This window comes from Homo sapiens, chromosome 16, assembly GCF_000001405.40.
Source record: "Homo sapiens chromosome 16, GRCh38.p14 Primary Assembly".
Classification (NCBI taxonomy): domain Eukaryota; kingdom Metazoa; phylum Chordata; class Mammalia; order Primates; family Hominidae; genus Homo; species Homo sapiens.
In genome coordinates, this window is record NC_000016.10 from 68,464,211 (window position 1) to 69,543,791 (window position 1,079,581).

At 45.3% G+C, this 1,079,581-nt stretch overlaps 16 protein-coding genes, 3 long non-coding RNA genes, 1 other non-coding gene and 14 pseudogenes across 81 annotated transcripts, besides 154 other annotated features; 17 read left to right on the forward strand and 17 right to left on the reverse strand.

Annotated features, from left to right (window-relative positions):
• Positions 6,293–6,582: an enhancer, noted in NCBI's record as "active region_11017". NCBI's record gives its function as "activates an Ori minimal core promoter by ATAC-STARR-seq in GM12878 lymphoblastoid cells {active_cell/tissue: GM12878}" and the evidence as "EXISTENCE:reporter gene assay evidence [ECO:0000049][PMID:35858748]".
• Positions 6,293–7,013: a biological region, named in NCBI's record as "H3K4me1 hESC enhancer GRCh37_chr16:68504627-68505126".
• Positions 6,514–7,013: an enhancer, noted in NCBI's record as "H3K4me1 hESC enhancer chr16:68504627-68505126 (GRCh37/hg19 assembly coordinates)". NCBI's record gives its function as "activates a minimal SCP1, AML or CMV promoter by ChIP-STARR-seq in primed H9 embryonic stem cells {active_cell/tissue: H9 hESC(primed)}" and the evidence as "EXISTENCE:reporter gene assay evidence [ECO:0000049][PMID:30033119]".
• Positions 6,673–6,802: an enhancer, noted in NCBI's record as "active region_11018". NCBI's record gives its function as "activates an Ori minimal core promoter by ATAC-STARR-seq in GM12878 lymphoblastoid cells {active_cell/tissue: GM12878}" and the evidence as "EXISTENCE:reporter gene assay evidence [ECO:0000049][PMID:35858748]".
• RPL35AP33 (ribosomal protein L35a pseudogene 33) lies at positions 12,982–13,449 on the reverse strand (annotated as a pseudogene).
• Positions 43,815–44,315: an enhancer, noted in NCBI's record as "H3K4me1 hESC enhancer chr16:68541928-68542428 (GRCh37/hg19 assembly coordinates)". NCBI's record gives its function as "activates a minimal SCP1, AML or CMV promoter by ChIP-STARR-seq in naive H9 embryonic stem cells {active_cell/tissue: H9 hESC(naive)}" and the evidence as "EXISTENCE:reporter gene assay evidence [ECO:0000049][PMID:30033119]".
• Positions 47,899–51,807, reverse strand: LOC105371321 (uncharacterized). Of its 2 annotated transcripts, XR_933693.3 has the most exons (4): positions 51,432–51,807; positions 50,528–50,717; positions 48,148–48,508; positions 47,899–47,929 (listed from the first exon to the last, which is right to left on the reverse strand). It is a non-coding gene; the product is annotated as an uncharacterized LOC105371321 (long non-coding RNA). The 2 variants fall into 2 exon arrangements; XR_002957904.1 differs by having other exon boundaries at positions 47,919–48,508.
• Positions 56,665–56,744: an enhancer, noted in NCBI's record as "active region_11019". NCBI's record gives its function as "activates an Ori minimal core promoter by ATAC-STARR-seq in GM12878 lymphoblastoid cells {active_cell/tissue: GM12878}" and the evidence as "EXISTENCE:reporter gene assay evidence [ECO:0000049][PMID:35858748]".
• Positions 56,765–56,814: an enhancer, noted in NCBI's record as "active region_11020". NCBI's record gives its function as "activates an Ori minimal core promoter by ATAC-STARR-seq in GM12878 lymphoblastoid cells {active_cell/tissue: GM12878}" and the evidence as "EXISTENCE:reporter gene assay evidence [ECO:0000049][PMID:35858748]".
• Positions 56,855–56,904: an enhancer, noted in NCBI's record as "active region_11021". NCBI's record gives its function as "activates an Ori minimal core promoter by ATAC-STARR-seq in GM12878 lymphoblastoid cells {active_cell/tissue: GM12878}" and the evidence as "EXISTENCE:reporter gene assay evidence [ECO:0000049][PMID:35858748]".
• Positions 65,767–65,826: an enhancer, noted in NCBI's record as "active region_11022". NCBI's record gives its function as "activates an Ori minimal core promoter by ATAC-STARR-seq in GM12878 lymphoblastoid cells {active_cell/tissue: GM12878}" and the evidence as "EXISTENCE:reporter gene assay evidence [ECO:0000049][PMID:35858748]".
• Positions 66,297–66,356: an enhancer, noted in NCBI's record as "active region_11023". NCBI's record gives its function as "activates an Ori minimal core promoter by ATAC-STARR-seq in GM12878 lymphoblastoid cells {active_cell/tissue: GM12878}" and the evidence as "EXISTENCE:reporter gene assay evidence [ECO:0000049][PMID:35858748]".
• On the forward strand, positions 69,269–112,296 carry ZFP90 (ZFP90 zinc finger protein). Of its 17 annotated transcripts, XM_047433640.1 has the most exons (6): positions 75,081–75,259; positions 75,548–75,615; positions 93,788–93,914; positions 94,263–94,358; positions 111,581–111,685; positions 111,916–112,296. In XM_047433640.1, the coding sequence occupies exons 2-5, from the start codon at positions 75,583–75,585 to the stop codon at positions 111,664–111,666; spliced, it is 342 nt and encodes a 113-aa protein (XP_047289596.1). In that variant the 5' UTR covers positions 75,081–75,259; positions 75,548–75,582; the 3' UTR covers positions 111,667–111,685; positions 111,916–112,296. The 17 variants fall into 17 exon arrangements, 14 of the variants coding, with proteins under 14 accessions (XP_016878441.1, XP_024305927.1, XP_047289596.1 ...); XM_024450159.2 differs by lacking the exons at positions 75,081–75,259; positions 111,581–111,685; positions 111,916–112,296 and adding exons at positions 69,558–69,645; positions 98,834–102,921; NR_130978.2 differs by lacking the exons at positions 111,581–111,685; positions 111,916–112,296 and adding an exon at positions 98,834–102,921 and having other exon boundaries at positions 75,081–75,277; positions 94,165–94,358.
• RNU4-36P (RNA, U4 small nuclear 36, pseudogene) lies at positions 71,305–71,451 on the forward strand (annotated as a pseudogene).
• A 53,716-nt stretch (positions 112,297–166,012) lies between the features above and the next one.
• LOC124903808 (small nucleolar RNA U109) lies at positions 166,013–166,144 on the reverse strand. Its single transcript, XR_007065252.1, has one exon. It is a non-coding gene; the product is annotated as a small nucleolar RNA U109 (small nucleolar RNA).
• A 509-nt stretch (positions 166,145–166,653) lies between these two features.
• Positions 166,654–166,758, reverse strand: LOC124903809 (uncharacterized; annotated as a pseudogene).
• On the reverse strand, positions 180,038–181,991 carry CDH3-AS1 (CDH3 antisense RNA 1). Its single transcript, NR_186394.1, has 2 exons — positions 181,770–181,991; positions 180,038–181,530 (listed from the first exon to the last, which is right to left on the reverse strand). It is a non-coding gene; the product is annotated as a CDH3 antisense RNA 1 (long non-coding RNA).
• Positions 181,080–181,604: an enhancer, noted in NCBI's record as "H3K27ac hESC enhancer chr16:68679193-68679717 (GRCh37/hg19 assembly coordinates)". NCBI's record gives its function as "activates a minimal SCP1, AML or CMV promoter by ChIP-STARR-seq in primed H9 embryonic stem cells {active_cell/tissue: H9 hESC(primed)}" and the evidence as "EXISTENCE:reporter gene assay evidence [ECO:0000049][PMID:30033119]".
• On the forward strand, positions 181,100–269,561 carry CDH3 (cadherin 3). 5 transcript variants are annotated; one of them, XM_047433450.1, is made up of 17 exons: positions 181,100–181,214; positions 181,426–181,540; positions 212,175–212,260; positions 213,924–214,067; positions 214,291–214,446; positions 214,552–214,696; positions 215,589–215,764; positions 216,758–216,886; positions 218,092–218,277; positions 220,373–220,614; positions 220,995–221,140; positions 223,302–223,526; positions 227,510–227,716; positions 231,045–231,175; positions 231,567–231,713; positions 258,215–258,406; positions 267,859–269,561. In XM_047433450.1, exons 1-16 carry the CDS (start codon positions 181,170–181,172, stop codon positions 258,359–258,361), a joined length of 2,427 nt encoding a protein of 808 aa, XP_047289406.1. In that variant the 5' UTR covers positions 181,100–181,169; the 3' UTR covers positions 258,362–258,406; positions 267,859–269,561. The 5 variants fall into 5 exon arrangements, with proteins under 5 accessions (XP_047289406.1, XP_011521102.1, NP_001784.2 ...); XM_011522800.4 differs by lacking the exon at positions 267,859–269,561 and adding an exon at positions 262,943–263,908; NM_001793.6 differs by lacking the exons at positions 258,215–258,406; positions 267,859–269,561 and adding an exon at positions 233,981–236,082.
• On the reverse strand, positions 186,546–187,798 carry LOC100418868 (calponin 2 pseudogene; annotated as a pseudogene).
• Positions 190,492–190,636: an enhancer, noted in NCBI's record as "145 bp 16:68688677 sequence used in MPRA reporter constructs". NCBI's record gives its function as "activates a minimal TATA-containing promoter with rs12923069 allelic activity by MPRAs in UACC903 melanoma cells {active_cell/tissue: UACC903}" and the evidence as "EXISTENCE:reporter gene assay evidence [ECO:0000049][PMID:36423637]".
• Position 190,564: a transcriptional cis regulatory region, noted in NCBI's record as "rs12923069 or 16:68688677 MPRA-significant variant associated with a GWAS melanoma risk locus at 16q22.1". NCBI's record gives its function as "allelic transcriptional activity by MPRAs in UACC903 melanoma cells {active_cell/tissue: UACC903}" and the evidence as "EXISTENCE:reporter gene assay evidence [ECO:0000049][PMID:36423637]".
• Positions 193,849–194,349: an enhancer, noted in NCBI's record as "H3K4me1 hESC enhancer chr16:68691962-68692462 (GRCh37/hg19 assembly coordinates)". NCBI's record gives its function as "activates a minimal SCP1, AML or CMV promoter by ChIP-STARR-seq in naive H9 embryonic stem cells {active_cell/tissue: H9 hESC(naive)}" and the evidence as "EXISTENCE:reporter gene assay evidence [ECO:0000049][PMID:30033119]".
• Positions 212,552–212,696: an enhancer, noted in NCBI's record as "145 bp 16:68710737 sequence used in MPRA reporter constructs". NCBI's record gives its function as "activates a minimal TATA-containing promoter with rs3118228 allelic activity by MPRAs in C283T melanocytes and UACC903 melanoma cells {active_cell/tissue: C283T | UACC903}" and the evidence as "EXISTENCE:reporter gene assay evidence [ECO:0000049][PMID:36423637]".
• Position 212,624: a transcriptional cis regulatory region, noted in NCBI's record as "rs3118228 or 16:68710737 MPRA-significant variant associated with a GWAS melanoma risk locus at 16q22.1". NCBI's record gives its function as "allelic transcriptional activity by MPRAs in C283T melanocytes and UACC903 melanoma cells {active_cell/tissue: C283T | UACC903}" and the evidence as "EXISTENCE:reporter gene assay evidence [ECO:0000049][PMID:36423637]".
• On the forward strand, positions 222,116–222,599 carry HSPE1P5 (heat shock protein family E (Hsp10) member 1 pseudogene 5; annotated as a pseudogene).
• Positions 235,461–235,605: an enhancer, noted in NCBI's record as "145 bp 16:68733646 sequence used in MPRA reporter constructs". NCBI's record gives its function as "activates a minimal TATA-containing promoter with rs3118233 allelic activity by MPRAs in UACC903 melanoma cells {active_cell/tissue: UACC903}" and the evidence as "EXISTENCE:reporter gene assay evidence [ECO:0000049][PMID:36423637]".
• Position 235,533: a transcriptional cis regulatory region, noted in NCBI's record as "rs3118233 or 16:68733646 MPRA-significant variant associated with a GWAS melanoma risk locus at 16q22.1". NCBI's record gives its function as "allelic transcriptional activity by MPRAs in UACC903 melanoma cells {active_cell/tissue: UACC903}" and the evidence as "EXISTENCE:reporter gene assay evidence [ECO:0000049][PMID:36423637]".
• Positions 239,156–239,656: an enhancer, noted in NCBI's record as "H3K27ac hESC enhancer chr16:68737269-68737769 (GRCh37/hg19 assembly coordinates)". NCBI's record gives its function as "activates a minimal SCP1, AML or CMV promoter by ChIP-STARR-seq in primed H9 embryonic stem cells {active_cell/tissue: H9 hESC(primed)}" and the evidence as "EXISTENCE:reporter gene assay evidence [ECO:0000049][PMID:30033119]".
• Positions 240,136–240,430: a silencer, noted in NCBI's record as "tiled region #3013; K562 Repressive DNase unmatched - State 12:CtcfO". NCBI's record gives its function as "represses a minimal TATA promoter and a strong SV40 promoter by Sharpr-MPRA in K562 cells {active_cell/tissue: K562}" and the evidence as "EXISTENCE:reporter gene assay evidence [ECO:0000049][PMID:27701403]".
• Positions 242,822–243,379: an enhancer, noted in NCBI's record as "H3K27ac-H3K4me1 hESC enhancer chr16:68740935-68741492 (GRCh37/hg19 assembly coordinates)". NCBI's record gives its function as "activates a minimal SCP1, AML or CMV promoter by ChIP-STARR-seq in naive H9 embryonic stem cells {active_cell/tissue: H9 hESC(naive)}" and the evidence as "EXISTENCE:reporter gene assay evidence [ECO:0000049][PMID:30033119]".
• Positions 242,822–243,510: a biological region, named in NCBI's record as "Sharpr-MPRA regulatory region 1210".
• Positions 243,216–243,510: a silencer, noted in NCBI's record as "tiled region #1210; HepG2 Repressive non-DNase unmatched - State 4:PromP". NCBI's record gives its function as "represses a minimal TATA promoter and a strong SV40 promoter by Sharpr-MPRA in HepG2 cells {active_cell/tissue: HepG2}" and the evidence as "EXISTENCE:reporter gene assay evidence [ECO:0000049][PMID:27701403]".
• Positions 243,584–243,728: an enhancer, noted in NCBI's record as "145 bp 16:68741769 sequence used in MPRA reporter constructs". NCBI's record gives its function as "activates a minimal TATA-containing promoter with rs34565494 allelic activity by MPRAs in C283T melanocytes {active_cell/tissue: C283T}" and the evidence as "EXISTENCE:reporter gene assay evidence [ECO:0000049][PMID:36423637]".
• Position 243,656: a transcriptional cis regulatory region, noted in NCBI's record as "rs34565494 or 16:68741769 MPRA-significant variant associated with a GWAS melanoma risk locus at 16q22.1". NCBI's record gives its function as "allelic transcriptional activity by MPRAs in C283T melanocytes {active_cell/tissue: C283T}" and the evidence as "EXISTENCE:reporter gene assay evidence [ECO:0000049][PMID:36423637]".
• Positions 246,658–247,159: an enhancer, noted in NCBI's record as "H3K4me1 hESC enhancer chr16:68744771-68745272 (GRCh37/hg19 assembly coordinates)". NCBI's record gives its function as "activates a minimal SCP1, AML or CMV promoter by ChIP-STARR-seq in naive H9 embryonic stem cells {active_cell/tissue: H9 hESC(naive)}" and the evidence as "EXISTENCE:reporter gene assay evidence [ECO:0000049][PMID:30033119]".
• Positions 247,160–247,659: an enhancer, noted in NCBI's record as "H3K4me1 hESC enhancer chr16:68745273-68745772 (GRCh37/hg19 assembly coordinates)". NCBI's record gives its function as "activates a minimal SCP1, AML or CMV promoter by ChIP-STARR-seq in primed H9 embryonic stem cells {active_cell/tissue: H9 hESC(primed)}" and the evidence as "EXISTENCE:reporter gene assay evidence [ECO:0000049][PMID:30033119]".
• Positions 247,250–247,419: a silencer, noted in NCBI's record as "silent region_7647". NCBI's record gives its function as "represses an Ori minimal core promoter by ATAC-STARR-seq in GM12878 lymphoblastoid cells {active_cell/tissue: GM12878}" and the evidence as "EXISTENCE:reporter gene assay evidence [ECO:0000049][PMID:35858748]".
• Positions 247,490–247,539: a silencer, noted in NCBI's record as "silent region_7648". NCBI's record gives its function as "represses an Ori minimal core promoter by ATAC-STARR-seq in GM12878 lymphoblastoid cells {active_cell/tissue: GM12878}" and the evidence as "EXISTENCE:reporter gene assay evidence [ECO:0000049][PMID:35858748]".
• Positions 247,570–247,619: a silencer, noted in NCBI's record as "silent region_7649". NCBI's record gives its function as "represses an Ori minimal core promoter by ATAC-STARR-seq in GM12878 lymphoblastoid cells {active_cell/tissue: GM12878}" and the evidence as "EXISTENCE:reporter gene assay evidence [ECO:0000049][PMID:35858748]".
• Positions 250,038–250,182: an enhancer, noted in NCBI's record as "145 bp 16:68748223 sequence used in MPRA reporter constructs". NCBI's record gives its function as "activates a minimal TATA-containing promoter with rs9936682 allelic activity by MPRAs in C283T melanocytes {active_cell/tissue: C283T}" and the evidence as "EXISTENCE:reporter gene assay evidence [ECO:0000049][PMID:36423637]".
• Position 250,110: a transcriptional cis regulatory region, noted in NCBI's record as "rs9936682 or 16:68748223 MPRA-significant variant associated with a GWAS melanoma risk locus at 16q22.1". NCBI's record gives its function as "allelic transcriptional activity by MPRAs in C283T melanocytes {active_cell/tissue: C283T}" and the evidence as "EXISTENCE:reporter gene assay evidence [ECO:0000049][PMID:36423637]".
• Positions 250,871–251,015: an enhancer, noted in NCBI's record as "145 bp 16:68749055 sequence used in MPRA reporter constructs". NCBI's record gives its function as "activates a minimal TATA-containing promoter with rs34732502 allelic activity by MPRAs in C283T melanocytes {active_cell/tissue: C283T}" and the evidence as "EXISTENCE:reporter gene assay evidence [ECO:0000049][PMID:36423637]".
• Positions 250,943–250,944: a transcriptional cis regulatory region, noted in NCBI's record as "rs34732502 or 16:68749055 MPRA-significant variant associated with a GWAS melanoma risk locus at 16q22.1". NCBI's record gives its function as "allelic transcriptional activity by MPRAs in C283T melanocytes {active_cell/tissue: C283T}" and the evidence as "EXISTENCE:reporter gene assay evidence [ECO:0000049][PMID:36423637]".
• Positions 256,015–256,144: an enhancer, noted in NCBI's record as "active region_11024". NCBI's record gives its function as "activates an Ori minimal core promoter by ATAC-STARR-seq in GM12878 lymphoblastoid cells {active_cell/tissue: GM12878}" and the evidence as "EXISTENCE:reporter gene assay evidence [ECO:0000049][PMID:35858748]".
• Positions 259,387–259,531: an enhancer, noted in NCBI's record as "145 bp 16:68757572 sequence used in MPRA reporter constructs". NCBI's record gives its function as "activates a minimal TATA-containing promoter with rs7184242 allelic activity by MPRAs in C283T melanocytes {active_cell/tissue: C283T}" and the evidence as "EXISTENCE:reporter gene assay evidence [ECO:0000049][PMID:36423637]".
• Position 259,459: a transcriptional cis regulatory region, noted in NCBI's record as "rs7184242 or 16:68757572 MPRA-significant variant associated with a GWAS melanoma risk locus at 16q22.1". NCBI's record gives its function as "allelic transcriptional activity by MPRAs in C283T melanocytes {active_cell/tissue: C283T}" and the evidence as "EXISTENCE:reporter gene assay evidence [ECO:0000049][PMID:36423637]".
• Positions 264,164–264,683: an enhancer, noted in NCBI's record as "H3K4me1 hESC enhancer chr16:68762277-68762796 (GRCh37/hg19 assembly coordinates)". NCBI's record gives its function as "activates a minimal SCP1, AML or CMV promoter by ChIP-STARR-seq in naive H9 embryonic stem cells {active_cell/tissue: H9 hESC(naive)}" and the evidence as "EXISTENCE:reporter gene assay evidence [ECO:0000049][PMID:30033119]".
• Positions 264,335–264,479: an enhancer, noted in NCBI's record as "145 bp 16:68762520 sequence used in MPRA reporter constructs". NCBI's record gives its function as "activates a minimal TATA-containing promoter with rs12930910 allelic activity by MPRAs in C283T melanocytes {active_cell/tissue: C283T}" and the evidence as "EXISTENCE:reporter gene assay evidence [ECO:0000049][PMID:36423637]".
• Position 264,407: a transcriptional cis regulatory region, noted in NCBI's record as "rs12930910 or 16:68762520 MPRA-significant variant associated with a GWAS melanoma risk locus at 16q22.1". NCBI's record gives its function as "allelic transcriptional activity by MPRAs in C283T melanocytes {active_cell/tissue: C283T}" and the evidence as "EXISTENCE:reporter gene assay evidence [ECO:0000049][PMID:36423637]".
• Positions 268,380–269,055: an enhancer, noted in NCBI's record as "NANOG-H3K27ac-H3K4me1 hESC enhancer chr16:68766493-68767168 (GRCh37/hg19 assembly coordinates)". NCBI's record gives its function as "activates a minimal SCP1, AML or CMV promoter by ChIP-STARR-seq in primed H9 embryonic stem cells {active_cell/tissue: H9 hESC(primed)}" and the evidence as "EXISTENCE:reporter gene assay evidence [ECO:0000049][PMID:30033119]".
• Positions 272,103–272,247: an enhancer, noted in NCBI's record as "145 bp 16:68770288 sequence used in MPRA reporter constructs". NCBI's record gives its function as "activates a minimal TATA-containing promoter with rs7194355 allelic activity by MPRAs in C283T melanocytes and UACC903 melanoma cells {active_cell/tissue: C283T | UACC903}" and the evidence as "EXISTENCE:reporter gene assay evidence [ECO:0000049][PMID:36423637]".
• Position 272,175: a transcriptional cis regulatory region, noted in NCBI's record as "rs7194355 or 16:68770288 MPRA-significant variant associated with a GWAS melanoma risk locus at 16q22.1". NCBI's record gives its function as "allelic transcriptional activity by MPRAs in C283T melanocytes and UACC903 melanoma cells {active_cell/tissue: C283T | UACC903}" and the evidence as "EXISTENCE:reporter gene assay evidence [ECO:0000049][PMID:36423637]".
• Positions 273,082–371,327, forward strand: CDH1 (cadherin 1). Of its 4 annotated transcripts, none has more exons than NM_001317185.2 (16): positions 273,082–273,253; positions 274,087–274,201; positions 337,460–337,683; positions 344,214–344,357; positions 344,483–344,638; positions 345,987–346,131; positions 347,474–347,649; positions 347,925–348,053; positions 349,103–349,352; positions 351,305–351,549; positions 355,070–355,215; positions 357,791–358,015; positions 359,189–359,416; positions 363,964–364,094; positions 365,444–365,587; positions 369,080–371,327. In NM_001317185.2, the coding sequence occupies exons 10-16, from the start codon at positions 351,533–351,535 to the stop codon at positions 369,287–369,289; spliced, it is 1,101 nt and encodes a 366-aa protein (NP_001304114.1). In that variant the 5' UTR covers positions 273,082–273,253; positions 274,087–274,201; positions 337,460–337,683; positions 344,214–344,357; positions 344,483–344,638; positions 345,987–346,131; positions 347,474–347,649; positions 347,925–348,053; positions 349,103–349,352; positions 351,305–351,532; the 3' UTR covers positions 369,290–371,327. The 4 variants fall into 4 exon arrangements, with proteins under 4 accessions (NP_001304114.1, NP_004351.1, NP_001304115.1 ...); NM_004360.5 differs by having other exon boundaries at positions 349,103–349,285; NM_001317186.2 differs by lacking the exon at positions 355,070–355,215 and having other exon boundaries at positions 349,103–349,285.
• Positions 273,128–273,197: a silencer, noted in NCBI's record as "silent region_7650". NCBI's record gives its function as "represses an Ori minimal core promoter by ATAC-STARR-seq in GM12878 lymphoblastoid cells {active_cell/tissue: GM12878}" and the evidence as "EXISTENCE:reporter gene assay evidence [ECO:0000049][PMID:35858748]".
• Positions 278,061–278,205: an enhancer, noted in NCBI's record as "145 bp 16:68776246 sequence used in MPRA reporter constructs". NCBI's record gives its function as "activates a minimal TATA-containing promoter with rs1981870 allelic activity by MPRAs in C283T melanocytes {active_cell/tissue: C283T}" and the evidence as "EXISTENCE:reporter gene assay evidence [ECO:0000049][PMID:36423637]".
• Position 278,133: a transcriptional cis regulatory region, noted in NCBI's record as "rs1981870 or 16:68776246 MPRA-significant variant associated with a GWAS melanoma risk locus at 16q22.1". NCBI's record gives its function as "allelic transcriptional activity by MPRAs in C283T melanocytes {active_cell/tissue: C283T}" and the evidence as "EXISTENCE:reporter gene assay evidence [ECO:0000049][PMID:36423637]".
• On the forward strand, positions 278,269–278,363 carry RNA5SP429 (RNA, 5S ribosomal pseudogene 429; annotated as a pseudogene).
• Positions 280,806–281,391: an enhancer, noted in NCBI's record as "NANOG-H3K27ac-H3K4me1 hESC enhancer chr16:68778919-68779504 (GRCh37/hg19 assembly coordinates)". NCBI's record gives its function as "activates a minimal SCP1, AML or CMV promoter by ChIP-STARR-seq in primed H9 embryonic stem cells {active_cell/tissue: H9 hESC(primed)}" and the evidence as "EXISTENCE:reporter gene assay evidence [ECO:0000049][PMID:30033119]".
• Positions 281,884–282,028: an enhancer, noted in NCBI's record as "145 bp 16:68780069 sequence used in MPRA reporter constructs". NCBI's record gives its function as "activates a minimal TATA-containing promoter with rs12921546 allelic activity by MPRAs in UACC903 melanoma cells {active_cell/tissue: UACC903}" and the evidence as "EXISTENCE:reporter gene assay evidence [ECO:0000049][PMID:36423637]".
• Position 281,956: a transcriptional cis regulatory region, noted in NCBI's record as "rs12921546 or 16:68780069 MPRA-significant variant associated with a GWAS melanoma risk locus at 16q22.1". NCBI's record gives its function as "allelic transcriptional activity by MPRAs in UACC903 melanoma cells {active_cell/tissue: UACC903}" and the evidence as "EXISTENCE:reporter gene assay evidence [ECO:0000049][PMID:36423637]".
• Positions 289,326–290,283: an enhancer, noted in NCBI's record as "H3K4me1 hESC enhancer chr16:68787439-68788396 (GRCh37/hg19 assembly coordinates)". NCBI's record gives its function as "activates a minimal SCP1, AML or CMV promoter by ChIP-STARR-seq in primed H9 embryonic stem cells {active_cell/tissue: H9 hESC(primed)}" and the evidence as "EXISTENCE:reporter gene assay evidence [ECO:0000049][PMID:30033119]".
• Positions 292,317–292,461: an enhancer, noted in NCBI's record as "145 bp 16:68790502 sequence used in MPRA reporter constructs". NCBI's record gives its function as "activates a minimal TATA-containing promoter with rs13333528 allelic activity by MPRAs in C283T melanocytes {active_cell/tissue: C283T}" and the evidence as "EXISTENCE:reporter gene assay evidence [ECO:0000049][PMID:36423637]".
• Position 292,389: a transcriptional cis regulatory region, noted in NCBI's record as "rs13333528 or 16:68790502 MPRA-significant variant associated with a GWAS melanoma risk locus at 16q22.1". NCBI's record gives its function as "allelic transcriptional activity by MPRAs in C283T melanocytes {active_cell/tissue: C283T}" and the evidence as "EXISTENCE:reporter gene assay evidence [ECO:0000049][PMID:36423637]".
• Positions 292,455–292,554: an enhancer, noted in NCBI's record as "active region_11025". NCBI's record gives its function as "activates an Ori minimal core promoter by ATAC-STARR-seq in GM12878 lymphoblastoid cells {active_cell/tissue: GM12878}" and the evidence as "EXISTENCE:reporter gene assay evidence [ECO:0000049][PMID:35858748]".
• Positions 293,046–293,190: an enhancer, noted in NCBI's record as "145 bp 16:68791231 sequence used in MPRA reporter constructs". NCBI's record gives its function as "activates a minimal TATA-containing promoter with rs9646283 allelic activity by MPRAs in C283T melanocytes {active_cell/tissue: C283T}" and the evidence as "EXISTENCE:reporter gene assay evidence [ECO:0000049][PMID:36423637]".
• Position 293,118: a transcriptional cis regulatory region, noted in NCBI's record as "rs9646283 or 16:68791231 MPRA-significant variant associated with a GWAS melanoma risk locus at 16q22.1". NCBI's record gives its function as "allelic transcriptional activity by MPRAs in C283T melanocytes {active_cell/tissue: C283T}" and the evidence as "EXISTENCE:reporter gene assay evidence [ECO:0000049][PMID:36423637]".
• Positions 293,235–293,284: an enhancer, noted in NCBI's record as "active region_11026". NCBI's record gives its function as "activates an Ori minimal core promoter by ATAC-STARR-seq in GM12878 lymphoblastoid cells {active_cell/tissue: GM12878}" and the evidence as "EXISTENCE:reporter gene assay evidence [ECO:0000049][PMID:35858748]".
• Positions 294,527–294,671: an enhancer, noted in NCBI's record as "145 bp 16:68792712 sequence used in MPRA reporter constructs". NCBI's record gives its function as "activates a minimal TATA-containing promoter with 16:68792712 allelic activity by MPRAs in C283T melanocytes and UACC903 melanoma cells {active_cell/tissue: C283T | UACC903}" and the evidence as "EXISTENCE:reporter gene assay evidence [ECO:0000049][PMID:36423637]".
• Position 294,599: a transcriptional cis regulatory region, noted in NCBI's record as "16:68792712 MPRA-significant variant associated with a GWAS melanoma risk locus at 16q22.1". NCBI's record gives its function as "allelic transcriptional activity by MPRAs in C283T melanocytes and UACC903 melanoma cells {active_cell/tissue: C283T | UACC903}" and the evidence as "EXISTENCE:reporter gene assay evidence [ECO:0000049][PMID:36423637]".
• Positions 296,547–296,706: an enhancer, noted in NCBI's record as "active region_11027". NCBI's record gives its function as "activates an Ori minimal core promoter by ATAC-STARR-seq in GM12878 lymphoblastoid cells {active_cell/tissue: GM12878}" and the evidence as "EXISTENCE:reporter gene assay evidence [ECO:0000049][PMID:35858748]".
• Positions 296,737–296,786: an enhancer, noted in NCBI's record as "active region_11028". NCBI's record gives its function as "activates an Ori minimal core promoter by ATAC-STARR-seq in GM12878 lymphoblastoid cells {active_cell/tissue: GM12878}" and the evidence as "EXISTENCE:reporter gene assay evidence [ECO:0000049][PMID:35858748]".
• Positions 296,797–296,846: an enhancer, noted in NCBI's record as "active region_11029". NCBI's record gives its function as "activates an Ori minimal core promoter by ATAC-STARR-seq in GM12878 lymphoblastoid cells {active_cell/tissue: GM12878}" and the evidence as "EXISTENCE:reporter gene assay evidence [ECO:0000049][PMID:35858748]".
• Positions 301,759–301,903: an enhancer, noted in NCBI's record as "145 bp 16:68799944 sequence used in MPRA reporter constructs". NCBI's record gives its function as "activates a minimal TATA-containing promoter with rs4783674 allelic activity by MPRAs in C283T melanocytes {active_cell/tissue: C283T}" and the evidence as "EXISTENCE:reporter gene assay evidence [ECO:0000049][PMID:36423637]".
• Position 301,831: a transcriptional cis regulatory region, noted in NCBI's record as "rs4783674 or 16:68799944 MPRA-significant variant associated with a GWAS melanoma risk locus at 16q22.1". NCBI's record gives its function as "allelic transcriptional activity by MPRAs in C283T melanocytes {active_cell/tissue: C283T}" and the evidence as "EXISTENCE:reporter gene assay evidence [ECO:0000049][PMID:36423637]".
• Positions 302,203–302,877: an enhancer, noted in NCBI's record as "H3K27ac-H3K4me1 hESC enhancer chr16:68800316-68800990 (GRCh37/hg19 assembly coordinates)". NCBI's record gives its function as "activates a minimal SCP1, AML or CMV promoter by ChIP-STARR-seq in naive H9 embryonic stem cells {active_cell/tissue: H9 hESC(naive)}" and the evidence as "EXISTENCE:reporter gene assay evidence [ECO:0000049][PMID:30033119]".
• Positions 302,664–302,808: an enhancer, noted in NCBI's record as "145 bp 16:68800849 sequence used in MPRA reporter constructs". NCBI's record gives its function as "activates a minimal TATA-containing promoter with rs13330350 allelic activity by MPRAs in UACC903 melanoma cells {active_cell/tissue: UACC903}" and the evidence as "EXISTENCE:reporter gene assay evidence [ECO:0000049][PMID:36423637]".
• Position 302,736: a transcriptional cis regulatory region, noted in NCBI's record as "rs13330350 or 16:68800849 MPRA-significant variant associated with a GWAS melanoma risk locus at 16q22.1". NCBI's record gives its function as "allelic transcriptional activity by MPRAs in UACC903 melanoma cells {active_cell/tissue: UACC903}" and the evidence as "EXISTENCE:reporter gene assay evidence [ECO:0000049][PMID:36423637]".
• Positions 303,883–304,027: an enhancer, noted in NCBI's record as "145 bp 16:68802068 sequence used in MPRA reporter constructs". NCBI's record gives its function as "activates a minimal TATA-containing promoter with rs8055912 allelic activity by MPRAs in UACC903 melanoma cells {active_cell/tissue: UACC903}" and the evidence as "EXISTENCE:reporter gene assay evidence [ECO:0000049][PMID:36423637]".
• Positions 303,883–304,031: a biological region, named in NCBI's record as "melanoma risk locus-associated MPRA allelic enhancers 16:68802068 and 16:68802072".
• Positions 303,887–304,031: an enhancer, noted in NCBI's record as "145 bp 16:68802072 sequence used in MPRA reporter constructs". NCBI's record gives its function as "activates a minimal TATA-containing promoter with rs8056206 allelic activity by MPRAs in C283T melanocytes and UACC903 melanoma cells {active_cell/tissue: C283T | UACC903}" and the evidence as "EXISTENCE:reporter gene assay evidence [ECO:0000049][PMID:36423637]".
• Position 303,955: a transcriptional cis regulatory region, noted in NCBI's record as "rs8055912 or 16:68802068 MPRA-significant variant associated with a GWAS melanoma risk locus at 16q22.1". NCBI's record gives its function as "allelic transcriptional activity by MPRAs in UACC903 melanoma cells {active_cell/tissue: UACC903}" and the evidence as "EXISTENCE:reporter gene assay evidence [ECO:0000049][PMID:36423637]".
• Position 303,959: a transcriptional cis regulatory region, noted in NCBI's record as "rs8056206 or 16:68802072 MPRA-significant variant associated with a GWAS melanoma risk locus at 16q22.1". NCBI's record gives its function as "allelic transcriptional activity by MPRAs in C283T melanocytes and UACC903 melanoma cells {active_cell/tissue: C283T | UACC903}" and the evidence as "EXISTENCE:reporter gene assay evidence [ECO:0000049][PMID:36423637]".
• Positions 305,541–305,685: an enhancer, noted in NCBI's record as "145 bp 16:68803726 sequence used in MPRA reporter constructs". NCBI's record gives its function as "activates a minimal TATA-containing promoter with rs28450087 allelic activity by MPRAs in UACC903 melanoma cells {active_cell/tissue: UACC903}" and the evidence as "EXISTENCE:reporter gene assay evidence [ECO:0000049][PMID:36423637]".
• Position 305,613: a transcriptional cis regulatory region, noted in NCBI's record as "rs28450087 or 16:68803726 MPRA-significant variant associated with a GWAS melanoma risk locus at 16q22.1". NCBI's record gives its function as "allelic transcriptional activity by MPRAs in UACC903 melanoma cells {active_cell/tissue: UACC903}" and the evidence as "EXISTENCE:reporter gene assay evidence [ECO:0000049][PMID:36423637]".
• Positions 307,896–308,190: an enhancer, noted in NCBI's record as "tiled region #4224; K562 Activating DNase matched - State 5:Enh". NCBI's record gives its function as "activates a minimal TATA promoter and a strong SV40 promoter by Sharpr-MPRA in K562 cells {active_cell/tissue: K562}" and the evidence as "EXISTENCE:reporter gene assay evidence [ECO:0000049][PMID:27701403]".
• Positions 310,098–310,242: an enhancer, noted in NCBI's record as "145 bp 16:68808283 sequence used in MPRA reporter constructs". NCBI's record gives its function as "activates a minimal TATA-containing promoter with rs12708889 allelic activity by MPRAs in C283T melanocytes {active_cell/tissue: C283T}" and the evidence as "EXISTENCE:reporter gene assay evidence [ECO:0000049][PMID:36423637]".
• Position 310,170: a transcriptional cis regulatory region, noted in NCBI's record as "rs12708889 or 16:68808283 MPRA-significant variant associated with a GWAS melanoma risk locus at 16q22.1". NCBI's record gives its function as "allelic transcriptional activity by MPRAs in C283T melanocytes {active_cell/tissue: C283T}" and the evidence as "EXISTENCE:reporter gene assay evidence [ECO:0000049][PMID:36423637]".
• Positions 314,924–315,527: an enhancer, noted in NCBI's record as "NANOG-H3K27ac-H3K4me1 hESC enhancer chr16:68813037-68813640 (GRCh37/hg19 assembly coordinates)". NCBI's record gives its function as "activates a minimal SCP1, AML or CMV promoter by ChIP-STARR-seq in primed H9 embryonic stem cells {active_cell/tissue: H9 hESC(primed)}" and the evidence as "EXISTENCE:reporter gene assay evidence [ECO:0000049][PMID:30033119]".
• Positions 315,528–316,129: an enhancer, noted in NCBI's record as "H3K27ac-H3K4me1 hESC enhancer chr16:68813641-68814242 (GRCh37/hg19 assembly coordinates)". NCBI's record gives its function as "activates a minimal SCP1, AML or CMV promoter by ChIP-STARR-seq in primed H9 embryonic stem cells {active_cell/tissue: H9 hESC(primed)}" and the evidence as "EXISTENCE:reporter gene assay evidence [ECO:0000049][PMID:30033119]".
• Positions 316,131–316,275: an enhancer, noted in NCBI's record as "145 bp 16:68814316 sequence used in MPRA reporter constructs". NCBI's record gives its function as "activates a minimal TATA-containing promoter with rs2161664 allelic activity by MPRAs in C283T melanocytes {active_cell/tissue: C283T}" and the evidence as "EXISTENCE:reporter gene assay evidence [ECO:0000049][PMID:36423637]".
• Position 316,203: a transcriptional cis regulatory region, noted in NCBI's record as "rs2161664 or 16:68814316 MPRA-significant variant associated with a GWAS melanoma risk locus at 16q22.1". NCBI's record gives its function as "allelic transcriptional activity by MPRAs in C283T melanocytes {active_cell/tissue: C283T}" and the evidence as "EXISTENCE:reporter gene assay evidence [ECO:0000049][PMID:36423637]".
• Positions 316,815–316,959: an enhancer, noted in NCBI's record as "145 bp 16:68815000 sequence used in MPRA reporter constructs". NCBI's record gives its function as "activates a minimal TATA-containing promoter with rs2113201 allelic activity by MPRAs in C283T melanocytes and UACC903 melanoma cells {active_cell/tissue: C283T | UACC903}" and the evidence as "EXISTENCE:reporter gene assay evidence [ECO:0000049][PMID:36423637]".
• Position 316,887: a transcriptional cis regulatory region, noted in NCBI's record as "rs2113201 or 16:68815000 MPRA-significant variant associated with a GWAS melanoma risk locus at 16q22.1". NCBI's record gives its function as "allelic transcriptional activity by MPRAs in C283T melanocytes and UACC903 melanoma cells {active_cell/tissue: C283T | UACC903}" and the evidence as "EXISTENCE:reporter gene assay evidence [ECO:0000049][PMID:36423637]".
• Positions 317,805–317,904: an enhancer, noted in NCBI's record as "active region_11030". NCBI's record gives its function as "activates an Ori minimal core promoter by ATAC-STARR-seq in GM12878 lymphoblastoid cells {active_cell/tissue: GM12878}" and the evidence as "EXISTENCE:reporter gene assay evidence [ECO:0000049][PMID:35858748]".
• Positions 318,415–318,534: an enhancer, noted in NCBI's record as "active region_11031". NCBI's record gives its function as "activates an Ori minimal core promoter by ATAC-STARR-seq in GM12878 lymphoblastoid cells {active_cell/tissue: GM12878}" and the evidence as "EXISTENCE:reporter gene assay evidence [ECO:0000049][PMID:35858748]".
• Positions 318,565–318,754: an enhancer, noted in NCBI's record as "active region_11032". NCBI's record gives its function as "activates an Ori minimal core promoter by ATAC-STARR-seq in GM12878 lymphoblastoid cells {active_cell/tissue: GM12878}" and the evidence as "EXISTENCE:reporter gene assay evidence [ECO:0000049][PMID:35858748]".
• Positions 320,060–320,204: an enhancer, noted in NCBI's record as "145 bp 16:68818245 sequence used in MPRA reporter constructs". NCBI's record gives its function as "activates a minimal TATA-containing promoter with rs7199991 allelic activity by MPRAs in UACC903 melanoma cells {active_cell/tissue: UACC903}" and the evidence as "EXISTENCE:reporter gene assay evidence [ECO:0000049][PMID:36423637]".
• Position 320,132: a transcriptional cis regulatory region, noted in NCBI's record as "rs7199991 or 16:68818245 MPRA-significant variant associated with a GWAS melanoma risk locus at 16q22.1". NCBI's record gives its function as "allelic transcriptional activity by MPRAs in UACC903 melanoma cells {active_cell/tissue: UACC903}" and the evidence as "EXISTENCE:reporter gene assay evidence [ECO:0000049][PMID:36423637]".
• Positions 320,525–320,669: an enhancer, noted in NCBI's record as "145 bp 16:68818709 sequence used in MPRA reporter constructs". NCBI's record gives its function as "activates a minimal TATA-containing promoter with rs34946816 allelic activity by MPRAs in C283T melanocytes {active_cell/tissue: C283T}" and the evidence as "EXISTENCE:reporter gene assay evidence [ECO:0000049][PMID:36423637]".
• Positions 320,597–320,609: a transcriptional cis regulatory region, noted in NCBI's record as "rs34946816 or 16:68818709 MPRA-significant variant associated with a GWAS melanoma risk locus at 16q22.1". NCBI's record gives its function as "allelic transcriptional activity by MPRAs in C283T melanocytes {active_cell/tissue: C283T}" and the evidence as "EXISTENCE:reporter gene assay evidence [ECO:0000049][PMID:36423637]".
• Positions 322,533–322,677: an enhancer, noted in NCBI's record as "145 bp 16:68820718 sequence used in MPRA reporter constructs". NCBI's record gives its function as "activates a minimal TATA-containing promoter with rs9928796 allelic activity by MPRAs in UACC903 melanoma cells {active_cell/tissue: UACC903}" and the evidence as "EXISTENCE:reporter gene assay evidence [ECO:0000049][PMID:36423637]".
• Position 322,605: a transcriptional cis regulatory region, noted in NCBI's record as "rs9928796 or 16:68820718 MPRA-significant variant associated with a GWAS melanoma risk locus at 16q22.1". NCBI's record gives its function as "allelic transcriptional activity by MPRAs in UACC903 melanoma cells {active_cell/tissue: UACC903}" and the evidence as "EXISTENCE:reporter gene assay evidence [ECO:0000049][PMID:36423637]".
• Positions 327,220–327,789: an enhancer, noted in NCBI's record as "OCT4-NANOG-H3K27ac-H3K4me1 hESC enhancer chr16:68825333-68825902 (GRCh37/hg19 assembly coordinates)". NCBI's record gives its function as "activates a minimal SCP1, AML or CMV promoter by ChIP-STARR-seq in naive and primed H9 embryonic stem cells {active_cell/tissue: H9 hESC(naive and primed)}" and the evidence as "EXISTENCE:reporter gene assay evidence [ECO:0000049][PMID:30033119]".
• Positions 327,924–328,068: an enhancer, noted in NCBI's record as "145 bp 16:68826109 sequence used in MPRA reporter constructs". NCBI's record gives its function as "activates a minimal TATA-containing promoter with rs57688464 allelic activity by MPRAs in UACC903 melanoma cells {active_cell/tissue: UACC903}" and the evidence as "EXISTENCE:reporter gene assay evidence [ECO:0000049][PMID:36423637]".
• Position 327,996: a transcriptional cis regulatory region, noted in NCBI's record as "rs57688464 or 16:68826109 MPRA-significant variant associated with a GWAS melanoma risk locus at 16q22.1". NCBI's record gives its function as "allelic transcriptional activity by MPRAs in UACC903 melanoma cells {active_cell/tissue: UACC903}" and the evidence as "EXISTENCE:reporter gene assay evidence [ECO:0000049][PMID:36423637]".
• Positions 329,478–329,978: an enhancer, noted in NCBI's record as "H3K27ac hESC enhancer chr16:68827591-68828091 (GRCh37/hg19 assembly coordinates)". NCBI's record gives its function as "activates a minimal SCP1, AML or CMV promoter by ChIP-STARR-seq in naive H9 embryonic stem cells {active_cell/tissue: H9 hESC(naive)}" and the evidence as "EXISTENCE:reporter gene assay evidence [ECO:0000049][PMID:30033119]".
• Positions 330,995–331,495: an enhancer, noted in NCBI's record as "H3K4me1 hESC enhancer chr16:68829108-68829608 (GRCh37/hg19 assembly coordinates)". NCBI's record gives its function as "activates a minimal SCP1, AML or CMV promoter by ChIP-STARR-seq in primed H9 embryonic stem cells {active_cell/tissue: H9 hESC(primed)}" and the evidence as "EXISTENCE:reporter gene assay evidence [ECO:0000049][PMID:30033119]".
• Positions 331,496–331,996: an enhancer, noted in NCBI's record as "H3K4me1 hESC enhancer chr16:68829609-68830109 (GRCh37/hg19 assembly coordinates)". NCBI's record gives its function as "activates a minimal SCP1, AML or CMV promoter by ChIP-STARR-seq in primed H9 embryonic stem cells {active_cell/tissue: H9 hESC(primed)}" and the evidence as "EXISTENCE:reporter gene assay evidence [ECO:0000049][PMID:30033119]".
• FTLP14 (ferritin light chain pseudogene 14) lies at positions 358,239–359,022 on the forward strand (annotated as a pseudogene).
• Positions 379,292–379,561: an enhancer, noted in NCBI's record as "active region_11033". NCBI's record gives its function as "activates an Ori minimal core promoter by ATAC-STARR-seq in GM12878 lymphoblastoid cells {active_cell/tissue: GM12878}" and the evidence as "EXISTENCE:reporter gene assay evidence [ECO:0000049][PMID:35858748]".
• Positions 379,321–620,972, forward strand: TANGO6 (transport and golgi organization 6 homolog). 5 transcript variants are annotated; one of them, NM_024562.2, is made up of 18 exons: positions 379,321–379,501; positions 395,674–396,314; positions 398,735–398,851; positions 402,869–403,010; positions 410,944–411,080; positions 413,908–414,070; positions 416,338–416,420; positions 436,224–436,336; positions 438,118–438,294; positions 443,233–443,365; positions 445,001–445,192; positions 454,875–455,009; positions 463,358–463,873; positions 466,028–466,085; positions 509,818–509,958; positions 558,618–558,769; positions 576,098–576,211; positions 619,275–620,972. In NM_024562.2, exons 1-18 carry the CDS (start codon positions 379,408–379,410, stop codon positions 619,449–619,451), a joined length of 3,285 nt encoding a protein of 1,094 aa, NP_078838.1. In that variant the 5' UTR covers positions 379,321–379,407; the 3' UTR covers positions 619,452–620,972. The 5 variants fall into 5 exon arrangements, with proteins under 5 accessions (NP_078838.1, XP_047290588.1, XP_011521629.1 ...); XM_047434632.1 differs by lacking the exons at positions 558,618–558,769; positions 619,275–620,972 and having other exon boundaries at positions 576,098–576,210; XM_011523327.4 differs by lacking the exons at positions 509,818–509,958; positions 558,618–558,769; positions 576,098–576,211; positions 619,275–620,972 and adding an exon at positions 472,957–473,237.
• Positions 402,551–402,710: a silencer, noted in NCBI's record as "fragment chr16:68900664-68900823 (GRCh37/hg19 assembly coordinates)". NCBI's record gives its function as "represses an EF-1alpha promoter that drives an FKBP-Casp9 reporter gene in an ReSE screen in HepG2 liver carcinoma cells {active_cell/tissue: HepG2}" and the evidence as "EXISTENCE:reporter gene assay evidence [ECO:0000049][PMID:32094911]".
• Positions 430,203–430,403: a silencer, noted in NCBI's record as "peak2625 fragment used in MPRA reporter construct". NCBI's record gives its function as "represses an SCP1 promoter by STARR-seq MPRAs in K562 erythroleukemia cells {active_cell/tissue: K562}" and the evidence as "EXISTENCE:reporter gene assay evidence [ECO:0000049][PMID:32103011]".
• RNU7-42P (RNA, U7 small nuclear 42 pseudogene) lies at positions 462,688–462,747 on the reverse strand (annotated as a pseudogene).
• Positions 508,297–508,797: an enhancer, noted in NCBI's record as "NANOG-H3K27ac hESC enhancer chr16:69006410-69006910 (GRCh37/hg19 assembly coordinates)". NCBI's record gives its function as "activates a minimal SCP1, AML or CMV promoter by ChIP-STARR-seq in naive H9 embryonic stem cells {active_cell/tissue: H9 hESC(naive)}" and the evidence as "EXISTENCE:reporter gene assay evidence [ECO:0000049][PMID:30033119]".
• Positions 513,512–514,012: an enhancer, noted in NCBI's record as "H3K4me1 hESC enhancer chr16:69011625-69012125 (GRCh37/hg19 assembly coordinates)". NCBI's record gives its function as "activates a minimal SCP1, AML or CMV promoter by ChIP-STARR-seq in primed H9 embryonic stem cells {active_cell/tissue: H9 hESC(primed)}" and the evidence as "EXISTENCE:reporter gene assay evidence [ECO:0000049][PMID:30033119]".
• Positions 524,232–524,733: an enhancer, noted in NCBI's record as "H3K27ac hESC enhancer chr16:69022345-69022846 (GRCh37/hg19 assembly coordinates)". NCBI's record gives its function as "activates a minimal SCP1, AML or CMV promoter by ChIP-STARR-seq in primed H9 embryonic stem cells {active_cell/tissue: H9 hESC(primed)}" and the evidence as "EXISTENCE:reporter gene assay evidence [ECO:0000049][PMID:30033119]".
• Positions 524,734–525,233: an enhancer, noted in NCBI's record as "H3K27ac hESC enhancer chr16:69022847-69023346 (GRCh37/hg19 assembly coordinates)". NCBI's record gives its function as "activates a minimal SCP1, AML or CMV promoter by ChIP-STARR-seq in primed H9 embryonic stem cells {active_cell/tissue: H9 hESC(primed)}" and the evidence as "EXISTENCE:reporter gene assay evidence [ECO:0000049][PMID:30033119]".
• On the reverse strand, positions 542,842–542,945 carry RNU6-898P (RNA, U6 small nuclear 898, pseudogene; annotated as a pseudogene).
• On the reverse strand, positions 561,647–562,459 carry LOC101060098 (deoxyuridine 5'-triphosphate nucleotidohydrolase, mitochondrial-like; annotated as a pseudogene).
• RPS2P45 (ribosomal protein S2 pseudogene 45) lies at positions 569,420–570,351 on the forward strand (annotated as a pseudogene).
• Positions 593,510–593,729: an enhancer, noted in NCBI's record as "active region_11034". NCBI's record gives its function as "activates an Ori minimal core promoter by ATAC-STARR-seq in GM12878 lymphoblastoid cells {active_cell/tissue: GM12878}" and the evidence as "EXISTENCE:reporter gene assay evidence [ECO:0000049][PMID:35858748]".
• Positions 598,685–599,503: an enhancer, noted in NCBI's record as "H3K4me1 hESC enhancer chr16:69096798-69097616 (GRCh37/hg19 assembly coordinates)". NCBI's record gives its function as "activates a minimal SCP1, AML or CMV promoter by ChIP-STARR-seq in naive H9 embryonic stem cells {active_cell/tissue: H9 hESC(naive)}" and the evidence as "EXISTENCE:reporter gene assay evidence [ECO:0000049][PMID:30033119]".
• Positions 607,448–608,167: an enhancer, noted in NCBI's record as "OCT4-NANOG-H3K27ac hESC enhancer chr16:69105561-69106280 (GRCh37/hg19 assembly coordinates)". NCBI's record gives its function as "activates a minimal SCP1, AML or CMV promoter by ChIP-STARR-seq in primed H9 embryonic stem cells {active_cell/tissue: H9 hESC(primed)}" and the evidence as "EXISTENCE:reporter gene assay evidence [ECO:0000049][PMID:30033119]".
• Positions 608,168–608,885: an enhancer, noted in NCBI's record as "OCT4-NANOG-H3K27ac hESC enhancer chr16:69106281-69106998 (GRCh37/hg19 assembly coordinates)". NCBI's record gives its function as "activates a minimal SCP1, AML or CMV promoter by ChIP-STARR-seq in primed H9 embryonic stem cells {active_cell/tissue: H9 hESC(primed)}" and the evidence as "EXISTENCE:reporter gene assay evidence [ECO:0000049][PMID:30033119]".
• Positions 608,886–609,604: an enhancer, noted in NCBI's record as "H3K27ac-H3K4me1 hESC enhancer chr16:69106999-69107717 (GRCh37/hg19 assembly coordinates)". NCBI's record gives its function as "activates a minimal SCP1, AML or CMV promoter by ChIP-STARR-seq in naive H9 embryonic stem cells {active_cell/tissue: H9 hESC(naive)}" and the evidence as "EXISTENCE:reporter gene assay evidence [ECO:0000049][PMID:30033119]".
• Positions 609,605–610,322: an enhancer, noted in NCBI's record as "H3K27ac-H3K4me1 hESC enhancer chr16:69107718-69108435 (GRCh37/hg19 assembly coordinates)". NCBI's record gives its function as "activates a minimal SCP1, AML or CMV promoter by ChIP-STARR-seq in naive H9 embryonic stem cells {active_cell/tissue: H9 hESC(naive)}" and the evidence as "EXISTENCE:reporter gene assay evidence [ECO:0000049][PMID:30033119]".
• Positions 613,706–614,225: an enhancer, noted in NCBI's record as "OCT4-NANOG-H3K27ac-H3K4me1 hESC enhancer chr16:69111819-69112338 (GRCh37/hg19 assembly coordinates)". NCBI's record gives its function as "activates a minimal SCP1, AML or CMV promoter by ChIP-STARR-seq in naive and primed H9 embryonic stem cells {active_cell/tissue: H9 hESC(naive and primed)}" and the evidence as "EXISTENCE:reporter gene assay evidence [ECO:0000049][PMID:30033119]".
• On the forward strand, positions 619,274–654,509 carry HAS3 (hyaluronan synthase 3). Of its 8 annotated transcripts, none has more exons than XM_047434047.1 (6): positions 619,274–620,115; positions 635,140–635,456; positions 641,475–641,577; positions 645,186–645,821; positions 649,231–649,332; positions 650,133–653,450. In XM_047434047.1, exons 4-6 carry the CDS (start codon positions 645,186–645,188, stop codon positions 651,054–651,056), a joined length of 1,662 nt encoding a protein of 553 aa, XP_047290003.1. In that variant the 5' UTR covers positions 619,274–620,115; positions 635,140–635,456; positions 641,475–641,577; the 3' UTR covers positions 651,057–653,450. The 8 variants fall into 8 exon arrangements, with proteins under 8 accessions (XP_047290003.1, XP_047290002.1, XP_047290001.1 ...); XM_047434046.1 differs by having other exon boundaries at positions 619,573–620,115; positions 641,455–641,577; XM_047434045.1 differs by lacking the exon at positions 635,140–635,456 and adding an exon at positions 621,243–621,332 and having other exon boundaries at positions 620,032–620,115; positions 641,455–641,577.
• Positions 624,762–624,991: an enhancer, noted in NCBI's record as "active region_11035". NCBI's record gives its function as "activates an Ori minimal core promoter by ATAC-STARR-seq in GM12878 lymphoblastoid cells {active_cell/tissue: GM12878}" and the evidence as "EXISTENCE:reporter gene assay evidence [ECO:0000049][PMID:35858748]".
• Positions 624,762–625,741: a biological region, named in NCBI's record as "H3K27ac-H3K4me1 hESC enhancer GRCh37_chr16:69122977-69123854".
• Positions 624,864–625,741: an enhancer, noted in NCBI's record as "H3K27ac-H3K4me1 hESC enhancer chr16:69122977-69123854 (GRCh37/hg19 assembly coordinates)". NCBI's record gives its function as "activates a minimal SCP1, AML or CMV promoter by ChIP-STARR-seq in naive H9 embryonic stem cells {active_cell/tissue: H9 hESC(naive)}" and the evidence as "EXISTENCE:reporter gene assay evidence [ECO:0000049][PMID:30033119]".
• Positions 633,602–634,427: an enhancer, noted in NCBI's record as "H3K27ac-H3K4me1 hESC enhancer chr16:69131715-69132540 (GRCh37/hg19 assembly coordinates)". NCBI's record gives its function as "activates a minimal SCP1, AML or CMV promoter by ChIP-STARR-seq in naive H9 embryonic stem cells {active_cell/tissue: H9 hESC(naive)}" and the evidence as "EXISTENCE:reporter gene assay evidence [ECO:0000049][PMID:30033119]".
• Positions 635,852–636,353: an enhancer, noted in NCBI's record as "H3K4me1 hESC enhancer chr16:69133965-69134466 (GRCh37/hg19 assembly coordinates)". NCBI's record gives its function as "activates a minimal SCP1, AML or CMV promoter by ChIP-STARR-seq in primed H9 embryonic stem cells {active_cell/tissue: H9 hESC(primed)}" and the evidence as "EXISTENCE:reporter gene assay evidence [ECO:0000049][PMID:30033119]".
• Positions 641,108–641,656: an enhancer, noted in NCBI's record as "OCT4-NANOG hESC enhancer chr16:69139221-69139769 (GRCh37/hg19 assembly coordinates)". NCBI's record gives its function as "activates a minimal SCP1, AML or CMV promoter by ChIP-STARR-seq in naive H9 embryonic stem cells {active_cell/tissue: H9 hESC(naive)}" and the evidence as "EXISTENCE:reporter gene assay evidence [ECO:0000049][PMID:30033119]".
• Positions 641,790–642,069: a silencer, noted in NCBI's record as "silent region_7651". NCBI's record gives its function as "represses an Ori minimal core promoter by ATAC-STARR-seq in GM12878 lymphoblastoid cells {active_cell/tissue: GM12878}" and the evidence as "EXISTENCE:reporter gene assay evidence [ECO:0000049][PMID:35858748]".
• Positions 645,153–646,122: an enhancer, noted in NCBI's record as "H3K27ac-H3K4me1 hESC enhancer chr16:69143266-69144235 (GRCh37/hg19 assembly coordinates)". NCBI's record gives its function as "activates a minimal SCP1, AML or CMV promoter by ChIP-STARR-seq in naive H9 embryonic stem cells {active_cell/tissue: H9 hESC(naive)}" and the evidence as "EXISTENCE:reporter gene assay evidence [ECO:0000049][PMID:30033119]".
• Positions 653,800–668,378, reverse strand: DERPC (DERPC proline and glycine rich nuclear protein). 7 transcript variants are annotated; one of them, NM_001366602.2, is made up of 5 exons: positions 668,274–668,378; positions 657,226–657,283; positions 656,843–656,960; positions 655,897–656,439; positions 653,800–654,315 (listed from the first exon to the last, which is right to left on the reverse strand). In NM_001366602.2, the coding sequence occupies exons 4-5, from the start codon at positions 656,216–656,218 to the stop codon at positions 654,239–654,241; spliced, it is 399 nt and encodes a 132-aa protein (NP_001353531.1). In that variant the 5' UTR covers positions 656,219–656,439; positions 656,843–656,960; positions 657,226–657,283; positions 668,274–668,378; the 3' UTR covers positions 653,800–654,238. The 7 variants fall into 7 exon arrangements, with proteins under 7 accessions (NP_001353531.1, NP_001353535.1, NP_001353534.1 ...); NM_001366606.2 differs by lacking the exon at positions 656,843–656,960; NM_001366605.2 differs by lacking the exons at positions 656,843–656,960; positions 668,274–668,378 and adding an exon at positions 667,879–667,949.
• CHTF8 (chromosome transmission fidelity factor 8) lies at positions 653,800–668,378 on the reverse strand. Of its 2 annotated transcripts, none has more exons than NM_001039690.5 (4): positions 668,274–668,378; positions 657,226–657,283; positions 656,843–656,960; positions 653,800–656,439 (listed from the first exon to the last, which is right to left on the reverse strand). In NM_001039690.5, exons 2-4 carry the CDS (start codon positions 657,246–657,248, stop codon positions 656,215–656,217), a joined length of 366 nt encoding a protein of 121 aa, NP_001034779.1. In that variant the 5' UTR covers positions 657,249–657,283; positions 668,274–668,378; the 3' UTR covers positions 653,800–656,214. The 2 variants fall into 2 exon arrangements, with proteins under 2 accessions (NP_001034779.1, NP_001035236.1); NM_001040146.5 differs by lacking the exon at positions 668,274–668,378 and adding an exon at positions 667,879–667,949.
• Positions 667,958–668,107: a silencer, noted in NCBI's record as "silent region_7652". NCBI's record gives its function as "represses an Ori minimal core promoter by ATAC-STARR-seq in GM12878 lymphoblastoid cells {active_cell/tissue: GM12878}" and the evidence as "EXISTENCE:reporter gene assay evidence [ECO:0000049][PMID:35858748]".
• Positions 668,128–668,487: a silencer, noted in NCBI's record as "silent region_7653". NCBI's record gives its function as "represses an Ori minimal core promoter by ATAC-STARR-seq in GM12878 lymphoblastoid cells {active_cell/tissue: GM12878}" and the evidence as "EXISTENCE:reporter gene assay evidence [ECO:0000049][PMID:35858748]".
• Positions 668,439–704,811, forward strand: UTP4 (UTP4 small subunit processome component). 4 transcript variants are annotated; one of them, NM_032830.3, is made up of 17 exons: positions 668,439–668,479; positions 669,248–669,408; positions 672,486–672,677; positions 673,591–673,675; positions 675,615–675,704; positions 678,968–679,179; positions 686,327–686,498; positions 686,603–686,694; positions 689,374–689,470; positions 690,183–690,247; positions 691,661–691,783; positions 692,874–693,030; positions 696,146–696,252; positions 698,873–698,968; positions 701,131–701,316; positions 702,865–702,975; positions 704,611–704,811. In NM_032830.3, the coding sequence occupies exons 2-17, from the start codon at positions 669,250–669,252 to the stop codon at positions 704,725–704,727; spliced, it is 2,061 nt and encodes a 686-aa protein (NP_116219.2). In that variant the 5' UTR covers positions 668,439–668,479; positions 669,248–669,249; the 3' UTR covers positions 704,728–704,811. The 4 variants fall into 4 exon arrangements, with proteins under 4 accessions (NP_116219.2, NP_001305320.1, XP_047290773.1 ...); NM_001318391.2 differs by having other exon boundaries at positions 669,302–669,408; XM_005256205.4 differs by lacking the exons at positions 668,439–668,479; positions 669,248–669,408; positions 672,486–672,677; positions 673,591–673,675; positions 675,615–675,704 and adding an exon at positions 677,933–678,089.
• Positions 708,696–708,990: an enhancer, noted in NCBI's record as "tiled region #12307; K562 Activating DNase matched - State 5:Enh". NCBI's record gives its function as "activates a minimal TATA promoter and a strong SV40 promoter by Sharpr-MPRA in K562 cells {active_cell/tissue: K562}" and the evidence as "EXISTENCE:reporter gene assay evidence [ECO:0000049][PMID:27701403]".
• RNU6-22P (RNA, U6 small nuclear 22, pseudogene) lies at positions 711,462–711,567 on the reverse strand (annotated as a pseudogene).
• SNTB2 (syntrophin beta 2) lies at positions 722,954–844,842 on the forward strand. Of its 4 annotated transcripts, NR_172088.1 has the most exons (8): positions 722,954–723,536; positions 771,538–771,623; positions 781,392–781,605; positions 795,840–796,050; positions 805,933–806,075; positions 819,838–820,034; positions 835,380–835,564; positions 836,622–844,842. NR_172088.1 is itself a non-coding variant. In NM_006750.4 (7 exons), the coding sequence occupies exons 1-7, from the start codon at positions 722,957–722,959 to the stop codon at positions 836,712–836,714; spliced, it is 1,623 nt and encodes a 540-aa protein (NP_006741.1). In that variant the 5' UTR covers positions 722,954–722,956; the 3' UTR covers positions 836,715–844,842. The 4 variants fall into 4 exon arrangements, 1 of the variants encoding a protein (NP_006741.1); NR_172089.1 differs by lacking the exon at positions 771,538–771,623 and having other exon boundaries at positions 722,954–723,523; NM_006750.4 differs by lacking the exon at positions 771,538–771,623.
• Positions 799,924–800,737, forward strand: LOC100421641 (zinc finger CCHC-type and RNA binding motif containing 1 pseudogene; annotated as a pseudogene).
• Positions 846,012–846,962: an enhancer, noted in NCBI's record as "H3K27ac hESC enhancer chr16:69344125-69345075 (GRCh37/hg19 assembly coordinates)". NCBI's record gives its function as "activates a minimal SCP1, AML or CMV promoter by ChIP-STARR-seq in primed H9 embryonic stem cells {active_cell/tissue: H9 hESC(primed)}" and the evidence as "EXISTENCE:reporter gene assay evidence [ECO:0000049][PMID:30033119]".
• Positions 846,012–846,994: a biological region, named in NCBI's record as "H3K27ac hESC enhancer GRCh37_chr16:69344125-69345075".
• Positions 846,855–846,994: a silencer, noted in NCBI's record as "silent region_7654". NCBI's record gives its function as "represses an Ori minimal core promoter by ATAC-STARR-seq in GM12878 lymphoblastoid cells {active_cell/tissue: GM12878}" and the evidence as "EXISTENCE:reporter gene assay evidence [ECO:0000049][PMID:35858748]".
• Positions 846,963–847,912: an enhancer, noted in NCBI's record as "H3K27ac hESC enhancer chr16:69345076-69346025 (GRCh37/hg19 assembly coordinates)". NCBI's record gives its function as "activates a minimal SCP1, AML or CMV promoter by ChIP-STARR-seq in naive H9 embryonic stem cells {active_cell/tissue: H9 hESC(naive)}" and the evidence as "EXISTENCE:reporter gene assay evidence [ECO:0000049][PMID:30033119]".
• Positions 847,055–847,604: a silencer, noted in NCBI's record as "silent region_7655". NCBI's record gives its function as "represses an Ori minimal core promoter by ATAC-STARR-seq in GM12878 lymphoblastoid cells {active_cell/tissue: GM12878}" and the evidence as "EXISTENCE:reporter gene assay evidence [ECO:0000049][PMID:35858748]".
• On the forward strand, positions 847,140–862,729 carry VPS4A (vacuolar protein sorting 4 homolog A). The gene is made up of 11 exons (NM_013245.3): positions 847,140–847,322; positions 851,798–851,909; positions 852,015–852,162; positions 854,440–854,501; positions 854,613–854,732; positions 855,177–855,333; positions 855,931–856,079; positions 856,478–856,559; positions 856,841–857,060; positions 858,350–858,490; positions 859,998–862,729. The coding sequence occupies exons 1-11, from the start codon at positions 847,302–847,304 to the stop codon at positions 860,097–860,099; spliced, it is 1,314 nt and encodes a 437-aa protein (NP_037377.1). The 5' UTR covers positions 847,140–847,301; the 3' UTR covers positions 860,100–862,729.
• Positions 851,166–852,365: an enhancer, noted in NCBI's record as "CDK7 strongly-dependent group 2 enhancer chr16:69349279-69350478 (GRCh37/hg19 assembly coordinates)". NCBI's record gives its function as "activates an origin of replication core promoter dependent on BRD2, BRD4, P300/CBP, MED14 and CDK7 cofactors, with strong dependence on CDK7, by STARR-seq in HCT116 cells {active_cell/tissue: HCT116}" and the evidence as "EXISTENCE:reporter gene assay evidence [ECO:0000049][PMID:35650434]".
• Positions 862,218–875,354, reverse strand: COG8 (component of oligomeric golgi complex 8). 8 transcript variants are annotated; one of them, NM_001379261.1, is made up of 7 exons: positions 874,966–875,354; positions 872,295–872,502; positions 870,311–871,138; positions 868,504–868,672; positions 867,025–867,165; positions 866,603–866,885; positions 862,218–864,969 (listed from the first exon to the last, which is right to left on the reverse strand). In NM_001379261.1, the coding sequence occupies exons 1-6, from the start codon at positions 875,340–875,342 to the stop codon at positions 866,629–866,631; spliced, it is 1,980 nt and encodes a 659-aa protein (NP_001366190.1). In that variant the 5' UTR covers positions 875,343–875,354; the 3' UTR covers positions 862,218–864,969; positions 866,603–866,628. The 8 variants fall into 8 exon arrangements, with proteins under 8 accessions (NP_001366190.1, NP_001366191.1, NP_001366193.1 ...); NM_001379262.1 differs by lacking the exon at positions 867,025–867,165 and having other exon boundaries at positions 866,709–866,885; NM_001379264.1 differs by lacking the exon at positions 867,025–867,165 and having other exon boundaries at positions 866,606–866,885.
• PDF (peptide deformylase, mitochondrial) lies at positions 862,703–866,378 on the reverse strand. Its single transcript, NM_022341.2, has 2 exons — positions 865,787–866,378; positions 862,703–864,969 (listed from the first exon to the last, which is right to left on the reverse strand). The coding sequence occupies exons 1-2, from the start codon at positions 866,358–866,360 to the stop codon at positions 864,812–864,814; spliced, it is 732 nt and encodes a 243-aa protein (NP_071736.1). The 5' UTR covers positions 866,361–866,378; the 3' UTR covers positions 862,703–864,811.
• Positions 865,744–866,391: an enhancer, noted in NCBI's record as "H3K27ac hESC enhancer chr16:69363857-69364504 (GRCh37/hg19 assembly coordinates)". NCBI's record gives its function as "activates a minimal SCP1, AML or CMV promoter by ChIP-STARR-seq in naive H9 embryonic stem cells {active_cell/tissue: H9 hESC(naive)}" and the evidence as "EXISTENCE:reporter gene assay evidence [ECO:0000049][PMID:30033119]".
• Positions 865,744–866,395: a biological region, named in NCBI's record as "H3K27ac hESC enhancer GRCh37_chr16:69363857-69364504".
• Positions 866,016–866,395: a silencer, noted in NCBI's record as "silent region_7656". NCBI's record gives its function as "represses an Ori minimal core promoter by ATAC-STARR-seq in GM12878 lymphoblastoid cells {active_cell/tissue: GM12878}" and the evidence as "EXISTENCE:reporter gene assay evidence [ECO:0000049][PMID:35858748]".
• Positions 866,426–866,815: a silencer, noted in NCBI's record as "silent region_7657". NCBI's record gives its function as "represses an Ori minimal core promoter by ATAC-STARR-seq in GM12878 lymphoblastoid cells {active_cell/tissue: GM12878}" and the evidence as "EXISTENCE:reporter gene assay evidence [ECO:0000049][PMID:35858748]".
• Positions 867,040–867,687: an enhancer, noted in NCBI's record as "H3K27ac-H3K4me1 hESC enhancer chr16:69365153-69365800 (GRCh37/hg19 assembly coordinates)". NCBI's record gives its function as "activates a minimal SCP1, AML or CMV promoter by ChIP-STARR-seq in primed H9 embryonic stem cells {active_cell/tissue: H9 hESC(primed)}" and the evidence as "EXISTENCE:reporter gene assay evidence [ECO:0000049][PMID:30033119]".
• Positions 875,031–875,080: a silencer, noted in NCBI's record as "silent region_7658". NCBI's record gives its function as "represses an Ori minimal core promoter by ATAC-STARR-seq in GM12878 lymphoblastoid cells {active_cell/tissue: GM12878}" and the evidence as "EXISTENCE:reporter gene assay evidence [ECO:0000049][PMID:35858748]".
• Positions 875,091–875,140: a silencer, noted in NCBI's record as "silent region_7659". NCBI's record gives its function as "represses an Ori minimal core promoter by ATAC-STARR-seq in GM12878 lymphoblastoid cells {active_cell/tissue: GM12878}" and the evidence as "EXISTENCE:reporter gene assay evidence [ECO:0000049][PMID:35858748]".
• Positions 875,561–875,680: an enhancer, noted in NCBI's record as "active region_11036". NCBI's record gives its function as "activates an Ori minimal core promoter by ATAC-STARR-seq in GM12878 lymphoblastoid cells {active_cell/tissue: GM12878}" and the evidence as "EXISTENCE:reporter gene assay evidence [ECO:0000049][PMID:35858748]".
• Positions 875,562–878,896, forward strand: NIP7 (nucleolar pre-rRNA processing protein NIP7). 2 transcript variants are annotated; one of them, NM_016101.5, is made up of 5 exons: positions 875,562–875,675; positions 875,796–875,882; positions 875,984–876,122; positions 876,970–877,110; positions 877,323–878,896. In NM_016101.5, the coding sequence occupies exons 1-5, from the start codon at positions 875,620–875,622 to the stop codon at positions 877,440–877,442; spliced, it is 543 nt and encodes a 180-aa protein (NP_057185.1). In that variant the 5' UTR covers positions 875,562–875,619; the 3' UTR covers positions 877,443–878,896. The 2 variants fall into 2 exon arrangements, with proteins under 2 accessions (NP_057185.1, NP_001186363.1); NM_001199434.2 differs by lacking the exon at positions 876,970–877,110.
• Positions 875,861–875,940: an enhancer, noted in NCBI's record as "active region_11037". NCBI's record gives its function as "activates an Ori minimal core promoter by ATAC-STARR-seq in GM12878 lymphoblastoid cells {active_cell/tissue: GM12878}" and the evidence as "EXISTENCE:reporter gene assay evidence [ECO:0000049][PMID:35858748]".
• Positions 879,040–887,576, reverse strand: TMED6 (transmembrane p24 trafficking protein 6). The gene is made up of 4 exons (NM_144676.4): positions 887,331–887,576; positions 885,315–885,441; positions 883,578–883,726; positions 879,040–879,430 (listed from the first exon to the last, which is right to left on the reverse strand). Exons 1-4 carry the CDS (start codon positions 887,541–887,543, stop codon positions 879,197–879,199), a joined length of 723 nt encoding a protein of 240 aa, NP_653277.2. The 5' UTR covers positions 887,544–887,576; the 3' UTR covers positions 879,040–879,196.
• A 3,780-nt stretch (positions 887,577–891,356) lies between these two features.
• On the reverse strand, positions 891,357–921,797 carry TERF2 (telomeric repeat binding factor 2). Of its 6 annotated transcripts, none has more exons than XM_005256122.4 (11): positions 921,383–921,797; positions 921,181–921,276; positions 920,370–920,500; positions 908,059–908,145; positions 906,273–906,419; positions 904,377–904,385; positions 904,166–904,272; positions 902,597–902,989; positions 897,194–897,279; positions 893,308–893,348; positions 891,357–892,846 (listed from the first exon to the last, which is right to left on the reverse strand). In XM_005256122.4, exons 1-11 carry the CDS (start codon positions 921,759–921,761, stop codon positions 892,688–892,690), a joined length of 1,635 nt encoding a protein of 544 aa, XP_005256179.1. In that variant the 5' UTR covers positions 921,762–921,797; the 3' UTR covers positions 891,357–892,687. The 6 variants fall into 6 exon arrangements, with proteins under 6 accessions (XP_005256179.1, XP_005256178.1, XP_005256180.1 ...); XM_005256121.4 differs by having other exon boundaries at positions 893,308–893,351; XM_005256123.4 differs by lacking the exon at positions 904,377–904,385.
• Positions 894,372–894,572: a silencer, noted in NCBI's record as "peak2627 fragment used in MPRA reporter construct". NCBI's record gives its function as "represses an SCP1 promoter by STARR-seq MPRAs in K562 erythroleukemia cells {active_cell/tissue: K562}" and the evidence as "EXISTENCE:reporter gene assay evidence [ECO:0000049][PMID:32103011]".
• Positions 907,316–907,815: an enhancer, noted in NCBI's record as "H3K27ac hESC enhancer chr16:69405429-69405928 (GRCh37/hg19 assembly coordinates)". NCBI's record gives its function as "activates a minimal SCP1, AML or CMV promoter by ChIP-STARR-seq in primed H9 embryonic stem cells {active_cell/tissue: H9 hESC(primed)}" and the evidence as "EXISTENCE:reporter gene assay evidence [ECO:0000049][PMID:30033119]".
• Positions 921,413–921,792: a silencer, noted in NCBI's record as "silent region_7660". NCBI's record gives its function as "represses an Ori minimal core promoter by ATAC-STARR-seq in GM12878 lymphoblastoid cells {active_cell/tissue: GM12878}" and the evidence as "EXISTENCE:reporter gene assay evidence [ECO:0000049][PMID:35858748]".
• Positions 959,692–960,239: an enhancer, noted in NCBI's record as "H3K27ac-H3K4me1 hESC enhancer chr16:69457805-69458352 (GRCh37/hg19 assembly coordinates)". NCBI's record gives its function as "activates a minimal SCP1, AML or CMV promoter by ChIP-STARR-seq in primed H9 embryonic stem cells {active_cell/tissue: H9 hESC(primed)}" and the evidence as "EXISTENCE:reporter gene assay evidence [ECO:0000049][PMID:30033119]".
• Positions 960,240–960,787: an enhancer, noted in NCBI's record as "H3K27ac hESC enhancer chr16:69458353-69458900 (GRCh37/hg19 assembly coordinates)". NCBI's record gives its function as "activates a minimal SCP1, AML or CMV promoter by ChIP-STARR-seq in primed H9 embryonic stem cells {active_cell/tissue: H9 hESC(primed)}" and the evidence as "EXISTENCE:reporter gene assay evidence [ECO:0000049][PMID:30033119]".
• Positions 960,409–1,002,054, forward strand: CYB5B (cytochrome b5 type B). Its single transcript, NM_030579.3, has 5 exons — positions 960,409–960,647; positions 982,940–983,068; positions 983,905–983,934; positions 994,883–994,911; positions 998,220–1,002,054. The coding sequence occupies exons 1-5, from the start codon at positions 960,474–960,476 to the stop codon at positions 998,308–998,310; spliced, it is 453 nt and encodes a 150-aa protein (NP_085056.2). The 5' UTR covers positions 960,409–960,473; the 3' UTR covers positions 998,311–1,002,054.
• Positions 972,316–972,365: a silencer, noted in NCBI's record as "silent region_7661". NCBI's record gives its function as "represses an Ori minimal core promoter by ATAC-STARR-seq in GM12878 lymphoblastoid cells {active_cell/tissue: GM12878}" and the evidence as "EXISTENCE:reporter gene assay evidence [ECO:0000049][PMID:35858748]".
• LOC100420066 (transmembrane protein 111 pseudogene) lies at positions 979,017–980,082 on the reverse strand (annotated as a pseudogene).
• Positions 979,295–979,577: a silencer, noted in NCBI's record as "fragment chr16:69477408-69477690 (GRCh37/hg19 assembly coordinates)". NCBI's record gives its function as "represses an EF-1alpha promoter that drives an FKBP-Casp9 reporter gene in an ReSE screen in HepG2 liver carcinoma cells {active_cell/tissue: HepG2}" and the evidence as "EXISTENCE:reporter gene assay evidence [ECO:0000049][PMID:32094911]".
• Positions 979,924–980,003: an enhancer, noted in NCBI's record as "active region_11038". NCBI's record gives its function as "activates an Ori minimal core promoter by ATAC-STARR-seq in GM12878 lymphoblastoid cells {active_cell/tissue: GM12878}" and the evidence as "EXISTENCE:reporter gene assay evidence [ECO:0000049][PMID:35858748]".
• Positions 980,034–980,293: an enhancer, noted in NCBI's record as "active region_11039". NCBI's record gives its function as "activates an Ori minimal core promoter by ATAC-STARR-seq in GM12878 lymphoblastoid cells {active_cell/tissue: GM12878}" and the evidence as "EXISTENCE:reporter gene assay evidence [ECO:0000049][PMID:35858748]".
• Positions 990,766–990,983: a silencer, noted in NCBI's record as "fragment chr16:69488879-69489096 (GRCh37/hg19 assembly coordinates)". NCBI's record gives its function as "represses an EF-1alpha promoter that drives an FKBP-Casp9 reporter gene in an ReSE screen in HepG2 liver carcinoma cells {active_cell/tissue: HepG2}" and the evidence as "EXISTENCE:reporter gene assay evidence [ECO:0000049][PMID:32094911]".
• Positions 1,003,292–1,003,341: an enhancer, noted in NCBI's record as "active region_11040". NCBI's record gives its function as "activates an Ori minimal core promoter by ATAC-STARR-seq in GM12878 lymphoblastoid cells {active_cell/tissue: GM12878}" and the evidence as "EXISTENCE:reporter gene assay evidence [ECO:0000049][PMID:35858748]".
• Positions 1,006,104–1,006,273: an enhancer, noted in NCBI's record as "active region_11041". NCBI's record gives its function as "activates an Ori minimal core promoter by ATAC-STARR-seq in GM12878 lymphoblastoid cells {active_cell/tissue: GM12878}" and the evidence as "EXISTENCE:reporter gene assay evidence [ECO:0000049][PMID:35858748]".
• LOC105371325 (uncharacterized) lies at positions 1,058,465–1,060,347 on the forward strand. Its single transcript, XR_933697.3, has 3 exons — positions 1,058,465–1,058,870; positions 1,059,378–1,059,527; positions 1,060,261–1,060,347. It is a non-coding gene; the product is annotated as an uncharacterized LOC105371325 (long non-coding RNA).
• Positions 1,058,701–1,059,900: an enhancer, noted in NCBI's record as "BRD4-independent group 4 enhancer chr16:69556814-69558013 (GRCh37/hg19 assembly coordinates)". NCBI's record gives its function as "activates an origin of replication core promoter dependent on BRD2, P300/CBP, MED14 and CDK7 cofactors, and independent of BRD4, by STARR-seq in HCT116 cells {active_cell/tissue: HCT116}" and the evidence as "EXISTENCE:reporter gene assay evidence [ECO:0000049][PMID:35650434]".
• Positions 1,065,416–1,065,710: an enhancer, noted in NCBI's record as "tiled region #4304; HepG2 Activating DNase unmatched - State 5:Enh, and K562 Activating DNase matched - State 5:Enh". NCBI's record gives its function as "activates a minimal TATA promoter and a strong SV40 promoter by Sharpr-MPRA in HepG2 and K562 cells {active_cell/tissue: HepG2 | K562}" and the evidence as "EXISTENCE:reporter gene assay evidence [ECO:0000049][PMID:27701403]".
• Positions 1,065,698–1,066,897: an enhancer, noted in NCBI's record as "P300/CBP strongly-dependent group 1 enhancer chr16:69563811-69565010 (GRCh37/hg19 assembly coordinates)". NCBI's record gives its function as "activates an origin of replication core promoter dependent on BRD2, BRD4, P300/CBP, MED14 and CDK7 cofactors, with strong dependence on P300/CBP, by STARR-seq in HCT116 cells {active_cell/tissue: HCT116}" and the evidence as "EXISTENCE:reporter gene assay evidence [ECO:0000049][PMID:35650434]".
• Positions 1,066,167–1,066,876: an enhancer, noted in NCBI's record as "H3K27ac-H3K4me1 hESC enhancer chr16:69564280-69564989 (GRCh37/hg19 assembly coordinates)". NCBI's record gives its function as "activates a minimal SCP1, AML or CMV promoter by ChIP-STARR-seq in primed H9 embryonic stem cells {active_cell/tissue: H9 hESC(primed)}" and the evidence as "EXISTENCE:reporter gene assay evidence [ECO:0000049][PMID:30033119]".
• Positions 1,066,456–1,066,750: an enhancer, noted in NCBI's record as "tiled region #2580; HepG2 Activating DNase matched - State 5:Enh, and K562 Activating DNase unmatched - State 1:Tss". NCBI's record gives its function as "activates a minimal TATA promoter and a strong SV40 promoter by Sharpr-MPRA in HepG2 and K562 cells {active_cell/tissue: HepG2 | K562}" and the evidence as "EXISTENCE:reporter gene assay evidence [ECO:0000049][PMID:27701403]".

Below are 1,079,581 nucleotides of genomic sequence, written 5' to 3' on the forward strand. Positions count from 1 at the left end.
GTCTGCTGATTTGACCCCAATCTGCAGTGCCACAACTATGCCCACCTTGGTTCTGTCCTTCCTCACTGCTGCCCACTCATGGTGCAGCCCTGTGGGCTGAGCAGCTGCTGGTTTAGATGTTCTTCACTGACCTTTGTCCAGTTCTTGTCCCAGAATCTTCAGGGGCAGCTGGATACCCACACTGTTACTGCTGGGGGCACCTTGGCATGCTCCGTAAGGAAAGGGATGGCCTTACCATGTTTTTACAGGATAACAACCATTTAGGATGGTTGTTGATATTTTTGCTTGTTTTATCTTTCAAACTTTGCTCCTCCTCTGTTTATGGTTCAAGTTCAAGTTTCACTAGCTCCACTCAGCCATAAGTTGAGTGACCCTGGTTGAGGGAGCCACCATGGCTTTGTCAAACTCTCCGAAAACACAAAATTATAAGGTTCCAGATTATTCACAGATGTCCAGGAGTGGTTGTTAGCATGGTTATTCAGTGACAGCATTGCAGTTCCTGAAGCAGATGTGGCCACTTCACCTTCCAAAGGGAGCCCACGATATCTGTCTCTGTCTTATGCTATCCTCACAGCACCCTCAACTATCGCTTCCAACACCCCTTTCTTAGGGACAGAGCAGGTGGGTGGGTAGGGGGAACTTGAGCCCTGGGGAGCTGGATTCCTTAAAGCAATTATAAATGGTTGCAAAAAGTAAATATGGTGTGAACTCATTATATACAGGCTTAGCAAAGGAGCTAGAAGATGTGTTTCTCAGTGTTTTTTTTTTTTTCTTTTGAGATGGAGTCTTGCTCTGTCGCCCAGGCTGGAGTGCAGTGGCACGATCTCGGCTCACTGCAACCTTTGCCTCCCGGGTTCAAGCGATTCTCCTGCCTCAGCCTCCCAAGTAGCTGTGATTACAGGCACCCACCACCACACCCAGCTAATTTTTCGTATTTTTGGTAGAGACTGGGTTTCACCATGTTGGCCAGGCTGATCTTGAATTCCTGACCTCAAGTGATCCACCTGTCTCAGCCTCTCAAAATGCTGGGGTTGCAGGCATGAGCCACTGTGCCTGGCTGCTTCTCTGCTTTTTAATTTTTTTGTCATGAATACACAGTTCTTTCCTTTTCTTTTTTTTAGAGACAGGGTCTCACTGTCACCCAGGCTGGAGTGCAGCGGCATGAGCATGGCTCAGTGCAGCTTCAATCTCCTGGGCTCAAACAATCCTCTCACCTCAGCCTCCTGAGTAGCTGGGACTACAGGCATGCACCACCATGCCTGGCTAACTTTAAAATATTTTGTAGAGACAGGATCTCACTATGTTGCCCAGGCTGGTCTCAAACTCCTGGCTTCAAGAGATCCTCCTGCCTAAAGCTCCCAAAGTGCTGAGATTGTAGGTATGAGCCACCGCACCTGGCCAAAATTCTGCTTTTCTAATAAGAAAAAAATAAAGGGAACTATGAACAGATCCTATCATTGGATATTTAAATAATTCTTTTTATAAGTATAAACAGTGCCAAGCAGAAATAATTGGCTAAAAATGACTTAAAAGTTATAAAACACACAAACTAAAAATAGACCCATAAATAAAATTCTGAAAAACTGACAAAATTCCTTAGTGATGTTTACCAGGGTTAGAAAACTGCTGGTGTCCAGCAGTATGTTCCCTATTCAAAAAGCAGTGGTGAGGCCGGGCGCGGTGGCTCACACCTGTAATCCCAGTAGTTTGGGAGGCCGAGGTGAGTGGATCACCTGAGGTCAGGAGTTTGAGACCAGCCTGGCCAATATGGTGAAACCCCATCTTTACTAAAAATACAAAATTAGCCGGGTATGGTGGCAGGCGCCTGTACTCCCAGCTACTTGGGAGGCTGAGACAGGAGAATTGCTTGAACCCAGGAGGCAGAGGCTGCAGTGAGCCGAGATCACGCCACTGCACTCCAGTCTGGGTAACAGAGCCAGTCTCCATCTCAACAACAACAATAACAACAAAGCGGTGGCTGGACATAATAGTTTTCAATCCAGTCAGTTTTTTCAGCAGGTCAATAGGTTAACCCAAATGCCACATTTGAGGAACTTATAAACTTTTCTTCTTAAGCACCTGCAGCAGAAGTTGCCTGCAGGGGCTGGGGTGGAAGTAAAGAGAAGAATCTCATCCCGCTATGACTGACCTCTGGGTTTGCAGGGCAGACCCGATGCCAAGAGCTGAATATTGGCAAGGCCATGTGCCCATAGAAGGCACTTGACCCTGGTCAGTGACTCAGAGCAAGGTGGGGTGCAGGTTGCTACTTCAATGTTGAAAACATCAACTCCAGCCATTCTAAACGCTTTTCTATTTAATGTTTTTAAAGTTATAACAGATAGTGATCTCTGTTAGAAAAGAAAACTGGCAAAGTCTCTTTTGTTTGTCAACCCCAGCTGTCCCCGAGCTGCTGTTGTCTAACCAGAGCTCTCAGGGGCCATAAGCCCCATGTCCAGCTGTACCTTCCCTGCCTACCCCAGCAAGGAATAATCCAGCCTTCTAGCTTCTCTGCAGGGCTTCAGGGCTGTCAAATTCTACTGGGACAGAAGAAAATTAACACCAGTACAGAGACATGGTTTCCAACTCAGCCAGCTCTTTGCTGGTCCTTTTATTTACACCTGGATAGACTCTAATTCCATTCCCCCATGATGGCTGTTTCCTGTGTGTCCAACTCCTCCAATTGTTCACCCCACTCCTATCTCTGTCTCCGATGACCTTAACATCTCCCTCCCTCGGAGAGTGAAGCACATCAGGTTCACTGCTCTTCTCTTCTTTGCTTCTAACAGGATCCACATGGTATTTCCAACACCAGTCTTCCCCTAAGCTCTCCCTCCCCTCCCACACTCTCTGGCCTCCTCCAGGATTCAGTTCAATAAATTACCCTCTTTCTCTGATTCTCTAATCCTTCCCTTGTGTGGTTCCTTTCCTTCACCCCACAAGCATAATTCTTTCTCATTCTAGAAAACCTTCACCTTCTCTCTCCTTAGAGTTCCCACCCTGCCCCTCACAAACTTCTTGAAAGGAGCCCGAACTTTGTGCCTGTATTTCCTCAGCTTCTTTTACTACCCACCAAGTCTGGATTCCACCCCCATCAGTCTACTGAAATTGTCCCCACTAAGGTTACCAGTGACTTCTTGTTGGATTATTAAATGACATATTTTTTATCTTCACCTGAATTGACCTACCTCCTGATATTTGACCAGTTTCTGCAACTCCTTCTTAAAATTCTTGTAATTTCATTGGCATTTCTGTTTCCTGATGCTTTCCAGCTGCCTCCTCTGACCTCTTGTCATCGGACCCATCCTTAAATACCACTGTGCTTTGAATTTAGCCCCGACCCTGCTGCTCAGCCTTCCTGCCCATCAGCTTCCTTCCGTGAGCTTTTTAGTGAGAGGAGGTATGAGTGTTACCCATAGCTGCTCAGCAGAGCTCTGCAGAATGAAACCACTTGTCTCTCTGATTGCCTGCAGAGCACATAGCCTTGACCCAGGGGAACAGATTTCTAATGGTGGAAACTCAGGCATTGGGCCCTTGGTGGATTGGATGTAGGTAGGTCTTGTAGGTGATTCCCACATTACTCCACAGGAGACCAGGCCTTTCCCTGCTCCAAGACTCAGCCAACTTGGGGGACACAGAACTGTGGCCTGTAAAGGCTGGATGCCCACAGGGCTGCTCCATGTTACATTCCAGAGTCTTCCGTGCTGACACATGGAGCTCTGATTGATTTGTCTTCACAGCTGTATGGTTTCCTGCTGCATGGATATGCTCCCATCTCCATTCTCTTGATGAACATTAAGATTGTTTCCAGTTTTGAGATATTTCCCATACTGCTGCCGTAACACTCTCATGCTGGTCTCCTCATGCACACATGCAGGGATTTCTCCAGGGTCTATGTGCATCTTGAATTTTACTAGTTAATGCCAAGTTGCTCCCAAAGGCTGTACATTCCTACTGACATGCAACATTGTCCCCAACATTCTAGCCAAAAGAAAAGGCACAAGCCCCGCCTGCCTCAATTCAGATACTTACTTCCTTTTCTTTGCTACCAGGTTACTAGGTGATGGTTGAACCCTCCACATGACTATGTGGACATGATACCAGACCCCCGTGACTGGTTCCACCCTCACCTGGGCCCTCAGTGCTATTTATCAGCCTTCTTGCTTGAGCGCTGCTGGGAGAAGTCCCCATACCCTACAGTGAGGCTATTTCTACCTTTTCCAGGATTGGCACTTTCTCTCTAAGTGCCTGCTTCCAAGGGCCAGCTACATAATTTGTGGAACCCAGTGCAAATGAAAATGTAGCGCCCCTTGTTCACAAAGCAGGAAAAAGCTTTTTCCTTTTCTCCCAGTCTCTCTCTCTACTTGTAATGGTGTTTTTTTATTTGCTATTTAATGTTGCTCTTCCTCGGGCACAAGAGATCCTTACAGCTCAAGTGCAGACCCTCTCAGTGCCTGAGGCTCTGCCCTCTGCTGAGCAGCCACTGGTCACATTCACACCTCCTCTCACTAAAAAGCTCACAGAGGGAAGCTGATGGGCAGGAAGGCTGAGCAGCATTACTTGACACAGATGCCCAACCCTGATCCTTTCCATACCTGCACCCAGACCCATGCCAGGATGGGTGCAGTCACTGGGTGGAGGGGCAGGTGGCCCAGAACTTGTCCCAGGGAGGTGGAGAGGTGGAGGGAGGTAGGACCTCAAGTGAATGGAGGCTCCCAGCTCCTGGCACGTGAATTTTACTAATTAATGCCAAGTTGCTGCTAAAGGCTGTACATTCCTACCAGCATACAACATATTTCTAACCAAAGGAAAAGGCAGAAGCCACGCCTGCCTCAATTCAGATACCTACTTCCTTTTCTTTGCTCCCAGGTTGCTAGGTGTTGTCCCATAAGATATCACTTAGAAAACACAAACTCAATGATAGAATTATTAAGGATTTCGAGATGGTGACTGCAGAGCATTAAACTTCAAGCTCAGGGCCCTGTGCAGCTGCCTGATTCACTCCTCAGACCCAGTGCCCAAGACCCCCTCGCTTTTGTCATAGCCTGGATTCGCTGGAGGCCCTGGTGCATGTGTATTGAGTTTCACTGGCACAGGTGTCATGGTTTCTGCAAAAAGATCCCCAAATAATTGTTTTTTGTCTATTTGGAGTTTGTATTTGTCCCTTTCTCCTCAGTGGCCTCAGCCATTTAACGTAATTGTTCTCTATGTTTCTGTAGTGTAATAATATTTTTGTTCATGATGGTTACAGTCATGTCACTAAGGCTTCAGGTACCAAAATAATGTTTAAAACGATTTGATGGAAAAGTACAGAAATCCCACTACAGATGAAGCCAGCTAAAGCTGTTTGGCTGATCCATTGTGTGGCTCCTTGTGTAATGTAGTGAAACATGAAGTGAGCCTGATAATCACCAGTAAAAATAAAGGTGATTTTTGACTAATGAAACTATACTCCAATCAAAATAATAATGTCATATTAAGAAACAGTGTGAAGCTACTTTTGAAATATTTCCAGATTTGTTTTTAAAACTATAAGACTATTTTCTCAACAAATATTATTGAGAGTAGAAAAATCAATTTCATATTGTTTTATATGAGTAGAAGGCAATCTCTTCTTAAAGTGAACTGAAATTGGCTTTGTGTCAGAATGGAAAACTTGAAAATAACTCCAGGATTTCCTGAGATTCAGCAGCTAAAGATTTTGTAAGAGAAATCCTGTTTAGTGTGTGTGTAAATATTCTTGCTGTTTTAAAATCAATATTTGCCCAAAGAACGGCATTTCTAAAAATAAATTTGGTTTCAGTTTTGTTTTCTTTTTCTTTTCTTCATCTTTTAAAGTAATTGGGGCTGACATAGGTTTTTTTTTTTTTTTTTTGCTATTCCTAGCCACTAAAACTTTCCAAAATGCTGCGTTCTGTGCAGTTAGTGGTAGCGTTTGCCAGAAAAAAATAATAGATTGTAAAGGAAGCAACACGGAACAACCACGTTTTTGTTATTCGAAATGCAGCTACACGTGTTTACAGTCCTTAACCATTTCATCTGACAGCCTGGGGAGACAGACTTCTAATTTGTGTTTTGATAAACTGAGAGTGACAGAGCGGTTGTTGGCCCTGCTTGGAGGTGGAGTGATGGTGTGGTCAGAAGGGAAGCCGGAGGGAAGTTACACTCGTGGGGTGTGTGTTATGTGACCTTTGTTTAATACACGTTCTTATTTGATCTTCACAACCATGCCACTTGGCAGGTGGGGAAACTGAGGTGCAGGGCAGGGTAGTCATTTGGCCATCGCCACAAAGGGGAGCAGCTGCAGGGCCCGTCCAGCTTACACCACTCTGTCCCACTCGAGAACAGCAGGGAATCGGGGGCTGCTGAGCCTTGCGGTCTGGGGGAGGAAGCTGCATGTTCTGTGGGGGCATGTATGCCTCTAGTCTGGTTCTCCTTTCTCTGTTCTCCTTTCGGTTGTCCTTGGTCACTCCACTTGGTCACATGGAGAGAATTGGCAGCTTTCGGAGGCAGTCCCTGAGTGCTCTGTGATGGCTGAGGCTCCCCCAGCTACAGAGCTTTAGGGGAAGTTCAGTTTATCTGGTGGAAGAAGGTGAATGGCCCTGACAGCCTCTCCCCAGAGCTCAGCCCTGGGGGAGTGAGCCGTGTTCAGTGGGTGAGGCTCCCCCATGCAGCCTGACAAGAGCTGCAAGTGTTCTGCTGATCAGGAACCCCGAGGCCGGGGAGAAGTGATCTGCCCAGGACCCCACAGCAGACTGTGTGGCAGAGTGTGGTTCCCGCACTGGGCTTCTGGCAGCCTTTGCTCCAGTCAGCATGGGCCATGCAGCTGCAAATGGTTGTAGATGCCACTTGTAGGACTGCTGGATGTTGGTATCTTGGCATCATTCCCATTTGTTAGGAGCCTTGGAGCCATGTTTTCCTTGGGAATTGATTATATGTGTCCCCAAACTAAATTAACTCATTGATATTTGAGATCTTGGGATCTTGAGTATGTGTCTTATGTCTCACCCCAACTTTGTTCTAGATTTGGGGTGAATAGGTGGGAGAAATTCACCTGAAATTCCTTAGAACAAGACTTACTACTGTGTCTTTGTGGCCTGTAGGAGCTAAGGGACTTTCTGAAGACCCTAGGGCTGACATGCCCTGGGGATGATCCTGTCCAGCCAGGGTAAAAGGCGAGCTCCCACAGTCACTGTGGCTCTTCCCCCTGCCAGCCTCTCCCACCTCTCTGGCTTGCTTGGCCCCGACCCTTCAGGGATCAGCAGCATTTGTGAGATGCTGAGGGACAGGAAGACAGTGAGCCCAGGTAAGGAAGATGCCAAATTTGACAGTTGTCCCCAGCCACTTGCCTAGTTCCCTTCAGTCTCTCAGATTCCTGGCCTCAACCTCGCTTAGACACTCTCAACATCTCTCATTCAGCTCCTGGGGTCTCCAGGAGGCTCCCCAGCCCCAGCCTTAATTGCCCTCAGAACTCTGTCTCTTGAACCTGGAGCCAAACCTGCTTCCAGCTCGTGCCTGCCCAGTAGACCTGGGGCACCTCCAGACCCAGCTCCTGAGTGGTCCCTGGTTTCTCACCGAAGTGTCAACCTTCTGATTTCCTGCATTTTGCCCTCTTCTCTAGAGCCACATACTCCTTGTTCCTGTCTGGACCATCCTACATCAAATGGGGTCGAGGCTCGAGAGCAATGGCTCTCACCTGTAATCCCAGCACTTAGGGAAGCTGAGGTGGGAGGATTGCTTGAGCCCAGGAGGTAGAGGGTGTAGTGAGCTATGATCACACAGAGTGAGGCCCTGTCTCAAATAGTAATAATACAGCCAGGCGCAGTGGCTCACACCTGTAATCCTAGCACTTTGGGAGGCTGAGGCAGGTGGATCACTTGAGCTCAGGAGTTCGAGACCAGTCTGGGCAACATAGCAAAACCCTGTCTCTACTAAAAATAAAAAAATTAGTAGAGGTGCACGCCTGTAGTCCCAGCTACTTGGGAGGCTGAGGTGGGATAATCGCTTGAACCCAGGAGGCGGAGGTTGCAGTGAGCCAAGATCACGCCACTACACTCCAGCCTGGGGGATAGAGCGAGACTTTGTCTCAAAAATAGTAATAAAAATAATAATTTAAAAAGTGGGATCATGGAAAGCCTTATCAGGAACCACCAGCGAACCTCATACTTTGTCAGGTAGGTGTGGGGTGGGGCCAGAGTTGGGTCAGTTAGGACCCCAATAGACAGAAGATGGGAAAGACAGCTGGACATGGGGCTACCCCAGAGCCAAACCAAGGAAGCCCAACCCTGATGTAGGGTCCACAGCCTGGACACAGGTGACATGGCCAAGAAGACTGAAGCCTATGAAGGGTGGCTAGGAGGGAGGTGGTGAGTGAAAAGCAGGAACCAGAGGCCAGCTGGAGCAGCTGAGGGGCTCTGGCTTCCGAGCATCTCAGATGGGGACTTGTGGGAAGGTAGCGTGGAGCCACAGTCCTGACTAGGGTCTGCCCCCTGGGCTGTGATGCACAGCATGGCCCCATCCTTTGCTGTCACCTCTATGTCCACTAGGGTTGCTCCTCCTCTGCCACCTCTCAGGCCACCTTCTGAACCTCTCCACTCACTTGTGCACTCTTGCTCTTCCCTGCAAGCCCAGCCTTTGCTCCTAGCCCAGGCTGCTGCACCTCTGACGCCAGGCTGCTGTAGGAGCTGCCCTTTTAGAAGAAGCTCTGATGTGACCTGCGACTTGGTTCAGGCCCTCTTGAAGCTTGGCCAGCCTTGGCTGTTTTCTGATCCCGGCCAGAATTCACACACATGCCCCTGTTTAGTTTTGACCAAGGTCTCAGCGGTTTCAGTTGAGAATGTCTGGCTCTGCCCTGTCCTATCCTGAGTTCTCTCTCCCTTCACTAAGAGATGGAGTTCTGCAGTTCTACCTGGGCCACTTTTGGCACCCAATCTGGCCAGCCCTGTTCTTGCTTCATGATATTTCAGGGCTGATGCCACAGAGATGAGGCTGTGAAAACTTGAGGGCAAAGGCTTGTCCTTGTTTACCACTGAGTCTGCAGTGTCAGCACTTAGTGGGCACACCGTAACTATCTGGATAGGGGCCTGAGCTCCCATCAAGGAGGTGGGTGGTCTCAGGGTCAGAGCCTTGACTCCCCTCCACCCAGTGCCACTTAGATGCACATACCAGTGTGGGATGCATGGCTTGCCTCAGGGCTCCAAGGATAGGTCTTAGATCTCAGATGCCTGTGTCCTCCTCCGTCTGACTCTGCAGTTGGCCTTAGTGCCCTGCTCATTTTCACACCCTTGTGTCCCCACGTGCAGTGGCCATGAGAGCTCTTCTGTTAAGATACAAGTGCACTTGTACTAGGGAGACACGTGCTGTGGCAATGTGCTGTGCCCTGTGTAGGTGCTCATCCTGGAGAGAGGCCACTTTATTTTGCCTTGCTCACTGGGGTGGCCATTCTGGGCACATGGTTTCAATTAAAATGCATCAGCAGGATTTGCCAGATTACTTGGCCAAGTGGTGTCACCTGATGTCTAGTGGATGAGAGATCTAAACAGCAGACCTTTCCCACCATTTGAGGAGCTGAGCTTGGTTAGGAGTGCCTGGGAGCATGGGAGGTGAGCTCAAAGTCTACAGAGCCACTGTGCCAGGCTTGAGAGCAGGGCAAGGTCTGTGGAGTCAATGGAGGTCAGCAGGGCACCGAGAATGGCCTAGAGAGGAAGTGCAGACTCTCCGCCACACATACCCTTCTCCTCCCTCTGCAGTTTGGCCCCTTTCAAAGTCAGGGGAATTTCCTGAGGAAATGGAGCCCTAGCAGGGCCCAGAGGAAAGGAAGGCTCTCGCTAGACGTATCACCTTACTTCCCAGGCACATTTGAAAATCCCCCTGCAGGCAGTTTCCACAAAGCAGATTATTTTGTGAATGCCCATGAGAGACTGTGTGATTAATTAATTAATTATTTTTTGAGATGGAGTCTCATTCTTTCACCCAGGCTGGAGTGCAGTGGCACCATCTTGGCTCATTGTACCCTCCGCCTCCCAGGTTCAAGCAATTCTCCCGCCTCAGCCTCCTGAGTAGCTGGGATTACAGGTGCTGCTACCACACCCAGCTAATTTTTGTATTTTTAGTAGAGTCGGGGTTTCACCATATTGGCCGGGCTTGTCTCAAACTCTTGACCTCAGGTGATACAGCTGCCTCAGCCTCCCAAAGTGCTGGGATTACAGACCTAAGCCACTGTGCCTTGCTCCAGTGTCTGATTTAAAGGAACACCCAGGACACTTATTCATCAAATGACTTATTCCTTTGCCATATAATTGTCATATAACCCAACACATATGTCCATTTTGTGATTGGATATTTTTTTAAACTAGTCAAGTGCAGTGGCAAGAAGGGGGACAGAGTAGAACAAGGAGTTCAACCTGTAACTGACAGTGAGCAATCAACTGAAATAACACACTACCTTCGAACCAGCCCATGTGGTTGGATTTTTGAATCAAGCTTTTCTTTAGTAAGACTAATGCTATCAAGGAAAATCCACAGGGGTGAGGGCAGATCATAGATGTTGGTAGGACCAGCATCAAAGTGAAGGACTGCATGTGTAGCCTAGTCCATACTTTGGTTTACACAAATCTATGGGAACCATCACTACTGAAGGCCCTCATGGTGCTTGAATGCAACAGAAATGAGCTTCATCGTGTTGAATCAAGTGTTTGGCTTCAGAAAGTCAAGGCTTGGTGGCCACGCAGAATTCTGGCCTGGCTTCTAGAAGGGAGAGAGCTCCAGCTTTGGCTTAGCAAGGTTGTCAGCCTTGGGGTGCCTCAGCCAGAATGATTGTGACCACAGATCACAGAGACTTCAATCAGGTCAGTGTGGTAAAGATTGGAATCTAGGTTCAGCAGGCTCAGAAGACCACCTTGCACACAGCATTGGCTTCCTCGCTCCAGAAGTAAATGGTTCTCTGTAGGTTACATAAGGTTCGTCTTGTCCAACAGCCCCAACCTGAAGGGTGAGCCCTGGGGGTTCAGTTCCTTCAGAGCCAAGTGTGGCTCACCATCTCACCTCTGCCTTATCCTGTTCCTCAGCAATGTTGGGAGTCTTCCTGGAGTGAGTCACCATGCATTCCACAAACAAGGCAGAAATGACAGTGGTGTTATTGCCCCACAGTTGGGTGGACTCCCCCAAGATCCAGGTGTGATCAGCCCTGGTCCTAGTGATAGACCAGCCCTTCTCCTACTACCCACGGAAGCTGCCTCATCATTGCCACCATCCGCTTTCTCAACAGGAGAGACTTGATACAGAAGGCATAGTCCCTGCTCTCAAAGAACCTGGGACAAGTTGGGGAGGTGCAGCTGAGTTGGTAAAGAACCCCTGGGTAGCATAGGAGAGTGAATTCATAGATTCTATAGACAAACCCCATACCCATACTTGGAAGAGTTGAGGAGTGACTGGTTGTCCCCCTAGGGCCAAGAGCTGCTGCCTCCCTCCCCTCCTCCTTCTTTTGCACAGCTTTATTGAGCATAATTGATATACAGTAAACTGCACACTTTGATGGATTTTTGACATACGTCTGCCCCTGTGAAACCACCACCACAATCAACAATGACCATCTCCATCACTCATTGCCTTGTACCCATGGAAATCCCCCCTTGCTGCCCTCCTGCCCCACTCCCAGTCAACCACTGACCTGCTGTCAGTGACTATGGATTAGTTCACATATTCTAGAATTGTACACATGTAGAATCATACAGTATGTGCACTTTTTTGGGTCTGTCTTCTTTCACTCAGTGTCATTGTTTTAAGGCTCATCTACGTCATTGTATAAACAGTTTGTTCCTTTCTATTGCTGAGTAGTATTCCATTATATGAATATACTACAATTTGTTTATCCATTCGTCAATGGACTTTGAGTTCTTTCTAGTTTGGGGGCTATTACGAATAAAGTTGCTATGACTGTTCACATACAAGTGTTTGTGTGAATATATGCTTTTATTTCTCTTGGCAAAGTGCCCACAAATTGAATGACTGTCGTATGTTCAACTTTTTTTTTTTGAGACGGAGTCTTGCTCTGTCGCCCAGGCTGGAGTGCAGTGGCGCGATCTCAGCTCACTGCAAGCTCCACCTCCTGGGTTCACGTCATTCTCCTGCCTCAGCTTTCTGAGTAGCTGGGACTATAGGCGCCTGCCACCACGCCTGGCTAATTTTTGTATTTTTAGTAGAGACGGGGTTTCACCGTGTTAGCCAGGATGGTCTCGATCTCCTGACCTTGTGATCCACCCGCTTCGGCCTCCCAAAATGCTGGGATTACAGGCGTGAGCCACTGTGCCCAGCCATATGTTCAACTTTTAAAGAAACTGCCAACTGTTTTCCAAAGTGGTTGAACCATTTTCTATCCACACCAGCTGTTTATGAGAGTTGCAGCTGCTCTATATCCTTGTCAACACTAGGTATGGTCAGTCTTTTTAATTTAAGCCATTCTAGTGAGTGTGTAGTAGTATCTCATTGTAATTTTAATTTGTGCTTCTCTAATGACCAATGATGTTGAGCATCTTTTCATATGCTTACTTGCCATCCAAACATCTTGTTTGGTGAAGTGTCTCTTCAAATTTTTTACCCTTTTTATTGGTTTTGTTTTTGTATTTTGGGACAGTTTCCCTCTGTCACCCAGGCTGGAGTGCAGTGGCACCATCTCAGCTCACTGCAACCTCTGCCTCTGGGTTCAAGTGATTCTCGTGCCTCAGCCTCCCAAGTAGCTGGGATTACAGGTGCTCACCACCACACCTGGCTAATTTTTGTATTTTTGGTAGAGATGGGGTTTCACCATGTTGGCCAGGCTGGCCTTGAACTCCTGACCTCAAGTGATCCACCCACCTCGGCCTCCCAAAGTGCTGGGACTACAGGTGTGAGCTACTGCACTTGGCCCATACTTCTTCATTTTTGTAGCAGCGCATTTTGAAGCACAAAAGTTTTAAATCTTTTTTATTTTTATTTTATTTATTTTTTTACAGAAGCACAAATCCATGTATATTTATTGACTTTTCATTAGTTTAAATCCTTGAGGGGTACAGCATCACTCAGATTCTGTGTCCCCATGACAGGCTTCCTGCCTTAGCAGGAAGATTCCTTTGGAACTTGGCACGAAACATGCCACTGTTTCCATGGGCCTGAGTTACCTTTCCCCAGATTGCTCTGGTTTTGTTTTGTTTGCAGCCAGGAGTCACTGTGTTGTTCTTTGCTTTGTATACATAAGTGCATCTCTTGCCCAAATATAATTCTGTTTCATCTTAGGCATAATCACCTTCAATTTTAAGAAGAGCTGTGTGCTCCCTTTGGTTCTGGAGACTCCGCTTATACCCAGCAAAAATGGCCTTTGACCACAGCCTATTTTCTTTTAGACATATTTCCAGACATATTTTCTTTTAGAAGTCCTGTTCCCAGCAGGCCTCCACAGGATCCAAGATGGCGGGAAGATATTTTTATTTTTTTTGAGATGGAGTCGTACTCTGTTGCCCAGGCTGGAGTGCAGTGGCATGATCTCAGCTCCAGAGTTCACTTAATTCTTGTGCCTCAGCTTCCCGAGTAGCTGAGATTACATATGCCTGCCACCACGCCCAGCTAATTTTTGTATTTTTAGTGGAGACAGGGTTTCACCATGTTGGCCAGGTTGGTCTTGAACTCCTGACCTCAAGTGATCCACCCACTCAGCCACCCAAAATGCTGGGATTACAGGCATGAGCCACTGTACCCGGCCCACAAAAGTTTTAAATATTGATGAAGATTGTATTGATTATCTTTACAGCTTGTGCTTTTTGTGTACTAGTTAGGAAATCTTTGCCAAATCCAAGGCCACAAAGAATTTCTCCTATGTTTGCTTCTGGTTGTTTTATAGATTTAGTTCTTACATTTAGGTCCGTGATTCATTTTGAGTTAATTGTTGTCTATGGTGTGAGGTAAGGGTCTAGGTTCAGCCATTTTCTTTTAAGATTCCTGGTGCTCTGAGTTAGTATTCTGCCCTCTCCCCACTACACCTCTGTCTCCACCTCTTCATGAAGCTGCCATCTATTCCAGTCTCTGATGTCTCCTATAATGTATTCTTCAGCCTCTGACCTCCTGCTGTACACTCAAGCACTTGGTGGGGACAGAGACCCTTCTCACCCTGCTCTGGATGTCATGGAGCTTCATTTGGTATTGGTCACAGAGGCAAAGACTAGATGGCATACCTTTGAGGCCATTCTACTCTTGACGGCTGTTTATTTCTGGTGACAATTTGCCATCCCATATATTCATCTGCAGCAGTAACAGCCAAGGGATATGGAAGTTGCCACAGGGAGAGAAAACTAACCAGATGTCAACTGGCCTGATACCTTATTGGCACATGCAGAGAACCCTGTGCACAAAAGGTATGCAGCCTTCCAGAGTGAGAGCAGATGTTATCTTCATTTTAGGAGTGAGAAAACTGGGGTTTCACAAGATCCAGTGGCCTGCTTAAGGTCACTCAACTGGCTTATCACAGAGGACCTGACTCCAGAACATGCCTCGACCTCTGGGCTGCACTGCCAGGCCCCTCCCTGGCTGTCACTGTTGTGGAAAGGCCTGGGCTCAGACCTCCTGCTCCCAGGCCAGAAGTCTCCACTCTGTAAATGCTGCAAGTTGCATGTGGAATTTTCCTACCACCAAGGCAAAATGCAGCCCCACATTCTTTTATGGTTTCAAAGGAAAGGAACTTCAATGGATGAGGAGTTTCAAAGGATGTATTTAAGTCTTGGGTGCAAGTCAAAGAACTGGGTTTGGGAGGGGCTGGTTGGCCCCTTTTCAAATGGATCCAGGCTTTATTTTTTTCTTCTGCCCTTTGTTGGGTCTAGAAAGGAAGTGCTCCTGGAGGGTTTGGGTGTCAGTTCACAGCACCAAGGCTGTGGAGGAGAGGAAGTAAAGGCTGCGGATGTACCTTCCTTCAGTTCTGCCTGCAGCAGGCCCTCCACAATGTCTTGCTGACCCCTTCAGGACCCAAGTTGCTCAACCTGGCCAATTTCCAACCTTTTTCCCAGCCTTTTCATTCAGGCCTCTGTCCACCCAGCCAGGGTGGACACCCACACCCTTTACCAGGTGCATACCCTTCTCCTAGCCCTCAGCTCTGCATGCACGAATGCCCTTCCTCTCAGGGGACCAAGACTCAGCTTGGATCCCAATTTCTGTGAGGTGGGCAGGCCTGTTTCCTGCCCTGTCACTCCTCAGGCTTGGCCACCCTTCCATGTGCTAAGCCTGTCTCCAAGGCTCAGTCTTGCAAAACCTCTTCACCTGTGGCCTGAAACTGGTAATTAAGCATCATCTCATTTCCCTCTGCATAGCTTTCCCATGTGTCTTATCTTCCCACTTAAATTGTAAACTCCTCCTGGGCACAGACAGGTCTGACTCTTCCTCATTCCATCATATCTCCTCTGCATCTGGCATCCTCCACACCGCCCAAATCTATATGGATTGTTGTTGTTGTTGTTGTTGTTTTTGAGACAGAGTCTTGCTCTGTCACCCAGGCTGGAGTGCAGTGACGTGATCTTGGCTTACTGCAACCTCTGCCTCCCGGGTTCAAGTGATTCTCATGCCTCAGCCTCCCAAGTAGCTGAGACTACCGGTGAGCACCACCACGCCTGGCTAATTTTTTGTATTTTTAGTACAGATAGGATTTTGCCATGTTGCCCAGGCTGATCTTGAACTCCTGAGCTCAGACAATCCACCCGCCTTGACCTCCCAAAGTGCCGGGATTACAGGTGTGAGCCACTGCGCCCGGCCAGTATGGATGGTTTCAGTGTGATTTGCCCAGGTCCAAGTTTTGGCAGGAGAAGGTGGGAGGTTTGCAAGCTGCAGTTTACAGTTTTCCTATAAGTTCTGGGAGGAACACTGATAGTGAGATGCATGCCCCTGTCAGGGATGGAGGCTTGGGGTTAATAAAGCTGGCGTTCATTTCTGAAGGTAAGAGAAATAAGAACATCCACCGAAAAGAGGTCCTGAGCTCAGAGCTTACACCTCCTGGGAGCACCTCTGCCCACGAGAATGTCTCCATTGCACCATAGGCAGAAAGGGTATGTGGCTGGGATGATTACACAGCACATGCACAAATGCCCCATGTGCCAAGCTCCATAAAACATGCCACATCCTCCAAGCTGTGCTGCTCAGGAAAGGATCTGTTTGTGTGCAGCTTCTGCCTGTCTGCGTGAACTGGATTGAAAGAATTCAGAAAACATGCATGCCATGCACAGTACGGGGCACTTCTGAGGAGCTGAGAATGAACCAGGCTTGGTCTTGGCTCCCAGTTAACTTGCTGCCCACTAGAGAAGGTGACACATGAACACGCTTGAGTGTGATGCAAGGCTCTGACAATCACTAAAGGAAGGAGATCTTCCCTGGGGAGGAGACATTTAGGACAAGACTTCTGGAAGGGTAGAGATGAGAGAAGGAAATTTCAGGAGGAGGAATGTGTGTGAGCAAAGGTAGGGAGTAGGGATCAACCAGGGCATGCTCAGGGGACAACAAATGGCCTGTGTTGCCTAATACAGGTGAATATAGGGATGGTGAGGCTAAGATATTGGCTTGGGACCAATTTATCAACATCCTTGAAAGCCAGCTTAATGCTTTATGGGCATGACCTCTCTGAGTCAGACATGCAGATCTAGCTTTGCTGCTTCATATATGGACAACCTTGGGCAAGTTTGTTCCTCTCCCAAAGCCTCAGTTTCCTCATCAGTAAAACCAACTCAAGGGGTAGCTGTAAGGAGTAAGTGAAGATACTGCCTGTGATGTGCACAGTAGGTGCCTGCATACAGTAAGTGCCCAACAGATAATCATTGTTAATGTTGTCTGTTCAGACTCTGTTGGCCTTCTCATAGGATGGATCATATCTGAGCCAAATAGCAGCAATGCCTCAGCAGCCTTAAAGGGTGGATCAGAAGAGTCAGGTGGTGTCAGGAAGACCAGGTGTGAGGCTGTTGCAAAGGCCCAGGTGAGAGCTTAAAAGTTCAGAACCCAGGCACCAGCAGAACTGGGGTAAAGAGGAAAGGGGATGTGGGTCAACAGTACTGACAAGTATCGAACTTCAAGACAGGGTTAGGCAAAACCCAGGTGACTGTGACAGAAGTACAGACACTTAAGAGGGCCACACATAGCCATTAGCTCATTCCCCAGGATAAGCCCCTGCCGTAGTCTGAGTCTCTGGCCTCAGGGATCCCAGCATCGTGGGGGGAGCAGAGGAAGGGGTGGGTGTGAAGCCTGGCGGTGCTTGGACAGGTACAGTAGACAAGTAGTGCTGAGGGCTGTGTCAGGAGATAATTGGGGTACTCTAGGGGTACGAGACAGTTGGGGTACTCTAGGGGTAGGGGACAACTTTCCAAAGCTCCATGGAACAGGGAACAAGGCCCAGCTCTGTCACACACGAACTATGTGATCCTGAATCCACTATCCTATTTTGTGCCATTTTTCTCTCTTTTTCTTGTTTATTTTTCTTTTGCATTATTTTTTTTATTATCTTTTTTCTCCTCTACAAATTGAAAGTTATACATGGTGTTTCTTTTTCTTTTTTTTTTTTTTTTAGTGGCTGCCCTGGAAATTACCACATGCATACTTATCAAAGTCTAAAGTTACTCAATCACTTTACCTTCCTCTTCAGTAATGCAAGACCTTAAAGCATTTTAACTGTTTCCCCCCCGTCTTGACTCTGTGTACTTTCATTCTCTCTTGTTTTGTTGTAACTTCAGAAAACCTTAGAATGATTATTATATTATATAGTCCACGTTTGCCTAGCTCTACCCACGTATTTACCAGTTTCGTAGCTCCTCACACCTTCTTGCGTCCTAGATCTTCCATCTGGGATCACTTCCCTTCCACCTAATGTACATCCTTTAGAATATCATTTAATAAGAGTTCCCTAATTATAAATTCTCAGTTTTTGTTTTTCTGACAATGTGTTTGTTTGGTGCTCATTTGTGGAAGATATTTTCACTGGATAAAGAATTCTAGGGTGTCAGGTCATCCCTCCCTACCTTTCTATGTGGAGGTTGACAAATCAGCTGTTAGTCTAAGGTATACTGACATTTTCCCTCTGGTTTTCTCTCTCTCTCTCTCTCATATGTGAGTGATGTGTGTGTATTCTGCAATTTACGATACACATTTAAATATGTATTTCTTTCTTTTCTTCTTTTTTAAAAATCCTGCTAGGAATTCCTTAGGATTCTTAATATCTATGAATGGTGTGTCTTATCAATTCTGGAAAAATTCTCAGCCAATATCTCTTCACATATTGCCTCTCTCCATTCTCCCTCTCCTTTCCTCCTAAAACTCCCACTAATCATAGGCTGATCTCTTCCACGTCTCTTAACTTTTCTTCCATATATTTTGTCTTTTGGTCTCTCTGTGCTGTTTTCCATTGCTTTTTTCTTTTTGAGACAGAGTCTTGCTCTGTTGCCCAGGCTGGAGTGCAGTGGCGTGATCTTGGTTCACTGCAACCTCTGCCTCCCAGGTTCAAGTGATTCTCATGCCTCAGCCTCCCTAGTAGCTGGGATTACAAGCCCACACCACCACGCCTGGCTAATTTTTTTTTTTTTTTTTTTTTGAGACAAAGTCTCTGTCTCCCAGGCTGGAATGCAGCGGTGCGGTCTCAGCTCACTGCAACCTCCACCTCCCAGGTTCAAGTCATTCTCCTGCCTCAGCCTCCCAAGTAGCTAGGATTACAGGTGCCCGCCACCACACCCAGCTAGTTTTTGTATTTTTAGTGGAGACAGAGTTTTACCACGTTGGCCAGGCTGGTCTCAAACTCCTGACCTCAAGTGGTCTGCCTACCTTGTGCTCCCAAAGTGCTGGGATTACAGGCATGAGCCACCACACCTGGCCTCCACTGCTTTTTTCTAAACCATCTGCCAGCTCACAAACTCTCTTCCACTGCATTTTAAAATTTCATTTATGATATATTTTTCACCTCTGAAAAATATACCCCTTTCTCAAGTCTGCTGAAAATTTGCTTCCTTCTCAAATCTGTTAGGTCACTCTTTATAGTTTCCTACTCCCTACAGGTATTTTCAAGCTTGTCTTTTATTTTGTTACACATGTTAAGTATGTTTTTTAATTGATGCTGGATAATTCCATGATCTGAAGTTGTTGTAGGTCTATGTCTGCTGTCTGTTGTTTCTGCTGATTCTCAGTGTTTCCTTGTGTAGCTGGCTTATTTGGGGCTTATATACCACTGAGTATATTTGAAAACTTATTGGTGGGTACTTCTTGAGGCCTAGGATGAATATGCCTCTCTCCAGAGAGGATTGATGGGTCCCTCTGCCAGGTGACAGGGGCATTAGCAGTCCAGGGGTACTTTATTTTTTTATTTTATTTTATTTTATGTTTTTTTTTTGAGACAGGGTCTTGCTCTGTTGCCCAGGCTGCAGTGCAGTGGCACAATCTCAGCTCACTGCAGCCTCTGCCTCCTGGGTTCAAACTATTCTTCTACCTCAGCCTCCTGAGTAGCTGGGATTACAGACACATGCCATCACGCCCGACTAATTTTTATATTTTTGGTAAAGACGGAGTTTCACCATGTTGGCCGGGCTGGTCTTGAACTTCTGGCCTCAAATGATCTGCCCACCTTGGCCTCCCAAAGTGTTGGGATTACAGGCATGAACCACCACACCCGGCCCCAAGGGTACTTTAAATTCATGAGCAGAGGTTTTATGAATCACGCAAATGACGTGAACTTGGGCCGCCAATCTAAGTGATGGCCAGCTTGTGGTTACATCTCAGTGACAACTCCTCCCCTCTTCTCTTGCATTCCCAAGGTAGGGAGACCTGTTAGGGTGCCAGCTTAAACTAGGAGAGCCTCCTGATAGATTCCCCACTGGGGACAGGCCCTGAGTTTTGACATTTATCACACTGGCCCACAAGATCATTAATACTGAGGTTCTTGGCTGGGCGCGGTGGCTCACGACTGTAATCCTGGCATTTTGGGAGGCCGAGGTGGGTGGATCACTTGAGGCCAGGAGTTCGAGACCAGCCTGAGCAATATGGTGAAACCCTGTCTCTACTAAAAATACAAAGCCGGGCATGGTGGCATGTGCCTGTAATCCCAGCTACTCAGGAGGCTGAGGCATGAGAATTGTTTGAACCTGGGAGGTCGAGGTTGCAGTGAACTGAGATCGTGCCACTGCACTCCAGCCTGAGCAACAGAGCAAGACTCCATATCAAACAACAACAACAACAACAAAAACCTGAGGTTCTCACTTGCATATCAGCAAACACCCACATAGCCAAAATGACTTCAGTGCTTCCTACTTGTCTAGGTTCTTACCTCTCCTTAGATTCTGACCTTATTCCTTTTTCTCTTGCCAGCTCTTCATTGCTTTTAACAAGGTGTTTTTCATGTTTTATCCAGCATTTTTGGTTGTTTTCAACAATTATATCCTGTAAAACAGAGCTTGGCAGATCTTGCTGTGTGACCTCAAATAGGTCACTTCCCCTCTCTGGACCTCAGCCTTGCCTACCTCATGGCATGGTTGGGAGGATTAAATGAGGAAATGAAGGTAAAGGGGCTAGCACAGTGCTCAGCACATAGGGCACTCAATGAACATGAGTTCTCTTCCCTCTTACTGCCTGGTGGGGCTGGGTCCTTGGGATAAAACAGAAACCTAGTCATCCAATCCGGCCTAAGGTCTGGGTTACAGCAGCAGCTGAGGTTCGAGTGCCAATGCCCAGAGTTCTTCATCCTTTTTCAACTTCTGAGGTACCAGCTAAATGTTTGCTCCTGGAGATGGGAGTCCTGTAGCTCAACCAAGCTGGGCCAGATGCCAATGGCAGGGGAGGCATATGATCACAGTACCAGTGCCGGGGAGCAGGAAGGGCCCCTGGGGGAGCCTAGACCCATGGCCTCTGCACCGCAGCATCCCTGGGAGTGCCGCCATTTGGCTTGTGAGGGTGGCTTAACTGCAAGTGGCTTGGGGTAGCCTGGCTTGTGAGCCAGGCCTCTAGGGAAAACCCTCCTGCTTGGATCTAGAAGCCAGTGGTATGTGTCCATCCTGGAGGGAACAGCTTCCCAGACCAGAAAGCTAGGGTGCTCCTCTGCACTGTGGGGAGCTAGAATAAGGGTCTCCTGGGAGCAGTGCAGGCTTTTCCCAGAGTCAGTTCTAACCTCTCCATCGCCTCCATTACAGTCCCCCACCTGGCCACCCACCACCTGGCCAGGGTCACCATAGCCCTCCCTGACACCAGAGGGTTTTGTTTGTTTGGTTGTTTGTTTTTGAGATGGAGTCTCGCTCTGTTGCCCAGGCTGAGGTGCAGTGGCACGATCTCGGCTTACTGCAACCTCTGCCTCCCCGGTTCAAGTGATTCTCCTCCTGCCTCAGCCTCCTGAGTAGCTGGGATTACAGGTGCAGGCCACCACGCCCAGCTAATTTTTGTATTTTAGTAGGGACGGGGTTCCACCATGTTGGCCAGGCTGGTCTCGAACTCCTAACCTCAAGTGATCCGCCCGCCTCGGCCTCCCAGAGTGTTGGGATTACAGGCATAAGCCACCACACCTGACCCATCAGAGGGTTTTAATGAGAGAATGTGGATGCCATTCTCTCCCCAGCAAAGGTTCCCAACACTCAGGGTCAGCTGGCACTGCAGCCTCCTGTCCCCTCAGCCTCATTTGGTATTGGTTAGGGAGCCTCCTGTCCTTCCCTGAGCTTACTGCAGTCATTTCTGTCCCCATGGCCCTTACATGACATCCCTGGAAGGTGAGGTCTGGCCAGGCAGGCTGGGCATGTCCACTCTAACAGTGTACATCGGAAGTTCCCAGTCCAGAGAAGTCCTTCTAGGTTTCAGAATCAGGTTGGGACGAGGAGCAGGTTGGAAAACACTGTATTGGCCACAGAGCAGCCCAGGTCTGGAAGAATGAAAAGTCCTCTGATCCTAAATCATTAGAGAATATATTATAGAATGAAGCCATTTTCCAATCAAATGCAGCACTTTGGCCATTTTACCTGTATACATGCATAGATGAATTTTTTTTTTTGAGACAGAGTTTTGCTCTTGTTGCCCAGGCTGGAGTGCAATGGCACGATCGCGGCTCACTGCAACCTCTGCCTCCCGGGTTCAAGTGATTCTTCTGCCCCAGCCTCCAAGTAGCTGGGATTGCAGGTGCTCGCCACCACGCCCAGCTAATTTGTGTGTGTGTGTGTGTGTGTGTGTGTGTGTGTGTGTGTGTATTTTTAGTAGAGATGGGGTTTCACCATGTTGGCCAGGCTGGTCTTGAACTCCTGACCTCAGGTGATCTGCCCTCCTTGGCCGCACAGATGAATTTTTAAACAAGCTCATCCAGATGGTGAAAAAAGGCACATGCCCTTGCCAGATGAAAAATGAGATTCAAATGTGGATTAAATATATCAATTAAGAAGTCCCAATCCCTGGCCTGCTGCAGTTATATCCTTCAGAGACAGCAACCATTCTGGGAAGCTTCAACTACATCCTAATTACCCAGTGGGAAATCAGTGTGTCTTCGGAGGAAAATATTTCTAAGGGCTTTTAGCATGAGCTGTCTCCTCCCTACAGAGGCAGAGGGAGGAGAATTAGGCCAGTGCCAGACTCAGAGGCACACATTCAGGTATCAAGAGGCAAACGTCACTGCATCTTTTTTAAATCTGGGAATTTCTCTGGAATTCTTTGAATTACCATAGCAAAGTTGGTATTTCTTTTAAGGCACTTCTTATCTTACATCATAAGATGTTTTCTGAGATTCATTCATGTTGTTTCTTTGCCCCGGACTGCCCCTCCTCCCTTTGTCAGCCAGGCAAAGCTTTGTTTATTATTCAAGAGACTGTTCAAATGGCGCCTCCCCACAAAGCCTGTCCTGACCCTTGGCACTCCCAACAGGAAGACCAGCTCACTGAATTCTGCTGAAGAGTCAGCTATGAATGAGAATCAGATAAAACAGGTGCTATTCTCACCTTCTTCCTGTACACCTGTTCTGGAACATTCTTCCAGCAGTGCATAAAGCACTCTGCATTGTGTCTGCCTCTTCGTGCCTCTATGGGGCTGTGAGCTCTTTGAGAGAAGTCCTGAGACCTCCACTCCTTACACTCACTCCACCCACTCTCCATGTCCCCAGGGACCCTTGCTGGGCTTGGCTCTGCAGGCTGTGGCAGTCAATGAGCCTCTGAGCAAGCCTCCCTCCGGTACGGTATTCATCTGCCCTCCACAAGGCATCTAGTACAGGGCTCTGCATGCAGCAGCTACCTTAAACACACTGAAATGCAAAAAGAAAACAGACTTTATTTTAGATCCTTTGCAATGGAGGATGCCGAGAGCCTTAGCAACTTTCCTAAGCTAAAATCTGTGGGCTTCAAAGTGAGTTTCTAGGACTTCACTTTGGGGTGCCACCTTGAGAAATTTTAAGGCAATGTGACATTAGGGGGCCCATCCCCCAAAAAGGTGCCAAGAGGTACCTTCTAGAAGAGGCTGAAATTTGAGGAGCCCTTTGGTGGGAAACAAGTTACTAACCCAGCTGGGAAGAGATCTGAGAACAACCAGCTCACGGCTGGCTCTGCTCAAGGATGAACAAGGCAAAGAGCCCCCGTGGGTGTCACCTGGGTTTTGAAAGAAGTGTTGCATAAATGATTGCCTGCCTGTGGCATCAGGAAATCATTTGACCATCAATCGACAGCACATCTACCTCCAGCCCAGGCCTATTCCCCTGGGACAGTGCCTCTGGCTCTTGGCTGCTCCTCCCCGCAAATACGCTGCTATGTGCAAAGACTTTTGGCCCTTGGTACACATGTGCCTCTAGCTACCAACATAGCAGCTTGCGGGGCATTATTTTGGGGCATTATTTCCTAGATTTGATCCCCAAAGACTGATTCCCCCTGGGCTTCCTATACTTGTCCTCTGCACTGTTCCCTGATTGATCTAGGCAGAGTAGGAGTTCTCACCCGCCTGTATGACCCAGCTCCCCCAAGAAAGACCAGCTCATCTAAGGCTGGAGCTGAACGGGAACGACAAGGCCATGGGGCTGGGTAGGGAAAGAGTCTCCCTTGCACAGTTATCAGGCCAGGGACCTGCTCAGGACCCCTGAACAGTGTCTCATGTGTGTAATGTCAGCACTTTGGGAGGCTGAGTGGGGATGATCAGGTCAGGAGTTCTAGACCAGCCTGGGCAACAAAACGAGACCCCATCTCTACAAAACTTCACAAAAGTAGGCGTGGTGGCACACGCCTACAGTCCCAGCTACTCAAGATGCTGAGGTGAGAGGATCGCTTGAGCTCAGGAGTTTGAGGCTGCAGTGAGCTATGATCACCCCACCGCACTGTAGCCTGGGCAACAGAACAAGATCCCGTCTCTAAAAACAAAAAAAAAAAAAACAGCTTTATTAAGATATAGTTGAAATATGTAAACAGCACATACTTAAAAAGTACAATCTGATGAATTTTAACATATGTATGCATACACCTGTGAAACTGCTACCACCGTCAAGATAATGAACACATCCATCAACTCTAGAAGTTTCCTCCTGTCCCTTTGTGATCTCTCCCTCCCATCTCCACCGTCTCCAGGCAACCACCCATCTGCTGCTCTCTGTTACTGTAGATGAGTTAGCATTTTCTGAATTTTAAATAAATGGAATTATCTACTATGTACTATTTTTGTTTGTTCTTTCATTCAGTGTAATTATTTTGAGATTCATCCTTGCTGTGTATGTTAATAGTTAATTTCTTCTCATTGCTAAGCAGTATTCCATTGTATAGATTATACCACAATTTGTTAACTCTTCACTTGTTGATGGATATTTGGGTTGATTCCAGTTTGGGGTCATTACAAATAAAGTTGCCATGAATGTTCATATGCAAGGGTCTGTGTGAATACATGCTTTTATTTCCCTTGGGTAAATACCTAGTAGTGAAGGCTGGGAGTGGTGGCTCATGCCTATAATCCCAGCACTTTGGGAGGCAGAGGTGGGAGGATCTCTTGAGGCCAGGAGTTCCAGACCAGCCTGGGCAACACAGTGAGACCACTTCTCTACAAAATATTTAAAAATTAGCTGTACATGGTGGCATGAGCCTGTAGTCCTAGCTGCTCAGGAGGCTGAGGCAGGAGGATTGCTTGAGCCCAGCAGTTCGAGGCTGTAGTAAGTTATGATTGTACCACTGCACTGTAGCCAGTAAGTTATGATTGTACCACTGCACTGTAGCCTGGACGGCAGAGCAAGACCCTGTCTCAGTCAGTCAATTAATCAATCATTCAGTATATAGGAGTGGAATGGCTGGGTCATGTAATAGATATGTTTAATGTTTTGTTGTTGTTGTTCTTTAGGCCAATACAGCAGAATAGAAATATTGAACTTTTTTTTTTTTTGAGACGGAGTCTCGCCCTGTCACCCAGGTTGAAGTGCAATGGCGCGATCTCGGCTCACTGCAATCTCCGCCTCCCAGGTTCAAGCGATTCTCCTGCCTCAGCCTCCTGAGTAGCTGAGATTGCACGCGTGTGCCACCGCGTCCGGGAAAATATTTAACTTTTAAAGAAACTGCTGAAGTACCTTCTAAAGCAGTCAATTTGCCATTCCCATCAGCACGTATGAGGCTTCCGCATAGCCTTTCTTGGCTGGCTACAAACTACTGCAGAAGCTTCAGAACTGAGTCTCCCATTGGGTTTACCTGGCTGGTGACTACAATCAAAGCCCTGAGGCCTGCACTCCCTGGGCCCCAGACAAAGAGGGAGGGGTGTCCTAGAAATACTTGCTGAAGACAGTGTCAGGAATCTGCATTCTCTAAGGAAGCTTCTTGGCCCCAGGACTGCCCCAGGGGTGGGAAATATTGAGCAGGACCCAAGGGGCCCTCTAGCTCAGCATTGGAAAAAAATCACTCTGCACCTGAAGAGGCCACAGTCCCATATTACAGCCCAACTCTCATGAAACTCACTTTTGCATAACTAAGTATCTGAGCTGGTGTCAGGGCCCCCAAAAGCAGTCATGGTCGCTGGCTCAGAGACCTGTTCCAGGGAGGTGGTCCCCCAGTAGACTGCCCAGGAAGGACCTGAAGAACTGAGGGCCCTAGAGTCCTGAGGACCCTCCTGGGTGGAAGGATACTGATCTAGGCCTATTCCCCACTGGAAGGAGCTATGGGGCAGCACCCAGGACTAGAGGACAACGTCCATGTACCTACCCATTACTGCTGGGGCCTGGCCTTTCCAGCTGGCCCTGCTTGTGGCTCAGGATCCCTGATGTTAGGAGGTGGTACAATCTTTAGGGTGTGAGCCCCTCCAGAGTCTGGGGTGTGCTATGCATTTATCCATCCATTCATTCATCAACATTTATCAATGTCTCCTAGGAGCCAGAGATGACTCAGGCAAGTTGGATCCAGTTGTGAAGCCTCCCGTTCCCTTCCAAGGGATCTAGACAGTATTTAACAGGAGGGGCACTTGTTAAATGCTGTCCAGGGTTTTTCTTTTTTCTTTTTCTTTCTTTTTTTTTTTTTAAAGAGACAGGGTCTTATGTTGCCCAGGCTGGTCTGGAACTCCTGGCCTCAAGCAATCCCCCTGCCTTGCACTCCCAAAGGGCTGGGATTATAGGTGTGAGCCACCATCTATGCCAGCCAAGGTTTGTGTTTTAGAAAGATCCCTGGCAGGCAATATGGAGAGTGATTTAGAGCCCAGGGAGCTTATTAGGAGGAGGTGAGGGAGGGTCTACCTGGGCAGTGTGTCAGGAAGACAGGGAAGGACAGATGTGGGGTGAGGGCAGAGGACAGTCAGCACATCGGTGCTGCCAACCCTTTCCTCTCATGGCTTCAGCAATGCTGCTCTCACCGGTTCCCACCACACACTGTGTGCGTAAATAGATGGAGGGGTGGTGGGAGGGATGGGGGATGGGTGTTTGGGCTCAGGGGCGAATCTTGGACCGAGCACTGTGAGGTGACGGTGGGGCCAAGGCTTGCATCTCCCCACCCACCTGTCCACTGCCATTGTGGAGCAGCCAGTGTGGAACAGCCAGGTGCGGGTGGGGACTGCAGGTGTCCTCCCCAGTCCAGCAGGAAACCACTGACTCATGTCTGACAGCTCTCAGCCTGGATGGGCTCCCGGAGGCTGTTAGTCACCTGTGAAACAAGGGCACGTGATCCCTTCTTGCCCTGAATTCCTCAGGCTGTGGACTCCCTGGGACCACAAGTTTGAACTTCTAGGAAAGAAGGGACTCAGGTTTTTTTGGAGACCCCCATCCTCAGGGGCAGGAGGGGAGGGGAGAGGAAACCCGAGCCTGGTGAGGAGGTTAAAAGTTTGAACTTGATCCCTGCCAAGGAGGAGTTGGGTCTCAGCTGTGATCACTGAGCCTTTGCATCCTGTAACCTTTTTCTGGTTACGCATGGCAAGTACAGCACTGGCCAGGCACGTTTCTGTCGTTTACACTGATCCACAGAAGCCTCTGTCCACAGACGACCTCAAAATGGCATTCACCGTAAGCAGAATTCACCTTCAAAACGCTACGTGAGTCCAGGGGGGCAGCGAAGAAGAGGCCGAAGGAGCAGTGGGGCAGGGGTCGCGGGTCTCTGTGGTGTGGAGGGGGCAGCGCCGGGAATGTGCGGGGAAGCCTGGAGGCCTGGGTCCCAAGCCCCTGTGCCAATTGCTGGGGGCCCATGAGACTCACTCCACCTTGCTGAGCTGATTCTGGACCCTGATCACAAGGGACTGCAAATCCGTGTTCTCGTGCCTTCAATCTGGGCCTGCCAGGGTTGAGACACGGCACAGACCCTCTGAGTTGGCTTTGGGAAGATAGATGGAAGCCATTCCCTCTTGCTTCTCCGGTGCAGGCTGCAACTCGTCAGCCAGTTGATACCAAGTGTTTACAGTGCATGAATCTCGACCCGAGATCTACAACAGGCCAGCTGGGAGAATTTCATTTGATTGTGAGGAATGTGATTATTTGGCCATTGGCTCCTGGCCTGTGAGCCACTCATGAGTCTTTTGAACCACCCGGGGTTTCAGTCTCAGTGTTTCCAAAAGCTGGGAGGGCACTTAGACACGTCCACCGAAACCTTTATTTGATATATGAAATGGAGATCCCGAGGGGAGGAACAGCCACCGAGGCCCTGGCTAGAAGTGGTCAAGCTTGTCCGCATGGGCTCCGAGGGCTCCCAGGGACCGCAACGCTTCAGCCTTCTAGGCCACACTGCAGGGTACACCCAGTGGTCGCTGCCCTGGTCACTGCCACCGCCTTGGCCTGTTCCTTGCCCTGTGGCACCACCAGTGGGGCCCTCCTCCCCTTGCCCATAAAATTCCTGAAAGAAGAGAGCCTGCCCGGTCAGGCCTGGTGGATGGACAAGGCCTTCATGTTAGCCAGGCTCCCACAGCAGTAGCAGCCACAGGGTTGGGGTGGGGGGAACTGTGCAGGTGCAGGAGTCCAGGCTCAGATAACAAAGGTGGGGAGTCCAAGGCCAGAGTGGAGGCAGAGGCCTTGGCTGTGCCCCAGTGCCAGGAGATAAGGTTTGTGAGGAGCTGGGCTGTGCCTGGCACAGGGTGGGGAGCTGTGGGTGCAGCTGCTATTCTCAGTCCAGGGCACTCCCCTGGGGCTTTGACAGTGAAGACTGGAGCCAGGCACTGAATGGGGGGGCAGCCTGAGGAATCTGGGGTGGAGGCTCAGCGAGGAGGTGTTTGGCCACAGGCCAGAGGGTCAGGCTGGGGATCCCTGAACCTGGAGTACAGAGTCCTGCCAGCAACCCAGGTGGAGCCAGTGGGGTGCCCCTCATACCTCCTGCAGCCCTGCTGGGAGGTCCCCCGGGATGGCTGCCACCTGCCTCAGGGGCAGAGGATGTGGGGGGAACTGGGTGGGGTGTGCCCTGAGGAGGGAGGCTGTGATCTTTGTGTGTATTTGTGCAGCAAACACTCCCCCAGACCCCCTGGCACCACCTGGGAGTTGCAGATGGGGGGTGCACGGCCCGGGGGTGGTGTGGCCCTTCCCTGAGGCTCAGTCACTCCCTCAAAGATCCTCTGGGCTTTCCTCTGTGTCCTCCAGGTGCTACCTGGGCCCTGTATGGAGGGCTGCATGCCCCTACAGAGCCATGGAAAGTGGCCAGACAGATGGACCCTCAGCCCCCAGGCCTCCGCTGGCCCACAGCGGAGGGAGGGTGTCCTGGGGTTCCAGTGTGTCAGGGAAAGGAGCAGATTGAATGAGCCACTGCCCCTGGCCTTCTTGATGGCCACCAAGCACTTCCAGCATCAAACCTGGGTGAAGCTGGGGCCTCACTGGGGTACCGCTCAGGGCTGTGGTCAATGTCAGACACAGGACAGTGGGGGAAGGGTGAGAAACCTGAGTGTGGCCCTCTCTGGATGGTGGGGTGAAGCCTGGGGCCCAACTACCTGCAGCCTCCCTTGGGGCTCTTGCCAGCACGAGCTGGGAGGTGGGACAGGGTTACAGGACCTGATAATGAGTCACTGGGGAGGCCACATTGGGTGCAGAGGCAGACACTCCCCCTTTTTGTGAAGCCCCAGCCATTCAATGGGGCAGCACCCCTCCTCTGACAGATTTGGAGTAGAGCTCATGCGAGGCAGCACAGCACCTTTGGCATGGGCCTTTGGCATGGGCAGCTCCACCCAATTGCTTACTATAGAAGAAGGCCCACTCCTGGTACTACAAGTGGATCTGTGCCCCAAGAGGGGCCACTATGGATGGTCAGAGGAATTCTCAGCACCTGGTACTGCCTGAACCTGGTGTCACCCAGCAGCTGGCCCATCACAGGTGAGGGACTGAGCGTGGAGGGGTGGTGGGCACCACTCATGCTGAGCACAGTGGGGGTCCTGGGACAGCCCTGGGCCTGCAGCCTGCCCTCACAGAGGTCTCATGGTGGCCTGGGAGCTCCCAGCATCCCAGGGGATGGGCATTTGTATCTGGACCGCTTGCCACAGGATTAACTGGTGCTAAAACACAGCCATTCAACAGCATTAGGGGAAATTGAAATGAAAACCATGAGGCACTGTCCCTATACCAGATGTGCCCCTCACAGCTCTGATCACAGAGCTGGGTGGTGGTGGAGGAGTCAAAGTCCTGGGCTCACTTATGTGTTCAACTTCTTGCTAGGTGGCTCTTTCTCTGCTCAGGAGGTGTCTGTGTCTGCCCAGGTGAGACAGGAGTCGCCTTGTGTATTAGTCCGTTCTCATACTGTTAATAAAGACATACTGCTATGAGGAAATACCTGAGACTGGGTAATTTATAAAGAAAAAGAGGTTTAATGGATTCACAGTTCCACATGGCTGGTGAGGCCTCACAATCATGGTGAAAGGCGAAGGAGGAGCAAAGGCACGTTTTACATGGCAGCATGCAAGAGACCGTGTGCAGGGGAACTGCCCTTTATAAAACCATAAGATCTCATGAGACTTGTTCACTATCATAAGAACAGCACAGGAAAAACCTGCCCCCATGATTTAATTACCTCCCACTGGGTCTCTCCCATGACACATGGGATTGTGAGAACTACAATTCAAGATGAGATTTGGGTAGGGACACAGCCAAACCATACCACCATGGTTTTCCTGGTGAGAATTCAGAAGTGAGAAATCCCAGGATAAATTCCATGTTACATAGGATGTATAATTCCATGTTACATAGGATGTGTAATCCCATGTTACATAGGACATATAATTATTGATCACACATAGTCAAATCATGTAATGCAGGAAAAACAAATAGACCAGAGCTATGTGTGTCAAGATGGGCACATCTCAAAATACAATGTCAAGAGAACAAGTGACAAGATGAATATATATGACACCATTTGTAGATGTTTTAAAAACACAAAATAGTACTGTATGGGATTATGAATATAAACTTAGGTTGTAAAACAAAAAAACAGGAACAAGAAACATACATACTAACTTCTCAGTTAATAGGGTATCTAAGAAAAAATTTTTTAAAAAAAGAAAACAAAGATAAATGCTAACTTTAGAACTTGGTTAGCTCTGGGGAGGACATTAGCAAAACAAAACAAAACAAAACAAACAAAAACAAAAAAACCAAAAAGCAAATATTATGGCAAAATGTTAACACTTGTTAAGTCTAAGATGTCTGAGTTAAATTATGGGGGTGTATTGTATATTGTTTTCTGTAATTTTGCTTGAAGTATTTCATATCTTAAAAACAGGCCAAAATGAACCTTAAGAACACTATGCCAAGTGTGTAATCCCAGCTACTTGGGAGGCTGAGGCAGGAGAATTGATTGAACCTGGGAGGCGGAGGTTGCAGTGAGCCAAGATCATGCCATTGCACTCCAGCCTGGGCAGCAAGAGTGAAACTCTGTCTCAAAAAACAAAGCAAACGAAGCAAAACAAAAAAAGGCTGGGCATGGTGGCTCACGCCTGTAATCCCAGCACTTTGGGAGGCCGAGTGGGTGGATCACCTGTGGTCAGGAGTTCGAGACCAGCATGGCCAACATGGTGAAACCCCATCTCTACTAAAAATACAAAAATTAGGCAGAGCATGGTGGCTCATGCCTGTAATCTTAGCACTTTGGGAGGCCGGGGTGGGCGGATCACAAGATCAGGAGATCAAGACCATCCTGGCTAACATGGTGAAACCCTGTCTCTACTAAAAAATACAAAAAAAAATTAGCCAGGAGTGGTGGTGGGCACCTGTAGTCCCACCTACTCGGGAGGCTGAGGCAGGAGAATGGTGTGAACCTGGAAGGCAGAGCTTGCAGTGAGCCAAGATTGCGCCACTGCATTCCAGGCTGGGTGACAGAGCAAGACTCCGTCTAAAAAAAAAAAAAAAAAATAGCTGGGCATGGTGGTGCATGCCTGCAGTCCCAGCTACTCAGGAGGCTGAGGCAGGAGAATTGCTTGAACCTGAGGGGCAGAGGTTGCAGTGAGCTGAGATCATGCCATTGCACTCCAGCCTGGGCAAAAAGAGCAAAACTCTGTCTCAAAAAAACAAACAAAAAAAAAGAACATTATGCCAAGTGAAATAAGCCAGACACAAAAGAGCAAATACTATATGATTCCACTAATATGAGGTCCTAGTGTAGTCAAATTCATAAAGACAGAAAGTAGCATGATGGTTGCCAGGGGCGGGGGGAATGGGGAGTTGATGTTTAATGCCACAGAGTTTCAGCTGGGAGAGATGAAAAAGCTCTGGAGATGAATGGTCATGACGGTTGAACAATAAGGTGAATGTACTTAATGCCTCTGAATTGGACACTTGCAAATGGTTAAAGTGGAAAGTTATATGTTATGGATATTTTACCACAACAAAAATAAATAAAAACAAACCAAAATAGGCAAATCTCTAGAGACAGAAAGTAGATCCGTGGCTGCCTAGGGCTGGGGAGGATGCCAGGAAAATGGCCAAGGGATGTAGGGTTTCTTTCTGGGTTAATGAAATGTTCTAAAATTGATCGTGGTGATGGATGCACAGCTCTGTGAATACACTAAAAGCCACTGGATGGAACTCACTCAATAGGTGCAGAGTGCGGTATATAACTTAGATCTCAATAAAGCCCAAAGGGAGTGGGGATCCTTTCTGTGTCGGCTACTCTAATAGAAGCCTGTGATCTGTCTGGTCTGAACTGGGCTCTGTCATGAGCGTCACAGAGTTATTAGGAGCCCCAAAGCCTTCCTGACCTCCGCCATCCCATAACGTAGGGTGGGAACTCTGCCAGCCGGGCTCCCAGGGCTGGAGCCATGCTACATCCACGGGGCTCTGGCAGGGAAGCAGAGTCATAGCCTCTGCCAAATGAGGTTAATGAGAATCTGCTCCAGGCTCCAGGGGTTTTGAGGCTTAATTAATACTTGCAAGGCCCTTGGTGATTGTGAAATCAAAGGTTCTGTGAATGTGTACAACGCTGGCCTTATTAACACCAGTGCATTACGCAGGAGAAAGATGCTAGCCTTCTTATCACTCACTTAGCTCCCTGGAGGGGCTGGTCCCACGGAGTCCAGGCCAGACTGCCACTGGCTCTTGTGGCCCTTGTCTTGCTTTCCAGGCCACTCCTAGGGTCGGGAGCTCCAGGGCAGCCACCCTGAGTGGCAGGGGTGGCCGGACTCTTAGTGGACAGCGAGTAGAAGACCTCCACTTTGGGGATCTGGAGAGGCAACAGGGCAGACCCCCTGCAGCAGTCTTGGTGATTGTGCCTCCAGACCTAAAGAAGGACTCCCAGTGAGGATGCCTGTCACCTTCCCAGATGGCCGGTCCTTCCTATATTAGATGTGCCTCCTTGGACTAAGCACCACCAGGCTCTCTGGAGCCCTGCAGGGAGGACTGGCACTGCCCCTTAGCCCAGGGCAGCCTGGGGCAGGGAGCCATTCCATCTTGCCTTAGCTCCAGTCTTTCCTGCCTGCTGCCTCCTTTCTGCTCTGGTCAAGAACCACCCCTCTCCAGCACCCCCTACAGAAGTATCCCGCTCTCCCCAGGCCACAGGGCACAGCCCCTCTCCTTTGTTCTGACACCCCTCCCAGAGATGGAGCCTCAGACTCCATCTCAGACCCTGGAAAGGGGTCCCGATCCAGACCCCAAGAGATGGTTCTTGGATCTCGCACAAGAAAGAATTCAGGGCGAGTCCATACAGTAAAGTGAAAGCAAGTTTTTAAGAAAGCAAGTAATGGCCAGGTGTGGTGGCTCATGCCTATAATCCCAACACTTTGGGAAGCCGAGGCGGGTGGATCACTTGAGGTCAGGAGTTCGAGACCAGCCTGGCCAATATGGAGAAACTTTCTACTAAAAATACAAAAATTAGCCAGGCGTGGTGGCACATGCCTGTAATCCCAGCTCCTCAGGGGCTGGGACACCAGAATCACTTGAACCCGGGAGGCCGAGGTTGCAGTGAGCCGAGATGGCACCACTGCACTTCATCCAAAAAAGAAAAGAAAAGAAAGTCAAGTAATGAAAGAATGGCTACTCCATAGACAGAGCAGCCCTGAGGGCTGCTGGTTGCCCATTTATATGGTTATTTCTTGATGATATGCTAAACAAGGGGTGGATTATTCATGTGTCCCCTTTTTAGACCATACAGGATAACTTCCTGACATTGCCATGGCAGTTGTAAATTGTCATAGCGCTGGTGGGAGTGTAGCAGCGAAGACGACCAGAGGTCACTCTCGTCGCCATCTTGGTTTTGGTGGGTTTTGGCCGACTTCTTTACTGCAGCCTGTTTTAGCAAGGTCTTTATGGCCTGTATCTTGTGCTGCATCCTGTGACTCAGAATGCCTTAACCATCTGGGAATGCAGCCCACTAGGCCTCAGGCTTATTTTACCCAGCCCCTACTCAAGATGGAGTTGCTCTGGTTCAAATGCCTCTGACAAGACCACATCATCCTGTAAGCCACCCACCCAGGAGCATCTCACGCCATCCTCAGGGGCCCCTGTTGATGGCAAGAGTGTCTGGATTCCATGTGGAACCCTCCCCACTCTAACAGAGCCTCGCTGCCCTCAGATACTGGCCACAAACCCATTTGTAACCACTGGGGTGGCTCTCTGGCCAGGGGAGTAGAAGCTAGAAGGAGACATGGGCCAGAAGCCAACATCTGTGGCCCTGGGTGCTCTCAGCTCTAGGGCCGATAACCCTGGGGATCCTTCAATTTAGGAACCCTCGAGGCCCGTGAACTTGAGGATCTGCAACCCAAAGGATGTGTGGCTCTGGGTGTCCTCAACTCAGGGGATCCATACTCCCCAACCCCTGCTGATCCTGGAGCCTGTGCCCCTCGGCCAGCTTCTGCTATGTTGGCTTTTCTAACCAACCCCCTTTGATGGGTACCAGTTGTGTGCACTGCTGCTAAGACATGGTGCAGCCTCCCCCATGTCGGATCCTGTTTCTGGGGACTAGTCCCAGCTGTCCCCGTTTCCCCTAGGTATGCTGAATCTTAATGGATGTAACTCGTCACTTCTGCCAGGAGGCTCTGAAGATCGTGAACATCGTCCTCCACGTCAGCTGTCCCTCCCTCCCTCTTCCCCTACTGGCTTCCTCTCTTCCTCAAACATAGCCAGCCATTATTTATTTCTTCCCATATCCGGGGCCTGTCAAACCAGATGGGGCTGAGCCCAGAGCCTGCTGGCTCCCTGCCAGAGACTTCCCTTCATAGGTCTCTTCCCCAGCCCTCTGGGGTAAGCAATGTAGTGTTGTGGTTACACCAACAGGCACAAGAGACAGGTTCTAGGTTCAATCTCTCTCTGAGTCTTGCCTGCTGTGTGACCCTGGGCAAGTTGCTTAACCTCTGTGTGCCATCTGTACAATAAGGACAATCCTAATACTACTGTACATTGTTATTAAGAGGATTTAATGGGACCAGGATGGAAAGTGCTTAGCGTCGGGCTGGCGTACAGTAAGTAGCCAAGGAAGGTCAGCTGACGATGGTGCTGAACTGCCTGCCTCTGAATCTCCCAGAACATCCATCATCCATGTCTAAAAATCTGTCCTAAGAGGGCAGCCAGGCATTTTGCCAAAGCCCAGGTGATCCCTGTCCACCACCCGACCCCAGTCCTGCCCCCAGCCCCCTGCCCCCTGCCCCAACAGAGGAAATGTTGTCCACAATAGAAGGATGCTGAAACTCCCTCCCCAAGACTTTATGCGACGTGCCTGGCAAGTGCCCCCACCCAGCCCTGCTAACAACCTCACCCAAACCCCACAACCCCACCCAACTGCCTCCCAGGACCCAAGAGAGGGCTGTGAGGCTGCTTAATGAGAGGGTGCAGGCCCTGCCTGAGCAGACCATCCCAGGGGCAGCTTGGAGAAGGCCAGCATTCTTCTATCTATAGTTCAACTTCTCTGCCATTATGGTCCATCTCTAATTCAGGAAGCCTCTTATTATGTTTTCTTTATGTTCTCTTCATGTTGATCAGTGGGAAAACAAATGAAAGGGAAAATCATGGGTGTTGTGGTTAGGAAAAACTACTGAGGGGAATAGCGGGCTTTGTGTTCTCTGCCTCGATGGCATGTCTAGGGTGTCCCAGGGCATCAGAAACAGAAACAGCTTTTCCTGGACATGTTATGAGGGTCTCATGGGGCAGGGCACCCACTGCTACAGGAACAGACTGAAGCCTGAATCCTGGCTTTGCCATTGGCTCTCTGGGTGCCCTTGAGCTGGTCCTACCTCTCCAGACCTCACCAGCCTTGTCTTTAAAGTGAGAATAATGGGGCTGGATGGGGTCACTCATGTCTGTAATCCCAGGACTTTGGGAGACCGAGGTGTGTGGATCACTGGAGCCTAGGAGTTTGAGGCCAGCCTGGGTAACATGGCAAAATCCCGTCTCTACCAGAAGAAAAAACAAAAAAACAATAACAAGGCCCGGCACGGCGGCTCACGCTTGTAATCCCAGCACTTTGGGAGGCCAAGGCAGGCGGATCAGGAGCTCAGGAGTTCGAGGCCAGCCTGACCAACATGGTGAAACCTCGTCTCAACTAGAAATACAAAAATTAACCGGGCGTGGTGGTGCGAGCCTGTAATCCCAGCTACTCAGGAGGTTGAGGCAGGAAAATTGCTTGAACCTGGGAGGCAGAGGTTGCAGTGAGCTGAGATCACACAACTGCACTCCAGCCTAGGCGACAGAGCAAGACTCCAACTCGGAAAAAGAAAAAAAAAATTAGCCAGGTGTAGTGGTGCGCACCTGCAGTCCCAGCTACTCAGGAGGTTGAGGTTGAGGTGGGAGGATCGCTTGAACCCAGGAGTTGGAGGCTGCAGTGAGCTATGGTCACGCCACTGCACTCCAGCATGAATGACAGAGAAAGACTCATCTCAAAATGAATAAAGAATAAAATAAAATGAGAAAAATGGGCTGGCTCAGCTTCCTGGTGGGCTGGGATGCAGAGTCCCCATGGCAATGACAAAGAACAGTTGAGCAGCAGGAGTGGGAGAGGCTGAGGCCCAGTCTGGCCTGTCCTTTGGGCCCAAGACCCCATCCTCATGCCTCTTGGGGTCCAGGGAACAGCTGCCCCTCCCTCTATTTCTGTTCAGCAGTAACCACTGGTCTGGGAGGCAGAAGAGCCTGGAATGACCAGGCCAAGATGAGAAAAGCAATGGTATCTGAAATGGGGGCTACCATTAGAATCTATTTAGAATCACGTCCTGCATGGGGACACGTCCTGCTGCAACTCATCCTCCATGTGACAGCTGCAGTGCTGTCCATCTCTTCAGGGATGAACTAGAGTTGGGGAGAGGTAGAAAGACAAGCAAGAGTCTGAGAAGGGCTTTCTTGACACTGGAGCTGGGATCTGACATTCTGGCCTTCTCCACAGCAGATGTGCAACTTCTGAGCCAGGCGTGGTGGCTCATGCCTGTAATCCCAGCACTTTCAGAAGCTAAGGTGGGCAGATCACCTGAGGTCTGGAGTTTGAGAACAGCCTGGCCAACAAGTTGAAACCATGTCTCTACTAAAAAAAATTACAAAAACTAGCCAGGTGTGGTGGCACGCACCTGTAATCCCAGCTACTTGGGAGGCTGGGTCGTTGTGGTCTCCTTAGCCTTGTCTTGCCAGGTTCATCCTGGAGACAGCCACAAAGGTAGGGAGTGAGGAGGCCTCCTTCTTTCTCTCTCCTCTCACTTTCCATTCTTACTGTAGGAATGATGATCTCTGTCATCATGCTGATGGCTGTAGCATCCCCAGAGGGACTCCACAGGCAGGGTAAACATGCTTGGTGCCCCTTGGTGCCCGAAAGAAGGAGCAAGAGTAGTCAACCAGGCCATGGAGACCAACGTGGTTGAAGGAGCAAGCAGCCGAGCACTGGATAGAGGGGATCTGTTGGCCAATGGCCGGGGTTCAAATCCCAGGGCCAGCTCTTACCAGCTGGGTGACCTCAGCAAGCCCATTAGCATCTTGAAGGCTCAGTTCATCCTGCAAAATGGGGATGATAATAGTATTTATCCCCTGGGGCTATTGTGAGAAATGAAGATGCTCTTTCACATGCAGCACTTAGCATAGTGCTTCAAACTGCAGGCACCCAGTGAATATCGGGTATATGGCCTGTATCAGGCAGGCAGGCATGGGAGCAAGTGGCCTTGCTGGGCTGGTAAAGCTCAAGCTGTTTCCTCCCTCCCTAAGTTGGGGTCCTCAAGGGTTCACATTCCCAGAGCTTTGTGTAGGTCAAACTTGAGTCCTGGCAGCCGAGTCGGGGACCCTCCCCTTCACAAACACTTCCAGGGAAGATGATTTCACAACTCCTCAGGGTGCGTTCTAGTCCACACAGCCCCCACCCTCCACGTGTGTTCCTGGGGTTGCACCCAAGTCCCGATGTCACAGTTGAGCCCTTTTCTATCTTCAGAGTAAAAGGGAGGTGAGCCCAGCATGGTCCATCACCCCCAGACTTTCTCCTCAACTTGTATGGGGTCCTGGTGCCTTCTCGAAATCTGATGAGTGCCTTAGACTCTCTTCCCAGAAAAAAAAAGTTTTCCCAAATACATTGTTCACTCATCAAATGTTGCAAGATTCCTTATCTTTTAGGAGGGGTCCCTATTATAAGTTGGTGGTTATGCTGGTGGCCTCTGGAGTTGAATTTCCTGGGTCCCCCAAATCTGCTTCTACTATTTTCTGGCTACAAGAACATAAACAAATCACAAACATCTTTAAACCTTGGTTTTCTGGCTGAGTGGCATGGCTCATGCCTGTAATTCCAGCGCTTTGGGAGGTTGAGGTGGGTGGATCACTTGAGGCCATGTGTCCGAGACCAGCCTGGCCAACACAGCAAAACCCTATCTCTACTAAAAATACAAGAAATTAGCCGGGCGTGGTGGTGCGTGCCTGTAGTCCCAGCTACTCAGGAGGCTGAGGCATGAGAATCGCTTGAACCCTGGAGGCGGAGGTTGCAGGGAGCCGAGATCGCACCATGGCACTCCAGCCTGGGGGACAGGGCGAGAATGTAGGTGGCACGATGCATGCATTTTCCTGCTGAACGTGTCAACAAGCAGAGCCGACTCGTGTGTTAGCAACACAGCCTGCCCAGGGAGAAGCTTGAATTGGAAACTTCATTTATACCTTGATGGGTCCAGCTTGATGACCTAGAGCTGGGATTTATTTGGCTTGTAGGCAACTTTAACCAAGGAGTAAGGGGCAAAGCAAAGACATTCTTCCCCAGCTGCAGGGACAGGCCTTGATAGACTGACATTCATTAATGTCCTTGTGTTTTCATAAGGTTAGGAGTTGGCTCTGGAAATGAGTGTTCCGTGGAGAAATGGAGGTTGTTCACAGGAAAGCCTTTCCCTTGAAGAGGGGCAAAGGTTGCTTCTTCTCAAGGGGCAGGTGGAATTTAGGTTTTAACTTTCTTTGCAAGATCCACCCCAACATTCAGATTTCAAGTCAAGCCGGGTATCCCAGTAGGAAATAACTAGGGCTTCCTCCCAAGAATTGGGGTTTGTAAGTCCTGAGGGCATGAGTCATAGGTTACCAGCCTCCTCTTGCCTGCAGGCTCTAGAACAGCACTGGACATAGAGAAGATGCTCAGTAATAGCTCTGCCTCACCCTGTCTTTCCCAGGCACTTCACAGCCTCTTGAGCTGCCAGCAGTAGGCTCTGTTAACAGGGACTGTTTCACATTGGCTCTGATGAGGGGTGATGCCCAGAGTGGGGTTCCCCAGATGCCGGGACGTGGACTCCTCTCAGATTATTTGATGATCGAGGGGCAGTTGCCCCAGAAACAAATAATTTCCTTAGATAACTGTCTTAGAAGTGATTACTCTTGGGAACAGAAGGAGGATACTGGTAACGGAAGAGACTTCTTTTCTCTCTGCAGATGCTTGAGAGAACTCTGGATTCTGAGATGTGTAATCAACTACCCCATTGAAAGTTTTAGCATTAAAAGTCTCGCATCCCAGGAAACCCCTGAGACCCAGGCAAAGCAAGACCATTGGGCTACCCTATGAGGGGTTGCCTGGGTGGTTCCAGTGTAGGGACCCAGTTGCCCACGTTGAGGCCGAAGGAGCAGGGGACTAGATAATAGGGTTGGCTGCTATTGGCTGGGAGGGGTTGGTGGCAACAACTCAGGGGCGATCACGACAGTGGCCAAAGGCAAGCCATTTCTGGGGCTCTGATTTTGAAAAGCCCTGACATCTGCCAACAAGCCCTGTCAGGACTAATCTCTCGGCCCCAAGCAGAGAGAATCCTTTCTGGAAGCCAGAAAGGGGCCTCAGGGGTGGTGGCTAGAGAGGCTGACCATGCTGACCTGAGCAACACCTCAGGGTCACAGGCAGCGGAGGCTGCTTCGTGGCTGGAGAAATGGCAGATGTGTCTGACACTCAGGTGAGGCCCCCAGAATGTCCCAGACACTGCTGGGGCGTTCGCTTGCATGGGGTGCTAAACACAGCCTGGTCCTGATGGGAGTTGGTGTCTCTGGAATTGGGCACAGAGGTTAAAGCAGAATATTAAACCAATTTTCAAAAATTTGGAGAAATAGATTTTTTTAGTGAAGAAAAAATTTACTCCACTTACTAAGAAGAGTCCTCAAGGGAGAAGAACATTGTCTCCAAGTCACCAACTTCCTCAAAAGGAAAATTCAGGAAAGGCTCTTCCCTCCAAGCCTTGGTGTAATGGGAAGCTCATAATTTACATATTATCACAGACATACCAAAGAAACGGAACACCATGACTGATATAAGACTTAGCGGCAACCAAGGAGAGATTATCTGGGCATCTCTGAGTCTCCAATTTGGGAAAAATTCCCTCTAAGCCTTTTAGTGTCCTATTATGCAAGTTGGAGTCGACTTGTCACAAATCATAGGTGTATAAAAGAATAGTGTCTGGCACACCTCACAGCTATATGAGGGCACCTGGCGGCTCATTCTGGCTGCTGAGAGAAAGGCTGGCAGAGGTGCCGAGGGGGCCGTGGGGTGGCTCTCCCCACCTCTGATGACAGGGTTCCCATGGTTTTTGTCCTGGCTTTGTGGGGACCTGATTTTGCCAGGTGTGCCCTTGCAGGGCAGAGACTAGCTGTGCTTTGTCCACTTGTTGTGGGCTCTGCAGTGCCCATGCCCGGGCCTGGCATGAATAGATGTCCCATGAATGCTTCTAGAATCTTACTGAATGATTCCCGCAGACCCGTGCAGTGAAACACTTAAGTGACAGGCATCCACACTTCTGTTGGTAACAGCTCTCTTCCCGGCCACCTTAGAGTGAGGCCTGTGGAAGAAGACATGTGTCACTCTGGGTCCTGGGCCCTTCATCCAGACGGTTCCATGGATCCCAGGGCTGTCTCTATCTATCCAGAGCCCCAAAGCCACCTGCAGGCAAGCATGCCTATTTCTTCCTCTCTTGGGTTCCTTCCATCCGCTCATCCTGGTGGAGCACCTCATTGGCCAGTCGGTGTCCTTGGTGCTGGGGATACAGCAAGTCCACGAGACAGGCAAGGACCCTGCTTAGAAAACTGCCTCTTGAGGTGCACAAAGAAAGAGGTTGGTCTTTGCTTCTCAGAGGCAGAAGGTGAGGGGACTCAATTGCAAGTTACACAGAGAAGTGAACATTCACTTCCAAGATCTTCTGCTGTCCATTCCCACTTCCGTTGGTCCAGTATTCCACATTTGATTTGGGTGTCCTTTCTTCCCCCATACAGCTCAGGGACTTCTCACCCTCTCCCAGCTTCAGGGACAGGCCTTGATAGACTGACATTCATCAGCATGTCCCAGCCACCTGGCCACAGTGGTTGGCTAAGGGATGGGCACCAGACCCAATTGGGACCAATAAGACCCACAGGACTTTTGATGGGCACCTGGGAAGATGCTTTCTTATTTATTTATTTAGAAACAGAGTCTTACTCTGTTGCCCAGGCTGGAGTGCACTGGCATGATCTCGGCTCACTGCAACCTCTGCCTCCCAGGTCCAAGCAATTCTCCTGCCTCAGCCTCCCAAGCAGCTGGGATTATAGGTGCCTGCCACCAAGTCCAGCTAATTTGTGTATGTTTAGTAGAGATGGGGTTTTGCCATGTTGGTCAGGCTGGTCTCAAACTCCTGACCTTAAGTGATACACCGGCCTCAGCCTCTCAAAATGCTGGGATTATAGGTGTAAGCCACCACACCCAGCAAGGGAAGATGCTTTCTTGATAATTTGTAGAAGCCACCTGGAGAAGGAACTGCTGGCTCTTCCAGGCAGTCAGAGCGTGAACCAGGGTTTGGCACATCTTTGAACCCTTTGCTGTGTTGGGCATGGCTGGCCTGGAGATGAAGCCCATAGCCCAAGGCAGGCAGGTGGAAAGAATTCCAGAGCAGCAGCGACAGTGCCCCGCCTGAACCTCAGCTGGGGCTTCAAGACTGTTTGGTTCCATGGGACAGCCCATTCTCTTTAGTTTGTGCTAGTTTGGGTCTACTGTTCTGAAAGCTACAACTGAGAAGATGCTAGCTGATCTCACTAAAGAGGAATTTCCTTTCAGGTCACAGAGTCAGGACTGAGGCAGCCTGGGCTTGGGAGAAGGAGGACCAGGCAGTTGGTTGGTGACACTCATTCAGGAACCAATAGCTTTGTGCCCCAGGGACTGTGGGAAGGAGGACCTCAATGCAGACAGGGGAGCCGCAGGTCTGGTGCAGGGAGGGATGATCATGCCCAGGGCCCTCACTCCCAGCCTCGGCTGGAGGCTCCCTTCATAGAATTCCACCTGCCTGGTAAATGCAGAATGCAGTCCACTTAAAGAAATCAGAGCAGCTGCCACGTCAAAGCCGAAAAGATGTGTGGAGGTGGGTGGAGAGGAGGCGGGTAATTATGCAGGAAAAATAGTTTTCTTGATATTCTTCTGGAAATATGCGTGGAACAGAGGGAGCAGCAGGAGAGATGCCAGGCAAGGAGAAAATGTATGAATAGCAGAATGCATGGTGCCTCTCCAAAGGCAGACAGAGGCAGCGCTGCTTTGACCACAGCATCCTTTTGTGGGGAGCATCTGGGACTCCATGAGACACTTCCGCAGGGACTCTTCAATGTAGGACTTTATTCATGGGTCCATTACAGAATTTGCTGGGAATGATTGAGCCTTTCTTCCCCCTGTAATCCCAGCACTTTGGGAGGCTGAGGTGGGAGGATTGCTTGAGGCCAGGAGTTCAAGACCAGCCTAGGCAACAAAGTAAGATCTCGTCTCTACGAAAAAAAAAATTTTTTTTTAATTAGTCCGAAAAAAAAATGGGAGAGGCGTGAGGGATAAAAGACTACACATTGGGTACAGTGTAGACTGCTTGGGTGATGGGTGCATCAAAATCTCAGAAATCACCGCTAAAGAACATATCCTTGTAACCAAACACTACCTGTTCCCCCAAAACCTATTGAAATTTTAAAAAATAATAACCAAGTGCGGTGGCATGCGTCTGTGGTCCCAGCTACTCGGGAGGCTGAGGTGGGAGGACTGCTTGAGCCCAGGAGTTCGAGGCTACCGTGAGCAATGATTGTACCACTGCACTCCAGCCTGTACCACAGAGCAGGACTCTTGAGAGAGAGAGAGAGAGCACGCTGGCATGGGATCTCCCCATGCCACTTCTATGCCCCGTTAGGAATCTGCCCACAGAACCCATGTACTCTGCATGCCCAAGTGGCAGAGAGGCACCCCAAACTCTGAGAAGCAGCTCTGAGGTTGTGAACATTGAATGTAGATAATTATCCAGCTGTGAAGAAGCTGAACATTTCTTCGGGCTGTTTCTGCGTAATTATAAATATTTGAGAATATTAAACTCCCAGGTTACACATTGAGGGTATTGTCTGAGTAGCAGTTGGCTGCAGAGCTGGAAATGCAAACATATTTTCATTCCTCCCTCCTGGTGTACTCAGGATATTTCATGGGATTCAAAAGAAAAAGTTACAGTCGAGAAAAAAAAGCACCGACAACCTGGAGGCAAAGTCAGTTGCTAATATTTCTAAATAGCTTTAAATCAAAGAAGAGGAATGTGACCACTTTAGTTAACTGTGCTGGGTTTGTGATGCGTTTTTCTCTATGGTTTAGGAAAGCAATTACCATGAAACAACCTACCTGTGCCTTCGTGTGATAAAATGTTCCCTCTAATAGGGCCAATATGCCCAGCAGTAGGTCTTTACAAGCACTCAATGTTTCTAGAAGCATTTTCACATGTGGGGCTCCTTGGTGTGCAGTGAGAGCCCATGACTCACTCCTTAAGGACCCGTCATAGTGCAGGGTTGTTGGTTTTGTTTTTTGTTTTTTGTTTTTGAGATGGAGTTTCGCTCTTGTCGACCAGGCTAGAGTGCAATGGCACGATCTTGGCTCACTGCAACCTCCACCTCCCAGGTTCCAGGTTCAAGTGATTCTCCAGCCTCAGCCTCCCGTGTAGCTGGGATTACAGGCGCCCAGAATGCCCGGCTAATTTTTGCATTTTTAGTAGAGATGGGGTTTTGCCGTGTTAGCCAGGCTGGTCTCCAACTCCTGACCTCAGGTGATCCGCCCACCTCGGCCTCCCAAAGTGCTGGGATTACAGGCATGATCCACTGTGCCACAGGGTTCTTAATAGGAGATGGGTTCTTCCAAGGAGAGGCTGGTGTCCAGGCTGTGAGTGGAGGCTCTGCTGCCCTGGTTCTGCCCGGAGGCCCATGTGATGAGCCCAGGGTCCTGTCCAGACTTCCACCCTCACACTCTTGGTCACCCCATCTTGTCCTCCCACCCACTGAAGTCTCCTGTCTTCTCACCCACTCCCCAAGTGCTGTCCTCCACGCCCTGGAAAGCAGGGGCCATCTGTTACAGACACATCCTCAGCCTTCCATCTCCTGCTTTGCAGCTGTCCCCTGCTGGCCACAGCTTCCCCACATCTCCTGGGAGTTGCTGTCCCTTCTCCAGACCCCCCAGTATCCCTGGAAACCACTGCTCCTGTGCCTTTGAACAATCCCACCCCCTTCACACCCCCCGTCCCCACCGCCCCAGTTTTTGAGGCTCCTGCTTGCTGTTCTCCCTTCCCAGCCCTTGCTCTGGGGCTTGGCTCACTTTTTCTCTCCCCAGTTTTTCCCAGGCTGGAGTGCAATGGGCGATCTTGGCTCACTGCAACCTCAGCCTCCCAGGCTCAAAACATCCTCCCGCCTCAGCTTCTCAAGTAGCTGGGCCCACAGGTGCACACCACTGCGCCCGGCTCATTTTTGCATTTTTTGTAGAGACAGAGTCTCACTATGTTGCCCAGGCTGGTTTTGAACTCCTGGGCTCAAGCCATCTGCCAGCCTTGGCCTCCCAAAGGGTTGGGATTACAGGCTGGAGCCACCACGCCCAGTCTGTTTTTTTTTTCTTCTTCTTCTTCTTCTTTTTTTTTTTTTTAGAGACAGAGTCTCACTCTGTGACTCAGGCTGGAGTACAGTGGCATGATCATGGCTCACTGCAGGCTTGAACTCCTGGCCTCCCACCTCGGCCCCCCAAAGCACTGGGATTACAGGCAGGCGCCCAGCCCTTTTCTCAGCTCAGGGACCTCCCTTCATCTTGGGTAACTGTGATGGGTAAGAACGACCTATGTCATCGTCCAGATCACAAACTTCCTTGGTCCCTCTCCGGGTGCTGCCAGGTCCAGCCCTGTACAGTCTTGGCCTTTAGGGTGGCACCTCTGCCATACCTAGCGCCCTGTGTCTCCCTCACCCTTGGCCACCACAGAGGCCACTGGTCTGCAGCCCCAGGGATTTCTTTGTCCCTTCATTTCTGGCTGCATTCTGTGGCCATCCCATTGCCTCCCTCTCAGGCCCCTGAATCCCATGGTCTCCATCCGTCGCCCATGATGCTGCCGTCTAAGGCCTCTGCCTGATGGGGAGCTGTTGCTTGGTGACCCCACCAACCGATCCCAGTGGGAACCCCCGCCCCACAGCCTCTGGCTCCTCAACTCCCACCCCTAGCCTCCATCTCCAGTTTCTAGGTCACAGTGAGACGCCAGTGTAGGCCAGTAAATGTGCAAAACCAGAACTTCATTTCCCACCCCAAATGCTGTCCCTCTCCCCCAGATGCCGGCAGCTGGCAGGGGGCGTCCTCCGAGAGCCTCCGGAGAACAGCCCGCTTGGCTCTGCAAGTTTGCTGTGGGCGGTGAAAGTATCCGCTGACAAACCATCCAACGTCGGTTTGGAAGCCCAAGGTCCCATAAAAAGTGGGACGAAAAAAGACCCGTTGCGAAGGCTGCGCTACGCGTCCAGCCGCCCGCGCTCCAGCTCACTGTCCTTGGGTAAGGGAGAGGGAGGAGGCTCGTGGACCAAGAGGACGCACTCGGATCTGGAGTTCTCCGGCCCGGACACCCACGGGCCACCGCGTCGAGGCAGCGCGAGCCCCGGGCGCCCCCTGCAGGTTGTACGGGCCTCAGCTGCGCAGCGCAGACGGAGGAGGGCGCTGGCGGTTAAGAACTCCTACTTGTCAACCGGAAAAACATCCCCCATAAAAAAACGGTCAAAGGGCCGGGACAGAAGCATTTGAAATGAAACACAAGGGCCGGGCGCGGTGGCTCACGCTTGTAATCCCAGCACTATGGGAAGCTGAGGTGGGCAGATCACAAGGTCAGGAGTTTGAGACCAGCCTGGCCAACATGGTGAAACCCCGTCTCTACTAAAAATACACAAATTAGCTGGATGTGGTGGCGGGCGCCTGTAATCCCAGCTACTCAGGAGGCTGAGGCAGGAGAATCACTTGAACCCAGGAGGCGGAGGTTGAGGTTGCAGTGAGCTAAGATCAGGCCATTGCACTCCAGCCTGGGTGACAATAGCAAAACTCTGTCTCAAGAAAAAATAAAAATAAAAATAAAAATAAAAGAAAGAAAAGAAAAGAAAAAGAAGAGAAAAGAAACACAAATGTCCAATAAACCATCAAGCTGATATTGACATGGGCAGAATCTGTTGCAAGCCGTGGCACAGGACAGACAGATCCTTTAATCTCACAAACAATGACACTAGGGAGAGGCAGATTGTTCCCATTCTACAGATGCGTAAACTGAGGCACTGAGAGGCTAAGTGACTAGGTCACGGCCACACAGTAAGTAGCAGGGCCAGAAACTCACCCAACAGCCTGGCACCAAGGCCTATGGCCTTATTCACTACATGAGACCAATTCTTAACATAATGAAAAATATACACTGGCTAAAACCAAAGTGTAAATGGAAACAAATTCATTCAATAAACCAAGGGAATCCCAGATGAGGGATCCTGCACCTATCGATGGGCCAAGCCAGGGCCTGGGTGTGTTTCCATCTGTGCTCCCTTCCAAGGTCCAAGGTCATGCTGTCTTACCAGACCTTGGAGGTACTTGGAGTTCAAAGCAAGCTTCGCTTCTGTGAGCCCCCTTGTCTGTTGGCCTGGGGTAGGAGGGCCAGGCTGTGGCATCCTTTCCTCCAGAGACAGAAGCATAGAGGTGAGGTTAGTGGGAGGTGGCCGCAGGGAGGTGAGCCCCATTCTTCCCCAGAGACTGCCATCCTCCTCCTTGCTTTGGTCAAAGGGCCATTTCCTGCCCCGTGGTCTGGCCTCATGATATCCCTTGTAGATTACACAACTCACTCTCCAAAAGCCGCTGTGTTTTATATGGTGGTGAACTGCTCTGTGGTTCCTGCTGAAAATCTTCTGTTGATTCCTGGGGTCAGCTGGGCTCCTTTGAGTCCTGCTTAGGCCACCTTAAGAAGGGCTGCAGGCTGGGAGCAGTGGCTCACACCTGTAATCCCAGCACTTTGGGAGGCCGAAGTGGGAGGATCACTTGAGACCAGGAGCTTGAGATCAGCCTGGCCAACTTGGCAAAACTTCATCTCTACTACAAATACAGACATTAGCCAGGCCTGGTCATGCGCGGCTGAAGTCCCAGCTACTCACCTGGCAGGCAGGAGAATCGCTTGAGCCTGGGAGGCAGAGGTTGCAGTGAGTGGAGATGGTGCCACTGCACTCCAGCCTGGGTGACAGAGTGAAACCCTATTTCAGAAAAAAATAAAATAAATTTTAAAATAAGCAAATAAAAATCAGATGAGCATGGTGGTACTTGCCTGTGGTCCCAGCTACTTGGGAGGCTGAGGTGGGAGGATCCCTTGAACCCAGGAAGTTGAGGCTGCAGCGAGCTTTGCTAGTGCCACTGCACTCCAGCCTGAGTGACAGAGCAAGACCCTGTCTCAAAAAAAAGTAAAGAAATAAAATTTTTTTTAAAAAGAAGAAGGGCTGAGCTTGCTTTCAAGATGAGTGCAACAAACTGGTCCAGACAGAGCCTGGACCAGAGTAAGGCCCACTCTAGGGGCCAGCTGGTTACTCCAGCGCTCTCCCAGAGTCACGTGGTCTCTCTCTGACCTCTTTCTCTCCCCCTTTCAATGCCTGCATCAGCTGCTAACCTCCTCATTGCTGGAGTTCCTCATTCATGTTCCTAAGCCAGCTCATCTGTCTTCCGCCAGGGCACATGATACATCTCTGGATTGGCCGCCTTGTGTCCTGGTTCCCTTGGGGTCTAATCAGCAAGGCCAAGAAGGGAGGGCACTGAGATGGCCGGCACAAGACTGTCCCTTCAGCGGGTACCGTGGGTGATGCACTGCACCATTAGATGGTCGGCTACAATCCTAGACTCTTCTTCCTGTTTATTCATGCTTGAGTTTCATTTGTTGACCTTTGTTATGGTTGCCTAGAGGTCTTTTAAGGGTACTTAAAAATGTCTTAGGTATCCACCCTGGTTCACTGTAGAGGCTGCTACCCAGAAACCTGGCAAGAGAGAATCATTCATAGTTAAACAAACAGGGAGTCATTTCTTCCTCCTTCTTTAGTCTCACCTTTCATTTAGAAAAAAGTAGGGAGACCATATTTAATAACCACCATCCATTAGATTAGATCAACAGGCTCCAAATAGTGCATTTCTTCTAGAAACAGTATCTCCTGGTCTCACAGGAGAGCATGTGGTCAGGAGGAAATTGAATAAAGCCTTTTAATCAGCCACAGTAGTATTTGAATCATTTAATTTAGAATCTGACAACCACAAATTACTTTATTTTTCTGGCCAATTTTAGCCAACCAGGAGAGCTAAGCCAGTCCAACTCATGCTTAATAAATCACCATCTTGCCTTATGGTGGCTAGTTTGGGGAAGAGGTTTTTCTGAGGCTTTTCAGAAATAATCAACAACAGGCCGGGCGTCTGTAATCCCAGCACCTTGGGAGGCTGAGGCGGGTGGATCACCTGAGGTCAGGAGTTCGAGACAAGCCTGGCCCTCAAGGTGGAACCATGTCTCTACTAAAAGCACAAAAATTAGTCAGGCGTGGTGGTGCACACCTGTAATCTCAGCTACGAGGGAGGCTGAGGCTGGAGAATCTCTTGAACCCAGGAGGCAGAGCTTGTGGTGAGCTGAGATTGCACCACTGCACTTCAGCCTGGAAGACAGAGCAAGACTCTGTCTCACAAAAAACAAACAAACAAACAAACAAACAAACAAGTAATCAAAAACAATCTCCCACTCCATGTGTGTCTGACATGAATTCTTTGACACATTTCTTTCCCATCTCTCTGTGGCTATAGAGTGAACCCTTGGAGTGGAGAGAGGTGGGACATGTGGCAAGGAGCTGTCATCTCTGCCGCTTGTGCTTTTTATTCCTGGCTCCAAGTTCTCATGGACACGAAAACAAGTCAATCAAATTAGACACCAGACATACACTGTCTCATGGCAGCTCACCCATTGCTGCCTCAGACTTCTCAACACCTGCTGAAACTCGTTCACTGGAAAAAATGAAAGAGGAGCTTCAAAAAATAACACCCATTGGACACCCCAGATGTGGCCTCTACTGGAGTCACATTAAATCACCTGTGAAGTCTTGTTAAAGGGCAAAATGCAAGACTCTTCCTTCAGAAGTAGTCCAATGTCAGCTGGGCTCGGTGGCTCATGCCTGTAATCCTAGCACTTTGGGAGGCTGAGGCAGGTGGATCAGTTGAGGTCAGGAGTTTGAGACCAGCCTAGCCAACATGGCGAAACCCCATCTCTACTAAAAATACAAAAGTTAGCCAGGCATGATGGCGCATGTCCATAATCCCAGCTACTTGGGAGGCTGAGGCAGGAGAATCAATTGAACCCGGGAGGTGGAGGTTGCAGTGAGCCGAGATTGCGCCACTGCACTCCTGTCTGGGTGACAAAGCAAGACTCTGCCTCAAAAAAAAAAAAAAAAAAAAAAAGGAAAAGAAAAAAAGAAATAGGCCAATGTCAGCTGCATCTAAGCCTCTGGCAGATGTTTCTTCTGACCTCCAGGTACATGTGGCTGGGCTCCGAAAAACCCGTGAGACTTCAGTCCATCCCTACTGCAAATGACAGCCATGTGTCTGCACTAGGTGGGTGCTCGCAGGCCGGCCTGCCCATTTTCATCCATCTATTCCAAGGGAACGAAATGGCAGAAAGGAGGCTGGGGATACAAGCCAGGACCTATGGTCTTCTTGGGGGCCTGTTGCATTCTTGAAGATACAGTACCCATAAGTAAGTGGCATTAAGAAAGGAAGAATCCAGTTCATACAAGAAATTTTAAATTTTTCAAGAAATCTAGGTTTTTAGAATTTCTATCTTGCTTAGGGATGTGTTGATGTGAAACCAGAACCACCCACAGCCAAGTTTACAAAGGGAATGGTGTCCCTGCAGAGACCCAGAGGAATCTCTGGGAGGGAGCCAGAAGTAAGAGCCTTGCCAGGCCTCCTGGGAACTGTCTGGTTGCAGGTAGCACCCCCCTGGCACCGGGCCTGGAAGTGCTCACCTGTCTCCTGGCCCTGGGTACCCTCTTCCCTGCAGACAGATTCTTGGTTCTTGCTCCTTGCAAAACTCGAGCTCACTCAAACAAGGCTCTGGGTTTATCAGTTCTGGTCATGACACTTGACCCAGTGTTCGAGGGGGTCTTCAAGAGACAGAGTAGCTGGGTGTGGTGTATGCCTGTAGTCTCAGCTAACCTAGGAGGCCAAAGCAGGAGAATAACTTGAGCCCGAGAGTTCAAGGCCAGCCTGGGCAACATAGTGAGAAATCTTCTCAGAAAGAGAGAGTGAAGGCCGGGTGTGGTGGCACACACACACACCTGTAATCCCAGCACTTTGGGAGACCAAGGTGAGTAGATCACCTGAGGTCGGGAGTTTGAGACCAGCCTGGCCAACATGGCGAAACCCTGTCTCTACTAAAAGTACAAAGATTAGCCTGGCATAGTGGCGTGTGACTATACTCCCAGCTACTCAGGAGGCTGAGGCAGGAAAATCGCTTGAATCCGGGATGCGGAAGTTGCAGTGAGGTGAGATCGCGCCACTGCAACTTCAGCCTCTGGGTAACAGAGCGAGACCCCCCTCAAAAAAACAAAACAAAACAAACAAACAACAACAAAAACAAAAAAAACAAAAAACAAAAAACCACACACACACACACACACACAGAGAAAGACAGAGAGCCTCATGCACCCTTGTGGAAGTCCCGGTTGCCACGGTGCCACTGTCCTAGAGGCATCTATCAAAAGGCCCCACCCAGAACCTCCTCAGAGGGCATCTAAGCAACTGCCTATAATTAAGAATAGAGGTGTGACTGAGATCTGAGGGAGGGCTGCTGTCTTAGTCTGTTTTGGTTGCTATAACAAAATAACCACAAACTGGGCAGCTTATATGCAACAAAAATTGACTTCTCACAGTTCTGGAGGCTGGGAAGTCCACAATCATGGTATCAGCAGAGTCGGCGTCTAGTGAGGGTCTGCTTTCCAGTTCACAGATGGCGCCTTCTCCTTGTGTCCTCATGTGGTGGAAGGGGTGAGCTAGCTCTCTGGAACCTGTTTTATAAGGGCGCTAATCCCCAGCATGAGCACGCTCCAACCCTATGACCTAATTACCTCCCGAAGACTCCCACCTCCTAATACAATCACATTGGTGAATTGTGGAGGGACATAAACGTTCAGCCCATGGCAGCTGCTGACACCCGCTCCTAAAGCCCCTTGACACCACCTGTTGGCACCACCACTGCCTACATCCCCAAATGCCAGGCCTGACTTTTCCAATCAACCTTGGCTCTTGTCCCTTACTCCTTGGACCCCTTTCTTAATTTCTGGTCCTGAGACATAGAACACAAAGAACAAGAGCTCTTCTCTCTCAGGGTTGTTGTGAAAATTAAACGAAATAAGAGTTTAAGAGCATAAACTGGGAAATAATAAAGATAATAGATTGTTTGACCTAGATGCAATTGTAGATCATAGAAAATATCGATGAATGTAGACCGGAGATAGGATCTTGTTCTAGAAAGATGCATACGTTTTGAATTGACACAAGAATAAAGTACATTTTAGGCCAGGCAAAGTGGCTCACACCTGTAATCCCTACGCTTTGAGAGGCAGAGGTGAGAGGATCACATGAGACCAGTTGTTCAAGACCAGCCTGGGCAACACAGTGAGATCCCATCTCTACAAAAAACCTTTTAAAAAATTAGCCAGGTGTGGTGTTGCACACTCATAGTCCCATCTACTCAAGAGGCCAAGGCAGGAGGATCATTTGAGCCCAGGAGTTTGTGGCTACAGTGAGCTATGATTGCACCACTGCACTCCAGCCTGGGTGACACAGGGACACCCCTATCTCTTAAAAAAAAGAAAGAAAGAAAACGAATTAGCTGGGCATAGTGGCACCCGCCTGTAGTCCCAGCTTCTCAGGAGGCTGAGGTGGGAAGATCTCTTGAGCCTAGGAGGTTGAGGTTGCAGTGAGCTGTGATTGTGCCACTTCACTCAGCCTGGGCAACAGAGTGAGGCCCTGTCTCAAAAAATAAATTAATTAAATAAAGCACATTTATTTAAAGAAAGAAATTAAATGACATATAAATAATATATGTATAGTCCTACAAACGTGACTCATAAAATATAACTATAAAACAATTTCTATTTGTCTCCCTTTGTCCTTTACACTGACCCTATGGAGTTTCTTTTCCCTTTGTCCCTCATTGAAATTTAGGCTAAGTCCCCTGACAACCCCTTCTTTGCCCCTTGGCCCAGGAGTAACCTTCAGTTTCTTTCTGCCAATGTCTTTTTGTTCTTCCCAGGAGGCTTTTTTTTTTTTTTTTTGAGACAGAGTCTTGCTCTGTTGCCCAGGCTGGAGTGTAGTGGCGCGATCTTGGCTCACTGCAGCCTCTGCCTCTGGGTTCAAGCAATTCTCCTGCCTCGGCCTCCTAGGTAGCTGGGGTTACAGGCGCCGGCCACAATGCCTGGCTAATTTTTGTATTTTTAGTAGAGATGGGGTTTCACCATGTTGGCCAGGCTGGTCTCGAACACCTGACCTCATGTGATCTGCCTGCCTCAGCCTCCCAAAGTGCTGGGATTACAGGCGTGAGCCACGGCGCCCAGCAAAATGTGCCTTTCTGATCTCCACCAACTACCTCCAGGGAGAATAATGTTCCCCTGGTTACATTGTGAGAATGGGTAGGCCAGAGAGGAGAAGGGTACCCCAGCCAGCTCTGGGAATGTGGTGGGTCTGGCAGTGTCCCAAGCAGGCACTGAACAATTCCCACATTGGCTACTCTGCTAGATATTTTGTCCCTTTAAGGATTTACTCATTGATCCCACTGAGAGAAGAATTATGAGGCCACTTGCTCAGTGTGACCAAAGGGGCCACAGAAGTGCCAGGTCAGGAGGCGGAATGAAAACCATACCCCAGAAAACAGAAGAGGAGGAGGCTGGGGAGGAAGGCGGTGGGTGGGTTGGGGGCAGGGAGGACCCTGAAGTCAGTTGCCTTGGGGAGAAACCCAGGGTCTGAAGGTAACCCAGACACTCTGTCCCCAGGGGGAGGGGTCTGGATCCCATTCTCCGAGTGGCCTGGGAGGAGACAGACGGTCTGGGAAGGCGAGGCAGTGCCCTAAGAACAGCCACACCAGCAAGCTTATCTCAGATGATTAAATGGCAGCAGATAAATTTAACTAAACGTGAGTAATGGGGACACAAAGGGGAAGTGAAGAGAAATAGAATATTTTAGCAACATAAGGAAATGAGAAGAAAATGACTTTGCAATGAAATGTCAAACTTCTGTGCCTGGAGGAGATGTAATCTGGTCATTGCAGGCCCAGGAGAGCGGGGGAGTCTGTAGTTATTTCAAGCAAATTTTAATTCACTTTAATTTAATAACATATGACCAAATACCTTTGAGAGAGTGGCAGGGGACAGAACTGGAAATCAGAGAGTGCCAGCCCTGTGAACTGAGGTGTTTCTTATTTGTTTTTTGCAAGAAGCTGTACTTATATTAATTCATTCATTAACCCATTCATTCAGGGCATGAATATTAAAGGCTGAGGATTAATAAAATATACAACTCAGCTTCCCCCCGGCTCACAGGAAATCCTGGCCAGCTAGGAAGACCGACAGATGAACAGAAAGTTGCAATGTAGGGGCCAGGTGCGGTGTCTTATATCTGTAATCCCAACACTTTGGGAGGCCAGTGTGACAGGATGACATGAGGCCAGTTAAAGACCAGCCTGGGCAACAAGCAAGATCCCATCTCTATAAAAAATACAAAAATTAACCGGGCATAGTGGGACACGCCTGTTGTCCTAGCTACGTGGGAGGCTGAGGCAGGAGGATTGGTTGAGCCCAGGAATTCAAGGCTGCAGTGAGTTATGATTTCACCACTGCACCACAGCCTGAGTGACAGAGTGAGGCCCTGTCTCAAAAAAAAAAAAAAAAAAGTTGCAATGTAGGGCCACATCCTGGGCCTAATACCTGGTGTTCAGTAGAAGTTTGTGGAATAAATACAGGATTGAAAGGGTGGTTTTGGGAAGGTGCCAGAAAGAGTGAACATCTAGCTGGGTCTTTTTCTTTTTGAGACGGAGCCTCGCTGTGTCGCCCAGGCTGGAGTGCTATGGCGCAATCTTGCTCACTGCAACCTTGGCTCCTGGGTTCAAGCAATTCTCCTGCCTCTGCCTCCCGAGTAGCTGGGATTATGAGCACCCGCCACCACACCTGGCTAATTTTTGTATTTTTGGTAGAGACGGGGTTTCACCATGTTGGCCAGGTTGGTCTCAAACTCCTGACCTCAAGTGATCCACCCGCCTCAGCCTCCCAAAGTGCTGGGATTACAGGCATAAGCCACTGTGCTCAGCCTTCTAGCTGGGTCTTGAAGGATGAATAAACTCACCAGGAAGGCAAGCAAGTCCAGGGCACATCCAGGGACTGCCTGTGACGAGGAGAAAAGGATCACGTGTAACAAGGAGATGCTGGTTACATTTGCTGGGCTGGGGAAGGTTGCCCAGGGAATGGGGACAGGGTGAGAAGAGGAAAAGGGCAAGGAGGGGCCCTGATGAGGAGTGACACTCAGGAAGGTAGACTCTGAAGAGAAGTCCTCCCCCACCCCTCAAGCCATCACTGAGATCTCTACCCCAGGCCAGCGCCTACTCATCCTTCAAGGCTCAAGCATCACTTCCTCCAGGAAGCCTTTCTGCCCAGCTCAGGCTGTGGTCCTCCCCCTTCCATGTGGTGCTCCCAGCACACTGCGCCACCAACCTTGTGACTGCCCACCTCCAGTCCTGTATTGGGTTGGCTTGTCTGTATGCTTGCCTGTCTCCCAACAGAGGCTGTATGCCCAGTTCTGGTGATGCTGCCCCACCCCATGCACTAGTGGCTCCCTGGATTCCGGCCGGGCTGTGCTGCCTATGGGATTCCATCACACAGATGCACGAGGCCTGTAAGGAAAAGTGGATCCCAAAGCCAGAGTCTGAGTCAAGGGTTGCTGGGGGTGGGGTGTGGACAGGGGGTTGGCCGAGGGAAGGGTATTTTACTCCACATCACATAAGATTTTTACACTCATTGCCAGGCACAGTGGCTCACGCCTGTAATCCCAGCACTTTGGGAGGCCGAGGCAGGTGGATCACTTGAGGTCAGGAGTTCAAGATCAGCCTGGCCAATATGGTGAAACTCCAGCTCTACTAAAAATACAAAAATTAGCCAGGCCTGGTGGTGCACCCCTGTAGCCCAGCTACTCTGGAGGCTGAGGCAGGAGAATCACTTGAACCCGGGAGGCGGAAGTTGCAGTGAGCCAAGATAGTGCCACTGCACTCCAGCCTGGGCGACAGAGCGAGACTCTGTCTCAGAAAAAAATAATAATAAATTGCACTCTCTCTTCTTTGTTTTTTTTTGTTTTGAGACAGAGTCTTTCTGTCGCCCAGGTTGGAGTGCAGTGGCATGATCTCGGCTCACTGCAGCCTCCGCCTCCCAGGTTCAAGCGATTCTCCTGCCTCAGCCTTCCAAGTAACTGGTATTACAGCGCCCACCACTACGCCTGGCTAATTTTTGCATTTTTAGTAGAGACGGGGTTTCATCATGTTGGCCAGGCTGGATAATCCACCCACCTCAGCCTCCCAAATAACTGGTATTACAGCGCCCACCACTACGCCCGGCTAATTTTTGTATTTTTAGTAGAGACGGGGTTTCACCATGGTGGCCAGGCTGGATAATCCACCCACCTCGGCCTCCCAAAGTGCTGGGATTACAGGCGTGAGCCACCGCGCCCGGCCAGACTTTTACACTCTCGAGAGGGACTTTGGAAGTGCCGTGGGTGACAGCCCTTCTGAAGTCCCCAGGACCCTGGCTGGAAGGGATGGGTAATTAGAGCTGTTGTGCCTGGGTGACAAAGCCAGAGAAGCCTGGTCCCTGGAGGAGAAACCGAAATGTCTGGAGAGGTGGGGCGGGTGGCCAGGCTCAGGGTAGAGAGAAGCAATACAGAGGCCAGGTAAGAGAGCCGCCCCCTCTCTGGACAGGGCTGCAGGTGAAATACGCCGCCCGAGGTAAAGGAAAGAACTGCAGGTTCCATAAGTGTCCGCTAGGGGGCTACCGAGGATACACCAGCTGGGTCGCCTTGGTAACCGCGGAGCTGCGAATGTGTTGTCCCCACGCGGTGGCGGGGAGGTACCAAGATCGCCCCAGGCGCGGCGTATCAGACGCTGGGGTGGGGGCGGGGGTCTGTGGCCATCAGCCCCAGGCAGGCCGTGAGCCCAGGCCAAGGTCCAGGCAGAGATGAAGGACCCAGCTTACTTTCACCTTCGTGTTTTCTCACCTCTGCTCAGGTCACACCTTCACTGGTTGAACTGGACTTAGCAGTTGTGGTAGGAAAAATTAAAATGGTGTTTTGGATCAGCCAAAACAGCTCCTGCATTGTACAGATGAAATAGCAACCCAGAGAGGGAAAGTCACTTGGAGATCACACAACAGCAGACCTGGAAACAGAGCGAAGAGAAAGTGGAACAGAATGGAAGAAAGCAAAGCAAATGAGCAAAGCCCAGTCAAGCAATGTGTTCACTTTATTATCATCATCATCATTATTATTATTATTATTATTTTGAGACAGGGTCTCACTCTGTCGCCCAGGCTAGAGTGCTGTGGTGCAATCATAGCTCACTGCAGCCTCAAACCTCGAACTACTGGGCTCAAGCCGTCCTTTCACCTTAGCCTTCCTCCTGTAGCTGAGACCACAGGCTCATGCTACCATGCCCAGCTAATTTTTGTATTTTTTGTAGAGACAGGCTCTTGCTTTGTTGCCCAGGCTGGTCTCGAACTCCTGACTTCATGTGATCCTCCGGACTCAGCTTCCCAAAGTGCTGGGATTAAAGGTTCGAGCCACTTCACTCAGCATTCTATTTTTTAAATTACCACTTTTGAATTTAAATAGTTTTAAGCATAAGCTTTTACCTGGTGAATTTAAGAAGACATAATGCTACAATGTAACTTAAGAATCCCTCCAGCAGATGACAGGCATCTTTTCCTTCCTATACCACATTCTTCCTCCTCCAACTAGTGTCTTTCTCTGGGCTTTAGTTTCATCTATACAATGAAGGAGCTGTCTTAGCTCTTCTCAAAAACCATTACTCTTTATAATAAAGCAAAGCCTCTGTGGTCCTACACTTTGGGAGGCCGAGGCGGGTGGATCATGAGGTCAGGAGTTTGAGATCAGCCTGGCCAACATGGTGAAACCCCCATCTCTACTAAAAATACAAAAATTAGCTGGGCGTGGTGGTGGGCACCTGTAATCCCAGCTACTCGGGAGGCTGAGGCAGGAAAATCACTTGAAACCAGAAGGCAGAGGTTGCAGTGAGCCGAGATTGCGCCACTGCACTCCAACCTGGGTGAAAGAGTGAAACTTCATCTCAAAATAAATAAATAAATAAATAAATAAATAAATAAATAAAGCCTTTATGTCATAAGCTTAGCTCAGTTAACTCAGCACACAGTTCGTGGGCACATAAGTGGGTAAGTTCCTCTTACAGACAGAACCTGCTTGGCTGTCAAATATCTCTGTAACTGGGCCCCTGGCAGGCCCAGCCTCAGGACAATCTAGACCAGGTTCTTGGATCCATGTATCTGGTTGTAATGTTGGAGGACATCAGCCATGAACAAAAACTATCTCGGCTATAATATTTGCAAGTTAATTAATTTGCAAGTTTATTTAAAAATTCAGATACAAGGCCAAGTGCCATGGCTCATGCCTGTAATCCCAGCGCTTTGGGAGGCCAAGGTGGGTGGATCACTTGAGTTCAGGAGTTTGAGACCAACCTGGCCGACATGGTGAAACCCCACCTCTACTAAAAATACAAAAATTAGCCAGGTGTGGTGGTGGGCACCTGTAATGCCAGCTACTCGGGAGGCTGAGACAGAGGAATCAATTGAACCTGGGAGGCGGAGGTGGCAGTGAGCTCAGATTGCACCACTGCACTCCAGCCTGGCGACAGAGCAAGACTCCGTCTCAAATAAATAAATAAATTCAGATACAAACATAATTCAATAAATATAGCATGAGAACAATCTTGTTTAATTTTTTATTTTTTATTTTTTTTGGAGACAAGTTCTCACTCTGTGGCCCAGGCTGGAGTGCACTGGTGCGATCTCGGCTCACTGCAACCTCTGCCTCCCGGGTCCAAGTGATTCTTGTGCCTCAGCCTCCCAAGTAACTGGGACTACAGGTGCATACCACGAGGCCCGGTTAATTTTTGTAGTTTTAGTAGAGATAGGGTTTCGCCATGTTGGCCAGGCTGGTCTCAAACTCCTGGGCTCAAGCAATCTGCCCGCCTCAGCCTCCCAAAGTGCTGGGATTACAGGCATGAGCCACTGCACCTGGCCCAAATTTGTTTAATTTCTAGTCCCTCACTCTTTCTCTGCCCTCCTTCTCTATCCTGTCCTTGGCTCATTTTGTCCACTTTCTTTCTTTTTTTTTTTTTTAAGATGGAGTCTTGCTCTGTTGCCCAGGCCTGGAGTGCAGTGGCATGATTTCGAACAGCCACCGGGCCAGGCTATTTTTAAAATATTTTTAGTAGAGTTGGGGTTTTGCCATGTTGGCCAGGCTTGTCTCGAACTCCTGGCCTCAAGCGATCTGCCTGCCTCGGCTTCTCAAAGTGCTGGGATTACAGACAAGAGCCACCATGCCCGGCCTTGTCCACTTTTTTGTTTCTAAACACAGTCCTCTGCTTGGCTGCAAAAACCCTCAGATGCCATCTGTGTCTTGAATGGCTGCGTGGGATCAGTCCCCTCCCCACAACCAGCCACATCCCAGGGTCATTGAATATCCTCGTCTCGGGGGCACAGAGGTATCTGGGGAAAGCCTTGCCTGGGTGGACATTCATGACTTCAAGCCCATGAGGAAAGCCTGTGATAAAAGAGACCAGGTGAGGGCAAACATGGGATGCTAGGGTGGCCGGAGTTGGTTCCCGCTGGTGGGTTCGTGGTCTCGCTGACTTTAAGAATGGAGCCTCAGACCTTCGCAGTGAGTGTTACAGCTCTTAAAGATGGCATGGACTCAAAGAGTGAGCAGTAGCAAGGTTTATTGTTAAGAGCAAAATGACAAAGCTTCCATGGTGTTGAAGGGGACCACCGCTGCTGGCTGAAGGGGGTGGCCAGCTTTTATTCCCTTATTTGTCTTCTCCCATGTTCCGTTTTTGTCCTATCAGAGTGCCCTTTTCTCAATCCTCCCTGTGATTGGCTACTTTTAGGATCCTGCTGATTGGTGTGTTTTACAGAGCGCTGATTGGTGCATTTTACAATCCCCTTGCTAGCTACAGAGTGCTGATTGGTGCGTTTTACAATCCTCTTGTAAGACAGAAAAGTTCTCCAAGTCCCCACTCGACCCAGGAAGTCCAGCTGGCTTCACCTCTCGCTCGGGTACTCCTGGGGCCCATCCATCAATTGACGAAGGGACAAGTGACTGGCCTGAGCAGGGCCTCTCTGGGAAAGTCAGGTGGCTGAACTGGAGCCCAGTGTGAGGTCTCCTGACTGCTGACCCTTGTTACCCACAGGGACTACATTGCCTTGAGGTGACACCACTTGGCTCTGGCCTGAGTCACCGCAGTTGAGATGAATCAAGAGTGTGTGGAAGGTTGGGTGCAGTGGCTGATGCCTATAATCCCAGCACTTTGGGAGGCAGAGGCAGGAGGATCACTTGAGCCCAGGAGTTCAAGACCAGCCTGGGCAACATAACGAGACCCCATTTCGATATACATGAAAATATATAAAAAATAAAGGGTTTGTAGAGCCCTTCAGAATGACCCAGGGTGGCAGAACACCAGAGGAACTCAGACAGCTGGGGCTACTAGGTGCTCAGTGAACTTTTGTTGAACTGAAAGTCATTTTCTGGGGCTTATGGAGGTGTCAGTAACCTAAGATCAGACCTATCAGACGTCACCACAGGGTGTCTGTGACAAGGCGCCAGATGCTCACAGCTGTGTGGGTCTGGGGAACTGAGTGCCCGGTTTTTTTTTGTTATCTGCCCTCCCCAACATATATCTGAATAAGAAACTTTAATTAGACTGAACTAATGACAAACTGTGGTAAAGTTTTCCATACAATAGCATAGTCTTCAGCAATAAAAGGGAATCAATTATTAATATGCATGATGACTTGGATGGACTTCAAGGGTGTTATTCTGAGTAAAAAGTAAATACAATCTTAAATGCTCATATACTGCATGATTTCATTTATATAACATTTAAAAGTAATAGAGATTTTAAAAGTATAGAGATGGAGAATAAAGATGTCATGGATTAGAGAAGGAGCTAGAAAGGGTATCACCATAAGAGAGTAGCCCAGGCCGGGCGCAGTGGCTCACGCCTGTAATCCCAGCACTTTGGGAGGCCGAGGTGGCCGGATCACAAGGTCAGGAGATCGAGACCATTTTGGCCAACATGGTAAAACCCCGTCTCTACTAAAATACAAAAAATTAGCCGGTCGTGGTGGCGTGCACCTATAGTCCCAGCTATTTGGGAGGCTGAGGCAGGGGAATCGCTTGAACGCGGGAGGCGGAGGTTGCAGTGAGCTGAGAAAACGCCATTGCACTCCAGCCTGGGCAACAGGGCAAGACCCCATCTCAAAAAAAAAAAAAAAAAGAGAATAGCCCAAAGGGAGTTTCTCTGTCGTAATAGGAGTTTTGTATCTTAAATTTACCATGGTTCTATTAATATATACATATGACAAGGTGCCACAGAATTATAAACAAAGACATAAAAAATATATGCAAAGCAGGTAAAAATCCAAGTAAGGACTTTAGATAAATATATTGTGCCAATATCAATTTCCCGATTTTGAGAATGCACTAGAATTATGTAAGGTGCCAGTATCGAGGGAAACTGGGTGATGGGTACACGGGACCTCTTCGTTCTACTTTTGCACTTCTTGTGAGTCTGTCATTAACTCAAAATCAAAAGTGTAACAAAATCTGTACTAGCTTTATTCTGTTTTGAATATTTTGAGTTCGGGGGTGGCTAGTGTCATGGAATATTATCCGGGACTCTGGTTGCAGCAGTCAAAGAACCCATTTTATTTATTTGTTGACTTTATTTATCTGTATTTGAGACAGAGTCTCCCTCTGTCGCCCAGGCTGGAGTGCAGTGGCACGATCTCGGCTCACTGCAGCCTCTGCCTCTCAAAGCGATTCCCCTGCCTCAGCCTCCTGAGTAGCTGGGATTACAGGCGCACACCACCACGTCTGGCTAATTTTTTGTATTTTTAGTAGAGACGGGGTTTCACCATGTCGACTAGGCTGGTCTCTAACTCCTGACTTCAGGTGATCCACCCGCCTCGGCCTCCCAAAGTGCTGGGATTACAGACGTGAGCCACCACGCCCGGGCAGAGAACCTATTTTAAACTGGCATAGGACAAAACAGGAAGAAATTATTGGTGCATATAATTAAACTGTGAAACTAGCAGGGCTAGAGCTGCACACAGGGCCAGCTAACTCGGGACTGGCACAAAAAGAACTCTCTCTCTCTCTGCCGCCTCCTCTCCCTTCCCTCCTCCCATCCCCCTCTCCCATCTCCTCCTCTCCCATCCCTCATCTCTTCCTCCCCACTCTCTTTCTCAACCTGCACTCTGGACTCCTCTCTGTGTGTTGGCTTCCAATCCTCACAGCCCTGCTGACAATCTAGGGGGAAAGGCTTCCTTCTACAGAGCATCTACATAAAACATCAGAGGGAAGCATCTGATTGGCCTGCTTTGGGTCACATGGAGTCTGTGATTAACCGCGTCACCAGAACTTCATAGAGGAGGAAGAAGAACTGCCCCTAAAGGAAGAGGGTGCTGTTACTGAGAGATGAGAGAAGGGATGCTGGCTGGGGTAGTGAGAGGTGACAGCATGCTGGCAGCCCTCGCAACCCTCGCTGGCTCTCAGCGCCTCCTCGGCCTTGGCACCCACTCTGGCCGCGCTTGAGGAGCCCTTCAGCCCACCGCTGCACTGTGGGAGCCCCTTTCTGGGCTGGCCAAGGCCGGAGCTGGCTCCCTCAGCTTGCGGGGAGGTGTGGAGGGAGAGGCGCAGGCGGGAACCGGGGCTGCGCACAGCGCTTGCGGGCCAGCGCGAGTTCCGGGTGGGTGTGGGCTCCGCGGGCCCTGCACTGGGATCGCCTGGCCAGCCCGCAAGCCCTGGGCAGTGAGGGGCTTAGCACCTGGGCCAGCAGCTGCTGTGCTCGGTTTCTCGCCCAACCTTAGCTGCCTCCCCGCCGAGCAGGCTTGGGACCTGCAGCCCGCCATGCCTGAACCTCCCCCCGCCCCAGGCTCCTGCGCAGCCCGAGCCTCCAAGACGAGCGCCGCTCCTGGCTCCACGGCGCCCAGTCCCATCCACCGTTCAAGGGCTGAGGAGCGTGGGACCACGGCGCGGAACTGGCAGGCAGCTCCAACTGCAGCCCCGGTGCGGGATCCACTGGGTGAAGCCAGCTGGGCTCCTGAGTCTGGTGGGGACTTGCAGAATCTTTATGTCTAGCTAAGGGATTGTAAATACACCAATCAGCACTCTGTATCTAGCTCACAGTTTAGTAAACACACCAATCAGCACCCTGTGTCTAGCTCAGGGTTTGTGAATGCACCAATCGGCACTCTGTGTCTAATTAATCTGGGGGGACTTGGAGAACCTTTATGTCTAGCTAAGGGATTGTAAATACACCAACCAGCACTCTGTATCTAGCTTAAGGTTTGTAAACACACCAATCAGCACCCTGTGTCTAGCTCAGGGTTTGTGAATGCACCAATCAGCACTCTGTATCTAGTTACCCTGGTGGGGACTGGGAGAATCTTTATGTCTAGCCAAGGGATTGTGAATGCACCAATCTGCACTCTGTATCTAGCTCAAGGTTTGTAAATGCACCAATCATTTCTCTGTGTCTAGCTCAGGGTTTGTAAATAAACCAATCAACACTCTGTATCTAGCTAATCTAGTGGGAATCTGGAGAACTTTTGTGTCTAGCTCAGGGATTGTAAATGCACCAATCAGCACCCTGTCAAAACGGACCAATCAGCTCTCTGTAAAACAGACCAATCGGCTCTCTGTAAAATGGACCAATCAGCAGGATGTGGGTGGGGCCAGATAAGAGAATAAAAGCAGGCTGCCCGAGAACCTAGCGGTAATTCTGCCGCATTCTCTTTCTTCCTGTAGGAGCTTTATTCTTTTTGCTGTTTGCAATTACTCTTGCTAGTGCTCACTTTTCAGGCTCATACTGTCTTTATGAGGTGCAACACTTTCCAGGGAAGTCTGCAGCTTCGGTTCTGAGGCCAGGAAGACTATGAACCCACCAGGAAGAACAAACAACTCCAGACGTGCGGCCTTAAGAGCTGTAACGTTCACTGCAAAGACCTGCAGCTTCATTCCTGAGCCAGCGAGACAACGAAACCACCAGAAGGAAGAATCTCTGAACACATCCGACCATCAGAAGGAACAAACTCCGGACACAACACTCACTGTGAGGGTCCACAGCTTCATTCTTGAAGTCAGTAAGACCAAGAACCCACCAATTCTGGACACAGGAGGGGGGAGATCCACATTACAACATACAAAATAGGTAAATGTACATATTGATTAATAGAAATGTACATATTCATTAATATAAAATTAGTTCCTAAATCTATTGGGTATAAGGAAACAACTTTCTAATGTAGTTAAGGTTTCAGTGTGGTGGCTTGCACACACACTGTTGGTTATCAGACCAGCGCCAGCCAGTCTTAACCACAGAGGGGCATGATAAGCTCTGGAGAAGAGAGATGCTGAGCCTTCAGGGTCAGAGGCAGGCCAGAAGGGACCTTGGAGGGCCCTTGAAGACAAAATCGCCAGAGGCTCAACTGTGACATGGGAGGGTATACAGCTCTGGGGACAGTGGCTTCTGGGATCCTGGATGACACTTGGTGTCAGAGTGGGCTTGGCAAGTTTCTTAAATTCTCTGAACCTGTTACCCCAGGTGTCAAATGGGGATGAGAATATCTATCTCACAGGTTGTTAAATTCAGTTGAGATAGTGTGAAGTGCCTCGCCTGGTCCCCTGCTGGTGTTGCTGCTTGGTTGGCTTTACAGCAGTAGTGCGTCGCAGAGGACGGCAGGTGGCGCTCGAGCCCAGCAGTTTTGAGATGCACGCCCCAGAAGGTCGAGGCAAAACAGGCGCCTGGTGTCAGTAGAGGAAAGGTAGCCGAGGTGCTGGGACACGCTTTCGCGAGGTCAAAAGCTAGTGGGCGCGCATTTCGGCCTCAAACGCTGCAGAGAGGGTCAGAAGCTACCCAGGTCCCACTTAGTGGTTCAGCCTTGTTTTCTTGTCAGGGGATCCCGGTTCCCTGTTGCTCTGGGAATCGCAGGTTCTCCAGCTTAATAGAAGCGGATCTGGCTATATTCGTTGAGTCCCATCTCTTCTCACCGTTTTCATGGAAACCAGAGGGTGGGGCACTTTATTGAACGTTTTAAGTTACTGGAAGTTGGATATCCAGAAGGCTGGACCCACGCCGGGTCGAGTGAGGAACTGGAGGTCCAATCCACGGGGATGTTAATGTGTTTTGTTTTGTTTGTTTTTTTGAGACAGGGTCTCTGTCACCCAGGCTGGAATGCTGTGGCACGACTATAGCTCACTGCAACCTCGATCTCCTGGATTCAAGCAATACTCCTGCCTCAGCCTCACAAGTAGCTGGGCCACCACGCCTGGCTAATTTTTGTTTGCTTCTGTTTTTGTTTTGTTTTTGTTGTTGTTTTGTTGTTGTAAAGACGGGGGTGGGGGGTGGTCTCACTGTGTTCCCCAGGCTGGTCTCAAACTCCTGGGCTCAAGCGATCCCCTGGCCTCGGCCTCTCAAAAAGTGTTGGGATTACAGGTGTGAGCCACCAAGCCCGGTCCCTTGTAGATGTTTTTCTTTTTGTTTTTTAATTTTTGTGGGTATACAGTAGGTGTATATATTTACGGGGTCTATGAGATGTTTTGATAGACATGCAACGTGAAATAAGCACATCATGGAGAATGGGATCCTCGTGGATATGAAAGATAGAGCAGGCAACAAGAAAGGCAGTTGACGTTAACGACGGGTCCCTGATGCTCTCCCAGGCTGGGTTAGGACTAGGTCCCGCTGAATGCCTCATCCTCCGCCCTCCAAGCCCAGGAGTGCCTTCTTGCCCACCGGGGCGCGGGGTTTGAAGAGGCTTTGAGGCACCACTTGGGCACGTGGAGACCTCTGCCAGTCTCTCTCGTCCCGCCCCTGCGTTCCCGGTTTCCAGGGGACTTGCGAGTCGGTCTTTTCTGCCTTCGAACTCTTGAGTAGCTAGCAGAACCCGGAGGAGCTCTCAGAACCCCAGGCCGTTGTCATGGAGAGAGCGCGCGCCCAACTACGTGGCTTGTGATTGGCTGGGAGGCACGCCCCCGCCCTCCCCTTCCAGCCCGTGGCTCGGCGACTTACAGGGAGGGAGAACATGGCTGCTGGCTTTTAGCACCTGGTGGGTTTCGCGCCTTGCAACTCGACAACTGCCGGGACGGAGTCTGGCTGCGCGACCCCCTGCGGCAGGTGCTGGGCGAGGCGCCTCCCCTGCAACTAGCCTGCCGCTTCCCTCCCGGCACCCCCGCCGCCAGCCCCGAGCGCGGACCTGGAGCGGAGAAGAGAGGTCGGTGCCTCCAACCCGGGGCCGCGGTCGAGGGGCGCGCGTCGTTGCTCTGGGACTCACTGTCGACCAACCCCCATTCCTCAGGGGCTCGGCTCCTTCCCCAAGGCTCAGGACGTAGAGCTTGGGCGGGGCCCCCTGCCCAGCAGCAGTCAGCGGAGCTGCACGAGTCAGACTCCACTTCTGGTGCACCTGGTACCTTGGTGCGCTGGGCTGAGGGCTTAGGGGTGGTTCTGGTTGGGGTGGCGTTTTGGATCTGTGAGCAGGAGCCGATGAATTCCCCCGAGTGTGTGTGTTCGTGTGTGTCTCCGTCTGTGCAGAAATCCGAGCCAACCACTAGAGCTCTGTGAATGGGGAGAGCTTCACTCTCCAAAATATCCAGTTGGTCCCCTCTCCCATAGCAACTCCAGGTTTTATAAATAAAAATTTTTGAGACCGGGTGCGATGGCTCACGCCTGTAATCCCAGCACCCTGGGAGGAGAGGCGGGTGGGTCACTTGAGCCCAAGTTGGAGTACAATAAAGCCAAAAGTGTAAACAACCCACATGCCCACCAACTGATGAGTGACTAGACAGAATGTGATATGTCCGTATAATCATATTATTCAGTAATACAAAGGAATGCGTTGGTGATATGGGTTACAACATGTATGAACCTCAGAAGCACTACTGTTATAGGAAAGTGGTCCCTATCCAGACCCCAAGAGAGGGCTCTTGGCTGTCTAGCAAGAATTTAGGGCGAGGTCCACAGTGCAAAGCAAAAGCAAGTTTATTAAGAAAGTAAAGGAATAAAAGAATGGCTATGCCATCAACAGAGGGCTGCTGGTTGCCCATGTTAATGGTTATTTCTTGATACGCTAAACAAGGGGTGAATTATTTATGTCTCCCCTTTTTAGACCATTTAGGGTAACTTCCTGATGTCATGGCAGTTGTAAACTGTTATGGCGCTTTTGGGAGTATAGCAGTGAGGACGACCAGAGTCACTCTTGTTGCCGTCTTGGTTTTGGTGGGTTTTAGCCAGCTTCTTTACTGCAACTTGTTTTATCAGCAAGGTCTTTATGACCTCTATCTTCTGCCAACCTCCTATCTCATCCTATGACTTAGAACGGCTTAACTGTCTGGGAGTGTAGCCCAGTAGGTCTCAGCCTCATTTTACCTAGCTCCTATTTAAGATGGAGTTGCTCTGGGTCACACGCCTCTGACACGACAAGTGAAAGAAGCCAGTCACACACATACAAATATATACCGCATGACCCCATTTATGTGAAATGTCCAGAATAGGCAAACTACATAGAGAAAAAGTAGAGCAGTGGTTGCCTAGGACTGCAAGGTGGCAGGGTAGGATTAGGGAATGGCTACTAATGGGCATAAGTTTTCTTTTGGGGATGATGAAAATGTTCTAGAATTCCATTATAGTGATGGTTATATAACTCTCTACATCCAGTAAAAACTACTGAATTGTACACTGTAAACTGTGAGCGCTATAGTATATGATTTATATCTCAGTAAAGCTGTTAGAAAAAGAAAGGGCCTGGTGTGGTGTCTCACGCCTGTAATCCCAGCACTTTGGGAGGCCGAGGTGGGTGGATCGCCTGAGGTCAGGAGTTCGAGACCAGCCTGGCTAACATGGTGAAACCCCATCTCTACTAAAAATACAAAAATTAGCTGGGCGTTGGGGCTGGCGCCTGTAATCCCAGCTACTCGGGAGGCTGAGGCAGGAGAATCGCTTGAACCCAGGAGGCGGAGGTTGTAGTGAGCCAAGATTGTGCCATTGCACTCCAGACTGGGCAACAACAGCAAAACTCCGCCTCAAACAAAAAAAAAAAAAAAAAAAAAAGGAAATGGGTGGAGTGGGGAGAAAGGTGGGATGTAGAGAAATTCTAGGAGTTCCAGAAAAGGCAGTATTGGTAGCCAGTGGAGGAAAGAGTTCCAGGGAGATAAGTGCCATAAAGCATTAGATAAAATCTGCCTGATGTCCAGTCAGGTCATCAACTAGCTAAATCACTGGACATGTTGGGAAAATCAGTATCAGAGTAAGGTGAAGGTAGAAGCCAAACAACAGTCAAAACAAGGCATGAAGGGGAAGTGAGGACTTGGTCTTCACAAGATGGTATACTTTTTCTAGAAGTTCAGATGAAACGCATAGGGGTAAAGAAGAATGGGAGCTGAGAGACATCTGGGGACAAGAAATCTGTGTGTGTGTGTGTGTGTGTGTGTGTGTGTGTGTCTTTCAGAAGGGACAGATTTAAGCATGGTTATAAGTCCAATGGAAAAAGCCAAAAGGAAAAAAATGTGAGATGTAGAAGAAATATGGATGATAGATTAGAAGGGATTGGGGACCAAAGACCCCGAGAGAGCACGTTTCTCCAAATCAGCAAAGGAACATCTGTCTCTAAGACTGGAGGTGAAGTGGAGAAGTGGGTTGAAAAGTGGGTATAAAAATTGTCAACAGGCTCATTTTCCCAGCAATTTTCAGCTGGCATGATACTGGACTTTGTAGGTCAGTTTCAACACAAGTGGGGATAAAAGAATCAAGAGCCCTGGTAGGAAAAAAGTTCAGTTGACTGGCTGTGAGGTCTTCATAAAGGAGAAAGAGAAACAAATACTGACATTCAGAGAAAGTGAGAGACCGAGAGGCCATAGGGACCTTTGACATATAGTCAACCCACTGAAGTCCCTCTTTATCCTCCAAAACAATATAATAATCTTAGAACCTTTAATCTCTCATCAGGAGAACCTTGATTTTTTTCTGTTGACCTGGATTTTAGTTTCATCTTTTTTTAAACCCACAAGACATAATCAATAGTTTTATATAGTCAATTTTAATTTAGATTTACACGTAGATTTACCACTTTTTTTTTTTTGAGACGGAGTCTCACTCTGTCACCCAGGCTGGAGTGCAGTGGCGCGATCTCGGCTCACTGCAAACTCCGCCTTCCGGGTTCGCGCCATTCTCCTGCCTCAGCCTGAGTAGCTGGGACTACAGGCGCCCGCCACCACGCCCAGGCTAATTTTTTGTATTTTTAGTAGAGATGGGGTTTCACCGTGGTCTCGATAATCCTGACCTCGTGATCCGCCCACCTCGGCCTCCCAAAGTGCTGGGATTACAAGCGTGAACCACCGTGCCCGGGAGGTAGAGTTACCACTTTCTTTGTTCACTGTTTCCTTGTCTATATATGACTGCATGTGGAATCATTTTCCTTCCATTTGAAAGACACCCAACTTTAATGAGTCTCTGTTGATGACATTCTGTTTTTTGTTTTTCCAAAAATCCCTCTATTTAATCCTCATTGATGAAGATATAATTCTAGCTGTCTTCCATTGTTGCCATCTTCTAATTCTCCTTTTTTGTTGTTGTTTTGAGACAGAGTCTTGCTCTGTTGCCCAGGCCGGAGTGCAATGGTGCAATGTCAGCTTACTGCAACCTCCACCTCCCAGGTTCAAGCCATCCTCCTGCCTCAGCCTCCTGAGTAGCTGGGAGCCATCACGCCCAGCTAGCCATCTTCTAATTTTCATTCCTTCAAAGGTAATCTGTTTTTTCTCTCTAGGATTTTAAAGATCATCTTTGGTGTTCTATAGTTTCACTATGATGTGTTTCAATGTAAATTTATTTTTATTCATCTGGCTTGGAGTGGCAGGATTCCAGAATCTTTATATCTTTAATCAGTTCTGGAAATTTTCAGCCTTTATCTTCTCAAATATTGCCTCAATTCTCTTCTTTTTCTGGAACCCAGATTAGATTGTTATAGCTCTCTGCCTTTTTTAAACTTTTTTTTATCTCTTTGTCCATTTGTGGATAATTTCCTCAGATCGACCTTCTATTCACTAATTTTATCTTCGGGTGTGTCTAATCTATTATTAACCATGTGCATTACATTTTTAACTTAAAGATTTTCTTTCTTTCTTTTTTTTTTTTTGAGACAGCGTCTCACTGTGTAGCTCAGGCTGGAGGGCAATGGCGTGATCTCGGCTCACTGCAGCCTCTGCCTCCTGGGTTCAAGTGATTCTCCTGCCTCAGCCTCCCGAGTAGCTGGGACTACAGGCGCATGCCACCACACCCGGCCAATGTTTTGTATTTTTAGTAGAGACGGGGTTTCACTGTGTTAGCCAGCATGGTCTTGATCTCCTAACCTTGTGATCCACCTGCCTCGGCCTCTCAAAGTGCTAGGATTACAGGCGTGAGCCACTGCGCCCGGCCATTTTTAAAATTCTATTTGGTTCTTAAGATTTTGGACTCTTGTTCTTTATTCATATGTCCAACCCCTACTTTAGTTTATTAAAATAAATTTTTGACAGCCGGGCACAGTGGCTCACGCCTGTAATCCCAGCACTTTGGGAGGCCGAGGTGGGTGGATCACGAGGTCAGGAGATCGAGACCATCCTGGCTAACACAGTGAAACCCTGTCTCTACTAAAAATACAAAACATTAGCTTGGCTTGGTGGCAGGTGACTGTGTAGTCCCAGCTACTTGAGAGGCTGAGGCAGGAGAATGGTGTGAACCTGGGAGGCAGAGCTTGCAGTGAGCTGAGATCATGCCACTGTACTCCAGCCTGGGTGACAGAGCAAGACTGTCTCAAAAAATAAATAAATAAAAATAAAATAAATTTTTGAAACATATTAGACATCATAAATTTTGTGTCTGACAACTCCCTATATTTGAGGTTGTTATGAATATTATACTATTTTTTCTGTCATTCATGGTTCCATGTTTTATGCATGTGCTTTGTGTTTGTGATTCATGGCTGTGAGCTCATATTTCTTGGGATTATATCTGGGGAAGTTCTTTGAAGCCTGGACTGAAGGTAAGTTCTCCCAGACTGGATTTATGTTTGATTCTGCCAGATGCCTGGAAGCACTGTTAGCCGAGAACCAATTTAAACTACATTCTCAGCTTGCAGTTTTTTGGACCACCCAGGGACTGTGAATACAGGCTGTAATTCCACATAGGAACCAGGTTTGGTTACAAATTCTCGGGAAAGATATCCACCAACGCCCCTACTCATTGTCAAAGTTTGAAACAGGTAATTTACCTTGCAGTCTCTACCATGGGAGTATTCATCTATGGAGTCCCAATTTTTACTGGGTGGGGTGGGGAGTGTCTCCTATTAGATACCCTGCTTTGGATGGGGTCTGGGTTTTGTCACTTGGCTCTTGTGCCTACAGGACTATGAAAAACAAAGCTCTTAGCTTTGTGCAGTGGCAGTATCTTAACCAATGAGGTTTATCTGAGGCACAATTATTGCTAATTGAAAACTTTTCCCAACACTGCCATAATGACTTGAGCTATACTAGGCATTGGCAATTTAATTTTTGACAGTCTCTACGGAGACTGAAATAAAAAAAAAGAAAAACAAAGCTCAAGTTTGCCTCATTTGGCAAATGATTCCCAGGTGAAAGCTAGCGTTCCATGTTCTGCCTACTACTCTCTAAGTTTATTCATTTTGTTTGGGTTTGGGCTTCTCGGTATTCCCTACCAATTTTCTAGCTCATCAATACATTTTAAAAGATTTTTAAGTTATTTTATCCAGCATTAAAGTTGCTGAGCCACACTCCCAGAAGCAGAAGTGCATCTGTGAGTTCCTTAAAGGAAACCAATAGATACCTGACTTGGAACACCCGGCTCTGCTTCAGCTTCCTTCAGTCTCCAAATGGGTGTGAGCTGAAGTTCTCACACCCAGTTAATTCCATAGCCTCTTACTATTGTGAACTGCGCACCTTTCCCCTGGGGGCTAAAAGCCCAATTATTTTCCAGTACATGCACTTTCTACACAAACAGCAGAAATTCAGGTTGCTCTCCTTACAAACAGCGTTGTTCTCTTTCCCTTTTCTCTGGGAGGTACCAGTGCAGGTTTTAAAACCTCTGCTCTCCTGGGTAGGCTCAATGTTTGAGTGCTCTTTCTCACATTCATCTTGCAAGTAGGAGCGGTGGTGAACGCTGCCTTCCGCACTAGGTGGAAGGCTTACTCGTCTAAGGAATTCTTTTTCTTTCTTTTGAGAGAGGGTCTTGCTCTGTCACGCCAGCTGGAGTACAGTGGCACGATCTCAGCTCACTGCATCCTCAACCTCCCCTAGCTCAAGCTGATTCTCCCACCTCAGCCTCCCCAGTAGTTGGGGACTACCGGCATGCCACCACACCTGGCATTATTATTACTATTGTAGAAACAAGGTCTCACTATGTTGACCAGGATGGTCTGGAACGCCTAGGCTCAAGCGATCCTCCCTCCTCAGCCTCCCAAAGTGTGGGAATTATAGGCCACTGTGCCTGGGTACGGATTTTTCCTTTTCTTTCCCGTCATACTCTTATATAGCCTGGGAAAAGAGGGGTGGCATTGCGTCAGTGGTTAATAGTAACAGCAAATTCAGAATTCAGCACCCAGCTTCCTTTGATAAGACCTGAGAGGTTCTCACCCCAAATGTTTTCATCTTTCCTTAGAATGCAGAACTTAATCCTCAACTCTTGAGACCTGGTTACCAATTCTGGGACAGTAGGAAAAATTCCTCTTATTCTCTCATAGTAATAAGTGACTCCACTGCTGTTACTAAGCCAATGGCTCTCATCACACTCAAAATCCACACCCCTCATCACAACCTCCAAAGCCTTGTTCCATCAAGTCCCAGTCTACCTGCCCTACCTCTGCTCTGCTCACTCTCTTATCCCTCACTCTGCTAAGGTACATTAGGCATCTATCTGTTCCTAAGCACACCAAGCTTGTTCCCATCTGACAGCTTTTGCACCTTCAGTTTCTTCAGCCTGGAATTCTTTTCCCCTTATGCACCTGCAGTTGTTTTGTTGTTGTTGGGCTTTTTTTTTTTTGAGACAGAGTCTCCATCTCTCACCCAGGTTGGAGTGCAGTGGTGCAATCTTGGCTCACTGCAACCCCCACCTCCCAGGTTCAAGCGATTCCCCTGCTACAGCCTCCCAAGTAGCTGTGAGTACAGGCGCACGCCACCACACCCTGCTAATTTTTGTATGTTTAGTAGAGATGGGGTTTTACTATGTTGGCCAGGCTGGTCTCGAACTCCTGACCTCAAGTGATCTGCCCCCCTCAGCCTCCCAAAGTGCTGGGATTACAGGCGTGAGCCACCATGCCCAGCCTGCAGTTGCCTTAAGTTGCAGCTACTAAGTCACTTGCCTCAGAGAGGCCTCCCGGTCCACTCTAATTCATACTTGTGAATTATGCATTCTGCTAATTCCAGACCACTATATTCACAAAGCAGTGATAGAAAGCATTCATTAATTTTTATATATATTTTTTGAGACAGTCTCGCTTTGTCGCCCAGGTCGGAGTGCTGTGGTGAAATCACAGCCCACCACAACCTCTGCTTCCCGGGTTCAAACGATCTTCCCACCTCAGCCTCCCAAGTAGCTGGGACCACAGGCGCACACTATTGCAACCAGTTAATGTTTGTATTTTTTGTAGAGACAGGGTTTTGCCATGTTGCCCAAGCTGGTCTTTTAATTCCTGGGCTCCTCCCTCCTCAGCCTCCCTGTGCTATTGACGTGTTATTTCATTACTTGTTAGCCCCTTGCGCAGGATTTTGTGTTTGGGACAAGCCAACAGTGATGGAAATTTTCTCCCTTTTTTGTTTTGTTTTTTTTGAGATGGAGTTTTGCTGTTGTTGCCCAGGTTGGAGTGCAATGGTGCAATCTCGGCTCACCACAACCTCTGCCTCCCAGATTCAAGCGATTCTCCTGCCTCAGCTTTCTGAGTAGCTGGGATTACAGGCATGCGCCACCAAGCCTGGCTAATTTTGTATTTTTAGTAGAGACGAGCTATCTCCATGTTGGTCAGGCTGGTCTCGAACTCCTGACCTCAGGTGATCCGCCAGCCTCAGCCTCCCAAAGTGCTGGGATCACAGGCTTGAGCCACCGCACCCGGCATAAAGCATTTATTTTTGAATGTTCATATTTTTGATAAAGCAGTGTGACATCAGGAACATTTCGTTGCAGTCATTTTCTACCATGTTGGTATGCAATGCTCTAATGTTAAGAAATCAAGCTGAAATCTAGGAAATGTAGCCTGAATGTCTGTGATATATAAGACATAATTACATAAACGTAATAGCTGTATCTAAAAGTTGACCTATCTTTGTGTTGAAAATTTCCATCGGGCCGGGCGCGGTTGCCCATGCCTGTAATCCCAGCACTTTGGGAGGCCGAGGCGAGTTCGAGACCAGCATGACCAACATGGAGAAAACCTGTCTCTACTAAATATACAAAATTAGACGGGCCTGGTGACGCATCGCATGCCTGTAATCCCAGCTACTCGGGAGGCTGAGGCGGGAGAATCGCTTGAACCCAGGAGGCGGAGGCTGCGGTGAGCCAAAATCGCGCCATTGCACTCCAACCTAGGCAACAAGAGCGAAACTGTGTCTCAAAAAAAAAAAAGAAAATTTCCATCATTGTTTGCTTGTCCCAAACAAAATCCTGCGTAAGGGGATACGAAGTAATGAAATAACACGGCAGTAGATCTGCCTTTGCACATTGCTCAGGAGGCCACGGATTTGTCCGAAGTTTCTTTTTTCTCTAAAATGAGAAATGGAAAATTGCCTTTTGAAGAAGATGTAAATGCCCCACCCTCTGACGCTGTCTCACTCCCTTCCTGTGTCACTCTTACCGCTGAAGTCAGGACCTGACATTATCTTGTTGACATGTTTGCGTTTTTATCGTCAGCCTCGTCGAAAGGGGCGTACGATTGCTCCCCGAAACCAGGGTCTTTCCCGGCCGATTCCCCAGCTAGCAACAAGCCCCTTGCAAAGAGGAGGCGGACAGTGACTGGAATACAGGGACACGCACACTCGAGCCACACTGGCCGCCTCCCTCGGCCCTCGCAAGGGTCCCTAACGCGCCTTCGGAAGCCGCCTAGGCGGGGCCTGCGCGCGCGGGCCTCTGGGAAGTGTAGTTCGCGCGCCCGGCGTGGACCCGGGGTTGCAGGAGCGAGGCTCCGAGTGCGCAGGCGCACTTCCAGTTCTGCCCCACCGCTGCGGCCATTGTCCGACCCCGGTGCGGCTGAGGCCCCTTTGGGCAGCCCCTCCGCAGATCAGAATTGGAGATAACCGAGGCTTCGGCGGGGGCGGGAGGAGCTGCCCGAGGCTCTGGGTGGGCCGGAGGTCGCGAAATCCGGAGCCCCCCAGAGGCGGTGATTCTGAGTGCGCGGGTCTGGGCGGGACCCCTCCTGGGTTTGGCGGGTGTCAGCCGGGCCTCGCCCACCACCCTGCGAAGGGGACTGGGCGTGGCCGGAGGGGGGTGTCCGGGAGGCCGCTGAGCCTTTCATTTCGGGGATGGGGAGCGGCAGGCCCGGGCTGGTTCCACGGTCCTCGCCACCATCTCCCCTGGAGATGTGGTTTAGGGGCGGAGGTGGGGCGGGGCGGGGCGGGGTGGGGTCGGTGTTGCAGCGGGGTGAGTGGGCCCTGTCCTTTCTCCCCAGCTCCTGCCCCGGAGCCGGGCCCTGGCGAGGCAGGAATGGCCCCGAGGCCTCCGACCGCCGCGCCCCAGGTGAGCAACGCGTTCCTAACCTCCTGGGCATCCCATCCATCTATCCATCCCATCTCCCAAGGGTGTTTGGAGCAGTCATTGTTCTCTGCCTGGCGACTCCCTTACTTGCTTGGCTCGATCGGAGCCTCCTGGCCATGGAAAACCCCAGGCTTTGGGGAGCTGGATTCCCAAAGGGGAGGCTGCTCTGTGGGGTAGAGAGGGCCAGTGTGGTGCGATCTTGTGGGAGGAGTTGAGATTGGATGCGTTGGGAAGTGTCAGTTTTGAGAGTCCTGAATGCCACGCCAGTTTTTTGAACTCTTGTCAATAAGAAATGGAGAGAGTGGGGTCACAGGATGGAACACTGTAGAGGAGGAAGTGACTGTCGGCAAGTGTGGAGAGAGGAGCCCCAGCTTCTGACCCAGGGCCCATAGAGAGTCCGTAAGGGGCCGTAGAAGCCTGGTTAGAACATGTCTAGGAAGAGGCTGGAGATGGGCTTTCTTGGGCAAGGAGGCAAAAACAAAACAAAATAAAAAACAACCAAAAATAAAACCAGGGCTGATTCTCCCAGAGCTTTTTGTGTCTGTCCTTTTCTGCTTTAACAAAAATGTAATAGAGCAACTCACTCCCCACCGCCAGAAGTCCAGCCTTCACCTTAATGTGAGGCTGATTCGTGAACCCATTTATTCTTGTGGCAGAGGGGGCATTTTCTAGAAGCGTCACAACTCTAAGGTTATCCATTGATTTACATATTGGTGAAAATACATCAAGATCCAGATGGTATCTGTATCTTTGAATCTACATTCTCTTTAGAATTAAGGGAAAATGACAGATTGTAGTTGCTAGGTGTGTGAGACATCAAGATCAATTCAAATAAAAATACCAAGTTGCCAGGTACAGTGGGTCACACCTGTAAGTCCAGCACTTTGGGAAGCTGAGGCAATAGGATCGTTTAAGCCCAGGAATTTGAGACCAGCCTGGGCAACATAGTGAGACTCCGTCTCTGCAAAAAAAAAAAAAAAAAAAAAATTTAAAAGATAAAAACACCAACTTAGTAATGTCCTTTAAAAGAGCAGTTTATAGTGAATTAAGCATACAATACATCATGCCTTTTTTTTTTTTTTTTTTGAAACAGGGTCTCTTGTCACCCAGTCTGGAGTACAGTGACATGATCTTGGCTCACTGCAACCTCTGCCATGGTGCACGCCACCATGCCCGGCTAATTTTTGTATTTTTTGGTTTATTTTATTTTTTGAGACAGTCTCATTCTGTCACCCAGGCTGAAGTGTAGTGGCATGATCTCGGCTCACTGCAACCTCCACCTCCTGGGTTCAAGTGATTCTCCTGCCTCAACCTCCCTAGTAGCTGGGATTAACAGGTGTACACCACCACACCCGGCTAATTTTTTTGTATTTTAGTAGAGTCAGGGTTTTACCATGTTGGCCAGTCTGGTCTCGAACTCCTGACGTCAATTGATCCGCCCACGTTGGCCTCCCAAGGTGCTGGGATTACAGATGTGAGCCACCACGCCTGGCCTAATTTTTGTTTTTTTTTGTAAAGATGGGGTTTCTCCAGGCTGGATTTGAATTCCTAAGCTCAAGTGATGTGCTCGCTTCAGCCTCCCAAAGTGTTGGGATTACAGGTGTGAGCCACCACAGCTGGGCATGTGCCACCATGCCCAGCTAATTTTTGTATTTTTAGTAAAGATGGGGTTTCACCATGTTGGCCAGGATGGTCTCGATCTCCTGACCTCCCAAAGTTCTGGGATTACAGGCGTGAGCCACCGGGCCCGGCCTGCGTTTTTATATATATATATACTTCTTATTATATGTTTCTGTTTTTACAGGGATGAGCCTTAAGGAGTAAGACACCTGCCAATACTAAAACAAGACAGTTACTTGGTTTGAGGAGAGCCAGAGCACATCATGATCGTTATCCCCTTTACATGCAAAGTATCCTCCATAGGCTTGTGAGAATTAGATGACTTAACACCTCATCAGGGACTCTGGTCTTTTCCATAGTGGGAGGATACCTTTTTAGTGGTGAAAGTGGATTCATGTTCTGAGCAGTGAATTTTAAGGACCACTGTAAACTTGACTTTTCAAGCTATGTTCCCTGAACGCCCTGGCTCAGTTGCATTCTCATTGAATGGCCTGATGATGTCCATGTGGGTTATCTAACTCAGGCTGCAGATAACCAGGGATGAAGGACAGAACAGAACACTGGTCCTAAACGGGGCTTTTCAGGCAGAAATTTCCCTTTAGCAGTGGTTCCCTGAGCATGACCCTCAGGGGAATGCAAAGATTAGTAATGAGTCCTGTGACTGCTTAACTGTAAAGTTAATTTAGTGGGAGCAGACAGTCTCCTGCAGAAGTAGAGCGCAAGAGAGCTGGTGTCAAGTGTTGTTGCGGAGGTCCAGAGGCTGCTTGGAGTTGAGAGGGACCAGGACATTCTGCCGGTGGGAAGAAGTCAGTGGAGTTTTCACCTTTGAATAGGAGCAGAGTCTAAGCAGGTGAAAACAAAAGGGGACTGTAATCCCAGCACTTTGGGAGGCGGAGGCAAGCGGATCACTTGAGGTCAGGAGTTCGAGACCAGCCTGGCCAACATGGTGAAACCCTGTTTCCACTAAAAATACAAAAATTAGCTAGCCATGGTGACGGGCGCCTGTAGTCCCAGCTACTAGGGAGGCTGAGGCAGGAGAATCGCTTGAACCTGGGAGGTGGAGGTTGCAGTGAACCGAGATCCTGCCACTGCACTCCAGCCTGGGTGACAGAGTGAGACTCCATCTCAAAAAAACCAACCCCAAAAAACAAAAGGGAGAGGGTAGAGCTGATTGATTTGGTGAATCGGGAGTTGGGAGGCAAGAAGATGGCGGTGCATGTTCATTAAAGCATTTTCTTTGTAACACCAGCTGTGGGCTGCTGGCAGTGGGTAGAGGAGAATAGAAGGAGTTTGGACTTGTTCTTTTTGGCCTTGTAACTCGTTCATTCATCATTCATTCATCTACTCATTCACCAGGTAGTCATTGAGCCCTATGATGTGTCAGGCACTTTTCTAGGCAGTTGGGATAACTTCAGTGAACAAAATTAGGACCCTGCTCTCAAGGAGCTTACATTCTAGAGAGGACAGACAGAAGAATTCAGTAAATAAATAAATTGTATGGTATCCTAGAAGGCAGTAGTATCTCAAGAGGGAAAAAAGGTAGAGAAAGGTAAGGGGGTCTGAGTGGGGAGGTGGGAGGTTTGTAGTCGGGGTGCAATTTAAAATGATGTGGTCAGGGTAAGCCTTATCCTTATTGAGATGGTGACACCTGAGCAGACTTGAAGGCGATGAGGGAGTAGATGTGTAGGGGAAGAGTGCTCTGGGCAGAGGGAACAGCCTAGCGGCAAGATGTATGTCTGGTGTATTCAAGGAGCAGCAAAGAGGCCAGTGTAGCTTGAGCTGGTGATTTGGGGCAGGGAACTAATACAACTTCATAGATTTTTTAAAAGATTGCCATGAATGATGAATCCTAGGATAAAAAGTTTGATATTATATTTGATAATAGTTCCTTTAGAGAGGTGTTTTGATGAGTGGGACCTTTCCCCTGAACATAGTTAACAAATTCCTGAACTGGCTCCACCTGAAGCGGGATGGGACTAGGAGCAGAGATGGAGGAGCCGGGATACCCATTTAGAATGTTTACGTAGATATAGCTGTGTATTTATAGGATTGTTAGTAGCAATGTCTATGTAAACATTATACATCCTTATTTGCCTTTTTTTCTTTTTTTTTTTTTGAGACAGAGTCTTGCTCTGTCGCCAGGCTAGAGTGCAGTGGCGTGATCTTGGCTCACCGCAACCTCTGCCTCCCTGATTCAAGCTATTTTCCTGCCTCAGTCTCCCGAGTAGCTGGGATTACAGGCATGTGTCACCACGCCCAGCTAATTTTTGTATTTTTGGTACAGACAGGGTTTCACCATGTTGACCAGGATGGTCTCGATCTCCTGACCTCATGATCTGCCTGTCTCAGCCTCCCAAAGTGCTGGGATTATAGGCGTGAGCCACTGTGTCTGGCCTGCCCTTTTTTTTTTTTTTTTCGAGGTAGAGTCTTGCTCTATCAGTGTGCAGTGTGCAATGTTGTCTCGCTGCAACCTCTGCCTCCCAGGTTCAAGCAATTCTCCTGCCTCAGCCTCCCAAGTAGCTGGGATTACAGGTGTGCACCACCACGCCCGGCTAATTTTTTGTATTTTTACTAGAGATGGGGTTTCACTATGTTGGCCAGACTGGTCTTGAACTCCTGACCTCAAGTGATCCACCCACCTTGGCCTCCCAAAATGCTGGGATTACAGGTGTGAGCCACCACACTGGCTGGCCTCTTTTTCATAACATGTGTACTACATTTTTAGTTAGGAAACAAAAAAGGCATTTGCCATTCTTAAAGTTGAAGCCACCAGAGCAGTAAGAAATGAGAGAAGTTTTAAGCTAGGTGTGGTGGCACACACACCTATAGTCCCAGCCACTTGGGAGGCTGAGGTGAGAGGATCACTTAAGCTCAGGAGTTTGAGGCTACAGTGAGCTATGATTGCACTACTGCACTCCAGCCTGGGCAGCAGAGAGACATCCCATCTCAAAACAAACAAACAAAAAAACAGAAAAGAGAAATGAGGGAAGTTTTATAAGGAAAATGCTTCATATGGAGAACCAGATCTCTTCATGTTAGAGAAGAGATTTCCTTGATAGAGAGGAAATGGGGAGGAGGGGTCAGGGCCTGGTCTCTGTTGACTCTGGATTACAGAAGCTCTGGTTAGATCATCAGGGTGAACAGACCCAGCAAAACCTGGCTTAGGTCACCCAAACTTAGACAAGATGCTTCTGGGGCCACCAGGGGAAACCAGACCACTTGCTGAATCAGGTCAGGATGTTTGTAGTCAAGGATGTCCGAGCTCCCTCTGTCCAGAGGTTCCCCTTCTCAGCTTCAGCCTGAGCTGACAGGAGGTGGTCTCTAAGTCTCAGCTGAGATTGCACCTTCCCGTGTAACGTTAGGTACCGCTCCTGTGTGTGCCCATAGCACCTGTGAACACCTTTTTTTTTTTTTTTTTTTTTTTTTTTTTTTTTTTTTGAGATGGAGTCTCATTCTGTTGCGCTGAAGTGCAGTGGCGTGATTTCGGCTCACTACAACCTCCGCCTCCCGGGTTCAAGCGATTCTCCCGCCTCAGCCTCCAGAGTAGCTGGGACTACAGGCACGTGCCACCATGCCCAGCTAATTTTTTGTATTTTTAGTAGAGATGGGGTTTCGTCATGTTATCCAGGATGGTTTCGATCTCCTGACCTCATGATCCGCCCGCCTCGGCCGCCCAAAGTGCTGGGATTACAGGCATGAGCCACCGCGCCCGGCCCATGCACTCCTATTATAATATTCTTACATGGAATGGAGTGGTGCATTTACCCAGCCTTCTCTGTACCAGGTTTTGTACTCTTTCAGAGTAAGGCCATTTGACCCCTCCCTTCAACCCCTTGCCCAGACTAAACACGAGGTAACATGATCATTCAGAATCACTTAAGCCCAAGCAGCAATTTTATACTTTCTGCTACTAATATAGCACAAATTATATTTTCCAGTCACAATGAGCCTATTTTATTTTCTGATAAAATGATTACATGAAACAATGTGATTTGCACTGAACAGTTTTTAAAAAATTTGTCTTTAGGATGTTAGGATGTCAAAACCTGTTCCTCTAAGAACTGTTTCAAGCCAGGCGCAGTGGCTCACGCCTGTAATCCCAGCACTTTGGGAGGCCGAGGCAGGTGGATCACGAGGTCAGGAGATCGAGACCATCCTGGCTAACATGGTGAAACCCCGTCTCTAATAAAAATACAAAAAAATTAGCCAGGCATGGTGGCCGGTGCCTGTAGTCCCAGCTACTCGGGAGGCTGAGGCAGAAGAATGGCATGAACCTGGGAGGCGGAGCTTTTAGTGAGCAGAGATCACGCCACTGCACTCCAACCTAGGTGACTGAGCGAGACTCCGTCTCAAAAAATAACTGTTTCAAAAATAAGATTCTTTTCCTTACTTTTCCGTGTTGTATTACTTTTGTTAAAGTATATCTTATGGCCGGGTACAGTGGCTCACACCTGTAATCCCAGCACTTTGGGAGGCCGAGACAGGCGAATTGCATGAGCCCAGGAGTTCGAAACCAACCTGGGCCACATAGTGAAACCCCATCTCTACTAAAAATACAAAAATTAGCCAGGTGTGGAGGCACACGCCTGTAATCCCAGCTACTTGGGAGGCTGAGACATGAGAATTGCTTGAGCCCGGGAGGTGGAGGTTGCAGTGAGCTGAGATTGCACCATTGCACTCCAGCCTGGGCGACACAGCAAGACTCTGACTCAAAACAAAGTATATTTTATTAAAGTATGTGAGCATATATAATATTAGAGACTTTTTACCTTTGATATAATCTTTGTCAGTTTTTATAAATTTTGATAAAATACACATAAGACAATCTTAAGTGTACAGTTCAGTGGTATTAAATACATTCATATGTAATGCAGCCATCACCACTACCCATCTTCAAAATTCTTCATCTTGTAAAACTGAAAACTCTACAATCCATTAAACAATAACTTTTCATTCTTTCTTCTTTCAGCCCGTGCAACTACCATTCTGCTTTCTATCTCTATGATTTTAACTACTCTATCTCATATAAGTGGAATCAAACAGTATGTTTTGTTTTGTTTTGTTTTTTATTAAGACGGATTCTTGCTCTGTCACCCAGGCTGGAGTGAGTGGTGCAATCTCGGCTCACTGCATCCTCAGCCTCCTGGGTTCAGGCGGTTCTGTCTCAGCCTCCTGAGAACTGGGACTACAGGCATGCGCCACCACGCCCAGCTAATTTTTGTGTTTTTAGTAGAGCCAGGGATTCATCATGTTGGCCAGGCTGGTCTCGAACTCCAGACCTCAAGTGATCTGCCCACCTCAGCCTCCCAAAGTGCTGGGATTAGAGGCGTGAGCCACCACGTCTGGCCAAAATCACACAGTATATCTTTTTGTGGCTGGCTTATTTCACTTATTATAATGTCTTCAAGATTCATCTAAGTCGTAGCATATATCAGAACTTTCTTTTAAAGGCTGAATACAGTGCTTTAAAATAAAAGCCTTTCTAAGGCTAAATACAATTCCATTTTGCTTATCCATTCATCCATTGATAGACACTTGCTTTGTTTACATGTTTAGCTATTGTGAATAATGCTGCTATGGCACTGAACATGAACATGAGGCATTGAACTATTGAACGTGGGGGTACAGATATCTCTTTGAGACCTGACTTTAAATTCTTTTGGTTATATACCCAGAGAGAAATTGCGGGGTCATACGGTAATTTTTTTCCGGAACCACCATACTGTTTCCATAGCAGCTGTATCTTTTTACATTCTTAACAGTGCACAAAGGGTTCTAATTTATCCACATCCCCCCAACCCTTGTTATTTTCTGTTTTATCTTGATAGTAGCCATCCTAACCAGTGTGAGGTGATATCTCATTGTAGTTTTGATTTGCATTTCTCTAATAATTAGTGTTCTTGAACATCTTTGTGTATCTTCTTTGGAGAAATGTTTATTCAAGTTCCTGGCACATTTTTGAATTGTTTTTTGTTGGATTTTTAGGAGTTCTCTATATATTCTGGGTATTACTTGCTTAATAATCTAGACTTTTTAATAGAAAAAAGTCATTTATGATCCCTCTTCCTTAGGACCTCTGTATTTGTTTTGGTGAATTTTCTTTTCTCCTTATGCATATTTTTCCCCTTAAACATTTTTAATTACAATGTATTTTAAATTTCATATAAATTTTATGAGGATTATTTTTGTTGTTGTTTAAAATCAGTTTTAATGACTATATTATATTGCTTTGTATGAATGTACCAAAATTTATTTAGCCATTTCTCAGAGAACATTTAGGTTGTTTCTGAAATTTTTACTATTATACATAATGCTGGGATAAAATTCCACTTGGTTGTAATACATAAGTTTTTCAAAATACAGTTGATCTCTCTTTTTTTTTTTTTTTTGAGACAGAGTTTTGCTCTTGTTGCCCAGGCTAGAGGGCAATCTCAGCTCACTGCAACCTCTGCCTCCTGGGTTCAAGCGATTCTCCTGCCTCAGTCTTCCAAGTAGCTGGGATTACAGGCGTGTACCACCATGTCTGGCTAGTTTTGATTTTTTAGTAGAGATGGAGTTTCACCATGTCGGTCAGGCTGGTCTCGAACTTCTGACCTCAAGTGATCCACCTGCCTCAGCCTCCCAAAGTGCTGGGATTACAGGTGTGAGCCACCGTGTCCGGCCCAGTTGATCATTTTTTAATATCTGTATTACTAAGGGAAATAGCCACCAGAGAGAAAGCACTCTCTTGGATGGGTTTTGGTGTCATGCTTATCCTTAATTTGTAGAAACATTCAGATTGCTTTTCACCTTTTTCTGTCTTTTGAAAGAATTTACCTATAAAACATTTAGACTCAGGATTTTTATAGACAAGATGTTTTGGCAACAATTTTCTCTATTTCCTCCTCAATTATAAAGGTTTCTGCTTTTTTGTGTAAACATTGGTAGTTTAGAATTTAAAAGTTTTTTGTTAAGATTTTTTGCATTTCTTAACACACTAGTGTGTATATTTCACTGTTCTGTTTATCCTCCTTTTTTTTTTTTTTTTTTTTTTTTTTTTTTATTGAGACGGAGTTTCGCTCTTATTGCCCAGGCTGGAGTGCAATGGCGCAATCTCGGCTCACCGCTACCTCCGCTTCCCAGGTTCAAGCAATTCTCCTGCCTCAGCCTCCTGAGTAGCTGGGATTACAGGCATGCACCTCCACACCCGGCTAATTTTGTATTTTTAGTAGAGATGGGGTTTCTCCATGTTGGTCAGGCTGGTCTCGAACTCCCGACCTCAGGTGATTCGCCCGCCTCGGCCTCCCAAAGTGCTGGGATTACAGGCATGAGCCACTGTGCCCAGCCTTATCCTCCTATCTTTAAGTTCATCTTTTAAAAATTTCTTCTTACTCGATTTATCAGAGGTTTTTCTATTTGGCTGGTGCTTAAGAGGAACCAGCCTTAGATTTGGCTGTTAATGCCATCGTTTTTCTGTTTGCCTCTGTTTTTTATAATCCAAGAATTTAATTCACTAACCCATGTGTTTTTTTTTAATCCTCGAAACAACTCCTCATTTTCCTGCATTGAGAATTACCCAGATTCTGTATCCATTCACTCAGCAGACGTGTTTGGAATGCTTGCTCTATGCCAGGCAGTGGTTCTTAACCAGGGTCATGCTTCAGAACCAGTCAGGAAGTGGTGCCTGCTTCCTCTGGGGTGGTGACAAGGCTTCAGTGAGGAAATGTGGTGAGAGTGCACGTAAATGACTGAGTTTAGTGTTTGCCTAGCAGCGAGTGTTCAAGAAATCTGAGCTGTTGCTCTTTGATAATGAACCACCTGAGGAGCTTTTAAAAGATGCTGGGCAAGACCCTCCATGCATGGACAATTTAGAAAAGCTGCCCAGGTGATTCTGGACACTCTCCACTTGCAGTGTCAGAGATACTGAAATGAAAAGGAGTTTAAGAAATTTTTGGCTGGGCGCGGTGGCTCATGCCTGTAATCCCAGCACTATGGGAGGCTGAGGCAGGTGGATCACGAGGTCAGGAGATCAAGACCATCCTGGCTAACATGGTGAAACCCCGTCTCTACTAAAAATACAAAAAAAATTAGCTGGGCGTGGTGGCGGGTGCCTGTACTCCTAGCTACTCGGGAGGCTGAGGCAGGAGAATGGCGTGAACCTGGGAAGCGGAGCTTGCAGTGAGCCGAGATCGTGCCACTGCACTCCAGCCTGGGCGACTGAGCAAGACTCCATCTCAAAAAAAAAAAAAAAAAAAAGTCTTGAGGGAGAAAAATGTAACTAGATGGCTACGGTTCTGAAATGGAGATGGGGACCAAATGCTGAAGGGGGATGGGGAGCACGGAGGATGTGGGGAAGCTTCAGGAGGGAATGGAACAGTGAACTGGTTCTACAAGGATGACTAGGAATTTTTCCTGTGGAACTGAGGGAAGAAAGTACATTATGGTCAGAATAGGATGTATAAAGGCAAAGAAACACAAAAGAAAATGTTGTTACTGGGCCAAAGAGTCCATGTGGCAGAAGCTTTGGGTATATGACAGGAGGCAGCATTTGAGAGAAAGATGGCCTGAGGTGGAGACCTAGAACAATGTAGAACGGTGGTGTGCCAAAGAAATACACATTCCATGTGTAATTTTAAGTTTTCTAGTGGCTACAATATAAAAAGAAACAGGTGAAATTAATTTTAGTAATAAATATTATTTAAAACAATATATCCAGAATATTATCATCTCTACATGTGATAAATGTTTTAAAATTACTAATGAGGCATTTTACATTCTTTCCTTGATAGTAAATCTTTGAAATTCGGTGTGTATTTTATTTTATTTTATTTATTTGAAACAGAGTCTCACTCTGTCGCCCAGGCTGGAGTGTAGTGGCGCAATCTTGGCTCACTGTAACCTCCGCCTCCTGGGTTCAAGCCATTCTCCTGCCTCAGCCTCCTGGGATTACAGGCATGTGCCACCACACCTAGGTAATTTTTGTATTTTTGTAGAGACTAGGTTTCTCCATGTTGGCCAGGCTGGTCTCAAACTCCTGACCTCAGGTGATCCACTCACCTCAGCCTCCCAAAGTGCTGGGATTATAGGTGTGAGCCACTGCGCCTGGCCCAGTGTGTATTTTGCTTAATCACACATGCCCATTTGGACTAGCTACATTGCAAGTGTGACTTTTAAGTTTGTCTGCTCTTTTTCTTTTCCTCCTAGCATTTAAAACCAGTTTGTAATTGGGTGAACATCTAAATCCTTAATTTAAAAACATAATGAATAGCCACATGTGGCCAGTGGCTGCCATATTAGACTGTGTGGCTGTAGATTGCCATTCCCTGGATTAATGCTGTCATTAGCAAGGGAGGATTTCAGCTGGATTTGAAGGATGAAGGCAAGGGACTGAATTCAGGAGACATTTCTGAGGCTTTTGGTGACTGCAAGGCATAAAGGAAAAATGAAGAGTCAAGGAGGAGGTCCAGGTTTCCAGTCTTCAATACTGCAGATGGTGATGCAGTAGGAATCTGTGTGTGTGCAAAGGTTGACAGTGATGTTCTTCTCTCTGTACACCATTGTTAGTTACACGGTCAACTATCGGCTTGTTAAACTATGATCAATCTGGTATCAGAGGCCACTTAGTGCTTAAGTGGAGATACCACACTGTATTGCCGTAAATGTGATGTTTTCTGATTGGGCAAACTGTATTTGTACATGTCCTTTCTGGAAGTGCCCTTTCACCCCATCTGCTCATAAAACTCTTTATTTCTGTAGTTCAGGGAACTCATGTTATTGATGAGGTAATTGGATCTCCAGGAGGTGTGAGATCTACTCAAGGATATTATGCATTTATTCATTATGGAGCTTTTTAGGAGCCCATGAAATTGAGTCTTCTCAACTTAGTATATGCTGTTCCTAGTTCCTTGCTTTGGGCTCAACCATTTGGCCAAGATCCTTGTATGTCAGCATAAGGAAAGGGAACATGTGATCCTTTTTTTTTTTTTTTTTTTTTTTGGAGACGGAATCTTGCTCTGTTGCCCAGGCTGGAGTGCAGTAGCACAGTCTTGGCTTACTGCAAACTTCGTCTCCTGGGTTCAAGCAATTCTCCCTGCCTCAGCCTCCCAAGTAGCTGGGATTACAGGTGCCCGCCACCACGTCCAGCTAATTGTATTTTTAGTAGAGACAGGGTTTTGCCAGGTTGGTCTCAAACTCCTGATCTCAGGTGATCCACCCGCCTTGGCCTCCCAAAGTGGTAGCATTACAGGCATGAGCCACTGCACCTGTCTGGAACATGTGATACTTCTTAATAACTTTGTTCGTTGCTTTTTGGTTTTTGTTTTTGTTTTTTTATTTAGGCAGAGTCTGGCTCTGTCACCCAGGCTGGAGTGCAGTGGCGTGATCTCGGCTCACTGCAAGCTCCGCCTCCCAGGTTCACACCATTCTCCTGCCTCAGCCTCCTCAGTATCTGGGACTACAGGCGCTCGCCACCGTGCCCGGTTAATTTTTTTTAAATTTTTATTAGAGAGGGAGTTTCACCGTGTTAGCCAGGATGGTCTCGATCTCCTGATCTCGTGATCCACCCGCCTTGGCCTCCCAAAGTGCTGGGATTACAGGCATGAGCCACTGCGTCTGGCTGCTTTGTTAGTTTTTAAAAGGGGTTGATGATGAAGTCCTGTTACATCTGGAAGAAGGATGAGCAGCTATCTGCAAGGTGTTACTGGATCATTTATTAGGGTTCAAGGTGTGACCTGTAGCATGAGATGCCCTGAAGTTGATCTGACTCAGAGTGACTAACTTCCACCAAGAGTGCATTTTACCTATTTACTCCGGCAAACTTTTGATTGTCTGTTATGTACCAAACTGGTTCTCGCCTCTGGAAATTTGAAGGTGCCTGAGCCAAGGTCTTGACCTTCTAGGAGCACAGTTTGGTAGGAGTGACCACTGGGTAACAGACACCTGAATGTAGTAGTGTCTTATGAGCTGTGCTAGAGAGAGGCCCAGGGAGGAGAGCTGCTGGGATGGGAGGGGGACACAGCCCAGACCTGGGGTACGAATGGGGCCCCAGAGGAGAGAACTTGACCAAGTCTTGGTGAAGAGTGAAGAGTGAGCCTTAGCCAAGCCGAGGAAGAAAGGCTGAGCGCTTGAAGTAACGCTTGCCGAGGTGAAAGAACGTTCTGGTTTCAAGGAGCTGTAACTCTTCTGCATGGCCAAATGTTAGTGTCTGAGGGGAGGAGAAGCCAGAGTGGGGGCTGTGGAGGTCCCCAGGGGACTAGGCCATGAAGGGCTCTGAAGCTCACACTGAGGAATCTAAGTTTTAATCTCAAGACAAATATTTATTAAATATTTGTGGATGAGGCATGGTGGCTAATACCTGTCATCCCAGCACTTTGAGAGGCTGACACAGGAGAACTGCTTGAGCCCATAAGTTCATAGACCAGCCTGGGCAACATAGAGAAACCCTATCTCTACAAAAGTAAAAAAAATAGGTATGGTGGCACACACCTGTGGTCCCAGCTGCTTAGGAGGTTGAAATGGGAAAATTGCCTAGGCCCGGTAGGTCAAGGCTGCAGTGATCTATGATTGCACCACTGCACTCCAGCCCGGGCAACAGAGCAAGACCTTGTCTCAAAAGAAAAATGTATTAAATATTTGTGGAGCACCTACTACATGTCAGGTCTGTTCTAGACAATGGAGATTCAACAGTAAAGAAAATAAATAGTATTCTTGCTCTCGGGGTTTACATTCTGCTTTGGGATATAGACCGTAAACATGATATGTCAGGTGGCAAAGGCTGTGAAAAAGACAGTGAGAATGTAGAATGGGGTGCTATTTTGTGTAGGATGGTGAGGGAAGGTTGCTCTGATAAGGTGACATTTGAACAAAGAGCTGAAGCCAGTGAGTGGGGAGCCACGGGCGTACATGCAGGAAGAGGCTTTCAAGTCAAGGGAAAAGGCGGAACACAGGCACCAGGGAGGAAGTAGGTTTAGTGTCTTCCAGGAATCAGAAGGAGGGTGGGGTGGGTGCAGGCGAGAGCTGCAGGCAGGGGAGGAGGCTTGAGGTGAAGTCAGGGAGCTAGCTGGCACCCAGATTGTGAAGTGCCTATAGGCGGCCATAAAGACTTTGACTTTACTTGAAATGAATCGGTGCCATTGGAGGCCTTGAAACAGAGGTGACTTGATCTGGCAGATTTTTGTTTTGTTTTGTTTTTCTTTGAGACAGGGTCTTGCACTGTCACCCGGGCTAGAATGAAGTGGTGTCATCGTGGCTCACTGTAGCCTTGAACTCCCGGGCTCAAGCAGTCCTCCTGCCTCAGCCCTCCAAGTAGCTAGGACCATAGATGCAAGCCACCATGCCCAGCTAATTTTAAAAAATTTGTTTGTGTTAGAGATGGGGTCTCACTGTGTTGCCCAGGCTGGTCTGGAACTCCTGGCCTCTAGTGATCTTCCCACCTCAGCCTCCCAAAGTGCTAGGATCACAGGTGTGAGCCACCATGCCCAGCAGTCTGGCAGATTTTAACAAGATCTCTCTGGTTGTAATGTGGAAAATGGACTTGGGTGGTGGGGCAAGAGTGAGAGGAGAGATGAACTAGGAGGTTGTAGCAGTAGTTCAGGTAAGAGATGGTGACACGAACTAGGGTGAGGGTGACAGAAATAGGGAAAAGTGGGAGACAGTGAAGGGTTTATGGGTTGTGTTTTGTTTTGTTTTTTTTTTTTTTGAGATGGAGTCTCGCTCTGTTGCCCCGGCTGGAGTGCAGTGGTGGTGTCTCGGCTCATTGCAGTTTCCACCTCCCGGGTTCAAGTGATTCTCCTGCCTCATCCTCCCGAGTAGATGGGATTACAGGCGCCCGTCACCACGCCTGGCTAATTTTTGTATTTTTAGTAGAGACGGTTTCATTCCGCTTTCCCAAAGAGTTTGCCACGTTGGCCATGCTGGTCTTGAACTCCTGACCTCAGGTGATCCACCCGCCTCAGCCCCCTAAAGTGCTGGGATTACAGGCATGAGCCACTCAGCCTGGCTGCAGTGAAGTGTTTGTGAACATGATCAAATTTGTGTTTTGAAGTAACTCTGATAGTGCCCAGGGGAGAAAAAGGGGATTGGGATCAAGAGTTAAAGAACAGAGGCCAGTGGTTGCCCTGTCAAGGCAAGAAGTTATGAGTGGCTTGGAGCAGACGTTTGCTTGCTGGTTAGCACATTCTTCACCTTGAGTGCAGACTCTTTGGGAAAGCAGAATGAAACCAGGAGGCCGGCCAGGCTCAGAGGCTCACACTTGTAATCTCAGCACTTTAGGAGGCCGAGGTGGGAGGATCACTTGAGCCCAGGAGTTTGAGACCAGCCTGGGCAACATAGTGAGACCCCATCTCTATTAAACAAAATAAAACAAAATAAACCAGGAGGCCATATGTTAAATATGAGGAACCAGTTAAGCAAAGGAGTCCTGGTTGGGCAATGACTATTACTAAACCGAAGAGACAATATGTCTAGAGGGTAGAGTAGGCAGTGGGGAGAAGGTTTTACTTCTCACCACTTATCTCAAAATGGCTGGTCCAACCCCTTTATCCTTGCTGGCCATGCCTCTCCCAAGACCAGCCTCCCTTCTCAAGCTTCCCAGTCCCTGGATTGGATTCCCACATTTTCTTCTTCCATGCAGGTGGCACTTACCTCTTAGGACCTGGTACAGAGCCTACCTTGAAGTGTTCTCTCCCTCTCCCAATCTTTTGTGCTTTGAGCGCCTGCAGCACCTCACCTTACTGTGTATTGTCTCATATTGTGCTCTAATAAATAACGCTTTTAAAATAAACTGAACCGTATTCAAGGACTGCAGTGTTTTTCTTTTGCATTTTTAGTCTGCCACAGTGTATATAGTAAATCCAGGCACCTTGTAAATATCTAGTCTGTCAAATCTCTAACCTTGATCAGAAAAATGGCCCCAGTTTCATCCCTCCCCTGTTCCTGCAGGGACACAGCCAAGTGTTGAACAGAAATATGGGGCAGAGGAGCCAGTATGGTGTGTGGATGTGGTCATGCACCTCACTCAGTAGAAGGGGCCACTCCTGCCTTCTTTAATATTCAAATGTCATCCATCTCCTTAAGGCTCAACTCATTCAGGAAACAGAGATATAGTGTGAGTCAGGTACTTGCTGGACAATGGTGTTGTAGAATTTCAAAAACAACCAAAAGTATTATCCCTGCCCTCATAATGTGTACCATTTAACTAGGAAAACAAGCATTAAATAGATGAGTAGGTTTGTTTGAATAATGGTAGGTGTGCAGAGTGGTTTAAAGCACATGATAGGGAGGTTGACTCTCCAGTGGGGGATCAGAAGACTTCACTGGAGATCTGCTAACTGGCACCTGAAGTATGAAATGGAATTAGCTAAGGGAAATGGGAGGACAGAATGATACTCTTGAGGAATTTGAGTGAATCGGTTCAGCTATACCTAAGCAAACAAGAGAAGGGTACAGAATAAGCTGAAGCCTCTGTGAAACCTTCCCTCACTGCTCCAGCTAACTCAGCTCTGCTTTCGATGTCTTTTTGCACTAATTGTCTTTGCCATACTTTATTATATACTTTCTGAGACAGAAGTCTAACCAGGAATTAGCTAGATATGGTGGCATATGCCTGTAGTCCCAGCTACTCTGGAGGCTAAGGTGGGAGGATTACTTGAGCTCAGGCAGTTGAGGCTGCAGTGATTCATGATTGAGCCACTGGACTCCAAGCTGGGTGAGAGAGTGAGATCCTGTCTCCAAAAAAAAAGCCTAACCAAAAGTACATAGCTCAAGGAGGCCATGGTCACAGGTGACTCATGGTTTAACAAAGCCAAGTGATTCTAGACAATCAGCTCTCTAGCATCAGAGCTGACAATTGGGAGGCATGGGGCACCTCAGCCAGCCAGCCAGCCATGTGTCCATGGGATGGTAGAGGAAAAAGTGATTAGAGTAGGGTATGAGGCAGTGAAAGACCTTTGACCTAGCCGTTGTAATTTTAGCTAGCGAGCCAGGAGAAATCCTAGCATGTTTGCCCAAAGAATATTTATTACAGTAATGTTTACAATAGCAGAATACTGGAAATAATCACAGTACCTGCTGACAGGGACTGGTTCATTGATTCATTCAGCAAGTATTTTTTAAGTGCCCACTAGGTGCCGGGCGTTGTTCTGGGCACCAGGCATGTAACTGATCAAGATAAAGTCCCTGTTCCCATGGAACTTACAGTGGAGAGACAGACAATAGGGTAACAAGCTAATATCTCCGATCATTGCTAGAAACACAAGTGTCCTTTTTCTCGGAATCTGTTCTTGAGTTCAGGTGAAAAGAACTGGGCAGTGAGAGATAGCTGGACTAGCAGGAAAATTAAACACAAAATGCGATGGATAGTGGAGGTGCTAAGACAGCCTTCCCGAGGAGGCCATGCTTGAGATGATGCCTGAATAACTGGTTAACTAGTTGTCAACCATGTGGACATGCAGGAGGCTAGGGAATAACAAAAGGGCTGGGAACAAGTTTGATGTAGTCAAGGAACATCAAGATCAGCATGCGACAGCCTGGTGAGCCATGAGGGAATTGCATTTTACTCTCTTTTTTTGAGACAGTCTCACTCCGTCATCCAGGCTGGAGTACAGTGGCATGATCATGGCTCACTGCAACCTCTGCCTCCTGTACTCAAGTGATCCTTCCAGCTCAGCCTCCTGAGTAGCTGGGACTGTAGGCACACACCACCATGCCAGGCTAATTTTTTGATCTTTTGTAGAGATGGGGTTTTGCTCTATTGCCTAGGATGGTCTCAAACTCTTGGGCTCCTGTAACAAAGGAAGTGAACCGGCTCAAGCGTTCTGCCGGCCTTGACCTCTCAAAGTGTTAGGATTACAGGTGTGAACCACCCGCGTGCCCTGTCGCATTTTATTATTAATACGGCGAGGTGTTGTTGGTTTTAATCAGTGGGTACCTGTGATACAGGTGTACTGTGGAGTACTATGAAGCAGTTCAATAAGGTGCAATTATTCCACTATGCAAAGATCTCTAGGATACATAGCTAAATCAAAAAGTAAGTTGTAGAACAATATGTATGGTATTTCATAAAACAAGATTCTGTGTTGGGGTGTGAGTATGGTTAAGTGGGTGGGTGGGGTGTTAATAAACATGAACAAGGGACTTTGTGTATACACCAAACTATTAAGAGTGGTTATTTCTGAAAGTAAAGTGGGATTGGTTATGGTGGTGAAAGAAGGTCATCACTTTTTACTACCCACTGTATTTGGATTTTGTAACAAAGAAAGTGAATAGGCAGCAATGACTTGGTGATTGTATAAAAAGGCTTGGCTTTGAAAGAAACCAAGAAGATAGCTAGGTAGCAATACAGGTCTGCAGGACAAATTGCCCCTCATAACTTTCCTGCCTGACATACTAGATCCTTTACAAAATTATGTAAACAATAAGTTTATGTAACCCAACATTGCCTCCTCAATCTAACAAATGTGTGATCACCACTTCTGATAGCTCCTGCAGTATGTTCCCAGCATTGCCTTAGAACATTTGTGGGGTTGATCCCCAGTTGAACAGGAATGTGATTTTACAGGAATCAGTGACATTCAAAGATGTGTCTGTGGACTTCACCCAGGAAGAATGGTACCATGTCGACCCTGCTCAGAGGAGCTTATACAGGGATGTGATGCTGGAGAACTATAGCCACCTGGTTTCTCTTGGTAAGGACCACTTCTCTGAGTGTCTTTCCTGCTGATGGGCCTTTCCTTCCTTGGTTGCTATAGTGGTGGTGCCCAGAGCTTAGGTAACTGTGACCAGGGTGCTCAGGGGTCAGAGCTTGTTAATCTCATTGGGACCCAGTTTTATGGGGTTTTGAGCCTGCTCTTTAGGTAAAAGGTCTTTATTTTGCAAAACTGGAAATAGGCAATTTGATTGCATGACTCCTTAAGTTGCACCTTTTTTTTCCTTCAGAGTTCCTGAGGATCAAGGACTAGTACTGACTTGTCCTTAGGAGGGTTCTTTGTCCACTTGCACAAACAACCAAATCTTGTGTATTTACCCATGAGCAGGATATCAAGTTTCCAAGCCAGAGGTGATCTTCAAATTGGAGCAAGGAGAAGAGCCATGGATATCAGAGGGAGAAATCCAACGACCTTTCTATCCAGGTAAATGAGTGAGAGTCAGGCATTAGGAATGAATGCAGTTAATGGCACAACTTAGGGAGGGGGAGATACCCTCCAGCAGCTGGCTTGCGATCTCCTAGATCTGCATAGGAGGCTGAAGCCATCGCCTGGCCGACACCTTGTAGGTCTCTCTTCAAAAGGGTGCTCATGCTCTTGCTGGATTATTTTTCCTCTGGTGGCCTCTGATTCCCTTCATTAATTAGAGATCCCTTCTCTTACTCATTCAGAATTGAACTCCCATATTTCTTCCCTGAATTGAACTCCCGTATCTCTTTGTTGTGTTGATCTCCCCCATCTTTTCCTTGTTTAGTCTTGCTGCTTTCACTGTCAGATGCCCCAGACTTGTAGGAAACACCCACAGCCTTCCTTGATTCTCTCTCCCTTGATAACCTGCCTTCAGACTATGTGCCTTGCCACCATCTTCCTTCCATCTCATGTTCATGCTGCTTTGACTCATTACCTCCCTCCACAGTTCTGTAGTATCCTCATCTCCCAGTTCCTCGCTTGTTAAGAGCTGCTTAGCTTTAGGTCTTTAGCTTTTCTTGCTTTTCTGCCTAAGTGACCCTGCCTTAAGGAACCTGCCTTCTAGCCTCCTTTCTTGATTACCTCCTTAACAGAGTACCTGCCTCCTGGTAGTTGCAGCTCTTTATTCTATGCCATAGACTCAGAAGTCTTCCTTATTTGTACCATGGTTACTTTTATCCTTCTCAGAAGTCACATAGTTCATATTAAATACATAAAATCTAAATCCGTCACCTTTCATCCCCCACCAGTATGTTTTGCTACCTTGCCTATTTCTCATTTCTACCCTTGCCTATTAGAATCCAAAGGATTTTTAATTGCTCAGGCTGGATACCCTAATTAGTTTAGTCTTTTATTTCAACCCAGGTTGTTTTCTTCCTATGAGAAGTAGCTTAGATTTTCTTGCCTTTTAACTTCTACTGGTGGCACTGTAAACCAGGGCCCAGATTTTTAAATTAATTAATTAATAATTTTATTGAGACAGGATCTCACTCTGTCACCCACGCTGGAGTGCAGTGGTGTGATCTCGGCTCACTGCAGTCTCTGCCTCCCGGGCTCAAGCAATCCTCCCACCTCAGCCTCCCAAGTAGCTAGGACTATAGATATGTGCCACCACACCCGGCTAATTTTTTGTATTTTTAGTGAGGAAGAAACGAGGTTTCACCATGTTGCCCAGGTGGTCTTGAACTCCTGAGCTCAAGCAATCCACCCACCTTGGCCTCCCAAAGTTCTGGGATTACAAGCATGAGTGACCACACCAGCCTAATTTTTTTATTTTGAGACAGGGTCTTGCTCTGTCACCCAGGGTGCAGTGCAGTGTCTCTATCACAGCTCCCTGCAGCCTTGACCTCCTGGGCTCAAGCAATCCTCTTCCCTTTGCTTCCCAAAGTGTTGGGATTACAGGTGTGAGCCACTGCTGAGGTCCCAGATTTAGATTGCTATAATTTCCAGTTGGAATAGCTCACTCTGTTTTTTCTTTTTATAAATCAAATGGATTTTTAAAATTGTAGCTTTATTGAGGTATAATTCACATACCATGAGATTCACCCCTTTAGAGCATAGAGGTCAGTGGTTTTTTCATATATTCAGATAGTTGTACAAACAGCAACACTATCTAATTTCAGAACATTTTCCTCACACCAGCAAGAAATGTCATACCCATTAACAGTTACTCCCCATTCCCCACTCCTCTCAGTACCTGGTAACCATTAATCTAATTTCTATTTCTATGGATTTGTATATCCTGGATAGTTTGTATAAATGGAATCATATAATATGGCACTGGCTTCTTTCACTTAGCATGATGTTTTCAAGGTTCAATCATGTTCTAGCATGTATCAGTACATCATTCTTTTTTACCATTGAGGAATATTCCATTGTATGGATATATCACATTTTGTTATTCATCAGTTGCTGAACCACACTGGATTTTATTTATTTATTTATTTATTTATTTATTTATTTTGAGACAGAATCTCACTCTGTCACCCAGGTTGGAATGCAGTGGCTGTGATCTGAGGTCACTGTAACCTCCACCTCCTGGGCTCAAGCAGTTCTCATGCCTCAGCCTCCCAAGTAGCTGGGACTACAGGCACGCACCAACTCGCCTGGCTAGTTTTTGTATTTTTAGTAGAGATGGGGTTTCTACTAAACTGCTATTGGCCAGCCTGGTCTCAAACTCCTAGCCTAATATGTTCATCCCACCTCAGCCTCCCAAAGTGCTGGGATTACAAGCCTGAGCCACCATGCCCAGCCACTGGATTTTAATGCTTTATCTTCTTTTTTTTTTCCGAGATGGAATCTCACTCTGTCACCCAGGCTGGAGTACAATGGCATGATGCAGTGGCATGATCTCGTCTCACTGCAACCTCCACCTCCCGGGTTCAAGCAATGCTCCTGCCTCAGCCATCTGAGTAGCTGGGACTACAGGCACACGCCACCATGCCCGGCTAATTTTTTGTATTTTAATAGAGACAGGGTTTCACCGTGTTGCCCAGGCTGGTTGCGAACTCCTGAGCTCAGGCAATGTGCCCACCTAGGCCTCCCAAAGTGCTGGGATTACAGGCATGAGCCACTGCGCCCAGCCTAATGCTTTATCTTCTTAAAATTTCTGACAAACCATTGCTATTACTCTCTGTACTTTACTATAGAAAATAGAAACTCCCTGATTTAAAAGTTCCCTATCGTACTTCCAGTATTATCCTTCTATTCCTGCTAAAACAGATCCCCTTAGGTTGAACTTCTCTTAATATTCTCTGTATGCAGCATATCTTTTTCCTCATTAGGCAATATATTCTGCCTATCCAAAGCCATTTGTTCTTTGAGTTCAAAATCTATCTAATCCATGAGATGTGATATATACTAATATTTATTTCTTCCTTTCCTGACAACAAATATCATTTATATCATCTACACTATAAAAACTCAGATTTAATAATATGCCATCTGATGGTTTTACCCTTTTCTAGTTGCCAAAAGATTGTCTTGTTTCTCTTCAAGCTCTGTTTATTATGGTATTTTAATATATTTTATCTGTGTGGCAGAGCATATAGAAAGCAATCAGAACATACTTGACTGATCAGTAAGAAATCTGGTTAGCAAGAAAACTTTTCTCATTTAATCATTTCCACAAGCATTTTTTGCATGTCCCACTGAGAACAATTCTTAAAAAAATTACAAGGCATTCTCTGTCCTCAGGAGTTGAGTTGATTCTTATTGCAGGGTAAGGAGTTTGGGGATTTAGGGTCTTATTGTGATTTCCTCTCTCAACATTTTATTAGGAACATTTTCAAATAGGAAAGTTGAAAAAAATTTTACAGTCAATACCACATACCTACCACCAAGATTATCACATTTGTTGTTGTTAACATGTTATTTTATTTGCTTTGTTAACATGTGTTTTATTTGCTTTATCATGTATTTCTTTAGCCATCTATCAATCCATCTTACTTTTTGATGCATTTCCAAGTAAGTTGCAGGCATAATTACATTTCACCCCTACACTTTTAGTATGTATGTCGTTAACTAGAATTCAATTTTTTTCAGTTTTTAAAAGAAAATGTTATATGCAGTGAAATGTACAAGTCTTATATGTACCATCCAGTTGGTTTTGACAAATGCATTCACTTGCCTAACCCAAATTCCTATTGACATAGAACATTTCCATCACTCCAAAAAGCTCTCTGCCCTTAGTTTTTAAAGGTTATCGTTCTTAAACCCTAAAAATCAATTTGCTTGTATCAGTGTTCTGAAGTAAAAACAGGGACTTAAAGATCAATTTATTAGCCAGATTGAAATAAATTTTTTGGTCAAAGGAGGTAATTAGTGTAGAACCGGAGCTCAAATAGATGAAAACCACAGTACCAGTTGTAAAGACAAAGATGATTTGCCTCCTGATCAAGGACCTCCTTGATCTCCAAGGGTTATACTTTACAAACTGAGAAAATGCAGTATTTCAAATAATCTTTTCAGTTGTATCACTGGGTACAGATTTTCTCTGCAGCATTTGGAGACCTGGAACCTGAGAGTTGACAGTAAAGAAATTATGAAATGGATATATTAGGAAGACAGATTTTGTGGTGGTTTATAAAAGGATAGGAGGCATGGAGAGCATATAGGATCCTAAGATGGGCTGTGATCCTGTTCCATTTGTATCTGTGCCTAACACAGTCCTGCTCACTTATTTCCTTATTTTCTAACCAACCCTCCTAGATGGGCTTTCCTCATTCTCTGGACTTACCACATACTCTGAATCTGCAGTCTTTGCTATCATTTCTTCACTTTTCCTTTTCTCCATTTTGGGTCGTCTTCTCAGGATACAGGAGTAATTTCAAAACAGAGTCATATGTAACTTATATGTCTTTCTTCATTCCTACTCTAGCAGTGTATTTCAACAGGAAGGAATAGGGGACTTTTGTACTTTGGATTTCTTTCAGACTGGAAGACCAGGCCTGAAGTCAAATCATCACATTTGCAGCAGGATGTATCAGAAGTATCCCACTGCACACATGATCTCTTACATGCTACATTAGAAGACTCCTGGGATGTTAGCAGCCAGTTAGACAGGCAACAGGAAAACTGGAAGAGACATCTGGGATCAGAGGCATCCACCCAGAAGAAAATAATTACACCACAAGAAAATTTTGAGCAAAATAAATTTGGTGAAAATTCTAGATTGAACACCAATTTGGTTACACAACTGAACATTCCTGCAAGAATAAGGCCTAGTGAATGTGAGACCCTTGGAAGCAATTTGGGACATAATGCAGACTTACTTAATGAGAATAATATTCTTGCAAAAAAGAAACCCTATAAGTGTGATAAATGTAGAAAAGCCTTTATTCATAGATCATCGCTTACTAAACATGAGAAAACACATAAAGGAGAGGGAGCTTTCCCTAATGGAACAGATCAAGGAATTTATCCTGGAAAGAAACACCATGAATGTACCGACTGTGGGAAAACCTTTCTCTGGAAGACACAGCTTACTGAGCATCAGAGAATTCACACTGGGGAGAAACCCTTTGAATGCAATGTATGTGGAAAGGCCTTCAGGCATAGCTCATCTCTTGGTCAGCATGAGAATGCTCATACCGGAGAGAAACCCTATCAGTGTAGTCTCTGTGGGAAAGCCTTCCAGCGCAGCTCCTCCCTTGTTCAACACCAGCGAATTCACACTGGAGAGAAACCCTATCGATGTAATCTATGTGGGAGGTCCTTTAGGCATGGCACATCCCTCACTCAACACGAGGTCACACACAGTGGAGAGAAGCCCTTCCAGTGTAAGGAATGTGGGAAAGCCTTTAGTCGATGTTCTTCCCTTGTCCAACATGAGAGGACTCATACTGGAGAGAAACCTTTTGAATGTAGCATATGTGGGAGGGCTTTTGGTCAGAGCCCATCCCTTTATAAACATATGAGGATTCATAAGAGAGGCAAACCTTACCAAAGCAGTAACTACAGCATAGATTTCAAGCACAGCACATCTCTCACTCAAGATGAAAGCACTCTTACCGAAGTGAAATCCTACCATTGTAATGACTGTGGGGAAGACTTTAGTCACATTACAGACTTTACTGACCATCAGAGGATCCATACTGCAGAGAACCCCTATGATTGTGAGCAGGCTTTTAGTCAGCAAGCTATTTCTCATCCTGGAGAGAAACCCTATCAATGTAATGTATGTGGGAAAGCTTTCAAAAGGAGTACAAGTTTCATAGAGCATCACAGAATTCATACTGGAGAGAAACCCTATGAATGTAATGAGTGTGGAGAAGCCTTTAGTCGACGCTCATCGCTTACTCAACATGAGAGAACCCACACTGGAGAGAAACCCTATGAATGTATTGACTGTGGGAAAGCCTTTAGTCAAAGTTCATCTCTCATTCAGCATGAGAGAACTCATACTGGAGAGAAGCCCTATGAATGTAATGAATGTGGGAGAGCCTTCCGAAAAAAAACCAACCTGCATGATCATCAGAGAATTCATACTGGAGAAAAACCCTATTCTTGTAAGGAATGTGGGAAAAACTTCAGCCGAAGTTCAGCTCTTACTAAACACCAGAGAATTCATACTCGAAATAAACTCTAGGAACCGTGAAATTAAGGAATTTGCAGAATGCTTTAGCTAAAATGTTCTGATTCAGGATCAGAGGATTCTTAGAGAGCTTGGGAATGTAATGAATTACGTGTGTGTTTATACGTTGTGTGTGGAGAAAACTGCCAGTAGACAGATTTTTTTTTTTTAACATAAAGACACATTCTCAGATCTGATTACAGACTAGTGTAAAAACAGCTACATGTATGTAGCTGGTTGGGGATGATATGCCTGTATGTTGGACTTTGCTTTTGAATATATGTATGCAGGATATCATCAAGTTTCAACATCTTGACTTGTGACCCCCAATGTCAACAGCTTTTTTAAAAAGCAAATTCCTGCAGTAATGACCAAAACCCATTTTAAAAATTGCTTGACAACTGCACTCAACTGCAGCTCTTACATTAACTTCACCATGGAAACCAGTTCCAACTCCAGGAAGTCACCATTCAAAGAATTAGATCAACTAGCCCAACCACTTCATTGTACAGATGAAGACTGAAAGCCAAAGATGTGAAGTGGTTTCCACAGTATGATACAGCCTATAAGGGTAAAGCTGGGTTAAAAATGCAGGTTTCCTGGATTTGGGGCCCCATGGCCTTGCCAGTGAAAAGGTTATTTTTGGACTCAGAGGGCTTTAAAATAAATTTTAAGATGTATCAGATACACAAACATTTAATGGGCACCTATGGGTTGGACACTTTGAGAATTCTTAAAAGTATAAGTGGGAGCAAAATGTATGCAAATTTATCACAAACTATTTAAAGCAACTTCTTGGAGGCTTACAAACCACAATTTAACAGAAACTGTAGATGGTTGAACTACTAGTGACTTTTTTCCCCTTTTCCCAGTTACAATTATACTTTCAGCTAACATATGCCAGTTTCACAGAACTATTAAGTCCCCTTATTGTACTTTTTATGGCATGCCCATGAAAAAGCACTTTCTTAAGCCTACAGTATCAGATCAATGGGAAAACAACAGAAAACTAAGAGGAGAATTTTCCCGTTAATTTTCTTGCAGAAAAGTTAAGTCTAATTGCCCATTGCCATAAATTTTGCCTTGTACTCAGAGAAGCAACATGCACTGGCTCATTTTATGTGCAAAGAAAAGATTTCACCATTAAAAAAATTAACTTGGCTAGGTATGGTGTCTCACACCTGTAATCCCAGCACTTTGGGTGGCTAAGGCAGATAGACTGCTTGAACCCAGGAGTTCAAGACCAGCCTGGACAACATGGTGAAACCCCATCTCTTTAAAAAAAAAAAAAAATCCAAAAATTAGCTGGGCATGGTGGCATGCAGTGGTAGTCCCAGCTACTCAGGAGGCTGAGGTGGGAGGATCACTGGAACCCGGGAGCAGAGACTGCAGTGAGCTGAGATCACACTACTGCATTCCAGCCTGAGCAACAGAGCAAGACACACACACATCAATTTATTTTAGTTGTATAATGCTTTTCTATTAGTAAAGCATCAGCTAAGCTTCAGTGGCCTGCTCCATCCCCTAATGACTCCCATGGGCTATCCTAAAGGAACTTCCAGAACCTTTGTTGGTGTGTTGACATTGACCATGCAGACCAATTTGGGCACAACTGGACATTGATTCCTTTTACACAAGAGCTGCCTCCCAAAGATAGATAAATTTTCCCAGCCCTAAATATGAATCATGGGGCAAGATATTGGTCGTATTGATGGTGAACCTTTCCTACTGGATTCTTTGCATGCCACATAGCAGGATTCATTGCCTTTCTCTCATCATGGATGGCATGCAGCAGCACCCAAGTATTCTTCATTCTTTGCAGGGAAAAAATTGTGCATGGGGGCTGAAATGTAATATGTGTAGCTCAATTAGTCTCTCCTCTGTGATGCAAAATGGAATATTCAATGGCAGATCTGCCCTTCTGAGATGCTGACCATCCAAAACACCTTGTTTATGGTGCACCATGATTAGCTCACACACAATGCCAAGGCTGTGCTTCTATTATCTGATACATAGTTTGACAATGGGTAATTCTACTCAGACCCTCCCTACTGATTGGCTAGGATGCCTGTCAGGAACTCATTATGCTACTGGTTGTTTGGGGATCCCCATAGTGGACTACTTTCAGGAATGGCATGAATTGTAACCAACTGAGTGCTGCCCCCACTGTTACGGAAGTTTATAAAACCTTAGTTCCAGAAGACCCAAAGGAGAGTACTGGTTTGTGTTTGGTGCTTGGCCTAGATCCAGCCACCACTCTGAAACTCAGCACATCTTCATTGACAGGGAGGGAGCCCAGGACATATGTGTGGCTCATTGACCAGAAGGCTTTCTTAGTCCCAACAGCCATGAACCATGCACTTATGGATACCCAGCCTTTTAGGGCTACGTGAAATGCATCCTTGTAACATCATTGTATTCTTTCAATAAATAGCCTTCTGAGTTGAATGGGAGTCAGTTTGTCGTTTTCAATTTTCAGAACTTGGCTAAGATTAAAGAGTGGTGCACCAAGAGGGAGGAATTAACTGCTAAACTCATCACAGCCAGGTGAGTTAATAGCTACCATTTATTGAATGCTTACTACTTTAAAGACATTGTGCTAGGTGTTTCACATCTGTCATTCAATCCTTATAACTTCTGGTTAGCGGTGTGGTGGTAGTTCTTGTCTTTGCCCAGCATTTTCCCCCTTTTCCTCTTGCAACAATCTGATTGTATTGACTGTAGGAACCTAAATCAGGATGTCCCTGGGGCTCACTGATAGTTTTAGGGGCAGGCATGAGACCTAGTTCAGCTAATCAGAGTCCTTTGCCAGAATTTTTTCCAAGTAGAGCTGGAAGGAGCCCTACTTTGGGCTTTTGTGTTGCTAGGCCAAAAGATAAAGGCCTAGAGCTTCCTGGAACCTGATTTCTTACCAGAGATGGGAAGTAGGAGAGGACAAGGTTGACATGATGGTGTTCTTGTTTCTATTTCCTGATGTCCTTAGACCTGGCTCAATTTCTGAAGCTCTCCTTGGGATTCAGGAAGCTCCCCATCAGTCCAACAGTTTCTCCTTTTTGCTCAAGCTAATTTTTTATGTTTGTTGCTTGCATTAAAGAAACCTAAAATATGTATGATATACTTTTACCTGCCAGAGCATCTAGCGCACCTCCATGGAAGATGAGAAAAGACTTCTGCACTTTTAGGCATATTGATGGTGGTGATGCTTGGTTTTTTTAATAGCTGCAGTAGGCTTTTCACTTTGCAGTATTCTGACTTCAAGATTGAGCACTTTTTAAAAATACTAAGGTGGTTAATTCCTACTCATCTGTTAAAATGCAAATGGTGCTTCAGGAAAGGTTTTGCTGACTCTCCTATTTCAATTACATTGGTCTCCCTTTTAAAAATTTTCATGGATTACTGTTAATGTCCTCCATGTTACCACAGTTTGTATTTGTGATTATTTGGTTTTCTTTTTCCTACACTAGATGGTGAGTTCCAGGAAGGCAAGAGTCCATGTCTGTTTTGATAGCTCTTTTTATTACCCTGCTAATTAATGCCAGGCATATGGTAGATACTTAATATAGTGATATAGTGTTTTAAGTGAGCAATTGAGTGGAGATTGATTGCTAGACAAAGAAGACTGGTAGGTAAATGAAAAGATGCTCAATCTTGAAGTCAGAATATTGCAAAATAAAACAATGTAATACTGTTTCCTACCAATTAGGCTGGCAAAAATTGAGAAATCTGGCAGAGGGGAATTAGAACTTTTATACACTGCTGGCAAGAGGGTAACTTGGTATAATTATTTTGGGGAGTAATTTGGCAATATCCAGTAAAATCAAAGCTAAGCATATCTCATGTCTCAGCAATACCACTAGGAGATACATATCCTAGACTAGAAATTCTCCCTTGTGAGGAAAAGAGACACACACAAAGATGTTTATTGAGGCAGTGTTTTAAAGAGTAAAAATATGAACACAACAGAAATACTGGGAAGTGAATAGGTTAACAATAAGTCATGGCATATTCTTTTTGAGACAGGGTCTTGCCTTGTCACCCAGGCTGGAGTGCAGCAGTACGATCTCAGCTCACTGCAGCCTCCACCTCCCAGGTTCAAGTGATTCTCATGTTTCAGCATCCCAAGTAGCTGGGACCACAGGTGTGCACCACCACACCCGACTAATTTTTGTATTTTTAGTAGAGATGAGTTTTCGCTATGTTGGCCAGGCTGGTTTCGAACTCCTGGCCTCAAGTGATCCATTTCCTTGGCCTCCCAAAGTGCTGGGATTACAGGTGTGAGCCACTGTGCCCAGTCAATCATGGCATATTCTTATAATTTAACATACAGTTTTTAAATGAAGGAACCAGAGCATCTGGCGAAACAATAAAGAAGAGCCTAGAGCTGCCTATTCCACTCCTATATCCATCCAGCTAAATGTGGCTGAAGAAAAACAACTATGACAATTAGTCCCACTTTTTTTTTTTTTTTTTTGAGATGGAGTCTCACTCTGTCACCCAAGCTGGAGTGCAGTGGCATGATCTCAACTCACTGCAACTTCCGCCTACCAGGTTGAAGCAATTCTCCTGCCTCAGCCTCCTGAGTAGCTGGGACTACAGGCACGTACCACCATGCCCAGCTATTTTTTGTATTTTTAGTAGAGATGGGGTTTCACCATGTTGGTCAGGCTAGTCTTGAACTCCTGACCTCATGATCTGCCTGTGTCGGCCTCCCAAAGTGCTGGGATTACAGGCGTGAGCCAGTGCGCCCAGCTGATTAGTCCCACTTTTCTTGTATGCTATCCTCCAGCATTTGTTTTCCTATCCAGTCATTGTCCCACTCTTTTAAGTTGCTATTTTATGACTTCTCTCTTTAACCTCTGCAGCACTTCGCCCAGTCCTCACTCAGCTGGTGACCTTATTTCCTAGTTAACTGAGAACAAGAAAAGGAATCAGAAGAGGCCAGGTGCAGTGACTCACACTTTTAATCTCAACACTTTGGGAGGCTGGGTGGGCGAATTTCTTGAGCCCAGGAGTTCGAGACCAGTCTGGGCAACATGGCAAAACTCTGTTTCTACCAAAAATGCAAAAAAAAATGAGTCTCATAACGTGGTCTCAAAAAAATAATTTTTTTAAAAAAGGAATCAGAAGATAATTCCTCTTCTCTGTGCATCTTATTCTTGCATTCTTTCTGTTGCTATGGTTGACACTTTGTTCTCTTACCTAAGATCAAGTCGTCCTCTAGTGTATTAGATCCCATCCTTAAACTAGGGCATAATTCCTACAGTTGTTCTCTTTCCTGCATTTATTTTTTTTTTCGTCTACTGGATCTTTCCCATTAGCATAGTAACATGTATTTTTCTCATCTCAAATTATATGTGTGTGTGTATACGTGTGTGTGTGTGTGTGTGCTATATCCCCCTCTCCCTACCTACCACTCCATTTCTTGCATCACTCAATAGTAAGATTCCTCAGTAGAGGTGTGGAATACTCATCTCTAATTCCTCTTCTTCCATTCGCTCTTGTACCCACTCCAATCAGGTCTTTGTGTCTGCTCTCATCAAAGATCCCTGATGGATTCCATGTGGCTAAATCCAGTGGTCTTTTTCAGTCCTATTGATGCAGGCAGATGAGCTCATACAGGTGCTTGGCTTCTCCCAGGAAAGAATTCAAAGGCAAGCCAGTGGTGTTAGCAAGTTTTACTGAACTGGAATTGCTCCTGTGAAGCACATCCAACTCCTAGGCAGTGCACCCCAAGTGAGCACTTGTGGACAGTTGGCTAGCTATATTTATACCCATTTTTAATTACATGCAAATCAAGGGGAGGGTTATGCAGAAATCTCTGGAAAAGGGGTGGTAATTTTTGGATTATTGTCATGGAAAGGGGTGGTAACTTCTTGGCCATTGCCATGGTATTTGTAAATGTCATGGTGCTGGTGGGAGGGTCTTACGCTAATGAGCAACGAAGGAAGCTAGAGGTTGCTTTCAGCACTGTCTGCTGGTTCCCACCATTTCTTCTCTTTATCCTGTTGGGACTGGAAAATAAGTCCTGCTGGTCTCTTACCTCACTTTTACTTGTCTTTTCAACATTATTTGATACATTAGTTGATCACTTCCTCACAGTGACCCTTTTTTTTTCACTTGGCTTCCAGGTTACACTTACTAGATTTTCTTATCCTTTATTGACAGCTGCTTCTCCCAAGTTATCTTTCCTTGCTCTAGACATAGGAATTCCCCCAGGGCTCAGTTCTGTGAAAGGGCCATGTATGCAAAGCAACCCTCAGATGCTGAAGGAGCTGGGAAGCCAAAGAATGAGGCAGACAAATCCAGTTTGTCGGTTTGGGTGATTTTTTAGGGGGAACTTAGAGACAGAAGTGTGGTCTTGGGTGGCTGGAAGGTAGATCTTCACACCACACCCCATCAGAACCAGGGCTTGTATCTTGGGGGAAAGTATACATGCTGTTGAAGGAATGTGCTGAGGGAATGCTCCGGGTATCACAGCCTATGATTTCTGCAACAGCATCAAGGGTTGTTTTGAGGGAAGGGAAATAGGTGTTTCTATGTAAAGAGTAATACATCAACTAGACATTTTAGAGGCATTCCCAGACTGAGGGTTAGGTTAGTCAGAAGTCACATGGTGGATTAAAATTTAAAATCGCTATTTTCCAAACTAGTCTTTATTAAACTCATTTGAAAGGCAAAAAATAATAATAGTAAATAATAAAATTTAAAACTTTTGTCCCCACAGTGGTGCATAGGTATTCGTTGTATGTGCCTCTGTGAATGTTTAAACTCATTTACAGTTAAAGTTGGCCTCCTTTTTCTTATCTGATTCCTCCTCCCACACAACCACCTGCTTGGTTTCCCTCAGGGCATAAGCCTGGATAACTTGTACACCAGCACACCTGAAGGATTTGGGGGAAGGAATAATGAGCACTGATGCTCCTCAGAGTGAGAAGCTGATCCAAGCCTAAGAAAGAAGGGAGGGACCCAGCACGGCGGCTCACACCTGTAATCCCAGCACTTTGGGAGGCCAAGGTGGGAGGATCACTTGAGGCCAGGAGTCGAGACCAGCCTAAGCAACATAGTGAGACCTCATCTCAACAAAAATAAATAATTTTTAGGAAATAATAAAAAATTGTTAAAAGAAAAAGTCTTGGCACTGTCAGAATCAGGCAGAGCGTTGCCACTTGCCAGAAATGCCTTTTGAGGCACCAATTAAAAAGGGAGGGCAGAGGAGCAGAGGGCTTCCTGCAGATGAGGAGCATGAGTGACTATTTGCAAGAGTTGGTGGAAGGATATTACTAATTTTTGCTAATAACTTTTAGTAAAACCCTGGTCATTTTGGAAAAACATACTTTTTTAACAAACACTTTTTTTTTGAGGTGGGGTCTCTGATGCAGTGGTGTGATCATAGCTCACTGAAGCCTCAAACTCCTGGGCTCAAGTGATCCTCTGTCCTTAGTCGCCCAAGCAGCTAGGACTACAGGTGCATGCCACCATGACCAGCTGACAAACACTTTTTTTTTTTCCATTTGGAAAGGTAGCAGACACACTAAAAGACAAACACATTTTAATGGATAAAGGAGTCAAGAAATCTGGACCTGAATTATAATGGTATTTTATTGAGCTGTGAACAGGAAGTATTATTGTAGTAATTAATGGGGCTTTTATTTTACTGTCTGCATTAAAAAACTGGCAATTTGCAATTCCAAAGTTAGAGTTCTCACAGGATCTTGACAGGGACTTTTCTGTTGGCTTGGAGTTGCTGATAAAGCTCCTAAGGTGAAAACAAAATGTCACATTCCTCTGCTTTCTAAAGGGTGTCACAGAGACTGGACACATGGTCCCATAGGACTCACTAGATGTGAGAGTCACAGAGCCACTTGATCCTTGGCCCCTATAGATATAAAAACCATGTAAGGAGGTTCTGATCCAGAGGAGATGGGCCTCATGCTCCTGGGATGAAGCCCCTACCCTGCCCCTACAGGGGTGGGGGACTTGGGCACCAAGAATGAGATATTGGGAGATCTGAAAGCATGGGAGCTTGGCATCTCCATCTCCAGCAAAACCACAGGCCCACTTCACAGCTGTCACCTGGAGTTCTTGGGAGAACTTAATGTTTGTTCCTTAAAATGTGTTCCCTGTAGTGTGGAGGTGGAAGGTGGTAAAGGATCGAACAGAGAGGGGTGCCCCCAACTGTCTGGAGATTTCAGAAGGGAGGGGGCTGCTGCTGGATTAGTCCCTAGCAGCAGAGTGGAGATCTCTAAGGGTCTGCATTTGTGTTATCCCTGGGAAGGAAAGGATAGGACCACTCCATCTGTTTTCCTTGACATCAGAGATCACAAGTCAGGATTTCAGTGGTTCCTGGATAGGGTGTCCTTATAATTGATTGTCCAAACAGGGACCCTGAGAATGAAGGGGAAGCTAATCAGATGGGAAGCTCAGATTGTGCTCTAAAACCCAGATGTATGTTCACCCTGTACCTGGAGCTCCTGGGAAGGAGGACAAGTGGGCAGGAGCCATAAGGCTGTGTCAATGGCTGCTCTGCCAAACTCACCTTGAGACTGGTTAGAGGCAAGGATTGCGTGAGGCCCAAGGGAAACTAGGCTGCCCTGCTGTGAATCGACACAGAGAGCTGGGATGAAGCTGGACCCAGGGGTGCCATCAGGGCAGGCCACAGGCTTCATCGCCAGGTGCAGTGGCACACTTAAAATCCCAGAACTTCAGGAGGCTTGAGGCCAGCAGGTCCAGGCTACAGTGAGCCATGATTATGCCATTGCACCCCAGCCTGGGTGACACAGCAAGACCTGTCTCTAAAAGCAAAACAAAACTCTATATATATATGGTCAGACTAAGTTTCAATAACTGAAAGTAAGCAGAAAATTGTATTTGCTCAGGTTAAGGGATCCTAACATGGGATTTGACAGTGTTGGGGAGTGGGAAGGCATTTTAAGGGTAACATCACACAGGTTAGAAAAGTTTACACCACCAGTTTACAATTAATAATAGGAAGATCTGGGTGTGCCTTTTAAAGAGGTGTCCAAAGGAAGCCCACTGGCATCATCATACATTTTATGAGCTGAGGTTGAGATGTGTAGTTCCGCCAGGTGTGTTGCACACACATGTCAAGAGAGCACCTCCTGAACGCAGGGACATGTGGCACAGCTAGGGACTACGTTCCCCGAAAGCCTTAGCAGCAGCTCACTTCCACTTCTGGGCTGAACGTCTTCCCTCGCAGTCGCTTTTGGTCTGCTCGGCCATGTGCAGTGCTGAGTTTTCGCTTCCTTCTGAGTGGCACAGCGTGGGTACAAGCTTGGCTGCGTGCCTTTCTCCAGGTTTCCTGCATGCAGGGACAAGTCATTCTCCTCCTGTGGCTGCCACTAGCCATCTGTGTCCCATGCCTGGGACATCCTGGACCAGGCCCCTCCTGCCTTCTGACCTTTGCCAGATGGCAGGAGACTGCCATCTCCTATCATGTGACCTACTGGACAAAGTGCGGATAAGTTGAACCATATGAAATTGTCTAAGCGGGGAAACTCCAGGTCAATGTGTCTCCTTTTTCTGAAAAAAAAAAAAAAAAAAAAAAAAAAAAAGGTTTTTCTTTAAGTTTCTCCTCCCCCTGAAACAAGGTCATAAAGAACAGAGATGCAATCTCATCTTCCCTGTCTCCTTCCAACCCCTTCTCCCATCTTCTGGACCAGACGGCCTTGTGCAGGCAGGCTAGAGGGAGAATAATGAAACCTTGAGTGGGGAGTTATACTCCCAATAACAGTGGTCGAGGTAATTAGGCCTGAATTTCCCACAGAAAATAAGCTGGCAAACATGTTGAAAAAAAAAAAATTATTCCCAAAAGCACCAAAGAGCTAAGGAGAGTAAAGAATTGGGGATCAAACTTTAGGAGAAGCAAGAAACAATTCCTGATCCTAGCACTCAAATCTGCTTTTGTCTGGAGGCATTTTGCTGATGAAAGACACGCGTGGACCGGGTGTGGTGCCTCACACCTATAATCCCAGCATTTTGGGAGGCTGAGTCAGGCAGATTCCTTTGAGCTCAGGAGTTTGAGACCAGCTTGGGCAACATGGTGAAACCCTGTCTCTAAAAAAAATACAAAAATTAGCTGGCATGGTGGCTCACACCTGTAGTCCCAGCTACTTGGCAGACTGAGCCTGGAGAATTGCTTGAGCCAGGGAAGCAGAGGTTGCAGTGAGCAGAGATTGTGCCACTGGCATATGCCAGCCTGGGCCACAGAGTGAGACCCTGTCTCAAAAAAAAAAAAAAAAGTGGAAAAAAAAAGAGACACTGTGAAACCCAGCTGTGACATTGGTAGACTTAATAATTACCCCATATTTGAACTATCACCCCAGATGAAGACACCCTCAGGAAAATGTTGAACTGGGGAAAATAAGCTGTGGTTTAGACAACTTAGGACAACTGACACAGGATTTTTCTCACTTTGCCTATAGGGGCCTCTGTGGCCAGCAGTGTCCCCACCTGGGCCTCCCTTGGCCCTGGGCCTGCCACAGGAGGCACCTCATCCACTCAGCCCACCATGCTGTGCCTGGCTTGTGCACTGGGATCTGCACTCGGTCTGTGGCTGGGACAGGCGTGCCTCAGCCTGCCTGTGTCACAGTTCATACCCGCATTTGACAGTTGCCAAGTTCTTGTCCTGCATCCAAGAAGAATGAGGTTATGCTGACAACTGAAGGGTGAGGAGGGCAGAGAAGAATTTTATTGAGTAACACAACAGCTCTCAGTGGAGAGGGGATGTAAGGGTGGTCCCCCACCCAAAGTCAGGTCATCTCTCTGTTGACTGGGTCCAGGGCTTTTATGGGCTCAGAATGGGGAGTGTGTGCTGATTGGTTTGTGAGTATGCAAAAAAAAAAAAAAAAAAAAGGCTAAAACAAAGGCACTACTCAAAGGTGGGCATGACAGTGTAGAAAACCAATTAGGCAAGGGTAGTTATATGTAAAATAGATGAAGGTTAGTGATCAATCAGAGGAAAGCATGCCAGATGGGAAGACAGGTTCTCAATCCGGTCTGTGGATTTACCGAGGATTTGTAGCTAGGCATCAAACTGTCTTCAGCTTGAAGGTTGGGTTTCAGTGGGGACCTGTTCCTGTCTGCCTAGGATTTGTCTGCCTCCTGCCGCTGTCGCTACCATCTGGGAGTAAGGGCGAAAGAAGACAGAAACTTCCAAGAAAGAATCCTGAGTGATGTCAGCAAGAATGGCTAAGTAAGGACCTCCAGAAGTTCTCTGCCCCGTACAAGCCATGCAAATACTGACAAAACTGTGAGAATCAGATTTTTCACAACTCTGGAACATTTATTCCAGCAAGCAGCAAATGTTCCCCTTGCAGCAAGCTAGGAAACATTTATTTAAAAAAAAAAAAAAAAAGCATTTCATTAACAAGAGTGATCTTTGTGGCATTTTAACATGCTCTATTCCCATTTCCTTCTCCCCAGCTCCTCAGTATCCCTGAAAACCAACAGCCAGGCAACCACTGGAAGGAGCAGAATAGGTTTGGAGCATCTTCAAAGCCCCATTCCCAGAGAATTGTCATTATTTGACTTGTATGGTGGTTTCCTGTAAGACTCTACTCACAAGACTTATCTTTATTTGACCTGACTCAGTGCAAACAGCCTTTTCCCCAGGGGTATCACTTGAAAATTATCAGGGCAATTGTTTAACATCATTGCTACCTGAGGCAGTAGGTAACAATGCAAACAATAGGCTAACCAAAAAGCTTAAAAGGAAAAGCTGGGTAATAAGATGTCTGTAAGGAGCTTTGAAAAGCTCCAGCAGGCCGGGCACGGTGGCTCACGCCTGTAATCCCAGCACTTTGGGAGGCCGAGGCAGGCGGATCACGAGGTCAGAAGATCGAGATCATCCTGGCTAACACGGTGAAACCCCATCTCTACTAAAAAAATACAAAAAAATGAGGTGGGTGCAGTGGCGTGTCCCTGTAGTCCCAGCTACTCGGGAGGCTGAGGCAGGAGAATGGCGTGAACCCGGGAGGCGGAGCTTACAGTGAGCCGAGATCACGCCACTGCACTCCAGCCTGGGTGACAGAGCGAGACTCCGTCTCAAAAAAAAAGAAAAGAAAAGAAAAGCTCCAGCATATTCCTAGAAATCTAGAAGGCAATGCACATGCATAGCGCTGTGCAAGGGAAAAACCCAGAAAGTCACTAAGCTATCGCTTAACAGCTGACCTTGAGGCTCTATGCAAGCAGGAAGCAATGCCTAAGGCAGGGTAGTAAACTGCCTAGCTGAGTGTGGAAAGTGTGCCCCTAAAGACACAAGAGCCCTTTGCTCTTTGGAAAAGACCAGGAGACTTGGTTGTTCTAGGCATTTAAGGAACTCTCTGTCTAATCAGCTGACCACTAGCTAACTGAGCAGAGATTTCAGGGGCCACATGACAGAGAACACAGAGTTTAAGAATTTGTTCAGAAAAGTTACTAAATAAACAGCAGCAACAACAGCCAGCAACAAACTCTAGGAAGGGGAGGGGAAATCTGATTTCCAGAATTGCCACTTTATGTTTTAAGTGTTCAACATTCAACAAAAAATTATGAGGCATGCAACACAACAGGAATATATGGCCCACCCACAGGGGGAAAAAAACAATCAATAGAAACTTCCTGAGGAAGCCTAAACAAGACTTTACCTTAGCTATTTTAAAATATGTTTAAAGAACTAAATGAAACCATGTCTAGAGAACTAAAGGAAAATATGAGAACAATATTTCACCAAATAGAAACTATCAATAAAGAGGTAGAAATTATTTTTAATGACAAAATAGAAATTTGGGAATTCAAAAGTACATTAACTGAAATGAAAAATTCACTAGAGGGGTTCAGCAGCAGATTTGAGCAAGCAAAAGAAATATTCAGCAAACTCGAAGCTACGTCAATTGAGAGTTTCAGTCTGAGGAGCAGGATTTTAAAAGGAATGAAAAAAAGTAAACAGAGCCTCAGAGACCTGTGGGACACCATCAAGCATACCAACATTTGTGTAACAGGAGTCCCAGAAGAAGAGAAGGGAGGGAAAGGAGCAGAAATAATATTTGAAGAAATAATGGCCAAAACTTCCCAGATCAAAAAACATACATCTAAGAATCTCAAAAAAACTCCAAGGAGGATAAACTCTTAAGAGGTCCACACCTAGACACATCATAATCAAATTAAATGATACACTGGAAAATACTGTTTAACACAAAAGAAAACAGGCCATATCAAAAAGACATAAGACCTATAGATACAAATACCAAAATGGCAGATATAAACTCTACCTTACAAGTAAATACATCAAGTGTAAATGGATTAAGCACAATCAAAAGGAATAGATTGGGCCAGGTGCAGTGGCTCATGCCTGTAATCCCAGCACTTTGGGAGACTGAAGCTTAGGAGTTTGAGACCAGCCTGGCCAACATAGCAAAACCCCATCTCTATTAAAAATACAAAAGCTCGCTGGGTGTGATGGCAGGTGCCTGTAATCCCAGCTACTCAGGAGGATGAGGCAGGAGAATCACTTGAACCTGGGAGGTATGTGTTGCAGTGAGTTGATATTGCATCACTGCACTCCAGCCTGGGCAATAGAGTGAGATTCCATCTCAAAAAAAATAAAAAAAAAAGGCCAGGCCCGGTGGCTCACACCTGTAATCCCAGCACTTTGGGAGGCTGAGGCAGGCAGATCACACGGTCAGGAGATTGAGACCATCCTGGCTAACACGGTGAAACCCTGTCTCTACTAAAAATACAAAAAATTAGCCAGGAGTGGTGGCAGGCGCCTGTAGTCCCAGCTACTCAGGAGGCTGAGGCAGGAGAATCGTGTGAACCTGGGAGGCGGGTAATCCCTGTAATCTGGGATTACAGGCATGAGCCACTGCACCTGGCCAGCAGAATGGATTTAAAAACATGATTCAGGCCGGGGCGTGGTGGCTCATGCCTGTAATCCCAGCACTTTGGGAGGCTGAGGTGGGCGGACCTGAGGTTAGCAGCTCGAGACCAGCTTGGCCAACGTGGTGAAACCCAATGTCTACTAAAAATAAAAAAATTAGCCAGGCATGGTGGCACACACCCGTAATCCAAGCTACTTGGGAGGCTGAGGCAGGAGAATTGCTTGAACCCAGGAGGTAGAGGTTGCAGTGAGCCGAGATTGTGCCACTGCATTCCAGCTTGGGCAACAGAGTGAGACTCTGCCTAAAAAAAAAAAAAAAAAAAAAAAAAAAAATCAACTAGATGTTGCCTACAAGAGACACAAATTAAATTCAAAGGTACAAACAGGTTGAAAGTAAAAGGATGGGAAGAGATTTATACCACACAAATAGAAACCAAGAGAGAGCTGTGATGCCTATACCAATGTCAGAACAAAACAGACTTTAAGAGAAAAATTGGGCTGGGTGTGGTGGCTCCTGCCTGTAATCCCAACAGTTTGGGAGGCCAAGGCAGGAGGATCACTTGAGGTCAGGAGTTCCGGATCAGCCTGGGCAACACAGTAAGATCCCATCTCTTAAAAAAAATTTTTTTTTTATTACTTGAGTATGGTGGCGTGTGCCTGTAGTCCCAGCTACTCAGGAGGCTGAGTTGGGAAGAGTGCCTGAGCCCATGAATTCGAGGTTGCAGTGAGCTATGATTGTACCACTGCACTTCAGCCTTGGCAACACAAGATGCTGTCTCTAAAAAACAAGAGAAAACATGTCCATGCAGACCTGTACATGAATGTTTCTAGCAACTTTTTTTTTGCAATAGTCAAAAACTGGAAACAACTCAAAGGTGCATCAGCAGGTGAATGGATAAACAAATCATGATGTATCCACACAGTGGAATACTACACAGTAATAAGAAGGAATGAACTGTTAATACATACAACATGCATGAATTTCAAAATAATTATGCTAAGTGAAAGACCCAAAAGGTTACATACTACATGATTTCATTTGTACAAAATTCTAGAAAATGTACCTTTATTGACAAAAAGCCAATCAGCAGTTGCCTAGGGCCAGGAGCAGAAGGAGAGATTGGCTGCAGAGGGACACAAGAAAATTCCTAGGGGTGACAGAAATGCTTGATAAGTTGATTGTGGTGATAGCTTCATGAGTATTCACATCTGTCTAACCTCACTGAATTATATATACATATATTATTTTTTTCAGAGACAGAGTCTCGCTGTGTTGCCCAGGCTGGAGTGCAGTGGTACAATCTCCGCTCACCGCAACCTCCACCTCCTGGGTTCAAGTGATTCTTGCGCCTCAGCCTCTCCAGTAGCTGGGATTACAGGTATGCACCACCACACTCGGCTAAGTTTTGTATTTTTACAATACAATGTAAAAATGTATTTTTCACCATGTTGGCCAGGCTGGTCTCAAACCCCTAACCTCAGATGATTTGCCCGCTTCGGCCTCCCAAAGTGCTGGGATTACAGGTGTGAGCCACCACTCCCAGCCTGAATTGTATATTTTATTTATTTATCTTTATTTTATTTAATTAATTAATTTATTTATTTTTGAGATGGAGTTTCACTTTTGTTGCCCAGGGTGGAGTGCAGTGGCGTAATCTCGGCCCAGCAAGGAAGCTAGACCAAAGGCAGAGAGAGAAATGGGGTGCCCATTTGCCACTCCCGGGAGTGCCTGGCCCCCAAAGGTGCTCGCTGGTGCCCCCTCCTTCATTACTGTCCAGAGGTTGCCAGGTCACAGGCATTTCCTGGCCCAGGGATTGGACTCTGGGGTGGGGCGGGGGGATGGAGGCAACTCCACTGACCCAAGGACCCAGCAACCCAACAGGACAATGGTGAGCTTCCCAAGAAGACTGCAGACCTGGGGCCTTTCCATGGGACAAGAATGGCCTCCATGTTGGGGAACCTGAAGAGCCACAAAAGGGGGTGCCCTGCAGGACTCATTGAACCACTCTCCACCACTGAGATCCTCACAGGGGCCAGCAGGAAACCAGGCAGTGACCTCCGTGTCCTAATCCCCTCATCAACACCTGGAGACCAAGAAACACAGAAAAAGAGGGGTTAGAAGTAAAAAGCCGGAGTTGCCCAGCACTTTGGGAGGCCGAGGTGGGCAGATCACTTGAGGTCAGGAGTTCAAGACCAGCCTGGCCAATCTGGTGAATCCCCATCTCTACTAAAAATAAAAAAATTAGCTGGACGTGGTGGCATGTGCCTGTAGTCTCAGCTACTTGGAAGGCTGAGACACGTGAATAGCTCGAACCTGGAAGGTGGAGGTTGCAGTGAGCTGAGATTGCACCACTGCACTCCAGCCTGGGTAACAGAATAAGTCTCTGTCTCAAAAAGAAAAAAAAAAAAAAGCTGGAGTTGGAGTTGGAGAAAAGGGGACAGAGAGAGTGGGGAACCAAGAGGAGGGGCAGAAAGGGATGAAGAGAAAACAAGGGACAGATGTGGGGGAGGAGAGGGGTAGAGGAGGACAAGGGACGATGTAGGGGCAGAAAAATGCCCCAGGGGACCCCTCCTGGGAGCTCAAGGGTGCTTGGTTAAGGGGATCCTGCAGCTGTTGAGAGGGACATTTTTGGTTCTTTCCCACTTTCTATTCATTTTCTAATTTCACCACACAAACACTTTTGGGGAGGGAAGGGGGATGGAGAAACCCACCCCTAATTTTGTCCAGCCCATCTGGACACTACCTGCTACCTGGCTCCTAGGACTTGTTACCTCAAGTAGAGATGTTGGGTGGACAACCCCATCCCCATGCCAGGCATTCTCTCCACTCATCAAACCAGAGTCTTCTGCTCTGTTTTCTGTTTGTTTTGTTTTGTTTTTTTGAGACGTAGTCACTCTGTCACCCAGGCTGGAGTGCAGTGGTGTGATCTCGGCTCACTGAAACCTCCACCTCCCCGGTTCAAGCGATTCTTGTGCCTCAGCCTCCCCAGTACAGGCGCCCGCTGCCATGCCCGGCTAATTCGTATTTTTAGTAGAGATGGGGTTTCACCATGTTGGCCAAGCCTGTCTTGAACTCCTGGCTCATGTGATCCACCTGCTTCAGCCTCCCAAAGTGCCAAGATTACAGGTGTGAGCCACTGCGCCTGGCCCTCTTGCTGTTATTTCTGAAAATATAAGTCGATGTTGTTATGGTTAGAGAAGTATAAATTCATTTTTTAAATATCACCGAATTCCTAAGAGGTTTGGTCATTGTGCAGTACAGTGGTTCTCAAAATTGAGCATTTATCAGAATCAGTTGGAAAGCTGGTTAAAACACAGACACCAGGCTGGGTGTGATGGCTTATGCCTGAGATCCCAGCCCTTTGGGAGGCCAACGCTTGAGAATCACTTGAAGACAAGAGTTCGAGACCAGCCTGGACAACAAAGCCAAGACCCCAGTCTCAACAAAAAATAAATAAGTACAATAAAAAACACAGGCTCCAGCCTATTTTCTGATCCAGCATGTCTGGGCTGGCTACTGAGCGTGCAATTCTGAAAAGTTCCCACATGATGTTGATACTGCTGGCCCAGGGACTACATTTTGAGAACCACTGATATAGATAATAAAAAAATGCAACTACTGGCTGGGCACACTGGCTCACGCCTGTAATCCCAGCACTATGGGAGGCCGAGGCGGGACTGAGGCCAGGAGTTCACGACCAGCCTGGGCAACTTGGCGAAACCCCATCTCTACAAAAAAATACAAAAATTAGCTGGGCGTGGTGGTACCTCCCTGCAGTCCCAGCTGCTCAGGAGGCTGAGGTGGGAGGATCACCCTAAAGGTTGAGGCTGCAGTGCACCATGATCACACCACTGCACTCCAGCCTGGGCAACAGAGTGAGACTCTGTCTCAATAAAAACAAAACATACAACTACTTTTGCGGGATGCTGTGTTTTACTGTTGTGTTGTTTTGGATCTAACACGCCCTCCAGTTTATTCACTCTTAGCCAGTTTTTCCAGCCATATCTTTTCCTCGAATATGTCCAGACAATATTTCATGGATCAAAATATTAACAAGGATAAGATGAAAATGATAAAACCTTGTGCTTTTCATTTTCCTACACAGTTTTCTGCATGTATCTTGTATAACTACATAAGGTATGTAAGCTAAAAAAAATAAAAGTGTGTGTTTGCAGGGAGGCGGAGGCGGTGCCCCGCTGGTGCTGAGTGCAGTCACAGTAAGGCTGTAGATGGAGCGCCCTGGGAAGGCTGCTTCTCCCTGGGGTTTTGCCCACCCGGGTAAGGAAGGAGTGAGTCTCTGATGACGGTTAGCAGGCCCAAGTCTGAGGCCTTCCAAAGAAACATGGTGCAGCAGTGGGCCTGAGAGGTACAGAAGAGAGGGGGTGACCTGACAAGAGCTAGGTGGATGGACTTCCTCCGACCCAGGAGGGGACTGAGTACCTGGTGCTGCCACAAGGTGCTCTGCATGAGGCCAGAGGCTTGAAGTGGGAGTAGGTGATTGCAAGTGGTAGCTAACTGGCATTCTCTGAAAGTCAGATTGAATCACTAGATTCTGTTTATTAAGAGTAGGACTTTCAATACAGTTTTAAAAAGCTACCCCTTTTCTTAATTTCTCAGGAAAATGGCAGCTCCTTCTTTTGTCGTCAAAATAAATATTCAGCCAAGCCTTAAATTAGGACTTAACCGGTGTGTTACTTCTGCTGGTGGATTGCAGTGAAAGGGTGTTTATTCACTTAAGCCGTCACTCCTCCTCTCCCCGAGAAGTAGTCAGCTGTTCACATTTACTTTTATTTCTAAATTATCTTAAACCATTCCATTCTCCACATTAAGGATCTTATTTCCAGTAACATCTTTGTAATTACATTAGGTTTGCTCGTTGCATTTTTCATTTTTCTTTTTTTTTTTTTTTTTTTAATTTTTTTTTTTTTTATTATACTCTAAGTTTTAGGGTACATGTGCACATTGTGCAGGTTAGTTACATATGTATACATGTGCCATGCTGGTGCGCTGCACCCACTAACGTGTCATCTAGCATTAGGTATATCTCCCAATGCTATCCCTCCCCCCTCCCCCGACCCCACCACAGTCCCCAGAGTGTGATATTCCCCTTCCTGTGTCCAAGTGATCTCATTGTTCAATTCCCACCTATGAGTGAGAATATGCGGTGTTTGGTTTTTTGTTCTTGCGATAGTTTACTGAGAATGATGGTTTCCAATTTCATCCATGTCCCTACAAAGGACATGAACTCATCATTTTTTATGGCTGCATAGTATTCCATGGTGTATATGTGCCACATTTTCTTAATCCAGTCTATCATTGTTGGACATTTGGGTTGGTTCCAAGTCTTTGCTATTGTGAATAGTGCCGCAATAAACATACGTGTGCATGTGTCTTTATAGCAGCATGATTTATAGTCCTTTGGGTATATACCCAGTAATGGGATGGCTGGGTCAAATGGTATTTCTAGTTCTAGATCCCTGAGGAATCGCCACACTGACTTCCACAATGGTTGAACTAGTTTACAGTCCCACCAACAGTGTAAAAGTGTTCCTATTTCTCCACATCCTCTCCAGCACCTGTTGTTTCCTGACTTTTTAATGATTGCCATTCTAACTGGTGTGAGATGATATCTCATAGTGGTTTTGATTTGCATTTCTCTGATGGCCAGTGATGATGAGCATTTCTTCATGTGTTTTTTGGCTGCATAAATGTCTTCTTTTGAGAAGTGTCTGTTCATGTCCTTCGCCCACTTTTTGATGGGGTTGTTTGTTTTTTTCTTGTAAATTTGTTTGAGTTCATTGTAGATTCTGGATATTAGCCCTTTGTCAGATGAGTAGGTTGCGAAAATTTTCTCCCATGTTGTAGGTTGCCTGTTCACTCTGATGGTAGTTTCTTTTGCTGTGCAGAAGCTCTTTAGTTTAATTAGATCCCATTTGTCAATTTTGTCTTTTGTTGCCATTGCTTTTGGTGTTTTGGACATGAAGTCCTTGCCCACGCCTATGTCCTGAATGGTAATGCCTAGGTTTTCTTCTAGGGTTTTTATGGTTTTAGGTCTAACATTTAAATCTTTAATCCATCTTGAATTGATTTTTGTATAAGGTGTAAGGAAGGGATCCAGTTTCAGCTTTCTACATATGGCGACCCAGTTTTCCCAGCACCATTTATTAAATAGGGAATCCTTTCCCCATTGCTTGTTTTTCTCAGGTTTGTCAAAGATCAGATAGTTGTAGATATGTGGCATTATTTCTGAGGGCTCTGTTCTGTTCCATTGATCTATATCTCTGTTTTGGTACCAGTACCATGCTGTTTTGGTTACTGTAGCCTTGTAGTATAGTTTGAAGTCAGGTAGTGTGATGCCTCCAGCTTTGTTCTTTTGGCTTAGGATTGACTTGGCGATGCGGGCTCTTTTTTGGTTCCATATGAACTTTAAAGTAGTTTTTTCCAATTCTGTGAAGAAAGTCATTGGTAGCTTGATGGGGATGGCATTGAATCTGTAAATTACCTTGGGGAGTATGGCCATTTTCACGATATTGATTCTTCCTACCCATGAGCATGGAATGTTCTTCCATTTGTTTGTGTCCTCTTTTATTTCCTTGAGCAGTGGTTTGTAGTTCTCCTTGAAGAGGTCCTTCACATCCCTTGTAAGTTGGATTCCTAGGTATTTTATTCTCTTTGAAGCAATTGTGAATGGGAGTTCACTCATGATTTGGCTCTCTGTTTGTCTGTTGTTGGTGTATAAGAATGCTTGTGATTTTTGTACATTGATTTTGTATCCTGAGACTTTGCTGAAGTTGCTTATCAGCTTAAGGAGATTTTGGGCTGAGACGATGGGGTTTTCTAGATAAACAATCATGTCGTCTGCAAACGGACAATTTGACTTCCTCTTTTCCTAATTGAATACCCTTTATTTCCTTCTCCTGCCTGATTGCCCTGGCCAGAACTTCCAACACTATGTTGAATAGGAGCGGTGAGAGAGGGCATCCCTGTCTTGTGCCAGTTTTCAAAGGGAATGCTTCCAGTTTTTGCCCATTCAGTATGATATTGGCTGTGGGTTTGTCATAGATAGCTCTTATTATTTTGAAATACGTCCCATCAATACCTAATTTATTGAGAGTTTTTAGCATGAAGGGTTGTTGAATTTTGTCAAAGGCTTTTTCTGCATCTATTGAGATAATCATGTGGTTTTTGTCTTTGGCTCTGTTTATATGCTGGATTACATTTATTGATTTGCGTATATTGAACCAGCCTTGCATCCCAGGGATGACGCCCACTTGATCATGGTGGATAAGCTTTTTGATGTGCTGCTGGATTCGGTTTGCCAGTATTTTATTGAGGATTTTTGCATCAATGTTCATCAAGGATATTGGTCTAAAATTCTCTTTTTTGGTTGTGTCTCTGCCCGGCTTTGGTATCAGAATGATGCTGGCCTCATAAAATGAGTTAGGGAGGATTCCCTCTTTTTCTATTGATTGGAATAGTTTCAGAAGGAATGGTACCAGTTCCTCCTTGTACCTCTGGTAGAATTCGGCTGTGAATCCATCTGGTCCTGGACTCTTTTTGGTTGGTAAACTATTGATTATTGCCACAATTTCAGAGACTGTTATTGGTCTATTCAGAGATTCAACTTCTTCCTGGTTTAGTCTTGGGAGAGTGTATGTGTCGAGGAATGTATCCATTTCTTCTAGATTTTCTAGTTTATTTGCGTAGAGGTGTTTGTAGTATTCTCTGATGGTAGTTTGTATTTCTGTGGGATATCTGTGATATCCCCTTTATCATTTTTTATTGTGTCTATTTGATTCTTCTCTCTTTTTTTCTTTATTAGTCTTGCTAGCGGTCTATCAATTTTGTTGATCCTTTCAAAAAACCAGCTCCTGGATTCATTGATTTTTTGAAGGGTTTTTTGTGTCTCTATTTCCTTCAGTTCTGCTCTGATTTTAGTTATTTCTTGCCTTCTGCTAGCTTTTGAATGTGTTTGCTCTTGCTTTTCTAGTTCTTTTAATTGTGATGTTAGGGTGTCAATTTTGGATCTTTCCTGCTTTCTCTTGTAGGCATTTAGTGCTATAAATTTCCCTCTACACACTGCTTTGAATGCGTCCCAGAGATTCTGGCATGTTGTGTCTTTGTTCTCGTTGGTTTCAAAGAACATCTTTATTTCTGCCTTCATTTCGTTATGTACCCAGTAGTCATTCAGGAGCAGGTTGTTCAGTTTCCATGTAGTTGAGCGGCTTTGAGTGAGATTCTTAATCCTGAGTTCTAGTTTGATTGCACTGTGGTCTGAGAGATAGTTTGTTATAATTTCTGTTCTTTTACATTTGCTGAGGAGAGCTTTACTTCCAACTATGTGGTCAATTTTGGAATAGGTGTGGTGTGGTGCTGAAAAAAATGTATATTCTGTTGATTAGGGGTGGAGAGTTCTGTAGATGTCTATTAGGTCTGCTTGGTGCAGAGCTGAGTTCAATTCCTGGGTATCCTTGTTGACTTTCTGTCTCGTTGATCTGTCTAATGTTGACAGTGGGGTGTTAAAGTCTCCCATTATTAATGTGTGGGAGTCTAAGTCTCTTTGTAGGTCACTCAGGACTTGCTTTATGAATCTGGGTGCTCCTGTATTGGGTGCATAAATATTTAGGATAGTTAGCTCCTCTTGTTGAATTGATCCCTTTACCATTATGTAATGGCCTTCTTTGTCTCTTTTGATCTTTGTTGGTTTAAAGTCTGTTTTATCAGAGACTAGGATTGCAACCCCTGCCTTTTTTTGTTTTCCATTGGCTTGGTAGATCTTCCTCCATCCTTTTATTTTGAGCCTATGTGTGTCTCTGCACGTGAGATGGGTTTCCTGAATACAGCACACTGATGGGTCTTGACTCTTTATCCAACTTGCCAGTCTGTGTCTTTTAATTGCAGAATTTAGTCCATTTATATTTAAAGTTAATATTGTTATGTGTGAATTTGATCCTGTCATTATGATGTTAGCTGGTGATTTTGCTCATTATTTGATGCAGTTTCTTCCTAGTCTCGATGGTCTTTACATTTTGGCATGATTTTGCAGCGGCTGGTACCGGTTGTTCCTTTCCATGTTTAGCGCTTCCTTCAGGAGCTCTTTTAGGGCAGGCCTGGTGGTGACAAAATCTCTCAGCATTTGCTTGTCTATAAAGTATTTTATTTCTCCTTCACTTATGAAGCTTAGTTTGGCTGGATATGAAATTCTGGGTTGAAAATTCTTTTCTTTAAGAATGTTGAATATTGGCCCCCACTCTCTTCTGGCTTGTAGGGTTTCTGCCGAGAGATCCGCTGTTAGTCTGATGGGCTTTCCTTTGAGGGTAACCCGACCTTTCTCTCTGGCTGCCCTTAACATTTTTTCCTTCATTTCAACTTTGGTGAATCTGACAATTATGTGTCTTGGAGTTGCTCTTCTTGAGGAGTATCTTTGTGGCGTTCTCTGTATTTCCTGAATCTGAACGTTGGCCTGCCTTGCTAGATTGGGGAAGTTCTCCTGGATAATATCCTGCAGAGTGTTTTCCAACTTGGTTCCATTCTCCACATCACTTTCAGGTACACCAATCAGACGTAGATTTGGTCTTTTCACATAGTCCCATATTTCTTGGAGGCTTTGCTCATTTCTTTTTATTCTTTTTTCTCTAAACTTCCCTTCTCGCTTCATTTCATTCATTTCATCTTCCATTGCTGATACCCTTTCTTCCAGTTGATCGCATCGGCTCCTGAGGCTTCTGCATTCTTCACGTAGTTCTCGAGCCTTGGTTTTCAGCTCCATCAGCTCCTTTAAGCACTTCTCTGTATTGGTTATTCTAGTTATACATTCTTCTAAATTTTTTTCAAAGTTTTCAACTTCTTTGCCTTTGGTTTGAATGTCCTCCCGTAGCTCAGAGTAATTTGATCGTCTGAAGCCTTCTTCTCTCAGCTCGTCAAAATCATTCTCCATCCAGCTTTGTTCTGTTGCTGGTGAGGAACTGCGTTCCTTTGGAGGAGGAGAGGCGCTCTGCGTTTTAGAGTTTCCAGTTTTTCTGTTCTGTTTTTCCCCCATCTTTGTGGTTTTATCTACTTTTGGTCTTTGATGATGGTGATGTACAGATGGGTTTTCGGTGTAGATGTCCTTTCTGGTTGTTAGTTTTCCTTCTAACAGACAGGACCCTCAGCTGCAGGTCTGTTGGAATACCCTGCCGTGTGAGGTGTCAGTGTGCCCCTGCTGGGGGGTGCCTCCCAGTTAGGCTGCTCGGGGGTCAGGGGTCAGGGACCCACTTGAGGAGGCAGTCTGCCCATTCTCAGATCTCCAGCTGCGTGCTGGGAGAACCACTGCTCTCTTCAAAGCTGTCAGACAGGGACACTTAAGTCTGCAGAGGTTACTGCTGTCTTTTTGTTTGTCTGTGCCCTGCCCCCAGAGGTGGAGCCTACAGAGGCAGGCAGGCCTCCTTGAGCTGTGGTGGGCTCCACCCAGTTCGAGCTTCCCTGCTGCTTTGTTTACCTAAGCAAGCCTGGGCAATGGCGGGCGCCCCTCCCCCAGCCTCGTTGCCGCCTTGCAGTTTGATCTCAGACTGCTGTGCTAGCAATCAGCGAGATTCCGTGGGCGTAGGACCCTCTGAGCCAGGTGTGGGATATAGTCTCGTGGTGCGCCGTTTCTTAAGTCGGTCTGAAAAGCGCAATATTCGGGTGGGAGTGACCCGATTTTCCAGGTGCGTCCGTCACCCCTTTCTTTGACTCGGAAAGGGAACTCCCTGACCCCTTGCGCTTCCCAGGTGAGGCAATGCCTCGCCCTGCTTCGGCTCGCGCACGGTGCGCACACACACTGGCCTGCGCCCACTGTCTGGCACTCCCTAGTGAGATGAACCCGGTACCTCAGATGGAAATGCAGAAATCACCCGTCTTCTGCGTCACTCACGCTGGGAGCTGTAGACCGGAGCTGTTCCTATTCGGCCATCTTGGCTCCTCCCTCGCATTTTTCATTTTTCAATTCAACAGCATTGTTTGTCGTCTTTCTCCCTCCCTGCACGCTGAGGTCTTAGTTCAGGGTCTTGCACTTAGTAGGTGTTCAATAAACATTTATAAACGGAATAAACAGACAATCCCAGCATTGCTCAATACTATTCCAGTCAATACTCCTTGCTCTCTGAGTGACCTGGGACAAAACCTTCTTTTTTTAGAGACAGGGTCTCACTCTTGTCACCCAGGCTGGGGTGCAGTGGCGTAATCACGGCTCACTGCAGCCTCGACCTCCCCAGGCTCAAGTGATTCTCCTAGCTCAGCCTCCCAAGTAGCTGGGACTACAGGTACTGCCACCACTCCTGGCTAATTTTTTATTTTTTATAGAGACGAGGGTCTCACTATATTGCCCAGGTTGGTCTCAAACTTTTGGGCTCAAGCCATCCTTCTGCCTCAGCCTCTGAGTAGCTAGGACTATAGATGCGAGCCACCATGTCCAGCAAATTTCTTAAGCTCTCTGTACTTAAGTTTCCTCAACGGTAAAATGGCCGTCTTAATAGAATGTAACCTGTAGGGCTGTTGCAGATTAAATGGGTTAATATGTTGCACTATGTGTGGCCCATGGTCAGCACTATAGATGTGTCTTGCTATTATTTTGTTATCATCATCACATGTGGAAAGTAAACAAACAAAAAACAGGTGTACTGTCGTGGGCCATGCATTGGACCTGGAGTTAGAAGGTGCAACTCTAGCTGTGCAGTCTTTGCTAGTTAAAACACAGGCCCCAGGCCAGGTGAGGTGGCTCACACGTGGGATCCCAGGACTTTGGGAGGCCAAGGCAGGAGGATCCCTTGAGGCCAGGAGTTCAAGACCAGCCTGGGCAATCTGCATTCCCTTTCTGAGCCTGAGTTTTTCTGTAAAATGGGGGCTACCATAATCTCACCTATTAAAGCTGATGTGAGGATTAAGTGAGTTAATAGCTACAGAGCACCTGCACCTGCACCGTGCTCAGCTCATAGTAGTTGCTTTTTACAATGTGCTAACCCAAGGTGAACAGGCTAGGATTCTGCGGGCGCTGGCCTGCCAGGAGCTCTCCCGGGAGCCTCCAGGAGCGAGGGTTGCAGGACCCCTTCCACCTCCCTGCTGGGCGCCGCGTGCTTGCCTGGTGGCCACCGGGGGGCGGTGATGCGCCGTGAAGGGCTCCCAGGACTGCAGAGCTCGTAGCCGCCCGGCCGCAGGAAGCCTGCAAGAGGCGAGCTTGTTTGGCTTCCTCTCCTTTTCTTCCTTCTTTTCTCCCTTCCCTCCTTTAAACGACGCTGGAATTTCTCCTTCTCTGATGAGATACCTGCTCTTGGCGACGTCCATCCACAGGTCACAGGTCCTGTATGCAAGAAGAAGAGATATGGGGCACCCGGCAACAGCAGGGATCAGGTTGAGCATCAGAAATAATGAGACCTGGCTGGGCACGCTGGCTCACGCCTGTAATCCTAACACTTTGGAGGCCGAGGCGGGTGGATCACCTGAGGTCAGGAGTTTGAGACTAGCCTGGCCAACATGGCGAAACCCTGTCTTTGCCAAAAAATACAAAAATTAGCTGGGCGTGGTGGCAGGTGGGTGTAATCTCAGCTACTCAGGAGGCTGAGGCAGGAGAATCCCCACTTCACTCCAGACTGGCCGAAAGAGTGAAACTCCATCTCTAAATAAATAAATTAAATAAATAAATAAAACAACGAGACCTGCAAATCCACACATCCGAGGGGCCCGTGGTGGGATGCAGGAGCAGCCGGCATCCCCACGAGCAAAGCATTAGTTTTTCCTCGCAGCTAATTATTTTGAAAAACTTCATACCCACAGAAATGCTTTAAAATTGTACAGTCAACAAACACCTTTATTTCTCCCATTTGGATTCATCAGTTGTCAACACATTTTGCCACGCATTTCATTGTATTTTTATTTTCTTGACTGCACCATTTGAGAGTTACTTGGAGACATCCTGACACTTCATCCCTGAATACTTCAGCCTGTATCTCTGTAGGCAACCGCAATGCCATTATCACACTTAAAAAGCTCAACCTTGATATAACGCTATTATCTCACCGATACATACTCAAATGTCCCGTTGTCTCATTTATATCCTGTGTAGCTGTGGTTTTATTTGTGATCCAAGAGCCAATCAATGTTCACATCATTTTTTCTTTCATGACATTTTTAAAGAATCCAGGCAGTTGTCTTGTAAAAGGTCCCACAATTGGAATTTGTCCTGTTTATTATTCATGGTTATATTCAGGCAAGTCGTTTTGGTAACCATATTACATAGGCCTTGTTATCTATTTCCCATTATATCATATCAGGAGGCCCATTGGGTAGGTTTGTGCTATTTTGTGACGCTAAGTTTGATCACTGGGCTATCTGTGACAGTTTCCTGTCCTTCCTTCTATCCAACCCCGCCACCCAAAAAAAAAAAAACCAAACCAAATCTGACATCACAAGAAGCAACAAGCTACATCTAAGATGTGGGACAAATAGCCCAATAAACCCAGGGTCACCCAGGCCTCCCTGCTGCCTTTCAAAAAACCTGGGCACATTCCTGCCACAGGAACTTTGCACTTGCTATTCCTGACACGCGTAATGTTCCCCATGAAGAGCATGGTTTCCTCCCTCATCCTCAAGTCTTTGTTCAAATATCAGCTTTTCAGCAAGACCTTCATTAACTAGTCTAGCCCCCAGTATGGTTTGGCTGTGTCCCCACCCAAATCTCATCTTGAATTGTAGCTCCCATAATTTCCATGTGTTATGGGAGGGACCATGTGGGAGATAATTGAATCATGGGGGCAGTTTCCCCCATACTATTCTTGTGGTAGTGAATAAGTCTCACGAGATCTGATGGTTTTATAAGGGGTTTCCTTTTTTGTTGGCTCTCATTCTCTCTCTTGCCTGCCGCCATGTAAGACATGCCTTTCACCTTCCACCATGATCATGAGGCCTCCCCAGCCACGAGGAACTGTGAGTCCATTAAACCTATTTTTCTTTATAAATTACCCAGTCTTGGATATATCTTTATCAACAGTGTGAAAACAGACTAATACACCCCCTTACCCTGCTCTACTTTTTCCCCATAGCAATTATCACCTCCTGACATGTCATATAATTGACTTATTATATTTGCTGTCTGTCTCCCTCTGGTGGTGTGTAAACTCTGTCAGCATAGGGATTTTTCACTGTTCTATTCACTGCTGTATTCACTTACAGAATTGCTCTTCGCTGGGCTGGCTCCTTCCCCACTTTCAGGTGTCAGTTCAAATGTAAGTCTTCCCTGACTACCCCTTATAACACAGTAACTTTCTATCTGTTCACCCCACTTTAATGTATCTATCTTATTTACTGTTTACTGCCTAATGTCTTTGTTTGTTTGCTTGTTTTGAGACAGGGTCTCTGTCACCCAGGCTGGAGTGCATGATGCAATCATGGCTAACTGCAGCCTCCACTTCCCAGGCTCAAGTGATCCTCCCACTTCAGCTTCCCAAGTGGCTGGGTCTACAGGCATGAGATACCAAGCGTGGGCTGTCTAGGGTCTTATCTCACTGCTCCCACCCCTCATGAAGACGAAAGTCTTTGCCTGCTTTGTTCACTGCTATATCCCCAATACTGGCACATAGTAGGTCCTCAATAAGTATTTGCCGAATGAATGAATGACTTCACAGGGAGGTATAACAGTTAAAAACATGCCATTCAACTCACTTCTCTGGGCATCTTGATATAACAGTTCAGTTCCTACCTGGCAGAGCTGATGAGGGTTAAGAGAGCTAAGTGAAAGAAGTGACAAGACCTAGAGTCATAGGATATATTAATATTTTTAAAGAGAGTTTTGATTCTCCCACCAACAGTCTAGAACTGGGGGCATTCACAGTTTGTCTCCAGAGAGGGCAGAAGGCTGGCGGGAGGAGTGAGCAATCCACCAGCACTGCCATTTGGGTAATAATTGAGCATTTTCTTTTTCTTTTTTCTTTCTTTTTTTTTTTTGAGATGAAGTCTCACTTTGTCGCCCAGGCTGGAGTGCAGTGGCATGATCTCGGCTCACTGCAACCTCCGCCTCCTGGGTTCAAGAAATTCTCCTGCCTCAGCCACCCAAGTAGCTGGGATTACAGGTGTGTGCCACTATGCCCAGCTAATTTTTTTTGTATTTTTAGTAGAGACGGGGTTTCGCCATGTTGGCCAGGCTGGTCTTGAACCCCTGACCTCAGGTGACCCGCCTGCTTTGGACTGCCAAAATGCTGGGATTACAGGTGTGAGACACCATGCCCAGGGGGAACTGTAAATTAAAACAACGAGTTGAGGCACCCGACCTTCAACTGTCATGTTATGAGAACACTCAAGTAGCCCTATGAAGAGGTATAACAGGATTGAGGCCTTCTGCAAACAGCTAGCACCAACTTGCCAGCCATGTAAGTGAACCATCTTGAAAGTGATTGTGCAGCCCCAGTAAAGCCTTCAGATGACTGCAGTCCCAGCAACATCTTTTTTTTTTGTTTGAGATGGAGTCTCGCTCTGTCGCCCAGGCTGGAGTGCAGTGGCACGATCTCCGCTCACTGCAAGCTCCGCCTCCCGGGTTCACACCATTCTCCTGCCTCAGCCTCCTGAGTAGCTGGGACTACAGGCACCCGCCACCATGCCCGGCTAATTTTTTTGTATTTTTAGTAGAGACAGGGTTTCATCCTGTTAGCCAGGATGGTCTCGATCTCCTGACCTCGTGATCCACCTGCCTCGGCCTCCCAAAGTGCTGGGATTACAGGCATAAGCCACCATGCCCGGCCTCCAGCAACATCTTAACCATAACCTTGTCAGAGACCCCAAGCCAAAACCACTCAGTCAAGCCACTTGCAAATTTTTTATCCATAGAAACTATGTGAGATAATAAATGTCTGTTTTTAAGCCATTACCTTTTGGGATCATTTGTTATGCAGCAACAGATCACTGTTCTATTTGCTTTTTTCATTCCGCTTATAGATTCTATCCAAGTTTCTCTGTGTTTGTTTAGTTCAGAAGTCATCAGAGTTTTACTATAAAGGGCTAGATAGTAGATATTTCAAGTTAAAATTTGAATTCATGTAATTTTCATGGTCACAAGCTATCCTTTTGATTTTTCTCCAACCAGGTTCTAGTGATCTAGTATACAGCATGGTGATAGTTAATAATAATATATATTTCAAAAAAGCTAAAAGAACAGATCTTAAATGTTCTCATCGCAAAGAAACAGTAAGTATATGAGGTGATAAGTATGTTAATTAGCCTGATTTGATCATTCCATAATGTATACAGGTACTGAAACATCATTTCATACCCCACAGATATACACAATTATTATTTGTCAGTTAAAAATAAAACTGAATGGCCCCACTCAGTGGCGCATGCCTGTAATCCCAACTCTTTGGGAAACCAAGGCAGGCAGATCACTTGTGCCCAGGAGTCTGAGAACAGCCTGGGCAATATGGCAAAACCCTACCTCTAATAAAATAAATAAATAAAATAGGCTGGGTGCGGTGGCTCATTTCCTATAATCCCAGCACTTTGGGAGGCCGAGGCGGGCAAATCGCTTGAGTTCAAGACCAGCTGGGCCAACTCGGTGAAACCCCGTCTCTACTAAAAATACAAAAATTAACTGGATGTGGTGGCATGCACCTGTAATCCCAGCTACTTGGGAGGCTGAGACAGGATAATCACTTGAACCAGGGAGGTGGAGGTTGCAGTGAGCCAAGATCGCACCACTGCACTCCAGCTTGGGTGACGGAGTGAGACTCTGTCTCAAAAGAAAAAAAAAAGCTGGACGTGGCGGCTCATGCCTGTAATCCCAGCACTTTGGGAGGCCGAGACGGGTGGATCACGAGGTCAGGAGATCGAGACCATCTTGGCCAACATGGTGAAACCCCATCTCTACTAAAATATAAAAAATTAGCCGGGCATGGTGGCGCATGCCTGTAGTCCCAGCTACTGGGGAGGCTGAGGCAGGAGAATCGCTTGAACCCAGGAGCCAGAGGTTGCAGTGAGCTGATATGGCACCATTGCACTCCAGCCTAGCGACAGAGCAAAACTCTGTCTCAAAAAAAAAAAAAAAAGAAAGAAAGAAATGAAAACGTGTCTACACAAAAACTTCATAGCAGCACTATTCATAGTAGCCCCAAAATAGGGAAAAAAGCCCACAGATGTCTATCAACTGATGAATGGATACATAAAATGTGGCATATTCAACTATAAAAAAAATTAAATGTTTATATATGCTACAAAATAGACAAGACTTGCAAGCATTATCCTAAATGAAAAAAGTCAGTCAAAAGACAACACATTATATGATTTCATTTCTATGAAATGTCCAGAATAAGCACATCTATAGAGATAGAAAGTAGATGAGTACTTGCCTGGGGCTCCGGGGCCTGAGAAGACTGGAGGGTGAGAGCTCCTGAGTAGGGTTTTGGCCGGGCGCAGCTCACACCTGAAATTGCAGCATTTTGGGAGGCTGAGGCAGAGGATCCCTTGAATTCAGGAGTTGAAGACCAATCTAGGCAACAAAATTAGACTCCATCTCTAAAAAATAAAATAAAGAGTATGGTTTTGTTTTTCGTTTTAGTTTTTTTGTTTGTTTTTTTGAGTCGTCTTGCTCTGTCGCCCAAGTTAGAGTACAGGGGTAGGATCATGGCTCACTGCAGCTTCAAACTCCCGGGCTCAAGCGATCGTCCTGCCTCAGCCTCATGAATAGCTGGGACTACAGGTTTGTGTCACCACACCCAGCTAAGGTTCTTTTTGGGTTTTCTTGTTTTTAATGTTGCCTACGCTGGTCTTGAACTCCCAGACTTAAGCAATCCTCCCTCATCGCTGAGACTACAGGCGGGAGCCATTGCTCCTGGCAAGAGTACAGATTTCTTCTTGGGATGATGAAAATGTTCTAAAACTGATTGTGATCATGGTTGTGCAACTCTGTGAATAGACTAAAACCTGCTGAAGCACACATTTAAAATGGGCGAATCGTGTGGTATGTGAATTACATCTCGATAGACATTTTAAAAAACAAGGGAAGGTGTGCCACAGTTTGTTCATCACTGACAGCACTGTAGGTGCTTAGCCTTTTTCAAAGCACCTTTCCTAGAACTGTTGCAACCAGCCAAGCATTAACTCCTTACATAGCTGAGCAAGACAAGGCTCAAAGGAAGAACTAATTTGCGCAAGGTCACAGGTGACCAATGTGAGGTGTGAGCAGAATGCAGGTCTTTGGACTCCATGTCCAGTGCTCAGCCCAGCACAGCCTTTCTAAGAGTTACATCCAGAGATTGGGTAATCATGGCCTCAAAGCTCCAGGGCAGAGAAAATGACAGGAGGGGACGAATCCCTCTACCTGTCCCACCTGCTGCCTCTGCCACACCCACCAGCCATTCCAATGACAGCTTTCTCCTCCTCGCCCCATGCTCCCCACCTTCCTTTTCTCTGCCTTCCTTCCCAGCACTGCTAAGCAAAGCTGTCACTCCCTGTGTCTTGCTTAGCAGTGCTAGGAAGGAAAGGAGGAAAAGGACTGGAAGCCTTTTCCAGAAATTTAGTCCACATGACATATATGGGAAAGGGCTCACACAGGGTGAGGAATCAATCCAAGGCCACACAGCTGGCAATTTGACCTTGATTTCCTTAATATCTTTGAGAATGAAAGGAGAGGGGTTTGGGGCTGGAGTAGGGCTTGAGGTGAGCAAAACCCCATCCCATTCCTGACTCTTTTCTCATAGCGTCCCCCTCCACAGCTTCCCCCAACTTTCATATATCCAGAGCCGCTACTGTGAAGGTGACTGGGGTAGATCTCTTAAAATTAATTGCAGAAAAACCAGAAAGAATCTTTTTTTTTTTTTTTTTTTGAGACGGAGTCTCGCTCTGTCACCCAGGCTGGAGTGCAGTGGCGTGATCTCAGCTCACTGCAACCTCCACCTTCCGGGTTCACACCATTCTCCTGCCTCAGAGTCCTGAGTAGCTGGGACTACAGGTGCCCGCCACCACGCCCAGCTAATTTTTTTTTGGTATTTTTAGTAGAGACGGGGTTTCACTGTGTTAGCCAGGATGGTCTCGATCTCCTGACCTTGTGATCCGCCCGCCTCAGCCTCCCAAAGTACTGGGATTACAAGCATGAGCCACCGTGCCCGGCCAAAAATATCTTTATATCTGGTCTTAAACTCCTGACCTCAGGCAATCTGCCCGGCTTGGCCTCCCAAAGTGCTGGGATTACAAGCATGAGCCACCGCACCTGGCCATTTCTTTCTTTTTTTTTTTTTTATTTGAGGCAGAGTCTGTCTCAGGCTGTCTATCACCCAGGCTGCTGTGCAGTGGCGCAGTCTTGGCTCACTGCAACCTCTGCCGCCTGAGTTTAAGCGATTCTCCTGCCTCAGCCTCCGGAGTAGCTGGGACTACAGGCACGTGCCACCACACCTGGCTGATTTTTTTTGTATTTTTAGTAGAGACAGGGTTTCACCATGTTAGCCAGGATGGTCTTGATCTCCTGACCTCGTAATATGCCCGCCTCGGCCTCCCAAAGTGTTGGAATTACAGGCGTGAGCCACCACACCCGGCCAAGGCCATTTCTTTTAGGTATATATTTAGGAATGAAAATTCTGGGTCGAATAGTAATTATGTTTAACATTTTGAGGGTACACTTGTTTTTACACATTCCAGGAGCTAAAAATGGTTTTTACATTTTTAAATGGTTGGGGAAAAAAAAAAACGAGAATAATATTTTGTGACACATGAAAATTACATCGAATTCAAATGTCAATGTACACCAAGCTTCATTGGATGGCTGAATTCATTCGCTGATGGATTATCTATGGACGCTTTTGCACTACAATGGCAGAGCTGGGTAGTGTGACAGAGACCATATGTCCTGCAAAGCCCAAAATATGTACTACCTGGCCTTTGATAGAAAAGGCTTACCAGGCCGGGCACGGTGGCTCACACCTGTAATCCCAGCACTTTTGGGAGGCTGAGGCGGGTAGATCACCTGAGGTCAGGAGTTCGAGACCAGCCTGGCCAACATGGTGAAACCCCATCTCTACTAAAAATACAAAAATTAGCCAGGCATGGTGGCACGTGCCTATAATCCCAGCTACTCGGGAGGCTGAGGCAGGAGAATCGCTTGAACCCAGAATGGGGAGGTTGCAGTGACCTGAAATCACACCACTGCACTCCAGCCTGGGTGACAGAGCAAGACAACATCTCAAAAAAAAGAAAAGAAAAGAAAAGAAAAAGCTTACCAACCCCTGAACTATGTTTTGGTATTATTAGTTTTTGTTTGCCGCTTGCTAGGGGCAGCTTGGGTGTGCACTGCCTCCAGTTGAGTGGTAGCAGGACCCAGGTCACCAGCCCTTCTCTGCAGGTCCTGGTCTGATAGTATAAAGAAATGAGGCCAGGCGCAGTGGCTCACGCCTATAATCCCAGCACTTTGGGAGGCCGAAGAGGGCGGATCACTTGAGGTCAGGAGTTCGAGACCAGCCTGGCCAATGTGGTGAAACCCTGTCTCTACTAAAAATACAAAAATTAGCCTGGTGTGGTGGTGCGCTCCTGTAGTCCCAGCTACTCGGGAGGCTGAGGGAGGAGAATCGCTTGAACCCAGGAGGCGGAGGTTGCAGTGAGCTGAGATCACACCACTGCACTCCAGCCTGGGCGACAGAGTGAGACTCTGTCTCAAAAAAAAAAGAGAGAGAAATGATAGCTGGCCAGGCATGGTGACTCATGCCTGTAATCCCAGCACTTTGGGAGGCCAAAGCGGGTGAACTGCTTGAGCTGGAGTTGGAAACCAGCCTGGGGAACATAGCAAAACCCCATCTCTACACAAAAAAAAAAAAAAAAAAAAAAAAAAAAAAATTAGCCGGGCATGATAGTGTGCACCTGTAGTCCCAGCTCACACCTCACACTGGAGAGGCTGAGGCAGGAGGATAGGTTGAGCCTGGGAGGCAAAGGTTGCAATGAGCTGAGACTGTGCCACTGCACTCCAGCCTGGGCATTAGAGCAAGACCCTATCTCAAAAAAATTAAAAACAAACAAACAAAAAAAAAAACGAAGAAATGAGAGCTCACATCTGGCCCCATTTTCTGCATGGAGAAACTGAGTCCTGTGGGGGCTGCTCAGGCTCATGCGAACTTGAGGGTAAGTGAGAGCTTAGCTTTCTTCTACTCCCAGGCAGCCTCCTCTCTCCCAGTTAAGAAGACCTGGCCATGAATAATTCATGGCTGGCATTTGCAGAACTCTCCTTCTTGTCAGAGCACTTTGATTATCATTAATTAGTCAGAACCTGGCTCCACTGTTGCCCAATAAAACAAAAACAGAAGTGGCTTTGATGCTCTAGGAGCTTCCATCTCCACACCAAGACTTTGACCTGCAGATTCCTCCTCTCTGCCCATTGTTCCATCACCTCTCAAAGCCTGAAAGCCTATTGTTTTGGCTCAAAAGTCAGGCTTCCCACAGGAAATGAGGCAGTCTCAGACTTGAAGCCCCGACCCTTATAGCTGGTGTCATCTCCTCTCTGCCATCATTGTCCTCGTCTGAAAGATTACAGCAATGATGCCTATCTCTGGGGTTGTTATGAAGATTATTGTTGTGAGTTTATGTTTATAAAAGTGTCCTAAGCTAAGCGTGGTGACTCACACCTGTAATCCTAACACTTTGGGAGGCCAAGGTGGGAGTAGCCCTTGAGCCCGGAGTTCAAGACCAGCCTGGGTAACATAGTAAGACCTCATCTTTACAAAAAATCAAAAAATTAGCTGGGTGTGGTGGCTCCTACCTGTGGTCCCAGCTACTGGGGAGGCTGAGGTGGGAGATCATTTGAGCCCAGGAGACTGAGGCTGCAGCGAGCTATGATTGAGCCATTGCACTCCAGCCTGGGTACACAGTGAGACTCTGTCTCAAAAAAAAAAAAAAAAAAAAGAAGAGGTGTTCTGAAGAGAACTGCATACACTGCTTATGGGAATACAAAATGGTGTAGATGCTTTGGAAATCATTCTGGCAGTTCTCCACATGGTTAAGGATACCGTACAACCCAGCAATTCCACACCTAGGTATCTACCCAAGAGAAATGAAGCACGTGTCCACACAGAAACTTGTACACAAGTGTTCACAGCAACATTATTCATAACAGCCAAAAAGTCGAAACAACCCATATGCCCCTCAACTAATGAATGGACAAATATTAATAAAACATCTAGATCTATACAATGGAATATTGTTTGGCCATAAAAAGTAATGAAGCACTGATCCATGCTACGACATGGATGAACCTTGGAAACATTAAGAAAAAGAAGCCAAGGCTGGGCGTGGTGGCTCCCGCCTGTAATCCCAGCACTTTGGGAGGCCGAGGAGGGCGGATCACGAGGTCAGGCGATCGAGACCATCCTGGCTAACACAGTGAAACCCTGTCTCTACTAAAAATACAAAGTTAGCAGGGTGTGGTGGCAGGCGCCTGTAGTCCGGGCTACTCGGGAGGCTAAGGCAGGAGAATGGCGTGAACCCAGGAGGCGGAGGTTGCAGTGAACCGAGATCAGGCCACTGCACTCCAGCCTGGGTGACAGAGCAAGACTCCGTCTCAAAAAAAAAAAAAAAAAAGAAAAAGAAGCCAGCTGGGTGTGGTGGGTCATGGCTGTAATCTCAGCAGTTTAGGAGGCTGAGATGGGAGGATTGCTTGAACCCAGGAGTTTGAGACCAACCTGGGCAACACAGCAAGACCTCATCTCAAAAAAAAAAAAAAAAAAAGAAGAAAGAAGAAAGAAAAAAAAAGAGAAGCCAAATGCAAAAGGCCACATATTATATGATTCTTACTTACATGAAATGTTCAGAATAAGCAAATCCATAGAAAGAGAATATAAATTAGTGGTTCCCTTGGGCTGAGGAGACAATGGAAAGTGACTGTAAATGGACACGAAGCTTTTTGGGGGGATGATGGAAATTTATTTAAATTAGCTTTTATGTTTTAATTAAAAGTATAGTTAATAAATGTGGATCTGATGCAGGAATAAACACACAAATTACTGGGAAAAAATAGAAATACTTAAACATGTCCTATTACATATGACCTCAGTAGGGTATATAAGAAACATCACAAAGCAATGGAAAACATGGACATTCAGTAAATTGACTGGAGAAAAAACATATATATATATTCTCATTTCTTTCCTCAACACTAAAATAATATAAAAGTATTAAAGAGTAAAATGTACATGGAAACAAAAGGGGAGGAATATATGTAATATTTGATTTGTTAAATTGGTGGGTACCTTCTTTATCCTTTATATATTTTGATTATCCTAGCTTTTTATAATAAATGTTGTTTTTTTACCTTATTTTGTTTTGTACTTGGTAGAGACAAGGTCTTGCTATGTTGTCCAGGCTGGTCTTGAACTCCTGGGATCCTCCCGCCTTGGCCTACCAAAGTGCTGGGATTATAGGCATGAGACACCACACCTGGCCTGATGCTAATTTTAAAAAATATGTGTGTATACATTTGCATAGGAAAAAATAATGGAAGGAACCTAAATTGAGGAACATTTTACAAAATAACAAGCCCATATCAATGTCAAGGTCAAGAAAGACAAAGGAAGGCTGACAAGCTATTTCAGTTTAAAGAAGGCATAAGAGCTATGACAATTAAATGCAACAGTGCAGGATCCTGGATTAGATCCTGAACTGGGAAAAACATATATACACTGGTAATTGATTAATTTAAATACAGGCTATAGATTTGATAATAGTATTGTTGCAATGTTAAATAAATGTCCTGAGTTTGGTGGGGCGTGGTGGCTCACACCTGTAATCCCAGCACTTTGGGAGGCCGAGGCAGGCAGATCACCTGAGGTCGGGAGTTCAAGACCAGCCTGACCAACATGGTGAAACCCCGTCTCTACTAAAAATACAAAATTAGCTGGGCGTGTTGGCACATGCCTGTAATTCCAGCTACTTGGGAGGCTGAGGCAGGAGAATTGCGTGAACCCAGGAGGCAGAGGTTGTGGTGAGCCAAGATCATGCCATTGCACTCCAGCCTGGGCAACAAGAGCGAAACTCTATCTCAAAATAATAATAATTTAAAAAGTCCCTTGCGGCCAGGCACGGTGGCTCAAGCCTGTAATCCCAGCACTTTGGGAGGCCGAGGCGGGCGGATCACGAGGTCAGGAAATTGAGACCATCCTGGCTAACACAGTGAAACCCTGTCTCTACTAAAAATACAAAAAATTAGCCAGGCATGGTGGCAGGCGCTTGTAGTCCCAGCTACTTGGGAGGCTGAGGCAGGAGAATGGCATGAACCCAGGAGGCAGAGCTTGCAGTGAGCCGAGATTGTGCCACTGCACTCCAGCCTGGGCAACAGAGTGAGACTCCGTCTCAAAAAAAAAAAAAAAAAAAAAAAAAGTCCCGAGTTTAATAATTATACTGTGGTTATATATGGGAATGTCTTTGTTTTTAGGAACTACATGCTGGAATATTTAGGGCATGATGTCTCTAATTTAATCTCAAATGGTTCAGAAAAATACATATACATACACATATACACAGATAGATCCATATATAGGTAAATATTTATATATTGTTTTAGTCCATTTTCATACTGCTATAAAGAACTGCCCAGGCTGGGCGCAGTGGCTCATGCCTGTAATCCCAGCACTTTGGGAGGCCGAGGCAGATGGATCACGAGGTCAAGAGTTCAAGACCAGCCTAGTCAAGAGGGTGAAACCCTGTCTCTACTAAATATACAAAAATTAGCCGGGTGTGGTAATCCCAGCTACTGGGGAGGCTGAGGCAGAGAATTGCTTGAACCCGGGAGGCAGAGGTAGCAGTGAGCCGAGATGGTACTATTGCACTCCAGCCTGGGCAACAAGAGCGAACCTCATCTCAAAAAAAAAACAAAAACAAACAAACAAAAACTCCCCGAGACTGGGTAATTTATAAAGGAAAGAGATTTAATTGACTTACAGTTCAGCATGGCTGGGGACGCCTCAGGAAATTTACCATCATGGCCGAAGGTGAAGGGGAAGCAAAGCACCTTCTTCACAAGGTGGCAGGAAGGAGAAGTGCCGAGTGAATGCGATGGGGAAAAGCCCCTTATAAAACCATCACATCTCTTGAGAATTCACTCACTATCACGAGAACAGCATGGGGGAAACCGCCCCCATGATTCAATTACCTCCATCTGGTCTCTCCCTTGATATGTGGGGATTATGGGAATTATGGGGATTACAAATCAAGATGAGATTTGGGTAGGGACATGAAGCTTAACCATATCATATAGAGGAGAAAATTATGAAGCAAATGGTCAACAACTGGTTAATGTGGGTAGAGTTTCTGGAGTTTCTTGTACTATTCTTGTGATTTTGGTTTCCACTTAAAATTATATCAAAATTACAAATTACCAAAAAAGGGAGGAAAGGAAGACAGATACACAAATTTTCACTCTGGGCCGGGCACGGAGGCTCATACCTGTAATCCCAACACTTTGGGAGGTCGAGGCAGGTGGATCACTTGAGGTCAGGAGTTCGAGACCAGCCTGGCCAACATGGTGAAACCCCCTCTCTACTAAAAATACAAAAATTAGGCATGGTGGTGGGCACTTGTAGTCCCAGCTACTTGGGAGGCTGAGGCAGGAGAATCGCTTGAACCCAGGAGGCGGAGGTTGCAGTGAACCAAGACCATGCCATTGCAATCCAGTCTGGGCAACAAGAGTGAAACTCCATCTCAAAAATAAATAAACAAATAATGAAACAAATTTTCACTCTTCTAGAATTAGTACTAAAAACTAAAATTGGAAAAAGGCAGTACAAATTTTCCAAATAACATTTTTTTTTTTTGAGACGGAGTTTTGCTTTTGTTGCCCAGGCTGGAGTGCAATGGTGTGATCTCGGCTCACTGCAACCTCTGCCTCCCGGTTCCAAGCGATTCTCCTGCGCTAGCCTCCCGAGTAGCTGGGATTACAGGCATGCACCATCACACCTGGCTAATTTTGTATTTTTAGTAGAGACGGGGTTTCTCCATGTTGGTCAGGCTGGTCTCGAACTCCTGACCTCAGGTGATCTGCCTGTCTTGGCCTCCCAAAGTGCTGGGATTACAGGCGTGAGCCACTGGGCCCGGCCAAATAACCTTTTAAAACGTAATAAAATAGTGGTACCCTTTCCTGAAAGAGAAAAATGTATAGAGGGACATATACCCCTTGGTGACATGTGAGGCCTGGCACTAGGTAGCTTGGATTTGAATGTGGACATGCTATTTACTAGACGTGTCACACTGGACAAGTTACTTACATCTTCTGTGCCCCATTTCCTTACCTCCCCTGTGCAATGGGGATAGCAATGTCTACTCATGGGGTCTTCACAGGAGACATTAAAGTGTAAAAGATTTGTGACAACGTTGACACACCCTAGGGGCATGTAAATATCAGCTATGCTTATTTCTGCTTGGTGGGATTATGGGTGAAACAGTCTATGCATTTTCCAAATACCATGGAGTGAGCACACAGTACTCTTGTAATCAGAGCAACAACAAAATGTCATTGACATTATTTTAGGGGAGGGGGAGACTCCTTTCCAGTGGCTCAGTTTTTCCCTCTTGGGCCTCCCTGTCTCTTCCCTCTCTCTGCCCCTTCCCCCTCCACCTCTTACTTTCCCCTCTCCTCCTCCACCCCAGACCCCTCCCCTCTGCCCACCAGATTGCATTCCTCACTTCTTTTCCCAAAGAACTATAATTAAGCTCTTACTCTGTAATTGCCAATTCATGGTTCTCCATCTGAAATCACTCTCCTGCCTGGCCTGTTTTCCTTCTTCTCCACCTGGGGAAGCAGAGGCGGGAAACAGCAGAGCCCAGGATGCACCTCGTATGTAAGAATGCTATGATCTCTATTTGCTGTATATTCGCTCTGTGTGAGCCAGGCAGTGTGCTCAGCCCCTTCCACACTCTACTTCCTCTGATCACAACAACCCTGGGTGGAAACTGAAGCTCAAGAGATACAGTAACTCACCCACAGGTCTCACAGGTAGTTGGTGGAGCTGGGATTTGAATCCAGCTGGATCTGGCCTCAAAGTTGGGAGATGATACTCCTGCTTCTGCAACTGACAAGTCTATTCTAAACTCCCTAAGCCCAGGCACCCACGCTCTGGTAGTAGTTTGATATCAAAACTGGCCACCCTTACCCCTCACTGTATCTTCATCCTTTGTAATAAGACTTTGCAGCCTCTCCTATCTAAATGGTGTCATCTGTTTCTCCAACCCTAGAATATGGGTTGGCCTTGCTTTGGCCAACATAATGCAGCAAAAATGATGGTGTCCACACTTGGGCCTTGCACACGTCTGCTCTTCTCTTGGGAGACTGCCTCTGCTGTGAAAACAAGCCCAGGCTAGATGGCGGGAGCATCGTGGCCCAGTCATCCCTGTTGCCCAGGTAACAGGCAGCCAACAGCCAGACATATGAGTGAGGCCACCCCAGACCTGCCAGCCACCAACTGACCTGGGACCTGGCAGCTGACTGTTGATTCATGTGTGAGCCCCGTGGAGGTGGGCCAAGCCTGCTGAAATCAGTAGAACAACCCAGCTGACCCACAGACTCTTGAGCAATAGTTTTAAGCCACTGGGTTTTGGGGGCGGTTTATTATAGAGTAATAGCTAACAAATCCAGCCCCTTATAGAGACTAGGTAAAATGCTGTTGAGAAGATCTCTGGTGGGAAGGAAAGAACCAACTTAGCAAACATCTATTTAATGCTTACCATGCACTAAGCATTTTAATTTAATCCTCACAACCTTATGAGGTAGGGACTTCTATTGTCCCCATCCTACAGATGAGGATACCGAGGTAGAGTGATAATTTGCTTTGGATCTCACAGCTAGTTAGTAAATGGCAGCTGCTTAAGAAGTTAAGATGTGGGAAGCAGAGTCCAGAAAGATGCCCTGTGAACCTACTGGGGGCAAAATATAGGCATTCAGAAACTGAATGATAAGGCCGGGCATGGTGGCTCATGCCTGTAATCCCAGCACTTTGGGAGGCTGAGGCAGGTGGATCACCTGAGGGCAGGAGTTCGAGACCAGCCTGGCTAACATGATGAAACCCTGTCTCTACTAAAAATACAAAAAATCAGCCGGGCGTGGTGGCGGGCGCCTTTAGTCCCAGCTACTCAGGAGGCTGAGTCAGGAGAATGGCGTGAACCCGGGATGCGGAGGTTGCAGTGAGCCGAGATTGCACCACTGCATTCCAGCCTGGGCAACAGAGCAAGACTCCATCTCAAAAAAAAAAAAAAAAAAAAAGAGAGAAACCGAGTGATGGAGGCACCTCCCAACTGGACAGCCAGTCAGAGGGGAGGGTGGCACTTTGGGAATATGGGTTCTTTTTTTTTTTAAGAAATAGTCTTGCTATGTTGCCAGACCTATGTTGCCAGGCTGGTCTCGAACTCCTGGGCCCAAGCAATCCTCCTGCCTTGGCCTTCCAAAGTGCTGGGATTACAGGTGTGAGCCACTGCACCTGGCTGAGAATATGGGTCCTTTAAAGGGACGGAATTGTAACAATAATAATTCAATCTACGACGCTTGCAAATTTCATCTTATTTATATTTATTTAAATAATATGTTAAATATTTGTTAAATATTTAGATAAATATTTGTTAAATATTTAGATAAATATTTGTTAAATATTTAGATAAATATTTGTTAAATATTTAGATAAATATTTGTTAAATATTTAGATAAATATTTGTTAAATATTTAGATAAATATTTGTTAAATATTTAGATAAATATTTGTTAAATATTTAGATAAATATTTGTTAAATATTTAGATAAATATTTGTTAAATATTTAGATAAATATTTGTTAAATATTTAGATAAATATTTGTTAAATATTTAGATAAATATTTGTTAAATATTTAGATAAATATTTGTTAAATATTTAGATAAATATTTGTTAAATATGTATTAGGGGCCTACCATGCCCAGGCATTCTGCCAGACACTGGAGATATATTCATGGAGTATTCAGTCTTGTGGAGGATATAAGTAGCAAACAGGAGGCTGGGTGCAGTGGCTCATGCGTCTAATGCCAGCGCTTTGGGAGTCCATGACAAGAGGATCATTTAAAGCCAGGAGTTTGAGACCAGCCTAGGCAACACAGTGATAGCCTGTCTCTACAAAAGATTAAGGCTGGGTACAGTGGTGTGCGCCTGTAGTCCCAGCTACTCAGGAGGCTGAGACCGGTAGATGGCTTGAGCCAGGAGTTTGAGATCGGCCTGGGCAAAATGGCAAAACCCGTCTCTACAAAAACATACAAAAATTAGCCGCATGTGGTGGGGCACACCTGTGGTCCCAGCTACTCAGCAGGCTGAGGTAGGAGGATCATTTGAGCCCAGGAGGTTGAGGCTGCCATTAGCTGTGACCACACCACTGCACTCTAGCCTGGGTGAAAGAGCAAGGCTCTGTCTCAAAATAAAATAAAATAAAACAAAATAGGAAAACAAAGAAGTAAGTACAGATTGTGGTATTTGCTGGGAAGAAGATACAGAGTTGAGATCAAGAGTAATGGAGGGTGGGATGAGATTGAATGGGAAGGAGATTTTTTGAAATTGATACCTGAAGGGTGAAGAGCTGCCCAGGAGAACCAGAGCAGGACAAATGTTTTCTCTAATGGGCCAGTTAGTAAATATTTTAGGCTTTATGGGCCATGCCATCTTTGCCTCTTTAGTTTACTTTTGCTGTTACTTTTAGAAAGCATCTGTAGACGATACATGAATGAATGAGTGAGGCTGTGTTCCAACAAAACTTTGTTGATGGATACAGTACTAAAATTTGAATTTTATATGATTTTCATGTATCTGAAATATTGGTCTTTTTTATTTTTATTTTTTCTAATTACTTAAAAATGTAAAAACTGGTTGGGCATGGTGGCTCACGACTATAATTCCAAGACTCTGGGAGGCCAAAGTGGGAGGATTGCATGAGGCCAGGAGTTTGAGGCCTGCCTGGGCAACACAGCAAGACCCCACCTAAGAAAAGTAATAGCCAGGTGTGGTGGCATGTGCCTGTAGTCCCTACTCAGGAGGCTCAGGCTGGAGATTCCCCTGAACCCCGGAGTTCAAGGTTATAGTGAGCCATGATCACTCCATTGTACTCCAGCCTGGGCAACAAGCAAGACCCTATCTCAAAAAAAAGAAAAATGTAAAAACCACTTGTAGGTCATGGGCAGTATGAAAACAGACAGAAGGTAAGATTTGGTGCACAAGCTATAATTTGCAAACTCATGAGCTGCAGAATAAGAATGGACCAGGCAGAGAGAACAGCAAGCGCAGAGACCCTGAGGGTGAAAGAATTGAGACCAATTGAGGAACAAAATAGAGGGAATGAGCCAGGTGTGGTGGCTCACGCCTGTAATCCCAGCACTTTGGGAGGCCGAGGCGGGCGGATCACGAGGTCAGGAATTCGAGACCATCCTAGCTAACATGGTGAAACCCCGTCTCTATTAAAAAAAAAAAATACAAAAATTAGCCGGGCATGGTAGCGGGCAACTGTAGTCCCAGCTACTTGGGAGGCTGAGGCAGGAGAATGGCGTGAACCCGGGAGGCGGAGCTTGCAGTGAGCCGAGATCGCGCCACTGCACTCCAGCCTGGGTGACAGAGTGAGACTCCGTCTCAAAAAAAAAAAAAAAAAAAAAAAATAGAGGGAATGGATTATTTCTATGAGAAATGGAACGCCATTGAATAATTTTATGCTGGGGGGTGACAGGATCTTATTTTCAATTTTTAAGAGATTGTTCTGGCATCTGTGAGAAGGATAGGCTCTAAGGCAGCAGGTGCAGAGGAAGTGGAGCAGAGACTCTTGCAATAATCCAGATGAGAGATGACAGTGGTTTGGGCCAAGGTGGTCAGAAATAGCCAAATTCTGGCCAGGTGCTGCTGCTCATGCCTGTAATCCCAGCACTTTGGGAGGCCAAGGCAGGCGGATCACTTGAGGTCAGGAGTTTGAGACCAGCCTGGCCAACATGGTGAAAACCCATCTCTACAAAAAATACAAAAATTAGCTGGGTGTGGTGGTGCCCGCCTGTAATCCCAGCTACTCAGGAGGCTGAGGCAGGAGAATCACTTGAACCCAGGAGGCGGAGGTTGCAGTGAGCCGAGATTGTACCAGTGCACTCCAGAGCGACAGAGCAAGACTCCGTCTCAAAAAAAAAGAAAAAAAAGAAAAAAAAAAAGGCTGGGAGAAGTGGCTCATTCCTGTAATCCCAGCACTTTGGGAGGCTGAGGTGGGCAGATCGTTTGAGGTCAGGAGTTCGAGACCAGCATGGCCAACATGGTGAAACACTGTCTCTATTAATAATACAAAAAAAAAAAAAAAAAAGGGCCGGGCGCAGTGGCTTATGCCTGTAATCCCAGCACTTTGGGAGGCCGAGGTAGGTGGATCATGAGGTCCAGAGTTCGAGACCAGCCTGGCCAACATGGTGAAACCCCGTCTGTACTAATAATACAAAAATTAGCCAGGTGTGGTGGCACATACCTGTAGTCCCAGCTACTCGGGAGGCTGAGGCAGAAGAATGGCTTGAACCCGGGAGGCGGAGGTTGCAGTGAGCCAAGATCGCACCACTGCACTCCAGCCTGGGCAACAGAGCAAAACTCCATCTCAAAAAAAAAAAAAAAAGTAGCTGGGTATGGTGGCACACACCTGTGATCCCAGCTACTTGGGAGGCTGAGGCAAGAGAATCGCTTGAACTCAGGAGGCGGAGATTGTGGTAAGCCGAGATGGCGCCACTGCACTCCAGCCGGGGTGACAGAGCAAGACTCCATCTCAGAAAAAGAAAAGAAAAGAAATAAGAAATAGCCAGTTTCTAGACGTATTTGGAATTAAAACAGATGTGCCTTTTTTTTTTTTTTTTTTGAGATAGGGTCTCAAAAAATTAGCTAGGTATGGTAGCACATGCCTGTGGGCCCAGCTACTCAGGAGGATGAGATTCAAGGATCGCCTGAGCCCAAGAGTTTGGGCCTGTAGTGAGCCAGGATTGCACTGTGATTGCACGACTGCACTCCAGCCTGGGTGACAGAGTAAGACCCTGTCTCAAAAAATAAAATTAAAAAATAAAAGGCAAAAAATAAAAAAGATTAAAATAAAAAGAAAATGTCTATGCATCTGTCTGTCTCTCCACTAGTTAGTGGAGGGGACTGAATCTTACTCATTGCCAAATCCCCATCCCTAAGTCAAGCCTGAGGTGGGCACACTGGGAGCACTTGGGAGGTGGTTGTTTTTTGTTTTTTTGAGACGGAGTTTCACTCTTGTTGCCCAGGCTGGAGTGCAATGGCATAATCTCAGCTCACTGCAACCTCCGCCTCCTGGGCTCAAGTGATTCTCCTGCCTCAGCCTCCCAAGTAGCTGGGATTACAAGCGTGCGCCACCACACCTGGCTAATTTTTGTATTTTTAGTAGAGATGGGGTTTCTCCATGTTTGCCAGGCTGGTCTCAAACTCCTGACCTCAGGTGATCCACCCGCCTCAGCCTCCCAAAGTGCTGGGATTACAGGTGTGAGCCACCGCGTCCTACCGGGAGGTGGTTGTTAATTGGACTAGGTTTGGTTCAGTTCAGGAAAGCCTTCATCACCAGGCTAAAGAATCTGGACTCAATACCCAAAGACAATGGGGACCATCGAAGATTGTTGAACACGAGGAGTTCATCATCTGAGAAGCGTTTTAGCAAAATTAAGCTGAGCAAGCAGCAGTGAGAAGGAGGATGTTTTGAAGAGGAGGTAAACTGAAGGTGGGACAGGGAAACGAACTAGTCATTGCAAGGACAGTTAAGAAGTTGTTGCAAGGCCAGGCACGGTGGCTCATGCCTATAATCTCAGCACTTTGGGAGGCTGAAGCGGGAGGCTCACTTGCACCCAGGAGTTCAGAATCAGCCTGGGCAACATGGCAAAATTCTGTCCCTACAAAAAATACAAAAAAGGCCGGGCGCAGTGGCTCAAGCCTGTAATCCCAGCACTTTGGGAGGCGGAGGCAGGCGGATCACCTGAGGTCAGGAGTTCGAGACCAGCCTGACCAATATGGAGAAACCCCATCTCTACTAAAAACACAAAATTAGCCGGGCGCGGTGGTGCATGCCTGTAATCCCAGCTACTTGGGAAGCTGAGGCAGGAGAATCGCTTGAACCTGAGAGGCGGAAGTTGCAGTGAGCCGAGATGGCGCCACTGCACTCCAGCCTAGGCAACAAGAACGAAACTCTGTCTCAAAAAAAAAAAAAATCCCAAAAAATTAGCTGGGCATGGTGGCACGCGCCTGTGGTGCCAGCTACACCTACTGAGATGGGAGAATCCCCTGAGCCTGGGAGGTCAAGGCAGCAGTGAGCTGAGATTGAATCACTGCACTCTAGCCTGGGTGATGGAAGTAAGACCCTGTCTCAAAAAAAAAAAAAAAAAAAAGAAAGAAAGAAGCTGTGGCAGAAATGAAGCAAGAACGTAGGGTTAGATCATGAAAGAAAGGACTAGAAAGGAAAGTATCAACTTGGGCCACATATCTATTTTGTTGTTGTTGGGTTTTCTTTTTCTTTTCTCAAATATCTGTGTTTTATACATGGGCTGTGACCTCACTTTTATAAAACCATGTATTATTAGTATTGTGTGTGTTTTAAAATATAATCTATGTGGTCTTGTAAGTCACAAGGCTTGACACTAGTTAGCTGAAGAGGCTTCTGGGGAAGTGTTGGGGTATATGTGTGCATGTTTTGTTTTTAATAAAACCATGTGGTTTTTTAAATATTTATTTATTTATTTATTTATTTATTTTGAGACAGAGTCTCACTCTGTCCCCCAAGCTGGAGTGCAGTGGCAGGATCTTGGCTCACTGCAACTTCTGCCTCCCGGATTCAAGCGATTCTCCTGCCTCAGCCTCCTGAATAGCTAGGATTACAGATGCATGCCACCATGCCCAGCTAATTTTTGTATTTTTAGTAGAGACAGGGTTTCACCATGTTGGTCAGGCTGGTCTCGAAATCCTGACCTTGTGATCTGCCCACCTCAGCCTCCCAAAGTGCTGGGATTACAGGCATGAGCCACCGTGCCCAGCCTCCATGTATTATTTTTAATCCTCACAAAAACCTTGTGAGGTAGGATATTGTTAGCTCTCCCTTACAGGTGAAGAAACCGAGGCTGAGAGAGAATTGGAAGCACTTGCTCAGGGTCATAGCCGGTACTTTACGACTCCAGCATGTCTTCCCCAGGTACCCTGAAGGAATAATTCAGTGGGCATCATGATTAATTGGATTGGGACAGGAGGAGGAGAAGAGGAGAGGATCAAAAATGACCAGAACACTTCCAGCTTGACCAAGTGGAAAATAATCAGCAGGTCAGGAGGGAGTGCTGGGTTGATGGGGGAATGTTTAAGCCAAAGGAGTGAATACCTAATGGCAAAATTTGGTGCATCAGATTGGGGTTTATGGGAAAGCCCATAAGTGCTCTCCTTGTTGGCTGGCCTTGCCACTGACACCTGAAGCCTGCTAGCAACTGAACAATTTCAAGAGAAAAAAAAAAATCAACCCCATACTTTCTGGCGAATGGTGTGTTCCTTTGAGTACTTGGGTCTTTTTCTACATCAGCAGCTTGGCAGCTTGTACTATCTGTGGCTCTGACTATGCAGCCTGATTGATTGACCAGGCTTAAAAGGCCTGTTCTTGAATTTGAGATCTCAGGCTTCCAGTCCCTATAGATCATCAACAAAGACCAAAAGGCCTGGCATGAACCCGAGGTTATTATTCACTGGAGAAGACATTATAAACCACAGGAACATAAAGCCCAGCAGGCAGGAATGACCGCCCAGCTCACTAGGCACACAGTGTCCTCACTCCTCCATCCAGCATGATTCATAATTAAATCTTCAGGCAGGAGGCAAACTAGAATTTTGTGTAAACTGGCATTGGAGAGACACTTTGAGTGTAGTTTAATTTCAAAGTTCTAGACCTCCAGAATTTGACATGCTTGTGACATTTCAAGTACAGGCTGTCCCTCCCTACCCCTCACTGGGACTATATCCTGGGGAGAAATGACCCAAAGGGAAAAAAATTGTGGGATCACTAGCTAAACTCTAGGTTTAGAAAACTGTACCATTATACAGACTCCATGTATGTTACATATATCATGGTGGAAACTAAAAGACCATCTGTGGACAAAAGACATACAGAATTCATACATAAAAAAGACATTTAAATGGCATTTATTCATATTACAGGGTCACCATGCTGCACAACTCCAGGGGGCAGCACTCCCATTGGATTCTATTCACAGAGATATATTTTTTGATGATTTGTAAGATAAGATACTCAACCTCTCATAATAAGAGAAATGTTAATTAAAACAATAAGGTACTGTTTTCCATGTTTTGGATTAGCAAATCAAAGAGTTGACAGGATCCCATGTTGGTGGTAGTGTAATTTGGTACCCCTTTTATGGAGGGTGTAGAGAGTACTGTGGACTGGCTCTCTCAATCTGACTCATTCCACCCTCTTCTAGGTGGAGACATTGGAAAGCTAAACCTACACGTCCCAGACTCCCTTGCAGCTAGAGTTTTGGATAGAAATTAGGTCCTACTAGTTAGAAGAATTAATGAGACACGGGGTAGGTGATGGAAAGACAAAGGCCATTTTCTCTGTACTTTTGGCTATCTCTGCTGTCAAGGAGGGTTGTGGAGACCTGAGATTTTTCTGCAGCATATTCAGAGTCCATTATCTGGCATCCTAGGTGTCAGTAGTGACATTTTGATCCTAACTTCTGGCTGCAGTTCCAGTAGTGATCGCAGAGGAGTGGCTTCCCCAGAAAGTTACCTGTGTATTGACCTCTTGGAGGCCCAGGCCAAAGCCCCTCCTACAGTCATTTCAGCAATTTTGTGAACACCTAATTTCCTCCATTAAATCTCCTGCTTGAACTACCTAAAGTGGTTTCCGGTTCTTGCACAAAACCCCAGTTGCTATAGAGCATAACTTAAATAAATCTATAAAAGTTGAAAGTGCAAATATGAGGCCAGGCATGGTGGCTGACGCTGTAATCCCAGCACTTTGAGAGGCTGAGGAGGGAGGATCCCTGGAGCCCAGGAGTTCAAGACCAACCTGAGTAACATAGTGAGACCCCGTCCTACAAAATATCAAAAAAATTAGCTGGGCATGGTGATGCATGCCTGTAGTCCCAGCTACTCAGGTGGTTGAGGCAGGAGAATTGCTTGAGCCCAGAAGGTCAAGGCTGCAATGAGCCGTGGCTGTGCCACTGCACTCCAGCCTGGGTGACAGAGTGAGACTGTGTCTCAAAAAACAAACAAACAAATGCAAAGAAAATGCAAATAAAATATGCCTCTTAGCTAGTACTTCTACTCCTAGGAATGTATCTAACAGATATGTTTTTACATGTGTGAAATAATTTATGCACAAGGATATTCACTGCACCATTGTTTACAGTAGTAGAAGATCAGAAATGAGCCAAATGTTCATCAGTAGGAGATCAGCTAAATAAATCAGGGAGATCCATTTCAGTGGAATACTATGCAGCAGTTTAAAAAAAAAAGGAAGAAAAATAATCAGAGAGCTTGCTATATACTCATAGAGAACAACCTCTAAATTATATAAAGTGAAAGTAAGGTCCAGAACACTATGTCAAAAAATGGAAAGAAGGGCTGGCCATGGTGGTTCACACCTGTAATCCCAGCACTTTGGGAGGCCAAGGCAGGTGGATCACCTGAGGTCAGGAGTTCGAGACCAGCCTGGCCAACATGGTGAAACACCATCTTTACTAAAAATACAAAAAATTAGCTGGGTATGGTGGCATACACCTGTAATCCCAGCTACTCGGGAGGCTGAGGCAGAAGAATTGCTTGAACCTGGGAGGTGGGGGTTGCAGTGAGCCAAGATCGCACCACTGTACTCCAGCCTGGGCAACAGAGTGAGACTCCATCTCAGAAAAAAGAAAAAAAAATCAATACATTCTCTTTTTTTTTTTTTTTTTTTTTTTTTTTTTTAGAGCTGGAGTGCAGTGGCACCATCACGGTTCACTGCAGCCTCAACCTCGAGGGCTCAAGCAATTTTCCCACCTCAGCCACTTGGGACCACAGGCATGTGCCACCACACCAGCTAATTTTTGTATTTTTTATAGAGACAGTGTTTTGCTATGTTACCCAGGCTGGTCTTGAACTCCTGGGCTCAAGCCATCTGCCTGACTCAGCCTCCCTAAGCGCTGGGATTACAGGTGTGAGCCACCACACCTGGCCAATAAAATTTTATTAAAATAAAATAAAATAACCTGCATTTCCCCACAATTTAGAGAATCTCAGAGAGTCCTTTCCTTTCCATTTCCTCTCTCTCTTGTTGTCTCCCCCATGAGAATCAGCTAAGGGACTTAGGCAGGGTTGTGGCTCAAGCTGATCTCTTGTGACAAAAGTTCTTTCTCCTGAAGCCTCTGTGACATGATAGGAAGAGGTCCCAGCAAATCCCACAGAACTGGTCAGTGAGAGAGCCCCCAATCCTGGCCTCTCTTTTCTACTCAGCTCGTTGCTTCAATAATCCCTGCCCCTTTCTCCTGCATCGTTGATCTTCTTCGCCCTTTGGATCTTCCCATCAGCCTTCAGTCATCCTTAAATTATCAACGTTAAAAAAAAACAAATACCCCCGGTTGGGCACGGTGGCTCATGCCCATAATCCCAGCACTTTGGGAGGCTGAGGCTGGCGGATCACGAGGTCAGGAGATAGAGGCCATCCTGGCTAACACGGTGAAACCCCATCTCTACTAAAAATATAAAAAAATAGCCGGGCATGGTGGCAGGCACCTGTAGTCCCAGCTACTTGTGAGGCTGAGGCAAGAGAATCGCTTGAACCTGGGAGGTCGAGGCTGCAGTGAGCTGAGATGGCACCACTGTACTCCAGCCTTGGTGACAGACCGAGACTCTGTCTTAAAATTAAAAACAAACAAACAGAAAGCCCAAATAGCTATCATAGGGATGGATAGTGTACCAGCCAGGCTTTCTCAGGCCCGAAGGCAGAATCTTGTCTGTCCAGATGACTCTGAGCAACGCTGAGGGTTTATCAGACAGGGAGGTGCTGAGAGCCAGAAACTGTTCCCCAGGGCAGGATGGCCAGGGAGGGTGGAGAGCGGAGCTCCACCTCAGCATCACCTGGGGACATCGGAGCACAGCTTCCTGCCTTCTCCTTACTTAGCTGGTGTTTGTGCCTCCTGGGAGAGGCACCAGTGAGGCTGCTCCTGGTCTCTCCAGCCACATCTGGTTCTGAGAGGTCTCAGCCTACTGCCTGGGCTGCTATGTTGTGCCACAGGCCCCCATCCCCCCGGACCATGGTTGACTGACCTAAGAGTGGACAGTAGACCCAGAAAGACACCGATTCTTCGGCTGGGCTGAGGCAGTCAGGCTCTTTGTCCTGGAAATGTGGGACAGAGATGAAAGCAGTTAGAAGAAAGTTGAAAGGCAAGGTTGTATTGTGTTGGGGCTGTGGAGGGGCTGTGGAGGCCATGTCAGGTCAGGTGAGGAGGAAGAAGATGGCTTCGAGAGAAAGGGAAGGGCAGGGAGAGGCAGAAATGAGAAAGCCTGGTGGCCCAGAGAGCACAACCTTGGTTCTTGACTTTCTGGATCCAGTTCCTGATAGCCAGCCTTATCATTCCTCTTCTATCGCTGGATGCCCTGGAGTAAATCCCTCTTCATGTGAGCTGACTGTAGGTCCCAGGTCATCAGACTGGACCACCCTCCTCCCTCCTTAAGGCAGACAGCTACAGAACCTGAGTCACTCTTCCCTGTTCCTTGATGATTTCACATTTTCTCCAACACTAAGAATCATAATCACTTCAATACCAACAAAGAGGAGGACCCTTGAGAACATTATGCTAGTGAGAAGTTACAACTATCGTTCCGATAGCTGTAACCCCATAATCCTGATTTCAAGCATCCTGCTCGATAATCACTACCTCTACCTCCAGCCCGCTTTTCAAGTATTCCATCTCCAGTAATTCTTTGACTCCTTTTGGACCCACAATCCATTGATTCTACCACCTTTCCATCATCTCTTACACTTGACATTGCCTCACTTCCGTCTTTGCGTCTGACATTCCATGGTCCATCATTACAGTCACTCCTTTATATACATCCTCAACTTCTTTGCCCCTTTTCTGTAGTCACCCAGAAAAACACCGTTAATTCCAACTCTTCTACTCTACAGCTGTACCCGTGCAGCTGAACAGGCTGGGGAAAACTCACAACCACAGGGACTTATTTCAAATGCGTGACCATTAACTTCAAGTGGACCCCCGGGATTGCTTGGCAACCTTACCATCTTACCACCTTTCTCAGGCCATTCACTCTCCCACACTCCTAGAGATTATTTCGTGCCTTCTCTCTCTTCTCGTGCACAACCCGTCCTCCTGTGTGCTCACCCTCAGCCAATGATTTCATCACAAGAGAACTTCCATAAGCTCCCACACCCACACGCACCCTGCATCTGTGAACATGTGTGTGCCCCACCTTCCTTCCTTCCACAGCTTTTTTTTTTTTTTTTTTTTTTTTGAGGCAGAATCTTGCTCTGTTGCCTAGGCTGGAATGCAATGGTGCAATCTCAGCTCACTGCAACCTCTGCCTCCCAGGTTCAAGCGATTCATCTGCCTCAGCCTCCCAGGTAGCTGGGATTACAGGCTTGCGTCACCACGCCCAGCTAATTTTTGTATTTTTGGTAGAGACAGGGGTTTCACCATGTTGCCCAGGCTGGTCTCGAACTCCTGGCCTCAGGTGATCTGTCCGCCTCGGCCTCCCAAAGTGCTGGGATTATAGGCGTGAGCCACGGTGCCCAGCCTCTTTCCACAGCTCTGCATGCGATGTTTGTTTGTTTGTTGTTGTTGTTGTTGTTGTTTGTCATTTGACAAGGTCTCACTCTGTCACCCAGGCTAGGGTGCAGTGGCACAACCATGGTTCACTGCAACTTCGACCTCCCAGGCTCAAGTGATCCTCCCACCTCAGACTTCCAAAGTGCTGGGAATGCAGCCGTGAGCCACTGAAGCAGATCCCCTGTGCCCCTTTTTAAAGATCAACCCAGGTCAGGCGCGGTGGCTTACGCCTGTAATCCCAGCACTTTGGGAGGCCGAGGCGGGCAGATCACTTGAGGTCAGGAGTTCGAGATCAGCCTGACCAACATGGAGAAACCCCGTCTCTACTAAAAATTAGCCTGGCATGGTGGTGCATGCCTGTAATTCCAGCTACTCAGGAGGCTGAGGCAGGAGAATCGCTTGAACCCGGGAGGCGGAGGTTGCGGTGAGCCCAGATCATGCCATTGCACTCCAGCCTGGGCAACAAGAGCGAAACTCCATCTCAAAAAAATAAATAAATAAAAATAAAAAATAAATAAAAAATAAAAAAAAGATCAATCCATCACTTAGCAGTAGATCTTAGCCCCTTTTTTCCACTCAGCCAATTGCTTCAAAAATCCCTCCCTCTTTCTCCCGTATCCTCAGTCTCCTCCACCCATTGCATTTTTCCCATCAAACTTTAATCAGCCTGTAATTTATCAATGTTAAAAAAAAAATCCCAGCTACCCGGGAGGCTGAGGCAGGAGAATCACTTGAACCTAGGAAGCAGAGGTTGCAGTGAGCCGAGCTCGTGCCACTGCACTCCAGCCTGGCAACAGAGTGAGACTCCGTCTCAAAAAAACAAACAAAAAAAACTAATACCTGTTAGGCGAAGTGGCTCATGCCTGTAATCCCAGCACTTTGGGAAGCCAAGGCAGGAGGATCACTTGAGTCCAGGAGTTCAAGACCAGCCCCGGCAACATAGTGAGACCCCATCTCTACAGAAAAAAAAATTTTTTTTTGAGACAGAGTCTCGCTCTTGTCGCCCAGCCTGGAGTGCAATGGTGCAATCTCAGCTCACTGCAACCTCTGCCTCCCAGGTTCAAGCGATTTTCCTGCCTCAGCCTCCCAAGTAGCTGGGATTACAGGCATGCACCGCCACACCTGGCTAATTTTGTATTTTCAGTAGAGACGGGGTTTCACCATGTTGGCCAGGCTGGTCTCGAACTCCCGACCTCAGGTGATCCAGCCTCCTCGGCCTCCCAAAGTGCTGGGATTACAGGTGTGAGCCACCGTGCCTGGCCAAAACATTTTTAAAAGTGTGGTCTCACCTACTGGGGAGGCTGAGGTGGGAGAATCATTTGAGCCCAGGAGGTCAAAGCTGCAGTGAGCCATGATCACACAACTGCACTCCAGCCTGAGCAACAGAGCAAGACCGTGTCTCAAAAAAAAAAAAAAAAAAAAAAAAAGGAAGAGAAAAAGAAAAAAGAAAAACAAAAGAAAATGAAAAAGAAAATAAACCTGTCTTAGGGAGGGATAGATGGACATACACGTGATAAAGCAAGTCTAGTAAAATGTTGGTTGCAGAATCCAGAGAGTGGGTCTGTATATGTTCACTGTAAAATTCTTTCAACTTTTTGGTATGTTTGAAAACTTTCACAATAAAATGTTGGGAAAAAGTTCCTAGCTTGACCTCACATCTTCCTCCTGCTCTTACCTAATTACTCTGCTCCCTCTCTTTCCAGAAAATCTCCTGAAAAGCTTGTCTGAGCTCGTGCCTCCAATTCCTCTCCTCCTCCTGTTTCTTCTCACTACAATTACAATTCAGCTTTCGCCCCAACAGTCCACCAAAATGTCTCAAAGCTCACCAGTGATTTCCACTTGAGGAGATCCAATGGCCATTGAGGAGTCCTACTCTTGCTTAACCTATCAGCTGCAGAATTTGACTCAGCTGATCACTCCCTGCTCCTTACAAAACTTTCTTTTTTTTTTTTTTTTTTTTTTTTGAGATGGATTCTCACTCTGTTGCCAAGCTGGAGTGCAATGGCGTGATCTCAGCTCACTGCAACCTCTGCCTCCCGGGTTCAAGTGATTCTCCTGCCTCAGCCTCCTGGAGTAGCTGGGATTACAGGTATGGGCCACCATGCCCAGTTTATCTTTGTATTTTTAGTAGAGATGAGGTTTCACCATGTTGGCCAAGATGGTCTCGAACTCCTGACCACAGGTGATCCGCCCGCTTCGGCCCCCCAAAGTGCTAGGATTACAGGTGTGAGCCACTGTGCCCGGCCTCATGGATTTAATTACTATAAGATTATTCCTGAATTTATATCTGTAGCCAAGTTCTCTCTCCTTTATTCTAAATTTATATATCCGATTGCCTACTCAACATCCCCACATGGACTTTTGAGAGGCATTTCAAACTTAGCATGTCCACAAACTGACCTGGATTTGTCCTGAGGCCTAAACTGTGATTTCTTTTTTTATCTTGTCCAAATTCCTATCTAAGGGGTCTGGGGAGTCATGCCCTACAAATAATAAATTCTCATCAGATGGGTTTTCTTTAATCCTATATATCGTGACTAACTTTCCAACCTGACTCTGTTGTAACATTAGGAGACAAGGAAGAAAATAAAAATATTTTACACCAAAACATATTTCTTTGCCATATTTTAAAATGGCCCGACAAAGCTATTCTTTACAGGGGAAAATCTGCATTTGTAAAGAATATCTATTAACATAGCTAGATCTGCCGGGCGTGGTGGCTCACGCCTGTAAACCCAGCACTTTGGGAGGCTGAGGTGGGGGGATCACCTGAGGTCAGGAGTTCAAGACCAGCCTGGCCAATATGGTGAAACCCCATCTCTACTAAAAATACAAAATTAGCCAGGCTTGGTGGCACATGCCTGTAATCCCAGCTACTTGAGAGGCTGAGGTAAGAGAATCACTTGAACCAGGGAGACGGAGGTTGCAGTGAGCCAAGATTGCGCCATTGCACTCTGGCCTGGGCAACAAGAGCAAAACTCCTCAAACAAAACAAAACAAAACAAAACAAACAAACAAAAAAAACTTATACTGGCTGGGCGCCATGGCTCATGCCTGTAATCTCAGCACTTTGGGAGGCCGAGGTGGGCAGATCACAAGGTCAGGAGATCGAGACCATCCTGGCTAATATGGTGAAACCCTGTCTCTACTAAAAATACAAAAAATTAGCCCAGCATGGTGGCACACGCCTGTAATCCCAGCTACTCGGGATGCTGAGGCAGGAGAATCGCTTGAACCTGGGAGGCAGAGGTTGCAGTGAGCCGAGGTCACGCCACTGTACTCCAGCCTGAGCGACAGAGCGAGACTCCGTCTCAAAAAACAAACAAACAAACAAACCTGTATTCGGAGTGAAACATGAAGTCTTGGAGTGTTTTGAATGGAGGAGTGATGTGATTTGATTTCACCTTTAAAATGATCACCCTGGCTGGGCATAGTGGCTCACACTCTGATGCTCCCTCTTTCACATATAAGAACCCTTGTGGGCTGGGTGTGGTGCCTCATGCCTATAATCCCAGCACTTTGGGAGGGTGAGGTGGGAGGATTGCTTGAGCCCAGGAGCAGGGGAAGATAGGTATCCCATCTCAAGAAGAGAAAGATGGAGAGAGGCTCTTACCTTCCTTGACTTTTTTGTTCTATTTGGGCCTCAAATAGATGGGATGATGCCCATCCACATCGGAGAGGGTCAAATTCTGTACTGGGTCTACTGATTCAAATGCTAATCTCCCCCAGAAACACCCTCACAGACACACCCAGAAGTGTTTTACCAGCTATCTGGTCATTCCTTAGCCCAGTGAAGTTGACACATAAAATTAACCATCACACACCTAGACTTTAAAAGACCCTGCAGCTTCTGCCCTTGGCCTTTGGAAGTTCTACCACTGCTGTATAAAGAAGCCCAAGGCAGCCAAGGGCAGTGGCTCATGCGTGTAATCCCGGCACTTTGGGAGGCTGAGGCAGGTGAATCACGAGGTCAGGAGTTCAAGACCAGCCTGGCCAATTTGGTGAAACCACATCTCTACTAAAAATACAAAAATTAGCTGGGCGTGGTGGCACATGCCTGTAGTCCCAGCTACTGCTACTCGGGAGGCTGAGGCAGAAGAATCACTTGAACCCAGGAGGTGGAACTTGCAGTGAGCCGAGATTGTGCCACTGCACTCCAGCCTGGGTGACAGAGCAGAACTCCACCTCAAAAAAATAAATAAAAAAGAAACCCAAGGCTGGGCACATGGGCTCACACCTATAATCCCAGCACTTTGGGAGGCTAAGTCAGGAGGATCGCTTGAGCCCAGGAGTTCAAGACAGTCTTGGGCAACATACAACATAGCAAGCCCCTGTATCTACAAAAAAAAAAAAAAAGCCAGGCATGGTGGCATGCACCTGTAGTCCCAGCTATTCAGGAGGCTGAGATGGAAGTGTGGCTTGAGCCTGGGAGTTGGAGGTTGCAGTGAGCCCTAATTGGGCGACCGCACTCCAGCATGGGTAACACAGCGAGACTCTGTCTCAAAAATAAGAAACCCCATCTCTCTCTCACACACACACACACACACACACACACACACACACACACACACACACACACACACACAAGCCCAATCAGTCAGAGAGGCCTAGCTCAGAACCAACACCCATCACCAGATGTGAATGAGGCTAGCCTAAGCCATCCAATCCTATTCCAGCCACAAGATGACTGCAGCTGCTTGAGGGATTCAAGGTGAAACTAGCAGAAGAACCATCCAGCTGATCACAGCCTAAATTGCTGACCCACAGAATTATAAGTAAAGAGAATGTTGGTTGTTTTAAGAACTAAATTTTGGAGTGCTTTGTTACACAGTAATACTTAACTGATACAGAGCATATACATACAAATGCATCTTTTATTTTATTTATTTTTTTAAAGACTTGCTTTTTAAAGGAATCTCCCTCTGCCACTCAGGCCGGAGTGCAATGGTGCGATCTGGGCTCACTGCAACCTCTGCCTCCCGGGTTCAAGCAATTCTCCTGCTTCAGCCTCCCAAGTAGGTGGGATTACAGGTGCCCACCACCACCACCACTAATTTTTTGTATTTTTATTAGAGAAGGGGTTTCATCATGTCGGCCAGGCTGGTCTCAAACTCCTGACCTCAGGTGATCCACCCACCTCGGCCTCCCAAAGTGTTGGGATTATGGGCTCGAGCCACCACCCTCGGCCTCTTTTTCTTTTTCTTTTTTTTAAATGAGGTCTCACTATGTTGCCCAGGCTAGCTTCCAACTCCTGGGTTCAAGCCATCTTCCTGCCCCAACCTCCGGAGTAGCTGGAACAAAAGCATGTGCCACTGTATGCAGCCATTTCTTTTTTATAAGTGAGAATCTTATGAAATAAAATTTATCAGAATTCCTGTGTTTAAATCTCTTGCTGGGCAGGCACAGTGGCTCAACGTGCCCCACCAGCAAGAGATTTAAACACAGGAATTCAACACAGGAATTCAGCCAGGCACGGTATCATGCCTGGTAATTTTTTTGGTATTTTTTGTAGAGAATGGGTCTCATCATGTTGCCTAGACTGGTTTAGAACTCCTGGGCTCAAGCAATCCTCCCACCTTGGCCTCCCAAAGTGCTGGAATTACAGGTGTGAGCCACCACTCCTGACCTCTCATTTTTTACTGTAAAAAAAAAATTTACTTTGGGAGGCTGAGGCGGGGAGATCACAAGGTCAGGAGTTCAAGACCAGCCTGACCAACATGGTGAAACCCCAACTCTACTAAAAATACAAAAAAATTAGCCAGGCATGGTGGCACGCACCTGTAATCCCAGCTACTCAGGAGGCTGAGGCAGGAGAATCACTTGAACCCGGGAGGCAGAGGTTGCAGTGAGCTGAGATCACGCCACTGCACTCCAGCCTGGGCAACAGAGCGAGACTCTGTCTCAAAAAAAAAAAAATATATATATATATATATAAATTTTGAAATGCATATAAAATAATAAAAATTTACTTATCAATAATGTTAAACTTTTCTAAACTGCTAATACTAATCAATAGTTTTTGTTCAACCATTCTAGAAAAAAGACTAAATTATTTTTCTGCTCTCTCTACAGAGAATATTGTAAAATCATTGTTATATGAAGGGATTACAGGTGCGAGCCACTGCACCTGACCTCCTTCTCAATTTCTTTTCTTTCTTTCTTTTGTTTGTTTGTTTGTTTGAGACAGAGTCTAGAGTCTTGCTCTGTTGCCCAGGCTGGTGTGCAATGGTACGATCTCGGCTCACTGCAACCTCTACCTCCGAGGTTCAAGCGATTCTCCTGCCTCAGTCTCCCAAGTAGCTGGGATTATAGGCACATGCCACTGCGCCTGGCTAATTTTTTATTTTTAGTAGAGATGGGGTTTCACCATGTTAGTTAGACTGGTCTCGAACTCCTGACCTCAGGTGATTCACCCGCCTCAGCCTCCCAAAGTGCTGAGATTACAGGCGTGAGCCACCGTGCCCAGCCCTCCTTCTCAATTTCTATTCAGAAATAAAATAAAAATCTTATTGCCTTCCAAGAGGCAAACACTCTAAGAGGTAGTTTATGTCCTTTCTGCATGTTCTTTTATTTTTTTTTGGAGACTCTTTTCTTGCTCTGTTGCCCAGGCTAGAGTATAGTGGTACTATCATGACTCACTGCAACCTCGACCTCCTGGGCTCAAGCCATCCTGCAGCTTCAGCCTCCTGAGTGGCTGAGACAACAGGCACACACCACCACACTCAGCTAATTTTCGTATTTTTTTGTAGAGGCGATATTTCACCATGTTGCCCAGACTGGTCTCAACTCCTGGGCTCAAGCAATCCGCCCACTTTTGTCTCCCAACGTTCTGAGATTACTGGCATGAGCCACCTTGCCTCTAGCCCGAACTATGAATTTTTCCTGCAGATACTGAGATGATCATATTTTTCTCTGTTAACCAGGGAATATGGTGCATTACATGAAAAGATTTTCTGCTGTTGAAATGCCCTTGCCTTCCTGGGATAATCAATTGCATTTATTTTCTTTCTTTTTTTTTTGTTTTGTTTTTTGAGACAGAGTCTTGCCGTGTCACCCAGGCTGGGCTGCAATGGTGCAGTCTTGGCTCACTGCAACCTCCGCCTCCCAGGTTTAAGCAATTCTCCTGCCTCAGCCTCCTGAGTAGCTGGGATTACAGGCGCCCTCCACTATGCCTGGCTAATTTTTGTATTTTTAGTAGAGACGGGGTTTCACCACGTTGGCCAGGCTGGTCTCAAACTGCTGACCTCGTGATCCGCTCGCCTCAGCCTCCCAAAGTGCTGAGATTACAGTCGTGAGCTACCGTGCTCGGCCAATTGCATTTATTTTCTATTGTGAGTTTCTTTTCTAGCTCCCTGTCTCAGTCCATGCCTTGGAGGGACAATGACATTTCCTGTCTTGGTTCCTTGTCAAAAACTCCAGTTTCTTAGTTGGAATTTTCTAGAAGCTTCTGGAAACTTGGTTTGCTTATTAGTGATGTGATGGGATTGGTCAAGAGGCGTCAGGAGAGAACCTGGTGCTTTAGGCTGTAGAATCAGGTGAAAGCCAGGTTGTGAGCAAGTAGCAACATCCAAAGTTACCTACTTTTGTTTTTTAGCAACAGAATTCAAATTCTCTGCCCTTGTCTGGAAAGTTTATTCTGTCTCATAGATACTTTTTTTGTGAAAAGTGTAACTTTGGCTAGGCGCCGTGGCTCACGCCTGTAATCCCAGCACTTCGGGAAGCGGGCAGATCACGAGGTCAGGAGATCGAGCCCGTCCTGGCTAACACAGTGAAACCCTGTCTCTACTAAAAATACAAAAAATTAGCCGGGCGTGGTTGCAGGCGCCTGTAGTCCCAGCTACTCAGGAGGCTGAGGCAGGAGAATGGCCTGAACCCGGGAGGCGGAGCTTGCAGTGAGCCGAGATCCTGCCACTGCACTCCAGCCTGGGTGACAGAGCGAGACTCCATCTCAAAAAAAAAAAAAAAAGAAAAGTGTAACTTTATCATTTTGTGTTTTGACCACTCCCTAAGGGCCAGACACTGTGCTCAGTTTTTTATATGCCTTACTATTAATGATGCCAGTTACTATGTACTGATCTTTTCCCCAGTTCTAGGCACTGTGATCATTGTTCTGCAAATAGCATTTTATTTAATCCCCTATAGGGTAGACATTAATCACCCTATAGGGTAGGCATTAGCTCTATTCTATGCATGAGAAAACTGCGACTGAGAGGCTAACTTGCCAGTGGTCACAAGACAGAGCCCAGGTTCCAAGTCGAATTTGTCTCATTGCGGAGCCTTTGCTATGAACCATCACTATACATGCTCTGGGAAACTGGCTTTGTCAGCCCAAACATGGCATCTAGGAAATGGCCTGTAAACTCCCATGATCAGTGTTATTAAGAACCGTTAGCTCCGTGTGACCAGTGCATGACCAAGCATTGCCAAGTGCGATTGGCTGGAGTCATTTGTGGTCTGATTGATCTCAGTGTCAGCTGTGACACATGTTCACATGGGATGTCTGCAGTAATAACTCCCTTAGGGAAATTGCGTTGCACGCTGCTTTTTAAAGCTTTTAAAAAATAACAGCGTTGAGATGTAATTCATCTGCCACACAATTCCCCAATTTAAAGTGTACAACTCAGTGTTTTTTGTATATTCACAGACTTACACAACCATTACCATAATCAATTTTAGGACATTTTCATCACCCTAAAAAGAAGCCTCATTCCCATTGTAATCATGCCTCATTTCTTCCCAAACTCCCCAGCACCAGCCAAACACCAATCTGCTTTTTGTCTCTATAGATTTGCCTATTCTGGACATTTCATATAAATTAACACAATTTTCAATTAATACAACTGGCTGGGTGCGATGGCTCATGCCTGTAATCCCAGCACTTTGGGAGGCTGAGGTGGGCAGATCACTTGAGGTCAGGAGTTCAAGACCAGCCTGGCCAAAACGGTGAAACCCCGTCTCTACTAAAAATACAAAAAGTTAGCTGGGCGTGGTGGTGGGTGCCTGTAATCCCAGCTACTCAGGAGGCTCAGGCAGGAGAACTACTTGAACCCAGGAGGCGGAGGTTGCAGTGAGCCTAGATTGCGCCATTGCACTCCAGCCTGGGGAACAGGAGCGAAATTCTGTCTCAAAAAAAAAAAAATTAATATGATTAATTGTATTAATTTATATGAAATGTCCAGCATAGGCAAACTATTAGATGTATTAGTTGACTAATAAAACAATTAGTTATATTTTTTTGTGACTGGCTTTTGTGACAGGCTTCTTTCACTTTAAATAATATTTTCAAGGTTCATCCACAGCTTGTATCAGTACTTCATTTCTTTTCTTTTTCTTTTTTGAGATGGAGTTTTGCTCTGTCGCCCAGGCTGGAGTGCAGTGGCGCGATCTCAGCTCACTGCAACCTCTGCCTCCCGGGTTCAAGCAATTCTCCTGCCTCAGCCTCCCAAGTAGCTGGGATTATAGGCACCCACCACCATACCTGGCTATTTTTTTATATTTTTGGTAGAGACGGGATTTCATCATGTTGGCCAGGCTGGTCTCGAACTCCTGACCTCAAGTGATTCACCCACCTCGGTCTCCCAAAGTGCTGGAATTACAGGCATGAGTCACTGTGCCCGGCCAGTACTTCATTTATTTTCAATGCTGACTGTTTTAGTTCACTTTGTGTTGCTATAAAAGAATCTTTGAGGCTGGGTAACTTATAATGAAAGATTTATTAACCTCACAGTTCTGCCGGCTGAGAAATTCAAGGACATGGCCCTGGCTCTGGCAAGAACTTTTGCGCTGTGTTACAATGTGGTGAATGTCAAAGGGGAAATGGACACCTGTGGGGTGGGGGGGATCCTGATGGGCATCCTGGCTTTATAGCAACCCATTCTCTAGGGAACTAATTAATTCCTGTGAGATCTATCCAGGCTCGTGAGAGCAAGACCTCCCTCACTTCCTTTTGTTCCCACTTCATTGTCTCCACCTCAGCAATGAGTGAGACCACTCCTACCACATCACTAATGAGCAAACCAAGTTTCTGGAAGCTTCTATAACATTCCGGCTAAGAAACTAGAGCTTTTGACAAAGAGCCAAGACCGGAAATAACTTTGCCCCTCCAAGGCATAAACTGAGACAGGGGGCTAGAAAAGGAACTCACGGTAGAAAATAATTGCAATTGATTATCCCAGGAATGCAAGGGCATTTCAACTGCAGAAACCCTATTCATGTAATGCACCACATTACCTGGTTAAAGGAGAAAAATATTATCATGTCAATATCTGCAGGAAAAAGTAGTAGCTTGGAGTGGGTGCAGTGGCTCATGCCAGTAATCCCAGAACTTTGGGAGGCTGAGGTGGGTAGATTGCTTGAGCCCAGGAGCTCAAGACCAGCCTGTGCGACATGGTGGAATCCCATTTCTACAAAAAATACAAAAATTAGCTGAGTGTGGTGGTGTGCTCCTGTAGTCACAGCTACTCCAGAGGCTGGGATGGAAGGATGGCTTGAGCCCAGGTCGAGGCTACAGTGAGTCATGATTGCACCACTGTGCTCCAGTCTGGGTGACATAACAAGACTCTGTTTCAAAAAATAAAAATTAATAGGAGCAGCCGGGCGCGGTGGCTCACGCCTGTAATCCCAGCACTTTGGGAGGCTGAGGCGGGCGGATCACGAAGTCAGGAGATTGAGAACATCCTGGCTAACACAGTGAAAACCCACCTCTATTAAAAATACAACAAATTAGCCGGGCATGGTGGCACACGCCTGTAATCCCAGCTAATCTGGAGGCTGAGGCTGGAGAATTGCTTGAACCCGTAAGGCAGAAGTTGCAGTGAGCCAAGATCATGCCACTGCACTCCAGCCTGGGCGAGAGAGCGAGACTCTGTCTCAAAAAAAAAAAAAAAAGAAAAGAAAAAAGAAAAAGAAAAAAAAAAAGACTAGGAGCAAATAAACTAAACTCCTAGCATAGGTTAATTTGATCTGGAGAGATAATGAGTGATTGTTGTTTTCTTGTTTTCTTCTTCCTTGTCCTTTACTTTCCCTCCCCTTCCCAAATTCCTGTATTAATTTAATTACAATGTTTCAGAATTCTTCCTTTTCTGTAGTATCACTTTAGGGACCTGACTTTCTTGGGCCAGCCCTCACACCTGTCTGTCGGCAAGCGGCCCCTACCCGAGTGTGCACAGCACCTGGCCCTGTGTGATCCGGGGGGCCTCTTGGCTTGTGCCCACCCATGCCTGCAAGCGCTGTGTTCTCGCCAAGGCCTCAGATCTCAGGCTTTGATCCTCCAAATGCTTGAAGAACATCAACTCATTAGTTTCATCCCCATGACTACACAGTGGGGTCGTGGGGGCTTCCCCTTCCTCCAGCTCCTCAGGCAAGTGGATCTGGTGCCCTCTAGCAGGCAGCTGAGGACAAGTTGAGAAGGGGATGTTTGTAGAAAAGGTGTTGGGAGGTGGGAGTGGGGGCAGCAACAGAGGCACTTGCCAGAGGCCATTTCCTTCCCTGGCAGGTGTGGAATGGAGGACTTTATCAGGGTCTTTAAATTTTTAAAGACTTTTGCTGGTGATGTTTTGTCTTCCTGTCACTGTTTTATCAAAGAGGGCAGGCAAATGGGCTTTGGTGTCCTTAACTATTGTGTATGAGGGTGTGAAAGCCAGGACTGCTACAGGGACCTGCAAAACGAAGATTCCTGGGTGGGAGCAGAGGTGGGGTAGTGGGTATTGGGAAGCAGGAGAACTGTTAGTGCCTCACGCTGAATTGCTGCTGGATTCTGGTTGTTCTTTCTGGTTTTGATCCATAGGTTCTGGATCACACCCTGGAAAACTAGAACTCAGATAAGACTGGTGTTTTGTTTCTTTAAACTTTTTTTCCTTTTTGTTTACTTGGTCTTTTGTGTAGGAGAAATCCACTACCACCTCAACTTCTACTATAAGGTTGGCAGCCCTGAGGATCCTTTTTTTTTTTTGAGATGAAGTCTCGCTCTGTCGTCCAGGCTGGAGTGCAATGGCATGATCTCATCTCACTGCAACCTCTGGCTCCAGGGTTCAAGCGATTCTCCTGCCTCAGCCTCCCGAGTAGCTGGGATTACAGGCGCCCACCACCACAACCGGCTAATTTTTATTTTTGGTAGAGACAGGCTTTCGCCATGTTGGTCAGGCTGGTCTCAAACTCCTGACATCAGGTGATCCACCTGCCTTGCCCTCCCAAAGTGCTGGGATTACAGGCGTGAGCCACCACACCTGGCCTTTTTTTTTTTTTTTTTTTGAGACAGGGTCTTGCTGGGTTGCCCAGGCTGCAGTGCAGTGGCACAATCACAGCCCACTGCAGCCTCAACCTGCCGGGCTCAAGCAATCCTCAGCCTCCTGAGTACCTGGGACTATAAGTGTGTGCCACCATGACTGGCTAATTTTTATTTATTAATTTATTTTTATTTTTTCATAGAGACAGGGGGCTCATTATGTTGCCCAAACTGGTGTTGAACTCCTGGCCTCAAGCCATCCTCCTGCCTCGGCCTCCCAAAGTGCTGGGATTCCAGGCATGAGGCACGCTGCCTGGCCTAGAACTCCTTTTTTAATGGAGCATGTTATGAATGTATTCCTGCTTCCACAGGAATGAGGAGTAGACAGTTCCACACTAGTCCACAAAAGACTAGTTTTTAACTCACAGTTAGCACACTTTTTTTAGTAGAAAACGAATAGGAAAAAAAGATACAGATATGCCGCAGAGAGAGAGAAGACAAAATTACTCATAATTTCATCACCTGGAAATGTGGTTTTGGTGTCTTTTCTCCATTCATTCATTCAATAAGTATTTATTGAGCACCTATTATTTGCTATTTTGAATCCTGGGGATCTAACGGTGAGCTTAAACACTCTCTGTCCTCATATGGTTCACAGGCTAGCGAGGAGATATAATTTAACCAAAGATTAAAATTAAATGTGGATAATTAGCCAAGTTGTCTACACATAAATGGACAATTTAAACAATGACAAGAGCTAGTATATTCAGTCCTACAAGAACATAAAATATTGGGCTCTGGTTGGGCACAATGGTTCGAATATCTGGAATCCCAGCACTTTGGGAGGCCAAGGCAGGAGGATCACTTGAGCCCAGGAGTTCGAGACCAGCCTGGGCAACATGGCAAAACCCCATTTCTACAAAAAGTACAAAAATTAACAGGGCATGGTGGTGTGCACCTGTGGTTTCAGCTACTTGGGAGGCTGAGGTAGGAGGACTGATTGAGCCCAGGGGGGCTGGAGGGTTGGTGGGAGTAGAGGTTGCAGTGAGCCTAGATGGTGCCACTTCCTTCCAGTCTGGGTGACAGAGCAAGATTCTGTCTCAAAAAAAAAAAAAAAAAAAAGTTTTCTGACCTAGTTAGAGAAGTCAGGGAAGGCTTCCCTAAGGAAACAGCACTCAGCTAAGATTGAAGGATAAGTGTAAATTAAGTGGAAAAGAAGAAAAAAAGAAGAGTGCTCCAGGCAGAGGAAAGAGCAGGAGCAAAAGACCTGTAGCAGAAAAGATTACGGCACATTCAAGGGATGGACAGAGGACCTACGGCTAGAGCACAGGGCAATGTGGGTGGGAGAGTAGTCAGGGGCCAGACCAGACAGCCCCTGAAGACTTTGTTAAGAGCTTTTATTTCAGAGAATGGGAAACCATTAAAGGGTTTTTATTCAGAGAAGGTGACATTAACAGGCTTTCTTTTGGAAAATACTACTTATTACATACTTTGTGCATTTATGTACTACTTTTTTCACAAGAGGCAATTATTCTTTACTTATCATTATTATTATTTTGAGACAGAGTTTCACTCTTGTCGCCCAGGTTGGAATGCAATGGTGCAATCTCGGCTCACTGCAACCTCTGCCTCCGAGTTCAAGCGATTCTCCTGCCTCAGCCTCCCGAGTAGCTGGGATTACAGGCACCTGCCTCCATGCCCAGCTAATTTTTGTATTTTTAGTAGAGACGGGGTTTTACCACGTTGGCCAGGCTGGTCTCGAACTCCTGACCTCAGGTGATCCACTCGCCTCAGCCTCCCAGAGTGCTGAGATTACAGGCGTGAGCCACTGTGCCTAGATATTATTTTTATTTCTTTCTTTATTTTTGAAATGGAGTCTCGCTCTATTGCCCAGGCTGGAGTGCAATGGCACAATCATTTGCGGCTCACTGCAACCTCTGCCTCCCGGGTTCAAGAGATTCTCTTGCTTCAGCCTCCTGAGTAGCTGGGATTACAGGCACACACCATCACGCCCAGTTAATTTTTGTATTTTTAATAGAGAGGGGGTTTCACCATGTTGGCCAGGCTGGCCTTGAGCTCTTGACCTCAGGTGATCTGCCCGCCTCAGCCTCCCAAAGTGCTGGGATTACTGACATGAGCCACCGCGCCCGGCCGTTATTATTTTTTTTTTTTTTTGAGTTGGAGTTTCGCTTTTGTCGCCCAGGCTGGAGTACAATGGCAACATCTTGGCTCGCTGGAAACTCCGCCTTCCTGGTTCAAGCAATTCTCCTGCCTCAGCCTCCTGAGTAGCTGGGATCACACGCGTGCACCACCATGGCCAGCTAATTTTTGTGTTTTTAGTGGAGATGGGGTTTCACCATGTTGGCCAGGCTGGTCTCCAACTCCTGACCTCAAGTGATCCACCTGCCTTGGCCTCCCAAAGTGCTGGGATTACAGGAGTGAGCCACTGCCCCCAGCCTTTTTTTTTTTTTTTTTTTTTTTTTGAGACAGGGTCTTACTCCATCATCCAGGCTAGAGTGCAGTGGCATGATCAAGGCTCATTGCAGCCTTCACTTCCCAGATTCAAGCAATCCTCCCACCTCAGCTTCCTGAGTAGCTGGGATCACAAGTGTGCACCACAACACAAAAATCCAATTCTTATGGAGCTGACATTTTGCGGAAGTGCGTTCAGATTCTGGGCGTTTTGGATTTTGATTCTAGTTTCTCAAATTGTCACATGACTTTGGGCCTCAGTTCAAAAATGTAGATTCTTGGCCGGGCATGGTGGCTCACGCCTGTAATCCCAGCACTTTGGGAGGCCAAGGCGGGCAGATCACGAGGTCAAGAGATCGAGACCATCCTGGCTAACACGGTGAAACCCCGTCTCTACTAAAAATACAAAAAATTAACCAGGTGTGGTGGCAGGTGCCTGTAATCCCAGCTACTCAGGAGGCTGAGGCAGGAGAATGGCGTGTACCCGGGAGGTGGAGCTTGCAATGAGCAGAGATCCCGCCACTGCACTCCAGCCTGAGCGACAGAGCGAGACTCCGTCTCAAAAAAAAAAAAAATAGATAGATAGATAGATAGATAGATAGATAGATAGATAGATAGATTGATTCTTGGCCTGATTCTTGGCCTGACCACAGTCTTAATGAATTAATAAGGAGAAGGTAGTATGTGGAAGAGTTAACAAGCTCTCTAAAGTTATTCAGAACAGCTGGAAAATAAGAGATTAAGTGAATTAAACTGCCTCCCTTCTCTTTTTCCCAAACACTGATCAGCCACTCAGCAATCCTGCATATACATCTGTTGATATACTAAATTTTCCAAAATATTTCTCATAAGAAAGTGGGTTCAGATGGCTTGAAGGAGAAGCAAGTCCAAACATCAGAAGCAGACATTTGACCTTGAACGAGAAAGTGGTGGGGGAAGCAGAAAGTGCTGTCCTTGTCCCTGTTTTTTGTCTGCCACTGAGTTTGCTGTGCACCCAGGGCAGGTCACATTACTGATCTAAATCTTGGTGTGCTCATCACCAAAACGAAGTTACGCTTTCTCAGATAGTACCAGTTCGTGGAAAGGTGCTGGGTTAACTGCATCAAAATCACCTGGAGAGCTTATTACATCTCCAGATTGCTGGGCCCAATAGATTGGAAGAGTCTGATTCAGGGGGGATAGGATGGCATCCATCACTTCCTCTATTTTTATTTTATTTTATTTTTATTTTTATTTTTTTCTGAGACAGTCTTGCTCTGTCGCCCAGGCTGGAGTGCAGTGACACTGTCTTGGCTCATGGCAACCTCCGTCTCCTGGGTTTGGGCGATTCTCCTGCCTCAACCTCCCGAGTATCTAGGACTACAGGCCCATGCCACCATACCTGGCTAATTTTTGGGTTTCTCCATGTTGGCCAGGCTGGTCTCGAACTCCTGACTTCAAGTAGTCCGCCAGCCTCGGCCTCCTGAAGAGCTGGTATTACAGGTGTGAGCCACTGCACCTGGCCTTCCTGGGCAACTTTTGATATGGATCCAGATATGGGATCTTGCTGGGCTAGATCAAACTCTCTGTGCCTCAGCTTTCTCATCTGTAATGTGTAATCATTCCCCTGATGGTAGAATTAAATAAGCTAACTTCCATCATGCACTTAGAACAGTGTCTGGCATGTAGTAAGTACTGTGTAAGTTTTAACTATTCTATCAGTCAGGGTCCAATCAGGAAGACAAAAACCACTGTGAGTATTTAAACCAGAGGAGCCTGGGTAACCTAGGGAGACCCCATCTCTACAACAAATAAAAATTAGCCAGGCATGGTGGTGTGCTCTTGTAGTCCTAGCTACTTGGGAGACTGAGGTGGGAGGATTGCTTGAGGCCAAGAGGTTGAGGCTGCAGTGAGCTGTGATGACAGCACTGCACTCCAGCCTGGACAACAGAGTGAGACCCTATCTCAGAAAAAAAAAAAAAGAGGTAATGGAGAGGATGAGAAGACAAACGGGGATGGTGATGCAACACAGAGATTAGAGAGCATGAAGTCTGCTACCCCTTAGCAAAAGGAAGAAAGGGAAAGGTGACCAGGCGCAGTGATTCACGCCTGTAATCCCAGCACTTTGGGAGGCTGAGGCAGGTGGATCACGAGGTCAGGAGTTCGAGACCAGCCTGGCCAATATGGTAAAACCCATCTCTACTAAAATTACAAAAATTAGTTGGGTGTGGTGGCACGCGCCTGTAGTCCCAGCTCCTCAGGAGGCTGATGCAGGAGAATCGCTTGAACCCGGAGGCGGAGGTTGCAGTGAGCCGAGATTGCGCCACTGCACTCCAGCCTGGGTGACAGAGCGAGACGGTGTCTTAAAAAAAAAAAAAAAGAAGAAGAAAAAAAAAAGGCCGGGTGCGGTGGCTCACGCCTGTAATCCCAGCACTTTGGGAGGCCGAGGCGGGTGGATCACGAGGTCAGGAGATCGAGACCATCCTGGCTGACACGGTGAAACCTTGTCTCTACTAAAAATACAAAAAATTAGCCGGGCGTGGTGGTGGGCGCCTGTAGTCCCAGCTACTCAGGAGGCTGAGGCAGGAGAATGGTGTGAACCCGGGAGGCGGAGCTTGCGGTGAGCCGAGATCGCGCTACTGCACTCCATCCAGCCTGGGCAACAGAGTGAGACTCCGTCTCAAAAAAAAAAACGAAGAAAGGGAAAGGTGGTATCACTGGAGCCTAGAGTCTGGGGTCACCTGGGAGACCCACAGCCAAGCTGGATCTGCAGACAAGACACAGCCACTTCTTAGGCACTGTTGAGCAAGCTCTCTGGCTCTTTTGTTTGTCCTGCCTCCTGCCCTCCCAGTAGTGCCTCCATCAGCTGAATCCAGAAGGATGTCATCTTTCAAGGGAGCCTGGGAAGCAGTCTGCAGGGGTCACCCCTGCCTTTTAGGGGAAGGATGAAGAATGGCTCTGAGAGCAGATTCGTATATTTTGTTGTTATTATTATTATTATCATTATTATTTTCTTTAAGGTCCTTTTTGGTCCTAAAGTTCTCAGAGTTTCTAGACCTTAACCAACCACTGCAGCGGGACCCGGGGCGTCATGAGTGCTTATTGACTAATCGACTCCTTGCCCTCAGTGTACACACGTACACAAATGCTTGGCTTCTGTTCTCTGGAAACTGACAGCTCAGGCCTTGGCAAAAATTCCCCAGTGCTGAAGGCAGCACAGCCCCACCCAAGATTCAGGGAAAGGGAAGGTATGCAGCCCAGGTTTCTCGACCTGGGCAGCCTGCCTCAGCATCTTTAAGGATTCAGAAGTGATAAATAGGAAGAGCTGGCCGGTGATGTCACAAGGCAAATAGACGGGTCCTGAGGAGGTCAGGAACAGATGCAAAAAGGTAAGATTGTGGAATCCCTCTCGCAGAGCCCTGGGGTGTGAGGTGCCAGGAATTAGAGCCTCACCCGGTTTTAAGGCCACTTCCTGGAAGACTGGAAAACACCGTCTTGTCTTTGGGACACATCCCTTTAAGTATGCTCCGTGGGAGTGAAGCTCTGGGAAGTTTACTACCAAAAATGGGCAGAAAAGCTCTTTCTGAATGTTTCTTGGAAGACCCAGAATTTAACCTTGACCAAAGGCAAATGTGTTTATTTTGAAACGTTCTTAGAGAAAGGATTGAATATTGTGGAATTCTTCCAAATACACAAAAGACCTGTTCCCCCAAATCATTCTTCCAGCAAATATTTATGGGTAGCAGCTTGGCTACTAAGTCAGGCAATGAGTTTGGGAGCGAGAACTAGATTAGCCTGTTGCTTTGCCTCTGCCCTGGCTATGTGGCCTTGGGCAAGGGACTTAAGTTCAGTTACTTTATCTGTAAAATAGGAATAATAAGAATTACCTTGTAAATTTATGAGGATTAAAATGAGCTTATGTATGAGAGTATTTAGCACAGAGTCTGGTATCCAGTGAGTAATCAGGAAATGGTAATAGTTCATTTTATTATGACTCGCATGGCTTGTATGACACTTTGCAAAACACTTTCCCTTATATTAGCTGATTGGATCTCCTCTCAGCTCTGTGAGGTGGGTCAGGGAACCAACATTGATCTTGACTCTACTGTGGATCTAGCACCCTGCCACATGCTTAACAGTGATCAACTTGTTGGTTTCAGTTATTCAATACATATTTGAGTATCTATTTTATGCCAGGCTATTCTATGCACTGGAGATACAGCAATAAACAAAGGAGACAAAAGCCCCTGCTTCTTGCAGAGGATACACTCAATGCAGGGAGACAGACAATGAGTACAATTTAACAAACTCTTATGTAAACTGTCTCCTAAAGTGCTTTACAAATATTAACTCACGACCTATGAGGAAGTTGTTATTATGCTTATCCCATTTTACAGATTAGAACACTGAGTTCCAAGGGGATTGAAAGTCACAAGGTCTCACAGCTAAGGAGAGCTGGATTCAGGATTCAAAGCCAGGCAGTGTGACTCCAGAGTCCATGCTCTTAATCTTTTTTTTTTTTTTTCTTTTTTTGAGGCAGAGTCTCCCTCTGTCGCCCAGGCTGGAGTGCAGTGGTGCAATCTCGGCTCACTGCAATCTCCGGGTTCAAGTGGTTCTCCCACCTCAGCCACCCGAGTAAATGGGACTACAGGCATACACTACCATGCCTGGCTAATTTTTTGTATTTTTAGTAGAGACAGGGTTTCACTATGTTTCCCAGGCTGGTCTCAAACTCCTGAGCTCAAGCGATCTGCCCGCCTCAGCCTTCCCAAAGTGCTGGGATTACAGGCATGAGCCACTGTGCCCAGTCCATGCTGTTAATCTCTACTATAGGTCATCTCTCAAAAAAAAAATCATATATATACTAATAAATTAAAGTATGATAAGTGCTATGAAAACATATAGGCTGGATGTGGGGCTCACACCTGTAATCCCACTGCTTAGGGAGGCCGAGGCAAGAGGATCACTTGATCCCAGGAGTTGGAGACCAGCCTGGGCAACAGTGAGACCCCGGCTCTACAAAGATAACTTTTACAAAGCTTAAAAAAAAAAAAAGCAGAGTAAAGGGAAAAGAGAGTGATGGGAGAGTGCTCTCTCTGCAGGGGGCTTGGGGAGGCCTCTCTGATGAGCCACATCTGAGCAGAGACCTGAAGGAGGTGAGGGAGAGGGGCAGGTGGATGTCTGGGAAGAGTGATCCAAGCAGAGGGAACGGCAAGTGCAAAGGCCTGTGGCGGGCCCACCCCTGATGTTGGGAAAGCTCAGGGATCTAGTGGGAGCCGAAGTGGAAGATGGCTTGGCCTGAGCCTCTGGAAGGAAAGAGTGCAGGAGGCGCAGGTGTGTCGGGGAAGGCCAGGAGTTCAGTTTGGGATAATCTCACCATCACCCATCAAGTGGAAAGCTCCGAAGGGCCTAGAGGGGTCAGGGAACTCACACCAGGTCACTCAGGCAGTCATTTTCAGAGGCACGATTCACAACTCAGGTCTGTGGACCCTAACTTCAGGCCATGGGCATGTCTTAGTTTGGGTGCTGTGGGGAAGTCTGGAGAGGTAAGAGTCCGATAGCCCTGACCTCTGACCCTGTGTTGGTCCATTTGCATTGCTGTAAAGGAATACCAGAGACTGGGTAATTTATAAAGAAAAGAGGTTTATTTTGGCTCATGGTTCTGCAAGCTGTACAGAAAGCATGGTGCTGGCATTCGCTTCTGCTGAGGGCCTCCAGAAGCTTCCAATCATGGTGGAAGGCAAAGTGGGGACGTGTCACAGGGAGAGAGAGGGAGTAACAGAGAGGTGGGGGAGGCACCAGGCTCTTTAAACAGCACACAGCGCCAAGGGAGGGGAGTTCAAAAACTGGAAAAGTGATCCCAGGGAGTCCAAGCAGGGTCCTGACAGTGTCCACTACACTTCCCTTCCCTATTTCAGAAATGGCGTTGTCTGGCTGGGTGTGGTGGCTCATACCTGTAATCCCAGCACTTTGGGAGGTGGAGGAGGGAGGATCACTTGAGCGATCCTCCTGGCTGGAATTCAAGACTAGCCTGGGCAACATAGCAAGACCTCATCTCTACTAAAAATAAAAATAAAAAACTAGCTGGGCATAGTGGTATGCACCTATAGTCCCAGCTATCTGGGAGGCTGAAACGAGGATTTCTTGAGCCTGGGAGATCAAGGCTGCAGTGATCTGTGATTGTGCCACTGCACTCCAGCCTGGGCAACAGAATAAGACTCTGTCTCAAAAAAGGAAATGGTATTGTCATCCTGCTGATTGCTCGGGCCAGGCCAAAAACCCTGGAGTCATTCTTGACCTGCTCTGCCTCTCATACTCCACATCCAATCTTTTGGCCAATTTTGTTGACAATACTTCAAAATATACCCAGAATCTGATCATGGGTTTTTTAATTTTTTTAGTAAATTAAAAAAAAAAAGTGGTAAAATACACATAACATAAAATTTACCATCTTAACCATTTTTTAGTGTATTCTTCAGTGGTATTAACTGCGTTCCTATTGTGTAACCATTGCCACCATCCATTGAACTCTTTTCATCCTGCAAAACTGAAACTGTGTACCTGTTAAACATTTTGTTTATCCATTCATCTATCAGTGGGTGCTTGGATTGGTCCTACCTTTTGACTATTATGAATAATGCTGCTATGAACATGGGTGTACAAACATCTCTTCAAGTCCTGCTTTTTTTTTTTTTTTTTGAGATGAAGTTTCACTCTGTCACCCAGGCTGGAGTGCAATGGCGCAATCTCGGCTCACTGCAACCTCTGCCTCCTGGGTTCGAGCAATTCTTCCACCTCAGCCTCCCAAGTAGCTGGAAAAACAGACGTGCACCATTATGCCCAACTAATTTTTGTATTTTTAGTAGAGACGGCATTTTGCCATGTTGCCCAGGCTGGTCTCAAACTCCTGACCTCAAGCGATCCACCTGCCTCGGCCTCCCAAAGTGCTAGGATTACAGACGTTGAGCCACTGTGCCTGGCCCCTGCTTTCACTTTTTTTGAGTATATACCCAGACATGGAATTGCTGGATCATATGGTAATTCTATTTTTTTTTTCTTAAGGAACTACCATACTGTTTTCCATAGCGACTGCACCATTTTACATTCCCACCAACAGCACACAAGGATCCTAATTTCTCCACATCCTCACCAATGCTTGTTACTTTCTGGGTTTTAAAAAATCTTCTGCCAGGCATGGTGGTTCATGTCTGTAATCCCAACACTTTGGGAGACTGAGGCAGGAAGATCGCTTGAGCCCAGGAGTTAGAGACCAGCCTGGGCCATAGGGAGATGCTGTCTCTACAAAAAAAAAAAAAAAAAAAAATTAGAAAATTAAAAAATTAGGCCGGGTGCAGTGGCTTATGCCTGTAATCCCAGCACTTTGGGAGGTCGAGGTGGGCAGATCACCTGAGGTCAGGAGTTCAAGACCAGCCTGGCCAACAAGGCAAAACCCCATCTCCATTAAAAATACAAAAATTAGCTGGGCGTGGTGGCACCCGCCTGTGGCCCCAGCTACTCAGGAGGCTGAGGCGGGAGAATCGCTTGAACCTAGGAGGCGGAGGTTGCAGTGATCCCAGATCGCACCACTGCACCCTAACCTGGGCGACACAGCGAGACTCCATCTCAAAAAAAAAAAAAAAAATTAGCCAGGCGTGATGGCACACACCTTTATTTCCAACTACTTGGGAGGGTGAGGTGGGAGGATCGCACTTGAGCCTGACAGGTTGAGGCTGCAGTGAGCTGTGATCATGCCACTGCACTGCACCCCTGCTGGGGTGACAGCAAGACCCTGTCTCAAAAAAAAAAAAAAAAAAAGTCTGACTGTTTCAGACCCACTCCATAATGACCAATCTGAACCAAGCCGTTTCATCTTTTGCCTGGATAACTGCAATGGAGCCCCCACCAGCCTCCCTGCTTCCCTTGTCCCTTATAATTTTCTCAACATCACTCCTCTGCTCAAAACCAACAGTGGCTGCCTCCCCTGGTTCCCCAAGTAGGGGCCAAAGTTCTTACAATGGCCTACATGCTCTACAAGGTGTGATCCTGGCCCTCCCATACTCTGACTCACTTCCTACTTGCTCTCTCTACTCCAGCCACACTGGCTTTCTTGCTGTTCCAAGTAATCTACTGTCTCGGGGCCTCTGCCCTGTTTTCTCTGCCTGGAATGCTCTTTCCAAAGCGTGGTTCCTTCACTTCCTTCAAGTCTTTGTTCTAATGCCACTTTATGAGTAAGGCCTCTGGGCTTTCTTGTTTGCTCTCCGAGTTCCCATCATTTTCTGCCCTTCTGTGCCCTGTCCTGAGCCTGGGGAGAATGACCCCTCTAGAAAGCAACCTGGGCTTTCTTGCCTCAGGCTTCTGAGTGGGTTTGGTGAATGGGAGGTGCCACCAGGAGATGAAAGGCAAGAGGGGAGAGATGCTGGGGTATTTTTTTTCCCTGCACTTTCTCTGCTCTGCTCTGGGCAGTGGCTGTGCCTTCCTCGATCACAGCTGCATTTGGGAATGGATCCCACACTTCCCTGTCCCCTTATCCACGGACTTCCAATAACATGATTTCCTCTCTGACCTTCAGTTCTCAAAGTAGTCATGCCTTCCAGCTTTTGTTTGTCTCTCTGGTGCCTCAACACCCCTGTTGTCTGGGCTCCCTGAACCCTGCCCATTTCTCTCGTCCCTTCCTTAAGACTTGAACCTCCCGGCTGGGCGCAGTCTCTAACGCCTGTAATCCCAGCACTTTGGGAGATCGAGGCGGGCAGATTGCCTGAGGTCAGGAGTTTGAGATCAGCCCGGCCAACATGGTGAAACCCTGCCTCAACTAAAAATACAAAAATTAGCTGGGGATGGTGGCAGGCACCTGTAGTCCCAGCTACTCGGGAGGCTGAGGCAAGAGAATCGCTTGAACCCGTGAGGCGGAGGTTGCAGTGAGCCGAGATCTCGCCATTGCACTCCAGCCTGGGCATGGCAGCGAGATGTCTCAAAAAAAAAAAAAAAAGTGCAGTTGCTATGGAAAACAGTATGGTGTTTCCTCAAAAAATAAAGCAGGCTGGAGTGCAGTGGTGTGATCATAGTTCACTGCAGCCTCAACCTCCTGGGCTCAAGCTATCCTCCCGCCTTAGCCTTCTGAGTAGCTGGGACTACAGGCCCGTGCCAGCAAGCCTGGCTAATTTTTTTTTTTGTATTTTTTGTAGAGACAGGGGTCTCGCTGTGTTGCCCAGGCTGGTGTCAAACTCCTGGGCTCATCCACCCACCTCAGCCTTCTAAATGGGATTACAGGCGTGAACCACTGCCCACTGCGCCGGGCCCCCCTGTCCTTGTTCTTGTACACGGTACATGTTACCATCTAACATATTATATTTCCACGTATTTTTTCACTTTCCTCTACCCTCCACACTCTGGATGGCAAGTCCGAAGGCGCAGGGATGTTTGTTCACTGTTGTATCTTAAGTGGTTGGCACATCGCCGGCTGTCAGCAAATGTTTTTGAAATGAATGAATGAGTGAATGACCGACAAGGGGAGCTAAGGGGAAGGCAGCGGTGCGGTCCGCGTCGCAGGCAGAAGAGCTGACTCTCCAATCTCCGCTCCTCTCTCCGCCCCCGTCCGGAATGCTGAGTGCCCGAGAAGGAGGCGGAAATGAGCGCGCTCAACAGCCCACCAGCCGGGTGTTTACTTAATTAGGGCCTGCATCCCGAGGCTCGTTTGTGTTTAACCGTCCGCCTAATGGCTTCGTCTGGCTCCGGGCGGGCGCGGGGGAACCTGCGAGGCGAGCGTAGGCCTGGCCACCCTGTCCCGCCGGGGGCCCACTCCATTGCGCCGCGCGGGTGCGCGTAGACCTGACCTCCCCTCGGGCATAAAAAGCGCCCTGCGGGAGATCCAGGCCGGGAGGGCGCGGAGCTCAGCGAGCAGCCCCAGGCTTTCCCAACCGCGTGGTCCACCCCCAGCCTCAGTCCCAGCCCCAGCTGCTGGGCTCACCCGCCGGCTAAGGGAATGCTCCCGAGATACCAGATGCCAGTTGCTCGTTGTACCCTCAGCCATGAAATTGGAGGATTACAACGCTTCTCATTCTCTTAATTCAGGGGATGTGGGGATGCTAGAAAGAGAGACGGCTCGCCAGACATCTGAGAGCAATAATACCAGGCAGCATTTGGGCACTTGCTGTGTGCCAGATATGATGTTTAGCGTTTTAAACCTTCTAATTTATTTAATACTCATCTATGAGAGGGTAAAATACTAAGATCATAACAGCCCCATTTGACAGATGCAGAACTGAGGCCCAGGGGGTTTATTTTACTTCCCCGAGGCTTCAGCGCTACTAAGGGGTGGGACCTGGATTTGAACCCAGGTGGGGCCGGCCTTAAGGGCCCATGCTAGGCCTGAGAGAGCAAGACCCCCACCCTCGCAACGCAAGCAATCCATGGCTTAGCCACAGGCCTGGCGGGGAGGAGGACGGATAGATTACCAGGTTAGCCCTGGAAGGTCAAAGAATCTGTCATTTAAAACTCCAGGCTGGGCCCCGTTTCTCACGCCTGTAATCCCAGCACTTTAGGAGGCCAAGGGAAGCGGATCACTTGAGGTCGGGAGTTCGAGACCAGCCTGGCCAATATAGCGAAATCCCGTCTCTACTAAAAATACAAAAATTAGCCTGGTGTGGTAGTGGGCGCCTGTAGTCCCAGCTACTCGGGAGGCTGAGGCAGGAGAGTCGCTTGAACCTGGGAGGCGGAGGTTGCAGTGAGCAGAGATGACGCCACCGTACTGGACGACAGTGAGACTCCATCTCAAAAAAACAAACAAAACAAAAAAACCTCTCCAGTCTCCAGTCCGTTCCTCAAACCCCTAAATCTGAGCTGGGGACGGGGAGGGAGAAGGACCAGGAGGTGGCATCCAGGGCTTCTCAAGGCAGCAGCAGAAGGTGAAGGAGGAGTGAGGGGACAGGTGAGAGAGACTGACCGGGAAAGCTCAGCTCCGTGGGGAAGGGCTTGTGGGGTAGTGATTGAGACTCAGGACCGTTTTCATGGCCAGAGCCCACTTGTGTGCAGCAAGAGGAAAGCACTTCGTGTCTAACGTAGTGGAATGAGAGTAACGTAGAAGAACAACGAATCCCAGGTCTGGCGTTTATCTCCTAGGAAGGGTGTGGGAGAGCTGTTTTCCAAGGGAGACTCTCTGGAGGCTGCTTTGCGCAGCAAGCAGTTTTTACCCAGATTATATACAGTATTTCAGACCAATTTCAAAACCTCTGCGTTTTAAAAATTGTCTTTATTTACATTTTACAGAAAGTTGAGAAAGTGTTATTTATATGGGGGGTAGGGGTGCTGGAGATTATGAGACTAATAACAACCCTCTTAGCTCGCACCCTTTGGCACCACTACAGCTTCCAAACTCTGGGACTTTCTCGACTAGCTTCCCTTTGTTTAGCTGTGAAATGGAAGAAGCGGTCCGGGTGTGGCGGCTCATGCCTGTAACCTGAGCACTCTGGGAGGCGGAGGATCGCTTGAGTCCAGAAGTTCAAGACCAGCTTGGGCAACATAGGGTGACCCTCCACCCTCCCCCCGCCCCACCACATCGCTACAAAAAATTTTTAAAAATTAGCCGGGTGTGGTGGCGCAAGCCTGTAGTCTCAGCGGGAGCTGAGGGAGGAGAATCGCTTCAGCCCGGGAGGTCGAGGCTGTAGTGAGCCGAGATCGCGCTACTGCACTCCTGGGCGACAGAGCGAGACCCTGTCTCCAAAAAAAAAAAAAAAAGAAAAAAGAGGAAGTTGTATCCAATTCAGAAACGCGGTCCTTCGGGACCTGCTAGTTTTATACCCCGGAGGATCCTCCCCGGCGGGCTGGCACGGGAGGTGGAGAAAGAGGCTTGGGCGGCCCCGCTGTAGCCGCGTGTGGGAGGACGCACGGGCCTGCTTCAAAGCTTTGGGATAACAGCGCCTCCGGGGGATAATGAATGCGGAGCCTCCGTTTTCAGTCGACTTCAGATGTGTCTCCACTTTTTTCCGCTGTAGCCGCAAGGCAAGGAAACATTTCTCTTCCCGTACTGAGGAGGCTGAGGAGTGCACTGGGTGTTCTTTTCTCCTCTAACCCAGAACTGCGAGACAGAGGCTGAGTCCCTGTAAAGAACAGCTCCAGAAAAGCCAGGAGAGCGCAGGAGGGCATCCGGGAGGCCAGGAGGGGTTCGCTGGGGCCTCAACCGCACCCACATCGGTCCCACCTGCGAGGGGGCGGGACCTCGTGGCGCTGGACCAATCAGCACCCACCTGCGCTCACCTGGCCTCCTCCCGCTGGCTCCCGGGGGCTGCGGTGCTCAAAGGGGCAAGAGCTGAGCGGAACACCGGCCCGCCGTCGCGGCAGCTGCTTCACCCCTCTCTCTGCAGCCATGGGGCTCCCTCGTGGACCTCTCGCGTCTCTCCTCCTTCTCCAGGTACTCCACAGCCTCGCCGTGGCCCCGACCGGGACCGCTCCCTGGGGGGCGGGCGGGGTCCGCATGGGGCAGTGGCGTCGGGGAGAGCGCGGGGCTGCGCTCCCTGGGGCCAAGGGAGTCCCGGAAGGCCCGTGAGGACCCTGCGGTGTGGGGAGTGCAGGGCCGGGCACGCCTGGACCCAGCCTCCTTCACTCTCTGCCCTCGGGCGCAGGTTTGCTGGCTGCAGTGCGCGGCCTCCGAGCCGTGCCGGGCGGTCTTCAGGGAGGCTGAAGTGACCTTGGAGGCGGGAGGCGCGGAGCAGGAGCCCGGCCAGGCGCTGGGGAAAGGTAAGATCCTCAGGGTGGAACCGCAGGGTAGGGGCCGCACGTGACCATTTTGGTGTGGACCGCGCGAGGGGTGTTCGGGCCGGGGCAAGGGACTCCTGGCGCCACCTCAGTTCCCGGGGAGGCGCAGAACGCGCCTCGGGGGCTGGGATTGGGGGTGGTGGCTGACGGAGAAGGCTGGGCAGCAGAGCGCCTATGACATCCAGCCCCTTGTCCGGTAGCCACTGCTTACCTTGACCCCCTCCTCCGAGATGCCGGATGGCTGAGCCCCTCACCCAGTCTCGACGTGGGAAGTTCTCCCCCGCTGGCCCCAGCAGAGGAATGCGCCGGCCACATTCTTCCCCCAACCCGCGCGCAGGTGTGGGGATGAGCCGTGCCCCGGGCAGCCCCCTTCGCCCCTCTCGGGCCCCCTTTGTGAACCGTGCTTTGTGTCTCCGACAGACAGACCGGGTCTGTTTCTTTTCTCCGAGCTTCCCTACCCCGCCCCCCTTCTTCCTCGGCAGCTGGAATGCACTCTTAACCCTGCTCTTCCCGGAGGGCCTGCGCCCTTGTAGCCTGCCTGGAAACTGGGCCCTGGCACACCTGGGCTGGGGCCATCACGTACGGGAACCACCCCGCCCCCAGCGTCTGGGGCCTGGGATGCTAGGTCACTGGGGGGAGTTTGAGGGGGACAGTGTCCCAAGCTGGCAGGCCTGGGGCTATGGGGGCGATGGACGGGAGATCAAAGCACATTTTTGATCCCTCAGTTACTCCTACCCCCCCCCTCCCCGCCCCAAGTTCAAAAACCTGAGGGGGTGGGCGGTGCAACGTTAGTGAGGAGAACCAGTGTGTTATGAGACCCAGGCGGTTGGTTGCTGGCTAGTGGAGGGCTTTCTCCCTCTAGGTTAAGAGGACAATGGATGGGGGCTCCAGCAAGGGTTGAAACCTAGTTCTTAAACGGGTATAACCCTGGATCCTTGGGTCGGGTTTCAGAGGATCCTTACACTGAAATTTTTGGGAACTTGAGTATTCATTTTTAGGGGGAAGGAACCGTGGCTTACCTGGCCTTCAAAACACTGAGAACCCTTGCTACCTAGCATTCTTCTAAAGTCTCCATCAACTTATCCCTCACCCCAGGCACAAACTCCCACTGCTTGAATGTGGGGCTGTCAATGCCTAGGGGACAGAGTGGCTCTCTTTTATTTCTCCAAAAGAGGATTGAGGACCTTGAGTCTGTGGAGGCCCTTTTTAAAAAAATTCTTTCTGCAAATAACTGCAGATTGACAAAACAATTAACACCCAGGCTAGGCTAGGCTCCTTAAACCCTTGGCTGTAGGGAGCTGAGGAGAGGCATTAAGAAGCCATGCCTCATAAACTTTAAATTCTTGCGCAGGGGTTTATTACTGGCTGGCTAACAAACTGCAACTCAGCCAACCTGTAAAAATGTGAATTCGGGCAGGGCCCCAAATCCAATTCCGGCTCCCTGAGGAAGCCTTATTGCTAACCAGACTTCTGCCAAATCTACGCCCCCTCCCCCCGCCCCATTGTCAAGTTCTCTGACTACAGTCTCCCAGAATAGGCTATAGCCTTGAGTGTTGTCTGTACCTTATCTTTCCTACTGAAGCAAGAAATATCAGATTAGCTGTCACTTCACTAGGCTTGAGGTTTTGGGGGGAAGCAGTGATCAGGTTTTCGATTTCATCGTTGGGTTGGCGAGTGTTTCCCAATGACGTCAGGCATTTTAAACCTTTAGAGGAAATTCAGCTTTCTCGGATGTCTGCTTTACGGTTGTGAAAAACGGTGGGTTTGCGCCAGGAGCACACCTGGGTTATACAACAAAGGACGGGTTAATGCGCTCGGCGCACCTTGAAACTCCCTGCCACACGGCTGGGTCTTAGAGTAGGCTTCTGGTGGCATGGGCTGCTGCTTGCTTTTTTAAGTAAAAGTGCATTTCTTGGTCCAGTTGGTCCCAATAAATTGGGACTTCCCAACAAAACATATTGCTATTTCTCCCTTTGGTCTTCAGCTGGCACTTTGACCACCCCACCTGCACCCTAGTTCCTCATCCTCAAAACATAGATCCCCAGCCTGGATCCAGCCACGTTGAAAGGGTTATCCTGCAGGAACGTATAGACTCTCAAGTTTAGCCAAGCAGACAAGTTTCCATATTGCTAAGGAACAATCACCCCTGTTGTTCGCCCCTGGGTTATGAATATCAAGGGTGTCTATGAAGTTCAGCTCAAAGAACTTATCTGATGTAATTAATGCCTTGTTTGTATGTGCATCTTCCCCTTCAAAGCCCTTTTGCAACTCTGAGCTTGCTTTATCCTCCTAACATTCCCTTGAAGCAGGTGAGGTAAATGTTAAACAAGCTGAGCTCTTAATCTCAGAATTTTGAACTTCAGAAACCCCATAGTCTAGCCTTGCCTGAGGTTTTGAAGGTGGAGAAACAGAGGCACAGCTTAACGGATTGGATTCACTAAGCCAAACAGCTCATGAACTTCTTTGAGGGTGACAGACACAACTTTTACCTCCTGGTATATGCCCAGGGCCTGGTACCTTACAGGATGCCCAGTCCTGTATGAATTATGAATGAATTTGACAACCTTGTGAAGGGCGGCCCATTTTATAGATGAAACCTACATGACTGTGGCTTCACCAAGTCATCACTGCAGTGATCAGCTGGGATTTGAATGGAAATTTTGGACCCCCAAGTTCCCTGGCTTTTTTTTTTTTTTGAGATAGGGTATCGCTCTGTCACCCAGCCCAGGCTAGAATGCAGTGATGCAATCACGGTTCACTGCAACCTCTACCTCCTGGGCTCTAGTGATCCTCCTATCACAGCCTCCCAAGTAGCTGAGACCACAGACATGTGCTACCATGCCTGGCTAATTTTTAATGTTTTCTAGAGACGGGGTCTCACTATGTTGCCCAGACTGGTCACAAACTCTGGGCTCAAGCAATCTTCCCACCTCAGCCTCCCAAGCACTGAGATGACAGGTACGATCCACTGTGCCCAGCTCCCTGGCATTTTTTACTACCAGAAAGCAGGGCCTGAGTGGAGAGGGTAGAATGTTGGATCCCTGAATCCCACAGCTATTAATAACAAGCTCTCCCGGCCCCCCACCCCAAGAGTGCTTAGTCTTTTTTTTTTTTAATTGTAGGATTTTCCAGAAACATTGATGTAGAGGAAACTGGTTTGGATTTAGTCTCTAAGGGCCCAAGTGAGGGGTCTTGACTAGCTCAAGAGGAAAGGTTAATCTGGAGGGAAGGAAAGCCGGCACATTCCCCCATCCCAGTGCCACAGTCTGGGGGCCACCTTCCTTCAAGTGTGGTCTGGAAGCCGACAGTGGAGAGGTGGGAGGAGGGAACTTTCATGGTATTAGTGCAGTGATTAAGTGAGTGACCTACAGTGGTCTACTCATCCTTAAGGGTGAACAACTGAGAGAGGCAGCTTAATGGCAGTCAAACAGATGCAGTCCTTCATTATGGCCTTCAGCAGGATCATCTGACCCACAGTCAGCCTTTGGGTCAGATTAAAAACTAACCATCAGCTTTGGGAGGAAGCTTCCAAGTTCAATAATGCATCTGACTGAGCACAAATTAACATCAAGATGGTTTTGTCTATTTCAGCTCTGGGTGTAAAAACTGCCTTTTATTGTGGAAGCCCCTACTCTGGGGTATGCCCTTTATTTCCATTTCATTCTTCCTGTAAGCATATATTTCGCATCTGCATAGATCAGGCACTGTTCCACAACTTCAACTAAAGCAATGAACAAAACGAAGTCCCTGCCCTTGGGGAGCTTACAGTCTAGTAATTTTTCTTTTTTTCTTAAAAACAGAGGTTTTATTCCATTTGGTCCACAGTCGGTGTTTCACATTATCTCACGGTGCAGGGCCCCTGGGTAAGGGGGGTCCCTGTGCAGTACTTGGAGGGGCGTGTGGCCAGGGGAGATGAAGCAGTATAGCTGGTCAGGCCCAGAAGGGGAGATGGAGGGCTGGGGGCTCCTTAAAACCTACTGAGGGGCGAGGCGCGGTGGCTCACGGCTGTAATCCCAGCACTTTGGGAGGCTGAGGCGGGCAGATCACATGAGGCCAGGAGTTCAAGACCAGCCTGGCCAACATGGCGAAATCCCGTATCTACTAAAAACACAAAAATTAGCTGGGTGTGATGGTGGTGTGCCTGTAACCCAGTTACTTGGGAGGCTGAGGCAGGAGAATCGCTTGAGCCCAGTAAGTGGAGGTTGCAGCAAGCCAAGATCACGCCACTGTACTCCAGCCTGGGCAACAGAGTGAGACTCCGCCTCAAAGAAAAAAAAAAAACCTGAGGACCACAGTAGGGGGTAGTTAGCATGGAGAGGGGGTCAGGTTTAGCCCCAACAACTCAGAATTCTGCTCCCTTGTGCAGGCCTCAGTTTCCCCACCGGGCCCCTGGGCAGGCCTGAGGGTCCTAGAGAAAGCCGGCCACTCAGGAGCCTGACATATTTTAGCATCGTGGTCAGGTCCCCTCTCCTAGGGGACTCATTTCCCAGCACCCTCTCCACTGTCCCTGCCCCATTCCTTGGGGAAAAAATATATATATTTTTTCTTTTTTTGAGACGGAGTTTTGCTCTTGTTGCCCAGGCTGGAGTGCAATGGCGCAGTCTCGGCTCACCGCAACCTCCACCTTCTGGGTTCGAGTGATTTTTCTGCTTCAGCCTCCCAAGTAACTGGTACAGGCATGCGCCACAACGCCTGGCTAATTTTGTATTTTTAGTAGAGACGGGGTTTTATCATGTTGGTCAGGCTGGTGTCGAACTCCCGATCTCAGGTGATCTGCCCACCTTGGCCTCCCAGAGTGCTGGGATTACAGGTGTGAGCCACCACGCCCGGCCATATTTTTATTTTAATATTTCCTGAAACTTCTGTGGGTACAGAAACCACAAACTGATCGGCTGACAAAAGGGGGAAGAGGCAAGGCAACTGGAAACCTTCGGGGACCAGTTCCCTCCACGCCCAGGTCTCTTCTCCCCAGCACAGCTCAGTCCATAGCCTGGACGTGCCAGCAGGGACCCTCACCCTACATGCTTCGGGATACAGCCTTAACCCCTTCCCCCACAGCCTGGTGGCCCAGTTCTGTGAAGGAACCAAGGCAAGGGGGGAATATCCCTGCTGCCACATCCCATGACGCCACTCACAGACCCTCAGTTGATTGGCAACATTGAACAGGTTAAAAAAAAAAAAAAAAAGAAGAGGAAAACGTAGAAAAACACCAAAACCCAGACAGGGAGACGATGTGGGGAGAGAGCGTGCTGGGAGCCTTAGTAGCTGGCCTCCTCCTGGTAGTAAGGGGGATATTCAGGGGCCTTCCCTGGGCCTGGGCAGTCGTTGGTGCCCGAGGGAGCCCTGTTGGCCACTGGGCCTTGTGGGCAGTAGTTGGAATTGTATATCTGCCGGCCCAGGCCAAAGACCTGGCTGCTCTGGTTAGCACCCTGCAGGTAGCCCATCTGCAGGGACACGGAGGAGTTGTCATACTTGTTGGTGCCCAGCTTGGTGTCATAGATGTGCAGCTGGGTCCAGGGAGCCGTCATGCCCATGTGGCTGGCGCACTTGTTTGTACCCATCTGGAGGCTGATGGTCGAGTGGTCCACGGGGGCAGGATATGGTTCTTGGGGCTGTAGAGATGCCTCCTTGTGCCGTACATGGTCATACCCGACTGGCTTGCACATTTGTTGGTGCCCATCTGCAGCCCGATGACGCACTGGCCGGCCTTCATGGTGTTCTAGTCGAAGTTTTGCTCCTGCTTCTTTGAGTACCTGACACTGATGTCCACCCCGCTCTGCAGCCCCTTAGTCTTGGCCTTCCCCGCCAGGGCAAGAAGAGACACCTGCACCTGCATCATGTTCCCACTCTCAAACAGGTTACTGGCCTCAAACAGGTCCATGGGGTTCATGCCATAGCTGACTATGGCCTTGATGAAGTTGGAGAGGTTTTCTAGCTGGTGCCAGTTCTGCATGGAGTGGTTGATCTAGGGGACTGAGCCTGGCTGCAGCTCGTTCATGAGTGTGTGTAAGATAATTCTGTCCTTCAGGCCCTGCTGGAAGTCAGGGCTGATGGAGAGGCTGGTGAGTCCCTCGATCCAGCTGTGGAGCTCTGCCTCCTTCTGGGGGTCATATCTGGACAGGAGCCGGTTCTTGACCTCGGCGGAGAGCCAGTATGAGGGGCCCTTGTTGAATTGCATGGAGAATACGGCTGGCAGGTGCGGTGGCAGGACAGGACCGACTAGAGGTGACCAACGGGCCCTAATTTAGTAATTTTCTGTGCTTATGGGCTGCCCTGCAAAGCAGTTGTTGATAATTTCCACTTAGCTGTAAAATGAGGTTGAGGAAGTCAGTGAGAGGTCACTGGTGCAACAAACAGAAGGCCAGGAATTAAACCCTGGTGTTTTGCCTCCACAGCCCAGGGAGATATCCATAAATGTGGCTCCGAGGAGTGAATGGGAACTGGACCTTCAAGCCTAGCAGGCCGCTTTCCTGGCTTAGCAGCAGAGTAGGGTTAACTTGCTGAAAACTCTGTCCTGCATCACCAGTAGCTTGTGCCTGGGGAGCAGGTCTCAAACCTCTAGTCTCCCTTCCCATTTCCTCATATGCCACTGTGTTCCTAGGTTACCCAGTGCAGGGTGCTCTCACCTCCCTGCTGCACAAGGAAGGCATTGCTTATGACAAGCAAAGAGTTTCTAGGGCCAGAAACTATACCTCTGCAAAGCATTTGGAGGATGATGGAAGAGGAGGGAGGAAGGGCCTCCCCAGCTCCCATCAGTTGAGGCTTTGGTCCTGAGGCTGAACAGTCTCCATTCAGAGACTCGATGTTATTGAAGAATAACAAATGTAGACAAAAGTGCCGAAATGATGAGTGTGCAGCCCGATGAACATCGCAAACTTAAAACCCCTGTGTTTCTGGCGCACAGATCAAGAAACAGCATTACCAGAGCCTTGGATGCCCCCTCCCTCCTAATTTCAACCTTCTCTCAAGATAACCACTCTTCTGACTTCTGAGTACCACAGGTGAATTTGCCTGCATTTGAACTTTCTGTAAGAGGATCATACAATTATCTTAGCTCTGGCTGCTTTCATGGCACCATTGAGAGATTCTTGCGTAATTCTGGATGTAGTTCTAGTTGATTCTCATTGTATAGTATTTCATTATGTGACTATCCACAATTCTGCTGTTGATGGGCATTTCAGTAGTTTCCATTTTGTGCAAATCTTCTAGTGACCTGTGCACCCCTATTTGTTAGTTATACACCTGGGGCACAATTGCTGGGTTAACTGATTACCTGAGGATTCCAGTACTGTGATCCTGGACTGAGATATCAGCTCCTCTCTGTTCTGAAGTAGTGAGGTGTCTTCTGCATTCTCCCACCCCAACAGTCTCCCTGCCAGACCCCACCCCCTTTCCGGAGTCTTGATTTTCATCTGGCCCTATGCTAAGAGACAGCAAGTTTTTATTTTTTAATTTTTCAATTATTTTATTTTATTTTATTTTATTTTTGAGACAGAGTTTTGCTCTTGCCCAGGCTGGAGTGCAATGGCGTGATCTTGGCTCACCGCAACCTCCACCTCCCAGGTTCAAGCGATTCTCCTGCCTCAGCCTTCCCAAGTAGCTGGGATTACAGGCATGCGCCACCAAGTCCGGCTAATTTTATATTTTTAGTAGAGATGGGGTTTCTCCATGTGGGTCAGGCTGGTCTCAAACTCCCGACCTCAGGTGATCCGCCTACCTCGGCCTCCCAAAGTGCTGGGATTACAGGCTTGAGCCATCGCGCCCGGCCGGCAGCAAGTTTTTATTATGTGCTTGGCCTCATCCTTTGTCTTGGGGGAGAAAAGCTTCCCTTTCTTTGTCCTTATCCTGATGCTTGCTTCTTTCCTCAAAAGTAGAAAGGGAATCTGGAAAGGGCCCTGAATTTCTTTTCTTTTCTTTTCTTTCTTTTTTTTTTTTTTTTGAGACGGAGTCTCGCTCTGTCGCCTAGGCTGGAGTGCAGTGGCCTGATCTCGGCTCACTGCAAGCTCCGCCTCCCAGGTTCATGCCATTCTCCTGCCTCATCCTCCCAAGTAGCTGGGACTACAGGCGCCCGCAACCACGCCCGGCTAATTTTTTGTATTTTTAATAGAGACGGGCAATTTTTGTATTTTTAGTAGAGACGAGGTTTCGCCATGTTAGCCAGGATGGTCTCGATCTCCTGACCTCATGATCCACCCACCTCGGCCTCCCAAAGTGCAGGGATTACAGGCGTGAGTCACTGCTCCCGGCCAAATGTCTTGAGAACTTTCTGGGTAGAGATTTATTTGTTCTTAATTTTTTTTTTTTTTTTTGAGATGGAGTCTCACTCTGTTGCCCAGGCTAGGGTGCAGTGGCACAATCTCGGCTCATTGTAAACTCCGCCTCCCGGATTCAAGCGATTCTCCTGCCTCAGCCTCCTGAATAGCTGGGACTACAGGCATGTGCCACCATGCCCAGCTAATTTTTTGTATTTTTAGTAGAGACAGGGTTTCACCGTGTTAGCCAGGATGATCTCGATCTTCTGACCTTGTGATCTACCCGCCTTGGCCTCCCAAAGTGCTGGGATTACAGGTGTGAGCCACCGCACCTGGCCTTTTTCTTAATTTTTAAATTAATTTTTTTTTTTTTTTTTTTTTTTTTTTTTTTTTTTTTTGCGGCTGGGTGCGTTGGCTCACGCCTGTAATCCCAGCACTTTGGGAGGCCGAGGCAGGCGGATCACCTGAGGTCAAGAGTTCGAGACCAGCCTGGCCAACATGGTGAAACCCTGTCTCTACTAAAAATACAAAAATTAGCTGGGCGTGGTGGCAGGTGCCTGTAATCCCAGCTACTTGGGAGGGTGAGGCAGGAGAATCTCTTAAATCTGAGAGGTGGAGGTTGCAGTGAGCGGAGATCGTGTCACTGCACTCCAGGCTGGGTGACCGAGCAAGACTCTGTCTCAAAAAAAAAAAATATATATATATATATATATATTTATTTTTAAATTAGAGGCGGCCGGCATGATGGCTCACACCTGTAATCCCAGCACTTTGGGAGGCCAAGGTGGGCGGATCACCTGAGGTCAGGAGTTCAAGACCAGCCTGGCCAACATGGTGAAACCCTGTCTCTACTAAAAATACAAAAATTAGCCTGGCGTGGTGGTGTGCGCCTGTAATCCTAGCTACTCAGGAGGCTGAGGTAGGAGAATTGCTTGAGCCTGGGAGGCGGAGGTTGCAGTGAGCCGAGATTGCACCACTGCATTCCAGCCTGGGCAACAGAGCAAGACTCCATCTCCAAAAATAAATAAATACGTAAAATAGAGAAGGGGTCTGACTATGTTGCCTGGGCTGGCCTTGAACCCCTAGCCTCAAGCAATCGTCTTGCCTCACCCTCCCAAAGTGCTAGGATTACAGGTGTGAGCCACTGTGCATGGCCCTGGGTGGAGATTTTTATCCTGACCAGTGTGTGGGTGGGCAGCAGCTCCTTATTTGGCCAACATGTTCAAATCCAGCTCCTCTCTTATAGAAACAGTGAAGTGTCTGAGATCCAAAGCCAATTTGAAATGGTCATTCAGCCAACAAATGTCTGAGTACCTACTAGGTACTAGATACTCAGAGGGTAAGTAAGGCCACAGCTCCTAACCCTCAGTGAACTCCTGATTAGAGTTCAGGTACTGTTTACTGTCAGGTACTGTTCTAGGTGCTGGGAATTCACTAGTGAACAAAATGTGCAAAAATCCTGGCCTCAAAGGGCCACTTATCTGCTAGTATAGAGGGACAGACAAATAAGTACAATATATGCATATATGAGATTGAGGAGGGGCTGGGCATGGTGGCTCACACCTGTAATCCTAGCACTTTGGGAAGCCGAGGCAGGCGGATCACTTGAGGTCAGGAGTTCGAAACCAGCCTGGCCAACATAGTGAAACCCCGTCTCTGCTAACAACAACAACAAACAAACAAACAAAATAATTAGCCTGGCATGGTGGCAAGCACCTGTAATCCCAGCTTACTCAGGAGGCTGAGGCAGGAGAATGGCTTGAACCCAGGAGGCAGAGGTTGCAGTGAGCTGAGATTAAGCCACTCCACTCCAGCCTGGGCGACAGAGCGAGACGCCGTCTCAAAAAAAGAAAAAGAGATTGAGGGGGAGGTGGGAAAGGAGTGATATAGAGTCACATAGGAGAGGCTGCTGACATGTTCTTGGAGAAACCTCGAGGAACTGATGTCCAAGCTGGCAGCCAAGGAAGAAGAATTAGGCAAGGGAGTTGGGCATGAGAGGTGGCATAGAGTGTTCTGGCAGAGGAACAACACCAGGGTTCCAGGGACTTGGATACATTGAATCTGGCTGGATCATGGAGTGTGAGGTGGGGAGAGCCAGTGAGGCATAGGCAGGGTCCAGCCCCGCTTGAAATTTGTCTCACCCCATAACAGAGGCAGCAAAGTGTTTGGGGAAATCCCAGTTGTACCAGTATGGAGACAATGGCTGAAGTCCCAGTTGTACCAGTATGGAGGCCAGGGTCTCTGAAGTCTTCCCTGGAACCAGGATATTGGCCCCCACTCCCAGCAACCCTTCTCAACTCCCCTCCCGATTCTCAGACTGGAGGACCATGTCTGCCTCAGTTGCCTTTTTCTCATTTCATTTAGTCACCTGGCATTGCCAACCCAGGCAGCAGGGCTGGCAAGGAAGGGCTGTGAAAACTCACCACCACCACCCAGATACCACCTAATAGCTTACTGAATTCCAGAATCACACTATGTACTTTATGTAATAAGCCCCTTTAATCCTCCTAAAAGCCCCATGAGGTGGGTGGAATTGGCCCCATTTAACTGGATAGGAAACCTCGGCTTGTCACTTTGTAACTATCTAAGGTCACCCAGCTAATAAATTGTGGTGTCACATTTTGAACACAGGTGTGACCCCCTAAGTATGAGGCACTGACCATTTGGCAATCAGGGTGGGAAAGGGAAAGATATTTGGAGTCTTCTGGCCCCAGCCAAATTAGAGGAAGATTGGAAATAGTTAACTTCTGACCCAAGGGCTTTGAATTCCTATTCTCTCCACAGGCCCCTGCTAATCGCCAGGAGGGTTGGGGTTGGCAGGCACTTCTGCCCAGGACCTCTGGCCTCCCTTTTAAGATATGGGGGAACAGGGAGGGTTCAGATACCAGGTCTGAGAGCACTCAAACTGACAGCCCTCTGCAGAGAACTGTCACCCCACCCCCACCTGCCTCCAGCAGCAAAGACCTCCCACCTCTTGCTCTGGGTAGAAGAGCTTGACAGACCCTTCCTCACTCGCTCCTCCTCCCCCAGCCAAATCTGGGCATCCTCAGGGCTCTGGGTTACCTAGAGCATCAGAGGTCTGCAAATTCCTCCAGCTGACAGAATTCCCTCCAGGCTGCAGCTGCCTCTGTCTGCTGGACTTAAGAGTGTTGGGGACCTGCTGCTTGGGCAGTGAACCAGAATGCCTCACCTGGGGAAAGAAAGCCAAACGGGCTCGGTGTGATGGCTGGCACCTGTAATCCCAGCACTTTGGGAGGCCTAGGCGGGTGGATCACCTGAGCTCGGGAGTTCGAGACCAGCCTGGCCAACATGGTGAAACCCTGTCTCTACTAAAAATATAAAAATTAGCCGGGCATGGTGGCGTGTGCCTGTAATCCCAGCTACTCGGGAGGCTGAGGTAGAAGAATTGCTTGAACCTGGGAGGCAGAGGTTGCAGTGAGCCGAGATCGCACCACTGCACTCCAGCCTGGGCGACAGAGCAAGACTCTGTCTCAAAAAGCCAAACGTCTTCCTTTCTCCCTCGACCCCATCTTTGAACTCAGGACTCTGGCTCTGTGGCTGTCTAACATCTGAGGAGAGGGCTCAGAGCCAAGGCCACAGAGCTAGGAGGTGGGAGGGCTGGTGGGCTGCCTCCCTTCGTGAGAGCCTCTCCAGGTGCTACTGAACCCCAAGAGGAAAGATCTGTTTTTCCCTAGGACTCTGAGGCATCTTAGGGCTAAATGGGGAGATGGGGAATGGGGAGGTATAATCCCAGGCCCTCTTCTTCTCCTTCAATCTCAGTAGCCCCCCTTTTGTTGAAGACCACTTTAAAGTTGGAAGTTACCTATTAGCAAGAGACCTTGACAACCTGTGTTGTACGCTAGGAGGAGTAGAAGGTATTTTTGCTTGAGTTCTTACTCTAGGGTCTCACATTCGCTTTAGGAAGTCGTTGATCCCCAGGAATTAACCGTGCCTAAGAGTGCATGCGCATCTTTCTAAGAAGTCTCCTCCTTCAAATTTGGGGACCACAGGTATTCCCCATATCTCCCAGTCTTTTTCTTTCTTTTTTTTTTTTTTTTTTTTAGAGACAGGGTCTCACTATGTTGCCCAGGCTGGTCTTGAACTCCTGGCCTCAAGTGATCCACCCGCCTCAGCACCCCAAAGTTGGGATTTCCTGTGTGAGCCATCATTCCTGGCCCCCAGTCATTTTATAGAGAAGCTAGAACTACTGTTTAGAGAAATGATTTGCACTTGGGTCCATTTGGAAATTCTTCAGACTCTCGTTAAACCCAGCAGTGGGAAGAGACCTAATGGTATATATCCCAGCACAGGCAAGGGAAAAATGGATTCTAAGCTGTTTCTCATCCCAAATGATGTGGCCTGAGGCGAGTTACTGAGTCCAAGCTCCTCAGCCTTGAGGCCCTAACTTCCCTGTGCGTGCATGGGAAATGGCCCTGGAGCTATGAGAGGGCGGCTGGCTGGACTGCTCACTGGCCAGTGAGAGGGCCCAGGTGGAGGGTTCGGCTGCTCTCCTGGGTGTCTTGCTGAAGGCTGACTGCCTTCTGAGCGGCCTTTGCACAGCGTGCCCCATCTTGTTGTAACTTCAGGCAGGGGAGAAACAGCAACTTGTGAGCTCTCCCCACACAAGCCAGGACAGGACGCCAGGCCCACACACTGCCTTCTCCCTGTAGAGTCGCTTCATCCAGGCTTCCCACCGTACTTCGAAACCTGCTCTTCTCTTGTCTTTTATGGTCTTTTTCCGCTTCCAGAAGTCTCCTGCATTCCTCAGCTGGGACTTAGCCCCACTTCAACTGGTTTATCCCTGCTTTTGGCCTCTGAGTCAGTAGTTTGCAAGCTTGGCTGGTGATCAAATTGCCTGGGGAGCTTTTTATTTTTTTATCGTCTCCTCCCCAATGTATACCATTTTATATTGTTTACATAGGGACGGTTGGTTGGTTGGGATTTCAAATTAATACATGAAAATATGTTCACTGTAAAGACACACTTTTTTCAATAAAAATATGTGGCACTTACTATGTGACAGATAAAGTTCTTAGTACTTTATATGCATCAGCTCATTTAATCCTCAAACATCCCTTGAGGGAGGTACTATTGTTGTCCCCGTTTTACAGGTGAGGAAACTGAGGCCAGAGAAGTTAAGTAACTTGCCCAAGATCACACAGCTAAGTAAGTAGTAGAGCTCAGATTCAAACCTAAGCAGACTGAGCTTACACCACTGAACTCTACTGCCTGTCAATAGAAGCAAGTCAGAAATAAACACATGAAGGCTGGGGTATGGTGGCTCACAACTGTAATTCTAGCACTGTGGGAGGTTGAGGTGGGAGGATTGCTTGAACCCAGGAGTTCGAGACCAGCCTGGGCAACATGGTGAGACCCCGGTTTCTACAAAAAATACAAAAATTAGCCAGGCATGGTGGTGCATGCCTGTAGTCCCATCTACTCTACTCAGGTGGCTGGGGCAGGAGAATCGCTTGAACCTGGGAGATGGAGGTTGCAGTGAGCCAAGATCATACGACTGCACTGCACTCCAGCCTGGGCAACAGAGTGAGATGCTGTCTCAAAAAAAAAAAAAAGGATCTTTTGAGCCCGGGAGGCAGAGGTTGCAGTGAGCCAAGATCACACCACTGTACTGTAGCCTGGGTAACAGAGCAAGACCCTGTCTTCAAAAAAAACCAAAAAATAAATAAAGAGAAAAAGAAATAAACACGTGAAATTTCTTCCCCAGTTCTACTCTCTTAAGGGCAAGCACACAGTTACTGATTTTATAAGAATCCTTGTAGACCCTTTTTTTTTTTTTTTGCACAAAAAACTTATGTATGCATACAGGAATTTTAAAAACAAGAATTGGACTATATCATGCATACAAATGTTACTCTGCAGCTCGCTTTTTAACTTAGAATCACAGGCATCTTTCCAGACTGTTAAATACACATCTATCTTGTTTTTAATAGCGCCGTAGTCTTTTACATGGTGAATGTACCATGATTTATTTAGCCAGTCTTCTACTTTTATCTTTTACAGATGTGGTGTAGGGAAGAGTTAACATCAAAATTGTGAAGTGTTTGGATTTTTAGCAATCTAACTATCAGTAATTGCCTTATTAGGAAAGACTGCTGTAGAAAGATGATCGAGTGAACTGTTCATCTTAACATCATCCAGATAAATTGAGCTTTCATGTTTAAACAATACCTTTAATACAGACTCTGCTGTAAACTTAAGGTTACTATACCATTTAAAAATAGTTTTCATACTAACTTTTGTTTTATGACTATCTAAATAATAGTCAATAGTTTCAAAAGCATATGAATTCACCAAAAATCAAAAACTTTTAAATTGCATGACTCAGAAGTAAACTACCACATTCATTCACACTAGCATTATTTTCCCTGGGTGTTGAGAGATTGAGAATGTGTCATCAGTCAATTCAAAGTGCATTTTTTTCTCAAGTTTTTCTTTAGATTTCAAAATCTAGTTAGCAAGCATTTTGCTGAATAAAAGTTGATTTCCAGTCTTAAAGCAGACACTCATTTCTGTTCTTATTTTCCCCCCAAGAGGAGCTTATGAGTTTTTTTCTTAAACTCAAATATTGCTGCACTAAAGCCTAGGACAGGGTGGTTGCATTTATATAAAGGATGCATTCTTGAAAACCACAAATAGGCTGGGCGCTGGGGCTCATGCCTGTAATCCCAGCACTCTGGGAGGCCGAGGCCGGCAGATCACGAGGTCAGGAGATCGAGACTATCCTGGCTAACACAGTGAAACCCCGTCTCTACTAAAAAACACAAAAAATTAGCCGGGCGTAGTGGCAGGCGCCTGTAGTCCCAGCTATTTGGGAGGCTGAGGCAGGAGAATGGCGTGAACCCGGGAGGCAGAGCTTGCAGTGAGCCGAGATCCCGCCACTGCACCCCAGCACTCCAGCCTGGGCAACAGAGCAAGACTCCGTCTCAAAAAAAAAAAAAAAAGAAGAAAATTACAAATAATTCATAATTCCCATGATTCAAGACTTATATTCTCATATGAATACATGTGAAGTGTATGTATGGGGTGGAGGGGCCAAGGGGATGCTTACAATTCACTACTCTCCAGCTTTGAAATTATGTAACTTAAAACTTTTAATTTGGGGGATTTGCATTTCTTCACACTTTACATAAAAAGCAAAACTAATATTTATGGCACCATTTCAAATTTCTGCAGTTGAAGTTTGCATGAAATATATCTGTATTATAATGTATAGAGTGCCTGAATTGGGGTCCCAGAGCCACTGTGTCTGGGTTGAATCTGTCCACTTACTACTTGTGGAACCTTGGGGCAAGTTACTTAACCTCTGTGCCTCAGTTTTCTCATCTGTAAAATGAATATAATAATGGGGATCTCATATGGTTATGGTGAAGATTAAATGAGTTTGTGTATGAAACGGCATGTAGTGAGTACATCAATGTTAAGTGCCAGTGGCAGGAGGAATAGCAGTATTGTTATAGCTGGAATAGTTTGTATACATATTTCTTTAGACTAGATTTCTGCAAGTGAAATTGTTGGGTCATGTGACTTTCATAGTTCATTCAACAATTATCAAACACCTACTTTGTACTGGGCACAGTGCTAAATGCTGGGAGACAGTGAGAAGCAAATTCTAGTGGGGGAGATAGGCAATTAAATAATCACTAGTAACTTTTTTTGTTTATTTTGGAGATGGCGTCTTACTCTGTATCCTAGGCTGGAATTCAATGGCGCGATCTCAGCTCGCTGCAACCTCCGCCTCCCGGGTTCAAGCTATTCTCCTGCCTCAGCCTCCCAAGTAGCTGGAATTATAGGCACCTGCCAGCACACCTGGCTAATTTTTTTGTGTTTTTAGTAGAGATGGGGTTTCGCCATGTTGGCCAGGCTGGTAGTGAACTCCTGACCTCAGGTGATCTGCCCGTCTCAGCCTCCCAAAGTGCTGGGATTACAGGCGTGAGCCACGGCGCCCAGCCAATCACTACTAAACATATAATCACAAGTTGTAATAAATTCTATGGAGGAAAGTTATTCAAAGCCAGAAGGGTTTTTCACTGGGGAATCTGATCTAGTTTGGGAGGGTTGAGGGAAATTTCCCTGAAAAAGTAACTGTTGAATTGGGATCTGAAAGATGTCAGGAGTTAACTGTGTAAAATCGGGATGGGAATGCAAGGAGACACTGTTCCAGACAGAGGGAGTAGTGTGTGCAAAGGCCCTGTGGTAGGGGGTTATGCTGTATTTAAGAAGAGGCTCAATGTGGCTAGAGAGAGAGATTGGCACATTAAAGAGTTTGTTTTTTAGGACATGGTGACATGCACCTTTAGTCCCACCACTTGGGGAGGCAGAGGCAGGAGGATCACTTGAGCCTAGGAGGTCTAGGCTGTAGTGCATGATGACTGCATTTGTAAACAGTCACTGCTCTCCAGCCTGGACCATATAGTAAGACCTTGTCCCTTTAAAAAAGATATTTTTGGCTGGGTGCAGTGGCTCACGTCTGTAATCCCAGCACTTTGGGAGGCTGAAGCCAGCCTTTTTTTTTTTTTTTTTTTTGGAGATGGAGTCTTGCTCTGTCGCCCAGGCTAGAGTGCGGTGGCACGATCTCACTGCAAGAAGCTCCACCTCCGGGTTCACACCATTCTCCTGCCTCAGCCTCCCGAGTAGCTGGAACTACAGGCACCCGCCACCACGCCCGGCTAATTTTTTTTGTATTTTTAGTAGAGACGGAGTTTCACCGCATTAGCCAGGATGGTCTCGATCTCCTGACCTCGTGATCCACCTGCCTCAGCCTCCCAAAGTGCTGGGATTACAGGTGTGAGCCACCGTTCCCGGAGGCTGGTGGATTTTTTAAAGTTTTTTTTTTTTTTTTTTTTTTTTGAGACAGTCTTGCTCTGTCACCCAGGCTGGAGTGCAGTGGCGTGATCTTGGCTCACTGCACACTCCGCCTCCTGGGTTCAAGCTATTCTCCTGCTTTAGCCTCCCTTATAGCTGGGACTACAGGTGCCTGCCACCACACCCAGCTAATTTTTGTATTAGTACAGACGGAGTTTCACCATGTTGACCAGGCTGGTCTCAAACTCCTGACCTCATGGTGATCCACCTGCCTCGGCCTCCCAAAGTGCTAGGATTACAGGCATGAGCCACTGTCCCCAGCCAGATTGTTTTTTATCCCAGGAACAAAGGCATATCACTGAGTTTCAAATAGGAAAGTGACTTTTTTTTTTTTTTTCTGAGACGGAGTCTTGCTCAGTCACCCAGGCTGGAGTGCAGTGGCACGATCTCAGCTCACTGCAACCTCCGTCTCTGCCTCCCGGGTTCACGCCATTCTCCTGCCTCAGCCTCCCAAGTAGCTGGGACTACAGATGCCCGCCATGATGCCCGGCTAACTTTTTTTTTGTATTTTTAGTAGAGACGGTGTTTCACCACGTTAGCCAGGATGGTCTCGATCTCCTGACCCCGAGATCCACCCGCCTCGGCCTCCCAAAGTGCTGGGATTACAGGCGTGAGCCACCACGCCTGGCCGAAAGTGACCTTATTTCATTTTTTTCAAATGTACTATGCTGTTGCATTTTTAAGAGATTCATCTTTTTAAATGGAGATTTTTGCACCCATTTATACTAAAGATGATGTTGTATGCACTAAGGTGGTGGGGGTAGAGATGGAAGGGGCCTAAGTCTTGGTGGGTGATAGTCTGGGAAGGGAAGCTCTAAGGGAGAAATGGTCAAGGAAGAAGCAGCTGCTAGCTAAACCATATGCCAGGCATTATGCTAAGTATTTTTTTTAATCAGATATTTTATTTTTTATTTTATTTTATTTTATTATACTTTAAGTTTTAGGGTACATGTGCACAATGTGCAGGTTAGTTACATATGTATACATGTGCCATGCTGGTGTGCTGCACCCATTAACTCGTCATTTAGCTTTAGGTATATCTCCTAAAGCTATCCCTCCCCCCTCCCCCACTATGCTAAGTATTAACTCATTCAACTGAGGTAGATATTAGCATTATTCCCATTTCATAGCTGAGGAAACAGGCCCAGAGAGGTTAGCCAACTTGCCCAAAGTCAGTGTGGGCCTGGTAATTGAGCCCAGGCACTCTGGCTCCAGACTCTGGGCTGCTTCTGATGCCCGGATTCTGTTCTCAAGCTGAGTACATGATATGCTATTCCCTGGGGGAGAATGCTGGAAAAAGACCATATTTGGGTTAAGTAAAGATCGTGAATTTAAGTTTTGACATACTGATTTCAGGATATCTTGAAAGCATCCAAAAGAGATACTGAATAGACAGATATAACTTTTGGTCAGAGGAAGGATCTGGATATTTAAATTTTTGATATGTGGTCTGAAGTGCCATCAAAAGCCATACCAATTTACCTTCTCATGAGAAATAAATGAGAGAATCAAGAACTTTAAAAAAAAGCAACAAACTGCTTTCCCCAGATGCACTTCCAGAAGCTGACTCAGTAGAAGTGATAGGTGGGCGGTCGGCAGGGAATCTGGATTTTTTAAATTGTTTGCCAGATGATTCTATCAGCTATGTTTGGGAATCACTGCTCTGTGACAACATTAAGCCCTCTTTGAAGAGCTAAATGTATAGAAAGGAACAAACTGGTGAGATGTGAATGAAAGAAGCATAGCATTTTATTGATATTATTATTATTATTTTGAGACAGGGTCTCTCTCTGTTGCCCAGGCTGGAGTGCATGGTGTGATCACGACTCACTGCAGCCTTGATCTCCCAGGCTCAGGTGATCCTCCCACCTCAGCCTCTCAAGTAGCTGGGACCACAGGCATGCACTATCACTCCCAGCTAATTTTGGTAGAGATGGGGTTTCGCCATGTTGCCCAGGCTGGTCTCAAACTCCTGGACTTAAGTGACCCACCCGCCTTGGCCTCCCAAAGTGCTAGAATTACAGGCATGAGCCACTGTGCCTAGCTGCATGGCATTTGGGATTTAATTTCCTATGCTTGCCTCTATGGCAGTTGATCCTATTTTTAAACTTTCTGCTTATCTTAGGATTCTGAATGGCCTTCACCTTCCTGTCCTTCTGTGTTGCTTTTTAAATCACTGCCCCTGGTTTTTAATACTTTATTGTGCTTTTTAAAGCACAACACAGCTGGGCACAGTGGCTCATGCCTGTAATCCCAGCACTTTGGGAGGCTGAGGCGGGCAGATCATGAGGTCAGGAGATTGAGACCAGCCTGGCTAACATGGTGAAACCTCACGTCTACAAAAGATACAAAAAATTAGCCGGGTGTGGTGGCATGTGCCTGTAGTCCCAGCTACTCGGGAGGCTGAGGCAGGAGAATCACTTGAAACTGGGAGGTTCAAGTGAGCCGAGATCATGCCACTGCACTGCAGCCTGGGTGACAGCGTTAGCCTCTGTCTCAAAAAATAATAAATAAATAAATATAAAGCACAACACATCATATTTGACCCTAACAAGCACCTGGGGGTGTGTGTGTGTGTGTATTCCCATTTTAGAGACTGGAAATTAAGCAGCAATAAATGGCTTACATTTATTGAGTACTTACTGTTAAACAGTTTAGAGATTAAGTGATTGACGCAAGGCTGCAGAGCCAGTACACAGCACTTTTACCTACCAGACCCTTAATTGTTACCACAGCTGTCTCAGGTTGATCACTGGGATCTTTGTTCTGGCATGGTCCTTGAGGATGGTAGCCAGTGAGCCAGACAGCACACCTCATGCTGAGTCAGCCGCGTTCCAAACTCTCAGAGTGCCTAGTTTGGGTTTCACTCTGGGAGGGAAGACTCACCTCCTAAGGGTTATGAGGAACTTGATGAACACAGCAGAGCTTTCGTCAGCCAAAACTCCCCTGGAACTGCTTTCTCCACCCTCAACGACATGGGGTTGCCATATAATTTTTCTAGTCGGGGGAAAAACTCACATCAAATTCTGATTGAAAATCAAATACATGTTTACTGTGGAAAAACTGGAAGGCAAAATGGGGGCCTACCACCCATACGGGACCTTTGTCTTTTCAAAGGAATATTTGAAATCAATCATCCATTTCCCAATCTTTCCACCTGAGTCTTTGTTGAGGGTATCTGATCTGAGGCAGAGGGCCCGAGTCTGAATGATTTCACCACTCACTCTCCAGGCTTGCCTCCCCAGTATCCCAGCTTCCTCTTCTGCTTGGCTGGGTCAGAGAAGGGCTGCAAGCTGAGGCCCTCACACACCCCGTCAGCCCTATCTGTGAGAAGATCCAGGTCCAGGGGGCCTGTGTATAGATGGGTGCCATCCGCCAGGTGTAACTGCACTCCACCTGGGTTCTGTTGCCCTCCAAGAGCTGCTCTGCTTACAGCTCTGGGGAAAAAGGCCTGGACACCCAATAGGTGCACCCAGGGCTCTGGCAGGCCCTTGCAGAGCTGCCCCAAGCTTGCTAGGCAAGGGCAATGGGCCTCCCAGCATGCCCAGGGGTGGGTCCCAAGTGAATCCAGGAGCCCCAAGGCCTCTTGGGATCCCAGCATGTGCAGCCTCTTCCCCCCACCCCACTTTGCTGCCCTATGACCTCTCCCGTGGGTCTCCTCAAAACGGGTCTGGCTCACTGGCCACCATCTTGGTTTTCTTGTGCGTGGAAAATACTTGGTGACGGAGAGAGGCAGACCACAGCCTTGGCACCAGGGCTCAGCCCCTCTCTCTCTCTTCTTTTTGGTACAAGAATAAAACTATAAATATTTTATATAATAATTGTCAGCCTTATGCTATAAATGGCTTTATGACCTGCTTTTTTCCCCCCTCTGCAAAATACTTTTTCCTGGGTAGGTTTTCTTTTATAGTATTTAAGGCTGTAGATTAGGCATTTGGGTGACTGTGGCACAGCATAATTAACTGTTCTGTTGAGAGTTAGGTTGTTGAGACCTTTTTTTGCTTTTTTTCCCTATTAAGCAAGTCACGAACATCCTGGCAGGTATGGTTTTGTCACATCTGGGATGGTATCTTGGCACAATTCCTGGGTCAATGGGCTTGTTTAAGGCATTTTAATTTGCCAGAAAGGTTGTGCCAGTTAATATTCCCCCACCCCTAGCAATATATAGCAGCACCCGGTTCCCAACTGTGACACAGCACTTGCCCTTTTAATTTGTATTTCTTAGTTGGTGAACTTTTTTCTATATGTAGTTTTACTTAGGAAAAATGCCAGAATCTTTCTTCAAGTCACTTCCACCTACTTTTCCCCGGTGCCCTCTTATCCCAATCCCTTAACAGAAGGTAGTGATAGCTATAAGGACAAATTTGTTTGTTTTGTGAGCTAGGTATGTCCCTAAAGCAAGCTAGAATAGAAATTTCCTAGGCAATCTCTTCCCCCAACTCCCCAGGCTGCCTTTTGGCCACAATATGTTTAAGATGATGTTTTCCTTTTCCTCTAGTCAAAATACCCAGAGATCAGTAGGGAAATTGGTGGAGAGTGATCACTTGATGGACATTTTGTCTACGGAAAGATGGGTGGTTTTATTTTGCCAGAACATCCAGTAATGTTGGACATCAGGACCAGATAGCACCTCCAGGAAGAGACAAGCTCCTGACCTTCAAGGGTATTCCCTTGGGAGTATGGAGGTGTCTAGGCAAATTCCAACCTAAAAGCAGGCCTGGAACATAAGAGGAATGAGTTCTTAGCCCAGCATCCATCAATTCTTATAAGTCTATTTAAAAAGCTTTCTTTTCCCAATAGCTCTAGTACCCCAGGGACCAAACTCTTCTTGCCCAAGTTTTATTAGTGGCGCCAGTTCAGGACCCGAGGCCAGGCTTGGCAGGATGATCTTTAGAGAGGAGCTTTGAACATAGGCCAGAGACTCCTGGTTTCCATTGGATGTCTTCTATCGAGTGCAGATACATAGAGCTCTGGCTTTTTTGTTGTTAATTTCTCTTTTTATTTATTTTTACCTATAATGTGTCCTATGATATTAATTGTTAATTTCTCTAGAAGCAGCCTCAGGTTACTGATTCCCTTTTTCCCTTCCCCGACAGTATTTTAGGGAATGTACATTTAGGCTCAGTGCTAAAAGCTGTCCATTTATATTGGTAGAGCAGGCACCTCTTCATCAGGTTCATTGACCTTGTAATTCAGAATCCTTGTGGGAGAAACTGAGGCTAATGCGGTCAAATGACTGTCTGAAGCCCTGGATGGGTGTGGAAGAAAGAGCTATGTTTAGGCTTTCATTTTCCAGCCTTAAATTCTGAACTATTGCCCCATGTGCTCATCATCAAGTTGCCCCAGAAAGAGTTTGATGCAAGCCCATTCATGCCCCCGTGATTTGGCCAAGATGTGTGGCCTTGTGGAACCATGCTGCAGTTAGGAACAGGAGTCAGTTTACTTCGCTGACTATTAAAAGATGGGGTAAAGGAGGGATGAGTGATGATGAGACCTGGTTTCGTATCAGTTTCATTATGAAACTAGTGATACAAGCCAGTGGTGCCAGGAAGCATCTGGGAGGAAATTGTAATGATCTGCCCCAGGGCTTACCATTTACTATGTCTTGACTCATAGCTTGCAGAGAAGACTACTCATGTTCCTACATGTGCCTAGCAAGTTTCCCTAGAAAGGCCAGCTTTTTCATGAAATCTCCGTCTTCTGCTTCCTCTGGTAAACCACAGAGGACCCCTACAAAACAGCCCTCTCCAAATGCAGACTGAGCCAGTTCCCTATTGTGCCCTCTGGTCCCATGTGTCACCATCTTTGATCAGCTTCATCCGTTGAGTAAAGCATACAGCTGTAGCTAACTTCTTCCCACTTTGAGAGAGAATTTTTCGATGGTATACATAGAAAGAGGCCAGGATGTGGATGTCAGAAGCCTAGGTTAATTGTAAGTAGTCTAAGGTACCTTTTTATTGAGAGCTTACCTTACTTACTCTGGGCCAGGCACAGTATTCAGTGCTGTTTGAACACTATCCCATTTAATCTTCCTAATAACCTGATGAGGTAGGTATTGTTTCATTTTCCAGATGAGGAAACTGAGCTTCTATATAATCATACAATTTGCCCAATCATGTGATAGATAAGTGACATTATAGGGATTGGAATCCAAGTCTTCTGGACTCCAAATTTCGTATTCTTCATTATTTCCCTGCCTTCAGGATTTGAAACCTGATCTTGCTGCTTCCTGGGGCAGTTCAACCCCTGGCAGCCTCTTGTTTCCTGAGTTGTCAGATTGGGAGAAGTAATACCACATTGCAGGTTATTTTGTGAGGATTTGGGTAGGAAAACACTTAGCTGGGTATCCTGAGCAGAGTGGGTGTTTGAAGCTTATTCCTATCAGTCTGGACCATTGCCCCTTGGTTGTGCTCTGTACCCAACTCAAAGCAGTTTAGAGCTGATGGGGCCAGCTCCTCAGATGTATCTGGAATATGCACCCTGAGTGGGAGGCACATACACCTATAATACATGACCGTTGGCTTCCCCTTGATTATTGACACTGTCCCTTCTACAAATAGATGCACAGCCCAGATACTGTGCTACAAATATGTGGAACCATGTAACAGTGGAAATATGCCAGAAGACAGGGTAGTAGAGTGAGTTGTACACTCTAGTGGGAAGCAGATTTTGTAGACAGCGGGAAGAGGATTTCTAGCTCCTGGTGGGGTGGCGGGGGGGGTGGGCGGTAGCAGCTCTCAGAGTTTTGGGGATTAAGTCTTCTGAGTAGTAGGGGAGTCAATCCATTAGCCTCCTTCTGGGTTACCTGGTGGGAGAGGATTGGAGTCATTGAGTCTCTCCTTAAAGGAAATAATTGACAGAATTGTCTGGTTAGCCCTTTACTGGCTAAAGATCTTCCCTTAGGAAGAGGGCTGTTTTAGGATTGAGAAAAGTGGCCAGGCACAGTGGCTCATGCCTGTAATCCCAGCACCCTGGGAGGCCAAGGTGGGAGGGTCACTTGTGCCCAGGAGTTCTAGACCAGCCTGGGAAACAGCAAGACCCTGTATCTACCAAAAAAATAAAAGTGACCTTTAGTCACTCACTTTGGGAGGCCAAGGTGGGTGGATCACTTGAGTTTGAGACCAGCCTGACCAACATAGTGAAACCCTGTCTCTACTAAAAATACAAAAAATTAGCCGGGCCTGGTGGCGGGCGCCTGTAGTCCCAGCTACTCGGGAGGCTGAGGCAGGAGAATGACGTGAACCTAGAAGGCGGAGCTTGCAGTGAGCCGAGATTGCGCCACTGCACTCCAGCCTGGGCAACAGAGCAAGACTCTGTCTCAAAAAAAAAAAAAAAAAAAAAGAACATCATTAGTACTTAAGTAGTTCTTGAATGAATGCTGCATTGACGAACCTGGCTTTAGAACCTGACCACCCTGGGTTCTCATTCTAATTCCAAGCTGTTCGACCTTTGGCTAGTCATCTCACCGCCACCACCCCTCACCCCCAGCCCTAGTTTCCTCATGTGGTAAATGGTGGGTAATGGTCTGTAAGGTTCTGGGGGTCTACACATTCCCGGTTGGGGTTTATTTTTCTTGAAATGGTTTTGCTCTGTCTCCAGCTGGGGTGCAGTGGCAAGAGCATGGATCCCTGTAACCTCGACCTCCTGGGCTCAAGGTATCTTCCCACCTCAGTTACCTAAGCAGCTGGGACTACATCATGGTTTGGAGTTTCAACTTGTACGTTACTCATGATGGTTCTGTGAAGTGTAATATCCATCTTCCAAATGAGAAAGCATAAATACCTAATAAGTTAATTCAAGTTCTACATCAGCAGTGATATTTCCAATTAATGGATTCTTGAGGGACTTTCACAGGGTCTTCAGCCCAGCTTTAAATAATACTGAATCAGCCTGGCACAGTGGCTCATGCCTGTAATCCCAGCACTTTGGGAGGCCAAAGCGGGTGGATCGCTTGAGGCCAGGAGTTCGAGACCACCCTGGCCAACATGGTGAAACCCTGTCTCTACTAAGAATACAAAAATTAGCTGGGCGTGGTGGTGCACTCCTGTAGTCCCAGCTACTCAAGAGGCTGAGGCAAGAGAATCGCTTGAGCCCGGGAGGTGGAGGTTGCAGTAAGCTGAGATTACACCACTGCACTCCAGCCTGAGTAACAGAGCGAGACTGTGTCTCAAAAAAACAAAAACAAAAAAGTAGTACATAAATATTATCTATTAATAGTAATTTAGAAGGGGAGGGATTTTAGATTGATGTACTTTTTTTTTTTTTTTTTAAGAGACAGGGTCTAGCTATATTGGCCAGGCTGGACTCAAACTCCTGGGCTCAAGCAATCTGCCCACCTCAGCCTCCCAAGTAGCTGGTACTACAGGTGCCTGCCACCATGCCCAGCTGAGATTTGATGCCCACTTGCTAGGTTTGCCATAACAAAGTGCCAGGTACTGGGGTGGCTTAAATAACAGAAATTTATTTTCTTATAGTTCTGGCTTGTAGATGGACAACTTCTCCCTGTGGCTTCACATAGTCTTCCCTCTGTAACTACCTGTGTCCAAACCAAACTTCTTCCTCTTCTAAAGATACCAGTCATGCTGGATTAGGGCCTAGCCTAATGAGTTCATTTTACCTTTTTTTTTTTTTTTTTTTGAGATGGATCTTGCTCTGTTGTCCAGGCTGGAGTGAGGTGGTGCGATCTCGGCTTACTGCAACCTCTGTCTCCTGGGTTCAAGCGATTCTCCTGCCTCAGCCTCCCGGGTAGCTGGGACTACAGGCGCAGGCCACCATGCCCAGCTAATTTCTGTATTTTTAGTAGAGACGGGATTTTACTATGTTGGCCAGGCTGATCTCAAACTCCTGACCTCAGGTGATCCGCCCATCTTGCCCTCCGAAAGTCCTGGGATTACAGGCGTGAGATACCATGCCTGGCTGACTTCATTTTACCTTAATTACCTCTTTAAGGTCCCTGTCTTCACATTTAATGGCCATTTTAGGTACCAGTGGTTAGGACTTCAACATAAGAATTTTGGAGGGACACAACTCGTGTTAAGGGAAAACTTGGACCTGCAGAAAAATTGAGAAAATAAGTTGCCAACAGGTAGTCATGGCCAAATGGTTATTGCAGTGAACTTGAAAATAAGTTTCTGTAAAATTAGCCGGGCGAGGTGGCGGGCGCCTGTAGTCCCAGCTACTCGGGAGGCTGAGGCAGGAGAATGGCGTGAACCCCAGGGGGCGGAGCCTGCAGTGAGCCGAGATTGCGCCACTGCACTCCAGCCTGGGCGACAGCGAGACTCCGTCTCAAAAAAAAAAAAAATAAATAAATAAAAAATAAAAAAAAAAGAAAATAAGTTTCTGATGACCTTCATCATTGGGAAAGGTCATTTCAGTCATTTTTCTGTGCATAGTTACATGTATTATATAGTAGTTCTGCATTCTTATTTTGTTTTACTATCATAGTATAAGAACTTCCCTATATAAAGTGTTATATTGCATAGCTGGATAAATAACCTATGGAGTAAGTGCCCCCATAGATTATTTGACTTTTGCCCTATATTGAAGATGATTTAACCTTTGCCACATTATCGTTCCTGGTCCTTCTAGCACTAAGGCAAAGCACTCATCTTCTGAGGACAGAAGATGAGTCTACAAAGCTGTGTGCTGGCAATAAAGGGCAGGGCCACCTGGGGATCGTGTGGCCCCTGGGACCCTCTGGAACTGAATCAGGCCCAGATCTCCTTTCCCCTTCCTCCCACTGGCCAAGCACGTCACAGCCCAGCACTCCTCGGCGGGGATGTCGTCAAGGAGGCAGGGCTGGTTCCTAAGCGATCTTCTCTTTCTTGTGATCACATTCCAGCCTTCCCACAGAGGATCCTTCTGTGTGTGGTAAGCTTTTGGGCTCTGAGGCAGCTCTTTAGGGTCCCCAAGCCCCTCTGTCCTCTCCCATTCACTGAGTCCACTGCCTAAAAGATGGCCAGTGTCTTAACTTCCTTTGCCTGGATGAGTTTTGCCTGGTTTTGAACTTCCTGTTAGTGGAATCTTGCATATGTCCTCTCATATCTGGCTTCTACTACTCAACCTTATGTTTGTTAAATTTCCCATGTAGTTGCCTGTCCTTGTGCTTCATTCACTTCATTATGTGAATATACCCAGTGTTTCTACCCATTCTCCCTCATTGTTTGGGCCGATTCTGGCTTAGCTATTATGAATAGTGCTGTTATGAACATTATAATACATAGGTTTTGGCAAATGTATTTTTGTTGGGTCTGTACATCACAGTGGACTTTCTGGGTCTTAGGGAATTAATATATCAATATGTACTGCCAAATTGTTTTCCAAAGTGATTGTCTTCCCATATCAGACTTTTGTTTGTGTGTGTGTTAAAATAGGCATAACATAAAATGTACCATTTCAACCATTTTTAAGTAAATAATTCAGTAGCACTAAGTACATCCACAGTTTGTGCAACATCGCCATTATCTATCTCCCGAACTTTTTCATCATCCCCAACAGAAACTCTGTACTCATTAGGCATTAGGTAGTAGTTCCCCTCCCCTCTCTCTCTCTCTAGCCCCTGGTCAATTCCTTTTTTTTTTTTCTTAGAGAAAAGGGTCTTGCTGGAGTACAGTGGCGCAGTCATGGCTCACTGCAGCTTCAAACTCATGGGCTCAAATGATCCTCCCACTTCAGCCTCCCAAGTTGCTGGAACAGGTGCATACCACCATGCCCAGATGATTTTCAAAAAATTCGTATAGAGGCCGGGTGCAGTGGCTCACTCCTGTAATCCCAGCACTTTGGGAGGCCAGGCGGGTGGATTGCTTGAGGCCAGGAGTTCGAGACCAGCCTGGCCAACATGGTGAAACCCCATCTCTACTAAAAATACTAAAATTAGCTGGGCATGGTGGTGCACACCTGTAGGCCCAGCTACTCGGGAGGCTGAGGCATGAGAATCGCTTGAACCTAGGAGGTGGAGGTTGCGGTGAGCCACTGTACCATAGCCTGGGCAAGAGAGTGAGACTCCATCTCAGAAAAAAAAAAAGATTCATCTCTTGATGGACACTTGGGTTGTTTCTACCTTTTGACTATTATGAATAACACTGCTGTAAAAATGAATGCATAAGTATCTGTTTGAATCCTTTTGGTTCTTTCAGGTATATACCTAGGCATTGAATTGCTAGGTCATGTGGTAATTCTACATTTAACACGTTGAGGAACTGCCAAACTGTTTTCCACAGTGGCTGCATCATTTCACATTCCCACCAGCAGTGTACGACAATTCCAATTTCCCTCTATCCTTGCCAACACTTGTTGTTTTCTTTTTTTTCTTTTATAGCCATCCTAGTGCATGTGAAGTGGTATCTCATTGTGATTTTGATTTGCATTTCCCTATTAACTAATGATATTGAGCATCTTTTCATGTGCTTATTGGCCATTGTGTATCTTCTCTGGAGAAAGGTTTTTTCAAGTCCTTTGCCTGTTTTTTAAAATTGGGTTTTGTTGTTGTTGAGTTTTATGAATTCTTTACATATTCTGGATATTAATCGTTTAGGATTCTTCTTTTTCGGCCAGGCATGGTGGCTCGTATCTGTAATCCCAGTGCTTTGGGAAGCCAAGGCAAGAGAAGTGCTTGAGCCCAGGAGTTCGAGACCAGCTGGGGCAACAAAGTGAGGCCCCATCTCTACAAAAAATTAAGGAAAATTAGCCGGGTATGGTGGCATGCGTCTGTGGTCCCAGCCACACAGGAGGCTGAGGCAGGAGAACCCCTTGAGCCTGGGAGGTTGAGGCTGTAGTGAGTTATGATTGCACTGCTGCATTCCAGCCTAAGTGACAGAGTGATACCCTGTCTCAAAAAAAAGAATTCTACTTTTTTATATTGTGCTCTTATATACTATGTGAATACTTTGTCATGTCCATATTACTTTCATTATTTTAAAAACCTCATCTGGGCCGGATGCAGTGGCTCACGCCTGTAATCCCAGCATTCTGGGAGGCCGAGGCGGTCAGATCACAAGGTCAGGAGTTCGAGACCAGCCTGGTCAATATGGTGAAACCCCATCTCTACTAAAAATACAAAAATTAGCTAGGCATGGTGGTGCGTGCCTATAGTCTCAGCTAGTCGGGAGGCTGAGGCAGAAGAATCACTTGAACCTGGGAGGTGGAGGTTGCAGTGAGCCGAGATCATGCCACTGCACTCCAGCCTGGGTGACAGAGTGAGACTCTGTTTCCAAAAAATAAAAAAAGTAAAAATTGAAAGAAAAAAAAAACCCTCATCTGTTATCCTTTCTTATTTTAAGGAAAGGTATTTTTAAACCAAAATAATAATAATCTGAAACTAAAAGACAGGCTTTCTGAAAGGACAGTTTGTGCCCTCGCCTGACATACCTATGGACAGGCGTGGGGCCGTCCTTGTGGTCTTTGTTATGTTGCAGCCTAGCAAAAATGGGAGCACTGGGCAGAGCATGGTGCTGACAGGACCCAGGGTATAGCCCCTGGCAGATTCCCTGATTTCTTGCGTTGGCCATAAGGAAGAGTAGGTAACAACGTTGGTTGTGAATATTCTCTAGTGTGTGTCTTGGAGTCGGGTAGACCTGGCTTCTGAACCTCAGTTTTCTAATCTTTGGAAAGGCGGCTGGGCGCGGTGGCTCATGCCTGTAATCCCAGCACTTTGGGAGACCGAGGCGGGTGGATCACAAGGTCAGGAGTTCAAGACCAGCCTGGCCAACATGGGGAAACCCAATCTCTACTAAAAAACAAAAATTAGCTGGGCATGGTGGCGCACGCCTGTAACCCCAGCTACTCAGGAGGTTGAGGCGGGAGAATCACTTGAACCCAGGAGGTGGAGGTTGCTTTGAGCTGAGATTGTGCCACTACACTCCAGCCTGGTGACAGAGCAAGACTCTGCCTCGAAAAAAAAAAAAAAGAAAAGAAAAAAAAGTGGGGGATAATACCTACCTTGGTATCATAGTTATAGGGATGAAATTCACCTCCAGCTGGTGAATGGTGGTTACTAACTCGGAGTGCTTGTTTAAAGAGTAGCCAAGCATTGGGGATTCAGAAGGAGCGAAATGAACTGAAACAACCAAAGGTTGTCCAGGTGATCCTGTGGGCATATATATTGTGTGTAAATAGACTCTCACAGCCTTCAGAAAATCTTCTGCCTCTAGCTATGACCTTAGTCAACCCCATGTCACATGAGGCCACCTGGGGCTAATGTCCATGAATGTCTATGATCTTGGTCCTCTGGGACCAAGAACAAAGAAGAGTTTGACCCACAAACTGACCACCAGGCGATCTTCCCTCTCGAAACCAAACTTGGAAGCCTCCTCTGAAACTTGTATTAGTCACACTCCTGGTCAGAGAAAGTAAGCCAAGTCTCCCTTCTGCAGCCACTTAGCAGTCCTGGATCCAGTCAGAGGACTCTTGTCAGTCTTGTTTTCCTGGGGCAACTTCCAGAATACTCCTGCCTTCCTAATGCTCTCTCTTCCCCTTCCCCACAGTATTCATGGGCTGCCCTGGGCAAGAGCCAGCTCTGTTTAGCACTGATAATGATGACTTCACTGTGCGGAATGGCGAGACAGTCCAGGTAAAATACCATGTCCACCTGCAGGACAAAAGAAAGATGTTCTCTGTGCATGCCCAAATTGCTGGCCAGGAGCCCTTGGTTGCTGTGGCCATTGTGAGCCAAGTCAGCCCTTCAGAGGAGGTAGTGTTAGTCCTCAGCTGTCCACAGCTTGGGTGTGAGCACTGATCTAAGGGGGGTAGTGCTTGCAGCTACCCAACAGTGGTGCCTGAGGTCAGGCCAGTGGAGCCAAGAGCTGCCTTGTGAGTAATCACCCACTGTACTGAGTCCCTCGGATTCCCTCTCCCACCTTCCTTTACTTCCTTCCCTTATCATCCATGTTAACCCCAACTGAAAGCAGCTCTAAATGCAGGCCTGCCAATCCCATGAGCCTCCAGGAAGATACATCTGGGGTGCTTGGCCACACTTCGTTTTAATTTTTGAATAGCTAATATAGCCACATGGTTCAAAAATAAAAAATAATAATAAGCTATACAATAAATAATCTCCCCTTGTTTGCCTCCATTTGCCCAAAGCCCCCTTCACCCCTTCACGCAGTTAACCACTGTTCCCAGTTTCTTTCCTTCCAGAGTTTATATATAGTCTATACTTACATGTGTTACATATTTATTTATATTGTACATGTTTTTACATGTTACCTATTTCGTATATATACATATATAAAAACAGATTCTTTTCCTTATGCAAAAGCTAAGATGCTGTTCACATGTCTGCACCTTTCTTTTTCTACTTAACAGTGTATCAGCACAGCACAATGTCTACCCTCTTTCCACAGATAGCCACTATTAGTTTTTTTCTGTATTCTCCCTGACTTCATCCATGTACAAGAAAATATGACTATATGGTCTTATTTCCTACCCTTTTACACAAAAGGTGGAACAGTACCTGGCACATATTAAGCACAATGTGTTTGTTAAATAAAATGCTAAACTCTATTAAGCTGCCCTATACCTTAATCTTTCCATTTGACAGCATAAATCAAAAATCAGGCCGAATGCGGTGGCTCACGCGTGTAATCCCAGCACTTTGGGAGGCCGAGGCGGGTGGCTTGCTTGAGGTCAGGAGTTCGAGACCAGCCTGGCCAATATGGTGAAACTCTGTCTCTACTAAAAATACAAAAATTAGCTGGGCGTGGTGGCAGATGCCTGTAATCCCAGCTACTCAGGAGGCTGAGGCAGGAGAATCACTTGAACCTGGGAGGCAGAGGTTGCAGTGAGCTGAGATCGTGCCACTGCACTCCAGCCTGGGTGGCAGAGCGAGACTCCGTCTCAAAAAAAGGAAAAGAAAGAAAAAAAGATCTTTCCCTTTTGGCACATAGAGAGCATACTCATTCTTATTTTTAGAGCTGCATAGTATTCCACTAGATGGATGTGCTGTAGTATATTTCACTGGTCCTCCTGTATAAGTAAACACCGAGTTTCCCTTGCAATAGGCTCATCTAGGTCTCCTCACCCTTAACTTTTTTTTTTTTTTAATTTAACTTAGGGTCTCGCTATCTTGCCCAGGCTGCTCTGGAACTCCTGGGCTCAAGTGACCCTCCCAAAGTACTGGGATTATAGGCGTGAGCTACCATGCCCAGCCACCCTTTTAACTCTTATAGGTGAGAGGATGTTGAGCATGTCCCAGCTATTTGCACATCTGGGTTAAGGAGTTTCTCTCCTTGCAGGAAAGAAGGTCACTGAAGGAAAGGAATCCATTGAAGATCTTCCCATCCAAACGTATCTTACGAAGACACAAGAGAGATTGGGTGGTTGCTCCAATATCTGTCCCTGAAAATGGCAAGGGTCCCTTCCCCCAGAGACTGAATCAGGTACGACTGTGCCTTCTCCTGGGAAGCATTGGTGGCTCCAGGGACCCCCATCCAAAGGCCTGCATGAGATTTCTTGCTACTGAATGTGGGGGCTGAGACAGAAAAACCTCTCCTGTTCAGTGAGCAGATTCTCCTATGGCAGTGCCCCTCTTCACAGAGGACTCTTTGTCACAGTCATGGGATATTTGTTACTTTGTCAGCTGCCATTTTCTTTTCCCTCCAGCTCAAGTCTAATAAAGATAGAGACACCAAGATTTTCTACAGCATCACGGGGCCGGGGGCAGACAGCCCCCCTGAGGGTGTCTTCGCTGTAGAGAAGGAGACAGGCTGGTTGTTGTTGAATAAGCCACTGGACCGGGAGGAGATTGCCAAGTATGAGGCAAGTAGCCTTTAGTGTCTACTGTAAATGTCCCCTCAGAAGTGGGATCCTAGGCCTGGTGAGGTGGGTGGCACCGGGCTGACCCCAGAGCTGTGTACCCCACAGCTCTTTGGCCACGCTGTGTCAGAGAATGGTGCCTCAGTGGAGGACCCCATGAACATCTCCATCATCGTGACCGACCAGAATGACCACAAGCCCAAGTTTACCCAGGACACCTTCCGAGGGAGTGTCTTAGAGGGAGTCCTACCAGGTAAGAGGACTGGGAAGGGGACTGCTACGGGGCTGGGCCCACACCCTTAAATGCTAAAAGATCCCACCATACCTGATTTCCTTGGCTGTGTATCAGATTACTTGGGATCTTCTTAAAAATCCAGATTTCCCCCCTTCCATCCCAAGGTTCCTGAATAAGAATGATCCTAGAGCAGAGCTCTGGAATCTGTATATTTGAAATTTTCCCTAAAGCTTCAGATGATCAGCCAAGCTTGGGAACCACTAGCTTTGGAGCTTCAAAGACCTAGATTTGAATCTTGGCTTTGCCCTCTTTACCGGCTGTGATCCTGGGCATATTCTTGACCTCTGAGCCTCACTTCTCACATCTAAAAATGGGAATAATATCAACTTTGAAGAGTGGTGAAGATTAGAAATACCATGTGCAGACTGTTAGGTAATACAGAGCGCCTAATGCGAAGCTCTTGAGAGCATGGCAGCCACAGGGAATGCAGCAAAGACTGGAGTGTTAGAACATGGCTGATGGAGGCTGGGCGCGGTGGCCCACGCCTGGAACCCTAGAACTTCAGGAGCCTAGGCAGGCACATCACTTGAGATCAGGAGTTTAAGACCAGCTGGGCCAACATGGTGAAATCCTATCTCTACTAAAAATATTAAAAAATTAGCCGGGCGTGGTGGCGGGCACTTGTAATCCCAGCCACTCAGGAGGCTGAGGCAGGAGAATCACTTGAACCCAGGAGGCAGAGGTTGCAGTGAGTCGAGATCACACCATTGCACTCCAGCCTGGGTGATAGAGTGAGACTTCATCTCAAAAAAAAAAAAAAAAAAAAAAAAGAAAAGAAAAAAAGAGTTCCAGAAGTAGACAGGGCTGGAGTTGGAACTGGGAGGAAAAGATACTCATCCCTTCTCTCCAGGTACTTCTGTGATGCAGGTGACAGCCACGGATGAGGATGATGCCATCTACACCTACAATGGGGTGGTTGCTTACTCCATCCATAGCCAAGAACCAAAGGACCCACACGACCTCATGTTCACCATTCACCGGAGCACAGGCACCATCAGCGTCATCTCCAGTGGCCTGGACCGGGAAGTGAGTGGCCCTTAGGGAAAGTACTGCCTACCCAGACTTGCCCAGGCTGGGAACTGACTCTGAGAGCAGAAGCTCCTATCCCTGCCCACAAAGCCCAAGGCAGAACAGTGAGGACCCACGTCAGCTGGGATGGCCACTGCTGGGTTCACATGCCATGCCCCTGGTTCCTTGGGCCTGTGGCCCGCTGCCAGCCAATCTCGTTAAATCTCCTCCAGGGCTGGGAGGCAGCTGTAAAATGCCTACTTTTGGTATTTTCTGTAGGTTTTCTCATTTCCTCTCAGAGTGGCTCACTTAGTGTGCACATTACCCAAATTGGTCCCTTATGTGCCACAAAGTAGAATTAGCTCCATGGATACTGGATTTGCTGCCTGTTTCCTAATTGATACCTTTATCCAAATCCTCACTCAAAACTCTTTTTCTGAGGCCAGGCACAGTGGCTCACGCATGTAATCTCAGCACTTTGGGAGGCCAAGGCGGGAGGATCACTTGAGGTCAAGAGTTCAAGACCAGCCTGGCCAACATGGTGAAACCCTGTCTCTACTAAAAATACAAAAATTAGCTGGGCGTGGTGGCAGGCACCTGTAATCCCAGCTACTTGGGAGGCTGAGGCAGGAGAATCACTTGAACCTGGGAGGTGGAGTTTGCAGTGAGCCAAGATCACGCCACTACACTGCAACCTGGGCGACAGGGCAAGATCCTGTCTCAAAAACAAAAGCAAGACTCATTCTGGAGCAGTTAAGGGTCAGGGGGCGATGCCAAGGCTTCCCTAGGACAGGCCCAGGAGAACTATTTGGATCACTCGTTCCCTCTCCAACAGCATCCTCTGCTTCTGTTCTCCTGGCAGTGGGTGAGGGGTGGTCAAGGAGTCAGCGTTATGATAGGGAGAGATCCTCCTCTCCATCCACACACCCATGAGCCAGTGCTTCCTGGAGGTCAGGGGAGGGACCCTTCAGATTAAACTCACAATGGGCTTCCCCTCTCCTTTCTCCCCAGAAAGTCCCTGAGTACACACTGACCATCCAGGCCACAGACATGGATGGGGACGGCTCCACCACCACGGCAGTGGCAGTAGTGGAGATCCTTGATGCCAATGACAATGCTCCCATGTTTGACCCCCAGAAGGTAATGCCCCTTCCTCACTCAGTCCCTCATCAGATAATGAAGGACCAAAGTTTGCCTTTCTCAGGAAACTGGAACCAGTCTATATTGCTTCAAATGCCAGTCTCAGCACTATGGCTGTGTGACCTTAGGAAAACTACCTAACCTCTCTGTGCCCCATTTCCTAATCTGTGAAAAGGAGATAATGATAATACCTGCTGCATTGTTCTGAGTTTCAAATGAAATAATCTATGTACGTTTCCTAACACGATGCCCTAAAAGAAGTGCTTGATATGAAAATCTTTGTTGATTTGAAAACATATTTTCCTTGTACCTACACCTGCCCATCTTTTCCCAGTGAATGCTTGTGTACCTCCAAGGCAGAGGACTCAGTGCCAATCAAGGTGCCAATTACATCCTCCCCCTTCCATCTTTAGACAACTCTGAACGTTAATTAGGTCTGAATAAAAATTTGTAATGACGCCAGGGGCGGTGGCTCACACCTGTAATCCCAGCACTTTGGGAGGCCAAGGCGGGCAGAACACTTTTGAGGCCAGGAGTTCAAGACGAACCTGGCCAATATGGCGAAACCCCGTCTCTACTAAAAATACAAAAATTAACCAGGTGCAGTGGCATACACCTGTAGTCCCAGCTACTTGGGAAGCTGAGACATGAGGATCGCTTGAGCTTGGGAGGTGGAGGTTGCAGTGAGCCGAGATCACACCACTGCACTCCAGCCTGAGCGGCAGACTGAGACTGTCTAAAAAAATAAAATAAAAATAAATAAATAAATTTTTTGTTCCGAGCAACTGATTTTCCAGTCTTTGTCACATGTCCCAGAACCTCCAAAAAATTTCTGTTCAGTGCCCCAGCCCATTCAGGCACCTAGCCCTTCTTGCCACCTTCCTTATTCCTTTCTGATCTCAGCTGGATAGATAGCTACACGTGGCAGGGGCTTGGGCATGCAAACCCGTGAGATTTCTGGAACATCAGGCCCCTGCGTGTAGGGAAAGCAGGCACAGGATTGGTGTGGTCTGTGCCAGCAGCTGTGAGGCTGCTGCTGGGGACATCCTGCCGCTGTGTATACCCTGAAACCCCGCAAAGTGGGTGGGTGGTCCAGGAAAGGGTAAAGGCATGGGGATCCCCTGAGGTTGGATGGAGGCTTCTCAGCCTCTGGAGTAGGACAGTCATTCTCTGCTCTGATAGTGCTGTGCTTCTCACACTGACAGTACGAGGCCCATGTGCCTGAGAATGCAGTGGGCCATGAGGTGCAGAGGCTGACGGTCACTGATCTGGACGCCCCCAACTCACCAGCGTGGCGTGCCACCTACCTTATCATGGGCGGTGACGACGGGGACCATTTTACCATCACCACCCACCCTGAGAGCAACCAGGGCATCCTGACAACCAGGAAGGTGAGTCAGTTCGGGCCTCAGACAATGGCTATACCTGGGGCAGTCAGGTCTGCAGCCTTCAGGATGAGGAGCCACTGTCTACCGTGGGCTAGTCCAGGAATCGTACCAGCCCAGTGGCTCCCAACACTGTTCTACCACTCTTGTGTTGGGAAGTCCCTTTGTTCAAACTAAATCTTACCCAGGAGCCCACTTCATAAATAGGTAAGAGTCACTGATTAATTGAAGCACATCAGTGGAGCCTCCTCCCAGACCACAGTGTCCAATGGCTGCCCCGAATCAGTCTCACATAGAGAGTCCATCTTATTGAAATCCATGTTGACTTTGCATTTACTCTAAAACTCATGTCTAGGTGTTTAGATAATAAAATGTTTTGAATCACTGAGGCACACTCTTGCCTCTCAAAAAGTCTCTTTTTTGTGTGTATGTATTTTTGTTTTTATTGGGGTATAGGACGTGGGTTGGGTCAAAAAGTCTGAATAAGGCTGGGCGCAGTGGCTCACACTTATTCCCAGCACTTTAGGAGGCTGAGGTGGGAGGATCACTTGAGGCCAGGAGTTTCAGATGAGCCTGGTGAACATAGCAAGATCCCATCAGCACTAAAAAAGAAAAAAATGAAGATGGGCCTAATCTTGCATCAGTTTCTTTTACTTCCTGGTTTACTATGAAGAATGGTGTGGTTTGAGAAGCAGGGTATAAAATATTGTATGAAATAATATATTTTAAAGACTGGGGTTTGCTGTCCTGTTTTCTGCAACAAATACTTTGTAATGCCACTTCGACATTGTTAAATGATGTGAAATGAAGTTCATTTATAATATAACTAACCTAACTCATTATTTCTAAAAATAGAGAATGTCCTAACTAAAATAAAGAAAAAATCCAGACCGGGTGCTGTGGCTCACGCCTGTAATCCCAGCACTTTGGGAGGCCGAGGTGGGTGGATCACGAGGTCAGGAGACCGAGACCATCCTGGCTAACATGGTGAAACCCCGTCTCTACTAAAAATACAAAAAAATTAGCTGGGCGTGGTGGCAGGCGCCTGTAGTCCCAGCTACTTGGGAGGCTGAGGCAGGAGAATGGCGTGAACCCGGGAGGTGGAGCTTGCAGTGAGCCGAGATCGCACCACTGGACTCCAGCCTGGGTGACAGAGCAAGACTCTGTCTCAAAAAAAAAAAAAAAAAAAAAAAAAAAAAGAAAATCCAGCCTGGACAACATGGAGAAAAAAAAAAAAAAAGAAAATCCAGCCTGGACAACATGGAGAAATCCCGTCTACGCTAAAAGTATAAAAAATTCGCTGGGGCCGGGCACGATTGCTCATGCCTGTAATCCTAGCACTTTGGGAGGCCGAGGCAGACAGATCACCTGAGGTTGGGAGTTCGAGACCAGCCTGGCCATCGTGGTGAAACCCGTCTCTACTAAAAATACAAAAATTAGCTGGGCGTGGTGGCACATGCCTGTAGTCCCAGCTACTCGAGAGGCTGAGGCAGGAGAATCGCTTGATCTCGGGAGGCGGAGGTTGCAGTGAGCTGAGTTCGCATCACTGCACTCCAGCCTGGATGACAGAGCGAGACTCCGTCTCCAAAAAAAAAAAAAAAAAGCTGGGTGCGGTGGCACACACCTGTAGTCCCAGCTACCCAGGAGGCTGAAGTGGGAAGATAGCTTGAGCCCAAGAAGGTCGAGGCTGCAGTGAGCCATAATGAAGCCACTGCACTTGAGCCTGGGTGACAGAGCAAGATCCTGTCTCAAATAATGGTCTCAAGCAATCCAGCAGCCTTGGCCTTCCAAAGTGCTGGGATTACAGGCATGAGCCACAATGCCAGGCCCCCCAGTTTTCTCAAACATCACCACCACTCCACTGGGAACCATTGATCTAGGGCTTATTAATACAGTTACTTTTAGGATGGTCTGAGAGGCCCCATTAGATGTGCACTCAGGAAACACGGGAGTGTTTATGTTACAGAGAAAGGGCAGCACTGTTGCTAGTGAGGGCCTCAAGCCCCTCAGTATTGGTGTTTTCCTTCTCACATCTCAACTGTCCTGCACAGGACCTCCTCTCAAAATGGTGGTCCAGGTCCTTCTTCCTCTTCTCTCCTAGGGTTTGGATTTTGAGGCCAAAAACCAGCACACCCTGTACGTTGAAGTGACCAACGAGGCCCCTTTTGTGCTGAAGCTCCCAACCTCCACAGCCACCATAGTGGTCCACGTGGAGGATGTGAATGAGGCACCTGTGTTTGTCCCACCCTCCAAAGTCGTTGAGGTCCAGGAGGGCATCCCCACTGGGGAGCCTGTGTGTGTCTACACTGCAGAAGACCCTGACAAGGAGAATCAAAAGATCAGGTACTCAGGAGCTGGGCTCAGTAAGCAGCACGTACTGGTACAGTTGGTGGGTGGGTGATCATGGCCAACGTTTGTTCTGATTACCATAGAGATTGTTAAATAGGAATATCCCTCCTGCATAGGTTCTCTTCTTCCTACCCTCTTTGAGGCTGAAGACTGAATAGGGGTTTGGGGGCAGGTATTTCTCACTCTGTCATGTATCCCTCCTGGGACTCCTGCACCTGCTGCTTTAGGTCCCCGTTTATGGGCGAGGTGCATTTTCCATATGATCCTGCTTAGGAGCCCAGAGGCCATCTGCCAGTTGGTATGAGGAGGCCCTGAATGATGACATCAGAATTCTAAATATTCTGGATGTACTCGTCTCAACTTTTCCTCTCCAGCTACCGCATCCTGAGAGACCCAGCAGGGTGGCTAGCCATGGACCCAGACAGTGGGCAGGTCACAGCTGTGGGCACCCTCGACCGTGAGGATGAGCAGTTTGTGAGGAACAACATCTATGAAGTCATGGTCTTGGCCATGGACAATGGTGAGAGCATCCTCCCAGCCCTCCCACAAGGGCCACTTTTGGTTCTCAGGTCACATGACACAGCACAGCATGTTTCCTCCACAGGTGGGAACATGTGTCGAGGAGGGCTATTTGCAAACCAATCCAGACGGTCAAAGGGGTCTTTCAGAGGAGTCTTTTAAAGACTGGTCCTAGGCCGGATGCAGTGGCTCATGCCTGTAATCCCAGCACTTTGGGAGGCCAAGGCAGGTAGATCACCTGAGGTCGGGGGTTCGAGACCAGCCTGGCCAACATGGTGAAACCCCGTCTCTACTAAATATACAAAAAATTAGCCGGGTGTGGTGGTGTGCACCTGTAGTCCCAGCTACTCCGGACGCAGAGGCAGAAGAATCACTTGAACCTGGGAGGTGGAGGCTACAGTGAGCCAAGATCGTGCCACTGCACTCCACCCTGGGTGACAGAGCGAGACTATCTCAAAAAGCAACAACAACAAAAGACTGATCCTAGGGACTGGCCATGATTCCAATTTCCCTAAAACCCAAGAGTTGGGAGGGAGCCAGGTGTGGTGACTCAGGCCTGTAATGCTAGCACTTTGAGAGGCCTAGGCAGGAGGATCACTTGAGCCCAGGAGTTCAAGGCTGGCCTGAGAAACATACAGAGACCCTGTCTCTACAAAAAATGAAAAATTAAAAAATAAGAGTTAGGGCCGGGCATGGTGACTCAAGCCTATAATCCCAGCACTGTGGGAGGCTGAGGCAGGTGGATCACCTGAGGTCAGGAGTTCTAGACCAGCCTGGCCAACATGGCAAAACACTGTCTCTACTAAAAACATAAAAAATTAGCTGAGTGTGCCGCCTCCCAGTTCCCGCATCAGTGGCCTGCACAGGGCCCTTGGGGCGAATTGCAGCACGCCTCGGGGCGAGCGGCAAGGGCTGGGGTGAGTGCACCTGCACCCAGGCGGTCTTTTCACGTGTCGCCAGGGTCAGACCGCATGTCTCTCCTTGCGGCGCTACACAAGAGCAGAGTACGAGTCTGAGGTGGAGGGAGTCATGGCAGGACAAGCATTTAGAAAGTTTCTTCCACTCTTTGACCGAGTATTGGTTGAAAGGAGCGCCGCTGAAACTGTAACCAAAGGAGGCATTATGGGTCCAGAAAAATCTCAAGGAAAAGTATTGCAGCAACAGTAGTTGCTGTTGGATCGGATTCTAAAGGAAAGGGTGGAGGGATTCAACCAGTTAGCGTGAAAGTTGGAGATAAAGTTCTTCTTCCAGAATATGGAGGCACCAAAGTAGTTCTAGATGACAAGGATTATCTCCTATTTAGGGATGGTGACATTCTTGGAAAGTACGTAGACTGAAATAAGTCACTATTGGAATGGCATCAACGTGAAGCTGCCCATTCCACTGAAGTTCTGAAACCTTTCATCATGTAAATAATTTCCATATTTCTCTCTTATAATAAACTAATGATAACTAATGACCAAAAAAAATAAGCTGGGTGTGGTGGCACACGCCTGTAGTCCCAGCTACTCAGGAGGCTGAGGCACGAGAATCACCTTAACCCAGGAGGTGGTGGTTGCAGTGAGCCGAAATTGTGCCACTGCACTCCAGCCTGGGCAACAGAGTAAGACTCTCAAATAAGTAAATAAAACATCAGCATTAGGAAAGTCCCTTCAGCCTTAGTTTTTGGTTCACTGGGTCCTGAATTGGCCTGTCAGTTTTCCCTTGTGATTGATTGATAGGGGCTGACTGGAAAGTGCCATGACAGATTAGTGATGCCACACCATAACAGATGGGAGGTTATGACGTAGTTGTCACCTCTGGTTGACATGTAATGAACCAGGACCTGCAGGCAGGTGAGAGGTTGCAGCAGGGCTGTGAAGGGAAGCTTCCCTGAAGCTGATCGACAAACACTGGAGTAACCCTGAAGTAGCCGGTAGGTTTCGCCTTGTGGTTATAGTGGCTGTCTGGATGAAGTGGCTGCAACTGTGTCATGATAGTTAGTAATGTCTGCTGTGGACAGAAATGAGAATGATGGCTCAACTGGCATGTATGTGCCATGTATTGGAAGCAAGGGCATGGAAGGTCTTGAGAGGTGAGAGCTGGGCGGTAAACAGGAGGAGCCCCCCTGAGGCTGACTGGGTGGGTCACAGGGAGCTCATCATATGTGTCATTACAAACAGGAAGCCCTCCCACCACTGGCACGGGAACCCTTCTGCTAACACTGATTGATGTCAATGACCATGGCCCAGTCCCTGAGCCCCGTCAGATCACCATCTGCAACCAAAGCCCTGTGCGCCAGGTGCTGAACATCACGGACAAGGACCTGTCTCCCCACACCTCCCCTTTCCAGGCCCAGCTCACAGATGACTCAGACATCTACTGGACGGCAGAGGTCAACGAGGAAGGTACCTGAGTGAGTGGTGGTAGCGGGTGGGGTGCCAGCCCCACTGGTGGGCATCTGCCCCACACCAGGATTCTGCACACGTTCCTATCCTAGCATCTTGTGGGCCATGGGGACAATGATCTCCTCTAGAACCTCAATCAGATGCTATTTATTAACCTGGTGGAGGTCTTTGAAATTCCACAGGACCCCTAAAAGACCATTCTAGCCCAACCGCCTTCCTGTGTAGATGGAAAAACTGAGGCCTCGAGGAATCGAACCTATGTAGAGCATGTGAAGTGGACCTGGCACAGAGCATGCTCAGTGAGTGTTGGCTACGATCACTGTGCTGGGTCCTGACTCTCGCTATGTGACATGGGCCAAGTCACTCCCTCCCTCTCGAGGCCTCAGTTTTTCCATCTACACAGGAAGGCGGTTGGGCTAGAATGGTCTTTTAGGGGTCCTGTGGAATTCCAAAGACCTCCACCAGGTTAATAAATAGCATCTGATTGAGGTTCTAGAGGAGACCGTTGCCCCCGTGGCCCACAAGATGCCCACCACACCCGGCTGCGTTATGGCTTTAAAAATAATGTCATGGCCACACGCAGTGGCTTACACCTGTAATCCCAGCACTTTGGGAGCCTGAGGCGGGCGGGTCACCAGGTCAGGAGTTCGAGACCAGCCTGGCCAATATGGTGAAACCCCGTCTCTACTAAAAATACAAAAATTAGCCAGGCATGGTGGCATGTGCCCGTAGTCCCAGTTACTCAGGAGGCTGAGACAGAAGAATCGCTTGAAGCCGGGAGGCGGAAGTTGCAGTGAGCCGTGATTGTGCCACTGTACTCCAGCCTGGACAACAGAGTGAGACTGTCTCAAATAAAATAAAATTAAAATGTCACTAGGGTTTTTTGTTTTTGTTTTTGTTTTTGTTTTGAGACGGAGTCTCACTCTGTCTCCCAGACTGGAGTGCAGTGGCACAATCTCAGCTCACTGCAACCTCCGCTTCCCGGGTTCAAGCAATTATCCCTGCCTGAGTAGCTGAGATTACAGATACCTGTCACCATGCCCATCTAATTTTTGTATTTTTTAGTAAAGGCATGGTTTTGCCATGTTGGCCAGGCTGGTCTTGAACTCCTGACTTCAGGTGATCCTCTCGCCTTGGCCTTCCAAAGTGCTGAGATTACAAGCATGAGCCACCACACCTGGCCTATCAGGATTTTAATCTAGGCAGTCTCACTCACCATGGTGTGGAAAATAAAAAGCATAAGCATTATGGCCAAAACCCAGTGTTATTAATACCTGTAACAGTATTGATCAGTATTGATAACCTGGTTCTTGGCTTTAATTTCATTTTTCTGTTTGCCCTTGTTCTGTTGTCAGGGAAATTAATCTAGACTCTACTCCATGTGACCTCAGGCTAGTTACCTAACTCCCTAAGCCTCAATTTCTGCATTTGTAAAATGAGGATAACAGCAGTTCCCACCTCTTAAAGCAATGGTGAGGATCAGGGTAGGGCCTGGCACTTAGTAAGTGCCCATTTAGCCGGGCAAGGTGGCTCATGCCTGTAATCCCAGCACTTTAGGAGGCTGAGGTGGGCGGATCACGAGGTCAAGAGGTCAAGACTGTCCTGGCCAACATGGTGAAACCCTGTCTCTACTAAAAATATAAAAAATAATTAGCCAGGCGTGGTAGCACATGCCTGTAATCCCAGCTACTCAGGAGGCTGAGGCAGGAGAATCACTTGAACCTGGGAGGTGGAAGTTGCAGTGAGCCAAGATCGCGCCACTGCACTCCAGCCTGGGTGACAGAGCGAGACTCTGTCTCAGAAAAATTAAAAAAAAAAAAGAAAGAAAGAAAAAGTGCCCATTTAGTCACCACTGCCATCGTCATCAACAACTGAGAAATCAGCCTTATAGGATGGCAGAGATGTTTTAGTGACATATACCCCATGTTGGCCACTCCACATGGTCGACTAGTTGTTCAGACTGGAGAGCTGTCTCTGCCTCCTGGCACTAAATGGGGACAGAGTGGATTCTGCCTTCTGGCCCTTTGACTAAGAGGAGCCCAGCGAGAGTGCAGAGCATTTTAACTTGAAATCTGTGCTGAGATAGGCTGACAACCCGGGGAGGGGGTGGGGGTAGAAACGTGGGGGTTGTTTTTGATTGCCCCAGTGATTGGGGGCACTACGGGCATTTAGTGGTAGAAACCCGCAATGCTGTGGCAAATCCTGCATGATGAAAAAACTTCCACACAGGCTAACAGCTCCCTTCTTGAGAAAGTTGAGTCTAAACCAAAGGCCTTTCTTTAAAGAGGCCACTGATATTATGTTCGTCACCCACACACATAGCCCCTTCTCCACTCTGGGATTGCCACGCAGTCTCCCCCGAGTGGTGCCCAGTGTGCAGGCTGGGCTGGGCCTGGCTTCTGCTCTGTGGTTAGCCTGCCACCCCCTGGGCCTTGGAAGGCCAGTTAGCCCAATACCTGCTGCAGCCTCATTTCTGACATTCCTGCATTTGTGTGATCACTAATGCTGTGATAACACAGGTTAGCATCTGATCGGATCTGCTCAACATTAGCACTTACATAACCAAGTCATGTGCGTTTAGTTTTATTAATAATTGAATGCGGCCTGGCATTGTGGCTCAGGCCTGTAATCCCAGCACTTTGGGAGGCCGAGGTGGGGCAGATCACCTGAGGTCAGGAGCTTGAGACCAGCCTGACACAAAATCCACCTCTGCTAAAAATACAAAAACTAGCTGGGTGTAGTGGCGCAAACCTGTAGTCCCAGCTACTCCAGAGGCCAAGGCAGGAGAATCGCTTGAGCCCATGAGGCAGAGGTTGCAGTGAGCTGAGATCGCGCCACTGTACTCCAGCCTGAGTGATAGAGCAAGACTCTGTCTAAAAAAAAAATTGAAGGCCGGGCACCGTGGCTCACGCCTGTAATCCCAGCACTCTGGGAGGCCGAGGAAGGTGGATCACGAGGTCAGGAGTTTGAGACCAGCCTGGTCAAGATGGTGAAAGCCTGTCTCTACTAAAAATACAAAAATTAGCCAGGCATGGTGGCGGGTGCCTGTAATCTCAGCTACTCAGGAGGCTGAGGCAGGAGAATAGCTTGAACGTGGGAGGCGGAGGTTGCAGTGAGCTGAGATCACGCCACTGCTCTCTAGTCTGGGTGACAGAGCAAGACTTAGTCTCAAAAAAATTGAATGCTCAGTTGGAAATATGGGTGTTTCATATAAGATTGGGCTAGCTATCAGCTGCTCTGTCTATGGAGTAGCCATTCTTTATTCCTTTACTTTCTTTTTTTTTTTTTTTGAGACAGTCCTGCTCTGTCGCCAGGCTGGAGTGCAGTGGCATGATCTCAGTTCACTGCAACCTCCACCTCCCAGGTTCAAGTGATTCTCCTGCCTCAGCCTCCCAAGTAGCTGGGACTACAGGCACGTGCCATCACGCCTGGCTAATTTTTGTATTTTTAGTAGAGACGGGTTTTCACCATGTTGGCCAGGATGGTCTCGATCTCTTGACCTCGTGATCTGCCCACTTCGGCCTCTCAAAGTGCCGGGATTGCAGGCATAAGCCACTGCGCCCAGCCCTCCTTTACTTTCTTAATAAAGTTGCTTTTACTTTAAAAAAAAAATGGGTTAGCTATCTTTTAGGAAGAATATTCTTTTTGAAGCAAAAAAACAGTGTAGCAGCCAATGATGCAAAGAAGTTATTGGTCCTGCATGACATGGCTTTTAAAACTTCATGTTATAAAAATACTGTGATTATTGATTTTTTTAAAAGTAAAATGACAAATTAATTTTTCTATCCCAATAATCCTTTTCATTATGGTGAATTTTGCTTTAGCCAAAGATCAGCTTTTACTGCTATTTTCCAAAGTGTGCTTGTGGAGTATTTCTCTGCATTGCCCACATGTGGAAGCCGTATTCTCAAACTTTCTTCATGGTGTACTCAGATCCCCGCACTGATGGTTCCCACAGCTAATCAATGATCTGTTCACTCCAGGTGACACAGTGGTCTTGTCCCTGAAGAAGTTCCTGAAGCAGGATACATATGACGTGCACCTTTCTCTGTCTGACCATGGCAACAAAGAGCAGCTGACGGTGATCAGGGCCACTGTGTGCGACTGCCATGGCCATGTCGAAACCTGCCCTGGACCCTGGAAGGGAGGTTTCATCCTCCCTGTGCTGGGGGCTGTCCTGGCTCTGCTGTGTGAGTACCAGGCCCCCACCCCCTCCCTGAGGATGGGGGAGTTGAAAGACTGGATTCTACCTTGAGCTTTAACTCCTGGAACTAAGAGGCCACCAACATTGCCCGTCCACTCCTTAAACATTTTTTTTAAGACAGGGTCTCACTCTGTCACCCAGGCTGGAATGCAGTGGCATGATCTCGGCTCATTGCAACTTCTGCCTCCCAGGCTCAAATGATCTTCCCAGCTCAGCCTCCCAAGTTCCTGGGACTACAGGTGTGGGCCACCACGCCCAGCTCATTTTTGTATTTTTTGTAAAAATGGGGCCTCACTATGTTGCCCAGGCTGGTCTTGAATTCCTGGGCTCAAGCAGTCCACCTGCCTTGGCCTCCCAAAATGCTGGGATTACAGGTGTGAGCCACTGCGCCCGGTCCACTCCTTAAACTCCTAATTCTAGGAGCATCAGTCAATCAGTAGGTCTTTCTGGGGCTTGTGGAATGTACCAGGCTTTGGGGATACAGTGGTGAGCAAACAGACTCGGCCCTGCCATCAGGTCATCTGGAGGGGCCCGCACAGTGGTTCTGAAAGGGTGGTTTCCAACAGCATTAGCATCACCAGGAATTTGCTATTATTAGAAAGGCAATTTCTCAGGCCCTGCTCCAGACTTACTGATTCAGAAATTTAGGAATAGAACCCAGTAATCTGCATGTTAACAAGCTCCCAAGGCATTCTGATACATGCTAGAGTCTGCAAATTACTGGTCTAGTGGGAGGAAATGTTTAGTTAAAAACAAATTTCTTGGCTCTAAAGATAGAACCTATCACAGTTGTTTTTTCCACATTTTGACTTGGTCTTAATATAGACAACACACATCGTCAGTCAGAGATCAATCATATGAATACAACAAGAACATGCTCTTTGCTGGGCGCAGTGGCTCACACTTGTAATCCCAACACTTTGGGAGGCCAAGGTGGGTGGATCACTTGAGGTCAGGAGTTTGAGACCACCCTGGCCAATGTGGTGAAATCCTGTCTCTACTGAAAATACAAAATTAGCCAGGCATGATGGCACATGCCTGTAATCCCAGTTACTTGGGAGGCTGAGGCAGGAGAATCACTTGAACCCAGGAGATGGAGGTTGCAGTCAGCCGAGATCACACCATTGCACTCCAGCCTGGGCAACAGGGCGAGACTCTGTCTTTAGAAAAACAAAACAAAAAAGAAAGTAGGAAATTAGGTCAGAGCAGTGACAGGCACAGGGTACCATCATGTCAGGCCTCATAGGTTATTGTGAAGACTCTGGGTAGAACTGAAAGTTATCAGAAGGTTTTGAGCAGAGGGGTGATGTGATTTGACTTAAGTTTTGCAAGATTCCTGCTGAGCAGACTATATGGGGGCGAAGGTGGAGGCAGGGAGACCATCTAGGAGGCTGTAGCCATAATCCAGGGGTAAAAAGGTGATGGGAGGCTCAGGCTAGGATGGCAGCATTGAGGTGGTCAGAGGTGGTCATGTTTCAAGGTAGAGTCCCTTCAGATTGATGTGTGGAATTAGGGTAAGACCCATGGATGATCGCAAGGCTTTCGGCTTAAGGAGAAACATGGCATTTCCATTTGCCGTTTTGGGAAGGACCATGGGAAGAGACTTGCCAGGCCAGTCCAAGTGGAGGTGTCAGTAGGCAGCTAGACCTGGGTTCAGAGAAGTCCATTTGGCGTCTTGCCTTCCCCCAGACTCGGGAGAGGAGAGGTTACTGTCTAGCCCACATGTGCATGCATCTTCAGAACCCGTGGACTCCCAAGGAAGGTTGGGTCTGTTTTGTCTGGCCAAGGACAGACAGCAGTTCCATCAGCAGGCAAAAAAGTAATGATCCTGAGCAGTGGTGTATGCTCTTAAATCGAACTGCCATAGAGAGATGGCTAGAGGGTCCCCTCTTAATACAGGGTTAACTGTGTGTAGGCATGAGAGAGAAGGCAGCCAGGATCCCCAGTTGGCCAGTTCCCCCCATGTCCAAATAGCCTGCCAGCCTTTCAGACCACATCACTGAAGCCAGGCCCTTTTAAAATTCCAACACTGGGGCTGGGCACAGTGGCTTATGCCTGTAATCCCAGCACTTTGGGAGCTGAGGCAGGCAGATCACCTGAGGTCAGGAGTTAGAGACCAGCTTGGCCAACATGGTGAAACCCCGTCTCTACTAAAAATACAAAAATTTGAGATCACGCCACTGCATTCCAGCCTGGGTGACAGAGCGAGACTCTGTTTCAAAAATAAATAAATAAATAAATGGGCCCCTGTAATCTCAGCTACTCAGGAGGCTGAGGTGGGAGAATCACTTGAACCTGGGAGGCAGAGGTTGCAGTGAGCCAAGATCCTGACACTGCACTCCAGTCTGGGCAACAGAGCGAGACTCCCTCTCAAAAAAAAAAAAAAAAAAAAAAATTCCGGCCAGGCGCAATGGCTCACACCTGTAATCCCAGCACTTCGGGAGGCCAAGGCAGTTGGATCACTTGAGGGTGGGGGTTCAAGACCAGCCTGGCCAACATGGTGAAACCCTGTCTCTACTGAAAATACAAAAATTAGCCAGGCTTGGTGGCAGGCACCTGTAATCCCAGCTACTGGGGAGGCTGAGGCAGGAGAATGGCTTGAACCTGGGAGGCGGAGGTTGCAGTGAGCCGAGATTGCACCAGTGCACTCTAGCCTGGGCGACAAGAGTGAGACTCTGTCTCAAAAAAAAAAAAAAAAAATTCCAACACTGCATTCCACGTAAGTTTAGATTACTGTACCCTATGAAAGTTGCATTATCTTGTTCTTGAAGTCTGTGGCTAATTAGGGGACATCTGGTGACTAAAAGAGAGTCTCATTGAAAGACAACATCTGCTGGGAGGTTCCCATCCCGACATCCCGACGAAAGGTTTTCTTAAGGATCAGTACCACCAATCTGGTTAGACTGACAGCATTATGGGTGAGGAGAAGGAAGTCAGAATCTTCTAGGAGGAGGTGTTATAAGCTGAGAGCTGACATGTGGGAGCCATGTGTATGCATAGAGTCTGCCAGGTGAGGAAGGAGCCTGTATGAAGGTTCTTAAGGGGAAGTTGCTGGGGGTATTCAAGGAACACAGAGGAGGCCAATGTGCCTAGACCTTAGTGGGTAGGGGGACTTGGAGGCATAGGCTGGGACCAAATCTTGCCAGCCTTGATAAAGAGTTGAAGTTTTCCTAGGTGCAAGTAAAGCCATTGTAGCATGTTAAGCTCTGGCTACTGAGTGAGGACATCTGCAGTTAGAGGGGCTCTGAGGGCCTGGGGGTCTTGGCCCACTGTGTGGTTACAGAGGGAGCACTCACACTCCCCAACCCTTGCAGTCCTCCTGCTGGTGCTGCTTTTGTTGGTGAGAAAGAAGCGGAAGATCAAGGAGCCCCTCCTACTCCCAGAAGATGACACCCGTGACAACGTCTTCTACTATGGCGAAGAGGGGGGTGGCGAAGAGGACCAGGTGGGGCACTGGGGGCTCTGGGATTGGGAGGTGGATGCCCCTAAGGCCACTGGCAGGGCTGTTGGGTCAACCAACTGACCAAGTTAGCTGTGTTGACCAGGCCCTGGCATGAAGCATGCGTCTTCCTTTTCTAACATCCTCCAGCACTTCTCTGGTCCATTGCTGTAGTCTCTTTGGCCCTAGCCAAGTTAACCTCAAGCCTATGTTTAATTTGCTAGGACAAGGGAGGATGGAAACGAGGGTTTTCCAAAATCTGTGACATCATCTGTCTTGTAAGACCTCCCCATGAGCCAGAGTATCCAAAGGGTAGGGGGTGTGGGGTGAGATGTAAGTGGCAGGGGAGTGGGGGACAGGAGTCCTCAGTCACCTGCTCTCCTGCATTTCCCCACAGGACTATGACATCACCCAGCTCCACCGAGGTCTGGAGGCCAGGCCGGAGGTGGTTCTCCGCAATGACGTGGCACCAACCATCATCCCGACACCCATGTACCGTCCTCGGCCAGCCAACCCAGATGAAATCGGCAACTTTATAATTGAGGTGAGGCGTGGCAGGCCAGTCGAGGGCCACCCTTTATTCAAGCCCAGCACCAGCCACACAGGAGAACAAGCATGGGCCTGGAGTCTTGGGTCTGGGTTCAAATTCTGACTCCACCACCAACCAGCTTTTGACCTCTGGCTTATTTGAGTAACTTCTGGGGTTTGTTTCTTCCTCCATAGAACTCACTTGCAGAGTGGTTAAAAATGATTAGGAGGGGCTGGGCACGGTGCCTCACGCCTGTAATCTGAGCACTTTGGGAGGCTGAGACGGGTGAATCATGAGGTCAGGAGTTCAAGACCAGCCTGGCCAACATGGCGAAACCCCATCTCTACTAAAAATACAAAAATTAGCCAGGCATGGTGGCGGGCACCTGTAGTCCCAGCTACTCGGGAGGCTGAGCACAAGAATCGCTTGAACCAAGGAGGCAGAGGTTGCAGTGAGCCGACATCACGCCACTGCACTCCAGCCTGGGTGACAGAGCAAGACTCCATCTCAACAACAACAACAAAAATGATTAGGAGGCTGGGCACAGTGCCTCACGCCTGTAATCTCAGAACTTTCAGAGGCCAAGGTGGGCAGATCACTTGACGTCAGGAGTTTGAGATCAGCCTGGCCAACATGGTGGGAGGTGGAGGTTGCAGTGAGCCAAGATCGCACCTGGGTGCAACTTATGGCTGTAGTGAATGCCGAGAATGAAGTACTCAGACAATTCTAGCTGAGCGGGGCGGGGAGCAGTTCCTTTGAGAGAGCGTCACTCTAAGATCTGTCTGCCAGGTATTTATTGAGAGAGCTTGTTTAAACTACAATTTAGACAAACAAGAGACATCCACCAGGTGGCTCTTGGCGGTCGGGTATGAGGCACATATGGCCTTGTAAAAAACACTCAAACCACATTTTTAGGAGGCTGTGTTCAGCGCTCCTTATCACACATACTACTCCCTGTCCTGTTTTCAAGGTCCAGGAGATCTAGTCTTGTGTACAAACAACATGCACACAGCGCCTCAATATTTTTCCATGCCTCGACCTCACATGCCTCTTACATAGGCTTGAATGTCTTGTCGTGCGCCCCCCACACCTGGGCAACAAAGGGAGACTCCATCTCAAAAAAAAAAAAAAGGCCGGGCACAGTGGCTCATGCCTGTAATCCCACCAGCACTTTGGGAGGCTGAGGCGGGCAGATCACAAGGTCAAGAGATTGAGACTATCCTGGCCAACATGGTAAAACCCTGTCTCTACTAAAAATACAAAAAATTAGCTGGGCGTCCTGGTGGGCGCCTGTAGTCCCAGCTACTCAGGAGGCTGAGGCAGGAGAATCGCTTGAACCCAGGAGGTGGAGGTTGCAGTGAGCCGAGATCACATCATTGCACTCCAGCCTGGGCAACAAAGGGAGATTCCATCTTTAAAAAAAAAAAAATTAGGAATGATTTATTCATTTATTCAACACATATAGCAGTTGAATACTCTGGAGCCAGACTACCTGGGTTTGGATTATAGATCCCAGGTGATTGCACCTGGGGGGCAAAGTTTGGAGCCTCTGCTGTAGAAGACTTCAAGGATTGAACGAGCAGGCAGCTAGGACAGTGCCAGCACAGTGGTTCCCGACCCTGCCTGCGTGTTGGAATCACCTGGGCACCTTCAGAAACCACTGATGCCTCAGCTCACCTCCAAAGATTGTGATATAATTGAACTGGGTGTGGCCTGGGCTTCAGAATTTATAAAAGATTCTCCAGATAATTTAAGTTTCGGAACTACTGACCTAGCATGTAGCGCTTATTAGATAATGATAGCTATTGTTGCGAGGTGCTATTCTAATAACTGCTTTACAGGTATTTACTCATTTACTCATTCATCTGTTCCTTTAAAACTATACGGAGGCACATGTCCTCAGTACCTCCCGAGGCTGTGTCACAGGCATGCATCCTTTAAAAAAGGAAGAAAAAAACTATTGTCATTTTACAGACAAGGAAACAGGCATAGAGTGGTTAAGGGACTCGCCCAAGGCCACAAAGCTAGTGTGTGGTGTGAGTTCTGGCCCGGGCTGTCTGATTTCAGTCCTTGCCCTTACCCCCTGGCCTGTGTTGCACTGAGCACTTGCTGTCTGCTGGTCCCTGAGTGAATGAATTCTGCATGAATAACGCATTCTTTCATTTCTACCTCCAAAACCTTTAGGGGAGGGGAGAGAGGGGCTCACAGAGAGGAAATGGAGGCTTGCAGCTGGCAAGAGGCAGGACCCGCCGCTCCTAACTACCTGTTCTCTGTTGCCGCAGAACCTGAAGGCGGCTAACACAGACCCCACAGCCCCGCCCTACGACACCCTCTTGGTGTTCGACTATGAGGGCAGCGGCTCCGACGCCGCGTCCCTGAGCTCCCTCACCTCCTCCGCCTCCGACCAAGACCAAGATTACGATTATCTGAACGAGTGGGGCAGCCGCTTCAAGAAGCTGGCAGACATGTACGGTGGCGGGGAGGACGACTAGGCGGCCTGCCTGCAGGGCTGGGGACCAAACGTCAGGCCACAGAGCATCTCCAAGGGGTCTCAGTTCCCCCTTCAGCTGAGGACTTCGGAGCTTGTCAGGAAGTGGCCGTAGCAACTTGGCGGAGACAGGCTATGAGTCTGACGTTAGAGTGGTGGCTTCCTTAGCCTTTCAGGATGGAGGAATGTGGGCAGTTTGACTTCAGCACTGAAAACCTCTCCACCTGGGCCAGGGTTGCCTCAGAGGCCAAGTTTCCAGAAGCCTCTTACCTGCCGTAAAATGCTCAACCCTGTGTCCTGGGCCTGGGCCTGCTGTGACTGACCTACAGTGGACTTTCTCTCTGGAATGGAACCTTCTTAGGCCTCCTGGTGCAACTTAATTTTTTTTTTTAATGCTATCTTCAAAACGTTAGAGAAAGTTCTTCAAAAGTGCAGCCCAGAGCTGCTGGGCCCACTGGCCGTCCTGCATTTCTGGTTTCCAGACCCCAATGCCTCCCATTCGGATGGATCTCTGCGTTTTTATACTGAGTGTGCCTAGGTTGCCCCTTATTTTTTATTTTCCCTGTTGCGTTGCTATAGATGAAGGGTGAGGACAATCGTGTATATGTACTAGAACTTTTTTATTAAAGAAACTTTTCCCAGAGGTGCCTGGGGAGTGAACTGTTTTCTAAATAGAAGGTTTATTGGCATCTAACTCACATACCATACCATTCACTTGTTTAACGTTTACAATTCAATGGTTTTTAGAATTTTCAGAGTTCTGCAAAAAGAGTGGGCTCTGTTTACCCTGCTGGCTTCACCCAAGCTTCCTCTCAATGGCAGGGGATACTCAGGGTCAGCTTCCATGCCTAAGTGGGCTCAGGGAGGGGAGACTTGCCCTCCTTTGCAAAGTCAGTTGCTCCATGAGAGAGAACCATTAACCTCTTACCCCAAGGCTGAGCCCCTCCACAGCCCCAGCAAGGTCTCTTCTGGAACAGCGGCTGCCCTCCCTGCAGGACAGTGTGTGACGACTTCCTCTTCTATGCTGGAGGGGTCCCTGTTGAAAGGCAGGGGTTGGGGAACAGCCAGCTCTGCTACTTGCTAGCACATTTTTTTTTTTTTTTTTGAGACGGAGTCTCGTTCTGTCGCCCAGGCTGGAGTGCAGTGGTGTGATCTTGGCTCACTGCAAGCTCTGCCTCCTGGGTTCACGCCATTCTCCTGCCTCAGCCTCCCGAGTAGCTGGGACTACAGGTGCCTGCCACTATGCCCAGCTAATTTTTTTTGAGTGTGTGTGTTTTTTTAGTAGAGACGGGGTTTCACTGTGTTAGCCAGGATGTCTCGATCTCCTGACCTCGTGATCCGCCCACGTCGGCCTCCCAAAGTGCTAGGATTACAGGCTTGAGCCACCGCGCCCAGCGCTGGCACATCATTTAACCTCCAGTTGCCTCAGATTTTACATTTACAAAATGGGGAGTTTTTGTGGAGATTAAGTGAATTAATATCTGGCACATGGTCCATGCAATCTGTTAGTTGGTAACAGCTACCATTTATTCAGTACTTTTAAAGGCCAGACAGGACTTCGATTATTTCCTCTAAATCCTCACAATCACCCTCTGAGGGGACTTTCTCCTTTAAAGAATGGCCACATTGTATTTGTTTTTTTAAATGACATCTGGTCATCATCGAAATCAAGCAAAACAAAATTAAGAGAACCTACCCAAGATGTCAGTGAAATTGGAACATTCCTGACAATACCAGGGCATAAATGCAGGAATCAGGAATAGGCAGCAGTGATAGAACAATTCTGTTTGTGCCCTTGTTAACGTGAAGTTCAAAGTCATCTTTGCAATTAGCCAAAAGAATCTGAAGTGAAGCTGAGGAAATTGCTGATGTTGAAATAAACATTTCCTTCCATGAGGATGACTAATTCTGTAAAGCGTCTCTGCTCAAAGCACAGACCCTGAACCGGAGTTATCGGTGCCACCTGCTGAATCGGAACCTCTAGGCAGGGCCCTGCTGTGGGTTGACAAGCCCTCCGTGGGATGCTCCTGCACACTCAGGTTTGCTGCCAAGACTCTGAAGGATGAGGCCAAGGAGCCTGAAGCCTCAGACTTTGGATGGAGAAACCAAAAGGAAATGAAGTTGGGGCTGGGCACCATGGCTCACGCCTGTAATTCCAACACTTTAAGAGGCTGAGGTGGGTGGATCACTTGAGGTCAGGGGTTCGAGACCAGCCTGGCCTGATCCGCCCGCCTCGGCCTCCCAAAGTGCAGAGTTATAGGCGTGAGCCACCGTGCCCGGCCTACACACACATTTTTGTACTAAAAATACAAAAATTAGCTGGGTGTGGCGCCTATAATCCCAGCTACTTGGGAAACTGAGGCACAAGAATCTCATGAATCCGGGAGGTGGAGGTTGCAGTGAGCCGAGATCACGCCACTGCACTCCAGCCCAGGCGACAGAGTGAGACCCTATCTCAACAACAAAAGGGTATGAAGTCGGATGAGAAAGCTCACCTGTCCTTGGTCCATGGCACCCTCAGGACAAAGCCGCCTCCTGCCTCTCCCACTGAGCTGGGGCCTCAGATTCCCCTCTGCCAGGGCTGTCTTTGCTGACAGGGAGTGTGGGAGGATTGGGTGTCTCTGCTAGCAAACACCTGCTGCCCGTTATCTTCAACTCCCTTCAGAGAAGCCTGGATAAATCAGAAACTCTATCTTCAGCAGAGGCTAATCATGAAACCAAGCAGCCCCTGTTTAGGCTGGCCTTCCTCCCCTGAGATATTTGGAGGAAAAACAGCCTTTCCCAGCCTCAACTGGCCTCGGTGGATGGATGTAGAGTCCCCTGGCAATGGAACCAGTCACCAGCCCCCGAGAGGTTTAGAAAGAATCAGAGCCTGGGCTCTGTGATGGGGACAATATTAAGTCACTCTCTCACTCTGGGCCTGCTTCTCATCTGCAAAACAGAAGCTTAGGACTCTGATCCTTAGTGCCTGTAATAAGTAAAAACATTTGCATTGGTAAGACACCAGCGCTAACCACGCAGAGTGGACACTAACCAGAAACAACTGATGTGCTGGCCATGATGAGGACCATCGGTCCTTTGAATTTTGTGTTTCAACACTTTGGTGTGCCTCCTTCCAGGATCTGTTTCTCCTGTGCATTACACACAATTTTTTTTTTTTTTTTTTTGAGACAGAGTCTCACTCTCCCCCCGGGGCTAGAGTGCAGTGGCACGATCTCAGCTCACTGCAACCTCCACCTCCCAAGTTCAAGTGATTCTCCTGCCTCAGCCTCCCAAGTAGCTGGGATTACAGGCGCCTGCCACTATGCCCAGCTATTCTTTTGTATTTTAGTTAAAAAATATTTTTGGGCCGGGCGCGGTGACTCACGCCTGCAATCCCAGCACTTTGGGAGGCTGAGGCGGGCGGATTATGAGGTCAGGAGTTCGAGACCAGCCTGGCCAAGATGGTGAAATCTCGTCTCTACTAAAAATACAAAAATTAGCTGGGTGTGGTGGCCTACGCCTGTAGTCCCCGCTACTTGGGAGGCTGAGGCAGGAGAGTCACTTGAACCCGGGAGGCGGAGGTTGCAGTGAACCAAGATTGTGCCATTGCACTCCAGCCTGGGCAACAAGAGTGAAACTCCATCTAAAAAATATATATATCTATAGATATATCTATAGATAGGTATATTTGGTAGACACGGGGTTTCACCATGTTGGCCAGGCTGGTCTCGAACTTCTGACCTCGACGAGTGATCTGCCCACCTCGGCCTCCCAAAGTGCTGGGATTATAGGCGTGAGCCACTGTGCCCAGCCTACACACATGCTTTGCATTATACCTTTTCATAACATGGCATATTGACTTACTGTCCCCAACACATCCAGTTTGGATGTGTTATTTAATGTCACCACAATCCATAGATATTGGTCATTCTAATTTTTTGCCCTTAACAATGTCAAACAACTTGCAGCATCCACTTGTGCAGATGCTTCAAAGCCAGTCCTGCATTCTACGGTGGGGTCGGGGGCAGGAGATGGGGATCGTGGTCCCGGTTGAGATCAGGGCTTCCTTGAATGTGGGGTTCACTCTTGGATGACTGGCCCTTGAAAGCACCCCTGGCACTCATTCTATTAAGTGATCTTTTCTCCCAGACTTTTAAAAGGCAAAGTCCCAGAATCCAAGTCCAACAGAAAAGAAAAGTGGAGCTTTGGCCAGGTGTGGCTCACACCTGTAATCCCAGCTCTTTGGGAAGCCAAGGCAGGAGGATCACCTGAGGTCAGGAGTTTGAGACCAGCCTGGCCAACATGGTGAAACCCCGTCTCTACTAAAAATATAAAAATTAGCCGGGTGTGGTGGGGCATGCCTGTTATCCCAGCTACTCGGGAGGCTGAGGGAGGAGAATCGCTTGAGCCCAGGAAGCAGAGGTTTCAGTGAGCCGAGATCACGCCATTGCACTCTAGCCTGGGCAACAGAGCATGACTCCATCTCAAAAAAAAAAAGTGGAGGCTTACTGGAAGAAGGGGTCAGGGGTACCCAGAGAGCCTTCTCTCTAGCCTCATCCTCCCAGCTTGTATTCTTATGAACCCCCAAATCCAGAGCATTTTGAAAAGTGCCCCAATCCCTCCCTGACATTTTACAGATGGAAAAAGAGGCTCAAAAGATGGCACTCCCTATGGCCCCTCCAGTGGGGACAGAGATGGGCCAGCGGCCAGGCCTCACTTCATACCATGCCTTTTCCCTCGTCACTGACCCAACGATCTTTTTTTCTTCCCAAAGGGACTAAAGGGGCTACAGATAGGCCCTGTCCCCACAGTGCGCTTTCCCAGTCCCTAGAGAGGCCTGAGGAGGGTGGCATGCTCTCATTCCTAGACAGTTGGTGAGGAGCTGGGGCCCCGAATTCCCGGCCCCCCATTTCTAGGCATGGACCTCACTCACTCACTTCCGGGCCCACAAAGGGACTCAGGGAGAAGACCCAGCCCGGGGACTGCTGGGGGGTGGCCACTCAGGAAAGGGCCCTGAGGCGATGGGCCTGCCATTGAAAGTGTGGGAGCAGTCACCCTGGGAAGCCCCTTTTACAGCCCACACCCTGTGTGTCCAGTTCGAAGCTTGCTGGAGAGCTCCAGGGAACGACTCCCTCCAGGCTAAAGGCAGAACCCACCTTCTGGCCTCCCGTTAAAACAATCCCCCCAGCAGAGTACAAGTTCAAATCCCGGCACTTCTAGGCATGAGGCCCTGGACAAACCACATAACCTCTCTGTCTCCGTTTTCTCATCTAAAATGGGGGAGTAGGCTGGGCATGGTGGCTCACACCTGTAATCCCAGCACTTTGGGAGGCCGAGGCGGGTGGAACACCTGAGGTCAGGAGTTTGAGACCACCCTGCCCAACATGGCGAAACCCCATCTCTACTAAAAATTTAAAAATTAGCTGGGCATGGTGGTGCGTGCCTGTAATCCCAGCTACTTGGGAGGCTGAGGCAGGAGAATCTCTTGAACCTGGGAGGCAGAGGTTGCAGTGAGCCGAGATCGTGCCACTGCACTCCAGCCTAGGCAACAGAGCGAGACTCCGTCTCAAATAATAATAATCATAATTAATAAATAATAAAATGGGCGAGTAAAAGAGTTAATATTGGCCGGGCGCGGTGGCTCACGCTTGTAATCCCAGCAATTTGGGAGGCCGAGGCGGGCGGATCACGAGGTCAGGAGATCGAGACCATCCTGGCTAACACGGTGAAACCCCGTCTCTACTAAAAATACAAAAAAATTAGCCGGGCGTGGTGGCGGGCGCCTGTAGTCCCAGCTACTCAGGAGGCTGAGGCAGGAGAATGGCGTGAACCCGGGAGGCAGAGCTTGCAGTGAGCCGAGATTGCGCCACTGCACTCCCGCCTGGGCCACAGAGCGAGACTTCGTCTCAAAAAAAAAAAAAAAGGGTTAATATCTGTAAGGGCTTGGAAGGGTGCCTGGCGCACAGGATACTGTGTGTTGTCACTACTGTTGTGGTAGTGTAGGGACTCACAAGGCCTGCTAGCGCTCCCTTGGTGGAAACTGCACTTCCCAGCAGGAGGAATTCCCTGAGATTCCCCAACCTGCAGGGAGTGCCTGTGTCAGGTATGATTTCCCTGAAGGCTCTTTCCCCACGCCCAGCAGAGGGCACCATTCACTCAAACCACCACCACAGCGCATAGAACTCCCAGCCCAAGCGCCAGGTCTGCAGGGAGGGAGGGAGAGAGGAAGGGAACAGTGGCACTGGCTGCCACATGCCACACAGGGAGTCAGCTGGGTGGCCGGAACGGCCTTGGACACTGATGAAGACAGTCAATATGGAGTCAGTTACATGTTCTCCCGCCTCACAACCCTGGGGAGAGTTTCGATGGTTCCCTTTTATTTAAAGGAAATTGCAGCCAGGCGTGATGGCTCACACCTGTAATCCCAGCACTTTGGAAGGCCAAGGTGGGAAAAATCATTTGAGCCCAGGAGTTCCAGACCAGCCTGGGCAACATAGTGAGACCCCATCTCTATTAAAAAACAATTTTTTTTGATTCATCTGAGTGTGGTGACACACACCTGTGGTCCCAGCTACTCGGGAGGCTGAGGAGGAGGATCCCTTGAGCCTAGGAGGTCAAGGCTGCAGTGAGCCGTGATTACACCACTGCACTCCAGCCTGGGTGACAGAACAAGACCCTGCCTCAAAAAAAACGAAAAAATGAGAGAGAGGTTAATGGCCACATACGATCAGGAAGCAGCAGAGACAGTTTTGGGGTCTAGATCTCCTTGATTGCCAGGTGGGCTCTTTTTACAATTAAGGATATAAACTCCAGTTGCAGATGGGGCCGTGGGGCAGGCAGGCCGTAGAAGGTGCCCTTCAGGTAATGCTTATGGCTTCCTGCAAGGTGGAGTTGGCCTCACTGACTCTGAGACTCTGTAGCCCTGAAGCACAAAAGCCACAGCATTCCCAGCCACTTCTGGGGTCCCCTTGAGTATGTGGCATCATCTAAGGCTTTTTTATTCATTCGTTTAACAACTTCATTGAGCACCTGTTCTGTGCAAGACACTGGTTTTTTTTTGGAGATACAGTCTCGCTCTATCCCCCAGGCTGGAGTGCAGTGACGCGATCTTGGCTCACTGCAAACCTCCACCTCCCGAGTTCAAGTGATCCTCCTGCCTCAGCCTCCCGAGTAGCTGGGATTACAGGCGCATGCCACCATGCCTGGCTAACTTTTGTATTTTTAGTAGAGACGGAGTTTCACTATGTTGGCCAGGTTGGTCTTGAATTCCTGACCTCAGGTGATCCACCTGCCTCGGCCTCCCAAACTGCTGGGATTACAGGCGTGAGCCGCCGTGCCCAGCCCCAAGACACTGTTCTTGGTGCTAGGGTTATAGCAATGCAGAAAACAGTAAAAAAGCCCAGTGAGCCGGGCGCGGTGGCTCACGCCTGTAATCCCAGCACTTTGGGAGGCCAAGGCAGGTGGATCACGAGGTCAAGAGATCGAGACCATTCTGGCCAACACGGTGAAACCCCATCTCTACTAAAAATACAAAACATTAGCGCGGCGTGGTGGCACGTGCCTGTAGTCCCAGCTACTCGGGAGGCTGAGGCAGGAGAATGGCATGAACCTGGGAGGCAGAGCTTGCAGTGAGCCGAGATCATGCCACTGCACTCCAGCCTGGGGAACAGAGCAAGACTCCGTCTCAAAAAAAAAAAAAAAAAAAGAGCCCAGCACTAACATGGGGGCTGCAGGTAGATATATGTGTAGGGCCCACATACCAAATGTGTCAAGATCGACATCACAAACTCCTAAGTAAAAGATACTCTATCTTTCTACTTGGACAGGTGTATCCTCACAGTGATTGGGAGAGCCAGATTTAAATCTGAATTCACAGACACCTAGAATACTGGGCTAGAGTGTGCCTCCGTGGGGAGGGTGAGTCCCAGCCCAGGAGCAGCGGCCAGTGCCCTGCTCTACCCAGCCCAAGCACCATCCAGCACCACCAGGCTCCTTGTGTGGCACCCCAACCCATGTGTCCCAGCTCCCTCCACTGTCCCCCAGCACAGCATTCCATTGACCACCCCATGGGCCTTGGAGTACACACCTGGGCTGTGCTGGCTGCCTGGGGACAGAACTGGGGAAGGCCTGAGGGACAAAGATGCTGGTTCTAGTAGTCACATTTCCTTTTTTTTTTTTTTTTTTTTTTTTTTGAGACAGAGTCTCACTCTGTTGCCTAGGCTGGAGTGCAGTGGTGTAATCTTGGCTCACAGCAATCTCCGCCTCCCAGGTTCAAGCGATTCTCGTGCCTCAGCCTCCTGAGTAGCTGGGACTACAGGTGCACAACACCACACCCAGCTAATCTTTGTATTTTTTGGTAGAGATAGGATTTCGCCATGTTGGTCAGGCTGGTCTCGAACTCTTGACCTCAAATGATCCGCCTGCCTCAGCCTCACAAAGTTCTGGGATTACAGGCGTGAGCCACTGTGCCCGGCCAGTAGTCACATTTCCTTAGCTCTATGAGGAGGGGCAGAAGGGCAGGGTAGAGGCCCTTGCTGCCCAGTCTAAGGGAGTTTTCAATGAGAAACAGTCCATAAACAAGACAAATCAGTAAAATACGTGGTCTAGTAAAAGTGAAGCATGGAGGAAAATGGAGCTGGGATGGGGCCTAGGGAGGAAGGGCCTGGGGGTAGGGCTCAGTTCTAGGAGCCAGGGAAGGCACTGCTGGGAAGGTGGCATTTGGACAAAGACTGGAGGCTATCAGGGAGCAAGTATGCAGTGTCCTGTCTACATAAAAGGAATGGCAAGGGCTAAGGGTTTAGCAGGTTTCAGCAGGGTTTAGCAGGGAGGCCAGTGTGGCTGGAGCAGAGGGACGGGTTGAGATGGGTCGAGAGTGTGTGCAGAGATGAGGTTGGACAGGTAAGGAGCGGGGGGCCAAGGCGCCCAGTCCTGGGTGTCCTCCTTCACGCCTGGGCTGGAGGCTGAGTTCAGGGCAAGGCCCAGTCCCAGGAGCCCTGAAAAAGGCCTGACTCAGCTCCATCCCGGGGCTGGCAGAACCTGGTTCCTCCTCTGCTGTATCCTCAGTCCCTGAGGATGCGGCAGGGCCTGTCGGGGCCTGTGGGCAGCTGCAGAGCTGGCAGGCGGGAGCTAGGAGATTCCTCTCTCGGGGAACCGGGGAGCCTGTCTGAGAGCGCCCTGTAGTCTGGTAGGGCGGTGGCTAAGACAGCAGCCCCTAAAGGCTGCAGATGTGGGAGTGACTCACCACCCTGGCCTCTCAGTGGGCTGAAAGGAGACCCCTAGGAGGCGATGGTGGAAAAGCACTCAGTGTTTAGCGCTGAGCCTGCAGTGCAGTTGGGGATCGCCAGGTGGTCACTGCCAGCCTTGTCCTCGCTTGGTATTAGGCCCTCTCCAAGTTAGAGGTGGGGTGGGAAGCCACCCCTGCATTCCCTGTACCCACTGCCCAGCAAGCGGCAGGGGTGTGGCGGGCCGGGGAGGAATCTGAGAGGGGCGGGGCGGGTCAGGAATGCCTGGGCTCCGTTCCAACTTCTGTCCCCACTGTTGTCCATCCGGTAAACCACGGCCAGCCCACAGCTGACAGGGCAGGGCGCTGAGACCTCTGTGTGTCCTCCAGGAACCTGACGACCCAGGCACTCCAGGAAGACGATGCCCACTAATTACAAGAATGATAGACTGGGCGCAGTGACTCAAGACTGTAATCTCAGCAGTTTGGGAGGCCGAGGCGGGCCGGTCACTTGAGGCCAGGAGTTCAAAACCAGCCTGGCCAACAAGGTGAAAACCCATGTCTACTAAAAATACAAAAGATAGTGGGGCATGGTAGAGGGCGCCTGTAACCCTAGCTACTCCGGAGGCTGAAGCAGGAGAATCCTTGAACCTGGGAGGTGGAGGTTGCAGCAAGTCGAGATCCCACCACTGCAGTCCAGCCTGGGTGACGAGCAAAATTCCATCTCAAAAAAAAAAAAAAGATAATTAGTAGGACTTGAACAAATTAAGCAGTTACCATGTGCCAGGTAAAACGCTGAAGTTTCACTCCAAATCAAACCACGTTTCCTCAGAGCCTCTGCACTTGCTGTGCCCTCTGCCTGGCATGCCATTCCCCTAGATTTCTCTCGGCTCCCTCACGTCCTTCAGGCATCACCCACATGTCAGCCTGTCAGAGATGCCAGCCCTGAAGGGGACTGCATCCTCCTTAGAATTGCAGCCCTGCACCCCCCAATGCTTTATCTTTTCTGTCTTTCTTTCTTTTCTTTTCTTTCTTTCTTTTTCTTTTTTTTTTTCTTTTTTTTGAGACCGAGTCTCGCTCTGTCGCCCAGGCTGGAGTACAGCGGCATGATCTCAGCTCACTGAAACCTCCACCTCCCGGGTTCAGGCGATTCTCCTGCCTCAGCCTCCTGAGTAGCTGGGATTACAGGCACCTGCCACCACACCTGGCTAATTTTTGTATTTTAGTAGAGACGGGGTTTTACCATGTTGGTTAGGCTGATCTCAATCTCCTGACCTCAGGTGATCCACCCACCTCGGCCTCCCAAAGTGCTGGGATTACAGGTGTGAGCTACCATGCTGGCAGATTTTTGTATTTTTTAATTAGGTACTGGGTTTCACTATGTTGACCAGACTGGTCTCAAACTCCTGAACTCAGGTGATCTGCCCACCTCAGCCTCCCAAAGTGCTGGGAGTACAGGTGTGAGCCACTGCACCCAGCCTATTTGTTGTTTTTCTGGGACAAGGTCTCACTCCATCTACTAGGCTGAGTGCAGTGGTATAATCACAGTTCACTGCAGCCTTGACCTCCTGGATTCAAGCAATCCTCCCACCTCAGCCTGCTGAATAGCTGGGACTACAGGTGTGTACCACCACCCCCAGCTGATTTTTTGTTTTTGGTAAGGAAGGGGTCTCACTGTGTTGCCCAGGCTGGTCTCGATCTGGCTTCAAGCCATCCTCCCTCCTGGGCCTCCCAAAGTGTTGGGATTACAGGCACGAGCCCCTGCACCCGGCGCAGAAGCACTCTTGTCAATTAGAGTGCTGGCAAGCAAGAGAGGCAAGCTCAAAAGGTGACCGGAGAAGGGTTCATGGAGGTGCAGTCTACAGTGGGGTGAGCAGGGTTGCAGGGTCTCCCTCCGTCACCCAGGCTGGAGTACAGTGGCACAATCTCGGCTTACTGCAACCTCTGCCTCCCAGGTTCAAGCGATTCTACTACCTAAGCCTCCCAAGGTGCTGGGATTGTAGGCGCCCTCCACCACGCCCGGCTAATTTTTGTATTTTTAGTGGAGACAAGGTTTCGCCATATTGGCTAGGCTGGTTTCAAGCGACCCACTCACCTCGGCCTTCCAAAGTGCTGGGATTACAGGCGTGAGCCACCGCGCCTGGCCTCCTTTTTCTGTCTCCTTCATTTCTAAAGACGGCACCATCATCAGCCCAGCTGCCCAAACCAGAAACCTAAACACCTTGTCCTCAACTCCTTCCTTTTATTGACTGCCCATGCTGATCATCCATGGAGTCCTCCCAGATATCCTGGAATTCAACCACTTCTGTCCATTCTCCACCACCACCTTTGTCCCAGCCACCAGCACCCCAACTGGGATGGCCACAATGGCCTCTGCGCTGGTTAATTCCCCGTTTCCCCCAGATCCACTCTCTTCCCTTCTTCCCGCTGCTCTGCAACCAGGAGGCAGCCCTAGCTGCCCTGTGTTCTGGATTAGGTTGGTTACATTGGGGGAAGGAACCCACAGGAGATGGGGCGGGAAGGAGGGGAAGTGGCAGTATCCCTCCGCCTGCTCCCTCCCTGCCGGGCTGGGTTTGGCACTGGCTGCGCTCTGCACCCTCTATGGCCACAGCTCCTGTCATGTGGACCCTCTTCCATGGCTCCAACACTCCCTGGGGTCTGAAAGGCAGTTTCTGCACTTGCCCTGTTAGGACTAAGGGCTGCCCTGGCTTCCCATTTGCTAGTCTGAGGATGCCTCGCCATCCCAGCTGGTCACCCTAACCGAGTGGTTCTCAACCAGGGGTAGTTATGCCATCTCAGGGGATATTTGGCAATGTCTGGAGTCATTTGTGGTTGTTACCACTGGAGTGGGGGTGCTACTGGCATCTAATGAGTAGAGGCCAGAGATGTTGCTAAACCCCCTACAATGCACAGGACAGCCCCCACAGCACATGATCCTCCCTCTGAAAAGTCAATAGAGCTTAGATTGAAAAACTATGGCTGGGCGCGGTGGCTCACGCCTGTAATCCCAGCACTTTGGAAGGCCGAGGCAGGCGGATCGCTTGAGACCAGCCTGGCCAACATGGCAAAACCCCGTCTCTACTAAAAATACAAAAATTAGCCGAGTGTGGTGGCGGGCGCCTGTAATTCCAGCTACTCAGGAGGCCGGGGCAGGAGTAATCGTTTGAACCCAGGAGGCAGAGGTTGCAGTGAGCCGAGATTGAGTGACTGCACTCCAGCCTGGGCGACAGAGCGAGATTCTGTCTCAGAAGAAAAAAGGAGAGAAAGAGAAAAAGGGAGAGAGAGAGAGAAAGAAGAAAAGAAGAAAGGAAGAAAGGAGAGAGGGAAGGAGAGAAGGGAGGGGAGGGGAGGAGAGGGGAGGGGAGGGGAAGGAGGGGGGAGGGGGGAGGGGACGGGAGGAAAGGGGAGGGGAGGGGAGGGGAGGGGAGGAGAGAAGGCGAGGTGGCTCATGCCTGTAATCCCAGCACTTTGGGAGGCCAAGGTGGACGGATCCACTGAGGTCGGGAGTTTGAGACCAGCCTGACCAACATGGAGAAACCCTGTCCCTACTAAAAATACAAAACTAGCCGGGCATGGTGACGCATGCCTGTAATCCCAGCTACTCGGGAGGCTGAGGCAGGAGAATCGCTTGAACCCAGAAGGCGGAGGTTGCCGTGAGCTGGGTTGCGGCATTGCACTCCAGCCTGGGCAACAAAAGTGAAACTCCAGCAGAGAGAGAGAGAGGGAGAAAGAGAAAAAAAGAAAGAAAAAGAAAGAAAAGGAAAGAAGAAAGAAAGAGAAAGAGCAGGTGTGAGGAGGGCAGTGCAGAGTTCTGGGCATTTTGAACACTTGGAGGCGGCTGGGGGACCTGTGAGTGAGGAAGTTCAGGTGCAGCAGGGCTACCCAAGGTTACACAGGTGAGGAACTGCACACAGGGCTGGCTGCACGCAGGGCTGGCTGCGCCCATGCCAGGGACGGTATGGTGCCGGTTTCCCACAGCCTCTGTTCTGCTTCCCACTGGAGAGGGGACGGGGAAGTGGCCAGCAGCTGGAGAGGAAGGGAAAGGGGAAGTGGTGGTCCCGTGGGAACTTACATCCTTTATTTCATCTTCTTTGCCTCCCCACTGGGGTGGTTTCCCAGGAAGAGAAGTAAAAGCTGAGGGGTGAGGCCTGAGTAGGGGGCACGAGGGCGAGGGCATGGGCACTGACTCACAGAGAGGAGCAGAGGAACCCTGCTTGTGTCACCTTTCAGTATCGGACAGTGGAGTGGGAGGATAAGAGGAACAAGGCAGCCCTGTCTACTCTGGGTGCAGCCCAGGGATGGAGGAGCAGCCAGTGCTCCCAGGACAGCCCTAAGATGGAAGTTTTGAGAGTGCACCCTCCACCCTGCATGATCCTAGGAAGCTAGGAGTCCAGAGATGTTCCTTGTGTTTTGTTTGTTTCTTGGGTTTTTTTGTTTTCTTTTTTTTTTTTTTTTTTGAGACAGACTCTCGCGATGTCACCCAGGCTGACGTGCAGTGGCACAATCCCAGCTCACTGCAGCCTCAACCCCCCAGGCTCGAGCAATCCTCCCATTCGGCCTCCCGAGTAGCTGGCACTACAGGTGCATGTGACTATGCCTGGCTAATTTTTGTACTTTTTATAGAGATGGGGTTTCTCCATGTTATCCAGGCTGGTTTCCAACTCCTGGGCTCAAGCAATCCTCCCACCTTGACCTCCTAAATCCTGGGATTACAGGCGTGAGCCATCACACCCGGCCCAGAGAGGTTTCAACAAGAGCAGCTGGAGCTGGGAGTAAACAGTGGCCAAGCAGAATTTCAAAAGAAAATAATAATAAAGCTACGATAATAGCAACAATAATAATAATGGTCATAATAATTATAATAACCTTGTCTTAAAAGCATTCTAAGAGCGGGTAGTCTATGGGTACATTTTCTCTTATCTGGCTCCAATCAGGTGGCCAGAGTGATCTGATCTTTCTAAGATGAAAATCCAATACCATAACATTGTGCAGATGGTGAAGATGTTATAATCCCCATTTGACAGATATGGGAGAACGGTGGGAGAACTTGGCTGAAATTTGAACTCAGGACCTCTCAATTCCCAGGTTCCTTTTTTTTTTTGAGATGGCGACTCCCTCTGTCACCCAGGCTGGAGTGCAGTGGCTCGATCTTGGCTCACTGCAACCTCCGCCTCCCGGGTTCAAGCAATTCTCCTGCCTCAGCCTCCCAAGTAGCTGGGATTACAGGCCTGTGCCACCATGCCCAGCTAATTTTTGTATTTTTAGTAGAGTTGGGGTTTCACCATGTTGGCCAGGCTGGTCTCGAACTCCTGACCTCAGGTGATCCACCCGCCTCAGCCTCCCAAAGTGCTGGGATTAAAGGCATGAGCTACCGTGCCTGGTCAATTCCAAGGTTCTTAAGCAGCCCCCTCGCAGCCAGTGCAGCATCCTCCCTTTCTGATCTGTCTCCCCTCCTCCTGTGATCTCCCCGCCCTTCTGTCCCTCCTCTCCCCACTCTCTGTGTCTCTATGGAAATGAAGTCAAGATTGTTTTTGGTTGACTACTCTTTATGACCCTTGAAAAACATTTTAAATGTTGATCTATCTCATACATTGTTTCCGTCAAGGAAAAACAATAAAATTAAGTCGCTTCACTTTTATATGTCTCCCCCTGTCTCTTTTGCCCCACTAATAATTCAGTTGACCCTCAATAAAGGGGGAAAAAGTTCCCTAATCCTAATCAACAAGCATATCGGGTTGCTCTTCTTCCTGCTGGCTGAGGCGGGAGCAAGTTTATTTTTCCAGGGATTTTAGACATCCCGACCCTGGAGCTGCCAGGGAATAGTGTCAAGGTGTTGATTTCAAGTGTTTCAGAGTCTGCTTACAAACCCTCCACCCCTCCTCTCGGTGCCCACCTCCCCTGACCTAGGCCAAACCCCCAGATTTCTTGTTGAGATGATTGCAGGAGCCTCCCAGCTGTGCTCCCTGCTTCCCAAGGACTCCTCCTCCAGCTATGCCAGAGTGACCTTTCCGGAACGCAGATCCCATCACATCCCTTCTCTGCTTAAACACTTCCGTTCTGTTCCCATGACCTACTGGACAAGGGCCAAGCAGCATGTCATTGGACGCCCTTCAAATCCCAGCCTAGGTTGACCTTATAGCCCTGGCTCCTGCCCACTGTCCCGCTCCCCAGGTACAGACCACACAGCCACACTGGGCAATGCACCCTTCCTGGAATATAGGCCTTCCTGCTGCTTTACCTTTGCTTGTGCTGTTTCCCCTACCTGGTGTGCCTTTTCTTCTCACCCCATCCCTGCCCAAATCTGATCAATTTTTATTCTATTTATTATTATTATTATTATTATTATTATTTTGGAGACAGAGTTTCGCTCTGTCACCCAGGCTGGAGTGCGGTGGCTCGATCTCAGCTCACTGCAACCTCCGCCCCCTGGGTTCAAGCAATCCTCCTGCCTCAGCCTCCCAAGTAGCTGGGATTACAGGTACACGCTACCATGCCCAGCTAATTTTTATATTTTTAGTAGAGACGGGGTTTCATTATGTTGGCCAGGCTGGTCTCGAACTCCTGACGTCAGGTGATCTGCCCACCCTGGCCTCCCAAAGTGGTGGGATTATAGGCGTGAGCCACCGCACCCAGCCCCCCAGTTAGATCTTGAGCTCACTGAGCACCTTTGCCTAATTATGTTCAGCCTCTACCCTCACCCCAGCACCAAGCACAGGACCTGAGACCCAGGCAGGTGCTGAGAAATCGGAATTGAAATCCAGGACTGAAAACCTTCTGTGAATTCCATCACCACATTCCCAGCAAAGGGAGTTAATGGCTGGTCTCTAGTCTCTCAACGACTTTGCCTCTGCCTTAGCCTACAAGCAGCTTAGTTCCTGCCAAAATGTCATTTTTTTCCCCAGGAAGCCTTCTGGATTTAGTATTCCTCCCCTAGAGTTTTCTTAGCATCTGTATGAATACACCCAGCACACAGAATTGTAATTGTCTCTTTACCTGTCCATTTCCCCAACCAGTCTGAGGGACTGTGATCTCGCCCACCGAAGGTCCCTGGTGATAGGTAATAGCTGTAGAGCACTTTCAGCTACCAAATGTATTCCGAGCACTTTATGTGTACTACCTCATTTAAGTATCAAGACAAGGCCGGGTTCAGTGGTTTGTCTGTAATCCCAGCGCTTTGGGAAGCGGAGGCAGGAGGATTGCTTGAAGCCAGGACTAGCCTGGGTCAACATAGCAAGACTTCATCATTACAAAAATTTAAAAATTAGCCAGGCATGGTGGCCCGTGTCTGTAGTCCCAGCCACTTGGGAGGCTGAGGCAGGATCACTTGATCCCAGGAGTTTGAGGCTGGCAGTGAGCTATGATTGGGCCACTGCACTCTAGCCTGGGCGATAGAACAAGACCCTGTCTCAAAAAATAAAAAGTATCAGGACAACCTCATAAGAGAGGTACTATTAGCTCCATTTTACGGAGGGGCAAACCAAAGTCAGAGAAGTTCTAAACTTGCCCAATGCCACACACCCAGGAAGTAGCAGAAAGGGAATTTGAGGCCGGGCGCCATGACTCACGCCTGTAATCCCAACTCTTTGGAAGGCTGAGGTGAGCAGATCACTCGAAGCCAGGAGTTCGAGACCAGCCGTGCCAACATAGCAAAACCCCATCTCTACTAAAAATACAAAAAATTAGCCAGGCATAGTGGTGCAGCCCTGTAGTCCCAGCTACTCGGGAGGCTGAGGCAGGAGAATTACTTGAACCTGGGAGACGGAGGTTGCAGTGAGCCAAGATGGTGTCACTGCACTCCAGCCTGGGCGACAGAGCACGACTCTCAAAAAAAAAAGAAAGGATTTGAATCCAGCTCTTGCCCACTCCACAGTAGTATTAATTGCATAACTGAGTGAGAGGAACTGGGGCGATGTTCAAGTAGCCCGGGCACACCCTGGAGTCCTGCTCATCTTCTCCCAGAGACATAGCCCCACTCCAGCCTGCAGGGAGTTGCCCAATAGCAAGGCCAAGGTCTGTACTCATAAAGCGTTCTTGGTGCACAGCATTTTAATAAAGACATGTTGTTCTTTGCCCTGAGAAGCCGCCCCACTTCCTGCCACCCCACAGGGAGGTCCTGGGAATGGTTAACATTGCTTTGCTGATGAATAGCCTCTGGAGTAGCGTAAGAAACAAAAGACCTCACAGTACCAGGCCTGCTGCCAGATCCCTGGACCACCCCTCTCCTTGCTGGTGGGCACAACATATGGTTCAAAAACCTGAAACAAGCACATGACCTTTGACCCAGTAACTCCACTTGGAGAAGTTCATCTTAAAGACCTGCCCATACAATTTCTCACAGGTGTACAGATTAAGGATTTCCTCGCAACATTGCTTGTAAGACTAAGCATTGGCCAGGCACTGTGGCTCATGCCTGTAATCCCAACACTTTGGGAGGCTGAGGCGGGTGGATCACCTGAAATCAGGAATTCGAGACCTGCTTGACCAACATGGTGAAACCCCATCTCTACTAAAAATACAAAATTGGCTGGGTGTGGTGGTGCATGTCTGTAATCCCAGCTACTTGGGAGGCTGAGGCAGGAGAATCACTTGAACCCGGGAGGCGGAGGTTGCAGTGAGAGAAAAAAAAAAAAAAGACTAAGCACTGGAAAAAACCCAGGTTCTTCAAAAAGGGAATTGATTCAATAAATTGTAGGCATTCAAATCGTGGAAAATCATACTGACATTAAAGTGCTATTGAGGCAGCCAGGCACAGTGGCTCACTCCTGTAATCCCAGTACTTTGGGAAGCCAAAGTGGGAAGATTGCTTGAGCCCAGGAGCTCGAGACCAGGCTGGGCAACATATCGAGACCCTCATCTCTACAAAAGATTAAAAATCAGCCATGTGTGGTGGTTCTTGCCTGTAGTCCCAGATACTCCAGAGGCTGAGGTGGGAAATTTACTTGAGCCCAGGAGTTTGAGGTTACAATGAGCTATGACCATGCCACTGCACTCCAGCCTGGGTGACAGAATGAGACTCCGGCTCAAAAAAAAAAAAAAAAAAAGAAAAGAAAAAAACTGATAACAGTAGTTGCCTCTGGGGAGGGAAGGAGGGTAGCACGGGATGGTACAGTAAGACTTACTGTTTTGGTTTCTTTGTTTTGTTGGAGACAGGATCTCACTCTGTCTGTCAGGCTGGAGTGCCTTGGCGTGACCATAGCTCACTGCAGCCTCAACCTCCCGGGCTCAAGTGATCCTCCTGCCTCAGCCTCCCAAGTAACTGGGACTACAGGCACAAGCCACCATGCCCAGATTTTTTTCTTTTTTTTTTTTTTTTAAGTAGAGACAGGGTCTCACTATGTTGTCCAGGCTACTCTCAAATTCCTGAGCTCAAGTGATCCTCCCACTTTGGCCTCCCAAAGTGCTGGGATTATAGGCATAAGCCAACAGGCCTGGCCAATAAAATACAATTATATGTTTTTGTCTGAAGAGACAAAGGTTGGATATAGCTCAAAATGTCAATTGTGATTATCTCTAGAGTGACAGATGATTTGTATTTTTCTTATTTTTGCTTATCTGCATTTAAAATTTTTTTCTATTGCAGATCTTTATTACTTGTATAATTTTTCAAAGGAAAATATACAGTGCTCAATATTCATGATTAGATAAATTAAAACGACAATAAGATACCACTACCTACCTATTAGAATGGCTAAAATTGAAAAGACTGGCAACATACCAAAGGCTAACAAGGATGTGGAGCAACTAGAAGTCTCATGCATTGCTGACGGCATTATAAAATGGTATGGCCACAGCTGTGGCCTAGATGTGTTTGTCCCCAACCAAACTCATGTTGAAATTTAGTTGTCAGTGTAACAGTGTTAGGAAGCAGTGCCTTAAAGTTGTGATTAGGTCAGGCCGAGCGCGGTGGCTCACGCTTGTAATTCCAGCGCTTTGGGAGGCCGAGGCGGGCAGATCACTTGAGGTCAGGAGTTCGAGACCAGCCTGGCCAACATGGTGAAACCCCGTCTCTACTAAAAGTACAAAAATTAGCCGGGCGTGGTGGCAGGCACCTGTAATCCCAGCTACTCGGGAGGCTGAGGCAGGAGAATCGCTTGAACCTGGGAGTTAGACGTTGCAGTGAGTTGAGATGGCGCCATTGCACTCCAGCCTGGGGGATAAGAGCGAGACATCCTCTAAAGAAAAAAAAAAAAAAGAAAGATGTGATTAGGTCATTAAGATAGATTTATATCTTTCTCAGAGACTGGGTTATTGTGCCTGCTTCCACCTCCACTTTTCCCCATGAGTTAAAGCAGCACCAGGCCTTCACTATATGAGCTGCCCAGTCTTGGACTTCCCAGACTCCAGAATCATGAGCTAAATAAACTTTTTCTTTTTCCTTTTCTTTTCTTTTTTTCTTTTTGAGACAGAGTCTCATTCTGTTGCCCAGGCTGGAGTTGCCCAGGCTGGAGTTGCCCAGACTGGAGTGCAGTGGCACAATCATGGCTCACTGCAATCTCTGCCCCCAGGTTCAAGTGATCCTCCTACCTCAGCCTCCTGGGTAGCTAGGACTACAGGCACGTGCCACTCTGGCTAGTTTTTGTATTTTTTCTAGAGATAGATTTTGCCATGTTGCCCAGGCTGATCTCAAACTTCTGAGCTCAAGTGATCCTCCCACCTCAGCCTCCCAAAGTGCTGGGATTACAGGTGTGAGCCACCGAACTGGCTAAACTTTTTTTGTGTGTTAAATTACCCAGTGTCAGGAATTCTGTTATAGCAACGTAAAACAGACTAAGACAGCCACTTTGAAAAACAGTTTGGCTGGCTGGGTGTGGTGGCTCATGCCTATAATCCCAGCACTTTGGGAGGCCGAGGCGGGTGGATCATCTGAGGTCAGGAGTTCAAAACCAGCCTGGCCAAGATGTCAAAAACCCATCTCTACTAAAAATACAAAAAAATTAGCCAGGTGTGGTGGCGCATGCCTGTAACCCCAGCTACTCGGGAGGCTGAGACAACAAAATCGCTTGAACCCGGGAGGTGGAGGTTGCAGTGAGCCGAGATTGCTCCACTGCACTCCATCCTGGGCAACAGAATGAGACTCTGTCTCAAAAAAATAAAAATAAAAAAGGAAAACAGTTTGGCAATCTCTTAGAAAGCATAAACATATGCTAACCATATGATTTAGTAACTCTGCTCCTAGGTATTTACCCAAGAAGAATGAAAACATATGTCCACACAAAGACGCATACATGTTCCTAGAAGCTTTATTTATAATAGCCCCAAAGAGGAAATAGCCCAAGTGCTCATTAACTGGTAAATGGATACAACAATTAATTGTGGTGTAGCTATACAATAATGGAAGACTATTAAGAAAAAAAACGGGGCCGGGCGCGGTGGCTCCCTCACGCCTGTAATCCCAGCACTTTGGGAGGCCAAGGCAGGTGGATCACCTGAGGTCAGCAGTTCAAGACCAGCCTAGCCAACATGGTGAAACCCCGTCTCTACTAAAAATACAAAATTAGCTGGGCGTGGTGGTGCACGCCTGTAATCCCAGCTACTTGGGAGGCTGAGACAGGGAGAATTGCTTGAACCCAGGAGGTGGAGGTTGCAGTGAGTGGAGATTGTGCCATTGCACTCCAGCCTGGGCAAAAAAGAGTGAGACTCCGTCTCAAAAAAAAAGAAAAAAAAAAAAGATAAAAAACGAACTATGAACTACAGACATACACAACAATATGCTCAAAAGCATTTTGCTAAGTGAAAGAAACATATACAACAGGCCACATACTGTATGATTCCATTTATATGACAATCTAGAAAAAGCAAAACTCTGGGGACAGAAAAGGGCCCAGTGGTTGTCGGGGACCAGGAATGAGGGGTGTGGTCATCTACAAGGGCACAGGGGGATTTTTTGGCATGATGGAACTGTTCTTTTTTTTTTTTTTTTTTTTTTTGAGAGGGAGTCTCGCTCTGTCACCCAGGCTGGAGTGCAGTGGCGCCATCTTGGCTCACTGCAACCTCTGCCTCCCGGGTTCAAGCAAAATTCTCCTGCCTCAGCCTCCCAAGTAGCTGGGACCTCAGGCACACACCAGCTAATTTTTGTATTTTTATTAGAGACGGGGTTTCACCATATTGGCCAGGCTGATCTCAAACTCCTGACCTCGTGATCCGCCCATCTTGGCCTCCCAAAGTGCTGGGATTGCAGGCGTGAGCCACCACACCCAGAGATGGAACTGTACTACATCTTGATTATAGTGGTGGATATACAACTGCTTGTGTCTGTCAAAACTCACAGAACTTGGCCAGATGCAGTGGCTCATGCATGTAATCCCAACACTTTGGGAGGCTGAGGAGGGAGGATCCCTTGAGCCTAGGAGTTCAAGACCAGCCTGGGCAACATAGTGAAACCTCTTCTCTACAAAAAATGAACAAAATTAGCCAGGCATGGTGGCATGCCCACCTGTGGTCCCAGCTACTTGGGAGGCTGAGGTGGGAGGATCTCTTGAGCCCAGGAGGTCGAGGCTGCAGTAAGCCATGATCACACCACTGCATACCAGCTTGGGTGCCAGAGTGAAACCCTGTCTCAAGAAAAAACTCCAAACCAAACCAAAACAAAAAACCTCACAGAACTGAATCCCAAAAAGTGTGAATTTTACCATATGCAAACTAATTTTTTTTAACATGAGGGGAGGCTAAAAAAAAAAAAGAGAAAGAAAGAGAGCGTGAGATCTGTGAAATTCTGGGTAGCAAGGGAATTCCCCATGCATACCCTGAATCAGATCTTTGCAGAACCTCTTAAAATCTAAAGTTTGTCAAGCCCAGCCTGACAGCTGTGTCTGGGACTTGCTGGTGACCTTGGGCAAGTACCTTTGCCTCCCAGAAACATAGTTTCTTAGCCCAGAAAGGGAAGAGAGAGCTCTAAACATCTCTAACAAGGCACAGACATCTATTGAGCACTGAGTCACTGCCAGGCTACCCATACATGTGTTTTTTCACATCAGAAGGGTAGGGCAAGACAATAGTGTTTTAAATGTTCTTTATTAAGTCTTTTTTTTTTTTTTTGAGATGGAGTCTCGCTCTGTTGCCCAGGCCGGAATGCAGTGGCACGATCTCAGTTCACTGCAACATCTGCCTCCCAGGCTCAAGCGATTCTCCTGCCTCAGCCTCCCAAGCCCGAGTAGCTGGGATTACAGGAGCCTGCCACCACGCCGACTAATTTTTGTATTATTAGTAGAGATGGGTTTTACCATGTTAGCCAGGCTGGTCTCGAACTCTTGACCTCAAGTGATCCACCCTCCTCGGCCTCCCAAAGTGCTGGGATTACAGGCATGAGCCACCATGTCAGGCCTTTATTGAGCATTTAGATGTATTAAGCACTTTGCAGGTATTAGTTCATTTCATCCTTATACCACTCCTAGATGGTAGGAACTAGCACTACCTCTATTTTACTAATTGACAAGAACCTAGGTGCGCAGAGGTTTCATAAATTGTCAAGGTCAACATAGCCCAGTATCCCCAGTATTTGATCCAGCCCTCTCATTTCAGGGCCCATGCTCCTAATCATCATACTAAATCATGTGACATTCCTGGAGACAAGCTGTGTGACATCCTCTCAGCATCTCAGTGTTCCTGGACCTTACCCTTTATGCAGTTTAGTCTTTTTTTTTTTTTTTTTTTTGAGATGGAGTCTCGCTGTTGTCGGCCTGGGCTGGAGTGCAGTAGCACGATCTCGGCTCACTGCAACCTCTGCCTCCCAGTTTCCAGCAATTCTCCTGCCTCAGCCTCCCGAGTTGCTGAGATTACAGGTGTCTGCCACCAGGTCTGGCTAATTTTTGTATTTTTAGTAGAGACGGGGTTTCACCATATTGGCCAGGCTGGTCTCGAACTCCTAACCTCAGATGATCAACCCGCCTTGGCCTCCCAAAGTGCTGGGATTAAAGGCATGAGCCACCGCACCCGGCCACAGTTCAGTCTTTTAACTGCGGGTACTCAGCAGTTAGGGATTACAGGTGTGAGCCACTATGCCCAGCCCCTTCCCTGCTCTTGGGTCTAACCTCCTGCCTCTCCCTTCTTGGCTAGACTAAGCTCTTCTCCCTTCTGGGCCTTTGCCCAGGTGGTGACTTCTGCCAGAAACACTGGTTAACTCAGCTTAAATGTCACTTTGCTCCCCATCATATTTCTGAAACTCCGTCTCAAAACAAAATAATAATACATAATTGTTAAGATCATCCTTGTTGGCCAGGCGTGGTGGCTCACGCCTGTAATTCTAGCACTTTGGGAGGCTGAGGCGGGCAGATCACTTGACGTCAGGAGTTCGAGACCAGCCTGGCCAACATGGTGAAACCCTATCTCTACTAAAAATACAAAAGTTAGCTGGGTGTGTGGCGGGTGCCTGTAACTCCAGCTACTCAGGAGACTGAGGCAGGAGAATTGCTTGAACCTGGGAGGCAGAAGTTGCAGTGAGCCGAGATGGCACTACTGCACTCCAACCTGGGTGATAAGCAAGACTACCAACAACAACAACATCAACAACAACAAAAGGATTATCCTTGCTTATTGCTCTGGGTTGTAAATCCTTGGGTTGTAAATCCCTGGCTCCCTTGTCTGTTTATTCCATCAGATCAAAAGCTTCTTCAGGATAGGGAGGGGCCCCTGTCACCAGCCAAGCATTTGTGCATGCTAGGTGCCAGTGAGTGTTTATTGAATGAATGAATGAATGAATGAACGAGTGAGTGAGTGAGTTAATGTGGCCTGAAAAGTTGGACAGTTACTCTGGAGAATTATAGATGCCTCGTCCTGTATCTGGACTCTGGAATTTTCTAGGCCTCATTGGAACCCTTGTCCTTTGCCCAGGTTTTATTGCTCTGCAGGTCTCCACCCTGGCAGGAAGCTCTTGCCACCGGCTACAGTCTGGATCCAGCCTGGCCAGTTCCACCTTTCCCACCTACAACACCTGGCAAGACCAAGACACAGCCCTTCCACAAATACATGAGTACATGAGCACGTGGGGTGGACAAGCCATCCAATCAGTCCTCACTGACTCTGGTAAGGGAACAAACTTCTCCCAGTTTACCTGGGATTTTCATGGTTTTAGCACTGAAAGTCTTACACCCCCAGAGACCCAGGATCCCAGACAAATAGGGGCAGTTGGTAGCACCGGGTTTGTTGGGTCATCTTTGTGGACAGTGGAGGGAGTGGGACCTTCAACACAGATTTATTTATTTATTTATTTTTTGAGACGGGTTTCGCTCTTGTTGCTCAGGCTGGAGTGGAATGGAATGGCGTGATCTCGGCTCACTGCAATCTCTGCCTCCCAGGTTCCAGGGATTCTCCTGCCTCAGCTCCCTGAGTAGCTGGGATTACAGGCACCCACCACCAGGCCCGGCTAATTTTTGTATTTTTAGTAGAGACACGGTTTCACCACGTTGGCCCAGCTGGCTTTGAAATCCTGACCTCAGGTGATCCGCTGCCTCTATTACTTTTTTTTTTTTTTATCTTTTAGAGATAATATTTGACATATAAAGAGAATAAATGTATCACATATATAAATTATAAAGTATAATAATATAGCGAATAATTATGAACTCACCACTCAGCCCAATTCTCCTTCTCCAGAGAAGTACTTGTTAGAAGATGAGGAATTTAATGTCCTTCTCAAGCTTCCTGGCTTCCCTCTCAAGCAATTCCCAATTTTTAATAGTTATATATTATTCATAACATTTACATTTTGTTCTATAGCTATAATTAAATCTTCTGTACTTTGTCTGGAGGTTGAGTCTAAATACTGAAAAGCAATAAACAGCATCATGATTCCGTAAACACCCCTTGCTTGAGAACTCCTGGTCCCCAAAAGGAAAAAATGGGATCCTGTGCAGTGCCAGTTTTCAATCTCAAGAAGCTCAATATCATGGTTCTTAGAGGCAGAAGAGATCTCAAGCCTCCTTCTAGCTAACTGAGTCATTTTACAGAAGATAAATTGAGAGTTAGAGAAGGAAATAAATTTTGCTTCAAGTCATAAGACTCGTCAATTCCTTACACTATGTTCTGGCCTCCTCCTGGGATTTCGTAAATAAATGAGGCCAGACACGGTGGCTCACGCCTGTAATCTCAGCACTTTGGGAGGCCAAGGTGGGTGGATCACTTGAGTTTGAGACCAGCCTGGCCAACATAGCAAAACCCTGTCTCTACTGAAAATACAAAAATTAGCCGGGTGTGAGGCCGGGCGCGGTGGCTCACGCCTGTAATCCCAGCACTTTGGGAGGCCGAGGTGGGTGGATCACAAGGTCAGGAGATCGAGACCATCCCGGCTAAAACGGTGAAACCCCGTCTCTACTAAAAATACAAAAAATTAGCCGGGCATAGTGGCGGGTGCCTGTAGTCCCAGCTACTTGGGAGGCTGAGGCAGGAGAATGGCGTGAACCCGGGAGGCGGAGCTTGCAGTGAGCCGAGATCGGGCCACTGCACTCCAGCCTGGGCGACAGAGCGAGACTCCGTCTCAAAAAAAAAAAAAAAAAATTAGCCGGGTGTGGTGGCGCACACCGTAATCCCAGCTACTTGGGAGGCTGAGGCAGGAGAATCGCTTGAACCTAGGAGGTGGAGGTTGCAGTGAGCCAAGACTGCGCCACTGCACTCCAGCCTGGGCGACAGAGCAAGACTCTGTCTCAAAAAAGTAAATAAAAATAAATAAATGATGTTAGCTGCAAAGTCCCTTTTTTGAAGGGAATTTAGACTATATAGACTTTACATCAAGGATTCAAGGACCTACAGCTGGGCACATTGGCTCACACCTGTAATCCCACCAGTTTGGGAGGCCAAGGAAGGAGGATCACTTGAGACCAGGAGTTCAAGACCAGCCTGGGCAACATAGTGAGCACCTGACTGTACAGAAAATAAAAAATTAAAAACTTAGCCAGGCATGGTGGCACATACCTGTTAGTCTCAGCTACTCGGGAGGCTGACGCAGGAGAATCACTTGGGCCCAGGAGTTCAAGGTTGCAGTGAGCTATGATCCCACCACTGCATTCCAGCCTGAGCAACAGAGGCGAGACCCTATTATTTAAAAAAAAAAAAAATGGTCTCGAGACCTGTCAATTCCCCACACTACGTTGTCTGGCCACCTCCTGGGATGTGATACATGAATAAATAAATGGTGTTAGCCACAAAGTCCCTTTTTTTGAAAGGGAATTAATCTATATGGATGTCACATCAAGGATTCAACGGGCATACACTAAGAAAATGAAGTATTTTAATGACAGCAGGTAAAATCAGAGAGCCCTTTGTCTCCAAACATCTTTGGTGTGGGGCTAGGCTGAACTTGGCAGGGAGTGGTTTCATTGGCTGCCGAGCCAGCAGAGGGTTGGTTGGGGAAGGGTTTATCTCTCCGTCCCAAGTAGACAGAGTTCTGGCACCTGATTCCCTTGCTCTGAGAAGAGGGTGGGGCCTTCTTTGCTTGGAAGCGGGGGACAGGAAGCAACAGGTCCCTGGGCCTCCACAGTTATGAACTGCAGCACCTTATCTATTGTTCTTGAGATGCCAGGTCCAAAGGTATCTGAGCAGTGGGAGGACACCCAGTCAGCCACAGGGCTCCATGACAGCAGCCCCACTTTCCAGGGGGCTTAACTCACTCCACTTAAGTTGGAGGGGCCTGCTGCCCATGGACTTGGTTCAGGAAAAATCTTGTCCCCTGAGTAATGTGGAATATGGAAATAATAGTTCACGTTGATTTGCACTCCCGTCTGCCATGTTTAGTTAGGTTATTTCACCCAATTCTTTTTTTTTTTGAGACAGAGTCTCACTCTGTCGCCCAGGCTGGAGTGCAGTGGCCCGATCTCGGCTCACTGCAAGCTCTGCCTCCAGGGTTCACGCCATTCTCCTGCCTCAGTCTCCGGAGTAGCTGGGACTACAGGCGCCCGCCACCACGCCTGGCTAATTTTTTGTATTTTTAGTAGAGACGGGGTTTCACCATGTTAGCCAGGATGGTCTCGATCTCCTGACCTCCTGATCCACCCGCCTTGGCCTCCCAAAGTGCAGGGATTACAGGCGTGAGCCACCGCGCCCGGCCCTTCACCTAATTCTTGAAATCACTCAACAAAGTAGGTTCCATTATTATTCTCAGTTGTACAGATAAGGAAATTAGAAGTCCAAAGAGTCTGTGGCTCTGACTCAAAGGCTTATTACTAGCAGGTAGAAAAGTAGGATTCAGGCCAGCATGGTGGCTCACACCTGTAATCCCAGCACTTTGGGAGGCTGAGGTGGGTGGATTGCTTGAGCCCAGGAGCTGGAGACCAGCCAGGGAAACATGGTGAAATACTGTCTCTACAAAAAAATACCTAAATTAGCTGGGCATGGTGGGACATGCCTGTAGTCCCAGCTACTCAAGAGGCTGAGGTGGAAGGATCGCTTGAGCCCAGGAGGCAGACGGAGGTTGCAGTGAGCTGAGATTGCACTACTGCACTCCAGCCTGACCTTGTCTCAAAAAAAAGAAAAGAAAAAGAAAAAAGAAGGGCAGAATTCAGAAGCAGGCAGTCAGGAACTGAAGTCTATGCTGGGAACCACTGTGCCAGGATGGTCTTAAGCCAGAACACCAGCCTCCCTGCCTCTGCCATGAAACTGGTCGTTCATTTCTCTAAGCCTCAGTCACCTCTTCTGGGAAATGGGGATGATTGTGTCTGCTCTATAGGCTGGCCAGAGGACCAAATGCCCCTCTGGTTCCAGCCCTGGTCACCTGCTCCCCTGACCTGTGGCTGTCATGGGAGCTCTTGCTGGGCTGGACAACAGGGAGCTCAGGCCATCCTCTTGCCTTCCTTCTCTTGGCTGCCCCGGAGTCTGGAATTTCAGGTCCCCGCAAAAGACTATTTCTTGCTAAATTAAGCAAGGTTTGCCACTCAGTTCAAATGGCACCCAGAAACAAAACCCCACCCTGATCTTAGTGGAATAGCACAGAGATTAAGAGACTGCAGAGGGCAGTGGCCCAGGGTTCAAATTCCAGCTCTTTCATTTTTTTGGTTGTTTTTTTTTTTTTTTTTGAGACAGAGTCTCGCTCTGTCACCCAGGCTGGAGTGCAGTGGTGTGATCTTGGCTCACTGCAACCTCCGCCTCCCGGGTTCACGCCATTCTCCTGCCTCAGCCTCCTGAGTAGCTGGGACTACAGGCGCCCACCACCACGCCTGGCTAATTTTTTGGTATTTTTAGTAGAGACGGGGTATCACCAGGTTAGCCAGGATGGTCTCGATCTCCTGACCTTGTGATCTGCCTGCCTTGGCCTCCCAAAGTGCTGGGATTACAGGCATGAGCCACCGCGCCCGCCCCAGCTGTGTCATTTTTATTGTGTGTGATGGTGACTTTTAGGTGTCAACTTGACTGGATTAAGGGATACCCAGATAGCTCATAAAGCATTATTTCTGTGTATGTCTGGGAGGACGTTTCCTGAAGAGACTGCTATTTGAATCAGTGGACTGAGTGAGGAAAAGTCACCCACACCCACGTGGATGGGCACCATTCAGTCTACTGAGGGCCAGGATAGAACAAAAAGGCAGGCAGGAAAGGTGAATTCACTCACTTTCTCTCTCTCTCTTCTTCTAGAGCTGGGACACCTGCCTTCTGCCCTTAAACATCAGAACTCCAGGGTCTCTCGCCTTTTGACTCTGGGATTTGTACCAGCAGCCCCCCAGTGTTCTCAGGCCTTCAGCCTGGGACTGAAAGTCTTGGATTGGGCAATGCTACCAGCTTCCTGGTTCTCCAGCTTGTAGATGGCTTATCCTAGGACTTCTCAGCCTCCATAATCCCATGAGTCAATTTCCCTAATAAGTCCCCTCTCATCTCTCTCTGTATATATCCTATTTGTTCTGTTCTTGGGAGAACCCTGACTAATACACTGTGTAACATCAGGCCAATCCCTTTACTTCTCTGTGAGTCTCTGCTTCCAAATCTGTAAAATGGTCACGCCTGTAGACCTAGCACTTTGGGAGGCCGAGACGAGTGGATCACTTGAGGCCAGGGGTTCACAACTAGCCTAGGCAACATAATGAGTCCTCATCTCTAATAAAAAACAAACAGGGCTCGGTGCGGTGGCTCATGCCTGTAATCCCAGCACTTTCAGAAGCCAAGGTGGGTAGATCACCTGAGGTCAGGAGTTCTAGACCAGCCTGGCCAACATGGTGAAACCCCATCTGTACTAAAAATAAAAAAATTAGCCAGGCGTGGTAGTGCATGCCTGTAATCCCAGCTACTCAGGAGACTGAGACAGGAGAATCGCTTGAAATCGGAAGGCAGAGGTTGCAATGAGCCGAGATCACGCCACTGCACTCCAGCCTGGGAGAAAGAGCAAAACTCCATCTCCAAAAACAACAACAACAAAACCCCAAAATCTGTACAATGTATGTATGTATTATAGCAAACGGCTGTATGAAGACTGGTGAGACAAGGCGTACTATAGTGCACTCCAATAAATAGTAGCTATCACTTTTATCATACATTATAATGCAATTATTGGCATCCAGCACAAAGCCTGATACATAATTGGCTTTCAATAAATAATAAATAAAACGATAAGTGTTTACTTGTCTCCATCCCACAGTACCTTATGAGGTTTTTTGTTTGTTTGTTTGTTTTTTGAGACGGAGTCTTGCTCTGTCACCCAGGCTGGAGCGCAGTGGCACGATCTCGGCTCACTGCAAGCTCCGCCTCCCGGGTTCCTGCCATTCTCCTGCCTCAGCCTCCGGAGCAGCTGGGACTGCAGGCGCCCGCCACCACGCCCAGCTAATTTTTTGTATTTTTAGTAGAGAAGGGGTTTCACCGTGTTAGCCAGGATGGTCTCGATCTCCTGACCTCGTCATCTGCCCGCCTCGGCCTCCCAAAGTGCTGGGATTGACAGGCGTGAGCCACCGCGCCTGGCCTTGTATTTTCAATAGAGATGGGGTTTCACCAAGTTGGCCAGGCTGATCTCGAACTCCTGACCTCAAGTGATCTGCCTGCCTCAGCCTCCCAAAGTGATGGGATGACAGGCTTGAGCCACCACGCCCAGCCCCTTATGAGCTTCTTAAAGGCAGGGACCGTATTTTGTTTATCTCTTTGTTCCTAGTGTTAAACAGAATGCTTGGCACATGGGAGTGGTTAATGAATGTTTGTTGTTTGAGCTAATGGATGGGAACAGCCATCATCCACAGTGCTAAAACCACAAGGTGAAGGGGCTGATGGAGAATTTGATAATGGAGAGATCTGCTGACACCTACAGAAGCTTAGCATCCTGAAAGTGAATCAGCAAGAGAGCTTCTTGCTTCCTGATACAATGCTATGGGAGCGCCCGGCAACACTTATAAAATATTTTTGCCTAAAATACTGATCTGAATCAAGGCAAGCCTGTATATCTCAGTAGTAGTTCATGTTACATGTGGGATTGAGGAACGCGTTTAAGGACACCTCAAAGATGCATTCAACCAAAAACAAAATGCAGGGCTGGGCACAGTGGCTCACACCTGTAATCCCAGCACTTTGGGAGGCTGAGGCAGGCAGATCAGTTGAGGTCAGGAGTTCGAGACCAGCCTGGCCAACATGATGAAACCCCGTCTCTACTAAAAATACAAAAATTAGCTGCTCATGGTGGTGCTGGCCTGTAGTCCCAGCTACTGGGGAGGCTGACGCAGGAGAATTGCTTGAACCCGGGAGGCGGAGGTTGCAGTGAGCTGAGACTGCGCCATTGCATTCCAGCCTGGGCGAAAAAGTGAGACTCCGTCTCAGAAAAATATATATATGCCGGACATCCTACAGAACAAATGACCCTGTGTGTTTTTTGTTTTGTTTCGTTTTGTTTTTTAAAGAAGTCTGTAAGTCTGGAATTACATCAAAATAGAAACAAACAAAGGATACATTCACTATCATAGTTGTGGTTTCACAGTGTATACAAATACCAAAACTCATCAAATTGTATACTTTAAACATATGTAGTCAATTATACCTCAAAAAAGATGAACAAAAAGGGATGGAGAAGCTTATAGGTAAAAAGAGTCTTAAGGGGCATAACAGACAAAAGTAAAATGTGGCTCTTGCTTGGATCTTGATTCAAACACATTTTTTTATTTGTCTGAGACAGAGTCTCCTCTCTTGCCCGGCTGGAGTGCAGTGGCGTGATCTCGGCTCACTGCAACCTCGACCTCCTGGGCTCAAGTGACTCTCTTACCTCAGCCTCCCTAGTAGCTGGGACCACAGGTGTGCGCCACCACACCAGGCTATTTTTTTTTTAATTTTTTGTACAGATGGGGTCTCCCTATGCTGCTCAGGCTGGTCTGAACTCCTGAGCTCAAGCAGTCCTCCTGCCTCGACCTCCTAAAGTGCTGGGACTACAGGTGTGAGCCATCACGCCCAACCCAAACTATTAATAATTGTTTGCCAGGTGCAGTAGCTCATGCCTGTAATCCCATCACTTTGGGAGGCCGAGGCGGGTGGATCATGAGGTCAGGAGTTCGAGACCAGCCTGACCAAGATGGTGAAACCCTGTCTCTACTAAAAATACAAAAATTAGCTGGGCTTGGTGGTATGCGCCTGTAATCCCAGCTACTCAGGAGGCTGAGGCAGGAGGAACGCTTGCACCTGGGAGGCGGAGGTTGCAGTGAGCTGAGATTGCACCACTGCACTCCAGCCTGGGCAACAGAGAGAGACTCCACCTAAAAAAAAAAAAAAGCCGGGCACGGTGGCTCATGCCTGTAATCCCAGCACTTTGGGAGGCTGAGGCGGGCGGATCACTTGAGGTCGGGAGTTGGAGACCTGCCTGACCAACATGCAGAAACCCCGTCTCTACTAAAACCACAAAATTAGCTGGGTTTGGTGGTACATGCCTGTAATCCTAGCTACTCAGGAGGCTGAGGCAGGAGAATTGCTTGAACCCAGGAGACGGAAGTTGCGTTGAGCCGAGATCACGTCATTGCACCCAGCCTGGGCAACAAGAGTGAAACTCTGTCTCAAAAACAAAAACAAACAAACAAAAAAAATTGTTTAAAAGACATTTTTTAAAATGTGGCTTAGCCATTCAATGATATTGAGGAACTACTGTGAATTTTATTAGGTGCTTTACTAATGGCATGGGATCATGTTTAAAAGATGTCTTTCTCAGATATGCAGACTGAGATATTTACAGGAGAAATGTTATCTGGGATTTGCTTTAAAATATTATTTGGGCCGGGTGTGGTGGCTCACACCTGTAATCCCAGCACTTTGGGAGGCCAAGGTGGGCGGATCACCTGAGGTCGGGAGTTCGAGACCAACCTGACCAACATGGAGAAACCCCGTCTCTACTAAAAATACAAAATTAGCCAGGTGTGGTGGTGCATGCCTGTAGTCCCAGCTACTGAGGAGGCTGAGGCAGGAGAATGGCTTGAATCCAAGAGGCCGAGGTTGTGGTGAGCCAAGATTTTACCATTGCACTCCAGCCTGGACAACAAGAGGGAAACTCCGTCTCAAAAAAAAAAAAAAAAAAAAAAAAAAAATATATATATATATATATATATATATATATAATTATAAAAATATATATAATTATAAAATACATATATAATTATAAAAAATAATTATATATATATATTAGGGCTGGAGTTCAAGACCAGGATGACCAACATGGTGAAACCCTGTCTCTACTAAAAATAGAATAATTAGCCAGGTGTGGTGGCGCATGCCTGTAATCCCAGCTACTTGGGAGGCTGAGGCAGGAGAATGGTTTGAACTCAGGAGGCAGAGGTTGCAGTGAGCCGAGATCACGCCATTGCACTCCAGCACTCCAGCCTGGGCAACAAGAGTGAAACTCCGTCTCAAAAAAAAAAAAAAAAAAAAAAAAAAAATATATATATATATATATACATATACACATATATACACATATATATACACACACACGTATATACACATATATATATACACACACACGTATATACACATATATATATACACACACACATATACACACACACACACACACACACACATATATATATATACAATTTGGGCGTGATGGCTCATGTTTGTAATCCCAGCACTTTGGGAGGCCAAGGCAGGTGGATTGTTTGAGCTCAGGAGTTTGAGACCAGCCTGGGCAACAAGATGAAACCCCGTCTCTACAAAAAATACAAAAATTAACCTGGTGTGGTGGCTCATGCCTGCCTTCTCAGCTACTTGGGAGGCTGAGGTGGGAGGATTGGCTTGAGCCCAGGAGGTAATGGCTGCAGTGAGCCGAGATTGGGCCACTGTACTCCAGCCGGGGTGACAGAGTTAGATCCTGTCTCAAAAACAAACAAACAAAAAATTCTGCAAAGACAAAAATAAAAATGCAAAGGTAGAAAGATGAAAGAAGATTTGGTACAATTACAAAGTTTACAAAAACTTTAAAAATTGCAAAAAACTACTGTTGGGGCTGGGTGATGAATACCTGTGGTTTCATTATACTATATGTAGTGTGTGTTACACTATTTTCTTTACTTTGTGTTTGAAATAAAACTGTTTTTTTTTTTTTGCAGACTGGAAGGGCGGCACCCCTATCAGTTAGCACCGTTTCAACTGGAGGCGGTATAGCCAGTTCCCGCCCCTCCATGCTGGCAGGCAGCCCAGCCCAGCAGAGGTTTCAGGAGCCTCTAGGAGCAGCAGGAAGGGAGCCTCCTCTACCCTACCTAGCCAGGAGCCTGATCAGGCTGTAATCCCTAGCAATTCCAGTTTCTCTGGGGATTCCTCCCCAGTGGGCTGGCGGTTGGACTCTTCTCAGCAGAGGTCTGGAGAGGGGCACCTCCCACCCCAATCTGAACCCTATGACTGCACCCCTTGCCAGGAGATGAAAGGGACAAGACTGCCTGAAGGATTAATCTTTAGCCTCCAGGCAGGCCAGTGGCCAAAACACCCAGGAAGTGAAAGTCTGTCCTCTGCCATAAGGAAACCTGGAGTCTGTGATCCCATCATGCGGGGTCTGTTATCTGCCAGGTGACAGGGTCTCTTATCTATCTGCGGTGATCTGAAGGGCAAGGCCTCTGGCCAAACATTTCTTTTCCCCAGTGATGCCTGAAATTCCACTGTTAGCGCTGGATCTCAGCAAGATCTCAGAGAAAGCTCAACTCCTGGAGTTTGGGTTTTCCCCAGTTGAGATGTTAGGAAAGCAATGGGCCTTATCACCTGCACGGACAGGTTTGTGTACAGTCTCAGGGGATTCAGGGACCCCACCAGAGCCCATCCACAGACACCAGGTTAAAAGCCCTGGACAGCATTTACAACTCCTTTGAAAGAAGAAAAGTCTTTCTCTAGAGCCCTCTTTAAAGTGCAAATGGCCCTGGGAGGTTCGAAATGATGAGCTGGCCGGCATGAAAGAATTTTCTCCAGTAGATGCAAGAGATAACCTGAGGAGCTTTAGTGGCGGGGGTGGGGGAAGGAGAGCCTGGGGGAGGGGAGGCTCCAGGCAGCTCACAATTTTTCCTAGAACTGGAAAGGGAATGTATTGGGCCAAGAGGGCTAATCACTCACCTTTGCAGAGTGTTTACAAGAACCTTATGAATTAAGTGCTATCAACATTCCCATTTTACAGATGAGGAAACCAAGATGGTGGAGATAAAATGACTTATGCTTCTCAACTAATGGCAGAGCCAGAAGTGAATCCAGGCTGGAGTGAAGTGGCTCCAGTGCTCAAATGATCCTCCTACCTCAGCCTCCAGAGTAGCTGGGACTACAGGCATGCACTGCCATGTCCAGCTAATTCAAAATAATATTTGTTGGGGAGATGGGGTTTCACCATGTTGCCCAGACTGGTCTCAAACTCCTGGGCTCAAGTAATCTTCTCACCTCCCAACTAGCCTCCCAAAGTGCTGCGATTACAGTTGTGAGCCACCAGGCCTGCTTAGGTATCCCTGTTTGATACAAGAGAAAACAGAGGGCAGGCACAGTGGCTCACACCTGTAATCCCAGCACTTTGGGAGGCTGAGGTAGGTGGATCACTTGAGGTCAGGAGTTTGAGACCAGCCTGGCCAACATGGCGAAATCCCGTCTCTACTAAAATACAAAAATTAGCCAGACATGGTGACGTGTGTCTGTAATCACAGCTACTCAGGAGGCTGAGGCACAAGAATCTCTTGAACCTGGGAGGCAGAGAGTGCAGTGAGCCGAGATCGCGCCATTGCACTCCAGCCGGGGCAACAGAGCAAGACCTTGTCACTAAATAAATAAATAGGAAACAGAGAAGCAATTCAGTGTGTTGCGAAAGTCACACAGCACCTGTCTTCCACAAGGAGCCCCTCTGTGTTCCCGCCTCACCCTGGACACCTGATCTACTGTCTTTGGAGCTTGGAGAAGGACTTGCCGAGAAGTCTGAAGAATGCATCAGGCCTGACCTGACTTTGCTGCCCCTAATTGTTTTCTAAAATCCTTTTTATTGAATTATCAGAGTGTAATGGAAGAGTCGATGAGAGTCGCTGCAGAGTTACGAGGCCAAGGCTTGCTGGGTAGAAGAAAGTAAAGCCCTAAAGGCTCCCAGGGCCCAGCGATGGTATAAAATATGTATTTTTACATAACTGAGAGGAAAAAAATAAGCAGACAGTACAGCCCCATGGGGGAAACGCCTCTTTCTGTATTTCCATTATCTTGTTCAAGGCACGATCCTAGTGGGAAAGGAAATACCGGAGCCTTCTCCCTCTGAGCCTCCTGGTGGGTTAAGAGCAGAGGGAGCCAAAATACGACATCCAAAAGACCTGATTGGAAACTCATTAAAATTGAGGGGACAGGTTGTTGGGGGGGGCGGTGCTGGGCTGCCCAGAAATCGTCTGCATTTGAGAAATTACTTGATGGACTCAGAGGCACCTTTAGCTCTGGGTGAAATATTCCAAACATGGCTTTCCCCAGGAGGAAGCGAAATAGGGGCTGGGCCTTTTGAAAGAGTAACCCCTACTCCAAATATTTATTGAGCAGTTGCTATGATGAGCCAAGAACTCTGCTTAGCGATTGTTTTTGTATTAGCTCATGCCAATTCACTTATACAAAGGAGAACACTGACTTCCCCAAGGTCACAGGGCTAGTGAGTGGCTGACTCCACTTAATGCTGTGTAGTTCTAACCATGCTTGAAGGATAAAGGGAAAGGAGGTGCCCTTGTCGGGGTAGACAAGCCACCCAGACGTGGCTGGCCACAGGGAGTCAGACAGGGAAGTTGTCTAACCTAACATTTGCCTGTCTATTCTGTTTTTGTCTTTTGATGGAGGACGGCGGGTGCTGGAGGGCCACTGGCCCAGGACCTGAGACCTTTGGCCCCTATCTATTCTATTTTTGATCCTAAAATTATTTCACTGGGGACAGAATTCTCTGGAGAAGGTGATGGTGGCCATGGTGTGGCTGTGGCATTAAAAGCCCCACTCTGGGGGTCAGAAGATCCTGGGTTTTGGTCTTTGGCTTTGACATTGACCTGCCTATGTGACATTGAACAAGTTATTTGCAAATCATAGGTTTGGGTGAACTCTAAAGGTCTCTTCCAGGTCAACATCAAAAAACAGACTGAAAACTGCAGCTCCAGCTGGAAGACTGGGACCACATGAGATGAAGCTGATTGTTAGAAGAAAGGCCCTGGAATCAGAGAGGTTGGTTCCAGTCCTGCGCCACCTCTCATTGGCCTCAATCTCTCTAAGCTTCAGTTGCCCATCTATCATATGGGAATAATAATACAGCTCTTGGGTTGTTTTGAAATGAGCTTAAATGAGCTGGTCAGTGGCTGGGCACGGTGGCTCATGCCTGTAATCCCAGCACTTTGGGAGGCTGAGGCAGGTGGATCATCTGAGGACAGGAGTTCAAGACCAGCCTGGCCAACATGATGAAACCCTGTCTCTACTAAAAATACAAAAATTAGCCAGTCGTGGTGGCGCATGCCTGTAATCCCAGCTACTCAGGAGGCTGATAGAGGAGAACCGCTTGAACCCAAGAGGCGAAGGTTGCAGTGAGCCAAGAACACACCATTGCACTCCAGCCTGGGCGACAGAGCAGGACTCCGTCTCAAAAAAAAAAGAGCTGGTCAGTGTCAAATGCTTAGCACAGAGACTGGCACAGTAATCTTCAATGTCCAGCACCTATTGTTACTATTTTTTTTTTTTTTTTTTTTTTGAGACAGAGTCTTGCTCTGTCGCCCAGGCTGGAGTACAGTGGCGCGATCTCGGCTCACTGCAAGCTCCACCTCCCAGGTTCATGCCATTCTCCTGCCTCAGCCTCCCGAGTAGCTGGGACTACAGGCGCCCACCACCACGCCTGGCTAATTTTTTGTATTTTTAGTAGAGACGGGGTTTCACTGCGTTAGCCAGGATGGTCTCAATCTCCTGACCTCGTGATCTGCCCGCCTCGGCCTCCCAAAGTGCTGGGATTACAGGCGTGAGCCACCATGCCTGGCCCTATTGTTACTATTTTTACCCCTCACTTCTGTACAGAGCATTTATGGCTCAAGAAACATTTGTCATTTTAATTGTATGGGAGTCCCACAACAGCATAGGGAGACATTTCTGATCATTATTCCCATTAGGAGGGTGGAGAAACTGAGGCTTTGGGAGGTGGTCCTGACCTAGGGAATCAATTTGCTGACTCACTAACCCATGAAGCTCTACAGTTAAAAAAGACTAGATTAAAAAATGAGAACTCAGTAAAGGGGCTGAGGCAGGAGGATCGCCTGAGTTCAGAAATTTGAGATCAGCCTCGGCAACATAGTGAGATCCCCTCTCTAGAAAAATTTTTTAAAAAATTAGGCCGCTCGAGGCAGAGTGCAGTGGCTCACGCCTGTAATCCAACACTTCAGGAGGCTGAAGAGGGTGGATCACCTGAGGTCAGGAGTTCCAGACCAGCCTGGCCAACATGGTGAAACCCCGTCTGTACTAAAAATACAAAATTAGCCGGTGTGGTGGCACACGCCTGTAGTCCCAGCTACTCAATAGGCTGAGACAGGAGAGTCTCTTGAACCCGGCAGGCGGAGGTTGCAGTGAGCCGAGATCGTGCCACTGCACTCCAGCCTGGGCAAGACAGAGCGAGACTCCGTCTCAAAAAATACAAACAAAACAAACAAACAAAAAATTAGGCTGCTAGCTCAGTGGCTCATGGCTCACACCTGAAATCCTAGCACTTTGGGAGGCCAAGGCAGGAGGATCGCTTCAGCCCAGGAGTTCGAGACCAGGCTGGGCAATACAGGGAGACACAGCGCCCCCACTGCCCCTGTCCGCCCCGACTTGTCTCTCTACAAAAAGGCAAAAGAAAAAAAAATTAGCCTGGCGTGGTGGTGTGCACCTGTACTCCCAGCTACTAGAGAGGCTGGGGCCAGAGGACCGCTTGAGCCCAGGAGTTCGAGGCTGCAGTGAGCTGTGATCGCACCACTGCACTCCAGCTTGGGTGAAAGAGTGAGACCCCATCTCCAAAACGAACAAACAAAAAATCCCAAAAAACAAAAGAACTCAGCCAAGTGTAAAAGCCCTTTCTGATCCCAGGTCTTAGTGAGCCACCGGCGGGGCTGGGATTCGAACCCAGTGGAATCAGAACCGTGCAGGTCCCATAACCCACCTAGACCCTAGCAACTCCAGGCTAGAGGGTCACCGCGTCTATGCGAGGCCGGGTGGGCGGGCCGTCAGCTCCGCCCTGGGGAGGGGTCCGCGCTGCTGATTGGCTGTGGCCGGCAGGTGAACCCTCAGCCAATCAGCGGTACGGGGGGCGGTGCCTCCGGGGCTCACCTGGCTGCAGCCACGCACCCCCTCTCAGTGGCGTCGGAACTGCAAAGCACCTGTGAGCTTGCGGAAGTCAGTTCAGACTCCAGCCCGCTCCAGCCCGGCCCGACCCGACCGCACCCGGCGCCTGCCCTCGCTCGGCGTCCCCGGCCAGCCATGGGCCCTTGGAGCCGCAGCCTCTCGGCGCTGCTGCTGCTGCTGCAGGTACCCCGGATCCCCTGACTTGCGAGGGACGCATTCGGGCCGCAAGCTCCGCGCCCCAGCCCTGCGCCCCTTCCTCTCCCGTCGTCACCGCTTCCCTTCTTCCAAGAAAGTTCGGGTCCTGAGGAGCGGAGCGGCCTGGAAGCCTCGCGCGCTCCGGACCCCCCAGTGATGGGAGTGGGGGGTGGGTGGTGAGGGGCGAGCGCGGCTTTCCTGCCCCCTCCAGCGCAGACCGAGGCGGGGGCGTCTGGCCGCGGAGTCCGCGGGGTGGGCTCGCGCGGGCGGTGGGGGCGTGAAGCGGGGTGTAGGGGGTGGGGTGTGGAGAAGGGGTGCCCTGGTGCAAGTCGAGGGGGAGCCAGGAGTCGTGGGGACGATCTTCGAGGGAAGGAGAGGGGCATCCGTAGAAATAAAGGCACCTGCCATGCCAAGAAAGGTCGTAAATAGGAGTGAGGGTCCCGGGGATAAGAAAGTGAGGTCGGAGGAGGTGGGAGCGCCCCTCGCTCTGAGGAGTGGTGCATTCCCGGTCTAAGGAAAGTGGGGTACTGGAGAATAAAGACATCTCCAATAAAATGAGAAAGGAGACTGAAAGGGAACGGTGGGCTAGGTCTTGAGGGGGTGACTCGGCGGCCCCCTCCCGGGAGTTCCTGGGGGCTCGGCGGCCGTAGGTTTCGGGGTGGGGGAGGGTGACGTCGCTGCCCGCCCGTCCCGGGGCTGCGGGCTGGGGTCCTCCCCCAATCCCGACGCCGGGAGCGAGGGAGGGGCGGCGCTGTTGGTTTCGGTGAGCAGGAGGGAACCCTCCGAGTCACCCGGTTCCATCTACCTTTCCCCCACCCCAGGTCTCCTCTTGGCTCTGCCAGGAGCCGGAGCCCTGCCACCCTGGCTTTGACGCCGAGAGCTACACGTTCACGGTGCCCCGGCGCCACCTGGAGAGAGGCCGCGTCCTGGGCAGAGGTGAGGGCGCGCTGCCGGTGTCCCTGGGCGGAGTAGGGAGGGGTTGGAAAGGGGCCGAGAAATTGCACTCCCACACCCCTGGGTTGCAATGGGCAAGCTCCCTCCTTGGCTCAAACGACACCCCTTGGAATTTACGCAGATTTGGGGATCCAAACGTTTACGACTGAACACTGTGGTGGAGGGGGTAACCCTGCCTGGTTGTTGACTATGTTATAAAGAAGAGGAGGTTGAGGGCACTTACTAGAAGCCTTCGTATTTCTCTTATTGCCCTCAGCACTGTAGAGACAGTCTCTCATTTCAGACTGCAAAAACCTGGTGGGTGGGAAGGCCTGGCAGGAGTATTCCCGTTTTACAGTTGAGCAAACCGAGGCTAAGAGAGTGACGTCCACTTGCTCAGGGTCAGCAGAGCAGATATCTGAACTGGGATCTGACTCCCAGGCCCCATTAAGCACCATCTCTGGGATGACTGAAGAGCAGCCCTCTCTTGGTTACTGGGCTGTGGCTTTTGTTTACAGATATAAAAGCTTTTTTTTTTTTTTTTTTTTTTTTTTTTAAAGACAGGGTCTTGCTCTGTTGCCCAAGCTGGAGTGCAGTGGCACAATCATAGCTTACTGCAGCCTCCATCCTCTGGGCTCAAGTGATCCTTCCCATCTCAGCCTCCCTAGTAGCTGGTTATCATGGGCATGTGCCACCACACCTGGATAATTTTAACTTTTTTTTAGGCTGGGCGCAGTGGCTAACGCCTGTAATCCCAGCACTTTGGGAGGCCGAGGTGGGCGGATCACAAGGTCAGGAGTTCGAGACCAGCCTGGCCAACATGGTGAAACCCCATCTCTACTAAATAAAAATATAAAAATTAGCCGGGCATGGTGGCGTGTGCCTGTAATCCTAGCTACTCAGGAGGCTGAGGCAGGAGAATTGCTTAAACCCAGGAGGCAGAGGTTGCAGTGAGCTGAGATAGTGCCACCGCACTCCAACCTGGGTGACAGAGCAAGACTCCGTCTCAAAAAATAAATAAAAAATAAATTTTTTTTTAGAGACAGGAGTCTCTCCATGTTGCCCATGCTGGTGTTGAACTCTTGGGCTCAAAGGATCCTTCTGTCTCAGCCTCTCAAAGTGCTGGGATTGCAGGCCTGAGAGACTGTGCCTGGACCAAAACATCTTGATACAGGTACTGTTTCCCCCAAGGAATAATGATTTTTTTTTTTTTTTTTTTTTTTGAGATGGAGTTTTACTCTTGTTGCCCAGGCTGGAGTGTAATGGCGTGATCTCGGCTCACTGCCACCTCTGGCTCCCAGGTTCAAGTGATTCTCCTGCCTCAGCCTCCTGAGTAGCTGGGATTACAGGTGCCACCACCATGCCCAGCTAATTTTTTGTAGTTTTAGCAGAGAAGGGGTTTCACCATGTTGGCCAGGCTGGTCTGGATCTCCTGACCTCAGGTGACCCACCTGCCTCAATCTCCCAAAGTGCTGGGATTACAGGCATGAGCCAGCACGCCTGGCCAGGAATAATGATCTTTTTTTAAAAAAAGCATGGTAGTTCTGACTCAGGATGAAAATGCATACACCCAATGTACTTCTAGGCCTTATCGTTGTGACAATCTAGAGTTTGCTTTGTTCCACTTGACTGTTGTCCAGGGAGCAAGGGAAGGGGCTAGTTTCTCTTCTGGTTTCACTGAATCCCAAGTGCTTCCTTTATATCAAACCACTTTCTCCTCTCTCATGATTTTACTTGATTGGGTATCACAATAAGAGGCATTTTTTTTTTAAGAGAAATCACCCACAATTCCCCTGAGGGAACACCTCCACTGTGTCATTCTTCCAGTCTTTGACCACATGAATCTTTAGCAATCACGCTGTTGTCTTTACATTTTTTTTTTGAACTTTGGAAGTCATTCGAAGTTTTTTACAGAGAAACTACAGCTCGACTGATGAAGTATATTTGCTCTGTGTGCTCTAGAGCTTTCTATTGGATCAGAAGTTATCTCTAACTCCTGGGCTCAAGTGATTCACCCGCCTTGGCCTCCCAGAGTGCTGGGGATTGGATATTTTGATGTCAGTGGGCATTGAGGAGTGGCTTCTCGGGGAAGGCAAACTTGATCCAGTCTTGGAGAGCAAGGCAGGGGCTAGAAACAAGCTTGTATCTGAGCATGCGTCTGGGGTGTCCCAGTGCTAAGGCTGGTGACTTTGTTTTCCTGCACCAAGATATTTGGTAGCACCAAGGGTGGGTTGGTCTGGTTTTTATTTCTCCCTTCTAAGCTCCTGTGTTTGACCAATAATATTATTACATATTAACACTAATATGTTAATAATTAATAGTGACACGTATTCACTTTTGCCTCAGACTCTGGGGCAAGTGCTTCACATATTTTACCTCATTTAGTCTTCACTAGAACGTTAGGAGGGTGGGCACTGTTATTCTTCCTACTTTGCAAGTGAGGAAACTGAGGCATAAAGCAATTCTGTAATCTGAAGCATCCGCAGTTGGTCTTTTCTCTTCCTTTTTCTCCTTGTTTTTCACCTCAATAACCTGAAAAAACAAAAACAAAGAAAAAAGGTGTTTGGGGAATTAGTGTCCAATGTGAAGTAAGCTGAGAATGGAGGTGTTGACAGGGTGGGACCTCCGAGAGGGGGTGGTGATGATGGAGATGGGTCAGACCCGGGGGAGGTGGCGGGGGACCCTGGGACTGGTGATTTAGTGGGAAGAGGCAGCCTTCACACAGAATCCGCAGGCCTCTGGTGTGGTTGGTTTCAGTTCCCTTTATGTTCACAGACCCCCACCCCCACACAACAGATTTCCTGACATTTAATATTTGTTTTGGCTTTTTTGGACTGTGGGGTCTCCTTGTATCAGTCCAATGTGGAGTCGCCCCAGGATGGAAGTGCCCTTCTGGTAAAATCACACGTTCAATCTGAGGAACTGGCTTGTGATTTTAAAAGGCCGCTAGGACTTGGGATGTGGCCTGACTCTCTTTGGACAGTGCACGGAAGTGAAGGGATGGATGTAACATTGGCACCAGGTTTAGACATTGGCTTCATGGAGAATTTACTCCATGGGAATTTTGAAACTTGAAACCTGTCACTTTTTGTGCACAGGCAGCTGTAGGGTCTTAACTCAGGGGACTTTGGAGTGTTTGCTAGGGTCATTCCTCTGCCCCATGCTGTGGCTGACCCCATGATCTCAACCTTGTATTTATTCCATTGGTTTATCTCCAGCTTCTAGAATGAAGACCTTTACAAAAAAAAAAAAAACCAAACTCAACTGTAATAAACCAGTTTTTGTTTTGAGACGGAGTTTTGCTCTTGCCGCCCAGCCTGGAGTGCAGAGGTGCGATCTCGGCTCACTGCAACCTCTGCTTCCTCAGTTCAAGCAATTCTCCTGTCTCAGCCTCCTGAGCAGCTGGGATTGCAGGCACATGCCACCATGCCTTTGTATTTTTAGTAGAGACAGGATTTCATCATATTGGTCAGGCTGGTCTCAAACTCCTGACCTCAGGTGATCCGCCTGCCTTGGCCTCCCAAAGTGTTGGGATTACATGTGTGAGTCACCATGCCTGGCTAATAACCCAGTCCTTTAGAGTTGCTGCTTATTTTCCTTCTTCATAGCACACACCGGTCTGAGAAACCCAGGCTATTAGACAGTTTGGGATCTCTGAAGTATTAGCCTAGTAACCACAGCTGTAAGTTGACTCAGGCGCGGAAAAAAGAAAAGCTGGCAGGCTTTCCCAGTGATTGTTTTCTTCCTTTGCTTGCTCTGCAATCTGGCCTTGGAAACACAGGGCCTATATTTCAGTGTTGAGGTTTGGCTGCTTGAGGGGTTGACCTAGTTCACAGGCACCCAAACTTTGTGGATTAAATACACCCATTTCCCCTCCTTTTTTTTTTTTGAGACGGAGTCTCGCTCTGTTGCCCAGACTGGAGTGCAGTGACGTGATCTCGGCTCACTGCAACCTCTGCCTCCCAGGTTCCAGTGATTCTCCTGCCTCAGCCTCCCTAGTAGCTGGGACTACAGGTGTGTGCCTCCATGCCTGGCTAATTTTTGTATTTTTAGTAGAGACAGGGTTTCGACTACGGCCATACCACCCTGAACGCGCCCGATCTCGTCTGATCTCGGAAGCTAAGCAGGGTCGGGCCTGGTTAGTACTAGTACTTGGATGGGAGACAGGGTTTCACCATGTTGGTTAGGCTGGTCTACAATCTGGAGTTTTGCTCTTGTTGCCCAGGCTGGGCAAACTCCTGGCCTCAGGTGATCCGCCCACCTTGGCCTCCCAAAGTGCTGGGATTACAGGCGTGAGCCACTGTGCCCGGCCATTTCCCCTCCTTTCTGAAGGATGTGCTGAACGTTTCAGAAAACAGTATGCAGCCTCCCTAATACAATTAGACTTTTAAAAAGCAAACCCAGAAACCAGCTTTGGGATCACCTTACATCATCAGATCCCCACCCCCTACCCCTCAAACTCATAAAAGTCACTTCCCCAATTACTCATGTCTGTGACAAAGGTTGATCTGAGCTTACTGGGAAAGAAGACCAGTGGGCCGCCCTCCTGGCCTTGCCTTTGTGTCTCTGGAGGTGCGGAGGTGGAAAGTCTTGGGCCCGGCAAGGCCATGTAAAGAAGGCAGGCTGCTGCTTCCTCCCAGTGGGGCCCTGCCTGCCCCTCTCTGCCAGGTGGTTATGGAAATCCCTGTTTGCTCTCCAGGGCTTTTTATTGGGTGAGGCTTTTCTTCCAAAATGCTCACCTTGTGTCTGTTACACATTCCCTTCCAAGGTAGCCCCAGATACGCCAGAGGCTGAAGCTCTCGTATCTCCCAGAAGCTGCCCAAACCCTAAAATCCCCGAGAGGCACCTGTCCCAATCCAATCCTTGCTGGGTCTCTTTCTTTCTTTCTTTCTTTCTTTCTTTCTTTCTTTCTTTCTTTCTTTCTTTCTTTCTTTCTTTCTTTCTTTCTTTCTTTCTTTTCTTTTCTTTCTTTTGAGACGGAGTGTCACTCTGTCGCTCAGGCTGGAGTGTAGAGAGGTAGGATCTCAGCTCACTGCAACCCCCGCCTGCCATGTTCAAGTGATTCTCCAGCCTCAGCCTCCTGAGTAGCTGGGATTATAGGCACGCAGAAGCATGCCCAGCTAATTTTTGTATTTTTAGTAGATTCGGGGTTTCACCATGATGTCAGGCTGGTCTTGAACTCCTGAGCTCAAAGTGGTCTACCTGCCTCAGCCTCCCTAAGTGCTGGGATTACAGGCGTGAGCCACCGAGCCGGGCCCCTTCCTGGGTTTCTATCCTGCCTCAGCTCTATCTCCTTTGAGGGCACAAGGCTTTCAAAAAGGAGAATGAAATCATTCAGCAGTGGCTGTTTAGGATCCTTCAGCGAGGAAGTACAGGAAACTAGGTTTGAATTTTAGCCACTAGCTATTTGACTTTGAATAAGTCACTTTACTTCTATGAGTCTCAGTTTCCCCACCTGTAAAATGGGGCGGTAATACTTATTGATCTATTATGAGAATTAAGTATGTACATTCATTTAGTTCACAAAAGTGAGTGCCTGTTGTGTGTTAGCACCAGGCTAGACCCTGAGGTTACGGCAGATTGGACGGAACATACATGCCAATGGGCAGGAATGTAAAGAGAGAAAGTAGAGAGAATATTTTCAACAGTAGTTGATATTTCTTAGGGACACAGTAAACTCTCAATGTTATTTTGAGCAAATGAATGAACACATGAATAAATCGCTATCTTGGCCAATATTTTTCCCTCTCAAACTCTATGGACTTGGTCCAGCCCTTAAGGTTGATTGTAAATGGGCGGGGAAGAATTTGGTGGGTTAGAACCTTCCATTATGCTCTGTGTGTGCTGGGGATACTGTGTTCATAGCTTCCCTCTGAACAGCTGTGCAGGGCAGGCAGGGAGATCTCAAACCTGAGTCTGGAAATGGGAGGGCATATAGCCATTTTTAAGTGTTTTCCACCTTTGGTCAAATAAAAAGAAATCTGTGGTGCATGCTCACTCTTTCTCTCTCTATCCCCATCTCTAGCCATCTCCCTTTCTTTCTCTCTTCCTCTTTGTTAATGTAAGTTTCCCTAGGCCAGGGATCTCAGTGTCCCAGCTTGTTCTTGTTACTCTTGGGGGACTGGGGTTTAGGCCTCCTCCCTTTCTGCACTTTTCATCTTCCTCCTTCCTTCCTCTTACCTGCCTCCAATCCTCCACTTCTGCCCAAGATTTGGGTGGCATCTTCCCCAAATTCAGAAGGTTCTTGAATCAGACTGCCTAGATTTCAATCCAGACAATGTCACTTCCCAGCCTAGGGATGTCAGCCAAGGACTTAGTTTCCCTCTCTGTAAAATGAGCATAATAGCATGGAGACATCATAGGATGGTATGTCAAGCGTTCAGTGAATATGAAATATTAGAGCCCCAGGAGGACTTGGTGCTGTCTGTTTGAAAGTCTCCCATGTTTTACGTTTGGTTCAAAAGATCCCCTGCGCTCCCTCTCACCCAGCAAACCAGCCAAACCAGTTTCTTCACCCTGCCTGCTTCTGTGTTAAGCAAACAGTGCACTGCAAACAGTGACTAAGCCTAGTGCCTTGTTAGGAAGAAACTGGCGTTTTTTTGCTTGCCACTGTGCAGGGTGCTCAGGGTGGACCGGAACGGGTTTGTTGTGGCTTAGGAAAGGGGACCTGCTCGTGGAGGTTGTGTAGAACTGGAGTGGGAGGAGTGGGGCAAGGCGCAGCTAGGGCCGGGGGAGTCGGGATGATCTTGAACTTGTCAGCTTCTGCTTGGCTTTTAAAAGTTATCCAGGCCAGATAGATGCTGTGGCTCACACCTGTAATCCCAGTGCTTTGGGAGGCCAAGGCCGCAGGATTACTTGAGCCCAGGAGTTTGAGACCAGCCTGGGCAACGTGGCGAGACCCCCATCTCTACAAAGATTAAAAAAAAAATTTAGCCAGGTATGGTGGCGTGCACCTGTGGTACTAGCATCAAAAAAATGCAAAAATTTGCTGGGCGTGGTGGCATGTGCATGTAGTCCCAACTACTCAGGAGGCTGAGGTGGGGGGATTGCGTGAAGCCCGGGAGGTCGAGGCTGCAGTAAGCCATGATTGCACCACGGCACTCCAGCTGATAGAGATCCTGTCTCAAAAAAAAAAAAAAAAATATATATATATATGTATATATATATGTATGTGTAATATATGTGTATATATATGTATGTGTATATATATATATATATGTATATATATTTCATGATGCACATGCCTAAGAATACCTGTCTGTTCTCCTGCTGCCAAAAACGCTCTGTCCCAGCCCCTGAGATCCTTGTGGCTAAAAATCAAATCACCTAGGGCACTTCATGCAGACTTGCCCTCTTGCAGATTCACTGAGAGCCAATCTCCAAGGGTGGAGATCTGAACTTGACATTTACTTACTTATTTATTTTTTGGGATGAAGTCTTGCTCTGTCACCCAGGCTGGAGTGCAATGACACGATCTCAGTTCACTGCAACCTCCGCCTCCTGGCTTCAAGCAATTCTCATGCCTCAGCCTCCCAAGTAGCTGGGATTACAGGCATGCACCACTACGCCTGGCAATTTTTTTTGTATTTTTGTAGAGACGGTTTCACCATGTTGGCCAGTCTGGTCTCAAGCTCCTGACCTCAGGTGATCTGCCTGCCTCAACCTCCCAAAGTGCTGGGATCGCACGCGTGAGCCACCACACCCAGCCTTGAATTTGATGTTTTTAAAAGCTCCTCAGGCCAGGTGCGGTGGCTTACGCCTGTAATCTGCACTTTGGGAGGCCAAGGCGGGCAGATCATGAGGTCAGGAGTTTGAGACTAGCTTGACCAACGTGGTGAAACCCCATCTCTACTAAAAATTCAAAAATTCAGCTGGGCGTGGTGGCATGCTCCTGTAATCCCTGCTACTTGGGAGGCTGAGGCAGAAGAACTGCTTGAACACGGGAGGTGGAGGATGCAGTGAGCCGAGATTGTGCCACTGCACCCTAGCCTGGGCAACAGAGCGAGACTCCATCTCTAAATAAATAAAATAAATAAGCAAGCTCCTCAGATATCTGCTGCCACTCAATGCATTTCCCTGGACAATCCCAGGGGCTAGATGTTTGATGAGTAAATACCCCAGCCAGGATGTGGGCACCTGGTTGTCCAGCCCAAGGCCAGGGATCCCAGGTCACACCCTTGATCAGGGAGGGATAGGCTGGTGCTTCTGCCATGCCCAGGATTGAGAACTCTATGGATGCAAGGAGGGGTGGATGGGAGGCTGGGTGCAGTGGCTCATGCCTGTAATCCCAGCACTTTGGGAGGCCAAGGTGGGAGGATCACTTGAGGTCAGGAGTTTAAAACCATCCTGGCCAATATGGTGAAACCCCGTTTCTGCTAAATATAAAAAAAGCTAGCCGGGCGTGGTGGTGCATGCCTGTAATCCCAGCTACTTGGGAGGCCGAGGCAGGAGAATCACTTGAATCTGGGTGGCGGAGGTTGCAATGAGCGGAGATTGTGCCATTGCACTCTAGCCTGGGCAACAGAGCGATACTCCATCTCAACAAACAAACAAACAAACACACCAAAGTGGGGTGGATGGGTGTGGGAGTGGGGGACCCAGAGAAGTATCCAGTGCACCCAGGCCTAAGACTCACCCCCTACACTCAGGGAGATTCCAGAAAATCTCCAAGAGAGACCTCTCAGCAGGTAATTCCAGTAGGCTCCAAGAATGCCACTGGAATGAGAATGTGTTCAGGGGATGCCAGGAGTGGTCAGCTTCACCTGCTGGGCCTTGATGAGTAAGAGGGTGTCTTCCATGCAAGGAAAGGGAAAGGGCACTCCAGGAGGAGGAAGTGGGGTACCCAAAGGTGTGGCAGGGTCATGGAGGCAGAAGGCTGGAGCTGTGCCTTCCTGGGCACAGAAAGAGGAGGGAGGAGAGGGTCCCAGGATGAGGCTGCAGAGGCAGCTGGGCCAGGGTACCTCTGGGCCTTGGGCCGTGGGTCATGGAGGGTTTTCTCTTTCTGGGCTTTTCATAGGCAAATTATTCACCCGGTTAAAAAATAAGTTTAAATATACATCTTCATATATATATGAAAAAGCTTGTATATATGTCTGTATGGCAGACAGTGAAGTCTCCTTCCCACCCCAAACCACGCTTCACCCAGTTCTTCCCTGGGGCACAGGGAACAGATTTCATTAGTCTCTTGTGTATCCTTTTCAGTGTTTCCTTATGGAAATACAAGCATAGTCTTCTTTCTTTATGCCAGCGTAAATTCCTAACATATGATCCTTTTACACAAAGCATAGCATATGATAGCACTGCTCTGTACCTTGTTTTTCTCCCAGCAACGTATCTGTATGTTCTCTCTCTCTCTCTCCACACATATCTTCCTTAGACCGAATCTTGCTCTATTGTCCAGGCTGGAGTGCAGAGGCGCAATCTCAGCTTGCTGCAGTCTCCGCCTCCCTGGTTCAAGTGATTCTCATACCTCAGTCTCCCGAGTAGCTGAGACTACAGACACATGCCAACACACCCGGCTAATTTTTGTATTTTTAGTAGAGACAGGGTTTCACCATGTTGGCCAGGCTGGTCTCAAACTCCTGGGCTCAAGCAATCCACCTGCCTCGGCTTCCCAAAGTGCTGGGATTACAGGCGTGAGCCACCGTGCCTGGCCCATTTTTATTTTTTTTAATTTTTAAAAAAATTTTTAAAAATTATTTACTTTTTTTTTTTTTTTTTTGAGACAGAGTTTCGCTCTCATTGCCCAGGCTGGAGTGCAATGGCATGATCTCGGCTCACCGCAACCTCCGCCTCCCGGGTTCAAGTGATTATCCTGCTTCAGCCTCCAGAGTAGCTAGGATTACAGGCATGCTACACCACACCTGGCTAACTTTGTTTCTTTGGTAGAGACAGGGTTTCTCCATGTTCATCAGGTTGATCTCCCAACCTCAGGTGATCTGCCCGCCTTGACCTCCCAAAGTGCTGGGATTAGAGGCGTGAGCCACCATGTCCGGCCATTTTAAAAATGTTTAATTTTAATTTCTGTGGGTACAAAGTTGGTGTGTATATTTATGGGGTACGTTCTTTTATTTTCTTTTTATAGCTATGCGGTATGGATGCACCATAGGTTATTTAGCCAGTCCCTGATAGATAGACACTGGGTAGTGTCCTATCTTTTAGGAGACAGTATTTCAGACAGTAACCTGGGATATACATTTTTTTTCTACACATTCTGGTGTATCTGGAAGATGAATTTCCATAGGTGAGCCTGCTGGGTCCAGGTATGTGCATTTGTAATTTTGGCAGATATTGCCTTCCACAAAGACTGTGATCCATTTGCACATCAGCGTTTAGAGACAGTCGGTTCCCACTGTCCCAGTGGAGGTTTTGAGAAAGAGGTTGGGAGAGGTGTTATGTGCCTGCCTGTCTGAAGATAAAACAGTTTTTTTTGTTTTTGTTTTTGTTTTGAGACGGAGTCTCGCTCTTGTCGCCCAGGCTGGAGTGCAATGGTGCAATTTTGGCTCACTGCAACCTCTGCCTCCTGGGTTCAAGCGATTCTCCTGCCTCACCCTCCTGAGTAGCTGAGTACAGGTGCCTGCAACCATGACTGGCTAATTTTTGTGCTTTTAATAGAGACGGGATTTCATCAGTTGGCCAGGCTGGTCTTGAACTCCTGACCTCAGGTGATCCACCTGCCTTGGCCTCCCAAAGTGCTGGGATTACAGGCATGAGCCACCGTGCCCTACCAATAGACAGTTTTGATTTGGGGGAAGGTTTCCAGCAACTAAGTGGTTCTAAACAAGAAGTAATGCCAGCAGCTTCCAGAATGTTCCTTTGGACCAACACTGGAAACAGAGGAGAAAGAGGAACAATTCAGGGGAGGAAAATTAGTTTTTGGTGAGGAATATGTTGAGTTTGAGTGTCTGAAGGACACAGAGGTGGAGTTTTCAAAGGGGTATTTGGGAATGTCAGCTCTGTGCTTGGAATAATGTGAAGTACCAGTTTAAAGAAGGATTTGTATAGGATAGTGATCTTTTTTCCTTAATCTTGTGTCAATAGATACAGAGAGTTTTCAGAGACCTCACACGCTGGAGGATTAAATCATAGAAGGTGTTTGTTTGGAGAGTGTTTACTTGAAGGTGGCCAGCAGATGAAAGACAACTATTTGTGTCCATTTGCACAGGGTTAGAGAGTGGGTCCTGCCAGTGACCTTGCACGCTTGACAGTTAATCCTCCCTGTAGTCCAAGGTGGGAATTTTCATCATCCCCTACTGTGGAAGAGGAATCAGGCTCAGAGGTTGCACTGCTTGCCACCAAGTCACCCCGCCAGGTGATGGCAGTGCTGGGGCTGCAGGCCAGGCCTTTCTCCTTCCAAAACCAGGTCTCTCATCCTGTTCCCTCTACTACACTGTTGCCAAACTCAGCATCTCCAGTGGGACCTGATTCACCTTTCTAAAGGAAACGCCAAACTCAGCATCTCCAGTGGGACTTGATTCATCTTTCTAAAGGAAACGAATTCCCTTCTTCCCTTCGGAGAAGCTGTCATTGTACCTTTTTCATCTCACTTATTTTATTTATTTTATGATTTTTTTTTTAAGAAACAGAGTCTTGCTCTGCTGCCCAGGCTGGAGTGCAGTGGTTTGAACTCCTGGGCTCAAGCAATCCTCCCATCTTGGCCTCTCGAAGTGCTGGGATTACAGGTGTGAGCCACCAGGCCTGGCCTGCCTCTCACTAATTTTGATTGTGATGCTAGAATTCAGCTTTTTTTTTTGCCTTTGGAAGGCCTCTTTTGTCTTTTGCTTATGGGCAGTTTCAGCCGGTTTCCCTCTTGACCTTCACTTCCAAATAAATGCTAGCTGAACAGCGCTTCTCTTCCTTTCGGTCTCTTTCAACTCTCTGGGTCCCAGAAAATCCACTTATATTGGCCTTCAAGACTTGGGAGTGTAGGGACAGGGAAACCGCCTTAAAGAAACTCTTGTTCCAAATGAGACCTACTCAAGCCGCTTGGCCAGGCAGGCATCTGGGGCATGGCTCTTGCTGCTGAAAGAGGGAAAGTTACTACTGGGACCTAATGGGGCCTGCCTAGAAGGGTTGAACCTGTTCCACATGAGCAAGATCATAAACGGTGGCCAGCTCAGGACCCCGTGGGATAATTGGCCAAGTTCTAGATAATAATTAGCTGGCTTTGTAATTAGGAGAGCTTGTAACAAGCCAAAAGCCTTTCAAATTTATTTGACCTGGGCAAGTTCAAGAAGAAGAAGAGCACCTGATTCTGTGGTTTGGCATTCAGGTACGCCTGTACACCTTCTTTCTCCTTGGTTTTTTTTTTTTTTTTTTAAGACAGGGTCTCTGTCGCTCAGGCTGGAGTACAGTGAAGCCATCTTGGCTCACTTCAGCCTCGACCTCCCGGGCTCAAGCAATCCTCCCACCTCAGCCTCCCAAGTAGCTGGGATACAGACACACATCACCATGCCCGGCTAATTTTTAAAATTTTCTTTGGAAAAGGGATCTCGCTATATTGCCCAGACTGGTCTGGAACTCCTGGGCTCAAGGGATCTTCCCACCTTGGCCTCCCAAAGTGCTGGATTTACAGGCATGACGCCCAGCTGTTTCTCTATTCCCAAAAGAGAAGTTTCAGCATGTCTTCACCTTCATTGTCGCAGCAGCTTCCTTCCTGGTCTCCCCACTTATTCCTTCCCCTTCCTCCAAGCCAGTCTTTTCTCCATCCATCAGTCAGAGTTGATGGTTTTTAAAATTAAGTTAGAAAATATCACGCCTGCTCCAAATTACCCATGGTTCCCCATTTCAAACAAAATAAGCGCCTAAGTCCTTTCTATGACTTCTGAGGCTTCACTGATCTGTCCTTTGACTCATGTACCTGGGGTCCTCATCTCTTCCCACTCTTCTGCATGCTCACTTTGCCCAACAACTTTGTTTCCTGGTTATACTTAGAACACACTACACACTCTTCTACCTCAGGGCCTTTGCACTGGCTGTGACCATTCCCATAATATCTGCACAGCTCACTCTTTTCTGTCCTGAAAAGACTGCAAGCCTTTGCTTAAATGTCACTCCCGCCCTCAGGGAGGACTTTCTTGAACCCCTTATTTATTTATTTATTTATTTATTTAGAGACGGAGTCTCACTCTGTCATCCAGTCTGCAGTGCAGTGGCGCAATCTCGGCTCACTGCAACCTCTGCCTCCTGGGTTCAAGCAGTTCTCCTGCCTCAGCCTCCTGAGTAGCTGGGGTTAGAGGCATGGGCCACCACGCCTGGCTAATTTTTGTATTTTTAGTAGAGACAGGGTTTTACCATGTTGGCCAGACTGGTCTCAAACTCCTAACCTCAGGTGATCCACCTGCCTCGGCCTCCCAAAGTGCTGGGATTATAGGGATGAGCCACCGTGCCTGGCCCAATTTATTTATTTTTTGAGACAGAGTCTTGCTCTGTCACCCAGGCTGGAGTGCAGTGGTTTGACCTCTGCTCACTGCAACCTCAGACTCCAGAGTAGCTGGGATTATAGGTGCCTGCCCTCACACCTGGCTAATTTTTGTATTTTTGTATTTTTTTTTTTTTTTTGAGATGGAGTCTCAACTCTGTCACCCAGGCTGGAGTGCAGTGGCTTGATCTCGGCTCACTGCAACCTCCGCCTCCCGGGTTCAAGCAATTCTCCTGTCTCAGCCTCCCAAGTAGCTGGGATTACAGGCATGTGCCACCACGCCTGGCTAATTTTTGTATCTTTAGTAGAGACTGGGTTTCACCATGTTGGCCAGGTTGGTCTTGAACTCCTGACCTCAGGTGATCCACCCGCCTTGGCCTCCCAAAGTGCTGCGATTACAGGCGTGAGCCACCACACCCAATCTGGACCCCCTATTTATGATAGTAAACCCTGCCCTCAGCCCTCCCCACCTCTTTTACTTAATTTTCTTCTAGTACTTTTCACTGTCTAACATGCTATGTATTTCACTTATTTCTCCTGTTCACTGCGGGTCTCCTCCCACTAGAACAGAAGCCTCAGGAGGCCAGGGATTTTTAATGTCTTTTGTTTTGTACTTGGGCTGAATTGCAGTTAGAATAGTGCTTGGTACATAATAAGGGCTCAGTAAGTATCCGAAGGAATGAATGAATGAGAGGTTTCAGAGTGTATTTAATACAGACAGGACTAAACAGATCTCTCTAGAGGATATTTCACTGTAGTTGTTTTTTTCTTTTTTTAAAGACAGGGCTTTATGTATTAGCCACAGAGAAGGGAGGAGGGGTGTTCTCAGGGCGTGTGCCTCTGGTTGGCACTCCCCAGTTTCTCTGAGCTCTGCACACCCCTGATGTAACCTTACCTAATTGTCTTGTCACAAAACAGCTTGCAGTCTGGAGTCTAAAGGTCAGATGAGCCATTTCTACCCCACACTTCTGAGTGTAAGGAAGCACCAGATCAAAATCTAGGCAGATATCTGAGCCCGCCAGAGCCATCTGTTTGGTTTCCTATTGTGTGGGTAACACCTTCCTTGAGCAAGGCTCTCAGATACACCCAACACCTGCCCCCTGGGTATCTCAGCATCCTTCAGACCCATGAATTGTTCAAGAACCGATGTCTGTTCTTCCAGTTTTTGGCAGTGCAGAGGAGCCTGGAAAGAGCTTGATGAGAGACGCAAAAAGCTCAAAGACAAAAATGCAAGGCCGGCCAGGCGTGGTGGCTCACGCCTGTAATCCCAGCACTTCGGGAGGCCGAGGCACAAAAATCTCTTGAACCTGGGAGGTGGAGGTTGCAGTAAGCTGAGATCGCGCCACTGCACTCCAGCCTGGGCGACAAAGCGAGACTCAGTCTCAAAAAAAAAAAAAAAAAAAAGCAAGGCCTGCTTAATCAGATCTCGGCCAAGATAAAAATCTCATGGCTTCAAAATCCATCTGATCAATAAATATTCATGAGAGAGTACTGTAGGGCAACATCTTGTAAATCTTTTTTTTTTCTTATTTTCTTGAGAGGGAGTCTCCCTCTGTCACCCAGGCTGGAGGGCAGTGGTGCAATCTTGGCTCACTGCAACCTCTGCCTCCCAGGTTCAAGCGATTCTCCTGCCTCAGCCTCCTGAGTAGCTAATTTTTAGCCACCATGCCCGGCTAATTTTTGTATTTTTAATAGACACGGGGTTTCACCGTGTTACCCAGGATGGTCTCAATATCCTGACCTCGTGATCTGCCCTCCTCGGCCTCCCAAAGTGCTGGGATTACAGGCGTGAGCCACCGCGCCCGGCACATCTTACAAATCTTTATGTAACCTAGACTGTCCTGCCTTCAGCAGGGTAATGGCTTAATGGGTAGTGTGGCTAGATTTAGCAAATAACAATACAGGACTATCAGTTACATTTGACTTTCAGATAAACGATGGCTAATATTTAGCATAAGTATGTCCCATGCAATATTTGAGACATACTTAAAAAAAAATTATTTGGCAGGGGCAGGGCACGGTGGCCGACTGTAATCCCAGTACTTTGGGAGGCTGAGGCAGGCGGATCATGAGGTCAGCAGATCGAGACCATCCTGGCTAACATGGTGAAACCCCATCTCTACTAAAAATACAAAAAAAAATTGGCCAGGCGTAGTGGCAGGCGCCTATAGTCCCAGCTACTTGGGAGGCTGAGGCAGGAGAATGGCTTGAACCTGGGAGGTGGAGCTTGCAGTGAGCCAAGTGAGCCATTGTACTCCAGCCTGGGTGACAGAGCGAGATTCTGTCTCAAAAAAAAAAAAAAAAAATTATTCGGCAGGGCACAGTGGCTCATGCCTGTAATCCCAGCACTTTGGAATGTTGAGGTGGGAGGATCCCTTGAGACCAGCCTGGGCAACATAGGGAGACCCTGTCTCTACAAAAGATTTTTAAAAATTAGCCAGGCCTGGTGGCATGAGCTGGCAGACCCAGCTACCTGGGAGGCTAAGGTGGGAGGATCACCTGAGACCACAGAGGTCAAGGCTGCAGTGAGCTGTGACTGCCTCCCTGCACTCCAGCCTGGGCGACAGAGTGAGACACTGTCTCAAGAAAAAAGAAAAGTATTTGTTGTTGTACTCTGTATTGTGATCATAAGCAACAGTGTATTGAGCGGTGCTTTCTGTATGTTGAACTCTTCCCGTATGCCATCTCCTGTAACCCTCATGCACACAGGTGTGTCATGCACACAGGAAGTGGGAGAGCCTGGCCGTATGTCTGGTGGCTGTTGGACTCCAAAGTCTGTGCTCTTTATAGCAGGAAAAGGCAACTCACAGAACAGTCTGTGAGCAGCCAGGTGAAAGGGATGGATCATTCCTTCTCTGAAGGTCTCAGGTGACAGAGGTATTTGTCTGTCCATTCACTTAATGAATTTGTGCTGAGCACCTGCCAAGCCCTCTGCTAGGCATTGGGGATGCAGCGGGGCCCAAACAGAGAAAAAGCCCTGTCCTCATGGAATTTCTCTTCTAATTGGAGGGGACAGGTAGATGGTGATGTATGGAAGAAAGAATAAAACTCAGCAGGAAGGGTGATAAAAACTATGCATTGGGGTGGAGAAATTTAGGGGCAGTCATCACTAAGAAGGATGGCATTTGTGTAAAGAAGAAGAAGTGAGGTGCTCAATAGATGTTAGAACTGGACTGTGTCAGCTGGGTGTGGTGGTTTATGACTGTAATCCCAAGCCAAGGCAGGTAGATCTCTTGAGCCCAGGAGTTCAAGACCAGCCTGGGCATGATAGAACCCCGCCTCTACAAAAAATCCAAAAATTAGCCAGGTGTAGTGGCATATGCTTGTAGTCCCAGCTACTTGGGAGCTGGGGTGAGAGGATCACTTGAGCCTGGGAGGTTGAAGCTGCCTGGGAGGTTTAGCCATGATCGTACCACTGCATTCCAGCCTGGGTGACAGGGCAAGACTCTGTCTCAAAAAAAAAAAAAAAAAAAAAATAGAATTGGACTGTATCTTGAGGGGACTGGACTTCTACATTCAAGTCTATATTCATGTCATTGAAAAAGACTGTTCTCTAGTCAGGCATTTTTCTTTTAATTTTTAAATTTTTTGTTAAAATAAATAGAGAGGGTCTTGTTACGTTGCCCAGGCTAGTCTCGAACTCCTGAGCTTAAGCAATACCCCCGCCTTGGCCTCCCAAAGTGCTAGGATTACAGGTCTGAGCCACCATGCCCGGCCAGGCCAGGCATTTTCTAGAGAAGGAATCCTGAGGGCTCATTTTCACATCTCCTTCATTTTTTATTTATTTATCTTTCTCTTTTGACCTGCCACTTTAGGAACATCTCCTTTAAAGGGTATCAGATTCAAACCAGGAAATAATGCTCATTCCAAGCCACTCCCCACCCCTCAGCATGTTGCCCAAGAGGAATATTGCTCCAGCAGAGTTTTCTAAATTTTTTTTTTTTTTTTTTTTGAGACAGAGTCTTGCTCTTGTTGCCCAGGCTAGAGTGCAGTGGCCTGATCTCGGCTCATTGCAACCTCTGCCTCCCGGGTTCAAGCGATTCTCCCACCTCAGCCTCCGGTGTAGCTGGGATTACAGGCATGTGCCACCACACCTGGCTACTTTTTGTATTTTTCGTAGAGACGGGGTTTCACCATGTTGGCCAGGCTGGTCTCCAACTCCTGACCTTAGGTGATAAGCCCTCCTCGGCCTCCCAAAGTGCTGGGATTACAGGCATGAATGAGCCACTGTGCCTAGCCGAGTTTTCTAAAGATTCTTCCTGCAGAGGGATGATATTTTCTAAACAGGCATCATTTAGGGCATATTTTTTTTTTTTTTTTGTGCATGTATACGAGTGTTCCTAGGACCTGGTACTTACTTTGGAATCTCACCTTCAGTACGAGGCTTCCTCCCCAACAAATTCTTCACCACAACTATGTGGGAGTGTTTGAAAAAGGGAACAAGATGACCAACTTGTTGGTGGGGAGAGTTGTGGCTTTCCTATTGGAAAACATCATCCCTTGAATAAGCAGTGAGGCAAACACCTGGGCACTTACTTTATGAACAGGTGGGGTGGGGCCCTGAGTCACCGACATTGAGAGGCCTCTCCTGGTAAGGTTTTTCAATATCAGGTTGAATCAGCGGTGACATCACCCTCTATAGTGACAGGTACTCTAGGTGCCGGCTCTTACTCATAAGTCCCAGGAGATACTAGCCCTAGATCTCGTCTCTGTTAGCTTCGTGCTAAAAGGTTTTGGAGAAATAACAGCTGCTTGGTGACGTTCATGTGGCTGGTTTCATTACCACCTAACTCCCAGGCTTGTAATCATGACTAAATTTTCTGGAGAAAATAGAATTTGTGGTTGTATTTCTTGTAACTTTTGCCTTCTTGTCTCAAGTCTGCATTTAAAAAGAGGCCGGGTGCGGTAGCTCATGCCTGTAATCCAGCACTTCGGGAGGCCAAAGTGGGAGGATTGCTTGAGCCCAGAAGTTGGAGACCAGATTGGGCAACAAAGGGAAACCCTGTCTCTACATACAAAAACAATTACCCAGGCATGGTGGCGTGTGCCTGTGATCCCAGCTTCATGGGAGGCTGAGGCAGGTAGATCCCTTGAGTCCAGGAGGTTAAGGCTGCAGTGAGCTGCGTTTTGCACCACTGCACTCCAGCTTGGGTGACAGAGCGAGACGCTCTCTCAAAAACAAAAAACAAAACAAAACAAAGCCCTCTTCTACTCCTTGAGGTTTTTGGATGTTTCAGAGCTGTATTTTGAGTCTCTGATTTTTGTTTTGTTTTGTTTTGAGACAGAGTCTTGCTCTGTCACCCAGGCTGGAGCGCAGTGTTGGAGTCTCAGCTCACTGCAACCTCCACCTCCCAGGTTCAAGCTATTCTCCTTCCTCAGCCTCCCGAGTAGCTGGGATTATAGGCCAGCGCCACCATGCCCGGCTAATTTTTGTATTTTTAGTAGAGACAGGGTTTCACCATGTTGGCCAGGCTGGTCCTGACCTCAAGTGATCCGCCCACCTTGGCCTCCCAAAGTGCTGGGATTACAGGTGTGAGCCATGGCAACCAGCTGAGTTTTTGATTTTGAAACTTCCTGTAAGTTGTACTTATTTTTCTTTGGGCTTTGTAATTTGGTTATGATTTTTCATTCTTCTTTCTGCTAATCCTCTCACTTCCACCATGGGAGTGTTTAAATACCTGGGAAGCTGTTGAACCTAGGAAACCACATTTTACTTGCCAGATGTGAGGTTTCATTTCTGGTTTTGACAGAGATTTGACTCTTCAGCATTTATTTCTCTTTTAGCCTATGAGCTTCTCTTAGAGAAGATGAACTGGGAGGGTGGAATGCAGCAGGATTGCCTGGATTCCAATCCCAACTGGACCCTTACTTTTCCTGTGATTTTGGGCAAGTTTCTTTCTCTTTCTTTCTTTCTCTCTCTCTTTTTCTTTCTCTCTCTCTCCTTCCTTCCTTCCTTCCTTCCTTTCTTTCTTTCTTTTTTTTGAGACAGGGCCTTTTTCTGTCACCCAGGCTGGAGTGGAGTGGTACAATTTTGGCTCACTGCAACCTCTGCCTCCTGGGCTCAAGTCATCCCCATCCTCCCACCTCAGCCTCCCAAGTAGCTGGGACTACAGGTGCATGCCACCACTCCAGGCTAATCTTTTTTTTTTTTTTTTTTGTATTTTTTGTAGAGACGAGGTTTTGCCATGTTGCCCAGGCTGGTTTTGAACTCCTGAGCTCAAGCCATCTGCCCGCCTCAGCCTCCCAAAGTGCTGGGATTACGGATGTGAGTTGCTGCACTGGCCTGCAAGTTTCTTTCTTTTTTTTCAAATTTTTTTGTGTCCCTCCCCTCTATCCCAACCCCACCCCATTTTGCCTAGGGTAGGCTTCTTTTTATTTCTTTTTTTTTTTTTTTTTTTTTTTTTTTGAGAGAGAGAGAGAGAGAGAGACCCAAATGGGAATTCCCTAGGGCCAGTTTCTTAATCTTTCTGTGCCTCAGTCCCCTCACCTGTACAAAGGGGATAAACATAGCCCCTACCACAAAGGATTGCAATGAGGATTCAATGAGTTAGCATGTGCGAAGTGCTTCCAGTGCCTGGTACGTAGCAACCACTCTTCATTTAGTTTTTATTGGCTGGGCTCCGTGGTACACATCTGTAGTCCTAGCTACTTGGGAGGTTGAGGCAGGAGGATCACTTGAGCCTGGGAGTTTCGAGGCTGCAGTGCATGCTGATTGTGCCCGTGAATAGTTACTGCTCTCCAACCTGGTCAATGTCTCAAGAATCGATCTCTAAAAAAACAAATTAGTTTTTCTCATTAGATGTTTCTGCTTTAGACTTGTGTCAAGGGAGTGAAAAAGCATGGGGCGGGGGGCGGGTAGTGTAAGTGTCAAAGGAGCCACAGAGGATTGAGTATGAGGAAGAGTGATACCCCCTTATCACTTTGCTCTTGACCTCCTAAAGAATAAGACGCTCCTTTGACCCAACATCCATTTGAGTGCAATTTTTTTTTTTTTTGAGATGGAGTCTTGCTCTGTTGCCCAGACTGGTGCCATCTCGGCTCACTGCAACTTCCGCCTCCCGGGTTCAAGCAATTCTCCTGCCTCAGCCTTCTGAGTAGCTGGGATTATAGGCGCCTGCCACCATGCCTGGCTAATTTTTTCTATTTTTAGAGAGATGGGGTTTCACCATGTTGGTCAGGCTGGTCTCAAACTCCTGACCTCAGATGATCTGCCCCTCTAGCCCTCTCAAAGTGTTGGGATTACAGGTGTGAGCCACCGTGCCCAGCTAATTACATTTAATTAATTTATTTTGAAAAATACAAGGTCTCACTGTGTTGCCCAGGTTGGTCTCAAACTCCTCGGCTCGGGCAATCCTCCTGCCTCAGCCTCCGACAAGTGGTGGGATTACAGGGGGCACAGTGGCTCATGCCTGTTATCCCAACACTTTGGGAGGCCAAGGCAGGAGAATCGCTTGAGCCCAAGAGTTCAAGACCAGCCTGGGCAACATAGCAAGACCCCCATCTCTACCAATAATAATAGTATTGTTATACAATGACCACAATAGTCGTTGCATTCATTTATTGATTGAGTACTCAACTGTTCATGTATGATCTTGTTTTTTTAATCCTTGCATCAACTTTAGAGTTAGGTACTATGGCAATTCCATTTTCTTTTCTTTCTTTTTTTTTTTTTTTTGGTTGAGATGGAATTTTGCTCTGTTGCCTGGGCTGGAGTGCAATGGTGCGATCTTGGCTCACTGCAACCTCCGCCTCCCGAGTTCAAGCGATTCTCCTGCCTCAGCCTCCCAAGTAGCTGGGATTACAGGCGCGTACCACCATGCCCAGATAATTTTTGTATTTTTTAATGGAGACAAGGTTTCACCATTTTGGCCAGGCTGGTGTCAAACTCCTCACCTCAGGTGATCTGCCTTGGCCTCCCAAAGTGCTAGGATTATAGATTATAGGCGTGAGCCACCACGCCGGGCCTGACAATTCCATTTCCAAATCATAAACAGAAGCTTCTACAGCTAGGGGAGCTGGGAAGGAAAAGTGTGTACCGCCCTGGCTGGCTTTTATCCTTCCTGTGCTCAGCGGCTCTATTTCTAAGAATGTTTCCATTCTAGATCCATCACTTTGGCCTAGAAAGGAGCCTCATGCCAAGGTCCACCCATGCAGCCCCTAAAATCCCCTTTTCCACCGTGCCCGGCTGAGTTTTTAAAATTCTAGTTTTCCACAGATGGAAATGTGAACTGTCTTGTAAAGTATTCCATATATATATATTTTTTTTTTTTTTTTAATTTTTTTTTTTTGAGATGAAATCTTGCTCTTGTCCCCCAGGCTAGAGTGCAATGGTGCGCTCTCAGCTCACTGCAAGCTCTGCCTCCCGGGTTCATGCCATTCTCCTGCCTCAGCCTCCTGAGTAGCTGGGACTATAGGTGCCCAACACCACGCCCAGCTAATTTTTTTTTTTTTTTTTTTTGCATTTTTAGTAGAGACGGGGTTTCACCGTGTTAGCCAGGATGGTCTCAATCTCCTGACCCCATGATCCTCCCCCACTCAGCCTCCCAAAGCACTGGGATTACAGGCATGAGCCACCACGCCCAGCCCTTCTAAAGTATTTTAAATTCTAGTTTTCCAAAGATGGGAATGTGAATTGTCTTGTAAAGTATAACCGTCTCCTGCCCCTCCTTTATAACAGGCCTTGGAGAATTTTGCCCCTCCTTTATAACAGGCCTTGGAGAATGTTTCTCCCCCATTCTTTCTCTTTAATCTGGGCAAGGTGTCTTTATTAATAATATCACAGACCACCACACACACCTTGAGGTTTAGTTCTCTTCCGCACAGTGTGTGAGTGCCTTCTGTGTGCTCTGTGTCAGTTACCAGCCTTGTTTCCAGGAGTTTGGAGCTGACCCAGGGGTGATAGAAAACACTGGGATGCCAAGTCGTCAGACAATGGGCTCATTTAGAATTCAGGTGGGGTGGGACTGTGTGGGCTGGGTCAGCTGGTGGAGCTTCCCCAGAGTGGGGAGGCCAGGGGGAGTCTGGGATGTGGGGTGGTATGTGAACAGGAATACGGGGAGACTCTCAGCCTCTGTTGTTGGCTGAGAGGGGGATGCCCCAAGCCTAGAGAGGTGGGGGCGGGACCTCCTGTGCAGAGACTGGGAGACAGGAATATGACAGATGGTATATTTGGATGGTGACTCAGATAGGTCAAGTGAAACTGAACTTCCGGTCCTCGAGTCACACAGGAGGGTAGGGGCTGTGAGAAAACTCCCTCGTTGGTTCTTCCTACAGGGCCTTTGAGGCAGACAGGGCTCAACAGAGCCTGGCAGGACTGCAGAAGGACAATAGTGTGGCTGGTTGGGTGAGGCCCTTTTGGCCTGAAGGCTAGCAAGCTGGGAGAACTTGGAGAACCCGGACAGCAGGTCCTCTGCCCTCCCGCTGCCTGGGGCAGCCCTTGGAGAGGCCTGAGTGGTCTAGGCTGATACATCAGGCTTGGGGCAGCCCCGCTGGGCTATCCCATACCCTCTCCCCTGCCCCCACATGTTTATCCCAAATCCCCTTCTCCTCAAGCTTGCTTCTAGGTGCCCATCTCACCCATCCTACCCATCCATGTGTCTATCCTCCATTCGTTTGTTCAGTAATGATGGAGGGGCTGTTATGCGCCAAGCACTGTTGTGAATGGCGGACACAGAGACCCAGACACATATGAATGTCCCCCATCATGGAATTTGTATTCTCAGGTATTGCAGGGAGCAGGCAATAAACATAATCAATGTGCAAAATATTTAGAGCACTGAGTGGAGACAGGTGTGTAGGAAAGATGAATCGGAATGGAGCATTGCTGGGAAGTACTAGGGTGATCTGAGAAGGCCTCACTGAAGGGGGACATTTGAGCAAAGACCCAAGAGAGGTGAAGGATCAGGCCATGTGACTAGGTAGGGAAGGGTGTTCTAGACGGAGGGGAGGGCGTTCTAGATGGAGGGAACAGCAAAGACACACCCCTGACACTGAGCAGAAGGGCAAGGTCAGTGATCAAGGGGCAGGGGCTGGCAGAAGGGCAGAGGGGGTGGCAGCATGTGGAGGGCCTTGTACCCATCACCAGGACTTTGTCTTTCACTTGGGACTCCTCTGGTCCTTTAGCCCAGATCCACCGGCTGCCTCCTCCTGCCAGTTCTGCCTCCCCTCTCCATTCTGGGCAGTGGAGCCTGATGGTTAGTAGCATGGGCACTGGCCTGCCTGCTCAGGTTCTGAGCTGAGCACAGAGGTCTGGGCCTCCCCTGGGCTTCTGCTCCATTTGGCCCAGGGTGGGGCCATGGACTCCCATTTCCAATGGCGCTGCTGGCTCTGGCATATTCTGACCCCTCCACTGGGGACACCTCCCAGTGTTCCTTGCCTGGCTCATTTCTCTCTCAGGGCCATCTTCGTTGTTGCTACCTCTAGGAAGCCTTCTCTGATCCTCATCCCCAAGGCCTGTGTCGGGATACGTCCTACTCCTTCCCTTTGCCAGTTGGGATCCCCTGGGTTCCTTTATGCTCCCCCACCAGGCTGGGTACTTGGGAAGTATTCGCAGCCCCCAGCATTAAGCCTGGCATGTAGTTGCCACTCAGTGAGTAGTTTGATGAGGGGCTCTTTGCTGTGGGAGGATTAGGCTGCAGGGTTACCCCATAACCCCCAGTGGAGGTGACTTATGTCCATCTTTTGGGGACTTTTGCAGTGAGGGAGTGCATTATAATGGAGAGGAGGAAGCCAGATTCCTAAAACTTTCAATCACATTTTGCTCCTCTCAGAAACAAAAACAAAACAAAACAAAAACACAGGCCGGGCATGGTGGATCACGCCTGTATTCTCAGCACTTTGGGAGGCCAAGGCCAGAGGATCACCTGAAGTCAGGAGTTTGAGACCAGCCTGGCCGACATGGCGAAACCCAGTCTGTACTAAAAACATAAAAATTATCCGGGCGTGTTGGTGGGCGCCTATAATCCCAGCTACTTGGGAGGCTGAGGCAGGAGAATCGCTTGAACCCCTGGGAGGCAGAGGTTGGAGTGAGCCAAGAGTGAGCACCACTGCACTCCAGCCTCGGCAACAGAGCAAGATTCCGTCTCAAAAAAAAAAAAAAAAAAAAAAAAAAAAAAAGCCCCAAACCAGCTGAGCTTAGATGGATCTCTCTGGCCATCTTTTTAAACAGTAAGGGACCTTTAAAAAGTTTGATTCCTCTCTTCCCCACAGCAAGGCTATTTGCTTCCTGAAGATAAATCAATTGTAAAAAGTAGCTTAATTTAAAGCGTTCAATTCCCCTGCTTTTTACATTGAGGAGAAATTATGGTGACAGCTATTCCTGTTTTGCGTGCTTAGTACCAGCCAGGCACTGAGCCCAAAACTCCAACTCACTCTTGGCTGTTGAGCCAACCCTGTGCCAGAAGAAAATCCCCACTCCCTACAATGTGTGGAATTCACATTATAGTTGGAGACAGAAGGGGAGAAACAAACACAGCCTGCCAATCCTGGAGAATGCCTGGTGGGGGTGCTGGGGGAAGAAGTCCAATTTCAGCTGGGAAAATGGGACAGGAGCCTTGGGAGTGGGTTTACACCTCAAATTCCCTTATGGCCACAGTCCATTGGCCCCTAGCCTCCTCCCCACTTTACAGATGAAGAGACTGAGGTTTAGAGAGAGGAACAGCCGGCTTGGCAGAGGCAACTGCTGAGGCAGTTGAGGAAAGGTGAGGACCTCCCAGAGTGAGAGGGGCAAGGGAACTGGAAGTCAACTGTGGGACCTGGAAGTAGGGGAGGGAAGAATAAATCTGCGGAGGGGTCTCCTTCCCTCGGCCCTCCTCCCCCACTTCTGGGAAAGTGGTTACCGTTGTCAGCTCCAGGATTTGAAATGCTGATTAGTTCATTAGCAGTTGTTTATAGGCCTTTGCCTGTCTGACATTTTAACCCTGTGAAGTCCAAGGAAACAGTTCTCTGTCTTTAATGTGCTTCAAAACCTCCTGCAAAACTAACTACAAGTGCAGACTGCACCCCTAGAGATTCTGATGTTTAAGTCTGGGGTGAGTCCAGGAATCTGCATTTTAAAATAAGCCCATCCTGTGCTGGAACTGGTGGTCCCTGGATCCCACTGCAAGGACAACCTGGGCGAGAGCAGGTTTCCAAACCTGGGCCAGAGCTGGTTGGGGGGATGGCGGACACATGGAGAGCTTAAAAGTGGAGACTTTGAGGGGCTTTCCCTCCCAGAGGTTTTGAGTCAAGAGATTTGAGATTTGATGGGTTTTTTTGTTTGTTTACTTGTTAAAAAAGATGATTATTGGTTGGGTTTGGTGGGGGATGGGCTATGAAGCTACCCGAAGTTGTAGACAAAGGGGTGTGTGTGTGATCAGTTCACAGATGTGGATCATGTCTACATCTTTCATCAGATTTCTCTGAGGAGTCATCCCAGATGACATTTAGGGCTAACTCTGAGTGGAATTACCAGTCTAAAATGGGAGCTGGCCAGGCATGGTGGCTCACGCCTGTAATCCCAGCACTTTGGGAGGCCAAGGCGGGTGGATCACCTGCGGTCAGGAGTTTGAGACCAGCCTGGCCAACATGGCGAATCCCCATCTCTACTAAAAATACAAAAATTAGCCAGGTATGGTGCTGTGCACCTGTAGTCCAAGCTACTTGGGAGGCTGAGACAGGAGAATCGCTTGAACTGGGAGGCAGAGGCTGCAGCGAACTGAGATCACGCCACTGCACTCCAGCCTGGGCGATAGAGTGAGACTCCATCTCAAAATAAAATAAAATAACATAGAGCCAATCTCAGGGTCTATCAAGACAGGTGAAGGGAAATGAAGTTAAGGCCTGCAAACTCCCTGTGTGTTCTTGGAGAAGGAAAGCAAGCAAAATATGCAAGGTGTGTAACAAGCACCAGCAACTCAGTGGTGGAGGAGGGATTCCAGTGTATTTGGAGAGGAGACCTTAGGTGGCCAGGGAGCCCCTTCCTTCTGTCTGTCTGTTCATCTGTTCACCCATCATTCACTCTTCCATTCAGGTAGTCCTTGGCCACCTGCTGTATCCAAGATCTCTGGCTCCTAGTGCGGTGACGGTAGACTGGATAATGCAGACTAGTGGATGATTTGACAAGTTAACTTACATGGTTTTGGAAAGAGGCATCACTTTTATGACTCTGCAAACCCAACTCCCTTATTTCTAACTTGCCCAGCCCAATATTAAAATGCATCACCAAACCCTCCTGCTGTCTGCGGAGAAGCCAGCATGAAACTCAAGCTGAGCAGAAAACAGATCCAGCATGGAGATAAGGCAGCTGCAGTTTCACTTTTAGGTTGGGCCAACTGAGAATTTTGGGGACTTTCCTTGCTGTGAATGTGGAATTAAATTGCTTTTTTATTTTTATTTTTTATTTTTCGAGATGGAGTCTCGCTCTGTCGCCAGGTACAGTGGCGTGATCTCGGCTCACTGCAACCTCTGCCTCCTGGGTTCAAGCGATTTGCCTGCCTCAGCCTCCTGAGTAGCTGGGACTACAGGCAACTGCCACCACACCTGGCTAATTTTTGTATTTTTGGTAGAGACAGGGTTTCTCCATGTTGGCCAGGATGGTCTCGATCTCCTGACCTCATGATCCGTCCGCCTCGGCCTCCCAAAGTGCTGGGATTACAGGCGTGAGCCACTGCGCCTGGCTGCTTTTTAATTTTTTTGGAAAGGTAGGGGGGATTTGGTCAATGATTAATCCATCTGGAGTTTGGTAACGGATCCAGCAGGTATGTAAGGCATTTTAGTTATTTGATTCTAAATGAAATCCCAAAATTGTAGGGGCAATTAATCATGAACCTGAGGGCTCCTGAGTTGTCTTTGCTTGTTTGCCTCAAGACAGGTGACCTGTCTCCTTTTTTTTTTTTCTTTAAGTATTTCTAGACATGTCATGATTTTCAGATATTTAACACTTTTTAAAAGATTTGTTTTCCTCTCATGGGAAATTTCCCTGTCACAGTTGGATCTAGTTTCTCTTTCTATCTTGTGCCTGGTTTTTAGTTAATCTTCTCCTATGTGTCAAATAATCGAAGACCCTTCAGTTATTTATTGATTGGGAACCCTTCACTTACTGGTATGCATTTAGTTTTACATATGTGAGATCGTTTAGTGTTTCACATCACCCCTACTATAATTTTATATCGGCCAGGCACGGTGGCTCATGCCTGTAATCCCAGCACTTTGGGAGGCCAAGGCAGGCGAATCATGAGGTCAGGAGTTTGAGACCAGCCTGGCCAACATGGTGAAACCCCTTCTCTACTAAAAATACAGAAAATTAGCCGGGTGTGGTGGTGCGCGCCTGTAGTCCCAGCTACTTGGGAGGCTGAAGCAGGAGAATCGCTTGAACCCGGGAGGTAGAGGTTGCAGTGAGCTGAGATCACGCCACTGTGCTCCAGCCTGGGCGACAGAGTGAGATTCTGTTTACAAAACAAAACAAAAAAATTTATATTACCCCATTTTATGGATGAAGACACTGTGGCTCTGAGACATCCCCTTGACTATTTCATGGCAGGGCAAAGATTCACAACTTGTCCCTAACTGCCGGATGCACCGCTTCCCTTCCTTGAGAAAACTGGCCCAGGCTCTCCCAAAATCCAGGGGACCAGTAGCAGGATTTCTTTCAAGGGCATCTTGTCTTCCGGTCAATGTTTTCCCTCTGTAAAATGGCATTAGTAGAACCTACTTCATAAGGTTTTGGGGGAGATTAAATGAGATGAACAATATAGAATGTCATGTGTGCACTCAGAATTACAATTAGTTATTACTGATAATGGGTAAACATAATTGCTATTATTATTAACACTGACATAGCCTTACTATATGTGGGGCATTGCCCTGAGCATTTGTATAGTAACATATAATTCTCCCAGTTACTTTGTGGGAGTAGTAAGGTCTAGAACCCCCTTTTTTTTTGAGACAGTCTCACTCTGTTGCCCAGGCTGGAGTGCGGTGGTGTGATCTCGGCTCACTACAACTTCTGCCTCCTGGGTTCAAGCAATCCTCCTGCCTCAGCCTCCCGAGTAGCTGGGATTACAGGCACCCACCATCACGCCCGGCTGATTTTTTGTATTTTTAGTAGAGAAGGTTTCACCACGTTGGCTAGGCTAACCTCGAACTCCTGACCTCAAGTGATCTGCCTGTCTCGGCCTCCCAAATTGCTGGGATTACAGGTGTGAGCCACTGCGCCCCGCCTAGACCCCATTTTTGGATGAGGAAACTGAGACCCAGAGAAGTTCATTTAGCTGTGGTCTGCTGTGACAGGGAGATCTGCCACTTAGAAAGTTTTAGGGTCGTTTTATTTTCATAATAGAACACGATGAACCAGACCATCCCTGCTCCATTTTAGACCATTAAGTTTCTTTTTTTTTTTCTTTTCCCCTGAGACAGTCTCGCTCTGTTGGCCAGGCTAGAGTGCAGTGGCATGATCTCAACTCACTGCAACCTCTACCTCCCGGGCTCAAGCACTTCTCCCGCCTCAGCCTCCCGAGTAGCTGGGATTACAGGGGTGTGCCACCATGCCCGGCTAATTTTTTTTGTATTTTTAGTGAAGACAGGGTTTCACCATGTTGGCCAGGCTGGTCTTGAACTCCTGACCTCAGGTAATTCACCCACCTCAGCCTCCCAAAGTGCTGGGATTATAGGCCTGAGCCACCGTGCCCGGCCTAGACCATTAAGTTTCAATAATGAGAAAGTTGGGATTCCCCAGAGATGGGGATTCTCTTTCTCATAGTAACAAGACTTCCCAAAACAACATTTCTTTTTCAAGACTTCATTAAGAATCTCTTGTCTGTATCTTGGTCTTTTGTTGTTATTGTTGTTTGTTTGTTTTTTTATTTACTTTGTTCATTCCTACCTCTCCAACAAAGAATTTTGAGGTTTGGGGCACCCAGATGCATAATTGCATAATAGCTATATGTATTTCTCAGATAGGGTTAAGGAAATGGGCAAAGGAGAAATAAGAATAAAAGATAAGAGGAGAGCCGGGTGTGGTAGTGTGCACTTGTATTGCCAGTTACTTGGGAGGCTGAAGCAGGAGGATCACTTGAGCCTAAGTGTTCCAGACCAGCTGGGGCAACATAGAGAGACCCCCATCTCTAAAAATATGTTATAAAATATTTTAATTACTTTTTTTTTTTTTGAGATGGAGCTTTGCTCTTGTTGCCCAGGCTGGAGTGCAATGGCACGCTTTTGGCTCACTGCAACCTCCGCCTCCCGGGTTCAAGTGCCCCAGACTCCCAAGTAGCTGGGATTACAGGCATGCGTCACCACACCCAGCTAATTTTGCATTTTTAGTAGAGACAAGGTTTCTCCACGTTGATCAGGCTGGTCTCGAAGTCCTGACCTCAGGTGATCTGTCCGCCTTGGCCTCCCGAAGTGCTGGGATTACAGGCGTGAGCCACTGCGCCCGGCTTAATTACGATTTAAGAAAAAAGATGAGTATAGGAAGAAGGTTGGATAGTGATGTGTTTGCCACAGACCTAGATCCCTGCTAAAAGCAGACCACAGATTTGACTCTGAGCAAAGAGGAAAACAAGATCAGTTGCGTAATTAGGTTTCTATGAGTTAAGCATAAATCTGTTCCTTAGAGAGGATCCAGTTTCTCCACAGAGCTCTTACCTTCATGTGATTTTGGCAACAGCTCTTAATACCTTGGACTTTCCATTGATATTTGTCATTTTGCAGCTAATACATGTTAGTTGTGGGGAAAACTTTGGAAAATATAGATAGCTAAAAGAAAAAAGCTGGGTGCAGTGGTACATGCCTATAGTCCCAGGTGTTCCCTGGAGGCTGAGGTGAGAGGATCAGTTGAGCCCAAGTGTTGAAGTCCAGCCTCCATAGGGAGATACCATCTCTTAATAAAAAGAACAAAAATATTTAAATTGTGTGTAAAGTCACTATCTAGATATCACCACCGGGGAACATTTTTGTATACATCCTCCTAGAAGTAAGGTCTCTATTATTATCTTATATGTTGTAATATAAATGCAAGTATAAGTAATGGCATTTTACTAAAGTAAATCGTTATCCAACACTCTCTGCCTCAGGGCCATGGTGCCTGCTGTTCCCTGTGCCCAGAGCACCCTTCCCCCAGGCATCCTCATGCCACTCTTGCTTATCTCTTTCCAGTCTCTGCTCAAACTGCCCCAGTTCTCAGCAGAGTCTGTCTTGGATAATAGCTCACATCTATACCCTTGTCACTGTACCGCCTACCCTGCCTTTTTTCCATGGCACTGATTACTATTCAATTTCATGATCTGCTTGTCTCCCTCTCTTTGAATATGAGCTCCTTGAGGGTGGGTCTGTTTTGTTCATTGCTGTACTTCTAGGGCTTGGGCTCAGAATTCTGCCCAGCATAGAGGAGGTCCTCAGATATTTGAATGACTCCACACAGCTATTTCTGTATTCATTACAAATACATCTATATCAATAACTACTGAAATATGCCTATAGAAATGTTTCATACAGTTAGATTTATGTGTATACTTTTTTTCAAAATCATGCTCTTGCTCTTCCTACTTCAATGTCTGTTGGCTGCTTTCTGATTCCTTTGAGGCAGCACATGGTAAGATGCCTCTAAATTGTACCGTGGCCTATCAGGTGTTCATAGAAAACCCTCTGCAAATGGAATTTCTTTTTTTTTTTTTCCTCTTTTTAATTGAGACAGGGTCTCACTATGTTGCCCAGGCTGGTCTTGAGCTCCTGGGATCAAGAGATCCTCCCGCTTCAGTCTCCCAAAGTGTGGGGATTATAAGCATGAGCCACTGTGCCCAACCTGCACATGTAATTTCATAATTAAAATATTTTATCCATGGCTGGGAGTGGTGGTTCACACCTATAATCCCAGCACTTTGGGAGGCCAAGGTGGGAGTATCGCCGGAGTCCAGGAGTTCAAGACCAGCCCGGGCAACATAGGGAGACCCCATCTCTACAAAAGATAAAAACATTAGCTGGGGCCTGGCGCGGTGGCTCACGCTGGGGACTACAGGTTTATGCCATCACGCCTGGCTAATTTTTTTGTATTCTTAGTAGAGACGGGGTTTCACCGTGTTAGCCAGGATGGTCTCAATCTCCTGAGCTCGTCATGATCTGCCCACCTCGGCCTCCCAAAGTGCTGGGATTACAGGTGTGAGCCACCGCAGCTGGCTTTTTTTTTTTTTTTTTTAAAGAAAATGGTAGCCTCTGATGGCTGCTGTCATGCCCCCGGTTGTTTTCAGGTCCAAGTCTATCTGGAGACCTTTCCTCCCTGTCAATTAGGGGTCCTTTCTTGGCTACTATTATGTTGCTTTCTTCATCTTTGCCTCAGAATCATAAAGTTGGAAGGGCTTTTGGGGCCACCTGGCCTAGCCCTCTCTGCCACCACCAGGTGTGTGCTCTGGGGAGCTCTGCCTCCTGTCCTAAAACTGTCACCTTCCTGACTGGGCCTGTCTTCCACAAGACATCGCCTGGCTAGACCCCCTCTGACTACATCTTTTCCTGTGCCTGGAAGGACCTCAGAGGTAAGTATTTGGGTCTCTTGTGTCCCATCCCCACTCCCGGAGCCCAAAGCTCAGTCCGCAGCACATAGAGGGCCCTTAGGGGATGTTCATGGACAGCTGAATGACTCTGCCTCTGCCTTCAGGTGGGTACCAGCCAGTTGACATCCAGATTCATTCAGAGCCTGCTGTGGGCCAGGCACCAGCCTCGCACCTTCAGGGAACGTGGCAATAAATAAGGATTTCAGAGGGCAGCACATTCTAGAAGGATGTAAAGCAGTGAAACGGGGTAGGGAGTGCCTGGGGTAGTGGTGCAGGGCCCCTTTAGCTGAGGAGTGGATCAGGCAGGAGGATGTTTGTGTGGTACCTAGTGGTAGAAAGGAGGACACCATGAAGAGAGCAGTAGGAAGAGAATTCCAAGCAGAGGAACAGCAAGGGCTGAGAGCCTGAGACAGGAAGGAGCGCAGTGTGTGGAGTGGGCAAGAGGCCCAGTGTGGCAGGGCCTGGTGGGTAGATGGGCTCACAGGCGGGAGATAAGCTGGGAGGGGAAGGCAGAGGCTAGAGCTGGTCTCTAGTTTTTTAGACCTTATCTTCTGAAGGACAGATAAGTGCCTCTGCCTCCATCAGCTTCCACCGAGACGAAGTGATGCAAACCAGACCGTGCAGCCAACTCCTGCGTCAGGTTCCATAGGAATCCTTTCCCCGCCAGTGGAGGAGGCTCTCCCGTCTTTTGGAAATGATGTGCAGGAGACAGAGCTGATTCTCATTTCTTCCATGGACACGGCTAAGTGCGGGCTGGTGTGTGAGAAAGGGTTCGGGGCGCGTGGTTGGTGGAAGTTAGCTCCTGGCTGTTCTGCCTTGCAGTCCCAGGCAACTCAGACCTTCCCTGGCTGCTACTCACACCTACGCTTTCCTACGCAGGCTCTGATCTTCTTTTTCAGCCCTAGAATCCCAGAATAGCAGCTAATGTGTATTGAGCCCTTTTTTCTTTTTCTTTTTAAGACAGGGTCTCACTTTGTCACCCAAGCTGGAGTGCAGTGCAGATCACAGCTCGCTGTAGTCTCGAACTCCTAGTCTCAAGCAATCCTCCCATCTGAGCCTCCCGAGTAGCTGGGACCATAGGCACGTGCCACCATACCTGGCTAATTTAAAAAAATTTTTTGTAGCCGGGCGCGGTGGCTCACGCCTGTAATCCCAGCACTTTGGGAGGTGGAGGCGGGTGGATCACAAGGTCAAGAGATCGAGACCATCCTGGCCAACATGGTGAAACCCCGTCTCTATTAAAAATACAAAAATTAGCTGGGCGTGGTGGCGCATGCCTGTAGTCCCAGCTACTAGGGAGGCTGAGACAGGAGAATCGCTTGAACCCAGGAGGTGGAGGTTGCAGTGAGCCGAGATCGCACCACTACACTCCAGCCTGGCGACAGAGCAAGACTCCCTCTCAAAAAAAAAAAAAAATTTTTTTTTTGTAAAGAGATCTCACTATGTTGCCCAGGCTGGTCTCAAATACCTGGCCTCTTGCCTCTGCCTCCTAAAGTGCTGGGATTACAGGCGCGAGCCACCGTGCCTAGCCCATTGAGCTTTTATTCTGTGTCTGACAGTGCTAAAGGGCTTTACGTGGATTAACTTGTTGAATCATCCCATCCCCTTAGGAAATAGAGACCATCACTATTTCTGTTTTGCATATGAGGAAATCGAGGCAGGCAGGAGAGGTGAAATCACATGCCCAAGGTGGCATAGTTGATAAGTGGATCTGGGGCTTGAACTTGGGTCGTCTGACCTCTGACCTGGGGCTCTCAACCACTTAATGCTACACTGGGACCCTGACTTAAGGACTCAGGGTCTAGGCTCCTTATCTCAAAATTGGCCCCGTGTTGCCACACAACGGCCAATCGCATATGTCCTTGCCTTGCTTACCACCTAATCGGGCAGGCCTAGCAGACAGGGACACTGCCTTTCTTATCCTCTTCGTGCCATGCATGGAAGGGCGGGGCTCCATTAGAACTTGGAAGCTTCCTCTCTAATTTATGGTTTGTCCCTCTCCAACATATGGGAGAGATAGATAAGTCTCTTTAATTAGTTCACTAAGATTAATAAGCCATAGACCCATCAAGGAAAATTCAATAAATGTTCACTGGGCATCTTTTATGCACCAGGCTCTGTCTACATTCAGAGCGAGAGAACAGTCACAGCTGACATCTATGGACCACTTACAACTGGCCTGGCTCTGGGCTAACCCGCACCGTATACAGATCTTATATATACTTCACTCCATACCCTGTGATGTAGGTCTTCCTCAAAATCACCACACTATGTCAAATTGCCCATGAAAAACACCAGACTTAGGCTGGGCACGGTGGCTCAAGCCTGTAATCCCAGTACTTTGGGAGGCCGAGGCAGGTGGATCGCTTGTGCCCAGGAGTTCAGGACCAGCCTGGGCAACAGAGTGAGACCCCATCCTAACAAAAAATACAAAAAGTACAAAAAAATTACCTGGGGGTCCCAGCTACCCAGAAGGCTGAGGTGGGAGGATCGCTTGAGCCTGGGAGGTCAATGCTGCAGTGAGCCATGATTGTGTCACTGGATTCCAGCCTGGGCAACAGAGTGACACCCAGTCTCAAAAAACAAAAACAAAAACCAAAACCACCAGGCTTATGGGAAAGTGGGTTTAGGAGCTCAGCACTCAAGAACTTCATCGTAATACATTAGACAAAAAGAATTTTGCTTGTGGAAATGGGTCTCTAAAGGGTTGTGGCTTGTTATAAGTGGTGGAAGGAGAATTGTCTGAAATGAGATGGAAGTTGTAACACCAGGTGTGGATGGGTGAGGTTTGTAACATGTGAACTGAGGCAGCTGGAGAAGGTGGGTGTTTTGTGTGTTCCCGTGCTTCAGCTAGATAGAGTCTTCTGCATTCACCTAGTGTTGGTTGGAGACAAAATTGCACATGTGAGCAACCTTGACATTGAGTTATACTCAAGTTATTTTCCTTTTTTTTTTTTTTTTTGTTGAGATGGAGTCTTGCTCTGTCACCCAGGCTGGAATGCAGTGGCACAATCTTGGCTCACTGCAACTTCTGCCTCCCAGGTTCAAGTGATTCTCCTGCCTCAGCCTCCCCAGTAGCTGGGATTACAGGTGTGCACCACCACTCCCAGCTAATTTTTTTGTATTTTTAGTACAGACGGGGTTTCGCCATGTTGGCCAGGCTGGTCTCGAACTCCTGACCTCAGGTGATCTGCCCGCCCTGGCCTCCCAAAGTGCTGGGATTACAGGCGTGAGCCAGTGCACCCAGCCTGCTCAAGTTATTTCCTAATACATCATTCACATTGAAACACATTTGCATTTTCAAAACAAGGATTATTGAAGAACTGACTGTATTATCTCCAATTTGCAGTAAAGTAAACTGAGGCTCTGAGAGGTAAAGTGACTAGTCCAGGGTCCCACAGATGGGAGGTGGCACAGCCAAGATTTAAACTCAGCTTGAGCACTTAACCTGTGTGCCACAGGGCTCTTCCTGTTCATATCCATGAGAAACAAGTTATGTGGACAAAGATGGCCAAGACGAGAGATTGGTGGAGTATGGCCAGTAGTTAAGAATATGCAAGAATAATGTTTTATTTATTTATTTTTAAGACAGGGCCACGTTCTGTCACCTAGGCTAGAGTGCAGTGGTGCAGTCATAGCTCACTGCAGCTCAACTTCCCAGCCTCAAGCGATCTTCCCACCTCAGCCTCCCAAGTAGCTGGCAGTACAGGCACACGCCACCACATCTGGCTAATTTTAAATTTTTTGTAGAGACAGGGTCTTGCTATGTTGCCCAGGCTGGTCTTGATTCCTGGCCTCAAGCAATCCTCCTGCTTCAGCCTCCTAAAGTGCTGGAATTACAGGCATGAGCCACCGTGAATGGCCAGAAGCACAGTTTTAAAATGTTTGTTGATGGCTGGGTGCGGTCGCTCATGCCTGTAATCCTAGCACTTTGGGAGGCCGAGTCGGGCAGATTACTTGAGGTCAGGAGTTTGAGCCTGGCCCACATGGTGAAACCCCATCTCTACTAATAATACAAAAATTAGCTGGGCGTGGCGGTGGGTGCCTTTAATCCCAGCTGCTCAGGAGGCCAAGATAGGATAATTGCTTGAACCCGGGAGGCAGAGCTTGCAGTGAGCCAAGATTGCACCACTGCATTCCAGCCTGGGCGACACAGCAAGACCCTGTCTCAAATAAATAAATAAGTTTGATGATGACCAGTACAGCCTGGACCCTTTGCATTCAACGTGGTGCACTCCATCCTGGGTGACAGAGCAATACCCTGTCATAAATAAAATAAGTAAAGTTTGATGACCAGTACAGCCTGGACCCTTTGCAATGAAAGCGGATGCCTGGTGTTTAGTGCTCAAGCAGTGCTGGGGCCCTGGGCAGCAGCTGGAGGGTGGGCACTGGGGAGGACACCAGGAGGCTCAGAGCAAAGGCTACTCACCAACTGATGGGACTTTTCAATATTTCAACCATTGGTGTGGTTGTTGTCAGTCCATACTGGGTGAATCTCAGTCCTGATTTTATCTGAAATAAATCCACGTGGTTAGTTTGGTTAGTTCTCATTATAGAAGCCCCTCCCCATCCCCAAAACTTCTAATTATGGAAACTTAAATACATAAAAGTTGAGAAATAGTACAATGAAGCCAAGCATGGTGGTGCGCACCTGTGGTCCCAGCTACTCAGAAGGCTGAGGTGGGAGGAATGCTTGAGCCTGGGAGGTCCAGGGTGCAATGAGCTATGATTGCACCATTGCACTCCAGCCTGGGTGATAGGGCAAGGCCCTGTCTCAAAAAAAAAAAAAAAAGAAAAAAGAACACCCTCATTTTACAATTAACATTGTCATATTTGCCTTCTCTGTGTGTGCCTCTTAAGTGTGTGCGTCCGAGCATGCACTTTATGAGCCATTTGAAAGTACGCTGCAGGCATGTTTCACCCCTAAATACTTTAGTCTGCATCTCCTGAACCACAATGCCATTATCACAACTAAGAAAACGTATAATGTCATCTAACATCCAACTCTGATGGCAAATATTCCCAACCATGCCAAGAATGTCTTGTGTTTATTACAAACTCTCACATGCAAGTCATTTCAAACATCACCTCCCGAGATCCTTGTGTACCCAGAAGGGAACATGAGAAGAGAAGGTGGTGTTCTTGCCTTTGGTTTGCCTAAGGCCCCCTTTTTGTTCTCCCACTTTGGATTCGGTTGGATTCTAGGAGCAGTTACACATTTCTGTTTTTGTGTTTAAAAGCATGTAGGTTTCATGTAAGCTATATGCATGCACACACTAGCCACACATGGGACTCAAGTTTGTAATTTAAAAAGACATTTCCTTCCCCTATAATAAAGCATAGCTGGCATTTCTACATCTGAAGCGTCTAAGATAAAGCTGATGGTATCAGCATGTTGCTCTCCAAAGAAACAAAAGGTTATGATTTGATAGACCCTGAAATTAGACATCAAGGTCAAGAAAGTGTAAACTTAGGTGTGGTCGTTTTCCAAAGCTGTCACTCAGATGTTTAGCAAAATGTCCCCCTTTACATTTCCCCTGTCTTCCACAGGTCTCCCCCATCCACCCAAAAGGAGGAAAGTTAGGAGGGAAGATTGTCAAAAGTCCTCAAATATGGCTATTTTAGATTTCTTTTTTTCTTTTGGTGAGACAGAGTCTCAGTTTATCACCCAGACTGGAGTGCAGTGGTGCAATCTTGGCTTACTGCAACCTCTACCTCCCACCCCCAGGTTCAGGCTACTCTTGTGCCTCAGCCTCCCAAGTAGCTAGCTGGGACTGTAGGCACGCACCACCATGCCTGACTAAGTTTTGTATTTTTAGTAGAGATGGGGTTTTACCATCTTGACCAGGCTGGTCTCAAACTCCTGACTTCAAGTGATCCACCCACCTTGGCCTCCCAAAGTGTTGGGATTACAGGTGTGAGCCACCGCACCAGGCCTATTTTAGATTTCTTTTAATGTAGTAGCAGGTAACAAGCATAGTTCATATACTTTTACTATTTTTAATAATGACCAACGTTTCCTGAACATGAATAGTGGATTAAAGTGCTGAGTGGCATGCCTGGTGCACAGCAGGAGTCCAATATTAGCTATGGACAGTACCTGACATTCAGCGGATTTGAATCATTCAGACTTGAAACTGCACTATAATATTTTACTTAGTAAAATCTCATTAAAAATTTTTTTTAAATAGTATGTTTTGTAGAGACAGGGGTCTCACTATATTGCCCAGGCTAGTCTCGAGTTCCTGGGCTCAAGCTATCCTCCTACCTTGGCTTTTTCAAAGTGCTGGGATTATAGGCATGAGTTCCTGCACCTGGCATAAAGTTTCATTTTATATTGCAGCTTTTAAAGAATGGGAGTGCATCACATCTACTTTTAAAGGAAAGCTGAGCATGTTTTGAGTTATGCACAGTTTTCAGCAAAACAGCCCATGCATGAAATCCAACAGGCTTGTCAGATTAGGCTGGTCACTTTACATTATATACTTTCTCATGTAGTTCTCACGACAGTCCTGTTATTTAGAGATTGCCATTCGGCCCATCTTATAGAGAGGAAACTAAGGCTTAGAGAGGGTAAGTGACTTAACCTCAAGTATGTCTGAGTGGTGGAGCTGAAACCTCAATCTTGGTGTGGCTGACTTCAGACTTGTTACTTGTAACCACCGTGCAGTCCCAAGCTTGTGTTTGTTGCTGTTCCAAATGCAACATTGGTGCCTCTAAGCCTCATATCATGAACTGGTTCAGAGAGAGAAAGCCACAGTCCCCCCAGGTTCATTTAGTGTGTGTTCAGGTGTGTTGGCATGGTGCTTCCTTCAGTCTTTCTCAAGCCTCATAGGCAGAAAACCCTTCATGAAAGCATAGTGGTCAAGAGCCACGGGCTCTGGGGCCAGACGGCCTGTGCTTGCTCGAATTCCAGGTTCACACCAGTAACTTGTAAGTTATGTGACCTTGGGCAAGTTACTCAACCCTCATATGCCTCAGTTTTCTCATTTGTCAAATGGAGACAATAATAGTACCTAATTCATACTATTATTATGAAAATAAATGACTAATATAAGCCTGGCATGCAGTGTGCTCTAGAGCATTAGCTGCTAATATTATCTCTGCCACCAAAGGCTTTAGCCAAGACTGCCTTCAAAAGCAGTGTTTGTGGGGTGGTAGTGTTCTAGAAAAGGTAATGTTTCCTTTTTTTTTTTTTTTTTTTTTTTGAGAAGGGGGTCTGATTCTGTCACCCAAGCTGGAGTGCAGTGGTGGTGCAACCACGGCTTATTGCAGCCTCGACCTCCCAGGCTCAAGCCATCCTCCCATCTCAGCCTCCTGAGTGGCTTGACTATAGGCATGCACCACCACACCTGGCTAATTTTTGTATTTTTAAATTTTTTATTTTTATCATTATTTTTGAGATGGGGTCTCACTCTGTTGCCCAGGCTGGAGTGCAGTGGCACAATTTCAGCTCACTGCAACCTTTGCCTCCCAGGTTCAAGCGATTCTCCTGCCTCAGCCTCCCAAGTAGCAGGGACTACAGGCGCACACCACCACGCCCAGCTAACTTTTGTATTTTTAGTAGAGATGGGGTTTTGCCATGTTGGCCAGACTGGTCTCAAACTCCTGACCTCAGGTGATCCACCTGCCTTGGCCTTCCAAAGTGCTAGGATTACAGGCATGAGCCACCATGCCTGGCCAGAAATTGGACACTTTATTTATTTATTTATTTTTGAGACGGAATCTCGCTCTGTTGCCCAGGCTGGAGTGCAGTGGTGCAATCTCAGTCCCCTGCAACCTCCACCTCCCGGGTTCAAGCAATTCTCCTGCCTTAGCTTCCCAAGTAGTTGGGGCTACAGGCACCTGCCACCATGTCCAGCTAATTTTTGTATTTTTAGTACAGACGGGGTTTCACCATATTGGCCAGGCTGGTCTCGAATTCCTGACCTTGTGATCCGCCTGCCTTGGCCTCCCAAAATGCTGGGATTACAGGTGTGAGCCACCGTGCCCGACCAATTGTACACTTTAAATTGGTGAATTTTGTGTTGTGTTAATGATATCTCAATATTTTTTGAAATGCCAACAGGGAACAAATCATCATTAGTGAAACAGCTCTTGTTCAGATTAGTAAGTAGAGCTCCAGTCCTGAGCTTTTAGTAAACAATTGTGAGCCCCAGTGATTCCACGTGGTCCTGCCCTATGTGTAGAGCCTTGGTTTGCAGCCTTCCCAGAAACAGAAATGCTTCTGGGAAACCACAGCTCCCTACCTGCTGAAGGAAATGGACACCTGAGATAAGCTGAATATATTGTGTGTGTAATCAGAAGGCAGGCAGGCAGGCCGGTTTTCCAGATGAGCCTAAGCTAATGGCTTAAAAGGGTGTTTAAAAGAGAAAGCAGTAGCCTGACTGGTCTGAACTCCTGCCCTGTCAGCAGAAACGGTGCAGTCACAATGAGAAGGGAAAGAGTATTTAACGCTGGTATGAACGGCAAGCCTCTGCCTCCTGATTTAGTTAATAAGCAGTTTTCCTATGGAATTGATTGAGGGGGAGAGAGGTTTTTCTCTTCCTGGCTCCCTTGGTGTGTGCCCTCTCATGTCAGAAGGCAGGAAGTTCTCTGGGAATTCACACCAGAGGTTTTGCCATTATTTAAGCAAATTAAGGCCTTTGGGAACAGCCAGGTGGCCTTTCAGGTTTTGTCAGGGCCAAAAAGCCCTATCACCTGCCAAGGTGTTGAGTCAACTTATTTACAGTGCTCAGAGCCAGTTCCTGTGCTGCTGAAATCCCTGAAGGCCTGCTCTAAATGGGCCTGGTCAGACATCAACACCGCCTGCCTCATCAGCACTTTTAGCCTTCCACCTGCAGTGCGGGCTTGACTGAGATGCCCCAGTGGCTTGTCCTGGGAAAACTGCTCCCATCTGTAAGCTGCCACCCTCCTTTGGTGACTTTGCCTCTCTCTGCCTCTTTACTCCCTGCACAGAGGGGCAAAGAGGCACATCCTCCAGGGAGGCAGGGCTAGGTGGAAGTTAAGGTGATGGGCTTTGGGGTCCGGCAGGCCTGAGTTCAATTCCCAGCTCTGCTGTGTGCTGTTATAGCTACGTGGCCTTGGGCAAATCCCTTACCACTGTGAGTATTGCTTTATTCACCTGTGAAATGGGAGTAACACGGTACCTACCTTCTAGGCTGTTGTGAAGATTAACTGCAATTCTGCATGGTGCTTCTGATAGGGTCAGTAACTGAGGGGTTGGCCGGGCACGATGGCTCACACCTGTAATCCCAGCACTTTGGGAGGCCGAGCAGGCAGGAGGATCACAAAGTCAAGAGATCGAGACCATCCTGGCCAACATGATGAAACCTCGTCTCTACTAAAAATACAAAAATTAATTGGGCATGGTGGCACATGCCTGTAGTCCCAGCTACTCGGGAGGCTGAGAAGAATTGCGTGAACCTGGGAGGTGGAGGTGACAGTGAGCCAAGATCACACCACTGCACTCCAGCCTGGCAACAGATGAGTGCTGGGGGTGTTGGAGGGAGGCTGGAGAATGAAAGGGAGGCAACTGAGGCCACAGTGTCTGGCTGTTTCCAATCCCCCCATCCCCAGCTGAAACCCTCTCATCTGCAGATAACTCCAAGACACTCCTTACTTCTCCCAGAATAAAAGCCCGGCTCTCTACAATGAGGCTCCAGCTACGTCTGACTTTGTCACTGACTACCCTTGTGTCACTCGCTCTACTCAGCCACCACCCTGGATTGGCTTCCAACCAAGTTGTGTTTGCTTTTCCCTCTGCCTGAAATGTCCTTCCAAAGGGGACCGTGTGGCTCCCTTCCTCCCTCCTTCCCTCCCTTCCAGCAAGTCTTAGGTCTCAGCTAAAACTGCCTTTGCTCTAAGTCACCTTCATTGCCTTTGACATGGCACACCACTGCCTCCAGCACTCCCTCCTTATCCTTCCTCCCTGTTTATTTTATTTTATTATTTTTTGTTTATTTATTTTGAGACAGAGTCTCCCTTTGTCACCCAGGTTGGAGTGCAGTGGCATGATTTTGGCTCACTGCAACCTGTACCTCCTGGGTTCAAGTGATTCTCTCCTGCCTCAGCCTCCCAAGTAGCTGGGATTACAGGTGTGCACCACCACACCTGGCTAATTTTTGTATTTTTAGTAGAGATAGGGTTTCGCCATGTTGGCCAGGCTGATTTCAAGTGATCTACCCATCTCGACCTCCCAAAGTGCTTGGGATTACGGGCTTCGGCCACCATGCCCAGCACCTGTTCTATTGTTTTCTCTACAGCGTTTACTACCTTATTGTATGTTTTTGGCTAAAGGGCCTTGGAGTCAACCCCAGGAGAACAGTGCTGATGAATCAGGAGTGGCGCTCCCATAACTTCATGCGTCTTCAAAGCTGGCTAGTACTGCACCTCATTCTCGTGATTTCATGCCCACAGTTACCTCCAGGGTGTTGGCTGAGCAGAGCAAGTGACATGAGGGTAGTTGGTGACAAAGTCAGAAGTAGCTGAGGCCTCACTGTAGAGAGCTGGGCTTTTATTCTGGGAAAAGTGAGTCTCTGGAGGGCTCTGCATAGAGCAGAGGCTTGTCATGGCCTGACCGAGGTTGTAGCAAGCTCAATGCGGCTACTGTGTAGAGAAGACGCCGTAGCAACCTGGGCCAGAATTGGGAAGATTAAGGAGCTACTGCAATGGTCCAGGAGTCCAGAGATGAATTGAGTCTGTGGGGAAAAAAGTGTCGGCTGACAAGCCGTTCTGTCTCCATGTTCTCCTCTCACCTTTTGACCACCCTGTCCCCACTCCTCAGCTGTGCTTTGTATTTTGTAATTCGCAGCACTCAAAGCACTCACACAGGAGGCCTGACATTATTTATCTGCAGGTCAGAGGGTTTGAGTTGAGGGTGGGGGTATTGGAAACAATTAGGCATTGTGGCCTCAGTTGCCTCCGCTTCATTCTCCACCCTCCTCCACACACCCGCAGCACTCATTTTAACCCCTCAGTATGTCTTTTACTTTTTCCTTCCTTTTTAGAGTTAGGGTCTCACTCTGTCATCCAGGCTGGTGTGCAATGGTGTGATCACGGCTAGTTGCAGCCTTGACCTCCTGGGCTCAAGCAATTAACTCCACCTCAGCCTGCCCAGTAATTGGGACTACAGGAGCATGCCACTACACCTGGCTAATTTTTTCTTTTTTTAGAGATGGGGTCTTGCCATGTTGCCCAGGTTGGTGTCGAACTCCTGAGCTCAAGCAATCCATCCCCCTTGGCCTCCCAAAGTGCGGGGATAACAGGCATGCAACACCATGCCCGGCCAATTTTTTAATTTTCTTTATTGACAGGGTCTCACTATGTTGCCCAGGCTGATCTCAAACTCCTGGACTCGAGTGATCTCCCTGCCTTAGCCAAACTGCTGGGATTACAGGCCTGAGCAATCATGCCGGGCCCCCTCAGTATATCTTTAATCCCTTTGGGATCTGAGACTCTTTGAGAGACTGTTGAAGACCACAGAGCCTCCCACAGGTGCCCATATCTTAACCCACAGTTCCAGGGGGCCCATGCCTTCCTTGATGCCCTTCACTAGCCCAAACCTTGGCTCAAATCCTAGGCACTCACTGCTAAGGCCTCAAGGAGGGGGTCAGAAAAACAAAACCGCAGCCCAGGAAACTCCTTTCATGGCCACAGAGATGTTTCCAGATGGCCTGAGAAGGGAGTGGTTGGTGTGGGCAGCTGCTGTTCCCCATGGTATCAAATCTTTGATCAAGAGGGGTGGAAAAGGATTGACTTTCTCAAGTTCAGGGCTTCCTTCTGGCTCCACAGGCACCCCCCACAGGCAAGGGACCACCACACCCAAAGGCAGGAGTGGCCAATCCTGAGGGCGTGGACGGGGGCCACAGGGAGGCAGTCCACACCCTCAGGATTTGACCCTACAGGGAAGGCCCTGGGGATGTTGCCCTGTCCCAGGAACCTGCACACCCACCTTGGGGGCACTGCCTCTCCTTAGGGTGACCTCAGAGGCAGTTGCAGAAGTTTCGAGTTCTGCAAAAGCCATCTGTGGCAGAACAGGAGCGGCAGCTTACCACATACAAACTCTTCAAATGTTCCCACCAACTGTGACAGGTGGGGGCCACTCTGTAGTTGAAGAGGAAACTAAGACTCAAGCGTTTAACTTTCCTGAAGTTAACACAGCTAGTCAGAGGCACAGTTTGCATTCAAGTCCACATCTATCTAGACTCCAGGCCTAAGCGCTGACCGTTAGTGCTCTATGAGGCAGCACCTGGTAAAGCCACCTGTGCTTTGAGGGGGCGTTCAGGAGGCTACAGCCTAGTTCTGTGTAGGGTCAGATTATCTTGTTCTTTCTTCTCTCCGCTGGCCCACATCTTACCCTCTGGTGCCATTGTGACCGATCCTTCGCAAAGGAGTCAGCCCTAGAATTGTTGACAGTGAGCCCGTTTCCTGCCCCTCACCCCACACAGGGTTCCTTCCCATCCTTGCCCCTCCGTCCCTGGACCAGCTCCATGGGTCAGTGTTCCTCTTAGAGCATGACTCTTGGAAAAAAAACAGCACTTATCATTGAGGTCATCAGATTGCAACCCTGAGAATGTACTTATCAAACCACAAATAGAATCAGAGAAGGACTATATAGTCTCCCATATCCTAAGTGTCTCATTTCTGAAAACACAACTGAAATCTGGTTTTGGAAGCCACATCACATGTTGCCTATTGAGATTACGGTCAACTGAACACCCATCCCTCCTTTGGTTCAACCCTCTCATTAAAGAAAAGAAAAAGGGCCGGGAGTGGTGGCTCACTCCTGTAATCCTGGCACTTTGGGAGGCCGAGGCAGGCAGATATCCTGAGCTCAGGAGTTCGAGACCAGCCTGGGTAACATGGCGAAACCCCGTCTCTACTAAAAATACAAAAATTAGCCAGGCATGGTGGCACATGCCTGTAATCCCAGCTACTCAGGAGGCTGAGGCACGAGAATCGCTTGAACCCAGGAGGTGAAGGTTGCAGTGAGCTAAGATGATGCCACTGCACTCCAGCCTAGGTGACAGAGTATCTCAAAAAAAAAAAAAAAAGAAAAAAGAAAAAAAGAAAAAAAAGTTTGTTTATGTGAACATAGGAAAACAAACACAAGCCAATTTAAATGGTACCTAAGAGCCTAAAAGTGTCTGCCTGTCAGCAGTTCATCTGAGACAAGCAGTGTTACCGATTTCTTGTTTCCTTCTGAAGATATTCTAAGCCTATTCCCTATCCCATTTAGCTGTGTGCTCTTTAAAGACAGATTCTTCCCATATTATTACATATACACTTACTTGATTCTTTTTTAAACAGCTCCCTCATTCTTTTTATTTTATTTATTTTTTTTGAGATAGAGTCTCGCTCTGTCACCCAGGCTGGAGTGTAGTGGCATGATCTGGACTCACTGCAACCCTCACCTCCCGGGTTCAAGCAATTCTCAAGCCTCAGCCTCCCTTGTAGCTGGGACTACAGGCACCTACCACCACGCCTGGCTAATTTTTGTATTTTTAGTAGAGATGGAGTTTCACCATGTTGGCCAGGCTGGTCCTGAACTCCTGACCTCAAGCAATCTACCCACCTCGGCCTCCCAAAGTGCTGGGATTTAGGCATGAGCCACCGTGCCCAGCCCTTCATGATTTTTAATTTTTGCATCATTTTCCATTGAGTGGATGCCCATCATTGATTTATCCAGCCCTCTGTCAATGATGTGTCTATCTTTTGCCACCATAAACAAGATTGTAGTGGCCCTCCGTATATCTGCCCTGATGCAATGTGTGAGTCCCTCTGTGAGATGAAGTCCTAAAAATGGGCTTTGCTGAAAGAAAGGATTTATGCATGTAAAATCTATAAACATGATCAGAATGTTCTCTTAAAAAGCCATACTGATTCCTACTTGCCATGATGTCCAAGGCCTTGGAGCCCCACATCTTTGCTGGTACAGTTCCGCCTCTGTGCATTACAGATGATAAAACGAACCCAGAAAAAATGCAGGGGTCTTGCCTGACATTCTCCAGAGAGAATCTGGTCATCTGACTCTGGTCAACTGACATCCAGCATTTTTTTTTTGCTAGACCAGCTGACCAGCATCCGCCGGCAGCACCCCCTTCCCTCTCCCATCATGTGTGGGTCATCCTCCTTTCCACCGCCCACATGGACCCCTCCCTCTGGTCTCCTGCATCCTGCATGGTGTTGGTTATGTGAACAAGTTCTTTAGTGGTGATTTCTGAGATTTTGGTGCACCCATGATTGGAGCAGTGTACACTGTACCTGTGTACACTGTGTAGTCTTTTATCCCTCACCCCCTTCCCACCCTTTCCCCCAAAGTCCCCAAAGTCCATTGTATCTTTTTATGCCTTTGGATCCTCATAGCTTAGCTCCCACTTATGAGTGAGAACATACAATATTTGGTTTTCCATTCCTGAGTTACTTCACTTAGAATACTAATCTCCAGTTCCATTCTTTTTTTTTTTTTAACAGCTTATAAGTTCCTAGGTCCAGTGTTTCCTGTCTCTAATCCCAGTTTCTCAGGAGGGTGAGGCGGGAGCAGGCCCCTCCTACCCTCCTGTTCGGTCATTTTAGCAGATGACTTTCACCCTCATGCCTTTTGCACTGTGATTGCAAGAAGGGATTATTTTTAACTTTATGAATAGGTTATATGTTCACATGGACACCATTGAAAAAAAAATAATCTAAAAAGTATACAATGAAAAGTTCTACTCCCACCCTGTCTCCCTTTGTTCTAATAAGGTGCCTCCCCCATACCTAAAATCTCACTTGTTAGTGTCTTTTAAAGTTCTATATGTAACTATAAACAAATATGAACATATATTCTTTGAGACAGAGTCTTGTTCTTTTTTTCTTTGAGATGGAGTCTTGCTCTGTTGCCCAGGCTGGAGTACAGTGGCGCGATCTCGGCTCACTGCAACCTCTGCCTCCCAGAATCAAGCGATTCTCCTCCCTCAGCCTCCCAAGAAGCTGAGACTACAGGCATGCACTACCATGCCCAGCTAAGTTTTGTATTTTTAGTAGAGACACGGTTTTACCATGTTGGCCAGGCTGGTCTCCAACTCCTGACCTCAAGCGATCCACCCACCTCAGCTTCCCAAAGTGCTGGGATTATAGGCGTGAGCCACTATGCCTGACCAAGACAGAGTCTTGTTCTGTGGCTCAGGCTGGAGTGCTGTTGTGCAGTCGTGGCTCACTGCAGACTCAAACTCCTGGGTTTAAGTGATCCTCCCACCTCAGCCTCCCAAAATGCTGGGATTACAGGGATAAACTTATTTCTTATCCCCTTCTTTTTAGTTACACAAAAGATAGCACTGCTTTGCACTTGCTTTTATCAGCAAACAATAATGTGTCTTGACGATCATTCCCCTGCAGAGCATAAAGAGCTTTTTTTTTTTTAATAGGTTCATAGTATTTCATTGTAAGGAAATTCTATAATTGATTTAAACTAATCCTCTATTGATGGCTATTTGGGCTGTCGCCCATGTTTTGCTAGCACAAACAATGCCTTAGTGAATAACCTTTTACATACGTCATTTTTGTGTGCAAGCTTTCCAGTTTCACATCGGAAAATGGGAACAGTCCAGGTAAATGGCCCATGGAGCATTTCTGCAAGAGCAGCAACCAGGAAAATAAAAGGCTGGAGAACCACTGCTGGAACAGGTGCCCCATCTCCTTGTGGTGGTAGCAACAGTACCACAGCATCTTGTGAGTGACCTGTGGCTGTTCTCCAGTGTATGCCAGAGTCAGATTCTGGCACCTGTGGGTCACTCTTCTTCATGCTCTTTTCTTTTCTTATTATTTTTGCCTACTTGGAATTCTTTTTTTTTCAAATTTGAGACAGAGTCTTGCTCTGTCGCCCAGGCCGGAGTGCAGTGATGCGATATTGGCTCACTGCAACCTCTTCATCCTGGGTTCAAGCGATTCTCCTGCCTCAGCCTCCCAAGTAGCTGGGATTACAGGTGCCCGCCACCATGCCTGGCTTGTTTTTGTATTTTTAGTAGAGACAGGGTTTCACCATGATGGTCAGGCTGGTCTCGAACCCCTGATCTCTGGCGATCCACATGCCTTGGCCTCCCAAAGTGCGGGGATTACAGGGTTGAGCCTGCACCTGACCCTACTTGGAATTCTTGAAGTGAGCCCCCCAGTCTGAGATCTTTCTGCTTTCTTTTTTTTTTTTTCTTTTTTTTTTTTTTTTTTTGGTATTCAGGAGGATGCAGCATGGGTTGTAGGCTTCATTTCTCAGGAGCCTGAGCCAAGGCACACATATAGTCTGAGCAGTTACCTTTCCAGGCAGCCAGAGTAGATTCAGCAAATGCTCTTGGAAGCAGCTGCCTTTCCCATCAATGCTTATTTGTTCTTGATAATGAAAAATGATGCTAGCATCCATTAAAAGAGAAAAGGCATCCTCTTGTGAGCTCTATTGGACAAGTGAGCACTTGTTGTACAGTCATCTGCAAGCACATGTGACCTGGAGACTGTGGGAAATGCCTCACTTCGCAGTGTTGGCTCCCAGCTGTTCTCTTGGGCTGTTTGAGTTTTGTTCCAAAGGTCAGAGGCAGAGGGTCCGAGCCTTTCCAGCACAGCCCACATTTGAAAGTAGTGCAAGCCTCACATTCATTCTTTGTAGAAGGTTTCCAGATCTTGTTCTTGAGTTATTGAATGATTCAAAGGTTCTGAATTCCACAACGGCTTTCCTGTGTTTTTGCAGCCAGATTCAGCACATTTTGGTGTCAGCCAGTGCTTGGAAAATGTGGCCCTAGATTGATGCGTGTTTATATCTGGGTTGTGTTTTTTATAGAGAATAAATCTGTGGTTACTTTTACCCATCCCACATTGCTGTTAACTACCCCTGGAATTTCTCTCCCTCCGCAAGCCTAGTGCTGAAGAACAGAAGCTTTGGTGCTGGCTGGTTCTGGGGCGAATGTTCCTTCAGAGGCTGACCTGCTCTGTGACCTTGACAAGGCCCTGACCTTGAGCAAATGACTTAAGCCTTTCGCCTCAGTTGCTCATCAGCATTAAGGGGGTTAAAAACCCCTACCTGCCTCACAGCAACATAGGAGTCAATGTAAAGTTCACAGTGCCCACACGTAATGACTGTCATAGTGAATATTTACTCTCAAAAAGATTTTTTGTTTTCAGTTTTTAGTTGTTGATTTTTTTTTTTTTTAAATAGAGATGGGATCCTACTATGTTGCCCAGGCTGGTCTCAAACTCCTGGCCTCAAGTGATCCTCCCACCTCAGCCTCCCAAAGTGCTGGGATTACAGGTGTGAACCACCATGCCCAGCCTATAACTATTGTTTTGTTTTGTTTTGTTTTTTGGAGATAGAGTCTTGCTTTATCATCCAGGCTGGAGTGCAATGGTGCAATCTCAGCTCACTGCAACCTCTGCCTCCTGGGTTCAAGCAGTTCTCCCACTTCAGCCTCCCAAGTAGCTGGGATTATAGACACCCACCACCACGCCCGGCTAATTTTTTTTTTTTTTTTTTTGAGACAGTTTCACTCTTGTTGCCCAGGCTGGAGTACAATGGCATGATCTTGGCTCACCGCAACCTCCGCCTCCTGGGTTCAAGCAATTCTCCTGCCTCAGCCTCCTGAATAGCTGGGATTATAGGCATGTGCCACCACGCCCCGCTAATTTTTTGTATTTTTAGTAGAGACGAGGTTTCACCATGTTGGCCAGGCCTGTCTTAAACTCCTGACCTCAAGTGATTCGCCCTCCTTGGCCTCCCAAAGTGCTGGGATTACAGGTGTGAGCCACCGCACCCAGCCTACTGTTAATTAAGAATTGTTTATGGCTTCTCTTCTCTGCACTTTTTCATAACCTTGGCATTTTTGGGTGCCTGGATTCTTTCATTTTTGAACCATAGGACTTTGACTGATGGGGTATTCCTCAAGAGACCCTAATAGCTATATATTTCTTACTGGTTCATTGAGATTTAATTTACATACCACACAATTTACCCACTGTAAGTGTACAGTTAGATAATTTTTATAAACGTACACAGCTGTTGAGCTGTCATCACAATCCAGTTTTAGAATACTTCCACCACCTCCCAAGTTCCCTTGGGCCTATTGGTAGTCAAGCCTAACTCAGCTCCAGACAACCCTTGATCTGCTTTTTGTCTCTAGTTTTCTAGATTTTTCATATGAACTGTGTACTTTGGTGAACAGCTTCTTTCACTCGGTGTAATGCTTTTAAGGTTCATCTATGCTACTGCGTTTTGTGATGTTTGATCCTTTTTATTGCTGAGTAGCTATACCATATTTTACCCATCCTAATTACTTTTTGGGTTGACTGTATATAAGCCACATTTACACATTTTTTTAAATGGGTAAATGTGAAATAAGAAGAAAGTTGGGGCTGGGCATGGTGGCTCACGCCTGTAATCTCAACACTTTTGGAGGCCGAGACGGGTGGATCACAAGATCAGGAGTTCAAGACCAGCCTGACCAACATGGAGAAACCCCATCTCTCCTAAAAAAAACAAAAAACAAAAATTAGCTGGGTATGGTGGCGGGCACCTGTAATCCCAGCTGCTTGGGAGGCTGAGGCAGGAGAGTCACTTGAACGCAGGAGGCGGAGGTTGCGGTAATCTGAGGTCATGCCACTGCACTCCAGCCTGGGTGACAGAGCAAGACTCTGTCTCAAAAAATGAATGAATAAATAAAAGAAAGTTGGACAGGAAGATCCGTTCTCACTGTGTCACCCAAGCTGGAGTGCAGTGGCCCGAACATGATTCTCTGCAGCCTTGACGTCCCCAGCTCAAGTGATCCTCCTACCTCAGCCCTCCCAAATAATGGGGACTACAGGTGCATGCCACCATGCCCAGCTAATTTTTTTTTGTATTTTTTGTAGAGATGGGCTCTCCCCATGTTGCCCAGGCTGGTCTTGACGGGACTTGGACTCAAGTGATCCGCCCACTTCAGCCTCCCCAAAGTGCTGGGATTATAGGTGTGAGCCACCGCACCTGGCCAGGTGTTTAAAAATAGAATAATGTCCAGAACCTAATTTTGGAGAACAGGATGTAAAGGGATGCAGGACAAGGGAGTAAATGAATTAGGAAAGGGATATAGACCAGGATCTGAAGGACACATATCAGGTGTTAGCAGTGGTCTCTCTGCAAGGATGGGCTTGTGAATACTTTGTGCGATTGGCTCATCTTTTTTTTTTTTTTGTAACAGCTTTATCGAAACATAATCCACATAGCATATATTACACCATTTAAAGTGTAGAATTTAACAGTTTCCCTTATAGTCACAGACTTAAGCAAGCGTCACCACAATCAATTTCATAACATTTTCATCACCTCCAGAAGAAATCCCTCACTCCTTAGTTGCTACTGCCCCAGCCCTGGACATCTGGATTCAGTTAGTCTGAGGCAGGGGCCCTGGCTGAGTATTTTTAAAAAGTGCCCCAGGAGGCTGGGCCCGGTGGCTCATGCCTGTAATCCCAGCACTTTGGGAGGCTGAGGCGGGCGGATCACATGATGTTGGGAGTTCGAGACCTGCCCGACCAACATGGAGAAACCCCATCTCTAAAACTACAAAATTAACCGGGCATGGTGGCGCATGCCTGTAATCCCATCTACTCGGGAGGCTGAGGCAGGAGAATCACTTGAACCCGGGAGGCAGAGGTTGCCGTGAGCCAAGATCACACCATTGCACTCCAGCCTGGGCAACAAGAGCAAAACTCCATCTCAAAAACAAAAACAAAAACAAAAAACCCAGGAAAGTCTCTGTGCAGCACATTAGACCCTGAATGGAAATGATGTTAGGAGGCATTTTGGTGCATGCTTTATTTCACCAGTCGGAATGTAAGCCTTACCAATGTCTGTGAGGGCCCAGGACTTGTTCTCCCACATCTCAGGCCTGTCAGCTGCCCTTTCCTGCACGGGGCATCAGGGAGAGAGAGGAGGAGGGATTTAGTAGCTTTGGAATTCAGTACATGGGGTCTCCCTAACCTCGGGGAATCCAACAGAAAGAAAAAGGAGGAAGAAAATGTGATGATTTTCTTTTTAATCAGTAAGCAAACAGTTCCTAGAGTTGCCCAACCTGACCACAGGAATGTTTCCTGGGTTGCAGTCCATGAAAATGATCAGTTACGGCCTCTGTTTCGGCAGACAGGCTGTGTTGTTACGCATGCAGCCACAGCTGGGACAAGAAAGCCCCTCCAATTTGCTGTGAACCCAGAGGGCCTCCCCATTCTCCTTATTCTTTTTGAGAAAATCAAACGCATTTCCCTCCCTAAGACAGGTGGGGAAGCAGTCCCCCTCCAGCCTCCGCCTCTGCAGGAGGCCTAATGTCGCTGCCAACTCCTTGCTAGAATGGAGATGAGTTGTTTTTCTCCCCTCTTCTTGAAAACAAATTGAGATGAGATTCCTTGCCAGTTGGTGTTGACTCTGGAAAATTGAAACCAAGCAGTTGGTTTTGACTTGAGCAGAGAAGCAACCCCAGCTTCTCCAGTCAAGGCAGCAGATACCAATCCAGGCAGGAATATTGAGATGAAACTGAGTGAGGCTGTTAATCAATGGGCACACTGGCTGTTGCTGTCCTCTCTGGGAGAGGCCTGGAAAGAAAAATGATTTAAAACTAAGTTCCCTTCTGGCCTTGTTGTCAAGAAGGGTATGGGGTATGGGGAGGCAATGAGGCAATCTGGCCCGCAGGAGCAAGAGCTAACCTTTCTCATAGGCCTGTGCTAAAATCATGTTAATTCCACTTGAATGTTGGCCCCCGGGTGGGCAGGAGTGGTTATCTGTTGTGATTGTGGCTGGATCTTCAGTACTAGAACAGGCTGCCCCCATGCAGGAGGTATGCACACAGTAGGTGTGCAGGCTTTGAGTAGACCTTGGAACTGTTCCCCCGCACTGCCGCCTGCTCTCTCCCTTACTTCAGCACACAGCTCCAAGCTGGGGCAGTCTCTTTCACTTCCCTTTATTCCCTAATATGCCCTAATATTCCCTAATGTCCTTTATTTAGTGAGTTGTCCTGCCTGTCACATAAAGCCCTTGGAAATTCCTTACCTGCTTATATTTCTCTATTACACTTTTCATTCCTGATACTTTTTTTCGTTTTCTTTCTTTTTGGAGATAGCATCTCAATCTGTCGCCCAGGCTGGAGTGCAGTGGCACAGTTACAGCTCACTGCAGCCTCGACCTCCTGTGCTCAGGTGATCCTCCTGCCTCAGCCTCCTAAATAGCTGGGACTATAGACACGCGCCACCACACCCAGCTAATTTTTAATTTTTTGTAGAGTTGGGGTCTTGCCATGTTGCTCAGGCTAGTCTTGAATTCCTGGGCCCAAGTGATCCTCTCACCTCGGCCTCCCAAAGTGCTGGGATTACAGGCATGAGCCACCATGATTACTTATTGATTTACTTGTTAATTATCTCTTTGACATTGAAATGAAAGCCCCATGAGGTCAGGGACTTTGCTTTGTCCATTGCTGTATTTCTCAGGCCTTAGGATGATGCTTGACAAAGAGAGTAAGGGCTCGCTAAAGATTTACTGGAGGAAGAATCCTTGAAGCAATCCCTCAAAGGAGGTGGGGACGTCTGCCTATGTATTTTGTTTGTTTATTTTTTTGAGATGGAGTCTCTCTCTGTTGCCCAGGCTGGAGTGCAGTGGCGTGATCTCAGCTCACTGCAACCTCCACCTCCCAGGTTCAAGCAATTCTCCTGCCTTACTCTCCCAAGTGGCTGAGATTACAGGTGCCCACCACCATGCCCAGCTTAAATTTTGAATTTTTGTAGAGATTGGGTTTCACCATGTTGGTCAGGCTGGTCTCAAACTCCTGACCTCAGGTGATCCATCTGCCTCAGCCTCCCAAAGTGCTGTGATTACAGGCATGAGGCACCACACCCGGCCTAAACACTGACTTTTTTTTTTTTTTTTGAGATGGAGTCTTGCTCTGTCGCCCAGGCTGGAGGGCAGTGGCGCAATCTTGACTCACTGCAACCTCCGCCTCCCAGGTTCAAGCAATTCTCCTGCCTCAGCCTCCCGAGTAGCTGGGATTACAGGCATGCGCCACCACGCCTGGCTAATTTTTGTATTTTTGGTAGAGACAGAGTTTCACCATGTGGACCAGGCTGGTCTTGAACTCCTGACCTCAAGTGTTCCACCCACCTCCCAAAGGGCTGGGATTATAGGCGTGAGCCAGTACGCCCTGCGACACTGACTTTTAATCAATTCCAGAAGCGCCATTCATGACCCTTCCCCCCGGGCTGGTTCTGATCAACACCCATGGCGTTTGCCGTCAGAGAAGGAAACAGCATTTGTCCAAGCAGAACCATGGTTGGGAAAGCAAAAAGACACCCTTTGCCAGTGTGACCAAGTCGCTTGAGTAATCTTAAACAAAGGGAAAAAGTCAAGGGCGATGGCTTACACCTTTAGCCTTGTTTCTCCCACTTCAGAAAGTAAAGGGTAAAGGGTCCTGGGCTAATTTTTCCTTAATCTTCAATGTCACTGTTTTCTCTCTCCACCCCCGTCTGCTTTGATGGGGACAGAAGCCAAGGGGACTTTGCTCCCTGCTTCCCATCCAGGCAGCGTTCGTTGTTGACATCTGTTTTCAGGGTGTAGCTCAGTGAAGACAGAGACGATACATAATTTGTTCTGGGCACATATGTTTGGGGGACGTTAGAAGGAACTTGATAAGCTTCATGCAAATAAACTTCCAGTCCCTGGGAACCCATGGGGGTCGCCTGTCAACAGGGGTGCAGGAGCCGCAGCTGCCACCCTGAGAGCACATTGCATGGATGTTGTGGGCACGTTAAGAGTCATGCTTGTGCAACGTGATACTCCAACCTGCTTATCTTCCCTGGAAAAATGTTGTGGTTGACGTTGGCAGTTTAGAGGAACTTTGACTTATTTCAGCTTATGCAAAGTGGTAACATACAGCGAGACCTTTTTGAAACTGGAGTATAGTGTGGCTGTTGGAATATCCTTAGGTTTCTCTGAGGCCTGGAACTGGATTTCCAAGGCTCAATTTTCATCCAAGAAGAGAGGGAGTGTGTATAATGATGCTTTTGCCGTTATTCTCATTCAAGTTACTCTCCAACTGTCCTATTCTTTTGTGAGAACTAACTTCTCAGATCCATTCAGCTAGCAGGCTTGTGAATGGCTCATCAGTACTAACAGACAGGCTGCCTGGTGAGTCCTGGCGGCTAAGTAGCATCAGACTACAGCTTCCGTCACTTCATAGCTATGGAACTTGGTTAAGTTCCTTCTCTGTTTCCCCATTTATAGGAAAGGGATGCTGGCCAGGCGCAGTGGCTCATACCTGTAATCCCAGCACTTGGGGAGGCCAAGGCGGATGGATCACCTGAGGCCAGGAGTTTAGGACCAGCCTGACCAAGAGGTGAAACCTCGTCTCTAGTGAAAAAATACAAAATTAGCTGGGCATGGTGGCGCATGCCTGTAATCCCAACTACTTGGGAGGCTGAGGCAGGAGAATCCCTCGAACCCGGGAGGCAGGAGGCTGAGGCAGCAGAATCCCTTGAACCTGGGAGGCAGAAGTTGCAGTGAACTGAGATTGCACCATTGCACTCCAGTGTGGGCAACAGAGCAAGACTCTGTCTCAAAAAAAAAAAAAAAAAAAAAGTGGGAGGATGCTAAAATCCCTACCACACAGGACTGCTCTATCTAATAAGGACATAGACTGTTGTTGTTGTCCATAGTTTTGTTTTTGTTTTTGTTTTTTGATACAAGGTCTCACTCTGTTGCCCAGGCTGACTGCAGTGGTGCCATCACAGCTCACCGCAGCCTCGACCTCCTGGGCTCAAGCAAACCTCTTGTCTCAGCCTCCCGAGTAGCTGGGACTACAGGCACACACCACTGCTCCCAGCTAATTTTTGACTTTTTGAGTTTTTTATAGAGACACGGTCTTGCTATATTGCCTAGGGTGGTCTCAAACTCCTGGACACAAGCAGTCCTCTTGCCTCTGCCTCCCGAAGTGTTGGGTTACAGGCATGAGCCACCATACCTGGCCGTGTCCATTAGCTCTTAGTAGCAAATGGACACACAACATTAGAGACTTATCATCAAGTGAGAGTCAGTGTTCCTGGTGGAACTTGAATGTCCTTTTCAACATGCCCTAAGTGTGGACAAACTGGAGGCCTAATTGTTCTTTCCTTTGCATTTTTATTTTTAAAAATTTGTTATTTTAATTTTTATTACTATAATTTTAGAGATGGGGTCTTACTTTGTCACCTAGGGTGGAGTGTGGTGGTACAATCATAGCACACTGCAGCCTCCAACTCCTGGGCTCAAGCAACCCTTCTGCCTCAGCCTCTCTAATATCTAGGACTACAGGTGCACCAACATGCCGGGCTAACTTTTTTTTTTTTTTTTTTTGAGATGGAGTCTCGCTCAGTCGCCCAGGCTGGAGTGCAGTGGCACGATCTTGGCTCACTGCAAGCTCCGACTCCCAGGTTCACACCATTCTCCTGCCTCAGCCTCCCGAGTAGCTGGGACTACAGGCGCCCACCACCATGCCCAGCTATTTTTTTTTTTTTGTATTTTTAGTAGAGACGGGGTTTCACCGTGTTAGCCAGGATGGTCTCGATCTCCTGACCTTGTGATCCACCCGTCTCGGCCTCCCATAGTGCTGGGATTACAGGCGTGAGCCACCGCACCTGGCCAACCGGGCTAACTTTTTAGATTTTCTTTTTTTGGTAGAAAATGAGGTTTCACTATGTTGCTCAGGCTAGTCTTGCATTTGTAAACATAAAATTAACATTTTCTGCTGAGTATGAATGCTCAATAAACCTGTAATGTTACTGATTTCATGAATACTCATTAAAAGAACACATGCCAGAATCCCCAGTGTCATCTAAGAAAATAGCCTGGAAGGAGATCTTATAGGCAGCAGTATCTGTGGAGATGGAGTTAGAAACACTGTCCCTAACCAGCAAAAAGAAAAATGCCTAACTAGCTGAATGAGGCTGTCTCCCCAGGATTCCTTTCATCCATCAAGTTAGATTTCTTTTTTTTTATTTTTATTTTAAGAGATGGGGTCTTACTATGTTGCCCAGGCTAGTCTCAAACTCCTGGGCTCAAGTGATCCTCCTGCCTTGGCTTCGCAAAATGGTGAGATTACAGGTATGAGCCACCATGCCTGGCTAGTTCTCTGATTTTTTTGTTTGTTTGTTTGTTTTTGAGATGGAGTCTTTTTTGCTCTGTCACCTACACTGGAGCGCAATGGTGCAATCTCTGCTCACTGCAACCTCTGCCTCCTGTGTTCGAGCAATTCTCCTGTCCTGGCCTTCTGAGTAGCTGGGATTACAGGTGCCCGCCACCATGCCTGGCTAATTTTTTGTATTTTCAGTAGAGACGGGGTTTCACCATGTTGACCAGGCTGGTCTTGAACTCCTGACCTCAGGTGATCCACCTGGCTCGGCCTCCCAAAGTGCTGGGATTACAGGCATGAGCCACCATGCCCAGCCAGTTCTCTGATCTTGTCCTCCAGTTTTTATGTGTAACTGAGGCTGAGCTCTCAAGTTCAAATGGTCTTTGAATAAAGCTAAATGCAGGCCGGGTGCGGTGGCTTATGCCTGTAATCCCAGCACTTTGGGCGGCCAAGGCAGGCGGATCACAAGGTCAGGAGTTCGAGGTTATCCTGGCCAACATAGTGAAACCCCGTCTCTACTAAAAATACAAAAGATTAGCCGGGCGTGGTGGCAGGCACCTGTAATCCCAGCTACTCGGGAGGCTGGGGCAGGAGAATGGCTTGAACCCGGGAGGTGGAGGTTGCAGTGAGTTGAGATCCTGCCATGGCACTCCAGCCCGGGTGACAGTGCGAGACTCTGTCTTTAAAAACAAAAAAAAAAGAATTGCTAAATGCAGTATTCTTTGGTGTTCGCTGTGGGAAATGTGTTCTGATGAGAGGGAGGCAATCCATAATGTGCCCCTTTGTATGCAGGGTGGGCAAAACACTGCTTCCAACTAGTTACGTCTAAGATACTAGGTTATCCCACTGGTTACCAAACAACTCAACTATGGTTTGCTGCCTTCCATAGCTGGCCCTGTCCTTAAATCCCAACATCGTCTGAAAATAATATAGAAGCTTTTGAGACTGTCTTGTTTCTACCCACTCACATTCCAGTTATGGGACCAGGCGGGCGTGGGAGAAGAAACGGGATCGTCAAAGTGGGACTGTTCCGTGTGGCATGATGGCAATTTCAAGCAAGGAATGTTGCTGAATGCTCAGAGCCTGCCCCAGGACCAAAAGCTTTTCATGAACTTGGGTTTCATTTGTATTTGAACATCAGTCATCTCTCTTGGGGTCCTCTCTTGAAAGCTACTTTTGCCCAGTAGGCTAGAAAGTGGGGCACCGTAGGTTTAATAGCAGCATGCAGGGATGACAGAGTATTAAAAACACTTTTTAAAAGTCATTCTTACTAGTTTTTGTCATGAAAAAAAAAAGAATTCATTCTAATTGTAACAGGCCAAGTAATACAAGGATATATAAGGAAAATATGTTGTTGTTGTTTTCAAACTGCCTCCTGGCCAGGCACAATACTTGTATCTGTAATCCCAGCACTTTGGGAGGCTGAGGTTGGTGGATCGCTTGAGGCCAGGAGTTCAAGACCAGCCTGGGCAACGTGGCAAAACCCCATCTAGTCCTGTAAACATAAAATTACATTTTTTGCTGAAATACAAAAAATACAAAAATTAGCTGGGTGTGGCAGCACATGCTTAAAATAGAGCATGGCACATTAATATTCTACACATGTTTAAAATACTAATAAAATAGGCCAAGCATGATGGCTCATGCCTGTAATCCCAGAACTTTGGGAGGCTGAGGCAGGTGGATCACCTGAGGTCAGAAGTTCATGACCAGGCTTGGCATCATAGCGAGACCCTGTCCCTACAAACAATAATTAAAAATTTGCTGCGGTGGAGTACACCTGTAGTCTCAGCTACTCTGGAGGATGAGGTGGGAGGATGGTTTGAGCCCAGGAAGCTGAGGCTGCGGTGAGCTAGCGTTTGTGCCACTGCACTTTAGCCTGGGTGACAGAGTAAAACCCTTTCTCAAAAAATTAAAATGAGGCTGGGCTCAGTCATTCACTTCTGTAATCCCAGCACTTTGGGAGGCCAAAGCGGGAAGATGGCTTGAGCCCAGGAGTTTGTGAGCAGCCTGGGCAACGTAGTCAGACCCCATCTCTACAATAAATAAAATTAGCCAGGCATGGTGGCATGTACCTGTAGCCCCAGCTACTCAGGAGGCTGAAGCAGGAGGATTGCTTGAGCCCCGAAAGCCAAGGCTGCAGTGAGCAGTGTTTGCACCACTGCATTCCACCCTAGGTGACAGAGACCTGTCTCAAAAAGCACACAAATAAAATTAAATAAAATCTGAATAAAATAGTTCATAAAAGCTAATTGAAGCTTAGTTGAGGCTGCAGTTTTTGATGATGGTGATGATATTGTAATGAAAAGACTTTCCCAGCTGGGCACAGTGGCTCACACCTATAATCCCAGCAGTTTGGGAGGCAGAGGCGGGCAGATCACTTGAGGTCAGGAGTTCGAGACCAGCCTGGCCAACATGGTGAAACCTTGTCTCTACTAAAAATACAAAAATTAGCTGGGCGTGGTGGTGTGCACCTGTAATCCCCGCTACTCGGGAGGCTGAAGCAGGAGAATTGCTTGAATCTGGGAGGCAGAGGTTGCAGTGAGCCCAGATTGCACCATTGCACTCCAGCCTGGGTGACAGAGTGACACTCTGTCTCAAAAAAAAAAAAGACTTTCCCACATGGAGATGGCCAGTAGTGGGGAGTGGGGTCTTAGCTTCTTTTGTTGGGATTTGGTTTTTACACCAAGTCACCAAATAAGTTTATGAAAGGTGGGCATACTGGGTTAAAGAACACTTAGACCCTTGTTAGCTTTATTTTTGTTAGCTTTTTTTATGGGCATGTTGAAATATACCCAGTCCCCGTATTCTGATCCTCCAGTTTCAACATTTTGCCATTCTTCTTTCCTCCCACTTGCTGGGCTCAGAGACAACCCAGCCCTTGCCAGCGTGACAGTGAGCTTCCCAGAGCCTTTCTGGAGCTGAAGAACCTTTCAATCTTTCCTACAATTTCCTATAATCAGCCCAGGGGATCAGGTTGCATGGGGAGATAATGAGTCTTATGAGCACCTGGAATTCAGGTTGGGGCTCCTCGTCATACTGTCACTTCTCAAAGGGTAGGGCTTAACCACCATTAAGATGAGGTGCCCCAAAGCAGGTTAAGTGCCTTGGATCAAGTTATTTGCAAAACCATTTTCATTTTTTCAGGCCGCCACCCTTGGCAAGTCCAATCATGCTTGTCTCAACTTTCACTGTCTAAATTTGGGAAGGCTGGAGAAAGGAATTCAGTGCAGCCTTCATTCCCTGTTTACATGACAAGCCCCTAAAGATGACCTAGTTGCCCCATTACTTCTGCTGGGGGTGGGGGAGGACTCTTTGAAGAGCATCTGGTTTTGCTAGTTTGAAAAGAAATTCCTATTTTAGACTTAAAAGGATGGTATCTGCCCATCCTTTAAGGACTTGGCATTTCTTCTTGATTCTTTCATCATCTTATGGCTCAGCTGTTCAGTTAACAAACACTTGTCTACCCAAATACACAGGAATAATAGTCATCTCTTCTACTTTCATTGCTTTTTAACTTAGAAAATGTCATCCCATTCACTGTCTTGGTCTTCACAAAACCCTAAAGAGGTAGACTCAAACAGTGGTGATAACCTTTATGTTATAGTAGAGAAGGCCAAGGCCCATAGAGGTTTAGCAATTTGCTAAGGCCACCCAGCAAGAACATGGCAGAATCTGGTTTTATAATCCAGTCGCAGACCCTGGGTCCAGCCCTTTTTCCTTGTCTCTGTCTTCCCATCATTTATTACGGCTCCCCCTGCTCACCCCATCCTTTCCTTCAAGTTGCGGAAGTGAGTTGTAGACCCAGTCTAAGGGCTGAGAAGGTAGGGGTTGGGGCATGGTGGTGATTTTTTATTTTTATTTTTTAAACAAACTGGGAGGGAGGGTCAGGTGGGCGACTCTTTGAATGACACAGCTCCCTTCGTATGAACGAGCTCTTCCTGGTTTCGTTGCTCAGTTTATTTGCCAGGTAGCAGACTCCTAGCTATTGCATGGGGTAGCCTCTGATCTCAGTCTTAGAGATCAAGACTGGAGCTGGAGAACCTTTCAATCTTTCCTATAATTTCCTATAATCAGCCCAGGGGATCAGGTTGCATGAGGAGATAATGAGTCTTATGAGCACCTGGAATTCAGGTTGGGGCTCCCTCTCATACTGTCACTTCTCAAAGGGTAGGGCTTTGAATAGATAGATTATAGGTATAATCTATCTATAAACTAATATAATCTTCCTTTTAAAAATAACCAAGGTTGGGGCCGGGTGTGGTGGCTCATTCATGTAATCCCAGCACTTTGGGAGGCGAGGTGGATGGATCACCTGAGGTCAGGAGTTTGAGACCAGCCTGGACAACATGGTGAAACCCTGTCTCTACTAAAATTACATAAATTATTCAGGTGTGATGGCACATGCCTGTAATCCCAGCTACTCGGGAGGCTGAGGCAGAATTGCTTGAACCCAGGAGGCGGAGGTTTCAGTGAGCCGAGATCGTGCCACTGCACTCCAGCCTCGGCAACAGAGCGAGACTGTCTCAAAAAAAATTAATAGTAATAATAATTAAAAAAAAAAAAAAAACCAAGGTTGGCTGGGCACACTGGCTTATGCCTGTCATCCTAGCACTTTGGAAGGCCGAGGCAGGAAGACTGGTTGAGTCCAGGAGTTCAAGACCAGCCTGGGCAACATAACAAGATCCCATCTCTATGAAAATATTATTTAAAAAAAAAAAAACCAAGGCCTTAATAGGGTCTCTCCAGAGAGAGGAAGAGCCAACCATGAGACTAACCCATGTTAAAGGGCTGTCTCAGCTCTGCCATTTAATAGTTACAGGATGTCAGGTAAATTTCTTAACCTCTGTGAGCCTCAGTTTCATCTTCAAAATGGAGAAAATCTGTTACTTCCCCTCTCACCCCCAAACGTGGTCTTATTTTTCTCTGGCAAGGGCAGGGCTATTGGCTTCAGAAATGTTTGCAAGGGTGGCCCCTGATGGAAGAAATGAAAACTGCTGCCTAGGCGTCAGGGATGGCTTCAAGGGCTTTCTGGCAGAAACCTGATCCTCCTGTCTAGCCTTGTAAGATAGGACGGCAGGAATTTTTATAAAAGAGAACTTGGATGAAATAGAAATTCCATCGGACAATTATTTGAAAGGGAGGAAAACAGGCCAAGCTGAGAGTTTCCTAGAATGAATGGTCTTATCGACTGCTCCCCTCTGCCTGGAAGCTTCTTTGAGCCAGGCTTCTGCAAGGCTGGCTCCTTCAGGTCCCAGCTCAGATGGGCCTACCTCAGAAAGGCCTGCCCTCACCATGCAATAGATGTTACATCTTCAGCAAACTCCCTTCTCCTCTGCCACTCTTATATCACCCTCTTTTATTTTAATTTCTTTTTACCTATTACCACTGCCTGAAATTTTAAGTTTCTGTCTTTGTCCATCTCTTCCTCAGTAGTGTAAACTCAATGAGAGCAGAAACCTTAAGTATCTTCGTCACGATTTTGTCCTCACAGTCCAACACAGTGTCTGGCATATAGCTTGATGGTTACCTATTTGAATGAGTCCTTTGAGATTCTAATGTATAGTGTAGATGCTTCAACCACAGCTTCTCCAGTTTTAGAGTATTAATACTTTTTAAAGTTTTAGTTACTTTTATTTATTTATTTTTTGAGATGGAGTCTCGCTCTGTTGCCCAGGCTGGAGTGCAGTGGCGCAATCTCAGCTCACTGCAACCTCCACCTTACAGGTTCAAGAGATTCTCCTGCCTCAGCCTCCCAAGTGGCTGCAATTACAGGCGCCTGCCACTAAACCTGGCTAATTTTTTTTTGTATTTTTAGTAGAGACAGGGTTTCATCATGTTGGCCAGGCTGGTCTCAAGCTCCTGACCTCAAGTGATCTGCCCACCTTGGCCTCCCAAAATGCTGGGGTTACAGGCATGAGACACTGTGCCCAGTCGAGAAGTTACTTTCTAGACAAGATAATATTTTCAATTGACAAGAAGATGAGAAAGAAATCAGAGCACAAGGAAGTCATCCTGTAGTTGTGAAGAACATTATGGTGATAGCTTTGTTGTTCTGTCACCAGATTATGGTTTGTTTTGGTTGTGTTTGGTTTTGTGGGAGTCTTCCCACAAGTTCGCTCTTTGGAGAAGGAATGCTCTTGTCTTTAATCTGTCCAATTTCCTAATCTCTGTGATTTCTGCCCTGCAGTGAATTTTGAAGATTGCACCGGTCGACAAAGGACAGCCTATTTTTCCCTCGACACCCGATTCAAAGTGGGCACAGATGGTGTGATTACAGTCAAAAGGCCTCTACGGTTTCATAACCCACAGATCCATTTCTTGGTCTACGCCTGGGACTCCACCTACAGAAAGTTTTCCACCAAAGTCACGCTGAATACAGTGGGGCACCACCACCGCCCCCCGCCCCATCAGGTATGTTGGCATTTTTCTGAGAAGTTCGCTGTTGTTTTAGTGCGCTGTCTAATCCAGGTTTCTCAGCCTTGGTACCGTTGACATTTTGGGCTGGATGATTTTGTGTTGTAGGGGTTGTCCTGTGCACTGTGTAGGATGTTTAGCAAGCATCCCTGGCCTTAACTGGTTAGACACCAGTAGCACTTCCACCAGTTATGACAACCCAAAGTATCTCCACATGTTGCCCATGGCCCCTGGGGGGACAAATCAGCCCAAGTTGAGGGCTCTTGGCCTAACTGAATAATTCTTGCTGGAGTTTTTGGGGTGTGGGGATCGGGTAGTGTAGAAGAGTGGTAAAGGCCTGAACACCGTCTGGGACTGAATCTCAGCCGTGCTATTTACTACTTGGGTAATGTTGGAGGAATTACGTCACCTGTCTATGCTTGAGCTTCCTTATCTGTAAAATGGAGATAACAGTGAGGATGGAATTAATTAATACATGTGAAATGCTAAAAATACGCAAGGCATACTTAGTCATTGTTAGCTGTCTTTACCACTCCCCTCTTGGGGGAAGAAGAATGAATGAGAGCTGGATTCTTCTCTCTCTCTCTCTTTTTTTTTTAAGACGTAGTCTCACTCTGTGGCTCAGGCTGGAGTGCAGTGGCGTGACTCACAGCAACCTCCACCTCCCCAGTTCAAGTGATCCTCCTGCCTCCACCTCCTGAGTAGCTGGGATTACAGGCGCCCGCCACCATACCCGGCTAATTTTTGTATTTTTAGTAGAGGCAGGGTTTCACCATGTTGGCCAGGCTGGTCTCGAATTCCTGACCTCAAATGATCTGCCTGCCTCAGCCTCCCAAAGTGCTGGAATTACAGGAGTGAGCCACTGCGCCTGGCCAAGAGCTGGATTCTCTGATCATTTTGCTTTTTGTGCTTCCAGTAAGAAGAGCCTTGGTGAAGAAGGAGAAGAACCAGTGGGCAGCTCTTACCCCATTAGACTATAACCTCCACAAGACCCTTCCCCATTGTATTTGCAGTGCCTGGCCTTAGGTCTGGCCCATACCAGGAACAGACAAACAGATGAATTGGCCATGAATGGAAGGATGGATGGATGTCTGCCTGGGTTCTTGGCAGGAATGTTTCTAGGGGTTGTTATTCGAAGCCAGTTTCTCAAGTGCTCCCGTGGTGCTTCCTACCGAAATGTCTCTCTGGGGGATATTCTGGTTGTGTCCTGCTTACTGCTTTGGACGTGTGGAATATGTTGTAAGTGCCAGGGCCAGTAAGATTGGCATCTTCTTTTCTCGCTGAAGACTCTTGATATTCTTGGAACTTAATGGTCCTCCCGATCTGATTTTTCTCCCTGGTGTAATTAGACCAGAAAAATGAGGAATCTAATACTATAGGACCATATTAACTTAGCTCCTTGACTCAAAGTCTCCAAGGGTCCCCATCATTCATGTGAAAAAAACTCAGCACAGTGAGTCCTTGCCAGGCAGCTGTGTGTGGAAGCCTCTTATGATCCAGAGACAGTTTTATTTTTTTAGAGACAGATTCTTGCTCTGTCTCCCAGGCTGGAGGGCAGTGGTGCAATTTCGGCTCACGGCAACGTCTGCCTCCTGGGTTCAAACAATTCTTCTGCCTCAGCCTCTCAAGTAGCTGGGAATACAGGAGCCCATCACCATGCCTGGCTGATTTTTGGATTTTAGTAGAGATGGGTTTCATCATGTTGGCCAGGCTGGTCTCGAACTCCTGACCTCAAGTGATCTGCCCACCTCAGCCTCCCAAAGTGCTGGGATTATAGGTTTGAGCCACTGAGCCCGGCTGCAGGGACAGTTTTGAGCTTGGGTCTTCAACTTTTCTTCCACATCTCTTGAACTTTGTTTCTGCCTCCATGTCTGCTGTATCATGATTGGGTTCAAGTGCATGTTATATAAATCTCCAATTGTCGTGGTTTATGTCGTGGTTTATTCCTCAAGTTAAGGAAGCCCTAGGGTAAGCTGTGCCCAGTATGGAGACTTGATAGTCATCAAGAGCCCAGGTTCCCCCTTTCCTTTTTGCTCCGCCATCCTCAGCACATGACCTCATCCTCAAGGAGACCTCGTGATCCCAGATGGCGGCTGGAGCTCCAGTCATCATGTCTTTTTTTATTTTTTTAATCATGTCTTTATTCTAAGCAATAAGAAGGAGAAAGGAGAAGCATAAAAATTCATTACTTAGTTATCTGTCTGCCTTTTTTTTTTTTTTTTTTTTTTTTTTTTTGAGATGGAGTCTCGCTCTGTCACCCAGGCTGGAGTGCAGTGGCGCGATCTCAGCTCACTGCAAGCTCCACCTCCCGGATTCATGCCATTCTCCTGCCTCAGCCTCCTGAGTAGCTGAGACTACAGGCATCCGCCACCACGCCTGGCTTATTTTTTGTATTTTTAGTAGAGACGGGGTTTCACCGTGTTAGCCAGGATGGTCTCGATCTCCTGACCTTGTGATCCACCTGCCTCGGCCTCCTAAAGTGCTGGGATTACAGGTGTGAGCCACTGCGCCCGGCCCTATCTGCCTTTTAAGAAACCTTTGTGGAATTCTCCACAAGCAACACTTGAGAAACACTGGCCAAAATTTAGCCTCATGACCACATCTAGCTGCACATGCAGTGTAGGGAATGTAGTCTTTCATATGAATACATTTCTGGAATGTATATTCCAGAATTACAAAATTGAGATATATATTGGAGAGATAGGTTTTTATTTTGTTTTTAATCAGAAACAAAGAGTGGATATTGGGTGGTAGGTAGCAGATTATGCCTCAGCTGGTTTGAGATTCACCTTGGTTTGTCTCTATAGTTCAAAGGATCCTTCTGGAACCAGGTGGTACTGTAATTAGATGGCAGTCTTACCTCGCTTTCATTATATATTGATTAATTTTTAACTTTTTTAAAAAACAACATATCCAGGTAACAAAATCTTTTTTTTTTTTTTTTTTTTTTTGGAGACAGAGTCTTGCTCTGTCACCCAGGCTGGAGTGCAGTGGTGGGAACACAGCTCACTGCAGCCTTGACCTCCCAGGCTCAAGCAATCCTCCTGCCTCAATCTTCCATGTAGCTGGGACCACAGGGTGCACCACCATGCCCAGCTAATTTTTTTTTTTTTTTTTTTTTTTGTAGAGATAGGGTTTCACTTTGTTGCGCAGGCTCAAAATCTCTAAATTTGTGTAAGAATAGATCTTAGTCTCTAGTCCTTTCATCTTATTTGGGTGAGTTTTCTCAGTCTGGCATCCTTCCTTTCTTTTCTTTTTACTTTTCTTTTCTTCTTCTTCCATTTCCCTTCCTTTTGTGTTTTTAGTACAGATGGGGTTTTACCATGTTGGCCAGGCTGGTCTTGAACTCCTGACCTCAAGCAGTCCACCTGCCTTGGCCTCCCAAAGTGCTGGGATTATAGGCGTGAGCCACCGTGCCCCACCTGGTATCCTATTTTTCTGAGGGATCACTTCCACGTGCAGTGTTTTCAGGCATGACTCCCTTTCATTTAACACATGAAAATGTTAGTGTGATGTTTTGCCAGCACAGTGTTCATCATTATTCATTCTCTGAAAATATTCCACAGTCCTGGTGTCAGCAAGGCATGCATGTTCCTTTCCTTTCATTGTGATAACTGGGTTTGCATTCATCCATCAGTGCCCATGTGCTCACCATGGCTGTGCAAGGTGGCCAGTTTTTGTTGTTGTTTTGTTTGTTTGTTTTTGTTTCTTTTTTGAGATGCAGTTTCACTCTTGTCACCCAGGCTAGAGTGCAATGGCACAATCTCAGCTCACTGCAACCTCCACCTCCTGGGTTCAAGCAATTCTTCTGCCTCAGCCTTCTGAGTAGCTGGGATTACAGGTGTGCACCACCACACCCAGCTAATTTTTGTATTATTAGTAGAAACAGGATTTCACCATGTTGGCCAGGCTGGTCTTGAGCTCACCTCAGGTGATCCACCCGCCTCAGCCTCCCAAAGGAAAAAGCCTGCTGGGATTACAGGCATGAGCCACCAGGCCTGGCCAAGGTGGCTGTTTTAAGGCTTAGGATACAGTGGTTTTTCTGGGATTGGTTTTTGTTTTTGTTTTTGAGACAGAGTCTCGCTCTGTTTCCCAGGTTGGAGTGCAGTGACACAATCTCGGCTCACTACAACTTCTGCCTCCCAGATTCAAGCTATTTTCTTGCCTCAGCCTCCTGAGTAGCTTGAATTACAGGCACATGCCACCATGCCTGGCTAATTTTTGTATATTTATTTATTTATTTATTTATTTATTTATTTATTTATTTATTTTTGAGACAGAATCTCTCTCTGTCATCCAGGCTGGAGTGCAGTGGCATGATCTCAGCTCACTGCAACCTCTGCCTCCCGGGTTCAAGCAATTCTCACGCCTCAGCCTCCCAAGTAGTTGGGACCCCGTGTGTGCCACCATGCCCGGCTAATTTTTGTATTTTTAGTAGAGGCAGGGTTTTGGCACGTTGGCCAAGCTGATCCCAAACTCCTGACCTCAAGTGATCTGCCTGCCTTAGCCTCCCAAAGTGCTGGGATTACAGGTGTGAGCCACCACGCCTGGCCCAGGATACAGTGATGATGGTCAGTTTTTTATTTTGTTCATGTGCTGGGGTCAAATCTCAATAAAACCATAACTCAGTGTTTTCCAACCAGTCCAACCATCATCTCCATCATTACCTTTATTGAGCACTTACTATGTTTCAGGCAGTATTCACAGTGCTTTAAATGTGCAATACCAGCATCTCATTTAATCCTTCCAAGAATTATATGAGATAGGTTCTAATATTATCCCCATTTCAGACATTAGGAAGCTGTAATACAGAGAAATTAAGTAATATCTGCCTGGGGCAAGGAGGTACTGTCATGAGGATTCAAAGCCAGGCAGTCTAGCTCCAGAGCCTGCCCTTGGCGCAGGCTGGGCTGCCTCTCTAGGAGACAAACACAGGATGTAGAGGGCAGAGAGCATAGGTGTGTGCGCATGTGTGCACATGTGGCCAGTGTGCAGCATTGGGGAAGGGCTCTGTGATGATACCTGGTCATATCTCACATGTATCTGGTGCATCTTCAATCTTAAAGCCAGAAAATAGAGCTGAACTCAAACTTGGCAAGCAGTGATCAGTGACTGTGAGTTTTTATGTGGAGGGTGAGAGATGGAATTTTCCCCTGGAAACTTTACTGTGTTACCAGTAATCACCTTAAAACACTTAAACAATTTGGCAAATATTTTCCTTCCATTTTCAACTCTCTTATTTCCCTGCATGTGCATAAAGTTATCTTTATTGCATATGAAAACTGTTCAATACAAGTCTCAAAGGGTGTTTTTGGCTTCCATCCCAACAGCTTCTGTTAGAACAAATGGAAACCATATAGACATAATGATACAGTGAGATGAAGAGATTTATATTGATCACAAAGTAGTTCTTAGTACAAGTTCTCAAAATCTACTTGTTTTGGGATAACTCCACGTTGAGGACCTGTGTCCCCAAGAAAAATATAAAAGAGGCTGGGTGCGGTGACTCACACCTGTAATCCCAGCAAATTGGGAAGCCAAAGCAGGAGAATCGCTTGAGCCCAGGAGTTCGAGACCAGTCTGGGCAAGATGGCAAGACCCTGCCTCTAAAAAAATTTAAAAAATTTAAAAAATTAGGTGCACATGGTGGTGCATGGTGGTGGATGCCTGTAGTTCCAGCTACTTGGTAGGCTGAGGTCAGAGGCTTGCCTGAGCTCAGGAGTTCAAGGCTGCAGTGAGCTTTGATCACTTCACTGCACTCCAGCCTGGGTGACAGAGCAAGACCCTGTCTCTATTTAAAAAAAGAAAAGAAAAGAAATCGAAAACCCAAATATTCAGTTGTTGAGTAAGCTCTGATATTAAATCATCAGAGTATAATGTTGCTGTTAAAAATTATATTATGGGCTGGGTGTGGTGGCTCATGCCTGTAATCCCAGCATTTTGGGAGGCCACATTGCTTAAGCTTACAAGTTCGAGACCAGCCTGGGTAACATGGCAAAGCCCTACGTCTACTAAAAATACAAAAATTAGTCAGCCATGGTGGTGCACACCTGTAGTCCCAGCTACTCAGGAGGCTGAGATGGGAGGGATGGCTTGAGCCTGGGAGGCAGAGGTTCCAGTGAGACAAGATCTTGCCGCTGTACCCCAGCCTCAGTGATAGAGCCAGATCTTGTCTCAAAAAAATAAAAATGAGATTATGTAGGCTTGAAACAGCTTGTAAATTATAATATCAAACCCTGAAACCAATACTTGTGTATGCATGATGATTATTTGAGCTCTGGACACTAAGAAGGATAAAAAGAGAATGCAGTCTTTACGATATAGCAAAGGGTCTCATTGGTTTTTGTTTTGATTGGTCATTTTGGTGGATATATATAATTTGTCATTGATAAGAGAATGTGTCATTAAATTCAAACTGTACACTGCCCACAGAAGGCTGGGGACGCTGTCTGGCTAGGTTGGACTGTTAGACCTGAAGTATCCGTCTTGAATTGTCTTATCTTGTTCCTCATCTTCTTTCCTTTTAGGCCTCCGTTTCTGGAATCCAAGCAGAATTGCTCACATTTCCCAACTCCTCTCCTGGCCTCAGAAGACAGAAGAGAGACTGGGTTATTCCTCCCATCAGCTGCCCAGAAAATGAAAAAGGCCCATTTCCTAAAAACCTGGTTCAGGTAGAGAAAGAAGTTCTCTGTTTCTCTGGGAGGGATTTGGCAGAGAAGTACCAAGGAGAGAAAGGGAAAAGACCCAGTGTTGGGATCCTTCTTTACTAATTCTTTTTCTTTCATTTTGTCTTCAGATCAAATCCAACAAAGACAAAGAAGGCAAGGTTTTCTACAGCATCACTGGCCAAGGAGCTGACACACCCCCTGTTGGTGTCTTTATTATTGAAAGAGAAACAGGATGGCTGAAGGTGACAGAGCCTCTGGATAGAGAACGCATTGCCACATACACTGTAAGTATCTCTTAGAAGCTTGTTGACACCGGGGTAACATCCACCCAGGATTTTTTGGTCAACCCATGCTGGATCCGCAGATCAGAGGCTCTGAACACATGAGGAGCTTAACTTGACACCTCTTGACCTGTTGCTAAGGAGAAGTGATGGGAGAACGTGGGACAGTTTGGGGTTGTTAATTTTTCTCCTTGTCAGGAAGAAAGGAAGGAGAATCCGCATGCATCCTCATACAACCAGGACAAATTTAGACCCAAGATGTCAACCTGTTCTTGGGGCTGGAAGTCCCTGACCTAAAGGAACAGGACAGTGATGATATAAGGGAGCAAAACCCATTTCTTGGGCTTGGCAGCAGCAAGAGCTTAGGAAAACCAAGAGGTCTTTTTTTTTTTTTTTTGAGATAGGGTTTCACTCTGTCACCCAGGCTGGAACCACAACCTCCACTTCCCGGGTTCAAGTGATTCTCCTGCTTCAACCTCCCGAGTAGCTGGATTATAGGCAGCTGCCATCATGCCCAGCTAATTTTTTGCGTTTTTATTAGAGATGAGGTTTTACCATGTTGGCCAGAGTGGTCTCAAACTCCTGACCTCAGGCGATTCACCCTACTTGGCCTCCCAAAGTGCTGGGATTACAGGAGGGAGCCACTGCACCCGGCCTACAAGAGGTCATTTGTTTTTGTTTTGGATTTTTGTTTTTTTGAGACCGAGTCTACCTGTGTCACTCAAGCTGGAATGCAGTGGTACAATCTTAGCTCACTGCAGCCTGGACCTTCTGGGCCCAAGCGACACTCCCACCCCATCTTCCTGAGTAGCTGAGACTAAAGGCGCAGGCCACCACACCCAGTTAATTTTTGTATTTTTTGTAGAAACAAGATCTTGCTATGTTGCCCAGGCTGGTCTTGAAATCTTGAGCTCAAGCAATCTGCCCACCTCGGCCTCCCAAAGTGCTGAGATTACATGAACCACTATGCCTGGCCAGGAAGTCATATATTGATGCCAAATTCAGAAATATCTGGGGGAAATGCTAGACTAAAAGGACCAGAGCAAGTTTCACCCGGCATGGAATAAGAGTTTTTCAGGCCCGCATCTTCATCTCTAGGCCTGATGCCCTGGTCCTCGTGTGGGAAATGGGAGGTCTGAGCCGTGGGGGGTGTTCTCCAGCCCATGGCTCTTACCTTGTTATAATCTCACTGAAGCAGCAGCAGCACATGTGTGAGAAAAGTCACCCACTGGGGGTCTCAGAGCCTAGGAAGGTGTGGCAGCCAGGGGGGCGCACTCTGCTCTGGCTGGGCCCCTTCTCCCATGTTTTCTTCCTCATCAGAGCTCAAGTCACCCTCACTTGGTTCTTTCAGCTCTTCTCTCACGCTGTGTCATCCAACGGGAATGCAGTTGAGGATCCAATGGAGATTTTGATCACGGTAACCGATCAGAATGACAACAAGCCCGAATTCACCCAGGAGGTCTTTAAGGGGTCTGTCATGGAAGGTGCTCTTCCAGGTATATCCACTAATGAGAATCTGAATACTCAGAAAGACTCTTAGGTTCTTTGGACCCCAAAGTGTTGTCCAAGCCCAAAGGTTGTGTAACTAAAGCTGATCCTTCCTACGGACAGAACTTCTTGGCAAGCCATTGTTGTGTTATATGCATGTGTGTAACAGTCTACCTGTGGAAACATATAAAATAGGGAGAGTTTAAGAACAATCTTCCCTTTTTTATTATTAATTTTTTTTTTTTTTAGGCTGGGCATGGTGGCTCATGCCTGTAATCCCAGCACTTTGGGAGGCCAAGGTGGATGGGTCACCTGTGCTCAGGAGTTCAAGACCAGCCTGACCAACATGGTGAAACCTCGTCTCTATTAAAAATACAAAAAAATTAGCCGGTCGTGGTGGCGGGGGCCTGTAATCCCAGCTACTTGGGAGGCTGAGGCAGGAGAATTGCTTGAACCCGGGAGGCGGGGGTTGCAGTAAGCTGAGATCACGCCACTGCACTCCAGCCTGGGTGACAGATCCAGACTCCGTCTCAAAAAAAAAAAAATTTTTTTTTCAGAGACAGGGTCTTGCTTTGTTGTCCAGGCTACTTTCAAACTCCCGGGCCCAAGCAATCCTCCCACCTCAGCCCCACAAGCTGCTAAGATTATAGGCATGAGCTACTATACCTGGCTAAGAACAACCTTCCTAATTAAGGAACAGATCTTTACCAGTACCTTAAAGCCCTAAACAATCCCCCTTGGTCACATTCTTTTCTCTCCTCCATAAAGATAACCACACCCTAGGCTGGGTGTGGTGGTTCACACCTGTAACCCCAGCACTTTGGGAGGCCAAGGTGGGCAAATCACTTGAGGTCAGGAGTTTGAGACCAGCCTGACCAACATGGAGAAACCCTGTCTCTACTAAAAATAGAAAATTAGCTGGGCGTGGCGACGCATGCCTATAATTCCAGATACTTGGGAGGCTGAAGCAGGAGAATTGCTTGAACCCGGGAGACAGAGATTGTGGTGAGCCGAATCACGCCATTGCATTCCAGCCTGGGCAACAGGAGCAAAACTCCGTCTCAAAAAAAAAAAAAAAAAAAAAGATAACCACACCCTGACTTTTGTGGTAATCATTCCCTTTCTTTTCTTTATTACCATTTGTGTATTTATACCTGGATAATAAGTTGATAGTTTGAGCTTTCTTTCTCCCCTAGCACTTTGGTAAGAATTCTAGGAATTAGGGAACTCTGACACGGTACCACCCCCATGTCCCCTCCTTTATCCCTCAGGGCAGAATTGGATTAAGCAGTATTGACCCAGTCCCAAAGTGCAGCTTGTCTAAACCTTCATCTCCTTGAACTCTTCCAGGAACCTCTGTGATGGAGGTCACAGCCACAGACGCGGACGATGATGTGAACACCTACAATGCCGCCATCGCTTACACCATCCTCAGCCAAGATCCTGAGCTCCCTGACAAAAATATGTTCACCATTAACAGGAACACAGGAGTCATCAGTGTGGTCACCACTGGGCTGGACCGAGAGGTCAGGGGTCAGGAGGATCCAGAGGGTGTGGAGGACAAATGTGTATTAGCTCAATCCCGTGGACAAAGCAAAATCCTGCTAGGCCAGTTGTCAGTTAATACAGTGATGGTCTAAGCTTTGCATCTAAGCTTGTGCCCAGAGGTTCCGTGCCTAGAAGACAGGCAGGCTGGCATGAAGCACATGGTTAAATATTCTGGTTCCATGTGTTGGGCTGGGCTAGGCCAAAGGTGGCTAGTGTTCCTGGTCCTGACTTGGTTGTGTCGATCTCTCTGCAGAGTTTCCCTACGTATACCCTGGTGGTTCAAGCTGCTGACCTTCAAGGTGAGGGGTTAAGCACAACAGCAACAGCTGTGATCACAGTCACTGACACCAACGATAATCCTCCGATCTTCAATCCCACCACGGTAATTCTATAACTCCTTAGAGGGTTTCCAAAGAAAGGTCTTTTGTTGTTCATGAACTAAGTGTCACCACTGCTCATGGGCGAAGTCTTTGAAAACTCTCTCCAGACTAGAGAATGTTAACTTTAAACTTAAAAGCAAGCATCTTGAGATGGCAGTTGTCTTTTAGTATCTTTTTTCCACCCTTGGCCTGGGGCCAATTGGTGCAAGATTGTGAAGTTGCAAAAAGCACCTACTGATTTCATAGTCTCATGGTACATTTTTATAGCAAATATTACCTGGTTTCATTTCTTTATTGAACAAATATTTTCTAAGTTTATATTAGGCACTGTGTTAGACACTGGAGAGACCATCACACACAAAGATTCCATTCTCATGGTGTTTCTGGTATAGCCAGGAAGACATCTTATGAGAATTATTGTATGCCAAGGATATTACATGCATTCAAGGAGAAGGTATTGAGAACCAAGTAGGGTAAGTTTAAATCATCCTGTATAATGGCCAGGCGTGGTGGCTCACACCTGTAATCTAGCAAGTTGAGAGGCCAAGGCTGGTGGATCCCTTGAGGATGGAGTTTGAGACCAGCCTGGCCAACGTGGCGAAACTCCATCTCCACTAAAAATACAAAAATTAGCTGGGCGTGGTGGTGCATGCTTGTAATCCCAGCTACTCGGGCATCTGAGGCATGAGAGTTGCTTGAACCCAGGAGGCGGAGGCTGCAGTGAGCCGAGATTGTACCATTGCACCCCAGTGCGCCCATTGCCTGGCCTCTCCTTGTCACATCTTCTCCTTGAAGCTTGCTTTCAGTTAGCCAGGTGTGGTGGTGCATGCCTGTGGTCCCAGCTACTCTGGAGGCTGAGGTGGGAGGATTGCTTGAGCCCAGGAGGTTGAGGCTACAGTGAGCCATGATCGCTCAAATACACTCCAGCCTGGTGACAGTGAGATCTTATCTCAAAAGAACAACAAAAAAAGAGGAATCCTTTAGCCCCCTGAGACTCAGCTCTGCTAGCAGTCTTGGTACTTTGTAAATGACACATCTCTTTGCTCTGCAGTACAAGGGTCAGGTGCCTGAGAACGAGGCTAACGTCGTAATCACCACACTGAAAGTGACTGATGCTGATGCCCCCAATACCCCAGCGTGGGAGGCTGTATACACCATATTGAATGATGATGGTGGACAATTTGTCGTCACCACAAATCCAGTGAACAACGATGGCATTTTGAAAACAGCAAAGGTTTGTATGGTACCTGGCAAGATGCAGAAACTGGCATCCTCACAGCTGTTCATACCCTTGTCCCCTGGTATCTTCTTAGAAGTAGATTCGCTTTGGCAGGGGGACAGGGTGACTTTCCCAGATTGTAGTGGACCATGTGGGATTTGCAGTGGCTCTTCCTGCTCATGTAAGAAATCAAGAAACTGTGCTGTGTGTGGTGGCTCACGCCTGTAATCCCAGCACTTAGGGACGCTGAGGCAGGCAGATCACGAGGTCAGGAGTTTGAGTCTCTGCTAAAAATACAAAAATTAGCCAGGCATGGTGGCACGTGCCTGTAATCTCAGCTACTAGGGAGGCTGAGGCAGGAGAATTGCTTGAACCTGGGAGGTGGAGGTTGCAGTGAGCCAAGATCGTGCCATTGCACTCCAGCTCTGGGTGACAGAGCAAGACTCAGTCTCCAGGGGTGGGCGGGGAAAAGGAGGCCGGGCGTGGTGGCTCACGCCTGTAATCATAGCACTTTGGGAGGCCAAGGCGGGCAGATCACAAGGTCAAGAGATCGAGATCATCCTGACCAACATGGTGAAACCCCATCTCTACTAAAAATACAAAAATTAGCTGGGCATGGTGGTGTGCACCTATAGTCCCAGCTACTAGGGAGGCTGAGGCAGGAGAATCGCTTGAACCTAGGAGAGGGAGGTTGCAGTGAGCCAGGATCGTGCCACTGCACTCCAGCCCGGCAACAGAGTGAGACTTCGTCTCAAAAAAAGGAAATCAAGAAGCTAAGGCTTCTTGGTGGCTCATGGTGGCTCATGCCTGCAATCCCAGCACTTTGGGAGGCCGAGGCGGGCAGATCACCTGAGGTCGGGAGTTTGGGACCAGCCTGGCCAACATGGTGAAAACCTGTCTCTACCAAAAATACAAAAATTAACTGGGCGTGGTGGTGCACACTTGTAATCCCTGCTGCTTGGGAGGCTGAAGCAGGAGAATCGCTTGAGCCTGGAAGACAGAGGTTGTAGTGAGCCAAGATCGTGCTACTGCACCCTGGCCTGGGCAACAGAGTGAGACTCTGTCTGAAAAAAAAAAGAAATCAAGAAGCTGTTACACAGGATCCTGAAATTGAAAAAGAAGTACTATCTGCTTTAATAGGCTCTTTCCCAGAAACATTCTCCTTCCCTCAGCTCTTTCCATTTTGCGGTGACAGAGAAAATGATTTACTGGTCTCTGCTCTTGTGCTGGTTTATTTTAGAAGTGGGGCAGATATGGTTGTTTTTGAAAAATGTCCTAGAAACTTGAAAACTAGCCAAGCGCAGTAGTGTATGGCGGTGGGCCCAACTACTTGGGAGGCTGAGGTGGGAGAATCACTTGAGCCCAGGGGGTTGAAGCTGCACTCAGCTATGATCATGCCACTGTACTCCAACCTGGGCAATAGAATGAGACTCCATCTCTTAAAAAAAAAAAAAAAAAAAGATGGCCGGGTGCAGTTGCTGATGTCTGTAATCCCAACACTTTGGGAGGCCAAGGCGGGTGGATCACCTGAGGTCAGGAGTTCGAGACCAGCCTGGCCAACATGGTGAAACGTCGTCTCTACTAAAAATACAAAAAATTAGCCAGGTGTGGTGGCGGGCTCCTGTAATCCCAGCTACTAGGGAGGCTGAGGCAGGAGAATTGCTTGAACCCAGGAGGTGGAGGTTGCAGTGAGCCATTGCATTCCAGCCTGGGTGACAAGAGCAAAAATTCTGTCTCAGAAAAAAATAAAATAAGGAAAGAAACTTGAAAACTAAGAATTTGAGTGAATTGCTTGTTGAAGTGACTGGATCCCTAGAATAGCCCCAGCTTTGCCTTCCTCTTGAGTAGGTGAGCAGATTTGAGAAGCCATGGTAAGTAATTGTGGTTTCTGCCATTGAAAGTCATGGCAGAAACCACAGTTACTTTTGCACCAACCTAATATATTACCAAAAGCAACAGTTAAGGATTTAATTTTATTTTTACTAACACAAAATGTTTCGTTTTGTTTTTAACTTCATTGTTTCTGCTCTCTAGGGCTTGGATTTTGAGGCCAAGCAGCAGTACATTCTACACGTAGCAGTGACGAATGTGGTACCTTTTGAGGTCTCTCTCACCACCTCCACAGCCACCGTCACCGTGGATGTGCTGGATGTGAATGAAGCCCCCATCTTTGTGCCTCCTGAAAAGAGAGTGGAAGTGTCCGAGGACTTTGGCGTGGGCCAGGAAATCACATCCTACACTGCCCAGGAGCCAGACACATTTATGGAACAGAAAATAACGTAAGTGTGAGGATTTTTCAACTGACTTGCAGCAACTGGTTATTTTATATCATTTTATATGTAAATCAATAATATGTACTTCATGGCATTTTGTCATTTGTCTGTACAAGACCATTCTCTTAATTTATTTTTTATTCCCTTTATCTGTGCTCCTTTCACCTGTTCCCTTCCCTTCACAGACAGCCGTTCTTGGTCTGATGTGCTGCCTCTCTTTGAGCTCTTGTAGTATGGTAGAAATGCAATTTTACTTTGCATACATACTATTGTGTTTTTTTGAGTTTGGAGTCTCACTTTGTCGCCCAGGCTAGCGTGCAGTGGCGTGATCTCTGCCTACTGCAGCCTCTGTCTCTTGGGTTCAAGCAATTTTCATGCCTCAGCCTTCCATGTAGCCAGGATTACAGGTGCCTGCCACCACGCCCGGCTAATTTTTGTATTTTTAGTAGAGACAAGGCTTCACCACATTGGCCAGGCTGGTCTCGAACTTCTGACCTCAAGTGATCTGCCTGCCTCCTAAAGTGCTGGGATTACAGGCGTGAGCCACCGCACCCAGCCCATAGTATTGTGTTCTAAGTAGCTTACTATCAGTATTTCTCCTTTCAAACTTGAAGGTACCTCTATAATGTAAATCACACAGATGCTGAGAACTGAGAACCCACATGCCAACCAACCAACTACAACACTTGCTTTAAAATACTCTCATTTTGGGTTGGGCATAGCAGCTCATGCCTGTAATCCCAAAACTTAGGGAGGCCTAGGCAGGTGGATCACTTTGAGGCCAGGTGTTGAAGACCAGTCTGGCCAACATGGTGAAACCCCTGCCTCCACTAAAAACACAAGAAATTAGCTGGGCATGGTGGTACACACCTGTAATCCCAGCTACTCGGGAGGCTGAGGCACGAGAATCACTTGAACCCAAAAAGCTGAGGTTGCAGTGAGCTGAGATCGAGTCACTGCACTCCAGCCTGGGTGACAGAGTGAGACTCCATCTCAAAAACAAAAAACAAAAAAACTCTCATTTTCTATGTGTAGCCAATGGACTCCTCATAATCTAGAGATATTTCTACATGCTCCAAACTGTAAGGCCTGGCAAGATGGGTTTTAATCGAAGTTTAAAAGAATGATGAAAAGTCAAAGACAATAATGTAGGATTAGGTTCAGTGATGAAACCCTGGATTGTACAGTTTCCAGGCTGGGTTGAAAGCTTGCAGTAGTGAAATAGATAGTTCAAAGCATCTCCTGGGGCAGATTCAGGGACCAGGTCTTTAGTGTCTGTTTCCAGAGGCCCTTACGCCTGGAACAATGACCACTTGATGTAATTCATTGCTTTGCACTTCCAAAGAAGTGAGGCCAAGCCCACAGTTTCTTAGAGCCCTTTCCTCCTTTGATTTCTTAGTTTCTCTTTCAGAGCCTTTCCATGACCCTAGTAAATAACTGAGCAGTAGATCTCTGTTAGCCTCCCTGTACCTCCCATTAAATGGCAATAGTGCAGTCCACCCACAGGTCAACAGGGCAACCTGCATCTCCAGATGTTCATGACAGGAGAGGAGGTGGCATGTTGCCACCATTTAGGAACTACTGTATTGTTTGGGGGAGCTGGTCTGCAGGAGTCTGCTTTTAAAAATAAATAAGGATTATAGTAATCATTGCTTCAGCAAGAATCATCCACAGATGCCAAATCCATTGGGTGAAAATTAGTTGCTGAACAAGATATTCTCAAATTATCTACCTGCAGATTATAGGTTAATCATGCAGTGAAAAAAGGCACCTTTGCTGTGAAGAAATCTGGTGGCCTTTCCCTTATCCAAGTGATCAAAGTTATCAATAGAAGCACAGACAGACATCATGTGCCTCCCAGTGTCCTGCACTAGGGAGGCCACAGCATCACCTCTGTCCTGTTCTTGCCCCCACCGACCCCTGAAATGGATTACCTGAATCTAAATTTTGAGGAATAATCAGACAAACCCAAGTTAAGGGGCATGCTACAAAACAACGGCCAGCACATTTCAAAAATGTCAGTGACAGAAAAGAAAGACCTAAGGAAGAGCCATGCCAACGAAAGGCCATATTGGATCCTGAATCCAGAAGGGTGCAAGGTTGCTATAAAGGACATTTTTGGAAAATCTGACAATTCGAATATGCACCATATATTCGACAATAGAATTCTATCAAAGTTTTGTTTCCTAAAATTGAAAATCAAGACTGGTCACGGTGGCTCACACCTGCAATCCCAGTGCTTTGGGAGGCCGAGATGGGTGGATCATCTGAGGTCAGGAGATCGAGACTATCCTGGCTAACATGGTGAAACCTCGTCTCTACTAAAAATACAAAAAATTAGCCGGGCGTGGTGGCGGGTGCCTGTAGACCCAGCTATTCAGGAGGCTGGGGCAGGAGAATGGCATGAACCTGGGAGGTGGAGCTTGCAGTGAGCTGAGATCACGCCACTGTACTCCAGCCTGGGCGACAGAACGAGACTCTGTCCCAAAAAAAAAAAAAAAGAAAAGAAAAAAAAAGAAAATCAAATTGGGGTTATATAACAGAATGCCTTTGTTCTTAGGAGATAACACATTGACATATTTATAAGTAAAGGAACATGACTTCTGCAATTTATTTGCAGATGGTTCAGCAGAACAAGAAATTATGTAGGCGTGTGTCAATATAGACAGAGCAGATGTGGCAAAGTATTAACAATGAGTAAACTCAGGTGAAGAGTTCATGGATGGTCATCATACTATTATAGTAACTTGTCTGTTGTATTGTTGGTTTTCTTGGTTTTCTTTTTTTTTTTTTTTTTTTAAAGACGGAGTTTCGGCCGGGCGCGGTGGCTCACGCCTGTAATCCCAGCACTTTGGGAGGCCGAGACGTGCGGATCATGAGGTCAGGAGATCGAGACCATCCTGGCTAAAACGGTGTAAACCGCGTCTCAACTAACAATACAAAAAAATTAGCCGGGCGTGATGGCGGGCGCCTCTAGTCCCAGCTACTCCGGAGGCTGAGGCAGAAGAATGGTGTGAACCCAGGAGGTGGAGCTTGCAGCGAGCCGACATCGCGCCACTGCACTCCAGCTTGGGCTACAGAGCAAGACTCCGTCTCAAAAAAAAAAAAAAAAAAAAAGAAAGAAAGGGTTTCACTTTTGTTGCCCAGGCTGGAGTGCAGTGGTGCAATCTCGGCTCACTGCAACCTCCATCTCCCAGGTTCAAACGATTCTCCTGCCTCACCCTCCCCAGTAGCTGGGATTACAGGCGTGTGCCACCACACCCAGCTAATTTTTGTATTTTTAGTAGAGACAGGGTTTCACCATGTTGACCAGGCTGGTCTCAAACCCCTGACCTCAGGTGATCTGCCCACCTCAGCCTCCCAAAGTGTTGGGATTACAGGCATGAGCCACCGCGACCGGCCTATTGTTGGTTTTCAAAATAAAAACGTTGGAAGTAACCATATAACTGAAGAAGCGCTTAAGCCGTTTTCAGCTACATGTTGTTTGCTGGTCCTATTCTAAAAGCCAGAGCTTGTCCCCGTTCAGATATCGGATTTGGAGAGACACTGCCAACTGGCTGGAGATTAATCCGGACACTGGTGCCATTTCCACTCGGGCTGAGCTGGACAGGGAGGATTTTGAGCACGTGAAGAACAGCACGTACACAGCCCTAATCATAGCTACAGACAATGGTAAGGGGGCCTCATCTGAGCCTTTGCTGCCTCGACCTCCTAGCTAGTTCAGTTCCTTGCCCCTCCCTTCTTTTGGAGGGAAGAGTTCATTCTTTTTCTTTTATCCTTTTTGTTTGCTGGATTGATTTGTATAAATGTATGGAGTACAAGGGTAATTTTGTTACATGCATAGATGTGTAGTGGTAAAGTCAGGGCTTTTAGGGTATCCGTCACCCAAATAACATGCATTGTACCCATTAAGTAATTGTTCATCATCTACCCCCTCCCACCCCTTGGACCCTTCCCAGCTGCCATTGTCTATCATTCCACAATCTACATCCATGTGTACACATTATCGAACTCCGACTTCTAAGTGAGAACATGCAGTATTTCTCCTTATATGTCTGATTCGTTTCACTTGAGACAATGGCCTCCAGTTTCATCCATGTTGCTGCAAAAGATTTCTCTTTTATTCTTAAACAAAGGCATTCTTATTATCAAAAATTCAAGTGGGCTGGGCACGGTGACTCACACCTGTAATCCCAGCACTTAGAGAGGCTGAGGTGGGAGGATCACTTGAGCCCAGGAGTTCAAGACCAGCCTGGGTAACATGGCAAAACCCTGTCTCTACAAAAAGTACATAAATTAGCTGAGTGTGTTGGTGAGCACCTGTAGGCCCAGCTACTCAGAAGGCTGAAGTGGTAGGATTGCTTGAGTCTGAAAGGTGGAGGCTGCAGTGAGCCAAGATTGCGCCACTGCTCTCCATCCTGGGCAACAGAGCAAGACTCTGTCTCCAAAAAAAAAATTGTTTTTTCAAGTAATTTTGGTCAAACAGAACTTACTTTTCACTACTCACTCTTTATTCCTTCCCTAAGGGAACCAGGTAATGATGGTTTACAATCCATTTCCAAAGCTTAATACTTGTGTGACCTTGGATTTGCTGTTTAATTTTTTTTTTTTTTTTGAGACAGAGTCTTGCTCTGTCACCCAGGCTGGAGTGCAGTGGTGCAATCTTGGCTCACTGCAGCTTCCGCCTCCCAGGTTCAAGCAATTGTCCTACCTCAGCCTCCCAAGTAGCTGGGATTACAGGTGTGCACCACCACGCCCAGCTAATTTTTTGTATTTTTAGTAGAAACGGGGTTTCACCATATTGGCCAAGCTGGTCTTGAACTCCTGACCTTGTGATCTGCCCACCTTGGCCTCCCAGAGTGCTGGGATTACAGGTGTGAGCCACCGTGCCTGGCCTGCTGTTTAATTTTTATGTCCCTCAATTCCTTTACCTGAAAAATGTTAATACCCATGTGGGTGAAATTAGTTAGGTGTTAAATCAGTTAGGTGTGGGTCCTTCCAGACTGCTTCTGTGTATTTAAATACATTTATAGGCTGGGTGCTAGGGTCACACCTGTAATCCCAACACTTTGGGGGTCTGAGGTGGGAGATGGCTTGAGGCCAGGAGTTCAAGACTAGCCTGGGCAACATACTGCCCATAATCTCAAAATGCTGGGATTACAGGCATGAGTTATCATGCTTGGCCTCCTTGAGTTAATTTTAAATGACGTGTGCTCATTGTTAAAAAATAAAATTTACATGAGAAAAAAGTTTTAAAAATTTACAGTCATGCCATCTAGACATATCTATTTATAGGTTTGAGATGGATTCTTCTGTTGTTTTGTATCCGTATCGTATACTAATATTGATGATAGTTCCCTGGGTACCAATTTTTCCTACTACCATATGCTCCGTGTTGTGTCAAGATATAAAAGAAATGCAAACAGAAGTGTGGATGGGCTGGGCGCAGTGGCTCACGCCTATAATCCCAACACTTTCAGAGGCTAAGATGCGAGGATCACTTGAGCTCAAGAGTTCAAGACCAGCCTGAGCAACATGATAAGACCCCCTCTCTACAAAAAAAATTTAAAAACTAGCCAAGCATGGTGGCATGCGCCTGTAGTCTCAGCTACTAGGGAGGCAGAGGTGGGAGATTAAGCCCAGGAGGTAGAGGCTGCAGTGAACTGTGTTCATGCCACTGCATTCCCGCCTGGGTGACAGAGTGAGACTCTGCCTCAAAAAAAAAAAAAAAAGCGTATGTGAACTCCCCAATCTATTTTGAAAACCAATTTGCAGAGACTTCAAAAGACCCAACTCATCCCCTTTGATTTTAAGCTTCTAGTCAGGCTTAAAATTAAAATAAATAAAAAGACTCAATGCTTTGTTAATGACCTCAAATGGCAGGAAAGTGCAGAAAAAGGAGAACTAGGGAAACAACAGGCAGGCAATAGGACTTCTTGGAGTAGTTAAAATTCAGTGAATGAATAACGATATGTGAAGAAGGAGGAGTGTGTTCTTGGTGTGAGGAATAACTTGAATAATTGTTATCAAGGTGGGAATAAGTTGTCTGTGTAAAACGGCCAGAGACCTGCCCACCTGGGAGTGGAGGTCCTTTGGGATTGGTGGGACAGGAGGTTCTGCGGGTGGAGTGGGGCCTGGTGAGGGACCACTGAAGAGCCAGGACAAGATCTAGACTTGGTCTGGTGGAAGGCAATGGGGATTCATTACTGTTGCCAAGCTGCCACATTTTCTGTGTATTTTCTCTTAGGTTCTCCAGTTGCTACTGGAACAGGGACACTTCTGCTGATCCTGTCTGATGTGAATGACAACGCCCCCATACCAGAACCTCGAACTATATTCTTCTGTGAGAGGAATCCAAAGCCTCAGGTCATAAACATCATTGATGCAGACCTTCCTCCCAATACATCTCCCTTCACAGCAGAACTAACACACGGGGCGAGTGCCAACTGGACCATTCAGTACAACGACCCAAGTGGGTACCTGAGTTTTATTTTGGCAACTTTGCTCCAACTGCCATGCTTCCCTTCCCCCAGATCCCCACCTTTCAATTTCCCTTCTCAACTTCTAGATGTCACCCCTTCCATTGATACTTGCTTCCTTGTCCCTTCTGTCTTTGAGGCCTTGCTCCAAAGGTCTTTTTCCTTTCCTGGTATCTAACTTTGTAGCATGCTACCCAGTAATCTAAAACCCAAGCAGGGCTCCCTCTCCCAGCCTCTAGCCACCCTCCACTCCCCTCTCCACTTGCAACCAGGACCATCTTCTCTGCTACCTCCTGCTCCTGGGACCAAACAACACCATTTTTGTGGTTAGCTCCTTCTTGCCAACCAATCGTGAGCTCCCAGATTCATCAGAACTATTCTACCGAGGTGGAGGCAGCTGTCAACTGCCTGGTCAATTTGCATATATGGGCTTCCTACACCTACTTCTCTCTGGGCTTCTATTTCCACCATGACGATGTGGATCTGGAAGGTGTGCACCACTTCTTCCACAAATTGGCCAAGGAGAAGCACAAGGGCGCTGAGTGTCCCTTGAAAATGCAAAACCAGTGTGGCGGCCGCACTGTCTTCCCGGACATCCAGAAGCCATGTAAAGATGAATGGGGTAAAACCCTGGGTGCGATGGAAGTCACTCTGGCCCTGGAGAAGAACCTGAACTGGACCCTTTTGGATCTTCATGCCTTGGGTTCCACCTGCACAGACCCCCATATCTGTGACTTCCTGGAGAGCCACTTCCTAGATGAAAAAGTAAAACTCATCAAGAAGATAGGTGACCACCTGACCAACCTTCACAGGCCAGCCGGCCTCCAGGCCGGGCTGGGCAAAAAGGTTCACCCTCAGGCACACGGGAGCCTACCGAACCCAGCGACATCTGAAGAGCCCCGCTCTGCCTAAGCCTCTCCCTCCAGCCACTAGGCAGCTTTTTTAAACCAACTCTAGAGCCCTCTCCCAAGCCTTAGACCAAATGGAAATAAAGCTTTTTACAGCAAAAAAAAAAAAAAAAAAGTACATACCTAAATAAAACCCAAGCAGCTCTGCTCTCTTCACTCGGCTTGCGGGTGTCTTTAGTTCACTAGCAATTTTATTCTGGAATGAGCTTTTTATTTTCCTCCCCTGGTCTCATCATTTCTTTTTATTGCTTTCTCCAGCCCAAGAATCTATCATTTTGAAGCCAAAGATGGCCTTAGAGGTGGGTGACTACAAAATCAATCTCAAGCTCATGGATAACCAGAATAAAGACCAAGTGACCACCTTAGAGGTCAGCGTGTGTGACTGTGAAGGGGCCGCTGGCGTCTGTAGGAAGGCACAGCCTGTCGAAGCAGGATTGCAAATTCCTGCCATTCTGGGGATTCTTGGAGGAATTCTTGCTTTGCTAAGTAAGTCCAGCTGGCAAGTGACTCAGCCTTTGACTTAAAAAAATGGAGGAGGTTTATTTCCTGGAAATGATTTTTGTTCTTATATTAATAAGGATATAGGTTAGCTGATGTGGGAAAGAGACTCCCAAGTTATGCCAGCCTCCATAAAATAGAAGTTTGTCTCTTACTGAACATTTCAGAGGTAAATGGTCTAAGATGGGAAGGCCATGAAGTCAACAGGGGACCCAGGTTTCTTCTACCTTGTCTCTTTTCATTCTTCAAGACAGTGCATCCCAAGCTTGAGAGCATACAAATCATCTGGGCCTCTTTTTGAACTGGGAAATCTGATCCAGGAGGTCTGGCATAGGGCCACAGATTCTGCATTTCTTTTTTTTTTTTTTTTTTTTTTGAGATGGAGTTTCGCTCTTGTTGCCGAGGCTGGAGTGCAATGGTGTGATCTCAGCTCACTGCACCCTCTGCTTAACAGGTTCAAGCGATTCTCCCGCCTCAGCCTCCTGAGTAGCTGGGACTATGGGCATGTGCCACCACGCCCAGCTAATTTTGTATTTTCAGTAGAGACGGTGTTTCTCCATTTTGGTTAGGCTGGTCTCAGACTCCCGACCTCAGGTGATCCACCCGCCTCAGCCTCCCAAAGTGCTGGGATTACAGGCTTGAGCCACCGCACCCGGCCAGATTCTACATTTCTAACCAGCTCCCAGGCGGTACTGATGTTGCAGTTCCTTAGACCATAGGCAGAGTAGCAAGACCTTGGGGGCTGCCCTCATCAGCGTGGTCTAAGCTAGCCAGCTCACCACCACCACCTCTACATTCCATCCTAGATTGGGGAAGGGGATAACAGAGGAAGTGGAGGCCAAACGACTGGAAGTTGCATATATCACCTCCACTTATATACCATTGGCCCAAACACAGCCACATCTAGCTGCAAGGGAACCTGGAAGCTTCTACTTACAATTGAAAATTGACATGGAGTAGGGGTGGAGTGTAGGGTGAGCAGTGAGTGTCAATGACTAAAAGGATAAAGGAGAAAAAGGATGCTGAGGAAAATTGGCAGTTTCTGCCATAGTCCTTAAACCTGTTTCCATTGGAGCCCACCTGGAGTGAGCCCTAGGGGTGACACAGGAGCTGTTATGGTCAAGGTAAATACTTTTATCATTTACACACAGGGAGAAAGTACTGAATCTATTAAAGGAATAAATTAGCGATGAAAACAGACTATGTGCATCAAAAGACAAAGTATCCATATGGAGGAGTGCACTACATCAGAACTCTGGTAGGGCTTTAAACATGTGAATGATGGAAGAGCAAGCAAATGATTATCACAGCAAATGAGAGCAAGTCAATTAGAAACCTTTGACCTGGTATGGTGGCTCACTCTTTGGGAGACCAGGGTGGGAGGATTGCTTGAAGCCAGGAGTTTGACACCAGCCTGGGCAACAAAGCAAGACTGTCTCTACAAAATAAAAATAAAAAATACATTTTTTTATTAAAAAAAATTTTTTAAAAGAAATGTTTAAAGATCATATATAATTAGTGACTGCAAGGGGTGGTCCAGCTCATGAATGCCTTTGTAGTCAGGGTAGTCAGAAAAGGCTGTTAATTGAGTCTCAAGGACAGTTTTGTGGAAGATGTAAGTGGTTAGGCCACAGGGGCTGGTAGAATTCCAACAGGCAGATGGGTATTTAGGAAGGTTCCCCTCCTAGCAAAGCACAGCAGAGGCTTGAGGAGACTCCTAGAAGAGCAGAGACCAGGCCAAGCTGGTGGGAATGGAAAAAGAATTTTGGAGGGAGCAGTGGGACCAAATCTAGGGTTTTCAATTTAGATTGAGCATGGGTGCCATTGATCCTGCTGCTGCTGCCTCAGTGGACTCCAGGAGAGGGTGCCTTTCAACCTTCCAGAAATGTCTGCTGGGCATCCCATTTGCTTCTGCCCCCTCCTGGTGTCCTCCCAAAGTTGAAGAAAAGGATAGTGCTGTTGAGAATTGAGCAAGCCTTCTGGACTTTCATCCTGCCAGGCTTTACATGGCTTTATTGTGCCATGAGATTAGGTTAATTCATCATTGCCTTGGGCAGGGTAACACAAGCCCTGCCTGCCCACTTCCTAGTCAAATTACATTTCAGTGGCCTGGTCTGCTTTTGGTATAGTGGTTACTGACCAGTACATTCATTCTAAAGGGAATCTTTTTTTTTTTTTTTTTTTTTTTTTAGGCAAGTTCTCATTCTGTGGGCCCGGCTGGAGTGCAGTGGAGTGATCTCAGATCTCAGGTCACTGCAGCCTTGACTTCCGGGGCTCAGGCAATCCTCCCACCTCAGACCCCTGGGTGGCTGGGACCACAGGCATGAGCCACCACACCCAGCTAATTTTTTAATATTTTTTTGTAGAAACAGTGTTTCCTTATGTTGCCCAGGCTGGTCTCAAACTCCTGGTCTCAACCAGTCCTCCCACCTTGGCCTTCCAAAGTGTTGGGATTATAGGCATGAGCCACTGTGCCCAGCCAGGGAATCTTAAAGATTGTAGTTATACTTGAAATATTTTTTTTTTAAATAGGATTACCTAAATTTGCTATGGGTATGTATTTTTTTAGACACTGGGGGTGGGGATTCCCATGTAGAGCAACATTTAAAACAGAGGCAATGCCAGAGTTCAGATGTTCAATTTCAATTTCTTGTATTTTTAACTTCTATGATTATTTTTTCTTTCTTTATTAGAGATGGGTTCTCACTATGTTACTCACATTGGTCTCAAACTCTTGAGCTCAAGTGATCCTCCCACCTTGGCCTCCCAAAGTGCTGGGATTACAGGTGTGAGCCACTCCTCCGGCCAATTTCTTGTTTCTTAAGGGCACAAATGTGCTAGAGGCTGGGCACGGTGGCTCACATCTATAATCTCAACACTTTGGGAGGCTGAGGTGGCAGGATTGCTTGAACCTAGGTTTCAAGATCAGCCTAGGCAACATAGCAAGATCCCATCTCTATTAAAAAAAATTACTAGAGAGACACCAGGAGATCTGAAGCTTTTCATGTTTTCCGCCAATGTTTGATTGCTTACTCTGTGCCAGGCTTTTTCTCAGAGCCTGCGGATACTGGGCTTCTGGCACAGCTGATAAGAGGGGTCATTTTGGAAACGGTAAACTGCCTCTTGCTTTGCATGGATGGGGACTGTGTAGCTCCTATAGTCTTGTTCAGTGCTGTCTCCCTGTGCAGCCAATTCAGTGTTCTTGTTGATGAATCATGGACAAGGGAGTTATGCTGTTTATCTGGATAAGGTTTCTGGCATTTTTCTGGTTTTAGAAATAGGTAGTTGAGGTACATCTGAGAAATCTTTTCCCCAAGTTTATGCAACCTCCTGTTTAAAGATTATGCTTCGGCCGGGCGTGGTGGCTCACGCCTGTAATCTCAGCACTTTGGGAGGCCCAGGTGGGTGGATCACTTGAGGTCAGGAGTTTGAGACCAGCCTGGGCAACATAGTGAAACCCTGTCTCTACTAAAAATACAAAAATTAGCTGGGCATGGTGGCAGGTGCTTGTAGTCCTACCTACTTGGGAGGCTGAGGCAGGAGAATCACTTGAACCCAGGATGTGGTGGTTTCAGTGAGCTGAGATTGCGCCACTACACTCCAGCCTGGGCAACAGAGTGAGACTCTGTCTCAAAATAATAATAAATAAATAAATAAATAAAGATTATGCTTCATAGGGTACAGTATATAGGTACTTGGGCACCCATGGATAGAAAACACATGGAATCTTTTTTTTTTTCATTCACAGTGAATAATATATGTATTTTCTAAGTTAAGTGGTTTCTTTCTGGCTGCTTTAGAGATTTTTTTTTTAAAGTTAAATGTTAATTGTGTATATCCTAGAAATAATCCCAAGATCAAATGTAACCCTTGTGTTAAGCCTTGGAAGTTAAATAGATTTTAAAGCTTGCTTACATGATTCTATCTTAAGAGAAAATAAGAACATACCAGGCAATTTTATAGTCTCTGTCCCACTCCCCATAGCTGGTTATGTATCAATCACATTTGGGCTAACCTAGGAGCCCTGCTCACAAACCTTCAATGGCTCCAACTCAGAATCAAAGCCAAAGTCCTCACAGTGGCCCATATGTCCCTCCCGCCCTGCTTGCCCCTCTGAGCTCTTCTCCATGTCTCTTCCCCTCATGCACCCTGCTACAGCCATGCTGGCCTCCTCACCTTCCCTCCATCACACCAAACATGCTCCTCCTGCCTCAGGACCTCTGTCCTTACTGTTTCCTCTGCCTGGAACACTTTCCCCCAGATTTGGGAAAATGACAGTGATTGAGTTTAAAACCCATCTGAAAGTTAAGGACCATGCTTGAGTTCACATATCACTGTCTACTATGTTGTACTGTACATACCGACTTCAGGGATGTGAGTGTCACGTGGATTGACATCTTCAAGTGTATTGAAGGCAGCTAGTGGCTGTCTAACTGCCCCCTGTCTGGTATGAGGGGTGCTCTGTGATAGCTGCTGCTTCTGGCCTTCTTTATCTTTGGCTCTCAACACTTGCTCTGTCTCCCCCACCATCCCAGTTCTGATTCTGCTGCTCTTGCTGTTTCTTCGGAGGAGAGCGGTGGTCAAAGAGCCCTTACTGCCCCCAGAGGATGACACCCGGGACAACGTTTATTACTATGATGAAGAAGGAGGCGGAGAAGAGGACCAGGTGGGTTTTGAAAACCTTGGTAGCTCAGTGGTGATCTCTTTATTCGGAAGAAGCAATGATTAGTAAGAGGTAGGCATTTGAAACAGCTCTGAATCACTTTGGATATTATCTTTTTAAGGCCTTACCCAAGAAAGTAGACATTGTCATTGACCATCATCATCATCACATCATCACCAACACAGCTAACATTTATTGATCGCATACTGTTCTGCACCTCAGTGAGCGAGCTGAGGCACAGAGAAGCTCAGTAACTTGGCTAAGGTCACACAGCTAGGAAGCGACAGGGCTAAATGGTCTGTCTCAGAGCCTGCCTTCCTCATTGCCATTCTCTGGACGTGAACTTCAGCCAGATTCTCTTTGACATAGAACAACTGGTCTGCTTTGTTTCTTTTGAGTTTTTAGCTAGACCAAACTCCTTTTCTGTCATGGTTATACCTTCAGTCCCTCTGTATTTCCTGATTTTGGAGATGATCTTAACATCTTACCCTGGAGTTGTCCAGGGAACTGTTCAGTGTCTTGGAGAGCCTACTTATTATAGAAAGGGATCCATGGGGGTCTATTACAGAGTCCTGTTTTTGACTGAGGCCACAGAGTGAGGCACAATTTACTGAGCTCCATACAACATAGGGAGGTGGGTGTACAGAGAAAAATATTGTTCTAGATTTCAGGGACTTGTAAGTCTAGTTTGGGGATACCACGTATATTGTATCAGTGAGCAATAGAGCAACCAATCGTGGAATCTCAGCGGCACACAACATGCGTATCTTTCTCATGTACCGTGGGGTAGCTGGAGCAACTGCTGGTCTCATCTAAGCTCATGAGAATCTGTAGGATGGCTGGGGCTCAGCAGATTTAGGCAGAGTTTAGCTGAATGGCTCTAACCTGTGAATTGTGTCCAGGTCTGTTCCATGCAAGTCTCATCTTTGTACCAGAAGCTGGTGCCTTTCAGACCTTTGCCTGTGTCATATGTTACTGTCCCATTGGCTAAGCAAGTCACACAACAAAGCCCCAGATCGATGGATGTATACTTTTCTCACAAGCTGGGGTTGGGAGGGAGTGAATATTTGCCAAACAGTGATCTAATCATCATGTCCTATGAAAATTAGTAAGGCACACAGCCTATATCTGGATCCACACATGCTACTCACAATCCTTTGGGCCATGTTTTTTTCCAGTGCTATTTGGGAGACTTTTAGCTTGAAAACTGTCATTTTGCATTAAACTGGTAAAGATCATACAGTTGGCAGTGAAGGCATCATCCAACCATAATCTATAAACTGAACATAGCCCTGTGTGTATGACTATTTCTTTCCTACTCTTCATTGTACTTCAACCTTTTTTCTCCAAAGGACTTTGACTTGAGCCAGCTGCACAGGGGCCTGGACGCTCGGCCTGAAGTGACTCGTAACGACGTTGCACCAACCCTCATGAGTGTCCCCCGGTATCTTCCCCGCCCTGCCAATCCCGATGAAATTGGAAATTTTATTGATGAAGTAAGTAATCCACGTGGAAAGCCAAAGCATGGCTCATCTCTAAGCTCAGGAGGAGTTGTGTCAAAAATGAGAAAAAGAGTCTTTAGATTCTTTCCTTTACTATGTTTTCAGCTTGCCTGAGCCCTGGAGCCCTGTTTTCCTTTTTCTTTTTTTTTCTTTTTCTTTTTTTTTTTTTTTGAGACGAAGTTTCACTCTTGTTGCCCAGGCTGGAGTGCAATGGCGCAATCTTTGCTCACCACAACCTCTGCCCGGGTTCAAGCGATTCTCCTGCCTCAGCCTCCCAAGTAGCTGGGATTACAGGCATGCACCACCACACTCAGCTAATTTTGTATTTTTAATAGAGGCAGGGTTTCTCCATGTTGGTCAGGCTGGTCTCTAACTCCTGACTCAGGTGATCCACCTGCCTTGGCCTCCCAAAGTGCTGGGATTACAGGTGTGAGCCACCGCACCTGGCAGCCTGTTTTTCTTAATCTGTGTCTCATCTGAATTTTGGATCTAATCGTGCTTCAAATTGCAAAGTCCATGTGGCAAAACCAACAATTGCCTGAAAGGATTTAGTAGATCTAGAAATGAAACTAGGAAGATTCTAAGTAAATTTCATTTTAGTTTCACTAATGGAATTTACTTCCCTTGCCTCCCACTGCTGGTTGGGATATAATGATAAATGTACATGACAAGCCTACCTGAGGATTAGAAAAATAGAATCTGTATTGTATATGTCAGAAATGCATTCAGCTCTAAATACAAGATGCTGAAACAGATGGGAGTAGATTTATCTTATACAAATAGAAAGTTGGGGTGAGCAGTCTAGGCCAGTGCATCAGGCTGTTCCATGTTTCTGCTCCATCATCTTAGCACGTAGACCCTTCTTCTCAGGCTTGTTGTCTCATGATCACAAGATGGCTGCCACACTTCCAGATCTTAAGTCTGTATTCCAGTCAGGAAAAAGTATGAAGAACAAAGCAGAGGGCAAAAGTCTTTCTTCTAGCAAACTGTCTTCTTATTCAACAAGGGAGTTGTCCAACCAGTTATTGGCCAGAACTATCAGAAGGTTGTGCCTGTCTGCAAGGGAGAATAACAAGGCATTAAATTAATTAGCTTAGGATAAGATGAGAAAGAACCCAGTAAAGAAATGGTCCAGCAGGATCTGTTTCCTTAAGTTATGTTCTCTAGTAACTTGCTTGGTTACTGGAATGATTTTCTGGGCTTGTCTGATGGTCCAGTGGCCCTCGGTGAGTCTTCATGGTGAGGTCTGTGTTTGCTTTAGCTTTCTTTTTTTTTTTTTTTTTTTTTTTTTTTGAGACAGAGTCTTGCTCTGTCGCCCAGGCTGGAGTGCAGTGGTGCAATCTCAGCTCACTGCAAGCTCTACCTCCCAGGTTCACACCATTCTCCTGGCTCAGCCTCCCGAGTAGCTGTGCCTACAGGCACCTGCCATCAAGCCTGGCTTTTTTTTTTTTTTTTAATTTTATTTTTAGTAGAGACAGGGTTTCACCATGTTAACCAGATGGTCTCGATCTCCTGACCTCAGGTGATCTGCCTGCCTTGGCCTCCCAAAGTGTTGGGATTACAGGCGTGAGCCACCACGCCCGGACTGCTTTAGCTTTCTATGGGAGCTGTCACTGAGGACTGTGAGGCACTGCAGTGTTAGAAGTGATCAAGCCACATTCATTTTAGCCACTGGAAAAAACAAGAAACAGAAAGAAACCAGTTTAACCATGCCTTTTATTTATTTATTTATTTTTATTTTTATTTTCATTTTTTGAGACAGTTTCACTCTTGTCGCCCAGGCTGGAGTGCAGTGGCGTAATCTTGGCTCACTGCAACCTCTGCCTCCTAGATTCAAGCGATTCTCCTGCCTCAGCCTCCCAAGTAGCTGGGATTACAGGCACCACTACCACGCCCAGCTACTTTTTCTATTTTTAGTACAGATGGGGTTTCATCATATTGGCTAGTCTGGTCTCAAACTCCTGACCTCGGGTGATCTCCCTGCCTCGGCCTCCCAAAGTACTGGGATTATGGGTGTGAGCCACCGCTCCTGACTACAGACCCCTTTTAGATACATCTGGATTCAGGCCTTTCCTCCATTCATACTCATTTGCAAGTCATCACTTGTATTTGCAGTTTTTATTTAAACTATAAAAATAGTATGCTAAAAAAGAACAAGATCATGTCTTTTGAGGAAGCAAGATCATGGGTGGAGCTGGAGGCCATTATCCTTAGCAAACTAATGCAGGAACAGAAAACCAAATACCACGTGTTCTCACTCATATGTGGGAGCTGAATGATGAGAACTCATGGACACAAAGAAGAGAACAACAGACACTGGGGTTCGCTTAAGGGAGGAGAGAGAGAGGAGCAGAAAAGATAACTACTGGGTACTGGGCTAAATACCTGGGTGATGAAATAATCTGTACAACAAATCCCCATGACATGAGTTTACGATTTGTTACCTATATAACAAACCTTCACATGTACTCCCAAACCTAAAAGTTTTTTTTTTTTTAAGTATGCTTGCTATTTTAAAAATATAAATTATGGTGTGGGGGTACACACCTGTAATCCCAGCTACTCAGGAGGCTGAGGCCAGAGAATCGCTTGAACCCAGGAGGTGGAGGATGCAGTGAGCCGAGATCATGCCATTGCACTCTAGCCTTGGTGACAGAGCAAGACTCTGAGACTCCATCTCAAAATAAATAAATATACTTTATTTATTTCATAAAATGAAAATATATAAAGAAAAGGCCGGGTGCAGTGGCTCACGCCTGTAATCCCAGCACTTTGGGAGGCCGAGGCAGGTGGATCACCTGAGATCAGGAGTTAGAGACCAGCCTGGCCAACATGGTGAAACCCCGTTTTTACTAAAAATACAAAAATTAGCCGGGCATGGTGGCGCATGCCTGTAGACCCAGCTACTTGGGAGGCTGAGGCAGGAGAATCGCTTGAACCTGGGAGGCAGATGTTGCAGTGAGCCAAAATCACACCATTGCACTCCAGCCTGTGTGACAAGAGTGAAACCCTGTCTCTAAAAAAAAAGAAAAAGAAAAAAAATACAAGTCCTTCCTTAGTTCCCACACCCCCACTCCCCAGATTTAACTGTTAAGCATTTGGCATTTATCCTTCCAGGCCTTTCTGGGTGGAAATGCAGCCTGCATGCACCAGTATGCAAAGCTTCCAGCTCTGCCCATCCCAGCTGGTGGTGTGGCAGCCCCACTCTGATCTATGGGGACTCCATCCTGACTGGTTGGTGCTTGCATCTCTCCTGCCTACATATAACTCACCATTTCACTTTCTCTTTCCATCAACAACATATCCTGTGCTTCTGCATCCTTCCATGACAGTGTGTATAAATGTACGTTGTTGGTGTTCACTGCTCCGTGGTGTGCCACAAGTCTGGGTGCATTGTCGTACCTTACATATTGCTAGACTTCTTGCCCCAGATGACAGGTGTGCCCTTCCTTTCACTAAAAGATGCTTTTGTCCCTTCTTCTTTAGAATCTGAAAGCGGCTGATACTGACCCCACAGCCCCGCCTTATGATTCTCTGCTCGTGTTTGACTATGAAGGAAGCGGTTCCGAAGCTGCTAGTCTGAGCTCCCTGAACTCCTCAGAGTCAGACAAAGACCAGGACTATGACTACTTGAACGAATGGGGCAATCGCTTCAAGAAGCTGGCTGACATGTACGGAGGCGGCGAGGACGACTAGGGGACTCGAGAGAGGCGGGCCCCAGACCCATGTGCTGGGAAATGCAGAAATCACGTTGCTGGTGGTTTTTCAGCTCCCTTCCCTTGAGATGAGTTTCTGGGGAAAAAAAAGAGACTGGTTAGTGATGCAGTTAGTATAGCTTTATACTCTCTCCACTTTATAGCTCTAATAAGTTTGTGTTAGAAAAGTTTCGACTTATTTCTTAAAGCTTTTTTTTTTTTCCCATCACTCTTTACATGGTGGTGATGTCCAAAAGATACCCAAATTTTAATATTCCAGAAGAACAACTTTAGCATCAGAAGGTTCACCCAGCACCTTGCAGATTTTCTTAAGGAATTTTGTCTCACTTTTAAAAAGAAGGGGAGAAGTCAGCTACTCTAGTTCTGTTGTTTTGTGTATATAATTTTTTAAAAAAAATTTGTGTGCTTCTGCTCATTACTACACTGGTGTGTCCCTCTGCCTTTTTTTTTTTTTTAAGACAGGGTCTCATTCTATCGGCCAGGCTGGAGTGCAGTGGTGCAATCACAGCTCACTGCAGCCTTGTCCTCCCAGGCTCAAGCTATCCTTGCACCTCAGCCTCCCAAGTAGCTGGGACCACAGGCATGCACCACTACGCATGACTAATTTTTTAAATATTTGAGACGGGGTCTCCCTGTGTTACCCAGGCTGGTCTCAAACTCCTGGGCTCAAGTGATCCTCCCATCTTGGCCTCCCAGAGTATTGGGATTACAGACATGAGCCACTGCACCTGCCCAGCTCCCCAACTCCCTGCCATTTTTTAAGAGACAGTTTCGCTCCATCGCCCAGGCCTGGGATGCAGTGATGTGATCATAGCTCACTGTAACCTCAAACTCTGGGGCTCAAGCAGTTCTCCCACCAGCCTCCTTTTTATTTTTTTGTACAGATGGGGTCTTGCTATGTTGCCCAAGCTGGTCTTAAACTCCTGGCCTCAAGCAATCCTTCTGCCTTGGCCCCCCAAAGTGCTGGGATTGTGGGCATGAGCTGCTGTGCCCAGCCTCCATGTTTTAATATCAACTCTCACTCCTGAATTCAGTTGCTTTGCCCAAGATAGGAGTTCTCTGATGCAGAAATTATTGGGCTCTTTTAGGGTAAGAAGTTTGTGTCTTTGTCTGGCCACATCTTGACTAGGTATTGTCTACTCTGAAGACCTTTAATGGCTTCCCTCTTTCATCTCCTGAGTATGTAACTTGCAATGGGCAGCTATCCAGTGACTTGTTCTGAGTAAGTGTGTTCATTAATGTTTATTTAGCTCTGAAGCAAGAGTGATATACTCCAGGACTTAGAATAGTGCCTAAAGTGCTGCAGCCAAAGACAGAGCGGAACTATGAAAAGTGGGCTTGGAGATGGCAGGAGAGCTTGTCATTGAGCCTGGCAATTTAGCAAACTGATGCTGAGGATGATTGAGGTGGGTCTACCTCATCTCTGAAAATTCTGGAAGGAATGGAGGAGTCTCAACATGTGTTTCTGACACAAGATCCGTGGTTTGTACTCAAAGCCCAGAATCCCCAAGTGCCTGCTTTTGATGATGTCTACAGAAAATGCTGGCTGAGCTGAACACATTTGCCCAATTCCAGGTGTGCACAGAAAACCGAGAATATTCAAAATTCCAAATTTTTTTCTTAGGAGCAAGAAGAAAATGTGGCCCTAAAGGGGGTTAGTTGAGGGGTAGGGGGTAGTGAGGATCTTGATTTGGATCTCTTTTTATTTAAATGTGAATTTCAACTTTTGACAATCAAAGAAAAGACTTTTGTTGAAATAGCTTTACTGTTTCTCAAGTGTTTTGGAGAAAAAAATCAACCCTGCAATCACTTTTTGGAATTGTCTTGATTTTTCGGCAGTTCAAGCTATATCGAATATAGTTCTGTGTAGAGAATGTCACTGTAGTTTTGAGTGTATACATGTGTGGGTGCTGATAATTGTGTATTTTCTTTGGGGGTGGAAAAGGAAAACAATTCAAGCTGAGAAAAGTATTCTCAAAGATGCATTTTTATAAATTTTATTAAACAATTTTGTTAAACCATTGTCAAATTTGTTTTATTTGATTCCACCACATTTCCAGTCAAGAGAAAAGATGCATGGAGATGGCCTCAGTCAAAACGTGGAGAAAGAGGCCGGGCGCGGTGGCTCATGCCTGTAATCTCAGCACTTCGGGAGGCCGAGGCAGGTAGATCACTTGAGCTCAGGAGTTTGAGACCAGCCTGGGCAACGTAGTGAAACCCTGTCTCCACAAAAACACAAAAATTAGCTGGGCGTGGTGGCGCGCGCCTGTAGTCCCAGCTACTCGAGAGGCTGAGACATGAGAATCACTTGAACTCAGGAGGCAGAGGTTGCAGTGAGCCGAGGTTGCGCCACTGCACTTCAGCCTAGGTGACAGAGGAGACTCCATCTCAAAAAAATAAAAAAATTTTTAAAAAACTTCATGCTGAAGTGACTTCTCCAGAAGTTTCTATCATTCTACTGGATGAACATGGGAGAAACTACATTCACATGGTAACTTTATTTGAACAGTATCCATCCATGTGGCATGTGATGAAACCAATAAAATTCCCATGTCCACGGGAGACTGTGTGGGCCAAGCTGAAGGACGGGACAGAGCAAAGTTTCAAACGATGTTCTCGGGGTCAGCAAGTGAGTACAGGCCAGTGGTTCTCTGCTGGGGAAGAATGTAGCCCCCTCCTCCATGTGACATTTTGCAATTTCTGGAGTACCTGGGGAGGTGGTCTTGTCACCACATCAAGGCCAGGGGTGCTGCTAAACATCCCTGCACGGGACAGTTCCTCACAACAAAGAATTATCCAGCACAAAATGTCAGCCACTGTTAAGAAACCCTGGTGTAAGCCTAAAACTTTTCTCTGTTGAAGGGGTATGACTTTTTTCTTTGGGTAATTTTTTATTGTAAAATACAACATAAAATTTATGATTTTAGCCCTTTTGTTAAGTTTTCAGACAGGGTCTCACTCTGTCACCCGGGCTGGAGTGCAGTGGCACAATCACGGCTCGCTGCAGCCTCAATCTCCCAGTCACAAATGATCCTCCTCTCTCAGCCTCCCTAGTAGCTGGGACTACAGGTGTTGCACCACTACGCCCAGCTAATTTTAAAAATTGTTTTGTAGAGACAGGGATCTTGCTATGATGCACAGGCTGGTCTTGAACTCCTGGGCTCAAGTGATCTGCCCTCCTTGGCCTCCCAAAGTACTGGGATTACAGGAGTGAGCCACCACGTTGGCCTCATTGTAGCCATTTTTAAGTATACAGTTCAATGACATTAAGTATATTCAAATTGTGTTGCAACCATCACCACTATCTTCAGAACTTTTTCATCATCCCAGACAAACTCTGTACCCATTTATTTTCAACTGTTTTTAAGTGTACAATTCAGTGGTATTAAGTACATTCAAAATATTGTATAACCATCAGCTCTGGTGTTAGAACTTTTTCATCATTCCAAATAAATTTTGTATCTAGTGGGCAATAACTCTCCATTCCTGCCTCTACCCATCCCCTCCTAATCACTATTCTACTTTCCATGTATGTAGACTCCTTTAATCATCCTTTTGCATCTGGCTTTTTTTTTTTTTTTTTTTTTTTGAGACGGAGTCTTGCTCTGTCGCCCAGGCTGGAATGCAGTGGCGCGATCTCCGCTCCCTGCAAGCTCCGCCTCCTGGGTTCACGCCATTCTCCTGCCTCAGCCTCCCGAGTAGCTGGGACTACAGGCGCCCGGCTTATTTGTTTGTTTGTTTGTTTGTTTGTTTGTTTGTTTATGGTATTTTTAGTAGAGACGGGTTTCACCGTGTTAGCCAGGATGGTCTCCATCTCCTGACCTCGTGATCCGCCTGCCTCGGCCTCCCAAAGTGCTGGGATTGCAGGGGTGATCCACCGCACCCGGCCTTATTTTTTATTTTATTTTATTTTTTGAGACAAGGTTCTGCTCTGTTACCCAGGCTAAAGTGCAGTGGCACGATCTTGGCTCATTGCAACCTCCACTTCCCAGGTTCAAGCAATTCTCCTGCCTCAGCCTCCCGAGTAGCTGGGATTACAGGTGCTCACCGCTATGCCCGGCTAATTTTTGTATTTTTAGTACAGACAGGGTTTCACCATGTTGCCCAGGCTGGTCTCCAACTCCTGACCTCAAGTGATCCACCCACCTTGGCCTCCCAAATTGCTGGGATTACAGGCATGAGCTGCCGCGCCTGGCCTGCAGTGAAAAAAAGATATTTTGGGGCCGGGCTTGGTGGCTCACGCCTGTAATCCAGCACTTTGGGAGGCCGAGGCGGGTGGGTCACGAGGTCAGGAGATGGAGACCATCCTGGCTAACACGGTGAAACCCCGTCTCTACTAAAATACAAAAATTAGCGGAGCGTGGTGGCGGGTGCCTGTAGTCCCAGCAACTCAGGAGGCTGAGGCAGGAGAATGGCGTGAACCCGGAAGGCAGAGCTTGCAGTGAGCAGAGATTGTGCCACTGCACTCAAGCCTGGGCAACAGAGCGAGACTCTGTCTCAAAAATAAATATATATAATATAAAATATATAAATATATAAAAATATGTATTTTATACATATATATGGATCCTTTTATCCGTTTTTGAATTGGGTTGTTTGCTGTTGAGTTTTAAAAACATGTATTCTGGAAATTAATCCCTTATCAGATACCTGATTTCTTCACATCCTCCCCAGCACTTGTTCACTTGTTTTGTTTTTTTCTATGTATTTTATAATATTTTTTAATTTTTTTAATTTATTTTGAGATGGGGTCTTGCTCTGTCGCCCAGGCTGGAATGCAGTGGTGCCACCTCGGCTTACTGCAACCTCCGCCTCCCGGGTTCAAGTGATTCTCCTGCCTCAGCCTCCCAGGTAGCTGGGATTACAGGTATGTGCCACCATGCCCAGCTAATTTTTTTGAATTTTTGTAGAGATGGGGTTTCACCATGTTGCCCAGGCTGGTCTTGAACTTCTGACCTCAAGTGATCCACCCTCCTTGGCCTCCCAAAGTGCTGGAATTACAGAACGTGAGGCGGGCACCTGTAATCCTAGCTACTCAGGAGGCTGAGGGGGGAGAATCGCTTGAACCCTGGAGGCTGAGGTTGCAGTGAGCAGAGATCATGCCACTGCACTCCAGCCTGGTTACAGAGCGAGACTCCATCTCCAAAACAAAACAAAAATTAAATTGTTTACAGAGTACTTACTATGTGCGAAGGTCTGTACCAGCAAGGTAATTTTGGTTTTTTTGGAACACGGTCTCCCTCTGTCACCCAAGCTGGACTGCAGCCTCGACCTCACGGGTTCAAGCAATCCTCCCACCCTGCCTCCCAAGAAGCTGGGACAACAGGCATGTGCCACCATGTCCAGCTAAGTTTTATATTTTTTACAGAGATGGAGTTTCACCATGTTGCCCAGGCTGGAAATTTTAACCTCTGAAAAAGTCCATGGTGAAGGCAGTTGCCCCCAGCAAGGGTCTGGAAGCACAGGAGACCTGGGGAACACCTCCTCTGTTCTTTTGCTGGTTCATTAGATGCCAAGACACTAGAGTTGTGCTGTCTGAGTTCAAATCCTGATTCTGTCCTTTCCAGCTATGAGCTTAGATAAGTGACCTGACCTTTCTATGCCTCAGTGTCTTCATCTCTAAAATGAGGGTAATTGGGCCAGGTGCGGTGGCTCATACCTGTAATCCCAGCACTTTGGGAGGCCGAGGTGGGCAGATCACCTGAGGTCAGGAGTTCGAGACCAGCCTGGCCGACTTAGTGAAACCTTGTCTATACTAAAAATACAAAAATTAGCTGGGCGTGTTGGCGCGGCCTGTAGTCCCGGCTACTTGGGAGGCTGAAGCAGGAGAATCGCTTGAACCCGGGAGGCGGAGGAGGTTGCAGTGAGCCAAGATCGCATCACTGCACTCCAGCCTGGGCGACAGAGAGAGACTCTGTCTCAAAAAAAAGAGGGTAATTGTATTTGCTTTATAGTGTTTTGAGCACTAAATGAGTTGATATGTACAAAGCATTTAGAGTGCAGTGGCACGATCTCAGTTCACTGCAACCTCCGCCTCCTGGGGTCACACAATTCTCCTGCCTCAGCCTCCTGAGTAGCTGGAATTACAGGTGTGCCCCACCACACCAGGCTAATTTTTGTATTTTTAGTAGAGACAAGATTTAACCTTGTAAGTTATGCTGGTCTTGAACTCCTGACCTCAGGTGATCTGCCCACCTCCGCCTTCCAAAGTGCTGGGATAACAGGTGTGAGCCACCACGCCCAGCCGTACTTCTGTGTTTTAATAAAGCTGCCAAGAGCAAACCAAGGAAGGGGCTACCAGAATTCAAGTCCTATAAACTAAAATTCCATAAGCTTAAATACAAAATTCTACAGAAACAGGGTACTTAAAGCACATCTGAATAATTTGAGGCTGGGAGAAGCCTGAGCGTGTTTCTTCTTCTTTAGACGAGGGCCAATTTACGCTACAGCCTCGTGGACTCAGGCACTCCTCCAACATCCTATCACACATATTAAAATACACCCAGTGTTCCACATGGGATATATTACTTTGCTGCAAGAATTTTTATGGGATCTTATGACATTGCTTTTGAAATTATGCATGACAATTTGTGTTGGCTCAGCCCACAGAGCCTGAGAGATAAAAACAGAAGAGATGTCTAGGTCTTGTAATACTTTGGGATAAAGGATTCTCAGCTCTGAATATCCTGTAATGATCTTTTGTAAATCCCACACCAGTACTGCCCTTAGACTTAGGCCTGGTGGTCTCCTGGCCCTGGGCCCATGCTTGAGAAGCTCCATCTGGCCACCTCCACCATGCCCCCCACCCTGGGCAAGAAATCTGCCAGGCCTGGGGGACTTGCCCATCCAAATCTCCAAATCCTCACCCTCCTCCAAGACCACACTCCATGTTCTTTGTTTGTTTGTTTTTTGAGACAGAGTCTCACTCTGTCGCCCAGGCTGGAGTGCTGTGGCGCGATCTTGGCTCACTCCTGGGTTCAAGCGATTCTCCTGCCTCAGCCTCCTGAGCAGCTAGGATTACAGGTGTGCACCACCACGCCTGGCTAATTTTTGTATCTTTAGTAGAGATGGGGTTTCACCATGTTGGTCAGGCTGGTCTCGAACTCCTGACTGGCTAATTTTTGTATTTATTTTATAGAGACAGGGTCTCCCTATGTTGCCCAGCCTGGTGTCAAACTCCTGGGCAAAAGAAATCCTCCCACCTCAGCCTCCCAAAGTGCTGGGATTACAGGAATAAACCACCACACCCGGCCCACACTCTGGATTCTGAGGCCCTGGAATTCCCTGCCCAACCATCCCAGGCCTTCTTCTAGGGCTTTGCAGGACTCTTCCCTGGGTCTGCCCTCTGGATGGTGCACTGTGCTCCCCGTCTGAAGTTTTGTTTTGTTTTTTATTTTTTTGAGACAAAGTCTCCCTTTGTCACCAGGCTGGAGTGTAGTGACGCGACCTCGGTTCACTGCAACCTCCGCCTCCCAGGTTCAAGAGGTTCTCCTGCCTCAGCCTCCCGAGTAGCTGGGACTATAGGCATACATCACTATGCCCAGTGAATTTTTGTATTTTTAGTAGAGATGGGGTTTCGCCATGTCGGCCAGGATGGTCTCAATCTCTTGACCTTGTGATCTACCCGCCTCTGCCTCCCAAAGTGCTGGGATTACAGGTGTGAGCCACCGCGCCCGGCCCCCATCTGCAGTTCTAGACCCAGAGGGGCCAAATGGTAGCTGCTCTGTGGAAGGGATGGGGTGTGGGGTGTGGACAGAACCTGAATGTGCAGGGCTGTGGGTGCCCACACATCTAAGTGCCCAGCCTTCATGGTGCAGGATGGAGATGCTGGTGAGAAGAAAAATGGGTCAGACCAGAGGTCTCCATTGTGGAGCTCTGAGACAGTCTGAGAATTTTGAATTCAAACTTGATAGAATTTTCAAGGTAGGAGGATAGAAAATATTTTAGTTACCAGTCTCTTCGCTTGATTTCTAACACTGAAACATTTAGGCTGGCGGCGTGAGGGCCTCTACCTGTACTTTTGCACCAAACCCCTCAAGCCTTCCCCACACAGTGCTTTACCCCCGTCTCACTAAATGTTTAACATCTCAAAATACTCTTAAAATTTTTTATTTCCCAAATGAACCTGTGCCCATACACAATGGAGAAAACATTGTCTAATGACAAAACCTGGAAAGGAATACACAAAATAAAAAGAGCACAGTGGCAATTTTGTAGGTGATTTATTTCCCATTCAAAAATATTTTTAAGGCCAGAACCGGTGGCTCACGCCTGCAATTTCAGTATTTTGGAAGGTCGAAATGGGCAAATTGCTTGAGCCCAGGAGTTTGAGACCAGCCTGGGTGACATGGTGAAACGCCATCTCTACAAAAATTAGCCGGGTGTGGTGGCATGCATCTGTAGTCCCAGCTACTTGGGAGGCTGAGGCGGGAGGATCACTTGAGCAGGGGAGGCAGAAGTTGGAGTGAGCCAAGATCACACCACTGCACTTCAGCCCGGGTGACAGTGAGATTCTGTCTCACACACACACACAAGATTTTATTCGGAAGGCTGAGGCAGGAGGATCACTTGAGGCCAGGAGTTTGAGACAAGTCTGGGCAACATAGAGACTCCATCTCTAAAAAAAAATTTTTAGCGTTTTTCCCTCTCAGGCCCTGCATTCCAAAATGACAAAGAAAAGAAGAAACAAGAGTCATGCCAAAAAGGGTAATAGCTATGCGCAGCTTATTCTCGCCCAAGGACCGGACCATTAAGAAGTTTGTCCTTTGGGCCGGGCGCAGTGGCTCACGCCTGTAATCCCAGCACTTTGGGAGGCCCAGGTGGGCAGGTCACTTGAGGTGAGGAGCTCAAGACCAGCCTAGCCAAGAGGGCGAAACCTTGTCTCCACAAAAAATACAAAAATTAGCCGGGCATGCTGGGGCACTCCAGTAATCCCAGCTACTCGGGGGGCTGAGGCCAGATAATTGTTTCAGCCTGGGAGGCAGAGGTTGCAGTGAGCCGAGATCACGCCACTGAACTCCAGCCTAGGCGACAGAGCGAGACCCCATCTCAAAAAATAAAATAAAAATAAAGGTCCTGCCCTCAAAAACATTGTCCTGTGTCTGCGGCATGACTTTCAGACAACATGGTTTTTCAACGTCCCACCAGGATTTATGTAGGTGAAAACCTGTTTCCGATAATCTGAATCTCAAATCCATTCTGTTTTACATATAAAAACAGTTTGGCGGAGGGCATGGTTTTGATAGACCCTGAATTTTCGAGGAATGCATCAACCATGAAAACAGAACACAGATCGAACTTTTACTGGGAACTTTACTAAGTTCACTGAAAAAAAAAATCATATTACCCATAACAACATTTGTAGCTTTACATTCACGATGGATATATATGCGTGTGTACGTCTGTACTTAGGTTTTGTTTGTTTGTTTGTTTTGAGATGGAGTCTCGCTCTGTCGCCCAGGCTGGAGTGCAGTGGTGTGATCTCGGCTCACTGCAACCTCGACCTCCCAGCTTCGAGCGATTCTCCTGCCTCAGCCTCCCGGGTAGCTGGGACTACAGGCGCCCGCCACCACGCCTGGCTAATTTTTGTATGTTTAGTAGAGACGGGGTTTCACCATATCGGACAGGTTGGTCTCAAACTCCTGACCTTGTGATCTGCCCGCCTCGGCCTCCCAGAGTGCTGCGATTACAGGTGTGAGCCACCGCGCCCAGCCTGAATATTGTTTTTCTTATCCATACTTCACTGTAAGCAGATGGAAGCATCTGTCTGCTTCATTATGTCTGCCAGTGTTGAGTACCTGAGTATTTTCATATTGAAATATAGCTTTAATGATACATTACTTCTCTCTTCCTTCTTTACATAGCGGTTAATCATATTGAGCTTCTGAAATTGTGCGCGTGGGCAGATTAGCCATTTTTGGGTTCCCTCTTACCCCCCGGACTAAGCCGGGACGGAAAAAAAATGTGAAGGGGGCGTTCCCGATCGATTTGGCCCCGCCCCATAGTGTGCCCAGAGCCTTCTGCCACACTTAACATGGCGGCGGCGGCGCCCTGCCGAGGCGCCTGAGCGGGTCGCGAGCGTGGTGTTACACTCCAGTCATGGCGGCCCGACAGGCCGTGGGCAGCGGGGCTCAGGAGACATGCGGTCTGGATCGGATTTTGGAGGCATTGAAGCTGCTGCTGAGCCCGGGAGGTGAGAGGACGCATCTCCGCGCCGGGCTGGACCCGGGACTCTCAGGGCCGCCCGGCTTCCGGGGCTGCCCTGCCTTCCGCAGCGTGCGCCCCTTAGGCCCGCCTCGGGACCCTCCGCCCGCTGCTGGGGGCTTTGAGCATTGTCTATGCCCGTCCTCATTACGTTCTTGAGGAAACTGAGGCTCAAGGAGGGCGCGGGATCCGTTGACTGCTGATATTAGCCAACATCTCTTGAGCATTTGCCTTGTGCTGGGCTCTGTCAGGCGGGGCCGTTATTTCATTCAGTGCTTACTGCAGCGCTCTTGGGAGGGGGATATGGACCCAGCTCCAGAGAGGGTAGGGCGCCCGCGACGTAGAAATGTGAGGTCCTAGCCGCGTGAGGGCGCAGGGGCCAGCATGGACCCTTGAGATTTGTACGAAATGCCAAGAAGTCCAGACATCGGAAGCAGTGACGTTTGAAATGGGTTTGGGGAGAGTATTTAGGGGTTACCAGGCGCTTTTAATCTTTGTGGTGCGTGGACAGTTTCTTCCCAGTCTAAAATCTGAAGGGATATTGGGAGTGGTTGAAGCTGCTACTCCTTTTGCGACTGAGGACACCCAAGGCTCACTGAAGAAATTAAGTAACCTGTCCAAGATCACGTGGTCAAATTAGGGGCAGAACACGGACCTAGGCCCGAGATCTACTGAACCCCCTTCTCAGAATCAGACAAATTGTTCAGTATAGGGGCTCTGATGTTATCTGGAGCTTTTGGAAAGGACGTGGAAGATAGAGCTCTGCTTATCACTGGGGTGTATATTTGGGGGAAGGGATGGGAAGGGATCTGTAGAATTAGCAAGGGCACATGAAAGGCCAAAGGGGATCACCTCCCAGTCTCAGATTTTATACTTAAAACTGCAAAAACTTCTGCAAACATTACACCACACCAGCGGGAAGTGAACACAAGTTACTAATATTAGTAAATGAGTGCCTACTAAGTATCAGTCCCCATAGTAGGCTGTTGACATACACATCATTTAATCCTCATTACGATCCCCTGGGATCGGTACTACTTGTATTCAATTTTTACGGATGAAGGACCAAGGTTCAGGTACATTGGAAATTGCCCAATGTCAGACTAGTAAGTGGCAGAATTTGAATTTAGGTTATTTCCACTAAAAGTATGGTAAATATGCTACATTGTCTCAATTAAGAGTCAGACTGCAAAATAGAATTTTAAGTTGCTAATCGAGAGGTCACTTGTCTTCTAACGGCAACTCTTTTTTTTTTTTTTTTTTGAGATGAGGTCTCACTCTGTTGCCCAGGCTGGAGTGCAGTGGCACAATCTCGGCTCACTGCAACCTCTGCCTCCCAGGTTCAAGCGATTCTCCTGCTTCAGCCTCCCGAGTAGCTGGGATTACAGGTGCACACCACCATGCCCAGCTAATTTTTGTCTTTTTAGTAGAGACGGAGTTTTGCCATGTTGGCCAGGCTGGTCTCGAACTCCTGACCTCAAGTGATCTGCCTGCCTTGGCCTCCCAAAGTGCTGGGATTACAGGCCTGAGCCACTACACCTGGCCTGCAACTCTCTATTGTATGACTGAGAACACGTTTAAATAAGCAAAAATCCTGAAAGTAATCATCTGTTATGAAACATGTATATTATGCTTCATTTATAGAAGACTCTCTAATCTCTATGAGTATGTGGTGGAGTACACATATATGTACTCATTTAATTTACAGAAATTCAAGCATTCCTATTTGAAGAGGAATTAGTTCGTGAAATTATATTATTTTGTACATGTAGTCTTATATATTATATGAATCTGTCTACTATTTTATCATATTAGCTGCTTAGGGAATTTAAAAATATCTGTAGTGGCTGGGCGAGGTGGGCCATACCTGTAATCCCAGCACTTTGGGAGGCTGAGGCAGGATCCCAGGAGTTTGAGACCAGACTGGGCAACATAGTGATACTCTGTGTCTACAAAAAACTAAAAAATTGGCCAGGCATGGTACTACACACCTGTGGTCCCAGCTACTGGGGAGGCTGAGATGGGAGGATTGCTTGAGCCTGAGAGGTCCAAGTCTAGGCTGTGGTGAACCATGATTACACTAGTGTGCTCCGGCCTTGGGTGACAGAGTAAGACCCTATTTTGTTTTTTGTTTTTTGTTTTTTTTTTGAGACAGAGTTTCACTCCATCACCCAGGCTGGAGTGCAGTGGCATGATCTTGACACACCGGAACCCCCACCTCCCGGGTTCGAGCAATTCTCATGCCTCAGCCTCCCTTGTAGCTGGGACTATAGGCACCCACCACCATGCCTGGCTAATTTTTGTACTTTTATTATTTTTTGAGATGGAATTTCGCTCTTGTTGCCCAGGCTGGAGTGCAGTGGCGCAATCTCAGCTCACTGCAACCTCCACCTCCCAGGTTCAAGTGATTCTTCTACCTCAGCCTCCCGAGTAGCTGGGATTACAGGCATGCGCCACATGCCCGGCTAATTTTTTGTACTTTTAATAGAGACGGCGTTTCACCATGTTGGCCAGGCGAGTCTCGAACTCCTGACCTCAGGTGATCTGCCTGCCTTGACCTCCCAGAGTACTAGGATTAGGATTACAGGCGCGAGCCACCATGCCCAACCTCAAGAAGTCAGCTGGATTTTCATATCTGCTTCTCCAGTCTGTCATGATAGGTTGTTTTGACTGAAGTACATGAAGAAAACCTAGACTCACATAGATATGTAACTGGAAAAGGGAGGAGAGTTCAATCACCTTTTCAAATAATTATGTACATTCTTTTATACGATTCTTTCTTTTTTTTTTTTAGACGGAGTCTTGCTCTGTCGCCCAAGCTGGAGTGCAGTGGTGCGATCTCGGCTCACTGCAACCTCCGCCTCCCAGGTTCAAGCAATTCTCCTGCCCCAGCCTCCCGAGTAATTGGGACAACAGGCACATGCCACTGTGCCTGGCTAATTTTCTTTTTTTTTTTTTTTTTTTAGTAGAGACAGGTTTTCACCATATTGGCCAGGCTGGTCTGGAACTCATGACTTCGTAATCCTCCCGCCTCGGCCTCCCGAAGTGCTGGGATTACAGATGTGAGCCACCACGTCCGGTCTTTTATACAATTCTAAAGCTCAACAAGATAATCTCTGCATGTATTGTGTGGGGAAAAAAGTATCGAGAAACTCAACAAGAGGTAATACCTTTTTTTTTTTTTTGTGGCGGAGTTTCGCTCTTGTTGCCCAGGATGGAATGCAGTGGCGTGATCTCGGCTCATTGCCACCTCCGCCTCCCGGATTCAAGCGATTCTCCTGCCTCAGCCTTCGGAGTAGCTGGGATTACAGACATGCGCCACCACGCCCTGCTAATTTTGTATTTTTAGTAGAGATGGGGTTTCTCTACGTTGGTCAGGCTGGTCTCGAACTCCTGACTTCAAGTGATCTGCCCACCTCAGCCTCCCAAAGTGCTGGGATTACAGGCGTGAGCCACCGCGCCCGGCCAAAGAGGTAATATATTAAAGATTTGTTGCAATATGAAATCAGAACTCATATCAATAAGCCTCATAGTACATTCTTGAGAATCTAAAAGGCACATCATGACCTAGTATTATTATGAAATGGTTTTGACCTTGCAGACCCCCTGAGAGGGTCTTGGGAACCCCCGGCAAGCCAGGTCCCCATAGCATACTAGGAACTGCTACTTTATGGAAATGCCTCCAATTTATTTCCAAGTAGATGTTATTTTCATCACCAGTAGAGGGCAGAGAAGACTACTTCATTAAAGGGGCTCTGGAAAAACTTCAGTAAGAGCTTTTGTTTTAAATCACTTTCTTTGTGTTCCATGTTTGGGTTCGAAGATCTTATGCCACAGGAAGTCATTTAGAGGTTGGTTAGTGATCTTAACGGTTAGTGGCAACAAGAGGGAAATAACACTCATTTCCGTTTGAGGTATACATTAGCCAAAGGAACCAGATATTCATGCCAGTGGGTCAGAACACTTGTCCTGGAAAGTCCTAGAAGAATATTGCAGGCTGAGCGCGGTAGCTCACACCTGTAATCCTAGCACTTTGGGAGGCCATGGCGGGTGGATCTCCCGAGGTCAGGAGTTCGAGACCAGCCTGGCCAACATGGCGAAACCCCGTCTCTACTAAAAATACAAAAATTAGCTGGGCGTGGTGGCATGCGCCGGTAGTCCCAGCTACTCGGGAGGCTGAGGCAGGAGAATCGCTTGAACCCAGGAGGCAGAGGTTGCAGTAAGCTGAGATCGTACCACTGCACTCCAGCCTGGGTGACAGAGTGAGACTCCATCACAAAAAAAAAAAAAAAAAAAACTATTGCAAATTTCTTACACTTCTGTTCTCATTATTTTTGAAGGATGTTATTGTTTCTCTCTCTCTCTCTGTTTCTCTCTCTCTCTTTTAAATAGAGACAGGGTCTCCCTGTGTTGCCCAGCCGGGAGTACAGTGACTATTCACAGAAGTGATCATAGTACACTGCAGCCTCAAACTTCTGGGCTCGGGTGATGCTTCTACCTCAGCCTCCCAGCTAGCTGGGACTACAGGGATGTCACTGTGACAGCTTTCCTTTTATTCTTTTTTAAAAATAGAAGTAATGTTTTTACTTCTATAAAAAATATTATAGCAAAGATTTTTTAAATATAGAGAAACCAAAAAGAAGAAAATTAAAATTACCTTAATTTCACTACCCAGAGGGTACCACTATTAGCAATTCAGAGCGTATTATTTTTCCTTTTTACAAAAATGATCTCATATGCCACATACTGTTTTATAACCCTAAAATAACTTCTAGTGCAGAGACAATACATATTTATTGTAAAAAAACAATTGAAACTATAATTAGGTAAAAAGAAAAATCCTACCTCTAACCCTATCACCCAGAGATCACCACTATTAAAACCTCAAGGTATTAAAACTTTGAGACCCTTTTCTGTGCATATAAACACGAATATATTTTAATATAGTTAGAATCATTCTGTTCCTTTATTGACCAATTTTCAGAATAATAAATTAGTGTCTTAGCAACCTCCAAAGGTAACCAATGAAGTGATCTTTTTTGTTGTATTATGAATCATAGATTTTATGTATTTGATGTTTCAATTATTGTATTCCTTGTTCTTAATCAAATTTCCCATTTTTGGCCTCTGGGAACCATTTCCGACTGGCTCTTGGGGTTTTTGACATGACCATGATAGTCTTTGATCGACTCCTTGCTCTCAAGCAGAAGATATCCCAGGCTCATCTGAGGTATTTCCTGCCCCATTTTTGAAAACAACTCTCTCTAAGGAGAAGTGGTATTTAGCAACCGCAATGCGGACACAGGATATTCATTGCTATTGAAATTATGGGCCGAGTGCAGTGGCTAACGCCTATAATCCCAGCACTTTGGGAGGCCGAGGTGGGTGGATCACTTGAGATCAGGAGTTCGAGACCAGCTTGACCAACATGGCGAAACCCTGTCTCTACTAAAAATACAAAAATTAGCCGAGTGCTATGGTGGGCTCCTGTAATCCTAGCTACTTGGAGGCTGAGGCAGGAGAACTGCTTGAGCCCCTGAGGCGGAGGTGGCAGTGAGCCGAGACTGTGCAACTACACTCCAGCCTGGGCGACAAAGTGAGACCCTGTCCCAAAAAAAAAGAAATTATCATTGGCTGGATGTGGTGGCTCATACCTGTAATCGCAGCATTTTGGGAGGCTGAAGTGGGCAGATTGCTTGAGCCCAGGAGTTCAAGACTACCCTGGGCTACATAGTAAAACACTGTCTCTACAAAAAATACAGAAATTAAAAAAAACAAAATACAGAAATTAGCTGGGCATGATGGCACATGCCTGTGGTCCCCGATGCTTTGGAGGCTAAGATAGGAGGGTCAGCTGAGCCCCGGAGTTTGAGGGTGCAATGGACTATGATTATACCACTGCACTCCAGCCTGGGTGACAGAGTGAGACCCTGTCTCAAAAAAAAAAATGAAAAGGAAAAAGAAATTGTCATTGCTTTCAGACTTTTTGAAGGATTAGAGCCAGGAAATATGTGGATTTTTAGAAAATGAAAATAAATCTTGAGTTCTTACCAGTATTTCCAATTGAAATGAAATAGAATGGATTTTTTTATTTTATAAATTTTTTCTAACATTTCATTATGAAAATTTGAAATTATGAAGCTGACAGAAAAGTTGAAGAACTTTTACAGTGAAAATACCATGACCTTCATTCTATAGTTACAATTTTACTGTAATTGCTTGATTACATATTTGTCTTTCTAGCGGTTCTTTTTTTTTTTTTTTTTTTTGAGACGGAATCTTGCTCTGTTGTCCAGGCTGGAGTGCAGTGGCTCAATCTCCGCTCACCACAGCCTCCGCCTCCCAGGTTCAAGCGATTATCCTGCCTCAGCCTCCCAAGTAGCTGGGACTACAGGCATGTGCCACCAAGCCCGGCTAATTTTTGTATTTTTGGTAGAGATGGGGTTTCACTATGTTGACCAGTCTGGTCTCGAACTCCTGACCTCGTGATCCACCCACGTCAGCCTCCCAAAGTGCTGGGATTACAGGTGTGAGCCACTGCGTCCAGCCTCTAGCTGTTCTTTTATCCTATATTTTATATTTTTATATTTGTATTTCTTTTATCTGAGAATATTGGTTCCTAATGAAATTAATGTATTATATATGTGCATGTATACATACCCATACATATATAAATATATAATCACACATTATATAAAATGTGTAATCACACAATACATACTCATCCAGGTCTATAATCTTTTCAAAGAACAAATCCAACATTACCACTACAAACCCACTGTTTAAGGGGTTTTTGTTTGGTTTTTGTTCTCAGGATATACAAAATTCTTTATTTCAAGTCTCTTAAAATAATTTTCTGTGTGGTTATGCTGCTAACTTAATATAGAGTAGGAGTTAGTAAACTTTTTCTCTGAAGGACCAGATAGTAAATATTTTGAGCTTTGCGGCCCATATGGTCTCTGTTGTAACTACTCAACTCTGTCACTGTATCTCAAAAGCAGCCATAGACTATATGTAAATGGGCATAACTGTGTTCCAGTAAAACCTTATTCATGAAAACAGTTGGTGGGCCAGATTTGGACTGCAGATCATAGTTTGGTGACCTTTGACATAGAGCGCAGAATTTGGTTCATTGGTTCATTTGTTTGTTTTTCATTTTTAGGAATTGTTTTGCATTTTCTTTTTGATTTAATTTTTTTAACTATGAAAAACATCTGTTGTGCTCTAAAACTAATAAAATTAGATACAGTTATCCATGTTTCCTCCTCTGCTCTCTCCCTCTCTCTGTAGATGACTTATTTTAATTAGCTTTAAATTTATTCTTAAATTGCTTCTTTTTTGAAAAGACATGCAAATAATCTGTGATTTCCTATTCATTCCCATTTTTACACAAAAGGTAGCATACTATATATATTTTTTTCTGCGTCTTTTAATTTTAATTTTATTTTTATTTTTGAGATGGAGTCTCGCTCTGTCTCCCAGGCTGGAGTGCAGTGGCGCAATCTCGGCTCACTGCAACCTCCGTCTCCCAGGTTCAAGCGATTCTCCTGCCTCAGCCTCCCGAGTAACTGGGATTACAGGTGCCTGCCACCACACCTGGCTAATTTTTTTATTTTTAGTAGAGACAGGGTTTCACCATGTTGGTCAGGCTGGCCTCGAACTCCTGACCTTGTGATCCGCCCACCTCGGCCTCCCAAAGTGCTGGGATTACAGGCATGAGCCACCACGCCCGGCCTGCATCTTACTTTTTAAATTTAGTGTCTTAGCAATCGGTACATGATGGTACGTATAAATCTTCCGTTTTCTCTTTTATAGCTGCATAGTTTATTCAACCAGTTCTCTACTAGTGGACATTTGGGTTGTTTTCAAGTCTTTTGCTAATTTAAGAAGTACTGCAATGAATAGTCTTGTAAATACGTAATTTTGCATTGTTTGCCTGTGTATCTATAGGATAGATTCCTAAAAGTGGGATTGCTGGGCCAAAGGGAAATGCCTATGTAATTTTGCTAGATATTGCCAAATTTCTGTCCTTGGGGATGTACCATTTTAGTTCCTACCAACAATGTATGAGAGTGTGTGTTTCCTCACAGACTTGCTACAGAATGTGTTATAAAACTTTTGGATTTTAGCCAGTTCGATAGATGGAAAGTGATATTTCAGTATAACTTTAATTTACTTTTCTCTTATTATGAGCAAGATTGATCATATGTTCATGTTTAAGGGCCATTTGCATTTCTTTTCCTATAAACTGTCTGTATCTTTTGCTCATGTAATGTTTTATACTCTTTGTTCACATTCGAATATATTATGAACATGTCATTAAATAATGTTCAGCATTTAATGGCTACAAAATATTCCATTGTTTATTCATTCAACAACAATTTATTAAACAGCTTTTACTTGTCAGGCTTTGTTCCAGGCAAAGAGAATACAGCAGTGAACAAAACAAATCAATACCCCTGTTTTCTAGGTGCTTTGATTCTAGTTGGTAGAAAGACAATAAACAATAAACAAAATAAGTACTTCACATACATATAGTATGTTAGATAGAATTAGACCATAATTTACTCAACAAACACCTGTTATGGGACATGCATTTCTAATTTTACACTATTATAAATCATGCAGTATTGGACATAGTTATTATCAATTACATTTTGATTCCTTCTAATTTGTTTCTTACAAGGTATATTAGCTTTAGTTTTGAGGTCTGTTGCTTGTATTTATATTTTCAAAAAAAAAATTTAGTTTATTTGACCTGGCTGATGTCCATATATATTTTCAAAATTTTATTATGGTTTTCTAAACAAATAGAAAAGCTCGTGGCCAGGTGCAGTAGCTCATGCCTGTAATCCCAACACTTTGGGGAGGCTGAGGCGGGAGGATTGCTTGAGCCCAGGAGGTCAAGACCAGCCTGGGCAACATAGTGAGACCCCCACATCTCTACAAAAGATGAAAAAATTAGTCAGGTGGGGTGGTATGCAACTGTGGTCCCAGCTACTGGAGAGGCTGAGATGGGAGGACTGCTTGAGCCCAAGAATCAAAGGTACAGTGAATTGTGATTGCATCACTGCACCCCAGCCTGGGTGACAGAGCGAGACCCCCGTCTCAAAAAGAAAAAGAAAAAAAGAAAAGTTGAAAGAATTATATGGCGAACACCCTTATACACATCATTTAGATTCCACAATTCACATTTTATTATATTTGCTTGATCACATTTCTATCCATTTATCCATGCATCAACTCATGTTTTCTCTTTTTTTGATGCGTTCAAAGTAAGTTGCAGATATCAGTACATTTTAGCCATAAACACTTCAGCATTGTAACATTAACTAGAGTTTAATATTTATTTGGGTTTTTTGTAGTTCATTTGTTTTAGGTAAAATTTATATACAATGAAATGCACAAATAATACATACATCATTCAGTGAGTTTTAAAAATGCATGTACTTGGCTGAGGCATGAGAATCACTTGAACCCAGGAGACAGGGTTTGCAGTGATCTGAGATCACACCACTGCACTCTAGCCTGGGTGACAGAGCGAGACTCTGTCTAAAAAAAAAAAAAAAGCATATACTTTTGTCATTGAAACCCCTGTCAAGATACACATTGTTACTTCCAGGTGAGAAAAGGAAAAAAAAAAGAAACCTAAAGAAAAAACAGATATGCATCATTACTATTATCCCAGAAAGTTCCCTTCTGCCCTTTCACAATCATTTCCCACTCCTGCTCCCCTAGAGATAACTGGTTCTAGGTTTTTTAACCCGTAGATTAGTTTTGCCTATTCTAGAATTTAATATAAACAAGAAACATCTTTTTGGCTATGTGGGCTGTTTCCAGTTTTGGGGTATTATGAATAGTGCTGCTATGAACATTCTTGTACAAGTCTTTGTTATGAAAATGTATATTGTGTATTAATTTTTCTTGGACAAGTATGTTAGAGTGGAATTGCTGGATTATAGGGTAGGTATATGTTTGGTTTTCTAAGAAACTGCCAGACCAACTGAGCTTTGATCATGTCATACTTCTGCCAACAGTGTATGAGAGTTCCAGTTGCTTCACGTCATTTGGTAGTGTCAATCTTTGTAAATTTTAACCATTCCAGTGTATGTAGTGGTATCTCATTGTGGTTTTAATTTTCATTTCCCTAATAATTAATGATATTGAGCATCTTTTCATATGCAGTTGGTCATTTGAATAACTTCTTTTTTGAAGTATCTGAATAATTGTCCATTTTTTTAAAAAATAGTTTGTTTTATTGAGCTATAAACTGTTTTCATATATTCAGGATCAATGCGTTTGTCATATATATGTACTGCAAACATTTTCTCCCTATCTGTGGCTTGCCTTTTCATTTTTAGAACTGTATATTTTGAAAATAAGTTTTAAATTTTGATGAAGTCCAGTTTTTTTCCTTTTGGCTCATGCTTTTTATGTTTTAAGAATTCTGTCTGGGCACAGTGGCTCACACCTATAATCCCAGCACTTTAAGAGGCAGAGGCGGAAGAATTGCTTAAGCATAGGAGTTCAAGACCAGCCTGGGCAACATAGTGAGACCTCATCTCTATAAATAATTAGTCAAGCATGGTGGCACACAATTGTAATCCTAGCTACTAGGGAGCTGAGACAGGAGGATCACTTGAACCTGGGAGATTAAGGCTGCAGTGAGCTGGAATCAGGCCACTGCACTCCAGCCTGGGTGACAGAGCAAGACCCTGTTGCAAAAAAAGAAAAGAAACAAACCAAAATAAAACAAAAAACAAGAAATTGTTGTCTACTCTAGGATCATAAAAGACTTTCTTCTGTGTTTTCTTCCAGAAGTTTTATAGTTTAGATTTTGTATTTATGATCTGTTTTGGGTTAATTTTGGTGTGTGGTGTGAATTAAAGGTCAAAGTTTTTTTTTTTTTTTTTCCCCATGTGGATATCCAGTTGTTCCAACCTCATTTGGTAAAGGAATTTTCTTTCCCAGTTGTATTGATTTCATATCTTTATTGAAGATCAAATAGCCATATAAGTGTGGGACTGTTTCTGGGTTCCCAATTCTGTTTTACCAATCTACCTAACAGTCCTTATGCCAGTACCACATTGTCTTTAATTTCTGTAGTTCTATAGTAAGTTGGGTAGTATAAGTTCTCTAACATTGTTCTTGACTGTTCTGGGTCTTATAGGTTTCTATATAAATTTTTTAATCAGTTTGTCAATTTCTGCAAAAAGGTCTGTTGAGATTCTTATTGTAATTGCGTTGACTTTATAGATCAATTTGTGGACAATTGCCATCTTTTTTCTTTTTTTTTTTCCAAGACAGAGTCTTGCTCTGTCACCCAGGTTGGAGTCCAATGGCGTGATCTCAGCTTACTGCAACTACCCAGCTACCTGGGAGGCTGAGGCAGGAGAATCGCTTGAACCTGGGAAGTGGAGGTTGCAGTGAGCTGAGATCCGCCATTGCACTCCAGCCTGGGTGACAAGAATGAAGCTCCGTCTCAAAAAAAAATAAAACATAAAAAATTTCTCAGCAAGTTTTCAGTGTAGAGAGTTTGTATATTTTGTGTTAAATTTATCCTAAATTAAAGTTTTAGGCCAGGCGTGGTGGCTCACACCTGTAATGCCAGCACTTTGGGAGGCCAAGGCAGACAGATCACCTGAGCTCAGGAGTTTGAGACCAGCCTGGGCAACATGGTGAAACCCCATCTCTACTAAAATACAAGAGATCACCCGGGTGTGGTGGCATGCGCCTGTAGTCCCAGCTACTGGGGAGGCTGAGGCACGAGAATTGCTTGAACCCAGGAGGCAAAGCTTGCAGTGAGCCAAGATTGCACCACTGCACTTCAGCCTGGGAGACAAAACAAAACTGTCTCAAAAAAAAAAAGTTTTAAATTTCAGCCGGGCGTGGTGGTGCATGCCTGTAATCCCAGCACTTTGGGAGGCTGAGGCAGGTGGATCACCTGGTCAGGAGTTTGAGACCAGCCTGGCCAACATGGTGGAACCCGATCTCTACTAAAAATACAAAAAAATTAGCCAAGCATTATTACGGGTGCCTGTAATCCCAGCTATTCAGGAGGCTGAGGCAGGAGAATCTCTTGAACCTGGGAGGTGGAGGTTGCCGTGAGTTGAGATTGTGCCACCGCACTCTAGCCTTGACAGAGCAAGACTCAGTCTCAAAAAAAAAAAAAAAATTAAATTTCATTTTCTCATTTTTGCTGCAAATATAAAATAAAATGTCTTTTTTTGTTTTTTAATTTTTGTTTTATTGCTTGTATTCTGTGAACTTGCTAAATTAATTTATTAGTTCTAGTAGTTGTTTTATAGAGTCCTTAGGGCTTTTTACATAAACAATGATTCCATCTGTGAATATAAACAATTTTGCTTCTTCCTTTCTGCTCTTGTATGTCTTTTATTGCTGCTTTTGACCTATTTCAATGACAAAGATTTTCAGTAATATGTTGAATAGAAGTGAGAATAGACATCCTGTGTTTATTTTACTTCACCACTAAGTATGATGGTAACTGTAGGTTTGTCCGTGGATACCCTTTATCAGATCGTAGAAGTTCCCTTTTATTCTTAATTTGTGTCATGAACGAGTGTTGAATTTTGTCAAATGCTTTTTCTGCGTTTGTTGAAATGATCACGTGGGTTTTCTCCTTATACTGTTAATAAGATGAATCACACTGATTGAGTGTCAAGTGTTAAGCCAACTATGTATTCCTGGCATAAACCACACTTGGTAATGAAGTATTATTCTTTTCTATATCACTGCATTTGATTTGCTAATATTTAAGCATTTTTAAAAGTTATTAATAGATTCCGTTTTTTAGAACAGCTTTTGGTTTATAGAATATTTGAGCAGAAAGTACAGAGTTCCCATATACTCCCTTCCCTACCCCAAACCTAGTTTCCCCATTAACATCTTGCATTAGTGTACTACATTTGTTACAACTGATAAACCAATGTTGATACATTGTTATTAACTGAAGTAATAGTTTATATTAGGGTTCACTGTTTGTGTTATATAATTTTATGAGTTTTGACAAATGCATAATATCATATATCCATCATTATAGTCTCATACAGTATAGTTTCACCTCCCTAAAAAACCATGCTTCCTTGGCCAGGCGCGGTGGCTCATGCCTGTAATCCCAGCACTTTGGGAGGCTAAGGTGGGCGGATCACGAGGTCAGGAGATCGAGACCGTCCTGGCTAACACGGTGAAACCCCATCTCTACTAAAAATACAAAAAATTAGCCAGGCATGGTGGCGGGCCCCTGTAGTCCCAGCTACTCAGGAGGCTGAGGCCGGAGAATGGCCTGAACCCAGGAGGCGGAGTTTGCAGTGAGCCAAGATCGCACCGCTGCACTCCAGCCTGGGCGACAGAGCGAGACTGTCTCAAATAAAAAACAAAAACAAAAACAAAAACCATGCTCCACATATTCTTTCCTGCCCCATCCCTGATCTCTTGGCTACTCCTGATCTTTTTACTGTCTCTATAGTTTTGCCTCCTCCAGAATGTCATGTAGTTGGAATTATACAGAATACAGCTCTTCAGACTGGCTTCTTTCACTTAGAATTATGCATTTAAGGGTCCTCCATGTCTTTTGTGGCTTGATAGCTTATTTCTTTTTATCACTGATTAATATTCTGTTGTCTGAGTGTAGCACAGTTTATCCATTCTTTTTTTTTTTCTTTCTAAAAAAAAATCCTTTCACCTTTTGAAGATCATCTTGGTTGCTCCCAGTTTTTTGGTAATTATAAATAAAGCTACTGTAAACATACATATGCAGTTTTTTTGTGTGGACATAAGTTTTCAACTCATTTGGATAAATACCCAGGAGCACAATTGCTGGATCGTATGTTTAACTTTGTAAGAAACTGCCAAACTGTCTTCCAAAGTGGCTATACTATTTTGCATTCCCACCAGCAATGAATGAGAGTTCCTGTTGCTCCACATCCTTGTCAGCATTTAATGTTGTCAGTGTCCTGGATTTTGGCCATTCTAATAGGTATATAATGGTATCTGGCTGTTGTTTTAATTTGCATTTCCCTAATGACATATGATATTGGGCATCTTTTCATATGCTTGTTTGCCATGTGTACTATTTTATAAGTTTAGGTTTTTAAGTAAGGATTATTAAGTTTAGATTAATGAGGGATATTGATCAGTAATTTTCTTTTTTGTGATTTTATCAGGGTCAGGTTTTGGGATGAGTATTCTAATGACCTCTCAAAATAAATTGAACAATATTCCTTCTTTATTTTCTGAAAGAGTTTGGGTAACCTTGATGTTATTTCTTCCTTAAATGATTCATCAGTGAAACCATCTAGGCCTGAAATTTTATCTCTCGGAAGATTTTTTTTTTTTTTTTGAAACAGAGTCTCACTCTGTCACCCAGGCTGGAGTGCAGTGGCACGATCTTTGCTCACTGCAACCTCTGCCTCCTGGGTTCAAGCAATTCTCCTGCCTCAGCCTCCTGAGTGGCTGGAATTACAGGCACCTGCCACCATGCCCGATTAATTTTTGTATTTTTGGTAGAGATGGGGTTTCACCATGTTGGCCAGGCTGGTCTCCAACTCCTGACCTCAAGTGTTCCTCCCACCTCAGCCTCCCAAAGTGCTGGGATTATAGGCGTGAGCCACCGCGCCCAGCGGAAGATTTTTAGGTAACAAATTTAACTATCTAATACATATAGGGTTATTTAGGGTTTTTATTTTTGTCTTGTGACAGTTTTGATAAGTTGTACTTTTCAAGGAATATTTTCATTTCACGTATATTGTTTGGTTTTTGGCATAATGTTCATTAATTTCTCAGTTGTGCTTTAAACCTTCTTTCTTTTCTTTCACTGCAGCCTCTATGTCCCAGGCTTAAGCAGTCCCTCTACCTCAGCCCCCTGAGTAGCTGAGACCACAGGTGTGCACCACCACACTTGGCTATTTTTTTTTTAATGTTTTTAGAGACGGGCTCTCCCTACATTGCCCAGGCTGATCTCAAACTCCTGGGCTCAAGCGATCCTCCTGCCTTGGCCTCCCAAAGTACTGAGACTACAGATGTCAGCCACTGTGCCTGGTCCTTTTTACTTTTCTGATATAAGCTTTACAGCTATAAATGTCTCTATAAGCATTGCTTTAGTTATATCCAACAAATATTGATGTTTTTCGTTAGCATTCAGTTGGAAATCTTGTAATTTCTTTTTTGACCGTAGATTATTTTAGAAGTACATTGTTTAATTTCCAAACATTTAAGGCTTTTTGGATGTTTTGTTGTTAATACTTTCTGTCTTAATGCCATTGTAGTCAGAGAACATACTTGATAGGAAATAGATATCTGTTGAAAATACATATTCTGGGGGGAAACGATGTGGTTAAATTAATGTTTGAGCCCTGTGTCCATATTTTGTGATCTTCCTCACTAGAATGTAAGTTCCATGAGGAAGAGCCTTTGTTCTGTTTTTTTGTTGTTATTGTTTTTTGTTTTTGAGACTGGGTCTTGCTCTGTCACCCAGGCTAGAGTGCGGTGGCGCAGTCTCAGCTCACTGCAGCCTCGACTTCCTGGGCTCCAGCGATCCTCCCACCTCAGCCTCCTGAGTAGCTGGGACTACAGGCACTCACCACCATAGCCAGCTGATTCTTTTAGTTGTTTTAGAAATGGGGTCTCACTGTGTCGCCCAGGCTGGTCTTGAACTCCTAGGCTCATGCAACCATCCCACTTTGGCCTCCCAAAGTGCTGGGATTACAGGCATGAGCTGCCGCACCTGGCCAGAGCCTTTGTTCTGTTCAGTGCTTTATCCCCAGCACCTAGAACAGCTGGACTGAGTGCATGTTCTATGGTAAATGTTCAGCTTTTATATTTCTGTTCTGGCTACAATTTAAGCCCAGTAAGATGATTAAGACCTGGTCTCTGCCCTAAAAACATGTGGGGAATAGAAACAAACTAGATGAACTGTAACGTTAGTACACTACTCCAATTACATGCAAAGTGCTGTGGGAAGGCAGAAAATGTGGTCTTAAATTCTTCATAGGCTGGGTTGGTACCCCTGGGGGAGGCTTTCCAGAGCCAGTGACAGTGGCGCCCGGCCTGCGAGGATGAACTGGAGTAGGCAGGGCATTCCACAGGGGGAAGTGCAGCTTGTTTTCTATGTGTATAAACTCTCCTTTTTTTCTTCTTCAAAAGGCTCGGGCTCAAGTTCACTACAGGTCACAAAACATGATGTCTTGTTGGCTACTTTAAAATCTAACCTGTCTGCTTTGGAGGACAAGTTTCTGAAGGATCCTCAGTGGAAGAATCTGAAACTCCTAAGAGATGAAATTGCTGATAAGGCAGAATGGCCACAAAACTCTGTGGATGTCACTTGGAGTTTTACCTCTCAAACCTTGTTGTTGCTTTTGTGCTTGAAGGAAACCATGATCCGCCTTGCAGCTAATTTCAATCCAGGTAAACCCAACCCTAGGACTCCGGAAGTTGCTCCTGCCCTGAGCCCCGATGCACTTAGTATCTCACAACAGAAGACTGTCCAGTTCGTTTTGCAGTTTGTAGTTACCTTGGGTATCTGCCCCTATCTCATGCCTGGTGTTGGAGTCCCTTTGAGATATAGAACTGAATTTGGTGCCGTCGTTCAAGACGTGGTGTGTTTTGATGCTGCCCCCGATGCAACTCGAAGACTGTACACCAGCTGCAAGGCCCTTCTGAATGTTGCTCAGCACACATCTCTGGGGAGCTTGATCTTCTGCCACCACTTTGGGGATATCGCAGCAGGTCTGTGCCAACTGGGATTCTGCCCAACCAAAAGAAAACTGCTAACACCTGCAGAAGAGGTAAATATACATTGAGAAAGAGAGAGGGAGAGATTGTGTGTGTATGAATGTGTGTATATATTTGTGGATAGTTGTTATAAAAGGCAACTCTTAGTTCTTCAGAACTGGATATGCCAAAGCATATCCAATGGATAAATGAATCTTTTGGGGGTGGGCGCAAGTTTCATTTATTGGGTTCTCGTCCTTTGCACACCTGTAGAGTCCATTTCACCTGTCCCTTGTCATTTTGGGAAACAGCTATAGCAGGCTGTTTTTCTTTGAGCCTCTGTTTCTTCTTCTATAAAATGTGTATCATAATACCTGCCTCGGAAGGTGGTTGTGAGGATTAAGGATAATGTGTGTCAAGTATCTGGCCCAATCTCTAGTAGTGATAATTCCTACTGATATTAGTATCATGGCTCCCTCATTAAATGCTTGGGAGGGTTAAATGAAATAACACATATAGAGCACCTGGTACACTGCAGAACTCTGTCAATGTTCATTGTTATTATTAGGTGTTAGGGGTATATGCCCATTTTTGCTGTCACTCAGTCCAGTAAGCAGTTGAGCATCCAGACTACAGAAGTTGCTGTGGAGATCATAGACACATAAGACATGGTCCTTTTCTTCAAATAACTCACATGCTGACTGGGGAGATAAGACTTACAGGGATGACGCAGCAGGAAGCACTACCCCCGCCATGAGAGGACCACTGGCATCAGCATAGGCACTGGCCAGCAGAAGCCGTTAAGATGTAAATGTCTCAAGGGTCAGTGCGGCCCCCAGGCGCAGTGATTCCGCAGCCTCCACAGCCAGGTTTCACAATGTTCTCGTTTCTCTGTCACCCGCCTGTGTCATCGTTGTCGTTGTTCCTTTTCTCTTCTCTCTCCTGCCTACATTCATAAACATTTGCCTAAAAGCCACTATCATCCAAGTGTTGGCATGAAATTCTGAGCTCCCTGGGGCCTTTATGTGATAGGAGCAGAGTGCGTCCTCCTTCCGGCAGGGTTATGCGTATTGACACTTCTAGCAGCACCTCCTGCCTGCACTTCCCTGAGGTAGTGTGACCCAGGTTGACAGGTCTTATTACTGTTACTGAGGCTAAACTGTGCCCAGGGATCTCAGGCAGGAGAGAGAAATGAAAAGGGAAACACAGAGAAAGAACCAACTAGGACGGCAAGAGAAGGAGTTGACAGAGGGAAAACATGCTGGGTGTACATTATGAAGCTGGACAAAGTCCCACCAATAGCTGTGTTCTAAGTAGCACCCATACCTCAGTATGTGAAACGGTAATGGGCAGGACCCTGACTGTTTGACCCTGAGCAGTAATCACCAAGGAGAACTGTACTGTTATGGCTCAAGGGTACCCCAAAATTGTACCCCCTCTTTGCTGCCCAAGTTCCAAATGAATTAAAAGAGAGTTAAGAAGAGTAAGAGAGATAAACAATGTTACCTCTATTGCTCATAAAGGCAAAGTTGGAGGATATAGCTTATAGATGGAGACATCTATTTTTTTTTAATTTTTTTTTTATTTTTATTATTATTATTTTTTGAGACGGAGCCTTGCTCTGTCACCTAGGCTGGAGTTCAGTGGCACAATCTTGGCTCACTGCAACCTCCGCCTCCTGGGTTCAAAAGATTCTCCTGCCTCAGCCTCCCGAGTAGCTGGGATTACAGGCATGTGCCACCATATCCAGCTTGCTTACTTACTTATGTATTTATTATTTTTGAGATGGAGGCTTGCTCTGTTGCCCAAGCTGGAGTGCAGTGGTGCAATCTTGACTCACTGTAACCTCCGCCTCCCGGGTTCAGCTTCCTTAGTAGCTGGGATTACAGGCACACACCACCACGCCTGACTAATTTTTGTATTTTTAGTAGAGGCAGGGTTTTGCCATGTTGGCCAGGCTGGTCTCGAACTCCTGACCTCAGGAGATCCGCCCCCCTCGGCCTCCCAAAGTGCTGGGATTACAGGCGTGAGCCACCACGCCTGGCAGGAGACAAAACAGTGCTCTTCAGAATTAGACACTGTCACTACTCACCCATTTTAAGGCGCACTGGAAAACTGCAGCACCTTCTGCAGGGGATATGCCTCTGAAAAATACCCAGCAAGAAAGAGCAGAAGAAAATGTGCAGTCACTGTCAAAAGACAGAAGAGGAATGAGCTGAGAGATGCTTGCCAAAACCAGCCAGTAAGTGAGTTTACTCCATCCTCAGCCGTAAGATCAGTCTCATAACCTGCCCAGAAGTGGAGTGAGCGAGATGGAGAGAGGACCAGGAATGTTTTAATAGTACAGCTTCCCCCATGTGGAAGGAAATCAAGAGAGGATAGAAGCCTTCTTTCCGCTCCTCTCACAAGTATCTCTGTACAGTGTTGTAAAACTTTACCTTCTATTGTCTGCCTGGTTTGAATTCCACTAAAGCCAAGTGCATATTTCTTTTAGGTTCTAACTGAAGAGGAGAGAACCCTATCCAGGGGGGCCTTGAGAGACATGCTGGATCAAGTCTATCAGCCCTTAGCAGTCCGGGAACTGCTTATCCTCCAGGGAGGACCACCCCAGGTACTCAGGCCTAGGGACTCTTGGGGGTGACTCATTAATGATAATGTGTGGTTTGCTGTCTTCTTCTGGAAAATTAAATAACTTTAGTTCCCTGTTTAATGATCTAGTTGAGCCTTTTTTCATCTTTTAGATCATAAAATGATATTTATAAAACTAGATGACGCTGACCCTTAGGATAATTTAAAAGACCTTTTCTCTAATGAAATGATGGACACTTTTCCCAAGAATATTATGATCACTTTTTTTAAGACTTATGGCAATTTTGGCTGGGCACGGTGGCTCACGCCTGTAATCCCAGCACTTTGGGAGGCCGAGGTGGGCGGATCACCTGAGGTCGTGAGTTCGAGACCAGCCTCAACATGGAGAAACCCTGTCTCTACTAACAATACAAAAAAACAATTAGCTGGGTGTGGTGGTGCATGCCTGCAATCCCAGCTACTTGGGAGGCTGAGGCAGGAGAATTGCTTGAACCTGGGAGGCGGAGGTTGCAGTGAGCCGAGATCATGCCATTGCACTCCAGTCTGGGCAACAAGAGTGAAACTCAGTCTCAAAAAAAAGACTTATGGCAATTTTATGTGAGATATATTTTATTCATTCTGAAACTAGATCTTCTCTTTTTTTAACTAAAATTTGCTGTTTGACAAAACATTCTTTTAGCACAACTATCTGGACACTAATTCTTTGAATGGATAATGTATTTGAAGTCAAGAAATTAAAACTAGATATATTATTGGTTCTATTCTTAGTTCCTTTGTTTCAAACATGTAGTAGTATATATTCTGCTAGGGATAAGATAGTTTCTTTGTTTTCTTAAAAATAATGTTTATCTGAGGCCGGGCGTGGTGGCTCACGCCTGTAATCCCAGCACTTTGGGAGGCCAAGGTGGGTGGATCACCTCAGGCCAGGAGTTCGAGACCAGCTTGACCAACATGGAGAAACCCTGTCTCTACGAAAAATACAAAATTAGCCGGGCATGGTGACGCATGCCTGTAATCCCAGCTACTCGGGAGGCTGAGTCAGGAGAATCGCTTGAACACAAGAGGCAGAGGTTGCAGCGAGATGAGATCACGCCATTGCACTCCAGCCTGGGCAACAAGAGCAAAACTCCGTCTCAAAAAAAAAAAAAGTTTATCTGAAATGATTTAATTTGATGATATAGATGGAATTGTCTGTTTGCTTTTAGTACCTACATTTTCGTTATGAATCTAGGTGTGTAAAGAGTGAGGAGCCAGCCAGGCACTGTGGCTCACACCTGTAAACCCAGCACTTTGGCAGGCTGAGGCAGGAGGATCACTTGAGGTCAGGAGTTTGAGGCCAACGTGGGCAACATAGCAAGACCCCTGTCCCTAGAAAAGATAAAAAATAAAAAACTAGCCAAGTGTGGTAGCATGCACCTGTAGTTCCAGCTACTCTGGAAGCTGAGGTGGGAGGATTCCTCAGGCCCAGAAAGTTGAGACTGCAGTGAGCTGTGATCGGGCCACTGCACTTCAGCCTGGGCAACAGAGTGAGATCTTGTCTTTAAAAAAAAAACAAAAGAAAAAGAGCGAGAAGCCAAAGGAATTAGCTGTAGGTCAGGAGCAAGGACCAGCTGAAGCTGGCTACAGAGATATCTCCTAATTGAGTAATTTTCATCTCATCCTTAGAATCTTACTGTAAGCCTTCCATCAGGCCTCTCTGGCATTCAACCCCCGTGTGCAGGTGTTTGAATTTGTAAACCTTTCCATTCTTCAGGTTTCTTACCCATAAGATAGGGATAATTACAATGCCTTCCTTGTAAGTCCCTTTTGAGATTATATGGGAGTTGCTTATGATGTGCCTGGCACACCATAATCCCTCAGTAAATGGTAATAATTCAATAAAAGAGAGAGGACAGGAGAGTTAGGATGAAATATTTCTGTTACTAATTTTGAGGCTTACATACTTAAGTGCAGTGGTGCCGGGCGTGGTGGCTCACCCCTGTAATCCCAGCACTTTGGGAGGCCGAGGCGGGTGGATCACGAGGTCAGGAGTTCAAGACCAGCCTGGCCAAGATGGTGAAACCCTGTCTCTACTAAAAATACAAAAAATTAGCCGGGCGTGGTGGTGTGAGCCTGTAATCCCAGCTACTCTGGAGGTTGAGGCAAAGAATTGCTTGAACCTGGGAGGCGGAGGTTGCAGTGAGCCCAGATCGCGCCACTGCACTCCAGCCTGGGCTACTGAGCGAGACTCCGTCTCAAAAAAAAAAAAAAAAAATGCAATGGTTGACAGCAACATGATCAGTGTTCTAGCCCAAAATAAGGGCTAGAACATTCAAACTGCAGCACCTTCTGCAGGGGATAGGCCTCTGAAAAGTACCCAACAAGAAAAAGCAGAACAAAATATGCACTCACTCTCAAAAGATAGAAGAGGAACTGAGATAGAAGAGCTGAGAGGTGTATGCCAAAACCAGCTAATAAGTGAGTTTACTCCACCCTCAGCAATAAGGGACACCAAGTCTATTTATTCACAGTGGCTCCACAGAACTCCCAGAAAGGGGTCCTTGAAGAAATCCACTATCTTTCTTGCAGATCATACTGGGGCAGGAAAGAAATACAAAAGAAATCCGGCCGGGCGCGGTGGCGCACTTTGGGAGGCTGAGGTGGGTGGATCACAAGGTCAGGAGATCGAGACCATCCTGGCTAACACAGTGAAACCCCATCTCTACTAAAAATACAAAAAAAAAAAAAAAATAGCCTGGCATGGTGGCAGGTGCCTGTAGTCCCAGCTACTCAGGAGGCTGAGGCAGGAGAATGGCGTGAACCCAGGAGGCGGAGGTTGCAGCGAGCCGAGATCGTGCCACTGCTCTCCAGCCTGGGCAACAGAGCAAGACTCCGTCTCAAAAAAAAAAAAGAAATCCAACTCTTTCTTTGAACTGTGTCACAGGAATCAGAGTTGCTAATGCCACAGAGGCAAGGGCTGGAATGCTCCCTCCCTGTTGTGAACTACCCTCTTAGTGGCAAATAACGTTCATAAGAATCTTCCTTGGAAGCTGGATTTGTTTGTCAGAGCTACATTCAGAGATTGTTTGCATTAACTTTGTGTTCCGAAGATCTACATTTTAATTGCTGATGCGTTTGTCTGTTTCTGAGTTTGAAATTTCATTGATTTTTCACTTTCACTGTTTTTTACTTTCTTAAAAGTAATGCAGAAGAAGGTTTTGTAAAGTTTTTTTTTTTTTTAAGGAAAAAATGTTGCTCTTTTGAAGTCTGTATAGCACACTGTTAATTGTCAGTATGACTCAGGACTTTTAAAAAATAATGTCGGCCGGGCGCGGTGGCTCACGCCTGTAATCCCAGCACTTTGGGAGGCCGAGGCGGGTGGATCATGAGGTCAGGAGATCGAGACCATCCTGGCTAACAAGGTGAAACCCCATCTCTACTAAAAATACAAAAAATTAGCCGGGCGCGGTGGCGGGCGCCTGTAGTCCCAGCTACTCGGGAGGCTGAGGCAGGAGAATGGCGTGAACCCGGGAAGCGGAGCTTGCAGTGAGCCGAGATTGCGCCACTGCAGTCCGCAGTCCGGCCTGGGCGACAGAGCAAGACTCCGTCTCAAAAAAAAAAAAAAAAGTAATGTCTAGCTGGGCACGGTGGCTCACGCCTGTAATCCCAGAACTTTGGGACGCTGAGGTGGGTGGATCACCTGAGGTCAGGAGTTCGAGACCGGCCTGGCTAACATGGTGAAACCCCATCTCTACTAAAAATACAAAAAGTACCCAGGCATAGTGGCACGTGCCTGTAATCTCAGTGACTCAGGAGGCTGAAGCAGGAGAATCGCTTGAACCCGGGAGGTGGAGGTTGCAGTGAGCCGAGATTTTGCCACTGCACTCCTGCCTGGGTGAAGAGTGAAACTCCATCTCTAAATAAATAAATAAGTCTGCATATCATAGCTATTTCTCCTTTTTTTTTTTTTTTTTTTTTTTTTACAGGCATGAGCCACTACGCCCGGCCATCATATCTATTTCAGTGACATTCAGAATTCACACCTTCTTCTTTTTCTCAGTCCTGCACAGATGTGAAGACACAGATGAGGTGTCGGGCCCCAGCTTGGCTTCGGCGTCTATGTGGACAGCTGCTCTCTGAAAGGTTAATGAGACCTAATGGTGTTCAGGCAGTAGTCCGGGGCATTTTGGAAGGAGCAGGTGGTAAGAAATAAAATGTTGCTGTGACTTTGGTATCTGTTTTCCTTTGAGTCAGAGTCTGAGGTGAATTATTGGTCTTTAGTATTTACCTTTAAAACCTGACTGAAACTAAACTCCATCCTTGCAGGGATTGAACAGGTTAAACTTAGAGGCCGTTAATGAGCTTCTTTTCCAAAGAAACTAATTCTCTTGCTCTTTTCCTAAAACACTTGTGATACACTGCCTATTTTATTGAACAATATTGTAAGCCATTTCAAATAATTTATACTATCTGGGGAAAACATTACACAGAAAATTGAAGTAAAAACCCTAAAGTAAATGTTAAATAAAGCTAGGTGTGGGCCGGGCGCGGTGGCTCACGCCTGTAATCCCAGCACTTTGGGAGGCCAAAGCAGGTGGATCACTTAAAGTCAGGAGTTCAAGACCAGCCTGGCCAACATGGTGAATCCCCGTCTCTACTAAAATACAAAAATTAGCCTGGCATGGCGGCGGGCGCCTAACCCCAGCTACTTGGGAGGCTGAGGCAGGAGAATCATTTGAACTTTGGAGGTGGAGGTTGCAGTGAGCCAAGATCGTGCCACTGCACCCCAGCCTAGGTGACAGAATGAGACTTTGTCTCAATAATCATAATAATAATAATAAAGCCAGGTGTGGTGGCTCACACCTGTAATCCCAGCACTTTGGGAGGCTGAGGCAGAAGGACTGTCTGAGGCCAGGAGTTCAAGACCAGCCTGGGCCACATAGCAAGACTCTGTTTCTACAAAAAAAAAAAAAAAAATAGCCAGGTATGGTGGTGCCCGCCTATGGTCCCAGCTACTTGGGAGGCTAAGGCAGGAGGATCACTTGAGCCCAGGAGTTCGAGGCTATAGTGAGCCATGATCATGGCACTGCATTCCAGCCTGGACAAAAAAAGCAAGACCTTGTCTCAAAAAAAAAAAAAAAAAGTTAAATGTAAAATAATTTTCTTGAAGCCAGAAATACCTTTGAGATGCAAACTTTGGGATGAAGTTTTAGAGTCATTTCCCTAATTATATTATCTAAGTTCTCATTAATAGGAAAAAAGTTAATGCTAAGCATGGTAGTAGTTTTTAATTTATGTTTTTTATTTTTTAGAGAAAATTAGACATGTACATCATTTAAAGTCAAATAGTTCTCTGAGACTTATAGTGAAAAATAGCAGTCCTCGGCATCATTCCAATCCATTTCCCATTTCTAGAAGCAACTGCTTTGAACTCTTTCAGTGAGTTTTTTCTGGTATTTACCTCTATATTTCTATTTTTTTTTTTTTTTTTTTTTTTGAGACAGAGTCTCGCTCTTTCACCCAGGCTAGAGCGCAGTGGCGTGATCTTGGCTCATTGCAACCTCCACCTCCCGGGTTCACTCCATTCTTCTGCCTCAGCCTCCTGAGTAGCTGGGACTAAAGGCGCCTGCCACCACGCCCAGCTAATTTTTTGTATTTTTAGTACAGATGGGGTTTCACTGTGTTAGTCAGGATGGTCTTGATCTTCTGACCTCGTGATCCACCCACCTCGGCCTCCCAAAGTGCTGGGATTACAGGCATGATCCTGGCCATTTACTTCTATATTTCTAACTAATATATGGGAATTCATAATTTTTTCAGTTTCAGGCATCATGTATCTACCTCTCACCATGTGTGGAAGAGGATCTTGTTCTCTTTCATAACACTGCCATCATTCCCCCAAGTACATTTTTATTTTCACATCTCCGTAATATATTTATATCTCAGTTTTGGTTAGATCAATATTCAGTGTTTATATTAGTGTAACTCTGTGATTATTATTTACAGCTGATCTATATTGTATATTATGATTACTTTCTTTTTTTACATAATCTTTTGTACTTCCTGGAGTTAATCTTTTTTTTGTACATCTGATTAGTTTTCTATGTGCTTATCACTAATCTTTTCTCAAGCTGTCCCTCTTTTGTTTAAATCTCCTTTTAATACACTGAAAAACATCAAATAGGCTGGGCATGGTGGCTCATGCCTATAATCCCAACACTTTGGGAGGCCAAGGCAGGTGGATAGTTTGAGCTCAGGAGACCAGCCTGGGCAACATGGGGAAACCCCATCTCTACCAAAAATACAAAAATTAGCTGGGTGTGGTGGTGCGCACCTATGGTTCCAGCTACTGAGGTGGCTGAGGCAGGAGGATTGCTGGAGCCCTGGAATTTGTGGCTTTAGTGAGCCATGATCACACCACTGCACTCCAGCCTGGGTGGGAGAGCGATATCCTGTGTCAAACAAACAAACAAACAAAAACCCACCAGATATTCTATCAGTTTTATCTTCTTGGAAACATCTTTCTCTGGGTCTTCTGACTTGCTTTACTCAATCCTGGTTACCTTCTACTCAGCTGCCATCCAAGGATCCCCTTCACTTTTATCCTGGTGAACACTTTGCCTTTTTTGTGTGTTCAGTCTCTTATCTCCCTTATCCCCTGCCTGTTAGTTTCCTATTGTTACTGCAACAACTTACCACAAACTTAGTGGCTTTTTTTATGGAAATGGCATTTAAACTGAGCCCTGAAGGCTGAGTTGGAATTAACTAGCTGAAGAGAGAGGGAAGATAGTTATAGGCAGAGAGAGTAGCATGTATGAGGAACTGAAGTAGAAATGAGCATAGTGCTTCTGAGGAAATCTCCACGTGGGTAGAGTAGTGAGGGCAGAGTGCAGGTAGAGTGGTGCGCAGTGAGTGGGGATGGTGGCTGGGGGCCACCTCAGGGAGGCCTGATAGGCTGAGTTCAGGATGTTGAACTTTATTCTGAGGGAGATGCGAAACGATTAACAGTTTTAAGAAAGAGAGAACATGATCAAATCTGCAGTTTAGAAATATCTATCTGGAGGTATTGTGAAGAATGGATTGGGTAAGAGCAGAAGCAGGGAGATCAGTTAAAAGGCAGACATCTGAGGAATCACGGAGGCTTGGATTAATGCAGTGGTCATGGAAATGGAGAGAAATGAATGGGTTTGAGAGATATTTAAGGAGGAGAGTTGCCAAAACTTAACGAAGGGCTGGATATGTGGGGAAGAAGGAAGAGAGCTAGAAGAATAAATCTTGACTTCATTTCTGGCATAATGTACCTTGGTCCCATCAGACAAAAGTGAGGTCAGTGTGGTTGGCAGACGTTGGTAGATTTGGTCTAGAGTGGCTATAATATTGCCTCCCCTCAGTTCTCCCCACAGTGGCTTCTAGGGCCAATGAAATAACAAATGATCAGTTACCCATAAGAAGTTGTCCCTTACAAACAGGTCTTTGCATCTTCCTTTTCCAAGAAGGGTTAGACCTCACTTAAGGGCATGCAGATTTGAGAGCTACTATAAGAAAATCAGAACCCTCTTTTTCCTATGAGTTCCCCCAACTTGTGCATGTATATATTTGTTGTTATCTATTCATACCTTGTTTCTTTCCCAAAATGGTTTGAGGCAGGTTTATATTGACCTGCATATTTGCCATTTCTGGTGGTCTTTATTTCTTTATGTAGATCAAAATTTCAGTGCAAACTTCCTTCTGCCTGAACTTTAGTTGCCATTTCTTTTAGTGTAGGTCTACTGGCAATGAATTTCTTTTTTTTTTTTTGAGACGGAATTTCGCTCTTGTTGCCCACGATCTCGGCTCACTGCAACCTCTGCCTCCTGGGTTCAAGCGATTATCCTGCTGCAGCCTCCCAAGTAGCTGGGATTACAGGTGCCAGCCACCACGCCCGGCTAATTTTTTTTTTTTTTTGTATTTTTAGTAGAGACAGGGTTTCACTGCGTTGGCCAGGCTGGTCTTGAACTCCTGACCTCAGGTGATCCACCTGCCTCGGCCTCCCAAAGTGCTGGGATTACAGGTGTGAGCCACCGCACCCGGCCTGGCAATTAATTTTCTAGCTTTTGTTTGTCTGAAAAAGTCTAGTTCATCTTCCTTTTTGAAAGATATTTTTTATTGGGCATAGAATTCTAGGTTGACATTTATTTTTTCTTTTAGTACTTTAAAGATATTCTGTTGTCTTCTGGCTTGTGTCATTTCTGATGAAAAGTCTGCTATCATTCTTATCTTTGTTCCTCTATAAATGATATACCATTTTTCCCTCTGACTGCTTTTAAGATTTTTCTCTTATGGCTGGTTTTTAGAAATTTGATTATGATGTACCTTGGTGTGGTGTTGGTTTCTTTATGGTTTTTTTTCTGCTTTTTGGAGCTGTGGGTTTATAGTGTTTGCCATATTTGGAAATTGCTCAGACATTATCTTCAAATATTTTTTTCTGTACTCCCCTCAGATCTCTCTTTCTGAGATTTGAATGACACCAAATATTATGTTTACTGTTGTCCTGCCAATTACTAATGCTCTTTTTGTGTGTGTCTTCTTTTCTCTATGTCTTTTTTATTTTTCTCTGTCTTTAAAATTTTTTTTTCCCCAGAGACAGGGTCTTGCTCTGTCTCCCAGGCTGGAGTGCAGTGGCATGATCTTGGTTCACTGCAACTTCTGCCTCCCAGGTTCAAGCAATTCTGGTGCCTCAGCCTTCTGAGCAGCTGGGATTACAGGCATGCGCCACCACACCCAACTAATTTTTGTATTTTTAGTAGGGACAGGGTTTCGACATATTGCCCAGGCAGGTCTTGGACTCCTGGTCTCAAGTGATCCACCCACCTTGGCCTCCCAAAGTGCTGAGTTTACAGGCGTGAACCACTGTGCCTGGCCAAGGGCAAATTTTTAATAGTTGTCTTAATGGGCCAGGCGCAGTGGCTCAAGCCTGAAATTCCAGCACTTTAGGAGGCCAACGTGGGCGGATCACGAGGTCAGGAGTTTGAGACCAGCCTGGCCAACATGGTGAAAGCCTGCCTCTACTAAAAATACAAAAAATTAGTGGTGCGTGCCTGTAGTCCCAGCTACTCAGGAGGCTGAGGCAGAAGAATCGCTTGAACCTGGGAGGTGGAGGTTTCAGTGAGCCGAGATCTCGCCACTGCACTTCAGCCTGGGCGATAGGGTGAGACTCTTGTCTCAAAAAAAAAAAGAAGTTGTCTTAATGGTCTTGTCTTCTAATTCTGTTATCTCTGTTTTTTTGGGGTCTGTTCTACTGATTTTTTTTTCTTTTTTTTTTGAGGCAGAGTCTTGCTCTGTCACCCAGGCTGGAGTGCAATGGCACGATCTTTGCTCACTGCAACCTCTGCCTCCCAGGTTCAAGAGATTCTCCTGCCTCAGCCTCCCAAGTAGCTGGGACTACAGGTGTGCGTCCTCATGCCCAGCTAATTTTTGTATTTTTAGTAGAGACAGCGTTTCACCATGTTGGCCAGGCTGGTCTTGAACTCCTGACCTCAGGTGATCCGCCCGCCTTGGACTCCCAAAGTGCTGGGATTACAGACATGAGCCACCGCCCACAGCCGGTTCTGTTGATTTTTTTATTCTAATTATAAGCCATATTGTTTTCCTTCTTTGCATGCCTGGTAATTTTTTTTTTTTTTTTAGATGTTATTCACATACCATAGAACGGTGGCGCGATCTCAGCTCACTGCAACTTCCCAGGCTGGAATGCAGTGGCGCGATCTCGGCTCACTACAGCTTGCGCCTCCCATGTTCAAGAGATTCTCTTGCCTCAGCTTCCCGAGTAGCTGGGACTACAGGTTTGTGCCACCACACCCAGCTAATATATTTTTTTAAATTTTTAGTAGAGATGGGGTTTCACCATGTTGGCCCGGCTGGTCTCAAACTCCTGACCTCAGGTGATCCACCTGCCTCGGCCTCCCAAAGTGCTGGGATTACAGGAGTGAGCCACCGCACCCGGCCAGAAGTCACTTTTTTTTTTTAAAGAGTACAGTTTGGGGTGTTTAGTATATTCACAGAGCTGTGCAGTCATCACCAATATCTATTTCCAGAACATTTTCCTCAACCCTCCCCCCATGTCCCCCCAAAGAAGCCCTCATACTCACTAGCAATCACCACTCCTCATTCTCCCCTCCTCTCAGATTCTGGTAAGTACTACTTCACCTCCTGGTCTCTTTGGATTTACCTGTATTGGCATTTCATACAATACATGGTCTTTGTGTCTGGCTTCCTTTACTTGGCATAATGTTTTTGAGATTTATTCATGTTTTTTGTTTGTTTGTTTGTTTTTGAGACAGAGTTTTGCTCTTGTCACCCAGGCTGGAGTGCAATGGCATGATCTCAGCTTACTGCAACCTTCTTCTGCCAGGTTCAAGCGATTGTCCTGCCTCAACCTCCCAAGTAGCTGGGATTACAGGCGCCCACCACCACATCTGGCTAATTTTTGTATTTTTAGTAGAGACGGGGTTTCACCATGTAGGCCAGGCTGGTCTCAAACGCCTGACCTCAGGTGATCCACCTGCCTTGGCTTCCCAAAGTGCTGGGATTACAGGTGTCAGCCACCGTGCCCAGCCGAGGTTTAGTCATATTATAATATGAATGAATCAGTCCTCCATAAAAATTATTCCTTTTTATGACTGAATAATAATTCCTCATGTGGATATGCTTGGTAATTTTTGACTGGATGCTGAACATTTTTATTCTACATTGCTGAGTGCCAGATTTTTATATTCCTTAGTTGGACTTTGTTCTGGAATGCAGTTAAGTTACTTGGAATTAGTTTAGTCCCTTTGATCCTGGCTTTTCAGCTCTGTTAGTGTGGTTCTACAGCAACCTTTAAGGTAATTTAACCCCTTTTTGTATTATACTAAGTGTGTTGTACTAAGTGTAACAATACAGATTGTACTAAGATAATAGACTTCTGAGAATTCTAGTTGTTGCCCTGTGTATTAGGAGATCCTCCCAGGCTGGCTGGTGGGAACACAACTCTTCCCAGCCTTTATGAACCGTGGGGGTTGTTCCCCCCTACTCCTTTCTGGTGGTTATTGCCCCAGGCTTTGGTATTTTCCTCACACATACGTGTATCATACTCTACCAAAGACCTGAGAGAGGACCCTTTTGCAGATCTTTGGAACTCTCTCTACATGTAACTTCCTCCCTTCTGGTATTTTGCCCTGAAAATTCCAGCTGCTTTGGCCTCCCTGAACTCTGAACTATGTTTCTTCCACTGAACAAGATGCCAGGCTTCATTTGGGCTGCTATTGTTATCGCCTGAAAACTCTCTCCAGTCAGTGAACGAGGGCAGTCGTCAAGCTCAGTTTGTTTGCTTCCGTTCTCTCAGGGATCAGTGTCCTGGGCTGCCTGTTGTCCACTGTCTGGAAACCATTGTTTATATATTTTGTCCAATTTTATAATTGCTTAAGACGGTAAAGTAATTCTGGTCCCTGTCACTCTACGGCTGTGGCTTAAGACAGTTTAAATGAAATGATACATACAAGGAGACAGAATAATAATAGTAATAAACATGGTGAAGCTAGTATTCCAGTTATATGAATAATATCATTATAGTGACTAAGTGCTAGTTTTTCTCTGAATTTCCCAGAAACTAGCATCAAAAGGAACGTATAGGCCAGGCGCGGTGGCTCATGCCTGTAATCACAGCACTTTGGAGGCTGAGGCGGGCAGATCACCTGAGGTCAGAAGTTCGAGACCAGCCTGGCCAACATGGCAAAACCCTGTCTCTACTAAAAATAGAAAGGAATTACCTGGGCATGGTGGTGTATTCCTGTAATCCCAGCTACTCGGGAGGTTGAGGCAAGAGAATCGCTTGAACCTGGCAGGAAGAGGTTGCAGTGAGCTGAGATCATGCCACTACATTCCAGCCTGGGTGACAGAACAAGACTCCGTCTCAAAAAATAATAATAATAAATAAATAAGAAATAAAAAACATAAAAAGGAAAGTATAGAAGGGTAGATTATCTTATAGAAAAAAATAAACTATTTTCAATAGAAAAGATAAATGCATTTTACCTTAAATTTTAAGACAAATTTGTTACATGGGACCTTCTGTGGGGAATTGCTGTGAGCTGCTAACATCTCTCTCCATTGTGCCAGCGGGAGCAGCTGGTGGAAGTGATGCTGAGGTGACGGCTGCTGACTGGAAGAAGTGTGACCTGATCGCAAAGATTTTGGCCTCTTGTCCCCAGCAGTCTCTTTCACCAGAGAATTACTACAGGGACATCTGCCCCCAGGTAAATCTTTTTGTTTCTATTGATCATTTGAGGATTATCTGCTTATTTACAGAAAGAGGACTTTTAATGTTCCTCTAGTATTGAGATAAAAGCAGTATAATATTTAAGTTTATTGTTTAGTGAGGAGCCTTCTTAATAAATGAATAAAAACCGGTGGAAGAGACTGACCTAATTGTTCAGTTTAAGAATGACGAGGCCAGGCGCAGTGGCTCACGCTTGTAATCTCAGCACTTTGGGAGGCCGAGGCAGGCGGATCACCTGAGGTCGGGAGTTCGAGATTAGCCTGACCAACATGGAGAAACCCCGTCTCTACTAAAAAAAATACAAAATTAGCTGGGTGTGGTGGCGCATGCCTGTAATCCCAGCTACTTGGGAGGCTGAGGCAGGAGAACGGATTGAACCCGGGAGGCGGAGGTTGCCGTGAGCCGAGATTGAGCCATTACACTCCAGCCTGGGCAACAAGAGTGAAACTCCGTCTCAAAAAAAAAAAAAAAGAATGCCTCACCACTACTAAATGATTTGCCCAGCTTGCTCTCAGAGCTAGAATACGAAACTCAAGTTTCATCTTGTTCGTTATCTTTTCTCTCCATGTGTTTTTAGTTAGTTTTTAAAGGCAGATATTAAATAAACAAGGTAAATTAACATGGCAAACAATTTAAAAAGCATAAAAGAGTAAACCGAAAACTAAGTCTCCCTACCATTCCTGTTCTCCAGTCCCTCAGAGGTAGTCACTGCTATGAATTTCTTTCCAGAGATATTCTGTGTATTATGCATATACCATCATATGTGCATATGTTAATGTATGTATATATTAACATGTATGTGCATACACACATACATTAACATATACACATGATGGTACAATTAATGCTAATTTTTTTTTTTTTTGAGACAGAGTTTTGCTCTTGTTGCCCAGGCTGGAGTACAATGGTGCGATCTTGGCTCACCACAACCTCCACCTCCCGGGTTCAAGCGATTCTCCTGCCTCAGCCTCCCGAGTAGCTGGGATTACAGGCATGCGCCACCACACCCGGCTAATTTTGTATTTTTGGTAGAGATGGGGTTTCTCCACGTTGGTCAGGCTGGTCTCGAACTCCTGACCTCAGGTGATCCGCCTGCCTCGGCCTCCCGAAGTGCTGGGATTATAGGCGTGAGCCACCATGCCAGGCCAGTGCTAATTTTTATCTAAATGATAGCATGCAGCATGCCCTCTTTTCATTTTGCTTTTTTTCATTGATAGTGTACTTTGGCCAGGCACAGTGGCTCACTCCTGTAATCCCAGCAGTTTGGGAGGCTGAGGTGGGCAGATTACTTGAGGTCAGGAGTTCGAGACCAGCCTGGCCAACATGGAGAAACCCCAACTCTACTGAAAATACAAAAATTGGCCAAGCGTGGTGGTGCACACCTGTAGTCCTAGCTACTCAGGAAGCTGAGGATAGAGAATCTCTTGAACCTGGGAGGCAGACGTTGCAGTGAGCTGAGTTTGCACCAATGCACTCCAGCCCGGGTGACAGAGCGAGACTCCATCTGAAAAGAAAAACAACAAAAAACACAGTGTACCTTGGAGATCATTTCATTCATTTTCATGGGTACATGGTATTTCATCATATTAATGTACTGTAATTTATTTAACCAGCCTGTTATTGATGCACATTTGAGTTGTTTCCATTCTTTTTCTATTACAAATTATGCTACAGTTAATATCCATAAGTCTTTGTACATAACTACCAGTATTACCATAGGAAAAATTCCTAGAATTGAAATTATTGGTTCAAAGGTTTTATGCATTTAAATTTTTGATCGATATGCTTTATGTACCTATTTTCCCACATTTTTACCCACACAATGTGTTACAAACTTTTTTGATCTTTGCAAATCTGATACATGAAAAATGTGGGGCTGGGCACGGTGGCTCACGCCTGTAATCCCAGCACTTTGGGAGGCTGAGGCGGGCGGATCACGAGGTCAAGAGTTTGAGACCAGCCTGATCAACATAGTGAAACCCCGTCTCTACTAAAAATACAAAAATTAGCTGGGGGTAGTGGCATGTGCCTGTAATCCCAGCTACTTGGGAGGCTGGGGCAGGAGAATTGCTTGAACCTGGGAGGCGGAGGTTGCAGTGAGCCGAGATTGCACCACCGTATTCCAGCCTGGGCGGCAGGGTGAGACTCCATCTCAAAAAAAAAAAAAAAAGGAAAAAGAAAAATGTGGAGGGAGTTTTCTTAATATTCCCTATGCGTATGCCTAAAATGAGCCTGTATTTTATAAATTTGATAAAATTATTTAATAAAAACACTGCAAGTATGAGAGGTGGGCAAAAAAAATTTTTTTTTTTGAGATGGAGTCTCGCTCTGTCGCCCAGGCTGGAGTGCAGTGGCGCGATCTCCGCTCACTGCAAGCTCTGCTTCCCAGGTTCACACCATTCTCCTGCCTCAGCCTCCTGAGTAGCTGGGACTACAGGCGCCCGCCACCACACTCGGCTAAGATTTTTGTATTTTTAGTAGAGACAGGGTTTCACTGTGTTAGCCAGGATGGTCTCGATCTCCTGACCTTGTGATCCTCCCGCCTCGGCCTCCCAAAGTGTTGGGATTACAGGCGTGAGCCACCACACCCGGCCAAAAAATTTTTTTAATTAAAAATAAAAACACTGCCTGTTCAGCTCTCTTACCCTTTGATACTGGGTATGTTAAATTAAAAGAATTCTGTTGAATCAGTGTTATTGAGGTGAATTTATTTTTTGTCTTAAAGAAATTCATGCTTTTTGTTTTTAGTTACTGTCATATTCCTTGCAAAAAACTGGTATTTACTTCTTGTAGTTTTTTTGTAGGTTCTGGATTTATTTCACTTTCAAGATAAATTGACAGCACGACAATTTCAGAGAGTTGCCACCACTACCTTTATAACTTTGTCAAGAGAACGCCCACATTTGGCAGCAAAGTATTTGCTCCAGCCAGTGTTAGCTCCTCTTCATCGATGTTTGAATACAGCAGGTAAAGGAGGAAGTGTGGTGGCTGTGTGTGCCTCTAAAGGACCTTCTTCAGTATTTCACGTTGAAATGATTTAAATCTGTGTTATATCAGTCTCTTTAGTTTTCCTTCCCCTCCCCCCAACTTTTTATTTTGACAAATTCACTTACAAGTTTCAAGAAGAGTATATTGAACTACCCATATACAGATCACCTAGACCGAATAACTTTACATTTTGGCCACATTTATTTTATCTTTCTCTCTTTCTATACATATAAACATGTCTTTTCTGAAGCATTTGAGACTTAGTTGCAGACATCACAACACTTCACCCCTAAATACTACAGTATGCATCCCCAAAGAAAAATGTCAGTCTCCTACATAACCACAAGGCGATTACCACACTCAGGAAATTTAACATTTATACAATATGCTTTGATATAATATACAAATTCCATTCAAACTTCTCTAATTGTTTCAATAATTTGTTTTAGAGCTATTTTTTTTTTAATCCAGAATTCAATCAAGAATCATGGCTGGGCGTGGTGGCTCATGCTTGTAATCTCAGCACTTTGGGAGGCTTAGGCGGGCAGATTGCTTGAGCCCAGGAGTTCGAGACCACTGGGGCAACATGGCAAAACCCCGTCTTAACCAAAAAACAGTATAAAAATTAGCCAGGCATGGTGGCAAGCACCTGTAGCCCCAGCTAGTTGGGAGGCTGATGTGGGAGGATCGCTTGAGCCTGGGAGGTTGAGGCTGCAGTGAGCCATAATCACACCTCTGCACTTTAGCCTGGGCAACAGAGTGCAACCCTTGCTCAAAATAATAATAATAATATATGATAAAACTATGTCTAAATAAATAGAAAGACTTATTATAAAACTTTAAAAACTTTTTTTTAAATTTTTATTTCTGTATTGTCCAGGCTGGTCTGGAACTCCTGGGCTCAAGCGATCTTCCTGCTTCAGCCTCCCAAAGTGCTGGGATTGGTGAGGTGGGAGGATCACTTGAGCCCAGGAGTTTGCAACCAGGCTGGGTAACATAATGAGACCCTGTCTTTAGAAAAAATTTTAAAAATTAGCTGGGCGTGGTGGTGCACGCCTGTATTCCCAGCTGCTCGGGAAGCTGAGGTGGGAGGATCACTTGACCCAGGAGGTTGAGGTTGCAGTGAGCCATGATCACACAGTTCCACTCCAGAGCCTGGGTTACAGAGCAAGACCCTGTCTCAAATAAATAAAAATAAAATATAACTATTTTAAAACTTTTTGAAGGGAAATTTTTAAACACATATTATAGAGATTATATAATGAACTCCTATGTACCTGTCACCTAGATACAACTATTAACTCTGCCATTTTCTTTCTTTTTTTTTTTTTTTTAGACAGAGTCTCACTCTGTCACCCAGGCTGGAGTGCAGTGGCATGATCTCGGCTCACTGCAAGCTCTGCCTCCCAGGTTCATGCCATTCTCCTGCCTCAGCCTCCTGAGTAGCTGGGATTACAGGTGCCCGTCACCACGCCCAGCTAATTTTTTGTATTTTTAGTAGAGATGGGGTTTCACTGTGTTAGCCAGGATGGTCTCAGTCTCCTGACCTTGTGATCCGCCTGCCTCGGCCTCCTAAAGTGCTGGGATTACAGGCGTGAGCCACCACACCTGGCCAACTCTGCCATTTTCATTTCATCCAATCCCCAATTTTTATTCAATTAAGTTTAAAATGAAAAAAAATTTTTTTTTGAGACAGAGTCTCACTCTGTTGCCCATGCTTGAGTGCAGTGGCACAATCTCGGCTCACTGCAACCTCCGCCTCCCGGGTTCAAGCGATTCTCCTGCCTCAGCCTCGTGAGTAGCTGGGACTACAGGCCTGCCCCACCACACCCGGCTAACTTCTTATATTTTTAGTAGAGATGGGGTTTCACCATATTGGCCAGGTTGATTTCAAACTCGTGACTTTGTGATCCGCCTGCCTTGGCCTCCCAAAATACTGGGATTACAGTTGTGAGCCACCACACCTGGCCTAAAATGAAAATTCTAAGTGATAATGTGCTATAGGTAATTGGCAACGTTGGTGTTTTTTCTTAGTGATACATAAAATAACAATGCATGTTTATAATCAGTGGCATCATATATTCCATGAAATGTGTATGAATTGTGTATTGTTCAATGATAACCATTTTCTGATCTTAGGTGTTACTTACTGAGCCATCTTTCTAGTAAAGCTTCCTTCCTTAGCTTTAGTATGTCCTATTCAGTGAGGCACTAAATATGGGTAATTTTGTGTGTTTATTTTCTAGAGCTTTCAGAGAGTGACATGGTACCAGGAACTATTTTGGTGACAGAAGAAGAACTTAGTAGATGCATTGAGGATGTGTTTAAGGTTGGTAATCTGAGTCACTAATGTTTTTATTTACTTCTTATTTAAAATTTTTTTTAAATTTTTTCTTTTTTTGTAGAGATGGTGGGGTCTCACCACGTTGCCCAGTCTGGTCTTGAACTCCTGGCCTCAAGCGATCCTCCTTCCTTAGCCTCCCAAAGTGCTGGGATTACAGGTGTGAGCCGCTGCTCCCAGCCTTTTAAAATAATTTTACCTTTTAATTAGCACTTGAACCGTTGGAATGACTAATCTAAAGCTCCAAGCTGTCTGGTTTTCACTTTGAAAACCAGAAACTGTAAGCTGACGTTTTTTGTCTTTTGTTGTTGTTGCTTTTCCTTTTTGTGGAGAATGAGGTCTCACTATATTGCCCAGGTAGGTCTCGAACTCCTGGGCTCAAGCTATCCTCTTGCCTCTGCCTCCCTAAGAGCTGGGATTACAGGCGCGAGCCACTGCGCCTGGCAAGCTGACCTTTTTAAGTGAAAAAACTGATATATTTTTGAAACCCTGTTAATTACATCATTTATTCTAAATGTTGAAATAGTTTAGTTTCTCTAACTGGCAAATGCCGCTGATGAAAGCATGTCTATTGAAGAAGTTGACATGGAGCCGGGCATGGTGGCTCACGCCTGTCATCCCAGCACTTTGAGAGGCCGAGGAGAGTGGATCACCTGAGGCCCGGAGTTCAAGACCAGCCTGGCCAATATGGCGAAACCCTATCTCTACTAAAAATACAAAAATTAGCCGGGCCTGGTGGCACACACCTGTAATCCCAGCTACTTAGGAGGCTGAGACAGGAGAATTGCTTGAACCCAGGAGGTGGAGGTTGCAGTGTGCCGATATCATGCCACTGCACTCCAGCCTGGGGGATAGAGCGAGACTCTGTCTCCAAACAAACAAACAAAAAAAGAAATTGACAGGGGCTTTTTCAATACTATAGTCTTCCTAAAAGTGTATGATAATTGAATCTACTTTATAACTTTTGATAGTAATTACTGTCATAACAAATTAAGTCTGAATAAATGATTCCTGCAAATGACTACATAAATATATAACAAGAATGAAAATTTGCTTTTCTATTCATAGAAAAAAAGTGAATGAAAACTAAGAATCTAAATGTTATGTTCTTTATTATCACAGCCTTATAAATATATGTGGTATATGCTTTTGGAAAGCAAATGAAATTCATTGTGTTATGGCTAGATGGAAGTAGGATAAATATTCTTTAAAGTTTATTTTAGGCCCAGTGTGGTGGCTTATGCCTATAATTCTAGCACTTTGGGAGGCCAAGGCAGGAGGATTACTTGAGGCCAGGAGTTCAAGACCAACCTGGTGAATATAGTGAGACCCGAGCTCTATAAAAAATAAAAATAATAAATACAATTTATTTTAATAAATTTATAATAATTTACTGCTGAACACTTTTACATTAGAAAACAGCTTTCAAAACTGTATTTCATATAAAAAGGTACAGCTGCTTTGGAAAATAGTTTGACATTTCCTCAAAAAGTTAAACCTGGAGTTATCATATGGGCCCAGCAATTCCACTACTAGGTATATACCCAAGAGAAATGAAAACTTGTTCATATAGGCCGGGCACGGTGGCTCACACCTGTAATCCCAGCACTATGGGAGGCCGAGGCGGGCAGATCACGAGGTCAGGAGATTGAGACCATCCTGGCTAACATGGTGAAACCCCGTCTCTACTAAAAATATAAAAAAATTAGCCGGGCGTGGTGGCAGGCACCTGTAGTCCCAGCTACTCGGGAGGCTGAAACAGGAGAATGGCGTGAACCTGGAAGGCAGAGCTTGCAGTGAGCCGAGATCGCACCACTGCACTCCAGCCTGGGTGACAGAGCGAGACTCCGTCTCAAAAAAAAAAAAAGAAAACGTGTTCATAGAAAAACCTGTATGTGAATTTAGTAGGTAGGACAGGGAGCAATTACAAATGACACAAGGGATCTTTTGATGACGGAAAGGTTCTAAAATTGTATTGTGATGGTTTTGCAAATCTGTAAATTTACTAAAATTCACTGAAGTGTATATTTAAAATAAATGATTTTATGGTTTTTAAGGTATACTTCAATAAACCAGTTTTATTAAAAAAAAAAATACTTGGCACGATGGCTCATGCCTGTAATCCCAACACTTTGGGAGGCCAAGGCGGGCGGATCATGAGGTCAGTAGATCAAGACCATCCTGACTAACATGGTGAAACCCTGTCTCTACTAAAAATACAAAAAATTAGCCGGACGTTGTGGTACGCGCCTGTAGTCCGAGCTACTCAGGAGGCTGAGGCAGGAGAATCACTTGAACCCGGGAGGCGGAGGTTGCAGTGAGCCGAGATTGTGCCACTGTACTCCAGCTTGGAAAACAGAGCGAGACTCTGTCTCAAAATAAATAAATAAATAAAAATACAAAGATTAGCTGGATGTGGTGGCACGTGCCTGTAATCCCAGTTACTCTGGAGGCTGGGGCAGAAGTATCACTTGAACCTAGGAGATGGAGGCTGCAGTGAGCTGAGATCACATCACTGCATTCCAGCCTGGGCAACAGAGCAAGACTCTGCCTCAAAAAAAGAAAAGATAAAAAATAAAAATAAAGTGTACAGGCATGCCTGTCATCCCAGGACTTTGGGAGGCCAAGATGAGTGGATTACCTGAGGTAAGGAGTTCAAGACCAGCCTGGCCAACATGGCAAAACCCTGTCTCTACTAAGAATACAAAAATTTCTCTCTCTCAAGATTTGCCTATTGTGTACCTTTCATATAAATGGAATTGTACAATATGTGTTTTTTTTGTGATTGGCTTTTTTCACTTTGCATGATATTATAACATGGAGCCATACTTCATTTCTTTTCATTGCCAAATGGTATTCTCTTGTATTAACATGCCTCATTTTGTTTATCTATTCATCAGTAAATGGACATTTAGGTTGTTTCCATAATAGCCATAATAACATTTTGGCTGTTATTAATAATGCTGCTATGGACATTCATGTAAACATTATTGTGTATATTTGTGTTTTCATTTCTCTTTGGTATATACCTAGGAATAGAATTGCTGGATCATGTAGTAACTCTATGTTTTACTGTTTGAGGCACTTCTGGACTGTTGTCCAAAGTGACCGCACCATTTTACATTCCCATCGGCAGTATATGAGGGTATAAAGTGAATCACATTCTTTCAGATAAGAAGGCAGATGCTTTTGTTTTGCTTTAAGCGTTCTGCATGGTACTAGTAGATTCATAGATAGAAAATGCAAACTCATTCTCCATAGCATTCACTTTCTTTCTTTTTTTTTGAGACAGAGTCTCCCTCTGTTACCCAGGGTGGAGTGCAGTGAGATGACCTTGGCTGACTACAACTTACACCTCCCAGGTTCAAGCGATTCTCCTGCTTCAGCCTCCCCAGTAGCTGAAATTACAGGCACCCACCACCACGCCGAGCTAATTTTTGTATTTTTTGTAGAGACAGGGTTTCACCATGTTTGCCAAGCTGGTCTCAAACTCCTGACCTCAAGCAATCCCCCTGCCTTGTCCTTCCAGAGTGCTGGGATTACAGGCATAAGCCACCGTGCCCGGCCTCACTCACTTTATTTGTAAAGTGAAATGTTTACTACCCTTGTATTTAATTTCACTATTTTTGAAAATGGAGTCTACCCTTTGAGGGTTGACCTGGCACACAAATATGGAATCAGATTGCTCAGAGATTGAAAGATGACATGGTGACTATGTGAATATAATGCTGTTTTTATTTTTTAATGTCTCATGGATAGACTTCTGAAAAGAGGGGTCTTCTATCCTGTTCTGAATATTAGTAGACTTTTCAGATTATGGAGAGATAAGAAATTATTAGAGCAGTCTAGAAAGCAGATGTTCTAAATTAGCGAACAGTGGCCTACTAACTTTCAGAAAGACCATGTCCCATCTAAGAAATAGCATGATGAAAAACTGCCAAGTGGTTGGGTTTGGAATGTTGGAAAGACTTGAAAGTACTGTCAGGATAGGGGTAAGACTAATTGTGACTAAATTTTGGTGCAAACCCTTTATGGTATGCCTTGGAAGTCAGTAAACTTAGAGGGAGAAAAAAAAAAGCAAACAGATAATTTCTTTCTAGCAAGGGAGTTATCCTCTAAAAAACAGAGAGAGATCTGGAAATAATGAATCCTGCCATTTCTCCTATTCTTGGTCCCCAAAAAAGAGGGAGGAAACCTTTATAGTTTGGTCAACAGTTTGGCGAATTTAAAGCCCCCTGGAGAGGCAAGCAAACCATTAGTTTTCTGTAGACACTTGATTATGCACCAAGGATTGGCACTGTTGTGAAACTAAGAGGGGTGGAAGGGTAATTATTCTCTCTGCAAGGTTTTGGCAGCCAGCTGCAGTGGGAAAACAGGAAATGTGTATGTTGGAGGAAAATGGTAAACACTGGGTAAAATTTAACAACAAAGGATGTGTTGTGTCTATTAACTTTCTGCTAATACTAAATTATAGAGTACAGCTCAAAGGCAGGAAATAAGGAAAATATCGGGGATGGGTAAATTGATCCAGCTGCTCACTAGGTAACGTGGAGGATAACAAAAGAGTGTTTAATTTTAGAGAAGCATTTGGGAACATTTCCAGCTCTTTTTTTCTCTCTCTCTTTTTATTCTTGTTAACAGATTTATTAAGACAAAAATTCACGTAACATACAGTCCACTCATTTCAAGTGTACAGCTCAGTGTTTTTTAGTATGTTCATAGGGTTTTGCAACCATTGTCAGTCTAATTTTAGAATATTTTTGTTCCCCTTAAAAGAAACTCGTATCCATTAGCTGTCATTCTCCATTCTCCCAACTCTGCTCATAGCCTTAGGCAACCACTCATCTATTTTCTGTCTCTATAGATTTGCCTATTCTGGACATTTCATATCAATGGAATCATAGAATTTATGGTCTTTTGTGATTGGCTTCTTTCAAGTCTAGTCAAGTGAAGCAGTCGGAGCGGAAAGGGGTCAAAGAAATCTGTAACTGGTTGTGATTAATTAGTTGTAAATACCACTGCACTGGAGCATGATGTTTTTAAGGTTCATTTGTATTGCAGCATGAAGCAGTACTTCAGTCCTTCTTATTGCCAAAAAGTATGCCATTATATGGATATACCACATTTTACTTATCTGTTCATCTGTTGATGGATATTTGGGTCATTTTCACCATTTGGCTCTTATGAATAATGCTGCTATAAACATTGGTGTATGCTATTAGTTTTTGTGTGAACCTATGTTATCGTTTCTTTTGCCTGTATACCTTGGAGTGGAATGCTGGATTATATTGTAACTGTATGTTTAACTTTTTGAGGACCTGCCAAACTTTTCCGAAGCAGCTACACCATTTTACGTTCCCACCAGCAATGAGGGCTCTAATTTCTCTACATCTGGCCAAAATTTTTTACCTGTCTTGTCTTTTTTATTATAGTCCTCCTAGTGGGAGTAAAGTAGTATCTCATTGTCATTTTGATTTATGTTTCCTAATGGCTAATGATATTGAACAGCTTTTCATGTGCTTATTGGCCATTTTCATGTCTTCTTTGGAGAAATGTCTATTAAGGCCCTTTGTCCATTTTTTTTTTTTCTGAGACAGAGTCTTGCTCTGTCTCCCAGGCTGGAGTGCAGTGGCACAATCTCAGCTCGCTGCAACAACCTCTGCCTCCCAGGTTCAAGCAATCCTACTACCTCAGCCTCCCATGTAGCTCGGATTACAGGCATGCACCACCACACCTGGCTAATTTTTTGTCCATTTTTAAATTGGGTTTATTGTCTTTTCATTATTGATGAGTTGAGGGATGGGCTCCTGGCTTAACAAACAGCTCACTCCAGAGAAATCCTCCTCACCGATCTCATCTCAGTCTCTCCATACTTTTTTTTTTGAGACAGAGTTTTGCTCTTGTTGCCCAGGCTGGAGTGCAATGGCATGATCTCAGCTCACTGCAACCCCCGCCTCTTGGGTTCAAGCAATTCTCCTGCCTCAGCCTCCCCGGTAGCTGGGATTACAGGTGCCTGGCACCACGCCCAGTTAATTTTTTGTATATTTTAGTAGAGACGGGGTTTCACCATGTTGACCAGGCTGGTCTTGAACTCCTGACCTCAGGTGATCCACCTGCCTCAGCCTCCCAAAGTGCTGGGATTATAGGCATGAGCCATTGCACCTGGCCCATACTTTTTTTTTTGAGATTGAGTCTCACTCTGTCACGCAGGCTGGAGTGCAGTTGTGCGATCTCAGCTTACTGCAACCTCTGCCTCCAAGGTTCAAGCGATTCTCTTGCCTCAGCCTCCCAAGAAGCTGGGATTACAGGCGCCAGCCACCACACCCAGCTAATTTTTGTATTTTTAGTAGAGATGGGGTTTTACTATGTTGTCTAGGCTGGTCTCAAACTCCTGACCTCAGGTGATCCACCTGCCTCAGCCTCCCATAGTGCTGGGATTACAGGCATGAGCCACCATGCTCGGCCCTTCCATACTTTTGATCCTTCTCTCCCCTCTTTCTGGAAGAGCAGTTTTTATAATCCCCAACCTGTTCCCATCTTAGTCTGCTGTCTTTCTTTGGAGTGTGGGTCTATTTTATCTTGGTGCCTCACTTGGCATTTCCACCTTGACATCCCCTGTCATGTGCACCATTGCCACCACCCACCCAGTGGCCACCCCAGAGGCTGTGCACTAGCTGCAGAGCAGCCCGTGTCACCTTTATACACTATCCTGATCAGACTGCAGGTTATCTGGTTTTTCAGACCATAGGAGAATTCAAAGTTAAAAAATAGAAGTTAGACTAAATAAGGCACAATGACAAGAGAATGCCAGCAGAGAGGAACAAGAAAGAACACCAAAAAACTACTCAAAAAGGGCATAAGAATTTGAAAAGCAAAGTTTGTTGGGGCTGGTATGTCCAATATACTTTGTTTAAAAAGGGAAGGATTGCATATTAGAAATATTTCCTTCTAGGGCCAGGCACAGTGGCTCATGCCTATAATCCCAGCGCTTTGGGAGGCCAAGGCGGGCAAATCACTTGAGGTCAGGAGGTCGAGACCAGCCTGGCCAGCATGGTGAAACCCTGTTTCTACTAAAAATACAAAAAAATTAGCCGGGCGTGGTGGCTCGTGCCTGTAATCCTACCTACTTGGGAGGCTGAGGCAGGAGAATCGCTTGAACCCGGGAGGCAGAGGTTGCAGTGAGCCGAGATCATGCCACTGCACTCCAGCCTGGGCAACAGAGAGAGACTCTGTCTAAAAAACAGAAACAACAACAACAACAAAAAAGAGTAAACCCTCAATGCTCTGAATGAAAATTTTATGATGGGAAAAAGTATAGGGGAAGGGCTTTTTACTCTTGCGTCCTTCACTCCAGCAGGGAGTAGAGCAGGTGGTTCTGATGGCTCTGGGGGGCCAGGAGGAAAGTTCTCCACATGTAGGTGCATTCATAGGTGCTAGGTGAATTGAATTGAAAACCTAGCATAGCCACGTGTACTTCATCTGCATAAATGATTCTCACTTCTATATATGTACCTTCTATCTGGTAAAATTATCTGAGACATAAAGGGGATACACGGCTCAAAACACTTTTAGTCCAGTGGTTCTCCATTCTCTCCTTCTGCTCTGAATGCCTGGGGCCCAATCCCTAGAATGCTTAAATTCTTTGCCCTCCCTGGTATGAGAAGGATTAATAGTGTATTCTTTGCCTAGAGAGGTGAAGGGAGGCCTAGGTTGCACAGAGACTGGTTCTGGGTAGGACAATGTAAGAGAGTTATAATGCCTTTTTATTTGGACATTTTTTGCTCGTAAGAGGATTGGCTAGATTCTGAAATGGGGAAAACGTTTCCTTTTAGTATACTTCACATTACTTGCCTGACACTCTTCCTAAAAGCAGAAGAAATGTTAGGGTAGGAAAAACTGGGAGGCACTTAAGTAGTTTATTTCCTCCATTCTCATTTCCATTTTATCTCTCTGTTTCCAGATTCAGGGAATTTTGCCTTTAATTATCCAAGTCTTTTCTCCATCTAATCTTAATGAATTTCTAATTACAGCTATTCTGTCAGATTGGATATTTGACTCCTCTTTCTGAATTTTTAATTAGATTTGCAGAGTAAATTAGAATAATAGAATCTTAGAACTGGAAGGAACTTCAGAAATAAGTGTAACCTCTCACTTTTTAAATAGACTTTATTTATTATTATTATTTTTTGAGCCGGAGTTTCGCTCTGTCGCCCAGGCTGGAGTGCAGTGGCGCAATCTCAGCTTATTGCAGCCTCTGCCTCCTAGGTTCAAGTGGTTCTCCTGCCTCAGCCTCTGAGTAGCTGGGATTACACCTGGGATTACAGGCATGTGCCACCATGCCCGGCTAATTTTTGTATTTTTAGCAGAAGTAGGTCTTCGCTATGTTGGCTGGGTTGTTCTCGAACTCCTGACCTCAAGTGATCCACCCGCCTCAGCCTCCCAAAGTGCTGGGATTACAGGCGTGAGCCACCACGCCCACCAATAGACTTTATTTTTTAAGAGCAGTTTTAGGTTCACAGAAAAATTAAGTGGAAAGTACAGGGAGTTCCCATATATCTATCTCCAGACAGCCTGGTATATTTGTTACAATTGATGAGCCCACCTTAATGCCTCAGTATCATCCAAAGTCCGTAGTTTACATTGGGATTCACTGTTGGAGTTGTATAGTCTATGAGTTTTGACAGATTAACCACTCATTTTGTAGTAAAGAAAATAAAATCCAAAAGATTTTGTGAAGTGACTTGTTCCAAATCATACAGCTGGGGAGTGGCAGAGCAAGTCCAGGAACCAATCTTTCCTTCCCTTTCACTCTCCCTTTCTGTGTTTAAAAAAGATCATATTTGCACATGGTACAAATTTAAGGACAAAAAACTTTATAGTGAAAAGTTAGTCTCTTTCTAACCTTGGTTCCCTGCACTGGCAATAATTCTTTCTGGAAACATCCATGTGTAATTGAACTGTGACCTTGAATTACAAGCAAAAGACCGAAAGAAGTATCTTCAAGGCTGTGGGAATTGCAAATGTTAGCTTTTCTAAATGCTTTGGTTCAGACTCTCTGGTATGGTGTAGCACCTTTGAGCCAGACAGACCTAGGTTGGAATCTGGCTCCAAAGTTGACTGTCCATGCAACTTTAGGTAACTTATTTAACACTTGATTTGTGAGGATGAAATAAGGTAACTTGGTGGGTTCGTGGCATATTGTAGCACATAAGTGCTCAAAAAACTGTCAGTTCTCTTTTGGTTCAGGGAAACTTGTTTTTTAAAAAGACGATCTTATGCAATATGTTCTGAAAGCATGCACAGTGCAAAATACTTGCTATATTAGGTAACTTGCCTTGTTCTTTTTTCCTCTCACAAGTCTTAATTACACTCAGCAAGTGCATTAGAAGTTCTGGAACACTACTATCAGAAAGATCACTGTAATGTTTTAGAAGGCTGTATTTGACTAGTTTAATCTTTAGGAGGTGTAAAATCAAGTTCCAGCCTGTACTGAATTTCAGTGTTAGGATTCAGTCAGCTTGATTCCGAATAGGCCCCTCATGTTTGTATTCCCACACATGTACATCCCTGTAAAAGAGAAGCCCATAAATTAAGAAAATATTTCCATTCACAATAGCATCAAACATATAAAACATTTAGGAAGAAATCTAACATTTGTATGGGGTATATATTTCACAAAATCTTTTAACATGAATTATCTTAATTGGTCCTTATGCCAAAAGCTTGATGCCTACATTATAAATGAGAAAATGGAGACTGAGAGCGACTGAAATGTCTTATCCATGTTCACTCATTTAACGTGTAATTTGGGGCAGTCACAAAGGTGACAGAAACAAAATTCATATCCAAGTTTCCTGACTACTGACTTCCCTGTGCTCTTTCAGCTACTCTGCAGTAGTCTCTAAGGGACATGCTTAGCAATGTCATGGAAGTCTATGAAATGAGAAATGGGGCATGTGGCCGGGTGTGGTGGCTCACGCCTATAATCCCAGCACACTTTGGGAGGCCAAGGTGGGCGGATCGCTTGAGGTCAGGAGTTCAAGACCAGCCTGGCCAATATGGTGAAACCCTGTCTTTACTAAAAATGCAAAAATTAGGCCAGGCGTGGTGGCTCATGTCTATAATCCCAGCACTTTGGGAGGCCAAGGCAGTTCGATCACCTGAGGTCAGGAGTTCAAAAACAGCCTGGCCAACATGGCGAAACCCCATCTCTACTACCAAAAAAATAAAAAATTAGCTGGATGTGGTGGTGGGTGCCTCTAATCCCAGCTATTCAGGAGGCTGAGGCAGGAGAATTACTTGAACTTGGGAGGCGGAGGTTGCAGGGAGCCGAGATTGCACCAGTGCACTCCAACCGGGGCAACAGAGTGAGACTCCATCTCAAAAAAAAAAGAAAAAAAAGACTTTGGGAGGCCGAGGTGGGGGGATCGCTTGAGGTCAGGAGTTCAAGATCAGCCTGGCCAACGTGGTGAAACCCCATCTCTACTAAAAATACAAAAATTAGCCGGGTGTGGTGGCTCATACCTATAATCCCACCTACTCAGGAAGCTGAGGCAGGAGAATTGCTTGTACCTGGGAGGCGGAGGTTGCAGTAGGCCGAGATCGCACCATTGCACTCCAGCCTAGGTGACAAGAGCAAAACTCCATCTCAAAAAAAAAAAAAAAAAGAAATTAGCTGGGCATAATGGGCATCTGTAATCCCAGCTACTCGGGTGGATGAGGCAGGAGAATCACCTGAACCGGGGAGGCGGAGGTTGCAGTGAGCCAAGATTGCACCACTTCTTTCCAACCTGGGTGACAGAGCAAGGCTCCCTCTCAAGAATTCAAAAAAAAGAAAGAAAGAAATGGAGCATGTGAGAACTGCTTTCTGTTTTGTTTTATTTTGTTTGCTTTGAAACAGAAACACGTTTATTCTTAATGTTTTTGACCATTTTGATTCCACCCACTTTTTTCTTTCTCTTTTAAATTTCTAGCCATTCCTTCCAGAAAAATTCCATCCTCCAGATATTGAAGTTAGATGCTGTACAAGCCAATGTACAGTCCAGCTTTGCTCAGTCTGCTCTCCCTTCCATGGCTGAAGTTCTATGATTCTGCTCTGTTAGTTAGCACTGATGGAATCACCTGTAGCTACAGCTTAAGGAAGGAAGGAAGAAAGGAAAGAAGGAAGGGAAGGACGGAGGGGAGGAGGGAGGGAAAGGGAAAGAAAAGGAAAGGGGGAGGGAGGGAGGGAAAGGAAAGAGGGAGGGAAGGAGGGAGGGAGAGAGGAAGGAAGGAAGGCAGGGAGGAGGGAGGGAGAGAGGAAGGAAGGAAGGCAGGGAGGAGGGAGGGAGGGAAAGAGAAAGGAAATGCATAGGGCATTGTAACTTCCCCACAAAAATAGAGCTTTTGAGAAAATAGCAGCCTACTTTGTTCATTTATTCTTTGATTCAATCAGTCACAGAAACATTTATCAGGTATTTACTGAAAGCCAGACACTTTGCCAGGTTCACAAATACAGAAATGATTAAAAACCAACTGCTGCCTTCAAGGCGTTCCTAGTCAAGTAGACAAAGAGTTACAGTAGTGTGTGGGCCATAGCTAAGATCATCCTATCGCTTATTGCAGAGCAGCCCTCTAAGCTTAGATGAAGAATTGTAAGGCTTAACCACAGACGCCTCATATCATAGCTGGCTGGATCTGCGAAAGAAAGCCGAGGTGCAATTAGGAAGAAATGTGGAAATCCCCAGACTGCCACTGGGGTTGTTGGTACCAGTCTGTATCCTTGCCTAATCTGTTTTCATTGATCCACATTGGCCTCTGACTTTGCCCCTCAGCTCTTGCTACATGTTTGTATTTGAAAAGCCACGGGTAAGTGGAGGTTCAGTCTTTCTTTTTTTTTTTTTTTTGAGACGGAGTCTCTGTCTGTTGCCCAGGCTGGAGTGCAGTGGTGTAGCATGATCTCGGCTCACTGCAACCTCCGCCTCCTGGGTTCAAGGGATTCTCCTGCCTGAGCCTCCCGAGTAACTGGGATTATAGGCACCCACCACCACATCCAGCTAATTTTTTGTATTTTTAGTAGAGACAGGGTTTCACCATGTTGCCAGGCTGGTCTTGAACTCCTTACCTCAGGCAATCTGCCCGCCTTGGCCTCCCAAAGTGCTGGGATTACAGATGTGAGCCACTGCACCCGGGCCAGGTTCAGCCTTTCTTCCAGGCATCCTTTCACTTAACCCCAGAGAGGCTTTTATCACACCACGCAATTGAAAAGCTACCTTAAGTTCTCTCCCTTCACTTCTTCAGCTTTCCCATATCTTGGTATTTTGTTTGGGGATCCCTAGTTGTGGAAATACCTAGAGTAACCAGAAAACCTTTCAACTGAACATGATTTCATCTTTAAAGGACTAACTTCAGGACTGATAGCATAACAGAAAGCATATGAGGAAGAGTTAGAAACTTGTTACATCTGGTCACATTGAAACTTCAGTTGTTTTGCATTTTTTGTTGGAGTGGTGGTTAATTTTTTTCAACTAGTCTCACGTCTTAATGATTGAGGTACCAAAAGGGAATGAAGGAAATGAGCAAACTTGCAGTCAAGTCAGAGAATCATAGATGAGATACGAAAGAGGCCTTACAGCACCATTCATCCAACCTTGTTTCACAGATAAGGAAACAGAGAAGTCCACTGATTTGTGTTAAGTCACACAACTGGTCAGCGGAAATATTCATAAATAACTCTGTGTAAGACATACCCAACCATTATACCATTAAAAAAGGGAACTTTCAGTGATATGCTTCTTAGGAACATCTTTATCGTAGGTAGAAATCATACATGAAGTGGCCAGGCACAGTGGCTCATGCCTGTAATCCCAGCACTTTAGGAGGTGGGGCTGGCGGACCACTTGAGATCAGGAGTTGAGACCAGCCTGGCCAACATGGTGAAACCGTGTCTACTAAAAATACAAAAATTAGCCGGGCGTGGTGGCACGCACCTGTAATCCCACCTACTTGGGAGGCTGAGTCACGAGAATTGGTTGAACCCAAGAGGCGGAGGTTGCAGTGAGCCAAGATCACGCCACTGCATTCCTGCCTGGGCGACAGAGTGAAACTGTGTCTCAAAAAAAAAAAAGAAAACAACCAAAAAAAAAAAAAAAAAGGAAAAGAAAAATAACACGTGAAGTATTGTATTGTGTTTCAGAACTTGAATTCCCATCCCACTTTGCCTCCACGTGATCAGGGAAGACCTGCCCCCCGCCCCGCCCCAACTAGAAAGAGACTAAACATAAGCACAGTCCAAGGAAATCACACAACACCCAGGTGTTGGGGCACAGAGGTGGAGCGGTCAGGCCCTGCCCTCCATGGGGCAGGAACAGCTTGTCTGTTGTGCCTTCGCTGCTTCCTCAGTCCATACTGTCACCAGTCCAATGTGGAGGAGGCTGGAAGGAACTACCCCAACCATTTCTTCCATGTGTAGTATGATTTCATGGGAAGGATTATTCCTTTTTAGTGCATTGTTTGGCTATTGTAAGTGCTGGCTGAGTTCGAAATGCAGCATTGGCTGAATCAGTCCAGCCTCTCATTTCCCTGAATAGGTTACCAAACTCCAAATATAAGCCAATGATCAGGGGACGATAAGAGGGAAGTGACCAGATTCTACTTTGGGAGTGTAAATAGGGTAAATAGGGAGTGTAAATGTTGGATATCAGGTGCAGACTGAACTTTAACCTGCATAGGAGTTCAGAACTAGACAAGAGATTGGAAGAAGGGGGCTGTCCTTGGAAGCAGCTGGCCAGAGTATACCCCTGGAGATCTACTGGAAAACTTGGTATTAATAGAAGGGAGCTGTATAAGTAGGAGGAAGGGGAGGTGTTACAGAAGCCGCTGTCCATGGTGCCACACGGACACTTCAGCTCCAGCTTGCAGAGCTTGCAGGACTAGGGTTATTAAAAGCCTGACATGCTGGCATACTGACTCTGAGGGTGGGGACAGCTGGGATAAAATTGGTATAGGCTAGGAACTGAAGCAATGAAAATCTCATTATGCACAGGGGAAGGAGGTAAGTATTGAGAGGCCAGGGGTATGTGTTTGGGGATTTTTAATATTGTAGTAAATACATACGAGATTTACCATTTTAACCATTTGAAATGGTATAATTTAGTGGCATTAAGTTTATTCACGATGTTGCTCAACCATCACCACTATCTAGTTCCAGAACTTTTTCATCACTGTACGTGGAACTCCCATATCCATGAAGCAATCAGTCCCCATTCTAACCTCCGAGTCCCTGGCAACCACTAATCTGCTTTCCCTCTATGTGGATTGTGAATGGATTTTGTCTCAGACAGATCTGGGTTTATCCTGGTTCTGCCCTTTGCTAACAATGTGTCTTTGCTCAACTGACTGACTGCTTCTTTGAGCCTCAGTTTTCCGCATTTTTAGAATAGGAACAAAAATGCTTCACCTGCAGGACTCCTCTTATGAAGACTTTCTGTATGTTAAATGTTTGGCTGAATACCTGGCTCACTCTTGAGTGGAATGCAGTACATGGTAGTTATTGTTTGCTTCATAAAAGCAGTAACAATTAGCCAGGCATGGTGGGATGTGCCAGTAGTCTCAGCTACTCGGGAGGCTGAGGCACGAGAATTGCTTGAACCCGGAAGGTGTAGGTTGCACTGAGGCGAGATCATGCCACTGCACTCCAGCCTGGACCACAGAGCAAGACTTTGTCTCAAAAAATAAAAATATAAAATAAAAAAATAAAAGCAGTAACAGTGGGCTTCCTTTAAATTGTGTACTACTGTATTCACTGCCTATTCACCAAAAATTCAGGTAACACTACTTCATAATCTACTCTGATAGGTGCTGAAGAAGGGAGCTTGACTTTTGCCTTCCAGGCTAGTTCAGGGGTTGGGAGATAACTATGTACTATATTCCTGGACCAATTATATGTCACAGGCTCTAAAGTGCAATTGGAATTTAAAGAAGAAAAATCATTTCATAGTGGTTAGGTGCTCAATATTTGAATGAATGAGTGAGTGAATGAATGAACAGTTGAAGAGTAAATATATGGCAGGCTTATGGAGGAGGCAGAACTTGTGCTGGATCAATTTAATAAGTACCATTGCATATCTTTCATCTCCAAAATCAATCTGGTCATTAGGATGCATAGCTGTGCTTAAGGCAGATAAAAGAAACTGTATTTTTAAAAATTATGTATTTTTATTATTTTAAAATTTTAATTGACACATAATTGTACATAGTTATGTGAAACTGATTTTGATTATTGTTTTTAGATGACTAGTCCAAAACTTTTTAATTTTAATTTTATTTTATTTTATTTTATTTTTTGAGACAGTGTCTCACTCTGTCACCCAGGCTGGAGTGTCTCACTCTGTCACCCAGGCTGGAGTGTCTCACTCTGTCACCCAGGCTGGAGTGCAGTAGCCATGATCTTGGCTCACTGCAACTTCTACCTCCTGGGTTCAAGCAATGATTCTCATGCCTCAGCCTCTTGAGTAGCTGGAATTACAGGCCCACCCCACCACACCTGGCTAGTTTTTGCATTTTTAGTAGAGACAGGGTTTCGTCATGTTGGCCAGGCTGGTCTCAAACTCCTGGACTCAAGTGATCTTCCCTCCTGAGCCTCCCAAAGTGCTGGGGTTACAGATATGAGCCACCACACCCAGCCCAAAGCTTTTATTTTTTATTTTAATTAATTTTTTAGAGACGGAATCTTGTTCTGTTGCTTGGGCTGGAGTGCAATGGCTCACTGCAGCCTCAAGCCCCTGGGCTCAAGAGATCCTCTTGCCTTAGCCTCCTGTGTAGCTGGAAGTACAGACATGCACCACCATGCCCAGCTAATTTTTATTTTTTGTAGAGATGGGTTCATGCTATGTTGCCCAGGCTGGTCTTGAACTCCTGGGCACAAGTGATCTTCCCACCTCAGCCTCAAAGTGCTGGGATTATAGGCATGAGCCACTGCACCCAGCCCAAAACTTGTAAAGGTTACATGTACTTCCATCAAGGAAGTTTAAAGGGAGGTAGATTTGAGCTCAGTACCGAAGAAATTTACTATTAGTGTTGGAAGGGAGGTGGCAATTGTGTATAGATCAAGGAGAGGCCATTGACATTCTTTAAGATACTGTAGAAAGCATTTATTTATCAGATTGAAACAGAAGAAAACCTTAATTCTAAATCTTTTCACTTAAAAAAAAGTCCTATGTCTCTGTTTCTATCCGTGAACTTGGTAGATACTAGTTGGTAAATTGGTAAGGGTTATTCTTTTTTATTTTTTTATTTTTTTGAGATAGAGTCTTGCTCTATTGCCCAGGCTGGAGTGCAATGGCATGATCTCGGCTCACTGCAACCTCCACCTCCTGGGTTCAAGCGATTCTCCTGCCTCAGCCTCCCGAGCAGCCAGGATTACAGGTGCACACCACTACGTCCAGCTAACTTTTGTATTTTTAGTAGAGACGGGTTTCACCATGTTGGCCAGGCTGGTCTCGAACTCCTGACCTCGTGATCCACCCGCCTCTGCCTCCCAAAGTGCTGGGATTACAGGTGCCGTGAACCGCTGTGCCCAGCTGATAAGTGCTACTCTTAATTTTTCTTTCTCTTTCTGCATGCTCTTCCCCTCATCACTATCCATTTAACCTGCTTTATTTTTCTTCCTAGCACTCGTCACTACCTGGTATTATATAGTTGTTGTTTCTTGCCTGCCTCCTCTACTAGAATATTAGCTCCTTGAAGCAGATACTTTGTTCAGCACCGTATCTGCAGGGCTGCAAGTGTGCTAGCACAAAAGTGGCACTCAATAAACATTTGTTGAATCTTTATATAAAAATAATATATACGTATAAATAGCTGTACATTATTTCCTAAATTTTAGGCACAAGTAGTACTTGTTCATTATAAGAAGATATAGAAAAGTATAAGGAAGAAACAAACAAAAAATTAGCGGATTTTTTTTTTTTTTTTGAGACGGTGTTTTACTCTTGTTGCCCAGGTTGGAGTACAGTGGCATGATCTCGGCTCACTGCAACTTCCGCCTCCTGGGTTCAAGCGATTCTCCTGCCTCAGCTTCCCAAGTAGCTGGGATTACAGGCATGTGCCACCATGCACTGCTAACTTTGTATTTTTAGTAGAAATGGGGTTTCACCATGTTGGTCAGGCTGGTGTCGAACTCCTAACCTCAGGTGATCCACCCGCCTCAGCCTCCCAAAGTGCTGGGATTATAGGTGTGAGCCACCGCCCCTGGCCAAATTAGAGGAATTTATCAGCAACAACATATAACCCTGAGGAATGTGCTCAGTTGAGTTCTTGTTAAAGTTTGGGGTGCTTTGGCCCTATCAAGCCAGTAAATAATGAAGACTTAACTCCATTTGTTTTTTGTTTTCTTTGTTGTTCTTGTTTGGGGGCTTATTATTTTTTGTACAAAAAATCCTGGTAAGGAAGGATGGCTCCACAGGGATTACCTCCGAGAACACAGGATCCAAAGCCGAACAATAGGTCTTTACGTTATCTGGAAGAATCTCTTCTTTTGCCTCCTGTAATTGGTGATATCATCATTAGGCCTATACATGACTTCTGAACGCTGCTGTACACAGCACTTCATTTAGCTGGGCTTATGGAGATTAGATCATGCACAGGAAGCTGGCTCCTTGGCTAACAGGCTCCAGAGAGGAGTCAGGAGGCTTAAGGGATGTGAAAAATTAGGGCTGATTTTTAAGAGACAGGATTCACTGGAAAAGCACAGAGATTTTTCCAGCTCATGAAAGTGCCTCCATGATCTTTAGTTTCATGAACAACGTTGATTCCTACTTCAAAACTCTTTCTATAAATAAGGGCCTCTTTGAGCTTCCCTTCCCTTCCTTTTATTGTGTTGTATTGTATTTTATTTTTTATAGTGATGGGGTCTCACCATGTTGCCAAGGCTGTTCTCAAACTCCTGGGCTCAAGTGATCCTCCCTCCTTGGCCTCCCTAAGTGCTGGGATTACAGGTGTGAGCCATCACACTGGGCCGCTTTCACCCGCAAAATAGGGCTCCTAGTAGTGACTTTGTGAGATTGTTATAATTTTAACAAGCTAGCTCTTTAAAGAATCTAGCATAGTACTTGGAAGATAAAAACCTATTATGATTCCCAGAACATACACCATGAGCATAATCATTGTCAGCTCATTTTCTTTCTCTTTTTACCATTATCACTGTCCATACTATCAGGTTTTAATTAACTTCTTATAACAGAATTACATTTTGAAATCCTATTGTGTTTAATTGGAGTTTTGAATAACATTTTTGTACTTCTTAAGATACTTGCAATTATCTGCCTTATTATTATTATTATTATTATTATTATTATTATTGGTTTACTTGGCTGGGTGCAGTGGCTCATACCTGTAATTCCAGCACTTAGGGAGGACGAGACAGGAGGACTGCTTGGGCCCAGGAGTTCGAGACCAGCCTGAACAACATGGCAAAACCCCATCTCTACTGAAAATACAAAACATTAGCCATGCATGCTGGTGTGTGCCTGTGGTCCTGGCTACCTGTGAGGCTGAGATGGGAATATCACTCGAGCTTGGAGATTGAGGCTGCAGTGAGCTGTGATTGCACCACTGCATTCCAGCCTGGGTGAGAGAGACCATATCTCAAATATAATAATAATAGGTTTACTTTTTTTATTCTTCCCATATATCACAAGCAATATGAAGGATTATGACCCTTACTGATTTCTATATTCACTACAGTACCTAAAACAGTGCTTTGAGCCCAGTGAGTGTTCAGTAAAAGTTTGTTGAATTGAATGCGTTTGTGCTAGCCTTATTGAAAGGTACAACTAAAACATGCAGCATTACGATTATTAATAAAATTCACCATCCTCACACACTTTTTTTTTTTTTTAATTTTTTTCATAGGCAGTAGTCAACATCCTCACACACTTAACCATGTAGAGCCAGTACAGATCTAGGTGAACAGTGCAATTACTTTTCTTTTTTTTTGAGACAGGGTCTTACTCTGTCACCCAGGCTGGAGGGCAGTAGCATGATCATAGCTTATTGCAGCTTTGAATTCCTGGGCTCAAGCGATCCTCCTGCCTCAGCCTACCACGTAGTTAGGACTGTAGGTGTGCACTACCAAGCCTGGCTAATTTTTAAATTTTTTTGTAGAGATGGGGTCTTACTATGTTGCCCAGCTAGGCTTGAATCCTGGCCTTAAACAATCCTCCCTCCATGACCTCCAAAAATTCTGGGATTACAGACATGAGCCACTGTGCCCAGCCCTACAGTATAATTTCTTTGAACATTTATAGAATTAGGGAGAATAGGACATGTCCATGTGGTGGTCACATCTTAAGAGTGATGAAACTGGAGTAAGCAGTGTTTTGGGTTTGGTTTGATTTTCCAAATCCAGTTTTAAGTTTTTCCCTTTGGTAGTAATTACTTGTTCCTAATAGCAGGGCCTTCAGCAGTAGGACAGTTATCATATGGTTACACAATAGGTAAATTAGGAAACTCAGACATAGCCAAAAGTAGGAAAGGAAGAGGTCAGAAAGCGGGGTAGTTGACCTATTCTGGGCAGTTCTAGGGACTGCACACATGAAATGGTGCTGCTCCAGTTCACTGTCTTGTTTCAGCCTGTCTGCCAAACTCAAATTGTTTCATTGCCATATCTGAGCACATCTTTGGAGCTAAAATGGTGTGATTCGGATGAGATATTGCTTAAGACGCTGAGCCCTGCTAGGTGTTTGGTGTGTGATTCCCGTTGCTCTGGCCAGGCAGTCATGGGATTATTCTTCACCATTTCCTTTTTTCTAGGTGTACGTGGTTGGGAATGAACCTTTAACAGTTTTGATGGATTCCCTGCTTCCAGTCCTGGGAGTGCTTTTTCTTCTCTACTGTTTTACTAAGCAGAGTGTGTCTCACATAAGGTAAACAATCAAGGGACCCTTATTTGTTTATAAATTGTGACGTCTTTTTTGCATGTTGTTTTTGTTCTTATTTTGAATTTATATTTGCCACTTTGAAATTATCATTTCCTTTCAAAGTCAGGAAAACACTGGGATCTTCCTATTTTGCTCATCTAGAAGAGAACAAGAATTTTGCAGATCACAGGGCATTGGATACAGTTTTTAGAATGACTTTCCTCAGCCTCTGTCCTAAATCTCAAAGACAAAATCTCTGTTTACATGTGTAAACATGCCACTTTTCGATCAGTGAGAAATACTGCAATTACATGTCTAGGAAGAAGGAAATAGGGGATGGATCATAATGACCTTGTGGGGAGTTAGAAAACACATTTGGGAAATCTAGATCTGAATGTGGCACTTTGTAATTTAGCCTAGGATTTGGTGTTGGTGATGCAGTGTGTTGTTTAGATAGAAGGGATTTCTTAGTCATCCAGAAAATACTCCTTTGTCGTAGAATTTAAGTAGGATTCATTTTGTATCAGCTCTATTTTCACAGTAATTTATGTTGTTTCTTCCTCCAGGTAAGAGTTATCTTATCTCAAGTCCTATAGAATTACGATTTTTGGTGTTTGGAGATCCTCACATGTAATCCAATATGCAATAATAGTACCTTCTTCACAGAGTTATTGTGAAGACTAAATATGCATTAATGTGTTTAGTACAGTCCCCGGCAAATAGTAAGCTCAATAAATGGTAGCTATCATTATCACCATTGCTAAGTGGTGAAGGAAAACACCATCTTTTGTACTATTCAAAGCTTACATAGTTCCCCTGGCTCTTCAGCTTGAGTCAGCACATCCTTGTATCCCACAGCTGCAATGGCAACGACAAGAGAGAATGCATTGGAAGAGGGAGGCTGTACATCTGTGAACTTGGTTTCAAGGGACAGTCCACAAAATAACTCTTGTTTTTGTTTTTTTTGAGACGGAGTCTCGCTCTGTTGCCCAGACTGGGGTGCAGTGGTGCGATCTCGGCTCACTGCAACCTCTGCCTCCTGAGTTCAGGCGATTCTCCTGCCTCAGCCTCCTGGGTAGCTGGGCTTATAGGCACCTTCCACCATGCCCGGCTAATTTTTGTAGTTTTAGTAGAGACAGTGTTTCACCATGTGGCCAGCCTGGTCTCGAACTCCTGACCTCAGGTGATCCACCCACCTCAGCCTCACAAAATGCTGGGATTACAGGCGTGAGCCACCGCACCTGGCCTCTTGTTTTTGTTTTAAAACTCAAGTCCTCACAGCACTGTCATGTTCTCATCAGAGACTGACAAGGAACATGTGAACGATGATTTAGTTCCTCTTCTAGTTGATTGGCACAGATGAAAGGGGTTGAGGAATCAGCAATATTTTGTTGGTATGCTGTTTCTTGGTCTCCAGCTGTTGGTCTTGCTGAGAGTAGATGATTTTTATCCGTGTATACTTTCTTTGACAGTGCCTGATGCAAAGGCAGTAGTACACTTGGAATTACCAAAAAAAAAAAAAAAAAAAATCACGTGGGGCTCATGTGGCAAATCAGGGTTGCTGCCAGAGCCAAGGATTAGTCAGTCACTCATTGAATTTCAGGATATTTGCATTCTGAAATTCACAAGAAGCATACTTTCCATTCCTGCATTTCAGTAGTACTAGGAGATTGTGCCAGCATTTAAAATGCAGTGGAACCTGACAGCCTTTCTTTCTTTTTTTATGTTAGCTTGTTAGATGCATGGAGTAAGATGACAAGCTCATTCATAACTGCTTTTTCTGCCAGGTCACTTTGCCAAGAAATCTTATTATGGATTCTGGGGAAGCTGGAAAGGAAGAAGGCAATTGCCAGCCTGAAAGGATTTGCAGGGTTGGACAAAGCTGTGCCCTCTCTCCATTCTCTGTGTCAGTTTAGAGTTGCCACTCAAGGTGGCATTATGATTACCATCAAAGAGGCCATTAGGTGAGTCCACCCATCCGTTACTGTTCTCTTCAGATTTAGTTCCGCCCAAAAGGCCATTCAGTGATTCAACCACTAAGGGGCGCTGATAGAAAAGAAACCAGAAACTCAAGTGGCTCAGGTGCCTGCTATTTATATTCTCTAAATGAAACGTGAGCCTTAAATAATCCTCCAGGTTTTTTCCTAAGATGCCTGCTAATAGTTGGTGCAATTTACTGGAGCCTCACAGCTCTGCATCACAACAAGCCCACTTACTCCACCATCTTTGCCAGTTAATCAGAGTAAAGGGCAGACACATGTTCACCCTTAACACCATAATAATCCAATTATCTTTCTGACTCTCAAAATGGTATATGTGTGTGTTTATAGTCAGACTTATTCCTGAGGGAAATTGTCTAATAGCTATCTTTTATGGTAATTTTATGATGGAAATTTGTTTCTCATAGGGATTGATTAGAAAGTGCTTAATAAATATTAGTGGAATGGATCATTTATTTCTCCAGCATCTCACAATTGCATATTTTAAATTATTTCCACTTTCTGGATGATCTAATGTTATTACCTCAGAACGTAAATTCCTGTTGGTCATAGTCCATGTAACATTCATGGGTGACTGCTATCCTGTTTGGATTTCACATCACATTCAAAGTGCTGCTGTTTGTTGAAGTGTTGAAATATAATTATATATTCATGGTTAACTTGGTAAAGTTGTAAAACACCCCTTCAGTTTGATGGACTTGAGGAAAATAGAAAAACACATAGATTGCAAACAGAATTATCAGTACAAACGCAAGCTGCTATTCTGCCCAGCAACAGTTATCAAGAAGATGTTTTTGGCCAGGCACGGTGGCTCACACCTGTAATCCCAGCACTTTAGGAGGCTGAGGCGGGTGGATCACCTGAGGTTAGGAGTTTGAGACCAGCCTGGCCAACATGGTGAAACCCCATCTCTATTAAAAATACAAAAATTAGCCAGGCATGGTAGTGCATGCCTGTAGGCCTAGCTACTTGTGAGGCTGAGGCAAAAGAATTGCTTGAATCAGGAGGTGGAAGTTACAGTGAGCTGGGATCGTACCACTGCACTCCAGCCTGGGCAACAGGGCGAGACCATCTCAAAAAAAAAAAAAAAAAAAAGAAGGACCAGGCGTGGTGGCTCACACCTGTAATCCCAGCACTTTGGGAGGCCGAGGTGGGTAGATCACTTGAGGTCAGGAGTTCAAGACCAGCCTGGCCAACATGGTGAAACCCCATCTCTACTAAAAATATAAAAATTAGCCGGTTGTGGTGGCTGGCGCCTGTAGTCACAGCTACTCAGGAGGCTGAGGCAGGACTGTCACTCGAACCCAGGAGATGAAGGTTGCAGTAAGCCAAGATTGCGCCACTGCACTTCAGCCTAGGTGACAGAGTGAGACTCTGTCTCAAAAAAAAAAAAAGAAGTTTATTTAAAGAAACTCTATAAGAGCAGCTTGGATTTTATATCTTTAGATCCAGAGTTTTTACTTTTCTGGAATTAAATATAATTGTTTGGAATTTACTCTTTATTGTTGAATTTTAAAGCGTGACTAAAGTAGTGCTTCTTAAGATAATTGTCATGTGTTTTTGTTTTGTTTTGTTTTGTTTTTTGGTGCTGAGTGTTGCTCTGTCGCTCAGACTGGAGTGCAATGGCATGATCTTGGCTCACTGCAACCTCTGCCTCCTGGGTTCAAGCAATTCTCTTGTCTCAGCCTGCCAAGTAGCTGGGACTACAGGTGCGCGCCACCATGCCAGGCTAACGTCGTGTTGTTTTAGGAGTATTTGAATACAGTACTTCATTTTCACAATTAAAATGGCTCACAGAAGCTTAGAAGGGACGTTTATCCATTTTGGCTTTTCCTTTAACATAGAATGTTGTGGAGAAAACATGACTGATCTGAAGGACTCTGGAAGATTCTGGGATAATACAGGAAATATCCTAAGCTAAATATGTAGGTTATTCATTCTATTAGAGGAATATGAAGTCCATGTTCTTAGTGAACTGGCACATTGAGACATACTGCCTGATGAGATGGGCTGCCAAATTAGTAATTGTACTTTTCAATGAGATGAAGAAACATCTATCTTTTTTTTCTCAACTTAGTCTGAAAAAATTTTATGTCATTGGTCACTGAAATAACACATATTCTTTGTACAATACAAAAAACACATAAAGAGGAAAACAAAAGTCAACTAGTATCTTATTTTCTGTTCACATTATTTTAGTGTTTTGCTTTTTAGTGCATCTTCAATGCCTTTGTATTTGTTTATATGATAATATGGTATAATAATATAGTATCTTGAGCTGGGTATGGTGGTTCATACTGGTAATCCCAGCACTTTGGAAGGCCAAGGTGTGAGGATTGCTTGAGGCCAGGAGTTCAAGACCAGCCTGGGCAACATAGCGAGACTCCATTTCTTAAAAAAGGCCAGGCGCAGTGGCTCATGCCTGTAATCCCAGCATTTTGGGAGGCCGAGACGGGCGGATCACCTGAGGTCAAGAGTTTGAGACCAGCCTGACCAACATGGAGAAACCCCGTCTCTACTAAAAATACAAAATTAGCCGGGCGTGGTGGCATGGTGGCGCATGCCTGTATTCCCAGCTACTTGGGAGGCTGAGGCAGGAGAATTGCTTGAACCTGGGAGGCAGAGGTTGCGGTGGGCCGAGATTGTGCCATTGCACTCCAGTCTGGGCAACAAGAGTGGAACTGTGTCTCAAAAAAAAATAAAATAAAATTGGGGCTGGGCGCAGTGGCTCACGCCTGTAATCACAGCACTTTGGAAGAGGCTGAGGTGGGTGGATCACGAGGTCAGGAGTTTGAGACCAGCCTGGCCAACATGGTGAAACCCTGTCTCTACTAAAAATACAAAAATTAGCCAGGCGTGGTGGCGGGCACCTGTAATCCCAGCTACTCAGGAGGCTGAGGCAGGAGAATCACTTGAACCCAGGAGGTGGAGGTTGCAGTGAGCCGAGATTGCGCCATTGCACTCCAGCCTAGGTGACGAGCGAAACTCTGTCTCAAAAAAAAAAAAAAGTTAAAAAAATAGTAAGTACACACACAGGTGTATATATATGTATACATAGTATCTTTGTCTCTTGTCAGAATAATTAAAAACTAAAAGCCATAGTACCTCATGGGAAAGTACAAAAATTTCTTGCCCAGCCTGGGCAATGTGGCAAAACCCGGTTTCTACAAAAAAATACAAAAATTAGTTGGTTGTGATGGTGCCCCTCTGTAGTCCCAGCTACTTAGGAGGCTGAAGTGGGAGGATTGCCTCAGACTGGGAGGTTGAGGCTGCAGTGAGCCACGATCGCACCACTGCACTCCAGCCTAGGCAATGAGTGAGACCCTGTCTCAAAAATTAAAAAAGAACAAAACAAAAAATGGCCGAGCACAGTGGCTCACCTGTAATGCCAGCACTTTGGGAGGCCGAGGTGGGCAGATCACGAGGTCAGAAGTTCGAGACCAGCCTGGCCAACATAGTGAAACCCTGTCTCTACTAAAAATACAAAAAATTAGCTGGGCATGGTGGTGGGCGCCTGTAATCCCAGCTACTCAGGAGGCTGAGGCAGGAGAATCGCTTGAACCCAGGAGGCGGAGGTTGCAGTGAGCCAAGATCGCGCCATTGCATTCCAGCCTGGGCAACAGGAGCGAGATTCTATCTCAAATAAATAAATAAATAAATAATTATAGAAATTTTCGCAGTAACCATAGCACTGATTTAGCCAGATTTTATAACTTGGTAATCATGTTCAACCTACTCATTTTTCTGAACCTTTATGCATTTTCTTATCTCGGCTAATTGGTTCCTTTCAGTTGAGACTGCATGTCCTCCCATGATGATCACATCTTTTTCTGCTGCCCATAACCCTTCAGTGGCTCATCAGAAAAAAGTCAAAGTTCCTTTGAATGACATCCAAGGCCTTCTGTGATCTAGCCTTACTTTGCAGCCTTCTCTTTCTTTGTTTTTCCTCAGGACCCAGAATATCTGCATATGACTTATACTTTAATTCCTCCTTGCTTTTGCAGAAGTAATAGTAATTCTCCAACATCCATCTTTTTTTTTTTTGTAGAAATGAGATCTTGCCATGTTGTCTATGTTACTTGAGTTCAGTGGCTATTCATAGTTGTGACCATAATGTACTACAACCTCAAACTCCTGGGCTCAAGCAGTCTCCCTGCCTCAGCCTCCTAGTGCACTACAGGTGTGCACCACTGTGCCCAGCTAATATCCATCTTCATGACCATGCAGGACATAACCGCCTAGTTTCTTCTTCTTTTTTTTTTTTTTTTTTGAGACAGAATTTCACTCTTGTTACCCAGGCTGGAGTGCAATGGCACAATCTCGGCTCACTGCACCCTCCGCCTCCTGGGTTCAAGCGATTCTCCTGCCTTAGCCTCCCAAGTAGCTGGGATTATAGGCATGAGCCACTACGCCCAGCTAATTTTTGTATTTTTTAGTAGAGACGGGGTTTCACCATGTTGGCCAGGCTAGTCTCAAACTCCTGACCTCAGGTGATCCACCCGCCTCGGCTTCCCAAAGTGCTGGGATTACAGGTGTGAGCCACCTCACCCAGACCTTGATTTTTTTTTTTTTTTTTTTTTGTATTTTTAGTAGAGATAGGGCTTCATTGTGTTAGCCAGGATGGTTTTTGTCTCCTGACCTCATTATCCTCCCGCCTTGGCCTCCCGAAGTGCTGCGATTACAGGCGTGAGCCACCGCGCCTGGCCCATAACAGCCTAGTTTCTGATAATCAATACTTTTTTCAGAATGGAGAAACAATAAAATAAGTTAAATAAATTTGGGGGATCTTTTTAATGGTTAACTGTTTGGACATAACATGTTACTTTAGAAGATTGTTATGGGGTTTAAAATTATGTGTATCTCTGGTGACACTACCAAGATAAATTTTACCCTGCATTGCAGTGATGAAGATGAAGATGAAGCCCTGTACCAGAAGGTATCCTCTGAGCAGGGCCGGGTGGAGCATCTCGGGGACTTGCTGTCCCACTGCCAGGAATGCGGTTTGGCAGGAGACTTCTTCATCTTCTGTTTGAAAGTAAGAACTACCTGTAGTTCCTGGTCAGTGTTGTTCCAGGGGAGTTCCAGGAAACCCTTAGAATTTTCAAAGCATTTATAATTTTAGGTCCTAAAATGTAGGCCCTAATTTAAGGAAAATGGTCAGAGGACATAAAGGAATTTATTTTTTAGTAGCCTTTGGATTGGTAAAAGGAAGAAACTTCTCTTCACTAGTACTCATGTTATCTACTACTTCTCCAAGTAATCGGCACTGACAGTTTAGAGATGAACAAAGCAAAACCCTCGATCCATGAAAGGGTTAATCTTTGCTCTGTGTTGACAGTAAGAACTCTTTTGAAGTTAATAGCAGGTTTTACAGCTATAGAGTAATCCCTTATCCTTTCTGACTGTTGTTTTGTCAGGTATTTGCAAAGGAGATTTAGCAATTCTGCCTCCTTCATTTCATTTTGCAGGCACTTGAAGCCTTTTCCGGGTTTGTTTCTTAGTGCCAGTGGTTGTGCTTTGCTTGCTTTTCTTCTGTTCTCTGAGAGTAACTTGTACCCCATAATGTTACTCCTTGTTGCACTGTATGACATCATAAGCCAGTGACCTCCAGCTCTGCTTTCTCAACTTCTTCCCCTAAGTAAAGTGTCTACTCTAAAAGAACTCTAAGAGAGTTTAAGGTTTCTGTGGGTATGGGAGAATTCAAGGAGGGAATCAGGGCTAACATTTCGAGAACTTGAAATAGGGGACACCACTTTTTGATGCTTTCTTACCTCCCATGTTCACACCCGTCCCCGTGCCCAGCAATACTCTTTCTAAATCACGTTCCAAGGGGATGTGCTCTTAATTGTATACTTAAAAAAAGGTGGCTCACGCCTGTAATCCCAGCACTTTGGGAGGCCGAGCCAGGTGGATCACCTGAGCTCAGGCATTTGAGACCAGCCTGGGCAACATGGCGAAACCCCATCTCTACCAAAAATACAAAAAAAAAATCAGCCTGGCATGGTGGCTTGTGCCTGTAGTCCCAGCTACTTGGGAGGCTAAGGTGAGAGGATCACTTGAGCCCAGGAGGCAGAGGTTTCAGTGAGCCAAAAAGGGTAGGTGAATAGCCTACAAAACCCACAGTAATACATGATTTCTTAGAAGTTAGTTCTAAGTATCTTAGAGGAAAAGAGCTGTAGTGCTGGAGGCATCTCATGGTCTCCAAAAGGGGTTTGAGAATGTGAGGTGATCTGAGGTCTCAGTTCAAGGAAGGCTACTAGTAGAAATCATAAAAATACCCACAAAGCAGAAAGCTTGTCAAACCATTTCTTTGTGTGTGTGTGTTTTATTATGAGATTTTAGATTTTTATATACATGGTATCATACTGTACATATTATTCTGCAACTTAGATTTTTCACTCAGTAGTGTTTTTGAGATCTATCTATATTGATACCCATATAAATCTAATTCATTTATTTTAACTGCTGTGATACAATAAATACATCATAATTTTTTCTTATTGCTGGACATTTAGCTTGTCTCCAAGTTTTGGCTATTATAAATAATGTTGCAACAAACACAGACTATTTATTTAAACATGCAGTTCAAACAGAGTTTTCTGCTTATGTTTGAGAAGGCCTTAGTTGTACTGGCTTTATCTTCACTTTTTCTTTCCTGCCATGCTTGTAGGAGTTGACTCATGTGGCCTCGGAAAATGAAACAGAGTTAAAAACTGAGCCCTTCTCCAGCAAGAGCCTCTTGGAATTAGAGCAACATCAGACTCTTCTTGTGGAAGGCCAAGAGCGGAAGCTGCTTGTCCTGCAGCTGATGGCTGTTCTGTGCGAGAGAATGTCTGAGCAGATATTCACAAACGTCACTCAGGTCAGTAGTTGCCACATTCTGGACCGCAGCCTTTTTTTCTTTCCAAAAAATAAAGTTTAAAAATGTTGCTGAGAGTGTGATTTGATGACACCTGGATCATGAGGTGTTTCCTGGAATGCTGGTTAAATATGGAAACTACACAGCCCACACCAGGCCACTGAATCCAAAACGTTCCAGTGTCCTGAGACTCCACACGTTTAACAAGCTCCCGAGGTGATTCTCATGCAAGTAAAATTTTGTCTTAAATGTTTATATATTATGTTATAGTAGTTTTCAACTTTGGGTGCAAAACAAGTTATCTGGGATCTTTTTCAATATATTGATAGCCAGCCCACGTTTAGAGATTCTGATTCAGCATGTCTGCATTAGAGCCCGGGCATCTTCGTCCTACTCAAGCTCCATGGATGATCTAAGGTGTATCAAAACTTGAAAATGATTATACACTCAACTTGAAGAAATCACTAATAATAATGAGATCACCTTGAATTTCATTATGGGTCCTGTAACTCACAGCTTATCTCCACAACATTCTCTTAAGTTTTAAGATGTTTTAAAAAATGCTTTTAGAGGAGTATCACTATGCGAGTCAGTGTCTGAATTGTATTGGCTCAGACATTATTTTTCCCACCTTTAAAAAAGATAGGAAATAAAAGTAATAAAGCAAAGGCAGTACAGTTGCCAGATTTTACCACTTAACCAGAATTAGTTGTAGCTTGGTTGGTCAATAGGCAGTTGTAAGATGGCATGATTGTCACGCTTAAATCTGATTCTCCAGCTCTTTGTATGGTCGTCATTGTCATCTGCCTTCGGGTGTTGCTAAGCAGCATTTCACTATAGCTCCTGCTGAGAAAATTTGCAGCTGCCTGTCAGCTCTGACTTACCGTGCCTGTTTAATGAGAATTATGCTCATGATTTCTTTCCTGGCCTCTTATTCTTTCAGTTCACTGACCCCGTGTTACTCAGTAGGGTGATTTGTTTCTCCTGTGTTTATATCCATTCTCTGGACACTTCTTCATCCAGACCTTATGTTTTTGTCTCAGGATGCTAGTTGGAAGGGGAAATGGTCTAAAAATTGATATGACTTGAGCTTTTGCACTTAGCTCCCTTTACTCCTAATTAAGGAACAATGGTGTCAGGCTGGTAGAAAAATGATTTGTCCCATTAAATTATCCTTCAGCTAAGGTTAAAATGTATCAGGGCAAAAAGAACCACAAGGAAATATTAAATTGCATTTGGTAATGTCACTGCTCGTGATAATATTGGTATATTGTTTTGTTTTATTATTATTTTTTGAGATGGAGTCTGTCTCTGTCGCCCAGGCTGGAGTGCAGTGGCGCAGTCTCGGCTCACTGCAACCTCCACCTCCTGGGTTCAAGCAATTCTCCTGCCTCGGCCTCCCAAGGAGCTGGGATTACAGGTGTGCACCATTGTGCCCAGCTAGTTTTTGTATTTTTAGTAGAGATGGGGTTTCACCATGTTGGCCAGGCTGATCTTGAACTCCTGACCTCAGGTGATCCACCCACCTTGGCCTCCCATAGTGCTGGGATTACAGGCGTGAGCTACCGTGCCCAGCCATTATTGGTATATTGTTTTGAAACACACACATATAGATAAAGAAAATAAGTTAATGTAATTTTGTGAATATTATTAGGGATCAAGATTTTTAGCATAAAAAAGAGGTATAAAGTAAAGAACCAGAGTAAAGACCCTATAATTTATTTTATTTTATTTTAAGAGACAGAGTCTCACTATCAGCCCAGGCTGGACTTGAATTCCTGGGCTCAAGTGATTCTCCCACCTCAGCCTCCCAAGTAGCTGAGACAACAGGTGCACACCACCGTGCCCAGCTTAAAACCCTGTAATATTGAATTTCAGTTGGAAATATTAGTATGAACTCACAATTTATTTTTCTCTTTTTAAAAAATAGATATTTCCAGCTCAGTCCATTGTCAATCCCAAGAAGCAATGACAACCCAGTAGCAATAAGCATTCTTAGTGACAATTTATAGTTTCTTTTTTTTTTTTTTTTTTGAGACTGAATGTGACTCTGTCGGCCCAGGCTGGAGTGCAGTGGTGCGATCTCGGCTCACTGCAACCTCCACCTCCCGGGTTCAAGTGATTCTCCTGCCTCAGCCTCCCAAGTAGCTGGGATTACAGGCACATGCCACCACGCCTGGCTAATTTTTCTATTTTTAGTAGAGACGGGGTTTCGCCATGTTGGCCAGGTTGGTCTTGAACTCCTGACCTCAAGCAATCCACCTGTCTCGGCCCAAAGTGCTGGGATTACAGGCATGAGCCACTGTGCCCAGCCCAATTTATAGTTTCTAAATACCATTTTCTACTAAAAGAATTCTAAGCTTTATATGGAATAAGGTTGATTCGAAGTCTGAGGCAGGCAGGAATCATACATTTATAAGCCTCAAGGCATCTTGTTGTGCTTAAATACAAGGAAGCGACCTGAGATGAATGGGATCATATCTGTAGCACACTGGAGCCAACTTGAAGGGACTCCCATTGCCATAGATAGGACAATTAGATCATTAAAAGGAATAATGCCTGCAATGGTTGAAGTACATCAAAGATATAAAAATCTGAGTCAAAGAAAAAAACCCTCATAGGACATCTTTGGGATTGCCAGGGCATCAACTCATTATTTGGTACCTTGTTAAGTAAAGGGAAAGAATAAAGCATTTGTCTTGTGTTTCCTGTAAGAATTGTATGTCAGGGTAACCAAATGGTATACGAAGGAAAATCTTTCTTTATAGGAGAATCATAGCTAAAAATTCAAAAAGAAAACTAGAAAATTACGTCTTGGCAGGGTGCTATGGCTCACGCCTGTAATCTTAGCACTTTGGGAGTCTGAAGCAGGAGGATTGCCTGAGCCCACGAGTTCGAGACCAGCCTGGGCAACATGGCAAAACCTCACCTCTACTGAAAATACAAAAACTAGACCGGGTGCAGTGGCTCACGCCTGGAATCCCAGCACTTTGGGAGGCTGAGGTGGGCAGATCACTTGAGGCCAGGAGTTTGAGACCAGCCTGGCCAACATGGTGAAATCCCATCTCTACTAAAAATACAAAAAATTAGCCAGGCATTGTGGCACGTGCCTATAATCCCAACTACTGGGAGGCTGAAGCAGGAGAATTGCGTGAACTTGGGAGGTGGAGGTTGCAGTGAGCCGAGATCGCACCACTGCACTGCGCTTCAGGCTGGGTAACAAGAGCAAAACTCCGTCTCAAAAAACAAAAAACATTTAAACAACAGGGAAGTTCATAATGTAAAAAATAGGGACTTCTGGTGAAAGACAGTGTACTGAACACGTTTATCTGCTCCCTCTGGAAGCCACAGGGACCAACAGAGCAGGAGAGAAGAGACCTAAAAGGTAATAGCCGACCAGGTGTGGTGGCTCACGCCTGTAATCCCAGCACTTTGGGAGGCCGAGGTGAGCGGAGCATTTGAGCCCAGGTGTTCGAGACCAGCCTGATCAACATAGCAAGACCCCATCTCTCAAAAAAAAAAAAAAAAAAATTAGCAGGGTGTGGTGGCAAGCGCCTGTAATCCCAGCTATTCGGAAGGCTGAGGCATGAAAAACACTTGAACCCGGGAGGCGGAGGTTGCAGTGAGCCGAGATTGCGCCACTGCACTCCAGCCTGAGTGACAGAGTGAGACTCAAAAAAAAAAAAAAAAAACAGGGTAATAACAAATGTTGCAAAGTTCAGTGGCGAGATCATAGCTCACTGCAGCCTTCCACCCAATGGGTTCAAGCAATCCTCCCACCTTAGCCTCTCAAATAGCTGGGACTACAGGCATGCACCACCATGCCCAGCTAATTGTTTTTTTTGTTTTTGTTTTTGTTTTTTTTGTAGAGATGGGGTCTCACTGTATTGCCCAGGCCAGTCTGGGCCCTAGTAGCTGATCTAGCAACTTGAGAAACTGGAAATCTAGATGTCTGCATGTGGAGAAGCCAAGAAGCACACTACTATACCTCAATAAAATTATTAATTTTTTTTTTTTTTTTTTTTTTGAGACAGAGTCTCACTCTGTCGCCCAGGCTGGAGTGCAGCAGCGCAATCTCGGCTTACTGCAACCTCTGCCTCCCGGGTTGAAGCGATTCTTGTGCCTCAGCCTCCCGAGTAGCTAGGATTATAGGCACCTGACACCATGCCTGGCTAATTTTTGTATTTTTAGTAGAGATGGGGTTTCACCATGTTGGCCAGGCTGGTCTCAAACTCCTGACCTCAGGTGATCCACCCACCTTGGCCTCCCAAAGTGCTGGGATTAGAGACGTAAGCCACTGTGCCCAGCCTAAATTTTTTTTTTGAAAAGAAAAATAAGAAAAAAAGGAGCAGGCTCCTTTTTACTGCAGAACCCTGGATGGACAGGAAGCACCAGATAAGCTCTAAAAATGGAGTTGAATTTAGAGCTTAAAACAGTTTGAAAGGCTGTATAGGATTCAGTAAATCCCTTCATTCGTTTCTTCCCTTTGTACAACCACCTCCACTTCCCAGCGAAAGACTGGAGGTTTACTCTTAAGAGATGTTGAGCCCAAGGGACTCTGAACTGGGTGGGAGAGGAGAACTGAAAAATAGGAGGTATAAATTGAAGTCTGCATCCTCAACAATGAGGCCTCCACCCCTTCCACTCAGGTGTCAGAGTCTTGGCAGCAGGTTTAGACGCCCCCATAGGACTACTGTGAGGATTAAATGTGTTAATACCTGTAACATGTTCAGAATTGTGCTTGGTAAATAGTGAATGTTTAATATTATTATTATTTTTGAGACAGAGTTTTGCTCTTGTTGCCCAGGCTGCAGTGCAATGGCGTGATCTCGGCTTACCGCAACCTCTGCCTCCCTGGTTCAAGCGATTTTCCTGCCTCAGCCTCCAGAGTAGCTGGGATTACAGGTGCCTGCAACCATGCCCGGCTAATTTTTGTATTTTTAGTAGAGATGGTGTTTCTCCATGCTGGTCAGGCTGGTCTCAAACTCCCGACCTCAGGTGATCTGCCTGCCTTGGCCTCCCAAAGTGCTGGGATTACAGGCATGACCCACCGCGCCTGGACTTAATGTTATTAACAAACTAAACAGTTTATTATTAAACCAAACTAAAAGTGGTTGCTTCTGTAGAGCCTGAATCAGATGGGAAGAAATGATGTCGGGCACTGCTATTTTTCACTATAAGCTTTCAGGAATATTTGGCTTTTAAAATTATGTACATTTATAAGAAGTTTTAAGTAAAAAGTAAAGGTCTGTCCCCACTGTCCACAACATATATAAATTTTAGAACAGGCTTCAGTCACACACCTATTCTTGTGGCTGGAAGCCCCACCAAAATCACAGGAAATGTATAGTAGGGGGAGGAGCTGCTGTCCAAATGGGTAGGGGGTTTTGGGGTTAACACAAAGAATGTTTGGCAGAAAGGCTACTTCATAGATGGCAATGATTGTTGGCTATCTCTTTACAGTTAACAGTTCCCTGGGTTTTTTTTTTTTTAAACATACATACAAACATAGAAAGTGTCTATTTTAGTAATAGGATCATACTACTTGTTTTGATATCTACACACACACACACACACACACACACACACACACACACACACATATAGATAGTGGAGGATGGGCGCAGTGGCTTATGCTTGTTATCCCAGCACTTTGGGAGGCTACTCGGGAGGCTGAGGCAGGAGTATTGCTTGAACCCGGGAGGTGGAGGTCACAGTGAGCCAAGATCACACCACTGCACTCCAGCCTGGGCGACAGAGCTAAACTCTGTCTCAAAAAAAAAAAAAAAAAAAGTGGAGAGGAATTTAGAAAAAGTTGGAAGGCTAAATAGTCCTAGTTGAGTAATTTAGGAATGCTTTATATATTTTTTGTTACTGTTGTTAGAGACAGGGTCTCACTCTTTGTTGCCCAGGCTGGAGTGCAATGGCTAAATCACAGCTCACTGCAAACTTGAACTCCTTGGCTCATGCAATCCTCCCACCTCAGCTTCCTGGGTAGCCAGGACTACAGATGTGTGCCACTGTGCCTGGCTAATTTTTTAATTTTTTCTAGAGACAGGGTCTCACTTTGTTGCCAGGCTAGTCTTGAACTCCTGGCCTAAAGTGATCTCCTGCCTTGGCCTCCCAAAGTATTAGGTTACAGGCGTTAGCCACTGTGCCCAGCTAAGGAGTGCTTTAGAAGACTCCCTGGAGGCAACATAGTTGGCCCAAGATAGTAGAAACAGTTTCTACCTAGTTTCTCTAGAAAGCGCTAGTGTCCTTATCTTCTAGTATGAATAAAATCTTAGGGATGGAGGAGGTGGTGAAAACTGCCTTAAACAGCATTGTTCATTTCAGTAAGTGGAACTTTTAATAACCTTTCTAGTTTCCTGCGTTGCTTCAGAAGACAAGTGTTAACAAGCCATTCTCCTGACTTTAAGCTTGCAATAAAGATTCTAGCACAGCATGTGATTTGTCCAGAGAATTAAACATGCAAGCTTGCATGTTATTTGGAGGCTTATTATGACCTTCTCAGCCTTTCCATTTCTAAAATGATTTCTCTCTTTTGAGTCATTAATCCTAAGTATGCATGTGTGTGTGCATGCATGTGTATTTGTGTGCTGTCATTTATTCAAAGGTGTTTTTACTTAAGTTGATTAATCCAAATGCATTGAAAATGATGCTGACCAAATTAATTCTATTTAAAGCTTAGTTGTTAGCCAAATGCTATATAAAATCTTGTCTAGGAACAGTCTTAATCCTTTCAAATATTTAATACTTAAAAAAAGACTCTAGATCAGGGGTCTCCAACCCCCAGGCCACGGACTGGTACTGTTCTGTGGCCTGTTAGGAACCAGGCCGCATAACTGGAGGTGAGCAGCGCCCAAGTGAGCTTTACCACCTGAGCGCCGCCTCCTGTCAGATCAGCAGCAGCATTAGATTCTCATAGGAGCACAAACCCTGTTGTGAACCGTGCATGCGAGGGATCTAGGTTGCGCAGTCCTTATGAGAATCTAACTAACACCTGATGATCTGAGGTGGAACAGTTTCATCCTGAAACCATTCCCCGCCCCTCTCCCCCTCCCGCCCCTGCCAACCCCAGTGTGTGGAAAAATTGTCTTCCATGAAACCGGTCCCTGGTGCCAAAAGGGTTGGGGATCACTACTGTCAATCATTTGCACAGATGGCTCGAAGACACTGGCTTCTAGATGAAACTGAACACTACCCCTCCATTCTTTACTTACTAGAATTAGACTGTCAAAATGTCGGGAGTGAGTCAGGGCAGGAATCCCTGAGGAGGAAACCTCCTTTTGAGAAGCAGATCCAGGACCCTCTGACATAGTCAGAAAGTAACAGGTCATTTTTTATAAAGAGTTTTTTTTTAGAGCAGTTTTAGATTCACAACAAAATTGAACAGAAGAGACAGAGATTTCCCTTACACTCCCTGCACTCACACAACATAGCCTCCTCCATTGTCACCATCTCCCACCAGAGTGATGCATTTTTTGCAGCTGATCAGTCTACATTGACACATCACCACCCAACGTCCATAGTTTACACTAGGGCTCACTCTTGGTGTTGTACAGCCTATGGATTTGGACAAATTTGCAATGCCCTGTATCTACCATGATGGTATCATACAGAATAGTTTCACCACCCTAAAAATCCTCTATGCTCCACCTGTTCTGTTCTCCCTCTCTCCTCACCCCGGCAACCCTTGATCTTTTTACTGTCTCCATAGTTTTGCCTTTTCCAAAATGTAATATGGGTGAAATCATACAGCATGTGGCCTTTTCAGCTTGGCTTCTTTCCCTTAGTAATATGCATTCGAGTTTCCTCCATGTCTTTTCATAGCTTGATTGCCCATTTTTTGGTGCTGTTTTTCCATTGTTTGGATGTATCACAGTTTATTGATGCATTCACCTACTGAAGGACATCTTGGTTACTTCCAAGTTTTAACAATTATGACTAGAGCTGCTATAAACAACCATGTGCAGGTTTTTGTGTGGACATAAGTTTTCAACTCATTTGGATAAATATCAAGGCAAGCAATGGCTAGACTGTATGGTGAAAGTATGTTTAGTTTTGTAAGAAACTGCCAAACTGTCTGCCTAAGTGGCTGTACCATTTTGCATTCCCAGCAGCAATGAATGAATGAGAGAGCTCCTGTTGATCTCCATCCTCACCAGCATTCCTGGTGAAATCAGTTCTCTGGATTTTGGCCATTCTATTAGGTGTGTAACAGTATATCACCAGTGCTTTCATTTCCAGTTCTCCAGTGACATAGGATGTGGAGCATCTTTTCATATGCTTTTTTGCCGTCTGTATATTTTCTTTGGTGAGATGTCGGTTCAGGACTTTTGCTCATTTTTAATTGGGCTCTTTTCTTTTCAAGATAGGATCTCTCTCTGTCACACAGGCTGGAGTGCAGTGACACCATCATGGCTTACTGCAGCCTTGACCTCCTGGGCTCAAGCAGTCCTCCCACCTCAGTCTCCTGAGTAGCTGGGACTATAGGCACTTGCCACTATGCCTGGCTAATTTTTTTTTTTTTTTTTTGAGATAGGATCTCACTCCGTTGCCCAGGCTGGAGTGTAGTGGTGCTATCTCAGCTCACTGCAACCTCCACTTCCTGGTTCAAGCGATTCTTCCACCTCAGCCTCCCGAGTAGCTGAGACCACAGGTGTGCCACCATGCCCAGATAATTTTTTGGTAGAGACAGGGTTCACCATGTTGGCCAGGCTGGTCTCGACTCCTAACCTCAAGTGATCTACCCACCTCAGCCTCCCAAAGTGCTGGGATTACAGGCGTGAGCCACCGTGCTCAACCCAGGTTTTCTTATTATTGAGCTTTAAGAGTTCTCTGTAAATTTTGGAAAACAGTCTCTTGTCAGACTGTTGTGGATGAATATTTTCTCCCAGTCTGTGGCTTCTCTTTGTATTCTCTTGACAGTGTCTTTCGCAGAGCAGGAATTTTTAACTTCAGTGAAGTCCAGCTTATCATTACTTTCTTTCACGGATTGTGCCTTTGGTGTTGTATCTGAAAAGTCATCACCATACCCAAGATCATCTAGATTTTTCATGTTATCTTCGAGGAGTTTATAATTTTGTATTTTGCATTGCAGTCCGTGATCCATTTTAAGTTAATTTACAAGTCATTTTGCTTTTTAATTTTCAGGCAAAATTCATGAAAAGTTAAGGAAGTTGGAGTAGCATATTAAAACATTTGGAAAAGTATGAATAGGCTTTCTCATTTATTAAGTGTATGGCCTTAAACAAACAACCTTTTAAAGTCTCAGATTCTTCATTTCACAATGAGGATAATAGTACTGACCTCATAGAGTTGATATGAGAACTAAATGAGATTGTACATGTGAAACACTTGGGAGCTTCCCGCTTGCTGAACATGTGGAGATGCTGGGAGTGGGGCTAGCCCAGAGAGGGCATGGAAGCTACACCCCCACCCGCTTGTCCTATCCATCTGTCTGTTCATCTGTGTCCTTTGTAATAACCTTTATAATAAACCGGTAAATGTTTAAAAAAAAAACACTGAACATCACATCTGCATGGTAAGTAGCAGTTGTTCTGGATGGTTCTTGCTATCATGATGTAGATGAAGAAGATGAGGATGTAGACATAAGATGTAAGGAGAATTATGATTTTTTTTTTTCATTCCTCATTGATTCTCAATTCCCTTTTTTGGGTAGGTGGTGGACTTTGTAGCAGCAACATTGCAGAGAGCCTGTGCAAGCCTGGCCCATCAGGCAGAGAGCACCGTGGAATCACAGACGCTGAGCATGTCCATGGGGCTGGTGGCTGTCATGCTAGGAGGAGCTGTTCAGGTGAGTTGTAGACATGAGGCAAGCTTGAATGGAGGGAAGGGAGAAGCGAAATACCAGTTGTTTTCCTTCCATATCCTTGTGAGAAATAAGAATGGATATTGTACATAGGAGAACCTAGATAAAGAAGTTAGTTTGTTAATGAGAATTCTCTCCAAAGTAGAGAACAAGAAAGTTGCACCATTTCTACTCTGTCACCTGCATAGACTTCACTATCAGAAGGGCAGGGTCCTTTCTACCTGTTACAATCTTAATTTGGGAACATCTAGCCTGGTGTTTTGCATCTGAGGTGAATACTAGATTTTCTGGCTCTCACTCTCCAAAGCTCAGCCCTTGTTTCTGCTACTGTTGTTGGGGAAAGTCCTCAACTGGTTGCATAGGATCCATCTATTTTGAATGCTCCATTTTAGCACAGGATTCATTCTTCATCCCTTATCAGGTAGCATGTTAAAGCTTTGCTTCCAGCCACTTTTAAGTATGTATGTCTTTTACATACCTAATTTATAATTTTTAAATTTATTTTTTTAAACACTACATATTGGCCGGGTGCGGTGGCTCACTGAGCCTGTAATCCCAGCACTTTGGGAGGCTGAGTTTGGTGGATCACCTGAGGTGAGGAGTTTGAGACCAGCCTGGTCAACATGGTGAAACCCCGTCTCTACTAAAAATATTTAAAAAAAATTAGCTGGGCGTGGTGGCGGGTGCCTGTAATCCCAGCTACTCGGGAGGCTGAGGCAGGAAAATTGCTTGAACCCAGGAGCCGGAGGTTGCAGTGAGCCGAAATCGTGCCATTGCACTCCAGCCTGGGTGACAAGAGCTAAACTCCATCTCAAAAAAAATTAAACAAACAAAACCTACATATTGCATACTTGTGTGCCACACATACTAAGCTAGGGTGCTGGGAATACAGCAGGGGACAGGGCAGACCGTCATGAAACTTGCAGTCCAGTAAGGAAGTCAGACACTAAATGACTGTTCAGAAATGTACTTAGAATTGAATGAAGGGTCTCAAAAGAGAAGTGGCGGGTACCAAGAGCACATAACATCTAACCTAGGCTGGGAAGATTTCCACTGAGGAAGTGTAAGCGTAAGCTAAGATTTGAAGGAAACTCTTCCAAGTAAGGAAAACATCACGTACAAAGGCTTAGAAGCAGCAAAGAGCTTGGTATACTTGAGACACTGATGGAAGGCTGGTGTTAGTGAATTGTAGAGACCAAGGGGAAGAGCATGCCTGCAAGGACAAAAGATAGTCAAGGGCTAGACCATGCATGTGTGTGTGACTGGCTGATTACATACCGAGTTAGGTGAGGAGTCTGCAGGAAAGCAGAATAGGCTTAGTGTGAGTCTTATGAAATCTACCCTGCAGCCAGCCTGCTCATAACCCTTAGCAATGAGTAGGATACCCTCTGGGAATGGATTTTTGAGCTTGAGGATTCAAATCTGATTCTGATTCTCGATGTATTAGAATATACCTTTCACTAGCCTGTCTAAAAGGAAAGGGAATTTTATCTGGGCCTGTTATTAGTGTGAAGCCCATTTCTTTAGATTTACTTAGCACTTCTAATTATATATTTTCCATATTGTTTTAAAAAAAAAGCTTTTGGTTCAGTTTCTAGAGCCATAGTATACCCTTGCTGTTAGAACTGTCAAGGTTTGGGAGGCCGAGGTGGGCGGATCAGGAGGTCAGGAGATCGAGACCATCCTGGCTAACACAGTGAAACTCCGTCTCTACTAAAAATACAAAAAAAAGGTGGCGGGTGCCTGTAGTCCCAGCTACTCGGGAGGCTGAGGCAGGAGAATGGCGTGAACCTGGGAGGCGGAGGTTGCAGTGGGCGGAGGTTGCAGTGAGCCGAGATCGCGCCACTGCACTCCAGCCTGGGCAACAGAGCGAGACTCTGTCTCAAAAAAAAAAAAAAAAAAAAGAACTATCAAGGAAAGTTTCACTGATGGAATCATTTTTCTTTTTTCTTTTCTTTTTTTTTTTCAGACAGAGTCTTACTCTGTCACCCAGACTGGAATGCAGTGGCACAATCTCAGCTCACTGCAGCCTCCACCTCCTGGGTTCAAGCAATTCTCCTGCCTCAGCCTCCCAAGTAGCTGGGATTACAGGCATGCACCACCACGCCCAGCTAATTTTTTGTATTTATAGTAGAGACAGGGTTTTGCCATGTTGGCCAGGCTGGTCTCGAACCCCTGACCTCAAGTGATTCACCCGCCTCGGCCTCCCAAAGTGTTACAGGCATGAGCCACCACGCTCGGCCGGAATCATTTTTCTTAAGTTGTATTCTTATTGGATTTAGTTGGCCAAATAGATTTTTGTTTTGTTTTGTTTTGTTTTTTTTTGGTTGAATATTGATTTGAATAGTCTTTTTCCACAAGGTGAGAGTGTGCTTTTTTTTTTTTTTTTTTTTTTGGCTTCTCTTTACTTCACACTTATCATTTCAAACCACATCCCAATGTAAGATAGATCACAAAAATCTCCATTTCCCTTTCTAGAAGCCCATTGTTGGAGGGCTGGCTGTGCACATTAGTTGTGTTCTAAGACAGACTCACCTGACTGATATCAAGGTTATACCTTGCAGGCCCCTGCCTTTCTGTGAGCCATCCTGACTCACTGATTACATCCGGCATTCCTCTGACTTTGCAGTTAGTTAAGTGAACATAAGCACGTCACCCCCTATACCTTTGCCCTAGATCTACTACTTTTTTTCTGTTTGAATCATGGATTTGTAAATGGCTTCTATAGTAATGCTGGATTTTCTTTCTTTGTATTAGAAAAAAATGTCATGGTTCTGAATTGTGTTTTCAGTTAATCATTGTCAGGCTAACAATATACTGTTTTTTCCTATTTCTTACTAGGATTCGTTGTTTTGGCTTATTAAAAAAGAATCTAACATCATCTGAACCTTTTTTGTTTCTAATTTATGTAATCAAAGTGATTATTAGAACATTGTGTCTGGGAAGAGGAGTTAATTTGGAAAAAGCATGTATTTAAGACTGCTGACAACAACAACAAAAACAAAATTAAAAAAAAAAAAAGGCCGGGCGCGGTGGCTTATGCCTGTAATCCTAGGACTTCGGGAGGCCAAGTCGGGTGGATCACGAGGTCAGGAGTTCAAGACCAGCCTGGCAAACATGGTGAAACCCCATCTCTACTAAAAATACAAAAATCAGCCGGGCTTGGTGGCGCGTGCCTATAATCCCAGCTACTTGGGAGGCTGAGGCAGGAGAATCGCTTGAACCCAGGAGGGGGAGGTTGCGGTGAGCGGAGACCATGCCACTGCACTCCAGCCTGGCAACAGAGCAAGACTCCATCTCAAAACAAACAAACAAAAATTTATAATTAAAAAAAAAAAGACTGCTGACAAGATAACTGTAGTTCCAGGCTCATTTTCTAAATTTCAGAGTTAGTCACCACTAAAAGTATTATACATTGGTTACTCCTCCCTGTCCCCTCAAGAAGCAGTTTCTGCATGATGTTGTATTGTCCATTGGTCTCTAAAGCACGAGGCTGAGCAGACCATTCCAGACCTTCTTTAGGAAAAACCAAAACCATGTTGTTCCAGGGAGGCAGCAGAGCTTCTGGTTAAAAGCTGGGCTCCAAATCTTGAAATCTAGATTCTACTGGGGTGGGGGCCCATTATTGGGAGAGAAAAGGTGCATCTCTTCTCTAAAGGGGAAGGGGGCTTTAGCTTGGTCTTACTCTACACTGCTTAGGTCATGTTTTTTTTTTTTTTTTTTTTTTTTTTTGAGATGGAGTTTCGCTCGTTGCCCAGGCTGGGGTGCAATGGCACGATCTCGGCTCACCGCAACCTCCGCCCGCTGGGTTCAAGCGATTCTCCTGCCTCAGCCTCCCAAGTAGCTGGGATTACGGTCATGCACCACCACGCCCGGCTCATTTTGTATTTTTTTTTTTTTTGTAGTAGAGATGGGGTTTCTCCATGTCGGTCAGGCTAGTCCCGAACTCCTGACCTCAGGTGATCTGCCCGCTTCCGCCTCCCAAAGCGCCGGGATTACAGGCATGAGCCACCGCGCCTGGCCTGCTTAGGTCATGTTTTTGATCAAAGACCATTGCTCAGACTCTTTGGCAGAAAGGTTACCAGGAGCATGGACTGTGTTTTAGGTGCTGCTGACTTACATATTAGAATCATTGCAAACGATTAGAGGCTGGGGTAGAAGTAGTGGTAAGCAAGCTAGAGGTCTATTGCAGAATGGAGGAAGGGGAGAGAGGGACGAGCCGCTGAAATCTGTTGCATGCTGGTGAGGCGAATTGGTTGAGTCAGTTCCTGTGCTACAATGCTGTCCTTTCTCTTCTTCACCGAGCCCAATTTGGGTGCTCTATAGAACTGCTTGGGAAAATTCCCATTATTTCAAGCTGTTATATAGAACTCCAAAGAGCAGACAATCCTTCTTAATTGCTGTTGCTTTCAAGCAGCCTCATTTAGAGATGTCTTACTTTCTGCCATATTTAATAAACCTGCCACAGTAGGTACTTAATTAACAGTTTTTGAATGGATGGATAAATGGAAGGAAGAAAGAATAAAAGGAAGAAAGGAAAGGTGATGTCTAATGAAGGAGGCATGATTTGTTTTGTTTTGTTTTGTTTTGTTTTGTTTTGTTTTGTTTTTTCAAAAGGGCATGAGCTCAAAAAGTTGAAAAACACTGCCCTCACCCATAGTGAGCAACCTCCAGATCTGGGCACACCCATGGGAGTGTTGTGAATGTTAGTCATGTGTTATCAGGGGCAAAGGAGAGCCATGCTTCTTGTTTTCACAGGCTTTCACTTGATTATCCTCTAGGTAATCCAGTCTTTTATCAGAATTTCCCTAGAGTGGAGAGGCATCCTTCAACTGCTTGTATGCAGGTGATCAAACTGGCTAAAAAAGCCCTTACTTGCAAACCACAGTGCCTCCAATTTTACAACTTAAAAAGAAAATGACTTTCCAGTTAACTAAGCTGACTAGTTCTCTCTAATTCTTTTGCTTTTGAGATTAAACCATCTATTTCTGGAATTGTCTTCATTGTGCTCATTTATACACATCGTTAAAGATTTTCAGAGCTTTGGCCAGGTGCCAGTGGCTCACGCCTATAATCCCAGTGCTTTGGGAGGCCGAGGCAGGAGGATCACCTGAGGTCAGGAGTTCCAGACCAGATCAGCTACTCGGGAGGCTGAGGCAGGAGAATTGCTTGAACCCAAGAGGCAGAAGTTGCAGTGAGCTGAGATCACACCATTGCACTCCAGCCTGGGCAACAAGAGTGAAACTCCCTCTCAAAAAAAAAAGGCTCCTCAGCTGGGCACGGTGGCTCATGCCTGTAATCCCAGCACTTTGGGAGGCTGAGGTGGGAAGATCACCTGAGGTCAGGAGTTCGAGACCAGCCTGGCCAAAATGGCAAAACCCCATCTCTACTAAAAATATAAAAAAATTAGCCGGGTATGGTGGCGGGCACCTGTCATCCCAGCTACTTGAAAGGCTGAGGCAGGAGGATCGCTTGAACGTGGGAGGCGGAGGATGCAGTGAGCTGAGATCATGCCATTGCACTCCAGCCTGGGTGACAAGAGCAAAATTCCGTCTCAAAAAAAAGAAAACAGAAACAAACTCCTCACATAGCTGCTGCCACCCAGTGCATTTCCCTGGACAACCCCAGGGGCTAGATGTTCAATGAGTAAATACCCCCATACAGGTTGTGGGCACCTGGTTGTCCAGCCCGAGGCCAGGGATCCCAGGTCACACCCTTGATCAGGGAGGGATCAAGGTGCTTCTGCCATGCCCAGGATTGAGAACTCTGTGGATGCAAAGAGGGGTGGGTGGGAAGCCTGGTGTGGTGGCTCACGCCTGTAATCCCAGCATTTTGGGAGGCTGAGGTGGGCGGATCACATGAGGTCAGGAGTTTGAGGCCAGCCCCGGCAACATGGCAAAACCCTGACTCTACTAAAAATACAAAAATTAGCCAGGCATGGTGGCCGCACCTGGAGTCCCAGCTACTCAAGAGGCTGAGGTGGGGGAATCGCTTGAACCTGGGAGGTGGAGGTTGCAGTGAGCCAAGATTGTGCCATTGCACTCCAGCCTGAGCAATAGAGCAAGACTCTGTCTCAAAAAAAAGAAAAAATTGCAATTCCCTAATGACTTATGACATTGAGTATGTCTTCCTATGCTTATTTGCCATCTGTATATCTTCTTTGGTAGGGTATTCTTCTTTGGTAGACCTATCTGTTAAGGTCTTTTGCCCATTTTTAAGTCAGGTTGTTCATTTTCTTATTGAGTTTAAAGAGTTCTTTGTATATTTTGGATATTAGTCCTTTTTCAGATATGTCTTTTACAAATATTTTCTCTCATTCTGTAGTTTGTCTTCTCATTCTCTTGACAGTTTCTTTTGCAGAGCAGACATTCTTAATTTTAATAAGGTCCAGGTTTTTAACTATTTCTTTCATAGATCATGCCTTTGCTGTTGTATTTAAAAGGTCATTGCTTTTAAGAGGTCATCTCAATTTTCTACTATGTTAACTTGTAGGAGTTTTATAGTTTTGTATTTGACAGTTAGGTTTATGATCCATTTCAAGTTAATTTTTGTGCAAGGTGCAAGGTCTGTGTCTAGATTCATTTTTTCACATGTGCATGCCAGTTGTTCCAGCACCATTTGTTGAAAAAACTGTCTTTTCTACTGACACTTGTTCCAATTAAAAAAAAAAAAAAGAAAAAAGAAACTGTATTTTTTTTTCCATTTAAAGCCTTTGCTCCTTTGTCAAAGTTCAGTTGACTCTATTTATCTGGGTCTATTTCTGGCCTTTCTGTTCTGTCCCATTGATCTATTTGTCTTGGCTGGTTTTTTTTTTTAGAAGAAATTGTTATATAGAAGAGAAATTAAAAAAGAGGCCAAATAGACTGTAGGTAAATTATTCTCATTTTAGATGCTTTAAAAAAGTCCATGATACAACCGAGGCACTGAATGAAGTTTAGCATAATGATAATACTAGTATAATTATTTGAAAATGTCTCGGCCGGGCACCGTGGCTCATGCCTGTAATTCCAGCACTTTGGAAGGCCAAGGTGGGCGGATCACCTGAGGTCCGGAGTTCAAGACCAGCCTGGCCAACATGGTGAAACCCCGTTTCTACTAAACTATAAAAAATTAGCCAGGCATGGTGGCGTGTGCCTGTAGTCCCAGCTACTCGGGAGGCTGAGGCAGGAGAATGGCGTGAACCCGGGAGGTGGAGGTTGCAGTGAGCCGAGATTACGCCATTGCACTCCAGCCTAGGCAGCAGAGCGAGACTCCGTTTCCAAAAAGAAAAGAAAAAAATAAAAATAAAAAGGATTTTTTTTTCTTTTTTTTGAGACAGAGTCTCGCTCTGTTGCCCAAGCTGGAGGGCAGTGGCGTGATCTCAGCTCACTGCAACCTCTGCCTCCCGGGTTTAAGCGATTCTCCTGCCTCAGCCTTCCGAGTAGCTGGGACTACAGGCACATGCCACCATGCCCAGCTGATTTTTGTATTTTTAGTAGAGGTGGGGTTTCGCCATGTTGGCCAGTAAAAAGGACTTAAGATCCTTAAGGTATTCAAATTTTCAGGGTCTCCTGAAGCCTCATCTGATAATTTCTCCAGTGTTTTCAAACAGAAAAGTATTACCATTGATTCTTACTTTTCATTGATCACACATACACCTTTTGGGTGGCAGTGGGTGAGGGGGGTGCTTTCCAGTGAAGACCAGAAAACCTGCTAGACAAATTCTAATAGAGCTGTAACACTCATGCACCTTTCTTAGTAGTAAGGCATATGACATTATTCAGACAAAGCTTCCATGGAGAATAAAATGTTATATAATTTTCACTTCCACTTTCCAGAAGAAATCCCTTTCTTCCCGTTTTCTCTGTGATCCCTTCCAGATCTATGGTGCACTTGCATACTGACTGGCCACTTTAGATCATGTAGTTAAGAACAGCCTTATCTTTTCAAGGGAGACTGCGTAGGGTATTGGGTGAGAGTGTGGGCTCTGATCCCAGTTTCTTGAGTTCACATCTTACTATCTTCCAGTCTGTGACCTTGGGCATGTTACTTAACCGTTCTGTTTCCACCTGTTTAAAATGTAGATAATAATAGTCATTATATCACAAGGATATGAATGTGTGTGTGTGTGTTTTATCTTAGAAAAGAACCTGTATATGATAAGTGTTCAATAAATGTTAGGTATGATTATTCAACAAATGGTATTCAGTGCTGGACCCAGGCAATACACTGATTACACCATGAGCAAGATTTGATCCCTGCCCTTTTTTCTCAGAATATGTTTCCTGGTGCTCAGGTCATATTGAAATTTGCTATGTTAATTTGGGTTTGACATTTTTTATTTCATTTTGTAGTTGAAGTCAAGTGATTTTGCTGTTCTGAAGCAGTTGTTGCCTCTGTTGGAGAAGGTATCCAACACATACCCTGATCCGGTCATCCAAGAACTCGCTGTTGATCTCCGCATCACCATCTCTACCCATGGAGCCTTTGCCACTGAGGCCGTCAGCATGGCTGCCCAAAGTACACTGAACAGAAAAGATCTGGAAGGGAAAATAGAAGAGCAGCAACAAACCAGTCATGAAAGACCCACTGATGTAGCTCATAGCCACCTTGAACAACAGCAGAGCCATGAGACAGCCCCCCAGACAGGCCTGCAGTCAAATGCTCCAATCATTCCTCAAGGAGTCAATGAGCCCAGCACTACTACAAGTCAGAAATCTGGAAGCGTAACCACAGAACAGCTCCAAGAGGTTCTTTTGTCAGCTTATGACCCTCAAATTCCAACACGGGCTGCTGCCCTGCGTACTCTTTCCCACTGGATAGAGCAGAGAGAAGCAAAAGCCCTTGAGATGCAAGAGAAGCTTCTCAAGGTGAGTAGAACACACTGTAAAGACACATGGGCACAGGGTGGGGCATTCATTCAACTCAAGTATTTTTGGAGCCTGGACTATGTGTCAAGTGCTGTTCTGGACCACCCTCCAGAAATTTGTGAATTTTGTGAGGAGGCAACACTTAGACACAGGAAAGATTTATTTAGACACAGGAAAGACTTAAACTCCTCAAATGAATATGAACTGAGTGCCAATTTTTTTTTTTTTTTTTTTTTTTTGAGATGGAATCTCGCTCTGTCCCCCAGGCTGGAGTGCAGTGGTGCAATCTCGGCTCACTGCAAGCTCCGCCTTCTGGGTTCACACCATTCTCCTGCCTCAGCCTCCCGAGTAGCTGGGACTACAGGTGTCTGCCACCACCCCCGGCTAATTTTTTGTATTTTTAGTAGAGACGGGCACCATGTTAGCCAGGATGGTCTCGATCTCCTGACCTCGTGATCCACCTGCCTCGGCCTCCCAAAGTGCTGGGATTACAGGCGTGAGCCACCACACCCATCCTTCAAAATTTTTGCATGCAAGAAATGCTGTGGGCAGTCAGGAAAAAGAGAAAGTTGAAATCTTCTGGAGGATGTAGGCCTTAATATGGCCATAACAAACTAGTAAAGTTTGAGCAGATGAAAGAGGGGTGGGATAGCTTGAACAAATTCCCAGAGATGGGAAAGTACCTTTTGTGATAAATAGGTCTGCTTCAACACTGTGACCCAGCCCAGATAAGCCACCTGTTTTCTCTGGGCATCTTTAGTGGGGCGTTGGGCAAAACTGGGTCTCCTCCCCTCTTCTCTCCCTTCATCGTGGTGAAATAGCTGTTTTTTGTTTTGTTTTGTTTTGTTTTTTTGAGACAGGGTCTCGCTCCGTCGCCCAGGCTGGAGTGCAGTGGTGCGATCTCAGCTCACTGCAATTTCCACCTCCTGGGTTCAAGTGATTCTTCTGCCTCAGCCTCCCAAGTAGCTGGGATTACAGGTGCCCACCAACACACCCAGCTAATTTTTGTACGTTTAGTTGAGATGAGGTTTCACCATGTTAGCCAAGCTGGTGTTGAACTCCTCACATCAAGTGATTCACCTGCCTCGGCCTCCCAAAGTGCTGGGATTACAGGCATGAGCCACCGCGCCTGGCCTTAAATATCCTTTTATACACCTATTTGAAGGTGAATTCAATGAACATCTTGGAATTTTTTTTAGCTTAATTAAACCTTCTTCTGCTGTACATAATTGGTCACCAAGTCCTGTCAATTCTTTTTTCAAAGAAGTCTTTCAAATGTATCTTATCCTCTTTATTTCCATGGCCATTACCCTAAATTAAGCTTCCCTTGCTTACTCCATAAAAGATTCCCTACCTTCAAAACTGGCCGTCTTCCTAACTGGGGTAATTTTAGGCTCTCCGTACATACTTCACATGTAGAGACCAGCAGCATCAAGTTGATGTCAAGAATTACTGTGCCAACGAAGAACACAGCATTATATATGGAGCAGACACTTCCGTCTTCCTTTCTCTGGCTCTCATGTTGGGGCCTAAACCTAACATATCATGTAATATCTTCCAGATAAGCTGTACTCACTGTAGTTGATACCCCTGATAGGTTCCTAAATTGTAAGATATTTTGAGAGTAATTTGTTACTAATATCAATTAAAGTGCTGAAATTTACAAGATTTTCAAAAATAAATTAGAACAGATTCAAAGTTATCTCAATAATAACATCTCTATCTCACTTGCACTTCCATATGCTTTGTGAGTACAAGAGAAAAGGATCAAATTGCAGCAAATGTGCCATCCATTGCACATAACCCCAAACCTTGTCTCTTGTGTGTCACACCCCGTAGTCTGTCATGCCATATGTGAGAATGTTATTCACCATGGCTGTCATGGAAAAATGTTGAGGATTGTTCTTCCATCGGTTTCCAGGACTACTGCTGGAAGAATACAAGTATCTCCCCCAGTCTCTATACTTTTTTAATGGTTATAAAAATGAGACTTAAGCATATATGCCATTTCCCCCACAAAACTCTGTCAGACCAGTTTCTACCCAAGAAAAACAAGAAGCGAAGCATTTACTCCTTTGAGCTGCTGATAAGGGAGCCTCTTAAATCTTCCTTGTTCTTTGTAAATCTTATCACTGCTGTATTTTGTGGTTCCAGATATTCTTGGAAAACTTGGAACATGAAGACACTTTTGTATATCTATCTGCAATTCAGGGTAAGTCAGTCCTGGTTAAAGGACTTTAAGTATGTGGACCAGAGACTGTATCATGTTTATTTGCACAAAATCTCTAAAGTCCTAGGGCCAGGAGACTACTGGTCATTTTGTCCGTCTTCCTGCCTCCTAGCTAGGACACTTTAAGTCATAATAATAATATTCCTGAAGGGTTTCCAAAGAGTCCCTATAGAGTTTCAGTGTCTCATAATGATGAGGAAGTTTTTATTAATGTTTACATATTCTGTAGATTAAATCGTATTTCCTCTAATTCAAGGAGGTAAAGAATGACTCACACATGAACTCTTATCACATTAACCTTTTATGTTAGTCGGCTACTGTCTTTTTTTTTTTTTTTTTTGAGACAGAGTCTCGCTCTGTCACCCAGGCTGGAGTGCGGTGGTGTGATCTCAGCTCACTGCAACCTCTGCCTCCCGGGTTCAAGTGATTCTCCTGCCTCAGCCTCCCAAGTAGCTGGGATTACAGGTGCCCGCCACCACGCCCAGCTAATTTTTTATATTTTTAGTAGAGACAAGGTTTCACCATGTTAGTCAGGCTGGACTCGAACTCCTGACCTCCAGTGATCCACCCACCTTGGCCTTCCAAAGTGCTGGGATTACAGGCGTGAGCCACCACGCCCAGCCTCAACTACTGTCTATATGCACCTTTGCTCTCTCGTTAAGCTAAAAGAACTCAGGGTATTAAATATTTTCTTATCAAAAAATTTTTTGCAGTAACTTTATTTCTCTTTTTATGGTTCTTTGTTGTTCTCCACATCCCCTTTAACTTGTGGGCTCCAAATCTAGAGAGGATGTAGAGAATAAGGCACCCTTCCCAAAAGGTCCAGAAGCAGACATGGTGAGGTCAGAGTTAACTCAGTTTCCCTTGGCTCCATCAGCGAGGTACAGTCAACAGACCACCTGGGTTGGCCATCCCATTACCATGCGTTGGCAAATTACTTAATCCCTGTGGGCTTCAATTTTTTGTTATCTGTGAAAAGGGGACTAAATAGGAATGTGAAATGGTACTGCCACTTTGGAAACCAGTCTGGCAGTTCCTCGAAAAGATAAACATAGAGTTACTACTTGGCCCAGCAATTCCACTCCCAGGAATATACCCGATAAATGAAAACATATGTCTGCACAAAACCTTGTGTGTGAATGTTCACAGCAGTATTATTCACAATAACCAAGAGGTGGAAATAGCTCAAACAACCATCAGTTGATGAATGGATAAACTAAATGTGGTATATATATGCAATGGAATATTATTGGCTATAAAAATGAAGGACTGATACATGCCACAATATGGACGAACCTTGAAAACATGGTAAGTGAAAGAAACTGGCCACAAAATACTATATTTTATATGATTCCAGTTACATGAAATATCCAGAATAGGCAGTTTTTTAGAGACAGAAAATAGATTAGTGCTTTCCTAGGGCTGGGGTAAAGGAGAGATAGTTGAGGGTGATAGGTAAAGGATACAAGACTTCTTTTTGGGGTGATGAAAATGTTCCCAGATTCTTGCACAGCTCTGTGAGTATGCTAGGAAACCATTGAGTTATGCACTTTTTTTTTAAGATGGAGTCTCACTCTGTCGCCCAGGCTGGAGTGCAGTGGCACAATCTTGGCTCACTGCAACTTCCGCCTCCCGGGTTCAAGCGATTCTTGTGTCTCAGCCTCCTGAGTACAGGCATCAGCCACCACGCCCAGCCGAGTTACGAACTTTAAATGGGTGAGTTGTATGGTATGTGAGTTATAGCTCAATAAAACTATTATCAAAAAAATACAATAAAAAAAATTTTTTTTTTTTGAGACGGAGTTTCACTCTTGTTGCCCAGACTGGAGTGCAATGGCACAATCTCAGCTCACTGCAACCTCCGCCTCCCGGGTTCAAGCGATTCTCCTGCCTCAGCCTCCCGAGTAGCTGGGATTACAGGCATGTGCCACCACACCTGGCTAATTTTGTATTTTTAGTAGAGACGGGGGTTTCTCCATGTTGGTCAGGCTGGTCTCGAACTCCTGACCTTGGGTGATCCACCCGCCTCGGCCTCCCAAAGTCCTAAGATGATAGGCGTGAGCCACCGCACCTGGCCAAAATAAAATTTAATTAAAGGGGAGAGGGCTAAAATTGTCAGAGCATAAGGAAATATGATGACTAAATGTAATGTGATAGATGGGATTCTGAAATAGAAAAACAACATTAGGACCGGGAGCAGTGGCTCATGCCTGTAATCCCAAGCACTTTGGGAGGCCGAAGCAAGCAGATCACTTGAGATCAGGAGTTTGTGACCAGCCTGGCCAACATGGTGAAACCTGATCTCTACAAAAAAACACCAAAAAAAGTTAGCCAGGTGTGGTGGCGGGCACCTGTAATCCCGGCTACTTGGGATGCTGAGACACGAGAATTGCCTGAACCCAGGAGGCCAAGGTTGCAGTGAGCCGAGATTGCACCACTGCACTCCAGCTTGGGCAACAGAGTGAGACTCCGTCTCAGAAAAAAAGAAAAAAAAAGGACATTAGGGGAAAACTAAGGAAATTTGAATAAATTATAAACTTCAGTTGATAATAAAGTGTCAATATTAGTTTACTATTCTATCATAAAATGTTTATTAATAAAAAGGGGGCTTAATATTAGGATTAAATGAGTTAATTCCTTGCAACTGCTTAGCACAGTGTTCAATATGTGTTAGCTATTAATATTTTAGTGTTGTTATCATCATCAGAATCTTCACTATTACGTCTACTGTTGGATGACTAGGTAATAATGTGGTGATCTCTGTAACTTCTCAGATCTGAAGCCTGAGTAGGCCGATTCTGTCAGTTATTGATATTTAACAAACTACTCTGTGGCTCACGCCTATCATCCCAGCACTTTGGGAGGCCGAGGTGGTTGGATCACCTGAAGTCAGGAGTTCAAGACCAGCCTGATCAACATGGTGAAACCCTGTCCCTGCTAAAAATACAAAAATTAGCCAGGCATGGTGGTGTGTGCCTGTAGTCCCGGTTACTTGGGAGGCTGAAGCAGGAGAATTGCTTGAACCCAGGAGATGAGGGTTGCAGTGAGCCGAGATGGCACCACTGCACTCCATCCTGGGCAGCAGAGCAAGACTCCTTCTCAGAAAACAGCAACAACAACAAACTACCCTGACACTCAGTAACCTGAAACACCAATCATTTATTATCACTCACGCATCTGTAGACCCACTGAAGGTTCAGCGGGGCTTGGCTGGGCAGCTGGCCCCTCCCAGCAGGTCTCAGGCCAGCTGTGGTAGCTGTGCTTCATGTGTTCCTGATCATCCCTGAACCAGTGGCCTACCAGGGCTTGTTCTGCTCATGGTGAGAACCATGAAGTGTCAAAGAGAAACCATAAATTCCTCCTCAGGCCTGACTCGGAGCAGACATCCTATCATTCTGCCTTATTCTGTTGGCTAAAGCAAGTCATGAGGCCCAACCCAAAAGTCAAGGGATAGAGAAATATATGCTGTCCCTTTAGTGGGACACACTACCAAGTCACATAGCAAAGGGCATTGATGCAGTAATGCCCTTCTTCACGTTGATGTGTTCTGTTTACCTCCCAGAGGCAAGGTTGTCAGTGAGCACAAAGGTAAGTGCAGGTTCTTACTGGCTAATTCTTTCAGGGTTTAATGTGGATATGCTCTATACAGACTTAGTACTTGAAGCTTAAGAGAGCATGCAGAGGGGAAATCGTATAGCAAAGAAGGCCTGAGCCTTGGAATTCTGGAATTTTTTTTTTTTTTTTTTAGAGACAGAGTCTTGCTCTGTCACTCAGGGTAGAGTATAGTGGCATGATCGTGGTTCATTGTTACCTCTAACTCCTGGGCTCAAGCAGTCCTACCACGTCTGCCTCCTGAGTAGCTGGGACTACAGATGCATGCCAACACACATCAGGCTAATTTTTTAAAAAACATTTTGTAGAGATGGGGGTCTCACTATGTTGCCCAGGCTCAAACTCCTAGACTTAAGCAATCCTCTTACTTCAGCCTCCCAAAGTGCTGGGATTGCAGGCATGAGCCACTGTGCCCAGCCAAATTCTTTCTTTATTCAACAAAAATTTTGTATATCTCCTATATACAAAACACTTTAGATTAACTGAAAGTTGTAATTAGGTTCAAAAGCAAAAAGAGAATTATTCAAAGAGACAAAATGACCACCCAAAGTGGTAAAGGACAACTAGGTGAGAACGAAAGCTCTACGAGTAACGGGTTTCAAGAGAGAAAGTAATTACCTGCAGCTGAGAGGCCAAAGAGTGCAGGAATTGAGATAGGCCTGGGGGTCCAGGAGGCCACATGACCATAAGTTGTGCTTATGGAAGTCAGATAAATCAAAGAAGCAAGAACCTAAAGTGCTTATAATTCAGAAGTTTCAGAACACAAGTCATCCTGTACTTTCCCCAAGAAACTGTACTACTGTCAAGGAGATGTTTTTCATTGATTTATTTTTTTTAAGACTGGATTTTTGGGAATGGGTGGCATGTCATTCTAATGTGACCACTTTGCTGTTTGGAATAAGCGTCTTAGTTGATTAACCCACTGAGCTCATTAGCCTCTAGGGCCTGCTATCAAAATCGCAGCTGTTGGTGTTGTGTTTGTTTTTAGTAATTTTCGTTGGTGTGCAAATCAGTTACTAGCTAATTTGGTGATGAAGAACATGAGGGGTAGAGGCGTAATTTCTGTTCTCAGCTCCCCAAGATGATGGACAAGTTTGGACTAATTGATGTTTTTGGTGTTTGTAATATGCACTTAAAAGCCAAGGCTTCAGGTGAGTTTCCCATTAAAGAAAATAGCTGAATTTTCCCACCTGCATTGCCAGTGTAGTTTGCCTGGGCCTAAAGCACTACAGGAACAAAGCCATTCTGGGCTCCCAGTCAGACAAGACCAGCCCACTTGTCCTGTAGTACAGGATGGGGAGTGCCTGGTTGTGGTTTGAGTAGCATTCAGTTGTGGGGACTGTGTATTTTTAAAGTTTTCCTTTTTTGAGCTGCCCAAATGGCTCCATGTGGAAGTTATAGTGTACTTTTTGCTTAATTTATTGATGTTTTATATTTCTTTTATAAAGTCTTACCAACTTTGCAGTCTAGGTGGAGAGCAGAAGAGAATAAAATACAGCAGTTCATTCAACGGCTATATATTGATGCCTGACTTAGAAATTTCTGATGTCTATATTATCTATCACAGCAATCTGAGAACTCAATACCCTAGGAGTTAAATTTAATTTTAGGAAAAACTGTGTGTATCTCTGTTTATTCTTACTGAGAAGCAGTGGTTGACTTAGTCATTCTAGCAGCTTCTCCCAGGTACTCAATAACAGCTTCTTCAGGCAGAGAATTATGTATAAAGTCTCTGAGTTCCGGTTACCCTATAGAGTTTACAGATAGAGAACTTAATCTTACACAGACAAAGATAAATGTCTCCCCTTTTGTATTCCTTGTATATTCTTTCTTCACTGTTTTTATCATCATTATTATTATACAAGTAATATATTCTCAATGTTTTTAAAAAATTTCAACAAGAATGAAGTATATAAGGTAAAAGGCAGAAGCCCTTCTCTTTTCCAAAATGGGAGTTAGAATATGTCCTTGAAGGCTAGGCTCAGTGACTCATGCCTGTAATCCCAACATTTTGGGAGGCTGAGGTGGGAGGATTGCTTGAGCCCAAGAATTCAAGACCAGCCTAGGCAACATAGTGAGACCTTGTCTCCACACACACAAAAATAAAAATTAGCTAGGTGTGCTGGTGTGCACCTGTAGTCCCAACTATTTAGGAGGCTTAGGTGGGAGGATCACTTGAGCCCAGGAGGTTAAGGCTGCAGAGAGTCATGATTGCACCACTGCACTCCATCCTAGGTGACAGAGTGACACCTTATCTCAAAAAGAAAATTTAAAAAAAGGATACATCTTTGAGATTCCCATAGTGTACATTAGATATTTGGGCATTTTTTCACATTTTAGTTTTGAAATAGATGTTCAATAATGAGTATGATAAATAAGTGATATTCTTCAATAAGACATAGTCAGATTATTTCTTTTTTTCTTTTTTTGAGACAGAGTTTCTTTCTTGTTACCCAGGCTGGAGTGCAATGGGCTTGGCTCACTGCAACTTCCACCTCCCGGGTTCAAGCAATTCTCCTGCCCCAGCCTCCCAAGTAGCTGGGACTACAGGTGCCCACCACCATGCCCGGCTAATTTTTTTGAATTTTTAGTAGACACAGGGTTTCACCGTGTTGGCCAGGTTGGTCTCAAACTTCTGACCTCAGGTGATCCACCCGCCTCAGACTCCTGAAGTGCTGGGATTACAGGCGTGAGCCACCGCACCCTGCCTATAGCCAGATTATTTCTATACTGTAGATCTGTTCATATGTCCTCTCAGTCACTTTCAATTATTTAAAGGGTATTTTGAAAACAACAGATGCATTTTGGGGATCCAAGTGGTCCCTCTCAGTGTCAAAAGGATCTTTGGATAAAACTACCAGCCTTCTTTTAAAAGAGAAAAAAATAAAAAAAAAAAACCACCTGGGCTCTGGGCCAACCATGGGAGGTGAAAGCATGCCAGTGTGTAGAGTGAAGAGATCTAGCCATCTTGACATGCCCAAACAAATCACACAAGCTCTTCCACCCTCTTCCTTTCAGAGAAGAGCTTTCATTTCTGGCAAAAGAGCTGAGTGGAGGGAAGGCAAAAGCCCGGAAGGGGGAAGGTAGATACAAGATGAAATTGTTTTCACAGAGTTTCAAATTGAGCAGGATTACAAGTCTTAACTTGTCAGGGCCTGAATCTCTATCTCATTCTCAGATTTCTACCTCAAATAAAATAAGTTGAGAAACCACTAACTGAAAATAATTCTGTCCCTTGAAGGATCATCTAATTGGACCTGGCATGGAAATTTGGAATGCAGTCCTGCGAAGTTTATCATCTCCATTTATGTCCTGGAAAAGGGAAGATTTCTTTTACATCCTGACCTGGTTTCTGTACCACTTACTTAACAAATAAGCATTTAGAGAATGTCTCTCATATATGGTCTCTCAGTAAATTCTCTAAGTAGTTCTGGGAAGTAGACATTATCTCCATTTTTAAAACTTCTTATTTGAGATGTAATTTACATACCTAAAATTCACCCAATTAAAACATGCAAGTCAGTGGTTTCTAGTGTCTTTAAAGAGTTGTGCAACCATCACCACTATCTAATTTTAAAACATTTTTATCATTTCATACCCATCAAAAGTCACTTCCCCTTGCTCACTCCCCCAACCCCTGGCAACCACTGATCTATTTTTTAATCTCTATGGATTTGCCTATGCTGGACATTTCATATAAATGGAATTATACAATATGCGGTCTTTTTTGTCTGGCTCCTTTCACTTTAGCATAATGTTTTTGAGGTTTGAGGTTTCCTTTTTATGACTTCATTCCTTTTTATGACTGAATAATATTCCATGGTATTGCTTAGCCATGTTTTATTTATCCAGCTCATTAATTGGTGGACAACTGGTTTGTTTCCACTTTTTGGCTATTATGACGAGATCAGGCGCATTCGGGGTGGTATCCCCGTAGACTTGGCTATTATGAATAGTGTTGTTAGGAACATTTGTGTACAAGTTTTGTGTGAACGTATGTTTTCATTTCCCCTGGGTATATACATATACCTAGGAGTGGAATTGCTGGATCGTATAGTAAGTCTATGTTTAGCCTTTTGAGGAACTGCTGGACTATTTTCCAAAGCAGATATACCATTTTACATCCTTACCAGCAATGTATGAGTGTTCCAATTTTTCCACAGCTTTGCCAATACTTGTTATTGTCTGTCTTTTTATCAAAGCTGTCGAGGTAAAATAAAGTATAAAGGTGAATCTCTATATTTAAAACATCTTATTTGAGAAGGAAGAATTGTAATTTGGTGCATACATGCAGACCTAATGGTCTTCCATATGTCTGAAGAACAATGAGAAGGTTGGAGGTTTTGTAAACAGGAGAAATGTTACATTTTGTTCTGGAGAAAGATCATTGGGACTAGTAAAGTTTTGGAGATCTGGCAAGCTCTGATTAATGAGTGACAGCAGTGGGTAAAATGAGTCTTAGAGTCACAGTAGGTTTGTTTCAGTAGCTATTAGATAAAACTGGCTTTAGGCTACAACAGGCAGTTTCAAAAGCCAGGCTTATAGGGAATTATATTTTTGGAGCAACATTATGTGCCTTGTTTTTTTTTTCCCTGGTCTCTCAACTCCATTTTAGTTGGATATGAGAGGCATGACCCAATTAATATGATCCACTTTCACATTTTCCCCTTTTGATTAAGATCTTTTTTTGAAAGCATTGCCAATTAACTACTTATAAGTTAGCTTAATTGTCCCTCAGAGCTAGGATGGACCTGTTCTGGTTGTCTCTGTCCCACATCAGCAGGGAAGTATGGGGGCTTATGTCAGTGACCTGGGCCACATTTGAGTAGCAGAGTCCAGAAGGAAAAGTGTTCCTAGGGTACATTGTTCTAGAGTCAATTATCAAGTTCTATCTTAACAGTTCTATAAGCATTAGCAATCATCTCGAAGGATTGGGTTAACATTACTTTGTTGGGAGAGCTGGCATTATAAAGATTAAACAAGCAGTAAGAACAAAGCCGGCCAGTCATGGTGGCTCACACCTGTAACCCCAACACTTTGGGAGGCTGAGGCAGGAGGGTCTTTTGAGCCCAGGAGGTCAAGGCTGCAGTGAGTTATGATCACACCACTGCACTCCAGCCTGGGTGACAGAGTGAGACCCTGTCCCCAAAAAAAAAAAAAAAAAAAGCAAACAACAATAACAACAACAAAAAAAACCTTAAAAGTTATAATATAAAAAATAACAACAATATAATAAATTTAGTTTGTAAAATGCTTTTGAACTAAGAGCCCAAGACTAAGGGCAACAAACTAAACAAATTAAAAGACCATGGTGGTTAGCCGGGTGTGGTGGCAGGCGCCTGTAATCCCAGCTACTTGGGAGGCTGAGGTAGGAGAATCACTTGAACCCGGGAGGCGGAGGTTGCAGTGAGCCAAGATCGCGCCATTGCACTTCAGCCTGGGGAACAAGAGTGAGACTTTGTCTCAAAAACAAAAACAAAAACCATAGTGGAAACTGGGTGAGACCTGTAGTTGTCATTAAGTAGTATTTTATGACTTGCTTGCATTAAACAGAAAATTGCCAACTTTAGAAAAGGGACCACCAGTACAATTTGAACAGTAAGTTGTGTTAGGGATATTGTCTAAGCTGTCCACTAGGTGTACTAAAAGGAATTTTTTTTTTTTTTTTTTGCCATAAAGCATGGATATTTTATTCTAGGAAACGGAAAAAACAAAACAAAACAGGGAACACATCTTTCCACATACCATTCCAATTTAACTGACATTAATTCAGAAAAGCTAGAGCAGATATGCATGTGCATATGTATAAATATGTATATGTATATACACACGTACATATTTTCAGATTTTAATCTCATTGGTGTTCATATCTTGATTACATGATTTTTAAAATAATTATTTGCAACTTCACACATCTCATAGTTGTCTATGCAGTCTCTTTTTGCAGTCTGCTTCAGTTTCTAGTGTGCTGTACATATCTACATCTTCTGGGTGGGACTGCCTGTGATTCATGAACTTGGGGTCAGGCATAAACTGTGTAGCACCTGAGCTGGATTCTGATTTGGTCTGACTACAAGGATTTTTTTAAAAATATAATTAATTTCCTTCCCTCCCTCCCTTCCTTCCTTCATTTCCTTTCTTTCCCTTCTTTCCTTTCTCTCTCTCTCTCCTTCCTTCCTTCTTTTCCTTCTTTCTTTTCTTTCTTTCCTTTCTTTTTATTTTGTTTTTCCTTCCTTCCTTTCTTCCTTCCTTCCTTCCTTCTTTTCTTTCTTTCTCTCTTCTCTTTTCGTTTCTTTTTTCTTTTCTTTTCTTGACAGGGTCTCACTGTGTCACCAAGGCTGGTCTCAAACTCCTGGGCTGAAACTACCCTCTGCCTCGGCCTCTCAAAGTGTTGGGATTACAGACATGAGCCACCAAGCCTAGTCCTAAAAGGATTTTTTAGGTCAGATTTTTGTCAGGTTATCAATAACAGTTATTGACTGTGAAATTTTAATTACAGCATCTTATCAAATGAAAAGAGGAGCATTAAGGGAAGTAAGGGTCTCATGATATGTGGAGTCTTGTTTTGACATCTTAGGAAAAGCTGTTTGCAGCCTGGACAATGTCCACTTCTCATCCTGGTTTGTAGTTTGAATGTCACTGGTTAGGGCATTGGACAGTTTGGTGAACTTTCTATGTGGCCTATACATCAGGCCGACAGGCACAAAACTTGTTTATAAAAATTTCTCAGGTTTTAGCTTATAGGGCTTTAGGAACAGAGCAATTCCCTTTTTAGTAATTTTATGAAAGAAACTTGGATTGTAGGAACTTGGGAGATTTTAGGACCTAGACTACTCAAAAATAGATAACAATAACTTGAAAACAGTGTACAGAGTTATATTCTAATAACAGGTATATTATAGCTTTCTTTTGGGAACATAATTTATTTTTTACATTGAAAAATAAAATATTTCCTATTGAAATATAGGAATCTCACATTTAAACAGTCTTGCGGCTGGGAAGCCAAACGAAGGCAGACTTTGCATTTATTTATAGTCTTAAAGTTTCTGGGCCTGCCAGAAAGTGACAGTTTTATTTACTTACTATAAGGCTGGGAACCCTTGAAGTCAGGCATTTTATGTGTATTTTTAAATATGACATTTTAGTCAAAGCCTTGGTAATATAACTAACATTTAAGAGCAGAATTTTATTGGGTTTATGTAAATAACCATATTGTCCTAAGAATATTTAGAAATAGTTTTTGAATTTTGGAGGGATTAAGTAAGGAAAAGAAAAAACATGTTTTTATCTTTGTTTACAAAAGTACACTCTGTCAACTTGTTGGAAATGATACATAGCTTAAGAGAAATTTTTTTTAAATTGGGGAAACAAAGTATTTGCATAAAGTAACAATGTTTTAAATAAAAGTCATAAAACAGTTAATCTCATAATTAACTCCTATTTGATCTCTATTAGTAGTTTTATGAATCTATTAGGTTTTTTTTTTATTAGAGTCTTGGAAATTTGTATTGAGTCTGTTGATTTTAAAGTTATCAGAACTGGGCATGGTGGCTCATACCTGTAATCCCAGCACTTTGGGAGGACGAGGTGGGTGGATCACTTGAGGACAGGAGTTTGAGACCAGCCTGGCCAATATGGTGAAAACCCCATCTCTACCAAAAAATACAAAAATTAGCCAGGCACAGTGGTGCATTCCTGTAGTCCCAGCTACTTGGGAGGCTGAGGTGGGAGAATCACTTGAACCTGGGAGGTGGAAGCGTCAGTGAGCCAAGATTGCACCACTGCACTACAGCCTGGGTGACAGAGCAAGACTGTCTCTGAGGGAAAAAAAAAGACAACTTAGGTTTGATTTTGGGGAAGTTTCTCAAAGATATTAAAAGGCTGAAAATATTTGATGAAAACAGAATTACAGTTGGGCATAGTGGCATGTGCCTGTAGTTGCAGCCACTTGGGAGGCTGAAGTGGGAGGATTTCTTGAGCCCAGGAGTTTGGGGCCAACCTGGGCAACATAGGAAGACCCCCCATCTCTTAGGGGGAAAAAAAACAGAATTACAGGTTACTGTAAAATTATAGCCATTTATTTAACCAGCGTGATAATCAAAAGACTTTAAAAGTAATGTAGAGCCAGGCACGGTGGCTCACACCTGTAATCCCAGCACTTTGAGAGGCCGAGGCAGGTGGATCACCTGAGGTAAGGATTTCAAGACCAGCCTGGCCAACATGGCGAAACCCCATCTCTACTAAAAATACAAGTTAGCTGGACGTGGTGGCAGGTAATCCCAGCTACTTGGGAAGCTGAGGCAGGAGAATCTCTTGAACCCGGGAGGCAGAGGTTGCATTGAGCCGAGATCATGCCACTGCACTCCAGCCTGGGCGACAAGAGCAAAACTCCATCTCAAAAAAAAAAAAAGTTACATGGATGTTAAAACCTTAATCCTTTTAAAGCTCAGTTTTTTAAAAGTGATCAAAAACATAAGGCAATGCAGAAAATTATCATGGTAAAATGTAAAGTCTTTTTCTTTACCGAAAAGGTAAAGAAAAACCTCTTACAGTGTGATTGTTTTTTCTAAAGGGAATCTCATTTAGATAACATGGAAATCAAACCTGATGAAAAGATTGTTTGAATTTAATCTGACATAGGAAGAATGGGTCTAGGTTATAAGAGTAACAATTTAGATACATCAAGGAAAGTGAGGAATACAGAATCAAATTATATTGGAGGAAAACATTGCTTTTTTAGGCCATTAAGATAAACACTTTCATGTCAGGCCATAATGGCAGAGTTAGAACTGGAGAAAAAGTTCAGGAGCTGATGACAAAGTTGAAGGAGAGAGTTATCATCTCAGGCCTTTTTAAGGGGAGAAAATGCTAAATGCAGTGATGTATGACCTATAAATCACAAGTAGCAAGATACTGCAAAAGTCAAGCCTCTGAAATATGAATCTGAGAAATTTTATTTCATTTATTTAATTTTTAATTTTTTTTTTTTTTTTTGAGACAGGGTCTGACTGTCACCCAGGCTGAAGTGCAGTGGCACAATGTCAGCTCACTGGAACCTCCACCTCCTGGAGTTCAAGCAGTCCTCCCACCTTAGACTCCCGAGTAGCTGGGACTACGGGCATATGCCACCACACCCAGCTAATTTTTGTGTTTTTTGTAGAGACAGGATTGTGCCATGTTGCCCAGACTGGTTTCAAACTCCTGGGCTCAAGCAATCAGCCTGCCTCAGTCTCCCAAAGGGCTGGGATTACAGGTGTGAGCCACTATGCCTGGCCTTATTTATATTTATATTCTTATTTTTATTTTTTATTTCTCTTTTTTTCTTTTTTTTCTTTATTTTATTTTATTATTTTTATTTTTTGAGACAGGGTCTTACCTTGTCACCCAGGCTGGAATGCAGTGGCATGATTAAAGCTCACTGCAACCTGAATCTGAGAATTTTTTTTTTTTTTTTTTGAGACAGAGTCTCGCTCTGTCACCCAGGCTGGAGTGCAGTGGCGCAGTCTTGGCTCCCTGCAAGCTCCGCCTCCTGGGTTCACACCATTCTCCTGCCTCAGCCTCCCGAGTAGCTGGGACTACAGGTGCCTGCCACCACGCACTGGCTAATTTTTTGTGTTTTTTAGTAGAGATGGGGTTTCACCATGTCAGCCAGGATGGTCTCAATCTCCTTACCTCGTGATCTGCCCTCCTTGGCCTCCCAAAGTGCTGGGATTACAGGCGTGAGCCACCGCACCCGGCCAAGATATTTTTTTTTTAACAGTGTCTGTAAAGTATTGTCTTGGTCTCAATTTTTTGCCCTTTAAGATAAGAATCTCCTCATTCCTTTTAGTATGGAAAGGGGGTCTTTTATATGAGAATTTTATTTTTTGCTTTTAAGAAACAGCACGAAGGTCAAAATAATATTTTTTAAAATATCTGCTAGTTTTTACGTGTTTTTTACTTAAATTGTCAGCATGCCAGCCTAGCTGAGGAGTTTTGGAAAAAGAGAGTTAGCTTAGAGCAAGAGAGTAAGAAGGAATTCTAAGAAGGGGAGGGGCAAGCTCCAAAGAGGAGAGTCTCAACCAACTTTGAGATAGTATTTTATAGCTAGTCAGTCTTTGAGTCCGGGTTGGGTTTGGTTTTTTTAGCCTAAAGATATCCCTTGAGATATGAGTCTTATTTGGAATGTATGATTTTATTGCCATGGTCTTTTAGTTTAGTTTTAAGAACAACAGACTGCATGATCCCTGTAATGTTTGAACATGTTACCAGCTGGAATCTCAAAATATATCTTGGCATGTCTTTGAACTTTGAGAGCCCATTTGTAATTAAACTTATCTAGGTGACTCAGTTTAATGTTGAATATACAAAAGCCAATTAAATGCAAGTGTTGAATATGCAAAAGCCAAATAAACACAAGTGCTGATGGAAAATAAAGTATGTACTTACCAAGAGGACGATCAGCTGCCTTTCCCAACTGAAGGGAAAAGGAAAAATTCTTTCACCCAGGCCTCAACCTGGAGGAAAAATATCTCTTCACTCAGACCTCACAGCTGAGGTCTGCCAGGAGGAAAAGAGTCCTCCCCAACAGATGATCTCCCAACCAGAGAGAGACCCCCCTCCAAATAAGAGGAGGAAAGACCCTTCTCTAAGCAAATCCCAAACAAAACAGAACTTTACCCAAAGCAGGAGTGCCATCCAGGAGACTCACCAGGGAACACCTAGCTGACTCGTGGGAGAGAGGGTGCTCAAAGGCCCTCAATGTGAGTACCTTATGTCATAGTTCCAAGGGCCGATGATTTTTCCCAAGGTGAGTCAGGTTTGGAATCCCACTTCTGACACCACATATGTCAAAATCAAATAAAATATAAGGACAAATCTCTAAATTTAAAACATTTTGCAGAAGCAAGAATTGCAATTCAGGGCATACACAGACAGGGTGGTCTTCCATATGTCTGAAGAACAAAGATAAGTTTAGAGGTTTGGCCGGGCACGGTGGCTCACGCCTGAGGCAGGCAGATCACTTGAGGTCAGGAGTTCGAGACCAGCCTGGCCAACATGGTGAAAACCCATGTCTACTAAAAATACAAAAATTAGCCAGGTGTGGTTGTGCACACCTGTAATCCCAGCTACTCTGGAGGCAGGAGAATCACTTGAACCCAGGAGGTAGAGGTTGCAGTGAGCTGAGATCAGGCCACTGCACTCCAGCCTGGGTGACAGGGCGAGACTCTGTCTCAAAAACAAAAAAGAAGAAGAAGAGGAAGAAGTTTGGAGATTTTATAAAAAGGAGAAATGTTACATACTGTTCCAGAAAGAAAGTTCATTGGCACTGTAAAGTTCTGAGCAGCTGACAAGCTCTGAGGAGTGACAGTGGTGGGTAAAACTAGTCTTAGAGTTGCAGCAAGTTTGTTTCAGTAGCTAAGATAAAACTGGTTTTAGGTTACTTTTTTAAATTTCTTTTTTATTTTATTTTTTTTTAATTTCTTGGTTTTAGGTCACAATAGGGAGTTTCAGCAGCTGGGCTTGTAGGGAATTATACTTTTGGGGCAATATTATGTGCACTGCGTGCTTTGTTTCCCTGGCCTCTCAACTCTTAGGTGGGTATGACAAAAATGACCAAATTTGTTTGATCAGCTTTCACATAGCCACCCTAATGGGTGTGAAGGGGTATCTCATTGTGATTTGATTTGCACTTCACTCATGACTAGTGATGTTGAAGATCTTTTTATGAGTTCATTGCCCATTTGTAAATCTTCATTAGAGAAGTGTCTATTCAGATTCTTTGCCTTTTTTTTTTTTGAGATGGAGTCTCACTCTGCTGCCCAGGCTGGAGTGCAGTGGCATGATCTTGGCTCACTGCAACCTCCACCTCCCAGGTTCAAGTGATTCTCCTGCCCCAGCCTCCTGAGTAGCTGCGATTACAGATGCCTATCACCACACCCAGTTAATTTTTGTATTTTTAGTAGAGACAGGGTTTAGCCATGTTGGCCAGGCTGGTCTCGAACTCCTGACCTCAGATGATCCCCCGCCTTGGCCTCCCAAAATGCTAGGATTATAGGCGTGAGCCACTGCGCCCAGCCTCTTTGCCCATTTTTAATTTTTTTTTTCCTTCCTATCATTGAGTTATAACAGTTCTTTATACATTCTGGAGAAAAGTCCTTTATCAGATGCATGATTTGCAGATATTTTCTGCCATCCTGTGGATTGTCTTTTCTCTTACATAATGGTGTCATTTGAAACACAGAAGTTTTTACTTTCAATGAAGTCTAATTTCTGTTTCTTCTTCTTCTTCTTTTTTTTTTTTTGACACTGAGTCTTGCTTTGTCGCCCAGGCTGGAGTGCAGTGGCACGATCTCGGCTCACTGCAAGCTCCGCCTCCCGGGTTCACGCCATTCTCCTGCCTCAGCCTCCCGAGTAGCTGGGACTACAGGCTCCCACCACAATGCCCGGCTAATTTTTTTGTATTTTTTAAGTAGAGACAGGGTTTCACTGTGTTAGCCAGGATGGTCTTGATCTCTTGACCTCGTGATCCGCCCACCTCGGCCTCCCAAAGTGGGGGGATTACAGGCGTGAGCCACCGCGCCCGGCCTTTTCTTTTCTTTTAAGACAGGGTCTTACTCTCACCCAAGTTGGTGTGTAGTGGTGCGATCTTGGCTCACTGTGGCCTTGATATCCCCAGGCTTACTACAGCCTTGGCCTCCCACCTCAGCCTCCCAAGTAGCAAGTAGCCAGGACTACAGGTGCACACCACCATGCCCAGCTAATTTTTGTATTTCTTGTAGAGACAAGATTTTGCCATGTTGCCCAGGCTGGTCTGAAACTCCTGGGGTCAAGTAATCTGCCTGTATCAGCCTCCCAAAATGCTGAGATTACAGGTGTAAGCCACTGTACCCCACCTAATTTCTCTTTCATTGCTTGCACTTTTGATATCATTTCTAACAAATTGTTGCCTAGCCCAAGATAATGAAGATTTATTTCTGTGTTTACTTCCAATAGTTGTACAGATTTCACTCTTACATTTAGGTCTGTGATCCATTTCGAGCTAATTTTTGGATGTGATGTGAGATATCCCCATTTTATAGGTGAAAATTCTGAGGCCTACATGAGTTAAGTTCGTTTTTCAAGATTACACAGCAAATAATTTGAACCATGTTCTTGGCCTCTTAATCTTAATCTTAATCTTATTTTTCCCCCAGTATGCTAGGTTACTTCTCTAGAGCTTTCAAATGATGATAGAAATTGGCCATGTTGTTCTATCTTTAAAATTTAAAGGCTGGGCGCAGTGGCTCACGCCTGTAATCCCAGCACTTTGGGAGGCCGAGGCAGGCGGATCACGAGGTCAGGAAATCAAGACCATCCTGGCCAACATGGTGAAACCGTCTCTACTAAAATTACAAAAATTGGCCAGGCATGGTGGTGTGTGCCTACAATCCCAGCTACTCAGGAGGCTGAAGCAAGAGAATCGCTTGAACCAGGGAGTCGAAGGTTGCGGTGAGCCAAGATTGTGCCACTGTACTCCAGCCTGGCGACAGAGTAAGACTCCGTCTCAAAAAAAAAATTAAAAAGATGTATTATGATTGTCAATAATATTTATTAAAATTAAATAATGCTTAATTATCTAGAAAGCTTTGATTCTGTCAACAAGCCTGAAATATAATAAGACTAGATATTATAACCCATCTCTTTTTTTTTTTTTTTTTTTTTTGAGACAGAGTCTCCCTCTGTTGCCCAGGCTGGAGTGCAGTGGCGTGATCACAGCTCACTGCACGCTCTGCCTCCTGGGTTCAAGAAATTCTTCTGCCTCAGCCTCCCAAGTAGCTGGGACTACAGGCACACACCAACATGCCCAGCTAATTTTTGTATTTTTAGTAGAGATGGGGTTTCACCGTGTTGGCCAGACTGGTCTGAAACTCCTGACCTCAGGTGATCCGCCTGCCCCGGCCTCCCAAAGTGCTGGGATTACAGGTGTGAGCCATCACGCCCAGACTACAACCCATCTTTTATAACTGAAGAATTGACTTGCCTACAGTCACAGAAGTTGGGAGAGTGATGGAGCTGGGATCAAGCCATTTTACAGGGATTCCCAGTCTCTTGTACCTTATCTTACTACAGTGCAGCTGATATATATATATATATATGATGCCTTCTTTCCCTCTCCCAAGCCAGAGATTGCATTTCAAAGCCCACAACACTTGAGTTTTACACTAGCTTCATTTTTTGAATATCTGTCCAGTGGTTTCCTTTATCAATCAAAGATTGATACATTCAAATTTGCATCAGAATATTTAACAATTTAGTACTTACATGTAAGTAAAAGATGAACCGGCTACTTCACTGTTAGCTATTTTCACTTTCCAAGATTGCCTTGGATGTAAAGAGAAATGACAGTAAGTAACTATTGTCATTTATTATGACAAGTTAGCATTTATTGAGTATCTATGTGCTAGTCACAGCAACCCTGCAGGTTAGGAATTATTCTCCCCATTTTACAGATGAGGGAACTGAGGCTTAAGGATGTTAAGTAACTGGCCCACAGTGACTCAGATACCTCATGACAACATCAGGATTTGGATTTGTGCCTCTGGCTCTGAAGTCTACATTTTTGCCACAGGGAAAAATAATCAATCATAGTGCCCTCATTCTTTTTGTTCCCAAGATGCAAGGGCTGAGTTTCCTAGTGGTCTTAAGTATAGGAGAACCAGGCCTACCTTTGGAAAATTGTTTCACTATATATCAACCCTGTTTATAACTTAATAGTATGCTGACCTCATGCTTGATTTTTGTTTTATTTTTGCTAACATGGCAATGTGTCAAGTGTTAATTTTTAAGCAATCTCTGTGTGTATCTTTGAAACTCATCTTTCACATGGACTGTGAGTACGTATTACCTCACACACTGCCCACCCTTCTTCCTGCAGACAATCATTAGTGTTTCAGCATTGAAAGTATCAGCATTGTTTTAGGAGCATTAGGAAAGAGGCTTCAGAAATCAATCCTGGGTGGCTGGGTGCGGTGGCTCACGCCTGTAATCCCAGCACTTTGGGAGGCCAAGGTGGGCGGATCACCTGAGGTCGGGAGTTCGAGACCAGCCTGACCAACATGGAGAAACCCTGTCTCTACTAAAAATACAAAATTAGCTGAGCGTGGTGGTGCATGCCTCTAATCCCAGCTACCTGGGAGGCTGAGGCTGGAGAAACGCTTGAACCTGGGAGGGGCAGGTTGCGGTAAGCCGAGATCGCGCCATTGCCCTCTAGCCTGGGCAACAATAGTGAAACTCCGTCTCAAAAAGAAAGAAAGAAAGAAAGAAGTCAATCCTGGGATTTATCCAGTTTACTGAGAGCGTGAGTTAAGTAAGCACGTAGCTTTCTGTATAGAACTTTTGAGATCTGTTGTATTTCTGGTGCCAATAAATGACATTTAAAAATAGCTTACCTTGGCCAGGCATGATGGCTCACACCTGTAATCCCAGCACTTTGGGAGGCCGAGGCAGGCAGATCACTAGAGGTCAGGAGTTTCAGACCAGCCTGGCCAACATAGTGAAACTTTGTCTCCACTAAAAAGACAAAAATTAGCCGGGCATGATTGTCAGTGCCTGTAATCCCAGCTACTTGGGAGGCTGAGGCAGGAGAATCGCTTGAACCCGGGAAGCAGAGGTTGCAGTGAGCCGAGATTGCACCATTGCACTTTAGCTTGGGAGATGAGCGAAACTCTGTCTCAAAGAAAAAAAAAAAAAGCTTACTTTAAAATAATACAAATTATGAGGATGTGAAGAAATGTTGCCGGTAGAAATGTAAAATGGTACAGTTGCTTTGAAAAATAGTCTGGCCATTTTCAAAAGGTTAAACATGGTTATCATGTGACCTATCAGTTCCACTCCTAGGTATATACCCATGAGAAATGAAAACATATGTCCACACAAAAGTTTATATTTATATATATATATAGGCATTATTTATAATAGCTGAAAAATTGAAACAACATACATATTAATATCTACCGCCTGATGAATGGATTCATAACATCTGATGTATGTACACAGTGGAATATTATTTGGCAGTAAAAAGGAATGAACTATTGATTCATACTGCAACATGAATGAATTTGAAAATATGGTAAGGAAAAGAAGCCAGACACAAAAGGCCATGTGTTGTATGATTCCTATATGAATGAAATGTCCAAAACAGACAAATGTATAAATTCAGAAAGTAGAGTAATAGTTGTCAGAGGATGTGGGGGATGGAGGAGTAAGGAGTGACTGATAATGGATATGAGGTTTCTTTGTGAGGAGATGAAAATGTTTTGGAATTAGATAGTGGGGATTATTGCACAGCCTGGTAAATATACCAAAACTAACTGAATTGTACACTTAAAAAAATTAAAGGCCACACGTGGTGGCTCATGCCTGTAATCCCAACACTTTGGGAGGCCGAGGCAAGCAGATCACCTGAGGTCAGGAGTTTGAAACCAGCCTGGTCCTACATGGTGAAACCCCATCTCTACGAAAAATACGAAATTAGCTGGGCATAGTATGGGTTCCTATAATCCCAGCTACTCTGGAGGCTGAGGCAGGAGAATCGCTTGAACCTGGGAGGCGGAGGTTGCAGTGAGCCGAGATCGAGCCACTGTATTCCAGCCTGGGCGACAGAGCGAGACTCTGTTTTAAAAAAAAAATTTAGGATGGGCGCGGTGGCTCACACCTGTAGTCCCAGCACTTTGGGAGGCTGAGGTGGGTCGATCACGAGTTCAGGAGTTCGAGACCAGCTTGGCCAACATGGTGAAACCCCATCTCTACTAAAAGTACTAAAATTAGCCAGGTGTGGTGGCGGGCACCTGTGATCCCAGCTGCTCAGGAGGCTGAGGCAGGAGAATCGCTTGAGCCTGGGAGGCGGAGGTTGCAGTGAGCTGATGTGGCACCGTTGCACTCCAGCCTGGGCAATAGAGCAAGACTCTGTCTCAAAAAAAAAGTAAATTTAAAAAATTTAAAAATAACGTTAAAAACTCAGAACAGTACTGTTGTTTTTTGTGGAGCTCTCAGGACTATGAAAGATGGGTGGGCAGGATTTAGACACTCAAATGAGTGTGAGGGGATTGAAGCTGAGGGAAAAGCAAAGGTAGGAAGATGTTCAAGAGTGGGGCCAGACCAGGTGCTGTGGCTGCTGCCTGTAATCCCAGCACTTTGGGAGGTCGATGTGGACGATCACTTGAGCCCAGTAGTTTAAGACCAGCCTGGACAACATGGCAAAATCCTGTCTCTATAAAAATTTTAAAAATTAGCCGGGTGTGGTAGCGCATGCCTATAGTCCCAGCTACTCTGGAGGCTGAAGTGGGAGAATCACTTGAGCCCAAGAGGTCAAGACTGCAGCAAGCTGTGATCATACAACTGCACTCCAGCCTGGGTGACAGAGACCCTGTCTCAAAAAAAAAAGGCAGGGTGGGGGGGTTGGGCAAATATAAAGTATAACAGAAGGGAAGCAGTTCAGGTTGTTAGTGGAGCAAAATGGGCATGAAGGCAAGGTATAGGAGTCAGTATCTTCATCTCCCATTTTTCAGACAAAGAAACCAGGGCTAAGAGGCCAACTGCTTGGCCAACCAGTATGTAATAGAGGCTGGATTCAACTCCAAAGCCAAGGCCCTTATTTATGCCTCTGTACTTCCTTCCTTTTTCCATTGCATTTTCTCACCTTTGTCACAACACCATGGCCTCTGTTCTTTTTTTTTTTTTTTTTTGAGACAGAGTCTCGCTCTATCGCCTAAGCTAGAGTGCAGTGGCGTGATCTCAGCTCACTGCAAGCTCTGCCTTCCCGGTTCACACCATTCTCCTGCCTCAGCCTCCTGAGTAGCTGGGACTACAGGCACCCGCCACCACGCCCAGCTAATTTTTTGTATTTTTAGTAGAGACGAGGTTTCACCGTGTTAGCTAGGATGGTCTCGATCTCCTGACCTTGTGATCCACCCGCCTCGGCCTCCCAAAGTGCTGAGATTACAGGCGTGAGCCACCACACCTGGCCAGCCTCTGCTCTTACGGATGGTAAAATTAAACCATGGAACCATGGATCATGACATTTTCAGTGAAGCAATTAAATACTTCTTAATTTCATGGCTTCTGGGGCTCCTTTAAAGTCCCTCACCTCCTATTCATATAGACTAGCTGTCACAAAGGCAGGATTCATGACCAAGAAGGCAACATGAGATACCTCCAGGTAAAGAGTCAGTTGCTTAAATGTCCACTTTACAAGCTATTAAGGAGGTCTAAGTACCTTCCCTGCAGAACAGCGATTTAAATTTTGCCCTGGAGCCACCCTTTCTCTAGTAAAGTTGGAATTTGAAGGCAAGTTAAGGAGGATGGAGTAGTGAGAGAGCTTGTAAGTAAAACAGCAAGTCCCTCTTCAGACTTCCCCTTAAATACAGCATCCCACACTCTCTAAGTAATCCATGGTTTTTACTGGAGCTTTATTGCAGTATCAGCTAGAGGTGCACCCTGCTTTTGTGTTTCCCTCCCCAACTAAAGAGCAAGCAGCCTATGTCACCCTTCATCTCAAATACAAATTAAAATTCCTAATCTCACCAGATGTGATTAAGATGATACTTGAAGCTGTTCACACACTTAGTAAGCCCAATTATATTTTTTATTAACACTGACATAGTTCCTTTTGTTGGTGAATCATAACTTTACAATTTTTAACTGAATGAAGCATCAATTACCCCCTCTCAGGTCACGTTGAGAACTTGGCAGTGGTGGAAGGTAAACTTAAATGGTGTCTGTACAGTTTGGGCAACACATTTTTAGATTTTTACATTAGGCTTTTGTGCTTCCTGACCTTGTGGTATCTCTCCTGCCCCAGAGGAGGATTGAAGGTTGGGAATGAATTGAGCCTCAGGGAATGAATCACAACCCCTTGAGCTGCCAAAGACCTCATTAGGTCATCTCTCTGTCCACCTGCTGGGACATGATTGCTAAGGTGTTTCTTAGGAGAAAGCTGTTTTAGAATCACTTTTGTACTTTGTGTTCAACTTTTGTTTTCCACTATTGATAACCTTTAAATAGGGACAAAAAGAGAATTGTAAAATATTTTCTTTGGCAATTAGGGTTTTCTTTTTGTTGTTGTTGTTAATGGCTTAAAATGTTCATTCACTCAACAGGTATTTTTTATTATTATTATTATTATTATTATTATTATTATTATTATTTTGTGTGTGTGAGACGGAGTCTTGCTCTGTCTCCCAAGCTGGAGTGCAGTGGCACAATCTTGGCTCACTGCAACCTCTGCCTCCCAGGTTCGAGCGATTCTCCTGCCTCGGCTTCCTGAGTAACTGGGATTACAGGCACGCACCACCACGCCTGGCTAGTTTTTTGTATTTAGCAGAGACAGGGTTTCGCCATGTTGGCCAGGCTGATCTCGAATTCCTGACCTCAGGTGATACACCTGCCTCGGCCTCCCAAAGTGCTGGGATTATAGGCGTGAGCCACTGCACCCGCCTCAACAGATATTTATTGAGCACTGCTATGTTTGAGGGTGCTGTGCAAGGTACAACACTGAGAAAAACAGTCATGTCTTGCCTTCATGGAGTTTACAGTTGGAGAAGAGCAAATGATACAAAATCACACAAATGTAAAACATGGTTTTGACACAGGTGCTCTAAATAAAAGGTACATGGTGTTCTCTCACTAACTCCATCCTCCTTAACTTGCCTTCAGATTCCAACTTTACTAGATAAAGGGTGGCTCCAGGGCAAAATTTAAATAGCCGTTCTGTAGGGAAGATACTTAGACCTCCTTAATAGCTTGTAAAGTAGACATTTAAGCAACTGACTCTACCTGGAGGTATCTCATACTGTCTTCTTGGTCGTGAAACCCGCCTTTGTGACAGCTAGTCTATATGAATAGGAGGAGAAGGACTTGAAATGAGCCCCAGAAACCATGAAATTAAGATGTATTTAATTGCTTCACTAAACATGTTTTAGGGACATTTTCCCTGACAGCAAGGGAACGAGGCAGTAACCCATCAGTGAGGATCTGTGGGTAGTTAGGAATTAACCTAGTAAAGAAGGGAGGAGACCAGGCACAGTGGCTCATGCCTGTAATCCCAGCACTTTCGGAGGCCGAGGTGGGCGGATCACTTGAGGTCAGGAGTTCGAGACCAGCCTGGCCAACATGGTGAAACCTCGTCTCTACTAAAAATACAAAAAAAAAGAAAAGTTAGCTGGGTGTGGTGGTGTGTGCCTGTAATCCCAGCCACTTGGGAGGCTGAGGCAGGAGAATTGCTTCAACCCAGGAAGCAGAGGTTGCAGTGAGCTGAGATCGTGCCACTACACTCCAGCCTGAGCAACAGAGCAAGACTCCATCTCAAAAAAAAAAAAAAAAAAAGGAAGGAGGAAAGAGTGTTGTAGGATGCGAAACAGCAAAGCAGCAGGACTACAGCAGGGAGGAGCAGGAGGCAAGAACTGCATGAACGCCTGTGCCCTCCAGACCCTTAGGATCAGTAAGGAGGGGCATGGGTGAGTGGGTTTGGAGCACCAGGCAACCCACTCTAACCAGATGGCTCTCCTTTTCTCTCTTTCATCAAGCCCTCTCTTAAGATTTCATGGAAAAACAAAGTTCTGCTGCTCAAAAGAAAAAAAAAGTTTTGAGAACTCACTGTCAGGCTATGTACGTGCCTAGCGAGAAAGTTTTATACCACATTTCATGTGTCATGCCACATACACACCCTTCCTCACCTCTTCACCACTGATGGAGAATTCAGTCTCTCCTTAAGCCTACTTTCATAAAATGCAATGAGAATGTTTGGATATCTGTACAAATTTCTGAGCTTGGTTGTCCAACACACAGCCCTTAACCATTATGAAAAACATCCTAATTGCAGATTAAAAAGGTAAAAAACCATATGGCATTATTTTAGGCCAGTGGGTTTTAAGTAATTTTTTAGCGGTGGAATCCATTTTCAAATGAGATCTAACATGAAGGCATCAAAAACTCAGGTGATTTTTATTTTCTTCTTTGTGTCTTTTATATTTTTCATGTTTTCTAATATGAACACGTATTGATTTTATAATAAGAAGAGAATGTTTTTAAAATTACATGGCTGTTTAGGGAAACTGAATTGTTTCATGACAACAAGGTTCAGGGACTAGTACAGATTGAAACAGATGGCTTCCCTCGGTGTAGTACCCCCCGTTGACCTTTTCACAACTAGGGATTACTAAAGCACAGAGTGACTATGGCTTTTTCACTGTGAAATTATATGACAGCAGAAACCTAACTGACAAACAGATGTTTTTCCCAAGTGGAGCTTTTCTTAATGAAATCGTTGCTTGGAAACCAGACCATAATAATAACTTCTCTATATTTAGTTTGTAAAGTGATTCAGTTTGCAAAATTATTAAGTCAGAGTATACTAATTAGATAAAATTGAATGTATCTATTATTTGTCTTGCAATTCAGCAACCAAATGGTTAAGCTAGGAGCAGAATTTCATCCGGGATATATCTGTCCAGATGCCATTCATAACAGGGGACATACAAGGAAAATGACAGCTCATAGAGCAACGCTGCTCTGCTCCTCACTGTGACTGCATTGGCACAGTGGTGTTTGATCTTTCACTCATACTTATTAGAAGCTGTTACTTGCAGCACTTATTAAGATGCTGAGACGATCAGTTGGGTCACTGGGTCAAAAATTGTACGTGAAAATGTGAAAATAAATTCAATTTAAATTACTCAGTGAGACAACAGTATAAAGGAGAAAGATTCAGGAGTGAATATACTTGTTTAGCATGATAGAATTTATCAGTGGAAAGTCTGATATACTATTAGTAATACAAAGAAACCTTAACATGCAGCATATTTGTCAGGTAGATTAAAACATTAAATCTTAAATTCAAACTATACATATTCTATAAAAAAATAGATATCTGCCTTCCACTTCCAGTAATAATGAGATAACTCAGCTAAAAATAACTATTATATAAGCCAGGCATGGTGGCTCACATCTGTAATCCCAACACTTTGGGAGGCCCGAGGCTGGAGGATTACCTGAGGTCAGGAGATCAAGACCAGCCTGGCCAACATGGTGAAACCCCATCTCTACTAAAAATACAAAAATTAGCTGGGCATGGTGGTGGGCACCTGTAATCCCAGCTACTCGGGAGGGTGAGGCAGGAGAATTGCTTGAACTCAGGAGGTGGAGGTTGCAGTGGGCTGAGATTGCACCACTGCACTCCAGCCTGCGCAATGGGGTGAGACTCTGTCTCAAAAAAACAAAACAAAAAATAAAAACAACTATTACATAGGGTAACATATTTAAAACACTTTAAAAGCATTAAAGAGCTCATAAGAAAACAGGGAATAACCAAGCCAGCATCTAAAGAGAAAACCAGAACTCTATGAGGTGAACTGAACATAAGAACCTGCATTTACTCTGAGGGCATTTGCTTGAAATTAAGCTGTGGGTTTCATGGCTTTGAAGGGCAACATTGCAGAAATGAAAGCCCAGACCAAGTTTGAAGTAGGAGTCTAACAGAAGGCCCTCCAACATTAAGCTTAGACCCGCTAAGGAATACGCCTCCAGATGTACCTTCAAGTACCTTCACCTGTTCCCAAGGGTCTGGGAGTAGACTTGTCTTGGCACTAAGCAGAGCAGGAGGGAATAAGGAAAGAAAACCTCTATCTGAGGCCAGGCACAGTGGCTCATGTCTGTAATCTGAGCACTTTGGGAGGCCGAGGCAGTTGGATCACCTGAGGTCAGGAGTTTGAGACTAGCCTGGCCAATATGGTAAAACCCTGACTCTACTAAAAATACAAAAATTAGCCAGTCATGGTGGCAGGCACCTGTAATCCCAGCCACTCGAGAGGCTGAGGCAGGAGAATCACTTGAACTCAGGAGGCAGAGGTTACAGTGAGCCGAGATTGCGCCACTGCACTCCAGCCTGGGCGACGGAGTAAGTCTCTGTCTCAAAAGAAAAAAAAGGAAAAGAAAAAGAAAACTTGTATTTGAGAGGTTATGATCACGGAATGGACCTCTTCTGCTGACTTGCTTTATTGGGATTCAGGAAATCTCAAGCAGGGAATTAGAATTTAAAATGTTTCTATACCTGTAGTGTCTATAAGAGTCTTGCAGAAATGAAAGCATATCTCCTATGGAAGAAGGCCCCTTCATCCTAGACCTCGAAGAATCCTCATTGTCATTTTTTATTTTTACTTTAATTTTTAAATTTTTTAATAATTAAAAAATATTTTATTGCGGTTTTATGTGTGTATGCATGCATGCATGCATGTATAGCAACATAAAGTTGGCCATTTTAATTATTTAAAAATCTACAATTCAGTGTCATTAGTTGTATTGATAATGTAGTCATTATCACTATTTCTAAAACTTTCTCATCAGCCCACACAGAAACTCTATAACATTAGGCAATAATTCCCCATTTCTTCCTTCTCCATGTAATTATTTAAGGCTAATAATTAGTACATAGTCACAAAATAACCAAGCATAACACTATTTTTTTTTTTTTTTTTTGAGACAGTGTCTCGCTCTGTCACCCAGCCTGGAGTGCAGTGGTGCGATTTTGGCTCACCGCAGCCTCCACCTCCCTGGTTCAAGCAGTTCTCGTGCCTCGGCCTCCTGAATAGCTGGGATTACAAGCGCCCAGCACCATGCTTGGCTAATTTTTGGATTTTTTAGTAGAGACTGGGTTTCACCATGTTGGCCAGGCTGGTCTCGAACTCCCAACCTCAAATCATCTGCCCACGTTGGCCTCCCAAAATTCTGGGATTACAGGCGTGAGTCACCATGCCCAGCAAGCATAAGACTTTAGATGTTGGAATTGTCACATAGAAATTATGAAGTAACCATACTTATTATATTTAGAGAAATACAAGATAAGTTTGAAAATATCTTCAGGGAATGGGAAACAACAATTATCTAATAGATTTGAAAAATGAAATGGAAAGTCTTAAAGTAAAAAGTAGAATAACTAAAATTAAAAATTCAGGCCACATGCAGTGGCTCACACCTGTAATCCCAACACTTTGATAGGCTGAGGAGGGTAGATCATTTAAGGTCAGGAGTTCGAGACAAGCCTGGCCAACATGGTGAAACCCCGTTTCCACTAAAAATACAAAAATTAGCCGGGTGCAGTGGCAGTCCCCTGTAATCCCACCTACTTGGGAGGCTGAGGCAGGAGAATCACTTGAACCGGGAGGCAAAGGTTGTAGCGAGCCAAGACTGCGCCATTGCACTCCAGCCTGGGCAAGAAGAGGGAAACTCCATCTCAAAAAAAAAAAACAAATTAAATTAAAAATTCAGTGTATGAGCCGGGTGCAGTCACTCGCGCCTGTAATCCCAGCACTTTGAGAGGGTGAGGCGGGCAAATCACCTAAGGTCAGGAGTTCGAGACCAGCCTCAACATGGAGAAACCCTGTCTCTACTAAAACCACAAAATTAGCCGGGCGTGGTGGTGCATGCCTGTAATCTCAGCTACTTGGGAGGCTGAGGCAGGAGAATTGCTTGAACCTGGGAGGCGGAGGTTGCAGTGAGCTGAGATCGCGCCACTGCACTCCAGCCTGGGCAGCAAGAGCGAAACTCTGTCTCAAAAAAAAAAAAAAAAAGAGAGAGGAAGGAAGGAAGCAGGGGAGGGAGAGAGAGAGGGAGGGAGGAAGGAAAGAAAAGAAAGGAAAGAAAAAGAAAAAAAACCTCTTTTAATTGCAGAAACAGATTTTTAAGAGGCTTTCCCTCTATTTACAGATGTCCAGGATGAGCACAATGGCTTATACCTGTGATCCCAGCACTGTGGGAGACTGAGATGGGGGAGGATTACTTGAGACCAGGAGTTCAAGACCAGCCTAGGCAGCATAGCAAGGTCCTGTCTCTACGAAGCATTTTTTAATATTTTAGCAGGGTGTGGTGGTGCTTGCCTGTGGTCCCAGCTACTCAGGAGCCTGAGGCAGGAGGATCATCTGAGGCCAGGAGTTCAAGGTTGCAGTGAGCCATGATCATGCCACTGCACTCCAGTCTGGTTATCAGAGTAAGACCCTGTCTCTAAATTTAAAAAAACAAGTGTCCTGTTATATCTCACTAAACACAGGATTTTAACCTGAAGGGTTAATGTCAAGTTAACCCCTGTGTAGAACCCTACAGGGTGCCTGATTAGGTTGGATAACTCCCTGAAATTATAGGCAGAGTGTTTATGTGTGTATTTTCATATTTTAGGAAAGAATTCTTTGGAAGAGTTTTACAGTAGTTCTGTTTGGTTTCCATGTGACACTACAGTTTTAAGTCCTGCATGTCATGTTTGCTCATTTCACAATGATCGCTTTTTCCAAGCCACTGCTAGCCTGGAGCACCTATCACAAAGACTTGCCTAATCATGTCATCAAGACATCTGTTAGGGTTAAATAAGGAAAAAATGGGCCGAGTGCGGTGGCTCACGACTGTAATCCCAGCACTTTGGGAGGCCAAGGTGGGTGGATCATGAGGTCAGGAGTTCGAGACCAGCCTGACCAACATGGTGAAACCCTGTCTCTACTAAAAATATAAAAGTTAGCTGGGTGTGGTGGTGTGCACCTATAATCCCAGCTACTCAGGAGGCTGAGGCAGGAGAATTGCTTGAACCTGGGGGGTGGAGGTTGCAGTGAGCCAAGATCACGCCACTGCACTCCAGCCTGGATTACAGAGCAAGACTCCATCTCAAAATAAAATAAAATAAAAATAAAAATAAATAAGGAAAAAATGGAGAACTGAGGAAGAGTTTCCACCTTGCCTCTGTCACTGGCTGGTGCCCCAGACACAGGGCACATCTCCTAGCCCACCAAGCTTTTCTCAGGACACTTGGAGGATGTGAAAGATCAGCCCTGTCTTGCCAGAACTTTAGGCCAGGTGGCAACTCTCCGTGGAAGCCTTTGGCTTTTTCTAAACTAGTGAGAACCTGACAAGTCAGTCAGCTCTGCTGATTCTGCAGCTTTTCTTTGCATAGGCTTGAGGTGAAATGTCAGTAGAAAACTTAGGGGAAAAATAAACCTGAAGTTCAGGTGGTTCTCCTCCTACCTGGACCACCCATCTCAGGGCTTTCAGGAGGTGTGAGGAATGTTTTGTTTTCTTACCTAAATTTGGCGGACAGAGAAGTACCCATTATTTTCTTGGATATCCGAAGCCCCTCTTTTCTTTTTACTGGTAACTGTTTCTTTTGATAGCATAAAGAGAATATTTATGTGCTTTTTTACTCTTTGAAAGCTACATAAAGAAAATTAAATGAATGACGCCTGGCTTCTTTATTTCTTACCCGTGATCAGCTGAATTATAAGTTTCGCTGAATGCTTAGGGCAGTGATTACTTTCAATGCAGCAGTAATTGCCGTTTTCTTTCCCTTCCTTCTTTATGCCTTCAGTCAGTATTAGGGCAGCTTTTTTTTTTTTTTTTTCTGTACGTACTCCAGAACCTTGATCATCATGGTGTTCTTAAGGCACAGCTTTCCTGACTTCTGCTCTCTCACTCCTTCCCCTCTGGGATTCATTCACAGGTATTTGATAGAGGCAGCCCAGCACAGCTGACTGTAAGCTTTCCAGTGCTGTTTTTTAAATTATTTTTTATTTAATTAATTATTATTCTTATTTATTTATTTTATTTGAGACAGAGTCTCGCTCTGTCACCCAGGCTGGAGTGCAGTGACACAGTCTTGGCTCACTGCAACCTCTTCCTCCCGGGGTTTAAGCAATTCTGCCTCAGTCTCCCAGGAAACTGGGATTGCAAGTGTACGCCACCATGCCTGGCTAATTTTTGTATTTTTAGTAGAAACGGGGTTTCACCATGTTGGCCAGGCTAGTCAAACTCCTGGCTTCAAGTGATCCACCCACCTCAACCTCCCATAGTGCTGGGATTACAGGCATGAGCCACTGTGTCTCCAGCTGTGTTTTTGGATTTGTTTTATTTGTTTGAGTGTAGTAGCACAAGAGATTTAGGGGGCTTGCAGTAGCCTATAAAGATGTTGTGGAGTGGAGGTGTTTGAGAATCACTGGTTAAAAAACTGAAACTCATTAAAATCCAAGTTCTTCATTTTCTTTCATATGGCTTTTCCGTTATCCCTAATGTTGGCAGCACCTCAAGTTAGAATCATTCGTGAATTTCATTAACATCACTACCTCCCTTTTCCACATACTAAACAAAGATATCAACTAGGAACAAAGCAGTCCCTGTGAAGCCCAGCTAGCCACAGTGGGGGATGCTGGCTGTGCATGTGGGATGCAGAGTTCCTCTCCTTATGCTGACCTTGGAGTCCATGAGAAAGATTTCTTTTGGAGTGAGGCTGACCTTATATACTTGAAACTGTGAAGTTTGCTATCTTGAGGGTTAGGATTTGCAAAGCTAGTATGATTCCGGTAGTTATTTTCTCCGAGGCACTGCTGCCAGGTGCGCTGTCATGTAGCAGAGTGACTGAGCATGCGGGTTTGCAGTCCTGCCCCGCCACATGGCAGCTCTGTCATCTTGGGCCATATTTTCACCTCCGTTCCTCAACTCTTTGTGCCTCAGCTTCTCTCTCAAGGAATTACAGTGGTATCCACTTCAAATGATTGTTGGGAACATTAATGGATGAATGCATGTAAAGTGCTTACGACTGTACAAGGCATATTGAAAACCTTCAGTATTAGTGTCTTTGCTGTTGTGTTTGTATTTATTAATAATATTTCATCATCCAAATGGCTTCCACTAAATATGGCTGTCAGTAAATATAGATTATTCACGTGTTTTTACTTTTTTCCCTCCAAGATGGGAATTAGAAAACACTTTAAGGAAATATATTGGCATCATCTTAGTGTTCAGATATATTATTTAGATACTGATTTAAAGAGGTAGACACTGGGTATGGTTCTTACAAATTTTCAAGAAAACAGTCAATGATAGTTAAGAGAAGTGGTCAGGCACAAATAAATTTTCCTGCTGATTAAGATAATCACCAATCTGTAATTGTCCTCTCTTGCAGCTCTAAGTCACAAAGATAATAAAGAATTCTGAAGAGAAGAAAATATCACCCTTTAGCAGGATGCTTCGGTAGCTCTTTCGTCTAACCCTGTTTTTTCCTCAGGCCTAAGTAACATTCACTCATCCTGAATCTTTATAAATTTGTTGGGGCCTGTTCACAGTTAACAAAACTTTGGAGCTTTAGAGAAGCTAAATATCAAATTGGCATGCTAGACGTAATCATTTACTCTAATTACAAAGACAGCCCAGCTATTCAGTTGAGTTCCCCATACTTCCTTTATTTAATAACCAACTTCCCCAGTTTGTGCAACTTCCTGAATTCTTAGAGCTGAAATTATTGTTAGCTTCCATCATAATAAAAGGTCTCACATACGTAACAACTGAAGTATCCTGCTAAAGGGTGGTATTTCCTTCTCTTTAGAGTTCTTTATTATCTTTGTGACTTAGAGATGCAAGAGAGGCCAATCAGACTGGTGATTCTCTTTTCTTAATCAGGAGGAAAACTTTATTGTGCCTTCCCACTTCTGTTAACCATCATTTGTTATTCTCTTTAATTAGAGCTTCCACTAGAGATTAATATACATTTTCATATCTTCTTTCTAGTTTTTTAAATGAACTTATTTTTATTGATTACTTTGAACATAGTCTTTAAAGAGTCGAAAAAGAGGGCCGATCACCTGAGGTCGGGAATTCAAGACCTGACCAACATGAAGAAACCTTTTCTTTACTAAAAATACAAAATTAGCCAGGCATGGTAGTGCATGCCTATAATCCCAGCTACTCAGGAGGCTGAGGCAGGAGAATTGCTTGAACCTGGGAGGCAGAGGTTGTGGTGAGTCAAGATTGCGCCATTGCACACCAGCCTGGGCAACAAGAGCAAAACTCTGTCTCAAAAAAATAATAATAATAAAATAAAGAGTCAAAAAAGCGGCCGGGCGCGGTGGCTCATGCCTGTAATCCCAGCACTTTGGGAGGTCGAGGCGGGTGGATCACGAGGTCAGGAGATCGAGACCATCTCTGTGGCTAACATGGTGAAACCCTGTCTCTACTCAAAATATGAAAAAAAAAAAAAAATTAGCCTGGCATGGTGGCGGGCGCCCGTAGTCCCAGTCACTCGGGAGGCTGAGGCAGGAGAATGCCATGAACCCGGGAGGCAGAGCTTGCAGTGAGCCGAGATCGCGCCACTGTACTCCAGCCTGGGCGACAGCAAGACTCCGTCTCAAAAAAAAAAAAAAAAGCTTGTCCTTGTGCTTTTTTTTTTTTTGAAACAGAGTCTCACTCTGTCACCTCACCCAGGATACAGTGCAGTGATGCAATCTCAGCTCACTGCAACCTCCACCTCTCAGGTTCAAGCGATCCTCCCACCTCAGCCTCCATAGTAGCTGGGATTACAGATGTGGGCTACCACGCCTGGCTAATTTGTGTATGTTTAGTAGGATTTCACCATATTAGCCAGGCTGGTCTTGAACTCCTGACCCTAAAGTGATCCGCCCACCTCGGCCTCCCAAAGTGCTGGGATTACAGGTGTGAACCACCATGCCCAGCCCCTTGCCCTACTTTTTACACCCTAGTTCCAATCCCCAGAGATTGCCATCTTCATACCCCTCCTTTTTAAAGTAGTTTCTTCTAGTAATTATTTCTCTGTTTATAAATAAAGTGCTTACACAGACCTCTCTTGATTTAAAAAATTTTGGACATGACCTACTCACTTTCTACATGTTAGATGTGGACCTAGTGCACACACATAGGTGCACACGCATAGGTACACACATGCTCAAACAACTTCTGCCATTTCCCATCACAACTTTTGGCTAAATCATTGGGCACTGTTTACTGCTGACCATGTGGATGTTATTCAGTGCTGAGCCTAGTGCAGTCGTCAGCCTTCCCTGCACATTTGCTTCCTTTTCTGCGTACATACTGATATATTTTCCAAAGATCCAGCAACTCTATCATGCACATATCATAATTTTGCTCTAGTTTTGTTCTATTTACCCAGACTTCAGCCTTTGACACCTATCCCATTGTCTTTTTCCTTGGTTGTGGATTCATACCTTTTTTACACCTTGTCACTTTAGTGAGATTTCAGGAGAAAGAGGATGCAAATGTTTGTGGTCATTCTGCTGTGTTAGTTGCAAATTCTTTTTACTTTCAAAGTAGAACAGCTGACTAGCTGTTCTACTTTGAAAGACAAAATTTGTTAAAATGTTTTAAACATAAATTTTAAAATTTATCACAGATTTTTTAAAACATTTTATTTATTTATATCATTCAAAATTCAAAATATTCCCAACACAGAGAAATGGTAAACATTTGAGTGATGAATATGCTAGTTACCCTGATCTGATCGCTATATTATATCTATTGAAACATCACCATGTACCCTATGAATATGTACAATTATTATTTGCCAATTAAAAAATTAAAAGTAAAAAAAATTTTTAACTTACTAAAAGATACAAAAATAGAAAGTCTCTCTCTCTCACATTTATCCCCTTGTCACCCAGTTTCCCTCCCCAGAAATAATCAATATTATTAGTTTCTTGAGTATCCTTCCAGAATTATTCAATGAGTGTATATTTCCCCTTTGTACACAAATAGTTGAATTCAATAGAGACGATTTTGCATCTTGCTTTTTACTTAACAATAGCTCTTAGAATTCATTTCATGACAGTTATTTAAAAACATATTAATTTTTTTTTTTTTTTTTTTTTGAGACAGAGTCTCGCTCTGTCGCCTAGGCTGGAGTGCAGTGACGCGATCTTGGCTCACTGCAACCTCCGCCTCCTGGGTTCAGGTGATTCTCCTGCCTCAGCCTCCCGAGTAGCTGGGATTCTAGGGATGCATCACCGTGCACAGCTAATTTTTTTTTTTCAGTAGAGACGGGATTTCGCTATGTTGGCCTGGCCAGTCTCGAATTCCTGGCCTCAAGTGATTCTTTCACCCACCTCAGCTTCTCAAATGCTGGGATTACAGGCGTGAGCCACTGCACCTGCCCTTATTCATTTTTTAAATGGATGCCTTATATTCCACTGTATGAATGACCATCACTTAATCAATTTTCTGTTGATGCAAATTTGTTTCCAGTCTTTTCTATTACGAATAGTGCTACAGTGATGATTTTGTACATAAAGTGATTTCCTGCTGTGTTAATATACCTATTAGGATAGATTTCTAGAGTAGAATTTCTGGCTTACCACAGAATTTAGACTTTTAAATGTAATACACCATTTTCTTATGAATGCAAGACATTCTATGAAATGCAAAATACTTGATTTTCTTTTTTTGTTTGTTTTTTTTATTTTTTGAGATGGAGTCTCGCTCTGTCACCCAGGCTGGAGTGCAGTGGCACGATCTCAGCTCACTGCAACCTCCATCTCCCTGGTTCAAGCAATTCCCCTGCCTCAGCCTCCTGAGTAGCTGGGATTACAGGTACACACCACCATGCCTGGCTAATTTTGATTTTCTTTTTTAATCAAGTAACGGGTTACAATTCATTTTCCCCCTCTTTCTACTCTCACCCTGCAGGGGCAACCAAAACAGATTCGGATACAAAAGGAAGCTGATATTCTGCTCTTGGCAGTGGATTTCCCTTTATATTTAAGATATGCTATATTATTTTCTTCCTTTCTCTTCTATTTTAAAAACCTGCCAGGCGTGGTAGCTCACGCCTGTAATCCCAGCACTTTGGGATGCCAAGGCAGGCAGGTAACTTGAGCTCAGGAGTTCAAGACCAGCCTGGCCAACATGGTGAAACCCCGTCTCTACTAAAAATACAAAATTAGCCAGGTGTGGTGGCATGCACCTGTAATCCCAGCTACTCTGGAGGCTGAGGCAGGAAGATTGCTTGAATCTGGGAGTTGGAGGTTGCAGTGAGCTGAGATTGTACCACTGCACTCCAGCCTGAGACAGAGCAAAACTCTGTCTCAAAATAACAATAATAATAATAAAATTTTTAAAATAAGAAATAAAAACCTAAAAGGGCAGATATGAAATATTTTCTTATAGTTTCTTAATAACAACTTTTTGAGATATAAGTCACATACCATACCATTGATCCACTTAAAGTGAACAATTCAGACCAGGTGTAGTGGCTCACGCCTGTAATCCCAATATTTTGGGAGGCTGGGGAGGGGGGATCACTTGAGTCCAGGTGTTTGAGACCAGCTTAGGTAACATAGTAAGACCTCGTCTCCACAAAAAATAAACAAAATTAGCCATGTGTGGTGGCACACACCTATAGTCCCAGCTATACTGAAGTGAGAGGATAACTTGAGCCTAGGAAGTTGAAGCTGCAGTGAGCTGTGATTATACCAAAGCACTCCAGCCTGGGCGACAGAACAAGACTCTGTCTTAAAAAATAAAAAATGAGGCCGGCTGCAGTGGCTCACGCCTGTAACCCCAGCACTTTGGGAGGCCAAGGCAGGTGGATTGCCCAGCCAGACCAACATGGTGAAACCCCATCTCTACTAAAATACAAAAAATTAGCCGAGTGTGGTGGTGCGTGCCTATAGTCCCAGCTACTTGGGAGGCTGAGACAGGAGAATCATTTGAATCCGGGAGGCAGAGGTTGCAGTGAGCTGAGATTACACCACTGCACGCCAGCCTGGGCAACAATGTGAGACTCCATCTCAAAAAAAAATAAAATAAAATAAATAAATAAATAATGAAATAAACAATGCACTGGTTTTTAGTATATTTTCAGAGTGTGTAACCATCACCACAGTCAACTTTAGAAGTTTTTAAAATTTTGAGACAGGGTCTCCCTTTGTCACAAAGGCTTGAGTGTGGTGGTGTTGTGCTAGCTCACTAAACCTTGAATTACTGGGCTCAAGTGACCAACTTGCCTCAGCCTCTCAAGTAGTTAGGACTAGAGGCATGCACCACCATGTCTGGCTAATTTTTTTTTTTTTTTTTTTTTGAGACAGTCTCGCTCTGTCACTCAGGCTGGAGTGCAGTGGCATGATCTCAGCTCACTGTAACATCTGCCCTCTGGGTTCAAGCAATTTTCTTGCCTCAGCCTCCCAAGTAGCTGGGAATACACGTATGCACCACCATGCCCTGCTAATTTTTGTATTTTTAGTAGAGACGGGGTTTTGCCACGTTGGCCAGGCTGGTCTCAAACCCCTGACTGCAAGTGATCCACCTACTTCAGCCTCCCGAAGTGCTGGGATTACAGGTGTGAGCCGCTGTGCCCAGCCTATCTGGCTAATTTTTTAAATTTTTGTAGAGATGGGGTCTGGCTGTGTTGCCCAGGCTGGAATTTTAGAACAATGGCCCCCAACCTTTTGGGCACCAGGGACTGGTTTCATGGAAGACAATATTTCCATGGACGGGACGGTGTTGGGAGGGCGGGGATGGTTTCAGGATGAAACTGTTCCACCTCAGATCATCAGACTTTCCATTCTCATAAGGAGCACACAACCTAGATCCCTTGCATGTGCAGTTCACAATAGGGTTCACACTCCTGGGAGTATCCGTTGCCTCCAATGATCTGACAGAAGGCAGAGCTCAGGCAATAATGCTCCCTTGCTGCTCACCTCCTGCTGTGTGGTCCCGTTCCTAACAGGCCATGCCCGGTAACAGTCTGCAACCTGGGGGTTGGGGACCCCTGTTTTAGAATGTTGTTATCACCCCAGAAAGAAATTTCGTAACTATTAGCAGTCACTCCCTGCTTTCTCAAACTACCACAGCCCTAGGTAACCACTAAATCTACTTTTCCTATGTAGAGATTTGCCTATTCTGGACATTTCATTTCAATGGAATTATACAATGTGTGGGTTTTTGTGTTTCTTGTAGTTTTGTTGGCAGAAATATCTGTGAGTTTCAAGTGAGTAGGTGGTTTTCCGGGTTGCTGTGGGTATTTTGGGAAGTTGTTATCTGCCCAGGAGAAATGAGGCAGGTTAGTTTTGAGGTAGGAATGGCTTAGCAGTTCCCTGGGATAGAGCCAGTTAGCAAAGACATTTTAGAATTAGACTGACTTCCCTGTTAATGCAAGAGTACTAAGTAAAAGTACACGACACCCAAACTCCTTTTGCTACTCAGAATCACTGAGTAACACGCTGTGGGATCATCTTGAAGTCAACACTGTTTTGCTCAAAATATGTGTGTGGCTTTCAGGGAAGTCTTGGGGGAAGAAAAAAAAACAGTTATTTTACAAAGTTGACAGTCTGTTTTGTTACATGTAGTTATCGTAATAACATTTTTTTTTTTGAGACAGAGTCTCACTCTGTCGCCCAGGCTGAAGTGCAGTGGCGCCATCTCGGTTCAATGCAACCTCCACCTCCTGGATTCAAGAGATTCTCCTGCCTCAGCCTCCCGAATAGCTGGGACTACAGGCGCACGCCACCACGCCCAGCTAATTTTTGTATTTTTAGTAGAGACAGGGTTTCACCATATTGGCCAGGCTGGTCTCAAATTCCTGACTTCGTGATCCACCCACCTCAGCTTCCCAAAGTGCTGGGATTACAGATGTCAGCTACCGCACCTGGCCTTTTTTTTTTTTTTGGTGAGATGGAGTTTTCACTCTTGTTTCCCAGGTTGGAGTGCAATGGTGCAATCTTGGCTTACTGAAACCTCCACCTCCCGGGTTCAAGTGATTCTCCTGTCTCAGCCTCCCAAGTAGCTGTGATTACAGGCACCTGCTACCACACTCAGCTAATTTTTTGTATTTAGTAGAGAGGGGGGTTTCACCATGTTGGTCAGGCTGGTCTCGAACTCCTGACCTCAGGTGGTCCACCCGCCTCGGCCTCTCAAAGTGCTGGGATTACAGGCGTGAGCCACTGCACCCAGCCTAGCATTTTTTTTTTTTTTTTTTTGAGACGGAGTCTTGCTCTGTCGCCCAGGCTGGAGTGCAGTGGCATGATCTCGGCTCACTGCAAGCTCCACCTCCCGGGTTCACGCCATTCTCCTGCCTCAGCCTCCCGAGTAGCTGGGACTACAGGCACCCACTACCACGCCCAGCTAATTTTTTGTATTTTTAGTAGAAACGGGGTTTCACTGGGTTAGCCAGGATGGTCTCGATCTCCTGACCTTGTGATCCGCCCGCCTCGGCCTCCCAAAGTGCTGGGATTACAGGCATGAGCCACCGCGCCTGGCCACCTAACATTTTTTTAGTTACGTTAATTCACCAATATTCTACGCACTGCCTCCAAAAAAAGTTCAGAATGCGTCTGTGAACTCTTCCCAGTTTGGATTCACTTTTACCTTCTCTATATCTCATCTGTTGCACCACATCCTAAAATGCATAGCTAGTTTCCTACGGTCAGAGCAGAAAGAGGTCTCTCTCACACAATCCTTTGGGTCTCATTACCAAAGGGATTGATGTGTGATGTTTTCTTGAATCTTGTGCTGACCCAGAAATTACCCCATTTTCAAGTCACAAAGGAATTATCAAGTGTGATGGGCCCATGGTCATGTGAAGGTTATGGCCGTGCTTCCACAGAGTGTCTAAGTACAGAAAGTTTTTTCGAAATAAATAAAAACAAGCACACAAAATCTCATCCCTTTCATTTTTATACAGTCTTAACCATCATGTATGACTCTCTTCACTGCTTGGTGGGTAAAGGGGGAACTGCTGTTATTCTCCAGGGATTTATAAACTCATAGGTGGCACCTGTATCCTAGAAGGTAAAACTCAAACAGCCAGCCATTTGGCAGCCGTCTGTGGAACAGGCCAGCAGGAAGATAAACAATTGCTATTAGATCTGGGACTGTGGGAAGCAAGGAAACTGGGCTTTGCTTTGGGAACCTTTTTATGGAAGATTGGGAGAACTAAAAGCTCCCTAATGAGTTTAAAGTTTAGCATTATAGGAAAAGCAAAAAAAAAAAAAATCTGAAAAATCATTGTTAACCAGAAAAAGGGTGTGTTAGGATTATTTTAATTGAAAAACAGTCCAACTGGCATGAGCATTAGAGGGTGTTTATTGGCTTTTCTATCCAGAAAGTCGAGTGGGTGGAGTACACCTGGGTCCCGGAGCTGAAAAGATGCCATCGGGTCTCTTCTTCTTCTTCTCCCTCCCTCTCAGGCTGGCTCTCCCTCTGTGTTGGTGTCATTCTTGTGTGGGCTTTTTCCACATGGTGGCCACTGGCAGCTCCAGATTAGTCTCTTCAATGGGTGGTGGGGAGGGGAATTTATCTTTCCCAGTAGTGTCAATGTGGGTTTCAGGATCGAATCTCATTCCCTGTTCCTGAACCAGTCATGGTGGTGGGGATGGAATGGAAGATCCTAACTGGCCAGCCTGGGATACAAGTTCACACCTGGAGGGGGAGAAAGTGGGTATAGTTAGCCCACTCAAACCACACAGACTGAGAGTAAGAAAGGGATATTTCTCCAAAAGAACACCATGGTGGTGTTGTTACCAGAAGAGAGAGTAGATGCTAGGTGTAATCACATGTCTGCCCACTACAGAGAGGAAGTCCAGAGCTCATTTGGCCAGGATAGTATGTTCACAGAAGTAAATGACTGTTCTCTGCTAAAGACTAATGAGAGAAAATAGGAATAAACAACAGTAAGGGCCCGGCACGGTGGCTCATGCCTTTAATCCCAGCACTTTGGGAGGCCGAGGCAGGTGGATCACCTGAGGTCAGGAGTTTGAGACCAGCCTGACCAACATGGAGAAACCCTGTCTCTACTAAAAATATAAAATTAGCTGGGCATGGTGGCACATGTCTGTAATCCCAGCTACTCAGGAGGCTGAGGCAGGAGAATCACTTGAACCCGGGAGATGGAGGTTGCAGTGAGCTGAGATCACGCCATTGTACTCCAGCCTGGGCAACAAGAACAAAACTTCGTCTCAAAAAAAAAAAAAAAAAAGACTATGTTAAACAACAGTAAGAGGGACTTTAGTAATAGGTTTCAGAAAAGCTAGAAATAGATCAAAGTTTTATAAAGCAAATCCCATTTTTCCACTGTTTTCCATTGCAAAGTCATGACTACATTCCTAAAAGGAAACACCCACCAGATTTTCTGAGTTGAGAACTTCTGATTTTAGAAAGTAGCTATGGGCCGGGCGCAGTGGCTCACGCCTGTAATCCCAGCACTTTGGGAGGCCGAGGAGGGCGGATCACCTCAGGAGTTCGAGATCAGCCTGGCCAACACGGTGAAACCCCGTCTCTACCAAAAATACAAAAATTAGCCAGGCATAGTGGCAGGCACCTGTAATCCCAGCTACCTGGGAGGCCGAGGCAGGAGAATTGCTTGAACCGGGAGGTGGAAGTTGCAGTGAGCCGAGATCAAGCCATTGCACTCCAGTTGGGTGACAGAGCGAGACTCCATCTCAAAAAAAAAAAAAAAAGAAAGTTATGATAGCTGCAAATCTGTAATATATACCAGGCCTTGTAATATATCAGTGATATAACACCTGCCAGAATTGCAGTTGTGGAGGTCTTTTAGAAGTTGGAGGCTATTTCTGTTTTTCTTTTTTTGAGACCTCACTGTCACCCAGCTGGAGTGCAATGCTGCAATCATAGCTTACTGCGGCCTAGAACTTGTGGGCTCAAGCAATCCTCCTGCCTCGGCCTCCGAGTAGCTAGGACTACAGGCACACATCACCACACCTGGCTAATTTTTTTAAAATTATTTTTATAGAGATGGGGTCTCCCTATGTTGCCCAGACTGGTCTCAAACTCCTGGCCTCAAGTGATCCTCCCACCTCAGCCTCCCAAAGTGCTGGGATTACAGGTGTGAGCCACTGCACCTAGCCCCCTCTTCTTTCTCTTAGCAAACAATTCATTTACCCTTAGGCCTCAGACATTTTTTTCTTTTTTTCTTTTTTTTGAGACAGAGTTTCACTATTGTTGCCTAGGCTGGAGTGCAATGGTGTGATCTCGGCTCACTGCAGCCTCTTCCTCTGGGGTTCAAGCGATTCTCCTGCCTCAGCCTCCTGAGTAACTGGGATTACAGGTGCCCGATACCACGCCCAGCTAACTTTTTGTATTTTTAGTAGAGACGGGGTTTCACCATGTTGGCCAGACTGATCTTGAACTCCTGACCTCAAGTGATCCACCCACCTCGGCCTCCCAAAATGTTGGGATTACACGCGTGAGCCACTGCGCCCAGCCGATGCAGACATTTTTTTCTATGCTACAATATTCCATAACTCCGTGTTGAACCTCCAAGGACTTCTTCATCATTTTATATAATAGAGTGAACTACAACTACAGTGTCACATTTTGGCAACAGTGTTGTGCCACAGCCTGAATCTCTCTTAAGAGCAGAGCTTCTGCTTGCATAAGATTAGAGCCCATCTTAGGACTGAAGTCCTAAGATGGACTCTGGATTGGAGGTGTGGTTTAGGACCACATGCAGAGGTGCAGGCTTAGGACCACATGCAGAGATTTCCCAGGCTCTTTGGAAGCAAGAAAAGATGGGGGTGGGGAGGGCAGAAAGGAGGATGGGCAGACAGGTGCAGCCCTCAGCAGGTGCTCCGCCTTCACAGCTCAGCAGATGCGGCGGATAAGGCCAGTGAAGAGTGTGGATGTGATTTAGAAGAGAATGGAATCACAACCTATAACATAAAAAACTGCACGTAGACTTTGCCTGCAAGGCTGTCAGTTTAAACACGAGAATGGTAAATTTAGATGAAAAATAAGTATAGATTTCTCAAGCATTTATATTACTTCTTCCCCATCCTCTCTTTCTTAATTCCTGAAATTTATATCAGGACTGTATATTTGAATCCTGTTTACTCATCCATCCATTCATCCATTCATTCATTTAGCAGGTAGTTACTGAGCACCTGACATGTGCTAGGACTCTTCTAGGCATTGGGGATACAGCAGGGAACAAAAGAAAATCCTTGACTTTATTATAGAGTTCACATTCCAAGGAGGAGAGCAGACAATAAGGAAATACACAACCTGTCAGGTGATATTAAGTGCTAAGACAAATGAAGCAGGGTGAGAGGAGTAAAGAGTGGCAGGGGAAGGAGGGTGCCGTTTTATATGTGACAAATGTGATCTGTGAGCAGAGACATGATAGGGTTTGGGAGCAAGCTGTGAGGCCACCAGGAGGAGCAGCAGCAGATGCAGAGGGGAAGTGAGGCCGACTCCTCCGAGCCAGGATCACTTGGCCTACTGGAGAATAGCAAGGAGGCCAGGAAGCAAGGGAGAGTGTTAAAAGATGAGATCAGAGAGAGAACAAAGGAAGGCGGGGGATGGGGACTGCTCATATTCAGGGAAGAAGGGAAACCACTGAGGGGTCTGGGCAGAAGCATGAAGGGGCCAGACTTATGATTCAAACCAAATAGCTCCATCTGCAATGGATGAAAAAGGTAGAAGCAGGGAGACCAATGAGGGGATTATTGGAGAAACCCAAAGCAGAGTTGATGGGCCAGGGTGCTTGGGGTAGAAGTGGGTTCTCATCCTGGAACCCCTATTTCTACTTATTCCTTCTTTACTTTTTTTCTTTTTCGTCACTGTTCTTTATAGTGTGTAATCTTTTTCCTGTTCTCTGCTAAAGACTAATGAGAGAAAATAGGAATAAACAACAGTATAGACATGAATGGTAGAATTTGTAGTTATATAGTTTTGAGGCCAACCAGGGGTTTTGTTCTGGATCTGTCTGGTCATCTCTCACCTCCCTGCCACCCCTAAAAAGGTTGCTGAGTATGGGGCTGGGCTCAGATTATGATAACACTGTTCCAGGCTACACATTTAGAAGGCGCTGCTGTGGATAGGAGAGAGGATCAGCAAGTCCTACGAAGGGGGGACTCAGGGTCAGGGTCTTCCCTATTTCTGTTGATTAGGAAACTCAGCCATGAGCTTAGATCTAATATTGATCATGTCCAGGATGCTCTGAAAATGTTTCCTTGTGGAAACTGCTCCCATCACTGGCAGTTCCACAGAGGGAAATTATACAGGAATGGAGAACTGCAGCAAAGGCAGGAGGCATTGCCTGGATCATAGAACGTCAGTGCTGGGAGTGACCTTAGAGATCGTATCAGGCTGGGACTAGACAAACACAGGAGTCTCAACTACCAGGCCCATCTTCGTTCCACTCACTATGCTGACTCTCCAAACAATAGGCAGCCCTTGCTGGGAGAGCTTTAGAGATGGTTTTCAGCATCTCTGCGTTCATCCCATCACAGGGTGACTGGTTTATTTGCCTTTTGATCGTAAACAGTAATGAATCCTTTCTTTTTGTTTTCAACCCCAGGGGTTGCCCTGCTGTCAGACGTCTATCCTGAGAAAATCTTGCCGGACTTGTTGGCTCAATATGACAGCAGCAAAGACAAGCACACACCAGAGACCAGAATGAAAGTCGGGGAAGTCCTTATGCGAATCGTCAGGGCATTAGGTGAGTTTTCTTGTTCCATCCACCTGGAAAAGGGTGGAGGATCAGTGTGACTTTGAAACCAAAATGTGTGTACCTGGGGGCTTGTTACACTAGTGTGGTGAGGGTAGTTTGAGGGCTGGGATGTACCCATTTAGGAATTTAGGAAATATTCCGATGTCTACTATGAGACTGAAAGCAACAATGTCCTTTTTCTTAAACCTGCTTAGTCTCTCGCCAGGTGCGGTGGCTCCTGCCTGTAATCCCAGCACTTTGGGAGGCCGAGGCAGGTGGATCACCTGAGGTCAGGAGTTCAAGACCAGCCTGGTCCACATGGTGAAACCCTGTCTCTACTAAAAATACAAAAATTAGCTGGGCGTGGTGGTGTACGCCTGTAATCCCACTACTCGGGAGGTTAAGTCAGGAGAATCGCTTGAACCTGGGAGGCAGAGGTTGTGGTGAGTCGAGATCGCGCCACTGTGCTCCAGCCTGGGCGACAAAATGAGATTCCATCTCAAAAATAACAACAACAAAAAAAACTGCTTAGTCTCCTTCCCTGGGAGCTGTGTTGGGCCCTGATTTTCAATGGAGCTGGAATTAGAAGTCTCACACTTGAGCAGCAGCAAGCACAAAAAGAAGAGGAATGTCAGCTGGGCACCATGGCTCACACCTGTAATCTCAGCGCTTTGGGAGGATCACTTTAGGCCTGGCAGGAGTTCAAGTCCAGCCTGGGTAACATGGCAAAACCCCATCTCTACCAAAAATTAGCCAGGATTGGTGGCACACACCTGTAGTCCCAGCTACTCAGGAGGCTGAGGTGGGAGGATCACCTGAGCCTGGGAGGTCGAGGCTGCAGTGAGCAATGATTGTACCACTGCACTCCAGCCTGGGCAATAGAGCGAGACTCAGAAATAAAGAATAGGAATGTCAAGCAGGGAAGGAAGAGTGCTGACTCTTGCTGAATGTCTACTGCATGCCAGGTTGTCCATATATATAATCTCATCTAATTCCCCAACAAATCTTGTAAACAGGCTGTTACTAAACCTGTTTTACAGATGAAGAAACTGTAGCTCAAACATTTTCAGCAATTTGTCCAAGACTCATTCAGCTGGTAAGTGATAGTGCTGAGAACTGAACCACCAACTTGAAGGAAGTTACTCTAGGCTGTATAAGCTGACAATAGTAGTTAAGGGATAGGCTCTAGACTTACACTGCCTCACTTCAAATCCTGAACTGCCGCGCTTTTTTTTTTTTCATGGTAGAGTTGGGGTCTCACTATGTTTTCAGGCTAGTCTCAAACTCGTGGACTCAAGCAATCCTCCCACCTCAGCCTCCCAAAGTGCTGGGATTATAAGCATGAGCCATTCTGCATCTTATTGGCTGTGTGATCAGGGAAATGTTTCTTTCTTTTCTTTTTTTTTTGTTTTTTTCAAGACAGGGTCTTACTCAGTCACCCAGGCTGGAGAGCAGTGGTGCATTCATGGCTTACTGCAGCCTGAACCTCCTGGACTCAAGTTATCCTCCCTCCTCAGCCTCCCACATAGCTGGGACTACAGGCATATGCCACCATGCCCAGTTAATTTTCTATTTTTTGTAGAGGCAAGGTCTCACTATGTTGCCCAGGCTGGTCTCAAACTCCTGGGCTCAAGCAATCCTCCTGTCTCTGCCTCCCAAAGTGCTGGGATTACAGGTGTGCGCCATCGTGCCCAGCTGAGGGGAATGTTTCTTAACCTTGGGTGCCTGAGTGTTCTAATGTGTGAAATGATGATATTATGGGTTTGGTTTTTGTTGTTGTTGTTGTTATTTTTGCAACAGTGTCTCCCTCTGTTGCCCACATTGGAGTTCATTGGCACGGTCATGGCTCACTGCAGCCTTGACCTCTTACGCTCAAGGTATCCTTCTACTTCAGCCTCTTGAATAGCTGGGACTAGAGGTACATGCCACCACACCTGGCTAATTTTTGTATTTTTGTAGAGATGGGGTTTTACCATGTTGCCCAGCCTGGTCTTGAACTCCTGGCCTCAAGCAGTCTTCCCACCTTGGCTTCACAAAGTGCTGAGATTACAGGCATGAGCCGCTGCACCCAGCCAGAATGAGGATATTAATAACACTTAACTCATAGGTCTGTTGTAAAGATTAAATAAGGTGATTCTTACAGTGTTATTTGGCATACAATAAGGGCTCAGTAAAATTTTATTTTTGCCTACGCAAAAAAGATTTAAACATTTTTTAAAGATTAAAAATGAAGGAAAACAAATATTTTTTGCTGTTTATTGAGTGCTCATATGAAGCTAGGAGGTGGGACCCTAGGGAACAAGGACAAAGAAAACAATAGTTCATTCTGAAGAGAGAGGTTAAATTAAGATGAATTTCTCCATAAGCCAGCAAGTACACTTTGAATATTTTTATACTGGGCTATATAACATAGAATTGAGAGAAGATTCATTTATTTAACCTGTGCTCCATAGACTTAACCATTAGCTGTCACACTGAATATCACTAGAAGCCTTAAAATAAGGCAAATCAATCATACAGGTGAGAGCCAGTGGTGTACAGTATCCATTTGAGCCAGCTAGCGGCCATATTGAATTTTGAGAATGAGGTTCCGTTTTAGGGCTGTGTTCTTGTCATGCATGGCCTATATCAGATTGTGTTATAAAGTATAGCTGTTGGTGGTTAATATTTGGCTTAATAACAGTGCCACACTTCTTTTATTCTTTAAGTTATATCAGCACTTCTTAGGTACTGCTGTATTTGTCCTTGGCTTTTTAGTAATTCCATTATATACTCACTAGCCTATTATCTAAGGCAGAAAAAGAAGATATAATCTTAACTTCAGCTTGGGCAATTTGTCTGTGAGCTATAGTAAAACTTGTAAATTTTACTCTTTATCTGGTAGGGGAAGATTTTGGAGAACAAAGTGGAGGTGGGGTATCTTTTTGCCACTTGCATCAGGAGATCACACTGAATCCCTCCTTCATCAGCACTTCAGAGGATTTATAGAAATTCCATATAGCCATGCACTGTTTGTATGGACATAGCCCTTAATTTTCCTAATTTCTAGGTGACTGTTCTGGCTAAGGATGATAGAACCTAGGTCTCCAACCACTTAAATCCTTGTATCAGTGAAAGGAGAATTACTTGAGAGTGAAATTTATTTTGTTTTTGTTTTTTTTTTTCTTTTCTGACCAATGGATTCATGTCACAGAGAGTGAAATTTATTTATTTATTTATTTAATTTTTTTTGTTTTTTTGAGATGGAGTCTTAGCCAGGCGTGGTGGCTCACGCCTGTAATCCCAGCACTTTGGGAGGCCAAGGCGGGCGGATCATGAGACCGAGACGACGATCAAGAGATCGAGACCATCCTGGCCAACATGGTGAAACCCTGTCTCTACTAAAAATACAAAATTAGCTGGGCGTGGTGGCACGTGCTTGTAGTCCCAGCTACTCAGGAGGCTGAGGCAGGAGAATCTCTTGAACCCGGGAGGCAGAGGTTGCAGTGAGCTGGGATTTCACCACTGCAACGCCAGCCTGGCAACAGAGCCAGATTCCGTCTCAAAAAAAAAAAGAGATGGAGTCACCCAGACTGGAGTCCAGTGGTGCCATCTTAGCTCACTGCAGCCTCTGCCTCCTGGGTTCAAGCGATTCTCCTGCCTCAGCCTCCCGAGTAGCTGGGACCACAGGCCCACACCACCACGCCCGGCTAATTTTTGTATTTTTAGTAGAGACAGGGTTTCACCATGTTGGACAGGCCGGTCTCGAACTCCTGACCTCAGGTGATCCGCCTGCCTTGGCCTCCCACAGTGCTTGAATTACAGGTGTGAGCCACTGCACCCAGCTGAGAGTGAAATTTAAAAATACATTTTTTTCTAAGAAGAAAGATGAACTTTCTATATTTGCCTTAGTTCTGAATTTGGATCTAAAACATGCCAGACAAGTACACCATTATAATAAATCATTCTCTCATAGTAGGTGTGAAGGGTGTACCACTGGGATTATCAGAGCTGAGAAGAATATAAACCATACATAGACAACATCAACGTAACATGTATTTTCTCTGGTAGACCGCTACCTTTGGGATGATAAACACTAAAAGTACATATTTCAGAGTCCCCATTGGCCAGTCCAAATCATTTCCTGGGGTGAAAGTGGAGGTGGGGATGAAAGGCTGGATAGAGTTGAGGTGAGGCCTTACTCCTCCTTACATAGTCTTATAATTAGCCCAATTTCCAAAACAGCCTTCTGGCATTTCAAAGCAAATTCCACTAATTCTCAAAGTTCCCTTCTTTCTGTAGCCTACTCTTCAGAGTGTCCAACTGTAAACATAGCCTTAGCTTTAACTGCTAGTTTCTGTTTCACATCATCAACTTGTCCTGGTGCATAGATGAAGTGGTGTGTTGAAATCCTTTGAATAACATTAAAGCCCAATTTGACAACATAGCCAATATTCTTTGTTTTCTAGTGTTGTGGAAATGCTGTGAATAGCCACTTGGTAAAGCTTCTCTAATAAGTCCCCTAGTTCCCTCAGCCTAGGCCTTGCTCTCTCCCCACCCCTACCTCTTCTCTGCAGTGGTGGGAGTTGGTGGGAGAATGCGGCCCACCCGTGGGAGCAGGGTGCAGTACACTATGTTACCTCTCCACATCATGCTAGTTCCCTAGCCACACCTACTTGTCTTCCTGCCACTAGATCATAGTGCAAAATCAGCAGGAGCTTTTTTTCTTTCCATTAAAAAAAAATTGAGGTAATACATATATACAGTAAAGTATATAAAGTATATGATTTTTTTTTTTTTTTTTGAGACAGGGTCTCGTTCTGTTGCCCAGGCTGGAATGCAGTGGTGCGATCATGGCTTACTGCATCCTTGGCCTGTCAGTCTGATCTGCCTCCCTCAGCTTCCCAAGTAGCTAGGACCACAGGTGTGCGCCACCATACCTGGCTATTTATTAAATTTTTTATAGAGATGGGGGTCTCGCTGTGTTCCCCAGGCTGATCCCGACCCCCTGGGCTCAAGTGATCCTCCCACCTCCACCTCCCAGTGTGCTGAGATTAAGGCGTAAACCACAGCACCCAGCCTGAAGTATATGAATTTTTTTTTTTTCTTGAGACGGAGTCTTGCTCTGTTATCCAGGCCGGAGTGCAGTGGTGTGATCTTGGCTCACTGCAACCTCCACTTCCCAGGTTCAAGGGATTCTCCAGCCTCAGCCTCCCGAGTAGCTGGGACTACAGGCGCGTGCCACTGCGTCCAACTAATTTTTGTATTTTTAGTAGAGATGGGGTTTCATCATGTTGGCCAGGCTGGTCGCAAGCTCCTGACCTCAGGTGATCCACCCACCTCAGCCTCCCAAAGTGCTGGGATTACAGGCGTGAGCCACTGCGCCGGGCCCAGGAATATTTTTGAAGATATTTGTTGCTAAAATGTCTTCCAGAGAAGTTGTGCCAGTTTATATTATCAATGTTTGTCTGTACCCTCAAAAGTATGATATATTCTATGTATTATCATTTTTAAAAATCTTTATCAAGAAGATATATAAAGGAATGCTATCTTGTTTTTATTTCCATTTATTCAATTGATAAGGTTAAATATTTTCCATATATTGACTAGTTAAGATTCCGTGTATGTGGAGGGTGTGCATGTGTGTGTGAGAATTACATATTCTAGTCCGTTGTTTTTTCATTAGGGTATCAATTTTGTTTTTTGACTTTTTTTTTTTTTTTTGTAGTGGAGTCTCGCTCTGTCACCCAGGCTGGAGTGCAGTGGCTCAATCTCAGCTCACTTCAACGTCCGGCTGCCAGGTTCAAACAATTCTCTGCCTCAGCCTCCTGAGTAGCTGGGACTACAGATGTGTGCCACCATGCCCGGCTAATTTTTTTTGGTATTTTTAGTAGAGACGGGGTTTCACCATGCTGGCCAGGCTGGTCTCGAACTCCTGACCTCGTGATCTGCCCGCCTCGGCCTCCCAAAGTGCTGGGATTACAGGCGTGAGCCACCACGCCCTGCCCTTGTTTTTTGATTTTTAAAAGTTTTATGTATTTAAAGATCTTGAACCATTGACATTTATATCATAAATATTTTCTTTTAGTTTTATTCATATTTTCTTTTTCATTTTGTTTTTGACACACAGAAGTTTTTAATGTCAATGAAGGTAAATCTATCTTTTACCTTATGATTTTTCTCTTATATAGAAAACAGCTTTCCCAAACCAGGATTACATGAGTATGAATCTATCTGTCTGTCATTCTCTCTCTCTCTCTCTCTCTCTCTCTATATATATATATATATATATATATATTTTTTTTTTTTTTTTTGAGATAGGGTCTTGCTATGTTGCCCAGGCTGGGCTTGAACTCCTGGGCTCAAGCAGTCCTCCTGCCTTAGCCCCATGATTAGCTGGGATTATGCACACGAGCCACTGCACCTATAGTTCCAGCTACTCAGGACTCCGAGGTGGGAGGATCTCTTGAGCCCAGGGGTTTGAGGTTGTTATGAGTAGCTGGAACTTTAGGTGCGTGCCACCACACCCAGCAAGGCTTTATATATTTTTATGTCTACTTTTCAATGTAGAAAATATTGTGGAAGGAGGCTAGGCGAGGTGGCTCACCTCAGCACTTTGGGAGGCCGAGGTGGGCGGATCACAAGATCAGGAGACCAGACCATCCTGTCTAACACCGTGAAACCCCGTCTCTGCTAAAAATACAAAATTAGCCAGGCATAGTGGCGGGCGCCTGTAGTGCCAGCTACTCGGGAAGCTGACGCAGGAGAATCTCTTGAATCTGGAGGCGGAGGTTGCAATGAGCCGAGATCACGCCACTGCACTACAGCCTGGTCAACAGAGTGAGACTCCATCTCAAAAAAAAAAGAATTGTGGAAAGATTTTGGTTCAGTCTCTTTTATTTAAGGAACAATTTAGGAGTTTTTGTACTCCTAGAAATTTAATCTTAACACGTTGTTAAATTACCAATCATTCCAAATGTTTTTCCATCTGTTTCCTCTTATGTGGTCCAATGTCAATGTTGACAATAACTTGTGGATTGTTACATGTCATTGCATTTCTTTTTTCTTTTCCTTTTTTTTTTTTTTTTTTTTTGCGGAGTCTTGCTCTGTTGCCCAGGCTGGAGTATAGTGGTGTGGTCTCAGCTCATTGCAACCTCTGCCTTCCGGGTTCAAGCAATTCTCCTGCCTCAGCCCCCTGAGTAGCTGGGATTACAGGCATGCACCACGACACCTGGCTAATTTTTGTATTTTTAGTAGAGACGGGTTTTTGCCATGTTGGCTAGGCTGGTCTCGACCTCCTGACCTCAGGTGATCCACCTGCCTCGGCCTCCAAAAATGCTGGAATTACAGGCGTGAGCCACTGCACCCAGCCATTGCATTTCTTAAAACTTCTCTTAAAATATAACATATTTTCTGTTTAGTAATATGTTCCTGATATTACTATTACTGTGCCCAAGATAATGAATTGGTCATTGGGATGTTACTTGGCAAATTGAATTAAATCAAAAGGGATTATTAAATGCATCTTTTTGGGTATTTCCTTTTGCGATTGCCTAGAGAATTAATCTGATCTGCTGTAGACCACACTCCTTTCTCACATATGCCTGATGCCTGATTTGGAATGCTCCAGAATTCAAAACGTTTTGAGCACTGACATGACACACTCAAAGGAAATGCTCATTGGAGCATTTTAGATTTTAGGATTAGGGATGCTCAACCAGTATATATTCTGCAAATACTCCAAACTCTAAAAAAATTCAAAATCTGAAAAACCCCAAAGCATTTCTGTCCCAAGTGTTTCAGATAAGAGATACTCAACCTATGTCTTCTCTTTCTTTGGCAATGTCTGGAGACACTTTTGGTTGTTAGAACTGGCTGGGGAGGGGATTATTATGGCATGTAGTAGACGCCCAGGATACTACCAGGCATCATAAAATGCACAGGATGGCCACCTACAACAAAGAAGATGTGGCTCAAAATGGCAGTAAGGCCCTTGTTGAAACACCTTGTTCTAGAACCCACGTGGGCCATTCTGTTTCTCTCAAATGTGTTAAATCCAGGGCTGCCACATATAATTATGCAGGTTGTTCACTGCTGTATAAACTCCTAGGGGCCTCATTATATGAATGGCATGCCCTGGAGTTGTATAATATACAACCTATGTAGTCATCCTGCTGGCCCTAACTAAATTCTAGCCTATCTCATACCTTTTTTTTAGACAGAGTCTCACTTTGTCGCCCAGGCTGGAGTGCAGTGGTGCAATCTTGGCTCACTGCAACCTCCTGGGTTCAAGCGATTCTCCTGCTTCAGTCTCCTGAGTAGCTGGGATTACAGGTGCCTGCCACCACGCCCCGCTAATTTTTGTATTTTTAGTAAAGACAGGGTTTCACCATGTTGGCCAGGCTGGTCTCGAACTCCTCACATCAGATGATCTACCCACCTTGGCCTCCCAAAGTGCTGGGATTACAGGCATGAGCCACCATGCCCTGGCCTTTTTTTTTTTTTTTTTTTTTTGTAGAGACAGGGGCTCACTATGTTGCCCAGGCTGGTCTCGAACTCCTGGGCTCAAGCAATCCTCCCACCTCGGCCTCCCAAAGTGTTGGGATTACAGGCATGAGCCACGGTGCCCAGTCCTCTATTTCACCTCTATTAGAACCTTCGTATATATGCCTCTTACCCTTTATTTCCTTCCTTTTAATAGACCATAAAATGAAGTATATTTTTAAATTATCCTTTGTATTTAGATAATATTTCATGTTCCTTGCTAATATTTATTTCTCCTCCAAAGGGATCAGAAGAGAAAATGAAGTGTTTTTTTTTTAAATACTTGGTTGCTCCTGAATCACTTCAGGAAGCCTCAGATTTGCAGGTCTTGTTATTTCTTTTTTTTTATTTTGATTTTTTTTAGAGACCAGTACCCAGACTGGTCTCAAACTCCTGGCCTCAAATGATCCTCCTGCCTTGGCTGCTCAAAGTACTGGAACTACAGGCGTGAGCCACCGCACTGGGCTGAAGTTACATCTTCTTTGTATGTGGCTCTCATTTGGATCCCCAGTTTGGGTCGGAAATCCTTGGTGGAAAAACAATTTATGTCCACCTCTGCCCATAGTAACACCCAAATACTCTCTGAATTCTAATTTAGTTTCCTGTTTTTGTCAATTTCTAAGTCATATAAATTCCTGGGTTATTTGGTTGCTCTTTCTAATGCTCAAAATTCTTTATCTTGAAAACACTTATTTTTTTTTTCTTAATCCTGGGGATGGGACATTAATGTAGTCCAGTTCAGAAACATTAATTGAGTAGCCACTGAGTGGTTGGGTTCTGTGACTGTAGCTGGAAACAGGAGCATGAAAAAGCAATGGTCTCTTCCTGCAAGGAGCTTATCATTTAGAGGGAGAGGTCAACTCATAGACAAATTGCATTGGTAAGAAGCCCGGCCCATGGAGGGAGAGGCCTGTATGGAGTATTGTGAGGCACAGAAGAAATGGTCATGTCTGTCCTTTTTCTTCTCCAAACCCTGCAGTTGAGTGTGGCAGTGTGCTACAAGGCTACATCCGTTCCTCATCATCATCACAGCACAACAGGTCCGTTTTTGAAAAAATAGCTTTTGTAGGGCCGGGCGCGGTGGCTCATGCCTGTAATCCCAGCACTTTGGGAGGCCGAGGCGGGCGGATCATGAGGTCAGGAGATCAAGACCATCCTGGCTAACACGGTGAAACCCCATCTCTAATAAAAATACAAAAAATTAGCCAGTCGTGTTGGCGGGTGCCTGTTGTCCCAGCTACTCGGGAGGCTGAGGCAGGAGAATGGTGTGAACCTGGGAGGCAGAGGTTGCAGTGAGCCGAGATCACGCCACTGCTCTCCAGCCTGGGCGACAGAGCAAGACTCCGTCTCAAAAAGAAAAAAAAAAAAAAAAGAAAAATAGCTTTTGTATGATAGTTTTCAGAGATTTCCATTTCACAGCACAGTCTTAAATTCAGGTGAAAAGGGAGGTTGGAAGTGTGAATAATTGGATACCAGTCTGGGAGTTTAGCATTCATGGATTTTGGCAGCAATAAACAGCAGTCAAGTGTTAGAGCTCACATATTTTTAAAGAAGAAATTTTCATCAAAACTCAGGATCAAATGAAATGCTCCCTGCTGAGTCTGCCTAGGCTGGCATCAGTGTAGTTCAATTCAACAAACATTTATATTAATATAAATGGAAATACTAATATGGCCAGAATTGAAGGTTGAAATCCAGACTAAGTAACTATTTTTCCTTTCCCGTTTCTCTTTTTCTTTCTCACATCAATTTTTTGATGGCTATAACTTATTACTGATATAATAAGGGGAAGGGAAAAGTCTATAGATTGAACTATACTTCCTACTTATATTAGACAGTTTGGATTTTTTTTTTTCAAGCTAGGATCTTGCTCTGTTGCCCAGGCTAGAGTGCAGTGGTGCCATCACTGGCTCACTAGAGCTTCCACCTCCTGGCCTCAAGCCATCATCCCACCTCAGCCTCCCGAGTAGCTAGGACTGTAGGCATGCATCACCATGCCCAGCTAATTTTTTTATTTTTTGTAGATGTGGGGTCTCACTATGTTGCCCAGGCTGTTCTCAAACTCCTGAGCTCAAGTGATCTGCCTGTGTCAGCCTCTCAAAGTGTTGGGATCACAGATGTGAACCACCACACCTGGCCCAGAAAAATATTTAAAAGTATGAAAAAGAAAATAATCACCTATAATTTCACTTTGGAGTAACTACTCTTTGTTTACATTTTGATGTATTTTCTTCAAGCTTTTTTTTTCTTTCTCAGAATTGTAATTACACTGTATGTATATATACTGCTTTTTTTTTTCTTGGTTAACATTATTTGTAAGTACTTTCCTATGTCATTAAATATTTCTTTGTTGTTGTTAGTTTTTTTTTAAATAGAAATGGTGTGTCACTATGTTGCCCAGGCTGGACTCCAACACCTGGGCTCAAGTGATCCTCCTGCCTCGGCCTCCCAAAGTGTTAGGATTACAGGCGTGAACTACCATGCCTGGCCTATTTCTTGAAAATATAATATTGACTGTGTTATAATCTAATTATGTAACTACCTGAATTTATTATACTTTTATTTAATTATCTCTGGGAACATATTGTTTAATTAGGTTGTTTCCAGTTTATTACTGATTATGACAAGTGTTCTGTTGATTATTCTTACATATAACTCCTTTTGATGATTCTTTGGTTCTTTCCTTGGGATTGGTTTCTACAAGGGAAGTTATTAGGTCAACATATACTTCTTGATATTTAGCACCGGCGGGTGCAGTGACTCATGCCTGTAATCCTAGCACTTCGAGAGGCTGAGGCAGGCAGGTCACTTGAGCCCAGGAGTTCAAGACCAGCCTGGACAACATGACGAAACCCCATCTCTACACAAAAATACAAAAATTAGCTGGGGGTGTGGTGGCAGGCACCTATGGTCCTAGCTACTCAGGAGGCTGAGGTGGGAAGATCACCTGAGCCCGGGAGGTCAAGGCTGCAGTGAGCCATGATTGTGCCACTGTACTCCAGCCTAGGTGACAGAGTGAGACCCTGTCTCAAAAAACACATTTTTTAAATTTAATTTTAAAAGATACTTAGTGCCAAGCTGTCCTCCAGAAATGTACAGTCTTTTCAGCAGTGAATTAAACTGCTAATATCTCATAGAGAAAAACTATTTCATGGCTTCAGACTAAATGTTTTTCGGGTTTTGTTTTGCCTTTTTTCTTTCTCTTCTGACACCTTTGGTATAAACTAAATGTTTAACCCTGACCAGCCATCTCCAAAATGTGCAGCTTTGCTCCCAGAATCAAGGAACCTGTCAGGGGAGGTGGGTGGGTGGAAGAGGGGAGAGAGGGACTGAGGGATACATGACTCAGTGTGAACCCTTTGCTTCCCTGGAAGAGCAACTCAGAGCTGGTGGTGTCATCATGACGTACAAAGAACAGTACTTCTTAATTATTTTTAGAGGCAGAATGTAGCCTTGTAATCAGCAAGCTAAGACAAGTTCCAGTTTACTCTAGGCCAGAGACTTCTAAAAGTCAGAACAAAAATAGCCAGATTCATGTTGCTCCATCTGAAGAGTTTGCTTTTAGGAGAGATCAGGAATTCATATTTTGAATGAGGACTGAGGGGTGAGAATTAAGTCTCTGATCTCTTCTGTCGTATGCCACGGTAAGTAGAGTGACCCCCAGGAATCCTGAGGCAAAGCAGCTCCTCAGATTACTCTATATTCTAGGAAAAGGGTGAGTCCTAGGCTTTACGGGGTGTTTCCGGCTGTAAAACACCCTGATTCAATGTGCTTTGTCAACTCTTTTCCATGTCACCTGCTTGATTTTTGTGTTTTAGTTTAGCAATCACTTTACCCCTTCAGTTCATCCAAGTGATGAGTATCACATGGCCCCAGGTCTCTAATGGTTCATGCAGCTCCAGAATGAAGCCATAATCCAATTTTAGAAAACGTATCATCTGGGCCGGGCGCAGTGGCTCACACCTGTAATCCCAGCACTTTGGGAGGCCCAGGTGGCAGATCACTTGAGGTCAGGAGTTCAAGACCTGCCTGGCCAATGTGGTGAAACCCGGTCTCTACTAGAAATACAAAAATTAGCCAAGAGTGATGGCACACACCTGTAATCCCAGCTACTCAGGAGGCTGAGGCAGGAGAATTGCTTGAACCTGGGAGGCAGAGGGTGCAGTGAGCCAGGATTGCGCCACTGCACTCCAGCCTGGGGATAGAGTGAGACCCCTATAATCTGTCTAGAGTGGAGAAAATTCAGCCCCAAATTCTGCTCTGACAGATACCTTCTTCCAGCCAGTTGGAGAAAACAAAGGAAAACTGAATAATTGGATTTATCTAGCAGGCTACGGTGAGTTCCAATTGGCTTCACCTGGTAATTAAGATGAGGGAGAAAGTTTTAAACAGCTGCATATTTTATAGGCTGGCCATACCACAATTGACATCATTTATTCAACCATTTTTCTGTGGATGGGTATCCATTTTTTTCTATTTTTTTTCTATGATATACAGCTCTGCAATATAAATTCTCATCTATGTGTGCTAATAAAAATATATTTTTATATGTGTATATCTTGTATACATGTACATGTTAAAGTGCTAGAACCTTTATTTCTTTTGGGTTGATATTCACCAAAGTGGAATTACTGGGTCATAGGCTATTTAAATTTTAAATTTTGTTGCTGTTGTTGTTGCTGTTGTTGTTGTTGTTTGGGGTTTTTGAGACAGTCTTGGTCTGTCACCCAGGCTGGCATGCAGTAGCATGATCTCGGCTCACTGCAGCCTCTGCCTCCTGGATTCAAGCAATTCTCATGCCTCAGCCTTCCGAGTGGCTGGGACTACAGGCATGTGCCACCATGCCCGGCCAACTTTTGCATTTTTAGTAGAGACAGTGTTTTGCCCTGTTGCCCAGGCTGGTCTCGAACTCCTGGGCTCAAGGGATCTGCCTACCTTGGCTGAATTATAGTGCTGGAATTATAGGCATGAGCCACTGCACCCAGCCTTTAAATTGTTTATATACTAACAGATCTTTTCCTAAAATTTTAAGTGACATGGGGCTTTTTAAGCCATCTGCTATGTCTTTTGTCAAGTAAAGAAAAATATCTTTTGAAAACTGTGTTTGTTCAAAGTGAATGGATGAAGAAAGTCCTTTGATATTATTTTGTTGTTTGTCCTGAGTGCATTGTGGGAAAAGAATTTGTTTTTGTGGGTTTCATTTGTATTTTCCTGGTGACTAATTATACTGAGCAACTTTTCATATGCTTATTTTCTATTCATGTATCTCTTTTGTGAAGTAACTGTTGAGATCTTTTTGCATTTTTTAATTGGGCTAATTATCTTCTTATTACTGAGTTGCGAGGGTTCTTTATATGTAGTGGAACCTCTCTTGACCCCACATCTCCTTCTAACTGTCACCCTAGTTATCTGGTCTCCTCCAGAGTAAAATTCTTGGAAAAGCTGTCTGCCTTGCTGCCTCCACTTTCTCCCTCCCCATTCTCTTCCCAGGACACTCTAATGGGTCTTTCATCCCCAACATTCCTTTATCTGCCTAAATATTGACAAGCCAGTGATCAGTTATTCCTCCTCATATGACTCGACTTTCCAGTAGCACTTGATATGTTTGACCACCCCTGCTTTTTGAAACGCCTTCTTCTCCAGGCCTTCCTGACAATTGACTTGCCTTTTTCTCCTGCCGCCTCAGAGCTGCTTTTCTTCAGTTTTCTTTGCTGGCTCCTCCCCCACTAACAGATCTCTCAAGTTTGGAGTCCCCCAGGGCTCTGCCCTTGGTCCTCTTCTCTCTTCCATGCACATAGTGCTACTCAAGACATTAACTTTTATGAAGCCCATTTTATAAGTGTTTTTAATAGAAAAAAATCCTAAGAAATTTTTGTTTACCCATTTTCTCCCATTTTTTCTTCTAGAATGTTAATGATCTTAGCTTTTATGTTTCAGTCTATGACCTGTTTCAATTTTTCAATTTAATTTTTGTGTTTGGTGAATAGTTAGAGTTTAAGTTCTCTCTCTCTTTTTTTTTTTTTTTTTTTTTGAGACAGGGTCTCATTTGCTCTGTCTCCCAGGCTGAAGTACAGTGTTACAATCACAGCTCACTGCAGCCTGAAACTCCAGGGCTCAAGTGGTCCTCCCACCCAGTCTCCCAAGTAGCTAGGACTACAGGTGTGTGCCACCACGTACAGCTAATTTGTTTTTTGGTTGTGGGGGGACCGGATGTCACTCTGTCTTCCAGGCTAGAGTGCAAAGCCATGATCACAGCTCACTGCACCTCGACCTCGCAGCCTCAGGTGATCCTCCCTCTTCAGTTTCCCAAGTATGGGACTACAGGTGCATGCCAACACACCTGGCTAATTTTTGTATATTTTGTGGGAATGGGTTTTCACCATGTTGCCCAGCTGGTCTTGAACTCCTGGGCACAAGTGATCTGCCCACCTTGGCCTCCCAAAGTGCTAGGATTACAGGCATGAGCTACCACGCCCAGCCCATGATTCTTAATCTCCATTTTTGGCTTAATAGCTCTACTTCTGTTTAATTTTTAAATTTTCATTCTAGGACTTTACACATATATTAGATTTTTTTGTTCTTGTTCTTGTTCTACAAGAACAGGCTCTGTTCAATTTTTTTTTTTCAATCTTTTTCTCTCTCTTTTTCAGATTTAATAGTTTCAACTGATCTATCTTTAGGTACATGGACTCTTTCCTCTGTCATTGCCATTTCACTGTTTAACTCATCCAGTGAATATTTTATTTTCGATATTGTATTTTGCATTTCTAGAATTTGTAGTTGGTCCCTTTCTCTTTTTTTGTTGAGATTTCCTCTCTTTTTGTTCATTAGAAGTGTATTTTCCTTTATTTCATTAAGCATAGTTATAATAGCTGCTTTAAAATCCTTATCTGATAACTAAAATATCTGGGTCATTTCAGTGTTGGCCACTGTTGATTGTCTTTTTCCTTGAAAATGGTTTATATTTTCACATAATTAGAAGTTTTGGATTCTGTACTAGACATTATGAATATTATGTTGCAGAAACTGTGGTTTCTGATATAATACCCTGAACAGTGTTAAATTTTTGTTTCAACAGGCAATTAACGTAGGCTGAAATGGCAAACTTTGTCATGCCTGTGGTGGGCAGCAGCTCAAATCTCAGTTCAGTTCTTTTAGCCTTAGCTGCTGCTTTGAGTCTACTCTATGCATGGTGAATTTTAGCACATTTTTCTGAGATCCAAGAGATAAAATAGGGGACTGTATTCACCCACCTGAATCTTTATCTTATTCATGATCTTCGTCCTGCTTGTTTTCTGCTTTGGAGTACATAAAATTAAAAGAGATGAAATCTTATTCTCTCTCTTTTTCTCTCTTTCTCGCTCTGTGTGTGTGTGACTCTTGCTCTGTCACTCAGGCTGGAGTGCAGTGGTGCGATCACAGCTCAATGCAGCCTCAAACTCCTGGCTCAAGTGATCCTCCCACCTCAGCCTCTTGAGTAGCTGAGATCACAGGCATGCACCATTACACCTGGCGTATTAGTCTGTTCTCCCGCTGCTAATAAAGACATACCCGAGACTGGGTAATTTATAAAGAAAAAGAGGTTTAATGGACTGACAGTTCCACATTGCTGGGGAGGCCTCACAATTATGGCAGAAGGCAAGGAGGAGCAAAGCCACATCTTGCCACATGGTGGCAGGTAAAGAGAGAATGAGAACCAAGCGACAGGGGTTTCCCTTTATCAGATCTCATGAGACTTACTTATTACCACGAGAACAGTATGGGGGAAACCGCCCCCATGATTCAGTTATCTCCCACCAGCTCCATCCCACAACAATTGGGAATTATGGGAGCTACAACTCAAGATGAGATTTGGTTGGGGACACAGCCAAACCATATTACCTGGCTAATTTGTTTGTATATTTCGTAGAGACAGGGTCTCACTATGTTGCCCAGGCTGATCTCAAACCCCTGGACTCAAGTGATCCTCCCACCTCAGCTTCCCAAAGTGCTGAGATTATAGGCATGAGCCACCATGCCTGGCTACCATTCTCATTCATCATTGAACTCAGACTAGGTTCCATGGCCTGGCTTAGCTCAGGGAGTCAAGATCATGAAAGGATACATATGCTGTGTTAATGGATTTGGAGTTTATGTTGATTTTATAAAATGGGAGCCATTGAAAGACTTTAAGGAGGAAAGAAGTAATAATAATTATATTCTGGCAAAATTACTTCGGTCACTCTGTGAAGGATGACTTAGAATGGGACAAGACTTGAAGCAGAGAGACCTATTAGGATGTTGTTGGGGCAAGAGATGATGGTAGATCTCGAACAAAGGCTTACACGTGATAAAGACAGAAAAAAGATGTCCCCAGATAGGAAAGAAAGCATAAGAACAAAACAGAAGTGGGATGTATATGGTGAGAATGAAGAACTGAGACTTAACCTGTCCCTCTGTTGAGGCTGTGTTGGGTACCTTGGAGAAGAAAGGCTAGATAGACAGGGTAGAGCCATACCACAGACAGCTCTGAGAGCTGAGCAGAGGAGTCTAGACTTGCCATGATGGCCATTTGGGAATCACTGTAGATTCTTAAAGGAAACAGCATGATGATAAATGTATAGGTATGTGGTTGGCAGGGACATGAAGGATGCTGAAGAAAGGAGAGCCTGGGCTGGGCATGATGGCTCATGCCTGTAATACCAGCACTTAGGGAGGCTGAGGTGGGTGGATCACTTGAGGTCAGGAGTTCAAGACCAGCCTGGCCAACATGGTGAAACCCTGCCTCTACTAAAAATAGAAAAAGCTACTAAAAATAGAAAAGGAAAAATTAGCCAGGTGTGGTGGTGCACTCCTGTAATCCTAACTACTCAGGAGGCTGAGGTGGGAGGATTGCTTAAACCTAGGAGGGAGAGGTTGCAGTGAGCCAAGATCGCACCACTGTACTCTCCAGCCTAGGCGACAGAGTGAGATTTCATCGATAAATAAATAAATAAAAATACAAAAATTAGATGGGCATAGTGGCATGCATCTGTAATCCCAGCTACTCGGGAGGCTGAGGCAGAAGAATCACTTGAACCCGATTAAAGGGAGGCAGAGGTTGCAGTGAGCCAAGATCGTGCCACTGCACTCCAGCCCGGGTGACAGAGCAAGACTGTCTCGCAAAATAAAAATACAAAAGAAAGGAGAGCCTGGAGCCGGAGAGAAAGCTGGGAGGTGGTTGTGGTATTCCTTGACACAAAGAGATGAGGATTTTGGTTAGAGGAATGGCTGTGAAAATGGTGAGAAAATGTGAATACTATAGGCAATTCAGAGGAATAAATGAGAGACCATCATCCTTTTTTTTTTAAACATTTAGTGAAAACGGGGTTATAATCCACCCAGCAACTATTCTCACAGAACTATTGAGAGGCTCAAATAAAGTAATATATATGAAATCGCTTATAAATATATGAGTATCATCACAGAGATCTATTTATCACTATATTTAGTCTTCTAGTAGGGTTGCCAGATATCAAAGTGGGGAGGTGGGACCATCTACAGTGGCAGCCACTGGGCAGGTAAATAAGAATTCGACATATGGACTTAACTTTGAATGCATTTTAGTTTTCTTTAACAGAAGTGCTATCTGTGACCCTGGAGTCATAACTAACTGGGTTTTGATCTCGACTCTAACCTTTAGTAGCATGGACAAGTTATATAACTTCTTTGTTCCTTATCTGTAAAGTGGGGATAATTCTATTAAATATCTGATAGGATGGTAATGAAATTAAATAAGATAATTTATGTTAAGTGTTCAGAACCAGTGTCTTTCATGGTAAGGGGTGAATAAATGTTGGTTGCTATTTTTTTGTTGTTATTTTTGAATGAATACCTCATATTGCTGCATTATGCCAAGGCAAAAGCCAACCCTAGTAAGTAGCCCTTCAGTTGAGTAAAATGTGCGATCATCCTGTTCTACTCCAGAGAAAAATCCAAGTACATGTATTTGTTTCTGTGACAGCCGTTCCTTGTTTGCTTTTCAACAGAGATTCTTTGGAAATTACTCATCTTTCCAAGTCATTCTTATGTCCTTTTTCCCTCTCAAATCAAGCTTTGTATTCTATGTTAAAAAAGCAGAAATCTGGCCGGGCACGGTGGCTCACACCTGTAATCCCAGCACTTTAGGAGGCCAAGGCAGGTGGACCACCTGAGGTCAGGAGTTCAAGACCAGTTTGACCAATATAGTGAAACCCCGTCTCTACTAGAAATACAAAAATTAGCTGGGCGTGGTGGCTCGCGCCTGTAGTCCCAACTACTCTGGAGGCTGAGGCAGGAGAATCGCTTGAATCCGGAAGGCGTAGGTTGCAGTGAGCCAAGATGCGCCATTGCACTCCAGCCCGGGTGACAGAGGGAGACTCTGTCTCAAAAAAAAAAGAAAAGAAAAAAGAAAAATCTTATCTTTTATAATTAGATCTCTTTAAATAGATTCAAGTGGATATTGCAGTTCTTTTCTAAAAATCACCAGCTGCAGGAATCACTGGCTTAGGAGACACAAGATGTCATTGGCAAGGGGTTCTTTCTTTAAAGATAACAACATAATTATGCTTAGATGTTTCAGCATTTTATTCTGCTGTTATTTTTATTTTCAGTGTCTTCATACTTTTGTCTTCTCATCTCACTATTCTAATTCAGAATAAATTAAAGCATTCATTTGGATTCTAATTCAATATATGTATGAGAAAGAACACAGAATAATGAAGCACCTGATTTTCTCTCTGCAAGTTTTGAAATAGATTTTTGCATTCATTTTGACTTACGGACTTGCAAGAGAGTAAACCAACAGTGTAACTGAAATACAGTGTTCCTTGTAGGAAGACAATGTTACTTAATTTTCCTCTCCATGGCTTGATATAGTAGGAATTGATTCATAGCACTTGAGGGATGGATGATCTGTTAATAATTTAAACATGAAGTTATAGTCTCAATCCACAGGCTTCCTGATTTGTGTTTGTCAATATTACGAGGCTAACCAACTCTTGGTCATGCTTTAATGAGTTTGAACTTTTATATATCTAATTAAATTAATTAAATCACTGGAATAGTTTTAATACTTTCATGATTACAGAATTGTAAAGACAGTCTCCGTCATTTAAAATATCTAGGATTTTTTTCTTCTTTCAGTTTTTAAAATAAGTTACCACAAACCTAGAATTTTTCCTTCCTGATTATTACATTTCTGGACTTTGTTTTAATTTCACCCTTCAAGGAAGTTTCTGGAGGCACTTACTGTCTGGAGCACACTTTTCAGGAGAACCAATCTGTTTGTCTTGTTGGTAACACACTAGGGTAGAGTCAGTTATTGTAGATTTTCCTCATAGGGTAACTTTGTGTAAACTGAAAGCTTATGCACTGATTAAGCCAATCTTGGAGTTCAATGAGCTGTTGAGATGGAATGAGTAATCTAGTTAATACGTAACTATAGAAGTCCTGGCATCTCCTGTTTCAAATTGTCTATGTTTCTGTGTTATTTTAGTTCATTGAGTTGCCAAAAATCCAGTAATACAAAGCATTTCCTGTACATTGTTTTACTCTGAAAGATATTTATTTATGGATTTTATTTGCACATCACTCTGTTTTCTGAAGAAACAGAAAGAAAACATCCTTTTGCAAGTCTAAGTGTAAAGTAGGGCCTCTGTGCCTTTTTTCAGTGCCCCTCACTTACCTCTTTTTTTCTTCCCCTCTCCCATTTAAAACTTCCCTCTACAGGTCCTTACCCAGGTTTGACCATCTCTAGAAAGTAATCAAATTTCAGACATTGCCCTACCTTCAAATCTTTCTCTTATTCTTTCCCAGCCTATAAGAAGCAGGTAGCAGATATACTAATATTTGCTAAGAGGTGATGGCAGCCTCCTATTGTGTGGCCATTCCTGGGATTTTTTTTTTTTTTTAAAGACTGGTTCTTGCTCTGTTACCCAGGCTGGAGTGCAGTGGCACTATCATGGCTCACTGCAGTCTCTACCTCCTGGGCTCAAACAATCCTCCCACTTGAGCCTCCCAAGTAGCTGGGACCATAGGCGCACACCACCACGTCCAGCTAATTTAAAAAAAAAAATTTTTTTTTTGTAGAGATGGGGTTTCACCATGTTGCCCACGCTGATCTCAAACTCCTGGGCTCAAGCAATTCTCCCGCCTCAGCCTCCCAAAATGTTGGGATTACAGGAATAAGCCACGGCACCCAGCTTATTTTGTATTTTCAATAAGGAGACTATTTAATGCAAAGGAATAAAGTTTGAATGATTAAATATAATCTGAGGCAATACAATTTGCTAATAGAAGAAGAATTTGAAGATAAGAAGATCTCTCTGTCTCTTTAAAACATTCTTGGTAGGTTACTTACACCAACAATAGTTCCACTATCAAGTTTCTTTTTGTTTAATAAGTTGTCCCACAGGGATCTTCTCATGGTCCCAATCTAAGCCTGTCAAAGTCTATTTACTTATAATTTGCATCTAAATCATTCCTACTTGTGTGGTCTGTGTGTGACTGGAAAGGGAAAGCTTAAGAGCCCCTGAAATCTTTTCTAACCCACTCCTAGTTCAGGGTCACCTCTTGGTTATATTACCTTACAGAGGAAATGAATGAAGAAAGCAGCAGATCAACAATTAGCCTTAGGGAGAAAAATGGGTCCTGACATGTAGACACCAGTAGGGGGAAATCTATCCAGGGACTACCCAGCATTTTTGCCCAGTGACTATTGTGACCTGTGTGCCTGGCAAGCCTCATCAAGACCAGAAGATGGCTTTGGCTCCAACACTCTGCAGTGCTCTAATATGTGCATCCATATAGGGCTTTAACAGCTTTCACAAGGCCATTATCAGTCATCCTTTATGGTTAGGAAATCGGAAGTGTTCCGTTCTTTCCACTTTTGAAAGTGGGAAAGAAGAGGGGAATTTTTTCTCCTCTCCAGACTAGAATGAATAGGATTCCAGCCCTTAACCAAGACTACTCAGTGCCAATTCTGGTGTTTGCCCATGCTGGAACTTATTTCCATTGTACCCTGTTATTTATGCACCATTTTAAGACTAAGTCACTGGCTTCTCTTCTACCCATGCCTTACGAAGTTAAACAAAGAAAGATGAAAATTGCAAGGACCTTGAAATGTCAGAGATGTGGGGCAATCAGTTGGCTGCATTTTAGTCCTTTGTTTTAGGACTTAAAAGGGATGAGCCCCTTCTAAATTTTACTTTCTTATTTGTGATACAGGGTTAATAATATTTTGTTCTACCTATCTCAGATTCTTGTGAGGTTCAAACAAGATAATAGACATATAAGTATTTTGCAGATAAAGAGGCTTACAAATGCACACAGCATTGTTTTATCCCACAGCATTTTATGTCTGGGCTGCACTGTAGCTGCGTACATTATATTGACTAAGATCCCTCTTCTGTTCATAAAGGGCTATGTGAGGAGGGAAACTGAAGTCAGAACAGAGATGATTTCCCCAGAGCTGCAGGGGAAATTCAAGGCTGAAAAGTAACTGTTGTTAATAGATCAAAATTTACCTACGAATTTTTTAATGATGAATTTCATCAAAAATTAATTGCATTTAAATTATTTAATTCTCTAAATGGCTTTTGGAGAGGAAATCCTGCCTGTCAGGATCTGCCATGTCAATCTAATTTCCTTTGGACCTTGACAGAAATTGTAAACTGTGTCGACTCTGGCTCACATGTGGCAATAAATTGTATTCATGAAATGTTACAAGAAACCAGTGATTCTTCTATTGTATTTCTTAACAGTAGTGAGGTAGAGTTCTAGGCCCTGAAATGCAGGGAAAAAAGAGTAGATGTTAGCGAGCACAAAAAAGGGGCACATGAACAGAGTCAGATCTATATTTTGTCTCCTGTTTCCTCATTGACTGGATCAACAAGATGTTTCTGCTGAGGGCATGTGGCTCTCCAGGGTGTCATCCCTAGAGATCCATATACTTTAGTACCCAAGTAAATGGCATCCAAGACAGGAGGAAAAGTAGTTTTTCTGGATCCCTTTTTTCAGTAACTGATTTAAGGAGGTCAAATATGTATTGCATCCTTTGACCATTTTATGCTTTTACCTTTTTTCTCCCCAAAATATTTAATATCAAACCGAAAGTACACAGAGTACAGTCCTGGAGAAAGGAAGAGCATACTTCAACTAGTTAGATTACAGGGAGGATTTAAACACTCTAATTGAGATCCTGGAGCCTGGAAAGAAGATTAAAATTCAAAGATACACAGAAAAAGACTCCAGTTCTTCATCTCTACTTCAACCTGGTCCATAGAGGAAATGAAATAAAGAACAAAAGAGATTTGGATTGGGCGAAACAAAAAGGTTGGAGCACAAAGGTTTTTAACTTCTGGCATAAGATCTTAACATCTGTGGGTTAATGTTTGTCAAATGTGATTTGATGCAGCTATACATGGAAACTGTGGAATATTGGACCAAATGGCCCACTGTGTTTAAGTGTCACAGGGTGAATCCCAAAATTGGGGTTCAGCCTAGGCGGCCATGAGGGTTCTTGGCTTCACTGAGGAAGGAATTCAAGAGTGAGCCAACAGAGTAAAGTGAGATCAAATTTATTAAGAAAAGTAAAGGAATAAAAGGATGGCTACTCCATAGGCAGAGCAGCAGCACAGACTACTTGACTGACTATACTTACGGTTATTTCTTGATTGTATTCTGAACAGGGATGGATTATTCATGAGTTTTCCAGTAAAGGATTGGGGAGTTCTGGAACTAAGGATTCCTCTCCTTTTTAGACCACATAGGGTAATGTCTGGACATTGCTATGGCATTTATAGACTGTCATGGTACTGGTGGGAGTTTCTTTTAGCATGCTAATGCATTATAATCAGTGTATAATGAGCAGTGAGGATGACCAGAGGTCACTTTCATTACCATTTTCTTTTTGGTGGGTTTTAGCCGGCTTCTTTACCACATCTCATTTTATCAGTGGGGTCTTTGTGACCTGTATCTTGTGAAACCAGTCCCACTGACCTCTTATCTCATCCTGTGACTAAGAATGCCTAACCTCCTGGGAATGCAGCCCAGCAGGTCTCATCCTCATCTAGCACCTATTCAAGATGGAGTCACTCTGGTTAGAACACCTCTGACATATTTCCTCCCTCCCTTTTACAAGGGCACCCTTAATCCTAAGGGTTGTAAAGGGATGAAGATCCATCTTCTGTAACTTCTTCAGGCTGAACAGGGGCAATGATATTCTTACCTAATTATTAGGGTCTCTTGTATTCAAGGTAGAGAGGAGCTCAATGAGAAAGTGTTGGTATGGTGAGGGCCATTCATAACTGAGTCTCAACAGAAGGTATAATCTGGAAGATTCCTAAGTGTTCAATTTAAGAAAATGTTGAGTAGGCTTATCCTGCATTCCTACACAAAGAGTACAATGACAATATATTCCACAGTAGTAAAGCAAAATAAGTGAAATTATCTCAAGTAAACTAAATAAGAAGGCTTTTCATGAACTGGGCAGTTGTAACCAAGCTAATATGAGGTCATGCCCAGAATTAGAATACTCATTCAGATTTTCACATTACCCATCCCTATTGTTTCTTCTGAGCAGCAGCCAGAGATCACTGGTTGGTTCACAGGAGTAAGCAGGATCAGTCTAAATTGCAGAAAAAATTCAAAAACAATGGATGTGATTAGAACCTAATAACAGGTATACCATAGTTTTTGAATCATAATTTTTCTCTCTCCAGTCTCCATTTTTACTAAAGACAAATCATGGTAGAACCAGTTTGTTTGCAGGCCAGGCACGGTGGCTCATGCCTGTAATCCCAGCGCTTTGGGAGGCTGAGGCGGGCAGATCACAAGGTGAGGAGTTCGAGACCAGCCTGGCCAACATAGTGAAACCCTGTCTCTACTAAAAATACAAGACATTAGCCAGATGTGGTGGTGGACAACTGTAGTCCCAGCTACTTGGGAGGCTGAGGCAGGAGAATTGCTTGAACCTGGAAGGCGGAGGTTGCAGTGGGCCAAGATTGCGCCACTGCGCTCCAGCCTGGGTGACAGAGTGAGACTCCATCTCAAAAAAAAAAAAAAACCAGTTTGTTTGCAAAATAAGTTTTAGTCTTATTAAACTTGGCCTGATCATGTATATAAAGTGCAGCAAGAATAATTATTTGCCATAGAAACTCCTTTTTAAATTGTCTTTGATGAAACATTGTTCCATAGGAATCCCAGACTTTATTGATTGATTGAGACAAGTCTCACTCTGTCACCCAGGCTGGAGTGCAGTGGCACAATCTTGGCTCACTGCAGCCTCAACATCCCAGGTTCAGGCAGTTCTCCCACCTCAGCCTCTTGAGTAGCTGGGACTACAGGTGTGCACCACCACACCTGGCTAATTTTTGTATTTTTTAGAAAAGACAGGGTTTTGCCATGTTGCCCAGGCTGATCTTGAACTCCTGAGCTCAGGTGATCTCCCACCTCGGCTTCCCAATGTGCTAGGATTACAGGCATGAGCTACCATGCCCAGCCTTCTCAGACTTGTATAAGCCTTGAGTCCAGCCATGAATTCATCTGTGCCTGTAGATACTTGTATGAGTTGGGTAAATTCCTCTTTTCTTGAGATCCCAAGATAACCTGTATCTCCTGGGCCTGTCAGAAAGTGACATTTTTTACTTACTGCAGGTCAGGAACTCTGTACAGGGACTGTGTAGTTAAGGTATGAGGTCAGTTTTCCTAAGGGGCTTTTATTGGCTCTATAAGTCAACTTTGATCCCTTAAACAGTCTGTTTATATTTGAAAGCATGCCATTCCAGTCAAAACCTTGGTAAAATAACCAGTGTCTCTAGTTGTGTCCCATTACAAAAGAAAACAGATTCTTATTACACTTATTCAAATAACAACATTGCCATAAGTTAACAATACTCACAAATAATTTCCAAATTCTGGAGAAATCAGATAGAGAGAAAGAAACATGCTCTATATTTTGTTTTTGGACAAAAACTTTGTTTTATACTCCTTAGAGGAGTATACTTTACTCAATTGTTGAAAGCTATAAATAGCTCAAAAGATTTTCTGACTCTGAAAAACAAAACAGAAAGGATCAGCAGTGTTTTAAGCAAAAAATCATAAAAAGATTATTTTAGTATTTTATTAGTTCAATCTATGCAATTAATTCCTGTTTTGCTCAATATCTATAAACACATTAGCTTTCCAAGAGAGTCTTGAAAGTTTTTTTCTCTGTTTTAGTGGCACACTTTCCAAAGTTATCAGAGATGTATATTGAAGAGTGCTTGTCAGAGTCCTGTAGCTGATTACAAACCATCTTTTGTAGCGGATCAAAACAAGACAATTGTCTGTGGATGACAAAAAGTCTTAGGGCAGCCACAGTCAAAGAGGCGATTCGCCAGGAAATTTGGTTACCTTTGTGGCAGAAAATAATTTAGCATAACAATTATAATTATTACTGATAATGTACACTAAGTCATATCAGAATTATAGAAGTTTCACATAATTTTGGAACACATACCAGTAACACATTTATACAAATACAGCCCAAAGAAACTCAAATACCATTGTATATTTAACAGTGCTTCCTGTATGCTTTTAATATACCAAATATGTCATTTTTTGACTTCAGGGGACCTAATATCTAAAAGGAATAATTGGGTCAGAAAAAGACTTAATTTAGAATTTGATTTTGGGAACTTGTCAAATATCAAAGGCTTAAAACACTTGATATTATAAAATAGAATCACTGGTAGTCTATTTAGCTAAAATAACTCAAAGATTTCAAAAAGACAAAAACTTTTACTCATTGATAAAGGGAAGACTTAGCTTTCCAGACAAGATCCAATAAAAACAAAATGAGGCCAACTGAATCTCTTTTCTCTCCTCTTTTTTTCCTATAGTTTATTTTAAAGGCAAACAAAAATCTTTCTTTTTTTTTTCTTTTTTTTGAGACAGGCTGTCACTCTCTCACCCAGGCTGGAGTGCAGTGGCATAATCTCAGCTCACTGCAACCTCTGCCTCCCACGTTCAGGCAATACTCCTGCCTCAGCCTCCTGAGTAGCTGGGATTACAAGTGCATGCCACCACACCTGGCTACTTTTTTGTATTTTTAGTAGAGACGGGGCTTCACCATGTGGCCAGGCTGGTCTTGAAATCCTGACCTCAAGTGATCTGCCCACCTTGGCCTCCCAAAGTGCTGGGATTACAGGCATGAGCCACCAAGCCTGACCAATATCCTTTTAATTTTAGTCAACTTGCTCCCACACAGTTCTTTACAAGGTTAAATTTTCAGAAACCTTCTACAACTTGTTTAAGCCTTTAGTTTTATCCTATATTTTTAAATTTAAAATGATTCTTACACCCTCTAAATTAGACAAAATTACTTTATTTTTTGAAGAAAAAACACATTCTCATGCCTTTTTACCAAAAACATGTAATTTTAATTTCTTTAATGTAAGAAATTTTAATTACATACCAGGTGCAGAGCCTAGGATACAGGACAGAATGGCCTATAAAGTCTGACTCTTTCCAGCACAGTTAGGGGGAAATGGCTCACCCTCTATGTTCCCAGGCCTTATCCTGAATTAAATGGCTCTAACGCAGGTAAGTTGAACAATTACCAAAAGTCATAGAAATAGTTTATGACCTTAAAGCATTTAGCAAACCAAATTTTGAAGACATTTTTATTTTATTTTACCAGTAATCTTTAAACTCCCTTTATTTTTAAAAGATTATTAGTCATGCACACTAAAAGGCACTAAAGTTTTTATTTTTCTAACAAAGTATTTAAGTTTTATTTTTCTTTGTGCCTATTATTTACAGCTCTTTTATATAAACATCACACATACAACACATATAAATACACAGACAGACAGAAGATTCAGTAGTTGTAGGATTTCTCATTTGCCAGTTTTTAAGTTTCTCATTAAAGCCTGCATTTCTAGGGCTAAATAAGCAGGCACAGTTAGAAAGCAAAACAGATCCCCAAAAATCAAGGATCCCATTTTTACACTAGATTCTAGATTCCTAAAAAGAAAGGAACACCATGGGACCAGACAATGCAATGCTTTTACCATGCATTTCACTGCAAAGACGTTCCCCCGAAGCTGGTGGCCAACCCAAAGCCAATCTGCCCATTCCGCATTTCATATCTTTTAGGTACCCAAGAGCACACTTTTTTCATTTAAATATGAGAAGAAAGAAGTATTGGCCTGTAGTAATAACCACTCACTGTAAGCAACTGCCATCAGCTATTCCTAAAAGTATATGTCCTACCTAGCTGTTATACACCAAGGCTAAAAGTTCTCTCATAATGCAAAATAATTTCTGATACCCCCAAAAGTAAAAAAAAAGATAAAGTAATGTGATGCAAAACAGAGCAGAGCCTTAGATTTTGAGAGGGACCTGTCTACTTACAATTCTTGGAGTTCCATGAGGAAAACAGCTTTTTCTTCCAAAACAGGATCTGTGACATCTTCTATTTTTCTCCCAAGGAGTCCCAGGCTGTCAGAAATTACCATAGGTCCTCTCATGTGAGCATCAAGGGTAGCAAGAAAACGGACAGGAGAAATAATTCAGTTGACTGAGAAGAAAAACAAACCAAAAAAATAAGATCCAAGAAAAGGCATAAAGCCCTTTAATTTATATATATATATAAAATTTGGGTGATATGGTTTGGCTCTGTGCCCCCACCCAAATCTCATCTTGAATTGTAATCCCCATAATCGCCATGTATTAAGGAAAGGACCAGGTAGGAGGTGACTGGATCATAGGGATGTTTTCCCCCATGCTGTTGTTAGGATAGTGAGTGAGTTAAGTGAGTGAGTTCTCTTAAGATCTGATGGTTTTATAAGACAGTTTTCCCTGCTCTTGCTTGCTCTCTCTTTGCCTGCTGTCATGTAAGACATGCCTCTTCCCCTTCCACCATGATTGTAAGTTTCCTGGGGCCTCCCCAGCCTGCAGAGCCATGAGTCAATTAAACCTCTTTTCTTTATAAATTACCCAGTCTCGGCTGTGTAAAATGGACTAATACGTTGGGTATCTGTTTTTAATTAAGCTGATTTTTAACCATAGAGCACTTTTAAAAAAAGTCCTTTTGGGTCAGGTGCGGTGGCTCACACCTGTAATCCCAGCACTTTGGGAGGCTGAGGCGGGCAGATCACCTGAGGTCAGAAGTTCGGGACCAGCCTGGCCAACATGGTAAAACCCTTTGTCTACTAAAAATACAAAAATTAGTTGGGTCTGGTGGCACACACCTATAGTCCCAGCTACTCGGGAGGCTGAGGCACCAGAATCACTTGAACCCGGGAGGTAGAGGTTGCAGTGAGCTGAGATGGTGCCACTACACTCCAGCCTGGGTGACAGAGCAAGACTCCATCTCAAAAAAAAAAAGAAAGTTTTTAAATCTTTTATCATTAAACTTTAGCCAGGACAAGCAGCTGACACCTCTGGCTTTTAAGCCCTTTTTTCCCCCCTCAAAGGTATTTTTCCAGGTAAAACAAAAAAAGCCTTAACGAAGGTTATGATTTAACCATGGATGCACAAGGTGTCTCCAAAGAGATGGCAAGCAGTTTTTATAAGATCTAGAATCACACCTAAGGTAGCTCAGAGAAAAGAAAATTCAAGTCAGGAAATCAGAAGCTGCCCATAGAGGGAAAAAGAATAAATAAATGGCAAAAGTCCCACAACTGTCAAATCAAAAGGAATTCATTCCCTAAGCCAGGAATTTAACCCAGGCCACCATCACAAAAGAGCAAAGCCTTAGCTACTGAGCTACAGCAGAAGGTAAGCACCATATTGTTTTTCCCAGGAGTCTAGAGCAGCCATTTTTGAGCTTGTGAAGAACATACCTTTTCAAGGGAAAAGAAAACAGATTTTAGAATTAAAAGCCAGTATTTCTTTCAGTCTTACTGAAAGCAAACCAATACTTTAAAAAACGTGTTTTAACATAGGGGACCAAAATTTAGATAGACTGTTATAAATTAATTTTCTTTCATTGTAGTTTATTTAATTATATAAAAAAGTTTAATAAGTTATCTTTTATGAACTTTATCATGACTTACATAGACCACCTATGACATGCTTGGACCTTTTGACTTGTCCTATACTTTCTTCTTTCCTAAATAATCAGTCATTCTACTTTAGGACAAGAATTTACCATACAAGATCCTTTCTCACATAAAATTTCTTTTCTTTATAGCCTTCCTTATCAAAAATACATCTTCATATCCATAACTTTCTACTCATCTCTTTCCCCTACTTACTGTTTTTTTTCTTTCTATCTTGTTTCTATTTTCTTCCTAAATCCACATTTTAAACCCCACTTTAAATAACATCTGAATTGGCAAAAAAAAAAAATTTTTTTCAATAGCAGCATATCTTCTTTGGCACATTTTACATACAGAATTATATATGAATTTTTAGTAATCCTAAATTTTAATGAGTTTAAATTAAATGAACTTGAAAAATGCTTGGACTTATTTACTTAATTTATGAGTGCTCTTTTACTTATAAGTCAATTTGTTACCCTGTAAACAATATATAACATAATAAATGTAAATACACGTAAACACAGCTAGACATGTATGCACACACATAAAGATCCAATAGCTTTTATCTTGAAACTCTAGTCATGAGATAGTAATACAAACTCACCGTTTCATAAAAGATAGCTAGATCCAAATTATTTCTTTTCTTTTTTTTTTTTGTTTTTGAGATGGAGTCTCACTCTGTCATCCAGGCTGGAGTGTAATGGTACAATCTCTGCTCACTGCAACCTCCGCCTCCTGGGTTCAAGCAATCCTCCTGCCTCAGCCTCCTGATTAGCTAGGATTATAGACGCTTGCCACCACGCCCGGCTAATTTTTGTATTTTTAGTAGAGATGAGGTTTCAGCATGTTGGTCAGGCTGGTCTCAAACTCCTGACCTTGTGATCCGCCCGCCTCAACCTCCCTAAGTGCTAGGATTACAGGCAAGAGCCACTGTACCCAGCCCCAAATTATTTCTCTGACAAAATCGGGACTTGTCCACATGGCTAAACTTTGTTTGCTAATTTGAATTTGCTCCAGTTGCTTAAAAGGCACCTTAGTAGCAAGTCCTTCAGGACTATTGTCCCCATGTCTAACAAGGATCTTTACTAGACATAGAACTTTTTCTATCTGTCTTTCTATCCGGTTGTCTCCCACTGCAAATTCTCACCTCCTGCATCGAAACATTAAGTCAAGTGACAAGACAAGAAAATGCTGTTACAGAAAATGATAACTTTAGGGTAGAAAACAAGAAAAAGCAAGACCGGGATTCCCCTAGGGTGGGACTCTAACCCACAATTCTAGAGGGAATGCCAATTCCGAACACCCCAGAGCATCTGGCATGGATGACAAACAGTACCAAGTGCTGAAAACCCCAGAGCATCTTGGGAGTGTCCAACAGTGAACCCCAAAGGCATGAGACCTAACACAGTTGGGGGCCACAGTACAACATGACTCTGGCATCCCAGGATCAACACAGTGGGGGACCACTCACAACCAAGTGTCTTGCTTTAACCAATTGCTCAACTATCCAAAGGAAAAACTACAAACGTGACAAAGAAAAAAGGATAAGCATGCAATTTGACAGTAAGAGCAGAAAAGTAAAATGGCCAATTGTTAGAAACTAAAGAGAAAATGTCAGAGAGAAGGGGTGACAGGGTGGGCTACTAAGGAAGTGGCCTTCCAGGTGTGCTCCCATCTGGGGCACCCAGACAATGGGAGGCTGCAGTCAGGCTCCCAAGCCAGAGGTCTTATGGCCACTTTCCCATCTACCCAAAATAAAGGACAGAGAATCCAAAATCGAAATTTAACAAAAGGTAGCGGCCAGGCACGGTGGCTCATGCCTGTAATCTCAGGAGGCCAATCCCAGGAGGCCAAGGCAGGTGTATCACCTGAGGTCAGAAGTTCAAGACCAGCCTGGCCAACGTGGTGAAACCCCCGTCTCTACTAAAAATACCAAAAATTAGCCAGGCACCTGTAATCCCAGCTACTTGGGAGGCTGAGGGAGGAGAATCACTTGAACCCGGGAAGCAGAGGTTGCAGTGAGCTGAGATTGTGCCATTGTACTCCAGCCTAGGCAACAACAATGAAACTTCATCTCAAAAAAAAAAAAAAAAAGGTAGCAAGTTGAATCCTCATTTTACCCAGCCCCTATTCAAGGTGGAGTCACTCTGGTTTGAATGCCTTTGACATAAGGACCTCCAAGAGTCTGAATCTGCAGTGTTTTTCTTGCCTCTGTTAAGAAACTTTTAAATAATACTAATATTTTTTCAAAAACAGAAACAATGAAAATTTAGAAGGCTTTTACAAATGTTACTCATTAAATGGCCGGCTTTGAAGCAGTAAAAACTGAAATTATATTGTCACCATCGTTTACTGACAAATAAGGAAAGGAAGAGCTGGCAGAAGCGATGCCAGTCAGAAAGCAGTGGGAAAGCCCTGGGTTCTGCTTGGCTGGTGGTGCAGGCAGAACTCAGTTCCTGTAGTGGGCAGATCACCGAAGAATCCAGATCTCCTGCCTCCTCTGTTTGAGGGGAGCAAGGATTGTGAATTGTCTGTGAGATTAGTCCCAAGCCTTTGGTCTCTGAGTTTTTGGGAGGCAGGGCTGTGTTTCTTATCAGATTGTGCTTACACACATAGACTGCTTCTTTTCTAGTATGTGAATATTTTTATATGTTGCTTCTGTTTTTCCAGCTTCACTGAAAAATAGATTCTCCAGTCCTCGTTCTGACCCTTTCATTCGCAAAGTTTCATTTTTTAAAAAACAGACTTCTGGCTGGGTGCGGTGGCTCATGCCTGTAATCCTAGCACTTTGGGAGGCCAAGGAAAGTGGATCACCTGAGGTCAGGAGTTTGAGACCAGCCTGACCAACATGGCAAAACTCCATCTCTACTTAAAAAAAAAAATACAAAAATTAGCTGGGCATGGTGGCACGCGCCTGTAATCCCATCTACTCTGGAGGCTGAGGCAGGAGAATCCCTTGAACCTGGAAGGCGGTGGTTGCAGTGAACTGAGATCGCACCACTGCACTCCAGCCTGGGTAACAGAGCGAGACTCTGTCTCAAAACAAAAATAAAAACAAAAACAAACTTATTGAAATAGAATTCATATACCATATAATTCAACCATTTACAGTGTACACCTCAATGTTGTTGTTGTATGCTCACAGGGTTGTATGCTCACCATTACAATCAATTTAGGACATTTTCATCACCCCAAAAGCAACCTTGTACCCATTCCCAGTCGAGCAATCACTACTGTACTTGCTGCTGTAAGGGTTTACTTAGAGTTGGACATTTCATATAAACGAAATACACCATGTGGGCTTCTTTCACTTAGCATAATGTTTTCTTTTTCTTTTATTTTGAACATGGAACATTTCACGAATTTGCCTGTAATCCTTGCACAGGAGCCATGCTAATCTCTGTATCATTCCAATTTTGGTATATTTGCTGCTGAGGCAAGCACAGTGTTTTCAAAGTTCATCTGTGTTGTAGCATGTATTGGTAATTCATTTCTTTTTATTGCTGAATAATATTCCGTTGTATTTATATGCCACATTTTTTTTTCTTTTTTCTTTTCTTTTTTTTTTTTTTTTTCGAGACTGAGTTTCGCTCTGTCACCCAGGCTGGAGTGCAGTGGCACGATCTCGGCTCACTGCAACCTCTGCCTCCTGGGTTCAAGCAATTCTCCTGCCTCAGCCTCCCCAATAGCTGGGACTACAGGCACGTGCCACCACACCTTGCTAATTTTTTGTATTTTTAGTAGAGACGGGTTTCACTGTGTTAGCCAGTATGATCTCGATCTGACCTCATGATCCATCCGCCTCGGTCTCCCAAAGTGCTGGGATTACAGGAGTGAGCCACTGTGCCCGGCCTGGATATGCCACATTTTTAATCCATTCATCAGTTGATGGATATGTGAATTTTGGGCTATTATGAATAAAACTTCTATGTATATTTGTGTACAAGTTTTTATGTGGAAATGTGTTTTCAGTTCTCTCGAGTCATATGGTAACTCTATGTTTAACTTTTTGAGGAACTGCCAAACTGTTTTCCAAAGTTTTCCATTTTACATTTTCACCAGCAGTGTAGAAGGGTTCCAGTTTCTCCTCACCAGGGCTTATTATTGTCTGCCCTTTTGATTACAGCCCTCCCAGTGGATATGAAATGATATCTCATTATGGTTTTGATTTGTACTTCCCCAGTGATTAATGATGTTGAGCACCTTTTCCTGTGCTTCTTGGACGTTCATATATCTTCTTTGGAGAAATGTTTTTTCAGATCTTTTTTAATTGAGTTGTCTTTCTTTTTTGTGTTGTAAGAGTTCTTTATAGATTCAAGAGACAAGTCCCTTACACTTATATGATTTGCAAATATTTTCTTCCATTTTGTGGGTTGTCTTTTCACTTTTTTTAAAAAAAAGAATAGGCTTTTTCTTTCAGAAAAAATAGACTTTTTTTTTAGAGCAGTTATAGGTTCACATAAAAATTGAGCAGAAAATCGAGAGAGTTTCCATATGCTCCCTCCCCACCACACAGCCTCCTTCACTATCAAAATTCTTTTCACTTTCTTGATGGTGACATTTGAAGCACAAAGGTTTTTAATTTTGATGAAGTCCAAAGTATGCATTTTTTCTTTTGTCACTTTTGCTTTTGGCATCATATGTAAGAAGGCTTTGTCTAACTTAAAGTCACAAAGATTTACTCCTGTTTTCTTGTTTTTTGTACAGCCGAGATCTTGCTATGTTGATCAAAGCCATCACTCCCAGGCTGGTCTTGAACTCTGGGCCTCAAGCAATCCTCCCACTTAAGCCTCCCAAAGGGCTGAGATTACAGGCGTAAGCCACTGTGCCTGGCCTTGTATGTTTTAAGAGTTTTACAATTTTATCTCTTATGCATAAATCTGTGATCCATTTGAAGTTAATTTTTGTTTTGTTTTGTTTTGTTTGTTTGGTTTTTTTTTTGGAGATGGAGTCTCACTCTGTTCCCCAGGCTGGAGTACAGTGTACAGTGGCACGATCTCAGCTGACCACAACCTCTGCCTCCCAGGCTCAACCAATTTTCGTGCCTCAGCCTCCAATGTAGCTGGGATTACAGGCACCTGCCACCATGCCTGACTAATTCTTGTATATTTAATAGAGATGGGGCTTTGCCATGTTGATAAGGCTGGTCTCAAAATCCTGACCTCAGGTGACCTGCCCATCTCAGTCTCCCAAATGCCGGGATTACAGGTGTGAGCCACCGAGCCCGGCTGAAGTTAATTTTGTACATGTGTCAAGAAGGGGTTTTCATGTGGCTATCAAGTTGTTCCAGCCTCATTCTTTCTCCATTGTTTTGGCATTCTTGTTAAAAACCAATTGAACATAAACAGGAGAGTTTATTTCTTTTTTTTTTTTTTTTTTTTTTTTTTGAGACGGAGTCTTGCTCTGTATGCCCAGGCTGGAGTGCAGTGGCGTGATCTCGGCTCACTGAAATCTCCGCCTCACAGGTTCAAGCGATTCTCCTGTCTCAGCCTCCCAAATAGCTGGGATTACAGGCACACGCCACCATGCCCAGCTAATTTTGTATCTTTAGTAGAGACGGGGTTTCTCCATGTTGATAAGGCTGGTCTCGAACTCCTGATCTCAGGTGATCCACCCACTTCGGCCTCCCAAAGTGCTGGGATTACAGGCGTGAGCCACTGCGCCTGGCCCGAGAGTTTATTTCTTGACCCTCAGTTTTATTCTATTGATTTACCTATTATTAGGCCGGTATATACTATCTTGATTATTGTAGATTTGTAGTAAGTTTTAAAATCAGAAGCGTGAGTCCTCCAACTTTTTCACTGTTGTGGATCCCTTCCATTCTTATATGAATTTTAGGATCAGGTCACCAATTTCTGCAACAACAGCAACAACAACAAAAGCAGCTGGCATTTTGGTAGGGATTGTGTTGAATCTGTAGGTCAACTTTGGATATTGCCATTGTAATATTGTCCTTCAATTCATGAACATGGGATGTCTTTCCATTTATTTGTCTTCTTTAATTTCTTTCAATAATGTTTTCAGAGTATATGTTGCACTTCTTTTGTTAAATTTATTCCTATCTTATTCTTTTCAATGCAATTGCAAATGGAATTATTTTCTTATTCAGAATATTCATTGCTAACCTGAATACTTACTTTTGGCATTTGGTGGCAGGAACTCAAGGGCATATTAGGATACATCAGTTGCTTGAAGTGAATTAAATTATTTCATGCATGTACTAAGAGCGAAATGGGTGTCAGTGCTGCTAAGCTGGTGAGGCCACCCCCAAATGACTGTGCGATTGATGACCTGATTCCTCTATGACTGTTATAGAGAAAGACTTTCTCTTGCCAAAGTATCTAGAAAGTTTTCAATCATTCTGTGTATCATCTTATCATTCTATTTGCTACCCTCACTAAATGGAGCAGTCCCAGTACTATTTGTGCCATCATTCATTTGGAAGAGAGATTTGATTCCCAAAAGATTATCATACTCTTCAACTGTAGTGAGATTATGGTGACTTTGCACCAGAGTAATGTTATGCTAAAGGCATTGCAGTAGAATGATCCACTGGAGATTAAAAACCTCATTCTGTATCATAAAACAAAGACCTCCATCCTCAGTGAACACATTATCTAAATTCTACTCCACCAAGAATGTATCTCTAGTTAAGCTGTTTCCTTGCCCGAAAAAGCATTATCAGCTCTGCATTGTTTACATCTTTAATTTCACACCCTCCATGATTTGACACCGCCTGTTTCTGATCATGTTCACCTCTCATTGTGCCCTTCGTTGCAGTTACCTGGTACAGTTGCTGTTTTCTAAATATACCATATATTTTGTCTCTCTACTCCTGCCACCACCTTGCCTCTGCTGTCACAGCTCCGTCTACCTGAAGCAATCTTCCTCTTGTCTGCCCCTATGAGAATCCTTACCATTCTTCAAGATTAGGTTTAAGTGCTCCCTCCTCCATGAAATCTTCCCCAAGAAGAATAGATATCACCCATCCTGTTGCTCTCATCCTGCTTAGTACCTCTAACTTCCTAGAAGTAAGGACAAAATCTCCATCATCTCTCAATCTCCAGTGCCGTATGGCTTCCCTTGCATATAGTATGTATACATTCAATGTTTTCATTGAATTGGTTAGATGGAAAGATATTTCTTAAACTGCAGTTTGGAAATTAAATTCTGATATATTTTCAGGACTATGTGTATTCTCTAAAATAATGTTTAAAATATTGTGTTTTCATTTTAATAATAATTCTGAATCACCAGGATCCACGTTATAATCAAGTTGCATTGCACAATTTTAATGCCCATATGTGTGTTTGAGAAACATTGGAGTAAAACATTATTCAGAATGTGTGTAAAGTTCTGATTACAGTGGAGTGCTGGCTGTAAGTAATCATTCGATTTTTGGAAAATATAATTCGTTTTAGCTAGCAGTACCTTAATGTGCAGGATAAGATATTCTTTAGTTACTTCTTCTTGGTAGAAAATGAAGAGAGCAGTTAGGAATGGTTTTGTCTGTGTTCACATGTGTGTCTCAAAAAGAAAAGGGGGGGCAGGAGGAGAAAGAAGAGAGCCCCCCTACATTAATAATAGAGTTTTAAAAGAATGGTGTAAGAATTTGGCAGAGTGGAATTCTTTTTCTTACTTGATTTTTCTCAGTTTCACTTTTATGACCTGTTTTAGTGAATTAGGGGAATGATTGAGCCCTTGAAATTAGCAGGTCCTCTGACTCCAAAAGTTTAGTGTGTTCTTTTTTTTTTTTTTTGGAAAAAGGGTCTTGCTGTGTCACGCAGACTGGAGTGCAGTGGCACAATCATAGCTTACTGCAGTCCTCGAACATCTGGGCTCAAGTCCTCCTCCCACCTCAGCCTCCCTAGTAGCTGGGACTACAGGCACATGCTACCATACCCAGCTAATTTTTAAAATAACTTTTTTAGAGACAAGCTTTCGCCATATTGCCCAAGCTGGTCTTGAACTCCTGGCCTCAAGCCATCCTCCCACCTCAGCTGCCCAAATCTTGTTAATTCAGATTTGACAGCACCCCTCTGCTATGTAAGCAACTCTTGTTGCAAGTCATTTCAGATCCTTTCTGGAAGAAGATGGGATCTGATATGCATAAATGAATCGATCACTCTAGACTTCAGAGTACCATTGAAAAGCTTAATGAAAAATCTTCCAAATTCTAATTTGTTAAAAGAATCTTTTCACAATGCCAGAATTGATATAGGCAAGTCATAGGCAGGTTAAAATTTTTTCAGCTCTCTCACTTGATTGTTCACCTTCCAAAGCAACTCATTTTTGTCAAGTTTGTTCAAACAAATCTAGATCCTTCACTGGCTTTCTTGAACACACAGCTGTTTGCTTCTCAATAAGGTTGATTGGTGCTGACTTCCTGAGAATAGGGAGTTGCAAATAGCCAGGTGTTGTCATTACCATTGCACAAAGTAGAAGCCATTAGAACTAAGCTAAGATAAACCCCACTCATTAGAATCTACTGGAGTAAGTTTCTAAAAGTGGGCTTGGATTTACTGTGTTCATTTCTCTGAAGCTTTTTAGAAATACCTGAGGAGGTTGGGCACGGTGGCTCACGCCTGTAATCCCAGCATTTTGGGAGGCCGAGGTGGTCGGATCACCTGAGGTTGGGAGTTCGAGACCAGCCTGACCAACGTGGAGAAACCCCATCTCTACTAAAAATACAAAATTAGCCAGGCATGGTGGCGCATGCCTGTAATCCCAGCTACTCAAGAGGCTGAGACAGGAGAATCATTTGAAACCAGGAGGTGGAGGTTGCAGGAAGCCAAGATCGTGCCATTGCACTCCAGCCTGGGCAACAAGAGCGAAACTCTGTCTCAAAAAAAAAAAAAAAAAAAAAAGGAAAAAAAAAAAAAAGAAAGAAATACCTGAGGAAAAGAAGATTGTCTCTTTAACTTCAGTTTCATGAGTGCCTCTTCATCTAAATGTTGTAGTCTGTAATGAATGCTTTCTGAAAATGGTGTGGGGGAATTTGGAAATCAGTATTTTTTGTAAAAGTCATTTAATGCATATCTTTAAGGAGACAGAGAAATAGTAATGAATGTTTGCCCTTGTCAGGGGACAAATGTGTGCTGTCTTTCATTAAAAGATGAATTAGGATCTCGGAGCCTTACGGTTCAAATAAGTTTCAACTGAGTCAATGGGAACATCTCATCTGGATAAAGAAAAGTACAAACAACAAGAAGCAACAACCAAAACCAAAGAACCCCTCCTGGATGGGATAATAGTGGTTTTGTTGCCAATCAGAAACTAGGAAATAATAGTGGGTATCCCAGAACCCTAGATTTTAATTCATACTCAAATAGGTTAGCCAATAGTTGTGAAATACACTCAGCATGTAACTCCTTCTTGCAAGCTACTACTGTAAGTAGTTACACACCTTTTTTTTTTTTAATAGGTTAGCACATATACTAAGATGATTCAGCTCTTTGGGAAAGTTATATGTATATATGCTGATATTATAGGAGTCATGCTGTATACCAGGTTGTTGTCTCAATTAAAATTGTAATTAGAGGAAAGAAAATTATTTGGTTTAATTTTTTCTTTTGTTATACTTTGGTTATAAAATTGACTTTTGAGCCATTTTAAAAATATGTACACAGTGGCTCACACCTGTAATCCAGCACTTTGGGAGGCCGAAGCTGAGGTGGGAGGATCACTTGAGCTCAGGAGTTTGAGACAAGACTGGGCAACATGGCAAAACCCCTTCTCTACAAAAATATACAAAAATCAGCTGGGCGTGGTGGCATGCGCCTGTGGTCCCAGCTACTCAGGAGGCTAAGGTAAAAGAATCACTTGAACCTGGGAGGTCAAGTCTGCAATAAGCCGTGATTACACCACTGCACTCCAACCTGGGCGACAGAACAAGACCCTGTCTCCAAAAAAAAAAAAAAAAGGCGGGGTTGCCTTAAGTTCCTTTTTTTTTTTTTTTTTTCCGAGACCAGGTCTCACTCTGTCACACAGGCCAGAGTGCAGTGGCACAATCTTGGCTCACTGCAACCTCCACCTCCTGGGCTCAAGCAATTCTCGTGCCTCAGCCTCCCGAGTAGCTACGACCACAGGCATGTGCCACCATGCCTAGCTAATTTTTTATATTTTTAGTAAAGACAGAGTTTCGCTGTGTTGGCCAGGCTGCTCTTGAACTCCTGAGCTCAGGCAATCTGCCTGCCTTGGCCTCCCCAAGTGCTAGGATTACAGACGTGAGCCACCGTGCCTGGCCCCCAAGTTCCTTAGTTTTGACAAATCTAACTTTTTTGATGTTTCATATTGATAGACATAGGATTGACATTGAGGTATTCTACAACTTTATATATGAAGAGCATTCCAGTTTTCATATATCAGGATGCTTTTGGCTGCAAGTAACAGAAATTCCCAACTCAAGTGGCTTAACAAAGAATGAATTATCACACATAACAAAAATTCCAGGATTGCTAATTCTCTAGCTCAGTGACATCATTGAAGACCCATATTCTTTTCATCTTTCTCTGTCAACCACAGCTTATGGGCCTTATCCTTTAGTTCCTCATGGTTTCAAGTTGGTTGCAGCAACTCTAAGGCAACCCTAATTCATATATCCTTATGATAGCCAAAGGCAAAAAGTTTTCTGAGAGTCTTCTAGCAGACTTTCCTTCACAACTCCTTGTCCAGAACTGGGTCACATGCCCATGCCTAAACCAATTAAAGCAAAGGGAGATGTCCACCACGATTCACTTAGACCAATGGAAACTGTAGCCTGAATCACATGGGGAGGGATGGCGACAGGTGGATACTTGAACAAAATTAATGTACTGTTTGTAAGGAAAATTGGGAAAATGCCAGTGAGATGTATACAAAATTTGACATAGAGGAATCCCTAAAGCTCAAATTAACCCCTGGGCTGGGCACAGTGGCTCACACTTATAATCTCAGCACTTTGGGAGTCTAAGGCAGGAGGATCACTTGAGCCCAGGAGTTCGAGACCAGCCTGGGCAACATAGCAAGGCCCAATCTCTGTAAAAAAAATTGTAACCAGCTGGGCATGGTGGTGTGCATCTATAGTCCCACCCTACTCAGGAGGCTAAAGCAAGAGGATCTCTTGAGCCCAGGAGTTTGATTCTGCAGTGAGTTATGATTGCACCACTGCACTCTAGCCTGGGTGACAGAACAAGACCTTGTCTCAAAAAAAAAAAAAAAAGAAAAAGAAAAGACAAAGAACCTCTTATGTAGGATCTTAAAATTCAATGCCTATGCCAAATTGCAGCCCTGGAAGATTCTTTGACTATGTGCATTCATTTTGTTCTCCATAGAAACCAGTTCAAGCCAACTCCCACCTGGAGACTAGGGTACAATACAGTCCTGAGACCTCTATCACAAGATCAGAAGGGAGGGAAGATTAGTCAGAGGGTAGCAGAGCCCCAAGAAATGAAGGCAAGGTCATAAATCCCCAAAGAAGACCAGGTTTGAGCCAAGTATGTGACAGATCTAGGCTATGTATGTGAGGCCTAAGAGAGGTCCAGTCTCGGAGAACGTGGAGGCAGGGGCCCTTTGAGAAATGCAGAGTGGATGCAGTGAGTGTTCCAGTTCTTCCAGTCCAACACTTGGAAAACAAGGTAGCAAGTGAGCCCAGAGCCAGCTGACCAGGTACAATGCAGGGTCTGAGATGCTGACACTCCCACTGGCTTCTTGGGTTCTCAGATGTAGCTGGGATGGGTTGATGGAGCATGTAGTTTAACAGATGCTCATTTTATTTTATTTATTTATTTATTTATTTATTTATTTATTTTAAACAGAGTCTTGCTCTGTCGCCCAGGCTGGAGTGCTGTGGCATGATCTCGGCTAACTGTAAGCTCCACCTCCTGGGTTCACGCCATTCTCCTGCCTCAGCTTCCCGAGTAGCTGGGACTACAGGCGCCCGCCACCACGCCCAGATAATTTTTTGTATTTTTAATAGAGACCGGGTTTCGCCATGTTAGCCAGGATGGTCTCGATCTCCTGACCTCATGATCCGCCCCCTCTGCTTCCCAAAGTGCTGGGATTACAGGCATGAGCCACCGCACCTGGCCAATGGATGCTCATTTTCAAAGGAGTGCTGGAGCTCAGTTAGGGCAGGAATTTACATAAATGGAACGTTAAGTTGCAGTTTTGTTAATATAGTGATATGCTCTTGACTTATATGGCCAGTCAGTATAAGAAACAGCCGTATGATTCCTGCATTGAATATAAAGCTTCTATTGCCCACTCTCTTCTTCACTTTTCCACCAGGCCCTCACATGCCTTGTTCCTTGAGGTCTTCTCCTCTGAGAGCTCTTCCCTGAGCCCTCACCCACATTGTCAACTCCCCCGCTCCTTATTTTTTTTCATAGCCTTCATTGCTGCTGGAAATTTTATTATTTATTGTCTTTCTTCCCCGCTAGAAGTAGGCTTCATGAAGATGGGAGCTTTGATTTCTTGTTCATGCCATATTGTCCTCAGTACTGAGAACATTGGCACATTGGAGTACTGTGGGCACTCAATTAAGATTTGCTGGATCAATTAGCCAGGCGTGGTGGCACATGCCTGTAATCCCAGCTACTTGGGAGGCTGAGGCAGGAGAATTACTTGAACCTGGGAGAGGGAGGTTGCGGTGAGCCGAGATTGCGCTGTTGCATTCCAGCCTGGGCAACAAGAGCGAAACTCCATCTCAAAAAAAAAAAAAAGATTTGCCGGATGAATGAATGAGATACCTCTTAGTGTCCTTCCTGAAGTTTCTCTCTCTTCATGATGTTCCTTCTTTTATTGGATAATGAGAGCTGTGTTTTCTAATTCCTTTTTTGCCTTAGCTACCAAGAATTGTAAAATTAAACTACTAAACTCTTGGTTTATTTGCAGTAGCCATTCTTAGCTTGGGATGTCTGCACTTCTCTCACTTACTGTAGAGGTTTTAAAATATTTATTTTATGTATTTTATTTTATTTATTATTATTATTTTGAGATGGAGTCTCTACCCAGGCTGGAGTGCAATGGTGCGATCTCAGCTCACTGCAACCTCCGCCTCCTGGGTTAAAGCTATTCTTCTGCCTCAGCCTCCTGAGTAGCTGGGACCACAGGCAGGCACCACCACACCTGGCTAAATTTTTTGTATTTTTAGTAGAGATGGGTTTCACCATGTTGGCCAGGATGGTCTCAAACTCCTGACCTCAGGTGATTCGCCCACCTCAGCCTCCCAAAGTGCTGGGATTACAGGTGTAAGCCACCATACCCAGCCTAAAATGTTTATTTTAATGACACATGGTTTCAACGTTATTTATTGTAAGTTGCTTCAGATCCTGTGTGGAAGTAAACGAAGACTGAATAATAAGTGAACTAATTGAAGGGTAACAGGGAGTAGTGAAAAAAAAATGAACACACTTTAGAGTCTGAGCAAATAAGATAATACTGGAGCTGTTGTTAATAGAATAGAAACCAGATCAAACATTACTCATAAAAGTCCCTCTCTGTCACCATTTTGGCACATCTCACTCCATTGTTATTGCTTGGTCAGTATTTTTCCTCTTCCCCATTAGGTTTTGCCATGAGGGTAAGGACTGTATCTTTCTTGCTTATGATTAGTCCCCCAGGGCCCAGCACAGTGGCAGACACATAGTACACACTTAATCATTATTTGATAAGTTAATATGCCTTTTCTTTATCATTTATTTTTAACTATAAGCCACTATATTAGTAAACATTAAAATGTTTCTCCTGTGTTCTTACCCTTTTCAACCTGCAATTTCCCCTGCTTGTAGATTCCAAACTTCCTTCATTTTTTATGTGCCTTCCTTCCTGACAAGGAACCTTCTTCCTTTAACCACAACAGCCTCCCACTCCAGGGCTCATGAATGTGTGCCTTTTCTTCCTTCCCCAGTCTCCTAAATCTCATTTTCCTAATGACTAAACTGAAAGTGACTCACCAACTCACACACTTAGAAGTGGAAGGGGCCTGAGAGGTCATCTTGTCTCACTGGCTCATCTCCACTTCCAGGGAAGCGAAGTGAATTGCCCAGGGGTCACTCTGCTGGTTGGCAGCAGGGCCAACCCTAGAACACAGATCTCTAACTCTGGATCCTCATCTCCCACTGCAGAGTGAGCAAGCCCCCTTCCTAACTCCAGAAAGAGAAAGCACTGCAACAAAGGTAGAAAAGTATATTTTAGTCTTAGTTGGAAATCTTTTTTTTTTTTTTTTTGAGAGACAGAGTCTCACCCTTGTTGCCCAAGCTGGAGTGCAATGGCGTGATCTCAGCTCACTGCAACCTCATCATCCCAGGTTCAAGCAATTCTCCTACCTCAGCCTCCCAAGTAGCGGGATTACAGGAGCCCATCACCATGCTTGGCTAATTTTTGTATTTTTAGTAGAGACGAGGTTTCACCATGGTGAGCCACACCATGCCCAGCCGTTGGAAATCTCTTTTTTTTTTTTTTTTTTTTTTGAGACAGAGTCTCTCTCTGTCGCCCAGGCTGGAGTGCAGTGGTGTGATCTCGGCTCACTGCAAGCTCCGCCTCCCGGGTTCACGCCATTCTCCTGCCTCAGCCACCCGAGTAGCTGGGACTACAGGCGCCCGCCACCACGCCTGGCTAATTTTCTTTTTAATATTTTTAGTAGAGACGGGGTTTCACCGTGTTAGCCAGGATGGTCTCAATCTCCTGACCTCGTGATCTGCCCGCCTCGGCCTCCCAAAGTGCTGGGATTACAGGTGTGAGCCACCGCGCCCGGCCGGAAATCTCTTAAATGCAATATATCATAGGAGTTACTCATAGGTAACTCATAGGAATTAAGTATCAGACCATTTAAGTTTGATCCCAGCTCTATTTACTCTTCAAACAAGTTAACTCCTTTGTCTTAGTATATGTCCTTTCTCTTTTTTCCTATGCATTTGAATATTTAATGTACATATTTAAATCTGTATGTTTGCCGGGCGCGGTGGCTCACGCCTGTAATCCCAGCACTTTGGAGGCCGAGGCGGGCGGATCACGAGGTCAGGAGATCGAGACTATCCTGGCTAACACGGTGAAACCCCATCTCTACTAAAAATATTAAAAAGAAAATTAGCCGGGCGTGGTGGCGGGTGCCTGTAGTCCCAGCTACTCAGGAGGTTGAGGCCCGGGAGGCGGAGCTTGCAGTGAGCCAAGATCACGCCACTGCACTCCAGCCTGGGCGACAGAGTGAGACTCCGTCTCAAAAAATAAATAAATAAATAAATAAATCTGTATGTTTGATTTGTTAATAGTAGGAAAAGTTGTGTGTGTGCATATTTGCATACATAAATGGGAATACTGGTTCTGGTAGTTTCTTTCACTTTAACAATGTCTTGAGGAGAGCTTTTCATGTCAGTATATATAATTCTGTCATGTTCATTTTAATCACTGCATAGTAATCCGTAATATGGGTATACCATGGTTATTTAACCTTTCCTATATGAATTTTTTAGTTTATTTCTTCTCATTTTTCACGATTACAATTCACTAAATTCTTGATGCAGATGTCCTTGTGCAGATATGTAACTACCTCTCTAGGATAGATAATTAGAAATGCAAAGACTGGGTCAAAGAGTCTGAGATGACAATTCAAATCTCCTCTTTTCTATTCTGAAAATAGGTTATGTCTAGGTCATCAATGATTTAGTTTTGGCAGCATACGTTGATGTTAACAGGACAGAGGTGAGTCTTATGACTGCATGTAGTATGTTAGGAATTGGGAGCATTTTGGAGAAAGTACTCCTTTATCTTTTTCTTATACTGTATGGAAGGTACATTGTGCTTTGGACCTTGAGGGGAAAACAAAAACAAAAACGAAAAAAAACAAACTTCTTCGTCCTCTTCCTTCCAAGGGACTGAGACTAGCAAAGTCATGCTTTCGAGCAACCTCTGCTTGACTCTGTGACAGCATTTGCCACACAGTTCTATAATTGTCAGTACTTATCTGTTTATATGTACTCCTTAAACTTTGGGCATCTTCTTTTCTCCTTATTTTATTTCATTTTAGTTTTGTAGAGACAAACTATCCCTATGTTGCCCAGGCTGGTCTCAAACTCCTGGGCTCAAGCAATCCTCCCGCCTCAGCCTCCCAAAGTGCTGGGATTATAGGCATGAGCCACCGTGCCCAGCCTACTTTGGGCTTCTTAAAGGGTAAAAATAGTATTTCATCAGTTCTTGTATTCCTAGAATATTAGCATGATACCTAGTACATAATTATGTTTTGTTGAATAAATGAATGAATTCAATTCAATATTACCATTTCCTGTACCTAGTACAGTCATGTGTTGCTTAACAATGGGAATACATTCTGAGAAATGTGTAGTTAGGTGATTTTGTCATTGTACAAACATCATAAAATGTGCCTACACAAACCTAGATGATATTATATTTATATATATTTTTTATACAGAAAATCAAATGTCCCAGTGTCCCAGCACCATTACTGAATACTAATTATTTCCCCAACTTGATCTAATACTAATTATTTCCCCAACTTGATCCCCAACTTGATCAGGTTTCTAAATGTGTGCTGCCCTACAATCTGATAGGACCAGTGTTGTATATGCAGTCCATGATTGACCAAAGCATTGTTATGCAGCTCATGACTGTATATGCAAAGACTGCTAAGACCTGATGGGATCAGAGATGAAGGAGTCAAAGTTCTACCCTCAAGGAATTTATAGTCTTATGGAAGAAACAGATACAGGCTTAAAACATTTAGGAACCAAGGCACGAGTGACAAATGTGATTTAAGTCAAAGCGACTTAAGCACAAAGTATTGTGAGACTTTCAAGGAGGGCTAATTGAAGCTCACTGAGGGGAAGAGGCAGGTTCCACAAAGAAAGTGGCATTTGAACTGGGCCTGGTAGGACAGGTCAGTGATTTATCAATATAGGTCATCATTTGGTGATTAAAAATAGGTGACTTTATGCTTGTAATCCTAACACTTTGGGAGGTAGAGGCAGGAGGATCACTTGAGTTTAGAAGTTCAAGACCAGCCTGGGCAACATAGTGAGACCCTGTTTCTACAAAAAAATCAAAAAATTAGGCGCGATGGCATACACCTGTCTTCCCAGCTACTCTGGAGGCTGAGGTGAGAGGATCACTTGAGCCCAGGAGATTGAGGCTGCAGTGAGCTGTGATCACTCCAGCCTGGGTAACAGAGCAAGACCCACCCCCCCTTTATATATGTATGTATGTGTGTGTGTGTGTGTGTGTGTGTGTGTGTGTGTGTGGTGTGTGTGTGTATGCGGAATCTTCTTATCACCACCTCTACTGTTGTCTTTCCAGCTACTTACTGTAGTAGGTTTCTACCTTGGACCCTTGTTCCACCCTGGACATACATGGTACCCAACAATGTGTTCTCAGCACTGCAGCCAGTGTGATCTTTTTGCACTCCTTTGCTCAGAATCCTCCAAAGGCCTCTCATTGTACTCTGAGAAAAAGTTCAAGTCCTTGCAGTGTCCTGCAAGGCCCTTCATGATCTACCCCACCTTCCCATCCCTGCCCTTACTTCTCTAGCCTCATCTAGGGCTTCCTTGGTGTTCTCAGACATGCCAGGCGTGCTCCTCTACAGGTTTTTACACTGGCTGTTCTCTCTTCCTGGTATGCTCTTCTCCCAGAAATGCACATGACTGATACGCTCACCTTCCAGTCTTTGTTTAAATGTCACCTTCTCAATGAAGCCTACCTTTACCACCTTTTTAAAACCTGAAGTCGGCCACCATTCCCATTATTCCTTATTTCCCTTACCTGTTTTACTTTTTTTGCCCCTATAGTATGTATTACCTTCTAACATTCTATCTAATTTACACTAGAATATAAGCCACAGAAGGGCAGGAATCATGGTCTCTTGTTTCGCAGCATATGCCAAGCATCTGGAACAATGCTTAGCACATACTAGGCCTCTCGTTAAATATTTGTCTAATAATCATAGTTCTCTTTCTCCAGGACCCAAATGCCTTGATTGTTTTTCACTCAATTTGCTTATCCAAGCAGACAGCAGGATAAGACAGGGAAAAGTAGGCTGATGATTGGGGTCTAGGGTCTAGCCTGGGGGCCACACTTTTTGTTTGTGTGACCATGGGCTAATTATAGTTGGGCTGGGTTTGTGAAAGTTTATTAAGCTATATACTTATGATATATACATTTTTTGTATGTATATGTAAATTTTTTTTTCTTTTTTTTTTTTTTTTTAAGACAGAATCTCACTGTGTTGCCCAGGCTGGAGTGCAGTGGCGCAATCTCGGCTCACTGCAAGCTCCGCCTCCCGGGTTCAGGCCATTCTCCTACCTCAGCCTCTCATGTAGCTGGGACTACAGGCGCCCGCCACCACGCCCGGCTAATTTTTTATATTTTTAGTAGAGACGGGGGTTTCACCGTGTTAGCCAGGATGGTCTAGATCTCCTGACCTCGTGATCCGCCCACCTCGGCCTCCCAAAGTGCTGGGATTACAGGCGTGAGCCACCGCGCCTGGCCGTGTATGTAAATTTTTTAAGTTTTCTGTAATAAGACTCTGAAAATAACTGCTAGTAACACTATGGGGAATATCTTCACATGTTTTATCTCTACATGTAGACTTTTGAGAATAAAATTGAGATTCTACATGCTTTTTCACAAAACCATACATCATGAATATTTTTCATAACATGAAATATTCTTCTGGAGCATGATTTTTAATGGTTATGCAAGTACTTTGAAAAGAATAAGACATTGGTCATGTACGGTGACTCACTCCTGTAATCCCAGCACTTTGGGAGGCCAAGGCAGATGGATAGCTTGAGCCCGGGAGTTCAAGACCAGCCTGAGCAACATGGCAAAACCCCATTTCCACAAAAAATACAAAAATTAGCCGGGCATGGTGGCATGCACCTGTAGTCCCAACTACTTGGGAGACTGAGGTGGGAGAATCACCAGAGCCTGGGAGGTCAAGGCTGCAGTGAGCTGTGATTGTGCCACTGCACTCCAGTCTGGGCAATACAGCAAGACCCTGTCTCAAAAAAAAAATAAAAACAAAAAGAATAAGACATCATGCAGTGAACTATGGAAATATAATTCTTCCTTTTTTAAGAAGTTGAAATTTTGTTTTAAGGGGTTTTGATTTCTTCCTTTTTCCTATAGGAGACATGGTCTCAAAGTACCGAGAACCTTTGATCCATACCTTCCTGAGGGGAGTGAGAGATCCTGATGGTGCTCACAGGGCCAGCAGCTTGGCCAACCTTGGGGAGCTGTGCCAGAGGCTGGACTTTCTGCTGGGCTCCGTGGTCCATGAGGTACTGTATTTTGATTCCTTTCTCTAAAGCGTGTTTTCACTTGGACCTACGATGCATCTTGAGATTGGGAGTCAGGAGACCTGGGCTCTTTTTGCAGATCTGCCACTGCCTCCCTGTGAGACAGGGCAAGTGAGCCATTGAACTTCCCAAGGCTTCATCTGTCTCACATGTATATTGAAAGTTATGTTAGTAAGGGCCGGGCATGGTGGCTTGCACCTGTAATCCCAGCACTTTGGGAGGGCGAGGCGGGTAGATTGCTTGCGGCCAGGAGTCTGAAACCAGCCTGGTCAACATGGCGTAACCCTATCTCTACTAAAAATACAAAAATCAGCTGGGCGTGGTGGTACATGCCTATAATCCCGGCTACTCAGGAGGCTGAGGCAGGAGAATCACTTGAACCCAGGAGGCATAGGTTGCAGTAAGCCAAGATCACGCCACTGCACTCCAGCCTGGGCAACACAGCGAGATTCTGTCTCAAAAAAAACAAAAACAAAAAATTATGTTAGTAAGAATTTCATAGTTGCAGCTGAGAGAAAGTCATCTTAACCTACCTTAAGCAATAAAAGATGATTTATCATAGAGTCTGATGTAACTAACAGAATTGGAGAAACCTTTAGGAAAAGTAGATAGAGCTTTACCCTGAGTCTCTGGGCCATCTGTGAGTCTTATCTCCTCCACTCACAGAAAAATCTCAGGCAAATACTCTAATTGACCCTCTTTGGCCGAGGCACCCTGTATTCAGGGGGATGGTGTTGTTTACCAAAAAAAAACGCTTAAGTTCCATATTTTGCTCAGCATTTCATACCCAGTGCCTGGTATGTAGTAGGTAATCAGTAAATTATTGAAAAGATGAATGGTGAACCATCAAAATGATAGCCATACAACGTGTTGGGGCCAGAAGCTTTTCTGGTTTTAGAGTTTTTTATTATTATTATTATTATTATTTGAAACAGAGTTTCACTCTGTCACCCAGGCTGGAGTGCAGTGGCGCAATCGTGGCTCACTGCAACCTCCGCCTCCTGGGTTCAAGCAGTTCTCCTGCCTCAGCCTCCCATGTAGCTGGGACCATGTGTCACCACACCTGGCCAATTTTTGTATTTTTAGTATAGACAGAGTTTCACCATGTTGGCCAGGTTGGTCTCGAACTCCTGACCTCAGGTGATCCACCTGCCTCAGCCTCCCAAAGTGTTAGGATTACAGGCGTGAGCCACCACACCTGAACTCAGAGTTTATTAATTAATGAAATGTGCGTCTTGCCCCTGGCCTCTATGAGTGTCTTTCTCTAGCCCCCTTTTTTTTTTTTTTGAGACAGAGTCTCGCTCTGTAGCCCAGGCTGGAGTGCAGTGGCACGATCTCGGCTTACTGCAACCTCCGCCTCCCGGGTCCCAGTTCAAGCAGTTCTCCTCAGCCTCCCGAGTAGCTGGGATTACAGGCGCATGCCACTATGCCCAGCTAATTTTTGTGTTTTTAGTAGAGACGGGGTTTCACCATGTTGGCCAGACTGGTCTTGAACTCCTGCCTTTGTGATCTGCTCGCCTCGGCCTCCCAAAGTGCTGGGATTACAGGCATGAGCCACCCCTCCTGGCCCCTCTAGCCTCTTAAATTGTACCTTTGCCTTGTATTTATGTACTCATCAATATATCAGTGTATATCTTGAGTATCTGCTGTGTGCACCTACTCTGCTATTTACAGATGATGATAGACAGAAAAAGACTAGTTAACATGTGGCCAGGAGTCTTTACTACCAATGTACATGACCATCTTAAGTTTTTTTTTGGAAGAAGATGCCTTATAAATTATAAATAAGTAAGTGAAATACAGTTTAAATTACCTTTTTTTTTATTCAAATGGAGTCTCTAACTCTGTCGCCCAGGCTGGAGTGCGGTGGTGCAGTCTCGGCACACTGCAACCTCCACCTTCCAGGTTCAAGCGATTCTCCCGCATTAGCCTCTTGAGTAGCTAGGATTACAGGCGTGTGCCACCACGCCTGGTTAAGTTTTGTATTTTTAGTAGAGACAGTGTTTCATCATGTTGGCCAGGCTGGTCTTGAATTCCCAGACTCAAGTGATCCTCCTGCCTCGGCCTCCCAAAGTGCTGGTGATGTTGGATTTTTCTTCTCAGTCACTTTGCAAGCCAGGGACCTCTGGCTGGGAATGCCCGACCCTGGCCTCACTTGGCCATGCTGGCGTGCCCCAGCTCACCTGTGTTATAGCTTGTACCACATTCAGCAGTTCCCAAGCTCTTATACCGCACCCAAGATAAATGAGGATACACTGGACATTGAAGGGTGAGGAGGGCAGAGAATAATTTTATTGAGCAATGAAACGGCTCTCAGCAGAGAAGGGAGCTGGAGAGAGGACATGAAGGGCAGGGTGTCTTCCTCAAACTCAGGTTGTCTCTTCCCTGAAGTCAACCCATTTCCCCCTCTACTGACTGAGTCTGGGGTCTTCATAGGCACAAGTTGCATGCTGATTGGTTTGTGAGTATGCAAAAAAGGTTAAAACAAGGCACCACTCAAAGGCGGGCCCCACAGTATAGAAAACCAATTAGGAAATGGTAGGCATATGTAAAATAGGTGAAGGGTGGGGACCAATCAGAGGAAAGTGTGCCAAACAGGAAGACAAGTTTTCAATCCAGTCTGAGAATTTAACTTGTAGCTTAGCTTTCGGGCTTTAAACTGCCTTCAGCTTGGAGGTAAGTTTGCACTGGGTACCTGCCCCTATCTGCGTAGGCATTTGGCTGCCTCCTGTAGATATCACTGGGATTATAGGCATCAGCCATTGCACCTGGCCTTTTTTTTTTTTTTCCACTTTAAGCAAAAACTCTTTATTTTTAAGACAAGGTATGATTTCTAATTTTCTATTCTTGGCATAAATTTTAATTCTTTCTAGTGGAACCAAAGCCTCCTGAACCCCTTTCAGTGTCATCCAAATCTTAAACTTCTTCTATTTCTAGTTAAAAAAAAATGTAGTTCACAAATGAGCTATGCAATTTGATCACCTTTCTTGACTTCAAACTTTTTCTTTTTTTTTTTTTTCTTGAGACAGAGTTTCACTCTGTTGCCCAGGCTGGAGTACAGTGGCACGATCTCAGCTCACTGCAACCTCCGCCTCCCGGGTTCAAGTAATCCTCTTGCCTCAGCCTCCCAAGTAGCTGGGACTACAGGCGCCCATCACCACACCCAGCTAATTTTTGTATTTTTAGTAGAGACAGGGTTTCACCATGTTGGCCAGGCTGGTCTAAACTCCTAACCTCAAGTGATCCGCGCACCTCAGCCTCCCAAAGTGCTGGGATTACAGGCATGAGCCACCACGCCCCACTGACTTCAAACTTTTTTTTTGCCAAAATTAAACATTATACCATCAACATTTACGCTATAATCTTTCTCTCTGACACGAGTTCCTACATCTAGAAAGTGTTTTGCAGCCAAACCAGACCATGGAGCCACTCTTCCATAACATCCAGAAGGAAGGGCTATCTGAGTGTCCATTTTCACAAAAGCTTTCTCTGTATGTGGTATTGTGTCATCATAGGCACTGTACAGGTCATAGCTCGCAGCCTGCATGGACCCCTGGGTTGAGGCCATGGGATGTTCAGAGAGCCAGGCAAAGCGAGCTGCATGATGCCCTCCTCTGTAGGCTAGGCCTGCTAGCTGGGGGAAATGGCAGATGTCTTATCAAAGCAGGGCATGGCAGAGTGAGAAGGTGAGTAGAGGAGAGGATCAAATCTGTTTGTTTGTTTGTTTGTTTGTGGTGGAGTCTTGCTCTGTCACCTAGGCTGGAGTGCAGTGGCGTGATCTTGACTCACTGCAGCCTCCACCTCCCAGGTTCCAGGGATGAGAGGATCAAATCTGAAGAATGACCTACTGAGGGGGAATTTTCCCTTCTTTTTTTTATTTTTTGAGATGGAGTCTCGCTTTGTTCCCTATGCTGTAGTGCAGTGGTGCAATCTCAGCTCACTGCAACCTCCACCTCCTGGGTTCAAGTGATTCCCCTGTCTTAGCCTCCTGAGTAGCTGGGATTACAGGTATGAGCCACCATGCCCAGCTAATTTTTGTATTTTTAGTAGAGATGGCATTTCGCCATGTTGGCCAGCTGGCCTCGAACTCCTGACCTCAAGTGATCTGCGTGCCTCGGCCTCCCGAAGTGCTGGGATTACAGGCATGAGCCACCGCGCCCGGGCCTGAGAGGGAATTTTTTTCAATGTTTGGCAGTTGTGTCATATCAATAAGCAGAGAAGCACACTCACAGATGTATGCATACACTTGAATTTATGGTATTTCCTGATTCTTGAGCTTCATATATTTTGCTTTATTTGGTTATAAGGGCTACTCTTTTCATTAAATTTCAACCTAGGATTTTCAGGAAAGTTACATATATATCAGTTATTTCCTTCCCTTTAACTGTTCTCTGAGGGATCACCAGGGACAGCCTGTTCCTCAGTTTTTGTATCTTCTTTTTTTTTTAGTAACTTAGAAACAATAACTTTAAGTACCTACTTAAAACCCAAGTGTTCTAATATATGTGAACCGTTAGGCATCTCATCCTGTTTTAGATGGATTTAGCAAATATCTTGTTCTTTAGTATTATTAAATTGTAACCTTAAGAGAAGGCTTTTATGGGTCTATTTGGTTATATTGTCTGAAGATTTCAGACTAGTGTAACTTTTCTGGGTCAGATACTGAAATGATTCCCACATTTTTTTTTCTCTATTTTCTTGGTCTCTTCACATAACCCAAACCAAACTGAACTGTAAACTGTGTACTAAAACAAGTTGCTGGTCCATGATCTGAACCAAACCCAATTTTTTTTTTTTTTTTGAGACGAATTCTTGCTCTGTCGCCCAGACTGGAGTACAATGGCGTGATCTCGGATCACTGCAACCTCCGCCTCCCAGGTTCGAGCAATTCTCCTGCTACAGCCTCCCAGGTAGCTGGGATTACAGGCGCCTGCCACCACACCCGACTAATATTTGTAATTTTTTTTCTTTTTTTGTTTTTTGAGACAGAGTCTCACTGTTGCCCAGGCTGGAGTGCAGTGGCACGATCTCTGCTCACTGCAACCTCCACCTGCCGGGTTCAAGTGATTCTCCTGCCTCAGCCTCCCCAGTAGCTGGGATTACAGGCATCTGCCACCATGCCTGGGTAATTTTTGTGTTTTTAGTAGAGATGGGGTTTCACCATCTTGGCTAGGCTGGTCTTGAACTCTTCACCTCAGGTGATCCATCCGCTTCGGGCCTCCCAAAGTGCTGGGATTATAGGCGTGAGCCACCGCTCCCGGCCCTCCAAATATTATTATTTTTAAATAATGGCTTTACTGAGATACACTTCACACACTATACAATTCACCCATTTAAAGTGCACAATTCAGGCCAGGTGCAGAGGCCCACGCCTATAATCTCAGCACTTTGGGAGGCCAAGGCAGGCAGATCACCTGAGGTCGGGAGTTCAAGACCAACCTGGCCAACATGGTGAAACCCCCTCTCTACCAAAAATACAAAATAAATTAGCCAGGCGTGGTGGCACATGCCTGTAATCCCAGCTACTTAGGAGGCTGTGGCAGGAGAATCGCTTGAACACGGGAGGCGGAGTTTGCAGTGAGCTAAAACTGCGCCACTACACTCTAGTCTGGGTGACAGCGCGAGACTTTGTCTCAAAAAAAACTAAAAATTAAAAAAAAATAAAGTGTACAACTCAATGGTTTTTAGTATATAAAGAGTTATTGGTACAATCACACACACTTTTTTTTTTTATTTTTAGAGATGGGGTCTTGCTGTGTTGTCCAGGCTGGTCTCGAACTCCTGGGCTGAAGTGATCCACCTGCCTCAGCCTTCTGAGTAGCTGGGACTATAGGCACACACCACCATGCCCAGTTTAACAAAAAAAAAAAAAAAAAAGAAAAAGAAAAACTACATAGCCATGCATTTCAGAAAAATTTTCCCCAGATCTCCAAGTGGACCAGCTGAGACTTGATGGGATCTATATGTTTTCTAAAACTAATGAACCTGAACAATACCTGAATATCATGACCTCTGAACTCAAACATTGAGACTGTATTTATTTTTGAATCCCTAGACTGTTCTTTTTCTCTCTCCTAAGGAAATTGTAGCATGCTAGCAGCATATGATTTACTATCCAAAGTGTTAAGAGAAATTTCTTGGTTTTGGTTGATTAGAAAGATTGAGCTAAAGCAGATTTTGTAACATTCAAGAAGCATCATCTGTCAGGAGACCCACCCAGCCTGTTGAAAGATAACAAAACTGCCAGGTACACTTGGGAATGGGAATGAATGAGAGCCCAGCTACACCATCTGTTTACTTGCATTCACTTGAGCAAATGACTTTGGGCTCAGTTTCTTGATCTAGAAAATGGGATTAAAATACCTGCAATCAAGATTGTTACAAGACGTATATGTTTGATACAATGATTTATTCAACAGTTTTTATTGAGTGCCTACTACATGCCAAGCAGTATTCCGGACACCTAAGACATATCACTCTTCAAAATACACAGTGATTTCAATCTTCATTCCATTCTAGAGAGAGTAGACAGATAATAAATGTTATGTATAATCAATAAGTAAAGTATCTAGTATATTAGACAATGATAAGTGCTATGGAAAAAAAGAAAAAGTAGAGGAAGGGAAACTGATCAGGATTATAGTCTTAGGCGGTGGGGCCGTTGCAGTGCTAAACAGGGTATCAGGTGAGTCTCACTGAGGAGGTGACATTCTAGTAAAGACATTTTATTTTTCTATATTAAGATTTTTCTTAAGGAACATCTTGGTCATTTGAAGGGGGCTGATGATGACAGTGATGAGGATGAGCATCAAGGAAATAAGAAGAACAGGCCGGGTGTGGTGGCTCACACCTGTAATCCCAGCACTTTGGGAGGCCAAGGTGGGTGGATCACCTAAGGTCAGGAGTTCGAGACCAGCCTGGCCAACATGGTTAAACCCCATCTCTACTAAAATTATAAAAATTAGCTGAGAGTAGTAACAGGCACCTGTAGTCCCAGCTGCTCAGGAGGCTGAGGCAGGAGAATTGCATGAACCTAGCAGGCAGAGGTTGCAGTGAGCCAAGATCATGCCACCGCACCCCAGCCTGGGCGACAGAGCGAGACTCTGACTCAAAAAAAAAAAAAAAAAAAAGGGAAATAAGAAGAACAGAGTGATCAGTGTCCTTCAGCTGTCCCCAGCCATATGTTTTCAAAACAACTGCCGTGTTAGGGGCTGAGGATACAAAACCCTGTCAGATACCACCCTGCCTTCTGGGCATGGGTAATCTGGTGGACACAGACATCAGTGATTACAATTACAGTCCACTAGGATGGGTGCTATGGGAGCACCTTTGAGGAGTCCCTTGGTCAAGTTCGGGTATTGGCAAAGATGTCCTGGAGGAAGAAATCCTTGGAACTGAATCCAGAGAACAAGTAGAAATTAAGCAGGTAAAAAAAGGCAGAGGTGAGCATTTCAGCAGAGGGAGCAGCTGTGCAAAGGGCGTGAGATGGCCTGACATGTTTAGGAAGGTTCCAAATGCTGGAGTAAAGGGGTGGGGGGTTAGTGGTGGCAGAAGCTAAGGCAAGAAAGTGCAGGTAGGGGCCACATCATGAAAGGCCATGTTACTTTATAGCCTCCTGGCTCACAGCAAGAATCAAGCATTGCTTATTTAGCCTTTGGAAATGAAGTGCAAATAGGTAGTAGGTTGTTTGCCTACCATGGGTGCTGACACAAAGAAAAGCATCGTTTGTGACCCTAGGACCTCCTTTATGTTTCAACCTTAAAACAGGTGAGGGCCGGGCGCGGTGGCTCACGCCTGTAATCCCAGCACTTTAGGAGGCGGAGGTGGGCAGATCACGAGGTCAAGAGATCGAGACCATCCTGGCCAACATGGTGAAACCCCGTCTCTACTAAAAAAAAAAATACAAAAATTAGCTGGGCATGGTGGTGCACGCCTGTAGTCCCAGCTACTCAGGAAGCTGAGGCAGGAGAATTGCTTGAACCCCGGAGGTGGAGGTTGCAGTGAACCAATATCGCACCACTACACTCCAGCCTGGCAACAGAGCAAGACTCGATCTCAAAAAATAAAATTAAATTAAATTTTAAAAATTTAAAAATTTTTTTTAAAAAAACTGAGATGAGGAGCTGCTGCTTTGGGGCACCTTCCTGGCAAACCTCTTGTCCAGTGATCCTGCCCCACTTCTAGAGACCTGGACTGTTTCTACAGAATCAATCCCAGGAATGTTCATGGTCATTAGCAAATTGTGAGCACAACAAGGGCAGAACCCATCTTGATTCATCTTGTCATACCCCCAATACCTATCACAGTGCTTGGCACATAGTGGATGCTAGGTGTTGGCTGATTAATACAATATTGAATGAAGAGCAGAGAAGGATGGTTGGGAAGGCTAGTTCCTATGTGTTTCAATAATAGTCATAGCAAGGCTGGGCACGGTGGCTCAGACCTGTAATCTCAACACTTTGGGAGGCTGAGGTGAACAGATCACTTGAGGAAAGGAGTTCAAGACCAGCCTGGGCAACATGGTTAAATCCCATCTCTACCAAAAAGTACAAAAATTAGCCAGGTGTGGTGGCACACGCTACTCGGGATAAATTTAGTAAGATAAGGGGCCCAAAGGGAGTTTGCTGTTGTCTCAGATGGACGGGAAAAGCTTTCCTGACTAGTGACTTTTTTTTTTTGATACAGAGTTTTGCTCTGTCGCCCAGGCTGGAGTGCAGTGGTGCGATCTCAGCTCACTGCAACCTCCACCTCCCGGGTTCAAGCAATTCTCTTGCCTCAGCCTCCCAAGTAGCTGGGACTACAGGTGTGTGCCACCACACCCAGCTAATTTTTTTTGTATTGTTTTAGTAGAGATGGGGTTTCACCATGTTGCCTAGGCTGGTCTCAAACTCCTGAGTTCATGCAACCTGCCCGCCTCAGCCTGCCAAAGTGCTGGGATTACAGGAATGAGTCACTCCGCCCAGCTGACAAGTGACCTTTGAGCAAAGATATAAGGAAGCAAGGGGTTGATCCAGAAACCTAGGGAGGGAGCATTCCAGGTGGAGGGAGATGTGAGTGCAGAGGCCCTGCGACAGGTGCAGGCTTCACGTGCTGGAGAACAGTAAGGCCAGTGTGGCTTCAGAGAAGAACAGGAGTTGGCACCAGAAAGGCAGTGGCCAGTCCCAGTGGAGCCTTGTGTGGACTTTGGCTTTCCCTGTGAATGAGATGGGAAGCCAGGGCGGAAGAATGAAATGATCTAACTTCATTCGTTCATTCATTCATTCATTTATTCATTCATTCATTTATGGAGACAGAGCCTCGCGCTGTCGCCCAGGCTGTAGTACAGTGGCACAATCTCAACTCACTGCAACCTCTGCTTCCTGGGTTCAAGCAATTCTCTTGCCTCAGCCTCTCAAGTAGCTGGGACTACAGGCATGTGCCACCATGCCCAGCTAATTTTTTTCTATTTTTAGTAGAGGCAGGATTTCACCATGTTGCTCAGGCTGGTCTCAAACTCCTGAGTTCAGGCAACCCACCCGCCTCAGCCTCCCAAAGTGCTAGGATTACAGGTATGAGCCACAATGTCCAGCCGATCTAACTTCTTTTAAAAAGTTACTGTTGGCCGGGCATGGTGGCTCACACCTGTAATCCCAGCCCTTTGGGAGGCCAAGGTGGGTGGATCACGAAGTCAGGAGTTCAAGACCAGCCTAGCCAAGATGGTGAAACCCCGTCTCTACTAAAAATACAAAAAATTAGTTGGGCATGGTGGCAGGCGCCTGTAATCCCCACTACTGGGGAGGCTGAGGCAGAGAACTGCTTGAACCCGGAGGCTGAGGTTGCAGTGGGCCAAGATCACACCACTGTACTCCAGCCTGGGCAACAGAACAAGACTCCATCTCAAAAAAAAAAAAAAAAGAAAGTTACTGTTGGCAGGCGTGGTGGCTCATGCCTGTAATCTCACCACTTTGGAAGGCCAAGGCAGGCAGATCACCCAAGGTCAGGAGTTCGAGACCAGCCTGGTCAACATGGTGAAACCCCATCTCCACTAAAAATACAAAAATTAGCCCCGTGTGGTGGCAGGCACCTGTAATCCCAGCTACTCGGGAGGCTGAGGTAGGAGAATCACTTGAACCCAGGAGGCGGAGGTTGCAGTGAGCTGAGATCACACCACTGTACTCCAGCCTGGGCAACAGAGAGAGACTCTGTCTCAAAAATAAGTAAATAAAATAAAAAGTTACTGTGGCTTCTTCTAGGACAGTTCTTTCAGTGTACCATGAAAGCTCTTGAAGTCTCAGAATTGCTTAGTTCCAGGGTGTGCTGGTGGAGAAGGAACTTGAGCTTTGGGAAACTTGTCTTTGCGAACAGAAGGAATTCTCCTTCGTGAGCATCTGTTATCTGGCAAGTATGCTAGAAGACACAAATAAAGGACCCAATCTCTTCCCTTAAGGAAGTCTCAGTAACTTGTGTGAAACGCAGAGGAGTAAATCAACAGTGGATAGGAGTGACACGATAGAGCCAGCACCAAGCTCTGGGGGACCCAGAGCTGGGACCCTGGGTTAACTTGTCAGGGCATCAAGAAGGTTATGTTGATCAAGTGTTAGCCAGGCAGAGGAAGAGAAGAAGCATAATCTATTTTGAGATAAAATTGAACAGCTTCCTTTCTGAGAAATCACCAAACTGGAGGATAACGCCAATGTGGCGGGAGGTCCTGGAGGCCCTGGGGACCCTAAATGGAAAACTGCCATGGCTTCCTCAGAGGCTTTGGTAGCAGCATGCAGGACTGGGCTCGCAGCCATGGTCAAGGCTAGAGCTGAGGCTGTGGAACTCACAGAGACATGACTGAGGACAAGGAGTGGATACCCATCACCAAGCTGGTCCCTCTGGTCAAGGATATGAAGATCAAGTCCCTGGAGACCTATCTCTTCTCCCTGCCCATCGAGGAGTGTGATATCATTAGCTTTTTTCAAGGGGCATCTCTCATGGGTGAGGTTTTAAAGATTATGCTTGTGTAGAAACAGACCCACACTGGCCACCGCACCAGATTCAAGGCATTTGTTACTGTTAGGGACTATGATGGCCACATCAGTTTAAGTGTTAAGTGCTCCAAGGAGGTTACTACTGCCATCCAAGGGACCATCACCCTGGCCAAGCTTTCCATTGTCCCTATGCGGAGAGGTTACTGGGGGAACAAGATCGGCAAGTCCTACACCACCCCCTGTATGGTTACAGGCTGCTGTAGCTCTGGGCTAGTACACCTTATCCCTGCCCCCAGGAACAATGGCATCATCTCGACTCCTGTGCCCAAGATGCTGCTGCTGATGGCCGGTATTGACAACTGCTACACCTCAGCCAGGGGCTGCACTGCCACCCTGGACAACTTCACCAAGGCCACCTTCAATGCCATCTCCAGGACCTATAGCTGCCTGACCCCCAGCCTCTGGAAAGAGACTATTCACCAAGCCTCCCTGTGGAATGCACTGACCATCACATCAAGACCCACACCAGAGCCTCCATGCAGAGGACCCAGGCTCCAGCTGTGGTTACAGCATAAGCTTTCATACAAGAATAATAGTGAATTACACCTGTTAAAAATAATAAGCAGAAGAAAATGAAATTGAACAAACCAGCCACCGTAGTCCCTTCTAAAGCGACGTGGTCTGCGGGCATCAGTGCCCTTCCTCTCTGGCTATAGCTCTTCGGCATCTGAAGAAAGTTATCCTAACTATTGGGTGATCCAGATTTGGGCACTGTCTGCTATGATGATGCCAGCTGGTCGGGAAGGAATATAAAGTATAGGCTCAACCCTTCCACAGTCACTGTACTGGGAATTCAGGCTTTTCCTCTCTGTTGATGTCAAGAATTAACCTGTAGATAACATTCTTTTTTTTTTCTTTTTTTTTTTTTTCAATTTTTCCTTGTTCTTGTCAAAGGCTGTGTCGCTTAAAACCAAATCTTGATAGATTCTTCATCTTTATCACTCTCTATGAGAAGTAAATATGATTTAAGTGAACCACAGTGAGAGGCCTGTCCTCACTACAGCAAATAAGATGTGTCCCAGGTGACAAGTCCAGTCTCCTTTTAACATGGTGCCCAGAATTCCACATACCTGAGCTTTGGGGGCTGATACAAAGCCACTGCCTCTGATCCCACGGAATGACCTGAATTTACTATCAGTTTTGCCACAATCAGTGCAGTTTGAGGATACGTAGACCCCTGAGATGAGGCCTGAGATAGATGTTCTGGGAAACCCCAAGGAAGCTAAAGTACCTGCCATGGTTTCTTTCATGGCAGGTTGAGTAAGCCAAGCTCCTGAGAATGATTGGTCACATTGTCTTTGCTGTTAAGGTTTCTTGGTTTACAGATGGTGAAGTTGCAGACAAGTTAGCAAACCAACTGAATTTTAATAAAGGAAGCTTTAGGAAAATGGATGAAGATGCAGTTGGAAAATTAAAGTCATGCTTCCTTGATACATACCTCAATTCTGGCAACTTCTCACTTGGAATTTTCCAAAGTCAGTTTTTGGTAATCTTGCCATTTGTATTATCTTTATTTATATAGTTCTGGTTATGCTTGGTGTGTGCCAGCTGTTTTGGGAGTGATGTTTTTCCTTATTTCTCTTGGCTCCTGTTAAGTGTTAAATTGCTGAAACTGACCTTTAATGCTTCCAAAGCAATCAGCATCTTTCTCTCTGGATGGCTTTTAGAAGTGGACACAGTTTACTGATTTAGCCAGTGAAGAGAAAGCTTTCCATAGTGTGGTTTACTCAGAGCAGGTGACAAAAGGATGAATTTCTGGCTGGGCCCAGTGGCTCACGCCTATAATCCCAGCACTTTAGGAGGCCAAGGTGGGCAATCATTTGAGGTCAGGAGTTTGAGACCAGCCTGGCCAACATGGCAAAACCCTATCTCTACTAAAAATACAAAAATTAACCAGGTGTGGTGACAGGCACATGTAGCTACTCAGGAGGCTGAGACAAGAATCACTTGAACCCGGGAGGCAAAGGTTGCGGTAAGCTGCGAGCATGCCACTGTACTCCAGCCTGAGCTACAGAGCAAGACTCTGCCTCAAAAAAAAAAAAAAAAAAAAGAATGGATTTCTGCCCTCTGAGAGGACTTAGAGTATAGAAATAATACACCAGTTCATCATCTATCTATCTCACCAAGGCTTTTAGAGGTAGAACTCAGTGTTCATTATGTCGTTGGGGTTGGAGGTGAGAGACTAGCCGTGAAGTGACTTTTCCAGCCTGGATACATAGAAGAGAGTGGCCTACATCCTCCCCACTTCTAGTGTTGGACAAGGGGTCTGTCCCATTGGTCTGCTGGAGAGCAGCATTACAAGCTGGTTATGGGTGCTTGACCTGAACTGAAGACTGTTCTTATATTTAGATGATATCCGTAAGACCATATTAAAATTCCGATGCTCAGAAAGCATTTTGCGTGACAGACCATTATACATTTCACATGATTTGGTCCTGGTGACAGAGGGGTTGAGGAAGTTTCCCAAATGCTCTTCTGTTCTCGGGCCTCTTCCTGATTGTCCTGGATGGCTGACTGCAGATGGGTTTGGTGGAGTCTGGCGCATAAGTCACTAACAGCCCGTAGCAAGCAGGAGGCTATTTCAGCTGATCTCAGCAAGGCTTGTCATAACTAGCTCCTCTCTCAGTCATACCTTCAAGGTGGCACAGGGATTCAAGAATTGGCCTTGACCGGGGTGCAGTAGTTCATGCCTGGAATCCCAGCACTTTGGGAAGCCGAGGCAGGCGAATCACTTGAGTCCAGGAGTTTGAGACCAGCCTGGGCAACATGGCAAAACTCCATCTCTACAAAAACTACACAAATTAGCTATGCGTAGTGGTACACGCCTGTAGTCCCAGCTACTCCGGAGGCCGAGGTGGGAGGAGTGCCAGAGCCTGGGAGGTGAAGGCTGCAGTGAGCTGAGATCATGCCACTGCATTCCAGCCTGGGTGACACAGTGAGACTTTGTCTCACAGAAAAAAAAAAGAAAAAGAAGAAGGCTGGGCATGGTGGTGCATGCCTATAGTCCCAGCTACTAGGGAGGCTGAGGTGGGAGGATTGCTTGAGCCCTGGAAGCAGAGGTTGCTGTGAGCTGAGATCGTGCTACTGCACTCCAGCCTGGGCAACAGAGTGAGAGTCCATCTCAAAAAAAAAAAAAAAAAAAAAGAATTGCCCTTGAAGGGAAAGCCCTTTTCCAGGCAGGATGCTTCTGCCTGGACATCCCAGCTGTGGGATTAATGCACAAATGCCCAACTGTGAGAGCCAGCCTTACACTGAGAGCTGAGGTGGAAGCATGACCCGCTCAGCAAAGAGAGGCAGGACAGAGGTGACAAAGGCAGACACCAACATGGTTCTAGGCCAGGGAGCCTTGGTCTTCCAAACGTGGAAGCAGGGGCCCAAAGCTAAACGTAGAGGGGAGCAAACATAATGCCTAAGACCCTCTGCTCGGTCCATGGCCTTGGGCTGGCTTCCATAATTTAGCCATCAGACCAAATAAATTTTACTTCCCTGTGTCAAGAGGGACTCAGACCTATCTCTAACTTGTTTCTCTGGTTTCAGCTCTTACCTTGTAAATACTAAGCCTGAAAGTGGAGGTAGCTATTATATTGTTGCCTATTTGGAGGTTGCCCAAGGAATTCCTCTTAGGACTGAATTGCTTCTACTGTTAATGCCACAGGCATGGAAGCCACTGCTGGCCTTAGGGTGGGGGGTCCCAGGTCAAAGGCAGAGCAGCTTGCTGGGTCTTACTGAAAACAGCCCCCAAAGGGTTGGACTCCTCTGGGATTTTCCTTCACTTGCAAGCTGCATGTTTGTCTGATAGATGCACAAGTTGATTAAATGCCAGCGCATCACAGACGCAATTATGCTTAAGAACAAGCTAGTTCTTCTAATCTCTCTGCCATCACTGATTAATTAGATACTTTGAACTATGCCCAACTGTTTGAAAGCTGTGAAAAATACAACCTGTATAGTTAAAATTTCTGCACAAGCCTATTTCCTCACTTGTTCTCATATTCACCATTCTTTAAACATGATTTGTATTTGTACGTGTTTCTAAACACAGTCTGGCTATTTTCCTATCATAATTAGATATCCTTCCACTACTGGCCAAGAAATATATTCACACAGTAAGTCCAATAACAAAAGTATGTGAGAGGCCAGGTGCGGTGGCTCATGTCTGTAATCCCAGCACTTTGGGAGGCCGAGGCAGGCAGATCACCTGGGTCAGGAGTTTGAGACCAGCCTGGCCAACACGGTGAAACCCTGCCTCTACCAAAAAATACAAAAAATTAACCGGGCATGGTGACACGCGCCTGTAGTCCTACCCACTCAGGAGACTGAGGCACCAGAATCGCTTGAACCCGGGAGGCAGAGGTTGCAGTGAGCCAAGATTGTACCACTGCACTCCAGCCTGGATGACAGAGCGAGATCCTGTTTCAAAAAAAAAAAAAGTATATGAGAGACCAGTTGAATAAGTTAGACATACCTTCAGATTGTTGCTGCCATTGGTCACACTTTCAAAAATTTTTTTTTCTCTTTTTAAAGCTTACATGAATGCCTCAGAAAGGTTTGTTGTCATTCTTGTTAATTGTATCTCTTCATTGAGATTTTAAAACATTTTTCTGCCTACCAGGAGCCAGGCAAGGGTACAGTGGCTGTTACATTCAACTGTTTGATTTTATGACATAATTAACTATATATCAGTTTTGCAAGTAATTTCCAGTCTTTCTTTCCTGTGTTAGTATGGTCTTTTAAAGTAATTGAGCGCTGGCCAGGCACAGTAACTCATGCCTGTAATCCCAGCACTTTGGGAGGTGGACGCGGGCAGATCACCTGAAGTCAGGAGTTTGAGACCAACCTGGCCAACATAGCGAAACTCCATCTCTACTAAAAATACAAAAATTTAGGTGGGCCAGGCTCAGTGGCTCACACCTATAATCCCAGCACTTTGGGAGGCCGAGGTGGGCAGATCACAATGTCAGGAGATTGAGACCATCCTGGCTAACACGGTGAAAAACCCCTTCTCTACTAAAAATACAAAAAATTAGCCAGGTGTGGTGGCGGATGCCTGTAGTCCCAGCTACTCGGGAGGTTGAGGCAGGAGAATGGCGTGAACCCGGGAAGCGGAGCTTGCTGTGAGCCAAGATCGCGCCACTGCACTCCAGCCTGGGCGACAGAGTGAGACTCCATCTCAAAAAAAAAAATTAGGCATGGTTGTGTGCACCTGTAGTCCCAGCTACTCAGGAGAATCACTTGAACCTAGGAGGCAGAGGTTGCAGTGAGCTGACATTGCACCACTGCACTCCAGCCTGGGCAACAGAGCGAGACTCCGTCTCAAAAAAAAAAAAAAAAAGTGAGCACAGGCTGGACACGGTGGCTCATACCTGTAATCCTAGCACCTTGGGAGGCCAAGGCAGGAGGATTGCATAAGCCCAGGGGTTCAAGACCAGCTGGGCAACATGGTAAAACCCTCATCTCTACAAAAAATAATCAAATTAGCCAGGCATGGTGGCGCACACCTGTAGTCCTAGCTACTTGGGAGGCTGAGGTGGGAGGGTCACTTGTGCCCAGGAGGTCAAGGCTGCAGTGAGCCCTGATTGCACCACTGCACTCCAGCCTGGGTGACAGAGTGAGACCCTGTCTCAAACAAAACAAAACAAAACAGAAAAAATACGTAAAGTAATTGAGCACAGAAAGTCCTATTCCATATTCAGGAAGTCTCTGAAAGTGACCCCTGCTGACTCACATCCGGTGTACACTACATTTGTAGGACTGGAATATCTGGACATGCTGAAGAAGATCAGTTAGAATATTTCTGTAACTCTTTATTCCCTAGGCTGAAACTTTCATCAATGGTACATTCACATTCATGCCAGGCTGTGAACTCTGAAGTCTCCTTAGCTAAATCCCCATGATCCTCAGTCTCTAGAAGCAGCTATGGTTGGGACCATCTTTTTTCCTTTGATTTGATGTTCTTAAAGGGGGACAATTAACAGTTCTCACTTTTGTGGAAATATTAGCATTTGACCTTACCTTTTACAAAATGCATATAATATACAGTACACATATTCCTTCCCACTCTCTAATCTCGTTCTTGAATTCCAAACTGGATTTTGCCCTCTACCAGAAAAGTCAGACTGCATCAAGATCTCTCCCACTAGATCTCACCCTCTTTGTTGAGGATTAAGCAACTATCCAGCCCTCTCTAAGCCAGATTGCTCTTGATGAATGTGTAGTAAGTGGAACACAGTTGAAAGGTTATAGGTAATTGTGCAACTCTGATTCTTATCAACTTCATCTTCCTTCATCCTCCTAGGTAACAGCTTGCCTGATTGCTGTGGCCAAAACAGATGGTGAAGTTCAAGTACGCAGAGCTGCCATACATGTGGTTGTGCTGCTGCTTCGGGGACTCAGCCAGAAAGCTACTGAGGTCAGTCCGTCTCTCGCCCTTTGCAATTTCTCCACCTCTTTTATTTGTCTATTTCTCAATCTTCCTTTTACCAGGGAAGGCCTCAAACCTCTTTCCTCGATGGATTCATCCAAATGAATCCATCAACAGGGATTTTGTAGCAGGAAAATGACCTTGTTTGTATCTTCGGTGTATGTCTCTATTACCTCAGTAACATATTGGCCAAACTATATACTAAGAAAAACCAGAGCACAAGGTTGTAGATTGAGGCCCTGAATCCTGGCATTGTCCTCATTGTTCCAAGGTGAGCTAGCTAGAACACATTCACCCTGCCTCTGCACCCTGAACTTCAGTGACTTGCCTTTCTGACTCATTTGATTGTTCATGCTGAATTACTAAAGGGCCTCATTGAAGATGTTTCCTTTCTAGCTGAGTTCAATCTATGACATGTTAGGTGCTGCATAAATTAAATTTTCTTCCTCCTTCAAGTGGGTTTGGCTGGATTTCTCCCCAGCGTATGGCCAATACAGGAAGAAAGTATATATTTACATATATATATATATAAAAAACCATATGTGTGCTGAGAATGAGCGACCTCTAAATTAATTTTCGTCTTGATTTTAATGGAAACACATTCCCAGTTGACTTCCTATGGAAAATTTGCATTAATAATTCACCACCCAGTATCCACAATGCTCATCTGTGGCTAACACATCAGTATTTAACCAAGTGTCAGTGAAGCCATTATAAAAGTGACTGTTTTAGGCCAGGCTCGGTGGCTCATGCCTGTAATCCCAGCACTTTAGGAGGCCGAGGCAGGCGGATCACCTGAGGTCAGGAGTTCGAGACCAGCCTGACCAACATGGAGAAACCCCATCTCTACTAAAAATACAAAATTAGCCAGGTGTGGTGGCGCATGCCTGTAATCCCATCTACTCGGGAGGCTGAGACAGGAGAATTGCTTGAACCCGGGAGGCGGAGGTTGCAGTGAGCCGAGATCTTGCCATTACACTCCAGCCTGGGCAACAAGAGTGAAATTCTGTCTCAAAAAAAAAAAAAAAGTGATTGTTTTATCACACACACACATACATGGGCTTTATTCATCCTAGAATGTTACCATATGGAGTTTCTGATGCCATTTTTGTACAGGCAGGGACTCAGTAGTTATCCCATTCCTTTCCTACACAGCCACCTTTTCTCTTTACGTAGTGACTTGCTGTTGTTGCACCTCACTAGCGAGGCCATTGGATTTCCCAGTGCTTTGGGAATAGTGCTTTACCCTCGGCTGCATTTCTCCCCCTTCTCCTCCACCTTGTATAGGTTGAGGTTTGGATTGAATGAACTTATCTGCTATGAGCATGTTCAACTACAAATTAGAAAAACTTCAACTACAATGTCCTAAACAAGTAAGGATTTTTCTCACATCACAAGAAATATGTAAGTAGGTGGTGTCTGTTTAGCAGCTCAGTATCAACAGGACCAACATTTCTATAATCTTTGTGGCCTTTGCCTCATGGCTACAAGATAGCTGCTGCAGCTCTGGCCATTGTGAATGATTTAAATGAGAAAGAAAGAAGATAAGAGAAGGACAGCCCTAGGTGCTTTTTGTTTCTTATTTTGGGGAACTAGGACAGTTTCCCAGAACCCCCCAGGAGAATTCCTATTTCATTGGCCAGAACTGTGTCAAACAATTGTTTCTAGCTGCAAAGGAGCCTGACAATGTATTTAGTTGGCACATTGCTACTCTGAATGAAATTGAATTTTAGTCAGCAAGGAAGATGGCAGGAAATGGATATTAGGGTGGCAACTAATAGTGACACAAAGGAATATGGGGAAGATCTGGCTGACTCATAAAAACTTCTGTAGCCGGGCGGGGTGGCTCACACCTGTAATCCCAGCACTTTGGGAGGCTGAGGCGGGTGGATCACCTGAGGTCGGGAATTCGAGATCAGCCTGGCCAACATGGTGAAACCCCGTCTCTACTAAAAATACAAAAATTAGCCAGGCGTGGTGGCAGGCACCTGTAATCCAGGCTACTTGGGAGACTGAAGCAGGAGAATCACTTGAACCTGGGAGGCAGAAGTTGTAGTGAGCCAGGATTGCACCACTGCACTCCAGCCTAGGTGACAGAGTGAGTCTCCTTCTCAAAAAACAAACAAAAAACTTCTGTAGGGACAGACTTGCTCATTAACTTGGAGCACTCACCTGGAAGGATGGAGGCTCCAGGGTTTTACTTAGGACCTTGATGGGGATGGGGGACATATAGATCATAGCTCAGTAATTTGTATAATTAAATAAATTGCTATAGGGACAATAATACACATTGCTCTTATTGAGAATCCACTGTATGAGAGGGAGTTAAGAAGAATCAGTGTTTTTCATCCATTGTTAAGATCTACAAAACTCTTGGCAAAGATGTTGTTAAGTAAGTTGTTAACAGTAGGGGAATGGAGGGGTATACAGGGACTTTGTACTATCTTTGCAACTTTTGTGTAAATCTAAAATTATTTCAAAGCAAAAATGTATTTGAAAATACAAGTTGGTCGGGTGCAGTGGCTCACCGCCTGTAATCCCAGCACTTTGGGAGGCTGAGGTGTGTGGATCACTTGAGCCCAAGAGTTCGAGAGAAGCCTGGCCTACCTGGCAAAACTCTGTTTCTACTAAAAATACAAAAAAGTAGCCAGGTGTGGTGGCATCTGCCTGTAATCCCAGCTAGTCGGGAGGCTGAGGCAGGAGAATCACTTGAACCGGGGAGGCGGAGGTTGCAGTGAGCCAAGATCGCGCCACTGCACTTCAGTCTGGGCGACAGAGAGAGACTCTGTAAGTGCACACACCCTTACTGAGTGAGAGAGTGAAAGTGAGAGCGAGCGAGAGACAGAGCGAGTGTGTGTGTGTGTGTGTGTGTGTGTGTGTGTGTGTGTGTAGCAGAGGAAAATGTCTGGTTAGCAAAGTCAGAGAAGAAATAGAAACTCTATCCAGATTTCTCACATCTGTGCCTAGCCAATGAAACCAACACCGCTTGTCTCACCAGTACTAAAATAATTTGTGGCCATGGAAGATTTTTGTCACTTTCAAAACCCATGTGAATGAAAAACCTCCGCCTGTTCTCCAAACTGTCTCTAGTCTGCACTCACTGAAACTTATAAGTTGTGCTTAGTGAATAAAGAAAAGGAAATGGGAAGGGATGAACAGATGATTCCTCTTCCTGGTACATCCTTGAGACCAGGTGTGTTAAATCTTGTAATCGTAGGTGTGATTATAATCAGGGGCACTTTAATGAGAAGTGGAGATAACCACAAAGCTTTCAATCTGGAATTTCTCTTTATGGCTCTGTTTTGCCCCCAGGAACAGCTGAAGTGAAAATGCCACACTGTTGATGAAGTTCTGTGTTTTTCCCCCTTCTAATCACCATCTCCCAAGCTATAGAGTGCCAAAAGATAATACCAGGTTTCAGTGAATTCTCTGTTGCTTGTGGATGCGTCAGCCAAGGGCCTCTGTGGTTGTGGCAGCTGGAAAAGGAGGTAGGGGTTCAGGAGATAGCATGGGATCAGAGAGGGGAAACATCAACGCCCCTAACTCATGAGGCAGTTTTTACCTCTTTCCCATTTGAATGTAGCCAGAGTTTTGTGCAGCCAACACAATATCCACATTGGAGGGAAATACTGCATTCACTTTCTTTTTTGAGACAGAGTCTCACTCTGGTGCCCAGGCTGGAGTGCAGTGGCATGATCTCGGCTTACTGCAACCTCCACCTCCCGGGTTCAAGCAATTCTCATGCTTCGGCCTCCCGAGTAGCTAGGATTACAGATTTGCACCATCACGCTCAGCTAATTTTTGTATTTTTAGTAGAGACAGGGTTTCACAATATTGGCCAAGTTGGTCTCGAACTCGTGACCTCAACTGAGCCACTGTGCCTGGCCCTGCATTCACTTTGTTATTGAAAAACTTATTTTTGCCGGGTGCGGTGACTCACGCCTGTAATCCCAGCAGTTTGGTGGGCTACCTGAAATCCCTGGAGAGGGATTAGAAGCAGGCCAGTTCTGATGGGGAGTTCATGCTTAGAGGAGAGGTGATGCACACGATAAGTTCCATTTGCTTGTTTTAACCTAGGGACAAGTATACTTGGCAAGGCATGCGATATAGTAGGGGCACTGGCAGAGAGATCACAGCTTTTCTGGCCTGAGGAACCAGGAGATTGAGTGTGGGGAAGCCACAGAAGAGAGGCAATTTGGAAGGGAAAGATCCAAAGAGAAGATTCCCCAGTTCTCTCTGCCTACTTTTTAGGCTAACCCCTGAACCAAGCAAGGTAGTTGCCTGCTTCAAAAACAAAAACAAAGCAGGGTGTGTTGGCACATGCCCGTAGTCTCAGATACTTAAGAGGCTGAGGCACGAGATTGCTTGAGCTCAGGAGTTCAAGACCAGCCAGGGCTACGTAAGCAAGACCTTATCTGAAAAAGAAAAAAAATTTTAAAAGGCTGGGCGCAGTGCCTCATGCCTATAATCCCAGCACTTTGTTTGGGAGGCCAAGGTGGGCAAATCACCTGAGGTCAGGAGTTCGAGACCAGCCTGACCAACATAGTGAAACCCTGTCTTTACTAAAAATACAAAAGAATTAGGTGGATTTGGTGGCACACTTGTAATCCCAGTTCGGGAGGCCAAGACAGGAGAATTGTTTGAACCGGGAGGCAAAGGTTACAGTGAGCTGAGATTGTGCCACTGCACTCCAGCCTGGGCGACAGAGGGAGACTCTTGTCTCAAAAAAAAAAAAAAAAAGCTGGGCGCGGCGACTCACACCTATAATCCCAGCACTTTGGGAGGCCGAGGCGGGCGGATCATGAGGTCAGAAGATAGAGACCATCCTGGCTAACATGGTGAAACCCCGTCTCTACTAAAATTAGCCGGGTGTGGTGGCGGGTGCCTGTAGTCCTAGCTACTCGGGAGGCTGAGGCAGGAGAATGGCGTGAACCTGGGAGGCAGAGCTTGCAGTGAGCCAAGATCGAGCCACTGCACTCCAGCCTGGGTGACTGAGCGAGACTCCATCTCAAAAAAAAAAAAAAAAAAGGCTGGGTGCAGTGACTTATGCCTGTAATCCCAGCGCTTTGGAAGGCCAAGGCGGGCGGATCACGAGTTCAGGAGTTTGAGACCAACCTGGCCAACATAGTGAAACCCCCTCTCTACTAAAAATACAAAAAATTAGCTGGGTGTGGTGGTAGGCGCCTGTAATCCCAGCTACTCAGAAGGCTGAGGCAGGAGAATCGCTTGAACCTGGGAGGCAGAGGTTGCAGTGAGCTGAGACCGTGCCACTGCACTCCAGCCTGGACAACAGAGCAAGACTCCATCTCAAAAGAAAAATAAACATAAAAATAAATAAAAAATTAAATTAGGCCGGGCGTGGTGGCTCATGCTTGTAATCCCAGCACTTTGGGAGGCTGAGGCGGGTGGATCACGAGGTCAGGAATTCAAGACCAGCCTGGCCAACATAGTGAAACCCCATCTCTACTAAAAATACAAAAATTAGCCGGGCGTGGTGTCACGCATCTGTAATCCCAGCTACTCAGGAGGCTGAGGCAGGAGAATTGCTTGACCCTAAGAGGCAGAGGTTACAGTGAGCCGAGATCATGCCACTGCACTCCAGTCTGGGTGATAGAGCGAGACTCCAACTCAAAAAAAAAAAAAAAAAAATTAAAATTAAAGAAAAAACCAATAGACCACTCATTGGAGAACAGGATTCAGAGTCAAAATAACTTAACATTCATAATGTCCAGGATACAACTCATGTATACAACCCAATATAAATACAACCCAATATAAGTTACTCAATATATGAAAAACCAGGAAAATGGAACATGTTCCCCAGAGAGAAGAAAATCAACTAAGACGAACCTCAAGGTAATCCTGATGTTAGAATTATCAGAAAAGGATTTTTTTTTTTTTTTTAGATGGAGTTTTACTCTTGTTGCCCAGGCTGGAGTGCAGTGGCACGATCTCGGCTCACTGCAACGTCTGCCTACCTATTCAAGCGATTCTTCCACCTTAGCCTCCCTAGTAGCTGGGATTACAGGTATGTGCCACCACACGTGGCTAATTTTGTATTTTTAGTAGACAGGTTTTCACCATGTTGGTCAGGCTGGTCTCAAACTCCTGACCTCAGGTGATCTGCCCGCCTCAGCCTCCTTGCCAAAGTGCTGGGATTACAGGCATGAGCCACCGCACCTGGCCAGAAAAGGATTTTAAAGCAAATATTATAATTATCCTCAATGAAGTAGAGGAGAAATATTTCTGCAAAGATGGGAAATCTCAGAAAAGAAATAGAAATGATTTTAAAAGGGCCAAATGGAAGTCCTAGAACTAAAAACTACAGTGACTTAAAAAAAAATCACTAAATGGAATTAACCAAGAAAAGAATAAGTGAATTGAAAGATGGAGTACTAGAAATTATATAATGTGAAGAACAGAGAGGAAAAAGAAAAAGATTTAAAATATGAGTGATTTTAGGCCAGGCGTGGTGGCTCACGCCTGTAATCCCAGCACTTTGTTTGGGAGGCTGAGATGGGTGGATCACCTGAGGTCGGGAGTTCGAGACCAGCCTGACCAACATGGTGAAACCCTGTCTTTACTAAAAATACAAAGATTAGCTGGGCGTGGTGGTCCGTGCCTATAATCCCAGCTTCTCAAGAGGCTGAGGTAGGAGAATCACTTGAACCCAGGAGGTGGAGGCTGCAGTGAGCCGAGATTGTGCAACTGCACTCCAGCCTGGGCAACAGAGTGAGACTCTGTCTCAAAAAAAAAAAAAAAAAGAGTGATTTTAGGCTGGGCGCGGTGTCTCACAACTATAATCCCAGCACTTTGTTTGGGAGGCCAAGGTGGACAGATCACCTGAGGTCAGGAGTTCGAGACCAGCCTGGCCAACATGGCGAAACCCTATCTCTACTGAAAATACAAAAATTAGCGAGGCATGATGGTGGTTGCCTGTAGTCCTAGCTCCTCGGGAGGCTGAGGCTGGAGAATCACTTGAACCTGGGAGGCAGAGGTTGCAGTGAGCCAAGATCGCACCATTGCACTCCAGCTTGGGTCCATCTCAAAGGAAAAAAAAAAAAGGTGAGTGATTTGGTGTGACCAGAGGCTCTCAGGACCCTAATCTTACATTTCCCCTAGGAGCAGTGGTTCAATATCTGCTAATGCAGCACTCACAGCAACGTTATAAAACATAACTACCACAAATAACGAGAATTGAATATATATACAATTGGGAAAAAAGTTGATCTTAAAAAAATGAGTGATTGGGGGTTGATTTATCAAGGTAACTACTGCTGCAGCCCTCTACATAGTTTATTGAAAGTTAACTTCTTAGAAGGACTATAAAATATTTGAGAACTTTGCACATGGATTTATAGTGGCTAATATAATATATAGCCACAATATAAAATGGCAGCATTTTATATTGAAACTCTTTCCCTTGCTTTTTAGTATTAAAAGATAATTCTCAGAGCAGTTTTCTTCCTTGTAATCCCTAATTTTAGATGACAAAAGAATAATCTATTCTCTATCTGTTTTGTGGGAGATCAGTATTCAGCTTTAGAATTAATTCCTTCAAAATGATAAAAAGTCTTAACATCAGGTTGTTTCTTCAAAAACAAGCCAAACCTGGAAGCATCTTTAGAAGAGTTTGGGAGTTTTTTTTTCTTTTCTTTTCTTTTTATAAGACAGAGTCTTGCTCTGTCACCCACGCTGGAGCACAGTGGCGCAATATCAGCTCACTGCTGCCTCTGCCTCCTGGGTTCAAGCGATTCTTGTGCCTGAGCCTCTTGACTAGCTGGGATTACAGGTGCACGCCACCAAGTGCAGCTAATTTTTTGTATTTTTTTTTTTTTTTTTTTTTTTTGTAGAGGTGGGGTTTCGCCATGTTGGCCAGGCTGGTCTCAAACTCCTGACCTCAAGCAATTTGCCCACCTCTGCCTTTCAAAGTGCCAGGATTACAGGCGTGAACCACTGTGCCCTGCCAGGATTAATTTTTTTTTAAGAGATGGATGTCTTGTTCTGTTGCCCAGGCTAGAGTGCAGTGGTGTGATCAGAGCTCACTGCAGCCTGAAACTCTTAGGCTCAAGCAATCCTCCTGCCTTAGCCTCCCAGGGATTAATTATTAATTGACAGCTGTTTTAAGTTCTGAGGCAAACTCAGGCCTCCATGCAGGAATGATTTTTAATCACATGAGCTCAGTATTGGACTCTGATGGCTGAAGCCTCTTCCTGATAAGGTTATTTATGAATGGTGGGTTCACCATTAATACTGGAGATTACTCTCCTACTTCTCTGTGAGAGAGAAGGCAAACCCTGGCTAAAGAAAATAAATGGTTTGTATATGATGCTCTGCTTTTTTAATTACAAGAGTTACTCCTAGAGATTTCAGGGGCTTACTTGTCCCAGGATTTGAGTCAGGGTCCTGAGAGAGCAGGGCCAAAAGTGTGTTGGAAAAGGAGCAGTACTAGGCTGGGGACAGACCCAAGCTGAGGGAAGCTGATGAACAGCAAAAAGTCAAAGCCAGGCCCAGGCAGATGGGGCCGGCCTTCTGCAAGGCTGCTGCTGCTGACCCGAAGGAGGTAAAATGAGTGTGCTCTCTTCGTCAATAGCACCAGAGCCCCCTCTTCCCCTTACCTTGTATTTCTTGTCACTGTTTCTTAATTTGAGACATAATTTATATAGTATAAAATTCACCCTTTCAAAGTATATAATTCTGCAATTTTAGCATATTCATAAAGTGGTGCAATGCTCATCAATATCTAATTCCACAACATTTTCATTGCCCCCCAAAAGAAACTCCATACTCCACTCCCCAATTCTCCTCTTCCCCGTTCTCCTCTCCCCCAAGCCCCTAGCAATCACTAATCTACTTTCTCACTATGGATTTGCCTATTCTAGACATTTCATATAAATGAGTCATACAATATGTGGCCTTCTGTGTCTGCCTCCTTCCATTCCTTTAGTATCATGTGGTTAAGGCTCATCCATGTTTTCTTTCTTTAAAAATTTTTTTTCTTTCTTTTTTTTTTTGGAGACGAAGTTTCGCTCTTGTCCCCCAAGCTGGTGTACAATGGCGCCATCTCGTCTCACTGCAACCTCTGCCTCCCAGGTTCAAGCAATTCTCCTGCCTCAGCCTCCCGAGTAGCTGGGATTACAGGCACTTGCCACCATGCCTGGCTAATTTTTGTATTTTTAGTAGAGACGGGATTTCACCATGTTGGCCAGGCTGGTCTTGAACTCCTGACTTAAAGTGATCCACCACCCCTCCCCGCCCAGCCTCCCAAAATGCTAGGATTACAGGCATGAGCCACTATGTCTGGCTTTTTTTTTTTCTTTTTTATAAAGATGGGGTCTCACTATGTTGCCCAGGCTGGTCTTGAACTCCTGAGCTCATGTGATCCTTCTGCCTCTGCCTCCCCTCCCAAAGTGCTGAGATTACAGGCATGAGCCACCACACCCTGCCTGGCTCATCCATGGTGTAGCATATATCAGAGCTTAATGTTTGCAGCTGAATAAGATTCCATCGTATAGGTATGCCACATTTGTTTATCCATTTATCAGTTGATGGACATATAGGATGTTTCTACTTTTTGGCTATTTTAAACAATGCTGCTATGAACATTTGTGTAGAAGTTTTTGTGTAAATATATGTTTTCATTTCTCTTGGGTATATACCTAGAAGTGGAATTGTTGGGTCATATGGTAATTCTGTGTTTAACTTTTGAGGAACTGCCAGACTGTTTTCAAAGTGACTGCATGAGTTTACATTCCCACCAGCAATGCATGAGGTTTCCAAATTCTCCATATCCTCACGAACACTTGTTATTGTCCATCATACATTCTAGCATGTATCAAATATGAACTCCTATGATAAGGTTTAGATTTTGCATCTCCCTCATGGCTAAAGATGTTGAGCTTGTTAGGTTTTTGTTTTTGTTTTTTCTGAAACGGGGTCTCATGGTCATCCTGGCTGGAATGGTGTGGCACGATCATGGCTCGGTGCAGCCTCAAACTCCTAGGCTCAAGCAATCCTTCCACCTCAGCCTCCTAAACTATGCCACCATGCCCAGCTAATTTTTTTTTTTTTTTTGAGACGGAGTCTTGCTCTGTCACCCAGGCTGGAATGCAGTGGTGCGATCTCAGCTCACTGCAACCTCCGCCTCCCGGGTTCAAGCAATTCTCCTGCCCCAGCCTCTTGAGTAGCTGGGATTTCAGGCATGTACCACCATGCCCGGCTAATTTTTGTATTTTTAGTAGAGACAGGGTTTCACCATGTTGGTCAGGCTGGTCTTAAACTCCTGACCTCATGATCCACACACCTCGGCCTCCCAAAGTGCTGGGATTACAGGCTTGAGCCACCGCGCCCGGCCCTAATTTTTTTATTTTTTGTAGAGATGGGGTCTCACTATGTTGCCCAGGCTGGTCTCAAACTCGTGGGCTCAAGTAATCTTCCTGCCTCAGCCTCCCAAAGTGCTGGGATTACAGGCGTGAGCCATTGCACTTAGCTATTTGTATATCATCTTTGGAGAAATGTCTGTTCAATTTCTTTGCCCATTTTTTAATTGGGTTGTCTTTATTGTTGATTTATTTATTTTCTAATTTAATTTTTATTCCCCCCAAATAAAAATATTATGTAATTAAATTACATATTAAATTGATTGCATAATTTAAAATATAATGTAATTAAATATTATTTAAAATAAAAATAAAATTACATAAACATATGTATTTTTAAAACAATAGTTTTACAAAGCTTGTTTCTCACTTAGTGTTCCTATTCCCCATCAGCAACCATTTTCCACTTGTTTTGTTGTTTTGTTTTGGTTTTTAAATTTACTTTCGGCTGAGCACGGTGGCTCACGCCTGTAATCCCAGCAGTTTGGGAGACTGAGGTGGGTGGATCCTGACTTGAGGTCAGGAGTTCAAAACCAGCCTGGCCAACATGATGAAACCCCGTCTCTACTAAAAATACAAAAGGCTGGGCACAATGACTCACACCTGTAATCCCAGCACTTTGGGAGGCTGAGGTGGGCAGATCACCTGAGGTCAGGAGTTTGACAACACGGTGAAACATGGCCAACATGGTGAAACCCTGTCTCTACTAAAAATACAAAAATTAACTGGGTGTGGTATTGGGTGCCTGTAATCCCAGCTACTCAGGAGGCTGAGGCAGGAGACTCATTTGAGGTCAGGAGGCAGAGGTTGCAGTGAGCTGAGATTGTGCCATCGCACTCCAGCCTAGTGGACAAGAGTGAAACTCCATCTCAAAAAACAAAAAATACAAAAATTAGCCAGGCATGCGCCTGTAATCCCAGCTACTCAGGAGGCTGAGGCTGGAGAATTGCTTGAACCCAGGAGATGGAGGCTGCAGTGAGCCAAGATCACGCCACTGCACTTCAGCCTGGGCAACAGAGCGAGACTGTCTCAAAAAATTAAAAATATATATATATATTTTTTCCATATTTACAGATGGTATGCTTATACTGCTATTTCTTGATTTTCCTTTTTTCTTTTCTTTCTTTCTTTTTCTTTTTTTTTTTTTTTTAGACACAGTCTTGCTCTGTCGACCCAGGTGGGAGTGGTGCAGTGCCACCATCATGGCTCACTGCAGCCTTGACCTCCTGGGCTCAGACAATCCTCCCACCATAGCCTCTGAGTAGCTGGGACTACAGGTGTGTACCACCACACCTGGCTAATTTTTTAAATTTTTTGTAGAGATGGTGTCTCCCTATATTGCCCAGGCTAGTCGTATCAAACTCCTAGGCTCAAGCAATCCTGCCACCTTGGCCTCCCAAAATGATGTTGGGATTGCAGGTGTGTGCCATTGCTCTCAGGCCTTGATTTTTCTTTTCTTTTTTTTTTTTTTTTGGAGACAGGGTCTTGCTCTGTCTCCCAAGCTGGAGTGTAGTGGCACAGTCTCAGTTCACTGCAACCTCAGCCTCCCAGGCTTAAGCAATCCTCCCACTTCAGCCTCCCGAGTAGCTGGGACTACAAGCACACACCACCACACCCAGCTAATTTTTGTATTTTTTGTGGAGACTGAGTTTTGCCATGTTGCCCAGACTGGTCAAGACCTGAGCTTGAGCCATCTGCCCACCTCGGCCTCCCAAAGTCATAGGATTACAGGTGTGAGCCACTGTACCCAACCTTGATTCTTCAGTTCACTTGACCTCCTAGTATGTATAAAAGTGGGCCCCCTCAGCTTCTGTTCCAAAGGTGGAAAAACTGGCCTATGTGGGAGGTATGAAGAAACAGTCCAGTGGCTTTGGCTTCAAGTATGGACTCTGGAGCTGGATGTCCAAGCTGAAATCCCAGCTTTGCAACTTGCTGGCAGTGAGACCCTGCACAAATTAGTTGACCTCTCTTCTCCTCAACTTCCTCATCTATAAAATGGAAATAATAATAATAGTGCCAGGCACGGTGGCTCATGCCTGTAATCCCAGCACTTTGGGAGGCCGAGGTGGGTGGATCACCTGAGGTCAGGAGTTCGAGACCAGCCTGGCCAACACGGAGAAACCTCATCTCTCCTAAAAATACAAAATAAGCCAGGCATGGTGGTGCATGTCTATAATCCCAGCTACTCAGGAGGCTGAGGCAGGAGAATCGCTTGAATTCGGGAGGCAGAGGTTGCAATGAGCCGAGATCGTGCCACTGTACTCCTGGCAACAAGGGCGAAACTCGGTCTCAAAAAATAAATAAAAATAATAGTACCACTTTATAGAGTTGTTATAAGAATTAATTGAACTTATCTATGAAAAGCATTTAGAATGTATAGGTTCTAAAAGCTCAATATGTATTCATTATTATTATTATTATTAACATGCTCTCACAAATATATATATTCCCCCTCCCCATTCTCCCTATTTAGTTACATTACAGTTTTTTAATATCAGCATTCAGTGTTTATGTTATTATGACTGTAACTGTTATCTATTCTATGATCACATTTCCTTTCTTGTTTGAATTTTAGTTTTCTCTAAAGTTAATAAATGTTTCATGTTTACATCTGTTACTTTTCTATGAACCTATCATTAATTCATCCCCAATCTTTGCTGAAAGTTTATAAATCTCATAAAAGGTTCAGACACATCAGGTAATCTAACAGCTTCATCTTCTTGGAGGCATGTCTCCTATAAGCCTTCATCCACTGCTCTTGTCTGGACTGGTTACTTCTAAGCCTACTGCAAGATTTAAGAACAGAGCACTCAAAAGCTGATGATACTCTATGTACAGGTACTTATTTATGGACTAGAGGACTTTATAAGAGGGTGATGATCTGGCCAGGTGATATCATTGGGAGACTCCGTACTGTGACTATGTTGAAGTCTTTCTTGGGGGGCTTGGCAGAAAAGAATCTTAGTCTCGGCCAGGCACGGTGGCTCACGCCTGTAATCCTAGCACTTTGGGAGGCCAAGGCGGGTGGATCACCTGAGATCAGGAGTTCCAGACCAGCCTAGCCAACATGGCGAAACCCGTCTCTACTAAAAATACAAAAAAATTAGCCAGGTATGGTGGCAGGGGCCTGTAATCCCAGCTAATCAGGAGGCTGAGGTAGGAGAATCGCTAGAACCCCGGGGATGGAGGTTGCAGTAAGCTGAGATCACTCCATTGCACTCCAGCCTGGGCAACAGAGCAAGACTCTGTCTCAAAAGAAAAAAAAAAGAATCTTGGTCTCCCATAGAGGATAGAAGCCTGGCTGGAGGGTTCCGGAAGATGAGTGGAAAGAGAAGGATGGAGGTCTCACCATTCAGTGTGTAGACTTTCACTTATCCTCCTGTTTTTACCATCGCACTCTCATCTGTGTCTCTATCTAATGTCTACCTATCCAGAGTCTCTCTGGTAGGACCCTCCAAAGGGTAAACACTCCAGGCTTCTGCTGGTTGGGGAGGGGCAGTTACCTGGATGCAGAGAGTAGTAGAAGAGGGCTCAGGGGACCTGATTGCTACTCAGACATACTCTCAACCAGGTCTTCTGTTCACCCTGATTTTAAGAGGCATGGTGCCATCAACTCCTGAAATTTTCTGAGATTCTGTGGTACGTTAGGCCTGCTTCTGGGACTCTTAGGCTTAATGAATCAATTTATCATCCAGACTGGGACACTTTTGAGGGTGAAAGAGGATACTATTAATAATTATTACCAGGGCATCAGGCATACAATATATTATCCTGGGCAAATCAGGACCATGACCCTAGGATTCATCCAACTACTTTCTAGTATCAAAACTTTTGTTGCTGGCCGGGCGTGGTGGCTCAAGCCTGTAATCCCAGCACTTTGGGAGGCCAAGGTGGGCGGATCACGAGGTCAGGAGATCGAGACCATCCTGGCTAACACGGTGAAACACCATCTCTACTAAAAATACAAAAAAAAAAAAAATTAGCAGGGCGCGGTGGCAGGTGCCTGTAGTCCCAGCCATTCGGGAGCCTGAGGCAGGAGAATGGCGTGAACCCGGGAGGCGGAGCTTGCAGTGAGCCGAGATCAAGCCACTGCACTCCAGCCTGGGTGACACAGCGAGACTCCGTCTCAAAAAAAAAAAAAAAAAAAAAAAACTTCTGTTGCTATTGTCTTGTTAGTTCTTTTTGTTCTGGTAACTTAAAGATGCCAATTTTTTTTTTTTATCCCTCTACATAATTTTAGTGGGGTTTCAAGAGAGAGCAGTGATGTATGCATATGTTCAGTCCACCAGCTTTCAGGAGACAGGCTTCATTCTTCCCTCTTTATCAATGGAGAAAGTAGGTATGAAGGGGCTGTGTGACTGTACTCAGAGTTATTTGGTTTTAAGTAAAAGAAACCTTGTCTAAACAAGCTTAAGCAAAGGGAGCGTTTAGCCTGTTGCATCCAAAGAAGGGCTGAACAACCACGTTGTGGGAAAAGCAGAGATAGAGCTGGGGGGTCAGCGACTCAGAATCACAAACTGGAATACTCCATCTCCTGTCTATGCTTCCCTTTCATTTCACCTTCAGTCCCCTGTCCTGGAATCTGGCTTTCTTCCTGTGGCAGCAACATAACCACTGATGGTGGCCCAGTGTTATATCCAACACTCAGATTCCCTTTCTAGACCCAAATGCAAAATTCTAGAAAGGAGTCTTAATGTTCCAACTAAGACTACATGTTCATCCCCAGATCAGCCAACTTGGCTGGGCCAGGTGTGGTGTGTGGGGTTGCTGGTTTGTGTAAAATCAGGTTCAGCCTCCACCATAGTCATTTGTGCAAAGTCAGGCTGGGGCCAGTGCCTAGGACTATTGCCTAGGACTAGGGAATAATCCCATAGATTTCCTCAACAGTAACTTGGCCAAATCCACGTGATGTTAGTGATGGGCTTGAAAAGTAAAGCTGAGCCAGGCGTGCTGGCGTGTCACGCCTGTAATCCCAGCACTTTGAGAGGCCGAGGCAGGTGGATTGCCTGAGGTCAGGAGTTTGAAACCAGCCTGGCCAACATAGTGAAGCCCTTTCTCTACTGAAAATACCAAAAAATTAGCCGGGAGTGGTGGTGGGCGTCTGTAATCCCAGCTACTTGGGAGGCTGAGGCAGGAGAATTGCTTGAACCCAGGAGGCGGAGGTTGCAGTGAGCCGAGATCATGCCATTGCACTCCACCCTGGGCAACAAGAGCAAGACTCCATCTCAAAAAAAAAAGAAAAAGAAAAAAGAAAATTAAAGCTGAAAAGATGAGGACTCAGTACCTTGCTGGGATTGCTAAGTTATAAATGTTCAACCTTTGCTAGTGATGACATAAGGGACAGTGTAGAAACTCTAACATTTAAAACTATTCCCTTTCTGCCTCTTCTGCAAAATCATTTACATAGATCTACATGTGTTAGAATTTGGTTTGTTTTCCTCTTCTGCATCAGATTTACAATATTTTATTTTCTGTAGGCTAGCTTTTGCTTTACTCTTCTGATTGTTATTTAAAATGGCCAAAAGTTTCTCATTTAAACATTTAATGTCACAGAATTTTAGGATGTTAGAAGTGGAAGAGGATTTAGAATATTTAATTTATATTTCACAGAAATGTCCCTGGCACACTAACTTCATGAGCTGCTCCTTTGAAATAAGGTCTTCCTGGTCAAATAAGCTTAGAAAATGCTGTATACAACTAGACATTCTCCTCTTGGAGACTCAGTACATGTTAGCCTATTAAGAAGTCTGCGAAGTCCTGCAGCAAAAAAAAAAAAACCCACAATTTCCTAAATTCATTTACCAAGAACCCTTTTTTCATCATAAGCAGGCCAAGTTCCTTGAAAGATACTTTGGGAAATAATGCAACCGTCTTATTTTATGAATTAGGTAACTAAAGCTCATGAAGAGACAATAGTTTATAATTTTCCAAAGTTAATGCCAGGAAGAATTAGCACTCATTAGCAATGCAAGTTACCAGTTACAGTAACCCCGAGTATCTGGGGTTACAGGCGCCTGCCACCACGCCCAACTAATTTTTTTGTATTTTTTGTAGAGACGGGGTTTCACCGTGTTAGCCAGGATGGTCTCGATCTCCTGACCTCTTGATCCGCCTGCCCAGGCCTCCCAAAGTGCTGGGATTACAGGCATGAGCCACCAAGCCCAGCCTTGAATGGCCTGATTTTCTTTTTTTTTTTTTTTTTTTTTTTTTTTTTGAGATGGAGTCTTGCTCTGTTGCCCAGGCTGGAGTGCAGAGGCATGATCTGGCTCACTGCAAGCTCATGGGTTCACGTCCCAGGTTCACGTCATTCTCCTGCCTCAGCCTCCCGATTAGCTGGAACTACAAGTTCCCGTGAATGGCCTGATTTTCAAAAATGGTAAATTGCTCTTTGTAAAATCCCAAAGAAATAAAAATACTCTCTCAGTTTATATGGTAGTTGTGTTTCTGAAAAATAGAGTATAAATTAAAACTACACAAAACACTTTTATTTAGGCATTTACTACATGACAGCACTTATATCTGTGTGCTTTACATTAATTAATTCACCAGATCCTTATAGTAACCCCATTTCAGTATGATTACTATCACTCTTTTTTCTTTTATTTACGGCCAGCTTCCTAAGCCAAATAGGCTCACAGAATTCTGCTATCCCTATTTTAAACATGAGGAGACTAAGACGAAGAAGCTAAGTAACTTGTTCAACAACTATTAAATGGCAGGCCAATAGATGAACCCAGGCAGTGCAGCTCCAGAGCTCACACACCATTTTCTATGTCCCTGTCACCTGAAGAACTCCAATTCTGAGTCACCTGGGCATTCCCTACACAGATCATGGCCAACAGAAGGCTGCTTCCAATCCCAGAAACCATGAAATCCAAAAGGAAAAGAGGCCAGACCACATCCCTTTGGCGTATTTACTGCTAGCCCAGGAGAATGATGAGACAGTGATGGGAAAGTGTTCAGGCACCCGGGTTTCCTGACCTCCCGGGACCTGCCAACAGGAGCTCTGTAAGAGAGCAAAAGCAGGAAACAACCTTGGCTTCTTTCTTTACCCTTCCTCATGCTCCCCTACCTCTTGCCAAAAGCACAGTCCAACCACAGACTACGCGATTCAGCAACTTCCCACAATGTACACAGAACTGAAAAAAGCATGGGGTAGAGAAAAACTGAAAGAGACCAGACACCTTCAGGGCTGCCAAGCTGGGGAGTCAGTCCTGGGACTTTTCCTCCTTGTCTACAACCTGATTCGGGGATTATTTCTTCCCAGAGAGTGATTATTCTGATAATCAGATGGGCCTACAGGTTGCAAAACCCATTTATCTTTGCTCCATCCTCTGAAAGGGAGGAGTTCTGACTAAGTGTACCCTCCTTGGGGTGACGCGAAATGACAGCCTGGATTGATGCTCTGGGGTTTGTTCCAGCTCATTGCTCATCACCCCATGGATTGTTTGCTCATAGCAAATCTGCGCCAAATAAATTCCATGTCCTCCAAGGTTTGATACTTAATAGTAATATAACTAATCCTGTTTAAGGGTTTATTGTATGCCAGGCAGAGTGCTAAATTCTTTACATTATTATCTCACTGAGTCCCCCTAACAACCTTGTGAGAGACATATGCTTATTAACTCTATTTACAGATAAGAAAATTCAGGTCCAGAAGGTTTACATTCGGATGCCACACAGCCAGTAAGCAGGAGAACTGAATGCAAACCCAGGCTATCTTATTGCCAGCTTGGCTGTTCTGAAGGAACTAATTAGAACTGGCTTGAGATCATACTTGAGGAAGAGGTGAAGTATTACAAGTGTATTAGGACAAACCTGGGTTCCTGAGACTTCTGCTTCCTTAACCATTGGACTTTTCTCTTTTTTTTGAGACGGAGTCTCGCTCTGTCACCCAGGCTGGAGTGCAGTGGCGCAATCTCGGCTCACTGCAAGCTCTGCTTCCCGTGTTCACACCATTCTCCTGCCTTAGCCTCTCGAGTAGCTGGGACTACAGGCGCCCGCCACCACACCTGGCTAATTTTTTTGTATTTTTAGTAGAGATAGGGTTTCACCGTGTTAGCCAGAATGGTCTTTAACCACTGGACTTTTCTACTCTTTTTTTTTTTTTTTGAGACATAGTTTTGCTCTTGTCACCCAGGCTGGAATACAATGCTGCGATCTCGGCTCACTGCAACCTCTGCCTCCCAGGTCTAAGTGATTCTCCTTCCTCAGCCTCCTAAGTAGCTGGGATTACAGGCACCCATTACCATGCCCAGCTAATTTCTTTTTTTTTTTTTTGAGACGGAGTCTTGCTCTGTTGCCCAGGCTGGAGTGCATTGGCGCTATCATGGCTCACTACAACCTCTGCCTCCCGGGTTCAAGCAATTATCCCACCTCAGCCTCCCAATTATCTGGGAAGTGTACGCCACCACGCCTGGCTAATTTTTTGTATTTTTAGTAGAGATGGGGGTCTCACCATATTGGCCAGGCTGGTCTCGAACTCCTGACCTCAAGTGATCCACCTGCCTTGGCCTCCCAAACTGCTGGGACTACAGGCGTGAGCCACCATGCCCAGAAATTTTTGCATTTTTAGTAGAGAGGGGGTTTCACCATGTTGGCCAGGCTGGTCTCGAACTCCTGACCTTAGGTGTTCCGCCCGCCTCAGCCTCCCAAAGTTCTGGGATTAAAGGCGTGAGCCACCGCGCCTGGCCACTTTTCTTTTTTCTTTTTTTCTCTTTTCTTTTGAGACGGAGTCTTGCTCTGTCACCAGGCTGGAGTGTAATGGCATAATCTCTGCTCACTGCAACCTCTGCCTCCCGGGTTCAAATGATTCTCCTGCCTCAGCCTCCCGAGTAGCTGGGACTACAGGTGCACAACCACCACACCCAGCTAATTTTTGTATTTTTAGTAGAGACGAGGTTTCACCATGTTGGCCTGGCCACTTTTCTACTCTTTAATTCTCCTGGGTCAACAGGTACTTAGTTACCCAGGGATGGTAAGGGAACTATAGCCAGAGAGATCTTCCTGAGATGCAAATCTGCTAAGTCTGGTCCCGACTAATAATTTTTCAGTGGTTTCTTGTGGTCTATCAGATGAAGGTCAGACTCCTTTGCATGACATACAAGGCCCTTTGTAATCTGGACCCACCTGCCTTCTATGACTTTCTGTCCCATGCTTGCCTTCTTATGCCCTGAGAAGCTCATGGCAGCCCCAGAATAATCTGCCATCCTGATTCCTGCCTCCACATCTTGGTCACATCTTGGTCCATACTGTTTCTTATGCCTCGAATGCCTTCCTTCCCCCAGCTATCCATCTGATGAGTTTGTATTAATCCTGTAGGACTCCGCTACATGTTATACTTTTTATGAAAAGGCTTTTTTTTCTTTAAGTTTAATTAAAGTGTAATAGAGATGAGGTTTCACCATGTTGCCCAGGTTGCTCTTGAACTCCTGGGCTCAAGTGATCCGCCCATCTCAGCCTCCCAGAGTTCTAGGACTACAGGTGTGAGCCACTGCCCCCAGCCTCCATTCACTTTTATATTCCCAAAAGCTAGCACTTTGCCCTGTTTATGAGTGAATGAAATCATTTCTGTAAGAGGCCTGGCCAGCCTGGGCAACATAGCGAGGCCTCATCTCTACTAAAATAAAAAATGTAGCTTAGTATAGTGGTGCATGCCTGTAGTCCCAGCTACTTTGGAAACTGAGGCAAGAAGATCACATGAGCCCGGGAGTTGAAGGCTACGGTGAATTATCATTGTGCCACTGCACTCCACCCCAGGCAACAGAGAAGACTCTGTCTCTTAAAAAAAAAAAGAAAAAGAAAAAAAAAAGAGGCATGGAACATTGCTCTTAAATTCCTTCGTACCCACCTTTGCAATAAATGACTTTTTAGATCTTGATCTTTAACCGGGAATTCTAAGCCAGGCATGGTGGCTCACACCTGTAATCCCAGCACTTTGGGAGGCCGAGGCGGGAGGATCACAAGGTCACGAGATCGAGACCATCCTGGCCAACATGGTGAAACCCCATCTCTACTAAAAATACAAAAATTAGCTGGGCGTGGTGGCGCACGCCTGTGGTCCCAGCTACTCGGGAGGCTGAGGCAGGTGAATCACTTGAACCCGGGAGGCAGAGGTTACAGTGAGCCAAGATAGCGCCACTGCACTCCAGCCTGGTAACAGAGGGAGACTCCGTCTAAAAAAAAAACAAAAAAAACAAAAAAATAAAAGACTGGGAATTCTGGGACTTCCAAAATCTAGTATTCAGGTTTCCCAAGAGCAAAAGTTGCCTCAACAAGTTTTCTTAAGATCTCTTAAGGAGGGAATTTTGCCTCCTTACTTGGAAACACCTACAGGGTTTTTTTGTTGTTGCAGTTGGGTTATGGACCTGCTATCACCAAATCAGCTGAGTGAAGGAGTCCTGAGGCAGAGTGACAGAATGAATACTGATGTTCGGCTAGAATCACTCTGCTTTTCAAAATTTGGCTTCTGGCTGGACGCAGTGGCTCATGCCTGTAATCCCAGCACTTTGGGAGGGCGAGGCAGGTGGATCACCTGAGGGTCAGGAGTTTGAGACCAGCCTGGCCAACATAGTGAAACCATCTCTACTAAAAATACAAAAATTAGCGGGGTGTGGTGGCATGCACCTGTAGTCCCAGCTACACAGGAGGCTGAAAGCAGGACCTGGGAGGCAGAGGTTGCAGTGAGCCGAGATCGCGCCACCGCACTCCAGCCTAGGCGACAGAGTGAGACTCTGTCTCAAAAACAAAAAAGTCATCTTCCCATTATATTTATATTTATTTATTTAGCTGTCAAAATTTTAGCATATGTATTTCCTTTAGTTCATCCCCTCTGGGCAGAGGTTTTTGCCATAATGCTTGCTCCCAGCCAAGGAGGAAACTGCATTTATCTTATCTTTTCATCTTCCTACAGAATGCATTTCCGGCCGGGCGCGCGGTGGCTCACGCCTGTAATCCCAGCACTTTGGGAGGCCGAGGCGGGCGGATCACAAGGTCAGGAAATCGAGACAATCCTGGCTAAGACGGTGAAACCCCATCTCTACTAAAAATACAAAAAATTAGCCGGGCATGGTGGTGGGCGCCTATAGTCCCAGCTAGTCAGGAGGCTGAGGCAGGATAATGGCGTGAACCCAGGAGGCGGAGGTTGCAGCGAGCCGAGATCGCTCCACTGGCACTCCAGCCTTGGCGACAGAGCGAGACTCCATCTCAAAAAAGAAAAAAAAAGAATGCATTTCGGTAGCCTGTGACTTTCTCTATCTTCAGACTCATACTTCACATACATATGTTTAAGAACAAATTTTTAAAAATATTTGTGGGGAAAAGATGCAATTTTAATTTGTGGGTCAAAACTTATTCTGACCGCCTGCCTTCTGGAAAATAAAATCATTGTGGATAATTCAGAAAATTCCAAGAAGTGCAATAAGTTATGTCCAAATCACTTTGCCTGTACCTGAGGCTTAGACTTTTCATAGGCAAAGTCTATAAAAAAGTGACCTCTCCTTTTGAAACCATGGTATCTCTCTTGCAGTCTCCTAGCCAGTGTTTTTGCCTACCATCCTGCATCCTTATTATTAGATTGTTAGTTTCCTGGGGAGCATCTTATTATTATTAGATTGTAAGAGTTACCTGGGGAGCATAAAAGGAAATTTAATTTTAATTTTTATTTATTTATTTTTTTTGAGACGGAGTCTCACACTGTCACCCAGGCTGGAGTGCAGTGGCGTGATCTCGGCTCACTGCAACCTCTGCCTCCCGGGTTCAAGCGATTCTCCTGCCTCAGCCTCCCGAGTAGCTGGGATTACAGGTACCTGCCACTGCGCCTGGCTAATTTTTTTATTTTTAGTAGTGACAGGGTTTCACCATGTGGGCGAGGCTGGTCTGGAACCACTGACCTCGCGTGATCCACCCACCTCGGCCTCCCAAAGTTCTGGGATTACAGGCATGAGCCACCGCACCCGGCCCATAAAAAGAAATTTAAAAAAAAAAAAAAAAAAAAAGAATCAGCCAGGCGCAGTGCCTCATGCCTGTAATCCTAGCACTTTGGGAAGCCAAGGTGGTGAATCACGAGGTCAGGAGTTAGAGACCAGCATGGCCAAATGGTGAAACCCTGTCTGTATTAAAAATACAAAAACTTGGCTGGGCGCAGTGGCTCATGCCTATAATCCCAGAACTTTGGGAGGCCGAAACAGGTGAATTGTTTGAGGTCAAGAGTTCGAGACCAACCTGGCCAACATGGTGAAACCCCGTCTCTACTAAAAATACAAAAATTAGCCAGACATAATGGTGCGTGCCTGTAGTCCCAGCTACTTGGGAAGCGGAGGCAGGAGAATCGCTTGAACCCAGAAGGCGGAGGTTGAGCCAAGATCGCGCCATTACCCTCCAGCCCGGGTGACAGAGCCAGACTTCGTCTGAAAAAAAAAAAAAAACACTGGGGCCGGGCGCGGTGGCTCACGCCTGTAATCCCAGCACATTGGGAGGCCAAGGCGGGCGGATCACGAGGTCAGGAGTCAAGACCATCCTGGCTAACACAGTGAAACCCCGTCTCTACTAAAAATACAAAAAAATTAGCCGGGCGTGATGGCAGGCGCCTGTAGTCTCAGCTAGTCAGGAGGCTGAGGCAGGAGAATGGCGTGAACCCCGGGGGCGGAGATTGCAGTGAACCGAGATCGCGCCACCGCACTCCAGCCTGGGCGACAAAGCGAGACCCCGTCTCAAAAAAAAAAAAATTAGCCAGTGTGGTGGGGGGCACCTGTAATCCCAGCTACTCGAGAAGCTGAGGCTGGAGAATCGCTTGAACCTGGGAGGCAAAGGCTGCGGTGAGACTCCATCTCCAAAAAAAAAAAAAAAAAAAAAAAAAAACAAAGTTCTTTGGGGGATTTTTAATGAGTAGTGAGGATGGAGAATCATTAACTAGAATGATGGTATCATTCAGAGGCAATGGTATTCACTCTGGGCAGCGTAGCCATACTTTTCTTCTTCTTCTTCTTCTTCTTCTTCTTATTATTATTATTATTATTATTATTATTATTATTATATTATTTTGTTTTGAGATGGAGCCTCTGTCGCCCAGACTGGAGTGCAATGGCACGATCTCAACTAACTGCAAACTCCGCCTCCCGGATTCAAGCAATTCCCCTCCCTCAGCCTCCTGAGTAGCTGGGATTACAGGCATGTGCCACCACGCGTGGCTAATTTTTGTGTTTTTAGCAGAGACGGGGTTTCACCTTGTTGGCCAGGCTGGTCTCAAACTCCTGTCCTCAAATGATCTGCCCGCCTCGGCCTCCCAAAGTGCTGGATTACAGGCATAAGCCACCACGCCCAGCTCTACAGCCATACTTTTCTGGTGTGGGTGGGAGGTTGTTTTTTCCAGTCTGGTCCATGCCATGCGTATATTAGCACATAATACAAACCCTTACCAGAGCCTCTGATGTGTCAGGGACTCTGGGTTTTTTGGCCTTTGATCCTACTGTAGCACCTTATGTTCCTGAAGCATCTTGCACAGAGCATTGAATTCCAGTGAGCAAATGCCCTAAGGATTGCAGTCTGCACTTCCCCTATCCACAGAGGCATGACCTGAGGCTGTGTGATCAGAGCAAGCCTGAGGTGATTCAGAGTGCCCTAAAGCAAACTGGCATCCTAAAGGAAGCCTAAACCATGGAGTCAGCCACCAGCCTTTCTGCTGCTCCCTATCTTCTCTCACCAGCCAGGCACCATCCAAATAAACAACTTTTGATGGTGCAGGAGGAAGATCAAATTCTCTGCATGGTGTCCTCATGCATATTGGATTTCCTAGTAATGCACATATGAAAAACAAAGTTTGTGAACTTAGATCTGACAGATGCAGATTTGAATTCTAGCTATTTGTCCTTGAGCAAATCTCTAAACCTCCCTAACCTCCTGTGCCCTAATTCATAAACTGGGGCTAATAATACCTGCTTCATAGGGTTAAATGAGATAATGTGTGTCCAGGGCTTAGCACAATGACTGAAATGTAGTAAACACTCAATCAGCAGTAGTAGTGAGCCTTTTTCAGATGCTGTCTAATCCCACGTGGGAGGCTTTCCATGCAGAAAGGAAATAGAAGTGTGGTGCCCTCAGCGGGGTGTCTGCATGGAGATCTTGAAGGACTGGAAACAATGAAGCCTGTTCCCCCATATGTGATCACTGAGTACAGTTTGAAAGCTGGGGTTGTACTCACCCTCTCAGGACAACACTCCCAATCTCTTTTCTCGTAAGCAGTAGCCTGCTGCCTTTGCACACACTTCGACCATTTTCCCTGCTGCTTTGTGCTATTTCAGGGCTTGTGGGGGTGTAGGAAAGCTGCCGCCTTCCTCAGGTTGCTATTTAAAGACATTCTGAAACATTTTGCCACCGCTGCTCCTGCCACCACAGCTGCCACTCCTGTCCCAGCTGCAGGGAGCTGCATGGTCACTGACCACTCCAGCCCTTGGGCAGCATGCCTCAGCATAAGCCAGCCAGGGAGCACACACAGTTAGGTGTTGGGAGTTCTGACCGCCTATTTTTTGTTTAGGACTCCTGAGCTATCATCCCTCCCAAGGGTTAACTGCTACCCACCATCTTGGTCTTTGTCCCTAAACAACCTAAACTGTCCATGTCCCTGTAGCATTTTTGGCACTTGACCAGTTAAATATTTCTCCCTTTTTCTCAGGAAAAACCACACATGATACCCGCCTCATCTCCTTTCCACCCCATCTCCAATTTGCACTTTAGATGCTCTCCTCATTTAGTAGCCAGAAAGGGTAAAAGTGCCATTTATCTCTAGGTCTAGCAGAGAAAAATACTCTTAAAATAAAAGGTTTTTGAAAAGCTCAGTAACCTCCAGTTAATAATAATGCCACTGTGAACTTCAGTGTGTTTGAGATTTTCTATCTGTCAGGCATGGGTAGAAATCTCTTAGACATTAGTAATCCTGCCTTTCTTTACTGACCGTCCTGACGCTTTCAGTGAAGTGTCTCAAAAGCCTGGTCTTTCAGGTTTGAATTGGCCCTAATTTCTTTTTCATAGACCCATCAAAGTGAAAGTTTGGGTTTTATCAGGAAAGCATTATTCTTCTTCAGTCCAGAGCTCCTGAATGAGGTCCAGATTGTCTGTGTCCATTCTGCTTCCCCAATTTATTTGTTTCCTGCCCATTATCTTAGAGAGGCCACTCGCCTCAAAGACCTTGGAGTCTGGCCCCTTTCTGCTTCCCCGGCAGAATTCTTCCTGATGCTTTCCATTCTGCAGCATAGCTTGATCAGAGCTTCCAGTGTGCCAGCTACCAACATCATCTGACCTGCGCTGGCCTGATACTGTGTTCAGACTACATTAAATTCATTTCCCCGCATCTACGCCACCTCCCTCTTCCTCTCACTCGCCTTCATTTATTCATCTGCCCAGCCACTCTGCCTTTGGCTTCTCCTCTCTAGTCTTTGTTTTCAGAGCTGTGCCTTTCCCCCTCCTATTCATTCATTCATTCATTTGTTTATTTATTTATTTATTTTGAGATGGCGTCTCGCTCTGTTGCCCAGGTTGGAGTGCAATGGCGTGATCTTGGCTCGCTGCAACCTCTGCCTCCCAGGTTCAAGCAGTTCTCTGGCCTCAGCTTCCCAAGTAGCTGGGATTACAGGCACACACCACAATGCCCGGCTAGTTTTTTTGTATTTTTAGTAGAGACAGGGTTTCACCATGTTGGCCAGGCTGGTCTTGAACTCCTGACCTAAAGTGATCTGCCCACCTTGGCCTCCCAAAGTGCTGGGATTACAGGCATAAGCCACCGCGCCCGGACTTCCCCTCCTATTCTTATTCCTTGGTGGTAAACCCAATTTTCTTAATGTGGTGGTAATAATAACAATACTTTGAATTATTTATCACTTTGCTGATGATAGTGAAATACTCTCACATACATTATCTTTTTTGATCCCCACAATATACTCGTAAGGTAGGTGGTTATATGTGCCTTATGCCTCCCACTCCATGGTAGTGAAAATAATAACCACTTTGAGAGGCTGAGGTGGGGGGATTGCTTGAGGCCAGGAGTTTAAGACAAGCCTCGGCAAAATATCAAGACCCCGTCTCTACAAAAAATTTGTTTTTGTTTTTGAGATAGGGTCTTTCTTGCTTCGTTACCCTGGCTGGAATGCAGTGGTGCAATCACGGCTCAGTATAGCCTCAACCACCCAGGCTCAAGTGATCTTCCCTCCTCAGCTTCCCAAGTAGCTGGGACCACAAATGCGTGACACCATGCCCGACTAATTCTATTATTTCTTGTAGACAAAGGGTCTTGCTGTGTTGCTCAGGCTGGCCTCAAACTCCTGGGCTCAAGCAATCCTCTCACCTTTACCTCCCGAAGTGCCGGGATCATAGGTATGAGCTACTGTGCCTGGCCTACAAAAAAAATTTTTTTTTTATTAGCTGAGGCTGGGCACGGTGGCTCATGCCTGTTATCCCAGCACTTTGGGAGGCCAAGACGGGTGGATCACCTGAGGTCAGGCATTCGAGACCATCCTGGCCAACATGGTGAAACCCCATCTCTACTAAAAATACAAAAAATTAGCCAGGCGTGTTGGCGGGTGCCTGTAATCCCAGCTACTCAGGAGGCTGAGGCAGGAGAATCGCTTGAACCTGGAGACCTGGGAGGTGAAGGTTGCAGTGAGCCAAGATTGCGCCACTGAACTCCAGCCTAGGCAACAAGAGCAAAACTCCATCTCAAAAAAAAAAAAAAAAAAACGCTGGGCGCCGTGGCACACGCCTATAATCCCAGCACTTTGGGAGGCCAAGGCGGGCGGATCATGAGGTCAGGAGTTGGAGACCAGCCTGGGCAACATGGTGAAACCCTGTCTCTACTGGCCGGGCACAGTGGCTCATGCCTCTAATCCCAGCACTTTGGGAGGCCGAGGCGGGCGGATCACTTGAAGTTGGGAGTTCAAGACCAGCCTGACCAACATGGAGAAACCCTGTCTCTACTAAAAATACAAAATTAGCTGGGTGTGGTGGCACATGACTGTAATCCCAGCTACTCGGGAGGCTGAGGCAGGAGAATTGCTTGAACCCAGGAGGCGGAGGTTGTGGTGAGCCAAGATTGCACCACTGCACTCCAGCCTGGACAACAAGAGTGAAACTCTGTCTCAAAAAAAAAAAAAAAAAAAGAAAATAAACCCCATCTCTACTAAAAATACAAAAATTAGCCAGGCATGGTGGCACATGCCTGTAGTCCCAGCTACTCGGGAGGCTGAGGCAGAAGAATTGCTTGAATCTGGGAGGCAGAGGTTGCGGTGAGCCAAGATCACACCACTGCACTCCAGCCTGGGCAACAGAGCAAGACTCTTGTCTTGAAAAAAAAAAAATTACCTGAGCATGGTGATGCACACCTATAGTCCCAACTGCTTGGGAGCCTGAGGCAGGAGGATCACCTGAGCTTCAAGGCTGCATGCAGTGAGCTATGATCGTGCCACTGTACCCCAGCCTGGGTACAGAGAGACTCTGTCTCAATAATAGTAATAGTCATAATAAAAACCGCTTTGAGAGACGGTACAGTATAGTGATTAATAAAGAACACTACTCTGGAGTCAGGCTACCAGGGTTTGAATCCTGGATCTACCCATTACTAGCTGTGTGAACCTGGGCAAATTGGAAATGATAATTGTGTTGTGGGGATTGAGTTAATGTAGACAAAATGCCTGGAATCATACCTGGCATATACCAAGTACTATGTAAGGATTAGCTACCGTTGCCATTCATTCATTCTTCAAAGATTTACTGCATGTTAGGCTCTCTTCCAGGCCTCAGTGATGTAAGAGTTACAGGATGGACATAGTCCTGGCCCTCACAGAGGTCACAGTCTTCACTGACAAACCATCACTTCTTTAGCACCCACCATTTGCAATTCCTTGTGCTTGGATCTTTGTTTTTGTTGTTGTTTTGAGATGGAGTCTCGCTCTTGTCGCCCAGGCTGGAGTGCGGTGACGCCATCTTGGCTCACTGCAACCTCCGCCTCCCAGATTCAAGCAATTCTTCTGCCTCAGCCTCCCGTGTAGCTGGGATTACAGGTGCCCGCCACCACGCCCAGGTAATTTTTTTCCTATTTTTAGTAGAGAAGGGGTTTTGCCATGTTGGCCAGGCTGGTCTCGAACTCCTGACCTCAGGTGATCCACCCGCCTCAGCCTGCCACAGTGCTGGGATTACAGGCATGAGCCACCGTACCCAGCCATGTTTTTGGATCTTTAGATACATTAATTCTTATTGCAACCTTCAGGAGGCAAACTTATTCCCATTTTATAGACGAGATCACTGGGGTTCCTAGAAGTGAAGTAGTTTGTTCAAGATTCCCTAGCTAATAATTGGGAGCTCTAGGGTCCACTTCACTCAGTTTGCCTGCCTCCTGACCATTAGGCTTAATTCTGTGTGTCTGCCTCCCCAACAGGGTGTGAGCTCCTGGGTGTGGGAGCCATTCAGCAGAATACTTAGCCTAGTCTCCTGCACACAATGTGGGAAATTTTGCTGAGTTGTTCTCTACTGACAATTCTTGACTCTCTGCCCCGTAATAGTCTCATCTGTTCCCTCTCACATCTCTTAGCCACAAAATCACATCTTGGGCAAGATGAAGGTGCTTAGAAGTTGGACTGTTGCTTTCTGACAGATTCATACCACACCTAATGCTTATTCCAACATGTTTTTAAACAGAACTAGTCGGATTCTGGAGTCTTCTCTTCTGGACCTCAATCTAGAGAATCTTTTTTTCTGCCAGGACAATCTCCAGCCACCAGCTCCAGTTCACCTCTTTCCCCTGTCTTCACCTGTCTTATTATTTCGGTGTATAACTTGCGTGTTATTCCTCTGTTTTTGTCTTTGTGCCTCTTATTTATTTCTCAACCACAAAGGGAGTCACAATTGGTGGTTGATAGGATTGTGTGGAATGTAGCCTTCTTTCTTTTTGATCTTTGTTTGCTTCATCTCTTGTTTCTATAGAATATTGAATTTCTAAATACAACTGTTACAAGGAAAGGGGTCTCCATTCCAGACCCCAAGAAAGGGATCTTGGATCTCGCGCAAGAAAGAATTCAGGGCGAGTCCACATTGCAAAGTAAAAGCAAGTTTATTAAGAAAATAAAGTAGTGGGCCAGGCACGGTGGCTCATGCCTGTAATCCCAGCACTTTGGGAGGCCGAGGCGGGCAGATCACATGAGGTCAGGAGTTCAAGACCAGCCTGACCAACATTGCAAAACCCTGTCTGTACTAAAAAAAAAAAAAAAAAAAAGCTAGGTGTGGCATGTGCCTGTAATCCCAGCTACTCAGGAGGCTGAGGCAGGAGAATCACTTGAACCCAGGAAGCGGAGGTTGCAGTGAGCCGAGATCGTGCCACTGCACTCCAGCCTCGGCGATAGAGCGAGACTCCTTCTCAAAAAAAAAGAAAAAGAAAAGAAAAGAAAGTAGTGAAAGAATAGCTACTCCATAGACAGAGTAGGGCATTCCTGAAAGTAAGAGGAGGAACACGTCCACCCTAGGTACAATGCTTATATATATAGGATAGAAAAAGATCTTGGGGCCAGGCGCAGTGGCTCACGCCTGTAATCCCAGCACTTTGGGAGGCCGAAGCGGGGGGATCACCTGAGGTCAGAAGTTTAAGACCAGCCTGGCCAACATGGTGAAACCCCGTCCCTAATAAAAATACAAAAATTAGCCAGGCATGGAAGTGCTTGTCTGTAATCCCAGCTACTTGAGAGGCTGAGGCAGGAGAATCACTTGAACCTGGGAGGCAGAGGTTGCAGTGAGCCAAGATCACACCACTACACTCCAGCCCGGGTGACAGAGGGAGACTCCATCTCAAAAAAAAAAAAAACAAAAAAACACACACAAAAGATCTTGGGGAGATGTGCTCTGCTACAAGGGTTTGTGATAAATGATTAATTTTCTTAATTGCTATAGTTTGCAAGAATCAATATTATTATTATTATTATTATTATTATTATTATTATTATTTTCTGAGACGGAATTTCGCTCTGGTTGCCCATGCTGGAATGTAATGGGGTGGTCTTGGCTCACTGCAACCTCTGTCTCCCAGATTCAGGCAATCCTCCTGCCTCAGCCTCCCAAGTAACTGGGATTACAGGTACCCACCACCATGCCCAGCTAATTTTTGTACTCTTAGTAGAGACGGGGTTTCACCATGTTGGCCAGGCTGGCCTCAAACTCCTGACCTCAGGTGATCCACCCACCTCTGGCCTCCCAAAGTGTGATTACAGGTGTGAGCCACCATAAAATTAGGAATGCCTTTGTTAAAGCAAAATTTAGGAATGCCTTTGTTCCCAGATACTGGGATATCTGGACACTTCCAAGTCTGAGTCTGTTTGGTAAACATTATCAATCTATTCCCTTAACCATAAACACCTAGAAGTTAGGAATGCCTAACTTCTGGAAATGCAGCCCAGCAAGTCTCAGCCTCATTTTCCAGCCCTCACTCAAAATGCAGTCACTCTGGTTTTAACGCCTCTGACACAATGAGTGTATGCTAGCATTTAACGTTTTTGTCCTTTTATATTTAGCAACTCATTTTCCTATTAAGAAGTTATAGATGGAAAAACCTCTGCTAGATCACCGTGTCCAGAGTCCTTTTTCTGTAAATGTCTTATTTTTGACCATTCATGTTGTGTTTTGTTGATCTCACACAATAAGAACAGAATAGCCATTTCATTCACCAAGTTCCAGTAGTAAAAAACACCTTGAAATGTAAATGACCTTTAAAATATTAAAATAATTTTTAAGTGTAAATGAATCTACTCATTACCGTCTTTACTCATGGAGCTTGTGTTAGAGAGGTAGTCTAACTAGAGCCTTTTTTCTTCCTCTATTTTCATATATTCTGGATTGTGGTAATATGGTTTTTATAATCAAACAAATCAATTTAGGAAGTAAAGAGAAGAAAGATATTTGCCATTTATTTCTTCTTTTGATCTTAAAGATACAACCACTCCGCAAATGTTCCAGGTCAAGCTCATTGAAAGAGTCAAACACTGTCTTCCTGCTTTTCCATTGAATGTGCACCTGTGTGCCCAAGGCAGTCTTTTACTCACACCTTCCCTTTTCAGTTTGCCAAGCCTCTTCTGGTCCTTTCTGAGCCACGTCTAACCCTAAAGACTGCCCTTGTCCCTGAAGCTTCAGCTTTGTGTGTTTCAGGCCAACTGGCGCCTGGAAAGAGGGAGGGTGAAGAGAGAGGGAGACCGTGTGTGTGTGTGTGTGTGTGTGTGTGTGTGTGTGTGTGTGTAGAGAGAGGGAGACCGTGTGTGTGTGTGTGTATGTGTGAAGAGAGAGGGAGACCGTGTGTGTGTGTGTGTGTGTGTGTGTGTGTGTCACATGCGCTCTCTAAATTCTTTTGATAAAGAATCTGAACGCCACTCCCTTCCAAAGAGTTTTCAGACCAGGAGTCTGGGTACTTCTTTAAGATATCCTTGGCCTAAGCTTCTCAGATGGTGAAAGTGTTTGTTTCAACCACTGACTGCAAGCAGCTAAACTAGCTTTCCTGTGAATGAGACGCACCCAGCCTACTCACAGCCATACCCACTCCACCTTGCCCTGGAGTCCTTGGGCCTGATACAGTTGGGGGATGAACAGCAGGTGTGCTGAACTCATAATGAGAGGTTTCCGCTGTGGGATTGCCTATATCCTGCCCCCGACAGAGGCTCCTGTAACTTTACCTTTGAACTCTCCTTGTATTCAGCCCCTGATCCATGGGATTTGGTGACAATCCCTGGCTGGCAGGAAGCTTTGATCCTTGGGGAGTCCAGAGGAAGTCCTATGATGTGTGGGATCCCTAGAGTCACAGGGATTGGGAAGAAGCTCTATACCAGGATGGGTTGCTAAGATAGACCCATTAATTAAGCAGGAGGCTTTGCTTAACACTCAGTTACTAAAAACAGAGATCCGGTAACTGATAACAGGGAGCTCAGCACCCCTCAAGTGTGGAGTGGGTTTTGCACAGGCAGTATTGTTATTTTAAGGACACAGAAGTGCCCAGGGGGAAATTCCTACCCACACGGAGAAAGAGCAGAATACCTGTGAGTATCCCTTTTTAACAAGTAAAAGCTGACTTTACTTTGAATGTTAGGAGGCTCTAGCAAAAAAATCTCAAAGATATTTCTAAGTGAAAGATTCCTCTAAAAGGAAAAAAAAAAAAAAGATGACCTTGTAACAAACACTGGAGGATGGGGCACAGGAAGCCAGGAGAGCAGCCTGGGTGACAGAGTGAGACCTTCTTTAAAAAAAAAAAAAAAGTGGAAGCTCTAGAATTTCTATATATAGAGATGCTTTGGGCTATAATCCATTGGAGAGAGTGTTGGGAGATTTGTCTTTAGGCTGTACCTGCATAGCAAGCATGCTGGTTTTGCTTGGAAACTGCCTTCTTTTTGTGATGGCCTGGGAGCTGGAACTTACTAAAGTTCCCCCAAGCCATTTCCTTGGTGCCACCCACTGGCTGGGAATAAATGTCAGAGTGAAGGCACTTTCACAGAGCAGGTACAGGTTCCTCTTCCTCCACCCACCTCCAAAGGCGGAAATGACTTCCTTTGCTTCCAGAGAATTGCCTGCGTTTCTCTCTTAGAACGGAGATCACTCCATGTGGGGTGTGTGTACTGCCTCCCCACAGGGCTGTAGCTGCCACCTGGGAGGGTTCGTGCCTTATTCATCTTTTTTATCGCCAGCACAGTGCCTGGGCATGACAGAGGCCCATAGTACTGATTATTGAATGAGTGAGTAATCATGAGGCAATAGCGGTGGAGAGTCATCCTCTGCCGGGAATTAGCTCATTTTCATGCGGCCAGCCTCAGGAAAAATAAGACTTCCTTGCCCAAAGACAGGTTAGAAAGGGCACTCGAAGCCAGGCCTGGTGGCTCACGCCTGTAATCCCAGCATTTTGGGAGGCCGAGGCCGGCAGATCACAAGGTCAGGTGTTTGAGACCAGCCTGGCCAATATGGTGAAACCCAGTCTCTACTAAAAATACAAAAATTAGCTCGGCATGGTGGCGGGCGCCTGTAATCCCAGCAATATGGGAGGCTGAGGCAGGAGAATCGCTTGAACCCAGGAGGCAGAGGTTGCAGTGAGCCGAGATCATGCCATTCACTGCTCTCCAGCCTGGGGGGCACAGAGCAAGACTCCATCTTAAAAAAAAAAAAAAAAGGCACTCGGGTGAGGCCACAGAGTCAGGCCCCCGACCTAGGAGACCTGACTGTGGCTCAGAAGCTCCCTGAGAAAGCCCAGGAGGTAACTGCCCAGCAGGGACCAGGCAGCATCTTCCTGAGGTTTGCTCACAGGACTCAGGTGCTTCACGTGGTGACACTGGGCTAGGAGCATTGAGGGTTGTTTGCAGGCTGACCGTATAATATGTGGGTCCCAGTGCAGATTAAAATGCAGGGCTCCTTGCTAGGGAAAACAAATAACAACAACAAGAAGAAAGTACCATTAGTGCTGTGTGTGTGTGTGTATATATATATATATTACAGAAAAGGAGTCCCGATCCAGACCCCAAAAGAGGCTTCTTGGATCTTGTGCAAGAGGGAATTCAGGGCGAGTCTGCAGTGGAAAGTAAAAGCAAATTTATTAAGAGAGTAAAGTAGTGAAAGAACAGCTGCTCCATAGACAGAGTAGGACGTTCCCGAAAGAGGAGGAACGTGTCCACCCTAGATACAATACTCGTATATATGGGGCGATGTGCTCTGCTACAAGGACTTGTGATAAAGGATTAATTTTCTCAATTACTATACTTTACAAGTATCAAATTATCATCTTTAAAGCAAAATTAGGAATGTCTTTGTTCTCCAGATATCGGGATATCTGGACACTCCTAAGTCTGAGTCTGTTTGGTAAACATTATTAATTCATTCCCTTAACCATAAACATCTAGAGGTTAGGAATACCTAACTTTCTGGGAATGCAGCCCAGCAAGTCTCAGCCTCATTTTCCAGCTCTCACTCAAAATGGAGTCACTCTGGTTCGAATGCCTGTGTGTGTGTGTGTGTGTGTGTGTGTGTGTGTGTGTGTGTATAATTATTATTATTATTTTTTTTTGGAGGCAGAATCTCGCCCTATTGCCCAGGCTAGTGTGAGGTGGCGCCATTCTTGGCTCACTGCAACCTCCGCCTCCCAGGTTCAAGCAATTCTCCTGCCTCAGCCTCCTGAGTATCTGGGATTACAGGCATGCGCCACTACGCCTGGCTAATTTTTTAGTAGAGACGGGGTTTCGCCATGTTGCTCAGGCTGGTCTCGAACTCCTGAGCTCAGTTGATCCACCCAGCTTGGCCTTCCAAAAGTGCACAGATTACAGGTATAAGCCACTGTGCCTGGCCTGAAATATAATTTTTTTCCTTCCAAAGTCTGCTTTTTTTTTTTTTTTTAAGAGATGGGGTCTAAGTCTCTCTCTCAACTTGTCATGATGTTTATTATTTGCTGGAGAAAAATTAAAATGTTAAATTATTAGCATGAATTTTACTGTTCATCTTTACATTGTGCAATGCCAATTCTAAATGCAAATATAAGAGCATTAGCTCCTACACAGAATCACTGAAATTACACAATTTGTATTTCATAGTTTACACATGCATATGTATTTCCTTCTTAGCAGAACAGTAGAAACTCTACACAACACGAATTCAACTTTTATTTTTTTTTTTTTTTTGAGACAGGGTCTCACTCTGTCACCCAGGCCAGAGTGCAGTGGCAAGATCATGGCCCACTGCAGCCTCAGCCTCCTGGGTTCAAGCAATCCCCTCACCTCAGCCTCCCGAGTAGCTGGGACTACAGGCACACCCCACCACACCTGGCTAATTTTTGTACTTTTTGTAGAGATGGGGTTTCACCATGTTGTTCAGGCTGCTCTTGAACTCCTGGGGTCAGGCAATCCTCCTGCCTTGGCCTCTCAAAGTGCCGGGATTACAGGCATAAGCCATTGCACCCAGCTGAATTCAACTTTTTTTTTTTTTTTTTTTTGAGACAGAGTCTCACTCTGTGTTACCCGGACTGGAGTACAGTGGCTCAGTCTCAGCTCACTGCAACCTCTGCCTCCCGGGTTCAAGCGATTCCCGTTTCAGCCTCCCAAGTAGCTGGGACTACAGGCGTGCACCACCGTGCCCAGCTACTTTTTTGTATTTTAGTAGAGACGGGGTTTCACCATGTTGGCCAGGATGGTCTCAATCTCCTGACCTCGTGATCTTCCCACCTCGCCCTCCCAAAGTGTTGGGATTACAGGCGTGAGCCACCGCGCCTGGCCTGAATTCAACATTTTTATTTCATTTCTTTTTTTTTTTTTTTTTTTTTGAGATGGAGTCTTGCTCTGTCTCCCAGGCTGGAATGCAGTGGCACAATCTAGGCTCACTGCAACCTCCACCTCCCAGGTTTAAGTGATTCTCGTGCCTCAGCCTTCCGAGTAGCTGGAATTACAGGCACCCACCACCACGCCTGGCTAATTTTTGTATTTTTAGTAGAGACGGGGTTTCACCATGTTGGCCAGGCTGGTCTCGAACTCCTGACCTCAGGTGATCCGCCTGCCTTGGCCTCCCAAAATGCTAGGATTACATGCGTGAGCCACCGTGCCCAGCCTCATTTCTTGATACATTTACATTCGACCAACACTGTCTACCTTTGATTTACTGATAAGAAAGGACTGAAAGGAACAAGAATAATGGGTTGCCCTGCTGTGCCATTATTTTCAGTGTAAATGACTGGCTAAAACAAGGAAGTGAATGAGTAAGAAAGATGCAGTCGGGTTCCATGGTCCTCTGTGTTTTTTAGAAAGCCATTGCCTTCTTTCTGTGTTCGAAGCAACGCATGGAAAGTGCATGAAAAGTGTCGCCTCTCCAAGCTGTTGGGGCCTCCATTTGCCCACTCTTAAATGTAACAGCCATGCCTGCCTTGTACTTGCTTCTAGCCTTGTTGCCCTCCCCCATATGGTGAGTCCACCAGAATCCTGTGCTTATGGGGCACAGTGAACTCCAGATGCAAATGCTCTGGCAAAGAGGAGTGAACACAATCTTACCTCCTCCACTGACATTCACGCTCCCTGTCCCATTGGAGTTCATTTACAAAACACAGGTTCACAGGAGGCTGAGGCAGGAGAATCGCTTGAACACAGGAGGCGGAGGTTGTAGTAAGCCAAGATCGCACCACTGAACTCCAGCCTGGGCGACAGAGCACGACTCTGTCTCAAAACAAAACAAAACACACACACAAGTTGAAAAATAAGATTATTACGAATTTTTTTTTTTTTGGAGACAGGGTCTCACTCTGTCTCCCAGGATAGAGTGCAGTGGCACGATCACAGTTCACTGCAGTCACAAACTCCTGAGCTCTAGGGATCTTCCAGCCTTAGCCTCCAAGCCCTAGACTGCAGGCGTGTGCCACCATGCCTGGCTAATTTTTATTTTATTTTATTTTATTTTTTTTTAGTAGAGATGAGGTCCTGCTATGTTACCCAGGCTGGAAGAATTTTAGGATGGCAACAGCAGATCATTAGACCAAGCAAACCTGGCCCTCTTGAGCATGGGACCTTGTGTGACTGCAGGTCGCAACCCTAGTTGTCTGGCAGTGTTTCAGTCGACATTCTTAGGAGTTTCTGCTTTTACCAGTTGAGAGACTAGCCAGGAGTGGCACGCATGAATGCCTTTATTCACTCATACTTTTTTTTAGGTATGAGCAATGTACCAGTCACTTTCTGAGGCATTGGGGCTATACCAGATTGAAAAAGGCAAGGCTGCCAGGCATGGTGGCTCACGCCTGTAATCCCACCCAGCACTTTGGGAGGCTGAGATGGGTGGATCACTTCAGGTCAGGAGTTCAAGACCAGCCTGGCCAACATGGTGAAACCCTGTCTCTACTAAAAATACAAAAATTAGCCGGGCGTGGTGGCACGTGCCTGTAATCCCAGCTACTCGGGAGGCTGAGGCACAAGAATCGCTTGAACCCAGGAGGCGGAGGTTGGCAGTGAGCTGAGATAGAGCCACTGCACTCAAGCCTGGGCAACAGAGCGAGACTCTTTCTCAAAAAAGAAAAAAGAAAAAAAGGCAAAACATGGCCTCAGTGTCAATAGTACTTACCATCTAGAGAGGAAAACCTTTTAAAGTACACAATAAATATTTATTTTATTTTTTATTTGTTTATTTTTTATACCACCAGCCTGCCCCACAACAAATATTTACATTACAGTCCTGATAGGGGCTACAAACAGAACTCCGGGAAGGGCAGGAAGACTTACCTAGGTGCGGGGGTTAGGGAAAGAATCCCGGAGGCCAAGGGTATAAGAGTCCTAGGAAGAGGAAGCAAAATATTAATAGCCTCCCAGGCTGAGGGACTAGCATATGCAAAGGCCTTGAGAGGAGCTTTGTTCAGGCAAGAAAAGAAAGAAGGCCGGCACAGCTGGAGCACAGGCGGCCAGAGGGAGGCCCGCTGTGGGGAAGGGTCGGCCTGGGGAGCTTGTTCTATGTAGCCCTTTCCCCTGACTTCCTGCCTTCACTCCCCAGTGTCCATGCTGATCAGGAATATCGAAAGATGGAAAGGCTCTTGCTCTCTTCTTATAGCAAGTCCAAGACACGTGGTGCTAGACACAGTCTACTTGGTGGAATGCTCAGGGGACTCTGGGCCCAGACCATGTGCTTGTTACCCGCTGAATTAACTATTTCCCATCATTTCCATTCGCCATCTCCAGTGAACTTTCCTATTCCTAAAATGTGGCCTCTCTTTTCTCTGATGTCTCATCACTCTCTCTCTGCTCCCTGTGACCTTTACCATGTTCTATTCTGTATTGTCTGTCTTTACGTGACTATCTTCTTATTCATCCCCACTAGACCAGAAGCCTTTTAAAGGCAAGATCTAGATGTTTCCATTGTTAAATGGCCTTACAAAGTCTTTGCGTAGAGTTGACTAAGTTAAATATACGTTTCTGTATTTTATTTTATTTTTATTTTTATTTTTTGAGACAGAGTCTTGCTCTGTCACGCATGCTGGAGTGCAGTGGCGCAATCTTGGCTCACTGCAACCTCCAGCTCCTTGGTTCCAGTGATTCTCCCATCTCAGCCTCCTATCTCAGCCTGGCATTACAGGCATGCACCACCACGCCCAGCTAATTTGTGTATTTTTAGTAGAGACAGGGTTTTGCCATGTTCGCCAGGCTGGTCTCGAACTCCTGAGCTCAGGTGATCTGCCCGTCTCGGCTACTGCACTCCAGCCTGGGAGACTTGGTCTCAAAAATAAAATATAGGCTGGGTGCAGTGGCTCATGCCTGTAATCCCAGCACTTTGGGAGGCCAAGGTGGGCGGATCACCTGAGGTCAGGATTGCAAAACCAGCCTGACCAACATGGCAAAACCCTGTCTCTATTTTTTAAAAAATTCAAAATTAGCTGGGCATGGTGGCGCATGCCTGTAATCCCACCTACTCCGGAGGCTGAGGCAAGAGAATCGCTTGAACCCGGGAGGCGGAGGTTGCAGTGAGCCGAGATCGCACATTGCACTCCAGCCTGGGCAACAAGAGCAAAACTGTCTCAAAAACAAATAAATAAATAAATAAATAAATATAAAAGAAAATAAAGAAACCGCATAGTATAATGGCTAAAATTATAGGCCCTATTTCTTTTAAGCAAAACACAAAATCCAGAAACCACAAAGGAAAACATTTGATAAATTTAACTACATCAAAAATGGAAATTTCTTCACCAGAATAAAAAATTTCACAAAGAAAAAATGCCAACTGGGAGAAAAATATTTGCAACTCATATGACAGATAATGGACTTAAAAAAAAATGGAGTTTTTACGAATCATTAAGGAGAAGCTGAATTATACATACCAGAAAAAAATACAAATTTATGTTTATATATTTGTTGGAAGTATGCAAATTCATAACAGCAAAATGCTATTTTTTTCTACTGGATTAGCAAAAATAAGGAGTTTACAATACATGGCACTGATAAGAATATGGGGAAACAGGAATTTTCACAGTGTTTGAGGAAAATGTAAATTCTTGGAACCTCTCTGGCCATATCTATCAAAATTGTAATGCGCATTACCCTTTGAGCCAGAAATTCCATTTCTAGATATTTGTCCTACAGATATACTTGTACATGTCTGTAATGACCTAAGTATCAGAATGCATATTGCACTGGGCACAGTGGCTTATGCCTCTAATCTTGACTACTCAGGAGGCTGAGGTGGGAGAATCACTTGAGGCCAGGAGTTCAAGACCAGCCTGCGCAATATAGCAGGACCCCATCTTCAAAAAAATGTTTATTGCAGCAATATTTGCAATAGCAAAAGATAAAAAGAATTTAAATTACTTTCATTGGAAAGATGGTTAAATAAATTGCATTACATTCATCCTCTGCAGCTATAAAAAATAAGTTATTTCCATATGTGCCAATTATACAAAGGATCTACAAAACATGTTAAGTGGGGGAAAAAATATGGTACACAACAGAGCGTAGAATATAATTTTGTACTTTAAAAAGGTAAGGGAAGGCTGGGCTTGGTGGCTCATGCCTGTAATCCCTACCTCTGAGGTGGGAGGGTTGCTTGAGCCCAGGATTTCAAGACCAGCCTGGGCAACATAGCAAAAAAATAAAAATGCCAAGCATGGTGGTGTATGCCTGTAGTCCCAGCTAACTTGGGAGGCTGAGATGGAGGATTGCTGGAGCCCAGGAGATTGAGGCTGCAGTGAGCTATGATTGCACTACTGTACTTTAGCCTGGACAACAGAGTGAGACCCTGTCTAAAAAAACTGGGGGAGAGGGGACAAGAAACAGAAATATACACATGTGTGCTTGTAAACACTTAGAAAATGTCTTCATATGAATGATGTCCTCTGAGAAGGGAAACAGCTAGGAGTCTGGAGTAGAACAGAGCCTTACCTTTTAATATGTACTCTTTTGTACTGTATTATCTTTTCAATAAAAATAAAAAATAAGAACACAGGCTCTGGATGTTGGAAACCTGGCTCCATCATTTTTTTAGCTGAGTAACCTCAACCCTCTAACCCTCTGTTTCTGCAAATATAAGATGGGGCTAATAACCTTCCTCTAGGCCGGGCGCGGTGGCTCACGCCTATAATCCCAGCACTTTGGGAGGCCGAGGCGGGCAGATCATGAGGTCAGGAGATCGAGACCATCCTGGCTAACACGGTGAAACCCTGTCTCTACTAAAAATACAAAAAATTAGCCAGGCGTGGTGGTGGGCACCTGTAGTCCCAGCTACTCGGGAGGCTAAGGCAGGAGAATGGTGTGAACCCAGGAGGCGGAGCTTGCAGTGAGCCAAGAGTGCGCCACTGCACTCCAGCCTGAGCGACAGAGCACAATTCCGTCCCAAAAATAAATAAATAAGTAAAAATAACCTTCCTCTATAGGACTGGCAGAAAAATTAGATCATATATAGAAAGTACCTAAAATAGTACCTGACCCAAAAAGTAGTAGTATTTGAGGCAAAAAGCCCTGGACCAGAAGTAACTTTACAAGTAGCTGCAGACAAGTCACATGACCCCCTGTGGCCCAATTGCCTCCTGTACCTAGTTGGACGAGTTGGTCCCTAAATCTCCTTACTTTTTTTTTTTAATTTTATTTTTTGAGGTGGAGTCTCACTCTGTTGCCCAGGCTGGAGTGCAGTGGCATGATCTTGGCTCACTGCAACCTCCGCCTCCCCAGCAGCTGGGATTACAGGTGCGTGCCACCACACCTGCTAATTTTTATTTTTAGTAGAGATGGGGTTTCACCTTGTTGGCCAGGCTGGACTCAAACTCCTGACCTCAAATGATCCACCTACCTTGGCCTCCCAAGTGCTGGGATTACAGGCCTGAGCCACCACACCCGGCCTCAGTTCCCTTATTTTTGTTTCCCTGTTCCGTTGAAACCTGTTTCTTGCTAGAAGTTCTAGCTCCCAAGCCAGGAGGATTTTTTAGGGAAGTAGGAGCTCCTGTGAGTAGGTACTTTTGACACCCTCCCAATTCCATATCAGACCATAAAATCGGAGCATTGGTCATGAAAAATGGAAACTGTAGTAGCAGACTTTTTTTTTTTTTTTGAGACAGAGTCTCACTCACTCTGTTGCCCAGGCTGGAGTGCAGTGGCTCGATCTCGGCTCACTGCAACCTCCGCCTCCTGGGTTCAAGTGATTCTCCAGCCTCGCCCTCTGAGTAGCTGAGATTATAGGCGTGTGCCACTTTTTTAAGATGGAGTCTAGCTCTGTCACCCAGGCTGGAGTTCAGTGGCGCCATCTCGGCTCACTGGGCTCACTGCAACCTCCGCCTCCTGGGTTCAAGTGATTCTCCTGCCTCATCCTCCCAAGTAGCTGGGATTACAGGTGCCTGCCACCACGCCCAGCTAATTTTTTATATTTTTAGCAGAAACAAGGTTTCACTGTGTTGGCCAGGCTGGTCTTAAACTATCCTGACCTTGTGATCTGCCTGCCTCGGCCTTCCAAAGTGCTGGGACTACAAATGGCAAATTTTTGTATTTTTGGTAGAGACAGGGTTTCACCATGTTGGCCAGGCTGGTCACTAACTCCTGATCTCAAGTAATCTGCCCATTTTGGCCTCTCAAAGTGCTGGGATTACAGGCATGAGCCACCGCACCGGCCTGGTGACAGATTTTTAAAGTAGGGGCAAGGAAAGGTATGACTGCTCAAGAAATAGCCTCCTAGGCCAGGCGGGGTGGCTCATGCCTGTAATAGCAATACTTTGGGAGGCCGAGGCAGGCAGATCACAAGGTCAAGAGATTGAGACCATCATGGCCAACAAGGTGAAACCCTGTCTCTACTAAAAATACAAAAATTAGCTGGGCGTGGTGGTGCGCACCTGTAGTCCCAGCTACTCAGGAGGCTGAGGCAGGAGAATTGCTTGAACCCTGGAGGCAGAGGTTACAGTGAGCCGAGATTGTGCAACTGCACTCCAGCCTGGCAACAGAGTGAGACTCCGTCTCAAAAAAAAAAAAGCCTCCTGGGTTTCATAAGATAATTGCCCGTACTGTGGGTGCCAGCAGAGGGCTTTATGGGGATCTGGGGAGGAAAATGCTGGTAATCATTTGCTCTGGGAGCAACCATATCTGGGCAGTCTTGCCTGTCTGTGGTCCTGAGGTCTCTGCCATGCTTTGGGACTGAATAAAGGAGTCTGGGAACTATGATTTGGCCTGGGAGTAAAGGGGAGCAGAAGCCCCAAGGCCATGTAGCTAGGCATGGGGTGAGTGAGAAACACAATGGGAAACCTATCTCAGTACGAGGGCTAGCGCCACCCCTGCCTCCTTCTCCAACCCAAGATGGCCATGCATTATCTTCTTTTTTTTTTTTTTTTTTTTTCTGCACCGTCATGGCTCACTTTAGCCTTGACCTCCCAGGCTCAGATGATCCTCCCAACCCCAGCCTCCTCAGTAGCTGGGACTACAGGCATGCGCCACCACACCCGGCTGATTTTTGTATATTTTGTAGAGATGGGGTTTTGCCACGTTGCCCACGCTGGTCTCAAACTCCTGGACTCAAGTGATTTGCCTGCCTTGGCCTCCCAAAGTGCGGATTACAGGCATGAGCCACTGCACCCAGCCACATTATCTTCAGGAAGTCTGTGGATGTCCTCACAGATCTCCTCAGGCAGGAGGAGAGGGCAGTTCAGTCGTACTGAGAAATGCCGGCACAGTAGACAGGCGGTCATGGCTGTCTCTCTCATGCAGGTGCTGAGCGCCGTCCTCAAGGATCTCTACCACCTGCTGAAGCACGTAGTGTGTCTGGAGCCCGATGACGTGGCCAAGCTCCATGCCCAGTTGGCCCTAGAAGAGCTGGATGACATCATGAAAAACTTCCTGTTCCCTCCACAGAAGCTGGAGAAGAAGATCATGGTCCTGCCGTAGACCTGGCTCCAAGGACGTGGAGGAGGCAGGCAGGGCCAGGCACCCAGAGCCGTGCCCAGGTCTTCCAGCAGGTGGCCCTGCTGCCTCTTGAGTGCTGGCAGCATGGCTGACCCTCGGGGTGGTTTTATGGTGCAGGTCACTTGGGTCTTCAGGGTCCCTTCCGAGGGCATGTGTTCAGCACTCCCGCGTTCAGCCTGAGGGGTGTACAGTTAAGAGAAGACAGTTACAGATCTCATTAATCTACATTTTTCACTGTCCTCTAGCATTGAAAGAAGGATGTCTACCTGGTGAAAGTATATTTTAACATGACTGATGGAATTTCACTAATTGCCCACTCTCTTGGAACTTGAGGAGAAGCGGTTGGCCACCCATATGTCACCTAGCTCTATATTCTTTCAGGCTGAGATTCTTCTTCAGGAAAATGAGGAGCAGAACTGGCCACCCTTGGCTGCTCAAGAGGCATTTCAGAGTAGGAGATGCAGTTGGAGGTGGGGAGGGGAAGGAAATAGTTATCAAATAATGCAAAATGGAATAAAGTTATCTTGGATGGAAAGAACAGGGCTAAATCTGGTCCTCTGGTGTCGAGATGGAAAACTGTGGAGTTGAAGAGGCTCTGATGCCCAGAAAGGACAATCAAGCTGGTTGACTCTTCCAGAGAAGAAGGGTAAGCCCTGTATTTATCCTCCCAGGCCATTCTTCTTCACTCCTGCTGCTGTTTGCAGAGAGTTGCCCTGATTATCAGGAGAAAAGAACCACGAGCATCCAGAGAGTTTACATCCTGCCTTCTGTCCTCTGCTCCTTCAGAAAGATGAATGCCTAGACAATGGGTTCACACTGAATGCAGGCTGGAAAGAATGCATGCTGGTGGCCTAATGCCAGGGCTGTTGAAACAATTTCAGATATAGCACTGTGGTCTCCACTTTATTTCTTTATATGTTTTGGCCGCTGCATTTTGATTGCAGCTAAAAGAGATAACAGAAAGGAGATACTGGCTGGCTGCTTCATATTAGCCCTCTCTGTTGTCAACACCTTGATGAGGCCAACCCAGAGATGCTTGATCAGTCCTCAGCTTTGCAGGGCTAGGTACAGAATTTTATCACAGGATTTTATCACGCTCTCTGGGGTGACTAGATCCACAGGAACCAAAACGCAGTTTCCAAAAGCTCGAGTGACTGAAGGATCTATACACAAACATGGCTATTTGCTAGTTAACAACAGGATATTTCTCTCTGGCCAGATCACAGACATGGTTCTGAGTCAGATCTTCCTTGGTGGCATCCCTTTAAAGAGGCCATCTTATGAACAGGATCACAAGTGAGCTTAGTGAGCAGAGAGTTAGAACAAATCTAGCTAGGTGTGTTTAAGGAATATTTCCATTCAGCTAGTGTAGCTGGATTAATTTCTATTCTCCAAATCAAGGATGTCTAGAAAATGGGCATTGTGGCTTTCAAATCTAAGAAGAATCTCCTTTGGGCCAGCTGGATGTACAATAAAAATGCTTGTTTCTTGGCCTTCCTTTAACTAGACTCCACGCAACCCACTTCAGACCAGCAGATCGAATGTGTTGCACAATCCATTTTACTTACAACTTCATTTGCATTAACCGCATTCCAGTTCTGAGGACAGATCCTGATTGACCACCTTGATTAGTCTAAGACACTATCTAGTCCAAAATCCTCGAGTGCCTCATGAAGCATCCTAGTACCTTTATCTCTATTTATAGATCACCTCTTAATTTGAACTATTTGGCAAGTGGCTGAAAACATCTGTTCTTTATTGATTTTTTTTGAGGTGGGGTCTCACTACGTTGCCCAGGCTATTCTCAACTTCTGGACTCAAGCAGTCCTCCCCCCTCAGCCTCCTGAGTACCTGGGATTACAGGTATGTGCCATTATGCCTAGCTCTTTATTGATCTATTTCTTCTTTCTTTCTTTTTTTTTTTTTTGAGACAGAGTCTCACTGTGTCACCCAGGCAGGAGTGCATTGGCACAACCTTGGCTCACTGCAACCTCCAACTCCTAGGCTCAAGCATCAGCCTCCCAAGTAGCTGGAACCACAGGTGCGCACCACCATGCCTGGCTAATTTTTGTGTTTTTTAGTAGAGACAGGGTTTCTCCATATTGGCCAGGCTGATCTTGAACTCCTGGCCTCAGGTGATCTGCCCAACTTGGCCTCCCAAAGTGCTGGGATTACAGGCATGAGCCACCGTGCCTGACCTTTATTTTAAGACAGTTTTGCTCTGTTGCCCAAGCTGGTATGGAGTAGTGCAGTCATGGCTCACTGCAGCCTTGACCTCCTGGGCTCAAGGAATTCTCCCACCTCAGCACCCCCGAGTAGCTGGGATCACAGGTGTGCACCACCATGCCTGGCTAATTTTTAAAATTTTAGCAGAGATGAGGTCTCGCTATGTTGCCCAGGCTTGTCTCAAACTCCTAGGCTCAAGCAATCCTCCTTACTCGGTTTCCTAAAGTGTTGGGATTACAGGCATGAGCTACCATGCCTGGCCAATTTTTTTTTCTTTTTAACAGACAGGGTCTCACTTTGTCACCCAGGCTGGAGTGAAGTGGCATAATCATACCTCACTGCAGCCTTGACCTCCTGGGCTCGAGCAATCCACCCACCTTAGCATCCCAAGTAGCTGGGACCACAGGTGTGCACTATTGCACCTGGCTAATTTTTTTTTGTAGAGACAGGGTCTTGCTATGTTGCCCAGGCTGGTCTTGAACTGCTGGCCTCAAGCAGTCCTCCCACATTAGCCTTCCAAAGCACTGGGTTTATAGGTGTGAGCCCCCACACTGGGCCCTAATGTAATCCTCTTAAACATGACCAAATTATTAAAAATTTTCAGATTTTCTATATTATGTGTGTGTGTGTGTGTGTGTGTGTGTGTGTGTGTGTGTGTATGAATGATAGTCCTTGGGAAAGAATGTTAAAACTTTAGGATAATAAAAGCACAAAAACGGCCGGGCACAGTGGCTTACGCCTGTAATCCCAACACTTTGGGAGGCCGAAGTGGGCAGATCACCTGAGGTCGGGAGTTCGAGACCAGCCTGACCAACATGGAGAAACCCCGTCTCTACTAAAAATACAAAATTAGCTGGGTGTGGTGGCGCATGCCTGTAATCCCAGCTACTCAGGAGGCTGAGGCGGGAGAATCGCTTGAACCTGGGAAGCAGAGATTGTGGTGAGCCGAGATTGCGCCATTGCACTCCAGCCTGGGCAACAAGAGCGAAACTCTGTCCCAGAAGATAAATAAAAGCACAAAAACTTAAACGAAATACACGGGAACAAAAGTGACACTTCCCTACATGGACCCTGTGAGGTGTGTCTTGCCTCCCATCCCCACCCTGCTCTTCTCCCTCAGAGACCACCTTCCCACCTCCCACCGCCCCTTCTGCTGCCGCCTCCACCTGGCTTGCTGAGGCTCTGCTGGCCCCTCACCTTCGGCGTCCTCCACCACCCAGCAGCCTTTCTCCTAGATTCCTCTGTGGCACTCACTCAGCCTTGTGCTTGGTCCCGTGCTGCCTCCTCTCCTTTTTCCCCTTCTAGGCTCTTCCTCCTCTTCCCAGGCCCGCCATCCACCACCCCCTTGCTCTACAGGGGATGGCTCAGCCACAGGAGACATGCAGAGGCCCCACTTGTGGCTACAGCCAAACCCCAGGCTTCTGCCCAAGCTTCAACTGCTTTTTCAGGTTAGACTTCCTGAACATTCTGGAGAGTTTCCCCTCTCTGCTTTGTTTTTCTTCCTCCTTGGCACAAACTTGCCCTTCTCCAAGTTCTCTGTTATTTAATCAGAAATCTCTTAACTTTTGCTTTGCTCCTTATCATCTCTCCACACTCATAATTTCCCATATTTCCCAATCTCCTCTTCCACGTCCCTTGCTTTGTTGTTGCTTTTTTTTTTCTTTTTGTATTTTTAGTAGAGACAGGGTTTCACCTTCTTGGCCAGGCTGGTCTTGAACTCCTGACCTCATGATCCACCTGCCTTGGCCTCCCAAAGTGCTGGGATGACAGGCATGAGCCACCGCACCCGGCTTTTTTTTTTTTTTTTTTTTTTTTGAGACAGAGTTTTGCTCTGTTGCCCTGGCTGGAGTGCAATGGTGCGATCTTGGCTCACTGCAGCATCCGCCTCCCAGGTTCAAGCAATTCTCCTGCCTTAGCCTCCCAAGTAGCTGGGATTACAGGCATCTGCCACCACGCCCAACTATTTTTTTGTATTTTTAGTAGAGACAGGGTTTCGCCATGTTAGCCAGGCTGGTCTCCAACTCCTGACCTCAGGTGTTCTGCCCGCCTCGGCCTCCCAAAGTGCTGGGATTACAGGCATGAGCTACTGCACCCGGCCCTTGCTTCGTTTGTTCACCCCTCTCCTCCACTTCTTTGCTTTCCTATGGCTCTGCCTGCTCATCCACATGTAAGAGCCAGTGTGCCAGGGACTGGGGTGTAGGAAAGCAAACCACAAGCAACGACAACGATTTATCGAGCACCTATTACGTACCAGATGCTGCACTGGGCCCTGAGAACACAACAGTGAACAAAACAGAACTCTTACCCTCGGGGAGAGTTTATGAGGCAGTGGAGGGAGACAGATAACAAATAAGATAAACAATGTCAAGTGGGGCCGGGCACAGTGGCTCACACCTGTAATCCCAGCAATTTGGGAGGCTGAGGCAGGCGGATCACCTGAGGTCAGGAGTTTGAGACCAGCCTGGCCAACATGGCGAAACCCTGTCTCTACTAAAAATACAAAAATTAGGCAGGTGTGGTTGGGCGCGCCTGTAATCCCAGCTGCTCAGGAGGCTGAGGCGGGAGAATCACTTAAACCCAGGAGGCAGAGGTTGCAGTGAGTGAGACTGTGCTACTGCCCTCCAGCCTGGATGAAGAGCAAGACTCCATCTCAAAAAAAAAAAAAAAAAGAAAAGACAAGAAAAAAAAGTAAAGTGGTGAGAGATGCTATGGAGAAAATAAAGTCAGGAGGGAGGAGCGTGGGAACAGTAAGTTGAGATTTGTTGTTCAGAGGTAGCCTCGCTGAGAAGTTGCTATTTGAATAACGATCAGGTGAATTAATGAGCACTAAAATAATGGGGAAAGAGTGTTCCAGGTAATGGGAACAGCAAGTGCCAAGGCCCAGAGGTAAGAGCAGGTCTCAGGAGGAAGGGGTGCTGAAGTAAGAGGATCGCTTGTGTCCAGGAGTTTGAGGCAGCAGTGAGCTGTGACTGCACCTCTGCACTCCAGCCTGGGCAGCAGAGTGAGACCCTGTCCCCAAAATGGAAAAAATAAAAGAAATGCATATAACCATACCCAGCCAGTTTTTTCCCCTCCATAAAAAGGAAGCAGTGATCCCCAGCCCTTTTCATGCCACCCCCCAACTTGGCCTCGGTGGCTCTGTTGTTTCAGCTCCTCTTCTCTGGTAGCAGCAGTTTCTCCTCTTTGGCTCAAAAAGGAGAGCAAGCGTGTTGATCTACCCTGGGTCCATCCACCTGTTTTGTCTCTTTGTCTGCGAGGGTGACTGAATGAAGTGCTGCCTGCCACCTGACTGTGCCTCTCACCCAACTGTTTGCCGCATTGGAGGGCTGGCTACAACATGTGAAAGTGGATCAATTGATAAGTCGAGAGATGAGTCATCTGACCTGTGCAAAACCAGATAAGCTTCTGCAGTCTTTGCACAGAAATCTAAAATCTCGGCCAGAATTTCTGTGGCAAAGGGAGAGAGTCAGAAACCGGAGCTGTGAGAGGTGCCACATTTCCCTGACTATGAGGGGTCTTCTTCCCCAATACGCCCCTTCCCCCAGCAGCAGCTTTGACCTCAGAGGGCCTGGCTGTGTCCTCAGCAAGCTCTGCAGCTACAGACATGCTGCAGTCACATGCAGCAGCCACACTGCAGTGCGCGGCACCTCTGCCTGCCATGCTCCACTCTGTTGGAACTGAATCACCGCTTGGGGGTTGGGAACCTGTGTTGCTCCTTACAATACCCGGTGCTGCCTCTTTCCTGCAGGCAGAGCTCAGGGCTGTGCTCAGCGCCCTCTGCACAGGCTGGCAAGGTGAGAGGGGAATGCAGACCCCACCTTCGGCCCTGGAAAGCTGAAACATCATTAGGGAGGTCATCCCCTGTTGTCCTCCCCAGTTCTTCATAGGGAGTCCGTAGCTCCACGCTACCAGGCCTCAGTTTTTGTGCCCCTCCTCCAGAGTGCCCTCTGCGGTTCTTTGTAACACAGTGTTGCAAGATCAGTGTTTGCATTTCCTTTATTTTGGAAAGTCATTTTCCATCCATAAGCTTGTCTGATTCTCACAACAATCTTGAAGAACAGGGAGGCAGGCTCTTGACATCCTCCCTTGGTGGGATTTGGCTCCAAGTCTGCTGGGTCGCAGCCAGGAGCCTGTTTACTACATCGGAAGACCCTCCATGAAATGTTTTGAACATCTGTTGAATACAATGGAGCTTCTTCCCACAAAGTGAGTACAGAAGTACAAGCCTTTCAAGCAGAGTAGAGTTTGAGATGCAAACTCAGGTACTCACATATACACATGAATCCCAACACGTGGGGCCCACCAAGAAGGCGTTTGTGCTCCACTGACACATGGTCGGCGCTGCCTACCACCTCCCCCGTGCTGGCCCTCTGCCCTCCAGTCTGAGGAGTGGTACAGCCCGCAGGTACAATGCCTGGCTGCTGTGCGTATTTGTGTACATTTTCAGATGATACGTGATGTGACTTAGAACAAGTTTAATGTATCTGTAGTTTGTAATATGTGCACTTGGCACTTTTTTTTTGGAGACAGTCTCTCTCTGTCACCCAGGCTGGAGTGCAGTGGCACAATCACAGCTCACTGAAATCTCTATTTCTCAGGCTCAGGTGATCCTCCCACCTCAGCCTCCTGAGTAGCTGAAACTACAGACGTGCACCACCACACTGAGCTAATTTTTTTTTTTAGACGGAGTCTTGCTCTGTTGTCCAGGCTGGAGTGCAGTGGTGCAATCTCGGTTCACAGCAACCTCTACCTCCCGGGTTCAAGCAATTCTCCTGCCTCAGCCTCCCGAGTAGCTGGGACTACAGGGGCGTGCTACCACGCCTGGCTAATTTTCGTATTTTTTAAAAAGTAGAGACAGGGTTTCGCCATGTTGCCCAGTCTGGTCTCAAACTCCTGGGCTCAAAAGATCCACCTGCCTCGGCCTCCCAAAGTGCTGGGATTACAGGTGTGAACCACTGTGCCCAGCACGATACATATTAATTCCCTTGACCCTCACACTCTGAGATAGGTCTTACTATGACTACAGATGGGAAAACTGAGGCACACAAGAGGCAAATTACTTGCCCAGATTACATGACCAGTAAGGAGTAGCCAAACCAGTATTTGGACCCAGGTAGTCTTTCTCCAAAGGCTGTGCTTTTTACACTGTGCATTGCTGCTGCCCAAGAGATACCGTATTTCCAAAGAAAGAAAAATTCCCACGATCTCACCTCAACTCCTGCCCAAGATTACCACTGACAACTGGTGCAAAATCCCTCTAGATCTTTATTTATTACCATATTTTATTACCCCAAATAGTGCCCCGCATCATTTTTTCTGAGTCATATACCTTGGAGACACTCATATCAGTACTCACAGATCTCTTCCTTTGTGATGATGGCATGGCTTCCATTGTTTGGGTAAACTGCAGCTTAATCATTTGTTTATTGATGGTTCCATTGACTTGTTTCTAATTTCCAATGGTTTTTCAATGATTCTCAGACATAACTTTGCATACCGAAACGTTTCTATGCAATAGGTCTTAAAAGGTTGGAGTGCCAGATCAAAAGCGTATAACCATTTCAAATGTTAGTACCAAATGTCCCCCCAAAAGTTTGTACCAATCTACATTCCCCCACCCTCAGCTGACTTTGCTTTAACACCCATGAAATGCAAGTTCAGTCTCAAAGCAGTGTTGATACCATTCTCTAAATAATTCAGGACTAGGAAGCCTTCAGGGCTGGAGTTTTCTGTGTACCAAAACCAACAACAGGGACACGCTAATATGCTTTGCAAGTTACACCCACCAGCAGCCGTGTCCCAGGTGCAAATACTAATTAGTGGCTTATAATTACTAGTTCGTGGCTTATACATAGTCATCCGGGAGAGAAATCTTGAGCCCCTGCAGGTCTATTTAAAAGAGGTTTCTCATCTCTGAGACTCTGCCCTTGGTGTATAGGGTATGCCTTCTCATGGGGTTTGGAATGGCCCTAGAATAATGACTATATTTCCCAAACCAGATTCAGGACATAAGGTCTGATGGCCCCTTAAAGTACGGGTTCATCTGGAAAGCCCAGGTTGAATGGTTGTACCTCTGCATCACTGTATGTCAAGATCACAGTTACAGTTAACACTAAAAAGCTTATTATGCCCTTCTGTGTACTTAACACATATTAATCCCGTTAGCCCTCACACTGGGCCTGTGAGATAGGTCTTACTATGACCCTGTTCTACAGATAGGAAAACTGAGGCACACACGAGGCTAATTGCCTCAGATTACATAGCCAGTAAGAAGCAGCCAAACCAGTACTGGACCCAAGCAGTCTGGCTCCAAAGGCTGTGCTTTTTCCCACCGTGCTTGCTGCTACCGATACATAGATACTGTATTTCCAAATTGTTAAAATCTGTTCTTAGTATAAGTGTGGATAAAGAAAGTGGTTCCCACGTGGTGGTCACACCTGTAATCCCAGCATTTTGGGAGGCCGAGGCAGGTGGATCTCTTGAGATCTGGAGCTCAAGACCAGCCTGGCCAACATAGTGAAACACCGTCTCTACTAAAAATGTAAAAATTAGCGAGGTGTGGTGGTATGCATCAGTAGCCCCAGCTACTCGGGAGGCTGAGGCAGGAGAATCACTAGCCCAGGAGGCAGAGGTTGCAGTGAGCCAAGATCGTGCCACTGCACTCCAGCCTGGGTGACAGAGTGCAACTCCGTCTCAAAAAAAAAAAAAAAAAAAAGTGATTCCCTGCTTGTTTAAATGGAACACCTATGTCAACTTAAGCTTTAACCCAAATAGCCTCAAAAGAGTGTCCTAGTACATCAAAACCCAACCTCAAGCCAGGCACGGTGGTTTGTAATCCTAGCTACTCAGGAGGTCTTGGCAGAAGGATCATTTGAGCCCAGGAGTTTGAGGCCAGCCTGGGCAACATAGCAAAATAATCTCTGGGAAAACAACCACAGAAACAACCTCAGACACCAAAATTTGTTATACCTCTTGAGTTTGACCTTGTAGTTTGCCCAGAAGCTGGGAGGAGGTGTGTGAAAGCTCCGCAGCCCACCTGCTCCTGCACTTTGGCAGCTTTGGTAAATTGCTTATGGAAAGGCTTCTTTTGTAGAGTGGCCAAGATAGTAAACATCTAAGACTGCCTTCCTGGGAGCAGAGGAGGCAGAAAGCCATGTGGCAAATGTGCAACATAGAAAATGTAGCAAGTCTTCCCATGAACTCCAGAAATGTCTTCTTTGAAGATTGTTGCTTTCCCATCCATTTCCTATAAGCAGGGCTTCAATTTTCAGATACCATTCTCAGAATAACATTGTATCATTTTTGTTTGTTTTTTGTTTTGTTTTTTGAGACAGGGTCTCTGTCACTCAGGCTGGAGTGCAGTGGCGCAATCTCGGCTCACCTGCAATCTCCACCTCCCGAGTTCAAGCGATTCTCCTGCCTCAGCCTCCTGAGTAGCTGGGATTACAGGCGCATGCCACCACACACAGCTACTTTTTGTATTTTTTAGTAGAGATGGGGTTTCACCATGTTGGCCAGGCTGGTCTTGAACTTCCGACCTCAAGAGATCAGTTCACCTTGACCTCCCAAAGTACTGGGATTATAGGCATGAGCCACTGAGCCCAGCCTACAGTGTATCTTTTTTTTTTTTTTTTTTTTTTTTGAGACGGAGTTCCACTCTTGTTGTCCAGGCTGGAGTGCAATGACATGATCTCGGCTCACCGCAACCTCCACCTCCCGGGTTCAGGCATTTCTCCTGCCTCTGCCTCCCGAGTAGCTGGGATTACAGACATGTGCCACCACACCCGGCTAATTTTGTATTTTTAGTAGAGACGGGGTTTCTCCATGTTGGTCAGGCTGGTCTCGAACTCCCGACCTCAGGTGATCCGCCCACCTCAGCCTCCCAAAGTGCTAGGATTACAGGCATAAGCCACTGCGCCCGGCCTACAGTGTATCATTTTTAACAGTTATTCCTTGCAAGAAGCTCAAAGCATAAATACATTAATAGCTCTATTCCCATACCATTCCTTGAGAGAGGAAAAAGAAGCTGGGTTAATGGCCCTCTTTGAAGAAGGGAAAAATAAGGTCCAGAGAGGTCAATTATTGCAAATAAAAAATCAGTCAGTTGGCCAGCCCCTAACTCCAGCACAGAGCTGCAGGAGGCTGAGGGCAGGAGCTGCTGATTTCAGGAGAGAGTGGTTTGCAGAGTGGGTGTGGTGCCGGAGCACAGGAGCACCTCTTCTGGGGAACTAGGAAAGCTACTGGGCCTTTAAGTGGTTTATTAAATGATGTCAGATTTCGTCTTTACTGTCTACCTTAAGAGCAGGAGGCAGCTCAGGAGAGCTCCTGGGTGGGGTTTTTCTAATGTATTATCACACACACAGGTAGCCACCTGGCGCTGGGGAGAACAAAGCAGCCTGCTCTGCACTCCCAGAGTCTCTAGAGCCACCCCCACCACACACACACACCTTCACTGGACCACACACCACCTTCAAAACTTCAAAACTTGGCGACCATGTTAATCCTAGAGAAAGGCCAGCCTGAAAATAGGCTGTCTATGAAGAGAAGCGAATGGGAATGCTAATGTTTCAGAGACCTGAGGTTTTTGCTGTTCCAAGATTTCAAAGGACAGGTGCTAAGTTGTGTGTCTTTCTCTGTGGACAAGACCAGGGCGGTGTGATAGACAGAGTAATGGGGACTCCATTCCCCAAAAGAGAGCAGCTCAGACCCCTCATGAGTCTCTAGAGACTATCCTTCCCCATCCTTTGGGTGGGGAAATCCCCACAGTGCAGAAGTTCTGTCCTTTAGAAAACAAAGTGAATCCAAGTTGTTTTGACAGTTCTGTCCTCCTACAGACAAGGGCTGGCTGGGTTTTTCCCAGTTCTGGAAAAAGGCAGACAGCAAACTGAGTGAACAAAACGGTTGTTGAAATCTAATTCCAGGTGTATCGGAGAGACCTGGGGACTCATCTCGTCCATCTGATCCTGTTCCTCTGTTTCTCCCCGGCTCTCCTTCCTAATTTCCAGCTCAAATCCACATCCTTCCTTCTTTTATTTTGTTCCTTCTGGCTTGACAGCTCACTAGTCCATTGTTAACTTTTTTTTTTTTTTTTTTTTGAGACAGTGTTCGCTCTGTCACCCAGGCTGGAGTGCAGTAACACAATCTCAGCTCACTGCAACCTCTGCCTCCCAGGTTCAAGGGATTCTTGTGCCTCAGCCTCCCAAGTAGTTGGGATTACAGGCACGCGTCACCACACCTGGCTAATTTTTTTTGTATTTTTAGTAGAGAGAGGGTTTCGCCATGTTGGCCAGGCTGGTCTTGAACTCCTGGCCTCAAGTGATCCACCAGCCTCAATCCCTCAAAGTGCTGGGATTACAGGCTTGAGCCACTGCACCCAGCCCATTGTGAAGTTTTTAAGGTTAGTAAATTAAACAGGTGCCAACACCGTGGCAGGCCTGGTGCTGGAGGAAAATGGACAGACACTCTTCTTACGTGCTCTAGAGCTCACCGCCTGACTGGCTGGCTCTTGACTGGCCTCTCGGTGCCAGAAATGCACTTGTAAGTCTCCGCTGAGGAGAACCCTCGGGCTGTGTTCTCAACCCTGGATGCAGAATAGAATTGCCTGGGGAATTTTTTTTTTTTTTAATCAAGCCTGGGGTCCACCCCCAGTGATTCTGATTAAATTGATCTGGGATGGGTTCCAGGCATTCATGATTTTTAAAAGCTCTACAGGTTTTCAAAGTCTACTGTGCAACACCCTGCCAGACATGGGAATCACTACATTGGCTTATCTGATGAGAAAAGAAAATCAGGGAGTGGGGGTCCTAGCCAAAAAAAAAAAATTAACTGCTGCAAGTAGGACATATTTTGGCAGGGGGTCCCCTCCAACAAAGGCACCGATGGGAATGGCCCCTACCCTCAGCTTCGCTCTAACTGCTTTTATAAAGGGTCTAACTTTGGACCTCCTGTGTGACAGTGACTAATGATGTCTTTCATCAAGAAAGAAGACAAAGCAGAAGTGCCAGCACAATTAAGAATTGTGGGGCCATGGCTGGGCGCGGTGGCTTACGCCTGTAATCCCAGCACTTTGGAGGCTGAGGCAGGTGGATCACTTGAGGTCAGGAGTTTGAGACCAGCCTGACCAACATGGTGAAATCTCATCTCTACTAAAAATACAAAAAATTAGCCGGGCACACTGGTGCGTGCCTGTAATCCCAGCTACTCAGGAGGCTGAGGCAGGAGAATCGCTTGAACCTAAGAGGCCGAGACTGCAGTGAGCAGAGATCATGCCACTGCACTCCAGCCTGGGCGACGGAGTCAGACTCCGTCTCAAAAAAAAAAAAAAAAAAAAGAATTGTGGGGACATGGCTGGGCACGGTGGCTCACGCCTGTAATCCCAGCACTTTGGAGGTGAGGCAGGTGGATCACTTGAGGTCAGGAGTTTGAGACCAGTCTGGCCAATGTGGTGAAACCCTGTCTCTACTAAAAATATTTTTTGACAATTAGCCAGGTGTGGTGGCACACGCCTCTAGTCCCAGCTACTTGGGAGGCTGAGGCAGGAGAATTGCTTGAATCCGGGAGGCGGAGGTTGCCGTGAGCAAAGATCACACCATGCATTCCAGTCTGGATGACAGAGGGAGACTCTGTCTCAAAAAAAAAAAAAAAAAAAAAAAAAAAAAAGAATTGTGGGGCCAGGCTTGGTGGCTCACACCTGTAATCCCAACACCAATTTTTTTTTTTTTTTTTTTTTGGAGACGGAGTGTCGCTCTGTCACCCAGGTTAGAGTGCAGTGGCGCCATCTCGGCTCACTCCAACCTCCGCCTCCCGGGTTCAAGTGATTATCCTGCCTCAGCCTCCCGAGTAACTGAGACTACAGGCAAGCACCACCACGCCCAGCTGATTTTTTGTATTTTTAGTAGAGATGGGGTTTTATCATGTTAGCCAGGATGGGCTCAATCTCCTGACCTCGTGATCCGCCCACCTCAGCCTCCCAAAGTGCTGGGATTACAGGTGTGAGCCACTGCGCCCAGCCTAATCTGAGGTGGGAAGATCGCTTGATCCCAGGAGTTCGAGACCAGCCTGGGAAACATGGTGAAACCCCATCTCTACAAAAAAATACAAAAAGTAGCCGGGCATGGTGGCACGTGGTCCCAGCTATTTAGGAGGCTAAGGTGGGAGGATCCCTTGAGCCCGAGAAGTTGAGGCTGCAGTGAGCCGTGATTGCACCACTGCACTCCAGCCTGGGCAACAGAGCAAGACTGAGAAAAAAAAAAGAATTATGGTTGATTTTATTGTAACAAGAGCCAAACAAGCCGGGTGTGGTGGCTCATGCCTGTAATCCTAGCACTTTGGGAGGCCGAGGCAGGTGGATCACAAGGTCAGGAGTTCAAGACCATCCTGGCCAAGATGGTGAAACCCCGTCTCTACTAAAAATACAAAAGTTAGCCAGGGATGGTGGCAGGCTGAGGCAGAGAATTGCTTGAACCCAGGAGGGAGAGGTTGCAGCGAGCCAAGATCAGGCCATCGCACTCCAGCCTGGGTGACAGAGCGAGACTCTTTCTCCAAAAAAAAAAAAAGAGCCAAACAAATTCGGAACAAGCTTACCTTAAGTGTAGACAGGGATTGTGTTCCACCACTCTGGGAAGGAGTGTGCACTTGTGTGTCCATTTTGTGTCACGTAACTACATGTGTGTGGTGCAGACACTTGCGTGGGAGTAGGCTTACAATGCGCACAGGAGAGAACCTCTCCCTGGGACTTCCCTGGGTGGGAGGACATTGCTGCTGACATCACCAGGCTTGGAAATCCTTTCTTCAGGGAAAAGCCTCCTTCTAGGGGAATCCTAGAGCCGTATTTAGCATGTGCCTCCCCCTCTTGCCCAGGACCACTGTGGTCCTCAATGAGGAGGTGAGTGTGGACTGCCCCAGCTGGGGTGTGCCAGCCAAGCCATGTGCCTTTTTATAATTCCCTCAAAGGTGCCCAAAGAGCTGGCATAGCTCTGCAGACTCCGCCTTTCCCTGCTACATTCTCTCAAAGGAACAGTGGGAGGAATTTACATAAAGGAAATCACTCTGGTTTTGGCTACCACTAATCCTAAATCCTGGCCCTCCCACTTTATTTACTGCTTTCACTGTAAACTGAGGTTGTGAAACCTTTTTCACATGAATCCATGTATGATAGAGACTGCACCCCACCCTGCCCGGGCTTATAAGGAAATCCTGCCAGGCGCGGTGGCTCATGCCTGTAATCCCAGCACTTTGGGAGGCCGAGGCGGGAGGATCACGAGGTCAGGAGATCGAGACCACAGTGAAACCCCGTCTCTACTAAAAATACAAAAAATTAGCTGGGCATGGTGGCAGGCACCTGTAGTCCAAGCTACTCAGGAGGCTGAGGCAGGAGAATGGCGTGAACCCGGGAGGCAGAGTTTGCAGTGAGCCGAAATGGCGCCACTGCACTCCAGCCTGGGTGACAGAGCAAGACTCCGTGTCAAAAAAAAAAAAGGAAATCCTGTGAACTCAGAATTTATCTTCATTTTTTTTTTTACAACATGGGGTCTCTCTGTGTTGTCCAGGCTGGTCTCAAACTCCTGGACTCAGGCAATCCTCCCACTTCAGCCTCCTGAGTAGCTGGGACGACATGCACATGGCACTGTGCCTGGCCTTAAAATACCTTTTTATTACAAAATTGTTTTACTTATTAATAGAAATTTCAGAGAAAAAAAATCCATTGTTCTACCACTTGATTTTAATATCAAACCTATTAATATATTATCAAACCTGATTTTTTTTTTTTTTTTTTTTTTTTTTTAGTTTCACTCTTGTTGCCCAGACTGGAGTGCAGTGGCACAATCTCGGCTCACCACAACCTCCGCCTCCCAGGTTCAAGCGATTCTCCTGCCTCAGCCTCCCAAGTAGCTGGGATTACAGGCATGCACCACCATGCCCAGCTAATTTTTTATTTTTAGTAGAGACAGGGTTTCTCCATGTTGGTCAGGCTGGTCTCGAACTTACGACCTCAGGTGATCTGCCTGCCTCTGCCTCCCAAAGTGGGATTACAGGTGTGAGCCACTGCGCCCAGCCTGAACCTGATCTTTTTTTTTTCTTTTTAAGACAGAGTCTCGCCCTGTCGCCCAGGCTGGAGTGCAGTGGCGCGATCTCGGCTCACTGCAAGCTCCGCCTCCCGGCTTCACGCCATTCTCCTGCCTCAGCCTCCTGAGTAGCTGGGAATACAGGCTAATAAAAAATTAGCCCAGCTAATTTTTTGTATTTTTAGTAGAGACGGGGTTTCACCGTGTTAGCCAGGATGGTCTCGATCTCCTGACCTTGTGATCTACCCGCCTCGGCCTCCCAAAGTGCTGGGATTACAGGCGTGAGCCACCGCGCCCGGCCAAACCTGATCTTAATGATCAAACCTGACCTTGATATTTGGGTGAACTTCTCACCTGCCTTTAATTCATTTTTTTTTTAGATGGTGTCTTGCTCTGTCGCCAGGTTGGAGTGCAGTGGCGCAATCTCGGCTCACTGCAACCTCTGCCTCCCGGGTTCAAGCGATTCTACTGCCTCAGCCTCCCGAGTAGCTGGGACTACAGGTGCACACCACCATGCCCAGCTAATTTTTGTATTTTTAGTAGAGGTGGGGTTTCACCATGTTGACCCGGATGATCTCGATCTCCTGACCTCATGATCCACCCACCTCAGCCTCCCAAAGTGCTGGCATTACAGGCGTGAGCCACCGCGCCCAGCCTAATTCATACGATTTTAAAGAAAACAACAACATAAATGCAGGTATGCATACATAACGATTGTGTCTCCTGTTCGTTACTTAACACTGCATCGTAGGTGTCTGGAGTATTCCTCCATTGTCCTCATGAACGTGTTTTTTTAGTAGCTGCACAATATTCCACTAAAAAGATAAGTGTTGAAAATTGCCTTCTGGGTTTTTTTTTTTTTCTACACTCACCTAGGGGAGGGAGAGAAAAGAAAGATGGCTGGGAAGAGCTTTTTCTGTTTAGGATTCTGAGAAAAGCATCTCCAGGTCTGATTTGATATTCGGTTATCGGTCTAGTGTGCCCCTCCTAATCCTGACCTTCAAGCCAGCATAAAAGAACCTGGCCCCTTAGCAGGGGCTGACCGCTTTGCCTCCAGCAGAGCAGAGGCCCCTTAATTTGAAATGAAACGATTCTTCCATCAAAGGAGAGGGAGACTGGAGTTAAAATCGAACCATTCTAACGGCAGCACAGGAAAGTCCTTAAGCCTGCTTCTTCAAACATAGCACCTGGAAATGGTCCTGATTACACAGTGCTTGTCAGTAAGAGGGGAAAGTTATGAAAGAATAACTTTGTTTGGTGGTAGCTGCCTTGCTGTAGTCAAGGCACACACTTTCCACTTTGAATTATGTATTAACTAGCATTGCAGCTGAAGCCGCCTTGAAGAGAAAGCCCTGTTTGGGCAGCTGCGGGAACATAACCTGCTACTATTCGGGAGCCATTTTCAGTTCGCCCTCCTTAGCTTCAAGAGGTTTTCATGGTGGTCAGCCCAGGGAAAGTGGATGGGGATGAAACTTGGAGGGTTGGAGGCAGCCTGGGTAGCTTGGCTGCCATCCTCCATTCTGTTTTGCTTTGCTGGAAGTGATGGGCTGGATGCCAGGGAGGAGCAGTGAAGCGTTAAGGGCAGAGGGTGAGGGGGCAGCCTATAGAGCTTGGATGCCCCTCCTCCCGCCTCCCCTGCTCAAGCCACTCACTAGGAGACAGCGGAGCAGAACCGTGGGACGATGGAGCACCTGGGTCCTGGCAAGGTTGCTCTGCAGCTTCCGGCACTGGTGATGACAGAGAGGTTACGGGTGCAGGATATTTGAGCATTTCGTGAGTTTGGATTTGGAATTTCATTGAAAGGTGAAATCTTTGTGGAACTGTCAGCTTCAGTTACCTCCAACCTGCTAAAGCTTTGAGAAAGGCCCCTTGAACTCTCTGCACCGTCGAGTACTTTTCTCTTGGTTATGCCTCCAGTGTTGGAGGATTATTCCTGGCGTGCAAGGCACTCATTTAGGATTATTCCTTGTCACTGCCTGTGCTCACCTCCACCTCCAGAAGGCAGCACCCACACTTCTCATCGTGGCTTCTCCTCAGCCTTTTATTGTTGCATCTGCCTCCTAACAGATCTCCCATACCCCATTCCTAGTCCTTACCCCAAAATGCTGCCAGCCCAACCTTCCCCAAACAGTACTTGCAATCTACTCCTATCTTGCTCAGACATGTTCGGTAATTCCCCATAACCTACTGGATACAATTCAAACTCCTTATTTGGTCACTCCAAGTCCTCCACTCCGGTCCTAGCATCCTCCTCCTCACAGCAGCTAGAGGGTAACAGGCACTTCCTACACAGCAGGCCCGGCTGGAACAGGCCCTGCTGGAAGCTCCTTTATTTTTATTTTTTATTTTGAGGCAAAGTCTTACTCTGTCACCCAGGCTGGAGTGCAGTGGTATGATCTCGGCTCACTGCAACCTCCGCCTCCCGGGTTCAAGGGATTCTCGTGCCTTAGCCTCTTGAGTAGCTGGGATTACAGGCATGTGCCACCACGCTTGGCTAATTTTTGTGTTTCTAGTAGAGACGGGTTTCACCATGTTGGTCAGGCTGGTGGAACTTTAGTGTAGATTTCTTCTTCCACCCTGGCCTCTCTTGGCTGTCCTCTAAACACATGTCCCCCATTCCTACACCTGGTCTTGTACTTAAGCTATCCTTCCTACCTAAAATGTTCTTCCCTTTCTACATAGCAGCTCAGGTTCCCCATGAAACTGCCCAGCCTGTTCCAGCTCACAGAGACCTTTCCTGAAATCCTCAAACTCCTCATGTTGGATTCTCTCATCAATATTTAATTATAAACTGCCTTGTACAGTTTATACTTGTACTCTTTTTTTTTTTTATGAGACGGGGTCTCGCCCTGTCGCCCAGGCTCGAGTGCAGTGGCACGATCTCGGCTCACTGCAACCTCCGCCTCCCGGGTTCAAACGATTCTCCTGCTTCAGCCTCCCAAGTAGCTGGGATTACAGGCGCAAGCTGCCACACCTGGCTAATTTTTTGTATCTTTAGCGGAGACAGGGTTTCACCATGTTGGCCAGGCTGGTCTTAAACTCCTGACCTCGTGATCCACCTGCCTCGGCCTCCCAAAGGGTTGGAATTACAGGCATGAGCCACTGTGCCCGGCCTATACTTGTACTCTCAAGCACATTTGTCTTCAAAATGGGTAACGTTCTAGATGGCAGGGACCAGCCCGAGATCTCCAGGTGCCAAAGCAGTGTTCTCTACTCAGAGCAGGGCTTCAGCGTTTGTTAAATGAGTGTTGTAAGTGCAGCGTGAATCTTCTACTACTGAGCCAAATAGGAAGGCTTATTTATCCTCTGGAACCTGTGGAAAAGCCAATTCAGCAACATCTGAATTCATGTTTTTAAGTGATTGGGTGTGGAATTAGCCCTATTTCTAAATCCCCAGTGGTAAGCAGAGATAAACTCGAGCTTGATTGTAGCAGCCCCTTAAAGAAACCCCTCCCCACCTCCCCGTGAAGGGATGAATGCAAATAGGACACCACAAACTGGATGCTAATTACAGGCAAATCCTCCCTGGCATAGACTGCCATAAAGGTAAAGACTCTCTTATCTGCCTGATAACACCAGGTCCCTGGCCCTGCAGATCAGAAAAAAAGAGAGTGCTCCCTAGGGCAGGCCATTTAGGGGGCAAAGCCAATTAATTGGTACAGGCAGGGTGTTTGTTGTCCTCATGAGGTTCTATCTGGACCCACTGTTGGTTAAGGAGGTTTTCATGGACTCGTGAGGTTGTGCTGAACCAGCCCCACCACCTGGAAAACTCCGTGGAGCTGGCGGCGTGAGAAGGGCAATAAGCCTTGGGACACAGTTGGAGTCTAAGAAACTAACTAGGCATGAGATGGTCCTGGCCCAGCCCCAGGGAGACAAACTTGCACCCAGAGAAGTCATGTTGCTGCTGAGTGAGGACGGAAGGGATCCTTCCAAACTGGCTTCTCCATTCCTTGGGCTTCTAAACAGGTCACTTACAAGCAGCCAGTTGGCTGGATATGACTCAGACACATTATGTCTGGCCTGTGGAGTGTGCATGTGTGTGTGTGTGTGTGTGTGTGTGTGTGTGTGTGTGTTTCCTTCAACATTTGAATTACCAATGCTTAAAAAAATTAGGAGATTTCACATACAAAATCTGGATTTCTGGCTTCTCTTGACAACAGAGCACCTGGCCACATGAGGCCCTCCCTCCACAGGGAGATGAGCCTCTAAACGGAGCGTTTGCTCTCCACCAGGCTGATGCACTCATTTTTGCCCTTGCCAAGCCCCTGCTTATTTTCTCTGATGTTGCAGATTGCAAATCTGGGAAGGAGGAAGGATCAGAGATATCCTCATCTGCAGCAACTCCAGGGGTCTGTGATGCCTCTGGGTGTGCAGGAGGTAGCCCAGGGCTCCAGGGTTCATAATGCAAGAGAGACAAGACATTTTTCTTTCTTTCTTTCTTTTGAGATGGAGTTGCCCTCTTGTTGCCTAGGCTGGAATGCAGTGGCACGATCTCGGCTCACTGCAACCTCTGCTTCCTGGGTTCAAGTGATTCTCCTGCCTCAGCCTCCTGGGTAGCTGGGATTACAGGCGCCTGCCACCACACCTGGATAATTTTTTGTATTTTTAGTAGAGACAGGGTTTCACCATGTTGGCCAGGCTGGTCTCAAACTCCCGACCTCAGGTGATCCACCCGCCTCAGCCTCCCAAAGTGCTGGGATTACAGGTGTGAGCCACCACACCCGGCCAGGCAGTTTTCTTTTATTCAAACACTGATCCTTGAACTTGCTGTCACTGAGTGCTCTAGAGGGATGGCCATGTAGAACCCGTGGCATGGGCAAAGGATGCTGCTGTCTGGTTTACTAACACTTGCTGAGCGCTTACCCTCAGCCAATCTCTTCAAACTTCCTATCAGTCCGCCTAGCAATCCCATCTGTGGGATGAAGACACTGGGGCTTACTGGCAGACTCTAGAGCCCTCCCCTCCACCAACCTAAGGCTTCTTCTCCATCTTTGTGTAAGTAGGAATGGCTCTGGTAGGGCCCCTCAGGCCATCTGAAGTTCAAAACACATTGGCAGCTGGGCTGGATAGCATGCCTATAGGACTAGCTCCTAGGGAGGCTGAGGCGGAAGGGCTGCTGGAGTCCAGGAATTTGTTTTTGAGACAGCGTCTTGTTCTGTTACCCAGGCTGGAGTGTAGTGGTTCGATCATAGCTCACTGTTGCCTTGACCTCCTGGGCTCAAGCAATTCTCCTGCCTCAGCCTCCCTAGTAGCTGGGACTACAGGCACACTCCACCATGCCTGGCTAATGTTTTTTTTTTTTTTCTTTTCTTTTCTTTTTCTTTTTTTTTTTATTTTTATTTTTTGAGATGGAGTCTCACTCTGTCGCCCAGGCTGGAGTACAGTGGCATAATCTTGGCCCACTGCAACCTCTGTCTCCTGGGTTTAAGCGATTCTTCTGCCTCAACCTTCCCAGTGGCTGGGACTACAGGCACGTGCCACCATGCCTGGCTAATTTTTGTATTTTTTAGTAGAGATAGGGTTTCACCATATTAGCCAGGCTGGTCTCTAACTTCTGACCTCGTGATCCGCCCACCTCGGCCTCCCAGAGTGTTGGGATTACAGGCGTGAGCCTGCACCCGGCCCTGGCTAATTTTTTAATTTTAATTTTTGTAGAGACGGGGGAAGTCTCGCTTTGTTGCCCAGGCTGGTCTTGAACTCCTGGCCTCAAGCGATCCTCCATCTTCAGCCTCCCAAAGTGCTGGGACTACAGGTGTGAGCCACTGTGCCTGGCCAATAATGTAAGATGGGATTGTGTGGAGTAGGTGTGCCTGGGGTCTTTGCTTGCCTGCGGGGACTGAGGTGTGAGGTCTGTGGCCCAGACTGAGCAATGGTGGGCAGGCAAGTCCCTGAGCCCCTAAAACTTGCGAGAGGAGAAGTTTATAGACTGCAGCTCAGGTGCCTATAAATTTGTTGCAGCTTGGGAAGAAGTGATAGAAATTATATCAGGTGTATTTGGAAAACAGGTAAACTCTGTTTTTTGGTTTTTTTTTTTTTTTTTTTTTTTTTTTTTTTTGGAGACGGAGTCTCGCTCTGCTGCCCAAGCTGGAGTGCAGTGGTGCGATTTCAGCTCACTGCAACCTCCACCTGCGGGGTTCAAGCGATTCTCCTGCCTCAGCCTCCCGAGTAGCTGGGATTACGGGCATGGTGCCCGTAACGCCGAAAGTGCTGAGATTACAGGCTTGAGCCACGGCGCCCGGCCACTCATTTTTTAAAAACTAGTTATTAATTATAATTTCTCTTCAAGTTTTCCTGAGATGTAAAAACTCATCGCCTTCAGCTGGTTCTAAACTTCTTGTCTCTGCTAACAACTCTCCCCCCTCCTCGATCTCACCCCACCCCAGTGCACCCCAACTCACTTCATCTCACTTTACTCGAGTCTAGCACTATCTTTTAGGGACCTGAAAACTACTGTCGATAAGGTCAGTTGGGAATTTAGGAGGTCATGGATGTCGGAAATAAAGGTGTGAAAAAGAAGAGGAGGAATTGTTTTGGCTTTAAGACACCGGAACCTCCAAGGTTCCTACAAAACCGTTTGCAGCTTTTGCAAACCGCCTTAAAGTCATCAGCGCCCCACTGCGGAATTCAAAGCTAAGCTGTCACAATTGTTAACACCTTCTTTGACCAGCCTTTTTACATTTGACAATTCTCTTCAGCGCCTCTTTCCTGCCAGCAGGAAGGTTTTGCTGCCTTGGCTTTCGGGAGCCCCCTAGACAGCGAACTGCCCCTTCGCGTGCAGAAGTCGGGGAAGAGTGCTCTCAGCTCGCCTTCCTTGCAGGGTGAGTAGGTTTTGCGGGTTAGAGAGCGGGGCGTGGGGGCGGGGAGGGAGAGTAACAATTTTGGAAGTCCCTGCGTGGTATCTGGAAAGTTAACGACGCTTCAGGTTCTAGGTTGAGCCCAATGACCGTCTTGCCTTGGCAGCTGGTCCCAGGGCGATTGCAGAGCCGCGTGGCCTTCGGCCCCACTCGGGGGACCCAGCTTCGGAGAGGGCGCAGGGGCTGCGAGTCTTGCGAGCCGGAGCCGCGTCCACCCGGGACTAGGCGTCCCCGCCGAGCGCTGGCTTGTGGCGCTCCCTGGGACCGCGCGGGGTCGGGGGTGCGCCCGCGGGGGCCCTCCCACTCTGGTCAACTTTCCCGGCCCCAGGGCCGGGGGAGGCGCCTCTCCTGGCGGGCACGCGCCGGGTACTTAAGGGCGGCTCGGCTGGGCAGGCGGCAGTCGGAGCGCGCGGCGGCGCGGAGCGGAGCGGGAGGAGGGGCATGGAGCCGCCGCGGGCCTGCTGAGCTCCGGAGCGCGGCAGCCGGCGGCACGGTGAGCGCGGGCCGGCCGGCACCCAGGAGGGGAGGGCCGCGCGGGGCTGCGCCGAGGCCGGGGCGCGCCGGGTGGCAGGGGTGCCTCTCGCCGAGCCCCCCGCACCCGGCCAGCTCCCAGCCCTGCGGGCGCCGCGTCCGGCGCGGGGAGGCGGGTTGGGGGCGGCGGCAGCCCCGGGCTTCCCGGCGGCCGTTCCTGCAGCCCCCTCCCCACTGACCCCTCCTCCCTTTCTTCCTGCATCCTCTCCTCTTCCAGCCTCGCCTCCCTCCTCCCCGGCGGCTCCTGTTTTGTGAATGAATTAGGAGGCGGACGCCGGTGCGGGGCTCCAGGCTGGCTGGGGTACCCCTCCCCCGCACCTTCTACGACCTCCCGGGGGTTTGCACCTGTCCGGGCACCAAGGTACCAGGCGCCCACGTTCCTGCGGGTTAGCCGGGCCGCGGCAGCACGTGTCCGGGGGAGTGGGCTCCCCTCCCCTGGCCGGCCTGGAGGGGCCCGGAGGGCGGCCGGGCACAAGAGGAGGAGCCCCGTTGGGCGCACAAGTTTCCATGCCGCTGCGTGTGGCCCTGCCGCGGGGCGCACCTGTCAGCGGGAGAGACGCTGCACACCAGCAGCCCCTCAAAGTTTCGGAGGCTTGATGGAGAAGCGTGCGTCCTTGACTGGGGGTTCTCCTTCCGTAGTCCTGGGAGCCGGACTTGAGAGCGCCCCCAACCTTGTGCCCTTGAAAGCCGAGTGCGCGTTAGTTTGCCTGGGCTGGGCTCCCGTGGATGAGCGAAGGGCATGAGGAGGCGGCGGTCCAGGCTGTAGGATCACCCCACAGCCTCTGCCGGCTTGGGGTGACACAGCCCCCCGCCCCAGGTCTGGGCAGGAGAACCTCGACCACAGCCTGCACCAGCGCCTGATTGCACGTGGGGTATCTGGCTGAGGGACATTTTGGGGGCCTCTATTTGGGGGTGGGGGTAGTAACCTGGGTAATGCCTCTAATTCCTGCGGGGGAGGGGTCCCGCCCAGGGAAGGAGAGGGCCGGCTACACCGGGGATGCGCCTTTGTCTACAGGCACACTTTGCCAAGGTAGCTGGGGTACCAGGAAGAGCAGGGCCTGGTCCGACTGGGATCCCTTGGGTTTTCCGTTCCTTCCCGGTTGGGTCGTGGGAAAGCGGCACGTGGGTGTGGCCGGCGCCGCCTTTGCCAAGAGGCGAGGCTCGAGCGGGGATGAGAAGCGTGGCGAGTGCGTTCGCGGCTGCTTTGACCTGGTGGGCGCCGCCTCCGGCACTGCACCGAGGCGGGGCGCCAGCGCCCAGGTTGCTGGGCTGGCCTTGGCGCCCCCTTCCCCTACCCAGAGCGCAGGCAGGCAGGGGGGTCCCGCCGCGCCCCTTCAGCATGTAAGCTCCGGAGGGGAATGGGGGCGCTCCTAGGCTGCGGATGCAGGCCTGGGGACTCCTGGGCCGCAGGCGCGAGCAGTAGGGTGGCAACAGGGAGGGCTGGGAGTCCTGTGAAGGAAGCACACGGCGGGCTCCCCGGGACGGTGGGGCAGAGCGCCCGGAGGCCGCGCTTCCCGGAGAGGCTAGGCTGCCAGCAGCTCTTTTCGGGCCAACGCTGCTGGAAGGCTGCTAGTGCCGGAGTCTCAGGTCGATTTAGGCAGTGACTGCGTGTTCTTCGTCCCTTCTACGTGAGAGGCGTCCCGACAGGAAAGTGTGTTTGTTTTGGGGGCTCCGTTTCCTGAGACCTAAGAGTTGGAGCAAGCTTGGAAGCGAGGCATCATTGTCTGTAGACCTCAGTGAACATGGGGTTCTCTAGATCAGGCAGGTGGCAGAGAGGAGATAGTGTGGGTCAGAATGGGAAGGCCGGCAGCCATCCTTGCCACCTTTTCTTTCCCCTCCCTCACATCCCCCTCCCCACCTGCTCTGGAGGAAACCACAGTCACCCTCACCACTAGGGTAGCTCTTCGGGGCCGGAAGTGTTTCCATTTTTAGGGAAATGACTTACCTGAGACATGAGGCAGGAATCCATTAGAACTCCCATTGTGCTATGGGGAGACCAAGTCTCAGAGAACTGGGGCAAGGTCAGGCAGCCAGGAGGCAGAAGTGCTGTCTTAAACCCAATTCTCTAGTGCCAAGTCCTGGGCTGTTATAAAATACAGCTGTTTCCAACAGGGGAGATGTTAGGAGCCCTGACTTAGTTGCAAATGGAAACCGGGCATTGTTTCCAGGAGTGGCTGGGCAGGGGGACACGCACAGAGACGCATGCTGCACGGGCACTAGGACCAAGCGGATGGGATGCCCAGGCAGCCACTGTGGAGGCTGCTGCAGTGGTGGCTGCAGTTCCCTGTGCTTTCTTCAGCCCTGGGCTCTAGGAGGCTGTCCACTCCCCAGCTTGCATTTCCTGGTCTGCCTCTCCCCCTGCTTTCCCTTTCTTTCCTGCCTCTCAAGTAAAAGGTGAGAAAGTGGAGGACACAGGGAAAGTTTCTCTAATAACTGTCTTGAGAAAGGGAAGCTGCTGCTTTTTCCCAATGCCCCTTTGTTTGCTGTTTCTTTTGCTCCTGCACTTTCTTCTTGGGTCTTACTGGTGGCTGCACTTTACTGGTGAATATCCCCTCCAGGAGTGGGTGCAGGGTAGGGGGAAGCTCTTAGGCCACTGGCTGCCTCCCTGGCCCTCAGGTGCCCAGAGCTGCCTCAGGCTCACCCCCTTGAAGCTTACCTCTTCAGCGCTTTGGGCCAGGTAGAGCCCAGTTCTGCCACCCACCAGCCAGATGTCACGTGACCCTCTGGGCCTTGGCTTGTCTACCCCAGTGCTACACTAAGGGCTTTGTATGTGTCGCCCATTTAACCCTCAAAGATGCCTTGAGGTTAGTCCTGCAACCCACATTTTACAGATGACGTAAGGGGGCACAGACATCAAGTGGCAGAGCTGGGATCTGAACCCCAGTAGTCTGGCTTCTGAGTCTACCAAGTCTTATGCTCAGTAAGCGGTAACGGTTTTGATCAGTGGGTCATGTCCACTAGTAACAGAGAACACCCATGCTCCCACGGACTGGAAATGCTGCCTCCTGCCTGACCCTTCATCTCCTGCCTTCTCTCGCCAGATGCCGGTGCAGCTGACGACAGCCCTGCGTGTGGTGGGCACCAGCCTGTTTGCCCTGGCAGTGCTGGGTGGCATCCTGGCAGCCTATGTGACGGGCTACCAGTTCATCCACACGGAAAAGCACTACCTGTCCTTCGGCCTGTACGGCGCCATCCTGGGCCTGCACCTGCTCATTCAGAGCCTTTTTGCCTTCCTGGAGCACCGGCGCATGCGACGTGCCGGCCAGGCCCTGAAGCTGCCCTCCCCGCGGCGGGGCTCGGTGGCACTGTGCATTGCCGCATACCAGGAGGACCCTGACTACTTGCGCAAGTGCCTGCGCTCGGCCCAGCGCATCTCCTTCCCTGACCTCAAGGTGGTCATGGTGGTGGATGGCAACCGCCAGGAGGACGCCTACATGCTGGACATCTTCCACGAGGTGCTGGGCGGCACCGAGCAGGCCGGCTTCTTTGTGTGGCGCAGCAACTTCCATGAGGCAGGCGAGGGTGAGACGGAGGCCAGCCTGCAGGAGGGCATGGACCGTGTGCGGGATGTGGTGCGGGCCAGCACCTTCTCGTGCATCATGCAGAAGTGGGGAGGCAAGCGCGAGGTCATGTACACGGCCTTCAAGGCCCTCGGCGATTCGGTGGACTACATCCAGGTAAGGGCGCCTCCCTAGGAGCGTGTGTACATGGGGATAAGTCTGGACAGCCTGGCAAACTCTCCGCCAAGAATCTGAGGTCTGGTCTAGGTCCCTTGGGTTGTGCACACACCTGTGCACTTAAGAAGGCAACAAGGTGGCCGGGCGCGGTGGCTCACGCCTGTAATCCCAACACTTTGGGGGGCCGAGGCGGGTGGATCACAAGGTCAGGAGATCCAGACCATCCTGGCTAACACGGTGAAACCCCATCTCTACTAAAAATATAAAAAATTAGCCGGGCATGGTGGCAGGCGCCTGTAGTCCCAGCTACTCGGGAGGCTGAGGCAGGAGAATGGCTCCTGGGGAATAAGGCGTGAGCCACCACACCCGGCCTTATTATTATTATTTTTTAAAGACAAAGGGTCTCACTATGTTGCCCAGGCTGGAGTGCAACGGCTATTTAAAGGCATGATCAATACGCACTATAGCCTCAAACTCCTGGCCTTGGGCAGTCCTCCCACCTCATCCTCCCTAGTAACTGCGATTACAGGCACATACACCACCGCACCCAGCTCCATGTTAGCCCTTTTAATCCTCTTAACACTCCCAGGGAGAAGTGCTATTATCTCCACTCATAGAAGGTGAAAGCAAAGCACAGAGAAGCTAAGTAACTTGCCTAATGTCCCATTGCTAGTAGGGTGCAGAGCCAGGATTTGCGCCCAGGCCGTCTGTCTCAAGTCTTCTCTTACCTGTGATGCAGCACTGCCTCAGCAATGGCAACGTGGGGCTGAACCTCTTCATAAGAAAGCGTGGTGAAGAGCAAAAGAAACCATCCTCAAAAACACTCAAAATATTCTAGTTATGGCCAAAAAGTCCCATTCTTCCTAGTGTCAAAGTCATGTCTGGGCGGTGAGAGACACAGGTGCGAATGACTAGCTTCATTTTGTAGGAGCATCGGCAGGGGCGGGACCCTGATTAAACCCTGCCCAGCTTTGGTCAAAGCAATCACTGACATAAGCCTGGAAATTGTACTAGGTTGATATGGTTTCCATCTTCAAATAAAAAAAACTCAAGAGTTGAAAAGATTAAAGACCACATCTTTCAGTACAAAGTAGAAACCCTAGGACCCTGGATTTCTAGGCCAGGATTTTTTTTTTTTTTTTTTTTTTTTTTTTTTTTGAGACAGAGTAGCTGGGATTACAGGTGTGCACCACAACACCCAGCTACTTTTTGTAGTTTTAGTTAGGGACAGGGTTTCTCCATGTTGGTCAGGCTGGTCTTGAACTCCTGACCTCAGCTGACCCACCCACCTTGGCCTCCCAAAGTGCTAGGATTACAGGCGTGAGCCACCGCACCTGGCCTAGGCCAGGATTCTTGATGGCATCCATGCTGCCTCTCTTCCTGACTCTGTTCTCTGACCTCCACGCCTGCCAGAGCAGGGTGCTGCCCATCACTTGATCAGTGCTTGAAGGTGCAGTGGCTGTCCTGCCAGCCCACCTGTGTACCAACTCAGTCTGCTGACAGCATTTTGAGTCCCCTAATACGATTTTTCTCTGGTGTACACACCTAAAATTAGCTCACTCAGATTGCGTGTCTGGCTTTTTTGACAGTTGTCTCTGCATGAGGGTTGATATGTTTATCTTTTTCTGGCTTCCTAGGCCCAGGACCTCCTCAGTCATGGAGGGAGTTAGGAGAGCTTAGCAGGCTGTTTTGACTGCAGTTCACCTGGGGTCGTGGGACCTTGTGAAACTTTCCTGGGGACCCAAATGCTTAGGGAAAAGCCCTTGAGCCCTGGCACAGGCTCAAGCCACAGTGACTTTGTCATCTATTCCCTTCAAGCACAGGATCTCACCCCCACCCCACCCTGCCATCTCCCTTTCCTGGCCATCTGGGTTCTGGTGGATCAGCAAACAGGCTCACACACCTGAGCTGTCTCTTTACAGCCCTGGGATCACTGCATAAGGTTGCCCTGGGCCAGAGCCAGTGAGCGCTTGCTGGATCTCAGCCTGTCTTCTAACCGCCTGCTGCGGAGGTATCTCTCCCTCCTAGGCAGAACTCTGCCCGAGCCAGTGGGGAAACCCAGGCAGCACGAGAGCTCTTCTTTCCCTAACCTTGCTCAGTTAGAAAGACATCCAAGACATCCCTGGACTGAAGGAAGCAAAGCAGCATATAAAGAATGGGCTAGGGCAGGGGCAGGGAGGAGCAGTGAGACCAGCAGAACAGCAGCAGTGCTGGGAGTCTTGGCCTGTAAGTGGAGGAGGCTCTGCTAGTCTGGCCTGAGGCTTCCTGGGCCCTTCCCAGGCATGGACCAGGATGTAAGGATATGCCTGGTGGGGAGGTGGGAAGAAGCACATATGAGGGACTCAGCCTGGTGCTGATGCTGTTCTGATTCCCCCTTAGCCTTCTACTGCTTATCTGTGGCCACCCTGTCTTCCAACATAGAGAAAGCTGGGTGGGGTTGTGGTGTCAGAGGCAGCCTCCTTTCCTGCAGGAATCTTACTCAGCAACTTTAATACAAGGATCTTAGGCTTCTACAGAACAGGGTTTTGGTTTATCTGTGGATCTCTTTGTTGCTCTCCTAACAGTGACCACAGAGTAAATCAGGTCTGTAAACCAGTTCTCCTGGCCAATGCTCACTGGATTTGTGTACCACTTCACTAATTTTTTAGAAACCAGAAAAGGAGTCAGCCACTAGGGCAACTAGTGGCCTGGGTTCAACTCATAATGAGACCACCTGTTAGAATCAGGCCATAAGCCTCCCAAGAGCTGGGCAGAGTTGGCCCTGGGGTCTGCCTGGAGGCAGCTGCTGCAGCTTCCATGCCTATTCAGAGCAGCCTCCAGGGGGAGCCCTCAGCCATACCGTGCCCTGGTCCGAGAGGCTCGGCCAAGGGAGTCTGTTGAGGGCGCAGAGGCCAGCAGCCTTATTACTGGTCTCATAGAGGTGCCTGCAAGTAGGTAGTCTGGTAACCACCAGTGGGCTGCAGGTTGTCCAAGGGGTCAGAGGCTGACACGGGGACCCCTGTGGTTAATTCTGTGGGGTCACTTAAGGCCATATGCAGCCTGTTAGTCCTGGGCTACCCTACTGTGCCTGCCATCTGATTTCAGTGACGTTTCCCTTCTGCCGAAGGACCCCAGAGCAATTTTTTGCGTCCAGTGCTAAGCATGTCTCTCTCCACGCCTGGCACCTACTGTCTTCAGGGTTTCTCCCTCTCAGCCTAGTGGCTGTCAAGTCTGGTAGCTGTACACTTTTACTAGCTTTCATTTTACCTCTGGCACCTTCTGGTAGCGCAGATCTCTTAGCTAGAGGCTGGAAGTGAGTCATGTGTGAAGGGGTCATGTCTCTCAGGCAGTGAGCAGCCTGGCAGTGGGGTGGGGGACAGGGTGTGCAGGTCTGAGGTCAGAATGGGCTGACGACGCACTCCCTCTGCAGGTGTGCGACTCTGACACTGTGCTGGATCCAGCCTGCACCATCGAGATGCTTCGAGTCCTGGAGGAGGATCCCCAAGTAGGGGGAGTCGGGGGAGATGTCCAGGTAAGATGAGACCAGGGATATCTGTGGGGAGGGGTCTGGACTCTTTTTCCTAATCCAATTGGATATGCCTGGGAAATGGGTGTCTTGACTTCCTAGTATTGGGGGGAGGTTCCTCGCTGGCAGTTTTCACTGACACCAAAGAGCTCGCCCCCCTCACTGCCCAACCCCTTTCTTGCTCTTCTTCCACATGAGGGGAAGTCACTTAAACAGGTATGGAGCAGAGTCTATACTGCAGGAGGGGCACAGTATTTTGAGGCCATACATCCTAGAAGGTACTTCCTTTTTGGCCGGTGGTACAGCAAGTAGCTCCAAAGTCAGATCCTTGAGCAGCCCTTGCTCTTAGGAGATGGGCTGAAGAGCTCTGGTCAATACGGTAAGAATAAGGGCCCCAATCTGCCAGAGATACTGAAGCAGCATCCCAGGTCCCCTACAACTTTCCAACCACAGAAATCTCAGGACAGGTGGTTGTGGTGGTGTTTTGCATTCTTCCCAAGCCCCCTTCTCTGCCACCACCACAGGCTGCCTCCTGAGACCGAAGGTGGCTTTGACTGCTAGAGCCACTTAGTGGGGAAAATCTCTGCAGATAAGATGACACAGTAGGGAGGTAGAGCTGGTGCTGGGGACAGGGATTGTGTGTGGTTGGCTCCTCTGAGCCTCAGGTTTCCCAGCTCCAAAGGAACCGATGGCCAGGAATCTAAGCAGCGGGCCACAGAAGCCATGGTAAGGAGGCCTCGTGGTCTCTGATGTCTGTCCTCCGGACGTGCAACCTTAGGAGGCCCAGCATCTCTATTCCCTTGCAGATCCTCAACAAGTACGACTCATGGATTTCCTTCCTGAGCAGCGTGCGGTACTGGATGGCCTTCAACGTGGAGCGGGCCTGCCAGTCCTACTTTGGCTGTGTGCAGTGTATTAGTGGGCCCTTGGGCATGTACCGCAACAGCCTCCTCCAGCAGTTCCTGGAGGACTGGTACCATCAGAAGTTCCTAGGCAGCAAGTGCAGCTTCGGGGATGACCGGCACCTCACCAACCGAGTCCTGAGCCTTGGCTACCGAACTAAGTATACCGCGCGCTCCAAGTGCCTCACAGAGACCCCCACTAAGTACCTCCGGTGGCTCAACCAGCAAACCCGCTGGAGCAAGTCTTACTTCCGGGAGTGGCTCTACAACTCTCTGTGGTTCCATAAGCACCACCTCTGGATGACCTACGAGTCAGTGGTCACGGGTTTCTTCCCCTTCTTCCTCATTGCCACGGTTATACAGCTTTTCTACCGGGGCCGCATCTGGAACATTCTCCTCTTCCTGCTGACGGTGCAGCTGGTGGGCATTATCAAGGCCACCTACGCCTGCTTCCTTCGGGGCAATGCAGAGATGATCTTCATGTCCCTCTACTCCCTCCTCTATATGTCCAGCCTTCTGCCGGCCAAGATCTTTGCCATTGCTACCATCAACAAATCTGGCTGGGGCACCTCTGGCCGAAAAACCATTGTGGTGAACTTCATTGGCCTCATTCCTGTGTCCATCTGGGTGGCAGTTCTCCTGGGAGGGCTGGCCTACACAGCTTATTGCCAGGACCTGTTCAGTGAGACAGAGCTAGCCTTCCTTGTCTCTGGGGCTATACTGTATGGCTGCTACTGGGTGGCCCTCCTCATGCTATATCTGGCCATCATCGCCCGGCGATGTGGGAAGAAGCCGGAGCAGTACAGCTTGGCTTTTGCTGAGGTGTGACATGGCCCCCAAGCAGAGCGGGTAAAGTGCAATGGGTAAGGGAGGGAAGGGGAATGGAAGAGAAAAGACAGGGTGGGAGGGAGGAGGGAGTGCTGTGTTTTAGTCTCTTAATGGTCCAAAGGACAAATCTAAAATGCAAAGAACGGTGATGTAGTATGGCCTGACAGCTCTGTTTAGAGGAGGCAACACTGATCCCCCAGATGCAGGGCTGCAGGGGATTCTGTGTTTTCAGACTGCCTGTCTGCTTGCATCTGCACATAGGCAGTAGCCTCCTCCTGGGCTCCAGAGGGCACTCAGAAGTTGTGCTAAACCAAGTTAAGTCCCATTCAGTGGCAACTTGTGATAGGTACCTGAGTGACGGCAACCTGCGGAAGGAGGTTCTCCCAGCCCATCTGAACACAACCAGAGGTGGCAGGAGAATTTCTACTGAGCGAGCTGGGCCGGTTAGTGTATGTCACCCCCACCCCACCCCTAAGTAGTCATCAATGCAATAAGATTGCGCCTGAGATACAAGGCCCAGAAGCCTGATCTTTGGGCATCAGAAAACAGGGTCCAGGAATGGTGCTTTATGTGAGATACCCCACTCCACATCAACATTCCAGGGATGAGCCAAACCAGCAGGGAGTTAGCACTGAACTGCTTTTAAAAGTGCACATTAAAAAGGAAAGTTTGCCAGGAGGAACAAAGAGATTGTGGTGGTGCTAAAGGAGGCCATAAGCTACACAGAGGCCTTGGGTGTTCCACCTGGAAACTGCTCAGACGTCTAGATGGGTTCTTAGCTTGTCTGTGATCTCTGCTGGGGAGATAAAAAGATTAAGCCCCAACATGTTCAGAAAAGAAGTGAAGTCTTGGGTATTTTAACCTGTATACTCTTGAATTCCTCTCAAATTCAGCTCTGATCTGAGGCTAAGACACACTCCCCACTTCACTTTCTTCAAAGCCACATTTTTTGAGGTATCACTGCAGTCACCTCTTCTACCCTCATCATCATAGGTAAGGTTTTCAAGGTGGCAATTGGGGCGGAGCCCCGGCTCTTATAGAAGCTTCAGCAGGAGGCAAGCGTGTTCTCAGCACATATGGGAACTATGAGGAGCCTCTGATCAAATTGGCTACAATCTTGGAGCTGCTTGGACGGATTCCTTGGCAGCCGGGTTAGCATGTGTGACTTTCAGGCTACTGTTCTTGACAATCATCTCCAATGGAAAGCTTTTCAGTGTTCCCAAAGTGAACTCTCAAATCCAAAATGGTTATCTTTGAGACCATCCATTCTCCTCAGTGGCTTCTCCAGGGAATTCTTACAGCCAAGTTGTGACAGTCACTGCATTTGCCTGCTTCTTTCCAGAAACCAAACTAGGAGATGAAACTGGTTCCTACATCCTAAGGTTCTTGCTTTCTCTCTCATGCCTCCTGAGGCTGTTTTTGGCTGTTTTCCCTCTGCTGCTTTTGGGGAATGAGGGGAAGCCATTTTCCAGTGACTTGCAATCCAGGCTGTTCTCAGCGTTTTGAGTTTAAAACCTGGGATCCTGACTAAGCCTTTGACTTAAGGGTTGCTTGCTTGCCCTCCAAATGTCCTTTCTCAGAGGGGCCAGCTAACCCGTGCAGAACCAGCACTAAGGTGGACAGCAGACAAGAGGGCAAGCCTCTAGTGTACCAAGTGCTTCCTACAAAGACGCAAGGTGTGCTCTGAGCCACAGATGGGCAAACCCTGGTGCTTTCCTTCATCTCCCACGAACTCAAGGGTTTTCCAGGTGTAGCTAACAGTTGCCACATCACACAGACCTCGAGTTTCTGGTAAGACTGCTGGTTGACATCAGACCCAACCCATGAAGGCTGGAAGGCAGCAGGCATTTGCTAAGGCAGCTGATCCAGGCAATCGTTCTGCTGGCCAAGAAGTTAAACTATTTTGAGCATTAGAATGGAGGAAATCCGGTCAGCCAAGTGCAGAGTTCAGACTTCGCTAAGGGCTTGTTTTTCTTCAGCATTTACTTGAAGATTAATGTAGGATGACAGGCTCTCCTGGCTGTCCTACCATCAGCTCTGCCTTGCACTGTGGTCGTCAACTTTCCTCAAATCAAAAACAGGCAGGTACAGGTAGTGGGCTCACAACGTTTGACCTCGACTGGTTTTTCTAAGTTATTTTGTACATTTTTCAGCAGCAAAACCAAACTGGGTCTTCAGCTTTATCCCCGTTTCTTGCAAGGGAAGAGCCTTTATACAATTGGACGCATTTTGGTTTTTCCTCATTGAGAATTCAAATCCTCTTTTGTATTGTTTCTACAATAATTTGTAAACATATTTATTTTTACCTGCTTTTTTTTTTTTTTTTAATTTTCAGGTCAAGTTTTTTATACTGCACTTATTTGTCAAAATAAAGATTCTCACATATGCCGGTTATCTCGAAACTACTACTTTGTATTTAATGAAAGCTAGCTCTTTATTCCAGTTTCCAAAGAGGGACTTAAAATAGAAAGTTTAGTCAGGTGGGACTCAAGACCTGGGCAATATGTCCATCCTGGTAACTACACCCATGGGGGCTTAACTTTTAGTGTAGAGGGTCTTTGGTGAAATAACTAACTGGCAGATGAATGGGCCCTTGCTAAGACTAAAAACCAAAGCTTGCTTCCTCTTGGAGCAAAAGCATTTTAGCCGACATGATGTAAGACTGTAGCCAAGCTGAAACAATGAAAAGCAGAGGAAACTTCCTTCCCTATGAAACAGGTAACAAAACACAGTGACACCAGCAGCCCTCTCATCCCATTTATTAAAGAAACAGTAAGAAAAGATACAATGCAGGAAAACCACCAACCATCCTTGCACACCAGGCCGAACAAAGCACAGTGATTTCTTCCCTTCATCCCCCACCCCCACCCTAATTCCCATATTCCCATCCACATCAGTTTAAATTTTGAGGTTCTTTGATTGATTGGGAGTACCAGTGAAGAGGGAGTTGGATGAGTAGAGGGGCCTTAAATCTGGCCACCTCTAAGTCCCAGGAGAAGGGAGCTGCAGGCCCAGTCAGTCAAGCAGAAACTGCATTCGGTGGGTCTTTCTTTGAAGTGGTTGTCCATCTCCCTGTTCTGTGTTCAAGCCCCCAGGGAAAGGTATGGCAGTAGAGGATGACCAGGTCCAAGCTGCCCAGGTCAGAGCTACGGAAGCATGGTCCGTTCACCAACGCCACGTTTCTAGAGAGCAGTGAGCTGATTCTCCAATGGTGAGCAGGGGACTACATGTGAACTGGGACCTGCAGGCCAATGTATCCCTGAGGAAAAGTCCACAAGAACAATTCAAGAAACTAGTAAGAAACAATGGGCAGAAAGCTGTGGGACGAAAGCACAGCAGGCTTCTGGGAGGCTGGAGATCCTTTCTCTCAAGGGCAGGATTATTCCCACCTGCCACAGTTCACATGCCACAAATAACATCTCACCTTCAGTCAAGAAAAACGCAAAGGAAAAAGATGGCTCATTTGAACTTGAGCCCAAGCTATGTTCTTCAGACTGTAGCTCCACAACTACCCTTTTACCTAAGACAGCCCCTGCCAAGAACCACAGTGCCTAGAAACCAAGGTGGTCCTGGAGGGAAAATGGTGTTTAAGGGGGCAACATTCCATTTGGGTACATTGCAGCCATTGGACCCCCTGGTCTGGGGAAAGCAGCTGGGTTTGTGCCAGGGAGGCTCCCCACTCTAGGAAATGGGACGAAACTCTTGCCTGCAGGGCCATTCATCCTTGGAAAGGAAGCTGGGTTGAGACCCAGGGTCCCAGTTGGCCTTGTGAAAGGAGCTGGGTTGATACCCACAGGGCCAGCTGGAGAAGGGCCCAGATGCCCGGCAGCTGGCCTGGGGAAAGTAACTTGACCAGGGCCTAATGGGCCAGTAGACCTTGGGAAGGTAGTTGGACTTGGACCCTGCAGGCCAGTGGCCCTTGGGAAGTTAGCTGGGTTGGGGCCAAGTGGCCCAGAGGCTCTTGGGAAAATGGTTGGATTTGAGCCCTGGAGGCCAGCGGACCTTTGGAAGGTAGCTGGGTTTGATGCCAATGTGCCAGAAGACTGAGAAAAGGCAGATGAACCTGCTCCCCTGGGAAAGGGATTGGCATTTACCCCCATGGGGCCAACTGGCCTTGAGAAATGAGCTGAATTAGGGCCTATGGGGCCAGGAGCCCTTGACATGGGAGATGGATTTGGCCCTGGAAGGCCAATTCCCCGAGAGCTAGGACCCGAGTTTGGGCCCATGGGGCCAGGTACTCTTGCCATGGAGGATGGGCTTGTGCCCATGTTTCCAGAAGCCTGTGAGAAAGAAGCTGAATTTGCTCCTAAAAGACCTGCTGCTCTTAGAATGGGGGCAAGATCGAGGCCTTGAGGTCCAGCCATTCTTAAGTTAAGACCAGATCCTGTGCCCAAGAGGCCACCTGCTCTGGCATCTAGATTAGGGCCTGGGCCCAGGCCACTTGGTCTTGGGTTGGGCCCAAGGCCTGGGCCTGGAAACACACCTGACCTGGGGGCAGGGTTTGTCCCTAAAAAGCCTGATCTCAGATTGGGGTTTGGTCCTGGGCCCAGGCCAACTGGCCTAGGATTGGGAGGACCATTCCCAGAGGTTAACAGAACACCGGCTCTCAGGTTAGGTCCAGATCCAGGGCCCATGGGACCACCACCTCTGGGGTCAGGACCTGCTCCCAGGAGACCACCTGCCCTTGGGTTGGACATAGGACCTGGTCCTGGGAGACCCCCTAACCTGGGGTTAGACAGAGGCCCTGGGCCTGGCAGAGCCCCTGTCCTAGGGTTTAGGGTGGGGCCTGGGCCTGGGCCTGGCCCCAAGAGGCCACCAGGCCTTGGGAAAGAAACTGCACCTGTGCCAGTGGGATTCATCCCTCTTGGAAAAGAAGCCATACTTGGGTCACGAGCACCAGCCGGGAAAGGTGCTGGATTTGAAGCCAATGAGCCTGATGAAGCTGGAAAAGGAGATGGGTTCCTTGGAAATGGGGTCAGATTTCCACCAAGAGAACCGGCCGCCATAAGGAAGGGATCCGAGTTCACACCCAGTGGGTGGCCTGTGTTCAGAACAGGACCCCCCTGTGGTCCCAGGGAACCGTCGAGCCGTCCTCGAGGTGGCAGCGGAGCACGAGTCCAAGGAGTTGGCCGCTCTCTAGGGAAAATCCGAGGTTCTTTCATACTTTCTTGGGGACGCTGGTGATAATGGGCTTGGGGCGGGTTTTGAAAAGGATCTTGTCTTTGATGAGTGCTGTCACCAGGTACCGGGTGCCAGTCTCGCGGCCAAGCTCATCACAGTCCTGATCCCCAGGAGTGTGTTTGACAAGGACTGCAAAAGGTTTCTCCAGGTGGATGATTTTCCCATACAGGATATGATGCCCCACGATCAGCACAGGGATTCCCTTTGGCAGAACAAGAACGAGATTCCTGAGGTTCCGGGGCAAGGCCATAACACTCAGGCGCCTCCTAAAGCTGCTCTTGGCAGGCTATGCTGGCACCTCCAATCCCTGGTCTGGCTCTGCCATTGTTGAGCAGCCACACTGGACCACCCACCCATGTGCCCTTTTTACTTTCTAGCCCCACATAGGAGAATTTCCACTTTCAGAAATGTGAGCTTTCCAGATTCCCCAAAATTAAATTTCCCTGCTACTGCAGAGGTAGGGGGAGAACAAGCAGAGAGCATCGCAGATTAGCTAGGCCTTGAATAACAAACCTGAGGCAGTCCTCACTCTGGGTCCTGGGAGCACCACCTTGGTGTAGCTTGCTTTCCTGAGGCATTAGGCAGGGAAAGAAAAGCCCCCTCACCTCAGTGGTGTAATGTAGGTCTCCCAGGAGGTTTCCAGCTAATCCAGTGCTGTAGCGAGCCTCGATCTCCCCCTGTAGCTCCATCAGCACCCATTCTGCCAGGCCTCCAGCCCTCGCACTGCAAGCAAAGGGCTGGCGGTTACAATATTTTTGAGGGGTGAAGGATGAATAGTGTCCTCACACCACCATTTGAGGCCCAAAGGACCTCTTTGTTGGATGTCAAGTTCTTGGGAAATTGGGCAGTGCTAGGCATGGAACTAGAGATCAGAATGCAAGGATTTGTACAAGATGCACCTAAGGACCCTGATTCTTCCAGACACATGGCACACCTCTATAGCCCTCATCATTTCAAGCCAAATTTTAAAATCTCAAAATGTACTTACCTGGAAATAACAATTTGCACCATGAGCTTTCTGTCTTTAAAAAGCAAGTGAAAACAAGCTGTAGAGAGAAAAAAAGAGATTTAGGGTAATAACAACAACAACTAATAATGACACCTAATGCAACCTCCACCTCCCGGGTTCAATCGATTCTCCTGCCTCAGCCTCCCGAGTAGCTGGGAATACAGGCACCCACCACTATGGCCAGCTAACTTTTTGTATTTTTAGTAGAGATGGGGTTTTTTTTTTTTTTGAGACGGAGTCTCACTCTGTCACCCAGGTTGGAGTGCAATGGCACGATCTCAGCTCACTGCAAGCTCCGCCTCCGGGGTTCATGCCATTCTCCTGCCTCAGCCTCCCGAGTAGCTGGGACTACAGGTGCCCGCCACCACGGCCGGCTAATTTTTTTTGTATTTTTAGTAGAGATGGGGTTTCACCATGTTAGCCAGGATGGTCTCGATCTCCTGACCTCGTGATCCACCCACCTTGGCCTCCCAAAGTGCTGGGATTACAGGTGTGAGCCACCGCGCCCGGCCCTAGAGATGGGGTTTCACCATGTTGGCCAGGCTGGTCTTGAACTCCTGACCTCGTGATTCACCCGCCTCAGCCTCCCAAAGTGCTGGGATTACAGGTGTGAGCCACCATGCCTGGCCGACAACTAATATTTATTACTTACTGTGTGCTAGGTACTTTTCTAAGTCCTTTAGACACATTTTATCTTGTTCCTCTAACAATGCCCTAAGTGGGAATTGTTCTTTTACCAATATTGTACATATGAGATAGGGTTGCTTAAAATCACCAATGGTCAACTGTATGTGCAAAACTAATTAAGATCACATAGCTACTAAGGAAAAGATGATATGAACCGAAGACATACATTGCAAAGACCATACTCTTGCTCACTATGCTGATGTGCCTTTCTTAAGGATATTCTTTTTTTTTTTTTTTTCTTTTTCTTGAGACCAAGTTTCACTTTGTCACCAAATCTGGAGCGCAGTGGCGCCATCTCGGCTCACTGCAACCTCTGCTTCCCGGGTTCAAGTGATTCTCCTGCCTCAGCCTCTTGAGTAGCTGGGATTACAGGTGCATGTCACCATACCCAGCTAATTTTTTTTTTTTTTTTTTTGGGAGGGAGTCTCACTGTGTCACCCAGGCTGGAGTGCAGTGGCATGATCTCAGGTCACTGCAACCTCTGCCTTCCAGGTTCAAGTGATTCTCGTGCTTCAGCCTCCCGAGCAGCTGGGATTACAGGCACACAACCACCATGCCTGGCTAATTTTTGTATTTTTAGTAGAGACGAGGTTTCTTCATGTTGGCCAGGCTGGTCTCGAACTCCTGACTTCAGGTTGGCCACCCACTTTGGCCTCCCAAAGTGCTGGGATTACAGGCGTGAACCACCGCACCTGGCTTAATTTTTGTTATTTTTAGTAGAGATGGGGTTTCACCATGTTAGCCAGGCTGGTCTCAAACTCCTGACCTCAGGTGATCCACCCACCTCAGCCTCCCAAAGTGCTGGGATTACAGGCATTAGCCACCACACCCGGCCTTGATCTCTTGACCTCATGATCCGCCCACCTTGGCCTCTCAAAGTGCTGGGATTATAGGCTTGAGCCACTGCACCCGGCCTCTTACTTTTTTCTTCTTTTGAGACAGGGTCTCACTCTGCTGCCCAAGATGGAGTGAGCAAAATCATAGCTCACTGAGGCCTTTACTGCCCGGGCTTAAGTGATCCTCCTACCTCAGCTTCTCAAAGTGTTGGGATTACAGATGTGAGGCACTGTGCCCAGCCTAGGGTAGTCTATTTCCTACTCTGCATGTTTCTTAAAAAAGCCTATGGAGTTTCTTAAGATTTTACTTTTTTCTTTGGTAATGATGTAAGCTTCAAGTCTACCTCCTTGGTTATCAAGGTTCAAAGGGTCTCCCTTTAAAAATAAAGCCAAGGGGGCCAGGCGCGGTGTCTCAGGCCTGTGTTCCCAGCACTTTGGGAGGCTGAGGCGGTGGGTCACTTGATGTCAGGAGTTCGAGACCACCCTGGCCAACACGGTGAAACCCAGTCTCTACTAAAAATACAAAAATTAGCTGGGTGTGGTGGCAGGCACCCATAATCCCAGCTATTCGGCAGGCTGAGGTAAGAGAATCACTTGAACCCTGGGAGGCAAAGGTTACGGTGAGCCAAGATTGCTCCACCCTGGGCGACAGAGTGAGACTGTCTCAAAAAATCAATCAATCAATCAATAAATCCAAGGGAACTGAGAAAGTCCTCCAACATCTTTAGTGAATGGTAAGCTGACTTCTGATGTGATTCTTATCAAAAGCTTTCACCACCTTTCACTTAGATATGAAAATATCTTAGATAATTAGATAACAGACTTTGGCCGGGAGCAGTAGCTCACGCCTGCAATTCCAGAACTTTGGGAGACCAAAGTGGGTGGATCACCTGAGGTCAGGAGTTTGAGACCAGCCTGGCCAACATGATGAAACCCCATCTCTACTAAAAAAAAAAAAAAAAAAAAAACAAAAAATTAGCTGGGTGTGGTGGCGCACGCCTGCAGTTCCAGCTACTTGGGAGGCTGAGGCATGAGACTCAGTGGAACCTGGGAGATAAAGGTTGCAGTGAGCTGAGATCACACCACTGCACTCCAGTCTACACAGAAGAGCAAGACTCTGTCTCAAAGGGGAAAAAAAAAAAAAGGATAATATGCTTTCATTTTATACAACAGCAGCACCACCTGGTGGCAAACTTGGAGTACTTTGTAAGAACTGGACATTTTTGCCTAAAGACAATTGGCTTCACTTTCTGTGATGCATAGATTCATGGGGGGCTGATAGGATCGGGGATAAAACTACAGCTTCTGGCTAAGTACTGTCAATGTATTATGCAGTTTAGTGGAAGGTTATTAGTTCAATGTTTACCACCTGTAGTATGGAAAGTTAATAGGTATTATAATTGTGCTCAAGCTTAGCAAACACCCGATTAAAATGTTAAACAGATTTTTTTTTTGTTTTTTTGAGATGGACTCTCACTCTGTTGCCCAGGCTGGAGTGCAGTGGCATGATCTCGGCTCACCACAACCTTCACCTTCCAGCTTCAAGTGATTCTCTTGCCTCAGCCTCCTGAGTAGCTGGGATTACAGGCGCCCGCCACCACGCCAGGCTGGTCTCGAACTTCTGACCTGAGGTGATCCACCCGCCTCAGCCTCCCAAAGTACTGTGTTTACAGGAGTGAGCCACCACCCCCAGCCGATTTCTTTAAGAGACAGGTCTTACTATGTTGCCCAGGTTGGTTCCAAACTCCTGAGCTCCAGGGATCCTCCCACATCAGCCTCCCAAAGTGGTGGGATTACAGGCGTGAGACACTGTGCAAGCTTGAGATTTCTTTACTGGTATGTTAATCTTCCTTTTGGATCTGCAGCCTTATAGTATGACTCTACTCCTAGAGCACCAAACACTTTGGGAACATGAAATTGGTCAACTCACTAGACTTTTTTTGAGACAGAGTTTCGCTCCTGTTGCCCAGGCTGGAGTGCAATGGCGCGATCTCGGCTCACCGCAACCTCCACCTCCCGAATTCAAGCAATTCTCATGCCTCAGCCTCCCGAGTAGCTAGGATTATAGGCATGTGCCACCATGCCCGGCTAATTTTGTATTTTTAATAGAGACGGGGCTTCTCCATGTTGGTCAGGCTGGTCTCGAACTCCCAACCTCAGGTGATACGCCCGCGTTGCCCTCCAAAAGTACTGAGATTACAGGCTTGAGTCATTGCGCCCGGCCAACTCACTAGACTTTTTAAATTCAAATATAAGTAGCAGCTAACATGTTTTGAATTTTTACTGTGGAATTTTTACTGTGCATATATATTGGTGGTTTCTCATTCAACCATCATCACAAGTCTATGATATAGGTATTTATTCCTATTTTGCAGATCAGGCTACTGAGGCACACACAGATGAAGTCACTTGCTTGTATGTTGGACACACACAGCTGCTATGTGACAGAGTAGAAATCTGGGCCATCTGACTATCTACACTCATAATCACTACACAATTCTGCCTTCCCAAAGGAAAAAAAGTATTAATGAGAACGAAAAAGAATCAAGGCATCAGGCAGGCATGGAGTATATGCAATAGCTGGTCAGAAGGGCAATATGGAATCAAGAGAGCATCCTTGAATTGAGTCAGACCTTCTGCACCAGCACAGATTGTGGGACCACTGGAAAAGGGGTAATACCCAAGCTCAGAACCCAAACATTTCCAAAAGAGGCCCCACCACTACTCTCAACAGAACTAAAAGCACTTTAAAAATCCTTTTATAAGGTTTCTTGAAGAAGGATAACAATTTAAAATCAGAAGGCCTAAATTTAGCTCTCCTGCCTGTAAGTGTGGACCTCTTTACTGTGTAGTCAAGAACAAGTCACTTTGTGACTATGACACCTAGATTATGTCCTATGAAACTATTGCAAAGACCAAATATAACATCTGCTGAGGTGCTTTAAAGACCCCAAGTTCTATTGAGATGAACTAAGTTTTTTGAGACAGTGAGATAAGAAAATCAGCATTCTGACCCATAATTTTGACAATTTAAGGAATGGTACATTTTAGCCACGAATCAAAAAAAGGCTCAATAATGCACACAGAGAAGGGGCTCTTGCAAATATGCTTTTGAAGATGATGTAGTATATTTTCCTGGATGGGTACAAGTGACAGTAAAATACAGGTGGTTTTAGAGAAGCAATAAGGTGTTCACATAGGTACACGGTATATTCTAGGAAGATCAAGGCAGGGAAGGAGACAGAGCCTACTTCCTGACAACCAAAATCAATCGTTAAGCACTGTGACCATGTGCTTGAGAAAAATGCCGAAATATTTTCAGTGCATTCTCCATTTCCTGGACAGTCTCCTGTTCTGAACAGGAATTCAGAACAATGGTGTCGAAAACACATTTGGTTGCTGGGATGGCACAGCTGTACTTGCATACCAATCCCCCATGCCTCAATAACAATGCACACCTTTACACACTGATGCAGGAGGCTCTGCCTGTGTACATCTATGGCATTACCAGACATCTAGCAATGCTCCTGCAAATAGTTCTGTGGCCCACAGGCCTCAGCATCTTACCACCATGCTCAGTCAGGCTGGTAAAAACTTGTCTTATCCTAGAACTATTGGGATGCTGCAGATGTATGTAGAAATGAAGTTCGAGCCCAGCTTCTAAGAGTTTAGTTCACAGGAACTTACAGACTGCTCTGGCTACAGTTAGGTAATTTATACGCACGTGGGTGTATTTACTACTAGTCAGGAACGTAGAGGAGGGCATCCTTTAGTGAATTTTAAAATTCTACTTTAGCACCTTAAAATATCCTGTAACACCTGAATTCTGTTATTTCTTTTCTTGCTCCTTGAGATTCTACTCCACACAACTGTTTCTAGGGCACAGTAGGTAGGGATTCCTGAGTACTCCCCTGAGGACACACCTGATGGAGGTGGCAGGGAGTATATATTTCATTCAGTGTAGAATTGATTAAAAAGTGTATGAGGCCGGGCGCGGTGGCTCATGCCTGTAATCTCAGCACTTTGGGAGGCCAAGGTGGGCAGATAACCTGAAGTCAGGAGTTTGAGGCCAACATAGTGAAACCCCATCTCTACCAAAAATACAAAAATTAGCCGCGCGTGGTGGCGGGTGCCTGTAATCCCAGCTACTCGGGAGGCTGAGACAGGAGAATTGCTTGAACCTGGGAGGCGGAGGCTGCAGTGAGCTGAGATTGCGCCACCACACTCCAGCCTGGGCAACAAAGAGCAAAACTCCGTCTCAAAAAAAAAAAAAAGCATATGAGAACATGCAACCCAATGTGCCCCCATCCCCTTGAGAGTAGACAGAGTGAGTAGAAAAAAGAGGTGGGGAAGAAGTACAATACAAATAAATCCCTATTAGAAATCACAAGCATAACAATGGAAATTATCTGTATAAGAAGAATATGTCTAAGTCTTCAGTCTCAATTCATTCCAGCAACACTGAAAGACGACTAGAGCAATTTCTAGTTGTTTGTTCTAAGATGGGGCTTGTTTAGAAATTGCAGCTCTATCAAGAGCATCTGAAGGCACGATTTGATGAATACGCTATACATGAAGTCAAGAAACTAAAAGAGAGTCAGTGGAAGAGCTCTCCCGGCAACTTTTTTTTTTTTTTTTTTTTTTTTGTGAGACAGTGTCTCCCTCTGTTGCCCAGGCTGGAGTGCAGTGGCTCGATCTCAGCTCATTGCAACCTCTGTCTCCCAGGTTCAAGTGATTCTCCTGCCTCAGCCTCCCAAGTAGCTGGGACTACAGGCGCCCGCCACCACACCCGGCAACTTTTTGTATTTTTAGTAGAGACAGGGTTTCACCATCTTGGCCAGGCTAGTCTCGAACTCCTGACCTCAAGTGATCTGCCCACCTTGGCCTTCCAAAGTGTTGGGATTACAGGCGTGAACCACCGTGCCCGGCCAAATTTCTCTTTCTTCTTTTTTTGAGACAGAGTCTCACTCTGTCACTCAGGCTGGAGTGCAGTGGCGCAATCTCGGCTCACTGCAACCTCCGCTGCCCAGGATCAGGGGATTCTCCTGCCTCAGCCTCCCGAGTAACTGGAATTACAGGCACCTGCCACCGCGCCTTGCTGATTTTTGTATTTTTAGTAGAGATGGGGTTTCACCCTATTAGTCAGGCTGGTCTTGAACTCCTGACCTCATGATCCACCCGCCTCGGCCTCCCAAAGTGCCAGGATTACAGGCGTGAACCACAGCGCCCGGCTAACTATCTCTTAAGAGCAGAGTTCAACCCCAGATTTGGCTAGGACTAACATGTCTTTCGTTAGGAACAATAATTCTAGGTTGACAAGGTTAACTGCAGAGCCAGGGAGAGACTTCTGTGATGTAGCTTTTCAAAAAGATTTAAATTCATTATATTACAGTGTGGTATCAGACTCACAGGCCACAACTCATGTGTAGCCTTGGAAAGATAAGAAGGTATAAAGAAAACCAAACCTTTCCCTGCAATAAATTATGTATCCTGTCCCCAATCTCATGAGGAGGGAAAAAAGTTTTCTACTTGATCTTTATGGGCCTTCACGCAGCTAAATGAACTAAACAATACATAAATTCTGTATTCCTAAGTTAGTCAAACGACTTTATCTCAGTAAAGGAAACTTTTTTCCCCTCAAAAAGGCACCAGCATTCAAAGAATCAATCCTGACCCACAATGGGAACCCTACCCAAAACTAAAAAGCTTTGGCTGTAATCAGACCACTCTAGAATATACCTTATTTAACCAGCATTTGGCTTCTCTCTCTCTTTTGAAATTAGTAACTATTATTATAAAAAACCCGCCAGGCACGGTGGCTCACGTCTATAATCCCAGCACTTTGGGAGCCCAAGGCGGGTAGATCATGAAGTCATGAGTTCGAAATCAGCTTGACCAACATGGTGAAACCCAGTTTCTACGAAAAATACAAAAATTAGCCAGGCATGGTGGCGCTCACCTGTAATCCCAGCTACTCAGGAGGCTGAGGCAGGAAAATCGCTTGATCCTGGGAGGCGGTAGTTACAGTGAGCCGAGACTGTGCCACTGCACTCTAGCCTGGGTGACAGAGCAAGATTCCATCTCAAAAAACAGACAAACTGAAACAAAACAAAAAAAAAACTGGCAAATCAAAGCACCACCATGATTTCTTAAGAAAAGCCCAGGCAGAGGCCGGGTGCGGTGGCTCACACCTGTAATCCCAGCACTTTGGGAGGCCGAGGCGGGCAGATCACGAGGTCAGGAGATCGAGATCATCCTGGATAACACAGTGAAACCCCCTCTCCAGTAAAAATACAAAAAATTAGCCGGGCGTGGTGGCAGGTGCCTGTAGTCCTAGCTACTCAGGAGGCTGAGGCAGGAGAATGGCGTGAACCCAGGAGGCAGAGGTTGCAGTGAGCCGACATCACGCCACTGCACTCCAGCCTAGGCAACAGAGCGAGACTCCGTCACAAAAAAAAAAAAAAAAAAAAAGGAAGAAAAGTAAAGTCCAGGCAGAACATTATTTTTATAATACAAAAGGCTTCATTTCTCACAAGCTAGCCTCGTTCACTTATCTGTATCCTCTTATTTCACCCTGACACCCTATGCTTTTAGCAAGGTCTTCTCACTCCCATTTCACAAATGAGGAAACAGGCTTAGAGGAGCTAAATGTTAACTGGTCACACAGCTACTTAAGTGGAGAGCTGGGATATGAACCCTAACCCCTCCACAATCTGGCCCCTCTTGCAGTTCTCCTCACACAGCCCCCTCCTGTAAAGCACCTCTGTATGATAACTTCCCTTGCTTTACAAATATTAGCCTCGTTCTCACAGCATCTCTTACAAAATGGCAAAGTAACCTATGGAAAGACCTTGTAACTTGCCACCAAAGTATTATATCTGTGGGGTAGGCAGCTAAAAACAAAGAAGCAGCTTGCTTTTTATCATACCCAATTGAGATGTTTCAGTTTTTGAAACTTTTAGAAAAATCTACTCAATGCCACCTCTAGGACGCAAAGCTTTACCCTCTGCTCCTGAATGTGAAAGTCAAGAGAATAGAGGACATTCTTTGTCAAGTATTCATTTTAATCTTCCACAGAATTTAATTCTTACCCTCTGGTCTCTGAATTGTTAAATATTAAATTGTTAAAAGATTACTGTCTTACAGAGAACAGAACAGCCTGAGCAATGATCCTCATAATCCTTCAAAATAAAATGTGGCAGAAGAAAGTGTGATATGTATCCAATTAAACCGAACATATGGCTTATAGCAAAAAAGAGGCTTTGACTCAACGGTTTAACCTCAATACAAATAACTAAATTTTAATAAAGCTAAACAACGTTTTAGAAATTTTGTTTTTTTTTCAAACAGGAAACCAAGCCTTTAAATTCTCAACCCTTAAACATTCTTTTCTAAACTGGGGTGAAATCAATTATTTCAGAGTGTAAATATTCACAATTTTCTATTTTTTGCTAGGCCAACAGTTGGCATTTATTGAGCTTTTGTTTTTTGATCCCAGGGTGGATACTTTGTTTACGAATATAGTGAAGCACTCACTTGTCATACAGACCTGGATTCTGTGATTTTGCCACCTATCCCATATGTGACAGTGGGTAGTTTAACCTCACGTGTTTTCCTAACAATACACTGGGCATAAACACCTATTTTGAAAGGCTGTTGCAAGAACGAGTAATGAATGTAAAGCTTTTAGCACATTGTCTGACACATGGTAAGCCTTCAGGGTCAAGCTATCGATTTCCCAGAGAAAGGTGGCATTTTCTTAGTATTCATCAAATAGAATGTCTTAATACTACACTGTGTTAGCATATTAATGTTTATAACGGACTAAAGCATTCTACGAAAGCAGCAGGTCATCAGAATAAAATCAAGTTTTCATAACAGTAGAATTCAAACATGGCAGTTGTGGTTCACCAAACTGCTTCAGGGATTAAGTTCTGGAAGGTAATTTCTCTAAATATGATGACTATGTCTCTATGTGCCTTTCTACCAAGTGAACAACTCAGAACGTTTTACATACAACCGAATACAGATTATTTTTATTTGTAGTGTTATCGTGGTTTTGTAACTGAAGGGGACAGGTCTATACTTTTGAAGGGGATCTTGTCTCTTGAAAGGCTTATGTTACTAAGTCTAAAATCCTGTTTCCAAATGAGAATCTTGCTCCCCTCCAAAAAGGGGCTTATGGAGGGTTGGTGGAATTGAATGCTTCCAAACTTTACATTAGTGAAGTGTGTTCAAAAACGTGTGTGGATGCTATGCATACACGTGATACTTCCCATCACATTTTAGGATTCCCACGTTGGAGGGAATCAATTACTGGTATTTGTAGCAATGGGTGGAAAAGATGGCTTCAGTCGATCTGAGTTACTGCAGTTTTCTCCATCTTCTGCTACTCTGCAGCCCCATCTTAGCCTGTCCTCCTCTTAATGGTACGGCCCCCTGTACTCCCCCAAACCCTTTCCTTTCTAGCCCGGCGTAGAGTCTCCCTCTGTGCTCTTCCTCCCACCCACCCCCATCTTCTCCACCCACTCCCTCTCGGCCCCCTCCCACCCTTTCTGCTAGAGCTACAAACACTTCCTATTTCTAGTCCCACCCACTTTCTGGGACTTCTCAATCCGCTTCCCCCCTCTTCTCCACCCCCCTCCAAATTACAAGCTGTTTTAACCCCTTTTCCTGCCTCCCAGGGAAACTATTCTTTAAACCGCCTTCCTCCACACCACCCACTGGAGTGGTCTTCCAAACCGTTCACCCTCTTCCCAAAGATTACTCTTTAAACGTCCTTTCTCTACCACCCTCGTTCTCCAAATTGTTCCCGGTTCTCAAGTACTCCACTCCTCCAGGACCCCACCCCACTCGTCTCTCGGCTTCCCTCCCACAAAAGAACCTGGAATGACTCTCCAACCACCCTTCCAATTACCTCTCCCAGAAGCCTCCCCCCTCCACGATTACAAATGTTACCTGGAACAAAACCTCACGGTCCTAACCCCCACCCCGAACTCCCCTTTCTGCTCTTCCCGCTACTTCCTAGGTTCCAGTTCTACTCCGCTCCCGCAAGCATAGCGGGCTGGGCTCCCTCCCAACCCCGGGAAGAGCCCCTTCCCGCACGTACCTCGAGATTCCGGCCCTCGCCGCCCCCTTCTCCGTCCTCCGCCCGCGCTCGGCCACCCTTTCCGCCCTTCTCCCGCTCCGCCCCGCTCGCTCCCTTCCTTCCCTCCGCCTTCCGTCTCCACACCGCTCCCTTCCCCCACACTCCTGGCCCTCCCACCCCGGAGGCCCCTCCGGGCTTGCCCCCACCTCCGCGCCGCCCTCCCGCCGCCCTCCCCCTTCCCGGCCACCCCTCCCCCGCCCGCGCTCCCCGCCCCTCGGCTCGCCATTCTTCTCTCCGAGCCGCGCGCCCCGCCCGGCCCCGGCTCCCTAGCTTCCCGCTCCCTCGCGCCCTCGCCCCCAATCCCGGCTCGGCCCTCGCTCCCCGCAGCCTCCCGTGCCCCCCGCCCGCGGCCTGACCTGCAATGGCGGCCGCCGAGCGCGGCGCCGCGCGGCCAACGGGCGACAACCGAACCTCCCGCCGCCGTCGCCGCCGCCGCGAGCACTGCCTGCGCACTTCCGACTATGCGCCAGGAGCACTTCCGGGGCAGAGCCTGAGAGCGCGCGCGCACGTGGGGCCGGGGCGGAGAGAGGCGAGCACCGGGAAGGGGAGCGTGGGGCCGCTGGTGAGTTGGGGAAGGGGCGTGGGAAGCGGCTGCGAGAGCTGGGGGGGTCTTACAAGGTGGCCGGCCCAGGGTCGGCGTCCGGCTGAGCTCCTTGTCCCGAGGGTCTCCTTGTCCCGAGGCGGGGTGGGGGCTACTCTGTAGACTCGGGGAGAGGGAAGGGGAGGCGAAGACCGCGCGCGCCTCAGACGCCCCGGCCCGACCGAACGCGCTTGCTCTGTCTGCGGGTTCCTAACCTTGAAGCTAGGCCAGTGAGGGGCGAACAAGACCTGGTCTCTACTCTCGGCCAGTATATATGTTGGCGGGCGTCGGGGGGACGGGGTAGGGTAAGTGACAGACGTCAGACCAGGCAGCCAGATTAAGTCAAACCCTGTCGTTTCTTCCTCAAGAGGAGCTCGGTTCTGCCTGCCCCATCAGCCTCACTGTCACTACCTCAGTTTAGGTCTGTTGTTTGCAAACTTAGCAATAGAGTTGAGGAGAGATGCTTGCTAAAATGCGGATTCCTAGGCGCCCCGAGATAGGAACTCTGGAGCTATGGAGTAGGACCCTTTTTGATTTTTTGCTGAAGCCTCCTTATTATTCAAGCCATTCTGAGCTTTTGAAGATTGAGTAATTCTTGTGGGGGGCATTGTTAGCAGCCATTTGGAAATGAACTTCAGGGAGATGTTGTTGGAGCCTTCCAGCCAGAACAGTGATATTAAGGAACTGAATACTATATGTGACATACTGCAGTTAACATATAGCAATAATGACTCTCTTTTCGCCCCCTAGGAATGGGTGAATTTAAGGTCCATCGAGTACGTTTCTTTAATTATGTTCCATCAGGAATCCGCTGTGTGGCTTACAATAACCAGTCAAACAGATTGGCTGTTTCACGAACAGATGGCACTGTGGAAATTTATAACTTGTCAGCAAACTACTTTCAGGAGAAAGTAAGTCATTTGGGAGTCTGATATGGTGTTTTGATGTTAATTTCTTCTGAAGTTCAAGAAGCTTGTATGTCTTTTATAATCAAACTGATTGAGTGACTTCCTAGCCCCTCTGAAGTTGCTTAGAACTACCAAACTTCTGAGATCTCCTAACTGATAAGAGAAGCTCAGTTTCAATCTGTGTAATGTTGATTAGAAGGGTCCTACCTAGAAATGTGACATCTCACTGCCTGTCATTGGAAACTGAGGTTTGCTGGATCTTTTGGACACAGGAAGGGAAATTGTTGGTATATCAGTCTCAACACCATTGCAGCTTTGGTAAGCAAAATTTCCTGCAGGGAGTATCAGTACTGTTTCATTGTCAATTCAGAAAAAATGATAACACGTTTTAATATCAGAAACTTTTTGGTGATGTGGGAAGATGGATTCCAAAGTTCATCTGTCTGAGAGAATGTAGACCTACATGTCTACATTTGGGAGTAAAGGAGATTTAAAATTAGGTAAAATGTCCTTTGGGTGTATGCAGAGGTCTATTAGTCCTTTTTCTTCTCCCCTCCAAGGGCACTGACTAGTGATTTTCTTCGGGTGCAACATCTTAGTTCATGTTGAATGACTGTTATGTACTGGGTGCTGTGATATAAATGAGTAGATGGGCAAATGAGTGAATTCAGTGCCCAGCAGCCTGGTACCTGGAATTTAGGCATTCTGTAAATGTTTCTCGGTGAATGAGTGGCAAATACTGGGCACTAAGACAAATGTCAGAGGCCCTAACTTTACGGAGCTCAAAGACCAGTGGGAGAAAGATAAGTGTACAGTTTCCAACCTGTAAAATAAATATGATAAACCGAAACACAGGCATAGAACCTTCATTGAATTGCCTTCAGGGAAGGCAATTCAGAGAATTGCCTTCCCTGAGAGGTGGGTTTAGGAAATGTGGAAAGGGATGATTTACTGAGCTCACCCCTGAAGAACTAATCAAAAGGTAAAAACTACAGGACCACCACAAATGGGTTACATTCTGTGGTATGAAGAACATGCGCTGGCGTGTGCTTATTGCATCCTGTGATTTTCTTTTTTTTTCTTTTTCTTTTTTTTTTTTTTTTTGGAGACGGAGTCTTGCTCTGTCACCCAGGCTGGAGTGCAGTGGCGTGATCTTGGCTCACTGCAACCTCTGCCTCCCTCTCCTGCCTCAGCCTTCCAAGTCGCTGGGATTACAGGTGTGCCACCATGCCTCGCTAATTTTTTTATTTTCATAGAGACGAGGTTTCACCATGTTGGCCAGCCTGGTCTCGAACTCCTGACCTCAAGTGATCTGCCCACCTCAGCCTCCCAAAGTGCTGGGATTACAGGTGTGAGCCCTCATACCAGACTGATTATCTTTTTCTTGGTCTTGTTCTTCTTCTTTTTTTTTTTTTTTAACAGTCATGGCCATATTATGATTTTTCTGTTTGTCATTTGTAACAGTTATAACTATATAATTTGTGTGTTTGTTTAATGTCTTTCTTCCATGCTGAACTTCCAATTTTATGAGGATAGGAACCATGTCAGTGATACTCACATCTGCATTCCCACCATTTATCAAGCGCCTCCTACAAAGCCACTGCTTAATGTTTCTTGAATGGATAAGTCAACCATTCCTTACCTAGTGTTCCTTATTTTCTTTTCTCCTTCATCTGTTTTCTTTATTCTTCAACAATTAATTAACTCAGGCTGGTTTCCTGCTTTCCCTATATTCCCTTTCCTACTAGATACGATTGCTTAGCTCTGTCAGTGACTCTCAGAGCAAGAAAAAATTAGTACGTTAAAGTGAAAAGAGGCAGGGCAGAGTGGCTCACACCTGTAAACCCAGCGCTTTGGGAAGCCAGGGCAGGTGGATCACTTGAGCCCAGGAGTGTAAGACCACCCTGGGCAACATAGTGAGACCCCATCCCTAAAAAAATAAATAAATAAATTAGATAGGTGTGGTGTTGTATGCCCATAGTTCCAGCTACTTGGAGGGTTGAGGCGGAAGGATCGCTTGAGCTCAGGAGGTTGAGGCTACATTGAGCCAAGATCGTGCCACTGCACTCCAGTCTGGGTGACAAAATGAGACCCTGTGTCAAAAAAAATAAATAAATAAAAGTGGGCCTGATGCGGTGGCTCACTCATGGCTGTAATCCCAGCAGTTTGGGAGGCCAAGGTGGGCAGATCACCTGAGGTCGGGAATTCGAGACCAGCCTGACCAACATGGAGAAACCCCGTCTCTACTAAAAATACAAAAAAAAATAGCGGGACGTGGTGGCACATGCCTGTAATCCCAGCTACTCAGGATGCTAAGGCAGGGGAATCGCTTGAACCCGGGAGTCGGAGGTTGCAGTGAGCTGAGATGGCGCCATTGCACTGCAGCCTGGGCAATAAGAGCGAAACTCTGTCTCCAAAAAACAAAAAAGTGAAAGAATATGAGCATATGAGCTAGGAGTAAGGAGACCTTCATTTGCCTCATGCAATTGACTTTGGCACTTTTGGCAACCTACTTAACCCATGTATATCTTGGCCTTTTCAAGTTGAAATAGGAAAAATTATACCTACTTAGTTCCTTTTTCGTCAAGCAGGTCTAAGCATAAAATGCCTTGATAGCTACGAAAACTTTTGGGTTGGGTGCAGTGGCTCACGCCTATAATCCCAGGACTTTGGGAGGCCAAGGCTCACTGCAGCCTCCGCCTCCCAGGCTCAAACAATCCTCCCCCGTCAGCCTCCGTAGTAGCTGGGACTATAAGTGTGTGCCACCACACCCGGCTACTTTTTATATTTTTTGTAGAGACAGTGTCTCACTCTGTCGTCCAGGCTGGAATGCAGTTCAAACCTTTTCTGCTGAAAATGTTTTGCCGAACTAGTCCTAGTAAAAGAAACAAATTTAACTGTATAAAAGTAATTAGAATTTGAGCTGAAAAAATGAAAATGTCATTAGGCATGATCTGATAGCACAAAACCCCACACTAGTTATTTATGGGGAAGTTGTTTTTACCATGTTGCCTGTGACCACTCAGTACCGGTACCTGATGAATTTGTGGTAATGTTGAGAAGTTATGGTGTTTCTGCAGTTTTTCCCAGGTCATGAGTCTCGGGCTACAGAAGCTTTGTGCTGGGCAGAAGGACAGCGACTCTTTAGTGCTGGGCTCAATGGCGAGATTATGGAGTATGATTTACAGGCGTTAAACATCAAGTATGCTATGGATGCCTTTGGAGGACCTATTTGGAGCATGGCTGCCAGCCCCAGTGGCTCTCAACTTTTGGTTAGTAAGCAACTATTGGTAATTCAAACCAAAATTTCTCTCGTGCCTGCTCAGACTTTCTTCCCTGTGCTCATAGGAGAGTAACGATATATTATGGCATGTGGCAACCCCAACTATAAGATTGGAATTGATAGTGAAGATTTTAAAAATCCCCAGCATTCTTTTTGCTACTAGTCTGGACCTTGTTGATTCATTTATGAAATGAGAGGATTACATCAGTTCAACATTTCCCAAACTGTGTTCTGTGGAATTTGGAGATGTAGAGGTTTTTTTGTTTTGGTTTGTTTTGTGTTTTATGGTAAATTTCATTTCACAAATACAGCATATTTAATCCTGCTGTAAATTCACAATGCACATCGGTACATGAAGAGTTCTGAGAGTCCCTTCAGCAAGTTAACCTGTGCACTTGTGTTTCAGCCCAGTGTTTCTCAAAAATATGACCACACACTGAGCCCCTTCCCATAATTACCATTAGAGTGGGTGCTTCCAGATCTTTAATTCTGTGATGAGTCTGATTATTTTTGATCTGCACTAATTTGCACGATATCTGAAGGTGTTTCCATTTAGGTTATAATGTTAGTAGGTCTTTTATTTAGGCCAAGGGTCTCTAGCAGAAGTATTCTATGAAATCCTACTTCTAATCCATGTCATACAGAGGAATGGGGCCACTAATTAGAACTCTTAATATCAGTCTGTTTTCTGTCTAGGATATGAAGGCTACTGAGAATACACTATTAGTTTCTTGATAACTAGTACTTTCTCTCACAAATGATTTTTCTTTTTCACGGCAACTGATAGCTTTAAGGAGGAAGAGAGAATAGAGAGAGTGTGTGTTGGGGGGTGTGTGTGTGTGTTTAGTCCTATAAAATGTTTACTATTGATTTTTTCTGTTTACTACCTCTTTCTCAAATAGGTTGGTTGTGAAGATGGATCTGTGAAACTATTTCAAATTACCCCAGACAAAATCCAGTTTGAAAGAAATTTTGATCGGCAGAAAAGTAAGCGTCATTTTTCATGGGGCGGTAAATAGCCTTAACAAGAAATTAAGTTTCTGTGCCACTGGGGATGGGATATTTTCCCATGAATCCAGGTAATATTTTATCTCTACTGGGTACAGGGAGGGTATGTGCTAGAAGCCATCCCCAGCCCAGGCTTTACCCATTGTATAGCATAGTTGTGACTGCTTGGTTAAGTAATAATATAGAAAACCAGAAATCCAAAATTGGAAAGCTAGTGTTTCTGTGGAAGTCAATTTGTTAGTTATCACTTACTTTTGTGATGTTTTAACAAGCGTACATGAAGTCTTGAACTACAATTTTGTCATTAGGAACTATGGTTCTTTTCTTTCTTTTTTTTTTTTTTTCTGGAGGCAGAGTGTCACTCTGTCATCCATGCTGGCAGTGGCGGTGGCATGATCTCGGCTCACTGTAATCTCCGCCTCCCGGCTTCAAGTGATTCTGGTGCCTCAGCCTCCCAAGTGACTGGGATTCCAGGCACGTGCCATCGTGCCCTGCTAATTTTCGTATTTTTAGTAGAGACAGGATTTCACCATGTTGGCCAGGCTGGTCTCGAACTCTTGGTCTTACTCAAGTGATCCACCTGCCTTGGCCTCAAGTGCTGGGATTACAGGCCTGAGCCACTTGCCCTGGCCAAGGAACTGTGGTTCTTAATCCTTCTGGTGCATTCAAGTTGAATGAGGGAGTTTATAAACAGTTGCCCATCCTTGGGCTCCACCTGGGCTGAATTGGCATTGACCCTTTAGAACAGGGGTTGGCAGACTGTTTCTGTAAAGGACCAGATAGTAAACATTTTAGGCTTTGCCAAACCTACATTGTCTGCCAACTCTGTCAGTGTAGTGCAAAAGCAGCCATAGACGATACTGAAACTAATGGGCAGGCTGTGCTCCAGTAAAAACTTTATTTACAAAAACAAGCAGTGGGCCTGATTTGGCCTGTGGGCCACAGTTTGGTGACCCATCTTCTAGAATAGCAAATGTCCTCTGTGTCCATTAGTAATACTTATCCTCTGCTAATCAGATTCTTGCTTCGTTTTTAATATATCTTGGGTGCTCTTTTTTTTTTTTTTTTTTTTTTTTTCCTGAGATGGAGTCTTGCTTTGTCGCCCAGGCTGAAGTGCTGTGGCGTGATTTTGGCTCAATGTAACCTCTGCCTCCTGGGTTCAAGCAATTCTCCTGCCTCAGCCTCCCTAGTAGCTGGGACTACAGGTGCGTGCCACCATGCCCGGCTAGTTTTTGTGTTTTTAGTAGAGACGGGGTTTCACCATGTTGGCCAGGCTGGTCTTGACCTCCTGACCTCGTGATCCACCCACCTCGGCCTCCTGAAGTGGTGGGATTACAGACATGAGCAACTGCACCCGGCCTGGGTGTTCTTTCTCAATTACAAAGGTAATACAATGCTTTTTAAAAATCTCATACATTTTGTCAAGTATGAAATAGAAAATAGGTGTCTCAGCTGGGCACGATGGCTTACACCTGTAATCCCAGTACTTTGGGAGGCTGAGGCGGGTGGATCACTTGAGGTCAGGAGTTCGAAACCAGCGTGGCCAACATGGTGAAACCCCATCTCCACTAAAAATACAAAAATTAGCCAGACATGGTGGCAGGTGCCTGTAATCTCAGCTACTAGGGAGGCTGAGGCAGGAGAATCACTTGAACCTGGGAGGCGGAGGTTGCAGTGAGCCGAGATCCCACTGCGGCACTCCAGCCTGGGCGACAGAGGAGACTCCGTCTCAAAAATAAATAAATAAATAAATAAATAAATAAATAAATAAATAAATAAAATGGTGCTTCAAGGAGTACTATAGATGAGAGAGCTAAGATTGTAGAACACTCTAGAGATAGTTGTGGGAAGAGAGCTCAGTTACTCTTCGTATATTTATGTGTATGTCACTTTCTTTTTTTGTTGTCCAACTCCCAAGGTCGCATCCTGAGTCTCAGCTGGCATCCCTCTGGTACCCACATTGCAGCTGGTTCCATAGACTACATTAGTGTGTTTGATGTCAAATCAGGTGATTGTTTTTTTCAGTTCATTTGGGGTGTGGGTTTTGTCAGATTCACATTTCTGAGTTTTCAAAAGCTTGAGCCTTTGTCATGGTTTCATGACCTTTATGGCCTAACATGTCATTAATCTTCTGAGATGTCCACAATTAATTTTACTCCTTTCTTGGATTACTACCACTGCTTTTAGGGGAATCTTGGATCTTCAGTAAGATATAGTATTTTTCATTCATCGTAATAAGAATTCACAATAAAATACTCTGAACTAGTACATTCGTGTACTATAAACAGTAGAATTACCTATTTATAGATCCCAGTCCTTGGTAAAAATGGGCTTCTGTCATTGAGGAACATAAGATTTTTGTAGCATAATTGGTGAAACATGAGATCAGAAAAGCAGAGAACCATGATATTTTCTGTTCTTGGCCTGGAAAATTGGCTTCATAGAATCCTTCATTGATAGGGTTGATCTCAACTTGTTAGGTGGACATGTCTGTATTTCCGTCTGAGATGCAGAGATAAAACAGGTTGGCTGGGCGCGGTGGCTCATGCCTGTAATCCCAGCACTTTGGGAGGCCGAGGTGGGTGGATCACCTGAGGTCGGGAGTTCAAGACCAGCCTGACCAACATGGAGAAACCCTGTCTCTACTAAAAATACAAAATTAGCCGGGGTGGTGGTGCATGCCTGTATTCCCATCAACTCAGGAAGCTGAGGCAGGAGAATCGCCCCATTGCACTCCAGCCTGACAACAAGAGTGAAACTGCGTCTCAAAAAAAAAAAATCCCTTAAGCTTATTACAAAAAAGAGGGAGTCCTTCTATATCTCTCTCACTCTCCTCGAGGCAACCACTTGTGACCCTTAGCTGATTCTTTTGGTATCTATCACTGCAGATCCTAGCATGCTTTTTATGCTACATTTTGATTTTTCAGCTTTAGACCATTTTTTACTGACTTCTGCAACTTGCCCCTCTTTTTCTACCGTCTGCCACAGGCATCCACACTTCCTCCCGATCCTCCCAGTATGGTTATATTATAACTTTGTTCAAATTAGTAATTGATGTTTTCATTATTATGACTATGTATATACTACTCACATAGTAAATTTTCTTTCTTTTCCGGTATACTTATTGTTTAATAGTGTCTCTGTCTCTCTGTCTTACTGATACATTCCCACATTTTTCCAGTTGCATAAATTAGGTTCAAGTCCATCTGATTTTCTTTCTCCACTTTTATCTTTGTGAATAAGTCCCTCCCGGTGCCTTCTGACCCACTCCCATCTGGCTTAGCCACTCTGGGCCTGCTGCACAGCTGTGAGATCTGAAACTCTGATTGATTTTTCCATTGTTCTCGGGATCTCCTTTGCTTCTCTATCGGATAGGATCTCCCATTTCTGTGTTATTCACTTTCTTGGTTTACCCTTTGGTGGATCCTGAGTAAGAGTGCATGAGAAAGAATTCTAGGTTGGAAATTCTTTTCCCTTAGAATTCTGAAGCCCTGGCTCCGCTGTCTTCCAGCTCCTCGTATTATTAGCAAGTAAGCTGCCATTCTGAGAGTTATCCCTTTGTGTAGGACCTGTTTTATTTTTTTTTCCCCCAGGAGCTTTTAGGATGTTTTATCCTTACTGTTATGAAATGTAATAATTAGGTTTCTTGGTATGTGGATCAATTAATTGTTCTGGACACCTGGTAGGTTCTTCTAATCCAATACCCACGTCCTTCAGTTCTGGGGGGAAATTCTTTTACTCTTATTTTTCATTTCTTTGTCTTTTTACTATGCTTTCTGGGAGAGTTTGTCTTTTTTATCTTTGAATCCTCTATTGAGTTTTTCATTTTTGACATTTCCAGAGTTCTTTTTTTTCGTGAATCTTCTTTTTTACAGCATTCTCTTTATGTTTCATTATACAGAAACTCTTCTCTTTCTTTTTTTATTTTATTTTATTTTATTATTATTATACTTTAAGTTTTAGGGTACATGTGCACAATGTGCAGGTTAGTTACATATGTATACATGTGCCATGCTGGTGTGCTGCACCCATTAACTCGTCATTTAGCGTTAGGTATATCTCCTAATGCTATCCCTCCCCCCTCCCCTCACCCCGAAACTCTTCTCTAAGGCTATTAATAATTGTCAAGTGTTTTTCACTCTGCCTGTTTCTTCCCTGTTATTCATTTATTTGTTTCTGTTAGTCCGTTTGGCCTCTGCCTTTCATGTTAAAGGCTTTCCTCATGTCTGGTGATCATCTCATCACTGCATCATGTGGCTTACTGAGCTTGGGTTTCACTGAAGAATGATCTGGCTGGACTGCTTATTTGGGGTAGCCCTGAAGCCAGAATCTTCAGATCTTTTCTTTTGTGTCAGTTATGTTCCTCAGAAATGGTTTTTCATTCTCCTGCCTGGTGAGTATTGGCCTGGCTATCAGCATTCTAAGGGGAAAAAAAAGAATGGTGTTCTCAACATTCAGTGAGAAATGTTCACTTAATCCTGGTTTTCATATACTGCTTCTGCCTGATAGCCCTCCTCAGACAACGTCTCCAGTATTCTGCTGACGTGCATTTTGGGAGCTTCCCACCTTCTTAGTCAGGGCATGGCTATCTGAGGGGTCTACCAGCTGTTAACGGATCCCTCTTTGAAGCCCCACTTACTCCTTTTCTAGAATATCTGGGGTCCCCAATTCCTGAGTCCAAGGATTCCATAGTATAAATCAGGTGGCTTCTTGGCTTTCCTCTCTGCCGACCTGGGACTTAGTTTCAGGGCTCTGCTAAGTCAGTGCCACTACTTGTCTGCTTTCCAGTTCCCCAAATTTTGTCACTGATCTCTCCCTTTCCTGTGGGATTTTGGAAAAGAGCAGAGTGTAATGTGTGTGTGCAGTTGACCAGCTTTAAGTGAATGTCCCAAATGTCTCTTTCCATTTCACCCCACCAAAGGGGTTTCTGTTCTCATTCTCTTCCCTCCCTTCCTCCCTCCCTTGCACCTTCTATCCCTTTCCTGTTAGGCTCTCCCAACACCCCTTCTCTTCAGGTAACCATTTTGGAGTTCCGAGATCAGGTTCACCAGAACTACCATTTATAGGCTGACTGTTCAGTCAGCTCACCTACCATATCATGCTTACCGCAGGCGGGTTTGTTATGTTGTTTCGTAGAGATGAGGTCTCACTTCGTTGCCTAGGCTGGCCTTAAACTCCAGGGCTCAAGCAGTCCTTCCACTTTGGCCGCAGGCAGATTTTGAAGACAGAGAAATAAGTACCATTTGAAGGTGTGCTTTTCTGATTTTTCAGGCAGCGCTGTTCATAAGATGATTGTGGACAGGCAGTATATGGGCGTGTCTAAGCGGAAGTGCATCGTGTGGGGTGTCGCCTTCTTGTCCGATGGCACTATCATAAGTGTGGACTCTGCTGGGAAGGTGCAGTTCTGGGACTCAGCCACTGGGACGCTTGTGAAGAGCCATCTCATCGCTAATGCTGACGTGCAGTCCATTGCTGTAGCTGACGTGAGTACAGTCCCTGTTTAGAGTGGTTGATGTACACCCTTGTGGGGTGAGTTGAGAAAGCAGCCTTAGTGACGTGCCATGAACACTGGTTCCTGATCCTGATGTTGTACTGGAGGAAGATGAGTTTAGGAAAATGCATCTGAAAACCCACATTGTTTCCATAGTACCTAACAATTGGTTAGAGAATACAGGATACTCCAAGAGATTAGTTAGCAGGGAGATTTTCTTTAGACACTGCTCACTTCCAGTTCGTCTTGTTTGATTGTAGATAGGGCACAGCAGCCTAGAAGAATCTGGAGAAGCGCTATGTTTATACCTTTGTATTTATGCATTTATTTTTAATTTAATTAAAAAAATAGAGATGGGGTCTCCCTATATTACCCAAGGTGGTCTTAAATTCCTGGGCTGGGGGATCCTCCCATCTCAGCCTCCCAAAGTGCTGGGATTATAGGCAGGAACCACGGCACCTGGCCAAAATGTCTTATTTAGTAGTAGTTCTTTTTTTTTCTTTTTTTGAGATGGAGTTTCATTCTTGTCGCCCAGGCTGGAGTGCAATGGCGCGATCTAGGCTCATTGCAACCTCTGCCTCCCAGGTTCAAGCGATTCTTCTGCCTCAGCCTCCCCAGTAGCTCGGATTACAGGCCCCTGTCACCACACCCAGCTAATTTTTATATTTTTAGTAGAGATGGGGTTTCACCATGTTGGGCAGGCTAGTCTCGAACTCCTGACCTCAGGTGATCCACCCACCTCGGCCTCCCAAAGTGCTGGGATTACAGGTGTGAGCCACTGTGCCTGGCCTATTTTCTCTCTCTTTTTTTTTTTATTTTTTTGAGACGGAGTCTAGCTCTGTCACCCAGGCTGGAGTGCAGTGGCACAATCTTGGCTCACTGCAACCTCTGCCTCCAGGGAGCAATTTCTCCTGCCTCAGCCTCCGAAGTAGGTGAGATTACAGGCGCCCGCCTCTGTGCCCAGCTAATTTTTATATGTTTAGGCTTTCACCATGATGGCCAGGGTGGTCTGACTCCTGACCTCAAGTGATCTGCCTGCCTCGGCCTCCCAAAGTGCTGAGATTGCAGGCGTGAGCCACCACACCCAGCCTATTATTTTCTATGACGTAAATATTGTAGAGGAATGGTAACGTGAATTCTCATTCAGAAACCTTTGAGTATTTTAGCAGTGAGACATGGAAAGTGACTTTATTTGTTGACCAGCTCCTTTATTCTTTATCTCCTTAGTTTGAGAATGATGTGCTATCCCACATGCCGACATCCATATTCTAGTGTAGTGTTCCTATTCCATATCACAGGTTTTTTTAGAACAGTTTGATGTATGTTAAGGCCCTGAAAAACATAGATGTCACACGTAAGTGATAATAGTGGTATAAGTTGAAATGAGTGGGATAAATTCCCCTTTAAAAATAGAGTTTTAATCCACAGCAGTTGTAATTATTATACTTAAGAGTTAATTATTGGCCGGGCATGGTGACTCACGCCTGTAGTCCCAGCACTTTGGGAGGCCAAGGCGGACGGATCACCTGAGGTCAGGAGTTCAAGACGAGCCTGGTCAACATGGTGAAACCCTGTCTCTACTAAAAATGCAAAAATTAGCTGGGCGTGGTGGTGGGCGCCTATAATCCCATCTACTTGGGAGACTGAGGCAGGAGAATCACTTGAACCCGGGAGTCGGAGGTTGCAGTGAGCCGAGATCATGCCATTGCCCTCCAGCCTGGGCGACAAAAGCAGGACTCCATCTCAAATAACAATAATAATAATAATAATAATGATTTCACCTAAGAGAAAGAGAATACAGAGTAAAGGAGAAGTCCTTGTCTTCCAAATCTCTCTCTGGATGGGACTTTGAGAAAACTACCCTTTTTAAAAAATTTTTTTGAGACAGTCTCTCACTCTGTCTCCCAGGCTGGAGTGCAGTGGTGCAGTCTCGGCTCACTACAACCTCTGTCTCCTGGGTTCAAGCGATTCTCCTGACTCAGCCTCCCAAGTAGCTAGGATTACAGGTGCATGCCACCATGCCAGGCTAATTTTTGTAATTGTAGTAGAGACTGGGTTTTACCATGGCTGGTTTTGAACTCCTGACCTCAGGTGATCCACCAGCCTCGGCCTCCCAAAGTGCTGAAAATACAGGCATGAGCCACCGCCCCTGGCTTTTTCTTTTTCTTTTTCTTTTTTTTTTTGTAAATTAAGTAAACTGTGTCGTTGGAGGTGGGGGAGTGTTTGAGTTCCTAAGCTGCTGGGTATGTCCACTTTTGTCTTAGGCTAATGGTTTTTAAGTAGTGTCTTTAGAGAAGAGGGAGAGGCTCCTCAGGGCCACCTTATGTGCTGTCCTTGGAAAATGCTTTCCTTTCTGGTACACAGTCATGACCCTGCAAGAGAGTTGGCATAAGGTTAAGGCAGTGTGGTGTTCCCAGAGCACAGGCTTTGGAGCCAGATGGCCGTGTTTGTCATGGCTTTAAACCCTTTGGAGCTCTGGTTTCCTTATCTGTGAAAAAGGTTACTAAATGATGATTAGGCAGAAAAAAGTTATAATCATGATTCATACAAGTATGAAATGGAAATAAGTCCGATTTTCTGTAATTCCTTAATGAGGGAACTGGTAAAATATTTCAAGCAGTTCAACCCGGGAGGCAGAGGTTGCAGTGAGCCGAGATTGTGCCGTTGTGCTCCAGCCTGGGCAACAGAGACTCTGTCTCAAAAAAAAAAAAAGAAAAAAAAAGATATTCCAAACTTTAGTCTTTTTACCATTAGTTTTGTAATTCTCCCCACATTATTTACTTTTAAACTATTTTAAAAGTGTACATTTCAGTGGAATAAAGTTCATTCACGTTGTTGTACAGCTATCACCACTATCCATTTTCAGAATTTTTTCATCACCACAAACAGAAACCTGTACTCATTAAACACTACCTCCTCATTCCTCCCTTCTCTCAGCCTCTGGTCACCTCTATTCTACTTTCTGTTCCTATGAATTTGCTTATAACATTTGTTATTTTGTATCTGGCTTATTTTACTTAGCATATTGTTCTCAAGGTTCATCCATCTTGCAGCATTATCAGTATTTCATTCCTTACTAAGACTGCATAATATTTGTGTGTGTGTTCTGTTTATCCATTCATCTATTAGTGGACGTTTGGGTTGTTTCCATCTTTCGGCTGTTGTAAATAATGCTGCTCTAGGCCAGGTGCGGTGGCTCACGCCTGTAATCCCAGCACTTTGGGAGACCAAGGCGGGTGGATCAGTTGAGGTCAGGAGTTCGAGACCAGCCTGGCCAGTATGATGAAACCCTGTCTCTACTAAAAATACAAAAATTAAGCCGGGCGCGGTGGCTCACGCCTGTAATCCTAGCACTTTGGGAGGCCGAGGCGGGTGGATCACGAGGTCAGGAGATCAAGACCATCCCGGCTAACATGGTGAAACCCCATCTCTACTAAAAAAAAAAAATACAAAAAATTAGCCGGGTGTGGTGGCGGGCGCCTGTAGTCCCAGCTACTCGTGAGGCTGAGGCAGGAGAATGGCGTGAACCAGAGAGGCGGAGCTTGCATTGAGTGCGATCGCGCCACTGCACTCCAGCCTGGGCGACAGAGCGAGACTCTGCCTCAAAAAAAAAAAAAAAAAAATACAAAAATTAGCCTGCATGGTGCTGCGTGCCTGTAATCCCAGCTACTTGGGAGGCTGAGGCGGGAGAATTGCTTGAACCCGGGAGATAGACGTTGCAGTGAGCTGAGATCGTGCCATTGCACTCCAGCCTGGTCAACAGAGTGCAACTCCAGCTCAAAATAATAATAATAATAATAATAATAATAATAATAATAATAATAAGCCGGGCGTGGTGACTCACGCCTGTAAACCTACCACTTTGGGAGGCCGATGCGGGTGGATTGGCTGAGCTCAGGAGTTCCAGACCAGCCTGGGCAACATGGTGAAACTCTGTCTCTACTAAAATACAAAAAAATTAGCTGGGCGTGGCGGTATGCGCCTGTAGTCCCAGCTACTCGGGAGGCTGAGGCAGGAGAATCGCTTGAACCAGGGAGGCGGAGGTTGCAGTGATCTGAGATCACCCCGCTGCACTCCAGCCTGGGTGACAGAGCAAGACTCTGTCTCCAAACAAACAAACAAACAAAAAATAATAATGCTACTCTGAACATTGAGGTACAAGTACAGGTTGAGTGTCTCTGATCTGGTTGTGCTTGGAACCAGAAGTGTTTCAGATTTTGGATTTTTTTTTGGATTTTGGAATATTTGCATATACATAATGAGATATCTTGGGGATGGGACCCCAGCCTATACAAGAAATGCATTTATGTTTCATACGTCCCTGATACACATAGCCTGACGGTAGTTTTGTACAATATTTTATTCATTTTGTGCATGAAACACAGTTTTGACTGTGATCCAGCAGATGAGGTCAGATGTGAAGTTTTCTACTTGTGGTGTCATGTTAGCACTCAAAAAGTTTCGGATTTTGGATTAGGAATCCTTTTTTTTTCTTTTTAGCTGGGACTACAGGCTCATGCCACCACGCCTGTCTAATTTTTGTTTTGTTGTTTTGTTTGTTTGTTTTGTTTTTCGAGACGGAATCTTGCTCTGTCGCCTAGGCTGGAGTGCAGTGGCGTGATCTCCGCTCACTGCAAGCTCCGCCTCCCTGGTTCACGCCCCATTCTCCTGCCTCAGCTTCCCAAGTAGCTGGGACTACAGGCGCCCGCCACCACACCCGGCTAATTTTTTGTATTTTTTTTTTCAGTAGAGATGGGTTTTCACCGTGTTAGCCAGGATGGTCTTGATCTCCTGACCTTGTGATCTGCCCGCCTCGGCCTCCCAAAGTGCTGGAATTACAGGCGTGAGCCACCGTGCCCAGCCTAATTTTTGTATTTTTAATAGAGACGGGGTTTCATTATGTTGGCCAGGCTGGTGTCTAACCCCTGACTTCAAGTGATCCGCCCGCCTCGGCTTCCCAAAGTGTTGGAATTACAGATGTGAGCCACTGCGCCCGGCCTAATTTTTGTATTTTTAATAGAGACGGGGTTTTATCATGTTGGCCAGGCTGGTCTCTAACCCCGACCTCAAGTGATCCGCCCGCCTCAGCCTCCCAAGGTGCTGTGATTACAGGCCTGAGCCACCACGCCTGGCCCTGGATTAGGAATCTTCAATCTGTATTAGTATAGCTGTTTGAGTTCCTGCCTTCAATTCTTTTGGATGTATATCTTCATTACTTTTTTTTTTTTTTTTTGAGACACGGTCTTGCTCTGTCACCCAGGTGGAGTGCAGTGGTGTAATCCTGGCTCACTGCAGCCTCTGCCTCCCAGGCTCGAGCAATCCTACCTCAGCCTCCCAAGTGGCTGGGACTACAGGCATGCACCACCAGGCTAAGTTTTTAACATTTTTTGTAGAGATGCAGTCTCACTATGTTGCCCAGGTTGGTCTCAAATTCCTGGGTTGAAGTGATTCTCCTGCCTTCCAAAGTGCGGGATTACAGATGTGAGCCATCACATCTAGCCACATTACTACTCTTGTTTGGGTTTTTTGTGTTGTGAGTTGTGTTTTTTTGTTTTGTTTTGTTTTTTCTTGTTTATTTCTTTCATTCTTTTTAAAGATGAGACTTTGGGAGGCTGAGGCGGGCGGATCACCTGAGGTCAGGAGTTTGAGACCAGCCTGGCAAACGTGGTAAAACCCTGTCTATACTGAAAAATAAATACAAGCCTGGGCACGGTGACTCACACCTGTAATCCCAGCACTTTGGGAGGCCGAGGAGGGTATATCCCCTAGGTCAGGAGTTTGAGACCAGCCTGGACAACATGGTGAAACCCCATCTCTACTAATAATACAAAAATTAACCAGGCATGGTGGCGCACGCCTGTAATCCCAGCTACTCAGGAGGCTGAGGCAGAAGAATGGCTTGAACCAAGGAGGCAGGGGTTGTGGTGAGCTGAGATCGCGCCATTGCACTCCAGCCTGGGCGACAAGAGTGAAACTCTGTCTCAAAAAAAACAAAAACAAAAATTAGCCGGGTGTGGTGGTGTGTGCCTGTAATCCCAGCTACTTGGGAGCCTGAGGTGGGAGAATCTCTTGAACCCGGGACGGCAGAGGTTGCAGTGAGCCGAGATCATGCCACTGCCCTCCAGCCTGGGTGACAGAGCGAAACTCCGTCTCAAAAAATACAAACAAACAAACAAAAAAAGATGAGGTCTCACTATGTTGTGCAGACTGGTCTCCAACTTCTGGGCTCAAGTGATCCTCCTACCCAGTCTCCTGAGTAGCTGGGACTACAGGTTTGTGCTGCTCTGCCCACCTTGTTTATTTAAGAAACTTTTTTATTGGTGTTTCTTGCATTTTTTTTTCTTTTTTTAAGCCAGAGTCTCGCCCTGTTGCCCAGGCTGGAGTGCAGTGGTGCGATCTTGGCGTACTGCAACCTCTGCCTCCCAGGTTCAAGTGATTCTCGTGCCTCAGCCGTCCAAATAGTTGGGATTACAGGCATGCGCCACCACGCCCAGCTAATTTTTGTATTTTTAGTAGCGACGGGGTTCACCATGTTGGCCAGGCTGGTCTCAAACTCCTGGCCTCAAGTGATCCACCCAGCTCAGCTTCTCAAAGTGCTGGGATTATAGGAGTGAGCCACCATGCCTGGCTGATGTTTCTTGGATATTTTTAATGAAATAAACGTTATTAAGAAACACCTGTTCTAGTTCCAAATAAAGGATTTTCAGTATTTTTATTGGTTTAATACATTTCTTTAGTGATAATAACTTGATCATGTTAAATATTCGTATTAAATAACATGATATGAATTTCTTTGTTAGGTTTTCTCTTATGTTCTTTCGAAGGATTTAAATTTCTCAAGTAGGTCCTAGGTATTTTCTCTCTCTCAATGCTATTCTAAGGAGATCTATGTTGGGTATATGAAGCGTTGCTGTACTGTAGACGTTAATTTTGTCAGTAGGGGGCGCATTGTTACCAGTGTCTGAGCTTGCTCCTTTGATGGAATCCTTAGCTTCTGGAAGGAAAAGACCCTTGTAACTTTCCTACTGATTCTGGGCATAGGTTTACCCCTAAGCTGCTGAGACAGAAAGCCTCGGAATATTTTTCCAACCAGACCTTGTTTTGCTTACGTGTACCTCCCTCATGATTTAATTCCTCAGCAAGAAGACAGTTTCGTGGTGGGCACAGCCGAGGGAACAGTCTTCCATTTTCAGCTGGTCCCTGTGACATCTAACAGCAGTGAGAAGCAGTGGGTGCGGACAAAACCGTTCCAGCATCACACTCATGACGTGCGCACTGTGGCCCACAGCCCAACAGCGCTGATATCTGGAGGTGGGTTCCCCCTCTGGTGAGGCTGCTGCTTTACCCTGCCCAGTTCTGGCTGTTCTCGTGAGGATGACTTCTAATTCTGTACACCTTCTCCCCTGCTTTCCCAGGCACTGACACCCACTTAGTCTTTCGTCCTCTCATGGAGAAGGTGGAAGTAAAGAATTACGATGCCGCTCTCCGAAAAATCACCTTTCCCCACGTAAGTGTCCATTCCAAGCCCCTGCTAACCCCTCATCTCCCCATCCCTGTGTCCCCCTGTCCCACAAGCTCTGAACACAGCTCACGCTCGGCAAATTTGTAGGACTTTTTTTTTTTTTTTGAGACAGAGTTTGCTCTTGTTGCCCAGGCTGGAGTGCAATGGCGCGATCTCGGCTCACCACAACCTCCACCTCCCGGGTTCAAGCGATTCTCCTGCCTCAGCCTCCCGAGTAGCTGGGATTACAGGCATGCGCCACCGCGCTCAGCTAATTTTATATCTTTAGTAGAGACTGGGTTTTTCCATGTTGGTCAGGCTGATCTCGGAACTCCCAACCTCAGGTGATCTGCCCGCCTCAGCCTCCCAAAGTGCTGGTATTACAAGTGTGAGCCACCACGCTCAGCTTTGTGGTCCTTTTTTTTTCTTTTTTTTTTTTTTTGAGACTGAGTCTCTCTCTGTCGCCCAGGCTGGAGTGCAGTGGTGCGACTCCACTCACTGCAAGCTCCGCCTCCCAGGTTCATGCCATTCTCCTGCCTCAGCCTTCCGAGTGGCTGGGACTACAGGTGCCCACCACCACGCCCGGCTAATTTTTTTATTTTTAGTAGAGGTGGGGTTTCACTGTGTTAACCAGGATGGTCTTGATCTCCTGACTTCGTGATACGCCCGCCTCGGCCTCCCAAAGTGCTGGGCTTACAGGCGTGAGCCACTGTGCCCAGCCCCTGCCTTTTTTTTTTTTTTAACCATCTGGGACATGGAGATATTGTAGGACTTTCTGTAGCTACCTTCTTCATTCCTTCTGTTTTTGAGGCAAGCCACTGCAAAGACATTTATGGGGGCAGGAGATATGCAGCAGCACACCTAGTTCAGTTTCTGGGGAAATTTTTCCCTTTTCCAAATAGTTGTGGGTTATGGGAATTTTGTTAGTTTGTCTTTCAGGGTAGGCTCTATTCTGGGTGGGAGCGGGAAAACCCAGGCTTCCAGTGTTCTAGGTAAATGGTACCATCTTCCCAAGCTAGAAAACTTGCTCCCCACACCTGCTGCCCCATTCATTCAAGCAGTAAACCTCATTGAGTCTACTCATCAGTATCTTTATACATATGTTATAGATATAGATAGATAGATAGATAGATCAACAGCTCTATTGAGGCATACTTGATATATTAAAAATCATACATATTTAATGCATATGGTTTGATGAGGTTGAACATAGTCCTCATAATCTCTTGAATCGAGTCATTCATTTCTCTTTGTCTACGCTGGCATCATCCTAGTTTGGATCAGTGTCTTTTCTCATCTGGGTTCCTTTACAGTAGCTTCTTAATCATGTCCTTTTATTTGCATTTGTGTCATTCTAGCCTATTCTTCATTGATCTTATTTTATTTTATTTGTTTTTGTTTTTTTGAGACAAGGTCTTGCTCCGTCACCCAGGCTGCACTGCAGTGGTGTAATCTTGGCTCACTGTAACCTCTGCTTCTTGAGCTCAAGCAGTCCTCCCACATCAGCCTCCCGAGTTGCTGGAGCTGCAGGCATGCGCCACCAGGCTCAGCTAATTTCTGTTTTTCTTTTTTTTTTTTTTTTTTTTTTGAGACAGAGCTTTGCTCTTGTTGCCCAGGCTGGAGTGTAGTAGTGAAATCTCGGCTCACTGCAACCTCAGTCTCCTGGGTTCAAGCGATTCTCCTGCCTCAGCCTCCCTAGTAGCTGGGATTACAGGCACCCGCCACCACGCCTAGGTAATTTTTTTTGTATTTTTAGTAGAGACAGGGTTTCACCATGTTGGCCAGGCTGGTCTTGAACTCCTGACCTCAGGTGATCCACCTGCCTTGGCCTCCCAAAGTGCTGGGATTACAGGCATGAGCCACTGTGCCCGGCCTCGGCTAATTTTTTTATTTTTTATTTTTTTTAATAGAGGCAAGATCTCACTATCTTGCCCAGGCCAGTCTCAAACTCCTGGTCTCAAGCAATCCTCGCACCTCAGCCTCTCGATTGCTGGCATTACAGGCATGAGCCACTGCTCCAGGCCCATTGATCTGTTTTAAAGCACCTTTGTTCATCACTCCATGCTTCAAAGCCTCTGGTTATCCCTGTTGGCTTCAGCATAAAGACAGTTTCCTTAGTGTGTCTTATAGAACCTGTCTCCATCCAGGCCTGGCCCTTCAGCTTCTTTTTGCACCTCTCGTGCTTGTAGCACCCCCACCCAGGCTAGCCATTCTCAAGGTCTTTTTGTTCCCTCAAATACTCTTACCTTTGAGCTATGTCACATGCCATCACCCTCCTCAGAATGTTCTGCCCTGCCTCCTTCGCCTGACTGGTCTTTCCCAGTGAACCTCATCTGGGCTTCTGTATTTACCACCACACAGCTAGGTTAGATGTCCTGTCTCCTTATTTTTCAGTACATACTGTGTTTAGCCGTGTTAAAATTCTTGGCACACTGAAGTCTAATTGCTGATTTAATTCTGTGTCACCCCTTTAGAAGCATGTTGAGAGCAGTAGCTATGTTTTAATTCATCATCGTCTTCATAGATCTCAGGGCAGTGCCTGGCATATGGGAGTACTTAGGAAATATTTATCAAGGAAATGGATTTCAGCAGTAAAAAATGTGCTAAGGTGGTGCTACTGTATCTGGTACTAAGGCAGTAGATGACCCTGACTTATTTTTTTAACTTCTTGATTCTTGGATATAGCGATGTCTCATCTCCTGTTCTAAAAAGAGGCAGCTTCTCCTCTTCCAGTTTGCTCATCACTTAGAACTTTGGCGACTGGGATCCACAGTTGCAACAGGTAAGATGGGAGCACGTTTTTTTCAATAAGAAAACTGGAGAGAGAAGCCAGAAATCAGAATTGCGGTTGGAATTCTGCTTATAGAAAAACTGAAGTAGACTTTTGTGTCCATTTTAACTAATGGTTTTCCCACCCATTAGATAAAGCAAATAAGCTGTTTAGAGTATTAGAATCTTTAGCAGGATATTGGATCATCTCTTAAAAGTTTATGGCTCTAGGTGGTGCGCTGCAGGGTGTAGTCAAGGTAAGGGTTGAAGAATCGTAGTTTGCGCTAGCTTAACTGAGGTGAAAACAGGCTGTTGAAAAACAACAAGATTTAATGATGGGTAATGATAATCCTGTAGAAAAAGAAGATCACATGGATCTTATTGGAGTGACAGCCTAGTGGCCTTTTTGACTTATTAAGGAAATGTTTGAGTCCTCTCATTTGCAGTGGATTAAAATCGAGGCCACACAAACTCCACCTGTGTCCCTGGCTATGGACTAGAGCTTCAGGGAATTAGTGATGTATCAGAGGATAGAAGCAAAAGAAGTACTCACTGCTTTCTCTTCATATACCCCTCAAAAATTGTGAGCTTACTCAGTGAGCTTGTATTTTTCTGATTTCCCACTGATAGAGATTCCATTTTTCCAAGGAGTAACTTTTTAGAAGAAAAATGTACAAATACTCTTTCTTTCATAAGAAAAATCTCAGGGAAGTTTCTTGTTTCAGGCAAGAATGGGGATACTCTTCCACTCTCTAAAAATGCAGATCATTTACTGCACCTAAAGACAAAGGTAAGGAAGTTTGTTTAGGCTCTGAATTCTAGAGCCTGAATTCTAGGCTCATAATTCCCATTCTGAATTTTGAGGTTACTTAGTTTGCATCATAAATTGTATAAATTCTAAAACTATTTGAATGAAGGACTGTGTCACCAGGACTGGGTTTCCTGTGATTATAAGTAGGACGTTGAGGATTTATTAGATGGATGTATACAGGAAATAGGTTTCTCTTCTTTTGATATTATTATGAAAATAATGTGCTTTTATTTATTTATTTATTTATTTATTTATTTATTTATTTTTGAGACGGAGTTTCACTCTTGTTGCCCAAGCTGGAGTGCAATGGCACCACCTCAGCTCACCGAAACCTCCGCCTCCTGGGTTCAAGCGATTCTCCTGCTTTAGCCCCCCAAGTAGCTGGGATTACATGCATGCGCCACCACGCCCGGCTAATTTTTTGTATTTTTAGTAGAGATGGGGTTGGTCAGGCTGGTCTTGAACTCCCGACCTCAGGTGATCCGCCCGCCTTGGCCTCCCAAAGTGCTGGGATTATAGGCGTGAGCCACCGCGCCCAGCCATGTGCATATTTTTAAAAACTCAAATAGTACAAAAGGGTATACAATGAAAAAAAAATCATTTTGTGAGTTTTTAAAAACTACATACATGTTACATTCAACTTTTCTTTATTCTCCAGATTCTTTTTTGTTTGGTTAGTTGGTTGGTTTTTTTGTTTGTTTGCTTACTTTTTTGAGGCAGGGTCTCATTGTGTTATCCAGGCTGGAGAGCAGTGGCACGGTCACGGCTCACTGCAGCCTCAACCTCCCAGGCTCAGGTGATCCTACCACTTCACCCTCCCAGGTAGCTGGGACTACAGGTGTGCACCACCATGCCCGGCTAATTTTTTGTAGAGTCAGGGTTTCACCATGTTGTCCAGACAGGTCTTGAACTCCTGGGCTCAAGCAATCCTCCACCTCAGCCTCCCAAAGTGCTGGGATTACAGGCATGACCCACTGTACCTGGCCTTCAAATGTTCTTCATTTGCTATTTCTTAGAAGTCTTTAAAGCAGAACGCCGTACACAAAACAGAAAATAAGTACTTCAAACCACCTATCCTCCAGAGCTTTCCTTCAGTAAATGCCTCCCTGCTCAGGTTTCTGAAGTTGGGGTCTAGTATGAGGCTATCTATGAAGTATTCAAAGGGCCAAAATAAGAATAGACCTCCATTCTTGGATTTGGAAATCAAAGCCATGCCTTTTAGGTGCTCTGCCTCTGAAATAATCATATTAATGCAGACCACACGAGGATCGAGATTATGTGTAGATATCTGTGGGTATGTCCAGAGTGGCAAGAGCTTGAGGCGTCATGTCCCAGTGCACCTTGTTATGTGAAGTTTAATTGCACATTCATCTTGATTCCTGATATTGCCAGGGTCCTGAGAACATTATCTGTAGCTGTATCTCCCCATGTGGAAGTTGGATAGCCTATTCTACAGTTTCTCGGTTTTTTCTCTATCGGCTGAATTATGAACATGACAACATAAGCCTCAAAAGGGTAAGTGATAGTCCAATATCTGGTCACATAAGAGGAAACTTCCTAAATATGTCATTTTTGTGTGAAGTGGAAATCAACTGGATGTGAATCCTTGCTCAGTTAAAAACTATTTGGAGATTTGGAGAAGGCTGTTATGAAACAGTGTTTTATTTCTTTCTTTCTTTTTTTTTTTTTTTTTGAGACGGAGTTTTGCTCTTGTCACCCAGGCTGTAGTGCAATGGCACAGTCTTGGCCCACTGCAACCTCCGCCTCTTGGGTTCAAGCGATTCCTGTGCTTCAGTCTCCCGAGTACCTGGGATTACAAGCACCCACCACCACACCTGGCTGATTTTTGTATTTTTAGTAGAGATGGAGTTTCACCACCCGTTGGCCATGCTGGTCCTGAACTCCTGACCTCAAGTGATTCACCCGCCTCAGCCTCCCAAAGTGCTGGGTGCTGGCATTACAGGCGTGAGCCACCGCACCCAGCCTTTTTTTTTTTTTTGACCGAGTTTCACTCTTGTCACCCAGGCTGGAGTGCAATGGCACCACCTCAGCTCACCGCAATCTCTGCCTCTCGGGTTCAAGCCATTCTCCTGCCTCAGCCTCCCGAGTAGCTGGGATTACAGGTGCCCACCACCAGGCCTGGCTACTTTTTGTATTTTTAGTAGAGATGGGGTTTCACCACGTTGGCCAGGCTGTCCTGAACTCCTGACCTCAGGTGATCCACCCCCTCAGCCTCCCAAAGTGCTGGGATCACAGGCATGAGACACTGCGCCCGGCCCACACCCAGCCTTTATTTCCATTTTGAAATTTTGAGGTATGTTCTTAGAGGGATAGGGTAATGCCCTACAGGCAATAAAATTAAAGCTTTTCTGTTTAGTGGTTTCACGTGCGACTTAGTTATTTCCTTGATAGAGAAGTGAATATTTAGTAAAGAGATGAAAGGGGGATGTATAGATTACTGGAGAGAAACCAGTGTTCTGTGCCGAGTCAGTTGGCTTACTTAGAGACAGGAAGCATTAATGTACCTTAAGCCTAGCTGTGATTGTTTCTGATGGGCTGTAGGTCTCCCTTCTCTCACTGGCTTTTATTATTGGTTCACCCAAAGGTTTCCAAAATGCCAGCATTCCTTCGCTCTGCCCTTCAGATTTTGTTTTCTGAAGATTCAACAAAGCTCTTTGTAGCATCAAATCAAGGAGCTCTGCATATTGTTCAGCTGTCAGGAGGAAGCTTCAAGCACCTGCATGCTTTCCAGCCTCAGTCAGGTGGGAATCTGGTAACTGGCCATGGGGAGACTTGTCGTGTCTAAGATGTAACTTTTTTGCTTTTAAGCCTCCATGTCGGGGGTTCCCTCATGTTCCTCCTACCCTGCAGATACACTCACTCACATGTTTGCTGTTTCAAGTAGGAGGAGATAGCTGGCAGATGAAGACTCTCGATGAGATCTGCAATGTTCTTCACACCTACTCTTTTCTCACTGGGTTTTTGATTCCTTATTTGGGGCCAGAGAAATTTCATCATCCTTAGTTTGTTAGCAGAACAAGAAGAAAGTTAAAGTCATTTGCAATCCTGACACCCAGAAATAGCTACCATTAATATTTTGGTATTTTCTAATATGTATTTGTATATAAGTATTTTGTGGGCATGTTGCCTTTTTTGGTTGTTTGTTCATAAAAAGGTACAATCATAGATGGCTGCCACCTCGACCTCTTGGGCTCAAGTTATCTTCCCATCTCAGCATCCTGAGTAGCTGGGACTATAGACACTCACCACTATGCCCAGCTAATTTTTTCATTTTTTTTGTAGAGACGGGGTCTCATTATGTTGACAAAGTTGGTCTTGAACTCCTGGGGTCAAGTGATCCTCCCATCCTGCCCTCCCAGCTGAGATTATAGGCATGAGCCACTGTGCCTGGCCCAAAAGTATTCTTATACATACAGTTTAATTACCTGTGTTCATATAATGTTCCTGAGAATTTTTCTGTTTTCATTGAGAATGTGAGTATTAATGAATGAGTGTGGCTATGTAGCTAGCTATGGCTAACTGTTAAGGACTTGGACTCAGTTTCCAGATTAAGCTGGTAGTTGTTTTGATACTTCCTATGGGCCTTTCACCTCTCCCTTGTCCTGGATTTTAGCTGCTGCTTCACTGTCATTTACACTCCCATCAGCCTGGAAAGTCAACTCTTTTTTTTTTTTTTTTTTTTTTTTTTTTTTGAGATGGCCTCACTCTGTTGCCGAGGCTGGAGTGCAGTGGTGCGATCATGGCTCACTGCAGCCTCACCCTCCCCAGGCTCAGAAAATCCTTCCACCTCAGCCTCCCAAGTACACAGGAGCATACCACCACACCCAGCTAAGTTTTGTATTTTTGTAGAGACAGGGTTTCACCATGTTGCCCATCCTGGTCTTAAACTCCTGGGCTGAAGCAATCCTCCTGCCTCAGCCTCCCAAAGTGCTAGGATTACAGGTGTGAGTCACCATGCCTAGTGAAAGTCAACTCTTTTATCTTCAACTCTCACTGTTCATAAGCTGATCCAGAAGCCTACAGGAGAAGAAACCCACAAGTTAGGGGTCAGATAAATCAAACTATTTATTATCTATATATGTTTTTATTACAAAACTTAGGCTATTTATCTTATATCTAGCTCTCCTTGAGATTCGACTCTACATTATGTATATGACTTTATTTTTTCCACTTCTCTCATCTCACTTCCCCTTGTAGTCAAAATGGTTTCTTCACAGCTCTCAAACCTGCATATTCTACTCCTCGTCACTTAGCTTGCACTGTTCCCCATCCTTTTTTCCTCATCCCCACCCATCCTTTGGCAGCTGGGTTATGCTTGTTATAAAGCCATGTTATCGTTTGGGGGCGTTACATGCAGCACGCATTTTGGCATAGAGCATCACTGTCCAATTTTTATCCCACACTAGTTGTCGTGTTGCCAGATTGGTTTAAAGTCTCTAGATGACAAAGATGGCTCAGACGTGCCCATCCTCCCTTAGTGCTAAATACACAGCAGGCATCCAATAAATTAAAGATATGCTTCAAGTCTATTGAACTTGCTGTTTGTCCGTAACTTTTTTTTTTATTATTAATTTATTTATTTTTGAGATAGAATTTCAAAAGACAGAGTTTCTTGTGCCCAGGCTGGAGTGCATTGGTGCCATCTCGGCTCACTGCAACCTTTGCCTCCCAGGTTCAAGTGATTCTCCTGCCTCAGCCTCCCTAGTAGCTGGGATTACAGGCACCCACAACCACGCCCAGCTATTTTTTTTTTGTACTCTTAGTAGAGATGGGGTTTCACCATCTTGGCCAGGCTGGTCTTGAACTCCTGACCTCAGGTAATCCACCTACCTCTGCCTCCCAAAGTGCTGGGATTACAGGTGTGAGCTACCACGCCTGGCCTGTCCATAATTTTGGCTTAAAAAAAATTTAGGGGCCGGGCACAGTGGCTCACACCTCCCAGCACTTTTGGAGGCCGAGGTGGGCAGATCATAAGGTCAAGAGATCGAGACCATGCTGACCAAAATGGTGAAACCCCATCTCTACTAAATATACAAAAATTAGCTGGGTGTGGTGGTGCACGCCTGTAGTCCCAGCTACTTGGGAGGCTGAGGCAGGAGAATGGCTTGAACCCGAGAGGCAGAGGTTGCAGTGAGCCGAGATTGCACCACTGCACTCCAGCCTGACAACAGAGTGAGACTCCGTCTAAAAAAAGAAAAAAGAAAGAGGCCAGGCACGGTGGCTCACGCCTGTAATCCCAGCACTTTGGGAGGCCAAGGTGGGCGGATCATCTGAGGTCAGGAGTTCAAGACCAGCCCAGCCAACATGGTGAAACCCCATCTCTACTAAAAATACAAAAATTAGCCAGGCATGGTGGTGGGTGCCTGTAATCCCAGCTAGTCAGGAGGCTGAGGCGGGTGAATCACTTGAATTTGGGAGTTGGAGGTTGGAGTGAGCGGATCCGCCACTGCACTCCAGCCCGAGTGACAGAGCTAGACTCCATCTCAAAAAAAAAAAAACAAAAAACAGAAAAAAAACCATTTGGTAGGAAAGGAGTTTGAAACAATTAAAGTATATATTTTAGTGGCAGATGCTGCCGTCATTCTCTATTCCTGTAGTAAGCAGTGTCTTAGGCCTGAGGAAGTAATAACTTCTGTTTTATCTCTCTGGACCTTCTTTACAGGCGGGATGGTTAAATAAGTAGATGAAAAAAGTAGAAACATTAACATCTAGAAGTAATTTGCACAGTGATCAGCAAATTATCCTGGCAGTGATTTAAAACTCTAATGGTCTCCTTGGCTTTTGCCATCATCTCCAGGGCAGGTCTGGCTGTGGACACTGTGTGAATTCAGAGATGTAACTGTTTTGTCCTCACAGGAACAGTGGAGGCCATGTGTCTTTTGGCAGTCAGTCCAGATGGGAATTGGCTAGCTGCATCAGGTACCAGTGCTGGAGTCCATGTCTACAACGTAAAACAGCTAAAGGTGAGCATAGGGTTTCATGGCAGCAGTTTGAATCATTGTACAGGAGCCAGTTCACCCTGCAGTTACAAGATTCAAGGCAGATTGGCATGACCTGGAAATTTATTAGACTTTTTTCTTTTTATTTTCTTTTCTTTTCTTTTTTTTTTTTTTTTGAGACAAAGTCTTACTCTGTCACCCAGGCTAGAGTGCAGTGGCGCGATCTCGGCTCACTGCAACCTCAGCCTCCCGGGTTCAAATGATTCTCCTGTCTCAGCCTCCTGAGTAGCTGGGATTACAGGTGTGTGCCTCCACACCTGGCTAATTTTTGTATTTTAATAGAGACAGGGTTTCACCGTGTTGCTCAGGCTGACCTTGAACTCCTGAGCTCAGGCAATCCGCCCACCTCGGCCTCCCAAAGTGCTAGGATTACAGGCATGAGCCACCGCGCCTGGCCAGACTTTTTTCTTTTTAACTAATAATTTTTCCAGGTTTGGAATCCTGTTTTATTTTTATGGAACCCGGAAGCTATACTGTGTAACATTAAAAGCAGCTAATGGAAACAGTGAAACCCATTCATACCTGGAAATTTGAAATTAATGATCTGTGGGTGATGTAAACACATCCAGGTTCTTTCTGTATTTTCGGGAGGAAAATTCTGATATACACAGACAAATAGTTGCAGATAATAAGAGTTCCTTTCATGGCTTGCCTTGTAATCTCAAGGTAAACATAATCAAAACTTCGAAAAAGGAATACTGGGAAAACATTTTTCACTAATCAGTAATGACGCTGTCAGTCATAAATTGAGTCATTAGTGATCCCTTACAAGTCCTCATCTTCATTATAAGAATCAGATTCGAACTACCCAAAACTTGGAATAAGCATTAAAAGTGTATAGAATAACATCAAACTGCAACACTTAATGGGTTTACCTGTTAACTGCATAGTGTAACCTTTGTTGCATTATGGTAGGAGCATGTACTGAGCACTTGTCTTTGAGCCTTGCCTGGCATTTAAAGAGTGTTTGTGTGTAGCGTGCACATGCTTTGCAATTGTACATAAAAATCCATGCCTAGGCATTTATTTATTTTAAACCTGGTGTAGAGCTGTAGACTCCCTATTCAATGACACATTTATAAGCAGTTTGTACAGATGGATTTACTCAGAGGGAAAGGCTTTACTCTCAGTTCTCCACAAACGCTGTTAGTTTTGTACGCGGTTAAATAAGCTTTTTATTTTTTTGAGACAGGGTTTCACTCTGTCACCCAGACTGAGTGCAGTGGCACAGTCACAGCTCACTGCAGCCTTGACCTCTCTGCTCAAGCGATCCTTCCACCTCAGTGTCCTGAGTAGCTGGGACTACAGGCGAGTCCCACCACACCTAGCTAATCTTTTTTTTTAGTAGAGATGAGGTTTTGCTGTGTTGCCCAGGCTGGTCTTGAACTCCTGGACTCAAGCGTTCCTCCCGCCCTGGCCCTTCCGAAGTGCTGTAGTTACAGGTGTGAGCCACTGCGCCCAGCCAATAGGCCTTTTGTTTTTTTTTTGAGATTGAGTCTTGCACTGTTGCCCAGGCTGGAGTGTGGTGGCGCAGTCTCTGCTCACTGCAACCTCCGCCTCCTAGGTTCAAGTGATTCTCCTGCCTCACCCTCCTGAGTAGCTGGGATTACAGGTGCACGCCACCACACCCAGCTAATTTTTTTAATTTTTGGTAGAGATGGGGTTTCACCATGTTGGCCAGGCTGGTCTCAAACTCCTGACCTCGTGATCCGCCTGCCTTGGCCTCCCAAAGTGCTGGGATTATAGGCATGAGCCACTGCGCCCGGCCAACCAATAGGTATTTTTTTAAGAAAATGAGGACTGGTGCGGTGGCTTACGCCTGTAATCCCAGCACTTTGGGAGGCCGAGGTGGGTGGATCATGAGGTCAGAAGTTCAAAACCAGCCCGGCCAACATAGTGAGACCCCGTTTCTACTAAAAATACAAAAATTAAGCCAGGTGCAGTGGTTCACGCCTATAATCCCAACACTTTGGGAGACCAAGGTGGGTGGATCACCTGAGGTCAGGAGTTTGAGACCAGCCTGGCCAACATGGTGAAACCCCGTCTCTACTAAAAATACAAAAATTAGCCAGGCATGGTGGTGGGTGCCTGTAATCCCAGCTGCTCGGGAGGCTGAGGCAGGAGAATCACTTGAAACCGGAAGGTGGAGGTTGCAGTGAGTCAAGATCATGCCATTGCACTCCAGCCTGGGAGAAAGAGTGAAACTCCATCTCAAAAAAAAAAAAAAAGAAAAACAAAAAATTAGCCGGGTGTGGTGGTAGGCGCCTGTAATCCCAGCTACTTGGGAGGCTGAGGCAGGAGAATCACTTGAACCTGGGAGGCAGAGGTTGCAGTGAGCTGATTATCACGCCACTGCACTCCAGCCTGGGTGACAAGAGCGAAACTCCATCTCAAAAAAAAAAAAAAGAGAAGAAAAAGAAATGAAAGTTCATTGGTTGGGGAAATGCCTGAAATTTTTGGAACTTCCCTAGAACCCTTTTGAATTATGAGGAGCAGTATTTAAACCCCTGACCTAGACCATTCAATCTTTGCTGAGGAAAAGTGTCACTTAGAGTTGCCACTTGTGTCTGTTATTTGTTCCCAGCTTCACTGCACGGTGCCTGCTTACAATTTCCCAGTGACTGCTATGGCTATTGCCCCCAATACCAACAACCTTGTCATCGCTCATTCGGACCAGCAGGTAAGGGAGATTCCAGTGCTTTCTATTCCCTTCCTGCTGGATAGTAACCTAGAAGCTGGAATATTGGGCAGTTGCGGGGAGCTTTTTTTTGAAGGTGTTGGAGGATATAAGGTAGTTTTCTCCTGTGTGAAGTAAAGCTTCCTTGCCGGTCTGGGCTCATCATAGGCCAGCAGTATGCATTGGTTTGATGGGATGCAATTTAAATGGAGAAGCACTAAGATTCTAGAGTAAAGAATCACAAGAGGGAGGAGGAATTTTGAAGTACTCATTTTCCTGATTGTTTTAGAGGAGAGATGACATGGGCTTGGGTATTAAACTGGATATGGGATGGAATAAGATTTTGAGAGTTGAAAGTGACTAAAAGATTGTATCATTCACCTTTACGCTTGCCGATGAGGAAATCAAGCCCTAATAAGATCAGGTACCTAATCTCAGCCAAAATTAGAACCTAATCTACTTTTTTCTATACCAATTTGTAAGGAGATTGTGATTATAAGGAGATCTTTAAAAAAAAAAAAACCTGGGCTGCGGAATATATTAGGAAGTTATCAATAATTATATTAGGAAGTTATCAATAATTCATCTGTAAAATTGGAGATGTTAATATCTACCTCACTGAGCTGTTGGGAAGATTAAATGTAATCCAGGAAGCACATTTAAGTAGAGTGCTAGGCAAATGATGCTTACTGCTTTGATGGTCAGTTTGTTTTTTTTTTTTTTTTTTTGAGACAGAGTCTCGCTCTGTCGCCCAGGCTGGAGTGCAGTGGTGCGATCTCCGATCACTGCAAGCTCCGCCTTCCGGGTTCATGTCATCCTCCTGCCTCAGCCTCCCGAGTAGCTGGACTACAGGCGCCCGCCACCATGCCCGGCTAATTTTTTGTATTTTTAGTAGAGATGGAGTTTCACCATGTTAGCCAGGATGGTCTCGATCTCCTGACCTTGTGATCCGCCCGCCTCGGCCTCCCAAAGTGCTGGGATTACAGGCTTGAGCCACCGCGCCCGGCTGATGGTCAGTTTTTACACTCACACATGCACACACACACTGTCCAAAAAGTGAAATCTCTCAGTTTTATAGATTTGAGTCCTTGACCAAAGACTGAAAGAGTAGTGAAGCCACACATCTTTGCCTTTGTCACACATAATGATAATTTCCCCCATGACACCTTTTACTGGCACTTAGTCCCTTAAGTGCTTCTGAAAGTAAAACTGATGGGAAGTTTTTTATATCTGTTAGATTAGCAAAGATCAAAGACTTGATAATATACAGTGTTCTGAAGGTATAGGGAAACAGTACTCTCACACATTGTGTAAATTATCCTAACCCTTTTGGAGGACATGTTGGCAATACCTTAAAAATTTTAAAGTCCACATGGTCTTTGACTTAGAAATTTCAGTTCTAATCATTCTTTATATATATATATATATATATATATATATGTATATATATATCTGTATATAGATATATATGCTTCTAGCTGTGCAAAAAGACATTTATACAGAGACAGCTTTGTTTGTAGTAGACAAAGATATGAAACAAGCTAATGTCCATTAAGCAGAGTGGATAAGTAAATCATGATACATGGACAAAATGAGTGGACTATTCTGTGTTTCAGAATGGGCATGACCGATATATATGTGTATTAATGTGGGTCAGTCTCCGTGATATAACACTGAGCAACAAAAGCAAGATACAGAACGCTATGTATTATGTGCATAAAATAGCTCTGAAAAGATGGGCAGGGCGCGGTGGCTCACGCCTGTAATCCCAGCACTTTGGGAGGCTGAGGCGGGCAGATCACGAGGTCAGGAGATCAAGACCATCCTGGCTAACACAGTGAAACCCCATCTCTACTAAAAATACAAAAAATTAGCCGGGCGTACTCGTGGGCGCCTATAGTCCCAGCTATTTGGGAGGCTGAGGCAGGAGAACGGCTTGAACCGGGGAGGCGGAGCTTGCAGTGAGCGGAGATCACGCCACTACACTCCAGCCTGTGTGGCAGAGTGAGACTCCATCTCAAAAAAAAAAAAAAGTGTTGGGAGAGCATAGAATGAATATAATACAGTTGAAGCTTTGTATAGATACTTTCTGGTTAGGGATGAGAATGCCCTTCTGGTCTTTCTGAGTACCAGCCTGCATTTCTCTATGTCATGTCCTCCCTCAGGTATTTGAGTACAGCATCCCAGACAAACAGTATACAGATTGGAGCCGGACTGTCCAGAAGCAGGGCTTTCACCACCTTTGGCTCCAAAGGGATACTCCTATCACACACATCAGTTTTCATCCCAAGAGACCGATGCACATCCTTCTCCATGATGCCTACATGTTCTGCATCATTGACAAGTCATTGGTGAGTTCTTCACTGCTACCTCCCAAATCTTCTTCTGAATCTTAAAGTTCTAAAAGCAACAAGTACAATAAGGTAAGAGGACAGAGACTCAGAATAAAGGTAGCTAGTAAATCAGAATACAGGTAGCTAGTACATTTCTTGGAGGAGAGGGGCTTTTGTTTTACAGATTCCCTGGTTTGTGTTCCCACAGTTCTTCGGGAGGCTCTCGGGGAAGGGGCTGGCCTTTGTATACTGGCTTTTGCTGATTTGACTATTTGTCTACTTTGCGAGTAAGCACATAAATCTTACACAGAAAAGTGATTAGGCCAGTATTCGGAAGGTGACCCTCATCCGGAAGTATCATTGATTTGGCTAACTTGCTTTCAACTTTGAACTCTGGGGTATCTGAATAACCTGGTTTCATTAAAGGAGGTACAGGCTGAGGTTTTGACCTCTGTGCCCCTTCGCTAAAGCTACTAAAACGCTGTCTGCAGGCTTGAGGAACTGGTCTTAACATCTTCGAAAAACCCAGCTAGGAAAATTCTTCATGGCTGTGATTTACATGGGATACGAGCATTTTCTTCAGTTTTAGATTCTGTCCTCTTTGCCAGCTGCTGTTTTGATTCACCCTGAATTTGTATGGCTTTTCTGGGCAGGTGCTTTGTTTCCTAGGAGCATTGTGGCCATGCCTGTCCTGCACTTTGGGCTTAGATTACAACCATCACACGGTGTTTTGGTGTGTTTGTGAAGGTGGGGGTGGAAGGAACATGGGGGAAAGCAGCAGATGGCTCTAAAGGAGGTGTGCACGGGGATGTGTCACTGGAATCATCTCGTGGGCCCTGCGACCTCTGGGTGTGGGAAGCAGAGCTGGCTGACAAGTGCCTTCTGCAAGATGAGTGATACAGGAAGGGCCCCTCCCACTCTCTTGCCTCTTTGTAATTGAGCCCAGATCATTTTTTCCAAAGCATTGGCTTTAAGTTCATCGCTTCCTTACAGTAGGCATAGCTATTTCCCAGGAAGTCAGAGACAAAATATCATTTCTTTGGCCAGAGGCCACCTCGAGGTGTCAGTGACATCAGCACAGGTGGTTTGTGTTGAGGTTTCGCCTGGGGAGAACTCCAGTCACTTGTCCAGTCTGTGATCTGGTTGGGGGAGAGTCTAGAAAGCACAGACCCTGTGTGGGCTGAGCTCCTGCACTTGCCAGTTTGTTCCATTCTGACAAAGTGATACTGATGAGACAGGCCAGAAGCCGCAGAAGGGCCCTTTGATCTTGCTGCATGGAGTTAACAAGCTCTCTTTGCCTCATACACCCACCCTCTACAGTGTGGCTGCAAGAGTAGCTTCAGCTCTTTCTCCCTCTCTCTCCTTTTCTTCTTTTTTTCCCCCCTAGTTTTTCTGAATAGAGGTATTATGGCTACAGCTGTTTTCCCGAATTAACGAATGTCAGGGAGGTACTGAATATATATGATGGTTAGAAGATGATGTTGGGCTCAAAATGCACTACAGATCTTTGGTCTGCAGAAGCCCAATAAAAGTAACCATTTAAACAATGTGTCTTTGTTTTTTTAGCCCCTTCCAAATGACAAAACCTTACTCTACAATCCATTTCCTCCCACGAATGAATCAGATGTCATCCGGAGGCGCACAGCTCATGCTTTTAAAATTTCTAAGATATATAAGGTAAAACATCTTGTGTTGTTATTCTGGATAGTTGGTTCCTTTGTGATACCAAAATGTAATAAACTCCACAATCGGAAGATAAGAGCACCTTCAGTTTCCATGCAGAGAACCTGGCTTGTGGGAGACAAGTCACCTTTTTGAGGCTGGCTGTCCCTTGTATATGTTTTATTGTTCTTGCCTTAGTAGGTTAGAGGCAGGCACATCATACTTAACCAAAATGAAATGCGTAAGTAGTGAGAAATGTTGGCGCTGAGGGTAGAGTCTTTGTTGTCATGAGAGCTGGCTTTAAATTTTACTTGTTGGAGTGTTCCATAGGATAAATGTCAAGCAGGCTGGGCTTGGTAGCTCATACCTGTAATCCCAGCACTTTGGGAGGCCAAGGCAGGTGGATCTCCTCAGCCCAGGAATTCAAAACCAGCCTGGGCACCATGGTGAAACCCCATCACTATTAACAAAAAAAAAAAAAGGAGAGTTCTGTAAATTACTGATTACTCAAATGACTCAAATGTGATTAGCTTCTTGATGCATTTGTAGCTTGCCAGTTGTCAGTTGCCTTAGGCTGGGTATGGTGATTCACGCCTGTAATCTCAGTACTTTAGGAGGTTGAGGCTGGAGTTCAAGACCAGTCTGGGCAACATAGTGAGACCCTGTCTCTACAAAAAAAAAAAAAATATAAAAATTAGCTAGGTGTGGTGGAGCATGCCTGTAGTCCCAGCTGCTCAAGAGGCTGAGATGGGAGGATAGCTTGTGCTCAGGAGTTCAAGGCTGCGGTGAGTATGATTGCACCACTGCACTCCAGGCTGGGTAACATCGAGATTCTGTCTGAGAAAAAAAAGAACTTAGGCTTTAAAGTCCTTGCTTAACATTGATTCTTGAGATATAAGAAGCATAGATTTTCTATCCAGAGAAATGTAAAAAAATCCTGCTGAGACCTTTTATGAGTGAACTTAGTTAAAAGCTCCCAATCTTGGCCGGGCGCAGTGGCTCACGCCTGTAATCCCAGCACTTTGGGAGGCCAAGGTGGGCGGATCACGAGTTCAGGAGATCGAGACCATCCTGGCTAACACGGTGAAACCCCATCTCTACTAAAAATACAAAAAATTAGCCGGGCGTGGTGGTGGGCACCTGTAGTCCCAGCTACCCGGGAGGCTGAGGCGGGAGAATGGCGTGAACCCGGGAGGCGGAGCTTGCCGTGAGCCGAGATTGCGCCACTGCACTCCAGCCTGGGCGGCAGAGCGAGACTGTCTCAAAAAAAAAAAAAAAAAAAAAAAAGGCTCCCAATCTTGAGCCAGGCGCAGCCGTGCACACCTACCTATTGTCCCAGCTACTCAGGAGACTGAGGCAGGATGATTGCCCAGGAGTTCAGGGCTTCAGTGCACGTTGATCATGTCTATGAATGACCACTGCTCTCCTGCCTAGGCAACATAGCAAGATCTCTAAAAAATAAAAAAAAAAGCTTTTATGCATTCCAACTATTTTGAGTCCCAGGGCAGGAAAGATTGTCAAGAAATTTAAATCATTTGAGCCTTGAACTAGGCTAACCTTTTAGCTTAGATGGTGTCTACCTACAGTCAGTTCTTTCAGGACTAGCCCTGGATCCTAAGTCCTGATAGAATAATTATCATCCCTCTGCAGCCTCTACTCTTCATGGATCTTTTGGATGAAAGAACACTCGTGGCAGTAGAACGGCCTCTGGATGACATCATTGCTCAGCTCCCACCACCCATTAAAAAGAAGAAATTTGGAACCTAAAACAGGGCACTGTCTGTGTCCTTCCTTGAACTGTCTACCCTGTTGCTTTTCACAAATCATGGTAATAAAACAAGTTATTCTTGAGGACTAGTCATTATAAATGTTTTCTTCCAAAATAATGGACAGTCATTTCCCTTCATTGAATGAAAATGAATGGAAATTCCAAATGAGGTATTTGTATTGGGGATAATGTGCTCAGTAGCTACAAACTCATCTAATGTTGATTGAGTCCTGCTTATTCTGTAGGCCGCAATCTCAGAAGAAAAGATATTTGTGTTCTGTTCCCTATTACATGCCTAAGGCTTCAGAGAGCTGATAGCCTTCACTTCCTGCCAGCCCCCAGCCCATGGAACTGCGTAGGAATCTGCCCATCCTCGCCCTGGAGGGCAGAGGACCGTAATTACTTACCCAGGATAGCCTGACCACTAATAACCATAATCAGCCTTAGAGTTCAAGGAAGAATTTCAACTCCAGCATTATAAGGGAGTGCTCCATCTAAAAAATAGATGCCTTTGACCTTTGACAGTCAGCCGTTAATTTTATTTAAAAGTAAAAAAAGCTTGGGTTATCAGTCCCATTAACTGCCTTTTTACCTGTTATGTGCTGGTTTCAAAAGGTATGGAAGGGCCAGGCATGGTGGCTCATGCCTGTAATCCCAGCATTTTAGGAGGCCAAGGTGGGAGCATCCTTGAGTCCAGAGACCAACCCGGGCAACATAGGGAGACCCTATCCCTAAAGAAATACAATATGAAAAAAAAGATACAGGAGCTGGGCACACATCAGTAGTCCCAGCTACTCGAGAGGCTCAGTGGAGCCCAGGAGCTTGAGACCATAGTGTGCTATGATCATACTGGTGAATAGCCACTGCACTCCAGCCTGGGCAACATAGTGTGAGACCCTGTCTCTTTAAAAAAAAAAAAAAAAAAAAGGGTAAGGAAACACTGGGCAGGAATTTTGTTAGGGATTAAGAGTAGAGATGGGGACCCGAGAGCCCACCATGTATTTCACATTTTTCATTCTCTTCTACCTGCTCTGACATTGTTATTCCCACGTGTGTTATCAACTGGCCAGTTTTAATGTGATCTTTAAATTAGAAAGTGAAGAACTCTAGTTAACTAAACTGAGCAGATAGATTTCTTTCCCTTCTCGGGATGTATTCTGTTGCATGCCTGCGTAAACCCAGTTTGTGTGGTTTTTGTTTGTTTTGGGGATGGAGGGCTGAAGTGTGGGCAGAGAAGTGTGTGGGTTCTGATAACATCTTGAATGAAGGGTTGGTGAAAAACATTTTGCTATGATTAGCCCCACCCTCCATTCTGGAAAGGGAAAATAAATGAGGATTTAAGGTAGATGTTTGGGGGGAGAATTAACAGAGAGAGAGAGGTTATAAGAGAGATAAACAGAGCCCAATAATTTATCACATAAAGGACAGCCTATTTTAGGTTTGATAAGAAAGAACAGATATGATAAGATTTATAATGGATGTCTTTGCCTCTGCCCCACCTGTTAGGTTTTACAGTGATAGGAGTAATTTAAACAAATACCTGCTGGGCGCCATGGCTGTAATCCCAGCACTTTGGGAGGCTGAGACTGGCAAATAGCTTGAACTGAGGACTTTGAGACCAGCCTGGGCAACATGGTGAAACTCCATCCCTACAAAACATACAAAAATTAGCCAGGCGTGGTGGCAAGCACCTGTAGTCCCAGCTTCTCAGGAGGCTGAGGTGGGAGGATTGCTTGAGCCCAGGAGGAAGAGGCTGCAGTGATCCCTGAGCACGCCGCTGCACTCCAGCCTAGATTTTTTTGAGACCCTCTCTCAAAGAAAACAAAATACCTGCAACTTTTTAGGTCACCTGTGTAAAAAAAAACTTGCCTCTTGTTGAATACATTTTTTTCTGTAAGGTATATTTTTCCAGTCTGGATTAGACTGGACTATTAGGGACCTTTTTAGTTTACTGAAGATTCTGTCCTTTCTAAGAAATGTTTTAAGTGGTTGAAATGACAAGTTCAAGTTGCTGGTCTACATTGAATACTTGTGAACAGATGGAGGCTAGGATGCCTTAAATAGTAACTCACTTGTGGCCCGGTGCAGTGGCTCACACCTGTAATCCCAGCACTTCGGGAGGCCAAGGCAGGCAGATCACTTGAGGTTCAGGAGTTCAAGCCAGCCTGGCCAACATGGCAAAACCCCATCTCTACTAAAAATACAAAACTTAGCCAGGCATGGTGGCACACGCCTGTAATCCCAGCTACTTGGGAGGCTGAGGCAGGAGAACTGCTTGAACCTGGGAAGCAGAGGTTGCAGTGAGCCAAGATCGCACAGAGCGAGACTCCATCTCAAAATAAAATAATAAATTAACTCACTTGCTTTTCACTCGTTGTAGAGCTGTAAATTCAGAGAATCCTTGTCAACTGGAATCTAGTTTATGGCTTAACTTACTTAAATTCTAAAATCTTGTGGGTTGTGGAGGATGTAATTCTCACAGAGAGAGCCCACAGATCATCTGAATGAGGAAGTAAAAGTTCTGAAAGTAGAAAGCATTCCTTTTCAACTTTTCCAGCCAGTGATTTGTACTTCCTTAAATGGTATGGGAAGTAAGTGCTTTGGGCCTTGAAATTCTTCCGAAGTAGAAAACTTGGAATACAAATGAAGCAGAAACTGACTAGGGCAAGTTAGAGAAATTGGGGGAAGGGAAGGGAGGGGAAAGGAGGGGAGGGAATGTGAGGGGAAGGGACTGTGGGAGAGGGGAGAGGAGGGGAGGGGATGTGAGGGGAAGGGAAGGGAAGGGAAGGAAAACCAGTATTAAAAAAGGGGAACGCTTTAGTGCATGGGTTTCAGGGTGTTTTTACTTTGGGGGTTTGTGTAACCTAGACATTTAAAACGTTTCCCTCTTGGCGTTATGTTTCTGTTTTGGCCATTTTGCATACCTCTGCTCATTCTTGGGTTCTACAGAAAAATTCTGATTTGAAACCAGCCCAGGAACGGTCTTTTTTGCCAATCTGACTCAAATGCTTTAAAAATTCACTCTTCTCATGTACTGGTTAGTAAACTAATCTCTGAATGGATAATTCACATGTACCGTGGAGAGTATAGCAAATTCAACTAAGAAGAACTAAAATCTTGGAATATTGGAAGATAGAGACCATCAAATTTGGGGGTTTTTAGGCTTTCTTTTGAGCATCAACCTTTCTTTAAATGGTACTTAATACCGAACCACAATGTATGCTGTAGATAAAAATGAAGTTATTCCTATTGGGTGGAGATGAAGCAGGAGTTTGTAAAAGAAACGTGACTCTCAGTCTCATTTTTTTTCCTTTTTTTTTCTTCTTTTTTTTTTTTTTTTGAGACAGTCTTGCTCTGTCACCAGGCTGGAGTGCAGTGGTGCGATCTCGGCTCACTGCAACATTCGCCTTCTAGATTCAAGCGATTCCCCTGCCTCAGTCCCAAGTAGCTGGGACTGCAGGTGCCCGCCACCACGCCCGGCTAATTTTTTGTATTTTAGTAGAGACGGGGTTTCAGCATGTTGGCCAGGATGGTCTCAATCCCCTGACCTGGTGATCTGCCCACCTCGGCCTCCCAAGGTGCTGGGATTTCATGTGTAAGCCACCGCACCCGGCCATTCTCATTTTTACAGTCTTGGAAATGGGAGATCAAGAAGGGAAGAGGTAATTTTTCCCATAGTCACACATTGATTTGTTAGAGGCCAAGGTGGCATTCTTCAGCTTATTCCCCCACTATCTCAGTTATAGGACCCTAATCATAAATATGATTGTCAGAAGCATTTGAACCAAAGCAAATGTATCTTGAATAGGAGCTAGGTAAAATGAGGCTGAGACCTACTGGGCTGCATTCCCAGACAGTTAAGCCATTATGTCACTGAATGAGATAGAAGGTCGGCACAAGATACAGGTCATAAAGACCTTGCTGATGAAACAGGTTGCAGTAAAGAAGCTGGCTAAAACCCACCAAAACCAAGAAGGCCGCAAGAGTGACCTCTGGTCGTCCTCACTGCTACACTCCCACCAGCGCCATGACAGTTTACAAATGCCATGGCAACGTCAGGAAGTTACCGTATATGGTCTAAACAGGGAAGGCATGAATAATCCACTCCTTGCTTAGCATATCATCAAGAAATAACCATAAAAGGCTGGGTGCGGTGGCTCATGCCTGTAATATCAGCACTCTGGAAGGCTGTGGTGGGCAGATCACCTGAGGTCAGGAGTTCCAGACCAACCTGGCCAACTTGGTGAAACCCCGTCTCTACTAAAAAAAAATACAAAAATTAGCTGGGCATGGTGGCACACACCTATAGTCCCAGCTACTAGGGAGGCTGAGGCAGAAGAATCACTTGAACTGGGCAGGCAGAGGTTGCAGTGAGCCGAGATCGCACCACTGCACTCCAGCCTGGCGGCAGAGTGAGGCTGTGTCTCCAAAAAAAAAAGAAAAGAACCATAAAAATGGGCAACCAGCCTTGAGGCTGCTCTGGCTTTCCTTCACTTGCTTAATAAACTTGCTTTCACTTTACCAACTCGCCCTGAATTCTTTCTTGCATAAGATCCAAGAACCCTCTCTTGGGGTCTGGATTGTGACCCCTTTCCTGTAACATGATGATTAGCAGGCATGATACACAAAGGATTTTCCGTTTCGTAGGCTACAGGGAAGGTGTTTGAGCACTTGATCTAGCTGTAATATTGAGTTATGTGGGCAGTCTTTTGTGTTAGTCATATAGAGTGTAGTAATGTACAATCTAGGACATTGTCTCCTGGTGCTCATGTCTGGGTGTTTCTTGGGCCAGTTCCTGGGTGTGGCTCATACTGTGTCCATTTTCTTTCACTTTTATTTGGCCTTCGTACTGGCTGTTTTCCCATCAGCAGTGTTTGAAAGTATTTGTTTCCTTATTCCTTACCAATGTATTGGCAGACTAATTTTAGCCTATCCAATGGGTGAAAAACGCTATCTCATTTTACTCTGCATTTCCCTGTTTACTAATGAGGTTGCTCACTTTATGTGTTTGGCTGTTTGGCCAATTGCATGAATTACATATTCATAACCCTTTCTCCTTTTTTTCCCCTAATGTGTTGTCTTTTTCTTTCTTTCTGGTTTGTTTTTTTTTTTTTTTTTTTTTTTTTTTTGAGACAGTCTCACTCTGTCACCCAGGCTGGAGTGCAGTGGCGCAGTCTTGGCTCACTGCCAGCTCCGCCTCCCGGGTTCAAGGCATTCTCCTGCCTCAGCCTCCTGAGTAGCTGGGACTACAGGCGCCTGCCACCATGCCTGGCTAATTTTTTGTATTTTTAGTAGAGACGGGGTTTCACCGTGTTAGCCAGGATGGTGTCGAGCTCCTGACTTCGTGATCCGCCCAGCTCGGCCTCCCGAAGTGCTGGGATTACAGGCGTGAGCCACCGTGTCCAGCCGTGTTGTCTTTTTCTTTTAGTATTTCAAGGTATTTTATGACGTAGATCAGCACTGTCCAATAAACTTTCCGTAATGATAGAAAAGTAGGCCAAGTGTGGTGGCTCATGCCTGTAATCACAGCACTTTGGGAGGCCAAGCCGGATGAATCACCTGAGCTCAGGAGTTTGAGACCAGCCTAGGCACCATGAAACCCCGTCTCTACTAAAAATACAAAAATTAGCTGGGTGTAGTGGCGCATGCCTATAATCTCAGCTACTTGGGAGGCTGAGGTGGGAGAATTACTTGAGCCTGGGAGGTGGAAGTTGTAGTGAGCAGAGATCATGCCACTGCACTCCAACCTGGGTGACAGAGTGAGACCCCTGTATCAAAAATAAATAAGTAAGGCTGGGCACGGTTGGTCCACGCGTGTAATCCCAGCATTTTGGGAGGCCGAGGCGGGTGGATCATGAGGTCAGGAGTTCGAAGCCAGCATAAGGTGGCTCATGCCTGTAATCCCAGTGCCTTGGGAGGCTGAGGTGGGCGGATCACGAGGTCAGGAGTTGAAGACCAGCCTGACCAACTTGGTGAAACTCTGCCTCTACTAAAAATACAAAAATTAGCCAGGCATGGTGGTGTGTGCCTGTAATCCCAGCTACTCAGGAGGCTGAAGCAGGAGAATCGCTTGAACCTGGGAGGCAGAGGTTGCAGTGAGCCGAAATCGCACCACTGCACTCCTGCCTGGGTAACAGAGCAAGACTCCTTCTCAAAAAAAAAAAATTCTGTTCTTAGTCACACTAGCAACATTGCAAGTGCTCAATAGTCACATGTGCCTAGTAACTATCTTACGGCATAGCACAAATAGAAAACATTTCTGTTTTATTTATTTATTTATTTTTTGAGACGGAGTCTCACTCTGTCGCCCAGGCTGGAGCGCAGTGGCACCATCTTGGCTCACTACAACCTCCACCTCCTGGGTTCAAGCGATTCTCCTGCCTCAGCCTCCCAAGTAGCTGGGACTACAGGCATGCGCCACCATGCCCGGCTAATTTATATATATATATATGTATACACACACACACACACACACACACACACATATATATACACACACACACATATATATACACACATATATATAATATATATGTGTGTGTGTGTGTGTATGTGTATATATATATACACATATATATATTTTTTTAACTCTGAACTTTTTATTGGCCTCCTGCTCCTCAAAGGGTACCCTGCTTCTGCTGGCTTAATGCCTCAGAACTTTGGTGTCGTTGGTCTCAGACACCACTTTGCCATCCACTGTCTGGCGGGTGGTGGTCTTTTGGATGGTTTGCAAAAAATATGGAACGCTTCACGAATTTGCGTGTCATCCTTGCTCAGGGGCCACGTTAATCTTCTCTGTATCGTTCCAATTTTAGTATATGTGCTGCTGAAGCGAGCACAATTTTTATATTTTTTATAGAGACAAGGTTTCACCATGTTGGCCAGGCTGGAACTCCTAACCTCAGGTGATCTGCCTGCCTCAGCCTCCCAAAGTGCTGGGATTACAGGTGTGAGCCACCATGCCTGGCCAGAATTTTTAATTTTAATTTAAATAGCTACATGTGCTAATAGCCTTCATATTGACCAGCACAGATCTAGATATTCAGGCTTAGCTTTGTGTCAGTTCATTGTCTTTAGGAAGTTATAGAATTTAGTAACAGCTATACATTTATTGAGTGGCTACTATATGCAACTCACCAAAAACAGAAGAAAAATACAGCCTCAGCCCTCAAGAACTATACCGCCTAGAAGGGGAGAGAAGCAAGTAGATCAGTCATGCTACATGAGGTCAGGTACAGTGGCTCATGCCTGTAACCCCAGCACTTTGGGAGACCAAGGCAGGAGGATTCCTTGAACTTGAGACCAGCCTGGGCAACACAGTGAGACCCCATCTCTACGAAAACATTTTTTTAAAATTAGCCAGATGTGGTGGCACATGCCTGTGTTTCCTAGCTACTCGAGAGGCTGAGGTGGGAGACTTGCTTGAGCCTGGGAGGTTGAGGCTGCAGTGACCTGGGACCACACCATTGCATTCCAGCCTGAGAACAGAGCAAGACCCTGACACACAGACACACACACACACACACACACCACACACACAATAGAGTGGTTTCCACAGAAGGAAGCTAAGCAGTTTAGGAAAGTATGTGGAAAAGACAAGTTGTTTTGGATACAGAGTCCTTGAGCCAACATGTAGTGAGAAATAAGACCAGTTGGGGTGGGCCTTCCAGTCTGTGGTCCAGAATTTTCATTCAGTGGAAAACACAGCTGTGAGTCACTCACACATTCAATGGAATGACAGTAAAAATGCCCATTTGTGTAAGGGGCAGAAGAGACTGGAAGTTAGGGAGGCAAAAAACAGGCTGTTGTGTAGGTGACGGGGGGTCTATGTTAGGGCTGCCATAACAAAGCACTATTGGGATGGCTTCAACAACATAACTTCTTTTTTTTTTTTTGGAGACAGGGTCTGGCTCTGTTGCCCAGGCTGGATTGCAGTTGCTCAATCTTGACTCATTGCAGCCTTAACCCCTGGGCTCAAGCAATCCTCCGGCCTCAGCATCCTGAGTAGCTAGAACTACAGGTGTGCGCCACTACACCTGGCTAATTTTTTTTTTTAATAGCCCAAACTGTCATTTTTTCTTTTTCTTTCTTTTTTTTTTTTGGAATAGAGTCTCACTCTGATGCCCAGGCTGGAGTGCAGTGGCACGATCTCAGCTCACTGCAGCCTCTGCCTCTAGGGTTCAAGCACTTCTCCTGCCTCAGCCTCCCAAGTAGCTGGGGTAATAAGTGTGTGCTACCACATCCAGCTAATTTTTGTATTTTTAGTAGAGATGGGGTTTCACCATGTTGGTCAGGCTGGTCTCAAACTCCTGATCTCAAGTGATCCACCCGTCTCGGCCTCCCAAAGTGTTGGGATTACAGGCACGAGCCACCGCACCTGGCCTTTTTCTTTTTTTTTTTTTTTTTTAATCAAGGATCTATTTTTTTGTAGAGATGGGGTCTCACTATGTTGCCCAGGCTGGTCTAGAACTCCTGAACTCAAGCAATCCACCTGCCTTGGCCTCCCAAAGTGCTGGGATTATAGGCGTGAGCCACTGTGCCAGACCAGAAATTTATTTTCTCATAGTTCTGGAGGCTAAAGGTCTGAGATTGAGATCAAGGTGTCAGCAGGATTTTTTGTTTGTTTGTTTGTTTGTTTGTTTTTGGTGGTGGTGGTTGTTTTGAGACAGAGTCTCACTCTGTTGCCCAGGCTGGAGTGCAGTGGAGCAATCTTGGATCACTGCAACCTCCGCCTTCCAGGTTCAAGTGATTCTCCTACCTCAGCCTCCTGAGTAGCTGGGATTACAACCATGCAACACCATGCCCAGCTAATTTTTGTATTTTTAGTAGAGATGGAGTTTTACCATGTTGGCCAGGCTGGTCTTGAACTCTTGACCTCAAGTGATCTGCCAGCCTCAGCCTCCCAAAATGCTGAGATTACAGATGTGAGCCATCGTGCCTGGCCTTGTTTTTTAGCTTTTTGTTTTTTGGTAGAGACGAGGTCTTGCTATATTGCCCAGGCTGGTGTCGAACTCCTGGACTCAAGTGATCCTCCTGCCTCCTGATGTGCTGTGGTTACAGGCATGAGCCACCACGCCAGGCTGGATTGGTTTCTTCTGAGGCCTCTCTCCTTGCCTTGTAAATGACCATCTTCTCCCTTCATCTTCCCATGGTCTTCCCTCCATGCATGTATCTCTGCCCTCATCTCTTCTTATAAGGAAAACAGTCAAACTGGATTAGGGCCCACCCCAGTGACCTCATTTTAACTCAGTTACCTCTTTAAAGATTCAATCTCCAGGCTGGGTGTGGTGGCTCACACCTGTAATCCCAGCACTGTGGGAGGCCAAGGCAGCCGTATCGCCTGAGGTCAGGAATTCGAGACCAGCCTGGCCAACATGGTAAAACCCCGTCTCTACTAAAAATACAAAAATTAGCTGGGCATGATGGCAGGCATTTGTAATCTCAGCTACTCGGGAGGCTAAGGCAGGAGAATTGCTTGAACCCAGGAAGCGGAGGTTGCAGTGAGCCGAGATGGTGCCATTGCACTCCAGTCTGGGCAACAAGAGGGAAACTTCATCTCAAAAAAAAAAAAAAAGAGGCCGGGCACGGTAGCTCACGCCTGTAATCCCAGCACTTTGGGAGGCCAAGGCGGGCGCATCACGAGGTCAGGAGATCGAGACCATCCTGGCTAACACGATGAAACCCCGTCTCTACTAAAAATAAAAAAATTAGCCGGGCGTGGGGGCAGGTGCCTGTAGTCCCAGCTACTCGGGAGGCTGAGACAGGAGAATGGCATGAACCCAGGAGGCGGAGCTTGCAGTGAGCTGAGATCAGGCCGCTGCACTCCAGTCTGGGCGACACAGCGAGACTCCATCTCAAAAAAAAAAAAAAAAAAAAAAAAAAAAAAAAAAAGAACTGGTGAAGGGGGAAAGTAGACTTTTAATTTAATTTTTATTTTTTTATTTTTTTTGAGACAGTCTCGCTTTGTCACCCAGGCTTGAGTGCAGTGGCACGATCATGGCCCACTGCAACCTCCGCCTCCCGGGTTCAAGCGATTCTCCTGCCTCAGCTTCCCAAGTAGCTGGGATTACAGGTGCCTGCCACCATGGCTGGCTAATTTTTGTATTTTTAGTGGAGACAGGGTTTCACCACGTTGACCAGGCTGGTCTCGAACCCCTGACCTCAAATGATCCACCCACCTCGGCCTCCCAAAGTGCTAGGATTACAGGCGTGAGCCACCGTGCTGGGCTGACTTTTATTTTTAGATATTATTTGAATTTCATGACAAATTATGTAATTTCCATGATTGTCAATAAAAAAAAGAAAAAAGAAAACACTGGTGATTTTCCGTAACTAAGTGGATTCAATGAAACTAAACTTCTATTTAGTGTGTCCTTGCTAATATTTTCCTTTAAAAAGTCACAGTGCTACAAAACTGTCACCAGCTGCTGCTTATTAGGAATGTGGTTAGCAGATGTGGGTTTTCATAGTCATGCTGTATGAGATCGTTAGTCCATTTTTGCGGGTTTCAGATGGTTAGTGATTTATCTTGGTGGGATGAATTAAAAATGTGCTTGCATCAGCTAAAGGACATATGCACCTTTCTCTCTTTCGTGACATGTTTGTGCTGGAGTGAAAATATATTGCAGGATATTTCTACTGGAAGGTAAAGTAGTACTATTCATTGAAAAGGATAACTGATCCTGCTGCCTTCTTAGTGGGGAAGAGTTATGCATAGATAATTTTTCAAAGCTGGATGTTGGATCAGTTATTTTATAAGCTTATTTCTCCCTTTGGCTTCTTCCTTAGTAGTAATTGAGTGGCTCCTGCTTTTGTTCCTCTGGCATCAGGCCACCTTTGTGGCAGTGACCTTCAGGCTTGCTAAGGGCTGCAATTTTGCTTGAGGCCCTCCTTCCTTATGAAATTACACAACACTCAAACGTTGGAACCAGCCCCAGATCCACTAATTCTTTTCCTTTGACGGACTCTTGGCAATCTATACTGTCTTTCAGCCAAAGTGTAGCTTTATACAAGATCTGTTTGTCACCGAAATTAATTTGGCCATTTGCCCTTTAAGCATGGCATCAAATGGTGTTATGGCATACTCATTCCTAGATAAAGTATAGACTAGCAGCTGGAGAGTTTCTTTTTTTTTTTCTTCCTTCCTTCCTTCCTCTTTCTTCTTTTCCCTCCCTTCCTTCTTTCCTTCCTTCCCTCCCTCCTTTCTTGCTCTCTCTTCTCTTCCCTCCCTCCCTCCCTGCCTGCCTGCCTCCCTTCCTCTCTCTTCCCTCCCTCCCTCCTTCCCTCCCTTCCTTCCTTCCTTCCTTCCTTCTTTTTGAGACAGGGTCTCACTGTGTCACCCAGGCTGGAGTGCAGTGGTCTGATCACAGCCCACTACAGCCTTGAACTCCTGGGCTCAAGTGATCCTCCCACCTTAGGCTACCTAGTAGCTAGGACTACAGGTGCCCACCACCACACCCAGTTAGTTTTTGTATTTTTTATAGAGATGGGGTTTTGCCACATTGCCCAGTCTGGGCTCAAGTGATCCTCCTGCCTCGGCCTCCCAAAATGCTAGGATTATAGGCTTGAGCCACTGTGCCCAGCCAAGAGTTTCTATCAAAGGTTTTATTGTTGGTGCTGCTGAAAGTCAACTGGTAATAACAGCAATGGGTACTCATTTATTTATTTATTTATTTATTTGAGATGGAGTCTTGCTCTGTCCCCCAGGCTGGAGTGCAGTAGCACGATCTCGGCTCACTGCAACCTCCGCCTCCCAGGTTCAAGCAATTCTCCTGCCTAAGCCTTCTGAGTAGCTGGGACTACAGGTGCATGCCACCATGCCCAGCTAATTTTTTTGTGTGTTTTTAGTAGAAATGGGGTTTTTGTATTTTTAGTAGAGATGGGGTTTCACCGTGTTAGCCAGGATAGTCTCGATCTCCTGACCTCATGATCAGCCCGCCTCAGCCTCCCAAAGTACTGGGATTGCAGGTGTGAACCACTGTGTCCAGCCTTTATTTTTTATTTATTTTTATTTTTATTTTGTTATTTACTTTTTGAGATGGAGTCTCACTCTTTCGCCAGGCTGGAGTGCAGTGGCGCAATCTCGGCTCACTGCAACCTCTAACTCCCTGGTTCAAGCGATTCTCCTGCCTCAGCCTCCCGAGTAGCTGGGATTATAGGCATGCACCACCACGCCCAGCTAATTTTTGTATTTTTAGTAGAAACGGGGTTTCACCATGTTGGCCAGGATGGTCTCGATCTCCTGACCTTGTGATCCACCCGCCTTGGCCTCCCAAAGTGCGGGATTACAGGCGTGAGCCACCGTGCCCGGCCCTTTCATTTATTTTTTGAGACAGAGTCTCACTCTGTTGCCCAGGCTGGAGTGCAATGGCGTGATCTCAGCTCACTATAACCTCTGCCTCCTCAGTTCAAGCGATTCTCGTCCCTCAGCCTCCTGAGTAGCTGGGATTATAGGCATGCACCCCTACACCAGGCTAATTTTTGTATTTTTAGTAGAGACAAGGTTTCATCATGTTGGCCAGGCTGGTCACAAACTCCTGGCCTCAAGCGATCTGCCTGCCTCGGCCTCCCAAAGTGCTGGGATTACAGGTGTGAGCCACTGTGCCTGGCCGCCATTTCCTTTTTTTAGAGGTAAAGTAACATGACTCTTCAAAGAGTGATCATAGCTTGTCTCACTGTCCTTAAGAAACTGTGGAAACAGATGTGCGCTCTTTTTATTTCAGATTTCATTATCCACAGTAAGTAGATTTCCACTGACTCCTTGAGATTTCCTAGATGGTAATTTTCACTCTGCAAGGAACCAATAACCTTCAGAGGAATTATTTGAAAGGACTATAGCGCAGAAGGCACTGAATCTCAATCAATCATATGTTTAATGAGTTCCTTCTCTGCAAGGTAATCTTTTTGGAATAGTGGGGAATAAATATAAGTTGATGGGTGGTCCCTGCCCTCCTGTAGTTTATAATCTACTTGGCCAAACAAGCCAGGAACAGAATTAAATTGTTCAAAGGAAAATTCCCAATGAACTGAGGAGTCAGGCAAAGCTGAAATGAAAGCTTGCTAGGTGGTAAGGGAATTCGGCCGGAGGAGGCAGGAGGTGTCTGGAAAGAAGGACTTAGACAACGTGCAAGACATCATTGGGACACATTGACTGAATGAGTTGGGCTCATCTGAAGGTAGTGATGAAAGGCAATGTTGAAAAGTTCATTTCGGTTCTGATGGAAGGCCTTGCAGATACAGCTTGACAGTTGGGGGATTTTTTTTTTTATGGACATATTTAAAAATAATCTTTTTTTTTTTGAGATGGAGTCTTGCTCTGTCGCCCAGGCTGGAGTGCAGTGGCACGATCTCGGCTCACTGCAACCGCCACCTCCCGGGTTCAAGTGATTCTCCTGCCTCAGCCTCCTGAGTAGCTGGGACTACAAGTGCATGTCACCACGCCCAGCTAATTTTTGTATTTTTAGTAGAGATGGGGTTTCACCATGTTGCCCAGGATGGTCTGGATCTCCTGACCTCGTGATCCCCCCGCCTCGGCCTCCCAAAGCTCTGGGATTACAGGCATGAGCCATCATGTCCAGCCTGAAAATAATCTTTAAAGGAAAAATTATCAAGTAATCCCAATACCAATCTATCTCCATTAGCTACTTCCAGGGTTAAATATTTTGTTATATAACTTGCTGTCTTATGTAAGTGCCCTCACTATTAGTTAGCAGATCTGTGACTTACTCCAACTCTATTGGCAAAAAGGTCTTGATAGTCTTGCAGAGAATTCCCAGCACTTCCCTTCTGCTAATAAAGGTGTCCTCAAGTGCCCAACTCCTGGGTAATTACAAATGCAAAAGTGTTAAAAATAGCACTCATACTCTAAGGAATCAGCTGCGAAACACTCTCTAATAAGCAGAAATTTCACATAACTCAGGCCTCTGGGGGCTCACGCCTCAGCTGGAGCAGAGCCAGAACGTCTGTGACCGCAGGTGCACTTGGGCACATTGGGACCTGCTGGAACAGCAAGCTGGCCTCTGCAGTTGATTTAGGAGAGGGCTGGAGGGTTGAGCTTTTGCTGACATTTGCAGCTTGGAAAATCCGACTCCACTAATCGCAAAGAGGATTCTGCTGTAATGATTTTTTTTTTGGTAAGATACTTTTCTCATTTTGAATTCTTTCTTCATTTGGGCTCTGGACACTTCCCAGCCTCTACATTTATTATTTTAACTTCTGTTACAGGAGGCTCTTCAGAAGTTTCTGCCTGCACATGAACATGCATTCACAGAGTGGTGCACGGCCACGGTTTACGAGCCTCAACGTGCACTTCATGAGCAAGCAAGTTTACAGCCCCTTTTACAGGAATTGGTGCACATTCCCTCTGCTTGCCCCTGTCCCTGCCCACATGAAAACACAGGGATTTTTTGCTACTACTGCTGAAGAAAAGTTAGAGGACACCTTGACCTCATGATTTTGCTGAGCACTTGCTTTCTTAACAGTGTGCTTTCTGGACCCTTAGTTTATTTTTTATTTTTTTAATTTTTTTTTTTTTTGAGACAAACTCTTGCTCTGTCGCCCAGGCTGTAGTGCAGCGGTGCGATCTCGGCTCACTGCAACCTTTGCCTCCTGGGTTCAAGAGATTCTTGTGCCTCATTCTCCTGAGTAGCTGAGATAGGGGTGTGTACCACCACACCTGGCTAATTTTTTTTTTTTTTTTTTTTTGTATTTTTAGTAGAGATGGGGTTTCACCATGTTGGTCAGGCTGGTCTTGAACTCCTGACCTCAAATGATCTGCTTGCCTCACCCTCCCAAAGTTTTGGGATTATAGGCATGAGCCACTGTGCCCAGCTTGGACCCTTATTTTTGAGGTCTGAAGGGTACTGTATAGTGAAAATAACCCTGGATCCAGAGGCTGGTAGTCCTGAGTTGTCTCTGCCTCCTTCCTATGGACTTTGGGCCATGGTCTTTGGTCTTTGGCTCTCTGGCCCTCAGTTTTCTTAGCTCTTCTAGTCCATGAAGCTGGAGGAGGTGGGTGGGTTGTATCATTCATGTCTGAATAAAAGCCACTGCAGGCTCTGCAATGTGCACAGCAGTGGCTCATGGCCTTTGGTCAGGGAAACTTCCTGCCAATTGGATGAATCACAGGCTTCAAAAAAATACCTTAGAGACCAAATTTTGCATACAATTTTTGGGAATGCCCACGTACACTTGCCCCAACAAAAGGCCATGGCCTCCAGGCTAAGAAAGTCAGATCTGCGGCCAGGCACGGTGGCTCACGCCTGTAATCCCAGCACTTTGGGAGGCCGAGGCGGGTGGATCATGAGGTCAGGAGTTCAAGAACAGCCTGACCAACATGGTGAAACCCCACCTTTACTAAAATACAAAAATTAGCTGGTGTGATGGCACGCGCCTGTAATCCCAGCTACTCGGGAGGCTGAGGCAGGAGAATTGCTTGAAACTAGGAGGTGGAGGTTGCAGTGAGCTGAAATCAAGCCACTGCACTCCAGCCTGGGTGACAGAATGAGACTCCATCTCAAAAAAAAAAAAAAAAAAAGATCTATAAAGTCAAGTTCAAACTCCTCGATATTTTGTTATGCTTTTCAGCTGGGCGTGGTGGCTCATGCCTGTAATCCCAGCACTTTGGGAGGCCGAGGCGTGCAGATCACCTGAGGTCGGGAGTTCAAGACCAGCCTGGCCAACATGGAGAAACCTTGTCTCTACTAAAAAATACAAAATTAGCCAGGCGTGGTGGCACATGCCTATAATCCCAGCTACTCGGGAGTCTGAGGCAGGAGAATCGTTTGAACCTGGGAGGCAGAGGTTGCAGTGAGCCGAGATCGCGCCATTGCACTCCAGCCTGGGCAAAAAGAGTGAAACTCTTGTCTCAGAAAAAAAAAAAAGATGCTTTTCACACTCATATCCTCCCATTTCCACTGACCCTATGCTCTGTTCACATTGGAATTCTAGCATCTTCCTAAGTAACCATCTATGATGTTAATTTTGTGTCAACTTGACTGGGCTAAGGGATCCCCAGGTAACTAGTAAAACATAACCTCTGGGTATACCTGTGTGGGTGTTTCAGGAAGAGATTAGCATTTCCACGGTAGACTCTAAAGAAGATCACCCTCACCAATGTGGGCAGGCAGCATCCAGTCAGTTGAGGGCCTGAGCAAAACAAAGGGCAGAGGTAGGGGGAATTCATTCTCTGCCTGAGCTGGGACATCCATCTTCTCCTGCCCTCAGACTTTGGTGAACCTGGCTCTCGGGCCTTGGCAGTGGGATGGTGACTTACATCATTGTCCCCCCACCCCAACTCCCACCCTCACCCCCTTCTCAGACTTTCTGTTTTGAGACAGGGTCTTGCTTTGTCACCCGGGCTGGAGTACACTGGTGCGATCTCAGCTCACTGCAACCTCCACCTCCTGGGTTCAAGCAATTCTGCCTCAGCCTCCCGAGTAGCTGGAATTATAAGGGCCCACCACCATGCCTGGCTAATGTTTGTATTCTTAGTAGAGACGGGGGTTTCACCACATTGGCCAGGCTGGACTCGAACTCCTGACCTCAAGTGATCTGCCTGCCTCGGTCTCCCAAAGTGCTGGGATTACAAGCGTGAGTCACCGCGTGTGGCTCAGACTTTTTTTTTTTTTTTGGAGATGGAGTTTTGCTCTTGTTGCCCAGGCTGGAGTGCAGTGGTGCAATCTTGGCTCACTGCAACCTCTGCCTCCCGGATTCAAGCGATTCTCCTGCCTCAGCCTCCTGAGTAGCTGGGATTGCAGGCGCCTGCCACCACACCTGGCTAATTTTTTGTATTTTTAGTAGAGACGGGGTTTCACCATGTTGGCCAGACTGGTCTATAACTCTTGACCCCAGGTGATCCACCGCCTTGGCCTCCCAAAGTGCTGGGATTACAGGTGTAAGCCACTGCACCCGGCCCAGACTTTCTTTTTCTTTCTTTCTTTCTTTCTTTTTTTTTTTTTTTTTTTGAGGCAGAGTTTTGCTCTTGTTGCCCAGGCTGGAGTGCAATGGTGCCATCTCAGCTCACCGCAATCTCTGCCTCCCAGGTTCAAGCAATTCTCCTGCCTCAGCCTCCCAAGTAGCTGGGATTACAGGCATGTGCCACCACGCCCGGCTAATTTTTTGTATTTTTAGTAGAGATGGGGTTTCTCCATGTTGGTCAGGCTTGTCTCAAACTCGTGACCTCAGGTGATCCGCCCACCTCAGCCTCTCAAAGTGCTGGGATTAAAGGCTTGAGCCACCGCGCCCGGCCCAGACTTTCAATCTCAGGTTTATACCACTGATTCTGGGTCTCAGGCCTTTGGGCTTGGATTGGAAGTGCACCACCAACTTTCCTGGGCCTGCAGTTTGCAGATGGCAGATCGTGGGACTTCTCAGCATCCATAATCTCGTGGCCAGTCCCTTGTAATAATAATAAATTTATATATCTCTATATATCCTATTGGTTGGTTTCTCTGAAGAACCCTAAGACACCATCATTCTGCAAATATCCTTGAGGCCTGCCAATTGTGGCTTCAGGGTTTAAGAAGACATGGTTCCCTCTTGAATTACAGGCAAGTAAACGAGATTACAAAACATTGACAAAGGCTTGGATCATGCTGTTGGACCTTTGCTTGAGCTGTTCACCGTCCGTTGTTACCTCTGTGAAGCTGACCCCAGGCCTAACCAAATGTTCCTTTTATGCTGTTCTGGGGACGTCTTCTGCATGTCACTTAACCACATAGTATCACACCTAGTTGGTTGGTTCTGCATTTTCCTTCCCCACTAGACCGCAAACTCTCAGCTGTTGTTGGTACTATTGAGCTTAAGTACAGGGCCTCAAAAGGAGCCGGAGTACAGGGCTAAGCGCTCAGTACACAGGGTACGAACCAATCAATGCAAGAATGAACGTGCCACCGGGTCTTGCAGGCTTGAGAAGTGTTTCTCCAAGCTGATTTTGCTTTCCGTGCCCGGGCAGCTCCCGTGAATTGCACGGTAGAGGTCAGGAGTTTCTGGGGGGTCCGTGGGGAGCCAATGGAAGGATGAGGAGAAATGCAGTCCCACCGCATTCGGGTTGCCCACGTCCGGCGAGAGGCGAGTGATCGGACAACTTCTGCACCTCCCGGAAGCGGCTGCGCCGGCCCCGCCCCTCCAGAGGCAGGCGTGGCCTCATGAATAATGAATCGTGCGGGGGAGGGGCCGGGCCCGCCCCTCCGGGCGGGAAGAGGGAAGCGCCGAGGCTGCCTGACTGGAATGAGGGTAGCTGCGGCGACTGCGGCGGCTGGAGCGGGGCCGGCCATGGCGGTGTGGACGCGGGCCACCAAAGCGGGGCTGGTGGAGCTGCTCCTGAGGGAGCGCTGGGTCCGAGTGGTGGCCGAGCTGAGCGGGGAGAGCCTGAGCCTGACGGGCGACGCCGCCGCGGCCGAGCTGGAGCCCGCTCTGGGACCCGCGGCCGCCGCCTTCAACGGCCTCCCAAACGGCGGCGGCGCGGGCGACTCGCTGCCCGGGAGCCCAAGCCGCGGCCTGGGGCCCCCGAGCCCGCCGGCGCCGCCTCGGGGCCCCGCGGGTGAGGCGGGCGCGTCGCCGCCCGTGCGCCGGGTGCGGGTGGTGAAGCAAGAGGCGGGCGGCCTGGGCATCAGCATCAAGGGCGGCCGCGAGAACCGGATGCCGATCCTCATCTCCAAGATCTTCCCCGGGCTGGCTGCCGACCAGAGCCGGGCGCTGCGGCTGGGCGACGCCATCCTGTCGGTGAACGGCACCGACCTGCGCCAGGCCACCCACGACCAGGCCGTGCAGGCGCTGAAGCGCGCGGGCAAGGAGGTGCTGCTGGAGGGTGAGCGGGGCCGGGCGGGAGGGTGGGCAGGCCGCGGCGGCCTGGGCTCGCGGGAGCTCACTTTGTTCCTGCCCCGCCGGCGGGGCGAGCCGGTTCTCTCCCCGTCTCTCTCCAAACCCGGGTTTCTGGAGCTTTCAGTGTGGAAAAACGGATGCTTCTTGCAGGAAAAGTTGGGCAGCCGCCGAAGTGTGGCTTGCAGCCCCTAGGGAAGACTCGGCTGAGATTGAGTAAAAAGCAGCTGCCTATGAAGCCCCACCTCGGCCCGATAAGCTGACACTAAGAACTTGAGGGAGAGCGAACGGCTCGAGTGGGTCTGTCTCCGTTTGCCCGCTGAGAAGTGCCGGGTTGGCGCTTAACTCACTCACCTCTGGCTCCTCGGGGCGGGCGGGTCTATTAAAAAAAAAAAAAAGTCCATCTTCACCGATGCCAGCGGTATGCTCGGGCAAACCACCAAAGCGCTGGTTAATTTATGGGAATTTAACCCATCATTGGCTCTCAACAATAACCAAAGGAGATCATAGCATTTCATTGAAGCCAGAAAGCTGAAACAGCAAGTCTGTGTGGTTAACGAACCTTGTTTAACAGTGGAGGCTCACGTGTTTGAACATTTACTGCCAACTAGAGTTTTGCCCCTTTTGCAAGTCTGCTGCCAGCTTCCTACCACTCACAGGCGCGCTGCTTCAAGACTCTTGGGGTTTTTGTAAGAAACTTGAAATGGCAAATCACAAGATAGGTTTCAATAACCAGGATTATTCTTTACGTTAAGTTATATGTATGTGATCTGTAAGTTGGATCTTTCATGATGAATTTGAACTAAGGCAAAAATAAAATTCCTCTCCTCTAAGGACTCATGCATGTTGGAGGTGATAGAGTATTGTAAATTATAAACGAAAAGTCAGCTGCTTTCTTCAGAAATTTTTGAGCGGTCAGCTTTCTTTCACTGGTGATTATGGCTAGCTGTGTTGAAAAGAATATAAAAGAAGATGCTGTCCCTACTTGGTCTCTAGTTGGAGAAATGATAGAAAAATGCAAAACAACTTATAGGGAGGAAAGGAATGAAGTTGGTGATTACGTCGTGAAACTATACTTAAATGCCAAAGGAATGCAAAGTTAGAAAATAGTTAGTGGAGATGGAATTAGCCAGGGAGGACTTTTTCCCGAAGCTGAATCTTGAGCCAGGTCTCCAAGAAGTGATGGACATAGGCAGGCAGGGATGAGTCAGGAGGGTATTCCTGGCAGAGGAAGGACAGAAGGGAAGGGCTGGGGGCTGCTGGTGAAGAAGGACCAATCGTCAAACCGAGAGGCCAGAAGTCCAACTTGGCACAATGGATTTTCACTTTCTTATAAATCAGCTTGTGAATATTTGGAAAAATACTGATTTACCAGAAATGATTTCATGTACACCAGTTGTGAAGTTCCAGTGTCCCACCTTTATAATATCCTATTTATAAACCTTATTTATATTGCATGTCTAGGTGGGGCTAGACATTGCTCGGAAATTAGTGTTAATAGAAGGAGTAAAATTATAGATTGTGGTTTGGGTGTGTGTCCAAAAAAAACTGTTACTCTAAACGTGTACCTTGAAGTTGGTCTAGCTAAGCATTTGGTTATAAATTCTTACATCCAGAATATTGAATTTAGTACTATTTATGTAGTCCTCAGTTGTGATGGGCAGACAGTTGAACCTTGTACACCATATTTAGAAAAAAAACACAAAAAACCTTTTGGCCAGGCGTGGTGGCTCATGCCTATAATCCCAGCACTTTGGGAGGCCAAGGTGGGCAGATCACCTGAGGTCAGGAGAACATGACGAAACCTCGTCTCTACTAAAAATACGAAAATTAGCCAGGCGTGGTGGCAGATGCCTGTAATCCCAGCTCCTAGGGAGGCTGAGGCAGGGGAATCGTTTGAACCTCAGAGGTGGAGGCTGCAGTGAGCCAAGATCTCACCACTGCACTCCAGCATGGATGCCCAGCCTGGATGACAGAGCAAGACTCCATCTCAAAAACAAACAACCAACCTACTTTTTGTATAGGTATAGTTTGAACCTAGTATTCAGACCAGTAAAATGAAAACCTTGCAGTAAATGCTTCCCAGTCTTTATTGGGCTAAAATAGGCCACGTGTGCTTTTAGAAAGATGGCCGCATAATAACATGTTTATTGAATGCCTTTTTACCTAACATGCAGGTTCTACTTTATTTTCCCACTTTGTACAAGACAAGCAGTTTTTGTTCTTATAAGTAGTGAGGAAGTCAATATAGTAGATTTACGACATTGCATTTTCAAGCCACTGGGTGTAAAAATAAAATTACTCAAAATATGTAAAACCACTGAAAACAATGATTTAATTGAACCAGTCAAACATTATTTAAAATTGAGAGCTGGTGTCCCATCCAGGTAGGCCACTTTTAAAAGACAGATTTTAAGTTTAGTCTTTAAAGTTTTCAGGCTGTACCATGTTGTCCTTCCATTAGATGTCTGAAAACTTGAAAAACTGCCGTATCATCTCACAGTGATGCTTTTTTGTGGTGTGGGCAGGGAATTTCAGGCACACTTTTGCCAATCCCACACCAGGGAAAGCTATAGTCTTTGGTTGCCTGTGGTTAAGGAATTGAGTTAAAAGTTTCCTTTTTATCTCAGGGATTTGCAGGAGTTATTTATTCATTCATCAGATATTTACTTAACTCTTAACTCATGCCAGAGGCACTTGAAGATACCTGATTCCTGTCCTCAGGAAGTTTAGAGTTGAGATGTGGGGAAACGGAGAAGTAAATAAGTACAGCAGAGGGCTAAAAGTGCTGTTTTAATAGAAGTTTGCACAACCCAAAGGAGACAGAGGTCTATATAGGTCCATCATGGGAATCAGAGGTTGAGGATGCCCAGGTTGATGAAGCTTAAATTGAGCTTCCCCTTTAGAAGAGAGCTGCCACCAGTAAAGACACAGAAGTGCAAGACATTAAAAAGCTATTCTAGCCAGTAGGGTAGAGTAGAAGCAAGGACTTTGTGGTCAGATGTGGGTTTGTTTCTGGCTAGTGGTTTGTAACCCCTAGGCAAGTTACTTAATCTTGCTAAGTAAACCTTAGTTTCCTCATCTGTAAAGCCAGGATGATAATAACACCTCCCTCAAAGTTGTTAATTCATTTTGCAATTCACGTGTTGAGTACTTTTTAAGGGACTGGGAATACAGCAATGAACAGCACAGGTCTGAATGAGGAAGGTAGGACCGGGTCACGAAGGTATGCCACCAGTTAACAAAGACACTCTCAAAACAGGAAGGATGGCAAGTCGTTAAAATAACATCCAGGGCTCCATTTTTACCTGAAGAAGAATAGATGATAAGAATTATTTTAGGTGATTAGGTTAAGAATGAGTTTGCGCTGGTCCGAGTGCAGTGGTGTTTACAACTAATTGATCACAACTAGTTACAGATTATTTGTTCCTTCTCCACTCTCACTGCTTCACTTGACTAGCTTTAAAAAAAAAAAAAGAAAGAAAGAAAAGAAAAGAGAAAAAAAGAAAAACCAAGTGTGGTGGCTCATGCCTGTAATCCAGCACTTTGGGAGACCAAAGCAGGAAGATCATTTGAGGCTGAGTTCGAGACAAGCCTGGGCAACATAGCAAGACCCTATCTGTACAAAAACTTCAAAAAAAAAAATAAATAAAACAATTAGCTGGGTGTGGTGGCATGCACCTGTAGTCCCAGCTACTCAGAGGCTGAGGTGGGAGGATTCTTGAGCCCAGGAGGTCGAGGCTACAGTGGTGATTGTGCCACTGTACTCCAGCCTGGACAACAGAGCAAGATCCTGTCTCAAAAAAAAAAAAAAAAAAAAAGCAAAGCCAGTAAGTAAAGTTGAATGAAATGTCCAAGAAAGGTTTTATTTACTGGTGTTTTTTTATTTTGTTTTGTTTTTGAGACAGAGTCTCACTCTGTTGCCCAGGCTGGAGTGCAGTGGTGCGATCTCAGCTCACTGCAAGCTCCGCCTACCGGGTTCACGCCATTCTGCTGCCTCAGCCTCCCAAGTAGCTGGGACTACAGGCGCCCGCCACCATGCCCGGCCAATTTTTTGTATTTTTTAGTAGAGATGGGGTTTCACTGTGTTAGCCAGGATAGTCTCAATCTCCTGACCTCGTGATCTGCCTGCCTCAGCCTCCCAAAGTGCTGGGATTACAGGCATGAGCCACCGCACCTGGCCTTGTTTTGTTTTAAATGGGAAAATAATTGGGACAGATTTGTATAGCAAGAGAAAAGCCCAACCAACAGAAAGAGTGAGAGGTTGAAGAGATAGAAGAGGTGGGAAACTGATGCAATTCATTTTTGATCCAGGAAGTGATGTGATGGGAACAGAATTTTGGGTTGGCAGCAGTGGAAGCACTGGATGCAGTGCAAAGAGGAAAGACCGAAGGTGGGAAAAACAGCAGCTGTTGTAGTGAAAAGTAATCCAAGCCAGAGGTGATCACCTTTGGAGCCGGTGGTGGTAGTGGCAGTGGGAATAGAGAGGAGGATTCAATTCAAGAGATACTTTAAAGCAGTTGATGCTTGTCAGGGGACATAGCAGAGTCCACTGAGAAGTTTTTCCTACCTAGATAGTCTCCTTCCAACTGCCTGTGCATCCAAAAATTTGATACTTACAGAGAATCTTCTGCAGTGAGTTTATCAGTGGAAAAGTGAAATAATTTGGAGAGTGTTACCCTCATACTGTTCAGCTTTGTTGTAAAGCACTTAAGCCATGTAACTGTCTGCTGTCTCTGGGGTTTGCGAAGAAAAATTTTAGTTTATAAACAGTATACTGTATCTGGTCACATGGAATGAGAACATATTCTTCCTTTAAAGGTTCTTTTTTCTAGATTAGAGAAAAGAGCTTTTGAATTCCTTTGGAGAAATGATGGTATGGTCAGTTATGTTTAATATTTTGTGCCTGGAGAAATACAATTGATTTGGTTACTTTATTTAAGTGTCTTTCTGAGGAAAATGCACTGATTCCTTAATAAAATTTGTGTTAGATTTTAGTGTAAAAACAAAACTCGTGAAATAATTTTATATATGAACAAAGTGCTAGTGATTATGGTGTCATAGATTTGCCTTTTAAAATAATAAAAGAAATATAAAATTCAAACTTGGCTTTATTTCTGACCCCCAAGACATTGCTAGAATGCTATAATTAGTTGAGAATATGTGAAATGCAATTTTCTTTTTGCTTTGGTTTTTCTACATTTTTCTTTTTGCTGTGTTCGGACCCTCTTGCTTTAAAATTTGTAAGTTATCTTGAATGTGTTATGGAAAGTAAACTTAATGAAATAGATGAGAAAGTTGAGCAGTGTATTTTTGAATTTAATCTGTCATGCATGTAAAATGTTACACCTAGGCAGGTGTGGTTGGTCATTCCTGTAATCTCAGCACTTTGGAAGGCAGAGGCAGTAGGATCACTTGAGGCCAGGAGTTCAAGATCATCCTGGTCAACCTAGTGAGACCCCATCTGTATTTTAAAAATGAAAAAAAAAAAAGTTACACCTTACACTTAGAAAAATTGGAAGCTTTAATTTTTCATTGAAAGAGACTCAGATGGTATAGACTTTTTTTTTTTTTTTTTTTTTTTTTTTTGAGACAGTGTCTTGCTCTGTTGCTCAGGCTGGAGTGCAGAGGCACCATCTCGGCTCACTGCAACCTCCGCCTCCTGGGTTCAAGAAATTCTCCTGCCTCGGCCTCCCAAGTAGCTTGGATTACTGGTGTGTGCCACCGTGCCTGGCTAATTTTTGTATTTTTAGTAGAGACAGGGTTTCTCCATGTTGGCCAGGCTGGTCTCAAACTCCTGACCTCAGGTGATCCGCCTGCCTCGGCCTCCCAAAGTGCTGGGATTACAGGTGTGAGCCACCATGTCCAGCCCAGACTTATTTATGGTAAGATGAATTGATCAACTAACAAAAATTTTAAAAAAGAAAGAAAATGCACATGCCTTATTCAAGGCTCTTTGGGTTTCAAAACACAGAAACCCATTTAAACTAGTTCAGATAAAAGGATGGAGATGTTATAAAGAACCAGACAGGTCTCGGGACTTCAGGAAGAGCTGCGCCTCAGAAATGTCACAAACCCAAGGCAGTGCTGAGGACAGTTGCTCTGTCTCCCATTTCTTGTCATTGCAGTTTCTCTGTTTCTCTCTGAGAATGTCTTTTGCAACAGCTTTATTCTAGTCCTTTTATGGTTTCAATTCTTACATTTAACTTCTTAATCTATGTAGAATTTATTTTGGCATATGGTATGCAGTAGAGGTTTAACTTTATTTGTTTTTCCAAATAGTTAACTGATTGCCTCAGTATTATTTGTCAAATAATCCTCTTGCATGCTTAGTCTGATAGCTTGCTGGTGGCTGCCTAGAGTGCCATATGTGGAAGGATTCAAGGCCATATCTGGGTTCAGCAGTAGCAAGTGCTATGCTTAATTAGTGATATCTGCAATGAGTGTGCCTGAGGATGGGGTGCAATATGCATGCTATACATCTGCCCCTCTTGGGATGAGATGACCTGTCCTTTTCTCATTGATTTTAAATATACCTTTTTGAATAGCACTTTTTATATTCTCTGCTCTGATTCTGGAGTTTCTATTGTATTCCATTTTAGTGTTTTGTAACATACCACACTGTATTTTGTAGCTGTAACATTTAATATCTGGTAATTCAAGTGGACTGTACCAGCCAAGAAAAATTTGAAAAGTAACAATAGACAATTGCCGGCTGGTATAGTATAGTTACTTATTTCCCCAGATAAATTTTGGAATGATTTTATCATTCTTAAATCCTCTGGGATTTTGATTAAAATTATATTAAATCCATAAATTAATTTGGAGAGAACTGATGTCTTTGTAATATCTCTTTCCCAGTCATTCCAGCCAAAAATACTGGGCCTTACTCATCCATGTTCCAATCATGTGGCTGAGGGGTACCAGATGTTCTATTTGGCCAGGCCTATATCAGGTCACCTCAGACCTGTACCCAGGGAATGGGGCAATTTTCCTAGAACCACATGGACTGAAAGTGGGGGTTTCTCAAAGGAGAATTAAGGTGATGTTAACAGAAGAAGGGGGAATGGATGCTAGGCAGGCATAAATAGCAGACATTCATTACATTGCTCTAAAACCATCAGAAGATAATATAGATTAAAGGAGAAACCACCATATTAAGAGATTTAGAAACATTATAGACAGCTGTAAAACAAAAGTCAGAATAATAAATTTGCTTAGGTACAGGTGAGCTTGTTGGAGCTTTTAAAAAATGCTTGACATGTCAAGTGAATAATAAATTATTTTCAGTATTTTATTGGTATTTTGAACATCACATTTCTATGAATTTCAAGCAAGTTTGTAACTGCATTGAGATCATATTTTTATAGGTAGAACAACAAAAGTATATAGAGCTCAACAAAAGTATATAGAGCTCAGGGGCAGCTTTTGAAGTCAGAGACGGAGAAAAATCTTTGTTTATCAAAATAGACGTATATGATTTATTTTTAATTTTTAAAAAGTATCTATTTGTTGTTATTATTTTTTTTTAGAGACAGGGTTTCACTCTGTTGCCCAGGTTGGAGTACAATGGCATGATCATTGCTTACTGCAGCCCTGAACTCTTGGGCTCAGGTGATCCTCTTGCCTTAACCTCTGGAGTAGTTGGGATTACAGGCATGAACTAATTACTGTTCCTGGTTTGCATTTTTTTTTTTTTTTAGTAAGAATTATTTTGGTTGCAGAAACCCAAAACCAACTAATTTAAGCAGAAGTGGAATGTATTGCCTTATGTAACTCCTGAGACCGGGGGTGGATCTAGGTTTAGGTTCAGTGGGATCCAAAGGCTCAAATTATCTTGGCTGCAACATCTCCTGCTGTGGAGGGTCTAATTCTGTATAGTCAGCTAAGATGGTGCCTGCAGCTCTAGGAACATATTGCCTTAACTTAATAACTAACCCCTGTAAGAAAAACTGGAGGGTTCTTTTACCACTCACATTATCAGTTTGGAGATAGGAAGGACTCCAATAGTTCTGCTTTGCCAGTTCCTCGGACCTATCACTATTACCAAAATGATGGAGACTGCAATCTAGACCTGTGTCACGTGCCCATCCCTTGTGTATTGAGGTTGGCAGCCTCACCAGACTATAAAATCTGGAGTGGGGTGGTTGCTAGGTTAACTTATGTACACTATAACAGGCTATAGGGCTTAAAATAATTTTGGCCGGGCATGTTGGCTCACACCTGTAATCCCAGCACTTTGGGAGGTCCAGGTGGAATCACTTCAGCCTAGTAGTTCAAGACCAGCCTGCACAACATGGCGAGACCCTGTCTCTACAAAACATGTAAAAAATTAGCCAGGTGAGGTGGCGAGTGCCTGTGGTCCCAGCTACTTGGGAGGCTGAGGTGGGAGGATCACTTGAGCTCGGGAGATTGAGGCTGCAGTGAGCCATGTTTGAGCCACTATACTCCAGCTTGGGCAATGGAGCAAGACCCTGTCTCAAAAAGAGAAAAAACAAAAGTGGCTAAGTTGTACATTTTTAAAAACAAAAGGAATCAAAATAGATAATAATGACACTTATGGAGAGCTTACTCTGCTAAGCTCTTTATGATCACAACTTTGTTTTTCTTTTCTTTTTCTTTTTTTTTTTTTTTTGAGATGGGGTTTGGCCCTGTCACCCAGGCTGGAGTGTAGTGGTGTGATCTCGGCTCACTGCAACCTCTGCCTCCTGGGTTCAAGCGATTCTCCTGCCTCAGCCTCCTGAGTAGCTGGGATTACAGACACGCGCTACCATGCCCGGCTAATTTTTGTATTTTTAGTAGAGATGGAGTTTCACCATATTGGTCAGGCTGGTCTCGAACTCCTGACCTTGTGATCTGCCCACCTTGGCCTCCCAAAGTCCTGGGATTACAGGCGTGAGCCACCGCACCTGGCCACAACTTATTCTTTTAACAGCCCTGTGAGTCAGGTGGCATCATCCCCATATAAAATATAAATAAATTGAGTCCTGGAAGATTAAACAGTCAGTGCAAGGTTATAGAATTTGTAGGTGATAGAGGCAAGATTAGTTACTCAGATTTATCAAACTACACAGCCTTTGATATTAACCATTATAATAGACTGCCTCTCTGGTGGATCAGTTTGGGTTAAGAAGCTAGCAAGTCTAAAGACAGGATTTATTGTTATGATTGGCTTAATTTTCAGGAAAATTGTGCTTTGGATTCTGTGTTGTTGCATCTATCTGGAGGTTATCCAGTTAATGTCTCTCAGTCTTTTCCTCATTTTTTTTTTTCATGCTGGACCTAAAGCTGTATGTAATTAATCAACTCATATTGAATAACTACACTCTGTTAGACACTCTGAGAGAAATAGAATATGTAAGCCCCAAAGATTTTACTTTTAAGAAGTACCCAAAATGGGTTTGTAAATACTAATAAACTGCACATAAGTGAATCCAAAGTATTTCATACATTATAAGTGGTAGACAAATGCTGAGAGAACTTGGAATAAGTGAGCAAGTAGTAGGAATGTATTTTGGGTCAAGTGAGAGAAGGGTGGGACATGGAATAGGTGTGGGTGGTGGGAAGGATGGAGGGCATGTTTAGAGGGGAAAGGCATGTCTAGAGAGCAAAGACTGGAACAAGCAGTGATGTTCAAACTTCAGCAAACAGATTTGATGAAATAGCCCATTTTCAAGGCTCTGTACCCCTTTTTAAAAATAGTTTAAATATTTTATTAGTAATATAACTGACTTCTGAAATATCTTGTAATAATTGTATTCATTATCTGCAAACTGTTTTGTAATGTAAAAATTAATTTTTCTTTTGTAATTATTCTAGCCAAACTTTTTTGTTACTGCTTTTACTTTTGATATATTACTATGTTATTTTACTTTTGGAAAACACCAGTTTTAACAAAGTAGCATTCTCCAAAGTATATTCATCTTTACAAGTAAATCTTTGCCCAAATGAAACAAAATCTGTTTTACTGAACACTAAATGTCTTTGATTTGCCTCATTTTGCTGTAATTGTTGGCCAGTAAAAGTATTTACATTGTTAGCTCTGTTTTCATTGCAGTAAGGGATGGCAACATTTTAGAAAACCACTAGTAGTGTAGATAATTTTTTTGAGTACTATGGATTCTGTATTGTCTCTTCAAAGATTATTAATTACATTCTAGGATAAAAATACATATTTTTTACAATGAACACAAAGTAATTGAAAAAATTAAACTGGCTCTGGGCAAATACAAATTCTGCTAAAAACAGCAATGAAAGACTAAAGTGAATTCTGGAAACCATTCTTCACCAGAGATGTTTTGATATTGATCTCTGTTGTCCTTTACAATGTAACAGAGTTGATTTTTTTTTTTTTTTTTTTTGGGGGGTAGGGGAACAGAGCCTCGCTCTGTCGCCTAGGCTGGAGTGCAGTGGCAATCTCAGCTCACTGCAACCTCCACCTCGCGGGTTCAAGCGATTCTCCTGCCTCAGCCTCCTGAGTAGCTGGGACTACAGTCCTACACCACCACGCCCAGCTAGTTTTTTGTACTTTTGGTAAGACAGGGTTTCGCCATGTCGCCCAGGCTGGTCTTGAACTCTTGAGCTCAGGCAATCCACCAGCCTCGGCCTCCCAAAGTGCTGGGATTACAGATGTGAGTCCTCATGCCTGGCCTATTTTTCACATGTGTATTTTTGACAAGAGAAATGTCTTCATTGCACGTTCTGCCTCTGCTTCTCTTTAAGGAGTTTGTGTGTGGTTGGTAGGAAGATGTAGTCCATTCTTATTCCTCTACCACTTACATGTTTCCTCCCATTATTCTCTTTATTTCTCATATCCTCTCCTACTTCTTCTGTGCTTGGGTCTGAAAAGAAATCTTTGAGATTGTTAAGACATCTCCAAACATCTGGATGTAGTTACAAAAATTACCTGATTTTTCTTGGGAAAAAATACAGCAAAACATTTCGGATGGCTGTTAACTTTGTGTGACCTTGGCAAAAAATAATTTCAGCATTATAAGCAGTATGTTTCTTACCTATTAAAAATAAGATCCCTTCCAGCTCATATTTTACAATTCTAAATATGAAATAGAGAATGAAGAGTTAATATGAACTGACTGTACGCAAATGCATGGATTGTCAGAGATTTAGAATATAATAATGTTTTTTTTTTTTTTTTTTTGAGACAGTTTCACTCTTGTTGCTCGGGCTGGAGTGCAATGGCACGATCTCGGCTCACTGCAACCTCTGCCTCCCAGGCTCAAGTGATTCTCCTGCCTCAGCCTCCCGAGTAGCTGGGATTACAGGCGCACGCCACCATGTCCAGCTAATTTTGTATTTTTAGTAGAGATGGGTTTCTCCGTGTTGGTTAGGTAGGTCTTGAACTCCTGACTTCAGGTGATTCACCCGCCTTAGCCTGCCAAAGTGCTGGGATTACAGGCGTGAGCCACCACGCCTGGCCTATAATAATGATTTTTAACACTAAAAATATTTTAGCTATAATTGAATCTTAGTTTGATGATTCAGATGGAACCTCAAGATTTACAATACCTTATTGTGAGCTTCATTTGTTGTGCTAAAGATGTGAAGTGCCAGATAAAATATTTTATGTTGTAGATTTGCAGATAAATCGGCTTTTGCTCTTCCACCTTTCATTTTAACTAGCAGCTAATCGCCTTCAAATCTACACAGGCAGCATTAATTAAAGCGATGTTGGCCTGGCGCAGTGGCTCACGCCTGTAGTCCCAGCTAGTTGGGAGGTTGAGGTGGGAGGATCACTTGAGCCTGGGAGGTGGACGCTTTGGTGAGCCATGATTGCACCACTGCACTCCAGGTCTGGACAACAGAGTGAAACACTGCCTCAAAAAAAAAAAAAAAAGGCGATCTTTTTCTCTTAAGCGCAGATGAATCACTTAGCAAAGAGAGAAATATTGAGCAATCTAGATTGCAGTTAATTTTGTCACTGATTATTGTGTACCTTGAGGTGTCTTCATTTGTTCTTTAGTGAATGGGCAAGACTCTCATAATGAAGATTTGCAATCTTAATGAAAATTGAAAAAAAAGGCCAAAGTTTAAGACTTAGATGCCAAATAATTCCTTCCACTTTTTAGTGTGAAAAATCAGGAGAAAGGGGGACTTTTAAAAAATGTTTTATTTTAGATCCATGCTATTACTGGGAAGACAGAGACTTTTTTTTTTTGAGACAGAATCTCCCTCTGTCGCCCAGGCTGGAGTGCAGTGGCACGATCTCAGCTCACCGCAACCTCCATCTCCCGGGTTCAAGCGATTCTCCTGCCGCAGCCTCTTGAGTAGCTAGGACTACAGATGCGTGCCACCACACCCAGCTAATTTTTTGTATTTTTAGTAGAGATGGGGTTTCACCGTGTTAGCCAGGATGGTCTCAATCTCCTGACCTCGTGATCCGCCTGCCTCGGCCTCCCAAAGGAGGGGGACATTTTTAACATAAATATACTTATTTGTGTTGGCCATTGTTGTCAAGCACATTTGCTTACAGTGAGTTTAGGAATTTAGATATTAGGCGTATTTTGACAAAATGGGGAATCAATTTCTTTTACAGAAATGTAATACCTATTTCTTAGCATCAGCACGCTAGTATGAAATTATTTTTCTGTCAGGCATTCTACTCCTCCAGACTGTACCATCCTTCCACTAGAAGGGTGGAATACACATCAGATTACAGGTATGAATGCTTTTGGAATATGCTTTATTTTTCAGGCCCATGGGTTGAAATACAAGAAAAACAACACATTCGTGATACATCAAATTTAGGATATAACTGCTAGAGCAGGAGGAAGATAAATGGCGTCAAGGAGAGGTTCATGGGGGTTTTTTGTTAGTGAAACTGAGAATGTTAACAGTGATAAAATTGAGTACATGAGTTTTCATTATATTGTACTATGTTTTGTTTCGTTTATTTATTTTATTTTTGTTTTGTTTTTAAATAGAGATGGGGGTCTTGCTACAATGTCCAGGCTGGTCTTGAACTCCTAAGCTCAAGTCATCCTCCAGCCTTGGCTTCCCAAATTTCTGGGATTACAGGTGTGAGCCACCGAGTCTGGCCCTGTGATCCATCTTGAAGTAATGTTTGTATATTGACTCTATTTTTGTTTGCTTTTACTTTACCCTCACCTGACTGATAAAGTTGAGAGATCCTCATTATTTTCTTCTTGTGGGGTAATGGCAGAAGACTGCTCTGTAACTTTTACCAAACACTTTACCGAGTTGCTGCAGCCAATTCGTTTATATGTCACTGAAAACTCAGACAAATCGAGTCATTTCTCTGCTTTTTAAAATAATTACTCCTCATCACACTTTCAGGGCCTCCAGGGGCCTGGTTTGAAAGCAGAACATTCAGGAAAGCCATAGGAAAACAGCATCCTGGCTTAAAAGTTACCACCTGAAATAATAAATATTACATGTGAACAGATGCTTATTTAATGGATTTTGATGGCTTCTTTACCTTTTATTTAAGCACCTTGTATATTGCTAGCATTGAAATAGTATTAATGTCACTGAACTAGAAGGACTCCTCATTAACACCAATAAATGGGAGAGAATGCACTAAGCCAAAAAGTTGCCATCTTATAACTTGTAAAACTCTCTTAAATGTAGATCTGTATTTAAAGCAGCAGGCCAACTTATTTATGTGATGTTGATGTGGTGCTGAATAGGAAAAAACATAGCAAAATGGAAAGGATTAGGGAGGCGGGGACATAAAATCCTTTAATACTGCTTAGTAAGGTATTTTATCCATTTGAAGAAATCTAAAATTCTTTATGAAAGAGATGTGTGTTTAAAATTGAGGGTGGGTAACGTTGCTAAATCATTGGGTGTTAGCCAGGTTTGGATACAGTGTACAGCTGAAAGGAATGTTAATTTTGTTAGATTATTGTCAACAATACTTCTCAGAAAACAAAACAAAAAGCCCAGAGCAAACCAAAAAACCAAAAATGTTTGAGAAATTATTCTCAGATTGTCAGAAAAAAGAGTTTGAATAGTTATTTTAGATTTCGTATTTGGAGGGTAATAATTTTGAGTTTGGTTAAAACATGAGAATTCAATAGTATTATTATTATTTTTTTTGAGTGCCTCTAAAATTGTTAATTGTCCTCTTCTTCTGTGCTTCATACCTGGATGGAAAATTGCTTCAGGATATCAGTCTGCATGTCTGGAGAAACGAATGCTGCTTAGTTTAGGAGCAGACCAGTGAAGCAACACAAGCTGATAGGGCCCTGACTCATTCTCCTTGTTTACACCTGATGTTTAGCTCATCTGCACCTATAATTTCAGCCATTACCTGAGTGTCTGTGATGTTTAGCTGTACCTTTTTGTCCCCAGCCTTTCAGTTATCCCTTCACATTTAACCGTGACTGAGGCAAACTTCTTTGCAGTCACTTACTGTTTAATGAAGGGGCTAGAGTTTCTGGCCCTGTCTCCTCTGTTCTCTGACTTGGAGGCTTTCTCATTGTTCATGTGCTTCCTAACTTTCATCTTAAGGCTTATAAAGAAAACAAGGAGTAACTCCTCACATGTCCCTAGTTAGTAGGCATTACTTTGAACAAACATACATTCTTAGTTTATAATGGAAAATAGTATGGTAGTTACTATTCATACTAAATGTAGGCTGTGAACTTTATGAACTGTTAGAATTTTTTTTTTTCTTTTTTGAGATAGGGTTTCACTCTGTTACCCAGGCTGGAATGCAGTGGCATGATCATATCTTACTGCAGCCTCCATCTCCCAGGCTCAGGTGATCCTCCCACCTCAGCCTCCTGAGTAGCTGGGATTACAGACACACACTACCACATTCAGTAATTTTTTTTTTATTTTTTATTTTTTTGAGACGACGTCTCGCTCTGTCTCCCAGGCTGGAGTGCAGTGGCATGATCTTGGTTCACTGCAACCTCTGCCTCCCGGGTTCAAGCAATTCTCGTGCTTCAGCCTCCCAGGTAGCTGAGACTACAGGCATGTGCCACCACGCCTGGCTAATTTTTGTATTTTTAGTAGAGATGGGGTTTCGCCATGTTGGCCAGGCTGGTCTCGACCTCCTGGCCTCAAGTGATCTGCCCGCCTCAGCCTCCCAAAGTATTGGGATTATAGGCGTGACCCAGCACGCCTGGCCACATCTGATAAATTTTGTATTTTTTGTAGATACAGGGTTTTGCCATGTTTCCCAGGCTCATCTTGAACTCCTGGCCTTAACTGATCCTCCTACCTTAGCCTCCCAAAGTTCTAGGATTAAAGGTGTGAGCCACTGTGCACAGCCTGTTTTCTTTTTTTTTGAGACAGAGTCTCGCTCTTGTTGCCCAGGCTAGAGCTCAGGGGCGCGATCTCAGCTCACTGCAACCTCCATCTCCCGGATTCAAGCAATTCTCCTGCCTCAGCCTCCTAGTAGCTGGGATTACAGGCGCCCACCACCACGCCTGGCTAATTTTTGTACTTTTAGTAGAAATGGGGTTTTGCCGTGTTGGCTAGGCTGGTCTCGAACTCCTGACCTCAGGTGATCTGCCCACCTCAGCCTCCCAAAGTGCTGGGATTACAGGCGTGAGCCACTGCGCCCAGCGTTTTTGTTATTGTTGTTTTGTTTTGTTTATTTTAAGAGACAGGGTCTCACTCTGTCTCCTGGGCTGGAGTGCACTGGCATGATTATAGCTCACTGTAACTAGTTTTGACCTCCTGACCTTAAGCAATCCTCCTGCCTTAGCCTCTCGAGTAGCTGGAATTAGTGGTACATGTCACCATGCCTGGCTAATTTTTTAATTGTTTTGCAGAGACAGGATATTGCTCTGTTGCCCAGGCTTGCCTTGAATTTCTGGCCTCAAGTGATCCTCCTACCTAAGCCTCCCAAAGTGCTGGGATTACAGACTGAGCCACTGTGTGTGGTTCTGGAATTTTTACAGATAGTATTAACCTTTGGATTTTTGCCTTTCTTTTCCATTTAAAACAGTTTCCATAAACCCTCCCTTTCCCTTTTTTATTGCAGTGGGAATCCATTGCTTGTTTATTAATAATAATAATAATTCTTATTTTTGAGGCGGAGTTTCACTCTTCTTGCCCAGGCTGGAGTGCAATGGCACGATCTCAGCTCACTGCAACCTCCGCCTCCCAGGTTCAAGCGTTCTCCTGCCTCAGCCTCCCAATTATTATTATTATTTCTGAGATGGAGTATTGCTCTGTCGCCCAGGCTGGAGCGTAGTGGCGCGATCCCGGCTTACTGCAACCTCCACCTCCCAGGTTCAAGCAATTCTCCTGCCTCAGCCTCCCAAGGAGCTGGAATTACAGGCACCCGCCACCACGCCTGGCTAATTTTTGTATTTTTAGTGGAGCCGGAGTTTCACCATGTTGGCCAGGCTGGTCTCGAACTTCTGACCTCAAGCGATCCACCAGCCTCAGTTTCCCAAATGCTGGGATTACAGGCGTGAGCTACTGTGCCTGGCCAGAATCTATTATTTATTGAGAACTTCCTCTTAATATTGTCTGATCAGCTAAAGACTGGTGAGTACTCTTCTTCACTTGTAGTATGAGGAAGCAGAAGTGAACAGCACTGCTGCTCAGCTGCAGTTGCTTCCATAGGCTTGCTAGAAGCACCAGAAGTCTCCCACTGGGCACCAGAATCTTTGGGTTGTGTGCCATCAGGTCTTATTCCATATATGGAATATTATTGCTCCTCAAAAGAAAAACATGTTGAGACAGTAGTTATTAAGAAGTCAGGCTTTGCCACAATCCCTTTTAAATACAGTACCTCAGGCCTTTCCCAACATGAATTTTAAATTCTTTCAGAATCACAAATTTTTCACAAGGACAGATGATTCATTAATTTTGCTTTGTGGAAAGAAAAGATCTCAAGTTAATTTCCACAACCTAAATGAATTGACTGTGGAGTTTAAGCTCTGGGAAAACTAAAACATACTAAGAACATTGAGTTTTAAATGGAAGCAAGATATTTTCAGTTGATCTGCCAGTGTATGGAAATCTGCAGCATTTGCCCCTTCAGTACCATCTATCCCAATTGCATAGTCTGTGGCCTACATGAGTATTTTTCCACTCCAGTTTGCCACATCTTTCTTGGCATCAAATTACTTTTCTACTTAAATGAAATTGCTAGTTTAACCACTGGTGAATGCACTCATGGAAGTGAAAATGAAAACTATTTATTCAAGAGTTTCAGTAATGTTACTGCTGTGTGCATTGCATATGACCATAGTATTTTTATACTGATGATCTTTGTTTCCCTAATGTTATATTTTAAGTTGGCTGTGTATGCAGAGTAGAACTCCTTAGCAAACAAGAGTCCTCATACACATGACCCAATTTACTTCCCTAGACTTTAAGGGAGGAAATGTTGTGTACTTTGTGTACAGTTGCCCTCAATTTCATCCTGGGAAATACTTTGTTAACAGAATTCTTTTTTTTTTTTTTTGAGACTTGCTCTGTCACCCAGGCTGGAGTGCAGTGGTGCGATCTCAGCTTACTGCAACCACCACCTCCTGGGTTCAAGCAATTCTCCTGCCTCAGCCTTCCAAGTAGCTAGGACTACAGGCACGCGCCACCACGCTTGGCAAATTTTTTTTTTTTTTTTTTTTTTTAATTATACTCTAAGTTTTAGGGTACATGTGCACATTGTGCAGTAGAGACGGGGTTTCACCACGTTGGCCAGGCTGGTCTCAAACTCTTGACCTTGTGATTCGCCCACCTCAGCCTCCCAAAATGCTGGGATTACAGGTGTGAGCCACCTTGCCCAGCCCAACAGAATTCATATTTAACAGATACCTCTTGTGGCCCCTTGTAAGGCAAGAATAAAGGTCTTCAGTTTTAGTTTCTTTCCTTCCCTCTCTTGTCCATTGATCCCTGGATTTGTGTTCTGGCATCCTGTTTAGTGGGCATGACATAATGGCTTTTTCTTCTATTTTCTTTCCCATTTTCTCTTTCCTTCATTAGGCATTTCCAACCTGCTTCTTTCATATTTCTCACATATGGCCCCCTAGTGATCCCAGACAAAGAAGTCTAAGGTTCTGGTAACTTTAGATGGATTTGAAAGAGGAAAAGGTGGAATAGATAACTTTTCCTGAAATAAAACAGAAGTTTCTAATAATGCTTCTTAAAAATACTTAAATGCAACCAATGTATTATTAAAAATAACCCACTGTACGTTCATGAAATCCTTTCCATTGAGGTCCTATACTCAGCTATGTGCTTGTTAGGAAGTGATGGGAATGTAGGAACTCTTTGCTCCCACTTTTTTGTTGTTGTTGTCAAAGGCAAGGCTGGGCCTTGCTCTGTCTACCCTGGCTGGAGTGCAGTGGTGCGATCATAGCTCACAGCATCCTCTAACTCCTGGGCTCAGGAGATTTTCCCGCCTTAGCCTCCCAAGAAACGAGAATTACAGGAGCGTGCCACCACTTGGCTAATTAAAAAAAGTTTTTTTAGTAGAGACAGGGTTCTCACTATGTTGCCTAGGGTGGTCTCGAACTCTTGGGCTCAAGTGATCCTTCTGCCTCAGCCTCCCAAGGAGCTGGAATTACAGGCATGAGTCACTGTTCCCTGCCTCCTTCTACCTTTTAGCTTTTTGTTTAGCGATCATTATTACTCTTCTCTCCAGTAGATATACTATTTGATCAAGATGTGGGTAATTAGTCTCTAATTTCCCTACAAGAAAATATTTTCTAGGCCAGGCGCGGTGGCTCACGCCTGTAATCCCAGCACTTTGGGAGGCCAAGGTGGGTGGATCGGGAGTTCGAGACCAGCCTGACCAACATGGAGAAACCCTATCTCTACTAAAAATACAAAATTAGCCGGGCGTGGTGGTGCATGCCTGTAATCCCAGCTACTCAGGAAGCTGAGGCAGGAGAATCGCTTGAACCTGGAAGGTGGAGGTTGCTGTGAGCCAAGATCACTCCATTGCACTCCAGCCTGGGCAACAAGAGCAAAACTCCATCTCAGAAAGAAAAAAAAAAAAAGAAAATATCTTCTATAAGCCTTTGTTAATAAGGAATTGGCTGCATTTTTATTTTTATATACTTATTTTTTTTGAGACAGAGTTTTGCTCTTGTTGCCCAGGCTGGAGTGCAGTGGCGCAATCTCAGCTCACTGCAACCTCCACCTCCCAGGTTCAAGTGATTCTCCTGCCTCAGCATCCCTGGTAGCTGGGACTACAGGCGCCTGCCACCATGCCCAACTAATTTTTTGTATTTTTAGTAGAGATGGGGTTTCACCATGTTGGCCAGGCTGGGCTTGAACTCCTGATCTCAGGTGATCCACCTGCCTCAGCCTCCCAACGTGCTGGGATTACAGGCATGAGCCACACTGCGCCTGGCCTTGCATTTTTATTCTTTCAAAATATGAAAGGAATTCTTAGAGGCTTTAAAGTATAGATTTTCCTTTTCTTTTCTTTTCTTTCTTTCTTTTTTTTTTTTTTTTGAGAGATGGTGTCTTGCTCTGTCGTTCAGGCTGGAGTGCAGTGGCGCAATATCGGCTCACTGCAACTCCACCTCACTGGTTCAAGTGATTCTCCTGCCTCGGCTTCCCGAGTAGCTTGGACTATAGGCGTGTGCCACCACGCCCAGCTAATTTTTGTATTTTTTCGGTAGAGATGGCGTTTCACTATACGTTGGCCAGGCTGGTTTCGAACTCCTGACCTCAGGTGATCCGCCTGCCTTGGCCTCCCAAAGTGCTGGGATTACAGGCGTGAGCCACCGCGCCTGGTCAAAGTATAGATTTTTCAAAATCAAAATTTGATTTTATCTTACATTTTATGTTGACCAATTATAAAGTAGATAAGAAAATAAGAAAATTGACATTGTCGAGATTCAGTTTAAATGTGTATTTTAAAAATAATTTTTGATTTATTACATACCTTCAGAAAAGTGCACAGATCATAAAAACGTGCAGCTGGATGAATTTTCACAGGCTGACAATACTTTTGTTAGCAGTGCCCAGATCAGGAAACATTATCAAAACCTAAAATCCTACTCATGCACATTTTCAGGCACTTCACCTCCCATCCAAGTGTAGCCTCTAATACTGTAGCTTAGTTTTCCCTGTTTTTGAACTTCATGTAAAAATGAAAAAAATAGGCCAGGGGTGGTGGCTTATGCCTGTAATCCCAGCACTTTGGGAGGCTGAGGCAGGCGGATCACCTGAGATCAGGAGTTCGAGACCAGCCTGGCCAACATGATGAAACCCCCATCTCAACTAAAAATACAAAAATTAGCCAGGCATGGTGGTGCTCGCTGGTAATCCCAGCTACTTGGGAGGCTGAGATGGGAGAATTGCTTGAACCTGGGAGGTAGAGGTTGCAGTAAGCTGAGATAGCACCATTGCACTCCAGTCTGGGTGACACAGTGAGACTTCATCTCAAAAAAAAAAAAAAAAAGCCGGGCACGGTGGCTCATGCCTGTAATCCCAGCACTTTGGGAGGCCGAGGTGGGCGGATCACCTGAGGTCAGGAGTTTGAGACCAGCCTGACCAACATGGAGAAACCCTGTCTCTACTAAAAGTACAAAACTAGCCGGACATGGTGGTGCATGTCTGTAATCCCAGCTACTAGGGAGGCCGAGGCAGGAGAATCTCTGGAACCCAGGAGGCGGAGGTGGCAGTGAACCGAGATCGTGCCACTGCACTCCAGCCTGGGCAACAAGAGCAAAACTTCGTCTCAAAAAAAAAAAAAAAGTAAAAGATATAGTATAGTATGTACTCTTTTGTGTTTGGCTTCTTTTCCTTAGCTTACTTTTATGAGCTTAAACCATTTGCTGTGTATACCTGTAGTTTATTGTTTCTCATTGTTATACTGCATATTTTGAATTTTTCACAATTTATCCATTCTAGTGTAGAAGAGGTTCAGAGACAGATTCTGTATTTGCCAGAGGCACAGAATTAAAAAAGAAAAGCTCTTTAAAACAGTGAAGAATAAAACAAATATTTTAACAAAACCTTGCTTATTTTACTAGGTAAAAAACATCTAGGCTGGGCGCGGTGGCTCACGCCTGTAATCCCAGCACTTTGGGAGGCCGAGGCAGGCGGATCATGAGATCAGGAGATCAAGATCATCCTAGCTAACACAGTGAAACCCAGTGTCTACTAAAAATACAAAAAAAAAAAAATCTGGAGTACGAGAACCAGAAATATACATATTTCCTTCTGTACCTAGCATAGTACCTTACTCAAATATTTGTTTGTTGTATGAACAAAGAGGTGATTGAGAAACTAGATGAATTTTTGAGTGTGTGTGTGTGTGTGTGTTTTTGAGATGGAGTCTCACTCTATCGCCCAGGCTGGAGTGCAGTCGCCCGATCTCAGCTCACTGCAAGCTCCGCCTCCCAGGTTCAGGCCATTCTCCTGCCTCCTGAGTAGCTGAGACTGCAGGTGCCTGCCACCACACCCGGCTAATTTTCTTGTATTTTTAGTAGAGACGGGTTTCACCGTGTTAGCCAGGATGGTCTCGATCTCCTGACCTCATGATCCGCCTGCCTCAGCCTCCCAAAGTGCCTGGCCACCATGCCTGGCCAAATTTTTGAATGTTTTATATCAACTTTTAGGTTCTCTTTCCCATGCTGTTTGGGAAGATTTTGAAATTAGCCTGAACTATCATTGCTGTATTGCTGCTTCTACCAATTCCATTATTATCTGTGTGTATACATGCCTTTTACTATAAGCTTGGTATGTTTAATTCTGTCTAGAAGTGTTATATCATTGCTTCTCTCTGTATTATAGAAGTTTGACATCAGATTAAATTTGTTATCTTGAAATACTCTGCTTTATGGTAATTCAACCAGTATTTAATTCAGTAGACATTGAATGAACATCCCCTACGTATTAGTCAGTGTTGCAGAGGTGCTTGTTTGAAATCTGGCCATTGGTGGAAATACTTTAAACAGTTTTTGTAGCTATCACAGTAGCTCATATTTTAGTAGCTATATTTTATATGTTTTTAGTCTACTTTAATGCACATGATTTTGCTCAAGATATGTTTTTGTTGAATGAGTTAGGAGATTTGCTCCTTAATTCTTCATGCTGAGTTTAAACTTATATCTAATTTAGAAGGAGAGATATAGTACAAAGATACCTTTTTCTTATATAACCGAATGAGTCCCCCACCTCAAGATGTTTAAACTATATAGATCTTGTAGTATACTCACAAAGTTCCCATTCAAAATGCTAAAAGTTTAGCAAGATAGTGTAGACATGGCACAATCTTAGAGATCCCCATTATTGTAATTTCTTCATTTTGGTAAGTTTGACATTCTGACATTCTGATTTTTGTTATTTAATTTTTTTTTTTTTTTTTTTTTTTTAGACGGAGTTTTGCTTTTGTTGCCCAGGCTGGAGTGCAATGGCGCAATCTCAGCTCACCACCATCCGCCTCCTGGGTTCAAGCAATTCTCCTGCCTCACCCTCCCAAGTAGTTGGATTACAGGTGCACACCACCATGCCTGGCTAACTTTGTATTTTTAGTAGAGAAATGTAAAAAAATGTATTACGGTTTTTTGTTTTGGTTTGGTTTTTTGAGATGGAATATCGTTCTGTTGCCCAGGCTGGAGTGCAGTGGCGCAGTCTTGGCTCACTGTAACCTACACCTCCCAGGTTCAAGCTATTCTCCTGTCTCGGCCTCCCAAGTAGCTGGGATTACAGGCACGTGCTGCCATGCCTGGATAATTTTTTGTATTTTAATAGAGACGGGGTTTCACCATGTTGCCCAGGCTGTTCTTGAACTCCTGATATCAGGCAATCCACCTGCCTCGGCCTCCCAGAGTGCTAGGATTACAGGCATGAGCCACCGCGCCCGGCCATATTATGTTTTTAGAGACAGGCTCTTGCTCTGTTGCCCAGGCTGGAGTGCAGTAGTGTGATCAGCTTGGAACTCCTGGGCTCTAGGGATCCTCCCACCTCAGCCTCCCAGGTAGCTGAAACTACAGGCATGTGCCACCCTGCCTGGCTAATTTTTAAGAAATATATTTTGTAGGCCGGGTACAGCGGGTCACGCCTGTAATCCCAGCACTTTGGGAGGCTGAGGTGGGCGGATCCCCTGAGGTCAGGAGTTCCAGACTAGCATGGCCAATATGGGGAAACCTCATCCCTACTAAAAATACAAAAATTAGTCAGGCGTGGTGGCGCGCTTGTAATCCCAGCTCCTAGGGAGACTGAGGCAGGAGAATCGCTTGTACCTGGGAGGCGGAGGTTGCAGTGAGCCGAGATTGCACCACTCCACTCCAGCCTGGGCCACAGAGCGAGACTCCGTCTCAAAAATATATATATATTTTGTAGAGACAGGTTCTTGCTGTGTTGCCCAGGGTGGTTTTGAACTCCTGGCCTCAAGCATTCCTTTCACCTTGGCCTCCCAAAAGTGTCCAATTTCTGTTAATTAAAAAAATTAAATTTTTAAAATTTAATGGGCTGATTAAAAAAAACCCCAATAAATATAAAATTGTTTGAAAGCAATGAAAAAAAATCTATTAATTGGACCAAAGCTTAGGGTAATATTCTGGGACACTTTGGAGAGAAACAACTTCTATAATTTTAATTTCATGCCCAGTACTTTTGAGTGTATGTATTTAAGGTTGTTTTATTAACCATTTCAAATGTAAATATCCTAATACCATTTAATAATTCTTTAGTTACTCTTCAACATAAACTTGAATTTAAAAAAGGAAACAAAGCCAGGCATGGTGGCATATACCTGTAGACCCAGCTACTTGGCTCAGGAGGCTGAGGTGGGAGAATCATTTGAACCCAGGAGTTTGAGGTTTGAGTCCAGCTTGGGCAACATAATGAGACCCCATCTCAAGGGAAAAAAAAAAAAAAAAAGGGAAAGAAAAGAAAAACAGGCGGAAGTGAAAAATATTTCCTATGTGCCTTCTGTTGTTAATTGGTTTGTTTGTTTTACGTGGATTTATATATTAAAGCTAGGGCCAAATTTGGGATAACCTGAGCAGCTGTCTTTGGAATGCACAGAAAATGCCTTTACTAGAGTATGTGTTATTACCTGAGGGTGGGACTCCCTTAGCAAACACCTTATACTAATGTCCTGGTCACAGGGTTGTGATGTGTTTGATACATGAGTGAGATATACGTTGTGTCCTTTCTTTAAGTTCTTCAAAAATAAACCCTTATTCATTATCCTCTGAAGTTTGCAGTCTGTATTTTGGTGGTGATCTTAAGCTCTGCTTTAAGGAAAAAGTCTTTTATAGGTTTTAGGGTACTTCTTTCCTTTGTGTACTTATCTTGGTAGCTCTTTAAGGAAGAATAATCCCTAACAGCCAAGACTACCTTTCATGATATCTTACAACCCTTAACTGACTATCAACAACCTTTCAACAGTAACTCCCTGATTATCTATCACCTTGAACCCTACACTCTAGCCTTTCCTAGCTACTTTCATTTGTCTGAATGTTTCTTTTTCCCCTTGCCTCTAAGTCTTTGCCTCTGTGCTGTAACACTAGCCAGGCAGGCTTATTTCTAGGTTATCTGCCTGGGACTCTTCTACTTGTCTTTTAATGATCAAGGTGTCCTATGTGAAACCTTTCCTGACTGACTCCACCCTACCACCCCCACTTCAAAGTTGAGCATGCCTTTGTGTTTGTATTTATTTATTTATTTATTTATTTATTTTTGAGACAGAGTCTCTCTGTCACCAGGCTGGACTGCAGTGGCGTGATCTCAGCTCACTGCAACCTCTGCCTCCCGGGTTCAAGCGATTCTCCTGCCTCAGCTTCCCAAGCAGCTGGGACTACCGGCGTGTACCACCAGGCCCAGCTGATTTTTGTATTTTTAGTAGAGACAAGTTTTCACCATGTTGGCCAGGATGGTCTCGATCTCTTGACTTCATGATCCACCCACCTCGGCCTCCCAAAGTGCTGGGATTACAGGCGTGAGCCACCGCGCCCAGCCTTTATTTTTCTTTTTGAGACGGAGTTTCACTCTTGTTGCCCTGGCTGGAGTGCAATGGCACGATCTTGGCTCACCGCAACCTCCGCCTCCTGGGTTCAAGCGATTCTCCTGCCTCAGCCTCCTGAGTAGCTGGGATTACAGGCATGCACTACCACACCTGGCTAATTTTGTATTTTTGTAGAGATAGGATTTCTCCATGTTGATCAGGCTGGTTTTGAACTCCCAACCTCAGGTGATCTGCCCGCCTCGGCCTCCCAAAGTGCTGGGATTACAGGCGTGAGCCACCTTGCCCAGCCTATGTTATTTTTTTACTTTGTATATTTTGTATGTATTTCTATAATAGTGCTTAATATACTGAGTCATAATTATTTATTCATTAGTAGAGTATAGTAATGGTTACATGCTTGATCTTTCCATCTTTGCTATTTAATGGCAGAGTGACAGTGGCAAGTCTTTTTTTAATCATTAAGACCTCAGTTTCTTTATATGTAAAATGGGAGTAATAACGTGCCCATTTTATAAGGTTATTGTGAGATTAAATGAAATTATACACATTTCATTAATTATACACATTAAAGCAAAGCACTTACCTCTTTTTGGCACATATTGCATGTTAAATTGGTAGTAAAAGGGGTGATTTCATGTGTGTCCTCTGTTATATATTGGCTTCTTGAATAAAACACATGGAATGTGTTTTATTCTCAGTATTTTGCCTGTGATAGGTTTCTTCAGAAAATGCTTACTCAGTGGGTTGATAATTGTCCACTACTATGAGAATTTCACACCCACTTTTCTTTATGTTCTTATATACTTTGAAAAAATTTTTCATTCTAATAGTCTGTACTATGATAAATACTGTTATTCTTCTTATTTTTTTTTTTGAGATGGAGTCTCACTCTGTCACTGAGGCTGGAGAGCAGTGGCATAATCTTGGCTCACTGCAGCCTCTGCCTCCTGGGTTCAAGTGATTCTCCTGCCTCAGCCTCCCAAGTAGCTGGGAGTACAGGCGCGTGCCACCACGCCCGGCTAATTTTTGTATTTTTAGTAGAGATGGGGTTTCACCATGCTGGCCAGGCTGGTCTGGAACTCCTGACCTTGTGTTCCACCCGCCTTAGCATCCCAAAGTACTGGGATTACAGGTGTGAGCCACCGTGCCCAGCTGATAAATACTATCATTTTAGAGTTCTTTTTTTTTTTTTTTTTTTTTTGAGACTCTCACTCTGTTGCCCAGGCTAGAGTGCGGTGGCATGATCTCGACTCACTGCAACCTCTGCTCCCAGGTTCAAGTGATTCTCCTGCTTCAGCCTTCCAAGTAGCTGGGACTACAGGCACCTGCCACCATGCCCGGCTAATTTTTTTGTAGTTTTTAGTAGAGATGGAGTTTCACCATCTTGGCCAGGCTGGTCTTGAACTCCTGACCTCGTGATCCACCCGCCTCGGCCTCCCAAAGTGCTGGGATTACAGGCGTGAGCCACCACGCCCAGCCTTTTATTTTTTTTTTTTTTATTTTTTTTGAGACAGTCTCGCTCTGTTGCCCAGGCTGGAGTGCAGTGGTGTGATCTCGGCTCACTGCAACCTCCATCTCTCAGGTTCAAGTGATTCTCCTGCCTCAGCCTCCCAAGTAGCTGGGATCACAAGTGTGCACCACCACGCCTGGCTAATTTTTTTGTATTTTGTATTTTGTATTTTTCCATATAGACAGAGTTTCACCATGTTGGCCAGGCTGGTTTTGAACTCCTGACCTCAAGTGATCTGCCCACCTCAGCCTCCCAAAGTGCTAGGATTATAGGTGTGACCCACTGCACCTGGTCTTATTTTAGAGTTTTTGTGTAGTGTGTTGTGGCTTCAACATATATACAACTCTAATAAACATATATTTTATATGTACATATGTGTGTATGTATGTTTGAGGCAGAGTCTCGCTCTGTCGCCCAGGCTGGATTGCAGTGGCACGATCTTGGCTCACTGCAACCTCCACCTCCCGGGTTCAAGTGATTCTCCTGCCTCAGCCTCCTGAGTAGCTGGGATTACAGGCGCCTGCCACCACGCCTGGCTAATTTTGGTATATTTAGTAGAGATGGGGTTTCACCATGTTGGCCAGGCTGGTCTGGAACTCCTGACCTCAGGTGATCCACCCATCTCAGCCTCCCACAGTGCTGGGATTACAGACGTGAGCCACCGTGCCTGGCCTGTTTTTTATCTTAATATTAATTTAATTTAATTTTGACATATGGTCTCGTTCTGTCACCCAGGCTGGAGTGCAGTGGTGCAGTCTCGATTCACTGCAACCTCCACCTCCTAGACTTAAGCTATTCTCCTGCCTAAGCCTCCCAGGTAGCTGGGATTACAGGCATGTGCCACCATGCCTGACTAATTCTGTATTTTCAGTAGAGATGGGGTTTCACCATGTTGGCCAGGCTGTTCCCGAACTCCTGACCACAGATGATCCACTCACCTCAGACGATCCACCCACTCCCTCCCAAAGTGTTGGGATTACAGACGTGAGCCACTGTGCCCGGCCTATTTTAACTTTAAGTAAGGGTTACTTACCATCCTGGGTAATGCAGTGAGAGCCTGTCTCTATGAAAATATTAAAAAATTAGCCAGGTGTGGTGATGCATGCCTGTTGTCCCAGCTACACGGGAGGCTGAGGTGGGAGGATCCCTTGAGCCCAGGAATTTGAGGCTGTAGGAATTCAAGGCTGTAGGATTGTGCCACTGCATTTCAGCCTAAGTGACAAAGATTGTCTCTAAAAATAAAAAAAGAAAAGTGAGATGTTTCCTATTAAAGAAGCCATTATGGTTCATACGTGTATGTTCTCCTACTCATTCCAGGTACTTCTTTGCATTGTTACTGAGATAATGTTTGTTTACCATTCTTCTGCTTCCAGGATTTCCACCAACAGAAACTAAAAACTTAATTATTAAATTAGAGCACTGGGGCGTTTTAAAGATTTGTGGATGTGTGTGCGGTACCAAAGCTATTATAACTTGAATTTTCAGCTTTTTTCTGGCCTTTATGATGTTAGTGTGACAGGTTCATATATTTAAGAAGGTGCTGAGAGGAACATGTTTCTTTAGAGTCCTGGCTTGCTTTATGCGCTTTATCTCATTAACCCTCACAGCAGTTCTATTGCATGCATAGATCAGATACAGAAAGGCTCAGAGGTTTTTCTTTTGTTTTTGATACAGGGTCCTGATCTGTCACCCAGGCTGGAGTGCAGTGGCGTGATCACAGCTCACTGCAGCCTCAAACTCTCAGGCTCAAGTGATCCTTGCACCTCAGCCTCCTGAGTAGCTAGGACCACCGGTATGCACCACTGTGCCTGGCTAATTAAAAAGAAAAAAATTTGTAGAGATGAGGGTGGGGAGGTCTTACCATGTTACCCAGGCTGGTCCTGAACTTCTGGGCTCAAGCCGTCCTCTGTCCTCGGCCTCACAAAATACAGGGATTAACAGACAGGAGCCACTGCACCCAGCCCATTATGTATATAAGATAATACTTCTTGGAAGGAGGTTCTAATTATTTTGTTAATTCATTCAGTAAACACTTACTGAGCTCCTGCTCTTTACCATGTACTCTGTCAATTTCTGAAATCCATGAAAATGTCAAGTTCTGCTGAATTAGGTAATAATGGTAATACCTGAAATTTGTATGGCTTTCACAATTTTTAAAATTATTTTTCACAAGTTAATTCACTTAATCTTCATAATAATTCCCTAAGGATAGGTATTATGATTTTATATATAAAGAAATTGAAATCAGGCTGGGCATGGTGGCTCACGCCTATAATCCCAGTACTTTGGGAGGCCACGGTGGGAGGATTGCATGAGATCAGGAGTTCAAGACCAGTCTGGGCAACGTGATGAAATCCCACCTCTACAATTAAAAAAAAAAAAAAATTAGCTGAGCATGGTGTGCACCTATAGTTTCAGCTACTCAGGAGGCTGAGATGGGAAGATCGCTTATACATGGGAAGTCACAGCTGCATTGAGCTGTGATTGCACCATTGTACTCCAGCCCCATGGGTGACAGAGTGAGACCCTGCCCCCCCCCCAAAAAAAAATAGAAGTAATGGAATTAAACCACTTACATGGATGTAAGCTCTGAAGGGATGGACATATGGGAAGCACAATCTCTTCTAAAAAGTAATAACCTTCTTTTGAAAAATAGTATTCTTCTCTGGTGCCATTTATCTACTTTTAGTTTGGCTGGGGTTGCTGTGCCACTTTTCTAACCATGCTCTTCCCCTGTCATTGCTGCAAAGCCCATGAGTGGGAAGGAGAGTGTGGCTATGACTGTCCAGGCTCCTTAGTACTTCCAATGGCTCAAAAACGACCATTTGCTTCTGGAGTGGGAAGCCTACTGACTTAAATATTGATCCCTGATCATTTTTTTTTTAAAGTCTGGATATCTGACATAGAAAAAGTGAGTTATTTCTGAGTGAAAAGACTGTGGCCTGAATCTTTACAGTACGTTAACGGTAAAGTAATAAAATGTAGCCTTCTGTTAGATTATTAGCCAAGGCATATGTTTGGCCTTTCTTTTTCCTTTTTTCCCATTTTTAAAACATGAATTAAAATGCTCACTCACTGGGGAGGCCGAGGTGGGCAGATTACTTGAGCCCAGGAGTTCGTGACCAGCCTGGGCAACATGGTGAAACCCTGTCTCTACAAAAAATACAAAAATTAGCCGAACATTGTGGCATGCACCTGTAATCCCAGGTACTTGGGAGGCTGAGGTGGAAGGATTGCTTGAACCCAGGACATTGAGGCTGTAGTGACTGTGATTGAGCCACTGCACTCCAGCCTGGATAATAGAGCAAGACCCTGTCTCAAAAAAATAAAATTAAAAATTTTAAAATGCTCACTTACTCTCATAACTGGTGAGACTTTTGTGTTAATCTTAGATAAAAGCTGACTACTTCAGTTTTTAACTATAAAGACCCAGTGAGCAAGCTTGAGTTCTGACTCATTTGTACTGGCTGCTGAGTAATCTATACAAATAGTGCTTTATGATTTTATGCTATCTTAAAAAAACAAATGGAAGATTGGAGATAAATTCAGGAGCAGATGACAAGGGTTTTTAGCCATGGCTTTGCCGTAGGCTGGCTGTGACTTAGAAGAAGTTTTCTGATTTCTTTAGGCCTCAGATTTCTTAGGTTTCAGTTTAAATATCTTTATAAATAAGCATGTTGTAGGAGTCTCTCAACTTATCCTGGTTGAGAGAGCTGCCTGAAAAAAAATTTTTTTTAGGTAAAAATGAACATGTTGGACTGAATTATTACTGAGGTCTCCTGTAGCTCTGAAATTCTGTTATCTATTGTCTTTGTGCACAGGACACTTTGTGTGTGTGGTGGCAGGTGGTAAACACAATACACTTGGAGTTAATAGTTATTTCATTAATCTTCTCTAAGTATGGTAATTTAACTAGGCTATATTTGGGTATAGCTCTATAATTCATGTATATGTATTATAGTGGTGAATCTTTCTTCTTTCCTAGAATAATCTCCAGGAGAGAGAGGAGGATTTAGCATGCATAAAGATAAATATAATCACAGGATAAGCATGCTTACTGATTATAGGAAGCTAATATTAACACATATTGGCTGTCAGTTGCAAGGGCAAACTTCCACATATCCAAAGCTGCTCTATAGTATTAACTTAATATTACTTGACAAGAATATTTGTCATGGAATTTTGGAATTAAATGTAGATAGTTCTAAAATGACAGTATTCTTTGATGTTTTCAAAGCATTGATGGTTCCATTTTCTTTTCTTCTTCTTCTTTTTTTTTTTTTCTTGAGATGGAGTATCACTTTGTTGCCCAGGCTGGAGTGCAGTGGCACGATCTCGGCTCACTGCAAGCTCTGCCTCCCAGGTTCACGCCATTCTCCTGCCTCAGCCTCACGAGTAGCTGGGATTACAGGCGCCTGCCACCACACCCGGCTAATGTTTTGTATTTTTAGTAGAGACGGGGTTTCACTGTGTTAGCCAGGATGGTCTTGATCTCCTGACCTCGTGATCCACCTGCCTCGGCCTCCCAAAGTGCTGGGATTACAGGCATGAGTCACTGTGCCTGGCCTGTTACAAACAATTTTTTAAAATCTCAAATCATAAGAGGTCTGAAGGTAGACTCTTTTAGGACTGATGCAGCACTCTATGATAATCATGTTTGTTCTGTTATTCATAATAAGGTTGTTTATCTCATGATTGCAACTCCAGACATCTTATCCAAAGCTGCCTTGAGGCATAAATTCAAAGCAGGAAGAAGGGGAAAGGGAAAGATACTGGTTGGGTCTGTCCTCTTTATCAAGAAAAGCTTTCCCAGATGCCCCTTACAGATTTTAGCTTACATCTTGTTGGCCATAACTAGTGGAATGGTTACCAGTAACTGCAAGGGGCATTGGAGAAGTGAGTATTTAACTTTATGGTGAAGATAGATAGGAGAGAGAGGAGGATTGGGAGTGGGTATTGGATTAGCCATCCAAGTGTCTAATACATACTTGTTAAGTTTGCAGTACCTGTAAGACATCAGGTCTGGTTCAGGAACTTTTCATTGTTTAGCCATAAATACCATATTATGAACCATGGAACTACAGTTGATTGATATTAGGAAAGATTAAATAACCTAAGGAAAATTAGATCAGGACCATCAAGGGCCATCATGGAAGAGCTGGGGAATAGGGAGATGTTAATTTAATGGCTGGATCACTGGAGATGTCAACTCAAAGAACATTCTAATATATCTCTGGAATATGAGGCAGTCCCTCCAAAGGCAGAACAAATAGTATTGCAGAATGTGATGATTTATGTTTAGCTGAGAATCTTAAGTGCATGTAATGGCAGTTAATAGTCATTACTACACATATGATTAGAATACAAGCCTAGAGACTAAATAATTTGCTCAAGTCCATGCTATGAGTCAGTAATAGTGCAAGAGGGGGAAAGAAAATAACTCAGTTCTCTGAGGCAGTGAATATGATTCTAGTATATTTAAAAAGTCCGTCTCATTTGGTTGTAAATTTCTTCAATTATTTAATAGTTTGTACGCAATAGTCATAGAAACCAGATTTTATTTTATTTTGTTTTGTTTTGTTTTGTTTTGTTTTGTTTTGTTTTGTTTTGTTTTTGGAGATGGAGTCTCACTGTGTTACCAAGCTGGAGTGCAGTGGCGCGATCTTGGCTCACTGCAACCTCCGACTCCCTGGTTTAAGCAATTCTCCTGCCTCAGCCTCTCGAGTAACTGGGATTATAGGCACGTGCCACCACGCCCAGCTAATTTTTGTATTTTTGGTAGAAACGGGGGTTTCACCATGTTGGCCAGGATGGTCTTGATCTCCTGACCTCATGATCTGCCTGCCTTGGCCTCCCAAAGTGCTGGAATTACAGGCATGAGCCACTGTGCCCAACTCCAGGTTTTGCATTTTTAAGCGAAGGTACCCATAACTTACTTAAGCCTCTTGATGGTTTTATGTAAGTATTTAGAAAATGTATGTTCCAATGCAAGAAAGTCAGATTTTTTTTTTTTTTTTTTTTTTTTTTGAGACAGAGTCTTACTCGTTGCCCAGGCTGGAGTGCAGTGGCATGATCTCGGCTCACTGCAAGCTCCATCTCCCAGATTCACGCCATTCTCCTGCCTCAGCCTCCCGAGTAGCTGGGACTACAGGCGCCCGCCACCACACCCGGCTAATTTTTTGTATTTTTAGTAGAGACGGGGTTTCATCATGTTAGCCAGGATGGTCTCGATCTCCTGACCTCTGATCCTCCCGCCTCAGCCTCCCAAAGTGCTGGGATTACAGGCGTGAGCCACTGCGCCTGGCCAAGAAAGTCAGATTTATTGAGATATAATTTACATACAGTAACATCCACTCTTTAGGCGTACAGTTCCATGTTTTGTTTTTTTTTTTGAGACAGGGTCTTACTCTGTCACCCAAGCTGGAGTGCGGTGGCACAATCATAGGTCATTGCAGCCTTGAACTCCTGGGCTCAAGCAATCCTTCTGCCTCAGCCTTCCTAGTAGCTGGGACTAAAGATGCATGCCACCACATGCTTGGCTAATTAAAAAAAATTTTTTTTAGAGACAAGGTCTCCCTATATTGCCCAGGCTAGTCTCAAACTCTTGGCCTCAAGCGATCCACTTGCCTCAGCCTTCCAAAGCCCTAGGATTACAGGAATAAACCACTGTGCCTGGCCCAGTTCTATGTGTTTTGATGGGTATATACGGTCTATAACTGTCACCACAATTAAGATACATAATATTTCTATCACCCCCAAAAGTTCCCCTGTTCCTCACTTGTAGTTAGTCCTTTTCTCCAACAAGAGCCAGTCTCTAGCAACCACTACTTTGTTTTCTGCCTTTATTGTTTTGCCTTTTCCAGATTGTCATATATGTGGACTCACACAGTATGTAGCCTTTTGATTCTGGTAAGAAAGTCAGATTTGAAGAACGTTTACAAATACAATATAGTAACGCTTATTGTGGCCATTTCATGTTTTAAAAAAAATGAATACAAAGGTTTAAAACATTCAAAACTAAAAGTAAACTTTGTAGTAACAAATACTGATAGTTCACACTTACATACTCCATTGCATTTAGTGTTTACATGTCCCACTTCCTTCTAAACCTAAATTCCTGAACACCTAACACATTGCTTCTACAATGTAATAAATGCTTGATACATGATTTTCTAGTGATGGATGATGTGTTTCTTTTGAAAAATTCTCTGAAATTTTTATCTCATTCCTGAGTTTTATAGGTACTGTTTTCTCTGTTTTACTTATAAGAAACTAATAGAATGTCTGGAAATTTTCTACCAAAAATCTTGAAACTTCTGTATAAGAAATTCATTATGTCAGACAGGGCGTGGTGGCTTACACCTGTAATTCCAGCAGTTTGGGAGGCTGACGTGGGCAGATCACTTGAAGTCAGGAGTTTGAGACCAACTTGATCAACATGGCAAAACCCCCTCTCTCCTAAAAATACAAAAATTAGCCAAGCATGGTGGCGCACGCCTGTAATCCCAGCTCCTCGGGAGGCTGAGACACGAGAATTGCTTGAACCAATGAGGTGGTGGTTGCAGTGAGCCCAGATAATGCCACTGTACTCCAGCCTGGATGACAGAATAAGACTCTCTCTCAAAAAAAGGAAATTTGTTATGTCAGTGTAGAACAATTCTCTTTGCAAATAAGTGGTGTATCAAGGGCTTGAATTCAGATCTTGGTTAATACCTATAATACCTGTCTCTATTAGAAGACTCATGGAACTCAGGTATGAGCTGATAGATACAAAGCAAAGCAAAACAAAACCTACTGAAGCCTCTGGTTGCAAAATAGCACAAAGCTTGAGTCTTTGTTGACACTGCATACTTGACATTTAAACTCAAATGTTTAGGTATTATTTGCCATGAACAACATTGTTTTAAAACTTCCAAAAGATCTTTTCCTAGATAGTCCAGAAAAGCAAACTGGTTTTTAAATCACAATTATTTATGGCATCGTTTTAAATTAATTATCTCATACCGCAAGTTCCTTGCAATAGTTATTTTCTATTATTTCTGCTTTTCCTTGACGTACAACATAAAAAATATCAACTGTAAATTTTTTAATATTTGTCTTTTAAATGATAAGTATAGCTTTTACAAAGCACAATCAAGTAATATTTAAAAGGCTACCAGCCTGGTGCGGTGACTCATGCCTGGAATTCCATCACTTAGGGAGGCCAAGGTGGGTAGATCATCTGAGGTCAGGCATTCGACATCAGCCTGGCCAACATGGTGAAACCCCGTCTCTACTAAAAATACAAAAATTGGTTGGGCGTGGTGGTGTGTGCCTGTAATCCCAGCTACTTGGGAAGCAGAGGTAGGAGAATCACTTGAACCTGGGAGGTGGAGGTTGCAGTAAGCTGAGATCATGCCACTGCACTCCAGCCCAGGCCACAGAGTGAGACTTCATCTCAAAAAAAAAAAAAAAAGATTTTATAAGATGTGTTAAAAAGCAAGATAAAAATTCTATGTATGATTATAGCTATTAAAATGCCTAGACACAAAATACATAGACAAAAAGACTAGAAGGAAAGATACGTTTTATTAGTAATAAAGATGACTATTTTATCTCTTTTCCAGATTTTCTGTGATTTGTTATTTTCTTTTCTTTTTTTCTGAGATGGGAGTTTTTGCTCTTGTTGCCCAGGCTGGAGTGCAGTGGTGCGAACTTGGCTCACTGCAACCTCTGCCTCCCAGGTTCAAGCAATTCTCCTGCCTCAGCCTCCCGAGTAGCTGGGATTACTGGCACATGCCACCATGCCCAGCTAATTTTTTTTTATTTTTAGTAGAGATGAGGTTTCACCACAGTGGCCAGGCTGGTCTCAAACTCCTAACCTCAGGTGATCCACCTGCCTCGGCCTCCTGAAGTACTTGTGAGCCACTGCGCCCAGCCGTTTTGTTCTTATTACTTACAATTCTTTTGCTTTTAGACTTAAAAGTTATAGAAATAATACAGAGTTTCCAGTTTCCCCGAATGTTAACATCTTGCATAACCATTATCAAAACTAAGAATTTTTTTTTTTTTTTTTTGATACAGAGTTTTGCTCTTGTTGCCCAGGCTGGAGTGCAGTCGTGTGATCTTGGCTCACTGCAACCTCTGCCTCCTGGGTTCAAGCGATTCTCCTGCCTCAGCCTCCCAAGTAGCTGAGATTACAGGCGCCCCAGCCACCACGCCTGGCTAATTTTTGTATTTTTAGTGGAGTCAAGGTTTCGCCATGTTGGCCAGGCTGGTTTCCAATTCCTGACTTCAGGTAATGCACCTACCTCAGCCTCTCAAAGCGCTGGGATTTCAGGCATGAGCCACCACACCCAGCCAACATTAGTATGATATTATTAAACTACAGTCTCTTTATGGTTTTCACCCATTTTTCCAGTAATGTCCTTTTTCTGTTCCAGGATCCCACATTACACTTCGTTGTCATGTTTCCTTTGTTTCCTCCAATCTGTGACAGTTTTGTTTTTTTTTTGAGACGGAGTCTCGCTCTGTCATCCAGGCTGGAGTGCAGTGGCCCAATCTCGGCTCACTGCAAGCTCCGCCTTCTGGATTCATGCCATTCTCCTGCCTCAGCCTCCCAAGTAGCTGGGACTACAGGTGCCCGCCACCATGCCCGACTAGTTTTTTGTATTTTGTTTGTAGAGACGGGGTTTCACTGTGTTAGCCAGGATGGTCTTGATCTCCTGACCTCGTGATCCACCCGCCTCAGCCTCCCGAAGTGTTGGGATTACAGGCGTGAGCCACCACACCCGGCCGACAGTTCTTCAGTCTTGTCTTTTCTTTTATGACCTTGACACTTTAGAAGAATACTGGTCAGTGGTTTTGTAGAATGTCCCTCAATTGGGTTTGTCTTATTTCATCATGAATATATGGAGGTTACTCATTCTTGGGAAGGAAACCAGAGAAGTGATGTATCATTCTCAGTGTATCATATTGGGCAGGGGTGGGATATGACTTCAATATTTCTTAATCTAGTCATATAAACCTTGATTACTGTCATGTTTCTCCACATAAAGTTACTATTTTTCCTTTGCAATTTTTTTTTTTTTTTTTTTGAGACGGAGTCTTGCCCTGTTGCCCAGGCTGGAGTGCAGTGGTGCGATCTTGGCTCACTGCAACCTCTGCCTCCCAGGTTCAAGCGATTCTCCTGCCTCAGCCTCCCTAGTAGCTGGAATTACAGGCTCGCGCCACCACGCCCGGCTGATTTTTTGTATCGTTAGTAGAGACGGGGTTTCACCATGTTGGCCAGGCTGGTCTCGAACTCCTGACCTCATGATCCGCTTGCCTTGGCCTCCCAAAGTACTGGGATTACAGGCGTGAGCCACTGTTTCCTTTGTAATTAATAAGTATCTTGGAAAATATGGTGAGATTATGCAAACACACAGTTATTCTTTAAACTTTTGCCCAGTAATTTTAGCATAAATCATTGGATCTTGCCTGCAACAATGATTACTATAGTGTTTTAATGATGATTTTCTATTTATCTCATGCCTACTACACTTACTAATGAGAATTCTTCTGTAAGAAAGAGCTGGCCCTTCTCCTCCATTTATGTATTTATTACATTATTTATATTATTGTGGACTCTTGGATATTTATTTTATTCTGTGGGTTATAATCCTGTATTACTGTTACTTATTTTGATGCTCAAATTGTTCCAGCTTTTGTTTTTATTACTTTTTCATTAAGAAAATTAATAAAACAAATTATCAGCAGATAAAGTTACAGTATGTGGGTTGACCAGTGTCACACAATATTACTTAACATGCAGTAGTTGATTGCTATTAACTCTGACGGTTCTGAGTTTACTACAGTGGAATTCATTAGTATGTGTTATGTAAGAATGAAGAGGGAAAGAACACGAAGACATCTTTGTCTTTTCTCTTTCCCTGAACTCAGTTAATTCTGCCTATTTGGTCTGAAAAGCTCTAATAACAATGAAGGCCTGGCAGTAACTTACAGGATTTCTTTTATACAAAAAAGAGAAAAGAAAATTACCAAGTATTTAAAGACATGGAAACTTGGAGGACTTTCTTGTTCCTAAGTGGTGACTCTAACTGGATGTTCAGGATGGAGTGGTTGCTGACCCTTTGAACACAGCTATTGTGCTGGGTTAATATTGTATTTCCGTCTATAGTTTATCATTCAGGGTGCTGATCTAAAACAAAGCATCCGGTTTATCCAGCTAGTCCAGAACATATCCACTTAGCAACAAAAATACGGATAACGATTTCCTTGCGCTTGAATTGCTATGGTTTTTTTGTTGTTGTCTAGTGGAAATTTCGTTGTCTCGTGGAAGTTTTGTTGTCTAGTGGAAAAACATTAGTAAGTATTTTTATATTTTTCAGTGATTTTATTTTATTTGCTGCTGTTACATCCAATTATGTGTAACATTGTATTTACACCTCTATAGCATGTATCATGTTTTGCCTTATTATAATTTCTACTTTATTAGTTGGCCTATTTTAGGGGACACATGTCTTCCTTTTATTCCTCAAGTAAATAACTTGAGGACAAGATTTGTGTGTCAAACATTTTAAAGATCCACGTGCTTTGCACATAGGAGAGAGTTGTTGAAAAGGGGGGAACATTGTAGCTCTTTTTGGTTTTGGAGACGGAGTCTCACTCTGTCACCCAGGCTGGAGTGCAGTGATGTGATCTCGGCTCAGTGCAGCCTCCGCCTCCTGGGTTCAAGTGATTCTCCTACCTCGGCCTCCTGAGTAGCTGGGATTACAGGCGCCCGTCTCCACACCTGGCTAATTTTTGTAGTTTTAGTAGACATGGGGTTTCACCATGTTGGCTAGGCTGGTCTCAAACTACTGATCTCAAGTGATCTGCCCGCCTCGGCCTCCCAAAGTGCTAGGATTAAAGGCATGAGATGCCCAGTTCTTCTGTTTTTTGTTTTTTGATTTTTCGAGAAGGAGTCTCACTCTGTTGCCCAGGCTGGAGTGCTATGGCGTGATCTCGGCTCACTGCAACCTCTGCTTCCTGGGTTAAAGCAATTCTCCCGCCTCAGCCTCCCAAGTAGCTGGGAATACAGGCACCCGCCATCATGACCAGCTAATTTTTGTATTTTTGTAGAGACAGGGTTTCACTATGTTGGCCAGACTGGTCTTGAACTCCTGACCTTAGGTGATCTGTCTGCCTCGGCCTCCCCAAGTGCTGGGATTACAGGCGTGAGCCACCATGCCCACCCTATGATTCTTAAGAGTAAAAAAAAAAAAAAAACTTTGTTTCCTATCATATGTGCTAGCAATAGATAAAACCCTATATGTTGGGTTCCTGAGGCAAGGACTGACTTTCTAATAAGAATATTTTAATCCATTATTGGCTCCTTATGATAGATAAGACTTCATTTATCTTTCTTGCTTTTCTCTGAGACAAGGTCTCCCACTGTCACACTGGAGTGCGGTGGTGGGATTGTGGCTCACTGCAGCCTCAACCTCTCAAGCTCAAGCAGTCCTCCCACGTCAGTGTCCTGAGTTGCTGGGACTACAAGCATATGCCACCACATCAGGCTAATTTTTAAATTGTTTTGTAAAGACGGGGTCTCGCTATGTTGCCCAAGCTGGTCTTGAACTTGTGGGCTCAAGCAATCCTTCTGCCTTGGCCTCACAAAATGCTGGGATTACAGGTGTGAGCCATGGTGCATGGCCCTAAGGTTATGTTTTTATGTTACTGCAGGAGCAAACTGCTCATTCAGAAGCCATTTGTTTAAGCTTATAATTGTTTACTAAGGAGAATTTTGCTTTTATGGCAGGTTTGTTTTAATAAGAAATTTAGCTGAATTAACCCCTCAGCAGATAAGATTATACATATAGAGTCTATGTGACAACCTTCAGTATATGGAGAGAGTGACCATTTCCCAAATATTCACAAGCACATAGTGGGGCTGACCAAGGGCCTTTTATTCAAACAGTTGCAAGAATCCTTAATCTAGAGCAATTAGCAACAACATTTAACTGAATTGTGTTACTCATGCCAGAAATATTTCTGAGAATTTCACTAGGACAGACAAATTAGGACTGTAAAAGTATATCTGTATTTGTGCAGAATCTCTCATAATTCATCTAATCAATATTGACTGTACATCTTCTGTGCATTAGTGATTCCAGCTATGAACTGTTTCTCAATGCACTGACAATTTTTGACCAATGTATAAAATTTATTTGTGCTACACCTTTGTATGCGTATTGTTACAGTGATGCCATATAGAGTGGGGTTCACCTTGCTTTAAGAGGTTAGAAGCAACTATAATTAATTTCAAGCCACTGTCACAGAAATATTGGGTGTAACTGGAAAAAGACATGAATTTTGCCTTATGAATGTGCAAAATAATGTATTCAAGGCCTAATGGCTCTACACAAACCGCAACACAGTTCTGAAGGGTGACTAGGAAAAAAGTTTAAAAAACTATGAATAAACTCTGTAGAAGTGATGTGTTGTAATTATTGTTGACTTTTATAGTGTCTTGAGTTTTAATCCCTTCAGTGTCCCATTGGTCAAGTGGACAAGACAGACAAAACAAAAACTGTGACATATGGCGGATGCCATGTCAGTGATATGTAGAGTGTTAGAGGAATATAGATGAGGAAGGTTATATTCTATAAAAATTGGTCCTTTCCTGAAGGGGAGACAAAGAATGGTTAGCTTGCTGTTTCTCTGGATTTTTTTTTTTTTTTTTTTTTTTTTAAGATAAGTAAGATGGGGTCTCACTCTGTCACCCAGGCTGGAGTTCAGTGGCATGATCATAGCTCACTGCAGCCTCAAATTCCTGGGCTTAAGCGATTCTCCCCTCTCAGCCTCCTGAGTAGCTTGGACTACAGGTGTGCACCCCTATGCCCAGCTTTTCTGGAGATATCTTAATTACCACGTCTAGATATTCTTTAGTGATATAGTACATAATAAGCTCACTCTGTAGGTTATGTTCAGTGCCTAATGTCTTTCAGACACTGTTAAACAGTTTACTTTTATTAGTTAAGCTTCTTTAACATCTCAGTTACTTGGTAAAGTTAGTATTAGGTTTAGTATTAGAATTTCATAGATTATGACCGGCCGCGGTGGCTGATGCCTGTAATCCCAGCACTTTGGGAGGCTGACGAGTGTGGGTCACCTGAGGTCAGGAGTTCGAGACTAGCCTGGCCAACATGGTGAAACCCCATCTCTACTAAAAATACAAAAATTAGCCAGGCATGGTGGTGCACACCTGTAATCCCAGCTACTTGGGAGGTTGAGGTGGGAGGATGGCTTGAACCTGGGAGGCAGAGGTTGCAGGGAGCTGAGATTATGCCACTGCACTCCAACCTGGGCAACAGGGTGAGACTCTATCTCAAAAAAAAAAAAAAAAAAAAAAGAATTTCATAAATTATAAACTGAGATTTTTAAAGTGAAATTATTTGTCCAAAATCACAACGTTTGTAATTGGCAGAACTGGAATTAAAATCTGGATCTGTTCAGTTTCACATATTTGACTCTGTCCACTATACTATACTCTCTCTGAAGCATATTCTATTAATTATGTACATACACACTAAGTATATGTATACATACACACTAAGTAAGTATACACATACTAAGTGCCTACAACCCTCAAGCACAGGCCTGTGTACCTTTCACACATTATGTCATTTAATCCCCCACAACAGCACTTAAGGATGGTATATTATGTTTTGCAAATGAGAAAACTGAGGCTCAGAGGTAATCTTCAAACCTCCCAACAAATAAACGGTAATATCAAGACTTGAGCTGAGGTTCATTTGATTTTAAAGCTTGTTGCTGTGCATTAATGATTTTACAAAAAATATCCAGAGAGCATCAATCGTAGGCTAATGCAAATTCATTGTAGGGTATAAGATACAGATGTAAGGCAATTCCATACTGATACCCCCTTATTTCTTCAGTATTTATTAAAGAGTGACTCCCCCGACGTTGTATTGTTTTGCTATTGAATCTATTTCTGAAATTACTTTTCTAATAATTTTTTTCATTATTATTTGATGGCACTTTATTTATTTAGTGACAGGATCTCACTCTGTCATTCAGGCTGGAGTGCAGTGGCACGATCAAGACACTGTAGCCTCAGCCACCCAGGCTCAGATGATCCTCCCACTTCAGCCTCCTGGGTGGCTGGAACTACAGGCACGTGCCATCACACCTGGCTATTTTTTTAATTTTTTGTAGAGATAGGATTTTGCCATGTTGCCCAGGCTGGTCTTGAACTCCTGGGCTCAAGTGATCCACCCTCCTTGGCCTCCCAAAGTGCTGGGATTACAGGTGTGAGCCACTGTGGCCTGCCTGAATTTTTTTTTTTTTTTTTTTTAAGAGACATGGTCTTACTCTGTCACCCAGGCTGAAGTGTAGTGGTACAGTAATAGCTCACTTCAGGCCTGGTGCGGTGGCTCACACCTATGATCCCAGCACTTTGGGAGGCCGAGGTGGGCGGATCACGAGGTCAAGAGATTGAGACCATCCTGGCCAACCAGCTTGGTGAAACCCCGTCTCTGCTAAAAATACAAAAATTATCTGGGCATAGTGGCGCACGCCTGTAGTCTCAGCTACTTGGGAGGCTGAGGCAGGAGAATCACTTGAACCCGGGAGGCAGAGGTTGCAGTGAGCCAAGATCATGCCACTGCACTCCAGCCTGGGTGACAGGAGCAAGACCCTGTCTCAAAAAAAAAAAAAAAACTCACTTCAGCCTTGAACTCCTGGCTCAAGGGATTCTCCTGCCTCAGCCTCCTGAGTAGCTGGGACTACAGGCATGTGCTACCATGCCTGGCTAATTTTAAATTTTTTTGTAGATACATGGTCCTAGTATATTGCCCAGGCTGGTCTCGGACTCTTGGCCTGAAGCAGTCCTCCCTTCTTGGCCTCCCAAAGTGCTGGGATTACAGGCCTGAGCCACTGCATCTGGCCCGATGGCATGTATTTAAGTTAACTTTATAATAATTTATTACAGAGCACATGTTTATTATAGAAAGTCCAAACATTATAGAAATGCTTAATTTCTAAAATGGAAGTTCCTGTAATTGCACTCACAAATGTGACCACTATTAGCAAATTGGCATATTTTCTTGAGCACTTTATTAACATACTGATCTATATATACTTTTTTTAATATATAAAACTTAGAGCTTGCTTTAATCACTTACCAATAATTCTGATACCCTTAATTTTATAGTATATGAGTCTTTTTTTTTTTTCTTTTTGAGACGGAGTTTCGCTGTGTCTCCCAGGCTGGAGTGCAACGGCGCAATCTCGGCTGACGATAACCTCTGCCTCCCAGGTTCAAGTGAGTCTCCTGCCTCAGCCTTCTGAGTAGCTGGGATTACAAACACCTACCACCACGCCTGGCTAAGTTTTTGTATTTTTAGTAGAGATGGGGTTTCACCATGTTGACCAAGCTGGTCTCCAACTCCTGACCTTGTGATCCACCCACCTCAGCCTCCCAAAGTGCTGGGATTACAGGCATGAGCCACTGCGCCTGGCCGGGTTCATTTTTTCAAAAAGTAGCCTCTAATATTTGAGCAGGAGACTAAAAGGAATATAAATTATTCCTAACCAACCCGTTTCTTTCTTTTTTTTTTTTTTTGAGACAGAGTCTTGCTCTGTGGCCCCGGCTGGAGTGCAGTGGCATGATCTCCGCTCACTGCAAGCTCCGCCTCCCGGGTTCACGCCATTCTCCTCCCTCAGCCTCCCGAGTAGCTGGGACTACAGGCGTGTGCCAACACACCCAGCTAATGTTTGTATTTTCAGTAGAGATGGGCTTTCACCGTGTTAGCCAGGATGGTCTCCATCTCCTGACCTCGTGATCCGCCCGCCTCGGCCTCCCAAAGTGCTGGGATTACAGGCATGAGCCACCGCGCCCAGCACCAACCCGTTTCTTATGCAAACTGCCTTTCTCATTGCGGCTGGCTTAGTGAAAATGAAATTAAATAAAGTCTTATCTTTTCTAATCCTATATAGAGTCTAAACTTTTTTACTGTCACTGTCAACAATCTTCTCATTTGCTTTGTGTGTTTTGAAGTAAGCAGAAGGATACAAAACAAGTTGTAACATTGTTTCACATAAAGCAGTGCTGCTTTTTAGGGGAGAGAAGTATAAAGCGTAGAATTGACTTTTAAAAAAGATGTGGCCCGCGGACGAGGTGGCTCATGCCTGTAATCCCAGCACTTTGGGAGGCTGAGGCAGGCGGATCATCTGAGGTGGGGAGATGGAGACCAGCCTGGCCAACATGGAGAAACCCCGTCTCAACTAAAACATACAAAATTAGCTGGGCATGGTGGCGCATGCCTGTAATCCCAGCTACTCGGGAGGCTGAGGCAGGAGAATTGCTTGAACCTGGGAGGCAGAGGTTGCAGAGAGCCGAGATAATGCCATTGCATTCCAGCCTGGGCAGCAGGAGTGAAACTCCATCTCAAAACAAATGAACAAACAAAACAGATGTAGCCTAGAAAATAAATATAAATCTTAATCCTAAAAACCAAAGAAAAATATGTAATTTGAAGTGATTGTTCAGATGCAGTGTCTCCCAGATTTTCAATTAATTATATAAAGAATTTTAAACAAACACACCTACTATATGGCAATTTCCACAGGGAAATTTACTGGTAGCTGTCTTCCTTACAAAAACATTTCAAAATGCCAACTCAAGATATTTAAAACATTTTTTATAAAAAATTGAGAAGCTTGCATATTCTTTTGTAGTTTGAGGAAACATTCCAAAGAAAAAACACTTTTTAAATTCAATTAAGAAATTTTTACTTTATAAATGACCAAGAACTAGTTTACCATATTAGATCAGTAGTTAAAGAAGTTTACCAAGGGGAATTTATACAGTAGATAGTCTAAAGCCCCAAATTATTTCAGTCTTGCTTGTTATTCTACATTTCTATATATAAAAGCATGAAGGCTAATACTTTTGTATAAAAGTAATAGATATTCAAGTTAGACTTCGATGAGGCCTAAAAAATACTGGGGCTTTTTTTTGCCGGTTTGTATAAATTCATTGTAAAAGGCCATAATTTTTTCTTTTTTCTTTTTTTTTTTTTTTGAGATGGAGTCTTGCTCTTTCACCCAGGCTGGAGCGCAGTGGTGTGATCTCAGCTCACTGCAACCTCTGCCTCCTAGGTTCACGCCATTCTCCTGCCTCAGCCTCCCGAGTAAGTGGGACTACAGGTGCCTGCCACCACGCCCGGCTAATTTTTTGTATTTTTAGTAGAGACGGGGTTTCACCATGTTAGCCAGGATGGTCTCCATCTCCTGACCTTGTGATCTGCCCGCCTCAGCCTCCCAAAGTGCTGGGATTACAGGTGTGAGCCACGGTGCGGCCTTTTTTTTTTTTTTTTTTTTTTTTTTTGGAGACGGAGTCTCGCTCTGTTGCCAGGCTGGAGTGCAGTGGCCCCATCTTGGCTCGTTGCAACCTCTGCCTCCCGGGTTCAAGCGATTCTCTTGCCTCAGCCTCCCGAGTAGCTGGGACTACAGGCGTGCGCCAACACACCCAGCTAATGTTTGTATTTTTAGTAGAGATGGGGTTTCACCATGTTGGCCAGGATGGTCTCGATTTCTTGACTTCGTGATCCGCCCACCTCAGCCTCCCAAAGTACTGGGATTACAGGTGTGAGCTACTGCCCCCAGCCAAAAGGCCATAATTTTTAAATCCTGAAATTTTAATTGCTGGGGACAAATTTCAGAGCTACCTTATTTTTTGGTTTCTTTGGACTTATTTCACTATAGCTCAGAGGTTTAAAATTATACTTGAATTTTTTTGTTATCCCAGTAGTAATTTGAGATCTTCAAAAAAGGATATTTCTCCTACTTTTATTGATTTGGACCAGAGCTTAGGTTGGAACAGAGAAGGAAAGATGGATAATGAACTGAACTGAAAATTCCAAGATCACCATAAACCTAAATCACATCTTAGAAATCTGGGAGACACTACTGCTTCTTAGGGCATGCTTGGTTTTCTTGTTGACAACTTTTCCCCCCTCATGCCTAGCAAGAGGAAAGGAACTAACTTCACAGAGTTAAATGACAAGGCAATAAAGGGAAATTAAGTGTGACTTTAGATATGCTGGTACATCAAGAACTCAAATTCAATTTGTGTGAGATATGAGGTTCTGGTGACTGTCCTGTGACTCTCCACTGTTATCACAAATCACCCCTCCCAGTTCTTCAGACAAAATAAAAGCATTAAGAGACATGGATTTCCTGGTTTTAAGTAGAAGAAAATAATAATATCCTGCATTTGTTGAGACAGGAGATCAAGATTGGGTGGGTATATATACCATTTTTCACCTATTAAAATAGCAAGGGTTATTTTAAGTGGGATTACTTCATGTTGGCAAGTGTACTGACATGGATGTGCTTATATATGGCAGGTGGGAGCATAAAAATGATACAGATTTTAGGGGGGAGGAATTTGGCAGTACTTACCATGATGCTTAAATATTACTTTGACCCAGTAATTTCTCTGCTGAAAAAGATGTTCAGTGTAGTGTTAACTAAACTAAGTTCCCTTGCCAAGTGTGGTATCTCAATACTTGTAATCCCAGCACTTTGGGAGGCTAAGGCAGAAGGATCACTTGAGGCCAGAAGTTCAAGACCATCCTTGGCAACATAGCAAGACCCCACTGTCTCTGCAAAAAACAAAAAAAACTAGCCAGGTACAGTGGTGCATACCTGTAGTCCTAATTACTCAAGCGGCTGAGGCAAGAAGATCCCTTGAGCCTAGGAGTTTGAGGCTGCAGTGAGCTATGATTGTGCCCCTGCAGTCCCGCCTGGACAACAGAATGAGCTATGATTGTGCCACTGCACTCCGACCTGGACAACAAAGTGAGACTCTGTCTCTTTTAAAAAAAGGAAAAAAGAAAAAAACAAGGGCCAGGCATGGTGACTGCGCCTATAATCCCAGCACTTTGGTAGGCCGAAGCAGCAGATTGCTTGAGCCTAGGAGTTCAAGACCAGCATGGGCAACATGGCGAAACCCTGTCTCTACAAAAAAGTTACAAAAATTAGCTGGGTGCTGTGGTGTGTGCCTGTAATCCCAGCTACTAGGGAGCCTAAGGTGGGAGGATCGCTTAAGCCTGGGAGATTGAGGCTGTAGTAAGCCGTGGTTGTACCACTGGACTCCAGCCTGGGCAAGAGAGTGAGATTTTGTCTCACAAGAACCCAAAAAACTAAGTGGCCAATAATTAGGGAATGCCTAAATAAATTATGGTAAACACACAATATGGAATACTATATAGCTATTTTTAAATGATAGTTGTGAAGAGTTTATATAACATGGAGAAATGTTTGTTCCTTTGTTAAGTGTGGGACTAAAAAGTCTGGAAGAAAATACAGTGTAATTAGGAATTTTTGTATTTATTTTCTTTTTCTTTTCAGTATTTCCAGTTTAATTATCTGAAAGGAAAGAATAAGGCCAGCCAATAAAGATTAGCTTTAATGGCTGTTCTCAAACAACTGATAAGGAAAGGAACAAAACCAGAGTACGGAGATGCAGAAGACATTATGTGTTATACAACTTGGTATTTTTTTTTTTTTTTTTCGAGACCAAGTCTCACTCTGTCACCTAGGCTGGAGTGCAGTGGCATGATCTTGTCTCACTGCATCTTCCACCTCCCAGGTTCAAGCAATTCTTCTGCCTCAGCCTCCCAGGTAGCTGGGATTACAGATGCCCGTCACCATGCCCAGCTAATTTTTATACTTTTAGTAGAGACGGGGTTTCACCATGTTGGCCAGGCTGGTCTCGAACACCTGACCTCAGGTGATCCACCCGCTCTGGCCTCCCAAAATGTTGGGATTACAGGTGTGAGCCACTGCGCCCGGCTCTCAACTTGGTTCTTTATTTATTTATTTATTTTTTGAGACGGAGTCTCTCCCAGGCTGGAGTGTGTGGTGCAATTTTGGCTCACTGCAGCCTCTGTCGCCTGGTTTCAAGCAATGCTCTTTGCCTCAGCCTCCTGAGTAGCTGGGATTACAGGCGCACGCCACCATGCCCAGCTAATTTTTTTTTTTTTTTCCAAAGTGGTAGGATTACAGGCATGAGCCACCGTTCCCGGACTTCAACTTGGTTCCGATGAGTGGTTTGGAACATCTTAGCCAGTTTTAATTTTACGTAGAATAGGTGAATGGGTGTCTTCCCTTCTTGTTCACTTCCTGGGCCTAGAACTATCCTAAGCATAAATGTTAAGGGGTTATCTCAAAACCCCTATAGTGTGTATCCATATTATTGAAACAATATTGAGTAACATTTTGTTCAAGCATTAGCCAATGTGATTGCCTTTCAGAACTCTGGGCTTTTCTCTGTAGTTTCTATATAGGTGGAGAAAGGTGGAGTTTTTTAGAGACTTTAATCACTGTAAATGTCCTTCAGAATACCTGCGAGAGTCCTAGAAATGAGACCAAAGTGGGGGAGGGGGGAACTAAAAGGAAGGGAAAGGAAGAAAGGCGGGAAGTGGGGAGCAGAAAGAAAGAAAACAAAACAAAAAACCCTGGCACCAATATGACAGCTTCAAACTGCTGTATCCCCAGGGCTAACAACATAGTACCAGGAATTTTTTTCTCTGCTTTCAGGCCTATAATGAGGAAATTTCTGTCTGACCAATATCAGGGGCACATCAGCTGCTGTACTAAGTTTCTTCAAATATCCTGGAATTGTGGTGAGTTTGAACCCGTTAGCTACCACTTCTACAACTGTTCTTGGAGTTGTGTGGATGCAGTCCCATTAGATATATATAGAATTACTGGTTTATCTGTGCTACATCTTAGTAAGCTCCCATTACTTTCGCATTAGGATTAATAGAGGTGGAATTTGAGATGTGCTTTGGGAAATGGGTATGATTTGGACACATGGAAGTGAAGAAGTGAGGGAATCAATATAAATAAGGACACAGGAAAAGTCAGAGTATACCTTTCTGCAAGTAGTTTACTGGGTTGTGGTGGCCTGTGGTTATGCTTGAAATCTTTTGGTGGGTTTTCTTGTGCAAGCAGTTTAGTAAGATATTTGAGGGGACAGAAGAGAAGAGATGGTTGGAAAGATGAATTTATACACAAGACTTTAGACTACATTCCTTAGGCAGTAGCAAACCATAGAGACTCTTTTAAATCGGGAGTGGCCTGGTATGAGTTGGGGTCTAGGACAATCAACCTGGTAACCTTGTGTAAAGGCATGAGAGAAGGGAAGAGGGTCTGGGCAAGGAGATCAGTTAAGAGGCCAGTACAGATACAAAGGGACAACTATTGTATGAGTCCACCTATGTGAGGTACCTAGAGTAGTCAAATTCATAAGGACAGAAAGTAGAATGGTGGTTGCCAGGGGATAGGGGAATGGGGAGTAATTGTTTAGTGGGTATAGAGTTTCAGTTTGGGAAAATGAAAAAGTTCTGGAGATGGCTGGTGGTTGTGGTTTCACAACAATGTGAATACTTAATGCACTGAACTGTACATGTAAAAAATATGGTTAAAATAGTAAACTTTATGTTGTGTATATTTTACAATTACAAAAAAAAAAAAAAGCAGCAGCAGCAGCAGCCACTACAGTGGCTGGTCTGAGTTAACCAAGGCATGTTGGCAGTGGAAACTGAGGGGAGTAGGTAGGCTAGAGAACAATTTCAGATGTGATTTGGCACCTGATTAGATGTAGCGGGTAGGGACAGAGAGTGGTCTGCAAAGGTTTAGAGAAGCATTTTCCAAACCTTGATCGAGCATGAGAATTAACCACCTGGGCAACCTTTAATAAAATACAGAAGAGTGTGCTTCACACCAGGCTAACTATAGTACTGGTTTAGATCCTGGGTGGCGAGAAAGATGATGATGCTAATCCTTATAACTACAAGAGTGAGCACAGGAGCAGGGGATAAAGGATAATGAAGATTAGTTCTTGTTTGGATATGTTGAATCTGAAGGATGGGGCAGCACCCAGGTGGTGGGATTGGGGCCAACAGGAGATATTGGTTCTAGAGAGCTGTGTCAAACTGGAGATCCAGCAGAAAGCTGACAGGGATGAGAGGATAAAGTGAGAAGTGCTAAAATCAGAGCCTTAGGAAACACCTGGATTATAGGGATAGGAGGAGAAAAAAGGCACTTAAAAAATAAATGGCCAGAAAGAAGGAATACAAAACAGCTGGTAGAGTGCATTGCCATACATATTGGAATGGTCGAGCATAAGGATTGAGAAAGGGCCTTTGGATTGGGTAAGAAAACATTGATAACCCTTTAGAATGCTGTTTTAATTCAGAAGAGATTAAGGAGTGAAAGGAGAAAATAGAAACAATAAGCAGAAATTGTTTTGTTTTGATTTTCAAGGAATGGTGAAGGGAGGGAAGAGCCAAGTCTGGGTTCATCAGGTCAAGGGAGTGCTTTTTCAGTTTGGATAAACTTGGTACTATTTTAGGCCAGCATTTCTTTTTTTTTCTTTCTTTCTTTCTTTCTTTTTTTTTTTTTTTTTGAGGCAGAGTTTTGCTCTGTTACCCAGGCTGGAGTGCAATGGTGCGATCTTGGCTCACTGCAACCTCCGCCTCCCCGGTTCAAGTGATTCTCCTGCCTCAGCCTCCCGAGTAGCTGGGATTACAGGCATGTGCCACCATGCCTGGCTAATTTTGTATTTTTTGAGTAGAGACGGAGTTTCTCCATGTGGTCAGGCTGGTCTTGAACTCCCGACCTCAGGTGATCCTCCTGCCTCGGCCTCCCAAAGTGCTGGGATTACCGGCATGAGCCACCATGCCTGTTAAGCCAGTATTTCTATGGAGCACTTGTGTTTCGTGGATCTTCTGCCTACCTCCTTCTTTTCTCCCCAGCCCTTTAATAGTGGAGTGTCTGCTTTCTCTTCCGTACTCACTTCCTTGCTTGTGCTGGAAGTCTTCCATTGGCTCTTCTAGGTCCGCTCCTTCTCTACATGCCATCTGTCCCGGACGCTGACCTGCGTGGACAACATCAGCAGACTTCCTTGGCCTTTGGTTTTTGTTGGGTTTGGCCAATGTAGAGCCCCAATAGGACATTGGAGGGAAAGAAGGAGGAGGGTGAGGTTGGAGCATTTATCCCCTTGGCCCCCAATTCGCAGGTCAGTGCAATCTGGCTGAATTGACTGAAAGTCACTGCTCCTCTCACATCGGTCTCTATAGGGCTCTTTTCTTCTGGGTTTGGTACCCACTCTCTTTCCTATTTCCTTCAGGCCTACATGTGGAAACAGCTAATAGCCATGGGATACTACACTCTATTTTTCCATGTGGTTTCCCTGCACTCTGCCCACATCTTCATAAGTTGTCCCTTTATTAAATCCCTTACTATCGTTTCCTGCTGGGATCCTGACTGATACAGTGATCTTATCCAGTTTCATGGCATTAAATAGCAACTATATGCTAATAGCTCCCAAATTTATGTTTTTAGCCTACACCCATTTCCTGAACTGCAGACTTATATATCTAGCTGCCTGTTAGACTTGATTGTCTAATGTATGTCTCAAGTTCCTGATCTTTCTTCTAAAGCTGTCAAGGGGAACGCTATCCTTCTAGCCTTGTTCGGGACAAAAATCTTGACATTATCCTTGACTCTTCTTTTTGCCACCCCCTTATGTAATCTGATGTAGAATCTGACCACTTCTCACCACCTCCACTACTATTCCCCTGGTCCAACTCCTATCATCTCTCATCCCTGTTAACCTGCCAGCTGGTCTTCCTGCTTTTGCCTTGGCCTTCTTTTATTCTATTTTCAACATAGTGGTCACTTGCTCCTGAAAATCTCCCAATAGCTTCCTGTTTCAGAATAAAAGCCAAAGTCCTTGCCATGACCTAAAAGGCCGTACATGGTCTGCCTCCCAGCCCCGTTACCTTTGTGACCCCATTTACTACTCTGTCCCCCTCACTTACCCAGCTCCAGTTACTCTGGGTCTCCTTACTGTCTAACACTCCTGTTAGTAACTCCTGTTACTGTCCTAACACTGTCTCCCTGGCTGGAATGTTTCTCCCAGATATTTGCATGGCCAACTCCCCCATCTCCTAAAGTCTTTGTTCAAACATCTTATTAATGGCTTACCCTAACTACCATATTTAAAATTTACAAACTGACACCCTGGGCAGCATTTCTGACCCCTTCCCTTGCTGTGTTTCATTTTCCCATTACACTTAACATCTTCCAATATACTGTATAATTTACTTATTTTATTTTGTAATTATCATACTGTACAATTGAATTTTTTCCCCTTAAGGTATACAGTTCTATGAATCTGGACACATACATAAATTCTTGTAACTGTCACCACAATCAGGATACAGGACCATTCCATGGTTTCAGAAAACTCTGTTGTGCTATCCCTTTATAATCATATCCCTTCTCACCCCTAACCCTTAGAAACCACTGAATTTATTTTTATTTATTTATTTATTTATTTATTTAGTCAAGGCAGGGTCTCGCTCTGTTGCCCAGGCTGGAGTGCAGTGGCGCAATCTCAGCTCACTGCAACCTCTGCCTCCTGGGTTCAAGCCTCCTGCCTCAGCCTCCTGAGTAGCTGGGCTTACAGGCGTGCACCACTATGCCTGGCTAATTTTTGTTTTTTTAGCAGAGGTGGGGTTTCACCATGTTGGCCAGGCTGGTCTTGAACTCCTAACCTCAAGTGATCTGCTCACTTTAGCCTCTCAAAGTGCTGGGATTACAGGCATGAGCCACGACGCCTGGCTAGAAACCACTGAATTTTTCATCATATATTTTTTTCTTTTCAATAATGGGGTCATACAACTTTTGAGACTGGTATAATGCCTTTCAGATTCATCCAAGTTACTGAGTTATAAATAGTTTGTTCCTTTTTATTTCTGAATAGTGTTCTATTCTATAGCTGTATCACAGTTTATCCATTCACTTCCATTGAAGGAAATTTGGGTTGTTTCCAGCTGTGGTACTTACGAATAGAGCTGCTAAGAACATTAGTGTACAGGCTTTTGTGTGAATGTAAGTTTTCATTTCTCTAGAATTTCATTAAATTATTAATTACATTATTATTTTTTGCATATTTTATTCACTGGCTAATAATTCTACATGCCTAAAACAGTTCCTGGTATATAGTAGGAGCTCAATAAATTAGTGAATTTGCTATGTTATTTTAGAATGAAGAGGAAGAGTGAAAGAGTCACTCTGAACTCATTCAAGGTTCATGTCACCAGACTCTAGACTGCAGTCTACTCAAACCCCAAATGGCCAGGAGACTTGAGCTGAAAGACACCTGCAAGTTGAGAATGTAAAAGGCTTTTTACTCAAAGCAAAGCAATTCCTTCCTCGTGTTTTTGGTGGTCATTTATCAGCCTCCTGACTTGAGAGAAGAGCTTGGGATGAGGTTGGAGAGAATCCTCCTGAGAGAATACTTTAACAGTGACTGTCAACATAACTCATTCCTGTGCAAAATGCACAGCCAGATATTCCACTCTGAGAATAATCCAGGAACAAACTTGCTTGCAAAAGCAGGGGAAATAATGTTGTGTGACTAACTTAGTTTCACTTAAACTCATAGTAAAGATCACCAGTTGGGGCATGGAAAAGGTAAGAGTTAGAGATAAAAAGGAACATAACGATTATATGAGAAGTTGATGTTTATAAAAGAGGTTGATCCATTTATCCAAATATGTGTGTTTGCAGCCGTAGGCTGTGTCTGCCCTATTATGTATCCTTTTTGGATAAGGTTTTTGTTTCGTTTCGTTTTGTTTATTTGTTTGTTTGTTTGAGATGGAGTTTTGCTCTTGTTGTCCAGGCTGGAGTGCAATAGCATGACCTTGGCTCACTGTAACCTCTGCCTCCCGGGTTCAAGCAGTTCTCCTGCCTCAGCCTCCTAAGTAGCTGGGATTACAGGTGCCCGCCACCACACCTGGCTAATTTTGTATTTTTAGTAGAGATGGACTTTCGCCATGTTGGCCAGGCTGGTCTTGAACTCCTGACCTCAAGTGATCCACTCGCCTTGGCCTCCCAAAGTGCTGGGATTACAGGTATGAGCCACCGTGCCCGGCCTGGATAAGCTTTTTTTTTTTTTTTTTTTTTTTTTTGTGATGGAGCCTCACTTTCTAGCCCAGGCTGGAGTGCAGTGGCACAATCTCAGCTCACTGCAACCTCTGCCACCTGGGTTCAAGCAATTCTCCTGCCTCAGCCTCCCCAGTAGCTGGGATTACAGGTGCCTGCCACCGCACCCGGCAAATTTTTATATTTTTTAGTAGAGATGGGGTTTCACCATCTTGGCCAGACTGGTCTTGAACTCCTGACCTCGTGATCCACCCACCTCGGCCTCCCAAAGTGCTGGGATTACAGGTGTGAGCCACCATGCTCAGCACCAGCCTAGATAAGCTTTAAAAAGCCAGGGTGGGCGTGGTGGCTCAAGCCTGTAATCCCAGCACTTTGGGAGACTCCGAGGTGGGCAGATCACTTGAGGTCAGGAGTTGGCAAGCAGTCTGGCCAACATGGTGAAACCCCGTCTCTACTAAAAAAAAAAAAGCCACTTAACAGGTGGGGTGCAGTGGCTCATACCTATAATCCCAGCCCTTTGGGAGGCCAAGGCGGGTGGATTGTTTGAGCTCACCAATTAGAGACCAGCCTGGGCAAATGGCAAAACCCTGTCTCTACTAAAAGTACAAAAATTAGGTGGGTATGGTGGTGTGCACCTGTAGTCTCAGCCACTCAGGAGGCTAAGATGGGAGGATGGTTTGAGCCCAGGAGGCGGAGGTTGCAGTGAGCTGAGATCATGCCACTGCACTTCAACCTGGGTGATAGAGCCAGACCTTGTCTCAAAAAAAAAAAAAAAAAAAAAAAAGAAGCCACTTGCATTCAGTTTAAAATCAGATGCTGCCTCATGCCCCAAACATGGAACTCTTCATAACCTTATTCATTAGAGCTTAGAATTCAGTAAGAATCAGTTGGATTTTGGATCCTATCCAGTGCATTATAGTTTTTGAAGCCTCAAGATTTCCGTTTACATGTCTTTCATGTTTAAAGTTTGAGCAACAGGCTGGGTGGTGGCTCATGCTTGTAATCCCAACGCTTTGAGAGGCTAAGGCGGGAGGGTTGCTTGAAGCCAGGAGTTTGAGATCAGCCTGGGCAAAATAGCAAGACCTTGTCTCTACAAAAAATTAAAAAGTTAGCCAGATGTGTCGGTGTGTGCCTATAGTTGCAGCTACTCAGGAGGCTGAGGCAGGATCACTTGAACCCAAGAATTTGAGGTTACAGTGAGCTATGATTGTGCCACTGCCCTGCAACCTGAGGGACAGAGTGAGACCCTGTCTCAAAAATAAAATTAAGATAGAGTTTGAACAAGGTCTCAGAATAAGTTTTCTTCATTTCTTAAATACGTTTTTAAAATAAATACTATGGACTTAACAAAAATTTTAAATATACAGAACAACATAAAGAAAAAAATGCAATCCTACACCTGTATATAAGCACTATTGATATTTTGATTAAGTTCCTTCCAGACATCTTTACAGGTACATGTGTGCAGTACATGTATGTGTTTTTGTCACTCTAAAGAAGAGAAGGGATCACAGTAATGCTTTTGGGGTGGGAGGAAGCCCACCTTCACGTTCAGTAAAAGGGATACGTGAGGCCGGGCATAGTGGCTCAAGCCTGTTATCCCAGCACTTTGGGAGGCCAAGGCGGGTGGATCACGAGGTCTGGAGATCGAGACCATCCTGGCTAGCACGGTGAAACCCCGTCTCTACTAAAAATACAAAAAATTAGCCGGGCGTGGTGGCGGGCGCCTGTAGTCCCAGTTACTGGGGAGGCTAAGGCAGGAGAATGGCGTGAACCCAGGAGGCAGAGTTTGCAGTGAGCTGAGATTGTGCCACTGCACTCCAGCCTGGGCGACAGAGTGAGACTGCATCTTAAAAAAAAAAAAAAAAAAAAAGGGATACATGAATGGAAGAAAGAAAATTAGCTTCAGCATCTGAACACTCAAAACAGTTTGTAAACATCAGTGTTTAATTAAATTATTTTGAGGATTATCTTCAACTATCAGGAAAAATGAAATGATTCTGAAATATGTTGTGGATTCTGAGTTGAACTGAAAGCTCCATGTGGGGGTGTAAAGGCTCTGCTTATCCAGCCACGTGTCCAGGTTAAGGCCTTAACATAGGACTGAAACAGAAGACTGTTAACTTTTTGCCATTCCCAAACATAGAAACAGATGTCCATCCACAGCTCTTCAGCCATTCTGGATGGCTAATTAGATGGGGGTATGGACTGCATTGCCATCAACTCAGATAAAATTCATTGCTCTTTTAATAAGGCAATACATAAATTGTATGTGTATGTCTGTTTTTGTTTTAGGATGTGTGTAGTAATCAGTTCAGTGATGCTACTGTGTGATTGAATGAACTGAGTAGATCGTTAAGGGTTCTTTTCTAACCACTATATTATTCAAGAATTCATTTAGAATGTCTTTAATTTCCTCCAGTTGGTAGCCCAATAGTGTACTGCCTTAAATGTTCAAAAAGCATGCCTCTGCCATTTGCAGTAACTGGAAACCTTAGGAATTTCTGCCAAAGTCCTTCAAAGCATAAAGCTGAAGTATGTATTGAAATGCTTGAGTCAGCTGCTCAAGGGTTATACTGACTGCACTCCTGCTGATTTTTCTAGGGTAAAAAAATCTCCTTGGTGACCTGAGGCAGCTACCCAGAAGCACGTGTATTATAACTATGCACAAAAAGCACAGAGATATACTACATCTAAATTCTAGCATTGGAATTGTTATATTTTTTATTATTATACTTAATTTCAGTAAATCTTTTTTAATAACGTATAAGAAAATAACTTTAACTCTTCTACTGATTACCATTAAAATTTTTTAACTCTTCTCTAACTTTCTAATTTAGGGAAGGAAAAAGAAAGGTACCTACTGTATTTATTGAATGTTTAGTATGTGCCTGAAATTTTTATTTGCTTAGTGTTACTCCCATTTTGTAGATGAGGACCTCAGAACAGTTAAGTGCGGTCACATAGCTTTGAATAGCAAGCACAGTTAGGATTTGAACAAGGTCTTCTTGATTCCAAAGGCATCTCTATGACCACATCATGCTGTAGAATGAGCTATCAACTATTAGGCCTATAAAAGACTATCAACCTTATTAAATAAAAAAACTAAGGTGCAGCACGGTAAGCATAATGTACCACCATATGTATGATCAGATATACACGCATGTGTATGTGTTTATTTTCATACATGCTTAGCATACCAGGCATCTCTTTGAATGGTTGCCTCTAGGAATGGAGACAGGGTAGCTAGAAATCTGGACTTTTATTATAAAACCTTTTATACCTCTTGAGTTTTGTTTTATGTGCATGTATTACCTATTCACAGGAGAAACTGTGTGTACCACTGTGCCCAGCCAGTTTGTCTAGTTTTTGAAACAAGAACACCATGCCTCGAGTGACAGTAATTGTAGTCATGACTGAAGTAAAACAAGTATTTTATGAGTTTTAAATTTGAACTTAAAAAAGCTTCCTATCTACTAAAAGCTTGATTTTCATTTGGGGCCACATTAATGGAAATAGAGTATTTTGAACAAGCAAGGGGGATCAGTTGAGTTGGCTTTGTGCTTATTAGATCATACCTTATCTTGAATATACTTTATTTTTGCACTTGATTTTAAGAACTGTAATGGCCTGTTTACATAGCTGTCTCCCCTGCAAGGCTGGGCATTCCTTGAGGGATAGAATCCATGGCTCATTTGCCCTTGTGTCTTTACTGGCTAGCCTAATTCCCAACACTTGGTAGGTAGCTAATAAAAGTTGATTGAGTTGAATGGAAATAGAAATACTTAGCTTAGTATGGGGAGGAGAGAGAAGAGAAAAATCTGTCTTCAGATAATTACAGAGTTCTCATGTAGAAGAGAGATTAAGTTTGTTCTATATGGCTTGAGAAGACAGGGAACCAGTGGGTAGAAGTATGGAGAAGTTTCTAAAGGTTGAATCATCTAAAGCCTAGATGGGTCTGTCTTAGAATCTATCTCCAGGGGATTCATGGCTCTTTAACTTACTTTTTTCCCCCATTTTTTGTTTGTTTGTTTGTTTGTTTGTTTTTGAGGCAGAGTCTTGCTCTGTCGCCCAGGCTGGAGTGCAGTGGCACAATCTCACTGCAGCCACCGCCTCCCGGGTTCAAGCAATTCTCCTGCCTCAGCTTCCTGAGTAGTTGGGACTACAGGCGCATGCCACCACGCTCACCTAATTTTTTGTATTTTTGGTAGAGATGGGGTTTCACTACGTTGACCAGGCTGGCCTTGAACTCCTGACCTCAAGTGATCCACCCGCCTCGGCCTCCCAAAGTGCTGGGATTACAGGAGTGAGCCACCGCGCCCAGCTCTTTCCTCCACTTTGTTATAGATATAGCATGTATGTGAATACTTTAGTTATCATTTATTATAGGAAGCAAAATTACTAACCTTCTTCTTTGATTTTTTTGTTCATAGTCAAGTTCATCCGAGAAGTAACACCATATATCAAGAAGCCATCATTAGTATCAGATCTGCCGTGGGAAGGTGCAGCCCCCCAGTCACCAAGCTTTAGTGGCAGTGAGGACTCTGGTTCGCCAAAACACCAGAACAGCACCAAGGACAGGAAGATCATCCCTCTCAAAATGTGCTTTGCTGCTAGAAACCTAAGCATGCCGGATCTGGAAAACAGGTGAGGTGTACCTAACAAGAACATCATACCTACAGCTTTACAAACTTAAGGACATGTTGCAGTATTATATGACTCTGTTAACTCAGTTATACAGAGGAAAACATCTGTCTGAGGTGAGAGATGCATTTTTGGGGTTCCACATTTTAAGTTATTCTACATATATACATGTATATGTGTAGAAAAAATTTTGAACAGACACACAAGAAACTGTTAATGGCTTTACCTCTAGGGTGTCAAATAAGACTAAAGGGGTGAAAGAAAGAGGGGGCATCTTTTCTTCCTTTTATGTCTTTCTGTAATGTTGTTATTACTTTTTTCACTATGAATATGTATTACTTTATAATTGAAAGAAGTCCATTCAGTATGATATTGGCTGTGGGTTTGTCATAGATAGCTCTTATTATTTTGAAATACATCCCATCAATACCTAATTTATTGAGAGTTTTTAGCATGAAGGGTTGTTGAATTTTGTTGAAGGCTTTTTCTGCATCTATTGAGATAATCATGTGGTTTTTGTCTTTGGCTCTGTTTATATGCTGGATTACATGTATTGATTTGCGTATATTGAACCAGCCTTGCATCCCAGGGATGAAGCCCACTTGATTATGGTGGATAAGCTTTTTGATGTGCTGCTGGATTCGTTTTGCCAGTATTTTATTGAGGATTTTTGCATCAATGTTCATCAAGGATATTGGTCTAAAATTCTCTTTTTTGGTTGTGTCTCTGCCCGGCTTTGGTATCAGAATGATGCTGGCCTCATAAAATGAGTTAGGGAGGATTCCCTCTTTTTCTGTTGATTGGAATAGTTTCAGAAGGAATGGTACCAGTTCCTCCTTGTACCTCTGGTAGAATTCGGCTGTGAATCCATCTGGTCCTGGACTCTTTTTGGTTGGTAAACTATTGATTATTGCCACAATTTCAGCTCCTGTTATTGGTCTATTCAGAGATTCAACTTCTTCCTGGTTTAGTCTTGGGAGAGTGTATGTGTCGAGGAATTTATCCATTTCTCACTCATAGGTGGGAATTGAACAATGAGATCACATGGACACAGGAAGGGGAATATCACACTCTGGGGACTGTGGTGGGGTGGGGGGAGGGGGGAGGGATAGCATTGGGAGATATACCTAATGCTAGATGACGAGTTAGTGGGTGCAGCGCACCAGCATGGCACATGTATATATATGTAACTAACCTGCACAATGTGCACATGTACCCTAAAACTTAAAGTATAATAAAAAAAATATATATATATATTAAAAAAAAAAAAGAAGTCTTGTTAAAGATAAATTTTTAAATATCTCCTTAGATGGAAATTCCTTATACTGTAGGTAGTATAGAGTTAGAGGTCTGCATTATGGTTCTGGCTGAATCAACCAGCAGTGTGACTCTGGCAAGTTAGCTTCCCTTGACCTCAGTTTCCTCATTTGCAAAATGAGAAAATTAGATTGGATAATTTCTGATGTCCCTCCTAGTTCTATAATCATATGTGTTCTATAACTTTGTCTTCATTAACTCAATGAAGTGGCACTGGTAGACCGAATGTTAGGTTAGAGATTAGTGGAAAAAATAAGATGAAAATAACTTGCCCAAAGACATAGTTAAGGACAGACTTTTTATAATGTGTTTTCACTATTATGGTCTCCTCTGATCTTAATGCACAGCCAGGTCCCTGATCAGGATGGAATGGAGCACAGAAGACACCAAGAAACTGAATGGCCTCCTTGGGTGTTTAAGGCTTTAAAGCTTCTGCTCTGTAGTATATTATGTGGTTTGCTGGAATGAACTGAGCTCTGCAGTCAGACAGACCTTGGTTTGAATCCCAACTAGGTCACCTGCTCAAAGTAGGGTTCTGAGCAAGTCCCTTCACTTCCATACACCACCATGTCATCATCTTTAAAAAAAGGGATAATGGTACTTAGTGTGCAGATTAAATGAGATAGTACCTATAAAGGCCCTTTCACAGAGCCAAGCACATATAGTAGGTTCTCAAGAAATAGTATGTTTAAAAAGTCTTAACTCTGCTGGGCACAATGGCTCACATCTGTAATCCTAGCACTTTGGGAGGCCAGGGTTAGAGAATTGCTTAAAAGCCAGAAGTTTAAGACCAACTTGGGCAACACAGTGAGACCTCGCCTCTACAGGATTTTTTAAAAAAAAATTAGCCAGGCATACTGGCATGCACCTGTAGTCCTAGCTACTTGGGAGGCTGAGGTGGGAGGATCACTTGAACCCAAGAGTTCAAGGCTGCAGTGAGCTAGGATTGTGCCACTGCACTGTAGCCTGGGTGACAGAACAATATCCTGTCTCTTAAGAAAAGTCTTAACTGACTACTATGTAAACACATTTTGAAAATTATAATCTGATGTATTTAAATTGTTGGCTTTGTTTTAAAAGTTCAAGACATTGTAGAAATTACTTTGTGCTACATATAGGTTTATTTCTGGAAGGTTGTGTGTATGTTGAATCATCTAAGTGCAACACAGCTTGATCTTTAAAGGAATTTTATATTCTTTTCATAAAGTAAGAATTTAATTTGGGCTGGGCGAGGTGGCTCACGCCTGTAATCCCAGCACTTTGGGAGACGGAGGCAGGTGGATTACTTCAGTTCAGGAGTTCAAGACCAGCCTGGCTAATATGGTGAAACCCTGTCTCCACTAAAAATACAAAACAGCCAGGCATGGTGGCAGGCACCTGTAATCCCAGCTACTTGGAAGGCCAAGGCAGGAGAATTGCTTGAACCTGGGAGGCAGAGGTTGTAGTGAGCCGAGATTGCGCCTCTGCACTCCAGTCTGGGTGACAGAACGAGACTCTGTCTCAAATAAAATAAAATAAAATAAATAAACAAATGAGATACATTTGAGCTAGACATGGTGGTGGCTCACACCTATCATCCCAATACTTTGGGAGGCTGAGGCAGGAGGATTGGTTGAGGCCAGGAGTTTAAGACCAGCTTGGGCAACATAACAAGACCCTATCTCTACAAAAAAAAAGAGAGAGACAGAGAGAAAAAAAGAGATACATTTATACAGAGCCCTTGGTCTGTTAATCATGGGCTTTTTTTTTTTTTTTTTTAAAGTTAGGGGCCTTAGAGAATTAAATAGAATGGAGAAACGATGTGATAAAGAGGAACAAATTGCAACTACATTTGTCAACTAGCTGTCAGGCTGAGAAAAGTATAGAGTCAATTTTGTTATAAATCATTTCTTTCTTTTTTTTTTTTTTTTTTTGAGACAGGGCTTCACTCCCCTCGCCTAGGCTAGAGTACAATGGCCTGGTCTCAGCTCACTGCAACCTCTGCCTCCTGGGCTCAAGTAATTCCCCTGCTTCAGCCTTCCAAGTAGCTGGGACTGCAGGTGCATGCCACTGTGCCCAGCTAATTTTTGTATTTTTTGTAGAGACAGGGTTTTGCTACATTGCCCAGAGTGGTCTCCAACTCCTAGATTCCAGCAATCTACTCGCTTTGGTCTCCCAAAGTGCTGGGGTTACAGGCATGAGCCACCGCTCCCGGCCATAAATAATTTTTGAGAATAGGTACCTGTAGTGCTGCTGATGTAGCTGGGTATTGAAGAAAAAGGCAAAACGTTATAAAGTTTCTGTAGAAACCCGGGGTTGTGGGAGTGGGCAAAGAAGGAAGGAAGAAGATGATATGACTTGGCTGTATTGCTAAACGTTGTGCTACTTCGTCATTCACTAAGGATTGAAGTCCAGTTAACCTTGGTCTTTGTTAAAACTTGGGGGCTGAATTCTCTTTGACATATTTATACACTAAAGACATTTCGTGATGGTCAGATGTGAAATAGATTTTCAGAACCAAATGGAGAGGGCAGTTTGGGGCTACAAGAATTGTACCATTATACCTTCCTTTTCAGTAAATGATCAGTCTACTCGACCATGGCATGCCATATAAGGAAAGGTCTTAGAAGATCCACGCTAGTTTTGAGATTCTCAGTCTTAATGCTGCAAAGTAACTTGTTCTAATTTTACTTAAGATATCAAAATTTGGCCGGGTGCAGTGGCTAACACCTGTAATCCCAGCACTTTGAGAGGCCAAGGTGGGTGGATCACTTGATATCAGGAGTTCGAGACCAGCCTGGCCAACATGGTGAAACCCCGTTTCTACTAAAAATACTAAAATTAGCCAGGTGTGGTGGTGCACGCCTGTAATCCCAGCTATTCGGGAGGCTGAGATAGGAGAATTGCTTGAACCCAGGAGGTGGAGGTTGCAGTGAGCTGAGATTGCAGCACTTTGCAAAACTCTGTCTCAAAAAAAAATTTTTAAAAATAAAAAATTTTGCAAATGATTTGCTTTTTGTAAAATATAAATTGGAAGAGATTCAAGGTTATTCCTATGTTGATACCACTTATACTCGCATTTCCATGCGTTTTTTAGACATAAAAGTAGTAGGATTACAAGGAGTTTGCAAAAAATATGCATAACTTTGGCTATACTCATGGGAATGTGAACATCTGTGTGTCTTGGCAGAAAAAATGTACAGAACCATTAACTAATTAGACCTCAGTTATGAGAGAAGATAGAATTTAGGAAGATAGGCTTCGTAATGTTGGTCAAGCTACTTGTTTTCCACAAGCCTTGCATTTCCCCTGTATAAAATAAGATTCTAGGAGGATTAAATAAGACAATATTAACTTCTCAAGTTATTATTATAGGCATTGTTAGTGTCCTTGTGACCTTAAATAAGTTCCTTAATTTCTCTGTCCTCCTGTTTTCTCTGTAGAATGGACATAATATCTGCTCAACTATGTACTTTAGAATGAGAATAAATAATATCTATAAAATAACTCAGGGCTGGGGGCTCATGCCTGTAATCCTAGCACTTTGGGAGACTGAGACGGGCAGATCACTTGAGGCTGGGAGTTTGCGACCCTGTCTGTACTAAAAATAACAAAAAATTGCCCAGGCATGGTGGCACACACCTGTAATCCCAGCTACTCAAGAGGCTGAGGCATGGGAATTGCTTGAACCTGGGAGGCGGAGGTTGCAGTGAGCCGAGATTGTGCCACTGCACTCCAGCCTGGACACACCAGGTGACAGAGTGAGATTCTGTCTCAAAAAGAAATAAAAATAAAATAATAAAATAACTTGGAGCTCATTGGTCCTTAAATTTATCTCAGCTCTGTTAAAGGAAATATCCATTTGTTTATCTGTTTTTTTTTTTTTTTGAGACGGAGTCTCGCTCTGTCGCCCAGGCTGGAGTGCAGTGGCGGGATCTCGGCTCACTGCAAGCTCCGCCTCCCGGGTTCACGCCATTCTCCTGCCTCAGCCTCCCAAGTAGCTGCGACTACAGGCTCCCGCCACTACGCCCGGCTAATTTTTTGTATTTTTAGTAGAGACGGGGTTTCACCGTTTTAGCCGGGATGGTCTCGATCTGCTGACCTCGTGATCTGCCCGCCTCGGCCTCCCAAAGTGCTGGGATTACAGGCGTGAGCCACTGCACCCGGCCTTGTTTATCTGTTTTTTATTGATAGTCACTTGAACAATTTCCAGTGTGGAGTTAGTATTAATAAAGTTACTGAATATTTTTGTAATGTCCTATTTTTTTTTTTCTTCTGATTTAAAGGCCTCAGAAACATTTTCATTTCTGTTGGGTAAATTTGTAGGAGTGGAATTGCTGGATAGGTGCATGTTTAGTTTAAAAAAAAAAAAAAAAAAAAAAAAACTAGGCCAGGCACAGTGGCTGACGCCTGTAATCCCAGCACTTTGGGAGGCCGAGGTGGGCAGATCACCTGAGGTCAGGAGTTCAAGACCAGCCTGACCAACATGGAGAAACCCCGTCTCTACTAAAAATACAAAGTTAGCTGGGCGTGGTGGCTCATGCCTGTAATCCCAGCTACTCGGGAGGCTGAGGGAGGAGAATCGCATGAACTCGGTAGGCAGAGGTTGTGGTGAGCTGAGATCGTACCATTACTTACACTCCAGCCTGGGCAACAAGAGTGAAACTCCGTCTCAAAAACAACAACAAACTGCCAGGCTGGGCACAGTGGTTCATGCCTGTAATTCCAGTACTTTGGGAGGTCGAGGCGGGTGGATCACCTGAGGTCAGGAGTTTGAGACCAGCCGGGCCAACATGGCAAAACCCCATCTCTACTAAAAATAAAACAATAAAATAAAATAAACTGCCAGACTTTCTTCCAAAGTAATTGTGCCATTTTATGTTCCTGCCAATATATGAGAGTTTCCATTGCTCCACATCCTCACCAAAAGGTGTCAGTCTTTTTAATATTTACCTTTGTGATGGGTGCGTAGTGGAATCTTTTTGTGGCTCATCCTTCATTCTTATCTAAAGCCTTCACTTTCTAAACCAAAAATGTGTTTGGTATTAGAGGGAAATACCCTTTTTTTCTGCTTTACTGCTTTGATTTAGTTCCATAGAGCTGAGAAAAAGTAAAAAGTGCTAATGATCAGAATGAGTAAGTACAGGGGAAGAGGAATTTTACTCCCTTCCTCTACCTTGAGTTTTCAAGACCTCACTGGATGCATCTTGATGCATCTGGTAATTATACGTATTTCATTCTGGAAAGCGAACACTTATTAAATAATGATGAAGTCCAAGGAGAGAACATGAGCCCCTTCCTTAGCAATCAGTATTGTAGGCAGTGTGAAGTTTAGGAAGAACAAGGTGTTCTTAAACACTCCTTTCGGAAATGTAAATCCGTGTTCTTTGCATTGGTTCACAGTGCCTCAGTCATCTTCACATTGGCAATTTTCCATGTAAAAGGTAAATTTTGCCTTTATAATGTGTACAATTATATGATTATTACTAAGTTGAACACATAAGTTATATCAAAGGCTTTGCTAAACAGGAGAAGTAAAGTAAGCTAGACTTACAGAATCCTGTGTACCTAAACATTGATTTGATTCATCTGATCAAAATGTTAATTGCATTTCTCAGAAAATCCTCTCGTTTGACAAGAGGCCAAAACTTCACACATAGCTGTCTCCTCTTCTCCCTTGTGGACCCAAATGATTACTGGCAGATTGTCTCCATATTTTTATTAGCAAAGTTTTCATTGGAATTTTCTTTTAAAATAGCAGTAGGCTTTACAAATTACTTTGTCCCCTTTGTCAGTTTTTTTTTTTTTTTTTTGAGATGGAGTCTTTGTCGCCCAGGCAGGAGTGCAGTGGCACGATCTTGGCTCACTGCAAGCTCCACCTCCCGGGTTCACGCCATTCTCCTGCCTCAGCCTCCCAAGTAGCTGGGACTGCAGGCGCCTGCCACCACGCCCAGCTAATTTTTTGTATTTTTAGTAGAGATGGGGTTTCACTGTGTTAGCTAGGATGGTCTCGATCTCCTGACCTCGTGATCCACCCACCTTGGCCTCCCAAAGTGCTGGGATTACAGGCGTGAGCCACCACACCTGGCCCCCTTTGTCAGTTTTAATGGTTTCTTCAAAGGTGGACTCTTTTGGATCCTAGACTCATCGGTCCTATTTTGGAGCTTCTTTGCTGTTTCTTTTAATTTAATTTTCTATTTCACAATCCCTTTTCAAGAAAAATCGCAAAATTTTTCTTTTCATAAAAAACTGGTTAACTGGCCGGGCGTGGTGCCTCACACCTGTAATCCCAGCACTTTGGGAGACCGAGGCGGGTGGATCACGAGGTCAGGAGATCGAGACCATCCTGGTTAACATGGTGAAACCCCATCTCTACTAAAAATACAAAAAATTAGCCGGGCGTGGTGGCGGGCGCCTGTAGTCCCAGCTACTCGGGAGGCTGAGGCAGGAGAATGGCGTGAACCCAGGAGGCGGAGCTTGCATTGAGCCAAGATTGTGCCACTGCACTCCAGCCTGGGCGACAGAGCAAGACTCTGTCTCAAAAACAAAAACAAAAACAAAAAAGCTGTTTAACTGTCAGTGGGAAATAACTCACTATCTATTCTCATCTTTTTTCAGCCCAGTGGTCCCGGTATCTACTTGTGTTTAATCAGGCTTAGTTTTATTTTATAACAGATTTATTTTCCATTCTCCCAGTTATTAATAACTAGGATCTGAGACATCAGGATTTTCAGAACTCAGACTGTGTCAAAGGAGGAATGTCTGAGAGATTGTCCTAGGAATTGTATGATGTGTAAAGACTTTCAGAAGGTGAACATTCTGTGCCTCGAGAAGGATGAACTGATTCCTATCTGTAGTGCTAAGTAGGTCAGTAGGAGGAGTGAAGGAAATTTCTGGTCAAGGTTTTGCAGCTGAACTTTTAGCATGTGCTTAAAAGATGTTATACTGGTTACAGTGCCAAAGCAACTAGATGGAAATAAATAGTCCCTCTAGAAAATAGTCAGCCTGATATACGATCTGAAATAAGGACATCATTGCCTCCCCCACCCAGTTTGGTGGGATGAGGGTGATTCTGAATCTTCTGCTAGAATGAGGGTGGGGCAGTCACTGGCCACTGGATGTGGAGAATGCTGACAGGCTTTCAGGCATACCACGCAGAGTAAAGCTGCATGCTTTACTCTCACTTCCAGAGGTAACTGGTACCACCGCTTCCCCGGCCTCTTAGGGATTCTCCAACATGGATTGGCTGGGATTTGGCTCTTTCCACTTTTCTTAAATCAGCTAAGTCATTTAACTCCTCTCTTTACTAGCTTCCAAAATTTTGTTGTAGTCACTCCTCTCCTGTTCTTGGATTTGTAAGATTATGCTTTTTAAAAAATCCCCTTTAAGTTTGGTGGTGACTTCTTACATACAACCCCAAAAGCACAATCCATAAAGAAAAAACTTGACAAGTTGAACCTCTTTAAAATTTAAAACTTCAGCCCTGCAAAAGACACTGAAGAGAATGAAAAGACAAGCCACACATTGGGAAGAAATCTTTACAAAATACATATCCAATAAAGGACTGGTATCCCAAATATACAGAGGGACCAAGCACAGTGGCTCATGCCTATAATCCTAGCACTTTAGGAGGCCAGGGCAGGAGGGTCACTTGAGCCCAGGAGTTCAAGACCAGCCTGGCAACATAGTGAGACCCTGTCTCTACAAAAAATTTTTTTTTAAAGTAGTTGGGTGTGGTGGTGCACATCTGTGGTAGTCCCAGTTAACTGGGAGGCTGAGGTGGGAGGATCACTTGAGACCTGTATGGTCAAGGCTGCAATGGGCTCTTAGGATGGAAGAATTTCTGCCCAGTAATCTGTGTCCCTACTGATGACTTCTGTGTGTAGTCTCATTCTTCTTGCATTCAATTAAATCTCACCAGGCCATTTCTGTCTTTATTGTAATTCATCTCACATCCCACCATAAAATTATTTTATTATTATTTTTATTTTATTTATTTATTTTTTAGAGACAGGATCTCGCTCTGTCACCCAGGCTGGAGTACAGTGGTACTATCATAGCTCACTCTAGCCTCGAACTCCTGTGCTCAAGAGATCTTCCCGCCTCAGCCTCGCTAGTAGCTAGGACTGCAGATGTATGTCACCATGCCTGGCTGATAAAAAAAAATTTGAGGGCCGTGCACAGTGGCTCACGCCTGTAACCCCAGCACTTTGGGAGGCCAAGGTGGGCGGATCACGAGGTCAGGAGATCGAAACCATCTGGCTAACATGGTGAAACCCCGTATCTACTAAAAATACAAAAAATTAGCCTGGCATGGTGGTGGTGCCTGTAGTCACAACTACTCGAGAGGCTGAGGCAAAAGAATGGCGTGAACCTGGGAGGCGGAGCTTGCAGTGAGCCGAGATCACGACACTGCACTCCAGCCTGGGCGAAAGAGCCAGACTCCGTCTTAAAAAAAAAAAAAAGAAAGAAAGAAAAATTTTTTGTTGGGGCTGGGCACGATGGTTCATACCTATAATCCCAATACTTTGGGAGGCTGAGGCGGGTGGATCACCTGAGGTCAGGAATTTCAGACCAGCCTGACCAACATGGTGAATCCCCCACTCTACTAAAGATACAAAAACTAGCCAGGCTTGGTGGCACTTCCCTGTAATCCCAGCTGGGGAGGCTGAGGCAGGAGAATCGCTTAAACCAGGAGGTGGAGGTTGCAGTGAGCTGAGACCGCGCCATTGCACTCCAGCCCGGGCAACAAGAGGTAAACTCTGTCTCAAAAAAAAAAAAAAATTGGTTGGGGTGGGGGGCGACGCAGTGGCTCACGCCTGTAATCCCAGCACTTTGGGAAGCTGAGGCGGGCGGATCATGAGGTCAGGAGTTCGAGACCAGCCTGGCCAACATAGTGAAACCCCGTCTCTACTAAAAGTACAAAAACTAGCCATGCGTGGTGGCCGGCGCCTGTAGTCCCAGCTACTCGGGAGGCTGAGGCAGGAGAATCGCTTGAAACCAGAAAGCAGAGGTTGCAGTGAGCCAAGATCGGGCCACTGCACTCCAGCCTGGGTGAAAGAGCGAAACTCCGTCTCAAAAAAAAAAGTTTTGTAGAGATGGGTTCTCACTTTGTTGCCTAGGCTGGTCTCAAACTCCTGGCTTCAAGTGATTTCCCCGCCTCAGCCTCCCCAAAGTGTTGGGATTACAGGCATGAGTCACTGTACTTGGCCTAATTTTTTTTAAATTGTAAAATACACATAACATGAAATTTCTTAATCATTTTTAAGTGTACAGGTCAGAAGTGTTAAGTATATTCATATTTTTGTACAACCAATGTCCAGAAATTTTTCTTCTTGCAAAACTAAAATACTCTACTCATTGAAAAACTCCCCATTTCACCCTTCCTTCAGCTCCTGGCACTTACCATTCTGCTTTCTGTGAGTTTGCTCTAGATACTTCATGAAAGTAGGCTCATATGTTATTTCTTCTTTCGTGACTGGCTTATTTTACTAGTATAATATCCTCAATGTTGATGCATGTTGTAACATGTGTTAGGATTTCTTTCCTTATTAAGGCTGAATAATGCCATTATATGTATATACTGCATTTTGTTTATCTGTTCCTCCATTGATGGACATTTGGGTTGCTTCCACCTTTTGGCTATTGTGAATGATGCTGCTATAAACATGGGTGTACAAATGTCTCATAAAATTATTTTTTAAGTTAATTGTTTTGATCATGTTGCCCTCCTGTTGAGAATTCTAAATGATTCTATGTTATTAATAGTTACCAATTAAGGCCAGGCACAGTGGCTCACGCCTGTAATACCAGCACTTTGGGAGACCGAGGCAGGCGGATCACTTGAGGTCAGGAGTTCGAGACCAGCCTGGCCAACATGGTGAAACCCTGTCTCTACTAAAAATACAAAAAATTAGCCAGGCTTGGTGGCATGTACCTGTAATCCCAGCTACTTGGGAGGCTGAGGCAGGAGAATCGCTTGAACCCGGCAGTCAGAGGTTTCAGTGAGCTGAGATCGTGCCACTGTACTCCAGCCTGGGCGAAGAGCGAGACTCCATCTCAAAAAAAAAAAAAAAAAGTTACCAATTAATATTCAGACCTAACCTGCTATTCAAGATCCTCTAAATTCTGGAACCAAGCTATGTCTTAATATGTTTAGGTATAGAATAGGAAATCAAAGAGCTCATCAGAACTGTATCTAAATAAAAAGCAAATAGCTTAAAACTTTTTATCTGAAAGTTTTCCTCTGAGTAACATGAACTTTCAAATATGGACTTTTCTTAAGCCCTTTGGCTGTTCATGACTCTTATTTATTTATTTATTTATTTATTTATTTATTTATTTATTTATTTTCTTGAGACGGAGTCTTGCTCTGCTGCCCAGGCTGGAGTGCAGTGGCATGATCTCGGCTCACTGCAAGCTCCGCCTCCGGGTTCATGCCATTCTTCTGCCTCAGCCTCCCGAGTAGCTGGGACTACAGGCGCCCACCACCACGCCCGGCTAATTTTTTGTGTTTTTAATAGAGACGGGGTTTCACCATGTTAGCCAGGATGGTTTCGATCTGCTGACCTTGTTATCCACCTGCCTCGGCCTCCCAAAGTGCTGGGATTACAGGCGTAAGCCACCGCGCCCAGCCACAACTCTTATTTTATGTCTTCTATTTTCTAGAACTTTTGTCCTATTTTGCTGTTACCATAGAACTTTGACAGCATATAAAAGATGGATAGACTGGTAGGTAGGCCTGGAAGTAGCTAGATGATCTACTTTTTTCATCACTGTATCTCCAATACCAGTGCCTAGCACAATATTTGGCATGTAGTAGGTGCTCAATAAATGTTTATTTAAGAAAGGATAGACCAACCAGAATTCAAATGAAAATGAATATTTGCAATACAAAATATGACAATTTAAAGTATTTGGAGTTATAAAGGGTTTAGAAACTGACAAAAGAGCTTCAAAGCAGAAATGCTAGTATACTTGTAAATTGCTTATCTTTTTGACAAGTGGCATAGAATCTGATGATAGTGCTTTTAGGCAGCAAAAACTGTCTTCAGAAAATAATGTAAAGAAAACTCTCTCCCTGGTCATTGGCAGTTTGTCAATTTGTAGCCTACCATGAAAAACACTAAAGGCTTTTTTTTTCCATTTTAAAAGATATATATGTTCACAGCAGAGTATATATCTTAGTCATTTATTTATTTATTTGACTTTTAAAATTCATCTTTGCAAGAACTTTGATTGAAACACAAAACAATATTCAATAGATTGCTTTATAAATAATTTTTTCAATGTATATTTAAAATATTTTAGCTATTTTCTAAAGGTTACTTTTGAAATACAGATTGCTCTTGGTGAGCATTAATACAGAACAGTTATAGTGTTGATCTCTTAACTATTTTTCTACCTAATTCACTGGAGGAGTAATCATATAAAAGTACCCAAACACAGTTTCAAATTTTACAGAGTAATAATCTTCTGCTAATTTTCTTGTTCTTTCTTTTTTTTTTTTTTTTTTTTTTTTGAGAGGGAGTCTCGCTTTGTCGCCCAGGCTGGAGTGCAGTGGTGCAATCTTGGCTCACTGCAACCTCCAGCTCCTGGGTTCAAGCAATTCTCCTGCCTCAGCCTCCTCAGTAGCTGGGATTACAGGCATGTGCCATCACGCCTGGCTAATTTTTGTATATTTTAGTAGAGACAGGGTTTAGCCATGTTGGCCAGGCTGGTCTCAAACTCCTGACCTGAGGTGATCTGCCCATCTCAGCCTCCCAAAGTGCTGAGATTACAAGCGTGAGCCACCATGCCTGGCCGCTAATTTTCTATTTATTTCACATAATGTAAATTTCAGTTCATTATATGGCAGTACATCTTTTTAAGCTGGCACTACTTTATACCAGAATTTCCTAAATGCTTAAAAGGGTATCAGTTCCTTCTTTACAGTGTGCCTATGTGGTTCAGCAAGCATGCTTTTCATTTTTTAGACATAGAAATTAAGGCAAAGTGATCTACTGTAGACTCTACAGTAAGTTCCCTCAGCTTATTACATTAACACCGAAACGACAGATCCAGCAGTTGGTGTTTCTTTTTTTAATTTTTTCTCAGGTTCAGTAACTAGCCCAAGTTGGTCTTTCTGATTTTTTTTTTTTTTTTTTTTTTTTTTTTGAGACAGAGTTTCGCTCTGTCACCTAGGCTGGATCTCGGCTCACTGCAACCTCCACCTCCCTGGTTCAGGCAGTTCCCCTGCCTCAGCCTCCCGAGTAGCTGGGATTACAGGCACACGCCCCAACGCCCGGCTAAATTTTTTGTATTTTTGGTAGAGTCAAGGTTTCACTGTGTTGGCCAGACTGGCCTCAAACTCCTGACCTCAGGCAATCTGCCCGCCTTGGCCTCCCAAAGTGCTGAGATTACCGGAGTGAGCCACCGTGCCCGGCCTCTGATTTTTATCTTTCCATGTGTTGTTTTCTTTGGAACTGGACTCTAGGGAATTAAGAGAAAGTATCTTTTTTTTTTTTTTTTTTTGAGACGGAATCTCGCTCTGTCGCCCAGGCTGGAGTACAGTGGTGTGATCTTGGCTCACTGCAACCTCCGCCTCCTGGGGTCAAGCGATTCTCCTGCCTTAGCCTCAGCTTCCTGAGTAGCTGGGATTACAGGCACCCACCACCATGTCCGGCTAATTTTTTATATATTAGCAGAGACAGAGTTTCACCGTGTTGCCCAGGCTGGTCTCGAACTCCTGAGCTCAGGCAATCCCCCTGCCTTGGCCTCCCAAAGTGCTAGTATTACAGGCATGAGCCACCGTGCCCAGCCAAGAAAGTATCTTTATTTGAGTATACAAATTTATTTGAAGAATGCAAAATTAAAATAGATTTGCAGTTATGTATTTTAAACCTGGCAGGTTTGGTGACTTCTGTCCTAGCTCACTTTTTTTTTTTTCTTTTTCCACACAGATTGATAGAGCTACATTCTCCTGATAGCAGGAACACGTTGATCCTACGCTGCAAAGATACAGCCACAGCACACTCCTGGTTCGTAGCTATCCACACCAACATAATGGCTCTCCTCCCACAGGTGTTGGCTGAACTCAACGCCATGCTTGGGGCAACCAGTACAGCAGGAGGCAGTAAAGAGGTGAAGCATATTGCCTGGCTGGCAGAACAGGTAGGCTGGGAGGCAGGGCAGAGTATCACCTGGTTCCCATTCAGTGCCAGGATGGTTCCTCATTTAATATATCTGTAATACTTACCATGCAGTTAGGACCTGGATATCTAGCTTGCAGATCTTTTGTTTTTCAGTGTTTTGTTTCACCTCCCTTTTTCTCCTTCTACCTTTGTCTATTTGTTGCTAATTATCCACTCAACCAGAAGTAGCTGACATAGTAATCACTATCATACTATTACTAAAGAAGTTCTTATTACCATCTCTGTCCTTAATGACAGAGGATAATTTTCATGATTTTAGATCAGGGTCAGCTAACTTTTTCTGTAAAGGGCAAGATAGCGTCACGGCTACTTGACTCTTCTGTTGTAGCAAGACAACTGTCATAGGCAATAGGAAAATGAATGGGTGTGACTGCGTTTCAGTAAAACTTTATTTACAAAGACAAGTAAACTGGTGGTTGGCTGGATCTGGCCCAAGTGTCATAGTTTCCCAACCCTTGTTCCCTACTGGAAGAGCTTCTAGGGGCAGCAGGCTATAGTTGATTCCTCTGCTCTGGGAAAAGTATAAAATATACAAAATACTTTACAATTAGACAGAGGTACAATTGTCTTCCATAACTGAAAAGTGAAAAAAAGAGAAACAAGAAAGTCTGAGTGGATGTTGAGTTAAAGGAAAAGAACTTGAAAACCCAGGTTATTTTAGATCCCAGGTTTGACAAAAGGAGAGTAAAAGTTCCGTGTGACATTATGTTACATCTTTTTTCTTCACCATCAACTAGGCTAGAGGGGCTTGAAAAAAAAGGACTGGACTAGGGGGTTCAGAGATGAGTGTTTAAGTGCTAGCTCTGTTTTTCACTGCTTTTGAGTCTTTTCGAAACTTACGTTTTGAATCCTAGTTGTGTGTGCAAAGGGCCAGGGAGTGGACTAAATAACTGGTTTCCAAAAAAGCAGAATCAGCACAGGAAGGATTTTGTTCTTTCATTTTTGATTTTTTTTTTTCAAGTACAGTTTCCCACTGGTTCCCACCTTCCTCCCCAACATAGTTCTAACTTTTTTTTTTTTTAAGTTGAGGTTGATTTTATTTGAGGAGGATATTGTCCCCAAAGCAGTTCTGATGTGGTAGGTCTGTGGGTGGTGCCTGGTGATCTTGGTGGTACCAAGTAATTGTGGTAATTGAGGGGCCAATTTTGGTCACCAGCGAGAGTAATTTTTTTATTTTATTTTTTGCCACTTCTCAACTTTTTATGAACATTTCAAATAAAATTATAATAAATGAGAATGTAATATTAGTACAGTGATCATTTCTATAAAGCATAATTAGAATAAAAAATTAATGAAAGTCATGATATAAGTACTTATGACTTTGAAAATTTTAACATTTTAGTTGTGTTTATCATTGTTTCTATATTTTATATGCTAGTTGAAAAACTGAATTGAATAGTAATTGTTCTGTGCTTTTGGCATTGTTCAAAATCCTCATGATTTTAAAAAGGTAGCACGTTCACATGGTTGAAAAATCAAACAAAAAATTAATGGGTGAAAACTCTTGCCCTCATTCCCGTTACCTATCCACCTGTTATGCCTTTTGCCCTGGAAAGGTAACAACTCTTATTCCTTTCTATTGAATCTTTTGAGAGTTTCTTTATGCAAATAAAAAGAAAATATGAGGCAGGGTGTGGTGGCTCATACCTGTAAAACCAGCACTTTGGGAGGCTGAGGTGGGAGAATCGCTCAAGACCAGGAGCTTGAGACCAACCTGGGCAATATGGCAAAACCCCATCTCTACAAAAAATGTAAAAATACAAAAAAATGAGCTGGGTGTGGTGGCATGCACCTGTGTCCTTTCACACATGCACTGTCCAGATCCTTTGGCTCGTATGTCCAGGTAGACCAGATAAGGATATCAACATTATCTGCATATATTCAGTTCTTAAGTTTCTGACAGTAAATAGTAAAGCTTTGGTTAGTAAGGGATTTATCCAAAGGTTCACATCAGTTCCTAAGTTTGGATAGTGAGAGTTCAGAGGGTAGGGGATATTTCTTTTTTGTTGCTTTTTTTTTTTGGAAATGGAGTCTCGCTGTGTCAGCCAGGCTGGAGTGCGGTGGCGCGATCTTGGCTCACTGCAAGCTCGGCCTCCCGGGTTGTTGATACTAATTTTTATGTGACTGATTTTACCGTTTAACTGGTTATATTGGTTTTTGGTTTTTTGTTTGTTTTGTTTAATTTCCATGTTCATAGTGTTGTTTTTTTTAATTGGCAAATAATTATGTATATTTATGGGATACGGTATAATGTTTTGATACGTGTATACATTGTGGAATGCTCAAATCAGGCTAATTAACATATCCATCACCTCAAATATTTATCATTCTTGTGGTAAAAACATTTAAAATTTTTTATTTTAATGTATTTTGAAATATACAATTTTTTTTTTGAAATGAGGTCTCACTCTGTCGCCCAGGCTGGAGTGGAGTGGTGCGATCTCAGCTCACTGCAACCTCTGCCTCCCAAGTTCAAGCGATTCCCCTGCCTCAGCCTCCCGAGTAGCTGGGATTACAGGCACATGCCACCACACCCAGCTAATTTTTGTATTTTAGTAGAGATGGGGCTTCACCATGTTGGCCAGGCTGGTGTTGAACTCTTGACCTCAGGTCATCCACCCGCCTCAGCCTCCCAAAGTGCTGGGATCCGGCCAATACATTATTATTAACTATAGTCACCATACTATGCAAAAGATTACCAGAATTTATTCATCCTGTTTAATTGAAACTTTGTACCATTTGACCAACATCTCACTTTCCCCATCTACCCCTTACCTCAGCCTCTAGGAACTACCATTCCACTCTACTTTTTTTTTTTTTTTTGAGACAGGGTCTCATTCTTTCACCTGAGCTGGAGTGCAGTGGTATAATCATGGCTCAGTGCAGCCTCAACCTCCTGGGCCCAAGCAGTCCTCCCACTTCAGTATCCTGAGTAGCTAGGACTATAGGCACATACCACCACACCAAGCTAATTTTAAAATTATTTTTTGTAGAGATAGGATCTCACTGTGTTGCCCAGGCTGGTCTCAAACTCCTGGGCCCAGGTGATCTTCCCACCTTAGCCTCCCAAAGTGCTGGGATTACAGGCATGAGCCACTGTGCCCAGCCTGGGTATGTTCTTTTTTTTTTTTTTTGAGACGGAGTTTCGCTCTTGTTGCCCAGGCTGGGGTGCAATGATACAATCTTGGCTCACTACTATCTCCGCCTCCCAGGTTCAAGCAATTCTCATGCCTCAGCCTCTTAAGTAGCTGGGATTACAGGTGTGCGCCACCATGCTCAGCTAATTTTGTATTTTTAGTAGAGATGGGGTTTCACCATGTTGGTCAGGCTGGTCTTGAACTCCTGACCTCAAGTGATCCACCTGCCTTGGCCTCCCAAAGTGCTGGGATTACAGGAGTGAGCCACCGCACCCTGCTGGTTATATTTTTAAAAGGAAATTTTTTTGAGTCCACCAAATGGAGGACATGTATTATCTATTAAATGAGTTTTTTTAAGCATTTGAGTATTTTTTTAACTTTGTATGCCAAGACTTTTTTATTTTAGTGATATATACAAAATAAATGTAATTTTTTTTTTTTTGAGGCAGAGTCTCACTCTGTTGCCCAGAGTCTCACTCTGTTGCAGTGGCGCAATCTCGGCTCACTGCAAGCTCCGCCTCCCAAAAAAAAAATTTTTTGTGTAGAGATGGGGTCTCACTTTGTTACCTAGGCTGGTCTTGAATTCCTGGGCTCAAGCGTTCCTCTCTCCCGCCTCCCAAAAGCTGGGATTACAGGCATGAGCCACTGTACCTGGCCTTTGGCTTTTCTCATTAATGCCCAGGCCTGGGTCTCCCACAGTCGCGAAGAGGCACTGCTGCTGCTACTATCTTGTCTCTGCACCTGACCCTTCCCAGGACCTGTGATGCCAAGGCCATTGTGAGGGGCAAAAAAGTCAGGGTTTAGCCCCAGCTAAGCCGAGGGCTCTCGCTCTTCTGGTCTCCTGGGTCTGCCCTACCTGAAGACATGAGTGGTGAGTTGGCTCCAAGTAAAAGCACAGAGCATGTATCCACCTCGCCCATTCCCTGACAAATAATGACATATACTGCATATTTTCCAAGCATGGCAAAGTTGTAAAGGTTACTATAATGAAATATAAAGATACCAGGAAGAGTAAAGAGGTTGCATTTATTTTATTTTTGGATAAAATACTCTGCACAAAACAGTACTAGGGCAATAAACAACGGTTATTTGGTAGAGTGATAAAAGCAAGCATCACTATTGACAACAGAAGAGCAGCCGAGTTCACCCAAAGGCAGAACTACTTTGATGAATCTAAGTGTTATGTTTGTGGGAAAAGTGGACACCTAAGTTACGCCTGTCCGAAAAATATGCTTGAAGTACGTGAACCTCCAAAGAAGAAAGAAAAAAAAGAAAGTTCCTGAACCAGTAGAAGAAACTGAAGAAGTAGAAGACAGAGAAGATTAAGGGGAGAATCCTACTCTTTGACAGCCTTATGCCACAGCATTCCAGCAAGCCAAAACTGAGAAAGAAGAAAAGAAGAAAAAAAGAAAATCCAGTTCAGGAGGTCCCTCAACATCAGATGATTCAAGACGTTCAAGAATAAAGAAGAGCACATATTTCAGTGATAAGGAAGAACTTAAGTGATTACGATTAAAATTACATCTATTGGCCGGGCACGGTGGCTCATGCCTGTAATCCCAGCACTTTGGGAGGCCGAGGCGGGTGGATCACAAGGTCGGGAGATCAAGACCATCCTGTCTAACATGGTGAAACCTTGTCTCTACTAAAAATACAAAAAATTAGCTGGGTGTGGTGGCGGGCGCCTGTACTCCCAGCTACTGGGGAGGCTGAGGCAGGAGAATGGCGTGAACCCAGGAGGCGGAGCTTGCAGTGAGCCGAGATCGCGCCACTGCACTCCAGCCTGGGCAACAAAGCGAGACTCTGTCAAAAGAAAAGAAAAGGCAAGACAACCAAGGAAAAGGTTTATTTTAACAGTCACTACTTTATGCCTTTTAACTCTCAAAGTGCATAAAGACTCAAGTTAGGACCATATACATTCAATTGGTGTTAGTGTAATTAGTTATTTACTTTTTGCTCTCCATTTTTTAGTGTGATAATAAAATAAAGAACCAGAAGTACATTGCCTGTGAAAAAGGGATTAAGGGATTTGGGAAATGAATAATAACTATTAGTATTTTCTCATCTTTAGTGCTATCCACCTCTGTTTATTAGAAATAAAATTTGGAGGCCCGGAGTGGTGGCTCACACCTGTAATCCCAGCACTTTGGGAGGCCAAGGCAGGCGTATCACGAGGTCAGGAGTTTGAGACCAGCCTGGCCAGCATGGTGAAACCCCGTCTCTACTAAAAATACAAAACTTAGCTGGACGTGGTGGCGGGCACCTGTAATCCCAGCTACTCAGGAGGCTGAGGCAGGAGAATTGTTTGAACCTGGGAGGCAGAGGTTGCAGTGAGCCGAGATTGCACCATTGCACTCCAGCCTAGGTGACAGGGTGAGTCTCCGTGCCAAAGAAAAAAAAAAAAAAAAAAGAAATAAAATTTGGAGAAAGCTGTAGTTTGGCCAGGTTTGTGCATGTGTAGGTGTTCAAACACAAGCAAACTAAAGCCCTAACATTCGTATCCCTTTTGTCTCTGGCCAGAAACTCAATGGTGGGATCCCCAAGGCTGCTTATGCTGATACCATAACCAAAAAACACATACTATATAGAGCAGACAGCATTTGACTTCACTGAAAGCAAACAGTATCCTTAAAAGTTAAGGCAAGGCCAGGTGTGGTGGCTCATACCTAGAATCCCAGCACTTTGGGAGGCTGAGGTGGGTGGATCACCTGAAGTCAGGAGTTCGAGACCAGCCTGGCCAACATGGCTAAACCCCATCTCTACTAAAAATACAAAATTAGCCGGGCATGGTGGCGGACGCCTGTAATCCCGGCTACTCAAGAGGGTTAGGCAGGAGAATCGCTTCAACCTGGGAGATGGAGGTTGCAGTGATCCGAGATGGGGCCATTGTCCTCCAGCCTGGGCAACAGAGTGAGAGTCTATTGTAAAAACAAAACAAAACAAAACAAAACAAAAAAAAGTTAAGGCAAATAGGCAATCAGAATGATTAAACTTAGTTTTCATTTTTTTTTCCAATGGTAAGTAGAAGAGGGAAAAGATATTCTCTAAAAACTAAGGACTTGAAAGAGTTAAAAGAGTAAACACTTTGAGAAACGTGTTAAACAAAGGTCTCTTTCTTGAAATTGAACATTGCTCCTATTGGCATTAGCATTTTTCCTTTAGGGCTCAAAATACCTTCTTTGGAAAGAAATACATTTAATTTAGGTTTTCCAAATGCTTATACTCTAGCCTTCAAAAATCTCTCTCTTATAACTTAAGGGGAAAAATTATTTATTTGTTTACTTTATTTTATTTATGAAACAGGGTCTCACTCTGTTGCCCAGGCTGGAGTACAGTAGTACAATCTCAGCTCACTGCAACTTCCACCTTCTGGGCTGAAGTGATCCTCCCACCTCAGTCTCCTGAGTCGCTGGGACTACAGATGCACACCATCATGCCTGGCTGATTTTCGTATTTTTTGTGGAGATGGGGTTTTAGCATGTTGCCCAGGCTCAAGTGATCTGCCCACTTGGGCCTCCCAAAGTGTCAAGATTATAAGTGTGAGCCACCACACCCAGCCAGTAAAACATTTACTTTTAAAAATCAGTTTATCTTTTTTTTTTTTTTTTAAGACAGAGTCTCGCTCTGTTTCCAGGCTGGAGTGCAGTGGCGCAGTCTCAGCTCACTGCAACCTCTGCCTCCCGGGTTCAAGCGATTCTCCTGCCTCAGCCTTCTGAGTAGCTGGGACTACAGGCGCGTGCCACCATGCCCAGCTAATTTTTGTAGAGATGGGGTTTCACCATGTTGGCCAGGATGGTCTTGATCTCCTGATCTCTTCATCCGCCTGACTTGGCCTCCCCAAGTGTTGGGATTACAGGCGTGAGCTACCATGCCTGGCCCAAAATCAGTTTATCATTTTAACCCTTTGGGAAGACAGAGTTTTATATGATATAACCTATTGAAATATTGTCTGTAATAATCTTGGGGACAAATACCTAGTAGTGAACATAAACTTGAAATTTTTTTGGGATATCTGTGATCCAAAAATGTATGAGTCTAAGAGAACCTCTTTAGAGCTGATATTGTCCTTCCAGACATTGGAGAGTTAACCATAGACTAATATAGTCTTGGAAAACTCAGGTTCACTGATAAGAAATGCATAATTCTTTCTACAGTATTTTGCTTGAATTCTCAGAGTTAGGTTTTGTTTTTTTTGCTTTCAGCACATGGTAGAGCACTGGTCCCTTCACTGGCTAGAATTAATTTCCCACTTTGGGGATCTAGCTCGTGGCCTTGGCTAAGAGAAGAGCGTCCCAGTGGTAGATGTTATAGCACAGAACCAAACCACACATGCCACTTTCAGATTATAGATGTAAGGTTCTCTGTCATGTCCAGATTACCTTCAGAAGTCTTTAAGGAAAACACGTGAAAAGGGCTCTGAAGGCAACACTCTAACCGATAAGTGATTCATCAATTTGAATTCTCCTTGAAGCTGTCAGTGATGCTGAGCTGAAGGATCAGTGTTAAAATGCAGTGTTGTTGAACAGTCCTTGCTCAAATGTCTCCTGAGGAGGGAAAAGTTTTGATGATGACAGGGCTTTTCTTGAATATAGTCTTTGGCTTTTTGGCCTTGGATCCTTGACAATATGGATAAATAGTAGTTGTTTTCTTGAAGTTTAAAACCTTTTTAGAGATAACTGAGCATTATACAAGTAAATTCAATGGTACCTTCTAAGCTGAAACATAAACTTCTAAAATACAATGGGCCGGGCGCAGTGGCTCACACTTGTAATCCCAGCACTTTGGGAGGCTGAGGTGGGTGGATCACCTGAGGTCAAGAGTTCGAGACCAGTATGGCCAACATGGTGAAACGCTGTCTTTACTAAAAATACAAAAATTAGCTGGGCATGGTGGTGGGTGCCTGTAATCTCAGGTAGTTGGGAGGCTGAGGCAGGAGAATTGCTTGAACCTGGGAGGTGGAGGTTGCAGTGAACCAAGATCGTGACATTGCACTCCAGCCTGGGTGACAGAGCAAGACTCTGTCTAAAAACACAATAATAATAATAAATAAAATACAATGGAGAACTCTTGGAACATAGTTTAAGTGTTTTCTTAAGCTGCTAAGTTCTGGGTTAATACAATTTTTAAAAAATACAGCACAGTGAGGCCAGGCGCGTTGGCTCACGCCTGTAATCCTAGCACTCTGGGAGACCGAGGCGGGTGGATTGCCTGAGCCCAGGAGTTCGAGGCCAGCCTGGGCAATACAGTGAAACCCCGTCTCTACTAAAATACAAAAAATTAGCTGGGCGTGGCAGCATGCACCTATTGTCCCAGCTCCTCGGGAGGCTGAGGCAGGAGAATTGCTTGAACCTGGGAGGCAGAGGTTGCAGTAAGCAGAAATCGCGCCGCTGCCCTCCAGCCTGGGCAACAGAGCAAGACTCCATCTCAAAAAAAAAATAATAACACTGTGGGTCTAGTGCAGTGGCTCACGCCTGTAATCCCAACACTTTGGGAGGCCAAGGTGGGCGGATCATCTAAGATCAGGAGTTTGAGACCAGCCTGACCAACATGGAGAAACCTCGTCTCTACTAAAAATACAAAATTAACTGGGTGTGGTGGCACATGCCTATAATCCCAGCTACTCGGGAGGCTGAGGCAGGAGAATCACTTGAACCCGGGAGGCTGAGACTGCAGTAAGCCGAGATCGCACCATTGCACTCCAGCCTGGGCAACAAGAGCGAAACTCCGTCTCAAAAAGAAGAAAAAAAAAAATACAACATAGTGAACCGTGATCCGCGTTTTAAAAAATACGATAGATGGGCCAGGCATGGTGGCTCATGCCTGTAATCCTAGCACTTTGGGAGGCCAAGGCAGGCGGATCATGAGGTCAGGAGATCGAGACCATCCCGGCCAACATGGTGAAACCCCATCTCTACTAAAAATACAAAAGTTAGCTGGGCGTGGTGGCGTACACCTGTAGTCCCAGCTACTCGGGAGGCTGAGGCAGGAGAATTGCTTGAAACCAGGAGGTGAAGGTTGCAGTGAGCCGCGATTGTCCCGCTGCACTCCAGCTTGGCGACAGAGCAAGACTGTCTCAGAAAAAAAAAAAGATAGATGTTAACAGATTACATTGCACAAAATAAGAGAGTTGTGTTATTTGGAAAATATTTTATTCAACTATCTATGTATGTATATATTGGGTTGCAATGTAAACTCTATTATTGTAAGTCTTGATCAAAAACTTTGATGTTTAGATTATACATACTTATTTGGTAGTAGGAGTTTCTGTCCTATGTTTAGAAGATATTACACATCAGACATTCTGAAACTTACAATTTTGAACATATTACTATATATTTAATCAGAATTGACAATATTGGCCAGACGTGTGGCTCACGCCTGTAATCCCAGCACTTTGGGAAGCCAAGTGAGACCCTATCTCAAAAAAAGAAAAAACAGAATTGGCAATGTTCAGTTATTATGGAATGGGGAAAAACTATGTTGTATCACTAGATAATGTTTATAGCTCTAATACACACACCACTTCACACCTCCCGGTGGAGAGTCCCTACCAGTGTAAACTTGGTGAGATGTTTCCTGAATGTAAAGTCCATCAGGTTGGGAAAACAAAATGGAGACCCATTGTGTTAGGCCATCATTGAAGGAACTTTTACAAAGACGTGATTATAGTTAGCCCTGATTTCTGAATTTTTCCATTGTAACAGGCAAAACTAGATGGTGGAAGACAGCAATGGAGACCTGTCCTCATGGCTGTGACTGAGAAGGATTTGCTGCTCTATGACTGTATGCCGTGGACAAGAGATGCCTGGGCGTCACCATGCCACAGCTACCCACTTGTTGCCACCAGGTAAGTAAGACTAAAGATAAGGAAGTAAAATATTTATCCTACTCTAAATCTACAAAAGAATTTTAAAGTGAATTCTGTTATCTTAGGTGCCTAAAAGAGCATTTAAGTAGCGGATATAGTTGATGCAGACAAAAATTTTTTGTTTTACAACCTTATTGATAATTTTGCAGCTCCTAGCTCAGAATAAATTGTTTTTATAATGAGCGTTTTTGTGTGTACCTTTTAAGTTGTCAAGGAACTTCCTAACTGTTCCCTTACAAGACTTGCTTAGTCATGAAGATTATAGGGTTTTTTTTTCTTTATTTTATTGACTGTGACTAGAAAACCACTGAAATTGTGGCAGCCTTTTGACTGAGTGACGAAATCATTTAAACCAGAATGTGGTACTGTGGATAAACCACTTAACTCAGCCAAAATATTCTTCAACTTCTCTTTCTAATGTAAGAACACATCATTTTGATTCTATGAAATAAACATTGATTTGACCTGAAGCCACAGGGTGTTTCTAGCATTCCAGATATGGAGGGCTGAAAGGGAAAAGAATAGAGAAATTTAGACTTGGGAGCCAAGGTGTTTTAAGGGATCATAACTGTGAAACTAGAAAACATATCCAAATTCAAATTTTTTTGGACTTAACAAAAGAATCAGGTGTTGATATAACTCAAAAACTACACATTAAAGAAGAGCGCCATGGAAAAGTATTTAGTAGTCAAAAGAGCTAAATGATGAAACTATCTGGAATATCCCAGTGGGAATAGTGGGGATTTCCTGCTTTGAGGAGACAAAGATTCATGTAAGGCAGAGTATTCTTTGCATTACTGGAAAAGTTTCACTTTAAAAGATTTCCTTTAACTTGCCACATATATTATTCTTCCTTTACATATATTATTCTTTTTATAAAAAATATATTTTTCACATGGCCTTCCAGTAGTATCTCCGTAATTTAGAGCTGGAGCTCCTAGATCACAGAATGAAGTAAAGGATTTGGTGAGCCTCAGTATTAGGGAGGTGTGTCCTCATTAATTCCTTCAGGACAGAATAGTCCTGCAGAAAGACTGAATTTAATTATGTTTCTCTTTTAAAAAAATAAGATATACACTATTGTTTTTTGTAAATTTCTTAATATTTGGTTTTTTAAATCCCCACTAAATTATAACCTCCTTGCAGTCAAGAACTCTGACTTAGTCATCTCAGCACTTCCCACAATGCTTTGCGTGTAGTAGGCCATCAATAAATCTTAGTTGAATTAAATTATTTACTTAAGTTATAGTTTCTCTGTCATGGTTACATTAGGAACTTGACAGTAATCCTACAAAAATATGTAACCATGTCTTAGTAATTATAATTAGAACAATTAAATTTATATTTTCCAAGATTTAGAATTTAGGAATATGGCTGTGGAGATCTCTTAAGTTTAAATTTTGTAGAATCAGCTTACACTTTGGTTCTGATCATAGAATGCAAGGAGGGTAGCTTTATTCTTTTTTAAAATGTGTGCACCTGGAAGCATGAAGCAGAAATTTACCACGTTCCGTAGAAGAGCTTTTGTTTAATACTAGAAATTATAATGCCATAAGCAAATAATTTCTTGGCTATAGAGTAGATTAGGCATGGACCACCAAAGCACTTTGGTACTAAAGATGGAGATGGGGTGGTGTATGTACTATCAGTGGTATTAATTTGCAAGTAGGGAAAAGATACAGACAAGATTTAAGAGCTAAAACTATAAAACTCGTAGAATAAAATATAGTAGATCTTCATGACTTTGGGTTAGGCAGAGTCTTCTCAGATATGATACCAAAAGCACAGTTAACAAGAGAAAAAATAGATAAATTGGACTTTCAGAAACTTAAAAGCTCTTGTGCTTCAAATGTCACCATCAAGAAAGTGAAAAAATAACTCACAGAATGGGAGAAAATATTTGAAAATCATATATCTGACGAGACTTGTATCTAGAAATATAAAGAATTCTTGGCCAGGCATGGTGGCTTACATCTGTAATCCTAGCACTTTGGGAGACCGAGGCAGGCCTATCATCTGAGGTCAGGAGTTCAAGACCAGCCTGACCAACATGGTGAAATCCCATCTCTACTAAAAATATAAAAATTAGCCAGTGTGGTGTTGCACACCTGTAATCCCAGCTACTCGGGAGGCTGAGGCAGAAGAATTGCCTGGATATGGGAGGCAGAGGTTGCTGTGAGCTGAGATTGCACCACGGCACTCCAGCCTGGGTGACAGAGTGAGACTCTGTCTCAAAAAAAAAAAAAAAAAAAGAGATAATTATTCCAAGTCAGTAATGAAAAGATTACCCAATTAAGAAATGGGGCTGGGCGCAGTGGCTCACGCCTGTAATCACAACACTTTGGGAGGCCAAGGCAGGTTGATCACCTGAGGTCAGGAGCTCGAGACCAGCCTGACCAACATGGTGAAACCCCGTCCCTACTAAAAATATAAAAATTAGCCAGGCATGGTGGTATGGACTATAATCCCAGCTACTTGGGAGGCTGAGACAGGAGAAGTGCTTGAACCCAGAGATGGAGGTTGCAGTGAACTGATATCTCACCACTGCACTCCAGCCTGGGCGACAGAGCCAGACTCTGTCTCAAAAAAAAAAAAAAAAAAAGAAATGGGAAAATGATATGAATAGATACTTGTCCAAAGAAGATATACAAATGGCCAATAGGAACATGAGAAGATGTTCAGCATCCTTAGCCATCAGGGAAATGCAAATCAAAACCACAGTGAGATATCATTTCCCACCCACTGGGATGGCTATAATTAAAAAGACAGATAAAATAAAAAGTGTGAACAACGACGTGGAGAAAATGGAATCTTCATACACTGCTGGTGAGAATGTGAAATGTATACTTGCTGTGCAAGGCAGTCTGGCAGTTTCTCAAAAGCTAAACATAGAGTCACCCTGTGACCCACAATTCCATTCCTAAGTTATGCCTAAGAGTAACGAAAACTTATGTCCACATCAAAACATACGTGACTGTTCATAATAGCATTATTCACAATAGCCAAAGAGTGGAAACAACCTAAGTGTCCATCAACTGATGAATGGATAAAGTGTGACATATCCACACAGTGGAATACTATTCTGCAGTTAAAAACAATAATGTTCTGATACATTCTGCAGTGTAGATGAATCTTGAAAACATTATGCTAAGTGAAAGAAGCCAGACAGAAACAACCACATACTGTATTTTTCCATTTATATGGAAAGTTCAGGATAGGCAAACCCAGGATAGACAGAAGGTAGATTAGTGGTTGCCGGCGGGGGAGCTAATGGGTACAGGATTTCTTTTTGAGATGATGACAGTCTGCTAAAATTGAATGTGGTGATGGTTGCAAAATTCTGAATATACTAAAGACCACTGTACTTCAAGGGATAAATTGTATGGTGTGTTTTATATTTTAATAATTCAGTTATTTAAATAAAATAATTAAACCCAACAAGATTGAAAAGAGAGACTAAGACTGATTCCTAATAAACTGAATGTTATACTAAGTAAGCGATAGCATGCTACTGAAACTTTCTGTGCCACATATTTTTCATTTGTTAAGTGCACCCTAATGAGATAGGGTGGGTGTTAGTATTAAATGAGTTAATACTAATAAACTGCCTAGAATGGTGCCTGACACATTGTAACTGCTCAAGTGTTAGCTGCTTTAATTATAATATTTATTATTAAATGAAAATTATGCCCAAGAAGAATTCTTTGTAAAAAGCATAATAATTAGGCCAGGTGCAGTGGTTCACGCCTATAATCCCAGCACTTTGGGAGGCCGAGGCTGGCGGATCACGAGGTCAGGAGTTCAAGACCAGCCTGACCAACATGGAGAAACCTCGTCTCTACTAAAAATACAAAAATTAGCCCAGCGTGGTGGCATATGCCCGTAATCCCAGCTACTTGGGAAGCTAAGGCAGAAGAATCGATTGAACCCCAGAGGCGGAGGTTGCAGTGAGCTGATACTGCACCACTGCACTCTAGCCTGGGCAACAGAGCAAGACTCTATCTCAAAAAAAAAAAAAAAGTATAATAATTAGTTTAATTTGGTCATTGTTAAAAGAGGAGCTCTGGCCCAGCGTGGTGGCTCACGCCTGTAATCCCAGCACTTTGGGAGGCCACGGCGGGTGGATCACGAGGTCAGGAGATTGAGACCATCCTGGCTAACACAGTGAAACCCCGTCTCTACTAAAACTACAAAAAATTAGCCGGGTGTGGTGGCGGGCGCCTGTGGTCCCAGCTACTAGGGAGGCTGAGGCAGGAGAATGGCATGAACCCAGGAGGCAGAGCTCGCAGTGAGCCAAGATCGCGTCACTGCACTCCTGCCTGGGAGACAGAGCGAGACTCCATCTCAAAAAAAAAAAAAAAAAAGAGGAGCTCTTAGCTGGGTGCCATGGCACGTGCCTGTAATCCCAGCTTCTTGGGAGGCTGGAAGAGTCACTTAAGCCCAGTAGTTCAAGACCAGCCTGGGCAACATAGTGAGACCTCTGGTCTCAAAAAAATTAAAAGAAAGGAAAAGGAGCAGTTTTTTGATCTGCCACCAATTTTTACAGATAGTCAAAGTTTCGTATTAAAGGTGAGGAATTCAAACATGCTCATACATGCAAATTAAACTCACCATTAATTAAATGGGTGGGTCTTATAGAGCTTCCTAGACTGATTGTCTGCCTTCCTTCCTCCTTCCCTTTCCTTTTTCTTCCCCTTCCCTCCCTTCCCTTCCCTTTCCTTTTCCTTTCTTTTCTCCCCTCCCTTCCTCTCTCTCTCCTTCCTTCCTTCTCTCTTTTTTTTTCTGACGAACTCTCACTCTGTTGTCCAGTCTAGAGTGTGCAGTGGCAGGATCATAGCTCACTGTAACCTCAAACTCCTGGGCTCAAGCCATCCTCCCACCTCAGCTTCTCGAGTAGCTAGGACTATAGGCATAAGCCACTATGCCAGGTTAATTTTTTATGGAGGTGAGGTCTTGCTGTGTTGCCCAGTCTGGTCTCAAACTCCTGGGCTCAAACAATTCTCATGCCTCTCAGTCTCCCAAATTTCTGGGATTATAAGTATGAGCCACCATACCAATTCATGTTGTTTCTTAATAAGTTTAATTAATGTAACAACAGGGATTCTTTACTCCTTGTTCAGGAAGTACTGGTGGATTAGAATAAAAAAAGACAGATGAAAGGTTTAGTTTTTCCATGTGGCCATGTTGGCAAGGTAGAATTGGTTGAAGTCACAGCACAATAGAATTAAGTGGGGCTTAATGATCCTCTACCAACCAGAGGCGGGTAAAGGGTAACCCTGAGAGAGACAAGAAGATGAAACCAGACCAGAAGGTATCCTGCAGAGGGAGGCAAGGCCAGAAAGTGTTTTTAATGTAGGGGAAAGGGAGTGTTTGAGATTTAAGTGAGTAATGAGAAGGGGCTGAATGTTTAATTTCCCTAATTCTATTGTTAATACTTTGGACCATGTTCTTATGAGTGGATGAGACAGAATAAAAAAGGATTGCATAAACACATAGGTAAGGAAAAGAAATTAAGGACCTTTATTATGTTAAAAAAAGTAGATAACTCCTGAAAAATTAAGAGTTGATTGTAGTTCAAAATCAAATAACATGCTTAGAGTAATGTAAATTAACCATGAGCTGCCATTTATATTGGATTGCACATTTACAGATTCTTCAAAACCAAAGCTCTGTACGTGTGTGGGTTTTAATAGCTGATAGTTCAGGCCAATGAGGAATAAGTAAAGCATGAAAGTGATAAATGAAGAGGATTTTTATTTTACACATTTCTTGAGATTAAAGCCAGATACATGACACAGGTAGAAAGACACTGGTTTTATAGGTGCTCTGGATTTTTCAGGATATGGATTTTGTTGTCTTTTCCTATAAGCCTTCTTTGGAAGAGAAAAAAGATCTCAAAAAAAAAAAAAAGTGTGGTGACTTTAGAATGTGGAATATTGAGTAGTGCTGTGCTTATGGGACTTGTGGGGCAAAAGCTGCCAAAATGCCTTTGCATGAACTCATCTGGCCTCTCCACAAAAGGGGGGCCTTTTAGCAGTGTTCCCAACCAACCGCTGCTCAGCGAGAGTCCAGCATCTGGTTTGAATTAGATTCCCTTTGCCAAATATTTCATAATCAAATCTGTAGGAAAAAATTCTCTTAGACTTTACGTTTTTTAATGTCTGTTTTGGGATTAGCATTCAAACTGAATATGATAGAATATCTATTGCTTTCACCAACACTTTGTCTTACTTGGATCCTCTGTGGAGTAATTTTGAAACTTACTTAACTCTTTCTGAGGTAGCTAATGTTTAATTGGCATGTTGGTTTTTTGGGAATCAGCTCAGTAAAGCAGTTCTCAAAGTATACTTCATGGACCTCTGCGGATCCCCTTTTCAGGGGCCTTGTGAGTTCAAAGCTATTTTCATAGTAATATTAAATGTAATTTGCTTTTTTTCATATTGTTGATATTTACACTGAGGATGTGTAAAATTGCTGGCACCTTAGCATGAATCAAGGCAGTTGGCACGAAACTGTTTTGGGAGTCATTGTATCCGTCCCCACGTGGACTTGCAGAGGGAAAAAAAAATGCCAGTTTAACTTCCAAATGTCTCTGCTGAAATAGTAAAAAATATTAATTTTATTTAATCTTGACCCTTGAGTATTCATCTTTGTAACATTCTGTGTGATGAAATGGGAAGTACTCATGGAGCACTTCTGCTGCATACTGAAGAATGACTGTTGTCTCAAGGAAAAGCACATGTGTGATTGAATTCTCAGCTGAACTCCATACATGCTTTTTCATGTAAACATCATTTTTTATTTGAAAGAATGACTGATTGACAAACACGTTTAGTGAGACTTGGGTATTTGTCACATCACCAAAATGAGTCTGTAACTTGAGGAAAACACTGATAGTATTTGTTGCCAATGATAAAATTGTAGCTTTCAAGCAAAAATTAGAATGCTGGAAAACTCATATCTGCTACTGTGAGCTTGACAGCTTCTCAGTACTTGCTTTTCTGGGGAGATTAGTGGTAATACCAAATGAGATTTTTTTATCTTTTATAATGAACCATTTTTAACATGGAAAATCTGTGTAACTCAGTGAACAAATATTTTTCCAAATGAATGATATATGGTGTTGCAAAATTATGCATGCATAAAAAAGATCCATTGAAATTTCAAGGGAAACCAGTTGATTTTTAATGTAAACATGATACAGAAACTATTGATAAGGTTTCATATTCCACATTGCAATTAATCTTTACCAAACCACTTGTTGAGTTTTGGTTCTGTGGACAGAAGGCTATCCACGTAATGTGAATGGGCTATTAAAATACTCTTCCCTTTTCCAACTACATATTTATGTGAGGCTGTAACTGCATATTACAATAGAATGCTGAAGCAGATGTCAAAATTCAGCTATTTTTAAGCTAGACATTAAAGAGATTTTATTTATTTCTCTTTGATGTACATTCCTCACCAAATTTTTAAAAATCCTGTATAGAAAACATTGTGAGGTGAGTGAATCCTTATAAATGAGGTAATATTTTGTTCTGTTACACTGATCTACTTAATACTTCTTTAAAATAGGGAAAATATAAAAAGTGAGGCCAGGAGTGGTGGCTCATGCCTGTAATCCCTGCACTTTGGGAGGCCAAGGCATGTGGATCGCTTGAGCCCAGGAGTTCAAGATCAGCCTAGGCAACATAATGAGACCTTATCTCTACACAAAATACAAAAATGAGCCAGGCACGGCGGCACGCGCCTATTGTCCCAACTACTTGGGAGGCTGAGGTGGGAGGATCACTTGAGCTCAGGAGTTCAAGATCAGCCTGGGCAACATAATGAGACCACATCTCTACACAAAATATAAAAATGAGCTGGGCGTGGTGGCGCATGCCTATAGTCCTAGCTACTCAGAAGCTGAGATGGGAGGATTGTTTGAGCTGGGTAGGTGGAGGTTGCAGTGAGCCAACACTGTGCTACTATACTCCAGTCTGGGGGACAGAGTGAGACCCTGTCTCAAAATGAAAATTAAAAAAAAAGAAAATATAAAAAGTGAATAGATTAAACTGTAAAGCAAAATACTGAATAGTTTCATGACCTTAAGGAAAATTACTTTTCTTATGGTTTTCCTATATGTATACTTCACTTTTTTTTGTAGGGTTTTTTTTTTTTTTTTGAGACGGAGTCTTGCTCTGTCACCCAGGCTGGAGGGCAGTGGTGCAATCTCTGCTCACCGCAACCTCCACCTCCTGGGTTCAAGCGATTCTCCTGCCTCAGCCTCCCGAGTAGCTGGAATTACAGGTGTGCACCACCATGCCCGGCTAATTTTTGTATTTTTAGTAGAGATGGGGCTTCGCCATGTTGGCCAGGCTGGTCTCAAACTCCTGACCTCAGGTGATCTGCCCGCCTTGGCCTCCCAACGTGCTGGGATTACAGGCATGAGCCACCACACCCAGCCAATATTGCAGTCTTATGTATTCCCTAAGAAGCCTTACCATCTTTTTGGGGGAGGGGGTGATTTCAATCTGGGCACTAAGGACACTTCTTGCTGTTGGGTTGGTTATTGTTTATTGATGGACAGAGGTGGGAAGAGTGTGTGTGTGTGTGTGTGTGTGTGTGTGTGTGTGTGTGTGTGTTAATAAACTCATAACGTGTGCTCGCTTCGGCAGCACATATACTAAAAAAACTCATAACATGGATGACAGAGCCTTAGCAGATAAATTTTTATTTTAAAAAACTCACAAAATTTACCATCTAATTATTTTTAAGTGTACAGTAGATTAGTGTTTACTATATGCACATTGTGTGTAGCAGATCTCTAGAACTTTATCTTGCAAAACAAACTTTATATCTATTGAACAACAATTCTCCATTTCCATCTCTCCCTCAATCCCTGATAACCACATTCTACCTTCTGTTGTTATGAGTATGATTACCTTGGATACCTCATGTAAGTAGGCTTCATGTAGTATTTGTCTTTTTGTGACTGGCTAAGTGTGGTAGATTATGACAGTATTTCCTTTTTTAGGCTGAATAATATGTTCCATTGTATATTTATACCAAATTGTCTTTATCCTTTCTTTTGTCAGTGGACATTTAAGTTGCTTCCATCTCTTGGCTGTTGTGGTTAATGCTGTAGTGAACATAGGTGGGCAAATATGTTCAAGATCTTGTTTTGAGATCTTTTGGATATATACCAAGAAGTGGGTCCTTTGCCCTTTTTTTTTTTTTTTTTTTTTTTTTTTTGAGACGGAATCTCACTCTGTCGCCCAGGCTGGAGTGCAGTGGCACGATATGGGCTCACTGCACACTCCGCCTCCCGGGTTCACGCCATTCTCTTGCCTCAGCCTCCCGAGCAGCTGGGACTACAGGCTCCTGCCACCATGCCCGGCTAATTTTTTGTATTTTTTTTAATAGAGACGGGGTTTCACCGTGTTAGCCAGGATGGTCTCGATCTCCTGACCTTATGATCCGCCCACCTCAGCCTCCCAAAGTGCTGGGATTACAGGTGTGAGCCACCACGCCTGGCTGTCCTTTGCCCATTTTTTTTAATTAATTAATTAATTAATTAATTTATTTATTTATTGATCATTCTTGGGTGTTTCTCACAGAGGGGGATTTGGCAGGGTCATAGGACAATAGTGGAGGGAGGGTCAGCAGATAAACAAGTGAACAAAGGTCTCTGGTTTTCCTATGCAGGGGACCCTGCGGCCTTCCGCAGTGTTTGTGTCCCTGGGTACTTGAGATTAGGGAGTGGTGATGACTCTTAACGAGCATGCTGCCTTCAAGCATCTGTTTAACAAAGTACATCTTGCACCACCCTTAATCCGTTTAACCCTGAGTGGACACAGCACATGTTTCAGAGAGCACAGGGTTGGGGGTAAGGTCACCGATCAACAGGATCACAAGGCAGAAGAATTTTTCTTAGTACAGAACAAAATGAAAAGTCTCCCCTGTCTACCTCTTTATACACAGACATGGCAACCATCCGATTTCTCAATCCTTTCCCCACCTTTCCCCCCTTTCTATTCCACAAAACCGCCATTGTCATCATGGCCCGTTCTCAATGAGCTGTTGGGTACACCTCCCAGACGGGGTGGTTGCTGGGCAGAGGGGCTCCTCACTTCCCAGTAGGGGCGGCCGGGCAGAGGCGCCCCTCACCTCCCGGACGGGGCGGCTGGCTGGGCGGGGGGCTGACCCCCCCACCTCCCTCCCGGATGGGGCGGCTGGCCGGGCGGGGGGCTCACACCCCCACCTCCCTCCCGGACGGGGCGGCTGGCCGGGCGGGGGGCTGAACCCCCCACCTCCCTCCCGGACGGGGCGGCTGGCCGGGCAGAGGGGCTCCTCACTTCCCAGTAGGGGCGGCCGGCTTTGCCCATTTTTTAACTGGGTGGTTTTCTTATCGTTCAGTTTTAAGAGTTCTTTATATATTTTGGATACCAGTCCTGTATCAGATATGTGTTTTGCAAAATTTTTTTGTCCGCAGCTTGTCTTTTCATTCTCTCTTTTTTTTTTTTTGAGACGGAGTCTCGCTCTGTTGCCCAGGCTGCAGTGCAGTGGCGCAGTCTTGGCTCACTGTAAGCTCTGCCTCCCGGGTTCACGCCATTCTCCTCCCTCAGCTTCGCGAGTAGCTGGGACTACAGGGGCCTGCCACCATGCCCGGCTAATTTTTTGTATTTTTGGTAGAGACAGGGTTTCACCGTGTTAGCCAGGATGGTCTCGATCTCCTGACCGTGATCCGCCCGCCTCGGCCTCCCAAAGTGCTGGGATTACAGGCATGAGCCACCGCGCCCGGCCTCATTCTCTTAACAGTATTTTTTGCAGATCAGAAGTTTTTAATTTTAATGAAGTCCAACTTACCAATTTTTTTCTTCAGGGATTGTGCTTTTGATGTTATATCCTTTTAAATCATCTAGAGTTTCTCCTATGTTATAGATTTTTTTTTTTTTTTGAGACGAAGTCTCGCTCTTGTCCCCCAGGCTGGAGTGCAATGGCGCGATCTCGGCTCACTGCAACCTCCGCCTCTCAGGTTCAAGCGATTCTCCTGTCTCAGCCTCCTGAGTAGCTGGGATTACAGGCGTCCACCACCATCCCAGGCTAATTTTTGTAGAAATTTTAGTATTGTGTTTTACACTTAGGTCAAAGATCCATTTTGAGTTAATTTTTGTGAAAAGTATGTAAGGTCTGGTTTTTTTTTTTTTGTTTTTTTTTTTTTACATATGGATGTCTACTTATTTGTAGCGGCATTTGTTGAAAAGACAGACGATTCTTGGCTGGGCACGGTGGCTCACGCCTGTAATCCCAGCACTTTGGGAGGCCGAGGCAGGCAGATCACCTGAGGTCAAGACCTGCCTGGCCAACATGGTAAAACCCTGTCTGTACTAAAAATACAAAAATTAGCTGGGTATGGTGGCAGGAGCCTGTAATCCCAGCTATTCGGGAGACTAAGACAGGAGAATCGCTTGAACCCAGGAAGCGGAGGTTGCAGTGAGCGGAAATCATGCCATTGTGCTCCAGCCTGGGCGAGAAGAGCAAGACTCCATCTTAAGAAAAAAAAGAAAGAAAGAAAAGACCATTCTTTCTCCATTGAATCACATTTGTTTCTCTCTTTTTTTTTTTTTTTTTGAGAGGGAGTCTCGCTCTTGTTGCCCAGGCTGGAGTGCAGTAGCGCAATCTCGGCCACTGCAACCTCCACCTTCCCGGGTTCAAGCGATTCTCCTGCCTCAGCCTTCCGAGTAGCTGAGATTACAGGCGCCCACCACCATGCCTGGCTGATTTTTGTATTTTAGTAGAGACGGGGTTTTACCATGTGGGCTAGGCTGGACTTAAACTCCTGACCTCAAGTGATCCGCCCGCCTTGGCCTCCCAAAGTGCTGGAATTGGCTGGGCACAGTGGCTCATGCCTGTAATTCCAGCACTCAGGGAGGCCCAGGCAGGCAGATCACCTGAGGTCAGGAGTTTAAGACCAGCCTGGCTAACATGGTGAAACCCCGTCTCTACTAAAAATACAAAAAAAAAAAAAGCGCTGGAATTACAGACATGAGACACCACTCCCGGCTTGAATCACCTGTGTTTCTCTGTCAAAGATCAGTTGACTGTATTTGTGTGGGTTTGTCTCTGGGCTGTCTATTCTGTTCCATTGATCAATTTGTTTGTTCTTTTGCCAGTTCCACACTGTTTTGATTACTGTAGCTTTATAGTAAGTGAAAGTTGAGTGGTGCCAGTATACAGATTTATTTTCAACTTTTGTTCTTCTTTAGTATTATGTTGACTATCTGAGTCTTTTGAGTTTCCATACAAACTTTGGAATCAGTTTATCAGTATCTACAAAATAACTTGCTGGGATTTTAATGGGATGGCATTGAATCTGTAGATCACCTAAAAGAGAACTGACATCTTAATATGGAGTCTTTCTACCCATGAACGTAAAATATCTCTTGATTTATTTAGATCATCTTTGCTTTCTTTCAGGAAAGTTTTGAAGTTTTTCTCATAGAGATTCTATACATATTTTGTTGGACTTATGCTTAAGCATTTCATTTTATGGTAACTGACATAAATGGTATGTTTTTAATTTCAAATTTCAATTGTTCAAAGCAACTGACTTGTATATTAATCTTATATCCTGCAACATTGCTATAATTGCTTATCAGTTTTAGGAGTTGTGTACAGGGTCTCACTCTGTTGCCAAAGCTGGAATACAGTGGCATAATCATGGCTCATGGCAGCCTCAACCTCCTGGGCTCAAGCAACCTTCTACCTCAGCCTCCCAAGTAGCTGGGACCACAGATGCACACCACCATGCTGAGATTTTTTTTGTTGTTTTTTGTTTTCTTTTGTTTTTGTAAAGACAGGGTGTCTCTGTATTGCCCAGATTGGTCTCAAAATCCTGGTCTCCAGTGATCCTTCTGCCTCAGCCTCTGAAAGTGCTGGGATTACAGGTGTGAGTCACTGCATGCATCCAGATTTCCTTTGTCTATTTTGGGGGATTTTTAAAATGTAGACAGTCATGTCATTTGCAAACAAAGACAGTTTTATTTATTTTGGAATCATTTTTTTCACATAACATTTCTTCATAGGCCAAATAATTCTAGAGTCAAATGCAAAAGCAGCATGAATTTTTAGATAAAACCCGACTTTATGTTCACTGTGCTTCTTTACTAGCTGCATCTCCCCAGATGAGATATTCACTGCCTTCTACCATTGGAAGTTCTTTGGTGATTGGACAAGAGATTGATGCTAAAAATATATATATTTTAAGCTCTTTGGCTGAAATGTTTGAAATGCAGTTAGCTATCCATTTTTTCTTACAGAAGCATATTTTTCCTCTGAAGTTATTACTGTTAATTTACTTATTTCCTAATCAAAATCATATCTTTTTGATACATATAACCTCTTGGGAGCATAGAGGAGCTCATGGAAAATTAGGGCCACGGTTCATCCAGCCCAGTATCTTGGCCAGGCCCAGATGCTCACGCCTGTAATCCCAGCACTTTGGGAGGCCGAGGCAGGAGGATTATTTGAGCCCAGGAGTTCAAGACTGGTATCTTGTCTGACTGTGATACCAGGGGTCATTTTATGGGAAAACAGAATGGTCTGTATTTCAGAGACTATAATCTTGCTTTGAAATGTCTATATCCAAAAACTGCTGATTGCTTTTATAAGTTTCTCTTATCAATGAGCACAAATTCCTGACATTTTTGTCTGATAATGTAGTTACTTTTGATCTCTGCTCTGTTTGTGGTCCTAGGTTGGTTCATTCTGGCTCCGGATGTCGATCCCCCTCCCTTGGATCTGACCTTACATTTGCTACCAGGACAGGCTCTCGACAGGGCATTGAGATGCATCTCTTCAGGGTGGAGACACATCGGGATCTGTCATCCTGGACCAGGATACTTGTTCAGGGTTGCCATGCTGCTGCTGAGCTGATCAAGGAAGTCTCTCTAGGTAGAGATGCTGACTTTTTATTTCTAGTAGTAATTAAATAGAACTGTTATATAGTCATGTGCTGCATAATGACATTTCAGTCAGTGATGGATTGCATACATGACAGCAGTCCCCTCAGATTATACTACTATATTTTTACTATACCTTTTCTAAGTGTACATATGTTAAGACACACAAATGCAGCCTGGGCAACATGGTGAAACCCCGTCTTTACTAAAAAAAAAAAAAAAAAAAAAAAAAAAAAAAAATCCGTGCACAGTGGCTGATGCCTGTAATCCCAGAGCTTTGGGAGGCCGAGGCAGGTGGATTGCCTGAGCTCAGGAGTTCGCAACCAGCCTGGGCAATACAGTGAAACCCCATCTCTACTAAAACACAAAAAATTAGCCAGGCGTGGCAGCATGTGCCTGTAGTCCCAGCTGTTCGGGAGGCTGAGGCAGGAGAATTGCTTGAACTCGGGAGGCGGAGGTTGCAGTGAGCCAAGATCACACCACTGCACTCCAGTCTGGGCGACAGAGTGAGACTCCGTCTCAAAAACAAACAAACAAACAAAAACAAACCTGAGGGTGGTGGTGTGCATCTGTAGTCCCAGCTACTCGGGAGACTGAGTGAGTTGAGATCATACCACTGCACTCCAGCCTGGGCAACCAGAGTGAGACCCTGTTTCAAAAAAAAAGATACACGAATGCTTACCATTGTGTTACAGCTGGCTACAGTATTCAGCGCAGTAACATACTATGTAAGTTTGTAGCCTAAGAGCAATAGGCAGTACCATAGAGCTTAGGTGTATAGTGGGGTGTGCCATGTAGGCTTATGTAAGTACACTCTATGATGTTCATTCAATCACGAAATCATCTTATGATGCATTATGCATTTCTCCAAACATATTCTTGTCATTAGGTGATGCATGACTGTACCATAATCTGTTTTAAAGTAAAACTATTATTTGTGCCAGACTTAAAAATGTGCTAAAATATGGCAGCTAAAAGTGATAATGATAGAAAGAAACCTGGTTTCTCTAGTTTACTAGCAAAGTTTTTTTAAGCCTGGTATATGACTCGAAGTACATTTATAATACCGTATGTACAACATGACATTTTTATAGTTCATCTCTCTTTTTTTTTTTTTTTTTTTAGAGTGGAGATCTCTATCACCCAGGCTGGAGTCCAGTGGCATGATCCATCATAGCTCACTGCAGCAGCTTTGAGCTTCTATTTATTTATTTATTTATTTATTTATTTATTTATTTATTTAAAGAGACAGGGTCTAGCTCTGTCACCCAGGCTGGAGTGCAGTGACATGATCCGAGCTCACTGCAGCCTTGAACTCTCCTGTGTTTAAGTGATCCTCCCTCAAGCCTCCCGAGTAGCTGGGACTACAGGTGCCCACCACAGCACCCAGCTAATTAAAAAAAAAATTTTTTTTTTTTAAGTAGAGATGGGCCTCGCTTTGTTGCCCAGGCTGGTCTCAAACTCTTGGCCTCAAGAGATCCTCCTGCCTCAGTTTCCCAAAGTGCTGGGATTCCAGGCAGTGGCACCTGGCCTTTTCAGTTTACTTATTTATTTTTTTGACATGGAGTCTCACTCTGTCGCCCAGGCTGGAGTGCAGTGGCATGATCTCAGCTCACTGCAACCTCCGCCTCCCAGGTACAAGCTATTCTCCCACCTCAGCCTTCTGAATAGCTGGGATTACAGGCACCTGCCATCATACCCAGCTAAGTTTTGTATTTTTAGTAGAGACAGGGTTTCACCATATTGGCCAGGCTGGTCTTGAACTTCTGACCTCAGGTGATCCACCGACCTCAGGTGATCCGCCTACCTTGGCCTCCCAAAGTGCTGGGATTACAGGTGTGAGCCACCACGCCTGGTCTTCGGTTTATTTATTTATTTTTTTAGAGATGAGGTCTTACTGTGTTGCCCAGGCTGGTCTCAACTCCTGGCTTCAAGCTATTCTCTGGTCTTAGCTTCCTGAGTAACTGGGATTATAGGCACAAGCCACTGTGCCAGGCCAGTTGTCATTTAATCTGCATTTAGTAGTGTAAGAACTAGCCAGTAATTCCAGCTACTTAGGAGGCTGAGGCAGGAGGATTGCTTGAGGCCAGGAGTTTTAAGACCAGCCTGAGCAATATATTGAGGACCCCATCTCTACAATGAAAAATGAAGCTGGGTACACTGGCTCATGCCTGTAATCCCTGCACTTTGGAAGGCTAAGGCTGGCGCATTGTTTGAGCCCAGGAGTTTGAGACCAGCCTGGGTAAAGTGGTGAAACCTCATCTCTACTAAAAATACAAAAATTTAGCTGGGAGTGGTGACACACATCTGTAGCCCCAGCTACTCAGGAGGCTGAGGTAGGAGGATCACCTGAGCCCAGGAACTCAAGGCTGCAGTGAGCTATGGTAGTGCCATGGCACTCCAGCCTGGGTGATGGGAGCCAGAACCTGTCTCAAAATAAATAAATAAATTTAATTAAATGAAAAAAAAAAAAAAAGCCAGACATAGTGGCACACACTGTAGTCTCAGCTGCTCAGGTGGCTAAGGTAGGAAGATTGCTTGAGCCCATTTCAGGGCTGTAGTGCACAATGATCAAGCCTGTGAATAGCCACTGTACTCCAGCCTGGACAACATAGTGAGACCTTGTCTCTTAAAAGAAAAAATAATGTAAGGACTCATTTACCAAGTACTAGATACATGGACTCTCCAGTTAAGAAGATTGAAATCTAAGTTGTGGATAGGCGCCCTTAAAAGATGAGTATCTAGCAAGTTTATGGCTATGGAAAAATAAAGGATTTGAAATAGGAGTTACTCTACAAAAGTTTGAAAATGTGTGCCCAACACTTACTCAAATAAGTATCTAAAGGAAATAAGGTTGGTTTCTTTCCATTGTGGAAGCGCCCTCTTGTGGTTAGTTGTCATGAATTTGGAGTATTGTTTTTTATATATATTTACATATATGTATACATGTAGATATTTGCAAATTTTTTTCTTTTTTTTTAAATTGTTTTTGGCTTTGGACAAAATGAAAACCTTTATTTAAAAATACAGGCTGGGGCCGGACGCGGTGGCTCATGCCTGTAATCCCAGCACTTTGAGAGGCCAAGGAGGGCAGATCACTTGAGGTCAGGAGTTCCAAACTAGCCTGGCCAACATCGTGAAACCCCATATCTACTAAAAATACAAAAGTTAGCCAGGAGTGGTGGCAGGCGCCTATAATCCCAGCTACTCAGGAGGCCGAGGCATGAGAATTGCTTGAACCCGGGAGGTGGAGATTGCAACAAGCCAGGATTGCGCCACTGCACTCCAAGCTGGGAGATAGAGTGAGACTGTTTCCAAAAATAGAAATGCTGGAAGCGGTTGCTTATGCCTGTAGTCCCAGCACTTTGGGAGACTGAGGCAGGCAGATCACTTGAGGCCAGATCGAGACCAGCCTGGCCATCATAGTGAAACCCCGTCTTTACTAAAAATACAAAAATTAGCTGAGCATAGTGGCACATGCCTTAAGTCCCAGCTACTCGGGATGGTGAGGCACAAGAATTGCTTGAACCTGGGAGGCGGAGTCTGCAGTGAGCTATGATCACACCACTGCACTCCAACCTGGGCAACAGTGGGAAACTCTGTCTCAAAAAATATATATATATATATATGTATATGCATTGGGCCAAGCACGGTAGTTCACGCTTGTAATTCCAGTACTTTGGGAGGCTGAGGTGGGCGGATCACTTGAGCCCAGAAGTTCAAGACCAGCCTGGGCAACATGGTGAAACCTCATCTCTATTGAAAAAAAAAAGAGTAAATGAGGTTTAAAAAAAAATACAGTATTGGAGGTGAGGCACGGTGGCTTACACCAGAATCACACTGGGATGCTCTGTGTTCCTGTGGGCAGTCGAGGGGTCAGGCCAACACATTCATGCCGTTGCTACCATCTGGGGTCACTGTATTGTCCTCAAGAATTCAAGGGGATATGCTTCCCAAAATCAAGAGTGCAACTTGGATTTTCAGCATTTTTTAGTTCATGTTGTTTCTTTGGTGTCTAGCAGCTAAATTTCATTTTTCAGGTTAAAGCTTCCCAGGCTCATAGTTGTTTAAATATGATGGCTAGAGGAAAGGAAGAGTGAGAGCCAGCTGGTTCCTTGTATTTTTAAATAGACAAAAGAAACATATTTTTCGGTAATTTTACACTTTTTTGTTCTTATTCACAGCTGTATTTTTTTAAATCAACTTCCCTTTAAAGCCATATAGCTGTATTTTAATATTACCTTGGTAACTGTTAGAGTAGCTAATATTCAAAAGACAAAAAATAACAGATGCTGGTGAGGATGCAGAGAAAAGCAAACTCTTATACACTGTTGGTGGGAATGTAAATCAGTATAGCCATTACGGAAAACAGTATGAATATTTCTCAAAAAGCTAAAAATAGAACTACTGTATGATCTAGCAATCCTACTATTGAGTATTTATCCAAAAGAAGAGAAATCAGCATGTCAGAAAGATACCTGCACCTCCATGTTTATTGCTGCACTATTCACAATAACAAAGATAGAGAATCAACCTAAGTGTCCATCAGCAGACAAATGGATTAAGAAAATATGGTATATATACACAAAGGGATACTATTTGGCCATAAAAAATATTGCAGTCATGTCATTTGTAGCAACATGGATGGAATTGGAGGTCATTATGTTAAGTGCAATAAGGCAGGCATAGAAAGACAAATGTGGCATGTTCTCACTTATATGGGAGCTAAAAAAGTGGCCAGGCGTGGTGGCTCACACCTATAATCCCAGCACTTTGGGAGGCCGAGGCGCGCGGATCACCTGAGGTCAGGAGTTCGAGACCGGCCTGACCAACATGGAGAAACCCCATCTCTACTAAAAATACAAAATTAGCCAGGTGTGGTGATGCATGCCTGTAATCCCTGCTACTCGGGAGGCTGAGGCAAGAGAATTGCTTGAACCCGGGAGGCAGAGGTTGCGGTGAGCCAAGATCGCACCATTGCACTCCAGCCTGGGCAACGAGAGCTAAACTCCGTCTCAAAAAAAAAAAAAAAAAAAATGTTGATCTCATGGATGTAGACAGTACAAGATAAATACCAGAGGTTGGGATGGGCGTGTTGTGAGGGGCTGTGAAGAAGGGTTGGTTAATGGGTATAAACATACAATTAGAAAGAAGGAATAAATTCTAATGTTCAAGAGCAGAGTGTGGTGACTATAGTTAGCAATAATGCATTGTATAATTCAAATAGAAGAAAGGACTTAAAATGTTCCCAACATATAGAATTGTTAAATATTCAATGTGATGGATACCCTAAATCCCTTGACTTGATCATTACACATTTTACACATGTAACAAAATATCAGGTAACAAAATATCGCATGTACCCCTAAGATATATACAAATATTACATATTAATATAAAAAAGATTACACTGTGGTTCGCACCTATAATCCCAGCACTTTGGGAGGCTGAGGCAGGTGGATCACTTGAGCTCAGTCTGGGCAACATGGCGAAACCCCGTCTCTACAAAAAATTAAAAAATTACCCAGGCCTGGTGGTGTGTGCCTGTAGTCCCAGTTACTCAGGAGGCTGAGGTAGGAGGGTTGCTTGAGCCCGAGAGGTCAAGGATTCAGTGAGCTATGATTACGTCACTGCACTCCAGTCTGGGCAACAGAACAAGACCCTGTCTCAAAAGAAAAAAGGAAATTGTTGGGAGATTCAGAACTGTCTGTTAAAACTATAGTTGGCAAAAAGAAATCAGTTAAGCTGTTCCTTGTCTCTATGTTTTGGTTATAGTTTACCCATCTAGAAACATGTCAATGAATACCTACAAAATGTGACGAGTAAATTCAATACATAATCTTCCTAATGTTCATTTAGTTTTAAACCTTGATTAGGCTATAGTTACAGTAGAGCTAATCAGTGATCCCTCTGGTACAGAAGGACTTTCTCCTGCTTGCAAGTATGAACTTCAAGATGAGTAGGCATAGAATGCAGCTCTCTTCCTCAAGTACAGAAAGCCATTTCCATTTGTCACAGGATTTGAAACTATTTTAAAAATTGTATAGTATACTTTTAAAGGCTTATTTTCATCATACCAATTATTTAAGCCATTAAAGTTTTTAAGTCATACGAGAACTTTATGAAGGCACTTTATATGTCTGTAGTTTTGATGATATGAAGACTAAGAAGCAGTAAATATAGGTAGGAATTACGTTAATAAAAATGAAGAAAATCTAGGAGAAGAGAAGAAAAACAGGCATTTACAAGGATTTATATTGTTAAAATATATGAAGAAAGAGTTTTCTGTGACCATATTATTCACCATTTCTTAGAAATTATCTTGAGTCCTTTTTACTCATCGGTTTGGCAAATATTTTTCAGTATATACTCTGTGCTTTTACTAGCTATAATAAAATAAGGTAAGCATAGCCCCTATTTTTCAAGTAGGAAGGACAGAAACCAAAAGAATAATAGGTATGTATCAGGATTGTCATAAGGCATAAATGAAATACAGGCATCATCTAACCTTCACACACAACTCTCTGGGGCAGATGTTGTCACCTGCATTTTCAAGATATGGGAACTGGTGTTAGTATGGTTAGGACTTGAACTGGGGCCTTTTTGGGCTCCAGAACTAGAGCCTTAAGCCCTGAAATTTCTCTAAATGACTCACACTTATGACCAGGTTAAACTTCTGAAGGATATACAATATCAGTCTAATTTGTTAATACATATTTACTGAATGTTTTAGTATTTATCAAGTGCTGTGCTTTGTAATAAAAGAAAAATAAGTAAGATGTACTTCATGCCTTTGACCAAATAGCAATAAGAGAACACAGTGTCATGTTCTTTTCTGTGACCCTGGGCATGATGAACCTGTTGCCTATACCTGATGGGCTGGCTTTTCCTATGTGCAGTCACTGGGAAGGATGCCCCAGCCTTTCTCTGAGACAGTTCTGGGCTGTCAGGCCAGGTCTAACCTGAAAGACCTACTCCCTTCTGAGGTGCTCTGAGTAACACACACAGTCCTATGGCTGCTAGAGAGATGGGCCTGGGGACTTGCTGGAAACACTAGATAGGGCCCCCCAGAGCCCCAGAAACAGGACCTGTAGCATAGAACTCTGCCATTAGGTTCTTTATCCCTCATGACACACTGATAACCACCAGCAGTTCTCATTTAAAAAAACACATAGTTGGCCCAGCGCTGTGGCTTATGCCTGTAATCTCAGCACTTTGGGAGGCCAAGGCAGGAGGATTACTTGACACCAGAGTTCGAGACTAGCCTGGGTAACACAGCAAGACCCCCCATCTCTATTTAAAAAAAATGAGCTGGGCATGGTGGCATGCACCTGTAGTCTTAGCTATTTGGGAGACTGAGGCAAGATAATCACTTGAGCCCAGGAGTTTGAGGCTGCGGTGAACTGTGATCACACCACTGCACTCCAGCTTAGGCAACAGAATGAGACCCTGTCTCTAAAGAAAATAAAAATAAAAAATAAATAAAATAAGCCTGGGCAACAGAGTAAGACCGCGTCTCTATGAAAAATTTTGAAAGTTAGCCAGGCATGGTGACACATGCCTATAGTCCCAGCTACTCAGGTGGCTGAAGTGGGAGGATTGCTTAAGGCCTGCAGGTCCAGGCTGCAGCACTGCACTCCAGCCTGGGCGACAGAGTAAGACCCTGTCTTAAAAATAAATAAATAGGCTGGGCACGGTGGCTCACGCCTGTAATCCTAGCACTTTGGGAGGCCGAGGTGGGCGGATCATGAGGTCAGGAGATCGAGTCCATCCTGACTAACACAGTGAAACCTCGTCTCTACTAAAAATACAAAAAATTAGCCGGGTGTGGTGGCAGGTGCCTGTGTGGTGGCAGGCACCTGTAGTCCCAGCTACTCAGGAGGTTGAGGCAGGAGAATGGCGAGAACCCGGGAGGCAGAGCTTGTAGTGAGCCAAGATCACGCTATTGCACTCCAGCCTGGGCGACAGAGCGAGACTCTGTCTCAAAAAAATAAATATAAATACATAGACACAAAGTGGATAACATATACACTGGTTGTACTATCTACACAAAGTGGATAAATACAACACTGGTTGTATTTACCATTGTTCACCTTATTTTTTATATATATATATATATATATATATTATATATATATTATATATATATATATATTATATATATATTATATATATATATATATTATATATATATAATTTTTTTTTTGAGACAGAGTTTTGCTCTTGTTGCCCAGGCTGGAGTGCAATGGCACGATCTTGGCTCACTGCAACCTCCGCCTCCCGGGTTCAAGCAATTCTCCTGCCTCAGCCTCCTGAGTAGCTGGGATTACAGGTGCCCACCACCATGCCCAGCTAATTTTTTTTTTTTTTTTGCATTTTTAGTAGAGGCGGGGTTTCACCCTGTTGGCCAGGCTGGTCTTGAACGCCTGACCTCAGGTGATCCACCCACCTCGGCCTCCCAAAGTGCTGGGATTACAGGCATGAGCCACCACGCCCGGCCGAGTGTTCACCTTCTTATAACATCAATTTTTTGATTTATTATTTATTGAGCAAGTTTTCCTCCTAGCTTTATTAAATTACTATCGGGGAGCTTCTTAGAACGCCATCTCTAATGTATGTTTTATACTTAACAACATCCCCGTGGTGTGAAAAAGCCAGTGCCTCACCCCACAACCCCCAACTTAGGAATCTGAGAAGTAGTAGTCAGAGCAGTAGAAGGAAAACCGGGATTGGTGGGGATGGTAACAGCCATGGAAACCAGAGGAAGAGTATTTCAAGGGAGGAAAAGTCAGTAGGAGTAAATGTATTAGTTGGGATGATTTATGCTAAAAATAGTAGGACATGGCCACTAAAACTAGAATAAATATTAAATATCTTGCATAAAAGAGAGCAAGAGTGAAAGAGAGAGGGCCCTTCTCTTCCTAGTGATAGATCTTTTCAATCTGATTGAGTCAGTTTGGCTCATATGTCCAGTCTGAACCAGAACAATCACCAGGGGAAACCCATGCTTTGACTGACCCAGAAGCTGTCTATCCATAAGTCGGGAGTACCCTTCCCTGAAACACATTAGGACACAGTAAAAACCTGAATAAAATTGAGGTTTGCCTATAAAGAAGAATAGAGAAATAGAAGCTGATAGACAGCCAACAATTAGTACTACAAGTGCCAAGTAGGATGAGGCTGAAAAAGCAGGTTGGATTTAGCGATATGGAGATAATTGATGTCCTTGGGGAGAGATGCAAAACGATGTAATGGCAATGGCAGATTGCAGAGGTCTGAGGAGTGGACGTGAGGTGAATCATGGGCAAACTGAGTAGACAGCTCTTTCAAGAAGTTTTGATATGAAGAGGAGGAGAGAGGGGGAGTGGTACTTGGAGGTAAGGTACAGAGTTGAGTAGTGGCATTTCTTTTAATAATGAGAGAGGCTTGAGCATTTAAAAAAGTGAATGGGAGGGATCTGATTCAGAGGGACATGTTGAAAACACAAGAGGTAGAAGTAGTAATCAATCTTTTACAATTTCTAGGAAGGTGGAGGTAGATGCAATCCAAGGCACAGGTGAGGGGATTGGCCTTAGCCTGGAAGAGGGACAGATGGAAGAGAAGAAATAACGGAGGGAGATGTAGAGCCTATCTTGGCTGTTGAAGTGGGCAGTGCCTTTTACTGCTCAGTAATTTGGGCCATAGACATCCCTGGCTTTTTCTCCATCCCTAAATCCAACTGCAGTTATAGGCCACTTTTATGTTGTTTGAATTTTTATTTTATGTTTTTTGTTTGTTTGTTTGTTTGTTTTTAGAGAGACAGTCTCATTCTGTTGCCCAGGCTGGAGAGCAGTGTCACGAACATGGCTCACTGCATCCAGGCTGAAGCAATCCTCCCACCACAGCCTCCCAAGTAACTGGGACTACAGGTGCATGCAACTATGCCTGGCTAATTTTTGTAATTTTGGTAGGGATAGAATCTCACTATGTTGCCTAGACTTGTCTCAAACTTGTGGCCTCAAGCAGTCCTCCACCTCAGCTTCCCAGAGTGCTGGAATTACAGGCATGAGCCACTGTGCCCAGCCAGTTGTTTGAATTTTTAAAGTTACATCATGCTTGTATCATCAGGAAAAAAAAAATTGTTTTTTGACTAAAGAGCCATCAGTCAGTCCCATACACTGAAACTCTTATCACTATAAAGGATTTTACAGGCTGGGCATGGTGGCTAATGCCTGTAATCCCAGCATTTTGGGAGGCCAAGGAGGGTGGATCACCTATGGTCAGGAGTTTGAGACCATCCTGGCCAATATGGCAAAACCCTATCTCTACTGAAAAAAAAAAAAATACAAAAATTAGCAGGGCGTTGTGGTGCGCCCCTGTAGTCCCAGCTACTAGGGAGGCTGAGGCAGGAGAATCGTTTGAACCCAGGAGGCGGAGGTTGCAGTGAGCCGAGATCATGCCACCACACTCCAGCCTGGGCGACAGAGCGAGACTCCATCTAAAATAAAATAAAATAAAAGCACCTACCGCAGAGCCCTGTGTTTATGTACCTTCCTCTCTTGATACCTGAAGAACTGTAGTTTTTGATTTTTTTTTTTTTTCGCTCTGTCACTCGGGCTGGAGGGCTGGAGGGCTGGAGTGCAGTGGTGCAATCTCAGCTCACTGCAACTTCTGCCTCCCAAGTTCAAGCAATTCTCCGGCCTCAGCCTCCTGAGTAGCTGGGATTACAAGCACACACTGCCATGCCTGGCTAATTTCTTTTGTATTTTAGTAGAGATGGGGTTTCACCATGTTGCCCAGGCTGATCTCGAACTCCTGAGCTCAGGCAATCCACCTGCCTCGGCCTCCCAAAGTACTAGGATTACAGGTGTGAGCCACTGCGCCCAGCCAAAACTGTAGTTTTTTACCCCTTTAACTTCAGTACTTACTATTGTGCTGCTATTGTGTGTCTTTTTCTATTTCTGGTAACAACCCTGTTAAACAAAATCAACATACTGAATTTTTTTTTTTTTTTTTTTTTTTTTTTTTTTGAGACAAAGTATTGCTCTGTCTGCCAGGCTGGAGTACAGTGGCCCGATCTTGATCTCTGCTCACTACAACCTCTGCCTCCCAGGTTCAAGGAATTCTCCTGCCTCAGCCTCCCGAGTAGCTGGGACTACAGGCGTCTGCCACCACTCCCGGCTAATTTTTGTATTTTTAGTAGAGACAGGGTTTCACCATATTGGCCAGGCTGGTGTCGAACTCCTGACCTTGTGATCCACCCGCCTTGGCCTCCCAAAGTGCTGGGATTACAGGCGTGAGCCACCGCGCCCAGCCAACATACTGAATTTTTTACTGACTTATCTATAAATTGGAGTGCATAGTGGACACATAGCCATCCAAAAGCATTCTAAGTGAACCAAGACATAATGAGCCACCTGCAACAGCTCCATTAATAAGTCCCAGATGCTATCCCGTCAGAAAAGGGCCACTCCTCTTACTAAATGGGGAATTTATACTGAAAAAAAAAAAAAAGCCACTTCTCATACACACACACATAGCTGTTAAATCAGAATGAAAGGCTTATTTCCCCTATCTCCCTTTGGTTCATTACTCCTAAAAGGGTAAGGGGTGTCAGGCACTTAATCATCATTGCATCACTGTGGTGTGATGTACTCAATGTTTAGAGAAAAACTGTTTAATTGGTTCGATTTGGCACAGCATTTACATGACCAGGTCACAGTCTCATTCAGAAGAATCTGGTATTAATTATACATTTTAAACTATGGCCGGGTGTAGTGGCTCATGCCTGTAATCCCAGCATTTTAGGAGGCCGAGGCGGGTGGATCACCTGAGGTCGGGAGTTCGAGACCAGCCTGACCAACATGGAGAAACCCCATCTCTACTAAAAATACAAAAAATTAGCCAGGCGTGGTGGCGCAGGCCTTAATCCCAGCTACTTGGGAGGCTGAGGCAGGAGAATTGCTTGAACCCAGGAGGCAGAGGTTGTGGTGAGCTAAGATCACGCCATTACACTCCAGCCTGGGTGACAAGAGTGAAACTCCGTCTCAAAAAAAAAATTTTTTTTAAACTAAAACAAGCTCAATATCTAGACCTAAATACATTAAGTTTGACACACACACACAGAATCACACACAGTCACATTTGCTTTCCATTCTTTCCTTCTCCAGGGGAAACAATCCAAAACAGAACATTTAAGAAATCTCAGGCCGGTCGCGGTGGCTCATGCCTGTAATCCCAGTACTTTGGGAGGCCGAGGCGGGTGGATTACCTGAGGTCAGGAGTTTGAGACCAGCCTGGCCAACATGGTGAAACCCTGTCTCTACTAAAAATACAAAAAATCAGCCAGGCCTGGTGGCACATGCCTGTAATCCCAGCTACTCGGGAGGCTGAGGCAGGAGAATTGCTTGAGCCCAGGAGACGGAGGTTGCAGTGAGCCGAGATCATGCCACTGCAGTGCAGCCTGGCCGACAGAGAGACTCTGTCTCAAAAAAAAAAAAAAGAAAAAAGAAATCTCAGGGGCCAAGCACTTTGGGAGCCCAAGGTGGGCAGATCACGTGAGGTCAGGAGTTTGAGACCAGCCTGGCCAACATAGTGAAATCCCTGTCTCTACTAAAACTACAAGAATTACCTGAGTGTGGTGGTAAACACCTGTAATCCCAGCTACTCGGGAGGCTGAGGCATAAGAATCATTTGGGAGGTGGAGGTTGCAGGGAGCCGAGGTTGCGCCATTGCCCTCCAGCCTGCATGACAGAGTGAGACTCTTATCTCAAAAAAAAAAAAAAATCTCAGGCCAGGTGCCGTGCCTCACACCTGTAATCCCAGCACTTTGGGAGACCGAGGCAAGTGGGTTGCCTGAGCTCAGGAGTTCAAGACCAGCCTGGGCAAGATGGCAAAACCCCGTCTCTACTAAAAAATACAAAAAATTAGCTGGGTGTGGTGGTGCCCGCCTGTAATCCCAGCTACTCAGGAGGCTAAGGCATGAGAATTGCTTGAACCCGGGAGGCAGAGGTTGCAGTCAGCTGAGATTGCGCCAGTGCACTCCAGTCTAGGTGACACAGCAAGATTCTATCTCAAAAAAAAAAAAAAAAAAAAAAAAAAAAGGAGGCCGGGCACGGTGGCTCATGCCTATAATCCCAGCACTTTGGGAGGCCAAGGCGGGCAGATCACAAGGTCAGGAGTTTGAGACCAGCCTGACCAACATGGTGAAACCCTGTCTCTACTAAAAATACATAAATTGGCCTAGTGTGGTGGCACGCTCCTGTAATCCCAGCTACTCAGGAGGTTGAGGCGGGAGAATTGCTTCAACCTGGGAGGCAGAGGTTGCAGTGAGCCAAGATCACGCCACTGCACCAGCCTGGGAGACAGAGCGAGACTCTGTCTCCAAAAAAAAAAAGAAGCCATGTGCAATGGCTCACGCCTATAATCCCCACACTTTGGGAGGCCGAGGTGGATGGATCCCTTGCAGTCAGGAGTTCAAGACCAACCTGGCCAACGTGGTGAAACCCTGTCTCTACTAAAAATGCAAAAAAATTAGCCGGGCGTGGTGGTGTACATCTGTAATCCCAGCTACTCAGCAGGCTGAGGCAGAAGAATTGCTTGAGCCCAGGAGGGTGAGGTTGCAATGAACCGAGATCACGCCACTGCACCCCAGCCTGGGTGACAGAAGGAGATTCCATCTCAAAACAAACAAAAAAAAGAATCTCTAAATCTCTCTTTTTAAAATTGTTTAGACATTGCTCTGTCACCCAGGCTAGAGTGCAGTGGCATGATCATAGCTCACTGCAGCCTTGAACTCCTGGACGCAAGTGATCCTCCCACCCCAGCCTCCTGAGTAGCTGGGACTATAGGCACACACCACCATGCCCAGATACATTTTTTATTTTTATAGAAATGAGATCTTGCCATGTTACCCAGGCTGTTCTCTAGCGCCTGGCCTCAAGTGATCCTCCTGCCTCCTGCCTTAGCCTCCCAGAGTGCTGGGATTGTAAGCATGACCCACCACACCTGGGGCATTTGCCAGTCTTGATGACCAAAATTGTTTGTATCCTGTCAATTCAGAGGTGTCCTTTGAATTGTATCTTTGATAGCGTTGACTGTGACTTTTGCTGAGTATAGCCTTTAACTTTGATGAACATAATCTTTATCTTCATCCCAAATGCCAACCAAACCATGTCACGGCTCCTGAAAGGCCTCTCTGCCTTTGCTCCTTTGGTTGGTCCTTCTTGCCCAGTTCAGTCCTTCTGCCTCTTCCTCCCTGCCTGTCCAGTTTTACCAATTCTTTTTTTTTTTTTTTTTTTTTTTTTTGAGACAGTGTCTCGCTCTTGTCACCCAGGCTGGAGTGCAGTGGCGTGATTTCATCTCACTGCAACCTCTGCCTCCCAGGTGCAAGCAGTTATCCTGCCTCAGCCTCCCAAGTAGCTGGGATTACAGGCATGTGCCACCATGGCTGGCTAATTTTTGTATTTTTAGTAGAGACGGGGTTTCGCCATGTTGGCCAGGCTAGTCTCTAACTCCTGACCTCAAGTGATCCGCCCACCTCGACCTCCCAAAGTGCTGGGATTACAGGTGTGAGCCACCGTACCCGGCCAGTATTACCAATTCTTTAGGGCCTATCTGAAGGCCCATCTCCTCCAGGAAACCTTTTCTTGACTTTGGCCTCATTCACTTTGGTGTTTGCTCATGTTCTGTACATTCTGCCTTACACAATTGGGGATTTCCTGTCTATGCCAATGAGTTTACAAAGTCCTTGAGAGCAGGGACTGTGCCTCTTACTTCTCTAGTGCCTTGCACAGCCTACACACACTTGCCAGTATGAGTGTTCAGTGGGTACTCGAGGAATTAAATCGAACAGATGTCAAGGAGTGTTATGGTCATTTCTGCCTCATCTCAGTGACCAAAACAAAACACACTTCTTTTTTTTTTTTTTTTGAGACAGTCTTGCTCTGTCGCCCAGGGTGGAGTGCAGTGGTGCAATCTTGGCTCACTGCAACGTCCGCCTCCCGGGTGCAAGCAATTCTCCTGCCTCAGCCTCCTGAGTAGCTGGGATTACAGGCACCCGCCACCACACCCAGCTAATTTTTATATTTTTAGTAGAGACGGGGTTTCACCATGTTGGTCAGGCTGGTCTCAAACCCCTGACTTTGCGATCCGCCTGCCTCGGCCTCCCAAAGTGCTGGGATTACAGGCGTGAGCCACCACGCCTAGCACAAAACACACTTTAGAAGTTTCCATACAGGTTAGGTATCACACATTCTCAAGAAAATATTTTTCCTATTTTGAAGTCAGAAGATTCCCTTTTCACTTGATAACTGACATAGCAACTTTACAACTAATGTTTTTTGCTTTTCTTCAACAGGCTGCATGTTAAATGGCCAAGAGGTGAGGCTTACTATTCACTATGAAAATGGGTTCACCATCTCAAGGGAAAATGGAGGCTCCAGCAGCATATTGTACCGCTACCCCTTTGAAAGGCTGAAGATGTCTGCTGATGATGGCATCCGAAATCTATACTTGGATTTTGGTGGTCCCGAGGGAGAACTGGTAAGAGTGTTTCTGAAACACATGTTTATCTAATAGATGTTCTCTTTCCTTCTCATTACTTCTTACCCCTTATATACAAAGTCATGGACTGACATTCCATTTAGAACCATGAAATTTTAAATTAAAAAAAATTTTTTTAAAGATGGGGTCTCTGTCACCCAGGCTGGAGTGTAGTGGTGCAATCATAGCTTCCTGCAGCCTATACCTTCTGGGCTCAAGTGATCCTCCCACCTCAGCCTCCTGAGTAACTGGGACTGGACTATAGGTGTGTGCCACCATGCCTGGCCAATTTTTTATATTCTTTATAGAGATGAGGTCTCGCTTTGCTGCCCAGGATGGTCTTGAACTCCTGGCTTCAAGTGATCTTCCCATCTTGGCCTCCCAAGGTGTTGAGATTACAGGTGTGAGCCACTGTATCTGCTCTTCTTCAGTTTTCAAGATGGCATTGGGTGTTGGTTTTTGTTGCCGTCATTTTTCTTTTTTTTTTCTTTTTTGAGACGGAGTCTCGCTTTGTCGCCCAGGCTGGAGTGCAGTGGCACCATCTCAGCTCACTGCAACCTCTGCCTCCCTGGTTCAAGCAATTCTGCTGCCTCAGCCTCCCGAGTAGCTGAGATTACATGCACGTGCCACCATGCCTGGCTAATTTTTCGTATTTTTAGTAGAGATGGGGTTTCACCGTGTTAGCCAGGATGGTCCCAATCTCCTGACCTCATGATCTGCCCGCCTCAGCCTCCCAAAGTGCTGGGATTATGGGCGTGAGCCACCGTGCCTGGCCTTAGATTTTAAATCCTCTACTATTTAGTTCTTCCTACCAGGCATGGTGAAACCCAGTACACCACCAGTTGTCTCCTAATTGGGGATGTGAAACCTCACACCAGTATTATGACATGGAATAACCTTACTCCATAGTGCACTTTTGCCTGTGGCTTTAAGTTCCTAAGAGTTTCCATAGCTCTGGCACATTCTTTACCTACCTTAAATTTATTTTGCATCTTCGTTTATTAAGTTGTCTGTATATGGTAGTGAGGTAGTGATGCTTAGTGTCCTTTCTCCACAGACCATGGACCTGCACTCTTGTCCGAAGCCGATTGTATTTGTGTTGCACACGTTTTTATCGGCCAAAGTCACTCGTATGGGACTGCTTGTATGAGCAACAAAAAATCAGAAAAGAGCCTTGACTGTCACAAGAAATATTTCCACCTCAAAAAAAAAAAAGCACAAAAAGAAACTCTTTGCTCTCCTTCAGCACAGTGCCTTCCCAAGGACCTGCAAATAACTGCTGAACCATAACCGTGTTTAAAGAAGAGCCTACCTTTCACAGTCTACCTTGGCCAGATATTCTAGCACTCTAAAAGGCTCCAAAATGAAGCTGTTGATTTATTCTCATTTCAAAATATGGTTTATGAGTAATTAGGTTTATTTCTACTGCTAAAAAGAATGGCTCATTGTTTTCTTTTTTTTTCATTGTTTTCATTTTTAGACATAATCAAATACCCAAGCATTGTTTTCTTTTTCTTCTCCCTGTAGGATTTGTGTTGTGCTTAGCCTTGATCTCTTGTTCAGAACAATTGTCCCTTCCCAGGTGCTAGCTTGCAGCAGCCTGTTGCTTCCTGAGCATTCCAGATAGGTCGTATGTCTTGGAATTTACTGTCCTCACTAGCTCCTTCCACCATAGGAAGTCCTTGAATTGTATCACCAAAGGGTTGTTCCATTTGCCCTGGATCTCCCTCTATCTCAGCCTGGCCATCACTTCCCACCTTATCCCAAGCTTTGCCACTGTCTCTAGGACTTAGAACTTGTAAATTTGATTTGCCTTGCCTTCTACTTCCTTTCTAGTGGTGACTGAGTTGAAAAGCAAGTTGGAAGCCACTGCTTTTAAAGAAAAGTTTTGCTTGGTTTAGGTTTTTCCAATTTTATTTTTGTTAGGAGCCAGGGGATAAGATTTATTTTAAATGAAAATCCTCTTCCTAGGTTAAGCCATTTTTTTTATTGCTTACCAAATGTGCCTTTGGTTAGGGTTAGTGGAGCTTTATTAGTCACTATTTGAATAACTGGAAATCACTGCCATTTCCAGGAGATCACCTATCCTAGTTTTGAGGAATAGTCATTGAGGTGGGTTTCCTTAATGGCATCTCTTCTAGTAGGCAGATCTGTTTGAACAAGATAAATCCTAAAGAGCCAGCCTGCTTGAGGAGTAGACTTGGTGGGTGAAGCCAGCAATTCCGCACAAACGTCATGTTGAATTGTTTTGGGCTGCCCAAAAACAACAGGATGCAGCATCCTGGCTGTGGCCTGGCCCTTTGTGGCAGCAGTGGCATGGACAAGCAACTGCTAATTCGAGACTTACTATTGGCTTCACAGCACACCCTACAGTGAGCAGGGTGATGAGACCGTGGAACAGCTACCTGCTTTTGGTTAAGATTGCCAGATATCATTAGGACACAGTAGCAGCAAGAATGCTGATTTTGTAGTGTTAGAAAATGAACTCAGCTTGTTTTTCCTAATTTTGAAGGTGGTATATATCTGCAAACATTTAAAATGGTATAATATCATATAAAATGTCAAAATTAGCACAGTCCCTGGATCTCAAAGAATAGGTAATATTGACTTGGATGTTCTTTATGCTCTCTGAAGAAAGGTCTAGGGAAAGTTCTTGTTTGCTTGATTGATCAAGAGTGCCACGGAAGAATGTGAGCGCTGTGGAGGGTGGAGGAGGGTGTCACTTCAGATGGGGCAGGCACAGGGGGAGAAAAGAAGAGAAAAACACACCTGTGTGCAAAATGAGCTATTTGGTTTCAGTGCGGCCTGACCGATGGGGAGGACCCATGAGCAGAGAGAGTTCTAGGTCAACATTGTAACTCCATTGTCCTCCTTCACCCATAAGTCAGTCCTCCTTCCTCATTACAGTGAAACCAACAATATGCAGAGGTTGGGGAGAGATGCCTGTTCTTCCCCCAGCTTCATATAATTGTCAAAGTTCCAAAAATGAATTATCTGAACTGCTTAAAACTGGAAATTAAAATCTAGACAAGAATATGTCTTTCAAGAGCTTTTTATGTTTTGAAAGTTCATAAACCTAAGATTGGCTCCATCTGAGATAAATTTTCTTTTCTTTTTTTTTTTGAGACGGAGTCTCGTTCTGTCTCCCAGGCTGGAGTGCAGTGGCATGATCTCGGCTCACTGCAACCTCCACCTCCTAGGTTCAAGTGATTCTCCTGAGTAGCTGGGGTTATAGCTACCCACCACCACACCCAGCTAATTTTTGTATTTTTAGTAGAGGCAGGTTTTCACCATGTTGGCTAGGCTGGTCTTGAACTCCCGACCTCAAGTGATCCACCTGCCTTGGCCTCCCAAAGTGCTGGGATTATAGGTGTGAGCCCCCGTGCCTGGCCCACAATAAATTTTCATTTCAGAGAAGGAAAAAAATCTCTTGAACGTCCAGAAATGATTTCTGGAATCAGAATTTCAATATGTAATACCCTCAGGTAGGCAATCTTGAACCCTCTATGCAGTGAGAGCATTATTAATATGAGATGTTGAATGATGCCTTTACAGACTTCAGCAGCAAAGCCATTTGGTTGAGGTTTTCTGTGTTAATGTGAAAAGCTAAGCCACTGAGATTTGCAGGGGAGCTTCTGAGCCACCCTGCTTGTTGGTTATATGAGGATGTAAAATAGGTGGAATTAAAATGTGAGCAGGAAAGGCAAGGCATGTGTGCATTTTCACTCATTTTGGTCAAGGTTAAACTGACATGTATAGCACTGAGGTCTGTAGGGTTCTTAATATCTTTTGAGTCTTGCTGTGAAATGAAAGTGTGGGAGGTTTCCTTTGTCCATTAGCAGCCCCAAGAACCAGAACCCTTTTGCTGCTTTTCTTACATACCTAACAGCTCTCCAGTCATGATGACCAAGGTTGTTCTTCAATCAAATGTGTTTGTGGGATTTTCAGTCCGCAAATGAAGTGCTCTCTAATGAATGGGACACCATGATAAATATGTATTTATATTTAGATGCCAAAGTATGGCAAATTATTTCCAAATGATAACTACAAATGGGAATTTTCGATATTCTACCTTTTTTATAGAACCAGCTCACTTTTCATTTCTTTTTCATTTTGAATTAAGAAAATTGTTGAGGATGTGGTGGGTTCCAGTGTGTGGAATGGAAAGGAAACTGCAGAATAGTGTCTGCTCCCCATTCAGAGGGACTGCTTCCTGTGCCCCCCAGACCCGGGGCTTCGACAGCTTCTCCACATTCCACACAGATGCCTAGGAGCAGCGAGTTGGTATATGAAAAGTCTCCCACCTTTTCTCCTAAAACTTCTCTCCTTTCTCTCCATAAAAAGAAAAGGAAAGGAACAAAAGAAAAACATTCAGTTTTTCTTTTTCTGAAAAAGGTAAGTCCTTTCCTGAAGTCATCAAATGAAACATTATCTGGAAATTAGTTTCTAATGTTGTATATGAAGAAATACTTAAATATAAGTTCCTGCAGTATTTATTAGATAGTTGTAACTGTAAACTCACCTCCCTAGTAGATAAGAGTTTCAGGTTAAATACTGGAACATATATAGGCAGTCAAAAATACTACTTTAAATGTCATTCACCTATTTTAAAGCCATGTTTTAGCACTTTTTAGGCCAAAGAAGGTCTGATAGTGCCTGTTTTTATGTTCTGTACTCTCACAAACTTTGTTACTCAAAATTATTGCATGGCAGGAGAGATTGGATTATTTATTTCTTATATTTTTATAAGTAAAAAAATCTTTCTAAACAACAAATACCTAACATTATTACTGATTGTTTTCCTAATTTATCCTCCTAAGTTGAATGGTAACAAAGCTTTTCCAGCTGAATGAATGCACTTAGCTGATAAACCAGAATTTGTTCTTTTTTTTCCTTCTTTTTTTTTTGAGACAGGTTCTCACTCTGTCACCGAGGTTGGAGTGCAGTGGTATGATCATAGCTGACTGCAGCCTCAACCTTCTGGGCTCAAATGATCCTTTCACCTCAGCCTCCTGAGTAGCTGGGACCACAGGTGTGTGCCACCACACCTGGCTAATTTTTATGGATTTTTTTTTCTTTTTTTTTTTTCGCCATGTTGCCCAGGCTGGTCTTGAACTCTTGGCACTCAAGCAGTCCTTCTGCCTCAGCCTCCCAAAGTGCTGGGATTACAGATGTGAGCCACTGCACCTGGCCCCAGAAATTATGCTTAAAAAAAAAATTAAGCTGTGTGGAATCTGGACAAGGCTATGTTTCTCCTAGAAACAGGTTTTGCTGTAAATGGTTTTGATGGGCGAAAGTGTGAGAAAAGGTTATAATAGATTCTTTTTTTTAATTTTGTGAGAAATTCCAGGTCTTCTTGCTTAACTTATATGCATGTGGATATATTTGTTTTCAAAGCCATGGAAGAATCTCTGTTCATATATTTTAATGCAAATTACCTTGTATGCTGCTATGCAAATTCTATTAAAAGGCCTACCTGCTTAAGAATTAAACATTTTTGAAACTTTCAGGGAAGACCTGTAGACTCAAGCACTTTCTCTGCTTTTTTGTATCTTATCTTGGACACTTATGCTGAATTATGTTCTTATTATTTTCACTGGTTATAAGCTATTCCTTGTACATAATATTTAAACTATCCAAATATCCAGCATACATTTCCATGTGGCTGCCATCGGCTGTTGATGCCATGAATGAAATGGCTGGTTAGAAAGCCAAAGGTCTTCTTTTTTCAATTCCTAATGAATAAGTAAAATGCCAGATCTCTTTGGTCTCAAAGCAAATTGCTCTGATCAGATCAAATATCTATGTAATGAAAAGAGACTTACTTAAATTTGGGATTCTGCTTAAACTTTAAGTTGAATTTGACTGTAGTCATTCATTCTTTTTATATATCTCTGTCAGGTATGACATTAATTACCAGGTGGTATTATACTCTACTTTGAGTTTGGACATCACTTTCAGTTAAATTTCTGTTGTTATTGTGGCTTTTTTTTTTTTTTAACCCCACTGAAGATGGAAGTAGAGCAGTCTGCCATCTCCTGCTGTTCTTTCTCTGTGCCCCCTAATTGCTTGGTAATCTAAAATTATTCTGACTTTCCACATACTGTCTTTAAAAACCAATTGTAGCAATCTGCCCGCCTCCACCCTTTAAGCTAAATCTTTCACTGTGCTGGATACATAGACACTCGATAAATGTGTGATGATAGTTCTAAAATAATTATGCTATATATCAGGGTTCTGTATTTTTGAGCAATATCATTATTCCTATGCTGTGATGTTAAATGGAATTTATTTTACACTAGTAATAGACTGCTTAAGTGGCTGATTTGAAACCTTTCTCTAAAAAAACAAAAACATCTGGCAGATGAGTGACACAAATTCATTCTCTTAAAGGATAGAATTTCAAGTTAAGGATAAGGCACAATAAATAGGCACATAGAGGACATCTGTTTTTGTTTTTGGTTTTGGTTTTGTTTTTTTTTGTCTCTCTGACTAGCTAAACTGCCAACTAGAAGAATGGTTGTTATGTAGTAACTCAGAAGAATCTTTTAATAAGTTTCTTCTTTTGTTTCAAAACAAACTTGAGCTTCATTTCTTGCCACCTCTATTCTTTCTTCCCACGTTGGGTGACTGAACTGATGCTTATTCTAGTTTTAGAAGAGGATCCACATTTAATGTAAGGCATAAATATGCCTTTTGCAAATTATTGCTTGTTCTCCAGTGAACATTTGATCATATTCAACAGAAATCCACCATATAAACCATAATCCTTGAATTGCCCCTTTTAAAATAGATTGGTTAAAACCAAAAACCTATAAGAGAGAAATGATATTTCATTGTATTGTAGGTTTGGGAATCCTGGTTAGATTTATAATTTCTGGCCGGGTGCGGTGGCTCATGCCTGTATTCCCAGTACTTTGGGAGCCCAAGGTGGGTGGATCACCTGAGGTAAGGAGTTTGAGACCAGCCTGGCCAACATGGTGAAACCCCATCTCTACTAAAAATACAAAAAGTTAGCTGGGCATGGTGGTGCGCGCCTGTGGTCCCAGCTACTCGGGAGGCTGAGGTGGGAGAATCCCTTGAACCCAGGAGGCAGAAGTTGCAGTGAGCTGAGATCATGCCATTGCACTCCAGCCTGGGCAACAGAGCGAGACTTCATCTCCAAAAAAAGAAAAAGAAGAAAAAGATTTATAATTTCTGAGTCCCCTAAGTCCCTTTCTCAGTTTGCAATAATCTTACGTCCATGCTATTGACACTAATTTTGAAACTGGAAAGCTAATTAATGACATATTCATGTGTTCTTTCATCTAATAAACATTTATTAATGTATAGTTCTACACCAGGCATTCTGAAGGGTCCAAAAGAAAGTTCCTGCCCTCTAGTAGCACATAATCCGTTATTTCTCAGCACACCATGCCATCTGTTTATCATTCAGCAGTTAAGTAATTCATCACTTCATATTTTTACCAAAGTATATTTACAAGTCTGTTTATCTGGATCTGGCAAACTGGAAAATGTTTGAAGGGATACTCAGGCTTTGATCCATGCCAACATGAAAGGACTCCAAGCACATTTAAGTAGGCTGGTCTTTTCATCATGCATGATTTTTTTTTTAGTGCAAATTTAGACTTTAGTTTGGGAAAGAGAACAGTATACAGTATCCTTTGTAAGATAAATCACAACAACAAAAATTAAGTTTTATTGCACAAAGTAGATAAATGAGAAAGTCTTTCTTAAAAAATGCTTCTTTAACTGTAACAGCAAAACTAAATGCATATTTTATCAACCCCTTATTTCTAATTGCTGTATTCATTTCCACCCTTAAACTATTTAAGCATTTCATCTGCTGAAAGTCCTTATATACATGGTAGACGGAATATTTCTCCATTAATGATAGATCAAAATGAAGATATTTAAAAATTAACAAAATCAGGCCAAGGCAGGAGGATCACTTTAGCCCAGGAGGTCCAGACCAGCCTGGGCAACACAGCGGGACCCCGACTCCATTTAAAAAATTAAAAAAAAAAAAAAAACTTTTAACATTTAAAAAATAAAAATTAACAAAATTTCACTTATTCCAGGACACGCTGGCATTTGGACTCAATGAAAAGGGCACCTAAAGAAAATAAGGCTGACTGAATGTTTTCCATAATTTTCACACAATAACAGTCCCTTTCTATCCAGCTTGCCTTCCATTTATCTCTAGGGTTAGCTTTTCAGGCAACATCCTTGGTCATTGCCCAGAAAGTACCTGAGCTATCAGTGATTGGAATGGCACAGGAAACCGAATCACATGGGTGCCCTCCCCTTGGTTTTCAAGTATCTTGGAGTTGTGCACAAAAATTAGGTCATGCCTTCAGTGTCTTGTTCTTTAAACCTACCCTTTGACAATCAGGTGCTAATGATTGTATACTATTAAAACCAGCACATAAGTATTGTAAATGTGTGTTCCTCCTAGGTTGGAAGAAATGTCTTTCCTTCTATCTGGGTCCTGTTAAAGCGGGTGTCAGTTGTGTCTTTTCACCTCGATTTGTGAATTAATAGAATTGGGGGGAGAGGAAATGATGATGTCAATTAAGTTTCAGGTTTGGCATGATCATCATTCTCGATGATATTCTCACTTTGTCGCAAATCTGCCCTTATCGTAAGAACAAGTTTCAGAATTTTCCCTCCACTATACGACTCCAGTATTATGTTTACAATCCATTGGATGAGTGCAGCATTATAAGACCTTGGTGCCCAGAAAAATCTGTCCTTTTTGGTACCAAACCTGAGGTCTTTTGGAAGATAATGTAGAAAACCACTACCTATTGAAGGCCTGTTTTGGCTAATCTGTGCAAACTCTGATGATACCTGCTTATGTGGATTCTTTTCCACACTGCTTTCATTTTTAAGTATAAAGACTTAGAAAACTAGAATAATGCTTTTACAAATAATTAAAAGTATGTGATGTTCTGGGTTTTTTCCTTCTTTTTAGAACCCTGTATTTAAACAAGCCTTCTTTTTAAGTCTTGTTTGAAATTTAAGTCTCAGATCTTCTGGATACCAAATCAAAAACCCAACGCGTAAAACAGGGCAGTATTTGTGTTCCTAATTTTAAAAAGCTTTATGTATACTCTATAAATATAGATGCATAAACAACACTTCCCCTTGAGTAGCACATCAACATACAGCATTGTACATTACAATGAAAATGTGTAACTTAAGGGTATTATATATATAAATACATATATACCTTTGTAACCTTTATACTGTAAATAAAAAAGTTGCTTTAGTCACGTGGGTTGTTTTTTTTTTCCAATTTTTAAAATGCTGAAATAGTTTTGAACCTACAGGAAAGTTACAAAAACAATACAAATCTTCTTCACCCAAACCTTCCAGTTGTTAACATTTTGCCATATTTATTCCATTACCTTGTCTTTCTCTAATATGATTCTCTAGCACCCTTAAATTCTCTAGTGAGGACCTCCAAAACATAAGGACAGTCCTTGCATTGCCACCATAAAGTCCTCCTAATCAAGAAATCAACATTGGCACACCACCACTCATTCCATAGACCCCATTCAAATGATGCCAGCCATCCCGGCCATGTCCTGTTTTCCTCTCTGGCCTTGGATCCTGGCCAATACCACTTTCTTGCCTTTTGTCGTCGTGTCTCAGTTCTTCAGTCTGGAATGTTCCTCGGCCTTACTCTAATTCGCATGTGCCTGAGTCTCAGCACAAGGCTTTGATTGTTCAGCACAGCTCTCCAGCTGGCTCTATTCGGTGTTGCCTCACAACCAGGCTGTGTCACACACTCTTGGCAGAGATGCCACGATGCCATGCTCTCTTCAGGGTATCATGTGGAGAGACACACGAGGGCCACGCATCCCACCACCAGGGGTGTTCCCTTCGGTCGCGTAGTCAAGCTAATGTCCTCATTGTTTTCTCCTTTGTATTTATTTATTTATTTAGAGATGGAGTTCCGCTCTTGTCGCCCAGGCTGGAGTGCAATGGCGTGGTCTTGGCTCACTGCAACCTCCGCCTCCCAGGTTCAAGCGATTCTCCTGTCTCAGCCTCCCAAGTAGCTGGGATTACAGGTGCCCACCACCATGGCCGGCGAATATTTTGTATTTTTAGTAGAGACAGGGTTTCACCATGTTGGCCAGGCTGGTCTTGAACTCCTGACCTCAAGTGATCCACCTGCCTCGGCCTCCCAAAGTACTGGGATTATAGGCGTGAGCCACCGCGCCCGGCCTCTCCTTTGTATTTAATTAGCATTTTGTGAAGAGAGATTAAGGTGTGCCAATTTTTTGGTTTTTTTTTTTTTTTTTTTTTTTTTTTTTTTTTTTTTTTTTTGGAGGCAGGGTCTTGCTTCATTTCCCAGGGTGGAGTACAATGGCCTGGTCACGGCTCACTACAGCCTCGACCTCCCAGGCTCCAGCAATTCTCCCAACTCAGCTTACGGAGTAGCTGGGACTACAGGTGTGCGCCACCATGCCCAGATACGTTTTTTATTTTTTGTAGCGATGGGGGTTCACCTGTTGCCGAGGCTGTTCTCGAATTCCTCGGCCCAAGCAATCGGCCTGCCTCGGCTTCCCAAAGTGTTGGGATTACAGGCATGAGCCCCCATACCCAGCCTCAACTTGGATGTTTTTTGCCCTCCATTTTTTTTCTCTCACAGGATAGACTTGTGGACAAATGGATCACTTGCCTCTGGTGCGTTTTTTTGTTTGTTTGTTTTGTTTTGTTTCTTAATTTAGCGACGAGGTCTTACTATGTTGCCCAAGCTGGTCTTGATCCTCGGCTCAAGCAATCCTCCTGCCTTGGCCTCCCAAAGTGCTGGAATTACAGGCGTGGGCCAGTACACCCAGCCCTAGAACTGCTTTGATCATTGTATCCCCAGAAACTAGCACACAACGCTGCACACAGTAGGTGTGCATGCCTGTAATCCCAGCTACTCGGGAGGCTGAAGCAGGAGAATCGCTTGAACCCGGGAGGCGGAGGTCGCAATGAGCCGAGATCATGCCACTGCACTCCAGCCTAGGCGACAGAGCAAGACTCCGTATCAATCAATCAGTCAATCAATCCAAGCAAAACAAAACTGGCTTTGAACAGTCAGCGGCATCCCACCAGGGATTGAGCCCCAGTGTGGGGCACACTCTGTTTACATTAGCTAGCTCATTTATTCCCCACAAAAGCCAGACAAGGCAGGTACTAATTATGATCGTGCGATATTAAACATGGAGAAACCAACGCTCTGATAAGTTCGTTTTATTGTGAGAATAAAACTGCTCAATGGGCGCTGTTATTCCAAGCGAGGTCAGGATTTCCGGATTCTACCCCGCTCCGCCCCTGGCCCCGCCCCGAGAATGTACGTCCCGCCAGGCCCCGCCCCGGCCTTGTCCCACCCACCCCGTCCCCGCCCCCTGTCCGTCTCGCCCTAGTCCCACCTCCTCGTCCCCAGTCAGTCCTGCCTCTCGAACCGCCCCCTGCCTTCGCCGAGGCAGGGAGAGGTGCCTGCAGTGCGAGCCGTGGACGCTAGGGGGCAGCCGCTCGGCTCGGGCCCGACCGCTCTGGGCTGCGCTCCTCGCTTGCCCTCGGACTCGGCTCCCGCTGCGAGCGGCCGCCCTGCCCGCGCACCGCGCTCAGCGCCCACCGCCGGGCTTCCCGCGCCGGACCCAGTACCTCGGCTCCCCGGGGCCGGACCGAGGCCGCAAGCAGCGCCGCGGGGTGTGGGGCGGACCCAGGAGATGAAATGACAACGTCAACCCTCCAGGTACTTCGTGCGGCCCGGCCCGACTTCGGAGGCCGAAGGCAGCGGGGCCTGCGGGCCGCAGAGCCGGGCGGCGGGCGGGTGGTCAGGTGGGCGCCTCCCAGCCCCGGCCTCGCGACCCCGCTCCGGCCGCCCCCTCGCCGCTTCCGCCCGTGTCTGTTTCCACGCGCTCGGAGCCGGGTGGCATCTCCACCCTCAGGCCTTCCGGCCCTGCCCGGCTGGCCCAGCCCCAGGGCCGCTTCGTGTAGCCGGCGCCCCGGTACCGCCGTGGGGATCAGCCTCACCCGAGCCGCACAGGCACCCTCAGGAAGCTCGGCCCGGGGTCCGGCTGGGCGTTCAGACAGCGATGCTCGCTCCCTCCTCTCCTGTCTCGCTCCCTCCTCTCCTGTCCCGGGTCCTGGAAGTCCCTCGACCTCACTTCGAACAAGCCCCGGCCCCTTCCCCAATCTTCGACTTCCTCTTCTCGGCCAGCGACCCTTCATTCATTCCCTAGATCCTGCAGGGTGGTGCTGGGATGGCGCCACCTGGGTGAACAACTGACCCACCCTCTAGGTGCTGTCAGTCCTGCGGGGCCAGAAGAGATCAACATGCTCAGGCCTCATTCCGGGGTTTGAATCTCAGCTCTGCCACTCACCAGCAAGTGACCTTGGGCTAGTTTTTTTTTTTCATCTTCGGGTCTCGAGTTTCCTGGTCTGTAAAATGGGGTAATGCCCTCTAGGTTGTTGTGATGATAGCTTTAAATTGAATAATTACGGTAAAGCATTCTTGTATGTCTGGCACATAGTAGGTGTCCATTAAGTGACAGCCAACAAAGTGCCTGGGAGAGTTAGGCAAGACTTCATGGAAGAAGGGACATCAGAGTTCCAGTAGCATTCAGAGACCTGGAGGTGGAGGAGGGCAGAAGTAGGAGCAGACATGGAATGAGTTGGGGTACCAGGTTAGGAATTAAGAGTCCATAGCCAGATCCCACCGTACCACCAGCAGAAGCCGCAGATCCCGTCTGCCCAGGCAGGTTTTTTATGGCCCGTGAACCGAGAATGTTTTTCAGTTTCAAACACAGGTGTATTTATTTATTTTTAAATTTTATTTATTTATTTTTTTGAGATGGAGTCTCACTCTGTCACCCAGACTGGAGTGCAGTGGTGTGATCTTGGCTCACTGCAGCCTCTGCCTCTCAGGTTCAAGCGATTCTCCTGCCTCAGCCTCCTGAGTAGCTGGGATTACGGGCACCCGCAACCACGCCCGGCTAATTTTTGTATTTTTAGTAGAGACCGGGTTTCACCGTGTTGGCCAGGCTGGTCTCGAACTCCCGACCTCAGATGATCTGCCCACTTCGGCCTCCCAGAGTGCTGGGATTACAGGTGTGAGCCACGGGTCTGGCCTAAACACAGCTTTATTAAGGTATAACTTGCGTGCTTACCATATAACTCACCCGTTATATATTTTTGTTTTTATTAATTTTTTTTTTTGAGACAGTCTCATTCTGTCACCCAGGCTGGAGTGCAGTGGCACAATCTCAACTCATTGCGGCCTCCGCCTCCTGGGTTCAAGTGATTCTCCTGCCTCAGCCTCCCAAGTAGCTGGGATTACAGGCACCTCCCATCACACCCAGCTAATATTTTTTTGTATTTTTAGTAGAGACGGGGTTTCACCATGTTGGCCAGGCTGGTTTCGAACTCCTGACTTCAAGTGTGATCTGCCCACCTCGGCCGCCCAAAGTGCTGGGATTACAGATGTGAGCCACTGTGCCCAGCGCAACTCACCCATTTAAAGTGTATAATTCAGTGCTTTTAGTATATTCATGGTTGTGTGACCATCACCATAATCACTTTTTAGAATATTTTCATCACCTCCAAAAGAAACCCCTCACCCACAACCCCTCTCTCTCCCAGCCCTGGGCAACCACTGCTAATCTACTTTTTTTCTCTGTGGGTTTGCCTACAGAGAAACCCACTTTATATAAACAGAGTCATACAATAGGTGGTCCTTTGTGGCTAGCTTCTTTCATTATGACTTAACATAATGTCATAGGTTTTTACATTTTTTAAATGGCTTGAAAAACAGTATTTCATGACACATGAAAATCCTATGAAATTCACATTTCAGGGTCTATAAATAAAGTTTTATTGGAACACATCCCTGTTCGTTTATTGATATACTGTCTACAGCTGCTTTTGTGCCATCAAGGTAGAGTTGAGTCGTTGCTACAGAGATTATCTGGCTGGCAAATCCTAAATTATTTACCATCTGGTCCTTTACAGTAAGCATTTGCCAGCCCCCATTAGCACTCTTTTCTTTCATCCTCATCTTTTGCCATACGTGTTACTAGAGATGCGGCGGGGCTGGCAGTTTCTCACCTTACCCTCCTGTTCTGTAAAACTGTTTCTCTCCATTGAAACTTGGACCCCCTGTGTGTGAAAAACTGTATGTGGCTGCCAGAAAAGTCCAGTGCACTCTTTTTTTTTTTTTTTTTTTTGAGATGGACTCTTGCTCTGGTGTGATCTCGGTTCTCTGCAGCCTCCACCTCCTGGGTTCAAGCAATTCTCCTGCCTCAGCCTCCCAAGTAGCCGTAACTACAGGCACGCGTCACCACACCCGGCTAACTTTTTGTATTTTTAGTAGAGATGGTGCTTCACTGTGTTAGCCAGGATGGTCTCAATCTCCTGACCTCCGGTGATCCGCCCGCCTCCGCGTCCCAAAGTGCTGGGATTACAGGCATGAGCCACCGTGCCCAGCCCCAGCACACTCTTAGGTGTATTACTAGAATTTCCAAAAGGAGGGAGGGGATGGGTCAGTGCTGCTCCTTATGGGACAAAGAATACCTTCAGTATTGTTCTAAGGATAGACCCAAGCATGAAGCTACAGAGAGTGAAAAAGTCCAAGGTACTGGGGGTGTGTGTTCTGGAGACGAGAAGCCACCAGGGAGAGGAGCGCTGCCTTCCTGTCTCATCTGAAGGAACATCATGCAGAAGAGGGCAGACAAGGGCAGCCTGTGCCTAAGCTCATTTCCAAGAAGGTTTGGGGCTCCCAGCCATTCATTGTAGGTAGTAGAGGGAGCAGAGGCTTGAAAATAATGGCCAGCACTCACCCCTCTTCTCATCTCTTCAATCCGCTGAGTTCATTTCACATCAGCCTGGCCCAGCCTCCCCTGGCCTGTCTGTTTTGTCGAGCTGTCTGTGTGTGTTTCTTTCGGAGACTTCTTCCTTGCAGATAAGAGAGGGCTGAACAAATGCCCCGGCCCTGCCAAGAGCCGGTCAGGAGGTTTATTGTTTGCTGTGCCTGGAACCGTGGGTCTGCGGTGGGACTGCCTGCCTGGTAACTGGTGCCGGATCTGAGGAGGAGAATTCTGGTCATGCTTCGTGCAGGCGTTGGTGAAGCTGCGGTTTTTAAAACCAGGCTTTAAAACCATGTAGGTGCTTTACTGACCGGTCGCGGTGGCTCATTTCTGTAATCCCAGCACTTTGGAAGCCAAGGCGGGTGGATCACTTGATGTCAGGAGTTCGAGACCAGCCTGGCCAACATGGTGAAACTCTGTCTGCACTAAAAATACAAAAATTAGCCGGATGTAGTGGTGGGCATCTATCACTTGAACCCAGGAGGTGGAGGTTGCAGTGAGCCGAGATCGCGCCAGTGCACTCCGGCCTAGATGATAGAGTAAGACTCTGTCTCAAAAAATAATAATAATAAATAAAACCACGTAGGTGCTTTCAGTTCAGCCTAAGGCACTGGCCTACAGGATTTATGAGATTCCCAAAGACACTCATTCTCACAGAGCTCTTAGAAGGTTCCAGAGGGACACAGTTCTCTTCTGTTGGCAGCAGGGAGCAAGCAAGTACTTTTCTTACTGGAGCTACTGGTATGTGGAGCATTGTGTGTAAGCGTCCCTTCCCAGGGTGTCACTTTAGACAGCGAAGGAAACTGTCTTCTCTCTGCAGCCTGGAGAAGCAAGCTGCATGGAGCCAGGAGGAGGAGGAGAGAGGCCTTTCAGTGTATCCTGTGCAAACTTGCAGTCCGGGCAGGACTTTCCTTCTGGCTGGCTCTTCTCTGGCCCTGAGGCCGGGTGCAATTTCTGGTCTCCTTGCTAAACAAACCAGCAGTCACTTGCTCCCGCGTGTCCCTTCTGCCAGGCTCTCAGCTCGGGTCTGTTTCTCTTTCCCTTGAGGCAGCAGAATAGAAAGTCCCATGAACTTGCCCCTTGAGCCCTGACCTGAGATATTAGGTCAGGTTTCCACTTGCTGAAATCCAGAGCGTGGCTTTTAACCGTCTGAGCTTATTGTGAAGATGGCCGGCTGGTTTTCAAAGCCTTCTTTGAAGGCCTTTCTAGCCGATGTTGAAAAAGTAGGCCAATGAAATGGCCCGCAAGCAATAAATCCACAGGCCCAGCGGCATCCCTCGTCACGTTTCATCCCCATGCCTGTGACCCCAGGGACTTTCCACCTCTCCGAGGAAGCACTGAGCCATTTGCTTTGCCTTTCCAGAAAGCCATTGATCTGGTGACGAAAGCCACAGAGGAGGACAAAGCCAAGAACTACGAGGAGGCGCTGCGGCTGTACCAGCATGCGGTGGAGTACTTCCTCCACGCTATCAAGTGTGAGTCACACGAGGGGTCCTCAGGCTGCCGCACTCCAGAGGGGAGCGGAGGAGAGGGGGTGGCGCACGAGCCTCACAGGGGCCCCTCTGTGTTCCCTTTCACAGATGAGGCCCACAGCGACAAGGCCAAGGAGAGCATTCGAGCCAAGTGCGTGCAGTACCTAGACCGGGCCGAGAAGCTGAAGGATTATTTACGAAGCAAAGAGAAACACGGCAAGAAGCCAGTCAAAGAGAACCAGAGTGAGGGCAAGGGGTGAGTGTCTGCAGCGTCCGCCCAGGAACCTGGGCCCTCCTCACGGCTCCCTATCATTCCTGGCGCTCATGCTGCCTTGGACTTCCCTGTGGGAATGGTCCTCATAGTGCAGGGATGACAGTGCCAGCAGCTGCTTTCAGGGAGCATGGCCTGGAGCACTTCCATGTTCACCGTCTCATTGGATCTGACCCACAAGCCATGGGGAGAGGGGGAGCTTGGTGCAGATGGTAGAGCCTCTCAGGACGGGACCCCAGCTCTGTCACCTCCCAGCCTAGTGCCAGGACCCCGTGTGCCTACCATCTCCACATCTTGGAAGTGGGGAGGTCGTGGAACTCACCTCCGAGCGTTGCCACAGGGAGCAGTGAGATGACGTGGGCAGTGCCCTTGGAGCTTGGCACACGAGAGCATGCAATGAGTGCCAGCTGCTGTGACTGTCAAAGAGTCACCTGCCTCCAACAGGTGGGGCGGCCGGCTCGGGTTAGGAGCCCTGCCGAGGTGGCACAGGATGGAACTTGGACCCCCAAAGCAGGGCGGGTGGCCCCGATTCCCCAGCCAGGGTCCTCTCCACAGCCTCTCACCTCAGGTACTGGGTTCGCCCACCACGGTGATCCCAGTCATATGAACACAAATGCTGGTGGTATCTCGGAGGCGTGGGAGGGGAAGTGAGGGGGTCCCCCAGGCAGGAGAGGGGTGGGTGGTGTCAGCTGCCTCACCAGAGGCGAGGCCTCCTCCTGGATGGAGGGTCTGCACCACGTTCCCATCCGCAGAGGGAGAGGTCTGGCGAGGCAGGGGTGGAGGCCAGGGATCTCCAATAAGGATTAAATCAAGTTTTGAGGATGACAGATTCCATCCAGGGAGGAAGTAGCCCTGGGGTGACAGTGGCTGCGTTCTCCCCAGGAGTTCCCTTTCGATTTCGGTTTTGCTTTCTCCTCTGTCCTTCGGCAGTGGCTGCTTTGGAGTCAGGGGCACATGCTGTCCCTGAGTCTCTACAAAAAGCTTCTGGTGCGGGGCATGGTGGCTCACACCTGTAATCCCAGCACTTTGGGAGGCCAACGCGGGCAGATCACTTGAGGTCAGGATTTCAAAACCAGCCTGGCCAACATGGTGAATCCCGTCTCTATTAAAAATACAAAAAAATAGGCCGGGCGCGGTGGCTCACGCCTGTAATCCCAGCACTTTGGGAAGCCGAGGCGGGCGGATCACGAGGTCAGGAGATTGAGACCATCCTGGCTAACACGGTGAAACCCCGTCTCCACTAAAAATACAAAATATTAGCCGGGCGTGGTGGCGGGCACCTGTAGTCCCAGCTACTCAGGAGGCTGAGGCAGGAGAATGGCGTGAACCCGGGAGGCGGAGCTTGCAGTGAGCCGAGATCGAGCCACTACACTCCAGCCTGGGCGACTGAGTGCGACTCTGTCTTAAAAAAAAAATTAGCCAGGCATTGTGGCATGTGCCTGTAATCCCAGCTACTCGGGAGGCTGACGCCAGAGAATTCAGAGAATTACTTGAACCCGGGAGGCGGAGATTGCAGTGAGCTGAGATGGAGATTGTGCCATCGCACTCCAACCTGGGCACCATCTCAAAAAAAAAAAAAAAAAAAAAAGAAGCTTCTGGCAGCTGCATTGTTTGACTGGCTTTTTTTTTTTTTTTTCCCCCAGACAGGGCTTCACTGTCTCCCAGGCTGGAGTGCAGTGGTGCGATCTTGGTTAACTGCAACCTCTGCCTCCCAAGTAGCTGGCACCATAGGTGCGTGCCACCATGCTTGGCTAATTTTGTGTTTTTTGTAGAGACAAGATCTCGCTGTTTCCCAGGCTGGTCTCAAACTCCTGGGCTCAAGCGATCCTCCCGCCTCAGCCTCCCAGAGTGCTGGGATTACAGGGGTGAGCCACCGCACCCAGCCTGGGCTGTGAGAGCCACTGCAGGTGGCCTCCCAGAGTATGAGGTGTGAGTCACCGCACCTGGCCTGGGCTGCTCTTTAAGTCCAGCTGAAGCACATTTCCCTTACGGCCTTCAGGAGAGGGCCGACCCGGATTCCCATCTGCTCCGCGAAGAAACAGGGCGGGTTATAGGAGTGTTTGCTGGGGGGGTCCTGAAGTGAGCTGCTGAGAGCATTGGCCCAAATGTCCCTGAAGTACTTGCTTGAGTCACACGGCACTGTTAAGCCAGGAAGGCTTCGTTCCTTAACCAGTGTGCAGGCAGCGGAGCCTGGACTTGCTGGGAGCACCTCTGTGCTCCAGGCTGAAGGGCCAGCTTGTGACTTTCCGTCTCCCTTCCCAGCAGTGACAGTGACAGTGAAGGGGATAATCCGGAGAAAAAGAAACTGCAAGAACAGCTGATGGGTAAGTGGCTCGCGGCCCTGTGGCAGCGGCAGGGGATGAGAGTGGGTCCGCTGCTGGGTTGGCTCATGCCCCTTGGCCGGGCCCGGGCCCGGGCCGGCCTCCCTCTCGCAGGTGCCGTCGTGATGGAGAAGCCCAACATACGGTGGAACGACGTGGCCGGGCTGGAGGGGGCCAAGGAGGCCCTCAAAGAAGCTGTCATTTTGCCAATCAAATTCCCACACTTGTTCACAGGTGAGAGTTGAGCCATTTCAAACCCCAATGTAAAAATTCCAGGCTTCCGCAGGGCTGGCACTCCGAGGCACCCGGGAGTCAGTGGCGACTCAGCCCCCGGGGCCTGCAGAGGGCCAGGCCTGGCTGCTCGCTGGTGTCCACAACACTGCTGTGGCTGGAGCTATGAGATGACGATCACGTCACAGGGTGGGGGCAGGATCAGGAAGCAGTGCCAGCCGGTGTCACTGTGCAAGGTCATGGGGTCATAGCAGGGGCACTGTGCAAGGTCATGGGGTCATAGCACAGGGCACAGCAGGGAATGTAGCTCCCATCACTTGTTTGCCAGTAGAGTCCGTTGTTTCACAGAATGCCCTGTTTTACTGTATGTATGGGACTCGAGACCCTCTGCTTTTCCTATTCCTTTCCCCAGTCAGGAGGCCTAACTTCTGTGGTTCTCTGTTGCAGGCAAGCGCACCCCCTGGCGGGGGATTCTGCTGTTCGGACCCCCTGGCACAGGGAAATCCTACCTGGCCAAAGCCGTGGCAACAGAGGCCAACAACTCCACCTTCTTCTCTGTGTCCTCCTCAGATCTGATGTCCAAGTGGCTGGGGGAGAGTGAAAAGTAAGTCGGCCACCAGGCCATGCTCTGCCAGCAGCCCCGGCACTGCTAGTGACCCAGCGGCCCACCCTGTGGAGTCACCTCTCAGAGGAGTGGTTTGGTTTTCAGGGAGGGTACCCAAGAGCAGTGTGTCGCTAGCTTATCGGCTGGGACACAGTCCCAACAAAGACAAGTGAAGGTGGAAGGGACCTGGGAGAGGTGAAGTGCTCCACAAGAGAAGGGAAAGGAAGTGAGGATATTTTTGGGGTCTGGGTTGCGGTCCCTGTTGGGGCAGTGTGTGGGGGACATGGTTCCCCACACTGACTCCTGTTTTGCGTGTGATGAGACGGGCTCGGAAGAAGGGGACTGACGTGTTGTAAGTGCAGAGCTAGCGCATGGGGCTCCTGGGATTGAGGCTCTGCGTTTGGGGCTGACACCAAGGTGTGCTCCTCCTCTTGGTGCAGTGTGGCCCGAGGGCTCCTCACCACCACGTTTTCCGCAATTCCGGCATGACCGTGGCCTGCGCCTCCCTGTGGGAAGGGTGAGAAGAGGGAAGTGCCGGGAGCCCAGGCGGGCACGGACGTGAACGTCTTGTCCTCACCCCCTTTCTCACCTTCACAGGCTGGTCAAGAACCTGTTTGAGCTGGCCAGGCAGCACAAGCCCTCCATCATCTTCATCGATGAGGTGGATTCCCTCTGCGGGTCCCGAAATGAAAATGAGAGTGAGGCCGCCCGGAGGATCAAAACGGAGTTCTTGGTCCAGATGCAGGGTGTGTGCCGGGCCCAGGGCCCCCTTGGTTCTTGTTGCACCTGAAGCCAACCCTGGGCTTTATTCTGAGCTGCGGCTGGATTTGGTTGTTCTCAGCCTCGGAGAGGCACTCCCCAGCTCCAGCCCCTCAGGGCACGGGTGGACTTCAATTCCCAAGAGGTGCCTGAGGCCTCTGCCTCACGGGCCACTCCACCCCTCCCATGGCAGGCAGTGCCATAGGTCTCACCTGGCACAGCCAGACCAAGATGTGGTTTAATCTCACTTGGGACCCTGCCAGTGGTGGGTGGCACAGGGATGGCTTCAATTGCTGACACACAAAGCCCCCGGGGTCTGTCCCCAGGTTTCAACTGACCCGTGCAGGTGTCCAGAGTCTGAGTCTTTGTCTCCCTTTCTCCACAGGGGTGGGGAATAACAATGATGGGACTCTGGTTCTTGGAGCCACAAACATCCCATGGGTGTTGGATTCGGCCATCAGGAGGAGGTGAGTCTTCCCCAGGAGAAGCCAGGGCTGGAGGCTTCCTCCCACCATGGTCACGGTCCGCCTGCTGCTGGCAGCCCGGGTGCAGCCTGGCCCCTTTTCCCTGGAGTCTTCCCGTCTGCCTGCCAAGCAGAGCCCTTTGTGAGGCTGGCTTGTTGAGGATGTGCCGCCAGCATCACTGGCCCATGAAATGCGTCCGTTTCACTCAAATCTTCGTGCCTCCCCTTCCGTGAATACCATTCCATCATCCGCTGTCAACTCCTGCCGTGTGCTGGGCTCTCTAGGTTTGAAAAACGAATTTATATCCCCTTGCCGGAGGAAGCTGCCCGCGCCCAGATGTTCCGGTTGCATCTCGGGAGCACTCCCCACAACCTCACGGATGCAAACATCCACGAGCTGGCCCGGAAGACGGAAGGCTACTCGGGCGCGGACATCAGCATCATCGTGCGGGACTCTCTCATGCAGCCCGTGAGGAAGGTGCAGTCGGCCACACACTTCAAAAAGGTGAGTGCCCGCGGCCACTGCTGAGAAAAATCTCATAGTAAGAGCGGGATGTTCGGTTTTTTTTTTCCCAGCTCCTGGTCCTGCTCCCCGGCTGCTCAGGTGACACAGTCTCTGAGGCCTCCTGGAGAGCCGAGGGCCAGTGCCATGGGGGCTGCACCCACTGTCCCCTCCCTGCAGCTCTTCTGGAGTGTGGCCATCTCAGGGTGTGTGAAAGCAGAGGACAGGGCCACTTTACTGTCTTAACCCTGCTGCGGCCTCCTCCGTCAGCACTGTGTGCTCTTGTGCGGGGTGGACACCAAATCAGTGTTTGGAAAGTGTTGGATATAAAATGACCAGGAAGACCTGTCTATTCATTCAGCAGATCTCTGCTGAGTATTTGCTGTGGGTCCTCCTGTGTGCCCGGCCCTGTCCTAAGTGCTGGGAAGATATGAGTGACCAACAGACAAAAATCCTAGACCTTCCGTTGTTGGTGGGGAGACAGTCAACACAGTCAGTGAGTGTCTCAGAGGATGGAGATGGAGCAGGGTTAGGAGAGAGGTGTCTCGGGCATGGAGGGAAGGGCAGATGGCACTGGGGTGATGCCTGAGACAGGAGGTGAAGGTGTGAGGGAATGAGCCTTGTGGACATTGGGGGAATGTTTTGCCAAGGCAGCGGACTTCAGTTGGAAAACCACTTTGTGTTAATCTATTTTCATGCTGCTGATAAAGACATACCCGAGACTGGGAAGAAAAAGAGGTTTAATTGGCCTTACAGTTCCACATGGCTAGGGAGGCCTCAGAATCATGGTAGGAGACCAAAGGCACTTCTTACATGCTGGTGGCAAGAGAAAATGAAGAAACAAAAGTGGAAACCCCTGATAAACCCATCAGATCTCGTGAGACTTCACCATCACGAGAATAGCACGGGAAAGACCAGCCCCCATGATTCAGTTACCTCCCCCTGGGTCCCTCCCACAACATGTGGGAATTCTGGGAGATAGATACAGTTCAAGTTGAAATGTGGGTGGGGGCACAGCTAAACCATATCACACTTTTAATGTCACTGTATTCCTGGTGAGACGTGACAGTGTTAATGAGGAAGACATCAAGGCATTGGGGCTACAGATTGCCAGAGTCCCATGCAAATCATGAGTCGCTCGGACCACCCAGCCCGAGTTCTGAAGGAGCCCGTCCTCCTCAGATGCTAGGGACCCACAGAGCATTCTCTTTGGGACTTCCTTAGAGACCGGAGGGGTCGAGCCCCTCTGACACTGAGGGGCAGCTGCCCCAGTCAGATCCATTTGGTTTCAGGTCTGTGGCCCCTCTCGCACCAACCCCAGCATGATGATTGATGACCTCCTGACTCCATGCTCACCAGGGGACCCAGGAGCCATGGAGATGACTTGGATGGATGTCCCTGGGGACAAACTCTTAGAGCCTGTGGTTTGCATGGTAAGTGACTTGACAGGGGAGGGAAGAGGGCTGCACAGAGCCCAGAAAATTGAGGGTTTGGGTCCAGAATAAAAACGGTCTTCTCCAGGCCAGGCATGGTAGCTCACGCCTGTAATCCCAGCACTTTGGGAGGCCAGGGTGGGCAGATCACAAGGTTAGGAGTTCGAGACCAGCCTAGCCAATATGGAGAAACCCTGTCTCTACTAAAAATACAAAAATTAGCCGGGTGTGGTGGTGTGCACTTGTAGTCCCAGCTACTCAGGAGGCTGAGGCAGAAGGATCGCTTGAAGCCGGGAGGCAGAGGTTGCAGTGAGCAGAGATTGGGCCACTGCACTCCAGCCTGGGTGACAGAGTGAGACTCCGTCTCAAAAATAAAAAATAGTCTTCTTCTATGTCCTGGGCTGTTGAGAATGGCCTTTGTAGCTCAGGGAAGCTGGCATTACACTCACTGGGGGCCCAGAATGCAGGTGGCAGCATTAGCATTTTGTACATACAGAGAAAGGCTAGATGCAGTGGTGCAGTGATAGCTCACTGCAGGCTTGACCTCACGAGCTCACACAATCTTCTGACCTCAGCCTCCTGAGTAGCAACAGGCACACACCATCATGCCCAGCTAATTTTTCCTTTTTTTTTTAGAAACGGCCTCACAGTGTTGCCCAGGCCAGTCTGAAACTGCTGGGCTCAAGTGATCCTCTCAGCGTGGCCTCCCAAAGTGCTGGGATTACAAGCATGAGCTGAGCCACCACACCTAGCCTGCATTTTATATTCTTTAGCAAGTAAAGTCAGGTCCAGATAATATGACGTCAATCCATGGGTTTGGCTTTGCGGTGCAGTGAGGCAGTGAATGTGTCAAGACTGTGACGCAGTTGCAAAGGCAGCGCCTCACCTGCATAGCCTGGCCCGTGCCATCCTGGCAAGGGTCTGCCCTTGTGGCTGGTGTTGGGGGTGTGCAGCTAAGAAGGCTCCTGGCCGGGCGCCGTGGCTCCCGCCTGTAATCCCAGCACTTCGGGAGGCCGAGGCGGGCAGATCGCCTGAGGTCAGGAGTTCAAGAGCAGCCTGGCCAACATAGTGAAACCCCGTCTCTGCTAAAAATACAAAAATCAGCCATGTGTGGTGGCACGTGCCTGTAGTCCCAGCTATTTGGGAGGCTGAGGCAGGAGAGTCACTTGAACCGAGGAGGTGGAGGTTGCGGTGAGCCGAGATCATGCCACTGCACTCCAGCCTGGGTGACAGACTCCGTCTCCAAAAAAAAAAAAAAAAAAAAAGAAAGCAAGTTCGTAAGGGGAGTTATGAGATGATGGAGCTTAGATTCTCAGACCAGGAGGAGGCCCATCTGAGCTGCCTCGAGAGGGAAGAGGGTCCCTGCCATAGGCAGATTCAAGCAGGCCTCTGGGGTGGCCTTGAAGGCAAACCTCTTCCCACCCTCAGCTGCGCCTGTTGTGTGCTGAGGGGAGGTTGGGGACCTGGAGCCTGGCTCCTGCTCAGGCACATACTGTTGCCTTCACAGTCGGACATGCTGCGGTCTCTGGCCACCACCCGGCCCACGGTGAATGCAGACGACCTCCTGAAAGTGAAGAAATTCTCAGAGGACTTTGGGCAAGAGAGTTAAAAGCTGCTTCACTTGGGCAATGGTGAAGGTGGGAGGTTGATTGGGGCAAATCCAGGCACTCCCCATGTCAACAGCCAGACAGGGCTCCAGGGCTTGTCCCAGTCAATACAGAGTTCCCTCTGCTGTCTGGCCGTCTGCCAGGGAGCCAGAAGGAAGGGCCTTGCAGCCACAGAGACACTCCACTGCCCTGGGGCACACAGTGGACACTGCTCTTCCTACTTCCTCCTCTCCTGGATGCTCATCAGCTCCTTCTGCCTCCCCCCCTTTTTTTTCCATCTTTTGTTCCCCTAAATTAATGCTGCTTGGATTTTCATCTTATTTATAAAGATAAAATCACCTGGAAGTGTCAAGGAGTGGGGCGGGGTGGCGGGGGAGAAGCAGCCGTGCTGCCAGGTCACCCAGACCTCCAGACAGCCGGCTAGCCCCACTGCCCGTTCCTTTTACGCCCAAGTTTTGCTCCTTGAGAGCAGATTGGCTGATGCCCCTGCAACCCCAGCCCAAGCTCTGCCTCAAAGACCGAGTGACATAAGCCATTCCCACCCTCCTAGGTTCACATCCAGGGCTGTGTCTTCCTTGGGGGAGGAGATGGTGTCGTTTAGATCAGGGTAAGGCAGTCAGGCGGGTGTTCACCACTGCCTTTTCTTCCTCTGAGCGTGAGAACACTGAACCCAGCCACTGCCCCTGGGTCCCTGTCCTGGAAATGGTCTAATAAATCCTTTTCCCTTCTTGAGCTACCCAAGTGATCTCATCTTTCCTTGACTCTTAACTGAGACTCTGAAGGGCCACCCTTGCTTCCAATTAAAAGACCCTCTGGTTTTCTGTCTCCTCTCTTTTCTAAAGCAGAGCAGGAAACAGAACACTGCAGTTCTTAGGCCTGTTCTCCAGTCAGGTGTGCAAGGCCTCCTCCCCTTAAGGCCTCAGAAGTTTGGCTGGGGATGTTTGTGGGATCCAGACAGTTCTTGCCGTTGTTCGGCCTACAGATCAGAGACTGCAAAGTGGGAGCCCTGCGTACCAGACCCGTCCTGCAGCTGTGTTTGTTTGGTTTGGTCTGCCGCTAACATTTAAAAGTCGAGAGTTGCTGGGCGCGGTGGCTCACGCCTGTAATCCCAGCACTTTGGGCCGCTAACATTTAAAAGTCGAGAGTTGCTGGGCGCGGTGGCTCACGCCTGTAATCCCAGCACTTTGGGAGGCCGACGCGGGCGGATCACAAGGTCAGGAAATCGAGAACATCCTGGCTAACACAGTGAAACCCCGTCTCACTAAAAATAAAAAAATTAGCCGGGCGTGGTGGTGGGCGCCTGCAGTCCCAGCTACTTGGGAGGCTGAGGCAGGAGAATGGCGTGAACCCGGGGGACGGAGCTTGCAGTGAGCCGAGATCGCGCCACTGCACTCCAGCCTGGGCGACAGAGCAAGACTCTGTCTCAAAAAAAAAAAAAAAGTCGAGAGTTGACATAAAAATTCAGAATTCTGACTTCTAGAAGATTAAATTAGGTAATGTTGGGCCTGCGTCCTCATGGGGCAGCCTGTCAGCGGCCACTAAGTAGAGGCTGCTCTGTACAGAAGGGGTCCCCCATCCCCACTCATCTGTGTTGCCTGCCCAGATAGCCCCATGGCCATTTCAGTTTGCGACCCCCAACAGACCAAGGACCCAGAGCTGGCAGCCCTGGACCCACGTCCGGCAGGCAGTGAAGCTGCAGAGGCTGTCCCACGTTTACCCCATGCATATAAACAGACCAAAGTCAAAGCACATTCACACAGAAAGACCTGGCCTAGTAAATGAAGCTTATAGCCTGCAAAGGGCTTTGTTCCAACCTTCCCTCTCCAAAACCCAGTACTGCTCCTCTACCTTTCAAACCTGGTTGGGCCAGAACTGATTACATGGCCAACTCTTGGCTCACACTGGGCTTGCACTGGGCCATTTCTTTGCTCTGGTTCAGAGCCTCTGCAGAAGTGAGCTAACTTTGGATCAGTAGCTCCAACACTTGGCTCCAGTGCTGGCAGGTTACCCCTCAACCATAGCAGCTGGGATCTTTGTGGCTTGGGGGTGCTTGTGTAAGTTCTTGGTTATGTGCCCTCAGCCACCAGGATATGAACCGTGTCTGCAGAGCTTCACTTTAGTGAGCTTACAAGTTTTTAAATTTTTACTTCTAGTTACATTTACTTGAATCAGAACGTTGTTTCCTCATTCCTACTGCTTAAACACCTTGACAAGTCCTAGGGGTTAACAAAGGTTAGCATGGCTATGGTCCATCCCTGTGCTCTAGTTAGAGCGTGAAGACACCTGACTTTCCAGTTGTCTCTCTCCATGACCAGCAACAGGAACCACTGACGCTGAACTTTGGACAGTGGCCTCAGACTCTGGCTGCCAGCACACAACCTGCCATCATCGATGTTAAACATGCTGACATGTGCAGAGGAGTTTCCTCCCTGAAATGCTCTGAAATTCACTTCTCTGCCTGGGGATTCTGTTATAAACCTTCTGCCTACATTGGCTTTCACTGTGGAAGTTGATTTCTAAAACTCTGATGAGCTCACAACGTTGACATGTATATGCGTTTTTTGTGAGTGCTTCCTGCTCAAAGTGGGAGAGATTTTACTGGAAATGCAATAAAGTTTGCATTTTATTGCTACCGATGCCCACCACAAAAGCGTTAACCTCAGAAAGCTATAAGAAGCATCAAAAGATTGCCATAGCCCCCTGTAAGAGCTTCTGAACATTGTCCAAATGAAAGGAGGCTCAGCTGAATTCTAATTTTCCTAAAGACCCATGTTTTTAGCATCTATGAGCTTTCTACAAATCTCCCCATTGGCTGCATCTCTGACCTTGCACCAGTATCTGGTTGGGATTCCCTTTTTTTTTTTTTTTTTTTTTTTTTGAGACAGAGCCTTGGTCTGTCGCCCAGGCTGGAGTACAGTGGCGAGATCTCAGCCCACTGCAACCTCTGCCTCCCAGGTTTGAGCGATTCTCCCGCCTCAGCCTCCCAAGTAGCTGTGATTACAGGCGCCTACCAGCACACCCAGCTAATTTTCATATTTTTAGTAGAAACAGTGTTTCGCCATGTTGGCCAGGCTGGTCTTGAACTCCTGACCTCAGGTGATCTGCCTGCCTTGACCTCCCAAAGTGCTGGGATTACAGGCATGAGCCACCAAGCCTGGCCGGGATTCCTTTTCAAAGTCTGGCTGCACCTAGAGCCAGTTTGCTTCTGCTTGGCCTCATGGGGCCTCAGAGAAAGCCACAAAGGAGGATGGGTCTTTCCTGGGTTCATTTAACTGCCATTTATAACACTTTTTCCTCTAAACAGCTTAATGGACTTCCTACTACTTGTATAGTTTGATTTTCAGGACTCTGTTCAGCAAGAATACCTACTTTACAAAACTCAGCATAAAAATGAGGTGAAACAGTTTAACTAAAACTGGAGTTTGGCTGGGTAGTGTGGCTCACAACTGATCCCAGCACTTTGGGAGGCCGAGGCAGGAGGATTGCCTGAGACCAGGAATTTGAGGCCAGCCTGGGCAACATAGTAAGACCCCCGTCTCTATCTTAAAAAAAAAATAAAAGAATAAAACAAGTTCCTTCACCTCTTGACAAGACAAAGCTGACACTTTTTTTTTTTGAGACAGAGAAAAAAAGAAAACTCTACAGCCAGAATCATACTTTTGAGTCTCGCTCTGTCGCCCAGGCTGGATGGAGTGCAGTGGCGTGATCTCAGCTCACTGTAACCTCCGCCTCCTGGGTTCAAGTAATTCTCTGCCTTGGCTTCACGAGTAGCTGGGATTACAGGTGCTCGCCACCACGCCCGGCTAATTTTTGTATCTTTAGTAGAGACAGGGTTTCACCATCTTGGCCAGGCTGGTCTTGAGCTCCTGACCTCGTGATCCACCCGCCCCGCCCTCCCAAAGTGCTGGGATTACAGGCGTGAACCACTGCACCTGGCCACTTTCTTAAACCTACACATTGGTTGCTGTGATATTAATTCTATTTTTACAAAATAAGTGTATAACCAGGAAGTACTAATCCTGCTTTCTATGCCCAATTGTTAACAGGAAAGGGCTCAGTGCACTTCTCAATTGTCACCCCTGCCCCCAGCCCTGATCCACGGCCTCTACCCCAAGAATGAGCCAAGAACCAGCTGCTCTAGGGATCTCAGCAGCAAAATCCTGCCCAAGGCTGTTAAAATGTGTGGGCACTCATTTACACTCGTGCTGTCATGAAACACATCCTTGAACAGGGACTATTCTCTTTCATTTCCATAAGCAAACTGGCGTCTAAGGCCACAAGCCCTCCGTAAAAATAAGAACTCGGCACAAATGGCCAGTCACATGCTTACCTGCATTTTTAAAGACAGCTTTCAGGTATTTGGGGACTACATTATTACCAAACCTTGGCTTTGGGAGATTATACAGGTCCGAGGAACTCGTGTCTACTGCAGACGAATGCAATTACCCCACCTTCCTCCATACAGAATTGTTAGGAAATGTCCACTCCTTTGGGGGTGATTTTTCTCCTCAAGTTGTAGCCAACATTTTGTCCGTAACTGATTTCAGGGCAAACATTTCTGACATCTTCCTCCAGCTCAGTCTGCCATGCCTTGGCAATCCAGTTTCCTGTCATATGCGAGCCATCCAAGTTGATGCCAAGTAAGATTTGCCCAGCTCAAAGTGAAAGTGTTTGCGTCTTGGTATCCGGAATCCTCAGCCCCAGTAGCAAAGCTTTAGTCATTCACCTTCATCCAATAGACGTTTGTGAACGTCCTGCTGTCCATTTTGTCAATAAACAGGCAGCCCTGCAGGTGGTCCATCTCGTGCTGGATGATGCGGGCTGCCCACCCGCTCGCCTGCCACACCACCTGTTCTCCATTGGGGTCCAGCCCTGCAAAGGAAGTTACAGCCCTGGTGAGTGGGAACAGCTGAACTGCATCATCCTCAACCTCCCTACCCCTGCCCCCGGTCCTGGCTGTTCCCATTGACAAGAGGCAACAGCAGATGGCAAATGTAGACAGCAGCTCCTCTTCTAACTGGAAAACGTCCCTCATCTCGGTCCATTACCAAGCGTTCAACCTGGTTCCCAACTCTGGTAATTAGGTTATCGAGCTCACTGTAGAGCTGAGATGAGAAATCATCTTTCTACGGTGCGACCCTTCCGAACACTCCTCCCACTTCTGAGGTACCTGTGGGCTCCCAACTCCTAACAGAGGTTCTGCAGCTTGAGACCCCACTTGTTTTTCTGACCATCTTGAACCGACGGGCTTGCTGTGCAGGAACAATCACCCCGACCCCAGCAGAGCCCGCATTCCGCGAGGCATCCTGTGGTACCACGGGGGAATGGCCTAGCCCCCTGGGCTGGGTCAGGCTGGCGGGGGCTAACCCCCACTTCTCCAACTCCACCGTGGCGGATCTAACTGGGGCCGAAGAGCGTGTTTGCCTCAGAGAGCAAGGGAGCAGAAAGCAGACGCCAGGCTGTCAGGTAACAGCGGAACTAGGGGACCTCTCCTCGCCCCTGCGTCCTATCTGAGCGGGCTCTACCCCACAGGAGCTTCTATCCGTCCTGAGGCCTCTCCGCTCCCGCATCCCACTTCGCTCCTGCGGGAGGTCCGGCGTATGAACCGCGACCACTTCTGCGCTCTCGCGGAGTCGGGCAGAAGAGACGCGCGCGCTGCTCCAGCAGCCCCGGTCCCCGCCGCCCGCACCTGAGATCTGCACCGCCTGGAAGCGGGGCACGCAGGCCAGGAAGCCGGCGACGCTCTCGCAGCCCTCGGGAAAGGTGACCAGGCGGCTGTCAAGCACTCGCAGGCTGGGGTTCACGAACACGCGCAGGGGGAAGGGCTCCATTTGGCGGAGCGCGCGCTGGCGGGGCGGGCACTCCCGACACAGCGCCTCGGGGAGCTCCAGCGCCAGCACCTGCCGCGGCACCCCCAGCTGCGGCGCGCTTAGGCCCACGCAGCGCCGCCGCCGCATCACCTGGACCAGCCGTTGCGTCAGCCGCTGCAGCTCGGGCCCGCCTAGCTGCGCCCGCTCCACCGGGGCCGCCACGCCGCGCAGCACCGGGTCCCCGACTTGGCACACGTGCGAGAACGGCGGTTCGGGAGGACCCAGCACCAGACGCCTCAGGTGGCGCCAATAGGAGCGCCGCAGCGCCGGGCCCTCGACGCCGTCCGGGGCGGCCGTGGAGCTGCAAGCCCGGACACCGACGGCTGCCGCCCCGCCCCACGGCACGGCCGCCCACAGTGGCCAAAGACTCAGCGCGCCCCACAGCCGGGCCATGGCGGCCCCCTTAACAGTGACCCGGCCCGCCCCTTCCGGCCGCAGCGCGGGGCACGCCGGGAAGCGCCGTCGGCCAGCACACAGCGAAGCCGCGACTGGATCCCCGCCTTCCTGCTTAGACTGGCAGTGAGCACCGCCCCCTTCCGCTCTCCTCCCGGGAGCGCCTTCCCGCCTCCCGAACCCGCCCCGGACCTTCCAGGGCGAGGCAGTCCTGGCCACCCCGCGCCGGGAACCTCACGCACCGCGTTCTGGAGGCAGGGGACGCCGGCTAGGGCCCCACGCTGGGCGGTTCGGCCTGCGTCTCCGCTCGCCCTCCCTCCGGGCAGGCTGGGCCCGCGGGCTCCAGGCGTGGCTCCTCGGCGGGAGGCTCTGGTGCTGGAGCTGTGAGCTCGGGCCCCAGCGCCTGGTCATCCAGGGTGAAAAGCGTCTCTCTCTTTGGCAGGATAAAGGCGAGGGGCTCCTGAATGGCGCCGATGTTCACATGCCCTAGGTTACCGTACTTGGAGAGCTGAGTGGGAGGAATGCCTAACCCAGACGTGGGGAAAGCAAAATGGAAAACAGTTACTAATAAAACTCAATATAGAAATTTAAGGGAGGCCGGGCGCGGTGGCTCACGCCTGTAATCCCAGCACTTTGGGAGGCCGGGGAGGGGGGGGCGGATCACCTGAGGTCAGGAATTCGAGACCAGCCTGACCCACACGGAGAAATCCCATCTCTCTTAAAAATACAACATTAGCCGGGCTTGGTGGCGCAGGCCTGTAATCCCAGCTACTTGGGAAGGCTAAGGCAGGAGAATCGCTTGAACCTAGGAGGTGGAGATTGCAGTTAGCCGAGATCGCGCCATTGCACTCCAGCCTGGGCCACAAGAGCAAAACTCCGTCTCAAAAAAAAAAAAAAAAAAAAAAAAGGAAATTTAAGGGAAAAAAAACGAGCCATTACTATTTTTTTTTTTGAGACAGTCTCGCTCTGTCGCCCAGGCTGGAGTGCAGTGGCGTGATTGCTGCTCACTGCAACCTCTGCCTCCCAGGTTCAAACAGTTCTCATGCCTCAGCCTCCGTGGTAGCTGGGATTACAGGCGCCCGCCACCATGCCAGGCTAATTTTTGTATTTTTAGTAGAGACGGAGTTACTATGTTGGCCAGGCTGGTCTCAAACTCCCAACCTCAGGTGATCCATCCGCCTCGGCCTCCCAAAGTGCTGGGATTACAGGCATGAGCCACTGCGCCCAGCCATCAATTACTATGTTTTAATACAGCAAAAACCACCTTTGTTACAGGGAATGGGAAGCTATACTGTGAAGCAGAACGTAACGGAACAGCAGTGTAGGGTGCCTGCAGCAGGAACCCAGACCTCAGGCAGCACCAGGGAAAAAGCAGAGGGCAGCCAGGCTTTGCACGTGTGATGCACTGACCCATTGCCCTTTGGGAAGCTGTGCCTCAACCAAGCCCCTCTCCTACCACAAAGGGACAAGGACGTGAAAGTGAATTGGAAAAAAGACTTTAGGACGGGCGTGGTGGCTCACGCCTGTAATCCGAGCACTTTGGGAGGCCGAGGTGGGCGGATCACAGGTCAAGAGATAGAGACCATCCTGGCCAACATGGTGAAACCCCGTCTCTACTAAAACACAAAAATTAGCTGGGCGTGGTGGTGCGAGTCTGTAGTCCCAGCTACTCGGGAGGCTGAGGCAGGAGAATTGCTTGAACCCGGGAGGTGGAGGTTGCAGTGAGCCAAGACTGTGCCACTGCACTCCAGCCTGGCAACACAGCGAGACTCCGCCTCAAAAAAAAAAAAGACTGTAAAAACCATTTCTCTAGATATTTCACATAAATGGAATCATACGTATGTAGTTCTTTTGTGACTGGCTTCTTCCGCTTAGCCAGATACAGCCACATAATGTATGATTCCATTTTTATGAAATGTCCAGAAGAGGCAAATCTATGGCAACAGAAAGTAGGTTGCCAGGGACTAAGGATGCTGTCGAGGAATGACTACAAACGTGCATGAAGGATCTTTTTGGAGTGATGGAAATATTCTAAAATTGGATTCATATTTACTAAAAAACACTGACTTACACAAATGGATGAATTATTTAGTATGTGAATTACACATCAGTAAGGCAGTTTACAGAATTTTCATTCTCTTACCTAAAGTCTGTGCTATCTGAGCTGGTGGAAAAAGGACTTGGAGACAGCGATTTAAATACGGAACAAGGTCTTCCAGGAAGACAGTGCAGAACTGGACAAAGAGCTCTTGCTCCCCGCTGCTGAAGGCAGCCTCTTCAGCGCGATGGAAGGCCAGGATTATTTTAGTTACCTAAGAGACAAGGGCACCGTCAATTACTGGGACAGCCTATCACCACTGGGACAGCAGTGCATGAAACTAGGCAAAAAAATGTATGCCCCTCCAGTTTTCCTGAACAAAGTAATTTAACAGTACATTATTTTACTGTCTCATTTAAACTCAGAATTATGGTCATTGTCCACAATTGTGTCACTTTATTAATGTGAAGTTCAGACCCAACTTGTTACATTACGGGTATAGTTTCCGGTTCCAGTGGAGGAGTGTCATAAAACTATAGAGAGAATACATGGTTTTGGTTTTTTTTTTTTTTTTTTTAGAGACAGGATTTTGCTCTGTCACCTAAGCTGGAGTGTAGCGGCACAATCAGCTCACTGTAGCTTCAAACTCCTGGGCTCAAGGGATACTCCCACCTTAGCCTCCCAAGTAGCTGGGACTACAGGCGTGCACCATCACGTCTGGCTAAGTTTTAAAATTTTTTGTAGAGACAGGGTCTTGCTTTGTTGCCCAGGCTGGTCTGGAGCCCCTGGCTTCAAGAGATCCTCCTACCTCAGCCTCCCAAAGTGTTGGCATTACAGGCGTGAGCCACTGCGCCCGGCCCAATACATGGTTCTTAACTTCCACGGAGGACCAACCAGAACTGTGCTGGATCCAGGAAAATGAAGCAAAACTATACAAGCTTTCTACTAAGCCCCGAGGTTTCAGAAAGCTAGAACCACTGGAAAACTGTAAGAAAACAGCTAGGAAAGAGAAGTTTCAAAACCAACAGAGCAGCCTAGCTGACACTACAGATATGTGGCATAGCGACAGGGTAAGAACACAGACTCTGATGCTGGACTTCCCAAGTTCAAGTGACTCACACCTGTAATCCCACACTTTGAGGGTCTGTAGCAGGAGGATCACTTGAGTCCAGGAGTTTGAGACCAGCCTAGGCAACATAGGGAGACACTATCTCTCTGTAAAATAAAACACTTTTAACAATAAAAATAAAAGAATATGCTAAAGGTAAAGGGTTTTGTAGATGTAATTAAAGTCCCTAATCATCTGACTTAATCAAATGAAGTTTTTAAAAGGAGGTACCTAAAAGAAGAGACTCAAGAGAGTAGCTCTCCTGCTGGCCTTGAGGAAGCAAACAGCCATGTTGTCAGCTGCCTATGGAGTGGACAGCCTCTAGGAGCTGAGGCTTCAGTTCTGCAATTGCAAAGAACTGACCCCTGCCAACTTGCATGAGTCTGAAATGGAGCCCCAACCTCCAGATGAGGCCATAGTCCAGCCAACACCTTGATGGCAACCCTGTAAGACCCTGAGCAGAGAGGACCCGGTTGTGCTGTGCCTGGACTCCTGACCCACCAAAACTGGAAGGTAATAAATGTGTTGCTGGAAGCTACTAAGTTTGTGGAAATTTGTTATGCAGCACTAGAAAGCTAATACGTGTATTACCGAATTGTTACTATAGGCAAATCACTTCATGGACTGTCCTAGGTCCCATGAAGGGCAACTGGCCAGAGCTTCTCAATCAGGAGAACCTCCAAAACCACACTAGACCTCTCCATGTCAGCAGACACCGTCAAATAGACGGGTTTATTACAAAAATCTGGCCACCCATTACCAGAGAAGGCCCAGGGTAGCAGAAAACCAACAGAATGTGCTCACCTTGGCAAGGGCATCTTCCAAGGCCCCAGTCACATCCTGCGCCAGGGCCACAGGGCAGCAGAGGCGCAGATCATTGAAGGCAACCAGAATATTGTTGAGAAAGCAGGCGAGGGGTGGGAAATCTAGGAGCACCATGGGTGGCTGCAGCGTCCCCGGCTGGGTGGCTGGCACAGCAGCAGGCATGTTACTGGTGCCCAGGATGGCTGGAGCCGAGATGAGCATGTAGGAGTTCATTTCTTCCTGGAATTTCTCCACTGTTTCCTGAATTGCTTTCTGGAAAGTGCTGATGGCCACCCGCTGGAAAACAGGAGCCAACTGACCCCGGAAATCAGCTCCCACCCGGCTGAAGGACAGCCCAAAGTACATGCACTGGCCCAGCAGAGAGTCCAGGTGGCCGCCTATGCCCCGGTAAAGGTCGGTCTCCAGCACCTGCAGGAATTGTGAGACCTTCTGTAGCACCCAGCCATGGAAGATGGCACTCTCATTCACAGTGTGCTCACCCATGGCAGGGGGCAGCAGTGGGTCCTCGTCTGAGAAGATGGCACGGTACTGGGTGATGATATCAAAGAGATGGACACGGGAGGCCTCGATGGTTTTTGTAATATGGAAATAGGGATCATCATTAGGAATGGCAGTCAGGATGGACCGGAGCCAAGCATCTCGGGCCTGAAGAAACTTCACCCTCAACTCAGCCTCAGTGAAGACGTCCATGCGCCGCAGGTAGCCAATGACACGGAGGCAGGCAGGAAGCTGGATGTTGGTCCTCAGTTGCTGGATCAGCTGGCTCAGCATCAGCTGCATGGACTGGCGCACTTCGTTCACGATGCCCTGACAATACACAGAGAGAGTCACACTGCGCTGGGAAGGATGCTCTCTAGAACCCATTCCCCTAACTCTGAAGACTGCAGACCAACATTCCCATGGCTTTCCTGAAATGTGAAGTAATTTCCTAAAGCTGATGCCTGTAGGTTCACCAACAAAGATCAGGTTAGTTAACTCTCTTGCTTAAAAAGCTTAAAACCTGGCCAGGTGCAGTGGCTCAAACCTGTAATCCCAGCACCGTGGGCAGGCAGGTCACTTGAGGTCAGGAGTTTGAGACCAATCTGGCCAACATGTGAAACCTCGTCTCTACTAAAAATATAAAAATCAGGTGGGTGTGGTGGTGCAGGCCTGTAATCCCGGTTACTCGGGAGGCAGAGGCAGGAGAATCACTTGAACCCGGGAGATAAAGGTTGCAGTGAGCCAAGGTCGCACCACTGCACTCCAGCCTGGGGGACAGAGCGAGACTCTGTCTCAAAAAAAAAAAAGAAAAAAAAAAAAGCTTAAAATCCTCCAGTGACTTCCCACTGCAATCAAGAAAATTCCAACCACTTGTTGGGACTTACACTGGTGGCCCTACCTGGCTCTCCATCTTCACCTGCTTCCTAGTGCTCTCCCGCTGCTACAATCCATTAACCCTGGCTGCCTCTGTATCCCTTAAACACCTCAATTTCTGCCCACTTCAGCCCTCTCTACTTGTTCTTCACACTTTCTGGTTTGCTCTCTCCCCAGATCTTTGTGGGCTGGCACCTCCTTCTCATTTAGGTCTCAGCTTAAATGTTACCTCCCTAGAAGAGTCCTTCTTGATCACCCTACCTAAAGAAACCTACCCTAGACTCCCTTACCCCATTCCCTGTTTTTTTCTTCAGACACCACTATCTGAAATGATATCATTTCTTTGTCAATTATCAGACTTCCCATTAGCACGTAAGCTGCATGAGAGCCAGGACCACTTTATTCACACTGTATCCCCAGCATATAGAGCAGTGCTTGGCACATGATTAATATGTATTTTGAATAAATGAATGTTTTCTGTTCAGGCATACCTGGCTGGCAGAAACTGATGTGAAACATGCAAGAGTTTCTACCTAAAGCTTCAGTCCTGACCACAGAATAAATGATTACAAGAACATTACTTTGAGTCCTCTCTGGGCAAGGTGGCTACCTGGATGACAGGGATGGAAGAGTATTTCCTCTCCAGTCGGCGTACGTAGGCTGCAAGCTCCAGGGCCTCTTCATAATAACTGTTCCGGACACAGGTGTCCATGAGCTGAGGAATCTCCAGTATTTCCAAAATTTCTGTGTGCCGGTTTAGGGTCAGGCTATTCATCCGGCGGTTGGAGCTGATCTCCTCGGCTTCCTTCACAAAGTTCCTAGTAATAATCAGAAGAATGTTGATCCTTCACTGCTCTGTACCCAAACCTTAGCTACAGTTACCAAGTACCTGCTATGAACATTGGGCTGGATGATCTATCTGATTTATTCCTCACACCCCACCTATAAGGTAAGTATTATTACAATTGAGGAAATTTTTAATCCCAGAGAGGTTAAGCAACTTGTCCAAAAACATACAATTAATAAATCTAACAGATGGAGATCCAGATATGCCACTTGCTGGCTGTGGCAAGGTACTTGGCCTCTCTGAACCTATTTCCTCATTAGTAAAACGGTATATAGGGCCAGGCGCAGTGGCTCACGCCTGTAATCCCAGCACTTTGGGAGGCTGAGGTGGGCGGATCACTTGAGGCCAGGAGTTCAAGTGAAACCCCATCTCTACTAAAAATACAAAAAATTAGCCAGGCATGGTGGTGCGCGCCTGTAGTCCCAGCTACTCAGGAGGCTGAGGCAGGAGAATCACTTGAACCCAGGAGGTGGAGGTTGCGGTGAGCAGAGATGGCGCCACTGCACTGCAGCCTGGCCAACAAAGCAAGACTCCGTCTCAAAAAAAAAAAAAAAAAAAGTATATAGGACCCTCCTCATAAGGGTGTAAGAACTAAATGAGATGATGTGTGTGAAGCATTTAACATAGAACTTGAAACAGAGCGAATGCGTCAAAGTAAAAATAGTAAAAGAGACACAGTTAAATATTTAACAGTAGCTATCATTATTTTCAAAATGAAGCACTAACTGCCTAGAATCCACAATCTTTCCCCTCAGGTCTTCATCTTCTCCTATGCTAATGTTCAACCATAGTTCCTGCCACAGTCTACTTTCAACACTTCTCCATATTTGCAGAGACCTGCTTTATCAAGTCCCCTATCTATTCTGGAGCATGGAAGGGTACAAAAGCTGCTGTCAAATATCCAAAGGCTCAAAAGAAAAATTAAACTTTAATCATGAAAGGCTGGAAGGCAGAACTAGGGATAATGGAGACAGAATATGACTCACAAAGGACTTTTTTTTTTTTTTTTGAGACGGAGTCTTGCTCTGTCACCAGGCTGGAGTGCAGTGGCACGCATCATCTTGGCTCACTGCAACCTCCGCTTCTCAGGTTCAAGTAATTCTCCTGCCTCAGCCTCCCGAGTAGCTGGGACTACAAGCGCGTGCCACCACGCCCAGCTAATTGTATTTTTAGTAGACATGGGGGTTTCAGCATGTTAGCCAGGATGGCCTCGATCTCTTGACCTCGTGATCCGCCTGCCTTGGCCTCTCAAAGTGCTGGGATTACAGGTGTGAGCCACCGCACCCAGCCTTTTTTTCTTTTTTTAAGAGAGTTTCACTTTGTCACCCAGTCTGGAATGCAGTGGCACAATCACAGCCCACCGCAGCCTCGACCTCCCAAACTGGAGTGCGGTGGCACAATCATGGCTCACTGCAGCCTCAATCTCCCGGGCCCAACTGACCCCCCCACCTCAACCTCCTGTGTACCTGGGACTACAGGCGCACGCCACCACGACCAGCTAATTTTTTATTTTATAGAGACAGGGTTTTGCCATGTTGGCCAGGCTGCTCTCGAACTCCTGGGTTCAAGCCTCAGGCTCCCAAAGTGCTGGGATTACAGGCTGAGCCACCACATCCAGCCATCCAAATGGAGAGACTTTTTGATATCTGATGCCCTCAAATGCGAGGATTTCCTTGTCACCTTCCCGTCAATGGAAGTTTTGAAGCAGATGACCTCCGGTCCACGCTTTCGTATAAAATAAGTATATAAATGTGCACATATATTCAGCTCACACCTATAATGTTAACTGTGTCAGACCCGATAATAAGAGCTTTGCATGAATCCTTTTTCTTTGTGCCCACAACTGCCCTTCGAGGGAGGGACGTGCTTCTGGGTAACCAGTTCTGAATTCGAAACCTCCTAGCTGTGTCCTTGGACGTCACTAATCTCTGTCTTGACTTGCTCATATGTAAAATGGAAATAACAGGGCTGGGCGCAGTGGATTATGCCTGTAATCCCAGCGCTTTGGGAGGCCGAGGCGGACAGATCACGACATCAAAAGATCGAGACCATCCCAGCCAACATGCTGAAACCCCGTCTCTACTAAAAATCCAAAAAAATTAGCTGGGCGTGGTGGCGCGCGCCTATGGTCCCTGCTACTCAGGAGGCTGAGGCAGGAGAATCGCTTGAACCCAGGAGGCAGAGGTAGGTTGCAGCGAGCCGAGATCTCGCCACTGCACTCCAGCCTGGCGACAGGGCGAGACTCCGTCTCAAAAAAGATAAAAAAGGAATAACAGTACCTATCTCGAAGGCTGTTGTGAGGTTTAAATGGATTAATAAAGCGCTCAGCAGAGAACCTGGAACGTGGTAAACGCTTTATGTGTTAGTTATTTCTACCATCGTAAATGTCAGCTTTTACAGTTATAAAACCCCTTTAGCGCCAGGCGCGTCGCACCTGCAGCTCTGCTGGAAGCTGGGCAAACGGTCGAGCAGGCGGCCGAGCGACGCCTCCACGTCGCCAAACAGGCGGTGGATGCGCTCGGTGCACTCGGCGCCGCGGATGAAGGTCTTGTAGTTAGCGAAGGCCAAGTCGCGCGTCTGCTGCAGCAGCTGCGCCCGCTCCTCCGCCAGGCGCTCGGGCTCGCGCCGCAGCCGCTCCAGCCCCGAGCCGCTCAACTCCCGGAGGTAGCGGCCCACATCGGGCCGCTCGCGCCACTGGGCCTCGGGGAAGCGGTCCCGGAACAGCGACGCCAGGAGCCCTTCATCCTCCACCTCGCCGAGAGCCGCTGCTGTGGCCGTGGCTACCGATGGGATAGTCGCCGCGGTCGCCATCTTCCCAGCAACAACGTCACTTCCCTTCCGGACCACAAGGGGCGCTGACTCCGAACTTAGGACAGGAAGAAACAGGCACATTTCCGGTCTCTATGCTTTCTCATCCGGCCGGCTTGCTTTCCCCTGCGGTCGTCCAGACTATTGGGCGCTAGCGAGACGAACTATTGGTACGGGGCTAGAGAGGAAGGCTTTGGGATTGCCGGGGAGCAGCGAGCGACCGACTTCCGTTTCCAGTTACCAAGGCACGAGGATCCGGTGTTCCAACCCAGGGGGAAAAATGCGGCCTTTGACTGAAGAGGAGACCCGTGTCATGTTTGAGAAGATAGCGAAATAGTAGGAGCGCGCGGGGCGGACGCGGGAGTGTGTGGGTGTGGTGGCCAAGGGTGGAGTGGGGGCGCGGTGCCGGAGACCGGTTCGTTCGGGCGCGGTCTCCAGTCCTCTTTTTGCCCTCAGCATTGGGGAGAATCTTCAACTGCTGGTGGACCGGCCCGATGGCACCTACTGTTTCCGTCTGCACAACGACCGGGTGTACTATGTGAGGTGAGGCGGGGCCGGGCAGGCAGCATGGACCCAGGGGAGAGGGGTCCTGGGTCCCACGAGCCTCCTTCATCCGCAACCTTGCTCCCCCTTTACCCTTTTAGTGAGAAGATTATGAAGCTGGCCGCCAATATTTCCGGGGACAAGCTGGTGTCGCTGGGGACCTGCTTTGGAAAATTCACTAAAACCCACAAGTTTCGGTTGCACGTCACAGCTCTGGATTACCTTGCACCTTATGCCAAGGTTTGTGGGGCGGTTTCCAATTCTGCCACGGGCGATGAAGTCAAGGATTAGGCAGATTGTCCGGCAGCTTCTCTCCCACAGAGTCCCTGACAGTGTGCTTGGAGGAGTTTCAGCACATGGAGATGTGTAGAGGTCTTGCAGCTTGAGCATGGTCAGGGCTATGGGATAGGAATGCTATGTGGCTGCGTAGGGTTAGTTTTCTCCAGCGAAGTAGAAGAGCCTAGGGAGACCCAGCTAGAGATCAGAAAGCAAATAAGTGGCAGCAATGAAGACACCGGGGTCCAGAAAAAGAGCTGTTAACCTGGCCATGGAGGATGATCCTTGTAGAGTTGAGAAAATAACTTTTTCTATTTTTTTCTTTTTCTTTCTTGCTCTGTTTTTTCTTTTCATTTCTCTTTCTCTTTCTTCCTGACACAGTTTCACTCTGTCGCCCAGGCTAGAGTGCAGTGGTGCGATCTCACTGCAGCCTCCACTTTCCAGTTTCCAGTGATTCTTGTGCCTCAGTAGCTGGGATTACAGGCATGTGCCACCACACCTGGCTGATTTTTTTGTGTGTTTTTAGTAGAGACAGTGTTTCACTGTGTTGGCCAGGCTGGTCTCGAACTCCTGGCCTCAAGTGATCCACCTGCCTTGGCCTCCCAAAGTGCTGGGATTACAAGCGTGAGCCACTGCACCGGGCAACTTCCTGCATTTCTGTTCAGGAGATAGACAGTTTGAGGAAAACATGAGTCTCTCTGTTTCCCTTAAAATTATTTCAGAAAATTATTCACAGATCCAGCAGCTAGCTTGTCTGCATGGATAGAAATAGTAACGTTTTTATGTCTCTTGGATTTTAATTCTCTTATAGTATAAAGTTTGGATAAAGCCTGGTGCAGAGCAGTCCTTCCTGTATGGGAACCATGTGTTGAAATCTGGTCTGGGTCGAATCACTGAAAATACTTCTCAGTACCAGGGCGTGGTGGTGTACTCCATGGCAGACATCCCTTTGGTGAGTAGAGATGGTAGCTGTTACAGAACTCAAGTACTCTTATTCAAGAAGGGTATGTCTTCAATCTGAGTGCTTGAGAGAATAAATTCTCAGCACGTTTTGAATCCCAGAAAGACCAGAACTGTATTTTTTCCGTCTTTGTTATTTCCAGCCCTCAATATGGGCATATTGAATGACTTCAGTGAGTTAGTGTCTCTTCTTTTGAATCCCAGGGTTTTGGGGTGGCAGCCAAATCTACACAAGACTGCAGAAAAGTAGACCCCATGGCGATTGTGGTATTTCATCAAGCAGACATTGGGGAATATGTGCGGCATGAAGAGACGTTGACTTAAAACGAAGCCATTCCAAGGACAGACGGCTGTATGGAAAGGCCGAGCTTTGTTTCCTGTGTTTGTGTGGACTCCACCATCATGTTGAATTTTGTCAACACTCTGGCCTCTTCAGGGACTTCTTATTTACTGTACTCTCTATCACTGACAAATGCAGGCTGGATTCTTATTATATACAGAGATGGCTCAAAAATGGGGTTTCAGATCTTTGTGACGAAATAGAATACTGTTTCATATTTGAATCAGAGGGCTTCTTGTTCTGAGAAATAGGTTCAAAATCATTGGAACCAGGAACAAGAATAGCTTATTGTTATCTGTGATAACACTGTTTTCTAAACACAAGGATTTTCTTTTTTATTAATATGCAACATAGACATTGCCATAACAGAATAATAAACCACATGTGGGGTTTTAAAAATGAAATTTGGCTAATAGGAGCAATTCAGCTATTTTTCTATACAGTAATTGGTGTGTGGTATAGAAGAAAAACGGGTTCAAACCCCACTTCTGCCACCTACCAGCTATATGGCCTTGAATGAGTCATTCAGCTTTAATAAGGTTCATTTTCTTCTGTTTAAAAAGACACAAAACTTGAAAATCAGCTTTGGCCATCTACCTGAGAATTAGAAAGTCTGATTTTTGGAATTAGAAATCATGATTGTAGGCTGGGCACAGTGGCTCGCGCCTGTAATCCCAGCACTTTGGGAGGCCAAGGCGGACGGATCACTTGAGGTTAGGAGTTTGAGACCAGCCTGGCCAACATGGTGAAACCCCATCTCTACTAAAAAAAAAAAAAAAATTAGGTGTGGTGACACATGGCTGTGGTCCTAGTTACTTGGGAGGCTGAGGCAGGAGAATGGCTTGAACTGGGGAAGCAGAGCTTGCAGTGAGCCAAGATGGTGCCATTGCACTCCAGCCTGGGCGTGACAGAGTGAGACTCCATCTGATTGTAAAGCATCTAGTACAGTGTACAGTGCCTTGGAAATGATAGGTATGGAATAAATGGTAATTATTTTTATATTATATATATTATGTATTCCTGTTATTAAGTGTAGAGTTTTATGAGTATAATTTGATTTTATTACCTTCTTTTTTACAAGCTGTTTTCTCAGTATTTTTCTTGGATGGGATGACGCTAGGCTGGAAAGTTTTTTTCATCACTATGATTTTATAAAACAATTTTTTCTATGAACCTTTACTTACTTGACTGGATTGGACTAAAAGCACTGATCAGAGGCCACGACATAAAAATTCAGTCCCTTTGTCCTTCCCCGTGCCTCCCAAAGTTACTTTAAGATCCTTAGAATATTTCTTTAAATATTTTATAGACAAAAAATTTAAAGACTATCTGTATTGCAAAATTAAACTATTTCTTTAATGAATATATTGCTTATTTTAAGTTCCAAAGGTGAAGTCTTTAAGAATAAAACATTACCAACTCCTGCTTTTATATGTAAGCAAACTTGATTGTGGCCTTTTTCAACTCATCTTCCTTCTAAGGTTTTCTGTTAGCCTCTAAGTAGACTCAGTGAAGGCTAAGGGACTGCTATATGATGAACAGTATTTTGATGCATACATTTAATACATACTTCTTCAGAACTTTTTCACTGTTATGATTTTATTGCCATTTTGCTTTTTTAGATGTGTGCAGCAGACTAAAACATTAATGAGATAATTGATTTTTGTCCCATAACATTACAAAGCTGATTCGACTAAGCCCCAGAAGAAAACAGCCAGGGTGCTATAGTCACCTTAGCTTAGCATCTTGGCTTCTTTGTATCTGTAGTTGTTGGAACATTGAAGAGACGCTTCAAGAAATACAGTTGCAGGATCCCAGAAAGAATAATAACAAGGCTCTGGGCTGTCGACCACCAGTTCACGTAGTTATAGTTTGATTGGATAAGGAAAAAGTCAGCCATTTTCCTCATCCGGGCAAAGTTGTAGTATCGCCACATGTGAAAGATATTGTTCTGCACCTTTTGTGTGCCGTCCTATGAGAGAGACAATTTTAAGGGGGATTCTTCCAAACCCCCATCTAGCCTCACCTGAGCGCTCACTAGCACTAACCTATCTCAAGTCAAATAATTTACCCATATGATTTTAAGATGTACAATACAATGATAGTTGTTAAATGTTGTGTTTGCTATGTATGAAATATGGTCTGGATTTGAGTTTAAAATTTTTGTTTTTGTTTTATGAGACAGGGTCTCACTTGTTTGCCCAGGCAGGAGTACAGTGGCGCAGTCACAGCTCACTGCAGCCTCAACCTTCTGCGCTCAAGTGATCTTCCCACCTCAGCCTCCCTAGTAGCTGGGACTACAGGCACATGCCACTACACCCAGCTAATTTTTTTTTTTTTTTATTGTAGAGACAGGGTTTTGCCATGTTGCCCAGGCTCATCTCGAACTACTGGGCTCAAGAGATCCACCCACACTGGCCTCCCAAAGTGTTGGGATTATGGTCATGAGCCACTGCCCCGGCCTTTTGTTTTGTTTTTAAATAATGGAAAACTTCAGTACTCAAACTAGAGAGCTCTTCCAGAGGACCTCTAGATTTAGATGTACTCAGCATGTCGTTACCATTCCAGGTGATGTTTTATGTTCTCTGTATATGGTAGAAGACAAGGGCCTGTGGACTTTTTATTAAAAGGCCAGATGGTAAATATTTTTGGCTTTGCAGGCCCCTGTGACTGCTGAACTCTTGCCATTGTAGTACAAAAGCAGCCACAGACAATATGTAATTGTCAAATGAGCATGGCTGTGTTTCAAGAAAACTTCCATTTACAAAAACAGGCAGTGAGCTTTTGTGCATTTAGGAGAGACTATTAAGAAAGTGAAAAGTGGCCGGGTGCAGTGGCTCATACCTGTAATCCCAGCACTTTGGGAGGCCGAGACGGGCGGATTACCTGAGATCAGGAGTTTAAGATCAGCCTGGCCAACATGGTGAAACACCGTCTCTACTAAAAATACAAAAATTAGCCAGGTGTGGTGGCACACGCCTGTAATCCCAGCTACTCGGGAGGCTGAGGCAGGAGAACTGCTTGAGCCCGGGAGGCAGAGGTTGCAGGGAGCTGAGATCGTGCCACTGTACTCCAGCCTGGCCGACAGCACAAGACTTTGTCTCAACAAAAAAAAAAGAAAAAAAGAAAGTGAAAAGTGGCCGGGCACGGTGGCTCGTTCCTGTAATCTTAGCACTTTGGGAGGCCAAGGTGGGCAGATCACCTGAAGTCAGGAGTTCAAGACCAGCCTGGCCAACATAGTGATACCCCATCTCTACTAAAAATACAAAAATTAGCCAGGCGTGGTGGCACCCGCCTGTAATCCCAGCTACTTGGGAGACTGAAGCATAAGAATCACTTGAACCCGGGAGGCGGAGGTTGCAGTGAGCCAAAATTGTGCCACTGCATTCCAGCCTAGGTGACAAAGCGAGACTCTGTCTCAAAAAAATATAAATAAATAAATAAATAAAAATACAAAAGTTAGCTGGGCATTGTGGCACACGCCTGTAGTCCCAGCTACTCAGGAGGCCGAGGCAGGAGAATCGCTTGAACCTAGGAGGCAAAGGTTGCAGTGAGCCAAGATCACGCCACTGCACTCCAGCCTGGGAGACAGAATGAAACTCCGTCTCAAAAAAGAAAAAAGAAAGTGAAAAGACATTGCCAGAATGGGAGAAAATATCTGCAACTCACATATCTTAGGAGGGATTTGTATCCAGAATATATAAACAAAATTCAACAATAAAAAGACAATTCAGGCAGGGTGCGGTGGCTCACGCCTGTATTCCCAGCACTTTGAGAGGCTGAGCTGGACAGATCACAAGGTCAGGAGTTCAAGACCAGCCTGACCAACATGGTGAAACCCCCGTCTCTACTAAAAATACAAAATGTAGGTGGGCGTGGTGGCACGTGGCTGTAATGCCACCTACTCAGGAGGCTGAGGCAGGTGAATCACTTGAACCCAGGAGGCAAAGGTTGCAGTGAGCCGAGATCACACCACTGCACTCCAGCCTGGACGACAGACTGACTCTCTCAAAAAAAAAAAAAAAAAAAAAAAAAAAAGTAAAATGGGCAAAGGATTTTCATTTTTTTGAGATAGGGTCTCACTGTCACAGCCTTGACATCCTGGGTTCAAGCAATTCTACCTAAGCCTCCCGAGTGGCTGGGACCACAAGTATGTGCCACCACACCCGGGTCATTTAAAAAGTTGTTTTGTTTGTAGAGACAGGGTCTTACCATGTTTCCCAGGCTAGTCTCAAACTCCTGGGCTCAAGCTATCCTACCTCAGCCTCACAAAGTGCTGGGATTACAGGTGTTGGGCCAACTGGCCTGGCCTAAAATGGGCAAAGGACTCGAACAGACATTTCTCCAAAGAAGAGAGATGGCCAATACGCACGTGAAAAGATGCTCAACATTATTAATCATTAGGGAAATGCAACTCAAAACCACAAGATAACATTTCACACCCACTAGGATGACTGTAACAAAAAATAAGTGTTGATGAGGAAGTAGAGAAATTAGAACCTTCATACACTGCTAGCAAGAGTTTAAAATGGTTTAGCCACTGTGGTAAACAGTCTCCAGTAATTCCACTTTCAGGTATACACAGATGAAAACATGCTAACACAAAAACTTGCATGCAAATGTCCATAGCCACGTTATGATAGCCAAGAGGTGGAAAAACCTAAATATCCATCATGTCCATTAACTGATGAATGGATAAATAAAATGTGTATCCATAAAAGAGAGTATTATTCAGCCATAAAAAGAAAAGTACTGATACATGCTACAACATGGATGAACGTTGAGAACATGCTAAATTAAAGAAGCCAGTCTTGGCTGGGCGCGGTGGCTCATACCTGTAATCCCAGCACTTTGGGAGGCCGAGGCGGGCCAATCACCTGAGGTCAGGAATTTGAGACCAGCTTGGCCAACATGGTGAAACCCTGTCTCTACTAAAAATGCAAAAATTAGCCGGGCATGGTGAGAGGTGCCTGTAATCCCAGCTACTTGGGAGGAGGAGAATCACTTGAACCCTGGAGGCAGAGGTTGCAGTGAGCTGAGGTTGCGCCATTGCACTCCAGCCTGGACAACGAGCAAAACTCCGTCTCAAAAAATAATAAAAATAAGCCAGTCACAAAATCCCATGTACTGTGTGATTCCATTTAAATAAAGTGTATAGAGGCCAGCCACAGTGGCTCAAAGTGCTGATTAATCTCGGCACAGTAGCTCATAATGCTGAGTAATCTCAGCTCAGTGGCTCAAAGTGCTGAATCTGAGCACTTTGGCAAGCCGAGGTGGGAGGATTGCTTGAGCGCAGGAGGTTGAGGCTGCAGTGAGCTGTGATCAAGCCACTGCACACTGCAGCCTGGACAAGAGTGAGACCCTGTCTCAAAAATTAAGTATAGAATAGGTAAATCTATAGAGACAGTAGAACAGTGATAGGCAGGCCTGGGGTAATAGAATGGAGAATGACTAATGGGGAGTGGGATTTTGAGGGTGGGGTGGGTGATAAACTTCCAGAATTAGATGCTGATAGTTGCACAGCCTTGTGAATATACTAAAAAACCACTGACTTACACACTTTTAGATGGTGTACGGTGTATGAATTATATCTCAATTTAAAGAAAAACAGGCAATGGGCCAGATTTGGCCTGTCAGCCATACATAGTTTGCCAACCCTTGGTATAAAACGAAGATGGAATTTCAAGAGCTTCAAGTCGTAATTTATTTTGAGACGGTGTCTTGCTGTATCCCAGACTGGAGTGTAGTGGCGTGATCTCGGCTTACTGCAACCTCTGCCTCCCAGGGTTCAAGCGATTCTCCTGCCTCAGCCTTCCGAGTAGCTGGGATTACAGGTGCGCACCACCACGCCCAGCTAATTTTTGTATTTTTAGTAGAGACAGGGTTTCACCATGTTGGAAAGGCTGGTTTCGAACTCCTGACCTCAGGTGATCCACCCACCTCGGCCTCCCAAAGTGCTGGGATTACAGGCGTGAGCCACCGTGCCCAGCCAAGTCATAATTTATGAAGAAATTCACATCCCCTTGCCTGTTTGGTTTCTACCTAAATGAAGTCATCTTCCCTCTGAAGTTAAAAATCAGTTTCCACAGATGTTTCTCTTCCACAAAACACTTCCTTACCTCAATTGCATCCAGAGTATCATTCAGTTGTTTTCTTTCCTTCTGTTTGTGATCAGTCTCAGGCCCCTCATAGAAGACCCCAAAGTTGAGGTACACTTGCACAGAACCGAAGTGATTATGCTGATTACTTAGACAAAGCTGATAAAAACCTGTAGGAATTCTTAGATCATTACCAAGTCTTTGGTCTCCTCCCCTTTGTTAAGGATTCCCTGGAGGTATCTGTCCTCTAGTTTTGGAATTCTACTACAGGACCTTCTTTTTACTTAGAAAGTACAAAGATCCCGTTTTTGACATGGAAGACACGGACCTTATGTTAAACTTATACTAAATATTACTTATTATATTTGGCCAAATTTTAGTAACTCGTTCTTTCCATACTGGGTAGTGGCAAACAATGTTTTCTCTTTAACATATAATTCCCACATCTTGTATTAAGGAACTCCTGCTCAACAGATTGAGTTGAAGTTAAGAGCATGGTGTTTGCCTGGTCCTTGTATACAATTAAAGCTAGGGACACCATCTTGAACTTGAAATTAGGAAAGACAAAAAAAAAAAATAGATGCATAGTGCATGAAAGCAGCTCTCCTGGAGTGATTGCCTCCAAGGCGGTGTGTACAGTGACTCATGGTTTGGTTATATCTGTTGGGGCTGGGGTTGCCTCCCTTTGTGTGTGCGGGGGGGAGGGGGGCGCGGGGTGGGGAGCGGGTGGGAAGGAGCAAGGTGGAGAGGACCGGTAGAAGATGGGTGGGGTGGGATTAGAAAGGTGTGGCAGTGTTTGAAAGTCAAAATGATTGGAAGGCACTACTGGCATGTAGGGGCCAAAGATGTTCAAGATCTTTTTTTTTTTTAGACGAGTCTCGCTCTGTTGCCCAGACCGGAGTGCAATGGCGCGCTCTCGGCCCACTGCAGTCTCTGCCTCCAGGTTCAAGCAATTCTCTTGCCTCAGCCTCCCAGGTAGCTGGGATTACAGGCGCCTGCCACCACACCCAGCTAATTTTTGTATTTTTAGTAGAGACGGGGTTTCACCATATTGGTCAGGCTGGTCGCAAACTCCTGACCTCAGGTGATCCGCCCACCTTGGCCTCCCAAAGTGCTGAGATTACAGGTGTGAGCCACCACGCCCAGCCTGTTCAAGATCTTTTAACACTGATACACATGCTGTGCTTCATAGTGAAGGACTGTCTGATGCCCCTGTTGAGAAAATGTCTTTTTTAGTGCAGCTGGCTATTAAAGAGGGCAGTTAAGACACTGCTGCTCTCCAAAGTGGGACAGGCTTGACCTGGCTGGAGGAGTGCTTTGCTGTGGAGTGTGGATATCTCACATGGATATCATGCATTTTCTTTTGTTCTGAATCTGCTTTTAGTAACTGACTCAAATATTCTGATGACTGGAAAGACATGCTTCCCTGTAATCCATTTGTTAATTGGAATTCTGTATTATAAATGGGTCTCTGTTTTTTGGTCACTTTCCCAGAATCTGATTAACTGGAGATGATGAGATAAAATTGAGCGGCTGAACCCTAGACTTAGAATGCTCACCTGGAGTGTTGCCCCCAAATCGTCAGTAGACTGCCACTTGGCATCCTTGGAGGTCAGCAGCCTCCAGGAACACTGGTTTTTGGTGTTAAAGGCTGAATTTTTTTCCTACTGTTAAAACATCTCTGTATACTTCCTCATTATTTCTGTAATTTCATAGGACCCTATGATTATTATAATAGCCATGGTAATGAAAACAGACCTGTCTCTTGGGTAGAGAAGTTAATCTGGCCCCGAACACCCTGGGAGGTGTCTATGAGAAATCCCTGTGGGTTATGTGCCGTGGCAGCAACATGCCGGTCATGTGACATCCCCACTGTCCGCTGAACCTGCCAAGACACATTAAATAGGTAGCAGAACCCCTGCTACATCACGAGGAAGCCAGCTGAGTGGTAAGATTGACGTCCCACGGTCATCAGCACAGCGGTCTCTGTCTGGGGTGGGACTGCCCAACCCCCTGCTGGGGTTTGGAGTTGATTGGAGGATTCTGAGGTATCACAGTGATGGTGTTAAGGGGAGGCAGCACAGCATTGCTGAACGTCTGCAATGTAAGAAACAGTACAGCAGGACAAAGAACTGCCCAGAATGCCAACAGCACCCGTGTGAAGAAGACATGCCTTGCTCGGAACACACAGCTAGTGTGGATCCACTAAAATGTATGATTCTGGGCCGGGCGCGGTGGCTCACGCCTGTAATCCCAGCACTTTGGGAGGCCGAGGTGGGCAGATTACAAGGTCAGGAGTTCGAGACCAGCCTGGCTAACATGGTGAAACCCTGTCTCTACTTAAAAAATACAAAAATTAGCCTGGCATGGTGGCGTGCGCCTATAATCCCAGCTACTTTGGAGGCTGAGGCAGGAGAATTGCTTGAACCCGGGAGGCAGGGATTGCAGTGACTCGAGATCATGCCACTGCACTCCAGCCTGAGCGACAGAGCAACACTCTGTCAAAAAAAAAAAAAAAAAAGTACGATTCTGGCTGTAGAATTTTTTATTTTTTTTGAGACGGAGTCTTGCTCTGTCACCCAGGCTGGAGTGCAGTGATCTTGGCTCACTGCAACCTCCACCTCCCAGGTTCAAGCGATTCTCCTGCCTCAGCCACCCAAGTAGCTGGGATTACAGGCACATGCCACCAAGCCCGGCTAATTTTTGTATTTTTAGTAGAGATGCGTTTTCACCATATTGGCCAAGGTGGTCTCGAACTCCTGACCTCAGGTGATCCGCCTGCCTCAGCCTCCCAAAGTGCTGGGATGACAGATGTGAGCCACCGCACCCGGCCTGGCTGTAGAGTTCTTGAATGAACTTGCTTGGTGGTTGAGCTCCCCAATGATGTCCCAGATTTGGGCATTTGCTGCTTGGCAGTGCACACCTACAACAAGCACTCCATGGACACTTGCTCCCAAGCTAGATCTTGATTAGGCCAGGCCACAGTGAGCTTAGTAGTGGCTGCTGTTCTAATAGAAATTCAGAGGTAAGAAAAGTCTCTGATAAGTTTATTTAAAATAAATGTTGTTACAGTGGAGTAAGATCAACAAAGTCTATTACTATGTAAACAAAAATTAGAAAGTTAACCGATTTCTAAGATAAAGAACAAAGGAAATGAACAGCCTCTAACTTTCATACTGAGTTCACCATCCTTGGACAGCATGATATAAGACCATAGTATGGGTAAAAGTACTTGACCTTTGAATAAGTAACTTGAAAACACTTACCGTCCTAAAAAAAAAAAATAGGATTAACTGGCCGAATACAAAAAACTTGACCTAGTGAATCTCTGACTTGCCAGAATTGCTCCTAAAGGCAGCAGAACCTTTACTCCCCCACCCCATAAGCTGAAGCAGCCTTCTTTGAAATCTCTGGATCAGTCTCCAAAGCACCATTATCCAATTTTGTTTTAATATATTAAAAATGTATTCTCTCCCCTCTCATCCCCAAATCCGAGTACATGTAATGATTACCTCTTCAGGGAGAGGCACCCCGTCTGCCCCATGGCTTTGAGCATGGCCCCTGATGTAAGAAGCCAAACCATATGTTTTAGCTCCTGTTGGTGATTATTCACCCAGCTGGAGTTTCCCTCTAACTGCAGGTCCATTTCATTAACAGGTGGGGAATCACAGCATAATAAAGACAACCAGACCTTGTTTTGGCCTAAAACCTGACCCACTTTATGAGTAAAGGAGAAAAAAAAAAGCCCCCCAGTATGGCCAGTCACCCACATACCTCGTAACTGAAATAGAAGTATCCAGTCTGGTGGGCAAATTGCCAAAAGCATTCCGTGCCTCCTGGAGGTATCATGATGGCAAAGTCATATCGATCAGCTCCACGGAAGAGTGGCTGGTCCCCAGAGCCACTTAGAGGTTCTGTCTTCTGGCTCCTGGCAGACGTCACTAGATTCAGAACGACCAGCCCAGCCCCAAAGAGCAAAGGGGACATGCCGCTTTCTGGAGCCTCCTCTGCAGGTGAACTGCTCGCAGCCCAGGGAAATCAAGTCGTTCAGACAACCGCTGGGCTAATGATTAACTCCACAAGTCACATTACGGCCCATTTCAGGGCCACACATAGATATTCATCATAGAACTGCCATGATACTCCCATGTTTGGCTCGCAGGAGGAAATTTTGCTTTCACCTCAAAAACTCAGTGGCTTACCAAACCTACTTCATGGGTGCTACATAGAATCTACCACCTCAGAAGAGGTCTTTCCACCCTTCATTAGGGCTGTCATTTTTTAGTTCCTGCTTCTTGGGGATATAATAGTGGGTAAGTTTACAACTTCTGAATACACTGACAAAAAGTTGGCTGGGGGGATTGTTCTCTTACATCAAATTGCTCCTATAAACACATGGGGCAACACTTCTCTCTCCCCAATGCTGCAGCTCAGAGCAAATCACAGCATGTGTGTGCAAAGATGTAAATGGATGAATACAGTGCCAGAGGATGGTGCTTAGACCCCTCCACTGACAGTCCTCGTCCTGATGCCTTTCACCTAACGGTCACCTAAAGCTATCCAAACCCACTGAAAGACAATTATATTATCCAAAGCCTCAATCTTTTTTTTTTTTTTTTTTTTTTTTTCTGAGATGGAGCGTAGCTTTGTCACCCAGGCTGGAGTGCAGTGGCACGATCTCTGCTCGCTGCAACCTCCACCTCCCCGGTTCAAGCGATTCTCCTGCCTCAGCCTCCTGAGTAGCTGGAATTACAGGTGCCTGCCACCATGCCCGGCTAATTTTTGAATTTTTAGTAGAGACAGGGTTTTACTATGTTGGCCAGGCTGGTCTCGAACTCCTGACCTCAAGTAATCCACCCGCCTCGGCCTCCCAGAATGCTGGGATTACAGGCATGAGCCACCACGCCCAGCCTTGATCTTTCTTTTATTCAGGACTTCTTCAGCACCCATGGGGGAAAAAACTATCCAGAACCCACTTAAAGACAATTATATTATTCACATCCTTAATCTTTATTCTTTTATTCATGATTTCAACACCCACCTCCTTCATGGCAGGCACTGAGCTAAGATTTACCTGCATCTTATTTTATTCTCACAATAGCCCTGCAAGGGAGGTATTGTGAGCTCTGGCATTAGAGATGAGGACACAGACATTCAGAGATTCCAGTGGTGGCTCACGCTCCCACAAGCACACCTGGCAGAGCTGGGTCCCCGGTGGGGGCTCATGCTCTTAACCACCAGGCAGGACAGTGTTTCTCATTCTCAAGCTGTCAGTCTCTGAGTTCTGACACTGCCTAACCATTTTTCAGTCCTAATCTTTTTTTTTTTTTTTTTTTTTTGCTTCCTTGAGATGGTATCACTCTGTCTTCCAGGCTGGAGTGCAGTGGCACAAACATAGCTCACTGCAGCCTCACCCCCTTGGGCTCAAACGATCCTCCCACCTCAGCCTCCCAAGTAGCTGGACCCACAGGAGTGCACCACCACACCTGGCTGATTTTTGTATTGTTTGTAGAGATGAGGTTTTGCCATGTTGCCTAGGCTGGTCTCAAACTCCTGGGCTCAAGTGATCCCCATGCTTTGGCCTCCTGAAGTGCTAGGATTACAGGTGTGAGCCACCGTGCCTAGCCTTAGTCATAATCTTAAAAAACAAAAAACAAAACAGCATTAACACCTTCCAGCAATTATTTGCATTGACTCAAAGTGTCACAAGCTAAGTAGGCAGAAAACAGACTCTATACATGGGGTTCAGTTCTAGCAAAGGCCAAATGACAGCACAGCACTCTGGGAGCACAGTGGCTCTATGGCAGTCTTGCTCAAGTGACAGAAGAGTCTGGGAACTTCTATCAGCACACGTGGCACAGGCATCCCCCACCCGAGTCCCACCACCGTCGCAGTCCTAGCACTGGTCATGCCATAAGCAGTGACTTGGTTTCGGCGAAACAATCGTCAGTTCATAGTAAGTTTTATAGTTCTACAGAAGCTGTAAGCATAGTTTTATCTTTGCACACATTTCAATAACTATAATAAAAACAACACTGAATTATGTGAAAAAATATTAATGAACATAGGCATTCTCAAGTTTAAGAAACACTGATGCCGGGTGTGGTGGCTCACGCCTGTAATCCCAGCACTTTGGGAGGCTGAGGTGGGCGGATCACGAGGTCAGGAGATCGAGACCATCCTGGCTAACACGGTGAAACCCCATCTCTACGAAAAATACAAAAAATTAGCCAGGTGTGGTGGCGGGTGCCTGTAGTCCCAGCTACTCAGGAGGCTGAGGCAGGAGAATGGTGTGAACCCAGAGGCAGAGCTTGCAGTGAGCTGAGATAGCACCACTGCACTCCAGCCTGGGTGACAGAGTGAGACTCCATTTCATAAATAAATAAATAAATAAATAAATAAATAAATAAATAAATAAAAAGAAACACTGATTAGGATATTTTGTTTCCCTAAATGCATCAGTTTCACTCCTCTACCTGGAGAGCACCATTGACTCACATGAGAGTTAAGGGGAGAAAAGCTTCTGGATTCTAATCCGGTTCAGAGGGAGACCAAACCAGCTGCAGGCAGAAGGCGGCTAGCCTGAAAGGAGCTCAAGTTCTCAACTTCTCCCTGTGGTTTCAGTTGGGGTTGGTTGATAGAAGAACAATAGGTACTAAACCCCAAAATGCAGTTAATAGGTAATAAAGCTGTATGAAGTTTCCAACTTGTAACTAATGGATGAATTTTTTTTTTTTTTGAGATGGAGTCTCACTCTATCACCCAGGCTGGAGTGCAGTGGTGCGATCTCGGTTTATTGCAACCGCCACCTCCCCGGTTCAAGCGATTCTCCTGCCTCAGCCTTCCGAGTAGCTGGGACTACAGGCGCCTGCCACCATGCCTGGCTAATTTTGTATTTTTCAAAATTTTTAATTTTAAACTTTTTTTTTTTTTTTTTGAGAAGGAGTTTTGCTCTTTTTGCCCAGGCTGGAGTGCAATGGCACCATCTCCGCTCATCACAACCTCCGCCTCCCAAGTTCAAGCAATTCTCCTGCCTCAGCCTCCCGAGAGGTCGGGATTACAGGCGCCTGCCACCATGGCTGGCTAAGTTTTTGTATTTTTAGTAGAGATGGGGTTTCACCATGTTGGCCAGGCTGGTCTTGAACTCCTGACCTCAGGTGATCCTACCCTTCTTGGCCTCGCAAAGTGCTGGGATTACAGGGGTGAGCCATGGCTCCCAGCCAGTTTTGTTTTGTTTTGAGATAGAGTCTCGCTTTGTTGCCCAGGCTGGAGTGCAGTGGCATGATCTTGGCTCGTTGCAACCTCCATCTCCCGAGTTCAAGCGATTCTTGTGCCTCAGCCTCCTGAATAGCTGGGATTACAGGCACCCGCCACCACGCCCAGCTAATTTTTGTATTTTTAGTACATAGGGTTTTACTATGTTGGCCGCGCTGGTCTCGAACTCCTGACCTCAAGTGATCCTCCTGCCTCGGCCTCCCAGAGTGCTGGGATTACAGGCATTAGCCACCATGCCTGGCCTAATGGATGAATTTTAAAACTTTAGCATTTCTTTAAGCCTTGCCTTTCACTCACTCAGAAGTGAGAAAGGGGGAATTCTTTTGTCCCCAGAAATGATATATGAGGAAACTGAAAGGTTAAGAGGAAACTTCCATATCATCTGTTTGACATAGCTTCCAAGGATTAAAACATTCAATAAAGTCTGACATCAGCTTCTTGATCAAAATAGTTCAGCAAAGTTTAACATTTTGCTACCTCCCTCTGTGGATACATGCTGTGCTGCAATTAAACAGCTACTTACAGTTGAGAGAAGCAAGACTTTAATGAAGAATGCTACAAGTATGGACAATAATTAGTTCTCACCTTTTAAAAAAAGATTACAGAAAACACTTTACTGAAATTTTTTGCTAAAAAGACAGTCTTTAAGGGTGTCCGGGAGAGACAGCAAGCACAACACAGTACAAAAGGAGAAGGGAATGTTGAATTCCAGTGCAAGACACGAACACAGCACAATTAGGGAATCAGGAGGAAGCAACCATTTCACAAAGAATGAAATTAGGCATTTATATTCAATCGGATTTTTTTTAAGCTTTAAAAGTCCAGCATAAGGAAGGGAATTGGGAAAAGAGGCAGGGGACAGGGGGCAGGGGATCAGGGAACTAATCTTATCTACAATCACCATTTTACCAAAAAACACACTGGTTCAACCACATGAGAAGTGGAGGATTAACCTGCCTACATAGCCCAGCAGATGTTGACAGCAAATGCCAAGGCAGACAGGTCTAGGGTTGATGTCACGACTGGCTAAAGAGTTTTTAAAGGGAATCTTATTCCACAAGGACTGGTCTGTCATCAACCTGGGTTCATAACAGACTAAGTTCCTTTGCATTTGCATCAGAAGGCCAGAACTTGACGTGGAACAAATTTACTCCAAATAATACTCACATTGCTGGTTTTAACAGGTCATGGAGTCACAAGTGGCTCCTAATAGACTTCACCATTTCCTAGGAGAAGGTTCTACAGATTACCAGGGATTTAAATTTAAGCAAACCACTAAAGAAGGGAAACGCTAATGATATTCTGGCACTGCACAAGCTGTGTGCCTGTCATCTCTGCCAAGGACATGGGTGGACTTGGCTCTGCTTCTTAGCTCCATGATCTCCAACAGTGATGAAGTGGAAATGGGACCTCCCCCACGTCGAAGGAGGTTGCCCAAAATTCTCATCCCAGCCCAGCTTCTGAAAGAAACAGCAGATGCCAGGCGCGGTGGCTCATGCCTGTAATCCCAGCACTTTGGGAGGCCGAGTTGGGTGGATCACGAGGTCAGGAGATCGAGACCATCCTGGCTAACACGGTGAAACCCCGTCTCTACTAAAAATACAAAACATTAGCCGGGCGTGATGGCGGGCGCCTGTAGTCCCAGCTACTCGGGAGGCTGAGGCAGGAGAATGGCGTGAGCCCGGGAGACGGAGGTCGCAGTGAGCCGAGATCACGCCACTGCACTCCAGCCTGGGTGACAGAGCGAGACTCTGTCTCAAAAAAAAAAAAAAAAGAAAAAGAAAGAAAGAGCAGACTATCAGGGGCTATTATTAGGAACCATGCTCCTGTGAATTCTGTGGAAATGAAAGCCTGTTTCAGTTCATGCCAAGTCTTTTCATGGTCCGCCAGCGATCCTTAATCATCACAGCTGTTCGGTTAACAAATGGGTAATTTTTAGAAATGGCAGCCCAGTTTCCTTCCCCATATTTCTGCACTCCAGCCTTGACCCACTCGCTTTCTTCTACAGTCCACTTCTGCAAAAGAAAACCAAAAGATTTATTACCACCTTTCCTCTCCACTTACTTACATTTTCTCCAATGTAGTGATAAGGTAAACTCAAGAATCCCAGGAGAATCATCTGAACCTGAAATCACAGCTTATGTTTTTAAACATGGAATGGACAAGATATGAGCACTGTGGATCTGGACACAGGAATTCTTGATGTCCTGCCATTTGATCCTCAAGTAACAATCACTTCTGCATTCCAAACTGCAAACATATCTACATCATTCATGTTCCGGAAAATGTGTCATCTGTTTTCCTAGTCTTTTCTTCCAGAAGATAATTATTACTTTAACTTAGTTTGGATTATCTGAAAATCTCAAAAAAAGGTTTTTACTGGGTACATAACCAGTCTATACCTGTGAGACAGGGCGCGTATTTTACCTCTGCTCTACCCACATAACCAGTAACAGAAAAGAGAATTTTAAATTACCTGCTTTTTTGTTATATTGGTTGTACTGTCTTCATCTGGTGCTGCTGGAAAACATTAAAAGTAGACTCATTTCAGAGTTCACCTTTCTCTGCACAAACCACAAGAAAAAGACATGGAATGTCCCCAAAGGGAAAACTTCTTCAAATTTCACAAGCATTGAGAAGAGAAAGGATATCACTAAAGGATAATTTACTTTTCTCCTTTATTTGCAAACACCAGTCACTTCAGCCTATGAGAACCTGTACAATGCAAGTGCTTTACAAACAGGCATCCGTAAATGCTGGCTAGTGATGCGTTTCAAGCTCTTCAGTAAAATCAACATCGTTTTCTTTTTTTTTTTTTTTTTTTTGAGACGGAGTCTTGCTCCGTTCCCCAGGCTGGAGTGCAGTGGCGCTATCTCGGCTCACTGCAAGCTCCGCCTCCCAGGTTCACCCCATTCTCCTGCCTCAGCCTCCCGAGTGACTACAGGCGCCCGCCACCACGCCCGGCTAATTTTTGTTTGTTTGTTTGTTTGAGAAGGAGTCTCACTCTGTCGCCCAGGCTGGAGTGCAGTGGAGCGATCTCGGCTCACTGCAAGCTCCGCCTCCCAGGCTCACACCATTCTCCTGCCTCAGCCTCCCGAGTAGCTGGGACTACAGGCGCCCACCACTACGCCCGGCTAATTTTTTTGTATTTTTAGTACAGACCGGGTTTCACTGTGTTAACCAGGATGGTCTCCATCTCCCGACCTCATGATCCGCCCATCTCGGCCTTCCAAAGTGCTGGGATTACAGGCATGAGCCACCGTGCCCGGCTAATTTTTGTATTTTTAGTAGAGATAGGGTTTCACTGTGTTAGCCAGGGTGGTATCAATCTCCTGACCTAGTGATCCACCCACCTCGGCCTCCCAAAGTGCTGGGATTCCAGGTGTGAACCACCATGCCTGGCCCCAACATCGTTTTCTAAAATTACTGAGGGAACGTCATATTTAAAACCCTTATGTATATATAATGTCTACATATACATATAGGTATTAGTGTGTGTATGTATATATACAGTCATATGTTGCTTAACAATGGGGATATGTTCTGAGAAATGCATCGTTTGGTGATTTCATCCTTGTGTGACTTACACAAACCTAGATGGTAGAGCCTAGGCTCTAGCCTGCAACTTCTTATCTATGGAGAAAGTATCTGACAACTGCTAACTCATGTCCCCATGTCTAACAACATGGCTTTCTCAACTTTTAAAGGACTAGAGTCATCCACTGGACTTAGGAACCAAAAACATTGGTGCAACTCCAAATAAAAGTAACAAACATGTATTCTTCCACTGCTATAACAGTCCTAATCCCCTTAATCTTACCGATTACTATTAACTTAGCTAACCTCTGCAAAAAAGGAATATGCCTACGATATATGGTGTAGCCTATTTTTCCGCTACAAACCTGTACAGCATGTGACATGCAACTGTGACACAATGGTAAATATTGTGTATCTAAACATATCTAAACAGAGACAAAGTAATGCATTGCACTACAATGTTACAATGCCTATGACATCTACAATGTCACTAGGCGATATGAATTTTTCAGCTCTATATATAACCTAATGGGACCACCGTCACCATATATGCAGTCCATCGTTAACCAAAACTTTGTTATGTGGCACATGACTATAGGTGTGTTTATATGTATAATTTCTGCATTATAACCCCTTGCTAACCACTGCTTTGAAATCACATGGTTTTGGCTGGGTGTGGTGGCTCACGCCTGTAATCCCAGCACTTTGGGAGGCCAAGGCGGGCGGATCACTTGAGGTCAGGAGTTCGAGACTAGTCTGGACAACATGGCAAAACTCCTTCTCTACTAAAAATATGAAAATTAGCTGGGAGTGGTGGCACATACCTATAGTCCCAACTACTCGGGAGGTTGAGGCAGGAGAATCACTTGAACCCAGGAGGTGGAGGTTGCGGTGAGGCAAGATCGCGCCACTGCACCCCAGCCTGGGCAACAGAGCGAGACTCTGTCTCAAAAAAAAAAAAAAAGAAATCATATGGTTTTGCTGTTTTGTACTAAAATTTTCTTTTTTTCTCCTTCATTTTTTAATCTTCCTCTTACTATCATTCCCAATTTTTTTTTTTTTTTTTTTTTTTTTTTTTTTTGCCCAGGCTGGAGTGCAGTGGTGCAATCTCAGCTCACTGCAACCTCCGCCTCCCGGGTTCAAGCTATTCTCCTGCCTCAGCCTCCTGAGTAGCTGGGACTACAGGCGCCTGCCACCACACCCGGCTAATTTCTGTATTTTTAGTAGAGACAGGGTTTCACCATATTGGCCATGCTGGTGTCGAACTTCTGACCTTGTGATCCGCCTGCCTCGGCCTTCAAAAGTGCTGGGATTACAGGCGTGAGCCACCACTCCTGGCCTAAATTTTTTTTGTTTGTATTTTTTGTAGACATGGAGTTTTGCCCTCTTGCCCAAGCTGGTCTCCAACCCCTGAGTTCAAGGAATCCGCCTGCCTCGGCCTCCCAAAGTGCTGGGATTACAGGCATGAGCCACTACGCCCAGCCTAGAATTTTCAAGTCCTTGTTCATTTTATAGAAGTACAATTTGGGTCTGGGCGGTGGCTCACACCTGTAATCCCAACACTTTGGGAGGCTGAGGCGAGCAGATCACTTGAGGTCAGGAGTTTGAGAGCAGCCTGCCCAACATGGTGAAAACCCGACTACTAAAAATACAAAAATTAGCCGGGCGTGGTGCGACACACCTGCAATCCCAGCTACTAAGGAGGCTGAGTCATAAGAATCACTTGAACCTGGAAGGCGGAGGTTGCAGTGAGCCGAGATCGCACCATTGCACTCCAGCCTGGGCAACAAAGTAAGACTGCATCTCAAAAAAAAAAAAGAAAAAAAGAAAACAATTTTGGTAGGGTATGGTATGGTGGCTCACAAGTATAGTCCCAGCACTTTGAGAGGATGAGGCAGACAGATTGCTTGAGCCCAGGAGTTCGAGATCATACTGGCCAACATGGTGAAACCCTGGCTCTACTAAAAATACAAAAAAAGATTAGTTGGGCATGGTGGCAAGGGCCTGTAGTCCCCGATACTCCAGAGGCTAAGGTGGGAGAATTGCTTTAGCCCAGGATGTCACGGCTACAGTGAGCCAAGATCACACCACTGCATTCCACCTTGGATGAGAGTGAGACCCTGTCTCAAAAAAAAAAAAAAAAAAAAAGGATTTATATATAGAAACTGTTAAGATTTTTTTTTCTTTAAACAAGAAATGCAGGGAATGACCCCCTACTACCACATCTAATTGAAGGATTTTAGGAAGAACATCAACTATAATTAAATATCATAGGCGTTATTAAAACAAAACCAAGAACTCTCTTTAAACATAAGGCGTTACTCTGACAGTCTCCATTATTTAATGGGAGAGGACATCAGACTGACTCCTTGACCAGGGCACAGTGACTCACATCTGTAATCCCAGCACTCTGGGAGGCTGAGGTGGGAGGATCGCTTGAGCCCAAGAGTTTGAGACCAGCCTGAGCAACAAAGTGAGACCCCATCTCTACAAAAAGTGAAAAAAACAGCCAGGTGTGGTGGTGCACACCTGCAGTCCCAGCTACTCAGGAGGCTGAGGCAGGAGGATCACTTGAGCCCAGAAGGTTGAAGCTCAGTGAGCCATGTTTACACCACTGCATTCTGGCCTGGGTGACAGAGCAAGACCCTGTCTGAAAAAGGAAAAAAAAAAAAAAACTGATTCTTCATGAATTAAAATGAGATCGGGAACTTACTGAACTTTTTCTAGTTCGGAGACAAGCAGCTTCTGGAATATTAACATGACAGTAACACGCATCTGTACTTCAGCAAGCATCAAGAAGAGGCCAAGGAGAATCTTCTGCTTACCCTGAACTTGAAACAGTTCATCCTCTTCCACCCAAGTCTCCTTTTCTTCAACCCCATTAGAGCTGTTCCACTTGCCTTTGGGTACTCTGAGGGGAGATCAAGGAGAGCACAGGTATAAAACAAATTCACCCTGGATTGTCCCAGATTCTGGTCTTGGCTCACTCTTGGCCCTGTACTCCTTCCTGTCCCGTTGTGACCACAATCGAGGTTCGCCTGCATGCACCTCCCAAAGCCACTGTCCTTTCTCCTGGCTGGCCAGGCATCTCCACGTAACACCCCTCAGGCTGCAGGACACCCTTCAAATTCAGCACTGAGTACATCAAGCACATCACCACCCCTCTAAAGAATCTGTTCATTTTCCTGTTTTGCTTGTTTGGTTTTGACTCTTTTAAAGGTCTCAGTATTTTTCTGATTTAGAACCTGCAAACCCCTCCCTCTCTTCCTTGGACATGCCTTCTTCCTATATCTGGACTGATTTTTCCGTTTCCATTCCCCCTTGTTCAAGCTCACGGCGCCTTTCATCAGTATTCCACTAGCCTCTTAACTAGAGTCTCTGCCGCTAGGCTCTTCCCCTTCCAAAGCCAAAGATGATTTTAGGACAATCACCCTAAAATTACCACATGCCTCTTCTATTCCCTAATGGCTTCTCTCTGCCTGAACAGTGGCATCTATATGCCTGTATGGGGGAGTCCACACCATCCAGTCTGGCCCGTCAGTTTCTAACCAACCGCCCCACGATGCCCACACCTGTGCAAACAGCACAGCCACACTGTTCTGCTCTTTCTTCCTTCCATAAGCTCTGTACTTTCCTGCCTCTCTGTAGCCCCTCTGCTTGGGAGTCCCTTCCCTGCTAAGTGACATCTCATCCATCTTTCAAGGCCATGGTTCTCAGTGAAGCCTCCTCTAACTACCAACCACAACACACACAGAAAGCCTTTCTCCTCCTGCCTGCAGTGCTGTTTCCACCATACCAAGTGCCACTTTGCAGTGTGCCCCTAACCAGGACCGCCTCGAAGGCGGGGGCCACATCTTCCTTTGTCCATCCCAAACACATAGCATACCCAGCACAGTAACACAGACCCCAATGTGAGCTGGAGACATATTAGCTGAACTAACATTGTGATTGTCAGAGAGCCACAAGGGAGTTATACCATCAAAGATTAGAGTAAAAAGCAAACAAGAATCCTTCTTGTGAACATGAAACGTTAAATGCTTGGGTGTGGCTAAAAAAAGTACAAAAGCTGAAAATAACCCCAAACTCAAATTATTCAATGAAAACTATAGCCCATTTCTTCTAATCAACTTTGCATTTACCTGATTAATAACTGCCCTGGGAACAGAGCAAAGCACAGATCTGACCTCAGAATTATAACATCTTTTACAAACATGGAAAGTGTCTGAATTCAGAGTCTTGAGGAATTTATATAAATCAAATGACCCGCAAAAGTTAACCAAGAATAGAGACAAATTTCTGTATTCTTCACCCGCCATGAAGAAAAAACTTATTTTTAATGCTGTTTGGGTATTTTGCAAATGAATAATAAAAGCAAGTTGATGAATAAGTACATAGGCTTGAAAAAATTCCTTGAGTTCCATAAGTTTTCTATGAAATTACTTAACTAAGTGGCTGAGACAAATGGTAGACCTAACTTTCTCTTGTTTTTACATTGGATCTTATCCCCAAATGTTACTTGAGAATAATTTACTTGAGACAAAGTGAAAACATTTTACAGGAGGTTTTTCCTTCTCAGGATATTCTTGTGTTAATGACTATTCATAAATAAAAATCAGATGGGGTTATAGTTTGTTTTCTATGTGCTTATCCCAGTGCTGGAATAAAACCAGTTGGAACCTCAGTCCCCAGCTGGTCCGTCATGTTCCCTGAGTGGCTGTCCTCCCTCCCTGCACAGTCTTCACAGGTCACCTTCTCCCTGTCCTCTGTTGAACTCTCAGCACTATTACCTGTACAAATACATGCTTTGGTGGTGATTTCGCAAGACCTCTGACTTTCAGGTGATGTGTTCACTGCCTCTCCTGACTTCCCAAGTGGATGGGGCTGAGATCTGGCCGCTCCTCCTAACTGTAATGGGCTGAGTGGTCCTGGCCAAGTCAGGCCACTTCCTGGTCCTTGTGCTCCTGACTGGCAGTTTGAACATGAAGAGCAATGGTCTAGCAAGTGTTGGCAAGCTACAGTCTGGCTGCTGCGGCTTGTGTACCATGAAGCTTGGGGTGAGAATGGCAAGCCCGTTTTTTAAGGGTTGTAACAAAAAAACAAAAAAAGACAGTTGGGAGCAGTGGCTCACGTCTGTAATCCCAGCAGTTTGAGAGGCCCAGGCAGGTGGATCGCTTATTAAGTCCAGGAGTTCGAGACCAGCCTACATGGTCAAACCCCATCTGTACAAAATATACAAAAATTAGCCAGGTGCGGTGGCACGCACCTGTGGTCCCAGTTACTGGGATGGGGGCGGGGATGGTGGCTGAGGTAGGAGAATCGCTTGAACCTGGGAGGCAGAGGTTGCAGTGAGCCGAGATTGTGCCACTGTACTCCAGCCCAGGTGACAGAGCGAGACCCTGTCTCAAGAAAAAAAGAAAAAGAAAAAACAAGAAAAGAATATGGAACAGACAGACAACTCATGTGGCCCAAAATGCCTAAAATGTTACCCTCTGCTGGCTTTTTACAGGTGTTTTGGGTGTCACTCCTTAACATGCAAGAACAAAGAATCCTTATTTTACTTGGTGAATAAATACCTAGTAAACACATGCTATGTGCAAGGTGCCGTGGGAGATACAAGATTGGGGCATGGTGGCCCTGTCCAAGTGACACTGCCAACCCTGCCTTCCCTCCTGATCCCACTGCCCCTCCCTGCTCCCTGGCAGCGGTCTCCAGTCTCCAGCCTCCCTCCCTCCCTTCCCTGAGTGGGGTCTCATCAGGCCTTCCAATTTGTTGTATTAGAATTATCTGGGGCATGGTTTAAAAAGCAGATTAAAGGGCATTCTCCTGACTCTTCTAATTCAGTAGCCAGGAGCCTGGGAATATGTATTTTTTGAGCATTCCACAGGTCATTGTGTCATGAAGCCCAGCTTGAGAGCCTCTGCCTGACACACTAGACTACAGAAATCCCAGGCCTGGCCCATCTAGCATGCAGACTCTCCTACCTTCACTCTTTCCTATGCACCGTATTCTCCTACCATAGGCTCCATGACACTCTGAGGGGCACACCAGGCTTTCTCATGCCTGTATGTAAGGAGCTCCCACTGCGTAGAGTCCCCCAGCCCCCAACACACTCGACGACCTTCTGCTCATCCTTCCCAGGCCAGCTCAATGTTTGTTCCTCTATAAAATCTGAGCCACCTAAAACCTTGCTGAATAGGCTCAGCTTTTCTTCCCATAAGTGGCCAGGGCACCTCACACATACTTCTTTAGAGCAGGGACACTGACCCTTTTTTTCTGTAAAGGGCCAGATAGTATTTTCACTTTGCAAGCCTGTCTCTGCTGTGGCTACTCAACAAACTACCAATGAACAGAAAGCAGCCCTAGATAATACATTGATGATGGGTGTGACTGTGTTCCAATAAAACTTTATTTACAAAAACAGGCAGTAGGCTGATTTGGCCCCAGGGCCACAGCTTGCCAACCCCTGCTGCTTTAGGGGATTCATTAGACTTCATATCCTTGACATATGAGAGAGGGTGTATGTCTGAAACCTTCACAAATCCTCCCATTTACAAAATTACTGTAATCTCGCACTCTCCTGTTTCCTCATCTGTTCCCGGGAGCAATACCTATAGTGCACAGGATTGCTGTGAGAAGCCAATGAGATCCTGTATCAAATGAGAATAACATGCATGGAGCTGCATCCACTGCCCAGCAGCTATGCCCATTTGCCAGCCGGTGACTCACTTCTACATACAAGTAGTGGTGACATAGTGCAAATCTGTGCCTGAGGATAAATCACTTATCAGATGCCACAGCCCTTTGGGGCACCAAGTACAATGCATGCCAGACCACAGGTCCCCAAATAATACAACACAGAGCAGAGGCAGAGGTGGCCTTGGGAGATCCATAAGGTGGATCACTAGTGGTGACCAGGGAGGAGTCTGTGGAGGAGGGAGAAGTTGTTTTTGTTTTTGTTTTTTTGAGACGGAGTCACACTCTGTTGCCCAGCCTGGAGTGCAGTGGTGCAATCTTGGCTCACTGTGCAGCCTCCGCCTCCCGGGTTCCAGTAATTCTCCTGCCTCAGCTTCCCAAGTAGCTGGGACTACAGGCGCCCACCACCACGCCTGGCGAATTTTTGTATTTTTAGTAGAGACGGAGTTTCACCATGTTGGCCAGGCTGCTCTCAAACTCCTGACCTCAGGTAATCTGCCTGCCTCAGCCTCCCAAAGTGCTGGGATTACAGGTGTGAGCCAGCGCACCCAGCCTGAGGAAGGAGAATTGTAAGAGAGGCAACTTGTTGTATATGGTATACAGGCCATGGGCTTTTCTGTCAAGACTGACTTGGATTAAAAATCCAAAGCCCATCTTTGCCACTTTTAGCTGTGTGACTTCAGGTGAGCTAAGAACTTTTCTGAGCCCTTCTCCTCTGTGTAATGGGGCTAATATATCATCACCTCACAGAGTGAGGATTGTAGTGACTCAGTAAGATGATACATGAAAGTGCTCTGCCCCCAGAAAGCACTTCATCAACAACGGCTTTTCTTCCCTTTAAAGGACAAATGGGATTTGGACAAGCAATGATGAAGGGATGACGGTCCACTGTGGGGAATGAGAGGAAGCAAAAGTACAGTGGTAGAAACAAACAACATGTTCCAGAGAGCAAGCAGGCCAGTCTGCCTGGAGGGAGGATCCACCACAGGACACAAAGGGAAGCAAAACTCAAAGCCAGGATGAGAATCACAATGGGGAGCAAAATTAAAGTATTCTAGCCACTGCCCCACAGTACCTAGCAGGACATGGGAGATTAGTAAGTATTCACTGAACTTGCCAAGTCTCAAATGCTCAGAAGGGTGCAAAATTATACATATTCATCAGTCTCTTTTTAAGGGTCAAAGTATAATGTGGCCCAATGCAAACAAATTTCTTTTAACACACAAGACTAATGTTTAGAAGTCAAGACACTCAGATGTTTGCTAAAAATGAAAGCAGCGATGAGTAGGAGGCTCTGAAACCTTTCCATTCCCACTCATGCCCTAGTGCAAGGCTTGGAAGCCCACATGCGGGGCTTCAGAACCGGCAGGGATGGCTACGTCGTCACTGGCCACTCCTGCGTCAAGTTCTAGCAGTCTGAGCAAGCCTTGGTGGTGAGTAACTTAGCTGAAAGTTACTTCATTCACGGAAGTAATACCAGGCCCAACCAGGACCACCAACCAGCCCCAAAATTTCTACAAAGAAGGTCTTCATACTTGGGATTCTTCTCTCCAGGGAGGGGTTGGTTGAGAACGGTGGGCTTGGATGGTGGCGCTGAAGCGGCCTCCTGGGAGGAGTTGAGGCCTGCGCTGGGCTCAGTACTCTGGCTGTCCTCCTCCAAGACCAATCTGCTTATTGTCATGCGCTTGTTCTTGGGCTGCAGTTCCGAGCCACCCTCACCGTCAGCCGGGGCTGAACTTTCGTTTTCATCTTTTCTGGGTCTCTTGTTTTTGAGGGCTGGTGATGCTGGGAGAGCTTGAGTAGGAAGAACCAGATCCTTCTGGTCCAGTTTTGCAAAGGCTGCCTCAGAATCCTGTGCACCAGACAGAGTCTTGAAAGCTGCTTTCAGAGTCATCATTCCAATGGTGGTTGGAGGATTCCGTAGCTGCCTGCAAATCAAGCATAGGCACAAAGATGTTTTTCACCACTGATGATGCTCATCCAAACAGCCACAACTTTTTTGAAGTTTGAAGCTTCAAATTCCAGTTGAGGAGGCTTTAAATGTGATATGTAAGTTGTATTATGAATTTAAAACTCCAAGTTAGAGAACCTTTATTTTACTTCTCATTTTATTTTTAGAGATAGGGTCTGGGTCTGTCCTAGACAGTAGATAGGACAGAGAGATAGGATACAGTGGCACAAACACAGCTCACTGTATCCTAGAACTCCTGGGCTCAAGCGATCCACCCACCTCGGCCTCCCAAAGTGCTGGGATTACAGGCGTGATCCACCACACCCGGCCTACAACACACTTAAGAGCAGGATCTTGAGAATTCTCAGAGTAAAAGGCATGCCACACAGTCTTGGAACAATGAGAAACTGCCTTTTAAAAATAAAGTTCATCTATCATTTGGAACAGTTAGTATGCTTTAGGGAAAAACTGTTAGGAGAGGGGGCAAACTGGCAGCCTGCAGGCCAAATCCATCTGGCAGCCTGTCTTGTTGTCTAACCAACATGAAAAAAAATTTTTTAAGTGGATCAACTGTTAACATCCAAAAACTGGGAAATCTCATGGAAAACCCTGGACATCTCATACAAAAATCTGAGCACCTGAAGCCTGAGCATCCTTGGATACTCCCACAGAGCAACAACCACAAGAAGCTGAAAAGCACATCCCCTGGTTCCCAGCCCCATGCTCTCAGCCTAGGTCCACTTTGTTCCTTTAGGTTTCCTAACCGGCCCTCAAAGGGCATCTAAGCTTGTGACCCCTGCTTTAGGAACTGGTTTTGGGATTCGACTCACAGATCTGAGCAGTGCTTCCTGAATGTATTAAGAGATTAGGTGTCCACAAGAAAAGTACTGAGTCAATACGGGGGAGGCAAGGAGAGAGAAATGGTGAAAGAGCCTTTGAGGAATGGCCAGTCAGGAAGTTGTCAGGGACCCCAGGCATCCTGTTTCCTTATCTTCCCAGGGTGTGCAGTCTCCCCCAGTGCCTTGTATGAGTAACCTCGTAACACGTTAGTAGGTCGGAGTGCTGAGAGGAACTGATCCTGGCCTAAGGAGGAGACTGCTTCCAGCGACCACCCTAGTGTTTTACCCAAGATCACAAGAGAGCATCTTTTTACCTTGCGGGTTCTCTGGGTGGCTTTTCCACAGGCCCTGGTGCTGGCTGTTTATCTTCCTTCCCTGTACTTGAGGCAGCGGACTCAGATTTCAAAGCCTTTTTGGCCATCTGGGAAAGGAAGGATGTCATCAGGAAGAAGAGGCCACAGAATTGCATTAATTCTCTGCTTCTTTCACCAAGAATATACTCAATATGCAAACAAGTTCACTTACAAATCCAATCTAGGCATAAAACGAAGGACATAAAATGGGAGAGAACTTGTAAGACTTATAAATCAAGCTTTTTTTATTCAAACTTAAGATAACTAATACATTTTTTTTGAGAGGGAGTCTTGCTCTGTCGCCCAGGCTGCAGCACAGTGGTGCAATCTCGGCTCACTGCAATCTCCACCTCCTGGGTTCAAGCAATTCTCCCATCTCGGCCTCCCAAGTAGCTGGGATTACAGGCGCCCACCACCATGTCCAGTTAATTTTTGTATTTTAGTAGAGACGGGGTTTCACCATGTTGGCCAGGCTGGCCTCGAACTCCTGACCTCAAGTGATCTGCCCGCATCAGCCTCCCATAGTGCTGGGATTACAGGCATGAGCCACCATGCCCGGCAATAAATGTTCATACTAATATCTTCCAGTTTGTGTATAGAATTTTTATAACTGTTTCTACAAATGTTTTGCCTTATTAACAACTGTTTGAGAATCCTTATCTATATAACACAAAGAGCCCTGAGTAGGCTAATCAGGGCTCTTTGTGTTATATAGATAAGGATAGTTTCCAGTTACCTGGAATGGAAAGGAAAGGACCCTAGGCCAGGCTCAACTATCTTGACACCTGCTGCCTGAATATCCCAAACTACCTGCTTATAAATAATCTGAGATTTGCCAAACGACTGCTAAGATCATGGACACTATCCTAATATGGGCCTGGCAGATCTGTTACGAGACAGAATATTTTCCACATTCTCAAAGTCCTGGTTTCTTTTGCCCAGGCTGAAGTGCAGTGGCACAACCACAGCTCACTGGCAGCCTCAAGTGATCTTCCCACTTCAGCCTCCCAAGTAGCTGGGACTACAGGCACGCGCCACCACACCTGGCTAATTTTTGTATTTTCTGTAGAGAAGGGGTTTCACCATGTTGCCCAGGGTGGTCTTGAACTCCTAAGCTCAAGCAACCTGCCTGCCTTGGCCTCCCAAAGTGCTGGGATTACAGGTGTGAACCACTGTACTGGGCCAAAGTCCTGGTTTCAAAAACAAAACAAAACCACTCTCACTCAGTGTTCCTTCACCACAGTCTCCCATCTATGACAGCCTGGGTCTAGTTCTTCCCTATGCTGTCCTGAGCCTCACTGCTTCCATTCTTTTATCTCTTTGATCCAATTAAAGAATGTTTTCATTTGGCTTCTTTCAACTTTATACTTTCAGTGACACCTTTCTCCACACCATGCCTTCTTCCTGTTAGCAACTCCATCGTACCACATCTACCAAACCACCCTTCCTCCAAACTTAGTTCACAAGTCATCGCCTTTGGGAACCACCATCGATTGCAAGTGAATGTTCTACTTCAACCATGGCAGATTAACCATGTGTAAAGGAGATAAAAATGGCAGATGAGGGAGACCAGGTGTGTTCCATTTGCCTCTGCCAGTATCTCTGCTTTTGTATTATTTATTTATTTATTTTTTGAGACGGAGTCTTGCTCTGTTGTCCAGGCTGGAGTGCAATGGCGCAATCTTGGCTCACTGCAATCTCCATCTCCTGGGTTCAAGCGATTCTCCTGCCTCAGCCTCCAAAGTAGCTAGGATTACAGGTGCCTGCCACCACGCCCAGCTAATTTTTATATTTTTAGTAGAGATGGGGTTTCACCATGTTGCTCAGGCAGGTCTCGAACTCCTGACCTCAGGTGATCCACCCCCCTGGGCCTCCCAAAGTGCTGGGATTACAGGCGTGAGCCATTGCGCCTGGCCTGCTTTTGCATTTTTAAGGCATTTAATTAAGAAAGCTAGTGCATACAATTCAATGTCTTTTTCACACATCAACTCTTTTCACTTCAGATATTCTGATTCCCCGCACATCCTCAAGGGCACACCATGGTTATGGGAGAAGGGCCAAGGCGCACCGTGAGGAGGTAGGGCTCGGCGTCATCCAGGTGGCTCTCCAGGAAGCGCAGCATCTTCTGCTGGAAGGTCTCATATGAAAAGTTCTGGATAACAGGATGGGCCAAGTTCTTTTCTCGAATAATATTCAGGAGATCATTTCTCAGCTTCTACACAATGGACCGATATTTGCAACATGAGAAAGTAGAACTCCAGTAAAAATTCAATGATGATGAGGTGAGACAGACACTATGAGAACTTCTGCAATGCCGTCAATGCAAATCACTGGCACACATACAGGAAGGGAAGCCCAACACAAAGGATTGGTCAATAAATCAGGTTCAGCCACAGTGGGTTACTATGCAGCTATAAAAAACAGATAAAGAAGTTCCTTATATGCTAACATAGAATGATTCCAAGATATAATATTAAGTGAAAAAAGCAATTTAGAAAAGTGTTCACATTAGTGTGTAGGATATGCTATCACGTATGTGTATGAGAAGAATGGAGAAAATGGATCTATGTGGATGTCTGTACACACACACACACACACACACACAATTTGCTTGCACATGCATAGAGGATCTTTGAAAGGATAAAAGAAAAAAAAAAAGAAATTGGTTGCCTCTGAAGGGAAGAAGATGGCTGAGGGTCACAGATGAGAGTATTTTCACCAAACTCTTTGGTTATACCTTTTGAATTCTGTATTATGTACATGTATTACCTTTTCAAATAATAAAATTTGAATTTATATAGAGGCCAGGTGCAGTGGCTCACACCTGTAATGCCAGCACTTTGGGAGGTCGAGGCGGGCGGATCACTTGAGGTCAGGAGTTTGAGACCAGCCTGGCCAACATGTTAAAACCCCGTCTCTACTAAAAAATTTAAAAAATTAGCCCAGCATGGTGGCACATGCCTGTAACCCCAGCTACTCCAGAGGCTGAGGCAAGAGAACTGCTTGAAACTGGGAGGTGGAAGTTGCAGTGAGCCAAGATTGGGCCACTATACTCCAGCCCGGGCAACAGAGCAAGACTCCATCTCAAAAAAAAAAAAAAAAAAAAAGTATATAGAAGAAATGGTTGGGCATGATGATTCACGTAATCCCAGCACTTTGGGAGGCCGAGGTGGTAGGATCACTTGAGCCCAGGAGTTCCAGACCAGCCTGGGCAACATAAAGAGACCCTGTCTCTACAAAAAATTTAAAAATTAGCCATGTGTGGTGGCATGCAGCTGTGAACCCAGCTACTGGGGAGGATGAGGTGGAAGAACTGCTTGAGCTCAGGAAGTTGAGGCTGCAGTGAACTATGACTGCACCACTGCACCCCAGCTTGAGCAACAAAGCGAGACTCTGCCTCAAAAAAAATAAATAAACAAATGAATAAAAAGGAAGAAGAAAAAATAAAAGCAGGGGACCAACAGAACTTTTGACACCAGGAAACAGGTGCTATGTCCTCACCAAAGAAGTTTCCTCACATCTGCAGGATCACCATTTAATGTAAATAAAGTTAGAAGTGTTACATTTGTCAGCTCCATACCTGGTGCTGATCATTTAAATCAATGTTCTGTTATAAACTAGACAGAAATAAGGCAAGTGAATAATTTATGTCAATTTCTCTAATAAAAACTAAATTTTGAAAAGCCAATCTTACAGTGAGTTATCTTGGATATAAAAGATAACTTGCTGCAGGTGTTACATGTTGAAAGGAGAATATTTAAGTAATATTCCTGACCAAGAACCCTTTCCCTATTTCCCCACAAAAAGCAATGAGATGAATTTAAGTCACAGGAGCAAAAATGTATCAAATTTACCTGAGTTGTGGGGTCCTTGGACATATGTTTTTTCAAAATTTTTGAAGCCTTTTCAAATTCTTTGTTTTTGATACAAATAATGACAGCCTAAAAAGGAGGGGAAAAATCTTTTTTTACTTTTGTAATGACAGGTGTAATCAGAATATCAAACATCAAAATAACTCTCTCTCACATCATATCAAATTTCTGTACTTAAAAACTAACAATTATAAAGCCAGGCGCGGTGGCTCACGCCTGTAATCCCAGCACTTTGGGAGGCCAAGGCGGGTGGATCACCTGACGTCGGGAGTTCGAGACCAGCCTGACCAACATGGAGAAACCCCATCTCTACTAAAAATACAAAATTAGCCAGGCATGGTGGTGCATGCCTGTAATCCCAGCTACTCGGGAGGCTGAGGCAGGAGAATTGCTTGAACCTGGGACGCAGAGGTTGCAGTAAGCCGAGATCGCGCCACTGCACTCCAGCCTGGGCAACAAGAGCCAAAACTCCATCTCAAAAAAAACAAACAAACAATTATTGTTCAAGTGTTATGAACCACTGGAAGCTGTCTCTTTCTGCTTGTAAGGTAGTCACTTTTCAACAATACAATGGCTTTTGTTACATGGCTGATAGAGCAAAATCTGATCACCTGGATTACAGACCATTTAACCAATTTCAATAGGGCCTCCTGAGGAAAGACAGAATGGACAGGAGTCATTCTACGTCCTGTAATTTCAGGTCCCCAGAACAATTGATTCTGTTCTTTTTGGATGCAAAAGCTTTAAAGCAAGAGGGGGATGAGGGAGGGAGGATATACTGTAGGCGGAAAGAAAGAGATGTGCTGACCACAGAGTTCTGCTAGTTCCATTCTGGAAAGGCCTAAGGCCAGTTCTGTAGGAGAATGAAGGGACAACCCCTTACTACCATAAACCCCAGCTGGCAACTTCAATTAAAGCACCTAGGGAACTACTGAAGCCAACAAACCCAGGTCATTCACAAGCAGCAAATAAAAAGGGCAAAGTTCCAGGTAAGATAAGGTCTCACCAGCCACAGAGAGAAAGTAGAGTCCTTCCATAAAGAAACCTCAAGAGAATGAGGTTCTCTTGAGGAAAAATAACAGTGACTGAACATTTACAAGGAAGTTATAATATATATGAACATTTTTAAAAATTAGAAAAGCCAACAAAAAATTGGGAGTATTTGAAGTTATATGATAGAATAAAGTAGCTATCTCAAATCCTGTCTGAGAGACACAGATTCTTTAAAAAGACCACCATACAAAAAAAGGCAAGCCGACTGGGTGTGGCAGCTTACAACTGTACAACTGTATTCCCACACTTTGAGAGGCCAAGGTGGGAGGATCGCTTGAGCTCAGGAGTTTGAGACCAGCCTGGGGAACATAGGGAGACCCTGTCTCTCCCCCAAAAAAACCCACCTACCCAGGCATGTTGGTGTGTGCCTGTGGTCCCAGCTACTCGGGAGGTTGAGGTAGGAGGATCACTTGGGTCTGGGAGATCGGGGCTGCAGTGAGCAGTGACTGTACCACTGCACTCCAGCTTGGGCGAAAGAGCGATACCCCGTCTCAAAACAAACAATAAAAGGAAAATTGGTTCACAGATATTTTTGATCTTCACAGGGAAGAATGTACAGAGACACAGACTAAGGGGAAGAATAGCAAGGAAATTCATTAAGTACTAATCTGTTGCTTCTATCCTCAACGTGTTAAGCACAGCCATACAGGGCGGAAGGCAACTGATGTCAAACGCCCTTGAATATGCAGGCACAGTTCTTGCTGCACAGGGAAGGTACAAAGTAAGTCTTCATTTTACTCAGATGACCATATCCATTTATACATCACTTTCAGCAGAAAAACATATGCTCAAACTATACTTACTTTCTTGAATACAAAGTTTTTACTTTTTTAATCATACAGGTCTTACTGTTTTAAAATTCTATTTAACTTGCATACAACAAAATTAACTTGTTTAGGACATCTGGTTTGGAATTTTAACACACGTAGACTCCTGTATCATCCACTACAATGAGGATCCAAAACCCTGCCTTGGCTGTCCTGTGTAGTCACACCTAACCCTGGCAACCACTGATCCCGGTGGCTCATAACTGTAATCCCAGTGCTTTGGGAAACTGAGACAGGAGGATCACTTGAGGCCAGGAATTTGAAACCAGCCTGGGCAACACAGTGAAAACCCATCTCTACAAAAAAGTAGCCAGGCATGGTGGCGTGTGCCTGTGGTCCTAGCTACTCGGGAGGCAGAGGTAGGAGGATCACCCGAGCCCAGGAATTTGAGGGCAGCAGTGAGCTATGATCATGCCACTGCACTCCAGCCTGGGCAGTAAAGCGAGACCCTCTCTCTCTTTAAAAAAAAAAAAAAAAAAAAAAAAAAAAAAAAAAAAAAAAAAAAAAAAAAAAAAAAAGGGCCAGGCGCAGTGGCTCGCGCCTGTAATCCCAGCACTTTGGGAGGCTGAGGTGGGCAGATCATGAGGTCAGGAGTTCAAGACCAGCCTGGTCAGCATGTGAAACCCTGTCTCTACTTAAAATACAAAAATTAGACGGGCATGGTAGTGCGCACCTGTAGTCTCAGGTGCTTGGGAGGCTAAGGCAGGAGAATTGCTTGAACCTGACAGGCAGAGGTTGCAGTGAGCCGAGATTGCGCCACTGCACTCCAGCCTGGGCAACAGAGTGAGACTCCGTCTCAAAAAACAAGAACAAAAAAGCCGTAAGTGTGTAGGACTTTTTTTTTAAAGGATGTAGCCTTGAGCTTGGCTCCTTTCACTCTGTATAAGGCCTTTAAGGTCCATCCATGTTGGTACACTATCAATAGTTCACTTTTTCTTGTTGTTGGGCAGTATTCCATTCCATGCATGTACTATAGTTTATACATTCATCCACTGAAGGACATTTGAGATGTCTGCAATTTATGGTTATTATAAATAGAGATGCTAAAACAGTCTCATTTACTCTAAGGTAAAACTTCTCATTTCTCTAAGGTAAATACCCAAGAATAGGATTGCATGGTCTCATGGAAAATGTGTTTATAAGAAATGGCCAAACTACTTTCTGGAGTAGCTGTATCATCCCGCATTCCCATCAGCAATATATGAGAGTTCCAGTTGCTCCACATCCTCACTAGTGCTTTTTAAAAAATAGGCTAGGTGTGGTGGCTCACGCCTGTAATCTCAGCACTTCAGAAGGCCAAGGTAGGAGGATCACTTGATCCCAGGAGTTCAAGTCCAGCATGGGCAACAGTGAGATCCCATCTCTATTTAAAAAACAGATGAAAATTGCACATACTTATGTACAACATGATGTTTTGAAATATGTAACTAACACTTTTTATAGTTAGGGTTTTTTTTTAATTAATTTTTCTTGAGATAGGGTCTATATCACCCAGGCTGAACTCAAACTCTTGGCCTCAAGCAATCCTCCTACTTCAGGTGCCCAAGTAGCAGGATTATAGGCATGTGACACCATGCCCCACTATCAGTATTTTTTAAAGTTTGGTCCATTCTAATTGGTATTTGAATCTACTGTGGTTTTAATTTGTATTTCCTTAATGAGTAAATGATGTTGAACATCTTTTCATGTAATTTTTTTTTACCATCTACATTATTTTGGGTGAGCTTTTTGCCCATTTAAAACTAGGGTTGTATAGACTTGTTTCTTTTGAGAGCTCTTCATATACTCTAGATACCAGTTCTTTGTCAGGTGTGATTTGTAAATATTTTCTCCCAACCTGTCGATTGCTTTTCCATTCTCTTAACAGTGTTTTTCTCAGAGCAAAAGTTTAAAATTTTGATTAAGTCCTATTCATCAATTTTTCTTCTTATGGATGTTTTTAAATTATTATCTAAGATTTTTTTGCCTAACTCCAGGACATAAAGATTCCTTCATGTTTCCTCTAAGTTTTATGGTTTCACATTTTACATTTAGATTATAATTTTGAGTTAATTTTTGTACAAGATGTGAGCTTATGGTCAAAGTTCATTTCTGCATATGGACATTCAATTGTTTCAATACCATTTGTTGAAAAGACCATCCTTTTCCCATTGAATAGCCTTCACATCTTTGTCAAAAATCAATCAGTCATATTTGTGTGGGTCTGTTTTTAGATGCTCTCTTCTGTTCTACTAATCTCTATAGTCGTAATTACTGTAACTTTCTCATAATTCTTAAAATTGGGTAGTATGAATCCAAATTTTTCTTTCAATATAACACTTTTTGGTTATTTAAATTCCTTTGCTTTTCCATATGTTTTAGAATTAGCCAGTCTGTATCTATAGAAAATCCTGCTGAGGCCAGATAGGGTGGCTCAAATCTGCAATCTCAGCACTTTGGAAGGTTGAGGTGGGAGCGTCACTTGAGCCCAGGAGTTCAAGACCAGACTGTGCAATATGGGAACACAGGGAGACCCCATCTTTACCAAAAAAAAAAAAAAAAAAATTAGCCAGGCAAGGTGGCACATGCTTGTGGTTCCAGCTATTCAAGAGGGTAAAGTGGGAAGAGCACCTGAGCCCAGGAGGTCAAGGCTGCAGTGAGCCATGATTATGCCACTGCATTCCAGCCCGGGTGACAGAGCGAGACCTTGTCACATTGAAAAAAAAAAAAAAAAACTGAGAAAAAGACAAAGAAAAGAAAGAAAATCCCGCTAGGCTGGGTGCGATGGCTCACGTCTGTAATCCCAGCACTCTGGGAGGCCGACGCAGGCGGATTGCCTGAGGTTGGGAGTTTGAGACCAGTCTGGCCAACATGGTGAAACCCTATCTCTACTAAAAACACACAAAAATTAGCCAGGTGCGGTGGCACATGCCTGTAATTTCAGCTCCTCAGGAGGCTGAGGCATGAGAATCGCTTAAACCTAGGAGACGGAGGTTGCAGTGAGCTGAGATTGTGCCACTGCACTCCAGCCTGGGCAACAGAGCAAGACTCCATCTCAAAAAAAAAAAAAAGAAAAAATCCTGTTGAGATTGTGACTGGAATTGTATTAACTCTATAGATCAACGGGAGCTAAGTGGCAACTTAATTTATGTCTTCCAATCCATGAACATGAACATTCAGTCTTAATTTTTTTTCTTTTTTGAGATGGAGTCTTGCTCTGTCACCAGACTGGAGTGCACTGCTGCAATCTCAGCTCACTGCAACCTCCACCTCGCAGGTTCAAGAGATTCTCCTGCCTCAACCTCCCAAGTAGCTGGGACTACAGGCGCATGCCACCATGCCCAGCTAATTTTTGTATTTTTAGTAGAGATGGGGTTTCACCGTGTTGGCCAGGATGGTCTCGATCTCTTGACCTCATAATCCGCCTGCCTCAGCCTCCCAAAGTGCTGCCTGGCCTTAATCTCTTTCATCAGCATTTTACAATTTTCCATATACAGTTCCTTCACATTTTGCTAGACTTACACGTATTTCTTTCTGTTCTGAAGCCATTGTAAATGGCATTGTGTTGGTAATTTCATTTTGAATTGTTCACTGCTAGTATATGGAAATATGACTGACTTTTCTTTTTTTACTTTAAAATGCTGTTTTCATGTGATGTATGACTGATTTTTGTGTTGATCTTGCTAAACTTACAGGATTTTTTTTTTTGTATACTTCATGAGATTTCTACATAGTCCTGCCATCTGCAAAAAGAAGTAATTTTATTATTTCCTCTCCATTCTGTATGCTTTTTCCCCCTTGCCTTATTGCACTGGTTAGGTCTTCCGGTATGATGTTGAATACAAGTGGTGAGCATTCCAATTTTTACCATTAAGAATGTTAGCTGTGGGCTTTTTGTAGACACCTTTTATCAGGTTGAGGAAGTTCCCTTCATTCCTAGTTTGCTGAGTGTTTTTATCATGAACTAATGTTGAATTCTGTGAATTTCAGCATCAATTTATATGATCATATGGTTTTTCTCTTAATATGGTGGACTACACTGATTGATTTTCAAATACTGAAGCAGCCTTGCATTCCTGGACTTTGGTTTCCCCACTCTGTCACACACTAACTGCATCTGCACCCAGGGCCAAGCAGCAGGACAGACAGTGGAAGGCTATGGAATTTGTTCCATGTTCTGGGGATCACAGCTCCTTTGGTGAGAAAAAGAGTTCTCCTCCTTCAGTTTTAGATGTCTGCCCTGTTGCCACCGTCATTGCTAGGCAGCTGCTGCCACCAGGATAGTATTGCCTGGGGGCCAGGGCAAGAAAGAAGCGAAAAAAGAGAAAAAACTGGGATTTCTTTCACCATCTCTGACCCTTGAGAGATCCTTCCTTGCTCCTCAGACCAGAAAGAGAAAGCTTCTCTTGGTGCTCTTTCTGTTCACACCTGGAGTGCACTTCCAGGTTTCAGGCTGCCTTTGAGTCTGGGCTGGGTGACACCAGAGAAGGAAAAAATGGTAAACTATTCATCACTGGTTTGGTGGAACTTCAAATTCTGGTCTCCTTCCCTATATGCCTATTTCCAGATAGAATCCTCAGATAGCTACTCCATGCATTCTGTCCAAGACTTATAATTACATTAAGAGGGAGAGACAGAAGAGAGTATGTTTACTCTATGTTCTCCAGAATTGGAACACATATCCTTCTATATTTAATGTGTGAAGCAAGAAAGGAAATATGAATGCTTTCAAATTGAAATGAAGAAGTCTGCTTCAAAGGTTGTGCTATGAGCTTATCTTTTAAAACTATGTATTAATTTCCTGTGGGGGGGGGGAAATTAAAAAGATGAATCACTGCTTTTTCACTTGGCAGTTCCCAGAAGTAAGTATAGTTTCTTCTCTTACGTATTTGTTAAGGTTTCTAGGGTATAAGCAATATCAATGGTCTCTGGATAAGTTAAATAAAAGGGAAATTCCAAGCACAGATTTTCAAAATAGGTAAGGTAGGTTTATGTTGGGAAGAAATGCCAGAAAGCACATTTATTAACAAAGGAAGAGAAGAAGACCAAACTCACAGAACTGAAGAATAAAGAAGCAGATGCAAAAAGAAGCAAGGCTGTTCTGGGAAGCAGCAATGTTTAAAAAGCCTCAACAAATATTTTTGTTTCAAATGTAAAGTTCTAACAGAGTGTATCTGATATACAAGCACCCCAAATGGGGTAAGGCCCTCAAAGAACATCAAGCTGCTGTTGCCAAAGCTGCAGGGGACAATGCCGCATAGTAAAAAGCAACATATAAATGCTTCAAGGACATGCTATACGTGTTGCTACCCCTTGTTCTCTAAAGAAACCTAACAGATCAATCTCTCCTTTAGTTATGAGGAGAAAACAAATATAGTCTTGATATAATTAACAGCTTGCAGAAGCAGGTCTCAAATTTTTGGTCTCAGGATTCTTTTATATTCTTCTTAAAACGTTACTGCAGACCCTCAAAGAGCTTTCTGTTTATGTAGGTTATATTTGCTGATATTCACTGTATTAGAAACATAAATCAGAAAATTTTAAATATTTATTAATTCATTAGAAAATAACAATAAACTAATTACAAGGTAACATAAATAACATCCTTATGAAAAATTACGGCATTTACTAAGATAAAAGTTTAATGAGAAGGGTGACATTTGTTTTTCATTTTGAAAATCTCTTTAATATCTGGTTTAATATAGACGATAGCTGGATGCTCATAACTGCTTCTGTATTTAATCTGTTGTGATGTGTTATTTTGGTAGAGTGGGGTTTTTTTTTGAGACAGAGTTTTGCTCTGTCACCCAGGCTGGAGTGCAGTGATGTGATCTCAGCTCACTGCAGCCTCCTCGCCTCCTGGGTTCAAGCGATTCTCATGCCTCAGCCTCCCGAGTAGCTGGGATTACAGGCTCGGGCCACACACCCGGCTAATTTTTGTATTTTTGGTAGAGACAGGGTTTCACCATACTGGCCAGCCTAGTCTCAAACTTCTGACCTCAAGTGATCCACCCGTCTTAGCCTCCCAAAGTGCTGAGATTACAGGTGTGAGCCACCATGCCCTACCCTTGGTTAAGGCATTTTTAAAAATCTGGCTTTATACACATACGAAGCTGAAAATGGAGGAGTATTTTAATAGCTTTTTCAGAAAACTGTGGCTATTCTTGTTTGATTCTACACGAAACTGCAGTAAGTAAACTTTTCTTAATCTGTCACATTAAAATCCATCAGTCAGCTGGGCGCAGTGGCTCACTCCTGTAATCCCAGCACTTTGGGAGGCCAAGGCGGGTGGATCATGAGGTCAGGAGTGCAAGACCAGCCTGGCCAAGATGGTGAAACCCATTTCTAATAATAATACAAAAATTAGCCAGGGGTGGTGGTGGGCGCCTGTAATAACAGCTACTTGGGAGGCTGAGGTGTAGAACTGCTTGAACCCAGGAGGCGGAGCTTGCAGTAAGCCGAGATCACGCCACTATACTCCAGCCTGGGCGACAGAGAGAGACTACGTCTAAAAAAAAAAAAAAAATCCATCAGTCTATCTTGTAGTTTAAATAGATCTTTCATCCATGGATGACTTCATAACATCATGCATTGGTCATCTGGAAAATACTGGTTCACTGAGTTATGAAGATCTTCAAATATTGACACATTCATTAATTTTTTTTTTTTTTTTTCTGAGATGGAGTCTCACTGTTTCCCAGGCTGGAGTGCAGTGGTGTGATCTCGGCTCACGGCAACCTCCTCCTCCCGGGTTCAAGCAATTCTCCTGCCTCAGTCTCCCGAGTAGCTGGGATTACAGGTGCCCACCACCACGCCTGGCTAATTTTTTTTGTATTTTTAGTAGAGACGAGGTTTCACTATGTTGGCCAGGCTGGTCTCAAACTCCTGACCTCAGGTGATCTACCTGCCTTGGCCTCCCAAAGTGCTGGGATTACAGGCGTGAGCCACCGCGCCCAGCCTAAAAAATATTTTTTAAATGTCAGTTGTTAATATTACCAATCTTCAGAAAAGACTAAGTATTGGGAAGCTATCAAGCACATGAATACAAGTTTTCCAAAATTCTGTTTTTCACTAGAAAGCTTAAACTTTATCACTGGCAACAAATACTGTCACTTGTTTTATGTGACAGGTTTGCTTTACTCATTCTCAAGAAAATGACTGCCAAATACCCAAGTGTGAACAACTGTAATTTGTCAGTTGTTCTTCAGGTAAAATAGTATTCCATAAAAAAGCAGCTAGTTCAGCATGCAACTCTAATAATAACACAAGTGCTTTTCCTGGTAACCATCATGTTTTGGTATGCAGCAGAAACATTTTAGTCATACTTCCTCTTATTTTTTTTTTTTTCTTTTTTGACAGGGTCTTCACTCTGTCGTCCAGGCTCGAGTACAGAGGTATGATATCAGCTTACTGCAACCTCCACCTCCCAGGCTCAGGTGATCCTTCTGCCTCAGCCTCCCAAGTAGCTGACACCACAGGTGCACACCACCACACCCAGCTAATTTTTTGTATTTTTGTAGAGACAGGGTTTCACTATGTTACCCAGGCTGGTCTGGAACTCCTAGGCTCAAGCGATCCACTCACGTCAGCCTCCCAAAGTGCTAGGATTACAGGTATGAGCTACTGCACCTGGCCCATACTTTCTATTTCAACACACAAAATCCTGAAAAGATGTTTACTCAAGGCTCTAGAGTTAATAAAATTCATCCAGTTTTTGCTGCTTTACCAAAGACATTCTTTTTTAAATTTTTTTTTAATGGGAGTTCTGAGCTTTTAAACAACTGTGACTAACATTCTTAATTAAAATTGGTAGTTTTAAAAAAAATTGTGGCAGTGAAGAATACAATGACTACTAGTACAATTACTACCATCTTGATCACGCTAAGGAATCACCCATTTTACTCATCCTTGCTTTTGTACCATCAATGCAAATGCCAATGCATTGAAAAAGTCAAATAATGTTTTGGTTCTGCTTATGAAAACAGTTTTGACCTCATGGCTTCTCTGAAAGGGTCCTGGGGACCTCCAGAGATCCCTAGACCATGCACTGAGGGTTCTAACTTAACAAATAACTTACTTGATAAACTTTGCGAAAGATTCAATATACTTTTAAATAAATTGTTTTGGCACTTTACAAAGCTTAAATGCATGAGCAAGGCTCACTGAACCTAGGCGTCTGTAGAATTTTCCCGATCATTAACAGATTCCGTGACTGTAAATGAGAAACTTTTACAAAGTAAATTGAAGAGATGGATGAAATAATATCATTTAACAACTAGGAGATCAAGGTAATTGTGGTTGCCAACCTCAAAGGCAGCCCCCAATGCGCCTCACCTCTTGCGGAGTCCCATTCACACTCTACCAGAGTGAGTCTAGTCTGTATGACCAAGAGCATATGGTGGAAGTGATAATGTGTCACTTCCAAGATTAGACTCTACAAGAATGAGACTTCTGCCTTGGGTTCTTGCTCTCTTGCATGATTTGCTGTAGGAAAACAAAGCTGCCATGTTGCAAGCAGCCTTATCTGTGAAGAGGCCAGGAGCTGAAGTGTCCAGCCAACAGCCAGTAGGAAAGTGAGTCTTGTTAACAACTATGTGAGTAGGGAAGCAGTTGAGTCTTGAAATGACTGCAAACCTAGCTGACAGCTTGACTGTAACCTCATGAGAAACCCTGAGCCAGAATCACTAATAGACTCCTGATCCTCGGAAACTGAAAGATAATATTAACTGTTTTGAGCTGCTTATTCTTGGAGTAACTTGTTACACTGCAGTAACAATAAGCATAAGATCTAGTACGTGGTGGAGACTGGAAAAGGAGAACAGAGTCAACGTAAGAAAATGGCTACTCTGAGAGCTTAGATTTTTCTAATAGATTTTTCCTAATGAACCACCCAAATAAGGAGCTCTATGAGCCTAAATAATAATAATAAATACGCAGCTGAAAGATGAAAGCCCACAAAGACTCTTCCAGAAGAGGGGCCAGATGGCAAATCTATAGCCCTTGTGTTCTAAAGGAGTTGCTACAGGTTGAGCATCCTAAATCTGAAAATCCGAAATCTGAAATGCTCCAATGAGCATTTCCTTTGAGTGCCATGTTGGCACTCAAAAAGTTTCAGATTTGAGGGCATTTGGGATTTCAGATTTTTGGATTTGGGATGCTCAAACTAAATTTAATGCAAATATTCCAAAATCTGAAATCCAAAATGCTTCTGTTCCCAAGTATTTTGGATAAGGGATACTCAATGTGTACTTAATAGAAGTTAAATGAATTATTCTAAACTGGTACCCATTCAAAAGATCCTTAACAGTTCTGAAAGTAGGCATGAATTTCTCCTCCCTTGATAATGTCTATTCTGGCATATGCCTCCCCTCAACCTAAACCTGATTTTCCTATACTAAAAATGTACTCTTGAAATTATTCTTCCTTGGAAATGACTAATATTTAAGCATTTCTTTACCAGACCAAAAGTAGTATCTGCCCAAGGTCCTTAATTAAATAAATAAAATATGTGCACCTCATGCACACTAGTTGTTTTTTAATAGGGTACCCAAGTACAATGTACACAGCCAAGAGACAGGTTTTCCTTGTGAAGCAAGGTTTTTCTTTCTACCCCACCCCCATCTTTGGGATCCCATCCTTTTAGGGGTGCTCTTTTCTTAACCATTTCCCTATTTTCTACCACCAGGGCAATGCTTAGCTGATGTTTTCCATCTTCACCTCTGCATCTGCTTCCACACCCCCCAGCCTTGGTTTTGGGGGAAGAAAAATCTTTTTCTAACTGGTTCCCACAGCCACTTCTATGTTTTAAATTAAAATAATTTCTACTGTTTGAAGCTACCTGAGCCACAACACAGTGACAATCCCAAATTCCTAGACACTCCATTAGCTTTTTTCTTGAATTCAAGAACACTGCCTGTGCCGGATTTCTATCATTCTTCTACCATTACTATTTTGCTAGCTGGCTCATTATCCCAGCACCTCTGATTCTAATCTATCTGTTCAAAAGGGATATTCTCTAAGCCCCTCTTTCTGCAGACAGAAAGAACTCAAAGTCAGTACCACATTTTCCAAGGCCCCAGTTTATCTCCTTGGTTTATTATAAACAAGGGTGACCAAACCCTAGGCCAGAGTTACTTAAGGCCCTTGTAGAGTGCTCCCGAATGGTGCAGTAACCTCCAAAATGTCAGAGCTTCAATGCCAAAGCCACAAGGAAGACCACCCAAATCACAAAAACTGAGCAACTGCCATTACTTCCCAAGCCTGGGTGGGAAAGGAGACACCTGAAGAAATAACGTCTGTGTGTGTGCTTTCTTGCTTGCTCAATCTCTCCCCATTGCTGTTTTCCTCTGCCCCACACAGTAAAGAGTAAGTGCTGTATCCTCAAAGACCCTTGATTTTTGGTCAAAGAAAAAAGATATAAAAATAGAGCCTTACAGCTTCCTTGACCAGTTTTCTACTGGATTCGACCACTGCTTCTGTCAGTGTAAATTCCGTTTTAATCATCTCCAGCACATTGATAGCTGATTCCAGTGGTGTGAGCTCAGCCTCCATATCAAAGGAACAGTCTAGGACAAAGCACAGTTTTCATTTTTAAGCTCTTTTCTAAGGGTAAAAAAGTTATGTCCAAAAATTATATATATATATTTATGGAAATGGAGCATGCAAATATGGTAAGATTTGCATTTAATTTTTTGACATATTTGCTACAGGTTGACATACACGATAAGGGTCCAAATTCAAATCAATGAATTTAACGTGACCATTTTTTAACACCTGTCAAGACAGGCAAAAAAATTATTTTTAAATACCTGCATTTGCCTCTCAAATTCAGAATATACCCATCCTCCTCAGATACGAGTGGCAAGAAACTGACAACAGCTAAATAGCTTTCAAGTTAAATTCAGAGGGGAAAAATGTCAGAGTACTTCCACTCTGAAAAACTCTCTACCATGGGGGAAAAAAGATGTCCATATGAACATAACTCACTTTAGACAGGAGCAAAGTTGGGGTGAGCAATTAACAGGTGGGAGAAGATTTAAAAAAAACACAGAAAAGCAGCCAAGACAACCTTAACCGGAGAAAACTAGAGCCAGTCGAGCCAGAAAACAGACCCATCGTAGAATGAAAAAGACCACTCTGATGGAAACTATCGCACTTTAACCTGGAATCCTTCAGTTCTAGATATAAGTTTTAAAACAAAACCCTACGCAAGTAAGCCCAGAGAAGAACACAAAAATAGCCATACCTAAATTTTCCCCTTCTTCAATCCGCGACAGACACTGCATAACCCGCAGCAATCGGGACACGGTGTGCTCCTTCCCCAAGGGCCTGACAAGCAAAGCTGGGAGAGAAGACATCGTTGGCTGGGCGACCCCCAGTCCCGACTCCCGGTCCCCCGGACCCCCTTCCCCGGCGCTCCAACCCCCCTCCCCCGGCCCGGCCCTCACCCTGCATGATGTCCCGGATCTGTCTGAAGTCCCCGTACCGGCTACCCCGAAAGGCCCGCAGCGCCTCGTGGAAGTAGAACTTGAGCACCCAGCGATTGACTGCCTCTTCCAGCCGTGCCTCCCCCGCGCCGCGCTCCGCCGGGCCCCCCAGCCCCGGCTCGTGGCGCCCCCGCCGGGCCCGCCCGCTACTGCGGGACGCCCGCCTGCCAGCTGCCCGCCCGCTGCCGTCGCTACTCCCGCCTCCTCCCGCCATCGTGTCCGATCGCCGCGCGCCCTCCCCGCCCTCCCGGCCGGGCCGCTTCCTCGGCTGTGACGCCGCTGGGTCACGCACGACGCCCGGGCCGGAAGCGGGGCCCGCCGTCCCGGCTCCCGCGGCCATGATAGAAACAGCGTTCCGAGCCGCCCGCGGGCTTCTGGGAGGGAAAGGACCGGAGGGCCCGGCCCCCTTCTCAGACGCCGTAGTTCCCGATGTGCCGGCCGCAATGCCTCCTGGGGCTTGAAGTCCACACCGCCCAGGCCGGTGAACCCGGCGGGTTTTGCAGTCAACTTCGCTCCGAATTTACAGAAAACAGCTACTATGCTAGGGACGCGGAACAGTGTATTAGAGACTGAAAAACAGGCCGGGATCGGTGGCTCTACGCCTGTAATCCCAGCACTTTGGGAGGCTGAGGCGGGTGGATCACCTGAGGTCGGGAGTTCGAGACCAGCCTGACCAACATGGAGAAACCCCATCTCTACTAAAAATACAAAATTAGCCAGACGTGGTGGCGCATGCCTGTAATCCTAGCTACTCAGGAGGCTGAGGCAGGAGACTCGCTTGAACCCGCGAGGCGGAGGTTGCGGTGAGCCGAGATCGCGCCATTGCACTCCAGTCTGGGCAACAAGAGCGAAACTCCGTCTCAAAAAAAAGAAAAGAAAAAAAAGAAAACCAAATATGTGCACCTTATTAAACACTTTGAAAATTGTGGAAGAGAGCATACACAGAGGAAAGTCTTTAAACAAATTTGTATTTTAACAAATACTGTAATTATAAAGCAAAGACCAGTGTGATACCAATAAATAGAATGCACCTGGCAACCCAGCCGCTAGACATATACTCTTTGTAATCACAAAAATAACACATTTTGTTGTAGAACAATTAGAAAAATAAGCAAAAGGACCACCCATAGTCCCATAGAGGGTCTGAGTCACTTTCAGATATCTCTGATACTCTTGGAATTCACCAACTGGCACTTGACCAAATGGAGAACCTCCAGCTCAGACCTTAGTTCAGGATGGTGGTTGTGGGTGCCTCTTCCTGAGAGGCCCAGTAACTGGTCTAGCTTCAAAGATTGTCCTACCAGCCCCACTAGTCTGGAACCTGCAAAGATCCAGTTTGGGGCCACTCAAAGACAACTCAGAAGTGCAGGTGGCCATGTCCTTGAGGATGTGAATCCCATGCTGGACCTGTGAATTAATATCAGGACCTTAATATGTATAGTATCCTGGAAAGCCAAAAGTTCTATGAGGTACACGTTCCGGGATGAGAGAAGAGGCCTCTAGGTCTGACTGATCTTTGGTGATCATAGCTGCTTTTCTTTTTTTTCTTTGTTTTTCTTGAGATGGAATCTCGTTCTGTCGCCCAAGCTGGAGTGCAGTGGCACGATCTCGGCTCACTGCAAGCTCCGCCTCTGGGTTCATGCCATTCTCCTGCCTCAGCCTCCCGAGTGGCTGGGACTACAGGCGCCCACTACCATGCCCAGCTAATTTTTTGTATTTTTAGTAGAGACGGGGTTTCACTGTGTTAGCCAGGATGGTCTCCATCTCCTGACCTCGTGATCCGCCCGCCTCGGTCTCCCAAAGTGCTGGGATTACAGGCGTGAGCCACTGCGCCCGGCCCATGGCTGCTTTTCCATTCCAGCCTGCTTGCCTTAACCAGGAACCAAATCACTTGCCTTTATTTTAGTTTTTTTGAGAAAGTTTCACTCTGTAATGCAGGTTGGAGTGCAGTGGCACAATCGTGCTCACTGCAGCCTTGAACTCCTGGGCTCAAGTGATCCTCCTGCCTCAACCTCCCAAGTAGCTAAGACTACCAGCGTGTGCCACCATGCCTGGGTAATTTGAAATTTTTTTTCGTAGAATTAGGGGTCTTGCCGTGTTGCCCAGGCTGGTCTCGAACTCCTGGCCTCAAGCACTCCTCCCACCCTGGTCTCCTAAAGTGCTGGGGATTTCAGGGTTGAGCTACTATGCCTGGTGCCAAATCACTTGCCTTTCAATTCTAACTTTTTTTTTTTTTTTCTGAGACAGAGTCTTGTTCTGTTGCCCAGGCTGGAGTGCAGTGGCACGATCTTGGCTCACTGCAACCTCCGCCTCCCGGGTTCAAGTGATTCTCCTGCCTCAGCCTCCCGAGTAGCTGGGATTACAGGCGTGTGCCACCACGCCTGGCTAATTTTTGTATTTTTAGTAGAGACGGGGTTTCACCATGTTGGCCACGCTGTCTCGAACTCCTGGCCTCAAGTGATCCACCCATTGTGGCCTCCCAAAGTGCTGAGATTATAGGCGTGAGCCACTGCGCCTGGCCAGTGCTAACTCCTCTACTTGCTAGCTGTGTAACCTTGAACAAATCCCTTAACTGTCTCTGTGCCTCTGTTTCCACATCTGTCAAGCACAAATAATGAAGGTACCTCTTGGAAATTATACGAAAAGTCAATGAGTTGCTATTTCTAATGCCTTTAGCGAAGGGCTCAGCTTGTGGTAAGGGCTCAGTAAGTGTAAACTGTTTTTTGTTTGTTTGTTTGTTTTTTGAGACAGAGTTTTGCTCTTGTCGCCCAGGCTTGAGTGTAATGGCGCAATCTCGGCTCACTGCAACCTCCATCTCCCAGGTTCAATTGATTCTCCTGCCTCAGCCTCCCGAGTAGCTGGGATTACAGGAAAGCAGGAAGCACTTAAGGTTTTCAAAGAAGTTCCCTTAAAGAGACAGTTGGGTATTTGTGGTAGATAAAGAAGAGAATGATTTTGGGATAACCAGAGGATGATGGGACTTTGAAAAATGAGGAGAAAATCCATCAAGCAGGACACTTATGATTTGCGCACTTTATGTAAGTCATACCTTAATTTTGAAAAAATAAAAGAAAAATGAGTTTTTTTTGATAGAGGAGAGTAGGAGACTTTCTAGGCAGGTCCTGGATGAGTTAATAAAAACAGCTTATACCGGCCGGGCGCTGTGGCTGACACCTGTAATCCCAGCACTTTCGGAGGCCAAGGTGGGTGGATAACCTGAGGTCAGGAGTTGGAGACCAACCTGGCCAACATGGTGAAACCCCATCTGTACTAAAAATACAAAAATTAACTGGGTGTGGTAGCTGAAGCCTGTAATCCCAGCTACTCGGGAGGCTGAGGCAGGAGAATTGCTTGATCCTGGGAGGCGGAGGTTGCAGTGAGCCAGGATCCCGCCACCGCACTCCAGCCTGGGCAACAGAGCCAGACTCCGTCTTAAAAAATAAAGATGAAATAAGGCCTGTAAATAATGTCTGACAATGCTGGGTGCGGTGGCTCACGACTGTAATCCCAGCACTTTGGGAAGCCAAGACATGAGAATCGCTTGGGAGGCAGAGGTTGCAGTGAGCTGAGATGGTACCACTACACTCCAGCCTGGATAGAGTGAGCTCTGTCTTAAAATAACAATAGTAATAATAATAATGATAATAATAACTGGCCAGGCACGGTGGGTCACGCCTGTAATCCCAGCACTTTAGGAGGCCATGGTGGGAGGACCACCTGAGTTCAGGAGTTCAAGACCAGCCTGGCCAACATGGTGAAACCCCATGTCTACTAAAAATACAAAATTAACCGGGCATGGTGGTGGGCACCTGTAATCCCAGCTACTTGGGAGGCTGAGGCAGGAGAATCACTTGAACCAAGGAGGTGGAGGTTGCAGTGAGCCGAGAACATGCCATTGCATGCCAGCCTGGGCGAAAAGAGCGAAACTCAGTCTCAAAAAAAAAAAAAATTGCCTGACACATGCCAATCAAGCTAGCAAGGTTTTTTTTTTTGAGACAAGATCTTGCTCTGTCACCCAGGCCAGAGTGCAGTGGTGTGATCATGGCTCACCGCAGCCTCGACCTCCTGGGCTCCAGTGATCCTCCTTCCTCAGCCTCCTGAGTAGCCGGGACTACAGGTACATGCCACCATATCTGGCCAATTATTATTTTTTTATTTTTTTGTAGCGACAGGGTTTTGCCATGTTGGCCAGGCTGGTCTCAAACTCCTGGGCTCAGGCAGTCTTCCCGCCTAGGCCTCCCAAAGTGCTGAGATTACAGGTCTGAGCCACCAAGCTGGGCCTAGCAAGGTTTTTTTTGTTTGTTTTTGTTTTTGTTTTTGAGACGGAGTTTCGCTCTTGTTGCCCAGGCTGGAGTGCAACGGTGTGATCTCGGCTCACTGCAACCTCCACCTCCTGGGTTCAAGCGATTCTCCTGCCTCAGCCTCCTAAGTAGCTGGGATTACAGGCATGCACCACCGCACCCAGCTAATTTTGTATTTTTTAGCAGAGATGGGGTTTCACCATATTGGTCAGGCTGGTCTTGAACTCCTGACCTGAGGTGATCCACCCACCTCGGCCTCCCAAAGTGCTGGGATTACAGGCGTGAGCCACCACGCCTGGTCACTAGCAAGGTTTTTTGTTTTGTTTTGTTTTTTGAGGCAGAGTCTCGCTCTGTTGCCCAGGCTGGAGTGCAATGGTGTGATCTCGGCTCACTGCAACCTCCGTTTCCCGTATTCAAGAGATTCTCCTGCCTCAGCCTCCCAAGTAGTTGGGATTACAGGCGCCCACCACCACACCCGCTAATTTGTTTGTGTTTTTAGTAGAGATGGGGTTTTCCCATGTTGGTCAGGCTGGTCTCGAACTCCTGACCTCAGGCAATCTGCCCACCTCGGCCTCCCAAAGTGCTGGGATTATAGGCGTGAGCCACCACGCCCAGCCTCCACTAGAAAGGTTTTAAAAGTTAATAATCGGCCGGGCATGTGAACCCGGGGGGCAGAGCTTGCAGTGAGCCGAGATTGTGCCACTGCACTCCAGCCTGGGCGACAAAGCAGGACTCTGTCTCAAAAAAAAAAAAAAGGCCAAGCGCGGTGGCTCATGCCTGTAATCCCAGCACTTTGGGAGGCCGAGACGGGTGGATCACAAGGTCAGGAGATCAAGACCATCCTGGCTAACACGGTGAAACCCTGTCTCCACTAAAAATACAAAAAATTAGCCGGGTGTGGTGGTGGGCCCCTGTAGTCCCAGCTACTCGGGAGGCTGAGGCAGGAGAATGGTGTGAACCAGGGAGGCGGAGCTTGCAGTGAGCTGAGATCACGCCACTGCACTCCAGCCTGGGCGACAGAGCGAGACTCTGTCTCAAAAAAAAAAAAAAAGTTAATAATCCCCATTGTCAGGGAAGGTACTGTGAAGCAGACCCTTTCAGCCAGTGCTGGTGGCAGTGTTAAATCAGTACAACCTTTCTAAAGAGCAACCCAGAAAAAAATCAGCAACAGCCATAAAAATTCCATTGTTGAGAAAGTCATCGTGCAGGAATAATCACAGATAAGTAACAAGTCGTAAGTACAAGGATTTTTATCACTTCATTACTTATAAAGTAGAAAAAACTTGAACTGAAAAGATCTGATAATAAAATTATTAAGTAAATCATGGTTTGTTCATATTAAGGAATTTTATTCTGTTACGAAGGTTTTCTGACCAGGCGTGGTGCCTCATGCCTGTAAGCCCAGCACTTTGGGAGGCCAAGGCGGGTGGATCACGTGAGGACAGGAGTTCGAGATCAGCCTGGCCAACGTGGCGAAACCCCGTCTCTACGAAAAATACAAAAATTATCTGGGCATGGTGGTGCACACCTGTAATCCCAGCTACTCAGGAGGCTGAGGCACGAGAATCGCTTGAACCTGGGATGTGGAGGCTGCAGTGAGCCAAGATTGTGCCACTGCACTCCAGCCTGGGCAACAGAGGGAGACTCTGTCTCAAAAATAAAAATAAAAATAAAATAAAGATTTTCTCCTCTCAATAAGAACAAATATCTAACTATGTACCCCAAGATTATTCTGTGCTTAAGATATGATCAGAGGAGAAAAAAGATAGAAACATAATGGTATAACCACAATTTTTTTTTAAGACGGAGTCTTGCTCTCTCTCCCAGTCTGGAGTGCAGTGGCGCAATCTCGGCTCACCGCAAGCTCCGTCTCCTGGGTTCACGCCATTCTCCTGCCTCAGCCTCTGGAGTAGCTGGGACTATAGGCACCCGCCACCACACCCTGCTAATTTTTTGTATTTTTTAATAGAGATAGGGTTTCACCGTGTTAGCCAGGATGGTCTCGATCCCCTGACCTTGTGATCCACCCATCTCGGCCTCCCAAAGTGCTGGGATTACAGGTGTGAGCCACTGCGCCCAGCCGGTATAACCACAAATTTATGGGAATAACGATTATATACAATATATTTTTTGCCAGGTGTGGTGACTCACACCTAGAATCCCAGCACTTTGGAAGGCCAAAGCAGGAGGATTCCTTGAGGCCAGGAGTTCAAAACAACGTAGCAAGACCCTGTCTCTACAAATAATTAAAAAATTATCTAGGCATGGTGGTGGCCTGCAGTCCTAGCTACTTAAGAGGCTGAGGCAGGAGGATTGCTTGAGCCCAGGAGTTTGAGGTTACAGTGAGCTATGATTGTGCCACTGCACTCCAGGCTGGGTGACAGAGCAAAACTCTACCTTAAACACACACACACACACACACACACGCACACGCGGGGAGAGAGAGAGAGAACATTTATTATATATCACTTACTGTGTGCTGGGGTGCCTTACATCCTTTATTTCGTTTAGTCTGCACTAAAATCCTATAAAGAGGTATTTCTGTGCCAGCTTTTGTTTTGTTTTGAGGCAGAGTCTTCCTCTATTGCCCAGGCTGGAGTGCAGTGGCGTGATCTCGATTCACTGTAGCCTCTACCTCCTGGACTCAAGCAAGTCTCCTGCCTCAGCACCCCCCAACCCCAGTAACTGGGACCACAGGTGTGTGCCACTGCACCCGGCTAATTTTGGTATATATTGTAGAGATGAGGTTTCGTCATGTTAACCAGGCTGGTCTCGAACTCCTGGAATTAAATGATCCACCTGGCTGGGCCTCTGAAAGTGTTGGGATTGTAGGTGTGAGCCACCACACCCAGCCATTGTGCCAGTTTTAGAGAAGAAAAAACTGAGGCTTTAGAAAGTTAAGTGACTCGCCCAACGTGCCTGAATCAGATTTTAAATCCAGATCTGTTTGATATTAACCAAGATAGAATGAGAGATTAGGTTAGTTTTGTCTGTTCTTGAACTTCACAGAAACAGAATCATACACTAGATACTCTTTGCGTCTGGTTTCTTTTGCATAACTGTTTTTGAGATTCATCCATGTTGTTCCTTTTTATAGCTGAATAGCGTTCCATTATATAAAAAATCCACAATTTAGGCCGGGGGTGGTGGCTTATGCCTGTAATCCCAGCATTTTGAGAGGCTGAGGCGGGCGGATCATCTGAGTTCAGGAGTTTGAGACCAGCCTGGCTAACATGGTGAAATCGTGTTTCTACTAAAAATACAAAAAAATTAGCTGGGCATGGTGGCGTGCACCTGTAATGCAAGCTACTCGGGAGGCTGAGGCAGGAGAGTTGCTTGAACCTGGGAGGTGGAGGTTGCAGTGAGCCAAGATCGTGCCATTGCACACCATCTTGGGCAACAAGAGCGAAACTCCATCTCAAAAAAAAAAAAAGCCACAATTGATTTACCCATTCTCTTATCGATAGACATTTGGGTTGTTGCAGCCTCAACCTCCCGGGCTCAAGGGATCCTCCTGCCTCAGCCTCCTGAAGTGCTAGGATTATGGGCGTGAGCCACTGCACCTGGCTGAATCTATCATTTTCTTTCATTGTGAGTGCTGTTAGTTGCTTGTTTAATAAATCCTTCCTTATTCAGAAGTCATGAAGATATTAGCTTATGTTATCTTCTAAAAAGTTGTAGATTTTTGCCTTTCACGTATTAGTCTTTTATCCACCTGAATTTGATGCTTGCAAATGATATGAAGCAGGGTCCAATTTCATTTTTTTCCATATAGGTATCCAGCTATCCTAGCACCATTTATTAAAAATATCTCTTTTCTCTACTCTCTGTAGGGCTACCTTTGTTATAAATTAAGTAACCATGTATGTGTAGACTTGTTTCTAGGGACATACAGTTTTTCAAAATTATTTGATGGAATATGCAAGCAAAAAAATGTGAAGACCACTGTACTAAACAAATTGTGTGGCTTTTATCTGGTTATTTAACTTCTCTGAATTTCCTGCACTGTTGGTTGGGAGCATCAGATGGGATCATGCAGTAAAGCAGATAGGAGACATTTTACATAGCCTCTGGGAGCAGAGGTAGTATCTTTTTTTCTTTTGTTGTTATATTTCCAGTGCCATGCACTGCATGGAAACAACACCCACTTGGGACAGGAGCTGCCTTGGAAAGAGCCCAGAGGACGTGACATTTGGGTGGGTCGTGAATGATGGTGAAATCTGTCATCTCTTTTTATGAGTGTCATCTGTTGACTGTCCATGGCGCATTTCGCATGTGGGTTTTATCTGCTTATTTTAACTGGTTTAGTAGGGCCCAGAGGGAGATGTCTGTGCCCTGTCCCACATACCAGCTTTCGGGGAAACCCTGGTAGAAGTCACCCAAGAAGATCTAGCAGAAGCGCCAGCTTTGTTTTTACTAGAGATAGATACATGTTGCTGAGAGCAGGGCTGGGCCTTTTAAAAATTCTGGGCACTGGAGTGCTGCAGGATTCCTGAGTTTCACCCACACACTGCTTTCTTCCCAACCCCCAGCCAGGGGCCAGCAGGTACAGCAACTAACGCACCCACTCACCCCAGCATTGCCACCCGTGGGAGTGGAGAAATCCACACCACACCCCCAGTTCTGTCTTGCCTCTGGAAGAGGGAGCATAGGGTCTTGCACTCAGCAGGCAGTCAGTAAACATGGAGTGCGTAACATGTGAGTAACCCTATTAAGATTAGGCTATATGAGCACATTCCCATCTGCTACTACATGGCAAGAAATGGATAGATTATGTGGCCCTTCCCAGTCCTGAGGGAGCATCGTTATATATACAGATTCCCCAGCAATGGGAATTTTGTATATTTCTGATTCTTCTCCTAACTGCTGAACTAGGAATCTATTCTGATTCCTCCCCTACCTGCTGAATTAGCATGGAGGGGGTGCGCAGAAAGGAGCTATTTTAAATTAAACTCTCTGGGAGATTCTGGTTTTGATGCCCTGTCAAGTAGGGAAATGATCAAATTATTATATTCCTCATCAAAAGTAACAATTTGGCAGTATCTATCAAAACTTAAAATTCACATGTATTTTGAACCTATGGTTTCTCCCAGCTCCATCCTATGCCAACAATGTAGGCACAAAGATATTCAGGGCAGCAATTTTTTTCTTTTGCTTAGATTTGAGATCCCAACAATGCAGCATTTTTGAAATGGACAAATATTAGAGAGTTGGCAAATGTCTATTCATTCATTAGACACATTCTGTTGACATATTCCCACTATCAGGAACAGCAAAAACAAAGTACCTATAATAAAGTCCCTATTCTTACCGAGATGTACTTTTTAATCCATCAAAAGAGGACTGAATAAATAATTTATGATACATTCAAGCAATGGAATATTATGCCTCCATCAGAAGGAATGAGGTTTGTCACTACATACAGCTTTGAAAAGATGTAAAAGACAATTTTTTAAACTTAGGAATCTTTTGAATGTATTACCTCTTCCAAATGAAGAAAATAAAAAAGAGAAAAGCAAGTTTCGGCTAGGTGCAGTGGCTCGTGCCTGCAATCCCACCACTTTGGGAGGTCGAGGCAGGCAGATCACTTGAGGCCAGGAGTTCGAGACCAGCCTGGCTAACATGGTGAAACCTTGTCTCTACTAAAATTACAGAAATTAGCTAGGTGTGGTGGCACACGCCTGTAATTCCAGCTACTCAGGAGGCTGAGGCAGGAGAATCACTTGAACCCAGGAGAAGGTTGCAGTGAGCAGAGATTGCACCACTGCACTCCAGCCTGGGCGACAGAGCGAGACTTTGTCTCAAAAAAAAAGAAAAAAGAAAGAAAAGCAAGTTTCAAAACAGGGTATCAGTATTATCCTACTTGTGGATAAAAATTATATACATATGGATATATATATATATAGATACATTCATAGAAAAAATTGTGAAAGAATGTTAAAAAATTGCTAGCAATAGAACTAGAAAATGGAACTAGGAAGGGAAGATTTTTCTTTTCTCTTTATACTCTTTCATGCTGGTTCAAAATTTTATTTTATTTTATTTTTATGTATTTTTTGTAGAGAGGGGGTCTTGCTATATTGCCCTGACTGGTCTCAAACTCCTGGCCTCAATGGATCCTCCCACCTCAGCCTCCCAAACTGTTGGGATTACAGGCATGAGCCACTACACCTGGCCTAAAAATTTTGACCAAAGGAAAGCTTACTTTTCCAATTTTTTAAACCATTACAAAAATTCCATATAATCTTGAGAGACCATGAAATCTTAAACTTCCAGCAGGGGGCAGCAACGATTCTCAAATATCTCTGACGTCAGCACAAAGCTGAGGATTAGCGTCCCCAGGTTTCCATTTCCAGGCCCAAATACTGTCCTTGCATCACCAGATCATAAAGGAAACAAAACGCAATAACCACAGAAGGCTTAAAATGCCGCAGGAATTGTTGTGTAACAAAACATTTCTGTATGGCTCTTTGTTAACACATCTGCGAGTTAAACTGCCTTTTCTCTCTCTGGAGCTCACAGTTTTCTCATCCATTAAATTGAGGGGGTTTGATGAGATCATGTTAAAAGTTCTCTTTCCATTTCTGTAATGCTAAGCCTTTATGACTTAAAACCCAGTATCAGGAAGAAACAAGCCCCAGTGCCCTCTGAAATTAACTGGCTTATCAAAGAATCTGCTTTAAAACCCTCAGCTGGTCAGTGAATTACTGCCAGTTTATCTTTAGTGTAGATCAAAGAATACTTTTTTTCAGGGGGGAGGATGTTGGTATTTACTTAACTCACTGATGGAGAAAAAGAACGCTCCCACTCTATAAATGTTTAGCATGTGTGTAAAGGTCGTAGGTCTGGTGTTCAGAAATTACATACAGGCTTACGAAAGAATCTGCACTGGGTTGGCCAAATTAAACAACAGGCAGTTGTAGAGAAATAAACACAAGTTAACATTTAACCACAACAAGTCTCTGTTCTTGCTGCTCAGTCTTTCTCACTAGGAGGAGCCTTGAGAAGGTCAGAGAGCTCTGGCTATTCTAGCGAGAGGGCTCTTCTGAGAATGCACTAATCTATTACTTTTATAATATATATATATCGGCCGGGCGTGGTGGCTCATGCATGTAATCCCAGTACTTTGGGATTCCTCATCTGTAAGATGGGGATACCAAAGACCTCTAAGACTGTTAATTGCTGTGAGGGTTAAATGATATAATACATTATCAAATTGCTTAGCATGGGACCTGGCAACTGGAAAGACTTGTTAAAATATGAGTTAATAATATTGTTTAATAAAGCTTAAGCAATATAAGAATCATACATACAGCCACATTTCTGGGGTGTAGACACCCCTTCTCAAATTATTCAGAATCTCCCAGCACCAAAAGATTCATTTCCTATATTTTTATAAGAAATGTATTCTTCCCCTGACATAGTTGTCTTTTTTTTTTTTTTTTGAGACGGAGTCTCGCTCTGTCACCCAGGCTGGAGTGCAGGCGTGATCTCGGCTCAATGCAAGCTCTGCCTCCCAGGTTCACGTCATTCTCCTGCCTCAGCCTCCTGAGTAGCTGGGACTACAGGCGTCTGCCACCATGCCTGGCTAATTTTTTGTATTTTTAGTAGAGATGGGGTTTCACCGTGTTAGCCAGGATGGTCTTGATCTCCTGACCTCATGATCCGCCCGACTCAACCTCCCAAAGTGTTGGGATTACAGGTGTGAGCCCCCGCGCCTGGCTGGTTATCTTCTTTGAGACAAGAGCTTGCTCTGCTGCCCAGGCTGGAGTGCAGTGGCTCGGTCATGGCTCACTGCAGACTTGGACTTCCCAGGCTGAAGATATCCTCCCACCTCAGCCTCCCAAGTAGCTGGGACTACAGGTGTGAGCCATCCCACCCAGCCCATAGTTATCTTTTGATCATATTAGAATGTCTTCAGGAAAGAATGATGCAAACAGGCCCCAGCCCCCAAGTCCCAAAAGCTGGGGCAAGGTTCCAGGGAAGGAGAGATGAGATGGAGGCTAGACCTCAGAACAGGCAAATCAAGACAGCCAAGACAGGCAATCAATCATGTGGGGGCATTTGTTAAAAAGTTTCCAGGATCCAGTCTCCAAGATTTTCATTCTGTTCCAAAATGAATTTCAATAGATAGTTTAATATTTTCATAAAACTATAATCACAGGAAGGGTTTCACATGATCTTATTCTGCCGCACACCCCGGTTCCCCACCAGTTTATTTATTGTTTTCTCCCAAACACTGACTCACTTCCTTTATCCTCAGTCAAGGGCATTGCTTTGATTTGCTCTAGTGGCTGCCCCTCTCAGCTTCTGAGTCTTGGCATGAGGGCGTGTGAATTCTTCCATCTGAAATCATCTGCTTTCTCACAGCCTAACACTTCGCTTCTCTTCTAAAAGCGACTGACAACTCACCTGCTTCTGGAAGCCTTCCCTGTTGAGTTTTTTCACTTTCTCACTGTGTTCTGTGCCACAGATGCAAGTGGAGTTGTGGGAATACAACCAGGGCCGTGTCCTTCTGTCTTTGCTATGGGTGGGTAAGTTCTGGTTCTTTCCATTGGGGGCAGCATGGTTTTAGGGAGAGAGCAGGGACTCTGGAATCTGGCATGAACGCATTCAACAGCACTACTCATGAGCTCTCAGATTCATCCTGGCTGTCCTTTGACACGTTGGGATTGATGCTTTCTTCTCATGGGTCATCCCAATTTCTCCAGGCAGCTTTCTCTTCTCCTCTTTATGTTACTTCTCTCCAAGAGTAGACAAGAAGCCCTTCTCTTTTTTTTCTTTTTTAAATAAAATAGAGACAGAATCTTGCTATGTTGCCCATCTTTATTTCTTTTCTTTTCTTTTTTTTTGAGACAGAGTCTCACTCTGTCGCCCAGGCTGGAGTGCAGTGGCGCGATCTCGGCTCATTGCAACCTCCACCTCCTGGGTTCAAGCGATTCTCCTGCCTCAGCCTCCCGAGTAGCTGGGATTACAGGCATCTGCCACCACGCCCAGCTAAGTTTTGTATTTTTAGTAGAGATGGGGTTTCACCATGTTGGCCAGGCTGGTCTTGAACTCCTGACCTCAGGTGATCCGCCCACCTCTGCCTTCCAAAGTGCTAGGATTTCAGGTATGAGCCATCGCACCCGGTCTATTTCTTTTTAAGTAAAATAGAGACAGAGTCTTGCTATGCTGCTGGTCTTGAACTCCTGGCTTCAAGTGATCCTCTCACCTCAGTTTCCCAAAGTGCTGGGATTGCAGGTGTGAGCCACTGCGCCCAGCCGGTCCTCTTTTAATTCTCCAATGCACAACTAAGGTTATACCATGCACCCCACCATGACTGTCGTGTCCTCATCTGTCAAATGGGGATGATTATAGTCCCTGCCTCACTGAATTCTTGTAAGAATGAAATGAGATCAGGCATGTTTCCAAGACTTGGCACCTGGCAAGTTGTGGCAGATGCTTTGGACTGGGTCACTCAAAACCCATCCCAACCCCTTTCTAGATTTGCTTCCTGGACTGTAGAGGATGGAAAGCTAAATATGACATTTCTCAAACACCCTTGCAGCTCTGGTTCTGTTTATGATTTGGATTGTACTGTGTGAGACTTGATAACTATGAGTCACGTGGAGGGGGAGACAGAGCAGGAAGCATCCATTTTGCTGGCACTGGTCAGGGCAGAGGCAATGCTATTCTGGAGCCAACAGCTGTGGTGGCTGCTTAGCAATTCTTTTCTTTTCTTTTTTGAGTCAGGGTCTCATTCTGTCACCCAGGCTGGAGTGCAGTGGTGCAATCGTAGCTCACTGCAGCCTCAAACTAGTGGCTTCAAACGCTCTTCCTGCTTTGGCCCCCCAAAGTGCTAGGTTTACAAGCATGAGCCACTGTGCCCAACCACAGTGTAATTTTGAAAGTCATTCCTGGATATTTATCCTAGTGTCTATTTCTTCAACTTCCCTAATGAGTCCATGAGCTATCCATACCCCTTAATAAATCCTTTTATGTTTAAATTAGCAAGAGTGAAATCTGTTTTCTGCAACAAAGAAAACTAACCAATACATACATTCAATAAATGTTAGCTCTTACTATTATTTAAAATACTTCATCAAAGGTTTAGTAATAATGGAAGTAATTACATTTCAGGAAAGGAAATTTTAAATTGGCTACTAGATAGGACTATATAAAATAACTTCTGGAGTAGTACTGTCCCACAGAACTTGCTTTTTCTTTTTCTTTTTGAGACAGTCTCACTCTGTCACCCAAGCTGGAGTGCAGTGGTGCCATCATAGCTCAATGCAGACTTGAACTCCTGGGCTCAAGTGATCTTCCTGCCTCAATCTTCCAAATGGCCTCCCAAAGTTCTGGGGTTACAGACGTGAGCTACTGAGCCTGACTTGAATTCACAATATCGGCTCACTGCAACCTCCACCACCCAGGTTCAAGCGATTCTCCAGCCTCAGCCTCCTGAGTAGCTGGGATTACAGGTGCCTGCCAACACGCTCGGCTGATTTTTGTATTTTTAGTAGTGACAGGGTTTCACCATGTTGGCCAGGCTGGTCTTGAACTCCTGACCTCAGGTGATCCACCTGTCTCAGCCTCCCAAAGTGTTGGGGTTACAGGCGTAAGCCACTGCGCCTGGCCAGAACTTTCTTTAATGATGGACATGTTCTGTATTCGCACTCAATATGGTAGCCACTGATTATATGTGGCTTTTGAGCACTTAAAATGTGGCTTCTATAACTGAGGAACTGAATTTTTAATTTGATTTAACTTTAACACACTTAAGTTTAAAATTAAATAGCCACTTGTGGCTAGTGGCTACTGTGTTAGATAGCACAGTCTTGAGTATCCCAGCCCTACCTTTCACAAGGGTGTTTTACAGCTCTCTCTCTCTCTCCCTGGCCAAGGAAACATCTTCAGTCAGTTCTTCCACAAGCCCCAGTCTCAGGGCCACACCATAATAATCTACAGAGGTGCAAAATGCCCACGATGATGACAATTTTTAAACGGTAAATTTAGAGTTTCATTGTACCTAAACCTCATTCTAAGATTGCATATTGACTTTTTATTTGCACGACCGAATGTTTATTGACTATAAGGTACTTGTATGTGTGTATAATGAGAACTGTACAAGAATGTTTACTGAAAAACCAAACACCGCATGTTCTCACTCATAGGTGGGAATTGAACAATGAGAACACGTGGACACAGGAAGGGGAACATTACACACCAGGACCTGTTGTGGGGTGGGGGGAGGGGGATAGCATTAGGAGATATACCTAATGTTAAATGACGACTTAATGGGTGCAGCACACCAACATGGCACATGTATACATATGTAACAAACCTGCACGTTGTGCACATGTACCCTAAAACTTAAAGTATAATTAAAAAAAAGTTTACTGAAGCATTGTCTATAGTAGACAAAGGTTGGAATTAATCTAAATGCCTATCAAAAGAGAAATAGCCAAGCACAATGGAATATTGTATAAAAGTTAAAAAGGGCCGGGCACAGTGGCTCACACCTATAACCTCACCACTTTGGGAGGCCAAGGCAGGCAGATTGCTTGAGCCCAGGAGTTTGAGACCAGTTTGAGGAACATGACAAAACCCTGTCTCTGCAAAAAATACAAAAATTAGCAGGGCATGGTGGCATGTGACTGTGGTACCAGCTGCTTGGGAGGCTGAGGCAGGAGGGTCACTTGTGCCCTGGAGGTGGAGGTTGCAGTGAGCCAACACCATGCCACTGCACTCCAGCCTGAGTGACAGAGGGAGACCCTGTCTCAAAAAAAAAAAAAAAAAAAAAAGAATGACTATCTATAATAATCGTATAAAGTGTTCAATATTATATTATTGAGTGAAAAGAATCAAACTGCAGAATAATATATAGAATATAATTTGTTTTCTTAAAAACATGCATGTAAAAATACTACATGTTTATTTTCTATGAGTACATTTATATGTATGCAAAAGTATACTGAAAAGTCAGTGAGGATAGCCTCAAAACTCCTAGAAGTGATTTTTTTAGAGGAAGGGAGAAAGGAACTGGCGTTGTGGGGAGTGATTAAAGAGAACCAAAACTTTGTCTGCAATGCTCTAATTTTTTTCAAAAGGGAAGAATGTATTACCATATATTCACTAGTAATTAAATGCTAATAAAAATACAAAAAAAATAATGGTAGACTTTTAAAGGGGTAGCTTACTGTGAAATAAGATGAATAATTATAAATTTGTTATTCAAAGCCAAATTTTTTTTTTTTTTTTTTGCCTGACTAGTGGTCAAAAGGAGTCAGTAATCAGAGCCATCATCCAACAACTCTAGGAACCTTCTGGAACACAGACATTCACAAAAAGAGTGCAGATTTCAGTGAAACTCCTCTTCCACGTGTCACTTTTTCATGTTATATACATAAACCCACATAATGGACCATAAAAGTTTCATAGACCTTCCTTGTCACACAACCAAGCAAATGTACAACTCAAAGGAAACCAGGAAAAGACACAAGAGGTGTCCAAGTTCAGCTTCAGGAGGTCTCTTTTCTATGCTCTTCCACTCCCCCCCTTCCTCCCACACAGATGTTCCCTATAAATGAGCTTGGCTCTATGCAGCTCATATCAGAATGGGATTGTCCAAAACAGTTTGAAGAGAGGAACTCACACTTCCTGAAATGATTATCTCTTGACATAAATTCAAATTTAGGAAGGAACCGTCTAAGCCTTTTATAAATACCCATGATGCCCATATGTGACTCAAGACTGATTTTGTTTCCTCCTGTCCTCTTGGTACCTCTTTTATCTTACTATAGTGATGCTATGGCTTCGGTTCATGACTACAGTGAGTGACAGCTGGGATCTGGCCCTTTCCTCCTGCCCCAATTCATAAATGGTGGGCGTTTCTCATATCTCGAGGGCCCAGGTGCTTGGAAATACTGCCAAATATTCCTTTCAACTTAAAAAAAATGTAATTATACTGGATTAGGTTATGCATTCACATAATTTAAAAATTCTGAGGATACAAAGAGTATAAAGTGAAATTTGTTTCCCCATCTATGTTGTCCAGTTGCCCAGTTCCCTTCCCCAGTTCTACCAGTTCCTAGAATACCTTCCCCTAGATAGATATTTTGTACATGTTTAAAATAACATGTTTTAAATATTTTTAGTAGAGACAGGGTTTCATCATGTTGGCCAGGCTTGTCTTTACAGGCCCAGCATGGTGGCTCACGCCTATAATGCTAGCACTTTGGGAGGCAGAGGCGGGTAGATTGCCTGAGCTCAGGAGTTCAAGACCAGCCTGGCCAATGTAGTGAAACTCCGTCTCTACTAAAATACAAAAAATTACCCAGGTGTGGTGGCGCATGCCTGTAGTCCCAGCTACTTGGGAGGCTGAAGCATGAGAATCTCTTGAACCCGGGAGGTGGAAAGTGCAGTGAGTTGAGATCGTGCCAGTGCACTCCAGCTTGGATGACAGGATGAGACTCTGTCTCCAAAAAAATTTTAAAAATAAAATAACACATTTATATTTTCTCCCCTCCTTTTATTTTTTTATTTTACATTAGCAATAGAACACTATATGGGCCAGGTGCAGTGGCTCATGCCTGTGGGCCGAGGTGGGTGGATCACCTGATGTCAGGAGTTCAAGACCAGCCTGGCCAACATAGTGAAACCTCGTCTCTATTAAAAATACAAAAATTAGCTGAGCGTGATGGTGGGCGCCTGTAATCACAGCTACTCGGGAGGCTGAGGCAGGAGAATCGATTGAACCCGGGAGGCAGAGGTTGCAGTGAGCTGAGATGGCGCCATTGCACTCCAGCCTGGGCGAAAAAGCGAAACTCCATCTCTATCTCAAAAAAAAAAAAAAAAAAAAAAGAAAAGAAAAAAAAGAAAGAAAGAAAAAGAAATTAGAGAAGTATCTGGGATTTAGAAAGTTCAGAAAACTTGGAGAAGGGCCTTTGGCCCATGCGGTGGTTACTGAGATGCTCATTGTTTACGTGCAGTTGACTTCAAGATAGAAGGTTCAACCTCAGTGTCAAGCTCAACCTCCAGGACCCTCTTGGAGACTTCCAAGACCTAGGATGGCTGGGCATTCAGTGCTTTGGGAGCTGCCATCCTTCACCTGCTAGGGTTCTGTGTGGGATCGGGGTGGGGGTCTCTGTTACTCAGGAAACTGCCCTCCCTTCCTCCCAATTAGATTTGCACTTTATTACTTTTTTTCTTTAGCTTTTTTCGAGATGGACTTATACTTAAAAAAACCTGCTCTTAGATAATGGGTGGCAGGGGGGTAGAGGGGATTTGAGAAGACCTGGAAAATTCCCAGGTCTCCACTAAATAAGAAAACTGGAGAGTAAGGGGACTGGAGAGGAACGGAGAAAGAAATGTATTTTCTTTTCTTCTTGTAATCAGAACTGTAGCTTGCAATATTTTTTTCCCAAGCTTCTAAGAGAGTTTTGCAAACAATTGGAGTAATTAAAAGTTCTCAGAAGTAGCCGATGGTGCCCTTTTCACCGAGGGAATGTGGGCCAAGCATGATATATTAAAAGAGAGGGAGCTGCTCTATTGAAGTTAAAAATAATCTGTCACATGGCTAATTTGTTGGAATGCAGCAATAAAGGGCTGTGGGCAGAGGGAGAGCTGGAAGCAGCTGGGAAGTTTGCAGGCAGAGTGCACGCCCTGGGGACTGTGTTTGTAGGGAGAGAAAACAGTGTTACAGCTGCCTTAGGGCACCTTATCAGAAAACCCACAAAATGGGCAGGAAGAAGGAAGAGTAGGTTTGAGTCCAGAGCATGACCTTTGGGCTTATCAGACAGTGAAGGGATGGGTCAGAACTTGTCACCTGTGTTCACGGGATGCTGATTCACTCAGCAAGGATGAAGTCTTTTCAGATCCCCCTGCATTTGAATCCGTTTCAAAGGAATACATAATTCAAAGGAAGCTTTTGATCCGAAATCCATGGGAAAACCAATCTATAGGGTCTTGAGCGAAAAAAGTTCAAGCCAGGAATACAAATCCTAGTTTGGGGGATTGGGGATATTATAATTTTTGAAATGTTAGAGTTGAAAGAGAGAAAACAAATTATTTAGTATAATCCCTGAATTTTCCCTTCCTTCCTTCCTTCCTTCTTTCTTTCTGTCTTCTTCTTTTTTTTTTTTTTTTTTGAGACAGAGTCTTGCTCTGTTGCCTGGGCTGGAGTGCAGTGGCTCGATCTTGGCTCACTGCAACCTCTGCCTCCCGGGTTCAAGTGATTCTCCTGCCTCAGCCTCCTGAGTAGCTGGGACTACAGGCATGCACCACTGCGCCCACCTAATTTTTGTATTTTTAGTAGAGATGGGGTTTCACCATGTTGGTTAGCCAGGATGGTCTCGATCTCTTGACCCTGTGATCTGCCTGCCTCGGCCTCCCAAGTGCTGGGATTACAGGTGTGAGCCACCACGCCCGGCCTACTCCCTGAATTTTCTACATGAGGCAACAGGCTCAAAGAGGTTGATTTGCTCAAGGTCACTCAACCAGCAAGTAACAGAGCTAGATTCAAACCCAGGTCTTTAGCTAGAAAGGAAGGGCATAGTGGTTAGCAAATATAGGGTTCAGAATGCCCTGATGTCAAATCCTGGCTCTACCAGCAGGACCCTTGGGCAAGTTTCTAACTCCTCTCAGTGTTAGTTTCATCATCTGTAAGATGGGAATAACAATAGTACCCACTAGAATTGCTACAATGTATGTAAAGTGCTAAGTATGACATCCAGCCTAGAGGAAAGGCTTAATCAAACACTAGATGTTATCATGCCACAGCTTTTTCATCACCCTGCATCAAATTTCTAGAGCTTTCCGCAGATTAACTTGTCCAAACATCCTCTTTGGTTTGGGTGGGATTCTCTTTCTCCCTTTCCCACCTCCAACTCTCACCCATTATATATAAAGAAAAAGAGGGTGGCCGAACTTTAACCTCTCTATCCTCTGGTAGACACTTTCGCTAGCATTTCCTACATTGTAACACACCCATGAGACTTGTTTTCTCTTAAGCTACATGCCCTCCGGCCTGTATTTTCAGTATGGTTTCCAAGTTGCTGACAGGCAGAAACGGTGCCAACATGAAGAAGCAAGTATTGCTGCCCCAAATGCAGCAGCAAGATGTGTTTGAATGTTTTAGAATAGATGATCATTTTTCAAATTCATAATGGGCACCGCTCACAGAGGGGGCTCTTAACATACAAGGCAGGTCTGGGCTCATAGTTAGCACTTCTGGAAAGTGGAGGCCGAGTTCTGTGTGTGCACATACCAAAGAACAGGAGCCTACCTCCAGCAGCTTGGGCAAAAGCAAAGGTGAATTTAGTGGCTCAAGTAACCAGAAGACCAGATTTCATTGATGACTAGATTCAAGTGTTCACTAATTAGACACATTTCTGCTTTGTTGGGCTCCATTCTTCAGACTGATTCTTTCTACTTGGCAGAAAAAAAAACATCTACAGAGAGTCTAACCTTTACTTTTTCTCCAGGTTAGTTTTTTTTTTTTTTTTTGAGACAAAGTTTTTGCTCTTGTTGCCCAGGCTGGAGTGCAATGGTGTGATCTCGGCTCACGGCAACCTCCACCTCCCGGGTTCAAGTGATTCTCCTGTCTCAGCCTCCTGAGTAGCTGGGATTACAGGCATGCGCCACCACGCCCAGCTAATTTTATATTTTTAGTAGAGATGGGGTTTCTCCACTTTGGTCAGGCTGGTCTCGAACTCCCGAACTCAGGTGATCCACCTGCCTCGGCCTCCCAAAGTGCTGGGATTACAGGCTTGAGCCACTGTGCCCAGCCCTGTTTTTTTTTTTGTTTTTTTTTTTTTGAGATGAAGCCTCTCTTGATTGCCCAGGCTGGAGTGCAGTGGCATGATCTCTGCTCACTGTAACCTCCGCCTCCCGGGTACAACCAATTTTCCTGCCTCAGCCTCCCGAGTTAGGGCTACAGGTGTGTGCCACCACACCCGGCTAACTTTGTATTTTTAGTAGAGATGAGGTTTCACCATGTTGGCCAGGCTGGTCTCAAACTCCTGGTCTCGTGATCTGCCCGCCTGGGACTCCCAAAGTGCTGGGATTACAGGCATGAGCCACCCTGCCCAAACTGGTCAGTATTCTTAAGGAAAGTATGTCACGCCTCCCTGAGTTGTCTTTCCCTGATTGGCTGCTTTAAATCACATGCCTATTCCTGAAACAATAGGGCTAGGAGAACAGGCTTCTCTGATTGGACAGAGTGGATCACATGCCCAACCCTTGTCACCAAGGGAAGGCGGAGCATACTGATTGGCAGCACCACTACTTCACACAGAATGGAAGAGGAACAGTTCCTAAAAGAAAAATTGGAGCTACAGAAACCAGAAGACAGGGAAAGGGATACAAAAGTCCATGACAAGACCTACGTGCATTTTCCTTGGATGGTGGTTCATAGCTTGCTTCACATCCTCAAAGTTATTGTATAATCCAAGAAATAGTAAGACTTTTGGGGCCAGGCACGGTGGCTCATGCCTGTAATCCCAGCACTTTGGGAGGCCGAGGCGGGTGGATCATTTGAGGTCAGGAGTTCGCGACCAGCCTGGCCAACATGGTGAAACCCTGGCTCTTCTAAAAATACAAAAATTAGCCGAGCATGGTGGCGGGCGCCTGTGATCCCAGCTACTCGGAAGGTTGAGGCAGGAGAATTGCTTGAACATGGGAGGCGGAGGTTACAGTAAGCTGAGACTGCACCACTGCACTGCACTCCAGCCTGGGTGACAAAGCAAGGCTGTTTTCTTAAAAAAAAAAAAAAAAAAAAAAAAAGAATTTTTGGAGAAGAAAATGCTTCCTCCTACTCCAGATATTTCCTTTGGTGTGAAGGGCCATCAACTACTATAACGCTCCAGCCTCCTCTTCAGCCCTTACTCCTGCACATAGGGAAAGGAGAGCATTAGCATATTCCCAGCCCCAGGAGAAACTGGGCATGAGTTGCCGTGTCTTCCTCTTCCTGGTATCTGAGGATCAAGAAGGGAGCACAAATTCTCTCCCTCCACATGGGAGGGTGCTCCGGTCCACCGCTGCTTGTGACTGATGGGACAGTCTGTCTTATTAGGATACAAGGACACACTCAGCCACATTCTACAGCCTATAGCCTTCATCAGAAGATAATCCATCTTCTGACTTTTTTCCCCCCTCAATTGATTTAGAGCCTGAGTAGGGAGGAAGTGTGTTATTTATTTATTTATTTATTTATTTATTTATTTATTTATATATTTTTTGAGACAGCATCTGAGTCTGTCACCCAGGCTGGAGTAAAGTGGAGCCATCTCGGCTCACTGTAACCTCCACCTCCCGGGTTCAAGCAATCCTCCTGCTTCAGCCTCCCAAGTAGCTGGGACTACAGGTGTGCGCTACCATGCCTGGCTAATTTTTGTATTTTTAGTAGAGATGGGGTTTTGCCATGTTGGCCAGGCTGAGTCTGCTATTTATTGAATCCCTTCTCAAAAGTTATCAAGAACCACCAACTTAGAGCATCAAGGACCCATAGATTCATCCTCTCACCTGTCCCCTTCCTTGCTGTATTCCCAGCCCCAGGAGAAGAAGCTGTTCTCCTTGGGAATCCATAGAGATAGTGGAGTGATAGAAGTAGCTTTGGAGGGAAATTACAAGAAAGGCAGAAAAGTTAGATTTACTTACAACAGCAGGTGAGAGGAAATGGATTATATCACATGGAGCGGGGCGGGGAACAATGGAGCAGTGATTTAATAATGGACTTCACCAGAACCACGTGCAGGGTGTGGCATCCCTGGTATTTTTCCACAGCCTCACCCTGACCGGGACCACAGTCACATCTGTCCTCCACCTCGCCCAACCCACTTGTATCCTTTTACGCCCACTTCTTGGAAAATAGATTGTTCCACTTTCACAGAGAGGAGCAGGAATTTGGTGCATACACACCAGCTTAAATAACATAGTATTTTATTATTATTAGTTTTTAATTACAAAAGTAGTATACAATCTTTGAAATAACTAAACAAAGATATAGAGAAGCATGGAAAAGTATAAAGATGAAAGCTAGTCAGCTCAAAGCCATCAACTCGAGATAGCTATTGTTAACCTTTTAGTTTATTAAGTGTTCAGCCTTTTTTCTATACATATTTTAAAATTTCTTCATATTCCTTTAAAAATTTTATAAAAGCAGTTCAAATAATATAGAAGTGCATGATGTAGAAGATAAAAATGGTTTATTCTGCTATTTATCCTACTATTATGATGTAGTTGTATTATTACATGGAATTTTTGTTGTCGTCACTGCGTCCTTTTCTCTTTCCTGGTCTCAGGAATGGTTGAAATACTGGCACACACGGCTGGGCGAGGCGGCGTATACCTGTAATCCCAGCACTTTGGGAGGCGGAGGTGGGAGGTGCTTGAGCTCAGGAGTTCAAGACTAGCCTCAGCAGCACAGTGAAACCCCATCACTACAAAAAATACAAAAAATTAGCCAGGTGTGCGGGTGCGCGTCTGTAGTCCCAGCTATTTGGGAGCCTGAGGTAGGAGAATGGCTTCAGCCTGGGAGGTGGAGGTTGCCGTGAGTCGAGATCATGCCACTGCACTCCCACTCCAGCCTGGGAGACAGAGCCAGACCCTCTGTCAAAAAAAAAAAAAGAAAGAAAGAAAAGAAAGAAAGAAAGAAAGAAAGGGCACTCATGTGAGAAGAAGGTACTCGTATTATGACATCCGTTGTAGAGTTGAGGAACTGAGGCTCCCAGACTCACCCACAGCAACACCCCACTCTTGGTTGGGTGGCCAGGATCCCTGGGGACAGGAAAAATTTCCTTACTTAATAGGCAGCTTGGTTAAGAAAAGGTGGTAAGAGGCTGGACACAGTGGCTCATGCCTGTAATCCCAGCACTTTGGGAGGCCGAGGCGGGTGGATCACGAGGTCAGGAGATCGAGACCATCCTGGCCAACATGGTGATACCCCGTCTCTACTAAAAATACAAAAATTAGCTGGGCATGGTGGCGCGTGCCTGTAATCCCAGCTACACAGGAGACTGAGGCAGGATAATCACTTGAACCAGGGAGCTGAAGGTTGCAGTGAGCCGAGATCATGCCACTGCACTCCTCCAGCCTGGCGACAGAGCAAGACTCCATCTCAAAAAAAAAAAAAAAAAAAAAGAAAAAAAGAAAGAAAAGGTGGTAAGAGAAGTGGCTTCCATAAGCCAGGGCTCTTGGCCTTTCTTTCTCTACCAGAAATACCCATCACATTTACCCGTACTCACACTGGCCTCTCCAGTTCCAAGAATTTGATTCTGGGAACGTATAGCTGCAAGTGAACAAAGAGTCAAGGGAAAGTTCTTTATCAACAGAAGAATTATTTTATTCAATGTGTTTCCTTACAGAACTTGGGACAATATGGGGAAAGAATGAGAAGAAATAAAAGGCCAGTTACTTAGGCCACTTTTAATGAATCACCCCTCAATGTCATTACCCATCCTTAGTCAGGAAAAGCTTGAGTTTTTCCATGCCAAGAAAAACAGAGGGCAGGAAGAAACAAATTACAACCTTGTTTGTGTTTTGTGTCTCAACTGTTTGATTTATAGGACTTGATCCAGTGATTATGGATGAAAGAAAATATCCCAGTGTCCCAAACCTAACCTGAACTTAACCGGGGGTGGGTGTCACGTCCACTGCTCAAGTTAGCACAAAGTTAAAATGCTTTAAGAAGAAAGCATCGAGGTTTGGAGCTGCCTGTAGGCATTCTCAACCCAGCGGCAAGGCCAAATTCCTTTCCCACACTCCGATTTCAAAAAAACTCTGTTTAGAAACTTTACCCCTTTTTCCTTATCCCAGAAGCTGAGCATTTATCTATTTAGCAGATAGTTACCAAGCACCTACTGTGTGCAATGCATGACGTTGGACAGAGGACACAAAGAGCATACAGATCAATCAACACACAAATCAGAAAATGTCATGTAGGCTGGGCACAGTGGCTTATATAATCCCAGCATTTTGGGAGGTCCAAGTGGGAGGATCACTTTAGGTCAGGAGTTTGAGACCAGCCTGGCCAACATGATGAAACCCTGTCTCTACAAAAAATACAGAAATTAGCTGGGTGTGGTGGTGGGCACCTGTAATCCCAGATGCTTGGGAGGCTGAGGCAGGAGAATCGCTTGAACCCGGGAGGCAGAGCTTGCAGTGAACTGAGATTGCGCCACTGCACTCTAGCCTGGGCAACAGAGTGAGACTCCATCTCGAAAAAAAAAAAAAGAAAAGAAAAAAATAAAGTGTCATGTAGCCATGAGCAAATGGAGAGAAAAGAAGACAGAATGATGTGTTAGAGAGACACTGGGTAACCACTTAGGAGGAAGTGGCAAGCCTTGATCTTAGGAAGACGGTGACATTTAAACTGACATCAGAATAAGATCTGTATGTGAAGCAGGGGTTGGGGAGACCATTCCTGCAGAGGGAAAATCCTCCAAGACAGGCTTGTGCTTGACATATAGAAATTAAGCCATCCTGAGGCCGGGCGTGGTGGCTCATGCCTGTCATCACAGCACTTTGGGAGGCCGAGGTGAGTGGATCACCTGAGGTCAGGAATTTGAGACCAGCCTGACCAACATGGTGAAACCCAGGCATGGTGGTGCATGCCTGTAATCCCAGCTACTCAGGAGGCTGAGGCAGGAGAATCGCTTGAACTGGGAGGCGGAGGTTGCGGTGAACTGAGATCGTGCCATTGCACGCCAGCCTGGGCAACAAGAGCAAAACTCCATCTCAAAAAAAAGGAAAAAGAAAAGAAAATAAATTAAGCCACCCTGGGGATGCATATGCTGGCTAGTGACAGCCGCTGATGTCAGGCTCTGTGTAAGGGGGCAGGTGTCCTCACTTTCTGAAGGAGCTGTGCCCACCTTGGCCAGAGCCCCGTGGGGCTCCACCGCACTCAAGGGATGGGGGGCTGTCGCTGAGGCCCCAGCGTGGCTCACCATCCCAACACCCCTTGATAGCTGCTCGAATACTGCATTTTTATCTACCACCCAGGCCTTCTCTCTTAAATTGGTGTCATGGAAGTTTGAAAGAAATGGAAGAAAAGGAGCGACATGACTGATTCTGTTTGGTCTTCCTACCTTGAGGTCTGGTTGGCATTTTCTGAGAGGAAAATAAAAAATTGTGTTTTTTTTGGAGGAGGGTGAGAGGAGAGAGTGAGAAAAAGGAAACAAGGCTTCACATTTTCTATGATTTTCTAAAACTCTGCACGTTGACAGTGGTGGCAAAATAAACGAATCCCAAAGTTGTTTTTCTATTGAGAAGAAAGTGGTGGTGGATTTCATTCCCTTTTGTTTCCGAACTTTTCTCCCAGTGACAAAGTATAAAACATGGACACTAGAGAATAAGGTGAACCTCAGAAATCCTGAAAAGACCGCGAAGCTTACTTTCTTCCTCAGGAGGGAAGAGGGGAAAGTTTCTAGCCCTCCCTGGAACCTAAAATGAAAAACACGAGTTGCGTGCGTTGGAAAGAAGACAAGGCCATATCTGAATCATCAGCCTTACAATAATGTGAACGTCATTATGGCAGCATTTCAAACAAAAGGCTATGAAGCTGTTGCGCAGGGCTGCAGGTGCCATTGTGCTCACTAATGGTATGTGCTCCATGCGTGTGGGCTTCAGCGGTCTGGAAGCACTGAAGAGGATCTGTGCTCCAGAGCGGGGTGGGGCCTGCTACAACCTTGACTCCAAACACAAGATGCCCGAGTGGACTGGAGGCGGGAGTGAGCTCCAGAAATTAATTTCTTTTTCTTTCCCTTTTTTTTTTTTTTTTTTTTTTTAAAGACAGAGTCTTGCTGTGTTGCTCAGGCTGGAGTGCAGAGGCATGAACACAGCTCACTGCAGCCTCAACCTCCTGGGTTGAAGTGATCTCAAGCAATCCTCCTGCCTCAGCCTCCTGAGTAGCTGGGACCACAGGCAACTGCCACCACGCCTAGCTAATTTTTGAATTTTTTTTTTGGTAGTGACGGGGGTCTCATCGTGTTGCCCAGGCTGGTCTTGAACTCCTGGCCTCAAGTGATCCTCCTGCCCCAGCCTCCCAAAGTGCTGGGATTACAGGAGTGAGCCACCACACCAGCCAGGAAATTTCTAAAACATTATTTGCAGGGAAAGGATGGTGCCTTCCTGCTGGTGGTACCAGAAGAGGCGTAGGCTCACCAGAGTTGGGCCATTGGTGTGTAACACATTTCCCCCCAACCTCTCCCTCGCCTTGGCCCTTTCAGTCCTCTGTGATATGCTGGGCCCTCTACAGTGAGTGGTCTGCCCGTGCCACTTCCCCAAACAACTCATCACAACTCATGAGGTTTTTCCCCTTTGGATCTGACCGTGCAGAAGGTTAAATGTGTAGACTGTTAACAGCCAGGCACAGTGGCTCATGTCTGTAATCCCAGAACTTTGGGAGGCCAAGGTTACAAAAACCACTCAGTGTTTTGCTCCTGGGAAAGGAAGGTAGGCGCTCTGTGCACTCAAGGCCAGTGTTCACAAAACCTTGCTTTGTTTTTTGTTTTTTTTGTTTTGAGACAAGGTCTTGCTCTGTTGCCCAGGCTGGAGTGCAGTGTCATGAACATGGCTTACTGCAGCCTCAACCTCTTGGGCTCAAGCAATCCTTCTGCCACAGCTCCCCAAAGAGCTGGGACCACTGGCGTGTGCCACCACACTCAGCTAACTTAAAAAATGTTTGAAGAGATGGGATCTCTCTATGTTGCCCAGACTGGTCTCGAGCTCCTGAGCTCAGGTGATCTTCCTGCCTTGGCCTCCCAAACTGCTGGGATTACAGGCATGAGCCACTATGCCCAGCTCCTTGTTTTATTTAAAGGAAGAGGAGAAAGAACTAAAGGGGAGGTCCTAGCTTATTTTCCCTTTTCTATGAGGACCTGATGCAGATTCTGCTTGACATAGTACATACAAAGCCCATGTGACTGGCTTGAAGGATCCATTGCCTTAAGGGGCTCTCAGGAAATGATCTCTAAAAGCCTGGTGGCGGTATAACATACTGCCTCTAACTTTTTTTTTTTTTTTTTTTTTTTGAGATGGAGTTTCGCTCTTGTTGCCCAGGCTGGAGTGCAGTGGCGCGATCTTGGCTCACCGCGACCTCCGCCTCCCGGGTTCAAGCGATTCTCCCTCCTCAGCCTCCTGAGTAGCTGGGATTATAGGGATGCGCCACCACACTGGGCTAATTTTGTATTTTTAGTAGAGATGGGGTTTCACCATGTTGGTCAGGCTGGTCTCGAATTCCCAATCTCAGGTGATCTGCCCACCTTAGCCTCCCAAAGTGCTGGGATTACAGGCGTGGGCCACCGCACCTGGCCTGCCTCCAACTTTTACCACCACCCCTTACCCCTAGTTTTAAGGGTAATTATGGCCAGCTGTGGAGTTTTATTTATTTATTTATTTATTTATTTCTGAGGCGGAGTCTCACTCTGTCGCCCAGGCTGGAGTGCAGTGGCATTATCTCAGCTCACTGCAACCTCTGCCTCCCGGGTTCAAGCGATTCTCCTGTCACAGCCTCCCAAGTAGCTGGGATTACAGGCGTATGCCAACACACCCAGCTAACTTTTGTATTTTTAGTAGAGATGGGGTTTCACCCTATTGGCCAGGCTGGTCTCGAACTCCTGACCTTGTGATCCACCCGCCTCGGCCTCTCAAAGTGTTGGGATTACAGATGTAAGCGACCACACCCAGCCTAATTTTTTGTATTTAGTAGAGACGGGGTTTTGCCATGTTGGTCAGGCTGGTCTCGAACTCCTGACCTCAGGTGATCCACCTGCCTCAGCCTCCCAAAGTGCTGGGATTACAGGCGTAAGCCACCTAGCCCGGCCAAAAAAGGATATCTTAATAAAGCTGATTTAAAAAGTACAGTAAATGACCAGGTGTGGTGGCTCATGCCTGTAATCCCAGCACTTTGGGAGGCTGAGGCAGGAGGATCACCTGAGGTCAGGAGTTAGAGACCAGCCTGGCCAACATGGTGAAACCCCATCTCTGCTAAAAATACAAAAGTTAGCCAGGCATGGTGGCGTGTGCCTGTAGTTCCAGCTACTCGGGAGGCTGAGGCAGGATAAAGATCCGCTTGAGCCTGGGAGGCAGAGGTTGCAGTGAGCTGAGACTGAGCCATTGCACTCTAGCCTGGGTGACAGTGTGAGACTCTGTCTCAAAAAAAAAAAAAAACAAAAACGAAAACCAGTAAAAGTTAATTTAATCACCATGGAGGATTCTGTGCCTTGCTCTTCATCCTCAACAGACTAGAAAAAAGGCAATTGGCCAAAGGCAATTGGTGCATTTGGAGGGCAAAACCAACCTACAGGAACCTTTGTGTTTATAGAAAGATTATGACTTATCGAAGTGGCCTTTGCCCAGCAGACTGTAGTAAAGACAGTGACAGTCATGTAATCTATGTGTTAGATTATCTTTAACAAAAAGAATCTGGCCAGGCGCTGTGGCTCATGCCTGTAATCCCAGCACTTTGGAAGGCCGAGGCAGGAGGATTGCTTGAGCCTAGAAGTTTGAGACCAGCCTGGGCAACATAGGGAGAACATGTCTCTTCTAAAAATAAAATAAATTAGCCGGGCATGGTGGCACATGCCTGTAGACCCAGCTACTTGGGAGGCTGAGGCAGAAGAATAACTTGAACCCAGGAGTTCGAGGTTGCAGTGAGCTATGACCATGCCACTGCACTCCAGGGCAAGAGAGTGAGACCCTATCTCAAAAAAACAAAAAGAGCTGGGTGCAGTGGCTCATGCCTGTAATCCCAGCACTTTGGGAGGCTGAGGCGGGCGGATCATGAGGTCAAGAGATCGAGACCATCCTGGCCAACATGGTGAAATTCTGTCTCTACTAAAAATACAAAAATTAGCTGGGCATGGTGGGGCATGCCTGTAGTCCCAGCGACTCAGGAGGCTAAGGCTGGAGAATCGCTTGAACCCAGGAGGCAGAGGTTGCAGTGAGCTGAGATCTTGGCATTGCACTCCAGCCTGGGCAACACAGCAAGAACCCATTTAAAAGAAAGAAAAAAAAAAAAGAATAAAAAAAGTAAAAAGAATCCCTTATATTGTAAAGAGCTTCACAATTTTAAAGTCTTTTTACATCCATTTACTCATTGGCTCTGCACCTGACAGGGGTTGCAGCCTTTCAATATTTTTAAATCACTCTCCCTCCTCCCCTTCATGACTTTTCTGCAACACTGAATCCAGACTTCTAACACTATATCTAGGTTTCGTTTGTGATTTTAACAGCTTTATTGAGATATAACTCACATACCATACAATTTACCATTTATCTTGTAAAACTGAATTTTTTTTAGTATAGTCACAGGGTTGTGCAATCATTATTACAATCTAATTTTATTTTATTATTTTTGATACATAATAATTATGCAAATTTATGAGATTCAATTTAATTTTAGAACATATTTATCTTTCCCAAAAGAAAACTCTTACCCATTAGCAGTCACTCCCCATTTCCCCCCAACTCTTTCAGTCCTAGGCAACCACTAAATCTACTTTCTTTTTCTGGAGATGTGCCCCTTTTAGAAATTTCCTATAAATAAAATCATATAGAATGTGATCTTTTGTGACTGGCTTCTTTCACTTAGCATGATGTTTTCACCATGTTTTAGCATGCTATTTTTGTTGCTGAATACTATTCCATTTTAAGGATACAACCATATTTTATTTATCCATGCATTAATTGATGGACATTTAGATTGTTTCCACTTTTTGGCTATTACAAATAATGCTACTATGAATATTTGTGGGCCAGTTTTTTTCTTTCTTTTTGAGTTGGAGTTTTGCTCTGTCACCCAGGCTGGCCAACATGGTGAGGTCAGGAGTTTGAGACCATCCTGGCCAACATGGTGAAATGCCATCTCTACTAAAAATACGAAAATTAGGTGGGTGTGGTGGAGTGTGCCTATAATCCCAGCTACTTGGAGGCTGGGGCGGGAGAATTGTTTGAACCTGGGGGGCCAAGGTTGCAGTGAGCTGAGATTGCGCCACTGCACTCAGCCTTAGCGACAGAGACTCTGTCTCAAAAAAATATATATAATAATAAATTAAAATAATAAAAGAATAAAATGATATTGAGCCTGTAATCCCAGCACTTTGGGAGGCCAAGGCAGGCAGGTCACTTGAGGCAAGGAGTTAGAGATCAGCCTGGCCAACATGGTGAAATCCCGTCTCTACTAAAATTACAAAAATTAGCCGGGCATGGTGGCCTGTGTCTGTAATCCCTGCTACTTGGGAGGCTGAGGCAGGAGAATCACTTGAACCTGGGAGGTGGAGGTTGCAGTGAGCCAAGATCGTGCCACTGCACTCCAACCTGGGTGACAGGGCGAGACTCTGTCTCGGTAAATAAATAAATAAATAAATAAAGATATTGAATGAACTTGAAGAAAAATTTTAAGCGAATAAAGCAACAAATAAAACAATTAAGTTTATCTATAATAAGCTATGCTTTGTATAAAAAGGGAAGGGCTGTGGAAGGGATAAATAAAAGTGAATTGTATTTATTACCTATTAAAAATAAGCTAGCAAACACTGGAAGGAAGAACAGCGACTGTTCTGAAGCCAGGAAAAGCAACCCAGGGTGGAAAGCATTCTTGCCAATGGCTGTTTTGCATCAGCCTATAGTTTCTTTCACTCCTAGAAGCTGGGCTGGGCTGGTGGGGGTTGGACCTCACTGGATAAGACTGACAGGATGGTCTTGGATGAAACTCCAGAAGAGGCCACCTAACGGGCCGGGAAGATCTGGCTGACTTGGGGGTGGGATCTACTCCAGAATGCTGACAACCAAACACCCCTGAGGCTGTCCCCTGGAGGATATAGGTTCCTAACTTTGCAAGGACTTCCTGAAGCTTCCCAAACACTGGATGACTCAAGCCTGGCCTTGGGAAGGGAAAGAGTGTTGGAGTGTGACAGCTTTAGAAGTTTGTCTTCCCTCTGGCAGGAGCAAAGAGTAGGTTGCCAGGGAACATAATATCTTGAGAAGGGCAAGAACAGATTGGAGGGCCACCTCATTGTATTTCATTCCTGGAAGAGGAAAAGGGAACATTCCTTCCCGCTGCCGCCTCAAAAGGGTATGAGAACACAGGGCATGCCCGATGGCTGCAAAAACTGGGACAGCATCCTCGCTTCTTGCTCTGTTCTCAAGGAGCATGCACAGTGTTTGCCTTGACCATTTCCTGTTTATACAAAAGCAATAAAATGAGCTTGCAAGGTAAATAACAACCCTGGTGGAGCAGTGTCTCACACGCTAAGGTACTGTTATCTGAGGTAAATTACAGAATTCACACTGATTGTCATCCAGCCTGGGGAGAGAATTTTCTAACTTGTAAAAACAGCAATAGTAAAATGTTCATGTTAAACTTGTTTTATATGGTAAGTGCCATCTTCCTTGTAAATTTCCTCAAGAACTGGGTTTCATTTTTCAGCATCTAGAAATAATAACCCCCAAAATAGCTAGCATTTACTGGGGACTCTCTGTGATAGGCAGTGTGCTAAGAATTTTGTTTAATTCTCATGTCACCACAATGCTTTACTGTAGCTACCCAGTAAATATTTGTCAAAGAGCTTGAAAAAACTATCAAAGACCTTCAAGAACAGAAAATTACAGACCAATATTCTTCATGAATATAAATGCAAAGATCCTTTTAAAATATTAGCAAATTGAATTCAATAAACAAGATTAGCATCATAACCAAAGTGGGATTTATCTCAGGAATGCAAAGATTGTTAAGTTTTTTTTTTTTTTTTTTTTTTTTGAGATGAAGTCTTGCTCTGTCGCCCAGTCTGGAGCACAGTGGTGCAATCTCGGCTCACTGCAACCTCCGCCTCTCGGGTTCAAGCGATTCTCATGCCTCAGCCTCCCAAGTAGCTGGGACTACAGGTGCGTGCCACCATGCCTGGCTAATTTTTTGTATTTTTAGTAGAGACGGGGTTTCACCGTGTTAGTCAGGATGGTCTCAATCTCCTGACCTCATGATCTGCCCGCCTCGGCCTCCCAAAGTGCTGGGATTACAGGTATGAGCCACCACGCCCGGCCAGATGGTTAAGTTTTTGAAAACCATTCAGTGTAATTCACCATATTAACGGAATAAAGGAGGAAAATAATATGATCATTCTGATAGATGTATAAAACATATTCAACAGGCCAGGCACAGTGGCTTATGCCTGTAATCCTAGCACTTTGGGAGGCTGAGGTGGGTGTATCACATGAGCTCAGGAGTTTGAGACCAGCCTGGGCGACACGGCAAAACCCTGTCTCTACAAAAAATACAAAAATTAGCCGGGTGTGATGGTGGGAGCCTGTGGTCTCAGCTACTTGGGAGGTTGAGGTGGAAGGATTGCTTGCAAGCCCGGGAGGTTGAGACTGCAGTGAGCTGTGATCGTGCCACTGCACTTCAGCCTGGGCCACAGAGCAAAACCCTGTCTCAACAACAACAACAACAACCAAAAAAAAAAAAAAAAAAAAAGAAAAGAAAAGAAAAGAAAAAATATTCAACAGGATTCAACACCCTTTCTTAATAAAAACAAAATAAAAATAAAACAAACTCAGGAAACTAGATCCTCAAGATCCTCAAGCTGATAAAAGACATCTACTGAAAAATTATATTAAATTGTGAAAGACTGAATGCTTTCCTCCTAAGATTAGGAACAAGACAGGGATGCTAACTTCACCATTTCTATTCAACACTGTACTGAAAGTCCTAGCCAGTGCAACAAGGCAAGGAAAAAAGAGGCATACAGATTGGGAAGAAAGGTGGAAGCAAAGCTGTCTCTATTAGCAGACGACATATTTATTACATAGATAATTCTAAGAAATCCATAAAATAATTACAGGAACTATAAGTGAATTTGGCAAGGTATAAGATAGTAAGTCAATGTACAAAATCAATTATATTTATCTAGACTGGCAGCAAACAATTGGAAAATGAAATAATTTCATTTATAGGGGCATTAAAAAACGAAACATTTAGAAATAAATTTAATAAAAGATGCTAAAGATGTCTACATTGAAAACTACAAATTAAACTGAAGTAAATGGTTCATGAAATGTAAGGTTTTTAAGGTGTCTTTTTTCTGTAAATTCATCTATAAGCACTTTTGTAAAATTAAGAAGCTGATTTTTTTTTTTTTCTTCTAGAAACAGGGTCTCACTCTGCCACCCGGGCTGCAGTGCAGTGGCACAATCATAGCTCACTGTAGCCTCCAACTCCTGGGTTCAAGCAATCCTCCTGCCTCAGCCTCCCAGGCAGCTGAGACTATAGGTGCCCACCACCATGCCCAGCTAATTTTTACATTTTTTTAAAGAGATGAGGTCTTGCAGGCCAGGCACAGTGGCTCACGCTTGTAATCTCAGCATTTTGGAAGGCCGAGGTAGGCGGATCTCCTGAGGTCAGGAGTCCAAGACCAGCCTGGCCAACATGGTGAAACCCTGTCTCTACTAAAAATACAAAGAAATTAGCTGGGCATGGTCGTGGGCACCTGTAATCCCAGCTACTCAGGAGGCTGAGTCAGGAGAATTGCTTGAACCCGGGAGGCGGAGGTTGTACTGAGCCTAGATCATGCCACTGCACTCCAGCCTGGGTGACAGAGTGAGACTCGTCTCAAAAAAAAAGAGATGAGGTCTTGCTATGTTGTCGAGGTTGGTCTTGAACTCCTGAGCTCAAGCAATCCTTGTGCCTCAGCCTCCAAAGTGCTGGGATTACAGGAATGAGCCACAGTGCCCAGCAAAAAATAATAACTTTTTTTGTAATAATTTTAGATTTACAGAAAAGTTGCAAAAATAATACAATGAGTTTCTGTATACTCACTCAATTTTCCATAAAGATAGCATTTTACATTACCATAATATGTTTGTCAAAAGTAAGAAATCAACACTGGCACCTTACTGTTTTATTTGGATTTCACTAATTCTTCCCCAGTGCCCTTTTTCTGTTCTAGGATCCAGTCCAGGATACTATACTGCGTTTAATTGTCATGTCTCCTTAGTTTACTTGAGTCTGTGACAATTTCTCAATCTTTCCTTTTTTTTTTTTTTTTTTTATGAGCTTGTCAGTTTTGAGGAGTACTGGTCAGGCATTATGTAGAATGTCCCTCAGTTTGGGTTTACCTGATGTTTTTCCCATGCTTGGACTATGGTTATGGATTTTGTGGAAGAATGCCACAGTGGCAACATGCCCTTTTCATCACATCACACCGGGGGTACATGCTGTCAACATGATTTATTATGGAGATGTTTTAATTTGATCACTTGGTCAACAAGCTGATTTTAAATTGTGTGTGGGGCCGGGCATGGTGGCTCATGCCTGTAATCCCAGCACTTTGGGAGGCCGAGGTGGGCGGATCACCTGAGGTCCGGAGTTTGAGACCAGCCTGGCCAACATGGTGAAACCCCCTCTCTACTAAAAATATGAAAATTAGCCAAGTGTGGTGGTGGGGGCCTGTAATCCCAGCTACTCTGAACCCGGGAGGTGTAGGTTGCAGTGAGCTGAGATTGTGCCATTGCACTCCATCCAGTCTGGGTGATGAGAGTGAAAAAAAAAAATGTATGTGGAAATACAAAGGATCTAGAATAGCAAAAATAATTTTCAAAAGTTAAGAGCAAAGCTATAAGACTTATATTACCTGATTTAGTGCCTTACAATAATCAAGACTGTGGAATTGGCACAAGGATAAACAAATAAGTCATCGGAACAGAGTAGAAATTTCAGAAGGAGAACCACACTTATATGATCAATCAATTTTCGACAGATACAGGAAAACAATTCAAGGGGGAATTGTGTTTTCATCAAATGGTGCAGGAACAAGTGGGTATCCACATGGAAAAAAAGAGGCTAAGAAACCTGCCCAAGGTCACCAAGTTTGTGAGTGGCAGGGACAGGTATTCCAAGCCAGACTTTCTGGCTAACATGTGCTATCAATTGTAAATATAAATTTATAACCAAAACATTTAGGTCACAATAATTTTTCAGTGTAAAATTCAATTTGAGGCTATACTATTTAAAAATGTCAATGTCATGAAAGCAAAAGCAAAGTTAAGGAAATGTTCTAGATTAAAGGGGACTCAAGAGACTTAGCTAAGTGCAATACATGATCCTGAACTGGATCCTGGGTCATACAGGCACACTAAAATTTCACAAAGGACATGAATGCAATAATGGAAAATAATATGGAGAGTATGTTAGATAATAATTTTGTGTGAATGTTAAATTCTCTGAATTTGAAATTCATACTGCAGTTACGTGACAATATGTTCTTATTTTTAGAAGATACATGTAGAATTATTTGGCTGTAAAGGGTGGTGATATCTGAAATAGTTCAGCATTATTAACAACAATGATCAAAATAATATGGAAAAAATCAAATATTGAAAAATATTAACAGTTGGTAAACCTAAGCTAAAAGTATATGGTCATTCATTGTATTATTCTTGTAACTTACTTATTTGAAATTCTAAAAACATTTTCAAATATAATGTTACAGGTATATATCACTTAAGTGCTAGAATTTGTAATTTTTTTATTTTTTATTTTTATTTATTTATTTTTATTTTTTTGAAACAGGGTTTCGCTCTGTCATCCAGGCTGGAGCACAGTGGTGCGATCATACATCACTGCAGCCTCGACTTCCCAGGCTCAAGCCATCCCCAGATCTCAGCCTCTCAAATATCTGGGATTACAGTTGTGTGCCACCATGCGTAGATAATTTTTGTATTTTTTGAAGAGACAAGAGCCTCACTATGTTGCCCAGCCTGGTCTTGAACTCCTGGGCTCAAGTGATCTGTCCACCTCGGCCTCCCAAAGTGCTGGAATTACGGGGCTTGAGCCACCACATTCAGCCTGTAAATGTTTTTATTTCTTTCAGAGATTTTGTTTCTTATGTTATCTCTCTACTCCCAATGCCTATCATAAGACTTGTAACAGTAAATAGTAAATGTCTGGAATAAATGTAAATATTTGAATCTAGAGTTTGTGGAGGATCCTAAGAATCTTGTGAGATTGCTCTCATAGTGTCAGTCTAACTAGGGAGGTAAAATACGTAAAGTTAAAATTTACAGACGTAGCAGGCTTCCCAAAATAGTAATATGCTTTCTTAGGTACTACAAAGGGATGGAAGCACTGGAGCTCAAAACGGTAGGAGAAGTTTGAAAATAGAAGAAACTGAAGAGGAACTTGAAAAGCCGGTAGGCATTGAAAGGAAGAGGAGTCCTTGGGACAGCAATTGAGGGTAGAATGTGGAGTATCCCATGTTTCTACCACCATTCAGAATCCGATTTTCAAATGAATTCTGTGATGATCAGGATCAATCTGCACTATTTTAGTCTCTAAGTGATCTAAAATTAACTTGGTGGACCTGGGATGACCACGGATGTGGTTTTAAACCAGCAGGTTTCAGAGTCGGGGCGGGTGCAACAGGCTTATAAAGGGAATGGTGGAAAATATTATACGTTAGTGAAAGAGGTTGCGAATGGATTGTGGAGAGCCCTGAATGGTAGACTGCGAGAGTGACAGGATGAAAACGACGACATCATAGGAAGAGCAATCTGTCAGTTGTAATGGCAGTTAAAAAGTGGCGCACAACACTGTACCTTAACCAAACTTGGAATTCCAAAGTGCTGGGACCTCTAGCGGAGAGCAGTTGAGTTCAATTCTATTTTAGATCACGTAGAGACTAAAATAGTGCCGATTGATCCTGATCATCACAGAATTCGTTTGAAAATCGGATTCTGAATGATGGTAGAAACATAGGATACTCCACATTCTACCCCCAATTGCTGTCCGGGACAGCAATTGCCTTTCTAATCGACTGCCATGTTTAGCGATTACTATGCGCCAAGCGCTTTACAGGCACTCTCATTAAAATAGGCAAACCGGGCCAGGCGCGGTGGCTCACGCCTGTAATCCCAGCACTTTGGGAGGCCTACGCAGGCGGATCACCTGAGGTCAGGAGTTCGAGACCAGCCTGGCCAACATGGTGAAACCTACTCTCTACTAAAAATACAAAAATTAGCCGGGCGTGGTGGCGCATGCCTGTAGTTCCAGCTAGTCGAGAGGCTGAGGTAGGAGAATCGCTTGAACCTGGGAGGCGGAGTTTGCAGTAAGCCGAGATCGTGCCACTGCACTCTGGCCTAGGAGACAGAGCGAGAACTTGTCTCAAAAAAAAAAAAAAAAAAAAAAAAGGCAAACCCCTCTGTAAGAGAGTGCTTTATCAAGCCCATTTTACTGATGGGGAAATTGAGGAGAGACGGGATTGGCCAGATCACGACCTGGAGGCAGCAAAGATGTAAAATCAGGGTTGGGATACAGGCTGCGCCGGTAGTGTAGGGGATAGGAACTTTCTGAGACTCAGGAGAAAGCCACAGCGATGGGAAGGGAAGCAGAACACTGGAGACCCTAAAGGCCCACAGGCTGAGAGAAGTGGTACCTCTCCTGAAGTGACACCTGTCAGCACGCCTCTTTTGGGCGCCAGTCCAAAAATCGCGGTATCTGATTGGCGAGGTTGGAGGGGGCTGAACGACCCTAATTGGTTAGTTGGACCTCGAACCAGACTTTCATCTGGAGGATCGGGCGAGGAGTGGGCGGGATTTCGAACTGAGCCACTCCCTTCATTGGTGAAAAGAAAACGAACCAGGAACTATTCGGAAGTGTGATTGGCTGTTGCTAGGAACCGTCTCAAGGCCTTATGGGCCCTGGTTACGGAAGCCGAGGAAGGCTGAGCGCGGGCTCTCAAGGAAAGTAGTCGCGGAATCTCAGTTAGCGGTGGAGAGGCAGTATGTCCGGTTCAATGGCGACTGCGGAAGCTAGCGGCAGCGATGGGAAAGGGCAGGAAGTCGAGACCTCAGTCACCTATTACCGGTTGGAGGAGGTGGCAAAGCGCAACTCCTTGAAGGAACTGTGGCTTGTGATCCATGGGCGAGTCTACGATGTCACCCGCTTCCTCAACGAGGTGGGGCCTGGGAGGTGGGAGGCCTCTGAAGCTGCTGGGGCGAGGGGTGAAAAGGCTGTGTGGAGTGTATGTGGGAAGGAAGGGAGGCTTGGCTGGGGGCGATAAGGCGTAAGAAAGGGATCACGACCCTCAGAGGGAAACTGGGGTGGGATTGGGGGAGGGCTTTAGTTTGCATGCATTTCCAGTCAGCTCCGAGTTCTGGTGCCTTATGTAATATCATGTATTACTTATGTGTCGAGCATTTGCTGTGTGCTCAGCTAAACTCTAAGCCATCATTATCTTTATTTTACAGAAAGGGAAACTGAGGCTCACAGGTTGAGGACTCTCAGGGCCATAGAGTTAGCAGCTTAGATCCGTTGAACCTAGGTCTGAAGTGCACCCACATCTGTGCTTTTCCAGTGTGCCTTCTGAAGTAATACCGGTTTTGGTTTTCGTCTTCTAGAGTAGAAGCTGAGATTTCTCTCCACACGCTTCCCCATCTTGATTATGCCTCCACTGTTTTTTTTTCCCCCTAATCTGAGTTGACCTTGAGGCCAGAAACTCATAAATCAACCCTTTTTTTTTGTTTTTGACTCATGTTTTGTCATTTTTCTTAAATATTCAAGACTGTTTTATTTAATCTTCAAGTCTGTTGCATTACATCTCATTTTAAAAATTATTTTTGAGACCATGGTGCAACTAATTTTTTTTTTAAGGAAACAGGATAGACTTCTAAATATTTAAAACTTTATTGAGGTGTAATGTACATACGTAAATTGTGCCTATCTAAAATGTACATTTTGATGAGTTTTGAAAAATGTATTCATCCATGTTAAGACATAAACCATTTCCATCATTCTAAAAAGCTTCCTTTCCCTTTGCAGTCATTCTCTCCCAACCCCAGGCAACTAGTGATATGCAGCCGCTAAAGATTGGTTTGAAGCTTTGATTTTCGGTGTGTGTATGTTTGAAGCTTTGATTTTCGGTTTGTGTGTGATCATTTTATTTTGAGCAATAGATTAATGACTTGTGAAAGTTCACTTCTATTTCTCTGAAGCAAATATACTAGTGAAATATTTTTTCGATTAATTTGGGGCCTAAAAGAGAAATCTCTGCATCCTGACTTTTAATTCTAAAAACTTTTAAAATTTAAAAGTTTCCCCCAAAGAACATTATTTTTAATAAATCTTAATAGTGAACAATAATTTAACAAACTCAGAATTTACTAACTTCTTGCATTTGTATGGTGTATGGCATTTTATGCTTTTAAAAGTGCTTTCCGGTCGGGCGCGGTGGCTCACGCCTGTAATCCCAGCACTTTGAGAGGCCGAGACGGGCGGATCACGACGTCAGGAGATCGAGACCGTCCTGGCTAACACGGCGAAACCCCATCTCTACTAAAAATACAAAAAATTAGCCAGGCGTGATGGTGGGCGCCTGTAGTCCCAGCTGCTCGTGAGGCTGAGGCAGGAGAATGGCGTGAACCCGGGAGGTGGCACTTGCAGTGAGCCTAGATTGCGCCACTGCAGTCCAGCCTGGGGGACCCAGCGAGATTCCATCTCAAAAAAAAAAAAAAAAGTACTTTCCCGGCCAGGTGTGGTGGCTCACGCCTGTAATCCCAGCACTTTGGGAGGCTGAGGCGGGCGGATCACGAGATCAAGAGTTCCAGACCAGCCTGACCAACATGGTGAAACCCCGACTCTACTAAAAATACAAAAATTAGCTGGGCCTGGTGGTGGGCGCCTGTAATCCCAGCTACTCAGGAGGCTGAGGCAGGAGAATCACTTGAACCTGGGAGGCGGAGATTGCAGTGAGCCATGATTGCACCACTGCACTCCAGCCTGGGCGACAGAGCGAGACTCCAAAAAAAAAAAAAAAAAAGCTAGTGGAGGGTGACTTGGATAGTAGTGATTTTTTTTTTTTAACAGAGGTACAAGTAACAGGTTCAGAAAGATCCTGGTCATACAATCAATTAGTAGCAGATTTGACAGATCCCTTGATTTCTCTTGTCTGCATAGCATTACTTCAAAATTCTAGCCTTAGCTATGACTTCTGGTATTTGCTTCATAGTAAGTTTCATGCTAAAGCATGGTTCATAATGGGTAGAAAATCAAGTTTTTTGGCTGGGCGCAGTGACTCATGCCTGCAATCCCAGCACTTTTGGAGGCACAGGCGGGCAGATCACCTGAGTTCAGGAGTTCGAGACCAGTCTGGCCAACACGGCGAAACCTCGTCTCTACTAAAAATACAAAAATAAGCCAGGCTTGGTGGCACCTGTGATCTCAGCTACTTGGGAGGCTAAGGTAGGAGAATCGCTTAAACCTGGGAGGTGGAGGCTGCAGTGAGGTGAGATGGTGCTGCTGCACTCCAGCCTGGGTGACAGAGTGAGACTCCATCTCAAAAAAAGAAAAAAAAAATCATGTTTTTCATTTGTGGTTTTATTTCCCTCCATTTTTTTTCTTGATTGATTCAGAATAGATGGTGAGCTTGGAGGGAACACTCAGCCCTTACAGAGAGCATTAATTCAGTCTCAAGTAATAGTTGCTAACCTGTTTCTTTCTTTTTTTTTTTCCTCTGTGAAGATTCCAGAAGTAACTAACCTGTTTCAACCACATGCTGATATAGCCAGAGACATCACTAATGTGCCAAGGTTTCTCTTGGAGCTTGAGCTGCAGCTCTTTACCTGCAGTTTTGTTTTTTTTGTTTTGTTTTTTGAGACAAGGTCTTACTTTCACCCAGGCTGGAGTGCAGCTCACTGCAGCCTCAGTCTCCTGGGGTCAAGTGATCCTTCTATTTCAACCTCCCGAATAGCTGGGAAAAGGTGTGCACCACGACGCCTGGCTAATTTTTAAAATTTTTTGTAGAATTGGGGTCCCACTGGCTGGGTGTGGGCTCATACCTGTAATCCCAGCACTTTGCGAGGCGAAGGTGGGCAGATCATGAGGTAAGGAGTTCCAGACCAGCCTGACCAAAATGGTGAAACCTCGTCTCTACTAAAAATACAAAAAAATTAGCTGGGCGTGGTGGCACACACCCGTAATCCCAGCTACTCAGGAGGCTGAGGCAGGAGAATCGCTTGAACCCGGGAGGTGGAGGTTGCAGTGAGCCAAGATGGTGCCGTTGCACTCCAGCCTGGGCGACAGTCAGACTCTGTCTCAAAAAAAAAAAAAAAAAGAATTGGGGTCCCACTATTGCCCAGTGTGGTCTGGAACTCCTGGGCTCAAGGGATCCTCCTGCCTGGGCCTCCCAAAGTGCTGAGATTACAGGTGTGAGCCACTGTGCTCAGCCTAATTAGCTATTCTTATTTATTCTGTTTTCTTGTTCATTCCAAGCCTATTCATTCATTCACTTATTCAAATATTTATTAAGCCTTTACTATGTTCTAGACACTGTTCTAGGTGCTGGGGATTTAGTAGTGAATAAACAGCTATGCCCTCATGGAGATTACATGGCACAGGAGGCAGACGATAAGCAGAGTAAATAACTAAAATATATACTACATTAGGTAGTGGTAAGTGCTAAGAAGAAAAATAATACAGGGGGCTGGACACGGTGGCTTAGGCCTGTAATCCCAGCACTTTGGGAGGCCGAGGCGGATGGATCATGAGGTCGGGATTGAGACCATCCTGGCCAACATGGTGAAACCCCATCTCTACTAAAAATACAAAAATTAGCTGGGCATGGTGGCATGTGCCTGTACTCTCATCTACTTGGGAGGCTGAGGCAGGAGAATCACTTGAACCCAGAAGTTGGAGGTTGCAGCGATCCAAGATTGTGGCACTGAACTCCAGTCTGGTGATAGAGTGAGACTCCGTCACAAATGAAAAAAAAAAGAAAAATAATACAGGGAAGAGGACTGTGGAATATTTATGTGGTGTGAGGAGGAGGGTTTGAAATTTTAGCGATGGTGCCGAGATAACTTTATGAAGATGACTAAGTAAAGGCCAGGAGCAAAGTAAAGGAGCTAGCCATGAGGGTATCTGTAGGAAGAGCATAGAGCATTCCTGGCAGAGGAAACAAGTTCAAAGGCCTTGAGATGGGAGGATGTCTGGTATGTTTGAGGAACAGTCAGGGAGGCCACAGTGGTTGAATAGTTGCACATGAGATCAGAATGATCAGGGGAGGACAAATCATGTACAACTTCACAGGTTTTAGGAAGGACTTTGGCTTTTATTCTGAGATGGGAAATCATTGGAGCAGAAGAGTGACATGATGTGACTTAATGGCGTAATAGGATCGTTCTGACTACATTGTTGTGAAAGACTGAAGGAAGAGTGTGTCTGGAGTTGGTTCCTTCCGGTGGGTTTTTGGTCTCTCTGACTTGAAGAATGAAGCCATAGACCTTCGCGGTGAGTGTTATAGCTCTTAAAGGTGGCACAGACCCAAAGAGTGAGTAGCAGCAAGATTTATTGTGAAGAGTGAAAGAACAAAGTTTCCACAGTGTGGAAAGGGACCAGAGCAGGTTGATGCTGCTGGCTGGGGTGGCCAGCTTTTATTCCCTTATTTGTCCCCGCCCACATCCTGCTGATTGGTCCATTTTACAGAGTGCCGATTGGTCCATTTTTACAGAGTGCTGATTGGTGCATTTACAATCCTTTAGCTAGACACAGAGTGCTGATTGGTGCATTTTTACAGCATACTGATTGGTGCATTTACAATCCTCTAGCTAGACACAAAAGTTTGCCAAGTCCCCACTCCACCCAGGAAGTCCAGCTGGCTTTGCCTTCTTAAGAGGACAAGGGCAGAATTGAGGAGACCAGTTAGGAGGCTGTTTTAGTAATTAGGCAAGAGATAGTGGGTTGTACCAGAACAAGTGTCAGATTTTGGATGTGTTGTGATGGAAGAGCCAATAGGATTTAATGATGCGCCAGATTTGGGGAATGAAAGAAAAATGAGTCAAGGATAACACCAAAGTTTTTGGCTTATGAGTCTTCAAGAGTTGGGTTGCTATTAGATGAGAGAGGGAAGATTTACATTGGTATTCATCCTTCTCTTTCCAATCTGATGTCACTTTGGGGCCCCTCCTTTAGCAAGAGGTTCCTAATCTTAAGTGTCCTGTGTCTGTAGCTTACCATTTTTTTGATTAATGACTGGTTAGAGTATGATACTGGAGTTTGAATGTGGTAGTTTAGAATTAGTAATATAATTGAATTGTCTTTCCCTGGCAGATTAATTTTGCATTGTTTGAATCAGTGCATTCATGAGTTGTTGAAATCATGAATGAAAGTAGTACATGTCATTATCTTTCCACCATTTAGTAGTTTAGAAAAATCACATAAAAATGATTGTAATATCTTATGACATTGATAGAAAATATCAAAGTGCATCTCTCTTATCAAGGGTAAAATTTTGTGAAACTTTGTTCAGTTATATATAATGTATTTTTTTTTCTTTTTTTTGGAGACAGTCTGGCTCTGTTGTCCAGGCTTGAGTGCAGTGGTGCCATCTTGGCTCACTGCAGCCTCTGCCTCCTGGGCTCAAACAATCCTCCGCCTCAGCCTCCCAGGTAGCTGGGACTACAGGTATGTACTACCACACCCTGCTAATTTTTTTGGTATTTTTTTTGTAGAGATGGGGTTTCATCATGTTGCCCAGGCTGGCCTCAAACTCCGGGCTCAAGTGATCCTTCCGCCTTGGCCTCCCAAAATGTTGGGATTACAGGCATGAGCCACTGTGCCTGGCCTATAATATCTCATGTATATGGTGTTTATTGGATTGCAGTGTAAAATTATTTCCTTACTGGGTATTACAAGTGAAAATTTGGAAGCCATTGACTTGTGTATAAATAGTCATTTGTCAAAAGAGTAACTTGAAATAACATTGTGATATTTTAAAACTTTTTTTTTTTTTTTTTGAGACAGAGTTTCACTCTTGTCGCCCAGGCTGCAGTGCAATGGCATGGTCTCAGCTCACTGCAACCTCTGCCTCCCAGGTTCAAGTGATTCTCCTGCTTCAGCCTCCTGAGTAGCTGGGATTACAGGTGAATGCCACCATGCCCGGCTAATTTTTCTATTTTAGTAGAGATGGGGTTTTGCCATGTTGGCCAGGCTGGGCTTGAACTCCTGACCTCCGGTGATTCACCCGCCTCGGCCTCCCAAAGTGCTGGGATTACAGGTGTGAGCCACCATGCCCAGCCCTATTTTAAAGCTTTATATGTGTATTTATTTATTTATTTATTTTGAGATGGAGTCTTGTTTTGTCGCCCAGGCTGGAGTGCAGTAGCATTACCTTGGCTCACTGCAACCTCTGCCTCCTGGGTTCAAGCGATTTTCCTGCCTCAGCCTCTGGAGTAGCTGGCACTACAGGTCCCTCCCACCACACCTGGCTAGTTTTTATGAGATGGGGTTTCACCATGTTAGGTAGGCTGGTCTCGAACTCCTGACCTCAAGTGATCTGCCCACCTTGGCCTCCCAAAGTGCTGGGATTACAGGTGTGAGCCACGGCACCGGCCTATATGTGTTTTTAGAAACTGTCACCATAAATGAGAATATTACTTTAGGAACCATCTCATAAATGGGATAACATTTTATTAACCCAACAAATATTTGTTAAGTTCTATATAGTAGTAGGCCCTGGTGGTGTATAAAAATAAACATAAACATGGAACCCCAGCCTGGGCGACAGAGTGAGATTCTGTCTTAAAAACAAAACAAAGCTGGGTGCAGTGGCTCACGCCTGTAATCCCAGCACTTTGGGAAGCCAAGGTGGACAGATCACTTGAGCTCAGGAGTTTGAGACCAGCCTAGGCAACATGGCAAAACCCCATCTCTACAAAAAATACGAAAATTAGACGAGCATGGTGGCATGAGCCTGTAGTCCCAGCTCCTCAGGAGGCAGGGGTGGGAGAAGGGCTTGAGGCCAGGACATCGAGGCTGCAGTGAGCCGAGATAGCACTACTGCACTCCAGCCTGGGTGACAGCGAGACCCTGTCTCCAAACAAACAAAACGAAAATATCCCATGATACTGCCTTCTTGAAGCTACCATTCTAGAGGAGTCAAAACAAAAACAGACAGATGAAATAATTTTAAATTATGGCACTTTTATGAAGAAAACAAATGAGTTGAGAAAGAAAAATCAGGAAAGATTTAATTTAATAAGAGTGATCTGGGAAAGCCTCTGTGAGAAGATAACATTTAATTGAGCTGATGGTCATGAACCTGATTTGGAAAGAATACAGAAAAGAGCATTCCAGCAGCATTTGAAGTCAAGCAAGAGTTTGGCACATTAGTGGGACTGAAAGAAGCTGTGTCTATAGTGAATGAAGGACAAGAATGGCCAGAGAGCTAGGCGGGACCCAGGACATGCAAGGTCTGGTAGGTAGTTTGGATTTGATCCAAAAGGTAATAGAAAACCACTGACATGTTTGAAGATGAGGGATGACATTGAAGCAATTTACAGACAGTCCCTGACTTACTAGGGCTTGACTTAAAATTTTTTGACTTTACCATGGTGTGAAAGTGATATGTGAGTACTCATACAAGCATTCTGTTTTTCACTTTCAGTATGGTATTCAATAAATTACATGAAATAGTCAGCACTTTATTGTAAGATAGGCTTCATGTTAGATGATTTTGCCCAACTGTAGGCTAACGTAAATGTTCTGAACACATTTAAGTTAGGGTAGGCTAAACTCTTTCAATCCCAATAATTTGTTTGAATACTACATCTTCCGTGCATATACTTATATGTGCAAACATGTATATACTTATATATACAAATATGTACAAATATATACAGAAATAGAGTCATAGTATTCTATTAGTTGATTTGCCCTCGTAGTCGTCATAGTATTTATTGAGTGCTTATTATTCTAAGTGCTTTACATGTAATTTCTCTTTTAAGCCTCCCAACAACCTGTTTTAGAGGTGAGAAAACAGGAGCAGAGGAGTAACTTTCACAGAGTCATAAAGTTAGGTGGCACAGGTGAGATTTGAAATCAAGCACTGTGACCCTATAGCCTGTACTCCTTTTTTTTTTGAGACAGAGTCTCGTTCTATCACCCAGGCTGGAGTGCAATGGCGCGATCTCAGCCCACTGCAACTTCCACCTCCCGGGTTCAAGCGATTCTCCCTGCCTCAGCCTCCTGAGTAGCTGGGATTACAGGCACCTGCCACCACATCTGGCTAATTTTTGTAGTTTTAATAGAGACGGGGTTTTGCCGTGTTGGCCGGGCTGGTCTCAAACTACTGACCTCAGGTGATCCGCCTGCCTCAGCCTCCCAAAGTGCTGGGATTACAGGCCTGAGCCACCATGCCCGGCCTGTGGCCTGTACTCTTAACCGTACCCTAGGATCTGCCTCAATGTTTTTCATGGCTGCAGAGTATGGAATTAGGTCTGTTTTATAGCTTTGTTCACATTTTAAATATAATTTGGAAGGATTGGGAATGTGGTATAGGGAAGTTAGAACAGATACCCCTTTCCTGGAACCTAGGTAATTTTTTTCATTTTTTAAGTAGGTCAAACAGGTATATAGTAAAAAGCCACCTTCCCCTCTGCCCAGTTTCACTGCCTCCTAAAGTTAACTCCCATTGTTTGTGTATCCCTCTAGTTTCTTTTTGCCTGTACAAGCCAAAGTGAATGTAGTTTCTCTTTTTTTACACAAAAGATAACATACTATGCACACTCATCTGTGTCTTGCCTTTTTCACTTAACTGTGTATCTCAGGGATCTTTCCATAGCAATAACTGGCATCCCTCCTCCTCCTTCACCACAGCTGCATAGGATTTATTATATGGATCATTATTTAAGCAGTATCCTATTGATAAACATTTGGGTTTTTCAATATTTTGCTGTCACATTTTTTTCTCTAAATCAACTTAATTGAAATCAAATGTAGGGACAATAAAATGTACAGATTTTGAATGTAGAGTTCAGTGAGTTTTGACAAATGTCTCATCTGTATAATCACCATCACAATCAATATACGGTCATGGGTCACTTCACAATGAGGGTGCATTCTGAGAACTGCATCATTAGTTGATTTTACCCCTTCACAAACATCATAGAGTATATTTACACAAACCTAGGTAGTATAGCCTGCTACACACCTTAGCTGTACGGTATAGTCTCTTGTTCCTAGGCTATAAACCTGTACAAACCTGTAGGCAGTTGTGACACAGTAACAAGTATTTGTGCATCTAAACATAGAAAAGGTGCAATAAAAATATGGTATTATAATCTTATGGGACCACCATCATATATATGGTCCATTGTTGACCATATTATGTGGCACATAACTGTAGAACATTTCTACCAGTGTTGTCCCCATACACACTCATTTTATTTCTAACACTATAGTACGTACTCTTCTGTCTAGCTTCTTTTGCTCAGTATATCTGTGAGATTCATCTATTTTTTCTGTGTTATCAGTGATTTGTAACTTATGATTTCATTGTGTGAACATACCAAAATTTGTTTATCCATTCACTTGTTGATTGACATTTGGGTTGTCTCCAGTTTGGGGCTGTTATGAATAAAACTGCTAGGAACTGTCATGTACAAATCTTTGTGTGGACATATGATTTTATTCCTCCTGGGCAAATACCTAGTAGTAAAATTGCTAGGAGTGAGATTACTAGGTTATATGTCTGTTTAACTTTTTAAGCAACTGCCAGAGCATTTTCCAAAGTGTTTATATAATTTTATACTCCCACCACAATGTAGGTTTTCCAGTTTCTTCACATCTTCATTGATACATTGTATTTGTCAGTTATTTTACTTTTAACCATTCTAATGGGTGTGTGGTTGGCCAGGTGCTGTGGCTCACGCCTGTAATCCCAGCCCTTTGGGAGGCTGAGGTGGGCAGATCACGAGGTCAGCAGATCGAGACCAGCCTGGCCAACATAGTGAAACCCCATCTCTTCTAAAAATACAAAGTTAGCCACGTGTGGTGGCAGGTGCCTGTAGTCCCAGCTACTTGGGAGGCTGAGGCAGGAGAATCGCTTGAACCCGGGAGGTGGAGGTTGCAGTGAGCTGAGATCGCGCCACTGCACTCCAACCTGGGTGACAGAGCAAGACTTCATCTCAAAAAAAAAAAAAAAAAAATCATTGTAATGGGTGTGTAATGGTATATAATTGTGGTTTTAACTTGCATTTTCCTGATGACTAATGATGTTGTATCTTTCCATGGGCTTATTGGCCATTTATATATGCCTTTTTATGAAGTATCTGGTCTTGCCCTTTGTAAAATTGGGTTGTTTGTTATTTTTGACTTGAAAGCATTTTTTTCTAGTGGCTGGGTATTAGCTTTGGGGTCCAAGTGTCTGGTTGAGCTTTCTACTTTACCACTTAATAGTTGTGGAACCTTGTGGAAATAAGCTCTGTAAAGGCCCTTTTCCCTCTGTAAAATGGAGATAATAGCACATACTTCACAGGGTAGTTGTGGTTGTGACAAGTAATTTAAATAATGCATATATAGACTTATTATGGCATACTACCTGGCTTAAAGAGCTCAATAAGTGTTAGTGATTATTTTTGTTTTTAATACAAAATTGCATTTAATACAAAATTGCATTGTTTCCTGCAGCATCTTTTGAGTACCAAGTGGCAAGTGCTTTGAAGGATTGAAAGGTAAATTAGATGACTTGGATTTGCAGGGAAGATCTGTGCCCAAGTAATTCTTGTGTGAGGTATAGAGTGGCCTTGCCTGAGAATGCAGGCTCTATTTGGTACAATCCCAGGGTATTTCTTGAAAGCTTTGGCATTTGACTAATAATTCCTACTGTACTTCTCCAAGGCTGGTCAAAAGAAAGTTGATTGTTGCCTGTCCAGTGGAATTAACATTATAATTAAATTTAATTAATTAATTTATTTGTTTTTGAGACGGACTCTCACTGTGTCTCCCAGGCTGGAGTGCAGTGGCGCGGTCTCAGCTCATTACAACCTCTGCCTCCCGGGTTCAAGCAATTCTTCTGCCTCAGCCTCCCGAGTACCTGGGATTACAGGTACCCGCCACCACACCTGGCTAATTTTTTGTGTTTTTAATAGAGACAGGGTTTCCCCATGTTGGTCAGGCTGGTCTCAAACTCCTGACCTCAGGTGATCCTCCTGGCTCAGCCTCCCAAATGCTGGGATTACAGAAGCGAGCCACTGTGCCTGGCCTAACATTATAATTTTATAGAAAGAATGCTCTCTGCCAAGAGTGGTTCCAAGTGGTTAGTTCTAGGGAAGGTGAGAAATAAGATGAGGCAGAATTTAACCTCTATCACTGCCCAGGTGAGGTGACCTGATCAAGGAATCTACTTTCATTTATTTATTCATTTTGCCCGGGGGCATGGCATGCACTCACATGTGTGTTCGCGCTTGTGAGCAGTGTGTGTGCTCACTCCCAGCTCCCATTATGTTCCAGGCACCATGCTGTGTTCTAAAACAGCCATGAATGGGACAGGCGTGGTCTCTGTTCCCGATGGAGTTTATCTAGTCTGATGGAGAAGAAAGATATTAAATAAATAATTGCAATTGTGATACATAAATATCATGAAGGTACATATGGCATTGTGAGAATCAGTGCAGTGGGACCCCGTCTGGGGGGATAAGGATGTCAAGTTATGTTTGGATCTGCAGACCTGAACTTCAGACCCTGCCAAGGTTACACCATTCCTGGCAGCCAGCTGGTTTGCCTCTCTTAGGTGACAGCCTTTTCTTATCAGGCTCATTCTAACCCAAATGCAAATACCTATAGACCTGCACCGTTTCCTCCTGTTCACCCCCCAGGTCTGTTATCTTTCTCTGCCCTGCAGACTGTTTTTTAGGAAGTAGTTTTTGTCTTCTCTAAAATTTTAACCTCCATGTTTTATTTTGATGAGGTAATGTGTTTGGCTAGAGGACCCCCTTTTCATCACTAGGCCTAATTTTGCACTTCCTCAATCTTAATGTTTCTGGATTTCATTTTCCATGTCAGGTGATCTCTAGTATATCTCCATTGTTATATTTTTATTACATCACTATGGAATTTCCACCTACAGATAATTTGTGTAATTTTTTTTCCAACAAGATTTTTATTCTGTAACTGCCATTCTTCACATTCTCCTCTATTCTGCCCATCAGTCCCCTATTTCCATAGAATTAGTAATCTGGAAGTATTATTTTCCATAAGGAATTTGTCCTCTTCTTTGTTGAAACATAGATTTTCTGTCTGCTCTCCAAAAATACTTAGTAAAGTAAATGAACTTAAGGAAAAGTCAGTAGATTTCCCCTACTATCACATATTCTTTGGACAGTTGAACTGGATAAAATTTTTCACAAGAGGACATTACACAATTTCCTTTGTAGCTGTAAAGTATTTCACTTGATTATTATTGCTTGATTTAGACAGAAATGAATAGATCACAATCATTGTTTCATCTTTTTTGGCAGTTTATAATTTCGGTTGCAGTATAGTTTATTTGAAACATTTCATTTGTAATATTGTGTAACTGCGTACATAATATTAATATTAAGTAGACAAAGAGTCCATTAGTGTTAAAGTACAAAGGCTATTCAGGTTGGAAGAATGTTTTTTTGCAAATTCACAAGAGGTTTAAATACAAAGCAAATCCTAGAAAAAAATGGGAAATATCTACTGTCTTACTAGGTTTACTTAATAAAAAGTAGGGAGGAATTTTTGAGTGTCTAGTAGATTTGAATAGTACAGACAACTAATCTAGACTACTGAGCATAACCCCCCCAATACACTTCTATCTTGTTTTGTTAGGATTCAGACAAAAGCACATTTTTAGTTTATATTAATTATAGATATATAAACCTAACTTTACTCTTTCTTTTATTGTGGTGAAATATAGATAACAAAATTTGCCATTTTAACCATTTTTAGTTGTATAATTCAGTGGCGTTAATTACGTTTACACTGTTATGCAGTCATCACCACCATCTATTTCCAAAACTTTTTCGTTACCACTCCAAACAGAAACTCTAACCATCAAGCCATAACTCCGTATTCCTCTCCCCAAACTCAAGCTAACCTCTCATCTACTTTCTGTCTCTATTGAATTTGCCTGTTCTAGGTACCCCATATAAATGGAATCAAATAATATTTGTCATTTTGTATTTGGCTTCTTTCACTTAGCATAATGTGTTTTGTTTTATTTTTATTTACCATTTTATTAATTGTTAAGCATACAGTTCAATGGCATTAAGTACATTCATGTTGCTGTGCAATCATCAGTACCATCTATCTCCAGAATTTTTCATTACTCCAAACTGAAACTCTGTACTTATTAAATAACTCCCTATTTCCCCCTCTTCCCAGCCTCTGGTAATCACAGTTCTATTTTTTGTTTTTATCAATTTGACTACTCTAGAATATAAATGGAATCAACAATATTTGTCCAGTTGTATCTGGCTTATTTTACTTAGCATAATGTCTTCAAGGTTCATTCATGTTGTAGTATGTATCAGAATTTCATTCATTTTTAAGGCTGAATAATATTTTATGTATATACCACATTTTGTGTATCTATTCATCTGTTTATAGGCATGGGTTGTCTACCATTTGGCTGTTGTGGACAATGCTGCAGTGAACATTGGTGTACAAGTATCTGTGTGAATCTGTTTTTAATTCATTTGGACATATCTAACAGTGGAATTGTTGGGTCATATGGAAATTCTATGTTTGGCTTTTTGAGGAACCTCCAAACTGTTTCCCACAGCAGCTGCACTATTTTATATTCCCACCAGCAATGTACAAAGATCCCATTTTTCGATTTTTTTTTTTTAATTGTAGCCATCCTAGCAGGTGTAAAGTGGTGTCTCGTTATGGTTTGATTTTCATTTCTTTTTTTTTTGGTGTGGGGAGTCCCTTTCTGACAGAATTCATTTCCTGAATGACTACTGATATTGCACATCTTTTCATCTTCTTATTGGTCATTTGTGTATTTACTTTGAAGAAATGTCTACTAGAGTTCTTTGCCTTTTTGTAAATTTGAATGTGAGAAGGAGAGAGAGCGAGAGAGCTCTTTGCCCACTTTTAAATTGGAGTGTCTTTATTGTTAGGTTACAGTTCTTTATATATTCTGGATATTAATTCTTGATCAGATATATGATTTGCAAATATTTTCTCACATTTGGTAGATTGTCTTTTTACTCTTGATGTCCTTTGATGCTCAAAAGTTTTTATTCTGATGGAGTCCAATTTATCTGTTTTTTTTTGTTGTTGCCCATGCTTTTGGTATCATATCTAAGAATCCATTGTCAATCTCAAGGTCATGAACATTTACCCTTATGTTTTCTCTAAGAGTTTTATGATTTTAGCTTTTATATTTAGGTTGTTGATATTTTATATTAGGTTGTTGAGTTAATTTTTGTAATATGGTGTGGGGTAGGGGTTCAACCTTTCCTTTGCATGTGGAAATCCAGTTTCCCAGCATCATTTGTTGAAAAGACTGTTCTTTCCTCCACTGAATAGACTTGGCATCCTTGTGAAAAATCAAATGGGAGCTCGATCTTGGCTCACTGCAACCTCCGCCTCCTGGGTTCAAGCGATTCGACTGCCTCAGCCTCCCGAATAGCTGGGACTACAGGTGCCCGCCATCAGGCCCAGCTAATTTTGGTATTTTTAGTAAAGATGATGTTTCACTATGTTGGCCAGGATGGTCTGGAACTCCTGACCTCATGATCCGCCCACGTTGGCCTCCCAAAGTGCTGGGATTACAGTTGTGAGCCACCACGCCCGGCCTGTTTCTTTTTTTAATTGTATTTTACTTAAAAGTTTATATTATGATAAAAACAGCATGAAATCTACCATCTTTTTTTTGAGACAGTCTCACTCTGTCACCTAGGCTGGAGTGCAGTGGCATGAACTCTGCTCACTGTAACCTCCACCTCCTAGGTTCAAGTGATTTTCCTGCCTCAGCCTCCTGAGTAGCTGGAATTATAGGAGCGGGCCACCACACCCAGCTAATTTTTGTATTTTCAGTAGAGATAAAGTTTCACCATGTTGGCCAGGCTAGGGTCAAATTCCCAACCTCAAGTGATCCACCTGCCTCAGCCTCCCAAAGTGCTGGGATTACAGGTGTGAGCCAAAATCTACCATCTTAAACATTTGTTTGTTTTAAAGACAGGGTCTTGCTCTGTCACTCAGGCTCGAGTGCAGTGGTGTGATTGTAGCTCATTGTAGCCTTGAACTCCTGGGCTCAAGCAATCTTTCTGCCTCAGCCTCCCAAGTAGCTGGGACTACAGATGTGCACCACCACACCTGGCCAATTTTTTTAGTTTGTTTTTAATATAGATCGGGGTCTTGCTGTGTTGCCCAGGCTGGTCTCCAACCCCTGGCCTCTAGTGATCCTCCTGCCTCAGCTTCCCAAAGTCCTGGGATTATAGGCCTCAGCCACTGCACCTGGCCCATCTTAAACATTTTTAAGTGTACAATTCAATTGTTTTAAATATTGAATATTGAATATTGTTGTGAATCAGATCTCTAGAACTTTTACATCTTACAAAAATGAGACTATACTCATTAAACAAATTCCCTTTTTTTCCTTCCCCAGTGCCTGGCAATCACATTCTACTTTGTGTTTCTATGAATTTACTTTACATACTGCCTATATTTTTGAGATTTAGCCATAAGATGTCACTGTAGTAAGTGAACACACTTGTATAACCACCATCTGGTTCTTCCTCATCCCCAGAGGTACCCACTGTATTACCATAACAGCATAGATTCATTTTGCCTGTGTTTGAACTTTTTATAAATGGAAATTTCACAGTATATATTCTTTTGTGTCTGGTTTCTTCAGTTCAACATGTTGCATTCTCATGTGTTGTGTATGTGGCAGTGGTTCGTTCTTTTTCATTGCAGATTAGGATTCCATTGTATGATTATATCTCATTTTGTACATACTCTGCTGTAGATGTTTGGGCTGTTTCCAGTTTGGGACTGTAATGAATAATGCTGCTATGGCCGTGTGTGTTGCGTGTGTGTGTGTGTGTGTGTGTGTAAATACATATATCTATTACACATTTCTCTTTAGTATATATTAGGGGATCTCATTTGATTTTTTTTTTTTTAAAGAGATAGTGTCTCACTATGTTGTCCAGGATGGTCATGAACTCCCAGGCTCAAGCGATCCTTCCACCTTGGCCTCCCAAACTGCTGGGATTACAGGCCTGCGCCGCCGTGCCTGGCCTTCATTTGATTTTTTAATGGAAATTTTTATTGAGATAATTGTAGATTCATATGTAGTTGTAAGAAATGATAGAGATCCTTTGTACTCTTCTCTCATTTGTAACATTTTGCAAGACTTTAGTATGGTATCACAACCAGGATATTGACATTAATCAGTCCACAGATATTATTCTGATTTCCCAGTTTTACTTCTCTCTTTTTTTTTTTTTTTTTTGAGATGGAGTCTTGCTCTGTTGCCCAGGCTGGAGTGCAGTGGCACAATCTCAGCTCACTGCAACCTCCGCCTCCCGCGTTCAAGTGATTTTCCTGCCTCAGCCTCCTGAGTAGCTGGGACTTACAGGCACATGCCACCACATCCAGCTAATTTTTTGTATTTTTAGTACAGACAGGGTTTCACCATGTTGGCCAGGATGGTCTCGGTCTCCTGACCTCGTGATCCGCCCGCCTCAGCCTCCCAAAGTGCTGGGATTATAGGCGTGAGCCACCACGACTGTCCTTACTTCTCTTTGATTTATTTCTTAAAGAGAAAGCGAGATGGTTTAATTTGTAGTCAAGAGTCATTTCTTCTTGATTACAGTGCTCATTATGCAAATTTCATCTACCTGTTGATACAGAAATGGTACCCTGCCACTTCCCTGGACATTTATTCCAGACAGAAAAATTCCTGTGCAACCCTCACCTAGATGTCTGCCAGCAGTTGATCTCTCTGCCTTCTTAAAAAGTTATGTAAACTCTTATCTAGAATATCTGGGGTTTTTAGTTCAACTGACTGGACATATACAGTATAGAAACTCATTTTTTTTCAGTGGGTTTGATAATATTCTCAACTCTAGATCAAGAACTTCCCATTACTTAACCTGTCTTTGATGATCCTGAAAGTTCCCTAGATGGGAAATAGATCTGGCAGTATGTCAGGGTCACTAATTTTCCCTGGATAGTATTAAAATATATAGAAGGTTTGCTACTTTTCCTGGCCCTGGATAATCTGTCTGAAAAGAGTTTGTGTGAATGAAGTTTTCACGTATTTGCTCTTCATGTCATCCTGTAGGCTCAGAATGAACAATACAGGGAGATTCATTTTGCTTATCTATAGTTTCTAAATTTTTGGTAATGAAAATTATTACTTTTGTAAAGAAAGTTATAAAAATACTAACAATTAAATATAAAAATGCAGGGTGCTTGGATCTCAAAATAGGAGCTTACTGTGATTAAAAGTCAGACTGCATATAATAATTAGTTATAATTAATAATGCTTTTTCTTTCTTTGTTTACATGAAATCTTTCAGAAAATAATAATGCTTTTTCAAAGATTGAATTTTTGGTAAATGTTTATATTTTGGCTAGCTTAAGTTTTCCCCTTTCTCTGCCTCTCATTTCTAGAGTCACCAGAAGGAAAATGTAAAACATTTTTTAAATGGCTCTTTCCCTGTAAATCATCCAGCACACACACTGCATTTTTTCTAGTTTCAGGCATAAAGGGAAACCTGGCTCAGATAAGAATGATCCTTGCTGCATGCTCAGCGGCTCATATATCTTTCTTTTTAAATTATTATTTTTTACTTTTTAATATTTATGTATTTTTAATTTTTTTAGTGACAGGGTCTCCGTTGCCCAGGCTGCAGTGCAGTGGCGCCATGCCTCGAATTCCTTGGCTTCTGGATGATCCTCCTAATTCAGCTTCCTGAGTAGCCAGGACTACAGGCCACCATGCCTGGATAATTTTTTAATTTTTAAAATTTTTTTTGTGGAGAACAAGGTCTTGCTTGGTTGCCCAGGTTGGTCTTGAATTCCTGGCCTCAAGCAATCTTCCTGCCTTGGCCTCCCAAAGTGTTGGGAATACAGGTGTGAGCCACTGTGCCTAGCTATCCTTTTTTTTTTTTTTTTTTTAAATTCTGAGAGTCTCTAGCTCAAACACAAGTTAGCAGGTTAAGGACTACTCCAAGTTCTGGCAGAGCTAATTTTTACTACTTGGTCTTCAAAAAATAGAGGCTTTTTTAAAAATTTTTTTTGTGACAGAGCTTCACTGTATTGCCCAGGCTGGAGTGCAGTGGTGCGATTGTGGCTCACTGAAAACTTCGCCTCCCGGGTTCAAGTGGTTTTCCCGAATAGTTGGGATTACAGGTGAGCGCCAGCATACCCAGCTAATTTTTGTACTTTTAGTAGAGACAGGGTTTCACCACGTTGGCCAGGCTGGTCTCAAACTCCTGGCCTCAAGTGATCCGCCCTCTTCAGCCTCCCAAAGTGTTGGGATTACAGGCGTGAGCCATGGCACTTGGTCTTGTAACTCCTTTTTGAACATAACTTCAAAGTGAAGGCCTTTGCCCATGAGCTCTTTGACATCATCTGGTGTCCACTGGTGACCCATCAGCTCCAGAACTTTCTACTTTGTCTTGGAAGCTTTGCTGGTTTCTGTGGGCATGGCCATGGCTGCTCTGGTCATCTGCTCCTGCCTCATTTCTTATTGGTCAGTTGCCATTATCTTGGCCTAGAATCACAGTAAATTCTCTGAAGCCCAAATACGTTGAGGAAATACCAGGATGCAGAGCTCATTCAGGGTGGATCTAATGTGAGTAGTTTGATAACTTGCTGCAGCATAGGCTTAAAACCAGAGGGTCGGCCGGGTGCAGTGGCTCATGCCTGTAATCCCAGCACTTTAGGAGGCCGAGGCGGGTGAATCACCTGAGGTCAGGAGTTCGAGACCAGCCTGGCCAACGTGGTGAAACCTTGTCTCTACTAAAAACACAAAAATTAGCTGGGCATGGTGGCAGGCACCTGTAGTCCCAGCTACCTGGGAGGCTGAGGCAGGAGAATCGCTTGAACTTGGGAGGCAGAGGTTGCAGTGAGCCGAGATTGTGCTACTGCATTCCAGCCTGGGCAACAGAGTGAGACTCCGTCTCAAAACAAACAAACAAACAAACAACAACAACAAAAAACAGAGGGTCAGTGGAAATAGGACCTTGGTTGCAACAATGCCTGAGTATGTCAATGTTGATCCATTCACAAGTAAGAATCATAGGGATGACGTTTGTTATATTTCCTTTCATCATGCCTGAGAGCATAGTGGGAGGAAGTGGTGATATTTTTATCCTCTGGGTTGTTGATGTAATATTCTCATGTCAAGAAAAAGACTTTTTGGGAATGTAATTTCCATTTTCACTGAAGGCTCTGCTTCAAATTAGGACTTAACTGTCAGATACTTGCTCCTGGGTGAGCTTCTTGTCGCTCTGTACCAGGATGAACATGTAGTGGCAGATCATATCTGAGAAGAAGCAGATGATAAACATGGGCGGGACCATCCAGTGGCTGACGCTGGAGTTGGACAGTAGCTCCTACCCTCTGTCTTCACTGAGAGCTGGTCTGGCTTCTCCTGGGGTGCCGGGGCTCTTTGGGTTTTCGTCGAGGCCTTCGTATGCTCCTCAGCCTGGGCATTATCTTGGCCTAAGACTGGCCAGGACCCTGCTATAGCCTCGGGCCTAGTGCAGTGATTCCAACTCCTCCAGCTGGGCTGCCAGTGGCCCATGGCAGCCCTGCATCCATTTGATTTTCGCTAACTCTATCTGGAGACTATAGAGTTCTAAACAGAAACCAAAAGCTCCCTGACGTCTTTTTGCTTGTTCTAAGCCATCTCTATTAAGACCATATTTTAGAGTGAAAGTTATTAAACCGTAGAATTTTGTTTGATCACTCTGACCCCCACTTGCTTCAGTGAAAAAAAAAAAGAAGCAGGCTACAAAACATTATGTACTACATGAATTCACTTTGTGAGAACACAAAAAACTTTTATTTATCACTGCCTACCACACAAAATAGTAAGGATTCAATAAAAAATTGTAGACTAATGGCTGAAATGATTGAAAGAATACACAGGAAAAATGAAGTTTTATGCACCAAATTGTTAACTGGACTTATTTCTGTTCCAGGACTCTAGTTGATTATTCTTTTTTCCAAATTTACCACAGCGAATATATAACTTTTACTTAATATTTTAAAAAAGTGTTGTGCTTTCTCTTGTTTATAAGTGGTGAGAGACTGATGAAAGTGAAAGTACTTGTAGAAAGAACTGTGTAGCAAGTCAAAAATTCAGTCATTCCCTGAAATGTTGTAATCTATGAAGGAGTTTTATTGTCCTTTTACTCTGAAAGGCAACACAATAGTTGGGTTGTGTCAAAAGGAAAAAATATCATCCATAGTTTAGGTGTATAGAACAAATTGGGACATAATTCCAGAACTGATGACTTAGTTCCACAACAAAGAACAGTTTCACATATAATAACCTGAGAGTTTCAGATATAATAACAAGTGAATCGTGGCTGTCTTACTCTTGCTGTAAAATAGCATTCTTAAATACTGGGATGTGAGACCCACTCACTGGGTGGAGACCTTTTAGGAGATAAAAATAGAAGTTATCCTTATCCTCAGGGAGCTCATAGGCTGGTGACTATGACTGGGAAGTAACACTTACAGTTTTTATACTTCAATTGAATTAACATTTATTTAAAATAGGAATGATAATTTATTCCTGCTGAAATGGTTGTTATAAAAAGTAAAAAGCATTAATATTTCAAAAATACAAATTTTGATATATTAAATAATATAAATTCTAAATTTGCTAATTTAAGTAAATGTTTTTTGAGTATTTAAGTCAAGGACTGTGCTAAATATAATTTTACAAAATGGTTAATTTTCTGAGTAAGTAATGCTTTATTTGGTAAAACAGTTTCAGAGGCTGGGCATGGTGGCTCATACCTTTAATCCCAGCACTTTGGGAGGCCGAGGCTGGTGGATCACCTGAGATTGGGAGTTCGAGACCAACATGGAGAAAAACCCCGTCTCTATTAAAAATACAAAATTAGCTGGGCATGGTGGCGCATGCCTGTAATCCCAGCTACTTGGGAGGCTGAGGCAGGAGAATCGCTTGAACCCGGGTGGCAGAGGTTGCGGTGAGCTGAGATTGTGCCATTGCACTTCAGCCTGGGCAACAAGAGCGAAACTCCATCTCAAAAAAAAAAAATTTTTTTTCAGAAGAGTATGTGGTGAAGTCTTCCTTCTACCCTATCTCCCAGCCACTAGGTTCTTTCACCATTTTCAGAGAGATTTTATGCATGGGTATAAATATGCATATATATATCTTCATTTAAAAATTGTAGATGGTATTATATTATGCTCTTCTGGAGTGCAAAGTGTTTTATATGCTTATCTCATTTAATATGTACAATAGTTGTCAAGACAGGTACTCTTATTAATATTTCCATTTTACAACTAAGGAACTAAAGACATCTCAATTTTTTAATAACTTGTGCAGGGTCACATAGCTGATAGTTATAGAATCTACTTCCTGAGGCACTACTTTATATAGTTAACTTATTTATTTATTCATTTATTTTGAGTCAGAGTCTCACTCTTTTGCCCAGGCTGGAGTGCAGTGGCGTGATCTTGGCACACTGCAACCTCCCCCTCACAGGTTTAAGTGATTCTCCTGCCTCAGCCTCCTGAGTAGCTGGGACTGCAGGCACCCACCACCACCATGCCTGGCACTTTTTGTATTTTTAGTACAGACGGGTTCACCAAGTTGGCCAGGCTGGTCTTGAACTCCTGATCTCAAGTGATCTGCCCGCCTTGGCCTCCCAAAGTGCTGGGATTACAGGCATGAGCCACCGTGCCTGGCCTAGTTAACTTTTTAATTTGAAACAATTTCAAAGTTACAGAAAAGTTGCAAGAATAGAATAAAGAATTGCATATACCCTTTGCCTGGAGTCCTTAGTCAGGTTTCTGCAGCTATCTCAATAATATTGGCAAAAGGAACCAACCTAGGATCACCCATTATTCCCAGTTGTCATGAATCTCTAGCCTCCTTCAATCTGGAACAGTTTCTTCACTCTTTCTTTGACTTTCATGACTGTGGTATCTTTAGAGATCACAGGCCAGACCTGTCCAGAAAGATTTTGTAGAATATTTCTAAATTTGTGGTTGTCCCAGGTGTCCTCACTGTAATCCCCATATGATGCATTTTTGACCACAGTATCACAGAAGTTATGCTGTGTTCTTCCCATTGCATCCTGTCAGGCACCACACAATGTCAATTTGTTCCATTATTTCTATTAAAGGGAGAAAGGAAGAAGGGGGTATGGGAAAGTAACTTGTTGGTTTGCTTTTCAGAGAACCCTCGGTTCAGTAAATATCTTTTCCTTGTAGCACCCTGGAGGAGAAGAGGTTCTGCTGGAACAAGCTGGTGTAGATGCAAGTGAAAGCTTTGAAGATGTAGGACACTCTTCTGATGCCAGAGAAATGCTAAAGCAGTACTACATTGGTGATATCCATCCGGTAAGAACTATCAGAGATGGGAGCCCTTATGCAGAGAAAACTACTTAACAGCTGCAGAACAGGATGAAGAAATGAATTATTGGCTGGGCGTGGTGGCTCACACCTGTCATCCCAGTACTTTGGGATGCCAAGGCAGGCGGATCACTTGAGGTCAGGAGTTCGAGACCAGCCTGGCCAACATGGTGAAACCCCACCTCTACTAAAAAATACAAAAATTAGCTGGGTGTGGTGGCGCACACTTGTAATTCCAGCTCCTCAGGAGGCTGAGGCACGAGAACTGCCTGAACCTGGGAGGCAGAGGTTGAAGTATGCCAAGATTGCACCACTGCACTCCAGCCTGGGTGAAAGAGCGAGACTCTGTCTCAAAAAAAAAAAAAAAATTATTAAAATGGAAATTCATTCAATCTAGCCATCAGGCTAAATTTTCTCCAAAATTGTCTAGTCTTACTGTGCTAGGATATAGCTTCTTCTTTGCCAGGTAGCACATGTAATATCTCTAAAAAGCTAAGGGAACTGATTCTGGATTATTTTTATGTGTTGATTTATTTTTGTAATGCAGTTAATAACACCTTTACCTAAAATAGTGGTTTGCTTGTTTTTGCAAGCTCCTTGCTAAAGGTAGTAATTATGGACTTTAAAAACTATCCATATATACCATTCTAACAAGGGACTCTGATATGCTCAGAGTAGAGGTATCTTTCTATGGATCCTCAAATCTCCCAGGGAATTCACTATCACCAGAATATAGTCTCATGTTCCAAAGTTAGAAACAAGCATATAGTGAGAATTCATTTGGCTATGTCTTAAAATATTATTTGTTTTCCTTTTTTTGACAGAGTGACCTTAAACCTGAAAGTGGTAGCAAGGTAAGAAGTCAGCGGTTTGTCTTGTGTTTATATTTGTGTTTACTCAAGTAGGACTGCTTTTTGAAACATTTTTTCTTAACAAGAGAAGTTACAAAGTATTTACTTTTTCCCCAAGCAAAAATCCTATTTTTCTGGAATTTGGACTCAGTATCATCTCAGGAATAAAAGAATAGCTGAGTCTTGAACAGTAGGAAACATTTTGCTAATGCCTTTATACGCTTTTTTTTTTTAACTGAAACTCCAAAGCTATGCCCTGTGTGGTTTTGAAAGAAATTAGTTTATGGGTTCAGTTGTGGAAAAATATCTTACTTTTACATTATGTAGGACAAGTGATAATAATTGTTTCTGTGTTGGAAAAAAATAATTGCAAAGTTGTTTTGTTTCTTATAGGTTATCTTCTTTATCTGTAATACAGAGGCCTTTCTGTACTTATTTTCCAAATTTAATTCTTTTTTCCTGTAGGCTCAAACAGGCCCACACCCTTCCCGGTTACTTAGTAATACAGCGAAAACAAAAGACTAAGTATTTGAGTGTTTGAAAACTTTAATGTGTACTACATTGCATACCAGGAAGAAAATATGGAACCATTTTCTGCCTCCCACATGCTAGGTGGTTCATTTCCCTTATTCCCTAACAATTTTCCTTAATTTCTGTCCTTCAGATAGCTGGTACACAGCACTCTAATTTAAAGGGACAGCAGTTTAGGTGCCACCTAGAACATAGGAAAGTGATGCTGCCTCCCTTCCATTTTCCTCCTCCTTGCTGCTTGCTTCCCATTCCTCATTGAGCCGAAATTACTGAATAGGTTTGACACAGCAATTAAAGTTGGCCTAGACACAAGAATTCTATTAACTCAAGAGATTGCTTGCTTAACAGTGTCTGCCATCTGTTGCCCTGCAATCCAGAGTGTTTGTGTAAATTAACTCTTCCATGTTGCTAGACTGCTACTCTGAACTATTGAATTGTTTCTGAAAGGGGAATGAAATGGTTCTTAAAACACTTTGTAACAACTGTTGGTTGTTTGTCCTCTCCTCCTAACACATGTACTATCCATTCTTGAATCCTTAAAAAAAAAAAATTAAATAGTTCAAAACAGTATTCTGTAAAAAGTTTCTTCCTGTCTCAAGCTCTCAGTGTCTTAGTTCCCCTTCCCTGGAGGTAACCAGCCATCATTTTTTGTTGTTGCTTACTCTTAATAACTTGTGTTATTATGGTAAAATTTGAACGAAGCGTGGCCTTGATTTGTATATTGAACATGTCCAGAAAATACCACTTTCAGAGGTCAACATCTGATTCAAAGGATATAGGAGCCATAACACATTTCTGCACAGCAACTATGAGAGCATCTTTTATATTAAAACAATAGAAAAAATATGTTTGCAATTACAATGTCTAGAAGTCTACAGATTGCTTCTTGTTGCTGTTTTTCTTTCTTGGTAGTACAGTTAGGACCATTCTTAGGAATGTAGAACAATGTTCCCCAAATTCTGTTCTTGTATCACCTCAGTTGGAATCCCTTGGTATGTACATGAATATATATAGGAAATGTTTATTTCTTGGGCTTCTACTCCTACTGCTTTGGAATCTCTGGAGATAGGGTTTAGGAATTTGCAATTTAAGTAATCTAGGTGATAAGTAGGTAGCTAAGCCCAAACTTTTTGCTGAATGATATGCCCATCTTTTCATTTGAAAACTTAGGAAAATTTAATTCTCTTCTGTGGTAAGCATTGTCTGCCTTCTATAGGCCAAAGGATTAGAGATTTCTCAGCTGAATTAAAACTATTGAGCCATCCAGGTGCAGTGGCTCACGCCTGTAATCCCTACACTTTGGGAGGCTGAGATGGGAGGATGGCTTGAGCCCAGCACTTGGAGACCAGCCTGGGCAACATGGTGAGACCCTGTCTCTATTTTTTAAAAATCATAAAATTAGCTGAGCATTATAATGTGTGCCTGCAGTCCCAACTACTGGGGAGGCTGAGGCTGGAGGATAGCTTGAGCCCGGGAGTTTGAGGCTGCAGTGAGCCATGGTAACACCATTGCACTTCCATCTGGGTAACACAGCATGACCCCATCTCAAAAAAAAAAAAAAAAAAAAACCCAAAAAACTATTGAGCCTTAGATTTTTTTGTAAGAAAGATAGAAAAAGAAAGCATTTAAGCTCACCAAGTTCTATAATAATTTAGAAGTCTCCAAATGTAGTTTAGCCCCTATCTGGGTTAAAAAGTGACTAAAGGCAGTGTTTTCAATCCTGTTTTCCTCATGTCACTGTACTCAAGGGACATGTCTTCATTAAGTAGAGAGTCTGGCTATTGTGTTTCTAGTCACTCTGCTCTACTTCAGGCAGATCAGGCAAGAAAGGCCTTTTGGAACATTTTCAAGACCACCTACATAGGTTTTTATAGAGCTATATTCCAACCTGACTTCAGTTCCAGGAAGAAATTCTTGATCTCTCAGATTTATTTCTTACAGAGGTTTAAATAGGGACTTGGTGTCTAGGATGTAGGTATCTCTCTTCTCCATACTTTATCTGGTTTAAACATTCACCATTAAGAAATGGAAATGGAGTTCATTTCATTGGTTACCTTCCTTTCTCTTGGTTCATGGTTTCTGAATCTTTATGAAGAAGTGATTTTTAAAAGTCAAATTAAAAAGTATCTTCAGCCTATGGGAGAGAGTTTTCATTTCCATTTTCCTTCTTCTCCTTCTTCTACTCCCTGTCTGAACTGCACCATCCCTACTGCCCGCCAAGAAAGAAACACTCAAAATGTTGCTATTCCAAAGTGTAAGTCAGTAACCATTCCCTAATTCTTTTAGAAAACACCTTTCATATTACTTTTATAACACAGGTAAATAATTAATGGTCACCATTGTTTTATTGTTAGATGGATAGTACCTGAGTTGAAGGCCCAGAATTAATATACTAAAAACGTAAAGACTTAAAAACTTAAAGATGTAGCAACAGATTTTTTTTTAACCCGCTTCAATCAAAAATAACTAACTAGAATTAAAAACCATTTGTCTTTGTGAATCTCTTCCTTGCTGGATTAACCCTCATGCTGAGAGCCGTCAATCTCCTACTTATATTTGACTTAACATTTTTCTGGTTTGTTTTTGGTTACGGAAACTCACCTTAGAAACAGACTCAGTGCTCTCTGTGCCAGTTTGCCTGCCTGCTTGCCTGCTCTTTAGCAAGTAACCTATAAATATTCGTGGTCTATGAATTCTCTCTTTGATGATGTATTTACTTCTTGGTTAGCTGTTTTATCACTTAATCTGCCATCAGTTCAAGAGATAAAGTGCATACAAATCGTAACCTGACTAAAAAAGTGGGCACCATTTCATTCATTTCTTCAACAGATATTATCTAGATAATAGTTCAACTGCTTTACTAGTTAAATCTTGTAGTCAAATAGGTCTAGTAATTTGACCTGTTCCCCATTACATTTTTTTTGAGTGAGTATTATAAAATGTACATGGTAAAAAAAAAATTTAAATAGTTCAAAACAGTATACTATAAAAAAAGTTGGCCGGGGGCGGTGACTCACGCCTGTAATCCCAGCATTTTGGGAGGCTGAGGCGGGCGGATCACGAGGTCAGGAGATAGAGCCCATCCTGGCTAACATGGTGAAACCCCGTCTCTACTAAAAATACAAAAAATTAGCCGGCCGTGGCGGCGGGCAACTGTAGTCCCAGCTACTCGGGGCAGGAGAATGGCGTGAACCTAGGAGGTGGAGCTTGCAGTGAGCAGAGATCGCGCCACTGCACTCCAGCCTGGGCGACAAAGCGAGACGCCGTCTCAAAAAAAAAAAAAAAAAAAAATTCCCTCGTATATCCAGCTCTGAGACTTTTAGTTCCCCTTCCCTGGAGGTAACCAGCCATCATTTTTTTGTTGTTGTTTACTCTTCCAAAGATTCCATGCATTCATAAGGATGGATGGATGGATAGACAGACAAACCAACCATCATTTCCTTTAAAAAAGTAAAAAGCTGGCCGGGCGCGGTGGCTCAAGCCTGTAATCCCAGCATTTGGGGAGGCCCAAAATTTGAGTAGTCCCAGGTACTCGGGAGGCTGAGGCAGGAGAATGGCGTGAACCCGGGAGGTGGAGCTTGCAGTGAGCTGAGATCGCGCCACTGCACTCCAGCCTGGGCGACAGAGCGAGACTCCGCCTCAAAAAAAAAAAAAAAAAAAAAGGTAAAAAGCCTCATACATACTATTCTTCACCTTGCTTCTCTTTACTTAAAAATTTTATTTGTTGGCTGCACACTGTGGCTCACGACTGTAGTCCCAGCACTTTGGGAGGCTGAGGTGGACGGATCACACGAGGCCAGGAGTTCGAGACCAGCCCGGCCAACATGGCGAAACCCCGTTTCTACTAAAAATACAAAAATTAGCTGGGAATGGTGGTGTCCCAGCTACATGGGAGGATGAGGCGGTAGAATGGCTTGAACCTGGGAGGCACAGGTTGCAGTGAGCCAAGATTGTGCCAGTGCACTCTAGTCTGGGTGACAGAACGAGACCCTGTCTCAAAAAAAATTTTTTTTTTATTCATCATTATTTCTTGTCAGTTTATTAACATCTTTTGGGCTGGGGGCGGTGGCTCACGCTTGTAATCCGAGCACTTTGGGAGGCCCAGCTGGGTGGATCACGAGGTCAAGACCATCTTGGCCAACATGGTAAAACCCTGTCTCTGCTAAAAATACAAAAATTAGCTGGGCGTGGTGGTGCACACCTGTCGTCGCAGCTACTCGGGAGGCTGAGGCAGGAGAATCGCTTGAACCCGGGAGGCGGAGGTTGCAATGAGCCGAGATTGTGCCAATGCACTCCAGCCTGGTGAGAGAGCGAGACTCTGTCTCAAAAAAAAAAAAAAGATCTTTCTCATTTTTTAAGTAGATATTTAGTATTCCATAGATGAAAGTGTTGATGTGATGACATTTGCTTTCGAAGGATTTGATCTGTTTTTTAAAACAAATAAAATTGTCTCCATAGAGGCTTAACGTGTTTTTTTAACTTCATTTTTAACTTAAGAAGCTTGACTTATGAAATCTAGTAAATTTTACATGTTAGAAGCAGTCTATTAATTGCATTTAAAGTTACATTTTTTCTCCCAGATGCTACTGACTTTTATTATACATACAGTTTTCTGTTATATAATGTATTATGTAACATACAGTTTACTTCTTTTATGAGAGAAACTAAAAGGAATATATTGTTTATAATTATGAAATATAGTTAGTTGATTACATCAAATTAAAAATTTTATTTTTAAGAATTATTTAATATCCCTACCATACCTACTACCTAATTTATTAAAGTTTGGAATGGGATGCTGATGCCCTTTAGACAAGCAGTGATTGCTATTTACCAGAGAATTTTGTCTGGTTATTTCCTGATTTCTTGTGTGTTTTTTTGTTTTGTTTTGTTTTTGGGCGGGGGAACGGAGTGTTGCTCTGTCACCCAGGTTGGAGTGCAGTGGCGCGATCTCGGCTCTGCAACCTCCGCCTCCTGGGTTCAAGCCATTCTCCTCCTGCCTCAGCCTTCTGAGTAGCTGGGATTACAGGCGCCTACCACCACGCCTGGCTAATTTTTGTATTTTTAGTAGAGATGGGGTTTCACCATGTTGGCCAGGCTGGTCTCGAACTCCTGACCTCAGGTGATCCACCTGCCTTGGCCTCTCAAAGTGCTGGGATTACAGGCATGAGCCACCAGCTACTGCACCTGGCTTATTTCCCATTTTCATATACACTTATATTTTGTAACATAATCTTTTGAAAGAAAGCATAGAATGTGATGACAAAATTACTCCTGAAAGACAAAATACCCTTTGCTGAGGGTTCTCAAGGACTAATGTCTTCTATTGGTAAAGCTCTACTTAGAAATGATGTATAGTTTTGCAAAACAGGGTTCAGAAGGGTAAGGAAACATTCTTTTCAAATCAGCCCTCCAATGTTATAACAAATTTTTCACTTCTTAAGTCCTGATAGAGATCATCCTGTGAATGTGTTAATTTTTTTTCTTGAGTGAGGTGTTATATATTTTATCACAATGAGTTCTTAAGAGAGTTTATAGCAATTTGTTTTAGGGGCTGTTTTTCATCTTTGAATTTTGCCATATCTACAGGGAAATTTTTTTATATAACGGTTTGACTCTAGGATTATATACTTTGCAAGGCAGTAATTGTTAAATTATATTCACATCCAGAAAGAAATGGTTCTTACTGACTTGAATATTTTAGTACATTGGAGCTTCATGAGAAGGCTGTCCTCAAGATCCATACCACATGACTGTGTCATAGTTGGGACTGTAAAATGCTGAAATCATATACCTTCAATACTCAAAACATTTTAGGTGGTAAAATGAACCTAATATTAAAATTCATATAGTGTTAGCTCATGCTATAAGGTCCATGGTATTAAGGGGGAGAAATCTTTTCCAGTTTAGAATTTGAAGCCAGAAGTTCCCAACTTGTTTTTCATAAGTTACTGGCCACAGGGATACCAAAGTGTTCCAAATTCAAAGCTACACAGTCTCTACCAGACCACCTAAATACCCATTACATTTGCCAAAGGTGTCCTGTGGCTTAAAATCTACTTTTTCCAATTTTAAATACTTAGAATCCTCTTGGAATAGCAATGTAGGAATTAAAACATAAAGTCTTTATATACCTTATATTTGCCTTTTAAGCTTTTGAAAGCCTAAATGTAAGCTGTATAGGCTGAAGGTATAATGCCCTGTTTTTTGGGGTTTTTGTTTTGTTTTGTTTTGTTTTTGAGACAGAGTGTCACTCTGTTGCCCAGGCTGGAGTGCAGTGGCACGATCTTGGTTCACTGCAACCTCCGCCTCTTGGGTTCAAGTGATTCTCCTGCCTCAGCCTCTCAAGTAGCTGGGACTACAGGTGTGTGCCACCACACCCAGCTAATTTTTTTGTAGTTTTAGTAGAGATGGGGTTTCACCCTGTTAGCCAGGATGGTCTCGAGCTCCTGACCTCATGATCCGCCTGTCTCGGCCTCCCCAAGTGCTGGGATTATAGGCATGAGCCACTGCACCCGGCTTCCCTGTCTGTCGTAATGCGTCATAATCATGATTCTGGTTCATTCTTTCCTACATTTATGTCCTGATGACAAAGTACACTCCATTCCTTAAGTGTGTGCTCTTCTCTCATGTTTTCTCATAAACAAAGTTCATCGTGAAATCCACACCCATTGACCCCCACATCCTTTCTATGTGGTTGCCAGTTGAGACATTTCTTTGTTGTTCTCTTTTTTTTTTTTTTTTTTTGGTGGGGGGACGAAATCTCACTCTTGTCACCAGGCTGGAGTGCAACGGTGTGATCTCGGCTCACTGCAACCTCTGCCTCCCGGGTTCAAGCGATTCTTCTGCCTCAGCCTCCTGAGTAGCTGGGATTACAGGCACACACTGCCATGCCCAGCTAATTTTTGTATTTTTAGTAGAGATGGGGTTTCACCATGTTGGCCAGGATGATCTTGATCTCCTGACCTCGTGATCCGCCCACCTTGGCCTCTCATGTAATTCATGCCTGGGATTACAGGCATGAGCCACCGCGACTGGCCTTTTTGTCATTCTCTTAATCTTATCAAATTGGGTCAGTGCTTATGGTGCGACAAGGATCTGGGAAATTACTCCTCTATGTAGCTGGTGGAAGAGAGAAAAATCTACTTACGGTAGTGCTTCTTCAGTCTTCCTAGACATAAGAGAATGGTGTTTTCTTCTCTCTACCCTTTAGAAGCCTGCTGCTCTAGGTTTCACCACAATGTCCTTGGCTCAGAAAATTGTGTTGAGATAATTGAATATGACTTTAGAATTCACATTGATCTGAGCTTTTCGTTTTACAAACGAGGAAACTGATTTATAACATTGGGCTTGAAGATATTAGATATAATTTTAATTTTGAGCAGCTTTATAAATATTCTATTCAGGTATTACAAAATATTTCCTTTTTCCCTAAAAAGTCCGTCTTTTGTGTTTATATGTATATAAATATATTTATTTATTTTTGAGACAGGGTCTTGATCTGTCCTCCAGGCTGGAGTACAGTGGCACAATCCTAGCTCACTATAGCCTTGAACTCCTGGGCTCAGGTGATCCTCCTGCCTCAGCCTTCCCAGTGTTGGGATTCACCAGATGTGAACCAAGGTGCCCAGCCCTACTTATTTATTTTAGTGGGGAATTAAAGCCTTAATGAACCTTGAACTTGAGGAACCAGTTTTATTTAAACAGTTAATTTCCATGAGTTTTGAGCTAAAGTCAGAGTAGACTTAACAGCAATTTGTTTTAGAACCTATAATACCAAAACTCACAGCAATTTTGTTGTTTGCCAGTGTATTCTAAGCTTTTCGAAGAAAAAGAAGCATGCATATTAATTGCTTGGTAGGGGTTATGCTGGAAGAACTTTGGATTTGATTCACCACTTGTAACTAAAATCATAGTATTGCAATTATTACTTTCCAGGCCAAAGATTGAGAGCATTAAAATCTGGGCATGGACATAACCAGCTAGATATGCCTCAATACCTGAAGGGATAAATTAAAGTCAACTATAAACTGTAAGCTTTTCACTTAAGCATCCATTAGCTTTAGTCTAGTGCTTAGCTGTGGAAATGAAGACTGGGGGGAACTGTGCCTAGGGGAAGGGTGGAGGTGAAGGGAGGTTATGTGTTAATAGAACTTTTTTCATTTCAGTTTAAAAACAAGCGATTTGGTTTATTTCCAAATTTGGCTGAGAGTCCTGGCTGCTAAGAGCTGTGCCTTCAACATCTCTTTGATTATTATGTATTTGATTAAAAGTGGGGTCACTATGGTTTGCATCTACTTGGCTATCAGTATCCTAAAGGGAGTGTATGCCTCTTTCTCTTCTCTTTCCTTTAATGGGTTAGACAGGTTGGTCTTTTTTTTGCGTCCCCAGGGATGGATTGATCTTAAAACAGGCACATTTTGCAGTACTTAGTTCAAAGAACACCATATGTTTTAAGTTATTTATTGTTTAGAAATTTTTACATTTCAGCATAGTACGGTTTTGGCTGTCTTTGTTCTCTTTCTTCTTCAGTTGCTTATTACCTTTTTCTAAGGCTCACCCTACTTAGCAGAGATCCAGGGCTTTTGATTGTAAAAGAGGCTAAAAGCTTTGAAATTTAGAGAATCCATTTATATGAAGTATATGATTTTTACTCTAATTATAGATTAAACATCATAATACATATATTATGCTGTGATGCTCTCATATAAGCCTTTCAAATTATCCCTTTTAAAAATAGTAACTACATTTTTTGTCTATAAATCATTGGTATTTATGTAGCTAAAGCATAAAAGACCATGAACATTTTCTTGATGGAATTCAATTATTTCTCGGTTACTGTAGTGGAATATTTATTTTAAAAGGCAGCATTATAAATTAACTTGATGCACATACTACCATCGCTACCACTCCTACCTTCCGAATCTGTAGATAGTAACATTTGTTGTATTTTTCAAAGATTGACTTGTAACTCATTTTAATTAATCGGATCCTTACTAGACTAGTTGAAATGTCCCAGATAATGATAATCATTAAAGTCTTAAAGAAGTATAGAAGTATGTTAATATGGTTTCTTTAAAACCTTTCGTTTGCCATTTTTCTTGCCTACAGACTAATTTCTTTCAGGTTTGGGGCATGTATTCATTTGCATGACAGTGTTTTGGATATATGAAATTAAAACTCATTTCATGGACTGCTCTAAAGTATATTGGGGCCAATGTGATTGGTTTCTGGAAATTCTTGGAGATTATTGAAAACGGTGGTTAAGCAGAGCTAATATTCCATGTTCATACCCTGATATACTTCTACATTTTGCAAAGATGGTATTTTGGGCAGCAGCAACCTATGCTAAAGGGTTATTGTCCTCTGGCAGTAAGTTAGCAGGCCTTTTGTACTATACAGCTGGTTAATGGAATCAATAACTCGTTTGATACTTGAATTGAGTAAAAAAATTGTAATAACAGCTTTATCGTGATACAATTCACATACCATACAGTTTACCTATTTAAAATGTACAAATCAATGGTTTTTAGTGTATTTACAGAACTGTGCAGTCTATTTTAGAACAATTTCCTCACTCCAAGAAGAAACCCCATATTCATTAGCAGTCGTTTTCCATTTCCCCACAACTCGTCCTCCTCACACCAGCCCTAGGCAACCACTACTAATCTACTTCTAACTCTATTGATTGTCCTGTTGTGAACATTTTATGTAAACAGATTTATATAATATGTAGTCTTTTGTGTCTGCTTTCTTTCACTTAGGATAATGCTGTGAAGTTTGTAGCATATATCAATACTTCAGTACTTTTTATTGCCAAGATTTGTTTTTTAAGATTATTTTATCATTTTCTTTCCCTTGACTCCATTTTTTCTCTTTTCATTGTGAAATCAATTCTAAGGTCTCCTGTCATAATTATTATGATTTCAAGGAGTGAACCAGTATATTTTTGTGATCTACAAGCAATCATCTGTATGATCTAGAGCATTTCACAGTTGATCTACATGTTAGAAGAGCTTTTTGGACTTTAAAAAATGTTTTTAGAAAGTGTGATGTTAGCTATTGCCAGTGGCAAGCCCAGCTGAACCAGGTACATCATCATGACCACAGAGTAGTCCATTTCAATATAGTTTGTATCATTAACATTTTTTAACATCTAAAAAAGTTTAGGTCATTTCTATGCTTTCATTAGTGATTCTTCACTAGGAAGGAACCTAGTGAAGTGCCAGTATGTTATCAGAAATAAAATTCCCAGTCTATCCATTGCTTATATATTTGTAAACACCAAAATGCATGAAAGATGAAGTTCTGGTATCAGTTACAGGGTTGACATAGCTTGATCAAGAAAATGTACATGTGCTATGTTAATCTTCTTTCTTTTTGTTTGTTATTTTTGAATTTTTTTTTTTTTTTATTTCAGGACCCTTCAAAAAATGATACATGCAAAAGGTTAGTATCTCCTTAACAGCTTTCCATACGTTCAAGGTAATGTCTGGCAAGAGACTCTTCCATAAGTATATGTATGTAACATAACTTATGAGTGCAGTTTGACAACTAATTCTTTTTTGGCCCAAATCATTGCAAATTCAGTTGTTCCTTGACATTAGAAAAATTAACTTTTACAGTTTCAGCCATTTTGAATAATCTAAAAGTTTCATGCCTTGAGTCATTTTTTAATCTTATTGTGACATAAATTGGAATCACACTCAGTAAGAGGCCAGGATGCATGGACAGGTAGCTACTATTGGGTCAGCCTTTAGTCCCGAAGTTCAACCCAGCTACATGATTCTACTTAAAACTTAATCGCATTTACTTCTCACAACCACTCTGTAAGGTAAGTGCTATTATTACATATTGCAGGAGAAAAAAATACTACGGTCATATTTAGGAATTTGGGTTTTCTCAGGTTTATTTACAATATATTCCTTGGCATTAATATTAGTAATTCATTAGTATTAGCTCTGAAAGTTATAAATTGCCTTACCTTAAGTGCCTCTATCTAAAATGACTGTGGAATCCTTGGCTTGTACAGTATCTTTGTGGAGATTATATAGAGCTAGCCATTCTATTTTTTGGACATCTCGAAGTATTTCAGAGAAAGAAAATATGTCTTTTTTTCCCATAAAGTATCAGATCTATTACTTGAGGTAACGGACACAGTATAAAAAATTACAAACTATTAGTAAATTTAGTTTCCTTAATATTAAGGGCTTAGGATCAGCGAAATGCTGCATAAAAATTTTGAAAATACAAGCCACAAAATTGCAGATTTTAAACAAAACTTATGCTTATGCAGGGCCGGGCGCGGTGGCTCACGCTTGTAATCCCAGCACTTTGGGAGGCTGAGGCGGGTGGATCATGAGGTCAGGAGTTCGAGACCAGCCTGGACAACATGGCGAAACCCCATCTCTGCTAAAAATACAAAATTAGCTGGGCATGGTGGTGCGAGCTTTGGGAGGCCAAGGCAGGAGAATCGCTTGAACCTTGGGAGGTGGAGGTTGCAGTGAGCCAAGATCGCTCCATTGCACTCCAGCCTGGGCAACGAGAACGAAACTCCATCTCAAAAAAAAAAACCAAACCTTATGCTTATGCTATAAAACTTAGACTTAAGCAAAGCATAAAACTGATAAAGAATTATTAGGTAGAAGATATAAAGAATTCCTACAAATCAGTTTTTTAAAACCTCAGTAGAATATGAGAAAAAGATTTAAGCACTTTACAGAAAAGGAAACACAAATGTAAACATATGGAAATGAGGTTTAATCTCATTCATCATTAGTGATATGTGAATTAAAATCATAGGTATATTTCATACCTAACCAGATTGGTAAAAATTAAAAATTTTGCAAATAAGAGTTGGTTGGAAAGTTTATCACCGACTCTTAAGCACTCCTAGGGTAATGTAAATGAGTATAATCACTTTGGAAAACAGTTTGGCATTATCTAGTAAATTTGATAGGATGACTTAACTTTTGACCCAGCAATTCCATTTCTAATGATATACTTGATAGAAATGTGTGCCCAGGTACACCCAGAAATATATGCAAGAATGTTCATAGCAGTGTTATTCGAGATATTCAAACATCAGAGACAACCCTAATAAATTGTGGTATATTCATACAATGGAATACTACAAAACAATAAAAATAAAGGAATCACAAACATGTAGTAGTCTAGATGGATCTCCAAGAAGAAAAATCTGTCTTATGGTAGGAAGTTATTGTTGAACCTGAATCTCCTGTGATGCAGTATAAATGTATTTCCTCTGGTTCTCTCCTCAGTGGCAGTTAAGTATTAGGAAAGATTATGTGAGGATTGGTGTCAACCATTCTCAGTCTTTTGTACTAAAGAAATTTTCTGGCCGGCGTGGTGGCTCATGCCTGTAGTCTCAGCAAACTGGGAGGCCGAGGTGGGTGGATCACGAGGACGGGCTGAGACAGAAGAATGGCGTGAACCCCAGAGGTGGAGCTTGCAGTGAGCCAAGATCGCGCCACCGCACTCCGGCCTGGGTGACAATGAGACTCCGTCTCAAAAAAAAAAAAAAGAAAGAAAGAAAGAAATTTTCTCCTTCAATGTTTTCTCAAGGATCCTACTTTTGGATTCTTCAGTCTCTTGCGGTTACTCTTCAAGGAGTCTGAATTCATTACTCTTATCAGGAGATTACTTCAGAGTTCCCATGTGCATATTGCTGTTATACGTGCCATATTGCTTGGTTTTGTAAACAAAGCTACCTGGCTGATATTCTAAACTAGTCCAGAGTAGCTTTCTGCTGTACGTAAGCATACAGAGTGCTAGGCATGTTTAGGCAAAGAGAATCATTTTTCTTATGAACTTCAGCTCGTTTTATTGACTTCAAAACCTTTTAATACCAAGACTCATATGTCTTAAGTAGAGGGGCAGCCGGGTCATTTGGATCATGGAAGAATTATACCTTAAAACTAGTGTGCTAATAAGTTCTATTAAAGAATTATTATGTTAAGGAGAATGATGACTGTTCTGAAGCTCCTAAGGAAGGTCTCTTGCAGTACTTTTGAAGCTGCCATTTGCTTCACCCTGTTAGAACTGTATATGCTTTGTGTGTATGTGTATCCTTATTAGTGTCCAAACTTAACTAGGGATTAAGAGGATGGGTTTGGAATCAGACTGTCCAGCTGCCTTTCTAGCTTTGGGATTTGGGGTGCAAAGCTTATATTTCCCTTGTATGAGATGAGAATAATAACCCTATTTCGTAGGTTATCCTATTTCATAAGGATTAAATCTTTAAAATACATATGAAGCAGATAGGATATTTCTGGTAGTTATATTAGATATGATTACTTCCAAATTTATATTGGGATGGATATGTTTTTATACATATATGAAATGTCACATACATAATGGTGTTTTTTCCTGTTTAAAAATGTTTAATTGTAGAATACGTGAAAAGCAAAAGCACAATGAAGAAAATGTGAGAGTATCCATAATCCCTAACTCAGAAATAACCACTATATGACTTTGTAGAAACACATATAGAGGCATTTAAAGACATCTTATTTGATATCATACTATTGGTTGTTTTTAACCTTTTAAAAAATTACTTTGTAATATTGTCACTCCAATTCAAATATTTTTCCCCAACTACTTTGTGATAAAAGCAGTTAAATTTCCCAAAGTAAATAAAAACTCCTTGCCTATATAAAAACATGTGAAAGCTGAAAGATAGTGAACATTTGGCTTAAAATATTAACAACTTTATTGCTTTCTCCCCCTATTCCTAGTTGCTGGGCATATTGGATTTTACCCATCATAGGCGCTGTTCTCTTAGGTTTCCTGTACCGCTACTACACATCGGAAAGCAAATCCTCCTGAGGAGGCCTTGCTGAAGTTAGAAAGTGCATCCACTTTGGGGCGAAAACTAGAGACTTGCTTGGGGGCTGCAGAAGTGCCCTCTCCTCGAATCCTGCCAGTTGCATTCTTCCCCCTTGGAGCCAAGACGATTGGCCAGACATCACCTCAGATCTGAGACCAGCGTCTTCCATCTCTCAGAGCCTTACTCCCAAAGTACCTGCTCACTGTTCCGTGTTGAACAATTGCCGGTGTTTCCTCTCTTCACTGGTTTCCATGAGTACCCTTATATTTCACAACTTTCTGTTCATAAGTTATAGTGACATTGCTCTTTGGTAAAAATGCCTGCTTTCCAATACTTTGATTGCATATTAGACATTCTTAACAGGGCGGCAGTCTAGTGTTGAAAGTTTTATTTTTCCATTTTTCTTTTAAGTAAATTTTTTTTAAAAAATTCTGATTTAGGGCTAGGTGTGGTGGCTCAGGCCTGTAATCCTGGCACTTTGGGAGGCCAAGGTGGGAAGATCGCTTGAGGCCAAGAGTTCAAGACCAGCCTGGGCAACATAGCGAGACCCCTATCTGTATTAAAAAAAAATCTGATTTAATTCTTTTATTTATCATAAGGGGTTTAATTCCTGAAGTAAAGGTTTGCACCTATTAAACTTAAAACTGCCAAATGATTTTTGTTCTTTTATGTGCGTGATAAAAATACAAAGAATGGTGTGGCCACCTCCTCCCTTTCAAGCTAGGGCAGCAGGTAGCTCTTCCCAGCCCCTGAGCCCAGCCCCTTCCCAAGTGGTGCCGGACAAAAAACTACATGGCCCTTTCGTGTCTTGGGGGTGGAAAGGTAGGGATGAATTGGGGTGATAGAACCCTGGTGAATTCAGAGTAATCTTTCTTTAGAAAACTGGTGTTTTCTAAAGAAACAGGATAGGAGTTTAGAGAAGGCACCAAAGCTTTCACTTTGGTTTGGCACCAGTTTCTAACCATCTGTTTTTTCTACCCTAGCTATCTTTTATTGGTAAAATATAAATGTATAATTATGTTTGTAGAGCTTTACCAAGGAGTTTCCCTCCTTTTTTGTTTGTTGATTAGCAAATTTTTGATTCTCCATTTTCCAAAAGTAAGAGACTCCAGCATGGCCTTCTGTTTGCCCCGCAGTAAAGTAACTTCCATATAAAATGGTATTTGAAAGTGAGAGTTCATGACAACAGACCGTTTTCCATTTCATCTGTATTTTATCTCCGTGACTCCAACTTGTGGGTTTGTTCTGTTTTTCCATGAGAATAAAATACTGGCGGTTTTTTTCTCAGATGTGTGTTCATTGAGAAGTAGGTTACTAGAATTATGTTACTGTGTCTTATTGGTTCAATGATGATTTCTCTGGCATATTAGACTTTTATTTTTTCCCCCATGGAAGCACTTGAGGAAATAAATAGTACACTGGCTGTTTTCTGCCAGCAACTGTGGTGATTTTTCTCCCTGTCCTTTGAGAATTGCTAGTCTGCTTCTGAGCCATTGTCATATCCAGCAGGGAGCAGCTTGGTTCAAGAAGGACCATAGAGGCTGCTCAGCATCTCCTCCCTCCCTCCCAGCTTGCCAGGGATTTGATGAGACAGGAAACTGCCCAGCAAACCAGGGACTGCCCATGTAAACTATTTAAGAAAAAGTTCAACCCAGGTCTTGTATCCTGTGATTTAGCAGTTGAATGAATACAGAATTCATCAAAATAATATTAACCTTGTACTTGCACACTTGGATATATTTGGGAGTAATTTTAGGAGATTTCTGGCTGACTTTTATTATCAGGGATATGGGTTTAGTAAAGCTTTTATCTTTAGAAAAATGTTTGTATGCATTATAAGATGCTACTTTTAAGACAATATTGAAAAAAACTTTGGTTATTATTTAACAAAAGTGGTATGACTTGATGCTTCTCTATTTAAAGGCAAGGAAGGATTGGTATATGATTGCCTGTAATAAATAAATTGCGTGATTATTGGAGTACATTGGGGTAAAAGTAAAGAACAGAGGAGTATTGAGGAGCTTGAAAGGGAACATTCAAACTAAAGCCAAGCCTGAAGATAACTTGAATCAGTTGTAAAAGTGTGTTGGCAATGTCCGAAATTGAATGAAAAACATCTGGCTTATAAGAAATGTTAAAGAACTACCATCTTAAGTAAAATTGGTGTTTTTGTTATTTTTAAGGTAAATGCCAATGCAAAAGGTATGTTTTTCTACTTCACATTGGTTTTCTTTTCCTGTTTACATCTGCACTTGTTTTTTGCTGAGAGCCAGAGGAAAAGATAATTAGACTTTGTCTCTTCCACCCATGAAATCCCCCAGTACCCAGGGCTTCTTCTGAACTACTGCCGATGTGATGTCACTTTGTATCTGGAAAATCACTTTGGGGTCCATTTACTGTTATTTTGTTGCCTACAAAAACAGCCAGGTGAAAGCTAAATCTTGTGTGAGAGTTTGCAGAGGTTTTTCTATACAATAAAGTAGTATAGCACACTAGCCAAATCCATCCAAAAGGACCTTTTTTTTAGGAAGTAGACTTGAATTCACAAAACAGTCTTGACATGGGTAGCTGGTGAAAAACCCTCTGGAGAGCAAGTGGAGCCAGTCCCCATTGGCTGACAGTGCCACCTGGAGCTGGTCTCTGGGGTGTTCGGTTGTTTATTCCTGAGGAAGACTAGCTGCTGCTGCTGCTGCTGCTGCAAACTGTACTGTACACATCATGGCTGCTGGACACGAAGGAGGAGGTGAGAGAAGTTTCATGCTACCGAAATAGAGGGTGTTGGTACCACTGCCCCTGGCCTGAGAGCCAGGGTTTAAACCTGCCTCAGTAGAGTCTAGTTTGAAATGACACCAAAATTCCTCAGCCCCTACTCAGCAATTGGTTTTGGTTTCCAAATGACTTCTGCATTTGTAAAGATAACAGAGTGGTGGGGTCAAAGTTTATCTTGTGTTTAGATCTCTTCAAGACTGCTTAAGCAAAAACAAAAATCCCTTGGAACCTATCGTTTGAGCCTGTAAAGTTGTTTTAGCAGTTGTCATAAATGCATATGTTGTGAAATCAGAACACTGTCGAGTTTATACTCATTTAGCTGCAATGTGGGACAATGAAAAATGCTTTACAGGCCTGGAGTATCATTACTTATGGTATCTCCTGCTTTAAAATCTCAAGCGATATCTATCTGGTTAAATTCCATTTTAGGAGATTGAGATGCAGAACGTTAATGTTCATTACCTCCTCCTACCCCAAGAGAAATGGATTCAGACATGTCTTGTCTCAACAAGAAATTGATTTTTTTTTAAACTATCTTATTCTGTTGCCAAATATCACAGAAGTAATGAGGAGTTTAGTTACATTTGGCTGTTGTGCTCTGAAAGAGCCAGGTTTGGAATTTGTGGGGGTGATCTAGGAAGAAGGTTCCAAAGAAGCAGAGGCATTTGTCAAGTTACCTACCCTATATCCAGCATCCTCCTCATGAGCTTCAGTAGCTGCTCTTTGCCCACGCTTGTATCCTACGTTTGCTATTTGGGCAAACCATTACTTCAGTTATTTAACTTCCCTTTTTTTTTAACTTCACCTTTGACTATGAACAAGTAACGGTAACATTCCTTTTGTGTATTCAATAATGCAGTTAGTTTACCTTTTTCAGAATATTTTGAACAAAGATCTTTGTCTCTTTCTGCTGGAATGCGCACACAGTGAACGTTTGTTAGAACTACACACAATAAAGACACTGTTTTCCTTTTCTTGCCCCGACTACACTTATTATTTTTAATTTAAAAAGGTGTTTTTTAAGTAGAAGTGTTGGTTTTGTAATCCTCAGGTGTTCTGGAAGAAAAGGATTTCAGAAGCATGACAGTCTCCCGTGTCTGTGCTAATGGTGTGTTTAGCATAACGTGGTGGGGAGTTCCGTGGTTCTCCAGGATTCTCCTCACTGTTCTTTTCGTGAAGTGAATCGTTCATTTGATAATCGTGAAATGCAAAAAGCAAGGCTGTGTTTTAATGGCTGTGAAGTGGGAACGGGGTAGCCAGGTTTGAGGTTCTGTTTCCACTGAAAATACCTACTGACAGAGAAGCCAGTACCAGGTAATACTGTTTTGTTATCTGCAATGCCAGTCTTCAAATGATTGTTTTTCTTGGAAATAGCTAAACTGTTGGGGAAAATTAAACACTGAGATTGAAGTTTAGTGACTGTGTTAATAAAACAAGGGAAATAAACCGTTTTTATAATTACCTTTGAAACATACTGATAGCCATCTAACATTACTAACATATCAGATTTCTGTTGAGAGATTGTTCATTAGGGCTCGGCTATTTCACTGTCACAGGAACTGAGGATTACTAACAGGAAAGGATAACCCCATTCTTGTTACCAAAGTTTGAATTTAATGTTTAATCTTTGATACTAGTAAGAATTTATTATCACAGCACTGTCCCTGATGCTGAATAGTGGGTAGGTGCTTGACAAATCCTGGTTGATTCGTGAAAGCCTGAGGTAGAAGACTGTCCAATTATGTAAATTTAAGGGAAGAAATACCCACACAATCTGTTAAACTGCTGATAATTGATAGCATAAATCTAACGTTAATTAGTGAACTAGATTACTATGTATTTTCAAAGCCCAGTCAGCTTAATCACATATATACCAGCATTTTAAAAACAAAATTATTTGATGAAGCAGTGAGAGACTAGAGTGGCTTTTCAGGTGAAACATGAGGATGCACTTGCAATGCTGTCATTTCTCTGATGCCTACTATGTGCCATGCAATGTGGTTTACAAACCTTGCTGATCCTTACTCTTACAGTGTCCTTACAAGGTAGTCCCTGTCTACCTTGTAAGGACATTTTTATGGCAACTCAGACAGCCACCTGACTTGACCACAGAGGTAAGAGGAGAGCCAGAGTTTTTGTTTTGTTTTGTTTTGAGACAGAGTCTCACTCTGTCCCCCAGGCTGGAGCACAGCGGCGTGATCTTGGTTCACTGCAACCTCCACCTTCTGGGCTCAAGCAGTTGTCTCACTCACCCTCCCAAGTAGCTAGGACTATAGGCATGCGCCACCTCAACCGGCTAATTTTTGTATTTTTTTGTAGAGACAAGGTTATGCCATGTTGGCCAGGCTGGTCTTGAACTCCCGGCCTCAAGTGATCCACCCGCCTTGGCCTCCCAAAGTGCTGAGATTACAGGCGTGAGCCACCGCCTGAGAGCCAGGGTTTAAACCTGCCTCAGTAGAGACTAGTTTGAAATGACCCTTGAGTCCCATGCAAAAGTTTCCTGAAGCCAGTTAATGAGAATTTAGATCTGGACTATGTTGCTGGAAACAACTTTTCATAAGAGGCAAAGGATTGAGAATTGAGGACAACTGATGAAATCCTTAAGCAGCACAGATGAGAAGTCCTTGCATAACTCCATCAGTCTAGGATCCTGGATAAAATTTAACCTGGAACTGTGTATGTAAATATATAGTTTTTGGCTTTTGTAAAGAGGGTTTTGCTCTATTGTCCAGGTTGGAGAGCAGTGGCATGGTCATAGCTCACTGTAGCCACAAACTCCTCTGCTCAAGTCTCAGCCTCCCAAGTAGCTCGGACTACAGCTGTGTGCCACCATGCCCAGCAACGTCAAATTTTTTTTTTTTTTTTGTAGAGTCTATGTTGCCCAGTCTGGTCTCAAACTCCTGGCCTCAAGCCAATCCTCCTGCCTCAGCCTCCTGAAGTGTGTGTTTACAGGCATGAGCCACTGTGCCTGGCCCCAATTTCCTTTTTTCTTTTTTTCCCATTTTTCAGAAATTGAGGTGGGATTGTCTTCCCAAACAATACAATGATGTTCATAATAAGAATCTTCTGACAGACCTACTCACTCTGATTTTAATAACCTAAGAAATCTAATCAGAGACAAATAGAGATAGAACCAGGAGAGGCTAAGTCATGAACAGCACTGGAAAATGAGCTTCCGAGACTCCCAGTCTGACCCTTTTTTCTCTTTTGTAACTTTTTTTCCCTACCTCTCATCCTACCTCATCTTGCCCCCTTGCTTTGCCTTGTGTTTTATTTTATAAAAGACACCACCTCAGCTATACTCCTCTTTTCTTTTTCTTTTGTTTTAGAGCTGGGGTCTTGTTACGTTGCCCAGGCTGGACTGGAACTCCTGGGCTCAAGCCATCCTCCGACCTCAGCCTCCCCAGTAGCTGGGACTACAGGCACGCACCACTGCACTGGCTACATCTTCATTTTTGTGTTGTGGTACAAAAATGTACTTGACACTCTGTCCTAAAAACACTGGGAAGAAATAATTTGTTTATAAGCTGGACCATCCAGAAATAATGCAGTTCTGTTTGAACATCTCTATTCACCTTCGTTTAAAGCTACATTCTAGCTCTGGGCCTTTCATGTGAGTCAAATTTGCCTTTTAAGTTACTTCAAATAGGGCTTCTGAAACCCACGTCTCTTGACAACTATGGTCTCTGCAACTTATCTGACCTTAAAACACTTGCCTGGGTAATGTCCTTATAAGAGTTCTTCCTTTCTGGCCGGGCGCGGTGGCTTACACCTGGAATCCCAGCACTTTGGGAGGCCGAGGTGGGTGGATCACTTGAGGTCAGGAGTTTGATACCAGCCTGGCCAACGTGGTGAAACCCTGCCTCTACTAAAAATACAAAAATTAGCTGGACCTGGTAGTGCATGCCTGTAATCCCAGCTACTTGGGAGGCTGAGGCAGGAGAATCTCTTGAACCTGGGAGGTGGAGGTTGCAGTGAGCTGAGATCGCACCATTGCATTCCGGCCTGGGGGACAAGAGTGAAACTCCATCTCAAAAAAAAAAAAAAAAAAAAGAGTTCTTCCTTTCCAAGTATACCTGAGTTCCCATAAGACAGAAAGTCATTTTGTTGCTGTTAATTTTTTGAGTAAGGGTCTCACAGTGTCGCCCAGGCTGGAGTGCAGTGGTATGATCACGGATCACTGCAGCCTCCACCTCCCAGGGTCAAGCAATCCTCTTACCTCAGTCTCCCGAGTTGCTGGGATTACAAGTGCATGCCACCGTGCCCAGCTAATTTAAATTTTTTTTATTTTTATTTTTTTTAGAGAAAAGGTCTTGCTATGTTGCCCAGGCTGGTCTTGAATTCCTAGGCTTAAGTGGTCCTCTGGCCTTGGCCTTGGCCTCCCAAAGTGCTGGGATAACAGGTGTGAGCTACTGTGCCCAGAAACTCATTTTTTATTCCATGCCAAGTCTCAGTATCTCTGGAAAGAGGAAACATTCTTCACTTTAAAACACCTACAGATTATTATTGTCATAGAGTAGGATACAGAAACCCACTTAAGCTCACATAGGTAAGAGAGAAATGACTTGCTGTGAATCAGTAACGAATGAGTATCTGGTGGAACACAAGGGTAGAAATCCCAGCTGGCCCTCCTGAGGAACTAGGAACAGGAACCAGAAACCCATAGGAACCAAAGTGGTTACTTTAGTTTCCTGTCTAAACTTCTGAAGGAAATTAATAATTAGAAGTGAAAATGTGGTTGGCTGAGTAATATGAGTGTCTACTTCTGGTCCCATCAAGGGGATGGGGACCCATCCCCCAGCCTTGAATGGGAAAGGGATCATAGGGAAAGCAGTTTCCCCAGGGAGATGCTGTAATTGCATACTGCATGTATATTTAAATGTCTTCATTAATGAACTAAAAGCCCTCTGAAGGAAGGCACTTCTGCATTTCTCAGGGTGCCCTGCATTAGGCTGGGCCACAGGGAGGGCGAAGTGGATTCAGTATGGCTTATCATGCTGTGCCTGCATGCACAACTATAGCCATGCTATAATGAAGATAGTATAGGCCAGGCACAGTGGCCCATGCCTGTAATCCTAGCACTTTGGGAGGCCAAGGTGGGCGGCTCACCTGAGGTCAGGAGTTTGAAACCAGCCTGGCCAACATGGGAAAACCCCATCTCTACTAAAAGTACAAAAAAAAAAAAAATTAGCTGGGTGTTGTGTCATGCACCTGTAATGCCAGCTACTCGGGAGGCTGAGGCAAGAGAATTGCTTGAGTCTGGGAGGTGGAGGTTTCAGTGAGCTGAGATCGTGCCACTGCATTCCAGCCTGGGCGACAGTGGGACTCCGTCTCAAAAAAAAAAAAAAAAAGTAGAGGTCCCATAACCAGTTTCCCCTATTATTAACATTACATGTTTATATGCGACAGTTGTTACAATTAATGAACCAATATTGGTACGTTATTATTGAAGTTCTTATGCTAGTTTCTTAGTTTTTGCCTGTTGTCTTTTTTCTTTTTTTTTGGAGACGGAGTCTCAGCTCAATCTCAGCACACTGCAACCTCCCCCTCCTGGGTTTACGCCATTCTCCTGCCTCAGTCTCCCGAGTAGCTAGGACTACAGGCACCCGCCACCACGCCCGGCTAATTTTTTGTATTTTTAGTAGAGATGGGGTTTCACCATGCTGGCCAGGCTGGTCTTGAACTCCTGACCTCGTGATCCACCCGCCTTGGCCTCCCAAAGTGCTGGGATTACAGGCATGAGCCACCGCACCCAGCTGACCTTGACAGTTTTAAGGAGTACTGGTCAGGTACATTGTAGGATGCCCTCTGTTAAAATTTGTCAGATGTTTTTCTCATGATTAGACAGAGGTTATGAAATGGGGAGAGGAAGACCACAGGGATAAATTGCCATTTTCATTACTTCATCTCCAGAGGACACACTGTCAACATGATCTGTGATGGTTGATGCTGACCTTGATCACCTGGCTGAGGGACTGTTTATCAGGTTCCTCCACTCTCTAGTCACTCTTCAGGAGGGACTTTCTATATTGTTCCACACTGTGGCAGGAAGTCGCTGCACAGCCCACACTTAAGGAGTGGGGAGTTATGCTCCATCTCCCTGAGAGCAGAATGTCTACATGAATTATTTAGAATCTTTCTGGATAGGAGATTGGTTTCATAGATTTTAAAATTTCTTTTTATTTACATATTTATTTTTAGAGACAGGGTCTCAACTAGGTTGCCCAGGCAAGAGTGCAGTGGCTCTTCACAGGTACAATCAATCACTGCACACTGCAGTCTCAAATTTCTGGCCTTGAAGTGATCCTCCCTCCTCAGCCTCCTGAGTAGCTGGGACTACAGGCACATACCACCACACCACACCACGCTCAGGTTTCACAGAATTTTATAGTGGATTGATATTTAGATTTTTTTTTTTTTTTTTTGAGATGGAGTCTCACTCTGTCGCTCAGGCTGGAGTACAGTGGCGTGATCTCGGCTCACTGCAACCTCCGCCTCCCGGGTTCAAGCGATTATCCTGCCTCAGCCTTCCAAGTAGCTGAGATTACAGGCATGTGCCATCACACCTGGCTAGTTTTTCTATTTTTAGTAGAGATGGGATTTCACCATGTTGGCCAGGCTGGTCTCGATCTCCTGACCTCGTGATCCGCCTGCCTCAGCCTCCCAAAGTGCTGGGATTACAGGCGTGAGCCATCATGCTCGGCCCCAAAAGGTGTTTAGTAACTTGCCTAAATGTGGATAGCCAAAGGCCATCAACCATTTTTGGAAAGCCTTCCCATGAAACTTAGAGACCAAAACAAAATAAGAAAAAGAAAAAAACAATGCAGAATAAAACTGACAGGGAAAACAAAACAACAAGCTGATAACACCAAAGAGATGAGAGATGACATTGTCTCCATGAATACAGTAGGATGCTATTTTAGAAAAGGAATATTCAGCCAGCTCAGCCTGTAATCCCAGCACTTTGGGAGGCCGAGGCAGGCAAATCACCTGAGGTCAGGAGTTTGAGACCAGCCTGGCAGACATGGTGAAACCCCATCTCTACTGAAAATACAAAAATTAGCTGGGTGTGGTGGCAGGTGCTTGTAATCCCAGCTACTCAGGAGGCTGAGGCAGGAGAATCACTTGAACCTGGGAGGCAGAGGTTGCAGTGAGCTGAGATCACGCCATTGCACTCCGACAGAGTGTAGTGTGACAGAGCAAGACTCCGTCTCAAAAAAAAAAAAAAAAAAAAAGAAAAAAAGGAACATTCAGAGAATAAGACTTCTAGAAATTATAAGCAGCATTGTAAAGAAATACTTGTCTGAAAGCCTTTTCTTGGCTTTTTTTTTTTTAGGATCAATTTCTTGCTCTGAAGTTATTCAGTCTAAAGATGTGTATATTGTTAAGTCTCTGTATCACTTTCTAACTACTTTCTAAGAGTGGCACAATTTACCGTCCCACCAGCAAGATCTAAGAATGCCCGTTTCACTGTGGAACTGGATATTTTGCATCTTAAATCCAATGCTGGTGTACCTTTTCTTAGGTACCTGGAAAGTAGAAATCATTTTGGTCACATAATTCTTTTAAAATGAATCCAATCTATTTACTTAAGAAATCATTTGCTCATAAGAATTATGAATTATCACTTTTTTTTTTTGAGACAGAGTCTTGCTCTGTTGCCCAGGCTGGAGTGCAGTGGTGCAATCTTGGCTCACCACAACCTCTGCCTCAGCCTCCCGAGTAGCTGGGACCACAGGCACGCACCTCCACACCTGGCTAATTTTTTGTATTTTTAGTAGAGACAGGGTTTCACCATGTTGGCCAGGCTGGTCTCGAACTCCTGACCTCAGGTGATCCACCCACCTTGGCCTCCCAAAGTGCTGGGATTACAGGCATGAGCCAATGTGCCTGGCCTCTAAGCTATTCTTTATTAAACATTCTTTGAGAACTGCCTGTTTTTCAATATCTTCTATGAATTGATCCAATACTACCTATCAGATTTTATTGCCTAGAGAACCTACTTTCAGCTGGCCACATCCACTGTCTTCTGCTCCCACCTTGTTCTTTCCTACCCCTTGTACTTTTGAGCGTTGTTTTCCATGAGCCAATATCCAATATCCACTCCCACCCATTTCTGTTGGCAAATGAATTTTGTCATGAGTTCTGGCTCCAGTGGATGGGCTTGGGTTGCCTGGAGCACTGTGTTGGGTCTGAGCTCAGTAGGAAGTGGAACCACACTGGCATGAAGAGAGTGGCAGTACACAGGCAGCATATTTGCCACATCGGCCTAGCTAAGTCATATCCAGCCTTCAAAGACCAGCCTAAGTCTCACTTTCTCCATGAAACCTCAAATCACTCTTGTCCACTCCAACTGAATTCTCCCTTCCCTGAGTCCCTGTCACACTTGTGCCATGTCATTTTTTGGCACCTGAATGGTTTTTGTTAGTCTTCCCAAATAGACTGGAGTCTCTGAAGGCAGAGATGGGGCAGTATTCTTACTCTATGTTCCTTCACTATACCAGTATGTATTAGTCTGTTTTCACACTGCTGATAAAGACATACTGAGACTGGGCAATTTACAAAAGAAAGGTTTAATTGGACTTACAGTTCCACGTGGCTGGGGAAGCCTCACAATCATGGCGAAGGCAAGGAGGAGGAACAAGTCCCGTCTTACATGGATGGCAGCAGGCAAAGAGAGAATGAGAAAGACACAAAAGCAAAAACCCCGATAAAACCATCAGATCTCGTGAAACTTATTCAATACCATGAGAACAGTATGGAGGAAACCGCCCCCATGATTCAATTATCTCCCACCAGGTCCCTCCCTCAACACTTGGGAATTATGGGAGTACAGTTCAAGATGGGATTTGGGTGGGGACACAGAGCCAAACCATATCACAGTGCAACGCCCTACACATAGAAGATGCTCAGAATCCATTGGATTGCTTGGCTGGGGGTAGTTTTAGCAAAACAGAAGTGAAAAATGTGCACTCTGCTGGTATGGTAGAAAAGAGCATTCCTCTTAAAATCTCCACAACCTTCATCTGACCTTCACGGAACAAATTAACAGAGGCTTCTTTGTAACATTGAGGGTCCTCATTGGAGGATCCTTGGCTACATTGGGTCTTGACATCATGAAATATTCAACTTCTTTCAAGAAGGCCTAACCTACACTGAAAAGCAAAGGGAAGTAGTATTAAGTTACAAATAAAAGATACATTTCTGGTTGACATAAGAATGAACAGCAAAATGTATATGACTCCTATGTTATTCTTGAAAAGGAATTGGAATTCTAACAGGAATGAAAATTTAAACATCCCAGGAATACTGAATGGCTGTTGGATATCATAAAAACAACCAAAATATTTGATGATTGTGCAATATTATATTTTTACTTTGTAAAAAGGAATAAATTTTCTAAAACTTGGGTAGGATTAGGCCCATCAAGATCAGGTACTATTGGTGTACCTTCTCATATTAGAACTGTGCCTATTAGCTATAATGTTTATAATATTTGTGCTGACACAATGCCTTATAAATATAGTACAATTAAAATCTTAGAAACATTTAAAAAAAAACCTTCCTCAGGAATGTTAGTTTTCTGAAGGATGTGCTGAACTTTTCACTCTTCAATTGGAATTGCCCTGGTATTCATCCTCTCTTGCTGGTATTAAGAATAATATTACTTTGTGTGTTCATCCTCTGCGAATGATTATTTAAAGACCTCTTAGCCAGGCACGGTGGCTCAGGCCTGTAATCCCAGCACTTTGGGAGCCGAGGCAGGCGGATCACCTGAGGTCAGAAGTTCAAGACCAACCTGGCTGACATTGTGAAACCCCATCTCTACTAAAAATACAAAAATTAGCCGGGTGTGGTGGTGGGCGCCTGTAATCCCAGCTACTCGGGAGACTGAGGCAGGAGAATTGCTTGAACCTAGGAGACAGAGGTTGTAGTGAGCCAAGAACGCACTACTGCACTCTAGCCTGGGTGACAGAGTGAGACTCCGTCTTCAAAAAAGAAAAAAAAAAAGAGATGGAAGTGTGTTACATTCTCAGCCACCTTGAGAATATAAATATTAATACATGTATCCATATGTATGATTCATATTTATAATATCCTTTAGAAAAAAATGGGACTTTTACATTTTAATTATAATTTATTAAGAGACAGGATCTCACTGTCACCGAAGCTAGAGTACAGTGGTGCATTCATAGCTCACTTCAGCTGCAAACTCCAGGGCTCAAGCACTCCTCCTGGCTCAGTCTCCTGAGTAGCTGGGACTAAGGATGTGCACCATCCCACCGCTAATTAAAAAATTTTTTTTTGTACAAACAGTGTGTTGCTACGTTGCTCAGATTGGTCTCGAATTTCTGGGCTCGAGCAATCCTGCCTTGGCCTCCAAAAAATGCTGAGATTATAAGCATAAGCCACCGTGACTGTTTTTTTTTTTTTTTTTTTTGAGACGGAGTCTCAAAACAGCCTGTCGCCCAGGCTGGAGTGCAGTGGCGTGATCTCAGATCACTGCAAGCTCTGCCTCCCGGGTTTCTGCCATTCTCCTGCCTCAGCCTCCTGAGTAGCTGGGACTACAGGTGCCCGCCACCACACCTGGCTAATATTTTTTGTATTTTTAGTAGAGACGGGGTTTCACCGTGTTAGCCAGGATGGTCTTGATCTCCTGACCTTGTGATCCGCCCACCTTGGCCTCCCAAAGTGCTGGGACTACAGGCGTGAGCCACCACGCCCGGCCTTTTTTTCTTTTTTTGAGACGAAGTTTTGCTCTTGTTGCCCAGGCTGGAGTGCAATGGTGTGATCTCAGCTCACTGCAACCTCTGCCTCCCAGGTTCCAGCGATTCTCCCATCTCAACCTCCCGAGTAGCCGAGACTATAGGCGCCCGCCACTACGCCCAGCTAATTTTTGTATTTTTAGTAGAGATGGGGTTTGGCCATGTTTGCCAGACTGGTCTCGAACTCTTGACCTCAGCTGATCCACCTGCCTCAGCCTCCCAAAGTGCTGGGATTACAGGCGTGAGCCACCGTGCCTGGCCACCACAGTGCTTTTAATGGTGGCAATTTTTAATTGTAAAAATTGGGCTTTTAATGTGAGAGGATATTCAAACATCTAGGGCAACTGAATGGCTATTGGATATTATTGAGGTAACTGAAGGAACCTGGAGTCTTTGGAAGAGCTGCAGCTTGCACACCTTGAGGCATTTAAATGACATGCCCCGTGTGCACTGCATGTCATCATGTGATTTGCAAAGAGGGGGGACTCGTCCTAAATTGGACTGAAACATGATGTCCCATGCTTAACATAACTGGTAACAGACACTATCCCAATAATTAAAAAAAATATGTTTATGACTTAGTACCCAAAGAGGCAATTCAGTCAGGAAGGATCGTTGACGTTCAGAGGAGAAAGAGCAAGAGCTGCTGTGTTTATTTTGCCATGGTCAATTTATTCTTTCATCAAAGAGTTACTTTCTTCCCTCTAACCCTGAATCTCCAACAGTATGTTTAGCCACGTACCTCCCCTGTTTATAACTCTTGTTACCAATTAGTAATGTAAAGCATGTTTATAAAGGAAAGCAGACACTTTCCATTTAGTTACATGTCTTTCTCTGGGGAGCTTTGGAGTGGACCTCTCAATGTCCATCCCACCCCAATGATAGGTCTAGGACATTGGGATAATCCCAGCCCCTGGTCTGGCTGGTTGCACATGTGACCCTGTTCTCACCAATGGACTGTGAGGTGCTGTCTGCAGAGGGACCTCTGGGAGAAGTTTCCTCTCCAAAGAGAGAGCCACAAGAAAGAGCATTGGTGGCTGTTCTACCACCAGCTGGAGCAGGAAGCAAACAGCAAGGATGGCCAAGGCAGGAGGTGGAAAGAACATGGGTCTCTGTTGACTCAAGCTGCTCACTCAGTTAACCCTGCAGCAGGGCTTCCATTTATGTGGAGATCATAAATTTTCTTGTTGTTTAAGCCATTTGAGTTGAGGTTTCTATTACTTGCAGCTGGAAGCATCCTCACTGATAAACTATTCCTAAGAGGAATGACTCATGGGCAAGCAATCCTCCCAGCTTCTGATTAACGCTGGCCTCCAGAGATAATTATCTGGGCCATCAGATATATAAAAATATGGAGGTCAGAATATTAAAGTTATAATGGTTGCCTTTAGGGAGAGGGTGGCGACAGTGACTGAGAGGGGCTTCTGGAATGCCAGTAAATTCTTGATCTGGGTGGTGGTTATAGTTTACTTTAGGGTAAATTCACTGAGCTGTGTGCTTATGATTTGTGTGTTTTTTGGTAAGTTCTACGTCAATTTAAAAAGTTTATTTTTTAAGTATTATATTGTAGCCAGACCTCTAAACAAACTGTTTATATCTTGCCTGGAAGGATATGGATGGCATATTGTGGTTATTGTACCAGGCAGCCGAATGAAGCGGTAGGTTCTGCTTTCTTTCACAAACTCCCAGAAGCTTATTGTAAAGCTTTCCTGTCACCAGTGTGTGGCCAACCCACGCTTATCTCAGTCGAAATGTTTTCCCTTTTGGTTTGGATGGAAGGGCCTCAAAGCCTTGCCAATGAACAGCTTCATCATTTTTAGAACCCAGTCATAATTAATATGAAAAACCAGATAAAAACTAATGGACTAGCAACGGTCCTTGGAGAACTTTGTCCAGCAACATTTTGAGAGAAAGATTTTATTTATGGGAGGAAAACTCCAAAGAAATCACTGGACTTAGAAGAAAGCAACTATAAACCTTACGCTGTCTAGGTTATTGAGAACTTTAGTTTTTATTTAGGTATGTATATATTTATTTATTTATGGAGACTGGGTCTCACTCTCACCCAGACTGGAGTACAGTGGTGTGATCATGGCTCCCTGTAGCCTCTGTCTTCTGTGATCCTCCTGCCTCAGGCTCCACTAATTTTCCTTATTTGGATTTCCTCTAGTTGAGCCAGGTCTTTCTCCAGATACTTTGGTCCCCAAAGCCCACATATTCTTCTTCCATAAACAACAAAATGAGCTAGAGGTCTTGCTGGGAGTGGTGGCTCACGTCTGTAAGCCCAGTATGTTGGGAGGCTGAGGTAAGAGGATCACTTGAGCCCAGGAGTTCGAGACCAGCCTGAGCAACATAGCCAGACCCCATCTCTACAAAAAAAAAAAAAAAAAAAAAAATATATATACACACACACACACACACACACACACACACACACACACACATATATATACACACACATATATATATACACACATATATACACACATATATATACATATATACACACATATATATACATATATACACACATATATATACATATATACACATATATATACATATATACACACACACATATATATACATATATATATATATACACACATATATAAAAATTAGCTGGGCATGGTGGTGTGTGCCTGGAGTCCCAGCTACTCGGGAGGCTGAGGCAGGAGGATCACTTGATCCAGGAGTTCGAGACCAGCCTGGCTGAGAGGCAGGAGGATCACTTGAGCCGAGATCACGCCATTGCACTCCAGCCTGGGTGACAGAGCGAGACTGTCTCAAAAAAACAAACACAAAAAAAATCCTTTCAGAATAGGGCATAAGTAGGTAAGTACCTATATACAGTTATGAGCCATTCAGAATAAACCCCAATGTATCCATCACCCAGGACAAGAACTAGAACATTGGCTACAGCCTGGAAGACTTTCTTGTGCCCCTCTCTGACGTGTCTCCCTTTCTTCCTGCCAGAGACAACCAATATCCTGGTTTTTTGGTTGTAATTTTTTTAAAATAGTTTTTGTACCTACACTTGCAATCTTAAACCACATGATTTAGTTTTGCTTGTTCTGGAACTTTGTATAAATGAAATCATAATGTATGTATTCTCTTGTGATGTGTTTCTTTCAACAATATGTTTGTGAGATTCACCCATGCTGTTATGTGTAGCTGTCATTCGTATTTTTTTTGGATGCATCATCCACAATGTATTTATCTGATCTATTGTTTTATTTTTTGTTTTTGAGATGGAGTCTTATTCTGTCGGCCAGGCTAGAGTGCAGTGGTGGAATCTCGGCTCATTGCAACCTCCATACCCCAGGTTCAAGCAGTTCTCTTGCCTCAGCTTCCTGAGTAGCTGGGACTACAAGTGAGTGCCACCATGCCCGGCTAATTTTTTTATTTTTATTATTTTTTTAAATTTTTAGTAGAGACAGGGTTTTGCCATGTTGGCCAAGCTGTTCTCAAACTCCTGACCTCAGGTGATCTGTCTGCCTTGGCCTCCCGAAGTGCTGGGATTACAGGTGTGAACCACCACACCCACCTCAATCTACTGTTAATGGACATTAGGTCATTGGTTTTTTTTTTTGTTTTTTTTTGTTTTTTGCCAACAATACTACTATGAGCATTACTGCGTTTATAGCCTGGTTTGTGTGTGCAAGAATGTCTCCTGGATGTATACCTTGGAGTGGACCTGCAGTGTTGAGCCTTCCTTTGATTCACATCCTTGTCTGTTTGGGTTCTTTTCCATGCAGATGCCAATAACTGGGACCACAGGATAAAGAAAGTACTGGGTAGCCCCATGGAAAACACAGTATGCTTCCTCAAAAAGTTAAACATAGAGTTACCATGTGACCCAGCAATTCCACTCTTAGATATGTACCCAAGAGTATTGAAAACATGCTCACACAAAAACAAGTATGCCGATGTTCATAGCAGCTTACTCATAATAGCCCAAAGGGGCGGAAATGACCCAAACGTCTATCACCTGATGAATGGGTAAACAAAGTGTGTTGTCTCTATATACTGGAATGTTATTCAGCTATAAAAAGAAATCAAGTATTGATACATGCCCCACCATGGGTGAACCTTAAGAATACTGTGCCTAAGTGAAAGAAGCCAGACACAAATGACCACATACTGTAACTTCCATTGGAATGAAAAGTCCAAAATAGGCAAGTTCATAGAGACAGAAGGTAGATAAGTTGTTTCCGGGTGCAGGGGGAGGGGAGATGTGGGGAGTCACTGCCAAAGGGCACAGAGTTCCTTTTTGAGGGGATGAAATTAGACAGTGGTAATGGTCTCATCTCATATGTTTGTGAATACACTGAAAAACACTAAATTGTATACTTTAAAAGGGTGAATTTTGTGGTGCATAAATTCTTTTTTTTTTTTTTTTTTTTGAGATGGAGTCCTGCTCTGTCATCCAGACTGGAGTGCAGTGATGCGATCTCAGCTTACTGCAACCTCCGCCTCCTGGGCTCAAACCATCCTCCCACCTCAGCCTCCTGAGTGGCTGGGACTACAGGCGCACATCACCATGCCCAGACAATTTTTGCATTTTTAGTAGAGACGGGGTTTCCCCATGTTGGCCAGGCTGGTCTCAAACTCCTGACCTCAAGTGATCCACCTGCCTCGGCCTCCCAAAGTGCTGGGATTACAGGTGTGAGCCACCACACCCGACCCATAAATTCTTTCTTAATAAAAATGTAAATAAAATCACAATATCTTTATCATTGATTTATGTATTCAAAACACACGCATTAAGTACCTAAGACACGCCAGACATTCCCCAGCACGTTGCTGGGAAACACTGTATGAGTCAGACGTGGCCCCAGTATTGATCAGAACCATCCCCAGGCTCCTGACAGGTAACAAATGGCACATTCAAAAAGGGTCGTTGAGGAGAGTTTCATGAAGGGACATTTGCAGCCATGTGTGCAGGGCAGAGAGGAACTAGTTGAAGGCATGGTGAAGCATTTCAGGGTTGGTGACACATGGCAGCTGTTACTGCCCAGACAGGCAAGGGGAGAAAGTGGTTACTAGAGCCTGGTAAGGGTTGCAGCAGAGGGAGCGGGCAGGGTCCACAGCAGGGAGGGAGCCATCCTGGCCTCATTGTCCTCCACTCTCTCATCTCCTACTTGTGCCTCCCCTTAGGGGACACAAACCGGAAGCCTTTGGAGTTGGGAGCTTGGGGATCCTCCGTGGATGGGAACTGCGCGTGGGCGACCCAGGAGTCTGCAGAGACCCCCGAGGCACAGTCCCCATTGGTCAGCCTCCTGAGCTGTAGGCAGGAGGGGAGAGGGCTGGAGAGTGAATCGAAAGAAACAAACACAGTATGTCCAGCTGTTCCCATCCTCATAGACTCTACTTTTTATTTTTTATTTTTTTATTTTTTGAGCAAGGTCTTCCTCTGTCGCCCAGGCTGGAGTGCAGTGGCGTGATCACAGCTCACTGCAACCTTGACCTGCTGGGCTCAAGCGATCCTCCCACCCCAGCCTCCCCAGTAGCTGGGACTACAGGCCCATGCCACCACTTCAGGCTAATTTTTTAATTTTCTTTTTTGTAGAGACAGGGTCTCACTATATTGCCCAGGCTGGTCTCAAACCCCTGGGCTCAAGCGATCCTCCCACCTACCTCGGCCTCCCAAAGTGCTGGGACTACATTCGTGAGCCCCTGTGCCCAGCCAGCTCTACATTTTGAGTGAGGAGACAGACAGAAAAATGAAATAATTACAGAATGTGATCAACAAACAGGCTGGCATGAAGGAGGGTATCTTGGTGTGTGGGTGGGTGATGGGGTCACTTCAGATCTGGTGCTTGGGAGGATCTTTCCAAGGAGGAGGTGCTGCTTCAGCTGGGACCTGAAAGATGAGCACCTGGGTGATGAAGGCACTGTTTATTGAGATAAGAAAGCTTGGAGGAGAAACAGATTTGGGGAAGGAAACCAGGAATCCCCCTGGTTTCCTGTAAAGATAGGACATATATGCAAACACAGAAAAACAACAACTCCAGGCCCAGTGAGAATCCCTGGGGCTGCTGGAGAGGCTGAGCTGGAGCGGATGGCTGTGAGCTGACACCCAGGGCCTGCCTCTCGGAAGCCAGGACATGTGTGGACTGCGCCCTCCCTGGAGGTTACACGGAGTGCTGGCGCAGCACGCTGGCTCCGGGCCCTCCCGCTTGCTCTCAGGGCTCCTTCCAGCGTTCACTGGGACATTTGCCATGTCCTAGGTCCTTCTCTTACAAAGGCAAGAAGGGCCAGGCGAAGGGAGTGTTCGCCGAAAACCAAACGTGACACAACCTTAAATATAGGCAGGTGCTCTGATCTGATAGCACGGGTGGCCCCAGGGAGAAACATGGACTTGCCAACCATGAAGGGTCCAAAAATCTACTTAGAAAAACACTGAGGCCCATGATTAATACTGAGGTGCCCGGAGCACCAAGAGAGAAAAGCAGGCCCAACATCCTGGCTGGAGCAAAGTCAAGAGAGAAGGAGAGAAGGCAGCAGCCAGCACATGGCTCCTCCTGCGATGGGTCATCGCAGCATCTCTGTCCCGGCATCAGCCAGGGCCCACCTTCGGGTGCTTCCAGCCCACTCGACTCGGCACATCGCTGTATTTTCTTCCATCGAGATCTCTCCCCACTGGCTCTTTGCCCAGCCAGTTGCCCACAGACTGGAAAACAAAAGCTCACTGCCTTCCCTGGGGACCTGGGCTTAAGGGATGGGCCTTGGGCAGGCTGGGCGGATGCTCTGTTGATTTTTTTTTCCAAGTGCAGAGAATGTGACAGCCAATTCCTGTTGGAAGTGGCTTTTGTTTTCTTTGGAGCATGAAGCACTTTTCCTTTCTCTTGATTGTTTCAGTTCAGGTCATGTTTAGGATGGAGATGATTTGCTAGCCTAATTGCATGCCTTCCAGAACTGTGGTTCTTAACCTTTTGGGACACAGATCCTATTGCAAACCTGATAAAAAACTACAGACCAGTTCTCTAAAACACACACACACACACACACACTCTCACACACACACACTCACACACACACACACACACACTCACACATGTAAATGCCCCAAATTAAATTTTTATTTGTTAAATTTTATTTAAACTTTAAAAAATTTTAAAAAATAGGCTGGGCATGGTGGCTCACACCTGTAATCCCAGTACTTTGGGAGGCCAACATGGGTGGATCACCTGAGGTCAGGAGTTCGAAACCAGCCTGGCCAACATGGCGAAACCCCGTCTCTACTAAAAAATTAAAAAATTAGCTGGGCGTGGTGTCAGGTGCCTGTAATCCCAGCTACTCGGGAGGCTGAGGCAGGAGAATCATTTAAACCTGGGAGGTGGAGGTTGCAGTGAGCCAAGATTGCACCATTGCACTCCTGGGCAACAGAGCAAGACTCCATCTCAAAAAAAATATAATAATTTTTTTTTTAAAATAGAGATGGTTGTCTCACTATGTTGACCAGGCTAGTCTCTAACTCGTGGCCTTAAGTGATCCTCACATCTCAGCCTCCCAAAGTGCTGGGATTATAGGCAAGAGCCACTGTGCCTGGCCCCAGATTAAACATTTAATATCAACCCTAGTAGATTCAGATCCCTTGGGTTAAGGCAGTAAGTCCTTCCCACCTCTCTTCATCACTCCTAATCCCCACCCTCACAACAGCTTTCTGTTCAGTCTGGATCTTAAAATTCCTCTTCTTTAGCACTCTGCAGGGGCCGGCATTTCTCGCCTGGCTCCTGCCTGAATTAATCCCATGTGTTCAACCCGCTGAGGAGCACAAGCTCTTGCTAGCTCTGGCCGCCTCTGGTTGAAGGGTCCAATCCAGTGGCATGCCTATTTTTCAGTAGAATGCTCCAGTAAGATTTGTAAAATCTTTGTCTTATCCATGCCTCTTTCTGATGGAGGGGCCAGGCAGTGCGAGTCTTGGCAGATTGAAGAAGAGGTGGCACAGCTTTGGATGAGACTCTAGGGAGACAGGCGTTGTCTGGTTTTCCAGAAGCAACTCACTTTGCCAAAAATACCAAAAATAAAATGACTGTCTAGACACTTACATGTTAGACGCTCTCATACGAAGACAGACTTGATCCTGAAGGTCATTGACTTAGACATCAATGACGAGTCAAAGGGGCTCAATTAAATAAACACATATTGTGTGCCTGCCATGTGCCAGACAGAATTCTAGGCACCGGGGGTACTTGGTGAATAACGCACACAAGGTACCAGATGATTTTAGGTAGCGACAAGTGCAAAAATGAACATAAAATAAGTTGACATGATCCATGTGATGGTGGCAGGAACATCATCAGAGATGTCCCTAAGAAAGCAGGATTGGAGCTGAAACCTTCATTTGGAGAAGGAGAGCTCCAGGCAGAGGAAAGAGCTGCTGCAAAGGTTCTGGGGTTGGAACAAGTTGGTTTGCTTGAGGAACAGAAGAAACGCATGTGGCCAGCGCAGAGTGAGGCCGGGGAGATGAGAGATGAGATGGGAGAGGTAGGCGAAGCAAGGTCACAGTGGGCTTTGCTTGCCATGGGAATGAGTTGGGATTTTATTGCAAGGGTGATGGGAAAACAATGGAGAATGTAGAGTGGAAACGATTTGTATTTTTGTTTATTTATTTATTTTTTTGAGATGGAGTCTTGCTCTGTTGCCCAGGCTGGAGTGCAGTGTTGCGGTCTCCGCTCACTGCAACCTCTGCCTCCCGGGTTCAAGTGATTCTCCTGCCTCAGCCTCCTGAGTAGCTGGGACTACAGGCATGTGCCACCATGCCTGGCTATTTTGTTTTTAGTAGAGATGGGGTTTCACCATGTTGGCCAGGCTGGTGTTGAACTCCTAATCTCAGGTGATCTGCCTGCCTCAGCCTCCCAAAGTGCTGGGATTACAGGTGTGAGCCACTGTGCCCGGCCCTATTTGCATTTTTAGAACTGATCACTGTGGAAAGGAGCATAACTTTGGGAGCAAGAACGGAAATGGGGGACCTGTGAGAAGCTGATTCGTGGTCCAGGTGAGTGAGGTCGTGGTGCCTCGGATCTCTTTGGTGGCACTACAGATAGAAAGACAGTGGACCGTTTTCCAGGTGAACACACCTGGTGCAGACAATTTTCTTTGAAACATAATGTGTTGCAAATGCACAGTGGTTAAGGCCCCATAGAAACTGTAGCTTAATGCTTTTTAGCAGCACCAAAGTTAGGGTCTCTTCTCAGGTCAAAGTCTCCTATTCCTGCCCTTCCAGAAAAACAAAAATGATTAAAATCCTCCTTAAGAGACAGTGGCTTGGCTGACCTTGTCCCTGCAGAAAGTTAATCTCCTTGGCAGGCAGGAGGAGGAAAGAAGAGCTGATATGTATTAAGTGCCAACTGCATACCTCAATTTCATCTGATCTCACAGTAACCCTACAAAGTTCAAGTTATTAGCCTAATTTATTTATTTTTTCTTTCTTTTTTTGAGATGAGGAAACTGAAGTTCAGAGAGGTTAGGTAAATCGCCCAAGGTCACATAGCTAACAAGTGACAACTGGGATCCAAACCCACATCTGTCTGACTCTTTCCACATCATCCCTGGCTGGTGGGACCAGTTCAGCATATTGAGGAGACCTTAATAATCTCTAGGCTCTGGGGATTTTAGCTACTCCTTGGTTTGGGGGTCCACTGACTTTTTCAGGCCATGCGGGTGGAAAAAAAGGCTGAGGGGCACAGGGGAACTTTTTGGAATGACAGGTTTCATATTTTGATTGGGGTGGTGGTGGCATGGGTATATGTTTTAACAACCATTGAACTCTACATTTAAGTGGGTGCATTTTATTGCATATAAATTCGATCTCAATACATGTACAGCCCTCTAAATTTTTTATCGAGATACAATTCACATTCCATAAAATTCACCCTTTTAAAGTTTACAATTCAGTGGTTTTTAGTGTATTCACAGAGATACCATCTAATTCCACTGATTCCAGGATATTTTCATCACTTCGAAAAGAAACTCCGTGCCGTACCCATTAACAGTCACTCCTCATTCCCCAGTTCCCCAGCCCTGGCCCCTGACAATCACTGATCTCTTTCTGTCTCTAATGATTTCTATATTCTGGTCCAGTGGGCCCAGGAGCACAAACGTTGAAGCTCAACCAGTTACTTGGCTTCCCAGTGAGGGGACAGGCCCACTACCTTCCTGAACAAAATTCTGAACTGGAGGGTCTCCATTTGGTCCAGGTGCTGGGTGGTGAATTTCAAGAGCATCAGAGAGACATCTGAAGGTGACTCAGCCCCTGTGTCCCTGCCTCCCTCCCCTGCCCACCCCAGCCCATGCAGGCTCTGGAAGTGCACCTTGCTCACTCTGCTCCCCTGCCTGTGGAAGGCATGAGCAATGATGCACCCAGCGAAGGAGTGGGGAGTGGACCTCTAAGGTCAATGTGGCAAACCCATCACAGAAATGCAGGGGAGTTAAGGATGGTTTAGGAATGCATCCAGCAAGGTCGGGGCTGGAAGAGAGTTTGGAGGGCAAAGGAGAGGAGTAAGTAAAAGTGCTGTTATGCCAGGTGCCGTGGCTCGTGCCTGTAATCCTAGCACTTAAGGAGGCCAGGGAGGGAGGATTGCTTGAGCCCACGAGTGTGAAACTAGCTTGAACAACATAGGGAGACCCCATTCTCCACAAAAAGGAAAAAACAAAAACAACAATAATTTGTTATTACTGGCTGCTGGAGAAGGAGAGAGGAACCTGTAGGTGACTCCTTCTGACACCCAGTACTCTGCCAGCGTGCCTTTCTCATGTCACCCCCACGCCTTGGAAAGGTGCAAGCAAGGAGATACCGGAGGCAGGAGGAGGGCCAGGAGGAACAGCCCCTGCCAGGTCAGGGAGGCAACCCCGCCCCCACACCTGGCTGGCAACATGGGTGGATCGACTAGACCCACTGACGCCAGCTCTGCCGGCACCTGGAAACAGCCTGACACAGGGGTTTCAAAAGAGACGTGGAGGTGGCGTCAAGGACCGCCTGCAGTGTGAGAGAAAAAGGCCCTCCTTGTCCAGCCTTCATCAACAGGAACGGAGGCAGGACTCTGGTGATGTCTAAAGAAAGAACAAATGCACACAGACATGGTCAAATGTCTAAGAGATGGTGCTATTGGCAAAAACCACAAGGCCCAGCACAGATATCTACGATCCTGCTTACATCATAAAGTTATTATGTGTGATTGTTCCTAACAGACCAAGTCTGGAAGGGTTCTCGAAAGCCTGTCAATAATAACCTTTAGGGAAAGGAATGTCACTGTCTACCTTTCATTTTTATTTTTTTATTAAGAAAAAAAACTGCTAAAAACAACTGTTAAAATTAAATTAACAACTGTATGCTATTTATGTAATTTAAAATATATGATATGGCCAGGCACACCAGCTCACACCTGTAATCCCAACACTTTGGGAAGCTGAGGCGGGTGGATCACACGAGGCCAGGAGTTCAGTTCAAGAGCAGCCTGGCCAACATGGTGAAATCCCGTCTCTACTAAAAATACAAAAATTAGCTGGGTGTGGTTGTGCACGCCTGTAGTCCTCCCAGCTGCTTGGGAGGCTGAGGCAAGAGAATCGCTTGAAACGGAGAGGCAGAGGTTGCAGTAAGCCGGGATCACGCCACTGCATTCCAGCCTGGGTGACAGAGCGAGACTCTATCTCCAAAAAAACAAAAGATATATTTCAAATTTTATTTTTAATCTCTTTTTAAATAGGCAATACATTCACATGCAAAGTCTCCCTCCCATTCTTGTCTTCTTCTGCCTAGATATTCATTCCCCCTGCCGGAGGTAACTGATTTACTAATTACTGACGTATCCTTCTGGAATTTCTTTATGTAAATGTAAGTAAATTTGTGTAGAGATTCTTTTTCTTTTTTTTTTTTTTTAGAGATGGGGGTCTCTCTGTTACCCAGGCTAGCGTGCAGTGGTGTGATCATAGCTCGCTGCAGCCTCGACCTCCTGGGCTCAAGCAACCCTCCTGTCTCAGCCTTCTGAGTTGCTGGGACTACAGTCACAAGCCACCACACCCAGCTAATTTTAAACTTTTTTTAGAAAGGGGGGTCTCGCTATGTTGCCCAGGTTGATCTCAAACTCCTGGCCTCAAGCGGTCCTCCCACCTTGGCCTCCTAAAATGTTGAGATTACAGGTGTGAGCCACTGGACCTGGCAGAGAGTCTTACATCTCTATTGTGCTGTATCTCTAGGAAGAAAATTAGAATTCAAACCCTATGGCCAGACATAAGGGCTCTGAAGAATTAAACATATCTACAGGTGGCTAGTGGGTATAAAGTACAACCTTTGTGAGGAGGGCTTTTAAACATTATATATATTATATATATATATATACATAATATATATATTATATATATATATACACACACACATATATATACATATATATATATACACATACACACACATATATATTTTTATTGATAAATACTCATTATAAAGGAGTCAAGAAATGCCATATAAAGAAAATCACTCCAGATCTCTCCACCTCAAACTAATGATGATTAACATCAACTGAACATTATTCTGGACAAGTGTTGTCGGACAGAACTTTCTGTGGTGATGGAAACGTTTTCTGTGCTGTCAATTGTAGTAACTACTAGCTACGTATGTTTATTGAGCACTTGCAATGTGGCTAGTGAAACTGAAGAGCTGAATTTTTTATTTTTATTTTTAGTTTATGTATTTATTTTTATTTATTTATTTTTTTGAGACAGAGTTTCACTCTTGTTGCCCAGACTGGAGTGCAGTGGCGCAATCTTGGCTCTTTGCCACCTCCACCTCCTGGGTTCAAGAGATTCTCCTGTCTCAGCCTCCTGAGGAGCTGGGATTACAGGCGTCCACCAACACCCCCGGCTAATTTTTGTATTTTTAGCAGAGATGGGATTTCGCCATGTTGGCCAGGTTGGTTTCGAACTCCTGACCTCAGGTGATCTCCCTGCCTTGGTATTTTTATTTTTATTTTATTTTTTGAGATGAAGTCTCGCTCTTGTCCCCCAGGCTGGAGTGCAATGGCGTGACCTTGGCTCACTGCAACCTCCGCCTCCCGGGTTCAGGCAATTCTCCTGCCTCAGCCTTCCAAGTAGCTGGGATTACAGGTGCCTGCCACCACACCTGGCTAATTTTTGTATTTTTAGTAGAGATGGGGTTTCACCGTGTTAGCCAGGATGATCTCGATCTCCTGACCTCGTGATCTGCCTGCCTCGGCCTCCCAAAGTGCTGGGATTACAGGCCTGAGCCATGGCGCTTGGCCCAGTTTAGGCCTTTTCTATGTGTATGTATGAGTGGAAGGATGTAAAGAAAGCTGGAGACGACATTTTGGCATTGCCTCCCAAAAGCTTCACAGGTGTGATTACTAATTAACCTAGGAGATTTAGGAATTATCCTAAGGAAATGCAGCCAGGCACGATGGCTCACATCTTTAACTCCAGTGATCTGGGAGGCCAAGGCGGGAGGATAGCTTGAGGCCAGGAGTTTGAGACTAGCCTGGTCAACACAGACCCTGTCTCTACAAAAAACACAAAAATTAGCCAGGCGTGATGGTGCGTGCCTGTAATCCCAGCTACTCAGGGGGCTGAGGTGAGAGGATTGCTTGAGCCCAGGAGTTTGAGGCTACAGTGAGCTATGACTGCACCACTGCACTCCAGCCTGAGTGACAGAGCAAGACCCTGTCTCTAAAGGAAAAAAGAAATGGTTATGACTTTGCTCAAAATTGAGCTCTGAAAGTATTTATTAACACAAAAAACTGGAACGTTGTAGGAAAATATTTACCAATGTGGGAATGCGTTCATACTGTCTATTAAGTGAAAGGCAGGTTACAGCCAGCTCACGCCTGTAATCCCAACACTTCGGGAGGCCTAGGTAGAAGGATCGCTTGAGCTCAGGAGTTTAAGACGAGCCTAGGCAATATGATGAGACCCTGTCGCTACAAAAATATAAAAAATTATCCAGGCATAGTGGCGAGCACCTGTGGTCCCAGCTACTCAGGAGGCCGAAGTGGGAGGATCACTTGAGCCTGGGGAGGCAGAAATTGTAGTAACCCATGATTGCACGATAGCATCCCAGCCTGGGGGACATAGCAAGGCCCTGTCTCAAAAATAAAAAATAAAAAAATAAGTGAAAGGAAGGTTACAAAGCAGGATGCTTTCACTAAAATATAAATAGCCTAGAAAGATCTATTTCAAGCTGCTCAGTCCATGGTGAGCACTCAGTAAATATCAGTTAAATGATTGAGTGACTATTAATAAGAATTAGCACCGGGTGGCCAGACACGGTGGCTCATGCCTGTAATACCAGCACTTTGGGAGGCCGAAGCGGGCGGATCACGAGGTCAAGAGATTGAGACCATCCTGGCTAACATGGTGAAATCCTGTCTGTACTGAAAATACAAAAATTAGCTGGGTGTGGTGGCGCATGCCTGTAGTCCCAGCTACTTGGGAGGCTGAGGCAGGAGAATCCCTTGAACCCAGGAGGTGGAGGTTGCAGTAAGCCAAGATCGCACCACTGCACTCCAGCCTGGCGACAGAGCGAGACTCCATCTCAAAAAAAAAAAAAAAAAAAAAAAGAATTAGCGTCGGGTGGTGAAATTACAAGTGATTTTATATTTTCTTCTGCACCCTTATTTATATTTTCTAACTTTCTATGGTGAACACATATACTTCTGTAATAAGAAAAAACATGTAGGAAGAAAAGTATAGTTGTTGTGTCGTAATATTTCAGAGCTGGAAGGAGCTTTAGAGACAAAGACACGCTTGGCTAGTGAGAGGCCAAAACCTAGTTTCCGACAACACACAAACATCTTTCAGAGCCAAGGAGAAAATACTGCGTGATTGTCTTCTGGCCAGGACAAACTCTCGCAGTGTGGCAATTCAGGAGTGGATTTCAAGAGGGAAAAACAAAGGGTATTAATGCTCCTCAACAAGATATAAAACATCATGAAAAATCTTACTACAACAAACCCAGGGCATCATAATCTTTGCTCTAGTTGGGCCTCCCTGCTCACAGGGCCCTCAGCTGTGGCATCAGCAGGGACACCCTCCAGGACTCTCCCTGCGCAGCCAGCATGGGAGAGAAGTCTGTCTTTCTCTTTTTTTTTTTTTTTTTTTTTGAGACGGAGTGTCACTCTGTTACCCAGGCTGGAGTGCAGTGGCACAATTTCAGCTCACTGCAATCTCTACATCCTGGGTTCAAGCAGTTCTCATGTCTCAGCTTTCCAAGTAGCTGGGATTACAGGCATGCGCCACCACGCCTGGCTAACTTTTTTGTATTTTTAGGAGAGACAGGGTTTCACCATATTGGTCAGGATGGTCTCAAACTCCTGACCTCAGGTGATCCAGCTCCCAAAGTGCTGGGATTACAGGCGTGAGCCACCGCGCCCGGCCAGAAGTCTTCGTCTCTTGCAGGAAGAAGCCTACTACTGGTTGTCCCCACATATTGGCTCTTCTTCAAAGCCTGTCCTTTCTGCAAAATTCTTAATCACTGTCTACCTCAGATGTCCTTTCTGTTTTTTCAGCATTTACCACTGGCTTACATGCTCAAGTTTGTATTTTATTTTTATTTTTATTTTTTGAGGCAGGGTCTTGCTTTGTTGCCCAGGCTGGAGTGCAGTGGTGCAATTAGGACTCACTGCAGCCTCTTGGGCTCAAGTGATCCTCCTGCCTCGGCCTCCCAAAGCACTGAGATTACAGGTGTGAGCCACAATCCCTGGCCCATGCTCAACTTTGGAAATCGCTGTACTCTAGTCTATGAAACGCTTATTGACCTAACAGCTCTTAGTTCTGTGACTCAGTTAGTCTCATCAAACATTTTGGTTTTTTATTATTTTATATTTTTTCCTGGGGGCGTAGACTCAAGTGCCCTGAATATACACTCCCTCAAAAAAGTTTTGAGTGAGGACAAGGTGCTAAGCACCAGTATTTAGGCTGGGCAGAATATCTACTGGTATTTAGGCTGGGTATGAGGGCTCGTGCCTATAATCCTAGTACTTTGGAAGGCCGAGGCAGGAGGATTGCTTGAGCCCAGGAGTTGGAGTCTGCAGTAAGCTATGACTGTGCCACTGTACTCCAGCCTGGTGACAGAGAGAGAGCCTATTTCTAAAAAAAAAAAAAAAATTTAAGATATTTATCCAAGAAAAAGTATATGTCCACAAAAAGACTTTCATGAAATGTGTTATCTGTTTATATCATAGCCAGGGTCCCAGCAGGTAATTCGAGAAGAGTTTAATAAAGGGACTGTGCATAAGGGTGTATTTGGTTTAGAGAAACCACCAAAGCTGCAACTTCCTTCCAAAGAGAAACATACTATGGAAAAGGGTCAGGGTAGGGGCGGGCAGAAAGAGTAACTTTAAAGGGGAAACCTGACTCGACCTCAGCCAGGCCATCAAGGTCAACATTAAGGTCACAGATCATGTGGATTTTATGTACCCTTGATATGAAGGGATGAAATGGCAATTGACCTCTGTGGTCTTCCTCCCCCAAACTCTATGCTCAGTCTAATAGTGAGAAAAAATCAGACCAATTCAAAAAGAGGGGCCTACGATGTACCTGAGCAGTACTCCTCAAACCTGTCAAGGTGGTTGTGCAGCAGAGGACACAATTAATAACGTGAAAAGGCAACCTTTGGAATGTGAGAAAATATTTGCAAATCATACAGTCATGACAATACAAAAAAAGTTTCAGTTCATGACAGAATAAACAACGGTGGTCCCGTGACATTACAATGGAACACAAATTGAAACCATCTGATATATGGGCCGGGTGTGGTGGCTCACGCCTGTAATCCCAACACTTTAGGAGGTTGAGGCATGTGGATCACCTGAGGCCTGGAGTTCGAGACCAGCCTGGACAACATGGTGAAACCCTGTCTCTACTAAAAATACAAAAAAAATTAGGCGTGGTGGTGGGCACCTGTAATCCCAGATACTCAGGAGGCTGAGGCAGGAGAATCACTTGAACCTGGAGGCGAAGGTTGCAGTGAGCCGAGATTGCACGACTGCACTCCAGCCTGGGCGACAAGAGCAAAACTCCATCTCAAAAAAAAAAAGAAAAGAAACCTGATATATGGTACTTGATATTGGCATTGCAGGTCCAGTAAGGGAAAGGACTGATATTCAGTACTGGTGCTGGGATACCTGGTTTTGCATAATATATATGTAAATAAAAATATATATGCCATCTAGGTTTGTGTAAGTACACTCTGTGATGTTTGCACAACGACAAAATTGCATAAGGACTCATTTCTCAGAACATATCCCCATCATTAAGTGACATATGACTGTGTCTGATAAGGGGTGCATATCTAGAATATGTAAGGATCTCCTACAACTCAGTATCAAAAATTAAACAACCTGATTAAAAAACAGGCAAAGGACTTGAGTAGACATTCCCCCAATGAAGATAGAAAGATATGCAAACGGCCAATAAGCGCATGTATGAAAAGATGCTCATCGCCCCAGTCACTGGGAAAATGCAAATCAAAACCACAAGATGCCACGTTGTACCCATTAAGATGGCTGCCATCAAAAAACCCCAGAAAACTGCAAGTGTTGATGAGAGTGTGGAGAAATTGGAACCCTTGTGCACCGTTGGTGGGAACGTTAAATGGCGCAGCTACTATGGAAAACGGTATGATGATTCCTCAAAAAATTAAAAATAGAAATACAATATGGTCCAGCAATCCCACCTCTGAGTATACACCCCAAAGAATTGAAATCAGGGTCTCAAAGAGATGTTGGTACAACCATGTCCACAGCAGCACTATTCACAATGGCCAAAAGGTAGATGTCACCCAGGTGTCCATCCACAAATGAACAGATAAACAAAATGTGGTATATATCCATTCAGTGAAATGTTATTCAGCCTTAAAAAGGAAAGAAATTCTGATACATGCCATGACATGGATGAAATTTGAAGATGTTATGTAAGGTAAAATAACCTGGTCACAAAAAGACAAATATTATATAATTTCACTTATACAAGGTATCTAAAGTAGTCAAATGCATAGAAACATAAAGTAGAATGGTGGTGACCAGGAGTTTAGGGGAGGGGTAATGGGAAGTTGCTGTTTAATGGGTATAGAGTTTCTATTTTGCAAGATGCAAAAATTCTGGAGATCTGACTCACAACGATGTAAATATACTTAACACAACTGAACTGTGCACTTAAAAGTGGTTAAGATAATTTTTATGTTACATATATTTTACCACAATTTAAAACATTGTTAAGGTCATCGAAAACAAGGAAAGTGTGATAAATTGTCACATCCAAGAGGAGCCTAAAGAGGTGTGACAATGTGAGGCCGAGGTGGGCAGATCACTTGAGGCAGGAGTTCGAGACCAGCCTGGCCAACATGGCGAAATCCCATCTCTACTAAAAATACAAAAATCAGCTAGGTGTGGTGGTGGGCACGTGTAATCTCAGCTACTCAGGAGGCTGAGGCGGGAGAATCACTTGAACCCGGGAGGCAGAGGTTGCAGTAAGCTGAGATTGCGCCACTGCACTCCAGCCTAGGGGACAGAGCAAGACTCCATCTCAAAAATAAATAAATAAATAAATAAAAGAGATGTGACAACACAATGTCCTATAGTATCCTGATGGGACCTGGAACACAAACAGGGCATTAGGTAAACTAAGGCAATGTGAATAAAGTAGGGACTTAAGTTAATAATGATATATCAATATTGGTACATTAATTATAACAAATGTATCCTATTAATAGATGATGTTAATAATAGTAGAAACTGGAAATGGGTTATATGGAAACTCTGTATTACCTTCATAATTTTTCTGTAAATCTAAAAGGTCCTACAAAAGAAGGTCTATTTAAAAAGAATAGCTTAGGTCTTCCCCTCAAGGAATGTAGTGGCTGGGGGCATGAACTGGGAGTCTCCTGAGTTCAAACCCTGGCTCCACCACCACCCGGTTGTGGGCCCTTCAGGGAGTGAAGTCACCTCCCGATGGGTCAGTTTCTTCATCTGGAAACTGAGGAGAATCCTAGGATCTACCTCATGGGGGCGCTGTGAGGACTGACTGCAAAGTGCCCAGCACCACTCCTGGCTGGTAGTAGATGCTGCTATTCCTGCAAGTTAGAAATAAAAGCAACAATAGAATAGTTGAGAGTGTGCATTTTGGAGTAAGGCAGTCTGGATTTAAACTGTGGTTCTTTCAGTGACTATAAAATCTTGGACAAGTTGCTGGGCCTGAACCTCAGTTTACTTAGCTATAAAATGGGATGCATGAGGCCTCCCCCAAAGGTGGTTGGAAGGACTGAATGAGCTCAAGCCGCAAAGCCCCAGCATAATGTGTATGCATGGGAAGCCGTTGATCAGTGGGAAATGTCCAAGGAAAGGAGACAGGCAGGAAGAGTTGGGGAACAGCAAATAAAACTGCCTGGCCGGCCAGGCGTGGTGGCTCACGCCTATAATCCCAGCACTTTGGGAGGCTGAGGCGGGCGGATCACGAGGTCAGGAGATCGAGACCATCCTGGCCAACATGGTGAAACCCCGTCTCTACTAAAAATACAAAAATTAGTTGGGTATGGTGGCACATGCCTGTAATCACAGCTGCTCGGAAGGCTGAGGCAGGAGAATCGTTTGAACCAGGGAGTCGGAGGTTGCAGTGAGCCAAGATCGCACCACTGCACTCCAGTCTGGCGACAGAGTGAAACTCCATCGCGAACAACAACAACAACGAAAACCTGCCTGGGTATCTGAGAAGGCTTCCCTGAGGGGGTCACAGAGAGGGGCTTGTCCTGGTTTTTGCACTGAGGGTGCTGATAGGCCGACTTCACAGTCCTCCAGGGACCTGTGTGACCTCCTCCTGGGCCCCAAGTTCCTCCCAGGTCCCCAGCATTGGAACATAGCCTCCATCTGCTGCTCAGCCACTGTTCTGTCTGAACTGTGTTTAGGCCCTTATCTCAGCCAGCTTTGCACTGCTTGGCTGCCTGTCACATTCAATTCCGTGCCAGGGCATTCATCCTGCCCTGGTCGTGTGTGTCCCCAAATGCAAGGTTCTGGGACACGGGGCCTGGTCTTGATCGTCTTCGGTTCCCACAATCCCGAGCACGGTGTCTGGAACACAGCAGTGTCTCAGTACATGGCGGCTGAAGAGAATAAAATTAGTGAGAAACTCACTTCCAGCCCTTGCTGTAGTTGGATTCTGAGGCACTGAGAAACACCCACACACTTTCCCCTTTAAAAATACCTTCTCTCTCTGGACTCTCTTTAGCCCCAAATTCTATGATTAGAGCTTCATTTCTTTGGCTTGAGCCAAATCTGGACCCTGTACCTGATAAAAATGCAACATCCTATATCGGTCAGATTCCAGTGGGATACAGAAGGCACACTCAAAAACTCAACCGGGTTTAAATGGGTGGGGGGAAGAAAAAATAATAAAAATTAGTAAAAGAACTATTTACAGCAAGATGGATGGGACTAAAGGAATCTGCAGAGACAGTGAGGCATCCCTGGCCTTGCAACAGCAGGAAGCTCTTAGCACCCAGGGGCAGAAGAGTTCAAGGGCACCCGGGAGAGCTGCACTATGGAGGAGCCGCCTTGAGGGGGATGGAGGCTGTGGAGATGTATCCACTGCCCCCTGATCCAGGCTGAAGCAGGTGGGAAATATCTCAATGGTGGTCTCCTCTTGACCTCCGATCTCCTGGCAGAGCTCCCTATTGGCAGAACCCAACAGGAAGCCAGAGGGTGAGGAGGTCCCCAAAGGTCAGCTTCCCAGGGTCAGAGAAGAGCAGAAAAATAGATCTGGGGTTGGGAGAGGGGAGCAAACCCCGAATAACGAGGCTTCAGAGGTGACATAATTCTGTCTTATCAATCATTTACAATTCAGTGCAAATAAAAACATCAGATCTGATATGGTTTGGCTGTGTCCCCACCCGAATCTCATCTCGAATTGTAGCTCCCACAATTCCCACCTGTCATGGGGAGGGACCTGGTGGGAGGTAATTGAATCATGGGGGTGGGTCTTTCTTGTGCTGTTCTTTCCCTTGCAGTTCTGGTGAATAAGCCTCACAAGATCTAATGGTTATATAAAGGGTTTCCCCTTTCGCTTGGTTGTCATTCTCTCTTTTGCCTGCTGCCATGTAAGACGCCCCTTTGCTCTTCCTTCATGTTCCGCCATGATTGTGAGGCCTCCCCAGCCATGTGGAACTGTGAGTCAATTAAACTTATTTCCTTTATAATTATCCAGTCCTGGGTATGGCTTTGTCAGCAGTGTGAGAACAGACTAATACAGATCCTGTAAGGAAGAGACGCAAAGGAGATTGGGGACCAGGGTCCTGACTAGTTACGATGAACAGAGCGTCACTGACTGGGGAAAAGATGCCTCCCTCCTCCACCTCCCCCAAAATAAAGACAAACCTTGCCTGTTTCCAGTGGTGGCTGTAGAATTTCCTTATGGGGAAGATCTGAGGGTGGCATCTGGATGACAGGGAAGCCACCATTGCATAGCAAACCTGGGGTGTCACATATATCTGAGTAGCATGGGTGGAGGGTGTTGATGAGGATTAATGGAACCACTAAGTCTCTTCCCCACCTCAGCCATCTCTTCCCCTCCTCCTCCCACCAGCCCCAGCTCCTAAACAAAGCTTTCTCATTGCAAGACTTCTTGGAGCTAAAGTGAGCTGTGATTCTGAGTCCTGGGAGATGTCCCTGACCACAGGAGCCCCCTCACCAAACCTCCCGGAGTTAGGAGCAGTGGAGACACTTTGTGGGAACAGCAGGCATGAGGCCAATTGTCTTCAAACCTGGTCCTGGGAAGGAGGAGGAAAAACAGGAGCGGTGGCTGGCTGAGGCTGCGTGAGTGGCTTCCGGAAGATGAGGCAGAGGGAGGGAGGGATTCCTAGTGTGGAATGAGCCCCTATTGTGGGTGGAGATGGGTCGGGATTATCTAGGGTATCGCTACTCAAAGTGGGGTCCAGCGACCGGGAATATTGGCATCCCCAGCAAGCTCACTGGAAATGAAGACTGTCAGGCCCTCACCCCCGCATCGCCTGAATCAGGATTTGCAGTTCTTTGCAAGCTCCTCATGAGCTTCTTATGCACGTTAGAGTTTGAGAAGCACCTGCTGCGGCACCCCCTGCTCAGGTGAGCCTGTCTGCTCATTTTCCCTCTGCACACGTGTGCTTTTTCTTTTTTTTCCCCTCAGAGGCTTTCTCATTCAGAAGGTCACTCAACAAACACTGAATCCATGCCTATCTCTGGAGATACAGATATTAATAACAGAGGAGTGAATAGGAAACTTCAACTCAGTGTGGGAAATGCTAACATAAGGATGGGGGTGTGGGTCAGATAAGCAGGACAGGGGAAGGGCCCCCAATCTGCGGTGGGGGTGGGGTGGCCAGGGAGCTTGGCCCTCTCCCTTCCTCCTGCCAGATCTTCCTTCCCCGACCCCACCCTGCTGCTCACGCCAGCACCACACGCTGGACCTGCACTCCCCTCTGCCGATTATTTCACTATGTGTGTGATCGGGTTTCATTTCACCAACTCAACTGTTCTGATGTCTCCTCATTCTAACACCTAGTAGCCCCTGAATTCTACATAGGATGAATGAATGAGGGAACGAATGAGATTAAGTGCACCAGGTAACAGTGAGACCCACTCCTTTTTCTCATCGTCTGTCAATCTGCTGTGCAGACCCCCCTTATCCATCTCTGTCTATGTACGATTTCTAAAATATGAGCGTTTATTTCATCGATAGGTTTTTAGAAGCAGCAGGTAGAGCGGGCTAGGAGACCCAGCATAAGGAAGTGGTTAGGAGCCTAGACTCAAGCCAGATGCCTGGGTTCAAATCCTGTCTTCCTTCTTTATCAGGTGAGTGACTTTGGGTGTGCTACTTAACCTCTCCATGCCTCAATTTCCATATCTGTCAAATGGGAATAATAACAGCACCATGCTCATAGGAGATTATTGGGCGGATTCCATGAGTTGTTATCTGTAAAGCGCATGGGACAGTGTTTGGTAAGCACTAAAAAAATGTTGGCCAGGTGTGGTGGCTCACACCTGTAATCCCAGTTCTTTGGGAAGCCGAGGCGGGCAGATCACTTGAGCCCAAGAGTTTGAGACCAGCCTGGGCAACATAGCAACACCTAGTATCTAGAAAAAAAATGCAAAAATTAGCCAGGTGTGGTAGTGCATGTCTGTAGTTCCAGCTACTCGGGAGGCTGGGGTGGGAGGATGGCTTGAGTCTGGGAGGTCAAGGCTCAAGTGAGCTGTGATTGTGCCACTGCATTTCAGCCTGGGTGACAGAGACTCTGTCTTAAAAAAAAAGAAAAAAAAAATGTTTGCTATCAAGAATTTGCTATGGGGCTGGGTGCTCATGCCTGTAATCCCACGCCATGGGGAGGCCAAGGCAGGTGGATCACCTGAGGTCAGGAGTTCAAGACCAGCCTGGCCAACATGGTGAAATCTCCTCTTTACTAAAAATATAAAAATTAGCTGGGTGTGGTGGCACGTGCCTGTTAGTCTCAGCTACTTGGGAGGCTGATCCAGGAGAATCGCTTGAACCCGAGAGACAGAGGTTGCAGTGAGCCAAGATTGCACCATTGCACTGCAGCCTGGGCGACAAGAGCGAAACTCTGTCTCAAAAAAAAAAGAAAGAATTTGCTATGGGCTAGGGCCTGAGATTCATTTGCCTGATTGCTGGGAATCAGGAGGGTGGAGAATATCATCTGTGAATAGTGTCCAGCTGATCTGACCCCTGCACACCTGAGAGCTGGAAGAGAAAGGGCTTTGTCCCCAGGAGGGGGCTGTGTGGGCTGTGGGCTTGCCTGGGGCCATTAGAGTCCAGTAACCACTTTCACGGGAACTAGAAAGGCCTTCTTCTCCCGTTGTGCTCATCTCCTTGGGGGCTCTCTGATTGCTTCTCTTGTCAGGGATCTCCCTGACCTCCTCTTCTTTGAAGCCCCTGGGCCTGGTGCCCTTTCCACTTCCTCTCACTGCTAATTGGAAGGCAGTGGGTTGGCTCCCGCAGGCGATGGTGATACTCAGTTTTGGATGGCATTGAAACTATTTCATAGACTTCATATTTGGTGAATTCTGAAGGCCAAAGGGCCTGTGTGTTGCACTTGGGTGTTCTCTGGGCCTTGACCGGAGGATCTGTTTCTTATGTTCATGGAGCTCTCGGCCGCCTCTTCCACATCTGCTGGACTAGGAATCAGGGTGGGTGCCTTAACCTCTGATGCTGTGGCATCTTGGGGAGGGGTTTTCTAACTCACGCAAGGATATTTGGTTAATTCCGCAGCTCTGAGATGTTCTTGGAAACTTGGGGGTTTTATACCATGGTGTTCTGGCCAGGTTGCTTCTGATCTGGAGGGAAAGGGAGAGGTTTCTGCCTTCTGGCCCAGGGCCCAACTCCACAGAAGGATGTACTCAATCTTAAAGAGCAAGAGGGCGGATGCGGACACGGCCTAGCCTGAGACCTCACGGGGAGCCACTGAGATGTCCCCAGATCAGAGGTAGGGGTGAAACATGTAGAGACTGACTGAGGGGCTGACCCTAGGGTCACAAGGACAGTGCAAAGTTTTGGTAGTGCTGGGCTTCCTAACAGCTGCCAGGAGATGCTGTCAACTCAGACAGTTGTCACCTCCAGCTCCCAAGACACAGCAGCAGCATGGCCATGCGGGTAGCCATCTGACCTCGACCTCTACTTACCATTCCACATTCCATGAACAAATGATGACACCACGGCCTCTCCTGTCCTGTCTTTGACAGAAGAGCCTCAGCAGTTTCCTTTTATTTTTTAACATTTTTTATTTAATTAAATTAAATAGAGAGAGAGTCTCACTATATTGCCCAGGCTGGTCTCAAACTCCTGGCCTCAAGCAATCCTTCTGCCTCTGCCTCCCAAATTGCTGGGATTACAGGTGTGAGCCACTGCACCTGGCCTCCTTTCATTTTTTAAAAACTTTTTATTTTGAAAAATTTCAAATTTACACAAAAGAAACAAACAGAATATTATAAGGAGTTCTTGCATATCTTTCACTCAGATGCATTAATAACGTCCTGTTGCATTTGTTCTCTCTTTTTTTTTTTTGAGATGGAGTTTCACTGTGTCACCTAGGCTGGAGTGTATGGGTGCAATCTTGGCCCACCGCAACCTCTGCCTACTAGGTTCAAGCGATTCTCCTGCCTCAGCCTCCTGAGTAGCTGGGATTACAGGCATGTGCCACCATGCCCAGCTAATTTTTGTATTTTTAGTAGAGACGGGGTTTCACTATGTTGGCCAGGCTGGTCTTGAACTCCTGGCCTCAAGTGATGCACCCACCTCGGCCTCCCAAAGTGCTGGGATTATCTCTTTCTCTTCCTTTCTCCATAAACGTGTGTGTGTGTGTGTGTGTGTGTGTGTGTGTGTGTGTGTTTGTATACTTTTTTTCCTGAACAACTTGAAGGTTAAGTTGTGGACACATTTATACACTAATCTTTGAGTGTGTATTTCCTAAGAACAAATCTGTTTTATTATATGACCAAAATATAATTAGAAAATATAGGAAAGTTAGGCTGGGTGCGGTGGCTCACACCTGTAATCTCAGCACTTTGGGAGGCCGAGGCAGGTGGATCACAAGGTCAAGAGTTTGAGACCAACCTGGCCAACATGGTGAAACCCTGTCTTGCCTAAAAATACAAAAATTAGCCAGGCATGGTAGCGGGCACCTGTAATCCCAGCTACTCAGGAAGCTGAGGCAGGAGAATCACTTGAACCCGGGAGGCGGAGGTTGCAGTGAGCCGAGATTGTACCATTGCATTCCAGCCTCAGCGATAAGGGCAAGACTCCATCTCAAAAAAGAAAAAGAAAATGTAGGAAAGTTAAACTTGATCCTGTTATCTAATACTGAATACTGTTATCTAATCTATAATTGGTATGCCAAATTTCACCAGTTTCCAATCACGTATCTTACAGCTATTTTTTCTCAGTCCAGGCTACAATCAGGATGCGCATTACATGTTGTTGTCAGGTGCTATTACTCTTCTTTCATCTAGAAGTGTTGCTCAATCTTTCTTTGTCTCTCATGTCCTTGGGAGTTTTCTAAATGAAAGTAAATCTGAAAGCATTCTCGTGGCTGTGACTTCTCTAAATGCTAACTCAGGGGGAAAAAAAAGGAAAGAAATACTTTTCAGTTCCTTGCCTTTGAAGCCTCCGGACAGGTGGGTTTGACAACATCTATTTTGGTCATGCCTGGGCAGTTCTGGCTTATCCATCTACACTAGTCTCAAATGATCCTGGGATTTGCTCTTGGGTACACAGTAGATGCTTAATAAGTAACTTGCTGATGTGCCAGGAGAGAAAGTGAATTGGACCACTGGGTGGAATAACTCAAATGACATTCCAGGAAGGTTTTGCTGCTGTAGATAGAGAGACAAAGGGCTGGCTCTTTCAGGCTGTGTCAGCCCAAGGGCAACATGCAGTCTTGGACTTCATTATCTTATTTCTATTACATAGTGCACTAAGGTTCTCTTTCTCCTCAAATTCCCCAGCAGGAGAGATAGGACTTTCCACTGCAGGCTGTTCAATTCACCAAGAAGAGGAAGCAAATCACAGATCCTGACAGATCCTGCTGTCAGGACTTGGCCAATTTTGAGATGTAATTAAAAAAAATTGTTTATTTTTATTAAAAAAAAAAAGAGTTGGAGTCTCTATGTTTCCCAGACTGGTCTTGAACTCCTGGGCTCAAGTGATCCTCCTGCCTCGACCTCCCAAAGAGCTGGGATTACAGGTGCTCAGCAGACATGTAATTTTTGATCTCCAGCCTGGGGTGTATACATCTGGATTATTTCCTCAGGAATAAGAGAACAGAGCCTTGAAATCAACCTGTTTGAAATCAGCCAGCCTCCAGGATGATCCCGGTCTACGGCCATAGCACCTTGAATGCATCTGATCTCATCTTTTTTTGTTTGTTTGTTTTGTTTTGAGACGGAGTCTCACTCTGTCACCCAGGAGTGCAGTGGCACAATCTCGACTCACTGCAGCCTCCCTGCTTCAAGCGATTCTCCTGCCTCAGCCTCCCGAGTAGCTGGACTACAGGTGCCCGCCACCACACCCAGCTAATTTTTTGTATTTTTAGTAGAGATGGGGTTTCACCCTGTTAGCCAGGAGGTCTCGATCTCCTGAACTTGTGATCTGCCTGCCTCGGCCTCCCAAAGTGCTGGGATTACAGGCACTACCCATCACGCCCATCCTGATCACATCTTTTCTTGGAAGCTAAGCAAGGATGGGCCTCGTTAGTACTTGGATGGGACACCAAGATGGTCCCTGCTGATCCTACCACCCCTGGTATCCACCTCTTCCTGTAGTCCCTTTCCTATGAATCAGGGCTGGCATACATGAACAATACAATAGGGTGACAGTGACTGGGTGTGACATCCGATGCTTAGTCATAAAAGATAATGCAGCTTCCACACTCATCTCTTGTCTAGCTTGTTTTGGAGGAAGCCAAGTTCTTTGAGCATACTCAGGTGTCCATGTGGACAGGACCTGAGGCGCCCAGCCAATAGCTGGCACCAACTTGCCAGCTATGTGAGTGAACCACCTTCAGTGTGGATCCTCTAGCTCCAGGCCAAGCCTTCGGATCCTTGCCACACTGACCAGCATCTGACTGCAGCCTCACGAGCAACCTGGAGGGCTCCAAACACCTGACCCTCAGAAACTGTGAGTGATAATAATTATTGTTTTCTGCCAGGCACAGTGGCTCACGCCTGTAATCCAAGCACTTTGGAGGCCAAGGCAGGTGGATCACCTGAGGTCGGGAGTTTGAGACCAGCCTGACCAACATGGAGAAACCCTGTCTCTACAAAAAATACAAAATTAGCCAGGCGTGGTGGCAGGCACCTGTAATCCCAGCTACTCGGGAGGCTGAGGCAGGAGAATCGCTTGAACTCGGAAGGCAGAGATTGCAGTGAGCCGAGATCGCACCACTGTACTCCAGCCTGGGCAACAGGAGTGAAACTCTTGTTATCTTATTATTATATATTATTATTATTATTATTGTTATCTTAAGCCATAAAGTTTTGGGGCAATTTTCTACACAGCAGTAGGTAATTCATATGATTCTCTTGAAAAGTATAAAGAGAGGTCGGGCGCGGTGACTCACGCCAATAATCCCAGCACTTTGGGAGGCTGATGCAGGCAGATTGCTTGAGGTCAGGAGTTGGAGGCCAGCCTGGCCAACATGGTGAAACCCCATCTCTATTAAAAATACAAAAATTAGCCAGGTGTGGTGGTCCATGCCTGTAATCTCAGTTACTCGGGAGGCTGAGACAGGAGAATCACTTGAACCCTGGAGGTGGAGGTTGCAGTGAGCCAAGATCACACCACTGCACTCCAGCCTGGGCGACAAGATTCTGTCTCAAAAAGAAAAAGAAAAAAAAGAAAAGTATAGGGCTGGGCGCGGTGGCTCACGCGTATAATCCCAGCACTTGGGAGGCCGAGGCGGGCGAATAACAAGGTCAGGAGATCGAGGTCATCCTGGCTAACACGGTGAAACCCCCTGTCTACTAAAAATACAAAAAATTAGCCGGGCATGGTGGTGGGCGCCTGTAGTCCCAGCTACTCAGGAGGCTGAGGCCGGAGAATGGCGTGAACCCGGGAGGCGGAGCTTGCAGTGAGCCGAGATCGCGCCACAGCACTCCTGCATGGGCGACAGAGCGAGACTCTGCCTCAAAAAAAAGAAAAGAAAAGAAAAGTATAAAGAGGCACATGACCCAGAAATTTAACTCCTAGGCATATGCCAAAGAGAAATGAAAACATGTCAGCCAGATGTGATGGCTCAAGCCTGTAATCCCAGCACTTTGGGAGGCCGAGGGCAGGCAGATCACTTGAGGTCAGGAGTTCCAGACCAGCCTGACCAACATGGTGAAACCCCATCTCTACTAAAATACAAAAATTAGCTGGGCATGGTGGTGCACACCTGTAATCCCAGCTACTCAGGAGGCTGAGGCAGGAGAATCGCTTGAACCCGGGAGGCAGAGGTTGCATTGAACCAAGATCGCGCCACTGCCCTTCTGCCTGGGTGATAGAGCGAGACTCCGTCTCCAAAAAAAAAAAAGAAAAGTCCACACCAAAACTTGTACCCGAATGTTCATAGCAACATTATTCATAATAGCCAAAAAATGAAAACAACCCAAATGTCCATCAACTGATGAATGAATAAAGGAAATGTGGGGCCAGGCGCATTGACTCATGCCTGTAATCTCAGTACTTTGAGAGACTGAGGCAGGTGGATTGCTTGAGTCCAGGAGACCAGTCTGAGCAACACAGTGAGATCCCATCTCTACAAAAAATACAAAAAGTAGCCAGATGTGGTGATTGGCATGTGCCTGTAGTCCTAGCTACTCGGGAAGCTGAGACAGAAGGATCGCTTGAGCCCAGGAGTTGAGGCTACAGGGAGCTGTGATCACGCCACTGCACTCCAGCCCGGGTAACAGAGCAAGACTCCCAACTGGGGGTGGGCAAAAAAAAAAAAAAAGGCGGCCAGGCACAGTGGCTTATGCCTGTAATCTAAGCATTTTGGGAGGCCGACACGGGTGGATCACAAGGTCAGGAGTTCGAGACCAGCCTGGCCAAGATGGTAAAACCCTTCTCTACTAAAAATACAAAAATTAGCCAGGCATGGTGGTGGGTACCTGTAATCCCAGCTACTTGGGAGGCTGAGGCAGAAGAATCGCTTGAACCTAGGAGGCAGAGGTTGCAATGAGCCAAAATTGTGCCACTGCACTCTAGCCTGGGTGACAGAGCAAGACCCTGTCTCAAAAAAAAAAAAAAAAAAAAAAGAAAAAAAGAAAAGACAAAGACAGGGAGGAGCAAAATAATGAAAGAATAATTCTAACCTACTAGACACTGTACAATGAGAATCATGAATTGTAATCCCAAGATTTTCTTGCCTTTGGGGAAGAAATTAATAGTATTAATAGAATCCAGATTCCTAATTAAGTCCTGGTGAGAATATGATGCTTCTCTCGTCTGAGAATGACAGCCATTGTCAAGAGCAGCCTTGACCCACTGAAGCTGTAGCCCAGGTGTTAAGACCAGATTTTAAAAAATCAACTCAGATTGCTGATGTTTTAGCCCAGGGCATTTGTTGTGAACTCCCTGGAATTACAGATAAAAAATGGTTCCATTTCATTTATACATACCAATATGTGGGGTTCCAAAAAGTTTTGTAATTATTACTTTCAAAATAAAATCTGATCCTACTTATTCCTGTCTCCTCATTCAAAATGTTCTTTAGAAATAATTCTTTAGCTGGGTGCAGTGGCTCACACCTGTAATCCCAGGACTTTGGGAGGATGAGACAGGCGGATCACTTGAGCTCAAGAGTTCAAGACCAGGCTGGGCAACATGGTGAAACCCCGTCTTCACAAAAAATACAAAAATTGGCCGGGTGTGGTGGCTCACACCTGTAATCCCAGCACTTTGGGAGGCTGAGGTGGGTGGATCACCTGAGGTCAGGAGTTTAAGACTGGCCTGGCCAACATGGTGAAACCTCCCTCTCTACTAAAAATATAAAAATTAGCCAGGCGTGGTAGTGTGTGCCTATAGTCCCAGCTAGCTACTCAGGAGGCTGAGGCAGGAGAATCGCTTGAACCTGGGTACAAGCTTGAACCTCAAGCAGAGGTTGCAGAGAGCCGAGATAGCACCACTGTACTCCAGCCTGGGCAACAGAGCAAGACTCCATCTCAAAAAAAAAAAAAGTACAAAAATTAGCCAGGTGTGGTGATGCGTGCCTGTGGTTCCAGCTACTCAAGAGGCTGAGGTGGGAGTATTGCTTGAGCCTGGGAGGTCAAGGCTGCAGTGAGCTGAGCTGTGACTGAGCCACTGTACTCCAGCCTGAGAGAGAGAATGAGCTCATATGTCTAAAAGATAATAATAATAATTTTTTATTGTTCAGAATTAACTTTTATAATTTTAGAGACCAAGGATAATCGAGATAGCCTGTAATTATTTAGCATAAATAAAGGAGAGAGACATGAAGACTTGTTTTTTGTTTTGTTTTCGTTTTAGACACAGGGTCTTGCTCTGTCACCCATGCTGGAGTGCAAAGGGATAATCAGCTCACTGCAGCCCCTAACTCCTGGGCTCAGGTGATCCACCTGCCTCAGCCTCCCGAGTAGCTGGGACTACAAGTGTATGTCATCATGCCCAGCTAATTTTTGTATTTTTTGTAGAGACAAGGTTTCGCTATGTTGCCCAGGCTGTTATTGAGCTCCTGGCCTCAAGCAATCCTACTGCCTCAGGCTCCCAAAGTAATGAGATTCCAGGAGTGAACCCCCATGCCTGGCCTATAAAATGTTTTTTAACCTTTATTTAAGGTAAATTGTCGTCCCATTTTGCACATGAGGAAAGTGAGACCGAATGGATAATTAGTAACTTGTTCAGGTTGATATGGGTAATACACATAACTGGGATCCCCAGTACTGTTCCATGTTGCCTCTGCAGACACACAATAGGATTGAAGAAAAGGTGTGAAATATCTTACGAATGGCACCATGCTGGCCATCTTCTGCCACAAAATATAAGATCCGAGATTTCATTATTCTATCCACTTGCAGCCCCAAATTCAAAACAAATACATTAATGTGCATTATAACAGACATTAAAAATACTCAGATTTCTTGTATTTCTTAATCTTGTTCTTGGTGTCTTATGTCGAAATGAGGAAATTTAGGATCATTTTAATTGGTGAATTTTTTTACTCTGGGATCCAGAAGTCTGTTAGAACTCCTATTTATAAAACTGCTAAGTGAACTATGCCAAGAACTTACCCAAACCCCTCACTTGGCTGTCATTAGTGTCACCAGTCAATGTTTTATTTTTATGTATGAAAAAAATGCCTTGCTATCATCAAAGTAGGCTGGGGGGATTTCTTCTGGTGGGGATGGGGGTGTAGCAAGGAAGATTGTGAAGAGGTCCATAATGATCTTCCGGAATGGGACTGGGGTGAGGCAACTGCAAAATTAAGTGTGCCCCAAACCCCACTATTAATCAAGATAAGTGCCATTTTTATGCAATATTTTTAAAAATCAAAATTAATGCAGAAAAATCCATGATGAGCAAAACATCAACATTTTCAGTAAAGGCAGGATCCAACAGGGCTGAGATTAGGGGGGTGGTAAGTGATGTGAGTCATGCGAATGCAAAGTCTGTCTTATTTAAAAGTTTGATATTTTGTTCATCATAGATTTTTTTGCATTAACTTTGTTTTTCACATGGTATTAAGATATTATCTTGATTGGGTTTTTGGGCACCCGCTTAAATTTTGCACTTGAGGCAAGTGCTTCACATGCCTTATTTAGTCCTGGGTCTACAGATCTGCATGAATCCTTCCTAGGGAAAGCTAGAAGCAGCTGCCATATCACCTGCCCCAGACATGCCCAGCTTTGGTGACCTGAGCAACATGGGGCTCAGGAAATGCTGTCTTTTCCTGGCATCACTGATGGTGAGAGGAAGCTTTTTCAGCCTCTCTGTGTTTTGCCTTGTTTATCTCATCATGGGGCATGTGTGGCAGCATCTGGCTGGTAAGCAACTTTTCCAGGTGGTATCACAGATTAAGCAGACTCCATAGACCCAATGCGGGGGGAGTGGGTCTTCTTGCCAAGTCTTCACGTTCCTTGGCTGAAAAGTAAGATGCCTGAAAGTCCTATGGAAACCCAAACAATTAAAAGTACACATTAAGCCTTAATAATGCTTGTCAATTTTGAAAAAATCGAGACCGGGTATTCATTGGCCAGCCAGGCTGGAGGGCAATAGTGTGATCATAGCTCACTGCAGCCTCAAACTCCTGGGTTCAAGGGATCCTCCTGCCTTAGCCTCCTGAGTAGCTGGGACTACAAGTGTACACCACTATGCCTGTCTATTTAAAAACATTTTTTTTGGTTAAGATGAGGTCTTGCCATGTTGCTCTCGCTGGTCTCAAACTCCTGGGCTCAACCCTGCCTGCCTCAACCTCCAAAAGTGCTGGGATTACAAGTGTGAGCCACCACCTCATCTGGCCAAAATGATGTTTTTAGATAAATAAAAACTAAGATAATTCATTGCCAGCAGACCTGCATTATTAAAAATGCTAAAGGAAAACGTTTCAGGGTAAAAGGACATGATATGAGATATCTTCAGAATGAAGAACACCAGAAATAGTAAGTATAAGAGTAACATAAAAAGTAATTTTTCTGGCCAGGCAAAATGGCTCACACCTGTGATCCTAGCACTTTGGGAGGCTGAGACCGGTGGATTGCCTAAGCTCAGGAGTTCAAGGCCAGCCTGGGCAAGATGGTGAAACCCTGTCTCTACTAAAATACGAAAAATCAGCTGGGTGAGGTGGCGGGTGCCTGTAATCCCAGCTACTTAGGAGGCTTGAACCCAGGAGGCGGAGGTTGCAGTGAGCCAAGATCATGCCACTGCACCCCAGCCTGTGCCAGAGTGAAACTCTGTCTCAAAAAAAGCAATTTTTCCTCTTCACTTTTTAAAAATCCTATGATTGTTTAAAGCAAAAATTATAACCTCTTACTATGAGATTTATAATTTACATAGATATAATATATAATACACATTTTATATTTTATTTATTTATTTATTTATTTATTTATTCTTTCTTTCTTTCTGAGACAGGGTCTCGCTCTGTCGCCCAAGGTGGAGTGCAGTGGTGCGATCTCAGCTCACTGCAACCTCCGCCTCCTGGGTTCAAGTGATTCTCCTGCCTCAGTCTCTTGAGTAGCTGGGATTACAGGCATGCACCAGCACGCCCAGCTAATTTTGTATTTTAGTAGACATAGGGTTTCACCATGCTGGCCAGGCTAGTCTCGAACTCCTGACCTCAAGTGATCCGCCTGCCTTGGCTTCCCAAAGCGCTGGGATTATAGGCATAAGCCACCGCTCCTGGCCCATAATACACATTTTAAAGTGGTACAATATTAATTCTAAGTAGATTGTGAAGCATTAGGATATGTATTATAATTTCTATAGTGACTACTTAAAATGCAAAGAGTATGTTAATAAAAGCTAATACATAAATGCAAGTAGTTTTTTGTTTTTTGTTTTTTTTTGAGACAGAGTTTTGCTCTTGTTGCCCAGGCTGGAGTGCAGTGATGCAATCTTGGCTTACTGCAACCTCCGTCTCCCAGGCTCAAGCGACTCTCCTGCCTCAGCCTCCTGAGTAGCTGGGATTACAGGCGTGCCGTACGCCACCACGCCCAACTAATTTTTTGTATTTTTAGCAGAGACGGGGTTTCATCATGTTGGCCAGGCTGGTCTTGAACTCCTGATCTCAGGTGATCCACCCACCTCAGTCTCCCAAAATGCTGTAGCTGGGACTATAGGCATGCGCCACCATGCCCGGCTAATTTTTTTTTTTTTTTTTGTATTTTTAGTAGAGATGGGGTTTCACCATGCTGGCCAGGCTGGTCTTGAACTCCTGACCTCAAGTGATCCGCCCACCTCAGCTTCCCAAAGTGCTGGGATTACAGGCGTGAGCTACCATGCCCAGCTGAAAGTAGATTTCTAAAAAATATTCAATTAACTCAGAAGAAGGCAAGAAAGGAGCAACAGAGGAACAGGAAAAGGGTGGGGGTAATGAACAGAGGAACAGTACAATGGTAGACCTACTTCCAACCATACCAATAATTATGTTAAATGTTAATGGTCTAAAACACTTCACTTAAAAGGTAGAGATAGCCAAGCAGATTTTAAAAAGCATAATCCAACTATACTCTGTCTACAAGAGACACACAAAAGAGGTTGATAGGAAATAGATGGGAAAAATGTATTATGCAAACAATAAGCATAGGAAAGTTGAAGTGCCTACATTAAATCAAAGTAGTCTTCAGGATGAGATTATTATTAGAGGTTAAAAGAGAAATTTTATAATAATAAATATCACCTGGAAGGCATAATAATCATACATATGTGTACACCTAATAACAGAGTTTCAAGATACATGAAGCAAAAACTGACAGAATGGCAGAATTAAAGGGAGAAATACAAAAATCCACTATCATATCATAGTTGGACATTTTACTTCTCAGTATCTAATAAAGAAACTAGACAGGCCAGGCGCGGTGGCGCATGCCTGTAATCCCAACATTTTGGGAGGCCGAGGTGGGCAGATTGCCTGAGGTTGAGAATTGGAGACCAGCCTGACCAACATGGAGAAACCCCGTCTCTACTAAAAACGCAAAAAATTAGCTGGGTGTGGTGGCAGGTGCCCGTAATCCCAGCTACTCGGGAGGCTGAGGCAGGAGAATCGCTTGAACCTGGGAGGCGGAGGTTGTGGTGAGCTGAGATCACACCATTGCACTCCAGCCTGGGTGACAGAGTGAGACTCTGTCTCAAAACAAACAAACAAACAAACAACAACAACAACAAAAAGACAAAGGAAGATATATGAATGGCTAATAAACGCTTGAAAAGGTGCTCAACACCATTAGTTATTCAGGGAAATACGAATTAAACCACAACGAGGTATCACTCCACACTCAATAGCTTAAGTTAAAAAGCCTGACAACACCAGATGTTGGCATGGATATTGAACAATACTTTCCTATATTGTTGGTGGGAGTGCAAAATCATACAACTCACTTTGAAATAAAGTTCTGGAAGTTTCGTGTAAAACTAAACATACACGTATTACCTAGTGATTTCAGTCCCAGATATTTACCCAAGAGTAATGAAAGCATATGTCCACAAAAAGACTAGATTGAAAATGTTCATAGCATTTTTCTTCATAAGGCCCAAAAACTGGAAACCTTCCAGATGTTGGTCAACAGGGGGATGGATAAGGAAATTGTGGTGTATTCATACAAGAGAATATTACTCAGCAATAAAGAGGAACAAGTTGTTCATGCAACACCATAAATAAATTTCAAAACCGCGCTGAGTGAAAGAAGCTGTTGACAAACAAGTGCATATTGTATGATGGTATTTATATGAAGTTCTAAATCTGGCAAAGCTAATCTATGGTGCAAAAAATGAGAACACAATGGTGGTGAGGGAAATTGGGTAGGTGCCTGAGGGAACTTTCTGGGTGATAATGTTTCATGTTTTGACAGGGGTATAGGTTACACAGGTGCATACATTTCTTAAACTCATTGAATGGCACAGTTCACATACATGCATTTCACTTTGTAGAAATTTTCCCTCAAAGAAAAACTCATAAATAAATATTAAACCTTTGTGAATGATATTGAAATGTTTGAGGGTAAAGTGGACTGCTGTGTAGAGTTTACTCTACACATGCATTTATTTTTTATTTTTATTTTTGAGACAGAGTCTTGCTCTGTTGCCCAGGCTGGAGTGCAATGGCACGATCTTGACTCACTGCAACCTCCGCCTCCCGGGTCCAAGTGATTCTCCTGCCTCAGCCTCTTGAGTAGCTGAGATTACATGCACCTGCCACCACACTAGCTAATTTTTTGTATTTTTAGTAGAGTTGGGGTTTTAGCATTTTGGCCAGGCTGGTCTCAAACTCCTGACCTCAAGTGATCTGCCCGCCTTGGCCTCCCAAAATGCTGGGATTAAGGCTTGAGCCACCGCGCTCAGCCAACACATGCATTTTAAAAATGCGTTAAAAAAAAAAAAAGATGAATTGGCCAGGCATGGTGGCTCACACCTGTAATCCTAGCACTTTGGGAGACTGAGGTGGCTGGATTGCTTGAGCTCAGAGGTTTGAGATCAGCGTGGGCAACATAGTGAGACCCCATCTCTACAAAAAATACAAAAATTAGTCAAATGTGGTGGCATGCAGCTGTAGTCCCAGCTACTTGGGAGGCTGAGGTGGGAGGCTGGCTTGAACCTGGGAGGCAGAGGTTGTAGTGAGCTGAGATGGAGCCACTGTACTCCAGCTTGGGTAACAGAGCAAGGCTCTGTCTCAAAAAAAAAAAAAAAAAAAAGATGAATTGATAAATGGATATAGGATAGATAAGTGATAAAGCAAATATAAAATTTTAATTTAGAATATGAGTGGTTGGTTCATAATAGTTATTGACTGTACAATTATTTCAACATTTCTATATGTTTGAAAAATTTCAAAGTAAACTCTTGGGGGGAACTTGAGTATTAGACATGTCCAAATATGTTTATAGCAGCACCATTTGTAATGGCCCCCAAGTGGAAACCACTTATATGTCCATCAACAATACATTGTGGTATAATCATGTAATGGAAGAGTATATAATAATCAGAATGAAAGATCTATGAGTATATGCAACAGCATGAATGAATCTCACAAATATAATGTTAAGTGAAAGAAGTCAGACATAAAATATAAGACCCATTCATATAAGGTGTAGAAACAGGCAAAACAAGTTCATGCCATTCAGAGTCAGGCTAGTGATTGCCCTTGGGCCGAGTCATGGCTAGAAGAGGACATGGGGGGCTCCTGGGTGTCCTTGAGTAAGCTTCTGTTGCTTGACTTGGGTGCTGGTTATATGAGTCTGCACAGTTTGTGAAAATTCATTGAGTGGCACATACTTCTCCCTATTATCTATTATATGCTCCAGTGAAAAGTTTTTCAAAAATTAATGTTAGCCCTCACTCCTCCTAAAACAGGTTCCTCAGCCCAGCCCCACCCCTGGGAATTCTTTGCCAGCCATCTTGCTCACATCTCCCTTCTCCCAGTTCCCAGGCTCTGACACGCCTGTCTCCCTCACCTGCCAGGGAAGAACTCAGTGCAGAGGAATTTAGTTCTCAACCTCTACCCTCATCTAGGCTGCAGGATGAATCCAACTAGAAAAGACTTATTAATGACCTAAACCATGGAGCCAAGCAGCCCAGGAGAAATTCCTTTGCTTCCTTACAACCACAAAAATTGCCATGGGCATTTTTTTACAAGCAAAATTTGTCTTCCCTTTACAGAGATGTCAGCATATTCCCCTTCTACCACCCTGAGTTATCCCTTCCATCTTCTTTGCTTGAAAGTGGTGGTTGCAGCTCACTTCCTTTGCCAAATCTGGGAAGCAGTGACTTGCCTAAGAGATTGTTCTAGTGCTTCAGCTCAGGCTTGAGGGTCCCTTGGCTGAGCCAATCCTCAGACCTCAGCAAAGCCTGGATGGAGGTGTATGGGGGAATGGGGGTAAGAGGACAGGGGAGGAAGGAACAGAAATATGGTGGTGAGATGAGAGTAAGATACAGAACTCAAGGACAAAATCCCTGCCCTGCCTAGTCTTACCGAGAAGTCTAGAGGAATCCACATCTAAACTAAGCAAGAGCACTATTTAATTAAGCATTTCTTATTTTCATCTGATGGGTCAAGTTTCAGTCCTCTTGTTACTTGACCAATGGGAAGCATTTGACACAGTCAACCTTTCCCTCTATCTTGAAACGCTCTTCAAGTAAGTTTCTTCTTACCTCCTTATTTTATTTTATTTTATTTTTTTGGTCTGCTCCTGCGGGTTCCTCCTCATCTAAATGTTGGAGTGCCCCAGGGCATGATCCTTAGACCTCTCTTCTTAAGCTACTTTCACTTCCTTGATGACTTCACCCACTTTTGTGACTTTAAAAAATACCATCTATACCCTCATAACTTCCGCATTGGCGTTTCCAGCCAGCTCTCTCCCCTAAACTTCAGAACTGCTTGTTGAACCACCTACTCATCTCCACCTAGGTCCCTAGTAGGCATCTCAAATGCATCATGTCCAACGCTGAGCTCCTGATCCCTCCTCCAAACCCATTCCTCCCACGGTTATCTCAGTAAATGGCAACTCCATTCTTCCTGATGCTCAGGCCAAAAACCTGGGTGTCATTCCTAACTCCTCCCTTTCTCTCACCTCCCACCTCCAAACTGTCAGGAAATTTTGTTGACTTAACTTCAAAACACAGAATCCAACTACTCTTGCCACCTTCACTCCCTCCATCCAAGCCACCATCAGCCTCCACCATTATTCACAGCATCCCTGCCTTGTGCTTCCTCAGTCTGCTCTCAACACAATGGCCATAGTCGTACTGTTTTTTTGTTTGTTTTGTTTTGTTTTTTTTTGAGGTGGAGACTCGCTCTGTTGCCTGGGCTGGAGTGCAATGGCGCGATCTCAACTCACTGCAACCTCCACCTCCTGGGTTCAAGCGATTCTCCTGCCTCAGCCTCCCAAGTAGGTGGGATTACAGGCATCTGCCACCACACACGGCTAATTTTTGTATTTTTAATAGAGACAGTGTTTCCCATGTTGGCCAGGCTGGTCTCAAAGTCCTGACCTCAGGTGATCTACCCGCCTTGGCCTCCCAAAGTGCTGGGATTATAGGTATGACGCACCACACCTGGCCCAGAGTTGTACTGTTAAAATGCAAATGTTAGGGCTCAGAAAATGATACCCCAAAGTATAGTGCTTTGGCAGGCTTAGTACTTTGAACTAAAGGACATTAGAAGGCCTCAGAAGCAAAGTATCTCTCTGACATTTTCTTGCCCTCCTATCTCCTGCCCCTTTTTCTCCACTGAAGTGAGTCATAGAAACCAGAATTCCTCTTTCTCCAAGCCACATCATAAAAACTAGAAACCTGGGTGGGGCAAAGTGGCTCACGCCTGTAATCCCAGCACTTTGGGAGGCCAAGGTGGGTGGATCACCTGAGGTCAGGAGTTTGAGACCAGCCTGACCAATATGGTGAAACCCCGTCGTTACCAAAAATACAAAAATTAGCCAGGCGCGGTGGCACATGCCTGTAATCCCAGCTACTCGGGAGGCTGAGGCGGGAGAATGGCTTGAACCGGGAGGCGGAGTTTGCAGTGAGCCAAGATTGCGCCACTGCACTCTAGCCTGGGCGACAGAGTGAGACTCTATCTCAAAAAACAAAAACAAAACACCCAAAAATGTAGAACCCCTCTCCCCCAAAGTGATATTTCTCCCCCTAGAAATATCACTCACTCTAACCTTCGCCCACCTTTCTGTGGAGGAGCTGGCCATTAAGAAATTCTCTGACCTCCCTCATCTGAGAGTAAGTCATAAGGCCCTCTTTCCAGAAAGGTCCTACCCTATATCTGAGAGGAAGAAATGCTACACAGAAAGGCCAAGAAGAATCGGCACAGACAGGCCTTGCTAGGTTTCCCCCTCAGTCTGTTTGCATTAGATCATACCCCCCTTGACTAATCACATCTCTACACAGCCGCCCATTCTTCCTTGAAGCTAAGCAGAAAAATGGACAGTTTTCCCGGGGTGTTTAGGTCTTCATTTCTGAAGTTCCCTGTGTCATGTAAAACTTTGATTAAATATCATGCTAAAAACTCTCAATAAACTAGGTATTGATGGGACGTATCTCAAAACAATAAGAGCTATTTATGACAAACCCACAGCCAATATCATACTGAATGGGCAAAAACTTGAAGCATTCCCGTTGAAAACTGGCACAAGACGGGGATGCCCTCTCTCACCACTCCTATTCAACATAGTGTTGGAAGTTCTGGCCAGGGCAATCAGGCAAGAGAAATAAATAAAGGGTATTCAATTAGAAAAGGAGGAAGTCAAATTGTCCCTGTTTGCAGATGACATGATTGCATATTTAGAAAACTCCATCATCTCAGCCCAAAATCTCCTTAAGCTGAGAAACAACTTCAGCAAAGTCTCAGGATACAAAATCAATGTGCAAAAATCACAAGCATTCCTATACACCAATGACAGACAAACAGAGAGCCAAATCATGAGTGAACTCCCATTCACAATTGCTTCAAAGAGGATAAAATACCTAGGAATCCAACTTACAAGGGATGTGAAGGACCTCTTCAAGAAGAACTACAAACCACTGCTCGACGAAATAAAAGAGGACACAAACAAATGGAAGAACATTCCATGCTCATGGATAGGAAGAATCAATATTGTGAAAATGGCCATACTGTCCAAGGTAATTTATAGATTCAATGCCATCCCCATCAAGCTACCAATGACTTTTTTCACAGAATTGGAAAAAACTACTTTAAAGTTCATATGGAACCAAAAAAGAGCCTGCATTGCCAAGACAATCCTAAGCCAAAAGAACAAAGCTGGAGGCATCAGGCTATCTGACTTCAAACTATACTACAAGGCTACAGTAACCGAAACAGCATGGTACTGGTACCAAAACAGAGATATAGTTCAACGGAACAGAACAGAGGCCTCGGAAATAATACCATCTGATCTTTGACAACCTGATAAAAACAAGAAATGGGGAAAGGATTCCCTCTTTAATAAATGGTGCTGGGAAAACTGGCTAGCCATATTTAGAAAGCTGAAACTGGATCCCTTCCTTACACCTTATACAAAAATTAATTCAAGATGGGTTAAAGACTTAAATGTTAGACCTAAAACCATAAAAGCCTTAGAAGAAAACCTAGGCAATACCATTAAGGCCATAGGCATGGGCAAGGACTTCATGACTAAAACACCAAAAGCAATGGCAACAAAAGCCAAAATTGACAAATGGGATCTAATTAAACGAAAGAGCTTCTGCATAGCAAAAGAAACTACCATCAGAGTGGACAGGCAACCTACAGAGTGGGAGACAATTTTTACAATCTACCCATCTGACAAAGGGCTAATATCCAGAATCTACAAAGAACTTAAACAAATTTACAAGAAAAAAAATCAAACAACCCCATCAAAAAGTGGGCAAAGGATATGAACAGACATTTCTAAAAAGAAGACATTTATGCAGCCAACAGACACATGAAAAAATGCTCATCATCACTGGCCATCAGAGAAATGCAAATCAAAACCACAATGAGATACCATCTTACACCAGTTAGAATGGCGATCATTAAAAAGTCAGGAAACAACAGGTGCTGGAGAGGATGTGGAGAAATAGGAATGCTTTTACACTGTTGGTGGGACTATAAACTAGTTCAACCATTGTGGAAGACAGTGTGACAATTCCTCAAGGATCTAGAACTAGAAATACCATTTGACCCAGCCATCCCATTACTGGGCATATACCCAGAGGATTATAAATCATGCTGCTATAAAGACACATGCACACATATGTTTATTGCGGCACTATTCACAATAGCGAAGACTTGGAACCAACCCATATATCCATCAATGATAGACTGGATTAAGAAAATGTGGCACATATACACCATGGAAATACTATGCAGCCATAAAAAAGGATGAGTTCATGTCCTTTGTAGGGACACGGATGAAGCTAGAAACCATCATTCTGAGCAAACTATCACAAGGACAGAAAACCAAACACCACATGTTTTCACTTATAGGTGGGAATTGAACAATGAGAACACTTGGACACAGGGTGGAGAACATCACACGCCGGGGCCTGTCGTGGGGTTGGGGGAGGGGGAAGGGATAGCATTAGGAGATATACCTAATGTAAATGATGAGTTAATGGGTGCAGCACAGCAACATGGCCCATGTATACATATGTAACAAACCTGCATGTTGTGCACATGTACCCTAGAACTTAAAGCATTAAAAAAAAAAAAAACCTTTGATTAAATAAATGTGTAAGGGCCAGGCGTGGTGGCTCAGGCCTGTGATCCCAGCGCTTTAGGAGGCCAAGACAGGCGGATCACTTGAGGTCAGGAGTTAGAGACCAGCCTGGCCAACATGGTGAAACCCCGTCTCTACTAAAAATACAAAAATTAGCCGGGCGTGGTGGCGGGCACCTGTAATCCCAGCTACTCAGGAGGCTGAGGCAGGAGAATCGCTTGAACCCAGGAGGCAGATGTTGCAGCGAGCCCAGATTGCGCCATTGCACTCCAGCCTGGGGGACAAGAATGAAACTCAGTCTCAAATAAATAAATAAACAAACAAACGTGTTAGGCTTTTCTCTTGTTAACCTATCTTTTGTTATAGGAGTGTTGGCAGTGACCTTTATGATGGGTGAGGAAAGGCATCACACTTTCCCACCCCACACTAGGCTACTCAGAATCCTCTACGAGCTCCCCATTCCACTCGGAATAAACACCAACACCCTCGCCAGGCTCTGCAGGCCTCCACAGAGGCTGGTGTCCTCTTCTCACCTCTCTCACTGCATTCCTAACTATGCTTGCCTTCACTTGTCCTCCTCCCGTCACGCTGGTCCCCTCGTTGTTCCTTGAGTGCAGCAGGCACACGTCGGCCTCTGTGCCCTTGTAGTTTCCCTTCCCTCCATTTCAAATGCCCTTCCCTTTCCATGCCTCAGTCTTCTTAGCTCTGAAGTTTGGTATCACATTCCCAGTAAGGCCTGCCCTGGCCACTCTGTGTGCAATTCTACCTTTTCTGACACATTCTCTATCTCCTTTCTCTGTCTTATTTCTCAATTTAGCACTTATTGCTATCTAATACAGTTTTTTTCTTTTCTTTTTTTTTTTTTTTTTTTTTTTGAGATGGAGTCTTGCTCTGTCACCTAGGCTGGAGTTCATTGGCGTGATCTTGGCTCACTACAACCTCCTCCTCCGAGATTCAAGCCATTCTCCTGCCTCGGCCTCCCAAGTAGGTGGGACAACAGGTGTGTGCCGCCATGCCCAGCTAATTTTTGTATTTTCAGTTGAGACAGGGTTTCACAATGGTGGCCAGGCTGGTCTCGAACTCCTGACCTCAGGTGATCCACTGCCTTGACCTCCCAAAGTGCTGGGATTACAAGTGTGAGCTACCACGCCTGGCCTTAATATAATTTTTTTACGTATTTATATTCTTTTTTTTTTTTTTTTTTTTTGAGATGGGGTCTCATTCTGTTGTCCAGGCTGGAGTGCAGTGGCATCATCACAGCTCACTGCAGCCTCAAACTCCTGAGCTTAAGCCATTCTCCAGCTTCAGCCACCGGAGTAGCTGGGACTACAGGGACACAGCACCACTCCAGGCCAATTTTTATATTTTTTGTAGAGATGGGGTTTCACCCTGTTGCCCAGGCTGGTCTCTAACTCCTGGGCTCAAGCGATCTACCCGCCTCAGCCTCCCAAAGTGTATTTGTATTTTTGCGTGTCAGTCTGCTTCCATAGAATGTAAAGTCCGTGAGGGCAAGGACTTTTGTCTGTTCTGTTCACAGCTGGGTCTCCTAGAACAGCGTCTGGCATACATAGGTGCTCAATAATTATTGCACAAATGAATGATGATTTCAAAATGTCCTGCGAGGTGTTAACAGACTAGAGGAAGTCAGTCAGTTAAGGGAGAGCTCAGAGTGGGCTGCAGATATCTGGAAGGGGGTGGAATTTCCTTCAGTCTTTAGAGAATGGGGGGTCCTTGGAAAGGTGAGAAGAAAGGGAGACTCATTTGCACAGTGATTAAGGGTGTGGGCTTTTGGACTTGGTGGCTCACACTTGTAATCCCAGCACTTTGGGAGGCTGAGGCGGGCAGATCACCTGAGGTCAGGAGTTTGAGACCAGCCTGACCAACATGGAGAAACCCCATCTCTACTAAAAATACAAAATTAGCTGGGCATGGTGGCACATGTCTGGAATCCCAGCTACTTGCTTGAACCCTGGAGGTGGAGATTGCGGTGAGCCGAGATCGCACCATTGCACTCCAGCCTGGGCAACAAGAGCAACACTCTGTCTCAAAAAAAAAGAAAAAAAAAAAGAGTGTAGGCTTTGTAGTCAGCAGCCTGGGTCCAAGTCCCGCCTCAGCTATGCACAAGGCACCTAATTTCTCTGGGCCTCAGTTTCCATATCTATAAAATGGATCTAACCATAGCACCTACCTCATGGGGTGTTTGTTTTCTTAAAGGATCCAGTGAAATACTTTATATATAATGTCTAGGCAAGGGCAGAGTACTTAGGAAGACTTTGCTCAAAAAGTTGTAGTTATCACTACATAGAACTTAGGATACTTAAGAGCTAGGACTTCATGTCAAAGGTATCATGGAACCTCTCAAACAGGGAACAGAGAGATGGAGCTAGTTTAGACTTAAGAGGAACAGCCCCTAATGGGTATAACAGTTTCTGTCTCACAACTATCAGTTTCTGGCCTCAGCCACCTGGGTTGAACCCAATTCCCATCTCACATTAGTTAAGATGGCTTTGCTTACAAGAAAATAAGGAATCAAAATTAGGCACAAACATGGCATGAGGCCTCTTCTGGGGACCAAGTAGCTGCCTGTCGCTGATGCAATCAGAGTAAAGAGAAATGATTCAGTTCAATCCTGCCACCAACCTCAGGATTTTGGCCAAGTGCAGGTTTGGGGTTGGTTGGTGGGTTATTTTTTCCCTTCCTGATTTGAAAGACTGACTTTGTGTTTCAAAAAGGCACTTTCTTTATGCAGAGAAACTCTGTGGTGAGGTTTTGCTGAGCTCGGTCTGGGGTGGACTACCTTTGCTTATGTCTGGGGAGAGAATGAAATCTAGTGCCCCTAATTTTTCTTTCCCTTCCACCCAGTAAAGACACAGAGCTGAAAGGTGTCTTTCAAAAGGGCTGGAGACAAGGGAGCTGACTCCCAGGTAAAAGGACACTGTACAGGAGACTGCCAGAGAAGTGGCTTCTTGTTTGTTAGCATGGGTTTGTGGTGAGGAGGTCTGTGAAGCCTTCCCCCAGAGTACCCGGGACTAAACAGAACAAATACAACCTCTATTTGTTCATCTCTCCCCTGGCTTTAGATGGTGCTTTATGGCCAGGGTTATGGGGATCAGCTGAAATCCAGGCTGATGTTTATTCCTGGGATTGCAAAGACAGACAAATACCTCTCTGTCCTTTCATTTACCAGGCCAGGAGGGCAGGAGACATTTTTGATCAAGCAGGCAGGCAGTGAAGAGTTATTTTTTAGGTGCCCACTGTGTCCCTGTTGCTGAGCCACGTAAGTATAAATAGAAAAAGTACAAGATTCAGGCTTCAGCCCTGAAGACACATAAAATCCAGTTAATAGGAGGAGGCTTGGTGGGCAAAACAAACTCAAGAGAACCTGTTAACAAACAGTGATGTGAGTTAGGAAGAATTAAACGAGGTAAGCGAGGAGGAAGATGAGCAGGAGATGGCGGGGGGTGGTGCAGCTCTTGGAGGAAACTTCACAGGGAAGGTTTGTAAGACAATAAGCAACATATACTCTGGTTTCTCTTCAAAACGAATACATCTTTCCCCTTTTACAATAAGTAACATGGCTACAGAAAGCACATCTGTTTTTTTCCCCACTGTAGCCCAGCGCTTAGCATAATGTCTGACACACAGTGGGCATTCAGTAAATGTCTGAAGAATGGATGGAGAAGGAGGGGGCTGATTTAAGAAGGATAAGTAGGTGAAGAAGAGGGAGGAGGGCATTCCAGCATGAGGAAAGGCCCAGAGAAATGAGCCGGATGCCTTGGTGAGACTGGTTTAACCACAGTGGAGGGTGTGGAGTAAGGAGTAGTGGGTAATGAGGTTAGATACGGGGCCAGATGGGGGAAGGCTGGAAAGCCAGGCAGAGAAATTTAGAGGAGATGAACATTCCTTCATTCTTTCATCAAGCTTTTATTGAGCACATGCTACGCTCTAGGCACAGAGGCAAGGGAAAGTAGTGGAGACAGAAAGATGAAAAAAAGACATGACCATCTGTTGGGGATAGGCAGAATATCTATCTTTTATTGTAATAACTGTGATAATCATAATATGGGCAAAATATTTTGATATTCTAATCAATTAAGTTGCATGAAACTGAGGCCGTACCAAACTTGCTCAAATAAATTGGGAGTTTATTGAAAGGTGCATCAGACATCCAAGGCTAAGACATGGATTCAAAAGAGACCTGGTAAATTGGGCACCGACCCTCCTCCTTCTCTCCTTTCCTCTCTTGCGATCATGCCTCATGGATGGTCTCTTACTTCTGCTCTTTTCTGTACATAGGCTTCATCCTCTGGCTTATCTCTCTTATTAGGATTTTACCTGGTGCAAGCTTGACATCTTAATGCCACAATACTCTCCTGCTCCAGGCCCAACCTTCCTCATTCACTCTCTGAACTATTTAAGTCAGACTCTGAAGGACAAAGAAGCCGATTGGCTCAGTTCAGCCCATGGGCTGGGTCAGGTGATCACTCAGAACCAATCAGCTGTGGCCAAGAAGAAAATCATGTGATTAAAATATGGCTGCCTAAGCCTACCAAGAATTCTGGATGAAGGTCAATTACAAAGAAGGGGTGTGCACCAGGAGACAACAATAGACAAGCTTAATTCCCACAGGTTAACAATGCAGGGAGCAAATCAATTCACTTGGGTTGGGTTACCCCAAGGTAAGGGAGAAGGCCTGATTTAAAGGTCCGATTTAGTCCTGGGGTGGGAGGAAAGACGTTCCTGCTGTCGATGAAAGCGGCATTCTACAGCCACTAGACTGGCTGCAGCTCTTTCAAAGAATTGAAAACATCGAGAAACTGAAGGGACCCAGACCATCCAGAAAGCTTTTGCCTAATCCAGAACGGAGAGTTTAGAGATAAGTCCTTTTTTAAAAATGTAGCTTTTTGGTTGTTAAGGGCAGAATCTGCTTCTCACTTGTTGCTATAACCTCTGGCCACATAGGCTCATTGTAGAAACTCACTACGCATTTGTTCAATTGAGTTTAAGTCCTCTAAAACCCAGACAATCAACAAACATGTTGCTATTTGTATTCTGTTAGAAACAGAGTCTAGACTAGGAACACAAAACAAAACAAAACAAAAAATCAAAACATGATTTTTCTGATTACTGATGCAGGACTCGGGTCACTGGATGCAGATTTGATGAGAAGTAAAAATGCAGCAGCGGGAGAGTCTGAGGCAAGGTGCCTGGCGGAGAGCTAGATAAACAGATAGTGCTGTGCCCGGTGGCTCCAGGGGCAGATCAAAGCCGGATTTCCCAGCACAGGTAGCAAGCATGGCAGGAATCTGGGAGACCTCTCACCCAGTCCCCAACCCACGCTCACAGATGGAAAGCCACACCATTATTGGTCACACCTTTGCGCATTGCCAGCACGCAGGCGTTTGTGACAAATCTTTTATAGTCTAGTATATAGCTCTCTCAGATAGGCAGCTGTGATATGATTGGGCCCTGTGATTTCTGGCTAGGCCGCCTGGGTTCAGTTCACAGCTGATGTCGGGCCCACTTGGCAAGCGTCTCAACTACTTAACTGCTTTGTGTCTTAGTTTCCAAATTTGTAAAACAGGGAGAATAAACTCCCTTAGGGGGTTGTTGAGGGGATTAAGTGAGATAATATGTATTTATGCACATGCATGTAATATGCAAAGCAATGAAAATAGTGTCTGGCGCATTGTAAGCAATTATGGTTACTATCACTGCTACCAAAAAAACTAGACTACAGAGAAGAGCTTCCAACCTGGAGGACTCTAAAGATCATTAAAACCCACAGAGAGTGACCTGTTGGTAGATATGATTTGGGCCTGCTTGAAACCCATCCCTCCTTTCTTCTGGGAACAGACCCTAGATAGGCCCAGGAACAGAAATTCTTTCCTAGGATTTTTCCAACTAGTAGAAAAAAGTGTACTCCCTCTCTCCACAACATTTCCACCTTTTGGGTTTCAAATAGTAAGGATGTCAGCTCAGAGCTGCCTTTGTTCATTTCCCCTTCCCTGTGGAGTAGCTGGCCTGAGAGAATGAAGCCGATTTGCAGAGAACCTGGAACAGAATTCTGGCTTGAGCAGAACTGGAGTTTCTGAATCCAGTTGACCGTGGATCCAGATACCCACTCCCACTGGTCTGTAATTTGATTACAGAAGTCATTAAATCAGTCTCTCTCCTGAAACTACTTTAGATTCGGTTTCTATTACTTGCAACTAGAATTTGTGCTTGAGGGTCAATTCAAGATGAAAACAGCGGAGTTTTAATTTTTTTTTTTTTACGTTGAACACCACCACCACTAAGTTTTATGGCAAACAGTGTAAAGTCTCACTGTTTACATTACTTTGTTTATTAAGTAAGAGCACAAGTAAGAAAATTGATGGTGTTTTGCCCAGGCGCGGTGGCTCACACCTGTAATCCCAGCACTTTGGGAGGCCGAGGTGGGTGGATTGCCTGAGGTCAGGAGTTCGAGACCAGCCTGGCCAAGATGGTGAAACCCCGTGTCTACTAAAAATACAAAAATTAGCAGGGCATGGTGGTATGCACCTGTAATCCCAGCTACTCGGGAGGCTGAGGCAGGAGAATTGCTTGAACGGGGAGGTGGAGGTTGCAGTGAGCCGAGATTGTGCCACTGCACTCCAGCCTGGGCAACAGAGCGAGATCCGTCTCAAAAAAAGAAGAAGAAAATTGATGGTGTTTTGTAGCCACTAAAATATTCCTATCTTGGAACATTTGGAAAGGAGTAACCCAGGGTCAGCTTTTAAAAGTTTCGTCTCTTAAGTTTTTGTTTGTTTGTTTTTTAGAGACGGGGGTCTCCCGCTGTTGCCCAGGCTGGCCTCTGGAGTGGCTGGGCCTATAGGCACATGCCACCAAACCGGATAATTTTAAGAAAAAAATTTTTATAGAGACAGGAGTCTCCCAATGTTGCCCATGCTGGTCTCAAACTCCTGGCCTCAAGCAGTCCTCCCACCTTGGCCTCCCAAGTAGCTGGGATTACAGGTGAGAGCCATTGTGCACGGCCATCTCTTAAATTTGTAAGCTCTTCAAAGGCTAGAGTACATTTACCTCAAGGGTTGCAAACTCTAATGCTACAGGAGCCAGGCAGGTAATACCTGGAGTGAAGTGGACGGGTGTATGTAAGACAAGGAGTGATGGGGACTGTGGCAAAGCAGTGAGTGCTTGATCCATCGGGGAGAAGCTGCTACCGCTCAACACCAGCCAATTGTTTCCATGTGCAAAATTTGGGTGCAGAGTTACCAAGCTGTCCAGTTTTTAAGAGATTCTGGACATTTGGAATATTTCATGAGAAATCCTCTCAGTTGTGAATGTTGGTTATGAATTCGGCTTTAAGAAATGATCATGTAAGAAGGGTGACCAACCATCCCGGTTTGTCCAGGACTGAGTTGTTTCCTGTGATGTCTAGGATAAGGGGTTTCCTGGGATGTGGAACTTTCTTTCTCTTTTCTTTTCTTTCTTTCTTTTTTTTTTTGAGACGGAGTTTTGCTCTTGTTGCCCAGGCTGGAGTGCAATGGCGCGATCTCGGCTACCGCAACCTCCGCCTCCTAGGCTCAAGCGATTCTTCTGCCTCAGCCTCCTGAGTAGTTGGGATTCCAGGCATGCGCCACCACGCCTGGCTAATTTTTTGTGTTTTTAGTAGAGACGGGGTTTCTCCATGTTGGTGAGGCTGGTCTCGAACTCCCGAGCGCAGGTGATCTGCCCACCTTGGCCTCCCAAAATGCTGGGATTACAGGCGTGAGCCACTGCGCCCGGCTGGGATGTGGAACTTCCACTGCACATAAGGATGAGTTGGTCACCCTATGTGTGGGCCAAATAGAATTAACATGAGACCGCTGGCTCATACACAATGGTCTCATTTCACCCCAGTGAAGTATCTGTGCCCTCTAGGTCGCTATCTCCACAATCCACTTTATAGAGACTTCTACAATAAGTGTGACACAGAAAATCTATTTATTCTATGACCAGTGAAACACTCTTTCATGTCCCCTTGTGGGCCTGGCTTTGTGTGATCAATAGGATTCAGGTCTCTTCCAGCTGCGTCTGATAGCTTCTCTATGGTTGTAAAATCTTTTCTCTGCTTGGGGTGGGCAAGGCCCTCTGGGTACCCAGGAGATTATAGAGTTTTTTTTTCCTTAATCCCTCCTCTTTCACCTGAAAGAAAGGCTACATATATAATTATATGCCATTTAATGAACTTGGACCTGCTCCACATTATGAATGTGGAAACTGCAAGCATTGGAGTAGGAGGTGACTTGCTTGTGGCACGCAGCACATTGGTCTAACCTCCAGTGTCTCGTTTGCTGGCATGGTACCTGACTCTTGTATTAAGCAAAGCGAAGGGGAAGAATATTTGCTGCCTGTCTCCTGGGTGCCAGGCCCCATTCTGGGTGCTCATATGGCCCTCCTAATTCCTTACAAACTCCCAAGAGGAGGACTGGCGTTCCAGGCCACCACCCTGCCAATCCAGGCGTGCCAGGAGGGCGTATGGAATTGCCAGGTTGTCATTGCACAAGGGGAGGGGTGTACGGCTCAGAATTGAGGGAAATGCTAAGGGTCACTCATAGGCTTGAGCACGAAGCTCACCAGGTGTCCGTGCTCTGTAGGTGGGTTGCAGGGAGAGCCAGGTCCACCCCTCTGTGAAGTTGTTCTTTGATGAGATGATGCGTATTAAGTGAACTATAAACTTTTAAGAGCACATTCCATACCCACTCGAAAACATTAGGAATCATTCCCTTTGGGAAAGTTGGTAGGCTCAAGGCAGTAGAGCGTGCTGCCAGCCTAGAGGGGCCCCTGTTAGTATTTCCTCTCACCACTAGTCTGAATTCTTGTAAGGGAGCCAAAATTAGAAAGAGAAGTTTGTGTTTTATTAATACCTTTAGCCCTTACAGCTTAGGTGTCTTTGGCTCCTTTGAACATAGTGGCAGGAAGACAGGATCACATCGCCGTTCCCAGCAGAAGGTTTTTTCCTGTCAAATCTGAATTCAGATCCCATCTCTGCCACTTATCCACTGAGTGATGTGGGAGGGCAGGCCACTGAACCTCTCCTGCCCTCAGATTTCCCCTCTAGGATGAGGCTAGTGAGTCCAAGTCATGGGGCTATTATAAAGATTAAAAATGAGATGGCCAGGGGCAGTGATGTGTCTGTAATCCCAGCTATTAATACTTGAGAGGCTGAGGTGAGAGGATTGCTTGAGCCCAGGAGTTTCAGGCTACAGTGAGCTATTATGGCACCACTGCACTCCAGTTTGGGCCACAGAGTGAGACCCTATCACTAAAAAAAAAAAAAAAAAAAAAAAAAAGAGAGAGAGGCCGGGCAGGGTGGCTCACGCCTGTAATCCAAGCACTTTGGGAGGCCGAGGCAGGTGGATCACCTGAGGTCAGGAGTTTGAGACCGGCCAACATGGTGAAACCTCGTCTCTACTAAAAATACAAAAAAAAATCAGCTGGGCATGGTGACGGGCGCCTGTTGTCCTAGCTACTCAGGAGGTTGAGGCAGGAGAATCACTTGAACCCAGGAGGCGGAGGTTGCAGTGAGCCGAGATCATGCCGTTGCACTCCAGCCTGGGTGACAGAACAAGACTCCGTCTCAAAAAAAAAAAAAAAAAAAAGAAGAGAAGTAATGGAAATGATATCCTCCAACTGCAAGCAACCCAAATGAATGTCCAAATGTCCTTTAACTCTTCAACTGATATACAGATAAACAAACTGTGGTACATCCAAATAATGGAATACAACTCGCCAATAACGAGAAACAGACTATTAACATGCACGACATATGCAACAACAACAGAGATGAATCTCACATGCACTCTGCCAAGTGAGAAAAGCAAGACACAAAAGAGTGCATATTTTTGTGGAATGATGTATGATTCCATCTATGAGACATTCTAGAAAACATAAAGCTAGAAGCACAGAGAACATACCAATGGTTGCTAGGGGTTGGGGGTGGCAATAGAGGAGACTGCAAAGGGGCATCAAAGAATTTGGTGGTGGGGGTGGGAGAAGTCTTTTTTATCTTTTTTTCTTTTTTTTTGAGATGGCGTCTCACTCTGTTGCCCAGGCTGGAGTGCGGTGGTATGATCTTGGCTGACTGCAACCTCCACCTCCTGGGTTCAAGCAATTCTCCTGCCTCAGCCTCTCAAATAGCTGGAATTACAGGCATGCGCCACCATGCCCGGCTAATTTTTGTATTTTTAGTAGAGATGGGGTTTCACCACATTGGTCAGGCTGGTCTCGAATTCCTGGCCTCATGTGACCCACCCACCTCGGCCTCCCAAAGTGCTGGGATTACAGGCGTGAGCCACTGCGCCGGGCCCTTTTGCATCTTGATCATAGTAGTGGCTGTGAGACTGTATACATTTGTGACAACTTGCAGAACTGCCCACTAAAAAGGATACATTTTACTGCATGTACATTATGCATTATTAAACCTGACATTAAAAACGCAAAAGCTGAAAAAAAAACTGGGGCCTAGTTAGTGGCCCCAGAAAGAAAATACCTATAGATTCCTTTTTTTTTTTTTTTTTTTTTTTTTTTTTTTTTGAGACAGAGTTTTGCTCTTCTTGCCCATGCTGGAGTGCAGCAGTGCAATCTCGGCTCACAGCAACCTCTGCCTCCCGGGTTCAAGCAATTCTCCTGTCTCACCCTCCCAAGTAGTTGGGATTACAGGCATGCGCCACCACGCCTGGCTAATTTTGTGTTTTTAGTAGAGACGGGGTTTCTCCATGTTGGTCAGGCTGGTCTCCAACTCCCGACCTCAGGTGATCTGCCCGCCTTGGCCTCCCAAAGTGCTGGGATTACAGATGTGAGCCACTGTGCCCGGCTAGATTCCTTTAAATTCAAGTGTTTATTGCAATGTGTTCTTCCCTGTAGCATTTTTACTTTTGTAAAAAGAGCCTGAAACTTTTGTATAAAAAGAAGGGTGGCTGTGTGTGCATGTGTGCATTTATTGTATATGCATAAAGAAACTCTGGAAAGATACACAAGAAACTAATAACATCAGAGACTGTGGGAGTGGGATAAGAATTAGGGAGAAGGAGGACTTGGTAAGGGAAAGAGAAAGAAAATTGTGTGTGTGTGTGTGTGTGTGTAATGTATATAATTTTTGAACCATGTGAACAGATTACCTATAAAAACATTAAATTACCAAAAAATCAAAAGGTTGAAAAGAAAGGGAAATGCTTAATCCCTAGGTGTGACTCTCCACTGGAGGAATCTGTAGGGGGTGGGATTCTTGTGGCAGCTACATCACATGAGCGTCTGCTTCCTGGGCCTTGGCCCCACCCACCTGGTTTAGTAAACTGGAAGCAAGACTGCGTTCCCGAGCAGATGGCCCAGGGTGGCTCCTGGTCCGGTTCAACAGAGAGTAGCTCTAAGCACACGCCCTTTCTTCCCCAGACATCTCCCCAGTGTGTATTCCAGTGGTAGACATTCCTTTTAGTCTTTCACCCCACAATTGGAATAAGACTTCACATTGCAGGTTTTCACCGAAGGAGTAATGATGGGCCTAAATTCATACTTCGTTGTAAATGTCTGATATCAGATTCTTAGACTCTTTCCCAGAGACCTGTTTTGTAAGAGAGCGATCAGACCTTATGAAGGTCTCAGGCTCCTGAAATCTAGGGCAATGGAGGCTTGGAAGACACAAGTTAATTACTTCCCAGTCTTGGCCGGGCGCGATGGCTCACGCCTGTAATCCCAGCACTTTAGGAGGCCGAGGCGGGTGGATCACGAGGTCAGGAGATGAAGACCATCCTGGCTAACACGTGAAACCCCGTCTGTACTAAACATACAAAAAAATTAGCCGGGCGTGGTGGCGGGCGCCTGTAGTCCCAGCTACTCGGGAGGCTGAGGCAGGAGAATGGCGTGAACCCAGGAAGCAGAGCTTGCAGTGAGCCGAGATCGCGCCACTGCACTCCAGCCTGGGCGACAGAGCAAGACTCCGTCTCAAAAAAAAAAAAAATATATTACTTCCCAGTCCTGTTTGTGGCAGACCTAGATGAAAGTTCTAGGAAACACATGCTTTGGAATCAGCCTGAACTTGAATCTCAGGACCCAGTCTGTTCCTACCTGTGAGCCCTTGGCCAAGTATTTCTCCTCTCTCTGTCTCGTTTTCTCATCTGTGAAATGGGAATGCTAATAACACCTTTGCCGGATGAGTTGACATGAGAGTAAGAGGCGAGCTTGTGGGTGACCGCAGGCAGTGCCATGAATGACCCACTTTAGGTGCTGAGCACCCAGGAGCCCTTCTTAGTGCGATTTGCCTGGGCTGCCTTGAGACCACACATGTGATGCGGGGGTGGGGGGGAAAGGGTAACAGAGAGGAGCAGTGACATGGAACAATCCCAAGAATGAAAGCAGGGCGGCGGGGCTGACTCACCGGATGACTCACTTCCTTGCCCAGGGATGTTCTGAGCATCCACGGAGCTGCTTCTCATAGTTCTCATACCCTTGGTTCCTTCTCTGTGGGGAAGGCAGGAGGAAGATGCCCCTCCTCGCCCAGAGCAGGGATCAGAATGTGGGACCTTCTCCGTCATACCCAGAACCATGGAGACTAGCTGGCACCCCATTTTTTAATTCACAAAATAACAGTCCCCATAAGATGTAATCTTTTTAAGGAAGAATAGTTTTTGCCCCAGGAGTACAGGAGAGATTCTAGACTCCTTTTGCCCTTTTCCAAATTATCACAGGGAGATCTGGACCCCGTAGAATATTTGAAAGTGCAGAAAAATGCAAAGAAGCAGAAAAAATCACCTATAATCCTATCGTTTAAACTTTATCACAGTGATGAGTTTGGTATTTTTCCATTCTATTTTTTTTCTCTGTATTTTTTCATTATATAGTCAAGTTTCTGCAGTCTATATCAGCACTATTCAAAGGAAATATGCAAACCACAGGTGTGAACCATATATGTAATTTAAAATGCTTCAGAAGCCTCATTAAAGAAAAATAAAAACAGGTGAAATTGTGTGTGTGTGTATGTGTGTGTGTGTGTATATATATATATATATATATATATATTTTTTTTTTTTTTTTTTTTTTTTTTTTTTTTTTTTGAGATGGAGTCTCACCCAGGCTGTAGTGTAGTGGCATGATCTTGACTCACTGCAACCTCTGGGTTCAAGCGATTCTTCTGCCTTAACTTCCTGAGTAGCTGGGATGACAGGTGCCTGCCACCATACCTGGCTGAATTTTTATATTTTTAGTAGAGACGGGGTTTCGCCATGTTGGTCAGGCTTGTCTCAAACTCCTGACCTCAGGTGATCCGCCCGCCCTGGTCTCCCACAGTGCTGGGATTACACGCATGAGCCACTGCACAATATATTATATTCAACCAAATATTTCAACAATATCATTTTATCATATAATCAATATAAACATTTAGCAATTTTTATGATTATTAAATTAAAAATGAGATATTTTACATGCTTGCACATCTGAATTCAGAGTTAGCCACATTCAAGTGTTCAGTAGGCACGTGGGGCTGGTGACTACCATGTTGAACAGTGCAAGCCTGTGCAACCCCTTTTTTTTTTTTTTTGAGGCAAGGTCTTACTCTGTCACCCAGGCTGGAGTGCAGTGATATGATTATGGCTCACTGCAGCCTTGACCTTCTAGGCTCAAGTGATCCTCCAGCTTCAGCCTCCCAAGTAGCTGGACTACAGATGTATGCTGCCATACTTGGCTAATTTCTTTTTCATTTTTTTAGAGGTGGGGTCTCACTGTGTTGTCCAGGCTGGTCTCGAACTCTGGCCTCAAGCAATCCTCCTTCCCAAAGTTCTGGGATTACAGGCATGAGCCTTGTCTGGCAAGTTCATGCAATTTCTAACTTGCTTTTGTTTTTGCTTAAATTACATCCTAAGTATTTCTCATATCATAAAATCTCTTTTGAAAAAGATAACTTTTATGAATTTCAATAACATGTATTTATTATCTAATACCAAAGGTAATATATTGGTTCGTGTTTTGGTTTGGTTTTTGTTTCTGGCCATTCAAGAACAATTTATGTTAGCTGTTTGATATAATTACTTCCCGACTATTTTCTCAGCAGACATTCACATTGAACAAAAATTGGATGCATACAATATGTACTGCTTTATAACCACCCTTTTCATTTATTGATATGTTATAAACATACAATGTCAGAGTTACACATGAGCCTGTATCCAGAGCCAAGCAGCCCAAACAACTGTTCTCTTCTCAGCAGTGGGAGGGGTAGCATTTGCATCCCCACTTCTCAAAAGTGGGAACTGAGGCTTAGAAAAGTAAAATGATTTTCATGATTATGAAGTTGAGATTCAACCCAGGTCTTTTGATTTTATCTCCAGAGCCTTTCATTTTTAACATATGGTCTCCTTCTGGAAGGAGGCATGGAAGGGATCCAAGATATGCCAAAGAAGCAATTTACAAATTAACGTTTGGAGTAGCATTCTCAGTAAATTGGGACTGTCTCCACCCATAGTTTTGCCTAACAAGCTTCCCGATCACCCAGGTAAATCCTTTTCCCTCCTGCACTCACGTCTCTGCAAGGCTGCCATCTCCTTGTGGGACACTCCCTCCCCATTCCCACCATGAAACGTAACTCTGTAACTTCCAAGAAAGAATCCTGATGGTCTAAGTCAGAGTTTATCCATCTCAGCGCTATTGATATTTGAGCCACATAATTCTTTGTTTTAGGAGGTGTTCTGTACTTTGTCGGATGTTTACTATCCTGACCTCTACCACTAGGTGCCCGAAGCACTCCTCCCCCGCCCCCCAGAAGTGACATTCAAAAATGTCTGCAGACATTGCCAAATGTCCCCTGCGGGGAACATCACCCCACTTGGAGAACCACCCCTCTAAGTATTATCAGATGGAGAAAATCTTTCCTAACTCAGTCATTTGATGCTACCCACAGACTAGATAGAGCAATTACTTCTTTGTTTTTCTTTTTTTCTGAGACAGAGTCTCACTTTGTTGTCCAGGCTGGAGTGCAATGGTGTGACCTCAGCTCACTGCAACCTCCACCTCCCGGGCTCAAGCGATTCCCCTGCCTCAGCCCCTCGAGTAGCTGGGATTACAGGCATGTGCCACCACGCCCAGCTATTTTTTTGTATTTTTGGTAGAGATGGGGTTTCATCATGTTGTCCAGGCTGGTCTTGAACTCCTGACCTCAAGTGATCGCCTGCCTCTGCCTCCCAAAGTGCTGGGATTACAGGTGTGAGCCATTGTGCTGGCCAACAATGCCTTCTTATGCAGACTGCATTGCTCAGAAAGATAGGAACGTTTTCTCTCCATCATTGAGTCTCCAGTGTCTGCGTATAGTAAGCACTCAACAAATGTGTACACAATTAAGGATGCTGGTGATTTTTTTTTTTTTAATCTTACATCAAGCTTTTCAAGACTGAGCTAATTGCACACATGTCCTATATCGTGATGCCCTTTAAAGAGCATTTCTATCTTTTCCTGGACTCCTTTTCTCCTGGAGTCCTGTGCCTTTCAGATTCTGATACTCAATCTATTATTTTCTTATACCAAAGAGAATGATATGGCAATCTTAGCAATTACATCCTTGAATGTCATATTACATTTGTATTGTGCACATATGCCATATGCTAGATTGATAAATATTTCTATAAGGCAAAAGAAAGATGATTTTTAACATGTGTATCGTATGCCATCTTTTGAACATACCATGATCAATCATTTTCTAATTATGGGCATTTAAATTGTTTCCAGTTTTCACTGTAAATAATACTACAAGCCATGTGTGGTGGCTCATGCCTGTAATCCCAGCAATTTGGGAGGCCAAGGCGGGCAGATCACTTGAGGTCAGGAGTTCGAGACCAGCCAAGGCTAACATGGTGAAACCCCATCTCTACTAAAAATACAAAAATTGGCCAGGCATGATGGTGCACGCCTGTAGTCCCAGCCACTCGGGAAGCTGAGGCAGGAGAATCACTTGAATCCAGGAGGTAGAAGTTGCAATGAGTGAGATTGAGCCACTGCACTCTAGCCTGGGCGATAGAGAAAGACTATCTCAAAAAAAAAAAAAAAAAAAAAAGGAAAGGATTTGGTGTGAGCTGAATGTATTCTGTTTTGAATTTGATTTTTATTATTATTATTTTTTTTTAGACAGAGTTTCGCTCTTGTTGCCCAGGCTGGAGTGCAGTGGCATGATCGTGGCTCACTGCAACCTCTGCATCCCAGGTTCAAGCAATTCTCCTGCCTCAGCCTCCCGAGTACCTGGGATTACAGGCATGCGACCACACCCAGCTAATTTTTTGTATTTAGTAGAGAGGGGGTTTCACCATGTTGGTCAGGCTGGTTTTGAACTCCCAACCTCAGGTGATCTGCCCACCTTGGCCTCCCAAGGTACTGGGATTACAGTCGTGCACCACCGCACCCAGTGATGCGGAATTGTTTCTTAGCTGGTTATGGAATATGAATGGGTAAGATACCTCTCCTCTTTGGGCTCAGTTTCCTCATCTGTGAAATGGGCATGATAATTGTACTGAACATTCCTCACAAAGTGATGTGAGGAACAAGTGAGAGCACAGAAAAGTGCTTAATGCAGGGTTTGGCACAGAGTGAAGGACAGTAAGACAGACTGTAGTTTCCTCCTTTCTAAGGTGCAAAACTTAGTTTGTTTTTCTAGGGAATTATTCTGAACACCACTCTGCTATTGTATCCAAAGGTGATTTTTCTGTTGGGAAGGTCACACAGGGCTCAATATCCTGAATTGCCCAGCAGCCAGTGGTGAAAAACTCAGCATATTGTTGTCCTGATTTCCTCCCATTCAGAGGCCCCTGCAAGTGGTGACTGGCTAGATGATTCACAGATCCCTCCCAGAAATTTCATTTTGACCTTAAATGTGTGAAAATTCCATTCCTAGCAAGTGGAGCACATTGCTTTGAGAAAGAAAGCTGAATGTATTTTGTTTGGAATCCTCTGCTATTGGTTCACACCAAAGGACCCAAAATGCGCACCCATCATCTGCAGAATATGGGCTTGCTAGAACATGTTATGAGATCTCATACTCCTGTGTTTCCTGATATTTACAGAACATACCTCCGTTCGCATCCTTCACTGCTGACAACCTGAAACATCCTCAATCACACTCGTTATTTTCTACAACGATCATGGCCATGGCCAGCATCACCTTCCTCTTGGCATAGGATAGAGGGAAGGAGGAGGGCTGGTGTTGTCCATAGAGAGCCTTCATGCTAAGTAAAGGGTGGCACCTGTCCTTTAAGCAGACACAGCCCCTGCCAGAGCGTGTGACTTGGAGAACACAAACGGGCTCCCACTCATCCACTCCACAGCTCTAGCAGACCCTGCAAACAGCATGGCCTTTGGAGTTAGGTGGAGTCAGAGTCTGCTTTAAATCTAGTCCCTGATATTTACTGTTTACTAGCTGTGGCTCTGGGCCAGGTACTTAACCTCTCTGAGCCTCGGTTTCCTCATTTGATTGTCATGCCCATTTCATATGATTGTTATCATATGATTATCTCTCATTGTTGAAATGAGATAGAATATTTTAAAACTCTGTGTATTTGAATTAACATAAATATACCCAAAGACACACTCTGCTATTAAAAGTGGTTGGAAATTAGGGGCAGCATCATAAGGCAGAAAGAAAGAACTTTAATTCTTTTTTTGGTGGTGGTTTCTTTAAACACTTCTGTTTTGTTTGAACCTGTTTTTATGCACATTTATTACGTCTTTTTTAAATGATATTTTTATTTTGAAATAATTTTAGATTTACAGAACAGATACAAAAATAGTACAGAGATTCTGTATATTCCTCACCCAGTTCCCACTAATGTGATCATCTTATATAACCATGGAACACTTGTCAAAACTAAGAAGCCCATATTAGTTTATTACTGCTAATTAAACACCAGACTTCATTAGGATTTCACTGGTTTATCTACTAACATCCTTTTTTTGTTCAGGATCCCCACATTGCATATATATCAATATATATGTAAAATATAAATTAATATGTATATTATATTGTCTTTTGTTGTTCTCAAATATAGGGGAAAGAGGAGATCAAGATGCTTGAGAATTACTCTGCCACAAATAACTGTGCAGTTTTATTTTTGTTTATTTTTGTTTTGAGACAGGGTCTTGCTCTATCACCCAGGCTGGAGTGCAGTGGTGCAATCACAGCTCACTGCAGCCTCAGCTTCCTGGGCTTAAGTGATCCTCCTGCCTCAGCCTCCCAAAGTGCTGGAATTACAGGCATGAGCCACCATGCCCAGGCAGCTGTACACTTTTGAGCCAGATACTTCCTCTCTCTGGACCATAGTCTCCTCATCTATAAAAGAAGTGGGTACTGCCAGACGCGGTGGCTCACGCCTGTAATCCCAGCACTTTGGGAAGTCGAGGCGGGCAGATCACGAGGTCATGAAATCCAGACCATCCTGACTAACATGATGAAAATACACTAAAAATACAAAAAATTAGCCAGGCATGGTGGCATACGCCTGTAGTCCCAGCTACTAGGGAGGCTGAGGCAGGAGAATCACTTGAACCTGGGAGACAGAGGTTCCAGTGAGCTGAGATCGTGCCACTGCACTCCAGCCTGGGTGACAGAGCGAGACTCCGTCAAAAAAAAAAAAAAAAGTGGGTAGGGCAAGAGATCATTAAGCTCCCTCTCTCACAGTCCAGGCCCACTGATTTTCGGGGGAGACAAAATGAGGAAGTCACAGTAGGATGCAAAGTCATTTAAAACAGAATTCTCAAAACATTAAAATAGATGCCCTAGCTCCAAGGAGTCCCTTTTGGCCTCATTAAGGAACAGTTAAAGATCTGATCACATCTTTGAACTGGGGACTCCTGAATCCCGTGACCACTGAGAATGAAGACATTTGCTCATCTCACATGTCTTTTCCATTTCTCTCTACTAGGATTTATTGTGTTGTAAAAGGCTTGGTGCGAGGCAGAGGGAGAGTTTATCCAAATCCTTTGAGAAATCAGAGAATGTGGTAAATCCTGATTCTCATTTTGCTCTATTGTTTATGACCTCCAGATCTCTGGTGAGGAAGACAGGATCTACAGCTGGTCTCCATTTCTTACTAGCTGGTTTAGTCTTAAGTTCATGGCCGCTTGCCCAGGCTGTGCCAGCTGAGTGTGCTTTAGATAGCAGCATCTGAAATGGATAATTATGCATCAAAGCCAGCCTACCTTACCTCTCCTAAAGGAACCTGATGTCTCACTTCCTTTCTCCAAGATCATGGCATACACCTGTTTATACAGAATTGTGTCCATTGCAGGCAAGTTCTGTCCATGTTTGGCTAAAAGAGGAGGCAATGTCGTCACATCCCCAGGGAAGCTTTTCTCATCTACCCCTTAAAGATTAGGTCAGGCCCCTTGTTAAAGCTTTCAAAGAATCCCACACATCCCTATCACAGCAGTCAGCACACTTGTCATCATTTAAATAATTTGTTATAATTTGATTAATGTCCGTATTTCCTTGTGGTTCTCAATAGGGACAATTTTGTCCCCAGGGAACATTTGCAATGTCTAAAGATATCTTTGGTTGTCACAACTGGAGGGAGGCAGGATGGAGGGATGTTTTTGGCATTTAGTGGATAGAGATCAGGGATTCTGCTAAACATTTTAAAATGTACAAGACTAGGCCAGGCACAGTGGCTCATGCCTATAATCCCAGCACTTTGGGAGGCCGAGGTGGGTGGATCACCTGAGGCCAGGAGTTTGAGACCAGCCTGGCCAACAAGGTAAAACCCCACCTCTACTAAAAATACGGAAATCAGCCAGGCATGGTGGCATGAACCTGTAATCCCAGCTACTCAGGAGACTGAGGCAGAAGAACTGCTTAAACCTGGGAGACACAGGTGGCAGTGAGCCGAAATGGTGCCATTGCACTCCAGCCTGGGCGACAAGACAGAAACTCCGTCTCCAAAAAAAAAAAAAAAAGAAAAAGAAAGAAAAGATAGAATGTATAAGACAGCCCCCAGAAGAAAGAATGAGCCATCCAAGATGTCCACAGTGTTGAGAAACCCTACTGCAGATTGTGCATTCCACAAGAAGAGGGATTATATCTTTTTGTTTGCCACTGAACCCAGTCCTCACACAGAGTCTGTGACGGAAAAGGTATTTGGTGCGTAGATGATGACTGACACCTGCCTATTCTGTCCTCTGGGCCTGGGATAGCATCAGATTACATTTTGTTTCCCAAGGGCTGAAACCATTTTACATATAGTAAGCAAATGATTCCAAATGAATGAATACTTTGTAAATGAATGAACGAATGAGTCCATCCATCCATTCATTCATCCATCCATTCATCCATCCATTCATCCATGACCCAAATGGGCCCTCATGCCAAGAATACATCAATAGTAGTCGTCTGACACCAGCTTTGGTTTTACCACTACCCAGCTAAGTGATCTTATGAATTTGGCATGTATTTGTCTAGATCAGCATTGTCCAGTAGAACATCCTACAATTATGGAAATGTTATATATCTGTGTAGTCCAAAACAGAAGCCACTAGCCATAGTTACTAATGGACTCTCAAAATATGGCTAGTGTGACTAATTCATTTAATTTAAATAGCCACATGTGGCTAGTAGCTACTGTATTAGCACAGGTCTAGACCTTTTAGAAGATTTTTACATTCAAGATCATATTACATATATTATACCCATGTAAAATAGTTTTGTTGCATGAGTTTTTATACAAATATATGTTTCACAGGTTCTGTAACTTGGCTGTTTCACTCATTCTGCTTTCGACATCTGTCCTGTTAGATCTAGCTCATTTCTTTTATCTACTGCATAGTGCTTTGTGGTATGACTATTTTATGTTTTGGTAGCCATTCTCCTACTGATGGATATTTTGGCTGTTTCAGGTTTTTTTTGTTGTTGTTGTTACAAACAATGCTGCAATGAACATCTCTGTATTGTCTCCTTAGAGGTCTTAGTCCATTTTCTGTTGCTATAACAGGATATCACAGTCTGGGTAATTTATAAAGAAAAAAACTATTTAGCTTACAGTTCTGGAGGCTGGGAAGTTTAAGAGCATGGCTCTAGCCTCTGGTGATGCCTTCTTGCTTCTTCATAACATGGTAGAGGGCATCACATGGCAAGAAGAGAAGAGTGTGTGTGTGTGCTCAGATCTTTCTTCCTCTTCTTTTTTTTTTTTTGAGACAGAGTCTCGCCCTGTCACCCAGGCTGGAGTGCAGTGGCGCAATCTTGGCTCACTGCAAGCTCTGCCCACTGAGTTCATGCCATTCTCCTGCCTCAGCCTCTTGAGTAGCTGGGAATACAGGCACCTGCCACTACGCCCAGCTAATTTTTTGTATGTTTAGTAGAGACGGGGTTTCACCATGTTAGCCAGGATGGTTTTGATCTCCTGACCTCATGATCCACCCGCCTTTGCCTCCCAAAGTCCTGGGGTTACAGGCGGTGTGAGCCACCGTGCCCGGCCTCTTCCTCTTCTTATAAAACCACCAGTCCCACTCTGGGGACCCCACCAAGATAATCTTATCTAATCTTAACTACCTCACTAAAGCCCCAATCAACATGCAAATTTGGATTAAATTTTGAACACCTGAAATTTGGGGGACACAGTCAAACCATAGCATTAGGCTCCTCCTTGTTAGCTCTTAAGAGGGAAATTACATCACAGTATATGCATAAGTGTAATTTTATTAGTTCTGCCAGGAGAGTGCCATAATTTGTAAAACAAGGATTCAGTGATTTCTAAGGTTTCTTCCTCCAGCATAAAACCCAATTCTTCTGGAACAATAGAGGTGAGAGACTGACTTTAAACTTTTGGCAATCATCTAGTCTATGCTGTGCTCAGTCAGATGCAATGGAAACAGATAATATCCAGGGTCATATGTTCCCAGTTGTCCCCTCTCTGGGTCCCTGGGAAGAGAAAGCTCTATAAAACATCAGATCAAATTTTCTTTTAATCCTCTAAGTAATAAAGTGGATAAAAGTTTCTGGCAGTGGAAAACTCCAATTATTTAATTACATTAAAATAAATCTGTCACTAAACTTGGAAACCCAAGCTTTGCTTGCCCAGATAGCAAAAAAGTAAAAAGGTTTCCATGCTGCACAGTTTTTCTAACTTCCCCCATGTGGTTGTGACTTAGAGTCATTTTACCCATTCACACCTGCTGTTACCCAGTTGTTAATATCAATGCAATTAATAATAATTGTAAGAGAAACTATCTAATTCCAGCAAATACCTCATTTCTACTAGTTTGAATGTGTCAGTTGTCTTGGGGCAGGAACCACAATTCAGTATTTTAGAATATACACATATGCAGGCAAATATATATTCTACTCTTTAGAAATTAAGTTTACAATAGACCTTGATATTTTGTCCATTACTCATGTTCACATGATTTAAATCTTAGGAGAGGGCTTTAATCCACTTATCTGGGTGGGGAAATATTGTTAGAAAAATGTGGGCTTGGCTGGGTGCTGTGGCTCTTGCCTGTAACCCCAGCACTTTGGGAGGCCGAGGTGGGCGGATCACTTGAGGCCAGGAGTTCGAGACCAGCCTGGCCAACATGGCGAAACCCCATCTCTACTAAAAATACAAAAATTAGCCAGGCATGGTGGCACGTGCCTGTAATCCTAGCTACTCGGGAGGCTGAGGTGAGATAACTGCTTAAACCTGGGAGGTGGAGATTGCAGTGAGTCGAGATCATGCCACTGCACTCCAGCCTGGGCGACAGAGCGAGACTCTGACTCAAAAAAAAAAAAAAAAAAAGAATAAAAAAAAATGTGGGCTTTTCTATCACCTATTTAATTGCAGATACTTGTTACTGAGTGTTGATTCTATACTGACATTAACTAACCTCCAGGTATTAGGATTAAGTTTGCTAAAAACAAAACTTCCGAACAAAACAGAAAGATCTAGTGTTTTCCCTCCCATTACAGATTTGCTTATTATGAAAACTTTGGAAATTATAGAAAAGCAGAAGGAAGAATAAAAGGATGATCACTATTACTATTTTGGTGTAGTTCCTTCCCATTTTTTCTTCTTCTTCGTCTTCATCTCCATCTCTGTCTCCTCCTCCTCCTTCTCCTTCTTCTCTTTTTTTTTTTTTTTTTGAGACAGTTTTGCTCTGTTGTTCAGGCTGGAGTAATCACTGCTCATTGCAGCCTCCACCTCCTGGGCTCAAGTGATCCTCCCACCTCAGCCTCCTGAGTAGCTGGGACTACAGGAGTGTGCCACCATGCCTAGCATGAAAATAATTTTTTTTTTATTTTTGAAGAGACAGGGTCTCCCTATGTTGTCCAGGCTGGTCTTGAACTCCTGGGCTTAAGCGATCCTCCCGCTTCAGCCTCCCAAAATGCTGGGATTCCAGGTATGAGCCACTATACCCAGACCCATTTTTTCTTCAGAAAATCTTTTATATTTTGAGATTTTTTTTTTTGAGATGGAGTTTCGCTCTTGTCGCCCAGGCTGGAGTGCAATGACGCGATCTCAGCTCACTGCAACCTCTATCTTCTGGGTTCAAGCGATTCTCCTGCCTCAGCCTCCCGAGTAGCTGGGATTACAGGCATGTGCCACCACACCCAGCTAATTTTTGTATGTTTAGTAGAGATGGGGTTTCACCATGTTGGCTGGTCTCAAACTCCTGACCTCAGGTGATCCACCTGCCTCGGCCTCCCAAAGTGCTGGGATTACAGGCATGAGCCATTGCACCCGGCCTCAAGAAATTTTTAAAATACAGAAAAGCACAAAGACTTTTTAAAAAAATCACACCCATATTTTCACCATCTAGAAATAATCATTAACATTTTGTCATATTTGCTACCAGTGTTTTATTTGTTTCTACCTTTGTAAAACAAAAAACAAAACAAAAAAGCCCTGAAATATTGCAGATAAATCCAAAGACAGATTTAACCACCATCCCCTACAATGAGGCTGAAATTTTTACTTCCATTTCTAAAAAAAAAAGTATGTATAGAGTGTATATATGTACATAAATCATAAACATTCATATAAAGATATACATATATATATATATATTTTTTTTTTTTTTTTTGAGACGGAGTCTTGCTCTGTTGCCCAGGCTGGAGTGCAGTAGCGCAATCTCGGGTCACTGCACCTCTGCCTCCTGGGTTCAAGCAATTCTCCTGCCTCAGCCTCCTGAGTAGCTGGGATTACAGGCGCCCACCACCACACCCAGCTAATTTTTGTATTTTTAGTAGAGACAGGGTTTCGCCATGTTGGCCAGGCTTGTCTCAAGCTCCTGACCTCAGGTGATCCACCCGCCTCAGCCTCCCAAACTGCTGGGATTACAGGCATGAGCCACAAGGTACATATATTTTATATAAAACAGTATGTAGTATTCTTTTGAGTGTTTTTTTTAATTACCCATATTTATAGGTTTGTTTTTTGATATGGGGTCTCACTATGCTGTCCAGGCTGTACACAAACCCCTGGGCTCAAGCAACTCTCCTGCCTCAACCTCCTGAGGACTGGGACTAAGGTTAGCACCACCATGCCCAGCTTATATAGCTGTTGTTTCAATATATAGTGATCATATAGAGTTGTTTAGATGTATAATATATTGATAGTATACCTGTTGTTTTGCATCTTAATGTCCCTCTTGAGGAATGGGAATCCTGAGCTGTATAGGAGAATAAAACTTCAGTCCTCTCATCTGTAAGATGATAATAATAGTAATGTGATATTGTGAAATATGTGTTTGGTCTTCATCCAATTTGCTGACATACAACTCCTAAAATCCTTCAAAGTGATGTGTGTTTTAGTCTGCTAATAAGTTGACTGGTGACTTGGCAGCCTCTAGGTAGCTTCAGGATGTGAGCTGGTCCCAGAAAGACCCAGGCATGATTAGAGGATTGGGACTTTCAGCCCCACCCTTCAACTTCTGGGGAGGGGTAAGGGGCTGAGGGTTAAGTTGATCGCCAATGTCCAATGGCTTAATCAATCATGCTTATGTAATGAAGCCTCCATAAAAACCCAAAAAGACAGGGTTCAGAGACCTTCTGATTAGCTGGACACATGGAGGTTCCTGGAGGGTGGCACCCCAGAGAGGACATGGAAACTCTGCCCTTTTCCCCATACCTCACCCAATGCATCTCTTCATCTGTATCCTTTGCAATACCCTTTACAATAAACCAGTAAATGTAAACATTTGTTTCCCTGAGTTCTGTGAGCTACTCTAGAAAATTAATCAAACCTGAGGAGGGGGTTGTGAGAACCCCTATTTATATCTGGTTGGTCAGAAGCATGGGAAAAACAACCTGGGACTTGTGTTTGGCATCAGAAAGTGGGGGGCAGACTTGTGGGACTGAGCCCTCGACCTGTGGGATCTGACAC

Coding starts and splice junctions, on each gene's coding strand:
- ZFP90 (XM_017022952.3), top strand. CDS start 69,361: ATGACATTCTGTTTTTTGTTTTTCCAAAAATCCCTCTATTTAATCCTC. Junction 69,646..93,787: donor TAATTTTCATTCCTTCAAAG/GTAATCTGTTTT, acceptor GTGATTTTACAG/GAATCAGTGACATTCAAAGA. Junction 94,359..98,833: donor CCAACGACCTTTCTATCCAG/GTAAATGAGTGA, acceptor GATTTCTTTCAG/ACTGGAAGACCAGGCCTGAA.
- CDH3 (NM_001793.6), top strand. CDS start 181,170: ATGGGGCTCCCTCGTGGACCTCTCGCGTCTCTCCTCCTTCTCCAG. Junction 216,887..218,091: donor CCATGTTTGACCCCCAGAAG/GTAATGCCCCTT, acceptor TCACACTGACAG/TACGAGGCCCATGTGCCTGA. Junction 218,278..220,372: donor GCATCCTGACAACCAGGAAG/GTGAGTCAGTTC, acceptor CTTCTCTCCTAG/GGTTTGGATTTTGAGGCCAA.
- CDH1 (NM_004360.5), top strand. CDS start 273,206: ATGGGCCCTTGGAGCCGCAGCCTCTCGGCGCTGCTGCTGCTGCTGCAG. Junction 346,132..347,473: donor CATGGAAGGTGCTCTTCCAG/GTATATCCACTA, acceptor GAACTCTTCCAG/GAACCTCTGTGATGGAGGTC. Junction 351,550..355,069: donor TTTATGGAACAGAAAATAAC/GTAAGTGTGAGG, acceptor GTCCCCGTTCAG/ATATCGGATTTGGAGAGACA.
- TANGO6 (NM_024562.2), top strand. CDS start 379,408: ATGGCGGCCCGACAGGCCGTGGGCAGCGGGGCTCAGGAGACATGCGGT. Junction 396,315..398,734: donor TGCTAACACCTGCAGAAGAG/GTAAATATACAT, acceptor TATTTCTTTTAG/GTTCTAACTGAAGAGGAGAG. Junction 403,011..410,943: donor CATTTTGGAAGGAGCAGGTG/GTAAGAAATAAA, acceptor CCATTGTGCCAG/CGGGAGCAGCTGGTGGAAGT.
- HAS3 (XM_047434047.1), top strand. CDS start 645,186: ATGCCGGTGCAGCTGACGACAGCCCTGCGTGTGGTGGGCACCAGCCTG. Junction 645,822..649,230: donor ATTCGGTGGACTACATCCAG/GTAAGGGCGCCT, acceptor CTCCCTCTGCAG/GTGTGCGACTCTGACACTGT. Junction 649,333..650,132: donor GAGTCGGGGGAGATGTCCAG/GTAAGATGAGAC, acceptor ATTCCCTTGCAG/ATCCTCAACAAGTACGACTC.
- DERPC (NM_001366603.2), bottom strand. CDS start 656,218: ATGAAAGAACCTCGGATTTTCCCTAGAGAGCGGCCAACTCCTTGGACT.
- CHTF8 (NM_001039690.5), bottom strand. CDS start 657,248: ATGGTGCAAATTGTTATTTCCAG. Junction 656,961..657,225: donor GTGCAAATTGTTATTTCCAG/GTAAGTACATTT, acceptor CTTTGCTTGCAG/TGCGAGGGCTGGAGGCCTGG. Junction 656,440..656,842: donor ACCTACATTACACCACTGAG/GTGAGGGGGCTT, acceptor GTTCTGCCAAAG/GGAATCCCTGTGCTGATCGT.
- UTP4 (NM_032830.3), top strand. CDS start 669,250: ATGGGTGAATTTAAGGTCCATCGAGTACGTTTCTTTAATTATGTTCCA. Junction 673,676..675,614: donor AAATTTTGATCGGCAGAAAA/GTAAGCGTCATT, acceptor CCAACTCCCAAG/GTCGCATCCTGAGTCTCAGC. Junction 690,248..691,660: donor TACTGCACCTAAAGACAAAG/GTAAGGAAGTTT, acceptor TGATATTGCCAG/GGTCCTGAGAACATTATCTG.
- SNTB2 (NM_006750.4), top strand. CDS start 722,957: ATGAGGGTAGCTGCGGCGACTGCGGCGGCTGGAGCGGGGCCGGCCATG. Junction 806,076..819,837: donor TACCCACTTGTTGCCACCAG/GTAAGTAAGACT, acceptor TTGTGGTCCTAG/GTTGGTTCATTCTGGCTCCG. Junction 835,565..836,621: donor GTGGTCCCGAGGGAGAACTG/GTAAGAGTGTTT, acceptor CTTTCTCCACAG/ACCATGGACCTGCACTCTTG.
- VPS4A (NM_013245.3), top strand. CDS start 847,302: ATGACAACGTCAACCCTCCAG. Junction 854,502..854,612: donor ACTGCAAGAACAGCTGATGG/GTAAGTGGCTCG, acceptor TCCCTCTCGCAG/GTGCCGTCGTGATGGAGAAG. Junction 856,560..856,840: donor GATTCGGCCATCAGGAGGAG/GTGAGTCTTCCC, acceptor TGGGCTCTCTAG/GTTTGAAAAACGAATTTATA.
- PDF (NM_022341.2), bottom strand. CDS start 866,360: ATGGCCCGGCTGTGGGGCGCGCTGAGTCTTTGGCCACTGTGGGCGGCC. Junction 864,970..865,786: donor CCAGGCGGTGCAGATCTCAG/GTGCGGGCGGCG, acceptor CTTCCTTTGCAG/GGCTGGACCCCAATGGAGAA.
- COG8 (NM_001379261.1), bottom strand. CDS start 875,342: ATGGCGACCGCGGCGACTATCCCATCGGTAGCCACGGCCACAGCAGCG. Junction 868,673..870,310: donor TGGAAGATGCCCTTGCCAAG/GTGAGCACATTC, acceptor CTTGTCTCTTAG/GTAACTAAAATAATCCTGGC. Junction 867,166..868,503: donor TCAGATAGCACAGACTTTAG/GTAAGAGAATGA, acceptor TCCACCTCCTAG/GTTCAAGCGATTCTCCTGCC.
- NIP7 (NM_016101.5), top strand. CDS start 875,620: ATGCGGCCTTTGACTGAAGAGGAGACCCGTGTCATGTTTGAGAAGATA. Junction 875,676..875,795: donor TTTGAGAAGATAGCGAAATA/GTAGGAGCGCGC, acceptor TTTTGCCCTCAG/CATTGGGGAGAATCTTCAAC. Junction 877,111..877,322: donor CCATGGCAGACATCCCTTTG/GTGAGTAGAGAT, acceptor TTTGAATCCCAG/GGTTTTGGGGTGGCAGCCAA.
- TMED6 (NM_144676.4), bottom strand. CDS start 887,543: ATGTCCCCTTTGCTCTTTGGGGCTGGGCTGGTCGTTCTGAATCTAGTG. Junction 885,442..887,330: donor ACTTCTATTTCAGTTACGAG/GTATGTGGGTGA, acceptor GTGTCTTGGCAG/GTTCAGCGGACAGTGGGGAT. Junction 883,727..885,314: donor CTTCTCTACCCAAGAGACAG/GTCTGTTTTCAT, acceptor GAATTCCTACAG/GTTTTTATCAGCTTTGTCTA.
- TERF2 (XM_005256121.4), bottom strand. CDS start 921,761: ATGGCCGCGGGAGCCGGGACGGCGGGCCCCGCTTCCGGCCCGGGCGTC. Junction 908,146..920,369: donor GAAAACTGGTCAAGGAAGCT/GTAAGGCTCTAT, acceptor CCTCCTTTTTAG/GCTGTCATTATTTGTATCAA. Junction 897,280..902,596: donor CCTGGAGAGAAGAATCCCAA/GTATGAAGACCT, acceptor ATCTCCCCTCAG/AGTACCCAAAGGCAAGTGGA.
- CYB5B (NM_030579.3), top strand. CDS start 960,474: ATGTCCGGTTCAATGGCGACTGCGGAAGCTAGCGGCAGCGATGGGAAA. Junction 983,935..994,882: donor AACCTGAAAGTGGTAGCAAG/GTAAGAAGTCAG, acceptor TTTTTATTTCAG/GACCCTTCAAAAAATGATAC. Junction 994,912..998,219: donor AAAAATGATACATGCAAAAG/GTTAGTATCTCC, acceptor CCCTATTCCTAG/TTGCTGGGCATATTGGATTT.